We start from the raw sequence: 1030862 nt of genomic DNA, 5'->3' as shown, positions 1-1030862 counted from the left end.
ATGAAATCAAATATAAATCACCAGAGATGCTTGGTATTTTCTTTGTTCATTTTGCCACCCTGTTCGTATCATCTTTAAAAATCTAGTTAAATCTACACATACTGGTTTCATTTGTGCATTTAACCTCCACAAAGGTAAGACTCATAAAGATCATATCCAATTGTCACTGTGTCAGATCAAAATCTCAAGCTGAACATACGGTATATTAAGACCTAAGTGTATAACCCTGGAGCCTGGATCTGTGGCATAGAGTTTCCATCCTAACTTGGCAAAAAGTTGTGACTGTCAACAATACAGTTTTCTTAGGTTATGTAGCTAGAAGTCTGGGATGACTATAACTATCAGCAGGTGTTAAGGGGGAAAAGGCCAGGCCTGAACTATCCAATCTGCCCAAATACCAATAATTAAGTAACTATGGCTGTCTTTATCCAACTTGTAGCTATTCTGTTGCCTCCTACCAGTTCTGAGGGGTGGCGGGAAGCTGATCAACGACTGGAGCCAGGAAGAAATTTCCTTTTGTGGTATAGTATTGTACTGTAAGGTGTATTTTCAAGGGCTTCTGTTTATTTCTTCTGAAGAATCTGGCACTGGTTACTTTCAGAGAAAAGATACTAGCCTAGGATAGACCATTAGTCTTCTCTGGTTTTGAAATTCCTGTGGACCTTTCTGGAGTTAGACTTATAACTGTTTAAAAATTGAGAAAGCTTTTGTCTAAATTCAATTATTTTTGACCAGCGGTACTTAAAACCAGCTTTGTGGACCATTGCTACAGAATGAAGAGAAAAAAATATGGGAACACAAAAAAGAGAAAATAGAGATTTTTTTTAAAAAAAGCTTCTTAATTCTGGGAATTCCCAGGTGGCCAGATCCCCCGGAGGTATGGCCCCTTGAATTCACAGAGTGTTGCAAGGGGGCTGTAGTAGACTAAGACTTGGGGATGTTAGTTTGTACTCAAGAAAACAGTATGTCCAGGGAAGAATAAAATGAAATTCTTTTTTTCCTGAAAAGAGGTAAGTAAAAGTTGCTTATAATTTAATAGATACTGTCTTTCTGAAAGGCCAAATCACCCTCTTTTTAACATTATATTGTGGATTTTTTTAATTGAGATTTTTATAATCAAGTAAAAATCACCTTAGTTTGAAGTAACTAATCCCACTCAAGAAGACAATTTAAAGACTTTGAATTATCACTGTTTTCTCCAGATTATTGGTATTGATTCTAGGTTTCTCCACCTTGAACTTATCCTAAATTAGTAACTATTTAGATAACCGCCAAAGACAATAACTTCCTATAGACATTGGCTGGTGGTCATATGATTCATCAAAATAATGTGCTTTAAAGAAAAGCAAAAATAAAGCAAGTTTCAAAAGCCAGAGTAGGTCTGCAGTCCCACACTGCTTGAGAGTCCTATGGCATTTCCAATACGTCTAGTAACTTTGTTTAATACTAAAAGGGTAATTGCAAAGCTGATTATTTATAGAACCTGAGTGTGTTATTTGTGGGATCCATTAGGAGCATAAATAGTGGGCATGGATAAAGGTTATAACTGAAGTAATACAAGGAAACATGTAAAAGTCTTATACAAATACTTCTCCTAAACTTGCCCAGATTTTAAAACAGAGAATGCTAATGCAAATAATGGTTTCCTGTACTTGAACCAACATATTTTATGGCAAACCAAATAGGCTTCAGTATAGGCTAAATTCATGCCCGGTGTAACTCCATCATCATGCTTACCAGTCAATCATGATTTTATCATGAGTCTCACAAAATCTGGTGTTTTCTTAAGTTCTCAACTCCCGCAGTCAAGCAGTTAAGTGTGAATTTCAGCTTTCATTATTTTTAAATAAAAAGTGTGTTTTCTAGCCCTTGTGGCTGTGGAGTAAAGGCTGAAAATGTGAACTGAGTGCAGCTGAAAGGCTCGGAAACAAGAGGGCAAATAAAAACAACCCTTATTTTTTAAAATCGTATTATTTTTAAGCCACTCCCATGATTGTCTGGGGCCTGACTCATGGTTTTTGAATGCTTAAGATTGTGAATATTGCTTGTGTATGTACTCTAACCCAATGAACCACCTTTAGGGTCTTAGTAGAACTTAAGCGGTACCATAGACCTTTATGGAGGCAATCTGCACAGCTTCAATCTAGGACTGTGTTTGTGTCCTACCTCATGGGGCACTGTGAAGATAAATGCATTAAAGATTGTGAGTTCAGATACAACAGTAATGGGGGTTGGGGCATATAAATATAACAGAAATATAGAGAGATGGGTGCTGGAAAGCCTCATACATGGTAATTTTTTGTTATTTATTGTTTGTATTGTGCATTGTAATGCACGTAAAGGCCCTAATCAGGGATCAAGGCCTTTTAGGAGAGACAGAGTGGTCCAATGGACAGAGTGCTAAATTGGGAGATAGAGGACCTCATTTCTATTCTCTGATCTGCCACTGCCCTGATGGGTGACCTCGGCCAAGTTACTTCACTTCTGTGTCTCTGTTTCCCCTTCCCCTCTTTGCAAGTCTTGTCTAATTAGGTTGTAAGCTCTTTGGGGCAAGGACTGCTTATGATGTGTTTGTACCATAGCACAATGGAGTTTTGATCTTGGTTGAGATTCTCGGCAGTGGTGTAATACAAATAAATAATAATTCTACTAGGCACCGTACACACATTTATGAAAAACATGGATCCCACCCCAAAGAGCTTACAGTTGTATCATATGACAAAAGTGATGCAGTGGATTCAAGGACAAGGGAAAGATGGTGGGGAAGGAGAAAGAAACAACTATGTTTAGCAGCAGCCAGATCACACCAACTGTCTTGCCATTGTCAAGTGTTTCGTACAAGGGAAAAATAGGTGCGAGTACTCTTTCAAGCTCCACCCACCAAATAAACTCCACCCATGTGAGTCAACAAAATGAGATTCCCCTCACAATAGATTGTGGAGAGGTTTTAAATATGATAGTGTGTGTTGTTTAGCTCCACTGAGTGTCTTGAACCTGTCTCCCTCTCAGTAGGGCTTGAGTACTCCCAGGAGTCTGCTAGTCTCCTTGGGGTTGGCTCTTTCTCAGATAAACAAATAAGTGATGGCACCACCCCCAAACCCCACACTTGCAGCACCAGAATGAGAGGTCACCAGAATAAATTGTACAGATCTGTGATCCTGCTCTCCTTTCTGAGGAATGAGATAGTTAACAGTGACAAGACATAATCACTGGGCATCTGAGTTAACCCCAGACGCCATCTGAGATGAATGGGGCAGGTCACATCTCTCAGAACTCTTGTGCCAGATTCAGTCACACCTTTCAGCATCAGTTACATCTGTTTCACATTTCTCAGGCCAAAGCCGAAGACTTAACAGATAGAATTTAGAGCTTCTGAAGAACATGATAGCATCTTGGCTCAGAAATTTATATTATGGTTAAAACCACCTTTTTTAAACAAAATAATTTGATCAGTTCTGTCAATAAGGTGTAGTTGATGGGTAGGGTATGGTGGTCCTTAATGGGCAAGATAAGTAGCTTATGTTTAATGTGGTAGATAAGGGAAACCAAAACAGTGCACCGCACATGCAATTCCTTCCCATGGGGAGAATATCCACGAGAGAACAAACTACACTTGATAGTGATATGAGTCAAATTGTTTAACACACTGCTGTTCAGATATTATGGTGAGGAGGGCAACGTAATAACCTTTATAGAATATAATAGTGGAAGCAAACAAAGAGTGGAGAAGATGTAGCCTCAGAGCAATGAGCCAAGAAGATGACGTAAAACATTCAGCTGGTTAAAATGCAAATAGTTTGAAAGGAGCAGGATGAGGTACAATGCCATCTTTGCAAGGGTAAGTTTAAGGGCTGATTTTGCACTCAAAACAGCTCAACTGTCTTTCCATGGAAGTGCATGGCAAACCTTCAACTGACCTGAGTGGGAGCAGAACCAGGCCATGAGCTACTGTGTATGTAGAATTTACAAAGTGCTAAGCTGGTAAACTGGAAACAAAGCTCCCAGTTTGCATCTAAGAGCATGCAATGGAAACTCACAAAAAACTAAACCCTGTGATGAAAGCCAAAGACCTATGTGGGAGGAGGCATTGACTTGTGGCAATGAAAGAGAACAAGGTAGTGAAAATGAAGTCATAATCTGCTGATGAGGGAAACAGAACTAAAGCTTTGTAAATATACAGGTGATGCATGAAAGGCTCAAACAGCCGATGGTGGAAGTAAACTGCATAAGCAATATTGCAGGGGGCAGTTTCAATATACTTGCTGGCAGTGACAAAAGGAACAGTTTGCTTTTAGTTGTGGCACTGAGGTGGGTCATTGGGTTACAGCATCAAAACTCATAAAATTCCATTGAATTGCTGGGAACTTTTCCCAGGGATTGCTGGATTGGTCCATAATGTCTCACAAATGCCATTGCTGGAGACAGCCCCCTCTAAAAGGGCAGATCAAGGAGAAAACACTAATTCTGGAGACAAACTCAGTTTTGAAGGTAAAAACCAATACAGAAATGACTCACCAGCCTGGGAAAGAAGACAAAACACACAGGGCAGGTTCTCAGCTGTTGTAAATTGGAGCAGCTACATTGAGTGCAGCTGAGGATCTGGCCTGCCGTTTGTAGAAAGCAGAACAGCTAGCGACACATGTAAGTCACCAGACCAGGTAACAAGTGAAACTTTCACATGCTTATGATCAAAAAGGTGAAGCTGAATTAGAATGTTACATCTGATGACCTCTCTCCCACACCTATTAATGTAAATGCGTTAGGAGATTGTCCTAATGGATCAGCTTTAAAATACAGCACTGCAAATAGAAATCACTTTGGCCCTGGTCATTGTTGGTACCATGGTAAACATTAGATTTCTGACTTTGTATGTATGAGATGCACAGCCAGTTAGCTTCATTCAATAAACAGCAGCTCCAAAGGCTTCTCGGTAGCAACTTTCCATTGTGAGCCCATGTCTCCTCTTTAATTTGGGTCTATATCCTTGCTGCTGGGTTGACCCAGAGTCTTACATATATAGAAAGTGCATTCAGCATTGTTCTGTATTAGCGAAGTTACTAGTAATGGCAGAGAAAAGGTTCAGGTGGCCTTTTCAACTTTTGCTGTAATGCGGGACTTGCAACGCTCATGGCGTATGGTATTTGTTCTGCAGAAGGTGGCATGTATATTTTGCACCTAGAGCATTCAGCCTGGTCAGTGGGCATGTGCTTGTTTGCAGTGGACTAAAATGTTTGTGTGTCGTTCATTCATTTATCTGTGAGAAAAAATACAGGTAGTTGTGTTGGGGGCGGGGGAACGTGGGGAGCCAATATCAGTTCATAATGTCATGTCCTTCTCCATAGCTGTTGGGATATTACACCAGTCTGAACAAATCTGAAGTACAGAAACATGAGAAGCGTGAACAACAAGGGAGAAAACAAGGCTGGAGGATTAATGAATTGCTCCCTGGTGTCAATCTAAGAACTGACAGAAATAACCACTTTGGTTTTGGCCAGGAAAAGTCAAAGGTCAGGATTAGTGCCATCACAGTCAGATTCTTCAAATAAGCCTGGCAGGTGCTCAATAAAGCATGAGTATTTGTTGTGTTTAGGGATTCAGAGCAAAGCATGATGTGAAGAAATCCGTGGAAATGTGACCAAAGCTGTGAGGTCTCCATGGGAAAACAGAGGGAGGGCTTTCAATTAAGTTAACCAGCAATTATTTCTTAGGGGTTTTGTTTGTTTGTTTTTTGCAAAGGAAAATATATAGAACACCCATTTTCTGGGTAAAGTTCTGCTCTTTGTTTATATTTTCTTACCCTCCCCCACTTGGCTGCACGATGCAACTGAAAATCTGTAAAGGCAGCACTCTTCCCTCTCTGAGGGAAAACTCCTGCCCTAGCTCACTGAAGCAGTATGCTGGGGTACAGCTGCTGTAAAGGTCCCAGGAGACCCTCACCAGAGAAGAAGGGGGCTGGGGCAATGACTTCTGCACTGCCCCTTATTGCTCCTTCATAAAAAGAGCAGTGTGTGATTCCTCTAGTGCCTACTGGTGACCAAGATGCTAGTGTGTTAGCTTGACTCCCGCCCTAACACATGTGAGAGTATTAAATGTCTTAGCCCTGGTCTACACTAGGACTTTAGATCAAATTTAGCAGCGTTAAATTGATGTAAACCTGCACCCGTCCACACGATGAAGCCCTTTTTTTCTACTTAAAGGGCTCTTAAAATCTATTTCCTTACTCCACCCCTGACAAGTGGATTAGCGCTTAAATCGGCCTTGCTGGGTCGAATTTGGGGTACTGTGGACATAATTCGACGGTATTGGCCTCCGGGAGCTATCCCAGAGTGCTCCATTGTGACCGCTCTGGACAGCACTCTCAACTCAGATGCACTGGCCAGGTAGACAGGAAAAGAACCGCGAACTTTTGAATCTCATTTCCGGAGACTGCGGGAACTGTGGGATAGCTACCCAGAGTGCAACACTCCGGAAGTCGACGCTAGCCTCGGTACTGTGGAAGCACTCCGCCGAGTTAATGCACTTAATGCACTTAGAGTATTTTCTGTGGGGACACACACACTCGAATATATAAAAACGATTTCTAAAAAACCGACTTCTATAAATTCGACCTAATTTCGTAGTGTAGACATACCCTTAGTTGTGCAGGCCTCCTTCACATTGGTGAGCACTTATTCCTGGGAACCACTGACCCATTGACTCCAGGGCTAATTTCAGGTATAGGATGTATAGGCCCATGCCTGGGATACCAGCTCATGGGGTTACAGGATGAGATCAAAATACCAGTTCTCATTAAAAAGCTTGATAACCTGACCCATGTGTACCCAATTCCTGTGAGTCTGCACACAGCCTGAGACAATAGCACCAAGAGGTATGATCTGCTCCATTCATCTTAACTCTGAAACCTGCTATTATCCTATGGGGGGGCGGTTTCATGGCACAGAACAGAGCCACAGAATAGAAGCTGGGGCTATGGGCACAGTGTGTAGCTTAATTCAGCCCTGGCTAGGGAAAGGTCAAAAACATGTACCATATTCAATTAGTGATGGTGAGAAAGTGGACTCAAAAATTAAAAAGGTCAACAAATTAAAGATCAATAATATGTGGCACTGTTATGGTGTCTCTTTGACTTACAGTGAAATCCTACTCTGTGCACACTGCATAGCAAGGGTAAAATCTGTCCTGTATTGCACAGGTTGGGGGGTGAGACCAAAAGAAATAGCGAGCCTCTTTACTCCCAAACTATTTGTGTAGTAGTAGGGTAGTATACTGTGTCAGGGCCTGATTATGGATGCTTTCCTCCCATTGGTGAGCACTAACCAGAAATTCCTTCAGTGCTATAGTAATGTTGATAGTACAACACATTCATTTGAGGCAGGGGGTAAGGGAGAGGGCTGTGCTTGTGTGATTAACTGATGCTTCTAGCAGTCAAATACATTAGGAACTCCTGGAGAAGGTCTTCAGTTCAATGTCAACTCACAGGTGGCTAAGTTCTAATCCAACTGAAGTCAATATGGCCAAACTCCCTTTGATTTAAATGGAAGCAAGCTTAAACCCAGAATAACTAGTAGGAATTTATTTCAGAAGAGAACGACAGTACATTGATATGAATTGAATGTAAAAGATGGTTTCGTGGAGGCTGACACTGTCTTCTGTGGCCATGCCCCCAATTTAACCTCCACATCTTGGATGCTGTTAATGCCTTATTTCATAGCATGGTCCTGTGCTGAAGGCACAGAGCTAGGAGCTGGGGCACCAGCGTTCTGTTCCTGGGGCAGCAACTGACTTGCTAAATAACAGGTCAGTTCCAACAATGTTCAGTCTGCATATTACGGGTGCACCAAACACCTCTGAAAATCAGGCCACTTGCTTGGGTGCCTCAGTATGGATTTGTGTGTCTTACTTTCAGTGTCTGAGCTTCAAAATTTTCATAATAGTGCTTAAACCTACATAAAAGGGATACTAAGCAGGGAAAAATACCCCCCTAGAAATCAGGAGCACCTCTACAGATGCATAGCAGATGGAGGACTGAAGAATATGTGTTGGATAAGTAGCCATGAAAGTGCCTTGCTAATGGCTAGGGACTAGGACTGGAATTTTCAAGTGGACCTAAGGAATAAGGTGTCCAAATACCACCGAAATTCAATGAGAATTGGGGACCTAATTCTCATAGGTTCCTTTCAAAATCCCACTCTGGGTACCGTTGATATGTGTAGTTTGCATGTCAGGCCATGTTTTAATTCTTGGTCTGTTGTTTAATAATTTACAAGTGAGTCCTGTAAATTCTCTGCTTTCCTATAGCACAAATAGCTTTTCTCTTTTTGTTTCTTAAAGTAAAGTTTTAGTCATCATTAGTACATAATATCGGCTAGCGGTCTAATTGCTAGAAGCGCTGAGCACCGGTTGCTCATATTGACTTCAGCTGGAGAACTTCTGAAAATCAAGCCCCTAAAGTCTTCTGATATTTTAAAAATATTTTTTTTCCATTTTCAAAATAAGTTAAACAGGAAAGTCTGGTTATTCTTTTTCCTGACTTTTTTTAGCACGCCATGCAGTGCATTTGAGGCACCCATGTAGGAGCTGTCAGAATCCATCGATGAATTGCATTAAAAGAGCTATTATTTATAATCTCAGGATATATACTGGAACAGACCAATGCTCCATCTTATCCACTATCCTGTCTCAATTCTGGATGTTTCAGAGGAAGGTATTAAATCTCCATAGTGCTCCTTACTATACCTTAGGGGAATATGTCTTCCTGACTCCAGCTGGTGATCGCTGAAGCTTGAGGATTGTGTGTAATTACACCCTACTAACTTACTTTCCTGACCCAACAAATATTATAAATTTAAACTCTCCTACATCTGACTACCTAAGATGGGTAATGCAGTTTTCAACATTACTTTTTTCTTCAATTTTTTAATTTTTAAAAGAATGCTACTACTAAAACAGAAAATGGAAAATAAAACACAGGCATACACAGACAAAACATAAGAAATTCCAATTCAAAAATCTATAAGCCAAATCTTTTTCAGTTTTTATTCCTTATTTATCCAAAATTCCTGTTGATCCTGAGAGGAATTTGGAATGAATAACAATATCAGGATTCAGCCCACAGGACTTAGACCTAAAACTCTGACTCTTGTCACTTTAAATAATACAATGTAATGGGACTTCTGTGTGTTTGCAAAACAATGACATAAATGAAACTTGGAATGTCATTCCAGATATCCATCTATAACTCTGAATTGTATGGCTCTTTTGGGTTGAAACAGACCACGTAATGTTATGAAAATCTGCCCCATAATTCAGGCGTCAAAAAATCTGTAATCAGTTATACATAAGGACATATCCTCCGTACACTGAAATATCTTCATTCATTCATTCTTTCATTATGGCTGGAATTTCAAAGGAGCCTAAGGGATTTAGCCTCCCAACTCCCATTGAATTTCATAATATCGTTTGGAAATCCCAACCTAGGTCTTCATTTATTTGTTTTATATGGGAAAAGTGTTCCTCAAACCTTCCCCAAGGCTTCATTGGTACAGGGTATGTCTACACAGCAATTAAACCCTGTAGCAGGCCCCTGGTCTTTTCAGGGCTGTTCTTATTTCTCACACAGACTGCTGGGTACTCAATCAGAGCCTACTTGACTTATATAAAGGAGCAGTCACTCTCAGTAAGGTGAGCAGGATTTGGATATTAGAGTTAAAATGTAACAATGCTGCTGAAATCCAGTGTGATTATGAAATCTGACAATATTTTGGAACTTTTCCTTATTCAATTTGTAGAAATGTTAGTTCAAATTTCACTATGAAAAAATCTTCAACAGCTCCTAGGTTTTGCCCCAGGCCCATTGCTATTAGAAAAGCACATAAAAGTTTACTTATGTTTGAGTATTCTGTGCTTTAGGCAGGGGTGAAAATATCTCTTACCGGTACGGGGTGGGCTGGCTTCTTACCTGAAGGCGTGGGGCCTCGGGCGGAAGGGGCGGGACTGGGGGAGGTCAGCGTCACCCAGCCAGCCCATCTGCGCTGCCTGGCCTGTGCCACCCAGGGCTCCAGCGGCGATTTAAAGGGCCTGGGGCTCCGGCTACTGCTGCGACAGTGCTTTAAGCAGGGTCCTTTGCTGCGGCAGTGCTTTAACGTCGCTAGGGACCCGGCAGAGCTGCCTACGGGGTGGGGGGGGAGGGCGCAAAAGGAGCAGCGACGTTAAAGCGCTGCTGCGGTTTAAGCAGGTCCTTTAAAGTGCTGGCAGCACTTTAAAGTCAGCTGTACGGGCCGGTACCGGTGGCCACTTTTTACCAGTATGCCGTACCGGCCCGTACCGCCTTACTTTCACCCCTGCCTTTAGGGAGTAAGTCTTTTCTTGTTTCCCCCCATGCAACCTCCGTTGACATCAATGAGTATTAGATGGGTGCAAAGGAGAGCAGAATTTTGCTTTGACCTTCAATTTAAGCTCCACATTAAGAGTTTAAATGGGATTTAAGTGGTGCAGAGGTTGCAGAGTCAGGATAAAATGTCACAAGATTTAGAGGGCGTGTGTTTGCTTTCTGACTAACATACTCTTTTACATTTCATTACACATATTCTCGAATTCCACAACACTGCAGAAGCATGCATTTTGGAGAACTCATTTTCCACGTACCGTGCCACCGGCATGCTCCAAAGGAAGCACTGGGAAGCATTCAGGTTTTCAGGATTGGCCCTGTGTAGTTGAACAATGAAAAAAATCATGTCAAAGCCAACAAATCCAGGATGACTTCAAACAGTGTCATCTCTGATCTAGTTGTCTGTCAATTTCTGTAATTGGATATTAAATGTAACATACCATGTACTTGATACCCCAAGCATGTCAGATCTATTAAATTAAATATAATCCAGAGAGGAAAAAATGCCCAGATATTGTGGTAAGCTTTGAAATTAGATAGTGTAGCTAAAAATCTTCATTCTTGTACCATGAAATATTTTTTTACAGGAAAGATAAAAGCCAAATATCTCTCAGATTCCTGGGGATTGCTGAGCCAGTTGGAAAGTTACTGAGTTATGTTCTTTGGGTTGGTGAATTAGTGGATGTAGATGAATGGGTCTGTAAAATATGCAAAGGTTGACTTCCAGCTGAGACAAGTTTAGTACAGTCTCTACTGACTCAGCGAGAAGGAAGGTCCTAGTTCAAGTCTTTGAGGGTATGTCTACACAGCAATTAAACCTGGTGGCAGGCCCTGCGTGGATACAAATTTATATCCGTGGATGCAGATATCGCGGATATAAATCGTTATCCGCGGAACCGGAGGGCTCTCTCGGGAACCACAGCGGCGAAAGGAGCAGAATGTGGGGCTGCTGCTCCCAGGAGCCAATGCCCTGTGCCGGCAGCTCCTCCGGCGCAGCTGTACCGCTCCCAGCCCTGCCCCTGTCCCTTCCACACGACTGTCCGCGACTCCTGTCTGGGGGCGTGTGCGCTGCTTGAACACTAGAGCATGACCAAGGGCAGCTGCCAGTGAGCCTGGTGCCCGCCCCGTGGGTGGGGCTGGGGTCACAGTACAGCCACGCCAGAGGAGCTGCTAGCGCAGGGTGCTGGCTCCTGGCAGTGGTGGCCCCACATTCTGCTCCTTTCACAGCTGTGTTTCCTGGGAGAGCCCTTTGGTCCTGCGGATACCGATTTATATCCATGGATATCCGCATCCACGGGTATAACTTTGTATCTGGACAGGGCTCTACCCGTGAGAGGGCTCGGGCTGCGGGGCTGTAAAATTGTGGTGTAGACATTTGGGCTCAGGTCCCAGACCCCGGGCTCCAGCCCAAGCCTGAATGTCTACACCACAATTTTACAGCCCCACGGCCTGAGCTCCACAAGCCAAGTCAGCTGAAATGGGCCCACCACAAGTGTTTAATTGCTGTGTAGACATACCCTGAGTTAAATCTTTCAATAGCCACCTTAAATAAAGTGCAGCTAGGTAACCTGGCATCATATTGTTCTAAGCCCTCATGGTGGAAGCTCTGTATTAAGAAGCTATCAGGAAATCAGATTTGCCCTGAGTGGTTCTTGTTTTGTTCTTAACCTCTACTGCTTGCACATAGTTATCCTGAGAAGGTCTTTCCTTACTGGATCACATAACAAATTCACACCCCTATTCCTGCTAAATAATTTGCAACTGTTTGAACCTGAGAGTTTCTCACTATTCAATCCTTTGAGCACTTGTGTTTTCAGGTGGACATCCCAATACATGTTTAAGATCGTGTGTGGTCTGACAGGGTGAACTGTTTAAATAGCTGACCCCTTTCTAATATGGCTGCTTTTATTATATCTTGGATCTGTAGTTTCCTCTTCTACGTTGGTTCGTAAAAAAAACATATGAGCTGTTCTGGGTGAGATATTAACACACAGCATAGGACTCTCCCTCTCATTTTATAATAGAAAGTTTGCACTTCTACAGCCCTTTTCAATAGAGGAACTTAAAGCACTTTATAGATGTTAATACACTGAGCCTCACAATACCTGTCTGGAGCAGCTGTGTGTCATTATACCCAATGTACAGATGAAGAAAGAGAGACAGAGAGATTAAGATAAAACTTCAGTAAAGGTCTTAATGTGAATGAAGGGCAAAGGTAGGAATAATAGAAGGCTGGAGGGAGCCCTGACTCTCAGAGCCAGATTCTCTCAGTATGGAATCATAGCAGTTTACACTAGCTGAGACTCTGGCCCTTAATCTCTTTCCTTCCATTGGTCCCTCACCACAGTGTGATATTTTCCCCTTCTAATTTACAGTTTTTAATTTATTAACACTTTATTAACCTCTGGTTAATCATCTGGGTAGGAGGCCTGAACCCATGGCTTATTGTAATGCACGGGTACTACTAACACATTTGCTTTCATGTTTGAGCCCAATCTACAACATGGGATTTTTGCCTGCATGAGGACTGAGAAAACACTGCAGGATTTGGCCCTTTGATCTAATCATAGCCTACCTACCAAAAAAAAAAAGAGAGAGAGAGAGAGAGAGCACTAAAAATATTCTAGCTGTTTTCCAGGCTTATTGCTCTAATTCTCAAATGCAAACAGGTAAACTGAACAGCTTGACACCTTAAAACAGGGAAGGCTTCCACAATATTTTTGTAACTGCATAACGGGAGAGGAAGGAGACAATGGAGAGGTGCGAGAGAGACAAAAACACCTTCTAACTTTTAATAAGCCTCACAAACCATGTAATACACCTTGGACTCCCGCTGTGCATGCCTCACCATTGATATTGTGAGAATGACACCTCTTATCCCTTTATTAACCTCTCCCAGTTTATGATCTGTTAGTCATAGGTGCACATCTGCTTCACAGGCCATAACAATTCCACCTGCCTACACATCTCAGAAACAAAGGTGTCTGAGTACATAAACAGGACACACGCTACACTGTAAAAGGGAGCGGTTTCAGAGTAGCAGCCGTGTTAGTCTGTATCCGCAAAAAGAAAAGGAGGACTTGTGGCACCTTAGAGACTAACCAATTTATCTGAGCATAAGCTTTCGTGAGCTACAGCTCACTTCATCGGATGCGTGCAGAGGAAAATACAGTAGGGGCAGTAGCGTAGCTATGGGGGGAGCGGGGCAGCGGCTGCTCCCCCACCCAGCAGCAGTGTCGCCTTTTTAATTCTTTGGCCCCTTTTAAATTTTTACTCACCCGGCGGTGCTCCGGGTCTTCAGCAGCACTTCGGTGAGCCAGTGAAGGACCCGACGCCGAAGTGCTGCTGAAGACCCAGAGCGCCGCTGGGTGAGTACCAGGGGGTGGTGCCTTTTTTTAATCTCCACTCCCCCTGTTTTTTCCACCTGGCTACACCACTGAGTAAGGGGATTTTATAAACACAGAGAACATGAAACAATGGGTGTTACCATACACACTGTAACGAGAACGATCAGGTTAGGTGAGCTATTACCAGCAGGAGAGAAAAAAAACCTTTTGTAGTGATAATCAAGGTGCGCCATTTCCAGCAGTTGACAAGAACGTGCGAGGAACAGTCGGGTGGTGGGGAGGGGAAATAAACATGGGGAAATAGTTTTACTGTGTGTAATGACACATCCACTACCAGTCTTTATTCAAGCCTAATTTAATGGTGTACATTCTGGTCACACAACCATCATTACAATAATATTTTCAGCTGCTCATATGGCACACACTTGTGGCCGTCTGGCATGGAACTTGATGTGAATAGTGAGAAACTCTCAGGTTCAAACAGTTGCAAATTATTTAGCAGGAATAGGGGTGTGAATTTGTTATGTGATCCAGTAAGGAAAGACCTTCTCAGGATAACTATGTGCAAGCAGTAGAGGTTAAGGGCAAGGTTGCTTTTGACCTTTAAGCCTGAATTTCTGGCCTTTTGCCCAACATTGCAATACTGTTAGAGCTTTTTTAAAATATGCACTAGTAAATATAAACTTAGCTAAAGCCCAAATTAGTTCCTTTATTTAAAACTCAATGAAATTAAGTTTGGGGTCCAGAACTCACAAAGGACACGTTTCGATGTCTACTAGTCCTTTAAAGGAATGTTTAAGTTGTTCTTGCCAAGAAAAGGCCCATTCTCCTGACTTGCAAATTCGTTTATAAAATAGGCCTGTCAAGTGATTAAAAAATTAATCTCAATCATGCGATTAAAAACATTAATCGTGATTAATTATGCGATTAATCACGCTGTTAATAATAGAATACCATTTATTTTAATATTTTTGATGTTTCCTACATTTTCAAATATATTGATTTCAATTACAACAAAGAATGCAAAGTGTACAGTGCTCACTTTATATTTATTTTTGATTAAAAATATTTGCACTGTAAAAAATAAAAGAAATAATATTTTTCAATTCACCTTATACAAGTACTGTAGTGCAGTCTCTTTATCATGAAAGTTGAACTTACAAATTACAATTGTGTAAAAAAATAACTGCATTTAAAAGTAAAACAATTTAAAACTTTGGAGCCTACATGTCCACTCAGTCCAACTTCTTGTTCAGCCAACCACTCAGACAAACAAGCCCTCCTTGAGCTTCACAGAGCACCTGTGGGCTGTGAAGATGACACCTATCCTTGAAGATGGAGCAGCATGCCTTCCTAACCAGACAGGTCGGCTCTTTGGGGTGGTGTGCAGGGAGAAGGTGGGATGATGGTCTCTCCTCCTTTCTATTCTCTTTGTGTAGGAAAGATAGGAAGTCTGGCAAGAGACCGCCCTGGCTTAACCAGCAGATCTTCTATGATCTGAAACTCAAAAAAGAGTCATAGGAAAAGTAGAAACTAATTCACATTACAAAAGATGAATTTAAACAAACAACACAAGCATGTAGGGACAAAATTAGAAAGGCCAAGTCATGAAATGAGATTAAACTAGCTCGAGACATAAAGGGTAACAGGAAAATATTCTAAAAGTTCATTAGAAGCAAGAGGAAGACCAAGGACAGGGTAGGCCTGTTACTAATTTTGGGGGCGAGGGGGCAATAACAGAAAACATGGAAATGGCAGAAGAGCTAACTGACATTTTTGTTTTAGTTTTCACCAAAAAGGCTAGTAGAGATTGGCCATCTAGCATAGTGAATGCCAGTGAAAATGAGGTAGGATCTGAAGCTGAAATATGGAAAGAACAAGTTAAAAATTACTTAGACAAGTTAGATGTCTTCAAGTCGCCAGGGCCTGATGAAATACATTCTAGAATACTCAAGGAGCTGACTGAGGACATATATGAACCATTAGTGATTATCTTCAAAAACTCATGGAAGACAGGAGCAATTCCAGAGGACTGAAAGAGGGCAAATATAGTGCCAAACTATAAAAAGGAGAATAAGGAAAACCTGTGGAATTGCAGACCAGTCAAATTATGTTCAGTAGCAAGAAAGACAATGGAACAAATAATCAAACAATCAATTTGCAAACACCTAGAACAAGGGCTCTCAGCCTTTCCAGACTGCTGTACCCCTTTCAGGAATCTGATTTGTCTTGTGTACCCTCAAGTTTCACCTCTCTTAAAAACTACTTGCTTACAAAATCAGATATAAATACAAACATGTCACAGCACACTATTTCTGAAAAAATGCTTACTTTCTCGTTTTTACCATATAATTATAAAATAAATAAATTGGAATATAAATATTGTGCTTACATTTCAGTGTATAGTATACAGCACAGCATAAGTCATTGTCTGTGTGGCATTTTAGTTTGTACTGACTTCACTAGTGCTTTTCATGTAGCCAGTTGTAAAACTAGGCAAATATCTAGATGAGTTGATGTACACCCTGGAAGACCTCTGTATACCCCAAGGGAAACAGGTACCCCTGGTTAAGAGCCACTAACCTAGAAGACAATAAGGTGATAAGTAACAGTCAACATGGATTTGTCAAGAACAAATCATGTCAAACCAACCTAATAGCTTTTTTGGAAAGGTTAACAAGCTTTGTGGATGGGGGGAAGAGCTAGATGTGGTATATCTTGACTTTAGTAAGGCTTTTGATACTGTATCACATGACTTTCTCATAAACAAACTAGGGAAATACAACCTAGATGGAGCTACTATAAGGTTGGTGCAAAACTGCTTGGAAAACCATTCCCAGAAAGTATATCTCAGTAGTTCATCGTCAAGCTGGAAGTGCATATTGAGTGGGGGGTCCCATAGGGATTGATCCTGGGTTCAATACATGGTCAATACCGTCATCAATGATTTAGATAAGGTCAGAAAGAGTACACTTATAAAGTTTGCGGGTGATACCAAGCTGGGAGGGGTTGCAAGTACTTTGGAGGATAGAATTAGAATTCAAAATATTCTAGGCAAACTGGAGAAATGGTAAATAAGATGGAATTCAGTAAGGACAAATGCAGAGTACTTCACTAGGGAAAGAACAATCAATTGCATACATACAAAAAGGGAAATGACTGTCTAGGAAGGAGTACTGCAGAAAGGGATCTGGGGGTTATAGTGGATCACAAGCTAAATATGAGTGAATAGTGTAACACTGTTGCAAAAAAAGCAAACATCATTCTGGGATGTATTAGCAGGAATGTTGAAAGCAAGACATGAGAAGTAATTCTTCCACTCCACTCTGTGCTGATAAGGCCTCAGCTGAGTATTGTGTCCAGTTCTGGGCACCACATTTCAGGAAAAATGTGGACAAACTGGACAAAGTCCAGAGAGGAGCAACAAAAATTATTAAAGGTCTGGAAAACATGACCCATGAGGAAAGATTGAATAAAACTGGATTTCTTTAGTCTGGAGAAAAGAAGACTGAGAGGGGATATGGTAACAAGTACATAAAGTTTCAAGTACATAAAAAGTTGTTACAAGGAGGAGGGTGAAAAAATTGTTCTTGTTAACCTCTGAAGATAGGACAAGAAGCAATGGACATAAATTGCAGCAAGGGAGGTTTGGGTTGGACATTTGGAAAAACCTCCTGTCAGGGCAGTTAAGCACTGGAGTAAATTGCTGAGGGAGGTTGTGGAATCTCTGTCATTGGAGGTTTTAAGAAGAGGTTAGACAAACAGCTCTCAAGAATGGTCTGTTTATTACTTAGTACTGCCTTGAGTGCTGGGGACTGGACTAGATGACCTCTCGAGGTCCCTTCCAGTTCTACACTTCTGTGATTCTAGGGGCACTTCCTAGCTGAGACCAGGGTTTGTGATTTCCTGGTCCTTATGCAGGACATATAAAGAGCATCCTGCTTCATCCTTCCCAAGTGTCAGTCATAACCTGCCACAAATTTTGCACTCTCAGCTCTGCCCTTTCTCCCTACTCCATTGCTCCAGACAAGACTCTACCACTCGCTTACACCTTTGTGCTTTCCATCCCCTCTCCTCTGCCATGAAGCATTCTTTATCCACTCTAACATTCCCTAAGAGCCACAACGCTGATGTCTGTAGCTTGTAATGCTGTTTGAATAAATGGGATTTATGGCTTACTTAGAAGGGGACATTTAGCTTTAAAATCACAAATACATGACATACCACATTTCCCCTTCCCACCAAGGTCTTGCCATAGCACAGCAGGAATCCATTTACCTCAGAGAAGGTATGGCGCTGTCTTTTAGTTGTCCTTTTGTGAGTGAAAGGGGAACCCTTCTGTCAGTGACTGGAGTAAGCCCAAATCTCAGCTACTTTGGGTCAACAGAGCAGAAGAACATTGCCAATTTTAGAGGTAAATCTCCACTACTTGTGGGTTGGATTTAACGGATGAGAAGTTGAAACAAGTCAAATCGAAGAAGTGTCAGGTTTTCTTCTTGAATCATTGTAATAAAACCAGAAGACCCTGTACTGAGTGAGGAAAAATACTGGATGACATCGTTTGTTGTCACTACATGTTGAACTCCCATGTAAAACTCATTAAGGTATAACGTACTGAAGGGACAGGTGGAATATTGAGCAAGTTCCTAACCCTGCTGAGGGTCTCCATAAGCAAATGGTTTAGACAGATAAAACAATGGAGGAAGGTGTAAGGGATATATATGGCAGTTTTCTTCAAAACTGTAGCAGAGTGCCAGGCAGTACTGGGTCTGAGGAAGGTTCTAGGGCAAAAGCTCTACAGTGTAGAAGAGACAGAGTAGTTTCAGGGGTAATACTGCTTTCCTTCTTTCAATAAGTTCCTTGTTCAGTGTTACATGAATGCAATTATTTCTGTAATTCTTCACCACCATTGCATGACAGTCCCCAGATGAGGGATAACCACAATCTGTCCCCATAAATGATTATGCAGGTTATGAAATTCAGATCTGGATCCACCCCCCCAAAGTGTGTTGGAAGTGTTTGGTTCAGGCACTTCTCTATAAATGTAGCTTCTATTTCATGTAGGAATCTGCTCTGAAAATGCTATGGCTTAACGCACATTGTGAACTGAAACGTTCTTTTTAATGTGGTAGTGCTGGCCTAACTGGATTTCTATGTAAACGTCTGTCAGTGATATGACAAAAACAAGAGGCTTCACTATCTAGTAGCCATCTATTATTAATAATAAAAAATGAACTGCAAGTTTGGCCCCAGAATAAAACCACATATGGAGTTCATGGACTCAAACTTCAGGATCTTAGTTCTAAGGAGAGAACAACTGAAAGATTAATGTCCTGTTTGGAAGATCTAATCTCTTTTCCCCCTTTGAAAATGCTGCTGCAAGAGGACCTCATTTCCATTAAAGAAAGAAATAGCTGTATTGGAATTAAATAATTATTTTATATGGTTTTAATTGCTTCAATATAGTTATTTCTCACAAATAATTTGCTTACAGAGCCCTCTTCTTCCTGTGACTCGAGAGTGCTTTTATTATCTCCAATAAATTCAAATAACAGCCTTTCCCCCTTTCTAGTAATGTCAAAAATTGTGTCACAATAGGTAGATCAGGGTGAAAAAACAATGCACAATAGCCCAGCAGAAAGAAATAGGGTCCTTTCTTTACCTAATGGAAAACTGATTTGAAAGCTCTCCAGTGCACATCAAAATGACTTCCACAAAATTGAATCTTTCTACTTTCTAAATCATATAGAACTAAAGGGTTTGGGATTTATTTATTTTTTTACAATGTCCAAGCTACTTACATAGAATGTTTTATACTGGTGATCAAATCTGATGCCCGGAAAAGGCTGTGGGAATTGAGGCCCATGAAATGTCGTTTCAACTGCTTTTATATTTGCTGTTGGAGATGGATACCATTCTCAAAAGAAGAAGGGCGTTACTTTGGCTCTAAGTGTATTGCAGATCTCTCCCTTGTGTGCCTGTCTCAGAAGGAGCAGGCATAATTGTGTAGCCTGGTCTGCAAGTAGTTATCAGCAAAACTGTTTATTGGTCATCATTCTCTGCTCAGAAGCACCACACGCTGGGAGCCCATAAAACCGGGGCAAAGCTCCTCAAGAAGGACAAGAGAAGTAGAATTTGCCTAAAACCTCTTTCTATGATGCACTTAATCACAAAATGAGTTAGTGGAGCTTTTTCTCACTTTCCCATGGCACTTCTCTAGGATCCTATGGAAAAGTAGTAAAGACAACATGGCAACAGTTTCTGAGGAGGAGGATGTTAGCCAGAGAGAGAGAGTGTGCTCAGATTATCACTGTTAACCAGCATTCAGCACTAGCAATTAGGAGAAAAGAACAAGAATGGAAAGAAGAGAGATGGAGGAATCATTTGCATTATTTAGGGCCATGTTATTCACATTGAGAAGTTTGTAATTCCTTAAGTATTCCCACTGAAATCATTAGAGCTCTTAGTGGAGTGAGGTACTACTTCCTGTGAGTAAGGGTAGCAGAATCTGGCCCTAAGTGTTTACTTTTTGATGGTTTGCAATAAAAAGAAATTATCTTAATGCACCGATCATTTTATTTCAAAAGCCAATATGCCATAACAAGTGTTAGTATTTTTTATCTACCCTTAAATATTTTACTACATTTATTTTTTCATAAAACAGCAACCCTTTTGCTGCCTGTGCAGTGGAAGTAAGAACGGCCATACTGAGGCAGACCAAAGGTCCATCTAGCCCAGTATCCTGTCTTCCGACAGTGGCCAATGCCAAATGCCCCATAGGGAATGAACAGAACAGGTAATCATCAAGTGATCCATCTCCTGTTGCCCATTCCCAGCTTCTGGCAAACAATGGCTAGGGACACCATCCTTGCCCATCCTGGCTAATAGCCATTGATGGACCTATCCTCCATGAATGTGTGTAATATATTTGTATTTTTTTAATTTCCATTTGATGCTTTTTACAAATCTGCAAACATAAAATAAAAGGCTTTAAATGATTAAAAAAACCGCACATAGTACGGGAAGCTCTCAGCCATAGTAGTGCATACCTCTGTACGTATTCACGTACATATCCTTGCTGCTAGAACAAAGATAGATGGTGGAAATGTTGAGAGTTAGATAAAATAGCAGGATAGGGATTTCTCTGGCAAACATAGTGGAAGCTATATATAAGATTTGTCTGCTGAGTTGGGAATGTTTACATTTGGAAAACTGCTGATCTAATTAATCTGTGGTCACTGTCAACAGAACATAGACCAAATTGTCACTGTGTGAACCCAGGCAAAGGAAAAAGTCAGATAACCTTGAAGCAAGCTGTCTGTCCCAGATGGGTGGTCTTGTGTGTTGTCACTTGCTTAGCCCCGCTTTGTTTACATCATTTAGTTATGTCTTCCATTAGAGCAGGGCTTCAGATGCAGGACTGATTGGTGTGTTTTCTTAGTTTTGTAATCATTCATCATGTTTTAAATATTGATTCTGCAGTTAGATTCCTGCATCACTGAAACCTTTTGTTGCCGAAGTCAATGGGGATATATATCTGTATAACAAAGACTAGCAGGATTTGGCTCTTTATGGCAAGCTTCTTGTCTTTAAGTTCCTTCCCAATTTAAAGCAAACTTTTCAAAAAAGGGAGCCTAAAGTTAGTACTATTTGGGATTCCTGTATACCTATGATAATGATACCACATGAAAGGAAATTTGCCTACTCCATATTATTTGTTGCAATCTTTATGGCTGTTCCATATGCACATACACAGAGTGTTGTCATTTATACAGAATATGGTGGGGCGGTGAGGGGGGAAGCAGAACTGAAGTATATTGGGCAAAAGAACAAATGGCTAATTAGCACTTCAAGTTTGTGATATTTATTTTTTTCTGACATTTTGGTGTTAAATTTTAAACAAACTCAGGTTAATTTTTCTTTTAAAACATGTTTACATTTATAGATTTTGTTTTCCTAAGATTATATAGAAAATTGACCCTTATTAAACTCTCACGCTCCAGGGGATGAAGCCTCAAAGAGTGGTTTTCTGTATCTGGAAGTGATACTCATGACTTAAAAAATTGAGAGATTTTATTGCCGTCTTTTAAAAAATAACAAAACACCCCTTTGATGAGTTTTTAATAATATTTAACCTAATATTGGAAACCCTTTGATTAATATTGAATTTGAAATGCCTTCCAGAGGACCAGGAAACCTGTAGGGGAATAGTACAGGTGAGTTGCATCATACGCGCATTTAACTTACGTGAATTCAACTATACACGCTCAGCAAAAAAAAAGAAAAATAACAAGATACCTGTAAATAGTGCGGGCGATTCTGCGCACCATTCCACTCAATGAGTGTATGCCCTGGAGTGAGCGTGAGATGGGAAACGTGAATCTGCTGTTCCCTCAGTTGGTCTCAGTTCCCGTGTGCCTCTCATAGAGTGAGCATCTTGCCGCACTGAGTGTGATTCTAGTGTTTAAAGATACTGTATGTATTTTTCACACAACATGGCCCCTAAACGCAAGCCAAGTACGTCATGTGGTGCTCAACTGAAGAAACAGCGATCTGTTCCAAAGTTGGAGGAAAAACTGGCTTTGTTGGACTTATTGAGAGACGATATGTCGGTCTCCAACGTGGCGCGTAAATATGGCCACAACGAATCTAGCATCCATGCCATCAAGATTCAAGAGAGAGAAATTCATCAAGCTGTGGAATCAAGTGCTCCAGTAACTGCTAAGGTGATGAGCCAGGTGCATGATAAGACTTTAGTGAAGACTGAAATGTCATTAAACTTATGGCTGGAAGACATGAACCGTAAACATGTGCCTATCAATGGCAACACGTTGTGAAAAAAGGCTCTTAGCCTCTATGCACTGTCAAACCTCCCGTCGAAGAGGGACAGCCTTCTGATGAGAAGAAATTCAAAGCCAGCCAAGGTTGGCTTAACAATTTTAGGAACCACTTCAACCTCAAAAACGTGCAGACTACTGGTGAAGCGGCATCTGCCAAATAAGAGGCAGCAAAACCCTACCCCGAACAATTAAAAAAAAAAACATAGAAGAAAAGAGTTACCTTCCGGAACAAGTTTTTAATGCTGATGAGACTGGGCTCTTCTGGAAAAAAATGCCCAACCGCACTTACACTTTGAAATCAGAAAGACAAGCCCAATTTGCTGAAGTGTTCCAAGCAGCGAAACACTTGAATGATTTAATTTCTGACTACGATCCCTCAATGGAACAAAGCCTCAAAATCACATGTAGTGTTACGGACGATTTGAGACTGTATCAAGAAATGTTTGAGCAGCTCAAGAGACAACAGCAACAGTTGCCGATCACCATGTTTTTCAAGGAAAAACAACCAGGAGCAGATGACCCTACGCAATCAACTTCTCAAGCTGAACCAGAGCCAACCACTTCATCTACGACTCGCTCTCCGTCACCCAAGTTCTCCGTCACCACCATCTTCTAGATCGACATCAAGCCCTGACAACCCCCTGTAATTACCCCCCCGCCGTAAATACCCCCTGTAATTAAAAATACAGTACTGTAAAATTATATTTTGCATATGTACTCTTTATTAAATACTGTACATTACTGTATACATTATACATTTATACATATTACCATACAGGGTTGTATACACAAAACCATGTACAGTATACTGTACTTTATGGGCAATTTAAGGGATTTTCAAGGGTAATTTTGATTATACAGGATTTTAGCCGTACACGCTGACTTTAAAACCTAACCCCCACATAAGATTCAACTCCACTGTACACCGTATCCTAGCAGGGAACTGCTGCACTTTCATTTAAAAAAAGCATAGGGAGGAATAAACAGTGAAGTAGGAGAAGAGATGGCCTACATTGTTGACTTAAAAACATTGTTTCTAACAATTTTTTCCCAAATTGTTTTATCCATATTTTTTATCAGAACCACTTTCAAAATTTCTCATTTAATCAAAACCCAGTTTTTGATACACAAAAAATTGTGAAATTTTGTAATAAAATGGATCCCATCTTGAATCCTGTGAAATGGAAACAACTTTAGAATGTTTTGGAATTTTTTTTAAATTAATTTTTGACCAGCTCTCAGGAAGAGATGTTAGAGGTTGGGTTGAGGCACACGATAGGTTGGGGATCTGCAGATCAGGTTTGATTACCACTGCAGGGATGAAGCTAGCTGAACTTGAACAAGTGAGTAGGTCAGTTCAAACCTACGTTTAGTGGTTGTTCTGTCTGAACCACTTCACTTTTCGCTAACTCTCTTACTTGTAACGAGCAAATGAGCACATTGCCTCTGATGCCTGGTGGGGTGGTAGAGTCAATGTGTGATCACTCTAGTTGTAAATGGAGTTTTAACTGAAAAGTAATAAGTAAGAGCTGGATGTTTCAGAATTCAAATAAATAATTTGTCAGGAAATTATAACCATCTGTCAGCCTTAGATCTGTTAATATTTTCTCAGCCACTAGGGAAGATGACCAAACTGCCAAAACCAAATAAAGAACATACCCTTTGGGCTCCTGATGAAAATGAGTGAGAAATTGAACAGTTACACAAAGGGAAAGTTAAGATCATAAACAGATTAGTTACTTAGTATAAATGAACCACAGATTTACACTATAGGTCAAAAGTACATTCTTAAATTATTTTACATCCACAGCCATTTCTCGATGGTGAGCAACCTAATCCACAACTTTTTCTCGTAGTCAGCTATGAAATAGCTTAAGGCCAATATTTAAACTTGGGATTCCTAAAGTGAGGTATTTACATTCATATATAGGCACCTCAGTAAAAATGGCCTGACTTTCAGAGGTGCTGAGTGACTTCAGAAAATTAGGCCCGTTATTTAGGATATAGGTGTCAGATTTTTTTTGTAAATTTTACCCTGAATTCGTGAGAGGCAAACCTTGCTGTAATTAGTCAGTTACTTACAGAAACTACAGAGAAAAACATGACTATGATGTAGTGGTGGCTGGTGACTTTTTTGATGGGTGAGGCACAAATCGTAAAGTAATTATTGTCACCCCTGCCCAATGCATAATTTAATAGCTATTAAAAGATTACATTGTTTATAGTGAAGAAGCAGCAGGTTCACTCAAGAGCTGGAGCCACTACTGTGGGCTCATTGTGCACATACGTGGGGCTTGCCCGATTTGGGAGAGAGCCAGGGAGGCATAGGATGCAGGCCCAATCACTGCCTCTGCAAGCCCCGTACAAACTGGGCTTAATTGCTACCATCCTTCCTTGGCCTCACAGCAACACCTGTATAAAGTGACTCCAGGAGATGGTAAATTGCCATGGTAACAAGTCAGCTTCGTATGGCACTATTAGCTATACTGAGATTTGAGCCTCACACAGCGTAAAATTCTTTGAACTTTCTGATGTTGCATTTTGCTCCTGGAGAAAGAGAGAGTTGCGACATTTAAATCAAATCACAACTGTATTTAAACCTGTAGATATTTATCATTAAATAAAAAAGAATATGCAAAATGTATTTTGTAGTGTTTGGGAATTCTTGATTAGGTTGCACCTCACTTGCTTGGGCTAATGAGCTGCCCCGGCTATGATGTGAATAAGCACATCACAGGTTGGCTGGCCCTTTAAGGCGAGCCGGGCTCACCCTTGCTCAGGACCAGACCAGTATTCCCACATCTGAGTGTGATGGAGACTTTATTATGATGACTGTCGCCAGCTGCTGGGACAGGAAGGCGATCAGAGAGACGGCCTCAGACGGAGGAAGAGACCCAGGAAAAAGGAGCAAGGTGAATTCCCTCTCTCTAGGATGAGCCTGATGAAGTCAGGTGGAAAAGACGCACAGGGAGCAGGGTGCATGTGTGAGGTAGGACCTATAAGGAACAGGCAGATCCCTTAGGGAAGCCGCCAGATTCCCTGAGGAGGGGAAGCAGTGGGGGAAACCTGCTGGGACAAAGCAGCATAGGAAAGGTTCTGTGGGGCCAAGGAGTAGGGGCAAAAGCAGAGAACTTCAGTGCAGCCCAAGAGGGCCAGAAGAATTGCTAGTTTACTTGGACATACAGTGGGATTTTGTTACCCTGGAGAGCAGCTGAACTGAAAGTGACCTGGCTGGGGGCATGGAAGACCCAGAAAGGGACAGGCCATCACAGGGCTGAGGAGGTGGTCAACAGAAGGCATGAGGGGCAAAATCCTGTGCAACCCCACTATCTGGCCTCGAGATACTATGGTGGAGGGTATAATGCATGTAATCGATTATACTACTGTCTGCCAAAAGAGGGTCACAGATAGAATCTGTCTTAAGCTCTATTGAGCCAGATTCAGGCCTGGTATAAGCAGGAACAACTATATAGTCCCTACTGATATCAGACACACCCAGGAAAGAGAGACAACCTATTCTATTCAGATACTTACACACTGCCCATAACCATGGTATCTTAAGGGATGTTTTCACCAAAGGAACTTCAAAAAAGAGGAATTCATTGCACTTTAATCAAAGCTTATTCTGCCTGTGTCACGCCCTGATCTAGCCAGTTGTACTTCTAGGTATGGGCCACCATCATGTCTCTTAAAGGCACAGTCCAATACAGCAACTTCATTACATAACTGGAGCTGTGGTGGCTTACACTTGCCTTCTATTGCAGTGAGGTACATTAACTACCAATGTACTGGACATTTCTCCCCAGGCAAGAATGTGGACAAGCTGAAGATAATCAGAGTTCTTTTCAGAGGGTAAAAACATGGGTCCATGCCATGATAAGTGCATAGTTTATGTGAACTCTAGTCTGAACTACCTTCGTGTGATGAACATGTACCCAGGATTCAATGGAGACATCCCAAGCTGATGTCCCTAGCATTGCTTTCATGAGTCAGGCCCCCCAAAATCATGAAACTAGCTTAAATTCAGGAGATTTAAAAAAAAAGGTTTGTGTTTTTTTTTATACTGCTTCTGGTTTCTGAGCCTTTACAGTTAAGTGGCTTCATTCTTTCAACCACAGGAGCTAGAAAATTACTGGGGAAAAAAGTGAGATTCTCATGTAATCTCTCAGTATCAGGAATGGGAGCTTTCAGAAAAACACCACTGGCAACACTGTAAAAATTTCACTTTTTTTTAAAAGAAAGCTTTATTTTTGAAAGCCCATCTTTGCTGAGAACAAATTAAACTCAGTAATGTAAATTACAGTACCTACAGTGCTTCATTGTGATCCATCTTGTAGAGTATCTTCAGCACACTCAGAATATTCAGTAGGAAGCCATTAATAGAAAGAATAGTGCAAAGCTATTTAGCTGTGGACATTTGTAATAAAATATTTATTCTAATTGTCTCGCCTGGCTCCTTGAAATGATGTAGGTGTTAGAAGACACAGTAATAATGTATTGTGGATTATGTGCCAGTTAGACCATTAAGATTTTCAAACATACTTTTGTAAGATAATGGATGGTTCAAGGAATTTGCTAACTAGAAGAATGAAAAGTGGTAAAATTAAAAAAAGATGATATCTAATGAGGGATTTAAAGTCTTTAAGGACAGTTTTTTAAAAAACTTAAGGCATAACATCTGAGTAAGATCAGGCTGTATCCTACTTCTTAATTCATATGGTAAATCTCTAAGATCACTGTTTATGGGCATCACTCTGATCTTACTAAGAATTACATCACTTTCAGATTTGACATTCCCAAACACTAGCAAAACCATTATTTTTCATGATACTCCATTTTCAGCAGAATAACATATCTCCCAATCTGGCATAAATCCACATATAGGAAAGTGTTTTCAATTTCTTGGCCTTTTAAAAAAAATAATATAGTAAGGAAAATGTATTTTATGGAAAATCCTGATGTAGGCTAAATGGAATTTGGGGGTTATCAATCATTTAACAGTTAACAGTTCTGTGGTCTCAGAGGGTTCGGCCTCCAAATCATTTACAGTATCCTGATTATTATTACAGTGAGAGACCTGATGAGCAGGCGAGGAACAGCCTAAGCTAATCATATTTTCCTTTATTATTAATAATCTTGCTGAGCAGAGAAACAACCCAACAGACAGTGCAATAGAACAGAAGATAGAGAGAAAGTACAACATGTCCTGCATTAGTACTTGCATCGCGCACATCTCCTGATGGGGAACCCCATAGAAGATAAGATTATCTTCGGGTCACCATCAGTCTGGCATATCTCAATGCATCTCCCAACTCATAGGCAAGGAAACCCCTTTTATAATAGGTTACTCTGGTGCACATTATGGTTTATGAATATTCATAAGGGGTTCATCCCCTTTCCCTTATCTGGATTTCTATATTCTATTAATACTGGGGTTCCCATCTTCCATAGGTTCGCTAACTATTTGCATTTGACTTACTAGCGTTTACATCAACTGGTTACTATGACATTTTGAAGTTAAACATCTGCAAAATCTGTTTGCACCCATTTTTTAAGAATAGCCAAAAATATCAAAAAGAAAAGGAGGACTTGTGGCACATTAGAGACTAACAAATTTATTTGAGCATAAGCTTTTGTGAGCTACAGCATCCGATGAAGTGAGCTGTAGCTCATGAAAGCTTATGCTCAGATAAATTGGTTAGTCTCTAAGGTGCCACAAGTCCTCCTTTTCTTTTTGCGAATACAGACTAACACGGCTGCTACTCTGAAACCAAAAATATCAGTGAGTCATGTTTTGCAGTTGCTAATTGCACACTGCTCAGCACTTTACTATACTTGGTTACTGCAGCACTTTAGCTTGTGACACTGGGTTACTGACCAGTTAGCTACTCATATCAAGCCAACTGTAGGCCTAGGCCTTAATTCATCTGGTTAAGCTAAGTTTCTGACAGGCTTTAGACCTCTAGCCCTTGCATTTCTGCCTTAATCAATGCCTGTATGCATCTATGCAGTATCACAAGCTACACTGAGGTGCTATTTTAGTTTCTCAGTCATGGCAAGACATAAGTAGCTAAAAAAACCCCAAACATTCTTATATAGCAGATACACTGGATTAGCTCTACTTGAACCCCTCCAATTGACCTGTAAATATATAGTACATTTATAATGTATACATTGACTTAATAAGCAAATGATGGACATAGCCAAGAAAGGAAGAATGATCTTTTGGTAAATGTATGGGGCTGGAACTTCAGATCTCTAAATTAAATTCCTGGCTCGGTCAGGAAAACTTCCCATGTGATCTTGGGCAAATCATGTTATCACTCTGTGTCTCAGTTCCCAACCTTCTTCTTGTATGTTCTTTCCCCTTTCTCTCAAACTTTGTCTGTCTTTAGACTGACAGACCGACTTAGCTTGCCTCTTTCCCCCTCTCCCCCCGGCCCCCAGTGTAGACCAGGCCTTAGAAAGTAAGCTCTTCAGGACAGGGATTGTACAGCGCCCGGCACAATGAATGGTTGATGTTGGTTGGACCCTCTAGGTGCTACTATTCTAGAAATAATAAATGTTAATGCAAAACCACGGCAGCTCAATACACAGTTATGGCAACATACATTTTGGGGCAATTGAACATTATGAATTTTCATCATATATCAAAATTACACAAATGCCAGTGCTATATCCCTCTGTGCTGATTCACTGGGAAAATTCTAGGTAATCTATGGCCCTAAATATTTTTGTTAATGTTGTGCATCTTTTCTGTTTGTATCCATGTGTAAGGAATGCATAGTGCGGTGGGGTGGTATAAAGATATGAGCTTTACTGTAAACATGGGCTGGCTGCATCATTCATGAGTGGAGAAACCTAGTCATTTCCTTTCTCAGTTAGCTATTCTGATAATTGTCCCTAGCCATTGTAGATGAACAAATCCTAACTGAAATACCCTGAGCTGATTCAGATGTTCCTCCTCATACTGAACCTGGAGGGTCATTCTGGACAGTTGTTTCTCCACTCCAAAGCCCTTACCTATAGAGTCCTCAGTTCTCCCCCCTGTAATATTCAACATCTGTAGGAAGCCATGGGCAGAACTGCCAAGACAACATGGGCTAAAGTGCCAGCTGTCCATGGCTGACACTCAGCTCTACATCTTCTTTACATCAAAAGCAAACAACATAATTTCACAGCTCTCTCAGTGCCTAGCTGAAGTCCGTGAGTGGAAAAAAGGTGACTGGCTAAAGGCTGAACCCAGGCAAGACTGAAATGATGCTGGTAGGATGAGGGGAAGTGCTTTGAAGAACTTGCATCCTTGGTAACATCCATCACTATCAAGGACATCTGTCCTCAGATGATGTCTGTCAAAGCATTGGGGTCATTTTAGATTCCTCAGTGCTACTGAATTTCCAGCGTGCACACTTCCATCTGCATTGGCCAGACTGTCTCTGTCCTGTCAGATACACCCCTGGCTACAGTTATTCACAAATTCATCACCTCCGTACTTAACTGTTGCAACTCACCATATCTAGGAATGAAGCCACACGCCTCGAGAGAGCTCCTACTGGTACAAAACTCAGTAGCCTGCCCATTCAGTAAAATCTTGTGAATGCATTGCTTTACTCTCTGCATTGGCTGCCCATTTAATAGATAGTGCAGTTAGTTTTCTGTCCTTATAGTCTAAATCCTTTTGGGGATTTGCCCTAGCCATCAAAGAGATTAGCTCTCCCTCCATGCAGAGGTGGATTAAGATTTATTGGGGCCCCTTGGGCAAAAAGAAGATTTGGGCCCCCCCAAACCCGAGGGGTTCAGGGGCACCAAAACTGGGAGGGGCATGTGCCCCACTGTTTAAGATGGATGTAAGCCTCAGGCAGGTGAGGAATGGCAACCGCAGGGGCTGTGCTTCGCCGTGGGGGAGTTGATAAGGTGATTAGCTCCTCCACCGTGAAGTACAGCCCCTGTTAGTGGCATCAGCCTCTTCCCACTGTGAGGGTGGAGAGCTGAGGTGGGCATTAGTCCCTCCTCTCCATGGGGCCCTGCCCTCTGTTCCTCCTCTCCCCCTCCCGAGGCCCTTAAGAGTCACCAAAGGATCCTGGCCCACAGTGGGGAGCCCCGGACCCTCCACCTGGCCGAAGCAGCATGCCCAGAGGGGCAGAGACATGGGCTGGGAATTCAGGCCCCTTGGCCCCCTGCTGAGGGCAGGTGAAGGGTCCAGGTCTCTACACAGTGACCTGGACTTCCTGGGTGGCTCTTACTTCGGCTCAGCTCCAGCTTCTGACCTGTCCAGGGGGACAGGGCCTCAGTGGGAAGAGGAGGAGCAAGGGTGAGGCCTTGGGGAAAAGAGGAGGAGCAGGAGCGGGGCCATCATTTTGGTGCTGGTGGGCTTCCCCCCTTCTACAAAGGTTCCAGCACACCTGGGGTTCCCAAATTGACCAGGGCCCTGGGGCCTGTGTGTTAATCCTCCACTGCCTCCATGGACATGGCCTCTCAGGACATCAGAGTACCACTAAAGCAATGAAACTGTCCACTAGTGGGAGTTCAGGACATAAAATTTTCACTGGAGCTGGCCCTAGATTAGAGAACTCACTCTGAGAGCGATCATGACCACAAGCCTTGCCGCCTTTGGAACACAAAGCAAAACTCATCTCTTCAACTTAGCTTTCCTTCATGGCACACACCATAAACGTACTCACATAGCCAAACAAGCCAGAAACCTGCAAGCTAGGAAGGGAGAAAGAGAGAGAGATTTATGCTTATTTTTAAATACTTGGAAGGTGCTCCAAAAGTATGGTGACAGGGGCCATATAAGTACCTAGATAGATAGATAGATAGATAGATAGATAACAGGAAAAGTTATATGACAAATCTTTTATATTTTTATTGGAACAATTTCCGAGTTTATGTATTTGCAGCAGTCAATATTTTCAAAGCTGAGAGCCTAAAGTTAAACCCCTACATCCAACTGGAAGTTGAGTACTGTGAATGCTCAACACCTCTGAAAATTGCCTTTACATTGGTACCTAGATATGGATTTAGGTGCCTACTTTTAGACACCCAACTTTGAAAAATGTTGGCCAGAATCCCTACATATTTACTTTTTCTAGACAAAAATGATTGTTTATTTTTATTGTTACTGTCATATGCTATATATTTATATATTACTATATCTGTGCAATGAATCGGTTGCACTATATTCATGCAAAGCATTGGTTGCCTAAATTCTGTGCCTTGGCTTCTTTGTGAAAGCTACTGCACGTCCCTCGTAAGAAAGATATTATGCCTGGTCTCCACGGGAGGATTAGGACTGCAGAACTAGGGGGCTGTCATTAATCAGAAGCACTTAATTTGTACCTTGGTTTTATTAAAAAAAGAGAGATCTGTTCTGTTTGGACAGCCACTGTCCGGTGGATCTAAGAGATTATGGTTTACTTTAGGAAAGTGTTATTGTGAGATATGATAGGAATAGAATGACATCATTCCTGGCAATATAGTATCAGTGAGTGAAGGAAAAAACACACAGGCAGCTTTCTGGTAAATGGAAAAATCTCTCTGTTCTCTCAGAATGTAAGATGCTTAAGGCTGTATATGTCAGGAACCTATCCTAGAAATCAGAATAGACACCACAGCAATAAATTCCTCCAAGGACACCATTCTGAGAATGTATGAATGTTTTGAGTAGGAGAAAGTTGGAATTTAGGGTGGATTAATGAAAAACTGCCAAGTTTAGATATATTATGCTACTTATTGAAAAGAAGAGATTTTCCAGCTTTTACTTTGCAACTTAATATACATGTATAGATGTTTGTATACATGTATATATTACGAGTGTGTCTATAAATATAATATACATACCAAAAACGTTATCAGAATAATAAGTGGTTCATAGGTCTTGTTCTGGCCTTTCGTGCAGGGATGAGTTAGTTGGTAAGTTAATCATATTCATATTCTTCCAGAAATCAACTCAAAATTTCATAAAATATTTGTGTTTCTTAATTTATTTGATATGTTATCTTACCTGGACTAGCTAAAATGATTCTAGTTACAGCTAAGCACATTCAGTTTTAATTAGACTTTCCACCAGTCAATGACATTGAATTTCTTTTGCTTACTTCTACAGTCCACAAGTAGTCTTTTTATGATTTATATTTTTGTTGCCTTTAAAATGATTCAGATTCCTTCAAACATCTTCAGTGATACTGAGCTACTGGATTAAAATGAAAATGATTTTCTCTGCTTTTCTCAGCAGGTCAGCGGTAGACCCTGGTGTCTTGAATCCCAGTCCAATGCCCTATCCACTAGATCAAGCTGTTTTTACAATGTAGGGCTACTGATGTATTCCTGTAAATACCTGAGGAGATGGTCAGGTTTCATATATACATAGATAAACGGGGTCAGAGAGAAAATGAAACCTTGCCATCAGCTCAGGTATTCACATGAATACATTGATGCATTATCTACAGCCAATGGGCCCCAGTGGCCGGCTCTAAGAGCTACTGCATACAATTAATAAATATAATTTTACCAAATAATATCAGTTAACTTTGTATCATGCCATAAATTGTACCTAGCATGCAGTGTTAAACATCTGTCACTACACTTACCCTAGATTTCAGCAGTCTTTGATAACAACCTTTAGTGTATCCCTTGGATTAATTTATATATTGATTTGTTTTCTGCTAATGTTTGTGACACTTTTTTTTGTTGTATCAGTTAACTTCCGGGATGTCTGTCCAGGCACAATACACCACACTAACATATAATAATACAAAAGAAAAACATTTCAAGACTCTAACAAATTATAACTGGACACAGATATAAACCAGATGTGTGAGTGATGAATATATATTATAGATACAGACCTGTCACTACCCTTCAAAATCATGGTCTAAAATGTCTTCACCTGTGACCAGTTGGCAATGAGCTTGGCTGGAGCATAGAAAACTATGAGGTTGAAAGCTAGCTTTGTGTTTTCCTACTGAGTTTTCCTACCAATTTTTACATAGCTTCTGTTTGGTATGTTTTTGTTTTATTTGTAGGATCTTTACACAAATTGTCCCCACTCTATTTTTAAATGTGCACAATACATATGCATATATAAACCAAGAACACACACTGAACAAATACATATATTTCATATCATTTAAAAAAACAAGCATTAACTCTGAAGAGGACTTCAGCTTTGGAGAACTGTATGGTAACTGACACCATATTTTAACCCATGGGTCAGAAGAGTGAACCCTGTTCTCCCCCCCCCCCCACACACACACACACTTGGGATTTGTTACAAACTCAAACTGCAGGCACTGTCAACCACGGTTTGTTTGAAACTTGACTGTGTTTAGAGAAAACTTAGAAAAACTTTGAAGCATACCAATTCATAGTTTTACATGGAAACCATGTTAAATAGAGGGCCTGTCTACACTGCCCCACAGTTCAGACTATGTGGGATTTGAACAGCAACATGCACCAAAGTGCTGTGCTGTAATTCCCCAGGGTGGACGCTGTGGGTGCAAACTAAAAGGATCCTAGTTTTCACTAATGTAATTAATGCTAGGGGACTGCATTAATGTGAACAAGGAACCTTTAATTTGCACCCGCAGTGTCCACACATGGGGGTTACACTGCAGCGCTTTGGTGCGCACTGCTAGTCTTAGCCCCGTAGTCTGAACTGAGGGGCAGTGTAGACATGCCCTCCATCATCTAACACTCTTTTTGCCTGAAGGTAGGAAACAAAAAAGATTACAGCTGAGTTGCACTTTGAATATTGGAGTTTGGTCAAATTTGGATCACACTTTTGGATATATTTAAGAAGAACTGGGTGTAAGTCGATGAATGTGAGGTGACAGGTTAAAGAAAAGATTGAGAAACCCTGGATAAGAAAGTTGATAAAGCATCATCAGTGTTTTACACTTGGGTGTGGTTTGTGTTTAGAGCAGGCCAGGAACAATGATCAGTTGTTGGCCCATGTGAATGCATTGATAGTCTCAGTCTAATTCCTCCTGAGCAGATGTCTGTAAAACAAAACAAAAACAATCCAGAAAAAATTGTAATAATTGGCACTGTTGTTGGCTGTCTTATTAAGGGGTCAAGGACTGCGTGCACATGGATGCTGAACTACCCTTATCACCACTAGGTCACTCTAGGTCAGGGTGAGGAGCATATGGAAGCTTGCAGAGTTATAACCCATGTTAAACATGTTCTGTGAAGAAACAGAGCACTTCAGCCTCCAGAGCTGTCAGTCCAGCGCCTTCAATCAATTGTAAATTTGCTACCTTGTTTAATGAAGAGAGAAGCATTTGAAGAGCAGCAAAGGAAGTAAGTAAAACACATGAAAGAAGTGTATTCAGCTAGTTATATGTTTGGTTCTGTTGTTCTTTGAGGAGCATGGACAAAAGCCATCTACACGTGACTAGCCACAGTGCAATCTATACTGTATAAATTAGTGATACACTGTGAAAATGGTCTTTCTGGTTATGGGCTCTGGTCATTGGCCATAATCATGAGTGGTTTCAAAGCTCTGAACTGCACTTTTTTGGTTCAGCTTGAGAGGGAGGGGAAAGCCGTCTTCAACTAATGATGAAAGTATACTGTAAGGTGAGGAACATATCGTTGGTACAGTAGCTCTACTTATTAGTTTATTATGATGTCTTAAGTGCTGACAATGTATTCGGTGCTGTACAAGACATTGCTAAGAAGCTAAAAAAGCTGATAGTAATTTTGCTCCAGAATTAGGGATGGGATCGTTGGTTTTACATGAACCATCACACAACACTCAAACTGAACTCCACACTGTCTTTGAACTTGAAAAAAAAATGAGCTAAAGTCAAACCTCAGTCTCATTATGGGTAGTAAGAGTTGTGGGCCCCTGGAGTGCTATTATTGGTAAGTGTCTGAATAAGTTCTAAATCAATACCACGGGGGATATCAGTATAGTAATAGTCTTGCAGTAGACTGATTCTAAGACCAGTCTAATGCAACAGCATCATCAGAAGTTACTTTTCCTCTTGCAAGATGTTAAAGGTAAAATCATTTATCCAACAAGTCCTAAAGATGAAAAACCAATTCTGGGAAGTTAACAAATTGTAGCACTGGAAGGTACTGGAATTTTTTATATTAATAAAATACTTACTATGAATTGTATCCTTACATCAAATTCAGTCGTTTTAGGGCATGCCTTGAATTCCAGGTATTTTGTACCTTGAGATGAGTAAGTATGGTTTAAAAAAAGCTGTTTTTATGGACTGATGGTGAACGAACTAATATTGGCAATGAAAGGACATAGTCTTCTGCAATAAGGGTTTGGTAAATCATGATTGGGTGTTATAGCTTGAAAAACACTATAAAATAAAATAAATAAATAAAATAAATATAAACACTATAAAATAAAATAGGCCAAAATATTTTCCAAAATTTGGGAGAAAGCAATTGAGCATATTAATAACATAGCAAGGCTGAGTCATTTCACTGGGTTACTTTTCCAGGCTTCTGCACTGGAATAGGGTTGAAATTGGGATTTAATTCTTTTTTTCTTTCTTTTCTCCCCTTGCCATGTGTTTCCTTCAACCATGTGCGAGGAGTCCTGCTTTTATAATGAGATTTTCTATAAGATCTTGAAGCCATATTGTTCCCATATAGTAAGCCTGTATAAATGTGATAAGGTTCAAGTTTTGACAACCAACAACTCTAAGCTGTCAGCAGGGAATTGAACCTGGGACCTCTTGTACTGAAAACATAAATGTCTACTGCTTGAGTAATTCTTTAGGTGGCATTTGGAGTAAACTCATTATCTTATGTAGACTGACCACTAGAAGGGGACAAAGACCAACACTGTGTGGTGCTAATGTGGTTTATAAAGTATAGTGGTTTAAGTTACTGGAACTCTCTCAATGTGGTCCTTAATATTTTGTTTTGTGAAGTTGTGTCTTTTACATGTATTATCTTATTGATCTTTACTAAATTCAGTACTCAGTTTAATATTAAATAATGGTCCTCAGAGTGTCTGGCACCCATGAGAGTGGACCCCTAGGCAAATTAAAGCTGGATCCTTTGTTGATGGCAACCCAGGCATCGCCATAGAGCCCTGTTCTCAGTATCGGTACTATATCAAAGAAGCTGCTTATTGCAATTAAAAATATTGACAAATAAATCAGTTAGTTAATTTGTAACTAAGCCAGCTCTACTCAGTGTGAAACGCTAAGAGTTGACATAGCGAGGAATGTCTGCCTTTCAGACGAGACATTGTAAACTGTCAAACGCCTCTGAAACTTTGGGGATGGTTAAATGTTTAAACATAAATATTTCAGATTTAAACAGAAAAGTTCTTCTGGTTGTTAAACCATCTCTAGAAGAGGGTGCAGGCTGGTTTACAAGCTCTGATGTTGGACCTCTATGCTGTGGGTGGTAGAAATGAAGCCATTTTTAGCCAGTAAAATTTAATTGTCAAATATACTGTAAATAATTGTTTATATATGGCAAGAGTTCCTTCTCACCCTGTGAACCATCAGGACAGAGCATGGAGGAAAATGAATGATGCTTTCTTTTAATTATTCTAGCAGACTGGAAAATAAGGACCTGAATCTGCTGACACTGTCTGGTTTTTCTTCCCTCAGGTGAGGTGTGGATTCTTCCTGACCAGATAGCACACACTTGGAGACTTCTCTTCTGAAACCATAATGGCTGAGTTAGAACTAACAAAACTGAAAACCTAACATTGAACTGAATATCCTGTCACTAATCAGTGACTGAATGTGAAAGGAAACTAAAAGCTGTGTTATCAACCCCACACAGACTTCATTTGCAAGGACTCTGCCAGAACAGGAATGATTTGTTCCTGATGTAGATTCTTGTAGATTGTAATCAAGTCACTCCTTAACCTTTGCTTTGTTAAGCTAAATAGATTGAACTCCTTGAGTCTACTCTATTTCTATAACACACGTTTTCTGATTCTTTAATTATTCTCATGGCTCTTCTCTGAACTGTCTCCAATATATCAACATTCTTCTTGAATTGTAAACACCAGAACTAGACACAGTATTCTAGTAGCAGTTGTACCAATGCCAAATACAAACGTAAAATAGCCTCTCTACTCCTACTCAAGATTCCCCTCTTTGTGTACCCCAGGATCGCATTAGCTCTCTTGGCCACAGAATCACTCTGGGAGCTCATGTTCAGCTGATTATCCACCACAACCCCCAAATCTTTTTCAGAGTCACTGTTTCCCTAGATAGTCCCCCTCATGTAAATATGTACTACATTCTTTTCTTCTTAGATGAATACATTTACATTTAGCCATATTAAAATCTTACTGTTTACTTGCACCCATATTACCATGTGGTCCAGATTGCTCTGAATTAGAGACTGGTCCTCTTCTTTATTTGCCACTCCCCCAATTTTTGTGTTATTTGCAAACTTTATCAGTGATGATTTTGTTTTCTTCTAGGTCATTGATAAAAATAGTATATGGTCTAGAACCAGTCCCTGTGGGACGTCACTGGAAACACACCCACTCTATGACAATCCCCATTTACAATTACATTTTGAGACCTATCAGTTCGCCAGTTTTAAATCCATTTAATGTATGTCATGTTAATTTGATATCATTCTAGATGTACTGTAGTGGTGTAAAAAGTGACTTACACCAATGTGGATTATCTCAATTTCAAACCAGAGTAAACTGATGAAGCCACTTTTTACACTGGTACAATGCATAAACACTTAGTCCTGGTCTACACTTCAGAGTTAGGTTGACATACGGCAGCGTACATCAACCTCACTCTGTAAGTCACCTTGTCACCATCAGCCCTCTCAGAGAGAGTGCCGATCACAACACGACATTCGTTTTGTTCTAGCCATTCCTTCAGCCACCCGCTGGCCAGGCTGTCAGGGACTACTCTCTGTAAGTATCTACACTAAAAAGTTGCTCCCACCTATGTAACTTGCACACTACACTGACTGAATAACTCCACCTCCACAAGAGGCAGAGCACTTAGGTCAATGTAGTTAGATTGATGCAATGTCAGCGTAGACAGTGTTGCTGCCTTTCAGAAGCCGTCCTACAATCCCCCCCGGAGTGGCTGTACGTCGACATAACTTAGTTTTGTAGTATAGACTTGCCCTAAAAATTTGCACGGGTCCAGATCACTCCTCCCCACAATGAAGATAAGCCCTCTTTGTAAATTGATATCTTAAATTTGAGACAGCCTGAAACAGCTGTGACAGGTATGAACTGCCTCCTTTCATCTCAGTGTGGTAACTGAAACCTAATAATGATGATTTAAATGACAACATGTTCATTGCTGCTCATTTTAGCAGAACCATCCAACTAGAGAACCTATGATACAATCAAAAACTGCCTTCCCTCAATTGCCTAGGAGGTGCCAGAAACTCCAACTTCCCCTGTAACTTTTACAATGCAATTTTGAGTTTGTTTTGGAATTCTGAAGCACACTGAAATTAGTGGCAGTATCAAATCAATTAAACTGAATATCATCAAGATAGACAACACAAGAAATACTCTACTGATTCATATTCGTTGGTTTCATGTGTAATTCAATAAAACCTCTCTTTTAAAAAATGCACCTGATGCTGCTGGAGAATTCTTGACTGTTGCACTGGCTTGCTGCAAAAATTAGGTCAAGTTTGCTGCAGAGGGTGCCAGGGCCTTGGTCATAGTGTTGTGTCTTCAAGATAAGTATGTGCTTACTCGTCTCGACTTTGCTAGCCTTATAGTTCATCGAGGGTATATGTTATTCCTTATTGCACATTTACAGGCTGACATGAGTAAGGGCCATAATTTTCAGAAGTGACCAATAATTTTGAATGACTTGATTTTTGAGTATCCAGCTTGAGACACCTTAATGGGGCCTGATTTTTGGTGCATGGTTGTTCAGCATTGTCTGAAAATCTGCCCTTTTTAAGGCAACTCTGGATGGGCACCCAAAATCACTAATCTCATCTGAATGGATCTTTCAGAATTTGCCATAATTCTGTTGTTTAGGAAGAAACACTCAGGATTTGAGCTGGTAGTAGGCAGCCTGACATTCTCTGGTTGTTCCTTTTGGTACCCGCTTTTACACAGTGATTGGATCTCAACAGGTTAACAATGATAGACACTTAAAACATTTTAAAGGATTAAAACATCAGTTAGAGATGGGTAGGTGATAATCAGAATCACGTACTCCATTTGAAAATGGATCCTGTTTCTACTTTACACCTCTTACGGTTTTGTGGTTTAGTGACAAACATATCTCTTGCTGTTACCACCCATTTTAAATTATCATGATTATAAATAGAAAGGGTTTCAAAGACATTCAGGTATGCTAAATATTGTATTGAGAGAATAGTGTAAATCTCAGGGTAAGCATGCAGAGAGAATTAAAACTAAATTTCTGTGATCTTGATTATTTAGACCTAGGGAATCCAACTGAAAGGATACCATAGCAATGTTATATGATTAACTTGCCATACCAAGTCATTGGATAATTATAGACCTTGCAAGGCTCCAGCTCAGGAACTTTACTTTCACAGTATTTATACTCTCTAGCCTTAGCGAGCAATGATTGAAAAGCAACTTCAGGAGTAAAATAGATTTTGATAAAAGTAGAGATAACTGGGGAAATAATATAAGGACTTGCTCTTTTGAACACAAAATAAATCTAGCTTTGGTGAAATAAAATCTGGCTCTAATAATACTGAAAAACCATTTATCACAATTCCCTCTGGTGTACGCTACAAACATATGGAACAAGCTTGTGGCTTAACCGATCTGCTAGAGTTCATATAACAGAATTATTATTTTCTGCATTCGAGAGAGAGAATGTCAATATCAAAAGCCCAGTTCTGATTAGCTGGCAAATGTGCAGCATTGTAGTACAGAGCATGCATCTAGGTAGGACCACTTTGGAAATCAATTTGTTTCATTCCAATTGAGGGACACACTGTAGTATCATTTCACAAGAATGAGAGGGTTCAGCTTAATTTGCTCCTCATTTGATCCTGAACTCTGTCCATCATCCATACCTCCCACAAAGCACGTGGAGACTCCATTTCTGTAGTCCTTTCTCCTATCTCTACCCTGTGATTTCCATGGGTTATTCCAGTTATGGCTAATGGAGATGAGCTAGATCTGTACAATTAATATACTGATGAGAGGTTAAAATCCAAAGTCTGTCGAGAGATAATTAATTTTATAGCAGTTTTGTCTACGTTCTGAGCGTGAAGTTTCCAGTTACCACCAAATCCACTGGATTCAAGTCCAAGGATCTACCAAGTCCACTGTTGCCATTACATAGATATATGATATATATAATCACAGGGAACAGTACAAAGGGAATAAGGTGACCAACCACACAGCATATTATGAATAGGGAATCATCTTTGTTGTCACAGTGACCTGTTCAGGAGCAATCTATACATTGAAAAATGGTCACATAAGTGATTTGTTGAATAGCTATGTTAAATCAGAGTTATAGCCCTGTAAAGGTCAGAGGCTAAATTGTGCTATTGTTTACATTCATATAAATACAAAGTAACTCCACAGATATTAATTGAAAATTGAAACCAGAATTTAGCCTCAGGGCTGTAACAAGATTCCATAATATGTCTATAACATGGGTTAGTCTGATTCACACAGGCAAGAGCAAACGATGTTAAAATACATGGTTGGAGCATTGTGATGTAATAACATGATGTCTTGTCATGGTAAATTTTGATGTGCAAATAGGCCCTTAGAACAGTGGTTCTCAACCAGGGGTCCGGAGCCCCCTGCGGGGCCATGAGCAGGTTTCAGGGGGTCCACCAAGCAGGGTCAACATTAGACTCACTGGGGCCCCAGACAGAAAGCCAAATCCCCACTGCACGGGGCTGAAGCCCAGGGCCCTCAGGCCTGCCACCTGGGGCTGACGCCAAAACCTGAGCAATGTAGCTTTGCTGGGGCCCCTGTGGTATTGGGCTCAAGGCAATTGTCCTGTTTGCTACCCCCTGGCTTTTATATGCAGAAAACCAGTTACTGTGGCACAGGTGGGCTGTGGGGTTTTTATAGCATGTTGGGGAGGCCTCAGAAAGAAAAAGGTTGAGAACCTCTGCCTTACAATTCACTTATGCAAATAGCTCCTTACCTCACATGAGCAGTGACCATTTCCTCCTATCACTTCCCCTTGGAAGAAAGGTCAAGGTTTTAGTTCCTCTTTGTGTTCAGGCATGATGACTCCTGCAGTTTGCGTGACAGTGCTGGTTACAGATCACTGTAGCTAGTTACATGGAAGACGATCATGGAACATGTTGCATTAAGTTCAAAAATTAAATGGAAAAAAAGTGGTGTTAAAGTTCAGATTTTACATGCACAGGATTCAGGAAGTTCATTTTGTTAAGGCTGGTGCTGATGGTTAACTGTGGAAGTTGTGATATTGGAGATATAAAATATGACATTAAATGTTCACCAGAGGCAACCTGCGGGATAATGAAGGTTGGGGATGACTGAATAACCTCAAAAATCTCAAAGCTGAACTTAGGCAAAACTGCAGAGCTCCAACAGGCTTTGTATCAAATCCATGATCCTCCCAGTGTTTTGTTGCAGAACAGCAAATCATCTCAGGTTTGTTTGAAATTCGACACAGGCTCAGTCCAAGAGGTTTTGGAACTCGACAGAGCTTTATGCACACTTTTTTAGGCTTGTGAGGAAACTCAGGTAGGTGAGTTTTACATGGTTTCAGGTGTCATTGAGTAAAACTTAACTCTGTACAGAAGGTCAGCATAAGCCAAGTTTTGAAGGCTTAGAAGGGGCTTAAATGGTGCATATAGCACTTTTTGTTAGCTTTTTGCACAAGGTGCATGTTGCTTATGGAGATCATTGTACACAATGCAATTATTTATTCTTTCTTGTCTCTTTTGTGATAATAAATGAGGAAATCTCTAAAAGACCTCAGGTGAAATTCTGAAGTTGATGGCAAAACTCCCATTGACTTCTACAGGGCCAAGATTTCACCCATGGATGCTACCTGATTCTAACATGATGCTTTATCATTTGGGAAGTGAAGTCGTAAAATTCCTTGCGAGGTTCTGCTTCTCATTCATCCTGGGGGTGAGGGGGCTGGGGAGTACATGAGAAAAAAACTCTGCTTGTACAGGCGCTTAATAGAGAACAGGAGGCCTTCATAGAGGAGGGTCAGCTTGGTTAAATGCAAAGCTAAATCATAACATCTTGAATCGAGCACCATTTTTCTAGGATAATTAATAATAGCCTCAAAGGGATTAGTAAACAACAATTTGAATTTCTGTCTAAATGGGAGTCGATCACATATCTTCTATAGGGTTCCTAGCTTTTCATCGCCAGCCTGGTCCTGCAGCTGTACTGGTGAATAAATTCTGTGTCAATCCGTGAAGGGCATATCACAGGCACACAGAGTTAGACAGTTAGTGGTTACAGCAGAAGTATAATGTTGCCTATTGCTACAGGACAAAGGAAAATAAGCCTTTTCTTTCCCATGAGCCGTTGTTTTTAAAACCAATTAAAAATTAGCTCTTAGCTCCACCCTTGCTTCACTTTTCATTCAAACTTCTGCCAAACCAAATTCCTTTTCATCACTTTTTTATTGATTTTTCTCTTTTACAATAAAACTGGCATCGCAACAAACATAACTTCAGAGCAGATGTCGATACAGTCTTTTGTGTCAGTATATTTTAAAAATATCTACATAATCCACCTAAATAATGCTTAACAAGCTAAAAACCCCCAAATAAACAGGGTCATTGTCTCTTTCAGTTTCATTATTGGTTCACATCCACCTACCTTTAAGATGTCTAAGCAATGATCTAATTGATCTCACGCACATGCACACACGCGCGTACTGGCCAAAGATTTTCAAAAATGACTGGTGATTTTTTGGGTGCCTCAACTTTTGAGTGCAATTTGGGACACCTTAACAGGATCTCATTTTCACATGAAGGGGGCTTAGCATTTTCTACCAGTCAGGCTCTTTTCTGGTGTCTCAAATTGGGCACCCAAAAAGTTGGACACCCAAAATCACTAGTCACTTTTGGAAAATCGGTCCCAGTCCATAAAAGGAAATTCACCCCAGGGTGGAGGACACTTAAAACTGCCTGTAAACCACTAACATCCCAAATGAGTCCTTAATACAGGGTTTTTAGGAACTTAAATGGTGGTGCCTAAAGACTTTGGAGTATCCTCTGCCTTGTGGTGGCTTATCCCCATTATTTCTTGAGCCACGATTTTCATCCATAGATCTTTAATGAAGCAATACACCACAAAGACTTCAATTCTGCTTTGGTGTTCAAGAAAAGAAGTATGCTGTGTACATGTCTACACAGCCAAATAAGATCAGTGGCTTGTGATTTATGCCCAAGGTGGAAAAGAAAGAAAAGAGTTCAAATTCAAACTTTTTTCATACTTGTATACAACTGACAACATATCCTGCCCCTTTGATACCTTCATCCCACCTCTCCACTGAATATTTGGTTTGGAACTCCTGAATTCAATTTAAGTTCTCAATCCTGTTGGATCTGGGAGAATACAGTTTGAAGGGTTATTATTGCACACTTTAAATCATAAACATGGGGACAAAGAGTGAAAAAGAGACGTCAAATCTGGGGCATAGATGAGTTACAGCACAACTGCAGCCGTAAAACCAAGTCCTCCACAGTATTTTCTTTAACTAGAGTACTGTGGACACACCACTGCCTACCTCTGATCTCAGTGACCTGGATGTGATCTCACCATTGTGTCATTTTCATTGACACAGCCCTGTTACATAGACCCCCTTGCCCTCAATATAATTTTTGAAAAATTAGCCTCTCATTACAAAACATTAAATCTCTTGTCACTCAATCCTGTAACTTGATGAAAATGTCAGATACACAGTGGGGGTGAAAGACCCCAGTCAGGGTTTAACTCAGCTTTTCCTTGCTTGGCCATATAGTTTCTGGAGGGGTGGCCCTTCTGGGTCTCCATTGAGTAACAGGTTCATGGACACCATGGTAATAGCTAAAGAAGTAAGGACCAAGAAGCCATAATTTTAGTAAGTCTGAACTTCCTGAGTTTTAAGATACCAAATACATTAAACATTTTAATGTCATATTCAAGTCAGAAGGCTGTAGGGAGTGTAAAAGTGTATATACTGTGGACAAATAATACCTAATAAGGTGCCTTAAATAAAATAACCTGTTGTTGGTGTAATTAACTCTCCATCGTACACCTGATTCCCCGCTCTCAACCACATTACTTCACTGAAGCCTAAACTGTGTGCCTGAAATTTTTCATGTGCTGAGAGTAGAACTTTTTGGAGACCTTGTGGGAGCAGGGCTTTGTTCCAGGCTCTCCCATCCCTAGTGACAACAGGTTGGTTGTGTGTTTGTCCAGCAGAAATGGAATACATCACAAACCAAAGAAACATGGGCAACCGTGGAACAACTGAAGATCTGTAATATCATAAACAGATTATCCTATTTGAATGAATTAATAGTATCAGATTATGCTTTAAGTGGTGCACCATGTATATGGCATAACTCGCATTGACTTTCATTAAGAATTGTGGTGACATATAGGGAGGGAAGATTTCCTGTGGTGTGTAAATACTACAAAGTGTCCTGTGGCCTTACAGGGAAAAATCACTGATGGATAAGGTCAAATGTACAGTTTAATATTCTAAAATAACCATATTGAAGGCTATGTTTATGTAGAGTTAGAAATCCCTTCTGGAGTAACAGACTCCCAAGGTAAAATTTGAGTTTATGTAATGAGGAATCAGAACAGAGACTTGAAACTTGGCCTCCCACATCACAGACAAGTGCTCTAACCACTGTGGTCATTGTGGAGTATGGTGTTTACAATCTCTCTGGAGTTGTTCCATTTTGTATAACTAATTATTCATCGGACCAGAGAGAAAGATGGAAAAACAATGGCATGATAATGATAGGTACGGTGGATTTGGAAAATAAAAAAAAAACAATTGGAAGAGAGATTAAGTATCATATAAATGACGTTGTCTTGGATGTAATCAGAGTAAGATAACAGGACAGCATTTATAACTAGTACAACAAAGATTCATTCAACAATATCTATTCTGTACCACAACTTTGTAAAGTTCTACTCACCCTCTCATCCAAGCTAAAGGATTTATTTTGGCAGGTGAATAAAATATTGTTATTGTCATTATCATAGTAAGGATGAGCCAATTGGTTTTGCATCTAGGGTGGAAAATTTTCATGGCAGTTTTGCAGGCTAGCTTGGCATTTTGGAATATGTTTTCTCTGACAGATTTTGTTTAAACTATTTCTAAGTGCATAAAGAATCACCCCAGCAAATGGGGGGAAAATACAGATCCCATTTTAAATCAAATCATCAGAAGATCTGATAATTAAATGAACATATCGTGGCCTCTATTAGCTTTGACTGTAATGCTAGCATTTAGATACATCATTTATAAACACAATCATCAGAAATGTATTCACTTCAAAGGACTTAATGTAACCTACCGAGCTGCATTCACTATAGTTTGTTTATGTTGCTTTCCGGAGTTGAAGGACACTCTTCATCTTCTCCTCATTTGTGGTTTAAATTAAAAGGTCAGACAGCTCAAGGTTCAAAAATCTGTATTCCTGGCTGCTGTAGTCTATTGGTCATCCTACTCTGAAATTGTATTTTGGAATGATTCATTCTTTAGAGGTATAATGATTAAGACTACGATTATGTCATTGAGGTCAGGGAAGTCACAGAATCCATGACTTCCTTTGACCTCCATGAAACTTTCTGCCCCGGGGCTGGAGCTCCCAGCCAGCCCACCGCACCCCTCAATTCCCAGCCCCCACACTGGTGGAGGCACCCGGCAGCTGTCCAGTGGGGGGGCAGCGGAGGGGACCCCCTACAGCTGCCCACCCATGGCAAGCGGCTGGGGGACCCTGAAGCTCCCAGCTGTGACAGGCAGTGGGGGACCCCCATGAGCGCCCAGCCACAATGGGGCGAGGGGACCCCACAGCAGTCGAGCCCCATGGGCAGGAAGGCCCCACAGCTCCCGCTCCTCACTGCAATGGGGGACCCCGGAGCTCCCACTGACCACAGTGGTGGGGGACCCGAGAGCCCCAGTAGCAGTGGTTGCTGAACCCGCCTCCCCATTTTGTCTGGGATATTTTTAGTGGAAGTCAGGGACTTCAGTAAATTTTTGTTATTTCCCATGATCTGTGTATGACTTCCACTAAAAATATCCATGAGAAAAACTTAGTCTTAATACTGATAATTTTTCAGCTACAACCACTATTCATTCATTTTCACTGGAGACTCCTTGGTTCACTTTTAGCCTCTCAAGTACATATTTACGATCCCTTTTCAAAGAGGCATGTATCAGTGAAATTCTTCTGCTGGCTTTTCACTTACTAATTACAAGCAGGGAACTAGTTCTCCTTTTGCAAACAAAGCCACAATTTTAACATCTTCTCTGAGTTTAGCTGTGGTTCTAGAACCACAGAGTACATAAATTGTGATCATGATAATGTCATGCTTTCATCTTAGCTTGAAATAGCATCTGTCCATTATAATGTCTTTGAAATCTTTATTGATAAAGGATCTAGACCTGTTTTTACTTACTGCATAATGTACTTGGCAAAGGTTAATATTTTGCATCAGGAAAGAGATCAGAATATAATTCCTGCAGATAATGAAGATGAGGGTGTAGAATTCAGACTTGTGCTTTCCTACACCTTTCAACATTAGAGAAAACATAGATTTTAGAAACTGAAAGATTTACTATTTTTATGAGAAATATGGAAGTGTTTTACTGCTCTTTTTGTGTATAAATAGAAGGCTTATTGGCTCTATGTATTTGGGACTAAAAAAAATTCACATGCATTCATTTATTTAATAACTTTCCACAACCATAAAACAAAAGGAATTTTTTTCTAAATTGGTAATTATAATCTGATTTATATTTTTCTCGTAAGTGGGCCAAATTCATTGTTGAATCAACTCCACTAAGGTCAGTGGAATTACGCCAGTCATTACTTCAGCCACATTTCTCTGACAAAATGAAGTTTGAAATGTGGTGCAGATTCCATATTATATTGAGAACAAAGATATTTGCAAATTCTGGTTTTGCTATCTGGACTCCGGCCAGTCAAATGAATCATGCTTAATATTAATGGCCTTGAGAAATGCTGAGCATGTCCTGAGAAATGTAATCACAATCTAGATATGGTTCTTTCTTTTTCCATCTTTCAGCATGTTTTGAAGTCTATGTCATGACTTTTTTTTTTTTGCTGGATGTCTGTGTAATCATATAGCATTTTATGTACTGTATAAACATTTACTTAGTATAACAATTCTAGCACAAGAATGTGCAAGCTCTTAATTGCTAAGACATGTAAGGAAGTGTCGTAGTGTGATAATGTTATGCATTTAATTCATTTGCTAGATAAGATTTAAAGTTGAGTATTTTCAGGATCATAAGGATAATGTTTGCTCTGGAGTGTTTTAGTGTGGTTTTAAAATGTCTCTAAAGATTAGCAAGGAATGGATGGTTCTGAGGATTAGTAATGAGATATAAATATTTTTAACTCCTAGGTTTCTGTTTAATATCTACCCCTTGCCACTAGATTCCAAAAGTTATCATTTGACATCTTTTCAGTGGTCAGAGCTCTGTTCCAAATGTACTAAAAAAAAAAAAAAAAACAGTTGAAAGGAGGCACTAATTAGTATCATCCAGCCAGCCTCAGCAGAAAAGACAAAGATTGAATTGGCATGGAGATTAAGCTATCCGTTGCTAGCAAGAGGTGATCTCTCCTGGTTGAGGTTGAGGCATATGGATCACTGTGGTCTAGTTGGTTTTATCATTATAACTTTTATGCAAACATATAGAGGACATCAGCGGGCAGGGGTTGGGGGAGGAGATATTAAATGCCCTATTTATTGAGGAGTGTCATGGCTTCAATAATGATTGTCATGAAAGATGCCATTTTTACAGGAGTACTTTGAGGAATGTTTGTGATCATCCAACCTGTTTGGTTAGACTTGTTGAGTAAAGATGTCAATTATTTGTGAACCTTATAAAAACTCAGGTTCAGAGGTACCAATTTCAACAAACATACTTACATGGTAATTTCAAATGTAGCTGTAAATGACAATACCATGGATGTACACTGTGGCATGTTGCCAATGAGTACCCAATCCATCAGGCATTGAAAGGTGGCCACAGATACATGGTCACCAAAATGATATGGTCTTAAATTGATATTGTCTGAATAGGGTGGAGATTAAAGTCTTTTCTTGTGACTTGAGTACCAATACCACTCTTGACCTGACAAAGTCGCAATATATTTGGTGGCTCCAGATCTCTCCAGCAACTCATCACTCTAGACATAGTATAAGTGTCAAATTTTGATAGTGCATTTATTTTCTGGAAATCGATGGAAAAATGGGTTGATCCGTCCAGCTTTGGCACAAGTACAATGGGATTTTTCCACACACTGGGATACAGGCATACATCACACTGTATGCACTGGAGATAGATGGTATCTCCAAGGGTCTCTTCAAGCCCTGCTAGCTGTTTCCTAACCAATGGCTGCAGTCCTGGCACATCTATCCCATTAACCTGTACTGGGACAAATGTCTTAGCCAGGCCTCTTTTCTGAGCCCTGGTGTCAGCTGTCCATGGCTATCAACAATTGCAGACCATGAAGAAGCAGTCACTATGGAAATGACCATGCTGTGCACAAACAAAAGAGCTTCCCATAGAGGTACTGCACTCAACTCCCTGCTCATCTAAGGGTAGATAGATGCCCAAGGAGGGCCCTCATTTGGGATCAGGCTTTTCCATGTGAGGCCGGATCTCCAGGATCATGCCATAGCTGCTGTTCGTCCGTGGATTTAGTCAAGATAAATGGTATTTCGGAGGCCACCCTCTTCATCTGGCCTATAGATTTGCAGGAATTGGTCCCCTTAAATAGCTTTATAATTGTGCATCAGGCTCACAACATCAAACAATATCTTTAATTTGGTCACAACAGCCATTCCTGTCCCACAGCCAGGAGGATCTGAGTGAACTGCTCCCGTACAATCTTTTCGGTCACCTGCGACCCAGATCACCTTTTAGGTTGGAATCAGAGCAACCAAAAAGAGCAATCAACCTGTGTAAAGGGTCTGGGCTACTGCTCAAGATCAGGCCGGTAGTGGGTCTTTCTCCCAGTGACAGAAGACTTGGGTTTTGGCTCTGATGTCTAAGATGGCCACCTTGACCCATGCATAGTCAGGATTGGCCATGGCATTAAGGTCACAATATTGGGGTTTTGCTGACTTCCTCACACAGGATGCCAACAAAGAGTGATATAATTAGGCATTTTAGTACCCTGGACGAGCAAGCATATTTGCACCCCGCACTAGAGCCCTGAGCAGGACTGCTTTTTAATCCCACCATCCTGCCCTGTGGGACAGGATTGGGTTTAAAAGAATAGTCCTCACACACCGCAAACAACATGAACGGCCCAGACAGCAGCCACCACTCTCCGGCTGCCTAGCTCTGAAGGCAGCACCAAATCCAGCAGCAGCGCAGAAGTAAGGGCGGGCCGTGCCCCCCTGACTTGTGCATTGTCTTCAGAGCTGGACGGATGGAGAGTGGGGACCACTGGCTGGTCACCCAGCTCTGAGGGCAGCACTGCCACCACCAGCAGCACGGAAGTAAGGGTGGCCTGGTATGGTACTGCCGCCCTTACTTCAGCACTGCTGCTGGTGGGGTGGTGCCTTCAGAGCTGGGTGGCCAGAGAACAGCAGCCACTGCCAAGTGTCCAGCTCTCAAGGCAGCACCACCATGAGTAGCAGCACAGAAGATTGGCATGGTGTGGTATTGCCACCCTTACTTCTGCGCTGCTGCTGGTGGGTGGCGCTTTCTTCAGAACTGGGCAGCCAGAGAGCGGCAGCTGCTGGCTGGGATGCTCATGTTACTTGCCTCACAGAAGAGCTATTTTTTATTCCTGCTCCCATCCCGCTCCACAATACCTACTGCCACTCACACCTTCTCTCGCATTGTTTGTTGAATTTTTATCCTGCTCCTGCTATTATGGTAGTGGGTCCTGCTGGACCCTCTGGATCCCCATCCCACTGCAAGGCTTTAGCTTCTACAATATTTTTCATCATTTTTCTGCCCTCTCTCCTCCCATCTGTGCCCTGGGCTGCTTCCCCACTCGTCCGCCCTGGTTACAGCCCTGCCAACAAAATAGTCCAGTGCTGGGGTGACCATTGTCCTGCCATGGCAACCTGGTCAAAGGTGATGATGATGGCTTCTGGGTCATTTTCACTCCTCTTTTTTGAGTTTTATCAGAACGCTTGGATCTGGAGTGCTGTCTGAAGGTCTTGCTGCGGGATGTAAGTCTGACCCCTGAAATTGTGAGAGGATCACTATTTGTTGGACAAGGCGTTGTTGCTGTTCTTATTGCTGCACTGCCAACTGCTGAATGAGCTGCTGCTGTTGTTGTGTCTCCTGCTGGTGCTCCTGGGTGGCCGTTTGTTGGAACAGCTGGGTAGTGTTGTTGCTGCAGTTGGACTGCCAGTTTTTGGAGGCTGTCCAGCAGCCACTTCAATACTGTTACCATCTCTATCCTTTTACTTTTCTTTAGGCCTCACAGCAGGTCTGGGATTTGGCCTACTTTCTCTGCCAAATTGTGATGGGGCTGGGCTTACGTGTGGTGTCACCTAGTAGTTACGTCACTAAGTATCAACTCTCCCCTGTCTCTGGCCTTCCTTGCTGGCAATCACTCCAATAATGTGACGGTCCACCTTTTGGTAGATAGCGTCTTGACCCACGGGGCCACTTCACCAATTGAAAGTTTGCTCCCTTCAGAGTACAATACAATGTATATAGTTCCACATCCGCGCGTCACCTGTGAGTGGCACACCTTTGACTCAGAGCTTACAACATCTCTATCATCTCGATCTCTCCAACAGAGGGGAAAGGGATTTATCTACCCAGATAAAGTTTCAGGTTGGAGTCAGAGCCATCAATACTTTTAAAGGGTCTGGGCCACTGCTGATGATCAGGCCCTCTCTGGGTCTTTCTTCTGGCAAAAGCACTCTTGGGTTTTGGCTGTGATGTCAAAGATGTCTAAGATGGCCACTTGACCCAAGGTCAAGGCCATGATATGGGGCTTTTGCTGGCTCCATCAAACAGGATGCCAACAAACAGTGCCGTAACTAGGCATTTTAGCACCTGGGACGAGCAAACATATTTGTGCCCCCACTAGAGCCCTGTGCGGGACTATTTTTTTAATCCTGCCATCCCGCCCTGGAGGGACAGGATTGGGATTAAAAGAATAGTCCTCCTGCACTGCAAACAACATGAATGCCCCAGCCAGCAGCTGCCTAGCTCTGAAGGAAGCATTGCTGCCAGGAGCACAGAAGTAAGGGCTTGTGCACTGCACTAGCCAGTAGCCACCGCTAACCGGCCACCTAGCTCTGAAGGCAGCACCACCACCACCAGCAGCACGGAAGTAAGGGTGGCATGGTATGGTTTTGCCTCCCTTCTGTGCCTTTGCCAGCAGCAGCACGGAAGTAAGGGTGGCATGGTATGGTACTGCTGCTCGTGGTGATGCTACCTTCAGAGCTGGGCAGTTGGAGAGCTGGAGAGCCAGTCGGGAGCCCAGATCTGAAGGCAGAGCCACCGCTAGCAGCAGCACAGACGTAAGGATGGGATGGGATGGTATTGTCATCCTTACTTCGGTGCTGCTGCTTGCAGTGGTGCTGCCTTCACAGCTGGGTGGCCAGATAGCAGTGGCCACTAGCTTGCCACCCAGCTCTGAAGGCAGCACCGCCGCAAGAAGCAGCGTGGAAGTAAGGGTTGCGTTGAATGGTATTGTCACACTTACTGTTGCACTGCTTGGAGCGATGGAGCTGCCTTCACAGCTGGGTGGCCAGATAGTGTTGGTCGTGGGCTTGCCCCCTAGCTGTGAAGGCAGCGTCACTGCCAGCAGCACCACGGAAGTAAAGGTGGCATGGTATGGTATTGCCTCCCTTACGTCTGTGCTGCAGCTCAGCAGCAGCGTGGAAGTAAGCATGGTATGGTATATTATTGCTGCCCTTACTTCCCCACTACTACTGCTGGTGGCACTCCCTTCAGAGCTGGGTGGCTGGATAGTGGTGGCTCCTGGCTGACCACCAAGCTCTGAAGGCAGTGCCGCCTGTGACATTGTACCCCAAAATGCTTTGTGGGAATATGACATAACTGGAATATGTTTTATGCTACACGTGCCATGTAACATGTCTCTGTAAAGGTTACGGTCTACTGAATCTATTCATCCTATTTGTACACATATAGCATTTTTGTATTTGAAGTTATGAATATTGGCTGTATACTTGTCTGATTCTAAGTAGGTTTTAGTGAAGCAGTTGGTCAGCTTCCTGAGAAAATACCATTCTCAGTAAGTGCCCAATCAAGAAGCCCTTAAGCCAGCAATGAACTTGGAGATGCCAATCCACATCTGAGCTTTCTCAGGAATGTGGCTTGGCTGGTAAGGAACTCAGTCATGCATGGACATGTGACTTGCCCAGGTGACTCCAAAACTCCATTTTGTAGCTGGACTTTGCATAGGAGAGAGGAGGGGGTCTCAACCCACAAGAGAAAGTCTATTGAAACCCCTGGGAAACCCCTCCATTTTGTCTTCAGCTGGCTAAAGAGATAGCCTCTCCACCCCCAGGGATACCTGAAAGAAACTGGAACAAAGGACTGTAACTACAGGGGGTGTGAGTGATTGCTGGACCCAGACTAGAAGGAGACTAGTCCGTAAAAGGAAGCTTACTGGGTGAGGATTTTATCTGGATTGAGTTTTATTACCGTACTAGACTTAGACTTGCGTGTTTTATTTTATTTTGCTTGGTAATTCACTTTGTTCTGTCTGTTACTACTTGGAATCACTTAAATCCTTCTTTCTGTATTTAATAAAATCACTTTTTACTTATTAATTAACCCGGAATATATATTAACACCTGGGGGGAGGGCAAACAGCAGTGCATATCTCTCTATCAGTGTTATAGAAGGCGAAGAATTTATGAGTTTACCCTGTATAAGCTTTATACAGGGTAAAATGGATTTATTTAGGGTTTGGACCCCATTGGGAGTTGGGCATCTGACTGTCAAGGACAGGAACACTTCTTAAGTTGCTTTCAATCAAGCCTGCAGCTTTGGGGCACATGGATCAGACCCTGGGTCTGTGTTGGAGCAGACTGGCATGTCTGGCTCAGCAAGACAGGGTGCTGGAGTCCTAAGCTGTAGGGAAAGCAGGGGCAGAAGTAGTCTTGAGACATCAGGTAGCAGTCCCAAGAGGGTTTCTGTGATCCAACCCGTCACACCGCCACCAGCAGCAGCAGGGAAGTAAGGGTTGCAGTGTACGGTATTGCAGCCCTTACTTCTGCACCACCGCCACCAGCAGAAGCGTGGAAGTAAGGGTGGCATGGTATTGCCACGCTTACTTCTGCACTGCTGCTGGTGGTGGTGATGCCTTCAGATCTGGGTAGTCGGAGAGTGGAGGCCGCTGCCAGGCGTCCAGCTCTCAAGGCAGCACTGTCATAAGTAGCTGCACAGAAGGGTGGCATGGCATGGTATGGTATTGCCACCCTTAAATCTGTACTGCTGCTGGCGGTGGCACTGCCTTCAGAGCTGGACCGCCAGAGAGTGGCAGCTGCTGGACCGGGTGTTCATGTTGCTTGCCTTGCAGGAGGACTATTTTTTTAATCCTGCTCCCACGCCAGCCCACAATACCCACTGCCACTCCCACTCACACCTGCTCCTGCATTGGTTGTTGAAATTATATCCCGCTCTTGCTATTATGGCAGAGGGTCATGCAGGACCCTCCGGATCCCCATGCTTCTGCTGGGCTCTAGTCCCTACCATTTTTTCAACATTTTTCTGCCCCTCACCCCAGATCTGCCAGCTGGGTGGCTGTCCCGTTTGTCCCTCCCTGATAATGTCCCTTGTCAAGGTTCCTTCCCCACTCTGAACTCTGGGGTACAGATGTGGGGACCTGCATGAAAACCTCCTATGCTTACTTTTACCAGCTTAGGTTAAAACTTCCCCAAGGTACAAACTATTTTATCCTTTTTCCCTGGACTGCCACCACCAAACTTTATCTGGGTTCCTGAAAAAACATAATTTGGACACGTCTTTCCCCCCAAAATCCTCCCAACCCTTGCACCCCACTTCCTGGGGAAGGTTTGGTAAAAATCCTCACCAATTTGCATACGTGACCACAGACCCAAACCCTTGGATCTTAGAACAATGAAAAAGCATTCAGTTTTCTTACAAGAAGACTTTTAATAGAAGTAAAAAGGAATCACCCCTGTAAAATCAGGATGGTAGATACCTTACAGGGTAATTAGATTCAAAACATAGAGAATCCCTCTAGGCAAAACCTTAAGTTACAAAAAAGACACACAGACAGGAATATTCATTCTATTCAGCACAGCTATTTTCTCAGCCATTTAAAGAAATCATAATCTAACACATACCTAGCTAGATTACTTACTAAGTTCTAAGACTCCATTCCTGTTCTGTCCCCGGCAAAAGCATCACACAGACAGACACAGACCCTTTGTTTTTCTCCCTCCTCCCAGCTTTTGAAAGTATCTTGTCTCCTCATTGGTCATTTTGGTCAGGTGCCAGCGAGGTTACCTTTAGCTTCTTAACCCTTTACAGGTAAGAGGATTTTTTCCTCTAGCCAGGAGGGATTTTAAAGGGGTTTACCCTTCCCTTTATATTTATGACAGCCCTGCCAACAAAATAACCCAGTGCTTGGATGGCCATTGTGCTGCCATGGCAACCTGGTCAAAGGTGATGACGATGGCTTCTGGGTCATCTTCAGTTCTCTTCTTTGTGAGTTTTATCAGAATTCTTGGAGCTGGAGTGCTGATTGAAGGTCTTGCTGCAGAATTTATGTTTGACCCCTGAAGTTGTTAGAGGATGTTGAGGGACAAGTACACCCCATTCTGCTCTTGTGCAGGGCAAGGGTGCTGCAGCCTCACAGCTAAGTTCATTGGACTGACCTTAACCTCAGGGTTGTCTGGCCTTATGACCAGAACTAATATGAGTGCTCTCTCCCTCAGGTCTGTGAGGCCCAATGGCCAGAGGCAATAAAGGGGCCCTCTCCCTCAGGGCTCCGTGGCCCAATGGCCAGAGTCAATATAGGTGCCCTCTCACTCAGGGCTGTGTGGCCTAATAGCCAGAGTCATAGATTCATAGATATTAAGGTCAGAAGGGACCATTATGATCGTCTAGTCTGACCTCCTGCACAACGCAGGCCACAGAATCTCACCCACCCACTCCTGCTGTGGCCCAGTCAGTCCCTGGCACCCAAAGCTGCCAGTGATAGGGGCAACTCTAAATGGCGGCTCTTGTGAGATGGACACTAGAACACTGCAAACTGGGCTGACACCCTTTGGGGCAGGAAAGGCTAATGACATCACTAGGTGACTGTCCTGCCCTTACCATTAGCAATGGCAGTTCCTCCTGGTGATGTAACACTTGTAATTAAATAGCCTTGACAAAGAGCTGGTTCTGAACTGCTCAGGGACAAGCTGGCTCCATCCTGCTTGTGGAGATGAATTCATGTCCCCTCCCAATGGCACCAGCTCTGACTCACATTCCCTTCCAGGCTTGTTGCTGCCCAATGGCAATAGGATGAGAATGACTTTCCATGGTCTAGAGATGAAAGGATCACCCCCAAACTTCTGAGCTTAATCCAGCTGCTTACTTTGTTGCCCATCAGCTGGTCGGCTTCCCCCAGAATGGAGTAGGCTAGGACCAGCCCAGCCTGGGTCGTAGTGGCCAGAGTTGCTGTTTTGAGGGATGACCTTCTCTGCCCCTCCAAGCAGATATTTCAGAAGATCTGAAACCAGCGGAACATGAATCTTTAGATGACTGCCCAGAGCCAGGCTCCAAATACTGGGGCTGGAATGATATTGCTGTCTAGTGGCTCAGTTGCAGACACTGAGGGATCAAAAGCCATTAATGGCTCTTTCTGGAGAGAGAGTCACAGCAGGGCCCATGGTGGGCTTGGAATGTATCTGTGTGGGTGAGCAGGCATGCTCTGGAGTGCGGCTCTCAGTGACAATACAGGACCCTCTATTGCCTCCAGCAGAGATACTTCTTGGAACCAGTTGCTTGGAGCCCGGGGCTTTTGGAGCTGACAGATCAAAGGTCTATTCCCCTCAGCGATATCTCTAGTAACTGGGTCTGGCGGATGACCCCCTTTCTGGGCATCCAACAAGGATCTGGTCAGGCAATAGCTGGGTGTGTCCTGCCCACTCACCAACCCAGTGGCTCCCCTTTCAGACACACGTCTGTCAGCCAGGGAGACAGGGACAGGAGCTGGATCCCCAAAGACACAATCCTGCAGTAACTCACCCACCCAGGGATTCTTTCCGTTTCACATAGGAATGGGTTCATGGAACACACAAACCCACAACCATTAGCCAGGCTGCAACCCAGGACCTTTAATGCCATCCTCTCCCACTGGGGCGAACAAGGAAGCCTATGAGCTAAAAGCAAATAGAAGGATCTTGATCAGTCTCCAGGATGCAGCCATTTCAGGGACACCCAGCCAGCTCCACTCTCTGAGCTGTGTAATTCCCGGAGAGAAAATCTTTATCTCCCCCACCTTGGCTGTGCTCCCTGTAGCCTGCTATCCTGATGCCAATCCCCGCACCGCAGGGTCTTCGGCATCATGTGTCATCAGCCCTCGGAGAAAGAGAGAGAGAGATGCAGTCAGGTTTCTCATTCTGGTTTTGGTGCCTGTATTCTTCCATTCCCATTGGTGGCTACACATTGGGAGGAGCTCTCGCTGCATCCCTAGCCCAACAGAATAACTGGGCTCCCTCCAGTGGCTGGAGTATCCTGGGTGTGTGATTGCGGGAATCTGATCCTAAACTGGGGAGCGGGAGAAGGAGAGAGAAAGAGAGAGAGAGAGAGACTCATCATCCAGATGGGGTCAATCTCGGAGGACTCGGCAGGTTTCAGCAGGGGGCCCATTACCCAGCTGGGGTCAGTCTCAGAAGGGACAGGGCTCATTTCTTCAGGGGCCCATTGTCCAGCTTCCATCAGTCTTTGTCTTCTATTGGGCCCCATTTCCCAGCTGGGTTCCCTTACATCTCTGTATCAGCAGCTGGTACAGCCAGTAAATACACTCCCTGATGTGCCAGTTGATGTCGTTGGCTGGGTTACTGAGGTACAGACCCAGATGATCCATAAGATTCCCCATCTTGGGGAGATGTGCTGAATTCTAATGGAAGAATGAGGAGAGTGGGCTTCATCAGCATTCTACTGTCAGTTCCCAGTCTCCTGTGAGCCAGGAGTCTCTCTCCCCCAAGTCCCTCTGCAGGAGATGCTGCGGGAGAGAAGCTAGAGCTAGACTTTTAATTCTTTCTGCCCCGAAGGGAGCCTGGAGCAAAGGGATGTGGGCAGGGCCTTCCATGAGGACTTGCTCCCCGCCTTAATGATTTTAAAATAATAAAATATAAATAAAATAGAATATTTCAGCTATTACACAGCAGAACCCTGTTTATCAAATCTAATTGGGACCGGGGACAGATCGGAAAATCAAAAATTTGGATAATCCGGAGAATGGGAAAGTGCGAGGCTACATCACCATCTAGTGGCCACAGGAGAAATCGCCTGCTTCTGGACCTGTGTGCGCTGGTTGTTCGGTTAATGTGGAGACCTGGAAAATGGAGGGTTGGATAAACAGTGTTTTACTGCATTATGTCATAGTCTGCCATGATTCAACACGATAGGACACCTCCTATAATACACTACTATTAGTGACACTCTCAAACACATCTTCAAAGCTCCCCAATCTCCACCCATCATGAGTAAGATATAAGAGGATTGTTATCCCTAATTGACAGAGGGAGAAACTAAGTCTGAGAAAGGTGAAGGGACCTTTCTTACATCACAAAGCCACTCAATGGCAGAGTTGGGAATAGGACGCAGGAGTCCTCACTTTCAAACTAATCATCAATCTTGAATTTCATATACGGAATGATCATAAAAAATGATCTCAAATGAGCTACAGACCAACAATGGTTCATAGTAATTATTCAGCAAGTAGTTTAGAACTAGAACATTAGGGAGAACCATGAACTGCTCAGAGACAATTAATGGAGAGAAGCATCAAAATTAATCAAGCATATGATTGTTGTTTTCTTTTAAAACCAAGCAAATAAACCATAACCAAAGTTCTGAGTCTCCTCCCTGTCACTAGACCCCCAGCTCAGCCAATCAGCACTGAGTCTCTGAGGGCTCTCATCAGATTGTCCAAAGGATAGCTCAAGTCACCAGTGGGGATCATGGTCAGAGCGCTCTTCCATTCCCATGTCTTTCTGAGGGCCTCCCACAATGAGGGCTGCAGAGCAACCCCCTCCTCGCCAGTGGAGGGAAGGAAGCAGGGAAAAGGGAAACTGAAAAAGACAAACTCCAATGTCCCCAGTGATTCTAAGGGACAAAGGCCTAGGTGGGGGGAAAAAAACTCTGCCACTTTAACCTAGTATTTCCATGCCTAGAATTTGGCTGGCACTAGATGGGTCAGGCTGAATAGGTACCAAACCTCTCTGAGGCGCTTACCTTCTGAAGAGGGAAGTCTGTTTTCCAGCAAAATCAGTAGTGGGAAAGGAGAAAACTCCAAAGAGGCTCCTCCTCATGCTCACATACATGAACCCGAATTCTCTCTCAGTCCCCAAGGAGAGACCTTGAGAAGGAGACTCGCTGCAACAAAGCCACAGGTATCTCTGAAATTGCCCTGGCCCTGAAGCCTGTCCCACCTGGACATTGTCAGGGTCTCTCTGTGAGGTCACTGCCTCTCAACCTCCTTTGACCAATAAGCTGAGGTCCTGAAAAATGCCGTTGTGATGTCACTGCCACACCCGCCCCTGCCCTGCGGGGCTAATGTCCTGCCCCGGCCAGCCCCTTTGGATGTTTGAGCTGCTCCCCTTGTATTACCCCACTCAGTCATTGTTAGTTTTGGGCATCAAGCAGGCTACACATGAAAACATCAGGGGCTGCTGAACGTGCTACACTCAGTTTTTCATAGATTTGTAGACTTTAAGGCCATTTAAATGTTAGATCATTTAATCTGATCCCCCTGCATAACACAGGCCTCCTGTATAGAACAGTAGCTAGTTTTTGACCAAAGTATACTCCAGTAAAGCATTTAGTCTTCATTAGAAAACATCAAGAGATGAAGAAACCACCACTTCCCTTGGCAGTTTGGAGAAAACTGATGCAGTGAGGAGAAGGGAACTGACCTCAGGGTCACACTTGCGATTCTGTATCATAATACATATGCACAATGGAACTGCACTAAGGTTCTACAAGTAACCTTAATTCTGATGTTTCCTAACATTAAAAGTCCAGATCTACACCCAGTTCTTTGTACTTATACAACTACGTTGGTTAGGGCTGCATTTGTTTATTCATTTTTACCTAGTAGTCCCAACAAAACTTCTAGTCTGGACAGAGTTATATCTTTATAAAAGTACCTAATAAGTTATGTTTCAGAGTAGCAGCCGTGTTAGTCTGTATCCGCAAAAAGAAAAGGAGTACTTGTGGCACCTTAGAGACTAACACATTTATTTGAGCATAAGCTTTCATGAGCTACAGCTCACTTCATCGGATGCATGCAGTGGAAAATACAGTGGGGCGATTTTATATACACAGAGAACATGAAACAATGGGTGTTACCATACACACTGTAACAAGAGTGATCAGGTAAGGTGAGCTATTACCAGCTATTCCAATTCAGCAGTCTCTCGTTGGAGTCTGTTTTTGAAGTTTTTTTTGTTGAAGAATTGCTACTTTTAGGTCTGTAATGGAGTGACCAAAGAGATTGAAGTATTCTCCGACTGTTTTTTGAATGTTATAATTCTTGACGTCTGATTTGTGTCCCTTTATTCTTTTATGTAGAGACTGTCCAGTTTGACCAGTGTACATGGCAGAGGGGCATTGCTGGCACATGATGGCATATATCACATTGGTAGATGTGCAGGTGACCGAGCCTCTGAGAGTGTGGCTGATGTGATTCCCCTGAATAGATATGTGGACACAGCTGGCAACGGGCTTTGTTGCAAGGATAGGTTCCTGGGTTAGTGTTTTTGTTGTGTGGTTGCTGGTGAGTATTTGCTTCAGGTTGGGGGGCTGTCTGTAAGCAAGGACTGGCCTGTCTCCCAAGATCTGTGAGAGTGATGGGTCGTCCTTCAGGATAGGTTGTAGATCCTTGATGATGCGTTGGAGAGGTTTTAGTTGGGGGCTGAAGGTGACGGCTAGTGGCGTTCTGTTATTTTCTTTGTTGGGCCTGTCCTGTAGTAGGTAATTTCTGGGTACTCTTCTGGTTCTGTCAATCTGTTTCTTCACTTCAGCAGGTGGGTATTGTAGTTGTAAGAACGCTTGATATTGCTGAATTGGAATTAATTTGCAAACTGGATACAATTAACATAGGCTTGAATAAAGACTGGGAGTGGATGTGTCATTACACAAAGTAAAACTATTTCCCCATGTTTATTCCCACCCACCCCCCCCCCACTGTTCCTCACACATTCTTGTCAACTGCTGGAAATGGGCCATCTTGATTATCACTACAAAAGGTCCCCTGCCCCGCTCTCCTGCTGGTAATAGCTCACCTTAAGTGATCACTCTCCTTACAGTGTGTATGGTAACACCCATTGTTTCATGTTCTCTGTGTATATAAAATCTCCCCACTGTATTTTCCACTGCATGCATCCGATGAAGTGAGCTGTAGCTCATGAAAGCTTATGCTCAAATAAATGTGTTAGTCTCTAAGGTGCCACAAGTCCTCCTTTTCTTTTTGCTAATAAGTTATGTACACCGACATAACTTATTTGTTTTTGCCAAAATATTTTTTGAAGCTTCTTGATCAAAAAATACATTTTGGGGGATAAAAATTTCATTTGATTTTTTTCAAGCTTTTGAAAATAATCTCCTGGAATTTTCTTCCCTCCCTCTGAATAGTCTGAGACTGATGGATATTTCCAAGGCACTGGTTTGAACTGATGGGTTCTGTGGTGAGTATTTTAAACACAACCTGTCTCAGTCACGCCTTCTGATCTTTTTCTACTGTAATTCAAACATATTTAGAAGTTCCAACCTCAGCCGATACTTTTTATTTTATTTTTATGGTCCAATTCTAAAGGGTTCTTAAACTATAAAAATGAAATTGCTTCCAATAAAATATAGTTGGAGCTACATTTTAGATGGTGACAATCAGATGCTGAAAAAAACATTGGAATAATTATAAAAGTTTCTTAGCATATTAAGTGCATGAAGATTTTTACACAGAAAATTTTTATTTCTGCTGTGATCTTTCTGGTAAATTTTACTCCCCTCTCACCCTTCAGGTCCGTTTCGAATACATCATTTGTTAGATACACATGTGTTTACAAAATATTTTGATACTAAGTGTGTGCAGCAGACTGGGCAAGAAATATATGTAAGTGCAGTAGTTACGAGAACACCATATTTAGAATTTGTATGGCTTTTAAGTAGCAGATACTGCTACTCCAGGCACTTAAAAAAAAACAGTGTAAATCAGGAATAATATCATTGAAGTAAATGAATTTAAAAGAGTGTCAAGCCAGTGCAAGTCAGAGCAGAATCAGGTTGGTTACGTTTACAGAACTCTTGGATCCTGCGTACTTGATTTCCTTGAGTAAAAATTAGAAATTTGTGGGTGATGAAGTATTCCTGGTTTTGAATTTTTCTGTGGAGAATTCATATGATTTGGTTTGAGTGCCTGCCCAATCCACTAAAACTCTGCCAGAAATACAGACATTATTCTGCACGGTCTAGTTATCTAAACTGAAAATAGTGCGGGTAAATATGTTTACTTTTAGGAGCAGCAACAAACTGAGTGAAATCGTTGTCTTGCTTCACATTAATGTTGCTGAGTTAGTGACACTCCTGTTTCAGGGATTAAGAAGTCATGAGTTTTGATTCACAGGGGCCAGTTCAACTTTTTTCTTTGGTTTTGTGTGAGCTTGCACCCCAATCACAGCTTTCGAAACAAGGGCTACAAAAGCAAACCTCCGCTGAAACACTAGGGAATGCTATGCTGTAATGGGAATCATGCTTTAAGTATGACCTTAAACTGAAACCCCTTCTACCTGTGTCAAGTGACTGTCCAGGTGAAATTAAAAGGCACATCAAAGTTTTGTCCATTTTCCCATCTCTAATTTTCAGGTGTCTGAAGCACATAGTGGTTGCTGTATTTATCTACATAATCATGTCACTATCAGCTTTTAATTTAATTATTTTGTTTTATTTTTCTAATATTGGGCCTCACCCTAAAAATGCTCAGGACATGGAACACCCATTCATTTGTGCCCATTCAGATTCTGTAACAGATCAATGGATACAATTAATCTAAGGAAATAACTTTTAAGAAAATTATATCCTTTACAATATTTCTCACAGGAGGAGAGAGAAAGTCTTTCAGATGGCTCGGATGGAAACCATTTGGGTCTACTTAGGTCAAAAGCCGCACCTTAAACTTAACCTGGAAATTAGCTAGTACCCAGTACAGTAGATGGAATATGCTCTCTACATGAAATAACTCTTGTAAAACTGCACTGGCGGCTAATTTATGAATGGTTTGAAGGCCCAGTCCTATGCAGAGTGCTCTGCAATAATCCAGCTTCAAGGTGATGAATACAGAACTTTTTTTTATTTAGAGAGAACAAAAAATGCAAGAATGAGAGACTGCAAAAGCAGCCTTTAGATTGTTACCTCGGGCTCACATCGTCTTGGATGAACTTTAATAACCATGGCTGAAAAAAACAAAAACATTCAGTAACAATGCAGATAAATCAGAACCATTTGTTTTCTGGGAACCGAAGTTCCAGGACACCAGCATTCAGAGGGGGCATTATAAAAGGCAGAATGTCTAGTAAAAAGAAAAAGGAAGTCTTTACTACATTTTGAACTGGCAGTAGTGTGTGTGGCATTTCTTGAAGGTAGTAACCACCTCAACAATATACATTCTCTATTGCACCACAGACAATAACTTAAAAAAATCTGTAAAGCATAATGCTGATTTGTCAAAAAGGTTTCTAAAGTCCAGGATGAAATTTCTGGTCAGAAAAGGAGAACCCCCTTCCCCCAAAAGTAGCATGGTGGCTATAGGGCACTCACCTGGCATATAGCAGACTCATGTTCAAGTCCCTGCTCTGGGTCTTCTGTGAGTGCCATAACTACTGAGCTACTGGCTATTCTGCTCTCTTTCTTTCTTTTCACATTTCTTTGAAAGGTCTAGTTTTCACAACAATATGAAATGAAAACAAATCTCAAAACTTCAAAAATTTTCATGACAAAGATTTCTAGTTCTTTTAGCAGCCCCACTCTTAACCCTTCTGAGCAGATGTGCCAATTAGTGAGAGAATCTTGCCTGCTCTACATCAACATTGAATTGTTTCATTTGGTTGTTGTTTTGTGGTTTGTGCATGTTTTTTAATGGACTACCCTCTGCACATCCAGTAAAGTATCTGGATGGAATATGATCTAGTGATTAAAACACAGGACAACATTCCCAGGAGGGAGGAATAGCTTAGTGGTTTGACCATTGGCCTGCTAAATGCAGGGTTGTGAGTTCAATCCTTAAGGGGGCCATTTAGGGGTCTGGGCCAAAAATTGGGGATTGGTCCTGCTTTGAGCAGGGGGTTGGACTAGATGACCTCCTGAGGTCCCTTCCAACCATGATATTCTATGATTCAGACCTATTTTCAGCTCTCTGATCTTGGCCCAGTTACCACTTAGAATTTTCAAAATGTGTCAATACCCCCTCCAACCTTTCCTTCTTATCTTTTCTTGGCTACACTGCTAAATTTATTCTCTCTTTCATGCTCCTTCTTCCATCTCATTGTCTTTTTTCACTATAGGCCCTTTCTCATCACTCCCAGCTTGTCTTTATTTTTCCCCTCTCCTTTTCTTCAAGTAGGAAAACACCCACTTCATTATTGTAAATGAATGCACTAATTAAGGTGGGGAAGGCGTTCCATTATCACTAAGTAACCAAGCAAATAATAGGTAGAAATACAGTAGGATAAAGGGGAGGGGAAATAATGGGACTCAACTCAAAATCATCCAGTTGTCTTGTCACACAGAAAGAGTAAAGCCCAGACAAAGCATTAATTTAATGATTTAATTGGGGATCGGTCCTGCTTTGAGCAGGGGGTTGGACTAGATGACCTCCTGAGGTCCCTTCCAACCCTGACATTCTATGATTCTGTGATTAGGCTTGTTCCTGGCCATGGCCCAAAGTGAAACACAGATGTCCCATCTCATCAAACGTAGATCAGGGCTGGCACTAAGCCATGCTGGGGCTCACTCAGAGCTGACTGGGCCCTTCAAGAAGCCCTGCCTCACGATTGGGAAATTCAGCTTTGCGAGTTGGAATGGGAATGTGCATGATCGGAAGCTGCCCTTAATACATGTTTTTGTATTAAATATACATGTGGAGCCAACCCTAGCCTCAGTGGAATATCAGCGTATAGTTAAAACCCTAAGTAAAATTCATAGCGCTTTGGTGAAATTCCTTCCTTTTTGTGAAGTTTGAGTCCACAGAACTTTATACAACATTAGTAGGCAGATATAAAGGTTGGTTTGCATTGGCTCAGTGAAGGAATATTTGAGAGGCATTACTCTCACTCAGCATTTGGATGGGCTGAGCTCCCTTATGCATCTGACTCACTGGCACCTACTGTTTATTTCCAAATGTCTTATCACAAGAGCTTATACGGGAGCAGAAAATCCTTTTTTTCCCCCTGTGATAACATGATTATCGGGGCACATTTTTGTAGCTCCAATCGTGTTTTTGTTGGGATTGGAAATGTCCCAATGGGTTTCTCTAATCTCTCTTGAGAGAAACATCCTGGGACAATCAACTCATTTGTACATTCTCTATTTTTTTATTTTTTTCTGTTGGAGGGAAGAGCTGGTTTTTTGCCAAGACCTGTTTAAATGGTAGCCTATGCAGTTCATTCTGAAAGCACTTATTTACCATTCATAAATTAACCTTGTAACAGGATAGCTGCTCTTATTTTCCTTGTCATTTTGCCCTTTGGATAAGAGATCGCAAACACAGAAATCCAGCTGAAAGAGCATATGTAACGTGAAGAAGGTAACTCTGAATTACATCACTATAATTACAAGCAAAAATAAGTTACCATACATCTTCATTTTCCACATACCAGATCTATTAATAATAGAATGAAATGTAATTTGTGCTAAATATTGTGCAGTGCCTCATGCCAGCATCATAATTGCTTTCAATCAGGTTGGATCTTCAATGAAAAAAGAAAGATCAGCCTTGAATACATGGACAGTAGTAATGCAAAATAATTAAAAAATGGTATGTCCCATTTCTTTGGCTCCCGAAGTGATTATTGACACGAGGGATTTTACAAATAGCATCTATCGGAGCGGCAGCCGTGTTAGTCTGTATCCTCAAAAACAACGAGGAGTCCGGTGGCACCTTAAAGACTAACAGATTTATTTGGGCATAAGCTTTTGTGGGTAAAAAACCCCACTTCTCCAGATGCATGGAGTGAAAATTACAGATGCAGGCATAAATATACTGACCTTAAAGTAGTTTCTTTTGGTACTCCTCAGTGGCATCGGAGAATAGTGGCCTGTAGAATGTGGTGTTGGAGAGTTGCCTGGCAGAACTCCTGTTCATAATCTGACCTGTTCATGATGACTACAGCACCTCCTTTGTCAGCCCCTTTGATTATAATGTTAGAGTTGTTTCTGAGGCTGTGGATGGCATTGAGTTCTGTACGCCTGAAGTTATGGGGCAAGTGCTAGCTCCCAGTACTAAAAAGGGGGAAGGGTCGATGGGGAATCAGGACCCTGAGACTGACAACCCCCAGGACAAATGGGGAGAGGCCAATGCTCTAGGTCAGCCTGAATGACAGGGCGAGCAGGCTAATCAAGGAGTCAGGAGGCCAGGGAGGTCCTGTCGTCCGTGTGAGCTGGAATTGCCTGGGTCAGACAGAGTGGGGCCAAGCTAAGGAGAAAGCAGGGGCCCAAGCTGAGCTATGCCAGATCCAGTGAGAGCAGACCCTGTCCTGGGAGCAGAGCTGCCACAACCAGAGCCAGAGGGGCCAGAAAAGCAGCCCAGGAAGCAGGTCAGTGCTGGGAGCAGTCACAGAAGCAGCCTGCAGAGCAGACCTGTCCTGGGAGCAGAGCTGCAGCAACCAGAGCCAGAGGGGCCAGAGAAGCAGCCCAGGGAGCTGGATTCAGAGCAGCAGCAGCAGCAGCCGTGCAGAGACAGAGTGGTGCAACTGGGGCTGGAGCAGTCCAGAGCTGGGTGCGGTGAGCAGCTGGGTAGACTGAGGGGGACCCTGGGCAGCGGGCCCAGCACAGGGAGACGCCTCAGACAAGAGGCTCTGCAGGCCAGGCTTGGATCGTAACCCCGACAGAGCGGGGACGACTCTGGGAAGAAGGGTCCTACCACTTAGAGCCTGAGAGTGTGTGGCCACCACCAGAGCAAGTGTCCAACCCGCAGCATCCCTACAGCACAGCCAGGGCCTGAGAAGGAGGCCTGGGACTTACAAGGAACAGACTATGAACTGCCCTGACATTCCAGAGACACCGTTTGTGATGTTCCCTGCCACAGAGCGGGGTGATGTGTTTCCTTTAACCTTTCCCATTTCCCCTTATTCTTTTTAAAATTAATTGTTGATTAAATAACTTGCATTTGCTTTAACTTGTATGTAATGGTCAGTAGGTCAGATAAGTGCCCAGGGCAGAGAGAGTACCCCGGAGTGGGGACACCCTAGCCCCTCTCCTAGGTGACCACAGCAGGGTTGGGGGTCGAGCCACCCAGGAATCCTGGGCCCAGCCTTGTTGGCATTACGAGGACTCTGCCAGACAGGAGAGTGGAAGGGGAGTCCTCAAGGGCAGGGAGGCCACTGGGTAAAGGAAGTGGGAGCGAGGGCTCAGATCCTTTCGGTAGCCCACTTCACCGGGACAAGCCAGAAAAGTTCCCCACAAGAGCGGGACTATTCCCCCGCTTACACACATCTGCAGAAGCACTCCGTGTAGAAGTCCAGTCTGTCATTTCGACTGTCAGGAGGAGTCCACGCAGAATTCTTCTTCTAGTGTTGGTAGGAGGGTTCCTGTGGGTCAGTGCACTGTTCATTGGTGTGTTGAAAATATTCCTTGAATCAGGGACGGCAAAAGTAGGCTTCCAGATCACCGCAGAACTGTATTGTGTGGTGGGGCAGAAAGAAAGTCCCCAAGATAGGACAGACTCTTCTATCAGGCTAAGTGTGTGGTTGGATAGATTAACAATATTAGAGTCATAGAACCATAGAATATTAGAGTTTGAAGAGACCTCAGGAGGTCATCTAGTCCAATCCCCTGCTCAAAGCAGGACCAACACCAACTAAATCATCCCAGCCCAGGCTTTGTCAAGCCGGGCCTTAAAAACCTCTATGGATGGAGATTCCATCACCTCCCTAGGTAACCCATTCCAGTGCTTCACCACCCTCCTAGTGAAACAGTGTTTCCTAATATCCAACCTAGACCACCCCCACTGTAACTTGAGACCATTGCTTCTTGTTCTGTCATCTGTCACTACTAAGAACAGCCGAGCGCCATCCTCTTTGGAATCCCCTTTCAGGTAGTTGAAGGCTGCTATCAAATCCCCCCTCATTCTTCTCTTCTGCAGACTAAATAACCCCAGTTCCCTCAGCCTCTCCTCGTAAGTCACGTGCCCCAGCCCCCTAATCATTTTCGTTGCCCTCCGCTGGACTCTCTCCAATTTGTCCACATCCCTTCTGTAGTGGAGGGCCCAAAACTGGACACAATACTCCAGGTATGGCCTCACCAGTGTCGAACAGAGGGGAATAATCACTTCCCTCAATCTGCTGGCAATGTTCCTACTACTACAGACCAATATGCCGTTGGCCTTCTTAGCAACAAGGGCACACTGCTGACTCATATCCAGCTTCTCATCCACTGTAATCCCCTGGTCCTTTTCTGTCCTTTTCTATTGTTGGGTGAGTTAAGGGTACCATTGTTGTAGTCCCCTGTGGTATGTAGGAGTTTAGATAGTTTAATGTCCTTTTTCCTCTGTAGAAAAGTAAAGTGTGCATTGTCAGTATATTTATGCCTGCATCTGTAATTTTCACTCCATGCATCTGAAGAAGTGGGTTTTTTTACTCACGAAAGCGTATGCCCAAATAAATCTGTTAGTCTTTAAGGTGCCACCAGACTCCTCGTTGTTTTTATAAATAGCATGTTGTATGGTAAGAATATGTATGGAACTATTGTACTGTATTTTTAAATCACACACATACATTACTGTGAAGGAGGAAAACAATGTCTTGGCATCTGACACAAACCCCTTGCTATAGTGAAAGACACTATAGATGTAACTATTTATAGTAAACATGAAGCCTCTTTCAAATTATGTCTTGTAAAAGCCTGGCAGACAAATTTAAAGGAAGGGTCAAGATTTCTGTAGCAGGTTTGGATGCTTGACTTGCCCCCTACTTTTATTTATTTATTTATGGGCCCTGTTCGCGCACACTTAGAGGCTTTTCTCTCAAAAGGACTTTCTTGTAGAGGAAAATGTGTGATTTCTGACACTTCTCCTGATCCCAGCAATTCAGGCTTAAACTTATGTTCTCTATCATGTATCTTGCTCTACAGGGGCACAAAGAAAAGAATGCCTTTTTTTTTTTCATGTGGTGACACCTTTCTTCAGATTGCCCTTCCTTCCCTGTGGGCATACACATATTTTAAGTATTTTGATGGGATGGTATGTTCGCTTGAATGGTAGGTTGATCTGGACAACTTACAAATTGCAGGGAATATGTTTGTTTAGGATATAAGGGCCTAATGCAAGGTCCACTGAAGTCAATGAGAATATTTCCATTGATTTCAATGGGCTTTGGATCAGTGCCTTAGTCTTTATTCCTGTTCATGAACTGTTTGAAAATTGCAAAAAGAAAAGGAGTACTTGTGGCACCTTAGAGACTAACCAATTTATTTGAGCATGAGCTTTTGTGAGCTACAGCTCACTTCATCGGATGCGAATACAGACTAACACGGCTGTTACTCTGAAACCTGTTTGAAAATTGACTTTTTTAAAATTAATTTAGTAGTAATTAGTCAATTTATGCCAACACATTTCAGCCTATGGGTTCTTCATGGAGCGTTTGCTTCAGCTGCCTAACATTTTGCTGTTTGTTACTTGTTGAGTGATTGGTCACATGGTATTGTTTCTGTGCCATGATTGGAATGACTAAAACTTTTTAAACAGATAAACTACTGCAGTAGCTAGTAGAGAATGCACTTTCTTATATGTAAACATCCTTAGTGGCATGCCATTTAGGGTATTCATGAACTGTGCATCCATTCGCCAAACGCTGGTGTATGCAAAATCCCACTTGAACAAATAATTGCAGTAGAGCTGGTTGGAAAACGGTGAGTGTGCTTTGCTGAATTTTTTTTTTTTCAAATTTAAAAAACCTTCCAATACTCAATTTTTTTTGCCTTTAAGTTTGTCTTTTTTCAAAAAATCCAAAAATTTTGAGGATAAACTGAAACCATGAAAGTTTTTGCATCTAAAACAAGGACATTTTCCACTGAATTTTTTTTTAAAATTACTTGTTTTCCTCTTATGCAATTATGTGCTCCATGTAATCAGGAGGACAGGCCATAAGGCATAATCCTGTATAGGTAGGATGATTGGGTAGGCTATCTAACAGATCTGCTTCAGTGGCAGATATATACTCATATAGTTGAAAATTTTGCTGTGGAACATTTTTCCATTATAAAATACTGACTGGGCAAAATCTAAATGTTTCACAGGAACATATCCGTTTTGCCAAAATTTTAGATGAAAACTTATCAAATGTTCCATGCAATGTTTAGATAAAGTCAAACCTTTTCATTTCAATATGGTTGAAAGTGCTTTGTTCTGAATTATTATATATTGCATATTATAAAAATTGAAAAGATAAATTTAAAATGAAGAACCTTGGCCTTAAAGAAATACTTCATTTCAATAATGTTGAAACAAAATGTTCTGATACAGTCATTTCAAAATTTCTGAAAATACATTTTCTGGGTGTTTTGTTTTGCGGGAAACGTCAAAATTTTGATTTTGGGTTCAGATTTGGGATGAAGGGATATCTTGAAATGCGACTTTCCTGTGGAATTGAAATTCCAGGTTTTGAGCTGCTCTAGTGGCAGCATTGTGAAGTCTAAGCCAATCCCCAACCTTCACTGGGACAGGTGAGATTGGTCAATGGCATTTGTCCTGCCTAGGAGGACAGGATGCCTCATCTAGAGAGCTTCTTCATGGGATTTCATGTGTGACCCTCTTGGTTAATTGGCTGAAGCCTGAAGTAGCATGCTGGAAGGACAGAGGAAACACAGACATTTGCAGTAATCAGGTCTAAGTAAAACAAGCTTTGATTATAATACTTGCAAAAATGGGGCTTCTGATGGATACTTCCTTTTGGTTTATTTGAGGTTCACTCTCAGCTCTTGCCATGGTTTGTCTATTAATCCAGGCTCTGTAAACTCCCTGTGAGTAGGGACCTAGCACTTCTATTTGTTTGGGTGCCTATGGCACTTTATAAATAAGAAGCTGTAATATCCATTATTAAGTGGCTGAGTTTTGACAAACCACATTGGGATGTCAGCCAGTTCTGGTGCTTGAAGGAAGGTATCCTGTTGTCCTCTTTGCTGTTTTCTCCCATTGTCACTCAGCTAGAGAGACCTTGTCTTTTCATGCAGAAACCTGCCCCTCTGGACTTGCCTAGTGTTTGTGGGTGCAGGTCCTGATCAGGATTTGATATGTGACTGGGCTCTGCACCTGCAAAGAGAAGAATGGCCTGTATATTGCCTGTCTAGTTATATAGCAAGAGAGAAAGCAAACTCTTTACAAGCAAATATGAGTCAAAACAAAAACACCAGGAAGGTCAGCTGAGCACACCAGTAAGATGCTGTTGGCCTAGTCTCTCATAATACTTTTGAGCTGCCAAAGGCAGCCAGTGGTGGTCTCAGCCAAAAGACATGAGAAGATGCCAGCTGGGAAGCCACCCACTAACCCACAGGCAGCTTCTAAAACCAAACCTGAGTTTCAGAATTTGAGAGTCAGGTCCAGGAGCAGCTGCCAGGCACATCCTGGCACCAGGGATTTCCCATCATTCTTGTCAGTGGAAATACTGCCCACACAGAACAGTGCCATAAATCCCAGTGCGGGAGGATTTCCTTTTTGTATGGGGGAGCAGCCATCATTTTAAGCCTACATATTTTGTTTCATTGTTGAAACCTAGCTGGCATAGCATTAATCCAGCAAGTCAAACTTTGTTTTAAGTATTTTTTGCTAAATATGTTAGTTTAACTCTTTGGTTGCTGCCAAGATATTATAAACAGTTCTCAGATACTGACCTAATTCAAAGTTAACTGGGGCTGATCAAATCTCTTGTACAGTCCTCAACTCCTAGCACTGTGGATGAGAGCACAAAGGTCTGAGTTAAGGATGGTTGGTTTGTATTATATTTAATTTCACTATAACTTTTTGTCTATATATACCCTTCTTTAGGGATTTGTTTTAATAACAGCCATCATCAAATCCTTCCTGGAAAAGTTTTGAAAACGTATTTAAGAGAATACACCATAAAATGTATCTTTCATTTTTAGGACTATCATTACCCACTTGTGTGAGAAGTTCTACTGTGTTACAACCACACATTGTTATTTATCGTGTTTGTGACAGTAGCACCTATTGGCCCAAACCTTGACTGGAGTCCCACTGTGATAGGCACTGTACCTACACATAACAAGAGTCAGTCCCTGCCTTGAAGAGTGTACAATCTATACGGGCAAGACAGACAGGAAGTATGATCCTCATTTTACAGATGGGTAACTGAGGCACAGAGAGATTGAGGTCCAGATTTTTAAAGGTATTTAGGCTTGCCCAAGGTCACACAGGAAGTCTGTGGCAGAGCTAGGAACTGAATGCAAGTCTCCTAAGTTCCAGTGCAGTGCTTTAACCAGAAGACGATCATACCTCTCGGTTACTGAGATACCTTGAGCTGGATTGCGCTATAAAGGCACAGGTTGCAGTGCAGCTACATTGCCCCGAGGAACCTCTGGAGGCACTATTCCTCCCAGCACTTTGGGGGAGTGCACCCATTGCATTACCCCCTTTGGAGCACGTAGTCTGTGCTTCCCACCATGACCCTCCAACCCCACAGACTAGTCTGGCCCCAGAACTTTGCCTCATTTAGGAGTATATCTACTCCAGGAAGTGCTCCCAGAATAAGTATTTTCTGGACTGAGAAGAGCACAGGAACTTCTGTTTTTCCTTGGCCCTGTGTGGAGGTCGTACTTAGTGTGGAGGGTGTACCTGTGTGGGAAGTCTCCTCTCCCCACTCTTCCACCTTAACTCATGCCAGAGCTGCCCACAATCTGGCTTTTTCAAGCTCTTATTAGCTAGTCTGTAAAAGCTAGGTTCTGCCACGCTTCCATTAGGTAGCACCTTACTCCATGAGTAGCTCCACTGAGTTCAATACGTCTACTCATGAAGTAATCTACTATTCACCATGAATAAGGGTTACAGAATCTGGCCCTCAGGTAGGGCTTGTCTATGCAGTGAGTTACTGTGTGGTAGGCCAGGGTGTGAATTTACAGTGCACCAGCTTGCCACACAGTGACGTCTCAGGTGGACACTGCTGCAGCGCAGTTAAAGTCCTGGAGTGTGACTTAGCTGCTATTTTTTGAAAGCATAACCACTAACTAGCTCTCTGGGACTTTCACTGCACTGTAACAGGATCCACCTGGGATTAACTGTGCAGCAAGCTGGTGCATTGTAAATTCAACCCTGGCTTGCTGCACACTAACATGTTATGTAGACACAGTGTTGGAGATGGGTTCCGGCAGAATCCTGGAGCCAACTGCTACCAGATTTGCCCGTTACTTTGGGGTATGCTCATTTATTAGGGTTACTCTTCCGGGGGGAGGGGGGTGGTTCAGTAATTCTATTAATGTACTGCTTGTGTCACTTGTGTTTTCATATGGAGCTCTACTCCTCCCTTCTGCAAGTCCCCTCCCAGTGGAGCTATCCTGCAGGACCTAGGTTCCCCAGGCTGGGTTCCTCCAGCCCCAGAATCAGATGAACACACACACACACACACACACACACACACACACACATATTAACAGAGCAAGTCTGAGTGGGCCGGGTCAATCAGCACTCTCAAGCTGACCCCTTATATGCCCCTGGGCTCAATAGGCTGGGCCAAGCAGCACTTCCAGGCTGCCACCCTGATATGCCCCTGGACTCAGTGGACTGGGTCAAGCAGCACTTCCAAGCTGCCACCCTCGTATGTCCCAGGGTTCAGCACGTCCCTATCCCCACCTTCACGTCACAATTGTTCTGGTAGTAACCCACTTGATGAGCAAACCCCACAGGATTTTTGGGTGCTACAGGGATCTTTAGCTTAGGTAAGAGGAGCATTGCTGTGGAGTAAATGGGGAGAAGCCAAAACCACAAAAGAGTAAAGGTCAGAGAGAGAGAGAGAGAGAGAGAGAGAAGTAACCAGCTTAACCATAAAAGTTATTTATTGAATAATAGTGATAACCGCACAAGGAGAGCCTAAACCAACACAACAGTTACATTATTAAAGGTTACAAAAGTCATATATAGAAAACTATACCTGATCAAACAAGTCAGGATTAGAAAGTTATACCCGAGGTAGAAAAGGAGAGAGAGAGAGAGAGAGAGAGAGCAATGGGATCTCACCACTCCATGAAGCTTGAACTGGTCAGGGTTCTCAGGTAGTGGTGGTAGCTCAGGGTCCTGAGTGCTGAGACAGGCAGAGCCCCCAGCACGATCAGTCAGGAGAAGATGAAATCCCAGTGGAACTGATGCAGAGTTTGGATCCATGCATCAAAACACTTACTTGAGCATGGGTAGGGATTTTTGCAGGGAAACAACAGCAGTTCAAGGGAGAACAGTAGATTTGTTTATGGGTAAACTGATGACTCAAGGGTTTTCTTTAGACTAGACCAGTGGTTCCCAAACTTGTTCCGCCGCTTGTGCAGGGAGAACCCCTGGTGGGTTTGTTTACCTGCTGCGTCCGCAGGTTTGGCCGATCGCAGCTCCCAGTGGCCGCGGTTCGCTGCTCCAGGCCTATGGGAGCTGGTAGACGTGGTGGCCAGTACGTCCCTCAGCCTGCGCCGCTTCCAGCAGCTCCCATTGGCCTGGAGCAGTGAACCGCGGCCACTGGGAGCCGTGATGGGCCGAACCTGTGGACGCGGCAGGTAAACAAAGTTTGGGAACCACTGGACTAGACAATAGGAGCTGATCACTCTTGGCTATGGGTGTGTTCCTTCCAGGGAGCTCACAATGCAATTAGGCAGCTTCAGTATTTTGGATGTCAATCAAGGATTTATTACTAGAATTGGTCTGATAATTGCTGAGCTGTGTGTGCAGGCGTAGGTTCATTAACATCTGGAGCAGAGATTCCCCAGGATGCAGTGCTTCCCTGCTTTTCTGGTCCCAGAGTTCAGTGTGGTTCTTGCCTTGGAATCTCTGTTCTCCATTCTGTATGCTAATGGAGATTCCTCCCTGTCCCACCTTTGATGAAGATGAGGCTAGGGGAGTTGCCTTAATCCTATCACCCTTGTCAGGAGGGCTCTAGGTGTGTCTCCCACCACCCTTCACTGCTCTCTGCAAGTCTTTTCTCTGATTGGTTTTGGTTCAAGCAGAGGCTGCGTGGGGGAGGGGGGTCCTTCATGAGTTAGACAGGCTGGATACTGTGCCCTGGTTCTCCAAGAACACAGAACTGACTGATATCACAGCCTGCCACTGGATTTTGTGACTGAAGCTTAAATCTGTGGTGGGAATATTCAGATCTGGACTTACCTCACTTGGAGTCATCCATAATAAGAATGTATACTTTGGTTCAAGAAGTTTTTAACCTTTTGCCATGTAAAACTATTGTGATGTTACAGATCAGCTGTTGCTAAGATGCTTAAAGTATGTGCAAAAGTATTAAGATATCTTCTCACCCATCCCAAAATATTCAAAGTTCTGGCTATGCCAATGTGTAATTTACTGACCTGCCACATTTTGACTTTAATATGATGATGTCAAGTCTCCTTTGAGGACTGCTCAGCTCCTCATTAGGGCCTGATCCTGCTCTTGATTTAGTCTGTTGCATTACTCCCATTATGTTAAATGCAAGCAAGATCAGCCCTCTGATCTGTCTTTATTCACATCCTCATAATCAGTCAGATCTTCCGTTACTAGGGTAATGATAGGTTTCAGAGTAACAGCCGTGTTAGTCTGTATTCGCAAAAAGAAAAAGAGTACTTGTGGCACCTTAGAGACTAACCAATTTATTTGAGCATAAGCTTTCGTGAGCTACAGCTCACTTCATCGGATAAAACTGTAACAAGCAAAAATGGCAGTCTCCGTTTTGTATTGAAAAGTTAAACTGTGGGTGAACTTCCTACAAAAATAACCAGGATTATATTAGAGATACGTTATTAATTATTAGTGTTCATTTGTATTACAATAGTTCTAGAGGCCCCAACCAAACATAGTGCCCCATTGTGCTGAGTATTGTATATATGCAAAGAGACATCCCAGACCCAAAGAGTTTATAGTCCAAATAGAGAAGAGAGACAACAGGGAGGAGACAGGAAATACTACCCATTTTACAGATGAGGAACTAAGGCAGTGGTTCTCAACCTTTTCTCTGATGTGGCACATCTTGAGTTCCAGGGGCTCTTTCTGCCCACTCCTGGCTGGCAGCTATTGGAGGAAAGGGAGGGACAGAGAAGTTGACCCGTTGCTTACACAGGAGGGGCAGGGGGAACTGAGGGTGATTGAGCTCTGATTGGTTGCTCTGTCCCTGGAGGAGGTGGGGCACCAAGGCAGGTAGCCAGTCAGAAGGTGGTTCCCCCTGCCCCTTGGTCTCATATGTAGTTTTTTAAAAAAAATTGTGGCATATCTGTTCGGGCCTGATGGCACACCGGTTGGGAAATACTGAACTAAGGCACAGAGAGATTGTGTGTTACGCATGGTCACACGGGCAGTCTATTGCAGAGCTAGCAATTTAACTCCTATCTTCTGAATGATTTGCATACAAGAGCATCCTTGCTCTCTCATCTCTTCTCAGGGATGTATTTTATAGGAATATTGCTATTTAAATTAAAAATTCATAATAAAATTCGAAGTTTTACGATGTGACTGGTTTAGGTGCCAGAGCCAGGCACAGTTTAGCCTTACATCTATACTGACTGACTATCTGCACTGTAGTAACTAACTCCAAAAGTCTTTACCCAGCATTCATTGGGCTCAGATTGGAAACTGGGATGGATTCTTTGAATGTGGTATATATTTAATTTGACGTGGAACCCTCGTTATGAATCTGGACCATACATTTGTGACCAAGGACTAGATTCACTAGATTTACAAGTGCCTAACCGCCTCTTGAGGTACCTAAGTCCAACATTTAGGTGCCACTGACATTCACACAACCACTGCTCAGCTGCAGCGTAACCCTGTGGGTGCCAAAACTCCATAGGAGCCTAAGTTTATGCCAGCATGAATGTGCAAAGCCACCTCAGCCCTGATACTGCCTCACAACTAACAAGCTTCCTAGAGCCCTTGCTCATGAATAAGACCTGATGGGATTCTCAAACTAGGTGTTCTCCCACGAGCAGGGCCTGATCCAGTAGGCAGGTTTAGAACATGCCTCACCTGCCCTAAGACAGTCATGAGGAAGCAGGTCAAGAATTTTGAGGGCTGGCTGATGTGGTTGCCTGCCCCAGAATACTCAACTATCCAGAGGTTAGGGCACTCACCTGGGATGAGGGAGAGGAGACCTAAATGTGAATTCCTGCTCTGCCTGATTTGCCCCAGGGACTTGAACAGGACACTTCCCTACCTCACAGGGGTGTTGTGAAGATAAATGTTTTAAAGATTGTCAGGCACTCTGACAACATGGTAATCAGGGCAATAGAATAAGATGGATAGACATGAGTGCCAAAAAGACCACCTCTATAGCATCTTCATGTACATTCCAATGGCTTGAGTCTTAGCATCTAGGGCAGCAGTCAGCCAGGGGAGGATCAGGAACAGGACTGATGGATCATTTGCCATTTCAGGGATCCACAAACTGGTGGATTAAACCCTGGTGGATTAGGGGTGTCGGGGCTCAGTTGGTCTGTGGCTTGGTGTCATAAATATAAAGGGAAGGGTAAACACCTTTAAAATCCCTCCTGGCCAGAAGAAAAATCCTTTCACCTGTAAAGGGTTAAGAAGCTAGGATAACCTTGCTGGCACCTGACCAAAATGACCAATGAGGAGACAAGATACTTTCAAAGCTGGAGGAGGGGAGAAACAAAGGTTCTCTCTGTCTGTGTGATGCTTTTGCCAGGAACAGAACAGGAATGCAGTCTTAGAACTTAGTAAGTAATCTAGCTAGATATGCGTTAGAGTCTGTTTTTTTTAAATGGCTGATAAAATAAGCTGTGCTGAATGGAATGTATATTCATGTTTTTGCAAAAAGAAAAGGAGTACTTGTGGCACCTTAAAGACTAACCAATTTATTTGAGCATGAGCTTTCGTGAGCTACAGCTCACTTCATTGGATGCATACTGTGGAAAGTGTAGAAGATCTTTTTATACACACAAAGCATGAAAAAATACCTCCTCCCACCCCACTCTCCTGCTGGTAATAGCTTATCTAAAGTGATCACTCTCTTTACAATGTGTGTGATAATCAAGTTGGGCCATTCCCAGCACAAATCCAGGTTTTCTTACCCCCCCCCCCCCACACAGACCCACTCTCCTGCTGGTAATAGCTTATCTAAAGTGACCATTCTCCTTACAATGTGTATGATAATCAAGGTGGGCCATTTCCAGCACAAATCCAGGGTTTAACAAGAACGTCTGTGTGTGGGGGGGGGGGAGGTAGGAAAAAACAAGTGGAAATAGGTTACCTTGCATAATGACTTAGCCACTCCCAGTCTCTAGTCAAGCCTAAGTTAATTGTATCCAATTTGCAAATGAATTCCAATTCAACAGTTTCTCGCTGGAGTCTGGATTTGAAGATTTTTTGTTGTAATATCGCAACTTTCGTGTCTGTAATCGCGTGACCAGAGAGATTGAAGTGTTCTCCGACTGGTTTATGAATGTTATAATTCTTGACATCTGATTTGTGTCCATTTATTCCTTTACATAGAGACTGTCCAGTTTGACCAATGTACATGGCAGAGGGGCATTGCTGGCACATGATGGCATATATCACATTGGTGGATGTGCAGGTGAATGAGCCTCTGATAGTGTGGCTGATGTTATTAGGCCCTGTGATGGTGTCCCCTGAATAGATATGTGGGCATAGTTGGCAACGGGCTTTGTTGCAAGGATAGGTTCCTGGGTTAGTGGTTCTGTTGTGTGGTATGTGGTTGCTGGTGAGTATTTGCTTCAGGTTGGGGGGCTGTCTGTAGGCAAGGACTGGCCTGTCTCTCAAGATTTGTGAGAGTGTTGGGTCATCCTTCAGGATAGGTTGTAGATCCTTAATAATGCATTGGAGGGGTTTTAGTTGGGGACTGAAGGTGACAGCTAGTGGCATTCTGTTATTTTCTTTGTTGGGCCTGTCCTGTAGTAGGTGACTTCTGGGAACTCTTCTGGCTCTATCAATCTGTTTCTTCACTTCCGCAGGTGGGTATTGTAGTTGTAAGAATGCTTGATAGAGATCTTGTAGGTGTTTGTCTCTGTCTGAGGGGTTGGTGCAAATGCGGTTGTATCACAGAGCTTGGCTGTAGACGATGGATCGTGTGGTGTGGTCAGGGTGAAAGCTGGAGGCATGTAGGTAGGAATAGCGGTCAGTAGGTTTCCGGTATAGGGTGGTGTTTATGTGACCATCGTTTATTAGCACTGTAGTGTCCAGGAAGTGGATCTCTTGTGTGGACTGGACCAGGCTGAGGTTGATGGTGGGATGGAAATTGTTGAAATCATGGTGGAATTCCTCAAGGGCTTCTTTTCCATGGGTTCAGATGATGAAGATGTCATCAATATAGCGCAAGTAGAGTAGGGGCGTTAGGGGACGAGAGCTGAGGAAGCGTTGTTCTAAGTCAGCCATAAAAATGTTGGCATACTGTGGGGCCATGCGGGTACCCATAGCAGTGCCGCTGATCTGAAGGTATACATTGTCCCCAAATGTAAAATAGTTATGGGTAAGGACAAAGTCACAAAGTTCAGCCACCAGGTTAGCTGTGACATTGTCGGGGATAGTGTTCTTGACGGCTTGTAGTCCATCTTTGTGTGGAATGTTGGTGTAGAGGGCTTCTACATCCATAGTGGCCAGGATGGTGTCATCAGGAAGATCACCGATGGATTGTAGTTTCCTTAGGAAGTCAGTGGTGTCTCAAAGGTAGCTGGGAGTGCTGGTAGCGTAGGGCCTGAGGAGGGAGTCTACATAGCCAGACAATCCTGCTGTCAGGGTGCCAATGCCTGAGATGATGGGGCGCCCAGGATTTCCAGGTTTATGGATCTTGGGTAGTAGATAGAATATCCCAGGTTGGGATTCCAGGGGTGTCTCTGTGCGGATTTGATCTTGTGCTTTTTCAGGGAGTTTCTTGAGCAAATGCTGTAGATGCTTTTGGTAACTCTCAGTGGGATCAGAGGATAATAGCTTGTAGAAAGTGGTGTTGGAGAGCTGCCAAGCAGCCTCTTGTTCATATTCCGACCTATTCATGATGACAACAGCACCTCCTTTGTCAGCCTTTTTGATTATGATGTCAGAGTTGTTTCTGAGGCTGTGGATGGCATTGTGTTCCGCACGGCTGTAGCTCACGAAAGCTTATGCTCAAATAAATTGGTTAGTCTCTAAGGTGCCACAAGTACTCCTTTTCTTTTTGCGAATACAGACTAACACGGCTGTTACTCTGATTCCTGTTTTTGTGTCTTTTTGTTACTTAAGGTTCTGCCTAGAGGGATTCTCTATGTTTTGAATCTAATTACCCTGTAAGGTATTTACCATCCTGATTTTACAGAGGTGATTCTTTTATTTTTTCTTCAATTAAAATTCTTCTTTTAAGAACCTGATTGCTTTTTCATTGTTCTTAAGATCCAAGGATTTGGGTCTGTGTTCACCTATACAAATTGGTGAGGATTTTTATCAAGCCTTCCCGAGGAAAGGGGGTGTAGAGTTTGGGGAGGATTTTGGGGGGAAAGACGTTTCCAAGCGGGCTCTTTCCCTGTTATATATTTCTTAGACGCTTGGTGGTGGCAGCAATAAAGTCCAAGGGCAAAAGGTAAAATAGTTTGTACCTTGGGGAGGTTTTAACCTAAATTGGTATAAATAAGCTTAAGGGGTTTTCATGCAGGTCCCCACGTCTGTACCCTAGAGTTCAGAGTGGGGAAGGAACCTTGACACTTGGTATTTGGAAGGGTACCTTTCTGCTCCATAGAATCCCCTGGACACAGCTCAGCATGTTAGGGCTTCCTGTGAGGCTGGGTCAGGATTAGGAGTCAGTTGTTTTATTTTGTTCTGCCTTGATGTCTGCTTTGCTGTGAGGAACTAGTAATTTGACTCTCACATTTGTCCTTTTTTATTTTATTTTATTTGTCATAAAGGGCATGTGTCCTGGCCAATATTTCTACAGCTGAAGTATATCAGTCAATAAGCTTAACTAATCAAAGGGACTGAAGTAGCTGCAGTAGAAAGTTAAGAGATTTTGGGCTTGTGTTCAGTTAGGAAGAGCACCCAACAGCTTATTCCAGTGACCGTTGGAAACAGCAGATAATGATCCATCCCACATGACAGGGGTATAAACCTTCTGTGTCCATGGCACATGCCATGTGATTGGGGCTAGGCTATAAAGATCAGTTTTTTACCAGCATGCCTTTGTGTCACACCTTTACTACATGTGTCAAAGCTACATGATCAGGTGTATATGATGATGGACCCCCACTCCATAGACTAATGGAACAGGTTTGCTTAGGTTTGAAGAGCAGTCTGAATGCAGCTGATCACATGAGTGTATGGTCTGTCTACAGAACAGGATGCAGAGAATATTCTTAAAGAATGTGATGAGGTGTTTGACCTGAACGCATTGTGAATAAAAAACATCACACTGATATAGATCCCAGTGTGCTGCCAAAAATACCGGAATCATATATAACCCCAATAGCCCTGAGAAATAAAGTAAAAGCTGAATATGACTGGATGGTAAGTTTCAGTGTTATTGAAAGAATACTGGTTTCAGAGTAGCAGCCGTGTTAGTCTGTATTCGCAAAAAGAAAAGGCGTACTTGTGGCACCTTAGAGACTAACCAATTTATTTGAGCATAAGCTTTCGTGAGCTACAGCTCACTTCATCAGATGCATCCGAATACAGATACTAACTGAGTTGGTTAACAGTATGGACACATATAATAATACCAAACAAGCTAAGTATTTGTATAGATCCAAAAGATTTGAATAAGGCTACCAAAGACATGCCAAGACAGTGGTTGAGGACATCATGGCTAGACTTCAAAATACAAGAGTATTTTTAAATTTGGTTACAAACCAAGGATATTGGCAAATCCAGCCTGCTAAAGTGCTAAACTCTACCCTTTCAGCTCCCTTTTCTGTAGATACAGTACACTCACATTTATCCAAATAGTCAGGGGGACATCCAAAAGTTTCAGATACCTGGGACTTTAGATACATAGAAGTGTACTGTAAGTAGCACAGGGCTACATGGGGACACACTGTGAATTTGTCTAACTAGGATTTTTGGATAAAGGGAATTCAGAGAACTGGAATTATACTGTATATGTATGAATAACATCTCTTTTTGATTGCCTGGGTACTTAAAATGTACCACAGCATTGAGACTTAGATCCTTTTAGGATCTGGATGGAAGTAATTGTTGATTTAGGGTGACAATGATCAATGCTACAAGGGATGACAGCATAAAAGTCTGCAGTTTAGATTCATAGATTATAAGGCCAGAAGGAACCACTATGATTATCTAGTCTGATCTCCTGTGTGACATAGGTAATAAAACTTCATCAAATTAATTTCTGCTTGAACAAGAGAATACCCTTTAAAGCAGAAAACAACCACAAAAATCCTCAAGCTTCTGATCCAAAGTAGATGTCTTTTCTTTGCCAAAGTATAGGACAAATAGGAAAAAATGCCAGATCAAGCTGAGTGAAATTAATTATAGAGGACAAGTTCTCAGTGAAAAATGAGAAAGACAGGTGGAGGCAGCTGAGTAAGGACCCCCCAAAAGAATTAGGATTTACAGAGATTTACGGGAATGTCAACATAGCTAAGTAAAGCAGCACCTCAGTAGGAGAAAATGATCATGAAAACACAAAAGTGATAAAGAGCTTTGTACAGCAGCACAGCTTTCAGGAGCTCCTGTAAGTACTAAAAGAAAGGAGCAACAGCAAGAGGAGTTTGAAATAAATGTGACTCAAGTAATACTAATGTCGGTAACAACATCAACAAATGAAAAACACAAAATGACCCCAGTTTGCTTAAGAGGGTAATTCTAGATGGATAGCCAATGGGAAAAGCCTAGACACTTCCAAGCATAAACTTGTATAGGGACTACCAAGGTGAAATTATTGCATACGGTGAGAGGATATGCAAAGAAAATTGATTCATAATGCCACACAGCAGGTCAGAAATGCTAAATACTATGCCTATCTGGCTTTGGAGAAGTATAACCACAGAGCTTGAGGTGCCATTTTCTAGTGAGGCATGAATGTTACCATGGAAGATAAGGCAGACAAGTGTAAAATCTGCAACAAGTACAGGAAACAGAATGTATAAGAAATGCTCTTTTTCTTGAACTGGAGCTGTTATACAGCACATCCAATAGCAATGTAATAATCCTTAAAGTCAATGACAAAATTCTCCTTTACTTCACTGGGAGAAGAATTCATTTGACTGAGGAATGGGTAAAGATTTTAACTGGATTTTACTTTCTGTGAACTGGTCTCTCCATCTCTAAAACGATCAATTGGGATTGTTTGCAAATGGATATGTTGATCATGGGAGAAAGAAGAATCAATTGTAATTTGAAAGTAAGTTGTTGAACACCCTGAATTACAAGAATTCACATTGCTGGGACTTGCTTTAAGAGAACAGGCCGGCTTGTGCCTACTAAGCAAAGTCCTTTTTGGGAGACTGTGTAGAGTCGCACTGCCCCAGCAGAAGCAACATGTGGCATTGGGCTTCTTTGAGACACAAAGCCTCCTGAAAACTGGGGAAGTGTAGCCATTGCCCTACTCTTTAGTGGAAGTGATCAGCATAGGCTCTAATGATTGGCTGGCCAGTATTGCTTATTGGCACAGAGTACAGGGCAGGACCATGGGCTCACCTTTTACCTCTTCCCTATCTCCTTGGGTTGGCACAGACATGTCAAGTCTCAGTCACTGGGTGTAAGACTCTCTCATTAGCATGCTATCTCACTCGCACACACATTCCTAAGATTATCTCATTTATTTTGAGTAAATATATAGAGATGTAAATTATTTTTACTTAGGCACTGAAAAAGACAACAATACATATGGGGCCTCAGGCACAGGGGTTAGAGCTTGGAAGGTTGCTTTCCAAGTTTGTGTACTGTGGAAACCGTGGAGACTACAAGCCCACATTGTATACATGTGCAAGAGGAAAGAGGAGGCTACATGGGACGGGGGTGTGTGTGTGAGAGAGAGAGAGAGACAGTGAATGAATACTTGACAATCAACAAAATGAGTTCACCCCAAAATCAAGCAGGACTTGATTGAAAGTTTGCGGGTTCTGCAAAATACAGTTTACATTTAAATTACATTGGACAAATTCATGTCCTCAAGGATCTCCAATCATCCAGTTTTTTGTTCCAACCAGAAAATAATTGTTTTTATTAAAATCCACTGGTTTGCATTGCATATAGAATTCTCACAAGCCCTAGACTTTAATGTGAATTAGGACATTTAAATGTTTCATATGCAATATTAAGGAGTGTACATTTTAAAACAAATTATTAAATGTTGGTTGGATTAAAAACCTGGATTATTGGATGTTGCCAAGAACCAAAGATGAGACTCCCCATCTTAAGCAATGACCTACCACACCACATGAAAAGTCTGTGTCAGCAAAAAGAACAAGGAGTACTTGTGGCACTTTAGAGACTAACAATTTATTTGGGCATAAGCTTTTGTGGGCTAAACCCACTTCATCAGATGCATGCAGTGGAAAATACAGTAGGAAGATATATATATATATATACAGAGAACATGAAAAAATGGGGGTTGCCATGCCAACTCTAACGAGAGTAATCAATTAAGGTGGGTTATTATCAGTAGAAGAAAAAAAACTTTTGTAGTGATCATCAGGATTGCACATTTCAAACAACTGACAAGAAGGTGTGAGTAACAGTAGGGGAAAAATTAGCATGGGGAAATAGTTTTTAGTTTGTGTAATGACTCATCCACTCCCAGTCTTTATTCAAGCCTAATTTAATGGTGTCCAGTTTGCAAATTAATTCCAGTTCTGCAGTTTCTCGCTGGAGTTTGTTTTTGGAGATTTTTGGTGAAGAATTGTGACTTTTAGGTCTGAAATTGAGTGTTGGAAGTTGAAGTGTTCTCTAACTGGTTTTTGAATGTTATAATTCTTGACATCTGATTTGTGTCCATTTATTCTTTTGCATAGAGACTGTCCGGTTTGGCCAATGTACATGGCAGAGGGCATTGCTGGCACATGATGGCATATATCACATTGGTAGATGTGCAGGTGAACGAGTCCCTGATGCTGTGGCTGATGTGATTAGGTCCTGTGATGGTGTCATTTGAATAGATATGTGGACAGAGTTGGCAACAGGCTTTGTTGCAAGGATAGGTTCCTGGGTTAGTGTTTTTGTTGTGTGGTGTGTGTGGTTGCTGGTGAGTATTTGTTTGAGGCTGGGGGGGCTTCTGTCCTAAGCGAGGACTGGCCTGTCTCCCAAGATCTGTGAGCGTGAAGGATCGTCCTTCAGGATAGGTTGTAGATCCTTGATGATGCGCTGGAGAGATTTTAGTTGGGGGCTGAAGGTGACGGTTAGTGGTGTTCTGTTACTTTCTTTTCTGGGCCTGTCCTGTAGTAGGTGACTTCTGGGTACTCTTCTGGCTCTATCAATCTGTTTCTTCACTTCAGCAGGTGGGTATTGTAGTTTTAAGAATGCTTGATAGGGATCTTGTAGATGTTTGTCTCGGTCTGAGGGATTGGAGCAAATGTGGTTGTATCTTAGAGCTTGGCTGTAGACAGTGGATCATGTGATGTGGTTTGGATGAAAGGTGGAGGCATATAGGTAAGTATAGCAGTCAGTAGGTTTAGGGTGGTGTTTATGTGACCATCACTTATTAGCACTGTAGTGTCCAGGAAGTGGATCTCTTGTGTGGATTGGTCCAGGCTGAGGTTGATGGTGGGATGGAAATTGTTGAAATCATGGTGGAATTCCTCAAGGGTTTCTTTTCCATGGGTCCAGATGATGAAGATGTCATCTATGTAGCGCAAGTAGAGTAGGGGCATTAGGGGACGAGAGCTGAGGAAGCGTTGTTCTAAGTCAGCCATAAAAATGTTGGCATACTGTGGGGCCATGCGGGTACCCATAGCAGTGCCACTGACTTGAAGGTTGCAAGTATAAACTTGCAAGTATATTGTCCCCAAATGTGAAATAGTTGTGGGTGAAGACAAAGCCACAAAGTTCAGCCACAAGGTTTGCCATGACATTATCGGGGATACTGTTCCTGATGACTTGTAGTCCATCTTTGTGTGGAAAGTTGGTGTAGAGGGCTTCTACATCCATAGTGGCCAGGATGTTGTTTTCTGGAAGATCACCGATGGATTGTAGTTTCCTCAGGAAGTCAGTGGTGTCTTGAGGATAGCTAAGAGTGCTGGTAGCGTAGGGTCTGAGAAGAGAGTCTACGTAGCCAGACAATCCTGCTGTCAGGGTGCCAATGCCTGAGATGATGGGGCATCCAGGATTTCCAGGTTTATGGATCTTGGGTAAAGCTTATGCCCAAATAAATTTGTTAGCCTCTAAGGTGCCACAAGTACTCCTCGTTCTTTCCACCTGAAAAGTGTCACTCTTTGGCCTTGAATTTCACTCTTTGGGGTTGTAAACTCACTCTTAAACCAGCCAACCCTTGCTATCTCTGTTGGTATGTCCCCTTGAAGAGCATGGACCCTGTGATTGTGAGTAGCCCCCTGCAGAGGTTCAGGGAGGAGGGCACAAAGAGAGAAGGTTTCTCATACATATGTGGCCCGTATGATTTTAAAACCAAAGTAATCTGTTTTCTCTCTCAAAATGCACATTTAAATAGCTTTACTACTCCCATGGTATGCAATCCATATTTTTTGTGCAATATTGGTCAGAAACAAAAACAATGATGTATTTATTTCATTTCCTGGGAAAAGCCTAGAATATGCACTCACTCTCTATTAAAAAAAAGATACGTTTTAGCTACTTATTATTTTTTACTTATGATAAAGAAAAGGTATGATAGATCCCTTTTATCCAACTAGCAGTATATTGAGTGTAACAACATCATTGTAAAATGATATGCTTTTATAAAGTCCTGAATATGGTGCATCTTTTGTGTTTTGTTTCTTATTGTTTGCTGTACACAAAAGGATAATTCATTAGGCCAATTCTCCAAATAATCTCAAAGTGACATGACTTCCTATGCAGAGTGAATGTCTGTAGTAAGTAATCCATGGAAAACAGGCAAGCATCTCTTGTCATTTGGAGTTTTAATCCACTTCCTGGAGCATGAAAATGCTCAGGATAACAAGTGTGGGAATGACCAAAATCAACATTATTTTTGGATTTTATTTTCTTTACAATGCCGCTGATCAGTAGAATTGCCGAATCTGGCAGATACAGTGCCCTTGGATTAAGGAATTAGACTCAGGAGAAAGAAGAATTTGTTAAAGAGGGATGGGAAAAAACACTTTTTTTCTATTGGCAAATTTTAAGCAATGAAAGCAGTGTTGACAGAATGTTTAGGTCTAGTCTATAACAGTAGTAAGCCCTTTTTAGTTTAAGCATTGAAGTTTTTACTTAGAATAAAAACCACCTTCAGCTTTTCAAATATGTACTTCTGTTTAAAGCTCAGAATAGAGTAAACCTTATATACTAGAGACTGGATTTGTACCTGTGTGTAGGTGTAGGAAACTTATGTTGTATTCTATTGGGGCCAGATTATGATGCTTTTACATTGACTTTAGTGGCACTATTTATATGATTAATTATTCACCAATGTGAGTAAAAGAGTCATAATTTGACCCTTAGCTTCTACTGTCCTAAAATATGTAAAAAAAAACCCCACATAAAATAATAGTACAGGAGTGTCCAAGCAATTGGAAGGTGGTTGACATCTTAAACGTATCAGAATCCTTTGGAGAATCCCCCAGTATAATGTACAAGCCCCGCTGGACCTATACATGTCTTGAACTGACTGTTGAAGTGAGCTTTACTAGGAATTTCTTTTGCTGGACTGGGGTGGGAGGGAGGGTAAAGGAACTTTTCCTAACAAGGCTTTAAAAGCTTCAGTGGTAAAGTTATGTTGATGGACGTTTTCCTTACTTGTTCACTGATAGCAAGTCACACAGGATTACACTATGGACAGGAGATGTTATTTATGTGGGTGGTAATATTCAGGGTTTATTTTTTGCAGGGGGTGTTTTTATGCAAAATAGTCAAATCAAATCAAATCCCCAACTGGCTATAAAATCGCTTGTGCCTTTGGAGGTGAATTTATAGCTCCGTGCCTTTCACGAGCTTGGTGGTGGTTTCTCTTCCCTCCTCTCCTCTCTGCCTAGATGTTTTTTGCATGTGTTGTGTGACAGCAGGGGAAGGGGAGTGGGTTGTGCTTTTCTCTTCTCCCATTGTCAGCTAGTGTAAGAGCGTGTTGGGAAAAACCTGTCTGCGGGATCCTGTGTCATCTCCCCTACATGTGCACAGGAAAAGTCAATGCTGCTCGCTGCGCCGCTCTGTTTCCCTTTCATTCTTGCTTGGGCTGAAGCAGGGAGCAGGATTAGCTCCTGGCACTGCCTATCAGAGGAGCGTAGATAAAAGGCACAGCTCGTTCAGCGCCCCCGCTGCAGCCCTTGTTATTGTTTCCCCCTTCCCCACAACAGTTGTGCCTCGTTATCCACTGTCTGGCTCAATTTTTGTGCCCGTGTGTGTACTGGAAGGGGCTTGAAGTTTTCCCTGCTCCACCGACTGTGGCAGAAGGAGAGACGTTCTATAGCGTGGCCATGAGGGCTTGATTGTTCTGCGTTTATGAATGAAACTGACCTCAATCACCTGTTACCTCCAGTTTCTAGATTGTTGGAAGTTCTGCGGCTGTACCCTACAGGACCGAGGGCACCGAGACGCCAGTGTACAAGGACCCTACAGTATCGTCGGCAGCATGAGCTGGCTGAATAGGATTGCACTGCTTTTCCTGGGAGTATTACTAGCAGAAAGAGTGAACTGCCAGCATGTGAAGAATAAGGTGCCAAGACTCAAATTATCCTATAAAGGTAAGTCTGTTGTTGTCTTTTATTTCCTCTCTCCCTCGCTCTCTTTTCTTAGGATCTGTTCCTATTTTTCCTGCTTTTCCTTATCATTAAAAATGGAGATGTGTGTTCTAGAAAATATTTTCAAACACTTAGAAAAAACGTTTTAAATTCAATACCACTCAGTTTAAATGCAGACAAAGAAGAGTTAATTACATTTGCAGACAAAGATTCTAGAATATGCTGATTTTTGTAAGAATATTGAATTATTTCATAGGACTTTACTCTTCCAAAATGATTAGACATCTTTAACCACCCAATTAATCTTTATGCTGCTCTGGGCATGTTGTACAGCTACAATCGAGTATTTATCTAGTTCAGACACGATGGAATAGAGGGAGATTTATGTTGGGGTTTTTTATGCATGAAGTGGTTAAATCTCAGTCATGAATATTGTCATAAATATAAAGGGAATGGTAAACCCCTTTAAAATCCCTCCTGGCCAGAGGAAAAATCCTCTCACCTGTAAAGGGTTAAGAAGCTAAAGGTAACCTCGCTGGCACCTGATCAAAATGACCAATGAGGAGACAAGATACTTTCAAATGCTGGGAGGAGGGAGAAAAACAAAGGGTCTGTGTCTGTCTATGTGATGATTTTGCCGGGGACAGAACAGGAATGGAGTCTTAGAACTTAGTAAGTAATCTAGCTAGGTATGTGTTAGATTATGATTTCTTTAAATGGCTGAGAAAATAGCTGTGCTGAATAGAATGAATATTCCTGTCTGTGTGTCTTTTTTGTAACTTAAAGTTTTGCCTACAGGGATTCTCTATGTTTTGAATCTAATTACCCTGTAAGGTATTTACCATCCTGATTTTACAGAGGTGATTCCTTTTTACTTCTATTAAAAGTCTTCTTGTAAGGAAACTGAATGCTTTTTCATTGTTCTAAGATCCAAGGGTTTGGGTCTGTGGTCACCTATGCAAATTGGTGATGATTTTTACCAAACCTTCCCCAGGAAGTGGGGTGCAAGGGTTGGGAGGATTTTGGGGGGAAAGACGTGTCCAAACTACATTTTCTCAGGAACCCAGATAAAGTTTGGTGGTGGCAGTGGAAGTCCAAGGGCAAAGGGTAAAATAGTTTGTACCTTGGGGAAGTTTTAACCTAAGCTGGTAAAAGTAAGCTTAGGAGATTTTCATGCAGGTCCCCACATCTGTACCCTAGAGTTCAGAGTGGGGAAGGAAGCTTGACAAATATTCAGTTTGTACAGATCTGACAATCAGATGCCTCACATAAGCAGTAGATGGTGGGTTTGCCAAGAAACTATAAACTGAAATGCAATTTTTTTCTTAAATGAAATTGTATCATACATACTTTGACTATATTTCAGTAATCCTTACAGAGAAAGTGTTACTAAGAGAAGATAACCAGGAGATTACACTTATCTTTGGAAATTGAATAGCATTAGGAGGCTGGGGCACATGACTTATGAGGAGAGGCTGAGGGAACTGGGCTTATTTAGTCTACAGAAGAGTGAGGGGGGTTTTGATACCAGCCTTCAACTAGCTGAAGCGGGGTTCCAAAGAGGATGGAGCTTGGCTGTTCTCAGTGGTGGCAGATGGCAGAACACAGAGCAATGGTCTCAAGTTGCAGTGGGGGAGGTCTAGGTTGGATATTAGGAAAAACTATTTCACTGGGAAGGTGGTGAAGCACTGGAATGGGTTACCAAGGGAGGTGGTAGAATCTCCATTTTAGAGGTTTTTAAGGCCTGGCTTGACAAAGCCCTGGGTGGGATAATTTAGTTGGGGTTGGTCCTGCTTTGAGCAGGGGGTTAGACTAGATGACCTCCTTAGGTTTCTTCCAACCCTAGTCTTTTATGATTAGACACAATGTCATTGTCAGTAATTAACTTTAGTAAAATATTGCTATTCTTAAAAGTCAGGACTGTGAAGACTCAAGCATACCCTCTCCATTATTGTTACAGGACATTTCATTAAAGATTCTATATATGTACATTATAGGGAGAAACATAAAAGCTGGACAGTATACAAATGGGATAGAAGATTAAACTATAAGAGCTAGGTATTATTACTAAAAAAGGTATCCCCCCCAAAATTGACTTTTTATAATCTCAGATTATTTATGGCAGAGAGATGGGGAAAGTAGGTTCAGTTCAAAATGTGTGTGTGTGGTAAGAGGGGAGAAATGCACCATTTCTACAATGGAAAAAAGTGAACATATGTGTTTGTGGTTATAGATGTCAATCTCTGTCTGCTGTATAATCTATATATCTCATGCCAGGAGAAGTATGTTCTCTACTTTTTGCATAACAGGGAGAATCTGTCTTTCTGGTGGCACAAGTGTGAGGGGGAAAAAAAACACCTAAGTGATTCCAGGCAGTCATCATTTACACACTTGAGATCAAAAAATTAAACACCTATCAAACTTGGATGTGTTCTGACTTCATTGTGAAATAAATGAATGTGCATATTTTAAAAAGAGTGTGTGTGTGTGTTTGTGTGTGTAATCCTCACTTTATATATGAAAAGAACACTTTATGGTTCTCAAAATGTGTCAATTTGTTTTTTGTGAGAAAATTCTTTTATATTTAATAAATACAAATTGGTTATTTTAAATAATTTAATCTGAGAGACAACCGGATGCATGTCATGTTATAAAACTCATTAAATACACTTTAATTGTTTTTGATCTAACTTCCAAACTTTAATGACCTGACCATAAAACTCAATTAAATTATTCTATAGGAGCTTAACTTCAAGTATTGCTTAAAAGTGCTCCATTAAAGAGTTAAATGGCTAATTAATAATTGTTTGTTATTTTTCCCCCATTAAAGTTTATTGAGGGCTCAATTCTGCCACTCATACTAACGCTGAATCTTCCCATTGAAATCAGTGGGACTAACTGTGTAATAAAGTGCTACTTTGGTTTGAGGAAGGGTGGCAGAATCTGGTCCATAGTTTGTATCCATTGATACTACATCCAAACATATAACCAGCTTTGCAACACTTGATTATTCTGATGGCTGGTTGTTTTTAACTTCTGCTTCTGTTGGGAATAAGAATCTAAGTCTCATAGTTTTTATTTAATAAACACCAGCTTCTAGGTGAAAGTTTTTCACAACAGTAACTCAGGAAACTGATAGACTCACTGGTGCTGTTTGTGTAATTGAGTAAACAAGCTGTAAAAGAAGTATCCTATTGGGCACACTTTGGGTAGGACAAGGGAAGGAGTCCATGTAATAAATATATTATAAATCGGGGCATCTTTATGGAAGAGGGACCCAAAAGATGCTTTCAGGTTTATTGCAGAAGTGACATGTTAGAAAAATGGGGTTTCTTGTCTTTGTACCAATCACATTTGGGCAGCTACCTGGGGAAAGCAGATATGGGGTAAACAGGGATGACATCCTGTCCTTATTGAAGTCAATACTCGCAAAACTCACATTCACTTCAGTAGAAGTCAAGATTTCACCCCATAAATCTCAAACACAGACATTACATGCAGGTCCATGAACTGAAATTTATTTTCTGATTTTAATATAAATATGACCAAGTGCCTGAATCAAAGTTCACTGAAGTCAGTGAGAATCTTTTCACTGACTTCTGTGGGCTTTGGATCATGTCCTAAATATGGAAAAAATTAGCTTAAAACTACTGCAGGTTAAACTGATCCTCACCACCTCCACCTCTCTTTTGTGGCTTTTTAAAAGCTGCAGCTCGTGAAATAAAAGGAAATTTAATCTCCAAGATGCAAAGAAAGCGTTTAATAAAACAACTGTTAAACAATGAGGAAATAACATGTTCTTAAAGTTTCTTTTTATCTCAATGAACAGTGTAATGAGCTCTACTGTGTTATTAGGTTGTAGGTTCTGTTCAGAAATCATCTGTTGTGTATATAGAGTTTTCTGTGTGATGGTGATCAAGTTGTGAGGGTAAAGTTTAAAACAACAAATATAGTCTTAGCTCCACATGGATTTTTCCTTTCTTTCCTTCCATTTTTTCCCATCTGCTCCATCTCTCTCTTTTTTCTTTTATGCAATGAACCAATAGAGTAAACCAATGCTGGATCTAGCCTCAGTAAGTTTTGTTTTTGTTTTTAATAAAAAGAATTCCCATTAAAATACCTTGTTTCACAAATCTCTTCCCAAGGCAACTCTAATATTTGTCATGAGTAAATCTTGTGAACTCAAAGTTTCTCATATCCATCTGTCTCATCGCATTTGTTTATTGAAAATTACTAAATCCTCTAAGTATGATTGGTAAAAGTACATGTGTGTTTTGTTGTTTTTTTTGCTTTGGATGCACGTTACTTGAGAATTTCTGAAGCACTTAGAGGAGAGGAAAGTGATCAGGAACAGTCAGCATGGATTCAACAAGGGCAAGTCATGCCTGACTAATCTAATTGCCTTCTATGACAAGATAACTGGCTCTGTGGATGAGGGGAAAGCGGTGGACATGTTGTTCCTTGACTTTAGCAAAGCTTTTGACACAGTCTCCCACAGTATTCTTGCCAGCAAGTTAAAGAAGTATGGGCTGGATAAATGGACTATAAGGTGGATAGAAAGTTGGCTAGATTGTCGGGCTCAACGGGTAGTGATCAGTGGCTCCATGTCTAGTTGGCAGCCGGTATCAAGTGGAGTGCCCCAAGGGTCGGTCCTGGGGCCAGTTTTGTTCAATATCTTCATAAATGATCTGGAGGATGGTGTGGATTGCACCCTCAGCAAGTTTGCAGATGACACTAAACTGGGAGGAGAGGTAGATACGCTGGAGGGTAGGGATAGGATACAGAGGGACCTAGACAAATTAGAGGATTGGGCCAAAAGAAATCTGATGAGGTTCAACAAGGGCAAGTGCAGAGTCCTGCACTTAGGATGGAAGAATCCCATGCACCGCTACAGACTAGGGACTGAATGGCTCAGCAGCAGTTCTGCAGAAAAGAACCTAGGGGTTACAGTGGATGAGAAGCTGGATATGAGGCATATGAGTGTGCCCTTGTTGCCAGGAAAGCCAATGGCATTTTGGGATGTATATGTAGGGGCATTGCCAGCAGATCGAGGGACGTGATCGTTCCCCTCTATTCGACATTGGTGAGGCCTTATCTGGAGTACTGTATCTAGTTTTGGGCCCCACACTACAAGAAGGATGTGGAAAAATTGTAAAGAGTCCAGTGGAGGGCAACAAAAATGATTAGGGGACTAGAACACATGACTTATGAGGAGAGGCTGAGGGAACTGGGATTGTTTAGTCTGTGGAAGAGAAGACTGAGGGGGGATTTGATAGCTGCTTTCAACTACCTGAAAGGGGGTTCCAAAGAGGATGGCTCTAGACTGTTCTCAGTGGTAGCTGATGACAGAACGAGGAGTAATGGTCTCAAGTTGCAGTGGGGGAGGTTTAGGTTGGATATTAGGAAAAACTTTTTCACTAGGAGGGTAGTGAAACACTGGAATGCATTACCTAGGGAGGTGGTGGAATCTCCTTCCTTAGAAGTTTTTAAGGTCAGGCTTGACAAAGCCCTGGCTGGGATGATTAAGTTGGGGATTGGTCCTGCTTTGAGCAGGGGGTTGGACTCGATGACCTCCTGAGGTCCCTTCCAACCCTGATATTCTATGAACTAACTGGAAAAAGATTGCATGTAGATTCAGTTGTACTCCTCCCTGGTTTCCATTCAAGCCATAGTAAAAATAGATATTTTGTCTAAAATTGGTATGAAAATAAGAGCTGCCCCCAGACTCTGTGTATGATCAATCTGTAAATGTGCCAGAATTTCATCCACTCTTTTATAGGCAAGTAGTGCTGAACTACATGGGTACATGTGAGTCTGAGGTTAATATTTAACTAGTAAGGTAGCTACTTAACTTGATGTACTTGCACTTGATAACTTGCAAGTGTTTTTTTTCTACCCAATTCTATAGCCAGCCACATACCCCCAGTAACAAAACAAAAACAACAACAAAAAAACAGAGTATTTTAGTAAGAGAATTAATAATATATAGGCCCTGATTGGAGACGTGTCCGTAATCACTTAATATTGCAGTTTGTCTCAAAACTCAAGATACCTATTTAAAGCATCTTATAATTAAATTATGCATATATCCTCCTCTCTGAATCTTCTTTTCACACTCACTGTGAAGAAGAGAAGGGAATTGAGAACTGGAAAGAGGAGCAGGGATATAGAAAAAACAAGTGTTTATGGACATAGGAAAGTGCTCGTAAGATTCTCCAGCCCCAATTCTCTGCACATGGCAAAAAGATCTACAATTCAGGCTCCTTTTGTGTCAAGATCCATTTGGCACAGGAGTTGGGAGTACAGGACTTAGATGCAGCCACAATATTTTCAGGCAACCTTGGTCCTAATCTGGAATATATTAGAGCAGCTCAGGAGCTGATCTCATTAACATTAGCAGGCCGTGATCCCCAAAGAAGCCATATACCAGTTTAGAATTGTCAGAACAGAGGCCTACTCTGGCACAAACTTCTTGCCCCCAGCATACCCTCTACACTGGAGAGAGGAGACTGGTTAAAATGTGTTAGGATATAGATATTCAGGCCTGTCTGTAAAGGCCTATACTCTAAGAATTGAGGTATTCTTATATAGTTATAGACGTATAAAAGAGAGATCAAAATCACTGTCTACCAGTGTAAGGGCCTTCTCTTACTGTGACAGTCTGAGGCCCTGTTCTTAGGCTAAGATCTTTGGCTAAGCAGTAGAGGCAGCCATAAGCTGGGAAGTGAACGGTCACATCCTCACATTCCAAACTAGTCACATTGAAATAATGTGCTATGGTAATGCCTACCGCCTCCAGAGAAAGAGAAGTGCCTAGAAAATGTAAAAGGAAACTTAGTTTGATAGCATCCTGTCTGGCGAGAACTCACTTATCAATAGCTGGGATGTGAAATCCTCACTTCTGTGTTGTTCTATCATTGTGGTCCCCATTTCCCTATTGTTTATCTGTATAATCTCTGTCTGGTTCTGTGACTGTTTCTGTCTGTTGTATAATTAATTTTGCTGGGTGTAAACTAATTAAGGTGGTGGGATATAATTGGTTACATAATCATGTTACAATATGACTGCAGACTATATAATAAAACTTACTAACAATCAGGAAGTGAGTGGGTGGGGGGGAATGGGGGTGGGGAATTGGAATCATGTTTTGCTACGGGAGGGAATGGGAACGGAATGGGGGTGGGGAAATTGGAATCATGTTTTGCTAAGGGGGGGGGGAAATGGGAACAGGGACACAGGTAAGGCTCTGGTGTCAGACCTGGGAAGGTGGACACTAAGGAAGGAAATCATGCTTGCTGGAAGCTCGCCCCAATAAACATTGAATTGTTTGCACCTTTGGACTTCGGGTATTGTTGCTCATGCGAGAAGGACCAGGGAAGTAAGTGGGTGAAGGAATAAGCCCCCTAACAAAGTGCTTTACATCAGCTGAGATCTTGCCTGTGCAGAGGAATTCTCAGCTGGCCATTTAGGACAAAAGATGCAAAGTGACCAGACTAAGGAGGAAGTGAAGCTGGCCCTACATTTTTTGTTTTATCTTCCCACTGTTTCTATTAAATGCTAGTAAGGAAAGTGTGGTTTCTGGATTACAAAACCCTCCCTTTGTAGGGATGACTATTTCAATGTAACTGGGCCTGCTATACAGTTTCTTGTTCATAAAAGGTGCTGGGGTGATAGCAACGGAAACTGTGCTCTTCTCTTTGTGCATGGAGCAGCTTACCCTTATACTTAAAGCCCTGATCCAGCAAAAAATTTAATCAGATCAATAGTCCCATTGAAAAGTCTACCATGCGTTTCAGTGCTTTGCTGGATCGGGACTTAGATGCATCTCTGAGTGCTTGGGACATGTTTAGCGACATGTATTTTAAGCAATAATCTGCAGCCCCGTTAAAGAGGATAGAAAAATGTTCTTTTTGTCTTTCAGAATTTCTGGAAAAGCTGGCACCAGCTGAAGAGCAACCCAGAATACCATGGATCTACTGTCACGACGAAGATTGTGTTTTGTGTTGTGTTAAAAAAACGGGATACTGCTTTAGGCAGAAAAGGATTAATGAGTTCTTTACCTGTATTTACAGAAACAAATGTTGCAGAAGGGCAGAGGTCAAGGAACGCCAGTCTGTTAATAGGGAAACATCTACAGGTGGTGAAGGCAAGTTTAAAGGCAAAATGTGCGTGGGACACGAGGTTTATCTGTTGGTGGGAATGAAAGGATAAACATAAAAATTTTGAGCACAAATTACCAAAGGAAGAAAAAGGGTATGTGAAAAACATTGGTTAGTGACATAGGTGTAATTTGACTTCTGTATGAGCTTCAGTCAGGTCAATGGGGCCACATATGGGGGGGGGGGGGGGCAAATTCCGTGCTGGCCCCAGGGGTGCCATTTCAGTTGTGGGGGGGGGGAGCACAACTTTAACCGTGATTCCAGGGGCTACTAAGGCAACTGAAAACTCTAGTGTTTTTTAAGATAACTTAGAAATATCTGACAGGAGCACTGTACGTAATTCCTATATCAAGAAAGAAAATTAAATAAAGATTAGACCCCTTTAGCTCTAATATTAACATGTTCTGACATTGTGTGGTAAGTCACTTATGGGACACTGGTTAGGTTTAAAATTTTAAAGTATATTCTTACTCAGATACTCTTACTAAAGTCAGAAGGGACCATCATGCTCATCTAGTCTGACCTCCTGCACGTTGCAGGCCAAAGAACCTCACCCACTCAATCCTGTGATCAATCCTGTAATAAAGCCCTAACCTCTGGCTCAGTTACTGAAGTCCTCAAATCATTAGTCTAACCAATATGATATGATTGTTTAAAGACCAATCATTAGTCTAACCAATATGATTGTAACTTGAAGTCTTTAAACAATGACAAAGAATTCACCGTTTACTGTAGTTTAAACCTGCAAGCAACCTCATCCCCCATGCTGCAGAAGTAGGTGAACCCCTCCTCCCCCAGTCTCTGCCAATCTGACCTGGGGGGAACTTCCTTCCTGACCCCAAATATGATGATCAATTAGACCCTGATAGACCCTTAACATGTGGGCAAGACCCACCAGGCAGATGCCTGGGAAAGAATTTTCTGTAGTAGCACAGAGCCCTCCCCATCTAGTATCCCATCTCCAGCCATTGGGGATTTTTGCTACAGGCAGTCACAGGTGGGCCACACACCATTGTAGGCAGTCTTGTCTTACCATCCCCTCCATAAATTTATCAAGCTCAGTCTTGAAACCAGTTAGGTTTTTTGCCCCCACTGCTCCCCTTGGGAGGGTGCTCCAGAACTTCACTCCTCCAGTGGTTAGAAACCTTCACCTAATTTCAAGCCTAAACTTGTTGCTGGCCAGTTTATATGTATTTGTTTTGGGGTCCACATTGATGCTTAACTTAAATAACTCCTCTCCCTCCCTGGTATTTATCCCTCTGATGTATCCCTCAGAGTCATCATATCTCCCTCATCATCAGAGTCTCCCTCATCCCTCAGAGTCATCATATCTCCATATCTGATGACTCCCTCAGAGTCATCATATCATATTGGTTAGACTAAACAAGCCAAGCTCTTTGAGTCTCTTCAGGTTTTCCATTGCTCAGATCATCCTAGTAGCTCTTCTCTGCACTTGTTCCAGTTTGAATTCATCTTTCTTAAACATGGGAAACCAGAATTGCACACAATACTCTAGATGAGGTCTCACCAGTGCCTTGTATAATGGCACTAACGCTTCCCTCTCTCTACTGGAAATACCTCACTTGATACATCCTAGGACTGCATTAGCCTTTTTCACAGCCACATCACATTGATGGCTCATAGTCATCCTGTGATCAACCAAAACACTGAGCTCTTTCTCCTACACTGTCATATCCAACTGATAAGTGCCCAGCTTGTAGCAAAAATTCTCATTGTTAGTCCCTAAATGCATGACCTTGCACTTTGAGCTATTAAATATCATCCCATTTCTATTACTCCAGTTTACAAGGTCATCCAGATCTTGTGGTATGGTATTCTGGTCCTCCTCAGTTTCTGCACTACCTCCCAACTTTGTGTCACCTGCAAATTTTATTAGAATATTCCCACTTCTTGTGCCAAGATCAGTAATAAAAATGTTAAATAAGGTTGGTCCCAAGACTGGTCCCTGAGGAACTCCACTAGTAACCTCCCTCCAGCCTGATAGTTAACCTTTCAGTGTGATTTGTTGTAGTCTTCCCTTTAACCAGCTCCTTATCTACCTCTCAGTTCTCTATTAATCCCTATCTCCTCCAATTTAACTAATAATTTCTCATATAGAACTGTATCAAATGTCTTACTGACATCCAGGTAGAATAGATCTACTGCATTTCCTTTGTCTAAAAATCAGTTATCTTCTCAAAGAGAGATATTAGTAACTTTGTTACCACCTCTTGAATACAATAACTGAAACAATTGTAAAAAAATCTATAATTACTTTCTATCATTTCAGCTACTTACTTTTTGAAGTTCACCAAGCTTGGAACAGATCATTTAACTTTAGGAAACATCCTAACAGCCCTTTCAGGGGCTTCAGCAGGGAGCAGCACATCTCCTGTCTCCTCTGCAGAACTCCTTAGATTGCACACTCAGGCTGCTTTCCTGAGGCTTGCAGTTGGGGTGGGAGCGAGGGGCAATGCCCTCCCATATACCCCTGTAACCTTGGATTTGAGGGGTGTGTGTACCCCAGAATGTGATCAAGCCAATTGTAACCATATTTTGTGCATTCAGCCACCCTGAATTAGTAAAATAGAACATCACATAGTGAAAGGTTAATTGGAAAGCAGGCTTTTAGAAGCAAGGTCAAAACTAACTACAGTTTCTGCTAATCAGATGGGAGGAGGGAAAAGAAAGTAAACAACTGAGGGCAGGTCTACGCTACAACGGGGATCGATGCTCTGAGATCGATCGAACAGCAGTCAATTTAGCAGGTTTAGTAAAGACCCACGAAATCGACAGCAGATCACTCTCCAGTCGATCTTTGTATTCTACCCCCAACGAGAAGAGTAAGGTAAGTCGACGAGAGATTTTCTCCCATCGAACCCCCCCCCCCCAGTGTAGATCCCAAGGTAATTGACCTAAGGTATGTCTACTCCAGCTATGTTATTCATGTAGCTGACGTTGAATAGCGTAGGTTGACTTACCGCAGTAGTGTAGACATAGCCTGAGACTGAAAACCTTGGTGGATGGAGATCTTGAGTTTAGATGTCTCTGATCTTAGAAGTTTATTGAAAGTTAGGAAAAGTGATGATTTAGTAGGGGTCGCTATTACCTATGTGTCTTATAGAAGTTAGTTATACAAGATTAGTTAATAGACTGTACTTTGGAGCAGTCCTCTGAAGCCATCTTGAGAAACGTTTTTCCTGACACCTTTTCTCCCTGGTGGGTGAGCAACTGGCCACTGCAAATCCACTGTTAATTACTCAATACCATTCCAGAGGGATGTTCTAAACCTACTGCTTATGTCTGTGTATACTTAAATCTAATAAACTGCAGTGTTAGACAAGAGCACACTTACTTGTATTAATCCTTGATCAGACGGAATTGCTGTGTTTCCATTGATTTATTCCTGACACCACCTGGAGTGAAACAGTTAAGTTGCCATTGTTGGGCATTCTGAAAACCCTGGGTAATACCCCCCAAACTCTGCCTATGGTTACTGAAAAAAAATCAGCAATAATTGGTGAGTCTTAATCAACCTTCAGCATGTCAGTCCAGCTGAATGCATCTGGTTTTGTATAAAATTGGAAGTAAGGAAAGGAAGGCCATTGCAACACCTTCCCTGATTCCTACAAAGGGTAGTACAATAAAGGCCCAGTGAAGGTATATCTGCCCAAACACCAACTCAGTGTGAACTACTGAAGGTTATTGGATTTACTTAGCAACCAGGAAGGGTGGATAGCCTAAAGAAAAGGCTCCCAAGGAATGTATTGGAAACTGCTTTGGGTGAAACTGGATTAGGAGTTGGAAAACTGGATGCTACTAACACAGTGGTATTGATAAACAAACTAACTTTTATGTTACAGTTGAAATTCAAGAATTGAGAGAGCCCATCAGTGCATCCTTGTTAAAATTAGGAATGGGCCAACAATTATTTTCTAAAATATGGCCAATAGGGCAACAGCACGATGAAAAAGATTTGTAACTTTTAGCAGGGACTATGGAAACAAGACAAGAAAATGTGTCCTAAGCATTAGCCTGTACACAGGCCCTGGAGATAACTCAGCAATTGGTCACTCGAATAATTCGGAAAGGCATGCAAGGAAATTTGCCTTTGGAAATAACAAAAGTCATAGTGGGAAAATGTCACAGAAGGGAAGAGATCATTAATGAAATGGTGGAAATTGGTAAACTTTACACTGAATAAAGACCAAATGGTTCTATGAACATATGTAGTAACTGTACAAGCCAGTCTCACTATTGATATATAGCCAGTGGTACCTGTGGGAATCCAGCTAACCAAAAATTTGGTGATGTAGTCTGCTGATCATGATTCCTGGGAATATAAAAAACATCAACAATGGAAAACTATTGATAGGTTACAGTGTGTGGCCTGTGAAAATTTGAGACGTGTGTGAGGATCAACATTTACAAGAAAGAGATGAATATTTCTCTGTTAAAGCCAAAGAAACCTGAAGATGTATGTTTGATATATTCACTGAACAAAAATCAGGTGTTGTGTATGGAGGAAGGGATGTGTTTGTGTTCGGAGGCATTGTCCAACAATAGTAGTAGACAATAATGAATTGTATTTTATGACCTATTTAGTTAATAGATGTTTTTGCAATATTACAAAGATTATAAGTTGTGATTTTGAGTACTATGTACCTGTATGGACTGTAAACTACTTGAAGTATAAACCACAGTTGTATCACAGTGTAAAATCTGTAAACTTAGGTATGAATGTGACCATGATAAGAAAATGGTTGGTCCATCCTATGTTACATTTGCATTTACAATATATTGCACAGATAAGAGAACAAATACTTTGTGATGGATTGGACCCCTTTCCGGGGTGCCACCTGATGTATTGGGGTCCCACTGAGCCCCATGCGTTCCACCAGCCTGGGTTCCCTTACCCTGTCCTGCTGCGCACACACACACAGGTAGGGACACACTCAGCTGTAGAATCACACAGAGCCTGCAATCAGCTCTGTGTGGGAAGACTCAGCTCAGGGAATTGCCCAGCACTCTGGAGTGTAAATCCCAAATGATATTGTCTTGCTCTGTACAGCGATCTATACAGCATAAGCTCATGAAATTCACTCTCTCCCTCAATGTGAAGGAAGATATGCACAGCTTTCCCCACCCTGAGTTATGAATTGCATACATTGCATTTTAGAATAAACAAAAAACAATTTATTAACTACAAAAGGTAAATTTTAAATGATTATAAGGGATAGCAAACAGAACAAAGCAGATTAGTGAGCAAATAAAAACAAAACATGCAAACTAGGCTTAATACATTAAAGAAATTGGCTACAAATAGTAATTTGTCACCCTAAATGTTGTTTTATGTAGATTGCAGAGTTTCTTGAAGGTAAACTGCACTACTTGCTGCTTAAATCGCCAGGTATACCCTTCACAGGCTGACCTTTCTCACCTGGGCTCAACCCCTGCACCCCAGCTTAGTTCCTTCGTTTCTTCAGGTGTTTTCAGCAGTCTTCCTTCTTCAGCTGGGCGACAGTGGAGAAGAGCCCAGATTAACTCATTCCCCAGCCTTAAATAGGATTTGCATATGGCATGAATCCTTTGTTTCCCAGTTTGACCACCACCACCTTCCCTTGGAAAAATACTAGCATTTCAGGATGGTATGCTGTACCAGGTTACATGATCAGGAAACTTCTCAGGAAGGAGAGAGATTAGTATCATCAAAATCCTATTGTCCTTTCTAATGGCCCATCCAGGCTGTTTGTGTACTGTCTGGTGGGTGTTCCCCAGGTGAAAACACAGTTGTAATTATACACAGTCAATATTTCTAACTTCAGATACAGAAATGATACATACATACAAATTGGTTAATCATATTCAGTAAATCATAACCTTTCCAATGATATCTCACATGACCCATCTCACATAAAACATATCTTAGTTATGCCATATTCATAACAATATTTCTATGACGAATCTCGGGCATAATGTCACACACTTATTGAACTACAACATGATAATACAGAAATCACTCATGTACTGAAAACTATTCCAGATGCAGGACATCACTCGTGGTGGTAAACACTAATAGGTGGTTGCCTTCTGCAACTGTTATACTAAATATAATAGTTCACCCCATTGTGGTGATCATTGGAATCCAATAGACTTTATTAGTGATCATAATAGATTGGGCTTCCTGGATGAAGAGAACTGTTTGGCAAATACTGGAAGCTGGCAAACAAAGTCAAATAAGGCCCGTGTTAATTATACCCAGGAGGCAACCCCAAGTTCAGCAGGTCTGAGTTTTGGACTTTAATAATAATAATGGCTTTGGTAAAAGCATCATTAAGGTGGGTACTGTAAGGTCTGAGACCTTTTCCTGCACCCACGTTAGGACAGCAGCAGCCATGAGTCAAGCAGTAGAAAGTCACATCCTCACATTCCCTCTAAATTATATCAAAACAATGTAATTGGGCAGTTAAGAAGGCGCTTCTGTCCTAATAGTACCCATCATTACCAGATAAAGAAACAGATCTTAAGATGTTTAAATAAAACTTTCATAGCATTGTGTCTGGCAAGGAACAACTTATCAACTTCTCTATTGTTTATTTGTATGGTCTCTGATTCTTTAATTGTTTCTGTCTGTTGCATAACTAATTTTGCAAGATTTAAATCAATAAAGTTGGTGGGGTCTGATTGGTTAAAGAACTGTTTTGCAATATGTTAAGACTGGTCAAAGAATTATTCTGTAGTACTTTGGTTAAGGTATAACTAAGCACGATTCAAGTTTAACTGTATAAACTGGGGTCCAAAAGGAAGTTCTTTGGAACCTAACTTCAGGACACAGCCCAAGATCAGCACTGCCAGATCTCAACATCCTGCCATCTATATTATACAGAAGTTGGATCCCTGGCCAACTTGCTTCTGTTTAGCCATCAGGAAAATTCTGTCTGCCATATTGGGAGTGGTGAGTATTGTATGTTTAGCCCATGTATTGTTCTGGCAACTGTTAATAAATAGAGGTTAAGGATATTACTGTGTAAGCCTCTTTCACTGTTAAAAGTCCCTTCAAACCCGCAGAAGATTATGCCCTAAGCCTGTTATGCTTATAAGAAGCACATGGGATCTTTTTCAGGGGAAGAGGCAATAAGCCGCATCTATTGAAGATACAACAATTAGCATATGCATTCTCACACACACACACACGCGCACACACACACACACACACACACACTCTCTCTCTCTCTCTCTGTCTCACCAGTCAATGTTATAGTTACCAGTCCAGAGTCTGGATCAATCTAGTGGCCAGTTAGATTGATCACAGGTAGGTCATGACACGATGCTCCGGGGAAGTCTTGGCAGGACGAACCCAAAGTTTCATGGCAAGGCACCCTGTTTGTATAGTAATTTTCCTTCATTGGGACCAATGAGTTTTGCACTGTCATGCTGTAATCAATTTTTGTTTGACGAGTGCTTTTTTTCTTAAATTGTTCTTCTTAGCCTTTATCTTATTCTTCCATCAAGTCTTTCAGGGAGATACCCTATGCTGGTTTTGATCACAGCTATCGTGTCCCCATTGATGGGTGCCTGCCACATCTTTTAGAGTCATCAATCTGCCCTCCTTTGACATCTCAATAGGGGCGTATTGCAATCTCCTCTTGGCGCCTTATGTCTGTCCTTGGTTCCCCCCTAGAACATCTGGTCCGGTGATGGCCTTCACACTTATCTTCTAACACACACATTCCTCATTCACACATGAAACAGAATTGATTTACACAGAGCATTTGAACAGGAATATCAACTTGCAATGCAAGAGAAAACAATCATTGCATTCTTTTACTTATTTTAAAATGCTAAACCTACAACAAAGTGGTGACCCAAAAAGGTCTGTTACTGCCTTGAAATCAGCTCAGATACAGATTCTGGCTGATGTATCTTTACCAATGGCCACTGTAGGTGACTCCTTTCTGCTTCCAGAAAGGGTGGCTGTCAGGATATGGTCAGATCATACATCAATACATTTAATACATGGTATATTATTATTCTTTATCCTTCATTCTAAATTATACAAAATATAAACATAAAATCCTACGACTGCAAGCCCATGGAAGGGTAAGGGTGGCCCTGAGCCCTAGGAACAGGGTAAGGGTAGGTGCCTTTCACCTGGAGCCCTAGGAATTGAGAAAGGGTGAGGGGTGTTTAAATTAACCAGGTTACACCTTGAGCCCATGGAAGGGTAAAGGTGAGGGTCCTTAGCGTGTGCAGGTAACACTTGTACTGTAGCCCCTTCTGGAATGTGCATATGTATGCCGTGCAGACACAGGGGACTGCCATAAGCAGCCTTCATGTGAGCTAGCTCTTTTCTTACAATAACAGCTGTGAATAGTGAGCATAACTGTGGTGACGGTAAATTCACTTTTCTTTACCTGGCTTTTTTGAGTAGTGCAAAGCCCCATTGCTCCCAAGGGCTATGCAAATTAGCCCCTCACAACTCTTAAACCGCCCTCCATAAATTGTACATTTGCTTCTGCTGGGCACCTACATCACTGCTCTTGAGACTGGCCTTTCCCCCTTCAAGATCAGTTTGGCCTCTACCATAGTCCAGGTGGTGCCTCAGCTCTGTAGCATTCTTTGCATCCTGGATGCCCCAGGCCCAAGGATTTTCCATAGGCCAGGCATGCAAATACCTACATACAATATGTGCACACACACAATTATTTGCAGCACCACATTGCACCCAAACTCATGTGTTCTTGACCACCAGAGCCTATAAAATGCTATAGTTTAGTTACTTCTCAGTACACATAACTAATTATAACTATAACTATAAGGTGGATAGAAAGCTGGCTAAATTGTCAGGCTCCACAGGTACTGATCAACGGCTCAATGTCTAGTTGGCAGCCGGTATCAAGCAGAGTGCCCCAGGGGTCAGTCCTGGGGCTGGTTTTGTTCAGCATCTTTATTAATGATCCGGACGATGGGATAGATTGCACCCTCAGCAAGTTTGCGGATGATACTAAGCTGGAGGGAAGGCTAGATATGCTGGAGGATAGGGATAGGGTCCAGAGTGACCTAGACAAATTGGAGGGTTGGGCCAAAAGGAATCTGATGAGGTTCAACAAGGACAAGTGCAGAGTCCTGCACTTAGGAAGGAAGAATCCCATGCACTGCTACAGGCTGGGGACCGACTGGCTAAGCATCAGTTCTGCAGAAAAGGCCCTGGGGATTACAGTGGCTGAGAAGCTGGATATGAGTCAGCAGTGTGCCCTTGTTGCCAAGAAGGCCAATGGCATATTGGGCTGTATTAGTGGGAGAATTGCCAGCAGATTGAGGGACGTGGGGCATGGACTCTTATTATGTGTATGTACAGCGTCTAACACAATGAGGTGTTGACATCAGTTGGGCCACTAGGCACTCCTGTAATACAAATTATATATATTAATAATACCATATCTAATCTGGGACCAAATTTACCCAAATACCATAAGAAAAACTATTCTTGCTATATTTCCATTGAGACAAAAAGGATAAACTATACAAAAAAATCTTGTGAACATTTCCATTGGGACAGTTTCAGATACTTCAGTGGTTACATCTGAGGTTAACAGTCAGCAGAGTAAAGACAATTAAAGTCAAATATTTTCATTCAGTGTTGTGGGATAAATTGGTTTATTTTTGTTTAGGAGAGGCGCTCCAGAATTCTGTGCTGCTAAGTGTAAGAGAACGTCAGCAGTAAGAGAACGTCCTGTATTTTGCAAACCAGGAATGAGAGCAAATGCAAGGGAGAGCAAACAAATGAAACTCTGCCACAGTGCTCTGTGGGCTGTCTGAAACCTAGCAGCAGTAGAGTCGTGTTTCTAGGTACTGTTGCAGAAGAGTCCATGAGTGTAGGGGTGCTGGCATATGCTTAATTCAGGCTGTGTAGATAGCAGAGGGGCAGACAGAATGGTGCCAAGTGTGCTGGGGAGTACATGATAAAGCAGTCATTGCTACACCCTGTGATAGAGTGAAGCATATGTTCTCCCCAGCCCTTTGCAAACTGTTGTCTGACAGCTGTGATGAAAGTAGGGTAGGATTTGCCAGGCCTTGTTAAGATCTGGGCTCCACGGTTCCATCCCCATTTTCATTGGATTTTTATTTTCCTCCATCCCACCACTGCTGCTTTTTTGCTCCTAAGCAGAACCAGGATGAAATGATAACTAACTTTAGAACCTGTGATTAACTGATACCAAATGATCCCTCTATCTACCTAATCAGTCTAACCTGGCCTTTGGTATTTCTGAGGCACCTTTTATCTTTGGTTCTGATTTTTCAGAGGAGTTGAAGGTGCTCAACCCCAGCTGAAATCAATGGGAACTCTAGATGTTTAGCACCCTGGAGAATCATGCCCCTTGAATCTAAGCATTGATGCCAAGTCAAAACAAGTTGGCCAATCCCAGCTCTACATGTTTTATGGTCTGCCCACCCCTGATAAATTCTACATGTTGTTTTGAAATTTCACTGGGCTTGTGTCATCACATTCTGTCAAGTTTTGAGATATTTACTGTACTTTCTGATTTATGACATAAGGTGAAAACAGCCTTGATTTGGCTCTAAATGAGTCAAGATATATCCTAGAGACTAAGGAGAGATGAACTGGCTTGGATAACAGGAGGGAAAAAGCTTGAACCTTTGCCAGAATTTCATACCAAATCTTTTGCGGCTGAAAAATGTTATGACTAGCATTCCTCTTAAATTATGCTTTGTTTCCGCTGCCGCCCCACATCTTTCTTCATGGACTAGAAATAAAACTGCCCACAAGGTAGGCTATTCTTAATCAACTAGAAGCAAGAAGGACCAGATGTCTCTTCATCTCATTCCTAGCAGATCTTCAGACCACCTTTGCAGACTCAAGGTGATGGGGTACCGGTATCTCAGATAAGCTAAATATTCAGTGTGGAATTCTGGCTCCATTTAAGTCAATTGGATGATTGTCATTGACTTAAATGGTGCAAGGATTTCACCATTTTGGGTGCTTCTCCAAATCAACAACAAATGTATTTTTTGACGTTCACCCATCTCTATATAAGATATAGAACTGGCTTTCAGAAAAGATGGGTTCAGTCCAGTTTTGCCACTGACTTATTCTGTGGCCTTGTGCAGATTATTGAACATCTCCATACCCCGTCTCTACAGTGGAGATTTTGATACTTAACCACCTTTGTAAAGTGCTTTAAGATTCAAAGAAGAAAAGTACTAAATTATATTATTAATAATAAATTATAGCATAGGAGATTAAAGCAGCTTTAACTCAGGACCAAGTGAAAATTCTATTTAAGCATTTTCATTCAAAAAACTACTTGTCTTTTGTTTCCTACGTGATGTTCTGGTTTTGGAGCACATTAAACCATGGTCAGTTGTGTCTTATGTAAAAACAATCTATCATATTTTAAAAGACACCTAGCTCTTGGTGTCTAAGTGCACCCTTCTCCTATGTATAATGCCAAATGCTGATTAAATCACAGTTTAAAAAATTGGTGTGTGTATTGGAGGATCAAAGTGGGATCTGGAGGAAGAGGGTAGATGGTGTTGCAGTCACACCAGGACTGAGGTTGCTCTCCCCACTTTTTTTATTTGCTGCAATCCTACATGTGGAATTTAAGTCTGTTCTGCAACCTGTATAGAATTACACTGGCCCCTTGCCTTCATTAGCATGTTTTACATTTCTTTCCAAAATGGACTGGGTTTTATTAAATTTATTACATGTTCTTCAGGCTATGGACAAGGAATACTATAAAGACCTTTATTAAACATTTGAATCCACGTTTTTATCACCCAGCTCTCCCCTTTACAATATACCTGTGTTCTGCAGTGATGAAGCTATCAGTAAAGAAATACGGAGATGTAGTGGGCTGGTCACCCTGCTCTGGCCCTGAAGTGGTTAAAAGCAGTCCTGGAGAGGGCTGCAGTAGGGAAAGGGATTAAGAACAGCTGGGGGAAGCTGGTTGTGTAGCTGACCACAGCTGTGGACAGCTCTATTAGGGCCCAGCTGGCCCTTATAAGAGGGCTGTGGGCCAGAAGCAGAGAGTCTCCTCTAGTGGGAAGGGCTAGCTGCCTGAGAATGAGGTACCTTAAGCGGAGTGGAGCAGTGAGGGGAAAGGGCAAAGGGAGCTAGGGAGCTCTAGCCTGGTAAACCTGCAGGCCTTGGTAAAGGCCCAGAAAGTTACCTTGGGTATAGGCAGAGGCAGCTGGTCCTAACCCCTTGCCAGGGATGAGTGGCCATTACACTGCAGTCTGCCCCAGTCAGTGGGGGCTGGCTGATAACTGGCAGTAGCCACTGAGGCAAGGTGGGTTTAGAGGGTTGGGGGGGGGGTCCCCTGGGAGGGGAGACATAGAGAATGGGGGCACTGCTGGGGCAGAACCCCAAGATGAAGGGCACCAGGGTCCAGGAGGGACATGGGGCCAGTGGCAGGTGAGACACCGCCCTGCAGAGGGCGCTCTATATGCTGGAGAGCTAATTCCCTGGATGACCAGCAGGAGGTGCCGTGCCAGTGAGTCGCTGCCCCGTTACAGGAGAGGTTTGGGGTGTTGTTTTTAACACGCTAAAAGCTTTTGCCTCTTGATTAGACCACGGCACAATGCACCGATCTCACCCCCTGCAAATTGCCTTAATTTCAGTTTTGGAATAAAATTAAATGCAAAATTTCCGGTCACTAGAAAATAAGTAATTTATTGTGAGGTTCTGAAACAGTCGCTAAGGGCTTGTACAATATGAGCTTCTTGTACTGCATGCAAATGCCTATTTAAAGGGATTGGAGAGCATCATTCTTTATAATTCAGTGTGATATTGTATTCCATCGCCGGCAGCTTAACTTATTTCTTTTACTATCTGTTCTCTCTTTCTCTCTGCCAAAAAATCAATAGCACTCAATGAGCAAAACTGAGCTGTTCAGTAACCTAACTGTAGTGGTTTTTTTGTTGTTGTTGTTCAGAATATATTGACCTGGTTCTTACATTGGTTTAATGTAATTAACAAGCCCTTTGGTTAATAAAATTGTGCAGAAGAAACAATACCAAGTATATTGTAACCTGTCCCTACTACCATCACTGCAACCAAGCCTTTGAGCCATAATTCAGGCCATGATCTGTTTTTGGTTGCAAACAATAGCAAAAACCTAGTAATATGGGTCTGTATCTTGGTCACAGATCCATGCAGATCATCACTGCCAGGGGCAGCAAGAACAGTCTGCACAAATATGGAGAAATACGGTCAAAGACTATCCTCTCTCGCATAATTGTCCTTGCCCCAGGCATATTCTGTAGTATTCCCTCCATGCCTGCACAATACTTCTGCAGTTTTAGTGAACCGTGGATCGCAGTTCCTCAGGCTGATATTACCCAGATGTGGAGAGCTTACATAAGGCCCCTCATGCTGTAAATTGTTCATCCAAAGGAGGAAGAGGGATCTGATAGTCACAAACAGAGTTAAGCATAAACAGGCATTGCTAGAGGCAGACCAGGACAGGGATTACTGTGTTTGCATGTGGATACCAGGGCCTAGAATTCCTGCACTGATCTAGCCACTCTGTATCCCCAGGTGAGAATGGGTTGCAGGTCTATGGCCTGTGTGTAAGTTGGGTGTGTTGGATTGCAACCTCCCAATGCCCCACAAAATGCCTGTATTTTGTGTTGTGTGTCTGAATTCCACCCAAAGGCCCTGATCATGCTCTCATTCAAGTTAATAGCAAAGCTTTGATTGACGTCAGTGAAGCAGGATCAGGCTTTGAGAACTCATACAGTGAATGAATGTTGCCTGACCTTTCATCCTGTCTGTAACAGGTATCTAGGTGTATTAGATCATGCTAAGAATCAGCTAGATTAGATTCCACCCATTCAAGTTAGAGCCCCCTCCACCAGGGCTCAGGAAGCTTCTGTGACTTCTCTAAAAAGCATCTCTACCTCAGAAATTTGTAAGTTAGCAATACAAAGATCAGTCTGCATTTTAACCCAGCTTTATTCCTTAGTTCAGGCCCCAAGATCTGATGCCTGCTTTAACAGAGTTGTCCAGCAGTCGTCCTTTAAATAGGACTTCTGGCACCCACCTCTGATTATGAGGTCACTGCTTGTTAGTCACCAGAAGTGGAATCCATCTGGACAATCGCTTGAAGAAATAAATAAAGAACAACCAGTACCTTACTGTAACAGGGCAGGGCTTCTCCCCAGCTTTCAAACACTCGGTGCCATGTCCAGTCTCCTTTAAGAAGATTTATTCTCTTAACGCATGCAAAATAAATAAATAGAAAACAGTCTTTTTGTTCACTCCTTTTCTCTCAGATTTCAGAGCCACCCCCTCTCAGGATTCTCTGGCGCTGCTGCTCCTGGCAGCTTTCCAGTTCTAGGCAGCTCTGCACCCTTGATGGAACAGTACCTCCAGGACTCCTTCCCTGCGCCCCTTGCTCTAGGCACCCACCAGTGCCCTCAGGAGATAGCTCTACAGCTTCCCTTTTGCAGGCACAGCTGATTCCAGTCACTCCCTTCCACCTCTCATTTCCTGCCCTCTGGCAGCCTTTTATAGGCCCAGATGTTGCCTAGCCCCCTTTCATTGTGTGGATTGGGCTCACCTGTTCTGACACAAGGGAGCTAGGCTCAGTTCTATGCAAAGGGACCCACTACTATGTGACACACCTATCCCCTCCCCTGTTCTTTTTACAAAGACATTCTTCATAACACTTCAGGAACCCAAAATTTACCCACACCAATCAAAACATTCCCTTAGTCTTTTAGCTTCTCACAAACACCCCGTAGAGCATTTCACACTAGGCCACAGAATGTTCTCCCAGTTCCAGGGACCCTAGCACAGTTCCTCAAGCACAAACCCCTAGTCCCATTCCCTGAGTCTTATGCAATAGGGCCAGGGTCATATCCCCAGCCTCACCAGGCCCTTGCAACATACAGTCTTATCTTCATTGCCTGGATTTCAAGGTCCCTGCATTCACAGGCCTTTCTGTCTCTGTGTGCAGAGTTTCGACCTCAGTCTCGAAGTCATGGACACTGAAGAGTAAGTAATCTTTTTCCTTTTTAGTGAATTGAAGCTCTGCCATGGGTTTTTCTCTCTTATGCTTGAGGTTCTGTCATTTGCTTTCTGCTGCTTCCAATTGCTCTGTAAGTTTCCCAATTCTCAGGACAAGACTTATAAAACATGTACCCGTTATCTCCTTCCCCATACTGGAACCCTGTTTCCACACCTAGCCCTTCATCTGGGACTGTATTTGTTACCATGGTCCCATTGGAAGGTTTGTTTAATAGGAAGTCCAATCTGGGTCCCCACGATACATTGTTGAGACTATATTTGGGTCTCCACAGTATCCTGCCAAGTCTGGGACTCCATCTGGGCCCTCAAGGTGTCCTGGTTAGTTTGAGATTCAGTTTGAGTCTCCACGGGCCTCCATTCCCTGGCACTTTTCCCTGTCTGGGTCTGGGCTAATTCCTTCCTTTTATTCTAAAGCCACTAACTGGTTAATAATTTCCTCTGTGACGTGCTGAAGTCATCCAAATTTTGTTGGCACTTGCTAAGCTAGTCCCTCAGTCTTTGGGGCTGGCTATGCTCTCCCTCTCAGTCTCCCTTTGCCATCCTTGCTTCAGCCTCTAGCCCTCTTCCTTCCTTTTGTAGTCAGTCCTGCCCTCCCCCACATCCTGGGCTGCTATTCTAGTCCCTGCTGTATGAAAGCTGAGAAACTCACACAGTCTTTCCCCAGAACTGTTGGCCAAGATGGACTCTGGACAACTGTGACATGCAGTTGAGCTCTCTAACCCTGAACCTCCAGCTGTGGGTTAAACGTGGGTGTCACCCCGGATACATAAGACATGTACTGTTAGATGTTGGTCGAGGTTATTTACTCTTGCCCAGTTTTCCCAGACAAGAGTACACCCACAAGCCAAGTCTGAGTCGTTAACCACTGTTCCTCCCAACCTAATCCACTGCTGGGCCCCCTTGAGTTTCAAAGTGAACCCTCTCTGCCTAGTGCTGGTGTAACAGCCTACATAATCATATTCCATCACTGGCCAATTCCCTTTAATGTGCCTAGCTGGCCACACCTTAAGCATTCCATGAGACCTCTTGGTTCACCTCTGAGTGTTTCTGCTAAACCACAGGGCTGCCTGGGCTCCTTTTAGGTTCTGCATATCCCCCAAGTTTTTGCTCTTTGAGGTCCTTCACCCCTGAGATCTTCTCAGACACCTCTGTTGAGACCCCCTCAACTTTCCACACTTCCCCAATCACTCCTCTCCTTCAGCTTAAAAAAAAGCTGTAGCTCAGTCCACAGCTTATCTCACTGAGGTTGGCTGGAAGCACCATTTCCCATCTCTGTGCTCCCCTGGGTAGAACCTTTAGGAATCGTTCCAAGATAATCTGGTCTATCACTTTCCCTATCGCGCTGGTCTTAGGGCAGAGCCACCATTTCAAGAGAGCTCTTAATTTCTCTCTACCTGGGATAATTCATATTTAATTTCTTCTTTCCAGGCCTCACTGGAACTGGTACATATGTGCCACCTTGTTCCAGTCTGTATCGGCCCTGAAGCAGTGGAACCGAAGACGATAGGAGGCTAGAGTGCCCTGCTCCTGTTGAAGCTTCCTTAGGACAGCCTCCACTGTTTAAGATCAGTGTGGATCGTCAAATAATATTGACATGCCATGGAGGAAGACCTCACGGTTTGACAGAACTGGGCTGTCGCACCCCAGAAGGGGGAGGCCCAGTCTAAGACTTCCCTAGACAGCAGGCTGATAACAAGGCTCACCTAGGGTAGGACTGAGGGTGCACCATGAACAGGAGGCTGCACTGGTGTATAAAACCCCAGAATCACCTGCGATTACCGTCAGACTCTTCCGATAGTGGTATCAGGGAACAGGGCTGCATGAGCCATGTCTGGAGTGTGGCATTTTCAGCACACAGCTGCATGATTTGCTCCTGCAATAGCAGATTCTCTGAGGTCAGCTGGATGACACAGGTCTGTAGGGATTGGTTGTCTACCAGGAGGTGGGCGGCCCACTCAAGTGTCTGGTGCTTCTGAAGGGTTAGCCAAGTCTATTCTGCCGACATCGGAACTGCTCCTGTGGCTGGACATAGACGGTCTGACCTAGTGTTCAGAGCGGGAGTCGGGAGTCAGGCAGGTCTGATACCTGGAGATCAGAGTCTGAGACAGGCTGGAGGGCAATCTGGGAATCAGATGTCAGGCAGGATCAGGTTACCAGGATATCTGCAGCAGGAAATAGAAGCAGGTGTCACAGGAGAAGCAGTCCAAAGCAGGGAGAACACAGTTGCATGGACAACTTCCTGTTCCTGTCCTGGGTTTACATAGAAACTGTGAACCAGTCAGGACCACCAGCATAGTGTCAATCAGATTCCAGGACTGGGGTCCTCTGTCAGAGTTCAGCTCCTATTCTGATGACAGTTAGCAGGTCACTGGGTGGTGAGCTGGATCTTAGTAGGGCTAAAGAGCCCTGTGGACAAGAGTTCAAGACCTGCAGTCCCTGACAGCTGCTACTTCTGCCCCTCACAGAAACAGTTCTACCCAAAACCAATATCTATATGCTTTAGGAGTCGGTCCAAAATGTCTGCCTTCACTACTGGGTAGCAGTTCACCTGGTTGTTGCTTGCTACCTGTGTCTTTCCCATTAGGAATGGTGCTACATGGGCCATCCATGTCAAATCCTCTGCCTTCACCATCCTCTCACACACATGGAGGAAATTCTTGGGATCATCTTCCAATCTGTGCTTCACCAGATCTGGGGCCATACAACCCAAGGGTCCCATCACTGACTCTGTTGCCCTCAAACTTTGCCCAATTGCAGCCACACCTGCTGTTGGAAGTAGACTTTTTGCCACCTCACTTGTGCTGCGAACTGGGCCTCCTCCTATTTCTGTTGATTCTCCAGCAATTGCATGAGCAGGGCCTGAGTCTGCTGTTTCCAACCTTGTTGCCACTGTATCATGGCCATCTGCTGCTGCTGTGTCACTAGCAAGCAGATCATCCCCTCCATCTTTCCCTTAAACCCCAAATGAGATGGGATGAGTTCAGCTTTCTTCTTCACTGAGCACCAAAGATCCACCTCTTTCTTCCCTTATATCAGGGCTGATCCATGTACCCACTTTCTCCACTATATGTCACAGAGCAGGGCTTCTTCCCAGCTTCCAAACATTCGCTGCCATGCCCACTCTCCTTTAAGGTTATTTTGTTAAAACTGCCCAGTAATCAAACAGAAAATAGTCTTAACTTACTCCTTTTCTCTCAGAATTCAGAGCTATCCCTCCCAGGGGGTTTCTGGCACTCCTAATCCTGCCAGTTTCCCAGTTCTAGTCAGCTCTGCTCCCTTGAACATCTAGCTCCTTTCCTCTAGGAACCCACCAGAGGAGCTGGCTACATTCCACCATAACTTTCCTTTCCCAGGCACTCTCTTCCACCTCTCATTTCCTGGCCTCAGGAAGCCCTTTATAGGTGCAGGTATAGCCCAGTATCTTTTAATTGGCTGTGTTGGGCTCACCTGTTCTTACGCAAGTGAGCTGGGCCCGGTTCTACTCACAGGGACCAGCTAACCTGTGACACTTACATTCCCACAACTCTGGTTCTTTGAGATGTGTGGTCCTCACGGTCCCCACACACAAACCCACCACCCTGCTATCACAGAATCTATACCATCTGGATTCTGTATTAGTGAAGGAAATGAGGGATGACTGGTCTCCTCCTGCATTTTTGCTCTCAAGTGTAGGGGTGTGAGGGCATACAGTGCACTGATGCACATCTCAAAGAAGCACAGGTACTGTAGGGTAAGTAACCATTTGCTTCCTATTTCTAAGGTAACCTGAGTCAGTGTGCTATTATCGTTTAGCACATCACAATAGTTAGAAGTCAGAACAATGGGAGATGAGATGCTGTGTCAGCCCATGTGAGCTGCAAATAGAACAAAAGAGTTTATTTAAATTCAGTATATTCTGAAAACATAGTTAGTGGCAGTGCTTCAATCATGAAATAACAATCTATAAATGGAAAGCTAATTATACAGTCACAGAAAATTAGGAAGAGACCTCAGGAGGTCATCTAGTCCAACCCCCTGCTCAAAGCAGGACCAACCCCAACTAAATCATCCCAGCCAGGGCTTTGTTAATCTTCAAATGTTCGAGATCTTTTGCTCTTTCATATCAACACCACCTTGTTTCCTTAAGTCACTACAGTTTATTTTTGTTTTAGCATAAAACATTATTTTATTGTAGTTTGAACTCACCCTTTTAGCTCAATTTTCCCACAAGCACCTTCATGCTTTCCTTCAGGCTCTGCCTACACATGAATTAATAAAGCAGTTTGTCCAGTGGTTGGAGAAGGAGACTGGATGTGAGGACTCCTTGCTTCTATTTTCAGCTCTGTCAACATGTAGTCATTGTGTAATGTTGGGCAACTCAATTACCCAATCTGCTTCAGATTACCCATTTGTAAGCTGGGTGCAGTAGCTCAGACCTGCCTTACTCGGGTGTTCGAAGAAGTAAGTGATTGGGCCTCATCCCCATCAGCACTAACACACTTTACACCACTCTAGCTGTGTAAAGGGGCCTTCAAGTGGGAGTCAAAGTAATTTACACTCACTTTAAGAGACATTTACATGTGAATGAGACTCATGTTCTATTGGTTTTTAAAAATTCTCTTAGCTCTTTGCATGAAATATGCAAGTAAAATTTTATGATTAGCAGTACTATTAGTAATATTTAGCATATTAGGATCTGTTATGCATAAAAAGTAAAGTTTTCTCCCCTGGATTTGTGCTGGAAATGGTTCAACTTGATTATCATACACATTGTAAGGAGAGTGATCACTTTAGATAAGCTATTACCAGCAGGAAAGTGGGGTGGGGGGCGAGAAAACCTTTTGTAGTAGTAAACACCCATTTTTTCATGCTTTGTGTGTATAAAAAGATCTTGTGTACTTTCCACAGTATGCATCCAATGAAGTGAGCTGTAGCTCACAAAAGCTTATGCTCAAATAAATTGGTTAGTCTCTAAGGTGCCACAAGTACTCCTTTTCTTACACTAGACAGCATCAACTGGTATATTGAAATAGATCTACCAAATTACACTAGGTTCTAGCACTTGGGAAGGAATTGCTCTCCTGTTATTTTCAGTGAATACTTAGCTATATCTATTATGTAAACATCCTACTTACAGTAATCCAGTAAGGACATAAGATACAGACTGTTTATTTTAAGAAATAAACCACTCAGGATTAAGTAGGAATTAGGATGTAGATGCAGGTATCTCTGGCAATTATGTAGTTTTCTGATGTGCGGAAACCCCAGATTGTCCATTTCATTTTACTCTTTCTCACTCTCCATAAAATATAAATTGGTCATTTTACCTAGAAAATAGCTTAAGGCCCCAGTTCATGAAAGCACTTAAGCACATGTAAAGCATTAGACACATGCCCAAATCCCATTGACTTCAGTGGGAGTTAAGCATACATTTAAATGCTTTCCTGAACTGTGACATAAATCATGCAAAAGTCAAACATACCCATTCACATTTGTGAGGGCTATTATTTTTGAGAATAGGAAGTATGATATTGTTTACCTAGTGCTAAATGTGTACTACTTTTATTATAGGTGAGACCGGTAGTACTGCCTATTATTAAAGTTGCTAACATTTCCCATTATAAGACCCTGGTTTGGGTTGCTTATAACTTCGTCAAACTGACTGTTTGTGCTGAAATTTTACATGCCGGGTGTTTTACTCAGGCTGAATTGTATTGGAAAATTTCAGCCAAAACAGGTTGGCAGTTTCCAAGCATGAAGCTAGGGGAAAAATACATTGTTCTGCCCGTTTTAAAAAAAAATTCTTTAACTTTTAGGGTCGAGAATCAGGGTTGTGTAATGAAGGATACTGTTGTCTGTAGGACCCCTGCCTCACTTGCTTTGGAAGATGTGAAATGAATGAGGAAGAGGGTTGCAGGAAGAGAAAGGATGGTCTCCTGGTTAAAGTAGGTGAATGTTGTGCTGGAGAATTTGATTCTGCCCCTGCCTATGCCACAGAATTCCCGTGTGTGATTCTAGACAAGTCATTTAAACCGGACTTTGCACTGGTGGTCACAAAGCTTGTGTTCCTCTTTTCTGGGTGCCCAACTCGATTCCTGGGGGCATGATTTGCAGATGTGTTGAGCTCTCAGCTGCAGTGAAGCCAACAGGAGTAGCACTTAGAACATATAAAGTGCTATGGAATGTGGCAAACTCTGAAAAATCAGGTCTTCGGTGTCTCAAATTGGGTGGCCAGATTTTTTTACCTTAATCATCTGTGCCTTAGTTCCCCATCTGTAAAATGGGGACAATAGTACTGTCTCATCTCACAGGGATGTTGTGAAAAGTCCAATTTTCAGAATAGATTTAGGCACTTAGGAACCAAAGGCTCACTGGAAGCCAGTGGCACTTAGGTTCCTAAATTCCAAAGTCACGTTTGAAAATAGGACTTAGGGCTTGTCTACACCTGGACACTCAAGAAAAATTAATCCAAATTAACTAACAATGTGAATTTAAAGAGGATTGGTTAAACTGCATTAAACCCCTGTGTGGACGCACTCATTCAGAATTAAAGTGGCCTTAACTCAGTTTATCATTGATAAAATAGAGAGTCACAATTCCTCTCCTGCTCCAGGGGGAAGTAAATTACAGCAATCTTTTATCTTAGTTTCCCCTTTATGCCTCATTAACTCTAGCCAGTGAAAGAGGAGAGCAGGACACAGAGCCAAGACTCTGCCCACTCTCCACCCCTCCCTTTCTGCTCTTTCTCCACCCACTTGCTCATATAGGGGGAACGTCAGAGAGCAGGGCCATGCGCCACACCAGGTGAGGTTGGCCTTATTCCCCCTCACTCCGCTGTGTGGCTGAGTGGGTGAGCCACACAAAGGCAGTCTAATGGTAGCAATACAATATTAAGCTTTTTGTCTAATTTGTGTGCCTGTAAAAAGGAGTACTAGTGGCACCTTAGAGACTAACCAATTTATTTGAGCATAAGCTTTCGCGAGCTACAGCTCACTTCATTGGATGCATTCCGATGAAGTGAGCTCTAGCTCACAAAAGCTTATGCTCAAATAAATTGGTTAGTCTCTAAGGTGCTACAAGTACTCCTTTTCTTTTTGCGAATACAGACTAACACGGCTGCTACTCTGAAACCTGTGCCTGTAAACACATTCACTGCATACAAGTTCTAAACACGATTATGTAGACTCCCTGGCTGTTAATTAAATCAATTTGCAAATTCTAATGTTAGATGTTGAAAGCCTGTATATGCCTTGGTGGCATGACATTTCATGAGATTGAAATGGCACTGTTTATAGATAATGTGATCTCCCCAGTGGACGCTGTCTACGCTTTCATTTCTTGATAACTTGTACCTTTTTCCTTTGTCGAAGACTGACTTTCACAGCAATATCAGTTATGGGGCTTGAGGGCTAATAAAGTTCCCTTTCAGGGCTTGATAAACTGCCTTCCCTGAAGAGTGGGTTTAACTGCATTTTTAGGTGGAGATTTCCAGAATAAGTCAAGGGGTTATTTGTTTTTGGGGTTGCTTTTTAATAGCTATTAATTTCTTCACTAATTCCTGATAGGCTTATTGAGGAAACAATTTTTTTGCCAAAATCTGGAAATAATAAGACCAGAACTAAGTTTTAAGTTGATTCGTATGGGAAGAGACAAAACATTTATCTTTGGTAGGTTCACAGGTTCTACTAGCATTTCTACAACGTCTAGTCTTTAATAAGGCCCAGTGGAAAAAAGCCCAATTTATCTGCTGTGCTAACAAGCATTTAGCACATTGGAGGGGAGGCTGTGTCAGACAGCTGATTATGGCTCACTGACGGCTGGTCTACACTACCACGGCAAATTGATCTAAGTTACTCAACTTCAGTTATGTGAATAATGTAACTGAAGTAGACGTAGTTAGATCCACTTACCGTGGTGGCTACACTGCGCTGAGTCGACAGAGCATCTCCAGTCGACTTCCTTTACGCTCCTCGGGGAGGTGGAGTACACAGATCGATGGGAGAGTGCTCTCCCATTGATTTAGCGTGTCTTCACGAGACCTGCTAAATCGACACTCTCTGCATTGATTGCAGCAGTGCCAATCTACCGGTAAGTGTAGACAGGCCCATAGTCTCTGGCCATCTCTGTGTCATCTCAGGCCATGGTGTGGTTTAGAGCAGTGCTACTCAAAGTGGTGATCCGTGGACCGCTTCCGGTCCACGTGCCATCGGCTGCCAGTCTGCACTCACATTGGGAAAAAAAAATTGCCAGTCTCCCACATCAGATAGCTTGAGAAGCACTGGTTTAGAGCATACTAAGGCATATAGCAATGGTCCTTAAAAGCTGGGGATTGACAGAGTTCAGTGCTCTATGGATACACACCTTCCATATGCTTCCCTGCCCCTCTGATACCCTTCATGCCCTCTATATCAGTAACAAGACGGACAGGTGGCCTAGGAGCCAGCTATGCTGGCTTTATGCCAGGTGGGAACTCCCCCACGATGAGAGAATTCTCACCTGGCTAGGTATGGCCATACCCTAGCCCCTTTGTGCCACGCAAAGAGGGAGGGGTCCAGATAGGGGGAAAGAATCTGGCTCCAAATGTCTGTTGTAAAGAATTCCTTCAAAGAAGAAATTGTATGTAGTCTGACTATTACTCCTCTGGGGACACTGAAGAATCCTTAATCTCCACTTTGCATGCAGAGTTTGAGGGCTGGTAGTGAAGTGCATATATTGCTGTTTAATCATCAAAAATATGTAGTTTAAAGAATTTCCATTGTCTCAGTTTCTGTAACAGGACTTAGAGTTTCAAAGATATATGAAACCCATAGTAAAATATATAGTGGACTTGCCAAGCCTAACTTGTAATAGTTACAAATACATTAAATATATCTTAAGAAGCATCATTTTTAGTACAAAGGTTAACAATGTTCATGTTGTAAGGTAATGATTGCTCAATAGGGATAATCTGGATTCACTTCAGAGACCAAATACAAACATAATAAAAGAAAACAGGTTGGCTTTAAAAAATTAAACGTTTTATGTCTTTAAAATATCATGTGACTCTTTCAATTATTAAGACAGAGAACACTTCCAGAACTGTTATACAACTGGGTACTAGTGGGCCAAACTCTACTCTCAGTTTCACAGTATAAAAACATACATAGAAATTCTATGGTATATTGAAGTCTACAGTATATTGTGTTACTCCATGCTCATAGCAATGTAACTGAAACCAAAACTTGGACCAGTGTCCCTAATGACAGAATGTCTGTGATTAGTTAAGGTATACTTGTGGCACTGAGGTCTTTTTTTGCTATTTTTAGAATATTTCCCTTAAAACACAACTCCAAGAAAAGTCATATATTGTGTCTTTGGACATCCAGCTTTGTAACTGATAAAATTTTAATGAAATGTTATTCCTTTACTTTTCGTCTCTCAAAACGAAACAGTTTATATCAGTGCAAGCTAAGCAAATGTTGTTTGGGATTTTTTTCCAGTAGAGGTCAATGAAATTCAGTGATTGGTGACTGGTATGATAAGGTAATCGAAAAGGATGAAAGCTAGGATTGATTGAACAGCTGTGAAAGAGATGCTGCTCCAATTGTATTTAGATTACTGATAACGTAATTCCCCCAGTGATTTGTTACATTCAAATTACAATAACAGAGAATTGCCATCAACAAGGCATAAAATACAGTTTTGGACTTATCTAACTCATTATGTAGGAGAAAGCAAAGAAACTAATTGCTCTAAAACTGGAAAACTTTTGTAACAAAAATGGATAAGGCCTTCATAACATTGTTAAATATCATATTCTTGTATAAATTTGGCTTGTATTACATCTGGAATAAAAAATGATCACTTGGTGATATTCCCAGTTACAGTCGTCATTGTGTGACCATTTACCCATAGAATTTACCATTTCTCTTTCCTTTTTTTTCTGCTGAGCTTATCTTGAAAGTGAAGGGTAATTGTTAAAGTCCAATATATGTGCCACAAGACAAATGCTGCTGCAAGCCTCACAAATACCTTCATTATTTACAAAGCGTTCATGTCCAAAATCTAATCAGAGAATTGAGATTTATTTTTTTTAACGGACATTGGGATAAGTGAGGCAAAATTAATTAATTTGAAGAAAACCTCAACACAGAGTCCTGCTCTGAGGAAGCTGTGATGGTTTGAATTATATCACAACAAAAGATTTCCCTTAGCTGTTCTCATAATTTGTTGTCTGATGGGGCAGTTCTTATAGGAGATTATTGCACTTCCTTTTAATACATTCTCTTCACTGAAGGCCAGATTCTGCTACCTTTGTTCACATTGAGATGTCACACTAGTACTTAAGTCAGAAGGGGCTACTCACCAGGAGTAAGGGTGGCAGAATCAGGGAATAGAGCAGGTGCTATAGCGCCACTACACCCTGCCAATAAGCAAGTGGGTGAGTAAAGGGGCAGAGACTGGGAGACAGTGAGCAGAGTCCCTCATAATGCACCAAACAGCAGAGTTTAGCTGCTAGAGGAAGTAAACGGTATCTTGCACAAGGCTGTAGTGACTTAATTCACCCATCAAACAAATGAGAAACCAGACAAGGAATCATGACTCACTCTCCTCTCATTTTTACTAGTTTCACATTTGTGTAACTCCATGGAATTCAATTGCGTTACTCCTGATTACAGCAGAGTAACTGAGTGCAGAATCACACCAGTGGGAGTTTAAACTGAAAAGTGGGAGAGAGAGAAAAAGTTATAAAGGCTTCTGACAGCTTTAGTATGGATCTGACAAAAATAACATCAATGCATTTCTAGACAGGAGAGTCTTAAGACAAGTTAAGCTATCAATCATTTGTATCACTCACCATTCAGTAAAAAGATTCAGCTTCTGACTCAGTCATTACTATGTAAAGGAGAATTAGCAAAGTCTCTAAAAAATGCAGATAAATGTCATCGGACTGAGCACTAGAACAGAAGTTCCCAAACTTCTTTGTGGAGTAGTCCACATCTTATCAGAGATTTTCTTATGGGCTTTATCCCTTCCTAGCCATGATCCCACGCAATCACACGTTGTTGTGAGAAACTGATTATACGACACAGTAAAGCAAGGACATATTTTAGAGCCTGAGCATGCCTCCATCTCAGGCGGCATTTCACTATCTAATTTTTGCTCTTCCTTTCAGTCCGTCTCTCACTCCTATGTGTTCTGTTCATCTCCCCCTGCATGCATCTCATTTCTCTTTATTCCCTTCCCCTTTTCTGAACAATCTGAAGGAATCATTGATAACTAGGAATCTGTGATAAATAACACATTATAAGCTGCTTGTCTCTCCAGCCCCAGAAGGACTAAGGCCATGCCCAAAGTCTCTTTCAGGCCCACGCCGCAGGGCACAGTTAATTAATTCAAACACCAAAACTCAAGAAGTAACACAAAACAACGCTATTCCTCTGACCAACACAGGCTGCAAAGGCCTTTCTCTTAGCTCGTCTATCGCCCATTCCAGGCCCAGCCACAGAAACCTACTGCCTTTCACTAGCTCCCCTTCCAATGGAGCTCTCTCAGCCCTTTGTAGGGAACACACCTCCCCCTTCCCAGCTGGTCTGGTAACAGAACAGGGTTGGCTGACTTCAGGCCTCCTGGCTCAAAAGGGGGCAGCCCACCCTGTTATGCACATTCAGACAGATAGGGATTTTGATCCAGATTTTCAATAATTTAGGACGCCGCTGTTTATGGTTGCCCAACCTGAAATACCTAAGGCCGGAGTTGAACGCCACTTCAGTGGGCGATGTGGGAGGTGAGATTCAGAAGTCAGGCACCAAGTGTCTCTAACTGCCATCCAGAATTTGAGGTACCCAAAAGTAGAAGCCACATTTGACAGTTTGGGCCAGAGAACTAACCAACACTTGCACTCACAGCTCATTACTGAAAAATGCAGGTGCAGTTACTCATAGGCATAAAATAGTGCCCACAAAACCAGAAACTGTCACAGGCCCATGCTGTCTATATCATTGGAATTACTCGTCTCAATCTCCTGCCATGCCCAAGAAAGATGAATGTGCTAAAACTTCTGCCCCGATAGAGGGATCATTACATTTTTTTGTGTGTATTAGCAATCACATGCCGGAACTGAGATTTACAAGGAAGGAAGTGTGTGTGTCAGTGATCCTGTCAGCACTGATCTGTTTCACTGGTTTGGATGTCCACAGCTGAAAGAATTTTAAACATTGCAAGAATTAAAGGTAAACTGATACTGTCCATAACCCTCTCCTTACTTCTGCAGCTACATCCTTAAACACCTGATAACAGCTATGAGAAAATGGTTCCATAAAAAGTTAGGGTCAAATACTAAGGGCCTCCTGACTCAATCTTTTGTCAGTAGACTTTAGCAGGAGTTTGCCTGCACAAGGATTGAGTTGGGGATTTGGCTGTAAGGGAAGGAAGTGCTCTCAAAGGGGTTATATGTAATATTTACTTTATATTGTCCAGCTATACAAGAAGGACAGGAGACATTTAACATGGGTTTAATCAGGCCACAAATTTATCATTCGATTTCTGGGACTACCTGGCAGATAAACGTATACAGTGCAGCTAATCCCACGTTTAGTCTGTAATTACCGGGGGGCTTCCACCAGCTCCCTCTCTTTTCCATCCAGGTCCCTCCAGGTGCTGTGCAGTCATTGTAAACATGTACTAATGTATAATTATTTATATTTAATATTTTTAATACTGGAAACTTTTGTCTTTACTGAGATGGAACAATCCCAGATCTGAACATCCCTTCATATTTGGGGCTTTAGGATTTCATACCCTAATCAGGATAAATTGCCCATTAATTATCTGCCAAAGCTGCAGTTCCTGTTTGGGCACTGAGTGAAAGTACAATAGCCACTCTGCTCGAGGAAGCCCTGCGGGCAACATGAGAACAAAAACATATAGTCCTCAACTAATTTTGTTTTGTTTGTTTTTAAAACTCCTTCTGGGCAGCGTGCTTCAGATAAGGCACTCTCCTTGTCAAACTGTTGAAAAGTCTGAATGTTGATATCTGTGCCTTATCTGAAGCACGCTGCCCAGAACCAGAAACAAAAAATGAGGACTATGCATTTTTGTTCTCCTGTTGCCCTCAGGGGTTACTTGAGGATCTTTGGCAGATAAATTGCTCATTAATTATCCTGATTAGGGTACGGAATCCTAAATCCCTCCTCCTTGTACTTGAAAACTGTTATCATGTTCCCTCTCAGTCTTCTCTTTTCCAGACTGGAAAACCCCAGTTTTTTTCAATCATCCCTCACAGGGGTCATATTTTCTACACCGTTAATCATTTTTGTTGCCCTTCTCTTGACTTTCTCCAGTCTGTCCACATCTTTCCTGAAATGTGGGGCCCAAAACTGGACACAATACTCCACTTGAGGCCTAATCAGCACAGAGCAGAGCAGAAGAATTACTTCTCATGTCTTGCTTACAACACATCTGCTAACACATCCCAGAATGATGGTCGCTTTTTTTTTTTTTTTTTTTTTTTTTGCGACAGTGTAACACTGTCTCATATTTAGGTTGTGAGCCCCTCTGACCTCCAGGTCCCTTTCTGCAGTACTCCTTCCTAGGCAGTCATTTTCCATTTTGTATGTGTGCACCTAATTTTTCCTAAACAGTCTTTAATTTTGGGGGAGAGGGGCTGAAATCCAGATTTGAAAGAGGAGCCTCCCTTTGTGTTGTACTCCCACATAAGGTTCTGGGCAGATTTGCAGCCCCTCCGATCAGGGGAGCACAGAACTAATACCAAGACCCTCCACCATGCAGTACGGAACCCAAAAGAGAGGGCGAGATGTAGTTGGAGCCATGATTCCTACATGTCATCTAGTAAAGCTTGCTAGGCACGTCGGAGGATAGGAGGTGAGGTATGCTGCATGTCTTAAGGGTGTTGCCTTTTGAGTGCTCCCTGGATGTTGGAGTCACTGCCCCCCAAGTTCAAAATCACTCAAGTTCAAAATCACCCAAAAGTCCCACTAGTATGGAGTAGCTCAGGGCTATGCAAAATAGGCGCAAAATGGAAAGATCTGCATAAGGGCTAAGACATAATATGGGTGCCAAAGGTTCTTCTTCTATTAATTATGCTTCTTATGTTATATGTTATGGGCTGCTTAAAAATGAATACCCTGTGAAATTTATTCCCTTTGATGTTGGGCTTCCAGAGATCTGTTGGCTTCCTTTAAGCATTTATACAGATGCTGGAGACGGTTACCCTAATTTAACATTCTACTCAACTGATGTTATCGCCTAAGTAAATAAAGCTGCTCACTCTATATGCTGTGACCACGCTGATATTGAAATTTTGACAAAATGCTTCCTGTGGCAATTTGTGTTAGCGATGAACTCCCAGCATGACCATGACAGCATGACTCCACAATGCTAAACTGTATACAGGCAGCAGCATCCCTTGCTCAATTCAGGTTATTTCTGGCATTGTTTGCCTGCCCTCTGGTGTTAGTTAGGGGACCACTGATAAAACTGATTTATGAATGCACACGCTCTAGGCTTGGTCAATGTGTGATGCCTCTTTCAGCGGGGCCTCTCCTAGTGGTGTTAATTGGAAGCTCCAGAAAATAATGGAAATTTAACAATGGTTAAATAACTGAAATATGGTGGAATTTGGGGCAGAAAGAGACAAATCAAAAATAACAGGCAGATCTGAAATGAAGGTCCATTTGAAAAGCAAGCCTTACTTCATTCTGATTTTCCTTTACCACTTAAAAATTGAGATTGCATAACTTCTGTTGTCACTAGAAAATACTACCTAAGGATTCAGCCAGGAAACTACCATTAACATGAGAAGATGATGAGGGCAAAATCTCTAACAACTGCTTAACAATGTATTCTGAAGGTTTTCACATGTATAATCAGGGCTTTATAAATTTTTGTTGTCTGGCAGAAGGCAAAAGAGCAGGATTTTGATTAAATTAGGGGAAAAGTCTTTTAATCTGTCCACTGTTATGGCTATAATCACTAGTACCTAAGCACCTCACAGACCCTGGCTTTCTGGGTTCTTTGTTTTTCAGAGCATTACATTTTTAAAAAAACTCTAAAGTGATTAAAACTAAAATGAGATTCTCAGATGTGATCTCTTCCTTACTCTGGGTCTCTCACTTTTCTGTAGAGCTCCTCACCATAACATCTAACACTGATCATATTTCACATCTCTTGTCCCCTCTGCAGTTTTGATGCAGATGCAGATAGTGGGGGTGCTGTACATCTCATTCTAACAAGACTGAACCCCAAGGGAAGCATCCTTCAAAGCCAACACTCTCCGCCAAAAACTCCCACTCGCCCGCTCTCTGGTTGGCTTTCCTGCTGTAATAAGCATATGTATAAAACATTGAGGTTACACAGGTGTCGCTTATTATTTGTAGACTAATCTCCCTCTTGCTCCTGATCTTTATAGGTTGGAATGCATTCCTCACTTCTCCAATTCAGCTCTCCTTTGATCTCCACACTGTAATTGGGCTGCCTAATCAAGTGAAACATTTTACTTTATGTTGTTTTCCTGAAGAAACCTCCTCCACCTCCTTACTAATACGCTTTCCCTGATATGAATCACCTTTGAGTTAACAGCAGATTTTCTGAACTCAGCGAATCTTAGTTGCCTTTTGCACTTGCAAAGCTTTACAGAGAGCTCTACGGTGCCACCTGCAAAGTCAAGGGCACTTAGCGGATCCTTCTTATTCCCATCCACCTAAAAGCAATTCTCTCAATTTATTCCTTAATATCGACAATACCAGTGTGTTAACAGGAAACGTGATGCAGCACGTTTGGGGCAGGAAGTGGAACCTTGAACAGAGGAGCGGCTGATTTCAAACACCACCTGAACTAACATTTTTCCTCTTGTGGGTCACTCTAGGATCAGGCATCAGCCAGGCATTTGAATCTGAGCCTTTTTAAAAATATTTCCCTTTCTTTAAAAAAAAAAGTTTTGTCCTTGACCACCTTGCTGTTTTGCTGCTCCCCCTGTGTGCCTAGCCAGTGGACTTGCATAACATGTTAGCAATGTTAGTGCAAAATGCTGCTTTCTAAACCTCCCTGTGGATCCCGCCTGCATATTTTGTGCTGTCTCTCTACGCAGAGATACACTGATGGTGTTGGAAGGCAGGTTTGAAGACCAAATTCGGAATTAATCCTGGAACTTCACACACTGCAAATCAGACACAGAATTTTGGGTAATGTTTTTTTGTTTTGTTTTTTTAAGAGCCTAAATGACATAGGAGCCTAAGTCCCATTTTTCAAAAGAGACTTAGGCACTTAGGAGCTCAAATCCCGTTGATTTTCAAGGTGACGTAGGCTTCTAAGTTCTGACGTCATTTTTTAAAATGGGGACTTAGGGGCTTTTGGAACTGTTACCCTTTGTCCTTATGCTGAAACACGCATACAGCCACATTTTATTTATGATGTAAAAAGTCAAAATCAATGTAATATTCAAGGTCCATTCTTAAAGTCAAGAGATGTCAGGAAATGCAAACATTAGGGTCTATAGTGTTAAAAAAACCCTGACCATAAAGTTAGGCTCCCAAATGATTGTCCTGGTTTTCAAAGTGCTAAGCATCCAACAGCTCTTAGTGACCTCATTAAGAGCTACAAAGTGCTCCGGATTTTGATAAATCATATATTTAGGAGCCTAACTTTTGACAGCCACTTTTGAAAATGTCAGCAAAGCTTTCCACATAATATTAACTCAGCAGCACTGCACGTCTTTGCATTTTGTGGGATTTACTCAGACACACACATTACATGAAACTACAAATTTAACCAGACAAGCATAAAAGGGAAAATCTTACATTTATGCACTGCAACCAAATTAACCTTCATTAACATACAAATGAAAAAGTTTAGCCTTAATTTACCATCTCCTGCTTTTGGATTTTATTAGTGCGTATGTGCTTTAGCATAGCCTATAGGAGAAAAAGTCGGGGGGGGAAGCATCTTTGCTGATCATTTGCTGTGGTTTCTTTCCCCCGGCCTGTTGATGGAGCTTCTGAGGTTTCATCTCCTCCCATAGTAGAGTGGACAATTTGAGCTAGAATTGCACATAGAAATGCACCTCTAAGCATTCTACAAAATGATTTTAAAGGCATTTTGTACAATTGAACAAATTGATCTGACAGAAAAACTTTGTTCCTTGTAGCTGTCTAGTTATCAAAAGAGGGGCCTGGATAATCATTTTCCAGCAATTCTCTACTTTACCTGCAAAATAAGTCTGACTGTTACCCGAATGCTAGTAACGCACGCAAACCATGAAGGAGGGGAAGGCTCAGTCCTTGGCATAGTATTTACTGTAGATAGTATGAATGTTTTAAATGTTGCCAAACTGTATGTAACGTAGCAAGTCCTAACGATTGAGTCTTTATTTGGCACCAAAGAGTTTAGGCTACCTGTCAAATTGCACATTTGGTATTTGAAAAATGTGTGCTGGGAGATGTGTTCTATTCTGTTTGTTTAACTCAGCTGCAGAGGATGATTGCAAATGATCTCATTGCAAGCCTTTATTTTGCCCTGGCGCACTAAGCACAGACTCCTTTGTAAGACTTCCCTTCTCACAAAGAAGGGCTCCATGTGTTGTGACTCCATGTGGCAGGAAGCACAGGGATTATTGTTTTATCATTTTTATCTCATGTATAGTAAGCAGCAATATTCACTTAAAAGGCCCTCATCACTCAGAATTCTGTGCCCAGTTCTGGTATCCATGGTATAAAAAAGGATGCTGAAAAACTAGGGAAGGTTCAGAGAAGAGCTACAGGAATGATTTGGGGGTCTGGAAAACCTGATTTACGACGAGAGAAACAAGGAGCTCAACCTGATTAGATTATACAAGAGACAGTTAAAAGGTGGCTTGATCACAGACTGCAAATACCTACACATGACATAAATAGAAGAGAGCTGTATAATAGACAAAGGCATAACAAGGAGAGTATAATTAAGCACAGACAGTTATGGAAAGATGCATGTCTTGTATTTTTTTGTATCCTGGCAATCCAGATGTTTGGGAAGCTGGGGACTGTCCGTCAATAGCCACCAGAGGGCACAGTAGGCTAACTGTTGAAAAACACAAACCAATGGAAGTAAAATGGGTAGACAATATAATAAGTCTTTCCTTTCTCTCTCTATTCCATACCCAATTCACTTGTCTGGCTCCTTGTTAAACAATCTGAAGTAATGGACCTTCCATAACTGAGTGCATCTCCCTGTCAAGAAGTTCTGCATGGGTGACTAGAAAACTTGAAACACCAGTGAGCGATTCCAATGCTAGGCCAAATTACTTTCCCTCTGGTTGAAATCTTGGGTTTATCGCTGTCAATCATGCTTTATAAACAATTTCAACATACTCACCATAGCCAAGATTTAAAAACAATGGTTGACCAAAATTACACTCCTAATTCCGTATTTAGGCACCTAAACAAGTGGCTTGTTTTTCAAATACTTACAAAAGCCATGTTGACTCATTCCCAAAAAATCATGTTTATCTATGGGTCTGATAATGCTGTACTTTACTGTAGTTTCAACCAGTGTGCCTGGCACTGAGAGCCCCAGGGATGTACATAGCTGGTCCAAGAGTTCAGCAACGAGTTCCAGAGGCAACGAACAGTGGCCTGAGTAAACTGTCAGGGCCTGTAACGTGGGTTGTCTGACCTAACGGTTGGAGCCTGGAGCTGAGTTGGTGTTGCAGTTCGGAGTCACACCAAGGATCCCAGCTGGAGTGAGAGTCCGAAGCCACAGCAACAGTTAAACCAGAGTCCGAGGTACACGAAGTGTCAAGCTGGAGTCAATAACTGGAGTTAGCACAAGGAAGCAGGAATGAGGTGAGGTGACAAGAACAAGCAGGAGGAACCAGGCAAGGAGCAGCAACTTAGTCTCAGGGGACTGGTCAGCAGCAGGCCTAGTGTTGCTCAGACAAGGGTATGGCAGGAACAGGAAACTTTATGCTAAGAGGTGTCCAATCCGCAGTCTGTGGCTAGTCAGCTGATCCCACTGAGCCAGTGGGTGTAGCCCCTGTTTGTGGGGTGTCAGCTGCAATTTCCTTGTCTGGCCTTGAAGCACACTGGCATGGACCCACAGCTCCTGACACTATGTAGGGCTCCCACAATTCTTGATTTGAGGTCTCTACAGAGTGTAAACTGGTTGGCTGGTGTACTAACTTGCAGAGCCTTCCAGCTGCTGTTCCTGAGCGTGATGCTTAAAAGAGAGATTCATTACCAAGTCTTGTGGTGGATTCTCCATCCCTGACGATTTTAAAATCAAGAATGCGTGATTTTCTAAAAGATCTGCTCTAGGAATTATTCTGGGGAAGTTCTATGGCCTGCATTAGACGGGAGGTCAGACTAGATGATCCCAGTGATCACATCCGGCCTTGGGATCTATGAATTTGGGGGAAATAACCTTTTCAGTTTCTGCTCTGCAGCAGCTAGGATAAATTAGTTGGGATCTTACACTGCTGTTTCCTTCCTGATTATGTTCACTGGACTCCCCATCAAGTGCCTACATGCGAAGTGTGTTTCAATCTTCATAAAGGAAACGTGGCCAAAGAGCTCAAACACATGTTCTTCAGAGAGAGGTGCCTGGAATTACATCATGCTTTGGCAATAAATCCCCAGGATAATCTTGGAAACAGGACATTTCATCTCTACGGAAACGGTGTGGTTAAATCCTTTAAAAATATTAACAATAAGCATTAGATCCAAACGCTACCCCCTTCTTGATGGGAATGGAAGGCATCCCTAAGTACTGCATGGGATGAGGCCAGGAGGCTATGTAGAGAGGCTGGATTTCTCCATGTGTTACAGAACACAACTCCATGATGGTACCTAGGGAAGTGGTGCACGGTTGCTCTGCGTGAGGAAGGCAGGCAGGAGACAGGGCAGATACGTTGATCCTCCACCCCCCAGTGGAATGGCACAAGCACTGAAGAGGCCACTGCAGCCCTTAGATGGGAGAAGCGGCTGCAAAGTGGATACACTGTAGCTCTGCTGCCTTCTCCTCTCCCATTGTGCCTGGAGAGATTCACAGCCTGTAGCTGAGTTATTTGATGTAGGAAGACAGGTAGGAGGTGGGCATTGGGGCTTATATGGGATTCCAGCTTTACTGGAAATGTTTTTACATTAAAACATCTTCAGCATCCCTGGGAAGTGGGTGACTGATACTCTGCCTACTTTACAGATGGGAAAACAGAAGCTGTGTGCTTTAGACAGAAAGGTGCGGACTCAGGCGGTCTGGTTCAGTTCCTGATTCTGCTGCAGACTCTCTGTTTGATCTTGGGTAAGTTTCTTACCCTCTCTGTAACTGACTTGCCTACCTGTAAAATGGGGCTAATGACACTTCCTTTCCCTCATCTTTTGTGTTGTCCACTTAGGGCTTGTTTACACTTAAAATGCTACAGCCGCACCACTGCTGCGCTTCAGTTTAGACACTATATACACCAGTGGGAGGGGTTTCTCCCGTCACCATAGGTAATCCACATCCCCGAGAGGTAGTAGCAAGGTCGACGGAAGAATTCTTCCATCAATCTAACACCATTTGCATGGGGACTTAGATGGGCTTAACTACATCACTCTGGGGATTTCTCACACCTCTGACCAGTGTAGTTAAACTGACCGAATTGTGTAGTGTAGACCAGGCTTCAGACTGTAAACTCTTCAGAATAGTCTAGGTCTCTTACTACATTTGTGCAGTGTTGAGTACAATGGGGATGCGATCCTGGTTAGAACCTCTAGGACCTACTGCAAAACTTCTCTAAGCCAGCAGAGGGAGTCAGAATGAGGCTAAGAGATCTTGGCTCTTGGTTCATCATCACTAGACCTTTATGCAGAATCAATATACACCTTAAAAACAAACAATGGTTCTAGCCTGGAAAACAGAGTTAATGTAAAATGATAGCATTCTGCTGGCAGTAATTCACTCCATAGCTCCATGAAATTTACAAGGAACATAACATGTAAGCAGTTAAGACAGCCAATGTCAACTCTTTTGAAGAAATGTTTATTTAACAACTGAATACATGCTAAAAGAAATAATTTACAGCAGCAGTTTCATTACATTTTTCTCTCCAGTTTTCTAGTTCCCGTCTGAATTGCAGTGATAAATAAGGAAGTAGAATTATTTACTACCCAGTGAGGAATGTGCTTACAAAGTGGCACATCACCTTGGCACCGAAATAGCAAATAAACCACCCTATAAACTGTGTGACAAAACCTTGCATTTTAGTCTTGTGTTGAACACATTGAAATGGAGTACCTCTAGATAGCAGTACTTTATACTGTACCTCCTTACCCTAGTCAAAAATATTTACATCTCTTTTGGCTAATGTGTAGGTAGCAAAAACTGAACTATTAAACACATACCATTGATATTCACTAAATAATACATAAAAAAGGATCCGTAAATGCGCATTCACATGCATTTTAATTCTTTTTTACACAGTGACTTCGTTTGGGCCATCAACGGTTAACTCTGTTCTGCAAATATGCAGTTTCTTAGCTTGATACTGTAGTTTAACATAACCAGACAGTCATTATGAGCTATTGAACAACTCCTATCTTCAGCGGTCCATGCAAATGCCAAGAGTAGTTTAGTAAGATGATAAAAGTTTTGCAAATTTCTATCTTTAAACAAATTTCAATAGCGTTTCCTGGTTATAAACAAAATCCTTTATTTCTCTCCATCTTACATATAACCTTCTACTTGATTCACCTAAAGCTTGGAACTGGAGGTTTAGAGATTTTTTTGTTGGTGATTTAAAGGGATGGTTTCCTTTTATTTGCAACATTATGACATATTAAGAAAAAATACAAACAGGATATGTGAGCTATACTGAAATTGTAGGTCATCCTTCTATGCACAAATTTGTCACAGTCTATGGTCTTTAAAATCAGTTCATTTCAAATAGTATCAGATGCTGTTGTAACTCAGACCAATTCCTGCTTGAGTGTACTCTGGTTAACATCAACCTGAAAATCAACTGTTTCATCTTTGGGTCTGATCCTTTCAGCCTTTCCTTATGTGAGTAGATGCACAGACTTCAGCAGGATTGATTATGTCAAGAAGGACTGTACATGTAAGTTGAAATCTGCAGGGGGTGACCCTTTTATTTGTACAGTTAAACATTTATCAAATGGCAAAACCGCATGGCTGCTGTAATTTCACTCTTACAGAATGAATTATGTTTTACAGAGATTTTTTTTTTTCTGTGAAGGAATGCCAGTTTTCAGATGTAATCTCTAATTAATCTTCTTTTCAATAGGCTGTTGTAAAAGGGAACAAAGTTGAGGGGGAAATAATAAGTGACAGTAACCATTAAACATACAAAGCAGCAGATTGGATAATTTGGGGCCCATTGAAGTCTGAGTCTTTCCTCTGATTTCAGTGGGCTTTGGAAGTCCTCTTTGCTAAAGGGGAAAACATTTTAAATGATTTTAATGACTTGGTGATACAAAGTAGCCTTAATAGGCTGAACAATGAGCTATAAGTACAACAAAATACTGCAGCTGATAGGCTGTGATGAATTTCAAACACTTGAGCTGAGAAATTAATGCTCATGTAGGGTCCTGATACAAGAGAGCTTTTGAGCACATGCTCAAACATGTACTTAAGTTCATCATATTCAGCACAGCATTTGCACAGGTTGCTTACTTTTAAGCATGCGTAAGTCCCACAGAAGTCAAGTTAAGCATATACTTCAGTGCTATGCTGAAAAGAGAAGGACTTAAGTGCATGCTTTCAAGTTAAACACTTCAGTTCTTTGCTAAATTTGGGATTTATAACCTGATCCTGCATCATGTAACGGAGTTTTGCCACTAAATTAAATGGTAGCAAGTTTGGATGTTTTAGTGCATTTAGATCCTGTGAGCCCTCCATGTTCCCAACATCTCTGAAACTGATTCAAGTTCCACACAGAGGGCTTGTAGGATTGGGCCCTTAATGAAAACCTCATTGCTATAGATGTTAGAAACTATACTTCACTAATGAGGAAGAAGAGTTGTGGGTTTTTTGTTTTGTTTTGTTTTTTTATTGAGTGGTAAAGGGACTTGGATCACGTTGTGAGAGTGGCTGTGCCACGGCAGGTTGTGTTGCACTGCATGTGTGAATGCAGATAATATTGCGAATCATAACTGCAAGAAGTTGCAGTGAATAACAGTGAAAGAGGCTGGTTATTAACCTCCAAACAAGGGGCACCCTTTTATAAAGCTGTTATAGCAAACCAAGGATATCACATGGGCTCTAGTAATCTGCTTCTCACCAACATGAATAGAAGTTATGCATAGGTCAAGAGGAGTTTACAGACCAAAGTGAGGTGAGATATAGGAGACAGGATAGCTGAAAATGGACTTCAACAAAACTGGGACATATCTGTACTGGGGTCGACCAAAACCATTATCCATAGATCCTTAAAATGGAGATTTTTATAGTACAATTGCACTGTACCTGCTTTTATCCTGCAGCCCCATTGCACACAGAATATGTACTGGTCCAAATTCCCCACTGCTGTAACTTCATATACTTCAATATGCCAATTTACAACAGCAGGGGACTCAACCCACAGGTGAAATTGACCCCGAGGGCCCCATGCAGGGAGACCACAAGGGCCTAGGATATTGTCCAAAATTGATTCCTACCACAGAGTTGTGAGTGAAGCTCCTTCTGAACTGAACAGGAGTTTTGCTCATGGATTAATGGCTGTGTATGAGCTACAGTATTTAGATGATTTTCTCTTCATTGGTTCAATCTATTCGTATCAAGATATTATACAAGCTGAATTTTTTCATGTGCTATATTGGGGCGGGGTGGGGGGGGAGGAAGAAGGGGAATCCAAAAACTTCCATGCTAAACAGAGACTTTCATGTTGAATAGCGTAGAAGTTACTTTCATATAGAATGTGAGGGTAGAGCTGCAGTGTTACTTACTGCCGTGAAAGAATTTCCAAACCAGAGAGTAAAGCAGCTTGTAATTGGAAGTTGTTTTCTTTTTCCCTTTAAACCAATAATTAGAAAGTACAATATTTCTAAGACAAAAAGCCTATTCTATTTTAGAAAAGAGCTAACGTTTACTGCATATTCATCATGGTACACTTAAATTATAGTTTTAATAAAATACATCTTTAAATCAAAGATGAAAGAAGTCATCAGTAGTAGGCCAGTGTACTCCACTCTTTTTTCTTTTTTTTCCCTCTGGATGCTGGCTGGTTCATGCTGTTCAGATTTCCACAGACCATCTCATTCAGTATTGTTTTTATCTTTCCAGTACATATAAGCAAGAGACCTGGTAGGCCATAAAATAAAAAAACCTTGCATCCATCTAAATGTCGGGATGTTGATCAGCTTAGCTAGTCCATGCAGTTTTTTCAGTTAAGTTCAGGAAAGGTAGCGCAGCTGATGAAAGGTGGGTTTTGTTTTACTTTCCTTTTAAATGGCAGCATGAAACATGACACTTTTCTATCTTGAGCAAAGGAGAAAGCAAAACCTTTCTGATGAACTCTTTGCAGAACTCATTGGGCAATAAGCTGGGTCCAGGGTGAGTTTTCATCCTTGAAACTCTGTCTGGGGATTGGTGGGGGAAGCTCTGCTAGGAAAGTTAGAAATTGATTTTATTTAAACCTGGTGGAAATTGTTTGAACTTCCCACCTTTGTAAACATCCACATAATGCCATGAAAAAGTTCATGTATATTGCATTTTTTTCCAGTTATCTGTCTATACAAGTTTTTACTTGGATGAGGTTCCTAGAGGTAATGCAGCTCAGACACTTCGTGGTGCCCTCTCAAATTCGTGGGTCCTCCTGTTCCTACCTTTCTTATTTTCTTGTAGGTGCTTCCACTTATTAGTATTCACCTGTGCGTTGGCAGGTCTTTGCCGACGTTGTTTGCGATCCCTTTTCCAAACCTGTTCGCAGAACTCATCCATTGTATTGAGGTTGGGGTGGTTGATTAACTGCATGAAGTCTCTATACCAGACTTTCTGACTAGGGGTCATACTGTTGGAAATCTCTTTGGCCTTGGAGCCATCACCATCATCTTCTTTATGAAGCAGCTCTTCCAGGTGTTCAGTATCAATTACTTCCAGAGTCACTTTGAGCAGCGTTTGCATGAAGCCATGCTCCACGGCATGACAAAAGTAAATGCCGGAGTCTTTCCGCTGAAGGGTCCGTAGCAGAAGGCCCTGTTCTGTCCTGATGAAATGATCATCCACTTTTATCTGTGTTGGAGAAAAGGAAACATTTCAACAATTATCTCTTATAAATGTTCATAACTTTTCCCTAACCATCCCTAGTTCCCTGGCATGTTGCAGGAAAACTTGGCATAAAAAAGCATATTAAGGGGAAAGAGCACCTGGTCCCTCTGTAGCTGTGAAAGGTTCCATATAGACATGGAAACACTCAGGAAGCCTGGGAGGACGAGAGTTTATTCCACAATCCTGTGTGCTGTGGGGCTCTGTGCGCAGTGGAACCTCTGTTAGTGGGGTTTGTGAGCAGGCTATGGGAGACGCAAACTGTGCAGAATCAACAGACCCACCCTGGATGATACCAGCCACCATGGACCAGGTGCGCCATGATCCCTGCTCTATGCCATTCCTCAAGGTTGGGAAGGTGAAATCTGACCCTTTAACCCCCACCCTGGTGCTCCCCAGTACAAAGCCCTCAGGCAGAGGGAAGCATGCTGCTAGAAGAGAGGAAGGTATGAGGAAAGGACTATATATTAAGCCTAAAATTATGAAGTGCAATAAGCAGGCTTGCAAAAACTCACATTTGTGTAAGTGATTCAGATAGGTATACTCTGTGTGTGTGTGTGTGTGTGTGTGCGCGTGCAGGCACATGTACGTGTGCACATGCAGATGTTAGAGAAAGTGCATCACACCCATTGTGTCATCCACTAAAATTGGATTCTAAAGAATGAAATACTTAACCAGCTAAGCAAACAAAGCAAATCAAACAATATAAAGCTCCTAATGTGACCAGACAGTTAGCATGCAGTTTTAAAACATAGTCCTTGGCTTCCTTGTTTGACTCAGGTACTAAGTTGCCTATAATTTTCATTCTTCACAAAAATGCAATGGAAGACATTATTTTTGTTCTCCAGTTTCAGGCAGAGCTGTCTAGCCAGCAGGGTAAAGGTTATTCCCTTAAAAATGATGTGATGATATGATCTTACTGGCTAAGAGGATGTCTGTGTTTCTACTAATCCCCCTGAGCACCTGGGGGTACTATATATAGGAAACAATGTAATGTAGGTAACTTCAGAAGGAGAAAAAACTCACTTTAAAAATTTCAGTGCTGTGTAGGAAGGGTTAGTCAACTCTTTGCTCTGGTGGACATTTCTTTAGGTGTGAAAAATGATATATTGATCACCATGGTTGTTTGTGAAAAAGCAAAGTGCCAGTGTAGTGGTCTCCATAAAGGCAACTGGTTTGAGATTCTTGGATAGTATGTGTTATGGAGGTCCAAACTAATAGTAATGCATTCTTTATTATTACTACTAATAATAATAATTTTATTTATTATTATTCAGAAAGCTTCACAATTACTGCTACGTAGTTTGGATTCAGTGACCAGCTTTGTCTAATAATTTCTATTATGTGTAGGAGACCCAAAGAGAAGCCCAGCAAATGTTGAGAAGGTTGGAATGGGAACAGTTTGAACCCAGCCTCCTGGTGACATGTTGGCATAGTCAACTGAGCACAGAAGAGATATGGACGTGTTTGAGAGCAGCTGGGAAGGCAATTGGAATTTTGGAAAAGTTAAGGAAGCAGCTAGGGGAAGATAACTTCAGGAGATAGCTTTGGAATTAGATCTAAAGTACAGTTGGAAGAGTTTCCAAAGTTCTATCCACTCTGGTAAAAAAAAACCCTTTAACAACAGTGATAATATAGAATAATACCTAGCACTGTTTCTTTATTTTTATGGACCCAAGTTTCCCTCAAAACTCCCATTGCTTTCAATAACAGTTCAGCACACAAAACGATGGCAGGACTGGGTAACATTTAGTTACTTGGTTGTTCTGCTGATGGAACATGAGCAGGTCTGTGCCTGTACATCCACAATATACATTTATTGCATAATGATGACTATCACAGTGGACAATCACTGATTTTTCTTTTGCATACTAATTGTAACACATCTCAGATCTTCTTAAACTCTACTGATTGTGTACAAGTCTTCTATGGTTCTTAATGAAAAAACAAACAAACCACTATGCTTTCCTAGCCTTCAGTCCACTAACAGGCTTCTGGTCCCTCTTCCTGACTCTCCATCTTACTTACTTTTGAAGAGCCTCGCAAGATCCAACAGGTCTGATAATGTTCCTATTCGGCTGCCTGAATGCTGATCCAGTCAGATACTCTAGGGACTCTGTATTTAGAGGAACACAATGAAGTCTAGGTGAAATTCACCCCTGTGGAGAGAGCAAGTACCAGGCCACTTCACCATCTTAGTACCAATGAAGACTTACTGGATGGTTTAAGTGGGGTTTAGGTGTGAACATGCTTTGTGCTTGCCCTCTTCACAGGGGTGGATTTCACCCTCTCAGGAACTTATCTGACTGGAAAAACCTGCAGTGTGGTGATTGCACAAGCAGTGAGTGTTAGGAATCTGCAATATCTTGAAAGGTACTGGTGCCTTCAAGAAGGGGTGTCTCTGAAGTGGAAACAAAGAGACAAAGTTCATCTCCTGATCTGAGCTCAGGAGGGTTCAAAGCCAGGATGTCTGTTCAGCCCTATCTCAAGCTAGACATGTCTACAGTGAGGACTGCAGAAGGAAGGATCTGGGAGGGCACTTTGGTCATTTAGGGCAAGCTCTTTGGCGGGAGGGAAGAGACTGTGAAGGTTTCCTGTTGAGAAGCCAGAACAATCTTTTGAGGATTCATGGAATGAGGAGTAATTGGGGTAATAGAAGAGATGAGATATCTTGTTAGAGTGGGCTGACGGACAGGGAAAGAGGCAAGGTTCCATTTGCAAATTAAAACAAAGGCTTGTCTTGTTTAGGTAAAGGGCTGGAATTCAGGTGGATTGTTATCTTCAAGAACTCATGGAGGACAGGTGAGGTTTCAGAGGCCTGGAGAAGGGCAACATAGTATCTAGCTTTAAAAAGGGAAACAAAGGGGACACAGGGAATTATCAACCCAACTCCAATGCCTTGAAAGATTCTGGAACAAATGATTAAATAATCAGTTTGTAAGCACCTACAGGATAATAGAGTTATAAGTAATAGCCGACATGGATTTGTCAAGAACAAATCATGCCAAACCCAACCTGTTTTCCTCCTATGACAGGGTTACTGACTTAGTAGATAGAGGGTAATCTATAAACGTGATATATCTTGTTGTGGGATTTTTTTTAGTATGGCTTTTGACACAGTCCCACATAACATTCTCATAAGCAAAGTAGTGAAATGTGGTCTAGATAAAATTACTATAAAGTTGGTAGAAAAACTGCTTAAAAGACCAGACTCAAAGGTTAGTTGTCAGTGGTTCACTGTCAAATTGCAAGTGCCCATCTGGTGGAATCCCAGAAGGGTCTCTCCTGGATCTGATACTAGTCAATATTTTCTTTAATGACATGGATAATGGAGTGGAGAGTAGGCTTATAAAATTTGCAAATGATACCAAGCTATGAGGGGTTGCCAGCACTTTGGAAGGCAGAATTGGAATTCAAAACAACTGTGACAAATTGGATAACTGGTCTAAAATGAACAAGATGAAATTCAGTAATGACAAGTGCAAAGTTCTATACTTAGCAAGAAAAAATCAAATGTACAACTACGAAATGGAGACTACCTGGCTAGGCAGTAGTACTGATTAAAAGAATCTGAGGGTTACAGTGGATCACAAACTGAAGGAGTCTGAAGTGTGAAGTTGTGGCAAAAAAGAAATGCAAATATCATTCTGGGATGTATTAACCACAGTGTCATATTTGAGACACAGTAGATAACTGGCCTGCTCTAGTAGGCACTGGTGAATACTCAACTAGAATACTGTGTCTAGTTCTGGGTGTTACACTTTAAGAAAGATGAGGACAAGTTGAGAGAATCCACAAGGAGCAACAAAAACTTTAGAAAACCTGGCCTATGAGGAAAGGATTAAAAAAGCTGGGCATGTTTAGTCTTCAGAAAAGAAGACAAGGGAAACCTGATAACACTCTTCAAATATGGTAAGGGCTGTTATAAAGGGGATGGTGATCAATTATTCTTGTTGTTCACTGAAGGCACACAAGAAGTAATCAGTTTAAACTGCAGCAAGGGAGATTTAGGTTAGTTATTACAAAAAACCTTTCTAACTTTAAGGATAGTTAAGCACTGGAATAAGCTTCTAATGAAAGTTGTGGAGTCCCTGTCACCAGAGATTTTTAAGACCCAGTTAGACAGTCACCTATCAGGGATGGTGTAGATATACTTGATCCTGCCTCAGTGCACGGAGCTGGACTAGATGACTTCTCAAGGTCCCTTCCAGCCCTATATTTCTATGATTCTATATAGCATGTTGTTATGCTGTATGATTGAAACATGACCATTTATATCATTAATATTGCCACTGTTTGACAATTGCAACAACTCTTCTACAAAGTATGTCATGTAAGGTATCAATAGAAAAGTTACAATCTATCAAATATGATTATCCTGTTTAAATCCATGTAACATCACCATATCTGAAGCTATGAATATTGACTATCTACCTGTATTTCAAAAGTGTTTGCTCTTGGGGTAACACCCACAAGGTAAAGGAGTACTTGTGGCACCTTAGAGACTAACCAATTTATTTGAGCATGAGCTTTCGTGAGCTACAGCTCACTGCATCGGATGCAGTGAGCTGTAGCTCACGAAAGCTCATGCTCAAATAAACTGGTTAGTCTCTAAGGTGCCACAAGTACTCCTTTTCTTTTTGCGAATACAGACTAACACGGCTGTTACTCTGAAACCCACAAGGTAGTTTACATCCAATCTAGCCAGCACATTGTGAATGGACCATTCAAGTTGATGGCCCATTAAAGAACACTTAGCTCTCACAATGAACCATAGAAGAAGCTTGTCCCCACTCGGTGAGCTTTTCTGTGGATGCTTTAGCCAGAATATTATGGCTGGTCCTAGGAGTCATCAAGCCATATAAGGGCACGTGACTTGCTCATGTGAACCTGGATTCCATTTTGTGCCTGTAATTTTCCACAAACCAACACTGAGAGCACCCTCTCCACGTGGGAGAAGGTATAAAGGCCCTGGAAGCGTCTCTATTTTGCCTCTTTCCTGTTCCGATCTCTGGACTATTGATTTACACTAAAAGGAACATATTGACTATGGCTGAGGACCAGAGACTGTACAAGCCAACCTGATCCAAGAACTTTGCAGTGGTGTGTGTGTATGAGTTCTTTGATCATTTTAACTCTCTCCTCTTTCTTTTCTCTTATAAATAAACCTTTAGATATTAGGTATTAAAGGATTGGCAATAGCATGATTATTGGGTAAGATCTGAGTTATTGACCTGGCTGATCTCTATGTGATGAAATTGGTTTTCAGAAACCACTCATCACAGAGTCCAGTGTCTGGGTGTTGAGACATGGTCTGGTATGCCTAAGGAGACTGCATTTTTTACTTCTTTTTAACCAGTGTGGTGAGATAGACATTTACTTTTGCTACTGGCTTGGCATAAACTAATGATAGAATAACCACCTGTTTGGGGGTGAGTCTGCCCAATTCCTCAGCAGTTTGTCCTGAATCTGGTATTCGCAGCTGTGACTCATTGGGGCATGGTGACACATGTATTTGAATTCATGCTAACGTACCTCTTCTTTTCGATCCTCATTTGGCTTCTGGAATTGCCAGTAAACTAGAGCACGCTGAGATTTTGGACTGCACTCCAAGAAAGTGCTGCTGTTCTCTACTCCGTAAATAATCTTTTCTTCCAGGCTCTGCCCACTTGGGTTATCTATAAGGCAAGAAAAGAAGGAATAAAAGCCAGTGCAAAAGAAAATGGTCAGCAAAGAAAATCCTAATTGTCATATTTATTTGCTCTTTCGGTAAATAGTTTCATTGCTCCATCTTGGAAAGATATTCCAGATTAGTAGATTGGTGTAGGTGGCAACAGTTAACCTGATTCGCCACAACTGAGCACCTCTCACAGATATTTACACTCGTGTCAGGAATAAGAAAGCTTGTTGTGTCTTTATTAAGAGCTATAGCACTGAATTGCACCATAATCTATGGTGTATAAGGATGCCAACATTTTGTACCCACTTTGCATGGGTGTAAATGATTATACAAGTTCCCTGGACAGTGGAGAATCAGAAACTAAGACTGAATTAGAACTGGGTGTAAAACTTACAAGAAATAGCACTTACACTCTGAAAATCAAGTCCCCTTAGGGTGTCTCAAGTAGGCACCCTAAATCAATATCAGTTTGGAAAATCTTGGCCAAAGTTCCTATCTACACAAATATCACTGCATCTTTTTTTAGTCGAACCAAATGTAAAAACCTCAACATTTGAAGTTAAGAAATTTCACGGTGAATATTTTGCACAACCCTAGTTGTTAGACATCAAGAAAAAACATCTAGGTCACGACAAACATTTTTTATGACAAAACGTATGCAATGAGAACATTTGGGGTATAGTTTTAGAATGTCTATAATGATGCCTCCTGGGCTTTATGATCACAATTCTTTGGAGCAAAGTAATAAAACATGAGGCTTTTTACAAGTACTAATAATGTGTTTAGATTATATAGCATTGCAGTTTGATGCAGCTGTTAATGACCAGGAATAATGTTTTTGAGGAAACAATCTTCAGTTAATCATTTCCTCTGGTGGTATAATTTATGGAAATGTAATGAGACGAATAAAACAGACATTATGGGGGGGGGGGGGGGAAGAAAGAGAAAAGTTAAATAAATTACTTCCTTTTGTAACAACAATACTCCATGATATCCACCAACTTGCTGGAAATATCACATTGCTGTACGACTTATACAGCATTTGATTCTCCTCCAATACCACAGAGGCAGTCAGGCATCATATTTCAATGCTCCACCTTAGCTCTTTAAAATGTTATGGATTTAAGTGGCAATTGTACAATAATAATGGAGAATATATGAGGAGAAAGGGATTGGTCAGCTATTTAACACTGTTGATCTCATGGGGTTTCCTGTCTTTTTTTGCCATTATTTGTGGTGGTTTCCATATTACCCTTTTTATCTTTAGTATAGGAAATCTTTAAAGAATCTGATTTTTTTTTTAACCAGGGAAGAATGTATAATTAAAAACCTCTGCAGAGCAATCCTATATCAAGGGCTGTTTGATTTCACAATGTCTTTATCACATTGGCTGTTTTATTTCGCAAACACAGTCTGTTTGCTGAACTGCTGAGCTGAAGTTAAGAAAGAAAACCATGGTTTTGGCTTATGTTGATACAGTAATCATATGTTTTTCCTTAATGACATTCAGCCCTCAAAATCCAAGTGGGGTAGGAGAGGAATTGGTGCCTACCTATTGAAAAGTAATGAAACATCAAATGGTCTATAAACACTAACCAGATAGAAAGTGTATTGCTTTGCTTTTCTCTGCTGGATTGTGAACCTTTAGAGCAAGCAAGTGGGGTGCTATGTAAATAAACGAGTCAGTGAAGCAATTTTTTGGCTTCATCTGGAAACTGCACCATTATGGAGACTGTCGAAAGAGCTTTGGGCTGGAGTGGTGGTGGATCATCAGAGGAGAAATGATGCGAGAAAGCAAAGAAAGGGAAGGAGTGGGAAAATTGAAGGCACCGAAGGCAGCCAAAAACACTGTTGTAGAGCATTGGGTTGAACCTGGGAGAAGAAGGCAAATGACAGAAATGTCAAGAAAGGGGAGGAATTGATAGTGTGTGAAGTGATCCTGTGTGTATAAGTGGAAATGATGGGATGAAACTTACCACAGGAAAACTTAGGATGAATATTAGGAAAAAAGACGAATGCTGAAATCTGTTCTAGACTGTGGCAAACCTTCAGTGATGGAAGCCCAATCACTGAGCTCATTTAAATTCGGACATAGCCCAAGAAAATGTATTGTAGACAGTAATCTTGCATTGGCTGGTGCTGATCAAATAGGCCTTTGAAATCTAATTTCTATGATTCAGGGGTGCTGAAGGCAGGAAGGGTTGTAAGAGTCAGGTAGTATTGGGATAGACTGAATTCAAGAAGGTGGGTGAAATGATGGAGTAGCCAACAAAGCAGGATGCAGGCCTAGAAGTGATGGAAAAGCCTGGAGAGACGCTGGGAAGGAAAATTAAAGGCTGGAAATTTCAGAGGAGCAGTTAGGAGAATCAGAAGGCTATGGATGTCATGAAGTTGGCCATGAAATTCAAACCCAAGTCCTGTCAGAATATCGCAATTCCCAAGGTGAATCTAATGACAAGATCAATTTACCATCCTGATAAATTGCCTTTAAATACATTACTTCTGACATAACAGAAGTGCTTAGAATGGAAAACTACTTACACAAAGGAGATTTTTCTATATACTGATGCTCCTCTACATAAGGCCATATTCGATGAGATGCTGTGAGTTCCTGCTGATGCAACTAGCATGAGGAGAATGCGGATCTTTATCCCCATTTAATGGCAAATAAAAAATATGAGATTAATGAATCCACTACAGGTGCCATAGGGGGACTTGTCCTTTAGCTCAAGCAGAAAGGTTCATGTGTTCAGGACTGTAAATCCTGGATTCACACCTTAATATTTGACCAAACGACTGGTTACATTGAGCATTAACAACTCCTTTTAATGAAAATGGAATTTGTGGGTGTTCGGCACTTTTCAATATTTGGTTCACAGTGCTCATGTTCTACTGTGGTTCTGAAATCAATTCCTCTACACACCCAAGAGATACGGTTGGTGCATAAGCTATCTGTATCCTACTCTAAGGACATACAAATGGCTCGAACACTCAGAGGCCTCTTGGTGAAAGTTGCTCTGTACTGTCTTTGAAAAAGCTACAGGTAAAAGACTGTCCTTTTTAACACAAAAAAGATATTATCTTCATGCAGTTCCCTGGCACAAAGAGGGAGAATCAATCAGTAGCGAATGCACAGGAATGCCTAGAGGTGCGAGTAGGTGGAAGGATCACCAGAGCACACAATCGTCATGCAGAAGAACCTGATTCTGCATCTAATACCCAACAGACTGTCATGTGCAACATGGAAAACAGCTTAGAAGGATTTTCCATAGAACCAAGTAGCTCAGTTGTACACTGTGTGACACATTTCCAGCTGCAATAGTGAGTGCATCTGGTAACATTCCATAGTTTAAATCCAATGCAATTTTTGTAATGTGACAACCTAGAAAGAGTCAGAATTCAGGTGGGAGAAATTTCACTTTAGATCAAACAACTGAAGCTATCCAGCATGTGCATTATTTTGAACTCAGTGTCTTTAAGCTCTAGTGCCTTGTGGAACTAAAGCTGGAGGACACTGTCAAGACATTTTAACTGTTTTTCTCTAAGTTAATGGTGTTTCTAATCACTTCCCACTTTGTTTCCTCATTGAATTTGACTTCATGAAGGGTATCTTGCTGTCAGCCTTTATGTGTCTCCTGTTGATGTATTTGAATAAGTGTTTATGAATATGACTTTGGATGATTAGAGTAGGTTTTTCCAAATGAAAAATACAGTACCACATGATTGCTTTCTAGTAGGTTGCTAGAATGGACAGTTAGATGGTGTTTGATAATGCCTTAATTCACCATCTGGTAAAATACATACCATAAAAAGTTGCAAACCGTTATTGTCCATATAGTCTTGTGGATTGGGGGAAGTGATATATGTGGTATATCTTGACTTGAGCAAGGCTTTAGATACTGTCTCACATGACATTCTGATAAACAAACTAGGGAAATACAACATAGATGGAGCTACTATATGGTGGGTGCATAACTGATCAGAAAACCGTTCCAAGAGAGTAATTATCCGTGGTTCACAGTCAATCTGGAAGGGCATATCGAGTGGAGTCCCACACGGTTTAGTTCTGGTTCTGTTCAATATCTTCACCAATGATTTAGATAATGACATAGAGGGTACACTTTCATAAAGTTTGTGGAGGATATCAAGCTGGGAGGGGTTGCAAGCAGGCCTTAAATTCAGGTGGAGCTATCCAGAGTGGAGCTCCAGTAAATATTTTCAACCCCCCCTGGAGCTTTTATGGCATGTTAGAGGTGGTTTTGGAGGGGGCTCTGGAAAGTACTCTATTTAAGCCTGGGTTGCAAGAGCTTTGGAGGATAGGATAAAAATTCAAAAAGATCTGGAGAAACTGGAGACATGTCTGAAGTAAATAGGATGAAATTCAATAAGGACAAATGCAAAGTACTCCACTTTGGAAGGAACAATCAATTGCAAGCATACAAAATGGGAAGTGACTGCCTAGAAAGGAGTATGGCAGAAAGGGATCTGGGGATCATAGTGGAACACAAGCTAAATATGAGTCAACAGTGTAACACTCTTGCAAAAAAAGTAAACATAATTCTTGGGTGTATTAGCAAGAGTGTTGTAAACAAGACATAAGTAATTTTTCTGCTTTACTCCATGCTGATATGGCCTCAACTGGAGTATTGTGTCCAGTTCTGGGCACCACATTTCAGGAAAGATATGGACAAATTGGAGAAAGTCCAGAGGAAAGCAACAACGATTAAAGTTCTAGAAAACATGACCTATGAGAAAAAATTGAAAAAAACTGAGTTTATTCAGTTTGGAGAAGAGAAGACTGAGGGGGAACCTGATAACAGGTGTTACATACATAAACGGTTGGTACAAGGAGGAGGGAGAAAAATTGTTCTCATTAACCTCTGAGGATCGGACAAGAAGTAATGGGCTTAAATTGCAGCAAGGGAGATTTAGGTTGGACATTGGGAGAAACTTCCTAATTGTTAGGGTAGTTTAAGCACTGTAATAAATTGCCTTACAAATATGGTCTTGTAGGCGCTAAAGTTTTCCATTGTTTCATTTTTGAGTGCAGTTATGTTAAAAAAAAATCTACATTTATAAGTGGCACTTTTGTGACAAAGAGATGGAACTACAGTACTTGTGTGAGGTGAATTGGAAAATACTGTTTCTTTTGTTTATCTTTTTTACAATGCAAATATTTGTAATAAAAATAATATAAAGTGAGCACTGTACACTTTGTATTCTGTGTTATAATTGAAATCAATATATTTGAAAATGTAGAAAACATCCAAAATATTTAAATAAATGGCATTCTATTATTGTTTAACAGTGAGATTAAAACTGTGATTAATCAAGATTTTTTAAAATCTTACGATTAATCACGATTAATTTTTTTAATCGTTTGACAGCCCTAGAAATAAGCAGTGTTACTGCAATGTAATACAGCAATGTGAGCATAGATTAGTTGCTGTTATTATAAGGAGCTGAAGACACATGGGATCTTCAGGCATCTCCGCTTTGTATATCCCTGAAGTCTATTAATTGGTTTAACCAACACCAGCATCACTTATGTCACAAACCAACAGTGGACAATTTTCTCCAGCAGAGGGAAGTATCGTCTAAGTGTTCTTTTTCATGTCGAGCAAAAAGTAAAGTTATCATTCTCTGAATGAGGATGCTGTGAAGTGTGTGGCAGAAAATTGGGTACCTGTGGGAAGACAGGTTTGTCTTCTGACATATAACCAGTTACTAAAACAAAAATCTGACCCCGGTTGAGGGAGGAGATTGGGGTAGACATATCTGGGGGCTGGGGTTAGCAGCTGGAGTTACGTGGGTCAACGGGAGTGGGGGATGAGCCACAAAATTGAACTGCTGGATGGGGTTGGTGCTTTTCTGTCCCACTGCCCCTCCACTATGTGCTAGCATGCTGGGCTGGGCCCTTTGCTCCTGGGACTGAGCCAGCCCAGCCCTGCCCCACACTGTTATGAAGAGATGGTGGCAGATTTGGGCTGCTGGGTGGGGACTACACAGGCTGCAGTGAAAAAGGCCTGGCAGTGGTAACACCATTCTCCAGGCCACTACGGCTGCCTCCCCAGAACCAGCACTCCCAGAGTCAGCTCTTTGGCATCTTTCCTCCCCCCCACAGCACCCCCAGAGCCACAGCTCCTCGGTTTCCCTTGTCCCCCACAGGCAGCATGCACAGAGCCCTGGAGAGACAGCATCATCCCCATGGGCTGGCAGCATTATCGGCCTGAGTTCTTGCACTGCTTCCATTGTCTATGGCAGGGGTCGGCAACCTTTGGCATGCGTCCCATCAGGGTAAACCGCTGGTGGGCTGCGAGACCTTTTGTTTACATTGACCATCCACAGGCACAGCCCCCTGCAGCTCCCAGTGGCTGTGGTTCACCGTTCCCAGCCAATGGGAGCTGCGGGAAGCGGCAGTCAGCATGTCCCAGTTGGGGGACAAAATTATACCGAATGTGTTAGGACCAGAGGGGGTGGGGGGATTTGCCTGTCTCTGTCTCCCCTTTGTGGCACCTCTACAACCAGGAACAAAATAAAGGGATTAAAAAAGTTTAGAAATCTTATCCCAGTCAAAATTAGACCAGTCTGTTTATATTACAGGAAACAATCCTTGTCCCAGGAATGAACTAGATGATGTAACAGTTCTTTTCCACTACAAGCATATACAATTCTGTGTCAGTATGGTTAGTTACATCACTATATATAGCAAAGAGCTATGGTATCACCTCTATGTAAAGCAACACGTACATTGACGACAGCAATGATGATGGCCAATATGATCATTTCCCATATAATATGTAAAGCTTGTTCCTATGTTACAATGTCAGGTGTATCAGAAACTTTAAAAAAGTTTGAATGTGTTATTAGCTTGCAAATAAGAGTATACTGAATCCTTGATCTGATTATTACAGGCAGTCAAAATTAGGGTAATGACCAAAGGCAAGTTAACTTTTCATGAGTGGGCAGTATAGTTTCACTCCTGGTTCATACTTTTGCTTCCCACAGCAATCATGCACAGTCTGAACATTACATGCCTGCTGGTTGTACTTAAACAAAATATCTATAACTTACCATGATGCTGCAGGTCAGAACAGTGAGTGAGAGGATCTCCATTTCGGATATCTTGTCGTCTGGTACGCCTAAGAAAATCACATCAGAAAATGTTATTCACTTTCTCAGAGATGAAATTGAGTATTTGTGTTAGGTAAGCCAAAAAAGAAGGGCATTGTTATTTACAGTTATCTGGGGCATGCAACATCACCTAGAACATACCAGGGCAAGGAAAGTCATACTTTACTGCATTCTACACCATTGTAGATAATAAAATTCTTCATGCTTCCAAATGAAAGCTTCAGTCATTGATAAATGCATGTGCATGTACAGTAAGCCCTCCTAAAAATACTGATTATGGGTAAATTCATCCGTCTGTTGAAATATAGATTAATAAGAGTCCAACATGTACAAAGTGCAGCATGTTTAATGTTTATTGAAAGTACAAGGAATTTAAAATGGCACCCTCTTGTCTACAAACTGAGATTACATCAAATAGCCTAGCTTCATCATCGGATTCTTCTAGATTATAGGCAAGAGGCTTACTTGGCAAACTACAATGTGTGACGGGGCAAGGCCAGATGGCTATAGAAAAGTCGTGGGAGATAGATATATTAGCTCCAGGCTAAACAAATCCCTGGTACCAGGATAAGTGAAATGGCAGCTGCTCCAGGTCAATTAAGACACCTGGGGCCAATTAAGAACTTTCCAGAAGGCAGGGAGACTGCTAGGTTGATTGGGACACCTGAAGCCAATCAGGGGCTGGCTGAAACTAGTTAAAAGCCTCCCAGTCAGTCAGGTGGGTGTGCATGTCAGGAGCTGTGGGAGGAAGTTGTGCTGTTGGAGAGACTGCATAGTACACACCATATCAGGCACAAGGAAGGAGGCCCTGAGGTAAGGGTGAAGTGGAGCTTCAGGAAGTGAGGGCTGCTGTGGGGGAAGTAGCCCAGGGAACTGTACATGTCATGTTTCTAAAAGGTCAGCTACCATAGCTGATACTATTAGGGTCCTGGGCTGGAGCCTGAAGTAGAGGGTGGGCCCGGGCTCCCCCCGCCCTTTGCCCCCTGATTAATTACTGGGAGACAACAGAGACTGTGCAAGGAAGGATAACTTCTCTTCTCCTCCCCTCCCCTCGCTGGCTTATGATGAAAATGGCTCAGTAGACTGTGACCCTTGTCTCTAGAGAGAGAAGGGTTACGTGGAGGGTCACAGTGAGCCTCTGAGGCTAGCGAAATCCGCCAGGAAACACAGGACCCACGGAGGCAAGGACAGAGCTTTGTCACAAATGTTACTGCTAGGGCTTAATATATTTAGAGATGGATAGGATAATGTTTAACTCAGCTTTCTTCTGGTTTGACCACAACCTTGGATCTAAATCCATATGCAAGTTTTTGCAAGTGGCTTTCATCTTTAGTATGGGCTGAATTAAAATTCTGAAACGGAACATCCTTGAAAAATGGTGTATTCAAAGTCCAGATCTAAATTTTGTAGCTTGAGTCCCTCTCTAATTTTTATCACAATCCCATTTAATATAACTTTATATTCTCCCTCCAATTTGCTCTTCATCTCTTCTCTTTAATAAAGTGTTGATCTGTTTGAAAAATGTGTTTTACAAAAAAAGAAAACCCATATTTTTCTATACAGTTCTCTTTGGTTTGCATTTGTTGTGCTTGCTTTGTCTGTTTCTTTTCTTACCTAAACAGCTGTGATACAAAACCCAGTTCAGCCCATGGAAAGGAGATTTATTTTAAAAAGAAGAAAAGAACAGGGCAAACAAAGATGTGTTTTGAGAACAAGCACTTTACTTGGGGAATAGGAGAAAACCGCAGTGATTGCAAAGTCAGAAGAGAGCAAAAAGGATTAGATGGCCAAACAATATTGAGATGTCAGATTATGGCATCCATTGACACACACAAAAAAGTGAAGTATCCTTGTAAGAGCCACGCTTGGTCTCACCCTTCAGTCACAATGGTCCAAATTAAGTAAATATAATGGTTTCTGCAATGCAGAGACCATTTCTTACCCTTCCCTTTCTCAGAGTGAAAATCAGTTGGAACACAACTCATGAACAGCCCCAGAACTGATGGGGGAGGCATGCATGGGGTTTTCCATTAGGGGTTATCAGCTGTGGAATTTGATTCTGGATCTGGGTGGGAATTTTTTGACAATCTCTCCATGAAAAAATGCTGATTTGTTGAAATCAAAATTATTTGTGAGAAGGCGATTTCCACAAAATTCCCATTTCTGAAAAAAAGCACCTACATATCATTTTCAAAAGTGATTTAGTCAGAGAGGAGCCTAAGTTTCATTTATTTTTGAATTACTGAAGCTATTGAACATTTCACCCAGCACTCATGTAACTCTCTTCTTCCACAGATTTCATTCCCTCCCTCCGTGAGCTACATTCAATTGTCACAAAGCCCTGAATAAATAGATAGTCTATTGGGTATGCTGCATAGCTTAACAAACTTTGGCTGAAGGGAGAAATGGGCTGGAAAATGGTTTTCCCATCCCGTAATTCTTTTTTTTTCAGACACAGGAATTTTGTGGAAATTGCCCTCTTCTCACAAACAATTTTGATTTGAACAAATCATCATGTTTTTTCTTGGAGAGATTGTTAAAAAATTCCCACCCAGATCCAGAATCAAATTCCACAGCTGATACCTCTTAAGTCCCATTTTCAAAAATGATTTAGGCACTGAGGAGACTAAGTTTTAATTTATTTCTGAAAATGGGACTTACGCAGTTTTGAACACTTCACCTTGGGTGCATGAATCCCACTGAAAATCAGTGGGCCTTAGATGCCTTAGACACTTCTGTCTACCACTATTAATATCATGTTTTCCAGTGTAATGACACAACAAGATGCATGAAAGCATTTTAATAGAAGGCACCCTTCTGTGTTTAGGTGCATGTTCTAAAGATATACTTCATCTCTCTCACCCATGCCAGTGCTGGACGTTTGCACTGTATTTTCCCCATGGAAAGCTAGCTGGGTGAATCAGAACCACACCCAGGCCCAGATGAGCTGCAAATGCAATTTTTGTCACTCCCTTCATAAATTCCACTGGCCAACTTATTTATAGAATTCTATTTGTAGGAATTAGGCCTAATTAGACTCCCATTAATGTCAATGGATTTTGGATGAAGCATTTAGTTAGGATATCAAGCAAATGTCACACATTTCAGCATTAAGCCAGCATGGTGATCTATGAAACATGAGATCCAAAGCATCTGCACAAGTCAAATGGTCACACTATGGGCTTTCTAAACTGTCATTTAGGCTCCTTAAAGTTACACTAAGTGGGAAATATATAAAAGACAGACAGATAAAGAAAATGACTATAAGCAAACCATCCCTACACATGCATCAAGCCACAACATTCTCAACACTTTTGGAATCTGGACTTGTAGGGATGCATTAGTGGGAGGTCATGGCATTTGAGTTCTTTCCAGGAATGCTCATTTTGTGACTGGTGTATTTAGTTTATCTTCTTTACCTCCCCTGGGAAGAACTATTTTGCCTCAAATTATTTCAATAGTCTGGTGCAAAAATAAGACTGCATGTTTCATAAGCACCTTTTTTTTTTCCAAGTGTTTGCTTAGGCTATATTGAGGTACAAAGCTTGAAATTTCAATCCTCTCCAGCTGAAATATCTGTGGAGGAAACTCTCCCTACTGTCCCTTACATTATCTCATCCCTTCCAGCAGCCAACCAACCACCCTCTGGAGTTAAATACATTTTGGAAGCATGAAATTCCTAACTGAAGTATTTGTAAACTTTAGCTTCAAGATGAAGTTTGCCTCTTCTGTACATAGATGCTTGGATCTCTCATGTCTCCTTTGGTGTAAGACACCTATGGCATATTCCCTTTTACATTATCACCATCCGAGCAATTTTTTTTTTGCAATAATTTGTCTAATATACTGATAGTCAGAAGGTGATGATATGGTGACCGGGGGTCAAATTCTGATCTGATTTGCAACAATGTTTATTAATTAAGTTATTCCAGATTTACACCTGAGTAATTGACAGCAGATTATAGACCCAGGTTCAAAGTCAATGCTTAATAGCGATAGACTTAAAGTTTATTTGGAGGCTAAAAATGTATGTTTTAAAAACATTAAGCAAACAGCTACTCCACAGTACTTAGAAACAATACGAATATTATTTTTCATGTACAGGGCCTGATACTTCTTCACGATGCATCTCGTGTAATCATTTACATCTGTGCAAAGTGAATGTAAAATGCTATCAAATCAGAATGGCTGCACCATCTTTGCACAAGTTGCAGAGCAACAGAGAATCAGGTGGTATCTATCTGTCAGTTTTCATCAATCCCCAAATGCTTTCTCATTCAGTTAGCATCACAACAACTTTTGAAAGTGTAGGGCAATGATGTTTCAGTTGTTAAGTACCTGTATTCATAAGTGTGTAATGATTGCAGGACTGAGCTCTCAATTAATGTTCTCTCCGTTTTTTATTGTTGACATTTGTCATTGTACAAGAGCGCAGATTTCCATTTCAGAGATGGCACCATTCTTGTTTTTTTTTTTTATCATGGACTTTCCAAGCCATCCCAAAAAGTAGCAATGTTCACTTACCAAGACTTGATATTGCTTGTAACTCTCACATATATGTTTTCTTTGAAAAAGAAAGGGCTCCAGTTAACCATCCCATGCAAAACCTCTAAAGCCCACAGGTCACCTTTCAGATCATCAGTTAAGGCAAGCAGTGGATAATGCAGACATCTGCAACTGTCCCTACCTCTTAGCAGTAGGGAAGTAACGAGAGCACGAAGAGCCGTCCCAAGCACAGTAGGGGTCTCTAGCAAGGCAGCACTCAGCACATGCTTTTCCATACACATCGCAGCGGTGCAAAGGGAGCTGTGAAACTCCAGCAGCTGAGCCAATGTAGAGTTGTTGCTGTGAAATAAGTGCAAGTTTGCAAATAATCAGGTTTCACTGGAAAGACATGCACAATACATCAAAAATATATACAGCGGGGGCTGATTCTGATCTCATTTACCTGGGTTTTACAGCAGTGTGTCTACAGTGACTTCAATTATATTGCTCCTGATTTACACACATGTGAGCAAGAGGCACATTAGCCCCAATATTTAAAAAAAAGTCCAAGTAAGAAAATTATTTCCTGTTTCTATGGGACAAATGCTGGTGCTGATTTTTGTATGAAACCTCCACTGACGTCCATGGAATTGCCACAAATGAAGCGAGGGAGACTATGTCTCTAAGTTCCTATCCTCCAATACCATAAAAACGGCAATACTGGGTTAGACCAATGGACCATGTAGCCCAGTATCCTGTCTTCTGACAGTGGCCAGTGCCAGATGCTTCAGCGGACATGAACAGAACAGGGCAACTATCAAGTGATTCATCCACTGTCATCCTGTTCCAGCTTCTGGAAGTCAGAGGTTTAGGGATACCCAGAACATGGTGTTGCATTCCTGACCATCTTGGCTAACATCCATTGATGGACCTATCCTCCATGCATCTATCTGATTCTTTTTTGAATCCAGTTATACTCAATGTATAATGTACTCAATGCTTTTTTTGCCTCTGTTTTCACTAACAAGGTCAGCTCCCAGACTGCTGTGCTGGGCATCACAAAATGGGGAAGAGATGGCCAGCCCTCTGTAGAGATAGAGGTGGTTAGGGACTATTTAGAAAAGCTGGACGTGCACAAGTCCATGGGGCCGGACGAATTGCATCCGAGAGTGCTGAAGGAATTGGCGGCTGTGATTGCAGAGCCCTTGGCCATTATCTTTGAAAACTCGTGGCGAACGGGGGAAGTCCCGGATGACTGGAAAAAGGCTAATGTAGTGCCCATCTTTAAAAAAGGGAAGAAGGAGGATCCTGGGAACTACAGGCCAGTCAGCCTCACCTCAGTCCCTGGAAAAATCATGGAGCAGGTCCTCAAAGAATCAATCCTGAAGCACTTACATGAGAGGAAAGTGATCAGGAACAGTCAGCATGGATTCACCAAGGGAAGGTCATGCCTGACTAATCTAATCGCCTTTTATGATGAGATTACTGGTTCTGTGGATGAAGGGAAAGCAGTGGATGTATTGTTTCTTGACTTTAGCAAAGCTTTTGACACGGTCTCCCACAGCATTCTTGTCAGCAAGTTAAGGACGTATGGGCTGGATGAATGCACTATAAGGTGGGTAGAAAGCTGGCTAGATTGTCGGGCACAACGGGTAGTGATCAATGGCTCCATGTCTAGTTGGCAGCTGGTGTCAAGTGGAGTGCCCCAGGGGTCGGTCCTGGGGCCCGTTTTGTTCAATATCTTCATAAATGATCTGGAGGATGGTGTGGATTGCACTCTGAGCAAATTTGCGGATGATACTAAACTGGGAGGAGTGGTAGATACGCTGGAGGGGAGGGATAGGATACAGAAGGACCTAGACAAATTGGAGGATTGGGCCAAAAGAAATCTGATGAGGTTCAATAAGGATAAGTGCAGGGTCCTGCACTTAGGATGGAAGAATCCAATGCACCGCTACAGACTAGGGACCGAATGGCTAGGCAGCAGTTCTGCGGAAAAGGACCTAGGGGTGACAGTGGACGAGAAGCTGGATATGAGTCAGCAGTGTGCCCTTGTTGCCAAGAAGGCCAATGGCATTTTGGGATGTATAAGTAGGGGCATAGCGAGCAGATCGAGGGACGTGATCGTTCCCCTCTATTCGACACTGGTGAGGCCTCATCTGGAGTACTGTGTCCAGTTTTGGGCCCCACACTACAAGAAGGATGTGGATAAATTGGAAAGAGTCCAGCGAAGGGCAACAAAAATGATTAGGGGTCTAGAGCACATGACTTATGAGGAGAGGCTGAGGGAGCTGGGATTGTTTAGTCTGCAGAAGAGAAGAATGAGGGGGGATTTGATAGCTGCTTTCAACTACCTGAAAGGGGGTTCCAAAGAGGATGGCTCTAGACTGTTCTCAATGGTAGCAGATGACAGAACGAGGAGTAATGGTCTCAAGTTGCAATGGGGGAGGTTTAGATTGGATATTAGGAAAAACTTTTTCACTAAGAGGGTGGTGAAACACTGGAATGCGTTACCTAGGGAGGTGGTAGAATCTCCTTCCTTAGAGGTTTTTAAGGTCAGGCTTGACAAAGCCCTGGCTGGGATGATTTAACTGGGACTTGGTCCTGCTTTGAGCAGGGGGTTGGACTAGATGACCTTCTGGGGTCCCTTCCAACCCTGATATTCTATGATTCTATGATTCTATACTTTTGGCCTTCACAGCATCCCCTGGCAACAAGTTCCACATATTGACTGTGTGTTGTGTGGAGAAGTACTTTCTGATGTTTTTTCAGTCCTGCTACCTATTCATGTCATCGTGTGACCCCTGGTTCTTGTATTATGTGAAGGGGTAAATAACACTTCCCTATTCACTTTCTCCACCCATGAAGAGCCTAACTAATCTCAGTGGTAGAGCTAGTTGGAAAATGTGCTTCTTTTTAAGTTGAAATTTTTGAAGAAAACAAGAAAATTTAATTTTTGTCAAACTTTTTCACAGAAAAGTTAGCCTTTTAGGTGGAATATCAATAATCAAAATATTTTCACTTGGGAGTGTTGGTCATGGTGTCTCATGGGAGTTGTAGTTTGGGTGCCTCATACTCCTCTATAGACCATTCTTCCTGGACAGACTACATCTTCGATAGCGCACAACAGTATCCCATCATGATGAAGGGTGGCAGCTGATTATAGTCCTTGGCTATGGTGCATCATGGAGATGTAGTTTTGTTTTGTCATATCCCCATTATCCCCTCTGGGCCGGGCTTCACAGCCAGACTACAACTCTTAAGAAACACTATAGCAAGATATCCAAATGAAAACAGTTCAGTTTTAGATTCCCCTCCCAATAATATCAGCTGCTATGATGCAACACAGGAGATGTAATCCATCTGGGAGACCTGGCCCCTAGAGGGTAATGGGGACATAAGGCAACGGAGCTACAACTCCCAAGAGGCATTATGGCAGCCTATCAAATTAAAATATTTTGGTTTTTGGCCCTCCTCGTCAAAAAAAAATTCCTGACACATGTACAAAGTCACTGAAATGCAGCTACCTGTGGGGTGGAAAACTCATGTTACAAAACTGAGGAAGCACAAAGACTTCAGGGCTATAGCCCTCTCATTTTGAAAATGCCAAGGGACTCTTTAAATCCCAAGTAAAGTAGCCAGGATCTCAGTTTTTAAGGTCTCATGAAACAGATTTTCATTAGTTTTTCTGTTTTAGAGGATGAAGGGCTTGCATAAGAAACTGTATTACAAGCGAGCCCATGGACCTGATTCACCTCCTATGTTGCGATTCCATAAAGGTAAAGCCCATATAGGATTCAGTAATGCAAGCTGGCTGCAGTCGCTACTTTGTTGAGATGCCAACAGCTGGCCAGCACAGTCCCAAGAGGTGGCAGGGACAGATCACTTGCGCTGTGTTAGCACCTTTCCCAAGGAAACTTCCACCTCTTACAAAGCCCTGGCTGGGATATAAAAGCTGCAGTGTCCTGGAGAAACCCCTTGACCACACAGGGATGTATCTAGTACTATATGGGAAGTCTTAAGCTTACATAACTGCCTTCAGCTAGGCATATAGGTCAATGATGGAATAATGCATGGAACGAGTGACTGGCAGCAGACATGACTGACATTTAATGATTAATCAGAAGTGTAATATATTACCATATAGTAGTAGGACTGTATATAACTGGGGCACTACTATATATAAACAATGTGGCATGTACCTTACTGTATAGAGCATATAACAATGAATTCTAGGATGTATATTGAAAAATCAATGTCCAAACTGTAATAGAGTTCATGTACACCAATGTACCAATTTTTTTATTAGTAAAAAATAATTGCTAATAAATCTCCCTAGAATGAGAGGCTCTGAACTGAACAAAAGAACAGCGAATCATAGGAAATCTAAAATAAATGAACTAAGACCAAAAGAAAGTTGCTTAAAGATTTTACTTCTTATGGGACAGTTCAGAATGTTCAGTCGGTTAAGTATAATATGTGGTTTAGGAATCCTATAATCAAGAAAGTATCCAAATCACTCTACTTGCTTCTCTTTAAAGCAATGTATTTAAGATCCAGCTGTTGACCATTATGCTGGACACTAATAATAAATAATTCCAGCCAATATGAAATTCGAAAAATGGTCATGGAGGCATCCCCAAAAATGACCTGACACTGCACTCTCACAAGACAATTTGTGTTTTATCAGATCAAATTACAGCAAGAGAAGCTGTCCATTGAAGAGTTCTTTTCAAACTGCTGAAACAACAGCACTATAGGGAAGAACTGTGGGTTAAGGGAGGGACAAATACGTGGCAGTGGTCACCGTTTGCCATCACTGACCACACATTCATGTCTGAGATGCAACTGTTTTTCCTATGGTTTGGAGTAACAGATGTAAAATGCATCCCTGTATAGCAAGCCAGCACAAGGCCGTGAAAGTGGGGCATAGGTTTTGTATGGCTCCTCAGCACAGGGCTGAATGTTATCCAGTGTGAAGATATGCAGGAACAGAAACAGTGAGCACTGAATAAAATATACTACTTCACACATGTATGCAAATAGACTGTAAGTTCTTTTTTGAAGATTTAAGAGATTCTCTCTCGCTCTCTCCCCCTCCCCAGCTTGAATGGAAATGTGGGTGGTGGAAACCACAGAAATTCTCTGTTCCAGACAAAAAGTTTGTCTGTATTAACCCGTGATCTCCTTGCCCCATCCCACCTGTGGCTTCTATGAGCATAGGGATTCATAAAACCTATGAATCTGAGCCCAAGAGGTAGAAGAGGTGAGGGTTTGCACCACAAAATGTTCCTTCCAGCTCCCCTACTCTGTTCTGTGGGTATTCATAGCAGCAGGTGGGGAGGGGGATACGTATGGAGGTACAAGGGATTTTCTGTGGCCTGTTCCTCCTCCCAAACTCAGGGGGCAACAAGGAGAAAGTTATTGTAGATTGAATCTGGGTAAACTTTTCAGGTTTTTCCTCTGTAGTGTGGAGCCCCATCTCAGGGAACCTCTGGGGGCAGTGCTGGTTCCTGCAGTAACAGTGCTTTTAAGGAACTGCAGAGAGCCAGCGGGCAAGGGACTCTCCTCCGAAGGCCTGCTCCTGTTGCTGATCCACCAAGGACAGTGCAGATCTCAGGGATCAGTGGATTTAGGGGGTGGAACACACATGAGATCCTTAGTGATGAACTCAAAATCTAACCTCTGTGAGCTAGAGAGGGACAGGAGGCACATCAAGGCTCACTCTGAATGCATTGTTAAGGGATGATTCAAGGGGTAAAATTCACCCCTGTGCAGAGGACCAGCAAGCACTAGGCCTTACCTAGACACCTAGTGGGGAATGCCAATTGATTTGGCAAGACTGACAGAGAGGTAGCAATGGTAAAGTGTTGAAGTAGCAGCAGATGGGACCCACAGACCTAGTAAAGTATGCAAGAGTAAGCAGAAAGGTCTGTACACAGGGCTGTCTGAATCACATCCACACATTCCTAGTTTATATATATAGTGATGAGTGCACTAAAACTATTGAATAAAGCACGTTGATTTTATTGTTTACATTTACACTTTTGCAGTGTGCAGTGCCTAGAACAGGGGTGGGAAAACTTTTTGGCCGGAGGGCCACATCTGGGAATAGAAAGTATATGTCAGGCCATGGATGCTCACAAAATTGGGGCTGGGATACAGGAGGGGGTGAGGGCTCTGGTTGGGGGTGCAGGCTCCAGGGTGAGGCCAGAAATGAGGAGTTCAGGGTGTAGGAGAGAACTCTGGCCTGAGGCAGGAGGTTGGGGTGCAGGGGGAGGTGAGAGCTCTGGCTGGGGGTGCGGGCTCTGGGGTTGGGCTGGGGATGAGGAGTTTGGGGTGTAGGATGGTGCTCTGGGCTGGGATCAAGGGGTTTGGAGGGCAGGAGGGGGATCAGGGCTAGGACAGGAGGTTGGGGCAGGGGGAAAGGCTCAGGGGTGCAGGCTCCAGGTGGCACTTACCTCAAGTGGCTCCCGGAAGCAGTGGCATGTCCCTTCTCTGGCTCCTATGTGGAGGTATGGCCAGGTGGCTCTGCATGCTGCCCCTTCCGCTGGCACCACCCCTGCAGCTCCCACTGACGGCAGTTCCTGGCCAATGGGAGCTGCGGGGGCGGTGCTTGATGCAGGAGCAGCGTGCAGAATGGATCCCCCTGGCTGCCCCTACACGTAGGAGCTGGACAAGGGTCATACCACTGCTTCCAGGAGCCATGTAGAGTGGCCCCCGTCTCTGCTCCCTGGCTGGAGTGCTGGAGCGGGGCAAGCCCCAGACCCCGCACCCCAGCGGGAGCTCGAGGGCCGGATTAAAACAGCTGGTGGTCTGGACATGGCCCGCGGGCTATAGTTTGCCCACCCTGGCCTAGAATTATTATGCTATTATGATGTTTATGTGAAACCCTACAACTTAAACACAATGAATAATGTGTTTGAGATATAAAACCTAGAGCATCTTTTAATCATAAATATAGTGTTGAAGCATGTTGCCAGATACTTCTTTGATACAAAGTCTCTGTGCCAAAAGCTTGTCATGCTGAATCATGATTCCGTCATTTTTAATCCAAGGCTGGCTGATATTTCAAAAGCTTAATTTTGCTTGAATAACTCATACTGTGCTCTTTCTAGTTGTAGACAACATTAATATTGTAAATTTGTTTTCTAATGACTTGGGGGAAATTGTAATCCCTCCTAAGTAAATAAAGATGCTTTGAAGAAGAAGTTATACAAAATGCACAACCCATTATACAATACAATCGGCTGTCTTAAAAGAATGTACTTGTAAAAATAATCCAAAGCAGAGCATTTTGGTATGATGTGAACATATACACCACTTGACAGGTTTGTTTGTAAATGGTACATTCTTTTTAAGCCACCGTTTTTGTTGGTTTGGGTGATATGTCAGGGAATTGGCCCCAAATAAAATGTTTTGTGTCAAATACTGCAGATTTTCAGGCAGGTTTCCAATATACAATGGATTCCTAGCTGCAGGGTTCAGCATTTGAAATGGAGAGTTGAGCTCTGTTCATTAGAGAATACAATTTAGCCCTTTGAAGGGCGCCCTCACAAGGCCAATGCACCACTTAAGACCTATTTCAACAGGACATAGGTCTCATTGTGACTCTTCACTGAGAGGTGTTGTACACCATTATTAATGGACCCAATCCTGCAACAACTTACTATCAGGTATTACTACCAGAACTTCAATGGGAATACTCATGTTAGTAAGCAAGATACTCGTTCATATTTTCAGAATCAGGCCCCAAATCCGCAAAACTGGGAAAAATCACCTGTCTATTTTTATATATCTATAATACAAGCTATTATAAAGCATACCAGGGGTGACTGTGCTTCCACTTAAATCAATGAAGGGTTTTGCCACTAACTTCACAGGAAACAGCACTGGGTTCCTATGTATAAAGGCCATATTCAGACATGTTGTAAGTGAATGCAATGCCTCTAAACTCAATAGCTTCTCAGTCACTGGAGCATTTGGTAATGTGGAATTTTTCTACAAGCAGCTGGTTAGTTAGTGTTTAGTTTACACCTTGCCAGTAAAGCACAAAACTAACTTTTTCCTTTCTCCACTGCCTGACACATTCTCCTTGAGAAACTGCTGATGTTTATATAAAGGGATGGGATGTTGCTGGTATAATTAATATGCCTCTCCTAAGTGCCAAGTTACTGTCTCTGAACTATACAGGCCAATAAATATTTTAAAAAGTGATTTAAAGCTTGTGCATACAGTACCTGCTTTGTGGAAATCTTCATTGCAGAAATAACAGTGGGTTCCTAGAAAAAACATTAAAATGGGTTAAAATGTAAAATGTGTTTTTAATAAACATGAAACTAGTGCTAGAGGGCCATCTACCAGCTAAAAAACTCTTTGGATTCTTTGACGACATTTCTTGCTGACTATTAACATGAAATGTTTGTATTGTTATAGGTGAATTAGAATGCATTTGTGCCTGTGCATGTCTAAATTCAACATCACAATTTATCAATCATTTCTCAGACTTTATTATTCCAGCGTTATTGGTTTTGTTGTTTGTTTCACTTTTTGAAATTCATTTCTGCTCATACTGTTAAATTTAAATTTGCAGTAATGTATCCACATAGCATGCATAGAGAAAAGCTTAAGAATAAATATTAATATGATAAAGTGCAAGTGATGGAACCCAAATAAACCAATCACTTTAATAATACCTAGATGAAGACCCCAGTCCTGCAAACACTTACTCATGGCACTAGCTCTCCTCACATGAGTAGTCCTACTGACTGTATTGGGATTTCTCATGCACATACAGTTACTTATGTTTATGGAATGCGGAGCTCAAACTGGTAGTAAATTTTTACACTGTGAAGTATTTAATCAATATAATGGGCAAATCCTGCTCACCTTACGCAGGCACTTACGTCTATGAAACATTATGCCTGAGTAAAGTAAGCAGACTTTGGACCACTATGTAGTTTCCTATACAAATTAATGTAGCTTTATAAGCACATTAATAAAATAATGGATTTAGTCTTGATCCTAAAGGATTTTTAATTTTGTTTTTTACATTGGTAGGGTAGTCCCAGTAACTTCAGTGGGACTATTTATGTAAGTAAAAGCTACAGGACTGAGCCCTTAATGAGTAATTCTAACAAAGTTTAAGTTTCAGTGCAGTGTAAAACCTTATTACATGGGGTGCAAAAGAGTACTACTTACTGACCCTATGCATCATGTTTTTAGTAACGTATATTAATATAGTTCGCATTAAGCTTTCAACCTGCTGATCCTGGGAGAATTTAATATGGCTGAGTGGATGCTAAGCATGTGGACTCCTTTACAAATGGGTTAATAGACCTGGTATTAGAAAGCATCAATTACGTGTTACATTTGAATGAAAATTGAACTCATTTGCTTGTTTGCTCAGCTGTTCCGGGGAATATTCCACAATTCAGGTTAAAAAAGGCATTTGTTATCAATGTAACAGATCTGGAAGGTTTTCAGTTTGGTGGATTTATAAATGAAAACCATTGTATTCATCATACTGTGGCTCAAACAGTGAAAAACATTCTTCATGACACAGAGGTAGCCTCTTCTGTAGCCAGTAAAAACTCAGATATATTAGGTTCCATTTAAAAATTATTGCAAAATTTCTATTAAAAGATCTAATTCTTTTTTACTCCATGGCCTCCTTACACTATTAAACTAAGGAGGCCTTAATGTAAATGAGAATCAGGGGCAAACTATTTTTATATAATACAAAAGATGCACCAGTAAACTTAAAACCCAAATCCTAATTTGACATTTAGTGTAGGGCTGCTGCAAATCCAGTTTGGAAAATAACGTTGATTCAGTTTTTCCTAATTTACTCTCCTATTTCTTTGATCTCTTGGCACTTCTGCTTTATTTAAGGAAGAAACTCCTATGCTATCAAAATTGCCAGATTACCCTGTGGAGTACATAATAATCTTGCTTCATGTTAAAGAGAGAAAAGCCAGAAGCCACAAATTACACTTCTCATTTTCCCTTCATAGCTTCTAATTTACATTTGTGTTAAAAAAACCCAAAACAACAAAAAAAACAAACCCACAGAAAAATGAAACACAGCCTGACAGTGACCAATCTCTGGGCGATGATTCTTGTGCAAACTTTGCCTGTGAAGCATAGAATGCCGAAAGTAAACATTTCTATAAGACCTGCCCAAATATGTTGTGTCTACTGTCAAGTCAAAGATATAGTGATGGTAACATAGCATGAACAGAGGAATAATTCAGGAAACTCAAATGTTTTATTGTAGCACAGAAAACATGGAATATCCTCTGGGATCTATCTGACATGATTCAGAAAAAGCTTGATTTATTTGGGCTAAATTTTCAGAAGTGACTAGTGGATACTTCACTTGGGGTAAGATGGGGGGTCAGCTCACAGTACCTTAAAGGGACTTGATTTTCATAAAATGCTGAGTTCCCATACTCTTAAAATCAGGCCTTTTTAAGCTATTTCAACTCAAGTACCTAACGATGGAGACACCCAAAGTCACTTCTGAAAATGTAGGCCCTCTATTCCTTTTGGTTTTGAAGGCAACCATAAATGGTACCAGACTTAAAAAAAATTCGGGAGACCAACACTCTGCCTAAGAGAGGTAAAATGTATATTTCATGTGTATTTGTTACGTTTTCACTGAGATATCATGGAAGCTCAAGGAATAAGACTGAAGAGTCATCTCCTAGCCAGATAATCTGAATTGTTTCTAATAGCCACATGTGTAGTTATTATTTTGTATAACCTTCTGGGAGAGGATGGGTGGGGAGATTCCAGAAAATACACATTTTTTAACTGTAACTGACAATCGCTCAAAGATTTAGTGATTCTAATTTACCATTGAAACAGCACCACAAAAATCAGGAATGCCATTTCTTTTATCATTAACCTCCAACTAGCATTGGAAGCTTCAAGGTTTATTTTGGCTAGTGTCTGGGTCTATAATTGACAAGCTAATTAGAAGAGTATGCCAGGCTACTCCTTGGCTATCCTGCAACAAGTTCAGCATGCAGCTGTCCACAGAAAAATCTACAACCTGACACTTGGAATTCAGCAGCACTTACCCGAAAGACTGCCATTTCTTCCAGCAAGACTTCTTCTAAATCATGCCAAGTCTCCTTAGGAATTGAAACCACTTTAAGAACTGTCCCAATATCTTTAAAAGAAAAAAAAAATTTTTTCAGGTGCTTAATAAGTAGACTCCAATTTAAGGGCAACCAGAATTTTTTGATCTCTTGCAATATGCAATAATTTCCATACAAGGGTCCTGACACTGCATATTGCTGAGAACTGACTCCACACAATACCCACTGACATTTGAAATGAACTAGCAGGGTTTTGAATTTCCATAAGGCATTGGTCTGAAATTTCTTAATTGTGGAAGTTCAACAGAAAAATGATTCATTACTCGGCTTCAGCTGTTAAAGAATGAACGGGACAGCACAATATTATTAGATTGGTGCCATGAAATCTCAGCTGCCTCTGAGGTATTATTCTAGATGGGAATGTGCTAAATTTACTCAGCCACATTTTATTAGCCATTCTGAAGTAGGAAGTTTTTCATACTTGTTTTAAAATACACGTGCAGATGTTATTAGAAGGCTCAGTGTGGACACAAGGACAGCTGGAAGAATGTTGTCAAACTGATGAAGTTGTCAGTTCTTTTAAGTACCTGCTGTCCTGGTGTCAAGCAAAAGCATCTAAGGCTTCTATGTCCCTAAAGACATCTGTATTGCCATTATGTGATGAATGGCATTAGCCTTGTTTCAGGATAAAACAACAGCAGCCCTGTACAACTTGTGTCTTTTCATTAGAGACAGCTTTGCACCAAAGGCTTGATTCTACACCCATTTAGGTTACTGAGAGTATTTCCACTGACGTTAATGTGAGCAGGTCCAGGTCTCAAAACCCCAGCACTAAACACCCCCGCAAACATGTGTGGACGTCTGGATTTGGAACTGAACTTTCTAACTTAAGACCATCTCTCTATTTAACCTCTGAAGCATATATCTGTGCTTCAATTTGCATAAACCAACTTTTTGGAAACAGTTGCAACTTCGCCAGCTTAATCCAAAACCTAGCATTTCTGGTTTGTCAAAGGTTACCAAAGACTTTTAGCAGTAACAAGAAATGTGCGTTCTAATTTAACGTTTTAGGTCTGCTAAGCATGAGGCAATACAATCACATTATAGAAAGCAAAAAGCATTCACCCTCTGAAAATCAAGCCCCTTTAGGGTGTCTCAAGATCAGCACCCACAATCACTAATCACTTTGGAAAATGTAGGCTGGTTTTAAAGCCATGAGGTAAAGGTATTAAGCATAATAAAAATAGAGAGAGTCAACACTCTTCCTAACACAAGGATTCCCCAAGAATAACTATATAGATATGGTCAAAAATGCTGTGTTGGAAAATTCTCCATTTTTCCATCAGAAAATGCTGAGTCAACTAAATCAAAATGATTAGAAGGCAAGTATCTATTTTGACCAAAAAATGTCCACAGAAAAGTCTTGAAATAGTTTGTTCTGATAAGGTTGGAATGTTTCATTTCTACTTTGATCATTTTGACATTATCATTCAGAATGTTACATTACATTTTACTTTACAATATCATGTAAAAGTTGAAACCATACAAGTCAAAATTAAACATTTGGACCTTACTGAAACAAAATATTTTGGTTGTTATAGATATGAAATGCTTTGATAAAGTAAAAACAATTTTTTTGCAATATTTCATTCTGTGAAAAAAAATGATAGTTATCAAGTTTGTATCTTCAATTGGGACAAAATTTTTTTTCAAAATCTCATAAATTCCCATGAGACAGAAATTTTGTTTCTTGACCAATTCTAATAACTGTCTTAAGCAAAAGTAGAAATCTAAATATCCATGGCTAGGAGTTTTGGGGGGGGGGGTGTTTAAACCTGTACATCTTTGTTTAATTTTTCCACAAAATATCAATTGCAATCTAATCTCTTTCATGAACGCCAAATTTGCAGATGCAACTTTTAAAAGAAAATGAAAATAAAATAAATCTCTTATAGAATCATAGAATATTAGGGTTGGAAGGGACCTCAGGAGGTCATCTAGTCCAACCCCCCTGCTCAAAGCAGGACCAATCCTCAAGTAAATCATCCTGCCAGAGATTTGTCAAGCCGAGCCTTAAAAACTTCTAAGGAAGGAGATTCCACCACCTCCCTAGGTAACCTCCTAGTGAAAAAGGAAAGTTTTAAAAGGAAGTTTTGCCTTTTATTTAAAATACTGCATGTATGATTTTGGCTCATGAAAAATAATAGTTGGACAGTTATGAAATCTTTGGTTATTCACTATTATTATTACTATTATTTTAAAATATTTACTTTGAGCAATATACTTAAAAGTAGCTTTACAGAACATCATAGGACAAGCGGAACATAAGCTTAAAACAAAAACTCCTGAACTTTCCACAAATACCCGGAAAAACTAATAATTAATTATTAAGGTTATTAGCAATATCAGAATTGGAAACTGCCCTAATTACCCTGGCTACAATTTAGTAATTGTGGTTTGGAGAAAAACCTGCTAACAACAGAGAGAGGACTTCAAGCTAATGAACATAACAGGGTGTCATGGTTTGTAGGGCTTTACACGCTATTAGTAGAGGACTGTCATGAGCACCACATTTATATCTATTGAAGCTACATTTTGGGACAGCATAAATGGAGTTTTGATAAAGTGAGGCAAGTGGCGTTGTGGAATCTGAGCAGGGCAGATAGACACTGTAGCTCTAAGCATCACATTTTTTAAATAAATGCTTTTCTTTTAAGAAGATCCTGAAAAGATTATGGTAGCTTGGTGCTGCGGAAAGCCCTTGAGGTCAAAGGTACAATATGTTAATCACTATGGCGACTCTGATCAGGCCTCAGGTACCAAAGTGTCATTTTATCTGAGTTCTAGATCAAGTTGTACAGAGTAGTATTTCAAACAATTTCACACAAATTGAATTGGGCTTCTCTTTTAGGATCAGTGAGCTCGGGTGAGTAACTTAGTTTAGAAGATAAGATTACTGTTATTAATTCACTTTACTGACAGATGTACCTAGACTGTGCACAATGATCCCCCACATCAGATATTTGGGATACCCTTTAAATGGATACATTGGAACCTGGTTTTTCACAGACATATTTTCGGGCATTCCAATATAATTTTGTTTCCCCTGAGGAGTAGCTAGGGGATAGTCACTGTTACAATGACAATGAGAAAGAAACTGCTTAGACAAAGATTTCACCCACAGGAAAGGAAAATATGACCAAGCAGGATGGCGTGCTAATTATCCTGGGGTTAACTAGCACCATTTATGTCAATACCAAAAAAGGTTTCCCCATTTTACTGAAATTCTGCAGCCTGACTGCTACAATGCTAATGGCTATATGTAATCTGAGGGCACAGAACTGCAGAGAAACCCAGTCACACCACACAGGACTAAATCATGGCTTTGTCACAAGTCCTGCTCAACTAGCCGTAAATTAGATTGTGATGTGAGTCCACAATCTGATTCCTGGTTCCTCCTTTGCACTGGGGGTGGAGGCAGAGGTGTCATGCCCTATACCAGTCCCATATATGGTGCTGATTTTTAACCCCAGTATGCTGGTTTAGCTGTGCTTGCTGGCACAGTGGAGGGAGAGCCTTGGCTGCCCATACATTCCCTATTTGCATGGAAGTGAGAGTAGGAGTTCCACGGAAGGTTTTCTTCCCCCACATTACTAATCACTTTCTAGCGAGTGCAGATGAGCAAGTGGGCACCTTATACCCCCTTACTCCCCTATGCGTCCCTCGTTTACTGTCCTTGTTGAGCAGCTATTATCTTAGTCTGACAAACATAATATTGCAGAAAATAAAAGCAATACTTTACATTTACAGGGCTGCATTTTCAGTGCTGACTTCTGTCTTGGCAGGTGCATGTTTTTGCTCACAATTTGTGGACACAAATATCTGCATTGCCTATCTAAACACTGCAGCTGTTTTCACCTAGAAATCTGAAATTTGAATCTGTAGTGAACAGTAGGGAGGAAACTGCTCCCTCCCAATGGAAGTCAAGTTGAGCTCAGGTTTAAAACCAGACCCTCAGTATACAAGACCTCTCCTGAGGATCTCAAAGGGTTTTTCAGAAGTTAATTTAGCAAGTCTCGAAATATCCCTCTCTGATTGGCAGTTGTAGATCCATTTCACAAACAAGTAAACTGAGGCACTGAGAGATTAAAGGCTTGCTCATGTACCACCAAATTCAGTGAGTTTTACATTCACGTCAGTGAGAGCAAGATCAAGTAATAAATGATTTGCTGAAAGTCGTATACCAGTGTGGCCTAATAGGCAGAGCAGTGAATGAGAACTCAGAAGACTTGGTTTCTATTCCTGGTTCAGCCTCTAACCTGCTGAGTGACTGTGGGGAAATTATTTCATTTCGCTGTGCCTCAGTTTTCCCATCAGTAAAATTGGGATAATGATGTTTCCTGCCTTTGTAAAGCCCTTTCAGGTCTACAGATGAAAAGTGCTATATAAGAGCCATCTTATTATTGCCATTGCAAGATGGGCAGACATTATCCAGTTTTCCTTATGTGATGGAAAATATTTGTGGCACATAAAAACAGGTTAAAATATTGTTCGGAGTTTTAAACAATAACCTGCTATAGCACAAACATGTCATCATTCAGTTCACAATTTCAGAGAGCTGGAGCACTTTGTTTGTGGCTGCATCTTCTGCAGTAAATGTTTGGTACACATGCAATACGTTTAGTTACAAAGCTTCAGCACAGGTCTCAGTTTACTCATGATTTATGTTAGGCATCAACATGAAGAGAGCCTTGAGATTTATTGCTTGGAATCTGACCCCCAGCTATGGAGCTGTAGATTTGTAACTGGTGCCATTCAGAAACAGTATTCTTATGAGAAAGAAAGAGAAACAGACAGACAGAGAAGCTGTTCATTTTTTAGAACACTGCAGTGATGCAGTGGGAAAGTTCTTTGGTTTCTTTGATTTAACTTCTTGAGGCTAGTAATAAAGTCACTGTGTTCAATACAAGTTTGAAACACTAGTCAATCTGGTGGAAAATCATCAAAGATGTAAGGCCAGTTCCTTAGATGGTGCTAATCAATGTATTTACATGATGTCAATGGAGAAACTGGGCTGAGTGGCTGGCCCCTGGTGCTTTCATGTAGAACTTTTAGCGTAGTAAAAATTGCTTTATTTACAAGAAAATCTCCTCTTTTGCCCGCTGGAAGAAAGATATAAAGCCCAAGCCATAAGATAGTACAAACACTTTACCAGTGGCATTGTGCTTCAGCATAACTTTTTGTCCTTCCTAGGACCTCTTATAGATATCAGAAAACCTGGTGTGTTGAGGGTAATGAAGCATTCTTCTGGCTGGTGGTCAGTTTAGATTAGCACAGTTCAAAATATGTTGAAAGAGGACACAAGAAATATCCCACAACTTGGAGAAATCCTGCTTGATTTACTCATATGACTAGTTCCTATGGAGTGAACATGTTCCCCAAAATATCTAGCTAAAAACAAAATTATAATTACCAGATGGGAAGATGCCTCTAATTAAAAAACAAAAACAAACCCTCTGTTCCTACTCCAACTGAAGTCAAAGGCAAAACACCTACTGATGTCAAGTCCTAATCAAACAACATGAACCCTTAAGTAACAAAAAAGAAAAGAAAAAATGTGTTGAGCCTTGCCCTAAAGAATTCCACAGATGTACTCTATAGTATACAAAAATAAGCTTGCTTTCTACCAGTAATGAAAACCACTCATCTACTCTACTTCTCCATACTCCATGTGAGAACGTCGGATGTAGCATGAAAGATTCTTACCTGTTCCAATGAACATGACATCATACTGGCCATCTTCTGCATCGACCCGGTCTACTACTATCTGTGTGAACTGGTAATCCACATCTGTTTTGATCATGATTGGACGATTATTGATAGGGAATACAGGATTGTACATTGCTGGATGACTTCTTGCGAATGTAATGACTTCATCAGGAAGGTCCTTGGTAGAGTCAAAGCCTCCAAAAGTTTTACTGGGACACTGAGAACAAGAAAGAGAATATTTTGCACCTTATAACTGAGCAATTAGACATATTCGTTTCTTTGAGATCCTTATGAGTCTTCAGTCTATAATAAAGTACAGCCCAGGATATAATTGTTCCATGATGGACAACAACTGTACAGGGAGTTAATACTGGCACCAAAAGTCTTTGGAGAAATATTTTTCTTCATTGAAATCAATATAGCTCATACCAGAGAATATTACGGTTTGTATACATTATCTTTCTTATCACTGTGCTGGGCGAATAATTGATTGTCAGTAATTTACTGACTACTATTATCTTTTTAATTGGTAGTACAAGACCATAGGGATGCTGAATATGCCAAAAATTACCGTACAAAAGACACAGATTAAAGCACTTCGTTATCTATACAGTAGAAAACTAATTATCCGTAACAATCACCCCACTATCTAAGCATCTTCTTCTGGGACTCAAGTCAAAACTCATTCACTTCAAAGGACCTTGGATTTGGCCCCTAATGAGCTGCCAGTGTGACTCCCTGTTCTGTTTACTCCTGATTATCTAAACTGCTGATTATCTGGACATATCTGGCGTCAACCAAATGGTTCTGACGATGAGGCTCCTGTTGTGTTGAATTATTTGTATAAATTTTCTAGCATGGGTGGTGAATAAAGTGCTTGTAGTGAGTTCAGGTTATTTGCCTCAATGTCCACTTGTAGTGAACAGTACAATGACAGAGGGGGAGCAATATTATAGGACTAGGGTGTCCCTAGTCCTCACACAGCAGCACAGGGGAGTAAAGATTCCATGTTCCACCTCATGTGGTCATGTTAGGACTAATCAATCTTGGCTCTGGGTCCTATGCAAAGCACAGGGACTACACAGACACTGGTCCCTCCACCCTTGAGCAAATGGGTGAGGATGAGGGAAAGAGTGAGGAGGACAGCAGGCAAAGCCATGACTCTGTCCCCCCACAAGCATTCCCCTCTGCTTTCCCCGCCCACAATTCCTCCTGAGGGAAGTGCACTTATGCATCAGGACTGTGGCTATATGCTAAAGACTAGCCCTTATCTAATGAATTCTCTCTCAAAAACTCAAAATATTTTATGAACGTAAGAGATTTTGACCTTACAACATCTCTCTGTAAAGTGGGAAATTATTATTAGCCTCATTTTACAGATGAGGAGACTGAGGCATAAGGAACTTAAATGATTTGTCATAGATCTCACAGGAATTTTGAGAAGACAACTTCAGGTGCCTGACCCTAACCCCTTAAGCACAAGACATCCATCTCAGACATACAAAGCTATCAGGTAAATTTCACTGTGCTTATGCTTATGTTCACCGCGTTTGATCTTGAAATATAAACATCCCAGTGATATAAAGCCAGGGGTAATGCATCTTTTATTCACATTGATAGAATATCCACCACTTAGAGTAAAAACTTTGAAACCAAAAAGTAATTAAACAGAAATCCGGATCTTGCTGGATTCTCAGTAGAAGAAATCAATCGTCTTTGCCATCACCTTGATCCAGATTATTAATAATTCATCAGAAATGACATAAAGAAATCAATATGGCCAAAAAGAGCAGTTGTTATTTGCAGCCAAGGGACACGTCAATGCAGCGGGAAGCATGGAGGGTATGAGAGATAGGTTTTCACTTTTTTGCATGTTGTCAAGGAAGCAATTTCCAACATTCTCGTTCATTATATATTAGAGAAAGAAAGAATTACTGATTTAAACCCAATTAGCCAAATAAACAATAATAGCAAATATAGCAAGTTAGTCACCTATTCTTATTATCTCTACATTTGAGCCCTTATTATTATTATTTCATATCCATATGTTCATTTACTTCCAATTAGAAAAATACAATATACTACTAGAACTAAACCTTTTATGATCTTTAGCATTGCTGGAGTCAATCTGAAATTTTGTGTTTCTACGGTGGAGTTCCAAAGTTTTCTTGATGCTTGGATTAATATTCCAACTAGAGTGTGATACTGATTACTTATACTAATCAACGCTTAATTAGATAATGTATGTAAAGTGCTTTCAACAGGAAAATCACTATACAAGTACTAAGTATTATTAATTGCAGCTGGGCAAATACTGAAAAAATAAAATAAGATCCATGTATAGTCATTTCAATTTTTAAATGCATATATTTCTGCTGTATTTCAATCCTGTTTGTATTTATTTTCTACCAATATTTTAGCAAAGAAACTTACTGGTAGCAATGTTCATCAAGTCAACACATGTTAGGCATAATATTTACAGAAAGCCAATTTTAGATTTGAAATCATGAGCATTTGTTAGAAAAACCTAATTCCAAGGGCTAGGTTATGACTTGGACTCCATACGCAGTAAAAGGAAGTAAGAATCTCCCCTTTAAACCTCTATATGGGTTACCTGGACCTAGTGCTTGGGCATGCAAGAATAAATGGGCATACATTTCTTCTTATTCCTTCCCCAGTGTAAGTGGGTAGGAAATGGGTGGAGCCATGAATCCATCTTCCCAGCTCACTGGCCAGTGCAGCTGAGCCAGCGCAGCATGAAAGTATAACAATTTGTTGCTGCTCTATGCCCACAGGAAATCTCTAACTCTCATGAGCAAGGGGGAAGAAATGATGGAATTATACTTTCCAGAGATATGTCTGCTTTACCCTGCATCCCCCGAGCTACTCCTGACGTGGTGCTGCTTCTGCCCCACCTCATGTTCAGAGCTCTGTCTAAAGTCAAAACCTATCCCTATGAGTTACAATCCAGGATACAGAACACTGGATACCATGCAACCGCTGTGTACAATCAATGCAGCCTGAATTTCAAATACTGACTTCTCACAATGAACTCTCCCTTAATAGGTTACCGACCAGCAATTATTTACAGAAATTACTGAGGGAATAAATCTAAGTCACAAAAAAATTGCAAATAATTCACATTCAGAAAAGGAAATGAAACTTGTTGAATTAATTATTGACCCACGCATGTTGATATTTTTTACAATAGTTTTTTTAAGGGTATGTATTTAGAGAAATACATTCAAAATATTGTAGCCAGTGGAAAAGTCTTGTCACTTTTACATGTGTATTTATGCTGGATTTTTTGCAGAGACTTTAGACTTCATAATGGCAGTACACATAACAAAGACAGGGCCTGATACTGCTTAGAGGTTATTGGCAAGACTCTCTCTGACTTCAGAGGTCCTGATCCAACAATCCAGTCCAACAAAACATTTAAGCAAGCATCTGAGTAGTCCACAATGGGACTACTCAGATGCTTAAAGTTAAGTGCATGTTAGGGTGACTAGATTTGCCAATTTTATAGGGACAGTGCAGATATTCAGGGCTTTGTCTTATATAGGCATCTATTACACGCCACCTCCTGTCCCAATTTTTCACACTTGTTGTCTGGTCACCCTAGTGCATGTCTTTGTGATTTGCCAGTTGGGGAGGTCATACTTCACTACACCTGGTCAGAGTTTCTTCATCAGTGAAGAAAATATGCTAGATCTCATCCTGGAGCTATCTATCTAGAGAGCCCAGTCTAGCAATCATAGAATCATAGAATCTCAGGGTTGGAAGGGACCTCAGGAGGTCATCTAGTCCAACCCCCTGCTCAAAGCAGGACCAATCCCCAACTTAATCATCCCAGACAGGGCTTTGTCAAGCCTGACCTTAAAAACTTCTAAGGAAGGAGATTCCACCACCTACCTAGGTAACGCATTCCAGTGCTTCACCACCCTCCTAGTGAAAAAGTTTTTCCTAATATCCAACCTAAACCTCCCCCACTGCAACTTGAGACCATTACCCCTTGTTCAGTCATCTGCTACCACTGAGAACAGTCTAGATCCATCCTCTTTGGAACCCCCTTTCAGGTAGCTGAAAGCAGCTATCAATTCCCCCCTCATTCTTCTCTTCCGCAGAATAAACAATCCCAGTTCCCTCAGCCTCTCCTCATAAGTCATGTGTTCCAGTCCCCTAATCATTTTTGTTGCCCTCCGCTGGACATTTTCCAATTTTTCCACATCCTTCTTGTAGTGTGGGGCCCAAAACTGGACAAAGTACTCCAGATGAGGCCTCACCAAAGTCAAAAAGAGGGGAACAATCATGTCCCTCGATCTGCTGACAATGACCCTACTTATACATCCCAAAATGCCATTGGCCTTCTTGGCAACAAGAACACACTGTTGACTCATATCCAGCTTCTCGTCCACTGTAAGCCCTAGGTCCTTTTCTACAGAACTGCTGCCTAGCTATTCGGTCCCTAGTCTGTAGTGGTGCATGAGATTCTTCCATCCTAAGTGCAGGACTCTGCACTTGTCCTTGTTGAACCTCATCAGATTTCTTTTGGCCCAATCCTCTAATTTGTCTAGGGGCCGCTGTATCCTATCCCTACCCTCCAGCGTATCTACCTTTCCTCCCAGGTTAGTGTCATCTGCAAACTTGCTGAGGGTGCAATCCACGCCATCCTCCAGATCATTTATGAAGATATTGAACAAAACCGGCCCCAGGACCGACCCCTGGGGCACTCCACTTGATACCGGCTGCCAACTAGACATGGAGCCATTGATCACTACCCGTTGAGCCTGACAATCTAGCCAGCTTTCTACCCACCTTATAGTCCATTCATCCAGCCCATACTTCTTTAACTTGCTGACAAGAATACTGTGGGAGACCGTGTCAAAAGCTTTGCTAAAGTCAAGGAACAACATGTCCACTGCTTTCCCCTCATCCACAGAGCCAGTTATCTTGTCATAGAAGGCAATTAGATTAGTCAGATATGACTTGCCCTTGGTGAATCCATGCTGACTGTTCCTGATCACTTTCCTCTCCTCTAAGTGCTTCAGAATTGATTCCTTGAGGACCTGCTCCATGATTTTTCCAGGGACTGAGGTGAGGCTGACTGGCCTGTAGTTCCCTGGATCCTCCTCCTTCCCTTTTTTAAAGATGGGCACTACAACACTGCAGAGCTTGAGACTTTTCTGTGAAGAAATCTGGTTATTCCTTAGCAATCACATCCACTGAATGAGGAGAATTATACAATCCCTTTGCTGAGAAATCATTCTTTTCTTTAACATATGAAGCAGTTTTTGTTAGGCCAGACATCTGTATCATTTAACCATTGTTTTACACATTTATCATGGAAGCCAGTTTTGAGAAGAAGCTAGAAAGGATAGTTTAAAGGTTACTAACAATTAAAGGACAATCTATATGATCACAGAATCATAGAAAGGCCCATATATGAATAATGCTTATGTGCTATTCTTGTTTTTTTACTTCACTGTACTTACTTGGATCTGTATAGTTTATTTGAGGCATAGATACATCTGAATGGGCTAGATCCTCAGCCTAGTGTTCACAGGAGTCTCAATGGAGCTAAGCTGATTTGCACCAGCTGAAGATCTACCCTGATATGTACAACCCAAACCTTTTCCTCTAACACATTCTACCGGAGAAAAGGCAGATGAATAGGCAAAGCTCAGCAGCATTTCTGGGACCTGACAATGACCGGGGTGGATGGGAAGTCATAAATAGTGGTTTCATAGACACCATAGTGACAGAGGCATTAGAAAGAGACAGGAAAGTAGAATAACAGTTAAAAAATCCCTTTTGGAATTGGAAATTATTCCAGTGCCTTCCCCGTCCACTGCAGAAATGGTTACCTTAGAACTCTAAAGAAGTGCAATTTATGAAAGGAAAGCTGCATTATTCCTTAACTACTCTACAAATACTCAACAAAATCCTGCATCCCTGCTCCAGTCAAACATCTCCTGAAGTCGATATGGTTTTTGTCTGACTGAGGTTTACAGGATTAGGCTCATTGACAAGCCAGCTGCACTTTGCAAATCGAGGCAGCGAATTCTGGATTTGCAGCAACAGCTAGTTTGCTCTTACATTAGCCTGCCTTTCCCACTTGTTCAGCTTCTTTTGTGTTATAAGTTCAAGTACAATGGAATGAGTGAAACCAGTATCAGATTTCCCAGTGCACTTACAGTTCCTGGCCGCGGATATGGTACACGTCCTTGGTAAGGCACCCATTGATAGTTGGGACCATCTCTGTGAGCATATGGACCAAGGAACACCCTCCTTACATCTGTCATGCTGTACATACACACTGCTGACCCCTTGAAGATGTTGCTAAAAATGGGGTAGGGAAAGAAAAATAAGTCAGTTTCTTTAAATTATTTGTCAATTTAATCACAGGAGAATGGTGGGATTAAAGGCTCTTTAATTAATTACATGCATTGATTTTCCAAACTCTGAAATGCTGTCTAAGCGAACCCAAACATGTTCCTTAGAAAGTTCAGTTTAACTGATACAAATCTCTCAGATGTTTTTCTAAACAGAATGGCTGCTGGCTGCTACTTAAAATTTATTGTTTATATACGCCTAGATCCAATTTCAATGGGACTTTTCTTCGAGTAGGTATTACTCTATATGAGTAATACTTAGGATGGTCGAATCTGGCTCTTAATAGATAATAAGTGTTTTCAGTTTTCCATCCCTGATCTTGAAACTGAACTGCTTCATAAAGAAGGCAGGGTGAAAAATCTATTTGTAATAGCTGTTATTCTGCAAATGCAATTTATTGGTATAAATATGAAATAAAAAGGTCTCATGTGTTTTTCATAGTGGTGACCTTCATGCAAAAGGGTCTGTTACCCATTACTCATCCTGTAGCCAACTAATCACTTTATATACCCTTGCTAATAGTCAGCAAATTTGTTTTAGTTTTGCCCTTTCTCTCTCTCCCTCACTTCCCCCTTTTGACAACACACACTGAAACTGCACTGCTATGCATTTCCTTGGGGTTTCTACAAGGATAGTAGATTCCACATGAGCCTCATTCTTGTGGATTATGTGATGACTAGAAACTTACATTTAAAAACATATGCCTCCCTCCGTGGTTATAGGTGGCTTTTCCCTCAGATGCAAATTCAACAGTCCTTCATGAGACAAAAGCCTAGGGACAATTCCATCCCTGGTGTAAGCCCATTTGAGGGAAGTTCTATGGACTGTGTTATGCATGAGATCAGACTAGATGACCACAGTGATCTATTCTAGCCTTACAATCTATGAGCCTATGAAGCCAAAGGATTTACACCAAGGATGTACTGGACTCAGTTGAAGAGTGATGGAAAAAATCTTTGCTGTTTTTTCTTAAAAAGCTTATTGATTGTCCAGAAGTTTTCTAAAATTCTAAATTTTGATATTTAAAAAATGTGTTTTTTTAAAAATTTTCCTGCATTATTTTACCAGCTCTATTTGGCAAGGGATTTGACATTTCACCCTTCATCTTTAAAGCCAGTTTTTCAACAGGAAGAGGCTGAGAAACTGACACATTCTTTCAGACGTCTGTCAGGGCAATGATGTACATTGCTCATAAGAAAAGAAATTTAATTCATTACTTCTAACTTTCACTGCCTTCTAGCAGTTCAAAGGTTAAGAAAATGCCGTGTTTCTTAAGAACATTTTAACAAAGAGACTCTTTAAAGCAACCAGCCACACAAGTTTCCATACAAGTAAAATGATACATTCTGTACCTGGAAGTTGTAAACACTCCATAGACTATTGGATTTTTGAGGTCTTTTGAGTTCATTAGAAACACATCCTCTGTAACAAAAACAACAACAACAACAACAACAAAAAAGAAAATACATGGTCATTTCAGTAATGAAAATACCAGAAAATGATTCTGCATTCAAAGCCATTGTGGCTACTTACGTAGTTCATCAAAATGAGTATCAATGCCATTGGGCCCTGGCACAGAACAAATCAGGCGTGCTTTAAGGAAAGTTGTCCATTTATTAACAAGGCTTCTGTGTCCACCAAAGTCATTCTAACAGAAGAAGTACTATATGTTAATACATAATCATATTCCTGTTTGAAATGTTAAATATAACATCATAATCCCCAGTTTTACATATTGTCCTTTTTATTGTTTAGGAAATTATAAAATCTCCCTCATTTTTCAAATATACCAATACCTAATCAATTTCAATTTATCATGGTCATTGCTATGTACTTAATATCATTTTCAGAAGAACTTATTCCTAGAAAATCTTGAAATAGATTAAATTAGAAAGAAAGAAAGAAAGAAAGAAAGAAAGAAAGAAAGAAAGAAAGAAAGAAAGAAAGCAATTAGGCAGATTGACAGAGTATTTTGCTTCTGTTCAAGCTTACATGTGGCCAAGACTCAATAAAGTTTAAACAGCTCATTATTCTTTACCGAGTATCAACAAAGTAGCCCCACAAGTTGTACAAGATCAAAGTATAAAAGGTGTTAGGGTGGGAGAATCAGATGTTTAATAGCAGGGCTGGGAGTGGGAGCAGATCAAGGTCTCCGTAAGGGTGGGGCTATAATTTTCCAAGCTGCTATCTTGTTTTTCAGAGATGGTAAATTGGAGTCCTGCCTAAAGGAATAATGTGAAATTCTACTCTAAACATTATATTTACCAATTCATGGCGATCACTTAATTCACAGATATTTTCTCAAGGTCCCTCAGGAAAATATTGGATATTTGTTGGGATGGATGAACCCGTTTGAGACCCTTGCCACTGTTCATTTATAAAACTTAGCCTAAGCAATTATTTTCATTTTAATGTGCCTCTTCCTTTAGAAGTTCTACCCAGAATGGGAGCCTTGGATGTCAAAAATAACTCAAGAATGTCTACAGAACATCTGGTCCACCTGGAAGCAGGGAGTACCATGTTTCTTGCACAAGACTCTTTCTCTTAGCCACATTTTGAAAACTCAGGAGGTTCTGATAATTTTTGGATGATGCATTGTAAATTTGGGGTGCTACTCCAAACAGAACAGAACTGAATATTATCTCTCTTTGATGTTTTCCTTTGACTATTGGTCATTCTGGAAGACCTCGGAATCACTACATTGCCAGTGTTACCATAAACTAATGTACAGCCAAGAAAGAGTAGTTGCTAATATCACTTTTACAGCTTTAACTGAGGGCATTCATTCTCATAAAATTAAGTCACCATATTACCTTGCAGATCTGCCCTATTCTGGCATGGGTGGCTTTTCCAGAGTGCTCTCCATCAATTGCATTTTCACGGAAGAAGAAATAGATTTTGTCATCTTCTGGGTTATCACTTTCTGGTATTAGGTGGGCACTAACAAACCTAGGATCTGAGAAGAAAATGCCAATGTACATGTTACTACATAGCAAGTAAAATCTGTTGCCTCATTTACATGAAAGGATTCTTCCATTCTGACTTGCACACATGAACTAACCCTTTAATCAAATAAGCAAATTTTCAACTTTTCTTCCTGGTGCTCCCACCCAAAGGAAATCCCGATCACAACTTGTTTCTGCTCTTTGAATTTACTACTAAAACAACACACACACACACACACACACACATCCCCAACACTGCACACCAGCACACACCTATAGTTTATTTATCCAGTATATAGCAGCGCTTGCTATTCATACTCTGTAGTGATTCAGGAAAGCATATGGAGTAATATAATACATATGAAATTGCTCTATTAACTGTATTGTAACATTGCAGCACAGCTTCCTAATTCCATGCATGGATTGCTGAGAGTTTCTTTTACATTCAGTCTTGCCTACTTCTTATTGCCTTGTTTATTTTGACTTTCTATACAGCAGAAATGAAAACTGCTCAGGAAAGCTATGATAGAGGAAGAAGATGGTTTGTCCAGTAGCTAGGGAGTTTGGCTGAGAATTGGGAGAGCTGTGTTCACATCCCTGAACTACCATATACATCCTCTGTGACCTTAATCAAGTCACTTAATCTCTCTGTGTCTTAGTCCCCCATGTGTAAAATGTAAGGGTGCTGTGAAGATAAATACACTAAAGATTGGGAGGTTCTCAGCATCTGTAGTAATAGGAACTATAGACAGAACACTCAAGAATAGGTTAAAAATCATTCTATAAAACATTTTTGGATGAAAAATTTTGTTTGAAATTTTCCATTTTTTTAATTACTAAAAACAAAAACAAAACAATGTTTTGAAAACCATTTTTTTTTTGGTGTGGAAAAACAAAACCCTTTAGGTGGAAAAGATTTTTAAAATGAGTTTTTTTCATTTTTTAAGAAAAGTTTAATGAAAAATACCATTTTCTGACCAGCTCTATTGACATCATTATTCAGAGTACAAATTCCCCTTCCACACATATGTCTATATCTAGACAGTGATATTGTAGATATATAAAGCCTCAAGAGAGATTGATAAAAAAATAGAAGACAATGGGCAAAGAAATTAGGACATATACTCGGTGTAAATCAGCATAGATCCATTGACTTCAAGGAGGCTGTGCCAGTTTACACCAGAGGAAGATCTGGCCCAATAATCGCAAAAAGAAAAGGAGTACTTGTGGCACCTTAGAGACTAACCAATTTATTTGAGCATAAGCTTTCGTGAGCTACAGCTCACTTCATGCTCAAATAAACTGGTTAGTCTCTAAGGTGCCACAAGTACTCCTTTTCTTTTTGCGAATACAGACTAACACTGCTGTTACTCTGAAACCTGGCCCAATATTGCATTTTTCATTCAAGTATTTCCGTTGGCCTCTTTGACTAGGGAAAAGGAGGTAAATCAAAGAGAATTACCAAGCTGTTCTTCTTCCTACGGCATTTTACATCCTGCTGGGATAATTCAGTGTGAACTATATTTAACTATTGAAAGAGTCCTGTCCCTATGTCAGATTATAAGCTGTTCTAGCACCATATATTAAAATATCATTTTAACACATACCACCACATACTTAGGGAGGTAATGAGCCAGATTATGCTATGCTGATTTTCATCAACTGAGGATCTGGCTTATTAAAACCACTACTTTATTTACTAAGGATGCTCCTCAGTTTATATGCTAATTAACTATATACACTATGTGTGATGAGCACTGTGTCATCAACTAATATCACTTCTCTTATCAGCAGATGTTTGACTTTGCTTTTTGGTTGTAGACATGCAAGGTTGAAGAGTTTTCCATCTGATCTTGTATGGAGATGTCCACTTTGGTGCTAGATGATGACCCAGCAAAGAGAAAAATAAACTGAAGAATGTTGGTGCCAAAACTCCTCCCTGTCCAACATCACTGTGAATTTCAAAGCTGTCAGATTGATCACCATCACATTGGACTATAGCCTTCATGCTATTATGGAAGGATTGAATCAGACTGAGGAGGATTGGGAAGCAACCAGTTCTCTCTAGCAACTGAAAAAGATCCTTTCTGTTAACCAGGTCAAAAGCTTTTGTAAGATCTATGAAGGCCATGCGTAGAGGTTATCCTTATTCTTGACACTTTTTGGGGGGGGGGTGCTCCGGCGGCAATTTAAAGAGCCCGGGGCTCTAAAGAACCCACCTCTTCCAGTTGAGGCCCCACCCCCTTCTGGTTGGGGCCCCGCCCCGCCCCTCTGCTCAGGACTCTGGCGTACCGGTAAGTCCTTTAAGTTACTTTCACCCCTGAGCATACAAGTGCATGGTCTATATCACAGTCTCCACTGTGAAGATTGCAAGTATGGAGAGCACCCTTTAGGTGTTTTCTACAGATGACAATTACATCTAGTTGGTGCTAGTGTCCAGATCAGGAGTGTGTCTCCATGAGACCTTCCAGTGATGCATGTGTTGGTAATACACAGTTGTTGGTGGGTGAAGAGCTCCAGTAGTCTTTGACCATTGTTGTTAATTTTTCCCACTCCATGGTGGCCAGTGATTAGCAGCCACATCTCGTGATGTGAACTGACTTTAGCACTGAAGTCTCTCAGTAGACAGAGTTGCTTGCCTAGTGGTAGCTTGCTGATGACACAGCTGAGCTGCTGATAGAGCAAGTCCTTTTCTACAGAGGTGAAGAAAAGTGTTGGCACATATGTGCTAATGATGTTGGCAAATCCACCTGTGGTAGATATTCTTACTAATATGATACATTCTGATGTTGTAATGGGACATTCGACTAGAGATGTGAATGAATTTTTGACTGCAAAATCCACCCTGTCCTCAGAGAGGTCTTGTTTGCTTTCTCCATGCCAAAAGAAGAAACATTGCATCTTGCATAGAGAGCCTGTATGTTAATCCAGTCTCAGAGAGAGAGGCTATGTCAATGTCAAGCTTCTCCAGCTCTCTGTCAGTGATGGCAGTCTTCCTCCAGTAACCGACCTCCTCTAGGTTGTTTGACATACCAGTGCATGTTGTCCTCATATTCCAACAAGCAAGTTTGAAGAGGGAGACCATCATACCCAAATCTTTGGTGCATACACCTAAGCAGAAAAGAAATAAGGAGGCAGCGGTTGGGCTTAGGATCACAACCCCCCTCTTGGTGGTATTATCCAGGCCCAAAGGCTCAGAAGACCAAGATGTTTAGAAGCCAGCACAGCTGCAGGAGATGCTGGAAGGCAGAGCTGAATTGCAATGCCAACCATCTGACGCTTTCTCCACAGCGGGTTTAGTTCAGAGTTGTCTCCCCTAGTCTTTGCTCAACCAAGAGCTAACTGCAAGCCAGCAGTGACAGCTGGAATTACTCCTTTGTGGATATTATTTTTCATTCCAATGGGTATCTGGCACACCCCTCCCACCACTCAGTGGTGAGATTCCCAGTTTAAATGCTGAGCGCCCAACTTGTACGGAGTTACATGATACCAGTAGCAGCCATGCACACTTGACCTGATCTGAGGAAATTCACAACTTTGCAATGGCCTTGCCCTAGCTTGTGATGAACGTCTGGCCTGATGTCTGGAGCCTATTGCCCAACAACTCTTGGGGGCCTGACTTTGCCCAGACCCAGTCCTTTGGGGCCACGGTGATCCAGCCGGATATTTACCGTCACCCAATTTAGCACTCTCTGCAGCCCTGGATTGCAATTCTGTCTTTCTCTTCTTTCAGGAAAGGAGTGGAGATGATGCCTAAAAATCAGGCACTTCGTATACCCTGTTTTCCTACTAGTGCACTCATGCAGCAAAAGGAAGTATGTTCCCCAGCATATCTGTTCAGCTGTTGAGACTAGGGATAAAGCATCACCCTGAAAATTTTAGCTAGTTCACTAACTTATCTTATTACCAAGAGTTCCCCAGGGAGAGTTTAAGATAATTCAGGCAGCACTGACATACTTCATATGGTCAGCACAGACACATAAGGAAGCTGATGACATATAGAAGAGAGGCTATGCTGGAATGAGCTAAAAGAACTGCTGAATGGGAAGTGGAAGCAGGAGCCGAAAGCAGTAGTACCCATGATAGTGCTCTGCAGACTATTATCGATGGATATGACTACCTCAGATCGCCATATACAAATTACTGGAGTCTATGTGATCCCAAAACATGTCTACAACTATTAAGAAACACATGGTTCTTCTAATAATATAAGCAGTCACAACACCCTGTGTATCATATTCTTTTCCACATTCCAGGCCCAAAAAACACCTTCAGTGGAAAGGATTTAATCAAAGTCAAAATGTGTTTTAAAAAGACAACAAACATCAAAAGAACATGTCAGAAGTATATTTAAGCATGATCAAAGGGGAAAAGAAACCACAATGTTAACATGATAAACATTAATGGCAGAAACATTTCTCTGATCTCATAGCCAGTCCAAGCAGGTTAAAAATAGAAACGTTGATTTAAAACAATCAGTGTCAAGAAGCAAATAATTAAGCAATGCACTTCAACTTTTTTCAATCTCCTTTTCTCAAGTCTCTTGACACTGGGCTACTTCTCATATCCTAACTGACACCTTCTGCTAGCTCCAGTTTTGTATGGCCCTCTGGGATTACCAGTTCTTTAGCAATTTCATTGGCAGCAGCCCATTAAACTGTCCTTCATGAGAAATCTACCACTTTATGAAAAAGACACCTTGGTCCAGCTGCCTTTATGATTGATATGCCATTGTTTGCTTAGTTAAGTAATGGAAACATGTTTTGCTTGTCTCAGCACTTCAGGTTCAGATAATGCTAAAGAAAAATCAATCTTTATTTGCTCCTTCACAAGCATTATTCTTTAGCAATAACAACAAAAGAACAACAGCAAAAACAATAAAAGAAAGCAGATTGGATTCCCGAATGAATCGTATTAGCATTTTAATGATGATCCATAAAGGAAACGGCACCAAAATTGCCTTTAGATGTCAAGATGCACTAACTACGCTGAACAAACAGAAGTTGGGGTCATTCCTTCATAGAATCATAGAATCATAGAACTGGAAGGGACCTCGAGAGGTCATCTAGTCCAGTCCCCCGCACTCATGGCAGGACCAAGTATTATCTAGACCATCCCTGACAGGTGTTTGTCCAACCTTCTCTTAAAAATCTCCAATGATGGAGATTTGTCATTTCAAAGAAGAAAAAGGGCAGTTCTCACAGGAGGCATTCTGTAAGGAGGTTGAATCAGATGCCCCCATTACAGTAGATTTGTGGTCAGAATTACAAATTTCCCCAGTTCACAGCTAGAACATTCGAGGACACTGTAGGGAAATTTTACGTTCAGTAAAGTTGCAGTTGCTGTAATTTAATGAAAATTATTGAAGGGTGACTAGAATCCTGCGAAGAGATAACGAGATGAGGGAATCTTACATTAAAAATTTAACAATAACAAAACCAGACAGCAATTCAGACTTCATAAACACACAGTGCTTGTCTACAGAGACCCAGCATATACAAAAAAGCAGGAACTGTCTTCAGAAAATCTGAACTTGAAAATCATAGCTAGCTCTATTGCCTTCTCAGAGGAAGACTTATAGCCCCAGTCACAAATGTGCACTGCAAAGCTCCAAGTCCTCACTGCTTTCCGTAAGCTCACCAGGGGACAAAGCTTTTAACATGTGATGACAAGAGAGCTAACATGTCTTATGCTCTTGCACACTTTACAATATTTTACAAACCTCTTAATCTTTTAATGGTGTGCTTCTACATTTCTCTCATTTAATTCCTCACCTGTCAAACACCTTCTTTTGCCACTGACTCAGTCAAACTTTGGGCCTGATTCTCACTTACAGGTAAGCCCCTTTGTGACCCTAGGAGCACCTCAGTGCCAAATGAAAGAGGGTCCCCCATCCTGTAACTCAGGCCTGACACAATCATTGCCCCAATGCATTGTTGTCATAATATACATCTCAGAGGGGTCATCTGGGGTATCCTATGTAAACTGGTGACACATTGGTCCCAAAAATTATTGTGTGATGTAAGGACCCGTTGTGTACAAAGCATAGATGTGTGCTGAAATTGTGCGCTTTACATGTGCTTGGGAGACAATGCATAAACCTAGCCCACCCTAGAAAAAGGAATATGTATTTACTTGTCTGACCAACTTGCAGAATCCTAACAGTGGACAATGAAAGTACATTTATGTATAAGGTAAACAGAGCCACCAAGCTAAACAAGCAAGGGAGAAAATTGTTTAACAATCACGCCAGGGGACAGAATTTGCACCCGAAGAAGCCCTCCTGGCTCTTGAGGCACAGACAATAGACTTTGAGTAATACAAGGGGAGCAAAAAGGCATTTTAGTTATCCATCACTGAGTGGACAGAGGGTAAACCACTCTCTGAGCCTGTGAAAGTTGGATCCCCAATCTGGTGGGGTAGGGATGATGTGAACCAGTGGTAAGTAAGAAAACTACTTAGGCAAAGATCATAACTAGCTAAAATTAAGTTTTAGTCACTAGAAGGCATGTTTTATTTTATTGTTTGTAACCATACCTGTCTTTTTTTTCTTTGCTTAGTGTCACTTATTTCCTGTTAATAAACTTATTCTGGTTTTATTACAAAACCATCTGAGCGCTGTGTATTTAAGTGAAGTGTGAGCTTCTAGCTAACCTTACAGGCTGATGTGTGCCGTGTCTCTTTGGAGGCAATGAATTTAATAATTTCTATAAGCATCCCATGTGAGGGATTGGACACTGCAGGGAGACATCTGTGGGTAACTTGGGAACTGGGGTTCACTGGTTGTTGTCTGCAAGGAAAGGTTTAGATTGGCAGAGTCCTGAAGAGCTTTCTGGCAAGGCAGCTGAGTTGGTATGTCAGGGAACTGATACAGTTTAGCAACAGCAAAGCCCTTGCTCTTGCTAAGGCACAGGGTAACACAGGGGCTCACATTTCTGGATGTCCTGAGCATGACATCACCCCTTTTACAGCAGTCTGCTGACATAAAGTTTCCTCAGAGATGTTGAAAATGGCTCCCTGAGAATATCCCTTATACACGGGGACTCCTTGGCTGTTAAAAGATGGTGTAAGGCTGTTACACCAGTCCTGTTCCCAGCCCTTAGCCCAGGGGCTGTGTCAGGGCAGGGCCAGGGACAAAGAAAGAGTGTGGCTGAAGTGCAGTGTGTTCTGGCAATTCTTTGTTTTTCAAGGCCTGTAGAGGACCTTGGGAAGCTTAGAGCATAAGTAAAAGCGGCTGTGAGCCATCCATACTGTTTCTGTATTCATTCCATATCTGGTTGTGATATTTGCTGCTCTTGCAAGATAAGCAGAACTGGTTTTGGTCATTCATACTTTAATGGGAATCCTGCTCCTGGGAAAAATCAAGAGTTCTCAAGGTAATGGTATTTATGATTTGGTAAATAGCACTTTTGTCTCTGAATTATTACTAAATCAGTACTCCAGAATGATGTTACAGGACTATGGTTTTATAGGTAGTGTTTGTTGGATGTGAAATTAAACTAGGGTCTGATAAGAGATTAGAGATCTCATCATATTTTTTCAAAGTCTAATGATACTAGCCTTAGAGTCATAGCAAAATTATAATACTGGATCATGTGTGTTTAGTTTATCTAAATTCCCACTGCAATTTCAATTGCATATAATATTTTTCACTTTTTGGACTAAAACTTGTGTAATGTTGCTTTGTGCTGTTAAATACCGACACTGTTTCACTGTACAGGTGTCTGTATTTTGCTGGTCAGTGAAACAAAGTGCTTTGGGACATTTAAGGATGAAAGATGCTCTACATGATATTAAGCTCGCACCTTTTTCAACATTCCAATACAAGAAGGTAGCACAGGAAGAAGGAAACACCTAGCTGAGGATGCTAATGAACTCACAATGCTCTTCCACATCCAGTTTCTGTCCAGACCTCAATTCCACTGTCACACAATCGGCAACAAGGATCGAATCATAATGTGAAAGGATTTTCAATATTTTGGTTATTATCATCATCTAAGAGTAATTCTTATTATAAGAAACATTAAAACAAAGCTGTCTTCTTTATTCAAGCTCTTTAGAACTGCAGGTTGGGCATGGACAAAAAAACAAAGGCATGATTCTCAGAACTATCCTGACACTTAGACTTCTCCTGAAATAAAAACATCTCTGTACCTCAGGGTCTATGCTGATGGTTGTGGGTTATATAATTACATCTTTACTTCTGTGGAATCTAGTTTGCTTGCTGATTATAACTGCTCTCTGGATAAGACGGGAAAGACCAATTTTTCTCTCTCTCCATTTATACAAACTCCAAATTCCAAATGAACCAGAAGGGACGTTGTGGGCTCCAGCCCTGTGGACAGAATCTATTGGTTTAGGTGTGTGAAACTCATGCAGATTGAAACCAACCCCCCGAGGGGGCTGTCACATCTTGACAAAGACATGGCTCAACATCAGTTCAGATTAGTTGAACAGCACCATTTGTATTCTAAGTATAGCATTCACCGTAAGCAATCAGGAAATTAAAAAAGAAGAAAAGAAAAAATCAGCAACTGCAGATATAGTTTTCAGGAATGGAGAGAGATTTAGGCTTGGTTGTTATTTGTCCCACTACAACTGCTAAATGATATAAAGAGACCTTAGGATAAATGAGAGTCAGGCCCTAAGCATAAGGACGTGTCTGCATTGCCATCATGGGGGGTGGGGGGATTGCATCTTGCGTAGACATACCTGAGCTAGCTCTAACCTAGCTCAGGTTCTGCAGCAGAGAAGCTGTGGCAAAGTGCACTTCACTACAGAGTAGCCCCAAAAGTAACTACCAGGGTTCCAGGCAGGCTTGTACCTCCCACTCTGAAGCACACACTGCAGCAGCCTCACTGTTCTGGTACTTGAATTAGCTAGATTAAAACTAGCTCAAGTATGGCTACATGAGCTGCAGTCGCACCCTGTGCTTGTAATGCAGACATGCCCTTAGGCTTAGGGCCTGACTCTCGTTTACCCTAAGGTTCCTTTATACCACTCCTCCAGTGTAAAGAAGTCTTACAATGACAGTGAATTAAATGTATGCTCTCTTCAAGGCCACTTTCCACTGCCAAAGCAGTGAAAGTGGGCTTTAATGTCAATGAGAACCAGATCCATGGTGCCTCTACAGATGCTGTGGGGGAGCATGATGAGAGATAGCCCTTGTTACCCCTTTAAAATTTGTAACAAGCTCCCCGCAGTGCCACATAACTTAACTCTTTGCATATGAGTGTGTGGTGCTTCCCTCTAGTGCATGAGCAACAGAGAGGATGCAAGACCTGCTGATTCTGTGTTTGCGGTACAGCAGTACCCATAATCTCCCGGCACTGCCACTAGGGTGGAGCCGATCTTTCCCCTCCCCGATAATGTAGTTCTTAGTCTGAACATTTCTAACGAGTCATACTGTAGGCTGCATGGGAAGGAAAAAGAACAAAATGTTGAACTGTGAAATAATTATCAGTTTCTGAGGCCTTTGTTCTTAAAGAGACAACAATAATTTTGATTCTCTATAATGACTAATTATATGGTGAAGTAAAGTGAACACAAAAGTTCAGTCAAATTATAGCATAATTCACAAAGTAAATTAGATTTCCCACAAAACAAACCTTCTGATCTACCCATCCTATTTAATCTGAAAGAGGTGATTATTATCTCTTTAAAGAACAACCACCAAAATTTATGGGATGTCATTAGCACCTCTTTTCTGTGACTGCCTATATCTGAAGGTGTTATATTTCTATCACCACTGTGTTAATTTTAAGATGATTGAGTTATTCCTAAAGTCCAGCAGCCAGGAGACTGATATCCTCCAAAAAAATCTATATTATCTTAAAGTTTGTAGCCCACGTATGATGGGGATTTGGAGAGGAAAATGATATGGATCAGGCATTAATAGCATGGCTGATGGAGGATGCATGCTACCTAGGGAGGCTGTGGGATCTCCACCACTGGAGGTTTTTAAGATCAGGTTAGACAAGCAGCTATCAAGGATGGTCTAGATAACACTTAGGGGGTTGGATTAGCTGACCTACCGAGGTCCCTGCGAGTCCTGTATTTCTCTGAGTCTCTGAAGCTGTGAGCTGATCAGCAGTGCAGAGGGCTCTGCATGGTGATCTCAGCCCCACCATATCTCCTGAGATCTAGGCATTTAGGATCCCCTAGCCAATTTTACAGGGAACACAAACTCCTCACTGGCAGGACAAATTTTCCACTCATGTTGTTTCCTGTCCCCTGTGTATATTTTTCCTGCATAGTGGACAATATGGCCCTTATCTCTTGGGTCTCAGTTCATTCATTTGCAAAATAGGAAGAATAATATTTATCTACTGCACCTTACAGGGGTGTTGTCAGGCTTAATCCATTAATGCCAGTGAACTGACTAGAAGGTGCTACATATATATACAAAAAGAACTGGATTGAGCCCATCAACTCATTTTTTAGGGAATGTTCATCAGATGATGATCACCAGACTAGTCCCATTTCAAAGTAGTGATCCAGCAGACAAAGAGTCCTGTAGAGATTCACTAACCTTTCTAATCCTTGCATAATAATTTAATTCCTTTGCCAAGTCCTTCTGATGTAGCCACAAAGCTGAGGTCATTTTGTCAGACTATGTAAAATGGTTTTGTTATTATAATTAACTTTTACAGCCAATGTACAAGAACTTGACACAAAATCCATTAAGGCAAGTTTAATAAATGAAGGCAGTAGAGACTGAAATAAGCACTGGGTGAATGACAGTTTTTAACTAATCTCTCAATTTAGTGAAATAATGCAAAATCCAGCAGGGCATTTCAACAACACTTGGGAGTGGAGACACAAATCCTTATTGCTACTTTTGATATTCAGTGTGATAACATCAATTATGACGACCTCATTTAGTAGTCACGTGGACATAATACGTAATTCCAAATTAATTTAGCATCAATCAGCAGAAAAAAAAAGAATTACCAGCAGTTATAGCTGAATGGAAATAAGTTACAGGTTTATCACTGATATGGTATATTAACACTGTCGATACCAAAAAAAAAAAGAGGTGGGGGGGCAAATATTGGTGTACGCTGTGATTACAATCATGGATTCCCTAGAGATGGAAAAGACCTACTCGGTTACCTAGTCCATCTCCCTGTTAACAGAGGATTGTTCATCATCAATTAGACTTTAAGAGTCAAATCTTGCTCATTGTAGTCACAGAAAACATGTACTTCCATGTCTGCATACAGAGGTTTAGAAAGCTTTGAGGCATAATTACTGTAACTCCAGATTATAAAAAGTTTCTGGGAATATTCTCAAGCTGTTGTCAGAAAGGGAGGTTCACCTGTATTTTAATGTTATTTTTTAGTGGGTATGGCGGGGTGCTTACAAGCACATATGAATATTTGAGGAGCTTAAACACCAAAGAGAGAAGAATTATTTAGTCAGTGACAAAGGATAAGGGTATGACTTTTTTAAAAAGTGAAAACTCAGGAAAAAATATTCTCGCAGTAAGATGTATTAAGCTGTGGAACAGTCTCTCAGGAGAAGTTTCCACCAACAAGATTCTGGTAATTATGTCAAAAAACATAACTGAGCTATTCATATTGTATATCACAGGACTGGGTAGCAATAATACCAATCCCTATACACAAGCCAGTGAGAATCACTCATAATTCACAGTGCAGCTCTCTGTTGCATAGTCTATACTCATTCCATGTTCAGAGCTCTCATTGACCTCAATGGGAGTTCTGTGCACAGAAATACGGCAGAGTATACAACTGAGACCTGCAATGCAGATGATTGAAGAGAATTTTGCCTTTGCAATGTTGATATCTGCTGTGGTACCATTCAGGAAACAGATATTGCCAATGAACTCTACTTTTAAATTTCAGCTTTTAGAAGATACAGAAACATTTTATTTTATTAAATTACATTATATGTAAGAACAAAATAGTGACTGCTTTCTCTTTCTAATGGACCCACCGCTGTAGTATCTAGGTATCATAAGGAAGCAAGTAAAGCATAATTCTGGCAAAAGGGATGGCACTCCCTTTCTTTCCCACATTTTATTTATTTTTTTCTTGTTGCATGTACCTTGAATGCTGTACAGAATACAGATGACAGGTTACCCAACAAATTATGAAAGCTCCTTAGTGATCAGGGGTCAGCTGTCATCAGGCTTTCTATTTACAGTTCATGTGTCTTACTGTTTGGTAACTGAAGATACATTTTAAAATCAAGACAAACTGCACATAAGGAAATCACATATAATTCTCGCAAAGGTTTTACTCTACAATTTTTTGACCTCTATAGCAAATCCGTTAGCATCATTTTAAACACTTCTCTGGCTATGTTACCCAGGGTCTTTCAACCCAAAGCTCTTGATAACTTTTACTCTGTGTGAGGTGCTGTCAGGAAATAAATCAGGAGAGACACAGTCATCTGACCAATAGATGGCTGGCACAAAGAGGACAACACAAGAGTGCTTTCACTTAAAGCTAAACTTACTTAGTCTCAAGCACTTACACACGTCCGCAAAAGGTTAGTAAAATACCCCAACCCTTGATAATTACCAAAGCTGAGTGTGGCTCTCGAGTGGCTCTCGAGTGACACAGCGGCAGGCTTCCGGTGGCCAAATATTCCATCTGCCGGTGGGGACTGCAAGATGTATCCAGAGGGAGAGTCCAAAAAGAGTCCAACTATCTCAAACTTTCCCCCCTTATTTATACATTAGTAATAGAATGACATGTCCCTTAAAGAAAACTTGTTAAGCAAGCAGTTTCAGTGGTCAAGCAAGAGGTTCCTTCTGATTATCGATTAACCAGGTGTGGGTTTTTCCAGAGTTTGCAGCCTTGAGGCCCCAACAGACATTGCTGGGGCACATTCTGCTCTTCTAAAATGCATGTATCAGCCACTTCAACACAATTCTTATCAGGAAGGACGGGGAGTCAAGCTGCCCTTTCTGTGGCATCCAAAGACACCCCCCCCCCCTCCTGGCCTGGTGAGGCTAAGCCTGCTGACTTGGCCAATCTACAGCCTGCTGACTTGGCTGCTTTTAGCAATAAGCCATAGTGGTTTCAGGCACTTTACTGGTTTGCTGACATCTCCCTGTACAGTTGTGGTGCTAGTATTTGTTGACTCTTTCTTTTCTCCAAGCTTCTAGATCTAATTTCAACCATTTAAACCCATTTTAAGAGACCTTTATTTGCTCGCTTTACAACACACTGTGTCTGCCTACTCCACCACTCCTCTTTTTACAGTTACGTTTTTACAGTTATCTTTTAAAGTTTACTATTTCCTGTCTTTTAGTCTATGAAATCAAATCCTTCTTTCATCTCCTTGATTCCCAGGATTTTGCTTTCTTGCTTAAAACTTTTATGGAAAACTTCCACTCTCCCACCCCATCAAAATAACATTCTTTAAATTTTCACAATGCATGTTAGCTCCAGTAAATGTCTCTACTACTTCCAGTGCCCACTATTCCCCAGTTACTTTGCTACAGCTTCCTTGGAGGTTCAATGGTTTTAGTAGTTTGGTTTGAACTGCCCTATAATTTTTCTTTGCATTAGCAATTCACTGCTCACGAACACTTGCACATTCACAAAGACCCAAATCCTGATCCTATTGAAATCAATGGGAGTTTTGCACTTCATTACAATGGAACCTGGATTTTACTCAAAGATAATTTAGTAACCACTAAATACCAGGTTTAACATAAGGACTATATACTCTGATTTCAGTGTTGGCACAAAGCTACCATAGATTTGCCAGTTTAAAAGAAAAGCCAATCCAGTCCAAGCCATGGCTTTGTCCCTGTTTACTAAACTACAGACAGGAAATTCAAGATTTATGTGTATGCTTATGTTTATGAAAAGCCCCTTCTCCATATCTTAGAGAGTGCCACTGGAGAGTGCCACTAATTTAATAAAAAAAAACATACAAACCTGTCTCCTAAAAAAAAAAGGGGGGGGGGGCGGAAGGAAACTTTTTTGTATTATTTATTATCTGTTCTGTGGCAGCACTAGAAGCCCCAAACATGGCATAGGACAACATTGTGCTAGGCTCTGTACAATACAGAACAAAAATATGATCCTTGCCCCAAACAGCTTACAGTCTAAGACACTCTTCTAAAGCAAATTATTCTTTCTCTGCCACTTCGTTGCACCTCAACTTCCTATGCCCATCATGCTACCACCTGCTATACCGACCAAACAATGGGATCATTTATGCTATAGGATGAGACCAGCCAACTGCAATCCACTCTGGGACACTGCCAGTGAAATGGGAGTGGAATGGGACTCCAAATTAGGTTTGGGTAAAGCTGGCAGTTCAATTTTTGTGGCTTGTCCACACGTTTCAAGCTCTCAATAACCTTTTAGATACTGATATACAATATCCTGCATGCACATCAAAACGGATAAAATGACTTGAGTTATACCACTGGAAATACAGTTCCTGCAGGAAAGCTTCCTAAAAGCAATTTTGTTACCAGCTTTCCTGTTATATTGTGGTTATTGAACTATATGGTATCACAATTCATGATACACTAATAGTTATTCTTTACTGACTATCAGTTGTTGGCATAGGAAGCCATTATATCTCGATGTTTCTTAAATTGTACCATAAAATTGTAATTATGTGATAGATTCTTTATTATATAGTATAACAACACTGTCTCTCTGGGTATATATATGAACCTATACATTAAGAGCTATTTTAATATATAGTTGTGCAAACATGTTAAGTATCAAATCTATGGGCAAGTCTCTGAACTAGTGTAAGCTGGCATAGCTCCACTGAAGCCTATGGACCTATGTTGACTTACATCAGTTTAGGATCTGGACCTGTATCCTTATACACATTCTATTCTTAATGTTAGTAGCAGTGTAAGTCCATATTTCCAAGGGCTTTTTACTGAGCATGCAAGATCTGAGAACAAACTAGCTCACATGTAATTTCTGTTACATTAAAATATTTTGGCATTTTATAAGATTCAAAAATGCAAAAACAATAACACATGGGTCAGAAACTTTGGATTTTTGTCAGCTTCTGTTTAACTGAAAAATCAGCTATGTTAATTAAATAAAATATCACAAGATTTTAGAGAGACGAGATGAGCAAGGTAATATTTTTTTCTTGGATCAACTTTGAAAGAGACAAGCTTTCCAGCTACACAAAGAGCTTCTTCAGGTCTGGAAAAGGTATACAGATTTCAGTCCATAGGGTGTTAAGGATCTTATTTAAAAATACACACAGCTGAGGAATACACCGTACAAGAATATTTTTCACAGAACATAATAATGTTTACATGGACAACTGCATTCCTTCCATCTTCTCTGAATAATCTACTATGTGTTTGTATATCTAAGCTTCACTCAGCCGCTAAGAAAAAAACGACAGTCCCTCAGCTTCTGATGATCATGGAATATGTGCTTGAGGTTTGTCGTAATACAGTAACAAACACTGAAGGAAATTAGTCTGCATCCATAGTTGTATGCCTGGCCTGGATAATTTTAAAAGCTGATGGTCACACCATTGATGCAAATGGGAATTCTGAAGCCAAGCAGGATGCATGCAGGACTCAAAGGCATCACACTGGGGATCCAACTACGTTCTTTTACTGTGTTTTCCCCATAGTACCTGACAACTGTGATTCTGTGGAAAAAAATTTGTGCAGTGTCACGTTTACTGTCTCAATGATTTCCAGTCAAATGTGCTAAGCACGCTTACAAGTCAAAATAAGGGGTTGTTTTTTTCCCCTTGCTTCCAGAGCTGCAAACTCAATCTAGGGTCTGAGTGACAGCCAAGCTGGCTTCTCTCCACTTGTGCATCGTTGCCAGTGATAAAGTTGTGCAGGCTAGATTAGGCCCTCGGTGACACTTATACAACCCCCTGGCCTCCACGGTTTGCACAGGTGTTGCATAATGGAACTTAGGAAAACAACGCAGTTGAGGAAGTTGAAGAAGGCATAGAATAGGACTGCTGTTGACTGTGCTGGCTTTGAAGAGTTCATAGGAATGAAAACCACTAAACTCTTATTTTTGCCATTAAAATGGACAGCTATGATTCTGAATACAGATGGAGATCTGTGAAGGAATAAATTACCACAACAGATTGAATGTTCAGATTCTCATTGGATCCTTTCTGGGTGCTCTTCCTCAAGTATTTAGAGGAAATGCAACTATAGTACTGAAAGATTTCTAGTATATACTATTACTCCTGAGCAGACATGCCAAACCTGTGAAAAAAATGCAGAAATTGGGCTTGTTTTTGGATTAATTGGCTTGTGAGTTGCTTGTTGGCTAGTTTTTGGCTTGTAGCTTGTTGCTTGTTTGGCTCGTATATTGTTGCTTGTTGTTTCTTTTTTTTAGATCAGCTGCTGGCAAGCAGGGGCAAGTGGGGGCAAGCAGAGGAGAGAGTCAGGGGTGCACAGCGGGCCCACCACAGTCCCAGACTGCATGCCAGGGGGATCTAGTCACACAGAGTGTTGGGGTTCTTAGGGATTGGCTTGTTTTGGCCTTGTTTTGAAATGTGATTAGCTTGATTTTTGGCTTATTGTGAAAATAGGGGTGCTTATTTACTGGGTGAAAGTAGGCAACTGTGCTCCTGAGGGCATTCTGCAGCAAAAAATTAAAAATTCTGTGCCAAAAAATTAAAAATTCTGCACACAATATTTTTAAATTCTGCAAAATTCTGCAAGTTTTATTTGTCAATAAATGCAGAGGCTCCAGCATGGCAGTGGGGAGCACAGGCCACTGACTTCATGAAGGTGGGAGATCACCCTGCAGCCCCCCACATCCCCCACCCCCCGGACACAGACTCAGTGATGAGGTTGCACCTGACCCTGACACAGCACAAGGCCTGGGCCTGCCCCAGAAACACCCTGTGGCCCTGCCCCTCTGTGCCAGGTGCACCAGGTGTGGGGTAGGCAGACAACGAGGCAGGATCCAAGTGTGGAGGGGGTCAATGTGGGGCAATTGACCCCCTCCACACTTGGATCCTAAGGTGAGAGGATTCTGTATGGGACAATCTGGGTGCAGGCAGCTCTGCGAGGGGTATACGTGTGAGGGGATCTACATGCACAGAGGCTTGTTGCGGGGGTTCCAGATGCAGGGGCAATGGAACTCTGCATGGGTTTCCAGGTGAAGTGGTTGGGGCTCAGCAAAGAGATCTGGGTGTGGGGGACTCAGCTGGGGGGGTGTGGGTGCTGGGGGAGTGGGACTTGGTGGGATGGGTGTCTGGGTGCAGCTCGTTGGGGGTCAGTGGCATGGGGATCTCAATGTGCAGGCTCAGGGTGGTGCAGGGGGCTCATCAGGGTGGGGTTTTAAGTGCAGGGTGCTGGGTGGGGGATGGTTTGGGTGAAGAGTGGGGGTCCAGAGGCAGGGGGTCTGGTTGCAGGGGCCTCCAGATGCAGGGGCTGAGGTTTAGTGAGGTGGGGATTGGGTATGGAGGGGTAGGGGGGTTCTGGGTGTACGGGGTGAAGCTTGGCAGGGGTGTCTGGGTATGGGAGGTCTGGATGCATGGGGGTTGGGGATATGAGGGAGCAGCTCCCCATACATTGACCCCTCTCCCCACAGCTGAGGAGCGATGGGGGCAGGAAGCAAGGGAGGATCTTGAACTTCCTGCAGCTGGGGGAGGTTTCTGGGGGTGGGTCTGACAAAGCCCCAGCCACTCCTTGCAGGGGAAGAGGAAGTCCCGTCCCCTCCTGCCTCGAACCCAGCTGGAACTAGCACCTGATCCCGGCTCAGGGTAGGAGCCAGTGGCTGGGGTGTCCCCAGCCCTGTGGTGATTTATCTCTCTGCCGGCTGCTCCAGGTGCCTGAAACAATGTACCTGCACACCTAAGGAGTGATGTGTGACTGCTCTTGCAGCTTCCCTGTCAGAAAATCATTTTTCTGTGGGGAAGCAAAGAAATCTGCAGGGGACATGAATTCTGTGCATGAGCAAGGGTGCAGAATTCCCCCAGGAGTAATACTGTCTGATACAGTTTAGTATTTAAAAATAATTAAGCCATGATATTCTACAAGGGACTAGTTAACTGCCTATTGTGTTTTGATAAGTAAACAAACAAACAAAGCAAAATAAAAGAAACCTAACCTGTACTATTTCTTGATCTTACATACCATTTGTGCTGCAATACTTAGGCACAATGTGGTGAGTTGGGGCCCAGTCCTGTTCCATTGAAGTCAAATGTCATACCTCTATTAACTTCAGTGGAAAGAGGAGCAGGCCTTTAACAATGTAGCTTAGTATTGCCTTTACAATTCCTTGTTGTTGCAACTTTTAAATCAAGCTCTTGAAATTAGCTGAATATATTTTCTATGGTTTTAATACACAGATATTTCTACTGCATTGTAAAAATAGGCTTTTAATACAAGAGAGTGCTTAAGCAACCTAGTACCAGCCATCAGTTTGATATCAGCCCTGACATTATTTAATTTTGAGAATCACAGAGGTTAAAGCTCACTGAACTATAAACAGTCGGAAACATGCAGTGGAATCCCAAGGCACAGCTCTGCACAAGCTGTAATTTAAATCATATTGCATGCTAAGATGAAAAGGCAGCGCGGGTCCCAGAGGGCATGAATAAATCTGCAGTCACTGATTTGCCACACAAATTCATGTTGGGATTCTATAACTTTGCAACTGTGATGTCTACCATTAGTGTGAGGACCTATCATTTATTGAGATTTGTGTATTTATATTAAATAAACCAAAGAACAAAAGCAATTACTTAGCCTTACAACCATTCAGACTGGAATTTTTAGAAAATCATGAACAGAGAAAAGGGGGAGTGATAGACCCAAGCAGTGAGAGGAAAGTCTTAAGTCTATAGGACAATTCACCTATGTCTAAAGCTAATTAGGATTTTAATGTATGCACCAAGTATTCTGTTTAACTCAAATGATATGCCTAATTGTTGCAGTGCAAACACCAATCTGGAGCTGGTATTTGCACATGTGAAGGCCAATTATGTCTTTTTGCCTGATCAGATACCTGATATGCACATTCATTTGTGGTAATTGCATGCAGTGATGTATGGTTTTTTGTACAAGCAGTTGAAAGTTTAGCATCGTTCATATGTGGGGTTTTGGTTCGGCCCATTACATACAGAAAACCAGCCACAAAGTTTGGATCAGGAAACAAACTTCACAAAAGTCAGTGACTGTTCAGATCCAGGTCCACTGGGCTCCCATCTAAAATATTTCAGGACACTGGTTTAAGACCACTTAAAATTCCCATATGGTATAGTTCTCACTTAGCTATGTTTTTTTTATGAACTTATTTAACAGAGCTAAAAGGTTTGCCTAAGCATTGTTTGATTTAAATGAAAGATTTTAAGGGAATTCAACAGGCATATAATGGGGTGACAGAAATAATATGAATCCCATAAAAGGTAACTAAAGTGAAGAGTCATATTTAAGAAAAACACCTACCATTTTTTGCTATTAAATAAATTAATCACATTGATAATGCATTGATAGTAAAGTATGTCATTAGTGATATGACCCAAACTCCTCAGCTAATGTAAACCAGTACAGCTATCCTGATTTCAATGCAGCTATGCCAATTAACCACAGCTAAGGATCTGGTCCATGAGATCTTTTAGGAACAACAGAGATACAGGCCTGGTGTCTTTCTGTTAGCTAGTTTATCTATTTAATCTATGTATCTTCCAATGTATTTGCCTTATGAGATATCTTCAATACTGTTTAAGAGAAGGACCTGATCAATCACATGTGAATACAGACCCTAACTTCAAGGGTTGAATCTAAGGTTTGGATTGCACCACTACAGAGATAAGGGGCCATTTACAAAGTGTGGATCCTGATCTAAATTTCCACAAAGTTTGGGGACAGTTGAATTCAGGGGTAAGATCTGGGCCCAGCTCTAATAGCCCCCATAGCCAGTCACTAGTGTTTCCCATGACTACATGAAAAAAAAATCTAATAAAAAGGCCAGCCTATTTCTCCCTCTAACGGAGATTAAAACACACCCAATGACTTCGTATCTAATGCTGTGAATGTCATTAAATTTAACGAAACTTGCTTAGTACCATCCAGCTTTGTGTGGCTGAAACCCTCTAATTCTCCATCCCCCCACAGCCAGCATGCCTAGTCACATCACACTTAACCTTTGGCTTGGCTTCTCAAAAAAGAATTTGTTTCACTCCATTCACAGCCTCAACAGTTTGGCAAACCACACTCAAGTGTCGCACTGGGCCTTTATATTGAACACACTAATCTGATTGTTTTTCCACTCTACAAACTTTGGGTCAACAATCAAGCCACTGCCAGAAACTAATTAATTTGCAAACAGGCCCTATTTTCACAGAGGGAGAGCTTTTGAGAGCTATGTCAGCAGAGCCAGTCACACCATGGTGAAATGCATTGTCATGGCATCCACTTTGCTGGGTAATTTTCCTCACTAATTTTTCACCACACACATGAACTCAAATTACCCAGTCAACAGTAAATCTCTATTGAACGCCCACCAGACTCTGAATGTGGTGGCCTGAGAAGAGGAAATTGGTACTGACAGGGTCAACATGAATTAAACTGATGGCTAGAGCAGAAGGAGAAAAAACAAGGGAAGAAAAAAGCAAATTCAGACATTTGTCATATTCAAAGTAGAGGGGAATGTGACAGACCCGATCCTGCTCCCACTAAAGTCAATTAGAGTTTTGCCATGGGATTCACTGGAAATATTTTTTTCTTGAAAATGCTGGTTAGTCACCTCCATTAACAGTGATTGCAAAACTCTCCAAGTGTCAGATGCTGACACCTTTACTCCGTGCTTGTCTACATGGAGACTTACCATGTAGCAAGCCAGGGTGTAAATCCACAATGTCTGAATTTGCTTGCCATGCACTAACTGGTCACGTGGACCTGCTACCATGCCACTGCAGCAGTACGTCAAAGCATGCTGTAGATCTTTAGCGTACAGTGGCCAGTTACTGCGTGGCAGGTTTGTGCACTATAGATTTGCACCCTGGCTTGTCACTCACTATATCTCTGTGTAGACCAGCCCATCTTACTCACAATAGCAATTGCATTTGCCTCTATTCACACTGAAATCCAGGGACTACTCGTGGAGCAGGGTACCACTCAGCCTGAGCGAGAGAGTCACAAATGGCCCTAAATAAGAATGTTCTTCAAAGACTTTATTTTACCATTTCCAAGATCATGATTAGCCAACCTAGTCTTAACATATCATTACATGAGGGTTAAGGGAATCTTATGAACATCAGCAGCCTGTAAATCTCTTGAACTATCTCTTGGGTTTGCGAAGCCAGCCTGCACATACAGGAATAGTCTTGAATTAGCAGCCTGCCATTAAACCCATGTTTCTTTTCTGATGGTGATTCAATTCTTTGTAAAACCTACACATTGTATTATTTAAAGAGAAACCTGTTCCAGAGACAGAAGAAAAGCTACAGTCTGGGAGTGTTAACATGCCACCTGTCCTGCAGGAAGGAGTGTCTTTTTTACTTGAACTCAGTGTTATACAATGTGGGGAGGAAATTCTGGCAAGGCTACACAACTGTAAACTAGTGAATGTGGGTGGCCTTTATGTCATAAATATATACATACACACACTGCATTGATTAAATATTATTTCAAAAAATTAATTGAAATTAATATACAGGGAGTAGCATAGAGATTGCTATTAACAGCTACCAGGACTTCAATTATACAAGCATAGGCCATTATCTGGCTACCCTTCCTTATGAGGAATAGAACCTTACTCCACATTACGCTACAAGCACTTCCATTGAAATCAATAACATAATGATTAACAAACCAACAACTCATAAATACAATATTGAGAAATGTTTCTTACTCAAATCTAGAAAGGGTACAAAACAGATCCCTAGGGCCCACTCATGACCCTTGGAGTGTGCACCTGAAGGTAAACACTTACCCATGCCCTAGAGCTAAAATATGGTGGATGAGTTCTGGGCTGTGTCTTTAAGAGATATAGTGTAACCCACACACCATCTGGGTGTGGTGTTCTGTCCCATCTAGTGGTACTGAGACCACTTAAAGAGAGAGAGAGAGTTAAATGAGTCTGCTGTACAGCCTTAGCTAAGAGCCAGTTGGCTTTTAGCTCATGCTGTAGAGGCTCATGCACTAAGCTCCAGAGGTCCCTGGTTCGATCCCGCCCACCAACGACCGGGATCTGTCGGCATTACAGTAGCACAGTACTTTCATCACAGGGGAAAAGCATGCCCTTGTGGGCCTGTCTAAATTACAGCATCCTCCCCATGTTGCCTATGGGCCATAGCACTGTCCAGAATCTCTGCAGCAGTGCATGCTGCACCCCACCTTTCACATGCCCCTCCTGCCCCTGCTTGCTTGCCAGGAGGGGATCTTCGGAAGGTAGTCTTATGGCTGTCTTTCACAGTGCCTGCAACAGAAATCCCTCTTCCCCCTAAAAAAACAAAAGCACACCATAGAGCTGGGGTTGTCACACAGCTTTGTGCTACTCTGACCATTTTACCCAGCATAAAAGGGCCAGAGTGAGGGTGGGGAGCTTGCCTAGTGGATAAAAACCCTTTTGAAAGAAAATGACCCAGTGCTGTATTATTAAGTACTGGAATGAGAAAATAGGGTCTAGTTGCTGACAAAATTTCAAATCATTCCATCCAGACATTTGATTTGAGAGAGCAATTTTTCTGGTGGAGGGAACTTTAAGAATGCTTTTCCCCTGCGTGTGCACATGTCTCCTGAAAGTGGACGAATCTTAAAGAAATTGCTCATTTCCTAATTGTTATTGGCCCTTAACTCCCAGCTAGAATGGCTTCTTATATTTCATTAAAAATACCCCAACTACCCAGACGGGATGTGTGAACTGGGTCAGACCTAAAGCTCCCTGTGCCACATTCCCTTAAATCAGTAGCTGTATAAACATCAAGTAACAGCAGCAGCAAACAAGAGAATTTTTGTGCTTCGAGTAATTCTGCATTTACTCCAATAATTAGGTTTTAATTGCAGTAAAGTGGCTGTAACACTCTGGGAAGGGAATGAGCACAGGAAGGGGCTGTGATAGAAGACAGGCATATACAGATTAGGGAGTTGATGGAGAGCAAGAAATAACATTTTAAATCACTTTCAACACCTCAAATTTGGAGCAAGAGCTGAAAGAGAAAAGTCTGAAAATCCTATTTGGATTCTAGTCTATTCAAGTTCTTATGCCACCCTCGTCACCACAGTAGCTGAGCCCCATTAAGTGACATGACTAACATCTGTCACATGTGGAATTTGTCACATGGGAAATTATTATTACTATTCCTTTTTTAGTAAAGAAGAACATGGGGGGGGGGGCATGTTCAAGAGGGGAAGGAGTCTTCCTCTTTATATGGACACATGTTTGTTGTGTCTGCAAGAGTGAGCGCGCCCGAGACATTGTGTCTAAAAAAGGAAAGTGTGCTTCTTTGTCTCTCTCTAGTGCTAGCCCACATAAGAGAATATCAATCTACTACTGCTTTTTAATGGACATAGTCCTTGGGCTCAAGCAGCAGATGTGCAGGCTTCAAGCGCAAGAGGTCCTTGGAACAAACCCGACTGCTGGTTTAAGCAGAGCTGGTGATATCTAGGCTTAGCAGAATTTGATTTTTTAAAACGATTTTGACAGATAATGTCGATATTTGTACGCATTTTTTAAAGATTTTTATCTCTTCAAATTTTCCAAATGACGGGGTGTCAGACCATAAGGGGGCTCAGACAATAACTGTTTAATGACAATTGATGCTGTTATTCAAAAAGTAAAAGCTTTATAACCATTAAAACACAAATTGTCAGCATCACATGTCAAAATGTACAAAGTAAAGATCCTTAAATCAAACTATAACAAATTGGCTCACATGTGTGTGTGGTGAAATCAGTGTTCACATTTACCAATAGATGTTTAATCTTTCCAAGCCCAGTTATATCTAGATTAATAAATATCACACTTGTCCCAAGTAGTACTCAACCCTGGCTTGTGAAATAATGCTAACCATGTTTTGCACCAATTCAGCTGCACCACTTGTGGGAGGTTTGCATGAAAGTGGGAGGTAGGGAAGGTATTTAAGAACATTCAGGGTAAGGGAGGTATGCAGAAGTGGGAGTGGTACGGAGAAATGCTGCATATGTGGAGAGAGAGAGGAGTTAGTGTGGCTAACCAAAGAAGACGCATAGAGTCAAATACAGTAGACAATCAGCACATTCAAGTCTCAGCAGAAGTTGGAAAGGAACAATAGTTCACTTTTAAATGTCTTCACACATTTCATATGACCTTTTTAGAAAAGAAAATACCTGAAATATTTAGAATCTTGTTTTTCTGATTCCATACACCACACTACACAGTGAGATATGCTAATACGCAAAGATATTTGCACATCGCCAGCACTGAGGCATCTTGTAATCTGTCATAAAGGGAAACTGTGTACAATGATGGCTATAAAGCACTGCACAAATGTCATAAGAGGATCAAGTCCATGTTTCCTGTCTCAGAGCCTGTGAAATGTAAGAGGGCATTTTCTTTTTTACTGAACACTCGCTCAGCTTCTATAATACTCAGCTGTTTATGGAACCGTAAAGTAAAGATTATCAAGGACAATGTCTCCAGGGGACTATGCATAGCTACTATCCCACTTTAAATATTAAACCGCAGAAAGGATTCTAAAATAACATCACGGGGCTGGTTTAAACCCACAGAAAGGAAGGAAATTCCAAGTTAAGACTGGAAATCCAGCCTGACATTCTGCCTTTAACTCAAACTGCTAGCAGAAGGGTGTATCAGGCTTGCATTGCCTTGCTTTCATGGGTGAAAAACAGATGCATAATGCTCCTTTAATGTCCCTTTTGTGGTTTAATTTCCTTTCAAGCTGTCTGTAGCCCAACTCCTAATATTTTCTCTTAAAATACACATTTATGGACTATTCATTTTTCAAATCTGATTTTTTAACTTTAAAGATGTAAGGCTGGAGCCCCTGTGCTCAGGTCAGAACCAGGGAGGGTGCAGGGAAAATTGGCTCTAAGCCATCTTTCCACTCCCCTAATCCCCCGCCCAAACAGAGGCTTTAGTCCATCTCTGTGTTGCTTAGCATTTGCTTCAGCATACTGCACTGCAACTTCCCCCCTCCTCCCCCACTTCCAGCCATGCCTTCAGCCCATCCAGGAATTCCCCTATGCCAGGGGATGGGAGTGGGTGGTATAGAGCTACATATGCTGTTTTTAGATCACCCAAGAATTCCCACTTCATCAGGGAAATCACAGGTGCTGGCTTTTCCCTTTGCCCAGCAGTGTTCAACCCCCACTCAGCCCCAGGCCCTGCCCCCACTCCACTCCTTCCCCCAAGCTCCCACTCCTGCCCTGCCTCTTCCGTCCCAGTTCCACCCCCTCCCCCAAGTGCGCCCCGTCCCCGCTCCTCCCCACCAGCGCCTCCTGCCTGTTGCGGAAGAGCTGCTCACATCGGGTGGGTGGCGCTAGAAGGGAGGGGGAGGAGTTGAGTGGCAGGGCCGCCGATGGGTGGGAGGTGCTGTGGGGGAGGGGAAACCGGCTGCCAGTGCGTGCTAAGCACCTGCTAATTTTTTTTCATCCGTTTTCCAGCCCTGAAGCACCCACGGAGTCGAAGCATATGAGGGAAATCCCCAGCTAGGACATCCCTCCGTCCCCTTTGTACTGAGGAAGCAGGACATAGGAGATGGAGCCAGTATCACACCCTCTAATCTATGATCAAAATACCACCTTTCTGTCACTAATTTCAGATGTTCCCAAACTATCGCAAGTGACTGGTTGGCCCAAGAGATAGGGTGTCTTTCAGTTGTAGTTTGGCAGTTAGAATCAGGGCCTTGTGTGTAATGACAAAACCATTATCACTGAACATATCTTTTTAGTGGTCTTGGGATAACTCCAGTAGATCTACCCACAACATAAGAAACTGGCACTTGGCTGATATTCCCTTATTGGAAGTCTCAGCAGAGGCCAAAGTTTCCAGAAGAGGGTGATGGGAAGGAATGGGAAAGCTTGCACTTCTAGTGCATACAGAGCTCTGTGTATATAGAACATATCTCATCCTTCAACACTGGCATAGTTCATTAGAAAGGTATTCATTTAAAAAAAATCTGAAACCAGGAAATTTATTTTGTAATTACACATTAAAAAAAGGCAAATAGAAAAAGAAAAACCGAAGGAGCAGTATGTCTGTATAGTTTCAGCCCCAGATGATTATTTTTGGACTTCTCTATTGGTCACAGAGAATTCAGCGGAAATGCAGCCAGGACCTCACTAATGAGAATGTACTGGAAAAAGTTCTATAGCCTTTAATAGGGAGTAATAATTCTCTAATCGAATTCTTAAACCAACCTTTCGCAGGAATCTAACTCTAGTAAATCGCACAGGATCAATCTCTAATCCCTTATATAGGTTTTTGAGAACTATTTCTCATCTTAGTAAATTCAACAGGACTTTGCCAGGCAGGAATGCAGTTTAAGGACTGTAATTAAATCCCAAACTCATGTATATTCTGTACAAGGTTGAAATTGTCAGTTTTGCGCTAGTTCAAGAATATTTCATTTCAGAGGGGTCAGGGTTTGCAAGCTCTTTGTGTGCGCTCTTATACTTCTCTCCATCTTCAGCACAAAGCAGTTCTGGTTTCCACACCCTCTCAGATGTTAACTCAGTGCTAATTTGGGAAAAGCAGTTTTCACATTCAGCACTGAGAGACTGATAACTGAATCCAGAAAGGAATGACACATTTTCAGCAATGAAGTGCAGGGGATGCGGACAATGGCTGTGCTTTCCCACTGCATAAATCCTCCTGACTCAGCTGTCATTGTGTGAATCTACTGCACAAAAGCAGCTTTTACTGGGCTTTATTTCACCAAGGCCATCACAATGGTTCTGTGCTATTCTTAGTATTAATCTACCCCACAGAAAGATACTCTCCTGGCAGAATCTATCTATATAGATCAGTGACAAACTCTCACTTCCACTTCAATGTTCCCTGAAGTCCAGATATCATGTCTATCATCAGAACAACAAGAAATCAATGAGCAATATTTCTGGGCTATCAGGCAACAACTGCCTGCAAAAGCAATACCCAATTGACACAAACCAGTTCTCTCTGTCGCCCATGGGAGTTTTGCCACTGATTTCAATGGGAGCAGAATCAGATCCAATGTGTTTATCATTATTATTATATCCATGTTATCTGTATTACATTAGCTAATATGCTTTTCCATTAAAGGACATGTTTCAAAAGACAGCTTCCCTTTTGCACTTGCAAAATTTGCATCTGTATTTTTGCATTTGCACTGAATTGTGGATGCAAATGAGGGTTACCTGATCCTCACGGTAGGTGCAAACATTTGAACCCATTTTTGAGATTCAGAAATAGGAATGCAAGTACAAATTGGATCTACAGAAAGAGAGGCTGTCAGCCCTTTACAAAATTTAGCCTTACGTCTTTTAAATATCAATACGAGGTTGTCCAGAGTGCCTTCAATTACTTTAAACAAGCTATTGGAACCAGTTAGCTTTTTAAAACTGAGAATGCATGAATATGTGAATGCACGAATATGTCAGTGCACCTATCCAATTCCCACTGGAGTTAGTGGAAACTGACTTCACTTGGAATTGGATCAGGCCTTTATTTGCATGTGCAAATGCTTTGATAACACACGTAGTTGTGGTGTTTGCACTGGTAAATGAGCACTTCTGAGTCTAACTGGTTAACTGCACATAGTAACTGAAGTTACTCTGCCCTGTGAAAATAGCAAATATTCCAGTAATGGAGGCAAGCTCTAGGGCACCCAGGGCTCCTTTGACACTCCAAAATATTGGGAGCTATGGCATGTTTGAGGGCTCCTGTTATCTAATTTTCCTTCCCCTCTTTCTCCTCCTGGAGAGTCAGGAGGGCTAATGTCAGAACCGCACCTCAGAGATGACCCAGTTGCATTATGAACTGGCCTGTAGAGGGTGCAATTCCAGTTAACATTCTCTCTCGCATCTGTGCTCAGACTTCCCTGCAGGTACTTCCTCAGGCCTAGAAGTCCTGTTTAACATACATGTACAGCAGTTTGCTCCTGCCACATGATACTGCTTTAGCTGCTGCCTCTGGATATGGTTTAAATTTAATCACACTCCACAAATCTCAATATAATTAAAAACCAAAAAGCGCTCCTTTATAAATCACTCTTGATTAGTTTAACTGGTTTAAGACAAAATTCTGCTCCATATCAAGGAGAGGTAAACATGTCATGGGTGTTACTGGAAAGGAACTGTTTGTGGTATGCTAGACTTTGAAAGCTACATGAACATAACACTGGAAAAAAATGTACGTCTCTCCATACCATTCAGCCAACGGGAATCATGCTGCTCTGTCCTGATCGGATGATGGTGCCCCAGAGTTCGGAAAATGGCAAAATCTCTACCCATGAAGTCTGCTGCTGTCCCAGAGTACAGTTCTCCATCTGTGGAATGATATGAGATAACTGTAAACATTCTGTCAAGAAGTGAACAAATATTGCTATCTGTTACACTATTCTCAAATCATTCAGTGATCATGAGTCAGGCACCAAAAATCATGAGATTGGCTTAAAAGTTGTGAGGTTTTAAAATATAACCAGTGGTGGTACTCTTTATTTGCCCTCTGGGTTCTGAGCCTTTAGGATGCACTGGGGTCACATTTTCAGGATTTGTTCTGCAACCATGAGGGCTAGAAACTTAGGAGTTATTTTTTTAAAATTAAAGCTGAGTTTCTCACATAATCACTTGCCTCTAGGAGCTGGGGCATTTAAGAAAAGTACTAAATATTGTAATCCTTGTGATAAAATAGCAAGAGTTAGCAACCTTGCTTTTATAAACTAACCAATTTATTTGAGCATAAGCTTTCGTGAGCTACAGCTCACTTCATCGGATGCATTCAGTGGAAAATACAGTGAGGAGATTTATATACACACAGAAAATGAGCTGTAGCTCACGAAAGCTTATGCTCAAATAAATTGGTTAGTCTCTAAGGTGCCACTAGTACTCCTTTTCTTTTTGCAAATACAGACTTAACATGGCTGCTACTGTGAAACCTTGCTTTTATGTTATATTGATGGGCTATAGGGACCAAGCCACATAGGTCATATCATAGTGAAACTTTATTCCTCCTGTTGCATATGTCTGCATATAGTTCCAGCTGTTATAGCCTAGTGTTAATCTTGACATCTTTCTGATACATGTCTGTGGTTGTCTTTTTGGTACCTGCTAAAGCAGCCACTTGAAGACATTAGATCCTGATTCTCAAGAATGTCCGCGATTTACACCTTACTTTGCACTGCTGCAAATGGTTACACAAGGTGTCAGGCTGTGGAGAATCAGGCCCATTGGTTCCCAGTTCAGAAAGTTGCTGAATTCTTTCCTTTAATTGTTTACACGTGAATACTTTCTCATATCAGATTTTAATGATGATTTTTTGGAAGCACTTTCATGAGCATCCTCCTCTGCTTGGGGAATTTTTTTTCCTTTCTGTGAACTTTCTGCTTGCAAGACTGTCACTCAGTGAAACACATTTCTCTCAGCATAGGCAGTAGGGAAGGAGGATAAACCTTTCTGTGGCATCCAAGCCCATAAAAGTAGATAGGTGGTCAAGTCTGAAATCAAACTCACATAATAACATAGACCCACAAATGCCACTTCTGATTCAACCAGAAAGGTTACCAGGGACAAAGAATGACGTGTTCCCAATTCAAAAGACGAAGCTCAAATCTCACAATAGATCCTTGCATTGTGCCACTGTTCACAGTAGTCCTAGACCACTTGGTGAAGAGATGAATTCCAAGAAAAAGAATTAGATACACAATTCGAATTGTATCCACAAGCAGTTTCAAGGTGCCAGATATCGAGCCAAATGATGGTGTCAGTTTTGTTAGGAGTAAATGCAGTTATTCCACGGAGTTACTTTGCAGAATCGGGCCCTTATAGTGCATCTATAAGCAGATCCAGCCTAGAGTTTCCTTTGGAAATTAAAATAAAAGTATGTCATTCCTCTCAACCAATATTTTATTTGCCCATCTTAAAAGAGGAGTTAGACAGAAGGATAAAGCTGAGGATGAAGCAACAGGTTTTTAAAGCTCCAGTGACAGATTTTTCTGGTCAGGCTGAACCCCACCATAGCCTGATTTTCAAATACCCTTTTGGAAACAAGCATATGATTCTCATGCCAGTTTTAGATATTTCCATAGTGGGACAGCCATGTCCCAACATGCCTATTGAATAACATTAGCGTCTTTCCCCTGAAACACTGACAGCATAAACTTGTCAATTGAAGTTACAATGACTGTGTACCATATGGTATTCATGAAAGTCAGGAAGGGTGAAAACATGATAGCAGAAAGGCATGGAATTGAATGAATTCACAGCAGAGATTATAAGCAAATAGACCAGTCGTGCCCAGCAGGAGGTATAATCAGAAGTGAAACAGAACAGCATATCATTAATTAACAATTTCTCATTCTTCTGTTTCATTTTCTACTTTTTTTTTTTCAAACAGGAGACAATCACTTAATTATAGTCCTTATTACGTACAGCATATGCAGCTGAGATTTTAAAGAACAACAACCCCTTTTGGCTTGTGAAAAATGACTTTGATGCTCCTCTTAACCTTTCCTTAACCTTATCCTCATTTTCTTTTCATCCACTCCCAGGCAAGTCAGAATAAATCAATATAAATCAGCAAAACCAGTTTTTTATTTCTTAGCTGTCAACCGATGGGAAAGTCACTCAAGGAAAAAAGGGATTCCAAATTTAATAATAGACTATTACAATTAAGCAAATAGTTTAACAACTTATTAAGAGTTTTGTAATATTTTGCATTTTGGGCTCTCTCGGCACTTGAGGATCTCATTCAACACACGAAGAACTGTACAACTGTTGAGGTGCAGTCATCTCAGGAATGCAACATGGATTCCAGGTTTGTGCCAGCTCACCACATGACAATTTAACATTATTGTGGTCTGATCTGATCTGATGGAGATTGTCTTTGCCAGTGGTCATAGGTGGGGTGGGCATCTCACCAACAAGAAGCTGAAGGACACATTTTACGTAGAGTTCTGAACTGGGCTAGAACTTAGCTTTTGGACATCGAAAGGCAAGTTTTTGCTTTCTATTACAGCTACCTCTAAAGTAGGGATGGGTAAGTATGTTTCAAGGGAATAACTATTTGACCCTTGGCCTACAACTTGAACTGATTCACTGAGATATGCAAGAGTTCCGACAGGGTTCAATCCAGTGCCAATTGAAGTCAATGGACATTAGATGAGGCCCTTATCGTGGATAAGGTTGAGAGATTGGGATTTCATGGGTAAGGATTGCTGGACTGAGCCCATTGTGTTTTAAAAATCATTTCTAATTTTTTTGTACATCTCTGTGTCTCCTTGTTCCAGTTAGGATTAACTGCACAGTACTGCAGGGAGGGGTGTTCTTACTCTATTTCCAGCTCAACCAGGAGCAAGAAGTACCAGGAATCTCACAAGAGGGGTGAGGCTCTTTGTGTGCAATTTTTCAGATTCAGCATGACCCCAAATGATTTCCCAGAACTTGAGTTTGAAATCTAAATCAAATTTTTGTCCCTTCTCTAGGTATAAGTATTGGGTGTTTATGCAGCCCTTCACTTTGGAACCTCGTGAGAATCACTGATGGCTACTATAAATTTAAAAGGATTTCTCATGCCATTGCTAAGCCCTCCGACCTCCCATTAATGCCTAAATTGACAGTCTTTTCACTAGCAACTTTAAAAAATATTGGAATTTACAGTTCAAAAAATTTACAATAATTCCTGAAGCTGAAAAAACCCAAATTGTCAGTTTTCATTTATGTCCAGGCAGCATAAAGAAATGGATACCGCTCCCTATACAGAGCAAATACATCATTTTCTTTCATCAGCATGCAGAGAGCTGTGTAAGGAGGTAGGTGTTGTGAAAACAAATCTCTTTGGCCAAAAGGACTGGTGTTGACACATGTACACAAACAGATATATTGTATATTAACTTTCCAAACACAAAGGTGACCATTAAAGTGCACAACCACTCTGTTTCTCATTGTAAATCTTTTGGACGGAACAGTTTTTCCTGATCCATTGAACTTTAAGAACAATTTCCAGATTTTCTTAGATACCAAGATTTCTGAAATTAAACAATGTTCATGTATCTTTTGTACTTTTTTGTCTTCAGCTCTTAAGGATAAAAGAGTTGCTTAGTTCTTGTTTTAGATTACTGAATTGTGAGGTTCTTGTTTTAAGGTCATGATCAATTTTAGATGTCCACGGATGAAGATAAAACTAATGCTGGAATGGGCAGGTTACTGCAACCGGCTGGAAAGAGTTCCCTAATGAAAACTGGTACCAAATGGTCAGAGGACGCCCTCAGACTATTAAGGCTAACACAGTGTTAGCAGCAGCACCCTGATCACTGATGTTGCTGCAGCATGCAGAAAGCTGCAGGCTCACCGGTGAGCAATTAAATAGTTTTTGTTGGGGGATTATGAGCACCTGGGTGGTAATTACTGGGCTTATGATGTAAATTGGGAAGATACAAGTAGAAGGAAAGAGAAGTAAAGTGGGGCTCAGCAGGTGAGGTGTGCTGATGAGGGTGGGTGTGTGGCAAATATGTCTGTGTTATGTTCTGTGTGTAGAAATGTGGAGGAATAAAAGATACAAGTGGTGAAAGGAAAACAGCTTTTTGTTTGGTACCAGGAACAGGCTGGACAGTGCAGCACACCGGGTAATGCTGGAGGCACCCTGTGACACTGGGACACTAAACGATGGCCTGACTCTGCTCCCACTGAATTCAATGGCACAACTTCCATGGACTTCAATGGGAGCAGTTAAGCCAAATATGAAGAGATTTTGAAAATCCCAGATGGGATTTTCAGAGGAACTTAATGATTCCAATACTATTTATAGTCAGTGCAACTGGACTATCTAACTCCCTGACACTTCTTTGAAAATCCCTAAAGCCTAAGTGTCTCAGACTAATTCGTTAGCTAACAATCTTCTCTCAGAATCGTAGAATAGTAGGACTGGAAGGGACCTTGAGAGATCATCTAGTTCAGTCCCCTGCACTCAAAGCAGGTCTAAGTATTATCTAGACCATCCCTGACAGGTGTTTGTCTAACCTGCTCTTGCAACTTTCATAGTTGAAACCAACTCTACCTTTCCCTTTTTCTCCTGTCCTACAACAGATGAAAGCAGTGCTTTGGGAGTAGATATTCCTAACACTTTCATGTATTAACATGCTCACATGCGGGTTGTTTAGTTAGCAACATATAGCTAGGAAATGATGGCTAAAGAATGGCTTGGATTCTTGAGGGCATGTTCACAACTGGCATCTACTCAGAGCAGAGTAGCAATAGCTACCTTTAATGAACATTAAAAAATAATGAATAATGTTTGCACGTGGATGGAATGAGAAACTTATTTTAAAAATATACCAAAACAATTTAATAATGATGAAATATTTCTTTAAAACATGATTGAATTTTATCCGGAAACCCCTTTTTATACACATAAATGTTTCTTTCAGATGAGCCAAAAATGGAAAACCCTGAATACTAATTGCTATTAAATATTGTAGGGCACTTTTTGCATATTAATCTTGGTGTCCTGCTGAAATTCCAACTTGGGCAATCACATTCTACTCCCCTAAAATTTGCCCTGTCATTTCTGAATCGAGAATTTATTCTTTGCCTTCACCCTTAAAAAAGTCACTGTTTAGGGTTGCGGGTAGTATAGAAGCTATGTTACACCTCAGAGGTGGCTGCATTTTAGTGATGGTTGAGTGATCATTTTAAATATTCACAGAAACAAACATGTGAGTATGTGTGGGTGCAAATTGCAATCCCTGGCCTTGAAGAAGGCAGCTGCAGCAAAGGAGATCGTTCACTTCTAGGAAAAGGCAGGAGAAAGTACAGCTGTCTCCTTCCAAAGGGCTTTACTATGGCAGTGGTCCACAAATTGTGAGGGGCGCTCCCCGAGGGGAGTGCAGAGGAATGTTCAGGTGTATGTGGCAGAGCACGGGCCAGCGCCCCATGGGGGGGAGGGAATGAGTGTCACGCAGCCCTGTTCTGCTCCCCAGCCACAGCCGCCGATCTGGCCCCAGCCTCAGGCCCCGGCTGCTGCCCCACTGCTGACCCCACTCCCAGCTCCTGACTCCTGGCCCCGACCACAGCTTTACTTCTGGCTCCGGCTCTCTACTGCGTTTCCTGTGGGGCGTGGACAGGTTCCATTATGGGTAAGGGGGACGGCGACAGAAAAAGTTTTGGGAGAACTGTACTGTGGGGAAGCAGTTGTGGCTCAATCAGCTCATCTCCCAGCCAGCCTGGCTCCACCCTCGTCTGGGTCAATTCCACCCACTTGGAATGCTGTATCAGCTGCCTCAGAGATCATGTAGGTGCAGTGCGGGCTGTGCTTCCCACCAGATCAACTTTCTACCGGAGGGCCACTGGCACAGTAAGCCATTGGAAACCAGTGAGTATATCTGGCCCCCACATCGTAACATACTTAGGGAACTTTTTAGTAAAATGTCCTACATAATTGTAGCATTGTAATGTAGCACATAACACAGTGTGGCAATAAGGAAACCAATAAGAAGTCTTAGAGAGGCAAAAATTGTCCTGTGGTTTAAAAAAAGGGAAAAAAAATCAATCTGCCTGATTTTCAAGAGTACAAGTAAGCACACAGATCTACTTGAAGCCTGAGTCAAAACCTAACAAGGTTTTCAGGATAATGATCTATAGTGGGGAAATAAATATTTAAGACACAGGAAAAAAATACTGAGGCAGCAAAAATGTGACTAACTTGACAAAGGCAAAGATTTGTTAAAAACATTGAAAGCAAAGCCAAAGGAAATAAAATAATCATATTTGTGCAGGACCGGGTAAAAAAAGGAATGTGAAAGGTTAGACTCTTGACTTTGTGTGGTTGCATACCGTGTGTATCACGTAATACCGGCTTGTCATCATCCCTTTTCTTTATTGAATATTGAAGTAAATAGTCAAGTCAATCCCGGGGAGCAGCTCCATCACAAATTAAAGTTGCTCCAGGCATTAATTTATACACCAGCCTTTTAGGCACATGATTCTTTCCTTTTAGTTTGGAGTAAGTACAGGGTGCAAGTTGGAGCAAGGTATGTGCTTCTTTCTTGTTTACAAAACTGTGTGGCCCCAGGGCAGCTCATCACCTGTGATCATTAGGGCTACCTCTGGACTATGTATTCTTGCTGTCTTTTATGAGCAAACGCAGTGTAAATGGAGCATGAATGTTGATTGGGTAAAGACCTACAATTACCAATATTTGAAAAGTAACAGAGAATATAACTCACGCTAGACTAGTTTTTATCTTAGGGAGGGTTTTGGGGGGACACAGAACAGTGAACTTTTGAAAGCCCATTGATGCCTCCTTGAGATCTTGAGTTATAACCACTAATCTTGACCCACAAAGTCATATATCAAGGACAAAGCCTCTGTAGCAAAACCCATGAAATTTTAACTGCTCAGGTAAGGGGAAAGGGGAAAAAATGCCTTTTTATTTCCTTCTCACACAACATTAACACAAGGTAAGAAAAAGGAGAAGGAAAAATTAGTCATTAAAGTAAAAAGGGAGGCTAGATTTTCAATGCAGTGTAGGGGATTTTGACACACATCTTCCATTAATTTGGCCACTCCTGATTTAATAATAGGTAATTCAATGAAAGATGTGTGTCTAAATCTCTTAGCCTGCTTTGCAAAACTCAGCCAGAAAATCTAAACAGGATCAATGATGCAATAGTAACTTAGGGCCAGATTTTGAAAAGGTATTTAGGCACCTAACTCTGGTTGAAATCAGTGACATCACTTAAATACCTTTAAAACTCTGGCCCTTAGACCCAATCCTGCAACTGAAAGTGGGTGGACACCCTCACCCCAGTGTCTTCATAGGGCCATCAACAACCTCAGTGAGGCTCTGTGTGGGTGTGTTCAAAACTGGGACAGAGACAGTATGTCCTAGTGGGCAGAGCAGGTGTCAGGACAGGGTATGGAAGTAGAGGCCAGAGATGGAGTCAGCTGCCAAGTGCCAAGCAAAGGGTTGAGCCAGAGTCAGTCAGAAGTTAGAGCCAAGGGTCAGAGCCAGGACTGGTAGCCGATGGTCAGGATCAAGGTGAAATGGCAGGAACAAGAGAGAGGCAAGGATCAGGCATGGAGCAGGAGCAAGGTGGAAGCTAGGAGTGAGGAGCAGCTCAGGAACCAGGAACAGAGCTGGATCAGGATTGCAGGAGGCAAGCAAGAGCAGGGTCTGATGTGGCAGCATCCGTTGTTCAGACAGACCAGCTGGCTCGTTGCTGGCTCAAGTAGAAGGAGTAAGCCAATCAGATGGCTGCGGGCCTTGGATGCTCCGAGGGAATGTCCTGTGGGGTTTAACCTTCCAGGTTTAGCGAGGTGCTACTTCACCCTTCTCCCCTGGTGCTGATGAGTGAGAGTCAGCACTCCAGGGACTCCACAACCCCTGATTCTAGACTTGCTCCCTAGCCCCTATAGACAGTCAGCTGTAGGATCAGGGTCTTAGGGTTTGTATGTGTAAATTCCTGAGTATCCCTTGTTACCACTGACTTCAGCTGAAATTAAGAGTGTGCCATCTCAATGGGGAAACAAACAAAACAGCTGATATTTGAGGCATCTTTTATATAGTCACCTTATTTTCAAAACACTTGGATAAGCCATCTGCCAAATAATCAGCCTGGAATTATTTTAACATAGAACCCTCACCCGCAAAACAACAACAAAAACCCCACAACCACTGTGAAATAGTGTGAAAGGGAAAATGTAGCAAACTTGTATTTCTCTATGGAGAAAGTAGGTCTCATTCATTATACACCACCGCACGTACCTATTAAAAGAGAAGCTGTCAGCAATTTGGGGTCATAGGGGCTTTTCCCTCGTCCATTTTCAAAATGCGAATCCTCCAGTTTAAAAATGTTGTCCTGTTGAGGAAAAGAAAAAGCAATACAATTATGTGACAAAAGGATACTAATATTGAGTCTGATTCAATACAGTGTTGCATCCAAGATAGCTACAGAGGGCCAGATCCTCAGCTGGGGCAAATTGGCATATCACCAGGGAGGTCAGTGAAGCTACACCTACCTGCAGCAGCTAAGAATCTGGCCCAGACGGTCTGTCTTACAATTAGAATGACATTGCTGAACATCAGTCAAAACTCATTCAGACAACTCCTGAGCTCTAGTCTAATACTCACATGTTTCTAATAACTTTGCATTGCTTTCAGTGGGAGTTTGCCTGAATAAGGATTGAATAAAGATCTTGATGTTTGGACTTTGTATCTGGAATTAAAAAAGGTGAAGCATGTTTCACGGACCACGATACCCACATTTCCCAAGGAGAAATCTTGGCATAAATGGCAGTGTTGCATCCTGCTCTAGCTAACTTGGGCTTTTAAAGACCGGCATTTCCCTTATCCCCAGACGCAGTTCATTCACATTATTAGTAGTCATTTCTTTCAGTACTTTTCAATGCATTGCTTTTTAGTTCTATGAGCTGGGGGAACAGCATGATGAGATATAAACTAGATCAAATAAAACCTCCGCCAACGCTAAACAAATCCAGTCCAATAAATACAAAACAATGGGATTTCAGTACATCCAATTATTTTTCATTGGCTCAGGGCCATATCTGCCAATCAAAATAAGCACAATGTTTCTAGTTTTTGCAGTGTGGGTAAAATCCACATCTCCCATGAAGAGCCAGAATATATACTGGAGACAGATTTCCTTTTCACCTGTACATGCCATGGACTATAGTTGTAACCCCCTTTTTCCCCTTCCTCTCCCACTGGATTATAGTCAGAGGTCCCATTGTGTTAGGTGCTGTACAGATGCGTACAAAGAAACAGTTCCGTATCTTAGGCCTAACACAATATTAATAGTTTAAATCAACTAAGGCACATGATATTTTTCTTCCAATATCATAACAACCTGCCTTCATATTTTCTCTCATCTTCCTTTTCTCATCCCCTTCATTCACATCTTGACATTTACCTAGTCACCTCTTGTAAGGACTCTATGTTTTCCCTTATGCTATCTCCCTATGTCTGAGTATCCTCTTTGATCTCCTGCATCATGGCATCACTCTCTTCTCCTTCAACCTCTCCTTTTTTGTTTAGTCTTCAAACTATGATCTTCATTCCACCACTCTGACTCTATTTCCTGACTTTGTCCCTCAAATCACAAATTGTAGCATATTAACTTACAAAAAATGAAAACTTGATCTGAACTTTAGCTGCACACCCCAAATCTAGTCCTTGCATAATAAATTAAAGGAATAAGCAGATGACATTATAAGTACTGGACAATAGTAACAGAAAGTGGCACTAATGCTATAAGCCATTTTTAATATAAATGTTATTATCAGTACACATTTCCTTGGGATTCTTTCATTAATGCAGATAATTGCTCAACCTGTACCCCAATGGATACATGATAATGTTACAAAGTTAGTGTCATGACAGTTTTAACATCATCCCAAGGTAATCCAGTGTGCCATTATGAGACAAATAAGAAACAGATGTGGAGAATTATTCAATAGATGAAGGCCCTGATTTGAGACTCCATTGTAGCAGTTTGATGACACTGTGGTTCCATTAACAATGGTTTATGACTTGCATAAAGGAGTGGAAAATCTGGCCAACAGAATATACAGATGATATATCCTGCTCTTGGCTTTTGGGGAATAACCCCTTTGAAATAAGAGGAAAAATAGAGAAATCCCACAGTGTTTTCATATTTCAGTTTAAATACTATGTAAAGATGTTAATTAAGTTCCCAAATTTATCAGCAAGTAATAATAATAATAATAAATGTATAATTGTTAGGTGACCCATTAATGTATCATTGTTAGTCTGAAGGTCTCTGGAAGCATGCTTTCCTGGAAGCATAACCTATTACAAGTAGGGCAACCTGCCCAAATACATTTAAGTGTAGAAGTCATAGTAAAACCTCACCCCTTAGAATACAAACAAGCAGTAAACAGAGTAAATTATTAAGAAGATCTTGCACACATCTAAAAATAAGAGTAAGAAGCAATAAAGAAGGATTTAGGTCCAAATTCTGCTCTCAGAGGAGCTCAGCAGCAGGAGATTGGGATCTCCACACATACATCTGAGGGCAGAATTTAGACCTTAAAGCTTCTATAAAAATGTGCACTTGATCATTTTCAAGAGTGCTGGACATAGATCCAAAATGGAAACTCAAATAATAAATAAAGCAAGAAGCTTTTAGTGAGACAGTATGCAAACTATTTGCCCTTGGAAAAGTGCTTGAACATATAATTTGGAAACCTCCTGGGCTTTATAATTTGAATGCAAAGCATCACATTTTAGTGAATCAGCAAATCCCCTATCCATAAATAGCAAGAAGTACATAGTGGGCTCACAAACTGCTCACTGTTTCAAAATCGTTTCAAGTCTATTATATAATCAAAGACTGGCATTCATGAAAAAGCATGCTGGTAGTAAGATGAAATTTTGTACAAGGGCAAATAAAAATCAGATAGATTTCAAAGAAAGATTATTGTAACAAAATGACCTAAGGATGATTCTCATTTACAGTAAAACCGCTCCCTTGGCTCTGCCAGAGCAAAGAGACCTAAAAATGGAGGGAAATGTAATGTATTCCCACTTTAAGACCCCTTCATATCCTTAGTGTAAATGAAATTCTGGTCCCAATATACTGAATATACAATAGTTTCATTTATTCACTGTGGGAATTATAAAAGTCTTTAGGTTTGGTTTCCTGTAGATGTTCCCATGTAATTCAAGTCAACCCTAATGTAAACAAGGGAAGAAGGATAATCCTGGAAGTAAAGCCTGAGAGACAGAAGGTGCAGAGCTTAGTTCTATTTTCCCATTGACTTAAGCTGAATTAGGATTGGGCCCTTGGCTGCTATTCCTGATTTTGCCACAGATTTTGAGTATGTCACTTAGGCCAAACTTTTCTAAAGTGGGTTCATACAGTTAGGTAGTTAGAGTCAAATTTTCAAAGGTATTTAGGTATCTAACGATGCAGGTAAGAGCTTAGTAACTCCCGTTAATTTAAACAGGCCTTAGGTGGCTAACCTGCTTAGGTACTTTTGAAAATCCCACTAGACACCTACCTGCATCTTTAGGTGGCTAAATAGCTTTGAAAATCTGGTTCTTAGGCTTTGGTAGAATTTGGGCAACTAAATCCATTAAGCTCCTTTGAAAATCCCAGTCATAATTCAGGCCCCAATTTTTAGGCCCTGTTGATTTAAACGGGAACTGTGGTTGCTCATCACCTCTAAAACTCAGGCCACTTTTACTTAGGGCTGATCTTTAGAGACCCAATTTTGAAAAGTTTGACTTTAATTTCTCGGTGGCTCAGATTCACCTGGTTAGCTTCAAAATACTTCTCTAGTACCCAAGGTTGTTTAGAGTCTGAATGATTTAATAGTTATAAAGGATGCAATTCAAATGAGTTCTTCACAAACAGTTGCCTTTATTTATTTGCTATTCATTTTTTCTGGTGTGTGATTGGTCATCTAAGTCACATGGTATGCTTCTGTTCCCTGATCAGGTGAAAAAGCTGTTAAAACAGTTTGTCAATGTCAATTACCAAATACTCTTGTTCACACATAAATATCTTTGTTTGCATGGTAATATTGATGTTCTTAGGAAGAACAGGCACTCCCTAAATCTCTGTGCAACATAAGTGAATAAAGAGGGACACAAGCATGATCAAACTGAACAACTGTTTGAAATAGGAATAAGTGTTTGTGAACATTTGTTTTTTGCAATATTTGTACAGAATAGTTGTAGGGTCAGTATGCAAACCTCACTCACTCTACCTGTTCTATAACTCTGCCTAAATCCTGACTGTATTAAAGACAAGAAGAAGAACTTGTTTTAAATAAATGAAATGACCATGGAACCCCCAAAGAATTTCATGATACTATTTTCTCTGTACAAGATGACCTAGCAAAAGTAGCGTGATCAGAAAAAAAGCACAACATGAATGTCATGTTAACCTTGATTGATTAGTAAAGACACCAAAAAATCCCATCTCAGTGGCATACCAGACATTAGATACCATCAAGAATATTGAACAATTCTCAGGGACGCTGAGAATTAGAATCCCTTTGTATAGCAACATTCTGGGGTGTCAAGTGTAATATATCACCTACATCACTGTCTGGCTCAAACAGGATGACCTCTGGAAACATAAGTGCTATACAATGATTGTCTGTTCTAGCTGAGCTATTAAGGAGACAGCATATGTAAGCAATAAGAAACACACTCCTAAAACCGATACATACAATTGAACTATACAACTTAAAAGTCTCAGTTCTTTAAGTGGTTCCCTCCCCGGTCTCCTTATTTTCCATAATAAATTTAGAACAGGAATAATGGATTCCAATTGCTTTAGCAGATTCTACTACTATGTTAAATAAATTATTGGGCCATACTTTATTACAGGATTGTGCTAGTTTTCTATGGTTATTTTTAGCAATCAAGACCACTGCTTTCCCCCTTTGTCTTCTGGATTTCCTGTATGTTATTAGACTGTGGTGAGGTCAGGCATCAGAGGAAATAACAGCAGTGTTAACTCCTAGACCCAGTGTTTTATGAATTACTGAACATCAGTGATGTCATGGTAATAAATCTTGCCCCGTCTCAGTCTTGTCCCATTGTAAATAAATGAAATTAACAAAAGTGTTGTTATATGCAAGAGACTTTCTGACGAGAAAGAAAATGGTAGCTCTGGGGGAATGTTTGTAAAATTAGCTTCTATAATTAGGGTTTTGGCAGTTGTTCTGGGGAATTTTCACATCTGATTTGGGTGTTGAATGTATCCTGGACACGTGTACACACGCACACGCACACACACACGGTGATCAAACATTTGTATAGCAATATGTAGACAGGGATTAAGTGGAGCTGGCATATGGCAAAGATTTTCAAATGTGGCTAGTGATTTTGCATGTCTCATCTTGAGATCCCTTGGAAGGCACTGATTTTCAGAAAATTCGTAGTACCCTCTGAAACCAGCCCCTCCTACAGCATGCCTAACTGAACACTTTAAAACTGAGGCACCCAAAATCATTAGCCATATGTCTCCATTATGTTTAGCCTGTCTGCTTCATTCCTATTTTTAAATTACCTGGTATAAAGAAGAAAATTCTGAACTACCAACAAAACGGAGGCCCAATTAAATCAACGGCTTGACTGCTTTCCTGAATCAGGGTCTAAGTGGGTAATAAAATGATCAACAGAGGTCCAGAAGACACATTGTAAAGAGTTCCCCACAAAGTAAGTTGCAGGATAGGGCTCTGTGGAGGTGCAGAAGAGGCCAATGATTTCACAATACCACAACTCTAATGAGCAGGAAATCCCAGTAGGGATTGTGATTGCTGTTCCATCCCATGAGTCTGATGCACCACCCCTGTGAGGGGGTGGGATTTGAATCCTTGTGGTCTATCTTTGTTTTTGAGATGAATTCCATGCACCACAGCCCCTGCTTAGTTTACTCAGATTTTGTGTGAGGAGGTTGAAATTCACCTTTGTAGAAAGTGCTTTATCTTTGAATACACTTTAATAAAACTGCACTGTGTGTAGCGTTGGGCAATTACAGAGCTTGATCCATCTATGCTTAAGTCAATGCAAGGATTTCTTGTTAGACTGGGCCCTGAAACATGATTCTTGGATTTTAGTCCCAGCTCTACCACGCATGTCCTATGTGACCTTGGGCAAGTCTCTTAATCATTTTTTGTCTCAGTGTCATCATCTGCAAAATGGGGATAATAGTACCTACTTCACTCAAATGGCCATTGAGAGAGTCAACTGTCTGAGAGGGCTGGAATGCAAGATACCATGTGGAAGATTATCACAATTTTAACTCTGACAATTTTGCAATGATAGTTTATCTTCAGTCTTCATTCCCTACAGTGATTTGTCATATGAAACCACCCAGTCGTACCATGGTCTAATTTTACCTTTCTTTATAATGAAAGAATTATGTCCCCAACACATTAAAAGCTGATATTGCATAAGAGAAAAATACCTTTGAAATGATTAATTCTATTGTGTGCATGGAGACGTAAGTAATGTAGACATAATTATAACCTCTCTCTGTCACAAGTTACAATTACCCCTCACAGCAGTCTTTTTAAGAACAATGTAGTTTTCTAGTACAGGTTGGATTTTTTTGCAATAACAAATATAAAGAATGTGGTTTTTTTCCCTCAGTGAAACCAAAATGTTAAGGACACAGAAACTGATGTATTTTAGTATACCCGATTCAATGTTATTGCAAAACAAAGTTCACATTAAAAGACAACTTTTCTGTTCAGGATCTCACCTGGATTTCCATTATTCTTGACTCCCCCATACAGAAAAGGTCATTGAGGCTGGCAAAACTAGGTAATGCACTTTCTCTACATATTTATATCTATATAGACACACACACACACACACACACACACACATATATGTAAAACAATCCACAGCATCAGTGGCTCAGATCAGTATCAAACCAGATTATTTCCTTTGCTGATGTGTAAAGATGCCATATTTTAGAAGTGGAAACCCTTCCACCCATTTCATGAGCTTTTGATCAGGGCCCTGTGAACCCTTATTTCAGCTAGGCAAAGCATGATAGCTAAATCCAATTATTTTATTAAAAAGCTCTTCAACACGGAGATTGTTTTCTATTAAAGTCTATGGGTTTCTGAACTCTGTTACATCTGTATAGAACACAAATGATGTCACACTTATCAAATTCTACAGAACCTTTCTATAAGGGCAGCATGGAGCGGAATGACTCATGGCTTCACTGCTCCATACCTAACTTTACCCATTGTGGGGTAGCCAGGGTCACTAGTTAGGCAAAAGAGGATCAATCCTTGGGCTCAGGAGAGCACAAGGACTTCAGTCATGGCTGGCTGCTATGCCAAGTGCCACACCATAAGATCCTTGTGTCCTTCCTGCCCTTGCATAGCTGTCCTGGTGCCAGGCATAGTCTGGCTCTACATTAGAGCCTGATCTCAAAGCCCTTTGAAGTCAACAGAAAGATTTCCATCAAATCCAGTGGGCTATGGATGAATCTCTTATCTAGCCCTTTGCCATGTTTATATATTAAGACAGGGTCTCTGCAACATCTGAAATTTACCCTTCTAAATGACCATGAATTAAAAAAGTTATTCTTCCTCAGCACCAATTTATGAGGCTTTAACTTATTGGCACGTCACTTCCAAACCTGCATCCATGACAAAATGCTTCTGCTTTTTGTCGTCATTACATCTAACGGTAATGAACACAGGGGAAAAAACAGTATCTGTGTTATTCTGCACTGTATATATTTTTAAAATCTCACATTGAGATTTTAAAAACAGCTTCTGCCACAAATCCTTCTTATAATCTGTTGTCCATGAACAACAGTAGATTTAGACAAGAGGCCAAGGGAGTTGCATAAATGTAACTGAAGGAAGAGTTTGGTCTTCTGTGCATGCAACTAGCATGGGTATCTGAACAGTCCACTTGCTGTTAGCATAGTTCCATCTGAAATGCCACATAAAAGTCAGGGGATCATTCCAAAGTCCTTCTTCTCTTAGTTTTACAAAACTCTTATTTGTTAAGTATAAACTTACTGTTGGGTACAGTGACTAGTTTGATCCTATTCAGCAGGGAGCAAATTGTGCCATTTTATTTATTTATTCAAGTCTGTCTGGAACATCTGTGAGGTTATCCTGCTGAGGAGTCTGTCACCTCGGATGTAAACATGTCAACAGGATGAGGTGACTATCCTGTAAGAGGAACCTTCTGAACTCTGCTGTTATCCTTTCTTTACACTGAAACTTTGCTAACTTACAAGTTGGAGATGGATAAGATATCAATAAAGAGTAAGACACACATTTTGGGGAACACATTATCTATACACGTCTTTGACAATGAGAAAGGCCCTTCTAGTGCAGGCAAGAACATACTAAGAAATGCTGGAGCTCACATGTAATCAGGAGGTTAAAAGGGAGGCAAGGTTAGCTGGCCCCTTACTGCATATTCAGAGGTCCAGGAGATGTACAGTGTGGGAATGAAACACATTTTCCCCTTTCTTTGTTTTTAATTGCAGATGTCAAAACTAACATTTACAACTGAAGTCTGAAAAATAAAACCCCAGCTGTCTTTCTGGCTCTAGGTGTGTTTGTACTAGCAGGGAAGTCAAGTTGCAGGGTTTGACATTTGTGCTTGCATCACTGGCTAAACATCTGTTCCAAAGCCAACAGAAGTCAATGGGAGTTTTTCCATTGATTACTATGTGCTACGAATGGGGCCTGGAAAGATTGGAAGCATCATTGTACTCACATGCAGGAGGCAGTGAGACCTATTTGTTGAAGAACATCTGGTTTGCTGACCATTCAAACTCTCCTTGTAGCCTAGGTTGATGAACTCATCAACCCTCTCCATGATACTCGACTTCACCAGCACCGGGAGATCTGGTGTCTCTGCTCTGAGGTTCTGGACCTTGGTCTTCTTGTATGAGACATTCAACCCCATAGTGTAGGTGGTGTCTTGGAGACCTTGGAGGTCACAGCTGAAAGTCTCTGACTTCTCCACAAGCAAGGCAGCAGCACTGGCTTAGTCTTGGTTAGTGAACACTTCTTGACAATCATGATTCTAATGTGTGGAGCAGCAGCTCCTAAAATCCATTCAATAGCTTGACAGAATATTGGCAAAAAAGCATCACTGCTGCACACTTGAGGTTGTGTAGAAACACAGCAAAAGCCGTGAACCAGTGCGCACTCTCGCACTGGTACTGAATATATCTTGCAGCTTCCTGCATGAAGTCACAAAAATGTATGAAAAAGCATAAAAAAAAATGGACACAAAAATGTCTTTGCACTAAAACAAAGTTCAGGATCTCTCAAACTTGTACACACCTGTACTGCTACACAGGTCAGAAACTTGGACCTTTTTTCAAGCAGATTTGGAGCAACTAGAGACATTCCATATACACCATCAGCACCAAATCATGAGCATAAAGTGATTTGACCTTATGCAAAGTGTCATAATTTTGAAGAGATCTGGCTTTCCTTCAATCACTCATTATATTCAACAGTGGCGTTGCAAGCTCCTTGACTATGTCGCCAAAATGGACAAAAACCCAGCACACAGTGCTCTCACAGTCTCCAGTGATGTGAAAAGGGGTGCAAACCCTGTTCCTACCTAGCTGTGCCTGCAGTGCCACCCTATACATTTGTAGATTTACAGGATTCAGTCAGATCTGGGAACTTCACTACACGATGGCTGGAGTGATGCCATCAACCGTGATCCCTCTGGTTGGTGTAGTGGTCTTCAGTGTGACGATGATGATGATGATGGTTTTACTCACAGATGGATTGGATTAGACTTTCATGGACATTATTTTTAAAAAAATTACACTTCTGTGTAAAAATGTTTTACCTCTGTTGTTATAGGTAAAACCTCAGATTACTGAAATATACGACAGTAAAAAATCCTTATCTTTACTTTTTCACTTTGGGCATTTAACAACACTTTGTACACAGTTGGCTTCATTTTTTTTCCTTTGTAGAAAGTTAGAGGCAATCCTGCAAGCATTCTACTCCAATACCCTGTATGGGAAATGTTATCCTCATTTTTATAGATCAAGGAACTGAGATTACGTGACTTGCCTTATGTCACACAGGAAGTGTGAGGCAGAGCTAAGGTGTTATGCCGTATATCCCGAGTCCTAGTTTTGTGGCTTAACCACAATGACATGTTTCCTTCTCAAATTTCACTGAAGTAAATGACAACTCAATCCACTGGACACCTCTGAAGAGGCATCTGGCACCTGTACTGCTAAACTTCATTTGCAGGGATTACCTTGAGACATGGAATGTAACTCAGGCTCCATGCCCATTCAGCTTTTGGTTTTTCTCTGAGACTGCCAGCAAATGTGCCAATTGTGTACACAAAATACTGAATATCCATCAGGTGATCGCATTCAGTCATTACTGACCTGGGTTGAATTTGAACCGACAACACAGATAGCAAAAATCTTCCTAGAGAATTTCCTGGCACACAAAGTGCCTAGTGTTATTGTATTTTAAAAAAAGCAGATATCATAGAAGGTCATTTATAGGACTCAGAATGAAGATGGCAGATATCATAGAAGGTCATTTATAGGACTCAGAATGAAGATGGCTTATCTGATTGCATCATGTGCCATGTAGATGTAAGTTTTCAAATTATTGTCATGGGCATTTGTGACTCAGATTATTTTAGTGAAGATTCACAGTACTGCACTACACTGAAATTTTTCTCCTCAGTGTTCAGTATTTATTTAAATAATCAAATCTGTTTAAATATATGGGAGAGGTGACGGGGAGTGGGGAGGGAAAGAACAGATAAAACATTATTATCTCTTTCCCATAATTGTTCTTTGATTGTGTTTCAAGGTTTAAGGATCCACCCAGCTTTTGTTTTCTGATAGTTGACACTGATGTCACTGGGTGAAGCAGAACAGAAGGTAGAAGTTGAAACTGAAGATAAATCAAACAAAAACATTAATGACTGCTGGATAAGAAAAAGAAACAAACATCCAGCAAGTCCATCCCCTTTAATTAGCTCTTTCTCACCTACTTGATACATCACAGTTTTCTTCTATTCTCCAATTTGTCACGCAGATACACAGCTGTATTTTAAACTTTTTTGACTCTCTATTTCAATTGCCTTACTTGACACCATATGCCATATATTTTCCTTTCTTTAATGAAATGGCTCTGAATCAAACAATTTGACCTTATTTCCCTATGGTCTGGATTTTCTGTCTCCTGTTGTTGTTTGACAAATGACACCAGCTGAGAATCTGCCTCCATATAGAATCATTTCTATAGGAATTTTGGAATTGCAACTCTGGACCAGACCAGTGTTCCCTGTAGAGCAGCAACCAGTCTTTGCCAGCAACTAACACCACATGTTACAGAGGGAGGAGAATGAATCCCTGTAGCTGACAATTATGGAATAACTGTCCTAAATTTCATCAAACCCCTATCACTTAGAAGTTGGTTTATATCCTCATGCATTAGTGATTTTATCCCTTATGTAGTTTTATCCTAAAAAATCTAGCTGTGGACGTTCTCATCCTTATAAATGCCTCATCCTTTCTGAATCTTTAAGCTGTTGGCCTCAATTTGCTGTGACTGAATGTTTGCTGTTCTCAGTCCAGTTTTCCATCCAAAATAATATAAACCACTGTATATTCTTCTGACTCATTGGGCCAAAAATGCAGAGATAATGTAAATGGAAGTGCAATTTACATATTGGTAATTTGGGGAGTGTAACTACAATACAGAAGAGGAGGAAGGTTGAATTAGTAACAAGAAAAGCAACCAACAGGGGAACCCTGCTTTATCTTACATCTTCTTTCATCCTGCTTTAGCTAGATGATGGTTACACTAGAGAGCTTATAGCTGTGCAGCTGCACCGATGCAGGTGTGCCTCTGTGAGCTCTTTAATGTAGCCGCTCTAAGCAGTGGAGAGAGCTCTCCTGTTGGCTTAATTACTCTAGCCCTCACCTGCGGGGATAGCTATGTCAGCAAGAGAAACTCTCATGCCGACATAGTGCTGTCAGCATAAATTATGTCGCTCAGCAGGGTGGCTAATTCACACCCTTGAGTAACATGAGCTGTATGGACATAAGCAGTCGTGTAGCCATCACTTTACACAATCTGGCTGGCAGCTTTTCCTCCTACAGTCCCCTCCCTCCTGCCATCTCAGCACTGAATTTACACCAATTTACAGTCATTTACACCCACTTTTCAAGCTATAACTTACAGTATCTCTTATATCCCGTATGCATTTGGCCCATTGTATTACAAAACCATATTTGAGGAGGAACTTTATCAAAGGTTTTCTGAACATCTGCTATGTATATGTGCTATGTTACATTTCAAGCATTTGAGTCTGTGGATGAAAATTCATGTGTGTTTGAGAGTATGTTTCTAAGTATGTGTTTTTCTGAAGACTGATGTAGATTGCAAGCTACCATTGACTTTAGCGGGATAAGAATTTGTCTTTAATTGCTTCACAATGAAGTTGAGATAACTGGTCTATAATTAGGACTTCTGATTTAAATTTTAACTGATAAACATTAATAAAACAACCCCTATTTTAAAAAAAAATAAGAGAGAAAAAAAAAAAGAAATTGATGTTTGTCCAATAAACACCAGAAAAAACGCCAGAAATGATTACTTGTATCTCAGGGATTTCTACACAGTCCAATAATGTGAACTATGGGGGGGTGACTTCTAATGCATACTAATATTTTGCACATTAGTTAGTTCAGGTAGTCCTGGTGGTGTACACTAAAGGTACAGTAAAGTCCTGCTGGTGCACTTTCATGTAGTGCTGTTTGGAACAGTACTATGTTAAAGCACACTAGGGAATATTACAAGAAGATTACTCATTATAATATACAGTTCTCATTACAGTATTTACAAAAAGAAACAACCCCAAATTTTTGGACATCTACATAAAACTCAAAAATTACTAAAAATAAACTCTGAAAAGTAAATGAATACCCCCCCCCCCCCCCCAAACCAGAAGCTCTATGTATAATTTCATTCTACAGTCTGAGGCCTCTTTTTGGATAAATGTAACACATTCCAGTTCTCAAGAGCTTGACTTAATATTAAGGAATTTCTGAAAATATTGTTTCTGACTTCTTGCCTCATTCATTTCCTTTCAAACATGTAGCTATATGTATGCTCTATCTGAGCTGGACACATGCACATTACTTGTTTCCCTTCAGAGGGCCAAACTTCTCATGGGCATTTTTGTTGTTATCGACACTGTAGCATCACTTCTACTCCTTGACTACTTTATTAAGAAATATGATCACAGCTTTGGCATTCTCCACTCACTTTCTCCTCACTATGGCCCTGATTTAGCAAGGTACTTAGCTTTATGCTTCAAGGTTTAATCTCTATTACCTAGTTATCTAGTATATCTAGTTACCTAGAGATCAGCATGGGAGCTAAGGTGGAAGCTGATTGTCCCACATTTGTTTACTGTGGAGTTGTATGGCTTACGCTGGAGCATCTATTGGTGGAGATGAGCAGGACCTCAGATCTGACCCGTATAGTGACTCCTATGGTCCTTTAACCATGCAAGTAGTCCCACTGGGATTAATTTATATGCTTAAAGACAGTCGCATATTTAAGTGCCTTGCTGAATCAGGGCCTAAGGTCTCTTTCCAGCAAAGAACGTAAGTATATGCTTAGCTTGCAGCCTTTGACTATTACCATTGACTTCAAAGTTAAACATGTGCTTCAGTGCTCTGCCAGATTGGCACCTACGGACCTGATCCTGCACCCAATGAGCTTTGTCATTTATTTCAATCAATTCAGGATTAGGCCTTAGATAAAGACAGACAATTTTTAACGCAAACAGATGTGCCATTTTAATTTTCTTTTTCCAGTCTTCCATTGCAATTTCAATTTTCTTCATGAAAAACCTTTTACCTTTGCTTACTGCCAGTTATTTGAACATTTCCTCTCAACAGAAATAGTCTCTAAAATTCAGCGTTCAGACTTCCCTCCCCCATCTAAATTGTTCAGTAATTTATGCTTATTTTTATAGCTCTTTCTGATTTTTTTTTCTTATCAGATTGCTGATACTTTTTAAAGCTTTCTGCTCATGGTAGAGATTAACCTTTACATCTCACCTTTATAGCCCCCCTTGACATATTGACCTATGTTATAACACCGCTGTTCAGAGTTAAGCAGAATGAATTTTGGTTACAGTTTCTTCAACTCTTCCTTTCTGTTACCTACTTTGGATTCCAAGCCAAAATGTTTAAGCTTCGGGGTAAAATCCTCAAAAGTGCTTAACACTTAGGAGCCTAAATCCCTTTTCAAAGTGACGTAAGCCACTAAGGCCATGTCTACATTACCATTTATGTCTGCAAAACTGATGTCACTCAAGAGTGTGAAAAAACACCCCCCCCCCCCCCCCGACCCCCGCAACTAACATAAGTTTTGCCAGCCTAAGTGGTAGTGTGCACAGCTGTGCCGCAGTCAGGTCTCTTGTGTAGATATAACCTGACTTTCAGTGAGACTTAGGTTCTTAGGTGACTGTGCTTCTCTTAAAAATGGGACCCTAGGCACTTAATAAATTTTTATCCTTGATGCCTAAAAGTAAACTCCTTAATCCATTTAGGTACCTAAATACAAAAATGTAGATTTAAGATCCTAGCTTAAGAAACTGGAGTTTAACAATTTTTCTTTTTGACATTTTAGGCTCCAGTTTAGGAAACCACTTAAGCATGTGTTTAACCGCATTCTTATCCCAGAACAACACTTACCCATGTGTACTAAGTCGGTAAGTACCTTCCTGAGAACAAAGCTTTCCTGAATCAGGGCCACTGAGAATTTGAACGTCATCTTTCACGTAGCTGCAACACTATTTGTGTTGCTGCTCCTAGTGCTTACCCTTATCAGTTCATCAGTTAAAATCGGATCATATTATCATTCGATTCTAGATGCTCCCTTGCTGTAACTTTATTATTTCTCAGGTTAAAATAATTTCTGAGGACTAGGTCTAGAATTGCTTTTGACCATATCAGTTATTCAGAAACCTGCATAAGAAAAGGATCCTGTAGTATCTCTAAAAAACTATCCTCCTTTTTTGTTTTTTCCCCCTCAGCTTCATAACTATAGGCCAGATTCTCACTCCCTTACTCATATTAAGTAGTACATTATTCTTTGAGTAGCCTCATTGATTTCAATGGGAGTAAGGTAGTGCCTAACATAAGTAAAGATATCGAGCAGGCTTTATACGAATAATTTAAACTCCCAACATTTTGTCTTTCTGACAACTCTCTATCACCTCTTTAAAAGTATTTCTTTATTTATTATCATAGAATCATAGAAGATTAGGGTTGGAAGGGACCTCAGGAAGTCATCTAGTCCAACCCCCTGCTCAAAGCAGGATGAACCCCAACTAAACCATCCCAGCCAGGGCTTTGTCAAGCCGAACCTTAAAAACCTTAAGGATGGAGGTTCCACCGCCTCCCTAGGTAACCCATTCCAGTGCTTCACCACCCTCCTAGAGAAATAGCTTTTCCTAATATCCAATCTAGACCTCCCCCACTGCAACTTGAGACCATTGCTTCTTGTTCTGCCATCTGCCACAACTGAGAACAGCCTAGTTCCACCCTCTTTGAAACCCCGCTTCAGGTAGTTGAAGGCTGCTATCAAATCCCCCCTCACTCTTCTCTTCTGCAGACTAAAATAAGCCCAGTTCCCTCAGCCTCTCCTCGTAAGTCATGTGCCCCAGCCCCCTAATCATTTTTGTTGCCCTCTGCTGGACTCTCTCCAGTTTATCCTTTCTGTAGTGGGGGGCCCAAAACTGGATGCAATACTCCAGATGTGGCCTCACCAGTGCTGAATAGAGGGATTTTCCCTCGATTTTCTGGCAGTGGTCCTACTAATGCAGCCCAATATGCTGTTAGCCTTCTTGGCAACAAGGGCACACTGTTGACTCATATCCAGCTTCTAGTCCACTGTAATCCCCAAGTCCTTTTCTGCAGAACTGCTGCTTAGCCAGTCAGTCCCAAGCCTGTAGCAGTGCATGTGAGTCTTCCATCCTAAATGCAGGACTCTGCACTTGTCCTTGTTGAACCTCAGCAGATTTCTTTTGGCCCAATCCTCCAATTTGTCTAGGTCACTCTGGACCCTATCCCTACCCTCCAGCATATCTACCTCTCCCTGCAGCTTAATGTCATCTGCGAACTTGCTGAGGGTGCAATCCATCCCATCATCCAGATCTTTAATGAAGATGTTGAACAAAACCAGGGTATTATCTTTAATACCCCTTGAGATATACAGAACCTAAAATATCACCTAAGTCCTTAACTGTTATTCAAACTAGTTTCTGCTAAAGCAGGTGAAATATGTTATCTCTTTGCAGATTCAGAAATGTCCTTCAACAAAACTGACACATATTTGTCTACAATTTTAAAATTTTATTAGTTACTTTTGCATCCCTCTTTCTTGGTATTTGAATACCCTATTTCCTTCTTCTGACATATCTCTATTTTTTAAAAATACTATCATACACAATAACTTGAGTTTAGCAAACTTATTGCAGGATAATCTTTGTCCAGAAGATATTTAGCTTTCTGAATAAGCCTTTCTCCACATTATATACTTACTATATCCCTACAAGGTAACCCTATTTACAATGAGTCATGGATTTTGAATGTATACATCTAACACATTTACAGAAAGGAATAAAAGACAAATTCACCAGCTTGCAAATGACAAATAGAAAAGAGCTATTTTCCATATTGCTCTCCTACAAATTCTTTTGAAAGGCTAAATAACATTCTTGGTCTAGGGCTTGTCTACACAATTGCACCAGTTTACTAAAAAGTGGGGATTTAAACTAATTTAGTTGAACCTATGCAAACCCCTGTGTGGACATTCTAGGTCTGGTTTAAGAGTGACTTATTTCAGGTTAGCTTAAGGCAATTGGAAACAAATTTAAGCTAACTCAAAATAAGCCACTCTTAGACCAAACTAGTGTCCAAATAGGGGTTTGCACCCACTTTAATTAGTCACGTGCAACAAGTTTGTTTGCAGACAAATAGAGCTGGATGAATAACCAATTTTTTGGTTTGGTGGCTGAACTGAAAGATTGTAAAAAATCATTTCTGATTGAAAATAATTTTCTTAAAAATTTCTCAGCAAAAGAAAAGAGTTGGAAAAAATTAATTTGGGGTCAGGTGAAATTTTTCATTTCCAGTGGGTTTTTTTAAATAAAATTGAGGGAAATTCTGAAACAAATTGTCTTGCTCAAACAAAGTCAAAACTGTTTGTTTCAGAAATACCAACATAAACTGTTTCAACAGCTCTGATTTTTTTTACCGAAACCATTCACTAAAATTAACTCAAATTCACAAATAGGTTCAGTTGCCTCAAATCTACATTTTTCAGCACAAAACAATTTGCACAACTCTATTGACAATGTCCAAGCCCTGAATAGCTTCCATACTCAAAACTTCCACTAACATGTCAAGAGTTTCTTCTTTGGCTCCCTTTCCTGGGTAAGGTTACACGAAGTCAGATTTTGTTTTTGTTATTTGACTTGTCCAGTCAATACTTTCAGAGAACAAATTGATCTTGTACAGGATATCGGAATCAATTAATATTATTATACTAACTCTGCTTACTTGTTGTACTTTTGCAGCACCTTTGCAGTTCCACATTAATGCGGCCCTCAGTTCTTCTGGCTGCATGCACTGAATGCGGTATTAATTTCAAAGCTCTTTGGATAAGATCCTACACTCATTATTTAGAAAAACTCCAGCTGGCTTCAAGGGAATTTATCCTCATTAAGGAGTCCAGGATTAGGCCCTCAGTGGGGAAACAACAGCCTGCTGGACTTTGTCTACAGAAGTAGAAAACCATAGCCTGAAGTAATAAAAACCAAGTCACAGAGTCTTATAACACAAGAAGATGGACCTTAGAAGTCTAAGGTATACGGTAAAGTAGATTTTGCAATATAAAATCACACTCAGACAGAAATATCAAAAGAACTTAAACACCTAGACCAGATATAATTAGACTGAAATATTTTGTGCCTCCATGCTTGTACTTAACACACCACTTGAATGAGCACTGATGCTTAGCTAAATGAAAATCTAAACTTCGAACAAGTCAAGCGGAAAAAACATGATTGCAGGGGCACTTATTTACTACACTTAACATGTGGTTTGTATTGTAGGTACAATCATATTCTTTATGAAACCTGTTGCAAGCTTGTAAATAAATGTTAGCTACAGAGCATAATTTCTGTTTAAACACAAAGTAAAATACTTGCAGGTTTCAGTGTTGGTCCCATGCTTCAAATACCATGTTAAGGTAGTAGTATAAAAAGAAACGATTAGTGATTTACTGCTTTGGAAAAAAAAAACAATGCTATTTCATTAAGATGCAACATTTATTGGCCTTGTTTTAAAAAAACCTCAAATGGAAGCAAACATTTCGCACTTCCAATCAAAAGATCCTAATGAAAGGGAAAGTCTACCAGATCTCTTCGAGATTCATCTCATATGATTCCCTTCCAATTCTCTGCTCAAATTGGCTTCTAGTTCTAACATCGTGCTGGGTCAGCCATGTAGATTTTTCATTGCTTCCAAAAAAAAAGCTGAAACTTCACGAACTGTCGTGTTACAACATGGAGAGTGACTCTCTCCCTTCAGAGCCCTGGTGCCATTGTTTCTCCTATATCTATGTCATATGTCCTTATCTCCAAGGCAGTTTGCAGGTGCAAGAAGTTGAATTCGTTTTAGAGTGACTGCTTCCCTAGCTCCATCAGTTTATACCCTGATCCACTCATGCCCAGTCTATGAAGCCTCAACCCTCTTGCATCTCTGAAGAAGATCATCTTTGCACCTCCAAAGAGCATCCCAACGAGCTATGGCTCTATCCCATCTATGTCAGACCGCCCCAAATCCTGCATTTTACATTTTGTGCAGCTAATCCATTCCCAGTTATGCTGTGGGCAAGGCTTTCTGCAGTGTGGAGGAAGGGGCAGGTTTTGTGTTTCAGTTTATCAAAGGCCATGATCCAGCAAAAGCATTTAAATAGGAACGTAACTTTTAAATATATGAATGGTCCCATCGACTGGATCAAGGGGTATGTCAGGATGGCAATGCTGATCTGAACTTTAGGTTTTATGATTATTTAGTAAAGAATCCAGATTTAAAAAATTATCATTTAAAAAAAATACTAAAAGAAGTGAAATATACAGGGGGTGTTTATGCTGTTGGTTTCTCTAATGCTCATATAACCTGCTGTAAAGTAAAAAGACAATGTGTGAAACCAGTTCTCATGCCAGCACAGAAATGGTGAGGAGAAATCTATGTCTCACATCTTTAATGCTTTGCTTTGCCAGAAGTGCCACCATGTTATCTTCCCATTTAAAGGGCTGAAGGGGAATGTTTATGCTCAGATCAACTGTTTGCACTCAACCTTTCCTGCTGTGGTTTATATTAAGTGCAGAAGAAGGCACCAAGGTACTCAACCCCGTGAGAATCCTCCTGATGAGTCAGATAGAGCTGCTAGCAAAACCCTTGTCATTCATTACCAATCTTTTAACTCCATGTGGCATATAGGTGTGAAAAAGGATTGAATTAATGTTAAGACTGTGTTATTTGAGCTGTGCACTAGAATAGCACATGGATATGAACCATGATATTTCTCCTACTCTGCTGCTCTTAAGTTCTTTTGTCATGGTTCTCTTACAACCTACAGCATAAATGTTATTTCACATATGAAAGTAACAAGAAGGAGTATATCCTAGGCTTTCTGCCACCTACTTATCTACTGTATTTATATGCCAGCTATTCTGTGCAGAAAATAGATTACTACAGCCGTGGCATTTAATTTCCTTAATTAATTACACTGTGAAGGCATGTTTCAAGCCACATTATTGAAGGATTCCTCCAAGGTAACCATTTAACAGCTAAGTAACCTTTAATTACTTTACCAAAATGATACATATCTAAGACACATATTGTATTATTGTAGTCTGAGATTATCTGAGCACTTTAAGCTAAAGGTAGTTATTAGAACTTGCATGCTGTATTCATTCCCCGGGCACATTTAATTAATGGAGTGCATTGGGCTCTTGTCTGATTATGCACTTTCAAGGAGTTAGCCAATATCTCTCCCTAAATCTGTTCATGCTGTAACTTAAAGGAATCCAAAGCTTTCACATGTAATGCTGTATTTATTAACTAAAATGCATGCAATTACATAAAGATGAGGTATGTGACAGCACTCCTACTATTTGAAAGGTATAAACCCCACGAAGGTGAAAAAATATTTAGGATTGAACAATGGGTATAACTATACTTAATGGCATGTTATTTTTTAAAAAATGAAAATTAAGGCTGGAAACACTTACTAGACCTGATTTAGATCAGTATAGGCAAGAGGAAGACCATGACTTTCAAATGTAGTGCTACAAAGAAAAAAGCAACTCAGAAGCAGGATGATAACAACTATGTAAGATAGATAGAACGGAGAGAATGAATGAAAATTGTGCCATTGATTTCATTGGGGGCCAGGATTTCAGCTATAGATATTAAGGCCTGAAGGTAACATTCTGATTTTCTGACTCCTGTGTAACATGGGCCATATAATTTTACCCAGTAATTCCTACCTCAGACCCATAACTTCTTACTGGGTTAGAGCATATTTTTAGAATATACCTAACACAGATAGAGATAGATGGACACATGGCGATGTGTAATGCCAGGATATATGGGACTAAAACAAACACTTAGAAGTTCTGCTCCTCTTCAACACCAAAGTTAACCTCCCTTATCTCTTTAGCAATACATTTATACACTCCTCATAGTAAACCAATATATAAAATCAGTTATTTTGGAGATAATTATTTCTGATTTCTGATTGTAAAGCCAATTGCATACTCTTCATTAATTTTTAGATAATTTTGTGCTCCACCATAAAAAATAAACAAACCCCCCAAAAGAAAAGAAACCCAACCCAAATCAAACTAAACAAAAAAAAAACAATAACCCACAATGTCTGCCACTTCTGCGCTCCATCCTTTAAATTGGATTACTTTGCTGCTGATGGGCACTGCAGCAGTGATCAAACATGCAGTATTACCTTGGCTCTCATGTTCACAGAAAAGTATTGTTTAAAGACGTATGATGGAATTTAGCTTCCTGTCAGACTCCCTTATTCTTGAAATACCTGATTGTTAATCTCGCTGTGTCATCTTATGCCAGATAAAACCCTGATGCAGAGAGATGAAAGGTTCTATTTTGATAAAAAGCTTTTTCCTTTATCCTCTTTGAGGTATTTAACAACGTTAAACCTCACACAATGGTTATACTATATTTGTCCTTTCTAATACAACTTCCTTCTGTTAGCAGCCATCTTCTCTTTATGGGTATATTTTGCATGTATTGCTGCAAATTATGTTTGGAGTTTCAGGCAGTTAGATGTTTGCTTCTCCTCATTCTCCTTGTCAAAAAGAAGGGTGGAAGGGTGCCAACTATTAATCACAGCATCACGCTTTAGTGCTCTCTGCTTTTTAAACCATATTGTGAATTAATAGTAGCCTTGTAGGGAGTAGAACATTCTACTCTCTTAGGTAAACTGTCGAGCTAGTGACAATATATGAATATTCTGTATACAACAAAGAATAGAGCAGAAACTCTAAAGGACCTGGAGGCTTTGTGCAGGCAAGAATTGCAGCTATGAGGTATTATTTATACCATGACACTGTGGATATGACATCAGACCATCTACATCCAATATGCATTCCCACCACAATCCATACGAAAAAAGGGGGTGATCCAGGTAGTGAAAGAAGAGCACAATTAAACATTGTTCAATTTGCCAGTTGGTGGGAGTACCTGTGGAAGTTAGCTCTGCTCACAGGATTAATTCCACCAGCTCACAGCAGTAACATCACAAAACATCTCACAAAACTGGGTGCCTGGGCAACAAAATGGCAGATGAAATTCAATGTTGATCAATACAAAGTAATGCACAATGGACAGCATAATCCCAACAATACATATAAAATGATGGGGTCTAAATTAGCTGTTACCACTCAAGAAAGAGATATTGGAGTCATTGGGGATAGGTCTCTGAAAACATCCATGCAATGTGCAGTGGCAGTCAAAAAATCTAACAATGTTAGGAGTAGTTTGAGCATTGGCCTGCTAAACCCAGGGTTGTGAGTTCAATCCCGGAGGGGGCCATTTAGGGATCTGGGGCAAAAATTGGGGATTGGTCCTGCTCCAAGCAGGGGATTGGACTAGATGACCTCCTGAGGTCCCTTCCAACCCTAACCTCCTATGATTCTATGATCTATGAATTAGGAAAAAGGGATAGATAATAAGATACAAAATATCAAAATGCCTCTCTATATAAATCCTTGGTACACCTACATCTTGAATACTGCCTGCAGATCTGGTTGCCCCATCTCAAAAAAAGATATATTAGAATTGGCAAAGGGACAGAGAAGGGTAACAAAAATTATTAGGGTAGAGTAGAGATTTAAAAGACTGGGATTTTTTCAGACTGAAAAAGAGAAGACTAAAAGGAGATATGTTGGAGGTCTATAAAATCTTGACTAGTTTGGAGAAGATTAATAAGGAAATATTATTTACTCCTTCACATAACACTAGAACTAGGGGTCACCCAATCAAATTAATAGGCAGCCGGTTTAAAACAAACAAAAGGAAGTACTTCTTCACCCAATGCACAGTCAACCTATGGAACTCATTGCCAGGGGACATTGTGAAGGCCAAAACTATAACAGGTTTCAAAAAAGAACTAGATAAGTTACTGGAGGATAGGTCCATTGAAGGGTATTAGGAAGGATGGTCAGAGATGCAGCCCCATGATCTGAGTGTCTGCAGCCTGTTTGCCAGAAGCTGTGAGTGGACAACTGGGGATGGATTACTTGATGATTACCTAAAAAGAAAAGGAGTACTTGTGGCACCTTAGAGACTAACCAATTTATCTGAGCATAAGCTGTAGCTCACAAAAGCTTATGCTCAAATAAATTGGTTAGTCTTTAAGGTGCCACAAGTACTCCTTTTCTTTTTGCGAATACAGACTAACACGGCTGTTACTCTGAAACTTGATGATTACCTGTTCTGTTCATTCCCTCTGAAGCATCTGGAATTTTGGCCACTGTCAGAAGACAGGATACTAGGCTAGATGGACCATTGGTGTGACCCAGTATGGCCGTTCTTATGTTCTTATCACCTGGGGTCTCAGTGATTCCCATCAAAAGGATAATCTGAGAAGCCCTTATGAGGAAGTCAGTGGTGACATGGCAAATGAGGCAACCAAACTGTTGATGAGGGGAAAAAAGGAAGTTGGCAGCATGGAGGCATGTGTATGGGCCTAGATATGTGAGAATCTGATCATCTTCCTGAGCCATCTGGATGGTTTCTAAGGCAATAAGTGTTCTGCTCTGTCCCCATTCCCACATTTCAGAGGCATGGAAGGCAATCATCTTCTAGAACAGAGATGGATATTTGACAGCAATTTCCCCTCTTGTGTGCATTTTTATGTGGATGGGAACCTTGTGGTCCACACTGTGTATGGGCGGAGAGGCTAACCAGGGAGCTGTGACTGAAAAATCAGGAAATAGGCAACAGGAGACCTGAAATGATGCATCGGCTCTCACAGGGCTTGATTCAAAGCCCATTGAAGTGTATGGGAACACTGCCGCTGACTTCACTATGATTCAGATCAGGCCCTTACTCTCGAAACCCAATAAAAGCTCCAGTAATGTTTGCAGCTTTCTACATTTTATAACTTCATGGCTTAAATGCAGAACATCAGCCACAGCTGAAACCTGCTGTTTCATTGCCCCAAATGTTTAAAGCGTACTTGACAAGATGTTTGTATTGGGCTATCAAACATAATACAGGCCTTTCCTTCAGCTGCACAATTACATTTAAAATGTGATTCTTCTATCTGAGGTCAGTTCCTGTCAACCAGGTTTTGGGACATGGATTCTGACTATGAATAATGCAGCCTTAATTCTGATCTACTCAATTATGTACTATATAGCTTTCTGTTGCTATTTTTCTGTATCCTATAGTCCTAAATCATGTATTACTTTATTCCATATATTTTAAAGTCATTTCCTCAGTTAAGTCAGAGAATGTACTGTACTCCAGTATCCACCCTTTTCATTAAATCTGTTTCCCAACAGATGGTGGTTGCTTGTTTTATTTTTTCCATGTTCATATGGAGATCAAAGGGTTCAGTCATTCTTGTCCATTGTAACTGGAGGTGTGTGGATGAAACTTTGCATATGCTGCATGAGTATGAAGTTGGGTTAGTGTTTTCAATTACTTTCTCTAATAAGACAAGATGTGCTGAATTTTCTGGCTACTAGAAATATTATGGCCTCTCTGAATTAATGGAGATAAATCTCCCCCAACATGAGCACAGTGCCACGGTCTTAGTATGTGAGTCAACTCTTTTTAAAATATAATCTCTAAAGATCTGACCCTGAGAGGTCACTGGGACTTGAGGGCTCTCAGTACTTGGCAGGATTGTGCCCTACCTTTGAAATGAATCAGGAAGTGAGTTGTGTTACACCATATTATGTCAGGCTCTGTTTGTCTCATATGACGAGGTCACCATGCTGACAGTGTGACTATTCATATCCGGGAAGTAAATAATTCTCCTAAACATCCTTTTACTGACAGGAGAAATAATTAACATCCAAATGCAAACAGTGGGAGTATTCCCAGCACTAGCAAGAAAGGATTGTTAGAATTCATGCTCCTAAAAGCTATGGCAAAACTATTTGACACATCAAACATGAGGTGCTAGAAATTCATGCTGTTTCTGTGATAATAAAAAAAAAAAGAGACTTGAGTGTCCTCTCTGTTACACCGGTGTAAATCAAAGAAAACTCCATTGAAGACAGTTGCAACAATGTAAAATCAATGTAAGTGATAGACGAATAAGTCCCAGATGCTAAGAACTGCCTAAAGCTTGAGTACTCCAGTTACCAGTGTGCTGCACCTATTCTCTGTGAAATGCCTCGGGATAGTTTTGAGGCATGGACTCAAACAAATATGGCATTACCTGCAATCTAAATGAAAATTCTGTCTACTACTCTCTGTGTGTGATCCACTCCATGAATTTGCTTTCATGGCAGTCTCTCTCTCTCTCTTTTTCCCCCTCCAGTAGCATAAACAAAAGTTTTCCCACAGTTCTGAGGCTCATTTCTTTGAACCTAATGAATATGTTGACTGGCTTTAGTTTCTCATTCATGGAAGCCATTCAGCTGTGGCATACTGTATACAGTTCTTCGCTGTAATCAACAAGCATTTCTCAGCGACAGAGGGCTGAAAGTAATGTACATCTAAAGAACAATCGTGTTCCCAGGTTTGGTCGTGTAAGAGTGCTAGTACATAGATTCTACTCATTAGAAGGCGAAGGATCCAAATTTGACACTGTCATTCAGCCTAGAATCTTACCACACTAAACAAAGCCAAGCATTTGTGATCTTGATTGTTCTTGTTTGTGCATGTGTGATATCTTTAGAAAACAATATTCAGGATATCTGCCCACAAACCAAATAAAGTTTTATGTTTTTGCATCTCTCTGGTGATCAGACTTTAAGGAGAGAAATTGAGTCCATAATGCCACCCAGAATTTTCCCCAGAGCACACTCCTATCAGTAAATATCTTACAGGAGTTTTCAGTTAAAACAAAAACTGCTAAGTATGACAGAATATCATGCTGCAGAGCTACTTTAATTAAATCATTCCTTACAAATATATCTATAGGTGAGATGATTCTAAGGTTTAGCCTTTTTATTCAAGAGTAAGCTTCAGAGCAGTACTGCAGCGATTTGGATATGTTTATCAAGTACCAAATAAAGGACAATTGTTGAATAGCTGAATTGATCAGATTAGAAGTATAAGACAGGGATTCATTAGGAGCTTCTACAGTGCAACAAATGCTTACTGCTTTGTAAGCTACAAGGGCTTCCTCTGCTCATCATATGTTAGATCTTCTCCTATTATGATTTGCTAAGCAACTACTGATTCCATTAAATCAGTTTAAGTTGCTAGCCTGGAGAATAAAGACCATCCAAAAAAAAAAAAAAAAAAAAAAGCCCAACTCCCTGTTTTGACTTCTGACAGTTCAAAACTTGATTTCATTTTCTGCATGTAAACGCTCAAATTGTGAATTTCAAAGCCAAGCACAGACATAATTACCAACTTACATTTCTGTCACTTTAGACAGAGATTCCAAGTTACCAATGTGTAATTACGAAATATGCAAGGGCAGAACTGAATGTGCTAAATGACAGCTGGAAGCCTAAGATGCTCACATTCCCTGGCAATGATTAAAGCTCAACCCCTTTGCTAAACACTTTTTTCCCAAAAAATATATATCTGTACCACATTCAAATTTTTAACATAATGGGCCAGATCTTCTGCTGGAATAAAATGGCATAGCTCCATTCTTTTTTCATATAACTTTACACTCTGTAGGTAGGAGACCAAATGGATCAATCTACTAAAAATATTGTCACAAACGTTTAGAGATCAATTTTCAGCTGGCATAAGGACCTACCTTCCTTTCTGAGCATGCCATAAAATGAATTGTATCTACAAATCTAAGTAGTTGTGCTTACAGCTACCTAACTTACGTCACAAATTAGGTAGCTAGAGTGACAAATGCTCTGATTTGTGTCCACAATTCAATTGTTGGTGTAAAATGTGAGTCCAAAACTCTTAAAAAATAAGTTCTATATGTATATGTAGCGAGACCTGAAGGTGCCAGCCACTGCTATTTAGACATCATCTATGATATCCAGTATAGACAAACTGCTGTCAGAAATAAACTATTGACACCACCTAAAATATCAAAATAAAAGTACTAAGAACCCAACAAAAAGAGGCTTACTTAGGAAATGGACTTCAATTGGCGTTTTCCTGAGTAAGGAAGTCAGGACTGAGCCTTGAAGAGTATCAGTAGCATTATCTTTTGTAGCACTAAAGTAAATGCAGCTAAAAATAACACACGCTCTGCAGTACACCAAAAAAAGTGATTAAAACTTAAGCCTGATTCATATATTTATATTTTTTAAGTGGGTTATGGAGTTTTTCAAAAAATATTTTATATGGGACTCAAATTACATATTTATGTTGACCTACTATTTCTGTAACTTTACAACAAGACAGAGCAATGTAACTAACGGTACTCAGCGGAAACATAAGATTGGACTCCTAGGAAATACATGTTGATGTGAGATGATGCTTAAAAATGCACCGAGATTCCAAGTACCCACCTTTCGCTTCTTTATTTAAATGATTTTCAAGCCTTACTGAAGACAAGCTGTTCAGTTTGCAGGCCACTCCATGTATGCAAACACTAATCAACACATGGTGGATTGCCATGCTTACATTGTTCTGTGTGATGCCCATTCACCTGTTGTAAATGATTGCTTGTGCTCATTGAAAGGTTTACTTTATGTACCTGTGCCTAACTGATATCAATGGTAGTTGTACACATAACCTGAAAACAAAATAGGCCCTAACATGCTTGCAATGTTTTGAGTATGTCAAGATTTATTCTTCTTAGAAGCTGAAGCCAAATCTGACTTCTGTGCAAAGCTGGATGTAATGCAAAGGTTCTCTACATGGGATAACATGGGATCATGTGAAATTCACTTAGCTGGTATGGAGTGCCAGCAGAGCTGTTCCGTGTATTCTAAAGACTACACTGGAATCAATAGTCCCCGTGTCTCTGCCACCTCAGGTAGTCTTGTGAAATCACTGGCTAGATCTGGCCACCATCCTGACTCATATCATTTCTCCCACACATTGACACAGGGAATATAATATAGGAAGGATAGAGTCTTTCTGTGGCTAGGAGTCCCCCATTGCAGAAGAATGCTACTTATTCCTCCGACTTTTAAGCCTTTTCACATACCACAGGATTTCATCTTTGGAACATTCAAGGCAGAGATCACCCTGTACAATTCATTGCAGTAGCAAAGACAACCCTAGAATCATAGAATATCAGGGCTGGAAGAGACCAGTCCAATCTCCTGCTCAAAGCAGGACCAATCCCCAACTAAATCATCCCAGCCAGGGCTTTGTCAAGCCAGGCCTTAAAAACCTCTAAGGATGGAGATTCCACCACCTCCCTAGGTAACGCATTCCAGTGCTTCACCACCCTCCTAGAGAAATAGTGTTTCCTAATATGCAACCTAGACCTCCCCCATTGCAACCTGAGACCATTGTATCTTGTTCTGTCATCTGCCATCACTGAGAACAGCCTAGCTCCATCCTTTTTGGAATCCCCCTTCAGGTAGCTGAAGGATGCTATCAAATCCCCCCTCATTCTTCTCTTCTGCAGACTAAATAACCCTAGTTCCCTCAGCTTCACCCTTGGCAAATGACGACAGTGCTCCGGGGGAGCAATGCTACTTTACATCAGCTGAGCATCTGGCCTCTTATGTTTTACTATCACAAGAGTAATGAGATAGCTCCTATGTTGTAGCGTTTAAATGGCATCACTATATTAAAAGTAATTGCTACAATTTTTTAGTAAAACTACAGCTTCTTTTGCTGGCATCTCCCAGTAACTACAATTATGACTAAAACTCTAATATCATGCAGGTGCTTCAGATCCTATTCTTTTGCATTTGTTAATGTAACTCTGTTTTTCCAAAAATTGTAGAGTACTATGAATGTCATATAAACATACTGTTAATTGGACAGAAAGCAAGTTAGAAAGTTTACACTCAGATGAGCCTTAACTTACAATTAAAAATATCATTTGCTCAAATGTTTCACTTAAAAAACACAGGCCAGATCCTGAGCTGATATAAACTTGTGTAGCTCTATGGTCTTCAATGGAGCTATGCCCATTTACGCCACATCTGCTCCCAGTGAAGTCAGTTTATTGCCTCCATGCTTTGTATTATATGATGAAAGATCATATTTGCTTTTCTACCAACAGTAATTCACATTTCTCAATCATTGTGTGTCCCTTGGGGTGTGTCTACACTGAGATGTGACTGCAGCATATGTAGGCATTCCTGAGCTACCTTCGATCAGTTGTAAAAAATAGCAGGGAAGCTACAACAGCATGGTCGGAGGCATGGGCTAGGTGCCTCGGACCCTGGGTACATTCTTGGATGGTAAGCCTGTCTTGCTGTGGCTTCACGGTGATATTGAGCACTCAAGTTTGATCAAAGGTAGCTTAGGTATGCCTACATATGCTACAATCACTTCTGCCAATGCCATTAGACACTCTCCTTAGGAGAGGGGTGGTTCTCCATTGCTGTGGGAAAAAAAATATTTAAATGTATCTTAACAGGATGCCCATTACTTGGAAAAGTGCACTCTGGACTTCTTCTAATGTGATGTATTGGGCCGGGGTGGGGGGGGGGTAGAGGGAACATAGTGGAAGGTATAAGTTAACACAATTTTATGAGTTGTACCAAGGGTTTTTTAAAAGCACAGAAACCGGAAAAAGCAAATATGTTACAGGTGGTAGCATTATATAATTTCAGATGCAATAGCTTAAAGTTTTATATACATCATAAATCTAAACAAAACATAGAGCTCCTTTATCGAGTAAGGATGAGAAATGAACTGCAAAACAAAGTGATCCCAGATCTTTTAGGTTCATACTGTTAAAGATTATTGTTAATCGGGAGAACGATCACAAGAGATTTGGGAGGAGACAATTAAAGATGCTGGGGATGGCTGGTGTAAATCAGCATTGTTCTGCTGAAATTAATAATGCTTCACCTATTTACACCAGTTCTGGATCTGGCTCACTATTTTGTACTGCCTGTCTGAGTGTGCAAGAGGGTGCAGGGAGACATCTCGCTCCTTCCACCCCTAATGCAAGGACCAGGTATAATTGTAACTCCTGCACTCTTCTGAGCACAAAGACTGCTCCTGCTAGCACCCTGTGGGGCACAAGCTACCCCAAAGAGGACAGTGAGAAGGCCAAGTCTTGCTCTCTCCCCATTGCAGCTGGCCAGACATGCAAACAAGTGTATGTTGCATTCTGGGTTAGTGCTGCTCTGTGCCTCCCTGTACTTATGGTTTGTTCCTTCACGGCACACTCTGACTCACAGTGATTTATAATAATAAGGGTAATACCACTAAGAGGTTGATCTGCTCCCACTGGAGTCAATGGGAAATTTGCCATTCGTTTGAATGGGAGCAAGACAGAGGCCTAAGTTTCTCTCCAGAAACCTTTATAAAAGAGTTGTGGGGAGAATGTTGCCTCTTTGGGTCTCTCTTTTTATTGTCTCTGGCTGTAGTCTTGGCATTTTTAAGGGAGTCCTTTCAGAAATCAATGTTATTTTTCTCTCTAAGTGTTTCAAGTATTCCTTTCCAAATCTGGAACAGGTTTAAACAAGATCCTGCCTTTCCCAGGAAACTGGTATAACTCACAATGTATTTATTAGATTATGTATGTTTGCGGGTAGCATGTTCTGTCTGATGAATTAATCTTGCTTCTGAGGCAGCACAGCTACAAGCCACTGGTGCTGGAACAATTTGTATGGTGGGGTGCTGAGATCCACTGAACCAAACTGTAAACCCTGTCTATGATGGAAACCACTTCAAGCCAGAGGGTGCAGTAGCACCTCCAATACCCTTACTTCTAGCACCGATGCTACATGCTGCCCCTTACTCTGACTGGATTGTGAGGTTACAGCCTGAGGGCAGTGTTCAGGCTCAGGAGGACCAAATGACAGCAAATTCAAGGATTTAGACCATCTTGGTAATTACAGTTCATCAAAAAAGAAGCAAATGCAAATAAGTGTCTACAGCTCTAGGGACATATTCATCCCAATGTCAAAGTCAGCAGTGTTACACCAAGGTTGGATCTGGTCCCTAGTGTTTGATCATCCTTTCCATAAATCCTTGATAAAGTGTGTGAGTTTTACTGTGTGCTCATAAAACAGCCAAATGTAAAAGTAAATGACCTCATACTTGCTATCTCTCCACAGATAGCTACATTTGGCAGATAGCCAAGAATTGATTGACACACATCTTACGGAACTAGAGTTAATTAATATGTCTACCAATTCCCAAATGGATCTCAGGAAGCAGAGAATCTGCTTAATGCAGTAAGCAATGGCATACTGTGTGTGGTCAAGAGACAATTACTAATTGCCAAGACTACAAGCCATAAAGAGCCCCAAATCCTTCCACTAAGCACTCCCGTCATCTCCCCCAAAACCTTATGCTTAGAACATTAAGAAGGATGCATGTTTTGAATATTAAAAGACATTTTGTAGAGAAAAATCACTCCCAGACTGTTAAGTCATCACTCAAAGAATCTGTTATTTTTTCTATAAGAAGCAGAATCCAAATTTTAAATGACTGAGGGTCATTCATTTAAACAAAGATGTCTTTATTTTCCTGGCAATCTGCAATCCTGAATGTCAACTCCATGAGGTGACTCTAATAATTTTGCTTCAGTGATCAGAGCAAGTCAATGTAACACAACTATGGATTCTCTCCCACCCCCCAGAAACAACAGCACTTCCCCCCTCAGCTCCATAAATTAAATAAGTGATGGCTGAGAACACATCAAGAGAATTTGTTCTATGAATTGAAAGGATCCAGAGAGCAATAGCCACATAGAGAACAAAGGCAAAGTGGCTTCACTTATATTATAGACTTATGCTAATATTACAATAAAAGTTTAACCTTTTAGGAAAGAACAAAGCAGAAAATGGATCAAATCTAAGACACCGCCCCCATCCCCAAAAGCTTCAGCTATGTAAATCAGTATAGCTGCACTGATTTTAGTGGAGCAACACTGATTTACATCAGTGAGGATCTGGCCCATCAGTTTTATATTTAGTTAAAAAGTGGAATGAGCTCTTCAGAGTCTATTCCATGCTTTCTGCAGCACAGAGCACAATACAGGCATTCAATAAATAAATAACAAAAGCAAGGGGAGGGATAGCAGGAATGAGGGTAAGAACATGAAAACCAGGCCTCAAAACTGTGTGTCAGGACAAATTGGAGAGCTGAGAAATATGCTTGTGTGGCCTTGTGTCTTAATTCCCAGATGGGAGAAAGCCGCTGTGGTGTCAGACTCTACTGACTAGGAGGAGACCTGGAGGACAAAGCTGGCACTAGAACAAAGGTGTTGATAATATTGTATCCTCAGATAGCTGATATCTGTCACGAACAAAAAAGGAAGTACATTTGATTTTATAAACCAGACAAAATGGGTGTATTTTTATTTGTTTAATTTTGGAGGGCAGGTAATCCACATAAGAATGGCCATACTGGGTCAGACCAAAGGTCCATCTAGCCCACTATCCTGTCTTCCGACAGTGGCCAATGCCAGGTGCCCCAAAGGGAAGGAACAGAACAGGTAATCATCAAGTGATCCATTCCCTGTCACCCATTCCCAGCTTCTGGTTTAGTACTGTTCCTATGCATAAATCAGAAAACACTGGAATCAGAAGTTGGACCTATGGAAGCCACAGTAATCTAGCAACTAAATGTGCTACAGAAATTAGTAATGATCCATTTCGCCTGGAAGAGGTCTGGCTAAACATCAATAAAGGGTTTTACGATTTTTTTTTTAAGAAAAAGTATTAAAAAATCCTGTTTTTACCTCGGGATGTCGTCCAATCTCAATATAGGTGCAAACTGGATGAAAAGCCCCAGTTCCGCAGGCGTACAAGTGAGTCTGGTTGTAAGCTTTAAGCACCTTGATAAAATTAGCACATTCTTTCTGTGAAGGAAAGAAAACACATATGCAAAATGAATTCTAGCAGGGAGCATGACTACCGGACAAGAGCTACCAACTTTCTAACTGCACAAAACTGAACACCCTTGCCCCACCCCCTGCGCTGCCCCTTCCCCTTCTCCAAGGCCCTGCCCCTCCCTCCATCACTCACTCACCTCCACCCTCGCTCACTTTCACCAGGCTGGGGCCGGGGGTTGGGGTGCAGTGGGAGGTGAGGGCTCTGGCTGGGGGTGTGGACTCCTGGCTGGGGCCAAGAATGAGGGGTTTAGGGTGCAGGGGGGGGCTCTGGGCTGGGGCCAAGGTGTTTGGAGTGCAGGAGGGGGCTCAGGGCTGGGGCAGGGGATTGGGATGTGGGAGGGGGCTCCGGGCTGGGGCAGGGGTGCAGGAAAGGGTGAGGGGTGCTGGCTCTGGCCAGGTGGCATTTATCTCAGGAGGCTCCCAGAAGCGGCAGCATGTCCTGCTGGCTCCTAGGCTCAGGGGCAGCCAGGTGGCTCCATGTGATGCCCCTGCCTACAGGCACCACCCACACAGCTCCCACTGGGCACTGTTCCTGGCCAATGGGAGCTGCGGAGCTGCCGCTTGGTGCGGGGGTAGTGTGTGGAGCCCCCTGGCTAGTCTTGCACCTAGGCTGGCCTTGCACCTTGCACCTAGACATGCTGGTCGCTTCCGGGAGCTTCACAGAGCTAGGGCAGGTAGGGATCCTGCCTTAGCCCTGCTGCACCGCTGACCAGACTTTTAGCAGCCTATTAAAATCTCCTGGATTGCTTTCAATAGTCACCAGGAGATAGATGCCAATTATGGTAGATCCAGGCCAATCCAGGAGGGTTGGCAACCGTATATTGGATGCTCCAGTGCATTAGGCATGTTTGGCAGAATGAACAGATTTTACAGTTATGGTCCTTTTATGATGTTTGTAAGACTTGTTTATTATTGGGCATTTCATTGCTATTTTGAGTTAGGGCCTACCCCCCATAGCTAAAAAAATACATAGAGACACTTTCCCTTCTTTCTGTTTGAGGTAGTCTCTGCCTTTGTGATATAGGTTATTTTTCCATTTGCAAAACAAATCTCATGTATAGAAACATGGCTGCCCAGAATAAAATAATTAAGAGAAATGCCTTCCTGTATTTAATCAACTAAAATTTTGAAAAAAGATGGGCAGATGGGATGAACTGATACCAAATAAATTACTGGTATAACATTTAAAATAATATATGCATACTAGCTGCAATTCATAACCTCCGCTGCCTCAACTTTACTGTAGTCACTTAGGCCTTGATTCTGCACAGACTTATGCACATGATTAACTTTACTCACTGCAAAGTTGGTTGGACTACTCACAGTACATAAAGTTAAGCATGTTCACAAGTCTTTGCAGGACTCAGGCCTTAAATTTTATACTTTAAGTAAATAACAAACTGTCATCAATTCTATTTATCTTTAATTAAAAATTATTTACCTGTTTTGCTAATGATACCTTATGCTATTAAAAAGGAAAGAAATTTTAAAATCTAATCTGCTCATCAATAGTACATGGTATCTATTTATTTACTTTTTTGCATTTCCTTCCGTTTGAGCCATGAAAATGAATATGTCAGTGTCACTTTCTGATATCTCGTGCTCTGACATCAAGCTGCAAAGCCTGGATTGCACACTGCAGAGAAACATTTAAATCCAAACAACATAGAAACTTTTTTCACTGAATGTTAATTTTTACAAAATGAATGGAAATATTTTTATTGCTATTTGGTTGAATACACCTTTTGAACAAGATCTAGAATTTGGGACCTAAATTAACAGTTTTTCCTGCTAAATAGTGTCCTTAAAATCTAATTTACCTTTACTTGTGGAGGAAAAATTGCAATCAACAGCAAACAATACAATGTCAGAGTGGGAACAAATGAGAAACAGTGAAGTTCTATTGCCCACTGGGAACAGGTAGAGATTATGTTCTTAGTCCTGCAAATTGATTCATGAGATATTACCGCATGGAGACCCATTAACTTCAGTGGGGCTCCATGCAGGTGCAGTCTCCACTCATGTGAATAGCTTGCAGGATCAGGAAATAGTGGTCCAATGCTTAAATCACTACCTGCATAGAACTCCCATTGACTTCATCGGATTGTAGCATCAGTCCCTATGACTTGTTTGTGATGAGAGAATGAAAGAGACTCTCAAGCACAAACCATGGCTCTGCGAGAGCAGGTGAGAATACAACTCCTAGATCTGTTATAGGCCTCCATACAGGCCAGCTATAAAAAATTCAACAGGGATAGAACAGTAATGGCACCCTGATGTATTAAAATGTAAGATACACCTGACATTGTTCTTCAGATTTTTTTTGTTTTGTTTTGCTTATGTGTATTTGCATAAAATATACTGACATTGTATTAAAAAGAACATCCCAGGAGACACACATGCAGAGTCTTACAACATCCTTGGCTCCAGTGCTGACCAGACAAATACACAAGTTATCCTTCCAACTGAGATGGAAGAGAAAACACAGAGGTAGTTAAGAGAATCCAGCAGGAAATTGAAAGAGCTGGAGATGTATGTTTCACAAGTGTTCTCTCTTAATGTTTTTTAGCTTGACCTCTCTTAATAAAAACACAAAGACATTATAGACAGACAGATATACAAACACACACACACACACAGACATATATTGTTTTACATAGACACATAGACTCCCATTCAGTGCCACAGTGATAGGGGTTAAATGATTAAATAGACTAAATGGTTGTAGTTTCATTTAGATGTAGGATATTTTTCCTTGATTCTCTCAATTTTTATTTTTAATGTTGCATAAAAGAAAGAAGGGAAAATCTCTCTTGAAAGTGCCTGAGTATTGACACAGCATAACGCCAACACATGTAATACTAAAGATGAACAAAAGCTGAAGCTATGTATTCTGAGGTTTGGCTAAATGGACCAAGCTATGAAGTACGCTTGATTTGGCCGTGTAAAATCTAAAACTGACTGATAAGATTTGCAAAATCAAAAGGATGCTGATTTTGCTCACTTGCAAACATCCTAGGCCAAATTCAACTCCACTGTAACATCACTCAGCAACGCACAGGACTGGGCTTGTAATGATTTAAAACAAGTTTACCAGCAGGAGAGTGGGGTGCGGGGAGGTATTTTTTCATGCTTTGTGTGTATAAAAAGATCTTCTACACTTTCCACAGTATGCATCCGATGAAGTGAGCTGTAGCTCACGAAAGCTTATGCTCAAATAAATTGGTTAGTCTCTAAGGTGCCACAAGTACTCCTTTTCTTTTAACAAGTTTTCAAGCTTTTTAAGAAAAGTCAGGTAAACACAGTCCACAATAAATTAGGAGCTAAGGGCAAACAAACACATACCATTCAGTTTAGCAATTTTCACAGTATATGGGCTGATCCTCAGCTGGTTTAAATCAGTGCAGCTATATTGAAATCAATGTAGCTACATTGATTTATACCAGCTGAGTATCTGGCCCATATGTACTCACACGCTAAACATGAACAGACAAATACTGCTTATCTGCTTATCTCCAGTATAGAGTGAGAAGGTATGAAATTGCTAAATGCATTGAGGGCTAGATCCAAAGCCCAGTAAGTCAGATTCTGCTCTCATTTACATGGGTGGAAATCAGGAATAATTCCATTGACTTCAGCGCAGTTACTCCAAATTAAACCTGTGGAAATGAGAGCAGAACTGAACTCTTTCCATGTCTTTATATGCCATAGTCGGCTCTCAATTACTCTGGATTTATAGCAGTGTAACTTCACTAATGTCAACAGAGGTGCTTCAGATTTACACAACCATATCTGAAAGCAGAATTTAGCTTCCTCTCCAACTTTTAATTCTTCCTTGATTCCCGGTGGAACAGATTTTAACCATAGATGTCTGAGAAATACAAGAGCTAATTAAACACTAGGCGGGAGATACTTACAGCTATAAACCTTTGACTATAATAAATATATTTATATAACATTTAAAATTTCTAGTCTAGCTAAAACGACTAATATAGCTTCTCTGTGTTTTACAGCTGCATTAAGTATCCATTAAAATCTGTAAGAGTAAATTCTCATACACCTCTCTAACAGATTAGATTTCTTTATACATTTTACACAGCTTTAAAAAAATAAATAAAGGAGGATATTAGACCACAATAAATGACATAAAAATAAAGTTATGATTCTGATTTAAGCTCTCATCTAGTGAATAAGTTCATAGTGAAGTTTCCTGCTCTGTCACCAGGTCAGTCCTGCTTGCACTTAAAACAATGGCAAGATGCTCCTTCATTTCTTAAACTGTACACTCTTTAGAGCTGTTTTTGTTCCACGTTTGTACAGTGCTTTGCACAAATGGGGTCCTGGTCCACGATGGGAACTCCTAGGTGCTACAGTGATGATGATGATTAATAAATAAAATAATAATAATAATTCCAATGGGAGTGGAATCAGGCTCTGCACTGTTGCAATGCAATGTGTGGCACTGCTGTGTCACCAGTCTTATCTGTGCATTATGGAGTGAACCTGTGCATTATGGAATGGCGGTCTGGTTTTTCAAAGTGACCTCTTGACTTTTCCTACCTTTGTGGGTTTAGGGGAAACAAGAGTCTGTAATGTAACTGTTTGCAGCACTTCATATGCATTCCGGCAGGCTCAACATCTCAACACATGTTGACTCCAAGGAATCTACTACAATAATGGAAGGTGTGGGTGTGTATTGGTTAGATCCGTGTTCAGGGTGCTGGGTTCAGGACTAGTCTACACTACTGTGAAGCCACTCTGCTATAGCGTGTCTGGTGAAGATGTGCTATGCCTATGGGAGAGCGCTCTCCCACTGGCATAATTATTCCACCTCAATGAGAGGCAGAAGCTATGTTGGTGGAAGAGAATCTCCCGATGACCTAGCGCCAGTGTGGACATCGCTTTAAGCCGATGTAATTTATGTCACTCAGAGGGGTGGCCTTTTTACACCTCTGAGCAACGTAACTTACATCAAATTAAGTGGTAGTATAGACAAGCTCTCAGACTGTTAGTTCAGACTGCTGGGTTCTGCCACTGGTTTGCTATATGTGACTTTGGACAACCCACTTAACCTCTCTGTGTCTATCAAACAGGGATGACAATAATTACCTATCTCACAGATACCATAAAGCTTAATTAATTAATGTTTATAAGACAAATGGAGAGTCTTAGATGAAAGTTTACATGTAAGTACAAAGGCCCAGAGCCTTAAAGGTACTTACCTTTGAGGCTCTGGGCCAAAGTATACAGTTGTCAGTCTGTTCAGGCCTTAAAGGCTCCACCAGTTTTACCAGAGTTCTACTTTTCTATCCCTTCCTAATGAGGCTGGCATGCTGGCATTCACATACCTCTAACTGTGAAACCTGGCACATAACCCTTCTTCTTGAAGTTGGTGACTGTATGTGTCAATTTTACTACAAAGCATCCATCCCGCCTTCCTGGCTGAAGGCCTGGAAAGACTTAGTCTGTCTCAAACTGGGCTTGTCCCACTTGGCAGCAGGACATATTGTTGTCATGCCCTCAGGCCAGCAGGATATTGTTAATGTGAAGGACAATGCCAGCAGAGTGGAGTATTTAAGTACATGAGCTCAAAGTGTAAGACACTGGAAGCAAAACAAAGACAACACAAGAAATATAGTATGTCAGTTAAATATAGAAGATGGGAGAATATATCTACAGGAGCGGCAGGAAGAAAATGAACAGGAAGTAACCAAGAGCCAGAAACTTTAATGTGCAAATTGTCAGAGAATTTTAAATGCTGCATGTGCATTACTTGTAGCCTCATTGTTCATTTATCTTGGGTTTTGACTTATATTATTTTGACTATATTATATTTTTACAGAAATGTCAAGATTTAAAAAAAATATGGACATTTTTGCATCAGGGCACTTTCAATACTGTTCCTTTTCAAGAGGAATAATGGAAAGAGGCCATTTAACATTTGGTTGCTTTGGAACTGAGTATCACAAACTTTTGCATGTGTGTGAGAGCAAGGTAGATTTGTTCAAATTATTTTTAATCTACTGCTACTACGTAGCATGTTTCAGCCTACCAGTGCTTTACTAACATTAATTTATATTAGCATCACAAAACCCCTGTGAGGCAAGAAAGCATCATTATCTTATATTAAATGTGGGAAAATTGGAATTGCCACACTGAATCAGACTTCTAGACCAGTCTCCTGTCCCTAAAAATGGCCATTATCAGATACTTGACAGGAAGGGTCCCGGAAAAAATTGCACAAGGCAGTTATGGAATAGTAGGCCCAATGGGGAGGTTTCTTCTTAGTCATTGGAGGATGGTTTATCCCCTGAGGCATGAGAGTTTATATTTACATGAGGCACAACGCATAAGTGACTGTATAAGCCACAGAGTGATTCAGTGTGTTAGATCTCTGGAGTTCTTGGTTCCCTCTCCTGTGCTCATGTCCTATATTTTCATCATTTGCCCAATCCTGCTCCCACTAAAGTCAATGGAAATTAAGTTGCTACATACATTCGCTCGAAGATCCATAGCTGGAGTATATTGCTGTCGATCATTGAAGTCAAAGTAGCTATGACAATTTACACCAGCTGAGGATCTGTCCCAGAGTAAGAGAAGGGCCAGTGACATCCCTCTTGCAGACAAATACTCTAGCTCATCTGCAGGTCTGCATTATAAAGTGAGAAGGCATTAAATTCTCAAATGTGTTAAGGGCCAGATCCACAGCCTGGTAGGCTCAATACACCTTGTTAGAGTCCCTAATTCGTCACTCCTCCTCCATCCAAATATGCATGTATACTTTAAAAAGAGCAGGGGAACTAGCCTGAAGAGGAGATAAAGTGTTAATTAACTGTTCCAGCAGAGCCGCCTCCACCTTAGGATCAATATGTCTGTCTCACTAACAAAACATTTACATTTATTTTAAGAGGTTTCCAATATTTGTGTATCAAATTGATAGAAGGGACTATGCAGAGAGACATTAGCCTGAAAAAATAAATTACAAAGAAAATGTCTACAAGCAAAAGCATAGGAGCCAAATGCAGAATGATTAAAAAACAAACAATACAGATATGTAACACTGATTAGGCTGTGTTATGCAGACTTTTCCCGGACAGTTACAAAAATAAAGTCCATCCATCTGTCAAAACATCTGCTCTGTGTATGAAAATTAAAACAGAATTTAGGTGTTTTTCACTAGTTTCCAGTAATTATCTCTCCTTCAGAAGCTTGCAACTCGCATGCTTAGATCTGAATTAACAGAATAATGCTTTTTAATGGCATTTTAACTGAAAATCTAAAGTGTAAATCCCTATTATTCTAACCAATGTCTAGACTTTTTCTCCTTCTTCTAAACAGCAGCCATTTCTTTTTATTAAAGTGTAAAAAGGTTCATAATTGGTTCCCAGATGTTACAGTGAGTGGGAATATTAGAAATATGCAGTTAGGGAATCTTGTAGGTCCAGATCTTCATCTGATGTAAATATGCATCTCCATTAATGCCAACAGATTTATATTGATTTACATCAGATGAGCACTGAAAGAACCTTACTTTATTCCAGCTCTTCCACAATTAAAATATCAGGAGATTTGTCCAAATTGGATGAGCAAGGGGCTTTAAAGATATCATCTCACAGCTGGAAAAATAAAACAAATTAATCATGTGTTTCAAATCAAATTGGGTGGACATTTTCTATATAAAAACCTGTAGGTTTCATCTTCACAGTTAGTGAATATGTTTACTTTTTCCCCTTCTATCTAATTAGTTGAATTCTGGAATAGCAGGGTCAGGGATATCCGTAAAGAATAAATAATCTCTAATATTATTGCTGTCATTCAATTTATTCCACTGTTGAAAGATGTTCTCTAGTAATCTTGGAGTTTATTTTGTTCTTTCTTATACCAGTGCATTATTGCCAGCTGTGATCAGTTCAATCTTAACAAGGTGGGTATCCCTTTCAGAGTGCAATGGTATTAATTGAAGAAAAAGGTTGCTTAAATGTCAAAGTATGCAGTGGTGTGTAGCTGTGCCGACCCCAGGATGTTAGAGAGACTAGGTGGGTGAGGTAATATCTTGTTTTGACCAACTTCTGTTGGTGGGAGAGACAAGCTTGTAGCTCAATAGCTTCTTTCTCTCCCCAACAAAAGTTGGTCCAATAAAAGATATTACCTCACCCACCTTGTCTCTCTATTGAAATAAATATTATTTCCTAATAGTTGGTGATGCACTCACAACCAATTCAACCCTTAGCTTAAACTATGCTGCCGTTACATAGGAGAAACTGAAGATGAAACTTAGCCTCTGATCCTGCAAATATTTTGCAACTTGAGCAACTCTTGAGTAGTCCCATTGAGCACTCCATGATGGTGAAATGCACTCTACTTGCTATAATGGCACTACCTGCATGCATGCAATTGTTTGTAGGATCCTTGTTTTCATTCTTGTTCACGTGTAATAATATTGTTTAAGAACTATTATCCTTGCGTTTTGCATTTGCATTATGGCAGTGTCTACTAACCCCAGTCTAAGAGCAGGGTCCATTGTACTAGGTAAGTAACAAAGATGACAACCTCATCTACACTGTAAAGTTCTGTTTTGTTGTAACATTGTAATTCAGTTATTATTGGAAATATTGCCTGGGCACAAAGAGCAAAATTCACTCAGTAAAAGACCCTCCACGCCATTTAAACCCCACTAAAGGACCATGCAAAGAAAACAGGTGGAACAGCTATACAGGGGCATCTGTGCACAGCAGTAGGATCTTCATGATGGCCCTGAATAGGCTGGTGCAGAATTCCATAATGGGAAAAGGCCAGCACCCTCTGCAACTACCATGGAGGGATAGCAACTTCAGCCACTCCCATTGACTCTGTGTAGGAGGAATGGATTTTCACCATCCTTGTGGATTCCACTCGTATTAATCAGGCTCTATGCAGAGGAATGGATTTCACCACAAGAGGAGTGTGCTTACAGCTGTGTTCATATGTGTGCATAAATAAATGTTATAACTGGTTCATATCATAAATCTATGTCCTTCACTTTATTTAACAGTCTTAGTGATAACTATACTTTTGAATGGTGTTCCTGGTCTCCAAGCTTTGAAAAAGTGGCTTGAATCTGAAACATAATCAATGATCATTACATAATCTTCTGATAAGTATGACTTGAAACCTTCAGACTATGTCAGGAACAGCATTACTCATATGCAGGATGGGCAGAGCAGGAAGTGCAGAAGCAGCAGTGATAATCACAAAATTGGATTCCTCTCTGCTGTTGAGAGGGGACCTAAGAATTTTCAGAATGAAGCTGCTTAGATGTTGATAAGACTTTTTTGGGGAACCTGACACAGCCCACTTTAGTGTAGTGCAGTTATCTTCCTGATTAAGTGTTTAATGACTAGAGTCTTATCTACCTGATTTCTTGACATGACAGAGTGTGTGAGAATTTTGAAAATACACAATATAGACATGTCCTAGGATATGTCCTCTGAATTTTCTTTATCCATTATTCACAACTGATAAAAGAAAAGGAAGCCAATTTACAAAGCAGATTAGAAAAATCAACCACTGGGAAAAACAAATATATCTTAACGCTTTCAAACCTCAAAAGGTGTATGTCATTTTTAGCAAATAGTTTTATTGGAAGCACACTTGTGCACCGTAGTCCTACTGAGGGTTCATTTGGTCTCAGCCTTGCGTCAGTGGGAGAGGCATAAAGACCCTATCTACTTTCCTTCTACTCTGGGCAGCAAGAGGGCACAATAAAAGTTCCTGTGCTCTGGGAGTACTCAGCTTGATCACTTTTGTCATCATGACCATTGAACTCTGACCTGACACTAGCCCAAGATATGGAAAAGTAAAGTCCTTCTGTTTTTTCTTCATTCCAATTCTATTAAAATTCAAATCAAACAATTTTTCAAGGCTGCAAATGACGTATTGTCATTCAACAGATGCAGCTAATAATTGTTTTGGGCTCATAAACAACTACAGTGAGGCCAAGAAAATTCTGTGGTCCTAAAGACTTGTTTTAATGACCCCCTCATACTTTTGTACATCTGGCTAAAGCAAAGAATACAAGACAAACTGAAGCTTTGTGTGGACAGATTCCAGCAAACAAGTGGGATTTCAGTATGTATAAACTGAGATGCTGAGTTGAAGTACAGCCCTGTAAGTGTCCCTAAGCCTCTTTTTTCTCTAGGTTATTAATAATATTTTTACAACATATTAAGAATCAGTTTAATCAAGGAACCAAATAATATTCCAAGAATAACTTGAATAAGCCTAAAAGAAACAGCAGCCTTGATAGTGGGATATGAGAAAGTTCTTTTTCCAGCTAGCTCTAAAACAAACTTTGCATACTTTATTGAATGGTTTCAGAGTAACAGCCGTGTTAGTCTGTATTCGTAAAAAGAAAATGAGTACTTGTGGCACCTTAGAGACTAACCAGTTTATTTGAGCATGAGCTTTCGTGAGCTACTGTAGCTCACGAAAGCTCATGCTCAAATAAACTGGTTAGTCTCTAAGGTGCCACAAGTACTCCTTTTCTTTTTATTGAATGGAAAACTCTCCCATATCTTGGGATTTGGTTTTATTAACCAAGAAATTAACAATGCCATAAAGTTCGGCTCAAGGCTTCTCATGAAGCCTGTCTGCTATCTGAGTTCTTTCCTCGGGGTTGCTCAGCCCACACTCTAGAACAGGAGTTTTCAAACTTCATTGCACTGCCATCCCCTTCTGAGAACAAACATTACTACATGACCCCAGGAGAGGGGACTGAAGCCTGGCCCTGCCTGAGCCTCGCCGCCCCAGGTGGAGGGGGGAGGGCAAAGCCCAACCCCATCACCCTGGGTGAGGAGGCCAAAGCCAAAGCCGAAAGGCTGCAGCCCCAGGCAGGGGGGCCTGTAACCTGAGCCTCGCTGCCCAGGGCTGAAGCTCTCAGGCTTCGACTCCGAGCAGTGGGACTCAGGCTTAGGCTCTGACCTCGGGCCCCAGCAAGTCTAAGCCAGCCCTGGCGACCCCATTAAAATGGGGTCCCGACCCACACTTTGAGAACCACTGCTCTAGAACTTCTAAAGAGTCTCTGCCATCTCCCTTATAGCTGGATGTGGGTATAAACCACACGCCTCATTGAATCAGCAGATCTCACTCCACATTCCCTAGCAGGATTAACACCTGTTGGCAGGGTGGGGTGTTTCAGACATATGCCATCAGTCTCTTACATGCACATAAAGCACGTAGAAGCGGTAACAGTCACTCTTTTCTATTCCACTTTATGCACATCCTGAAATGATTTCCAGACACAGTCATCTAAGATAAATATACGTAAACTTCTGAGATGAAAGTGACAAATTAATGCATGAAGTGCTGAAACCAAGCAACAGAATGCTAGATCTATAGGATGCAGTTGCTTAGCAATATGTACACAAGTAAATAAACATATACTATAAGCTTGACTATGAAGTTACATGCTCCATAATATGGGAGTCCTGATTTTTGGGTGTGGACATAAAGCTATTCTGAGTTCCATGAGAGAAACTAGGCAGAAAATTCTTAACTGATGGAAGCCTAAAATTCCCATTCAATTAAAATTTGGCATGTACTGAATCAAGAGTTGTCAAATTATGTTTCCTGCAAGATTCACAACACCCTTATAGGGACTTACAGCTTTAGAAGCAGTTAATCAGGAAGGGATTGTCTAAATTAGAAAGGAAGTAATAGGTGATCTGTTCCAACGGAGATCAGATTGTTTATCCACAAAAATAAGTCTCTCTTTACCTATTGGCCTTAATATTGTGGACCCACCATATTTGGAATACAAATTTCCCTCTCATCGGCAAAGCTCTCTCTTTCTCTCTCTCTCTTCTTTAATGATCTTGAACTGTTTTCTTAACAGTTGTGGAACTAAGAAAACAAAGCTATAGTTTTAACTTAAAAATAATTCTACACAGTTTTGGAGAGTATTTTAAGAACTTTCTCTTTGACCAATAGTTTGGTTATTTTTACACATTTCAAAGGAAAATGGATATTAAGTCTGCAAACGGTTGAGAGGCATTTAGAAGGCTAGCTGTTTGGCATGCGGTGCCAGCAGTATCATAGAAAGATGATCAGGTGTGGACTAATGCAAGTGGGGAATTCTGAGCTATGCTGCAAGGGTATGGAGAAAGAGAGAAATGTGCTTTTGGAAACAAGCTTGCTTGAGACTGTGAAGTGAAACCAACCCTTCCTTCCATTAAAACAATAATTTATCTGCCCAAACAGAAAGAATCTGAAGCAGAACTAGAAATAGATGAGTCCTTTAGAAATGAACTGCTATGAAGACTTGAATCTGAAGTCAGAGCTCCTGAGGGAATTCAGGGACTGAAACATGCACATCATTTTTACTAGTTATTCAAGTGAGCATGTTGCTTGAAAGATATAAGCGGTACACTTATCCTGTCCACCTATGGAGACAAAATAAATCATAACAAGGAATCTGTCTAGAGCAGTCCCAAAACAGCAATCACTGGTGGCACAGTAGCATATAAAAAGAACCCTCAATCTTTGTCAAAGCCAAACTCGGACTCAGAGGAAAACTCCATCAGTAGAAATCCGAAAATCATTATTTTGTGAAACAGTTTTGTTTCCCCTTCCCGCCCCCCCAGCCCGAACCCAGTGACTTCAAAATAATTTCTACATTTCTAAAAACAAAAGTGCTATTTGTGCAAGGCTCGTAATTCAAGGCAGGAGTTCATTGCTGAGAAAATCCTGCACTGGATTTGATGAAAGTAAGCTTTCCCTCAGAAGCAAATCTCTCTAGTCACTCCTAGAATAGAAAAATAATCCATAGACAGGAAAATTTAGCTCTTATCCTTGATCCAGATTAATTTATCCATCATAATCTGAGGTTTCAGAGAATCTCACAATACAAGAACGAGTACAAAAGCATATTTATCATATTATTTTCCTTAACGTATGGCAGAACTATTTTTGCCATCATTTCAAGGATATTTAATTATGTTCCTATATTATGAAATTACCAGTCAAACTGTGTAGTACTAGATAGGATAGAGTACTTGAATTGCCATCACTAACTTAATTCTTCCTCTACTCAAGTGCTCAAGGCACTACCTTGCAGTAATTGATTTGCCTTGGCCAGTTTACTCAAGGCATCCTATGCCAACTCCTAAATGAAAGCAAACACCAGTATTGGCATCTGAACTGACTGATTACAGCACATACTGTATCGTAAAGCCACTGGCTGCGCTGTAGGGGGTCCATGGAGGAATTGTGCCTAACTCAGCCAGAATTCCCCTGGGGAGGAAACACATGTTACAGAGATAGCGCTGCAGAACTCGGAAAGGCTCCAGTGTTCGACTCTTCTCCTCAGCATGCCAGCTCACCTCCGCTGGCCAGTGGCAAGGAATTATACAGCCTTCATCTCCACCCTTCCCCATGTGCTTTGTGGAGCCTATACAATGTGGTTTTATACATTGGTGAGACTACATTTGCACAGTGCTTGCTTGCATTCCCCACCTAGCTGGCGCTGACTCCTGTGGTGGAGGACAAAAGAAAGTGGGAAAGGGTCAGTTATTACCGGCCTGATCTTTTCTGGTTAATTTATGAGCAGGCTATCTATTTTCAATTGGTATTCTATAATCAATTTTCAGTCTCCCTCCTCAGTTCTTCATTTACAATAGCACATGAAATGAATTTACTTTTATATTCTGCCTTTATGTTTTCCCTAAAGCGAGAGGGGTAATAAAAAGAAGTTGAAAGGAATAACAATATTTTTTTTTCTCGCTTCATTTTCCAAAATGTCATCAAAAATGATTTTGGAGAGGAGAGGCAACTGAGTAAATTGCACCCTTTTGAAATCACAGATTTGAACCATCAGACAATGATTCCAAATGCAAGGCTGCAGTGGCCTTTAGAATTGCGCACTGTCACATGATTCAGGGAGGGGTTTGGAAATTGAACTTTCCCATCTCCTGGAGATAAAGTCTTCGGTGGCATATTTGACTTGGATGTGTCCTATTTAAACTCAAAGGCCTGTGATCTCATTTACATCCATGCAATCCTCAAAGAAGGAGCTGAACAACACTTCTTGAGATGCAAAGATGCATAAATGCAACGTATCCACAAAGTACTTCATATGAGCCTCTGCTGCTGCTGCTCAGCTGCAGAGACTTTTTTAAATTTTGATTTGACTCCACATGAGCAGCGGCACTGAAGTAAAATAGGCAGATATATTTTTATCTATTCAAGTAAATAAAACGCACTTTGAATTCCTGTGGCCACTGATGATCAGACAAACCTCCTAGGGCTCACAAGCTGAGTCGGTGGCCAAAGTACAATTACGAGCAGAAAAATGTCCACATCACAAAAACTATGACACAGTGAGCACTAATTGGCACCCCATTTGGCTTGGGTAGTTTAGAAGCCAAGGAATTAATGACTTGAAGCCTGAACTACTTTTAAAGAGTAATCTGTTAAGAAGAACAGGTTGGAGGCACATAGTTTGGACAATGTGCTTGCATTATGGCTGCCTATGATGAATTGCACCAGATTGATGGATAAATACAAGACCATCATCCTGGTACCGACAATTTGTCACAATTCACTTAACAATAAATTACTCCTAAAAATGCTAAGAGAAGATTTGGAATGTTCCTGTAATGCTAACAGATGCCGGTTGTCGGCAGGCAGAATCGAACCACGGACCTCTGGAGCTTATTGCATGAGTCTCTACCACAAGTTAAAAGCCAACTCGCTGTTAGCGATGGCTGTAAAGCGAGCTTATTTTATCTCTCTCTTTAAGTGGTCTCGGTGCCATAGATGGGACAGGACACCACACCCAGGAGGTGTGTGGGTTACATTCCAATAGTGTTCCAAAGCTTTCACAAATTTATTTGATTCTATGCGGTCTAGATACCTTGTGCGAACAAACATTCTAGGCAGATTTTTTAAACTATTTCCAAGCATTTTTGGGTAGATTGGAAAGTCAAAGATTAATAGATGTTAAGGCCAAAAGGGAGCATTATGATCATCTAGTCTGACATCTTGCAAAACACAGGCTATAGAGTAATTGCTGCATTTAGCCTACCAATTTGATTTAGATTTAGAGAGGGATTTTCAGAAGGAGCTAGGTATCCAATTCCCACTACAAGTCAGCACCCTTAGGTGCTTTATTAGAACTCATCCTTAAAGACTTCAAATCATGGAGAATTTACCATATCCCATAGTTAAATCTCATAATTAAATACCACAAGAACTACTCCTTTGATGTCTTGGCACTTCTGTTTCCTGTGCATCACAAAATTAGGAAGTGCAGAGATGCACTGAATAGAGGAGAAGGGGGAAGTTAATCAAACCTTTTCATACTTTAACAAAATAATGGTTTGAATTTTAGGTGAAGTTTCTGCTCAGCTCCAGTTTATGCACTGGTTTTTCTGTCCCCAGTTACAATTCCACCTTAGGGTTCCAGTGACTACATAAATCACTCAAACTACACTCTCATGGTTTATGACATCACTAGAACCCCAGGATTGAATTATAGCCACATTTTTTCTTGTTTGCCTATTATTTAATCCATATGTAATGCAGAAATTGTCATGCGTTACCACTGTGGCCTGGGTGTCTGTGAGCTCTTTAAATCAAAATATTGAAACTCAGTAATGAGTTATATTAGTAGGAGCTTTATTGATCATGTCTGCACTGTGTGGTTCAGTGTAAAACCTGGGATGTATTCTGTAGGGACAATTCATTCTTTGATTGTTCCAAACTCCTGATCAGGAATCTACAGGGGAAGGTTTCAGGATGTAATCACTGTAGATCAAGGGATCTATCCATGTAGATCTATCCATGGCTGAGGTTCAAAACAATAAGAAACTCTGTCTCCTTTTATTGGGCTATCACATTTGCTTGTTTAGCTTGGCCATAAAAGTAAGTAGCTTGGTTGCTATTAAATATTTTACAGTTTTGCCTTTTTCTCTAATAACATTACTTTGCTATTTGTAGTTTTTCCTGTACTAAGGATAGAGAAATATCACAGCAACTCTAACTGCTAATAAAGAGTTTAATGGCAACGTCTCTATACCTGATGAGAAAGTCTAGTAGACAATTTTGTTTATGAAAAAAGTGGCTTCTGCTGTAAGCACCGTGTGATCTTGAGCAAGACTTTAATGTCCTGGTATCTCAGTTTACCCATATGTAAAAGGGAGTCAAGCATATTTTAAAAAGTTTACCTACCTATAAAATGGACAACATACAACAGGGGTATTGCAAAGCTTCACTACTTAACATTTATAAAGTGCTTTAAACACACAAATGAAAATTGCTATACAAGTAATAAAGGGTTATCATTAGATTTAGAATATCATAATATGCTGCCCTCAGCATTATCCCATGCAAACTGAAATGTCACCAATTTGCTATTCCTAGATTGGCATGACTGGCACTGTGGATTTAAGGAATCCTTTGGACTCAGAATAAAAGATACAGTAAATTATTTCTTTTAATTATGAGGGAAAATCTCTCAGGTCATGTTTGAGGTTACCACTGGGGCAATATTAGGGAAAGACTTTCATTGCAGCTTCTGTACTGCACCTGGTTTATTAGTGGGGACTTGAATTTTCAGTATTGGCTGCCCCCCTTGAGATCAATAATTACAAATGTTAAAAATGAGAACTGTCATAAAAGATACAGAACTTCATTTAGGAAAGTGTGAGCAATCACATAGGAGAAATATCTAATATCTTAGCAATGGTCCACGTTGATAGCAACACGAACTAAATCAAATGTGCTTTATATTCCACTTTAAGCGTCCTCTCTCTGTTTAATGAGAGCACGTTGAGTTATTTTTGTGGGCATTATATTTCACATTTCCTAGGTATTGACAACAGCTATAAGGAATATAGGAGGGAAGAATGCTAAGTTTCTTTAACGATGTGCAATCTTTAATGTTATTACAGGTAGAATTGTTATATTATGTTACACCATTCAGTACTTTGTTTCTAATGCATTATTAAATGGCAAGAGCAGGACTGGAGACAAACCTGTGACTCAGGTACTTCTGGGTGTTTACCAGCTGAGAACTAGACACATTGAGAGTTAATCCTGCTTCAGATTTCTAACTCACCTACCAGAACCACAGTGCTGACCTGGACCCACATAAAATATTACTAGTCATTCTTTATTTATATTTAAATAGATAGAATGAACTCCTTTGCAGTTTACATACATTTGTAGGTCTGTTTGGAAAATAGAAAATAAAATTTGCAATATCCTTTCTGTTGTTTACCAACATTTTTCTTCTTTCAAAATTTTCTGACCAGCCCCGTATAACCTGTAACACTGTTACCCTCACTTTGGGTTAGATTGTTATATGTCCTGCGCACCATACTCCCTGTTATGCCTTCTTATGCCCTTCTGCCAGCACACTGTACTGAAGCTTCCAGTGCATGGGGATACCCAATGCCGGTAGATAGAAAACGGCAGGATGGGACTGAGCCATGGATCTACTCCACATTCATGCCCAGTGGAGTAGCTACCTTGACGTGTCAGTGAGTATACACTGTGCAGGATATAGACTTGTTGTGTAATGCATGCACATACACACAGAGGTGACTGGAAGTGAGATTGTGACTCCAGAAAGAAGATTATGACTCCGGGACTATTCCAGGAGCAACACAACAAAATACGGCCACTTACTATGAGTATATTGGAAACTGACTTTCTGCAATGTCTGCAACTTTCCCTCCCTCCCCCACACCACTTTATTATTGTGAATTTTTAAAAGAAAATGTTTTTTCTTTTTAAAGTAAAGGAAGCGTTTTTGTTCTCAGTGCGGTAGATTTCTGAGTTTCTCCTCAAGGGATGGTATTCTTGTTTACTGTAATATAACAATACTTAGTACAACACTGGGCAGCCACTAGTTAATTTCTTCAGGTACTTCACACCAGCCAGCACTTTCTGGGTTACCTAGCAGGTTAGATTTTCTGATCTCTAGCTCACAGAATATTTCTAAGGGAAGTGCTTGTGAATACATACGTGGTTTGAGTAAAAAATATTTGTAGTCACTTATAATCAGGGGACTACGAAGTGGCTAGAGACACTCATACTATAGCCAGGCACATGAAAATTGTGAGCTCCCTCTCCACATACACAGCTCTGGTTATACATGTCAGTCCTGACCTAAACCACCTCTGCTGTTCCAAAAATGTTTTTTTGATGTAGACAACTGTCCTCTAGGGACTAGGTTAAGCCCAGTGAACCCACTTTCACTTCTGAATTAAGACAGTATTAGAACATAGTTCTTCAGAAGCATAAGATCGGCATTATGAATATTTTAGTGAACCATCTCTCAAATTCAGGCCAGTAAAGTATACACATGGGGCCAAATTCCACTCTCAGTCATAGCCTTGAAACTTCACCGATTTCCCATTTGGCCCACTGTGCATGTGTCCATTTGACTTATTGTGTATATGTATCCTCTTTCTCTCTCTGCTCCTATAATGGAAGACAGGACTAAACTATCAATATACACAGAGAAAATTGTTAGGACTTGTGGTGAAATCTTTCTCACTCTCATATATACAAAGATGGAGATATGTGAGTGAGAGAGAAAGTGAGAAGGTACAGTAAAGCATGTATTCAGAGAATCATAGAATATCAGGGTTGGAAGGGACCTCAGGAGGTCATCTAGTCCAACCCCCTGCTCAAAGTTATGTAACTGTTTCTTTCCTGAGGCACCAAAACTCAGGCAGAAAGTTAAAACCACTTAGGCCTCAATCCTGCAATGAACTCCACGCAGGCAGAACCCAAGGAAACCCTGCATGGAGACCTGCTCCAGTGAAGTGTCATGTGGGCACAAGGGTTTATATGGAGCTTATTGCATGATCAGTGGCTAACTCAGTGCAAAATTAATGAAATCAGAAGAAAATTAATTAAGAATCAATTATTCTTACTTTTAGTGGGTGCTTTTTTTAAGAAGCACTTTCTTTTCAATTTGCATGATTTTCACGTCTTATGCACTTAAACTCAGCATCCATTTCTTTGGACCAAAATACCCAACCAACCAAAAAACCTGACGTGACCCAAATCTCATGTTAGAGTAAGAAGAGTAATCTTAGGAAAAATAAGCGCTTTAAAAATTAACACAAGACTTCATGAAATATTCAAATCCTTCACACACAAAACCAAAACACCATTATAAAGATTTGTACTTACCAGAATATCTTTTCCAGCCCACTTACACTCATCCCTTCGGGTATGAGACACAGGCCAAAAAATCTAAAGAAATAAAATAAAAATCACTTTATGCCATTTCATGCTTCAATAATCACAAATTGTATACCAAGTGTTATATGTAGTCTCTTCACCCAGTTCCTTTCCTTTTCTCTCTTTATTCTTTTCACTGAAAAAAAAAACCAAACATAAGCAGAACAAAGTGTATATGATGGGAATCATGGCAAAGAAGATTATAAATACAGATGTATAATGTGGATCTCTGCTACTGACTTTGAAAAATATGGAAGCAAAGGGCTTGATTTTCCATTCAGTTATACTGGTATATCGATATTGATTTTAATGTATTTACAACACTGGTTTAAAAATGGAATGGAGACCCAGGCCCAAAACTTGCACCTTCTTGACATCACTGAATATGATAGATATCTATTAGTGTGTGCCATTTAATGGGACTCTTGACTGTTCAGTTAATATAGTAATTCACTTTTGTTTCCTGCTCTTCAATTAAATGAATAAAAATGGCTATGTTAGTTTGATGCTATCATTCCATCAAGCACTAATGCTGTTGCTGAGTTGGATAAGTGTCTTTGCAAATATCTATAAAGTTCTTCCAGTAATACTCCCTAAGCCTGCTGTAGTATTACTTCTGGTAAAAGAGGTATCTCACTTTCTACAGAGAAAACCCAGAGACTATTTCAGTCAATTATTCATGTCTGTTGAAAATCTTTTAGGAATTACATATAGAATAAAACATGATCTTCACATAATGCCAGGTTACAATTCCAGTTGGTAACTTCAGATAATGCAATATGAATGGCCACAAGACTGGATTATAACCTTGGTATTCAATACATCTTATTTATAAAGTAAAGGGGAAAGTATTAGGAAAATAGGATGATTGCAGGTGACAAAAGAGAATTAAGAACATATTGTTAGTGATATTTTGAGGTCTAGGATGGACCTCAACCAACACCCTAAAATTCAGATTTTTCTTTAATATAATATAATATAATCCAAACAGAATTTGAACTTCTTACATCTATAAAATTGGGCTGAAAATTTCATGAGAACACAGTCTCTCAAAGGATTCTTCCTGCTTCTATTCCTGGCTTAAGCAGTGCAGAGAAAGTGAAAATGAAAATTTACTAAGTTAAAAAAAATAATCAAATTTTTTAGAGCTCCCAAAAGGATCAGTTGAAGTTTTGGGGAAAGGTTCCTATATTATCTTAACCAGTTTTTCATATCTCTAATATGGGCAGGCCAAATTCTCCTCTGATAAAGCTGCAATTATGTTGCCTTGATGTGAAAGTCAGGGAATTTGCACCACTGTAATGACAAGGTGCATTTGGCCTTATTTGTGCTATTTTGCTGAGGCCATAACTTACTTCCAGTGCTTAGGTAGAAATCCTCATTGATCTCAGCAGAAATGCCTGCTCAAAAACTGATGGGATGATGTGATAATTGATAATAATAAGAGATGAACCTGAACCACAACCTGAGATTCAAACACAGCTAAGACTTTAGAAAAGTTTTGATTTGGATCTAAATTTCTTCAGTGACCATGGTCTTTATTTTAGGCTGATCCAAAAATTCTCTAAATCTTTGGGAATGTTCAAATCCCACTTTGAATCTGCAGTTTTGAGCCATCTTTCTTTAATATAATAATGTCTGTTTATTATTTCACACATTGTTCTAGAAGTGTTTGAAGACTGAAGAATAGAAGATACAATTCACTTAATGTCAGAGAGCAGTTTTCTACTGTGGAAGCACCATCCTTTCTTTTAATTATTCCAGATGTTTTGTACATTAAACTATGAATCCCTCAGAGGATACAAATAAATAGCCAGGTTCTTTTATAGCTGCTCTAAAGAGAATAGAAAAGAAAATACTCAGTTTCCCTTTTATCTTTTCCCTTAGAGAATACAAATGAATGGCTTGTCTTCCTTCAGAATACAGAACACAAGGTATTTATTGCTATCATCTTAGGAAGCTAATAGGCAAATGGGCAAAAGGTCAGGTATACCAAGAAAAAATCCACTAGTGCTAAAGCAATATATCTTTCATAAAAGTTGAATCTAAAATGCACCATAAAAGTTGTGGGATTTTAAAGGCTTGAACATAACAAATCAAACCTCCATCTCTGTGTTTACCTTCTTTGGCAAAGCTCATTAGAATAAATTAAAAGATAAAACAACTTTTTAGACTCAAGCAGAAGCATACCCAAAAGCACAGTTGAACTGTACATCAGCTTTTAATTTAAGTCTACAACTTTTACCAAAAGTAATGTCCTCCATCAAGGGCAAAGAGAAATCTGTCACTCTTTTATTAGCATGCAATCTATTATGGTTTATGAGTAGCAGAAACACACTTCTTTAAAACACTCCATGCTGAGGAAAAGAAATCAACACTCACCCTCACAAACACTGAAGTGGCCCTACTCTCAAAAAAAAGTGAATGGTAATGTGACCTTTTTGTGAGAGCTGTCATGACAGTCATCTTCGTTTTATTGAGCAGTAAACATAAAAATATGGACTGTTTGGTGACTAGCTGGCTTAAGGTAAAGTGCATTCATTTACTGGTGCTACTGCTACTGTTTTACTACTTTTCAATCAACTCTTCCTTATTATGAGATGTTAAAAAGGACTATGCTACTGTGGATATAGTGGACTTGGACCAGAAGAATACACATAGAAAAAGGGAGCTGTGTAGATATTAGCACCATGGCTTTACAAAGCCTTAAAGCTTGATTGCTTCAATAGACGCATGTAAAATCCCCCGGTTTTATGCTTCACGTTAGGATCTAGGGATTAACCTTTGTAATAGGGATAGTTGTGATATGTTATATAAAATAATTATGTAATACCTCTGTAAAAAGTATACTAGAGCTTTAACTATTCTGCCCAGGCTTCTAACACATGACAGGCACAAATAATTACAGAACATTAAAATGAGGTTTACCGTATGTTCTCTGTAATGAATAGCTAAAAATCATACATTCTATATTCCCTATCTTGGTGACTTGCGGCTTGTCTACACAAAAAGTGTTTTCATGGCAAGCTGGGATGTGACTGTACCCTGCACTATCCTGCTGAGCGTTACCTGTCCACGTGGAACCTGCTGACATGTACTAACAGTTTGTTAGTGTCCCCTGATCTGCCCCGCTTTGAAATACGAGTAGACTAAAGTACACTAACAGTTGGGGTCCTGCAGCAGGGTCTACATGGACAAATAGCACATCCAGCTAGCATGGAGTACATTCAAACCCCAGCTTGCTGCTCATTAAATGTTCATGTAGACAAGCCCTTGCGTTGTTTGTGTATATTTGTCCACATTTAGAACTGGTGTAACCATTTCAACCAGGTCCAAATTTGGCCTATTATTTCCCCCCTTTTTAGCTGCAACAATTTTCTTTTTGGGGGGGTGGATGGAGGGTTAGCTGTCATAAGCTGTCATGACTTTAAATGTAGTTTATATCTATTGTCAAGTTATACATTATACCTCTGCATAGCAAGATTTGTACCACAGGTTTTGTTAAAAAACAATGATAGTAGGATTGAAGATACCTTTTGATATTCCTTGATGTTAACCAGGTTGAAAGAAAATATGTGATCCTTTGCTCCAACATATAGTCTACTCCGTTCCTCATCCAAAAGGAAAGTGTGGTAATTGGAGCTATTGGCTAGTCCATTGAAAGTGATTACATTGTTGGTTTCCAACATCTCTGCAAGATAAAGTTAAAGATTTTTTTTTGTTAATTTGATGAAGATCGCGGGCCAATGTCCTGATCCTGTAAAGACTTCACTTTGAGCATATATGCAGCCCCACTGACTTTATGGGAACAGTTAGATGCATAAAGGTAAGCATATTTGCAAGTTACTGGAGGATGAAAGCCTAAGCTCACTGTTACACAAGCACTGAACTATGAATGAAATTCAGCACAAGGCCACAACACCACTTAAGGTCCACTGAAACCCTATTTTGAGAACTTATGTGGGGTGTGAGGAATTTTACCCCAGGGAACTAACCAGGAGTGGGCCAAATTTTGTTCTTCTACAGTCAATGAGAGTTGCAGGCATATACCTGAGGATGAATCTGGCCAACTGAGGTAAATTAAATGCAGAGACTAACTCCTCCATCTTATTATAATGTTTGTGGGCATGTATAAGCCATTTCACACAGGCCATTCAAATATGGGGAAAAGGAGACAAACATGACAAGCTGTTGAGATAAAAGCCACATGTTAAACAAGGTCCTTACTTACTAATAACATCTGCGATTGCTGAAACAGGAAGAATTTGAAAAAAAAGCCAATTAACTTTTTGCCATTTACAAGCTAGCATGCTTATTGCATTACACTCAGCAATCAGAATAATAAAATTATATGGGTCAGTTTCACTTATGTTTATAGCAACTTTCATTTTCCAGTTCTCACTCACTTCCACACAGCTGTTGTGTTTAACCAAGAGTGAGTTCCTTCTTCAGTCCAGGTGTTCACAGAACCATCTCAGCTACTCCCAGATATAAACACAGACTTTCATGAAAGTTGTTGTAAAAATAATTTGCATTAAAACAATCAGACTGCATTTATATTAGGTTTTGTAAACGTACCTTTCCTTCATTTCTCTTTCTTTCTATACATATTTGGGATCCAAACCTTTTACTCAGTCATTTCAAGACATGTCTACACTAGCAATTCATACTAAAAATAATTTTAATACTATGGGCCAAATTCTGCTTCGGGCTGTGCACATGCCAGCAGGGGCCCAGAAACATGGGGGACATCTTCCATAACAGCTGGGCAGAATTCCAGTCTAGTGCTGTAGGCCCTGAATCTAGAAAGCACTGAAGCAAACACACAACTTAAAGCATATGAGGAGTTCCACTGAATCCAGAGGTACTCCTCACATGCTGGTTCACGGCCCAAGATGACAGCTGGGAAAGGGAGTGGAGGGTATGTTGACTTCCACACTGAGGGGTGTGCTGGCTAGCAGGCATGCCCAGGCCTCCAGACAGCTAATCTGTTTGGTGTCTCCAGAACATGCTACCCAGAATGACTTTCAATGAAGCTGCGATGTTCAGACCCTGCCTCATAGTGCACCTATCTGCCTTGATTCATGATACCTTGCCTGGACAAGATGGCACATGTAATGCATAGGCAGACTATGCTGTGCCATGTGATTGAAGGCTAGAATGTCACCTGTCCCTGTATCTATCAATGTGCTCACACAATCCAAGGCAAAACCATTTTACGAAAAATGTGCACCATACTTCTCTTTCTTCCTGTAGTCTATGAAACAAACAAATACATTGATCTAAAACACGGACCACTTGAGGTGTATGTTTTTGGTTTGATATGACGCCAGTTTTTATAGCTTTGCAGGATTGGAGCAGCACCCATTTTTGTAGTAATCTGTAAGCAAAATAATTTTTAAAAAAAAACAAAAGGAATAAACTTTATAATGAGCTGAACAAGGTACATTTGAAAATAGATTCCTGCCTAATTTCTGTGTAGTGAAAAGAAGTAATATATGTACATATCCCAGGAGAACTAAAAACAAAATTAAGAAGGTGTAATACAATATGCATTGAGGCAAACCCTAAAGTCTTCCTTAGATTTTTCTCTATATTCACTGTTCTTATTCAGGCAAACTCTCATTGGTATGAAGAGGAGCTTGCATGAATAGGGACTGAGCCAAAAATTAATAAGGAACTCAGGATGTGCACCATACTTTTTGCTGTCCTCTAGGTTCCTTCTGAAGGAAAGATGATACATAAAAGTATATTATATGATGTTACACTTTAAAAATCATTCTACCTAAGACTTAACTTCTCAAATTTTTTGCATAACAAGAAGAAACCAAATGTTCCCATATCGGCCTGATGAAATAATTCTGGATTCTTGTCAAGTTTTAAAATTCAATTGCATTGTCCTCGTGTTCATTCATCTGCATTTTGTTTGAAACTTTACTAATTCTCCTTTACACTGTAATGACTGATTCAGATGTTGAATCTCTTCACTGAATGGTGAGTGATACAAATGATTGATAGCTTAACTTGTCTTAGGACTCTCCTGGTTAGAAATGCATTGATGTTATTTTTATCTGATAATTCTCCACATAATATAGCTGTCAAAAGCCTTTATACTTTTTCTCTTACACACTTTTTCAGTTTAAATTCCCAAGGGTGTGAGCCTGCTCTTGGTTACTCTGGTGTAATCAGGAGTAATGCCATTGAATTCCATGGAGTTACACAAATGTGAACCGAGTATAAATGAGATGAGAATCCATCATCTACCATCTCTGCTTGGTAGAGAACTGAAATGATGGGGTTACCACTTAGTTCTAATTATTTCACATCTACTGTTTCTGCTTTGTGCATTACTTTGTTTTCTAATTTAATGTCTACTGACGGTGTCAAGTGATAGCACTGTTATCTGAAGTTCTCATTAAGAAGAAGAGGTACAGCATAGTCAAGAGCAATTACATCTTCTTTAACACTGCTCTGCAGATGTGAGTCTATTTTGAGCTGAAAGGGTATGCAGAGATAGTTCATTTTTCCTGCCCATTCAATTGCTGGCTTCTTTGCAGAACAGATAAAGGTGTTAAATGTGATATCACCTACAGTGAAATTTTGCCTCCAGTGGCAATCTTCCAACTGACTTCAATAGAGCTAGGATTTCACCCCTTGGGTCCAATCCAATGCCCATCAAAGTATCCCATTGACTTTAGCTGGCATTGGATCAGGTTCCTAGGGCTTGATTCTAATCATATTTATGCCATTGTAAATCAGAACTCACAATATTGGAGCCATAATATTGCAAAACCTGATGTGAAATCAGAAACAGCCTTCTATTCACTAGAAACTGACAACTGAGTCTGAGGACATGAAACAAAGTTCAAGTGTCGATGATTCTCCCTCACTACCGATTTCTAGTAGGGTGGGGTTCAGACAGAGACAGAGAGGCTAAATATTCTCCAAAGTCACATTGCTTGTTTTTCAGGTGTTGCATTATTACTTTGGCAAAGAATATAACCAGGCACTGCCTCCTATGATATTTTGTAAAGGGCTGCTGAAGAGCAGAGCAATGGCACTTGCACAATCAATACAAATTAACTATTCTACCTCCTCAAATTAATTAGTTTCCAAGTGCCTTTCATCCAACAGGTTTTTTAGTATTCAGCCAGTAGCCACAGAAGAGATTATGACAGAAGTAGCAATGAAAGGACACATTCCTGGAAGAGCAATGATGCCGATCAATTCTTTTCACTGTCAGCTTGTCATACGGGCTAGGTACTGTGTTGATCAGCTTTAAAATAAACCCATATTTACAAGAAAGGTTGAATTAAAATGACAGGGGCTACATGATGAATGCCTTCACAAACTCAATGTAATTAATACTGATGTCTACAATGCAAGACCTTAATTCATTATTTTTTTCATATTGAAGGATGGAAGCCTGCTTTGCGCATGACCTATGAAGACACACAATAGTTACCTGTTCTTGTAATCATTGGTTGACTTCCTCTATCCTTTCTCCAATTATTTTATTGAAAACATGGTAACAGTACTTCACGAGGTGCTGCAGCTTGCCAAATTTCCTTTCTTGAGTAATTGCTTGGAGACCATTTTCTTATTTCCATTTTATATGTCTTCAGCTTGTACTCATTCCTGTCATTTTGATCATTTCTCTGTAAAGCTATAATCACTGTGCTGTGACCTTAATATCATCTATAAAAGGTAGATTTATAGTGGATGGAAATACTTCAAATGTAATAAAGACTTTATCACTTTTGGTGCTGCTATTCCCAACTGACCTTCAACAGGATTGATGCAGATGACCAAAGTTAATACTTGGAAATGCACTGTATGTTGTAAAAGTTTCTAATTCTGATGAGTTTTCACTTTTTCCTCTCACTGAAGCCACATGGAGTTTGAATTGTTCAAGAGATTGCAGGCCAAATTCTGCTCTCAACTCCACCACTGCAATCCCCTTTAAGGCTGTGGTCCATGGTATGGTCTCTCCTCTTATTTTATTCGCTCTTTCTAACATTTCCAATCCCTAAATATTTGCATTTGGTTTAATCTTTCTGCTTTAGATGCCATAAAACATTTTTAATGGATTGATGTTTTTGTTGATCCAATCCAGGGGTGAAAGTACGCCGGGATGGGACGGCGTACCGGTAAAAAGCCGGTACTGGCCTATACGCAGCTGACGTTAAAGTGCTGCCGTGACAGCGCTTTAATGTCATTGCCCCTTTTGCCCCGCCGGGCCGCTGACAGGGGTGGCAAAAGGGGCAGTTGCCCCGGGACCAGTGATTTAAAAGGACTTGGGGCTCCCGGCCGCCACTACCGCAGCAGCGGCCAGAGCCCCGGGGCACTTTTAAATCGCTGCCGGAGCCCCAGGCAGTGCAGGCCAGGCAGCGCTGAAGGGCTGGCTGTGGGAGGCTGACCCCAGCCCCACCTCTTCTGCCTGAGGCTCGATCCCTTCCAGGGGCCTGGAGCCAGGCCCCCTACCGGTAAGTGTTTCATATTACTTTCACCCCTGACCCAATGTGTCTTTCACTTGAATCTGAATGCTGGGTTTGTCAAAGCACCTTGGTAGAACCACTCCCAAATACCCCTTTCAATATATGTTTATTTTATTTCCTCATGGAATTTCAGTCCAGTCATACATACAGAGATTAAGGATCAGATCCTTCCCCGTGAAGTCAGTAGAAGTTTTGCATGCACAAGGCATGCAAGCCTGCTTTATTTTTACTACACTTTCTTTCATTTGAGAATGGAGTAGACAATCACAAATGTAACTAATATGAATGCAGTGAGTGAAACCCTGGGGTGCTTACCCAAAGCTTGATAATCCACTCTGTTATGCTAACTTTATGCCAGTTTAATTTTACTGGCTTTAGTAGAGTTTGCAGAGAAGAACGTGTAACAGAAAAGAGACTTGGCCTTTTGGAATTAGTATTTACTCAGTCCTAATTCAGGCAAACTCTTCTTGGAGTTAGTGGAACTCTGAACAAAAATGTAAGATTTAGCCCAACATTCTTTTTAAAGTCTTTACAATAAAGTATCTTCCTGTGTTTTCTACTGTTTACAATCCAGGGCCCTATCCAATTTCTATAGAAGGTGTTGGAAAGACTCCCCTTGTCTGCAATGGGAAATGGAGCTGGCCCAAGCCCATTACTGGTGACTATACAGATGTATTATAAATTCAGAATCGCATGTCAGAACTTGCTTGCTAACCAAATGAGTGGGTTGTTGCTTTCAGAAATTTCCCCACCTCCGTTGCTTTGCCTCAAGTGATATTGTCTCATTGTGCATCTCCTAGCGATAGATAAAAGATGAATCAACAAGTATTATAGCCATCATAAGGGGATTTTCTGAAATGTTAATGATGCTTCCCACAACATCTTGCTAGAATATTTCCTTCTTGTATCACCAGGCTTTTGTCAGCCACAGTACATTAAGTGAGCACTTGCTCACTATGTGCAAATACATATCTTGCTCTAACTGATGCATATCTTTCTTGTTCCATACTTCTTGAAATAGCTCTAAGTCAGACATCACTGTATGTCTGACCATTTGCTTAAAGGAGGCTGTGCAGGGGAGAAAAGGTATAAGCTCTCCTCACCCCAACTTCTGTTCAGGGGATGGAGGAAGTGTTATAGGGTTTCCACAGTTCGCTGCCCATCTGCAGAGGACACTGCAGGCACTATGGGGCCACTACACCCTGCCAATAAACAATGGGTGAGAAGAAGGCAGAGACTTGCAGACAGTGAGCGGAGTCCCTCATAATACACCGAACAGCAGAGTTTAGCTGGTAAAGGAGGTAAACTGCATCCAGCACAAGGCTCCAGTGACTTAATTCTCCTATTTGAAACAAGTGAGAAACCAGACAAGGAATCGTGACTCACTGTCCCTACACCAAGCTGCTTCATCTACATGTCTAGAAGTTGCATCTCAGCCGAGACCCAAACATGGTCAGTGTCCTTTATTTTGTTCTGAGAAGCAGATCGACAATTTCAATGTTAATTAATTGTACTGGATTGCCTAGATGAATACCGTCCCATGGTATGATTCTGCCACCCTTAGTCCCGGTGCGTAGCCCCTTCTAACTTAAGTACTAGTCTGACAAAAGGTAGCAGAATCTGGCCTTCAATGAAGAGAATATATTATAAGGGAATGCAATAATCCCCTATGAGAAATGCCCCATTAGAAAACAAATTAATTATCAGAACAGCTAAGGGAAATCTTTTGTTGTGATGTAATTCAAACCATCACTATCCATCACAGCTTCCTCAGAGCAGGACTCTGTGTTGAGGTTTTCTTCAAATGAATTAATTTTGTATCACTTATTCCAATGTCCATTAAAAAAATCTCTTCACTTTCAAGATAAGCTCAGCAGAAAAAAGGAAAGAAAAATGGTAACTTCTATGGGTAAATGGTTACACAATGATGACTCTAACTGGGAATATCACCAAGTGATAATTTTTTATTCCAGATGTAACACAAGCCAAATTTATACAAGAATATGATCTTTATCAGTGTTATGAAGGCCATATCCATTTTTGTTACTCTAAAACCAAAAAACTTTTGCAATCAGTAACTTTGCTTCCTCCTACATTATGAGTGAGATAAGTCTGAAACTGCATTTTATGCCTTATTGATGGCAATTCTCTGTTATTGTAATTTGAATGTAACAAATCATTGGGGGAATTATCTTATCAGTAATCTAAATACAATTGGACCAGCATCTCTTTCACAGCTGTTCAATCAATCCTAGCTTTCATCCTTTTCTATTACCTTATCATAACAGTCGCCAGTCACTGACTTCCATTGACCTCTACTGGAAAAAATCCCAAACAACATTTGCTTAGCTTTGCACTGATATAAACCATTTGGTTTTCAGAGATGAAAAGTAAAGGAATAACATTTTCATTAAAATTTTATCAATTAAAAATCTGGATGTCCAAAGACACAATATATGACCTTTCTTGGATTTGTGTTTTAAGGCAAATATTCTAAATGAAACACCCATCATATTCTAGCAAAAAAGATTTCAATGCCGCAAGTATACCTTGACTAAAAACAGACATTCTGTCATTAGGGATGCTGGTCCAAGTTTTGGTTTCAGTTACATTGCTATGAGCATGGAGTAACACAATATACTGTAGACTTCAATATACCATAGAATTTCTATGTATGCTTTTATACTGTGAAACTGAGAGTAGAGTTTGGCCCACCAGTATCCAGTTGTAGAGCAGTTCTGGAAGTGTTCTCTGTCTTAATAATTGAAAGAGTCACATGATATTTTAAAGACATAAAACATTTAAATTTTTAAAACCAACCTGTTTTCTTTTATTATGTGTCTATTTGGTCTCTGAAATGAATCCAGATTATCCCTATTGGGCAATCATTACCTTATAACAACATGAACATTATTAACCTTTGAACTAAACATGATGCTTTTTAAGATATAGTTCATGTATATGTAACTATTATCAGTTAGACTTGGCAAGTCCACTATATATTTTACTATGGGTTTTGTATATCTTTGAAACTCTAAGTCCTGTTACAGAAACTGAGACAATGGAATTCTTTAAACTACATATTTTTGATGATTAAAGAGCATTTAGGAAAATTAGAATATATGCACTTCACTACCAGCCCTCAAACTCTGCATGCAAAGTGGAGATTAAGGATTCTTCAGTGTCCCCAAAGGAGTAATAGTCAGACTACATACAATTTCTTCTTTGAAGGATTCAGAGTAGCAGCCGTGTTAGTCTGTATTCGCAAAAAGAAAAGGCGAACTAGTGGCACCTTAGAGACTAACCAATTTATTTGAGCATAAGCTTTTGTGAGCTACAGCTCACTTCATCAGATGCATTCAGTGGAAAATACAGTGATGAGATTTATACACACACAGAACATGAAAAAATGGGTGTTATCATACACACTGTAAGGAGAGTGATCACTTAAGATGCGCTATTACCAGCAGGAGAGTGGGGGGGGGGGGGGGGGGAAGAGAAGAGAGCCGGGGGAGAAAACCTTTTGTAGTGATAATCAAGGTGGGCCATTGCCAGCAGTTAACAGGAACGTCTGAGGAGCAGGGGGCGGGGGGGAAATAAACATGGGGAAATAGTTTTACTTTGTGTAATGACACATCCACTCCCAGTCTCTATTTAAGCCTAAGTTAATTGTATCCAGTTTGCAAATTAATTCCAATTCAGCAGTCTCTCGTTGGAGTCTGTTTTTGAAGTCTTTTTGTTGTAATATTGCGACCTTTAGGTCTGTAATCGAGTGACCAGAGAGATTGGTGACCAGAGAGATAGGTGACCAGAGAGATAAATCCAGGATTCTAGGTGGACTCCTCCTGAAGGTTGAAACAACAGACTGGACTTCTACATAGAGTGCTTCCGCCGACATGCACGGGCTGAAATTGTGGAAAAGCACCATCACTTGCCCCATAACCTCAGCCGTGCAGAACACAATGCCATCCACAGCCTCAAAAACAACTCTGACATCATAATCAAAAAGGCTGACAAAGGAGATGCTGTCGTCATCATGAATAGGTCGGAACATCAATTTAAAACTTAGTTCTGGTCTTACTATTTGCAGATTCTGGCAATAAAAAACCTATCAGGAATTAGTTAAAAAATTAATAGCTATTAAAAAGAGCACCTTCTCCCCCAAAATTAACACCTTGCCTTATTCTGGAAACCTCCACCAAAAAATGCAATCAAACCCACTTATCAGGGAAGGCAGTTTATCAAGCCCCGAAAGGGAACTTTATTAATGCTCAAGCCCCATAAGTGATATTGCTATGAAAGTCAGTCTTCAACGAGGCGAAAAGGTACAAGTTATCAAGAAATGAAAGTGTAGACAGCGTCCACTGGGGAGATCACATTATCTATAAACAGTGCCATTTCAATCTCATGAAACGTCATGCAACTGAGGCATATACAGGCTTTCAACATCTAACATTAGCATTCGCAAATTGATTTAATTAACATAGCCAGGGAGTCTCCATAATCATGTTTAGAACTTGTATGCAGTGAAAGTGTTTACACAAACTAGACAAAAAGCTTAATGTTGTACTGCTAGCAATAGACTGTGCCTTTGTGTGGCTCAGCCACATAGGGGAGTGACAGGGAATAAGGCCAACCCCAGAGTTAGTGAGGTGCAAAGGGGAAACTAAGATGAAAGACTGCCGTACAGTAATTTACTTCCCCCTGGAATCCTATTTTCAAATGTGACTTTGGAACTTAGGAACCTAAGTACCACTGTCTTTCAGCGAGCCCTTTGTTCCTAAGTGCCTAAATCTATTCTGAAAATGGGATTTAGGTTCCTAAATTCCAAAGTCACATTTGAATATAGGACTTAGGGCTTCTCTATACCAGGAGACTCAGGAAAATTAAACCATATTAACTAAAGGTGTGAATTTAAAGTGGATTAGTTAAAATGCATTAAACCTCTGTGTAGACAGACATTCAGAATTAAAGTGGCTTTAATTCAGTTTATTTTAAAAGGCAAATATTATTCCCCAAATGCAACAAGTCCCTCTTTTTGTTATAATTTTAAATGGAGTTTAGGTACTGAGCTGGCAATATAAAAATGCAAAGAAAATATTTAATATCTAATGCAGGTGGGCTAATTAATATACAGAATTGGGACAAAGATTTAGAATCATTACTAGAAACTCAATCATATCCTCAGAGTTGAAAAATAAAACCACTTTAGATTTTTTACAACATCAGGAATAGAGTTTTAATGGAAAATATATTTGTCTTGTTACTATTGACTTCTTTCAAGGAAGACAATATTTTCATGGCGGAAAGCTGTGCATGAAAACTTGTGTCTATCTGTCCAACACCCTTAAGAGCTCTGTGATTCACAAAATGAAAGTAGCCACCAGTTATTCTGCTTGTTGGCAAATCATTATAATGTAAAAAGGAGCTAGTTAGATGGACTCTGTCCAGGTTTCCTTATGAGGGTGCAAACCACTGACCTGATACTGCCAATTCAAGACCTAGCAATCAACAGTCTTTCCCCTAAATCAGGTTTTTATTCAATTGGATCCACCCTACTCTCTGATCACATACCCAGCACTTTGAGAAAGTGTCCTTTCAAAATAGAATAAAGGATAATTAAAGCTTAGCTGAGATTTACATCTTCTCCAGTCTCTTGATAGCCCCTGTTGCCTCTAATCCACAGGGGGTGATTTGAATTAATTTCAATGAGAGACTGAAAGCAGTGGTTGGAGTGTAAAAAAAAAAAAAAAAGTCTGGGCAGGTGACATGAAAACTTTCCCACACAACTCTGCTAACACACTTTGATCACAGTAGATAAAAAGCGTTACTTTTTCAATTGCAGACCTCCCCTGCGTAGACTATAGTGCCAAATCACACATGTGATGGGACCCAATTCTACTCCCAGTTACACCCATGAAAAACAAGAGTAACAGAAGACAAAGGAAAAAGAAAAGGAGGACTTGTGGCACCTTAGAGATTAACAAATTTATTAGACTATAAACTTTGTTGAGCTACAGCTCACTTCATCGGATGCACAGAATGGAACATATAGTAAGATATATATATACATACATACAGATAAGTTGGAATTTACCATACAAACTGTGAGAGGCTAATTAGTTAAGATGAGCTATTATCAGCAGGAGAAAAAAAGCTTTTGTAGTGATAATCAAGATGGCCCATTTAAACAGTTGACAAGAAGGTGTGAGGATACTTATCTTAAAGAAATAGATTCAAGATGTGTAATGACCCAGCCACTCCCAGTCTCTGTTCAAACCCAACTTAATGGTATCTAGGTTGCATATTAATTCAAGCTCAGCAGTTTCTCCCTGGAGTCTGTTTATGAAGCTACTCTGAAAGAAGTCAATGGAGTTACATCAGTCAGATTGAAATCAAACTCTGTCTTTCTGGGATGTTGGATACTTCTCATTTACTCGGTATTTCTCAAATACGATCTGACTCTTAACTTGTTACTGTTATTTATCAAATGTTTCCAGTTGTACCCACAATGTGGTACGTGCTGTACAAACATTGCTTCCCGTCCCAAGAGATGATAGTCATCAGTGTACAACTCACACAACCCACAATACTGTTTTCAGTTCAGAGTGAGTTTTTTATGGTGTGCAACGCCCTATATCAAAACTTTCAGTGCACTTCAAGCCATACTAACCAAACCTACTTTTTCTGGTCCTGCCCTTCTTTTTCTTCCCTACACTGGTGTAATTGTAATTCACTCTAGTACAAAAGGTTCCTAATCAACAGTTAAAGTCAAACATGGAAAGTAAGCACTAAACATGCTATCGCTGTCATGTTCTGTCATGTTCTGTATGTTCTGTATTTTCATTGCTCTATCTATTTTTAGAATCAGCAATGAGGTTCAACAGATATTTATATGAGGCAACAGAAGAAATGAATGGTTTATATTCTTGGAGGACCCTGTGGTATACCAATGAGATAATTTCTTCTATGAAAGCTACTCCTTGCATATTTAGACAGAGATCAAATGCATATCTTCCACCTGTGGAATCTATCACAACAGAAGTCTTTAGAAAATGCTCTCCTCTGACATGCAGGCTGAAGGACCATGAAATCAATATAGGCCTGATTTAAAGCCCATGGAAATTGATAGAGAGACTCCTAGGCCCAGATCCTCAAAAGTATTTAAGCAAGATCTGTTTCCTGACCTGCCTGAGTGTCTCTATTGGGTATATACTACCTAGAGGCCTATAGAACTTAGCTCTTCCACCTCCCAGGTATGTGCCCTAACTACTAGGCTATTGACCATCCTGGGGTGACTCTTTCTCTCTCTCTCTCTTTCTTCCATCCTGGAACTAAGAAAAGTTTCCAATTCAATATTTGTCAAAAACAATACATTTGCATGAAAAGTTTCAGTTTTGATGAATTGTCCATTTCCAAGAAAATTAGCATTTTGTAAAATAATTCCTGACCAACTCTCAATGTAGGGGACACCTCTTTTTACTTTTCCAGAGTCAACAATCCTATTCATTCACAATGGTGCCACTAGTTATGGTACAAATTTCTCTTCAAAAGCATATTTTTGGCGTGCAATATTTGTGCGTTAGTCAACTGCACCTCAAGTTTCAAAAATGCCCACACTGACCTAAGGTACCTTGCTTCATCATTGACAGATGAGAAACATCTGTGAGAATCTGGAAAGCTGTAGACAGCACCTTCTGAAAGGTAAGGGAGAACTCATGTTTCTTCTTGATGGTCACACATGACTAACACATTGTGATTAAATGGTACTCTTGAAGACTTTCAAAAGAAAAAAGTTTCATATGACCTAAAATTGAACAGGACACCGATTCAGTATTTTCCAAGTAAAGGAACTCTGGTTGGTATTGAACACCTCCAATTGAATGCAAAGGGCCAGATCTTCAGCTGATATAAATTGGTAGCTCCACTGACTTTAATGGAGCTGTTTTGATTTACCCCAGATGAGGATCTGTCCCAAAGTTGAGCTAGCTCAACACCTCTGAGAATCCACTTATCACCTAATAGGACTGGGGACATTGGGCCAGCTATAGCACAAGACAATGTCGAGCAATGATGAAGCCTTTGTGCTTTAGCCTTCTTTGTAGTATAATATTTAATGACTAAACAATATCTGTGGCAAAGAAGTTATAAAATACTACTGTGGTATCCTGTGGCAGAATGCACCAGGCTTCTAAAATAGCTGGGAAAATTACTCTTTGACTTTACGTAGACATCAGTTTATATCTAATTTTTTAAGGACACAAGTTAGCAATGTAGTTGTTTCCAAAACATTTGCAAATAGTTCAGCTAAAATAATGTATAAGGATGCTAATGGAGAGACTTCCAGAACATAAATCGGAGTTAGCCACCTAACTATCCTCTGTGCTTTTGAAAATCTCCCTCTTAATATATTATCTACCCATGCATCCAAAAACTGCAAGCTCCTCCAGAGTGGATATTGTCACCTGCATATTCTTGATACCAATGAGCACTAACGCTCCTGCACTGTCTATGAGTGTATATACACCGTTCTATATTATTTTAAAAAATATGCTATCTTTCAGTCTGTCTTAACCATAGTTAACATGCCTATCACAGTGGCATCCAGCCATTAACCCACAGTGGAACTAGACTTTAAATATTTCAATTTAGAATTAAAGCACGACCCAAACCCCTATGGAAAAAACAACAACAAATGCTCCTTTTAGATACATCATCTTTTAGCCTTAAAATGATCATTACAAATTTGCTGCTAACTGTTGTTTCTGCAGATGTATATTCAAGAATACAATCGTGAGATACAGATGTTGACAAGTTGAAAAAGAAATCTGGTAGGAAGAGTCATAGTTGAGGAAGTCTGCATCTGCTTTACTACTCACCCCCAAGGGGCTCAGTGGCCTGATACAAAGACAACTGAAAGCAATGGGATTCTACAAATTTCATTGAACAATGGATCAAGCCCCTAGAGAGCACAGTCCCTAGAGCTCAAGCTAAAATATTATGTTCTGGCAGGTATCACGAGGTAGTGCTCTTACACACCACCTTTTTCTTAGCCTGTGAGTAAATGTTCACTCTTCAGGAAAATATGCTGTGTTGTTAGTTTTGTAGTTAGTATACAACTGTATGCTGTGTAGTTAATATACAATGTTCTGTGTATAGGTAGCCGTGCAACCATCAGGAGAGTACACTCTCTTGCCTTGGCCTCTGATTGGAGTAAATTCTTGAAGCTGCTCTTGGGAACAGGTTTCAGAGTAACAGCCGTGTTAGTCTGTATTCGCAAAAAGAAAAGGAGTACTTGTGGCACCTTAGAGACTAACCAATTTATTTGAGCATAAGCTTTCGTGAGCTACAGCTCACTTCATCGGATGCCTGGGAACAGGGTTGCTCTTGGGAACAGGGCATTGGTGCTGGCCAAAGATTCCTGGAAGAAGATTGCCCTGGATGTTGCTTGACAATCTTTATTCCAGTATTGGTGCAAATGTATAAATAAAACAAATTACACTTATAATATAACCAGACTCTGTTTGGCTGATTTCTTCTCCACTGAGAGGCTGGCCTGCAAGGCCTGGACATCTGCTACCACTTGGCAGAGGGTGTCAGAATGGGACATTGTTGTTGGAAGACGAGGCAAGAATAACTTTCTCTGATGAGTTTGAAAAGGTGCAAATCCAGAGAAGTCCAGATGAAAATTCACTTCACCTCCCCCCATCCCTTCCTCCATCCCCAGGGAGTCTTTTCACAACCTTGGCTGAGCCCTCACAGAGAGGCATTCTGCAAAGACATTTCTTCAGTAACAAGGGCTAAAACCTCTATTCCTCCCTTCTAGAAAATTTTAACAAAAGAGACAATAATGAGAGATAGCATGTGTGAGAATTATGTGCTGTTCTTTGTATTCCATCCCCTTTTGCTTGTTGTCTACTTAAACCATAAGCTCTTTGGAGCATGTTCCTTGTTTTCATATTTATCTATTACACCCACAAAAAATGATGCTAAGAACACCATTAAGGTTGCAAAATCAAGTATTCAAAAGTTAGGAAAAGTTAGCAAAGTCAAGTATTCAAAAATTAGGAAATGGGAGTGCAGGTGTCTGAGCTCTGGGGGCCCCACACAGCCACCTCCAGCATCCTCCAAACGGAACTGGGTTGTTGTAGGGGTTTCTTTAACTCTCTACTCCTGGGGGAATCATTTTTGCTGCTGTCTGTGATGTTCACATACTTGTTGACAGGTATTTTGAAATAAATTACCAAAATAATTGAAACTGGAGTGATTATATTGTGTTATTTTGACAAATAAAATATGCAGAATTATAAAATATTGTGTGCAGAATTTTAAATTTTTTGGTAGGAATTCTCCCAAGATAATGTTCAGAGTGCTACTCCCATTGGCTTCACTGCAGATGAGAGCTCAGCACATCTGCAAAGCAGACCCCAAGGTATGAAGTTGAGCATCCAGAAACTGAGGAACAGAAAATTAGTGACTACCAGTGAAAAGTCTGGTTTAAATGACTTGCCTGGCATCACACAGAAACTCTGTGGCATAGAAAGGGACAGAATCAAATTCTCCAGCATAGTATTCAACTACCTTAACCACAAGACCATCCTTTCTCTTCCTGCAATCCCCTTCCTCATTCACTGCACATCTTCCAACTTCTGAAACAAATAAGGCAGGGGTCCACCAATCTCCTTTATTATAAACCCCTGATTCAAGACCCTAAAAGTTCAAGAATTTTTTTAAATGGGCAGAACAATATATTTTTCCCTAGCCTCATTCTTGGAAACTGCCAAACTGGCTGAAATTTTCCAAAAAAATTGAACCTGAGATAGAATACCTGGCATGGAAAATTTCAGCCCAACCAGTTAATTTGACTAAGTTATAAGCAACCAGAACAAGGGTCTTATAATGGAAAGTGTTGGACAACTTTAACAATAGGCAGTACTACCAGTCTCACCTATAATAAAACTCCCAGTACTCATTTAGCACCAGGTAAATAATATCATAGTTCAGATTATACAAAAATAATAGCCCTCACAAATGTGAATATCTCACACATACCCATTCACATTTGTGAGGGCTATTATTTTTTGCATGATTTTCTGCATGATTTAGGTTGAAGTTCAGGAAAACTCTTAAATATGTGCTTAGCTCCCACTGAAGTCAATGGGATTTGGGCATGTTTCTAATGCTTTACACGTGCTTAAGTGCTTTCATGAATTGGGGTCTTAAGCTATTTTCTAGGTAAAGTGACTAATTTATATTTTATGGAGAGTGAGAAAGAGTCCCATGAAATGGACAATCTGAGGTTTCCACACATCAGAAAACTGCATAACTGCAAGTGATGGCTGAAGCTACATCCTAATTCCTGCCTAATCCTGAGCGGTTTACTTCTCAAAATAAACAGTCTGTACCTTATGTCCTTACTGGATTACTGTGAGTAGGATGTTTACATAATGGATATAGCTAAGTATTCCCCAAAAATAACAGGAGAGCAATTCCTTCCCAAGTGCTAGAAGCTAGTGTAATTTAGTAGATTTATTTCAATATACCAGTAGATGCTGTCTAGTGATAGTACTCCGATTGTGTCCCATCCTTCCCTAGAGAGTTCATCTCATTGAAATGTTGATTTGCATGACTATTTTCCAGTGGCTACAAACATGGAGGCAAACCCTTCATTCAGTATAAGTAAACATACTTTACTTTTTTATGCACAACAGATCCTAATATACTAAATATTACTAATAGTACTGCAAATAATAACATTGTACTTGCATCTATCATATAAAGATCTAAGAGCACTTTTAAAAATCAACGGGACGTGAGTCTCAGTTACAGGTAAATGTCTCTTAAAGTGAGTGAAAATTATTTTGACACTCGCTTTAAGGCCCCTTTACACTGCCAGAGTGGTGTAAAGCCTTAGTGCCAATGACAATGAGCCCAATAAAATTCCAACAATATTGTAAGGCAGGTCTGAACTACTATACCCAGTTTACAAATGGGTAATTGGAAGCACAGATGTGGTAATTGACTTGCCCAAGGTTACAAAATGAAAAATGCTGACAGAGCTGAAAATTGAAGAAAGAAGTCCTCACTTCCAGTCCCCTGCTCTAACCACTGGACACCTGGCTTTATTAATTCACACCTTTATATTAATTGATTTAGTCATGTTAGGTTAACATCCATCACAGCACAGGCATAACAGGTTCCTCCCTGTAGGAGAACAATTAAGAATTCATTGAAGCTAACTCCCTTCAATGGCGGGATTGCCTTATTCTAAGCAACAGCACACAACAACCAATGTCAGCAGTGGATGTGATGTATGCTCATGCCAAACAATTGAAAAAGGTGGTGGAGTCATGACCACTACAACCAACATGCCACAGAGCAAACCAGGATTCAGAGACTGCACAGAAATCTCAAATACTGTGGCACAGAACATATATCAGACACAGAGAACCATAGATATATTCCTGGCCAGACCCTCAGCTGGTGGAAATCAGAAAAGCTCTATTGAAAAGGAGCGATGTTGATTTACACCAGTTGATGATATTTTCTTTCATAAATCCCCTCTTTATATTCTCAGGCATAATCAGTCTAAAAACACAGCTAAAGGGCACACAAACTTGAATAGGCAAGAATCTATTTATTCATATTTTGGGGATTTATACTACTCTACAATAGTCATCTAATCCTATAATATGATCCAACAAGGCTATTTTAATCTTTTAAAATGGAAAATATTTATATTATATTCATTAATTATATAATGTTATATTAAATTATATTAATGTTACGTAATATTATATGTAATACATTATTAACAACAACAGCAGCAGCAGCAGCTCGTAGAGACTCAGATTGGGGATCAGGGCCCCGTTGTGCAAGATGTTAGAGTCACATAGAGTAAAGAGATAGTCCCTGCCTATGAAGAGGTTTGATAAGAAACAACAATAATAAATAAATAGAGGGAGGACAAGGGAAACAATCACGGTGAAGTAATAATTTCAGCATACTAAGGCTGAAATCCTGGCCCCCTTGATGTCAATGGCAAAACTCCCATTGATTCCAGTGGGGCCAGGGTTTCATCCCAGCTGTTCAGTCAACCTCAGTATTCGATGTATCAAGACAGAGGTGAGTTTTAAGGAGCAATTTTAAAGAACCATAATTTAGTACGTTTATTGCTAATTTTGTGGAGGTCCTTCATGTGTAGGAATAGCATGGGGGAAAGTATGAAGGTGTGTGTGGGAAAACTGAGCTAAAAGGGTGAGTTCAGACTACAATAACAGAATGTTTCATGCTAATACAAAAATATACTATAATGTCTTAAAGAAACAAGGTGCTGTTGATACAAAAGGGCAAAAGAACTGTAACGTTTGAAGATTAACTAGCTTTCCATTTATAGATTGTTATTGCACGATTGAAGCATTGCCGCTGTCTTTGTTTTCAGAATATACTGAATTTAAGGAAACTCTTTTGTTCCATTTGCAGCCCACATGCTGACACAGCATCTCATCTCCTATTGTTCTGACTCCTAACTATTGTCTGATACACTTGATGTGCTAAAAGATAATAGCACATTGACTGAAGTTACCTTAGAAATAGCAAAGGAATGGTTACTTACCCTACAGAACCTGTGCTTCTTTGAGATGCATATCAGGGCCCTGCATGACCTCACACTCCTAAGTGTGAGGGAAAAAAGGTAGAAGCAGACCAATCATCCCTCATTTCCTTCACCAATACAGAATCCAGACAGTATAGACTGTGTGATAACTTCCTCCCAGTTTCAGGAGGATAGACCTGGCTTTCCGGAGCACCAGACACACGTGCGTCAGCTACCCTCCTTCAGGTGGACAACCAAGCACCCTACAGGCCTTTGTCATCCAGCTGACCTCAGAGAACCTGATAATGTAGGAGCAAATCATGCAACTGTGTGCTGAAAATGCCATACTCCAGACATGGCTCACACAGGCCTATTCCCTGATATCACAGTACAGCAATTAGGGCTGTCCTCTCCCAGAAACTCGGTCCCAAACAAATGTTATGCTGTGCACTTATTACTCAAGGAAGCTCACCTCCGCAGAACTAAACTACAAAATGCTTGATAAGGAACTCCTGGCGATAAAAACTGCCTTTGTGGAATGGTGGCACTACCTGGAAAGATCTCGCCACCTGGTCCAGTTATTCATTGACCTTAAAAACCTGGAATATCTATGTAGGGTGAAATCCTTAAACCAACAGCAGCTTTGATGTGCCCTATTTTTCTCATGGTTCAATTTCATTATCACCTACCACCTCGGATCCAAAAATGGTAAGACAGACACCCTGTCCCGAAGATATGGTACCAACCCAGGAGGCCTTGCCCAGGAACCAACCCTCATTCTCAAATCCTGTAACTTTCACAGTGCAGCTTTTCACCAGGCTATACTCAGACTGATATGCTCTGCCTCTGCCTCAGGAATTTCACCCGACAAACAAGCTATTATCCACAAGCAGCTGCATGATTCCTGGGAAGCAGGGCCAGATTTAGGGGCACCAAAGCAACTGCCTGAGGTTGCAGACTTGGGGGGCACTGGGCTTGGGGTGCTATTTCTGTTGCTAGCAACAAAAAGAAAAATATAATGTTTTAAGTAAAATGTTTCAGGTATTGCGTATGTGGATTAATTTTTCACTAACCTCCTAGCATGTTCTGGACCTTTGTGATTGAGGAGCGAAGCGTAAATAATGGAAGTCCTACTACTAAGGAATTAGCAGATTTACCTGAAGATAAGGAATGGAAATGTGAGGAAAGGAATGGAGAATCATCCAGTTTTCTTGGCGGTGTAAAGGAGAGTGACGATAAAGAAGAATGTGGCTCACATAAAAAAGAGAGTCATGACAAAGAAAAGTCTGGTTTACATGAAAAGGAGAGAAATGATAAAGAAGAATCAGCCTTGCATGGTCACATACACAGCAATGTGAAAAAATTCACACCACAAATCAATACACCAGATACTGCTTTATGGACAGTGATCCTAAACTCTGCCAACATTGACTGTACAATTTTGAATGGATGAGGCAAAATCAAGGATATGATATTTCCAGTAAGTGAGCAGAAGCAACACTTCTCAAAGTCACACTGCAAAAGAGTGCTCGAGAATGGTGAGAAACTGAATTGGCGTTGGCTAGTTTACTCAAAATCAACTGACAAAATGTTCTGGTTTTGTTGCAAACTCGTTGACGAGAATGCCAAAACACTGATTGTGCTTTCTAGGTACAATTACTGGCATAACTTAGCTAATGCTCTGAAGCAACATGAAAAGACACCAGGCCATTTTATAGCCTACTTCCAATAGATGGAGGTCGAGTCCAGCTCAAGTTGAATAAGTGCACGGACATAGAAAATCAGCACATTAATAATGTAAAAACCCAGCATTGGAGGAATGGGCTTCAGCATCTGATCTCAATTAATCATCTTCCTTGCAAAGAAAAAATTGCCTTTCTGGGGCTCATCGAATAAGTTGTTCACTGAATATAACTGTGATTTCCTCAGTTTGGTAGAGCTCCATGGGAAATCCAACAATTTCATGCATGGGCACCTATGTTGAGTAGTTCATAAAGAAGCCACTGACCATTACTTGGTGCTTGATAACATATTGATGCAGCTCAGCAAAGTGAAGTACTACACCATAATAATGGACTGCATTCTCAACATCAGTAACAATGAAAAGGTATCATTTACAATAAGATTTGTTGACAATGAGGCTGGTTGTATCCAAGTGATGGAACACTTTATCTGTTTCAGGTTTGTGAATGACTCTACTGGAAAAGGCCTACCAGAACTGTTCATGAACATTTTAAATGAGAATAAAATAAATCTTCAGGACTGCCCTGGCCAAGGCTATAACAATGGTCTGAATGTGAAGGTTAGAAACAGTGGCGTCCAGGCAAGGATCCCTGTGCTGAATTCAAGAGCTTGTGACTGCCATTCCCATCAATGATAAAGACCTCTATGCCGAATTGGACAATATCCGTCACTTTTTGCCACATGGGAAGCACTCTCCACTCCAAGTTCTCCAATTCATTCATGATGTAGAGCTGAAGGACACTTTTCCTAACATGTGAATAGCTTTGAGGATTCTGCTCATGCTGCCAGTTACAGTTGTGAATGGTGGTGGTGAGCACAGCTTTTCGAAGATTAAAACATATCTTCAGTTGACGATGGCTGATGAGAGACTGAAATCACTTGCTATTTTATCGCTTGAAAATGCCATTGGCCAGTCTTTGAATCTCTCTGATGCTGTACTTAAGTTTGTGAGGGCAAAGATTAGAAAAGTTACCTTTTGAACTAAAGGACTTGGGTTAACATTCTAAGGCTGTCACCTACTGTAACACTATTTAATACTGGTCCACCCAATGTTGGTGCACACTTCAATTTCTTCATGTTAATACATTTCAGTTATTCTTAAAATAAAAGTTTCTATAAGCTTAGAGGAAATGATTTTTTTTATTTGCTTATGTATGACATGAATACATAGATCTACAGATCCTAGCAAGCAAATTTATCTTCTAACATGACAGGAATAAATCATGCATGCAAATTGTGCATCAAAGTCATGAAATGGTTTACAAATGCAATAAAAAATAAGGTATTAAAAAAGTTTAACAAATGGAAGTGGGGGGAGGGGGCCCTGAAGAGGCTCTTTGCCTGGAGTACCATTTGGTCTAGGGCTGGCCCTGTCGGGAGGGGATCACATACGTAAGGCACTGCATCTATGTTCCCCCTGGACCCACAAGACTTGCAGTCCTAAAACTATGCTGAGATTTTCCCCTAGCAAGACATGTGGGGCGCTTCAAGACCCAACGACTAATATTCCACTCCTTTTGATGTCCCCAGAAGTGCCCGACAATACAGTCATTCATTGCCTCCTGTGAGGTTTGTACCCATGCCAAGACACCATGCCACAAGCCCCACAGTCTCCTCTATCCCTTGGACACCCCATCTTGACCCTGGGAAACTACCACCCTAGACTTTATTGTAGAATTACCAGAGCAAAACAATTTTACAATAATTTTCACAGTAATGGACTACATTACCAAAATGAACTACTTCACCCTTGCACTGGCCCCCCTTCTGCTGAAGAGACAGCCCAGCTATGGATTAGCAATGTAGTCTTCTCCCACAGCTTTCCAGAATGCATCACCTTTGATTGAGGGTCTTAGCCCATGTATTCGGTTCTGGTGCAAGGCCCTTCACCTTCTGGGAGGCTGAGAATGTCTTCCCTCCATTTACCATCCCCAGTCCTATGGCCAAACAGAAAGGGTCAACCAAATTCTTGAGCAGTATCTATGCTGCTACATCAATCAAAGAATTTTCTGTAGTATCTGGCTGATGAATCTTGCCCATATGCTCAGGGTTTAGCTGATCGCCATATTTGGGGTCAGGAAGGAATTTTCCTCCAGGGCAGATTGGAAGAGGCCCTGGAGGTTTTTCGCCTTCCTCTGTAGCATGGGGCATGGGTCACTTGCTGGAGGATTCTCTGCTCCTTGAAGTCTTTAAACTACGATTTGAGGACTTCAATAGCACAGATATAGGTGTGAGGTTTTTTTGTAGGAGTGGTGGGTGAAATTCTGTGGCCTGTGTTGTGCAGGAGATCAGACTAGATAATCATAATGGTCCCTTCTGACCTAAATATCTATGAATCTATGAATCACCACCAGGAGGATTTGTCTTCACATCTCCCCCCATCACACAGATTGTGCCTACAACAACATATGCCATACATCTATTGGACAAACGATGGTACAAAGCAGACCATGCACCTACAAGGCAAACTATGGGTACCACCCCTGATTCCAGCCACAATTATCTGGGTTCTCTCCCAACCTGGCCATCTCAGACCTGATCCAGCAGATTCATTGGGACCAGGAAGAAGTGAAGGGACACCTGGAAAAAGCAAGAGCAGACTATAAATGGCATGTGGACTAGCATTGACAGCAAGGCATCACCTACTCCATGGAACAAAAGGTATGGCTCTCCATTGAGTATCTCCACACAAACAGACCTGTGTGTAAGCTGGACTTGTGAGATGCTGGACCTTTCAAGTTCTTGCAACAACTTAATTCAGTCACCTTTGAACTACAACTACCCTGCTCTCTGAAGATTCATCTGGTATTTCATGTATCACATTTGAAACCCTACATAGAAAGCCCTTTCCTTCACAGGATCGAGCCACTTCCTTCATTAGTACAGGTACAGGACCATGAGCAATAAGTGGCACTTGGACCACCCCGACAAACCACCCGGACCCAGATCCCCACACCACAGGCCACAGCCAGATGCACCTGAATCCCCACCCCACTGAGCTCCCCACACTCAGGCCTTCCTGCTGAGCTCTATTGCCCTGATACCCAGGTACCACTCCCCCCACCTGCAGAGCCCCAACCACCTTCACCTGGACCCCCCAGCAGAGTCCCATTACCATGGAACCCAGAATCCTCCAACAAGCCCCTGTGCATCCAGATCCCCCACATACCCAGATCCCCCACTGAGTCACCTGCACCCGGATTGCCCCATACCTCTCAACCAACACCTGTCCCCCCACATTAAGCCCCTCCACGCTTGGATCCTGCCTTGATGAGCCTTCCTGCCCACACTTGATGCACCAGCCATGGAGTGACAGGGCCCTGGGGTGTTTCTGAGACAGGCCTGGCCCTTGTGCTGTGTCCTCACCACTGAGTCCATGTCCCAGTGGGTAGCTGCAGAGTGATCTCCAACCTCTGTGCAGCCAGTGGCCTGTGCACCCCAATGCCATGCTGGAGCCTCCACATTTATTTAACAAATAAAAATTGCAGAATTTTAAAATATTGTGTGCAGAATTTTTATATTTTTGGCACAGATTTTTTTTGTTTGTTTTGGCTCAGAATGCCCTCAGGAGCACAGGTTGCAGCCTTCAAAAGGAAGGCTCTCTATCATTTGGACCATCTCTGGTATTCCTAAAGCTTGGAGCCATGAATCCCTGGACCTATAGATGGAGGTAGCCATTGAGTGTTCTGCAGTGTCTGATGCCTCTAACACTGCTTGTAGTGATATTTGAGGTACCAGCTGTCCCTCAGATATAACAGATGTTTAGTTGCTTCCTCTGTTTTGTTTTTTGAGGGATTTTCTCTATAAACTGTGATAACCTTGCCCCAATTCAGGTAATTATACTTTTCCAGGAGTGCCTAGTAACTTGAGAGGAACATCTGCAGACCTGATGATGGTAAATTTTCCTGCCATATAAACCACCTTTATTGAGTCATGTTGAAGGTCCCTACTGTCTGGACCTTTCACACACTGCTGCTGCTACCAGAGACCCTGAAACTCAGTGCATGTAGGAACTTGATAGCTGCTACCTGCCTTCTTAGACATAGGGGCCACAGATGCTGTCAGCCTCTTTTTTTTTTTTTTTTTTTTTTGTCTGGTTCCAATAGCCCCACAGTAATAGGCATGGCCAGGGAGTAATGCAATAGCTTCCTGCACTAAATCCACAGAAATTTCTCAGGCATGCCACGTGATGCAAAAGTTCTTGAAATATTTTAAAATTGCATTGCTCAGTGATGCAAAAGTTCTTGAAATATTTTAAAATTGCCTTGCTCAATGGGAGTGGAGGGTATTACTGCATTGTCTGGTGAGGAAGAGGAGAGCACTGCTGGGATCAAATGCTATTCTGACTCCCGTAGCTATTCTTCCTCAGTTTTCTGTCCTGGTGAGCAAGGCCAGCCTATGACAGCTGCCCCTCTTGAGTGATGCTACAAAGTTTGTTAGGGGAAGGAGACCTCATTCTGGGAAGGGGTCATCAGTAAAGGCAGGCCTCCTGTATGGTTGTATACCCCAACAGGCCAAGACTGCATATTGTAGGAATAAGGGCCTGTGGGCTGAGGGTGTGGATACCAAGGTGAGTGCTCTAGCATGGGTCTATGTTTACAGTGGTGGCTCCTGGTTTCTCTGTCAAATAGTAGGGGTCATATGAGTGGGAACTAAGTGAATGGGAGATGGGATACCTGCCTACTGTGCCTTTCCCTGGAAAGGAGGAAGAAAATAAGTATGGCTCCTCTAGTGGAAGGGCTAGCCCATCTAGCATTCTAATTGAACTTGCATTACCCCTCTTCCCCACCCCCCCACCCCCCCCCAACAGAGCTGACTGGTACTGTAACAAAACTGGTAGTTGGTACTAAAGGTTGGTACCTAAAAGGTGCTGTAATAGCTCAAGAGAGTAATGGTGACTGAGACTATGTGGTCACCACAAAGTCACTTGGCACCGAAAATAACTTTGGTCTCTGGCAAGCATCTGTGCTGCATAGATCAGCACAATAGTCACAGGTTCCAGGGTCATCAGCACTGTGCCAAAACCTATATGGGGGGTGAAGTGTGGGCTGCTGTCTGAGATGGTACTGAAGGTGCCCAGTGACCAAATTTTCCCCGTTTGAACTATGATCTATCCTTTCCCGAAATGGCCTAAGAAGACCATGACCCATTTTACTAGGTTGCAGGCAGGGTAACTTAGGTCTGTGCTCTCTAGGAATGATGTTCCTTTCTACCCCTTGCAGAGGAGTGGGTGGAAGACTCCTTTGATACTGCTGAAGATTTATAGCCAATGCCGGTCTTACGGGTGGGCGATGTAGGTGACCACCCAGGGCGCTATGGTCAGGGGGGTGCTGCGGTCAAGAGCAGCATTTCTCAAACTGGGGGTCCCAACCCAAAAGGGGCTTGCAAGGCTATTGTAGGGGGTGGTCACAAGGGTGGCAGGTGGTGGCCAGGTGCCCAGCTCTGAAGGCTGGACTGCTGTTAGTAGCATCGCACAAGTAAGGGTGGCATGGTATAGCAAAGAAAGGGCACCAAAATACAAGTTTCCCCAGGGCACCATTTTCCCTAAGGCCAGCCTGCTGCAGCCAGGAAGCCATGGTAATGGGGATGATCACGTAGTGTGCAGCTATACACAATCCATCCAATGCGGTCATTGCGAGGGGGAAGAGATGAAGAATTCCAGTCAAATGGAGAGCTTGTAATAGGGCAGAGAAGGAGAGGCTGCCTCCAAGGTAATCATGAGACCCAGATACTTTGGGCCTCTGTCGTTAATAACCAGCATATTGAATTTCAGACAGAAGTCAAGGGGTGAGGTTTTCAAAAGGCCTTTAAAATTAACCTCGAGTATGTTGTATTAATCTAGTACTGAGTTAACATAGGTGTGGTTCAATTCCTGGTTCTACTATAGACTTTCTGTATGACCTGAGGTCACCTAAACTCTGTGTCTCAGTTCCCCATCTATCCCATGGGGATAATACTTCTTCCTTTGCCCGTCTTGTCTACTGAGACTGTAAACTCTTCACAGCAGTGATGGTCTCTTAGTGTGTTTGTACAGGGCCTAGCACAGGGGTTCTCAAACCGGGGTTGTGATCCTCAGGGGGTCATGAGGTTATTCCATGGGGATCATGAGCTGTCAGTCTCCATGCCCAAACCCCGCTTCACGTCCAGAATTTATAATAGTGTTATAAATTAAAAACATATATTTTTATATTTAAGGGGGGTCACACTCAGGCTTCCTGCATGAAAAGGGTCACCAGTGCAAAAGTTTGAGAATCCCTAGGCACAATAGGTGGTATTGTAATACAAGTAGCAAATAAATGAAACTTTACTGGATGAATACTTTTATCTTTACCATGCATAATTACTCTATTTGTTCTAATATTTAATTGCTATTTTGTTTATTATATTTGCATTGAAGACAACAAATATCTTAGTTCTTGTCCTTAGCCAGTATATCCACAAACCACTGATCGTTCCATTTGTAGAGATAATAAATACTATTTATTTTGCACATGGAAGACCAGTTTAAAGGATGTCAGATTACAAGGACAGTGCAGGAAAAAAAGCATGAGATTTTTCACTCTATAACTTCATGGGAACAACGGAGACCAGTGAACAGTTTCTGTTCGTCTGATCATATATTTGACTCATAATTCGGGTGATTGGAGCTTTGGACACAACTACAACTTAAGCAGTAACAGCACATATTTTGCACAATATCTCATGGAGACATTATGAAAACTGAAATCAGTAACTAGTGCACCCCATCACAGCTCACCAGTGTTGGCGAGTTGTTAGCTTTCATGCATATTTGCCAAAATTAGATAATTAACACTATTGTAATGCCTTTCAGAGGTCATTTATCCCTCTAGTTTGATTTCTGTCTAACTGATTAGACGGTAGGATTTGGTTACTAGGCATACCTCTGTAGAAAACAAGCCATCCCAGTTTGCCAAGCATCTCTGTAATAGGAATTAGTCTTGTACACACTACAGTGCAGGAACCACTGGTACAGAGAAGAATAAAATCCAGTCAAAGCACTTCAAAAATGCTGTGTAATTCACTTTTTCTTTACAGTCTCAGCATGAATATTTGTATATGCTTGATGCATAATTACTGACACAATGCTACTCCTCCCGTCCTTATTATCCAGCAGGATGGCCAGGGGTTTACCTAATAAAACAGACTAGAAATCCCATTAAATGGACTGCATGAAATGGTTTCTCACGGGGTCTATCAATTACATGGACATCCCCACTGTCCAGCTCCTGATTAGTGCTACCAGCAGTTTTTAAACAGTAAATATAACACGGCTACCACTCTGAAACCTATTTTGACACAAGCACTCAAGCATCTCGTTTAACTATTTGACTTACTCCTATGTATATACTGAGTGTGACCATTTTCTATCATATGAAGGACGTCCTATCACCTCCATAGCAGTCTACATGGTAAACAACTGATCTGCCTGAAGCAGAACAGCATGGAAGGAAACTATTGTTTAACATTTTGGTGATGAAAAATGAGATTTTTCAATATGACATATAAGTACCCAATGTAGTAATGCCAAGGTACCAATAACAAAGCATGCTTACATCCAGCTGATCACTTTAGTACACAGGTGGTCCTATGGGCTGCATACCCGAGGTCAGAATCAGACTTCTGGTATTATCAAGGACTGAGGCCTAGTAGTTCAGAAAGAAGTATTGCTAGCTCTCAGTGAGGAAAACTCAAACCAAAATGTATTCTTCTTCTCCCCCGCCCCCATCCCCATTTCTAGCAGCTAAAGCTAAAACATTGCTTTCTGATGCTTTGAAACCAAAAGATATGAAGAAAACAAGAATATTGTGGGGGTGGATAAAGAGAAGAGACAGTCCCACACACAACGATCTGTCTGGGAAGATGAATGAGACTTCAAGCAAAAACAGAATTGTTAGCATGACCCTGGTGTTAGGTGTGGAAGGCAAATGCATTTGGTGATGAATCACTGTCTGACAAAAGGGTGCATCTTATAATAACAGCAAAAAACAGTATTACATTCTCTTTTCTAGATGCTTGTCTTTCATCTCATCCACTTGCCATCTTGAAAGCTTGTTCCTTCCAGCAACAGAATTTGGTCCTATAAAAGATATTACTTCACCAACCTTGTCTTTTGTTATTTGACCTCTCAATTACATTTAATTTAACAGTTCTGTTGTTTCCACGGCCCTTTTTCAGTCTCAGCATTTGTAATGTGTATACCCTACTTCTGTAGATAGTTTAGATTACCAACTGTTTTTGGTGAGGATTCTTTTTCACTGCATTTCCTTGGAAGCTCTTCTCTACAAAATAACTTTGTCTAATCATCAGCCTCCCTGAAAAGATTAATCATTATGTCTACTAGGCTTTCAGGGATGTCTACACTGTAGTAAAAAGACCCCAAAGCACTGAGTCTCAGAGCCTGGGTCAGTTGACTGGGGCTCACAGGGTGTTGGCTGTGGAGCTAAAAAGTGCAGTGTGGACTTCTGGCTTGGGTTGGAGCCTGGGCTGTGGGACCCATCCCATCACAAGGTTTCAGAGCTCCATCTACACCCCAGGCCTGAATATCTACACCGCAGATTCAGAGCCTTGTGAGCCCAAGTCATACAGTCACAGAAACGTAGGGCTCGAAAAGACCTTGAAGTCATCAAGTCCAGCCCCTTGTGTTGTAGCATAACCAAATAAACCTAGATCTTCCGTGACAGGTGTGTATCCAACTTGTTTTTAAAAGCTTCCAATGAGGGGACTCCGCGACCTCCCTTGGAAACCTATTCCAGAGTTTAACTACTCTTATAGTTAGAAAGTTTTTCCTAATATCTAATCTAAATCTCCCTTGCCGCAGATTAAGCCCATTATTTCTTGTCATGGCTTCAGTGGACATGGAGAACAATTGGTCACTGTCTCTTTATAACAGCCCCGTAGCCTATTGAAGACTGTTATCATAGCCCTTCAGTCTTCTTTTCTCAAGATTAACAGTCCCAGTTTTTTCAATCTTTACACATAGTAAAGTTTTCCAAACCTTTCATCATTTTGTTGCTCTTTTCTGGACACTGTATAATTTGTCCACATCTTTCCTAAATTGTGGTGCCCAGAACTGGACACAGTACTCCAGCTGGGGTCTCACCAGGGCTGAGTAGAGTGGGATGATAACCTCCTGTGGCTTACGTACAACACTCCTGTTAATACAGCCCGGAATCATATTAGCCTTTTTTGTAGCTGCCTGATATTGATGACTCATCCCGTTTGTGGTCCCCAGATCCTTTTTAGCAGCACTACCACCTAGCCAGGTATTCTCCATTTTGCAGTTGTGCATTTGATTTTTTTTCCTTCCTAAGTGATGTATTTGTCTTTATTGCATTTCTTTTTGTTGAGTTCAGATCCATTCTCCAATCTGTCAAGATCATTTTTTAAATTTTAAACCTGTTCTCCAAAGTGCTTGCTCCCCTCCCAGCTTGATGCCATCTGAAAATTTTATAAGTACACTCTCTACTCCATTATCCAAGTCATGAATGAAAATATTGAATAGTACCACACCTGGGACTGACCCCTGTGGGATCCCCACTAGATACACTATCCCAATTTGACGGCCAACCACTGATCTTTGAGTATGGTCTTTCAACCAGTTGTGTAACAACCTTATAGTAATTTTATCTAGAGCATACTTCCACATTTGTTTATGAGAATGTCATGAGGAATTGTGTCATAGGCCTCACTAAATTCAAGGTATATTATGTCTCCTGCTTCCCCCTATCCACTAGGTACAGTGCTTGATTTGTAAAGAAAGAGGTATCAAGGCTCAAGAAATTGTTTCATAACTGACACGGCAAGCCCAGAGGTGCTGGGGCTATGAACTGTTAAGCCTAGAAGTGCTGGGGCTCAACCCTGGCAAGCCCCAGCACAAACTAAGCACGGACTAGGTCAGTGACCCTATCAAATTAGGGAATTCAATTGCTTTGGCATGATTTGTTCTTGACCAGTCCATGCCGACTGTTCCTTATAGCACTATTATCCTCTAGGTGCTCCAAATTGATTGTTTAATAATTTGCTCCAGTATCTTTCCAGGCTGATTGAAGTTAGGCTGATTGTCTACAATTCCCTGGGGTCAAAATAGCGAAAGGCCAAATTAAAAATATTTATATAAGGTAGATATTTTCAAGTCAGCAGAACCTGATAAAGTTCATCCTAGGGTACTTAAGGAACTAGCTGAAGCAATCTCAGAACCATTAGCAATCATCTTTGAGAACTCTTGGAGGACGAGAGAGGTCCCAGAAGACTGGAGAAGGGCATACACAGTACCTATAGACTTTCATTTACCCCCGATTTTCAATATTAATTGTGTCATTAACCTTTTTAGTGAAGACTGAAGCAAAACAGGCATAAGCATGTCAGCTTTCTTGATGTCATCAGTTGTTAGCTCTCCTTCCCCACTAAGTAGAGGACCTACACTTTCCGTCATCCTTCTTTTCTACCTAATGCATTTAAAGAATCTCTTCTAATTATCTTTTATGTCTTTTGCCAGGTATAATGCATTCTGTGCCTTAGTCTTTCTGGTTTTGTCCCTACATACTTGTGCTGTTCTTTTGTTCTCCTCCCTATCAATTTGACCATGTTTCCACTTTTTGGAGGATTCCTTTTTGATTTTAAGGTCACTAAAGAGCTCCTGATGTAGTGATATTGGCCTCTTACTATTCTTCCTATATTTCCTTTGCATTGGAACAGTTTGCAGTTGTGCCTTGAATATTGTCTCCTTCAGGAACTGCCAGTTCTCCTGAACTCAGTCAACTGACCCAGGCTAGTCGTGGCCATGCCACTGATCTTTTATCACAGTGTAGTCATATTTCAGAGTAACAGCCATGTTAGTCTGTATTCGCAAAAAGAAAAGGAGTACTTGTGGCACCTTAGAGACTAACCAATTTATTTGAGCATCCGATGAAGCTCACGAAAGCTCATGCTCAAATAAATTGGTTAGTCTCTAAGGTGCCACAAGTACTCCTTTTCTTTTTGTGTAGTCATACTCTCAGAAAGACCTGCCTCAAGTTTGTTCTAAATGGTGGTCTTATTTATCTTAGCCATAGTTAGAATAAAATGATGCAGATAAGTTGGTCTCAAGTACATCCTGCACTGTACATGTAGGATGTGAGCCTGAAATCCAGCCTAGTTCCTTGCATTGTTACATTAATAACAGTCAATATGAATAATGAATTGTATTGTGTGTGTGGAGGGAGCCTATTTAAACATGTGTAACTAAATACATTTTCTGTGGTAAGGTACTTATCATAATTACTGACTTCTCATAAAGCCTGATCCTGCTTCACTGAAGTCAATCAAAGCTTTGCTATTAACTTGAATGAGAGTATGACCAGGGCCTTTGGGTGGCATTCAGACACACAACACAAAATATAGGCTTTTTGTGGGGCATTGGGAGGTTGCAATCCATCACCCGCAACTCAGAGGCAGACCACAGAGCAGCAACCTATTCCCACCTATTCCATCCTATGGGCCAGAAGAATGATTGCAGTCCCTCTGTAACTCCAGTGCAAGAATTCTAGGCTCTGGTGTCCATATACATGCAAACACAGTAATTCCTCTCCTAGTCTGCCTCTAGCAATGCCTGTTTACACTTAACTCTGTTTGGGACTATCAGACCCCTCTTCCTCCTTTGGATGAACAATTTACAGCATACAATTTACAGCATGAGGAGCCTTATGCAAACTCTCCACATCTGGGTAATATCAGCCTTAGGAACTGTGATCTATGGTTCACTAAAACTGTAGAAGTATTGTGCAGGCATGGAGGGGATATTACGGGATATGCCTGGGGTAAGGACAATCTATGTGAGAGAGGATAGTCCTTGACTCTACTTCTCCATATTTGTGCAGGCTGTTCTTGCTATCCCTGGAAGTGTTAATCTGCATGAATCTTTGGCCAAGATACAGATCTGTATTATTACTAGGCTTTTACTATTGTCTGCAACTAAAAGCTGATCATGGCCTGAATTATGGCTCAAAGTCTTGGTTGCAGTGATGGTAGCATGGACTGGTTACAATACACTTGGTATTTACAGTTTCTTCTGTACAATTTTATTCATCAAAGGGCTTGTTAATTAAATTAAACCAATGTAAGAACCAGGTCAATATATTCTGAACAACAACAACAAAAAGCCACTACAGTTAGGTTACTGAACAGCTCAGTTTTGCTCATTGCATGCTATTGATTTTTTGGCAGAGAGAAAGAAAAGAACAGATGGTAAAAGAAATAAATTAAGCTGTTGGTGATGGAATACAATATCACACTGAATTATAAAGAATGATGATCTCCAATCCCTTTAAATAGGCATTTGCATACAGTACAAGAAGCTTGTATTGTACAAGCCCTTAGCTGATTGTTTCAGAGCCTCACAATAAATGGCTTATTTTCCAGTCACTGGAAATTTTGCATTTAATTTTATTCCCAAACCAAAATCAGAATGCTAATCCAAGGCAATTTGCAGGGGGTGAGATGGGTGCATTGTGCAGTGGTCTCATCAAAAGCTTTTAGCATGTTAAAAAAAAACACACCCAAAACCTCACTGTATTTCTTTACTGATAGCTTCATCACTGAAAAGCCCAGGTATATTGTAAAGTGGAGAGCTGAGTTATTAAAAAACATGGATTCAAATTTTTAATAAAGGTTTTTATATTATTCCTTGTCCATAGCCTGAAGAACTTGTAATAAATTTAATAAAACCCAGTCCATTTTGGAAAGAAATGTAAAAGATGCTAATGAAGGCAAGGGGCCAGTGTAATTCTATACAGGCTGCAGAACAGACTTAAATTCCACATGTAGGATTGCAGCAAATTAAAAAAAAAAAAGGGGGTGGGGGGGGGCAAACTCAGTCCTAGTGTGCCTGAAACGCCATTCATCCTCTTCCTCCAGATCTCAGTTTGATCCTTCAGTACAAACACAATTCTTTTAAATGTGATTTAATCAGCATTTGGAATTGTACAGAGAAGAAGGGTGCACTTAGATACCAAGAGCTAGGTGTCTTATAACATATGATAGATTGTTTTTACATATGGTATAAGATTTTTTTTTTTTGTATAAGACACAAGTTACTGACCATGGTTTAATGTCCCCCGAAACCAGATCATCACATAGGAAACAAAAGACGTAGTTTATTTGAATGAAAGTGCTTAAACAGAATTTTCACTTGGTCCTCAGTGAAAATACACCACGGCTGTTTTAATCTATTATGCTATAATTTCTTATTAATAATATGATGTAGGTACTTTTCTTCTTTCAATTTCAAAGCACTTTACAAAGGTGATTAAGTATCAAAATCTCCACTGTAGAGATGGGGTATGAATATGTTCAGTAATCTGCACAAGGCCACAGAATAAGTCAGTGGCAAACCTGGATTGAACCCATCTTTTCTGAAAGCCAGTTCTATATGTTATTTAGAGATGGGTGAACTTTAAAAAGTACAACATTTGGTGTTGATTTGGAGAAGTACCCAAAACAATGAAATCCTTGCACCATTTAAGTCAATGACAACCATCCAATTGACATAAATGGAGCCAGGATTCCACCCTGAATATTTAGCTTATCTGAGATACTGGTACCCCAATGCCTTGGGTCTGCAAAAGTAGCCTGAAAATCTTATATGCATCAGATGAAGAGACATCTAGTCCTTCTTGCTTCTAGTTAATTAATAAATACTGCAAGAATAGCTTACCTTGTGGGCAGTTTTATTTCCAGTCCCTGAAGAAAGACAGAGGGACAAAAAAGTGAAATATAATTTAGAGCAGTAGTTCTCAAACTAGGGCCACCACTAGTTCAGGGAAAGCCGCTGGCGGGCCGGGCCGGTTGGTTTACCTGCCGCATCTGCAAGTTCGGTCGATCGTGGCTCCCACTGGCTGCGGTTCGCCGCTCCAGGCCAATGGGGGCCGCGGGAAGCGGTGTGGGCCAAGGGATGTGCTGGCCGCCCCTCCTGAAGCCCCCATTGGCCTGGAGTGGTGAACCGCGGCCAGAGAGAGCTGCGATTGGCCGAACCTGTGGACGCGGCAGGTAAACAAACCAGCCCGGCCCGCCGGGGCTTTCCCTGAACAAGCGGCAGCCCTAGTTTGAGAACCACCGATTTAGCGGGAATGTTAGTCAGAATATTTTCACAACACAAAAGATTTGACATAACGTTCTGGTAATGGTTCAAGCTTTTTTTTCTGTTATCCAAGCCAGTTCATCTCTCCTTAGTCTCTAGAAGATATCTCTACTCATAACATCCATGATTTGGCTCTAATTCACCTTATGTCATAAATCAGAAAGTACAGTAAATATCTCAAAACTTGACTGAATGTGATCACATGAGCCCAGTGAGATTTCAAAACAACATATAGAATTTACCAAGGGTGGGCAGACCACAAAACATGTATAGCAGGAATTGGCCAGCTTGTTTTGACTTGGCATCAATGCTTAGATTCAAGGGGCATGATTCTCCAGAGTGCTAAACACCCAGAGTTCCCATTGATTTCAGCTGGGGTTGAGCACCTTCAACTCCTCTGAAAAATCAGACCCAAAGACAAGAGGTGCCTCAGAAATACCAAACACTAGATTAGACTGATTAGATAGACATAGGGAACATTTAGTATCGATTATTCACTGGTTCTAAAGTTAGTTATCACTTCATCCTGGTTCTGCTTAGGAGAAACTATCAAAAAAGTGGCAGTGGTGGGATGGAGGAAAATAAAAATCCAATGAAAATGGCAACGGAACCATGGAGCTCACATCTTAACAAGATCTGGCAAATCCTACCCAGCATTCATCGAAGCTGTCAGACCACAGTTTGCACAGGGGTGGGGAGAACATATGCTTCACTCTATCACAGGGTGTAGCAATGACTGCTTTATCATATCATATCACAGTATGCCAACATTTTTTATGTCTGACTTAGAACAACGCTTCCTCAGCTCTCGTCCCCTAACACCCCTACTCTACTTGCGCTACATTGATGACATCTTCATCATCTGGACTCATGGAAAAGAAGCCCTTGAGGAATTCCAACATGATTTCAACAATTTCCATCCCACCACCAACCTCAGCCTCTACAATCTATCCTGAAGGATGACCCATCACTCTCACAGATCTTGGGAGACAGGTCAGTCCTTGTTTACAGACAGCCCCCCTAACCTGAAGCAAATACTCACCAGCAACCACACACCACACAACAAAAACACTAACCCAGGAACCTACCCTTGCAACAAAGCTGGTTGCCAACTGTGTCCACATATCTATTCAGGGGACACCATCAAAGGGCCTAATCACATCAGCCACACTATCAGAGGCTCATTCACCTGCACATCTACCAATGTGATATATGCCATCATGTGCCAGCAATGCCCCTCTGCCATGTACATTGGCCAAACTGGACAGTCTCTACATAAAAGAATAAATGGACACAAATCAGACGTCAAGAATTCTAACATTCAAAAACCAGTCGGAGGACACTTCAATCTCTCTGGTCACTCCATTACAGACTTAAAAGTGGCAATTCTTCAACATAAAAACTTCAGAAACAGACTCCAACGAGACACTGCTGAATTGTAATTAATTTGCAAACTGAACACCATTAAATTAGGCTTGAATAAAGACTGGGAGTGGATGTGTCATTACACAAAGTAAAACTACTTCCCCATGTTTATTCCCTCCCCCCCCTCACTTTTCCTCACACGTTCTTGTCAACTGCTGGAAATGGCCCACCTTGAGTATCACTACAAAAGGTTTTTTTTTCTCTCGTGCTGGTAATAGCTCACCTTACCTGATCTCTCTCCTTACAGTGTGTATGGTAACACCCATTGTTTCATGTTCTCTGTGTATATAAAATCTCCCCACTGTATTTTCCACTGCATGCATCTGATGAAGTGAGCTGCAGCTCATGAAAGCTTATGCTGAAATAACTTTGTTAGTCTCTAAGGTGCCACAAGTTCTCCTTTTCTTTTTGCTTTATCATGTACTCCCCAGCACACTTGGCACCATTCTGTCTGCCCCTCTGCTATCTACACATCCTGACTTAAGCATATCCCAGCACCCCCACACTCATAGACTCTTCTGCAACAGTACCTAGAAACACTCCTCTGCTGCTGCTAGGTTTCAGACAGCCCACAGAGCACTGTGGCAGAGTTTCAATTGTCTGCTTTCCATTGCATTCACTCTCAATTGCATTCACTCTCATTCCTGGTTTGTAAAATACAATGTGCTGATGTTCTCTTAGACTTAGCAACATGGAATTCAGGAGCTCCTTTTCTAAATAAAAACAAACCAAAAAACCAAATTGATCGCACACTATTGACTGAAAATTTTTGACTTTAATTGCCTTCACTTTGCTGTTAACCTCAGACGTAACTGTTGAAGTGTCTTGTAAAGCTAATATTTACACTCTCAAAAATGCTTCCTGTAAAAGCTGAAAAATTATCAATATTTATTTGCTTAGTCCCCAAAGTGTGCTAGGTCTCTGCATTCTTGATATCCTAAGTTCCCCAGGGGTGGTGCAACTCCTCACTCCACTAATACTCTGTGCTGTGCCAAAATGATACAGTCAAGCCCTATTGCGTATGTCCATGCCACGTCTCTTAAGGCCTTGATTCAGCCAGGCACTTAAATATATGTTTAACTGTAAGTACATGCTTACAACTCATTGAAGTCAATGGGATTTAAGCACATAGACCATGATTCAGCCAAGCCTGATCAAGCTTTTCAGAGTAGGGGCTATGTGTTTGTATAGGGTCTAGCACAATGGGCTAGCAATTCCTCAAGGAGACAATTGGAATAAGGACCTCTAGATTCTGTAATACAAATAATAATGCAAATGGATAACAATAAAAGAAACATGACAAAAGAAATAATTAAAAACAAGCTGAAATGTGTCTTCATTGCCCTGAAGTCTGAGAGTTACCTTTTCATAATCTGCTTCTGTTTGTGATATTATCTTTCTGCTGGAGAGAACTCCAAAATATTACCTTGACAACCAATAAATACATTAATCCATGTGAGATTTTTCCTTTGAAATACTTTCTATATTGGAAGTGTTATGTAGGAGGTAAAATTCAGCTGGAACTGGAAGGGTTGTATTGAAGATGTTCTCAGTCTTTTCCCTGAATTTTGCAGCATGAGCAAATTGTGAACTCTCATGCATATACAACAAAATTCACCGTTGCATTAAATGGGTACAGCTTCTGTGCCCATTTGCACCAATGAGAATTTGGCCCAGAGTTTCACCTGTCCTTTGGCATACTATAGCACCATATCGAGAAGTTAGCCCAACATTTAAAAAGGCCTGTGCAAAGGCCTTGTGTGCAGCAATGTGTACTTTGTTATTTTTACACTATTGGTCCTGATTCTCAACAGCCTTATAAATTTAAACCACACAATTCACAAAGAAAGCACAAATTCAACAATTAAATTAAAATACATCTTATCTAGAAAACACCTGTGCAAAAGTTGGGCATCGAGAAGATTTGAGCTCTAACAACCCATTGGGAACAGCAAATTCCAGATCAGATGACCCTCCATTGGAAAGGTTCTGACAGCAAGCTCCAGACAAAAAAATATTGTGACACTTAGCTTCATCACCCCATTTGACCTCAGATGTTGTGGCTGAGCTTGGATAGAGAATTGGTCCCTAAATTAGTTATACCCAAAGTCATATAGTGAGCGATTGATGTCCTGATTCAAAATCCATTGAAGTCAGCGGAAAGACTCTCACTGGATTAAATGGGATTTGGATGAGCTCATTACAGATCATTACCAATGACTTGAATAACCCAGAAGCTAGTAGGGACCCAGTGCAGTAGCAAGCAGGACATCAGATTCCACAGGCACCATCTGTTATGAGAATAATCCAAAACCCATTGAAGTCAATGCATGGCTTTCCATAGACTTTGGATAAGAGTGCAGAACAGTAATCCAATATGGAGGTGACAAAGGTTAGAATGACTACAGCAAGGTCCACATCCAGGTTTTGTTGTGCTAAGCACAGCTGAAAATAGCTACATACATTATATTTTATCCATAAGGGCAAACACTTCTGAGCATTTGTCCATGTGAAATAACCCATTGCTTGGGTCTCCTAAGACATGAAGTGAACCATAATGTGTGTTATTTCAAAATAACACATAGCTTGTCACTTAATATTATGTACTATGCTGCATTTGAATAAAGCAACAATGGAAATGAATACTTAAATCAAGGAAAGAGCAATTCAAGTGAAGGAGTAATTATCCTTTTGTAGTCTTTAGGGAAAATAAAGGAAACCTTTTGTAAATATGGACCTTTGTGCCAGATTTAACTCCTGAATAAGGTTAAACCCTTTGGAACAAGTGGATGCCTTTTCTCTAACACTTATACACAGCATGGGATTAACTTTTCAGAAATGTTTTCCATGCCTAGTAACACTCATCATAGTCAGGTATGCCAGAACCTAGGGGATTACACAGCTTGTTTTGGAAAACAGTCATTCTTCTTTTATGACATCTTGAAGTCCCCTTGGTAATCTGCAGTGTTCCAGTCTACTGACACTGCTAAACACACCTGAATTCATAGATTACAAAAAAGAGGGAATGTAAAACATGTCTACAGACAAAGATTTTCAAGTTAAACATAATAGAAATGATACCACTATTGCTTCAGAGTAACATATGGTAATGAGGAACTGTGTCCTTTTCACACTGACTTTATTAAATAGAACCAGCAAAACTGTTGTAGCCGTCTCTGTACACAGAATCCTATATAACATCCAGCATTCACTTGAATTTGCAAAATTAGGCTGGAGCTTTATCCCAATGGAAATGCTCACAAGATTTTTTTTTTTTTTTTATAGTTTATGCTTCTTGTCTCTACAGAAATATAGCAAGAATATTAATGATACCAGATTTAATCTGGGCCCAAACTTTATTTGGGAAAGTTTGGGCCCAATTTAAATCTGGTATTATTAATATATATAATTTGTATTATGGGATTAAATCTGGTATTATGAATATATATAATTTGTATATTTGGTTTTAGCGGCCCAACTGAGGTCAATACCTCATTGTGTTAGATGCTGTACAAACACATAATAAGAGTTCCTTCCCCAAAAAGCATACACTGACAAGGCAAAAAAAGTATGGGAGAAACAGATGGGAAACTCAGTCACAGAGAGAGTACCTGAAATCACACAGAAAGTCACAAGAGCCTAGAATTTAACCAAGATCTCCTAAACCTCAATCCAGTACCTTAACCATAGGAGCAGTCTGCTTGAGATTGTAAATTTGTGTGAAAATGAAAAAAAAATGACAAAAAACCTAAAATAAACCAAACCTTATACATTTAAATCTTTCAGTGTTGTAAAACTAGAGGAGAGATCAAAGTTGAAGTGGGGCCTTATTTTATCTAAAGTATTCACTCATCCCTAGATTCTATCTAGGGGAAAAAAAGCTGACAAATCAAATCATGAAGGCCTCATTTAAATGATACTTCTATAAAATATGAACTATGACTAAATTTACTAACAGTATTTCTTTAAATAATTTACTGAATTTTCTGCTACAGAATCTGACATCAATTTTTAATTCTGCCTTTGTTACAATACACATTCAGGACTATATTTGGGCATATATACTAAGGTGTGGCCCTGTGTTACAGGGTGGTTTGGAGATGAACAACCCCAGTGGGAGCTTCATAAACTATCATGGCTTCTGAGGCATAGCTTCATAGTAGAAAGAGCTAGAACTGAGTGAAAATTGGAACTTCTGAACTGTGAGGATGAAATGAGGGTGAAAAATCAAAATAAGAAACTGTTTTCACAGAATGAAAAGTTCCAAAAAAATTAAATTCAGAAATGTCAAAACATTTCCAATCAGTTTGACATTAAACTGCATCTGACTAAGGTGCTCTGGTGCCTCATGGGAGTTGTAGTTCAGCTACCTCATGCCTTTGTTCTTCCATGTGGGCCAGGATCCCTGTCCGGACTACATCTTTCATAATGCACTGTGCCTCTCATGACAAAGCATGTGGTTCAGTAGAGGAAATTGCCTCATGGGAGATGTACTGTAGCCAAGGAGCCTGGCCAAGAGGAGAGAATGGGGGCATGAAGTGCCCAAGCGACATCTCCCGTCAGTCACGGTGTCACCTTAGGCAGATGCCATTTCATGTCAAAGTAGCTGAAACTGAAATTTTTTTGTTCAGTTCAACAAACCAAAATGTGTCAGTTTGGGTTGAACCCATGGAAAATTTCAATTTTTTGGAAACTACTTTTCTGCTGAAAAATCATTTCTATGGAAAATTCCCAACCGGCCCTGGGGATCAGAAGGCCAGCCCGGATGACAAGTCCTCTATCAAAATGATACATATAGCATGGATCTCAGCAGTTATGGCAAGTTCAACTCTACCCCAGTGTGGTACAAGCCTGACCTACATGTGAGAGGGTAGTTCAGTCTCCCTACCAGTTTCATCCTGCAGTGCCAGTTAGTGACTTTTGTGGTGGTGAATTTAATAAAGCGAACTGGGCAGGAAGCTCATTTTCACATTGGCCATAGAACAATTTTTGGACGATGGTGGCTTTCAGACACTACAGACCCTGATCTCCATTTGACCTGATGCTGAAAGGCTCTATTTACCATTGCCACTCACTTCAGCCATGAGGTCTCCAGTCTCTGTACTGAGTTACAGATGGGTAGATTTGCATATGGTAAGCACCCAGAGTTTGTATCTCTGCCAATAAATATATGCTCAGGGCTACAATACTGTTATGAGTAATATTATTAGTGGAAATAACTCCATCATTTTTAAACGTACCTAAGGATAACAATCACTTAATTTTTAGTTTGAAAACAGGAGATTTCTGAAAACACTTTTTGATTCTGGTCATCTTGTTCCTCATGGACCAGGGTTGGCCTGGCTCTGCACAGGTATGCTTGGGAAGGAGAAAGTGCACGGAGACTAACCCAGCCCCTTAGTCCTTTGCATAGGGAATGGGCAGAATGAGAGTCCTTGAAGTCAGGGAGCAAAGGGTGCTCCAGGTCCAGAATGCTCTCTCCTCCATACCCAGCAAACTCCGCAGACCAATGCGGAGGGGTCAGATCATGGCATTGGGCTTAACAGTGGTACTAGCCTTGCAGACTCTTTGTGCCCCCGATATATAATTAGCATAGAATCAGAGGCCAGTGGGCTGATTTTCAGAGGTTCTGAATATGACACTGCACCCCATATTCATCATAGTAATACTATGATATGATTGTGGAATAATTATGATGCATTTTGTACAAGATAAGTCACGTGGAGGTGTCACTGGAAAAGTTATGATTTGCTGAATATGATTATCCTATTTGTATGCATGTGTCTTTTTTATCTGAGGTTATAAATACTGACAATGTAGCTGTACTTCAAATGTGGTTACACCTGGGTAATGCCCACTAGGCAAGATGCTTTCAGTTTAGATATCTGGTTGGGAAGGGCCTATTCAGGGTAATGAGCCATCAGGGAAAACAATAGGCCTTTGGAGAAGCTTATCTCCCACCTGGTGAGCCTTCCTAAGAACACTCCAGACAGCCTGTAAGTAATGGCTGATTGACTCTACAAAGATATGTGACCAGGCCACATGATTCTGGACTCCATCTTGGGATGTCAGTATTTTTCCACAAACTGGTCTGGGAACCAAAACAAAGGGTTCCCACCATATGTTAAAGCTATATAAGGCAGGGAGTGACATCATCTGTTGTTCATCACTTCCCACACAAGAAGACTCCTGGAAACACCTAAGGAACAAAGACTGAACTGGGGGAAGTGCTTGACCCAGGCTAAAGGGATTTCTAGCCTGTGTATGAAAGACCTGGGGATTCCAAGCTGCAAAGCAAGTGTAGTTTGTGCCTTAAGAATCTGCAGCCCGCTTGTATCATCCATCAGGGTGAGAGACTGTTCATTCAAATCCTGTTTTTCTAGTATGTTAAGCTTAGATTGTGTTTTTGTTTATTTATGAGGTAATCTGCTTTGATCTGTTTGCTTTCACTTATAATCTCTTAAAATCTATCTTTTGTAGTTAATAAACTTGTTTTTGCTTTATCTGAACCAGTGAGTTTGGAGTGAAGTGTGTGTGAATCTTAGCTCAGAGGGGCTGCTGAATATTCCTCTCCACACTGAGAGGGAGGTGAACTGGATAATAAATTCATATTTGTTGTGATTTGGACCAGGGCAGGACGGTACAGCTCTGAGGTCCTAGGCTGGAAAGCTGGGGGTTATTTTGGCTGGAGCCTCTCTATTGTTGGTTTACATGCAGTGCTGGTCAGAGAGCCTGCATGTAACTGCAGCTGGGTGTATCCCTACCTGTGTGTATGCTGGTGGAAGTGTAAAATGGGGAGCATGTCTGCAGCTTGTCACAGAAGCAGAGTGTGAAAGGGAGCCTAGGCTGGTGGGTCAGAGGGCTCAGTGTTACCCCAGTTCCAGGTGGTACCCTGGGGGGAACCCATCACACTGAACACCTTCAGTTGCCACTGAACTCAGGCCATTATTCCCTTCTGATTGTGCATGCATAAGTCCCATTAACCTTTGAAAATGCACTCTGGCATATGGAATAATTATTTGTCTATCAGTGCACGTGTAAAGGACAGAGTGGACTTCCTGTCCCTTTATACAGATTTAGGGATGCACGATTATCATGCTACAAACATCTGGTATGCCATGCGAATATCTACCCACTGAGGCTAACAAATATTCTGGCATTCATTCATTAGAGTGGGAATTAGTTGTGTATACTGAGAAGTAACTAAACTATAGCATTCTATAGACTCTGGTGGTCAAGAACACATGAGTTTGGGTGCAATGTGGTGCTGCAAATAATTGTGTGTGTGCACATACTGTATGTAGGTATCTGCATGCCTGGCCTAAGGAAAAATCCTTGGGCCTGGAGCATCCAGGGTGCAAAGAATGCTGCAGAGCTGAGGCACCACCTGGACAGTGATAGAGACTAATCTGATCTTGAAGGGGGAAAGGTCAGTCTCAAGAGCAGTTATATAGATGCCCAGCAGAAGCAAACATACAATTTATGGAGGCTGGCTTAAGAGTTGTGGAGGGCTAATTTACATGGTCTTCCCTGTTACCATCCTAAGAAACTACATATTGCTCCCACGGAGCAAGTGCAGTCCTCTGTCCCCCATTTTGCACACTGGACCTATCTAGCTCAGCACTGATTGGTCCCATGCAGTAATTTTAGGCCGCTGTCTGGTATTTTTATATGTCCCCTAGCTGCCATGAGGGCAGGGACAATAGACCTTGGAGTAGTAATTGGGATTCCTGACATATGTGGATGCTTAGTGCACTAACAGCAGCATCTGTGCACATCCACCACACACAGAATACAGTTTTGCCCTTTGAACACGAAAACTCACCCTTCCCTGACACCACACTGGGCTTGGGATGCATCCCTTCCAATACATCCTAGTCCTGGCATGAGATATCTATTAGAGAGTTACTCTGTAGTTTGCTGTCAGATTCCTAAAACTGTTTAAGTAATAGCACAAATCAGTTGAATGGCTATGAACTCTTAGGGCAGGGAAACAGCCAAGTGAAAAAATTAGCATCGAAACTGCATGAGACATCAGAGGTGGTATAAATGTGTTTCCTATTGGGGTTTATGCCACAAATGGTTTCCACTCCGATGTTTAATAAAAAACATTCCTTTTGTTTCCTTCTTTGAATGTATACCTATCGTAGAATGTGAAATCTTTTATTGCCTGTCCATCCTATATTGCATGAGAGATTTGCTGCATTTGATTCACATGTGAAATAGGACACAATAAATTTTCAGATAATAGATATGTCTCCACAAGTGGCTACGCATCTGCAAGATGAGATCTCTCTTGCTGTTTTGCATTGAGGAACTATTGACAAGATGCCTGGAGTGAATGAGCACATGGCCCTATGCTCGCTGTCCCATTTTGTCAAGCTGATATTTGAAAAGAAAGAGGAATTTCCTTGCTCGCCTGCTTGCTTTCTAGTTTTTGCTACTCTTTGGAGCCTCCAGGAAGCCAACTCTGAAGGGCTCCTGCTGGGGAGAGAGTTCCTGGGCTGCTCTCTGATGAGCTCATCTGAGGAACCGGCAGTAACAACTTACAGTCAAAGAAAGTAAATAGTGCTGCCTGGAGCCCTAAACTTTGGTAACTAATGCTGCAACAGTGGAGAAAAGTTTCCATAGTACGTTGTTCTATTTTGATAGTTAAGAGAATGGTTATTGAAACAAATAATTGCATAATTGCATTATGGAAACTCTATCCCACTATTACAGTATAGAAAGAATACATATCTGTTTGTGTGTAACCTGGAATACACATTAGGCTCAGTTCATTCCTGGTGTAACTCCACAGATTCTAGACCTGTGAATTGGGCCCAGTGTCTATTCAGTGTTACACACAAACAGATATAAATTTAAACATAAGCCTATTAGTTAACTAGTTAAGAAGGGACGGACTGAAAAAGATTGGATAAAATGAGAACTGTTTTAAACCTTCACTCAAAAACTCAATCCAAACCTATTTTGCATTCCAAAACCCCTCATTAATTGTTTGCACTGCCGCAGTTCCTGACCAGGGGCTCAACCGGCACCCATTGGAGTCAATGTGTGTCTTTCCCATTACTGTTGTGCTATATCGAACGACATTGAAATCGGGAAGTAACCAAGATCAAGACAGACTATTCCTGCAAGATGTTCAATGTGATTTCAATTTGGGGATGATGTAAAACTCCACAATTTTGCCTAAATTTTTACTCTAATCTGAACAATTTCAGATGCAGTTCTATGAATGGCTTGGTTTTGTTGGATCATTACTTAAAAAGGGAAACTATTTTCTGAGTGCCAGCTTTCTCTCTTTTTATTTAGAACAATCATATTTATAATCACATCAAACACAATTTTCCAAAAAAGGCCATTTCGTGCAAACGCTTACTCATGAGAGTATTGGCTTAATCATGCCTGTAGTTCCATTGCAGTGAAATCAACGGAACTACTGACATGAGGATGAATTTGAAAGATCAAACCGATTTTTTTTTTAAAACTCCTGATAAATATCAAGACAAAATCACATTTCATTACAAGAATATTAGCCTGAGTGAGCAAATCCCATAGCCTTTGAATGAGATTACATTTAACTTTGTCTCAGTGAGTCCTTTGCGGAATAATTTAACCAAATCAAATTAGCACACAGAAGCTTTTCTGAGAAGGAAAATGAGTTCTGTAAATGATTATTGAGGTGACATGAGCTATTTACTGAATTACGAAGCTTGCATGAAATACATCATGGTATTCTGAGGAAACAGATGGAAACTACAGACTAACACCAGTGAAAATTATTAATACATGGTCAACTCCAGTGGTGGTACCATGTTATCTCATGATTATGAAGCAGGTACATAACTCATATCACCCCTATAAGTGAACTTTGCATTGGAAACAGTCTCTAGTTTTGATGCCTAAGTAATCAGTTTTTGGAGCCGCTTCAGCTTTGAATGGCTTGGTAAATCTCTCTCTCTCTCTCATATATATACATAAATATATATATATCCATGCCAACCAGTTCCAAATCTAAGCAGCAGAGTAGTGCTATAAAACACGTACAAAACCATCTGGCTCAAAGCCTATTCAGATTTTTCTTATATTCTCTGTTCTTTGCTTATCTACTGTAGCTGTTTACCTCTGCTTTTTTTAGAAGCACTTTATCTGAAGGATTGAATTACTTTTAAACCAGAGAATCTTTACACTACATATAGCAAAACAAATTGCTAATATGCAACAAAGGAAAATGTGGATGTAAGGGGTATTAGTGTGATGAGTAATCTGAGTATATAATGGGCCAGATTTCTCAACATCTAGGTAGATCAGCACAGCACCATTTGGCTCACTATGTACATCACACCACAAGGTGCACTTGTTCAACTGTTACACATTGAGTGTCAGACGTTCTACTGGTGTAACTCTAATGGAGCGATACTAATCTACACCAGTTTAGGATCTAGCCTTAATACTTCCGTTGGTTTGTTTTTGTCTTCATTTAGTTTTGGAAACATTTAAAACATGGAGTAGTTCTCACCTCTTCCCATAAAGGGGTAAGTTTAAAGTGACAGAGAAGCTCTGACACTTCATTATAAGGCTTGCTGACTACAAGTGGTCATTATCATAGGAGATATATAGATCTATAAATACATAGATCTGTAGAGCTGTTAAAGGAATGAAAGTTTCAATACGTCTGAGTTTGTATGTTCAGGTGCTAATTTCCAGAATGGTTTGGAATGCAGCAATTCATAGCAGAAGCTGGCAGAAGATAAGGGCAGATCTATCCTTCTATTTCTGATTGCTGTTCACATGCAAGGTTGAGCTTTTGCAGCTTTTCTAAAAGAGTAGGAGGATAAACCCAGTTGCCTTGGACAATCCCTCTCAGAATACAAAATGTGCTAATGCCCAGATAACCAAAAATACGGCTACTCCCATTGACATCAATGGGCTTTTGATCAGGCTTTTATTGCAATCCTGAATATTAGTGGGATTTTCAGAATGGGAATGTGTAAGAGCACAGTGGATGCAAGATCAGGTTCAATGTAAATACAAATTATTTTGTGCTAGACTGAAATCCCTTACTTGCATTAGTGAACTGCTACTCACACAAGTAGTCCCAATGAGGAAAAACGGGGATTACTCCAGTTTTCCATTCCGTGGAAAGAGTTCGCAATCTGGCCCTTCTCTGTAGATTCCAGTGTCCAAAAGAGCTAATTGAAGGGCTAAGTTCAGTACCATATTGTGCTTTCGTGCTGAATTATTTTTAATCATTGCTGTTTTAACCATTCTCCATTCATTATTTTGAAAGAAAAGGTGCCTCAAACGTAAAGTCTCTCTCTCTCTCTTTTTTCTCTTTTGGTGTGGTTTCAAAGTCTTATAACCAGAAACAAGTACACATTTCCTAACTATACCTCACCTTCTTCTCTTGTAATTTACATACACTGATCACTTCCATATGTCTGGTATAAGGTAAAATACTTTGTGTGCATAGCACTAAGGGTGAATGTACAGCAAAATAAAACTCTGCTTTTGTCATATTTTTTCATGCTGATAGAAAACACTTTAAAAAGAATTTCAGCTCTCAGAAATTTCCTTTTAAAGGCCTTCTGTGGCAAGTCTTGGCTAGGGAATCATTCTTAACAAATAAAACCTGCAAAAACAACTAGGAGTCCTTGTGGCACCTTAGAGACGAACAAATTTATTTGGGCATAAGCTTTCGTGGGCTAAAACCCACTTCATCAGATGCATGATAACATGATCAGATAACATCCATGTGTTAAGATTCACCCCTTCTCGTCAACTGTTGAGAATAAGCCACTTCCTCCTTAATTGAATTGGCCTTTTTAGCACTGACCCCCCTCTTGGTAAGGCAACTCCCATCTTTTCATGTGCTGTAATATATATACTGCTTACTGTATTTTTCACTCCGTGCATCTGATGAAGTGGGTTTTAGCCCACGAAAGCTTATGCCCAAATAAATTAGTTAGTCTATAAGGTGCCACAAGGACTCCTTGTTGTTTTTGCTGATACAGACTACCACAGCCACTCTGAAATAAAACCTGCGTTGCTCAAACTATCCAATAAAAATTAAAAATAGCAAGTCTCTGATTTCACTCCAATTTATACCAGTGTTACTCCTATATAGTTCTATTGATGTTAATGGAGTTGCTCCTGATTTATACTAGGATAACTGAGAGGAGAATCAGATCCCAAGAAACAAAGAAACAAATAAACACTTATGAGGATAAACACTGCTACATTTGAATTGCAAAATGAAAAAATCCCACTGATTTCAATGGAAGTAGGGTTGAATCCTTCATGTCTGTTTCAACTGATTTGTCATTCTGTTTACTAGCTGTGACCATCTGGTTTAGCTTCTATGATGCTTGCATATTCTGCACAGAAACCAGCTAATAAGTAATCCACAGAGCCTAAGAGGAGACTACAGTGACATCTTGTTAGTTTTAGTTCAGAGCAAGAGCTTTTTTTTTTTAATATAGCAATATTTGTGTTAATTATTGTTCTGATTCAGTGTTTCTTTGTCAGTCTGTCATTCAAGTTGATGAATCGTTATGGAACAAAATGATATTCAGAACAACCCTTCCATCACAAGGGGACAGGAAGTAAGTATAAAAGCAAATGTAGGTCATTTCCTGTGTTAATTCATGAAATGTCATATGGCTGCACTGAAGGCATGTGCAAGATATGAACTGGAACTTATATTTTGAAAGATCAAGGCAATCTCCAGTTTAAGAAACAGGTGCTTCTTTACTTAGTCTAGAAGCTAAGTGTATGAAAACAAGAGACCTGCAGAATCCCACTTTTGACTTTATCTTGTTAGCTATTCATTGCCATTAGTTTTAAAAATGAACAAACTAAGGCCCTGATCCTGTAAATACTTGTGTAACTTTAGTAGTCACCAAATACAATAATACCAATAATAAACACTCATTCAGGGCACAGTTCCCGCCACTCCGAACATTTACTGCATATGTTGAGATCAAAATGTACAAGGGTATCTGAAAAAGGTTAGAGAGTTCCTGTCTGCATTAGCTGAAATATCCAAATGATCAGTGAGATATTTCCAGTATGATAGCAACTTAAGTGGTGCCATCTCAGTACACAGCTGCAATACTGTTACAATAAGTACCTTTTTTCAGCTCTTTGTATGATGAGCACAAAAAAATGACTCCTGGCTGAAATATGAATGTGCAAATCTATAGGACTAGTCTGAGAATAAGATACTATTCAATGTGGGTAAGCGTGGCAAGACTTTCGCTCTAACCAACATCTCCCGACACTTTTTAGCGCCACTTTACAGATGACGAAACTGAGGCCCAAAACCAAAAGAAAAAATATGGTTCAGTAGCTAGGGTGTGAGCCGGGGATACTGGAGATGAGTGTTCTCACCCCTGTTTTACCACAGGCTAAATGTGAGACTTGGAGTATGTCACTCAGTTTCCCTGTGCCTCAGTTTCCAATCTGTAAAGTGGGGATAATATCACTTCCCTTACACACAAGGTGTTGTGAGGAAAAAATGTCAAAGACTGGGAGATGCTACTGTAGTGGGGATCAAAGTGCAATAGCTAGAAGACCACACAGTGAGTCAATAGCAGACAAGGATTTTGCACTCAGGAATTCCATACTCAGGTGAACAGACCACGTACCCTTGGACATCATGTGAAAAGCATTGACAGAACTCTTTAAATATATGAAACAACCAGCATCAAGCTGAAAAATAACATTAGGTGTTTGCGATCATTTTAGTTGTAATGATCTAAGCTGCAGGTAAGGAAAATGTTTTAAAGATATAATACACTTATATTTTAGCTTCATAATGTACTTTCTAAAAGAGACCCTTTTAAAAAAGACCAAAAAGATTTTTATCTTTTTCTTTTCTCCAGAGAGCAAATCCTGTATGCCAGATTTCAGCTAGGAGTCCATTGTGACGACCAGAAGACAAAGACCCCTGGAAAGATGCTATAATAGCAATATTGACAGTTGGGATCTGTACTGGCACAAGCTGCATAGCTATAATGCTGGAAACAATATCCTGCTGATGATTAGGACATTTCGGCCAGTGTGGACAGGAGCTCTTTAAAATCACTTTATGCTCCCCTCCTACATTTTTCTCTTGATGCACATAGACTCTTGGCAGATGGACTCTGGCATTTCTTGGAAGAACAGAAACTCTGGAATTCACTTTTCTGGGAGAAAAGACATTTTTGCAGGTAGTTCAGGAGTTCATTTAATATCTGTTTATGCCATGGAGACTCTTCCAAACAATGGTCTTGGTGCTCCCTTTTCACGTCCTCAAGCTGAGGGGAGCAAGAGAGGTCAAAAGAAGGCAGCACGGAAGATAAGACCGTGGCTCATCTCTTCTCTCAAGTCCTGGTGATGAATACTGTTAGGTCGACAGAGGAATTCTTCTATTGACCAAACTACTGCCTCTTGAGGGGGTGGATTTACTACACTAGTGGAAAGATCACTTCCATTACTTTAGGAAGTGTCTATGGTAAAGCACCACAACAGTGTAGCTGCAGTGCTCATAGTAGAGACATAGCCTCTGTGATCCAGGGGGTTGTACTCCGCTTTCCCCAAGCCTGGTCTGGATCTCAAATGTTTGCAGGCTGCACCCGTTTTCAATCTCCCCAGGGCTGTGAACCTTTCCCCTTGGTAGCTAAATGAACCTCACCATGTTATTGGAATCCTTTCCCCACATCATGCAGAAGCTTCCATAGAAGCTAGGATGGCACATAGAAGCCAATATGGTCTTTACTTCATTAGAAAATAGCGAAAGAGGACTTTCTTTTTCATGTGCTTGCACAGTAGATACAAAGCAAAGAACTGCACCATTCCTCAGACTGTTCTCTGCAAGATCCAAGTTTGCACAAAAATATTTATAAAGGAAGGGAATGTTATTTGACTGCTCGGTTATACAGTTCCTATAACATTTAGCTGGAGAGATAAGCAAGCAGCCCAACAAATGCCAAACAATTCTGAAGCATTAGAGGAATGGCAAACACTTTTGACTGTTTAGTATTTGGCTATCAAACACCAAAGGATGAAAAACAGAGATGACGCACAGCAGAATGGTGCCCACACATTTCAGAGACCGCTGCAGGTGATTTTAACACATAGAAAATATGTAAATGTCAGGGTGCCAAAAGGATCACTCAAAGTTTTATCATTTGGAATATTCAGAATTAATCTGAAATCAGGGTCTAATTCTGCTCTTATTCCACTAGTGTAAATTTGGAGTGACTCCAATAAAGTCAATGTAACTATACCAAGATAAGTGAGAGGAGAATCAGGTCCAGGATCTGCATATCTCCATAGATTTGCACAGATGCATATGCATACTTATGTGCAAGCCACATTATATGAAACTGGGTCATGGAAATATTTAAAAACTATAAGTAATATATGCCATTTCAATTAGAAGACTTAGGTAACTGACACAGGGTAACAGACCTGATTTAGAATCAGCCTATTTAAAGCTATGAGACTATTAAGAAAGGATCTGCAGCCGCAGCCAGTCGCCACCAGTGGGTGTAATTGGGTTTGGAAGAACTTGCTTGTGCAATGAAGGTAGATACAGGAGGGGTGAACTGGAGTAAAGTATTTAAGAAAATGCTGAACTTAATGATACTGTATATTTCCTTTTCTGGGCCAAATTCAGATGTCAGTAACTGCAATGTAAATCCAGACTAACTCAATTGACTTCAGAAGAGTTACTTGAGATTCAGAAAAGCATTTAATCGCAAACTTAACTTTAATCAGTGGAACTTAACCATGTACTTAAGTGCTTTCATGAATAGGGATGCTTTCCCAAATTGGGGCCTTAGACAAGTGTAAATGAGATCAGAATCTGCTGCTATGGAAGTACATGGAAAGTATGTAATGGTACTGTCTTCCTAAGAAGCATGTCATACTCTGGGAGGTAAAAATGCCAGTGCCTTGTGTGTGCCAAACTTGCATAGTAGATGGTAACAACTGGGCCAAAAGTTACATTACATACTAAGAAGACTGATGTTATAAGTTAAGGCAACACTCGCCAGAGGCGACTCAGTGAAAACAAAAACCTGCAACCATTAAAACTGAAAGCAAGTGAAAAAGGTCCACTGCGTTGTAACTCTTCATGGCAAGGATTGAGATACCCTCTCCTCTATCTTCATCTGGGCAGCGCCTAGCTCATCCTGAGTGCGACTATACTATAAAGTAATAATAGTAAATAATAAGGATAACAAGAAGAAGATGGCTAAACTTGTAAGTGCTATCGAGAGGCATAACTATAACAAATCCAAGCCCAACTCCAGCTCCATGAGGTTCACCTACTTGAGAGTCAAAGTACAGTAATGTTAATGAGAGAGAGAGAGAGAGAGAGATGTAACAGGGAGCACTTTCGAGTGGTGAGGGAGCCTACGGCACTTTTAAAAATGTTCGTGGTCTCCGCAGCTGAGGAGAGCTCCCCTCTGGCTCTTTCACTGGGGGGGGGCAATGGGGTTTTGCACTACTCAAAAAACGTAGGAAAAGAAAAGTGAATTTACCATCATGACAGTTATGCTCACCATTCACAGCTGTTATTGGACAAGAAGAGCTAGCCCACATGAAGGCTCCATAGGGCAGGCCCCTGTGACTGCACAGCGTACATGTGCACATTCCAGAAGGGGCTTTAATGCTACAGTAGAAGGAATTTGCTGAATAGCCCACCAGCCACAGCAGAGCACTGAAGGGAACATCCACAAATGACCTTAATTAATAAGCGCACTAAGGCAAATTACAGAGCCTCATCTACAATTCTGACCTCAAGCTGCCACCGTCCACTACGTGCACTAGTTTAAAAATAAGCATGTGAGATCCTGAGAATGATTTTACCCTTTTTAAACTTTGAAACTTGGAAGTAGAATGTCACAGTCCTTGACATCACTTACAGGGATTTGTTTTCATCTCCCTCACTCAGGGACTGCCTCAGGTAGAGATCTTATTTTGCTTCAGATTGAATTGAGGTCAAGTCAGACTCTGGCTGATATGGGAACTATTCAAAACATTGGTGCATCTTTACATGATTATTGCTTCCATTACAATTTTTTCAGGGATGAACATGAGAGCAATAAAGAGTGAGCCTGCAGCCCAGAAAAGACAAATAGAAAGAAGACTCTCTAACACCAACTGCAGAAGAGGTTGCATGTTAAATCATCAGTGATCATTTTAAGGACGTAGTCAAACCAAAACCACAGTGAAGGGAACAGAGTATGGCAATATATTAAAGGAAACCTGAAAAACACATTTTCTTTTAGGAAAGTCAAAAATAGGAATAATTAGTGATTTCCTCTCAGATATAATTCCATGTATTCATATACTATATAGTGTGTAATAATGGATAGGCATTAGTTGACCATGAACACTGGAATAACCTGTACATCTGGGTTCCCTATTTTAAACTTTTTTTTTTTTTGGTCATGTGTTGTGGTACCAACATGTACTTAAACATGTCCCAAGCACTCAGAGATGCATCTAAGTCCCAATCCAGCAAAGCACTGAAACGCATGCTAGATTTTAATCATGATGTGAGTAGTCCCACTGAATTGATCTGATTAAATTCTTTGCTGGATCAGGGCTTTAAGTATAATGCAACAAGCAGCAAAGGTAAGCTGCTCCATAGACAAAGAGAAGAGCACAGTTTACATTACTATCAACCCAGCACCTTTTATGAACAAAAAACTGTATAGCAGGCCGAGTTACATGGACATAGTAAGCCCTCTAAGAAAGGGAGAATTTTGTAATTCAGAAATCACACTTTCCTTACTAGCATTTAATGGGAAAATTGGGACTATAAAATAAAAATGTAGGGCCAGGTTCTCTTCCTCCTTGTTCCGGTCACTGTGCATCTTTTGTCCTAAATGGCCAGCTGAGAATTCCCCTAAACAGGCAAGATCTCAGCTGACGTAAAGCATTTTAACTAGTCTCTACACCAACTTCCCCTCTCTCCAGTGTCAGAGTGGGCCTCTGTTCTGTTTTGACAATTCTTATCTGGTATCTGGCCTTCTTGGGGATCATGGTCAACTAATGTTAGTGAAATCAGCACCAAAGCTACTCTAAAATACTCCAGGATCAGGACCAAGGCTACCTGAAAATTTTGTGGCTGCATCTAAGTCCTGTACTTCCAACTCCTGTGCCAAATAGATATAGACATAAAAGGAGCCTAAACTATAGATCTTTTTGCTATTTACTGAGAATGGGGCCTGGAGAATCTTACAAGTCCTTGCCTATGTCCATAAACACTTGTTTTTCCTACCTCCCTGCTCCTCTTTCCAAGTTCTCAGTTCCCTTATCTTCTTCACAATGAGTGTGAAAAGAGGTTTTCAGAGAGGTGGCTATATGCATAAAGTATTTTAATTATAAGACCTTTTAAATGGGTATCTTGAATTTTGAGACAAACTGTGACATTAAATGATAAGAGACATGTCTCCAATCAGGCCCTGTATATTATTAATGCTCTTACTAAAATGCTCTCTGTTTTTTGTTTTAATTTGTTTTTTGTATTGGGATTATGTGGCTGGCTAAAGAATTGGGTAGAAAAAAAAAAAACACCTGCATGTTATCAAGTGCCAGTAGGACAAGTTGATAAGCTACCTTACCAATTAAATATCATACGTAGACTCATGTGTACCCAGGTAGTGCTACTTGTCTATAAAAGAGTGGATGAAATTCTGGCACATTTGTAGATTGATCATACACAGAGTCTGGAGGCAGCTCTTATTTTCATTCCAATTTTAGGCAAAATATCTATTTTTACTATGGCTTGAATGGAAACCAGGGAGTAGTACAACTGAATCTACATGCAATCTTTTTCCAATTACTTATTCTTAAGTAACGTGCATCCAATTGAGCAACAATTAAAAAAAAAAAAAGAACCATACATGTACTTTTATCAAACATACTTAGAGGATTTATAAATTTTCAATAAACAAATGCGATGAGACAGATGGAAATGAAAAACTTTGAGTTCACAAGATTTACTCATGACAAAAATCAGAGTTGCCTTGGGAAGAGCTTTGTGAAACAAGGTATTTTAATGAGCATTCTTTTTATTAAAAACAAAAACAAAACTTCTTGTAGCTAGATCTAGCATTTGTTTATAATGTTGGTTCACTGCATAAAAGAAAAAGAGAGATGGAACAGATGGAAAATACAGGAAGGAAAGAAAGGAAAAATCCTTGTGGAGCTAAGACTATTTATTGTTTTAAACTTTGCACTCACAACTTCATCACCATCACACAGAGAACTCAATATATAATAGATGCTTTCTGAACAGAACCTACAACCTAATAACACAGTAGAGCTCATTACATTATTCATTGAAACACAAGTCATTGGGATAAAAAGAAACTTTAAGAACATGTTATTTCCTCACCGTTTAACAGTTGTTTTATTAAAGGCTTTCTTTGCATCTTGGAGATTAAATTTTTTTTGTTATTTCACCAGATGCAGCCTTTAAAAGCTACAGAAGGGAGGTGGAGGTGGTGGGGATCAGTTTAACCTGCAATAGTTTTAAGCTAATTTTTTTCCCCATATTTAGGACATGATTCAAAGCCCACAGAAGTCAATGAAAAGAATTGGAAAGAAATATTGTCTGGGCTAGATTTCTTACTATTTATGGACCTACGTGAAATGTCAGTGTTTGAGATCTGAGTGTTTGAGAAATCCTGACTTCTACTGAAGTCAATGTGAGTTTTGCGAGTATTGACTTCAATAGGGAAAGGATGTCATCTCTGTTCACCCCATATTTGCTTCCCCCAGTGAACTGCCCAAATCTGACTGCTACAAAGCCAAGATCCCATTTTTCTAATATGTCACTTCTGCAATGAACCTGAAAGCATCTTTTTGGTCCCTCTTCCATAAAGGTGGCCCAATTTATAATATATTTATTACATGGACTCCCTCCCTTACCCTACACAAAATGTGCTTGATATGATACTTCTAATCTACTGTGAGACTGAGCGATGGGAAGTCAAGAGAAAGTAAGAATGGGAGTTCACTGAAATGTCTATCTGGCAACCTGAGAAATGACAGAGCTAATAGTGGACCTTTGAAAACAAGTGACCATAGGAAATTAAGGTTGGCAGGGATTTAACCCTTCATGAATCACTTTGGAAATTTTTAAGCCAAATACCTGCATGTTTTAACTATGTTTGACATCTAATTAGTCAGAAAAAACAAGAAGCTAAAATAAATCCCTATTGTTCTTTAGAAACAAAACAATGACAACTGGCTACAAGGCATTTGCTTAGGCAAAAATCAAGTGTACATTCAAAAACAAAAACACGACTGCGAGTAAAACAACAGAAGAAAAATTGTTTGACACATTCTTTTTTACCCTGCATGTTCTCATTCATTTCACAGTTTATTTTACTAAACTGCCAGGCTCTCAATGCAGAAATAGAACTGCTAGGTAATTGGAGGAGTGGGGTGTTATTTTTCCTAATTGTTAGTAGTTTTAATACCCATTAGTCCCACTAGTAAGAAAATGGCCTATGGTATCTTCACGAGATCCACATTGATATGTAATATATTCATTCATTGCCCACAAAGTATATTTTCACTATGCACAACTCTTAAAGCAGCATACTCACAAAGCACTGTGCCTATTTATCCACCCGACAATTTATCAGAAGGATAATTAGCTGAAAAACACCATCTGATTAAGTCTTACTTTTCTCTATTTTATAATAACTCGAAAGTATGGGTCCACCCTGCAAGATGCTGAACACTTTGGCCACAATCCAGCAGAACTCTTAAGCCTGTACTCAATTGTAAGCATGCTAGTAGACCTATGCAGTCAGTAGGACTACCCAAACATTTAAAGTTAAGCACATGCTTGTTTTGGTAGACTGGGCTAATGTGCTCAGCACCATGCAGGATAGAGCTCTTATTTTGCACATGCTTAAAATTAAGCATGCCCTTAAGTGTTTTGTAGGACTGGAGTTCTCATTGTCTTGCAATCATTTCATTTTAACAGCTTGTTCAGTCAATTACACAAACAGTACTAAGGAGTCTATCAGTTTCCCGAGTTACTATTGTGAAAAACTTTGCCCTAGAAGCTGGTGTTTATTAAATAAAAAACGGTGAGAATTAGATTCTTGTTCCCAGCAGAAGCAGAAGTTAAAAACAACCAGCCAGCAGAATAATCAAGTGTTGCAAAGCTGGTTATAGTTTGGATATAGTATCAATGGATACAAATGCTGGGCCAGATTCTGCCTTCCTCAAACCACAGTAGCACTTTTTTGCACAGCTAGTCCCACTGATTTCAATGAGAAGATTCAGCGTTAGTATGAATGCCAGAATTGAGCCCTCAATAAACTTTAATGGGGTGAAAAATAGCAAACAATTATTAATTAGCCATTAAACACTTTAATGGAGCACTTTTAAGCAACACTCGAAGTTAAGCGCCTATATAATAATTTAATTGAGTTTTACAGTAGGGCCATTAAAGTTTGGAAGTTAGATCACAAACAATTAAAATGGTATTTAAAGAGTTTTATAACATAGCATGTGCATCAGGTTGTTTCTCAGATTAAATTATTTAAAATAACCAATTTGCATTTATTCAATATAAAATAATTTTCTCACAAAAAGCAAAGTGACACAAAGTGACACATAAAGTGTTCTTTTCATATATAAAGTGCTGCTTACACAAACACACATTCTTTTTAAAATATGCACATTCATTTATTTCACAATGAAGTCAGAACACATCCAAGTTTTATAGGTGTTTAATTTTCTGGTTTAAAGTGTGAAAATGATGACTGCCTGGAATCATTTAGATGTTTCTTTCTTCACACTTGTGCCACCAGAAAGACAGATTCTCCCTGTTATGCAAAAAGTAGAGAACATTCTTCTCCTGGCATGAGATATATAGACTATACAGCAGACAGAGATTGACATCTATGACCACAAACACACATGTTCACTTTTTTCCATTGTAGAAATGGTACACTTCTTCCCCCCAACACCCACACACACATTTTGAACTGAAGGTACTTTCCCCCATCTCCCCATCTTAAATCATCTGGGATTATAAAAAGCCAACTTTTAGGGGTGGAAACCTCCTTTAGTAATAATAATACCTAGCTCTTATAGTTTAATCTTCTATCCCATTTGTATACTGTCCAGCTTTTATTTTTTCTCCCTACAATGTACATATATAGAATCTGTAATGAAATGTCCTGCACTGATAAGGGAGAGGGTATACCTGGTTCTTCAGAGTCCTGAATTTTAATAATAGCAATAATTTTACTAAAGTTAATTACTGGCAATGCATTGTGTCTAATGCTATGCAAATTCCCAAAGGTAAGAGTAATCTCACAGTTATCTTCCCTTAATAACACATTCTCTGTAAGGATTACTGAAATATACTCAAAGTATGTATGATACAATTTCATTTAAGAAAAAAATAGCATTGCACTGAAGATGTAGTACATTATTCCTTTTTCTGGAGCTGATCTGTTCCTTTCAGTTTATACTTTCTTGGCAAACCCACCATCTACTGCTTATGTGAGGCATCTGATTGTCAGATCTGTATAAACTGAATATTCATGACTGAGATTTAACCACTTCATGCATAAAAAAACCCAACATAAATCTCCCTCTATTTCATCGTGTTTGAACTAGATAAATACTCGATTGTAGCTGTACAACATGCCCAGAGCAGCATAAAGATTAATTGGGTGGTCAAAGATGTCTAATCATTTTGAAAGAGTAAAGTCCTATGAAATAATTCAATATTCTTACAAAAATCAGCATATTCTAGAATCTTTGTCTGCAAATGTAATTAACTCTTCTTTGTCTGCATTTAAACTGAGTGGTATTGAATTTAAAACGTTTTTTTTAAAGTGTTTGAAAATATTTTCTCGAACACACATCTCCATTTTTAATGATAAGGAAAAGCAGAAAAAATAGGAACAGATCCTAAGAAAAGAGAGCGAGGGAGAGAGGAAATAAAAGACAACAACAGACTTACCTTTATAGGATAATTTGAGTCTTGGCACGTTATTCTTCGCATGCTGGCAGTTCACTCTTTCTGCTAGTAATACTCCCAAGAAAAGCAGTGCAATCCTATTCAGCCAGCTCATGCTGCCGACGATACTGTAGGGTCCTTGTACACTGGCGTCTCGGTGCCCTCGGTCCTGTAGGGTACAGCCGCAGAACTTCCAACAATCTAGAAACTGGAGGTAACAGGTGATTGAGGTCAGTTTCATTCATAAACGCAGAACAATCAAGCCCTCATGGCCACGCTATAGAACATCTCTCCTTCTTCTGCCACAGTCGGTGGAGCAGGGAAAACTTCAAGCCCCTTCCAGTACTCACACGGGCACAAAAATTGAGCCAGACAGTGGATAATAAGACACAACTGTTGTGGGGAAGGGGGAAACAATAACAAGGGCTGCAGCGGGGGCGCTGAACGAGCTGTGCCTTTTATCTACGCTCCTCTGATAGCCAGTGCCACGAGCTAATCCTGCTCCCTGCTTCAGCGCAAGCAAGAATGAAAGGGAAACAGAGCGGCGCAGCGAGCAGCATTGACTTTTCCTGTGCACATGTAGGGGAGATGACACAGGATCCCGCAGACAGGTTTTTCCCAACACGCTCTTACACTAGCTGACAATGGGAGAAGAGAAAAGCACAACCCACTCCCCTTCCCCTGCTGTCACACAACACATGCAAAAAACATCTAGGCAGAGAGGAGAGGAGGGAAGAGAAACCTCCACCAAGCTTGTGAAAGGCACGGAGCTATAAATTCACCTCCAAAGGCACAAGCGATTTTATAGCCAGTTGGGGATTTGATTTGATTTGACTATTTTGAATAAAAAACACCCCCTGCAAAAAATACACCCTGACTATTGCCACCCACATAAATAACATCTCCTGCCCATAGTGTAATCCTGTGTGACTTGCTATCAGTGAACAAGTAGGGAAGACTTCCATCAACATAACTTTACCACTGAAGCTTTTAAAGCCTTGTTAGGAAAAGTTCCTTTACCCTCCCCCCCAACCCAATCCAGCAAAAGAAATTCCTAGTAAAGCTCACTTCAACAGTCAGTTCAAGGCATGTATAGGTCCAGCGGGGCTTGTAAATTATACTGGGGGATTCTCAGAAGAATTCTTATAAATTTAAGATGTCCACAACCTTCCAATTGCTTGGACACTCTGGTATTGTTTTGTTTTTTGTTTTTTAAATAATTATGTGAAACTCATTAATGAAGTTGGTTCCCCCCCCCCCCCCCCCCATCATAAAGAGTGAAGGAAGACTGCAGGAAGACCCCAATGTCTGCTAAGTGTTAAGGAAAACTGTAAATACAAACACAAACCTGCCCCACCCCTACACACACACATACACACACATGCACTCCGTTTTCAGTGCTTGAAGGATTACCAGAGTCTCCCAGCCATGCAGAATCGTCCAACATTCAAGTAAGCATAGGAAGTCAACTTTTACTAAACAAGCATGTTGTCCAAGCAGTTTAGTATTTCCATCTATTTTGTTTTAAACTTTTCCAGAATGAAAAGATTGACAGATATTTTAGGACAGTAGAAGCTAAGGGTCAAATTATGACTCTCTTACTCACATTGGTGAATAATTAATCATATAAATAGTGCCACTAAAGTCAATGTAAAAGCATCATAATCTGGCCCCAATAGAATACAACATCAGTTTTCTATACTTACAAGCAGATACAAATTCACTCTTTAGGATATAAGGTTTACTCTATTCTGAGCTTCAAACAGAAGTACATATTTGAAAAGCTGCAGATGTTTTTTATTCTAATTAAAAATTTAAACACTTAAAAAAAAGGGCTTAATACTGTTGTAAACTAGACCTAAACATTCTGTCAACACTGGTTTCACTGCTTAACATTTGCCAAAGGGAAAAAGTTTTTTTCCATCCCTCTTTAACAAATTTTTCTTCCTCCTGAGTTTACTTCGTTAATTCAAGGGCATTGTATCTGCCAGATTCAGCAATTCTACTGATCAGCAGCATTGTAAAGAAAATAAAATCCAAAAATAATGTTGATTTTGGTCATTCCCACACTTGTTATCCTGAGCATTTTCATGCTTCAGGCAGTGGATTAAAGCTCCAAAATGACAAGAGACGCCTGTCTGTTTTCCATGGATTACTTACTACAGACATTCACTCTGCAGAGGAATTCATGTCACTTTGAGATTATTTGGAGAATTGGCCTAATGAATTATCCTTTTGTGTAGAGCAAACAATAAGAAACAAAATACAAAAGATGCACCATATTCAGGACTTTATAAAAGTACATCATTTTACAATGATGTTGTTACACTCAATTAACTGCTAGTTGGATAAAAGAGACCTAGCTCCTTTTCTTCTCTTAAATATAAAAGAATAAGTAGCTAAAAATGTATCTTTAGATATAGATATAGATATAGATACGTAGAGAGAATATTATTCTAGGCTATTTTCCAGGAAATGAAATAAATAAATCATTGTTTCTGACCAATATTGCACACACAAAAAATGGATTGCATACCATTAGTAACGCTATTTAAGTCTTCATTTTGAGAAAGAAAACATAGACATGAGCCACAAGGGTATGAGAAACTTTCTCTCTTTTTGCCCCCACTCAGGGGCCACTCACAATCACAGACCCCATGCTTTTCAAGGGGACATGCAAACGGAGATAGCAGGGTTTGGATGTCCTTAAGAGTGAGATTTACAACCCCAAAGAGTGAGATTCAAGACCAAAGAGTGGTGTGGTAGGTCATTGCTTAAAAAAGGGACTCTCAGCTTTGGTCCTGGGCGATATCCAGGTTTTTAGTCCAGGTTTTTAATCCAACCAGCGCTTAATAATTTGTTCTAAAATGTACACAGCTTAATATTACATATGAAACACTTAAGTATCCTAATTCATATTGTCTAAGGCTCATGAGAATTCTATATGCAATGCAAACCAGTGGATTTTAATAAAAAACAATTATTTGCTGGTTGGAACAAAAGCCTGGATGATTGGTGATCCCTGAGGACATGAATTTGCCCAGTGCCATTTAAATTTTGAACTGTATTTTGCAGAACCTGCAAACTTTTGATCAAGTCCTGCTTGTTTTTTGGGTGAACTCATACTTTTTTGAACATCAAGTATTCACACACACACCCTTCTCCCCCCACGTAGCCTCCTTTCTCCTCTTGCACATGTATAGAACATGGGCCTGTCGTCTCCATGGTTACCCCAGTGCACAAGCTTGGAAAGCCACTTTCCAAGCTGTCAGCCCTGTTCCCGAGGGCCCCTATGCATTGTCGTCTCTTTCAGTGCCTGAATAAAAATAATTTACACCTATACATATTTTACTCAAAATAGTGAGATAACCTTAGAAATGTGTGGGGGGGTGAGATAGCATGCTAAGGAGTGAGACTTACACCCAGTGAGTGAGACTTCACATGTCTGTGACAACCCAAGGAGACGGGAAGAAATAGAAGGTGAGCCCATGGTCCGGCCCACTGCTCTGCACCAATAAGCAATGCTGGCCAGCCACATGTTGCTTCTGCTGGCACAGGGTGTCTCTACACAGTCTCCCACAAAGGATTTTGCTTAGTAGGCACAAGCTGGCCTATTCTTTTAAAGCAAGTCCCAGCAATGCAAAGTCTTTTAATTCAGGGTGTTCAACAACTTACTTTCAAATTTACAATTGATTCCTCTTTCCCCCATGGTCAACATATCCATTTGCAAACAATCCCAATTGATTGTCTTAGAGATAGAGAGACCAGTTCAGAGAGAGTAAAATCCAGTTCAAATCTTTATCCATTCCTCAGTCAAATGCATTCCTTCTCCAATGAAGTAAAGGAGAATTTTGTCATTGACTGTGAGGGTTAGTACATTGCTATTGGATGTGCTGTATAACAGCTCCAGTTCAAGAAAAACAGCATTTCTTATACATTCTGTTTCCTATACTTGTTCCAGATTTTACACTTATCTGCATGTTACATGTTCCATAGTAACATGCATGCCTGGCTAGAATATGGCATCTCAAGCTCTGTGGTTATACTTCTCAAAAGCCAGATCGGCATAGTGGGTTCTGTTTAGCATTTCTGGCCTCCTGCTGTGTGGCATTATGAATCAATGTTCTTTATACAGCCTCTCACCATATGCAGTAATTTCACCTCGATAGTCCCTATAAAAGTTTATGCTTGGAAGTGTCTGGGCTTTTCCCATTGGCTATCCATCTAGAATTACTCTCTCAAGCAAATTGGGGTCATTTTGTGTTTTTCATTTGTTGATGTTGTTACAGAAATTAGTATTACTTGAGTCACATTTATTCAAACTCCTCTTGCTGCTGCTCCTTGCTTTTAGTACTTACAGGAGCTCCTGAAAGCTGTGCTGCTGTACAAAGCTCTTTATCAGCTCTGTACTTCACATTTTCAAATGCACTTTTGCATTGTCATGATCATTTTCTGCTACTTAGGTGCTGCTTTACTTAGCTATGTTGACATTCCTATGAATCTGTGTAAGTCCTACTTCTTTTGGGGGGTCCTTACTCAGTTGCCTCCACCTTTCTTTCTCATTTGTCACTGAGAACTTGTCCTCTATAATTAATTTCGCTCAGCTTGATCTGGCATTTTTTCCTATTTGACTAAAAGTCCTATGTTTTGGCAAAGATAAGACATCTACCTTGGATCAGAAGCTTGAGGATTTTTGTCCTTTTGTGGTTGTTTTCTGCTTAAAGGGTATTTTCTAGTTCAAACAGAAATTAATTTGCCGAAGTTTTACTACCTATGTCACACAGGAGGTCAGACTAGATGATCATAGTGGTTCCTTCTGGCCTTATAATCAATGAATCTACACTGCAGAATTTTATGCTGTCATCCCTTGTAGCATTGATCATTGTCACCCTAAATCAGCAATTACTTCCATCCAGATCCTAAAAGGATCTAAGTCTCAATACTGTGGTATATTTTAAGCACCCAGGCCATCAAAAAGAGACATTATTCATACATATATAGTATAATTCCAGTTCTCTGAATTCCCTTTATCCAAAAATCCTAGTTAGTCAAATCCACAGTCTGTCCCCCATGTAGCCCTGTGCTACTTACAGTACACTTCTGTGTATCTGAGTTGCCAGTTATTTGAAACTTTCGGATGTCCCCCAGATAATTTGGATAAATAGGAGTGTACTGTATCTACAGAAAAGGGAGCTGAAAGGGTAGAGTTGTACTTTAGCAGGCTGGACTTGCCAAAATCCTTGGCTTGCATCCAAATTTGAAAACACTCTTGCATTTTGAAGGCTAGACATGATGCCCACAATGCTGTCTTGGCATGTCTTTGGTAGCCTTATTCAAATCTTTTGGATCTATACAAATGCTTAAGTTGTTTGGTATTATTATATGTGCCCATTCTCTTAACCAACTCAGTATCTGTATTCTCTCAAAAACACTGAAACTTACCATCCTGTCATATTCAGCTTTTACTTTATTTCTCTGGGCTATTGGAGTTATATATGATGCAGGTATTTTTGGCAGCACACTGGGATCTATATCAGTGTGATGTTTTTTATTCACAATGCGTTCAGGTCAAACACCTCATCACATTCTTTAAGAATATTCTCTGTCTCCTGTTCTGTAAACAGACTATACATGGATGTGATCAGCTGCATTCAGACTGCTCTTCAAACCGAAGCAAACCTGTTCCATTATTTCCAATTCTATGGAGTGGGGATCCATCATCATACACACCTGATCATGTAGCTTTGCCACATGTAGTAAAGGTGTGACACAAAGGCATGCTGGTAAGAAACTGATCTTTATAGCCTAGCCCCAATCACATGGCATGTGCCATGGACAAAAGGCTTATACCCCTGTCATATGGGATGTGTCATTATCTGCTGTTTCCAATAGATGCTGGAATAAAGTGTGGGGTGCTCTTCCAAAGTGAAGAGAAGCACCAAATCTCTTAACTTTCAACTGAAGCTACTTCAGTTCCCCTGATTGATTAAGCTTATTGATATACCTCACCTGCAGAAATATTGGCAAGGACATATGCTCTTAATGGAAGAAGAAGAAAAAAGGACAAATGTGAGAGTCAATCTACTAGTTCTTCACAGCAAAGTAGACATCAAGAAAATCAAGACAGAACAAAATAATACAACTGACTCCTAAATCCTGGCCCAGTCCCACAGCAAGCCCTAAGAAGCTGAGCTATGCCCAGGGGATTCTATGGAGCAGAAAGGTGCCCTCCCAAATACCAAGCCACAGAACAACTGATCCCCCACTGCCCTAATCCACAAGGATTAGGCAAATGGCCGGAAATGGCAAATGATCCACCAATCCTGTTCTTCATCCTTCCCTGGCTGATTCTGCCTTTGATGCTAAGACTCAGGCCACTGGAATGTACATGAAGATGCTATAGAGCCGTGGTTCTTAACCTGGGGTGCATGCACCCCCTGCGGGTGTGAGATGCCCTTTCTGGGGGTACGAGACATGACAGATTTTTTTAGACGGTAAATCATCGAAAACACAAATTAAGCACAGGCACGTAAGTACAACTGCTTTGTTTCACCAAACCTATGTATTTATTAACATTAAACATTTTTAATGATTAGTGTAATATACAAACAAAAATATATCTAGGTTTAAAGAACTGACTTACTTCAACGATTTTTGATAAGAGGTGCGAGAACATATTTTGATTTTTGATTAGGGGTGCAAGAACATATTTTAAGAACCAAAGGAGTGCAGGCTTCAGTAAAGGTTAAGAACCACTGCTACAGAGGTGGGCTCTTTGGCACTCATATCTATCCATCTTATTCCATTGCCCCGATTACCGTATTGTCAGAGCGCCAATCTTTATTATATTCACAACACCCCTGTGAGGTAGGGAAGTGCTTTTATCCCCATTTTACAGAGGGAAACTGAAACACAGAGACAAAGGTATTTAGACACCTAAAAAGTTACATATATGTGCCTAGTGGGTTTTTCAAAAATGCTTCAGTGCTACCTGCATCGTTAGGCACCTAAATAACTTTAAAAATCTGGCCATAAGTGACTCGGCTAGCAAGTTAAGGCTGGACTAGCCTTCCTCATAGAGCGTGAGTTCCCCATCAGGCCTAGAAAGCCATCTATTCTATGCAGCTGATCCTCACCAGTCCTACTATGTCTGGGACCCATCATGGCCCTATGAAAATTTTGTTAGTAACCTCTATTGGTGAGTGTCAAACACTTGAAAGAAATTTTCCATGGCACCCATTCATCACTGGGCTTTTAAAACGCCTAGGTGCATTGCACTTGAGTCATGTGCAAAAACCACAGAGTCCCTATGCAACATCTGCTATAATCATTGTTCTTGCCTGTTATTTTTTTCCCTACTGAATGGTTCATTAGTAGTATATGACAAAGACATCAGAGCAACAACATTAGAACAACTGCTTGTCATTGTCAGACATTGGTCCTAGCTGACTTCCCATGATGGAAAAGTCTTTTTAATGAGGCTTTCCTTGTACAGGGAATGGGAAGCCTGATTCTGTCTAACAGAGTGTGTGGGTGCAAACATTCTTTGCAAGATCAAAAGAGATCACACAAAATATAGGAGCTAAATCGTTGGTGCATGTTTATTTGAGACCAAAAACTGATAGCTATTTAATCACTACTGAGATACTCCGTGGAAACTGGGGGTGGTAGGTAAACTGCAATAGATCAGGAAAACTCAGCTGAACTTTCAATAATTTGACCTCTGTGAAAGCTTTTAGTGGCAGCAATATGTAAAGTGTGTGTGTCGGAAGGGAGAGATGTGGCCGGGGGTGGGAGGGAAGGCAAAGGAAAACAAACTCTAAGAAAGCATTAACTCTCTCTCGGATGAATGGAGATTTCAGAAAGGAGGGCAGGGGAAGAGAGGGCATTGTATCCCTCCTCTAGGCTGAACATGAAACTATTTAAGAGGAGCTCACTGTACATTATTTTCCTGTGACATCATTCTCATGATATTTGAAGCAGGTAAACACAGACACAGGAAAGGCAGGCTCTTTTTGTCTTTGGTGGAAAATGTTCAATTGCGAGGCAAAGTTAGATCAGAGCGGGACCAATTTAGTCACCTAACTCTTGGTTGTAAAAATTTAGGGATGGGTTAGACACACGAACATCCAGGAATTCTTGAGGGAAAACTAAAAATCCAGCTTGGTTTCTATTCCTCAGGGGTTCTAAAAATAGTCCGTGCATGTGCAATAATTTGACGTGTTTCTTTTTGTGTGTGTACAGATAGAAAGAAAGTGACTCAATTGTCTCCTGTGCTGAGATTTGATCTGTGCAGGAGGTGGCAGAGTGGAGGGAAAGGCATCAGGGAACAAGTTACATCTCCCTGATTCTCGTGGTGTGTTTTTGTTGACCCTGGCATGAGTTAGAGCAGCTAGGGGGCTATGGTCACTACGGGACCATATGTCAGTTGAGCATCACCGGTGCACGGATGCATTCCCACCCCCTCAGCATGCCCCTGTCCCAACCCCCTACCAGAATGGGAAGAATAGCCAGGGAAGGAGCTGGTAATGCCACTTTATCCCAGCTGAGCTGGGGGGAATTCTCATTTGGCCATTTGGAACAAGAATCCACCACTTGGTAAGTGGCCAGAACAGGGAGAGAAAAATCTGGACCGATATATACTCTAGAGCCAGATCCTCAGCTCAGCTAAATCGGTGTAACTCTATTAAATACAATGGTGTTACACTAGCTTACATTAGCAGAGGATTGGGCACACACACATTGTATAACATATGTGATATATGTTGTATAACATAAGATTATTTTTATCATAATCAGCCTCTTAAGTCCATCATTTTCCCCAGTATTTCAGACTATGTTACTGATGGATGGATCCCTTGTTTTTTTCTTCACAGTGTAAAGCTTATGTGTTTCATAGAGTTACTTCATAGAACCCTCTCCCAAATTACTAAAGGATTCTGGAAAGCTTTATGTATTTTCCTTTTAAATGTAAATACCTGTCGGTGCAGCATTTTTTTTTCTTACATGTTTATCTCCACCTTCAAGTGAAATGGAACAAGAATATGTTTGCAAGAGACAAAAATTCCATTGTATATACTGATCAGTACAGACTAAGCAGCGAAGGGGAAAAACGAGGCATCTGTTGAATACAAATGAAGGTGGCAGGTTGGTTTGTGAGTAATTACGTTTTGAAGCTACTAGTTATTTGCTTTTAGCAACCAGCAACCTCGCCCCACTCCCAATCCAAGGCAGGGGGAAAAAAAACTATGAAAAACATGGTGACTCCTAGAAAGTGATTTTACATCAGGCCCTAGACAAAGCTGATACCTATGAGCTCTGTCTTTATCCATTTAAAGGGATGTTTTACTGTAGACATAACTTTACTGAAGCTTAATTTCATTCTAAACAGTTCCTTTTAACTACTGTTAAAGAGCCTTGAAACAACTTGCATTACATTGTTAACGATAGGGAACAGTGTGCTGAAGCCTAGTATTAGTCTCCTTAAAGGGTTTATTATGATGGCAAAACCAACTGTTTAAAGAGCTCCTGTGTGCCCAAAAGGTCGGTACTATGCATCAGCAAAGGAGGCTTTCACAATAAATTGTGAAAATTGGAAGGAGGAGAAGAAAGAAACAAACAACCCACCAACCCAAACTTCAAACAAAACTTGCTCTCCATTATTCTTCCCAAGTGTGGAATGATATATGACATCATATAATGTGTGACAATTCCCCCATCTCTATTTTGAGGGGAAGGAGTGTGTTCTATTTTGTAGCAATGCCTTAGAGCCAAAATCTACTTTCAGTTCAGGGTGTAAGCCCAGGGCTATAGAAACTCAATGCATTTCCTCTGTATTTACACTGAGAGCAGAATGCGGTCTTTGAGAAAGCAGCTGTCACCTTATGGAAAACTTTGAAAAATATCTTATTTGGAAACATGTGTTCTTCTGTGTCACATATTTCCCCGTCTTTCTCTTCCCTCATTCTTTCTTACTGAAGACAGTGCATTAAAACAGGATCTCCGTTGTTTCTTAAGAATTTATCTGCTTCTGCCACTTATTCCCCACCTGACATCATAATCCTCGGTTTGTGACATAATAATCATTTCCACAATGTCCAATTGTGATACCACACGGAGGGTTTAAAATCTGATCCTAAAAATGCATTTTACTACGGTATCTTACATAATGTCATATCAACTTTCAATCCTGAGATATTAATTTCAGCCAAGTGACATCAATTAAACTTGCATACATGGGAGTGATACACTTGAAATAACTCCCTAGAGATAATTCCCTCTGGATTTTACGGTTTTATGATTTGACCTTTCAGAAATGTTTCCACTCTCTACCTAATGCTTGCTTAGGTAAGTCACAGTGATATTGCCAGATTAGAAAATATAGCACAATCTAGTCAACCTAGTCCCCTACAGTAGTTAGAAGTCATAATGAGCAGAAGCCAAAGAAATATAACAAATGTCTCAGGAATTGCTCAGCAAATTCAGATAGCATAGTGATAAACACAGTATAGAACATCTCTCCCTGCAGGTGCTTAGTAGAAGCATCTTCATAGGATGCCAAATTTGAATTTACAAAACCTCATTCTGATTCAAGAGCCAATTTTGTCCCTTACTGCTGCCCTGGAATTCAGTAATTTAGTCTTTCCCTAGCATTGTCAGACTTCATTGGGATTAATCTCATGCTCCAAGTTAAGCACATGCTTTGCTGGATCAGGGCTTCCTGTCCCAACTAAATTGTTTATTCTAGATAATTTACCCAAATCAATTCACAGTGACTGAAGGCTAGCTTTTATTCTTCCTTAATTCACTTTGAACCTTATTGAAAGACATTTTGGAGAAAGATAAAAGTCAGGGAGAACAGGCTAACAAGAGCTGTACAACTCCAACCTGTTCTTGCTGACAAACAGCTGCAAACCTCAGAAAAATGGCACTCTACTACTAAGATGAGATTCTCGTGACTCACGCAGCCAGATGTGAGACCAAGATTTCCAACCTTTCCCAGTTTACTGTACATGTTGTGGAAGGTTTTTAGATCATTAAGCCATGATTAGACCCCTAACACATTTGGTGACCATAACCAACATTAAACTCTGTGTGGTTTTTAACAGGACTTCAACAAGTTTCACAGTTTAGTGAGTCTTTATGTTTCTGAGAAAATTATTTTCATGCTTTCTATGGAACACCTCAAAACATAGGTCAGCAGGTCAAACATTTGAACTATTGTTATGGGAATACTTCGTTACTGATATTTTTATCTCATTAAGCTAATCTGAAGCACCCATTACTCCACAAGTTTTGCTTTCATTACTCGAGAGAGCTCCGAAGAAGTTAATTTTCCTCTTGGTAGAATGTACGACTGCAATAGCTTCAGCTGGATTGTCCAGCTTCAAAAATGTATTACTTACAAAACAAACTCCTCTGTACTGTCCTCTTACCAAACCCCATGTGCTTAGAAGATGATTCTCTTGTAGCATACAATGGACCCCTGATGACATAAATTGATGTATAGCATATCTTCCTTTTGCAAAACTATTTCTTTTCTAATACTGAATATTGCATGACTCCCTCCAGTAATATTATATGACAAAGCTGATTATAAAAATACCAACCAGCACTGTATGAATAAGGTTATCCTTTCTGTTTGCCACACAATGCCATATCATGGAAATGCATCCTAGATTTATTGGCTGCAAATTATTGTATATGTGAAATAGACTAGTGGGATAAAGAAGCATATCTTTATGGCTTTCAGAGCATCTCCTCTAGAAACAGCTGGAAAATGCAAAACCTATTTCACTAATCTCTTATGGTACTTTATATTTGCAACACCCATTTCCTAAAGATCTACATTTTCCTATGGTCCCATTCTCAAGCATCGTGAAACAAATCTTTTAAAAAATCAGTTCAGTAAAGGATCACTCAGCATTTTCTTTACATAACATGGTGCTCAGCTATTGAAGGGGCAAGGGTCAAGTCTGCCAGTTTTTCCTATTATAAATATAAGGTCTAGACTATAAAAATATGTCACATTCTTCTTAAGATTGAGGTGCTCAGATGAAAATTAAGAACCTTCTACTGAAATGTAGAGAAGGATTAAGTTATGTCTAACAAGTGGCAGGAAATAGCACTTTAGATATCAAATAGTGCCTGAATGATTTGCTAACAGAGCAGATATAACAAATGTTCTTTGCCTAACCCATTTTCAAGGGTATTTTCATTAAAAATAACATGACTGAGCATAATGCACTGTGCACAATGAAGATATGTTTCAATGTTTATATAAAAGCAATTAAATTGTGTTGTTGTAAAGCATTAAACTTGGGTCTGTAATTGCCACATTTTCTCTACTGTCATTTTGAAGTCTGGAAACTAAAAAGTATCCTGTTAGTGTTCTATGTAGGCTATTTCATCTTGAGCTATTTAACCTTTTGATTTTTTTCTCCATCTGATTAGATGTGACAGAATGTCTGCAATATATTTTTCCTGAAATTATGGCGCAATTAAAGGGGGTTTGGAGTCCCAGGCTGGCAGTACCACCTAGTGGCGATACTCCAGAGTCTGCCATCCAGTGGCAAGAGTCATCAGCCAAGTACCAGCATTCAGTGGCCATGTCACTCAGCATGAAAGTCAGTGGCCACTTTGTCGAGCAGTGGGATTCCACGGCTGTGTCAATCAGCAGCATGAGTCAGAGGATGCCTTGCCTAGAGGTGGGATTCAATGGCTGTGCTTCCCAATGATGAGAGTCAGTGGCCAGAGGCAGGGGCACCCGAGCCCTCCCTGCTCCACTAGGTACCAACACATGGCCCAAAGAAACAATCATTCAAATTGCAAGGCCTAGGTGACGGGTGCCCCTACACTTGCTCCATGGGCTACTTCCAACCTTGGCTTCAGATGCTCTGTTGATGTCACTGGTCTGACTTGGGGTCCCCCGGGAGTTCTTTTGGGCCATTCTCTGGAAGGTCTCCCTCTGTCTGTGGTGGTTCGGTGTCCTTGGCTTCTGCAGATGAAGGATCTGTAGCAACTTGACCACAATGCCTGATCCTGACCTTTAGGAGCCTCTGCAGCTTGTCTGCAGGAGGCTGTAACACTCAACTGCTCTTCTGCTTGGTCAGCCCAGACTGAGATGAGTTGCTCCCTTTGAACCTTCCCTCCACTGGTGCATCCCCAGCAGGAGTGAGGGGGTGTGGCTTCCTGTGTCTAGAGGAACTCCTTAAACCTTGCCTCACCAGTGTGGGGCTGCTACACACCATCACAGGCACTTTCATACCTACTCCTTTCCAACAGTATGTACAAAGGAAGCCAGACTGGCAGTGACATTATTACTTACATAGTGATATAGATGTGCCTGGAATGTGACAGAACAGATAAAGATGGATTCCCTGTCCAGTTAAGTTAATAAATCTAAGCCACGCTTAACAATTTGATGCAAATGGTTCCACTGACACTTGAAAGCTGTCCCACAATGGACTTTATGGTACACATATGTTACAGTGGATCCTGGGTCAAGATTTACTTAAATGACTGGTGATTAGGGGTGCCGGAGACACTTTAAAGGTTCCTGATTTTCAGAGGATGAGTGCTTGACCAGAGACCTGGAAGGTGTCTCAAGTTGTGTACACAAAAACAGAACCACCCAAAATCACGAGGGACTTCTGAAAATCTCACACTCTGATCTTTATACAGAACAGATCATATATATATAAAGGGTTATTAGTGGTAGTGCAGGTGAAAAGGGAATCTATTTTAAAGTTTGTGCTTATGGTCCCCTGCTTCCCAGTTGACAACAAAGTAAGTGGTCTTTATTCCCCCACCTGGGATAGTTAAGAATTTTTTTTTTCTTAGGCTGTTTTGTCTCTTCTAAGAAGACCTTGTCTTCATGTATATGTGGTTGGGTAGGAATACCAATGATGTATTGAAACAATCTGGTCAGCAGTGCTTTGGTAACTGGATACAGAGATTTTCTCCTCTGCTGAAAGTTATTAACATCAGAGGGCTGTTCAACAAGCTATCTGAAATGAATTAGTGGTCTCAGTCCTTTTCCAAAGGGACAGGTGTGCATTTCACAAAAGCAATGACAACTGGCACTAATGCTCTCTCTTCAAAGTCTCAACAGAGGAACCAAGTCCTCTCAATCCCTTGCTCACTTTGAGAGGAGGTCCATGAAGCACTGATGGGGCAACATGGTGTACCTGCACTACCACATCTACTTAACCTTCATGTTTAAGGCTGCCAATCAGGTCTCTTTTGTGAATGCTGGCTTGTGATTTTTTGTTTGTTTGTTTGTTTGTTTTAAAGAACTAAAACAATCTGGTGATTTTAGTTGGCCTCAATCTCAGTCAGAAAAAAAGACTCTGTTCCTGAAGATTATTAAAATTGTTAGTATTTACGTAGCACATCAAGGCCCTTGCTGACAGCAGGACCTCAGTACGCTATACCTACAAACTAAAGAGAGAGCATCTTCTCTGAAGAGAACTTATAGTTTAAATAGGCAAAGGGGGAGCGGGAAACAGAGGCAGAGAGAAATGGAGTGACTCTTCCAAATTTGTGACAGTGGCAGTGCCAGGAACTGAATCCTGTCAAAGCACATTATCCATTAAACCACACTGTGTCTCTAAGAGAATAAAACTTAGTCAGGTAAGAGTATAATGTCAGCATGCAATAATGTCCCCAGTGATAATGTTGTTTTTCATTGCAGCAATATAGACAATGTATATTTTATTGGCTAACCTATTAATTTGCAAACAACTTTAAAGCATACACCATGCAATACCGTATATTCTACTTCTATCTCTCAAGTGCCCAGCTTATCCAGGGAAGACTTGATAGCAGATATCTATAGTCTGTATGACAGCAAATGGAGGGCTTTGAACTCCTTTGCTTTCACAAGATAAATAACTTTAAGAGACATGGTTAATGGCATACTTACTTTCTGCACAAGTGGAAGAGTTGGCTGTGATCCACTTCCGAATCTGAATTTTTACTACCACAGTACTGATAAAAGCTGTTTTCAGGAACCAAGCAAATTGCGTTAGGGAGAACAGCAGGTTTCTCACCACTTCGCTGCATTCAGGAGTCAGCAGAATGAAGTAATTTCATTTGAGCGATTCATGTTAGTAGGACACCAGACAACAAGGGAAAACTATATGCTATTTACATGTAAACAATAATTTCAGCAGTGACAGTTGTACAGAACAGGTTAATATCCCACTGCTGAAAAGTAAATAGCTCAAGCTTCAGGCAACAGAATGGCTGACGGAATTGGTAATGGGTTACCGAGCCTTTCACCTCTAGATCACTGGATGAATGATAAGTAAATGGTTAGTGAAAGTCATTACCATCTGAAGTTCATTAAGTGGTCTATATGTGCTGGTGGCAGCAGCCAAGTTTAGTGGAGAAGCGTCCGTACTTCAAAAACCACCCCCATATCATACTGGTTGGCAGATCCAGCAGAGAGGCCAAAAACTGAATGTGTATAGAGGCTAACCTACCCTCCATACCCAAAACATAGTCCATCCAGAAAAACATGGAAGCGTATTGGAATGCCAGTCTGGGGCAGCTTCTGTGCTGGGCCATTCTTCTTCTGTGGATTACAAGAGGACTTTCTTCTTCAAGCATCAAGACCTTGCATCTTTCATGAGGAATACATTCGCTTTTTAAAAAATGGCTGTTTCTTAGTCTTTATTACCAATTACCATTAAACAGAAGCCAAGCTGTTCAATTTCATAGGTGAAATATTTACCAGAGGAGGCTAGATGAGTTTGGAGTGTGGGGAGAATCGACAGTCTAGGACAAGGGAGGGGATTCAACCACCAAATCTTTGTGGAAGTGTGATTCTATTTTCCTAGGATGAGCTCATGTTTGATACAGTTGAGAGTTGGACTGCAAATGATTCCAGACATAGACAACATAATCTTCCTCACACTGCCTGAACTTGATCACAGGTGAATAGCCACTCGGGTTAAGAACTGGACTGAGACCAACCTATGCTAGTGACTCTGGGGGGTAGATTCACAAAGGGGATTTAAGCATTCCAGTGTCTAGCTCCTAGGCACCCTGCCATCCACTGGAATTCACAGCCAAGTTAGGTGCCTGCTCTTTCCATGCATTGATCTAGTCTTCTGGGCACCTGACTGACAGGCTGGAAAGAGGGACTTATCTCCATTCCAGGATTCTCAGCTGTATACCCCCTCCTGAAGTTAGGCACCTAAGATTAGTCAGCTCTTTCTCACAAAAAACCAGAGAGAGACCCAAATGTAGCCACTAGCTCCATGGGTAGGGCATGTGGAATGTGGGAGACCTGTTTCTAACCCCAGCTGTACCTGATCTGGTGCAGACACTTGAACTGAGGTCTCACCCATCCTAAGTGAGTGCTCTAATCAGCAGACGGGCATGGGTGGTGCTCTCCATCTTTTCTCTTGAAGCAGTTCCACTTTGCGTACATAATTATTCACTGGGTCAGAGAGAAAGAAAAAGGGACCAATTGGCTCGGGCATTCACCTAAGATGTGGGAGTGTCCTGTTCAAGTCCTTGGGGCAAATCAAGCAGAGCAGGAATTCACATTTGTGTCTCCCACATCCCAGGTGAGTGCCCTAACCTCTGGGCTGTTGAGTATTCTGGGGCAGGCACCCACATCAGCCAACATACAAAATTCCTGACCGGCTTGCCCATGACTGTCTTTCTGCAGATGAGACATGTTCTAAACTTGCTGATTGGATCAGGCCCTGAGGGTGAGAGAACACCTAGTTTGAGAGTCCCATCAGGTCTTATGCATGAGCAAGGGCTCTAGGAAGCTTGTTAGTTGCGGGTGGGATGGTGTTAGGGCTCAGATGGCTTTGCACATTCATGCTGGCAGAAAAACTTGGGCTCCTATAGAGTTTTGGCACCCACAGGGTTAGGCTGAAGCTGAGTTGTGGTTGTATGAATGTCAGTGGCACCTAATGTCGAGAGGCACTTAGGCACCTAAATCTCTTTGTGAATCTAGTCCTTGATCACGAATGTAATGTCCACATTCCTAACAAGGGTTCCAGGACAAATTAAATAGACACTACATTCAAAGAATCCACCCCAGTTTCCAATCTGAGCCCAATGAATGCTGGATTATGACTTCTGGAGTGAGTTACTACAGTGCGGATAGTCATGCAGTACAGATGTAAGGCTAAACTGTGCCTGGCTCCTGTACCTAAACCAGTCACACCCAAAAACTTAGAATTTTATTACAATTTTTTAATTTAAACAGCAATATTCATCTAATTTACTTCTCTGAGAAGAAATGAGAGAGCAAGGATGCTCTTGTAGATAAGGTACCCCAGAAGATAGGCATTGAATTGCTAACTCTGCCACAGAATGCCTGTGTGACCTTGGGTAAATCACAATCTCTCTGTGCCTTAGTTCAGTATTTCCAAACCGGTGTGCACTCAGGCCCAAACAGGTGTGCTGAGTTTTTTCTTAAAAAAACTACATGCAAGAACAAGGTTGGGTGGGAAAGCTGACTTCTAATTGGCCATCTGCCTCAGTGACCCGCCTCCTCCAGGGGTGGAGCAACCGATCAGAGCTCAGTCTCCATCCCTTCCCCCACTTTCCTCCTGTGTAAGCAATGGGTAGGCTCCTCTGTCCCTCCCCAACCCTCCAGCAGCTGTCGGCTGGGACTGGGAGGAAGAGCCCCTGAAGCTCAAAGTGTGCCATAGCAGAGAAAAGCTCAGGAATCACTGCCTTAGTTCCCCATCTGTAAAATGGGGATAATATTTCCTGACTCTCGACTGTTGTCTCGCTTGTCTATTTGAACTGTAAGCTCTTTCAGCCTGGGATGTCTCTTGGCATATATACAACACCCAGCACAATGGAGCACTATCTTTGGTTGAGGCCTCTAGACACTACTGAAATACAAATGAACACTAATAATTAATAATATCTCTCTAATAATATAATCCTGGTTATTTGGGTAGGAAGTTCACCCAAAGTTTAACTCTGCAATACAAATGGATACCCTGCCCAATCTTTTGCTTGTTGCAGTTTTATCATTACCCTAGTAAGGGGAGATGTGACTGATTAGGAGGGTGTAAATAAAGACAGACTAGAGGGCTGATCTTGTGTGCATTTAAGTCAATAGGAGTAATGCAATAGACTTAAGCAAAAGCAGGATCAGGCCCTAATGAGGAGCTGAGCAGTCCTAAAAGAAGACATGACATCATCAGACAACTCCAAAGTGGTGACATAAATCTTTTTATGGGACCATCAATAAAAAGAAAAAACCAAAACCTTTCACTTCTAATTTTCAGAGGTGGAGATTTCATTCTGACCTCCAGAAGGACTAATACCTCAGCTTTCACAAGCAGTTTAAAAAAAAAAGTAAAAAGCCACACAAGTGTAGGGGCTGAAAAAAACACACAATATTGGAGCAAAGTAGGTCTGGAACGACTATGAATCAGTCTGAGCCAGCGCAGCAAGAGCTGATGGAAGTAGCTGAATAACAAATAGGTAAACTTCCAAAGCAGCAGTTTTTAATTTGGGTTCACACAGAGCGTCCCCTCCAGCACACACAGAAACATAGGTCGGTTGAATCCAACTGTCTGGACCTGAGTACAAAGATATAGATAGATTGCATTTTTCAATATAAACTTTTAATAAAAAACATCAGTAAGTTTAGCTTCCCAGGCAGAAACATAATCCATGGCATCTCAATGTAAAAACACAAGAATGGACCATAGTGGGTCAGACCAATGGTGCATCTAGTCCAGTATTGTGTGTTCTGATAATGGCCGGTGCCAGATGCTTCAGAGGGAATGAAAAGAACTGGGCAATTTATCAAGTGACCCATCCCCTGTCATCCAGTCCCAGCTTCCAGCAATCAGAGTTTTAGGGACACCCAATGACCGGGGTTATGTTCCTGATGATCTTGGCTAGTAGACATGGATGGACCCATCCTCTATGAACTTACCTAATTCTTTTTTGAACCCACTTATACATTTGGCCTTTCTGATATCCCCTGGCAATGAGTTCCATAGATTGACTGTGTGTTGTGTGAAGAAGTGCTTCCTTGTGTTTGTTTTAAACCTGCTGCCTATTGATTTCGTCGGATGACTCCTGGTTCTTGTGTTATTTAAAGGAGTAAATAGGACTTCCTTATTCACTTTCTCTACACTACTCACCATTTTATAGACCGCTATCATGTCCCCCCTCAGTTGTCTCTTTTCTAAACTGAACACTCCCAGTCTTTTTAATCTCTTCTCCTGCGGAAGCTGTTCCAGGCCCTTATTCATCTGTGTTGCCCTTCTCTGTACCTTGCCCATTCTAATATATCCTTTTTAGATGGGGCAACTAGAACTGCATGAAGTATTCAAAGTTTGGCCGTACCATGGATTTACATAGTGGTATTATATTTTCTGTCTTATTACCTATCCCTTTCCTAATGGTTCTTAACACAGTTAGTTTTTTGACTGGCGCTGCACTTTGGAGCCTTTTTAAAAAATCGGCATTATATTAGCTACCTTCCAGTCATCTGGTACAGAGGCTGATTTAAGTGGTGGGTTAAATACCACAGTTAGTAGCACTGAAGTTTCATATTTCAGTTCCTTCAGAACTCTTGGGTGAAAACCTCTGGTCCTCATGACTTATTACTGTTTAATTTATCAATTTGTTCAAAAACCTCCTCTAAATACACCTCAGTCTGGAACAGTACCTCAGATTTGTCACCTAAAAAGAATGGCTCAGGTGTGGGGATCTTATTAGCTTCACTGCAATGGACTTGTCTTCCTTGGGTGCTCCTTTAGCACCTCAATTGTCCAGTGGCTCCACTGATTGTTTGGCAGGCTTCCTGCTTCTGACGTACTTTAAAAAAAATTGTTTTTAATTGTTATGTCTTTTGCTAGTTCCGTTTCAGATTATTTTGCCCTGCCTAATTATATTTTTACACTTGACTTGCCAGAGTTTATGTTCCCTTCTATTTTGCTCAATAGGATTTGACTTCCAATTTTTAAAAGATATCTTTTCCTCTCAAACTGCCTCTTTTACTCTGTTGTTTAGCCATGGTGGTATTTTTTTTTGGTCATCTTACTGTTTTTTTTCCCAATTAGGTTATACATTTAGTTTGAGCCACTATTATCGTGTTATTATTGTGTTTTTTAAAGTTTCCATGCAGCTTACAGACATTTCACTCTTGTGACTGTTCCTTTTAACTTCTGTTTAACTAGCCTCCTCAATTTTGTGTAGTTCCCCCTTTTGAAGTGCAGTGCTACCATGGTAGAATTTATATAGTACAATAGATCTGAAACCTGCTGTGTGTGGCTGAGTCTCTTCTATATTTTTGTTGTGTTTTACCAGCTCCTGCTTAGTTCAGCTCTGTGCCGCCAGTGTACTATCTTACACTCATGTGCACTGGACAAGATCCTCAGCTGGGGTAAATTGCTTTAGCTCCTTTTCTTCAAGGAAGCAATACCAATTTACATATCTGAGGGTCTGGTCCTAGTAGTTATCTTTCTAGATTCACATTGCTGTAAATATATGCTACACTTAAAATCTATTTCATCACTTTGTTTCATTAAAGGCTAATCCAAAGCCCATGCAAGTCAATGGGAATCTTTGACTTCAATGAGCTTTGGATCAGGCCCTAAATTAACATTTCAAAATGATAATTATTAGTGGGGAGCATACGATTTTCACAGAGGGAAGGTGATGGAATCACAGCAATCCACTGTATGCTTTTATGGATTTGCACATTCTTCTGATTTCAGCGGAAAGCCTTGGATCAGGCTTCTAGTCCATTACACTGACACTGTTGGTTTATTTCAGAGTAACAGCCGTGTTAGTCTGTATTCGCAAAAAGAAAAGGAGTACTTGTGGCACCTTAGAGACTAACCAATTTATTTGAGCATGAGCTTTCGTGAGCTACAGCTCACTTCATCGGATGCATACTGTGGAAACTGCAGAAGATATTATATACACAGACACCATGAAACAATACCTCCTCCCACCCCACTCTCCTGCTGGTAATAGCTTATCTAAAGTGATCATCAAGTTGGGCCATTTCCAGCACAAATCCAGGTTTTCTCACTCTCCGCCCCCCCCACACACAAACTCACTCTCCTGCTGGTAACAGCCCATTCAAAGTGACCACTCTCTTCACAATGTGTATGATAATCAAGGTGGGCCATTTCCTGCACAAATCCAGGTTCTCTCACCCCCTCACCCCCCTCCAAAAACCACACACACAAACTCACTCTCCTGCTGGTAATAACCTATCCAAAGTGACCACTCTCCTTACAACGTGCATGAAAATCAAGGTGGGCCATTTCCAGCACAAATACAGGTACCAGCAGGAGAGTGAGTTTGTGTGGGGGGGGCGGAGGGTGAGAAAACCTGGATTTGTGCTGGAAATGGCCCAACTTGATGATCACTTTAGATAAGCTATTACCAGCAGGAGAGTGGGGTGGGAGGAGGTATTGTTTCATGGTGTCTGTGTATATAATGTCTTCTGCAGTTTCCACAGTATGCATCCGATGAAGTGAGCTGTAGCTCACGAAAGCTCATGCTCAAATAAATTGGTTAGTCTCTAAGGTGCCACAAGTACTCCTTTTCTTGTTGGTTTATTGTACATTCACTGGTGTTTCACTCAGTCTAGTTTTAAATATCCCAAGCAATAGGGCTTCCACTTTTTTTCAGATCCTATCTACGGCTAGAATGCGAAGATGGACTAAACCTTGACAGCTGCCGCTGTATTTTTAAACCTGTGTAGTGCCTAGGGTATCCTGGTGTGCATCTTTCTTGGTGCTTGTCTTAGCATCCATTACCATAGTGGTGACAGGTGCTTTATGAATATAGAATAGATGCAGGTAGATTAGATGGGTAAAATAGATTAGACAGACAGGTAGCTAAGATATAACTTGAGGGCTGTAAGCCTCTCAGAATCTCCGGCAGAATTACTGATACCTAAGGCACTGATCCTGCAAAGCTGAAATCAATGGTTATGTTTACACTGCAAAGAAAAACCCATGGCTCCAAGTCTCAAAGACCAAGCCATTGACTTGGGTTTGCAGGGCTAAAAATATCTATGTAGACATTCCTGCTCAGGCTGGACATTGGGCTTTGAGACCCTCCCTGCTTGCCAAGTTTCAGAGCCCAGGCTCCAGCCCAAGCAGGAACGTGAACACTGCCATTTTCAGCCCCACAGCCCAAGCCCGCTGAACCCAAGGCAATTGGCCCAGGCTCTGAAACTCGGCGCCCCAGGTTTTCTTTGCAGTTCAGAGCAGCAAGCAGGACCAGAGTCTTAAAAAAGCATGAGGGATGCAGCTTCCTTCACTGTACCAGCTGTTTGTGCCTGCCTCCACTCACCCAGAGGAAACAGAATTTCTTCTGTTTTTCAGATCACCTTAGATGACCTGAAAATGTCCAGTTTTACCATAAAAAAAAAAAAAAAGAAAAGTTTGGAGCCAAAAGCTAAAAACGTCTCCCAGTTCCAGCTATGTTTTTAACCACAGGAGCTTACAGCAGGCAGCTTGTTTACCCAGATTACTATCAAAGACATTTTCCAACGTAGCATCAGAAGAAGGAATAAAATATATACTTCATTTGTCATAAATTCATGGTTTTTGTATTGAATCAAGCTGAAATGCTGCCTGCCCTTTGATGCCATGTTTTGCCATCAGCTTGTGTCTGTTTGTTTTGCAGTACGGGCTCTAGCTTGTTTTTTAATCTGGTAGGTGGTTTTGAGGGATCTGCACCAGTGGAAAGCCCTAGAGGCATCCTGGTTGCTTCATGGTGCTGAGAGAGCACATGCCAGAATAACTACTTCTGCACCCTTTGAAAGGGTGCAGTGTGCACTCCTCCTGTGACAAATATGGTCTGAAATCTGGCATGGCCCCTTCTAGGAGTCTAGGGACACTGGTACGGTTGTAAACCCGCCCCCTCTTTGCACTCCAGTATGCAAGAACTGGGATTGACTACCACTTATTGTGGTGCACACAGAAGAAATCTGCTACCCTAGGTAAAACTACAATGTGCTGCCACCCCTCGTACTCCTTTAGAAGTTGACAGCAGACACTCAGCACCTCCCCCACTGCTACCACAGGCCCCTGGGCAGCTGGGTCAGCGGCTGATGGATCCTAGGGACAGACCCCAAGAGATGGGAACTGTCTGACACCTGAGTGGGTTCAGCCAGGCTAGGCCAGGATGAAAGTCCCCCAGCCTCTGCCCTCAGCCCTGCAAGCGGCTACAACTCACTCCCTGGATGGGTGATACCGCCAACCTTCCCGGTGGCCCATTCTGGATGAGTTGGCCCCATCTGCCCAGGGCTAAAGATGGGAGCAAAGCCCAGCTCAGCAGTTCTGGAAAATAGCGGCTCCTTCCTCCTAGAGCTGCTCAGCTGAACCATAATGGGAACCAGGCAATGGCAGGGGGCAGTTCCCAGCCTGTAAAGCCCCATTGATGGGCAGCATGGACCCCTGGTCTTTCACAAAGACATCCAGACTGGGGACGCTGATTCTGTCACATGAAGGGTGGCAGGCTCCTTCCCACTGAAAAGAGAAGGGGTCTCCCCACCTCAGCCTCTGCCCCCACACCGTGGCCCCTGCACTGCCCGTTCCTTGCCTAGTCCCCCAAACTTTGCAAAGCCAGCCTGCACCCCTGCCTAATCCCAGCAAACCCCACACCTCCGCAGCCCACTCCCCACCCTCCTACCTTTCCTGAGAAGCTCATCATCCATGGGCTTGTAGGTTGCGCAATGGCAGCACCTCCAGAGCCTGGACATGGTGGAGTTGAAATGGGGGTGGCAGTATGACTCCAGAGCAGTGGCTGGGGCAGAGGCTGGGGGCTGCCTGGGCAGCAGGGCCTGCAGGGGCTGAATGGAGAGAGGCAGATGGCAGCTTGCTGGCAACATGGAGGCAGGCAGGTCTCTGCGCTGTTGGCTGAAGCCCCAGCAGTGCTCACAGTGCCACTAGAAGCAGCCCTCAGCCTCTCATCACCCGAGAGATGGCCACAATCTTACCTGTGCCAGGGGCAGGGAGTGGCTGGGGAGAGAGAAGGAACATTTCTCCTGCAGCCTGGTTGGTCAGAACCCCAGCTTGTCACCACCTGCTCCACAGGGCAGCCCTGCCAGCCGGCTCCCTTGCTGCTGCTGCTGGAGGCTACTGGAGCAAGTCTAATGTCCCAGAAATCTGCCACCCAGTAGCTGCCTAGTCTGCCAATAACTAGAGCTGCCCCTGGGTGCACAAGCTGGGAGGGACTGCTCTGTGTTCCTAGCCCATACTAAGCCAACCACATCACACCCTACATGCATATTTGTAACTAGATCCATGGTGCCAAGCCAAAGGTTTGAGAAAATCATGCTGCCCTTTAGTTATGTTGGCAGATCAATTGCTTGTCTACATGGTGGGATAACGTGCTCTACAGAGGTGGGATTTATAAAGCGCACTGATGAGTTGCACATTAATTGGTCCATGTGGACCTTGCTGGTGTGCACTAACAGTTCCCTAGTGCACTTTAATATCGTACTGTTTCACACATGCTACATTAAAGTGCACCAGTTAATTAATGCACAACACGGCAGTGCACTTTTAGAACTCCCCTCCCTCCTGTAAAGCGCATTACCCCACTGTGCAGACAAGCCCCTAGCTTTCAGAGTACAGGTGTACAGACCATGAACAACACCACCGCCAGTTAACATTCATTACACTCTCAACCCTTAGAGCCTGTCTTCATTGAAAAGTTAATTCACATGATAATTTTACTGTTGCCCCTAACTTGAGTCCTGACCACACAGAAAAACCATAACTCAATTGTCGTAGTGCTTTTAACTTGAATTGATTGGCCCAAGAGGCTAAGCTCGAGTGAGCACAACTGGTCAGCTGCTTACACAACCATCCTCTAGTCTGGATGCAGGCCAGTAACTCTGGAGTGCCAGTGCCTTCCCACAATTCCCCCTGTGTGCCTAGAAAGGACAGACACGTTTTTCCACAAGCCACTGAGAGAGAATTCATAAAGCAGCTCAGCTTACTGCAGTGTAAAGCACCATGGGGCGTTCCCCCACAAGTCTTAGCGCCACACAAGAATGAGTCCAGCACCACAATAACTTGAGTGTTATTTCTCAAGGTGGCTGCGCTCACTCAGGCTTGGCTATCTCTAGAGATGTAACTTCACAGTAAATGCATACCCTTAGAGTTGGGTCAGGACCACAATCCAGGTGAAGACTGAGCAGCACTATTGCTCCCATACCAAATTTATTCTGTGATTTGATAGCTCCTAGTCTCCCACCTTTCACAAGCATTAAGCTTTTCAGGAACAAAAAATATTTAAAAAGTTATGATGGCAAGGAAAATCTGTTGCACCCACTTAAGCAGCCTTTCGAAACATGGATGAACTGAGATCAGACATATACATCTGAGATATATTGGAAGGTATTGCAAATGGCTGGTTGATTACACTGTAGCCTGGAAGTCTCTGAATTCACAACGGAGTCCAGGAACATGCTTGACATTCATGGACATCCAGTTGACAAAACTCTCCAGGAAACTTCCAAAATTAGAAACCAACTCTCTAAATTGGTAGCAGACATTTACTAAGTAAGATGTCCTAGTGACTTATAGGTCAGTACACAAAAATATCCTTTATGCCTTAATGTTTGACATTACATTGTGTGTTATTATGGGACAATGGAACATGACGCGACCAAAAATGTAGTCATGACTCTTTTTTTTAATATCCATTTGGAAAGTGGTGGGCATGTCATTCACATTAATTGTGCCAGAACAGCAGCAGCATGAATGCTAAATTATTCTCCATGTTCACAAACTGTCAAGTGGGGCAGATAGCCAGCGATTCAAAGTGACTGCAAAGAGATCTGCACAGCTGTAACGTATTTTCAGCTTGTACTCCAGATACTACTGAAACCAAGGATCTCTTTGATGGAACTGGGCTTGGAATCACATTTCCGCTTTGCTTTAAATAAGATGAAGAAGATAAAAATATAATTAGCTAATTTGCTCTATAATTTCCTCCTCTGCAACAATGTAAAAATGTCAAATGCCTGCAAAGCAGGAATAAATGATGAGGATAATAAACAATGGATGTATAAATGATATGTGGATGACATGAGCTGAAGAGCCTGAACTAATTATGAAAGAAAAAAAGAAAGAAAGATTTCAGTGACAACACACAGTCAAATTCTCCTCTTGTTGTCTCCTACTTCTTTGAAGTCCACGATGTTGAACCACATTACTAAGAGGAGATTATGGATGACTACTTTAGCCTGTGAAGCCACCTTAGCAGCTTTCCATCAAACCTTTCAATCACATGGTTTACCTCGCCAGTATATGGCAGAGCCTAATCTTACAGGAAATACCACATGGTACTTTGTAACTGCAACGTGAGTACACTGGTAATATGTAATAACTCAATGCAACACAACCGTGTTATCAATCACTTGTAAAAAAGTTATTATTTATTTGGATTGATATACCCCCAGAGGGCCCGGTTAAGTAGCAACCCTGTGCTTGGTGCTGTACGTACACATAATGAAAAGACAGCCCCAGCATGGGTCAACAGGGCACCAAGCCTCCCAACCTGGCTCGATAGACTCAGGTCACACTACCACTTTCAAAATAGCTCTGTAGATTGCACTTTGAAGTTGCAGCTCTGGCTGGAGCTCAAGCTCTGAAGCGCACCCCCTTCAGCGCTAATGCAGTGCTGTGCCTAAATAGTACGACTGAACTCTTAATAAGCATGATTTGCGAACTCCCTTTATTTTTGAAATGGTACCATAATTACAACTGAACTACTGAGAATCTATTTATTTATTCTCCAGAAGATTTATTTGTCATGATGAACTAAGTTCATCACTCTTTTTATTCTGTGTGTGTAATATAATGAGTGATACAATATCTTATAAATGTCTTTGTTTGCTAGAGCTGTTTGACTGATGAGGGTTTTCAGAGTGTTCATATAACATAATCTCATTGGCTGGAATCTATGAGCTTCTATAATGTCTTCATACCAATGTGTTACATCCATGAATTAATGTGGGGTTGGAGAACAAAAAGCCCAGCCTGAAAATATATTTCCTTATTTCCCTTGCAATGTTGTGGTATCTTATTTTGTTGTATCATTATCTTTCTTTTATACAGATATTCTACACATATGTGCACATGCACACACACACACACACACACACACACACACTTAACAGGTTTTAAGTTCTGCTGGCGCTTGCTACAAAGACCACTGAAGTCAATCCAAAGTTCATTAAAATCAATGGAAGGACTCTCATTTACTCCAGTGGGTTGTGGACCAAAGCTTGGGATCCTAAAGTTTTCAGGACCCGGACCATTTAGCAAAAGCTGTCTTCACTTAGAGAGTAGACCATATGGAGACATCCCAGTTTGAGAAATGCCACTTTCCTTCCTGTAATGCATTTAGGATTGCTCATGCTGAACACAAAACCATATTTTCAAGCATTATGATCATGATCCAAAAGCTTTGGACACACACTCAAATAAAAACGCCAGATAGAAAATTACTAAATAAAAATACCAGCAAAACATTTTCATTTTATGATTTCCCAAAGTATTAATTAATTTAAAAGAGCTATTTTTCTGTTGCGTATTGACACACTGCATAAAAGCATAACATTTTCTTCAAAATAAGTACACAGCTTTTATCCTGTGTCTTTATTCACTCAACATACAGAAGCCGATTTTAAGTATAAATACCTACTCCAAATTGTATAGACTTTGGGCCTTATCCTTTAGCCCTTTTTCATGGGTTGCAGTACCAATAACATGATCAGATATTGTAACTGGATCCAATTAATCATGTGTAAAACCACTGAAGGCAATGGAGATTACATAGGAATGAATTTGGCTCATATATGTTGGAAGCAACTGGCCTTTCAGTTAGTGCTTCATGAGGCACAAATGGGGTGCACCTTTCCCATTGTAATTGGATGTACGTGTTTGTATTGTTCATAACAACTAGTAACTAGACCAGGCCCTAAAATCAATGAAATCAGTGGAATGACTGCACTGCTGTAGGCTTCTCAGCTTGGTTAAAAGTGAAGTCTGAACCTTTATATAGAACAACACAGCCAAAGCACCAACCTAAGCAGTTTTGTAGAAAGCAATAGGAAAATGGGGGTTAGTTATTAGAAAAGTCAAATCTGATCATTTGCATTGTTTAATTTTTTTTAAAGTAAATGGTTTATATTTTCCCATGCTCCTTTTCCCATCTGTAATCCAACCATTCATATTCTGTGAAATCTAAACCTTCTGTGCTTCATGTTTTATTCAACATTTATCCTAAGGTGCTTAATTTATACCAAAGGACAGAAGAGTGGCTAAGAGTTGCTTGTGTAAGGGGAGACGCTTTAAGGCCATTATTCATGCCCTTTGATCTTAAGTTTTCACTTAGGGAACTTTGGTTCTGGGCATAATTAAAGGCTGCCACTACCTATCACTATATAAATTAAAATAAAATTGAATAAAGCAACAACTTTTGAGATTGTATCTATACTTCCATATCAACAACTGCAGAGTAATTATAAATATAGTCTACAGTTCCGAAGTTAATCCTGATTCAGTTTGTGGTTGTTATTTGGGGGAGGGGGTGTAAAGGTTGTTTTTTTTTAACCACGCCAGTTTCAAAAGTTTCCAATTGTTTATCCTTTTATACTTTGTTTTAAACCGTTTAGGCTAGTACATAAAATCAAAGCATGATGGATGAACAATGACACTAAACTTAAACTTTCCTATGGAAATATACATTTATGAACACAAAATCAATTAGTTCAGACAAAGCCCATACTGCTTCCACTTCTCCTAAAACAGTGGTACATATTTAAGTTTTCCGATCAAATGCCCACTTTGGCACCACTTGTGAAATAACTTATGTTTGTTGTCAGGTTTCCCACTGGGTGGCGTGTGGTTCCTCATGTATGTTCATTTGTCACCCTCAAATTGCTTAATGCCTCCTGAATGGCCTTCGAGCAGGTAACTATTTAAGTGGAAGTTAATTAAGTCATCGGTTCACTTCATTCTGGAGGATTTTAAGACACCAACACTGCATGTGGTACGTACAGTATAATAGTCCAGCTTACCCGCTGCAAATACTAGAAGAACACCATTTTTTGTTCCCACAGTACATAAGGAACAGGGAATATTTGACATATCCATCAAGACACTGTGAAAGACCTGGGGGGACATTTTCAAAAGGAAGCATCAGGATTTAGCTACTTGACTGCAACAGCCAAATCCTACAGACTTTGCATGCACAAGTCTATGCCCCAAGTATTGATAACCCTTAGGAATTTGATCAAGTAATAATAGAACAAGGGAAATGTTGACCTTTGATAAATAGACTATTTTACCATGACCATAAGAGAATATTCTTTTGCAAAGAAGTAAAGCTGATCCAGGGGTACCAAGTGGCTCAGAGCAACGGAAATGGACTCTACCGCCTTTCTTGTCTAGGGTGCTGATTTAAAGCCAACTTGCATCATCACTAAATGGAAGTGGTACTATGATCTGGTGGCTGTGTAGTGGCCTATTTCTAATGTGTTTGGTGGTATTTATCTAGTCTCAATCTGACAAGGTCCTCATGTCACAAAAGTCACTGCTCCACTTGGCAATCTCAGCAGAGAGACTGCAAAGAGAATAGGCTTCAGAGTAGCAGCCGTGTTAGTCTGTATTCGCAAAAAGAAAAGGAGGACTTGTGGCACCTTAGAGACTAACACATTTATTTGAGCATAAGCTTTCGTGAGCTACAGCATCCGATGAAGTGAGCTGTAGCTGTAGCTCACAAAAGCTTATGCTCAAATAAATGTGTTAGTCTCTAAGGTGCCACAAGTACTCCTTTTCTTTTTGCAAAGAGAATAGGCATTCACCTTTACTGGCAGGTGTTTTGGTACTGGGAGATGCTAAACCTGCTAAACTTACACCTGTTCAGTGGACACACAGAAGCCTTTGTTCTGAAAGGCTGTCAGATAATTCACATATATACACAACTGAGGAAAAGAGTGTGAAGCCAGAGTAAGTGTGTCTGTGCAGGCAGACACATTCTAGCAAGGTGAAAGGGGACTTATTCAGACTAGCCTATTGCTAAAGTCAGTGGGAGCTGTAAATGCTCATCACTTCCCAGTCAGTCTGTTTATGTAGCTACCGAACTTCAGACCCCCACATTTGAAAATGTTGTCCGTCAAAATCATCATATTCAAGTCAAACTGTCAGTAAATTACACATAATGGTGTCACCAGACCTTTGAATAGTTGGGGATGGGTGGCAAGATATCTTAATGCTTTTGCACAGACTTTAAGCATCTTAGCAACAGTGAATCTGTGATATCACAACAGTGTTTCATGGCAAAAGATTAAAAACTGATGAAATCAAAATACACATTCATATCATGGAGGCATCAGAGAGGAATAAATCCAGATCAGATATTCCCACCACAGATTTAAGCTTCAGTCACAAAATTCAGTGGCAGGTTTCATCCAGGACTCTGCCTGGACCCATGTCCAACACTAACATGGCATGTTAGTGTGCAGCAAGCCAGATTTACCATGCACCAGCTTGCTGCACAATAACAACCCATGTGGATGCTTCTACAGTGCAGTGAAAGTCCCAGAGAGCTAATTAGTGGTTATGCTTTCAAAAAGTAACAGCTAAGCCACACTCCAGGACTTTAACTGCACTGCAGCAGTGTTCAATTGAGACGTCACTGTGTGGCAAGCTGGTGCACTGTAAATTCACACCCTGGCCCACCACACAGTAACTCACTGCATAGACAAGCCCTAACGGAGGGCCAGATTCTGTAACCCTTATTCATGGTGAACAGTAGATTACTTCATGAGTAGACCTATTGAACTCAGTGGAGATACTCATGGAGCAAGGTGCTACCTAATGGAAGGGTGGCAGAACCTAGCTTTTACAGACTAGCTCATAAGAACTTGAAGAAGCCAGAATGTGAGCAGCCCTGGCATAAGCAAAGGTGGAAGAGTGGGGAGAGGAGCCTTCCCACACCAGGTACACCCTCCACACTAAGTACGACATCCACACAGGGACAAGTTAAAACAGAAGTTCCTGTGCTCTCCTCAGTCCAGAAAATACTTATTCTGGGAGCACTTCCTGGAGTAGTTATACTCCTAAATGAGGCAAAGTTCTGGGGCCAGACTAGTCTGTGGGGTTGGAGGGTCATGGTGGGAAGCACAGACTACGTGCTCCAAAGGGGATAATGCAATGGGTGCACTCCCCCAAAGTGCTGGGAGGAATAGTGCCTCCAGAGGTTCCCCAGGGGCAATGTAACTGCACTGCAACCTGTGCCTTTATAGCGCAATCCAGTTCAAGGTATCTCAGTAACCGAGAGGTATGATCGTCTTCTGGTTAAAGCACTGGACTGGAATTTAGGAGACTTGCATTCAGTTCCTAGCTCTGCCACAGACTTCCTGTGTGACCTCGGGCAAGCCTAAATACCTTTAAAAATCTGGACCTCAATCTCTCTGTGCCTCAGTTACCCATCTGTAAAATGAGGATCATACTTCCTGTCTGTCTTGTCCATATAGATTGTACACTCTTCAAGGCAGGGACTGACTCTTGTTATGTGTAGGTACAGTGCCTATCACAGTGGGACTCCAGTCAAGGTTTGGGCCAAAAGGTGCTACTGTCACAAACATGATAAATAACAGTGTGTGGTTGTAACACAGTAGAACTTCTCACACAAGTGGGTAATGATAGTCCTAAAAATGAAAGATACATTTTATGGTGTATTCTCTTAAATATGTTTTCAAAACTTTTCCAGGAAGGATTTGATGATGGCTATTATTAAAACAAATCCCTAAAGAAGGGTATTTATAGACAAAAAGTTATAGTGAAATTCAATACAATACAAACCAACCATCTATAACTCAGGCCTTTTTGCTCTCATCCACAGTGCTAGGAGTTGAAGACTGTACAAGAGATTTGATCAGCCCCAGTTAACTTTGAATTAGGTCAGTATCTGAGAACTGTTTATAATATCTTGGCAGCAACCAAAGAGTTAAACTAACATATTTAGCAAAAAATATTTAAAACAAAGTTTGACTTGCTGGATTAATGCTATGCCAGCTAGGTTTCAACAATGAAACTTAATGATAAGGCTTAAATTTATTGCTGTTCCCCCATAAAAAATGGAAATCCTTCCACACTGGAATTTATGGACTCACTCTCCATGTACAGTATTTCCACTGAAAAGAATGATGAGAAGTCCCTGGTGCCAGGATGTGCCTGGCAGCTGCTCCTGGACCTGACTCTCAAATTCTGAAACTCAAGTTTGGTTTTAGAAGCTGCCTGTGGGTTAGTGGGTGGCTTCCCAGCTGGCAGCTTCTCATGTCTTTTGCGTGAGACCACCACTGGCTGCCTTTGGCAGCTCAAAAGTTGCCTAAGAGACTATGCCAACATCATCTTGCTGGTGTGCTCAGCTGACCTTCCTGGTGTTTTTGTTTTGACTCATATGTGCTTGTAAGGAGTTTGCTTTCTCTCTTGCTATATAACTAGACAGGCAATATACAGGCCATACCCTGAGTCCTTCACTTTGCAGGTATAGAGCCCAGCCACAGACCCAGACCCAGACCCTGATCCGGAGCTGCACCCACAAACACTAGGTAAGTCCAAGTTTCTGCATGAAAGGACAAGGTCTCCCTAGCTGTTTGACAATGGAGGAAAACAGAAAAGAGGGCAACTGGACACCTTCCTCCAAGCACCAGAACTGGCTGACATCCCTATGTGGGTTGTCAAAAACCAGGCACTTAATGATGGATGTTACAGTTTCTTATTCATAGTGTCATGGGCACCCAAACAAATAGAAGTCCAGGTCCCTACTCACAGGGAGTTTACAGTGTGGATAAATAAACAAAATATGTCAAGAGCTGAGAGTGAACCTCAAATAAACCAAAAGGAAGTATCCGTCAGAAGCCCCATTTTTGCTTTTGCAAGTGTTATAATCAAAGCTTGTTTTACTTAGACATGATTACTGCAAATGTCTGTGTTTCCTCTGTCCTTCCAGCATGCTACTTCAGGCTTCAGTCAATTAACCAAGAGGGTCACACATGAAATCCAATGAAGCAGTTCTCTGGATGGGGCATCCTGCCCTCCTAGGCAGGACAAATGCCATTGACCAATCTCACCTGTCCCAGTGAAGGTTGGGGATTGGCTTAGACTTCACAATGCTGCCACTAGAGCAGCTCAAAACCTGGAATTTCAATTCCACGGGAAAGTCGCATTTCAAGATATCCCTTCATCCCAAATCTGAACCCAAAATCAAAATTTTGAAGTTTCCCGCAAAACAAAAAACACCCAGAAAATGTATTTTCAGACATTTTGAAATGACCGTATCAGAACATTTTGTTTCAACATTATTGAAATGAAGCACTTTGATAAGGTCAAAGTGCTTCATTTTGACTTTATCATTTCAACTTTTATGATATACAGTATACAATAATTCAGAATAAAGCACTTCAATCTTATTGAAATGAAGAGGTTTGACTTTATCTAAACATTGCATGAACATTTGATAAGTTTTCATCTAAAATTTTGGCAAAACGGATATGTTCCTATGAAACATTTAGATTTTGCCCAGTCAGTATTTTATAATGGAAAAAATGTTCCATAGCAAAATTTTCAACTATATGAGTACATAGCTGCCACTGAAGCAGATCTGTTCGATAGCCTACCCAATCATCCTACCTATGCAGGATTGTTCTCTATGGCCTGATTATATGGAGCACATAATTGCAGAGGAGGAAAACAAGTAAATTTAAACTTTTTTTCAATGGAAAATTGTCCTTGTTTCAGATGCAAAAACTTTCATGGTTTCAGTTTTTCCCCACAATTTTTGGACTTTTTGAAAAAATGAGTATTTGAAGATTTTTGACATTTGAAAAAAAAATCAGCAAAACACACTCACCATTTTCTGACCACCTCGACTGCAATTATTTGTTCAAGTGGGATGTTGCGTATACCAGTGTTTGGTGAACAGATGTACGATTCATGAATACCCTAAATGGCATGCCACTAAGGAGTCTTACATATAAGCAACTACATTCTCTACTAGCTACTGCAGTAGTTTATCTGTTTAAAAAGTTTCAGTGATTCCAACCATGGCCCAGAAATGATACATGTGACTAATCACACAACAAACAACTAAAAGCAAAATGGTAGGCAGCTGAAGATTCATAGAATATCAGAGTTGGAAGGGACCTCAGGAGGTCATCTAGTCCAACCCGCTGCTCAAAGCAGGACCAATCCCCAATTTTTGTTCCATTTCCCTAAATGGCCCCTTCAAGGATTGAACTCGCAACCCTGGGTTTAGCAGGCCAATGCTCAAACCACTGAGCTATCCCTCCCCCCAAATGCTCCATGAAGAATCCATAGGCTGAAATTTGTTTGCATAAATTGACTAATTACTACTAAATTAATAAAAAAGTCAATTTGCAAACAGTTCATGAACAGGAATAAGGACTAAGGCACTGATCCAAAGCCCATTGAAGTCAATGGAAAAATTCCCATTGACTTCAGTGGACTTTGGATTCGGCCCTTACATCCTAAACAAACATATTCCCTGCAATATTAATTTGTCCAGCTCAACCTACCATTCAAGTGAAGAGACCATCCCCTCAAAATACTTAAAATATGTGTATGCCCAAGGGGAAGGAAGGGCAGTCTGAAGAAAGGTGTCACCACATGAAAAAAAGAAGGCATTCTTTTCTTTGTGCCCCTGTAGAGCAAGATACATGACAGAGAACATAAATTTAGGCTTGAGTTGCTGGGATCAGGAGAGGTGTCAGAAATCACACATTTTCCTCTACAAGAAAGTCCTTTTGAGAGAAAAGCCTCTAAGTGTGCGCGAACAGGGCCCATAAAACTTTATAAAAAAAAAAAGAGAGAGAGTAGGGGGCAAGTCAAGCATCCAAACCTGCTACAGAAATCTTGACCCTTCCTTTAAATTTGTCTGCCAGGCTTTTACAAGGCGTAACTTGAAAGAGGCTTCATGTTTACTATAAAGAGTTACATCTATACTGTATTTCATTATAGCAAGCTGTTTGCGTCAGATGCCAAGACATTGTTTTCCTCCTCCACAATAATGTATGTGTGTGATTTAAAAATAAAGTACAATAGTTCCATACATATTCTTACCATACAACATGCTGTTTATAAAATCCCTCATGTCAAAAATCACTTTGGGAGCCAAAGAAATGGGACATACCATTTTAAAATCATTTTGCATTACTACTGTGTATGTATTCAAGGCTGAACTTTTTTTTCATTTAAGATCCAACCTGATTGAAAGCAATTATGATGCTGGCATGAGGCACTGCATAATATTTAGCACAAATTACATTTCATTCTATTATTAATAGATCTGGTATGTGGGAAATGAAGATGTATGGTTACTTATCTTTGCTTGTAATTATAGTGATGCCATTCAGAGTTACCTTCTTAACATTACATATGCTCTTTCGGCTGGATTTCTGTGTGTTTGCAATCTCTTATCCAAAGGGCAAAATGACAAGGAAAATAAGAGCAGCTATCCTGTTACAAGGTTAATTTGTGAATGATAAATGAGTGGTTTTAGAATGAACTGCATAGGCTACCATTTAAACAGGTCTTGGCAAAAAACCAGCTCTTTCCTTCAGCAGAAAAAAGAGAAAAAAAACGTAGAGAATGTACAAATGAGTTGATTGCCCCAGGATGTCTCTCTCAAGAGGGATTAGAGAAACCCACTGGGACATTTCCAGTCCCAACAAAAGCATGATTTGAGCTACAAAAGTTTGCCCCGATAATCATGTTACCACAGGAAAAAAAAAAGATTTTCTGCTCCCATATAAGCTCTTGTTGTAAGACATTTGGAAATAAACAGTAGGTGCCAGTGAGCCAGATGCATAAGGGAGCTCAGCCCATCCAAATGCTGAGTGAGAGCAATGCCTCTCAAATATTCCTCCACTGAGCCAATGCAAACCAACCTTTATATCTGCTTATTAATGTAAAATAAAGTGCGGTGGACTCAACCTTCACAATAAGGAAGGAATTTCACTGGAGTGCTATGAATTTTATTTAGGGTTTTAACTATACTCTGACACTCCGCTGAGGCTAGGGTTGGCTCCACATGTATATTTAATACAAAAATGTGTATTAAGGGCAGCTTCCGATCATGCACATTCCCATTCCAACTTGCAAAGCTGAATTTCCTAATCGTGAGGCAGGGCTTCTTGAAAGGCCCAATCAGCTCTGAGTGAGCCCCAGCATGGCATAGTGCCAGCCCTGATCTATGTTTGATGAGATGGGACATCTGTGTTTCACTTTGGGCTCTTTACAAGAAATTCACTGGCAGAACACGGCTAATGCCTTGTCTGGGCTTTACTCCTTCCACGTGACAAGACAACTGGATGATTTTGAGTTGAGTCCCATTTTTCCCCCTGCCCTTTATCCTACAGTATTTCTTCCTATTATTTGCTGGGTTACTTAGTGATAATGGAACTCCTTCCCTGCCTTGATTAGCACATCCATTTACAATAAAGAAGTAGGTGTTTTCCTACTTGAAGAAAAAAAAAGAAGAAATGGGGAAAAATAAAGACAAAAAGATCTCACAAAACTAAGTGATTGGGCAACAAAATGGCAAATGAAATTTAATGTGGATAAATGTAAAGTAATGCACATTGGAAAAAATAAACCCAACTATACATACAATATGATGGGGGCTAATTTAGCTACAACAAATCAGGAGAAAGATCTTGGAGTCATCGTGGATAGTTCTCTGAAGATGTCCACGCAGTGTGCAGCAGCAGTCAAAAAAGTAAACAGGATGTTAAGAATAATTAAGAAAGGGATAGAGAATAAGACGGAGAATATCTTATTGCCCTTATATAAATTCATGGTACACCCACATCTTGAATACTGTGTACAGATGTGGTCCCCTCATCTCAAAAAAAGATCTTCTGGCATTAGAAAAGGTTCAGAAAAGGGCAACTAAAATTATTAGGGGGTTGGAATGGGTCCCATATGAGGAGAGATTAAAGAGGTTAGGACTTTTCAGCTTGGAAAAGAGGAGACTAAGGGGGCATATGATAGAGGTATATAAAATCATGAGTGGTGTGGAGAAAGTGAATAAGGAAAAGTTATTTACTTGTTCCCATAATATAAGAACTAGGGGCCACCAAATGAAATTAATGGGTAGCAGGTTTAAAACAAATAAAAGGAAGTTCTTTTTCACACAGCGCACAGTCAACCTGTGGAACTCCTTGCCTGAGGAGGTTGTAAAGGCTAGGACTATAACAGGGTTTAAAAGAGAACTGGATAAATTCATGGAGGCTAAGTCCATTAATGGCTATTAGCCAGGAAAAGGAATGGTGTCCCTAGCCTCTATTTGTCAGAGGGTGGAGATGGATGGCAGGAGAGAGATCACTGATCATTACCTGTTAGGTTCACTCCCTCTGGGGCACCTGGTATTGGCCACTGTTGGTAGACAGGATACTGGGCTGGATGGACCTTTGGTCTGACCCAGTATGGCCGTTCTTATGTTCTTACATGGTGACTGTGGTGAGAAAGGGCCTATGGTGGAAAAAAAGACAATGAGATGGAAGAAGGAGCATGGAAGAGAGAATAAATGTAGGAGTGTAGCCAAGAAAAGATAAGAAGGAAAAGGTGGGAATTGACACATTTTGAAAGTTCAAAGCAGTAACTGGGCCAAGTCAGAGAGTTGGAAATAGGTCTGAATGCCAGCCCTGTGTTTTAATCACTAGATCATATTCCATCCAGATACTTTTCTGAGGGTAGTCCATTAAAACACGCACAAACACAAAACAACAACCAAACGAAACAATTAAATGTTGATGTAGAGCAGACAAGATTCTCTCACTGGCCCCAGTTGTTGGTATTTATTTTCACTTGGCAAAAGTTTGAAAGAGTGTCTAGCTGATCGGTTCATGAGAATTTGGCGGATGGGTGGGGGAGAGGGAAATGGACCCTGGCTACATTCAGATTGAGATAGTGGTATGATTAATGACAATCACAGCTTAGACAGGGACATGTTTCATTGTTGTTATTCTTTGTTTTTGCTGCATTATAGTTTTATGTGATGTAAAGGACAAGAATACGGCTTTAAGCCACTGTCTGCCTTACGAGTGTTTGTGAAGGGATCCTGGACCAGTGGCCTCTCTCAGCAGCAGTGTGTCTGAGACAGGCATATTGCATCAGGAGCACTGGTAGAGTGGAGGCCTTAGTGGCCATGCAGTGCTCTGCTCTTCCTAATATCATCCCAGGCAGACTGGTTTGTGCCAAAGGGGCAGGACAATGGACCTGCCCACTCCTTGATCCTCTCCACACTGCTGTCTGAGTTAGACTTCTTCACAATATTTGCACACTAAGGGCAGGTCTGTTTTCAGATGACATGAAGGAATGGGAAGGCTTGGGCTGCGGAAGGGCAGAGAGAAGGCTCCTTGCACTCTCCCTTCCAGGTGGTGCTGCCACCATATATCCACAAATGTGTAGGGCTGAGTGAACTGGCTTGGGTAAAAGTAAGAATCATCAGGAACCATGCCCAAAGCTCAACCCAAACTAGGTACAAAGCTTTTCTGAGGTCTAAAAGAATTCAATTTGAAAACAAACAAGCATGATTCTGTTCCTCTTGGATTTTGGGGAGACAGGCAGCAGACAGACCAAACTACCATGATACAAAACTACTCTTGTGGCAATTACAAAGTAGCCAAAAACTGGTTGTGTGGAAAAATTCCCAAAATAGCACGTTTCAGTAAGATTACAAACCTGATTTCAAGACAAAATTTGTTAAAAACCATGTGATTACCAGTTGTTTTTATTATTTGTATTACAGTCATACCAGAGTCCTGCTCCAAAGCCGGTTCAAACTAACAGGAATCTTTTGCTGATTTCAATGAACGTTGGATCAGGTCCAGTTGCCTCAACAGGGACTTAGGTCTGATCCACACTACAGACCTATATTGGCATGAATATGTCTCTCAGGGGTGTGAAAAATCCACAACCCTGAGTGACGTAGTTATACTGACCTAACCCCTGTGTAGACAGCGCTATGCTGGTGGAAGAACTTCTCCCGCAGACAAAGCTACCACCTCTCGGGGAGGTGAATTAACTACACCAATGGGAGTGCTCTCTTCCATCGGCATAGAGCGTCTTCATTGGTGCAGCTGTGGCGATGCAGCATTTTAAGTGTAGATTTGCCCTTAGGTGCTCTACATACTCAATAAGATAGTCCCCACTCCAGAGAATTAAAAAACTAAGCCTCTGATCCTGAAAAGACTTATGCTCTTGCTTAGTTTTAGGCACCAGATTTAGTCCCAATGGAGTTGACTGAACTACTCACTGTGTATAAAGTTAAGCATGTGTATAAGTTTTTGCAGGATAAGGGACTTAATAGACAAGTCAGACAAATGAAGGATTATCCCCATTTTACAGATTTTAACCAGAGATATGAACACTACCAAACTTGGGCATTCATAATCTACATCCAAATCTGAATTTCCCACTTTAGACCAAGCTCAGATTCAGATACATTAGCTTCTAAATTTTTGAGTGCTCATCCTAAATAGAATCACATCCTTGAACATTATGAGGTTTGCCCATCTCAACACACATTCCGTGTTAAAGTGGAATACTTAAATACCTAAATATTCCTAGATTATCCTTAACCTCGACTCCATCCTCAGTGTTTAGCGGTCCCACTTCTTCTTTCTTTGTTTTGTTCTTATTTATATGGCTAAAGAACCTTTTACTATTGGTTTTAATTCCTTTTGCAAAGTCCAACTCTACTTGACTTTTAGCCTTTCTCACTTTATCCCTATATGGTCTGACCTCAATAAGGTAGCTTTCCTTGCTGATCCCTCCCATCTTCCACTCCCTGTATGCTTTCTGCTTTTTCTTAATCACCTCTCTGAGATGCTTGCTCATGCAGCTTGGTCTACAACTCCTGCCTATGAATTTTTTCCCCTTTCTTGGGATGCAGGCTTCCGATAGCTTCTGCACCTTTGACTTGAAGTAATCCCAGGCCTCCTCTGCTTTTAGAGCCATAAATTCTTCAGTCCAATCCACTTCCCTAACAATTTCCTTAATTTTTGAAAGTCAGCCCTTTTGAAATCAAAAACCCTAGTCGCAGATTTATTTTTGTTTATCCTTCCGTTCAGTTTGAACTGAATTAGCTCATGATCACTTGAACCAAGATTGTCCCCTACAACCATTTCTTCTATGAGGTCTTCACTACTCACCAAAACCAAATCTAAAATGGCATCCCCTCTAGTCGGTTCAGCAACTACTTGATGAAGGAATCCATCAGCTATCGCATCTAGGAAAATCTGAGCCCTATTATTATTACTAGCACTTGTCCTCCAGTCTATATCTGGAAAGTTAAAGTCTCCCATGATCACGCAGTTTCCATTAGTATTTACTTCATTAAAAACATTAAAGAGGGCTCTATCCATATCCAAATTGGATCCCAGTGGTCTATAGCACACCCCAAGTACTATCACAGGGGAGGCTCTAGTAGTTTTCTTCCCCAATGTAATTTTTGCCCAGACGGACTCTGTCTTATCCATTCCATCACTTCTTATTTCTTTACATTCTACCTCATCATTGATATATAATGCTACTCCACCACCTTTACCTTTTTTTCTGTCTTTCCTAAACAGCACATACCCTTCAATAGCTGTCGTCCAGTCATGACTACTATTCTACCATGTTTCTGTTATCCCTATAATATCTGATTTCACTTCCTGCACCAGTAGCTCTAGTTTCTCCATTTTGTTACCTAGGCTCCTCGCATTGGTGTACAAACATCTTAATTTTTGCTGTTTGGCCTCACTCACTTTCTATACCGGATTAGGCATGGACATTCTACAGCCAGTAGAACCTATTAGACTGGTATCCACACTGCCCTTCCTCCTTATGTCCATTCTCCTACCCACAGCTGTATCCTTTCTTACTTTGTTTTCTTCCCTCTCAATGCTAAAATCCGGCGTGGAGATTACCTGGACATCTCCCAACCATCTCCCCCAAATTCCTAGTTTAAAGCTCTCTTAATCAGTTGTGCCAGCCTCCATCCTAGAAGTCTATTTCCTTCCCTACTCAGATGAAGTCCATCCTGAGAGAACTGTACTCTGTCCATGAATGCCTCCCAGTGGCCATACATCCCAAAGCCCTCCTTATAGCAGCACTGCCTGAGCCATCTGTTGATAGTCATAATCTTGTCACATCTTTGTTGCCCTTCTCTAGGAACAGGCAGAATCCCACTGAAGATCACCTGAGCCTCAATTTCCTTAAGCGTCTTCCCCAGCCTGGCATAGTCTCCCTTGATATGTTCCAGCGAGAATCTACCCGTACCATTTGTTCCCACATGAAGGACAATCAGTGGATTCTTTCCTGCTCCCTTTAGGATCCTTTTCAACCTCAGGTACACATCCCGTATCTTAGCATCTGGAAGACAGCACACCCTTCTATTCTCTGGATCAGCTCTGGTTACAGGCCTGTCTATTCTTCTCAGTAAGGAGTCCCCAGTCACGTAGACCTGCCTTTTCCTGGTGATGGTGCGATTCTCCAGTCTATCCCCTGTTCCCTCTGGCTGCAAGTTCTTTCCATTCCTATTCTCCCTTGTAAGCCTCTTCAACCCATCCTGTATCCTCCTGGGGCTCATATTTGGTGTTGTCTCCATTGACTCTTCCCCTTTTCCTATAGGACTAGCCGCTCTTCTCTCCTTCCTTGCCATTCCACCTTCAGTGACCACCTGCTGAGCTCCTTCTTCATTTTCCAACTCTGCAAACCTTTGTATTGACTCAGCAAGGGCATGTGACCAGGCCACATGACTTTGGACTCCATTTTCCACTGGTTTGTGGAACCAAGTTTGAAACAAAGGGTTCCCACCATATGATAAAGCTATATAAGGCAGGGAGTGACGTCACTGGTTGTTCTTCACTCCCCACACAAGAGGACTCCTGAAAACGCCTGAGGAACAAAGACTGAACTGGGCAAAGTGCTGGACCCAGGCTAAAAAGATTTCTAGCCTGTGTATGGAAGACCAGGGGATCCCAAGCTGCAAAGCAAATGCAGCTCAAGCCTTAAGAATCTGCAGCCTGCTTGTATCATCAGTCAGGGTGAGAGATTGTTAATTCAAATCATATCCTTCTAGTATGTTACGCTTAGTTTGCATTTTTGAAGTGAAGTGCTTGGAAATCATAGCTCAAGGGGCTGGGGTTGTTGAATTTCCTCTCCTCATTGAGGGAGGGGCAAACTTTATGAGCTGACTTTGTGCAAATCTCTGTGCAGTGTAAGACAGTACAATTTTGGGTTTATACCTCAGAGGGGAGGGTGCGTGCCTTGGGAGCTGGGAAACTGGTTGGTGTCTGCTGGTTGCACTCAGGTAGCCCAGTTTGAGTGAGTGGTGCCACCTGTTTTCGTATTCAGTGATAACAGGGCCTGGGAAAGGCTGTTGTTTCTCCAACCTAGGGAAGCAGTGTGAGCAGGACCAGCACAACTGAGTGGTTAGAGAGGTGCAGCAGTTTCTCACGGCTCCCAGACTGCACCCCAGGGGTGAGAACCATCACATCAGCAATTCTGCCTTTTATAATGCCCCCTCTGATTGCTGGTGTCCTGGAACTTCAGTCCCCAGAAAACAAATGGTTCTGATTTATCTGCATTGTTATGGAATGTTTGTGGTTTTTTCAGTCACGGTTGTTAAAGTTCATCCAAGAGGTTGCCAACCCAAGGTAGCAATCTAAAGGCTGCTTTTGCATGGTTTCATTCCCACATTTTCTGTTCTCGCTAAATAAAAAAAAGTTTTTCTCCATTCTGACAAGACTGCAAAACACACACATTCTAGCCAACTCTGAACCTCCTAAGGAGATATACCAGACCTCACTTCAGTCCCCGGAAAAATCATGGAGCAGGTCCTCAAAGAATCCATTTTGAAGCACTTGGAGGAGAGGAAGGTGATCAAGAACAGTCAACATGGATTCACCAAGGGCAAGTCATGCCTGACCAACCTGATTGCCTTCTATGATGAGATAACTGGCTCTGTGGATATAGGGAAAATGTTGGATGTGATATATCTTGACTTTAGCAAAGCTTTTGATATGATCTTCCACAGTATTCTTGCCATCAAGTTAAAGAAGTATGGATTGGAAGAATGGTCTATAAGGTGGATAGAACGATGGCTAGATTGCCGGGCTCAATGGGTAGTGATCAATGGCTCAATATCTAGTTGGCAGCTGGTATCAAGCGGAGTGCCCAAGGAGTCGGTCCTGGGGCCGGTTTTGTTCAACATCTTCATTAATTATCTGGATGATGGGATGAATTGCACCCTCAGCAAGTTCGCAGATGACACTAAGCTGGGGGGAGAAGTAGATATGCTGGAGGGTAGGGATAGGGTCCAGAGTGACCTAGGCAAATTGGAGGATTGGGCCAAAAGAAATCTGATGAGGTTCAACAAGGACAAGTTCAGAGTCCTTCACTTAGGAAGGAAGAATCCCATGAACCGCTACAGGCTGGGGACCAACTGGCTAAGCAGCAGTTCTGCAGAAAAGGACCTGGGGATTACAGTGGACGACAAGCTCGATATGAGTCAGCAGTGTACCCTCGTTGCCAAGAAGGCCAATGACATGTTGGGCTGTATTAGTAGGAACATTGCCAGCAGATCAAGGGAAGTGATTATTCCCCTCTATTCAGCACTGGTGAGACCACATCTGGAGTACTGTCTCCAGTTTTGGTCCCCCCACTACAGAAGGGATGTGGACAAATTGGAGAGAATCCAGTGGAGGGCAACAAAAATGATTAGGGGGTTGGGGTACATGACTTACAAGGAGAGGCTGAGGGAACTGGGGTTATTTAGTCTGCAGACGAGAAGACAGAGAGGGGATTTGATAGCAGCCTTCAACTACCTGACAGGGGGTTCCAAAGAGTATGGAGCTAGGCTGTTCTCAGTGGTGGCATATGACAGAACAAGAAGCAATGGTCTCAAGTTGCAGTAGGAGAGGTCTAGGTTGGATATTAGGAAACACTATTTCATTAGGAGGGTGGTGAAACAATGGAATGGGTTACCTAGGGAGGTGATGGAATCTCCATCCGTAGAGGTTTTTAAGGACCAGCTTGACAAAGCCCTGGCTGGGATGATTTAGTTGGTGTTGGTCCTGCTTTGAGCAGGGGATTGGACTAGATGACCTCCTGAGGTCTCTTCCAACCCTAATATTCTATGATTCTATGTAAATTATCCATTAATAAGAAAGAAAGAATGCTGAGAATGTACAAATATCTTAGAATTTTCTCTCATTCTTCTTGCCAACTCCCCAAACTGCTTTGCTATATCCAAGAAGCAACAGTTGCAAAGAAGAGCAAGAGGCTGAATCCTTTGTTTGGATTCAGACCTTACAAAAGTTATCCATGCCTTCATCACCTTGAAGCTGGATTACTGTAGAGCACTCTGCATAGGACTGGGCCTTCAAGCCATTCCTAAATTGCTGCCAGTGCAGTTTTACAAGAATTATTTCATGCAGAGAATAAATTCCATCCACTGCAGTGAGTACCAGCTAATTTCCAGGTTAAGTTTAAGATGCTGGTTTGACCTCAGTGGACCCAAATGATTTCAATCCAAGCCATTTGAAAGACTGCCTCTCTCCGTCTACGAGAAATATTGTGAAGGATGTAATTTTTTAAAAAAAGTTATTTTCTTATGTTAATTGATCTATTAAGAAATCTGAATGCGCATGAATGAATGGGTGTTCCATCTACTGAACATTTTTAGGGAGAGGCCCAATATTAGAAAAATAAAACAAAATAATTAAATTAAAAGCTGATAGTTACATCATTATGTAGATAAATACAGCAGCCATTATGTGCTTCAGACACCTGAGAATGCGAAACCTTTTCACTGAGAGATGGGACAATGCACAAAACTTTGAAAGTTATCACATTAAAAAGTGACTTTTAATTCCACCTGGACAGTCACTAGACACAGGTAGAAGGGGCCTCAGTTTAAGGCCAAGCATGATTCCTATTACAATTTAGCATTCCTTAGAGCAGGGCTTCTCAAACTGGGGGTCGTGACTCCTCAGGGGGGTCATGAGGTTATTACGTGGGGGGTCGAGAGCTGTCAGCCTCCTCTCCAAACCCTGCTTTGCCTCCAGCATTTATAATAGTGTTAAATATTAAAAAAATGTGTTTTTACTTTTTATGCGGGGGGGGGGAGGGTCAGACTCATAGGCTTGCTGTGTGAAGGGGGTCACCAATACAAAGTTTGAGAACCACGCCCAAGAGTTTCAGCTTTTGGAGCGCCTGTTTTGAAAGCTATGCTTGGGTGCAAGCTCACACAAAACCGAAGAAAACTGTTGTACAGATCCCTGTGAATCAAAACTGTGGGAATTCACGCAGTTCTGCTTATGCAGCTAAGTCCTGTGAGGGCAAGACCGAGCGCAGGAGTTAAACTCATGACCTCTAAGCCCTGAAACAAGCGTGTCACCAGCTCAGCAACATTAATGTGAAACAAGACAACAATTTCATTCAGTTGTTGCTGCTCCTAAAAGTAAACATATTTACCCACACTATTTTCAGCTTAGATAACTAGACCGTGCAGAATAATGTCTGTACTTCTGGCAGAGTTTTAGTGGATTGGGCAGGCACTCAAACCAAATCATATGAATTCTCCACAGAAAAATTCAAAACCAGGAATATTTCATCACCCACAAATTTCTAATTTTTACTCAAGGAAATCAAGTACACAGGATCCAAGGGTTCCGTAAACATAAGCAACCTGATTCTCCTCTGACTTGCACTGGCTTGATGCTGTTATAAATCCATTGACTTCAGTGATATTATTCCTGATTTACACTGCTTTTTTTAAGTGCCTGGAGAATCAGAGCTATAAGTATCTGCTACTTTAAAGCCATACAAATTCTAAATATAGTGTTCTTGTAACTATTGCACTTATATATTTTGAGCCCAGGATGCTGCACACACTTAGTATCAAAACATTATTTTAAAAACATGTATATCTAAAAAATGGTGTATTTGAAAAGGACTTGGGGGTGAATGGGAGAGTAAAATTTACCAGAAAGATCTCAGCAGAAATACAAATCTTCAGTGGAAAAATCTTCATGTCCTTAATGTGCCAAGAAACTTTTATAATTGCACCCATGTCTTTTTTCAGCATCTGATTGTCACTAACTAAAATCCAGCTCCAATTATATTTTATTGGAAGCAATTTCATGTTTATAGATCAAGAACCCTTTAGAATTGGCCATAAAAATAAAATAAAAAGTATCGGCTGAGGTTCGAACTTCTAAATGTGTTTGAATTATAGTAGAAAAAGATCAGAAGGAGTGAGTGAGACAGGTTGTGTTTAAAATAGTCACCACAGAACCCAGCAGTTCAAACCAGTGCCTTGGAAATATCCATCTGTCTCGGACAATTCAGGGGGTGGGAATGAAATACCAGGAGGTTATTGAAGAAGGGAGAACTGCCAACTCTTCTTTCAGTGTAAGCTAGTATTATCAGGAGTAACAATCAAACCCCAAACCTATTCCTTCTCTTTTACCTTGGGAGATTGAATCCCCACAGCTGACATTGGGAGAAGGGGAGGAAGATACTATTGCCTCTTTTAACACCAGCGTTCCAGTCTGACCCTATGCTGAGAGAAGTAAATGTCTCAGGCCTTACAGGTTCATGTTACAGTGGAGGAGACATCAGTAATGCTAAGTCTGGTTAACTTCAAAAAGGGGAACAACACAAAAATGAGGAGGCTAGTTAAACGGAAATTAAAAGGAACAGTCACAAGAGTGAAATGCTGCATGGAACATTTTAAAAACACCACAATAGAGGCTCAAAATATATGAATACCCCAAATAAAAAAAAACGGTAAGAGGACCAAAAAACTGTCACCGTGGTTAAACAGTACAGTAAAAGAGGTGTCGAAACAAAAAGACATCTTTTAAAAATGCAATTCAAATCCTATTGAGGAAAATAGAAAAGAGCATAAACTCTGGCAAGTCAAGTGTAAAAGTATAATTAGGCAGGCCAGAAGAATCTGAAGAGCAACTAGCAAAAGACACAAAAATAAGAGTAATTTTTATAAAGCACATCAGAAGGAAGAAGCCCACCAAACAATCAGTGGAGCCACTGGACGATCAAGGTGCTAAAAGAGCACTCAAGAAAGACAAGGCCATTGCATAGTAGCTAAATGAATTCTTTGCTCTGGTCTTCACTGCAGAGGATGTGAGGTGGATTCCTATACCTGAGCCATTCTTTTTAGGTGACAAATCTGACGAATTGTCCCAGATTGAGTTATTAATAAAGGAGGTTTTGGAACAAATTGATAAATTAAATACTATTAAGTCACCAGGACCAGATGGTATTCACCCAAGGGTTCAAAGGAACTCACATATAAAATTTCAGAACTAAGTGTGGTATGTGACCTATTTCTTAAAATCAGCCTTTATACCAGATGACTGGTGAATAGCTAATGTAACGCTGATTTTTAAAGAAGGCTCCAGAGGCGATCCTGACAATTACAGGCTGACTAGCCTAACTTCAGTACCAGGCAAATTGGCTGAAATTATAGTAAGAACAGAATTATCAGACACACAGATGAACATGGTATGTTGGGGAGCAGTCAACACAGCTTTTGTAAAGGGAAATCATGCCTCAACAATCTGTTAGAATTCTCTGAGGGGGTCAACGAGCATGTGTACAAGGGTGATTCAGTGGATACAGTGTACTTGGACTTTCAGAAAGCCCCCACCAAAGGCTCTTAAGCAAAGAAGGAAGTCATGAGATAAGAGAAAAGGTCCTCTCTTTGTTCAGTAACTGGTTAAATTATAGGAAACAAAAGACAGGAATAAATTATCAATTTTCACAGTGGAGAGAGGTAAACAGCAGGGCCCTCCAAGGATCTGTCCTGGGACCAGAGCTGTTTAACATATTCATAAATAATCTGGAAAAAGGAGTACACAGGGAGGTGACAAAGTTTGCAGATGATACAAAATTACTTCAGATAGTTAAGTCTGAACCAGACTGCAAAGAGTTACAAAGGGATCTCACAAAACTGGGTGTCTGGGCAAGAAAATGGCAGATGAAACTCAAGCTTGATAAATGCAAAGTAATGCACATGGAAAACATCATCCCAACTATACATACAAAACGATGGGATCTAAGTTAGCTGTTACCACTCATGAAAGATCTTGGAGTCACTGTGTATCGTTCTCTGAAAACATCTGCTCAATGTGCAGTGGTAGTCAAAAAAGCTAAATGAATGTTAGGAACCATTAGGAAAGAGATAGATTGTAAGAGAGAAAAATATCATAATGCCACTGTATAAATCCATGGTAAACCCACACTTTGGATGCTGAATGCAGCTCAGGTCACACCATCTCAAAAAAGAGATTAGAACTGGAAAAAGTACAGCGAAGGGCAACAAAAATTATTAGGGGTATGAACAGTTTCCATGAGGAGAAATTAAAAAGGTTAGGACTGTTCAGCTTAGAAAAGAGATGATTAAGGGGGGATATGATAGAGGTCTATAAAATTTTGACAGGCGCGGAGAAAGTGAATGTGTTATTTACCCCTTCACATAATACATGAACCAGGGATCACCCAATGAAATTAACAAGGAACAGGTTTAAAACAAACATAAAGAAGCACTTTTTCACACAATGCACAGTCAACCTGTGGAACTTATTTGCCATGTCATGTCATGAAGGCCAGAAGCATAAGCGAGTTCAAAAAAGAATTAGATAAGTTCATGGAACAGAGCTATCAATGGCTATTAGCCAAGACGGTCAGGGATGCAACCTCATGCTCTGGGTGTCCCTAAACCTCTGACTGCCAGAAGCTGGGACTGGATAACAGGGGATTGGTCACTCATTAAATTGCCCAGCTCTGTTCACTCCTTCTGAAGCATCTGGCACCGGCCACTGTCAGAAGACAGGATACTGGGTTAAATGGACCAGTGGTCTGATTCATTATGGCCATTCTTTTGTTCTTATGGGTATGTTGTAAATGTAACTTATACACCAGTCCTGGAACAGAGGCGGTCAAACAGCATATAGGCAATCCCTTCTTCCAGGAATCTCAGCCCCACAGCAGTGCCTGGTCCCCAGAAATCAACTTTGCCTCAGAAATTGACTCCAAACAGAGACTAAGGCAGAGAGCAAACTCTCCACCTATTCACATAGCTCCCTCCCCAAGGATCACTGCCTCTACACAGAATCTTGCATAACAACAGCTAACAACAACAGAGCATGATGTGACAAAGTGGGAATGTTCTTAATGTTTTCTCTGAATACTGTGTGGGTGCCTCAGTTTCCCCTAGGCATTTCTTAAGTATCTAGATGGTGGGGTAAGGGTGTGTGATTGTTGCAGAGCCCTAGAGAGCCATGATGCTCTCTGCACAGAGAATGGCTGACACCCTGTCTCCTGGCAACTGATGGCCTGGGCCCCTCCTCTGCAAAGGTGCCAACTGAAGGGGTTGGAGAATGAAGAGATCAGGTGGCCTACTGGCCTGGGAAAGACACAAAGGCCAGAGGAGGGGCGGGAGAGTTTCAGTTTGGAGCTGGCTGGGAAAATGGGGCTCTGGCCTCCCTGCCCCACAAGGCAGACCTGACTGCGGGGTCCTGTCCTCTGTACCTACAAGTCTGTTTTAGACCATGTTCCTGTCGTCTAATAAACCTTCTGTTTTACTGGCTGGCTGAGAGTCACGTCTGACTGCGGAACTAGGGTGCAGGACCCACTGGCTTCCCCCAGGAGCCCCGCCTGTGCGGACTCGCTGTGGGAAGCGCATGGTATGGAAGGGGATGCTGAATGCTCTGAGGGCAGACTCAGGAAGGTCGAAGCTGGCTGAGCTTCTTGCCCTGGAGACAATCTGCTCACAGAGAGGAGGCTCCCCCAGAGTCCTGACTGGCTTTGTATGCAGTAGTTCCAGAGCATTGCCCAGTGATTCCGTGACACATGTCTTCCCCAGATTGAACATTTGTTTGCATGTTCAAAAGAACTTGGAAGACTGTGTAACAGTGCCACCTTTAACAGCCTGCCATGACAATACACACCAAGACCCGGCTTCTTCCTACACCAGAGCCAGAAGGGACTAGGTCATATCAAAATCTGTCTTTCTGTGCTCATGCCACTATTAATTATCTGACATCTGCAGCCACTTGCATGAGAAGAAATTTGTTCTTTACTGATTAATTCTATAGTCTTTACCATTTACAGAAATGGTTTGAGGACTAAGGCCCTGATTCATCACAGCGTTACTCCAGTTCTTTTCCAGTGTGACTCCATTAAGACTTCTTTGCATTTGAATATTCTGGCTCAGTTGCAGGGGTGTGTTATGACTTCTCTATAAAAAGCCTTTTCCATTTCCAATAGAAGATATTCCACATTGTTACAACTTCTTTTACAATTGTAAAAGCAAAATGTTCCCCCTCCCAGCCATCCCCCTGTGTTTCTGTCTTAATGCTTTGTAACAGGCTTGAACAAGACAAACATCCTTCACAGGGATAAAGAGAACTCTTTGAAAGATTCACCTTTTGTTTGGAGTTTTGATGTAGGGTCAAAGAAATATTTCACCACAAACTTTCCAAAAACTCACAGCATTACAGAAAAGTACCTCTGTAATACACATTTAGGCTACATTGGAGTCGTCCTGCAGTAATTTTAGCTAATGATAAAATTAAACATGCAACTCCTCAGTTGGGTTATCTATAGAAGCCCCCAGTGCTTTTTCAGACAGACAAGTTTCAATAAACACCATGTCAGTTCTTGTTTATAGAATTAAAAGAAATTTCTTTCTATTCTTTCTTTAAACATACCATTTTAAAGGGCTCTTTGATGTGTTTTTCTGCTTAACAGCAAAGACCCTGGAGGGAATTCAATAAAGACTCCATTTAGATCCATAATGCGGCACTGTTCACACTGTAAGTGAAAGCTGTTTATGCTACTACCTTCCATTTTCAGGGAACAAAAAAGTAGGCCTAATCAAGGACAGATCTCCCCCATCACACGATATGGGTCACCGGAAGGCCAGGACTGACAATTCAGCCATGATACAAGTTTGCATGGGAGAGGGGAACAAATCCCCCACCTTGCTGTCTTAAGCAGGGAATGGGTCAGTTTTGCACTCCTGTTCCCAGTGCATTTCCACATGCTCTCATGCACCTCTGCCTTTCCCTGTGAAGTCACAAGGTAGAAAATGCTAAGGCATAACTTTTGGAGGCACAGTGTAAGGACTGCCCGGAGAAGTGGCTTGCAGAGCAGTGACAACGCAGCATTGATCAGATACTGGATAGGCACTGTGCTGAGCATAGCAAGGGGGTTTTCACTCAGCAAAGGAACTGATTTTGTTTGAGCTGGAAACACTCTCAATAAGATACAGGTAAATGAGGTTTGTAGCTAACTTAATCAAAGGGACAAATGTATTTCATGACCGCAAAGATCCAGGGATCCTTTTTTATTATATTGTTTTGTCTGTAGGGGTAAAAAAAACAGCCCTATGCTATTCCACTGTGTAATTACTTCCATTTTCTTTAAGCAATTTAACCTCACTTGAACCCCTCTGACTACTGTACAGGACAAAGCCAAATGACTTTGAAGAGATCAGTCCAGCAATAATAATAAGCTCTTTGGGGGCTGTAAACCTCTTTACCTTCAAGAGAGAGAGAGAGCGCGACGGATGGCTCCTCCAAACTGCTTGTGTTCTATGATTGATAATGAGCACTCTCTCGCTCCTGCTTCTCTCTGTGTGCATGTGTGAAGGCTGACTTAACCTACTGGGAGGTGGAAGGAGATTGCCTCAGGGCACAGTAGGGTTCCAAGCCACAGTAAGGAATATCATTGTGTGGACAAACATTGGGGCAAAATGCCACCTTCAGTGTTTCGAAAACCGAAGACAGCATTTTGCCGGTTCATTAATCCAATGAATTTGGGGTCAGGTCTTCTGCTCGTGTAAATGATATCAATGGGTCTGTGCCCATTTACACCAGCCAAGATATCTTAGCTGCATTCAGATTTACATTTGGGTGACTTTAACTCTTTGGAATTTAGAGTTTTTCCATGCAAATTACCTGCTCCCCCAATGGCTTCTGAGAATTCTAAACCTTTGGAACACTCAACGCTCCATCACCACATGTGGAGCATTTCAAAGAACAGATCATTCAGTTTCTTAATATGAAAGGCAAATTTAAAAATAGATGCAGGTTAAGCCACAATAAGGATTCTTTTTTGGCCTGTTTTACACTAACAAATTACATGTAGCTGATGTGAATATGCTACTGCCTTTGGTTAAAGGTCGAATGGAGGCTTTTCAAACCAGTGCTCAGTACTGAAGTATGAATCTGAAAACGCACCTGTTCACTAAAGTTTTAAAATCCAGACATTGATTACAGGTATACTGGTGTGGGGGTTCCCTAGTACTCAGACACCGAGTAAAGAACTCCAAATTTTTGCTCTGAAAACTTACCAGTGACCCTATCCCAGAGTATATATCAGCTGAGCCAGCTATACAATACAGGAAATTAATGGGATCCTAGAGGGACTTTCCAGATCTTAACATGGCTTCTCAACAGAGAAGACAACAAAATACCAGGAAAAATATATTTTTCATAAACAACAAAAATGCAATGTACTACATATTTCCTATGTCATAATCTGAGCATGTTATTCACTTGCTTTAATGACTCCTAGGACAGGAGATGAATGAAGCAATTTTCAGCATAGACTGTTTTCCCTGTCTCCTACAAATGGTGGATGGATATGCAATAGAATATGCATATAAAAATTGACTGCTGTCTCAGATGCTTATGACTTTTTAAGTCTTTTTAAAAGCCCAGATATAAGGATTTTCATAGAACATTATTACCTTTTTTGGCAACAGAATCAGTGTGTTATACTATTTTATGGTATTTACTGCTATCTTGATAACAAAATACACATTTTTAAAAAGTGGGTATTGCAATTCCCAGAGAGTTCTGCAAGGTTTTTGGATGGAAGCCATGTGGGCATAAGAAGAACTAAAAGACCTGCAGGGTGCAAGGTATCAATCTCTCTCCACATAAATCTGAATCAGTAATTGTACAGAGGTTAGACAAATTCATCTCCTGTATAACTCTGTAGTACTCAGTGGAGTTACATCAGGGATGAATTTGCCCCAAAGTGTGGGTGTTCATAAAAGACAGAATTCCAGAAGAAGCACTCATGAGGTACACAAGGAACTAGAATTTTCCACTAATAAATACCTGAAAAATTAACCAGGATCTGAGATTTTAAATAGTAATTTTGGTTGCAACTGTCAACTGTCTTCAAAACATGGTGACACTTGATAACTCCTTTGATCCTTATGGTACTAAACATCCTTTCATGGATGTAACGTATAGCGAGTTAGCATATTGGATGAAAAATAAATGTCTTTCAATTGCTATTAAAGTACAGCTGCTCCCAAATCCAGCATGTTAGTGTAAATATCTTTCATAAACAGCTCCAAATGAGTTCACTTCAAACGTTTCTGGCATCCTTGGTCCAGTTCTCTTTTCTCGGGACATGACTACAATCCAGTGAAGTGCTTGTGTCCTACACTGGGAAGAACTAAGTTACAGGATATTTTCATTTCAGTTTCATGAAATCTGAAATGAATGAAACTCGCATGATTTCCTCCTCTCCTCCCCCTCCCCCTCCCCCCACGCTCTTCAACCACAGATCCATCTCCCTAGTTTGCTCTAGGACTTGCCTTACATATACTGCTGAGGATGGTGTAGAGCAGTGGTGGGCAACCTGCGGCCCACGGGCCGCATGTGGCCTATCAGAGTAATCCGCTGGCAGGCCGCCAGACAGTTTGTTTACATTTGCACGGCCGCCCGCAGCTCCCAGTGGCCACAGTTCACCGTTCCCGGCCAATGGGAGCTGCGGGAAGTGGTGGACAGCACGTCCCTATGGCCCACGTGACCTCCCACAGCTCCCATTGGCCTGGAACAGCAAACCGCGGCCACGGGGAGCTGCGGGCGGCCGTGCAAATGTAAACAAACTGTCCAGAGGCCTGCCAGTGGATTACCCTGATAGGCCACGTGCAGCCCACGGGCTGCAGGTTGCCCACCACTGGTATAGAGACTGCAACTCTCTGTCAACATTTTTGTGGGGACATTAATTTGACCTGTTCCCCTATTTGGTTATCTGTGACTCTGGTAAATTTGCCTGCTGGCTCCTAATCCAATCAAGAGAATCTTCTGGGGCAAACAATGTACCTCCTTCCACTGCTGCCTGCTCCACACTGAACCTCACTCCACACTGCTTTATGTAATGAAACAGGGTAGTAAATTCTAAGACCCTACCCAGGGATCCAAGGATTTTCATAGTGTCAATTGGTTGAGCTCTGCATAGAGATGCAGAGGTATTTTAGTGAGTCGTTCTGATTGCAATGCCCGGTGGCTGAGGCAGGCTAGGGGAAAATCCAGAGCAGTAGTCAAGGGTATGCGAGTGGTCGGGCAGCCGGCAGGTCAATCCATATAAGGCAACCTGGGCAATGGTCGGTGCTCTCATAGGGGTCAGTAGCTGAAAGACCCAGTCCACGGAGCTGAGTCAGTGGGGTTTTTTGCAGGGGGGAAGGGGAAGAGCCAATAGTTGCCTATCTAAGACAAAGCCTCTAATATCAGGATGGTCCCGATAATATCAGGATGTCTGGTCACCCTGTGGAGGAAAGGCACAACCAGCAGGGAATGGTCTGTTGCTCAGACAGCTTCCTCTTCCTGTGAGGGCCATTATATAGTCCAGGTACCCAGTGAGAGTGTGGCCTGTCCATCCAATCAGGGGCTTGGTTTCTGTGGGGCTGTAGGCCTTTAGCACTAGGGCTATTGATCAGTGTGCTGGTTTAGTGCATTGCCGTGGTGCAGAGGCTAAGGATGCCACTGGTGGGCCTGGGTTCGATATTGGAGTCCTGATACTGAGGTTAGATTGTAGAACCCTAATTAAATCCCCCCCAAAAAGTGTCTCTGGTAGAGGGAGCTAGGGGCAGAGATGAAAAGACATTGTAGGAAAACCCTAGAAACAGCCTACCTTGAGGAGAAGACTCAGAGTGAGTTTTATGTTCTATTATTTGAGTTACCAAACTTCAGGAAGGAGGGAAGTCTGGACTTTATATTTTGTTTGTTTACCAGCAGGATGGGAACTCAATCTGCTCACATGCAGGATGGGGAAAAGGTATGAGGAAGGAGAGACCCAGCCATTTAGAGGTTTGTGTGACTCCCACAGTGTTACAAGCTACCTGGTACATTCTACAGTAGTGGCCTTGTCCTAGATGTCAAACAAGCTCCTGTAGATCAGGGTTGGGAATCTCATCTCTGGGCTCACACCTTTTGTGTGTCCTTTTTCTAAGTGTACATTCTGTTTGTTGGGTGCACTATTTTGTCGGATTTAATTTTACTTGTGGATCCATGGAGAGGAGAACTTTCAAATCAGACATATGCACGGAAACAATCTTCCCATCTTTCCAGGACAGAGCAAGTTCTAATAAGCATTTCAGTACCAACTCAGGTCAATTATTGGTTTGAATTAGTACTCCCACAAGCTGTAACATTCTTTACCTGCAGCCAAGTGGAACTCAGACAGGAACATAATTCTTTCCTGTCTTTGAAAACCATCAAAGGAACCAATTCCAGCCCAAATTTACAACCAAAATCCTCATTGATCACTATAAGCCAGTTGTAGACAACAGCACACATGGGGGGCAGGGAGTTATGGAAAGTTAGACTTTCTCCAGAGAGTTGCACTTGGTGATCAATGAGACTGAATTCCACTGTAATAGGAAAGTAATGCAGCAAATTTCTTATTTCAGTATTCATTTTGTGGCACAGTCTATATTAAGCAACAAAGTCTGTCTATGAGCCAGGATCAGCCCTCGGTTACATCTGACTTGAGGGGGTCACACAGGTGTAAAGAAGACAGAATCTGGCAATCTCTACATTGAAACTTAATTTAAATAACACCTCTTTACAAAAGTATCTTAGGTCTGCATTGCATAGTTTCCATATTGACTGAAAAGCTATTTTCAAACATGAATTCCTTTTCTTGATCTGATCAACATTGTAAAGCCAAACAAAAGGATTTTTTTTTCAAAAATACCTAGCAAATTAAAGCATTTGTTTCAAGAGTATCCCAAGTTTACTGCGATAATAACAAAGTGACATTCAGCATAGTGTACTATGCTGGACTAAAGCCACAACATACTGTACTCCAGACTCGCAATGATGGGTTGCCATTATTGTACCATACACTGGAATGCAAAATGAAGATTTGTTCCTAAGCTTAAAGAACTCCTGTAACTATATCCCTTGATGTCACAGACTGGGAGATGGCATATGGTTAGCATACTTTTTTTTGTTTTATTTTTAAACTTGTTTGTGAGCTATAAATGCACAGGATTCTGAACCCTATAATGAAAACTGGTTTGAAACATCAGCAAGGCCGGCCAAGTTAGGGCGATATCTAATTATCTTGTTACCTAAGACCTCTTCTATTCAGGAAAGCATTGGGATGTAAGCACATGCGTAAGTGGTTTCCTGAATATGCTCAGACATGCTTAAGTGCTCTGTGATATAGGGCATCTGACAGTACTTTTCTGACAAAACAGGAGAGATTATACTTGAGAGCATAAGAACTCTGCTCAGAAAGGGAGGCTGGACTTGGAAGATCTGGGTTCAAGTCTATGCTCAACCACCCTTGCTATGTGATCTTCTGAGTCACGTAGGTGCTCTGTGCCTCAGTTTCCCATTTGTAAAATAGGGATATTAGCACTTCCCTACCTCACAAGGTAGGAAGTGAAGATAAATACACTAAATATTGGCATGGGCTCTTATACCACGGTCATGGGAGCCATATAAGTATGTAGATACTTTTACTGAATTAAGAATACAATATCTTCTTTTTTCCCCTTTTTACATTGGATTTCCAAGGAGGCAGGGATCCCAGACACAAGCAGCCAGGATACTGAAAAGGAGGATTTAAGCATTGTTCTTCTCCCCCTTGGTGTCTCCACTCTTTCATGAATCAAAGAGTAACAAGGAAATATCAGTTTCTGCCTAAATCCATTTTTAACCCCAGAATGCAGTAGTCAAGTCCTCTTAAATCACCAAGGTATTTCTAACAGAAAAACCTAAAGGAAGTAATAAATGTCAAACACACATCAAAAACAGGCTGGACCTTTTTTTTAAGGCTCGGCTGGAGCTCTTTGAAATGGTAACTTTTCTGTGAGTAACCCATCTGCAGTTCAGCTCTACTATAAGCTGCTTTACCATGCTACCTGTTTAAAAGCTTACATCTTTACCCAGGGGCTTAGCTAACGAGGGCCTCCATAATGGGACTAGAGATTTCTGGAAATATTGCATTTGAACATTCCTGTAATTTCCTTTTGGTATTTATTATGAACTTAAACAAAAACTTAAGGAAGGAACTGGAATAACCCAGTGTAATGTTTATAGTCTTAGAAGGAATACTCCTGTAAAAAGCAAATAGAACATGTTAGACAGCCACAACTTTAGGAAAAGTATGTGGTACCTGAATTGAAACACTAATCCCTGCAAGAGATGATTTGAAGCCTCCCGCTAGGATTTAAAACACAGAACCCTTTGATTTGCACAAATCAGATACATCAGCTGTGTGTATGTGATGGCTCATCTTAAAATAAACAGAACACAATATGGAGCACATGAGGGAGGGGAAGGCTTTATAAAGTCACTAATCCAGCAGCTTGATGCTGATGCTGAGTCAGAGCTCACAGCAGCGTCCTCTCCTGTAGGCAGCCCAGGAGATACTTGAAGGACTGGACAAGCTCAGGAAGACTAACATGGTAATGGCAGCACAAGTTACTTGGAAAATAGAGTGTAGACAAAAGCAAACAAGTTGACAAAACTCTTTGAAGATTTATGTTGTGTCAGCATTGTGGATACAACATTTTGACTGTACCCGTTCCCCTTTACTTTGCAGCATCTCAAATGTAGTATGCATATTGTGTTGTGACTTGACTGGCATGGAAGGAACAACTATTTTAATACTGATCGAAGATAAGGGGAGCAGCTGCTTCCATCTAGAAGACCAAAAGATATATTCCTTTGTCCTTCCTTTCAAAATTCAATCTCTACCTCTATTCTGTCAACACTCCTCAACTAAGGGTCACAGAGGAATTTATTCCACCTCTTTTATCACACACATTCATATGTAGCACTTCATTTACTGAAGGGTTTTTTTTCCAGAGGGATGATAACTCTTAACTCTGAAGGTTTGGAAGTATGGGTCTTCGGATCATAAGCACTGGCTTCTAAAGGTCAGATGATGCTTGCTTAGTTGTGTCAATTTTATTACAGTCACCTCACTTTCCATGCACAATGGGCATTTGATGATTGATGCTCAGTAATGGGACATTCCTATTGAACTCTTAAGAAATTCTTTTCCTCCGTGCAAGAGTTCAAGGGAAAGAGAAACAGTGAAGCAGCAATTCAGCACAAGATTTATGCATTGTACGATGAGAAGCCAAATACTCTACTGTTGAATATAATTATTTAACAACTTTTGTCAATAAGATGCAGAAGTTATTTTCAGGTACCCATGGATCTCAAATTACATGTTGCTGTTAAAAGCAATGGGAGAAAAAAACTAAAAAACAAAACAACAATAATCTTTGTTGGACTGCATCAATTAAATTAATGTTTTAAGGCAATACAGCGCTAAGCTGGATAAGTGTGACCACGATACTCAAGTCTTTACGAAGGCACTTAGACTCCTCTGACACTTAAATAATATGAAGTGCAGGACAAATAGAAGTCCATTTTTCACTTGTGGTGTTTTGGGTTAGTTAGAGTTGTAATTTCTTTTAACCTAGTTATAGTTGTTAAGAGCTGCTTTCAGGACACAACTTCTCTACAGTCCTGGTGGTGATGAAGTTCCCAGTAACCAATTCATTCATATATTGTAGAATTTCTTACAACTAGAAAGAACCATTATGACAATCTAGTCAGACTGTCTTCATAACACAGGCCACATTCTGTTCCAAAAGAAAGCTCATTAAAAGACTGGAATTCCCTGGAAACTCTGCCTGAGTTAGAGCTGCAAAATGTATCCCAAAGTGTTGGCAAATTAGAAATGCCAATGAGTAATCATATACAATATGGAGAACCTTAATTAGCATAATTATTGATGGGAGTGCAATGCAATATTCCTCTTTGCTTACAGCTGGTTCCCCCTCTCCCCCAAAGACGAGAAAATAATGAGTGGATAACCTACAAGCAATATCTCAAAGTTACATACTACTGGTATCCTAGAAGTTCTAAAACAGATGGATTACAATTTAAGTCCCGGATGTTCCACAAGCTTGATGCCACCTTAAATTGGGACATGATAAAGTTAGCTGACTACTGTAAGACTTGACGCCTCCAGCCAAGCATCATAAAAACAATCTCCAGTTTGTTCTATCTTCATCACGCCAGCGCAACCCAAGAACTGAATGTTTATCTGAAGGGTCAGAAGGTGAAGTATGAAGTAGAACCGGTCTATCTAAGTGTGACCTTAGACCGCACACTGCATTACTATGCCCCCCTGAAGAAGAGAGAAGCTAAAGTTAAGATGCGCAACAATCTTCTTAGCAAACTGGCAGGTTCGTCATGGGGTCCTCGTGCTCTAACTCTGCAGATGTCAGCTCTTGCCACCTCGTATTCACTGGCGGAGTACTGCGCTCCAGTATGGAGTCGATCATCACACACCAAACTGTTGGATATGCAGTTACATGGCGCCATGTGTATCATCTCCGGCACCCTGCATCTGACTCCACTCCCATGGCTTCTAGTTCTGAGCAATATGGCTCCTCCTCATATCAGACGAGAGGTTGCCACTCGCAACTTACTGGAGAAAGTACGCACCAACCCAAGCCTTCCACTGCACAATGGCCTTTCTAAACCACCAGCTGCACGTTTGCTGTCACGTCGCCCATTATGGTCTCATCTGCCAAGCCAGGATGTTAGGGCGCAAACACTCTGGTGAGAGGAATGGATATCTGTTATAATCCCCAACCAGTCCCTCATTGCTGACCCCACAATTTGCCCTCCTGGTTTTGACCTGCCCCATCGCTAATGGTCCCTGTTGAACTGGACCAGGCAAGGTCTCTGTGCACCCGGCCAGTGTCGCTGGGGCCTTTGTGCAGCTGTGGTGCAGCACAGACGATGACGCACATCGTCGAGGAATGCCTGCTGACAAGGTTCGGCGGTGGCCTAGAAGAACTGCATCACGCCACTGCAGATGCCATCGCTTGGCTAGATGACTATGCACACGCTAAATAAATAAATTGACATAGCTACTCTCTCTTGTGGAAGTGGATTAACTACCCCACTGGGAGACACTCTCTTGTCGACGAATTAGCCTCATTGATAGGGTTGCCAATTTTGGTTGGACGTATTCCTGGAGATTTAATCACATGACATAATCTTTAATTAAACATTAATCTTTAATTCCCGGAGACTCCAGGCCAATCCTGGAGGCTTGGGAACCCTAGTCTTCGATGAAGCATTGCAGCTGAACTGGTGCACCTGTGTTGCTGCAGCTTTTTAAGTGTAGACCTGCTGTACTAACTGTGGGTCCACACCACGCAACCTTGACTGGATGGACAGACACTTGTTAATTTAGCTGTTCCAGTGTTTGGTTGATTTAAAGACTTCCTCTGACCTCAGAAATCACTCTAACTACCATATTATCTTTCCACTTCTGGTGGACTCCCAAAGAAGCCATTTCACATTTTTTCCCAACTGTGCTATAAGCAATGTGAAAACATTTATTTCAGAAAATAATAACCCAGCACTTATAAATGCTACTTTGGTTAGGTCAGGATTCATGGTCCTATCCCTTCCCCAGCACCAAGTTCCCAAGAGACAGTTCTTATATAAACTACACCCTTGCTTTCCACTGCTGGTCATCATTCATTTGTTCAGGTAGATACCACTGTTTAGGTGACAAGTGGTAAACTCAGAAACAAACACCACAGCTGGATAGCCTTGTAAGGAGATTTAGAAAATACATTTGGAAAGTGAGCAGTTCACTTTCTACCTCAGAGGTGAAGAGAGTCTTTCAATGAGTTTCCTAAGCTGTGGACCGGCCCCATATACTCAGCTTTCTGAGTTTTCAGATGATAACTGCGTAAAAAAACAAAACAAAACAGGAGTTGAAATATCTCTGCTGCCTGATCTCTGTCCTTCAGAAATGAGAAGTCTAGTGTTTAAGTTAGAAGGGAGAAAGAAGGATGCAATGAAGACCTGAGAATGTGTTCTCCTATCACAGGATGATTTTCTCTCATATTATGATGACCTTGGTCTCAGCAGAAAATAGCTTGAGGGCTATTAGGAAAGAAAACTTGTCTTTAAAGGACAATAAACAACCTCAAGATTGTCTCTTATTTTTATTTGTATGTCTGTGTTTTTTAAGTGCTTTCCTCCTGTAAGGACTGGATTTTTCTATAGGGATTGTTGTTGTGTACCAGACTTTTCCACTATTCAGCATGAAAACACTGCCACGGTATTGTCACTAGCACAAAAGAACCCACACAGTGCAACCAGTGTTGAATTATTCACCAATTAATTTAGGGTGGGTCTCGTGGTTAGAACAAAGGATGCAGAGTCAAGCGGATGTTGGATTTCAATATGAATTGAGGCACTGACTCACTGTGTGACCTTGGGGATAGTCACTTGACCCTCTTGTGCCTCAGCAAAGCCTTCTGAAGAGCTGAGTAAAAAGCAGGACTTTGCTGACAACCAGACGCTGAGCATCTCATCAGATCTTTCTTGGCTAAATTACAATCAGATTAATCTGGCAATATGTCCTAGATGATTCACCTGCCCCATTTGCCTTTCTCCTCAAAGGATGAGAATGACCAGGAAGTCATTTGAAAGACTAAGAATAATTTCATTTATTCTCACTGGGTGGTCTACACACCCACACTCTATATAGCTGTGAAACATCTGACTGGGATTGCCAACAATCTCGATTGCCCATATAAAAAACAGTGTTGGCAAGGCAGAAAATACAGGCAGAAACACCTGTGTGCCTGATATGCACAGCTGTACACAGCTGCTGCAGAGGCGTTTGCAATATCCATGCCAGACTGCTCTCTGATTCGATGTGTTTCGTTTGGACAGAGCAGCACAATTCATAACAGATCAGTGGAGGAGGGGACAAGCACCAGAGATGTCTTCCTGGGCCTATGCTGATCTGGGCAAGTTATCCTTCCATCAGCTATGCTCTTACAGTGCCTTTTCTCTCTCCTCCTTTCCCTCATCTATCAGCACCAGAGCTGAACCCCACATCTTTTCCTGGCCCAATAAATCCTGTCAGTGGTTCTTGGCACTACTCTACTATCTCCACTCATATATCTATGCTTATTTGCCTCCTTCACATTTTAGCAGCTCTGCTGAATGCCAGTGGTCTGACCATACTGAGTCCAGTCTCAGAAAGTCATGAATAGTCTGCATTTGTACCAGGATTATACCTACACCAGACAGTTTGAGTTATGCAGTTACCTGTGAGCACTGAAGAAGTCTGCTTGTCAGCCCTGTTTCATTTGAACTAATTATCACTTTCTCTTTTTTGTTTTTTAAATGTTGCATTTGGGAGATCCTTTTTGTGTGTGTCTGATTTATTAAAGACTTTACTCTCCCCTGTCCCTCCCAGTTTACAATGAAAAGTATCAGAGGCACAAAGGCGTTCTATCATTAGAGCACCATGGCTGACATTGTGAATAGTGACGAGTTTTTCTGAATGCCTCAGTTTTTGGATGCTCAGCTCAAGATGACTCAAAGGGGTCTGATTTTCAGAGAGACAATCGATCAGAGCCATTATGAGAATTAGACCCAAAAAAGGGTGTTTTGAGTCTGATGCCCAGAAACGGAGGCACCCTAAATCACAAAGTAATTGTTGAAAATCTTGCCCAATAATACTAAGAGAGAGAGAAAAAAAAGTACCCCACCTCATGGTGTCTCAATCTAGAAATAAAGAGACCAAAATAAAGAGAGTGTGTAGGAAAGGAAGCCCATTTTATTGCACACAATTCAAATTCTGAATAAAAGAATGGGAGTCAGTGTTGCTTTCATTTAAATCATGGCACAGATTATACAGCGACATTCGGGTATAAGAAGGTGCAACAACCAGGTAAGATGAGGTGTAGAATAGGTTGGGTCTTGGCTCCACACCCCCTGTAATATGCCTGGCCATGCAGCTATATTGCTGCCTTGGGGAGCAGACCTGATGAAGCATATGCCCTCCCCAGAGCAGTGGGGGAACTGGGAGCGAGACTGTGACTCGAGCAGTGCTCCAGGATCAGCATAGCAACAATTTGCCCCTACAACGGGACTCAAGTAAAAGCCATGACGAAGCCCTTAGAAATGAGTAAGTCTACACCTAATAGGTTCAGAAAAAAATAGCGTAAATGTCTTAGAACACTCTATACAAAAAGAATCACAGAATTCATATGCAAGATACTTCCTTCACATTTATTCATTAGAAGCCTAATCCTGTCCCCAACCAAATCAACAGCAAAACTCACATTTATCTATCTACTGGGAGATTGTGCCCCAAGTGGCAAACGGTTTCATTGAGATTGGGATTGGGAACTCAATGCAAAACAACATTCCTTCTCCTCTCCTTTTCTCTTCAACCTCTTTAACTCCCTTTATCACAAATAGCCATGAATAGTCAGAAATATCAGCAAAAGTAAAAAAAAAAAAAAAAGAGAGTATTTTTGGCCTCGTTAAACAAGTGAAACTCACACTCAATGCAACACATTTAGCAATGTCCTGAAGTCACCTGTATTATGGATGAAACCTAAAACCACAGCCTTGACCACTTAGTAGCCCTTGAAGGTCCCATGGCACTTTTCACATAAGTAGCAGTGTTAACCCTAGCATTCTGGCCAAATTCCAACACGGGTAATTATGTTATGCTTATCTAAATTCTCCATGAAGTTCCAATTGGATAAGCTACTCTTCATGTCCCCTCCTGGAAGACTCTTGTGGAATATGCTAGCAGACAGCAGCTTCCATTTTCCACCTCAGAGGTGCCTGCATTTCAGTGATGGGTGAAGTGGTCCTTATTCATATGTAAAGTGTTTTGGAATCCTTGTGAGTACAGAGTGTTATATGATATATACATGGTAAAATATGTTTATGTAATTACACTGAGATACAGTCTTTTCAGTACAAGCTATTTTTCTTCAAACAATAAGGTTCTGTTCTATGTTTCTCGCTACTGATTTCTGGAGCATAGTGAAAAGCATTCAAGCATTTCATAGGTGAAAATGTATGACATATTCATTGTTAGTCTTGAAATATAGCATTTTCCAATGCTTATTTTCTTAAAGCTGTGGAGTTTGCTAAGCCTTTATTTCTTGCCAGCTAGAATACATGCCTCTGACACCTTGAGAAATCTCTTTTCCTGAAACTTCACTTAATTTTTTTTGTAATGTGAAAGGTTGCTTAGTTTGAAAGTTCTTTTGTCATTTCAGCACATCTTTGGTTTCCTCATCTGACAAGAGAGGTTAAGTCATTATGCACTAATACTCACCAGCAACCACATACCACACAACAGAACCACTAACCCAGGAACCTATCCTTGCAACAAAGCCCGTTGCCAACTGTGCCCACATATCTATTCAGGGGACACCATCACAGGGCCTAATAACATCAGCCACACTATCAGAGGCTCGTTCACCTGCACATCTACCAATGTGATATATGCCATTATGTGCCAGCAATGCCCCTCTGCCATGTACATTGGTCAAACTGGACAGTCTCTACGTAAAAGAATAAATGGACACAAATCAGATGTCAAGAATTATAACATTCATAAACCAGTCGGAGAACACTTCAATCTCTCTGGTCACGCGATTACAGACATGAAAGTTGCAATTCTTCAACAAAAAAACTTCAAATCCAGACTCCAGCGAGAAACTGTTGAATTGGAATTCATTTGCAAATTGGATACAATTAACTTAGGCTTGAACAGAGACTGGGAGTGGCTAAGTCATTATGCAAGGTAACCTATTTCCCCTTGTTTTCCAACCCCCCCCCCCCCTTCCTCAGACATTCTTGTTAAACCCTGGATTTGTGCTGGAAATGGCCCACCTTGATTATCATACACATTGTAAGGAGAGTGATCACTTTACATAAGCTATTACCAGCAGGAGAGTGGGGTGGGGGGAGAGAAAACCTTTTGTAGTGATAAACACCCATTTTTTCATGATTTGTGTGTATAAAAACAAACATCTTCTGTATTTTCCACAGTATGCATCCGATGAAGTGAGCTATAGCTCACGAAAGCTTATGCTCAAATAAATTGGTTAGTCTCTAAGGTGCCAAAAGTACTCCTTTTCTTTTTGCGAATACAGACTAACACGGCTGTTACTCTGAAACCTGTAATACAGCAGTGGCTCTTAAAAACTTGCCAATTACTGCAGATAACTAAATCAAGTATTTACAGTTCGATAGCAACATGGCTGGCAGTAATCAACATTAGTAAGCATGGGGAAATATATGAGAACACTACAGACAGCGAGGTAACCCTAACTGTTTACCTTGGCGACTTTGGGGGAAATGTTGCCTTTCTGTAGCCTGAGGATCTCAAAGCACTTTACAAACATAAATTAATTTAACCTCAGTGAGGTCAAATGTTACTTCATATTTGATGATGAGGAAACTGAGGGCCTGGTTCTCCATTGCTAGTACTTTATATAGTCATTTGCCCCTGTGCAAAGTGGTACCATTTTGATTTGGTAGCATTATAATTATTATTCCTAGTCATGGACCAGGACCTCAATGTACTAGGTGGTGTACGAACACAGAACAAAAAGATGATCCCTTCCCCAAGGAGCTTAGAAGATGAGCGGCAACAGATGGATATAGACAGACGGGAGCATAAGTGAACAATGAGACAATATTGGTACTCGGTAGTGGTCTCTGCACACTAATGGCCTAACCGTTCTCAAGTTTTTTGTAGGTATCAAGCCAAAGGAGAGTTTTGAGGAGGGATCTGAAGATGGATAATGAGGTAATCTTGCAGATATTGATAGGGAGCTTCTCCCAACTGTGAGGGGCACCATGGGAGAAAGCACAAAGTGCTTGTTTGAAAATTTAACAAGTGGGTGATGCTGGCAACAAAGGCTGACGGGAGGAGAGCAATGACTGCTTGATTGCAAACGAAAGATGAAAAACAGAGCGGGGATTGACTGTAAATGGCCTTTAAAGAGACGGGGATGTGCCAGAGAAGAGGAAGCCAGTGGAGGGATTCAGAGAAAGCTGTGAGCTGGTCAAACCAAGGGGCTAGGAACCTGATCTTTGGGGCAGCATTCTGAATGGATGTGAGTGGAGCAAGATTTAACACTCACTTTGTGCAGATGCTAAGAGTTAGAGAACATGCAAGGCAACGAAGAGTCAAACCCTGAGAGGTTAGGGTTCGGTGACTCAGGAAAGCTGTGACCGCACTGGGAACAGAACTCAAGTCTCTTGACTCCTACCACTGAGCCATCGTCCTCTCTAAGCTAGTCTCAAGTCCACAAAGAAACTTCTCCAATTATTTGCAAAGGAAAAAAAAAGTCCTAAGATATTATTGTGACTGGATGTTCTTTGTGTCTGTCAACTGATAGCCAGACAGTGGCGAAGACTTGTCCAAGAAGCAGAATTTGCCTTCCTTAACTGTCATCCAGTGCCTGGGCTACTTCTGTCTATTTCCAGTACATTGTACAACAGCCAAGACTAGAGCTAGAACGATCATGGCCCAGTAAGCAGCAGTTCTACCAGGTTAGCAAAAAGACCACCTCTCTGTCTCTCTCTCACCTTGTCCCAGCTGAAAATTATTCTTTTCATATCTTTCAACGCCAGCATTATTAGCATGTTGGTGCTACAATATTTTGGCAGTGTGCATCTTGGGGCTCGAATTAGAAAGGCAGCAGCAACTGTCATTTGACATGCCACATATCACCACGTCCCCATATTTAGTTTGTAAATATTTTTGGCAGATGATTTTGGAAGTGAGGAAAGAGGGCCTAGTGGTTAAAGCAGAGGCCTGCCACTCAGCAGATGTGGAATCTATTGCTGTCTCTGTCACAGACATCCTATTTTCTTCATCTATAAAACAGTAATAAGACTATATCCCTTCCACCCAGGGACACTGCAAAACTGAATTCAGTATTGTTTGTAAATTGCTTGGCAATCTTTAGCTAAAAGGTGCAATAGAAGGGCAAAGTTTAAAATTTAAATCAAGCTATATGAGTTGATTTTGAATGTATCTTGCTGTGTTCACGAGGGACCTTTTCACATCACCCTATCTAGAAATCTGAAGATGTAAGAGACTGTCCCCATCCCAAAGACCTTACAATGGGGGAAAGTATTATTATCTGCATTTTACAGATGTGGAACTGAAACACAGAAAGATTAATTGACCTGCCCAGGGTAACACAGAAAGTTTGTAGCAGGTGTGACAAAGTTCCTCCTCTCCCTTGGTGGGTCTTGCGCTTATTGGTGGATTTGCTCGCTGTGGAGCTTCATGGCAGCCCTCAGCTTGGCCGTTTTTCTGAACCCACAGTCCAGGTCAACTCCTCCTGTGTCTGACCAGGAGTTGGGAGGTTTGGGGGGAACCCGGGCCCACCCTCTACTCCGAGTTCCAGCCCAGAGCCCTGTGGAATGCAGCTGTCTAGAGTGCCTCCTGGAACAGCTGTGCGACAGCTACAACTCCCTGGCTACTTCCCCATGGCCTCCTCCCAACACCTTCTTTATTTTCACCATAGGACCTTCCTCCTGGTGTCTGATAATGCTTGTACTCCTCAGTCCTCCAACAGTCCGCATTCTCACTCTCAGCTCCTAGTGCCTCTTGCTCCCAGCTCCTCACACGTGCACCACAAACTGAAGTGAGCTCCTTTTTAAACCCAGGTGCCCTGATTAGCCTGCCTTAATTGATTCTAACAGCTTCTTGATTGGCTGCAGGTGTTCTAATCAGCCTGTCTGTCTTAATTGTCTCCAGAAGGTTCCTGATTGTTCTGGAACCTTCCGTGTTACCTTACCCAGGGAAAAGGGACCTACTTAACCTGGGGCTAATATATCTGCCTTCTATTACTCTCCTGTAGCCATCTGGCCCGACCCTGTCACACAGGTCTGGGATCTGAACCCAGGTCTCCTGAGACTTAGTCCAATATTTTATGTAAATGATGGTCTTGTACCTACAGTGTCCAAGGAATAGGTATGTTACTGATTATTCTAGCTATTGGAAGTGCAGTTATAAAGTGCACCTAGTCATTATAATACAGATTTGCGTATATCAAGTTTGTCTCCTTTTTGAAGAAGTTTAGCAGGATCTGAAAGAAAATGGTACAGTATGGAATCTGAGATCATGTAAAACACTGTTGCCCTTCTGAATCTTAAGCAGACCAGAAATGTTCTGCATGGTATTGTAAATTTGGTGAACTGTCTACTTGGGAAATGAAAACTATTAATGGTACGCTTCACCATCTTTTCTCTGAGTTTTAGTTAATTTCCCCTTTTGAAATGTGGCCTAAATCTCTTTGTTTTTTTATGGTGCTTTTCATTATAAGCGTTCTTAGGGTGGACGTTGTAGTGAGTGAAAGCAAGGTATGCTGCGGAAGTGCTCAGCCATGGCCCACTGGTCGATGTCAAAAGGCCAGCATCTGGTACCATTCTCTTGGTAGTCAATTGCTTCTTTCTTTCAGCTCTTTTCATACCAAGGTACAACTTGAGAAGTGCGTTTTGTGTTATAAGAGCCCTTGCAGAATGGCAGCTTTATGCGCATAAATCTGTTCTCACTGCCAACACCACAACTTAGGCAAATAGCAACTGCAGCCACAATACCAGGGGGCCAAAGATTTCTAAGACTAAATCTGTCACCTCCTCTCATGAAGCTAGGAGCCTATGCCCCTGAATATGACCTTAAACTTGAATCTCCCATTGTGCAAATACTACAGAAAAAATTACAATGAGTTGATTTATTTTATTAGTGAATTTTTCAATTTTTCTTCTTCTCTTCCACCATCCGTTCTTTCTCCAATGATTTTGTATTTCTTTAAATAGCAGGAAAAAAATTACAACAAATGATAAAGCCACAATGAACAAATGGCAAAATGTTAATCCCGGGTAAAGCTCAACTGTTGCAATTTACTAATCCAAACATGGGGATTTTCATTTTGGTTTTACTGAAATGTAAAACTTCCTCAAATTAAAACCAAAAGAACTCATCTTTACAGTCAAACTGAGCATCTACCAAGGCAAACAGCATCAAGTGCTAGTTCACACAGTGGGGTCGCCACTTTTTCCAAGCCGCATTTGCCAATGTTTGTTTTTTTGTAGTCAGGGGAAAATCAAAACCATGTGGATACCTACAGGGGAAACAGTGGGTCTCAAAGCACTGTTGGCAGAGGGAAATTTGCAATTTTCCTATGGGGCTTCTTTTTTTTTTTTTTTTTTTTTGCAACTTTGAGTTAAATTTTCATTTTAGTTTCTTTTTTTTCTCTTTTAACGTGGCTGTGGGTCTAAACAAAATTTCCAATTGTTTTTAGCAGATCTTATACCAGCCATTCCCAGGTGGAATTCCTATTAAAAAAAGGTTTATTTTCATCCATAAGCCTCATTCCAATATATAACCTCTCTGCTTTTCTAACGCACAGGCTTACACAGCAGGTGTTTTCAGTTCCTGGGAGATACATTAAAGAAAAAAATATGTAAAGTATTCACAATTCATAAAATGTATTCAAGCTTTTCTGGGGAATACAAAACTGCTGTAGCCATACTATAGTCTTTAAAATAAAAATAACCCTCATAACACCTGGGTGTGGTAAAGTAAAGTAATATCCTACAGTATATTAAATAGAGCAAGAAAAGATATATTGCATTTCTTTTAAATTAAATGTTAAAATGCAAGTTTGTTGTGGTAATAATAATTTAAAAGCAAGAAATTAAAATAATTTAACATATGGCCTGTAACTATATAATAACGTACAGTATTGAATTTAAAAGCACTTGTTTTAAAAATTGAGTTTACTTTTTATAGGACCAGCGTAATGTATCTCACTGAATTCTATACATATAATTACACAGGTCCTTTAAAAAGTAAACGCTATTTATAGATAGATCATAAAATGCATGTGTGTGTGTGTGTGTCCAGAGCAGTGAGAAGGAGGACTGGATGCATTGTAAACATCTGTATGATCCATATGTATGTACATGTGCAGAAAGCAGGGCTGGGTGCAAGCCCAGCACAAGTGTCTGGGAAACAGCCAGGAGGTGGAGTCTGAAGCTGACATAGAAGCTATCAACAAAGGAAGCAGATTTACATCTCACCCTTCTTCAGGCCAGGAGCTCAGCAGATCAGGGTTTGAAATTAGTTGCTGTTCCCATCAGACAAAGCCAACAGAATGAAGCCATGACATTATGACTGCTGTGACTACTAGGTCTCAGACCTGGCCTCAGGTAAGATGTGGGTTGTGCAAAGATGGTGTACAGACACTTTTGTCCCCCAGTCCCTGAGTAAAGCTAAACATAGTTCAGCTGGAGGACTAGGGCCTAGATTTTTTTTCAAGTTGTTGACTGAAGCTTTTAGATACAGATAGAGAGAAACTGTAGTGTTCATTTTTTAGTCAAATTAAGTTAATTGGGGGTGGGGCAAGCCCTTGTACAAACAAGTTGGGTGACCATAGTGCATCACTTCTAGAATCTGTGCAGAATCTAGAATCTATCTGCTTTACTTAGTATGAAAATGAATGGAAGAAAAACTCAGAGAGATGAGGACCTGTATATCCTTTCGTTGATTCAGAGTTGAGCCTATTGGGAACAGATAGTGCTCTAGATTAGTGGAAGCCCTATGAAAATCTGAAGTGGGGTGGATTATTTAATCCCTGGATGTCTCATCCCATTGAGGCTGCAGGCAATATTTCCGACCTCATATGAAGGTAGCTAATGGCAGTGAGTCACTATTAACAGAGACCTGATGGCTGTTAGCCAGTCAGTACCCAATAACTAGGAACCTGATCCTGGCCCCCAGTAGGGCTTCTCTGCGCCAGTGTGGCAGCAAAGAGGGCTAGTCTACACTAGTAGTGCTACAGTGGCTGATTCAGCTGCACCACTGGCGGTCTCCCATCGGCATAATAAAACCACCTCTGCGAAAGGCGGTAGCTATATCGGCAGGAGAAGCTCTCCCGCTGACATAGCGCTGTCCACCCCAGAGCTGAGGTGTGTGTAACGTACGTCGCTCAGAAGGGTGGCTTATTCACACCCCTGAGCGACAAATTATACTGACATAACCTGTCGTATAGACAAACCCTAGGAGGTGAATATAGCCTGCTTGCTGGCTCTGTGCCATCCCCTACTATAAAGAATATATCAAAGGCATGGCCGAGGGGAGGAGTAGAAGTTTTGGAGAAGAGGTGTGACAGAAACGCCTCTAACACCCCAGTAATCCCTGACTGCTGTAGAATCTTCTTGGGATCCATTTCCAGCTGGTCATATTAGCGCAGTGTGGAGATTGCTCTAAATTATATTGGGAGCTATTCATTCGCCAGCAGCTCTGGGGATCTGCAGTGTGCAATGATGATATAAAGCCATATTTGCCCGTCAGTTCCTGAGTCCAGTACTAAGCAGAGTTCAGCTGAACCTAAGGAGTAGGGCCTAGACCTTTTTCAGGTGCTGACTGAAGCTTTTAGATATGGACAGAGAGACATTGCAGTTTTCGTTCCAGTTCTTCTTAAACAATTGAAGAATTAATTGGGGGGATGGAAACCAGATTGGCAGATTCATTATGTCCCATCCAACTACATTTTATGGAACACAATACATTAGAAATGGTTTGTAAAAAAATCAAAGAAGAATGTATACATATGAAGGTGTACTTTTATATGCATGTGTATGTCAAGGAGTGTGTGTGAATTTTGCATGTGAATTTGTTATAACAAAGATTCACTTCTAGCCCAGCTATTTAAATTTTTTAAATAATTTATGTGCTTTTAAAATATTTATTTGCTTCCACAATTAAATGTATTAAATTGAAATATTTGTCTGCTAAGCAGTCATGTGGAATTCTCTCTTTGGTGTTTTATTAATTGTTCCCAGTCACCTTCAAACGCAGTAGCTCTGGGTCTGACCATGTTAATGCTTTCTCGAAGGACTGAGCTCCTCACCTAAAAGGTAAGATATGTCTACACTGCCTTGCAGATTGGACTTTGGACCTGTAAATAGCAGTGCGCACTGAAGTGTTGCGTGGTTACTCCCCCGTGTGGATGATGTGGGCGTGACCCGAAGGGTCCCTTGTTCTCACTAATTTAGTCGTGTTTGAACAGGAATCTTTGTATACTAGAAAACTTCAAGTTTGTGCCTGCAGCATCTATATGGGGGAGTTAGAGCACAGCACTTTGATGTGTGTTGCCGTTCACCTCCCCGTAGTCTGAACTGTGGGACAGTGGTCATACCATTAGGCTGATGGGCAGGAAGTGGGGAGTAATACAGAACTCCCAGTGGTGACACTTAATTTGACCCAGTTACATAGGGCTTATCCCACTTACATAGAGCTAAATTCTGAAACCCTTGCATCACACTGAATATCATCTTACTTTACGAGTAGCCCCTCTGAGTTCAATGGGACTACTCATGGAGTAAGGTGCTACTTATTACAGTAAAAGTGTCAAAATCTGACTTACAAAGTGACTTGAACATAATTCTTTTAGAACTTTCAGAAATGGAACATCCCGACTGGCTTGATTTCCTTCAGTCCTACCCATGAATTTTTATCATATGTCGTAAGGAATATATGCACCCTCTGGCAAGTGCAGAATGCTCAAAATATAGTGGAAACATTACAGGCCAGATCCTGATGGTAAAGCTACTGCTTGTGTGAATCAGGGTACCTCCATTCATCGCAATGGGGTTATGCCAATTCACACAAGTAGAGGATCTGCATTTCTGTTGCACAAGAGGTTCAAGCCACTGAGTGGCCACAAGTGTGGGATTCTGCAACCTGTGCCATGGCTCTGTCCAATACACTTGGCAACACTGTCAGATGAGTCAAAGGATTCATGAGTCTTGGTCAGTCACTGAACAAGCAGCCCCAAATCTGTGGCTGGAAAAGGGCCTGAACAAGGCCATGGACACAGTGTGTGACCATAGGTTATAATAAAGACTGCAGTCTGGCTGCATGGCAGGTGGATTCTGTCCCACCCTCACCCTGCTAAAGACTTGATCCTGAAAAGTACTTGAGAAAAATGCTTAACTTCAAGCATGCAATTAGTCACATTGAAATCAGTGGGACAATTTATGTGCTAACTGTGAAGTTGTTATAAAGTTCCTGGTCCTCCACAGTTACCAGAGAGGACCAGGAAGTATTGCAGAGAAGAGCTTAATAAACACCTAAACTTACTGGTTAGGGAGTTCTCTAGTTGCTGGTTAAAGAATGGCTAGTTGTGTTTCTTTCCTCACACTGTACTAAAGTGGTTGGGTGGATTATAGCCAAGTCCTCAGAATCTTGCAGGATTAAGCCATAAATTCCTTGTGAAAAGATCTGTTCCTTGAATACTGCATGAGAGATCAAGATTTGGTCCATTCAAGCGTTCCCGATGAACCTCAGTGCATTTTTACTTGAAGCAATTAAGAAATAGTCACTGGGAAGTTTTGTTTTAAATGGTGGGACAATTTCATCTTTGGTGTCATGCTAATTAAGTCAATGGAGCTACGCCAGGGATGACTTTTGCTGGCATGTATACATTTAATCTAAAAAATGTAGTTTCCTACATCTAATCCTTTAAACAGCCTCTTTCATTTTTTGTGGTCAGAAAATGGGAGCTGGCATCACTAGACATCACAGATTTTCTGCTAACTGAAAGGCCGGAAATTTCACCTCACTTCTAATTTGCTATGCAATAATCACAAAGTGTCATTTTGTTTATTAACCAGATGTTGACATTTGATTGCAATCTAGAAGTGACCTTGCACTCCAATCATAACAATCATTAGCAGATTAGATTCAGTTTAAGTAACATAACTTCCTGTGTTGAAAACAGGTGCACTGCTCTGCAGTTGCCAAGCTCAGCACCCTGCTGCCAAAATCAAGCAGAGAGTTGTACCAATGGAACAGTGTAAGTTGAGCTATGGAACCCCCAGGTCATGTTCTCAATTAAAACAGAGAGATTTTAATAGGGGCTACAAGCAGTGTTTCAATTCCCTTTTCAAATTTCACTCTGGAGCTAGTTAGCAGCTAATATTTACTTCAAAAACTAAGCATTGGATATTATTAGGTTTCAGAATCTTATATCCCTTATGCTATTCTTACCTATTAAGCAACCAATGACTAAACCGAGCTACAGAAGAGCAACTTTTATTTGCAGCTTCAAAATAATGCAGAATTACACTGATAGTAAAACTCACTTGTTTTATGAACTGTCTAGGTCACTGAGTTTAACGGGGCAAAACAAAAAAGTAGAATGACTTTTTCTGCAAATTTAAATTATCAGCGAGTTAGTAGATTCAGATGAAATCAATTAGGTCAGCTGAGTTTAGACCTACTTGAATTATTTGCTTTGACCAGTTTATTTAGTGACTACATTATTTATTTTTTTTATTCATGATTTATACTGTGGTAGCTAGGCAGATGACTGAAAATTTTAACATTATGGCAAATAATGCACTTACGAAAATGGGCTGGCCCCTGAGTAAACACAAAGAAGACACAAGCTCTGCACCAAAGAGATATTAGATCTTTCTGATCACTCTTTGCACCCAGATAGATTATAGCTAAGTGCCTAAGTTACTTGGGAGCCTACATTTCATTTTCAGAAGTGACTTTGTCACTTAGGGCCAGATTTTTAAAGGTATTTAGGTCGCCTAAAAATGTAAATAGGCATCTAGTAGGATTTTCAAAAGGGCCTAAACACCTTGGAGCTTTTAAAAATTCCACTAGACACCTACCTACATCCTGAGGCACCTAAATACCTTTAGGGGTTTAGGAGCATATGCCACTTCACAGAGTCACAGAATATCAGGGCTGGAAGGGACCTCAGAAGGTCATCTAGTCCAACCCCCTGCTCAAAACAGGACCAATCCCCAATTTTTGCCCCAGATCCCTAAATGGCCCCCTCAAGGATTGAACTCACAACCCTGGGTTTAGCAGGCCAATGCTCAAACCACTGAGCACTTAAGTGCTTCAGTCACTTATGAAAATGAGTCTTAGGTGCTCTTGAACATTCTACCTCATGGTATTTCCTACATGATATTTCCTGTTTGAATAATGCTAAAATATATAAATAGATTAGTCACTAACCTATTTATATATTTTAGCACTACTCAGTGCATATATTTATGGATAAATGACCTGCATGTGATTCACTGTCAATGTCTAAGGTTGTCTTTTTCATTATTTGCAAACATTCATGCAACCATGAGTGTTCAGGAAACTAGTACTGAGTCCCAGAAGTTTCATCACTTTGTATGGAAGTGTAATATTGCCATAATGTTGAAAAATATCAGTCATCTATATAGATAAGGGCTAGGAAATACACCAGTCTCAGACTATCAATAGCAGCAGTGGACAACACATAGTTTGAAAATTATTTGTCCAAACTATTCAGACAATACTTAATAATACATTAGTAGAAATTTGATACAATTTGGGAAACAAATAAAAAGGCTTAGTATGGATGGGGTTTTTTTTTTTTTTGTTATACTATTACTAACACTATTCATTCAGCTCTAATTTTTGCACATAGACTTCACAGGCACTATTTATTTACGTGCTCATCGGTGTGAATAGGAATTGTGCAATCTAGCCTTTTGTGAATAATTTCCCCCACTATTTACCTATATTTTCTCCAGATTTACACTGGAATAGGCTATAGAATTGGTCATTTTTCTGCCATTTCCATGAAACCAGCACTGTTTATATGAAAGGGTAAGTTTAGATGAATTTCCCATTTTGAAAAAGAAAAAATGAAAAAAAAGTTTTGCAATTTTCAAAATGTCCATTTTGACATTTTCAAGAATAAAAGTTCCTTTTTTAAGTTTCAAAACAACTTTTCATTAAGAAATGTAAATTAATTTATAGTTAAAATGTCAAAAAATAAAAGATCAGAGTTGAAATGAAACATTTAAAAATATCAAAGTAAAACATTGTGATGAATCCATTTTTAAACAAATTTGTTTGATATTTTAATGTTTTATCTCACTTCAGAACAGAAAAATCTTTTGAAATCTCAAAAGTTCTCAACATGGGAAAACTGTTTCTTGCCCGGATTTAGTAGGCCACTAACATTACTGAATACTACTACAAGCAGAGAGAAAAGGAGGACTTGTGGCACCTTAGAGACTAACCAATTTATTTGAGCATAAACTTTCGTGAGCTACAGCTCACTTCATCGGATGCTTATGCTCAAATAAATTGGTTAGTCTCTAAGGTGCCACAAGTACTCCTTTTCTTTTTGCGAATACAGACTAACACGGCTGTTACTCTGATACAAGCAGAGAGATGTTCTGATTCTTTCCCCACCCTAGAGTATGTTTCTAACACCTCTCTCTTACTGCTGCTTATGGAAATAGTGAAAAGAATTCTCTTAAACTGTTTATTCCCTAGGGAAAAATAATCAAGCGAAAGCACCTGTGGAAAGCAAATAAAGAGCAGAGGAAATATAGATGGTAAAAACGCAAGTCGCAGCTGTGCTTGTAGTCACTGAAGTGTGCCCACTGTGTAATGGCATATTAGGTGGGCATTGATCTCCACTAGTTTATGAGGTCTGTTACAGAATTGAACCATTTTCTGCTGAAACCCAGAGAGCAGAAATTGCTACTTCTAATCTAATCCATTTTCGAATTATCATCCAATTGTGACTGATGACCTCACTGCAAATCAGTTTACCTAACTGCTAGCACTCAATAAGGGAAGAGAAATCAATCTTTATTTTCTTTTGCATTCCTCTAGCTTTCTTATTTTTTTTTTAAATCCCTCATGATGTCCTTAATAACCTTCCATTCCACTCCAATTGGGAAGATAAGGTTGATAAAAAAGCTAATCCTGCTTAACTGTCTGTATCTATGAAAGGTAGGAAGGATCATGTGAAATCTACCCTATGTCTTGCTGGAAGCTCAGTTAAAAAGAACAAAATACATATGCATTGTTTATTATTATTAAACATTTATATTGCAGTAGCATGCAGAGAACATAAGAATGGCCACACGGGGTCAGACCAAAGGTCCATCTAGCAAAGTCTCCTGTCTTCCAACAGTGGCCAATACCAGGTGTCCCAGAGGGAATGAACAGAACAGGTAATTGTCAAATGATCCATCCCCTGTCGCCCATTCCCAGCTTCTGGCAAACAGAAGCTAGGGACGCCATCCCTGCCCATCCTGGCTAATAGCCATTGATTGAACTATCCTCTATGAACTTATCTAGTTCTTTTTTTAAGAGACCACTACCAGGTTGGAGACCCTTTGTGCTGGCCATTATACAAGCACAAAGTAAATACCAGTCCTTCCCCCAAAGAGCTTGCAATCAAAGAGACAAGACATAACAGGTAGCTCAGACAACTGATTGGTGAAACTAGCTGTGTGCACAATTCTTATAGCTAATCAGTAGCAGCAATCACAACTTGCCACCTGATTAGCCATTTTCGGATGACATTTATTATATATGTGGAACTCCATGTTGTGAATTGGCTATGAACATTTTACCCAGAGATCATGAAGATTATATAGTGAATGTTTCATTCTAAACATACATCACTACATTATACATATTAATAAGGGGACAGACTCAAAACCCCAGACATCCAAATACACCCTAACTTCGAGGAAGCTCAGACCCAGATAAAATCATAGCACGGGTCTTTGCTTAAGTCAAACCAGTCTCCTACATTTGAATCCCTCCTAAATTCGGCATCCAGCTTTTGAGTCTTGGCCCTTTTTTTGTTCATGAGCATGATGAAATGTTTATACATAATCTATATTTACATTAGTATGGAAATGCAGAGTCAAGTTCCATATAAATCATTTTCACAGCACCAAAGAAACGCATCCCAGTTGTTCATTGCTTTATAATGTAGGACAACCTGAGAAATGGTAGTAAGATGAGAAAATAAAATGAAATGAAGAAAAGGAAAGGAAAGAAGCCACTCAGTAAAGTGGAGCAGTGAAAAAAGTCACTCAGAGCTGCCCAGACTCATCTTGGAATATGTATGTTAACTGAAAAGATCTAAGGAACTACTGACCAGATCTTGCACTGGTCCAAAAGAGGAGGAAATGAGCATATGATCAAGGGAAAGCTATGCAACTGAGCAAGTGATGGCTCATTTTTTATTTTCCTACTTATAAGTCTCCTTTTCTAATCACTGTCTTTCATTGAATACCAGTCTCTTGTTTCCAACTGCATCTTTGCAGCCACTACTGGTCACTTTTAAAAAACAAGGGAACTTTGTGGATTGTGGTTTTAAGTGTCTATTCTAGCACCTCCCTAAAGTTTTGACAGGTACAACACACTGCTCTGTGTACAGGCCAGGGAATATAGTCCAGGTACATCTCTGAGATTCTCTCTTGAAGTGAATTGGAATTATCAATAAACTTCAAACAGATTGATTGAGATGTCCTTGCTTCTGGTTGGGCTAAAAATGCCCCAGAAACAGCCTTTCCTCACAGGCTTTTAGCACTTCTGTCCCAGGTCCCAACTCATAACCGGGAAGTACAGAGATAAGAATTAAACATAATAGGGAAATACACTTAAGTGAACTTCTTCGGAACCTCATTGTAAAGGTTCAGTTGGAGATTTGCACACAAGCCTGAGTCCTTTCTTATTTTATCCAGATTGATTTCCCAGTCTCTGTTGTATCATTGTTTATATGTTAATACTGCTCTGAGACTTGCATTGTGAATATGTGGGGCTTGTGGGGGGTGTCTTGGGGTAAAATGTTTCATGAGAATGTTAAGGAAATACGATAAGGTGTAGTTTGTTTTCTTAAGAGTTCCTTAACCAGTTTCAGTATCCAACTCAGATTCCATAACATTTGGACCCCCACTGAAACAAATGGCAAGGGTTGGAGGAACTGAAATGCACTTGATGACCTCAGAACAATTTTTAATTTTCTTAAGTATTGCTTTGAAGCACTACAAGTCTTTGAAGTGGCATTAGACTATTATTCTATGATGTTTGGGGGATAACCTCCATTCTTTATCTACCTAAGCAGGGGTCCTCCTTCAATGAGCCACTTAGTATTTTAAAAAGCTAATTGAATTTAGTCATTATGAAAGGTGCCAGATTAAGAGCCCTGGAGACCAAATTCATTTGTTTATCCAAAATGTGGTCAGTGTCACTGGAATCTTCACATCCCACTCCAATGAGTGCTTCAACTCCAATCCGAAGAAACACTCTTTAGAAGTGAAATAGTGCAGTGCCCATGTACATTCAAAGTTTAGACTCCCCATTAGGACCACCAAAAAGATTTCTAACTGATGTGGGTGGATGTGGGATGAGCCCACCAATGCATTTCATATAGATCACCATATAGAGAATATAATTGCTTTCAGACATGACTGACCTGGGCTGTATTTGAGATGATGATCTCGAGGTTAAAGGCTGTATATCCCATTACCAATCCCCTCCCCTTCCATATCTCTGAGTTAAGGGGAAAACATCTCCAGAAACAAAATTCTGCCCCAGCCACCTATTAACTAAACAGACAGAGAGGAGCCTAGAGCACTGAAGAACAGTTGGGAAAAGCAGAAAAGGTGAAAGAGAGGAGTGAGAGAGGTCAGAAACATGTGTAAAAAGGGAACTGATACCTCTAGGAAGTGGGGGAACATTTAACTACTGACCAACATCCCTTTCTTTATGGCTGTGGATCAGCAGCATTTCCACAGTGCTATTAGTGTTGTTATATTAAAAATGAAGGCACAGAAAAGGAAGGGTCGTGAAAAACACAGAAAAAAACAAATGGCAAAATGGTGCATATAAAAGTGGTGGCGAGAGGGAAGAAATTGACAATTGTACATTAAAAACATATATATGGGTATCCCATGTAATTACTCCTTTTTGTCATTTTTTATGGATTTAGGCAGCTTGCAGACCTTGAGCCTTAATTGTTCTTCTAAGTCCAGGAACTGATTTCTTAAAAGTTGTCAATCATGTAACCAGATGAAGTAATTCTCCTCTGAAAGTAGCCAGGAGAGGGGCTGAAGTGGGGGCAGTAGAGATTGTAAATTTGCAACAGGACTCAGAAAAGTGGGTCACTGACATTTCAATGGAAGAAAACTTTTCAGTTGCCAGCATTTGGTTCCTTCTCAGTCAGGCTCCAGGCTACGATATGGCACTGAGAGAACAATTGTTGCTATGGTGGATAAACTCTTCCTACCCACCGACAAAGAAAATGCAACCATGCTAATCAAGATGGACCTCATTGCGGCATTTGGTAAATTTAAAAATACTGCTCTCCTGCCTCTAAGAAGCTACATGTGTAGATGGAAATGACCTGAAATGGCCCTTTCCTCTTTGACCAAACTCAGAGCCCTCCAAAACATCTTCTTGCCACTAAGACAGAGTCTGAGAAATCTTAGCCCCAAAAGGAAACATGCTGAGGTTGCAATGAACAATTAAAAAGCAGCAGCTAAGAATGGAATGACTCCTCCCCTGAGCAACTGAAGCATCACTATTATCAGAGGGTACAATTCAACAAGCCTGATTTTCAGTTGCACTATGGCCACCCTACATTTATCTGGATCGTGGGCCCTGAAAGTGGATGTAATTTACATTAACCAGAGCAGTGTAAAGTTGCCTTAGTGTAAATGAAAATTAGTCCCTTTACTCATTCCTATTGAAAGACATTACCACTGGAGTCAATTAGACATTTTCTTTAGTAAGGACGTCCACACTAAGGCTATGTCTGCACTTAAAATGCTACAGCAGCACAGCTGCAGCATTTCAGTGGAGACAATCACTACAGCAACAGGAATGGTTCTCCCATCGCCTACCACCTCCCCGAGAGGTGGTAGTTAAGTTGACAGACAAATTCTTCCACTGACAGCACTGTCTACAGCAGGGATGGGTTGGCTTAACTACATCTCTCAGGGATGTGGATTTTTCAAACTTTTGAGGGAGATAGCTGGGTTGACGTAACTTTTCAGTGTAGACCAAGGCTAACCCCATATTGTCTGAAGGTTTTCAGAATGCATAGCGGTAGTTACAAAGTGCTGAAAAATTATGGCAATGATTCCATTCTCACCAAAATTCACCTTGCCAGTTATGGCTGTGGGCTGGTTTACATGGAAAAGTTCGGTGGACCTAGCTATGTCGCTCAAGGGTAGGAAAAATCCACACCCCGGAGCAATGTAATTAAGCCAACCTAACCTGTGGTGTAGACACCGGTAGGTCATCAGAAGGATTCTTCCATTGACCTAGCTACCACCATTCATGGAGGTAGACTAACCCAATGATAGCATGTTAAGCAAATTTTGATAGCCTATTTATTACAGTAAGTGCACTACCATAGCATTTTAAGTGTAGACATAGCCTCTGTAACCATATCACAATTAATCATTCAATGATTTTGGACTGGCACCATCCCAGATAGGCTCAGTTTTTTCTACAAAGCATATGTATTGTTGATTTTACATAATGTTTCAGGGCTGTAAGCACCACATGCAGCTTTACAGGGCAGCATACCAACTGCAGAGTTAGAATGCTAGATTGAAAAATAATAATATTAAGAGAGTTTAAAAGAAACAACGTGGTCATCACTGAAGTGCAGCAGTTATGAGTTAAAAATAAAGTTCTCAGAATTCTGTTAATCATCGGAGTAGCTGGAGGATGGGGAAAGGTTATTTGTGGGTACACAAACAAATATTATATATATATAATATATATTATATATATATATTATAAAGGTACACACACAAATATTGGAATACCTCAGAATACGTATCAATGAGAAAGTATCTGCTATGCTGCTGGTGTGACTGGCATTTTAATAGGCTTGCCAGCCTGTGGGGGTTACAGTATGTAGGAGACTCAATTCCCACAAGTACAATACGATAATTACAGCTGGTCTTTTGCACATCTGAGAATGACTCTATAGCAGTACAAGTGCTGATCATCTGGCCTTCTGCCATTTTTGCCATGAGCATGGGTCTTCTATAGTGAAATTGTGGCTGGATAAAATAGTTAGCAGATATTAATATATAGTCCCACTGGATAGACTGGCTAAGAATATATCTCAGTAGCAGAGATGGGCCAAGTCACAAGGTTTGGGTCTGAATAAAATGGAAATTCCAAGCTTTAAGGAGGGCTCTTTCTTTCTTTGGGATCTACTAGAGGCAAAAAACATCTGCATCCAGGCCCTGTGCTTCTGTACTACCAGTCAATGCACATGTGCACCTGGTAAGCTGTGGATCCTTGATGGCACAGCTAGTTCACGAGGCCTGGTGGTAGTACTTCCCTCAAGTGCTCTCCACCTGTGGAATGACATTTTGGAAGAAGGGGTTCCACAGCACAGAAGGGGAACCTGCATGAGTTATTTCAGGACTCAGTTTGCACAGTCACTTATGCTGCTTCGTGTTGGGGCTTTGGAGGGGGAACTAGAATGCCATGAGAATATGGCATCACCCCAGGGATCCCCACAGAACCTCATCTCTTGTGGCTTACCAAGGCAAACAGGGACACAAGAAAGAGGTAGCTCTCCCAACTTCCACGCCTTCCCAGACTTCTTAGAGCAAAGGAGCCTACCATGAGCGTTTAAAGCAAAGTTTAAGAGCCTATTTATTACAGTAAGTGTCTAGGTACATCTAGGAAAGGACTTGGCAGTACGATATCAAATCTTTCCAGAGGATTGCTGCTTCAGCTTAACACGTGGCATTTAAGCAGAATTCAGTTAACTTAACACTCATCATTATTGTTTTATTATTTTTAATGCTATGGTACGACAACTGCTCTTTAATCTTTCTTTTATCGCCCAGGTATATATTTAAGGGTCATGGTGACTACTGCACAGGCTCACATCAGATCTCAGGGTGATGACGGAAACTCTAATAAATTTGAAACCATTTTCAATTAGTGCACAGGAAATTTACTTTGTGAGCCATGACTTGTTTTATTAGTGCCCTGTGGGGCAATTTAGATTGGAAAAAATCAGGAGATTATTATTTACCAGAAAGACAAGGTAGATACTTAGCCTTCATCTATAGTGGTAAAATATAGTTATGAAAACCGGACTACAACATTAAGGAGTATCTAAAAATATTTGTCTTTAAACTTTGGGGTCAGCCATAGTTTCACAGTAATGGAAATGACAGTCTCCTCATTCTAAAGTTTGTTGCTAACTTGCATATGCTCCACTTGTTAAGATCCTTTCTTCTCTTTTGAAATTAACCCAACATCAAGCCTTTTCTGGGTATTTTAAATGGTTACAATTAAGGATATGAGAACAGGTACTCAGAAAATCAGGAACCCCTATGAACTGTCCTGTACTTCTAGAGCCAAACTACATCTAAATTTTCCTTAGGGTTTTGACACACACACAGGTAATGTTAGCACTTTCCCTCTCTGCTGCTTTCCAGCTGTTATTAGAGGACCAAATGCGACCGGAGATCAAACAAGTATTCGAAATTCCAGTGTGTTTTGCAGATTCAAGTAGTATGGATTCCTCTCTGAACAGATCTCAAACCACAACTGAGATTCACTCATCTCAATTCACAGGGTAATAATAGGGCAGCACTTAAGCCAAGGGGCTTGGGGCTGGGATGCAGAGCTGCAGTGCCCCGTGGGGAACTCAAGGAGCCGCTGTACCTGATGCACATTCTCTTTTGAACACCCCACACTGAGCAGGCTATAGCATCCTTTAACACTCACCTTTAAGGCTACAGCCTGTCCCCCGAGTTGCAGCCAGCCCAATGTGGAGGGAGAGTACGTGGCTAGGCCTCCTCTCCACATCCAGGGCACACCAAAGGAGCAGGCTCTGCACACCCTCAAACACAGGGACTCCAAGTGTAAGATGCCACTGAATCGGCTATGCAAGTCTTTAGTGGAAGAGGCTTTGTACATGCTAATCCTCCCCACCTTTGTACTACTGAATAAAGGCCTCTCTCGGTCTGCCTGTAATATTTCAATACTCCTATAATCATAACCATTTCAGTGTCTTTCACAGTTCAGCAAGCTCCTTCCAATAGTGCCAAGCTCAGTTAGCTTATGCAGCTCTGATCTATAGCTTAAATGCTAAGGGCTAGATTGCCACAGCTCTTCCTTGGCCATGCGGAGGAGTGAGAATTCTGCCTTTCTTTCTTCCCTGCCTGGCCTTGCTCAGATTGAAAGTCCAGCTGTGGACTTTAAAGCAAGAGCAGCTAGCTGGGTGTATAGTGAGGCCTAAACCACCCCATGAAAGAGTGAAGTTAGAGTCTAGCCCTAAAGGACAGACTCTGATCTCAGTTTCATCAGTGCTAAACTGGTGTAACGCCATTGCACTAACAACATGGACTTACTCCAGATTCACACTCATGATTTAGCCCTAAAATTCTAAACCTTTCTCACAAGAAAATCATCTTAAATTGTAAGCAGTTCTCAAAGATAATTCCAATTATCCTTAAATGCTAAATCTTGCTGTATTTACTTAAGCAAATATAGCCATTGAAATCAAGCAGTGGATCAGGATCTGGGCATAAATGGTCATTTTAAAAACTTTGGTGCCAAATGATTTGCTTACTTACAGCAGCAAGTAAAAATCTTGGCATTAGATTCCTGATAAAGGTGGTGGAAACTGCTTAGATATGCCAACCTGTATTCTTTTGGCTCACCTGAAGACAATGAAATCTGGAGCATTCAAAACTGGGATCCTAGTGCCTTGAACAATGATTGTGAAGTCTTGATAGCGTGGGGCGTATTTTTAAAAGGCCAATTTTTGCATGTGAAATTTGCTCCTCTGAAATTTGTGCAATAAATGAATTGCAGATGCAAAATCAGAGCACTTACACAGTTCAAAACTGTGGGATGAGAATTTTGCAGGTGCAGTTGGCTCCGGCAAAAAAAAGAAAAAGAAAAAAAGACCAGCATTATGAAAATGTGGCTCTCTATGTTTGTGCATCAGACCCTGACCAAATCAATGTGTGAGTTTAAATTGCTTTATAGCTGAAATCTGAATAGGAAATTAATTAACATTTAATTCCTTTCCGTGACTTTCAAGATGTTAGCCTATATGTTTAAACAATATCATAACTCTGTCAGAATTCTTCACTACTGCATGTCAACCACTGTCAAAATAATTAATTTTAAATAATAATTTAAAATATAAGAAATTCTTACCTTACACTGCCATAAGTGCTTAATGGTTAAGGCAATGTATCCTGTCCAGCTGGTATCACTTTCAGCTCCCCTAAGAGAAGAGAATTTCATATTGGTTTAATAATCGTTACCTAATTTATAGGTACAACAAATGGGTTGATCGACGTTATTATTTTTTTAAATAATTTAATCAGGTACCATGGTATTGTTTGAAAGTGTTCAAAACCTTGTCTTTATTTTATATAATAGGAGAGTATTTCAAATTTAGCATTGTTTGAGAATGCCTATTGCAAGAGACTGTGATGAAATAGAACCATGTTGTCACTGTACAAAACACCAGCCTTTTATGCTACTGCTAAATGAAGTCTTGATTTGCAACTGCTGTTTGTCAGGACTGTCTCAGTAATAGAAGGAAACCCATAATGCATCACTTTATAGTGGAAAGAAGAAAAAAATGCCTTATGAATAGAAGCCTGGACAAAAGACACTGAACCAAATTCATCCCACTTCACTGAAAGGTGACATCATGGTTTCACTCTGCCCTATTCCCTGAATCTGCCACAACAGAAGAGTAGGGGGAATATTTATTTTTTGTACAGTGAATGAGCAGATTTATGGTGATATGTGAATAATATTGATGCACAGCACAGGTGAGAATATTGCATGTGTAAGTGTAAGGTAAAATATAATGATCAGGATAAAGCATGCAGGGGAACCTGATCTTTTATTAGCATGAGTGCTGTTCTGTAGATGCCAAGTTATTCTTGCCTAGTAGCTTCATTAAGGCTTAAGAGGGAAACATGTAGCTAAGCACCTCGTTAGTATGTGGATGATCGTGCTGAAGCCCGTGTCTCCTCAGACAAATCCATTCTCCGCTCCTTTCTTTTCTTGCACCTTTGCAAGAAAGGAGGCAGGTGCAGGATACTTGAGCTTCTCTGCTGTCCATTGATGAGAACTTTGCCTAGCAATTAACCTCATAGGCACCCACATTTAGCTGCCACTCATGCTTGCACCGGAATGCAACAAACCGTGCACTCTCTGTTGCACATCATGCAAGGCCATGCAGGATCAAGGGCAAACTGGAACTAAAGGAAATTTCTCTAGAGTCAGTTAACAGAAAACATATTAGTAAAGTTATTTGGAACACTATCGTTATATGAGTTAATAATATTTGTATTATAGTAACATCGAGAGGCCCCAGCTGAAATTGAGGCCCCGTTGCGCTTGGCACTATACAAACTATAGGAAGAGGCAATCCTCGCCCAATGTTTTTGTGATATTTCCATTGGAAAATTATTTAATGCCTTGCATAGCATATGTGAAGGTAGCAAAGAAAAAATGTGATTACTTATTTGGATGATGTATAGCATGCTATACTGAAAACTGAGTAGTTCAATGTTGATAAAGGTGACTGATAAAAGGGAACCACACTAAATGAATTTCTGTGCTGACAAAGGGACACATGGGATCAAAAGAATAAGGAAACCTGGTGGAAATACATTACTATAAGCCTGCTCAACAGGATTTCAACTGACAATTTTAATAATCTTTCAGACAAAAGTTCAGGCATCAGCTAGCCCATGTCAACTGCCATGAAAGCAGTCAACATGCACAATTAAATAACAACAAAAAAGCTACAAATATATAAAAAATACCAAAGTTACTCTTGTGTAAACTGGATTGATAATTATTTACAATGAAATAACTGAACTTTTCTGCCAAGAGGAAAAACAAAGTTCATGATGCTATTTCTCTACCATACAATATTTGCAGTCTGTTCCAATCACCACATGGGCTCTGGAGATTCGTAGATTCCAAGCCAGGAAGTACGACTGTGATTATCTAGTCTGACTTCCTGTGTAAAACTGGCCATCGAGTGTATATCTTTTAGAAAAAAACATCCAATCTTGATTTTAAAATGATCAGTGACAGAGAATCCACCACGACTCTTGTTCCAATGGTTAATTACTCTCATCATTAAAAAAGTACACCTTATTTCCAGTCTGAGTGTATCTAGCTTCAACTTCCAGCCATTTGATCATGTTATACCTTTGTCTGCTAGATTGCAGAGTCCATTATTAAATATCTGTTTACCACATAGATACATATGTGGGCGATAGAGGGCAGAACTGATGGGGGGCTGGGCAGATCATAGAATCATAGAATATCAGGGTTGGAAGTGACCTCAGGAGGTCATCTAGTCCAACCCCCTGCTCAAAGCAGGACTAATCCCCAACTAAATGATCCCAGCCAGGGCTTTGTCAAGCCTGACCTTAAAAATATCTAAGGAAGGAGATTCCACCACCTCCCTAGGTAAGGCATTCCAGTGTTTCACCACCCTCCTAGTGAAAAAGTTTTTCCTAATATCCAACCTAAACCTCCCCCACTGCAACTTGAGACCATTACTCCTTGTTCTGTCATCAGCTACCACTAGAACAGTCTAGAGCCATCCTCTTTGGAACCGTCTTTCAGGTAGTTGAAAGCAGCTATCAAATCCCCCCTCATTCTTCTCTTCCTCAGACTAAACAATCCCAGTTCCCTCAGCCTCTCCTCATAAATCATGTGTTCCAGTCCTCTAATCATTTTTGTTGCCCTCCGCTGGACTCTTTCCAATTTTTCCACATCCTAGTTGTAGTGTGGGGCCCAAAACTGGACACAGTACTCCAGATGAGGCCTCACCAATGTCGAATAGAGGGGAACGATCACGTCCCTCGATCTGCTGGCAATGCCCCTACATATACATCCCAAAATGCCATTGGCTTTCTTGGCAACAAGGGCACACTATTGACTCATATCCAGCTTCTCGTCCACTGTAACCCCTAGGTCCTTTTCTGCAGAACTGCTGCCGAGCCATTCGGTCCCTAGTCTGTAGCGGTGCATGGGATTCTTCCGTCCTAAGTGCAGGACTCTGCACTTGTCCTTGTTGAACCTCATCAGATTTCTTTTGGCCCAATCCTCTAATTCATCTAGGTCCCTCTGTATCCTATCCCTACCCTCCAGCGTATCTATCTCTCCTCCCAGTTTAGTGTCATCTGCAAACTTGCTGAGGGTGCAATCCACACCACCCTCCAGATCATTTATGAAGATATTGAACAAAACCGGCCCCAGGACCGACCCTTGGGGCACTCCACTTGATACCGGCTGCCAACTAGACATGGAGCCATTGATCACTACCCGTTGAGCCCGACAATCTAGCCAACTTTCTATCCACCTTATAGTCCATTCATCCAGCCCATACTTCTTTAACTTGCTGGCAGGAATACTGTGGGAGACCGTGTCAAAAGCTTTGCTAAAGTCAAGGAACAACATGTCCACCACTTTCCCCTCATCCACAGAGCCAGTTATCTCATCATAGAAGGCAATTAGATTGGTCAGGCATGACTTGCCCTTGTTGAATCCATGCTGACTGTTCCTGATCACTTTCCTCTCCTCTAAGTGCTTTAGAATTGATTCCTTGAGGACGTGCTCCATGATTTTTCCAGGGACTGAGGTGAGGCTGACTGGCCTGTAGTTCCCAGGATCCTCCTTCTTCCCTTTTTTAAAAATGGGCACTACATTAGCCTTTTTCCAGTCGTCCAGGACTTCCCCCGATCACAGATGGGAGAGTTGAGGGCAAAACCCATGGGGGATTGGGCAGATGAGAGGTCTAAAGTGCAAAACTGAGGGGGGCTGGGCAGATGGGCATCTAATTCCTTCACCCCTCAGTCTACTTCCTCTTCCCAGTCTGGGGATCAAATTCAGAACTCCATCACTCCGGGGGAAGGCCCTCCTCCAAAGTTCACTCAAGTCCACGGGAATCTTTCCAGACACTTCAGTAGGCTTAGGATCAAGCCCACTACACACAGTAACTCCAGTAAAGCCTGTGGATTAACTCTAGATTTGAGGAGGCTGAGATGAGTCATATTAAGAACAAATGGGGCCAAAATTGCTCTTAGGTTATTGCTGTTTGAAAATATTTTTTGTGTTCTGCTCTATTTTATTATGCCTTAATCTTCTACTGACAAAACTGACTGAAAAGATAACCAACCCTGTCCCACTATCAAACAGGTTCAACACTCTGAGCCCCACTGAGTGTAGGTAAATCACTGACAATAGCTTGTTAAGCTTCCCATTTGATTGTCTTCTCTTATGATTTCCTAAACTAAAGTTGATGCAAGGACAATCTTGCCTTGACTTAAACCTCAAATCTATTTATTTCCCATAATGTGTCTGCTAAAACTTATTAAACTATTTACTTAAGCAAAGAACAGCTGAAGAAACCATGTTTCTTAATCATATTAAAAGTAGAGAGATATTAAAAGCATCACCTTTTGTCAGGCTTCTGTTAAAGTTCTATCAGCAGTTGTACAAGATAAAATATCAGCTGTATTTCCAGAGTTTTTTTAATTTTAGACGAAACATTCTCCAGACTAAAATTTCAGATTGAAATTTTTAGCTAAAGAGAAATTGTGTGTCTTTAATCGCAGCGGGGGTGGGCGGGGGGAACCATCGTTTATATTTGAGTCATGAAAATGTGAAAAATAAAAATATACCTGGGTCAAGTGTTCGTTCTTTTTTTTATTTTAAAAGACTCTTTGCTTTGGGTACCTCAATTTTTGGATGTCCAATTTGAGGCATTCTGAAGGGGCCTGACTTTCAGAAACTCCGGAGCATGATCTGAAAATCAGGCCTCTTTAAGGTATCTCAAGTTGGGCACCAAAAGTTGGGGTGCCTAAAATCATTGGTGACTTTGGAAAATCTTGATACAGGCTCCTAAATTTCTTTCCTTTATTTGTAGGGCCTGATCCACAGCCCACTGAAGTAAATGGAACAACTAACATTGACATGCATGGACTTTGCATAGGGCTCTAGAATTCAAAAACATTTTTGCTTATTTTATTGACTTCTTTTGGAGGGTGGATGCATTTTTATGTGGATTTTATCAATTTTTACCCATTTGAAAATGAAATCAAAGGAACTACAGAATATGATTTTGAGACATGAGTTCTGCAATCATGTAGCAGTTTTTAATCAAACATATATTCAATATATATTTTGTGTACATTCTAGTCCTCACAAAAAATGTTAGTCTGTGAGGAGTTTTATTTCACAGGCTCAGTCATACTTGAACTAAATCCATATTAGACAATCCCTGTCACCGCTTTTTTATTATTATACTGTATCATTTATAACATATACTATGGGTCAATTCATCGACTGATATAACTTGGCATAGCTTCATAGAAGTCAATGGAGTTTCACTGGTTTACACCAGGTGAGGATCTGGTTCATCAGACTAGACTGGATGCATCGTAAAAATACACAAGACCTGATTGTGCAATCCTTACTCAATCGAGGCACCGACTTCCGAAGTTCCTGGGGAATGCTCGACCCCCCCACTCCATCCCAGGCCCCACCCCCACTCCACCCCTTTCCCCAAAACTCCACCCCGCCTCTTCCCACCCCCGCCCCTCCCGCCAGTGCCTCCTGCATGCCATTGAACAGCTATAAAAGCTATGTGATTCTTGGCCAAGGCTGTAGCAGACTCAGCAATCTCTGTCTGGGCTAGGTGCAACTGGAGGGGGACAGAGTGCTACACCAAGCAGGCATGGGTTACAGAAGCAGTTCTCATTGACTTCAAATGAGAATATTTGTGTGAGAAAGTTCTCACCAATGGGTGAAATTTACCCTTATGCTGAGGACCAATATTAGGCCTATGCATCACTTAAGTCCTCAAAATAAGGTTAGGTGGGACTGAAATGCTGGACAAGCCTTGTGCTCACATTTTACACAAAGGTGAATTCCAGCCCCATAAGGATACCACAGTCTGGATCACAGTAGAGAACAATCCTATATTTGCAGAGAAATGGATAAAAATTTCCCTTCTCTAATTGCTATGATCTCTCTGTGCATACCCACCAAACTCTGACCTTCCCAAAGCAGACATGCACAGAAGAAGCAAAATCTGAACCTGGCAAGGACAGAGTGAGTTCAGTTCAGGTCATGATTGGAATAAGCACTCCCAGAAGCTTTAACATTTTTTAACCTGTATCCATCTGGCAGCAAAAAGAGTTGAGAACAATTTCTTTGCCTTTGAAATTATCAGTGAAAATGGACAAAACAATTGCCAGACTCAGCTTTATAAATGATAGCCCTCCCTGATTAATTTTAATATCCTTGGCTCTGTATTGTTTTCTGTCACACATAGATCTCCATTTAAGATAGAGAGAAGAAACAGTCTTATATTTTAGAGGAATAATAATAATAATAGAGTAATGAAAGCATCTGGTCTTCGTTGCTTGAATTTCACAGCAGATCACGCCAATATAACAGCAATCCTGACTCAGGCAAACCTTCTGTTGATGTTTGCCTGAGCGAAGGCTGTAGGTTCTGACCCATAATCTATAACTGGCTATTCCTCATGTCAAAATATTTCATCAGCTATTCTAGGCCTCTAGTTAGACAAATAATTTAATTTGATAAATGTTCTCCTTTGGACTGTGCCTTTCAGGTAAAACACCATGAAATGTAGCTACTGCAAAACATCTCCAGGATGCGGAATTACTTAAGGAATTTCTGATTGCTATATGATAAATGTCTCAGGATTAATAAAAGATGCAGAAGTAGATGCATCTGTAGATTAAAATAATGCAATGAAATGAAGCATTTGACTTCTACTACAGGCAGTAAATGAATCCATCAACCATGCCTTCTATTCTCATTAAGACAGCTGTAGGACTGTCCAAAAAGAAGCTCCCACAATACCTTTCAAGATCCATGGGTCCTACATGTGCCTATCACAACATGTGGTGTATCGCATCCAGTGCATCAAGTGCCCCAATAAAAACTATGTGTGTAAAATGAGACCATCACTCTGTTCTCGAATGAACTAACAGAAAAATGATGAAAGACAAAAATATCACATCACTTTTCACAACATGATCACTCTGTATCTGACTTATCGGTCCTCATCCTCAAATGAAACCTGCACAACACCTTCAGGAGATGAGTCTGGGAGATTAAATTCATAACTTTGCTGGACACTAAAAATCATGGTCTGAAGAAAGACACTGATTTGGGCTTATTACAACAATCTGTAAACCACTAACCTCCCCTCCCCCCCAGCTTTTTTTCCACTCCTATGACAGGAGAATTAGCAGGCCACTTCACCTTGAATGGTTCCCCTGAATTATGTGTTTACTTATGTTAAACAATCTGTTTCACATAGTATTTAGCTCTCTTGTGTATGGTGTCTGCAGAGCAACATTCTGTAGATGCGGTTGTAGGTCCATAAACCATTTTTGAGGTCTCCTCTGTGACGTTGTGGATATCATCCATTTCACCTTTGAATACATATTTGGTGGAAAGAAAAGGAGTACTTGTGGCACCTTAGAGACTAACCAATTTATCTGAGCATGAGCTTTCGTGAGCTACAGCTCACTTCACGGAAGCTCATGCTCAAATAAATTGGTTAGTCTCTAAGGTGCCACAAGTACTCCTTTTCTTTTTGCGAATACAGACTAACACGGCTGTTACTCTGAAACCTGTCATATTTGGTGGACTATCTTATGATTTGTTCTGTGGTTTGGATGTTCACACCACAGTCGCACAAAGAGGAATCTTTGATTTTTCACTTATTCATTACGTAGTAGCATCTTCCATGTATTTAACTCTGAGTACATGTCCCAAACCTGAAGAAGAGCTCTGTGTAAGTTTGAAAGCTTGTATCTCTCACCAACAGAAGTTGGTCCAATAAAAGATTATTACCTCACCCAGCTTTTCTCTTTAATATCCTGGGACCAACGTACTACATCACAAAGAGAACTGTGTCATATAAATGTCATCCCATAACAACGGCATGGCTGTAAATATTACTGATTGCCCTGTTCTGACTAATGCAAGTCCTTCCCTTTCTTTATTAAGCCAGTGTTACTGGGAATAGATGTTACATGTGATTTCCTTCTGAAAAGGTAATTAAATGTGATAAATACATGAGCACAACTTGCTTCCTCCCTGAGGCAGGAATCCAAAGGTTTTGCACAGTGAGACTCTCGGGTACTATCCCCCTGCAGCTAATTTGGTAAGCCTAGCTAGTCAAGTAAACTGACTTAGTGAGATACACCTCAAAATGTGCAATCATTACTACTGTGTAAATACAGACCAAGGATTAGTCAATGGGAAAAAATACAAACTACTTTAAGTTTTTACGTAGTTTAGTGTATTTCTTGGAAATATCCTGCTACTATGCTAAATTATATCATCAACATTTCGACCGGTAGCCCACAAAAAATGTCATATATTGTCATTTTCAAACCATCTGAAACAAAGCCAATTGCTAGGAGACCATTTTTATGTAAAAACACTGGGTCATAAGTGACTTGGCTCTGAAATCTTGAAATCACTAGGAGTTTTGCCGCTGACTGCAATGGAAGCAGCATCAGGCTTCCAGTTCTAATCCAAGTTATATTTCCTTTATAATACATATCTGCTTGTTAAGGGGGTGTGGAGCCTTTTCTTACAGGTCACTGGTTTGAACACAGTTCATGTCTGTAGCAAAAAAAGTTATCTGATGGCAGTTCATCAGCCTATTTTAACTTAATAATTCAATAGTCTTCAGCTAGTTCCCTGGGTAATACTGTCCACATCAGAAATGTCCCCGACAACTGGGATCTTTGTTAACTGTCTAAGCAAAGGATCAGTTAGGCTTGAAAACCGAAGTACACTTTCACCCCAAGAGATGTTCCCTCCAGGTGAAAGCATTATAGGGGTGTATAAGTGAAGCATGCACTGTTCTGATCTGTGAATAAACAAAGGACTTTAATGTCTAGGCCTCTTAATTTAGCATTCATTAAATTTTTTAAAGAATTTTTTTAAAATGACAGCTTTTGTTTCATAACTAAAACAGAACAATCCGAATCTACGACAGTGAGTACAGATCTGTGCTTCTACACAGGAGAGATGAAAAGGGGTTTCTATGCCTCCTATAGTGAGTGAATATTGTAGATGGATAGTAACTCTTAGAAAGATTAGGAAATAGAGTGGGAAAGAAAATTTGAAAACAGAAAATGCTATGCCCCCATTGTTGAGCATAATATCCTCTTACAGTGAACTGTAGTTTTTTTTAAAAAATTCAGTTTATTCTCTGATTGTGTTCTACCATAAATCATCTGGACAGATGTGTGCTTTAGTCATGCATCAAGGTTGATTACCATCGCTTTAGGTTTATACACCATAGGGTAAGGATTTTTTTGTTTTATTGTAACATTTAATTTTTTTGGTTTTATAGCAGAGAAAATGTAATATCCCATGCATTTTTTTTGTTACAACACATCTGTTCAATAAAAACCATATTTCTATCGGACAATTTTCTGCTCTCCTAAACAAAATTCTAAAGTCATATCGGAGTCTGCTTGTTCTGTTCCTTTTGGGGTCCTCGAGTGGTTTAAAAATAATGTGCTTCAGAACTTTTCAACCATGTATTTCACCCCATGCTGCCACATTTTGAAAAGTTGGTGAATCAACACAACGTCAGAATAGGTAAATAGATAAAAGTATTAGGGAACAAGTGTTTGCCAGTGTACTGGTTTGGTCCTGTTGAATTCCTGCCACCATGTGTCAAGGATTTTTAAATTACAGGGTGTGCATAATGCTTTTAAACTTCCTTGTGCCAGGCCAGCCTGATTTGCAGGGTGGAGTGGGGGTGGGGGGGGAGCGGAGTTCATCCACAGGGTGGTTGCTTACCAAAGAAAACTCTAGGGGAAGAAAGAAATATATCAGGAATAGTGATCTGACCTTAGCTATTAGAGTTAGTCATAGCTGGCATAGAGAGGAGATTAACGTGAGGTTACTCAATATTTCTATTAGATAGAGTTCAGATTTGACATTAGTCACGGGTATAAAGTAAATTTTGAATCTGCTTTGGTATTCAAGCTCTCTTAGTTATCTGCCAGCTCCAATGAACTTACAAAAACAAGATTGTTATATAGCATAAAGGAAAGAGCATATGGCTGAAACAAAGGGAGTGCAGAATTTGGCTGCGGGACTGATACTGAAATGATCAGCATTCACTGGCATTTGTAATTTACCAAATTAAATTTCGTTCTCAAAAAAAGCAAACAAAATGACTATTTAGTCTAGGATTAATATAACAGACACTGCATACCATTTGTAGAGGTAGAATTTGTCTTCAGTGAATGAACCCTTTATGGCAGCTCATGACAAGGCCTGCAAGTTACTGCCACACCTCCAAAGCTGTTTTTTTCTGGCTTCACTTCCCGTCAGACATTCCAAAGGGAGCAAAGGGGAGATGTGAATTTTACTGTGAAAACCTGAGAAATTTTCAAGTTTGCTGAAGGACAACCATTTCCTATTTTCACTCAAGAATATTAACCACACAGCAGCACCATCAGGAAAGCAGTAGCTTTCCATTCTAGCATGTATCACAGCATGTCACTCATTATCCCATAACAAACATTTACCCCTTTTCACAGTGAAAACAGGTTTTCTGGTCAGCTTTTACCACTGCTTTTTTGTTTGGCAATTATCAAAAACTTTTGAATTTGCAAAAAGCTTTGATTATTATTTTTATTATTTTCAAAAACGAGGGATGTACATTTTTTGCACGTAGCTCTGATGTTTAATTTCACACTGAGTCATGCTGGAAGGAAAGGAGGTGCTAACACCCAAGATCAAATCACTTCATAAATTTACTTCATTGCTTAGTCACACCATCAACACTTGTTTTTCCACTGAAATTGTTTTTCATTATTTCCTTTCTTTCACCTCACCTGTGTGATTTTTAAACCTAAATCAATTGAAAATGTTGAGCAGAAATCTCCCCACGGAGCGATGCATTGGGAATGTATTACAATCAAAATGAAATTGACGCTTTTCAAGAACCGCTCTTTCCCAAAATGGGTGACATTTTTTTGGTTAAGCAAGAACCTCCCCCTTCCACACGTCCTCTCTCCCCTGTCTGTAATGCTGTATGGCTGTGTTCTGTGCCATCGTCATGGTTTCCTTAGCCAAAGGCTGTGATGTCACATCATTGCAACATTTTCATCTTGATGGACTTCTCTGGGTTATGTATGTAATTATTGTCGAATTGCTTCTAGGCGTAGCTGACACAGGATGTCACAAGAAATAGAGACAAAATAACAAGAAGGAAACAACATGAAATATCAGGTTCCTTTAGCTCCAATACAGACCAGTTTTTCACTATCTATGCCAGAAATTGGAAAGCAACCAACTGATTGACTTCCTTTCTGGCTTTTCCTTCCTCACTGAATCAGAACTGAAACCTGTCTTTGGTTCAGCACAGGAAGAGCAAGTAACCTCCTTCTACTGCATCTCCCCAAATTAAATCCCTGGCCCACCTCCCATCTCTCCGCTCAGCAAGGCTGAAGGCCTAATACTAATCCTAACATTAAAAATTAGGCACAACTTAGTTTACTGAACTGGAAATATAATTCATGTTGCAATTCATCTCCAACAGGTACCCATGGCTGGATGAACAACTATCTCTTAGGGGTTTAAAGTCACCAGCAACCAGTTTGGGATGGGAGCATCTGAGCTAGCTGCTAAAAACAGTAATGTAGCCTCAGTAGGGCAGGAAGCAGCAGTGAAGACACAGGCTAGCTACCACGAGCACACACCCATGAGGTTGAGGTGGGTTTGTTCTCAGGGCTACTAGTTCATGCTGCCACTGGGACTGCCCATGCTAGCACAGCTCCTCTCCTATTTTTAGCATGCTAGTTCAGATGGGAGCTAGCACGGGTACATCTCTGGGAGCTGGGAATCACACCCCTAGCTTACAGAGTAGAAGCAGTCTTAGGGAGACTATCACTGTCAACTTCTCCATTAGAAGTATGTGGTGCTGGTTCCCTTCCCCTGAGTGTTAGAGACTATATTCTGGTCTCTAAGCCAATCTCTCTGCTAGTGTTGTGACATCACAAACTATAACTTCATATATCACTTATCATATCTCTCAGTATGCTAAGAACTTTATCAAGAGCCAACTGATTCTATAGCTCAAGTTCACTGCAGCACAGAACAGTGTAACCAAGCAGCACACTGAATCCCACCGGTGCTTATTTTCCCTGCTGGAGTTCTTGAAGTCTTCCCCAAGCTGTAGTTGGAAAGTCTTTTTGTGCGAACTACTGTGTTAAAAGTTAATCATCCTTACTTACATGCTCCAGAACTAAACACATATCTGACTGTAGTCTATTTTAGACGCTCTTACATTGTGTCTCCCTCTCAACCTTATCTGAGAACGTCTCCTCATAAATCTAAGGGATAAGCTCTCAAAAGGAAGTAAAAAAGATCCCCAGTCACCTCACCATTAAATTCACAGAGCTTAGCCTTAGGTTTGGGAGCAGTTCTAGTCATAAGGAGGATGCACCCTGTGTGGCCTAAAAAGGTGAAGTTCTCATCAACAATCTGGAATTGAGGGTGGACATACAATCTTCCTAGAGTCCCAAGAAGTAATCTCAGTTGACTGAAGGTACTTTGCGTCATGGGGCTTCTGACTGAGTATATTAAGCTCATCAGCAAACTGTCAGTCAGAATCCAAGTTAACAGGCTTCGGTGTGCTACCACACTTGCAAGATAATGGTATTAGCCTAGCATTGTTCTGCACAACCAACTGCAGTGCAGGGAGTTTGTTCTTTACCTCCAACACTTGCACTCTCTTACGCAGTGGAAGGAATGGTGTCAGTGTATTAGAAATTCTGGGTATGAATCTCATCTGGTGCTCAACTGGCACTCTAGATAGTTGTTCTAATTGCCAGACCTGATGATCCAGTAGGGATCTGAGCTATTCTGTAGGTTATTCAGCTTTGGGTGAACTTGAAGAAACCTAAAACTTCACAGCGTACTTTGAGTCCTGTCAGGGCATATTTTGGTTTTGGTTTTAAAGTGCCAAATCATGCTTTCAGTGTTAATCCAGAGGATAGATGTGGTAGAAGAACCTCACCTCCACTCAACAGTTCCCAATAACATGATCAGGTTTGGCTTCTACTGAATTCTTCTGGATTTACAATGATGTAACAGAACAATGACAACTAACACCAGTTCAGGGTCTGCTGCACTGCTCTCATTCAGCCACATGTTCCTGGGCTCTAAAGTATTTATTTAGTAGCAAAGAATAATTACATCCACCACAGGAATTACACGGTGAAATTCTATGATATGTGTTATGCAGAAAGTCAGTGCAGCTGATCTCAGTGGTCCTCTTCAGGCCTCAAAAACTCAGAACGCTCCAGCCACACTAAAAATCCCTGAGACCATTTCACTTGTCATATTTATTCTAAGTGTGAACAACATAAGATGCAACATGAAATACAAAATAATTAATTTCTTTTCCTTCCAACAATTCCAACATTAAAACAATGATCACCACCAGATGCCCAACTCTTCTGTGAAGTGTTAATACTGTGTGAATAGGAATGCTTTAACTCCCAACATAAACAGTATATCTGACTGTCCATGCCATGAACTTGCAAGAAACCAACTAACTGCAACTGAATTAACCTCCTCCTTGGCTTTCCCTATCTCTAATTTCTCTTTCTCTTCTTGCCATTGCTTCATGCAGGAATCCACCAAAGTACAGATTGAGCATCCCCTCGTGTTCCACACACAACTGGATCTCTGTAGCAATTTTAATCTGTTTGGATGCAATTTATAACTGAGAATTAACATGTGTGGGCTTTGTTCTATCTGCTAATTTTCCTATTTGCCAATTGCTTTGTTCACTGTGTAGGGCTGAATTACTGCAATGAGCTATACGTAAAGCTCAGAAAACTCAACTCTTCTACATGGCTAACAAATAAGGTTAATCTGTTCAAAAGGAGCACATGCTGGCTATGCAAAAGGGAATTCATCTAGTATGCACCAGTGAGTAGGTGCATAAGATAAATTAAAATTGGTAGCAAATGAGGTGAGAGAGGAAAAGCCAGCATGAAACAGCAAGTTAAATTGATTGATGAACCAGTAAAGTTGGACTCTATGAACTTCTAAAAAGTTAGGTGTCTTGGGTAGTTTCATTTCTTTATTACCAAACATGCATTCATGTGGCGGGTAACTCAAGCTTTTATTGATCTTGGCAAAACAACAAAAGCTATTTTTGTTAAGACAAACTATTCTTGAGCAATTACGCCTAACAGGCTTTATATCAAAATCAAGTATGTATTTCTTCAAGGTCCATATCATTTATTTTCATTGTACAAACCTATTTATACATGGGCAGTCAAAGGAAATATACCATTCTTCATTTATAAGAGTCTCCCGCTGTCCCTTTTCTCAGCATCCTTGGATTTTGAAGAAACATATTGCTTTCCACTTTTATAGCTTTTCTCTCTCACATTCAGAATAAAAAAGGTCTTTCTGCCTCTATTTCAGTTTTTTGCTCAGCTAAACACTAGGGCAAACCTCATGAAGGAAGGCAAGTGCGAAATGTAAATGTTCTTTTTTGATTAATGTCCTATCATGAAGAACTAGTTTTCTTACTCTTTGCTTTCTCTTTCTGATATACATTTAGATTAATTGCGCTAAACATCATGTCTGCATGTATTTATCACATAACATTATCCCAAGAAAAACAAAATATTCCAATATATGGATCTACTTCTGCAAGGTGACAATACTGTAGTTTTCTTAGGATGTGCTATCTTAAAATATTTTTAGAAGATAAGTAGCATCGTGACCAAGAAACTGATCAAAAACTTGCTGTTAGCCATTTGCTATCAAATGTTGGCATTCACATCAATTCACAGAAAGCAACAGGTAGCTTTCTATCCAGAATAGCCCTAAAGAAAGGCAAACCTCTTGCTAGTACTCTGGCGTGGTCAGCTTTGAATGACCTATAAAGTTCCAGTACTTGACCGCAGATTTTGGAAATGATAGCTGATAATGATGAGCCAACAGTGATGTCAATGGGAATATTCACATAGTCCAAGTTAAGCATGTACTTAAGTTGTTTAAGTCAAGTCATCGGGCTTAAAGCAAATGTGTAATCCTTTGGCTCTTTTAGGGTGTCATAATAGAGTGTCACCAAAACATGTCAGACAACCCCACCCAGCCTGACGCACCAATACCACTCCCTGTCATGTTGATCAATACTGTCTCACTGTTTCCTTGTACTCCTCCATCTATCTCTCTGTATGCTTCTGTTGTCTCTTGTCTTATACTTAGATTGTAAGCTTGTCGGGGCAAGGACTGTCTTTTTGCTCTGTGTTTGTACAGCACCTCGCACAATGGGATCCTGGTCAATGACTGGCACTCCTACATGCTCTGGTAATACAAATAAAACAATTTCAGTTTTATAATTTATATTTTTGAGTGAATGTTTTGTCCCCACAGAAGTCACTGTGGGATGCTAAGAATTTTTACTATGAATGTTAGTAGATATCTTGAAATAACATTACTCTACTCAATGGAACAATACTATATTAATGTGAGATTTACATTGTAAATCTCATGAAATATCCCAGTGTAACTGTACAATTCTGGGTATCACCACTCCAATTCACCTGACTCTTGCATACTTAAGACCAGACCTTTCAAAGTTAGATCAATTTTAACAGATAGTTCATCAGATTTAGATGTTATTCTTTAAAATTCCAGGTTATTCCAGGTATTAAATACAAGCTTTTATTATAGACACCAAATGTGGCTTTTAGCATCTTTGTAGCTACAGCATCTGAGAATCAAAGAGGTTACGAAGAATGCTAAAAATATCTTGCACCACATGGTACATACAATATGGTTAGATTTAATCCCCAGTATACAGAACTCTTTAATAATTTAATAGAGACTTCATTGCTCTTGCTTGAGTTAGAGCCCTTGTTCTATCTGGTGGAATAAATCTTTATATGTTAGAACTTCTATAATTGTGTTTTTTACTTCTCTGTCTAAGCATTTAATTGAAGGGACACTGTATCCTAAACAATAATGTTGTTGTTAACTTATATTGCTATCTATATTTCATGATGGTGTAACAAATTAACAATAGTATTGGCCGTCTGAGTAAACGAGTGGTTATCTTTATACTGGTTCTTTCTTTCTTTCTTTCTGCATTCATCAACAAATCTGGAAAGAAGACTAGCTTTATTTCTATGAATGAAACAAATGCTTTAATACAGGGATCTGCATACTTGTTCCTAATGTCTAGAATTTACACACTACAGCATATCAGCCAAAGGGGAATTTGATAGATGTTTCTATAATTGTCAAAAATCTTTATCTGTACCACATTGAACAGCACCTATGTGACCTTTAAAGAACACTGTAGTTTTCTTTTCTTTGTAGAATAATAATGTATCCATTTGCCTCTCCCTATGCTGTTTGCACAATTGGATCATTTTAAAAAAGTTCCTTAAAATCAATTATACAAAGTAGACAAGAGCCCTAACTAAAATCCCAGATGGGTCAGTGTATGCATTTTACTAATGTTCCCTTTCTTTGTAATGGACTAAACTAAAATCCAGGATTCAACACATTACATTTGGAGGGTTTGATCTCCCCAAATTCTGATTTGATGTGATTTTTATGGTGGGCATCAATCTCTAGCAAAAAATCCTTTTGCCCTGGGAAACAAGGTTCCCACCTATGATCTGACATCACATTTAGACGTACAGGATTTCCATGGGTGCCTGAACAGTCAAAGGTCTGTCCAGCCAAAAGGCCAGGAAATGAAACTTGCCAAAGTAAAATTCACACTGATCCAGATGCTGCGGTTGTTTTCTGAGCAACATATTTTAAAACTTGTTGGCAAGTCTGGACTGCAGATGGAACCCACCATATGAATGTGATGGGTGGGGGGGGGAGGGGGGGAAAGGAGGGGAGGGGAGGATATGGGTACAGTTCCAGTTCTTCAACATATAAAAGGAGAATGTGAATGAATTGTTATACATTCAACACCACCGTCAGGAAGAGGAAGAAATGTCCAATCCATCCTGAGGTCACAATAATATCCAGTATTCTGAAAAACATACCATCTATAGCTGTATCTGTGCAACAATCTATATGAAAAGGTGTGTGTGTGTTATATGCATTCTATTTATGAATATGCAAAATGACAGGAAAATGGACTCTGTTCAAACAGACTGGATTTGTGTTTGGCTGCACAATGAAAATTAGTTTCAGAAATCATTTTGGTTGCTACTCCTTTCTCCACTGACTACCTCGTTTTTATGTAGCTCTTCTTGGACCACAGTCACATAGAGCACAGTCACATAATAGAGACTTCATGGGGGGAGGGATATCTCAGTGGTTTGAGCATTGGCCTGCTAAACCCAGAGTTGTGAGTTCAATCCTTGAGGGGGCCATTTAGGGATCTGGGGCAACTATGGGGGATTGGTCCTGCTTTGAGCAGGGGGTTGGACTAGATGACCTCCTGAGGTCCCTTCCAACCCTGATATTCTATGATTCTAAGTCAATAGAATTATCAGACTGGTGGTTGATCACGTTTTCATCCTGAGGTTACCCCAGCAACATCACATAAAGGCACCTTTGGGCTTTCTCCCATCCTGATTTTACACTTGAATGGAGCTCCCCATGGAAATCTGCAAACCACTATGTCACCTTCAAATCTCTTCTTCAAACCCACCTTTTCTGTGATGCCTACAAAACTCTTGATAATGGCAACTCTGCTGATGGGGATTGTGACTTCCCCCTCACCCTATTTATTTCACTAGCCATAATCATCTTGTTACTCCGATTTGTTTGTTGTATCCACCTCTCTCATTATATACTTAGATTGCAAGCTTTCTGGGACAGGGAACTTTGTTCCATTATAGAGTGAAACATGCCTAGTTTGAGGCCTTTAGGTTCTATCACAAGACAAAAAATAAATACAGACGATGCCTTGTTGATGTCACCTATTTACAGTTAGCCTAGAAATGCATTTTTAAGAATTGTAAATAAATGAATATTATTTCAATGTTCTGGTGCATTTTTATGATTTTTTTTTTTGCATGAAAGAATAGTCAACACTTTTTCTTCCTTTCTTTTTGAGATACAGAATGAGCTTGTAGTTGTCATTTGATCGGAGTTTAATTCCTGGCTCTGCAACAGACTTCTTGGGACAACATTTTCAAACTTGGATGCCTGCAGTAAGGCTCCTAAATACATCTTTAGGCATTTAAATCATGGCCTGATTCTCATAGGTGCTGAGGAATCACAAATGACATACTTTTTAAAATGCCTAATTATGGATCTAGGTGCCTAACTAAATCCACAAGGCACCTCACATTTGCTTTTGATTTGGAATGGATGGTGCCGAGATAGGAAGGTGATTGCTAGCAGTAAAAAACACTACAATTGGGCAGACAGACAGAGAGATCACTTAAGGCTCTGATGTTTGAAAATGTTGGCTATAATCCATCTGTGCTTCAGTTTCTCTGACCAAGATAATATCTCGTAGGAGGTAAATAAATCTTAGAAGTGTTCTGAAGATATATTCACTGATGTTTGGAAAGCACTACAAGATTCTTGGCTGGAAGGTGTTATATACAGTGAGAACAAATTATTGCTTGCTGTCTCCTATCCAAGACACGGGTATATAAACATGCATCCCATGCTTTCATCTTGAAACCCAGATGTATCAAATATGGTGTTTTGTTGCACTCAGGTTAACAAGCAGTATTTCTGATTTCTTAATGTAGGATAGGAGCCAGTGTCTCAAATCTAAAGAGACTGAAGCATTGGTTGGTAGAATCTGCACTTGGAGATTCATCTGTTTGTTTAATATTCAGTGTGCATGCATATTCTTAAAAAGTCAGTGCACATTTTAAGAATATCAGTGCACATCTGTGCATCACTGTAGGTGTTTAGATTTTAATCTGAGCTATACCAGTCCTTGTGGCCTCATCTGGCTTCTGCTATCCTTCAGTTTTTGTGATGAGTTAGAATGAGAGTGTTTTTTTTTTTCAATTTACAACATTCATTGTTAACTATTCAGTGGTGTGATCCTAGGATCCCCTCAAAACTAACTGCAGAAGCAACATCATATCATAACTCAGACCAGGCCTGACATGCTCATTGCCCCAACACACACTGTATCTAAAAGGTGTCATATGAGGTATTATATATAAACTGATAACACATAATATCATTGTGTGATATATTTACAGGGGGTGTATAAAGAATTACAGATGTGTGCTGGAAATACGTTCTCAAGGCTTAAGTGCATAAGCTCAGCTTGTCCTCGACAAAGGAAAGTTGTTTCACCTGCTTAACTGTGTCTCCAATGTGAAGTAAGCAAGACAAGGGCAGAAACAATGGAGGTACATTTACTTATAAGAAAAACAAAGCCATCAAACCAGCAAGTGGGGGAGATGACCACTTAATGATTCTGACGGGGGATAGATGCTGTACTCCCAGGAAGCCTGCCTGGCTCTTGAAACAGAAGCAACAGATGTTGGGAAATAGAAGCAGAAACAGAAAGCCATTTTGGCATCCATGATCTTAGGGACAAAAGAGGCCAGAGCTCTTGAAATCTGAGAAAGGTGGATCCTTCAACCAAGGGGGTGAAGTCTCTGAGGATAGACCATAGCTGAGAAACCCGCTTAGGCAAAGATTGTAACTTCCTGTTGTTTTAGTCAATAGAAAGCATGTTTTGTCTGGTTTGTTTGTAATTATTCATATCTCTTTTACTCTCACCTGAAATTACTTAAAGTTATGTTCTGTTTTAATAAACTTATTCTTGTTATATTAACAAAACCATTTCAGCAGTGCTGTTATACTGAAGTGAAGTGTCAGTCTTCAGCTAACCTAATAGGTTGGTGTGTGCTCTGTCTCTCTGGAGACAGCAATCTTAGTAACTTTCATGAGTGTCCAGTGAAAGGGTTTGGGCACTGCAGGGAGACGTCTTTGGAGAAATCAGGAATTGGGGTTCACTGATTGTTACCTGCAAGGCAAGGTTTGGACTGTCAGAGATCTGGAGAGTTTGTTGGCAAGGCAAACGTGATGGTGTGTCAGCAGCAAAGCTCGGTCTTGCTGAGGCAGAGCAGTAACACAGTGGCTCACAGTTCTGGGTGGCCTGAGCAAGATATCACATCAGTATATCCCAACAACTGCACAAAAGAGGTGTTCTGAGATCAGCACTCAGTGCAGATGTGGAACAAATAGCCTGGTAGAAGCAAAACGATCACTGAGAGAAAAGATCATCTATCAATTATTTAAAATCTAGAAATGTCCAGATGCTTATCACAGTCATCTAACGTTAGGGATGCTCCTTCTCCCAAATATGGAACCTTCCACCAACACTTGTAATACCCCTACTGTGGCCAAAGGGCAGCTAACAAGCTTGCTGTCTAGCTCCCAGCTCTTCCATGGGGAGGCAGCTGGCCCATTCCCCTCTCCCTGCTTGCTGTGGGAGGTGGCTGGTAGAGGTCTATTTTGAAGTCAACATTTTCGCAACTGAGGACCAAGCTATCTGCCCAAGAATGGGGAGTTTAGATAATTTCATACCACTCGATCAAGATACTCAGGTATGGAATGGAGAGCAATCATATAAGTGCCACAGAGAAGCCAGACTGTGGAAAAAACAAACTAGTTTGTGCAATGCTGAATGCTCCGAAGGAAATTCTACAAAGCAAAGAGAAAAATATGATGCAGACAATGCACTGAAATCTCTTGACTGCTTCATGGGAGCTGGAGGCTGAGACCAAAAAATCCTCTTAAGAAATGAAACAATGAAAAGTAAAAATATTTTGTAATTAAGGCCCCTTGTTTGGGCTGTTCTTTTACATTCAGTGGCAGCTGAGATGCCTGTGGTATATCCTGTTCTCCATGATTTCCTTTTACAGGCCCAGCAAGGGATTATACATCTGCAACGACTATGCACCATGTGTCTTAAAGGACATTCTGTATGAAGAGGTTTGTCCTGCAAGAGGCTAAGAATTCAGTTCCAATCCAGAAAAGCAGTTCAGCACTTGCTTAACTTTACGCACATGAGTAGGCCTACTGATGTCAAGGTCACAGCCCTGTATGATAGTAATGGGACTATTCTTGGCTTAAACAGTACTTTTCTGGATCAGGGCCAGAGTACTGAACACATGGCAGGATCAAGCCCTCAGTATGGAAAGTCCCATGTCCCCTATCCAGTCAAGATCTCCCAGGGAGCTACAAAGACTCAGACACTATAACACAGATGTGTGGTTTTATGCCATGAATAAAACACTGTGGGGTGCTGTTCCTGACAAATAACCTTTATCCTGTATTTTTCACACAGTTGTCTTTTATTTCCTTGAAATGCTGGTGGCTGAAATTGCTTTAGGCATCTCAGGAAGCAAACAGCCAATTTGGAATTTCATAAAACATAGGGTACAAGCTTAAACCAGCACAATTATGATAATTTTAAGCATAGAGCTAGATACAGGGATGGTATCTTGCTTAAATTCAAGCATTGTCTAACAGAGAGTAACCCTAAAGAAAGTCATGTTAAAGTGGATAATAATACATAATAAATAATAATCATAATATAGTCACTGGGCATTTGAAGTCAATGGAGCCAGGATTTCACCCTTGACTTTTGCCTGTGTGGTCACTACAAGATTGTTTGAGCTTGATTCTTTTCTTATACCAGTGTAAATCAGGAGCAATAAGTTATAAAAACAGTGAGGGGAAAATCAGACCTTTTATATTTTTTGTTTGATGCCTACTGACCTCCACAGTACGCACATATTCTTCTTGTGCTAAGGCCACTAAATATATCCTGTATAATATATTTCCATTTTCGCTATCTTTGTGGAGCATGTCAATGGCACTATCAAGGCAGCTGCTCTCAATGCCTAAGGAGTTGCAGCTGTTCATGGACATGTCAGGAAGGAGAGGGTTTAGAGCTTGTTTCCAGGGTTCCTACTGTGTACAAGGTTGGCAAGAACTATGGAAAAGGGAGGGTATTAAAAAAAATGTCAGTAAAACTGTTTCCCGTAGCTGTGGCTCTGGTCACATGGGATGAATAGCTATGGAATCCTAGGGTGGTTTTGGGGCTAGACCGTTTGGGCACTCTCAAAGCAATTAACAGGCAGTCAGCATATTCAGGACCAGTGATTAAATTGTTGAGGGCTTTGGTTCTCAGCCATTTGCACCTCAATGTATCTTACGAGGCCAGTCATGTTCATAATGAAAGAGCTGATTCCCTTTCTCATTTTAAATTTTCTCACTTTCATGTGCCAGCATCTGAAGTTGGACACAGCTATTCTTCAAACTCATAATCCTTTGGGACATGCTATTACGGGGTGTGTAGAGGTTAGTGCGATAATGCAGTGGAAGGAGACGTCCCCAGTTTATTTCACTTAGGAGAGATTCAGATGATACCTTTCTGATCCCAGCTAAGTAGATGGCTGTTTTAATTGTACCACTGTAAGGACAGCCTTGAGTTTTCTCTGCCAGCTTTTTAAGCCTACGGAGGCAGCATTCTTTGAAAAGTTAGGCAGTTACCATGGTAGGACAAACTTATTTTTAGCCAAATAATAGATGGAGAGTTTAAATAGCCAGAGAAGGTACTATAGAATAGGAAGAAGCTTGTTACACAAGAACTGTATAGAACCCTTTTAGAATTCTGGGCAAGAGTGAATTAAGTCTTCTATGAATTAATGTATTACTCCAATCTTTTGGATCCATTTATAGTGAATGAGTTAGTGGCAACCTTGAAAAAAAAAGTCAGCACTAGGCTGGGATACCATCTTCTTATGAGTCCCTATAAGATTCACATTCACAACTTGAACATAGATCAGATGCTCTGCAGGTTACAAAGCCTTTTCCACCTCTCACCCACCCATCACAGCAGTGTGGTTCTAATTCCTCCAGCTACCTCAATTTGTACACGGCGCATATGATTGGAATTCCTTTCTTTCAGTGCACAGGATATGCCATATCTCCACCTTCCCCTGCCGCAGCAAAGAAAAATAGACAAGAAGTTAGAGGAGGGGAAAGAATGACTGGTGAACATGATTCCTCCACAATCCCTACAACAACTCCACCCTCAGAAAAGTATCTGAAGTATATATTGTGAGGGGAACCTAAGGGAAATTCTTGTGTGTTCTCTCTCCTCACAGGTTTTACCATCAGAACAGACGAGTCTTCCTATTGTGCGATGACAAAGCCTGTACAGATAATTGCAGAAGGGGTCAAACAAGTGGCTTGGATAGATGTTCATTACATTACAATTTACTCTTAAATAGCACCTTTCATGCAAGCCATATCCCAAGCAGTTTCACAATCCATAAAACACAACAAGAAATAAAATAGGTCCCATGTTTTCACCACAATCATGCAAAATTCATTAATATTCACCCAGGGAACAGGTGGCATCAAACAAACTGAGCTTCACCTTCAGCACAAGATATTGTAGTAACTTGGAATTTTGTAAAGCTTCCTATTTAGATACAGCACAAGTCATTACCAGCTTTTTTCATGGCACATGGGATGACACTGATAGAAACCTACTAGAAAAAGTCAAACTCAGTTAGTTTTGAGTTCACACTTTATATCGAGTCCTGGATGGTCATGAATTATATTAAGGTTCTATTTATAAATAGTTCATAAAAGGTTCATAAATAATTAATAGATATTTTAATAAATGATTAATGAATTGCTACAGACCAATATAGTCCAACATACCAATAGATTGCTCATAACGACTAACTATAAATCACACCTTTTACTGATAAGCTTAGAACAGTATAATGCAGACCACTCATGTCTGTCACATGATTACAACACCCGCTCATCATTCATTAATCCTTCATAGACTATTTATAAACAGGACCTTAATGTCTTTGCTGGTGTTGGTTTTTAGATAATTACCAGAGGAAAAAGTTGTGGTCATTCAGGAAAGGAAGGATGATCCAGTAGTGAGGGTGCTAACTTGGGATTTGGGAGACCCAGATTCAATTCCCTGCTACATCATGGGCTTCCTGGAAAAGCCACTTAGGCCTGGATGAACAAAAGGAGTTCGGCAACTAAGTCCCAGTTTTAGGCTCCACTGTGCTGCACAAAACTCCCACTGAACCCTATAGATGCCTATGTTCACTCAGTGCCTAAGTGTTTTTCAGTAAAAGTTGCCTAGGCACCTATGTTTCTGCCTCTGAGCATGCTCACGACTATTTCTGTCCTGGCCTCCAGGTGCCTATCTCCCACCCAAGGCCCAGAGCGAATCAGGAGATGATAGGTATCTGGATACCTACATCATATGCTGAGTCCTATCTGGTAGGTGTGCTGAAAGGCTGTTTACTGGATTGGGCTCCTCAGGGAAGTTCACACAAAACAGCTTGCGGGGAGGGATGGGGATGGGGATGAGAGATACAGCATACCCTCCCTGCATGCTGAACTTAAGACACCTATATCTGTAAGAAGGGCTTAGCACCCCGCTTCTTGTCAGCATTTCCCATTGGCTATCTTAGGCAGCTCCCTGCTTACCACACTGGCTTTTGTGTCTAAGGCACCTATCTGTCCCCATTCAATGTATAGGAGCCCAGGTGCCCAACTCAAGCTTTGTGAATTGCAGTGATTTTCCAGGTGCCTAAAAGTTAGGTGCTGTGATGCTGAGTGTCACAATGCCTAACTTCTTTTGTACATCCAGGCCTCTGTGTCTCAGTTCCCCATCTATAAAATGGGGATTCTAGCATTGCCTTACCACACCTGGGGTGTCATGTGGATAATTACATTGCATACTGTGAGGCACTCAGATACTAATGGAATGGGGACAATATAATTACCCAAGCTAGATTCATTTACCATAGAATTAGGTACCTCACAAAAAATGCTTTGTGATAGCTAAAAATTTACCTCACCTCATCCAAAGAAGCATGAGGTGGGTGGAGAAAGGAATAACAAAGCACCATACCTCAGATAAACTTTACCATACTTTATTCCAAAACAGCTCCCTGTGATACATAAGAAATCCAAGTTTTGTTCAATAAGAACCACATGTGTAAAAAACAGATATTCTGACCAAACAGGTCAAATGCCAATATTAAGACCAGTGCATGAGCTGTGATGATATTTTATTAATATGGATTAATATTTTATTCATAGTAAAGGATGACCCAGGTAAACCTTACCTGTTCCCATCAAAATCTATTGCAAAACTCTCATTGACTCCTGTGGAGTAGGATCCAGCTCAGGAATTTTTATACTAATGGGTGGGTCCTCATGAGCCCTGGAGATCAAACAATTTGCTGAGAGTCTATTCTGATCTTTCATGTCTCCGACCTTCTGTTTCCCTTCTGTTTACAAGCTTCTGCAATCTATGAGCCTCACATGTAGCAAAAGATTTAATTCTGAAGTTTTCAATGAAATTTATTAGTGTGTTCATCATGCCAACCACCCACCCTGATGCCAAACTTCCAAGAGCCAGAGATATTTGTTAAAAAAGCATAAATTAAACAATGGAGCTCATGACTCCCAAGATCACTGTGAAAAACATCCAGTTTTGTTATATTAAAGAGGTTCAACATTTGACTTCTAATGCCCCATTCATAACTATAGTTCCAATCATAGCTTTCATTGTTCTCTTACCCATAAATAAGTGTTCTTCCCAGCATTTTATTTAAGCCCTCATTCCATGATTCTTTGTAGCAGCCATTAATCTCTGTAATATCAGAGCCTAGTAAAATGGATTCTGAAACTGAAAGCATATCATATCTACAGTACTAAATTTCCTGTATCTACCTTGGTGGTAATATATTTAATACTGTAGTAGGTAGTCAGACATGATGTTACTTGTTGAATCCCTGACGGCTGGCTCACCTTAATCAAACAGTGCTTATTCTACTATCACCTTTAAGATAGTTGTACAAATCTTCCATCATGGCAGACAATATCCTGAATGGTCTACAACTCCCTAATCTGTAGTTACCCTTGTCCCATTAAAATCCCAAATAAGCTATGACAGCTACTCAACAAATATCCACATTAAAAACTAATTTTTGAATTAACAATAGGAACTATGTATATGGCTTCAGAGTAACAGCCGTGTTAGTCTGTATTCGCAAAAAGAAAAGGAGGACTTGTGGCACCTTAGAGACTAACCAATTTATTTGAGCATGAGCTTTCGTGAGCTACAGCTCACTTCATCAGATGCATACTGTGGAAATAGCAGAAGACATTATATACACAGAGCCCATGAAACAATACCTCCTCCCACCCCACTCTCCTGCTGGTAATAGCTTATCTAAAGTGATCATCAAGTTGGGCCATTTCCAGCACAAATCCAGGTTTTCTCACCCTCCGCCCCCCCACGGACAAACTCACTCTCTTGCTGGTAATAGCCCATCCAAAGTGACTACTGTCTTCACAATGTGTATGATAATCAAGGTGGGCCATTTCCTGCACAAATCCAGGTTCTCTCACCCCCTCACCCCCCTCCAAAAACCACACACACAAACTCATTTTCAAAACTGTCTAAGAGATTTGGAAGTTCAGTTCTCATTACTGGATGTCCAAATTTCTTGGAAGCCTTTGAAAATCTAATCCTTTACATATTGTAAATAAACACTTATCAAGTAAGCAACAGTCCTAAGCTAGTTATATATTTATTGAATAAGATACCAAATTACATTGAACTTTACAAAATTAACTCCACTTCGTAAGTAACTCTTATTAAAGAATAAATTTCAAGGATAATAATCTGAAATTGAAGCAGTCTCATAATTGAATCAACACCACTTTATTCCCTTTTGTGTTGGGTCAAGGTTATTTGTCATTGGAATAAGCTAACAAAGAATATTTGATAAGCCAAGGTCTGTCTGTCTTCTGAAAATATGGTATGTAGTGTTGATATAGCCCAGGAATTGAGAACCTTTGGCATGCGGCCCATCAGGGAAATCCACTGGCAGGCTGAGACGGTTTCTTTACCTGCCGTGTCTGCAGGTTTGGGTGATTGCAGCTCCCACTGGCTGCATTTCACCATTCCAGGCCAATGGGTTCTGCTGGAAGCGGCGGCCAGCATATCCCTCGGCCCATGCCACTTACTACAGCCCCCACTGGCCTGGAACGGCAAACTGCAGGCAGTGGGAGCTGCGATCGGCTGAACTTGCGGACGCTGCAGGTACACAAACTGTCCTGGCCCATCAGCGGATTTCCCTGACAGGCCGCATGCCAAAGGTTGCTGATCCCTGATATAGCCGTATCGGGTTATAGATTGTTTTAATAAGCCATTGATCCAGTCTCTACTCAGTCCATGATTTTTAGTGTCTAGCAAAGTTATGAATTTAAGCTCCCAAGCTCATCTTAAAGTGTTGTGCGTATTTCCTTTGAGGATGAGGACTGATAGGTCAGATACAGAATGATCGCTTTGTGAAAAGTGATCACCCACAGGTGACGTGGTGTTTTTGTCTTTTATCATTTTCCTGTGTGAGTTCATTTGAGAGCGTAGTGATTGTTTGGTTTCCCCAACTTGGGTGCTTTGGGGCATTTAATGCGTTGAATGAGGTACACCAAATGTTTCTTTGCTCTTTAACCAGGGTGACATTTTTTTGTTTCTCTTATTATTTGTATGTGATTTGGGGTATAAATTTAGTTTGAACCCCCACTATGCTGTTTTTAAATAATCTGCATGCAGTCTGCAGGCATTTCACCCTTGTGATTGTTCCTTTTATTCTCCATTTAACTAGTTTCTTCATTTTTTACAGTCCCCCTTTGTGAAATTAAATGCCACAGAAGTGGGTTTCTTTGGCATTTTTTCCTCCTACAAGGATGTTAAATTTAATTACATCATGGATGCTAGTACTGCGTGGTTCGTCTGTGTTCACTTCTTGGACCAGATCCTATGATCCACTTATGATGAAATCAAGAATTGCCTCTCTCCTTGTAGGTTTCAGGACAAGGTGCTCCAAGAAGCAGTCATTTAATGTGTCTAGAAATTTTCTCTCTGTTTCCCTTCCTGAGGGGACATATATACTCAGTCAATATGAGGATAGTTGAAATCCCCAATTATTATTGTGTTTTCTACCTCTCTAATCTCCCTGAAGATTTCACAATCACTGTCACCATCCTGGTCAGGTGGTCGGTAGTATATTTCTACTGCGATACTCTTATTATTCAAGCATGGGATTTCTATTTAACCTTCAGTACCTACATTTGGCGAACTTTCCTCACTTCCAGAGGAAGTGACCAAAACTTTTATTGCCTTCAGAGTGAAGTTCAAAAACTCATTTTAGCTTCATTTTCCCAGAGCCATAATAGAAGCAGCAATGGAATAAGGTAGAATGGGGAAGAGCAGGAGGGAAAGAAAAACAAGAGAAAAGGCAAGAAGAGAGAAGGGGGAGATTAAAAGGGGGAGAGGAATCACAATCTCAATTTCCTCAGGGAATCTAGGAAGGAAATCAGTCCAGTGACTGCTTTTGCTTATGATTTCTTTGTAAAAGTACTCAGATACTATGGTGATGGGTGAGGGTGTAAAACCCAGATAGATCTGTGGAGCAGTTCAGACCCTCCTGTCACCCCTGAAAAAACAGGTTTGTAAAAATTATTAGCTGTGCACTAACAACTTGCAAACAAACAACAAGTCCAAACCCAGCAAATAAATTGTTCAAAATGAATCATTTAACCAGTAAGACACAATAAATTATTAAATCAGACCCTCCAAGGTATCTTTTATTGGGCGCTTCCACATTCATATTGTTTTGGATTGTGTCGTCTTTCCTGCCATATGTTAAATTGCATAAAATAAAATTGTAACATTAAATCACTTTCCTCTCCTTTCATGTGTCAGTTACCTATTGGAAACATGTGTTACGCTGCCGCAGTAACAGTTGCCCTCAAGACCTACACTCTGGACACAATACTCTGAAAAAGAAAGCATATAAAAATGTCACCATGTCCTAGCCAAATATTAAGTTTCATTAAAATGATATTATAAATATTTCAGATATAAAATAAGACTTTTAACGTTGTAATAACAACTCCACAGGAGTCTGAAGCATAGAAAGACATGCCAAAGGCCATTTGCAATGTGTCTCTTTCAATGTAAGATTACTGCTTACTCCATGGTTTAGGATAGCGTATTTATCTTGGAGGATTTAACCCATAGATTTGCTTTCTGTTCACATGCAGGCCAATTTTGCTATAGACCGTAAGCTAGCTCCAGTATGAATTTACCCTTTATATAAGCAAATCTTTTCTTATTTATTCTGGGATAGAGAGAATTATACAAAATAAAACTAACATTCTTTCACCCACTGCTCGAATAGCAATTTGATGGGAAGGTTTTCAACCATATTTTTCTCTTGTGTTTATAATCTTTGGATCAAGCTTCTTGCAATATTTAAAAAAAAAATGTAACTAAGCAACAGGGAATGACAAGTCCTGCTTATGTTTAAATTGCATATAGCATGGTTGCTTTCCCTCTATTGTGCATTTTCAACTTTGTTTTTACTCTTTGGAAAAAGTATAAATTTGCCCTCTAATTTTTGTTTTTTATCACCCTCTAGTCCCGATCCTGCTCCCATTGATGATCCTACAATCTCACGCCCTAACCTCTTAAAAATCTGTCCCAGCACGAACTGGGCTCCCTGTAAAGCCTTGCATGGGTCATTTGGGGTTTCTCTCTTGTTTCATTGTCCCAAACTCTGTGTCAGGAATTTGGGGCAGATCTTCCCAGAATATTATGGCAGCATCTGTCATTTTACTAGTCGAAGTTAAGATGAGACCTTTATGGCAGCGTCGTAGATTATCCCACATCTGCCTACTGAAGAGTTGCTTTCATCTTCCTCTGAAGAATCTAATGCTGGCCATTGTCAGACGCAGGATACTGGACTAGATGAACCAAAGATCTGATATGGTATGGTAATTTCTGTGTCGCCTTTGGTAGGCAATGAGAAAATGTATGGCTTCCCCTATTTGAATCTTTGAGATCTCCCCTCGAAATCATGAGTCTCCAATGAAATCCCCATCATTAGGTTTCAAAATTACCATCCTGCTGTAAACTGGGGAGAAGTAAAAAGTCGTTTTCTAACAGAATCAGCTGTTCAGAATATATTGCCCAGGGTCTTTGCTCCCTGCCATTTTGGCTTTGGCAGCTGATGTTTAACAGTAAATAGCAACCATTTGGATGAAGAAGTGAAAAGTAATATCTGACATCTAGGGATAACTCAGACCAGGCAAAATATAATTGCCTGAGTTGAATGGACACTTGAACTACCACCCCAATTCTTTCTAAAAGTGCCATGGGTTCTTTCTGACAAAAAATGGTCAGTGGGGCTTTCTTTTTTTGTTTGTTTCATCTGAAAGACTGTGGGGTGCTGAGGTTCAAAAGTCTTTTTAATTAGGTTTCCAAAAGAAGGAGAACATTTAGCTGATATTTCTTAGGGCAAAAGTCTGACGAAGCAGCTGGAGTCCAAGTGAAAAGGACTTTCATATCCTTAAAATATGACTTTTCTGTGATTTTTGGGAGAGATGCTGGATATTCTTTCATCAGCTCTAGGAAAATAGCTTTATAGTCTGACTGCACTTATCTCTCCCTTCCAATTTTTTTTTTCTTTTGGCTACAGTGCCTGAAAATGTGTTTTTCAGTTAAAAGTCAAAACAGAGTCTAACTTAAGCGAACAGTCAGAATATTTAAAGAAGTTTTTGATGCATCCAACCCTTTTGATTTCATCAGGGAAAGTCCAAGCGTTATCCATTATTTTCTGTTCTCAAGCCTAGGAAGAAACACCTAAGGGAGGGAGATAATCAGCTTCAAAATGCAAACATGTTTGGAGGGCTTTAGGTTTTGAAGGAAAAAGCATACACACCATGTATTTGCTCCATAAGAAACACAACGAGTCAGTGGGACGGAGTCCTCAATCCCAGTCAGAAGGGCTCCTGGTGCAGCTAAGCCACAGATGCTAATTCAGAACAGGGATTAGAAGAGTGCAGGTAGGCATCCCTGGCAAACGGATCTCAGTCAATTGATCTGCACAGTGCATGGATACATTGGCCCATCAACCACAGTCCTACACAATAAGTGAGATGCGAAGACCATCTACTGAGTGTAGGGGAAAGAGAGGAGTCCTCCATGGCAGGTTTTTGCTGCTCTCCCCACCTTATGCAATCATCCTGCAGGTCTTTAGTTGCTTTGGGGCCTTTAGTGAATACATGTGGATTTGTCCCTTAGCTTCTATTTTATTCTTATTCATATAGAGCCAAAATATGCAACCCTTTGCTACACGGAATAGTTCCTTACTAGGAAAGTAGTCTCAAATGATTTCAAAGGTGCTACTAGGGGAGTCAGGTATTAATCATTGAGTAAAGGTGGCATAGTCTAGCCGTACACATGTCAAATGTTGCACTAGGTTAGATAAGCATGTTTGATTCACAGTGCACAAATAGTTAAAAGTAAATTAAAACAAGATAAATGGCTCATTTATATAATATCCACCCATTACTAGCATAACGTCACAAATATAGAGTGTTACCATGGAACTACGGTCATGGGGCTTGACAAACTGGCAATATATATGCACATATATATGGTGTTATGCGAGTTATATGATCATAGCTCTGTATATTGTAGTGCTCCTGAACCATTTGGAAAATGGAAGCCATGAACTATTGCTTTAATGAAGATGCATAAAGTAAAGGAGCCAGAGGTCACAATTCCTCTGTGAGTGTGATATCTTCCTATCTATAGCCTTATCTACACATAAAAGTTTTATTGCTTTAACAGTATAGTTAAAGCAGCTAACCCACTCCCCTTCCCCCAGTGTGGATGGTGTATTAAAGTACTTACAACACGAGACCTTATTCCAGTATAGGTAAGGGAATAAGCTATTCTGGTATAATGCATCTTTATACTGACATACTGTACCCAGCCTAGGGGTTATAGTGGTATAACTATTTTGGTAAAAAAATGGTGCGATAACCAAAATAATTATACTGGGATAAAATCTGTGTGCAGACCCGACCTATATTCTAGGGCACAAGGTTGGTCTTCAGCATTCCCTTCTTCTTTTCTGATGGTCCAGAAGGTCAAGACCATATTCGTCTCATAATGATTTCACCTATTGCTCTTTCCTTTTGAGTGCAATCATACCATCTCATTAAGCACTAATACCCTGATGTTGCTTTTCACCCTGCATCTCCCCTCACACTACAGTACAAAGCAATATCCATACCCACCTATCTGACTGTAAGTGATTTTTAAAGAGGAAAACTTTTGAAATGTGCTTTCTAATTGTAAGCAGTGACTTACTGGAAGCCAATTAAATGACCATAAATTGGATTTGTTGAAGTAAAATCAAGTCATTGTGGAAATAAAGACCTATGCAGCGTGAATTTTAATGAGAAAAAGGTGCAATTCAAAGTTCATAAGGTTTTGGTTTTGCCCTCTATTTCTTGCAACGACTATCAAACACGTAGCTAAAGAAGCCGGCTGGGATACAATCTACACTCTAAGCAACTATCTTTAGCTTATGTTAACTTAAAAATGGTTAGGTCTTTAGCTGATTACTAATGACATCCGTACATGATACTAGTAAAAATAACTACTTGAGTTTTTCCATAAATTCAACTTGATTTTACTTCAAGGCTTAATTTAATAAAAAAAGTAGACACATGCAATTCATTTCTTGCTAGACATATCTTGGACATCAAGTTATTTTTAAATTCCAGTTTTGCATAACAAAGTCATTTGGTGGTTGCTAACAAAAGGACCAGATCCTGTCAACCTTCTGTGCGCAGAATTCCTGCTAATAATACTTATCACTTAGATGCAAAAAAGTGAAACAATTTTATAAAAGTGTGTGAATTATTATCTTCATTTTAAACAAAGGGAAACATTAGCATGCAGTAGTTTTCAAACATGGCCTCTGATTTTCGGCGTCCAACTCTTTTTACAACTTAAGCAGAATGCCCAAACTGGAGGTTCACAAAATCAGTGAAAGTTTTTGCAAATTTTTTGCCACTTCTATTTTTGTATGAAAATTATATATACATAGACTTCGTTAATTAGGACATATATATGGAAAACTTATTGAACGTATGAAACTATCTTGCTGAGGTTCATTTGAATCCCTCAAAACTCATCTACCTAAATCAATGGATGATCATATTGAAGGCACTAGGGCGGATAAGCAAAAAGCAAATGGTACAGAAGCGTATGCTGAGAAACTTGGTTGCATATACGCATTCCATAATTCATGTAAAGTTAAATAGCCATGGATTTCATGTCAGAAAGATTAAGTGTTTTGTGTAATTTGCAGAAAGCATGAGAAACTCTCTGATAAGACCAGTGTTCTTGGATGTGGGTGTTGGACCTTTAAAACTGATTTCCTGCATGCACGTGACTAATCTGCACCTCATGTGAAATGTATGGAAGAAGAAAACATGTCACTTTGTCCACAATAAGCTCCCATTACTAGATTGCTCATAAAAAAAGCCACATGACGAGGAGATCCAAACGTTAGTAAAGCTTACATGTGTAGGCCCCCTGTCTCAGGAGCCTCTGAACCTACCAGAAGTATTCTGATTAGACAGACCTCTATGTGCTGTATGCTGGCTTTGAAGGTCCGCACACCCCATGATGAAGTGGTGGGTACTCTCTGGGACAGGACTGAACCTCCTGGGTCAGAGGCTGCTGTAGAAGGCACAGCAGGCTCCATTCTGTGGCGAGGGAGCTAGAACAGAGAGCTGCTTCTCCCTTTGTGGCCTAGGTAATCAATTTTGGTTGAACAGATTCCTGGAGGTTTCATCACATGACATAAACTTTAATTAAAGATTAATCTTTAATTCCCAGAGACTCCAGGACAATCCTGGAGAGTTGGCAACAGTAGGCCTAAGCCAAGGAAAAGCTGTGATGGGGCCCTTTTGTTGAGTTGCTGGGGTTGAAGACATAACCAGGGTTAAGACTACATTACATCTGACAACTTGTTAGTTCTAAGCCATAGCTCATGGACTCTTGCTCCCCAGCTAGGCAGTGAGAGCAGAGGCCAGAGACTGTCACTTGTGCAACAGAGCTGAATTTTGCTTACAGATGATTGAGGATAGAGGGAGTTGCCCCTGGGCTATACAGAATTAAGACTTGATGTGGCTCTATTAAGTCGAAGAATTAAAAGTCTGGTCAGAATCAGGAGCTATTGCTCCCTAATATAGCAACTGTTAGTGCCAGATAGTACTGTGCAGTCTAAAATGGTCACAACACAAAATTGCCTTATTCCTTCTTGCTTTACCTGGACTGCCTTTGCCAGACTTGGGGAATGCTGTCTTGAATTCCTGCTTGCCCAGCACGCCAGTGCAAGGAGGGCCCAAGACTATAATCTTAAGGGGGAGTGCATACTCAGGGATGGGGTGGATTTGTGTATAGTGAGAAGAATGTTGGTTAGGTTTATTTCAGAGTAACAGCCGTGTTAGTCGGTATTCGCAAAAAGAAAAGGAGGACTTGTGGCACCTTAGAGACTAACCAATTTATTTGAGCATGAGCTTTCATGAGCTACAGCTCACTTCATCGGATGCATACTGTGGAAATTGCAGAAGACATTATATACACAGACACCATGAAACAATACCTCCTCCCACCCCACTCTCCTGCTGGTAATACCTTATCTAAAGTGATCATCAAGTTGGGCCATTTCCAGCACAAATCCAGGTTTTCTCACCCTCCGCCCCCCCCCCCCACACAAACTCACTCTCCTGCTGGTAATAGCCCATCCAAAGTGACCACTCTCTTCACAATGTGTATGATAATCAAGGTGGGCCATTTCCTGCACAAATCCAGGTTCTCTCACCTCCCACCCCACTCCAAAAACCACACACACAAACTAACTCTCCTGCTGGTAATAGCCTATCCAAAGTGACCACTCTCCTTACAACGTGCATGAAAATCAAGGTGGGCCATTTCCAGCACAAATCCAGGTTTTCTCAAACCCCGCCCCCCCTTTTCCCAAAAAAACACACACACAAACTCACTCTCCTGCTGGTAATAGCTTATCCAAAGTGACCACTCTCCCTACAATGTGCATGATAATCAAGGTGGGCCATTTCCAGCACAAATCCAGGTTTTCTCACCCCTCCACCCCCATACACACACAAACTCACTCTCCTGCTGGTAATAGCTCATCCAAAGTGACCACTCTCCCTACAATGTGCATGATAATCAAGGTGGGCCATTTCCAGCACAAATCCAGGTTTTCTCACCCTCCCCCCACACGCATAAACTCACTCTCCTGCTGGCAATAGCTCATCCAAACTGACCACTCTCCCCACAATGTGCATGACAATCAAGGTGGGCCATTTCCAGCATAAATCCAAGTGTAACCAGAACGTCGGGGGTGGGGGGTGTAGGAAAAAACAAGGGGAAATAGGCTACCTTGCATAATGACTTAGCCACTCCCAGTCTCTATTTAAGCCTAAATTAATAGTATCCAATTTGCAAATGAATTCCAATTCAGCAGTTTCTCCCTGGAGTCTGGATTTGAAGTTTTTTTGTTGTAAGATAGCGACCTTCATGTCTGTGATTGCGTGACCAGAGAGATTGAAGTGTTCTCCGACTGGTTTATGAATGTTATAATTCTTGACATCTGATTTATTTATTCTTTTACGTAGAGACTGTCCAGTTTGACCAATGTACATGGCAGAGGGCCATTGCTGGCACATGATGACATATATCACACTGGTGGATGTGTAGGTGAACGAGCCTCTGATAGTGTGGCTGATGTTATTAGGCCCTGTGATGGTGTCCCCTGAATAGATATGTGGGCACAGCTGGCAACGGACTTTGTTGCAAGGATAGGTTCCTGGGTTAGTGGTTCTGTTGTGTGGTATGTGGTTGTTGGTGAGTATTTGCTTCAGGTTGGGGGGCTGTCTGTAGGCAAGGACTGGCCTGTCTCCCAAGATTTGTGAGAGTGTTGGGTCATCCTTCAGGATAGATTGTAGATCCTTAATAATGCGTTGGAGGGGTTTTAGTTGGGGGCTGAAGGTGACGGCTAGTGGCATTCTGTTATTTTCTTTGTTAGGCCTGTCCTGTAGTAGGTGACTTCTGGGAACTCTTCTGGCTCTATCAATCTGTTTCTTCACTTCCGCAGGTGGGTATTGTAGTTGTAAGAATGCTTGATAGAGATCTTGTAGGTGTTTGTCTCTGTCTGAGGGGTTGGAGCAAATGCGGTTGTCAAGGTTCCTCCCCCACTCTGAACTCTAGGGTACAGATGTGGGGACCTGCATGAAAAACCTCCTAAGCTTATCTTTACCAGCTTAGGTCAAAACTTCCCCAAGGTACAAAATATTCCACCCTTTGTCCTTGGATTGGCCACTACCACCACCAAACTAATACTGGTTACTGGGGAAGAGCTGTTTGGACACGTCTTTCCCCCCAAAATACTTCCCAAAACCTTGCACCCCACTTCCTGGACAAGGTTTGGTAAAAAGCCTCACCAATTTGCCTAGGTGACTACAGACCCAGACCCTTGGATCTTAAGAACAATGAACAATCCTCCCAACACTTGCACCCCCCCTTTCCTGGGAAATGTTGGATAAAAAGCCTCACCAATTTGCATAGGTGACCACAGACCCAAACCCTGGGATCTGAGAACAATGAAAAAGCATTCAGTTTTCTTACAAGAAGACTTTTAATAAAAATAGAAGTAAATAGAAATAAAGAAATCCCCCCTGTAAAATCAGGATGGTAGATACCTTATAGAGTAATTAGATTCAAAACATAGAGAACCCCTCTAGGCAAAACCTTAAGTTACAAAAAAGATACACAGACAGAAATAGTTATTCTATTCAGCACAGTTGTTTTCTCAGCCATTTAAAGAAATCATAATCTAACATGTACCTAGCTAGATTACTTACTAAAAGTTCTAAGACTCCATTCCTGGTCTATCCCCGGCAAAGACAGAATATAGACAGACACACAGACCCTTTGTTTCTCTCTCTCCTCCCAGCTTTTGAAAGTATCTTGTCTCCTCATTGGTCATTTTGGTCAGGTGCCAGCGAGGTTACCTTTAGCTTCTTAACCCTTTACAGGTGAGAGGAGCTTTCCCCTGGCCAGGAGGGATTTCAAAGGGGTTTACCCTTCCCTTTATATTTATGACACGTCCCCCAAATCTCAGCTAGGGTGAAACACTGGCTGGGATTTCTTCCTGGAGTTCTAGGAAAAACAGAGTTAATAAGACACATGCATCTCTAAATATACTACCAAGTACATAAAGACTAACAATATTTTCTACATCTCAAGGACGATTTTAACCAGTTGATTCTGGGAAACTTTCACGGGAGAGTGCATCAGCCACTTTGTTAGAAGCTCCTGAGATGTGTTGGATGTCGAAATCAAAATCTTGGAGAGCTAAACTCCACCGAAGAAGTTTTTTGTTAGTTTCTTTGACGGTGTGAAGCCACTTCAGTGCAGCATGGTCGGTTTGCAGGTGGAAACGCCGTCCCCAAACATATGGGTGTAGCTTTTCCAGAGCGTAGACAATGGCGTAACATTCTTTTTCAGTGACTGACCAGTTGCTTTCCCTCTCAGACAGTTTTTTGCTGAGGAACACTACAGGGTGGAATTCTTGATCAGGTCCTTTCTGCATTAAAACTGCTCCCACACCACGCTCGGACGCATCTGTGGTTACTAGGAACGGTTTGTCAAAGTCTGGGGCCCTTAGTACAGGGTCAGACATGAGTGTCGCTTTAAGCTTGTTAAAGGCCTTCTGACACTTTTCGGTCCACTGAACAGCATTTGGCTGTTTCTTTTTGGTTTGATTGTCATGCACATTGTGGGGAGAGTGGTCAGTTTGGATGAGCTATTGCCAGCAGGAGAGTGAGTTTATGTTGGGGGGGGGGTGAGAAAACCTGGATTTGTGCTGGAAATGGCCCACCTTGATTATCATGCACATTGTAGGGAGAGTGGTCACTTTGGATGAGCTATTACCAGCAGGAGAGTGAGTTTGTGTGTGTATGGGGGTGGGGGGGTTAGAAAACCTGGATTTGTGCTGGAAATGGCCCACCTTGATTATCATGCACATTGTAGGGAGAGTGGTCACTTTGGATAAGCTATTACCAGCAGGAGAGTGAGTTTGTGTGTGTGGTTCTTTTGGGAAAAGGGGGGGGGGGTGTTGAGAAAACCTGTATTTGTGCTGGAAATGGCCCACCTTGATTTTCATGCATGTTGTAAGGAGAGTGGTCACTTTGGATAGGCTATTACCAGCAGGAGAGTTAGTTTGTGTGTGTGGTTTTTGGAGGGGGGTGAGGGGTGAGAAAACCTGGATTTGTGCAGGAAATGGCCCACCTTGATTATCATACACATTGTGAAGAGAGTGGTCACTTTGGATGGGCTATTACCAGCAGGAGAGTGAGTTTGTGTGTGGGGGGGGGGGGCGGAGGGTGAGAAAACCTGGATTTGTGCTGGAAATGGCCCAACTTGATGATCACTTTAGATAAGGTATTACCAGCAGGAGAGTGGGGTGGGAGGAGGTATTGTTTCATGGTGTCTGTGTATATAATGTCTTCTGCAATTTCCACAGTATGCATCCGATGAAGTGAGCTGTAGCTCACGAAAGCTCATGCTCAAATAAATTGGTTAGTCTCTAAGGTGCCACAAGTCCTCCTTTTCTGGTTAGGTTTATGGCGCTGTTGAAAGCTGCAGCCATTGGCTGAACTATTGCAATGCCACTTACTGATCTGGTAGAGTTATAACAAGTTAACCTATATTAATCTGTTGCATTTCCCATTGTATGTTGCTGGAATAACTTTTAAGTAAAATTATCTTGGTTCTATTTTGGGTGTTTATTGCCTGTATAAGAACCATTATTTATATTTTTGTTCCCGCAGGCAACCGAGGTACACCCAGAGGTATACAGTGCCTATAAATAGTCATATGAGTAAGAGGACGATTGCAGAGGGATGACTAGAGGATTCCCACCCAATTCCCTATCTCAGCTGAGACCACCAGGATCTCCATTATCCTAAATGATGTAAGGCACCCAGGCAACAGGTGAGACTTATCTTCTCCCAAGTAACCTGGGAGGGAAAAGGGGGTTACAAATGGTTACTACATGTGATTTCAGTTACAGAGATTTTTAAATAATTTGCAATTTGCAGGCTACAAATGGCCTTAATCTTAGATCAAACTATAATACCACCCTGGAAGCAACTACAAAGTATTAAGGAAGTGCCACAGAAATGCTTACAGACAGGCAAACTAACTTTTTTTATGTGCATGCTGATGGATCAACTGACAGATTTCTAGCTGACAGTGCACACCAGATTCCTCCTTGTACTCTCTTAGCGGACATAGTAGACTTGGAATTAGGGACAACCGATGGGGAATAAAAACAGCTTTCGGCTTGGTGGGAAAAGCTGAAATCAAAACTGGCTGGCCTGAATGTAGAGAGAGCAGCAGTGGTTATAGACTGTTCAAATAGCCATGCAGACGAAGTTTAAAGAAGATGCTCCTTCATGGTGGATTGCTTCCAGCACAACTTTTAACTTCAAGTTCTAGATATAAAAAAAGATGATATCACAATTATTGGGCTAGCTATACCTCTACCCTTTCTCTGGTCTATCTGAGTGCACCTCCTCAGGTGTTAGGCTTTTTCGCCTTATCTCTTTCCGGGTGGAATCATACATTTCTCCCATTCTTAGATCAGGATCTGGGTACAACACCAGGCTATGCCAACTGCTTATTACTGTATAGGCTCAGCTAGGGACTTGTGACCAGTTATATAGTATTAACAGCTTTCTTAAATTCAAGCATTTTGTGCAAAAGTAGAAGCAAAGTTTAGAGGGAAAAAATCAAAAGAGCATAGAGCCTACAATCTCATTCAATGTTATGCTTCAGTACAAGCTAAATTGATGGTCCTCTCTCCTGAGTTACAAGAAAAGAACAGAACCAACTTACATTCCTTCAGGAAGCCAATGTGCTCTTGGGACATCATTATTTTTTAATGTCAGTGTTGCATAACAAAGTCTACTCCTGTCTCCTCCCCGCAGAGAGCAAAGAAGTCTAGGAACTGACAAGGGAACCATGCAGAATCATGAGCTGATGTATAGTTGGTACATGACTCCATGCATGCAAACTCACCAGGAACTGGAATTGCAACAGGTCCCACTTGGCTAAGTGGGAGCGTTTAAACACAGAGGTGACATCCAGTGAAGTTACACAGAGCTGAAGAAGGCACACAAGTAAAGAGGCAAGCCAACCAAGCTGGGCAGCAAAGCAGTGTGGGATAACAGTGAGATGTCTGCCAGAGGTGGAAGAGTTGATCTGAAATGGGAATGTATGTGCAGCTACTTAGTTGCAGGAAAACTCACTTTCAAAATGGGTTAACTAGGGAGTATTGAGATGTCTGGTGAACATTTGTGTGTGGACGCAAGGCAGTTTATCTTGAAAAACCTCAAGTTACCCCAAAACAACTTCCAAGTGTAGATGGACACTCAGAGAGTGACTCTCCCAATCTGTTTTCCCCTTTCTCAAGGAAGCTGAGTTTTCTTAAAAAATAAATAACAAAAAATAAATCCTCCTGGTATGTCTCTGACTCTCCATTGCCACATTGCTCAATTATTTTTGTTACATGGCCAAGGTGTGAAATATTCCTTCTTCCTCACTCTGGTTTTTCCAGTCAATCAGCCAGGCCATCTCGGAGAATACCCTTGTAATGTTTGAAATAGATTCATTCAGCCTTACAGAAGTCGGAATTTATTTTGAAAGACCTTCAGAGATTTGCTAGTTATGAAAGAGCCCTGAATGCCATTTTAAAAAGTTATAATTATATGGATGTAACCCATTCGGAATATACTGCAGAAATCTGAAAATATAAATATCTTTTGCAAGTTACATAAAAATCACATTGATATGCTTGTCGCAGTCATTGAATATATGGATGTCAGATTGATCAGGCTACACCAATCACCATTCATATGGTTTTCAGTGCTTTGACTCCACACAGTGGTCTAGTGATTTAAAAAGTATTGGCACATGACTGCAGTGCACAAATTGACAACCCACGTAACCGCTTATACAGGTACTCAGTGAAGGGGAAAAGGAGTGTCCTCCATCGTTGTTTGACTGTAATTACACTTAAATACCATCAAATCCCAAACTAATGACGGTGAACATTCATGTTTTACTAAGTTTTTAAACACCTGGCTTTCAGAATATATTGCCCTTGATAGCAATACTGTTCCAATTCCCTGTTGTGGAACACAGGTTTTCCAAAATTAGCTTGATCAAAACAAGCCTAACCACATAGAGGTACCAAAGAACACTCCAGGATTAGATGTAGATGTGAGCAATTCTCAACTGAGTTCTAAGTGGAGCACAGGATCTGGTCCAAGAAGTCGATATAGTGGAACTGCTTGACAATAACGACCATAAGGTCATTAAATTTAACATTCATGTGGGGAGTGGAGGAGAATACCAAAGAAGCCCACCACTGTAGCATTTAACTTCAAGAAGTGGAACAACACAAAAATGAGGAAGCTAGTTAAACAGAAATTAAAAGGAACAGGCACAAGAGTAAAATGCCCGCAAGCTCCATGGAAACTTTTAAAAATACCATAAGAAAGGCTCAAACGAAACGGTATACCCCCAATTTAAAAAGAAAAATAGTAAGAGGGTCAAAAAATGCCATCATGACTAAACAACAAGGTAAAACAGGCAGTTAGAAGCAGAAAAGCACCCTTTAAAAATTGGAATTCAAATCCTATTGAGGAAAATAGAAAGGAGCATAAATTCTGGCAAGTCGAGCATAAAAGTATTATAATTAAGCAGGCCAACATAGAATTTGAAGAGCAACTAGTAAAAGACAAAAACTAAGAACAAACTAAGAACAGAATCAGGAAGCCTGCCAAGCAATCAATGGGACCACTGGATGATTGAAGTGCTGAAGGAGCACTCAAGGAATATAAGGCCATTGTGGAGACCCTAAATGAATTCTGTATATTGGTCTTCACTGCAGAGGATGTGAGGAAGATGCTTAAACCTGAGCCATTCTTTGTAGGTAACAAATCTCAGGTACTGTCCTGGATTGAGGCATCAGTAGAGGAGGTTTGGGAACAAACTGATAAGTTAAACAGTAATAAATTACCAGGAGCAGATGGTTTTCACCCAAGAGTTCTGAAGGAACTCAAATATGAACTTGCAGAATTACTAACTGTGGTATGTAACCTATCACTTAAATCAGCTTCTGTGCAAGATGACAAGAGGATAGCTAATATGATGACAATTTTTTAAAAAGGCTCTAAAGCAGACCCTGGCAATTACAGACCATTAAGCATAACTTCTATAACAGGCAAATGAGTTGAAATTATAGTGAAGAACAGAATTATCACACACATAGATAAACTTGATTTGTTGGGGAAGGGTCAACACTACTTTTGAAAGGGAAATCATGCCTCACCAATCTATTCGAATTCTTTGAGGGGGTCAAAAAAGAAGTGTGGATGTGGTATACTTGGAATTTCTGAAGGTCTCTCACCAAATGCTCTTAAGCAAAGTAAGCAGTCAAGGGATAAGAGGGAAGGTTTTCTCATGGATCAGTAACTGGTTAAAAGATAGGATAGGAATAAATGGTCAGTTTTCAAAAGAGAGAGAGGTAAATAGCAGTGTCCCCCAGGGGTCTGTACTAGGGACCAGGGCTGTTCAATATAGTAACAAATGATCTGGAAAAAGGGGTAAACAGTGAGGTGGCAAAGTTTGCAGACAATACTAAATTACTCAAGATAGTTAAGTCCAAAGCAGACTATGAAGACTTCCACTAAACTGGGTGACTGAGCAACAAAATGTCAGATGAAATTCAGTGTTGATAAATGCAAAGTTATGCACATTGGAAAACATAATCCCAACTATGCATACAGAATGATGGGGTCTGAATTACCTGATATTACTCAAGAAAGAGATTTTGCAGTCTTTGTGGATAGTTCTTTAAAACATCTCCTCAGCATGCAATGGCAAGCAAAAAAGCTAGCAATGTTAGAAAGCATTATTAAATAGATGGATAATAAGACAATAAATATTAAAATGCCAGTATATAAATCCATGGTACACTCACAGCCTCAATTCTTAATGTAGTTCCAGTCACCCCATCTTAAAAAAGATATTTTAGAAAAGGAAAAAGTGCAGAGAAGGGCAACAAAAATGATTATGGGTATGGAACAGCTTCCATATGAGGAAGATTAAAAAGACTGGAACCGTTCAGCTTAGAAAAGATAAAATTAGGGGATGATAATAATAGGGGTCTATAAAATCATGAATGGTGTGGAGAAAGTGAATAAGGAAGTATTATTTATCCCTTCACATAACACAAAAACCATGGGTCACACAATGAAATTAATAGGCAACAGGTTTTAAATAAACTAAAGTACTAAACTAAACTATGAAGTACTTCTTCATACAACACACAGTCAACCTGTGGAACTCATTGTCAGGGGTCATTGTGAAGGCTAAAACAAGAATTGGGTTCAATAAAGAATTAGATAAATTCCTGGAGGATAGGTCCATCAGTGGCTATTAGCCCAGATGAGCAGGGATACAACTCCATGCTCTGGGTGTCTCTAAGCCTCTGACTGCCAGATGCTGGGACTGGACAACAGGGGATGGCTCATACAATAATGTCCCTGTTCTGTTCATTCTCTCTGAAGCATTTGACATTGGTCACTGTTGGAAGACAGGAAAGTGGACGAGATGCACCATTGGTCTGACACAGTATGGCCATTCTTATGTAACAGCTCAAGTGCAGATAATTTCTAGCTTCATAAGGCTATTTTCTGCTGGTTTTGAGGGGTACAAGGAACAAAACGTATTTATGGAAATAGTCAGAGTAAGCATCTAAAATTAGTCTTGGATTAGACTAGTGCAGTGCTGCATGAGTTTATCTAGATTTCAGTCCAGATGGGCATACGTAGATTGTAACTACTTTGGGGCAGGGACATTCTTTTTGTTCTGTGTTTGTATAACACCTAGGACAATGGGTCCTGGACCATGATCAGGGCCCCGAGGCACTACGATAATACAAATAATGACAATAACTATATATATTCAGGGACAGGTAGTTTCTTTTATATGTTTGTACAGTGACCAGCACGACAAGCTTCAGTCTCGATTAAGGCCTTGTCATTAATACAATATAAATTATTCATTCGTAATATAAATATTAATTTTAATGATAATAATGAGCATGTCAGACACACTAAAACAGGAGACTAAAAAGAAGAAACCTTGCCTCAATAGTCCATAAGAGCAGAACCATAATGGCAATCACAGAAACCACAATATTTTATTTATTTCTATTTACTAGAGTGAATGAGAACACAAACCCACGGCAATTTTCGCCATGCAACCAAATCTGAAGTCTCAGCTGCTTGTGAACCAGTGAACAGAGTTTTGTTCTTAACCAGCCTATGAGCTACTCAAAATCTGAGGGCTGTTTTGCTCTACATGATTTTCCCAAGATCCCAGCTTACACTGTATCCAGTTAATGAAACATGCAAAAGAGAACTCATGTCTCTTGACTCACAGTCTGGTGCCCTATTCAATGGATCACATATAACTGCAATGGATGACTTTCAAGGTTGGGCATACATTTCTCACTCCTGTAAGTAATTAGTGATACAGAAAACCCAGCAAAACTAGTTGACTAAGGAGAGTTACTCACATACATAAATGTCATTAGGATTGGGCCTTTGTTTGTTGGTTTGTTTTATAGTAACCATAGTATCTGAACATTGCTCCTGTATACTATAACAACAGTTTTTAGGTCCAGTCCTTCAGTCCAGAGGCACCCAAAACTCCTGATGACCTCCAAAGGAGTTTTTTTTGGTATGCCAAGTTTGCAGCTTTGGAATATATTGGCAAAACCTACATACATCAACAAAAGTTGTATAAACTTAAACAGAAACATCTGGAGCTTATGACTGTATTTCCATTATAAAACATTGGGCCAAATCTTCAGCTGGTGTAATTAAATATAGCTCAATTGATCTATGCCAATGTACACCAGCAGTGGGTCTGGGCTCATCTTCCCAGTGTCTATTTATTCAAATTCTATGGACAAATAGTATTTCTGCTGTTCAGATGAGTCCCCCCGATTCTACCAAATGGTCAAATTAGTCAATTTTGCTGCTTTTTGCATTCTTATAACTCAAAATTGCAAGCTGCTGGTTCTAGAATGGATTAGCGCACTACACACTGACATGTTGGAAACAGAAAGGAAACATTGCCTGCATGATTTCAGCCCTCACATGTGGTGTAGCTTTACTCAAGAAAGTGCTTTTTTTTCTTTTTGTTCTACAGTCTGGTGATTTTATGGTTTATTTTGGGACATGTCTATTTTGAAAATATTGTTTTATTTAATTTTTGATAAGGTGCCCAGAGGCCTTTGGGGATTAGGATCATTATATAAAATTTTTAGCATATGGATTTTGGGCTCCATTCTGAAAACATGTGCTTAACTTAACTCACATGAGGTATCCGATTAAAGACAGTGGGATCGCTTACATGCTTAAAGATAAGCGTGTGCTTCAATGTTTGCAGGATCCAGGCCTCAGCGTGTGAAGGCAGACCAGAAGCATGCAAATGTTATGTGTAGGGGATGGCCAGTTCAGTGTCACCATAGAATCATAGAATATCAGGGTTGGAAGGGACCTCAGGAGGTCATCTAGTCCAACCCCCTGCTCAAAGCAGGACCGACCCCCAATTAAATCATCCCAGCCAGGGCTTTGTCAAGCCTGACCTTAAAAACTTCTAAGGAAGGAGATTCCACCACCTCCCTAGGTAACGCATTCCAGTGTTTCACCACCCTCCTAGTGAAAAAGTTTTTCCTAATATCCAACCTAAATCTCCCCCACTGCAACTTGAGACCATTACTCCTTGTTCTGTCATCAGCTACCACTGAGAACAGTCTAGAGCCATCCTCTTTGGAACCCCCTTTCAGGTAGTTGAAAGCAGCTATCAAATCCTCCCTCATTCTTCTCTTCTGTAGACTAAACAATCCCAGTTCCCTCAGCCTCTCCTCATAAGTCATGTGTTCCAGTCCCCTAATCATTTTTGTTGCCCTCCACTGGACTTTTTCCAATTTTTCCACATCCTTCTTGTAGTGTGGAGCCCAAAACTGGACACAGTACTCCAGATGAGGCCTCACCAATGTCGAATAGAGGGGAACGATCACGTCCCTCAATTTGCTGGCAATGCCCCTACTTATACATCCCAAAATGCCATTGGCCTTCTTGGCAACAAGGGCACACTGTTGACTCATATCCAGCTTCTCGTCCACTATAACCCCTAGGTCCTTTTCTGCAGAACTGCTGCCGAGCCATTCGGTCCCTAGTCTGTAGCGGTGCATGGGATTCTTCCGTCCTAAGTGCAGGACTCTGCACTTGTCCTTGTTGAACCTCATCAGATTTCTTTTGGCCCAATCCTCCAATTTGTCTAGGGCCCTCTGTATCCTATCCCTACCCTCCAGCATATCTACCACTCCTCCCAGTTTAGTGTCGTCTGCAAACTTGCTGAGGGTGCAATCCACACCATCCTCCAGATCATTTATGAAGATATTGAACAAAACCGGCCCCAGGACCGACCCTTGGGGCACTCCACTTGATACTGGCTGCCAACTAGACATGGAGCCATTGATCCCTACCCGTTGAGCCCGACAATCTAGCCAACTTTCTACCCACCTTATAGTGCATTCATCCAGCCCATACTTCTTTAACTTGCTGACAAGAATACTGTGGGAGACAGTGTCAAAAGCTTTGCTAAAGTCAAGGAACAACACGTCCATTGCTTTCCCCTCATCCACAAAGCCAGTTATCTCGTCATAGAAGGCAATTAGATTGGTCAGGCATGACTTGCCCTTGTTGAATCCATGCTGACTGTTCCTGATCACTTTCCTCTCATGTAAGTGCTTCAGAATTGATTCCTTGAGGACCTGCTCCATGATTTTTCCAGGGACTGAGGTGAGGCTGACTGGCCTGTAGTTCCCTGGATCCTCCTCCTTCCCTTTTTTAAAAGATGGGCACTACATTAGCCTTTTTCCAGTCGTCCGGGGCTTCCCTGGATTGCCATGAGTTTTCAAAGATAATGGACAATGGCTCCGCAATCACATCCGCCAACTCCTTTAGCACTCTCGGATGCAGTGCATCCGGCCCCATGGACTTGTGCACGTCCAGCTTTTCTAAATAGTCCCGAACCACTTCTTTCTCCACAGAGGGCTGGTCACCTCCTCCCCATGCTGTGCTGCCCAGTGCAGTAGTCTGGGAGCTGACCTTGTTCGTGAAGACAGAGGCAAAAAAAATATTGCGTACATTAGCTTTTTCCACATCATCTGTCACTAGGTTGCCTCCCTCATTCAGTAAGGGGCCCACACTTTCCTTGACTTTCTTCTTGTTGCCAACATACCTGAAGAAACCCTTCTTGTTACTCTTAACATCTTTTGCTAGCTGCAACTCCAGATGTGATTTGGCCTTCCTGATTTCACTCCTGCATGCCTGAGCAATATTTTTATACTCATCCCTGGTCATTTGTCCAATCTTCCACTTCTTGTAAGCTTCTTTTAAGCCTCTTGTAAGCAGGAGGCACTGGGAACGGGGCAGGGGGAAGTTGGTAGGGGGCTGCTGACGTATTACTGTGGCTCTCTGGCAACGTACATTGTTGAATTCTGGCTCCTTCGCAGACTCAGGTTGGCCACCCCTGATTCAGACAATAAACAGCCTACGATAAACTCCTTGGATGCGATTCTGGCCCCAGTGATAATTTTATCATTGACTTCAATGTGGCCAGGATTTCACCTCTTACACTGTGTTATGAGGCTGGAAATGAATGGACTCTTTGTCTCAAGGAGCTTTCAATCTGTAAATAAGGCAGATGATACAAACTGGGCCCAGGATATGTTGGCTGACCAGGTGAAAATTAATCTCAAAACAGAGAGAAGATTCTTTTAGGCAACTATACTTTTTAGATTAATTTTCACTGAAATGCATCTCGGAAGGAATCTGTTTTAATGATGATGTAAATGAAAAGAAGATGGCCATTTGCAATTGAAAAATTGTTGAAGCATAAGAGGCAACATGGGAAAGAACATGAAATCTGTCCTGGAACAAGATTATGAAGGAAGCACTTAGAATGGATGCTTGATTGGAGCAAAGAGAATAGGCAGCAAAAGGAGAGATTTAAACAAAGTAGTTTGGGTGAGCCTTGAGGATGACAACAAGAAGCCTGACATTGATTCAGGAGGCAAGGGGAAGCCAGCTAAGGGATGTTATCAGGTAACTGATGTGATCTTGGCAGCAGAAAAATGACTTTAGCTCCAGTATTTTGGATGGATTGTTGGGGCGGGAGGCAAGATGCAGGATGGCCAGAAAAGGGAAAGTGAAAGAGGAGCAAAGCATGGACTTGGGTTCTAGCAGGAGAACTGGAGAACTAGATGACAAATTTAATAGATTCACAGATTTTAAGGCCAGAAGGGACCATCATGATCATTGTAATCTGATCTCCTGCATAACACAGGCCACAGAACCTCAGTCAGCAATCTTTGCGTTAAATCCATAACTTCTGTTTGAGCTAGAACATGTCTTTTAGAGTTATCCCGTCTTGATTTAAAGATTTCAAATGACAGAGAACTCAGCACATCCCTAGATAAATGGTTCCAATGGCTAATTACTATCAGTTAAAAATGTGTTTCTCTCTAGTGTGAATTTGTCTGGTTTCAGTTTATAACCACTGGATCTTTTGGTGCCTTTTCCTACTAGACTAAAGAACTGACTATGATTTTATCAATGTTGTAAAAAAATGTCTTATGCCCAGGAATTACAGCCTGGGTATAAGAGGAAAAAGAGACAAGGAAGCATGATGAGTGATGGTAAAAATAGTAGATTTGGCCAGAAAGATGGGGAGGGAAAGGTTTGAGGGGAAATACATGAATGTCAGTTTTGTGGAATAAATTATCATCACTGGAGAAACATAGCAAAAGAAATCACATTTTTGCCAGATGCATAAAAAGCAAAACATATGGCTTGTTTGTCTCACATTTTTTGAATTTTTCTTCTATGCCAATAGGCAGGTTTTGAAAGATGGAAAGTGCCTTTCATTTCAATGAAAGACCCATATCCTTTATTATTATTATTATTATTATTATTATTATTTTGCCAGCATAGAAAAGAATGTTTTCAAACTGTTGAAAATAGTTCCAATGACAATCAAAGCCAGAAATAAATTCAGAAAATTCAAAAACAAACAGTAAATTTTACTACAATTAAAATGTACTTTGCCTTGGACAAAACTTCGCAGAATACAGTGTGTCTTTAGTGAAGGAAAAACCAGTCATCTTTCATGACCTTATTTGGCAGGTACGAGGAGAAATCTGCACAGATCTTTGCTGCATTAGGCCTGCCAGGTGCTTATGCTGCTGACTTTTCAGGGTCTGGAGTAAAATCCTACTCTGTTGCAAGCCAATGGCAAAACTCCTGAATCCTGTAGGATTGGAACCTAGATTCAAGGATATTTTCTTATAACAAACATTCCTTTAATAAACCCAACAACACCAGGAGATTAACATTATCTAGACCCTTGAGGTGAAATCCATGTCCCAGTGGCAAAACTTCCATGGACTTCAGTGGGGACAGGATTTCAGTGTTAGAGTGTTTTGACTTTTTACTGTATCAAGCATGATTGTTTTATGGGTATTTTTCCTCCCCCACCCCAATTTTGTTTTCTCCACTTGTCATCTCTCATCAAATGCTTAGACAGTAAGCCCTTTGGGGAATGACTTGTGCAGGCACTGCCCCTCACAATGCAACCTCAAACCCTAATAGGAAACTCTAGATACTGCTGAATAACAAATAAGTAACATTTTTTAAAATGTGTAAAACTGATAATCGATCTTGTCAAAAATCAGCAGAAGCCAGGCAGTAAGTGGTTAGACCTAATATTCTCAATAATAAAAGTGTCAGACAACACTACTAAAGCACCTTTCATCCACATATCTCAAAGCACTTTGAAAACATTAACTACTTACAGCATGTGGGGTAGGGAAGCATCATACTTGGATTAGTGTTGAGTAAACTGAGGATTAGAGTTACAGTTAGCTGACTTGCCCATCAGCATATTGACAATCAGTTGCATAGCTAAGAAGAAAACCCAAGAGTCCTGACTCATAACACTTAGTCATTCAGTTCCTATGTAATCAATGGTGTTATGTGTTTATTGATGGGTATGACCATTGGATACATTTTCTTCTCAACACATACATATGATCGAAGTCAATTTAGAAAGCACTTTGGACATGAAGGATATATATGAGTCAAGTATCATTAGTCTCACCAAAGACATTTTATCTCAGGGAAGGCAGAGTACTGTTTTAGAATGTATAGCTCTTATTTTGGTATTAGCAGGAATTGTGCATCTGAATCAACAGGTGTGTACACACACACACTCTTACTTACACATGCTACAGTGTCCAAAGAGAAAGAATTACAGGTAGAATTTTTTTCTTAAATCTGAATTTTATGGTTGTTGGGGTGGTTTTTTTTAGTTTGTTTCCCTGCCTTGATATTAGTTAAACGTAGTTTTTCTGTTATGTGTGAAACAGCAAAATTCAAAACTATGACAATAGCTTATGAGTAATTGCCGGTATGATGATAGTTAACCACCCAAGTTTAACCCAACATACCTTAAAATTGATCTCAGAGTGATAACAATAGCAATTTTGATTAGAAAGTGGAGAAATGAAACAATAATTAGTAATTATTCTCCAAAAGATACGCTGACTGTCAAGCTGGAAGAATTATTAAGGATTAAAAAATAATGAACTAGCCAATTAAAATCATAACAGCAGAATTAGGTCTTGGTTCAAAAAGGTACTTAAGTGTCTGTAAACCTTAAGTAAATGAAACGTCCTATTGAAATGTCAGGAATAAATTGAAATCAATGGAATTAAATTGAAGTCAATAGTACTACTCATGTGCTTAAGTACCTCGGTAATCAGGGCCACAATTTGTAGGAAGGATTAGGATAAAGTTCATAGATATGCTTTAAGTCAAACATTGGAGTCCTTACTCAATGAGTTTAGTGGGTGTTTCGATTCAGATCAGGTTGAATAAAAGTTGAGTAAGGGTCTCAAGATTTGTACCTTCATACTGATAATTGTATAAATCACTCCTGTCAAATTGAGTAGTCAGCATCTTGCTATGTGCTGATGTTTCTCCTGAGAACTTTAAATAAAGAAAAAAAACACATTTTATGTTGAGAAACTCTATCATAGTTGAAAAATTAGGCAAGCACAGTATGCACCACAACATTCGTCATGCATTGGCACGTCCCAATTAAACAAGGGTGACACCAGAATGTGTCTTTAGAAGTTATTTGCATTCTTAATTAGTCAATAACTATCTAGTCACACACCATATAAAATACAACTTCCTATCAATGTGCTATTTTAGCATTTGATTCTGTAGCTGCTTCTCATATCATATGCAGAAGTGCCATTGAAATCAATGGGATTTCTATGCCCAGAGCATCTGGAGAAGAAAGTACTTTAGTATCCCACCTAACACGATGAGAAAGATACTCTGCACTTAGAAAACCAGTTATTTGTATAAAATAATCTACATAGTGACAATTTCATGATGGTACTGTATACAGCTGATGGAGCCAAATAAAATACAGATAAGACCTAGAGTCATGACATGTTAAAACGACAACTCAGTGTTCCAGTACAGGGATTACTGGGTCTCAAAGGTATTTGCTTACTACATGAGTGCAGGTCATCCAAACACTGATGAAGAACCTTTCCCGGATGGGGAAAGTGAGTCATGCAACTTGCCCTTTACAAGAGGATTCCCTCTTGGATTAGGGGAGTAGGCTGATCAACCACCCCAAGTGGAAACCTTTCAGATGAAGCTAAGTAAAACCAGGGATTTTGGAGGGAGCACATTAGAGTGAGTTTTACAGTCTGGATGGGAAAGGGCACCAAAGAAACAGATAAGTATCCAAATGTTTGGATGCTCCTTGGAATGTCTGGAATCACACACAAATTTCTAATGGAGATGAGCTGAGTTTGTATGCTCACACACAGAAAAGCAAGGCATTGAGTGCCCCATCAGTTGACAGACCAGATGAAAGGGGCGTAAGGGTTTCACAATGTCCCCAGATGCTTTTGATTAAAAGGAGATCAAGCATGGGAACAAGGTTGAGACTGCTAAGAGCAAATTTTCCATTAAAAGCAGGTTAGCACTGAAAGAACAATCATTCTGCAGAATTTTCTTTGAAGGTTTCAAGGTGTCCTCCTGGGGTGCATGATATAAATGATGACTGGGAATTTCAGGTCAGAGACTGAAGGTGATTTCAAGATGGCAAGTGTCTTATGAATAAAATGGAGAGAAAGAGAGATGGAGATATATCCATTCAGGGAAACAGATCTGCGATGAATCACATAATTATGTTATGGTGTGTTCTGTACATATTTTGGGGAGATAGTGCAGGTATATGCAAAATCTTTTAAGGTGCAGTATCAGAGCCATATCAAGGAGGAAAAAGAAAAGGTCATTGTGAAATATTACAATCATGCTGATGATGAATTAGATTGGACTGTCTGGCTCATAGTGGAATGGCAGATCTTAGAGTTGTTTTTAGAAAGTGCCTGGAGGATAACAAGATGATTTATAGTTATTCTCTCTCAGTGTGGGAGTGTGACACGCTATACCTCGGGGAGCATCGTGTTAGCCCCATATTCCTCATTTATATCTAATTGTGATATTGCATATAAAGCACGCCATGTGAGGTATCGGGGAAAGGTTATGATTGGCTGAAACCCACTGTTCCATCTAAATATGTATATCATTAATGCATATGAAGTTATGAGAATTGTATTGCATGATTGTCACTAAAATATGCTGTGGGTTTGGGACGCGCCCAGATACTAGCTCCCTAAAGACAATAACAAGGGAGATCACCAATGCCTGAGCAGGTATTGAACAACCATCAACAGCCATTGTCTAGCAAGGGAGTTACAATTCAATAACTCACCTGCAAAAGGGCACACCAGGGGAATTGCTCAACCTTGCCTGCTGACTCAGCAATGCCCACCAAACATACCTGGACGTATGTTCTCCATGCACATGGATTAGGGGTATAAAACAGAACGCAGTGGCCCCATGCTTTGCCTTTTCTCCTCCCACCACCTGTGCTGCAAGCAACGAGGACACTGAGAAGACTGAATACTCCAACAGAGGAGACTGTCCCAGGCTTCAAAAGTGAAACCTGTGTACTATGAACAGCAATATCCAAAGGGGTGTGAAAACTGCTTAATCTAGATGTTTCCCAGTCTAATAGGGATGAGAGTATAGATTGTGTGCTTATATTTTATTTTATTTTATTTTGGTAACCACTTTGATTTTTTGCCTATCACTTATAATAACTTAAAATCTATCTGTTGTAATCAGTAAATTTGCATTACTGTTTATCTTTACCAGTGAGTTTGCCTGAAGTGATTGGTAAATCTGCTCAGGTTTACAAAGGCTGGTGTATGTCCACTTTCCATTGATGAGAGATGAATCAATTAATAAACTTGCATTGCTCAAGAAAGGGTCTTGAGCAGTGCAAGATAGTATATTCCTGAGGTACAAGGCTTGGAGCTGGGGGGATTTGTCTGGGGCCCTAATCTGTGTGATTCATTAATGGCTCTGGGAGCATCCATGCAATCTACTTGGTAGTGGGGCTCCACATACTGTTGTGCTGAGTGATAACAGCACCTGGAGGAGTTTGCTGCTTGTTACTAGCAAAGCATTCTGAGAGACAGCCCAGGCTGGAGAGTTAAGGAGGCAAAGCAGTCCCACAGTCCCAGGTTGCACTCGGGGGATCCCATCACAGCGAATAGATAACGAAAGAAGAATCTGAATTTGGGACAGTAGCCCATATGTGGCTTGTAGCCCATGGTGAGTTGCTTGTAAGTCCAGCATGATATATAAGTGTTTTCAGTCGAGGTTGGAAATGCAGAAGACATACCGTGGTATACTACTATGACAACTGGTGTACAAGGAGGGGGGTGGGAGTTCAGGCAGGAGGTATGTTTTCGAGAGATTAAATTCATACACAAGTATTTGTGGATAAACATATTCCTAGGGGTGGTGGGGTTTTGTTTCTTTCTTTCTTTTCTTTAACATGGGTCAGATATTTATAGATCTAGAGAAGCTTTATTTAGCTTTAGCGTTATTTAGATTTTTTTCATTTTTACTATTATTTATCCCCCTGTCCCACATGGAGGACTTTCTAACTCCCCACACGCAGTTAAAAATGCCAGCACCATTAGACACTGAACTGGGGGGAAATTAAGTCTTGTCTTCCTAACGTTTTTTAGTGCAGGAGACATTTAAGCAAAGAAGATCACTTAGAAACAAAAGCAGCCACTAAATGGGTCATTTGAATTGTTCATGAAAGGTCATTTAGACTCAGAGATCAATCTGGGGTTTTAGTTGTTTTTGTTCTCTGCCCATTATTTTCAGTAGCAGAGATTAAAATGCCATAAGACAAAGTCAGAGTAACATAGCAGTCAAGAGAGATGCTATAGGCAATTGAAGATTTGGGCTAGCTTGGAATATTTTAGTGGCATAGCCACATGGTAAGTAAAACTAGTGGCTAATTAAGAGCTGCAATGCATCAGGAAGCAGAGGCTTGGTTTTATACGCAGGGTACATGGTGAGCAAAGGGTTAGCCAGAATTGTTGCTGGTAATAGCTCATCTTAAGTGATCACTCTCGTTACAGTGTGTATGGTAACACCCATTGTTTCATGTTCTCTATGTATATAAATCTCCCCACTGTATTTTCCACTGAATGCATCTGATGAAGTGAGCTGTAGCTCACGAAAGCTTATGCTCAAATAAATTGGTTAGTCTCTAAGGTGCCACAAGTACTCCTTTTCTTTTTGCGAATACAGACTGTCATGGCTGCTACTCTAAAACCTGAAAAAGGAATGTTATTTTTTAAAAAAAGAGTTCTGCTTTTATATCTGTTTCCAGAACTTTTAATTGTTGTCTCCTAGGATGAACAGCCAACAGGATTGTCAAACTATTTTCTGGGCTTATAATTTAGGCATTGTTGAGATAATTAACTCGACTGCTGCAGATCTAATGCTAGTGCTTAGATGCTGTGTTTTTGGGTTTTTTGTTGTTGTGCTTTTCTTAAACATAGCTCTCATGGCCAGCCATGTGCCTAGGTTAATTAACAGTATATATGTGTTTCTCCCTGTTTCCAGTTTGCTCTGACTGTAATAGAATTGCTTTGTCAAGCCCCGCAATGTTTCTGCAAGTTCGATTACCATAGAGGTAGATAAGTGGTGCAAGGATTTATATTTGGAATCCCAATAAAACCCCAATGGAACCAAAGCTAGAGATTTAATAAGCCCAATGTTTGTTTGTTTCACATTTTCTAATATATCATATGTAATTATGTTTAGTGGTTGGCTACCCTCTAAGTACCTGTCACCAGTCTGAGACTCCACTAGTCAATAATTTAAACACAAAAAAAAAGAAGAGTCTTTTTGGTCCATGTCTATTACTTGAATGTTTAGGTGTCTGGTCAAACTGGACTTACGCATGGTCCAGACAAGGATGAACATATGAAAACAGATCTCAGACATGTTATTTGATTTAGGAAGTGACTGTGGGTATGGGAAGGTTAGCAACAGTTATTTACCCCAATGCTTACTGGGCTTGAGCTTTCTTTTCCTCCTCTACAGAGTTTGAGCAATTGTGGCCAGTACAAACATAGCCAATGTTTTTAATTAGATGACCCTGAGTTGCAAAGTTCATTTCTGGATCCAAACATTCCCAAGGTTTAGGCGTATTTAGTGCTGTTGATTTGTTTCAACCCTTAATAGAGATTGGGTCAATCACAAAGGTTGTATACAGATCCAGCACCAAACTGCACTGACAGATGAACATAAGAACAGCCATACTGGGACAGACCAAAAGTCCATCAAGCCCAGTATCCTGTCTTCCAACAGTGGACAATGCCAGGTGCCCCAGAAGGAATGAACAGAACAGGTAACCATCAAGTGATCCATTCCCAGCTTCTGGCAAACAGTAGTTTTGTATCATCTGCAAATTTTGCCACCTCACTGTTTACCTCTTTTTCCAGATTATTTATGAATATGTTGAATAAGACTGGTCCCAGTACAGACCTCTGGGGGACACCACTATTTACTTTTCTCCATTCTGTAAACTGACCATTTTTCCTATCCTTTTTTCCCTATCTTTTATCCAGTTACCCATCCATGAGAGAACCTCCCCTCTTAACCTTAAGAGCCTTTGGTGAGGGACCTTGTCAAAGACTTTCTGAAAATCTAAGTGCACTATATTCTCATTCCACCAAGTTTCTGTGATGCTTATTATATCAATATCCTCATTTAATATGAGGCACTCTAGTTCACTCATATTATTATTTAGACTTCTAGCATTTGGATATAAGCACTTAAAAATTGTCACTTTGTAGCTGTCTGCCATTACATGATGTAATTGAATGGGACTCTTTTTCATTTGACTGTTTCTCATCAGATCCTACTCATATTTTATCATCTTCCATCCTCTCCTTCTTACTAGGACATAGAGAATCTCCATTAATAGATCCTTTCCTAAGGGATGTCTCTGTCCGAACCATGTGCTCCTCCGCACATGTTGGCTTTCCCCCAGCCCTTAGTTTAAAAACTGCTCTACAAACTTTTTAATTTTAAGTGCCAGCAATCTGGTTCCATTTTAGTTTAGGTGGAGCCTATCCTTTCTGTATAGGCTCCCCCTTTCCCAAAAGTTTCCCCAGTTCCTAATAAATCTAAACCCTTCCTCCCTACACCACCGTCTCATCCACGCATTGAGACCCTGCAGTTCTGCCTGTCTAACTGGTCCTGCACTTGGAACTGGAAGCATTTCAGAGAATGCTACCATGGAGGTCCTGGACTTCAATTTCTTATCTAGCAGCCTAAATTTGGCCTCCAGGACCTCTCTCCTTGTTGTACCAATAAAATAAAAACCAGCAGGATCTTATTAAAGGGAAAAAGGCAAAATACCACATTTATTGTGAATACAGAAAGAATCATAGTAAGCAGTTAGTTACAGCTGTAACATTCCATTCAATCTCATCTTTATTCACACATTCATTCATACACACACACACACAGGTTCTGCAAGGTTGTTATCATAGTAAGCAGTTAGTTATAGCTATAACTTTCCATTCAATCTCATATTTATTCACACATTCATTCACTCACACACACACACACACACACACACACACACACACAGGTTCTGCAAAGTTGTTATCATAGTTACCAGCCTTAGAGTTGCTCATGCCAAGCCACTGGCCAGGTGGCCTGGACATGAGGAGGGAGCAGGGCCTTGTCAGATGCTCATCTGATGCTCCTGGAAGTTGGTTTGCAGAATCAGACCCCAAAGTTCTCACTTTTTAGAGTCTATTTTTATAGAAATTTCTTCCTATGCCAGTCTATGGGAATTGCTGCATCATGCTGTTGCTGAATCAATCAGCAGATGGCACATTCCTGACGGCTCCAAGATGTTATCTTGTTCTTTGGTTCTCCCATTCTTGAGGCTGTTGGGTGGATTCCAGTCTGCCCTCCGGGGGTCCTCTGGTTATTTCCACTTGACGCCTTCTTCAGCCGATGGACACTGGATTCTTAGGCTGGCACCTCCCTGATCATTCAGTTATTATCCACACCAAGCATCCATCCACATACATCCTCTATCTCTATTTTAATCACAATTGTTAATACAACAAAAGGGCGGGGAGTCTCTGGGTGCTGTTTCTATTGTTAGAGTATTGCTTTGAGTCTCTGTGAATTGCTTTGAGAACAGACTCTGTCTTAGAATGTACTAACACAACTAGCAGCTTGCAAGTTTCACACACAGAGGGAGAGAAACAGTACCAAAAACCAAGAGACCTCTTAATTAGTAATACCCTGGAATTTAAACTATGGGGAATCAAACTCATTTGTGGTTTTAATACAGAACTTCTTTAATATGATCCAACATCCTATCCTTCCCTATGTCATTGACACCTACACATACTATGATCACCAGCTTAAGCACTACACATAAGTCTATCTAGATGTCTTGAGAAATCTGCAACCTTCACACCAGGCAGGCAAGTCATCATGTGGTTCTCCTGGTCATCGCAAACCCAGCTATCTATATTTGTAATGATCGAATCCCCCATAACTATTACCTGTCTCTTCCTAATAACTGAAGCTCACTCCCCCAGAGAAACAGCCATGTTAGTCTGTATCTGCAAAAAGAAAAGGAGGACTTATGGCACCTTACAGACTTACAAATTTATTTGAGCATAAGCTTTCGTGAGCTACAGCTCACTCCTCAGTGTGAGAGGATACCACAACATGAAGACGGATAGGTCCATCCCTAGTTATAATAAATCTCTATTTACAGGAAATACTGGTACTCTTCATCAACTTCACAGTTCAGCAGCAGTTCTCTCTAAAAAAACCAAGGCATTTCAATAATCTATCTAGACACCCAGCGGTTAGAAAGTTACATAAGTAGATAAAAAGCTTCTGTAATTAAACAACAGTTGCTTCGGAACATACTGGCTGCTGTTGGCACAATGCTTGGGCACAAAGGTAGCTTTGAAATAACTGAATTTAGGTAAGTGCATTCAAATTACATTACCGGGTTTCAGTGAGCATTAAAATTAGATATAAAAGGTGAAGATGGATAAATGACCCATGATCTCCCTTGCCTCAGAAGAGGGTTGGGGAGTTGCACATGGGTTATAGCCATCTTGTGAAGAAGAGAGGGAGGTGGAGTAACCTCACCAGGCTCCAATGCAGCATTCTGCCTGCTGCCTTCATGCCTGTCTAATTTTCAGCTTTTGTTGAAAGGGGAGATTTCTCAGGCCTTCAGGACCGTCTCCGAAGTCTCAGGACTTCTAGCTCTGCCATAACCATGAATGCCCCATATACGACAGCTGCAGAAGCCTCAGCTGTGAAAGTTATGTTGAATAGATCCGAATGTTACATATGTGCTTCACGTTAGCACTCTAAGTAGCCACCTTGACTTCAATGGGACTAAATACAGGAGTAAAGTTAAGCATATTCCTCAGTGTTTGCAGGATTGGGGCCTAAATTTGTATGTGCAAATGCCAGCTTCTCTTTTTGTACTGTAATGAGTCTTTCCATATGGACCCAGAAAGGTCCATGCTGCTTTAAATGAGTATCCAGTCTCTCACAGTGGCCATTAAGTAGATACTTTTGAGGAAGATGAATGAAAGCCTGTAGTGAACAATTATGGAATAACCTGCCCACAGGAAAGTTTCTTCCTAACCTCGAGCTGTTAGTGGCCGTCTTATGACCTGACGCATGAGGGCTTATACCTCAGGCTACGATTATGTCAAGGATGTCACAGAAGTCACAGAATCTGTGACATTTTTTGCTTCAGCTGTCAGCCAGTGGTGGCCCCAAAAGTACTCGGCTGCCACAGGTGGCGGGGCCTCCCGCAGCTCCCAGCCGCTGCCCTGGAGCTCCGAGCCACGGCGGGGGAGCTCTGCAGCTCTGAGCCATGGCATGGGGACCCTACAGTTCCCCGCCGCTGCCCTGGAGCTCCAAGCCACGGCGGGGGAGCTCTGCAGCTCTGAGCCATGGCAGGGGGACCCTGCAGTTCCCAGCCGCTGCCCTGGAGCTCCGAGCCACGGCGGGGGAGCTCTGCAGCTCTGAGCCATGGCAGGGGGACCCTACAGTTCCCAGCTGCTGGCCCTGGAGCTCGAAGCCATGGTGGGGGAGCTCTGCAGTTCCCAGATGCCAGCCTCGAGCTATGGCGGGTGCCTCTGCAATTCTGAGCGGGAGGGGGGGGGGAGGACAGAGACACCCTGGAGCTGCAGCAACAGTGGGTGCTGGACCCCCCCCCCCACACACACACACTCCTCATTTTGTCACAGTTATTTTTAGTAAAAGTCACGGACTTTAAAAGGTCACAGGCTTCTGTGAATTTTTTGTTTAGTGCCCTTACTTATGCCCCTCAAATAAATAATAAATAATTAAATCAATTGAGATTCTAATATAGCCAAGCTTGTTCTAATTAATGTAAGTGCGAAAGCTCTTATTACCCATATAAAAGTCCAGTTCATAAGAGAGCTGCAGAAATGTTTGCAAATAACATATCATTATGGCCATTTGCTTACTTTTTTACCTTGCCCCTCTGTAATTAGTCCCCATACACAAATAAATACACCTATAATCTGCGTGCTGTATTTCTGCACTGGCTGTATTAACGATATAGAAGCTATTTAAATGAACAAAGCATGTGTTTGAGGATGTGGTTGCGTGCTGTGGTAGGGGTGGGGATATCACCAATTACCATTTGCCCTTTTGGCTAGAAGAAAGGCACAGCTCGTAGCTTCTAGCAGGCATGAGGTGGATAATATTGCAAGCAAGATGGTAGGAAAAAGGCTTAACTGTACCCTGATCAAAGATTAAAGCTGGCAAACACAGCCCATTTGGGTAACAAATGGACTTCAAAGATCTGGCGGGGCCTCATTTTTATTTTCTGTCTTGTGTGGTATTTGCCAATTAAGGACAATTTGTATTAAATGAAGCAACAGAGAGCATTCAGAGCATGAATTGAGCCATTGCTAAAAATCATAAATTGGATTAGTTTGGCATCTAATTCTTGGCAATTTTGATTCAAATGCTTGGAGTGTAAGTAAGGGGAATAACTGAGGGATGAGATTGAGTTTAGCGCTGCATACTTCTGAAAAGCCAATTCCATGTGGCTTCAGCATAGTGTGGGCAAGGAAGGGAATTCAGCAGATGAGCGTATTTGATATTTTTTACCTTTGCCCTATGCATAAAATTCACCCCAGTGCAGAGGTGAATGTACCCCAGTGCAAGGCCTATGCATCACTTAAGCCGCTTGGACCAAATTCTTGCCCCTTCCCTGTGTTTGCAAGGCTCCTCTTGACCCTGGCACAACAAAACCACTGCACTACCACTGTGCCTGGGAAGGAAGCATGTTCTCAGCAGCCTGCATCAGGGCTGCTCACATGTTGTGTATCATGGGAACCAGCTCTGCAGGTTTTCCTGACATGGATACCCACAGCAGCTCCTCAGGGAGAGCTGAGATGAGCAAATGGATTGATAACTCCACAGGATTCTCTGATCTACCTCACACTCGCCATGTCACTAAAACCACAGAGGGTACTCTAGTTCACAGGCTGCAGAGCATCTCTTCAAACTGGGGGAAGAGAGGCCTCCTCTTCCTTTCATCCACATTCATCCCTGCTGGTTGGTGGTGGACTTGGGTCTTAATGTGGGAACACAATGGCAGAAACATCTAGGGAGAGAAGGTGACAGGAGCTTAAGGCTGAGTAGGCTTTTCTACAGGTCTTCTACTTGGTGTAAATGCCCTAAGAGGAAATTTTGATGACCTTTCATCTATTTGTAAGTCCTCCAGGACTTGATCTGTGTTTGTACAGCACCCAGCACAACAGGACTTCACTCCTGACTTGGGTTTTGGGTGCTGCTATAACATAAATGTTTAAATATAATAAATAATCATTATTGCCACTAAAAATAATCACGAAGTAGATAGTTTCATTGGCACAAATCCCAGGCAAATTTGTGATCTTTGTATGTGTAACCTGACCTGTCTAAGGACAACCTGCCAACCACTCATGGATATCAAACAAGCAAATCTGTCTGTCCCCATTTTTGGTAACTGAAATTAGATAATTTATTTTAAAAATTAAAATTTGTCATATGTTAATGTGTTGTTCATTTACAAGGACGTTAGGGTGGGGAGTGCAATTTTAATATTCAGATCCATGTAAAGAATTCTGGTCACTTAATGCACCCAGAATTATAAACTTCAGGTTAATAGTTGACAATAAGTAACTGACTTCTAATTGTCCAGCCTTAGAATTTAGTGGTGCCAGGTTCCCAGAGATAGTTTATTCCTAGCCTGCCATTTAAAAAGCAAAGCCTCATGTTAAAACTCATTATGTTAGTAGTAGAGGATAAAATTCTGTTTGTTCAAATCATGTTCTGAAAAGGCAGTTAGAGAGAGATTACATACCGACCTTTTCAGTCTTTAATTGTTCATAGGGCTAATTAGCATCCTAAAGTAATGCAGTGTTCTGTTAAAAGCTCCTTCCAGAATAGATCTCAGACTTGAATCCTAAATCACACCTCTTCCTTGAATGATGGAATCTGCATTCAAAGGGTGTTACATTTTCACTTTGCAGACTCTAAACTTCCTGACTATAAAATGCAAAATCGTAGCTGCATAAGTTCTGTTTACACTTCTGGAGCAGATGTTTATTGCTCTAACAATGTCTCCATCTTAACAGCCTTTCAGTGATGCAAATGCAGCAGTCATACAAAGGCAATTTTCCAGAGTTCAGCTTTTTAAATGTTTAAAAAAAGTGAAGATGTTTTTCCTGGGGACAATATTAAATCCAAAACCATTTCTAAATCCATTGAAAAAGCATCAGAATCTCACTAGCGTCAAATGAAGAATTTTCAACGTCAAAGTTTATAAGGCAAAACATTTGGTTTCTTTAGGCCACAAATTCTTGGTTCTGTGACATAATCAGTGTTCAGTAATTGATTTCATTTTGAAACCTTGCTTTTCCTATCCCCACTGTACTCTTACAGGTCACTTCAGCTTGCCAAGCTATGCAGGAGTTCATATATTCCAAAGAATATTAATAAAAATAATAATATGCCAGGCAGGATCACACCATAAATATTTATTAGGCTAGGCAAAAGGCAATAAAATAACATGCATCTAGAAAGGTAAATCTCTGATAAAAGTAAATTTGTAGATGAGTCCCTGCAGAGCTATTTCAAGATAATTTTTTTGGCATGTGTGGGTAACGAGTTCTGTTAAAGAAACAGAATACTATTCTAAAGACTGCTGCAGGAAACATTCTTTTCTACTTTCATAATAATGTTTATGCTCAAAATGGAAGCCTTTGCCACCAATTTTTTATCTTGGTCCAGATACTAAAAAAAAAATCTTACTCCCATTGAACCAAACGGGACTACTTGCCTTAGTAAATGCAACTCAATATGAAAAAGGCTGAAGCTTTTTATTGTGACTATTTTTGTGTTAAAGTTTATATCTCTCATGGCTATTCACAAAACAAGAGTGTCGGGGGAATATTTTACTGCATAAATACAACTGAAGTGGGGGGACGTGGGAGTGATTTCTTGTGACTAGGAAGAATGTTGTTTCATTTAGTGAATTCTGTGTCTTGACGAGACTTTTTAAATGAAAAGTTTGAGACAGTCAAAACTGGCTGGTTAGACCATAAATTCATCATAACGTAGATTAATTTTTGCCAGCGTCACCAGTTGTGATTTCCCCACCTCGAACTGTCTTGTCTAATATTATACAACATGAAATGACAATTGTCCTTCAAAATTCTCAGTCAGCTGTTCATACTGAAAGTTGTTGTAGAAGAAGAGTTCTGTGTAGCTCGACAGCTTGTCTCTCTAACCAACAGAAGTTGGTCCAATAAAAGATATTACCTCACCCACCTTGTCTTTCTCATGCTGAAAGTTAACCAATTTCTAAACATTTAAAAAATGCAATACTGCAATGCAGATGCCACTGAAAAGAGATGAAACCATAATCTAGTGCACCCATTGCAAATCAATTCTCATTCTTCCAACAGGTATGTCTCAAAATATAACTTTGCTGCTTGCAAATACAACAGAAATGCTATGTAAGAAACATTTCTGTAAAATGTCCAATTTTAAGTACTAATATGGCACCTATTACCACAGCATATGAGCACCTCCGAATCTTTCAACATATTTATCATCACTACACCTCTGTGAAGTATTATGTCCATTTTACAGATGCAGAACTGAGGCACAGAGAGAGTGACTTAGCCAAGGTTACACAGGAAGTCATTGGCAGAGCAGGAAATTAAATCTAGATCTTCTGAACACCAAGCTAGTGCCCATACCACTGGACCATCCTTCTGTACTCAATTAATCTCCTCACAGCTCAGAAAGAGAGACATTAGGGAACTTAACCAGAGGCAACAAGGGCCTGATCCTTAATTATTCAGGTCAATGGGAGTTTTGCATTGTCTTAAGTGTGTAAAAGACCAGGACTGAAATGCTTAAATACAGTCAGGTAGTTTTTGCACAGCCCATAATATGGGTTTCCTAAAAATGCTTAACACACACTATTTGAAACCTGTATCAAATAGTTAATAGAAACTTAATTGTGCCTTAAAACCAACACAAACTTTTAGCACCACAGGGATATCAGTTTACTGAGAATGTCTTTGACAAGACTTAATGCCATTTAGATGTAACTCAAAATATTTACTTCTTTAAATCACAGATTGTTTCTCCTGTTAATTTCAAAACACAAATTGAGACTAAGCAGGATTATTACAAAACCACGCTTATTGTGTTAACGCTTTTCTATTCCTGGGAAAATTGGGTATTTTGAAGTTCATAATTACAAACTATCTCCACATACTCAATACGATCTTCAACATGTCTTGTGCACAAGGTCCTGCCAGGCATTGACCCGTAGTGCAGGTTCACCTCTTCTCTGTCAGTCAAGAAGGCTTTTCTAACAGCTACATGTGTGGTGAACCTCATTAACCCCAGTCCGCACGCCAGTATGATCCTTGTAAAAGTAAAGATCCACCAACTGTCAGTTATCTTGGTTGCAAAGAGAGGAACACAAAGCTAACAACGATCAGTAAATATTTTGTGGATTCTTTGTTTTGTGTGTATTGTCCAGGCACTGATATAGTTTTTGAGAGGTAGAAAAGAAGGAATCTCTAACATAAGCCAAATTCTCCTCTCAGGTACATCACTACATAGCCAGTATAACTCAACTGTTGGCATAAAGAGTATCAAATTTGGTCCAAATATTGAAATGGGTGAAATAAGAAAATCTACCTGGCATGATACTGTATGTTAAATCCAGTTCAGAGAACACGGGAAGCACATCAATTAGGTAACGGAGCTGCATAGAGATATTATGCAGCTACTGGTTGCTTGTGTGTCATGTCTCAAGTCCAAATACAGTAATCTAATAACACTAAAGGCAAGCTATTCTCGGGAGGTTCCCAGTGAAGAGAGAACCGAAGTCAGGAAGTCTATGACTTTGATGTAGTGTTAGGTAAAGAGCTTTGTGCTTTAAATAAAGAAAGGCACATTGTATGTCTTTAACCATTACTAAAGGCTCATTGTAACATATGGGCTGGGGTTTTTCTCCAGCTCGCATCAATTTTACCTCTGTATAATTCCACTGACTTTAACAGAGTTATGCCTGATTTACAGTGGTATAGGTGACAGTAGAATGAGATCTCAAACTTTCACTCAACACAGAGTAACATTCATCTCCAAAGCCCTCATTGATATAGATGGCAGGATCTGTAGCTGATATAAATCAACAAAACTCCATTGATTTACACCATCTAAGGATCTCATTCTTCTGAGTATTTAAGTACAGAAGAATAGAATTAGCTGATATAAGTTCAATTGGATAATAAAGCTGGATTGGTGTATAGAGAGCACACCTGACTATATTAATGTTTCCTGGCTAATTGAATTTAGTTATGAAAAGATCTCAGTAAATAAGATTACCATAAACACATGAAACTTCGTAAATTTAAAGACTGTGACTATTATTCTCAATAAATAATTTGTCTTAAAGTTTAAACTCTGGATGTCAAATCATGTATTCTGCACACAACCCCTTGTGCACAGGGGAGCACCACAAAGTTTGTTGGTGAAGCAATCCCTCCCCAGATATGTGTGGCCACCGCACAAGCATCATCCTAAGAGAGAAGGGTGATGACTGGATGGCATAGAGAGAGAAATGGTTGCAAAGCTACTGGCTCCCTCATAGATGTATCTTTTCCCAACCTCAGAACTATCCTCCACATGAGTGCAGATCAAGTCCTGACCAAGCTGTGCTCTCCTGGACATGGGCTTGCAGAACCTTGCACAAGCTGTCTCTACCCAGCTCCAAGCAGAGGGAAACTCCATCGGTCAGAGCCATCCACCAACCTTTCTGAGGCTTGATGATTTGGCTCTGAGGAAATGTGTTTAAATTCATCCTGTCCTCCAGTATAACACAACTCCAGCTTGTTACTTTGTGTAGCAGAGTAAATAATCATTGTCAGGCTGGCAATTATACTCAAATAGTGAGCAATATTGCTAGATGGAAGAAAAAAGCATACATGCACCCAGCTCTGAGTTTTGTATATTTCTCTACGTTTATTGCTCTGTTGAAATGTTTCCTAAAACCAGAGTGATGCAACACATAATCCCTTGTTCACTTGAAACTGTAGACCGCAGAGAGACAGATATCGTGAGCGCTGCTCTAATCAAAGAAAATAAGGGTAGACATTGGATCCGATCACGCAGTCTGGCTATTTTATAGCTGTCCTGGCTCCCAAGGAAACAGATCTCTTTAGAAACAGAACCCGTTAGAATGCAGACATTTTTGACATTTAAAAGGCTGCATTTGTTTGATCTTAACCAACAAGCTGAATGTATCTCAACAGAAAGAAAGCACACATCTGCCACAACAGGCATGTTTACAATCATTTTAATGACACCATTAGATGCTGTTTGTCAGTGTGCGCTTATTTCAGGCTTTTATATAAAAAACGTGAGATAAGTTTACCACCTGTGCTCAATGGAAATAACCCATTTAAATGAATAATTGTAATGGCATACATTGTATAGCTCAATAGATTTTGCTATGTTCACTACGTTAATTGTAGCAGCACAATTACATTAGCCTTGAAAACACAAGGGTTTTGTGTTCCAGCATACTGCTTCTTTTAGGTTGTGGCTAGACTAAGAATTAGTACAAACAGATCTCGCATGCTTGCAAAACACACAAACACCTTTCAAAGCCTGGCCACTTTAGAAAAGATTTTCAGGTGACAGGTGGGCTTAGAGGCTCATTTGAGAAATCTTGTTTAAAAGCCCTCCAAACAGGATAGCTGCTAGGTTAATCCCCTTTGGATTTAGATGTTTTAAGAAAAATACAATGCTGGCATTTGAGAGCCTGATCTTGCTCCCACTAAAGTCAGTGGCAAACCTCCAAATGACTTTTTAAAAATGTATTTTAAATTAAAGTTGCATTTAGCAAGTATGCTTGAAGAGAGAGATGGGAAACTTTTGTGGTGATGATTGTCAACATTTTCATCCTCTGAAGCTCAGTGGGAAAGAGGTGTAGCCTTCCATCTAACATAAAGGAGAAGAAAAGACCTGAAACGACATCTTACTAGGTATGTTGGCAACAGAGACTTACTATTTAAAAAATTTAACAAGGGTTTACGAATGAGCACTCAAACAAGGGCTTGGTTACCACGGCATTCCTCTGGCTCTGCTTTGCAAGTGGTTTCGTTCCTGTGTGTTTGATTATCTTGCAGCTTGATGCCATGGTGATGGGCAACTGCAAAATTACAACTGCAAAAGACTTGTGAAGCTCTTACTCCCATTGGTGAACAGCTACTCACACAAGTAATTCTACTGAAATCAGCATGACAATACCTATGAGTAACTGTTCACCAACAGCATAGAGTCCACCATTTGGCACAATGTAAGGACAGACTGGTTCAGGTTGTCTCTCACCTGCAACATCTGTAACGGTTTTCTGTTTCTTCTTCAGTGGGTAATGTTATCACCAGAGAGTGATTTGGAGCTCGCCTGCCTCAGCTAGCTCGCAGTGTATAAGTTTTGCCTTTTGCATAGCAAGCATCGGATGATTTTACTGGGAGAGAGATGTATATCTGGGTTTGGGGTGCTCTGGCAAAGACCAGATTAAAGCTTATGCTCAAATAAATTTGTTAGTCTCTAAGGTGCCACAAGTACTCCTTTTCTTTTTGCGAATACAGACTAACATGGCTGCTACTCTGAAACAGATCCTGTGAGTGCGGTATCCTAACTCAAATGTTTGCTGTGGTGTTGTTTTCAGTAGAATCCAAGATTTTGGTGTAAATTCAAAATCAGGATTTTTAGTCCTCTGTCTTATGGGGACAGTATTCCCAAGTGGGTATATGTCAATGTAATATTTCTCTGTTCAGGAAACATTGCAGAAAATGGTTTGTAGGCAAACAGCAGCAGCCAAGGTATGAACTGCAGGTCCCTGCTTACATCCATGGAAAACTAAGGATATTCAGCTGTAAGCAGAACTGTGCTAACCCCCATCACATACCTGTGTCTTGGCATCAGTTTTCAAAACAAAGTCATTAGGTCCCAAACAGGGGCCCAGAATGCACTCTTCCACTATGAATCTCTTTCTTAAACAGAACTTTCATTTGGAGCTGATCAACATGTTTTAGTTCAAAATGCATTTTTAAAAAACACCAAAAATTTTCAGTCAAAATTTAGTTTTTGTCCAATTTTTTGTTTTCACTTGCCAAAAACTGAAATTTTGTCAGCTGATAGGATTTATTTTGACAAAAACACAAACATATTTGAAGAAAAATGTCAACACAAACTTTTTTTTCCCCCCTTTGACATTTTTCAAGGGAACAACAACAACAAAATTTTTCACAACCAGTTTCACTTTCATGCCATAGTAACGAGGCTGAAAGTCATGGTGCCCTCTTCCCTTGTAGCCCTCTTTCCTCAGAACTTTCCATTTTTATTTCTCAGTGTTGTAGGTCCTCTTGCATTCCTAGGAGAGAACACTTCTTCTCCATGCTGGAAAGTTAGGCATGATACCATAGTAATGGTTCGTGTTTTGCTTTATCATAGCCACTCCTTCTTCATATATTTTTGTGAAATAATGTTCTTGCAAAATGTAAACAGTTAATATTTGCTAAAAATCATCTTCTTGTAGCCAGTGCATTTGCTCACAGCAAAACAGCTACCGTCTGAGGACACCAGATCTAGTTGCAAATCACTAGATTATCCAGCATCCTAGGCGATATGCTGTGTGCGTATCATCATAGTTCTTGAGGCTCCAGTTCAGTAATGCAGTTAAGCATGTGCTTAAATTCCACTGAGCTGTGAGAAGATGGAGTAGAAAGATTGCAGTGGGATTTAAGCACTCAATTAAAGCTAAGCACATGGTTAAGTGCTTTATTGAATCAGGGCCTGAGCCATTTCTATTTTTTAAACTATCAGTAAACCACACAAATATCTATGCATCATCTTTGATATTGTGCAGGTGGGTAGTTAAATACAATGGATTTTTTCCAAGCTGTTTTAAGTTGCTTTTACAGGGGGTGGTTTATATGCACTTCCCTGAGTGAGTTCAGTGAGCTAAGCCTTAACACATGCTAAGCGTAAACCAGGTGCTCCTTCACTTTATTAGCCTGCTTGCAGCGAGTGCTGGATTCATTAAGAAGCTGGATTCACCCATCACCATATACTTGAGCTTTCAATTTTCAGAGGGGGTAAGAAATGCATTGCAAGCAACTTGAAATATTGCACTCCATCTTCTCACAATAGGCTATTTTACCTTGTGGGGAATGACTAATACAGCTGGAAATAGCCATCCGTGTTCTGACAAACGGACTACTCTGGAGAAACCAAAAAAAAAAAAAAAAAAAAAATTAAATGCAGGATTGGTGACATATTTGTAACAAGTTTCCTTCATCCATATTCATTAAAAATGATGACTACTGAAGAAAGCCTTGGGTCACAAAGACTAATGTCCTACAGCTTGCCCAGAATGCATTGTACCTTAAAGGAACACACACATACAAATGTAATGGGATCTAATGTGCTTTCTACATTGTTTTCAGGATAATAAATATTTTACACTAGGGAACATACTTTTCTCATTTGGAGGAAGTGGTTTGGAGGATTGTTTAGTAAAGTGGGCAATTTCTTTCTTGTGCCATTTTATTTTTTTTTCCATAAAGCGTAAAATATTTTGGCTTTTTGGAGAGCCAGGCTCTGTTCCCTATCTTGGCTTCTCATTCCAATCCCCAGCACTCTCAGATCCTATGGAAAGGGAATGTCTTTATCAGCAATCCTTTGCCCAATTAAAAGAAGTAAGTGTGTGTCCAGCTCTCTTATGCTAAAAAGATTCTTCTTATAATAATCTGGATTAGAGTAGTGCCCATCCCATTATAAACAGGTAAAACAGGCAAACAAGAAGAAGAGGAAATAGAGGCACAGAGATTTACCTACTGTCACACAACAGGCTGATAATACAGATGGAATTACCATCCAGGCTGCCCAAGTCACAATCCAGTGCCCTATCCACTGGTCTTATCTGGGATGTCCTAGGGATTGTGTCCTCAAGCAAAACTGAAGAGATATTCCAGGTCCCAAAAGAGATACGAAGGAATGCCACTATTCATTGCTCCAAACACATGCAGAAATTCAAAGGCCTAATAATATTAGAAGTTTAATACTCTGGAAGTGCTTGTGAGAGTAGTTTCATTATTATTATTAAATTATTATTTTGTATTATAGTGCTGCCTAGAGACCCCAATTAAGATCAGTTCCTCGTCACGCTGGTCACTCAAGAAACATATAGCAGGAAACAAGGTTTAAGTCACCTCCAAGCCCAGCGACAGCAAAGTGTTCGAATCTTAATGCACCTTGTAAAGATTTAGGCTCAAATTATCCTCTTCACTTCTGGGGGCAGAAGGGGCGAATGCCCCATGCATCACCAATCAGGGAGCACATCTCTCCACCTTGGAATCCACAGAAGCTCCTCCATGCATTTGAGGATCAATGTATGAGGAAGATCTAGGAGGATGCAGAATCAGGAGAACATCCCACTGACTGAGCCATGTTATTAATTTCCATGTGCCCCACCCCGGTAGCGCTGAACTCATTCTGAGAGGGGGTTATTTGTATAGGTAGAAGTGGGAGAGTGCCTGGAAGAGCAGCTCCAAGTCAGCTCTTCTGATGGCAGGATCATGGGTCCCCAGAGACAGAATAAAGTCATAGGGGCTCCACAGGGTTCGCTCAAGCATCTGGCTGAACTGAGGGGACATTCACGTTTTAAGACTGTCTATTCCATGATGATACTGGGAGGTGATCACTACCCACCAGACAGAACAATGCGGGTGGAAAGTTCCTAAGGGAACCTTGGTGAGTTTCCTTTTCCCTTTGTGGGCTTTTCCTGCATGGGGAGGATCTGGGCCATACCTAGGAATCAGTATCGCTAAGACTTGTTTACTTGCTCCTTTAAAGAAGACGGAGACATGGTTAACTCCAGGGTAGTCTGTATGAACAGAGCAAAAATGGGGATGAACAATATGCCATGACCACAGCTGAATGATAACTCTTCCCAACACAGAAGTGATAGAACGTATACACCATCCTGCAACGCTAAAAGCAACAGAGCCCACCGCACAACAGTTGTGCATGGGAGTGTGAACAACTCCAGGCTCTCCCAACTTGCTCTATATCTCCAATGGCTTGTCTGCATTACCGGGAGATTGACACTGCTGCAATCGATGCAGCAGGTGTCAATTTAGGGGTCTATTAAAGCCCTACTAAATCGACAGCACAGGGGTCTCTGGTCGACCCCAGTACTCCATCTCTCCAATAAGAGTAAGGGAAGTCGACCGGAGAGCATCTCCCATCAGTGCAGTGCAGTGAAGACACCGGGGTTATTTACAGAGCCGGAGTAGCGTAAGTTAGGTCGACTTACCCTGGTAGTGAAGACAAGACCCAAGTGACTCCTGACCAACCATCTGCCTACTTCCCTTGATAAGATTTTTTACCTTCAACTACTTTAAGGGGTGTATCTGTATTATAAGGGCTCCAGACTCTTCCTCATTTCCAAGTTTGCTTTGCTGTTTATCATTAAAAAGAAGCACTAGCAAGTCTTTAGGCTCTCGCCACCAGAATGGCTCAGATAGTAACAAATAAGTCACCTGAGACTATTTGCAGCACAGTTAGCTTGCTCTGTATCGTATTCCAAGTTCTCCCTTCAGGCAAGAGGACTGAACATTTTAAGATCTGCCTCTTGGTCTTCCCCTGAAAGCAAATTAGTCCAGACCTCCTGCACTTGGGAAGAAGGGTGCTCTGATGCACCCTTCTTACAGAATGCTAGCTGCAGGGCACCTCCCAAAACACAAATGTCTGAAACAAATCTGGAACAATTCATCTCTGGATCTGAGACCACAAGCCAATCTCGATAATGAACTTGAACCACAAACCCAGTGCTTAGGGGGAAGTTTGGACTCAGATCTGAGTCCAGATACAGTCTGGCAGCTTTGGACCATCTCTGCTTGTAACTAGGAAATTTGAGGGGTGGAGAGGAATAGCTGAATATGCTCCATATGGTGCAGTCCAAAAGCCACATAAAAATTCCACTGGAAAACCCATAAACCTTATTTTTCCTAAATAAATTGAGACATATATTTTTCCCAGTCACGTTTTCCCCCATGACAGCAGACAACAGCTGGACTGTGGAAGACAACTCCTTGGTAGCATTTTATTTTATTTTTTAATAGAAAGAAGTATTAGGCGTAAGTTACTGGGAGAGAAAGTGAGGTCAACCAACCCACAACCTGGTAGAGAAGAGGCAAAACAATCTGTAGGGAAAAGAAAAAAAATCCTATAAAAACCTGTAGACTAGCTGCATATCTCCTCTCTATCCAATAGCACCATATTTTCTTGCAGTCCTTAGCCTGTTAGCTTCTTTCAAACTTTCCATATTCTACAGAAGTCTGCAGTGTTTCACCCTGTGTACTTTTCCCCTTTAAAGAAACCATAATGGCCTTTTTTCCCCCTTTTTTAACTGTGCCTGGCATATGTTGAAAGGTATCTTCTAAGATTTCATTTATGATAGCTCAGAAATGTATGTCTCGCTAAGACTACAAAGCAAGCTAATGGTTTTAAAAGCGCAGCGATGAAAAGCCTGGCAGGGGTGTCCGCGCTAACTACATATACGGATCATGCAAGGGGGGGACAAGAGGTCAGTATTTTTTTTCCTTTTTAAAGAGACAGGATCAGGTAAGGTCACATTGGTTACAGCCAATTGCACAGTGGCATTCTTTGTCATTCATCCTCGTCCGAATCCCTAATTACAGGCTGCACAATCAAAGCTGGCGTGCTAAGTCGTGGAACTGTATTATCCCATGGTGAGTGCTTAGCAAAAAGGCAGGAATCTGATACTTTGTCACAGTTTGCAAACAATGCGACTGAACCACCTGAGGGGGGTCACATTTTTACATTCTGAGACAATTTATTAGTAACGGTGCTTGTCACTTAAAAATCCCCCTAAAGCTCCTTACTGCTTGAAGGCTATTTGAAGGCGGCTTTTCTCAGTGGTGATTTGAGAAAGAGGCAAATAAAATAGGAGATCTGTCTAGTCTAAGTAATTTACATAGATAGCAGCGAATCCTTACCCTTTCCTGATTAAAATAGAGCCTGTTAAATAGAGCTTTAAACCCAGTGACAGACTCTCACCCAGCACTATAAAACAGACTGGTTTGGGGATTCTTTTATATCCAATACAATATGGGCCCAATGCAAGGCCCACTGAAGTCACTAGAAAGACTCTGATAGATTTCAAGGGACTTAAGATCAGGTCCTGTATGAGTTATTTATTATTAATTATGTGCTAAGCACCAGCTGTGTGCTTCTTGCTGTACAAGACAGAAAAAGACATGATCCCTGTCCTAACGAACTTATAACGATGGTCTTTGGGGCAATTTAGCTTCTCATCGGATTAAAAAATCTGTCAGGTGAGACAGCTGTACAGTGACACCTTAATCACATTCAGCTTGATTTCTGAGACAGGATCATCAGAAATATCATGGAATTCAGTTGATCCTCGAGGATCATTTATGCCTTTGAAAACAAGTAAGAGAGTAAAGACAATAAATACCTTTCAGTCACTTTTTTTCTTATTTTGCAGCTCTTACTCGGATGAGCAGTCCCATTTCAGCCCCATTAAAATCAACAGTCCCAGTTTGCAAACCCTTATTCATGAGAGTATTCTGAGGGCAATAGGACAACTGCATGGCTTAAAGGCTACTGACATGAGAGCCTGGGTTTGTAGGACTGGGCTCTGTCTTTATCTAAAATGTTTTTTAAAATTACTGCAAATAATTTAACTGTCAGTCATTTTCCCAAGGGTGGCAAAGAACTTAAGGAAACATAACTCTTGCCTTTCTTAAATAAAATCTACCCAAACAAGATAAATGGCATTTACCTTAGATAATTTTGACAAAGGCCTCTCTCAGAAATATTATCTCTGTATTCATTTAGCTGTTTCTTAAATCGGGCATATCTCTCTTTTCATGTGCTTTTGGCTTCTGTTCAGGAATTTATCATTTTATAACTTCTGCTTTTATGACATGACATAGCTGAATTACCATCTGGGCAAAGTTATATTGGCCTGGCCCAGAACTAGGCTAAATGTAGCTTTTTAAGCTTGTCATATTCACGGAGGATTTGTCGGGGTGATTCAAAAGCTGTGAACAAGGGGATTTAAGGTAAGAACTGGAACATATGAATTCCACAAAAGACAAACACGCTTCCAAGAAGAGACAGGATTTCAAAGTGCATTTTGAAAAATAATATCACTAGCAATTTTTTTCTCGGTATTGAACACCATGAAAGAAAACGCTCACCTTACAGAAAAAAGGACAATTGTTTTGCCAAAAGCAGCAACACTTGTCCATGTCATCTTATTTTTAAAACCATAGCCCTGCTTTCCCATACACGACATAGATTTTCGAAGCTTTGTAAATACTAAAGCAACAGCATTTTCTCTGTGTGTCGCCAGTTCTTCTGAAGACTTAGTGACCCTCTTTTTTCTTTTATCAAATTTAGAATCCGATCGTCAATGGGGATAAGCTGACATAGCGCCATTGAAGTCAGTGGAATTGGTCAATCGACACCAGCTGAGGCCCAGCCCATCAGTGCGGATATAAAACTCAGTTTAGGAATCTTGGAGACTAAAGTGCTCCATTAGTTCCATAGAACGGACACACATTTTCCCACACTGCATTTTTCCTGAAAGGCTGATTGGATAGTATATTTTCCTTGCCTGTTTCAGTATGTCCCCCGTGCTGACAATGGAAGTAAACATTGGTGGTGTTTTTTGTGTCATGGGCCACACCACCACTGCATTACTTCTGTATTACACCAGTGTAACTTCATAGTGAATTAGCCCCATGAACTTCATTGGAGTTGCTCTGGATTCACACCAGTTTACATGGGATCGGGATCTCACTCCTTGAGTTTCCCTGGACAGGTGTATTCAGGTGTTGATGGGGAAGGAGAGCATTTCGGAGTTGTGTCTCTTTCCCCCAACTCATTTCTTGGAAACAAGGTAGTGAGAATAATAAAATCCACATACAAAAAGTAGGTATTTAGAATCTGGAGATTATTCCCCATCACTGTAACAGTCTTGTATAAGGTGAATTAATATTGGGGCTAAAGGACTTGATGTTGCATGGTGATGAGGACCCTCAAGTTCCAGTGATGTCAAAGGCTACCCTGCATTCTGACACTTTCCTTTAATGTTGATAGCCACTGCTCTCCTACAATGGGAAGGTCCTGGGGTAGGGATATGTAAGTAGTATAGTATATTGATAGATTCATAGATTACAAGGCCAGAAGGGACCACTGTGATCACAGAACATCCAGCAAATAATTCCTAGAGAAAATCTTTTAGAAAAACATCCAATCTTGATTTAAAAGTCCAAGAGAGACATTTGTAAATTGTTTCAATGGTTAATCATCCTCACTGTTAAAAATGTATACTCTATTTCCAGTGTGAATTTGTCTAGCTTCAACTTCCAGGCATCATGTTATACCTTTCTCTATTAGATTGAAGAGCTTATTATTAAATGCAATTTGAGATGAAAAGTGAAGTGAAGTAAGGATGTGTTCTTGCCCCTACACTCTTTGGAATCTTCTTCTCAGTACTCTTGAACTATGTGTTTAAGGCCATGAAAGATGGAGTGTATCTCCACACACGATTGGATGGGAAACTCTTAAACCTCTCATGACCTAAGTCAAAGACCAAAGACAAAAAGGTGCTAATCAGGGAACTTCTATTCTCTGATACTGCTGCCCTCATAGCCCACAATGAAGATCTACTACAAGAACTCGTGGATTGCCTTTCAAGTGCTTATCAGGCATTTCCTCTCACCATCAGCATTAAGAAAATGACTATTTGGACAGGGGTTTCCACAAGATCCTTTGATCACCTTAAATGCAAACCACCTAGAAGTAGTCCAAAAGTTTAGCTATTTAGGTTCTATAGTGACTGCCAACCTCTCACTGGATGGAGGCTTAAATGTTTGTATTGGAAAGGCTGCCACCACCTTTAGCAGACTAACTAAAAGAGCACTGAACAACTCAAAGCTTACCATCAAGACCAAAATGCTAGTGTACCAAGCTTGCATCCTCAGCATTCTCATGTATGGTGGGAAAACATGGACAACTTATGCTTATCTGGAGAAAAGATTAAACAGTTTCCACCTGCGCTCTTTATGCTGCATACTCAACACCAAATGGCAGGATAAAGTCACCAATGCAGAGGTTCGTCAAAGGGCAAATTTACCAAGTGTGACAGCCCTGCTCAAGCAAAGATGACTGTGCTGGCTGGGCCATCTGAGTAGGTTCGAAGACAGACACATACCCAAGGACATGCTATATGGGGAGCTGTCAGAAGGAACAAGAACAACAGGACGTCCCAAGCTTTGCTATAAAGACACATGCAAGTGAGATATGAAGGAATTTGGAATTGATCCTGACCAATGGGAAATCTTCAATACAAATAACTTTACAGGGGGACTGGACTCCAGGGACCCACCTGCTTGATTCAGGTGGGCATTACACTAGGTGCAAGAGGTTGAATGTATCCATTGTAACTCTTGAAATACTGTGAGTGTGGCTGATTCTATTAGCAGGTAAATCTGTGTTAGGAACTGAACTCTGGCCCTGTCCGGGTAGAGCCACAAGATTACACTCATATTGTGTTCATTACAATTATAGGGTTAATTTATGCCATAATAAGCATTATTTGCACAGCTCTTTCCATAGAGGTTTAAACTATATAATGCAGACATAAGTGATGTTCAGGTCCATTGGTGCTGTGCAGTGAATTGTCTTCACATTTTGAATGTATTTAGCCATTCAAAAACTTCAAAGTAAATATTCTTGCCTTTTAGTCTGCATTCAAACACCAAAATTGACATGATCTTTTTGCGAAGTAATTAGTTACAGTCACAAAAGTGATTGTGAAATTGACATGGCAGGCTTCTCTATTAATTATCTCTCAATGACTTCCAGATCCAATTAGTTCAGTTTATATGGCCAAGTATGGTTTTCTTTTTCACCCTAACTGGCTGTGCAGCAATCTTGGCCTGGGATTTGAACAGCATACTCTCTCCTTTCTGCCTCTTACATCATCGCCACTAAGGAACATCTGTGCTAAGGATGTAGGTAGCAATGATGCTGATATCAGAGGCATGAGAGAATCTAGCTTGTTCATTAAAATATATTTGGTCTGTAAAGAAAGCAGCTGAACATAAAACCAGGAGCACATAAGAGGAGTAAGATATCACTTGTATGGTCACTTTTCTGACTATAACCACACTTTGGGCCTAATTTGGCAAGGTGCTGACTTATTCCAGACACATGATGCACGTAGGGGTTCCCTGTCATATGAAAAGGGTCAGTGCCTACTAATTTATGTGGCTACTGTTACATCTTCCATTGAATAAAAGGATCAAATGCAAAAATAAAACCCTTAATTTCAATCACAAATAACCACAAACACATGTGAAACATGCAAATGGAGATATCTAAGAGGGAGGACAGATTAGACAATCTGAACCTGAATTGATTTTATTAAGGTGAACTGTTAACCCAAGTTAGTCAGTGATGAATTTACTTAGTAATATTTAATATTACTATCCAGTCAGGTTCAGCCTAACTGCAAATTACTCTCCCTTACACTACTAACAGGACTTCATAAGGGAAATGTATTTTTGGCAATACAGGGGGATCTACATTAATGTAGAATATTATTAATGTATGCCAGCCTGTTAAACACCTTAAATTACTTAAGTATATCTGTAACATCCTGCTTAGTAAATAAGTTATACAGCTGTTTGGTCATCTGCACTTGCAGACCATTTTATAACCCAAGCACACATGTGACTTGTTGTTCCGCTCTTTCATAACACTTTTCATCGGCAGATCTCAAAGCCCTTCACATTTTTAAAATATTTTATCCATTTATCCTTACAATGCCCCTTGTGAGGCAGGGAAATATTATCCCCATTTTGGGGATGGGGGACTGAGGCACAGAGAGCTGTAAATGACTTGCCCAAGGTCTCACAGAAAGTTTGCAGCGAAGTAGAGATTAAACGCTGGATTCCCACATCTAGGTTAGTTTCCTAACCACTGGCCCATCTTCCTCTGCAAGCTAAAATAAATTTTTTAAAAAAATCTATTACTTTCCACGTTAACACTTCACTCAATCTTTTAGTAATAGGCTGACCGAGTTACATTACACCCAGCTCCCGCATCTCTTTTGATATTTGATTTTAGTTAATTTACTAAAAAAATTAAGTCAACTTTAATTAACCAAACCAGTGCCGATACTCACTGACTTTTTTTTTGAGAAGTGATCATGATAAATGCTGCAGCCCTTATTATTGTGATTTATAAACAAATGTTTCATACTACATGATAGCTTGTGAAAAGCAATTCTGTTGAACTCTGAATGTCACTACTATTTGTCTCATGTTTCATTTGGTTTGCATTTTACTCTTGGCTGGGACTGTAGATCTATGCTCTTTTGCTGTGATTCTGACAACTGGGAAATAAAGAAAATTAAATTGTCTACACTATATTGCAAGGTGGAATTCATTGCAGTGGATATTTTGGGCAAAACAAAAACCTGTTACAGCAATGTGAATCAAGAATAAATCCATTGACATCAACAGAGTTAGTCCATATTTTCACAAGTGTAACTTTGAGCAGAATTTGGCCTAAGTATATATGCAGATTGATACACATGTCAATATTATATACATAGCCAAACAAACACGGGAGAATAAGTGATTTATTACTCTGTCAAATGAAAATGTAGTATTCCATTCACATCAAAATATGTTTCTTTGTACTGATGTATAAGTACATGATAGTACAAATATGATTCTTTGAACTGACTTTATTATGTTACCAAGTTTCCTTCCTCTCATTTACCCCTTCCATCCTACTTTATTTCCTCTTTTGCGGAGGGATAATTATGAGGAAAGCATCCCAATTCGATAAGGAGCTAGGTTAGTGTCAACAGCTTTTAATTATAATGGGGAAAATACCATGTGATTTTCTAGCTATGTGTTTGTTTACAATACAGAAAAAAGTATTAAACTTCTATCTAAGTTTACACATAATCCCAGTTTTACTATGGAGAAGGAGCAGGAGGAGAAACAGCTGCAAGACCAAATGTCATGACATGAAGAAGAAAGGGTGGTAATCACATATATATTATTTCTATGATGAGGTGCCCCAAAATGACTTTTCTTGTAACTGACGGCACATTCTGATTCAGCATTATAAAGCTTATTTCCTATGCTGATGGGAGATTTCTGATGCAGTTTAAGGACAAGAATTACTGGAAACAGTTTCTTATCCTGAAAGATGATACTACTAACATGGCATGTGATGTTTTTGTTGCAACATAGGTTATTTGCAGCTGCAAAGTTATCAAAATGCCACGGAGAAAACAAGGTTCACTCTTGGGGAGCAACCAGCTTAAGGTTTTGAACTGGGGTGAGAGTGGACCACACCAATATTGGCACAATATAATTTAGACCAATACAGGTGCCTCCGCATTCACATCACATTAGCGGTGTTCAGAAAAACAGGAATTAGGTACAGGAGTCAACCCAGCAGAATAAAACTACATAAGAAGGGTCATAGTTATCTGTATGCAACATCCAATGGGCCTCACTTCTGATCTTTGATACACTAGTGTAAAATTTTCTTTTAGGGTATGACTACACTGTAAAAGCTGTGTACAGGCTAGCCTACCCGAACTAGCTTGAATCCAGTTAGCACAGGTAACAACCACCGTGCAGAAAGCGCATCATAGGCTTCAGTATGGGCAATAGAAGCCTGGCACAGACCCTTGTTCCATAATTTGCTCATTAGCTGCTCTGAAGCCCATGCTGTGCTGTCTTCACTTCTATTGCTACCCATGCTAGCTGGATTCAAGCTAGTTTATAGACTGCTGTGCAGACATATCCTTACTGGCAGTGATATAGTGGTAGCCAAGGTTTTTTTCTCTTGGCTAAGATGACTTTCACTGTTATTTAGAAGCAGTTTTCCCTATGTCAACATCAGGGCACAATCCTGTACTCTGTACTTTGGCAAATTCCAATTGATTTCATTTCAATGGAAAGTTGCAGGATTGGGGCCTCAAACACTTAAGTATGTGAGTAACTTTACCCATGTGAGTAATCCCCTTGTAGTGAATAGAACTATTCTTGTAGGTAAGGTTATTCACATACTTAAAACTGTGATTTAGGAAAGTGACCTTACTCAAGACTTCATTTCAGTGCTTGCTTAATTTTAACCACATGCTTAACTCCTATTGAGTTAAGTGCATGCTTAAGTGCATTTCTTAGTGTGGTGCCTGAATGTCTGCAGGATTGGGGCCCAGCTGGTACTTCTGTAATTTCTTAAGAACATTTCATCTTAAACCGGTGGTGTTAAGATAATGCAAGGAAGATCTTTCATTAATCTGCAGATGGAGGGACATATGAAACCTAATTAGGCAAATTGTTTATAGCAACTGAGGCTAAAGGAAAGCTTGGTTTCATAATAGATAAGCTATTTATACGATAGTGTCACTGGATTCTCAGACGGCAATGATTAACATAGTTATTTGTAAACAGGATGGATGATCGAGCTCTTGTGAAAATATAGTGAAGCAAGTTTTATTTATTCAGTTCCCCATGGTACTTTCTTAACATAGTTTTAAAATAATCATATGTTAAAGTAACCTGTACAGTACCAACAATTCAGTATGCTGGGAATTTGAGCTTTGCAAACAAACAATTTGCAAAGAGTAACATGTTTCACACATAAGCTTTGATCTGCACTCCATTAGCTTTCATTGGGCTCAGATTGGAAACTGGGATGGATTCTTTGAATGTGATATCTATTTAATTTGTCCTGGAACCCTCGTTAGGAATGTGGACATTACATTAGTGACCAAGAACTAGATTCACAAAGAGATTTAGGTACCTAACTGCCTCTTGAGGTACCTAAGTCCAACATTTAGGTGCCACTGACATTCGCACAACCACTACTCAGCTACAGCCTAACCTTGGGGGTGCCAAAAATCCATAGGAGCCTAAGTTTATGCCAGCATGCATTTGCAAAGCCACCTCAGTCCTGACACCACTCCACAACTAACAAGCTTCCCTAGAGCCCTTGCTCATGCATAAGACCTGATGGGATTCTCAAACTAGGTGTTCCCTCACCCATAGGGCCTGATCCAGTAGGCAGGCTTAGAATATATCTCACCTGCCCTAAGACAGTGACGGGCAAGCAGGTCAGGAATTTTGAGGGCTGGCTGATGTGGGTGCCTGCCCCAGAATACTCAACAGCCCAGAGATTAGGGCACTCACCTAGGATGTGGAGAGCCAAATGTGAATTCCTGCTCTACCTGATTTGCCCCAGGGACTTGAACGGGACACTCCCACATCTTAGGTGAATGCCGAAGCCAATTGGTCCCTTTTATTTTCTCTCTGGCCCAATGAATAATTATGTACGCAAAGTGGAACTGCTTCAAAAGAAAAGATGGAGAGCACCACCCATGCCAGTCTGCTGATTAGGGCACTCAGATAGGATGGGGAAGACCTCAGTTCAAGTGTCTGCATCAGATCAGGTATAGTAGGGATAAGAAACAGGTCTCCCACATTCCACATGCCCTACCCATGGAGCTAGTGACTACATTTGGGTCTCTCTCTGCTTTTTTGTGAGAAAAGCACCTAAGACAAGTCAGCTCTAATTTCAAGAGGGGGTTTGCAGCTGAGAATACTGAGTAGAGATAAGTCCCTCTTTCCAGCCTATCAGTCAGGTGCCCAGAAGACTAGATCAGTGGATGCAAAGTATGGGCACCTAACTCAGGGCTGTGAATTCCAGTGGATGGAAGGGTGACTAGGAGTTAGACATTGGAATGCTTAAACCCCCTTTGTGAATCTAGCCCCTAGAGTCACTAGCATAGGATGGTCTCAGTCCAGTCCTTAACCCGAGTGGCTATTCACCTGTGGTCAGATTCAGGCAGTGTGGGGAAGATCATGTTGTCTGTGTTTAGAATCATTTGCAGTCCAACTCTCAACTGTACTGAACGTGAACTCGTCCTAGGAAAATAGAATCACACTTCCACGAAGATTTGCTAGTTGAATCCCCTCTCTTGTCCACTCTCCGAACTCATCTAAGCCTCCTCTGGTAAATATTTCACCTGTGAAACTGAACAGCTTGGCTTCTGTTTAATGGTTATTGGTAATAAAGACTAAGAAAGAAACAGAGCCATTTTTTAAAAAGCAAATGTACTCCTCATGAAAGATGCAAGATCACGATGCTTGAAGAAGAAAGTCCTCTTGTAATCCACAGAAGAAGAATGGCCCAGCTCAGAAGCTGCCCCAGACTGGCATTCCAATACGCTTCCATGTTTTTCTGGGTGGACTATGTTTTGGGTATGGAGGGTAGGTTAGCCTCTATACACATTCAGTTTTTGGCCTCTCTACTGAGTCTGCCAACCGGTATGATATGGGGGTGGTTTTTGAAGTACGGACGCTTCTCCACTAAACTTCCGGCAACTCACGGAAGCTACTAGATCGCATGCCCTGATTCTCATGGGTGACTTTAATTTTCCTGATATCTGCTGGGAGAGCAATACAGCGGTGCATAGACAATCCAGGAAGTTTTTGGAAAGCGTAGGGGACAATTTCCTGGCGCAAGTGCTAGGGGAGCCAACTAGGGGGGGCACTTTTCTTGACCTGCTGCTCACAAACCGGGTAGAATTAGTGGGGGAAGCAAAAGTGGATGGGAATCTGGGCGGCAGTGACCATGAGTTGGTTGAGTTCAGGATCCTGACGCAGGGAAGAAAGGTAAGCAGCAGGATACAGACCCTGGACTTCAGGAAAGCAGACTTCGACTCCCTCAGGGAACAGATGGCCAGGATCCCCTGGGGGACTAACATGAAGGGGAAGGGAGTCCAGGAGAGCTGGCTGTATTTCAAGGAATCCCTGTTGAGGTTACAGGGACAAACCATCCCGATGAGTCGAAAGAATAGTAAATATGGCAGGCGACCAGCTTGGCTTAATGGTGAAATCCTAGCGGATCTTAAACATAAAAAAGAAGCTTACAAGAAGTGGAAGGTTGGACATATGACCAGGGAAGAGTATAAAAATATTGCTCGGGCATGTAGGAAAGATATCAGGAGGGCCAAATCGCACCTGGAGCTGCAGCTAGCAAGAGATGTCAAGAGTAACAAGAAGGGTTTCTTCAGGTATGTTGGCAACAAGAAGAAAGCCAAGGAAAGTGTGGGCCCCTTACTGAATGAGGGAGGCAACCTAGTGACAGAGGATGTGGAAAAAGCTAATGTACTCAATGCTTTTTTTGCCTCTGTTTTCACTAACAAGGTCAGCTCCCAGACTGCTGCGCTGGGCATCACAAAATGGGGAAGAGATGGCCAGCCCTCTGTGGAGATAGAGGTGGTTAGGGACTATTTAGAAAAGCTAGACGTGCACAAGTCCATGGGGCCGGACGAGTTGCATCCGAGAGTGCTGAAGGAATTGGCGGCTGTGATTGCAGAGCCCTTGGCCATTATCTTTGAAAACTCGTGGCGAACGGGGGAAGTCCCGGATGACTGGAAAAAGGCTAATGTAGTGCCAATCTTTAAAAAAGGGAAGAAGGAGGATCCTGGGAACTACAGGCCAGTCAGCCTCACCTCAGTCCCTGGAAAAATCATGGAGCAGGTCCTCAAAGAATCAATCCTGAAGCACTTACATGAGAGGAAAGTGATCAGGAACAGTCAGCATGGATTCACCAAGGGAAGGTCATGCCTGACTAATCTAATCGCCTTTTATGATGAGATTACTGGTTCTGTGGATGAAGGGAAAGCAGTGGATGTATTGTTTCTTGACTTTAGCAAAGCTTTTGACACGGTCTCCCGCAGTATTCTTGTCAGCAAGTTAAGGAAGTATGGGCTGGATGAATGCACTATAAGGTGGGTAGAAAGCTGGCTAGATTGTCGGGCTCAATGGGTGGTGATCAATGGCTCCATGTCTAGTTGGCAGCCGGTGTCAAGTGGAGTGCCCCAGGGGTCGGCCCTGGGGCCGGTTTTGTTCAATATCTTCATAAATGATCTGGAGGATGGTGTGGATTGCACTCTCAGCAAATTTGCGGATGATACTAAACTGGGAGGAGTGGTAGATACGCTGGAGGGGAGGGATAGGATACAGAAGGACCTAGACAAATTGGAGGATTGGGCCAAAAGAAATCTGATGAGGTTCAATAAGGATAAGTGCAGGGTCCTGCACTTAGGATGGAAGAATCCAATGCACCGCTACAGACTAGGGACCGAATGGCTAGGCAGCAGTTCTGTGGAAAAGGACCTAGGGGTGACAGTGGACGAGAAGCTGGATATGAGTCAGCAGTGTGCCCTTGTTGCCAAGAAGGCCAATGGCATTTTGGGATGTATAAGTAGGGGCATAGCGAGCAGATCGAGGGACGTGATCGTTCCCCTCTATTCGACACTGGTGAGGCCTCATCTGGAGTACTGTGTCCAGTTTTGGGCCCCACACTACAAGAAGGATGTGGATAAATTGGAGAGAGACCAGCGAAGGGCAACAAAAATGATTAGGGGTCTAGAGCACATGACTTATGAGGAGAGGCTGAGAGAGCTGGGATTGTTTAGTCTGCAGAAGAGAAGAATGAGGGGGGATTTGATAGCTGCTTTCAACTACCTGAAAGGGGGTTCCAAAGAGGATGGCTCTAGACTGTTCTCAATGGTAGCAGATGACAGAACAAGGAGTAATGGTCTCAAGTTGCAATGGGGGAGGTTTAGATTGGATATTAGGAAAAACCTTTTCACTAAGAGGGTGGTGAAACACTGGAATGCGTTACCTAGGGAGGTGGTAGAATCTCCTTCCTTAGAGGTTTTTAAGGTCAGGCTTGACAAAGCCCTGGCTGGGATGATTTAACTGGGAATTGGTCCTGCTTCGAGCAGGGGGTTGGACTAGATGACCTTCTGGGGTCCCTTCCAACCCTGATATTCTATGATTCTATGGCTGCTGCCACCAGCACATATAGACCACTTAATGAACTTCAGATGGTAATGACTTTCACTAACCATTTACTTATCATTCATCCAGTGATCTAGAGGTGAAAGGCTCGGTATCCCATTACCAATTCTGTCAGCCATTCTGTTGCCTGAAGCTTGAGTTATTTACTTATCAGCAGCGGGATATTAACCTGTTCTGTACAACTGCCACTGCTGACATTATTGTTTATGTGTAAATAGCGTATAGTTTTCCCTTGTTGTCTGGTGTCCTACTAACATGAATCGCTCAAATGAAATTACTGCATTCTGCTGACTCCTGAATACAGTGAAGTGGTGAGAAACCTGCTGTTCTCCCTAACGCAATTTGCTTGGTTCCTGAAAACAGTACTGTGGTAGTAAAAATTTGGATTCAGAAGTGGTTCACAGCCAACTCTTCCACTTGTGCAGAAAGTAAGTACACCATTGTGAAGACCTTCAGTTCTCCACATTGTTTTGCTTCTGTTCCCAGATTATGTGGCTGACTGTATGGTATGTACCTAACCAATGCAACATGAACTGTGAATGCTACAATACAAAATACAGTTGGAAATGTGCTCTCGGGAGATACTGGAGTTCTCAGACTTAAGGCTGGATTGCAGTGACCTGTATGGGAGGAGGCAAGTTGGGTGAGCATAAGCAGTCTCCCTCCTTACACACCCTATACAGTTACTAAGGCTGTCTCTGGGAGCACAGAAATTGTTTCTTCCATGTTCCCTTGTGTGTGTACATCATCCTGAGGAGGTGGAATTATGACCCTGCCTTCTTGCACATAGCCAGGGACACTGGGAGAGCAGGGAGCAGTCTGTACTATGCCAATGATGGCATAACCACCAGGCTACTTCCCAGAGCAATGGGCCATTCAGGAAGGCAATGTAATACACTTCCCCCCACTGTGCTAATAAATCCTGAGCAGACAGTGCTGACAGAAAACACAATAAAAGGGTGCAGTAAAGGCAGCAGGGAAAGTTCTTGGGGATATAAGTCTCATTAATAAGTGAAAGTGTTAAGGAAGAGTTTAAGGCAAAATTTAGAGAGAGACCCTTACTGATTTGGGACACGGTCCACAGCCTACTAAAGTCAAGGGAGCTTTGCTAATGACTTCAGTGAGTTCTGGATCAGGTCCTTAGAAGGAAGGAACGTTCCAGACAGCTGGATCAGTACAAGAGAGGAAGGATGGTCCTGGGCTTAGGGTACAAGCCTGGCAATCAGGATACTCTCATTTAATTCCCTTTCCTGCCAGAGATGTTGGCAAGTCACATAGGGGATGTCTCCACTTGGAACTGGAGTCTGATTCCCAGCTTGCATAGACGTACTCACGCTAGCTCTCACTAAGCTAGCGTGCTGAAAATAATAGTGTAGCCTGGGTAGCACGGGCAGTGATGGATGGTAGCACGGGCTAGCTATGCTGAGTACAAACCTGCCTTAACCCGTGGGTACATACCTGACATGGCTCACCACTGCCCACGCTACCCCAACTACACTACTAATTTTAGAGCACTAGTGCGAGCAGAGCTAGTGTGAGTATGTCTTACGCAAGCTGGGAATCACACCCCCTAGCTCCAAGTGTAAATGTAGCCTTAGTCTCTCTGCCTCTGTTCCCCATCTGTAGAATTGGGATAATAACACTTCTCCATCTCACAGGAGCATTGTGAGGATAAATATAGTAAAGAGAATTCAGATAACTATGATAATGGGGACCATATGAAGTACCTAAGATAGACACAAGTGAAAGAAGAGGTTGGTGGCGAAACTCAGACCTGGTGGTATAAGTGAATGCAAATCCCACAAGGCTCATAAGAATTTAAACTGATTTACTCTAGGGGGCGCAGGGAGGACGGAATAAGTCTGAGAAGAACTCTGAAAACAATCTTCACAGATAAGGTAAAACTTCTGTAAGGTAGCTAAATAAATGTAGCTGAGGTTGCTTTCTACTCTTTGCTATAATACAATTACTTATGTTATTGGCTCGTTAGTCAGCTTTCCTTCTTAGAATGTATTTTATCAGCTCCCATTCCATCCATGGCCAGCATCGGTAAGGTCAACCCTGCCCATTTAGTTTTGTAGACTGAATATGCATAGCTGGAAAGATGATTTCTGGGCTATGTCTTGGTACATTGAAATCCAGACATGGATTCTGGTGTATTTATAGTAGTTGACAGGCCTGATCGGTAGTTCCAAAGAGAGGCCAAGCAAGCCATTAGACGTTAACCACACAAAAACTGATTTGGAGGGAGGCTATTAACTGAAGAAAATATCCTACCTATGTTGACCTTTGGGAAGCGTGAAGATAGTTAAATCTACAAATTTAAAAACAACAAACAAACAAAAACCAGACGACACCTGCAGCAGAATTGGGCTGTTTTAACTGTGCCCTGAGGGTTATAGTATAATAAAGGAGCAGAATAAGAGAGAGGCTGGTATTCTCGGATTATCTAATGATCACCATCCCTTTTTAAATAACATTTTAAAATATTAAAATACGTCCACATGGCAAAAAGGCAGACAAAATATAGGTATTTCTTTAGTATCAACATACAAATAGATTCCATCTCCTAGGAAACTGGCCTTTGTATAGGATCCAAGGTGATCCTCTAATTATATCATGTTTTTCAGTCACTCATAAGAACGGCCAAACTGGATCAGACCAAAGGTCCATCTAATCCAGTATCCTGTCTTATGACAGTGGCCAGTGCCAGGTGCCCCAGAGGGAATGAACAGAACAGGTAATCATCAAGTGATCCATCCCCTGTCACTCATTCCCAGCTTCTGGCAAACGGAGGCTAGGCCGGGACACTATCCCTTAACCATTGTGTTAAGGTTACCTTGTGGAGGGAAAAATGTATTGCATTGTCTGCAGATCAATAAAATAATGGGTGGGTTGTACTGAGAGGAGGTTGCTGTTGAATTAGCTCCATAGCCTCTTGAAGTCCCAACTCCTATGGCAGAATACTGGCTGGGAGTGAGAAGAAGAGGAAAGGACTGAAGATATGTCCCAAGACTGGAGTAGAATGAGTGGTGGGGGAAGATGCAGTGGTGGGCGTGAGCTACTTCTTTCCTCCCCATCTTGTCTCCTGTTGGTTCCTAGCAACCACAGGATTTTGCAGCTTCTCAGCCGGCTGAGTGAACCTCAGCAGGTGCCACCTCACAACCACCTTGCAGGTGTCATACACCAGTTGTAAAGTCCTTATCTTGAGGTTAGAACAGGGAACTAGGATTCAGGAGAGCTGAGTTCTACTCTTGACTCTGCCACAGCTCTGTGCCTCAATTTCCCCATTTGTAAATTGAGAAAAAAGGCCCATCTTTGTAAAACACCTTGAGAGCCTGAGTCAAAAAGTGCAAAATAGGCGCAAAGTATTAAATCTCCTCATGTTTTAAATTATCTGCCTTAATGCCACCCACATTTTTTTGCTTTCCTAACACGGTATTATATAATCCAGAGGTAGTTTATGAATATTCATAGAATGTTAATTAAAGCAGCTCCAATAAAACAAATATATGCATGCTGGAATCAGCGTTACTCATCTCTGCTGAAGTTATTCCTTTAGCCCAGGGCAAAGGTTCCTCATTAAGACTAGCAATACTGCCACCTGCTTTCACTGTGGAGCTCTAGTGAAGAATGCTGAGTTCATCTGTCAGTGAGCAGGGGTACCATTTGTCTTTGCCTTTTGTAACTCGCCTGAACTCAGAGCAGCAGGTCACTCGTCACTCTCTGCGGCCATTTGTGCAAGCAAACAAGAGGCATGATTTCGGAAGTAAATCTTTGCCCACTGTCATGTGTTTCCCTCCCTCTGTTGATGTTAGCATTAGAACATGTATAGACACTATATCATGTTAACTTAACATGCCCACACAGCTGGAGCATCACAACAGATTTGTATAAGCTAAGATGTATTCAGAAAACTTCAGAAGTTTGTTGGCTTAAAAATGGGGCGGTGGGGGGGGAGGTTATTTGCTAGGCTATTAAGATGAAGAGTCTGAGCCGAAGGATAAAATACTATGTCTAAACACATGTTAGTAATCACCTGCTGCTAGCAAAATGCAATTTTGAATTATGTGTGTGTGGGGGGTAAACTTTTTTCACAGTGAATATTTATCGATTACAATAGATTTTTTCTCTGATTTTGGATCAAACTGATGTTGAGCCAAATCCTGCTCACTTTAATCCTGTTATGGTTGCACCCATGTATCTACCCAGCTCCTACTCCCCCAACTGAATTGGGGCCCCAGTATGAAAGGAGATATACACACATTTAGAAAGTGATGATCCCTGCAATAACACTGAGTTTAATTGGTCAAATTCAGCCCTGTTAAAAATTGTTACAACTCCACTCAGTTCAATGCAGACAGCACTGAGCATACAAGGCTTTCATTGGTGTAACAGAACAAAATTTGTCCCAGTGGAGTTATACTGCCGCTAAACGTATGTAAGTGACATCCCAAATAGGCCGTTAGTCTAGTTAGATAGGTACTTTTGGCTGATGTCATTTGTAGTGCAGTACAAATAAAATAAACTACAGTTAAACTACATTTTACTGTTCAAGTAGAGACACTACCATGCATTTTGAAAGTATATACCACTGGATTTATTATTTGTCATCAAGAGTTTGATCTTAATAAACTACTGAGTAACACTAAAACGCCCCAAGATTAGTGTGTGGGTTTCCCATTTATTATTAGTATTATCCTGTTTCAATAACTGCCACCCCAACGCTTCATAATGAATTTTAAACTAGGACTCCTACAGATGGGCAGAGTTCATGCAATGTTCAAATCCCTGCTGTTTCATCTGGAATTCAAGATGTCTCATTTCTATTACGAAAAAAAAAAGAGCTTCCCCCCTCCAAATCATATTTTCCATGGAGTGAATTGTTCTGTATTAAATCCTTCTACACATCCAGACTGTTGAATCTAATTAAAATGCTTGAGATTCTTTTTTTTTTTTAAAGTAACAGAAAACTGTAAAACAAAGGAAATCCAAACTCGTTGATTCTTAAAAAAAAAATATTGTGACAAATATTTGGGAAGATGATTAGAAAAGAAACAGACTGTTTGTACGACGAAGACAAAAAATAGACTTATGTAGTTACAAGACTGTAGTCTAGTATTTCATAGATTCCTATTACTGTAACCCTTTCAAATGAGTTCCCATCTGATTGCTTGAAAAGGCTGCAGCCATCCAAGCAACAGTAAGATTTTCAGTGATGTGAGCAATTATTTGACTCCTGTTTTGGTTCTAATTAGCTTGAAAATAGGTGTACATAATTCAACTTAATCTTTTTTTCTGAAAAATGTTCAACAGATCTCTCTCTTAACCAGATGATCTTCCTAGCTAAATTTTCAAACAATTCTACATGCAATCTCAGGAAAAACTAATTGCATGCAGATGGGTACTTATTGCACAAAACCTTCATTTTGGGCACCCAAATATCCATATTTGTGCACTCGGATTTTCATATGATGCTTGAATTTCATAAATACTTGTTCACACCTGTGTCTGAATATTTTTTGAAAGTAGTTTAGGTGCTGATTTTTAAAGACAGTCTTTTGACATTGCTACAGCTTCTGCTGTCATATGTGTGCTACTCCCTTGACGTGAACAACAGCTGCAAGCAGCAGAGGGCAGAACTTCTATCTATCTATCCAGATTCTCGTAATGGCATCCATTTCCCCCTAATGTTTTCTGGAATTTACCTGTCAGTGCCTTAATCCTACCAAAGTAGTTACAAATTTATGATTCCCTGCCTACAATAGAGTAAAACAAAGCACAGGATCTGTTCATAGAGACACCAGCTAAAACAGTAAAAAGGCCATAAAGAAAAGATTCTGGAAGAGACAGAGTGAAAAACTGAAGATAGTGCTGTGATTTAACACACTCCTATTTATTGTTGGAGACACAAGTTAAAATCTTTGGTGGTCAGCACTTAGTTTCTAGTGGACATTTCTCAAGATCACTATTAATATCACAATATTACTAAACCACCATGTTGCTTTGCCCAGATTAGCCCCATTGCCACCAGAGTAGTGCAAACGGAGCTGACACATTTGTCAGTTTCCACAATTAAGTTCCACAATTGCCAGTGAAATAATTTAGCAATATATCCTTCTACCACCTAGCAATGAACAGTGGCAATGTTGTCAAAGTAAAATGGTGATTTTTGTTTGTTTAACACGTTCCCTTTTACCAAAAGAAATGTTTCTGCATCTTGCTTTGAACATCAAAGCCTTTACATTTTCCTGCAATTCTCAGAGTCAAATGTTTTCTCAGTAAAACGAACACTTGAACTGCAGACAGGATAAAATCTCAGAATCCTCTGTCATCAAAAAACTGCCTTTCACTCACCATGTTTATAAGTAGCAAACAAGAATAAACATCTCTGGCATCCCAACCAGAGAGTATTCCCGTCAACAACCCTTTTAGAAACTCATTAGGGGATCATCACCAAAGGTTACTCAGTGCTACCTTCTTGTCACCTGCTTGTCAGTGGTGGTGAACACAGTAAGAAGTGAATAGTTCTTTTATATTTGTCAAGTAAATAGAACCAATGAGTTTTAAATCCATGAAGAACATAAGGTTACTTTTTAACAACTCGTGCAACAGAATTTTGCTTCTCCCAACTCATCCCAGGCCCCCCAAGTTGAACAAGATAAATGTGCAAGGAGAAGATGTGGTTTTGTTTTTCCAGCTGTCTGGAGGCTTCATCTTAACGTTTATAGGCCTGATTAGCCATTCCCACTATATTTCAGTGTGCAAAAGGCAAAGAATTCTGGGTAAAAATATGACTATTTATAATTATACTTTCCCCTGCTCCATGACTCTCGATATAATTTAAAAAATGTGGCCCTCTTGCAACCTGCACCCATTCCTGGGTACCACAGGGGCTGTCTCTGGAACCTCCTTAAAGGAGGAAGGGCTCTGCAAGGAGGTTAATAGTGTCTGACAGCACTGGCTTTCAGCATTGGTTTACACACACCACCAGGGGCTGGATAGAGGAATGGGAGGTGGTCAAAATTACGTATGCTCTCCCCAGCTGGAATTTGCCCCACTCCCCACCAAAGAAATATCTGAATTAGTGCCTGGGGTTCTCAGACATAGCTTTTCAAGACCCTCTTCTACAGCTGCTTTTGGGTAAAACTACTCTGCACTCCTGCCATGTGATGTTCCATGTGCCCAGCACCTCAAGGATATTTTGCACATATGCTTGGAAGGAACACCTCTGCCTGGCAGCATCCCTCTTCCACCACTCTGCTTGATCCAGCCGTTACAATAATCACAGCAACAACAAAAAATATCATATTTACTACCTTTCTGACACATCTATCTGTTGGAACATCTTCTCTAGCATGAAAATCCTGCTTCAAAACAGCCCGCTTCTTGCTGGTAATAGGACTTCCTGATTAGGTGGCTTTACCTAGATCAATAGAGCAATACTTATTGGACTCAGATTAGATGAAGATCAGAGATATGTGAAGATTTCACAGGGAAATTAGAAAAACTTTGTGTTGCACATTTTCTAAAACAGACACATTTTGTAAAATGCTCATGGCATTTTGTGAGGGTTTTGGTCACAGCAAGGATTCTTGCCTCTCACAGGATCTGGCCACTGTAGTGAAAGATAAATTGTTACACAGAAGTCACTTTATATATGTATTTGCATACATAAGGGTGTTGTATCGTATGCTCTGGAGGCCCTTAACATAACTTAAAAATACCCTCATCAAAGACACCTCAAAACAACTAATATGCAGCAGTACCATTCAATATAAACCAGAACCAGCAAGCCAAGCAAATTAAAAGGTATAATATTTTGCCCCTCCATCAATTTGCCACTCTCATGATACTCCATTATGAATAAATATCTTGGGGGCAAATGGGCTTTAAAGCATGATATGAAGATCATCACATTTGGCTATTTGGGAACCAAACGAAGGCATCACATTCCAAAGCCACAGGGCCCTCTCAGAGAATGCTTGGCCAGCAACCCTCTCTCTGTTATGCCAATGGGATTTCATCTCAGTGCCTCTGCTGATCTCATTTGTGGCAGTACAGCATGAGAAGAGAGGTGGTTTCTCAGATAGGTAGGTCTTAAGCTATTTAGGGCTTAACAGGAGGAAAAACACCACCGTAAACTCCACCCCAGTAACCCAGAAGCAGCCAGTAGAGGTAATCAGTAAAAGCTTTAACATACACATTGGCTATATTTTTATATCCATATTTCTCACCTCCCCTTTATTTTCGTTGTGGTAAAATGTTTTGGAATATGTGTCCTGTAAAGTGCCCAATAATCTCGTAACTACAAAATGTAAAGTAAATAGCAGCGTAAGGGCCTGCTGCCATAGAGAGCAATGGCAAAACTCCCACTGAACTCAGTGGTAGAGGTGCAGACTCTGAGCATTCTAACCACAGTTCTGAACCCTGATTCAGCAGGGCACATAAGCATGTGCCTATCTTTAAGTATGCAAGTAGTGTCACTGAAATCATGCTTAAAGTTAGGCATATGCTTAAGTACCTTGCTGAAATGGTGCCTGCCAAGGGAATTTTGCTTGATTTTGAAAAGCTGGATCAGTCCCTAAATATGCGAGTAGATTCATTTTGGGGAAAGATGTGGCCTCCCTGCTGTGTCAGCACTCTATCTTTTTAATTTTTCAAATTTGTTATGTACAAATACTCATCTCTCGTGGAAAGCACATGGATCAGCATTTCTATAGTTCATTTTGCTCTACCTGGAGCATTTCCCTGCTCTCTGAGTACAGAGTAGAAGTAACTGGGTAGATAGAAAATATGAGCAACTGGTTACAATTTATACAGAGTTAAAATGTTGGCTAATTGCTGATGACACTTTTGTCATAATATTCCAACATGAATATATATTTTGATGCATAAATACTTGTAAATCTTTAGTTTTATTATTGGCACACTTCACCTCTTTTAAATGAAGGCAGCCTTTGGATGCATAAATCAGCCACTCAGGCATGTAGAAATACTATTCTGTGTGTTGCAAACAAGCACAGAGTATGCCAAAACAATGGGGAAAATTGCCTTCCACACTGTTGCTGTGTAAATAATGTAAGGATCCTCTGGGAGAAGGCTAACAATTTATTTTAAGAAATTGGGTTATGATTTGCTTCAAAACGACCAACCTATTAAAGTCCTGCCAATTCAAATATTGCATGTAATATACAACTCAGTGGGGAAAAATCAATTAATTTCCTAATGTTTATGCACCATAATAGTTATAGAATTTTGCAAATGCTTCCCGAGCTCTAATCTCTCCATCTCTTTCAAGTCCGCTCCACTGAACTCTTATACGCAAAGACAAAAGTTGGATCAACAGGGATTTGAGGAGGATTCTCCTGCCTCAGCAGTACTGTTATTCAAAGTAAGCAAGGCTCTTCTCTCTGCAAGGAATTTCTTTGACAGTGCTGACTAGCTTGAACTTTTTCAGAATGCCATGTGTGTTTGTTTGATTAAGCCTTTGCATGTTTGTTTGCAAGAGGCTCAGTGACAACTGGTTAAAAAAAGAGCCTTTCCTGAGTCACGTCTTCTCATAAACATAGTTTTGTAAGGGCTTGATCCTGAAAACCTTTACTCAGGTGAGTAGTCCTACTGAAGTTAACGAAGCTATTCATGCAAATAAGGGTTACTCACTGATGTATGAGATTGCAAGATTAGAATGCTGATAATTGCACCGTAGATCTTTACTAGCTAGCCACTCAAACTCATACCATGTAAAAATATGTTCTGCCTAACATTGTTCCTCAGGGTTATACTAACTACATGCTGCATTTGGTAAATATGCCACCAAAATATAATTATATATAATTACATAATATACTGTAGGCTCATTTACATGTTTTCTTTTCCACAGATCTACATTTTGTGTGATTCTCAAACTGATGTTACAGATGGAATAGTGTTCAGATAGTTGAAAATATATCTGAAAACAATGAGAAATAAGATGAAAGATGGAGATATGCTACAATCAACGGACATTCAGGGCTTGAGCTTATTCTCTAGTATTTACGTGCCTATAAAAAGGTGGGCAAACTTAGCAGATGATCCTGTAAGCTATTATACTGTACACAACAGAAACTGTATTCTTCAGCAGATTGATAATGAATTAGGAAGTTTTCAGTACTAGATTACTGGTTTGGATCCAGCCAGAGACCAAACATTTTTATAATCTGATGAATGTTCAACAAGCGAGTTGGTGGTTTTCGGCCTAGTGGATACTTGTCCACACCACAAAGACTAATCATTATTTTTGTAGGCAGTTTTGGCAGAGGTCAAGGACTGAATGGACCATGAATGTTAAATAATACGCTCTCCCCTGCAGGGGGCTCCTGCAGTTCAGACACAGTTGTGGATCTGGTTTGCACACGGAAGTTGTGGCCTTTTTTATGAAGAGTGCACTCTATAAAACTGTCAAACCAGCACCTTTCACTATTATTTTGGTCATATGTATTTTTAACAATACTGTACACACAGGAATGTTCCTGTATCAGACTGCCAGGGTATAACAGAGCAGAATTTGTTTCTTGGAGCCTAATCCTGCCCCACTGAAATCAACTGGAATGTTGCCATTTATTTAAATGAAAGCAAGATCTGGGCCTTCAATCTGAATTTAGCTCAGGGTTCTATTTTAATCTCTATTGATACTGCCAGGCAATGAAATCAGATGCAGAATCACAAGAGCTGTGTTCAGTCCCCACATGGGTTGCATGCATTACCCTTCAAGGGAAAAGTTTGAAGGAATCACTCAAAAATTATTTAGCCAAGCCACTGGAATTGTTACAAAAATTCCATGCAACAAAAATGAGCTGAAGCCAGTGGGATAAGAGTTAATTCCATTTACAAACAATATGATTTGCTGATCTGGAAAGTGTGGCTTGTGCTTTTCTTAATTAATACCTGTGTTTACTTTAGTCAATAATATTTTTGTATTTCGCTTTAATCAAAATTCAACTGCAACTAGCACAAGGACACTCTGTGTTCTTATATATGAGGCTAAATGATGTAATATGACTTCCTGTAGCTATGGAGACCTTTGCTCTTGTTAGTGCTGCTATTCCATTTGACTGTTATCCTGTATAATCTTTAAAGAATGTTTTTAGTCATGGGCCCTTCACCTTCTGGTGATTTCATCCAGATACAGTTTCCATGGGCTTCATCCATTTAGACAGAATAAAAGAGGGGACCATCTGAATAAAATAAAATGTCACCATTAAATTGGTTTTTGTAGCTTAAGGTATAATGTAATGATATTTCCCAACAGCTGCTTTCAGTTGGATTTGAAGTTTTGAAAACCCTTTGTGTCTGATTCAAGGTAATAAAATGCAGGTTGTGTTACTTCCTCCTTCTGTGTCACATATAATAAGCAAAGCCCTGATACCTTACATGGCAACTGATGGCCATTAAGAATTTGTACTTTATGCTAATGTTAATCACTGACCTCAACAGCTGAGAAATGAGGCACCGATGAAAATATCTTTTTCCAAAGAGCTGAGGAGTGGATGAAACATTTTAATATTTTATTTTATAATTTATATTCTGTTATATATTTAGGGTCTTTCTAATTTTCTGTGCTCATTAAATATTATTATCTATAAAATATTGTTCATATATTTCTATCAGCTTGTGCAGTTACCGTAGATTATATTTAAAAGGAGTCCACTTATTAATACCATTATATACGGCCTTTCATCCTAAAATATCCTGAAGTGCTTTACAAACTGAAATACAAGCTTTACCAAGGGGTCACTTCATTGGCCAGTGAAGTGAAATATGGCAACCGTTGGCAGTGCACAGCACTAGTACATAAGAACTTAAGACAGAAGGTGAAGATTAGTGTATCCAACTGAAATGAGAGAGGGAACTGAGGGAGGCAAAAGGTAATTCCTTGAGTTGAAATGATCACCTGAGTCGTACAAAATGTGCTATGGGATCTTTGATTAAAACAAATGATCAGTCCATGTTATACATCAAATCTCAGGGATGGCACTTTTTCCAGAATGGTGTCCCTCGTATTGGTATTACAGTTGATCCTAGAAGAACTGACTGAGCATGAGGTTCCACCGTGCTAGGTGCTGTACATACACACAGTGAGAGACAGTCCCTGCCCTCTGAAAAGCTTATGGTTTATGTAGACAAGACCCACCAAGGATGTGAGGGAAAACAGGTTCAGAGAGATGAAGTGTCTTACTCAAGTCAGTGGCAAAGCTGGAAATAGAAGCTAGGTTTCCTGAGGCTCCCGTCCAGTGTCCTATGCACAAGATTATGTTACCTCCCCAGTAATACCATCTTCAGAATTAACAAATACCCCTGACATTAAAGCAAGACACGTTCTAACTAATTTGTACAGTGTCGTTCATACAAACTGAATCCCAGAACACTTAGTGGAGTTAAAAGAATAGACAGAGAATTAGCTAAGTAAAAATAACAGATCTGGAGAGTGACAAGGTGGGTGAGGTAATATCTTTTTATTGGACCCATTTCTGTCTCTCTCACCAACAAAAGTTGGTCCAATAAAGGTATTACCTCACCCAGCTTGTCTTTCTAACTTCCTAGGACTGACATGGCTACAATAACACTGCATAGAACTAGAGAGTGGCATGGGTAAGGAAAAACAAAAATTACTATTATTATTAATTATTTATCTGTATTGCTGTAGTGCCCAGGAGCCCTCATCACGGACCCAGACCCCACTGTGCTAGGAGCTGTACAAACACCGAAAAGAAAAGTTTTCTGATGAGATTTGAAAAAGGCAAGATCCTTTGGGATCAAAAGGGCTGAAGGATCCAAAAAGACAAGAGCTGCATCAGAGACAAATGTCATACCAACAGCGATGAGACCACAGGATGAGAGAAAGAAGACACTAGTGCTCGATAAATGAAGGGAGAGAGAGAGAAAGGGAGAAGGTACATGACGTAGACTGGACTAAGTCTATGGAGTGTTGTCTAAACAAAGAGGACAAAATGGAGAAAGGAGGGAACATCCTTCTCTCTTGGTGAAGACTATGGCTTCTGATGTCGAGACTGACATAAAACATTTCAACTGTCAGCACAGAAATCAGACCCTTCTGTCATGTTGAAATTACTTTTGTCTTGTGTCTTCGGATATCTCTTTTCCCAGAGGATCATGGAATGTTAATGCCAGTGAAAGGCCTTCCAAATGAAGCAACCCATTTCCAGCACTGTTACCCTTAATTCTGGAAATGGCTCCATTGCATTACTGACATTACCATTTATTCTGACTCATCATCTTTATGTCTGTCATAGCAGGAAGAGAGACAAACCTTTGTCTCTCTTCCTGCTATGACAGATATAAAGATGAACTGTGTCTGTTTTTGGATTGAAACAATTCAAAAGTACTAGTTTTCACCTGAATGACACTTGAAACCATAAATCAGCTCCGATTCTCTTGGAATTTTACCAAGCTTTCCATGAAATTCTTCCTGAATTTATTCAAAACTAAGTACGCAAACAGGTAGACTATTGGGCAAACAGGTACACTACTATCCCCAAATCCCCGGCCCCGCCTCCCCTCACATTGCTTCCTGTGGCGCCCCCCCCCCGCAACCCCCTGCCCTAGCTCACCTCCCCTCCACCTGCTCCCCTGAACACGGCGCCACTCCGCTTCTCCCCCCTCCCTCTCAGGTGAGGGAGAGGGAGCGCATTCAGGGGAGCAGGCAGAGCGGAGGTGAGCGAGGGTGGGGGGGGAGCACAGGAAGTAATGGGGGTGGGTAGAGGACTTGCTCCCCACCCCAGCTCACCTCCACTCCACCGCCACCTCCCCAGAGCATGCCGCCGCTCAGCTTCTCCTCCCTCCCTCCCAGGCTTGCCGCGCGAAACTGGGAGGGAGGGGGGAGAAGCAGAGCGGCAGCGGCGTGCTCAGAGGAGCAGGTGGAAACGGAGCAGAGGCGAGCTGGGGCGGCAGGGGCACATTTCTAGGGGCGGCATGGCCGGCGCCGGAACGCCGCCCCTAGAAAAGTGCCGCCCCAAGCACCTGCTTGTTTTGCTGGTGCCTAGAGCCGGCCCTGCTCTGTGTATATAAAATCGTCCTACTGCATTTTCCACTGCCTGCAACCGATGAAGTGGGCTGTAGCCCACGAAAGCTTATGCTCAAATAAATTTGTTAGTCTCTAAGGTGCCACAAGTCCTCCTGTTCTAATTAAATCAGATGAGCAAGAACGTTTTGGATTTCACCATAAACATTTTGAAATAGAAACAGTGTATTGTGTATTAACAAAAGATCTTTGTGAAACTAAGAGTACTGGCAAAGTGAATGAATTAGCAAAAAAAGACTTAGATTTGCGCATTGTTATGTCAATTCCAGAGAATGAAGAAGTCACACCTATAGTCAAGAAAAACTACTCTGCAGAAATCTAATCCTGCAACACACATTCCCATGAGTGACTCTTTCTGAAGGGATTACTGCCACTAGTCAATGGGCATATTCAGGAGAGTACGGATTATTTGTCTGAGTAGGATTTTGTAGGATCAGGGATGTAGGCAGGAAAAATGTTGATATTCTTCAGTCTAAATTTAGAATTTCCTCAAAATCTGCATGTTAAAACCAATAACCATCATTAAATATTTTACTTACAAAATAAGGGCCTCATGCTCCAAGGTCCTGAGCACCTCCGGTGAAATGCTGAGCACCCACAAAGTCAAGATTATGTTCTAACAGAACAAGAACAAGGTGAATGGAGAAAACAATGCCCACTTTTATGGAGCACTGAATTTAGCACCTATCATCTCCAGTTTAGTGCTGCAATTTGTCAGTTTCACAGTACAGAGCAGCATGGGATGAAAAAAGTTAGAGGCACACAGGTAAGGAGTTGGCAATTTCTTAAAAATATGGTTTTATGATATTACATAGGGTCTGAAAACTGCCTCAGCCCATAAATGCTGAAAGACCATAAGCAGGGCTCGGTGCTGTTGGTCTCATCTGCTCACAGATTTCATTTCACTATATCCTAGCCTAAGAGATACAGGCTTCCAAAGCAGAACAACACTAAGGGATGAATTCAGTGGGAGTTCCCTGTATGTATAGGGTTTAACATCTTCCCTTTGGTCTTAATCATCATGAAAAATCATAATAAGAATTGTCAGGCACAGCCACTGGTAATCAGCTAAAGTGGATTAGGCAGCCATGCGGCTTCTGACCGGCGACCGCCCTGCTCCTTTAAGCAGGGGGGTATATTTGGCTGGCAGGCTGAATGAAGGGAACAGTGCTTTATGGCTGAGGGGCGGGAAGAAATGAAAACTGCTGAAAAAGGGTCAGCGTGGTTGCTGACTCATCCCCTAGGAATGCAGGGTTTAAAAGGGGCAGCTCTGCGCCTGAAGCCTCTCTTTTACACGGACCAGGCTGAAGCAGGAGGGAACGCAGCACTTCAGCACGCCTCAGCCACATGGCTCCATGTGGAAGCAGAACAGTAATAAAGGGGGAAGGGGGACAATTCCTCCCTTCCCCAGGCCCGGGGAAGATGAACCAGGCACAGGAGAGCAGCTCCACAAGGGGAGAGGGATGTGGCTAGTGAGGCAGCCTGCAGTCTCATTCATTCCCCGGGTGGGGACACAAGGAGAGTGTGCACCTACCAGAAGATTATGCATCACTCAGCGGTATGCAATTGTGATAATTTTTTGCACCATCCAACTCCACACAGCTTGCAAACTTTAAAAAAATACAACTTCCCCTGTTTTTCTTTCGCAAATTCTTTGCGGTATCTTGTGGCACCAGTAGCCTTTGACAGCTCCAGTACTTGTGCTCAAAAGGTTTGATCCAAAGCCCACTGAAATCAATGGAAAGACTCATTTTATAGGCTTCAATGGGCTGTGGATCTTACCCAAGGGAGCATCAGAACTGAGATTCTTGCTCCCCACTGTGAAGGCCATAATAGGATTCCCTGTGACCTTTCCTCCTGTCCCTTTGTGCACTGGCACAAGGCAAAGCCAGAATCTGGCCCTATATTATGCCTTTGATAATTCCTTTCTACGGAAAACACTTCACATATATTGAATCTGATTTTGATTATTTTTATTCTCCCATCTCCTTGGTTTATTGATTCCGGGTCATGGTCTGCACTGATGTACACCTTAGTTAATTCAATGAGTGTAAATCAGTACAGAACGTTGCACCTTATCTGATATTAATTTTATGCAATGTATGCTCACTTCCCAGGTCTAGATTATATGCAACTCTGACCACTGTGCTCTTTACTCCAGCCTCGAAATCATTAATGAAAATATGGAATATTATTACACACTGATTGGACCCCTGGGAGGCCCCATTTGACAACTCCTCCCAATTTGACAGTAAACCATGAACAATTACTCTCAGTGTTTGATTTTTTTAGCCAATTACGCATTCATATCTCTATAGTTTCCCTGTGAGACTGTCACTTGGAAATGTATCAAATGGCTTAATAAAGCAGGTTATTTGCTCGTATAGTATATTGTTCAGCTTAGCTGCACTATGAACAAGCACCTATCAATGTTTACATTGACTGGGACAGTGCTTTGCAGGGAAAGGATATCCTATAAAGGAAAAGTTACTATTGTGTCAGTAGTAGATGAAAGTCCTTGTTGTCACACAGTGTGATGGTTGTGTTGTGTGGGCTATTCTGAAATACTGTGGCCATTGGGCCAGTTAATCCACCATCTGTGCAGTCTCCCTCATACAACCAATGAAATTGTTGCATACGAATTAGCTGTAGAGTAAAAGTAGTGATTGGTTGAGTTACCGCTGATATCATAATGGTCTGGGACTTTTGGCATGGCATAAATACATGCATAACTGTCACACAGGCGTAGTTTGTAAAGTCAAAACAGCTGAAACTTTTAAAGAATGGATGGTAACAGACTGCAAAATCCAATTATGATTGAACCTGGTGATTTTCTAAACAAAAAGCGCTGTCAGCCATGCCGGTAGTTGTTTCCATTGCTTTACACTGACTCAACAGATATTCTAGACTTCAGAGTGACACACAGACAGAGGGACAATCCTAGAATCTTATTATATAGATTAACCACTCACAATGGGTATATTTTTTCTAAAGCACCTAAGTAATTTAGGAGCCTATTATTATATCTGGACCCTGCAGAGAAGAAGATACAAACACAGAGCAGCTCATTTAAGCACAGCTAGCTGCTGTGGAAATGTTTATTGTTCTGGCCGCAAAACTGAAAACAACATGAAACGGAGACTTTTCACTGGGGAGAGGGGAGTGCTCACACATTTAAAGGGGAAACACTGTATAACCTACCTAAAAGTTGTGGGTGGCAACACCTGACTCTCAAGTTGCAAGGGATTATTATGCCCTGGAATAGCAATTCACTAACTAAACTATTTATAAATTCAGGCACACCACTGGTTTTCACACTCCCTTGGGATGACTTAGTGATGGTGGTGTGGCAGCATCCTGAACGGGAACAGTTGGTGGGAAGGAATCAGCTGGCTCTGGTAAGGAATCAGCTGGCTCTGGCACCAAATTTTCTCCCAATAGGTCATCAAAATTAGGAGTTGTAACAAAAGGATGTTCAATCAGAGGATCTGAAAGTCCGATTGGAACATCCCTGGACTCTCATATTCATTGAGGGTGCAATGTTCCATATGTCATTTCCATAAAATACCGTTGAATAATTTTACCACAAACAAAACAGGTCCCATACATTTTGTAAGTTCTCTGGGTACCAATTTCACTCCAAAATGGTAGCTGTGAGTCCACACTAAGTCTCCTACATGAAAAGAATTATGACAAATCTTACATTGTCGATCAATTGCATAGCTTAGGATTTAGCTACGTGTGAGGCAACATCAGAATGGAGCAGGTCCCAACAAGTATGTAAAGATTACTCCAGGAAAAGTAAAAGGGTTTCAGGTGACCTCTGGGTAGTAGCAAGTGGTGTGTTCCTGTAGACAAGCAAGAAATTGTCCTATTTCTGCTGATGACTTGAAACAGACTTGTTAGCTCTAAAGACATGCTTAAATATTTGTACAAAGCATTCCACTAGTCTGTTTGTAGCAGGACGGTAAGGAACTTTGCATATGTGCTAAATTCCATTTGAAGCTGTGAAATTCTTCAAAATGGAGTTGAGGTCCATTGTTACTCATCAAATGTAATGGTAAACCAAACTGGCTAAAACATGGTACAAAGATGTTGAATGGTCTCGGTAGATGTAGTCATTTTGCAAACTTCTGGTCATTTTGAGTGGGCATCAACTACAACCCAAAATAGATAACCTTCTAAAGGTCCAGCAAAGTCCATGTGAAATACATGTCCAAGGAGTCAGAGGTCATGACCACAGGTCTAGATGAGTTGTGCCAGAATCATGCTGAGTTTGCTGACACTGGTATTACACTTTGCCTTCTTCTCAATATCCCCTGCCACCAGATATGACTCTAGGCTATGGTCTTCATCCATATAATACCAAAATGACCTTTGTGAAACACTTCCAGAACCTAAGATTGAAGTGATTTTGGAATGATCACTCACATTCCCCATAAGGTAGATAGATAAAATTGACAAGACATGAATTGTGTAAACTGGAGATTCTTTTGATCCAACACTGTACTCCATAGTACCATTCCCTTCATAAGAGAAAGCACATCATCCCTAGCAGTTTCTTTGTTGATGTCTATGTTAATGATGGGTAATATAGCCATCAAATTGAGATAAGAACACTTTGTACAAAGTTTCTTTGGGTTGACAGGAGCTTGGGCATGGCAGGTGTGACAGCCCATCAGCATTGCCATGCTGAATCCCTTTAGGAAATTGAATAGTACAGGAATGAGCTGAAAGTAGCAATTCCCAACATTGCATCTGAACAGCAGCTAATGACAGAATTCCACGTTTCAGTCCAAAAACTGAAATCAACAGAAGATGATCCATTAGCAAGGTAAAAAGTCTTCCATACAGATAGGTATGGAACTTTCAAGTTCCAAGATAGAATGAGAAGCTTTTAGCGCTATTTGCACAAAGTTCTTCTCAGGCGTAGTGAGTGTTCATGATGCAAAAGCAGTTGGTTTCTCCATGTTATTAGAAAAAATGTGGGAAACAACTGCACCCACTCCATATGGTGAAACATCACAAGAGAACTGGGGAGCGAAGCATCAAAGTGCTTAAGAACTTTGGTTGATCTCAACAGTTTCTTTGCTTCCTTAAATGCACATTCACATGCGTTAGACCATTTCCATTGTTTCTTTGTTCATAATAGTTCATGTAAAGATGTTAGTACCGTTGCCAATTTAGGCAGATATGTGGCATAGTAGTTAAGCAATCCTAAGAATGAATCTAACTTTGACACTTCTCCAGTGTTAGTGCTTCAGTGCCTTTTCTTTCTCTGGTAATTGCTTTAAGCCCTTTGCATCAATTACATCTCCAGGATATTCAGCAGAAGGTTTGAAAAACTCACATTTGTCTCAATGTACTCTGAGCCCAACTCTTCCAAATGTTGCAAGACAGCATCCAAATTTTGAAGACTATCCTCTTGATCCTTTCCTGTAACAAGGATGTCATCCAAATAGCACTGACTTTCATTCAGTCCCTTCAGGATCTCACACTTGGATTTCTGAAATAGGGTAGGTGCCAATATGACACCAAAAGGCAACCTGTTGTAATAAAATAAAGCTTTTTTGTGTGTTGATTGTGAGATATTTGCGAGATGCCAGATCAGTCTCCATTTGTTGGTAAGCACTGAGCAAATCCAATTCACTGAACCCCTGTCCTCCACTAACAATAGCAAACAAATCTTCAATATGAGGTAGTGGATACTGATCTCCACGTATAATTGGATTCAGTGTTACTCTGAAATCTCCACAAATTCAGATGAGATATCCCTCTTGATCACTGGCACAATGGGAGTAGGCCACTCACTGTGTGAAACTGGTGACAGGTCTCCAATATTCACTAAATGGTCAAATCAGCTTTCACCAGAGGCTTCAGAGAGTAAGGCACAACTCAGAGCTTGCAGTATTTTGGCTGGCTGTCAGACTGAACAGTGAGCTTCACTGACACATTGTTCATCTGTCCAAGCTGTTTTTCAAAAACTTTGGAGTGTCTGTCAAGTATGTCTTGAAGATTTCAAGCTGTTTCTGTGCTTGCCTTCATCTTGGTCCAATTCATCCTGAGCTTCTCAAGCCAAGATCTGCCAAATAATAGTGCCAAAACTTTCCTTAAATCACATTCAAGGATAAAGCCAGTGATTGTCCATCTATCTGAACTTTCAACTGGAGTATCTCTTCTGGGTCTAATTTTTCCCTGGTATAAGTCTTGAAAACTGTGGCAGTTTCATCCAAAGGAAATTGTGACAAAGTCTGGTGACAGGTAGAGGCAAACTCAGTGAAATGGCAGCTGCAGTATTAAGCTCCATTCTTGTAGGAACTCCTTTGATCAAGGGAATAATCCAGATGCCATGTAACTCCAGATTGAGATAATACGTGTAGTGCTGGATCTTGGTCAGTGTCACTAGAGATCTTTCTTTTTCCATATTATGAATTTCCAACTTCCATCCTTGCTTAGGTTCAATCTTCATAGATGTCTTCTTGGATGAACTGATATGCTGTGTTACTGGTCATTGACCTGTGTGACTAGTCATGGTGATCTGTCCTTTCTTCTAACACTTTCTGAAAATGATCTAGCATGTTTAGCAATCTTTCTCAGCGTGAGTAATTTGTGCACAATGGCCATGTGGAAAATCCTTATGTTCCCGTGGTCCTCTGTCTCACCAATTCATGAGGTGAATTTCTTGGTTCACACTAAATTTCAAAAAATCCTTCTCTGTGGTGTTCATTGCAACTGCTACTTCAACAGCCTTCTTGAATGTAAGCACTGACACAGTCAATAACTTTTTCTGGGCCTGGTCATTGTGTAATCCAGAGACTAACAGGATCACAGGGCATCACTTAATGTTTGTCCAAACTGACAGCACTCTGACAAGTTCCTTAGAGCAGCAACAAACTGTGCTACTGATTCTCCGCTTCCCATGTCATTGATGAAATCGATATGATTCCGCTGTCATCGATGGGACAGGAGAAAAACATCCCTGCATTGCTGCAGTAATTGTGGTGTGCGTGCCACAGTTGGAGACAATAGGTCACATGGCAGTCCATATGCTTTCGGCCCCATCATTGTCAGCAAGGTTGAAACTCGTCCATCTGGAATGGTGTTGCAGTTACAAATTGCTCAAAACATTTTAGGTACACCCATGATTCACGGTTGTCATCAAATTCACCAACATTGCCCACAAAATTTGCCATTTTCTCTGCTCTCCTGTTGGCCTGTACACCTCCTGGACATCTCCTCTGCCACACGTAGACTGTTTGTTGTTACTGCCCTATTGTTCTTGATCTGCGTCTTATGGCTGAGTGCCAGTACTGCAGACTTCTTCCTTTGGCTGTACCTGCGCTCCCTCTGCTGGCTATAAGTATCAGGGGGTAGCCGTGTTAGTCTGTATCCACGAAAACAACAAGGAGTCTGGTGGAACCTTAAAGACTAACAGATTTATTTGAGCATAAGCTTTCATGGGTAAAAAACCCACTTCTTCAGATGCTGGCTATAGACCCTCAATGAAGGCTAAGCTTGTTTTTCTGCCAGTTTGCTTGTGGTCAGTCAAAATGGCTGCTTGCGTTTCCCATTACTTATTGGTTTGCAGTAGTCATGCAACTCCCCAGCCCTTAGTGACTGATTTCCCATAAGAGAGGGACATAAGAACGGCCATACTGGGTCAGACCGAAGGTTCATCTAGCTCAGTATCCTGTCTTCCAACAGTGGCCAATGCCAGGTGCCCCAGAGGGAATAAACAGAACAGATAACCATCCAGTGATCCATCCCCTGACAAGCCAGTTCAGAGTGGCTGAAGACATTCCTGCATTTTTAACTCAAAATAAACTTCCCACTGACTGCAGAATTAGGCCCAAGGAAGACAGTGAAGCACGCTTCAATGGTATTAAATTAAACTCCTGGTATTATAGGAAGGGTTGGTAGCATTGCCTATTGTTAATATTCCCTGACTCTTCCTATTAAGCTTGAATAGAGCCTGGGAGTGGATGGGTCATTAAACAAAGTAAAACTATTTCCCCATGTTTATCCCCCACCCCCCACTGTTCCTCAGACATTCTTGTCAACTGCTGGAAATGGCCCACCTTGATTATCACTAAAAAAGTTGTCTCTCTCTCCCCTCCCCCCCCCCCACTCTCCTGCTGGTAATAGCTCACCTTAGGTGATCACTCTGGTTACAGTGTGTATGGTAACACCCATTGTTTCATATTGTCTATGTATATAAATATCCCCACTGTATTTTCCACTGATTGCATCTGATGAAGTGAGCTGTAGCTCACGAAAGCTTATGCTCAGATAAATTGGTTAGTCTCTAAGGTGCCACAAGTACTCCTTTTCTTTTTGCGAATACAGACTAACACGGCTGCTACTCTGAAACTTCCTATCATAAGATCCTATTTTTAGTTGCTTATAACTTTGCCAAGCTTCAAGCATTTGGACTTAAATTTTCCGTATCAGGTCTCTGCCTCAGGCAGATTAGTATTATTTTTGTTATTAGTTATTCAGCAGTTTCTGAGAATGAGGTTAAGGGGAAATCCACGATTTTTGAACATGGAAAAAACAATGGTGATCATTTATTTGAAAAGCTTTAGTGCTCCCATGCTTTGGTGAAGGGACTAGAACAATTTGGATGAAGTGGTTGACTTTGTCAGGGGTATGCCTTTTGCTGTCCTTGTGAAAATCTACCCAAATTTGACCAAGTTGTAAGCCCTTGAAAAATTGTACTGTGCACATTCTCAGGTGAGGATCCTTAGATTTTAAGAGCTAAATTCCCTAAATTTTCCATCTGCACTGGACATGCTCCAACCTGCAGCTGAGCATGAGTTCCCCTGTAATTGCAGGTCTAGGCTGTTGCAGTCTGTGCTGGCTCTGGGCACCTGAATTAAGAGCACGGAGAATGTCTAACATATGCTGTCTATGACCACCCTCCCACCACTCCCCATGAGCTCAGGCAATGTGGAGGACAAAACTGCTCGGTCTGAAGGCAGAGGAGACAAAACCTGAAGGAAGCTGGCAGGGGAGCAGACTGGAGCAAGGAGAGGGATGGAGGGAGACTGTGATGGGAGGTTAGCAAGTGGCGAGAGAAGGAAACTGGGAACTGGGGTGGGTGGGAAGGCTGTAACTGACTGGACAAGGAGACTGAAACTGGGAGTCAGGGAGGGGATCTGGGGACTAGTAGGTTGTAGGAAGAGACTGAGGTGTCCTGTGGAAAAAATTATATGTGGTCATGTAATTAAAGACTATACCATAATGCATACTCCCAATGAGACCAAAATTAAGGTATCAGAGGTAACTTTAATTCTGTCATTTCCTAACTTTTGAGTGCTTGACTTGCCTACCTTCATAATGTTCTTTTAATGTAGCTTTTAGGTGAATAATTATTGTTATTATAATAGTACTTACTGAGACATAGTCCTAGGGCTGGGCACTGTACATACACACAGTAAGAGAAAGTCCCTGCCCCAAAAACGTTATGGTGAAAATAGACAAGACCCATTACGGCGAGACAGAAAGGGAATATTATTACATGTCCACTTTACACATGTGGAACTGCAGCCCAGAAAGATTAAAATATTAAGAAAGGGTCAAGTTAAATATGATACAAATAGCATGATCTGCCTGCTAGGGCTCATAAACCCATAAAATCTGAATGAGGACCTAATTAGCTTTATTTTTGTGATATTTAATTTGACCACTGAGATGGCTAACCCTTTCCTAATATATCTGCTTTCATTGCTATTGGTTTTGATTCTCCTACCACTTATACTAGTGACAGGGTCTGGGGACAGATTCTACTCTGTGGACTAAATCATCTTAAGTCAATGTAGTTATTCCAGATTTATGCCAGTGGAACTGAGAATAGAATTAGGCCCATTTTTTCGTAATGGTTCTCATGCTGTTCCCGTTGAAGTGATTGGGAGTTTTACCGGACACTTTGTTTTTCAACTTAATATTTAAATTTAAAAAAAAACCACAATTGAAATATTTGGGACCAGATTCTATCCTCTTAAGAATCAGTACTAGCTTAGCAGCCCGCTTTGTCCCCATCTTTTCTTGAACTGTCTGACTCCACAGAGACAGCATCTACTGCTGAATGCTTCAGAAAATCCACAAATAATCAGTACATTAGTATCAGGTGGCTTCCATGAATTCAGTCAGTTGTTTTTCACTATGTAGTAGGTAAATACTGTATTTGAAACTTTACCAAATTACCTTTTTGGAATCCAAGGATCCTCACAATGATGAATAATTAGATCTAAAGTTATTCAACGTCTTTGTTGCAGCTGATGTAGTGCTGCTACTTTATCTAGTAGATATGAATTCTGAATGCTGAACAATAGGATCCTACTGTATTTGATCTCAGCTGATACATGCCAGGTAGTGGAAACAAAATATCCACCCACTAAACAGGTTTGTGAGCTAATCTGAGGCTTGATACATTACATATTGTAATTTACTAAGTAATTATGCAGCAGGGACAAAACACAGTTAATCTGAAAGAATATTAGGATTTAATGAAATGTGATCTCGTTCATACCTAAAATCTTAAATATAAAGTGCCTAATTCTGGTCTCACTTTTGGTGGTGCAAAGTCAGTAGAGATATGCCAGGGTAAAACTGATATAAGTGAGAGGAAAACCAGGCTCATTGTTTAGAATCTAGAGATTTGCTGGAATAAAATATTTGACTATTCACTAAGATTGGTTTCAGAGTAACAGCCGTGTTAGTCTGTATTCGCAAAAAGAAAAGGAGGACTTGTGGCACCTTAGAGACTAACCAATTTATTTGAGCATGAGCTTTCGTGAGCTACAGCTCACTTCATCGGATGCATACTGTGGAAATTGCAGAAGACATTATATACACAGAGACCATGAAACAATACCTCCTCCCACCCCACTCTCCTGCTGGTAATAGCTTATCTAAAGTGATCATCAAGTTGGGCCATTTCCAGCACAAATCCAGGTTTTCTCACGCTCCGCCCCCCCACAGACAAACTCACTCTCTTGCTGGTAATAGCCCATCCAAAGTGACCACTGTCTTCACAATGTGTATGATAATCAAGGTGGGCCATTTCCTGCAGAAATCCAGGTTCTCTCACCCCCTCACTCCCCTCCAAAAAACACACACACAAACTCACTCTCCTGCTGGTAATAGCCTATCCAAAGTGACCACTCTCCTTACAACCTGCATGAAAATCAAAGTGGGCCATTTCCAGCACAAATCCAGGTTTTCTCACTCCCCCACCCCCATACACACACAAACTCACTCTCCTGCTGGTAATAGCTCATCCGAAGTGACCACTCCCCCTACAATGTGCATGATAATCAAGGTGGGCCATTTCCAGCACAAATCCAGGTTTTCTCGCTGTGGTTCCTTATGGAGGTTGTCGTTCAAGTACATCACGCCCTCCTTTGTTCTCTATGGGGCTGAGAACCCCAGCCAGACTACAACTCCCATGAGGCATTGCGGTGGCCTTCTCTAATAAAAGCATTTTGGTTTTCAATTTTTTGCTGGAAAAATCTACATTTTGGGTGGACACCTTCTCCCATTTTTTGATGAGCTCATGCAAGATGATTTTTTGAATGAGCCTTCTGCCCTAGGGTGAATTCCACAGTATTTAGGTGAGTCCTGACTGCTTACATTGTGGTGGCTGGACAACCGTCCTATGAGATCTTTCCTAGAAATTAATAATGAAGCCAGTGGCATTTCTGATCCTGCAGACCCACTCATGGATAGACTGTTTGGAGAAAAAGTATTTCTAATACTGATCTTTTTTTACAAAAATATTAAAACAGAGGTAATAGGCAGCTCTGCAAATGTTGAAAGATTTGACCACAGGACTAATGTAGTCTAGTGCTGGGTCTGCCACTGATTTGCTGTATGGTTTAGGGGAAACAATTTAATCTTTTTGTGCCACTATCTGCCCATATGTAAAATGGGAACAATAATACACACCTTATGGAAATGTCAACCGAATTCATTCATTGATATAAGTAATGCTCTGAGGATCTAAAGCACTATAGGAATGATAATGGCCAGATTCTGAACTCACAGTGGTGTAAACTGGGAGTGACTTCACAAAAGCTCATGCTCAAATAAATTGGTTAGTCTCTAAGGTGCCACAAGTACTCCTTTTTTTTTTTTTGTTCTACATCAGTGTAACTTAAATCAGAATTTGACTCCAAGTATTTTTAATAGTGGGGCAGCAAGGAAACTCGTGACCGTGCCATGGGCTGTATGCAAATTTCAGGCTAATTTAATCAAACTAAAACAAACCTTCATATCTTTGGATGCTCTCTTATCAGTACCTGAATTTTGCCTACCTATTACCCTCATATCTGCTGGAAAGTAATTCCATGGCACACTCGTTTGGATAAACAAGATTACTATTCAAGATTAATATTAGATAAAGAGGATTAATATTCAATTGGTGCATGAATGATTGGCCACACTGTTAAACTACACAGTCTCCTTCTAACTTACATGGTACTCCTCCACATCTCAGACCTCATTCCTCCTACACCAAGTCCTGTTCTCTACAATTCACTCACTTTCTCTCCGTACCGTTCCTCCTGTCTTCTCTTTCCATTCCCAACTTTTGCCTTCTTTCATGTGACAACTGCTTTCCATGCAACAGCCTCGTGATCAATTAACTATGGCAAAACATGTTCCCTTTGCTTCAGATTGCTAAAACTCTACTTTTTTTTTATTGTCTTCCAGTTATAACACCTACATGTCACTCCAGCACCTCTTTGTGCCTTCAGGCTGGGCAGGTGATTCATTCCACTCTCAGTTTTTGTTCTGTATGTGTCTGAGTTCACAAGGACCATCTATAACTAGGTTCTACATAAAGAACAAACCTAGCCAATAATGTTCTTAGAGTAGTGCTAATAAAATAAAGTAGAAAGTCAAACACAGAATGAAGAAGTTTGAATACAGGAGTATGTTTATATACTATGCAGATTGAGCCAGATTCCTTATTTCAACCAACTCCTTTGTTCTGCTCCTCTAGGCATTGCAGAGAGACGAGAAAGGCAGAAGATCTTTCCAGCTGGACATTTCCACAGCACAGAACAACTCCAAGCTGATTTAGTGATCCCTATGCCACCCACCTTGCAGCTTTTGGCACAGGAGGTATGTTGGGACCATGGCACACAGCACAAATGCACTCTGCCTATACTTCACTAGTATAATCTAATGGTGCGAACTATGTCAGAGCTGCTGTAGAACTGAAAGAGGGAGCCATAAACATCTCCTTTGCAGCCACACACACGCACACTTACCTGATCCCAGGATCTGCTGGGCACAACTGAGAATCCAAGCCATCACTTTTAAAGACATTTTCAGGAGCACCCAATGGCATTTTAAATGGGAGAGGGGAAGGAAAACTAAACTAATTTTCTTTTAAAATGTCTTAAACACTGAAACCAAATAGCAAAAATGAACCGACCAACAAAACAAAAGGAAAACCAAAACAAAACTCACTTTGAAAAACTTTCTTATAGCATTTGACTTCATGACAAACTCCAAAGGCTTCACAAATACAACCACAGCCAATCTTTAGTTGTAGCTTGGTAAATGTTAATGCCTTGTTAGCCAAAGCTAACTCTGAAGGCCTGTATGTGTTAAATAGAGGATATACCATAGCAGTAGTTTCTGGACAGCTTCTCATACCCCTTGGGCAATCGTTGCAAAGATTTATAGCTGTGATTATGCGAAGAGAATAAGATACTGTGACAGTGGTTTACTGAAATTCCTTTAGGCCGATTTCCCAGGTTCTTTTCCAATTTTGCTTAATTAAAGGTAAATTAAATCCAACTATGCCACCCAATTACACCCACCTTCTCCATTTTATTACAGTGTCTACAAGCTGACAGAATAAATAATTGCCTTCAATCAAAAAAGACAAATTATTCTCTATTTAAAGTGCTGGGGCTGCATTTTAATTCTTTAACACCCGATAAGCACTTAACAGAGGAGGGCAAAATTAGCTCAAAGAATCAATGCCTCTGGTTTTCAATAGACTTTAGTAACTTGAGGCTTTTTAATTAAATACTCTGGCACAGGTTATTACTTTAGCTGGGTCTGGCTCTCTGTACTTTTAAGTCTTTTAAACTACAAACCCTTTTATGTGGTAATAACATTTCTCTATACTGTCTCAAAAAGCGTAGAGGTGTTGGCTTAGCCTGTTTATATTTAGCTCTCTACAGCTGTTAAGTAATTGCTTTTTGCTTAACTGGAATATTTCTTTACACTATAACATGTACTGTGTATGTATAGACACTGTATATAGTATATAATAAAGCCATTCATGCTGCAATAATTAAGGCTGTGTCAGCACTTTCATTGCAAACTCCATTTTTCAAGCGTTTATAACTCAGCTATAAAATTTGTCCTGGACTCTGTCCACTGTACATGAAGGCGCAAAAAAAAAAAAGTTTACATGTTTTGGACACTTGTTTTGCAGGTGTAGAACTTAAAAACAATTTTGATTTAAAATGAAATTTGACAAAGAGCAACTGGCTTTTTGAAACTGAAACAAATTCAAAACACCTGAGATTATAAGGTTTAAAAAACCCTGCCTTCCACAAATGAAGCTGTGTTCAGTGATGCAACTGTCAGTATTTTTAGTCTCATGTAATTTGTGGAGACCCATCAAGATATTGGCGAATAGCACTTGAATTCAAACAACAAGTAAATTCATAGCTTAGCACTGGTCTAGGCTTGAAAAATGTTGTGATTGACATACACTTTGGTGAGTGCAAGTATATGAATTTAAGTGTTGTAAAAGGTGCTAAATTAAGAGCCAACGTGAAATCCTGGCCCTACTAAAGTCAATGTGAGTTTTGACAGGATTTCACCCCTGGAGAGTAAAGTCATCTGTTTATTCACAGAACAGACACAGCATGGGAATTGGCTATATATGGTTTTGCATAACGCCTTGTCATGTGCTTTAAACCTGGCCTGGAGAGAACATTTCTAATGATAAAAAGGGTAGTTCAGATGTCATGAGCATTACGTTCCTGGCTTCTTTGGACTGAGACTGCCAATTAATGTCAGTTGTAGTGGGGTGTCATGTAACTTGGACACCTGTGTGAACTGAGACACACACATTATTTCCCCAGAATAAATGACGTAACTTTATTTGACATGCTGTCCCCCTACATCAGCTAGTGGAAATTTGACCAGCTGAGCCATGGAGTTGTTGATCCACAGACTGTTAAACTGTACTGGCCTGCTGCACTCCATGCCAAGGAACAGGAAGCCCTACAAAGTTGTGCTCTGCAGTGCCGACCGCTTGCACAGTCTTCTCAAATCCTCCCCAATGTATCAAAGTGGAATCCCACACTTCTTCTATTGCATTCAGGCTTTTCTTGGCTACAAAAGGCAGAAGCGGGTAGGATTTGCCTCTAAGTAGATCTAGCACTGTAACACATACCCCTTTCTATTCTACCCTATTCTATTCGGGTTCTTACACCACCCTCATGACCACAGTGTCTGAGTGTCTTCCAATTGTGCATTAAGCAATGTGTGAGCCGTGGTTTGTTCTGTTGTCAGCCCATGAAATAGAAATAGAAGGTACTTACATTTCTACCAGCAAAATAGGCACAAACCTGCTTTCAACCACATGTGAAAAACTTGAGCTTCATGAAAAATAAATAAATAAAAACCTAACTACGAGTATATTTTATCTAGTGAATCATACAACTGGCAGATAAATCAAGATAGACATGCAGTCAGGCTTACAGGCCAGATTTTCAAAAATGTTAGTACTCACATTGGGGGTCCAATTTCAGAAGAATCCATGGTCTCTTAGGCACATGACTGATGTGGGCAGATTTTCCGAAGTCTTTGTCTCCCCCCAGATCCCACTGAGGACAATGTGGGAGCTGCCTAGTGCTGAATACTTTTGAAAATCTGTCCACTTCATTTAATGCCTAAGTGGGAGCTGAGCTCTTCTGAAAATCTGGCCAGTTATTTAAATAGGTGGGTAGATGGGAGACACTTTGTTCTGCTGGAGATCTGGTCTAAATACTAACAGAGTATGATGGGCCCGATCCAGCTACCACTGGATCAATGGAAAGATTTTAGCTGATTTGAATGGGAATAGGTTTGGACCTGCTAACAAGCCCTGGAATTTATTGCAATGTGTGGTATCAAAACCCCTGTCTTAGTGTTTGGCTGCTACCTTTATTGCCAGAGAATATACAGTAAATGATTTATAAATATAGGCCATTTATTACTCATATTGCCACAACATTAAAATGGAAAGGAGCACGATGAAAAGCTACGTTTCTGAGCATGTTCAAGGCATCTTACATATTATTTCAAAAATAATATTACTAATAATGTACAATGTATCTGTTCTCCAGATAGTGGGATCTATTTGTATTCTGAAAAAAACTAGTGGGACAAAACCTTCCAGCAGAAAACCCATTACTGTGTACCATACATGTTTCTTTCATTTGGTCAAATGTAAATTTGATGGTAACACTAATATTATTACTCAGGTATGATGACATCTGTGATATGCAACATGTGAATTTGCTGTGCTGATATTTCAAAGACTGTTTTAAATTTATGGAGCTTTTAAAGTCCAGCCCTACTGTCTGGAAATTTAACAAACACATTTTTGACCTCAACCCATGCTCCATGCAGGATCGTTGGCCAATTTGTCCCAATTTTACAGGGTTTTTATTTCAAAGTTGTCACAGGAACAGAACTCATAAATGACTGTTAGTTTAAAGCAGCTCCAAATAAAAATGGCTGGCCAAATTCAGCCCTGGTGTTCATTTCAGTGAAGTCATTTGAATTACACCAGTGATTAATTTGGCTCATTGAGCCCAAAGGATTTTTTTAAATTGTTGTTTGTATAGTTTCACTTCCCTACCCCGAAATTTAGGTGAGAGAAAAGTAGTTTTCACATATGAAAAAGAACTGGGGCCTGATTCACAGCTGCATTACTTCAGTGTAATGAAACAGATTACAACAGAGTTACACTAGTGTATAAGCAGGTTAATGTAGTGGTGAATCAGGCTCATAGTCACTTTGCATGCACATTATGAGGTTTATAGAAAAGTTGGGCCATACACATTGTAAGGAGAGTGATCACTTTAGATAAGCTATTACCAGCAGGAGAGTGGGGTGGGAGGAGGTATTGTTTCATGGTCTCTGTGTATATAATGTCTTCTGCAGTTTCCACAGTATGCATCCGATGAAGTGAGCTGTAGCTCACAAAAGCTCATGCTCAAATAAATGTGTTAGTCTCTAAGGTGCCACAAGTACTCCTTTTCTTTTTGCGAATACAGACTAACACGGCTGCTACTCTGAAACCTATGAGGTTTATGTATCTTTACCACCTTTTAAAGAACAGCATACAAATTTTAACTTCCCATTAATCACTCCAAGTGAACTCACTCCATTTATAACAAAGACATAAGCATGTTGCTCTTTAAATACACTTATTGTTTCCACGACTGTTTGTTTTTCTAACATTTGCACACAATGTGTTCTAGCTAGGGGAAAGTAAAACTATTAGGACTAGAATTACTATGAACTATTAGAAGAAGTATAACTTTCCAATTCAATTCTCTTTATATAACCTTACTTCCTTCTTCCCGTTACTTGTGATTACATCTCAAAGCCACGGGCATCTAAACTGCTCAACTACCTAGAACATAATATCAACAACAACAAAAAATCCATCTGGTAATGTGACAGGTGAGTCTAAGATCTTTTGCAGACAGGTTCAATGCTGATAAGTGAATGTGTTATTTAGTGGGCGTATTTCCAGTGGGGTCCTGCAAGGATTGGTTCTTGACTCTACGATATTTACCATTTTCATCAACAACACGGAAAAAAAAATAAAATAATCACAGTAAAGTTTACAGATGACAAAAAAATTGGGGGAATGGTAAATAATGAAGAGGATAGGTCACTGATTCAGGGTGATCTGGATCGCTTGTTAAATAGGGCAAACAATGTATGTTTTAATATAGCTAAATGTAAATGTATACATCAAGGACTAAAGAATGTAGGCTATACTCACAGGATGGGGGACTGTATCCTGGGAACCAGTGATTCTGAAAAATGATTTGTGGATTGTGGTGGATAATCAGCAGAACATGAGTTCCCAGTGCAACTGTGGCCAAAAGAGCTAGTGTGATCCTGGGATGCATAAACAAGAGAATCTCAAACAGAAGTAGAGAGGTTATTTTATTTATTAGCATTTGTGTGACTGCTGCTGGAATACTCTGTCCACAATTGAAGAAGGATGTTGATAAACTGGAGAGGATTCAGAGAAGAGCCATGAGAATGATAAATGGATTCGAAAATATGTTTTATAGTGATAGACTCAAAGAGCTCAATCTATTTAGCTTAACGAAGAGACAGCTGTGGGGTAATGATTATTGTCTGTAGGTCTCTAAATTCAGAACAAATATTTAATAATGGACTGTTCAGTCTAGCAGAGAAAGGTATAACACGAGCCAACGGCTGGACATTGAAGTGAGACAAATTCAAATCACCAAGAAATAAAGCATAACTTTTTAATGGTGAGAGTAATTAACCATTGGATCAATTTATGAAGATTATCTGTGAGTGACAATTTTAAAAGAAAGATAGGATTTTTTTTTCTAAAAGATCTGTTCTGGGAATTATTTTGGAGAAATTCTATGATTTGTGTTATACAGGAGGTCAGACTAGATGATCACAATGGTCCCTTCTGGCCTTGCCATGAAAGCATCAAATAGTCTGAGTGAATATTCAGAAGTCTGTATATTAATCCTGTTTGAAACAAGACTACATCAGTGAAAACTAGGTACCTTTTAGTTTGTGCCAGGAGGATCTACACAGGGCAGCTGGAACACAACACACTAGAGTGCTCTACAATTCATACTCCCTGTAGACCGGACTGTGGCACTTTGTAGACAAGCCCTGAATATTTATCTGGAACACTGACATCCTTTTAAGTCTTTAAAAGTGGGCTGAAGAAACCAAAATAATAGCCCCATGGTATTTAGTCAATTCTACTTCTAGTCCCAGTTGCAAAGGCAAAAATAAAGCCATATGAATGTATCAGAATCCTTTGAAAGATTCGGTTTGATCTGATTTTGGTTCTGATACCAGGCAGTCATTTTGGAGTGATAAGTGCCTTATTTTATCCAGAACTATTTTTTATCCTTCAATCTGACCATTTTGGCATTAAACATTATTTTTTAAAAAAAGTGTGGGTCAAACATTTGAAGCCCAAACCAAATAATCACTGGACACTAATGTTCTGGATCAAAGGCTCGGTTTCTATGCTGGTACTTAAAATGCTATCAGAGCTAACAGCTCATGCATCAAAACAGTGTTGATGTCCAAACTACAAAGAACAAGGTCCAAATAATTCTCAACGTATTCATATCAATACCAACCACTGAAATGAATGGGACTAAGGCAAACAGAACGTTGCACAAAATCTGCTGTATATCAGTGATCATGATGATTGAGATTGCAGTGTAAATAAGGCTAGCCATACTTGTTAACTACACTTACAAAATAGTTCTAGATAGGTGTCCAGGGATCTGATCAGCTTATATAAGTATTATATATACACATATTATATCACAAAGGATGGAGGACTCTTTCCAGTGAATTCTTATGGAAAATATTTCAGAACTACAAAAATATATATATGGTTTTGTTTTTTCACGTAATCTTCGCTGATATTCCAGTAATCTTTTGATGCTCATTAATAACACATTGCTGTGCCTGTAGGCACTATTTCTACATCTTGTCCAGTTTAGGACTTATTAAATATTAGCAGCCAGTGGTAATTGTATCAAAGGAGATAATATATGATTCACTGGGTCATGCAATATCTACAGCTTCCACAAGACCAACAAATAGGAATAAAATTAAAGCCTTGTGTAAGAAAAGATTCATCATAGAAAATTCTCTGCCAGCATAATAGAATTAAATTGGCAGAGAATTTGACCCAGTGATTTCATAATGAACTAACAAGTTTTTAATCTTACAATGAGTAAAGATTTACTAGCAATTTCTACTTCCCTTTGTATGGTTATTGCCAATTTATCTGTGTATTATACATCTTACCAAAGGCTGCGGTAAATTCTCTACCACTGGAAAATTTTTAATCAACATTGGATGTTTCTCTAAAAGATTAACTCTAGTTCCAATAGGAATTAATTTAGGGAAGTCCCATGGCCTTTGTTATACAGAAGGTAAGACTATATGATCACAATGGTTGCCTCTGGCCTTATATTCTATGATTCATACTTCCTCTACAGATACTAAACAAGAAAGTCATAGCCAGCTTGCTCTGGGGCTAAAAAACAGTCTTCCTGGATAAAGAAAAGGAGTATTTGTGGCACCTTAGAGACTAAGAAATATATCTGAGCATAAGCTTTTGTGAGCTACAGCTCACTTCATCGGATGCGTGCAGTGGAAAATACGGGGGGGGGGGAGGGGAGGGGAGGGGATTTTATATAAACAGAGAACATGAAACAATGGGTGTTACCATACACACTGTAAGGACAGTGATCAGGTAAAGTGAGCTATTACACCTTGATTATCACTACAATAAGTTTTTTTCTCTCCTGCTGGTAATAGCTCACCTTACCTGATCACTGTCCTTACAGTGTGTATGGTAACACCCACTGTTTCATGTTCTCTGTGTATATAAAATCTCTCCCCCCCCCTTGTATTTTCCACTGCACGCATCCGATGAAGTGAGCTGTAGCTCACAAAAGCTTATGCTCAGATAAATTTGTTAGTCTCTAAGATGCCACAAGTACTCCTTTTCTTTTTGTGGATACAGACTAACACGGCTGCTACTCTGAAACCAGTCTTCCTGGAATTAACATAGCCCCAAACTGTCGAATGTGAGTGACTTAACTTGGATACCTAAATCCATACGTACACACCTAAACGAAAGTGGCAATAAAAATAAACCATTAATCTCTGACAAAAAATCAAATCATTTGCTTAGATGACTAAACATGGAGTTAGGTGCCTGATTTGAAGTACTCAAATTTGAAAATTTTTATTTCGGTACCTTTTTAATTTTTTTTTCATATACCCAGAAGAGCTTAAAAGTAGAAGTGTTATTAATTCCAGTAGCTGACAAACTGACTTCAAAAGCACATTGTCAAATGTTTACTAAATAATTATAACAACAACAACAAATAGTGTCACTGTATACATTGTTACATGGTCTGTTTTTTAGCCAGGGTAATGACAATGAAGTGTATGACCTAAAACGTATCCTGAATCACACCCTTGAAACCCCCTTGATGTCAACAGAGGTATAACTGAGGTCAGATTTTGGCCTCATGCCTATTGATGGAGTGCCACATTTTCAGTTCTCAAAGCAATTAGGGCACTGAAATTGATGCCAGTGGATGAGCATTTGAAGGAACCAAAGCTTCTTTCTCAAAACAGGAGAAACAAGACAGAGCTGGTTATGAATATCTATGTGTTAGTTTGTGTTGTGTGTGTGTGAGAGAGAGCAAGAGAGAAGCTGTGATGTTTAAATAGTAAAACTCCACAAATCCAAAGTTCATAAAAGATATTTCAACAGATTGAACTGTTGAACAAATTAGGGAAGGAGCTAGATCCCTCATTTTTGGGAAGGCTGTCATGAAAAAAGCCTATTTACCCAACACCATAATATATATCCTATTGTTATTACCAAAGTTGGCAAATTAATCTCAAAGTTTCAACTGGTTTCTGGCTCTTTGTTTACCAGGACCAGGGTTTGTTGTATTGGGGCTCCACATTGGAGAATACAGTTAGTTTTGGACATGGTTTCCAAACTATTGCCAAATTCTGTCCTCAGTTACTATGCAAAACCACTGAAGTCAAGGCACGGATAGCCAATGGAGAGCATGTGTTATAACTGAGGGCAGAATGTGGCCCTTATGTTTCCTGGGAAGCAGATAAGTTTAAGTTTATGTTAAATCAGCAAAGGATAAACTTCTGTGAAAAATGCCTGATTTAGACGTTCGTGGGGTGAGGTGGGGTGTCATTAAAAAAAACCTTCTGTTTTGACTATGTACTGATTAAAATATTTTATTCAAAAATCTGATGGTTCAGAATTTCACTTCTCTAAAAGAATATATACCTACATAAAACACCAATTGCCAGAATTTGTACTTTTGCCCACAATAAATAATACCTTATTCTGTAAGTAATCTCACTGAAATGAATTCAACTCATCATGAGGAACGGGCAAAAAATCTGGCCTCAGGAGAATCTTTGTGGCCAAATTCTGTCAGTTTTACTAATGCTGAATAGAATCTTATCCACAAGCAGTGTCACTGGGCCAGACTCTTGCGTCTTTATTCCCACTGAGTAGTGCCCTTACTCGACAAGAAGTTCCACTGAACGTGATATGTGTAAGGGTGGAAGATTCACATTCATGGATTTCAATGTGAATACTCTTGGATCAAAATCTGTGGGCAGAATCTGGCCCTTAATAATTAAGGGCCCAATTTTACCATGCTTACTCATATTGAATAGTACCTTACTCCAAGAGTATTCCCACAGAAATCAATGGGACTACTTTTGTAATAGGATAATACTCTGTGTGCAGAAGTGTGGCAGATTTGGGCCCTAAATTGTTGTGCATTTGACACGTAGTAAATCTGCAAGTTTGTGTGTAATTAATTAAAATCTAAGTTTTACATGTATAAAAAGTGCATTGCTGACTCGAATTTTTAAATTCAAAGAGTCCCTGTCCATTGAATTACACTGAAGGGAAATAAAATGTCCATTGATATTTATCAGTGGCGCTGAAGAGAGATCCAGCCCATTGAAACTCACTTCATATTAATCATAGTCTGACCTCCTCATTAAGGGACACTTGTTGGAGCTAGAGACTATCTGCACTGCTCATATGTGTGAATCGTACTACTATATAGTGTTCATGCACTAGTGAAATTAGATTCTCTCCCTGTAGGGGGTAGGCATTGACTGCTATTTGATGCCAGCAAATGCAAGTCTAAATATTTCTTGTGGGATGCTGTCTTACCTCTCTATCCCCTCAACTTCAGCAATTTCAAATCACCATTGCTGTGTATAGAAGCTCACTGTAACTAGTAATACCTGGGACTTTTCACAGCAGCAAAAGTAAGCCATTGTCACGATCAAAGGAATCCCTAGCAGCCTAAAGCCATGGCTAATTGAAACAACACCTACTATCCTGTCCAAGTGCAAAGAAAATAATCCTTTGAAAAACGGAAGACTACTTAAAAGCATCTTATAAGCATAATAGCGCTGAGTCATTTGTTCCACTCTTATGACAAGAGACACCAAGCAAAGTAATATTTCAAGATAAATAAAGCCTAACATAAGAACTGTCATCTCACTGGACTTTCCAGAAATTAGAATATCCTGGCACTTTCTGGTCTGCATTCTTTGTTTGTGTCATCATCTATTGGAGACTCTGGTGGATCCTTTTTTAATTGCACATTTATTTCTCTCACAGAATGTTTTTATACATGCAACAGACACATTCTTTTACACTGGCTGACATTCCACCTGAAAGACCATCACAGCAAGCTTGTTAACGTGCTTCAGGATATATGGTGCAGTAGTAAATAGACTCCCTATAGCAAAGTAAAATTGGGATACTAGGCTCAAAGAATATGTGTGTGTGTTAAGATCAAATCTTAACTTCAAGTTCAAGCATAGTTTAACAGCAAATCCAAAGTTGTAAATGCAAAGTAAATGCAATTTTAAGGCTGCTTTAAACCAAGCATGAAAGACCAAGAAGTCAAAGTTGAGATTCCATACATCTGGTTTTAATATGCTGCTTCGTGCAGTTTAGACAAGTGACCTTATTTTTTGCTTTTTAAAACTTCACTATCAGTGCGGTTGCTCCAATACATTAATTTCAGCATTTAGGGTTATTCTGATAATATTTAAAGGAACAAGTTAGTAAACAAATAATACAGCTTTCTTCAAAATAAACTACTTTCATCTTTTAGACTCTAAAATCCCTGGCTGGCTACAACAAAGGGTTTAATTATTTATTTGTTGGTTTTTTACTCCTTCATTTAAAACATTTATTTTTTTCATTTTTGTAATAAAAATACATCATCAGTTCTGCCCAGCAATAAAATGTATAGCACAGAGACCTAATTGGATAAATAAATTAACTAAGATATATTATTATTATCAGTAATGCCACATTTTAGATCGGAGGTCCTCTTCATACCAGGAATTCAATCTGAGCATTCAAGCAGCAGCGGCAGTGCCAAGGCAAGGTGTAAAATGAAACAGGAGACTATCCACAGGGGACATGCATGCAAGCGTTATTCTGGTTCATTTCTGAACCAGTCTTTAGAGGGTTCCTTCCAAAGTAAACACCCTTAATTAATTCCCAAGTAAAATAAGTAAAGGCAAATTTTCCACTTACTGTGTGTTGTGCTTTGTCCGTGCACTGAGAAGAGACAGTTCTGCAGCTCTCACCTAGATCCAGGTTGCATTCTAAATTAGTCATACATACAAGCTGGAGGAAGCTTATTGACTTTTTAACTGTGCAAAGAGCAACCCATCTCACTGCTGCTAGACAACCCTTCAGGACACAGTGCTGAACTTCAGCACAAGAGCACGGCATCTATTATCCCCGAGGCTCTACCGTTTCACCTACACCTGGGCGGATCTATCAAGCTTCATCTCTATTAGAGCAGTTTGACTCTGTGGTTTAAGGAGAGAGCGAGAGCGAGAAGGGCTTGCTGTTGTCACACTTGTTTCCTATTAAAGAGCCTTACGGTGGATTGAGTAATTGTGTACGAAGGTAGTCTGGCTGGCAGATGTGTGCAGCCCCAGTGGAGCACTAGATTCAAGGCAGATGGGTTGTACCAGGGCGCAAACAACATTGAGAAAGGGAGGCGTGATTAAAACAGCAGGCCTCCGTTTTATGGTGCTGGAAATGGGGTAGCATGAATGCTCCCAGGAACTGACGTGCCCAGAAATAGAACTGGGCAGTCACAAGCAAATATAATAAACAAGAACTGAAAAAGCAGGGTGGATGTTCAGTCTGACCAACTTACATGATCCTGTAATCATCACGATTAGCAATGGCTCTCTTGCCCCTCCCCCACTTTTTGCATACACTTAATTAAAACTACTCCATTACTGCTGGGGTTAACAGTTTATTCCAAACAGAATCCTGTGCTATTGTACAACCCGAGGAATCACTGGGAAGTGGATTAGAACTGCTTCAAGAGGTGGTCCAATGTTCAGTTTACAGGGAAAAGGGAGGCGCACTGGTGGGAGAGACTCTTCAGTTAGCAGTTATTTCTGAGGACGGTTGAAGTGTCCCTTATGATATACTTCTGTATAATGTACATTGGGTCAAATTCATCCCTGGTGGAGCCCCACCGATATACACTAGGGAAAAATTTGGCTTACTGTCTCTCATAGAAGGATACTGAATCTCAGGAAGTGCAGATTGCCTGAGGATCCCTGGCAATGCTTTATAATATTTCACATGTGCAACTCCTACCCAAGCTGGACAGCAGTCAAACATCCACTGCAGAAGTGACCCTCAGCTGCTGTGAGAGAGCAATTCATCCGGTGCAGAGGGCCCAGGCTCAGGCTATTCACCACTGCTCATTATGAGGGGTTAAGTAGGACTTAATTGGTCCATATAGATCTTGTGCTGGCCCCCTGCACAGCGATGAATGTGGAACTCCCACTCAGTCCCTTAGTGAGTCCTTATTGCAGCATTCTACAGTAATGGCCCAAAACACTGGGAGCCAGATTCTCAGCTGGTGTAAGTCAATATACTTTACTGAAGGCAATGGCTATGCTGATTTACACCAGCTGGGGCTTTGGCCATGTAGCTTACAACAGTGTTACTACAGTATTTTGGGCTATTACTGTAGAGTACTCTAGTATATATTGCGTTTAAGGGATAGTCGTCCTTCAGACCTACCAGCTGCATGATCAGGCCCTTTATAATGGAAAGGGCTACACAGAAAAGTTTATGAATATTCCCCCCACACACACACACAAATATACTATATTTTTAATAGGTCCATTTATACCCAAATAGCTGAAACTGCAAAGGGAACATTAAAATGAGCTGACTAGCCAAATACATTTCTTTTTATAAGAATGTTCTTCCCAGTCCACTTCACTGGATTGCTGTGGGGTAAAATGCCCTCTTTAAAATGTATTTTTCATTACCTCCTAGAGCTCTTTAATAAGCAGGTTATTGATATGATACTATTCTTCTCTAATAACAAAGGGCCAAATGCATGGCCCTGTTCTACCCAACTGTTACATCTTATGCCAGCTCTATACCACAGTGATTAACCCTGGGGACTGTGCAAATGGAGGGTAGAAAATTTCCAAACCTGTCTGCACTCAGACCTATGGAACTACTTGGAAAGCAAACCTCTACAGATCCTGAGTCTTTCTCATTTCCCTGTGCAGGGACTGCCACTGCCACAGAGCTGCTGTAATCCTTATAGAGCTGTTATGGGCTCCCAGCTTGTCCTTTTAAAACAGAAACTTTCCCTTGTGGGGAAAGAAGCTATTCTGGAGCTGTGAGCCTCAAGTTCCATCATCTGGCATGTGGCCCTTTTAGGTTCACCCTGGCTGCCTGTCAGTCTGATTGCCTCTGAGTTTTACCAGTGCAGCTCTGTTGACTTCAGGCTCTGTGCTCTCCTGACATCTCCCAGAGTCCTGAAGGAGCAGGAGCTGCAGGCTATGGAATTGCTCCATGGCCACCCAGCATGGAACAGAAGTTCCCTGCCTCAAAATATAAATCGAGTCTTGAGTGTGGAGCTGGCAATGATTTACTTAGGTAATTGTGACCTTTTTCTAGTGATGTTCTCGTACCTCTTTTAACAGCAAGGCTTTGATTGTCAGCAGAAAGAAAGCCCTTGGGGTAGAGAAGTGCCTTTTTGTTTGTTTGAGGATTTGTTGGTTTGTTTGTTTTCTCACATAAAATTCCATTTGGGTTTAGCCAAGATAGAAACTGTTAAAAATAGCCAGTTCCCTTCTTCAGCAAAATGTTTGCAACATGCCAAAATAATAACGGAACGGAACATTTTAGAGAGCGGAGCTCGTGCCCTCAATTGAGGGGATTCCAGGTTTGGAACAAACTGCCAAAGGAGATTACAGGAATCAGGAATCTAGCCCCCTTCGGAAACACTGCAAACCCTTTTTATTTGAGAAAGCTTTTCCACCCAAGTCAAAGGAACAGGCACAACATCAACAGTTCCCTTTAAAAAAATATCTACCTCAAGCAGAGTTTCCTATAACCTAGAAACCAGAGCTGCTTGAAAATAAAAGTGATGGGAAAATGTCTAAATGAAACATTTCAACTTTCTTGTTCAGTAATATCAAAATAGTTTAGACAAGGTAAAAACATTTTGTTTTGACTTTAATGTTTTGATTGATTTAGTTTTGACGGGTATATTATCTTAACATATTAATTCTAATATGTTTATAAATATACTTAATATTTTCCTTTATAAGCTTTTGACATTATCAAAATGAAACAATTCACCATTATCTAAATGAAGTGGTTCAATTTCACAATTTTTGGGAATCTCCATTCTGTGGAAAAAATTGACTTTTCATTACAATTAGGAATGAAAACAAATTTCAAACGGTCAGAATGTTCCATGGAATGGAAATTCCATATTCCCACCAGTTCTCCTGGAAAAGGAGAAGAGCCCAGACTTTAAGAAATCCACTATTCATTCATTATTGCCAATTTAACATGGAGGGGGCTCAGCTACTAAGTTAATGGACAGCAGTACAAAACTCTAAGCTAGTTAGAAAATGTATTATGCATGTATTAGGGATCAACATTCAGAAAAGCCTTCGACAACAATTCAAGCAGGGGCTGCTATGGATGTGGCTAGTTCTATCCTGGGCCTTCACTGGAAGAAGAGTTGCTTGGAGAGGATCAGTAAAAGCCAAAGATGAATCCACAACATCTTGGTAGGAACACAGAAATTGCCACACTAGATCAGACTCACCGACTCCAGTATCCTATCTCTGACAGTGGACAATGGCAGATGCATCACAGGAAACACCATTAATGGAATAACTGGCCCATAGGGAAAGTTTCTTGTTAATTGTCAGTTAGTGGTGTTCTTTTTTCCTTGAAGAAGGCGGCATGATGTCCTTCATACATTTCTATCTGAGCTAAGGTAATGCAGCATATATTTATTATTCACATATATACCTAATCTTTTTATTTAACCCTTCTAATCTCTTTTCCACAATGATAGCAGAGAGTTTCAGAGCTAATTTAGCTGGGTGTAAAAAGGCATTTCTTTTCCAAATGTATTGCCTGACAGTTTCATTGATTGTCCCGTTTTTCTTGTAGTGTATTATGTATCGTGGGAAATGGCAACAGGAGCTCCTTAGTATTTACTTTCTCTACAGTGTTCACTATTTAGTATACCTCTATCATGCTCCTCTCTAAAGTATCAGTGTCTTATCTTTTCAGTTTCTCTTTTCATTTGGAAGCCTGTCATGTCTCCAGTCATTTTGCACCCCTATCTCTGCACCCCTTCCATTTCTGCTACTTCAGTTCCCCCGCAGTGCAACTGCCTGCCCTAGCCTGGAGACTGCAGAGCCATAGACTGTTTGTTTGTTTTGCCCCGCCCAGGGACTGCAGTCTGCTTACTGTTTTGCCCTGCCCAGGGGGCTAATTCCCCTCCCCAAGTGTTGCTGCCTGCCCCAGCCTGGAGGCTGTAGGGCTCTAGACTGGTTGTTCATTTTGCCCCAGCCCAGAAGCTCCAGACTGATTGTTTTGCTCACCCAGGGACTATGGACTTGACCCCATCAGGGGGCTGGGACCCACTTGGCCAAAATCACCCGCTTAACGGGGTGATCCTGACGATGGGGTGACAGGGTGTACCAACCCCACACTGGGCCAATGGGGGCACCCTATCTCGGCACAGGGCCCCCATCACAATGTGTGCAACTGATTGTTCCTTCCTAAGTGGAGTACTTTTTTGTTGTCCTTATTGAATTTCATCCTATTTACTCAGACCATTTCTTGAGTTTGTCCAGATAATTTTGAATTATAATTCTATCCTCCAAAGCACTTGCAACCCTCCCAGCTTGGTATCGTCCGCAAACTTTCTAAGTGTACTCTCTATGCCATTATCTAAATCATTGATGGTTTTCCCAAGTTCCCTTTCCCCCACATTCTCTCTGTCCACTCATTTTGATGTTGCTTCTTTTCCCCACCATGTTTCTTCTCCTCTTGTCTTCTTTGTATTTTTTGCCACTTTTCCTCTGCCCTAGTCTCTGGCTCCTCTTTACAAGGGTGTAACATACAATGGGATGAATTCTGAGTTTTAATTAATTCTTAGAGTGGCAAAATCTTACTGAAGTCAACTAGTCAACTAGTGTAAGCGAGGGTTGAATACAAATTGACCAAAGACCTTAAAATTTAACCCACTGGATTCTTTATATTGGCACCATCCTGATGTTGCTCTGACATGCAAGCAGCTGCAGAACTGGATTCTATTTTATATTAATGATTCCAAAATACGTAATGAAAAAAGTGTTTGTAAAATACACCCTTTGGCAACGTGAATGGGAAATACGCATAAATAGTTTTGGATAGGAAAGCACAAGATTGGCTCTTGCCACAACATCTTCTTTGCAACTACTGAGAACATGCCAAAGCATTAATTTTCATTCTTTAGAGAATTTGTTGGTGAAAATTACTATTTTGTTCTGGAGCAACATTAGAGGATAAAAAGAAAAAAATTGCTCGCAGAGGGAATATTTTAATCAGGCTTTACCACTGTCTCTTGTGGAGGTACCTGAGGGATTTACCTCATTCATGGTGTAGAAGTTCCAGCATGACTATGTAAAGAGGGGTTTTTATTGCCCAGCAATGAATTTACTGGTAGAAATAAATATTTCTGTCGTGACTTATTATCATGTTTTTAGCTTTGATGATAGCCCTGGGTTGCAAAATTCCTGACACAAGTTGCTGCATCAGAAAAATGCAGATCCCAGAATTAAAAGAATTAAAGAGAACAAAAAAAAATTACATTTATCAGAAACTAGATGTATGATCCCTCTGCTCCTTCAGCTTCCTCTGTTAAAGTCACTTCCATTTCCAGTGGTGATGGTTGATGCTCAAAATAAATGGCGCAGCTAGGTTGCCCGTTTGGGCAGCAGACGCCACACCCACCAGTTAAATGCACACACACCCCCCAGAGGTCGCAGAGCCTATCAGAGTACCTCACTCATCTTGCTGGCAAAAAGGCCCACCTAACCAGTCGAGTGTCGTCCTCTAGAGAGTAGAGCATCCCACCCAGCAAAAACACCCCCACTCTGGGCAGCCAACCCCTGACCAAGAGATTTCCCACCAAGCAGCAGATCCCTGACAACCCCCACAGAGCTTCTTCACCACACCTGTTATTTCCCTCCTGCATCAGCAACCAGGCTAGGCAATGGCATAAGAACCCACCCACCAGCTCTACGACATTGGAGGATCAAATTACTTTTATCCTGGGGCTATCTAAGAACTAGATTACATCAGTAGTGTGATACAACAGTCACACCACACTGGAGAAGCTGGTCCGTTCTATCTAAGTGCCAACACAGCCCGACCTGTAAAGTTAGCATGTTTGTTCTGATGTGACCACAGTACTGAGGAGACAGTGTGAACATGTAAATAGAGCCACTCAGGAGACCTGGCATCTGTTTTTGGCTCTGCCAGTGGGTGGCAGAGTCACTACTGGGTGATCTTGGGCAATTCACTTCACCACTCTGTGCCCCAGTTTTCCCATCTGTAAAACTGGGATAATGATAACCTCCTTTGCAAAGAGCTTTGAGATTTAACAATGAAAAGTGTGGCATTATTACATTACAAAGTGATCATGGTGCAAGCCTTCATCCTTCCCTCACACCTTTACTTAAATGCTTCTTTTAGTCAGACTTAACTATCCCACTTGATTTTACATTCTTCAGAATGGATTTCTGTATTTTTCAATGGTGAAATTTTTTCCCAATAATTCAGGGAGAGAGAGAAATTACAGGCCAGATCCTCAACTAATGTAAATGGGCACAGCTGAAGTGAAGTCAGTGGAGCTACGCTGAATTACATGATCTGAGAATCTGATCCACAAATGGTAATGGTCCTCCTTAATTGCTTAGTCACATATAGGAATTAATCGTCTTGCTAACTCTCTTCCTGTTTGATATAGGGCTTTTCAGAACTGCCTCTTTGAAGACATCAAGGAAAGCCTGTGATGACACTTTAATCTAAATTGATGATATTGACATTTCTGTGGATTGATCATCTTCATCAGTTTTAAAAGCAAATTATGTTTCCTTGAAATCAATGAAAGTTAGATACCAAAATCTGGTCCTTTGTAACTATGACACTCAAAGTTTTCCAACCAGACCAGAAGACTTTGATTATGATCATTTGGCAGCATTTCCACAGGAGCCTGAAGGAAGATGGAAAAACTAAAGCAAATGTGGAGACCCTTTCAGACAGGAAGTTTCAATGGCAATGGAAGCTGTTTCTTATTGTCCCAATTCTCATTTTACAATAATTCCATATTTCACAGCGGCATATTACATGTGTCATTTTATTTATACCATGGAACTATACAAGGTAAATACAACCTATTTAGTAACACCAGATTTTTTCTATGAGTGCAACTTAAAAGCACAGGAAGTTCAGTTTCTTTAACTTAACATTCACCTCTCTCTCCATTCATAATTTAGTAGCCTATTATTACCTGGGTTCCCAAAGAGGTTTCCTCATCTGACTCCTGCCAACCGAGCTGTTCTTACAAAGTGCTACTGTGAAAGTGGTTGGTTCCTGCTCAATATTTACCCCTTTCTCCTCCTTCTTCTCCTCCTCAATTATCTTAAATTTGCTCTGTCTACGTACTCACCTTGGCTTCTCAAGCCTCGTCCCCTCTGGCCTCTCTCATAACTTCTTACTTCTCCATCTGGCGCAGACAGGAAAATGGTTTGAGTTTTGCAAAATCTCATTTGGGAACCAAATCAAAAAGAATCCAAACGCTCATTGTTTGGATCCAGTGTTAATTTTATCTTAACCCCAAGAGTTACGAGGAAGGTTTGATTTAATGGATCCAATTTTGGCCCTTCCACACTCTATACTAAAAGGACCCTGATGGAATAATCTTCTTTTCCTGCTCTGGCCATGTCAGTCCCACATTAAGTCCACACACTGGCTTTCTGCTTCAGGCTCCACATCCTCATTTTCAAGGCTCTTTATATTGTTATCCATGCATATATCTCTGTTCTCATTTGATCCTACACTCCTCCTTGTTCCTTACACTTCCTCTGCTTTTACCTCCTAACTATTCCTCCACTCCTTATCCCATTCACAACTTGGAATTGTCTTCTTCTGTAGTGTTTCTTAGGACTGAGGCAGCCTCCCTCTGCTTGTGCTCCAAGTACCATCTCATTTCTCTTTTTTCCAATTCCCCTCTCTCCTTCTCCGTATCTAATATACCCATTATCACTGGAGAATCTCTGTGCTTCAAAACACTCTTCTTTCATATACTGACCCCCTCACCAGTAACATTTCCACATCCTCTTGCCTGTGGGTTATTTTCTCATGCATCATCTTGTCAGAGCCTTCAGTCCAAAAAGGCCTTACTCACAAGAGCTAAAGATGCTACTGCTTTAGTTATAAGTAATTAGCAGACTTATATTCAATGGGCCAGCCACTAAAGCAGCCTGCACTGAGAGAAAGATCATGTTTTCTGAGAACAACACAACTGGTTGAGTACAGAAAGCTAAACAACAAGAAAGAAGGTTCTCTCTTTCCAGGCAGAGCAGCAACAACATGCAGAACAACATACATAACAGGGATGTCATTTGGTGGCCCTTCTGTTCTCCATCATATAGAATTCTGGCTATGATGCCATCCAGAGATCTTCTTATTGAAATCTGTGACTGATTGTCATAGGTTTATAGAGTCAGATTCGAAGGCCAGAAGGGAACATTGTGATCACCCAGTCAGACCCCCCCACAGGCCATAGAATTTCCCCAATATATTTTTTTATCTTTTAGAAAAACACCCAATCTTGATTTAAAAGTTGCCAGTAATGGAGAATCTACCGTGATCCTGGATTAATTGTTCCAATGATTAATTACCTTCCCTGTTAAAAATGTAGGCCTTATTTCAAGTCTGAATTTATCTAGCTTCAACTTGCAGCCACTGGATCATGTAACAGCTTTCTCTGCTAGACTGAGGAGCCCATTATCAAATATTTGTTCCTCATGTAGGTGTTAGAATACAGATATTTCAGGCCTGCCTGTAAAGGACTATACTTTAAGAACTTAGGTGTATTTTTATCACTTAGCTAGCTATAGAGATATAAAACAAAGAATCAAAATCACAGTCTGCCTGTGTATGGGCCTTCTCTCACTAGGATAGTCTGAGACCTTGTTCGTAGGCTAAGGCCTTGGCTAAGCAGCAGGGGCAGTGATAAGCTGGGAACCATAGGGTCACATCCTCACATTCCAAACCAGTCACATTGAAATAAGGTGGTATTGGGATATTAGGAAGATGATCCTGTCCTGATAATGCCCATCACCACCAGATAAAGAAACCGATCTTAAGATGGTTAAGGAAAACTTAGTCTGATTAATTTCTTGCCAGACAGGACGCTCTTATAAATGGTTGTGGTTGTAAAACCCTCATTTCTGTATTGTTTTATCTTTATGGCCCCCACTTTTCTATTATTAATCTGCCTGGTTCTCTAATTGTTTCTGTCTGCTGTATAATTAATTTTGCTAGGTGTAAGTAAGACTGGACTTCTACATAGAGTGCTTTTGCTGATGTGCACGGACTGAAATTGTGGAAAAGCAGCAACACTTGCCCCATAACCTCAGCCGTGCAGAACACAACACCATCCACAGCCTCAGAAACAACTCTGACATCATAATCAAAAAGGCTGACAAAGGAGGTGCTGTAGTCATCGTGAATAGGTTGGAATATGAATAAGAGGCAGCTAGACAACTCTCTGACACCACATTCTACAGGCCATTACCCTCTCACCCCACTGAGGATTACCAAAAGTAACTACACCATCTGATCAAGAAACTCCCTAAAGAAGCACAGGAACAAATCTACACTGACACTCCCCTAGAGCCCCGACCAGGGGTATTCTATCTACTACCCAAAATCCATAAACCTGGGAATCCTGGACACCCCATCATCTCAGGCATTGGCACCCTGACAGCAGGATTGTCTGGCTATGTAGACTCTCTCCTTAGGCCCTACGCTACCAGCACTCCCAGCTACCTACGAGACACCAATGACTTCCTGAGTAAACTACAATCCTTTGGTGATCTTCCAGAATACACCATCCTAGCCACTATGGATGTAGAAGCTCTCTACACGAACGTTCCACACAAAGATGGACACTACAGTGCGAATAAGCGATGGTCACTTAAACACACCTTATACTGGAAACCTACTGACTGCTATACTTACCTACATGCCTCCAGCTTTCATCCAGACCACATCACATGATCCATTGTCTACAGCCAAGCTCTAAGAAACAACTGCATTTGCTCCAATCCCTCAGACAGAGACAAACACCTACAAGATCTCTATAAAACGTTCTTAAAACTACAGCACCCACCTGGTGAAGTGAAGAAACAGATTGACAGAGCCAGAAGGGTACCCAGAAGTCACCTATTACAGGACAGGCCCAACAAAGAAAGTAACAGAACGCCACTAGCTGTCACCTACAGCCCCCAACTAAAAACTCTCCAACGCATCATCAAGGATCTACAACCTATCCTGAAGGACGATCCCTCACTCTCACAGACCCTGGGGAACAGGCCAGTCCTCGCTTACAGAGAGCCCCCAGCCTGAAGCAAATACTCACCAGCAACTACACACCACACAACAAAAACACCAACTCAGGAACCAAACCCTGCAACAAACCCCGGTGCCAACTCTGTCCACACATCGATTCAAGGGACACCATCATAGAACCTACCACATCAACCACACCATCAGGGGCTCGTTCACCTGCATATCTACCAATGTGATATATGCCATCATGTGCCAGCAATGCCCCTCTGCCATGTACATTGGCCAAACCGGACAGTCTCTAAGCAAAAGAATAAATGGACACAAATCTGACATCAGGAATCATAACATTCAAAAACCAGTAGGAGAACACTTCAGTCTCTCCAGTCACTCAATAACAGACCTCAAAGTGGCAATTCTTCAACAAAAAAAACCCTTCAAAAACAGACTCCAACATGAAACTGCAGAACTGGAATTAATTTGCAAACTTAATCATCAGATTAGGCCTGAATAAAGACTGGGAGTGGTTAGGTCATTTCAAAATCTAAACCTAATTTCCCCAATACTAATTTCCCCCTTCTGTTACTCACACCTTCTTGTCAACTGTCTGAAATGGGTCACTCTCATTACCACTTCAAAAGTTATTTTTCCTCCCTTGGTATCCTGCTGTTAATTGATTTGTCTTGTTAGACTGACCTCACACTTGGTAAGGCAACTCACATCTTTTTATGCATTTATACCTGCTCCTGTATTTTCCACTTCATGCATCTGATGAAGTGGGTTCTAGCCCATGAAAACTTATGCCCAAATTTGTTAGTCTCTAAGGTGCCACAAGGACTCGTCGTCGTTTTTGCTGAGAGAGACGAACACAGCTACCACTCTGAAACCTGTCAATTAGTGTAGTGGGATATAATTGGTTAGAGAATTATGTTACAATGTGTTAGGATTGGTTAGATAGATTTCAGTAAAATGACTGGGTAAGATATAACTGAGAATATTACTATATAAACTGGAGTCAAGCAGGAACTGGAAGGGAAATTGGAATCATGCTTGCTAAAGGGGAGGATGGGAACAGTGACACAGGCAAGGCTCTGCGGCATCAGAGCTGGGAACGGGGACACGGGGTAAATGCTCGGAGGCGTCGGAGCTGGGAAGGGAACACTGGGGAACAGACTCTATCGGCACAGAGATAAGCCTGACTGGTGTGAAGGGCTTCGGAATATGCTTGCTTGGAAACTAACCCCAATAAACATTGCAATGTCTGCGCTTCAGACTTCTGGTCTTTTGCTGCTTGCTGTCTGCGTGACAAGAACCAGGGAAGTGGGAGGGTTGAGGGAAAGCCCTATAACAGTAGGTACTTATAAACTGCAATCAATTCACCTCTTAATTGTCTCTTTGCTAAGATAAATATGTTCAGTTCCTTGTCTCTGTCACTATAAGCCTTATAGTATAAGGAATGTTTTCCAATCCTTTAATCATTCTCGTGGCTCTTTCCTGAATCCTCTCCAATTTATCAACATCCTTCTTGAATTGTGAGCACCAGAATTGGACACAGCACTCCAGCAGTGATTGCACAGAGGTAAATACAGAGGTAAAATAACCTCTCTACTGCTACCTGTTTATGCATCCAATGATCATATTAGCCCTTTTGACCACAGCGTCACACTGGGAGCTGATGTTCAGCTGGTTATCCACCCTCCTCTGCTCTCCCAAGTCTCCACACTGCAGCAAACCATTGTACGATGTGGAATACATTACACTTGTGCTGCTAAGACACAAAGTCAGTGTCATCAGATGACTTGAGACTTCTCATCATATGTATTGCTAAAATGTGAAAGATGCACAGCATTCACAGAGGCTCAGGTTACAATATTATTTATATTGTAATAACAGAGAGGCCCTAGGTGCTCCACAAACAGAGTACAAAACAATCCCTTCCATGAAGATTTTACAATCTAACTTGTCAAGATCATTTCAGCAACACTTGTAAAGTGTTTTGAAGATGCAATGTGTTTTATAAATGGCTGAATGGTCATTTTTAAATATGAACATATTAAATCCACTATTAAAGACCCAAGTGTCGGGCACTGAGGTACCATCAAGGTGGGACTACGAGAGACTGGCCTCATCTACATGGGGAAAGAAGGGCTATCTTGTACTGAGCTATTGCGCACTCACTGTTGCAGATTAGATATTCTGCAATACCTGCATGCATGTAGCCAGCTGTTTCCTACTTCAGTTGGATCACTGTGACCAAACGGCAGAGACTTTTTGTGGAATAAGCATGCAGGGTTCTGGGTGGGTATCTCATGGTGCTTTGCGTAACTGCAGGGTTCTGTGCATCCTGGGACTTTTCTCACAATGCATTGTGAGATACATAGCCTATGCCAGCCATAAACAACTGTAATTCTGAGACTTGGAATCAAACTCAAAAATGCCCATGACTCCTGTCTACCCTCCCAGGATTCTTTACCTTTTCGTGAGCCCAGTGCCATTTTCAAACTGCTGTCAAGCAGCATGGACAGAACAATACTCTGTGCTGTGATCCTGACAACCTCCAACATGCAGAGGCTGGTGGAGATGTATGAGAGATCTCGTCATTGTCTTGGCTTGTGGTTTGGAAGTCAGCTGGTGCCAGTAGGAAGAAAGGAGGCTGTCGAACAGCTGCTTATGGATGAACTTTTCTTGGAGCAGACTGTCTCAGTGCAGCACCATTTCTGGGCTCAGGAAACAAGCGCTGACTGGTGAGAAAACATTGCAATACAGACCTGGGATGACCAGCGGAGTGTGCAGAATTTTGGGATACCAAAGGCAACTTTCCTGAAGATATGCACAAAGCTCACCCCAGAGCTGCAGCACCAGCACCACCATCAGAGCTCCTCTAAGCGTTCAGAAGTGTGTTGCAATCGTCATCTGGAAGCTAGTCACCCCTAACTGAAAGCTCATGTGAGGTTTCTATGGTGCAAGCGTTAAAACTTCAATCTCCACATTTATATCATACTCATCACTGCAGCATCTGATTGACATACATAGCTTTCTACTGGCACATTTCATATTGGAGAGCATATTTATGTAGCATAATTCACACTATTACACAACCCAATGTTGCTACTGCATTATGCAGTTCTAGAGCACAGCAACAAAAGACAAAGATCTGCTCTTATAAAATGAACTTGCTTTCCAAGATAGAATTATTGAGGCTCAGGAAACTTACAATACATAGTTTTTGTTTATGTCAATTCTCGCCACCGCTGGGATTTAAATCTTTTACAGTCTAGCCAAGATCCAGCAAAGGCGGTATAAGAATAATGTTTCCAGGAGGTTACCTAATATTATAAAAGGCTCTCACTATGTCTCAAGTGATCTGCTGAAACATTTTACTGCTCTGCAGCTACATCTTTCCACATGTAGATTTATTCAAGCTGTTTTAAAACCCCCAAAAATGAACATTCGGTGCACAATATATCACTGGTATATCACTCCCATTGAGAAAAATCAGTGCTGTATATTGCCAAAAGTCATGAAATTCTTAACCTCAAGCTCTGTTCTTAACTCTCATGAAAATGACAGTTCATTGAAAACTTGACTGCATATTTTACCTAGAGTTCGTAAAATTTTATATTTCTGCAGAGCCTGCCCCTTTTAGTACAAGATTCATTAGGGTTAGATAAGTGAAATACTAAAACTGTGTAAAGGGATCAAGGATAAACTAAAGTAAAGGGTCTGTTTGAAACATTACACACCATATCTACACATGCACACACAGGCAAGAGTCGTAATGCCTGCTGGAAGTTACTCCTAAAACAAACATGGGGAATCAGATACAAACTACCAGAATGGAAAAGAAAAGTCTCAGATGTTTGACGTCCAATCTAATTATTTGTATGTGCAGGCTTGCAACTTTTCGTACCATTGCCATAACACGTAGAAGAATGAAATTTAAAGGAGAATGGATACAAAGTTAGCAGCGAGAAGAAAAGAATGCTTCCTAAGCGTGTGCTGTGCATTTGCTCTTTTTAGTCCCTTCCCTCTTCTTTTCCCTATAATATCTTCATGAATCCATTTTACATAAAGAAACTGACATATGGCAAATAATGACCCTGCCTCAGAGATGACAAACTCACAGCTGTGCAGCACACTTACTATATCAGCACAAAGATGTCTGAGGTTTGAGGACGATCACCCACAGATGTTGCAGAGAGAGTTTATCAGTCCTTCTCATTTCCTTCCAGGTTCAGCTTGATCATCTGGATGTAAATCAAAGAGGCAGGTAATGGACATAAAGTGGGATAGGCGGATTCCCTTTAAAGAAACTCCACACTAGCTCAATCGGTTTTAGAACCCCGCCAGTAACTCTGAAAATGCATTCGTTTACTTAGCTCACGATGACAGCTCAACTACAGCGAGTTTTGCCAGTGCTTAATTCTGTATTCCTAGGTTTTTAGAGCGGGTAAAAACTGCCAACTATTTTCCTGGGAAATTCAGAAACAATTTTCTTTCAATTTCCTGTAACGTTTTTTAATGGAAAACTGGAACCCAAAATCAGAAAGCTAAAAGATTTCATGACTATAGCAATGGGTACAGAAGAAATTGTTTGTACTGTTTCCTGTGTCGTGGGTTATTATTACATTCATATCTTCTGCACTTCCTGCTATTTCATGAAAATTACATGCCCTGCCTATGGGAGTTGGGACATCAGGAGGATAAAATAGACTGCAGGAAGGATGTTCAGTGATGTTGTATATGTCTGCATGTGAATCTATCTTAGGTAATTATATGGCCCCTGTTACCATAGCATTCAAGCACCTTGCAAACTGTAATGTATCTATTCTTACAACACCCCTGTGAGATAGAGAAGTGCTATTACCACCATTTTATAGATGGGAACTGAGGCACAGAGATACTCACTGTATGCCTACACTGCATTATAAATCCCATGGCAGCAAGTCTCAGACCCCAGATCCACAGACTTGGACTCACAGGGCTTGCACTACGGCACTAAAATCAGCAGTGCGGCTGCCCGGGCTCAGGCTCTGAAGCCCATCCCCCACACTGGGCTTCAGAGCCTGAGCCCAAACTTCTACACCACTGTTTTTAGTGCTGCACTGTGAGCCTCGCAAGCCTGCAGACCCGGGCTCTGACACTCGTTTTCGTGGCTTTTAAAACAGAGTAGACGTACTCTAATTAACTAGCCCAAAGTCACGCAGTTTGTGCAGGGAACTGAACGTAGGTCTCCCAAGTTAGCACCCTAATCGCTGGACCACCCTTCCCTCCCTCTGCGTAGGGTGAGAGTGCTGCTTGCCGAAGGACTTTTCAGAGAAGTAGGGAGCAATGCTTCTCCATTGCTAAGCTCTTTCGGGTATGGACTGTTTTCACATGCATATGTACAGCACCCAGCAGAGGCTTGGCTGGGGCCTCTGGGTACTGCTGTGATATAAACATTCTTAACAATAATACTGTCAATACCTGGAGCCACCATGCCTCCCCTACAAAGTATGCAAGGGGCACAATAATTCTCTGCCACTCTTGTGCCCTCCACACAGTGGTCAGATTCGGAGGGTGCAATAGCTAGGTCCAGAGAGCTGGCATGACTGCCAGCACTAGCCTCTCCAGCAGAGCTGGCTGGACAGAAAAAGCAGCATTTTCTGCATATCCCTCAGAGTGGTGCACTGACTGGAGCTCTGCGATGCCTTGACCTTGCTGCAAGTCCAGCGCCAGCTGGAACGCCAGCTGTGGTTGTCCAGCTCTTCCCTCCCCAACGGCTCCACCACAAGCACATGGCTACATACCCCTGTATGAGTTTTTCCCCTCTCTGATTCTGAAATCTAAGTTCTGCACAAATATGAATGCAGCTGCATACTCCTTCACGCAGAATGTGAAGATATTTGATACATGGCAGCATCTGGCTGCTCATTGTATTATCACCAATGACATCTCCAATGACTGCTTTTAAGGATCTGGCTTGCAATCTAAACAGGCAGCATAATTTGACTGGGTAGAGGTGAGCTCTACATCTGCTTTGCCTACTCTATACTGTACTACTTTGATTTTGTGTTCTCTCAGAAGCCATTCAAGCACACACTACATAATATCCAAACACATTGGAACCTCCTGCTTCAGCTAGTGTCTTGAAAAATTGGTCTCTTCCTGGAGCTAGCTCAGGATTTTCCTGGCTTTGCCTTTGACAGAACATCGACCACAGGTTTTACAAGCACTCCCAATTTCCTAACAGATTTCAGTACCAAAGACAACAGTGAGGAAACTATTCATGACTAGGCTTAAATGTGCAAAGCAAAGGCATGTGTGCGCATGGTAGGACTGATCCAAAACGCACTGAAGTCAATAGAGAGACTTCCATTGATGTCAATGGGCCTTGGATGGCTCCCGATGTTGGCAATGTTCTCTGTTAATACAGATCCAGGAACTTGGAGGTAAAACTAAATGCATGTTGTGATTCTTTTAGTAAGTGAAATATATATTTGGCCTTGTCTTTAAAAGAAAATAAAAGAAAAAAACAAAGAAATCAAAACACAGATTGTAAATGCACAGTCCTGCATCTTTCATGATGGATTAGTCTGGAGTTGGAGCAAAGGTGGAGAATGAAAGACTAAAAAATATGTTCCACTGGGCAGTAGAGTAACTCTTTGAGCACTGATCCAGATAGTCTTGATTGTTTCAGATCACGCCATGATAAAACCAACGTTGCTTCTGCTCATCTCTGATCTCTGCCCAGATGGAAGTTAAAGAACTCATCACACTTTTCTAAAAGAGCAAGACATCTCTCCAGTATCCAGCCAAAATTATTCTTCCAAGTAACACAGCTTTTAGTATCCAAGGCAGTGTTGACCTATTGCTGTTTCCACCATGGATGTGTTGTATTTTCCTACCAGAATGCTGCATGAGCAATATTAAACATATTCCCATGTAAAGCACTTTAGATGCCCTGGGTAGGAACGGTAGCATCAGTCATATAAAACCAAATGTTGCAGCATTCTTCTTTAGGCCAGAGCATCACAGAGTTTCAGAAGATCCTATGTACAGTGCAATGTATGCAAAGGGACTTAGTACTATGGATCAACTTTAGCCGTGAAATTGTTGGCAGACTTCGATGAAAGGCCAACATGACTGAATGATGCTCTCCACTGTCTCAGCAATTTGACCCCTTTGTTTCTTATCTGTGAGCCACTGCAAGCTTTGATATTATTCCCCACATCTATGTGGAATATTTTTTGGGAGTGGAGGAACAGTGCATTATTATTATTATTGTTACTGTAATGTTTAAGAGCGGTTTGTAAGCAAATAAACACTTCAGTTCATGTTGAGTAGAGTTTTCAAAAGTGTTTATGTGACTTATGTAATAGAGGTAAAATAACCTCTCTACTCCTACCTGTTTATGCATCCAATGATCATATTAGCCCTTTTGACCACAGCATCACACTGGGAGCTGGTGTTCAGCTGGTTATCCAGTGGGTATGTGGTTATGTAAATTCTCAGCATGAAAATGTTAGTTGTTCCCTACATTTACTCCACATGCTACCCAAGATTCTGCTCAGGAATATTAAATAATGTGGGTCTAAAATATGGACAAAATTTGGAGGAAATTTCCAAATAGGAAACAAAAAAACAAAAGGAAAAATTCAAATACATTTTTGAAAATTTTCTCCATTATTTTTCAAACAATGGTGGAGCTGGTTCACAGTTTCGAATTTTTTTAACTTTTAATATTTCCAGTTTTGAAACTGTCAAATATAGTGGATTCCCCCACCCCAGCTCTGGTATTACTTCTTAGGACTAGACTGTACAAAACTGTGGAAAATGACTTTTATGAGTAGTCCAATGTGAAAACTCAGGTGACCAACTACCAGTGCAAGTACTTCACCTAGACACTAAATGGCATACTTTGATTGAGCTAGCATGCTAAAAATAGCAGTGTGGCTGCAGCTCAAACTAGCTACCCTAGTAAATACCTAGGATGCTGGATGGGACTCTGCTTGGGCAGCTTGCCCAAACCACCATCCATTATGCTGTACCCACATTGCTCTTTTAGGACATTAGCCCAATCAGAGCTAGCACTTGTACGTCTATCTGAGATGGGAATTACACCTCCCAGCTACAGTGTAGACATGCCCTGAGTTTTATTCTCTAAATAACTACTCTCTGTCCCTGGTGTGTTTATACACTTCCAGTACATGTAGATGGATCTCCTATCTTTGCTTAGCCAACCTCAACATATTCCTCATAAGCTAACATCAGGCCCCATAATATTTTTTTCTCCTCTGTGAACCCCTTCCCAAATGTCTACATCTTTCTGAACGACCTCAGTACTCTAGATGTATATTAACCTAATCACATATATTCCCAGAGTATCATCTCCCTGAGACATGATGAGATGTCCTTCTGTATGCAGCCCTATATTGCATATTTTATTATGTGGTTATATTGCACTACAACTCCATACATGATTTACCCTTCAGTTTCATCCTTGCATCCAATATATTCCTTCATTGCTTTTCAGGTGTTTTGGGTTTTCTTCTCTCCCATTGAATATCTGTGTTTCTGATAACGGTAATTTTCCCTTAGTGCATTAGTATTCACTTCTCCTATCTGAATTTTAGGCTTCATCTACACCAGAGGTTCTCAAAGCTGGTCCGCCGCTTGTTTAGGTAAAGCCCCTGGAGGGCCTGGCCAGTTTGTTTACCTGCCGTGTCCACAGGTTCGGCCAATCGCAGCTCCCACTGGCCGCGGTTTGCCGCTTCAGGCCAATGGGGGCTGCGGGAAGGGCAGCCAGCATATCCCTTGGCCTGCGCCGCTTCCCACAGCCCCCATTGGCCTGGAGCGGTGAACCGCAACCAGTGGGAGCCACAATCGGCCGAACCTGCGGACGTGGCAGGTAAACAAACCAGCCCGCTTTCCCTGAACAAGCGGCGGATTGGCTTTGAGAACCACTGGTCTATACTACAAGTTAGGTTGATGCAAGTCATCTTGCATCTACCTACGTGTACATGTGTCTACACACAAATTTGTCTCCAGCCAAAGTCCATTATTTCCTGCCCAATATTTCTAGCCTTTCAAGGTCCCTTGATGGTATTTTCCTGTCCTCACTGATATTCACAGCACCTCACAATTCAGTACTGTAGTATTCTCAAAAATTTCATTAACATACTGTTTATCCCTTCTTCCATATGGTTAATGAAGATATATAATAACACAGAGACCAACCATGAACTCTATGGCACTCCACTAGACATCCCTCCATTACGATTTATCATCTTTGATTATGGCTCTTTTGTCAGTTTCCAGTCTAAGTGATCATGCTCATATCCAAATTGATTTAAAAGAAAACAGAGTAAGTTTTGACAGAGATGTATCAAATATTTTACTCTAATCTAAGCTATGTGAAAATGTCCATCATTCACTGCATGCCCAGTTAGTTCTGCAATCAGATCCATACTAGATCAGACTAGTGGTCCAATCTCCAACAGTAACCTGTATCAGATGCTTCAAGGGAAGGTGTAAAACTCCCACAGTGGACAGCTATGCAACATTAATACCCAAATTTCTTCCTAACCCCTGGCAGTTACTTGTGGATTTATGGCCCAAAGCAGGAGAATTTATATCCCTTATCAATAATATATTCTAACAGCAAGTGTCATAGATTAGTTGTGCTTTGCCAACAAAAAAGTATTTTCTTTTAGGAGTTAGTTCTAAAGTAAATTCTCTCTCATTGCCTATCCTGATGACCAACTTTGTCTCATTAGTTCCTGGTGTCCCACCATCTGGGCAGTAGCTGAATTGGAGAGATTAAAAAGACTGGGACTATTCATCTTGAAAAAGAGACGATTTAAGTGGGGATATGATAGATGTATAGAAAATCATGACTGGTGTGGAGAAACTGAATAAGGAAGTGTTATTTACCCCTTCACATAATACATGAACCAGGGGTCATACAATGAAATTAATAGGCAGCAGATTTAAAACAAATATGAAGTAGTATTTCATACAACACCCAGTCAACCTGTTGAACTCATTGTAAGGGGATGTTGTGAAGGCCAAAACAATAACTGGGTTAAAAAAATAGATAAATTCATGGGGATAGGTCCATCAGTGGCTATTAGTCAAGATGGTCAGGGATGCAACCCCATGCTCTGGTTGTCCCTAAGTCTCTGACTGCCAGATGCTGGGACTGGATTACAGGGGATGGATTACTTGAGGATTGCCCTGTTCTGTTCATTCCCTTTGAAGCATCTGGCATTAGTTACTGTCGGAAGACTGGATACTGGGCTAGATGGACCATTGGTCTGACCCAGTATGGCCATTCTCATGTTCTTTGGTGAAGCTGACTTTTCTGAGCCAGACCTACTGGTGAAAAGAAAGAAATAATTGGATCTGTGGGGTTAGCCACATCCCTAATACACTGTGTGATTCCTGTTCATTTTTATGTAAATATGAAGTTATGAGGTTTCCCAATAAAATATATTTGCAGCTGCACATCTGCAGGGACCCTCAGGTGTTTGTAAGTGGGAAAGAAACACTTGTAAAACTTAGATAATTAAGTTCCCAAAACGTGGCTGGGTATAAGGTTTTGGGTGGTGACTTAACCTGTGAGCTTAATTTATTTGAGAAGAGGTCTCCAAGATGTGTTATTGAGCCCAGTCCTGGTTACTACCACTGACACCTGGCAAAAGGGTTATACATGAATTTTAAAAAATATTACAAAAACGAGGAGTCCGGTGGCACCTTAAAGACTAAGGTGCCACCAGACTCCGTGCTGTTTTTGTGGATACAGACTAAGATGGCTACCCCCTGATAAAAATATTACAAAATTCCAACACTTTTGTTTCCTTCCTGACCTAAAAATATAGAGAGACCAAATTCTGCCTTCCTTTAGACACTGAAAACTTCTGCTGAAGTCAGTGACCATTATGCCCCCATAACCTGTGGCAGAATTTGGCCTTCTGACACAAATGTGAAGGTGGATCAACAGGGGTTACTTGAGCATGGCAAAATCCAAAGAATAACAGAATGTGGTGAATACCACTAACTGAATCAACACGTTTGGAAAACTCAACCGAAAACTGCACATTGTTCCAAAATGTACTGATTTCATTAGTGGTTTACCTCATCTGCTTTTTCCTTGTTTTTAAAGGTTACAATTAGAAACGGCTTACTTATTTCGCTACTGCTTATATCCAGTGAAATAGAGACAAGGCTGCTTTATTATTATTATTATTATAAGGAGCTTTCTCTCAGTCCACATGGTGTGAATTATTAACATGCTGAAAATATTTTTATAGAAGGCTTATTGAGGTAGAATATTAGGTGCCATACACCACTTAAACCCACTATTAAGAGCTTACCTGGTATATAGGGCCTGGTGCAGCCCCTCTGCAGGGAGGAAAATTCCAGCTTCAATCCTGGTGTTCTGTGAATTAATTACACTTCAGATGATGTATCAGAGATGGATTTGAGCTAGCTAGAGATCTACCAGGAGGTTACGTTTCTTTTGTAATTTCAATGATGATGATGAGGAGGAGGAGGGACAAAGAGCCAACATTTCAGAGTGTTTGGATCTGGGGTTTTTCGATCATTCCATCTGCAAAGTTTGCATCTAGACCCACATTCCTGGGCTTTCCAGATTCCAGGTTTGGTTCAAGCCCCAGTGTGTGACATACTCTTGTGTGACAAAGTGTAATGGGTCAAAGTAACAAGACATACAAGTCAAAATTCAAACAGATCCAATGATGCAGAGAGATGGGGAAGGGGGAGGGTTGTTGTGAAACTTCTTAACCTGGCAGATACCAAGCATCCCTCCAAAATCAGACTTTGTATGGCCTTTTCCTGGATATAATATACACTTTGTACACACACCACTCTACAGAAACTATGTCCATTACTCCCCATGCACGATGTTGCAAATTTACCTTACGTCATCAGCTGTTTCTGCATGTAATTGAAAATAATGAGGCTACATTAAATAAGGTAGCCCTTAGAGCGCAGAGGGCTTGGAACTCTTGAGGATGAAAATTTCTTCAGAATGCAAGTAAAATAGAGCAAATGCCTGAACCATTAGTAAAGGCAGGAGTATAGTGTTTCTTTCTATCTCTCCTTCTTCCACTTGATGATTTGGGGTAATACTGCCTGGGACACTGCCATGTTGGTGCACATTATCAGTTACCTTAACAAACTAGACATGGTTAAAAAAAAGAACAAATGTCTTTCAAAAGTGCCTCCCAACCCACACACCACTTCTAAAAATTGAAATTTAATGAAGCGATTTAAATTAAAAAAAAGTCAACTAGCTCTCTAATTCTTTGAAAAACTTGGAAGAAAGAAAATTATGTTAAAATATCATCAAAATGTTTCTTTAATTTCAAAATGTTAAATTTTCAAAATTCAGAAAATTTATAACAGTTCTACACAAATATATAAACAACAGGTGTATTGTGAATACAGTTCACACCTTGATTCTTTATATAGTGTTCTGTAATTCTCATGGATTTAAAAAGCAATCACATAAAATATTCAATCTGAACACACATTTTGAACATGTGGGACCCTTTTTATCCTTTTCCAAATCTTTATTAGGCCAATTTTTGATTATGATATTGCAAAATAAATAGTTACATATGGTTTCAATTGTGTGTGTGGTTTTAGCAATGAAATGTTCTAGCATTGGCAAGCTGACATTTTGTAGGCACTGGTGGTTTTTACTTATTTAAACAATATATATTCCAATTATATCATTATAAACATTCCTAAATCAGCTATCATTATGTGTACTGTATTGTATTGCCCCAAACAGCTTACAAATTATGTGAGCGAGACCTAAAGAAGAGCTCTGTGTAAGCTTGAAAGCTTGTCTCTCTCATCAACAGAAGTGAGATATTACCTCACCCCACCTTATCTCTCTAATATCCTGGAACCAACAAGGCTACAACACCACTGCACACTACAGTTTAAGTATAATACAAGAGACAACAGGTGGATACCAACAGAAGGATGGAAGAGCACAAGAAAACAATGAGAAAATACTGGTCAGCATGATAAGCTTTGGTCTCAGTACACCAGCTGTCTCACCATTATCAAGCTTCTGAGCTTATTGATCAACAGAAACTATGTTTCTCGACGTTCTTATAGTCATTTCACCATGATCATGCCTCAAACAGCTATTGGCTTGATACAGTATAATGATTCAGGAGCTGTTGCAATCACTAGATCCGTTTAATAACTGTTAGTACCAACAAACTAAACTGATCCCTAGTGTGACTTCAGTGACTTTTATAATGTTGTACCACCGACAAACTCAGCCCATGGTCTTAATTTTAAAGACACAGTTGCAAGGATTTGCTTAAAGATGCTAACATTATATCCAACTCTTGAAAAATATGTGACTTATAAAACAGATGAGTGGAAAACCACAATCAGGAAGGGAAGGATTATCTCTGAGATTGCCTAATTTTAAAAACCCCATTCTCCAAAGTGCTTGCTTATTATAATTTCAGGCAGGCTACGAATGCCCTTCCTCTTTCATGACAAAGGCTGGAGTCTGAATTCATGCTGGTGTAAGTCAGGAGTAACCACAATGTAAACCTGGGTAAGCAAGTGGAAATACGGTTCCAATGCTCTGTCTTCCTCACTAGCGAAGAGTAGCAATGATGAGAATGATGATTCGATGATAATGAATTATTAGTTGCCAGTCCTACCCATCTATATTTTGGGGCAAAACCTCACTAGAAATATATAGCAGTGAATGGTATGGACAGAACTGTGGGAAAACTCCTTAAAATAGTGTAGCTACTCACAGGAAGATCATTGCATAGGGTAATGTTCAGGCGGCATTGAGCTTCTACACAATCCCCTCCATTTCTCTGGCAGAACAGGTGTGTGACCAGGGTAAAAGGCCAAGACATCCCTGCACCTCAGCTTGTTGTAACAGGTTCCTGGGGAAGGTCAGACCGAGGACTGAGGGAGCATGTGGGTGGCTTACCACCACCTTTGCACACCCTCCCTCAGAGCTGTACAAAGCATTCCTGGATGAGAGCCAAGGATTAGCCTGTTTTAACAGAGATTTCACATTTAATGATTTTAACTAGGTCATAAGAGAATCACATAATCAAAAAGAATTTATACAATTATTTCTGAAGCACATGATATCCCAAATCATTGTGTATATTTTCCCCTACTCTACTGAAGTGTAAGTATTATGCCACAGTTCTCTGATAATCATACCAGGCCCTTGCTGGGTACAATGCATTCCACAGGGTGTCTTTATGAATGTAAGCTGTATCTAAGTAATACTTGAAATCTTTCCAGGAGCTGTGATTATCTAATAATTTATGCAAAACTTTTACAGAATATCAGTCCCAGCTTTGTATATGCTTTCTATACCTTTTACCAAGTGTGAATGGTTGGAAACAGTTCCTAGTTAAAGACAAAGAGTTATTTCAGCCCTATTAGGCATGCAAGATACTCCAAGGAAGAAAGCCAAACAGGTATCTAGATAAGTAGAAAAACAGATGTCATGAATTGGAAAGATCATAGCAAAATGTTTTAATCGTAGCCTTTGTCGTTTTACTGAAGAAAATGACTATATCTGTAGCAATCAGTTAGATGAGACTACCTTTATAACCTGTCATTTTAAGAGGAGCTGTAGACACTGTAAATCCAAAAGCCAAGTGAATGCTCCTATTCTGAATTCCGCTATGTCTGGTGAAAAGATGGATTTGCTGTGTCAAGCCCATTCTTCATGATGCCAAAATGTGAGCAACAATTAAATGCTTTCCTCATAACCCAACAATAATTTTCTTGGCAAAAAAACAACAATGAAATAAAATGTGAAGTGCAGAAAAGAGGCTGTGCAATGGGTTTTGCAATTATCTAAGAGTAAACATTTACCCATCAAAAGGAAAAATGGTCTTGTGATTAAAGCACTGGAGTGGGACTCCAGAGACCTGGCTTAAATTCCTAGTTCTGCCACAGACTTCATGTCTGACTTCAGTTAAAATTTTCAGAAGTTCTTAAGGGCTAGATTCACAAAGAAACTTAGGGCTTGTGTGCACTTGAAATGCTATAGTGGTGCACCAGCTGTGCCACTGTAGAACTTCAGTGTGGACACAACCTATGCCAACAGGAAGGGTTCCCCCTCCAGCATAGATAATCCATCCCCTCAAAAGGTAGTAGCTAGGTTAACAGAAAAATTCCTCCATTGATCTAGCACTGTCTACATCAGGGGTTAGGCTGGCTTACCTGCATTGCTTAGGGATGTGGGTTTTTCACACCCTGGAGTGGCATGGCTGGATTGACCTGTTTTTAGTGTAGACCAGGACTTAAGTGCTTAACTATTCTTTAGGCACCACCACTGCTCAGCTACTGCCTAGCCCTGTAGTTTAGGCACAAAGCAGCCTAAATCCAGAGGCTGCCTGACAGCGAATGAGTTGTTTGGAGCTCTAACACATGCCGAAGCCCCAGTAGGATTCTCAAACCAAGAGATCCCTGACCTCCCTCTCTTGTGGGCTCTAATCTAGATGATGCGCTCTGAGCATGCCTACTGGTTCATGCTCTCCACAAAAGGCAGCTGGTGTGAAAAGACTGAAAATTTTGCGGACTGGCTGGTGTGTATATGTGTGTGTTCCCCAGTCAACCTATTGGCCGAATGGTTAAGACACTCACTGGGACTCCCTAATGTGGAGCAGTGATTTGAAAACAAGTCTCCTGCTTCTCAGGGCACTACCTTAACCACTAGGCTATTGGGTATTCTAGAATGTACCTCTCAATTTCTCCTGTTGGAGCTGTTCCACTTAGTACAACTAACTAAACAAACATTTATGGATCAGGGACTTGAACCTGACTCTCTCACAGCCCAGGTGAGTGCCCTAACCACTGGGCTATAGAGTCAATTCCTCACTACCTTAAACCCAATTAATATTTAATTATACAAAGTGGAGCAGCTCTAACAGAAGAGATTATGCAGGACCCATTCCAGATTATCCAACAGCCTGATGAATAGGGCATGTCATGATAGTTGGGCCAACAAATTTACCCTAATTGTGAGCTCAGCTGTAAGAAGTCCCTGAAAGTGCGTAAGATGACGCAATAACTTACAACAATAAATATTAATGAGAAAAGGTGCAAAAGTGAGACAGAAAGACTGAATTAGTCCAAATAAAAAGAGTTACTTATATTAACTCAGAGACTGTGTTAGGATCATGCATGGTAAACAAGAAAAATATGGAACCAGAAATCAGTGAACCAAAATTGGCATTTTGCAAACTCGGCCTAATTGGTGGCCAAAATAATGAGGAGATGGGGATATTCTGCCCACCATTCCCTTTATGCTTCCTTAACAAAAGAGACTTTGGGAGAAAAACTGGCTACTGGAGAGAGCTTCACCATCATGGCTGCCATCTCCACTGTCTCCTGAGACCTGGTCCTCCTTCATTCCGATCCTGAAAGATGTCCTGACTAGATCAGGCCAGGGAGACGGAGCCAGATGACATCATCACCTCCACCAGCTCCAGCTGACTCCCAACCATCACCCAGGATGTAAGAGTTTGTCTCTCGCCCCATCACTCCCCATGTTGCTCTTTCCTTCTCTATTTTATTTCTTCTTTTTTTCTTTTGTCCAACAAGAGTCTGGTTTAGCTGGCCAAGACTGCATACTTCGCAAAACTACTGTAAACCTGGGACCAGAAAGAGCAGCTAAAAGCAATGCCAGAAGTAGCCCCATGCTCTTTTAAGTTTGCCAGATCTCAGGGTGCTGATAAAACTCTGTGCCGTGCCTGTGTTTCTCCAGCAGTGAGGCACCATGGGAAAGTCCTCACCAGAGGCAGAAATGGCATTTTCTTTCTTTCCTATTCTTTTCTTTCCCCTTTTGGGTGTTTATCTTGTTTTCTCTTCTTAGGAAACGGGATCAGACTTTAAATCAGCAACAACATCAGCTCCAGCCCATCTCAGCTAACTTCTTCCCTTTTCACCAAAAAGGACAGTTATTGTCATCAGTAATGACAGCTAAGAGACTGTCAAACAAAGAGGGGTTTCCTTCTAAAAACTCTCTCCAACTAAAGGGGTCAAGAAATGTTGTTTAAATGAAAACCTTACTGAATATGTTACATTTCATGTTACTGAATGTGTTACATTACCTGTTTTTCCTTCTTTTTCTGTATCTTTAATAAAACATTTTAAAATGGTTTAAATGGTGTATTTGCCATGGAATTAACCATGTTAAGGTCTCTGAATTCCAAACCATGAACTGGTTTAAAATTTTGATAATAACTGGGTTACGTTAACTGCTTTAAACTCTTTGGGCCCATATATTCCATCTAAAGTCATACAACAAGCACTCACCTAGGATGGGGGAAGACCTGAGTTCAAGTCCCTCTCCAAATCATATTCACAGAATCCAAGGCCAGGAGGGATCGTTGTGATCATCTAGTCTGACCTCCTGTATAACACATGTCATAGGAAGTGTAGGGGCAGAACAGGGATTTGAAAAGTAGAGCTCCTATATCGCCGATGAGGGCCCTAACCACTGAGCTATTTGCTATAATGGGCTGGGAAACCTTTCTTCATGAGAAGGGTGCCTTAAGCCAGGTCAGCCCCCATTCCAGGAGATGTTTCATGTCTGAGAATCTTGAGTGGAGATAGGCATGGCAGTCAGGCACCTAAGGATCAGAGCAATGGGATTTAGGCACCTAAATCTCTTGGTGGATTTGGGCCCTTCCATCTGTATTTTACTTCTGACTAGTTTAGACAGCTCCCTGCTCAGCTTGATGGGTTCTGAGAATCCCATACTGAGGAGCCTAACTCTCCCCATGCATTGTATAGGGATCCTGGTCACCTAACTCCATTAATTCCACCTGCTGGCAGGGCACCTAGGAGGTAGGCTTTGCAATGTTCAGCATTTCCATGCCTAAGAGTCTCTGTGGATCTATCCCTAAATCTCACAGGAGCCTAACTCCCAATTTTTAAAGTGACAAGTGAATGGGACTTAAGTTCCTAAGTCACTTTAAAAATTGGGTGTTAGGCTCCTAAGTCACTTTGGACAATTGTATCCTTAATCTCTCTGCATCTCAGTTCCCCAGATGTAAAATGGAAATATTTTATGCTTGTCTGTTTAAACTGTAAGTTCTTTGGTGCAGTAACTGTTTCTTACTATGTAAGAAAGTTTGTGCTAGATGATGTAAGTTTGTACATCATCTAGCACAATCTTGCTTGGAGCCTCCAGGCACTATTGTAATGCAAATAATATTAATACCCACATGAATCCTTCATATATCTCTGGGTGTTTTATTTCAGTTAAGGGGAGTCCTAATTTTCAAAATCTGTATAAAATCTATTTGAATAGTGTAGTATTTGCTTTTAATTAAAATATTATTTTGGATTTGCTCATTACCCAGTATAACTTTACTTGACTATATAGCCTGATCCACTGCAACAGCTTATTGTGATTTACTGCTGCATCTGCCTGCGTTTTGTCAAGCACTTACTGCTATGTGGACAGAGAGAAATTAGTTAAAAATATAAAACTATTCTTGATGGAAAGTTCCAACATAGTAGTACTTCGTTTATTTGAATTCAGAACAATTACACACAAGAACCCAAGAGAGAGAGAGAGAAAGAGAGACAGACAGACAGACAGACAAAGCAGGCTGTTCCCTAAAACACAGAGGCACAACACAACCCATCTTAATTTAGGTTTGCTTTCTGCAAACTAAATCTGATCTCCTACGTCCCTACACAGCCCCCTCGTCTGCAAGCAGGACCAGGAATCTCCGCCCCCTGCCCTGACACACATACAAAGTAACAGCTTGTAATTCCAAACAATCTTCAATATACCACACATACACAATTCTAAAGAACATACAACAATCAAATGTTAAAAAGACATTTTAAATGAATCTACAAACAACCATCATGGTTGTATCTGAACATCCGCCAATCAGTTTTGCTGATCAAGATTTCATGTGTGCTATGGTGGAGGTGAAGAAAACTCATGCACAAAAATAACTTAAGATTTAAAATATTCATTATGCCACAAGCAGCCTGATTCAAAACGAGACCACAACCACCAGTACTCTATCCATTTCCCTACATTATAAGTCATCTGATACCACCATAATACCACTGTGACATGTGATAATGAAGCTTAGGAAGAGGAGCCACTCCATTGATAACTGAGGTTAACACCCAGGGTACCAAAAGTTAACTGCTAAAAAGATAGCATTCTCCCTCAAAGACCTCTGGTTCCATTAGTATCCATGGACAAGCATAAAAACAAGTCCTTCTTAGTGACCCAAGAGGGGTCCAATCTAGTTTTGGTTGTGCTACCCCCAGAATATCGGTCATTCACTATAAAATACAACATGTTGTACAGAGAGCTGAACCAGTAGGGGACAGGAGAAAAGAAGAACAGATACAAGTAGAGAAATATGCAGCTTGAGCCACGAAAAGGATATAACTCTCACTCCCCCTTACTTCTAATCTCACCCAAAAATCAGGCAGAAAAATGTGAACAAACTACATGAGTAATCACCCAGGGGGACATTGAAACCACCCAATGCAGTCTTGATGATTTCCTCTCCATGGAAAAGAAATCTGATAGCCCAAGAATGAACTATTCAGTGTTTAGGATGGTCTGTATGCCCCTTCTGGTCCCAGTCCTCTCCTGGGACTCAGGATATACGTCATCCAATTCAGTTCGGTCTTGCTACCACAAGAATATAACTAGTCCTTCACGAGAATAAGAACTGACAACCACTGCTCCCAAAATTTTAACCCAATATTTTTGGACCTTCAATATTAATCACTTATGGCTATTTTATCTATTTAGGCATAGCCCTGAACAAAGGTTGGTGTGTTTGCTGCATGACAACAGTAGCAATCTAGAGTGACCATGCGGCATAATTCCTGCCCTGCCTCCCACTTGCTTGGTTGTGATGGTGAGAGGGGATTAGTAATTTTCTCCTAGCCTAAAACAGCACCAAATTACAACACCCCAACCTCTGCCCAGCTGCGCAGGCACATTGGGGGTGGAAACGAAGTTTCTCTAGCCTTCCTGGTCCTGGGAGAAGAGAGACCCTGCTCACTCCTGCCCATCCAAAGCCAGGGTCAGGATAGTCCGCAGAGGTCTAAGAGTGTTCTTTCTCCCCTCTGTGGCTGTGCACTCCAAGTTATAAGCTAGCCATTTAATTTATTTAAAATTATAGCTGGTTGAAATTTTTCAAATGAAAAAAGTTTGGGGTGTTTCTTTTTGAAAAATGGCCTTTTATGAAACCTTTTGACTAAAACTGTTGATGGTTTAGAAGTATTTTTGTGACATTTTCAGGGACGCTATTTAAAAACCTTACTGAAATGCTTACGAGAATGTTTAATTTACACAAAACCTGGTTTTCTGTAAGCAAAATGTTTTTGACAACCATTTTGATGACAGTTCTGACAACATATTCAAGAATTTCAGGGAATCAACATTTTGAAATACCTTATGAAAATTTAACCATATCATTCCAAACACCTTCTACTGGTTTATATTGTGTGTCCTTTATTTAGTGCCTTTTTGTCATGTATAAATATAACAGAAAGGTAGGGTTCTGAGATCTTTGTTTTCTATTCATTTTTAATTCTTCCCAGCTAGATGGTAAATCCAATGAAGTATCTTTAAATTCCACAACTTTTTTCTTCTTTTGGATTCCCAGTTCTTGCAGATGAAGGCACAGCAGGGTTTGATTCAAAACCCACTAAAATTGATAGAAGTTTTTAAATGGGCTTTGGACCAGGCCCACAGGGCCCAATCAAACCTCTTCTAAAATCAATGAAAATATCTCCACTGATATTAATGGAAGTTGAATGGAGACCATACTACCCCCATTTGCAAGCCAGTTTGATATTCTATTATTCAAGCCACAGGGAGTGCTCATAGAGCAGCCAGTTTAATCCCCCCCCCACCCCGCCCCGTGGAAACAAAGACCTTGATTTGCAGAAGGAATCTTGAGGTTAAAACTTTACCCAACAGGGGACTGTACCTCACTGTTTATGCGTTTGGGGTAAGTTTATTCCCTTTGTCTCTCCAAACAGATCAAAGAGTCAGCTACTCTTCCCCAACTGATCTCTAACTCCAGTAAAGAAATGAACAATAAATATATCATTAGGTTGAAAATGATCTTTATTCTTTAATAATTCCCACTTAAGCAAAATATTGCAAATCAGAGGTAATGCAGTCCAGAGCGTGAGCGACCCCAGCACCAGCTCACTTGGAATTTCAGTCGTTACTGCAAAATATAAAACTTTCCAGCTTTTCTTTGCGTCTTCTTGAAACCAGCTCTGTCCTTGAGGGGTCAGATTAACACTCCACTCAGAAGACAAATTGTTCGTGGGCATGCTGGACATATGAGAGCCATTAGACAGTGTGAGCTACAGTCTTGAAAAATGAAAAATTCTAGGCAACATTACAATTTATAAATGCAAGATGTTTATTATTACCGCAGCAGCAATAAATGTTTAGAAACTGGAGAGGGTTCACAATGGTTCTGACTAAGAACAGATGAGTATGGAGCCATTGAATTCTGGCATGAAATAAAGGGTCTGGAAGCTATTATGCATTTAGCCTTCTTTGAGTATTTAATTATATCAATAGGAGAACACAATTTCTGTTGCGTGCTTTGTGATGAATGTCTTCATTTATTCGTGTTACAATGAATGATAGATGAGTTCAAGCCAGATGTGGGAACTCATTTGCAATTTGCTTAAATTATTTTAGTAAAATTTCTTCTAAAGTTCATAGGACACCTCAGCAAACATCCTGGGGGTTAACCCAGTACACAATGTTTGATTTCTGCTTGACGATCAGATTTGCCTTTCAGGGGCTATACACAGATAAATGATGATGATGATCAAATGCTGGGTGGTTACTGGTTCTTTAGATGCTAATGCAAACCTCTCTTTAATGAGGAAACTAGATCTCAGTTGCAGTGATTCTTATCCAAGCTGTCACTGAGAGGAAAGATGATCTTGAGGTTGAGGCACCAGAGTGGGACTGAGAAGAGCTTGATTTAACGGCTGGCTCTGCCATAGGGTGTTCTGTTATTTCCAGCAAGTCATTTAAGTACAGTTTTCAATAGTGACCAGTGATTTTGGCTGCCCAATTTGAAACACCCGAAAGGGGCTTTTGTTTGTTTCTTTGTTGACTCTCCCTGAAAGTCTGCTTCCCTTAAGACATTTGATGTGCAAAATGGCAAAAACCGAGAATGCAGAAATCACTATCCCCTGCTGAAAATGAGTTTCTTTGTGCCTCACTTTCCCATCTGTAAAGTGGAAATAAAACCTCTCTCACAGAAATAGGATGGGTACTAAAGGCGGATTAGAATTTTAAAATCTGTTGAAGGCCTCATTTATTTGTCAACATATGCTTTCAAACAGAAAGACACAGCACTGTCTTTGATCTTTATTTCTAGCTGTCCTTTGACATTGTGTATATCTGCAATTTTAGGCACACACACACACACTCTCTCTCTCTCTCCTTTTACTTTTGACTATGTTAGAATGTTCCCTGGGTTTCAAATCCACCTGTTCCACCACTGTGCCTGCCTATATGCAGCCAGACACTTGAGAGCACTTAACCAATTAGCACAGCTCCGTAGTTGGTAGCTGAATTTTCTGTTTCTGAATTGTCCTATATGTTATTCTATCAGAAACTTTAACTGGGGCCTTTTGTGGCCTGTAGCCAATATTTTTATACAAAGAGCCAAAAGGCAGCCTTCATCTGACTGAAGGAGAGAAGGAGTTGTACTATCCTGGAAGTCCCCTTTTTTATTTCTTTTACACAACTGGTTGACTTCACTCCCTATCTTTTCCTCCACAATCTCAAAAGCAGGAAATTTGAAAACTTCTCTCCTAAAGTCCTAATTTAAAAGGCAAACACAAATTTTTCCATATACTCAGTAAAAGTTTAAATTTTCAGAAGAATATTGAATAGATTGGTTGTATGCGCTATGCTGATAAGGCCCATTAACTTACTTTTGAGTCGTAACAAGATCTCACTTGATTTTATGCAACAGCTTGGATCAGTTCACGCTATCAAGAAATCATTTTTCCCTTTGACATCAATGACAACCTACAAAGTTAACATGCAATAAAATACATGTTAATTTCATTGCACTACTTTCCTGGATGTAATATAACCCATAATTGTAAGATGTAAAAGAATCTAGTCCCCTAAAGGAATCTGCCAACAGGGTACCCCAATAAAATGCTTTGTTTTGAATAATTCCCTAACGATTCAGAATCACAAGTACTTCTTTTCCTTTTCTTTAATCAGAAGTTAGGGTTTGATGAATGAGAGATACAGTTCAATTCCTCCTTACATTCCAGATAGACAAGAACGGCTGAATTCCCAGTGCCTCCTTTGCTGCTGTGTTTGTCACAATCAAAGTGTGCATCACCCCCAATCTGCCTATCGTGTCCCACAGACTTAGTCAGATTGCTGCCTGAGACAGCACTGTTATTTACTGGAATGACATAGCTAAATGGGAAAAAGAACTATTGCTAGTTACTTGCCTTTCTGCCAGAGGTTTCCACAAAATAATAGGGCCAGTGCTTTCTTCTGTGGCAGTTCTGTAGTACTGTAATTAGTTTCTCAGTGTAGGTTATTATTAATTAGCTTTGGTTTTATTTTATTTTACTTTTTTTTGTTAGAACTAACATACACACACATTTAATTTACAGTATCTGGAAAATATCCCATGTACACTGTAATGCTGCCATGAATAAAATAGTTCCTACAGATATACATTCATTGCTTGATTTCACAGGGGCAAAATTGTCACACCGTTTCATTTCTCCAATACGCTCTGGTAAACAAAGACACTGTACCACAAATGGCTCCTCGGGACAGGTAGACATCAATTATCATGGTTCTAATCAGTTAAAGTTACCAATTTTACCCACTGCTGGATCACCTCTTTACATGTCAATTTCACCCACCCACTTTCAACAGCCTGCACTGTTCTGTAGGTCCATAAATTGCACGGGGGGGGGGGAGGGGGGAGGTGAAAATAGTCCACCAGACTTGATGGGAGAAGAGAGGCTAAGCATAAAGTGAGGAAAAGGGGGGAAAATATCTCAGAATTCTGAAATAGCCAATCAGCCCTTAGGAGCCATATTCTCAAAGGCATGTTATCTCCAATGCACACACTCCTTTCTTGTTATACTGCAGTCAATATGCTTGTTGCTATTTCTTTTCCTTGTCTTCAGCGTAACATTTTGTTAGAGAGGTCAGCAGCTACAATGTTATGAGTGCCATTATTTTCCATATTTGTGATCAGATACTTGAGCTAAATTCTATTACGTAACTGACACTGTTGTGCTCTAAAAACCCAGTACTGAATACAAATGAAGACTGAAGCATTCCTTTTGTTTTAATTTCTATTGGATTAATGAAGTAATATAAGGCATAATGTATTACACATGTGTTCGTTGCACCTGATCTGTTCACAAATGAACAGAATTCTCAGTGGAATTATCCTTCATCTTTCAATGCTGAAATTGATTAGAAATTTTTATAGTGATATCAGCTGCCACTTAATTGTAACTTGAGTAATTGTGTCATTTCCTATTCATGGCTAAGAAAGCAAAAGGATTTTCATCTTTAATATAGTTCCCAAGTCAAATTAAGTGAAAAAGAGTAAATGGATAGAGAGTGTGGCAATACAAGTCTCTGAAAATGTCTCTAAGTTAACACAGATTTTAAAAATTCAGTAGCAACTTAGACATCAAGGAAACTAGCTGCTGCAGATGTGATGAAGTTTCAACAACGTAGGGTTCTTCCTGTTTCTCTTGGACCGAGGTTTCCAATGCTACATGAAGATTCCGAACACCCAATTCCTATTAGTCATGAGACATAATTCAGTCCCTGGGCTACTCCAGAGGTGATTACACAGGGCTAGAAGTGGCACCATATAAATAATAACCCTCATAGAATATCAGGGTTGGAAGGGACCTCAGGAGGTCATCTAGTCCAACCCCCTGCTCAAAGCAGGACCAATCCCCAACTAAATCATTCCAGCCAGGGCTTTGTCAAGCCTGACCTTAAAAACTTCTAAGAAAGGAGATTCCACCACCTCCCTAGGTAACGTATTCCAGTGTTTCACCACCCTCCTAGTGAAAAAGTTTTTCTTAATATCCAACCTAAACCTCCCCCACTGCAACTTGAGACCATTACTCCTTGTTCTGTCATCAGCTACCACTCAGAACAGTCTAGATCCAGCCTCTTTGGAACCCCCTTTCAGGTAGTTGAAAGCAGCTATCAAATCCCCCCTCAGTCTTCTCTTCCGCAGACTAAACAATCCCAATCCTAAACAATCAGCCTCTCCTCATAAATCATGTGTTCCAGTCCTCTAATCATTTTTGTTGCCCTCCGCTGGACTCTTTCCAATTTTTCCACATCCTTCTTGTAGTGTGGGGCCCAAAACTGGACACAGTACTCCAGATGAGGCCTCACCAATGTCGAATAGAGGGGAACGATCACGTCCCTCGATCTGCTGGCAATGCCCCTACATATACATCCCAAAATGCCATTGGCCTTCTTGGCAACAAGGGCACACTGTTGACTCATATCCAGCTTCTCGTCCACTGTAACCCCTAGGTCCTTTTCTGCAGAACTGCTGCCAAGCCATTCGGTCCCTAGTCTGTAGCGGTGCATGGGATTCTTCCGTCCTAAGTGCAGGACTCTGCACTTGCCCTTGTTGAACCTCATCAGATTTCTTTTGGCCCAATCCTCTAATTCATCTAGGTCCCTCTGTATCCTATCCCTACCCTCCAGCATATCTACCTCTCCTCCCAGTTTAGTGTCATCTGCAAACTTGCTGAGGGTGCAATCCGCACCATCCTCCAGATCATTAATGAAGATATTGAACAAAACCGGCCCGAGGACCGACCCTTGGGGCACTCCACTTGATACCGGCTGCCAACTAGACATGGAGCCATTGATCACTACCCGTTGAGCCCGACAATCTAGCCAACTTTCTAGCCTCAAGTGCTCTCGAATTTAATCAAACCAACCCAGGAGCTAACCGGAAGGGGCTCATTTGCTTCTGACTCATTCAAACAAACTACAAGCTTTGTGCACTCCTACTTAAATCTCACCTTGTGATATTAGCCTTTTTTATTTTGTGGAGCTACTAGTTTTTAGAGGTAAAGAGAATTTAATACATATTATATTCTAGGGAATGGCATCAATTACAATGGGCATTGCTCAAAATGATACAAAGGGCAGTGTTAGCAACAGTCTAGTTCCAGAGGGCCCCCTTAGTCTATAAAACAGATTAGTGGTTTCCACTGATATGTAACAAGGATATTGGGCAAATGAAGTGTGCCTGACAAGGGACAGTAGAACAAAAATGGACTATAAAGAAACTTTAGACTTTCCTCTTACATTTTTACTCATTCCATGTTACAGTTCATCCAGCATTTCATGGTGACATTCAATAAGGATTGAATAATGGCACTGTAGTTAAAACTCAGGACTAGGGACCAGGTTTCTTGTTTTATTTCTGGCTGTTCACTGATTGTTTCTGTGATTTATTCTCTCTGTGCCTCAGTTCCCCCATCTATAAAATGAGGATAATAATATTTAACTGGCAGGAGTGGACTGATACTTAATTCACTGAAATTTATAAAGTACTTTAAGATTATGAATGGCAGATACTCTTTAAGAACAAGTTAGTAGTTAATTATTATAATCAAAGAGAAGGCTGTGTTTTCTTGGCACTATAGTTACTGGTAGGGAAGAACTTTCCCAAGCAGAGAAAAAGTTGGTTAAAGTTTAAAGGAAAGTTTGTCCAATAACAAAAATATATGTTAATGTATTGCATCAGTATATAATTAGGAGATTTCCAAGGAAAGTGCAATGGATATTATATGCCAATTATGGAAATATTTTATGAATCATGAAAACTATAGCACAGGATTATCTAAGACTTTAAAGTTAAAAGAGAAAGGTGCAGGGGAAAGGATCTGTGTGTTTATGGGATCCAGGACAATTGTAGCAGAAGACAGTGCAGTGGGTCAATAAATGTTTCCTCTCCACATTTTCCCTAAGGAAATGCAGTGATAGAATGCAGCAACCTGCAGAGACACTCAATCTTTGAGCAACAACGCAGACTCACAAGGTAAAATGATTCCGGAGTTTGAAGAGTCAAAATCTCCAGTGGAACCTGGTGCTTTTCTCCTCAGCTTTCTGACTAAAGGGCTGATGAGGTGTGACAGCATACAGATTCAGGATTAAGGACTGCAGGCTTCAGCATTACCATATAATTAGTAAATGTTTAAGTGAGCTCTTTGCCCATCTCTCCCCAATCTTATTTGCTAGCTGAATGATGTTATACTTTCACAGAGTCAGTAGTCAGTCTGAGATAAAGTATATACGTACTATGTTCCAAAGTCTGCAAGGTGTTGAGTGCCACCTATGAAATGCTGAGAATTTATAACTTCCTTTGACATCAAATGGGAGTTAAGGGTACTCAGCACTTTAGAGCACTGAGCCATGTCTCTGTAGCTAATACCATTGTCTCCTTGAGAAATAATGGACAATCACAGTAGATTGTGTTTTACTGAACCAAGAATTATAATCATTGATGCTGTTCAAATAAATGTTGCCTTATTTTCTTTAGGGTGAATGGTGGTGAGTTGTTATCAATTTTACTACCTGGGCAGGTTCCATGGGTCACAGTAGGGAAGTGTCCAAAATACTCATAAATGAAATAGCAATATGCTTACATTTATATACTGTCTTTCATTCCAAAGGATCCCAAAGTGCTAAAAGACTCATGACAACCTCTATTACTATATACAACCACCTCAGTCAGGGCAGAGCACCCTACTGTTGTGATAAGTGCCACAGGATATTTCATGGTTGCAAATTTTACTTCTCACCCAGAGGACCTCCAAAACCCACCCATAAGAAACATGCTAGGACACTGGTTCAGAGGAAAGGGTTCCATCTACTCATTTTCCAGCTGCACTTCCTTATTTTTTTGTTTGAGGTTTCCCATGAAAGAGTCCCAACAATGGTCAGAGGCAAGATCTGATGAGATCAAAGCCCCAGGCTCACAGAGTCCATCCATGAGAACTGATGCTGCTGACCTTTTCATTAGGAATTCTAAAGATGCACATAAGCATAAAAATGAATTAGAGGAAGATTGTGCGGAGAGTAGTTGTAGCTGTGTCAGTCCCAGGATATGAGAGAGACAAGGTATGTGAGGTAATATCTTTAACTGGACCAACTTCTGTTGGTCAGAAGAAGAGCTCCGTGTGCCTCGAAAGTTCATCTCTCTCACCAACAGAAGTTGGTCCAATAAAAGATGTTACCCACCTTGTCTCTTTAGAGGAAGATTGTAATATGGTGGCCTAGGACATATGATCATGTGTCCCTCCAGTGGGTTTTCCCCTTGACTATAAAAGCTTACTTCTTTCTCAATGTTAAGAACTCTCTCTCTTTTAGCTCAGGTGGTGAAGGCCTGTGTTTTTCATGACAAAGGTCCTGGGTTCTTTGTCCACTGACAACTGCAGAGTGAAATCCTGGCCCTATCAAAATCAAAATATTTCACTTGCAGTGTCTGTGTGTATGGGGCAATAGAGCCAGATGCTCGGCTGTTTTACGGAGCTATGCTGATTTTAAAAATGTACTTTTTAGCATGTTATACTTGTTATACTATGTCGCTTTTTATCCAAAGATGTCAAAGAATTTTACAGACATTATCTATATAAACCTCACAGCATGTGTGTGAGGAAAGCAAGGGATATAATTGTCTTTCAGTGCTTGTTAGCTGAGGTAATGGGAATTCTTCTGGCATTTCTGAGAAAATACTGTCAACCTCTGGCAAGTAGGTGAAGGCACAGAAGGAACAAACATGGAAATAAAAACAGCCCAGCCTCATGCCTTCTTGCTTAAGTATCATTCCTCCAGCTGGGGCCACAAGTGGAAAAGACATTTGAATGCCAAGAGCACAAAAGCTCTACAAAGACAAACATCATAATTAGCACTGGATGGGAAAACCAGCATGAGGCTAAGTGGTCAGTTTGATCTTTAGAGTTATCAGCCTAAAGTGTGTCACCGAGATTACACAATGTCACGCAGGTAACACAAATGTTAAACAAATCACGCATTTTGGAATTTCTTAAGCTCCACTTTACAGCTTTCAGATCAGACGTGTTTTTTGAAACTTGTAATGTTTCTCTTTGTTCGATTCCCTAATGAATATAACAGCCTTTATGCCAAGCAGGAAATCTGGACTGACCATTTGAGGACTGTTTTCTATATATCTTGTGGCTCTCGGGTTTGCGTTTGGACACCTAATAAATCATGAACTAACATCTAAGAAGTAGAAGTGTGTGCGTGTGTGTTTCCAAACTGCTGTTTCAAGGACAGCAAAATAAGGAAGAAGCTTGCAACGTTTCTTTCTCCTCTGACCCAAGGCCTAGGAATGCTTTGCATCCAGGGTTTCAGAGCATTTTTCTTTTCGTAATGAGCTCTTGAATAATGGCCTCAAACTGTACTTTTTATTGATGTGTCCAACTGTTTGGCCATTAACAATCCTGAACATTTCTCTCTTTCTAGCCCACAAAGAAATACAACCACACACAGCTGTCACTGGTTTCACCCAGCGCCCCATGGCTAGTTGGATTGCTGCTGACAGCTTTTTGACTGTGAAGGGGGATCTATTAGCCATTGTCAAACCTTGATTTAGTTGGATAGTGAAATTATTCCTTGCTTTGGTATGGGGAAGGGGCAAGGCAGGTAAAGACAAAAATGAGCACAAATACTTACAAAAACAGACTGAGTTTCCATTCCCACAACTTTCAGCAGCACTATGGACTCTGCATGTTAAACCTGCCTCTAGGGTCTAAGAATTAAAGGGCCAGATCCTCTGAGCTGGCATAAATTAGCATAGTGGAGTATCTGGCTCCAAATGTGCATATACAAGAGCAAATACTTCTCTTAGTTACACCAATATAAATCTGGAATGATCCCACTGAAGACAATGCACAAAATACATATATTCTAGATTTACACAGGTGTAAACAAAAGCAGAACTTGACCCAAAGAGCACTTAAGGTTTTGGAAGAACCTCAAAACCTTCAATTCATAAATAAATGAATTCAAATCAAACTCGGCCTTCACTCGCCAATAAAATATTCACATCCGATTTCCATGAAATAACTCCCAGGCTAAGGTAACAGCGGGTGTGCTGCTTTTTTCCCTTTGAATAGCACATTCTGTGGAGACTACACTACCACTACACTATGGGGGTTAAACAATATGTTTGCAGAAATGAGGATTGGCTCATTAGTACCTTGTGAACAGAAACATGGACTACATCTGCAACAAATCTTATCTGAAACGAACAATTCAACCAGCTCTATATGGGGACATGCTCTGAAGTCTTTACACCATTTTGTCTCAGTCCTTAACTCAAGCAAAAATATCATTGAAGTGATTGGGCCAAATCTTGAAGTCCTTGCCCAGGCAAGACTCCTACTGGGCCAAATCCTGAGGGGTTTTCTATTCAAGAAGTAGATGATACACTCGATGTGAGTGAAGGTGGCAGAACTGGGCCTGAAGGGGGGAGGGATAGCTTAGTGGTTTGAGCATTGGCCTGCTAAACGTAGGGTTGTGAGTTCAATCCTTGAGGGGGCCAAAAATCAGGGATTGGTCCTGCTTTGAGGGGGTTGGACTAGATGACCTTCTGAGGTCCCTTCCAACCCTGATATTCTATGATTCTATGAAGGAAAAGGATATCTCTCTCCTTTCTGGGATGCTGTGTAGCGGGATAGACACCCGCTCCTGCCCTGAGGGGCTTAGAACAGCCAAAGAGAGAGCTCTGGCTGGGGCAAACAGCCCAGGCTGAGTAGGGAAGTAGGCTCAGCTGGGGCCACGCCCCAATTAGGGCTCAGCTGGCCTTATAAGTAGGCAGTGAGCCAGGAGTTGACTCACTCTCTCTAGCCTTTGGAGAGGGACGGACCTGGCTGCAGGGAGCAGAGAGTACCTTGATTGGAGCAGGGCTGGGGAAAGGCCAAGGGAGCTGGAGAGCTCTGGCCTGGAAAATCCCAGGCTGTGGCCTAGAATCATAGAGTATCAGGATTGGACAGGACTTCAGGAGGTCATCTAATCCAACCCCCTGCTCAAAGCAGGACCAATCCCCAACTAAATCATCCCAGCCAGGGCTTTGTCCAGCCTGACCTTAAAAATATCTAAGGAAGGAGATTCCACCACCTCCCTAGGTAATGCATTCCAGTGTTTCACCACCCTCCTAGTGAAAAAAGTTCTTCCTAATATCCAACCTAAACCTCCCCCACTGCAACTTGAGACCATTACTCCTCGTTCTGTCATCTGCTACCACTGGGAACAGTCTAGATCCATCCTCTTTGGAACCCCCTTTCAGGTAGTTGAAAGCAGCTATCAAATCCCCCCTCAGTCTTCTCTTCCACAGACTAAACAATCCCAGTTCCCTCAGCCTCTCCTCATAAGTCATGTGTTCCAGTCCTCTAATCATTTTTGTTGCCGTCCGCTGGACTCTTTCCAATTTTTCCACATCCTTCTTGTAGTGTGGGGCCCAAAACTGGACACAGTACTCCAGATGAGGCCTCACCAATGTCGAATAGAGGGGAACGATCACGTCCCTCGATCTGCTGGCAATGCCCCTACATATACATCCCAAAATGCCATTGGCCTTCTTGGCAACAAGGGCACACTGTTGACTCATATCCAGCTTCTCATCCACTGTAACCCCTAGGTCCTTTTCTGCAGAACTGCTGCTGAGCTATTTGGTCCCTAGTCTGTAGCGGTGCCTTGGATTCTTCCGTCCTAAGTGCAGGACTCTGCACTTGTCCTTGTTGAACCTCATCAGATTTCTTTTGGCCCAATCCTCTAATTTGTCTAGGGCCCTCTGTATCCTACCCTCCAGCGTATCTACCTCTCCTCCCAGTTTAGTGTCATCTGCAAACTTGCTGAGGGTGCAATCCACGCTATCCTCCTGATCATTAATGAAGATATTGAACAAAACCGGCCCGAGGACTGACCCTTGGGGCACTCCGCTTGATACTGGCTGCCAACTAGACATGGAACCATTGATCACTACCCGTTGAGCCCGACGATCTAGCCAGCTTTCTATCCACCTTATAGTCCATTCATCCAGCCCATACTTCTTTAACTTGCTGGCAAGAATACTGTGGGAGACTGTGTCAAAAGCTTTGCTAAAGTCAAGAAACAACACGCCCACTGCTTTCCCCTCATCCACAGAGCTAGTTATCTCGTCATAGAAGGCAATTAGATTAATCAGGCATGACTTGCCCTTGGTGAATCCATGCTGACTGTTCCTGATCACTTTCCTCTCCTCTAAGTGCTTCAGAATTGATTCCTTGAGGACCTGCTCCATGATTTTTCCAGGGACTGAGGTGAGGCTGACTGGCCCCAGATCCTCCTCCTTCCCTTTTTTAAAGATGGGCACTACACTAGCCTTTTTCCAGTCGTCCGGGACCTCCCTCGATCACCATGAGTTTTCAAAGATAATGGCCAATGGCTTTGCAATCACATTCGCCAACTCCTTTAGCACTCTCGGATGCAGCACATCCACCCCTTGGATTTGTGCTTATCCAGCTTTTCTAAATAGTCCCGAACCACTTCTTTCTCCACAGAGAGCTGGTCACTTCCTCCCCAGGCTGTGCTGCCCAGTGCAGTCATCTGGGAGCTGACCTTGTTCGTGAAGACAGAGGCAACAAAAGCATTGAGTACATTAGCTTTTTCCACATCCTCTGTCACTACGTTGCCTCCCTCATTCAGTAAGGGGCCCGCACTCTCCTTGACTTTCTTCTTTTTGCTAACATACCTGAAGAAACCCTTCTTGTTACTCTTAACATCTCTTGCTAGCTGCAACTCCAGGTGTGATTTGGCCTTCTGATTTCACTCCTGCATGCCCGAGCAATGTTTTTATACTCTTCCCTGGTCATTTGTCCAATCTTCCTTTCTTGTAAGCGTCTTTTTTGTGTTTAAGGATTTCACTGTTAAGCCAAGCAGGTCGCCTGCCATATTTACTATTCTTTCTACACATCGGGATGGTTTGTCACTGTAACCTCAATAAGGATTCTTTAAAATACAGCCAGCTCTCCTGGACTCCTTTCCCCCTCATGTTATTCTCCCGGCGGATCCTGCCCATCAGTTCCCTGAGGGAGTCAAAGTCTGCTTTTCTGAAGTCCAGGGTCCCGTATTCTGCTGCTCTTCTTTCTTCTTTGTGTCAGGATCCTGAACTCCACCATCTCATGGTCACTGCCTCCCAGGTTCCCATCCACTTTTGCTTCCCCTCCTAATTCTTCCCGGTTTGTGAGCAACAGGTCAAGAAGATCTCTGCCCCTAGTTGGTTCCTCCAGCACTTGCACCAGGAAATTGTCCCCTGCACTTTCCAAAAACTTCTGTGCACCGCTGTATTGCTGTGCACCGCTGTATTGCTCTCCCAGCAGATATCAGGTTGATTGAAGTCTCCCATGAGAACCAGGGCCTGCGATCTAGTAACTTCCGTTAGTTGCCGAAAGAAGGCCTAGTAGAAGGCCAGGCAAGTACCGGGGTTGCAAAGGGGGCAGCCCACGGGTAGGCCGAGGCAGAAGGTCCAAAACCCTCCTTGCCAGTGATGAGTGGCTTTTACACTGAAGTCTGCCCCTGAGACAAGGGGCTAGTTAGTGACTGGCAGTAGCCTTACACTGAGGCAAGGTGGGGATAGTGGGTGGAGGTTCCCCTGGGGGGAACCCTGAGAGACAGTGGGTGTACTGCCAGAGGGCAGCCATCCAAGAAACAAGGGGCACCGGGTCCGGGAGGGACGCGGGGCCAGTGGTAAGGCGGATCACTGACCTGCAGAGGGCGCTCCGGAGCCTGGTGAGCTAATTCCTGATGAAGACCAGCAGGAGGCGCCGCAGAGGTGAGCCCGCTCCCTTACATGCTGCAATGAGGAAATACTTTTATAATAAATTATATTGTAATGTTTAATGCTATGGTGGCTACTCCTTTAAATTTTAAGCCAGGGAGACACTTTAGACCTCTCTAACTGCTATATGAAATACTGTGATTTCATTATTAGTAGTAGTAGTTAATTGAATTGCAGTCACACCTTGAGGCCTTAATGAGGGATCAGAGACCCATCCTGCTGGGCACAGAACACAAACCTAACAAAGAGAGTCTCTGCCCCCAAAGAGTTTATAATCTATCATACAATAAGAGGCCAGAGCATCTTAACAGACAAATGAGTGAAGGACAAGATAAGAGTGAAATGTCATTGGGCACAACAGTGAAATCACTGAAATGGAAAGTTCCTGAACAACCACAGTTGCTTTAAGGAAACTGAGTTTTGAAGGGAATCAGGAAAAGTGTATCTGGATTTAGCACAAGATATTGTAGAGTACCATCATCCTGGAATACTAAAAGAGATAGAGGGGCACACCTCTTAGTACTACACGTCTTTTCTCCTAACAGCCAGACTACATACATTTCAGTTACCTTCTTCCTGTTACTCCCTCTGGATCTTGAAACTGAAGTTATGGAAAATGTGTAACATGTGAATAAATGAATCCCACCCTCATTTCAGGGCACCTCCTCTGCTTTTTTGTGTGCCCCTACATATGCACCTGTTTTGCCAGCAAAGTTGTTCTATGCTTAGTTCCTTCCACAAGGTGGAGAAATAGAGCTTAATCTCCTAAGGCTATATAACTTTGTTCAAGGAAAACAATGATCCTGCAGGCACCGGTATGGGAACAAACTGATTCTCTGTAGGTAGTTCGTTTTGGTAGTTCAGTGTGGCGCTCACAGCTAACTGTGCAAATTAATTAGTACAATATCTTTGTACTAAATCTCTTCTACATTCTAAGTAATCCGGAATGGGTGCTAAGAATTTGTTACATGCTAGCATACATAATACCTGCAAAACAAATGGCAACCGCTTACTGCAGTATTATTGTGGAAACCGAGTGAAGAGAGCAGCAAAGTCACTGTCAAGAGAAGGGAAAGGAAGCAAGAGAGAAAGCAAGCCGATTCAGCTTCCATTTCTCCTCTTAGAGTCTTCAAGGCAAGCGGACTAGGGTTGAAGCAAACTTCGCTAGGGCCACGACTGAGGGCCTGCTTCATTGCTCACTGAAGTCAATGGCAGTCCTTCCATTGACTTCAATGTGCTTTAGATCAGGCCCTTAGACCACAGCTCTACAAGTGTGGAAGTCAGCTTATCAGATTGACTGCACTTACAGGTGGTACTTTCTTCTGTATGCTACCCAGTGCCTAGCACAATGGAATCCTGATGAGGCCTCTAGGCACTATGAGAACACAAATAATAATGTAGTAATAAAGGATATGATGTTCTCCATACAGCTTATGTCCTGTCCCAAGTTTCAGGTTGGGGAAGAGTCAGGGCATCAACACACAGTGCTCCCTTAGCCAAGAAAGGGCTGTTATCCCAAAGAAGCATCCATGTCAGCCCTCTCCTATTCTTCCCCTAGATCCACCCATAGGCAGGGGCATGCATGGGGGGGGGTGAGGAGAGAGGGGGCAAGCAGGGGCACGGGCCCCCCAATAGTCAGCAGGGGATGCAGAACTCCTCTGGCCCCAGGGCCCCGGCAAGGGGCACAGAACTCCTCCTGCTCCTGAGCTGCAGCAGAGAAACCTCCTCTCCCCCAGGGCTGCAGCGGAGAGAGCCCTGGGGCTGAAAGAGTTTCACTTTCCCCACTGCAGCCCTGGAGCAGGAGGAGCTCTCTTGTTATCCCTGCCACATCCCAGAAGCAGGAGGAGTTGGGCTGGAGAAGCTTGCTCTTCGCCCCCCGACCAGAGGAGTTCTGCATCCCCCACTGGTTCCCCCCCAAAAGCAGTAAAATTTAAATTCCTGCACACACCCCTGCCTGTAGGTTCCAAGTGATGGTCACTGGTTGGATGGCAGAGAGCATGGCATCCTCAGATCGGGTCTCAACCCCTCTTCTGATGGAGTGCAGAACCAATATAAACCCATCTGCATACTCTTGAGCCTTAGTCAGGGATAGGGAGAAACAAGACTGGACCCATGGAGAGAGTGCAGCTACAACAAAGGAAAAATGCAGTTTAAATAAATAAAAGGAACCCAGAGCTTTAATACAGGATAGAAGAGGAAAAAGAAAATAGCTTGTAAGGGAAAAAGCTAAAGTTTCAGGTGATATTGAAATTTTCAAATATGTCTTGCTATCAAATGGGTGTGATTTTTGCATTGGGGATTTGAACAAAAAAAATCAAAGAAATTAATCCAATACTAAACCAAAAATTAAATACAACTTTGTTCTGTTTGTTTTTGGTGGGGGGAAGAGAGGATGGTGCGGTTGTGGAGAGGGGAGGGAAAAAAAATTGCCTAAACCCGATTTCCAAAATAAAAGAATGAATGTCTGAGTGATAGGCGGACACACAAGACAAGACAGCTCCATGTTTCTGTCTATCATTTATCTTATTAGCATTGATTAGCAACAGACATTTCAAAAGAAAACTGGGGTTTTCCAAATTACATTAAGACTTGCCTCGCCCCAAATAATCAGGAATGTCACTAAATGTCTCGATTTCAGATTTATCCTGATTTTATCTGCTTTCATCTTCATTGTTACATTTTATTTTGTGAAAGTCGTGGCTTGCTTTGTAAAAGTCAAACAGTGCTTTTGGCTGAATAGAAATTAAGGAGGGTGGAAGGAAATGTATTATCTATTGTATGCGCCCTGACAGCGAAAATCCACCAAGGAGGCTACAGTTAATGTAACAGAGCTCGTAACACACACACTCATTTTTTGGCTATGGAGACTTGGCTTAAAAACTGGCTGAAGGTCAAACACACACAGCAATTGTTATGGAATCCTCCAAGAAGGCGAGCCACATCACATATCTGCCTCTCTTAACTTGGTACAATTCAGCACAGTTAGAAACGTCCTTCTAAAAAGGAGTCAAGGATAAAGTAAACATGGCAAATGAATTACCCTCCTCCCTCTTGAGAGGTCACGTTCGAGGTTCACTGCTGATGCAAGATGGTGAAGCCTGCATTGATGCCCACCTGCTAGGGATTAAACAGTGAGCTACAGTCTCCAGCGCAATCAATGCCTAGTCTTTAATGGGCCTAAATTCATCACCGGAAGCTCTGACAAGCCCATACTCCATTCATTAATGTGTGTTAATATGTGCCCTGTGGCGCTGTCCTAACTTAAAAACAAAAGGCAAGGAGTTAGCATGTGTTATTAGGAGCTGGACGGAATATGGAATCTGAAGCACTGGGCAGAGGAAAGTTTTCAAAATAGGTTTTATTGCACTTCTTTATGCAGAATCTTTAGAAAATAAAGATCTGACCCATGCTGTAACAATAAAGTTATTGCTTATAGGCCAGATCCAGGCACAGCTGCACAATCACTGCGCTGACTTATTTCAGACGGGCAAACATTCCCATCTCCTATGCACCAGTCCTCTTCCGCGCATCCAACCAATGTGCAAGGCTTGGAGAGAAGGTACAAAGAACTTGCCCCACACTCCTACCATTGCGTCTCTGTGTAAAGCCAATCCACAAAAAAGGATAGGCAGAGTGAGGACTGGAGACACACAGCCAACAGCGCTGTCCCATGCAAAAGATGGCTGAGCTCCCACTTCGCAAGAGACACGAACATTGATTGAACTACCCAAAATTCTGCCAGGGATTCCCACTGCTGTGTGAAGTCCCTTTTCACCCCAACAATGCAGACATCAGCTTTGAGCCACAATATGTGTGATAAATGAAGGGGCAGGGGGGAGGTAGCTCACTTTTATGGACACCCGGCCAGCCAGTAGCTATAAAATCCCTCTTAGTGGCTGTACTCTAATTGCTCTACCTGTAAAGGGTTAAAAAGTCTCACTGCTATTCATAGGTAAAAGGAAGTGAGTGGACACCTGGCCAAAAGAGCCAATGTGAAGTCTAGAACTTTTTAAAATTGAAACAAGACTCCCCTTTTGTCTGTCTGTGGCTGCTCTCCCGGGGAGAGGCGGAGAGGTCAGCAGCTATGCTTTAAGAGCTTGGGCCAGGTATGAAAAAAATCATCAGCATCATACCTAGAACTAATCATTTAAAACCCCAGATATGTAAGTATCAGGAAATGTCTAAAGATGTGATTAGGTTTATTCCTTTTATTTCGTTATGGCTTGTGGATTCCTCTGTGCTAACCCCAGGTGCTTTTGTTTTGCTTGTAACCTTTAAGTTGGACCTCAAGAAAGCTATTCTTGATACTTAATCCTTGTAGTTGCTCTTTTAAAATCTAGCAATAACCTGAGTTTCCAGATGTATTTTCTTTCTTAAATTTTATTAATAAAATTTTCTTTTTTTAGAACAGGATTGGATTTTTGTTTTAAGAGGTTTGTGTACGTGTTTAATTAACTGGTGACAACAGCTGATTTCCTTCCCCCCTCCCCTTTCTCAGCTCTTCCCTGGCAGGGGTGGTGGTGTGAAAGGGCTTTAGGGTACTCCACAGGAAGTAATTCCCAAGTGTGCCTTCCTGGGCTATCAAAGGGGTTCTGCACTTGGGTGGTGGCAGCATCTACCAATCCAAGGCCAGAGAAAAGCTGTAATCTTGGGAGTTTAATACAAGCATGGAGGGGCCAGTATTATTTTTTAGAATCCTTGTGGGACCCCACCTTCTGCACTCGAAGTGCCAAAAGGGGGAATTAGCCTTAACAGTGTGACACTGGGTATAATAATTTGACAATAATGCTCAAAATAGGAGACCCAAGGAGGAGCTTGCAGAGAGATGCAGCCAAGAAGGGCTGAAATGAAGACTCCCAATCTGAATCTGAATTTGCCCAGACCTTCCAAGGCATTTCAATCTGGTGCTCTGGTTTTAGAATACCTATAATTAAACCATCCAATAAAAAGGCTATAATGAACCCAGGTGCAAACTGGTTGGCCATCTACTGGTGACAGGGGTTTCTGATATTCATTTAAGAAAATCATTGTCTTGATCCTCAGCTAGTACAATGAACTTCAGTGAAGGTATACTGACTTACACCAACTGACCATTGGGGCCATCGTGTTTGATCTCAAATCAGAAAACTAAAAGTGAACAATCATGGATCTTGTCATTTCAGGTATCCTCTTTTGCTATCTGACAGCAGTTTCTACCAAGGGGGAATCATCACTTTCCATTCAGGCCTCCCTACTATAAAATAGAATCAAATGGCAAATTACATCAAAGGAAACAGACTAAACTTTTCTTGGAAGAATCATGAAAGTCTCCTTGAAAAACAAAGTAAAAGAGAGGGTGCCAAAGGAAACTGTCAATTATTCCTACTCTTTGTTTCCTACCTTCTAACCAAGTTTTTAATTCATCCCAGAACTTTACCTCTCACTTTGTGGTTACCAAGTGTCAAGGTTCCTTCCCCACTCTGAACTCTAAGGTACAGATGTGGGGACCTGCATGAAAACCCCCCTAAGCTAATTTTTACCAGTTTAGGTTAAAACTTCCCCAAGGTACAAACTATTTTACCTTTTGCCCCTGGACTTTATTGCTGCCACCACCAAGCATCTAAGAAATATATAACAGGGAAAGAGCCCACTTGGAAACATCTTTCCCCCCAAAATCCTCCCAAACCCTACACCCTGGGGAAGGCTTGATAAAAATCCTCACCAATTTGCATAGGTGAACACAGACCCAAACCCTTGGATCTTAAGAACAATGAAAAAGCAATCAGGTTCTTAAAAGAAGAATTTTAATTAAAGAAAAAGTAAAAGAATCATCTCTGTAAAATCAGGGTGATAAATACCTTACAGGGTAATCCGATTCAAAACATAGAGAATCCCTCTAGGCAAAACCTTAAGTTACAAAAAGACACAAAAACAGGAATATACGTTCCATTCAGCACAACTTCTTTTATCAGCCATTTAAACAAAACAGAATCTAACTAGATTGCTTATGAGCCCTTTACAGGAGTTCTGACCTGCATTCCTGCTCTGGTCCTGGCAAAAGCAACACCCTGACAGAGAGAACCCTTTGTTCCCCCTCGCCCCTCCAGCTTTGAAAGTGTCTTGTCTCCTCATTGGTCATTTTGGTAAGGTGCCAGCGAGGTTATCCTAGCTTCTTAACCCTTTACAGGTGAAAGGGTTTTTTTCCTCTGGCCAGGAGGGATTTAAAGGTGGTTTGCCTTCTCTTTATATTTATGACACCAAGTTTCTTTAGTCACCTTCTGCAAGGGACTTTATTCAAAAGCCTTTTGAAGGCCTAAATAATTGATGCTAACTGGCTCTTCAGGATGTTGTTTGACTTTTTAAAAGAATCAGCAAGGCACAGTGTTCTCTTACGGTAGGAGTGTGAGTCCCAGCCTGAGGGGAGACACTCACGCTAGTTCTCATTGAGTTCGTATGCTAAAAATAGCATAGTCACGATAGCACAGGCAGCTGCATCAGCATCACGAGCTAGCCACCACAAGTACAACCCTGACTGGACCCAATGGGTACATACTCGGGATGGCTAGACCATGCCACCGCTGCCCATGCTACCATGGCTACACTACTATTTTTAACATGCTAGCTCAATGAGTGCTTGCATGAGTATGTCTACACAAGCTAGGAATCACACTCCTAGCTTCAAGCATAGGTGTAGGCTTACAGGGGCCATACTAGGTTGTCTCTATCATCTCAATATTGTCTCAATAGAACTGTCTGGAACTTTTTTGACTAGATCTTGTTCACCAAAAACAGCTGTTTTGTTGAAGCCAAATCTCTCCATGCAGATGGACTGAATTAAAAGAAGATTTTGACAGGAAGGCTCATGAGGTCCAGAGTAGACTCTCTGGTCACTTCTAGAGAGAGAGACCTGAATTAAAATCCTGACCTTTGTGACACAATTTCCTTTTGCAAAACACATTCAAAAGGTTTTGGTTCAGTCCGATGTGGAATAAAAATTTTGAAACCTCGAAAGTTGTCACAAAATGGAATCGTTGTCCTCTGGCCAGATCTACTTACAACCCTCCTCCAAACCTGCAGTATCCCTGAAGAGGGGCTTCCACGGTTGCCTCCCAGGAAGAAGAGGAGAGCATCCTGTTGAGTCACTGCTCCCCAACCACTCACTGCTTTGAAGTTATAATGTAGTCAACTGTAACGTCTATGACCGTCTAATTCAGACAAGAACATAAGGAATTTCTATATGAAGACAGTTGGCGGGCAGGCTGTTTCTTGTTGACCTGGGAGAGATGAGCCAGTAACCTCACTAACTAATCTCCTTGATTGCCATTACATTCCCCTTTATGTCTGTATACCCTACTACAAGGAACACTACTACCCTCTTATTTTACTATAATTTCCTTCCCATTCATGCCACACAGAAGAACACAGCACCTGCTGTAAACACAGTTCAGTATTTTATAGTAATAGGTCAACACTACATGTTACAACAGCGCTCCAGCAGTGTAGGGGGTGATCACTACATAGAAAACTGTAGTTAGGACTGACCTCTGGTGAATTATTGTAACAAGGGCATTTCTTGCTTTGTTCCATTACTTTTGTTTCTGATATCTCTGTATCAAACTCACTGTAGAGTAGCTGTGATGTAGGCATTTTATTGTAACCCACTGTGGGGAAGACAGATGCAACGAAACCAATATCTGCTCTGCAATCTTCTTTTGATTGGCCCCTTTGCATTTTGTGGCCTAGCAGACCCACTGATACTCTGTGGGCTACTTCTGAGGCATTGGAATAGTTTTAAAGAGGATTTCTTTGTCTTTGTATCTTTGGCTCTTTGTTTTTCAAATTTCCTCTTAGCTTTCTTAATCTCCATTTTACATCTTACCTTCCAAAGTTTACATGTTCCTTTGTATTAGCATCACTTGAGCTGGCTTTCCATTATATAAAATACCCTTTGGCCTCAGGAAACTCTCATACCTTGCCATTTGACCATACTATTTTCCCCTTTGTGCTTTGTTTCATTTGATTTTATTTTTGGTTCTGGGATAAGCATAGATTCTGTCCCTAATCTAAGTCTCGAAGAAGCTTCCATGCTGATTCTCTGTATTTTAATTTCCTAACGTTTCCCTTAAGGCTGTTTCTAACTTCCTCTTTTCTGTTAAAATCCCCCTTTTTGAAGTTCAGTGTCACAATCCTGCCTCTTAGTCTCATGCCACCTGAGTGCATGTCAGACTTGATTATATTATGCTCAGTGCTATTTAGTATCTTAACCACACTTACATCCTGAACTAACCCTTTCACAAAAAATAAGTCAAGACTAGTCTTTCCCCTTACACTCCAGAATGTGCTGCTCCATCAAAAACATGGTCGATCGTCCAAAAAATGAAGGACACAAAAGCCCTTTTCTTACTCTTCAATTAATCAACATGTGATTGGTGCCCAAAACTCTGGAAAAGTTCCTCCACTGGCAAAACATCTTGTGGCAAAGCTACAGTATTGATATCCTAATGAAAACTACAGGATCCTATAAAGATGTCTTATTTTTCGATATAGGTTCACAGATTAAGAACAAAACAAAGGATGTGTGGCTAATATATACCTGTCACAACATAGTAAGCTTTAAATTTATAAGGGCCTACTACTCCCCTCACTCCCCTGTTACACAAATGGAACTCTGTTGACTTTCTACTATAACTTATTATCATTCTTTATTTTCATTACAGTAGTGCCTACGTGTCCCCAACCAACATTTTGGTTCCCTCGTGCTCAGTGCTGTACAAACACAGTGAGAGACAATCCCCACTCCCAAAGTGCTTAAAATCTAAACAAGATGTGACAGATGAAGAGTGCATTGGGAAACAGAGGCACAGAGAGATAAAGTGACTGGTCCAAAGTCACACAGCAGGTCAGTAATTGAGTCAGAAATAGAGCCCAGGTCTCCTGAGTCCCAGTCCAGTGCCCTATCGACTGGTTCCAAAGCAATATTATAAAACAATACCAAATTGTTGTAAAACTATACAAACTGCATTTAATCAACATCAGCCTCACCTAAAATCCCAACCCTACACCCAGCTATTAAGGTGCAACTGATTATCATGCCCTCTGTCAAAAGCTTGAGAAAGTCCAAGTGATTAGGTAGGCTAAGAAGGTCAGCACAATCAGGATCTACATGCCCAATATGGGAAGTTCCAGAGCTGAAAGTCTTCCATAGAGAAAGACTTGACCCCAGACAGTCTTAGGGTATGTGGGGGGCCAGTAGATCCATTCACCTCCCGTACTACAGAAGTTCATTGGGAGATAGGCAGTCTCTAAGCCTACATCTACCCTTATGATGGTGTGCCAGGTACTGACACTGTACCCCCAACTAGGTAGCAGTGCAGACAGTGAGGCATGGCTTAGGCGAGTAAAGTGCCCTACATGACCATACCCCCTACAAGGCTATGTGCCCAAGCAATCGCTCCCACATCTACACTGCTATTTTTGGCAGTGTAGTGTCCCATTGCTCCTTCCCTCTCCACCCTCCTCCCCAATCAGAACCTTTCCTCACTGGGGGCAGGGAGGGATAGCTCAGTGGTTTAAGCATTGGCCTGCTAAACCCAGGGTTGTCAGTTCAATCCTTGAGGGGGCCATTTAGGGAACTGGGGCAAAAATTGGGGATTGGTCCTGCTTTGAGCAGGGGCTTGGACTAGATGACCTCCTGAGGTCCCTTCCAACTCTTAGATTCTATGATTCTCACCACAGTGAAAGGCTCTGGCAGCAGTGAAAGGGGGAAGGATGTGGAGAAAAATTCCGGCAGCATGGAGCAGCTGGAGCCTTTCACTGCATCTTGCAGCCTGCCTTTCACTGTGGCATGTAGGTACATGTATAGAACCCGTACTCTACATGGCTCCATACGTGCAGACATCGGCTAAGACAGCTAGGCCCTCAACAATTAAAATAAACACCCAAAACTGACTAACTCGGTGCAGTTTTTGGAGCATTCATGCAATATGATCCTTACAGTTAACACGGTTAAATACATTGGCTGTCGCACTCTGCACCAGGTCCAGTTTCCCAGGTATTCAAATGTACCCTTGTGCCTTGCAGGAATCCAGGCTCTAAATCACAACAGCAAGGATGGCTGTGGCAAGCTCTGCCTCTCAAAGGATTCGGTTTCCTCTTCTTATTTTTAACGAATTGATTATAATTCTCTAGTTTCAGGATAAACTAAACATAATGAGCTGAATGTCACTGTCCTTACTGAATTTAACCAGGGATCTAAAATATTGCTTCCCCCCCCTTTTTTTAAGGGACATTGGAAGAATGTCAGAATCGCTTATGTGACTGCAAAACATAGTGCACCAATGTTTGAGCAAGCCCCAAGGGGTTGTGTTTGCTAAAAGTACATGAAGCAATGTATTAAACATAATGATTATGGTACATTTACACTTCTTAGTTCCTTTCTCTGCAAGATCAAATAACCTTCCAAACATTAATTCTTACATCATCCCTGCAAAGTAGGTATCATTTGACAGAAAGGGTAAGTGTCCAAAGTCACACAGCAAGTCAGTGTCAGTCTGTAATAGAACCCAGGTGTCCTGCTTAATCACTAGATCTCTCCCCGCTTCCTCTGAACACGAGGATTATTTTTTCCAACAGTGTTGTTCTGAACTTTATTGACACAAACCTCTCAGAAAACATGGTTGGATTCTTCATTACCCTACACCCTGCACAGTCACTTACACCAGAGTAAAGTGGGTGTAAAATGTTACAAAAACTGAATCACAGCATTTTACACCCACTTTGTATTCATTTCACACTGATTGTAAATGACTATGCAAGGTGCAGACTAATGGAGATTCAGGGCCACAATGTTCTCATTAAAGGCTTAAAGACAATTTTCTTGAGGTGGAGGTGGTGACATGTACTTTCTTTCAAAAAAAATCTATTAAGCATGACTAAATATTTCTCTGAAATTACCACCAGATGCACACAATTCTCAGTGTAATAAATTAGACTGACTAATGATCTGGGATGATACAGTAGCTGCTATAAATGTTTATATGCAACACAATTTATTTCTCAGACATTTTCTGAAGTTGTTTGTCTTGTCTGAGAATCAATGCATCAAGGAAAGGAAATGGTGGAATATCATTTTCCAAAGCATACTCTGTAACTAGAAGACATTTATTAAAACCCAACTATGGAATGACCATCATTCATTTTCAGTTGCATGCCATAAACATATAAATGAAACATAAGCACTACACCAGCATTAACAGATGAATAGACTCCTATGCTTGTTAATGACACACAGTTTCCAAGTGGCCAGCACACAAGTTGCAATGGGACATGGTTTAGCAACAGATTGGTTTTTTTTTTTTCAAAAATAGAACAGTATTTTTTTGAGATTATATAAGAAAGTTATATGTTGCTAAATAAGGGCCAGACCAGGAAAAATACCTGCAACCTTTTCTGGCTGCAAAAGCCCTTGAAAACCAGGAATATTTGCAGAGAAATTGTCATCCTACCACTGAAGGCCAAAGAGATAAAATCCCACAGCTTTGTGGTGGCACGTTGTACAGATGCTTGGGGAAAAGAACATATAAATATCATTCCCCCAGCAGCTGATGGCTGCTCCATTGTTCCCTTCCTTGGAAGCCAGTCCCATCTCCACACGCAGGGCACACAGCCCATGCAAAATGGTAAGGCCTCATAGGTAGAGTAACTCCCTGTCCCGGTAGGAAGACACTAATGCACACGTGTGCACTTGCACATGTGGAATAGTCCTCTAACCCTCCCACCCTCACTAGAAAGAGGGATACTTAAATACATTATGTGGCAACTACCAAGAGATTCCTCCTCTTGGAACAATGGGAAGCATTTTTTTGCATTTTGCATTTAGATTCATAATTTGGTTTTAAATGGTTTTCTGAGGTGTAACAGCTCTTGAATAAGATTCAGCTCATTCATGCTGGAGACTGACGTCCTTTATTTGTCCAAGGAACAGGTACATGGTACAGCAAAATTGCCCACACTGAACTGCCTATTATTCCTCACCCCTATTTCAGAAAAGTCACCTGTAGGGTTAAGAGTCAGTTCATCCCCAAAATCCAGGCTGTTTTTCTTTTTGCAGATTCCTACCAAAGGTGGCAATTACTGCTAATTGGGAAGGTGACTTAATGATATGGACACCTGTCCATTAAGAAAGAGACTGAGACCACCAACTATTTGCACATAAGCCACGACACAGCCTGCAGATGGTAACAATTTTCAAATATTTCTGGGCTGGATTGGATTCAGACTGATGATCTAGGGGTGAAAGGGTATATTATCCTACTACTGATCCTCTGAGCTATCCAGTTCTCGAACATTTAGATTTTTGAAATTTGGCTCATCAGATCATCTGAATTCTACTAATTTAAAGAAACATGCCAGTCCATCTACTTATATAACCCTTACACCATGATATCTAAGTACCTTACAACTATTTATGCATTATACCTTCGTGAGCCAGGGTAATATTTTCCCCATTTTATAGATGGGGAACTGAGGCACGGGATAAATTAAGTGAATTGTCCAACTTCACACTCAGGCCATTTGTGCTTGAGCTGGAAATTGAACCTAGGTGTCCTGAGGCCCAGTCCAGAATGTTGCCTATTAGACTCTCAATTCTGAAGCTGTTAATCAGAACTGGTTGAATTTTTTTGGATGAAACAGTTTTCCACCAAAATGTAAACATTTTTTTGCAAATGTATTGATTTCAACAAATATCTTTTTAAGGGAAAAAAGCTGAAATGTTTCATTTCTATCATGTCATTTTGATTCATGTTATGTAAACTTTATTACATTAAATATTTTATTATATTACAAATATATTCTGTTTACTGTTATGTATATAGATATTTAATATAATATACACTTCAAAACAGAAATGAATCAAAATGACATTTGGTGGTCCTGAGTTGACATTTTTTTTTTTTAATTTTCATTTTGCGGGAAATTTTGACTTTTCTTTCTCAATTGGAATGAAAAAAAATTGAAATGTCAGAATTTTCTGTGGAATGGAAACTTCAGTTCCCAACCAGCTCTATCACTAATTGCTCACTTTGTTTAAATTAACACTTCGAAAGCTTGAAACAATAATTTTGCTTCTGTCATTTTTTATATACCTTTGGTGGCTATTGTTGGGTTTGCTCGGGAGGGCTGGGCTGCAAGCATTTTTAAGTTCGTTTAATTTTATCAACTAAAACATGCATTGAAGTAATTGTTTCAGGAATGGAATGTGCTAAAGTATGACACTGTGTTTTTAATCCTATAGCTACTTCCACAGAAATCAATAGAAGTTCCATGTGCAAATATCTTTAGAGTCCAGATGTTTCAAATCGGTGCAGTATAAAGAAATAAAAGTAGATCAAATTTGAGCATCAATATTCAAATACTGTAGAGAAGTTAAAAGCTCCAGCTCTTTCGATTTCTAATTATGCTCACATTAAAAAATTTGGGCCACCTAATCATCCTTCAGAATATTTACTAACAACAGCGGACATCTTGTCTTCTTTTGCAGCATGGGGCATGGGTCACTAGCTGGTTTGAACTGGTGGAATCTGTAACTTGAAGTCTTTAAATCACAATTTGAGGACTTCATTAACTCAGCCAGAAATTATGGATCTTTTACAGGAGCTGGTGGGTGAGGTTCTGTGGCCTGCAACATGCAGGAAGTCAGACTAGATGATCATGATAGACTTTAGCACCACGAAGGATATCAGTCTATGAGCTGGGAGAAGAAAGGTCTGCACATTTAGGCACCTGTATATCTTTTAAAATCTGCCCTTAAGTGACTTGCTCAAGGGCATATAGGAACTAAACCAGATAGGAGTCCCATGCCAGTGTCTTATTCACAAAACCATGCTTCCTTCTATTTTTCCTGCCTAAAGTGCTTTCCTGCCTGGTTGCGCTGTTCCCTTTCAGATCTCTCACAGCAGTGACTTCTTAAATCACAATCCAGCCCCACGTGTTGAAATGTCCTAATATTGATGATGAAGGTAAAAAAGTGATGCTGAAACATTTTGATGGAAGAGTTGCCCACTTCGAGTTCAACCACAGACATCTCGGAGCCTTGTTCAGAGTCCAAACCTTACCACGTCTTCACTTTAAGGCCCTACAAACGGGGAGCATTTTGTCCTTTATATAGCAGCAGTTAGAATTACTCCAGCAGGATTACAGGTATATTATGAGCTTTATACTTTACACATTGCTAGGGTTCTGTTTCAGATTGCTTGAAGCATGAAAACAAGGACACTTTCTGGAAGGCTGGCATTTAATTATAGACTTAGCCAATAATCCATTATTGAAGTGCCTCGTCAGGTAAAATCTATCTAGAAGATTACTCTTAACTGTGCAGTTTCTCATTGGATTTAGTTTTAAAGGCTGATCGAAGGCATGGAAGATGAATGCTGGTCTAAAAGACTGTCGGCAATATGCTCTAATGTTGCCATGAAAGCATCAGTCTTCAGTAGGATAAAAAGTTGAGTCAATAGGTTTGCTGATTATCCTTTGGTATGTAACCCCATTTGATGGAGGATACAATTTTTTAACATTCTCATCTAAAGGTCTGTAGCAAGGTCAAAAATATTTATTTTTTTCTGTTAACCGCCTCAGTACCTTTTAACAGTTCAACCACTCTACCCTTAACAATTTTGGTAGTTTAACATGAAATCAGAACAGTTCTTAAAATTCTCTAATAGTTTAAAGCATTTGTGTTCACTGTACAATGCAGCTTTCCTTTACTGTCAATTATGATATATATGTAATAATCAGGAAAGAGATGAGGGACTAATACCTAAATCAGCAATAATAAACAGCCCCAGTGGGTCTTACAGTATCATTCCATGGTAAAACTCATGGGAGAATTACAGAAGGCCCAGAAAAAATGTCCAATTGAAGTTTCCTTCAAGAGGGAGGTCTTAAGGAGCTCTGGAAGAGGCAGTGATCACAGCCTCCAAAGCTTATGGGTTCTAGTGACCAGCCTTAACCTCCGCCTGGGTACTTGCCTTTTCCAAGAGGTGGAAAACAGCTGTTCCATTCTGCATGACCCTTTCTACTGTAAGCCATGGAGCTCCAGTCCCATTAAACAGAGGTAGACAAACTTTTGGAAGTTCCCAAGATACATTCATTTCTGTGTTCCCATACCATCACTACTGCTTTGATTTTTTTTTCTGGTTTAAGGGTGTATCAATAAGAAATTTTTGTACATGTAAGAACCAGAAAATGAAACAACAAAGATAGAAACAATATTCAGATGGTGTACCATTTCCTTTACAGATCATTTGCATATTTCAAGCCAAATAAATGTTTCTTTTTCTTCCATTCCCAAGAAACACATTTTCTTAAAACAGGTAATTTTTCAACAGGAAAACCAAGCATTTTACCTCTTTTATTTTTATGATTATTATTATAGCAGATGACAGTAGCTATCACTAAAGTTAAGGATGAAGAATACTTAGATTTTTGCAAAGAGGGAAGAAATAAGAACATAAGAATAGCCATAGACGGTCAGACCAATGCTCCATCTAGCTCAGTATTCTGTCTTCTGACAAGGCTAGTGCCAGATGCTTAAGAGAAAATAAACAAACATGGCAATTTCAAGTGATCCATCACTTGTAATCCACTTCCCGATTCTGGCAGTTGGAGGTTTAGGAACACCCAGAGAATGGGGATGCATCCCTGACCATCTTAGCTAATAGCCATCAATGAACCTGTCCTCCATGAACTAATCTAATTCTTTTTTTAAACTCAGTTATATTTTTGACCTTCACAGCATCCCCTGACAAGGAGTTCCACAGATTGACTGTGCATTGTGTGAAGTGCTTCCTTTTGTTTGTCTTAAACCTGCTGCCTATTAATTTCATCAGATGAACCGTGGTTCTTGTGTTATGTGAAGGGATTAATAATACTCCCTTATTCATTTTCTCCACACCATTGATGATTTTATAGACCTCTATCATATCCCTGCTTAGCTGTCTCTTTTCTAAACTAAATAGTCCCATTCCTTTTAATCTTTCCTCCTATGGAAGTAATTCCATACCCTTAATCATTTTTGTTGCCCTTCTCTGTACCTTTTTGAATTCTAATATATCTTTTTTGAGATGGGGTGACATGCTGTATTCAAGTTGTGGGTGGACTATGGAGTTATACTGGCATTAGAATATTTTCTGTTTTTATTATCTATCCTTTTCCTAACAGTTCCTAATATTCTGTTCACTTTTTTGACTGCGGGTGCACAGTGAGCACGTTTTCAGAGAACTATCCATGATGACTTCAAGATCTTTCTTGCATGGTAACAGCTAATTTAGACTCCATAATTTTGTATATAGAGATGGATTTAATTTTCCAATGCTTTGCATTTATCTGCCAGAATTTTATCTGCCATTTTGTTGCCCAGTCACCCAGTTTTGTGAGATCCCTTCAGAGTCATCTTTGGACTTAACTATCTTGAGTAATTTTGTATCATCTACTAAATTTTGCCACTTCACTATTCATGATCATTTACGAACAGCACACATACCAGTACAGATCCTTGGGGGACCCCGCTATGTACCTGTCTCCATTGTGAAAACGGACCATTTTTCCTACCTATTTCCCCCCGTCTTTTAACCAGTTACTGATCCATGAAAGGACCTCCCTTTTTATCCCAGGACTGCTTAATATGCTTAAGAGCCTTTGGTGAGAGACCTTGTCAAAGGCTTTCTTAAAGCCAGGCTTGACAAAGCCCTGGAGGGGATGATTTGGTTGGGGATTGGTCCTGCTTTGAGCAGGGGGTTGGACTAATGACCTCCTGAGGTCCCTTCCAACCCTGATAGTCTATGATTCTATGAGCATTGCCTCGGGAGCCTTTTTTAAAAAAAATAGGCATTACATTAGCTACCCTACAGTCATGTATTTAAAAGGCTAATTTAAGCAACAGGTTACATACCACAGTTAGTAGTTCTGCATTTCGTATTTGAGTTCTTCAGGACTCTTGTGTTAATACCATCTGGACCTGGTGACTTAATACTGTTTAACTGATCAATTTGTTCCAAAACCTTCTAACTCCTCAATCTGGGACAGTTCCTCAGGTTTGTTACCTACAAAGAATGGCTTGAGTGTGGAACACCTGACTTAGAACCTCCATTATACTGATTTTAACAGTTTATATGCAGTTTCCAGGCATTTCACCCTTTGACTGTTCCTTTTAATTTCTGATTAACAAGTGTCTTCATTTTTATAGTTCCCCTTTTTGATGTTAAATGCTACTATGGTGGGTTTCTTTGGTATTCTCCCCCCTACAAAGATGTTACATTATAGTTGCTTTTACCATATGTTTCAGCTGTATTCCCCCTCTTGGTCCAAATCCTGTGCTTTACTTATGATTAAATCAAGAATTGCCTCTCCCTTTGTGGGTTCCAGGACAAGCTGCTCCAAGAAGCAGTCATTTAACGTGCCTAGAAATTTTATCTCTACATTCTTTCCTATTGACATATACCTAGGCAATATATGATTGTTTAAATCACCATTATTGCATTTTCTGCCTTTGTAACCGTTCTAAATCTCCTTGAGCATTTTGTAGTTGCTCTCACCATCCTGGTCAGCTGAGCTGGTTGGTAGAATATTCCTAATGCTATACTCTTATTGTTCAAGCAGAGAATTTCTATCCATGCAGATTCTATGGTACAATTTGATTCATTTAAGATTTTTACTTTATTTGCCTCTGTTTTCTTTCACATATAATGCCACTTTGGCAACAGCACAACCTATTCTTATCATTCCTATACATTTTGTACCTTGGTATGACTGCGTCCCATTTGATTATCATTATTCCACCAAGTTCCCATGATGCTGAATATCAATATCCTCATTTAATCACTGGTTTGCCCATTAAGAACATCTTTCCTACCTTCTTTACTAGGATATAGAGTTTAATAAATTCATCATTAAGGGGAGAAAACCAAAAATGGAAAAAACTATAGATTTTTCAGCTTTCAGTTTTTGGTTGAAAACTGGTTGACAAATTGAAAAACTTCAATCCAAATGCACATTTTTTGCCAAAAAGGTTTAATTTCAATCCAAAGGCCATTTTTTTGTGAAATAAAACAACACTATGTTAGTTAAAATAAATCCCTAGTTCCCCTGATACCCTCCATTCCACATGCAGGCTACCTGGAGATAGAGTCTGGGAAAGTAGATGTAAGAAGATGTTCCATGACTGTTTCTTTCCCCCTGAAGCAGGTGGGTTGAACAAGGAAGGAAATGGATGAATCTTTTGCTTCACCCACTCTCCCCTCTGCATCCCCAATCACAGCTGAACTGGCATTGCAAGTGGTGTAATTCATTGCTGGAACAGGCTAGCAGCAGTCACTACCCCAACAGAAACGTACTACCCACCCACAGAGAAAGGAGTAAGCAGGAGTGGAACTGTGACAAAAATATCTGTCTTAGAAGTCATGATGCCTCTAGGAGCTTCTGCTGGGGTGGTGCAATTTATGCACCACTTCCGGCTCAGGACTGTACATAGACTCTCAGTCTACCCCTGAGAGAATCCCCTGAAACTCCAGCAAAACATGCACTGAAATAAGAAGCTTGTGTTAACCTATAACATTGCCTCCCATCATGTGAGATACAGTTACAACTCAGAAAGTGGCTGAAATAGGATGAGAAAATGTTCCACACTAACGTGGTTCTTCTCTGAGAAGCTTTGTGTTTGACCTTTAGTCACAAATATGCCACTGGCACAAAAGGCTGAGCACATGCCACTTACACTGACTGATTTACTGCCAGAAAATGTAAACACTCTTTGTCCCTGCTTCTAGGTTCTAGAGTAAATAAAAGCAACAGTTTCATGACTAGATTTTTGTCATTATGAGGCAGTGTGCCTTTTAATATTACATGTGTTAGTTTATTTAGCTGCAGTTTTCCCCAGCTGTTTTCTGACAGTCAACACCTGTAATGTGCACAAGGTAATCCGAGTGTTTTAGTTATCAGAAGGAGCTTCATAATGTTCATCTTTCTGAAGATATTGAAATCCTCACCACGTGTGCTCAGTATCCTATAGCACTTTTGGGAAGAATAAAACCACGGTCCCCGATGTCCTGGCTAAATTTTCATTTAGGAAATGACATTTTGCTACCTAAAATTACTCCTGCCATCTTCAGTAGATATAGAATTCTTCAGTTCCTGCCCTAAACTATTAGTTAGAGGTATTGTAACAGGGAGGTGGCTCCCTGTGTGTGTGAACCTTTTCGGGACATAGACTCTTAAGATACTATCTATTTTTTTGAAATTATTATATACTCAGTTTTTAGAAGTGGTTCCAAATTGGAGCCTCAGATCTGATCCACATGAGCATACACCTGTGCAGCACAGTTCAGACTGAATTCCACAATATGAAACTACCTTATGATTTGAGTTCTGAGTTGGATCCAAAAGTAGAAACTACATATTTTCCAGATGTATTTTGACATGGCTGAGCATGGACTGAAATCTTATGAGAAAAACTGGTTTTGAGAAATTTCTGCAAGTTTAGGCAGAGATCTCTAGAACAGCTCACAAGATTTCAGTGACCTAGAACCCAAATCTGATTTATAGACTAGGTTTTGCAGTAAACCCAGATTTTAACCCCCCTACTCCAGATACATATCTGAATACCATCATCTTGGCCTGACTAATTACTATTAAGATGCTGGTTTTATAGTAAAAATACAAATTTACAGAGCTCCCTAATTCTTCCCCCGTATCTCTGTTTCTGCTTAGGCAAAGTTATCAGATAATGATGTGAAATGGTTACATTGAACAGACTGAATGTCTCTGTCAAAATACTGAACCTGACCTGGGCTTGCAATGGGACACTCATTACAAGCACACTTATCCAGCCTTTCGCTATTCAGTATCTCTTCGCATGATTCATAGTTATCAGAATAAGTAAATACACCTCTTATGATCCCCATGAGTTGTTGTACAGGGCTGAAGTGTTAAACTACAGTCTGGACAGCTCTGTTTTGAGTTTGTTCAGTATTAGCTTAACCTGTACTGCCAGAAACACTATAAATCCATCTCATTCAATTTCATATGTCTCCTTTCAATTGCTGGGCCTTCCTAAAGGTCACTGTGGACAAACTCGTCCAGAAAAAGATTGCCCTTTCTTACATCCAGGCTGGGGAATGAGATGTGGGAATAGCAGAAGACACCAGGAAAGTATGGGTTCCGGTTGTTTTCCAGTAGCACATTTACAGAAAACACAAAAGAACCTGTTTTGCACTATCACTGTTAACTGTTTAGATGTGTTACAATAAAATGCAGCATAGGAAATTATCATAGATAGTCTGGACAGAATACTAGTAGAATATATTCTATGAAATAATCCTGTTACGGTAGGGGTTGAACTTGATGATGCCCAAGTGAGGGCCATGGTATCAGCTTTTGGAAAAACTGAAGACTATTTAATTTGTATATAATGGAACTGACTTATCTTTAACATGGCAGGGCAATCCACTGACGATACTCTCTCTCCAGTGATCCCTCTTGATCCCAGGTGAGCATTGCACACTGGAACTTTTAGTCAGTATGACCCACACATCCATACTAAAGACTGGGGTAGTGGGGAGGCTTCAGTCCAAGAACCACATTTCAGAATTCTGTGGGTCAGACTGTGGGCCCACAGGTCACAGTAACTAATAGATTTTAAACATTCATCTAATAGATCTTAGCCTTCTATAAATTTTATGGTGCTGATTTTCCTCTTGCACTGGTGTGAATCAGGAGTAATTCCTGTGAAGTATAGTGCTTTAAAACTTGTGTAACTAAGCATAGAATCAGGTCCTATGATTCTGTTATAAATTTCACTTTCAAATGTACAACATTACTGTGTAGCAAGTCGACCGTCTGCATTTGCCTGGAAGCTATTTTGTGTAAAGAAGGAAGCCTCATAAACATAAACAGACGAAGAGCCAAATAATGCTGTGTTTGGTTACAAATTGCCTTGTCATAGCATTTAGTGATTTGGCCTGTATTGCCTTGCAATAAATCCAGCAATTCCATTTTAGAAACCAAACTAACTTTCAAATGAAATGAAGTGCACATTCTTAGTACCAAAACTAGCTAGCAAGTATAAGTCTTTTGTATTTATTAGGGCAATTTTCACAGCACATTGCCGTACAATAATGCTTACTACAGTAGATGTTAGTGTTCTTTTTCATTCCAAAGTAATAGACTCTTTAGCCTTCTGATTCCCTCGACCTTTTCTCTAGAGTAATTTTGATGAAGGTACTGCAGTGGAACCATTAAATACAAGTTCCTCTAGCTCAGTGTATCAGCTGCCATTTATATCCCTTTAAATGATTGACTCCTCCAAGACTAGAATCCTCTCATTTTAATCGGCTGAAATAAACTAGGTGGAAAATGTGGCTTAATCTCCAGAGAGCCGTTGTGTGGGATGACTACCCCTAAAAAATAAAAATTAAGCTTTTCCACCCACTGCTTGTAACAGGATCCTGTGAATATGCAGCAATCAGAATAGTTACACAGCTCCATTCTAACTCAACTATCTGTGCTGGGCTAGACTAGAGGAATAATGGCATCCCATCTTTGAGCTGTAATTGTAAAAGGCATTTGTTTACAATGATTCAGTATTTAGAGCTCCGTTCAACCTCTCTCCAAGTACTCATATAGGAGCAGCCAAAATCTAGCCCAAAAGTCTTAAATCCCTTCCTGAATGACCTTGAGCAAGTCATTTGATCACTCTCTGCCTTGGTTCCCCATCTGTACCATAGGGATAAGAATACTATCTTTGTCTTATCTATTTAAATTATGAACTCTTTGGGAAAGAAACTCTCTCCCTCTATGTATTTATACAATACAAAGCACAAGAGGTGCCAATCTGAAATGAGGCCAGTAGGCAATTTCATAATAGAAATAATAATCAACAGCAGCAACATGGGATGAAATCATCATATGAATTCATTTCCATGATAAAATCTGTGAAACGTTTGGAATTCAAGACCATATTTATCGATACCTTTGGATCAGCCAAATACTTGGAAATAAAGATAATATACACACATGACTCATAGCAAAGCTCACTTGGAAAAATATTGATGAAATGGGGTTGCTATTCACTATTCAACCATCTCTACCTAGCAAGAGGGAAAGTTGTAAATGCTTGAGTTTCTGATCGCTCTGACGTATAAACATAAAAAATACCCATAAAATGAAATTAAAAGGCAAGATAACCGAGAAAGAGTAGAGGGAAAAAAAGCCATAATTCTGTCATAAAAATAACCAACCCTCAATTTTGTTCTGACATTATGTGTGATTGAAACCCCTTTTTTCCATACCACACAAGTAGCATTTTGTGATTATTGAAACATGGAATGCAGTCATCAGACAGTTTTGACATCTGCTCAGACATAAGAAGTCTCCCTCTCATTCAGCCCTGTTAAAAAAAATATCCACAGAAACAATTTCTGCAAGGAAAGCCAATGCACTGGCATGTACTAACAAAGGACCAATTCTTTAGAATGCTGGCAAAGAGGCTATCCCCCAGCAAATTCCTTCTCCTCAAACTTGTTTAAACATGCATCTGGAAAACGTGATAAGAGCACAGTACTTGATAAGATGCTTGCACTGGTGATCAACAAAGGAACAGAGTTGTGCATTGAAACATATTACTTAGTATAGTTGGCCTCAGGTTTGGGTTTAGAATTCCTTCACTCTGATCAGAGGTTGGATTTAACTCCAATAAAGCTAGGAATATCTTTTTTCTTTTCTATTCAGCCTGGTCTTTGACTCACAGGGTATGTCTACACTATGAAATTAGGTCAAATTTATAGAAGTCATTTTTTTACAAAGCGATTTTATACAGTCAATTGTGTGTGTCCCCACTAAGTGCATTAAGTCAGCAGAGTGCGTCCACAGTACCAAGGCTAGCGTCGACTTTCAGAGCGTTGCACTGTGGGTAGTTATCCCACAGTTTCCGCAGTCTCTGCTTCCCATTGGAATTCTGGTTTGAGCTCCCAATGCCTGATGGGGCAAAAATTGTCACGGGTGGTTTTGGGTACATGTCATCAGTCACCCTTCCCTCCGTGAAAGCAATGACAGACAATAGTTTGGCACCTTTTTTCTGTGCGGGCGCCATACTGCTTACAGCAGACGGTGCAGTAGGACTGCTAACCATCATAATGGAACAACCGCTTCTGCTGCCACTCTGCTCTCCTGCTCTGGCAGCAGACGGTGCAATAGGTTGGAAAAACTGGTCTTCCAACCACCGCTTCCGCTGCCACTCTGCTCTCCTGCTGGTCTCGCAGGTCCTATATATGACCATCGTCATCCACCGCTTCCGCTGAAACTCAGCTCTCCTGCACTTGTCTCGTCATAACACGGCAAGCCTGCAGCCCGCTCAGCTGTTGTGTCCTGGCAGCAGAAGGTGCAGTAGGTCTGCAAAACTAGTCATCCAACCACCGCTTCCCCTGCAACTCTGCTCTCCTGCAGACGCCATGCCACGGCAAGTGTGCAGCCCGCTCAGATCGCTACGACAGTTATGAGCATTGTAAACACCTCACGCATTATCATGCAGGAAATGCAGAACCAGAACCTGCAAAAGCAGGTGAGGAGGCGACAGCAGCACGGTGACGAGAGCGATGAGGACATGGACACAGACTTCTCTCAAAGCACGGGCCCTGGCAATGGGGGCATCATGGTGCTAATGGGGCAGGTTCATGGCGTGGAACGCCGATTCTGGGCCCAGGAAACAAGCACAGACTGGTGGGACTGCATAGTATTGCAGGTCTGGGATGATTCCCAGTGGCTGCGAAACTTTCGCATGCGTAAGGGCACTTTCATGGAACTTTGTGACTTGCTTTCCCCTGCCCTGAAGCACATGAATACCAAGATGAGAGCAGCCTTCACAGTTCAGAAGTGAGTAGCGATAGCCCTGGGGAAGCTTGCAACACCAGACAGCTACCAGTCAGTCAGGAATCAATTTGGAGTGGGCAAATCTACTGTGGGGGCTGCTGTGATCCAAGTAGCCAACGCAATCACTGAGCTGCTGCTACCAAAGGTAGTGACTCTGGGAAATGTGCAGGTCATAGTGGATGGCTTTGCTGCAATGAGATTCCCTATCTGTGGTGGGGTGATAGACGGAACACATATCCCTATCTTGGGACCGGAGCACCAAGGCAGCCAGTACATAAACCGAAAGGGGTACTTTTCAATGGTGCTGCGAGCACTGGTGGATCACAAAGGACGTTTCACCAACATCAACGTGGGACGGCCAGGAAAGGTACACGACACTTACATCTTCAGGAACTCTGGTCTGTATGAACACCTGCAGCAAGGGACTTACTTTCCAGACCAGAAAATAACCATTGGGGATGTTGAAATGCCTATAGTTATCCTTGGGGACCCAGCCTACCCCTTAATGCCATGGCTCATGAAGCCATACACAGGCACCCTGGACAGTAGTCAGGAGCTGTTCAACTATAGACTGAGAAAGTGCAGAATGGTGGTAGAATGTGCATTTGGACATTTAAAAGCGCGCTGGTGCAGTTTACTGACTCAGTTAGACCTCAGCTAAACCAATATTCCTGTTGTTATTACTGCTTGCTGTGTGCTGCACAATAGCTGTGAGAGTAAGGAGGAGACGTTTATGGTGGGGTGGGAGGTTGAGGCAAATCGCCTGGCCGCTGATTACGTGCAGCCAGACACCAGGGTGGTTAGAAGAGCACAGCAGGGCGCGCTGCGCATCAGAGAAGCTTTGAAAATCAGTTTCATGGCTGGCCAGGCTATGGTGTGACAGTTCTGTTTGTTTCTCCTTGATGAAAACCCACTCCCTTGGTTCACTCTACTTCCCTGTAAGCCAACCGCCCTCCCCTCTCCCCTTCGATCACTGCTTGCAGAGGCAATAAAGTAATTGTTGTTTCAAATTCATACATTCTTTATTAATTCGTCACATAAATAGGGGGATAACTGCCAAGGTAGCCCAGGAGGGGTGCAGGAGGAGGGAAGCACTGGGTGGGGTGGGGGAGGAGGGAAGGACAAGGCCACACTGCACTTCAAAACTTATTGAATGCCAACCTTCTGTTGCTTGGGCAGTCCTCTGGGGTGGAGTGGTTGGGTGTCCCCGCACCGCGTTCTTGCACATCTAGGTGAGGTAGCTATGGAACTTGGGGAAGAGGGTGGTTGATTACACCGGGGCTGAAGTGGCGGTCTGTGCCTTTCCTGTACCTCAACCATATGCTGGAGCATATCAGTTTGATCCTCCAGTAGCCTCAGCATTGCATCCTGCCTCCTCTCATCATGCTGCCGCCTCCTCTCCTGTTGCTCCAGCCATCTGTCCTCGCGTTCATTTTGGGCTTTCCTGGACTCTGACATTGTCTGCCTCCATGCATTCTGCTGGGTTCTTTCAGTACGGGAGGACTGCATGAGCTCAGAGAACATTTCATCGCAAGTGCGGTTTTTTTGCCTTCCTATCTGCGCTAGCCTCTGGGACAGAGATGATAGTGGCAGCGTTGAAACATTTGCAGCTGCAGGAGGAAAAAAAGGAGAGTAGTATTTAAAAAGACACATTGGCCATTTAAAAGGAGGGGCTGATGTTTTTGGGTTAACATGCAGCACAAACCCAACTAACCCCCCCCACCACACACAATTCTCTGGCATGATCGCTTCACCCCTCCCCCCACCGTGTGGCTAACAGCGGGAATAATTTCTTTTCAGCCACAGGCAAACAGCCCAGCAGGAACAGCCACCTCTGAATATCTCCTTAATAAAATTCCCCTATTTCAACCAGGTGACCATTAATGATATCACTCTCCTGAGGATAACACAGAGAAATAAAGAACGGATGTTGCTTTAATGCCAGCAAACACCGGAACCATACATTGCCATGCTTTCTTATGCAATGATTCCAGACTACGTGCTACTGGCCTGGTGTGGTAAAGTGTCCTACCATGCAGGATGCAATAAGGCTGCTCTCCCCAGAAACCTTTTGCAAAGGCTTTGGGAGTACCTCCAGGAAAGCTTCATTGAGATGTCCCTGGAGGATTTCCGCTCCATCCCCAGACATGTTAACAGACTTTTCCAGTAGCTGTACTGGCTGCGAATGCATCCCAAGTTTTCAGGGCAAATTAATCATTAAACACGCTTGCTTTTAAACCGCGTATTATATTTACAAAAGTACACTCACCAGAGGTGCCTTCTCCGCCTTCAAGGTCTGGGAGCCCGGGTTGGGAGGGTACTGTCTCCATGGTGATCAACAGTTCCTGGCTGTCGGGGAGAAGGGTTTCTCCCCTTGCCTGGTGTGCGCTATCTTCCTCATCCCCAAAATCCTCATCCCTGTTGTGTGAGACTCCCTTGCAGAAGTCCACCATCAGGGGTGGGGTAGTTGTAGGGGCACTCCCTAGAATTGCATGTAGCTCATCACAGAAGTGGAATGTCTGCGGGTCTGACCCCGATCGGGCGTTTGCCTCTTTGGTAGGCGTGCCTGAGCTCCTTAAGTTTCATGCAGCACTGCTGCGGGTCCCTATTATAGCCTCTGTCCTTCATGCCCTTGGAGATTTTTTCAAATATTTTGGAATTTCGTCTTTTGGAACGGAGTTCTGATAGCATGGATTCTTCTCCCCATACTGCAATCAGATCCAATACCTCCCGTTGGGTCCATGCTGGAGCTCTTTTGCGATTCTGGGACTCCATGGTCACCTCTGCTGATGAGATCTGCACAGTCACCTGTGCTGATCAGCTTGCCACGCTGGCCAAACAGGAAATGAAATTCAAAAGTTTGCAGGGCTTTTCCTGTCTATCTGGCCAGTGCATCCGAGTTCAGAGTGCTGTCCAGAGCAGTCACAATGGAGCACTCTGGGATAGCTCCCGTAGGCCAATACCGTTGAATTGCGTCCTCACTACCCCAAATTCGACCTGACGATGTTGATTTAAGCGCCAATCTCCTCGTCGGGGAGGAGTTCAGAAATCAATTTTAAGAGCCCAGTAAGTCGACAAAAATGGCTTCGTTGTGTGGACCGGTGCAGGGTTAAATCGATCTAACGCTGCTAAATTCGACCTAAACTCATAGGGTAGACCAGGGCATAGAGAATAAAGTTACTATTAGGTGAAGGCACAGGCCTCATGGGTGAGAAATTCATTTCAAACCCTCCAGAACAGTATATTGCAAACCTGTGGTGAAAGTAGTACTTTGGTTCTAATTAACAAAACTGACAAAAATATGAGACCAAATTTTGGCATCCTTTTGACACATTGTCTGTTGGCTGAGTCTGGCAAGTTCCCACTAAGTCCAACACAATCCTAGTCAAAATCAAGTATGGGCCTCAACAGCTGGCCCATGCCTATGACAATAAGATAAGTTTGTGTATTAGCGTCATGTATTTGTATTATACTAAAGGCCCCATTGTTCTAGACACTGCTCAAATGTAATAAAAAAAAAACAAAAAACAAAAAACAATCCCTGCCGCAGTTTACAATTTTGGAATAGGACAAGAGATTCCTGCACTGGCCCCTTTACGCCAAGTAAAATGACAAAGTTTCCTTCTAAGGACCATCTTGCGAGCCCTGGCTGGCAGACAGGTCAAGGCTGGGTAGTGGCTGTCGGGGGGGGATGCATGATAGGGTGTTGAAGCAGCCTGCAACACTACACTGATCATGGACAATGCTGTGGCTCATAGGATGGCCCTGGAAGACTCCTGTAACTTAGGCTATATCTACACAGCAAAATCTGAGTACAGACTAACTTGCTTGAGGAAGCATGATCCAGCTAAAGTAAGTAACAACAGCAGTGAATAATAATAGCAATGAAGACAGGGCAGCATAGGCTTTAGAACCTGGTAGTACAAGCCCCGCATATTCCCTGGGTACGTACTGGGCTCTTAGCTCTGACTGCACTCTCTTCACTGCTATTAGTATATGCACTAGCTGGATTCAAGCTGGGTGGTGTAGGCTAGCCTGCACACAGCTTTTCTGTGTAGACACACTTTTATACAGACCCTCAGAATTCTGAAGGCCCTGGAACAGCCCTGCATCAGGAAGGTGCACAGTTGCTTAAAATCACCATAGCCACCCCCACAATCCCCTTCATAGATTCCAAGTCCAGAAGGGACAACTGTTATCATCTAGTCTGAACTCCTATACAGCACAGGGCAGAGAACCCCCCTAAAATAATTCCTAGAGTATATCTTTTAGAAAAAAAAATCCAACCTTGATTTAAAAATTGCCCACGATGGGGAATCCCTCATAAGTTGACACTTGATAAGTTGTTCCAATGGTTTATTACCCTCACTGTTAAAAATGTGTCCCTTATTTTCAGTCTGAATGTGCCCAGCGTCAAGTTCCAGCCATTGCTTCGTGTTTTCACTTTCTCTGTTAGATTGGTAAGGCCACTTTCAAATATTTGTTCCCTATGCAGGAACTTATAAACTGTAATCAAATCACCCTTTAACCTTATCTTGGTTAGGCTAAATAGATTGAACTCCCTGAGTCTGTCACTACAAGGCAGTTTTTAAAATCCTTTCATCATTCTCGTGGTGCTTCTTTAAACACATTCCAATTTATCACCCTCTTTCTTGAATTGTGGACACAGAGATGGACACAGTATTCCAGGAGTAGTTGCACTACTCCTGCTCAAGAGTCCCCTGTTCATGCATCCAAGGATTGCAATAGCTCTTTTGGCCACAGTGTCCCACTGGAAGCTCTTGTTCAGCTGATTATCCATCATGACCCTCAAATCTTTTTCAAAGTCACTGATTCCCAGAATACAGTCCCCCATCCTGTAAGTGTGGCCTACATTCTCTGTTCCTGTTGCATAATTTAGCAATACTGAAACACATATTGTTGGCTTGCACCCAGCTTACCAAACAATTCAGATCACTGAGTCAGGGACCTGTCCTCTTCATTATTCACTACTCCTCCAATTTTTGTGTCACCTACATTTTGTTTCTTTCAGGTCACTAAAACAAAATGTTAAATAGTGTAGGGCCAAGAGCTGACCCCTGTGGGATACCATTAGAAATACGCATGCTCGATGATTCCCCTTTTACAATTACATTTTGAGACGAGTTAGCCAACTTTTAATTCATTTAATGTGTGCTGTGTTCATTTTATGTCGTTCTTGTATTTTAACCAAGTCAAACGCCTTACAGAAATCTAAGTCTATTACATCAGCACCATTACTTATCAATCCAACTAGTAATCACTGGTATCAAGTTAGTTTGACAGGAGCCATTTTCCATAAACCCTTGTTAATTGGCATTATTTATTTTACCTTCCTTTAATTCTTTATTAATCCAGTCCTGTATCAGCCTTTCCATTACCTTGCCCAGGATCTTGGTCAGGATTGATTGTGCTCGGAATTCTGTGGTGCACTTCTCAGAGATGCAACTTAGAATCTAAGCCATGGAGAATAAACAAATAAGGTCGGGGGGGGGGGGGGGGCAGGGGGGGAGGACACAAAATAACCATGAAATGATCATAGCTGTATAACAGGTAGCAGTCACAGCACATCTACATCCTAGCCAATAAGCCCACGGCATTTCAATATGGGAGAATTTATGTTAAAATAACATCAAAGTTGAAAATTACTGAAAGAAACCCTCAGAAATGTATTATTTAGAATTCTATATACAGGGCTTAAATTCAGCTGGAGCTGTCCAGAGCAGAACTCCGGTAAATATTTTCAACCCCTTGGAGTTTTCATAAAATTTGGGGTGTGGTGTTTGGGGTTCCAGGAAATACTCTGAGAATTTAAGCCCTGGATATATGAAAAAACTGCCTTAGGCTTAGGTTCTAAAATAGATGCTCTGTACCATGGATGTTTTGAACAATTTTTTTCATAAAACTATATTAACATATGTTCTGTAATTAATGCTACATAGTATTCAAATACTGACTGTAAGATGGATTGTAATTATGTCTGTCCCAGTCTGTTTAACTACTCTCTCAGCAATCAAAAGTTTGTGTTTAATAGTTACAATCCAAACTCACATTATTACATAAAGATTTTCCAACAGCTAAAACCCTAATTACCCAGCACTCAGTTGTAATACTTTCGGCTCTTGTTTGAGAATGCTATACATATGAAACAAATTATACAACAAATCCTCTAAACTGATTGGCTGGGAAGGTTAAAGTAGCACATCATCTCACTATCAGTCCACTACTTTCTCCTCAGCTTTCCCCATAGAATTGCACGATTCACTTTGAACATCTTGACAGGTTTCAGAGTGGTAGCCGTGTTAGTCTGTATCAGCAAAAACAACGAGGAGTCCTTGTTGTTTTTGAACATCTTGTTTTAATAAGTAGATTTACCTCAGAAGGGCAGATTTGAAATGGACAAAAAAAGAAGCATTTGAGAACCTGACAAAACGCTTCCCACAGAATAGACTGTCCACTTGGGGGGGAGGGAGGGGAGGAATTGTGGGTTTTATGATAAAAAGCATGAAATTCACCACAGTCTTAAGACATGAGCTAATACAATTTTCAGATATGGGGCCATCGCCAACTCATACCATGTGGGCCATGGCAAGCATTTTAAACAGCACTGTCATAACCAGCAGATAATATCATTTTACAGTTGGCCATACAAGGGGTGTATTCTTGGCTTTGCTTCTGTGTGACCTTAAAAATGGAGAAAGGACACATTATATATTAATATTGATGGTCAGTGTGTTCTTGGAAGAATTTAATCACATTTCTCTTTTGCTTTCAGATGTTTCTTTGGTTGCATGAAAGCTTCTTGGTGATTGGGTAATATTAACTGTACACAGTAGCAAAATATATTAGATTACTATTGGCTATTATTAGTGCTTCAAATACATCAAAAAGATACAAGCTCATTTAAGAGCTAGGTCCACAAGAGAGAGATCCCATTTGTCTACTGACTGGAGTTAAGTGTCATGCCATTTGTCAGGAAGACTCAGGTACAAAGGTGATTAATCAGCAGACTCAAGAAGAGCAAGTTGGATCTGACTATCGGACTCTAGCAGAAAATATCAGACATTTCCATAAGCCGAATGCACTTCCCATATTCATAGACATGTGTAGATTAGATGATGATGATATTGAAAATACTTTCAACAAGAACAATAGTCATTGGTACAAATCCTGCTACATCAAGTTTAACAGGACCAAACCTAAAAGAGTTGAGGGGGAAAAAATGATGATAAGTTATAGTCATCCTGAACAACTGCAGAGGAAATACACACATTTAAGTGACCAACACAAAGGACCCTCCAGAAAAAGAAGTGTTCTTTATTTGTGAAATGAATATACTATCAGAAGACTTCTATGAAGCTTCTACTCTTGGCATAGATAGTTAAGTCCAAAAGTGTGCACTTCAGCTGCAAGACCAGTGTTTGCTTGCAAAACTAAGTGCTGGGGACTTAATGTTTTAAGAGGCAAAGTATCATGCTAGTGTCTCTCTACAACAGAGTCCAGGAGAAGAGAACTGAGCAAAACAACACAGAGGATGCTACATGGGGTTGCCTTTGCTGAACTGATAGCATACACTGAAGAGACTAGACTGAATGAAGATGCGTCTCCGGTCTTTACCTCACAAGGCTCTGTACAGTTAGACTAGAAGAGCTGGGGACAACACTGGCTGGGTGCATTCACAGCACTGAACTAAAGTCTTGCATCCTTTCACACATTCCAGATCTCCAAGCACACAAAAAAGGATGTGATGTGCTCCTTGCCTTCAACCAGGATATTGGACATGCCCTCCAAAAAGCAGGCGAGGAAGACTGTGATGAAGCAGCACTTCACCTGTCCCAAACAGCAAAAATTATTCAAAGGGACATGTTTCCAATAAAAAAAACACAGTTCAATGGAACTCTTATGCTTCCTTGTAAAGTTGGCAGGAGGCGGCAAAGAGGTAATCACCACACTGTAGGCACTGTAGCCTTTTCTATGGGAGAATGAAGAAGATGATTGGTCTGCACAGCCCAGAAGGCCCGTGGAGCTTCCAAGTGCTTTTCTATTGTATAGGAAACATAATAAGAGATCTTCATGTTTTATAGAAAGATTAAATGTATTAAATGGGCTGTAAATGGTCATTGATTTAATTATATGTATGACTGTAACTAGAGTGCTACAGTAGAGACCTATATTCATTACAATTACTTTGTGCAATCTCACAGGGTTATCTGTGAAATTCTGTGATATCTAGTGATCATACCAGCTTTTCCAAGAGTTATATTTCCTAATAAATATTCCAGAATTTGGGGATAAAATCTAGGATTACTGTGTCTCAGGTCTGCATTTATCATGCTTATAATTTGACAGTAGGCCATGTAGCCCCACACAAAGTATAAGAATGACTGCAAACTGCAGAATAAAATGCCAGCTCATATTTTTGGCACTCTGGCTAGCTAGAAGTGCTTTTGAATGCTAATTTACAGGATGCCTTATCAAAGATATGTCCCAAACAAAAGATAATTCTAAAATACTGTACAAATTTCAACATTTCTGTCCTGCCCATTTTCCTTTTGTCACCTTTCCACATGCATTTGACTCTCCCCCTAGTCAAAAACATCTGGAAAGATTCACAAAAGCTTAAATGAGGCAGAAAAAAATCAGAAGACATTTGCAACTTATAAAAGCATCCTCCTGATTCAAAGTGATAGTATCTTTGTAGTCAATCTGCTAACTGGATTGTATTCAACAACAGACTGACTATTTATTTAGGCAGGATTCCCCACTGAGAGATTCGTTATTCCAAAAATAATAGGAGTGTTCTGCAGTATTTCTTTGATATATTACATATATATATATATATATGCAGCGAATTTTGAACTCTTCTGCTTTAGATACAGATTTGGGACCACATCCTCAGATGGTGTAAATCAGTGTAGTGCCATTGACTTCAATGAGATTATGTCCCTCTGACTTCAGTTACACAAATGAATTTCAGATTAACTCTAGCTGAATTGTTTTGAGTTCACACCAAGCTACCTGAGATCAGAGTCTGGTAGAGGATCTCAAATGTTTTGTGGCTTTTTGTGGAAGCTCAAAGGTGGTAAGTAGCAGTAAGGTTTTTTTGGACCAGGAGACTTTTTAGGACTTTTATACAATACAATAAGTAGCATTTTTTATCATTAAGCTTCTGTGTGAATGTGGAAGAAGGCAGCGCTTATGAGGGAAAAAAGATGGACCCAGGGACTATGAGTCAGAAGACCTGGGTCCTTACAAAGGATATGAATTAACTTTGCAACCTTAGCATTCTTTTAATGTAGTGTTTTGTATAATTTCCAAATTTAAAAAAAAAAAATGAAAAAACAAAAATTCTGGCATGTTGAAACTCCATGTGTGACATCAGAAGGTCTGAGATCTTTAAATCCATAACATATTCCTCCCCCCCACACACACTGCTAGTGCTATCCTCCTTGGTTCCTGCTCATCCCCCACTCCCGTTCCTGTCCCCCAAGTATTCCTTTCCTCCCACAATGCTTCCCAATTCCTGTTCCTGTCCCCTCCAACTCTGCTCCTGTCCTCTTCTGCCTGTCCATGGCTCTTGCCCTTCCCACTCCTAACCTTCCACATCCACAGGTCCTGCCTCTTCCCACTCCCTTTTCTGCCCCCTTCTAAGCTCCTGCCTCTTTCCCCTCTTCCATTCCTTCCAATCCTCAAGCTTCTGCATTTGAGTCAGAAAGCTTCCTTCTCCTCCACACTGTCAGTTGTGGGAGCATTGAGAACACAGGAGATCAACCTCTTTTTTCTTACTTCCATTACCTGGCACCACAGTGGTCCACAGCCACTAGGAGAATCAATTGCAGGGAGGGTCCTGCTCCATCCCCTGAAGCCTTGTGATGGAGTAGGCTTGGTGGCTATGTGGGGATGGTGTATACACAGGCTGGTTGGCCTAGAGGAGCTGCAAAGGGATAGAGCATGCTCAGTGCACACAGAATCTTTAGAGAATTTAGCGGTCAAAGTCTAACAAGTCTCTACTGAGCACGTGTGACATGAGAAATTTCATATCTTTTTTTTTTTTTCATGGGAACAGCAAAAGGACATCCCTAACATCTGGGTGACTCCTTCCCCTGCCAAATTTCAAGTCCCTGCTCCAAAGTATGGAGGTACCAGACCTTCTCCATGAAATGTCAGTACAAATGTTTTAAGATGAGCAAAACTATATTTTTTTCCTAACTTAAGGCTTAACCATTTTTGTTGAAACTTTCAAAGAAAACTTCAACCTAACATGGGAAATAATAGCATGAGTGGTTTAAATCTGGAAAAGTTATAAGCAACTGAAAACAGGGTGTTATAATGGAACATGTCGGGTAATCTTAATTATTAGCACTACCCCGTGCTGCTATGCCCACCAAACTCAGGAAATTGTGAAAGATGATGTGATACAGAAATTAATTATTTAGTGTTTGAGGAGTTGGAAATTGGGTATCTACATTTATAAAACAGTTTAGAATTGAGTCAGAGAGCCGAGGGTTAGAATCCACATATGGATTGTGCAAAACTCTCACGGAAGCAACCATGTATTTAAATATCAAAACTATAAATGCACTCTAGCAGGCAGATCACTGGACAATATCCAACCATTTACAGCTCAATTCATATAAAATAATAAAGATCCAAATTCTGGTTTTAGTTACATGCATGAAACTAATAGAGGTTAAGGAGTGAACTTAAGTGATTGGCAGAAATCATAACTAGTGCAGCATGGACGAATACCCAATATTCTTAACTTGTAGTCTGGTTCCCCATTCAAAACTTAGTTATATGGGTGCAATTCCTTCTGAAGTAAATAACTAAGCACAGGATTTGTCCTAAAGGGTAAAAAATATTAAATATTATTTATTAGTTTTAAACATGAATTACTTCCCCTTCATTACCCTGTGTGGGGAATAGATGGTCACATGGGATGTTAGGGCTAGAGAAATCATTTTAAAACATCAAGCAGTTTTGAGGTGCCATCGAGGAGACAGGGTGAGAATGGGGTAGTCTTCCTCCAGTTCACTGAGGTGGGCTTTTCCTACAGCTAAATCAGGGTGTCTGGATTTATCAGTTCAATCCCTACAGGCATGGAGAGCAGCTGCATCTCTATTAAGCATCTCTATGCTGGCCTCACCCCTTCTCTGACAAGAGATGGGAGGCAAGAGAGTGAAAAGGGATGCAAAAGCTGGTGGAGAGTGTTAGAATATGAAGCACCAGCTAATTAGGGGTAAGGAGGGAGAAGAGACATACACAGGGGAGGTATGAAGCATAGAAATAGCTCTCAATTCCTCCTGGTCACTCACTGAAGAACAATTTGCTCATTTCCAATGCAATGTTTTTTGAATAATGTATTATTTTTAATGCATTTTATTATTTTAAAATATATGTATATTTCCTACTTCCAATAAAACATTTTATAGGTGCATTAACTCTGGGGTGTACATTTTTCAGCCAACATATGTACACTTTGGGTGCATTAAGACACCACCACCAGACCATATATTTGCGTATCTTGGCCAGCCAACTTGCATATGCTATTGCTTACTAGTTTGTCACAATTCCGATTTTGATGTTTCAAAACCTTTAACTGAAGTCCTATGCTACACATTTTACTGATTAAAAAGATATTTTCAGAGGGTATGCCATCTTATTCAGGTCCCTCGGCATGAGTTAAAATGTTCAACTGGGAGCCAAACTCTCAACAGTGCTAAGTGCCTCTTGCACTTAAATTCCCATTGAGTCCAGGAGGATCAGTACCTCAGTCAATCAACACCTTGATTTCAAGTTACTTATCTAGAGCATAAAATGTGCTCAAAGTATCTTTACATTGATTTTAATCTGATTTTCCCCTCAATAGAAAAGCAACGGGAGATGGTATGTTAGAACAATTTGGAGGGAATTTGAAATTAAAGATAAATAGGTGTCTAAAGATTTGCCTCTTCACAAAAACAAACAAACAAAAAACACTACTCAAAAGATCCATTCTTAGGTGCCAGCCTCCCTAATTAGATATATGTCCATGAAATATATAGTGAACCTAAACTGATCCTGGTACAATAGAACAGGAGTACTTGTGGCACCTTAGAGACTAACAAATTTATTTGAGAATAAGCTTTCGTGAGCTACAGCTCATGCTGCAATATTCAGGTCACATTTTGCCTATATTGGCCAGTCTAGTCGAGACAACATCTTGGAATAAACCGTTATTAGTCATTAGCCATTTGCCACACAGATTACATTCTTGTCACATAAATTCAGAGTTAAAGCATCCCATTTACTTGGCACCTTGTTTCCCAGAAAAGGAAGTTAAAAAAGCCAAAGAAATCCAATCTGTGAAACACAAGGGAATCTAAAGAAATCCCTCTTTCCCCCAAGTGTGTTCTCCTGTTTTATATGTCTGAAAAGGGGTTGCAAGAGCATACACTTGTGATGAAAGGGTTCAGGATTTCCTAGTGAAAAACAGGGTGGAGGGAAGCAAGGACATACAGGGCACTCGTTTATGAAGCCCTGCCTGGTCCTGAAAATGAATATATTTAAAACCTAATGCCTCATGTATTTTAATGTTGTAAAGACATTTCCGTTAGTGTTATGAATTAAAACCGAGGGACCAGCTGTAATAGCTCCAACTCCTACCCCCCCTGAAAAAAAAAATCCAAGAACAACAACAAAAGCCTTCTTCACATTGCTCTATCCATGGTACATACTACAACACTTCCCTTTCCATTTTTATTATCTTAAGTTAATTTATTGCTTTAACCCCATAATACACAAAAATTGTCTCTCCCCTCCCTCCTTCCACCCCCGCTTCAGAATATATTCTAGGGATTTATTTAGATTTGCCAGTAAAAATGTTAGTATTATTGTTCTCCTGTTTTAGTCAATTAAATCAAAATTAAATGGCCCACCTTGATTATCATACACATTGTGAAGAGAGTGGTCACTTTGGATGGGCTATTACTAGCAGGTGAGTGAGTTTGTGTGTGGGGGGGCGGAGGGTGAGAAAACCTGGATTTGTGCTGGAAATGGCCCAACTTGATGATCACTTTAGATAAGCTATTACCAGCAGGAGAGTGGGGTGGGAGGAGGTATTGTTTCATGGTCTCTGTGCATATAATGTCTTCTGCAGTTTCCACAGTATGCATCCGATGAAGTGAGCTGTAGCTCACAAAAGCTCATGCTCAAATAAATTGGTTAGTCTCTAAGGTGCCACAAGTACTCCTTTTCTTTTTGCGAATACAGACTAACACGGCTGTTACTCTGAAACCCGAAATAAATCAAAGTTGTTCAGTTCTTGGTAATACCCTTCAGTTCCAATAAGAATTCCTAAATCATGCATATATTACAGTGAAACAGATTTTATTTCATTCCACTCATTGCTCTTGCCTGGGTTCTGAACAAGGTCATACATTTGACCTCACTCTTAGCTATGCTGTCTGTTTTACCACTCAGGTTCTTCTGTGAATAAAATGGTCCAGAAATAATGCCTACGGCAGGCATATGGAGGATGAGGTGCTATGAATTCTAACCTTCCAGTCCATATAACAAAATAAAAAGATAATATTCTCTTCTATTATAATTAAATAATACTGACTCAGCAGCTGCCCCTATGTAAAGACAATACACAAGTAAGGAGATGTGACCAAATATAAAGGTTTCTGAAGCCAACACAGGATTGCAACATCATCTACATGATAATAGAATATCCGTATTCAACTGAATAATACTACTTCTAACTATTTATGTCTTATACAGCCTGATCCAAAACAAATGGGTGTCTTTCCATTGAGTTCACTGGGCTATTAATCAGATCCATAGGGCTCGAAACTGCAAGGTGCTGTGTGCTCCTCGAGTTGCTGAATTTTCTCAGCTCCAACTGATCTCCACTCAGCATTCATCTTGCAGAAGTGCTAAGCACCTCAAGAACTAAGCCCTTATGGCACTTAGTTGTTAGTCTCAAAGTGCTTAAAACAAAGGAAAGTAGCACCAAAGGAAATTACTCGTGTGAGGATTGCCAGGATCAGACCCACCTACAGTACAAACCAATCTACTGAAAAAATCTTGCACGAGATCTAAAGAAGGGGTTGGAATGCAGTCTAAAGTTTATCATGCGCAATGCAGATCCACTTCTCACATTCTCCCATACCCATTCTGTCCTCCCTTCCCCCTTCTCTGGTTTCTACCTCCCACTTTGTCATCTCTTAAACTTATCCTTGTTCTATTTTCTCACAGCCTGCAGAAGGCTAACATATACCACTGCTTGGCACACATTGCTATTATTTGTAAGTTCAAATGACTTCAGAGGTCATTGGAAGAGAGCAACTATATCCATTGTGGCGTTGGTGATACTTTAAAATGCTGGGATTTTCATGCTAGGACGGCCAAAGGGCTTTGTTGTTGTTTTTTAAAGTGGTCATTATAGGAATGTTAAATCAGAGAGTGCAGTTGACTTAAAGGGAAATTACTCAAGAAGTCTGTCTTTCAGTTGATTTGATTTAACTGACAGATAGGAAACCACATTGCTGACGTCTTCGTGACAAGTTTAAATTTATTCCTAGAACATCATTATGAGACTATAATTATGAACAAAACAATTTATTTTTTGTATCAGTGGTTAAACAATAAATTATATAAAGATCACAACAATAGCATGAGATGTTTTATAGTACAACCCATGGATAGAACACTATAAGAAGCAGGGATTAATTTATTTGGTTTAAGAGTTAGTACAGCTGGTCCTTCAGTTTAAATTCATAACATATACTTGACAGACTAACTTCACTACGGTCCTGCTTGTAGTTTATTGACGTCCATGGAAGAGTTTCCATTCAGTAGGGTTCCATAGGCTTTGGGATCAGACCTTGTATGAGGAAATTGACGATAGCCAGAATTGCAGTTTGCACACTTCCATGCATTAAAAATACTCTGGGACACAGTCTAACTCGATTTTCACTATATCTGCATTCACTATAACCAGGTCACACTATACCCTACATACATTAGGTTACAGATTACATCTCTGTATGTCAGCAAAAGTACCGCAGTTCTATTAAAGAAAAAGGGGCAAATTCAGATCTGGTGTTACATGCAGCTAATTAGACCAGGTCTGAATTTGGCCCCAAATTGTGTAAAAGGGAGTATTCCCTTGTATCTGTTGCTTGTTTTGTACATCAGATTCCCAGTTTTAGGCAGAGGAACATTTTTTTCCCCTCCATACAAATTAATAAGCATTATACGGATTGTTTTGTCATGCTTGTGATTTTCTCATGTTTCTTATCTATCAATCTTATCCCTCCACATCATCTCTGACCATCACCTTTCCTCCCACATCACAAATATTAATTTGAAACAGGCTTTGTTTTCTCGAACTGTCTAGCCCATTGCTGAGGGACAGGCTGACAGCGGCATCTGGGTTTTCATACTTTATGTTCGCTTGAACTATACATTATTTAGAAAATGGAATGTGAAAATCCTATGCTGACAAGCACTCTACATTTTTGCAGGCATATAATGGAACTATATAAAGATGGAGCAGAGCCCTTGTTAAAAAAAAAAAAAAAAAACCCAAACCCGACAGTTTGCTTTTGTAACCCAAAGCATTCAGTGCCAAGGACACTTTTTTCTCCCCAGAAAATAAGAGAAAAAGCCAAAGCAATACTATGCAGAAGAAAAATACCAGTACTAGTTCAGCTTAGCGCTACATTTTCAGGCATCCATTTGGTTAACATCGGAGCCTGCACACGACTCCCAGTAATTTTAATAGAAGTTATACCTGCATACAAACAGCAGAACCATCACTGCTGGTGATGGGGGAAAAATCAACCTACAAATGAAATATTATACATTATACACAAACGCAAGAAGCCTGGGAAACAAGCAGGAAGAAGTGGAAGTAAGTCCTGAGACAGTCAAGGAACTGTGATGTGATTGGAATAACAGAGACTTGGTGGGGTAACTCACATGACTGGAGCACTGTCATGGATGGTATAAACTCTTCAGGAAGGAAGGTTGGGGAGAAAAGGTGGAGGAGTTGCACTGTATGTAAGAAAACAGTAATATTGCTCATGGCTTCAGTATGAAACTGGAGACAAGCCTGTTGAGAGTCTCTGGGTTAAGTTTAGAGGTGAGAGCAATAAGGGTGATGTCGTGGTGGGCACGTGCTATAGACCACCAGACCAGGAGGATGACGTAGACGAGGCTTTCTTCGGACAACTAACAGAACTTTCCAGATCACAGGCCCTGGTTCTCATGGGGGACTTCAATCACCCTGACATCTGCTGGGAAAGCAATACAGCAATGCACAGACAATCCAGGAAGTTTTTGGAGAGCGTTGGGGACAACTTCCTGATGCAAGTGCTGGAGGAACCAACTAGGGGCCGGGCTCCTCTTGACTTGCTGCTCACAAAGAAGGAAGAATTGGTAGGAGAAGTAGAAGTGGGTGCAACCTGGGCCGCAGTGAGCATAAGATGATCAAGTTCAGGATCCTGACAAAAGGAAGAAAGGAGAGCAGCACAATACGGACTTAAACTTCAGAAAAGCAGACTTTAACGTCCTCAGAGGACTGATGGGCAGGATCCCCTGCGAGGCTACTCTGAGGGGGAAAGGAGTCCAGGAGAGCTGGCTGTATTGTAAAGAAGCCTGATTGAGGGCACAGGAACAAACCATCCCAATGTGTAGAAAGAATAGCAAATATGGCAGGCAACCAGCTTGGCTTAACAGAGAAATCTTCTGTGAGCTTAAACACAAAAAGGAAGCTAACAAGAAGTGGAAGCTTGGACAGATAACTAGGGAGAAGTATAAAAATAGTGCTCAAGCATGGAGGGAGTATGCAGGGAGTAAACATGCAGTAATCAGGAAGGCCAAAGCACAGTTGGAGTTGCAGCTAGCAAGGGATGTGAAGAGTAACAAGAAGGTTTCTACAGGTATGTTAGCAATAAGAAGGTGGTCAGGGAAAGTGTGGGAGGCAACCTAGTGACAGATGATGTGGAAAAAGCTGAAGTACTCAATGATTTTTTTGCCTCGGTCTTCACAGACAAGGTCAGCTCCCACACTGCTGCACTGGGCAGGAAGTGAACAGCCCTCAGTGGTGAGAGAACAGGTTAAGGACTATTTAGAAAAGGTGGACATGCACAAGTCCATGGGTCCAGATCTAATGCATCTGAAGGTGCTGAGGGAGTTGGCTGATGTGATTTCAGAGCCATTGGCCATTTCCTCTGAAAACTTGTGGGGATTGTGGGAGGTCCCGGATAACCGGAAAAAGGCAAATATAGTGCCCATCTTTAAAAAAGGGAAGAAGGATAATCCAGGGAACTACAAACCGGTCAGTCTCACCTCAGTCCATGGAAAAATCATGGAGCAGGTCCTTAAGGAAACTATATTGAAGCACTTGGAGAAGAGGAAGATGATCAGGAACAGTCAACATGGATTCACCAAGGGCAAGTCATGCCTAACCAAACTGATTGCCTTCTGTGATGAGATAACTGGCTCTGTGCATATGGGGAAAGTGGTGAACGTGATATACCTTGACTTTAGCAAAGCTTTTGATACGGTCTCCCACAGTATTCCTGCCAGCAAGTGAAAGAAGTATGGATTGGATGAATTAACTATAAGGTGGACAGAAAGCTGGCTAGATCATCGGGCTCAATGGGTAGCGATCAACGACTCGATGTCTAGTTGGCAGCCAATATCAAGCGAAGTGTCCCAGGGATTGGTCCTGTGGCCAATTTTGTTCAACATCTTCATGAATGATCTGGATGATGGGATGGATTGCACCCTCAGCAAATTCGTGGATGGCACTAAGCTGAGGGGAGAGGTAGATACGCTGGAGGATAGGGATAGGGTTCAGAGTGACCGAGACAAATTGGAGGATTAGGCCAAAAGAAATCTGATGAGGTTCAACAAGGACAAGTGCAGAGTCCTGCACTTAGGATAGAAGAATCCCATGCACTGCTATAGGCTGGGGACCAACTGGCTAAGCAGCAGTTCTGCAGAAAAGGACTTGGGGATTACAGTGGTTGAGAAGCTGGATATGAGTCAACAGTGTGCTGTTGTTGCCAAGAAGGCTAACGGCATATTGGGCTGCATTAGTAGGAGCATTGCCAGCAGATTGAGGGAAGTGATTATTCCCCTCTATTTGGCACTGGTGAGGCCACACCTGGAGTATTGCATCCAGCTTTGGACCCCCCACTACAGAAAGTATGTGGACAAACTGGAGAAAGTCCAGAGGAGGGTAACAAAAATGATTAGGGGGCTGGGGCACATGACTTATGAAGAGAGGCTGAGGGAACTGGGCTTACTTAGTCTGCAGAAGAGAAGAGTGAGGGGGGATTTGATAGCAGCCTTCAACTACCTGAAGGGGGATTCCAAAGAGGATGGAGCATGGCTGTTCTCAGTGGTGGCAGATGACAGAACAAGGAACAATGGTCTCAAGTTACAGTGGGCAAGGTCTAAGTTGGATATTAGGAAAAACTATTTCACCAGGAGGGTGGTGAAGTACTGGAATAGGTTACCTAGGGAGGTGGTGGAATTTCTGTCCTTAGTGTCTTTTAAGGCCCGGCTTGACAAAGCCCTGGCTTGGATGATTTAGTTGGTGTTGGTCCTGCTTTGAGCAGGGGATTGGACTAGATGACCTCCTGAGGTCTCTTCCAACCCTGATCTTCTATGATTCTATGATTAAAATAAGTACATTTAATGTCCATTTTACAATTCTTGCTGCATGAGGAATACACACCAATGAGGAGCTGCAAGAGAACATGTCAGTCTCACAGGCAACTTTTTCGTCTCATGACAATAGCTCACAATGTTGAACCTCGTCCTGGTTTGTCCTTTAATCCAACCTCAGTGCCCCAATCCTCATCCCACATGAACTGAGCTCTGCCCCCCAGAGCAAATCTCTAATACAGTGCTAACAGAAGGGAGTGAGGAGCGGGAAAAGAGAGAAAAGGAAGAGAGATGACAAAAATCACTAGTAACATCTATATGACAGGGTAAGCCAACTATTGGACTCTGATTTACTTCACTTTAATTTTTGGAAGGCCATTTTCAGAGTTTAGAAGGGACGATCATTATAATTTTGGTTGTTAAGTACTATTTTCATATATTTCTGTAGATGCAGGATATTGTAACAGATATACACAAAACCGACTATACAATATAGGGTGTTTGAATTAAGGTATGTTCTTCTACCATGTATGTAAATATCTACTGAGTTTAGCATGGTGCTTTGGCTTTAGAATAAGGCTTATGCTTGGGGCTCTGCATTGTTTTGAGTAATCCTATATCATGAATGGAGTCCTAGTGCTACAATCTTGTATGATTTTATCATTGTTTTGACTAACCATATCTAGTTTTCTCCCTTTGCCCAGAAATCATTGAACCAATGGTTGGAATATATGGACTGTGCCAGCTTCTTGAAATTTTAATTAGGGCTGTCAGAAATAGGGAACTCAGTCATTAATTTTGTGAGGAGTTTTATTGTTGACCCATAAGAGGACCAAGTACTTGTGAGTTTTGGATCTCCTGGGAATGCATACAGACCACTTTGCCAGAACAGCTGCATGCTAGGCTGCTCCAAACACATTTATTTAAAAATCACTTGTTATACTGCATTCTCCCAAGCAGCGTTCTGTATCCATTTGGTACAACCTCTAGGGTGCAAGGTCAGAACAAGGAAGGATTTTATATTGAGTATCTAGATGGTCAGTGCATATTGACATGGTTTAGGTGATTTTCCTTTACTCCCTCCAGAATCCCTGAAAGTCTGCAATTAGAATGTCATTATTCTGAGTTTTTGACATATAATTGGTTTTGACAGTGGCTCATTTTAATTAGTAATGGCTCTGTCGTAGGAAAACTTTGGGGGTTGCTGACCAAACACCTGGAATAAGCTACCTGGTTCCATTACAACTAAGCAAATGGACTGTCAGGAAGTGTGAAATTTCAGATGAGGAGGACAGATACGGTTTTTCCCATTTCTGTTTGAGCCACAGTCTAGCAAGATAAAGCATGAAACAGGGAATAATTCTGGTAGTTTCTTTGTAGCATAAAGGATGCTTGTTTCTTTGTTTTTCTTTTCTTGGAAAATCTTGAAAAAAATGTATTTAATTTAATTTCTTCTCACCTCTCTCAAATCTCTGTTTAGGGGCCTATTGTACTAGGTACAAAAAACAGTCCCTGTCCCATAGAACTTGAATCTAGGATTTAAACAACATGAACCAGGTGGCTAAACAGGCAAATGGGAGGAAGGAAGTGGGAGGACAAATTCACTGTAAAGACAGGTGTTATTACATACAATGTCTCAGTGAGCTCAATAGTAACAGAACGGAGTGAGGATTCTCCTCTGATCCGTGCTTCTGTAGAACAAAATAAATTTCTGTTTTCAGGACATTCAAAGATCTGCTCTCAGTGATGAGTTTCCTTTCCCTCAAGCCCTCTGGTCTCCTACCACTTTAATATACAGGTGAAGACAATTTTCAGAACACATAAGTTTTGCCAGATTGGAAAATGAGTTTTCCCTTGATCTATTTTCTGATCAAGTTAGTTCAATCTTTTCCCAAAATACCTATTTGGTATGCTCTAGGGGATGTTAAAGTGATAAACTCATTGCTCTATTGATAATTATATTTAATCTCTTAAGTGGTCTGATTGAACCATTATGAATCTAGTCTACTTGAACTATGGGACTTGCTGAAGTCTACAAGGATCATCATGTACTATTTCAGTTTTGGTTCAAGTTATATTTTATGTTTACACTATAGTTGATTTCAGTGCAAATTTAGATTTTCTTTAAATCAAAGCTGAACCACTTCTTTAGGGTATTGTGGTCAGGAATCTACTCTACATGTGTCTCTTAGAAGGACAACAATCTCATGACCCTAGTCCCTTTTATTTTGGTTATTGCATAGCATATCACTCAACCAAGGTCTAGCTCATTAACAGGTCCCCTTCATTGTAGCTTCAATATTTCCAAGTTCATCTGCTTTGCATGCACAAATCCCATATTTGTCATATGCAAACTGGGAAATAGCTCCTGAATGTTGAATAAATGCCCCATCTAACCACCCACTAGCATATGAAAAGATGTGCCTATGTGTGCAAATGGGGTGTTTTGCATGCACAAGTGGACTTGTTTGCAAACACAGGCCGCATAAGTTTAAGACACCCACTTGAAAATGTTAATGAAATTATTTGCAAAAGATTTAATAATATATTTTGTAGATGTGTGTGTAAATTCATGGAAACCACATGCACTCCCATTTCTTCTGATCCTGTGCTGCAGAGCTGCAAAAACCTTAACAGCTAAGCCTGATCAATAACCTCAGTGGATTTCTGGACAGAAGCATCAGTTGTTGAGCTGTTCCCAAGTGAACTGCAGTTGCTAATGTGATGATTTATTAAGCAGCATATTGTCCCTGGCTGAGGGCAATGGGCCAGAATCTTCTCTCACTTAGGTTTAAAATCAGTGGAATTTCACTGACTTCAATGAAGTTACTCCTGGCTTACTCTAGGGTGAAACAGATCTGAATCAGGCTCAAGTTCTGTATATTGAAAAGCTGAAGGAAAAAGTGTATCCATTACACCATTAGCATTCAGAACAAAGCAGAGTTGACCATTCATGAGCTCCTTGCTGTGATAAATGGTTTGCTAAAGGAAGAAAGATGTCAGAAAGTGAGTGGATGAGAATATCAACAATTTTTCTTCATTAATCATCCATAGGTCAGTCTTTCACAATGGATACTATTGCCAAGTTTAAAATCTACGGCTAGCCACCAGACTCGAATACTCTCAAGGAGATGGTAACCTAATCAGGAATAATAATAGTGTCTCTAGCAGGCAGGTGTTTCCCTATGCTTCTGTTTTTAAACAGTGACAGATTATTTGTGCAAGTCAAAGTGACAAAACCAAAACTGATGGGCTACAAGGAAGTTTCAGGTTTTGAGTTAAAAAAAAGAGGTTTTCAAAAAAATACAGTGTAAAGAGGGAGGGAAATAAAGTACTTCATCTTACCCCACATTACTTTAAGAGCTTGATCCTGAGTGGTGCTGAGCCTCCTCAATTTGCATTACATCCAATGGACCAGATCCCCAACTGGTGTAATTCATTTTACCTCCACTGAAGACATACAAAGGAACACTAAATCTCCCCCCCCCCACCCCCGCCAAAGTGTTGACCTATCACAGGTTTATGGGGAAGGAACAGTGGATGGGACTCAGTGGTTATTCCCCACATTCTTCAGTATTTATACGTCTTGTCCAGAATTACTCACCATATTGGAGACAAATCTGGGAATAGAACCCAGGTTTCCCGCATTCTAGCCCAGTGCTTGCTCCACTGGGCAACACTGCCTCCCTCATGGGATGCTTACAATACTCACTCCTAAAAGGAAGAGCAATTTAAAGTCTCATCTAATATATGGCAACAGCAAAGGAGCTGGTCTGATAATTCAGGCATTTCTGATTTCTATTTGACTTTAGTGTAGCCACGATGATTTACATCAGCTCAAGATATGGCCCAGTGTTGGCTGAGGATACTCAGCACATTACAGTTCTGGGCAGTAAATGCTTCATTCTTTTCCTCCTTGCTTGTTCGGAGGGGGCGGTGCGGGGGGCAGACAAAAAGTTGTTTGATTTCCAACAGGGATCAATTTCTAAGTTCAAAAATTGAGGAAAGTTCATGTCTCTTTTCCTGGGTGGAATTACTAAAACAATATTATCTAAGCAGGAAAGAAGTAATTTCATATGTGAATGATCAAGCATAAATGTTTCAAAGATTAAAATATATCTTTCCTCCTCTCCAGGACTAAAGCTTGTCAGGAATTTTTCAACAAAAAGTGCACATATGAGAGAGAGTGACCCTACCTTAGCTCTGTGTTGGGGGCCCTCCCATGGGGAAGAACCAGGTTCTAGTCCTTGCTCTGCCTGATTCAGAGTGAGCGCCTTAATCAATTGCCTTTGTGGCATAACAGGGAGGTCTCTGTTCTTCATGAAAATTGTGAAAGGTCTCAGTTTAGTTTCAATGATGTATGAAAACAAATGCCCAAATTTCAACATTTTCCACAAAATAGAATTCTTGTTTTCCAGCCAGCCCTCTCTAGGATAGGCACGCATGCCACATTGCTGTGAGACACAAACATACAGAGAACCTGAGCTGTCTTAATTCGATATGCAAGTTGTATGCTTCTAACTGTGATAACAAATCTATTCCCTTTGATTTAATAATTCTGCATACCTAATTGTTTTCCTTTGACATCATGCAATATTAAACTTTATCAATAAAAGACTCTTTCCTTTACAAGATTCATGTACAGTACATTTCAAATGTGTCAATTTAAAATGCTTTCATTGAGGAAAACTGTTCTCATAGGTGCCCAGATACTTTAGTAATGGCAGCCACATAAATACCAATATAGTCTGTGTGTCCTGCAATTGTGTGGAGCCCGACTGAAGTCAGTGAGGATTTCCCTGTGGAATTGAGGCCCAAGATGGAAGTGTGACTGACAGGGAAATGATGTTTTTGACAAATGAAGGGGTCATTGAGAGGGTATACAGCACAAACTCAGCAACACAGTTTGATATTGAGAGGGAATCCTGCAGTGATGTGGTGCTAAAGGGGAAGTCCATTCTCTTTACGTATGAACTGCAATATGAGAAGGTGGGATGGTCCAGTGGGAAGGGAACGAAACCTCCAGTTTTTATTCCTAACTCTCTACTGTAGGACTTTTGGCATTTCATAAATTCTGTGCTTCAATTTACCCATGTGTAAAAGGAGCATAATATTGCCCACTGAAAAGGTGGATTTGGGGCTTCATTACATTGCATTGGTAAAGTGCACTGGAATACTTTAAAATCTTCAATTATTTCTAAGAAGAATAGTTGAGAACAAAGAAGCTAGCAGGCTGCAAGAAACAGCCTGGCACTGGTAGCAGAGATTTGGGTGTGAACTAAAAGCAGCACACAGTTTGAGCCTTGGCATATGGTATTCTCATTTAATAGTTTCAAGACAACAAAGTCTTCTGAGGCTGCTATGAAAATTAGTTCAGTATAAAGGGTTAAAAAAGCCAACCTGACACTGCATACAACATGTGAACAGGGTTACAAAGAACAAAGTCCCTGGCAAGGACAGCTTTCACAGGACCACAGGAAAGCAGGTGGAGTCCAACAGCTGGTTGGTGGAGGACCGGATTTTACTGCAGAGCGCCTTGGGACTAACAAATTTGTCAGACCATATGTGGTGAGAACTGACTTTATTAAGATCTAAGGTAACCAGGGTTAAAAGGAGAAGGATCAAGTAAACTGATTTTCCAGAGGGTTTATCTACTGTAGGACAGAATTCTTTGTGTATTTGTTTCTTCGAACATACTAACTCAATAATTTAAAAATAGTTTAAGTGATCACTTGCATGTTGGCCCACAAAACTGCCATATTTTTGCACTTTGCAATGAAAGGACAAGTTTGTTCCCTTAAGTCATGTTACATATCTTCCCTATGCAGAGTAATAAAGGACACAAAGTAGTCAGTGATGAAAGAGTTGTGGTCCAAGCAAAGAACAAATGGAATTTTTAGCAATACAATTCATGCCACTAAGTCACCATAACAAAGAAATGAGCATGTAGATTTGGATGGCAACCTCCGAGGAGAATTAATTTAGGGATTTTAGGGAAAAATTAGCTCAGAAAATTTTAAAAAATACATTCAGAGCTCTAAAATGGTTAATTCTGAAACTTCCCTATACAATTGTGCCTTTATGTCACTCAGGAACTTGTATTTTTATGCATGAGAGGGTCAGCTACTATAGAGCTTGGCTGCAGTTCCAAAGTGTAGAGAGGGACTAGACCAAAAAAGTTGAGCGAGGTTGGATGCCAGTACATATAATAAGAATGTATAATGGTAACCTGAGAAAGGAATAAGGCATTGGACTGGGACTCAGGCATTCCAGGTTTGGTTGCCAGCTCTACCATCGATTTCTTTATTCTCTGCAGGTCAGTTCGCCATCTGAAAAAAGATCTAATTCTTCCTTCCTCTTGTCTATTCAAATTGTGTTGACAAGCTTACCATAATACAGTAGTACTGTGCTACTGGAAAACAATTAACTAATAATAAACCTACCTAAGTGAAAATGCCTAGGCTCTGTATTCAGTAGCTGTACTGAACATCCACAACCAAATCAGTATTAAGATGAATGTAGAAGAGTAAGAAAGAGAATGATTGTTAAGATTCCTAGCGCATTCATGTTCTTCCAGCAATATACACCATTTTTATATACATGTCCCCACCCTTGCCATGGTTTCCCAGAGAGTTTGACCAGCAATTTGTCTGCCCGCAAATTGTTCAGATAAAGATCTCGGTTGCCACAGACTGCACAATTGGCCATCTTTGCTTGCTGCTAATTCTGAGAGGATTCTGTATTTGCAATCCAATGTCCAATGAGCTGCTTGCTTTGTCACTGAAGTCACATGATATTGTTTCTTTTCCCTGACTAGATAAACTATAACAGGAAGAGATTCTGAATAAGTCATAAGGTCTGAGTATTTCAAGGAGAAAGTTAGGGAAAGTTATCAGGACAGGAGAAACCAGGTCCTCAAGTCTAGGGCCCTATATACTGCACTAGGCTACATTTTCCCCTGTTTTTACATGCCACTCAACTGTTCCTTATTATGAGAGAACACATGTTTGAAAACCCTCACAATCTGAGGAAGATTATATTCTACCTGTATCTGGATCTAGATTTCCCACATGGGCCATACCTGTATTTATTAGGGATATTACTCTTTTTAGACCTAGATTAACTAACATCCCATATAGACCGGGAGTTTTCTAATTGATTACTATGGTAAATTAGTTCTATAAGAAATGCAAAGGGATTATTATTGCTATTTATTATTTGCATTACAGTAGTGCTTAAAGGCCAAACCAAACCAAAATCAGGTCCTCATCATACTAGGTACTATATAAACACATTGTAAGCTCTTTGTAGCATGTAGCTGTTAGGGGGCTTATTCCTTCACCCACTTACTTCCCTGGTCCTTCTCGCATGAACAGAGAGCAACAATACCCGAAGTCCAAAGGTGCAAACAATTCGATGTTTATTGGGGTGAACTTCCAGCAAGCATGATTCCAGTTTCCTTCCTTAGTATCCTCCTTCCCAGCTCTGACACCGCAGACCCTTACACCTGTGTCCCTGTTCCCATCTCCCCCTTTAGCAAAACATGATTCCAATTTCCTTACCCCCATTCCCTGTTCCCACCTCCCCCACTCACCCCCCCACTTCCTGATTGACTACAGACTATATAGTAAAACTTGAGTTCCACTTAGCTATACCTTAACCAATCATTTTCCTGAAATTTAACTAACCAATCCTAACGTATTGTAACATGACTATGTAACCAATTATATCCCACCACCTTAATTAGTTTACACCCAGCAAAATTAATTATACAGCAGACAGAAACAATCACAGAACCAGACAGAGATTATACAGACAAACAGCAGCAAAGTGACAGGTTTCAGAGTAGCAGCCGTGTTAGTCTGTATTCGCAAAAAGAAAAGTGGGAACTATAATGACAAAACAATACTGAAGTGAGGATTTCACATCCCAGCTATTGATAAGTGAGTTCTTGCCAGACAGGATGCTATCAAACTAAGTTTCCTTTTACATTTTCTAGGCTCTTCCCTTTCTCTGAAGGTGATAGGCACTATCAGGACAGGATTGTATTCCTAAGAGCCCAATAGCACTTCTTTCAATGTGACTAGTTTGGAATGTGAGGATGTGACCAGTCGCTTCCCAGCTTATGGCTGCCTCTGCTGCTTAGCCAAAGGCCTTAGGCTAAGCTCAGGGCCTCAGACTGTCACAGTAAGAGAAGGCCCTTACACGGGCAGACAGTGATTTTGATTCTTTTATATCTCTATAACTAGCCAAGTGATAAGAATACACCTAAATTCTTAAAATACAGGCCTTTGCAGACAGGCCTGAATATCTATATCCTAACAGTAGCAAGACAGAAAGAACAAAGAATTATCTTGTTTTAACAGGTAGGGAACCAAGGTTGTGAATTGGCCTATCACACTTGGACCATATCAGCTTGTAAATTATGGGAAAAGAAAAGTTGTAATTACTGTAGTCAAAGAAACCCAGAGAGTGAAGAGACAAAAAGATATATCAGCAAATCTTCAGCCAGGTTACATAGCTACATGATTTAAATCACACCCCAGGTCATTAACACTTGGCCACACCACCATGCAGGTGGAAGTGCAGGCTAAAAGGCCACTGAACGCTGTGAACCTTCTCAGCATATCACAATTACAAAACCACATGTTAAATGCTGTAGCTTGGTGTAATTCCCCCCCCCCCCCCCCCCCCAAAAAAAAAAAAAAAAACCCAACCAAACAAAAAACATTGCCCTTAAATGTATTTTTAATTGGCAGAGAGGTGGTCTGTGGTTTCATTTGTGCTCCACTGCCAAGCAGGTCAGTAAAGGGCTTCGTAGAACATAGACATTCTTTGCTGACCGCTGTAAGTAAACAGAGCAGAGTAAGCATTGAATAAAATCTGTTAACAGCCACCTTTATAAAAATACAACACAATTCCACAGTGACGACATAACACAGCTTGCAGTCCTGTCCCTCTGAAAATTTGTGCCATTACAAGAGAATACTGTAGCTTTTTTTTCCTTTTAAAAAAGGGGACTATATATTACAACAATGTAAAAGTGACAAATATTTAAAAAATAGATGAGAAAACAACATTAAGCTACTATTCCTACACTAGCAATGGAAATATTTAAACCAAATTTAAAGCCAGATGATTACTCCTACACTCACACTTATGAGCAGTTACTCATACAAGTAGCTTCACTGGCTGTCCTCATGCGAGTAACCATTCAGCATGATCAAGAGGGATCATGGTCTGGACCATAATGGGGCTTTGCACTTATATAGCACCTTTCATTCCAAGATGTCAAATGTCTTCACAAAGAAGCACTGCCGCTTCTTCTACAGATGGAGAAACGGAGGCACAGAGATTCGGTTACTTTCCTAACACAACCTGAACTCCACTTCCAAGTTTACTGTAGCATCCATCACTTGTTTCTCTCTGTTTTGGTGATGAGGGGAAGCGTTTAGCCATACTACAGGATGGTTAAAAACAAAAACTAAAGGAAGAATATTCTCTGTTAAATTCCATGGGGCAGATATTCAGCTGTGGCCACAAACACACAGTATAAGGGGCTGAATAGATGGCATAACTTATTTATAGGTATTTCTATGGCCTTCATCACTGTAGTATTTGAGCACCTCCAATGAATTAGTTCATTCATCCTCACAACACTCTGAGAGAGGGGTGTAATATTATCCTAATTTTATAGATGGGAAACTGAAGCACAGAGAGGTTGGACTAGATCTTGCTTGTTAGGTACAATCCTGAGTTTGAGGTGGCCCTAAGGGAGCACCAGGGCCAATTCACTAATACACCCGTTTACAAGCTGCTGCCTGTTCTCTTCCCCGCCTCCACCCCTCCTGCTCTCTGGGCTTGCACATAGATGGCCTCATATCCTTCTAGAAAAAAGAAAAGGAGTACTTGTGGCACCTTAGAGACTAAGCAATTTATTTGAGCATAAGCTTTCGTGAGCTACAAGTGAGCTGTAGCTCACGAAAGCTTATGCTCAAATAAATTGCTTAGTCTCTAAGGTGCCACAAGTACTCCTTTTCTTTTTGCAAACACAGACTAACACGGCTGCTACTCTGAAACCTGTCATATCCTTCTGCTTCCCTAGGAAGTAATGACTGGGCAGTTCCTGTGCTCCCCTGATCATGGCGACTGCCTGAACTGTTCGCCAAGGAGGGAGAAAGAGTCCTCACTGTGCCCTTTCCCTAACAGTACATGCCTGTATAAGGCCCCAAGGTCACACAGGAAGTCTCTGATGGCATTGGAAAGAACTCAAATCTCCTGACTGCCTCAAATATAACTAAAAAGAAAAGGAGTACCTGTGGCACCTTAGAGACTAAGCAATTTATCTGAGCATAAGCTTTCGTGAGCTACAGCTCACTTCATCAGATGCATGTAGTGGAAAATACAGTGGGGAGATTTTATATACACAGAGAACATGAAACAATGGGTGTTAACATAAAGACTATAACAAGAGTGATCAGGTAAGGTGAGCTATTACCAGCAGGAGAGCGGGGTGCGGGGGGACCTTTTGTAGTGATAATCAAGGTGGGCCATTTCCAGCAGTTGACAAGAACATGTGAGGAACAGTAGGGTGGGGCGAAATAAACATGGAGAAATAGTTTTACTTTGTGTAATGACACATCCACTCCCAGTCTTTATTCAAGCCTAAGTTAATTGTATCCAGTTTCCATATTAATTCCAATTCAGCAGTCTCTCGTTGGAGTCTGGTTTTGAAGATGTTTTTGTTGAAGAATTGCCACTTTTAGGTCTGTAATCGAGTGACCGAAGAGACTGAAGTGTTCTCTGACTGGTTTTTGAATGTTAGAATTCTTGACGTCTGATTTGTGTCCATTTATTCTTTTACGTAGAAACTGTCCAGTTTGGCCAATGAACATGGCAGAGGGGCATTGCTGGCACATGATGGCATATATCACATTGGTGGATGTGCAGGTGAACGAGCCTCTGATAGTGTGTCTGATGTGATTAGGCCCTATGATGGTGTCCCCTGAATAGATATGTGGACAGAGTTGGCAATGGGCTTTGTTGCAAGGATAGGTTCCTGGGTTAGTGGTTCTGTTGTGTGGTGTGTGGTTGCTGGTGAGTATTTGCTTCAGGCTGGGGGGCTGTCTGTAAGCAAGGACTGGGCTGTCTCCCAAGATCTGTGAGAGTGATGGGTCATCCTTCAGGATAGGTTGTAGATCCTTGATGATGCGCTGGAGAGGTTTTAGTTGGGGGCTGATGGCTAGTGGCTGATGAAGGTGATGGCTAGTGGCGTTCTGTTATTTTCTTTGTTGGGCCTGTCCTCTACTGGCTCTGTCAATCTGTTTCTTCACTTCAGCAGGTAGGTACTGTAGTTCTAAGAATGCTTGATAGAGATCTTGTAGGTGTTTGTCTCTGTCTGAGGGGTTGGAGCAAATGCGGTTGTATCGTAGAGCTTGGCTGTAGACAATGGATCGTGTGGTATGGTCTGGATGAAAGCTGGAGACATGTAGGTAAGCATAGCAGTCAGTAGGTTTCCGGTATAGGGTGGTGTTTATGTGACCATCGCTTATTAGCACCGTCGTGTCCAGGAAGTGGATCTCTTGTGTGGACTGGTCCACCCTGAGGTTGATGGTGGGATGGAAATTGTTGAAATCATGGTGGAATTCCTCAAGGGCTTCTTTTCCATGGGTCCAGATGATGAAGATGTCATCAATATAGCGCAAGTAGAGTAGGGGCATAAGGGGACAAGAGCTGAGGACAATGTATACCTTCAAATTAGTGACATTGCTATGGGTACCTGCATGGCCCCATAGTATGCCAATATTTTTATGGCTGACTTCGAACAACGCTTCCTCAGTTCTCGTCTCTTCAACAAAAAAACTTGAAGACCAGACTCCAACGAGAGACTGCTGAATTGGAATTAATTTGCAAACTGGATACAATTAACTTAGGCTTGAATAAAGACTGGGAGTGGATGTGTCATTACACAAAGCAAAACTATTTCCCCATGTTTATTTCCCCCTCACCCACCCACTGTTCCTCACACGTTCTTGTCAACTGCTGGAAACGGCCCACCTTGATTATCACTATAAAAGGTTCCCCTCCCCTCCTGCCACCTCCACTCTCCTGCTGATAATAGCTCACCTTACGTGACCACTCTTGTTACAGTCTTTTTGGTAACACCCATTGTTTCATGTTCTCTGTGTATATAAAATCTCCCCACTGTATTTTTCACTACATGCATCCGATGAAGTGAGCTGTAGTTCACGAAAGCTTTTGCTCAAATAAATTTGTTAGTCTCTAAGGTGCCACAAGTACTCCTTTTCTTTTCGCGGATACAGACTAACACAGCTGCTCTGAAACCTGTCAGATATAACTAACCACCAATTACCAGGGTCTTGTGAGAGCAGAACTAACATACTTTAGTGGCACTTCCCCGGGGCTGAATTTGGCCCATTGCCTTTCATCAAGCTCTGTTCTAATTTACATAGGTCTGTTCTCAATAGATGCTGGAGAAAAAACAACAACAACAACAACAACAAATATCAGAAAGCCAGACATGATTAAACAAACAATCTAGTAGCAGCAGTCATCTCACTGGGAAAGAGCAGACAACCAGCACTCAACAGCAGTCAGATGTCTCACTGATTTTTTTTTGCGATTTCCCCCTCTCTGACAGCAGAGCCAAAATGAAAATTAAATAATCCATTCAAGAAATCAAAATCACATCCTCGGTGTAATCAAGAAGTCCCTTGTTCTTAATGTCACCCTTGTTGCTTTTCATTTGGGAACATTGCTGCAAGTGTACCCACAAGATAAAGGGCCAGATTCTCATCTTGTTTAGCCTGGTTTTGCACCGGTGTAACTCCACTGACTTCAGGGGAATTACTCCTGACTTTTCTCCCCCGAACTAAATGAGACCAGAATGAGTCTCAAAGTCTATCATAAACCCAACGCTGTGGATACAGGTCACTGAGCTGAAAAGACCTAATGACAAGATCTGTGCACAAGAGGAAATTGCAGTTTTCAAGATTAAAGATTTATACAGGCAACAGGAACACACAACTGATATCAGAACAAAGATACAGTTTGGGCAATAAAAGAATACTGCTTTGGATCTCACATTGCATTCTGAGCCTAACCTGTGAATGAACTTTTAGCTCTCCCTGTCCCCAAAATGTTTTTCTTTCATGGCTCTCACACAGGAGATGCCTCTCTCTTTAATCCATGGGCGATCACATTTCCTTTTGAAGGTGTAAACATTATAATTTGATGAGGATCGGTGTGGCTCACAGTGTGGAAAAGGCGGATGGCTTGCACAACCATTTGCAGACGTCCAGGTCTCTGGGGCAAAGAATTAGCACCTGCCTTTTATTAAGCACCTGAAAGGTGAAACAAGACTGTGAAGTGGCAGGAAAGTGCAGAGGGGGGCCAGCCATAGACCGAAGCCCACACAGCACCTGCAGAAAGCACTTCAAACAGATACCAGTGGAAGAAAGGAAGGGGTAAAATGGGGCCCAGAAAGGTGTCTCCTGGACCTAAAACTGTTCAGGTAATTACCCTACCCTGCTCCCAAGAGCCCCCTCTGACCCAGACATGTGGGTTTAGCCTTTGGGAAAGAAGCGGAATGGAGGAGCCAGCCAGAGATCGAAGCTGGCACAGGAACAGCTCCAGCAGGCACCTCTAGACACTGATGATGTTATCAGGCTGCTTTCTGCAAGTTTCCTGCTGGAGCTGGGCAGACTCACCTACCTGCTGTTTGCTCCAACCACTCCCACTCCCTCCCTCATTGTCTCCAACTCTCTTTTGCCCCCTCTCTCCCTTACTCCTTCCACCTAGCTAATCCCCTCCTAATCTAACCCCACCAAAAAGGATTTAGCCAAACAAAACCAACAATATCACACCAAAAAGAAAAGGAGGACTTGTGGCACCTTAGAGACGAACCGATTTATTTGAGCATGAGCTTTGGTGCGCTACAGCTCTTAGTCTCTAAGGTGCCACAAGTACTCCTTTTCTTTCTGCGAATACAGACTAACACGGCTGCTACTCTGAAATATCACACCACTAGCCTAAGATTTTCTACCATCCAACTGTTCACTCTGCTTGTGCCTTATACTTCTTCCCTCTACCTTGTGTCAGTCTGTGGGGCAGGGGCTGTCTGTACAGAGTCAAACATAATGGGACCCCAATCTCTCTGCAACCACATAGGCTAGAAATGTTTTTTCTTTAATGAAAGCTGAGATTTTTCAAGCAATTTCAGCAGTTGGAGCGCTAAGAAAAATACCTGCTATCATGAGTCTCACGGTTAAATCCCAAGAGCTGGCAACACTGCAATGAGCTTCATGAGACAAGCACTCTAAGCAAACAAGTACCCAGTATTGCAGGGGCTGATCTCCCTCAGTTCCCACTGACATCAGTTAGGGTTGCCACTTCTGAGATGCAGAAAAACTGCCCACTTTCCCCCTCTCCTCCATCAAAAAGGGTCCTAGTGCCAGCTATAGCTAACTTTCCTCCATGAGCTTCCACAACCACCCTCCTCCCAGAACCCCCTGACAGCCGGAGCCTTACTGCCCAGGGCTGGCAGCCAGAGCCCCTCCACCAGGGCTGACAACTGGAGCCCTGCTGCCCGGGCTGACACAAAACTACTGAGGTTTGAGAGTTCTATTGTGAGATCATGAGCGAGGCTTAATTTTACCTAGAAATTGTGTCTCTTGACAAATTCGCATGTCTAGATTCTGCCTTTTCTCCTGGCGCTTCCCTTCCTGGGGCAGTACAGTTCCAAGCCACATCCAACACAGGGCTGTGCCTAACAGGCATGATCTAGCCCTTAAACGTTTTTGCAGTAAGCCAAGTGGTTTTACTATTACTTGCGAGCGGACAAGACGCATACAGTTGTCCTGCAGAGACTGGAACTGAGAGTTTAAACAGTTAAACTGCTTAGTTTTAAACTGTCTATGATTCTGCAGATATAAGCATAAAAGGACAGATAACTGCCTGGTGTTTGCAAAAAAAATAAATGTTCTATGTGATTTCTGGTGCCAAAGCATACAGAAATCTCCTGTATCATTATGGAAAGGTAAGGAACACAAGGCTATTTCTGCAGCAATAAAAGTTTATTTTATGTTCCATTCTGTTTAAACAATGGCTGCTATTACATTGAATCTCTGCTGACAATAAAAAAGGGGACAAACATAATCTCCTTCAAGTGCAGCAGCTGAGCACAGTGTTTTTACATCAAATGTGCCTGCTTAAAAAGAATATGCAGCTACTTTCCAATGATGGCAAAAAATTGCAGGCAAACTGGACAGGTTTCAGAGCTGGGGATAAGGAGGTGATACAATCTTATAAAAACAGTATCTGCACATAGGAAGAGTAATCTGAGGAAAATATCCCCTTGGAACATTGTTGTATTAAATAGTGCCTTTGAGAATCAAATTTATAGCAGGCTCCACTGAGTCAACTGATTCAGAAACTGGGAGAGCTCTATATTTCTGCTGGGAAGTTCAGCAGAACAAGGAATATCCAGGACTCAAAGGATTTAAGGTGACCAAAAATAAACCTTTTCTTTGAGAAGAGTGGAAACCTGCCACCTTGGCTCCCTTCTTTTCCTACACACAGATCCCTTGTAGAAGAGCAGCTGAATGCAACAAATGCACGAGAAGACGACTGGGAGCAATTTTCAGCGGCAGAATTAATGCTGCTCAAGATGTTACTTCATTCATCTCTCTCTGATTTTTATCATTGGGGAACAGGTATTAGAGGAGATATTTAAATGGGCAGGGAGGAACTACCATAAAAAGGACCTGATTCTGCCTACACAACTTTTTGCACTCAAAATTCCTCCATGGGAGGAATGTACAAGGAATGTGTGATCATGCCTCAAAAAGAGCCAACACATGTTTTGAATTTGCTGAAATTCTTCTGGGCTAATTGTAATCTTATTCTGTGCTAATCACTTGGGAATCTTAATGAAAGCATAATTTTGTTTATTTATAGGCATTTTTATGGCACTCATCACCATAGTATCTCAACACAGAACATGCGAGCACGTTCAAAAAGAAAGTATGTAAGACAAGCCTTTTCCCAAACAGATCCCAATAAAATTTTGGACCTTTACCTCTGTCTCATTTCTATTGTTACCATTTATTAGGAGTCATAAGTTTCCTCCTATTATTGTTCTTAATATGTATTATAATATACAAGTTCCCATGTCTTTAATAGATGATGTTCCAAATCTATATCTGTTTAGTCCATCTGCGTTGGTCAGGAATGTCAGTAAAAGCTAAAAGTGTTTTAGTGGCTTGGAGCAGTGCCCTGATTAGATGTGTTTAGATATCCCTCTACATCATCATTAGAGATGTATCCTCTGTCTCAAGCTAACCCGATTAACTCCAAGTATAAAATCTGCTTCAGTGTGTTACCCTTCAGTTATAAGAGGAGGTTCAAATAATTTTTAGCAGCCTCAAATTGCACCTCAAAAAAACAGGCACCTTTAATTTAGGTGTCTAGCTTTAGGCACCCATTTTTGACAATGTCCTTTGGATAGTACATTCCCTTCACATAGCAACCAGTTTTCAGCTGTTTCACAAGCATCCCATAAAGCAGGTCCTAGCTGGCAAGTCCATTAAAGAGCAATGATCTTGTGAGGCTTTTAATATTGACTGGGGTGATGTGGGTCTTCTTTAATCATCCTCTCCCTCGGCCACATACATATGGAGTGAATGCACAGGGAAAAGCTGCTGGGATTATAAATGGTTACCAAGTGTTCTCATTGCTCCAGGCAGCGGGGGAGGAAGGGGTGGAGATAATAGGTGGGGGCAGTTCATTGGGTCCAGTTCTGTCCTCAGATACACGGGTGCAATCCCCAGCAAAGTTAATTCTGAGCAAAGAACTGAACCCTCCTAACTCCATTAAGGATGACTCCTTCACTCCAGGACTTTAATGCACCACCTCAGTCACCATCAAGACCTGAGAGCTTCAATAAGCCTACAGTAATCTGGAGTTTTTTCCTCACAAATTGGCTCCTGACTTGGTAATGACTGAATGAGATTAATGGGTTTGATATCACCAAGGTTCTCCTAGTGGCCTATGAAGAAGTCTGTTAGAAGCATTTACCATATGAAACAGCAGAGATTTTCCACTTGGTTTGAATGAATCCCTTGACTTTTTTGTTTGAAAACCACCTGATTGCCATGTACACTTTAATGTGTCTGATCTTCTCTCTGCCCAACTTCTCTGGACATTACCTTAGCTCAAACTGTTCATATTATAGTTGAAGGTAGAAAGATATTTTTCTATCTTTATTTCTGATGTTAAAAGGGCCTAACTCCTGCTCCTATTGCATTACAACACATATTTATGCTAAATAAAGAAAAAATCATCTGCTTTACATTGCAAAGCACCTGAAATTGCTTCTATACTGGCTTTTTCTTCTCTCTCTTTTTTTTTTTTTTTAGTTCCAGCTATACTTGTCATGCTCAAATTTTCCTCACCATACATCCTAGAATGGATTTATTTGCACAGATTGGATCTTAAAGTCCCACGTGCTCTACCTGAGGCAGACAAACTTCTTGATAGTTGATCATAGTTTTGGCAAGAACAAATTAGATTGGGTCTGAGCGTCTGTCTTCAGACATCTTTTTAATCATATTTTTGCCAGGTTTGAATATAATTCTACCATAGACATGTTAGTGATGCTAACCAGCACCAGGTCTGTTCCTCCTCAAGAGAGTTGCAGGGCAGACATGTGGAGTTCTCCTCCATATGCTCCCCTCACCCCCACAATGTAGAATGTGATTGTTGAGACAGTGGCATTGAGTTTTCTGGAATCAGTACTACAAAGACAATTCCAAAACTCAGAGGGTCATCACTTCCCTCCCTTTCATCTACATGATCTTGTCTTCTGCAGTTTTGTTGTACGCGGGTCAGTCCCAGCATATTGGAGAGAAAAGATGGGTGAGGCAACGTCTTTTATAGAAGCAGCTTCTGTTGGTGAGAGAGAGAGAGAAGCTTTTGAGGTGACACAGAGCTGAAGAAGAGCTCTGTGTAAGCTCAAAAGCTCGTCTCTCTCACCAACAGAAGCTGCTTCCATAAAAGATATTGCCTCACCCATCTTGTTTCTCTGATCATGTCTTCAGCATTTAAGGACAGATTTCCAAAAGGATCACCAATATGGTCTTAGTTTAAATCCATGCAACTTTGCATATACAAAATATTTACATGTGCAGATGGGATTTTGCGTATACTTGTATTTTAATGATTTTTTGCACTAACATGCAAATTATTACTTTACACATTCAGATATGCAGATAGAAATGAAGGCCAAGAGCAAGAGCTTCAGATAGTGCAAATAGGGTAACTTTTTGCTTTACGCTTGGTCTTCTTTCAGAATATAAAAATTATGATTCACATTAGCTGGGTATTGTTTAAGTATGTGGATCTACGGAACTTACCTTCAGAGACAAGGTAAAATATCTGCATTTCACTCATGCCTTCTTCAAATAGTTCCCTTAAATCCCAACTCTCATTGAAAGTTGGGAACTAACCTCTTTTTCATGTACAGTCCAGATTAGATGTTACTTGCAGCATTAGTTCAAACACAATTGATAGCTAAATGCATCAGTATCTATCTACTCATACAGGTATAGGTCAGAAGCCACAATCAAGGGCTTCCTGAAATTGCCTGCTTGCCTAAAATCCACTTGCCAGTGACAAAAGTGCTAATAATATAGAAGACATCACAGTATTAAAACAAGTACAATTATGTAAATTACTATTAACAGTGCTGGTAAAAAAAATCCTGTGGAAAATTGATACAAATGAAAATTATTTTCATCTAAATTTTCCACAGAAAATTTTGTTTCGTTGAAAAATCCAACTTTCTTTCCAAAAACAGTTGACAGAAAAATTTTAAACCAGCCATAACTTTTGAGCCATCTATCAACAAACAAGGTCAACGGGGTTTGTAAAAGCAGTATAGACTAGAATAAAAGCACCTTTCCCTGATGAATAGAGGAGGAAGATTGTCTTAATTAGTGAGCTCCATTGAGTAGATTTATTACATTCATTGAAGTTCAGGTTCTGGCAGCATCTGCTTTGGCATGATAATAGCTATAACAATTTCCTATTAACAGCTAAAAAACCCAGAATTCAACAGAAAAACCAATGGAGTATAATTGAGAGAGAGATGAGAAGAGTTCTTTACTGATCAGACTATGGTCTTTATCTGATCACAAATTAGTCCTAATTGGTTTTTCCCCTTATGATAAATTCTACTTCATATCCTTATTCAACATACAGAAAAAGAAAAGCATTTTTGTTGATCTTGTGTGTTATGTTTAAAATGAATTCATTAGCAGCTGTCAGCCCCCAAGGAAAAATGTCAACACTGATCAAGACAACATCTAAAGGTTTCATCTTACTTTCATTTATCTCCTGTCCCCAGAAGGGCTGAATCCATTAAATAGGAAACTCCAGGTAATGAGTGTTTTTGTCTTTTCTTTAAATAGACTTAGAATGTAGCTGCTCGGGCACGAATATTGGCTCCAAAATATCAGTGACACCTGTCCAGCTTTATTTAGAAGAACAATAGGGGAGTTACAAGTCTAAACTTTACTGTGTCTCTGTGTTACTGTTCCCATGAAATATGACTTCTCAACCATAATACTGATTTATTGTGTCTACTATAGAATGTGTATTCCACTGTTATATAATATTGCAGGTTTTTTTCAAAGGGTATTTCTACACAGAATGGGGCTGAACAGATATTTTAAGGGAGACAAGTGTTTTATGCAGAATTCTGGTGAATTCATGGACCAGTCACCCTGAAGCACAACTGAATGTTATATACTCCATGGCTATCAGTTAGTAGTGTGGGACAATGCCATATTGAGATGATGTGCTAAATGACATCCATACCTTGTATTTGTTGTAATTAAAGAGGAGCTGAAATGAGTCTCAAAAATATAAAGCCATATAGGAGAAAACACTGGTGCTCTCTGAGGACCCGATTCTGTGAAGTACTTCGTATCAGGCACACTGCTTACTACTGTACGTTGTAGAACTAACCCTGATATACATGGTTGCAGGATTGGGCCATTAGCTCCAAAGTCATTTAGGGCCAAGTACTGACATCCTTATTCAGTTTTAAACTTACTGAAGTCAATGCGTGAAATAATGGCCACACTGAAATCAATGGAAGAACTCAGGACTCAGGCTATCAAAAAAGGACCAATTCCTGAAGGTTTTATTAACTCACGTAAAAATTCCATTGTGGCCAATTTGAGTTTTCCCTGAGTAATAAATGCAGGTTTTGTTCTTACATGTGTACATTACAGGCATAGCATCCTTGATGTCAAAGGTCTCCCTGGCTTACCTGCTGAAACAGGACTTCGTGTTTCCTCTGCTACAGTTGATGATTTCACTAACACCTAAAGCAGAGCATAGGGAATGCAGCTGTGAGTGTCAGTGATGTTGCATGAGAAACCTGGACACCTGCACTCAGGCTTTGCAGCTACAAACCTTTTCAGTTCTACTTTAAGAGTCTGAGAACAATGTAGCCCTCTTAATGGTTAATAATATAATCTTCTTTCTATCTGGGTAGCTATATATATTGAGAAAAGAACATTATATATATATATATATATATATATATATAAAAATAGCCAAACACCTCACCACCTTTTTATTTTCATCCACAGAAATCAAATGAAATTCTAGAAAAATCATGCACTGTTGAAAACTCTACAAGTGTCTGGTGAATGGTGCTGGCCAAAAAAAGTCATTGGAATATACTGTCAAGATGGTCACAAAATGGATTTTTTTTTCCTGTGGGAAGTTCAACTATTTAACAGAAAACCAAAGCCCATTTTCTTTTAATCAAAGTACTGTTTTGATGGAACATTTTTGACCAGCCTTACTGTATAGATCAGTGATTAGCACAATAAATACCACTGCACTCATGCCACAACTGGGCATTTAAAACATTTAAAGCAGTTTCACTTTTTATTCATTGTGGTAATTTTACTATGTTTGCTTTTAACTTACTCTTATTTCACTAGAAATATAGCTCTCCCATAGTTTTATATGAAAGAAGATTAGTTTATGTCATCATTTTCCAGAGTTACTACTACATCATTTATTTCTGTATTTTTACATATATGCCATGATTGTGGTCTCACTGAAACCTCTCGCAAAACTCCCATGATGTAAAAGGAACTGGGGTTTTATACTACAGACTAACCCACATTTTCCTTGCATTTATCCATGTTTTAAAATTTAACATGGAAGTAGCTGCAAAGGAAAAATATAGAATAGGAAGAAGCCATTCCACTTCTGGAAGGCACTTAGATACTATGGTGATGAAGGTCATACCAGAACTGATAAAGAGAAATGAATAGAAATAGAGTCTCTTGGCACCAGACTTTGTTCTCTCCATTGTCAAAGCAAGTTTATTCATCAGAGCAGTTGCAAGCTATTCCGCAGCAGCAATTTGGGAACATTTTGAAACATGCTCTCATGAAGGGTTGCCCTATTCTGCCACAGTTACCAACTTTGAGTAGTATCTTCTACCACAAATATTGCCCTTGACATTAATAGATTGTTTCATAGACATCACTTGGACTACTCATGGAATAAGGTACACACTCAACACATGAAAAAAGGTGAAAATCACACACCCACAGCGTTCAGACTTCTAACGCTTGAGTAGAAAACATTCAAAGTAAAATAAGTTGCTAGGCACAGCGGTTGCCAGGAAAAAGTAAATATTTGTTAAGAGTTACTATACACTAGTATCAGAGATCCTGCAGGTCCCCTCTATCCTTAAAATAATGGTGACCACAGTAGCTGATTCACAAGCAAAACAGATGAGTGCACCTTATTATACAAAAAATCCACTCTCCTTTTATTATCCTGAGTTATGCATCTGGGTGTAATCTTTCCTTTGAATTTAGAAGTCTCTGAGAGAAGCATTGGCTCTCTGAGGTGCTAAACAAAAATAAGGATATCAAACACATGTTGGCACAAATACACACTTTCTTCCCCTGTGGACCCAACTTATTCATTGCAATATTGGTATCTGGAGCCAAAAGAAAATGTACCTCATGGCAAGAGTTACAATGCCGTGGCTCCAGTTTGCTAAGCCACACATAATTCCCTTGCTTTTGTTTAAAACCTGCTGACTCCATAGTTCAAATTTCACTATGGACAAATGATCCCCTTCTACTTTCTGCAGCTCTTAGTGCTAGGCCTGGATAAGTCATGTGAACTTTTTATATATTCATTCATTGGAACTTATATTACTTATCTGACAAAACACTGCTCTGAATAGTAGGGGTGGGGTGGGGATGGGGATTAACATCTTTTTATATATTTAACACCTTTCTTTTCATTCCATATATTTAAATCATCTGAAGATATTTACATCATTGGAGAGAGAGCATTTTCAAATGGATTTGGAAACAGTCCATTACATTTTGCTGACACTGTTGCCTGCGTGGTGAGTTAGAGAAGACAGCTTCAGTATTACTGAACAGATTAATCTTAGTTTGCTCATGATACTTTTATTACCCAGTATTCTTCGTGAGGAGGGGAAGGAATGTATAAATCTGCTTTCTTGATCTGATCCTAAGTTTTATAAATGAAAATGCACATTTATAATCGCCATGCTAAAATCTTCCCTTCTCTTCTCTTCTTGTTCAGTTCTTTCGAGAGAAACAGCGCTTGTGAGTCTAATATATGCTCAACCTGATGCTGCTCTGCTCTGAAAGGTCTCTTTCATATTTATCAGCTTTGCTTGGAAAGCATCCTGATATAACTGGCTTTTTGTCAGGATCATTAGCCGTTAACACGTGGTCTGCATAGGCTACATGTTTTTCAAACATAACCCTGGTGAGGGTTTGAGGACCACAAGAAAGTGCTAAAGAAGGCTACATTTAGAATGCTCCTTATAAGTGAAACACTACTCCAGGGAATATTTAAGGAAAGCCAACAGATCTAGGCAACAGTCATTAAGATGCTGCTCTGGAAATAGAACATAAAATGCATAATCACTAAGTTCAGCTTAAAGCATATACAGATACTTTGTGGGTTTAAAAAAAATAATAATGAGGTTTAGCAAAACTGCAGTGATTTTTCCTCTACAAGAAAACGTTTAGCATCTGAATCTGATTTTCCCATTTTGTCTACAGTATCACAAAGCAATAAAAAGTGTTTTTGAAAATAGGCTGATTTTACAAGACAGAAAACCATTTTATTTCTTCTAATTTAGATTCTATTGTAATTATAAAACTGTTAGTTATAATAGCTGCATGACTGGTAGTTATTTAAGCATTTATGCCATGTAATTTTGTTTTACAATTTTTTTTGTTTTGTTTTTACTTTCACACTAGATAAACTTAACACTCACTTGCTAATATTAGCCCGAATACCTAGAGCCTAAATAGCAATAATTACTAGATGACACACTGGCTTCTATTTAAGCTGATATCTCAGTAACTTGACATATGCATTACATCGGAATCTAAATGGCACTTTAAAAAGGATTATTTTTATATTTAGTTCATCTGTTGATAAGAATAGGGAGGTAGCCTGCTTGTGTGACTGTAGCTGTTTAAGAACAGCATGTGTTGTTCCTTAGACTTGCCTCATGACACATAAAGGAATCTTAGCAAGTTTTATATTCACACTGAAATTGACGGGTATGGGGAGGACATTCATTTATTTTTCCAGTACAGCTTAAAGAATATTAGTGTACTTGGTAACTGACACCAAAATATACAATTAAAAGGCTTTTCCAGCGATTACATGCAATACTGAAGGCAATCACCATGATATATCCAGTGTATAATCCTATTCACTGGATAGCACCAAAAAAAATAAATAAATAAAAAATCGACAGGCTATTGTAAACAATGCCTACACTATGGTGCGGGGATGAGGGGTTAAAAGATATTTTTGTTTTGTTTACAATTAATTATTCCTTTCAAATAAATACAAATAGATTTTTTCTTTAGATCACATTCTAGAGGATACCATGATTACAGTTAGTTAAGTTTTGACTGCCAGCTATTATAGAGTCTGTATATCATCACTGTTTGAGTCCTCACCAACATGTACTTTTTTTTGAGATTTCCTGTGACACACATTGCTGGCGCTACAATATCAGGAATTGTGGGAGGGGATGTCTTTGAACTTCCTCTCTTCTCATTTGACCTGGACACCTGCATCCTGGATGGTATCTTTCCATGTTCGTCATGACAGTTCAATAGGAAATGGCAATCATATCAAAATCACTGAAAAGTCCTGTTTTTCAAAAGGAAACAAGGGTAGGTCTCACTTGAGCGATAGCGCTATATGCCATGGCATTTGAAAAAGCAAATGACAATATTGCATCTTGTATAATTAGTGCGATACTACCAAAAGGCAACTTTCTTTCCATATTTATGAGCTGTCTGTTGCAGAGAGAGGTAATTTGCTTTTAGATGGCACCCTCACAAAGAACATAACTATCACACCTAACGCTTCATGTAGGACATACCACTGACTGCAGAATAATCCATCACTCTGTAGGTCTGATTCCTGGTCCCTCATGTTTTCTGATGTTGCTAAATGAGTCCAAGATTTCTAGCATAAAAAAAGATGTGCAAAGGCAAAGCTGAGGTAGCCCATAAAACCAAGAAGCAAGCATAAAGAGGGCAAGGAGAAAACACAGGACAGATGGGTAATGGCACTGACTTTCCCCTAAGAGCCAAATGTAAATTGGGATGTATGTGCTGCGTGAACAGTAGAGACAGGTACGAAACAGCACATTTGTCTGCCCTGGCAGCCTGAAATTTACTAGTAATAAAGCCACATGCCTAGTCAGGGAATCGTCAAGGTGACTGACATAGCAAATGACACCTGCCAAGACTATCTTCAATCATTCGCTATAGGTAAGAATTCCATCACTGTGCTTCATGGTTTGAACACTGCACTTTCTTTCACAGACTGAAAGTTTGATTGATGGTGCACCAACTCTCCTTGTAAAAACTGCATAGTCCCTCTAGAAGGCACTGAAGATTTTTTTAGTTTGTCATGAGATAATTCATTTTCTGAATATTAGAAAACAGCCCGATCTTTTAGAACAAAGTTGAATTTTAGGGATGGGGATGGAGAAAAGTAGAAAGACAGACAAAAGCTGAGTATGTGTTTCATGCTAAATGAAACAGGAAATGGTGTCCCTAATATTTCTGAGCATGGGTTAGTCAGGCTTCCATCTGGTCACACTCCTGTAACATGTCTAAGAGAAAAAAAAATAAACAACCCCATTCTCTCTGAATTACTGTTATCTCACTTCATGAAAGCTCTTTTCCCATGTAACAATATCTATTGAACATTTTAAAATACATTAGTAAAGTACAGTTCAGCTGCGCTTTCTCTCTTTCCCCCGCAAAATCTCAACCTTTGATGTTTTTAATTATATGGTAACTGAGATAAAAGTGGATGATGCTCCTCCTTGTACATATTGCACTGTTGTGGCTTTGATACAATTTAATCTTAACCCACAATAATAAACTGGCTCTCAGCAAACCTTTGAGAGTCATTTTTAAACACACTGTTACTTTCAGATAACAGTAACACAGCATACTTGCCACACCTGAGAAAAGAGAGTGTCCTATTAAAGCGAAATGTTGTAGCACACTGAAGACTGAAAGTGGTGAGGTATGTAAAATCATTATTTACATTGCTTATTTATAAATCCGAGTCCCCTCCAGTTCAGAGGCAATCATGATGGATCTTTAATTGTGTTTGGCAAATACATAGATTGTAAATGTTAGGTAAGATTTCCAAAACCGCACAACTTCTATAAGCACCTAAATGAAAGGGCCAGATTTCCAGAAGTGCTCAAAACGATGGGATTAATAACAATGCTGGAGCCCTGTTGAAAAAAAAACCAGAAAAAACAACTGACTCGGTTAAGTGCCTAATTAAGTGTGAGCACTTCTAAAACATCTGATTATACAGTCAAACACACGGGTCACATTTAAAGTTTGTAATTTGCCTTAGATGTTTGTATTTATTATTATTATATGTATTAGTTTTATTAGCTATTTGAATGTACAGTAAGATTTCTCAGCTCAAGCTGTTTTCTTAATAATTTCATCACTAGAGATCATCATTTTTCTGGAGGCATTCTGATTCTGAATGCTTCCAAAAATCATTTGTTCAGCCATTGGGGAAGGGAAAAAAGATCTTTTTTAAAAAAAAAAGAACAGAAGTACTAGTGGCACTTTAGAGACTAACAAATTTATTAGAGCATAAGCTTTCATGGGCTACAGCTCACTTCATCAGATGTGTAGAATGGAACATATAGTAAGAAGATATATAAATACATACAGAGAAGGTGGAAGTTGCCATACAAACTATAAGAGGCTAATTAATAAAGATGAGCTATTATCAGCAGGAGAAAAAAACTTTTGTGGTGATAATCAAGATGGCCCATTTAGACAGTTGACAAGAAGGTGTGAGGATACTTAACATGGGGAAATAGATTCAATTTGTGTAATGACCCAGCCACTCCCAGTCTCTATTCAAACCCAAGTTAATGATATCTAGTTTGCATATTAATTCAAGCTCAGCAGTTTCTCATTGGAATCTGTTTTTTAAGCTTTTCTGTTGCAAAATTTCCACCCTTAAATCTTTTACTGAGTGGCCAGAGAGGTTGAAGTATTCTTCTACCGGTTTTTGAATGTTATGATTCCTGATGTCAGATTTGTGTCCATTTATTCGTTTGCGTAGAGACTGTCCAGTTTGGCCAATGTACATGGCAGAGGGACATTGCTGGCACATGATGGCATATATCACATTGGTACACATGTGCAGGTGAACGAGCCCTTGATGGCGTGGCTAATGTGATTAGGTCCTATGATGGTGTCACTTGAATAGATATGTGGACAGAGTTGGCATCGGGCTTTGTTGCAAGGATAGGTTCCTGGGTAGTGTTTCTGTTGTGAGGTGTGTGGTTGCTGGAGAGTATTGGTTTCAGGTTGGGGGGCTGTCTGTAAGTGAGGACTGGTCTGTCTCCCAAAATCTGTGAAAGCGAGGAATCATTTTTCAGGATAGCTTGTATCCTTTGATGATGCGCTGGAGAGTTTTTAGTTGGGGGCTGAATGTGACGGCTAGTGGTGTTCTGTTATTTTCTTTGTTGGGCCTCTCCTGTAGTAGGCGACTTCTGGGATCCTTTGTGCACTTTACTTCCTTTTCTCCTCCCTCCTTGAAGTTCAGATTCAACTTCACTCAAATACCTGCCCACCAGTTTCTGTCTGCCCAGTTTATGGAATTCTCAACACCAGACTTCACATGTTATGTCTCCGAAAGAAACAAACCCCAACAGGGAGCAGGAACTATATTTCTTGTGCTATTTTCAGTCATTTTATGGATTGCTCTGAGCATTTGGCTAATCACCACAAACTCTGAAAAGAAGAGGTAATTACTGGAAAACTTATTGAAGAATTTTTTAAAAAGCTGCTTTTATATTGAAAATCATGATGATACAAATAGCAAAAGTAATGAACACTCCGAAATATAGCAAGTTTTCATCACAGATCAAAGAACTGGCAAAAGTTGCCTAATGCACTAGCCCAGGGCAAATTTAACTGAAATGAGCAAAAATTAATATAGTATTTATAAGGGCTCAATTATTTTAGTACTTTCAATTAACCCAAGAAATTCTGCCCTTGCATACTATCTATTATTTGGATCTAAACATGTAGTTACTTTCTAGTCAAGAGATGTGTTCTCCCCCCATAACGGTCTCCCTGCTTTCCATACAATTCTTTATTGTTTGCAATATGCTTTGCAAAATAGATCATTGTGTGGCAAATCTAATCCTGCTTACTTTACTGCTCAGTGGGACTACCCCTGTCCATAAAGTTAAGCACACGTGTGAGCACTTTCAGGGCCTTGATCTGTAGCATCAAGATTCTGGACTTGTCTATTCAGAGACTTAGTACATGGCTTAGTTCTGTTTGAAATAGCAGTACATCAAAAGAACTACAGAACTTTTAGTGTGTGATACCAGGATCCATGGGGTGACCTTGTACAATATTCTAGTCTGCTGTGCACTTTCACACCCTGGCTTGCAACACACTAAGTCACCTTGTAGACAAGCCCTTTGGTACAGCCACCTCCCAACCTATCCTTTCTCCTTTCAACCAACAGGGAAATGAAAAAGATGTCACTTGTAACTTTACAATCTCAAATAAGACAAACTATTAAACATTAAATTTTCTGTGCCCATGGAAGTATTGTGCAAAATATTTTAAATGCTGAACTTCCTTTTCTTTTACCCTCTGTTGCTTTTTATGTAGGTGATTTCACTTAAGTGGTCTGGTGGACAGAATTTGGCGTCCTGAGTCTTTCTGAGTGTCTATGTATGTTCTACATAAAAGGTGAAATCCCAGATCCAGTGAAGTAAATGGGAGTTTTGCTATTGATTTTAATACTATCAAATTGCTGATTGTAATTTGCAGGTAAATTTTCAGAGATGCATTGGCATCTAGCTGTGAAAACTCTTCTAAATCCTTGTATACTGCTTTGAGTATGTTACCTCTATCCTTACATGTTGTTCTGTGTGTGTCCCTCATTGTGTCTCTGCATTTGTTTACCTGTTGTATGACAAGTAAAACCACATTCTTGTAACACAAAATTGGAACCTTGATATGATTAAAATAATTGCTGGCTTTGTTAATATTCTCTCTAGAAATGCATCAGTGTTGGATGATAAACTCAACAGTACAAAACCTATTGTCAGGCAGAGGACTCTGATGAAGTATAATTACTCGGGAGGAACTGAGCCATGAAGTCTGAGTATGGTATGGGAACACATTTTGAAGTTCCTTTCCCCAAAGTTAGCCAGGCTAGAATTTAGTGTTTGATTCAAGCTACAATAAAGATAAGCAAAATAACACTCCTTGTTCAGCTCCAGATTTTAAACGCCCAGTTTTCTGTAGGGATATCTATTTGTTTGGGGATTTTTTGGGGGGGGGGGAGGGGGGCGGGGAGGGGGAAGAGAAGGGGCACAAGAGAAAAAGTTATAGTCAGTTTCAGTCCATCTTTAATCTTTTCTGACCTCACCTCCCCCCATGCCTAGATTACCTGCTTCATACATCCATAAAAGACAGAACAGACCCAGCCATTTGGATGTGAAATATTGTGACCAGAAGAAAACAAAATGTGCAATGCAATTTTCAGAGCATATAAAAGCTAGACTAATCTAAGTGTACCTCTTTCCCCAGTCACATTCATTCAATGGTGCCAAATTCTAGTCTCAGTAACCCTTGTGTAACCCATGGCAATTCATTGCAGCAGGGTGATAGTAGAATTTGACTATTTCTTCGACTATTGCCTGTTACTTGCAAAAATACATATTACTTTAGGTTTCCATTTCATGGTCAGAGAATTTTCAAATAATCCACACATCGGTCCAAAATTTGGACCAGTTTGTATATGAATTTCAAAATTAGTGAGGAATGGTCTGAAGTTAGGATGTGTGTAAGCATATTAACACTTAAAGATACGTTTATTTTCAGCGCAAGTTTAAAATCACTTTAAAGCTGCCTCATGTACCAACTGCATGGAGCAAATTAGTCCTCTAATCCTGTTGCATGTTCAGACATCACCTTGGAAATACAGACTCTTAAGGAGAGGTAGTGTTCTCTAGTGGACAGAGCGCTGCCTGAGAATCTGAAGATTTTGGTCTAGTCCAGGCTCTGCGACTGACCTGCTGTGAGACCTTGTACATGTTGCCTCACCTCTGTGCCTTAGCTTCCTCTCCCATCCTTTTGTTTATCTTGTCTATTTAAACTAAGTTCTTTAGTCCAGGAACTGTCCTTCACTAATGACATGTCTACACTGCCCCACAATTCAGACTACAGGGATGCGAATAGCAGCACGCACTTAAGTGCTGCACTGTAACTCTGCTGTGTGGACACCGCAAGCTCAAACTAAAAGGTTACTACTTCACATTAATTCTCTTGGACGATGTTAATGCAAAATAGGAACCTTTTAGCTCGCACCCACAGAGTCCACACAGGGGAGTTACAGTGCAGCATTTAGGTGTGCACTGATTTGCAGCCCTGCGGTTCGACCTGCAAACAATGTAGGCAAACCTTACGTATTGTACAATGCCTAGCATAAAGGGTCCCCAGTCTCAGCTGGGGCCTCATAGCTCTACTATAATGCCAATAATAAATGATAATGGAACACTAGTGAGACATAAGAAGGAAAGCTGCCACAGAATTTGCAGTGAAGGCCAGTCACAAAGGGGTTAATGCTAACTTCACATTGAGCAGACACAGTGCTCCAAAGTATCTTTCATGGCAAACAATGACAAATGTAGTTTACATATAATCATAGCAGCAGTGGTCCTCTACTAGTTTGGAGGGCTGCAGATGCAGTGAACACAAAGTTTACAGCATAGGAGCTGGTTCGAGTAAAATGGTTCATAAAACTTTTCAGGGACTGTAATTTATATCCTCCATTTTAGAACTTCCAAATGAGGCAGGTGTTTCCTGAAATGGATCACAAGCTACAGTTGCCAGCAATGGAAGAATAAACATTAAAATACAATGCATGTTCAAAGTTTCATTGTTTGTAAACACTGAAGAGTTATTGCTATTTTTCCAAGATATTTTATAGTAGTTATTAAACATGGACTGGAGAGTCTGTTATTTGTGCCTTAAATGTTCTCAGTGTTAAGAATGTGCAAAATGCATCTGGAGTCAATAACTTTTCCTTTTGCACTATAAAAAGTGCTTTTGTGTTTCCAACAGTTAATGTATTGTCAACTATTTAATTTACCATTTGTTTTTGCATATTTTTCATGTTTTCACAGAGAATTCCATCCAACATAAATATTAAACATGTAAATTAGGGAAACAATTAAGCTCTCTGGTACTGACAATGAGAAAACATCAGAAGGCAGCAATATTTTGCTTTGAGGCATTACATCATGTGTTAGGTGTTATTTATGATACAATAGGTGCTGTTGAGGAAAGAAAACATTGACTGGCATAGCACCAAGAGAATCCAGAAGTTTAGTCCGCACTCATGGATGAGGAGTCCCTACAACTTGAAAAGGAGTAGTAAGGCAAAGCAGGTAATATGAAGACGCTTTACACTTTTGCAAGGTAGACACATGGCTCTCTAGGAATGAGTGAATGATGTGCAGTTGCCCTGTTGCAGACCCACCGGTAAATTGGATAGGATTTCACAAGATTTGGACCACGCTAGACTGCATTGCTAAATATAAGCACCCAATAATTCTTAAAACAAATGCCTCTGGGCCTTAACTTCATCTTCTAATGTAGAGAGTTGGCCTCTGCGCAGGAATGGGAGTTATGGTGGATGGAGCAATGAAAGTTCAGAGTCAGCCTTCTTTTCAGCTGCCAAAGTCTCCTGCACGTCTGTAATGACAAACCCCCACAATCTGAACTCCATACCAAATGTCAGCTCATCTGAACCTCAGCATGAAAGCCTCTTCCTTTCACTGCAGCCCTTGACATTGTTACGAGCCAATCATTTACCTAACGTTTTTGGTAGCATTGCTCATCTCTAGCCGGCATATTGGCACTTAAACACACTATACAGCAGGTAAGATACATGAGATACCATATGTTGTACCTCATGATGACTAGCAAGTGCTATAGGCATGTTACATTATACTGGGGCAGTAGCCCCACTGAAGTTAAGATTGACATGAGCTTACTGTTTAATGGCCAATTTTTTTCTAAATGATCTACAATCCACATGCTTTCTCAGATTGTCTTGAAAACTGCTGCTGTTCTTCACTGGGGTCTGAGTTAGGGCAGGGATCAAAATCTGAGGTCATTTGAGCAAAGGGTTCCCAAGGTATAGCCCCCTCCCAAAAAAAGCCACATGCCTTCAAATCTTTATGGTTCTGATAATTTTTTAGTTTTCCCTGCGACTCAGACTATCACTCTGATCCTCCTCAAACTAATATTAACCATTTGGGATTAATCTCAACTAGCACCCAGTGTCCCTTTCCAGAAGCAAAATGTAAAAAGTTAATTGAAGCTACAACATGGCTCAAGCCAAGGCAAGAGAAAGCCTTTTGCACATGTGCAGCAGGAGAAGGGCTATGGCAAGCCAGACTGTTTGCAGGTCACCTGATGTCAGAGTAACTAGGTGGCTGAAGGTAACACACTATTGCCATTGACCTCCAACCAACACCCTTGTATTGCGAACTAGAGTCTTGCCCTTACCAGCTTTCTGACAATGCTCTCTGCAGGGGCTTATTTTTGGGAATTTTGCCCTGAGAGCAAATTTTTGGTTTAAGAGCCAATATTCAAAGTGCTCTAAAAGCTACGTGTATACTCGGTTTTGAAAATTGCTATGCCTCATATGGGTTGGAGGTAGTGCTAGTGATGCGAGTTTAGGGCCATTTGGTAACAAAAGGGGTAACAAAAAGGGTTTCTACAGGTACGTAAGCAACAAGGAGGTGGTCAGGGGAAGTGTGGGGCCCCTACTGAATGGGAAGGCAACCTAGTGACAGATGATGTGGAAAAAGCTGAAGTACTCGATGATTTTTTTTCCCCTCGGTCTTCACAGACAAGGTCAGCTCCCAGACTGCTGCACTGGGCAGGAGGTGAGCAGCCCTCAGTAGTGAAAGAACAGGTTAAGGACTATTTGGAAAATCTGGACATGCACAAGTCCATGGGGCCGGATGCAATGCATCTGAGGGTGCTGAGGGAGTTGGCTGATGTGATTGCAGAGCCATTGGCCATTATCTCTGAAAACTCCTAGTGACTGGAGGAGGTCCTGGACGATTGGAAAAAGGCAAATATAGTGTCCATCTTTAAAAGAGAGAAGAAGGAGAATCCAGGGAACTACAGGCTGGTCAGTCTCACCTCAGTCCCTGGAAAAATCATGGAGCGGGTCCTCAAGGAATCCATTTTGAAGCAGTTGGAGGAGAGGAAGATGATCAGGAACAGTCAACATGGATTCACCAAGGGCAAGTCATGCCTGACCAACTGATTGCCTTCTGTGATGAGATAACTGGCTTTGTGGATATGGGGAAAGTGGTGGACTTGATATATCTTGACTTTAGCAAAGCTTTTGATACGGTCTCCCACAGTATTCTTGCCACCAAGTGAAAGAAGTACGGATTGGATGAATGGATAGAAAGATGGCTAGATCATCGTGCTCAACGGGTAGTGATCAATGGCTCAATGTCTAGTTGGCAGCCAGTATCAAAGGGGTCGGTCCTGGGGCCGGTTTGGTTCAACATCTTCATTAATTATCTGGATGGTGGGATGGGTTGCACCCTCAGCAAATTCGCGGATGGCACTAAGCTGAGGGGAGAGGTAGATATGCTGGAGGATAGAGATAGGGTTCAGAGTGACCGAGACAAATTGGAGGATTAGGCCAAAAGAAATCTGATGAGGTTCAACAAGGACAAGTGCAGAGTCCTGCACTTAGGATAGAAGAATCCCATGCACTGCTATAGGCTGGGGACAGACTGGCTAAGCAGCAGTTCTGCAGAAAAGGACTTGGGGATTATAGTGGTTGAGAAGCTGGATATGAGTCAACAGTATGCTGTTGTTGCCAAGAAGGCTAACGGCATATTGGGCTGCATTAGTAGGAGCATTGCCAGCAGATTGAGGGAAGTGATTATTCCCCTCTATTCGGCACTGGTGAGGCCACACCTGGAGTATTGCATCCAGCTTTGGACCCCCCACTACAGAAAGTATGTGGACAAACTGGAGAAAGTCCAGTGGAGGGTAACAAAAATGATTAGGGGGTTGGGGCACATGACTTATGAGAAGAGGCTGAGGGAACTGGGCTTATTTAGTCTGCAGAAGAGAAGAGTGAGGAGGGATTTGGTAGCAGCCTTTAGCTACCTGAAGGGGGGTTCAAAAAAGGATGGAGCATGGTCCCATAATGGTCCCTTCTGACCTAAATATCTATGAATCTATGGTACCAAGGACCAGTTTAAAAAATATCAAAAGTTCTTATACTCTAAAATCTTTAGCACCTCTATCTATAGGCACTCCACATGAGTGAGACCTGTCCATAGGGTAATGTAGTCATTTCACATTCTCCTCCTCCATTTCTTCAGCAATGGGACTGAGAGTGATCCAAGAAAAAGGCAAGCCACTCTCATCAGTGTCAGCAAGATCAGAGGGGTTGATGAGCATCAGGAAACAGACCCATATTAGAGAGGCTTATTCTGAGGACTGGCATAAGTTTCACATTGACTAACGTGGCACCAGGATTCTGTCGTCAGTCAAAACAGAATCTTATGTTTATAATGAAAATAAACACAGAAAAATCTCAACTTTCTAGAATAATCCATCTAATCTACACAAACCATGGCTTCTCATTTATCATGTCCACCCCGCAACATGCTGTAGTTTTTATGAAAAAGAGTTGTGAAGGAAATGTCTAGCACTAGAAAAATTAGTCATATGATCCTTTTAAAAACAGTCCGATTAATCCTCAGATGATCTCTCTCTCCCTCTGCCAACCTGCTATAGCAGAATCAAGGAGTGCACACAATTCAACAAGCATTTAAAATGGATATTCTAACACAAAAGACTGCATTTTATAGCCCTTTTTTGCCCCGTTAAAATGGAAATCCTGGGGCAACTTTAACAGTGGTGGCGTTATTGCCCCATCATAAAATTGCTGTGCTACATTAGGGCCAGAGATAGACTTAGTGGTGCAAGTTGGGGTCATTTGTTCAAGGGGTTCCTCAGATACAGCTTCCTCTCCAATAAAAGCTTCTCTTAATGTTCAACAGCTCTAAAATCCACAGGCATATTGAGATTATCTGGAATATTGGTATACAAAAACAGGGGCAAGCTGTTACCTCTTACTGAATATTTGGAGTCATTTGATCAAGGGGCCCCACAGGTAAAATTGCCCCAGTAAGGAACTGATTCTAATAATAAGATTGGATTAAAATCCACATGCACAGTGAGTGGGGCTGGTGTGTATTTAAATACTGTATTTTCTGATTTTCACAGGTTTAAGTATGGGTGAATGTAATGTTCTGGAAGAGCACAAGACATTGCTGGTCAGCCTTAACTCTGCATTAAAGATTTTGGCAGAGAGTTACACATTGCATACATCCAAGAAAACAGACTGGAATAGGAATTTGAGAAAGGAAAACAGGCAACTTTCAAGTCTCTTCTCCAGTGTAGTAGATTTCTTGCAGATTTCTCCCACCTTCATCCCCCACTAGAATAAGCAAAAGGTAGCCTGTAGTTTTCAACCATCAAGATTGCTTTTCATTGAACAAAAGCCTAAAAACAAACAAAAAATTCTAATATTGTCATTGGAGGATAGTCAAACATACATTCTATGGGCAATATTCTCCTCTCATATCTACGCCATGGATCTTGACTTAGGATGATTGAATCTCCAGAGACTGAGATCATCATTTCGATGTTTGCCCAAAACTCAGGTAAACTTTGACAGCCCCTCTATCTTCAGTACACAACCCCACATAATGCTCCCCCTCACCCTCTATATAAATATCCCACCACATCATCACCAGCTATGGCCAATCTGTGCATGTAGGGAGAGCAGAACTTCAGAGGTGAAATCCACCATGGAACTCTGATACAAATAATAATAGATTCTGCTATTACTGGATCACTGAGAATGAAGGATAGGTCCATCAATGGCTATTAGCCAAGATGGTAAGGGATGCAACCCCATGCTCTGGGAGTCCCTACCCTCTGATTGCCAGAAGCTGAGAGTGGACGACAAGGGACAGACAGACCACTCAATGATTGCCTGTTCTGTTCAGTCCCTCTGAAGCACCTGGCATCGGCCACTATCAGAAGGCCAGATACTGGGCTACATGGACCATTGGTCTGACCCAGTCTGGCTGTTCTTCTGGGATTCCGTCGTGCTATGCTCTATGCATAATGAGAGACTGTAAACCCTTTTGGGCAGGGACTATCTGAATAGACACGATAAATAAAGGAGGGAAGGAGAAAAACAGAGGTACAGAGAGGTGAAGTGACTTGCCCAGCATCACATTGAAGGGTCAGTCACAGAACCTGGAAAAAAAAATACAGATCTCCAGTGCAGTGCACAATCCACCAGACCACAATGTCGCATCTTCTGTTTTGCCTCTTTAGGCTCACTGATCCTAGCTAAATCTGCATTCCAATGTTTTTCACTGACAGATAATTTCCCACTCCAAATAGGAAAATAGATGCTTTTCTTTATATTGTATTTCTTTAAATCAAATGTATTGTGCACATACATAAAATAAGTCAGCTATGTTCAAAGTGCACTTACCACTTCCCTGAAAAGAACAGCATCCCACCATATGTTTAAAATGCACTAAATTAAAGGTTGTGAAAAGTTGTCAATTTTGTAATACTGTCACATATTTTTTAAAAAAAAATGTGTGCAGACATACAACATATGTGGTATATGGAAAACATATATTGTTTCCTTATGGCTATCTCTACATTTGACTATCTTCAAAAAGATGACTCAGATGACTTAAATGTAATAGATTAGGATTGTGTTACAGGCTGGCTGGTAGCCTTTGCAACTGAAGTAGACACAAATGGACTGCTCCTTAAAGTGGCTGAAATTACCACTGTTGGATGGGAGTTCATGAGTCTTGATGTCCCACTTATCCCTCTAATGGTGAAACCGCAGTGCACAGCAGGCGATGCTAGTCTGCTGTGATCCCAGGCAAGTGTAGGAAGAAGTGAAGTTAGCATTAGTAGAAGTTTGAAGCTGCTTGTGCTCCTACAACCTTACACATGAACAAGCAGGGTAACAAAGAGGTCGAGGGACAAAAAGGAGATACGACTTTAACCATATTATTCATCATCATGCTAGAGAGCTACATAGCTATACGTTCCCCTCTTCAGCCCAACTGGTGGTCTCTGACACAATCACTAGATCATGGCCCCTACACAGCCCCACAGAGCACCCTACTGCTGGCAGGTACTGACTCAGGCTCCAGTGCACAGCCCTAGGCACTGCTGTACAGTCTCCATTTAGCACTACTGCAGCCTCTCTTACCTACCTCTAGCAGGGCAGCCAGCAATCAATGCAACAAAGGGCCTAGCTTCTACAGCTCTGCTTACTGGGTTCACTTCACTCTCTCCTTGGAATATTCCTCCCTGGTAATGGTCTCAGTTCTGTCCTATTCCCCTTTGAATGGCTGAATAATCATACCCAGTTGCTTGACCACTCCCTAGTCCTATTCTTTTCCTTTTTTGTTTTATCAGCAGACTGCTTAAATTGCCTAATTGATACCCTGCATACTTTATTGAGGTATTGCTCTATTGTTTCTCCGCATATTTAATTGACTAATTTATTCTTTGCTCAGGTGATTTCCTCACTAATTAATTATTCACCGCTTAACAGATTCATCAGTTGTTTAACTAGTTGTTTGGACAACACGTTCATTTGCACTAAACCTTTGCTGCCTAGTCCCTGTCATCCTACTTCATCCCATCTTCCCCACCTTGTCTGCCACATTTCCAGGTTTCCTTCCTTATTCTCCCTCCCTTTTGATCCTTTCACTCTCTCTCTTCTTCCTCCCTCGCTCTGAGATACGCTGTACCCCGAATTAGCATCCTGTAACCCTCATATTCATCATTTGTATATGGGTCTGATATTTCATATGAAGCGTGGCATGTAAGATATCTTATGAAAGGTCATGATCTGCTGAAACCCATTGTTCTGTCAAAGTATGTATATCATTAGTGCATATGAAGTTATGAGATTTTGCTCTATGATTGTTATTGAAATGTTGAGAGTCTCCATTGCTAGTTCTCTAGTGACAACAAAGGAAGTGATACTCCAAGGAAGGTGTTACATGACCATTAATCAGCAGGGGAGTTGTAAACAAGGGATTTACAATTTTGTAAGAAAAGCACCACACCATGGGGATTGCTCAACTCTGTGACTCAGCAAAGCCCACCAGGACACGTCTGAGCTAGTGTTTTCCAGGCACATGGACTGAGGATATAAAATAGGGGACAGTGGCACAATGCTTTTACCTTTTTCCTCCCCCATCTACACTGGAAGCAACAAGAATGCTGGGAAGAAGGAGACTTGAACTGAGGAGACTGTTCCCAGGCTTAAAGGGGAAACCTGTATACTAAGAACTGTAACGTACCTACAGCATCCAATGGAGTGAGAAAAACTGCTTGATCCAAATACTGCCTAGTCTAATAAGGTTTAAGATTTAGACTGCATGCTTACCTTTTATTTTCTTTAGTAACTATCTCTGACCTTTTGTGCCTACCACTTATAATCACTTACAATCTATCCTTCTGTAGTTAATAAATCTATTTTATATTTTACCTAAAACGGTGTGTTTTGATTGAAGTGCTTGGGAAATCTCAGCTCAGTTTACAAAGGCTAGTGTGTGTGTCCTCTCCACTTTGAGGGGAGGGCGGACTGGGTAATAAACTTACACTGTTCAGGCTTCTGACCTATGCAAGATGGTACAGTTCCGGGGTGCCTGCTGGGGGCTTGGGAGATTTGCTGGTGCCTTTCTCTGTGTGATTTGAGAGTGGCTCAGGGAGCATTCATGCAATTTGCTGGGTATGGGGTTCAACATGTTGTTGTACTGAATGATAACAATGCCTGGGGGGGGTTGCTGCTTGTCACTAGCAAAACATTGTGAGAGACAGCCCAGGCTGGAGAGTTAAGGGGGCACAGCAGTACTCCAGTTCCAGGTTGTACCCTGGCGATCCTATCACACTCTCTCTAACTCCTCCTTTGCCCCCTCCCCAGCAGTATATATCCTGTTTCCTCTGCCAAACCATTCTCAGATGCTGCCTCCCCACATACACACACACCCCTCTGGCAATGTTGTCCCAGACTCTCATGCCCCTTCACCAGAATCTGCACCCTTCCTCACCAACCATCTCATCCCTTCGGCCCCTGAAATTCTCACATCATCTTCCACAATGTGAGGTTCTCTTCTCCACACTGGGATGGCCTCTCTCTCCTCTTTCTGATTTCAAGACCTTTTCTCACTCCTCCTCCCCTCTTTGTCTGGGATCTAGCCAATTTATTCAAGGAGTCAGTCAACAAAATCCAGCACAACCTTCCTTTATTCTCCTTTCATCTCACCTTCTCCTCACATCATTTCATGTTTCTCCCATCATTGACTTTGGCTATGTCTACACTACCGTGGTAAGTCAACCTAAGTTACGCAACTCCAGCTAAGTGAATAACATAGCTAGAGTTTCAGAGTAACAGCCGTGTTAGTCTGTATTCGCAAAAAGAAAAGGAGTACTTGTGGCACCTTAGAGACTAACCAATTTATTTGAGCATAAGCTTTCGTGAGCTACAGCTCACTTCACTGGATGCATACTGTTGAAAGTGTAGAAGATCTTTTTATACCCCCCCCCGCCCCCCCGACGTTCTTGTTAAACCCTGGATTTGTGCTGGAAATGGCCCAACTTGATTATCATACACATTGTAAGGAGAGTGATCACTTTAGATAAGCTATTACCAGCAGGAGAGTGGGGTGGGAGGAGTTATTTTTTCATGCTTTGTGTGTATAAAAAGATCTTCTACACTTTCCACAGTATGCATCCGATGAAGTGAGCTGTAGCTCACGAAAGCTTATGCTCAAATAAATTGGTTAGTCTCTAAGGTGCCACAAGTATAGCTAGAGTTGACGTAGCTTAGGTCGACTTACTGCGGCATCTACACTGCCCTGGGTCGACGGGAGATACGCTCCTGTCAATTTACCTTACTCCTCTCATTCCTGATGGAGTACCGGGGTCAACCGGAGAGAGATGTGCCGTTGATTTAGCTGGTACATGTTTGGCCATCTCCTCTTTTCCCTCCATTATACCTATGGGTGACCCATTCCACTTACAAGACTAACTATCAATTGAGCCCTTTAAGAGCTCTCAAAAGTTGGGTCACCCAAAAATTAAGGTACCAATATTATTAGTCACCTTTGAAAATCTTGGCCAGTGATTTCACTTGCTTCATAACGAACCTAGCACATTTCTGTGTACTCAAAAATAAGAAAGTTTGAATTCTAGCATATAAACTCCATAGATTCATTAGGAAAAGCTATGTGTTCACCTCCCATTTGGCTCAGGGATGTGAAAGCAGCATGAAAGTTCTTCATATTTATGTGCTCGACTCAGTTCTATGATCAAATAGCAAGGCTAATCAGGGACAGGTATCTCTGAGCCAAGAACAAACATAGCACAGATGGATCTTTGGTTCTTTCTTGGAGATATCTCAGGTAGAATTTAAGGTCTCAACTGCAGGTTTAAGATTTTCAAAAGTGCTGAGCACCCACAATTCTCACTGAAGTTAATGAGAACTGTAGGTGCTCAGTACCTCTGAAAATAGGTCATTGGATACTACTGATGTAACAGAGAGACAGAGAGAGAGATTTGTCTAAACTCTACCAGCTTTGTTCATTTTCTCTAAAGTGAAGATCTATACCACTCTTGCAAAATGTATATTTAATATTTCATGCAGTTCAGTGTTTCCATGGCACCCTCTTTAATCTTGAATAAAGTCTCAAAAAATCTAGGCTTTAGCTAAATTGTGCAAGTAATTGTGAATGGGAACAAGTAATTTCCCAGATCCCTTGCATCACTATCTTGTGATGACACTGCATTTTGGAAAAAAGACACAGTTGACTAATTTCTGCCCTTACTCCATCTTTATAGTTATGTAAGTAACTCCACTAATTTAAACTTATTTCAATGGAGTTACTCTGGTTTTACAGCAGTATAACTAAAAGCAGAATATTTCCCAGTTAGTGTAAAGAGTAATACTATATATGAGTAGAATCAGATTTAAACTTTCACTTTTCAGCCCAACCCAAATAAGAATGGATGAACAAGAATTCCATTATTTACTGCCCACGTTAACTTTACGAGTCTGCGATTTCACTTGCCACTCCTACCTAAGACTAACTCTCTACCCAGAAACAGATTAAGGACCTCTCACACACTTTTATTTTCTAACCTCTTTCCACCTAAACCTCCAACCTAAAGAACAATCTTACCCTGGATATTCCTTATTTCATCTATTTAGAATTTTCATCCTGTGATTATTCATAGACAATTATCTCACTATTGTTTTTCCATGTCTTTGAAGCTATACCATAGAAACCGATTTAATTCCACAGCTTTACAATTTAGACCAATTTTCAGAAGAAGCATCCAAGCATGGATACCAGGTTATATAAGGAACACTTAAGCATGACATCTGGATAGTCAAAAGGTTTTGACAGAAGCCATTGAACTAGAATGCTTTAAACTTTTAATCAAAGTTCAGAGCAGTCTGTAGCAATATTCAGAATTCTGTTTAAGAATTCTTTACTGGCCACGCTGGAAATTGTGGTGAATACTTCCATACACTGGAGCTTGGGAAAGCTTTGGTAATAAGTGACTAAGTCTTTCACTGCAGTGGCTGATTGAAGCTGGGAGGATCATAGAGATGTTATATTCCTCAGGAAAGGAGATGTTACAGCCTGTGACATGCTATCCCCTTCTCACAAACAGAGGCTCATAGACCAATACCAATAGACCAGGTCCTGTAGGAGACAGACAATCTGTTCTACTGTTGAGATGAACTTTACAGCTGTAGCCCCTGTAACAGCAGGATAGGAAAGAGAGAGGGGCTTGCAGTCTTGTGTGGCACTGTGGTTGTGCCCCCCCTTAATTTTCCCTATTGGGGCAGCAATAGGTTCATTTTCACAGCCCAGGGCAAGGAGAAGTCAACACACACTGCAAATAGCACATCCCCTTTTAATAATGTTTCAGGATAGGAGCAATTACAATACACAGTTCGTAAGGGCCTCACCTCAGGGCCCTGGTTCAGCTCCCAAACTTAAAGTCAAAGTCAAAACAAACAAAGTCTCCAGTTAGGCCCGTCTTCTATAATCTGAGAGAAGCAACCCTCATCCACAGCAGCCTGCATGACTTCTACTCCCCTCTCTCTTTCCCAGCATCCTGGTCAAACAGACCAACCCTAGCCCCCCCCTCTTTGGATACTCCCCAGGCAGTCCCAGCTGTAGGCTCCAGCCTGTCCCTTTAAGAAATAGTACACTCTTTCACCGAGGTAATTATAGAGGAAGAGAGAAAAAACATTCTTAACCTGCTTTAATCATTGTTGAGCAATCAGAAGAAGTGCTGTAATGTGTGAAATGGCTACCACCAGCAGTACACTCAGCAAAGTTTATGACAATTAAAGATTTTTTTCCCCAAATATTATAACTCGCATCTATTTTAGTGTGGTTTGGAATTCCATTAGCCATCTGACACATCACGCCAACATTTAGGCTTTAACAGGAGTGAGAATTTTTGGTCAAAACTTGCTTCTCAATTGAGTTTTCCTCATATTGTTCCACCGGGAAGGGCAGGGTTTGCCTCCCTGTAGAACAAATAGTGATTCCCACCCCATGACTTAGCCCCCTCCAGGATTTGTATGGGTCCCTGAAAAGCTGCAAGGCAGGCAGAGATACCCATATTGAGCGCTTGTGCCTTCAAACCAGCTCTTGGGCAGGAAGGCTCCAAAACACACAAAGGGGCAATGAAAAATATTAACGCTCCAATTGTTCATAGGAATTCTCCAAAAAGCTTGTGGGAAGTGGGGGAATGGACAATATGCCTCCTCTTAACCCACACCTTCCCCCCACTCATCCTAGCCTCTTGTGAAGGAGACAGGAAACTCCTTCACAAAGAATCCTTTGTGTGCAAACCTTAGGGGGTTGATTCATGGATTTACCATCAGAAGGGTCCATTAAATCACCTAGCCAGACCTCCTATATAACATCAGTCACAGAATCTGATGATGCACCAGAACATTTTTCTGCAAACGAACCTCACTTCCCTCCAAAAAAAAAAATATCCCATAGCCTTATTTGATAATTGCTTGGAATTCTTTAGTTAATAACTCTTAAGTGGAAGTCTCCATGTGCTTCAGATACCCACAAACTAAAACTAAAACCAAAACTAAAAACGGGAGCAAACGAGAACTCCAAATCCGGCAAACCCCATACATTGGGAAAGGGTTTTGAAATCAAGACCGGTAATCCAGAGCCACATTATATGGCTTGCATCCATCTTTCCCCAAAATGGCAAGAATCAAATACACTTGCCTATTTTCCTCAGAAATTTACAAACACAGATATGAAAACATGACAAAAGGCCAGTGGTACTGGAACAATGTGTATAGCGGGGGTGCGGAGAGCCATTGAACCAAACTGTAAATCCTGTATATGACGGAAACCACTTCAAGCCCGAGGGCGCGGCAGCACCCCTAGTTCCATCACCTATGAAAAAGGCTACAAAACGTACATGTATAAGACACATCTGAATTTACCCTTTCCCCAGTTGAAGCAGGTTACATGGTCCCTTAAGTACACAGCAATGTTGGACTGCTCACCTCCTGCTCACAGCCAGGTCTCCCAAGCACCTCTTCCTTGCATTCACCCAGCCAGGTATTCATAACATGTTCATCACCATGGTATGAACTATAACATGAAGTATATACACAGGGACAGATCCTCAGATGGTGTAAATCCTTATTTCAATGGAATTGCATCAATGTGTATGAGCTGAAGATCTGCCTTGTGGCACATAGACCTTACAAGTTCTAGAAAGTATGGTTCGGCTTTTCAAAAGTGGCCACTGTTTTTGTTCTCCTCAGTTTTGCGGTACTCAACTTCAGAAATCTCTGTATGTATAGGATTTCTATTTATTTTTCTTCCCACGTTGGTGACAGGGTTTTTTGTACTTTTTTCCCCCTCATTTGGTGACCTTGCAAGCACACCGCAAAAGACATCTAACTGAAAGGGACCAGGTTGAGGGTATGCATCCTAGACAATGAAGGAGCGGAATGGAGATTTTGTAAGGAGGCTGGCTGGCCTTTTGTTGAAGTGCTCATATAACACTGCCGAGATTTAAATTATATTGTTAATGTGCATTAAGGTGCCTAGATACTTGGATAAACACATAAATACAAAACAAAATAAATAAATTTATCAATAATAATTTTTGGAAGGTTACATCAAAGAGGTGAGATTTGCATTCCCCATTACTCAACGATATCACTCAATACTTTATTATATAGTAAGGGGGATAAAATCAAAGACTTGTGCATGTGCTTTTCAGAGAGTGCCTTTGTTAAACCCCTATTGCTGAATGAACACTACCCATTTACTACACTGGGACCACTCACATGTTTAACGCTAAGTATATGCATGATTCTTTGTGGGATCGGGACCACAGTCATCACTGCTCCAAGTGTCCATTTAACTGTATGGATAAATAAAATACTTTCTAAAAATCGTTTCCTACTGCAGCTGTTGTGTCTGTCCCTTTGCTTTTATTGATCATTGGGACTTAGGTTTAAAGGATCAGGTAGGGAAGAACTATTTTGTCTTTTTTTCCTCAAGTAGGAAGGATGTTAAACATTTTTGAGAGCAACTTGGCTGTAGGTAAAGAAGGTTTCAGTTTGAGAAATAATTAGAGTGCATTATAACATAATTGGCTTGGCCTTGGCAATAAAATTAAATTAAACTCACTCTGTCCTTGATATGCATGTCTGCTTTGGAAAGTTTGGTGGTTTATGGATCTGGATGTGGTATATTATGATCAAATTGATCCTCATTGAGCAGAATTCCTCCTTAAGATCAAAAGAGTGTGTTTAAGGACTTTATTTGACTTTATTGGACTTATAAGGACTTTATTGAGCACTTTATTTACTATAAAAGGATAAAAAGATTAACTTACAATTTGTTCTTTTTCCATTTGTTCTTTCACTCTAGTTTTTTTGTTTCCTTCTCTGGTCAATTTTGTCCTTTTCATAATGGCTATTACTGGATACCATATTCCTATTTCTTCTCTCACATTCTTAACTTGTCATCCATCTTCTTTCACCTTCCCTCCATTTCTCTCTTCTTATATCCCTTTTTCCATCTTTTTGCTATTTCTTTCTTGCTCCTCAGGTCAACAGACTCCTCTTCCTCCCAACCATGACTCTCATACTTCTGTCTCTCTCTCAATCAAATATCCTTTTGTCCTCTATTCTAGTCTACATAGGATCTTATACCTCTTTCTTTATATTCGGTCAGATCTTTCCAACCCATCTCCTTCCTTTGTCTTTCCCCCTTCCTGCACAAGAGCTCCACAATGTCTCATTCATTCTTTCCCCTTAACCACAGCAGGCTTTCCTCTCTCCTCTTCCTCCTCCAGCCCTCTGAGTCTCCCTGCTGATTCAAAAAACAACGGCAAATTGAGGCCATAAGAGCATCTCCTGTTTCTCTTTTCTTTCTCCATGCCATTCCCAGTATCCTGGGAGAACCTGGCTGCTCCCACTTTACCAGATCCATTCATTTCAGTGCTTCCCTGCTCTGATTCAGTGAGCTATTCACCTATCTATTCTTCGGCCCAGACCCACCTCTCCTGTTGATGCAAGCAATCTCTTTAGATGGTTCTCTCTAGGCAAATAATGTAATCTATGGGATTCCACAGGGGAATATTCTCTTGCTAGCAGGACCATCTACAGCTAGTTTGATAGAATATTATAATGATCTGTTATGCTTGACCATCTGTAAAGGGTTTCTTCAACAGCCACTTACTGCAGCTGTGTCTTTGCCGGTCATTGTGGGATTCAGAACAAAGAGGAAGAGGGGAAGCGTTCCAAAAAGAGTCATAGCTACTTTCATCTTAAACTTAGATGGCAAACTGTTTCGGCCAGGGATTGTCTTTTTGTTCTATGTTTGTACAGTGCCTAGTACAATGTGTCTTACTACCACAATACAAATAATATCTAGCACTGACAACATAATAAGAATGAACAGAAGATGGTGAGATTCACAAAATGAACCAAAAGGATTTTAGAAGTTATACTGCTACCATTAATACTACTAAGTAATTATAGACTTCATGCAAATGTCTTTTTGAATGTGGAAGTAATGGAGTCAAAACACCACTTGGGTCAGATAGGAACCAGCTGGAGTTCCTCGAATGACAGTGAGCTATGTTCCTCAATTCAGCACATTTCTAGATGTAATGCTATTTCAGAAAGCTCTTAATATTCAGCAGGATCTGTCAGGTGTGAAGGCTACATAAGTAACTCCAAAACAGTGACAAAACAGAATGCACTAAGAAATAACGTACGTAGTGCAAAATTACGTGCCTAAATATCAAGTAGCTCTGTATATAAAAAGCAATTTATATAGAAAAATAAACTCAGATTTATAAGGGTACATAAAAAAAAGTTACTTTAAAAGGAAAAATTGTTCAGAAAGCTTTATTGTCAGTATAATTTATTATGGAATTAATCCATTACATGTTTGTATCAGGTCAGGCTGCTAAAAGAAACCTGCGTCTTATCGAAATCAGATTGAGAAGTACAACTGGAGAATCCCTAATGGAGTACTATGCGCACTTCAAACAGCCAGACATATGGACTGCGTTACAGCCTGGGGATGGTTTCCCTTGAGCTGTCAACTTACGCAACGGAGTGCGGGAGACTCTTTATTTGATATTGTGCCTTCAAGAAAAATGATGCATTAAATAAATAATAAATAATTTAGCTCGTAAACCTAAGCCCCAGACCTCCTCCCAAGCCCCCCTTCCCGTCCTATAAAGTTTGCTTTTAAAACAAGTTTAAGAGATAACATACTAAATCTGCTGAGTTTACGGTGTTTTAAAAGGGAAGTCTGTCCAATCAGAGACACAGCAGGTAACACCAGAGATGTTATATTATCAGTCAACACCTAGCCAATATGCAGATGGGGCCAAATTGATTGATTCTATGATTAATGGGCAGTAAAGCTTTATGGACCATTCTGATTTTTAACAATGTTTATGTAGCCTTGTAAACCAGAATTTATGTTTATTTGGAAATCCTGTGTGCACAACAAACTACTACACAAATAATTCCCACTTACAATAGTTTCCTATAAGTATTATTTATTGTGTTTGAATTATACTATCAACCAGAAGCTCAGTGGGCTCATTCCTATGAGAGGAGAGGTGATTGTGCAGGTAAAATACTGAGCTGGGACTCAAGAAATCTCAGTTTGGCTCCTAGCTCTGTCACAAACTTCCAGTGTGAATTTGGGCAAATCACTTAATCTCTATGCACCTCTGAGCTCCATCTGTAAAATGGACATTCTGCTTCCTTCCTCTAACTTTTTGTTTGACTTATTCATATACATTGTGAGGTCTTCATGGCACAGACTGTCTTTTAGTGTGGAAACATAGCAAACTTTGCTATGCTTAAAACAGGCCCAGTACTACAGAGGTGCAAATGTCCCCTTTGCCCTCCCAACAATTTTCAAGGGACCCCAAATTATTGTCAAAAAGGCCAGACTATGAATCATATATATAGTCTTCATCCTTTATATAAATTCTAAATCACAGCAACATGCTGACATGGTAGCCAAATTTTACTATTTTAAACTCTTAAAATCCAAGATTTTCCAGGGATCTAACTAGCCCCTGGACTCTTGGAAGGTTATTTGTTTCTTTAGATAGCAAGATCTAGGGACCCCAAAATACCCACTTGCCCCCAGTAATGTTACCTTAGAACCCGCCCTGACTTAAAAAGGTCACTCCATAATTTTGCACGTATGTGGAGAATTCTATATTTGATTTTTATACATATTTCACACATAGATTACATTTATTTACCTAAAATTAAGGTATTTTTATCATGCACCATGATTTTTTTAAATGACTTTTGTTTTTGTACCAGCAACTTGCTGGCAAAAATAACTGCAGGTACAATTCTGTGCTCACAATTATTTGGGAACTACTTCTTTTAGATGATGATAGAACCATTGCACCAACAAAACAAAATGGTAGGTGCAAAAATAGAGACTTTGTTAAGCTGATGCTGAAATCCAGGTCCAATATCTTATCTTATTGTTTTGTTTACTACTGTAGTATTATTTGTATTCAGGTAGTAACTAGAGGCCCAGCTCAGACCAGACTACCATTGTGCCAGGAGCTGTACAAACACATAGGAAAAACCCAGTCCCTACCCCAAACACACAAAATGAAGGGTGGAAGGGGAACACAGAGGAGATGATTTGCCAAAGGTCACACAGCAGGTCAGTGGCCGGGCAATAGAACCCACATCACCAGATTCCCAGTGCAGAGCCCTATTCACTGTGACACACTGCTTACTGATACAAGTATTGAATTGATTTAATTATAGTCATGCAATATTGGACATGAATTGCTGATTACCACCATATAATACTTGTATTAAATTTTGCAACTTAGCTATTGCCTTCCATCTCCAAGGCCAAATTTTGATCCAGTGTTTAATCCAAAATAAAAAAAAAAGTATCTCAACTCTTCAAAATGTTTAACCAAATACGCTTAATGAGGTACAAATGTCAGATGGGCTGGCCTCCTGCTGTTCACCCTCATGCCTGTCTGCCCACAAACAGTTGGAGGAGAAACTCCTGTTCAGCCTGTTTGATTTGCATTGGTTGGAGTCTTGTCTCCCTCACTGAGAAAGCAGCCATCAGGTCATAGATCAGTGCTTCAGAGCTGAGAACTGAAGATAGGAAAATGGGGCAGTGCAAACAATGATTGAGTGCCTATATTATTCACACATTTGCCAATAAGCCAGGTTCACAGGTGTTCAAATTGAGCTGAACCGATCAGCCGAGCTCACCAGGAGAGCAATATCAATTTTAATTAAAACTGTACTGGGCTGACTTAATGTGTGAGTGAACGAGTATATCCACAGATTGGGTAACACCTAAGACTCCTAAACAGGAAAGACAATCTTTAATTGCAAAAAAAGACTAACATACTCACCCTTTTACTGGATCAGGCTTGCATCTTGGCAGAAGTTTTAATGGAAACTTTTCATATTTGAATAAACTAACATTGCTTTTCACTTATAGAACACCTTTCACCAGAGGATCTCAAATGACACCATGAGCTCGAGCTAATTAATCCTCCCAACACCCATGTGAGTCTGGTAAGTATAATTACATCTGTTTTACAGATGCATAAAGTGGGGAGGTTAAATGACTTGCTCAAGGTCACACAGCATAATGGGGTACAGCTGAAGACAGAAGCCACTGCTTCCAACTCCTACTCCTACTCCTGCATCCTATAGGAATATAGCAGTTAGGTAGTATCCCTTTAACTAGTTATGAGCCATCAACTGGTGCTCATTTTATTTCATGTTTAGAAATCTGCCACAGTAGCAGCGTGTATATGTATATAGGCATTGTAAGTTTTGTATAGTTTATAAACTCAGTTATTTGGAACTTGCTCTACCTGTGTGGTTTCTTCATACTGTCTCTATTGCATAAAGAACAAAATACACAACACCTATCCATTTCACAAACACGGTTTTCCCATATTCTCTCAGAGTCTACTACAGAACTCCAGGCTTGTCGACACTTACAGTGCTGAAGCTACATGGTGCCACTGCAGTGCTCAGTGAAGACACCACCCACGCCAATGGGAAAGCTTCTTCCATCAGCATAGGTACTCCATTTCCCCGAGAGGCAGTAGCTATATCAAAGGCAGAAGCCCTCCATCAACATAGAGCTGTCTACACCGGGGTTAGGTCGGTAAAGCTACATTGCTCAGGGGTGTAGATGTTCCACACCCCTGAGTGATATAGTTATAGTGACATACGTTTGTAGTATAGACCAGAGCTCAATGAAGTCAATGAAAGGACTCCCACTATTCCGGTGGGCATTAATTTGAGTCCAGTGTTCTCTAAAATGAGGTATTCAAATAGAAATTTTAAATCATTCTCTTTTTTTTAAAATATCAGCCCCTTTGCTAAAGGAAGCCAGTTCACTGAGCAGAACAAAAGAGAAGTTCAATTTAAAAATTACAGGTAGTTGAGGGGATGCAATGATGCTCCCAACTCCTTGTCCTCCCATTCCACATCTGCACAATGATCAGTCTGAAAGATTTGGAAGAAGAGAATATGAAGAAAAGAAGATTGTTCCCAGCACAGTTTCTTTGTGGTTTGTAATCAATAAATGTGTTAAAGTGATTACTTTTTTGCAAGCAAATAAGAACATAAGAATGGCTATACTGGGTCAGACCAAAGGTCCATCCAACCCAGTATCCTGTCTACCGACAGTGGCCAATGCCAGGTGCCCCAGAGGGAGTGAACCTAACAGGTAATGATCTAGTGATCTCTCTTCTGCCATCTATCTCCACCCTCTGACCAACAGAGGCTAGGGTCACCATTCCTTACCCATCCTGGCTAATAGCCATTAATGGACTTAACCTCCATGAATTTATCCAGTTCTCTTTTAAACCCGGTTATATAGTCCTAGCCTTCACAACCTCCTCAGGCGAGGAGTTCCACAGGTTGACTGTGCGCTGAGTGAAGAACAACTTCCTTTTATTTGTTTTAAACCTGCTACCCATTAATTTCATTTGGTGGCTCCTAGTTCTTATATTATGGGAACAAGTAAATAACTTTTCCTTATTCACTTTCTCCACACGACTCATGATTTTATTTACCTCTATCATATCCCCCTTAGTCTCCTCTTTTCCAAGCTGAAAAGTCCTAGCCTGGTTAATCTCTCCTCATATGGGACCTGTTCCAAACCCCTAATCATTTTAGTTGCCCTTTTCTGAACCTTCTCTAATGCCAGTAGATCTTTTTTGAGATGAGGGGACCACATCTGTACGCAGTATTCAAAGATGTGGGCATACCATGGATTTATATAAGGGCAATAAGATATTCTCTGTCTTATTCTCTATCCCTTTTTTAATGATTCCTAACATCCCGTTTGCTTTTTTGACTGCCGCTGCACACTTCGTGGACGGCATTTCAGACGAGAGTTACCATCTGATGCTTAGAGTATTTACCACCATTCCTACCATTTTTTTCATTGAAAAGGAATGGTAATTTGTTATAAACAGAGATCACCATTAACAGTGCAGAAACTTTTAGTAAACAATTGACAAATTTAGAGACAATATCAAAGTAGACGTAAATTTACAAGCCAAAGAGCTTGAAAAATGTGTACTTTAAAGACTAACAGAAGCCTTCTTACACCATCTGGTTATTTGCTCTTCCTACAAAAGGCCTCTCTTCCACTCCAGTGAATTAAGCTACTTTAAGCCACGTTTATACTACAGGCACTATTGCAGCATAGATATGGCATTGTAGCTACGTTATGGAACCTCACAGTGTAAACTGTAGACTACAGCAAGGGAAGGGGTTTTTCGGTCACTGTAGGAACTCCATTTCCCTGAGTGATAGTAACTAAGTCAACACAATCATTCTTCTGTTGGCCTATCTGGTTCTGCACTGGGGGTTAGCTTGGCATAACTGTGGTGCTCAGGGGTGTGAACTTTTCACAACTCTGAGCACCATAGCTATGTCTATCTAAGTTTAAGTGTAGATCAGGCCTTAGACACAATGGTCCAAATTCAGAGGCAGTGTAGGAAGTTAGGAAGTCAAAAGTTGGATGGACACAGTTTTCAAACTTGAGTGCCTAAAGTTTGGTACTTAAATATAGCCTAAGTAAGTTGCCTGATTTGCAGATGTGCTGACCCATATAGCGCCTATCAGCTTCAATGGGAGTTTGACCACCACTATATAGAATACCAAATAGCCACATCAGGTGGTAATGATTTTTAGCCAATACCAGCCTGGATCAAATTCTACCTGATGACCTGGAGTTTACTGACTCTTGCACCCCATTATCCATCCATAAAATTATCTAGTTTCTTGATGTTTTGGGCTTTATTTCTTTGGTTTTTCATTTGAAATTGCATGTGTCAGGTCTGTTACTATAATAGTGAGAGATTAGTGCCAAATCTCTTCAATTCTATTAGCATGAATTCAAATATAATTAACTGCAAAGTGAAGTTAAAGTGTCACATTGTTATAATGAGATGGGGAGACGTGAAATACCTACAGCATGGTAATGTATTTAAATTCCAAGAATCATTAGTAAATGAATGTACATGGAGATTATAGAATCATGAACCCTGTATTTATGGATTTTGGTTCCATTCCTTATTTTGCTGGTTTAATACCACAAGGACTTTCCAATAGTGCTATATTTAAACAGTGATTTAGGATTTGTCCTTTTGTTCTGTGAGATTATTTATCAAATTACTAGTATAGGAGTGACTATGCTCATGAGATGATGCGGTATTAAAACCAGTGAGAGTATGCTAACAACAGTGTTAAATCTCTGAGTATGCCCAGTGTGAGCGAAGGGTGTCTAGAAACCTAAGCAAAATGGTCTGAGTGCTCATGCAATTAGTAGACAGTTCTGTATGTTCTCTCAAACCAGCCTGCCTTCTTTGGGCTAAAAGATTGCTGATGTCTGTATCATATCTTGCTTGCTAAAAGACATTTCGGTATCCCAAGTATTAAAATTTATATGCATATGTTTGGTGGTTTTTTGTTTGTTGGAAAATCTTAAAAACAGTTTGGACACAAACACAATAAGTCCCAATCATTACTGTGTGTAAATCTCTATGAAAAACTGTACTTATACTATAAGCAGAAGTGCTAAACTTTATTTTGGAAGCCAAAGGCCTAAGTAGAATGATAGGTTTACTCTCCTCCCCTCTCTCTCACCTCCTGGGCCAAGCAAATGTATTTTCTAAAGACACCATCACAGCCTCTAGTTTGTGTCTTAGGAATGTTATGTTACTTCATTCCAGTGGGGATCAGGGATTTTCTACAATTATTTATGACTGTCATTTTTATGCTTTAAACTCACAAGCCCTCTCTGACTATGCAGCCATTCATACAACCTGAAAGAGTTTCAGATAATTTACTGTTGCTAGCCGGAATTTCTTTCACAATGGTATGAGGAATTACATGCTCAACTCCTCTTTTATGGCTTATGGGCCAAACCTGCCCTCATTTACACTTCCGTAATAATAAATAATCTCCTCTGGGACCACTGATGTGTGCTGGTTGCTTGAGGGATAAGAAAGCAGGAATTATGCACCAGCACTCCCACAACTATTCCACGCTCCTCACTGCTAGCCTATGGGGTTTGAGAATCTAGTCTGGCATTAGTTTAAATGCTACCATTTTTTATGCTGCGTTAAAGGCAGAAAAACAACATCCCTCCTCACCTTTCTGCCATTTAGCATATTTTAACAGGGAATCCGCTGATAGAAAATCTGATCTGGGAGGAGCTTTTGTTTTATAGTAACAATCAAAAGAGACTAGTACAGTGGGTCCCAAAGCTTGCTGTCCAAGCAAAGCATGGCATTTCTCTGTATTAACATCTTCTAGTCAAGTACCCCCATCTCAGCTCTGCCCGTCATCCCAATACAGTTTAAAAATACTGACACCCTGAAAGACTTATCTCCCAGATAGAAAGATAAGAAATAAGAATGGTGGGGGTAGGGGACATGGAGGGAATGTGGGGGCACAGGACGGAGAATGGGTGACAATGGTATTGAGGAGAGAGATGTGGAGGACATGCAAAACCCCTACCATGTAGTGGAGGGGGAGAAAAAGTTGACACACAAAGCCCCTGTCATGATAGGAAAAGGGGAGAGGAGAGGAGTGAAGAAGCACACAGAGCTCCCGGCAGAGGGGGAAGGGGCAGAGGTATGGGGGCATACAGAATCAACAAAGTGTGTGGCTCTCTAGTCACAGAATGAAGAAAAGGAGGACTTGTGGCACCTTAGAGACTAACAAATTTATCTGAGCATAAGCTTTCATGAGCTACAGCTCACTTCATCGGATGCATAGATCACACCTTAATAGAAAAACTGTCTTGTGGATCATCTCCACTCCCAGTCATAACTACATGGACCCACTTCCCATCCTAGTCATCATCATCTTCCCATCACTGTGGTGACTACGTAAGTGTTTACACAGAAAGTTAGTATTGTAGTTTTAATGTATTTTGAGTTCTCTACAACGTGATTTAGCAGGTGGAAAGTGCAAGAAGAATTATCTATCTGCGCCGAGCCTTCCCTCTACAGAGTGCACCAGTGGTCCACAGACCACAGTTCAAGCACCGTTGGTCTTAGTGCTTAAAACATAAAACTGGCTGGTAGTGAGGGAAGATCTAATTTTTACTCCCAAACAACCAGAAATCACTATGTGGCAAGTAACTTCACTCTCTGCGTCAGATACACCTCTTCATTGTAGAGTCATGGACTATAAGCCAGAAGGGACCATTGTGATGGTCTAGTCTGACCTCCAGAATAACATAGGCCATAGTACTTCCTGAAAATAATTCTTGTTCCAACTAGAGCATGTCTTTTAGAAAAACAGCCAATCTTCATTTAAAAATTGCTAGTGATGGAAAACCTACCACAGTGTGGATACTACTTATCTCTCTAGGTCACAGGAGTGGTTTAAGGACTAATCAAAGTTTCTTTGCATATCACTTCAACCTCTAAGGCCCTAGATGAGTGATAGGGGGTATTAATAATTGCTATAATGTTTCATTTAAAAGACAAAAATATACAAGAAATGGTCCCTAAAGAAGTAAATACTAAAAAGAAAGATTGACAAGGAGAGATAACCTTGATTTTTTGAGAGTAGTACAATCAGATATTTTGTGCTCTAGGAAGCTAAAGGAAACAAATGCAAGCTATGAGAGATGGACATCTATGGGAGACATGCCCCTGTTTCTAGAAAGTTAATAGAATTTATGGGCACAGTTGCCAACTTTCACCTGGTAAATAACCACCCCGACTTTCACAATAAGCCAAAAAACAAGTGAATCCCATTTCAAAACAAGGCTAAAACAAGTCAATCCCTAAGAACCCCAAAACTCTTTGTGACTGGATCCCCCCAGTGTGCAGTCTGGGACTGTGGTGGGCCTGCTGTGCGCCCCTCACTTTCCTGCCCCCCACCTTTGCCCCTGCTTGCCGGGAACAGATAAAAAAAAAAAAAAGCAACAAGCTACAAGCCAATAGCTAGCCAACAAGCAACTCACAAGCCAATTAGGCCAAAAACAAGCTCAATTTCTGCATTTTTTTCCACAGGTTTGGCGTGTCTGCTTGTGGGGTGTCTATATTGGAAACAGAGTGCCCACAAAACTGAAAAAAATTCTGATAGTTACAGCAACTACCCCTCAATGAGTTTAGTTGCTTTCACTATTCAGTAAAATGTGAGAGATTCCAATCACCAAAGATGACCTTCAATGGTTAAAAACAAAAAGTGAATAATAATAGTCAAATCTATTTGGTTAGCTTTTCAACTCACATTTACCATATAGAGGGTTTGAATATACAGTGAAAATGAAATAAAGCATCTGGGTAACATTCCTTCATAGCACCATCCTCTGCTCAAACTTAATCCTTAAGAACTATAGTTCACTGTGTTGAAGTTTAAATATATTCACCCCCCTTTTATTCACAAACTGTAATGGGGGAGGCCTAATGCAGAGAATTTTTTTTAAAAAAGAACTCTAAACAATTTTTAAAACAACACAAAACACAACAGTAAATTATCTTCTTCTTAAAATAAACCAAACAAACCCAACTCTTCCTGAAAAAAAATTGAAATAAAATAAGGCTATTTACTTATTGCAAACAATGTCTTGGATTTTATCTTGTATCAAGAAAGCTCAGTATAAAAGATATACATCCCCATTTTAAATTAATTTGGACTAATGATTTGGCTTCATTGTGAAGATGTGAAATCTAGGACTGAATATAATCGCATCAAGCCCACAAGCCCCGTTGAGCTAGTGCATGAGTTTCGGAAAGACACCAAACCTTGATTGACAGACTCCAAGAGATGGAGAGTCCATCACATCCTCAAACAAGCTGTTCCAATGGTTGAAGGAGGCAACATTATACCCACTTCTAAGCATAAAGTTCATCTGTCCAGGAGACAGAGCTTTCTCAGGGGAGGTTTGAGACGGTGTAATGAACTCCCATGGGAAGTAAGAGTAATAACAAGTCCCTCCACCTTCCACTCCAGGTGCAAGGTGCACTTCTTTGACCTGACATCTCTAGCAAACACTGAGAAATGTGTATATAAACAAAACCAAACCGCCTACTGCATTAAATTTGCCATGTGGTAAGAGGAAGACAGAAAGAACAAACCTTACGTGATAGCAAAAAGAAAAGGAGTACTTGTAGCACCTTAGAGACTAACGAATTTATTTGAGCATAAGCTTTCATGAGCTACAGCTCACTTCATTGGATGCTCACAAAAGCTTATGCTCAAATAAATTTGTTAGTCTCTAAGGTGCCACAAGTACTCCTTTTCTTTTTGCGGATACAGACTAACATGGCTGCTACTCTGAAACGTTACATGATAGATGTCACTCAATGCCCTCCTGAAAGGAGCTCAGAGAGTAAGGAGGTGATGGTGGTATAAGAACATTAATTCAGACCCCTGGTGCACATGCACTATGATGCATTATTTTTCCATAAGTTCCCTTCCTCATTCAGGCCACAGGACATTATTTATTCTCAGGAATAAATCAAGGTTGTGTATTGAAGGAGACTTGTCTAAAGGACTTCTGATTCTTTTGTTGCAGAAGCTGGAAGGTGTGCAGTGAAAGAGGCAGGGAATTGCAGGAAGACAAGGGAAGGTCTCATGGATAAGGAAGTGGGATTCTGCCCTGGAGAATGCTATTCCTGCCTCTGCCACAGAGTTCCTATATGATCCTAGTCAAGTCACTTAAAATCAAACCTTTTTTTGACAGTCACTAATTGTGCGTTCTCCATATTCTTGCGCAATTTGATACAGTAGTGCTGAACAACTGAAGTCAATGGAAATTGTGCTTTGCACCTATAAAGGGCTATATAATGCTAACTTGTCTGAAAAATCAGGTCCTAGAAATCTCCAATTGGCCACCCAAAATTAGTGGATATTTTTGGCCTTAATCTCTCTGTGCCTCAGCTCCCCATCTGTAAAATGGGGATAATACGATCCCCTCACCTCGCAGTGGTTTTGTTAAAATTGATTCATTAATATCTGTGAAGCACTCAGAAATTACAGTAAGGTGGACCATAGAAAAGCCCATGAGAAAGAGAGAATTCTGTCTTTAAAACAGGCCTTCAATTGCATGCAAGAAATAAGGCATGGAGTCACACATTGAGCAATGAAGAGAAAACTAAATATTGAACAGCTGCTCACTAAGCTCTGGTCTACATTACAGACCTATATCGATATAGCTTCATCACTCAGAGGTGTGAAAAATCCACACCCCTGAGCGACATAGTTACAGTGACCTAACCCTCCCCTCTGTCCCCCATACAGACAGAGAGCTGCTCCCACTGACATAGCTATTGCCTCTCATTGAGGTGGATTAACTATTCTGACAGGAGTGTTCTCTCCTATCCACTTTGAGCGTCTTCATTAAAGCACTACAGTGGCATGTAACATTTTAAGGGTAGATTTGCCCGAAGCAAACATTGTCCATTCTGTGTACCGAGTAAGGCAGGAATACTATAGAAAAAAAATAGCATGTGATAATGTCATTAGAGCCTGGATTATAATGAATATGCACAAGGGGGCTGAACTGAGGTTGCAGAAGTAACCTTAATCCTGGCATTTCCTAGCACTGCCACCTTAATAATGTACTTTTAATATAGTGTGTGCGCGTGTGTGTGTGCACGTGTGTGTAATGGAATAGAATATACTCCACAGACGTAGAGTGGGAAATGACTCAAGAGTAGTGACGCACAGGAGGAAAGAAGTTCCCTCTTGAGCTGCTCTGAATTAGGAGCAGGTTCGCACAGTCCTTAGTTTAGCTTTGACTCTGTACAGAGGGCTGAAAATTACACTCTCAGTGACACAGCATCCTCAGGTCTGCAGGGTGTGCACGGCTGAGAAGCCAACCAATTTATACCCTGCTGAACTGGGCCTTTTATAAAAAGAACGAGGACTCAGAATCTGACCTCGTTAGTACTCTATTTTGGACAGAAGGCCTTTGAACTTCCTCTGAAGATTGGGGCAATTGAGAGTATCCCAGACAATCCACATACAAGATGAGAGAGGCATAGTTTACTACTTATTATCTTTCGCAGAAATGAGAAGAATTAAAATGCTGATGCCTCATTCCTGTTCCTAAGATTGCAGTGAGAACAGGAAAGGGAAGGAATGGCTTCTGGTGACAAGGGCAGAAGACAAGGCTGCAGAAATAATGCACTCTCATTCTAATCTGAAGATTATCATTTTGTCCCCCTTCACAGATCTCATTCAGCCCGGGCCAAATATTTCCAATAGGGTGACAACCCCAGATAGGTTTGTAGCCATCAGGAAACCATTACTGAGGCTTTAATTAACAGCCTGGTATTAGTATAATACATAAAAGATGGAGAGGAAAGGCTCACCAGAGAACAAAAAAAGACTAACTCTTTTTATGCAGTTTGATTTTTTTTAATGGAGTAATTGAAGAAAAAAAAAGATTATACTCTAGTTTAGACACTAGACACAAAATGCAACTTGATACAGGCAATGAACAATGGATTGGCACAATTAAAAACCGGGATGTACAGTGTAAAGTGGTGAGTTAGACCACTCACAGTCCATGACAATAACTCTCTTCATGGAATGAGGACAAAGAACCAGGAAATTTATTGAGCTTCTGAATAATCCTCCCTGTGGTGACAAGTTTGTCTGAAATCTTCCAAATTATGGATTTTAGGGAACTGTAGGGAAGGCAATCTGCTAACCTATGGATGCCAGGGCATATGTTCGAAGGGATCTTCTGGTTCCTCATAGCCCTTGTAGTATAGCTCCTAAAGTACTCATCTACCCAATATCTGTACAACCTCTCCGAACCCAAGGGTGGTGCACAAACACTATTTATCTAGCAGCATGAGCTTTGGCATACATGTCTGCCAGTCCTGGAGGGAAGTATAGCACATGATCTAGTTGCTCTCTGGGTCTCACCCTCTGTCTATATTGGCACCCACTACATGATACCTGAGTGCCTTTTGTCCTCAGATCCACCTGCAAAATCCAGCAGCACCCTGGGCCCAGAGTTACACCTGAGGGCCATTTGTGGGCTCCAAAGGGAATGGAAAGCATTTAGCAACCCACATCTTTTCCACATCCTGTGACATGGCTCCACAGCTCATGGTTTCCCTGATCATAGATATGGACAGACTCATTTCCTGAGTAAATTAACTGGAAATACTAGAGAAGGGAAAGGCCACATTTAATAGGAGTTCCCTCAACAGCAAAAGCACTTACTGTACTGGAGAAGTAGGTCTGCAGTTCAAGTGAGTGGTTTTCAAATAAGAATGAAATAGGAACAGTAACAGTTATCAAAACAGTTAAGTGAGAAAACAAAGGTTGCATTCTTGTTTCATTTCTTTTATTCTCTGAAATATGATTTATGGCAACATTTCATGCGTTTCATCTTGTAAAAACCAAAGTCATTTATTTTACTAGAAAGCGCTTTATCCCTTCAAAACCCTGCATCCACTAACTCCCACAGCTCCTTTTCATTGCAATGTACCATTGCCCCAATAATGCGTACCACATAATAAGTTGCAGGAAACTGTCAGACTGTATCCTCCAACTTTTATGTTAAAACCACAAACATTTAGAATCAAAATCTGTATATGGATGTGAGGTTTCATTCCTGAGACATAGCTGAAGGCTGCTGGCAAGTACAACTTACAGCAGCCAGCCTTACAACCTGAGCATTTGGATCCAGCTCTTATGGATGACCATCCCTTAAATAGCCAAATGGAGGAGTGTATTTTTTCCCAGTAAGATGGGGAAATATGCATGCCACGTCTATGTGACAAGAAAAACTGCATCAGCTTCTAAATGCCCACTGAAATAATCAACAAGTCCATTCCTCTTAATGATAATTTCTGAATTAATAAACTTTAGAATGCGGTCATTCACTATTCTGCCAGGAACATAAATCATGTGTGTGCATGTTTCTGTCAAGTGACTGAAGCTCTTGGTCAAGTGACCCATTAAGTTGGGTGTCTCACGAAGAAAAAGATTTTCAAAAATAGGCGCCTAAAATGAGGCTCCTAAATCTCTAGTCTGAATTTTAAAAGTGCTGAGCATCTTTGAAAGTAAGGCCATTTCTTTGGGTAGCTAAGAATGGAATTTAGAAGTCTGGCTTAAGGCTCCTATTTTTAAAATCTTAAAGCCTAAGTTAGAAATGTGACTGAAAATATGACTGCAATATTAAACAGACATCCTGAGCATACTTTTTTTACTGGAAACTTGCTTATAATAATAGAGATATAATTTTCAAAAGTGCCTAAGTACCATTTCCAAAAGTGACTTAGGAATCTATATCTCATTAAGTCATCTCAATGGTATTTAGACTTAAGTGCATGCTCACTTTTGAAAATGAGATTTAGGCTCCTAAATCAGCTAGGGGCAGATTTACTAAGGTATTAAATGTGCCTACAGATGTAGATAGGCGGTTCCCAGTGTTATTTGCAAAAGCACTTAAGCAACTTAGGCACCTATCTCACTTAGGTGCTTTTGAAAATCCCACTAGGAACCTATCTGCATCTATAGACACCTAAATCTTTTTGCAAATCTAGCCTTTAAGTACTTTTGAAAATTTCACACCTACGTCCCCTTCTTTCATATCTTTAAAGTTCCTAGAACACTATTAGTATAATATAAATAAAGTAGTAATATTAACATTTCTTCATCACCCCATGTCATAGAATCATAGAATATCAGGGTTGGAAGGGACCTCAGGAGGTCATCTAGTCCAACCCCCTGCTCAAAGCAGGACCAATCCCCAACTAAATCATCCCAGCCAGGGCTTTGTCAAGCCTGACCTTAAAAATATCTAAGGAAGGGGGCACGGGTCACTTGCTGGAGGATTCTCTGCTCCTTGAAGTCTTAAAACTACGATCTGAGGACTTCAATAGCACAGATATAGGTGAGAGGTTTTTTGCAGGAGTGGTGGGTGAAATTCTGTGGCCTGCGTTGTGCAGGAGATCAGACTAGATGATCATAATGGTCCCTTCTGACCTAAATATCTATGAATCTATGAAGGAGATTCCACCACTCCCTAGGTAAGGCATTCCAGTGTTTCACCACCCTCCTAGTGAAAAAGCTTTTCCTAATATCCAACCTAAACCTCCCCCACTGCAACTTGAGACCATTACTCCTTGTTCTGTCATCAGCTACCACTGAGAACAGTCTAGATCCATCCCCTTTGGAACCCCCTTTCAGGTAGTTGAAAGCAGCTATCAAATTCCCCCTCATTCTTCTCTTCTATAGACTAAACATCCCCAATTCCCTCAGCCTCTCCTCATAAGTCATGTGTTCCAGTCCCCTAATCATTTTTGTTGCCCTCCGCTGGACTCTTTCCAATTTTTCAACATCCTTCTTGTAGTGTGGGGCCCAAAACTGGACACAGTACTCCAGATGAGGCCTCACCAATGTCGAATAGAGGGGAATGATCACGTCCCTCGATCTGCTGACAATGCCCCTACCTATACATCCCAAAATGCCATTGGCCTTCTTGGCAACAAAGGCACACTGTTGACTCATATCCAGCTTCTCGTCCACTGTAACCCCTAGGTCCTTTTCTGCAGAACTGCTGCCGAGCCATTCGGTCCCTAGTCTGTAGCGGTGCATGGGATTCTTCCATCCTAAGTGCAGGACTCTGCACTTGTCCTTGTTGAACCTCATCAGATTTCTTTTGGCCCAATCCTCTAATTTGTCTAGGGCCCTCTGTATCCTATCCCTTCCCTCCAGTGTATCTACCTCTCCTCCCAGTTTAGTGTCATCTGCAAACTTGCTTAGGGTGCAATCCACACCATCCTCCAGATCATTAATGAAGATATTGAACAAAACCGGCCCCAGGACCGACCCTTGGGGCACTCCACTTGATACCGGCTGCCAACTAGACATGGAGCCATTGATCACTACCCGTTGAGCCCGACAATCTAGCCAGCTTTCTATCCACCTTATAGTCCATTCATCCAGCCCATACTTCTTTAACTTGCTGGCAAGTCTGAGAAGGCATTGTTGGGAAACGAGAAGTCTTTCTTCTTCCAGCCCAGCCCCACATCCATATAGAGTTCCAGTCCAGAAAGACCAAATTTTAGATGGTATGAAGGCTTCACTTGGAAACAGAACATGCTTATAGTGGGTAAAATTCACCCGATGCAGAGGGTCTATGCAAAGCCTATGCATCATTTAAATCCCAGAAGTGAAACTCCCATTGACTTCACTAGGAGCAGAGTTATGCCAAGGCTGAATATTTTTGAAAACTCCACCTTAGGACTCCTGGGTCATCTGCCCTTGACTTGCTAGCCTTCAGTATGTCACTTAACCTCTCTGTGAAACCTTTTACCCAAAGTATATATAACCTGTGAAACCTGTACATAACCTTTCTCTACTTCACAGGGATGTTGTGAGGCTTAATGTTTGCAAAGCCCTCCTGAGATCCTCAGATGAGAAGTACAATAGCACCGTAAAGGATTGTTCAAACACCTGTGATGTCAAGCAGCAACATTAGAACTGACCTCCAATGCCAGGCAATGTCTAGTATCTGCCACAATATCTGTGTTGTGTTAGTTTTGATAGCATAATTGGCCCCACAGAGTCCAAGGTGTTAATATGACCCTGTCACTGTCCAACATTAAACAGTTAAACAAGGTCAGGGGGTTGAATACAGAGACCTGGGCCTGCTTAGTTCCTTGGTGACAACCATCACAAAAATCCTTCTAACCTTTTATTAAAGATTCAGAAAACAGTTACAATATTTAAAATGTAAAGTATTAAGAAAGGCTTTCAATTTAACAGTATTCCTTAATCCCTTTCCCTTTGACCAGAGAGAGGTTTTTGGGGGGATTTTTTGTTTTTTTTAAGGAAACCCCGCTGACAATCTTTTTAGATGGCTTTAAATATCATAACAACTGTTCTTTTTAGGGAAAAGAGAAAAAGATAGTTGAGATGGGCTGCTGCGGTTGTTAGAGTCCAACCCTGCTTCCTTTAATACAAATCAAGAAACACACAAAATGGGAGAGAAAGGAACAGCAAAGATTGAAAATTAATTTCCAGTCTCTGGAGTCTAACTGGCATCCTCACTGCTGGAAACACATGGGCATAGCACACTCTCTGATCATTCACTCTGAGACTTGTCAAGCTTGTACCAGCATCGAGCTGTTTAGGGCATTGTTTTTAGCTGCCTCTCTGGTCATGGACCCACAGTAGTTTTGCAAAAGATGCATCCTTAAACATCTAAGGCAGACTCTTATTAAACAGAAGGCAAAAAGAGAGATAGAAAAGAGAAGAAATAACCTGGGGAAGCAAAAAGACACACAAGGGCGGGGGGGGTGGGGGATACAAGCAGGTATCCAAATCTCACATTCCAGGTGCTGTTCGGGATTTGCCCAACTCAAATTAGCTTTGGCTATGTCACTGGTTCCCTCTCTCTGATCTGGTCTAGCCAGTACACCTTTTAGGATCAGGACAAAGATCTAAAAGTGTCATGGTGGGATCCAAGATATTGTGGGGGTCGCAGCCAGGATGATTGAAGTTCACTTCTGCTAGTCCATGGGCCTCCAGACTGCATCATGCTTCCCCCCTCCAGGCTCTGATCCCAAAAGGGAGTGATGGGTGGAATGGCCAATCCCCTCCTTATCTTGCCCAGCAATTTGGCCTAATATTCTTACACAACAATTTTGTTTTAATAAATTCCATTCTCATCTGTTTATCAGGCATGATCATAACATGGTCTTTAGGTGGTATCAGTACATCTTATTCTCGGATTAATATAGTCTATAAAAGTTAGCAAAATGTAGACCATTTTATGTACCAGGCTGAGTTGGACTTTTGTTACTTTGGTCAATGTAGAGTACGGGCGTTTTATTTATATTCCTTCTGTCTCCCTCTTCTGATTTGGAAAACCAATGTGTCAAAAGGGGAAAAGAAAAAAAAAAAAAACCAAGTAGCATTTTGATATCAAGGAACACACCTTTCTCCAGAGTGAAAGTTTAGAAGCCAATAGGAAAATATTTTTGTGGAAGAGGTCTTAGAAAGTAATATTCCCATAGGAGATTTTGTTTTGTTATGCGTCTGTCCCTCAGTATTAAAAAAAAAAAAAAAAAAAGGCTAAAACCAGTGCATCACAGCAGGAATAGCATCAGTTAATGGTGGTGCAATAATATTCCTTCTTAACATATGGAAACAACATATTAAGCCAACTTTTTTTTAATTGTAAAAAATGATTGAATCCCTTCCACCTCAATCTAATAGTCATTTTCCCTAACAGCGAGCATTAATGACTTCCCCGCCTAATGAAAATTAATTGCTAGCCCGCCTTGACAATTACATTGTGATCGATCAAGTTTAAAGGAGCTGCAAGGGTCATTTGCTGTAATTCTAATGCAATCCATTAAATCTGCAGCAGATGATAACCTTTAACTTAGTCGCATATTAGGGAATACTAATGGCAACTCTAGATGTCACTGTTTATACAAGAAGTGATACATCATATTGTCTCTTTTCCCTAAACTCTTTTACAGGGTTGTTGTTACTTTGCTGATATGGAATTTCCTCTACACATGGACCATGATATCTTCATAGTCCTGCTGCACTGCTATTAAAGTCTGATCGTACAAAGCCTCCTGCCAACGAGGTGAAAGTGCTGAGCACATTGCAGGATTGGACCTTTAGTCCTTTTAAGCAAAAGAGCGTAAAATGAGAGTCAAATTTGCTCCGAGCTGATACAAAGAGCAGCAAAACGAAGTCATTTGCAGTGCACGCCAAGTTTTTTTGTTTTTACAAAACCCAGTAACTGTACTACATACTCTTGTGCACCATGAACTGGCACATAACCTATTAATTATTAACATATATACAAATATACTCGTGTAATGTCTCTCCTGTACTTGAAAAGAGTCATTTCAATTTATTATATAGTCTGTTCAAATAGCTAGGTGACTTCACAACGATTTCACTTCACATGGTTCCATCTTCAGGAGATTTCTGTGCTGCTAAATATTCTGTCATCACCTTTGACAACTCCTGAGGGTCACCAGTGGATGAACTCTTTTACTCTGACATCATGTTGACAGACAATGTAAAGAGCAGACAGAGGAAGCAATTCATATTGTGCAACAGTCTGTTGGTCCTACAAACCCTAGCAACTCTGCTCCATATATTGAGAGCCACCTACAAGCACCTTATCTGTTCATGAACTATTTACATATACACAAATACAGAGCACTCCTGTAATGAAATTCACCCCACATGAGAAAAGGGATGTGCAATGTGCACCCTGTGTCAATGCGGTTAGTGGTATGAGAGAGGGGATGCACTCTCAGAGGAGGGCAACTTATAAATCCGTCAGAGCTCCCTAGAAGCAACACTAATGAAAACTGCCCAGAAGAGGTGCTGAATTGTCAAAGGAGGTAGGCACTGAAATCCCACTGGATTTCAAAAACTTGACAAGCCTAGCCTCAATGGATTTCCCAGCCAGCTTGCCCTAGCTATAGCCTGTAGCGTAGATGTAGCCTATGTAGATGAGAGGGGAGTTTCTACTGGGAAAGGGCGATGGGGAGTTTTTTAAGCTGTCACTGGTCACATGATCAAATGCTGTGTCAAAGGAGGACGAGCAGCTGCTTTGATCAGATACTGTCTCTCTCTGTACTCTTATGCTTTAAAATGTGTGGCAAGGATGCCTAGAGTTTTGGATTAGTGCCCTTCATTGGGGAGTCTGTACAACACCTAGGCAGTCTTAATCTAAATAAATACATGTATATGGTCTGTACCACTGTGCCATCTAAACACCTCTCTTTCCGAGGTGTCTAGTTGGTGGGTCTTCCCACATGCTCAGGGTCTAACTGATCACTATATCTGGAGTTGGGAATGAATTTTCCACCAGGTCAGATTGGCAGAGACTGTGGGGATGTTTTGCCTTCCTCTGCAGCATGGGTCTCTTGGAGGTTTAAGCTAGTGTAAATGGTGGATTCTCTGTAACCTGAAGTCTTGATATCATGATTTGAGGACTTCAGTAACTCAGTCAGAGGTTAGGAGTCTATTACAGGAATGGGTAGGCGAGGTTCTGTGGCCTGCAACATGCAGGAGGTCAGACTAGGTGATCGTGATGGTCCCTTTTGATGTTAAAGTCTATGCTGTAGGATCTCAGACTCAAAGACAAGACTTGCATCCAAATCTATAATAAATTATCCAAAGATTTATTAACTACGAATGCGAAATAAGAGAGCGATTTACCAGGTTAAAGCAGGTAAACAGACACACACAAATGACACACACAGCCTTAGGGCAAGTCTACACTTAAAACGCAGTATTGGCGCATCTGTGCCGCTGTAGCACTTTAACAGAGATTTCTCTAAACTGATGGGAGAGAGCTCCCCCCTTGGCACAGTTAATCCACCTCCCCAGGAGGCTATAGCTATGTCTGCGGGAGAAGCTCTCCCACCGACAAAACACTGTCTATATGGGAGATTAGGTCAGTACAACTATGTCACTCATGGGTGTGAAAAATCCACAACCCTGAAACAGTTATACACATTCAAGTTGCTGACAGTTCTGATTTATACCCTTCCTCACTTATTTTAACCCAAACTCAACCTCTAAACATTAAGAGTTAGCCATCAGTTAAAAGGATTCACTGATTGAATCTAAACAAATAAGAGAATGAGATATTCGATTATTCAATTTTAAAATGGTAAATCAAGTGTTATATAACATGCAATGTTTCTGTGGTATCTATTAAGGCAGCTTAAAGTGGTTTTTCACGTTCCTTTTAGAAATGCTAAATTAAACACTTCGAGGAAAACCCACACTTTGGAGAGGAAGAGAGAACACGTGAGAAGAGTGAAATATTACAGCTTTTCCCAGACCATTCAGAACAATAATAACTCTGCACAGATATAATACTTTTCCACAGAATATCTCAAAGTGCTTTGCAAAAGATACTGTTTCCTTAATTTTCCCGATGGAGAAAATTGAGACACAAAGGCCAGATCCTCAGCTGGTGTAAACTAGCATAGCTCCATGGATGTCAGTGGAACTAAGCTTATTTACAGTAATTGAGTGTCTGGTAACAGAGTTTAAGTTACTTGTCTAATTCCCCACTAAAAGCCAGTGGTAAGTCAAAAACAGAATTCAGCTCTCTCTGTCATACAGTTTTAATGAATAAACAGGCTGTACTTATACCTTGCTCACACGGTGGATGAAAAATAGTTAACTGCGTTTAAGTAGACTGGCCGTTACAAGGGGTCCAGATTGTGCTCTCAGTCACACCAGTATAAATCTGCAATAACTCCACTGACATCAGTTAAGTTACTGTGAATTTATAGGGGTATAACTGAGATTAGATGCTGACCCACGAGTAGAGATGTACCTGAAAGGGGGGGGGGAGGGGGAAACCATGAACATCTCCTGACTTTCGGAGATTCAACTATTAAAACAACAACAAAAGGGGAGGGCAAAGAGAGGGAAGAAATGAGCACCCATTTAGCACAAAATCAAGAAACCAAAGGACATGAAGAGAAGGAAGCCATTTTGAAGCACTTGGAGGAGAGGAAGGTGATCGGAAACAGTCAACATGGATTCACCAAGGGCAAGTCATGCCTGACCAACCTGATTGCCTTCTATGATGAGATAACTGGCTCTGTGGATATGGGGAAAGCAGTGGACATGATATATCTTGACTTTAGAAAAGCTTTTCATGCGGTCTCCCATGGTATTCTTGCCAGTAACTTAAAAAAGTATGGATTGGATGAATGGACTATAAGGTGGATAGAAAGATGGCTAGATTGTCAGGCTCAATGGGTAGTGATCAACGGCTCAATATCTAGCTGGCAGCCGGTATCAAGCGGAGTACCCCAAGGGTCAGTCCTGTGGCCGGTTTTGTTCAACATCTTTATGAATAATCTAGACGATGGGATGCATTGCACCCTCAGCAAGTTTGCAGATGACACTAAACTGGGGGGAAAGGTAGATATGCTGGAGGGTAGGGATAGGGTCCAAAGTGACCTAGACAAATTGGAAGATCTGATGAGGTTCAACAAGGACAAGTGCAGAGTCCTGCACTTAGGAAGAAAGACTCCCATGCACCGCTACAGGCTGGGGACCGACTGCCTAAGCAGCTGTTCTGCAGAAAAGGACCTGTGGATTACAGTGGATGAGAATCTGAATATGAGTCAACAGTGTGCCCCTGTTGCCAAGAAGGCTAACGGCATATTGGGCTGCATTAGTAGGAATATTGCCAGCAGATTGGGGGAAGTGATTATTCCCCTCTATTCGGCACTGGTGAAGCCAAATCTGGAGTATTGCATCCAGTTTGGGGGCCCCCCACTACAGAAAGGATGTGGGCAAATTGGGGAGAGTCCAGTGGAAGACAACGAAAAGGATCAGGGGTCTGGGCACATGACTTACGAGGAGAGGCTGAAGGAACTGGGCTTGTTTAGTCTGCAGAAGAGTGAGGAGGGATTTGATAGCAGCCTTCAACTACCTGAAGGGGGGTTCCAAAGAGAATGGAGCTGGGCTGTTCTCAGTGGTGGCAGATGACAGAACAAGGAGCTATGGTCTCAAGTTGCAGTGGGGGAGGTCTAGGTTGGATACTAGGAAACACTATTTCACTAGGAGGGTGGTGAAGCACTGGAATGGGTTACCTAGGGAGGTAGTGGTATCTCTATTCTTATAAGTTTTTAAGGCTCAGCTTGACAAAGCCCTGACTGAGATGATTTAATTGGTGTTGGTCCTGCTTTGAGCAGGGGGTTAGTCTAGATGACCTCCTGTGGTCTCTTCCAACCCTAATCTTCTATGATTCTATAAGAATTTCTTGAACTACTTATAACCGTGTAAGTAGCCTGAGTAATAAACAAGAGGAATTGGGTCTGCTCATTTATTAATATAAATTCAATCTAGTTTGTATTACTGAAACATGGTGGGGTGATTTGCATTACTGGAATGTTAAAATAAATGGTTATAACCTATTTAAGAAGGACCCAGTGGACAAAAGGGGGGGGAGAGTGGCACTACCTGTTTCAAGTCACAGATAATTCAAAAGAAAACAAACAAACAATCTTGACTGCTGAGTCATCAATGTTCTAACAAGTAAAGCAAAATAGGGTATTAATTGGTGTCTCCTACAGACCACCAAATCACACTAGGGAACTAGATGGCCACCTCCTTATCCACCTATCCATAACATGGGCGAGGGCGGGGGGAAGCTGCATGATCATGGGGGACTTCAGTTTTAGTGACACATGCTGGTGGTCTCATGCTGACAGTACTAAAACATCCTTGGAACTTCTAAACATTATAGATGACAATTTCCTAACTCAATGAAGTGTTGTAGCCAACAGAGAGGAATTCTTTATTTGACCTCGTCTTCATCTCAGAGCTAAAAATTAATGGTAGCTTAGGTACAAGGAATCATGACTTGATCACATTTATAATGTGCAAGCAGAATAACGTCCAGACCAGTAACACACACACACACACACACGGATGGATGCACAAATCAGCTAGGCGGAAAAATTTAACAGGAAAAAATGTGCATGATGATTGGGAATCATTTTAGAACACTTTATTAGATACCCCCAAAGCCACAATCAAGGAAGGTCAACCTGATTCATAGGGGAAGTGAAGGAAGCTGTATATAACTGATAAGAGAAGCAAAGGGATACAAGGAGAAATCTGTGGCAAGCAGCAATAAGGACAATAAGGAGTTTTAAAAAATATTAAGTACCAAAAGAATATTGACAATTATATCCATGACTGGATGGAAACAGAATTATCAATAATAATGCAGAAAAGACAAAAATGTTCAATAAATTGTTCTGTTTTATATCTGGGAGGAAAAAAATACATGATGTAGTTTCATTATATGTTGATGTCAACAGCCAGAGACAGGACACTAGATGGGGAGGGCTCTGAGTTACTACAGTGAATTTTTCCCCAGATGTCTGACTGGTGGATCTTGCCCTCATGCTCAGGGTCAAGCTGATCACCATATCTGGGGTGAGGAAGGTATTTTTACCTGGGTCAGACTGGCAGAGACCCTGAGGATTTTTCATCTTCCCCTGAAGCATGGGACATGGGTCACTTGCTGGTTTAAACTAGAGTAAATGGTAGATTCTGTGTAACTTGAAGTATTTATATCATGATTTGAGGACTTCAGTAACTCAGCCACTGTGGCTTGAGATGTGCAGGATGTCAGACTAGATGATCACAATAGTCCCTTCTGGCCTTAAAGTCTAGGAGTTACTCTTTCCATTCCACCAGTATCTCAAAGTCATTAAACAGTGGCTAATAAAGTTAGACATTTTCATATCAGCAATTCCAGATAACTGGTACCCAAGAGTTTTAAAAGAGCTGGCTGACGATCTTTCTGGACTGTTAATATTGATTTTTCAATACGTCTTGGTACCTGGGGAAGTACCAGAAAACTGGAAAAAGCACTAATATTGTGTCAATTTTTAAAAAGGATAAACGGGATGATCTGGGTAAATTATAGGCCTCTTAGACTGACATCTATCCAAGAAAAAGTAATGGAGCAGTTGATATGGGACTCGATTAATTAAGAATTAAAGAAGGGTAATGTAATTAATGAAAATCAACATGGGTTTATTGAAAATAGATCCTGTCAAGCTAACGTGATCTCTGAGATTACAAGTGTAGTTGATAAAGGTAAGAGTGCTGATGTAATAGACTTCTGTAAGGCATTTGACTTAGTGCTGCAATGAAGTGCTATTTTGAATCAGACCTTAGTGTCTGCCCCTCAGCCAGGATATTTTTTCTCTTTTAATCACGTTTCAGCTCAAGCCTCAACATATGCTCTGACATCTTAAACTAGATGATACTTAAAAATTAAACCTCTGAAATGTTATGGTTCTGAGGCATATTAGAAGCTGTGGCATGTCATGTAAATAGTCTAGCTTCATTCAATAAAGGTAAAAATCACACTGCTATCAAGTGTCACACTGCTGATGTGGAAAAAAATTTAGCATTGCAAAAAGTTATTAAATTGTTAATGGCCACATTCTATTCTTGGGTTTGTGGTTTGATGCATCCTGGGCACAATGTCAAACTGCATCAACATTGACAGCCTCTAACAAGCTCAGGGGAAAATAAAAGAAGGCTGAATGAATACACTGTTCTGTAAATAAAGAGACATTGTAACCATTTAAAGTGAGACAGGATTTAATTTAGAAAATTAACAGATTTCTGAGATGGCAAAATGCTCTAATTTTCTAAATCTCATCCTTGTTGGTCAGGGGAAGGTTATGTTCCTTGCTAATGAGAAACACTAAATGCCCCCTCCCTGGAGGAAAGCTCAGGATATCAACTGGGGAAGGGGGAAGGGGGAGAATGTCAATATAATTTTTTACACAGGGGTTATTTCTTTATTTTTCATTTATAAAATTAAAACATACATTTCCCACCTCAGCAATTTATAAGAGAAAAGACAATGTTACACGGTGATATTTTCTTTTAACAACGTAGAAATAACAAACAATAATAATAATTAATAATAAGCAGCAACATAAGATTTGGGCAAAACATTTTCAACAACTAGTTTTTTCCTTAAAAAGGGTTTTTTTAAAAATTTATTGGGGGGGGCGGGGTCCTGAAATCTATTTGTTGAATTCAGATTAGATTGGTAAAAGGTTCTGGTTGAAAAAAAGCCCTTTTTGAACGAGTCAAAATGTTTCACTTCAACCATTTTCAAAAACTTTTCCTTTTGACTTTTCAATTCAAAAGAGTGTTTCAAATTGACATTTGTTCAATTTAAAACCAATCAAATTGTATTTTTTTTCAGTTTGCCCCCCAAAATTTAAAAATCCATTTTTTGCTCAACCCTACCAGGACATATTTCCTGTGCATCACCCCTTTTCTCCTCCTCACCAACTCCCAAACAATAGTCACTATTAAAATGGCATTAGTTCCCAATAGTTACCATGGTTATTTCCTAGTCTTTGTATAAGGAAAAGCTGTAGGATCTCATCTCACTAGGTGGTAACTGTTGTTAAATGCAGGAGGGGGTGGGGGAGGGATGTAATTGCAGCCAGTATGCAGACTTCATTCTGCAATCGTTTATCAGGCACAACTTTCTTTAACTATAGCTTCTGATATTAAATTCAATAGTTTTGCTGAGGACTAGGCCCACATACTGGGCACCATGACAAAAAATTAATTCTGTAGAAAAAGTTTCTATTTTTTTAATATAGACAGATTAGATATGATTTTTAAAAGTGTAGCTTGTTTGTTTGTTTCTATGAACAATTAATACATTCCCATTGTCAGGAGGATTCTTCCTGGTATTAAGTATCATCAACTTCAGTCTCCTAAAATGTTCTACACTATAGACAAGAAAAGGAGTACTTATGGCACCTTAGAGACTAACCAATTTATTTGAGCATAAGCTTTCGTGAGCTACAGCTCACTTCATCCGATGTGCCACAAGTACTCCTAAGGTGCCACAAGTACTCCTTTTCTTTTTGCGAATACAGACTAACACGGCTGCTACGCTGACTACAGACAAGGTCTACAGTCAAATTAAAGAAAAAACGCTGCCAAGGAGACAGAGAAGGCAGACATGGGGGAAAACTGCACAAGGTAGACTTCATCCAAGCAAAACAATGGTGTTCAAAAGAGAATTATTTTTATCATTCTAATTCATAAAATGTACTCTGAAAATGGACAGAGATTTATGGTATTCACCAGGCAATAGGGAATGTATACGAATTCAACTGACTGCATGGGACTTCCATTTTTGTACCAACACGATCTAGAAAGATAAGCTCAGTCAGTCAGTTCCAGAAAGAGTTCTTAGGGGCATTAAATAGGTTTAGCAAATGTTCCCCCACTCTGGAACCAGCCATTATTTATGTGCCACTACATGTACACAATTCTTTACAGCAAGCATACCCACAAATACACAATAACTACAGAGCCATAAACTACAACGCCTTTTTAAAACCAAGCCACAATATCTGACTATTGCTACCGGTGGTAGTGTATTCCATATAGTAGTAATATGATGTGGGAAACATGCAGAGGCCTGGATACAGACATAAGGGACATGGAAGCCTTCTGTGACAACATAAACAAGCATGACCAATATTAAAGAGTATCGGACCCAATACATTCAGGGAGGTGAGACACCTGCTCTGAGGACAGATGTACAGTCACTGGTGCAGTGAGCTGGATAGCAATCTCATTTAAATATTCCCTCCCGACCTTGAGAAAATTCATAGTGATCCTGCCCCCACTTTCTTCACCATATTGTGCCCATTATGTTAACTGCCATTCTGGGGTTTCCAATGTCTTCTAATAAAACAAAAAGATAAACATTGGAGGGGAGGTTCTCCATAAAGCCTGCTTCCCCATGACTGCCATGTGGATTTTCACCTTAGTAAGTACTGCTCAGCTCTCTAGGTGACATTTCTTTGTTTCAGAGCTGTCAGTCATGGGTGCTGGCTCCAGCCCAGGCTGATCAGCCTCCCTTCTCTGCTGAAAGACAGCTGGGGAGGAATCCCCATCTACCCAGTGAGAGTGTTAATGTAACGCCAACAGACCCCAGTCATCTGCAAGCAGGATTGAACCTGGGACCTCTGGAACTTAGTGCATGAGCCTCTACTGCATGAGCTTAAAGCCAACTGGAGGTTAGCTAAGGCTGTAGAGCAGACCCATTTTATTTCTCTCTTTAAGTGGTCTCGTGCCACTAGATGGGACAGAACACCACACCCAGAAGGCATGTGGGCTACACTAACTGCCACCTAAACCTTCATCTCCTAATGCTTGAATCTCACATATGGCATTACCAGAGAAAAGTCTCCAGTCTCTACTTTGTATTTCTGATCTCCATTCTGAATAAGCAAAAAATCATTCCACCCTGAGATGGAGGCTGCGGACCCTGAGCATGCTCAGTAAGAACTAAGGATTTCTTAAGAAAAAATAGGGGAGGTGCCCTGGCAAAGAGCCAAGTGTGTGTGGGTATGGCTCGGCAGAATCACAGCTCTGAGATAAACGACAACAGTCAGCATGTGCAAGATTGGCAACTACTGAGCATGTGCAGTAAGGGGTGATAGAGAGGTCAGTCAGTTAAGCAGCTAGCTGGCCAGAACCCACTCATACCAGTCACAACTTGTTTTAAAGGTCAGAGCTGTCAGTCAGAATTCTGAGGTAAGGGTCAAGACTGAGCATGTGCGAGTGAGGTAAGTGTTGCTACGATCAGGAAGGTATATAAAGAAACAGCTACGATGGACCATAAAAGGCCACCTGCCAGCAACAGTTTCAGAGTCTGGAGGCTGCGTCTGAGAAGGAGAGAAACCTGCAGGAAGAGCCGGGGAGCCAGCAAGAGAAGCCAAAAGGAAAACTGCTGCAAAGAGAGAAAAGAAAGCTGCAGCAGAGCAGAACTGACTGACGGGGAGCTGAACAAGCAGTAGTAGTGATTTTTAAAAGAAAGCAGCAATGGATTTATAGAGTAAGCTTAGTATTCTTTTAATTATAGTTTAGTATATCGTTTAGGCTAATTTATAGTATTTAATGTGTGTGTTTGAAATGTGTGCATGTTTAATTATATTTTACTTTTGTAAAAACTTTAAAGCAATTTAGACTCTGCTGTCAGCAATTTGTTGCAAACTGACCGCTTGCAACAAATTGCTTCTCTTAGAATTATTTGAACTATATGCTATTACAGTTTAAGTGCTCTTTAACTTGCAATCAGGGCTGTGTGTCTCAGGATTTTGTGCCTGGTTTAGGATTTTTAGATCATATGGTAGTAGGGATTATTAGTTACTTTAATAAGAACAACAGTTTGTTTTGGAAAGAATACTGTCTGTGTCAATTACTTTATCGGAAGGTTATATCCAAGTCCTCTAGTGTTTCCTTAACAACCCTGGGAACTTTTTCCTTGGGAAGAACAGACTGAAGGGGCAATAGGCAAGTTATTGTAGTAGCACCCCAACATCTATTTCAGGGTAACAGTGGCAGCCACCAGAGACTGCAGACACGAGATCCACCTACGGAGGGAATCACGTTTCGACTTCCAGTTAAGCTATGTGCAACCACCTCAGAAAAGTAGATCGTCCCTCATGATAGGTGCAGGTCTGTGTGTTTGTGAGGGAAGACTGATCTCCAAACCACAAGCTTGTTCGTCACCGTGAAGCAGGAAAGGGTTAATGCTTGGCCCAGAGCAAAACAATAATACCTCTTATTCCTCCTAAATCCACCTGCCATTAGTTTCAGCATCTGACCATTTTCTCATTACAATGTAGCGTACAGATTAGTATGTTTAAGTTTGCATCTGCATGTCTCACACAAAAATAACAGCCTCCGTTAGTGTCTAATATGTGAATGTCCTTGTGTGCTAACTTCTCGAGAGTATATTGAACCTAAAGCCTTAATATAGACCATTTATTATAGCCTTACACTCTGCTGCATGCAGAGATAGAACTTCTATGGAATTTTGTATCCTCGCAGGTTTGTCAGAGTTATTTATTTGGGATCCAATCCTGCAAGATCGTAGTCATTTCCTGCAAGGTGAATGCGTTCTCAACTCACTTTGATTGTGTGACCCCCCCCCCCCCCCAGCACACTCTGCACGATCAAGTCAGATATGCAGCTGTGCTTTGAACTTTTTGACTTTTTGCGCAGTCATATTTATGGCAGTTGTAAAATGCTTTGAGTCAGCTGAAACCTGGGCCAGCATACTTTCCAAGGAAGTAGTGTCTCAACAGCACCAAAGAAATTTGAGGACTGCAGATTTTCACTTCCTGTCATGAGTGCGGAGTTTATTTTTTGGATGATTGCTCTGAAAGATAATTTAGGCATGCCATTTGTTTCTTGACATTTTATAAGCAAAAAATATCTTTTTACTGGAAGCTCAAGCTTAGTCTGTGTGTTCAATTTGGCTGCAAAATTTCTGGCAGAAGGAACATCAGTATTTGTTTGCACTCAATCACTGCACTCATGATAAAAAACTTCTCAACCCCAGTGGCATGCATTCAGAAATGCCACCAAACATATACAATTGAAAGAAAAGAAATGCCACTTATCCTTGACTCTAAAGCTGTGGAAAAATCATGGAAGTAGAACTTTAGGCATGAGGCATCATTTTAGTGCTTTTAATATACATTTAAAACATTAAAATGATGCCTCAAAGTTCCACTTTCATGATTTATTTATATATATATAGAGAGAGAGAGAACTACTTTCTTTTTGCTAAATCAGTGATCCTGTCAATACCAGAATGTTCACAAGATTAGAAGTCACTGAAGAGAAATGGCACTTTAAAGCATGCCTTGCATGTGTGAAATCAAGACACATGTTCTAGATTTTCTTGCAAACACTTGAACATGTCACCAAATTTAAGAGGCAGTGTTTTCCCTGTTTCATTTCTGAGAGAGAGAGAGAGAGAGAGAGAGAGAGACTGACTGAGACTTTAGCACACAGTTAGCAAGGGCCAAATCCTGATATCAGTGCACAGCCTCAGTAGGCAGGCTGTGCACTGATGAATTACATGAAGACAGATCTAGAAGAACTCCTCTTTCCCTCCCCAGCCACAGCATGGCAACAAGAGAGCTGTAAGTTGTTTTTATTACACCTTCAGAGCTGAAGTAGCCCAAAGTGCATTTCTGGAAGAAGGTAAACTTGCCAATATTTGAACATCTGCCAAGTGGTAGCAGATGTCAGAATGCAACAGTTGTTTTCCCACTAGAGGAGAAATCAGGGACTGGGTATTTTCCTTAGGGAAACTTGTTTATTTACATACATCAGTCCTGGAACAGAAGTGGTCACTAAAGGCATGCAAGCAACCCACTCTTTTAGCACAAACACTGAGGAGCATCTCTGCCTCACAAACTAATTCTAGTTACAGGGACTAAGCAGAGAGTAAAGTCCCTTGCTGTTTGCCACAGCTCCCACAAATGATCAGACACCAAATGATACAGCTCCTCTGATTTTGGCAAGTATTTAAATTACATTTGCAAAACTTCAGCAAGCCCCAGGTAAACAAGGATTGTTGTCACCTATGAAAACAAAGATGGATCTCCACAGCCGACTGATCCTAATCTCTTCCATCTCCCAATCCCCCCTGTGGCTCAACAACAACGTATTTAGCATAGATAGGGTAAAGAAAGGAGAAGCAAGATGGTCTGGATACCACCCGGAAACCCACAGTAGTATTATCCCGGGACTGGAATATCAAATGAATGGCTTTAAATTAGTAGTCCATTTTGGATTCTGAGGTTCGATGCCTCTTCTCCACCTTTGTCAGAGATCATGAGACTCTTTCACTGCAACATTGTCCCCACACCAAGTCTAAAGGTTCATCCACCTAGACCTGCTCATCAGTGACTTCAGCTCTAGTGGTAACGGAGCAGAAACAAGGACCCTAAAAGTACACCTACAGTTGTGGTGACGTGTGAAGTACAGACTCTGCAGGCCCAACTAGCATGGGTATCAACAGCATTGCAGATGGTGAGGCACAGCTTAGGAGAGTAGAGTGCCCTTCATGCATACAATATATGGCATTTACCCTACATAGCTCCTTACGTGCCCATGCAGTGCCTCCCACATCTATACAGCTACTTTTAACGGTGTAGTATCCTCCTCCCTCACTCTTTCCAGAGCCTTTCAATGCCACATGCATCTACACACTGAAGTGACAAGTTGACACAGCCTGTGTTCACTGTGGCGCAAAGCTATACATGTAATCCGTGTACTCTACATGCTGCCGTAAGTGTAGACAAGGCATAAACTGAGTATGATCAGTTCTGTATTTAAACACTAAAGCAAGAAGGTCAAATGGTATCTAAGATTCTTAACACTACTAGGTAGGAACACCTGTCCCCACTTACTCTGACTCTCACTTGGATTTGGCATCACTGCCTAGCTAGTGAAGTTACATTTCAGGTGACCCTTTCAGTTATGTCACATTGGTTACAGTTCCGCTGCCCTTTAGTCATACAATAATAAGGATAACATTTTAGTACCCCGTGTTCAAAACTAAAGTGAATTTTAACCCAAAACTGCCAAAATTGCTCACTTTGGCAAAGCAGGTTTATCTACTGATCACCTAGGCAAAATAGGTGTGCCTATGCAAATACACTCTGCTCCTGAGGTCTTTTCTACTATTTCATCAATACGTGGCAGGGAAAAGCTCATTCGGACCTTGGCTTAAATATGGAAGGTAGTCTGTAGCTAGTTTTTGACTCAGCCAAAATCCTTTTGTTCGAAAGCCAGTCACCAAATTCCTCCAAATTCTAATTAACATTATTTGACTCCCACTCCAGGACAGACCCACTGCTGTGAAATACGCTGATTTTTGTGTTGGTGCATGAGAAACATGGAAAAGTTGTCCCTCAGTTGCATACAAAAGATACCCCTTAACTGTTCCTATTCCAAGTAAATGCAAATACAGTAAAAACAGGTGATAATTCATATAAGTCAAAAGCTATTTAAACAATTTACTCATCTCTGCATGTAAGGCCAAAATGATACCGCAGTGCAAATTTTCCATGCCCAACATCAATTAACAAATTTAGGAAATGTACAGGTATGGTGACTTCTCATTCATTATGATGAAATTTCAGCCCCAATTCTTGGATACACATTATCGTCAAAAAAATGCCACCCTAGCTAAACAACAAAGTAAAAGAAGCAGGAACAGGCAAAAAGGCATCCTTTGAAAAGTGGAAGTTAAATCCTATTGAGGAAAATAGAAAGGAGCATAAACTCTGGCAAGTGAAGTGAAAGCATCCACTCAGTGTGTAGCGGCAGTCAACAAAGGGAACAGAATGTTGGGAGTCATTCATAAAGGGATGATAATAAGACAGAAAATATCATATTGCCTCTATATAAATCTATGGTACGCCAACATCTCGAGTACTGCGTGCAGATGTGATCACCGCATCTCAAAAAAGATATATTGAAATTGGAAAAGGTTCAGAAAAGGGCAAAAAAAATTATTAGGGGTATGGAACAACTTCCATATAAGGAGAGATTAATAAGACTGGGACTTTTGAGTTTGGAAAAGATGACTAAGGGGGGATATGATAGGGGTCTATAAAATTATGACTGGTGTGGATAAAGTAAATAAAGTAGTAATTTACTCCTCATAACATGAGAACTAGGGTCACTCAAATAATTTAATAGACAATAGGTTTAAAACAAAGAAAAGAAAGTATTTCTTAACACAATGCACAGTCAACCTGTGGAACTCATTGCCACAGGTTGACTGTTGTGAAGACTAAGACTATAACAGGGTTCAAAAAAAGAACTAGATAAATTCATGGAGGATAGGTACATCAATGGCTATTAGTCAGGATGAGAAGGGATGGTGTCCCTCGCCTTTGTTTGCCAGAAGTTGGGAATGGGTAACAAGGGATGGCTAACTTGATGATTACCTGTTCTGTTCATTCCCTCTGGGGCACCTCGTATTGGCCACTGTCGGAAGACAGGATACTGGTCTAGATGGATCTTTGGTCTGACCCAGTATAGCCGTTCTTATGTTCTTAACTGGATCTCTTTGTGAGTGCTTTGGGAATACGTTTTTGTCATAGTCACCGTTCTTCAAAAGATGTAAGGCCGGCAACAAACCAAAATAATTCTTGGACTACTTTGCTTTAAAGTGAGAATCAAGCATGTGATTGTTTTTCTAACTGGTCTTCATTACTGCCTGAATTATTTTGTTCACAAACCAATTAATCCTTTTACTTCAATAAATCTCTATGTGTGAACTGAAATTATTTGTCAGTGCTCTAAAAGAATGAGGGCCAGATATTGATTCCACTTACATGGTCGTAAATGAGGAGTAACTCCTCTGAGGTCAATGGACTTGCACTGATGCAAGTCAGATTTGAATGAAACCTAAAGAACATAAAACTATTTTGAACTTTAATGGCCCATTATACAGTTAGGTCCATCTGTTTAGAATAATCTACTCTTTATGGTCTAAAGAAAGGTTCTGATATCCATGAAACCAAGAAAACTTGTCAGACATTGAGAGGTCAGCAACATATTGAGAAAACTATCAGGATGTCAACCTCTTCTTTAATGATCTTGAAGACCGTGGCATATTTGAAATGTGCTTTGCCAAATAAAAGGATGGCTTTCTACATCATGACAGCTATCAAGAAGAATGCTGAATGCTTAAGAGGCTCGCTGAGGCATGAATTTTCAACTATGCAATCTTAATACATAGGAAATGGGAGTGAGCTAACCATTCCAGCTCAAAAAATTTCCCAGACACACAATGATTTATTTGCCATAACTAGTGAAAAACAATGATAAAGGATACACCTGAGAAAGTTAATAGGTAGGGCCCTAATAGTGAAATACAGCTTTCAGCACAGTTTAAATTTAAAGGGATTGTCAGAGCTTCAGATATGCTGTATTCCTAAATTTCACGCTGGCAATAAACATTTGCTCTGGTGTCTTGGTTGGAATTTTTTATCTTCAGGAGTATCTGAGTAATAGATCTACCCATAAATCAAATGGACAATTTTTGTTGAGAGTTATTTTAAAAGCCAAAAGACTGATGGACCAAATCTTCAGTTGGTGCATATTAGGTGGTATAGATCCCTTTAAGGTGTTGAGGACCTGGCCAGGAGTTTTCAACAGTGGAAAGTTTCTAAAAGCTTCCTTGTTATAAACAATTTGGAGGGCTCACAAAAATCAGGTCTTCTGGGGGTTCCTAAAAACAAATAATAAATGTGAGCAGGATTCTTTCCTGACCCACACATCATCAACAGCTGATTTCGTTTTAATTGCAGAAACTTTATTACTGCATATGACACAAGAAACAGAAAGACCACAACTTGACTTGCACATACCAGATTGTTGTTTTTATTTTAAGCTGCCAATGCAAAAACTCCCAGGCCATCCTTTTACTTGTAATCTGAGCAAATTTGATTTGGAGCCATTGAGAAACAATGAGCATGGAACCTCATGAGGTCATTGACAGAGACGGACAATTTTCAAGCCTGCTTTCTATTCCTTTTGCACTTGCTAAGCAGTGAAAAGAAAGTAGGCATTCACCTTAAATTTCCTACTTAGGATATTACCAATGAGGGGTTCCCAGCAGGTATAGAGCTGCCATAGCCTGCTCCTAAACTTTCTTTCCCTGTGGCCTCCAGCCACAATGCACCCTGGCTATGTTGAGCTGTCAAACTGTACTTAGGGACCATTACCAGATGGTAGAAATTAGAGGAGCCCCCGGCCACTCTAACCCTTCCTGGAGCTGGGGCAGCAGCAGAGAATCAGAGAGCTGTAACACTGACAGCTCCTCTGAATACAGCAGAGAAGCTGACCTAAAGTAACATTAATAAAGCATGTTGATAAAGTGACTAATTCCCACATATGTACGTTCAAACTGACATTCCAGTACCCAGATACTCATTCGAGATTCCTAAATGCTTATCTAAGCATTCATAAATGGTATTAGACATCTCTTAAAATGCCTGTGTTTGGAAATTGAGCTTTCAATTTGCCAAGACAACAAAAAAAAATGCACTCTCATTCTTTTGTATGAAATTTGCTGTCAATCGAGCTCACACGCATTTTACATTATTAGCCCCAAGTAGCTACAACTAGCCATTGTAACCTACCACTCCACATGTGCAACACTATCAATTCTATTATTTTGCTTTGGATACTATTATAACTGGAAATTAGACTGTATTACTGAACGATTAGTACAATAATGGAAAATAAACCTAATACTCCTACTGGAGCAATGTCTGTTGACGAATATTCAGTTCCATCTTGGCTCCATGCATCAGTATTTGGACAACACCATCTGTAAAGTGTCAGTCAAAAATACAAAACAGTCATCAACAGGAAGATAAGAACATAATTGGTTACAAACCTTTTGCTACTCGGCCAGAATCTTTGGGAACACCTTTGATTTCAGGTTGAAGCAACACCAAACCTTTTAAACACAGAGCACACCTAAGCAAGAGGCATCTGTGAATGATTTGCTCTACCCCGACCATAAAACCCAACATGATGTGCCAAGAATCTGAATTATGAGACTGGGGGGTGGGGGGGGGAGAGAAAAGAAGCAGACTTCAAGTAATGAAGTGTCACCCACAAAAGGGAGGGGGGGAATAATGGAAAAAACTATGGTTATCTCAAGCCTGGGATAATTTGCAGTAACCTAGGATGACAATTATTAGTACATGAACCCAATACAAAACCATGTGTTTATTCTCGCTTCAGCATTGCAAAATGAAACCCATTTTAAAGTAGAAAGCATCCTGCTGAAACAGAAAAGTCACTTCATTTCTAAAGTTCTGTTATTTTGCATTTTATATAAATCACATTTTCTCACTAATGTAATAATATCTCTCACTTGATGAAAAATAGCCCAGTTATATGGACAGTAGTTTCCCCTCATGCTGTTCCTAGAAACAGCCATACAAGGTTTAAGCTGCAATATTTAGGGAGTGAGGAAGAATGAATTAGTTAAGGGGCACAATTAGTTAAGAATAAAAACTAGATTTTCAAAAAGAAATGTGTTTTGTTTTTGCATGTCCTCCTAAAGCCATCGATTTGGCAGTTTGATGATCCTATAATAATAATAAAACACCCCCATTTTGGCTCCAATGCTGAGCTAACCAGGAGAATCATTTTAAGACCAATTGACTTTATTGTCTCCATACAGATTTCATATGATTGCTTAGGTAATGAAGCAGAAGAGGACTGCTGAGAAAGCACAGTAGGACTCGAACCATAAAGAAATTAAGGTGAACTGAATTCTGTCACCTTGCGAAATGGGAGCTCAGGAGGAGGAACAACAGTGCCAAGGGATACTTACCATTTCTGTAGGAAGCTCACTAGGATGTAGAGCACAACATCATTGAATTTACTGTGTTGTTTGTATTACAATAGTACCTAGCAATGCCAGTCAAGATCAGGGCTTCATTGTCCCAGGAGATATATAAACAAAGGGTAACAGACAGTCCCTGTTCTGAAGAATTTACAATGTAAACAGACACAACTGACAAAGGATAAGAGAAAGGAATTATTATTTAGAGCTGATTGGGATTTTTTTTTTACTTTTGGGGGGTGAGGGTATTTCTTAAATTAAAATTTTTTAGTTGCTGAAAACTTGATTTCCAGTTTGGGGTTTTTATTGATGAAAACCAAATTTACTTTTTTGTCTTGTCAGAACAGGTATTTCCCGTTTTTTAAAAAAAATGGAAAAATTTTGACCATCTCTCTTAGAATATTCCAAAGGAAGTATTATTATTCCCATTTCACAGATCAGCAACTGAGTCACAGAGAGACTACGGTTATTTCTGCAGCACAGCTATGGTGCTGCAGCTGCGCTGCTGTAGCATCAAAGAGTAGACCAGGGATCTCAAACATGCAGCCCACAGGGTTATTTTCTGCGGCCTGCCAGCTCTCTGCGGCCCTCCCCCCGCCACCCCCAGCATTTACCTAGAACGGCAGGGAGGGTGCGGAGTTGGGGTGGGGATTTCAGGGAAGGGGCGGGGCCCCACAGGAGGAGTAGAGTGGGGGTGGGGCCAGGGCAGCGGTGGGGGGTGGTCAGTGGTGCGGCCCTCGGCCAATGCACTAGTCCTCATGGTCACTTGAGTTTGAGGACCCTGGAGTAGATGCTTCCTACATTGACAGAAGGGCTTTTGCCATTGATATAGTTAATCCAGTTCTCTGAGAGGCAGTAGCTAGGTCAATGGAAGAATTGTTCTATCAACCTAGCTATGTCTAAAGTGGGGGTTAGTTTGACTTAATTATGGCATAGAAAGCGTGAAATTTTTCATAGCCCTGAGCAGTGTGACTAGACCTAACTAATTTGGGGACAATGTATACCTTCAAATCAGCGGCACTGCTATGGGTACCCGCATGGCCCCACAGTATGCCAACATTTTTATGGCTGACTTAGAACAACGCTTCCTCAGCTCTCGTCCCCTAATGCCTCTACTCTATTTGCGCTACATTGATGACATCTTCATCATCTGGACCCATAGAAAAGAAGCCCTTGAGGAATTCCACCATGATTTCAACAATTTCCATCCCACCATCAACCTCAGCCTGGACCAGTCCACACAAGAGATGTTAAGAATAACAAGAAGGGTTTCTTCGAGTATGTTAGCAACAAGAAGAAAGTCAAGGAAAGTGTGGGCCCCTTACTGAATGAGGGAGGCAACCTGGTGACAGAGGATGTGGAAAAAGCTAATGTACTCAATGCTTTTGTTGCGTCTGTTTTCACAAACAAGGTCAGCTCCCAGATTACTGCACTGGGCAGCACAGCATGGGGAGGAGGTGACCAGCCCTCTGTGGAGAAAAGTGGTTCGGGACTATTTAGAAAAGCTGGACGAGCACAAGTCCATGGGGCCGGATGCGCTGCATCCGAGAGTGCCAAAGTAGTTGGCGGATGTGATTGCAGAGCCATTGGCCATTATCTTTGAAAACTCATGGCGATTGGGGGGAAGTCCCGGACGACTGGAAAAAGGCTAATGTAGTTCCCATCTTTAAAAACAGGAAGAAGGAGGATCCTGGGAACTACAGGCCAGTCAGCCTCACCTCAGTCCCTGGAAAAATCATGGAGCAGGTCCTCAAGGAATCAATTCTGAAGCACTTAGAGGAGAGGAAAGTGATCAGGAACAGTCAGCATGGATTCACCGAGGGCAAGTCATCCCTGACTAATCTAATTGCCTTCTATGATGAGATAGCTGGCTCTGTGGATGAGGGGAAAGCGGTGGACGTGTTGTTCCTTGACTTTAGCAAAGCTCTTGACCCGGTCTCCCACAATATTCTTGCCAGCAAGTTAAAGAAGTATGGGCTGGATGAATGGACTATAAGGTGGATAGAAAGCTGGCTAGATTGTCGGGCTCAACAGGTAGTGATCAATGGCTCCATGTCTAGTTGGCAGCCGGTATCAAGTGGAGTGTCCCAAGGGTCGGTCCTCGGGCCGGTTTTGTTCAATATCTTCAATAATGATCTGGAGGATGGTGTGGATTGCACCCTCAGGAAGTTTGCAGATGACACTAAACTGGGAGGAGAGGTAGATACGCTGGAGGGTAGGGATAGGATACAAAGGGCCCTAGACAAATTAGAGGATTGGGCCAAAAGAAATCTGATGAGGTTCAACAAGGACAAGTGCAGAGTACTGCACTTAGGACGGAAGAATCCCATGCACCGCTACAGACTAGGGACCGAATGGCTCGGCAGCAGTTCTGCAGAAAAGGACCTAGGGATTACAGTGGACGAGCAGCTGGATATGAGTCAACAGCGTGCCCTTCTTGCCAAGAAGGCCAATGGCATTTTGGGATGTATATGTAGGGGCACTGCCAGCAGATTGACGGACGTGATCATTCCCCTCTGTTCGACATTGGTGAGGCCTCATCTGGAGTATTGTGTCCAGTTTTGGGCCCCACACTACAAGAAGGATGTGGAAAAATTGGAAAATGTCCAGCGGAGGGCAACGGAACACATGACTTATGAGGAGAGGCTGAGGGAACTGGGATTGTTTAGTCTGAGGAAGAGAAGAATGAGGGGGGATTTGATAGCTGTTTTCAACTACCTGAAAGGGGGTTCCAAAGAGGATGGATCTAGACTGTTCTCAGCGGTAGCAGATGACAGAACAAGGAGTAATGGTCTCAAGTTGCAGTGGGGGAGGTTTACATTGGATATTAGGAAAAGCTTTTTCACTAGGAGGGTGGTGAAACACTGGAATGCGTTACCTAGGGAGGTGGTGGAATCTCCTTCCTTGGAAGTTTTTAAGGTCAGGCTTGACAAAGCCCTAGCTGGGATGATTTAGTTGGGGATTGGTCCTGCTTTAAGCAGGGGGTTGGACTAGATGACCTCCTGAGGTCCCTTCCAACCCTGATATTCTATGATTCTATGAAGAGATCCACTTCCTGGACGCTACAGTGCTAATAAACGATGGTCACATAAACACCACCCTATACCGGAAACCTACTGACCGCTATTCCTATCTACATGCCTCCAGCTTTCATCCAGACCACACCACACGATCCATTGTCTACAGCCAAGCTCTATGATACAACTGCATTTGCTCCAACCCCTCAGACAGAGACAAACACCTACAAGATCTCTATCAAGCATTCTTAGAACTACAGTACCCACCTGCTGAAGTGAAGAAACAAATTGACAGAGCCAGAAGAGTAGCCAGAAGTTACCTACTACAGGACAGGCCCAACAAAGAAAATAAAAGAACACCACTAGCCATCACCTTCATCAGCCACTAGCCATCAGCCCCCAACTAAAACCTCTCCAGCGCATCATCAAGGATCTACAACCTATCCTGAAGGACGACCCATCACTCTCACAGATCTTGGGAGACAGCCCAGTCCTTGCTTACAGACAGCCCCCCAACCTGAAGCAAATACTCACCAGCTACCAAATACCACACAACAGAACCACTAACCCAGGAACCTATCCTTGCAACAAAGCCCGTTGCCCACTATGTCCACATATCTATTCAGGGGACACCATCATAGGGCCTAATCACATCAGCCACACTATCAAAGGCTCATTCACCTGCACATCTACCAATGTGATATATGCCATCATGTGCCAGCAATGCCCCTCTGCCATGTACATTGGTCAAACTGGACAGTCTCTATGTAAAAGAATAAATGGACACAAATCAGACGTCAAGAATTATAACATTCAAAAACCAGTTAGAGAACACTTCAATCTCTTTGGTCATTCGATTACAGACCTAAAAGCGGCAATTCAACAAAAAAACTTCAAAAACAGACTCCAATGAGAGACTGCTGAATTAGAATTAATTTGCGAACTGGATACAATTAACTTAGGCTTGAATAAAGACTGGGAGTGGATGTGTCATTACACAAAGTCAAACTATTTCCCCATGTTTATTTCCTCCTCCCCCCACTCCCCCACTGTTCCTCAGACGTTCCTGTTAACTGCTGGAAATGGCCCACCTTGATTATTACTACAAAAGGTTTTCTCCCCCCCGCTCTCCTGCTGGTAAAAGCTCACCTTACCTGATCACTCTCATTACGGTGTGTATGTTGTTTCATGTTCTCTGTGTACATAAATCTCCCCATTGTATTTTCCACTGAATGCATCTGATGAAGTGAGCTGTAGCTCACGAAAGCTTATGCTCAAATAAATGTGTTAGTCTCTAAGGTGCCACAAGTCCTCCTTTTCTTTCTGCGGATATAGACTAACACAGCTGCTACTCTGAAACCTAATTTTTAAGGGTAGACCAGGCCTAAGTGATTTTTCTAAGGCCACACAAGAAATCCCTGGTGCATCTCAAGACCCAGTCTAGTGTTTTAACCACAAGACCATTCTAACACACAACAGCAGATTCCCCCGCACCCCTAATGATCATAAAACAGCAGATTATGTATACTGATTAACCAGTTTAAACCTTAGTTTAAATTATCTGAACTTTAAGGCCTGATTCTAACAGCTGCTGAGATCTTGGTTTCCATTGGCTTCTTTAGGACCAACTGTCACTCACTAGCCTTTTTTTATTCAGCAAGTCTCTTTAAATACAAACCTAATATCTCGCTCAACTGGATCTATAGTTTGGAATTTAGGGGGCATATCAGACGAATAGATGAAAAGTTCAATTCTGGGACCCGAGTTCAGATCTCAATTTAAGTCACATAGGGATGGTTGAAAATGTGGACTTTTCCTCAAAAAAATTAAATACCCTGAATCTGAACATTTTATTTGGAAGTGATACCACAGTATCTCATAGGAGTTGTTTGGGTGCCTCAGATGCCCCCCTTTCTCCTCTGTGGGCCAGGCTTCCCGCAGGACTACATCTTCCAGGGAGTCACAGTCACAGGGACTCTTATGATACCCAGCAGGGGTCAGCAAAAGGGGAGACTGTGATGTATAGGGAAGACAGTGCAGCCAGGGAGCCCACCTGAGAGAAGAGAAGGAGGGTGCAAGCCACCACAATAGCATTTCTGAAAGGAAATTTCTTGGATTTGGTCCAAAATTGTTGGCTTACAACTTTTTGTCAAAAAAGTCAAAATTTTCCATGGACATTTGGCAAATACCATTTTTTGGTTTGTTTTCATTGAAGTGTTCTGCAGAAAGAAGAAAAACATTCTCTGATCAGCTTGAGTCACATGTTAAGGAACTTTTTTGGCTCATTCAAGTCCACATTTGTGAACAAGTTCATCCATCCTTTCACCTGGTTGCTAAGGGAGGTGCACAACTAATAAAAAGCCTCTGATATTCACTCAAATAAACTATGGTCTTCACTTAATCTTTATTAGAGTCCTTTTGTACTCACTTTCAGTTAATATTGTAACAGATAGTAAGATATACAGAGAGAGACCGGTCATTTTGCACTTAGAGATGCACTGGCAATCTGACTTTAAAAGAGTTACACCATCTGGTCAGGAAACAAAGAAATAACTTGTGACCTGTGTGCCCAATCAATACTAAGCAGCACAGTTAAAATTAAAACATTTCAGGTTTCAAATAGTCAGAAACATCTAAAAGATCAAGAATTGTTCAGTGAATAATTATGACCAACAGAATTTGCTTATCTGCAAACAGAAAGAGTGGCTAAATTCCTCAGACAAATTATTTGCTCATAAGAGATTCAGGACTAGAATAATAAGGGTGCTGCAGGTCAGTACTGAGGTGAATTGATAGCTCTGTATAGGGAAGGTTGTGCAACTCTTGTTGGGCTCAAGCTTTCTCATTAAGAAGTATTAAACTCCTCACTGGTTAATTTTTCTCTCTCTCTCTCGCTCTCTCTAACTAAACAAAAATGCTTCAGTAATTAGAGGAAAATATAATGTCCAAAAATGTTTCAAGCAGCTCCAATAATATTTGTAAAGATGAATTTTCTTACTATGTGCTGCAAACCAAGTTCACAAATATTTTGTATTACTAACTTCAGTTTTCCTACAACTCCAAGCTAAGCAGTGTTGGGGCAACTGAAAAATAATAATTATAATCATACCTTTATATAGCATATTGCAGCTAAAAGGATTCCAAAGGGATTACTTCAATGCAAAGTTCATTTATTTCCAAATGACAGTTTCTTTATATTCTCCTTCCTTTGATGCATACACATAGAAATGAAAGATTCAATACAATTTCAGGATAAGTTGTATTGTTCACACTTTTAAGATTTGAGAATGCTCATTTTCAGCGAAGGTGGTGATGTAAAAACGGCATTCTGGTACTTAGCGTCTAGAGCCACATTTGATTAAAAATGCAACAAAAACCATTCTGCTGGCTTACTGTGGTCTCAGCCTATAGTTTATTATCCAGTTTATAAGAAACATGTTATTCATATAAGTGGCATTATTGGAAACATAAATTAAGATATAAACATAGACCCCCATTTGCAATTGTTGTGGATTTCATTAGCATGGTTGAAAAATACTCTCCAGCCAGTTGCCTTAGGAATGGTCTGTTTTAATTTGCTTAGTCTTCTGTCTCTCATCAGCCGTTCTCTGGCTTGGCAGTGAGAAGTCAAGTAATGCATGGAGAGAGAAATGGAAACAGAGAATACAGGCTATGAAGGAAACTGATCTCCTTGTGTTCTCTTTGGCGTTCTAATACAGTTTTGGAATTTGTACACTGATGTGAGATTTATATTTTTCCTCATTTGTTTTAAATTGCACAGCTTCTTATTTTCCTTTGTTTCTCACCAATGTTGTAATTTTATGGATTTGCACAAAGTGCCGAAAGACATCTCATGCACAGTTAAAACTGTTGGACTAAATCAGAAAAGATACACTGCTGAGATATAGAGAGAGATATCACTGATCTGTATTTTGTGCACCAGCTGTGGAATTTTTTGGCTTTTCTTTAAAATAAAATAATTTTACTTGGTTGTGGTTAAGGTGCTTTAGGAAAAAAGCCTAACAGAGTGAGGCACCCATTTCTCATTGAATTTCAAAGAGGAGTTTCTTTATGCCTTTTTAAAGACACCAGTTTAAAGACCAAGGGACAGATCCTCAGTGGGTGTAAGTACATGTAGCTCTACTGATGTCAATGGAGCTATATCCATTGACAACAGCTGAGATTTTGTCCCCAGATGCTTCATCCAAATGCCATTCCCTTTTGTTTGAGTCTCGTCTCCCAGTTTTTAATGCTCATAGAAAGAGAAAAGACACATTTTAAATGTTATAGCATTGTGTATTGGAGGGACACCATCCACTTGAAATCTAGTGAGTCTGAAAAAAGATGAGATTAAAGCAGCATTAAAAAGGATCATAAGGACAGGCCTCATCCTCTCGTCTGTCTACAGCATGTTGAACTTTAATACATGAAACTCAAACAAGCTGGCAGCTACCACATTAAGTATTGCTTTAAGGGAAGTCAAAAAGACCTCACAAAACAATTTTTAAAGAAGTCTGCTTATAAGAGTTTAGTGCATACTCTACTTTCTAACAACATAAATTAGTTTAACTTCCAGATCTCCTGCCCATTCTCTCTCTCTCTCTCTCTCTCTCTCACTCACTCACACACACACACACACACGTACACGCTCGCAATGGGCAATTGCTTAGGGCTACATCATTCTGCACTAGTGCATGGTTTTTAAAAAAAAAAGTAATCACAATAATAGAGCCCCAGGTCCTTGACCTGACCTCATTCCCATTATTTTCTTAAATGTCTTTCCACAGCGGAAGCCTTTCATCAATACTTTCTTTTTGGCTTCCTAAATCCAGGCTTACTTACAGTAGTCTGTTTCAGCATTATGAATTAGGTTTTCAAAGAGTTTTAGCCACATCTCTTCCACTTACCTTAATGGGAGCTGAGCGGTTAAAACCCCACACACAATGCTTTGAAAACGAAGGTGCATAAGTCAGTTCAGGGGCTCAAGCAGACTGGAAAGGACAAAGACGACAGGCAATGAGGTGTTCCCAGTTTAAGCAGTAGCTTCCAAGGAAAAGGAGCGTGGTGGGTGACTTGTGTGCTTCCTGCTATGCAGATGGCCAGGCCACAGACTAGCATACACAAAAGATGGCACAGCTGCTTTCAATGAAGGAGTGATGCATCAAGAATCTTGTCTTTAAGGAGACAGAAGGATTAAGTTGTGATAGACTGGGTCTTGTGTGAAGGCCAAAAGAGAGAGAGAGAAACTGCTGTGAGACTCAGATGTGTCATAACCTTTTAAACATATTTATGGAATCCATAAAAGAGTATGCACCAGGTATATTAGACAGGCACCTAATATTACTGGTGACCTTGACAGCATTGACACTGCGTGTGTGCATGCGTGCGGGGGGGAGGGGGAGGGCGTCCCTTCATGGATCACAATTCCTCTTTTACTTACATCCCCATAATTCAGAATGATTCCATTAACTTCAGAGGAGTTACTTCAGATTCATACTGTTGGAACCAAAAGCAAAGTTTGGTCTCATCTCTATGTCACCTTTCTCAACTGGTTGACAGGGTGAAGTTGCCCCTTTAAGATACCAGGTAAAGGCCCATTCATGATTGTAAGGGCCAAAGATCAGGAGCAGAGCTGTGGCCATGTCTACAGTACATAATTACGTCAACCTCAGTTAGTGGCAAGAGGCTGTCGACCACCAGGGACTGACAGCCAGAACAGTCAATGCAGTGCCTACACTGACACTGCATCAACCTAAGTGCTATGCCTCTCACGGAGGTGGAGTTATTAGGTCCGTGCAGTTGGCAACTTACATCGACAGGAACAACGTTGTAGTGTAGACATAGGCACAGACTTTCATTTTCCTCCTGGGGTGCTCCATCCTTGCTTCGCCCTGAGGCCTCACTCCCATTCCGCCCCTCCCCCCACCCTCACGTGAAGCCACAATGGGTTAAGTTTCAATGAGTTTAGTACCAAACTGAGGTACTGGGGTGGAGTTGTTTGTTTATCACAATTTGCGGCCAGTTACTAGTGCAGTTATGAGAATAAAAAGAATGGTTCCCAGAGGTAAAAGACCTGGTATTTTGCTGATGGGCCTTGGTCTCATGTGATAGGGTGAGAATATGTGACCTTCACAGGCTGAGGTCAGACCTTGTGGTCCTCATGGTCAGAGGTCCCCACCCTGCTGTACCCTATATCCCCCTTGTGGGGGCAGGTTGCTAAGACTCAGAGAGAAATGAGTCCTGGGGGATAGGCAGAGAAGAGCCTACCCCGCATTATGAGTTATAGGCAAGAATCCCTGTAACCCCCGCACTGGAACCATTTAAATGCTTGGTACAGGAGAGTATGGGTGATGGGTGGATAGCGCCCCTCCCCGTGGTAAAGTTTAATAAAAGTAGTGGCCTGCTGCTTAATTCAATGTATGTGCCTGTCCTCATTTTGCCTCTATGTCTACTTCAAGGTATATGAATTAAGAAGCATAGGCCCATAGCAAATAATGGTGGAGACACATGACTGATTTCATTTCCCTAAAGTTGAGCTAAACGTTCCAAAGTTTGTGAAATCCTGCTTTAAATCTTTTCTCCACATTTATTTTCATCTATCATATCCCCCAACTGCCTCTGATTTTCTCTTTTTCTAACACACCCTAGAAGAAATTTGATATTTTCTAGGACAAAAAGAAAGCCCATAGCACCAGTACTGACTTTCAGAATTTATAATAGGATATTTGGGGTATTTTCTGCCTTATGAAGATTTCTCTCTCCTTTCAAGCTCAACCATTGTAAGGCCATTTCTGCTGTTGAAGGAGTATGTGGAACTTCAATAGAAGTCAGTGGGATCTCATGCATACATCCTAAGGCAGAATTTACTCTTCCTTATGATTTTGAGCAGTGCTAATTACTTTACTAACAACTAGACCCTCAGTTCCCTTTTGCAGTGTAAGGTGTAGGTGATGCACATTGCAGTATTACATAATTGCTGTTTGCAGTGTGGCTTATAACATGCCTCTTCAAAGCAGATTCTGACCCTAAAAAGTCTTCCATAAATAACAGTTAGTTAATGCTGTTGCTTTTCCTATGGAAATACCACAGTGGAGAGAAGTACTTCCTATAAGGATCATGGGAGCCGAAATCACTGATGAGCAGATCTAAGGTCTGAACCTTAAAGCTGGTGGGGGACAGTGTTGTGATCAAAGACAACACACAGGATACAGAAGCAGTGAGGTTCCCCACTAACCAAAATCATTGAGAGCTGAAATCACTAGAAATAAGAACTGGGCTAAGTGGTAGAACCAGGCAGCTAGAGGCAGTGGTGGCAATGAGCCCAGGAAGTCGCAGATTCAGCGGTGAACAGCAAAGGTGGGAGGAACAGCAGTAAAGAACAGCAATGGTGAGCAGCCCCATTACCCAACACCTCTCAACAGGACTGGGAGTGAACCCATGAATGCAGGACTTTGCTGACTTTTGACAGCCTACTGTGAGTGGGGTGCAGTGGAGGGAAAGGGGAGTGGCTTGTTAAAGGGACATTCATCCACCAGACTTTCACATGGCTACGGGGGAAACTGAGGCAAAGAACACTGCCCAAGATACTGTGGGATGGCATTTTACTTATGGTTTGCATCTGTCACGGGGTCGACTCACTACGAGCGGCGCCTCCTGCTTGCTGTCCTGGGGATTAGCTCTGCTAGCTAGCACTCTCTCCCTTAGGGTTGCCAACCCTCCCGGTTTCACCAGGGGTCTCCCGGAAACGGGGTCTTTCTCTCAGAGACGACTGAAGACAAACCGGGAGATTTTAGGCTGCTAAAAGTCCAGTGGCACAGCGGGGCTAAGGCAGGCTCCCTGCCTGCCCTGGACCCACACTGCTCCTGGAAGCAGCCAGCACATCTCTGCGGCCCCTGGGGGCTGCCGGGGGTCTCCGCTCATTGCCCCCGACCCAAGCACCAACTCCACATCTCCCATTGGCTGCCTCAGGTAAGTGCCACCTAGCCAGAGCCCACACCCCTCCCACCCTCCTGCACCCCAACCCCCTGTGCCAGCCCTGAGCCCCATCCCAGAGCCAGCAACCCAAACCCCATCTTGCAGCCAAACCCCCTGCCCCAGCCTGGAGTCCCCTCCTGCACCCAAACTCCATCCCAGAGCCTGCATCCCTCACCCACTCCCACACCCCAACTCCAGGCTCAGCCCAGAGCCCCCTCCCACAGTCCAAACCGACCCAGAGCCCACACCCCAACCGCCTGCCCTTGCCCGGTGAAAGTGAATGAGGGTGCGGGAGAGCGAGCGATGGAGAAAGGAGAGATAAAGTGAACAGGGTGGGGACTTAGAGAAGGGGTAAGGCAGGGCCTCAAGGAAGGGGTGAGGGGCAACAGTGTTTGGGTTTGTGTGATTAGACAGTTGGCAACCCTGTAATCTCCCTTCAGTGTTGTCTTCTCCTGATTTGTCTCGCTCTGCTACCCCACTCGCTCCCACGTCTGCAGTTTCCACACTGTGACTTGGCCCTCCAACCAGGTCACTAAAGTCCTCCCCTTCCAGGGATTTCACAGTCTTTCCAGTCATGCTGTCTGGCTGTTGCCTCCAACATCCTTGCCGCTCCCCATCCTCTACACTAGATTCTAGCCCAAGGACCCTATAATAAGCAGCCACGGTCCCTGTACAGGCCTATTTCTTGTTGTTTTCCTGGGCTTCTTCCTGCATACCTGACTTTCCTCCCTCTGGGTTTCCCAGCCTCCAATTCCCTGCAACCAGCTCTTCCCAGCAGCCACTACTTCCCCCTTTGTACCTGAGTACCTGGCTTTATACTGGCCCGGCCTGTTCTTACACAGGTGAGCCTATCCTTAATTAGCTACCTCCATCCTAAATCTCTCCCACTTGCAGCCTAATTAGCTGATTGGGCCCACCTGGCCTAATTCAGCTCTTGCAGGGCTAGCATGGGGAGTCCACCCCATCACAGCATCCCTTTGAATCATTGCTGCAGTCTTTCCCCAACTTAATGCTGAGATCCCTCTCCCTTTTAATAAGAGTTTTCTTTTGTCATATACAGATTGAGTACTTGTGAGTGGTGAAGTGTTGCCTTTTAGGGTATGTCTATACTGCAATGACACCTGCGGCTGGCCCGTGCCAGCTGATTCAGGCTCATGGGGATTGGGCTAAGAGCTGTTTAATGACAATGTAGACATTTGGGCTCAACTCCAGCATGAGCTCTGGGCCCTTCCCACCACACAGGGTCCTAGCACCCTAGGCTGTAGCCTGAGCCTCTACAATGCAATTAAATAGTCAGCTGGCACAGGACAGCAGCAGGTTTTTAATTGCACTGTAGACACCCCCACAGAGGCACTGAGGGATGGTGGTTACTTGTCCCTGATTTTGGAATGGGGGCTTGAGCCTGTTCTGTTTTGGAACGTTAAGAGGAACCCCTCAATATTGAACCTGGTCCTTACTGCTGCTGACACTGTCAGGCAGCAGGGTTACACTTACTTTTATGGTGCACTATAAAAAGGAAATAGTGGGAGGCCCCATTATCTCCTTCATCTCCATGGGCAGATGGGATGACATTCAGGTAGATCATTGCTGCAGGGGATATGGAAGAAGGAAGTGTAACTTCCATGGCACTGTCGCTCACCCTGCAAAAGCACCTCTGTGGTAGCAGCTTTACAGAGCTTAGCCTCTGCACTGTAGTAGAGGGTGGAGCCAGTGAGGCAGCAATTCTCCATGGAATTGTTCCCACAAGCCCAGGGAATACAGCCAGTAAATTAAACGGACCTATTTGCCTACTCTCTCCGGAGTGGAACTTCCCCTGAGAGGGCCGGCAGGGAGATCCTTGGAAGCAAGTTCTTCCAAGCAAGCTCTTCCAGGAACCAGGTTGGACTGGGGAGACTCAGGGCCATATTTGGCAAGCTATTGAAGTGTGAGAGGAGGCTAATTCCCTGATCATTCAATGGGACAGGAGAAAACATCTATCAGCAAGGAAACCACGTAATGAAAACTCAGATTGCTAACAGAATTGTATCTCTTATACAGATGTAGCCAATATGGGCCATGTTAGGGACAAAAAAATATTAACTGCCAAAGTATGCCAAATAGCCATTTTGTGCCACACTCAAGAAGCAGTGGCTACAGCTAGAAGAGCATTAAAAAATTAACAAGCTATAACCATGATGATATGAAACTGAACTGAATCACAACGCAAGCACAGGATGAATTGCTAGATACATTGTATGGATATTTAGGATTTACATTAACAGAATCTTAAATATTCCCTGTTATGATCTAATTTTATCTTCACACACACAAGGAATACTGAACAATTACATCTATCTCAGCAGTTACTTTTCATATTAGTGAGTACAGCTGATATCTAATTCTGCCATGATCACTGCATTTAAATTCACATCATCCAATATTCACACATAGTTTGAGGGAGAAGGCCTCACTACCGCAAAAGTAACATCAAGCAGAAATAGCGTTTACAGGAAACAATAATCATGTTCCTACCTTGAAGCTTTAAAGAGAAGGGATGAAACTCAGGCAAATGTCTCTGGAGCCTCAGTCAGGCAGTACCAGTCAGCAATCCGAAGGAGGGGTATTGAACACAGAGAGCGCAACAATAGTATAACTGTTATGCTAGGTTATTCTCCTTGGCTGACCTCTGAACTCCTTTTTCTTGCCCAAGTGCTTCTCTGAGACACATGAAACTTAGCAGCCTAAACCCACAGAGACCAAGTTCAACAGGCTGCAAGGAGCTTTGCTCGGGGAATCACAGGGAGAAGCAGCAGTTCCCACACAGCCTGTAGGAAAGGCAGTGAGACACTAACGAGGCCATCTGATGAGGCTCAAGGAAAAGCATTTCTCTAATAAGGAGGAGAAGTGGGGGGCAGGGAGTGGAGGTTATTATCCACCAGTATCATATTAACAAAATAAAAAATGTTTAAATGAAGACTTGTTTTAATAACAGCCATTATTGATTTTAGCAATCTGTATTAGTTAACTGCTGATTGCACTGCTACTGTGTTCACGAGGAAATAGCAAACCCCTACCACAGTTTGACAATGGTTGTGTTTCTAGGGGCACCTCGACAGAAAAAAAGGAGGGGGGGGAGAAATGATCTTGTTCCCAGCTGATTATGAAGGTTAACATGAAAAATATGTTTGTTAGAGAATAGGCTTTTACAGCCTGATCCCAAGCTCACTGAAATCATACAGTGCTACTCAGTGTCGTATCAGCTATAACAAATGATACCAAAGACAGTGAAGGGGTGATCCAAAGCCCACTGAAGTCCATGAATCTCTCACTGACTCCAGAGTGGGCTTTAGATAAGGCCCTTACACAATAAATAGTACCGACTAGTATACTCAAAGGCAGCAGATGATGATAATATTCAGATTACAGAATGCCACCTTAACAAAATTTATGTTTCCTTGCATTGCTTTGTAAAGTTATTTTATTATTTTGAAAATCATGCACTCACAGAACACGAAAAGCCAGATTCTGCTCTCACTAGCACTGGTTTAAATCTAGCATGACTCTCTTTGAGGTCAATGGCCCCTCTGTATCATACCCAGCACTATCTGAGCACCCAGTGAGCTAAGGTCCACCAACTATCTTCCAAACCCAATTCACACACTGAACTTTACTGTCTTTACTACTCCCTTCTGCAGGATTTGGAGCCTTTTTCTGAGCAGTGCTATGGCAAGAAAAGCAGACATGGCATCGTGAAACTCATTTCTTTTGCAACCAAGTCCAACAAGTGGCCCTCTTAGATCCAGGCCTGAGCCTTATACACTTTAGCCACACATTCCCCTTCTGTTTCTCGTCATCATATCTGGGTAACTAAGCTTCAGTTGCTGACAAAAGGACTTTACAGTCAGGACTATCACAAATGAGCTATTTTACCAAGCATTAATGCAGGAGATGAAATTGGAGACACACAAAAACATGTCACAGAGATACTTTTTCTTTATTTTTTTTTTTAAAAATACCAGTATTTAATGTAATTATAATTGTTTTCAACTAACATAACTGAAATTAAGTCCAAGACAATAACAATCTCCAAACAAAAACATAATTGTTCAAACTAATATCCTAATGCACATACACACACAAGCTTTCAATTTAGGTGGTAAACACACTATTGGAGGTTTGGGGAAAACAGCACTGACTAATATAACTACTTGTTTTCTGAGCATTGCAGAATGAAAGACCTGGTACTTGTTTTGTGCTTCAAATGTGATACGAATTTTAGGTATTTTGCCGAAAGTCAACACCACAAAATGCCAGTAAGCTCAGGTGTTTCCCATCATGGCCTTAAAACAGCCACAGATGGGTCTCCGTGTGGCCTCAGTGAAATTATACCTGATTTGGGCCTTGTCCATATGAGAATAAATGTACCATTTTAAATCATTTTTAAACATATCTTGTTAAATCTCATATGAAGATTGTATTTAAACTGGTTTAACTTCATGTAAATTAGTTTAGTTTAATTAGGTAATTGACGGATCCAAGCTGAACCAATTAAAGCCACAGTTAAACCAGCTGAAGTGTATCTATATAGGGTGTTTGCACCAGTTTTAAAAAATCAATTTAAAATAGAGTTAGTTTAAACTGGTGCAGTTTTTCTTTTATACCAACATCTTACAACAGTGAAAGTGAAATCAGAATTAGGCCCAGTACAGGTCATGTAAAAATACTCAGCCCAAAAGTTTTTGTTCACAGGTACCAGATTCCCATCTTTGTTCTTGCTTAGCTGTCGGAATGTTACAGATTAGAAATCAGTTGAACAAACACAAATAGGTATTTCAAACACACGTTGATGATTCTGGAGAAAAGACAATTATACAAAATAAACCCCACTTCACACAGTATGTACTCTTTGCTCTCACATCACCCCACAGTTTGTCATGCCAAGACAAAAGTCAACAGGTTAGGGGAGAACTCTTTATCATTAGCTGATCCTGGCCCCAGAACACAGGAAGAACTGTTTAAACTTTGCTTTTATAAAGTTAATTAGAAAAATGCATATTTAGTGGGGTTTCCCCTTCCCCCCATCTTATCTGAAGTGACACTTCGTTTAAGGTGTGAAGAACTAACACACTACAAAATGCAATGAAGTAAAAAATGGCGGATTATATCTTACAAACAAAGGACCAAATCCTGTGCCCTTATTCAGGCTTCCCATTCAGGCCAATGAGCTACCTGCTACGTTCTCATGAGTAAAACACATCTCCCCAAACTAAGTGGGGCCTGTCTCTCTTCTGTTTTGTAAAATACTACCAAAGTCACAACAGGTTCTACATCCATTTTGCATTCACATGTCAATGAACAAGCTTGAACTTGCTGAGTGCAGGAAGAACCCTTCCCCTCTAACTGAGGGAGTGGGGGCCAGTGGCTTTGTGAAGAAGGGAGAGTATGCAACCTGTAGGGTAACTTTAATTTTGGGTCACCTTCCCCTTAAGGAGGATAATTATTGCGCAGCAAATTTCAACTTTACTTGTTTTTAACGTAGCTCCATTTATACACATATATAGCCAGATTTTTTTTCTTTATACAATAGTCAAAGTGTTTTTTTCTTTCACCTTGTCAGTGCAAAAATAGCTGAAGATAATATGCACCACGTTTCAAAGCCCCTCAAGTTATGGCCCAGAAAGTGAAAAATTGATCATCTGAAAACAGGAGGTCATAGTAAACATAGTTTTGTGCCTTACATTATAGCTAATGTTATTTGTGCCTGTTTTAATATACATTATCTATAGTCACAAACAGACATGCACACTTTAAACTACCCTGTCTGCAGCAAAGAACTGCAGCAAAGAACATAGATATATCTACTAATGAACACCATAATGTTCTGAGCGTGCAAGCCTGTAGTGGATTCTGCACAAAATAACTAGACCTCGACTGTCATTGACAATTTGGGGTCAGAGTTTCATTACCTAGAGACCCAACTGAGATTTATTACTAGTGAGCTAATCCTTGCAACCAAAATGCAGATCAACAGTAACAAGGGAAGTTTCCAAAGCCCTCCTTTGGCATTTAACTTACCAAACACTAACCTGAATCAATTAAAGCAAAATTTTAAGGCCAAAGCTTGTTGCCTTACTTATGTGAGTAGTCTCACTGAAATCAGTGGAAGTACTTACGTGAGTAAAGCAAGCAGAATTTGGTCCATAATAGCTCTTCATGTCTGTTTTGATTCAGATAAAATACAACCATAAAACCATTTCATTTTGATTGGAACAAAACAACACTTTTCACATCTAAAACCTGGGACAATCAAAAATAATCAAAGACTTTTACTCTAATTGTTTTACTTAATGAGGGTGTTCTGCATTTTATCATAAAAACAATTTTTATTTAAAAGAACCCTCTTACCTATTAGCATATACTTATCTTATGCATGGAGAGTTAAATCTCTGTATACTATGGGTGATATTGTGCCGCTCAATTTACCCCCAAAGGACCTGATTCTGCCACCCTTACTCTGAATCTGGTTTCAGTGGCACTATTTTCAGAGTAAATTATTATTCAGATGATGTTAGTGTGGCAGAAGCGAGGCCAAACGAATCCAACGGAAATGTTGCCTGAGTAAGGACTATGGGCTTGATTATTCCCTAAACAGGAAAAACGTATGTGAGGCGCCAGGAAACGTCATAAGCAGAGAGTTCCAGAGCTCCTTTTAAATAGTCACATAGGGATGGTAAGGTTTGCTCCTCCATGGATCCTGTCCTCTAAATACGTGGAAGTCCTGAGACTGGGAGATATTCAGGGCTCCAGGAGTATCCATGAGGGGACTTTGTGGTCCACAAAGATTCCTGTCCCCCGATTCCATTGAAACCATGATTACTTGCCCATATACCATCCTCTACTGTGGCTACTCCTAACACCTCCTTTTAGCAGGGCTCACTGTGCAAGTAGACACAGATTATGTACATCTGCATACCCTCACGTGCCGCCCCCCAAACCCATGGAGCCAAATCTGCATGGTGCATGCACATAGAAGCTTACACAGGGTCAGGAAAAGGGTAAGCAATCACAGAACCTACCTTCCCCTCCCTCATCCCACACATCCAGCCTGGATCTGTTAGCTCGTGGTTAACTTAGCTCAGGGATGTAGAGGCAATGATCTAGCCCTCAGCAAGCACTGTAGTATTTGCCCCATAGTTTGGCAGAGTTAGAATAGTGTGCACCACTTACCAGTTTACAGCGAAGCAGTCTTTTGGTTCTTTTGCTCATCAGCAAGCTCAGCCTTCTCTTAGGACAGGACACTATGCTGAGTTTTATTCCTAAAAGCAGAGTAGCTGTGGATATTTATTGTAAATGACTTCAGAGGAAAAGAAATAGAAGAAGAGACTGTTCTGGTTTTTGAACCAAAAAGGGCTATGGAGTTTGCCACTGTTTTTCCAATCAGACTAAACGGTCCCGCAGGGATAGCATTTCAGGCAAGACAGCTTATCTGAAGGAACAGTTCCTTGATTAAAGGAGCAATGATAAATCACAGTCACAGTATTCTCCAGTGCAGTGTACTGTTTTAGCCATACACAACAAATGAAAAGGATATGAGACACTAGACATTAGAGAGTCTATATGGTGAAGGGGAGTTTCGGAGTCTACACAGAGTTATTCATGTGTGAAAATATTTTATTCCGCTTTTTCCCCCCGGGCTGCTTGTATTTTTCTTCCAGTAAGTTTTGATTCAGCTTCCAGAAATGAAAAATGACTCTAGAAGAAAACAGCTCTGAGTGTGATGAAGATTAAATCATGCCAAGAAGACAATAACATATTTCCCAATCTATGTTTAATATTTATAATAATTCCATACAAAAAGCTACATTAAAAAAGCATTGAGGTTGCAAAGTCAAGCAATCAAGTTAGGAAATAGTTAGAAATGGTTGCCAGTGCTACCTTAATTTGGCCTCCTTGTGCATATGCATCTTTAATTACATGATCACATATTTTTTTCTCCACAGGACTCCTGTCTGAGTCAGTGCACAGGATGGACAGTCCTCACTTAATGATCAGCTATTCAATATTTCATTTTATGCTTATTGTTCTCTGTATGGCCCCAGCTCTTATTTAATTCACAATATTCATACCATGTCCTGAATACAGAATTATTAATTTCCTCATGGGCTTTTCTATGGAATAAATCACTAGTATTGAGTGCTTCACAAATATGAATAAATTTATCTTTACACCGTCACTGTGAAAACAGGTGGTATTATCCCATTTTACAGGTGGGGAACTGAGGCACAGGAAAATTCATAGCAAAAATGTACACTAGTTTTGCGAGCCCTATGTGAGATGCTAGGCCTATTTGAGACACGTAGCCTGATTTTTCAGGTAATGTAGCATTTTATTGAACTTAATTTGTTCAGAATACAGCTCCCTTTGACGTCAGTGGCAGCTGGGAATGCTCAACACTTCCACAAAGCTTGCCCCAAGTTTCTCAAGTTGGGCACTCAGTTGGTGATCACTTGTGAAAAGTTTGACTTAAGTGACTTGCCCAGCATCACACAGGAATTCTGAGGCAAAGGCAGAGATAGAATCCAATTCTCCAGGGCAGCCTTCAATTGCCCTGACATTAGACCATCCTGCCTTTTCCTGCCTTATTCACTGTATACCATTCCAGCTTCTGCAACAAAAGATGCAGAGGCCCTCCAAGGACAACAGACTCCTTCACTACAGAAGCCTAGTTTGTCCAATGCACTGAACAAGGCAGAGGTCCTGTGTACTAAATAGCACTTGACCCCAAAGTTCAAAGTACCAAAGCATTGCAGTTCTACAGATTCTCAAGCTAATGGTTGTAATAATATATTAACAAGGGCAAAATAATATACTTATCCCAAATAGAGCTGGTCAGAAAAACAGCGATGGAACCATTTTTTGTTGAAAAAAACCAGTTCCATCAAAAACAAGGCAATGTAGCTGAAATTTTGTTTTGGAAAATCCTTCTCTCCCCCCCCTGAAATTTTGCATTGTATTGTATGTTACAATATAAAAATAATTAAGAAGTCAAAATCAAACTGACACAAAAATAAAATTTGGACTTTTCCTTCATGGAAAATTTCAAAATCCTTCACAAAATGGCATTTCCATCCTCTGCACAGCTCTAATCCTTAACTTCACTCTGAGAAAACACTGAACAAATTCTACTGACAAGGACTGACAAAAAATTCAACCCGAGGCAGACACCCAACATGGAAAGTTTCATAGAATTGTAGAGTTTAACACCAGAAGGGACCACCAGATCATCTAGTTTGACTTACTGTATATCACAGGCCATCCACACCACCCAGCACCCGCACACTAAACCCAACAACTGAAATTAGACCAAAGTATTGTAGCCCACAGGAGACAACTATTATGTGCCACAGGTAGAGAACAGAAGGGACCGATGTGCACCAGTGCCCGAGGCCCCCACAGTGGCAGGGAAGTGATTAAGTGATGTATATCTGCATAATCCTGGAAAGAGACCTGCACCCACACGCTTCAGAGGAAGGCTACTCCCCCCAAGGCCCAGCAAAGTCACTGCCAATCTGACTATGGGGAGAATTCCTGCATGGCCCCACACATGGCACATGTGGCCCCACATCCTCCTCCTATGATAAAAGGACTTCATCTTGCTTCTTTCCAAATACAGAAGAGAAATATTTATTGAATAGCTCTGCCTTTTCCAAATCAGAACCATCTAGGAATGATCCTATACTATTGCTAGGATATATTTTGTTCCTAATATATTAAAAAATAAAAATTTGTTGTTATTTTGTTACAGTTATTTTGAAGCCCCATTGTAGAGAACGATATAGACATGGAACAAGACAGTTCCAGAGCTTACAATCTAAATAGTCAATACAAACAAAAACAACATAAAAGCAAAATGTCAACAGGCACAGATACAGCTCTGGGACTTAAGTACCCTACATGGAATGGTTCCACGGGCTGGTGAAGAAGGAGGAGGAAGACACCTTTTCTAATTTGTTCCTCCATCCCCACAGAGATACTTGGACCCCTACTCAGGCTCATATTGTGTTCCTGGCACACAATGCATACAGAAAGGTTTCCATGTGCTAGAGTTTATTTTCTTTTCTAAACAGTACAATATAAACTAGAGCATATGTTATTTCATGGATGGCATGACTCCCGAGTCATGAAAGTTTAGCAGTATCCTGAGCCCTTAGTTACCACACATTCCAAGCCTTTTTCACTTTTCCACAACTGTCATCAAAAGCAACTACAGATTTCTGATGGGCTGGTGGAGAAATAGGAAACAAATATGTATTATATTTTTATACACTAAATTGTGCTGGATATCTGTTAGGATATTTATCTGTAGCTGTGTTGAGAAGTCAGGATTTCAGACAAGCAGTTTGCAGTGGTTACAATTTAAAAAACAAACATTTATTACACTTCTGAAGGCATTAAATGTGAAAGAGAAATCCTCTTCATCCGCCATCATTTTCCTGCCTTCAGCTGCACTGACCCTGTAGCTCAGCCCTCACCCCACAATGTACGATGCATCAACTCTTTATTCGTATGCTTCCTTAAAACTCACCTCTTTGGCACGGCTCATGAGCATTAGCCCAGAGGTGCTGGAACTAGGGTGCTGGGGGTGCTGAAGTGGTTTCCATCATATACAGGGTTTACAGTTTGGTTCAATGGCTCTCAGAACCCCACTAGAAAAATTGTTCCAGCACGCCTGCATTAGCCCATACAAGTGTTATCAAGACCTTATAATTTTAAAAAAAAAGTTAGCCTAAAACTTCAAGAACCCCCCCAAAAACCCTTTCAACACCCATGACAGCAAAGGAATGTAATTCACCCATGGTGCAGAAGATTGGTGTGCAAGGTCCTCCTAATTAAGCCCTCCACAGGGCCTGAGGGGATGAATACCATCAGCGGTACAGGGGCAGATGAACAACCCCTATGCTCTTCAGAAACTGTCTCAATGGCAGCAATACATAGCCCATTGTGGAAATCTACAAGAGAGATTGATTGGCTTATGCATGGGTTTCTGTACCCCACAAATATGGCACAGGGAGACTGATGTATGGAAGGGAAGAGCTAGGAAAAGTGTCCTCAATGGCAAAAACAAAAAATCTTTGGATTTCATCCAACAAATATCATGGGTGAAATCCTGGTCCCACTGAAGTCAATGACAAAACTCTCACGGACTTCAATGGGAACAAGAATTCACCCTGCGGGCTTAATGTTATTCATGTGATTAAGTAAAGTTAAGCACGTTTGCAGGCTTGGGCCCTTATTTTCCATATGCAGAACTGCCACTTCATTGATTAATTCATAGCTACCACATGCAACATGAATGTGAGTCCCATATGTGGAACGATTATATTCTACCCTTAGGGTGAAATCCTAGCTGCACTGAAGTCAATGGAAAAATCCTCCATTGACTTAATGGAGCTAGGACTTTGCCCTCAGTGTTTATCCAAGACTTCTATGTGAAGCCAAGAAGAGTTTCATTTAAGGGTAGTAAATACAGGGTGTAATCTTGCTGTCATTCCAAGAGAGAAATTCCTACTGGAGACTTGAAACACAGAGGTCCTTAAGTTATGATAAAATAGAAAGTCACTGAAAATGGTTAGGGTAAAACTGAGTATGCTTGCCCTCCCCACAGGAGAAAGTGAAGTTTTTTCAGAGATAATCCGCTGATCAAGTGCTGATCAATCTCCCTGATATACAAGATACTTCAGAGAAAAAGGCAAATAGCTCTAGTAAAGTTTACAAATAAATTAAAAGCAAGGGTCAAATTCTGCTCCCAGTTCAGAAGAGTCCAGTGGAGTTACACTGGATTTAAAATCAGTGTGAATAAGCGTGGAATTCAGTTCCCTGTTGGAGAGAGCACCACTCAAAGCCTTATAAAACTGAAATGAATAGGGTGTACTATTAAAAAGAAGCTACTGTTTTCCATTTTGATGGGGGGGAAGAAACAAAAAAATGCATTGTGCATAGAATCCAACCTACATTAATATTATGGCAAATATTTCTAAATGCACAGACCACCAGCGTATGTCTGCTCTCTTCCTGGGCTTCGGTCAACAGAGTAAAGTACAATAAATCCTTCAGGCCTAAAGTATGATGGGTTAATCCATAGCTATACTGTATGTCACCATAGACTCTGAGTTTGCTAAAATATTATGGGCCCCTTCTGAGGTTTAGAAAAATTGGATTCCTTTAAACTGTCATCCAAAGGCAGATTTATTCTTGAAGTTTGTGTGGAGTAACTTATATATAACTGGGCTTTTTGTTCTAATCATGAACATTCAAGGCTTAACTGTTATCATTTTGTGTTTGCAGAGTTTAAAAGAACTTTAATGGTAAGCTGAGAAAGATAATTTCTCTTTCTACCCTGCCTTATGCATTTTTTTGAAAATGGTTTTTCCTGCTTCCACAATAACCTATTCAAGTTTAGCATCCCATTTCAAAGCACATAAATAACCAAAAGCCAGTTAATGATCCTGGAGTCAGTCACCCATACCCCTTTCTCCTGCAAGTAACCCAATAAGGATTACTCACGTGAATAAAGACTATTTGCATTAATAAGCTTTTGCAGCATTATCTGAATTCTATTTTAATAATAAAGAGCCTGATCCTGCAATCAGTCTGAAGTCAAAACTTCTGTAGGAGGCGATAATAATTTATTTCTTCTTGTCGCTGTTCACTGTATTTAGGAGTCTATTTTTTTTTAACTTTGAGTAATATTATGGTCAAATCCTGTTTGCCTCACTTGTACAAATAGCCCCACTGAAGTCATAATGCTGGTTTAGATCTGCAAACTTAATTTGAAGTCAAAGAGTTGTACCCATTTACACCAGAGAATTTGGCCCAGTGGGTCTACCTGTGCCAGTAAAGTGAACAGGATTAAGCACTATGGACTAAATCCTGCAAACTCTTAGCCTCAAGAGCAGTCGAAATGAAATCAGTAGGACTACTTATAAAATACAAATTTGGAGGACTGAGCCCCCCCATATGTGCCATTTAATTGTTAAACCAGAAAATAAATTGCCTCATCACGAGCTTCAGATATTTTTCATGTTTTCATAACAAAACTTATTAAAGGGCATTGTCAACCACATAGGCTCATTTAAATTTTGTAAAATAAAGTGTTGTCATGAGAGAGTTGGAAGGTTGGAGGTGTGAGGGGGGTGAAATTTACAAAACCTGATCTGAATATAAATGCAAAAGAAGTCAATGAAAGCAATTTTGCGTTGCTTATTTTAACATATGTAATGAACTCCCTGAGCCTAGGATGTGTGCTTACAGAGGCTTTTATAAGTCTTCAGAGAGAAAGAAATATATCTGACCCATAATGTACATACTATAAATAGCATACTATATACATTAAGGATTACAAACACAGTGTTGCTGCTAAAAGCCAGATTTTCAAAGATAAGATTTTAATGCATCAGTAAATTCATTCTGCTTTGTCCTTTTAATTCAGGACCACACAGATCCTAATTCTTCAACTACAATTTAATTATTGTTTGCCTAAACCTTATCCAAGCTGATACTATATTCTCTGCATTTCCAAAACACCATTTGAATTTTAGATGCACAGAGTTTCAGGATGGGGCCCATAGTATATAGTGTATATATTATAGTCATTTATTATTTGAAACAATTTACAGTAAACATTTATTATAATGTAAACATTACAGTTAATTCCTAGAATAGCATTGCTGCTCCACTGGAACATATAATGGGATTTGGAGCTGATCACATCTACACAGCCAATTCTTCGAGGTGCTGAGAAGCCTTCAACTCTCATTGAAATGTAATGGGGAGCTGTGGACATTCAGCACATTGCAGCAGGGGCTCAGCAACTCGTAGTATTAAGCTTTTGGGGAATATTTTCAAAATGGCAGTTTGGCACACAACTGCCATTGAAAAAACAATAGCAGCTGGACGCTAAACTGCCATTTGTGCCTTTGAAAATATCTCCGTATATCAGCAGCCTGGTTCAATCCAGGTCAATGGTGACTGGCCCAGTGAGAGAAATTTGGGACCCCACTACCTCACATTCACTGCGATGCCACACCCCTACTATTTAACCCCCATTTCACCCCAGTTGCCAACAGTTGGGGAGGGCTGAGCTTGAGACCCTGGTATCTGTCTCCTCTTTCCCCCCTATTTCCCCGCACAAGATCATTACCGTCACACAGCTGTTCAGCAGCCTTAACGAAATGAGTTGTTGCTCTCATTTATCTTTCTAGTGAACAACTGTCCACATTGCAATTACCTTCCTTGGCAGCCTTAGCAGAGATGCAAAGGATTGAACAAGCCATGAAGACTGAATGACCCTCTCATCCTTAGAAAGCTCGCACTATGAGAAAGTCTGCTCTGCTCATGATCAGGTGGTACCAGGCCAGTGAATATACCCAGGAGTTAAATACTCAAGGTTGTCAGGCTTCTACAGCTCCTGTTCAGGGTTCAGATACATGGGCAGTGCAGTACAAGGGAAGCCACAGCTCCTGCTGTTGCTGAACTGTTGTTAAACTGAAGAAGACATCAGTGTCCATCATGGTCAATCTCCAGTCTTTCATGAACTTTAAGGGCCCAGTCCAACTGGTAGTAACATCAATGGAAAGACTCCCATGGACTTTAATGGCTCTTAAACTGACAAAAGAAAAAACAGTGAGAACTGAGTCTCTTGAACCAAGACACTGAGATTCTATGGTGATGGGCATGGCATAAAAGCCTAAAAAGGCCAAAGTACAAATAGTCACATAAGTGCTGAAATTATTGAAAGAGAGAAAACTGCCAGTATATTAAAATTCACATTTTGCCCTTAAATGCTTATCATCCTAAATGGCTTACCAATATGAATTTTCTCAAAGCTTCCTTCAATCTCTCTCATTGAGAGAGCTACACCTGACTTTGGGGCAGGTCAGTCTATGGATAAGATTCACAGAGAACTTTGAAAACAAGATAATTAGAAGACTAAAAGAGTGAAAGACATTCCCACAAGTAATGTGGTACCGTCATTCCTCAGACAAAGGGTTCTGCCAGACAGTGTCATCTATTCAAACCACAAAATTATTACACATCCCTGTTTGTCATGCTTTTCTGAATTATGTTTATAGTAGTCTTCTTTTCCGTGTCCCTGTTCATATTCTTTAAATCAACTAAGCATTGATGTTTCATTCCAAACTACAGAAAGGGCATAAAATGACTGAACTAAAAGTTACACATGGTTGAACTCACCACTTCATATATTTTAAAACATGTTCATAATACATGATAAAAATAAACGTACATAAATGTACATCATAATAGTACAATATCTTAACTCTTTAATAATATAGACTATGACCCAAGTCAGCCATGCCTTGGTCTCATGATTAGCACACTAGAGTGGGAGTCAGGAGTCCTGGTTCTTTTTCTGGCTCTGCTACTGACCTACTGTGTGACCTAGGGCAAGTCACTTCACCTTTCTGTTTTCTCTCCTATCCTTTTTCTCTCTGGTCTATTTAGATGTTAGGCTCTTCAAGGCAGGGACTCTCTTTCAATATGCATTTGTAGAGTGCCCAACACAAGAGGGCCCCAGTCTCAGCTGGTCCTCTGGGGGCTACTGAATCATAAATATTAAAATAAATATAATACAAATTTGGGGCATCATGGAGGTGCCAGAGCATGTCTGTGCAGATCTGACTGTAGAAGTGGGACCTATGTACAGTAATTAAATTTCCTAATCAGAGCCAGATTTTAAGAGGACCAGAGAAGCCTCGGCTCACAGTGAAGTCAGTGGACATTGAGGGGACTCAGTCTCTTGTGAGATTGGTCCTTTAATTCTGCAAAGAATGGCCAAAAATGCTCCCCAGTTTATGTGCCCTGAGAGGCTCTCTGATAATTTCAGGAAATCCAATATTTCATTTAAAACATGCTTTCAATACCCAGTACTTGAATTGCTTTAAATACCCTTAAATTCATTTTCTGTTTCCCCTAGAGATATTTGAATCTGCACCCTCCATTCAGATATATGTGACCTTTCTCCTTAATTGATCCCAGTTTCATATCTACACAATTTAGATTTTGGCAAAAATCTGTAGCCTTTATCGTAAGATTAAATCTCCAATCTCCAGGATCAATGTTTTTGTAACCTCCTTGTATGTAATAATGCCTTCTACTTACATGTGATATCCATCAGGAGATTCTATTGTCCTGTTTGTGATATGAAATGTTCCCATTTTCTTTCTTTTTTTATATCAGTGAGTTTTTTTCCTTTCAATGGTGAAGATTTTTTGTGTGTTTTGTTTTTTTTACAGTTATCTGGCTCAATATCTATGTATTTTAAGAGACTGTTCAATTAGGATGACCAGATAGCAAGTGTGAAAAATGGGGACACTTTTTTTTCGGGGGCATACAAGTATGGTTGTGTATATAAGACAAAGCCACTAATATCAGGATGGTTCCAATAGTATTGGGACATCTGGTCATCCTATGTTCAATATAGGTGTAAGCGCTACAAACTAGTAAGGTGTTGTGGTAATAAAAAGAAAAAGGAGTACTTGTGGCACCCTTAGAGACTAACCAATTTATTTGAGCATGAGCTTTCGTGAGCTACAGCTCACTTAGCTCACGAAAGCTCATGCTCAAATAAATTGGTTAGTCTCTAAGATGCCACAAGTACTCCTTTTCTTTTTGCGAATACAGACTAACACGGCTGTTACTCTGAAACCTGGTAATAAAAAATGTCACAGTGAAAGGAGATGGGAGAATATGAAAAGCTCAAAAGGATACGGTCAAAGAAACACCCTCCTATATTAAAAACCTCCATATGAAACCTGTGTTATAATCATTTAGAACCGCATGGCCTTGATATGGATAAAAGAACCTAAAGAACCCACTGGACTTGCTAGTTCTGTCAACACATGATCACTGTCCTAAAAGAAAAAGGAACCCAACTGACATCCAGAGAGGGAGTCCAAGTAGCTGTTCGTGTCCAATCTAAGATATTACTTCACCCACCTTGTCTCTCTAATATCCTGGGACCAACATGTCTACAACAATACAATACTGCATATAAGTCTGTCATATACACTTATACCTTGAATATAGCACTCCCATAACAGTAAATGGCTCAAATGAGCACAAATGCTTTTGTGAGTGGCTATGTACAGTAAAAGTCACCATCTGGCAATTGTTACCACACAGTTACCCCAAATACATTCTATTAAATATTGGGGGTGTTAGGGAGGGTATGTTACCACTTGGCAAATGATGGCTTTTTGATGGCAACTTTTGTACTTGTGTTTGCAATCTCACTGAACAAGTGAAAGACTCGGATTTAACACAGATACAAGACTGCAGATGCAATACACAGGAGTGTGTTACAATGTATTTAATTATAAGCAGATGATCATTTCTATAGCAACAACTACCATCCCTGCCATCCAGTTTCATATATCATAGCCTGCCGTTACAACAAGCAATTGTGCAGTGCTTATTCCGCTGGTGAGTTTGATATTTTTTCATATCATTACATGATGAAAAATGGATTGCTACTCATTGCCAAAAATGGTAGTGTTCTGAAAAAAAAAGGCAGGAGCTGAAATGGCTAAAGTCGATACAGAGAAAAAAAATCTACAGAAGCAAGAAGATATGATGACACATATTTGGATTTTGGTTTCACTTCCATTGCAGTTAACGGAAAAATTAGACCTCAATGTGTAGTGTATGCAGTAACTTTAGCAAACTATAGCCTGAAGCCAACAAAATTAAGATGCCATTTAAAAACAAAACAAGGTGATCTGGCAGGAAAGAACAGAGATTTTTTTTTTGAAAGAAAGCAACAAAAAATTAACAAACAAACAAAAAAAAACACAATGAAAAATGTGGTATCCACTCCTTCAAGTGCTTTAAAAGCATCATATCAAGTTGTGTACCACACTGCCTAGAATAAAAAGCCTTATACGACTAGGGAAAAACTGATTCTTCTCAGCAGCAAGTGACATTTGCAGGCCAATGGCTGGTGACAGTGCGGCAGAGAAATGAAAAATGACTCTGTTGTCAGACAACACAGTCAGCCACTGACTCTCTGACATGTCAGAAAATATCAATGCACAGCTGATCTCTAGATTGCTATCCAGTTTATATGCAATCCAGTTGGATGAAGCAATGGATATATCAAAAGAAGCTCATTTAATTGGTTACATTGGGTACTGTCACAAAACATCAGTATTGGAAGATGTTTTGTTCTGCAAGCCAGTTAAAATGCATGCAACTGGATCTGAACTGGTTAACATTTTAAACAACTTCCTAACTTCTCACGAGATGAAGTGGGAAACCTGTACTGGAATCTGCACACATGGAGCCCTTTCTATGGCTAGTAGATTTGAAATTGCTCTACATATATCGTGGACTCATTGTATGATACACTGTGAAGCCCTTGCAACTTGAAACATGGATCAGGAACTTACTGATATTCTGAGTTCTGCAATTAAAATTGTAAACTTTATCAAGATGCAGCCCACAAGGGCACGTCTCTTTGCAATACGTTATGCAGAAATGGGAGTGGAGCATGATTCTTTGTTGTTTCACATGGAAGTCAGGTTTAAAACAAACAGAAAGTAATTATAGTTTTCCTTAAAGCCCCAGCTCCTGGAGTCAAGTGGACATATGACTATTTCAGCCTTTATTCTTAAAGAAAAAGTAAGTTTCTAGCCCTTGTGGCTGTGGAGAAAGCTTCAAAATGTGATCCCAGTGCACCCTAAGGGCTCAAAAGACAGAAGGCAAATAAAAAGAACAAAAAATCAATTATTTTTACATCATCTTATGATTTTAAAGAAAAAGTAATGACTTTTGGTGACCCTGACACATGATTTTTGAACATTTGGGGTTGGCAATACTGCTTTCAGAGCCAGTTTGGATAAATATCTTCCCGAAGGAAATGCACTCCTGAATGACAGGATTATCCAACCTTTTGTAAGTGAGGTAGTGACCTTGTCCTGTCTCTCACATGACATTCAGGAGAAGCTGATTGAATGTCAGAGTGATAGGACACTGGACATTCAATTAAAAAAAAAACCAGTCTTTGGGGGGTTTTTGGTTGAAAGATGGCTCGGAATATCCAGCTTTTTCAAAGTGTGAGATCAAAGCTCTTTTGCTGTATGTTGCATCTTATTTGGGTGAGTTCGGATTCTGTGCACTGGCTGTGCTAAAGACAAAGTACTGTTCGAGGCTGGAAGTGGAGGACATCCTCAGAGTGTTGAAACAGGCACCCCCTTCACATTAATTAATAAGTATCTGTGTACGTGAAACATACTGGTGTAGGTCATTCAATTAAAGTTGTGTTAAAGGTCTCCGTTAGGTTTATTAGTAGGCTATCAAGCATATTTTTGCATGTATCTATTTTTGTCTGGGTTGGGGGGTGGGGAGGCGCAACCAAAAATTGTAACTCAAAGAAAGCGGGGGGTCAGCTCAAAAGTTTGAAAACTGCTGTCTTAACATCAAACAAGGTGCGTTTAGAATACACTGTGAACCACCTTATGATGCAATTTATTATCTAGTAAAATGCGGTGAAACATTCCAATACCACGCTTGCTTTCTTTTCAAAAAGCTGACATGTTAACTGGCTTCAGTGTCATGAGAGGAGGGACATGTTGGGAGGGACTTGTTAAGTTAGGTCCTCCAGAGAGACTGCTGCAAAGGAGAGGAGAGGAGAAGAGAGGAATGCTCCAGAAAACCCACAAGAGGTGAGGGAAGCTTCAGCCTTAAGTGTAATTTTTCCCCAGTACACATTTCACTCCCTCGAGTAAGCATGAAATGTCAGTTGAACCACATAAAACAGGGCAGTTATGCATCAGGAAGATATGCCTGCAGACTTTAGTAAGGAAGCTCAGAGAAATACGTGTCTATTTTATCCCAAGTTAACCCAAGACAACTAAAGGGACGGAAACACAACCCAAAGCGATACGTGCACAGCTCTTGTCCCTCCAGATGAGTCACATTAGAAATTTTGCTGTTGTGTCCATAAAAGGAATATCATGCTGCTAACGAGATGTCCCATTGCACACATTGTTGCTATTTATGATAGGGTGCTGAAAATACTGAAGCAGCAGACAACATCGGAGAATAGCAACAACGTTCGGCTTTGTCTAAAGCTTCTACAATTTGTAGAATGTAAAACTCAAGCCAAAACCTATAAACTCTTGGATGTTTCTTCTGGATTAACACAAAATTGTTTATGCTAGGTGCAATTAAAGAGTGGTACAGTACTCTGCGATATAAATAGCTCTTCAATAATAAATAATCTCTGCATTTTAGGAATTTTGCAAACCTGTGCTAAATGTGGAGTGCTCCTGGCAAGTGAAGTGCTGAGACAATATTGACAATATTTGCTTATTTTATTTTCTTATTAGTTTTGGGATTATTTTGGTATGTTTTTTTCCTACGGGGGAAATAAAGTGATAGTTCACCAATGAAATTGGCCAGCTATGGATAGTTTAAATGTTGAATGTTTTCTATTGTTAGGCCAATTTAAAACTATTTGTCTTTGGAGCCAAGATTTAGTTAGCACAGAAATGTCAAACTATAGCTTTCATTCCTTAAGTGCTTTCCTTTATCTGTGAAAGACTGAAAAATGGCTTTTCAGCTGGCACCAGTGGCTTTGGGGAGTACTACAGAGCACATTTTTGTAAACTGCTTATTCCATGTTTATTGGCCTCACTGCAAGGATTACAGAAGACCACACAATTGGGTTGATCATTTTCCTTCACATTAACAGACTGAGTTTAGAATGGCAGCAGCTAACCTTAAGGAAACCCAGGCTAGTGAATGATATTTCATGGAAAACTTTTCAACATTAAGGAGGATTCTTGTTTATGGAGGGAACTTTAGAAGTTGAGGACCCCAAGTGCCATTGAAAGTCAATGGAATTTGTGCTCCTAAATCCCTGAGACATTTTTCAAAATCTCCCCCATAGCCACAATGTCTTTCCTCAAGACACATCCAGTTTCAACAAGCTGTGCACTTGGATAGTTCATGGAGAGAGAGTTCTCTCATTGGAGATTATGGGGCCAATAAAATAGAGCATCTCTATAGCCTCTATACGTTTCCTGTGCAGTAGTGTCAGATTTAACACTGAGTGGGGTAATACCAGGGGAGCAGCTCAAACATCCAAAGGGGCTGGCCAGAGGCAGGACATTAGCATGGCAGGTGTGGGTGTGACAGTGATATCACACGTGCCTTTTGTAGGACCTCAGCTTATTGGTCAAAGGAGATCAGCAGGCAATGACCCCACAGAGAAACCCTGACAATGGCCAGGCAGGACAGGCTGCAGGACAGGGGCACACTCAGAGACCCCTGTGGCTTTGTTGCAGCGAGTCTCCTTCTTGAGGTCTCTCCTTGGGGACTGAGAGAGAATTCAGGTTCACGTACGTGAGTGTGACAAAGAGCCTCTTTGGAGTTTCTTCTTTCCTACAACTAATTTTGTTAGAAAATAGATGTCCCTGTTGAGAAGGTAAGAATCTCAGAAAGTTTTGGTACCTATTCAGCCTGATCCATCTGGTGCCAGCCAAACTCGAGGCACAGAAAACACTAGGTTAAGGTGGGAGCATTTTTTTCCCCACCTAGGCCTTTGTCCCTTAGAATCACTGGGCACATTGGGGTTTGTCATTTTTGGTTTCCCTTTTCCATGCTTCCCTCCCTCCACTGGCGAGGAGGGGGTTGCTCTGAAACTCTCATTGTGGGAGGCCCTCAGAAAGAGGTGGGAATGGAAGAGTGCTCTGACCATGGTCCCCACTCGTGACTTGACCTATCCTTTGGATCATCTGGTGAGAACCCTCAGCTTCCTGCCCCTCAGAGTCTCTGTGCTGATTGGCTGAGCTAAGGTTCTAGTAAAATGGAGGAGACTCTGGACATTGTTGTTCTCTTTTAAGACCAAGCAAATAAGCCATAAACAATCATATGCTTGATGAATTTTGCTGCATCTGTCCATTAATTTTCCCTGAGCATTTCATGATTTTCTCTAATGTTCTAGTTCTTCTAAAATACTTGCTGAATAATTACAGTAAGAGTTGTTGGTCTGTAGCTCATTTGAGATCACTTTATTCTGATCACTCAGTATATGAAAGTCAAGATTCATGGTTAGTTTGAAAATCAGGAATCCTGGATCCTATTCCCAACTCTGCCACTGATTGGCTGTGTGATGTTAGATAAGTCCCTTTACCTTTATCAGCCTTAGTTTCTCCCTCTGTCAATTAGGGATAACAATCCTCTCATTGCTATGGTGGGTGGAGGCTGGGGGGGGGCTGTGAAGATCCATTTGAGTCTGTCACTGGTGTCACTAATAGGAGGTGACCTATCACATTGAGTCATGGCAAATTATGATGTCATGAAGTAGATCCTCCTTTATCCAAACCTCCATTATCTCGGCTCCGAAATATTAACTGAACAACCAGCACACACAGGTCCAGAAGCGGACGATTTCTCAGGTGGCCACTAGATGGGTCTGCAATCTCACACTTTCCCATTCTCCAGATTATCCAAATTTTTGATCATCCCATCTGGCCCTGGTCCCACTTAAGCGGGATTATGCTGTATAAGAGCTCAAATAGTCTATTTTATTTATATTTTATTATTTTTAAATCATTCAGAGGTGCAACTACTTAGCACAGATTGAAACATCTTACCTGGTTTTCGAGATGAAAATGTCACCTCCTTGTGTGTGATGGGACAATTTAACACTATGACAAACATGAGATGTTTTCTTTTGCAAAAAATATTTTTGCAAAGAATTTTCATCCAAATAGATTTATGATTTCAAAAAACAAACTTGTTTAATCTTAATGAGATTTTCCCACAGAAAACTGCATCAATGAAAATTTTCCCACCATCTCAATTCCTGGGCTCTATCCCTGCCTCAGAGGGGTTTGTCGTCTGTTGGTTATTGCAAGAATGAGAACTGCTGGCTTTTCTCTCTGGCTCTGCCATTGCCTTGCTGTGTGACCTGGGGTAGGTCATTTCCCTTCTCTGTACCTCAGAATCCCAATCTGTCCAATGGGAAGAGGGACACTTCTCTAACTCCTGGCAGCAGTGAGTCTGGGTGAAATAATGGACATTAAATCACTTTGTGGAGGAGAAAGCGTTCTTGTTCGAGTCCTTGTTCATGTCAATTCCAATCAGGTGTGTGCGCGCGCACACATGCCCAGTAGCTGGAAGATTTTTTCCCCTAGCAACAACTGTAGGATCGGCCTCCCATCTTCATGGCATCCAATATAGAGCCCTGCCAACCCTGCACCCCCTCAGTTCCTTCTTACCGCCAGTGACAGTAGCTGGAACTTTCTCTTGCTCTTCTCTTGCTTCGGCAAGTGGATTAGCAGTACTCTATACGCTGTGCATAGTTAGTTTCCACTAGTTAGTATAGTAATTTAGTAGTTTCCTTGTAAGTTTTAGTTACAGGGGGGTTCCCCCCACCTGTTTCCTCCCCCATTTGTTGCCAGGGAATGCCGCGATTATCAGGCTTTAAGACTTGCCAGATCTGCGCTAAGAGCATGTCGAAAAGTGACCCCTCCACAGCTCTTGCTTAAGGTGCCTTAGTGAGGGTCACCAGAAAGACTGCTGCAAAATCTGTTGGGAGTTCCCACGACGCTTTCATTTTATAGGCCTGGAGCACCTTTAAGACCATGACCTGGTCATGGGAAAGGCCATTCACGGTCCAACAGTGCCTGGGAGTTGTTAATTATCTCATAGCATTCCCCACCTCAAACCAAGAGCCTAAGGTATACCATATTAATTCTCCAAAGCCCTTTTATTCCAGAGAATTAAAGGTTTGTCAGTTTATAGCCCAGGGAGGAGATGACGCTGAGTGGCCTGAAGGTGTCTACTACAAAGGAAAAAGTGATGGTGGCGTGGAAGAGGTGAACCTCTCCATAACCCTTAGTCATATGCAGCAACAGCAGATCAAGGAGCTGTGCACTAGCTACACGCCGACATTCTCAGCCACCCCAGGACTGACTCAATGGGCATACCACTCCATTGACACAGGTAATGCTCACCCAATTAGAGCCCAACCTTACCCGGTGTCTCCTCAAGCTAAAACTGCTATAGAATGGGAAATCCAAGATATGCTACAGATGGGTATAATCTGCCCCTCTGGCGGTGCATGGGCATCTCCAGTGGTTCTAGTTCCCAAACCACATGGGGAGACATGTTTTTGTGTGGACTACCGTAAGCTAAATGCTGTAACTAGCCCAGACAACTATCCAATGCCACGCACAAATAAACTATTAGAGAAACTGGGATGGGCCCAGTTCATCTCTACCTTGGACTTAACCAAGCGGTACTGGTAGGTACCGCTAGATGAATCCGCCAAGGAAAGGTCAGCCTTCATCACACGTCAGGCTGTATGAATTTAATGTGCTCCCTTTCAGGCTGCAGAATGCACCCACCACCATCCAAAAACTTGTAAATGGTCTCCTTGCGGGATTGGGAGAGTATGCAATTGCCTACCTTGATGACGTGGCCATATTTTTGGATTCCTGGGCAAAACACCCGGAACATCTACAAAAAGTCTTCGAGCGCATAACGGAAGCAGGACTAACTGTTAAAGATAAGAAGCGTCAAATAGGCTTAAACAAAGTAACTTACCTTGGACACCAGGTGGGTCAAGGAACTATCAACCCTCTACAGGCCAAAGTGGATTCTATCCAAAAGTGGCCTGTCCCAAAGTCAAAAAAACAGGTCCAATCCTTCTTAGGCTTGGCCGGATATTACAGGCAATTTGTACCGAAATACAGCCAAATCGCTGCCCCACTGACAGACCTAACCAAAAAGAAATAGCCAAATGCAGTTCAGTGGACTGAAGAGTGTCAGAAGGCCTTTAACCAGCTTAAAGCAACACTCATGTCTGACCCTGTGCTAAGGGCCCTAAACTTTAACAAACCATTCCTAGTACCCACAGATGCATCTGAGCGTGGTGTGGGAGCAGTCTTAATGCAGGAAGGACCAAATTAAGAGTTCCATCCTGTTGTGTTTCTCAGCAAGAAGCTGTCTAAGAGGGAAAGCCACTAGTCAATCAATAAAAAAGAATGTTACGCCATTGTCTATGCTCTGGAAAAGCTACGCCCATACGTTTGGGGATGGTGTTTCCACCTGCAAACCAACCATGCTGCACTACAGTGGCTTCATACCGCCAGGGGAAATAACAAAAAACTTATTCAGTGAAGTTTAGCTCTCCAAGATTTTAATTTCGACATAGAAGCTCCTGAAATGTGTTGAACAAAGTGGCTGATGCACTTTCCTGTGAAAGTTTCCCACAATCAACTGGTCCAAATTGTCCTTAAGATGTGGGAAACATTGTTAGTCTTTATAGAGTTAGTAGTATATTTAAGAGATGCATGTGTCTTATTAACTATGTTTTATCCTAGAGCTCCAGAAAAAAAATCACAGCAAGTGATTTGGGGGGGCGTGTCATAAATATAAAGGGAAGGGTAACCACCTTTCTGTATACAGTGCTATAAAATCCCTCCTGGCCAGAGGCAACATTCTGTTACCTGTAAAGGGTTAAGAAGCTCAGCTAACCTGGCTGGCACCTGACCCAAAGGACCAATAAGGGAAGCAGGACTAACCACTAAGCATTTTAAACAAAGAACAGGGAAAGAGACCACTTGGAGAAGTCTTTCCCCAAAAGTGATTCTTTTACCTTACAGAAGTGATTCTTTTACCTTTTCTTTAATTAAAACTCTTCTTTTAAGAACCTGATTGATTTTTCATTGTTCTTAAGATCCAAGAGTTTGGGTCTGTGTTCACCTGTACCAATTGGTGAGGATTATTATCAAGCCTTCTCCAGGAAACGGGGTGTAGGGCTTGGGGGGTTATTTTGGGGAAAGACGTCTCCAAGTCTTTCCCTGTTCTTTGTTTAAAACCCTTAGTGGTGGCAGTATACTGTTCAAGGACAAGGCAAAGTTTGTACCTTGGAAAAGTTTTTAACCTAAGCTAGTAAAAATAAGCTTAGGGGGTCTTTCATGCGGGTCCCCACATCTCTACCTGAGAGTTCAGAGTGGGGAAGAAACCTTAACAGCTCCTCAGTGGCAAAATCCACAGCAGTGGCCTTTTCGGACTCCGTGGGCCTTCCATCAAGCCTAGTCGGAGCCAGGGATCCCGGTTGGGTGCAGCGTCAGTGGCCTATGCAATGCCCGTACCGCCACGGTTGGCACTGGAGCCAGAGCCTCAGGTGTTAACACTGGCACCTGCAGCACCGTTCTCAGCACCGGCACCGACCGCGGCACCACAACCGACCGCTTTGGCACGGGAGGTATCAGCAGCCCCCATCGCAGCCTCAGTGCAAGACACACCCACAGCTCCGATGACGGCATCGGCACCGCCTCTGTCATTGACGCCAGCTGCCACAGCGCCTAGAGGAACCCCGGAGCTCGCACCACATCAGACGCCGGCACCGGCGGGGGGTGCAACACCAGCACTGACATCCGCTTTTTCACCTCCAGAATTAGGCAGGCCTTCCGCTTTTCCCACTGGGTTAAGAGATCCCTCGGGTGGGGACAGTAGGGAGCAACCACAGACCCTGGTGGTCTCTTTCTCCTCACCAGATGAGACCCTAGTGTAGCGATGCCGAAGACTCACCGACACGGCCCTCCTGCTGGCTGTCTGGGAATTAGCTCTTTCCAGCCTTCAGAGCACCCTCTGCAGGCTGGTGTCTCACCTGCCGCTGGCTCCATGTCCCTCCCATTTCGGCCTTTCACCCAGGCGAGGAGGGCCACTCTGTGTTTGCTAACCAGATGGTCAGCCGGTTCTTAAAAGGACTTGACAGACTATACCCTAACATCTGTCAGCCTATCCCTGCCTAGAACCTCAACCTGGTCCTTTCTAGGCTCATGGGCCCCCCCTTTGAACCGTTAGCAACGTGCTCCCTGCTCTACCTCTCTTACAAGGTGGTGTTCCTTATAGCGATAACCCTGGCCAGGAGGGTGTCTGAGCTCAAGGCCCTACCATCAGAACCTCCTTACACCGTGTTCTATAAGGACAGGGCTCAGCTCAGGCCCCATCCTGCGTTCCTCTGAAAGGTTGTTTTGTAATTTCACATCAACTAGGACATCTTTCTCCCATATTCTACCCTAAACCAAATTCTCGCAGCAGGGAGCAGAAACTCCACTCACTAGATGTTTGCACGGCACTAGCTTTCTACATCAAAAGAACAAAGCCATTGAGAACATTGGTCCACCTGTTCATGGCAGTGGCAGACAGAATGAAGGGCCTGGATCATGGATCCCGTCCTGCATATGCAAGTGCTACAACCTGACGGGAGGGTTCCACACCCCTGACCCACCAGGGCGCAGGCCTCATCAACAGCGTTCCTGGCCCAGATCCCTACTCAGGAAATCTGCAGAGCAGCAACATGGTCCTCCATCCACACCTTTGTGGATGTGAGGATGCACATCACTGGCTCCAGCCCGGGAGCTGCTGAAGCCCCAGATTGCAGAAGCCAGGCCTGCCAAGACCCAGGCAGATACCTGGCTACCTGAAGATGCCCAAGTGAGGTCAGAGCCGCTGAGAGCTGCCCAGGCCAAGGAACCTGGAGACCCCAGAAATGCCTGGACCGCCGCATCAGGAGACAGGGTAGGAAGTAGCCCAGTGGGACTGTATGTTGATACTGTTATAGAACTGAAGGCTAAGTCAGCAAATTTCATTAGGATCCCTATTGATCCAGTGATGAGTGTACTCGTCACTAACAGCGCCACGGGCTGGGACCCATTGGAGTAGGGAGGGCCTGAGTCCCCTTACCCCAGCCATCACACCCCTGGATGGTGTCCCATCCCCCTACAGCCATTAAACCACATCTATAGTGACTCTGGTCATTAGGCCACACAGTGCCAATGGAGAGGGCAGCTATATTTACTCTGGCCATTGGCCCAGACAGTCTTGAGGGACAGGACAGCTCTATTGACTCTGGTTACTAGGCCAGGCTGCACTGAAGTTAAGGGTGGTCAGATGGACTTAGTTGCGGGGCTACAAAGCCCTTGTCCCTCCCAAGAGGGGAGGCAGGCTGTACTTGCCCTGTAATACCTTCTTACAACTTCAGCGGTCAAATGTAAACCCTGAAGCAAGACCTTCAAACACCAGTCCAGCTAGAAGCATTCTGATAAAACTCACAAAGAAGAGGAATGAAGACGACCCAGAAGACATCCTCATCACCTTTGACAAGGATGTCATGGCAGCACAATAGCTACCCAAACACTGGGCTGTTTTACTGGCAGGGCCGTAACCAGGGCAGGGCGAGCCTGGCAGCAGTTCAGAGCATAAACCCCGGATGAGGGGGCAGAAAAATTGAGAGGAAAAATATCTTCGGGACTAGGGCCCTGCAGCAGGATGGAGATCCTGAGGGTCCCACAGGACCCACTGCCATAATAGCAGGAGAGGGATTAAAACTCAAGAAACAATGTGGAAGCAGGTGGGCGTGTAAGTGGGAGTGAGCACTGTGGGGTGGGATGGGAACAGTATTTAAAGAACAGTCCTCTTGTGAAGCAAGCAACATGAACCTCCCAGCCAGCACCCACCACACTCTGGCTGTCCGGCTCTGAAGGCAGTGCCACCGCCAGCAGCAGCAGCAGTGCAGAGCTAAGGGTGGCAATGCCACAGCATGCCAACCGTCTGTGCTACAACTGGTGGCAACGCTGCCTTTAGAGCTGGAGGCCTGGACAGCGACCTCTGCTTTCCCGTCACCCGGCACTGAAGGTAGTACCACCGCCAGCAGCAGCGCAGAAGTAAGAGTGGCTGGCGAGGCAGCGAGAAGCCGTGGCCAGTGCGGAGGCCAGGCAGCGAGGAACAGCGGTGCTCAGATGGCAGAGCACGCAAGGTGCCTTCTTCCCTGGGTGTCAGGTGAACTCACATAGATGCACCTCTGAACCCTGGGTCTTCACTGACCAAGGACAAACATTGTGAGTGGGGTATGGTGAGGGAGCAGAGAGGGGCACAGAAAAGGAACTTTTGGTTGTAAGACTCAAGAACCTGAGGTGGAAGAGACAGCCCCAAGCACTCTGGGGTGGATGTCCTGCTCACAGTTTTATGTTTATGAATCATGCTTGTGGCATTTTCCCTAATTAATGTCTGGGTGACTTCACTCCTCTCATTAAGTTTCTTTTCTACATTCTTTTCTGTTCTTGCAAGTGGGGAAGTATTACCTCTCAGAGGTGCCCAGGGGTGGTGTGTAATTTTACCAGGTTACTGGGTGGGGGCTCGAGCCAGTTCTGTGTTGTATTGTTGAAAAGGAACCCCTACATATTGAACCCAGTCCTGGTTACTGCCGGCTACACCTGGCAGAAGGGTAACATAGATCATCCAATTAATCCCCTTTCCAGGGCACTAAATATGTCCAACAGACAACTGGTTGCTATGGACATGATATGAAAATATAGGCCTGTGGGCCAAACTCATCCATATTCACTGGCTTCCTTAAGACCTCTTGGACCAGGAGAGCATGAGGAGAAATAAATAATAGAAATAAATGCTTAAAACCTAGCTTAAGATACTGTTTTTATTAAATGTCTGAAATAGTAAAAAAATAGGGGAATGGAAATGCATGGTATATTGCTATATTTTGTAACCAGAACTAGCTATTACTATAATAGTTTCCAAAGTTTTCCATGTGTTGTCAGCCAGTCTCTTATAAATGATAGCTACTGTTAGAGCATAACACAGGATATGTTTTCAATAAATAAACTATTCTAGGGATGGTTTTTGTGCATCTTGGACGCACAAGGAGAAATAAGATCAAAAGCCAAATTATTACAACCACCCAAATGTATGAAATAGTCCCTCCTGGAAATATGGGCCTAAATTTTCCAAATGAATTTTGAGTACATCAGTTTTTGGCTGCCTGATATATGACACCAGAAGATGGCTTGAGTTTCAGTGTGCATGAACCTGCTTCCATGCTCAGCCTTTTCTGAGGATCAGGCCCCATTAAAGGTGTCTAAAGAAATGAGATAAGTATGTTTGTTGAAATTGGAACCTCTGGACCTGAGAGTTTTTATAAGGTTCACAAATAATTGACATCTTTGCTCAACAACTCTAACCAAATAGGTTGGATGATCACAAACATTTCTCAAAGTACTCCTGTAAAAATGGCATCTTTCATGACACTTCTAATTGAAGCCATGATGCTCCTCAATAAATAGGGAATTTAATATCTCCCCACCACCACCCCTGCCCACTGATGTCCTCTTCGTGTTTACATAAAAGATATAATGATAATACTAATTAGACCACAGTGATCCATATGCCTCAAGTCCAACGAGGAGAGACCACCTCTTGCGAGCAAAGGATAGCTTAATCTCCATGCCAATTCAATCCCTGTCTTCTCTGCTGAGTCTGGCCGGATGATACCAATTAGTGCCTCCTTTCAAGGTTTTTTTTTTTTTTTTTTTTTTTTGGTACATTTGGAACAGAGCTCTGACCAGTGAAAAGATGTCAAATGATACCTTTTGGAATCTAGAGACATGGGGTAGATAGAAAACAGAAACCTAGGAGTTAAAAATAACTATATCTCATTACTAATCCTCAGAACCATCCATTCCCTGCTAATCTTTAGAGACATTTTAAAACCACATGAAAGCACTCCAGAGCAAACATTATCCTTACGATCCTGAAAATATTCAGCTTTAAATCATATCTAGCAAATGAATTAAATGTATAACATCATCACACTACAACACTTCCTTACATGTCTTAGCAATTAGGAGCTTGCTAGTTCTTTTGCTAGAATTGTTTCACTAAGTCAATGTTTATACAGTACATAAAATGCTATTTGATTACGCAGACATCCAACACACACACACACACACACGCACAAAAGTCATGACAGACTTCAACACATGCTGAAAGATGGAAAAAGAAAGAACCATATCTAGATTGTGATGACATTTCTGAGGACATGCTCAGCATTACTCAAGGCCATTGATATTATGTATGGTTCATTTGACTGGCAGGAGTCCAGATAGCAAACCAGAATTTGCAGACATCTTTGTTCTCAATGTAATATGGAACCTGCACCACATTTTAAAACTTCACTTTGTCAGAGAAATGTGGCTGAACTCATGACTGGCGTAATTCCACTGACTTTAGTAGAGATAATTCAACAATGAATTTGGCCCAATTAGTCGAACAATATAAATCAGATTATAAATACCAACTTTGAAAAATTTCCTTTCCTTTTGTTTTAGGAAAGTGAGAATTTATTAAATAAATGAACGTATGTGAATTCCTTTTAGTCCCAAATACACAGAGCCAACAAAAGCCTTTTATTTATACACAAAAAGAGCAGTAAAATCCTTCCATATTTCTCATAAAAATAGTAAATCTCTCAGTTTCTAAAATCGATGTTTTCTCTAATGTTGAAATGTGCAGGCAAGTACAAGTCTGAATTCTACACCCTTCTCTGCATTGGCTGCAGGAATTATATCCTGATCTCTTTCCTGATGCAAAATATTAACCTTTGCCAAGTACATTATACAGTAATTAAAAACAGGTCTAGATCCTTTATCAATCAAGATTTCAAAGACATTATAGTGGGCAGATGCTATTTCAAGCTAAGATGAAAGATTCACATTATCATGATCACAATTTATGCACTATATGGTTCTATAACCACAGCTAAACTCAGGGAAGATTTTAAAATTGTGGCTTTGTTTGAAAAAGGAGAACTAGTTCCCTGCTTGCAATTAGTAGGTGAAAAGCCAGCAGAAGAATTTCACTGATACATGCCTCTTTGAAAAGGGATCTTACATGTGTACTTGATAGGCTGAAAGTGAACCAAGGAGTCTGCAGAGAAAATGAATGAACAGTGGTTGTAACTGAAAAATTATCATTATACCTCAAGGGAATAAATCATTCCAAAATACAATTTCAGAGTAGGATGACCAATAGGCTACAGCAGCCAGGAACACAGATTTTTTTAAACTTGGGCTGTCTGACCTTTTAATTTAAACTACAAATAAGGAGAAGATGAAGAGTGTCCTTTAACTCCGGAAAGCAACATTAAAAACAACTAAAGTGAATGCAGCTCAGTAGGTTATATTAAGTCCTTTGAAGTGAATACATTTCTGATTATTGTGCTTATAAATGATGTGTCTAAATGCTAGCATTACAGCCAAAGCTAATCCAGTGATGATATGTTCATTTAATTATCAGTTCTTCTGATAATTTGATTTAAAATAGGATCTGTATTTTTCCCCATTTGCTGCGGTGATTCCTTATGCACTTAAGAGACAGTTGAAACAAAATCTGTCAGAGGAAACATTCTTAAATGGCAGGGTAGCCTTACAAAACTGCCATGAAAATTTGCCACCCTAGATGCAAAACCAACTTACTCATCCTTATTATGATAATGACAATAACAATATTTCATTCACCTGCCAAAATAAACCCTTTAGCTTGGATGAGAAGGTGAGTAGAACTTTACAAGCTTGTGGTACAGAACAGATGTTGTTGAATGAATCTTTATTGTACTATTTATAAATCCTACTCTGATGACAAATCCAAGACAAAGCCATTTTGTATGATGTCACTTCACCTCCCAATTGTATTTGTTTCATTTTCAAAATCCACTGTACCTATCATTACCACGAACATGATACAGTTCTGTGGTGACCTAGAATCCTATTTTCGATGTTTCCGACTCAAGGAATATTTCCAACACACCTCTGAACAACATACTAATCCATAGAGACCTCCCTACCAACACTACAAAAAAAAGGATTCTAGGTGGACTCCTTCTGAAGGTCGAGACAGCAGACTGGACTTCTACATAGAGTGCTTCCGCCGATGTGCACAGGCCGAAATTGTGGAAAAGCAGCATCACTTGCCCCACAACCTCAACCGTGCAGAACACAATGCCATCCACAGCCTCAGAAACAACTCTGACTTCATAATCAAAAAGGCTGACAAAGGAGGTGCTGTTGTCATCATGAATAGGTCGGAATATGAACAAGAGGCTGCTCGGCAGCTCTCCAACACCACTTTCTACAAGCCATTACCCCTGATCCCACTGAGAGTTACCAAAAGAAACTACAGCATTTGCTCAAGAAACTTCCTGAAAAAGCACAAGATCAAATCCGCACAGACACATCCCTGGAACCCCGACCTGGGATATTCTATCTATTACCCAAGATCCATAAACCTGGAAATCCTGGGCGCCCCATCATCTCAGGCATTGGCACCCTGACAGCAGGATTGTCTGGCTATGTAGACTCCCTCCTCAGGCCCTACGCTACCAGCACTCCCAGCTACCTTCGAGACACCACTGACTTCCTGAGGAAACTACAATCCATCGGTGATCTTCCTGATAACACCATCCTGGCCACTATGGATGTAGAAGCCCTCTACACCAACATTCCACACAAAGATGGACTACAAGTCATCAGGAACAGTATCCCTGATAATGTCACGGCAAACCTGGTGGCTGAACTTTGTGACTTTGTCCTTACCCATAACTATTTTACATTTGGGGACAATGTATACCTTCAGATCAGCGGCACTGCTATGGGTACCTGCATGGCCCCACAGTATGCCAACATTTTTATGACTGACTTAGAACAATGCTTCCTCAGCTCTCATCCCCTAACGCCCCTACTCTACTTGTGCTATATTGATGACATCTTCATCATCTGGACCCATGGAAAAGAAGCCCTTGAGGAATTCCACCATGATTTCAACAATTTCAGTCCCACCATCAACCTCAGCCTGGTCCAGTCCACACAAGAGATCCACTTCCTGGACACTACAGTGCTAATAAACGATGGTCACATAAACACCACCTTATACCGGAAACCTACTGACCGCTATTCCTACCTACATGCCTCCAGCTTTCACCCTAACCATACCACACGATCCATTGTCTACAGCCAAGCTCTGCGATACAACCGCATTTGCTCCAACCCCTCAGACAGAGACAAACACCTACAAGATCTCTATCAAGCATTCTTACAACTACAATACCCACCTGCGGAAGTGAAGAAACAGATTGATAGAGCCAGAAGAGTTCCCAGAAGTCACCTACTACAGGACAGGCCCAACAAAGAAAATAACAGAACGCCACTATGTGTCACATTCAGCCCCCAACTAAAACCCCTCCAACGCATTATCAAGGATCTACAACCTATCCTGAAGGATGACCCAACACTCTCACAAATCTTGGGAGACAGGCCAGTCCCTGCCTACAGACAGCCCCCCAACCTGAAGCGAATACTCACCAGCTACCACATACCACACAACAGAACCACAAACCCAGGAACCTATCCTTGCAACAAAGCCCGTTGCCAACTGCGCTCACATATCTATTCAGGGGACATCATCACAGGGCCTAATAACATCAGCTACACTATCAGAGGCTCGTTCACCTGCACATCTACCAATGTGATATATGCCATCATGTGCCAGCAATGCCCCTCTGCCATGTACATTGGTCAAACTGGACAGTCTCTACGTTAAAGAATAAATGGACACAAATCAGATGTCAAGAATTAGAACATTCATAAACCAGTCGGAGAACACTTCAATCTCTCTGGTCACACGATTACAGACATGAAAGATGCGATATTACAACAGAAAAACTTCAAAACCAGACTCCAGCGAGAGACTGCTGAATTGGAATTCATTTGTAAACTGGATACAATTAATTTAGGCTTGAATAGAGACTGGGAATGGCTAAGTCATTATTCAAGGTAACCTATTTCCCCTTGTTTTTTCCTACCCTTCCCCCCCCACCCCATTCCTCAGACGTTCTTGTTAAATCCTGGAGTTGTGCTGGAAATGGCCCACCTTGATTATCATACACATTGTAAGGAGAGTGATCACTTTACATAAGCTATTACCAGCAGGAGAGTGGGGTGGGGGGAGAGAAAACCTTTTGTAGTGATAAACACCCATTTTTTCATGGTTTGTGTGTATAAAAACATCTTCTGTATTTTCCACAGTATGCATCCGATGAAGTGAGCTGTAGCTCACGAAAGCTTATGCTCAAATAAATTGGTTAGTCTCTAAGGTGCCACAAGTACTCCTTTTCTTTTATCATTACCATGCCATTGTTTTTCCTGTCTTTCTCTCTGGCCCAGTGAATAATTAGTTATACAAAATGGAACAACTCCAGAGAGATACTGAATACCTTACCCCACAATAACCATTGGCTCAGTTGTTAGAGAACTTGGCTGCAATGTGGGAGGCCAAGATTCAAGTCTCTGCTCTGATTCCTCATTAGATTAACTCAAATTTTATTTGGGGAGTCTGTCATTCCAGAAATGATTTCTAACTTGACATGAACATAGCTTTGTCATAAATATAAAGGGAAGGGTAACCACCTTTCTGTCCACAGTGCTATAAAATCCCTCCTGGCCAGAGACAAAACCCTTTCACCTGTAAAGGGTTAAGAAGCTAAGATAACCTCGCTGGCACCTGACCAAAATGACCAATTAGGAGACAAGATACTTTCAAAGCTGGAGGTGGGGGGGGGAGAACAAAGGGTCTGTCTGTCTGTGTGATGCTTTTGCCGGGAACAGATCAGGAATGCAGCTCAGAACTCCTGTAAAAAGTTAGTAAATAATCTAGCTAGAAATGCGTTAGATTTTCTTTTGTTAAATGGCTGGTAAAATAGGCAGTGCTGAATGGAATGTATATTCCTGTTTTTGTGTCTTTTTGTAACTTAAGGTTTTGCCTAGAGGGATTCTCTATGTTTTGAATCTGATTACCCTGTAAGGTATTTACCATCCTGATTTTTATAGAGGTTGATTCTTTTACTTTTTCTTGAATTAAAAGTCTTCTTTTAAGAACCTGATTGCTTTTTCATTGTTCTTAAGATCCAAGGGTTTGGGTCTGTGTTCACCTGTACAAATTGGTGAGGATTTTTATCAAGCCTTCCCCAGGAAAGGGGGTGTAGGGCTTGGGGGGAAGACATCTCCAAGTGGGCTCTTTCCCTGTTCTTTGTTTAACACGCTTGGTGGTGGCAGCATAGGGTTCAAGGCCAAGGTAAAGTTTGTACCTTGAGGAAGTTTTTAACCTAAGGTGGTAAGAATAAGCTTAGGGGGTCTTTCATGCAGGTCCCCACATCCGTACCCTAGAGTTCAGAGTGGGGAAGGAACCTTGACAAGCTTTCAATATGATTGTTTTAGAATATTAAACTGTACATTTGACCTTATCCATCAGTGATTTTTCCTCTAGAGCCATGGGACACTTTATAGTATTTACACACCACAGGAAATCTTCCCTTCCTATAGGTCACCAAAATTCTTAATGAAAGTCAACGAGAGTTACGCCATATATATGGTGCACCACCTGAAGACAAACTGATACTATTAATTCATTCAAAGAGGACAGTCTGCTCATGATATCACAGATGTTCAGTTTTTTCAAGGTGGCCCATGTTTCTTTGGTTTGCGATGTATTCCATTTCTACTGGACAAACACACAACCAACCTGTTGTCACTAGGGATGCGAGAGCCTGGAAAAAAGCCCTGCTCTCACAAGCTTCTCCAAAAAGTTCTACTCTAAGCTCATGACAAATTTCAGGCACACAGTTTGGGCTTCAGTGAAGTAATGCGGTTGATGGCTGGTGCAGAATCAGGTGTACAATGGAGAGTTAATTACACCAACTTCAGGTTATTTTATTTAAGGCACCTAATTAAGTATTATTTGTCCACAGTATACACTTTTACACTTCCTACAACCTTCTGAACTTAACAGGACATTAAAATGTTTAATGTATTTGGTATTTTAAAACTCAGGAAGTTCAGACTTACTAAAATTATGGCTTCTTGCTCCTTCCTCCTCTAGCTGTTACCATGTTGCCCATGAACCTGTTACTTAGCAGAGACCCAGAAGGGCCACCCCTCCAGAAACTATATGGCCAAACAAGGAAATGCTGAGTTAAATCCTGACTGGGGTCTTTCACCCCCACTGTGTATCTGACGTTTCCATCAAGTTACAGGGTTGAGTGACAAGAGATTTAATGTTTTGTAATGAGAGGCTAATTTTTCAAAAATTATATTGAGGGCAAGGGGTCTATGTAACAGGGCTGTGTCAATGAAAATGCCACAATGGTGATATCACATCCAGGTCACTAAGATTACCACCTACAGATGTCCCAAAGGTGGAGACTAAAGAATGAAGTTCATACATCTAGTTATGAGTTCATGTTACAGAATGCAACCATATGTTGGCACTCGGGTTGTGAAACCAGAATCCTTAGAAATGTCAGAGAAAAAGAAAGACAGACGACCAGACAAATACACATAAATGTCCATTTTACATTTTCAAAGAATAGTAAACAAATATCTTGCCTTCATGAAAGCAAAATAGTTGTCCACCTGCATCTAATAAAACACCCTCTTATATACTGGTGCATGAGCATATCTGTATTTATGTATACTTTTATAATGTCTTACACGAACACATTTTGAGATCGGTGGGTGGAGACTCAAAAGAGAATTGTAATTCCCCTTAATTGCTTTAGCCTTAGTACAAGGCTAGTTTTTTTTCCTACAGGTTTCAGGTAAACATATTGGTGGTTGCTAACGGTAAATTAAATTCATGCATATGCCTAAGGGTAGAAAGAATGCCAACTGCCTAAGGGTAGAAAGAATTATTCTATTCTCACACACAAAAATACTTGACCCAGGGATTACATTCAAAAATTGGGGTCAAATGTGCACCAGCTGAGTTAATTTATAAAGGCCTAAGCTGTCAAAAGAAAAACCAAGAAAAGTATGACAAAAAAGAAAGTCCAGGAACAATCCCAGATTTTTACAATAGCTTCAGGTGAAAATAACAGCTGCGACAGCAAATTAAAACAATATAGCCAAGGAACACAGCTCAGACTAGGATAGTATAAACATATGTGAGATAATTTTCAAGTTCACTTGAACACTTCGATATGAAATTTCTTAATCACAGAATCATAGAATGTCAGGGTTGGAAGGGACCTCAGGTGGTCATCTAGTCCAACCCCCTGCTCAAAACAGGACCAATCCCCAACTAAATCATCCCAGCCAGGGCTTTCTCAAGTCTGATCTTAAAAACCTCAAAGGAAGGAAATTCCACCACCTCCCTAGGTAACCCATTCCAGTGCTTCCCCACCCTCTTAGTGAAAAAGTTTTTCCTAATATCTAACATAAACCGCCCCCACTGAAACTTGAGACCATTACTCCTTGTTCAGTCATCTGCTACCACTGAGAACAGTCTAGATCCATCCTCTTTGGAACCCCCTTTCAGGTAGTTGAAAGCAGCTATCAAATCCCCCCTCATTCTTCTCTTCCGCAGACTAAACAATCCCAGTTCCCTCAGCCTCTCCTCATAAGTCATGTGTTCCAGTCCTCTAATCATTTTTGTTGCCCTCCACTGGACGCTTTCCAATTTTTCCACATCTTTCTTGTAGTGTGGGGCCCAAAACTGGACGCAGTACTCCAGATGAGGCCTCACCAATGTCGAATAGAGGGGAATGATATGCTGGCAATGCCCTTACTTATACAGCCCAAAATGCCATTGACCTTCTTGGCAACAAAGGCACATTGTTGACTCATATTCAGCTTCTCGTCCACTATAACCCGTAGGTTCTTTTCTGCGGGACTGTTGCCTAGCCATTCGGTCCTTAGTCTGTAGCAGTGCATGGGATTCTTCCGTCCTAAGTGCAGGACTCTGTACTTGTCCTTGTTGAATCTCATCAGATTTCTTTTGGCCCAATCCTCTAATTTGTCTAGGTCCTCTGTATCCTATCTCTACCGTCCAGCGTATCTACCACTCCTCCCAGTTTAGTGTCATCTGCAAACTTGCTGAGAGTGCAGTCCACGCCATCCTCCAGATCATTTATGAAGATATTGAACAAAACCAGCCCCAGGACAGACCCTTGGGGCTGTCCACTAGACATGGAGCCATTAATCACTACCTGTTGAGCCCGACAATCAAGCCAGCTTTCTATCCACCTTATAGTCCATTCATCCAGCCCATACTTCTTTAACTTACTGGCAAGAATACTGTGGGAGACAGTGTCAAAAGCTCTGCTAAAGTCAAGGAACAACACGTCCACTGCTTTCCCCTCATCCACAGAGCCAGTTATCTCATCATAGAAGGCAATTAGCTTAGTCGGACCAAACCTTTATGGGTTTTGCTTCCAATTAATGCTACTCCAGAAGCTTTCTTACAACAGTTCACTCACCCCATCGTGCTGCCCTCCAGTCAAGCCAAAGATAGCCAGAAATGGGTGGTCAGGATTAACACTAATGGAATGGTGGTGGCAGCAACAGGGTGAATGCACCGAACACAGAGAAAAAACTGAGTTTGTAGAACTAGATGCTGTGTAAAGGCAAGACAGAGAAGAACAGCCCAGGGGAAGGAATTTGGGATTGCCTTCTAATGAAGTAGTAGGAATGATGGCCTAGTGCAGTGGTTTGCAACCTTTTCAGGTTGGTAATTAATTCACTAACTCACTCACTCAGTCCCCTACAACATTCTTATATTTACTCTAAAAGAGTAAAAAATGTATCAGTGATAAGTCTGTATTATTTATTTGTGTCTGTGTTTTGAGAGGTTAGCAGAGAATGCTTGACATTTAAAAGCAAGAATGTGCAAGGGACAAGGGGAGTGAGGTTTTCTTTGCTTTAGATTGTAATAAAATTTGCAGTTCCTCAGAACCCCAAGTTGCCAGTTGTAGTTTAGAATCACTGGCCTAGTAGAAGGGAAATTGGATTAGGGTCTCAATAAACCTGGGCCTTGTCTACACTACTGCTTAAGTCTACATAAGTTACGTCACTCAGGGTGTAAAAAAGCCATCCCCCCCGGATCAATGTAACTTACATCGACTTAAAACAGTCTCTACACCATTCTAAATTGGCGGGAGATGCTCTTCCGTCAACATAGCTTCTGCCTCTCGTTGAGGTGGATTAATTAAGTCGATAGGAGAGCGCTCTCCTGTTGACTTATTGGGTCCTCACCAAACCCTCTAAATTGATGCCGCTGCATTGATCACAGCCCTGCCAATTTAGCAGCGTAGTGAAGACTAGTGCCTGGGTTCAAATCCTGCCCCAGGGAATAATAGAGCTCATACTTCCCTACCTCACCAGGGTGTTGTGAGTAGAGCTGGATGGGAAAAGGTTTTGAGAGGCTGAGAGACTCACTGTCCCAGTGGTTACGGCACTCACCTGGGATGTTCCTGAATCAGAGCAGGGTCTTTAACCTGGATATTCTACATTCCAGTTAAATGCCCTAACCCACTGTTTCCCAAATGGTGGGTTCTAACATACCAGAGAGCCTCTGGAAAGGTTCTAGATGGTTTATGGGGCCTGAGGCAAATATTCATTGTGCCAGGTGCAGAGAGGAGGCAGGGGTGGCAAAGCAAGCGTGCCCCACACTCCACCTGCAGCTGTGGCTCCTGTTGCATGGGGCTGGGCCCAGCTCCCGGCACTGCTAATTGGTGCACAGGATTACAATACCAATCAGGTTTGACCCAGCTACCCCTCTGTGATAACGGAAAAGTGGCCGGGCCAAACTTGAGTGGAACTGTGATCTCATGAGCCAGGTCCCCATGCCACTCACCCATATTTTCCCCAGCCACTGCTCCATCATGATGGAGGGGTGTTTGGGCCACACCTGGGTGGCACTGTGATCCATGTGCTAGGTCACAATGCCAGAACAGGGAGCTGGGCCTAGCCTCATAGGTCAAGAGCCACCACTGCAGGGCCAGGCTTGTTCTCCAACACCACCCTCTGGGGCCTTCCCACCCAGCTTGGAGTAGGGTTGCAGAGACAGAGAGACTGACTCTGTAGCTCAGGGGTTAGATTCAAGTCCTGGAGTCTCCCACATCCCAGGTGAATACTCTTACCTCTGGGTTACTGGCTGTTCTGGAGTGGGCCTCCCTCCCAACACTCCCCAAAATTCCACCCTGGACCTGGGGAAACCCGTTCGGATGAAAGTGTTGTCAAAACCGACCCTTTCCCACGAAATCACCTAATTTGACAAACCAGCATTTTGCCAACAAAAAAATGCTTTGTTGAAAAATTCCAGACTAGCTCTAGTTGTGAGTTTAAAACTTGTCACTGATTCTGATGTTCTTTGGTAATGACGGCCATTACATCCTGATAACAGCTAACTTCTTAACGGGCTGTCTTGTAACAGCTCACTTTACCCTGGTCAGCTGGCACAGCATAGCCCGAATGAAGCATGCTCCAGCAATGCCTCCTGCTAGCCACACCCCCTACCATGGAGGCTTTCAAGGAGCTAGGATAGAACTGCAATACTGGCTCTCATGTTGGGGCTTTTAGCCACTTGGGGTTGGGGTTTTTTGGTTGTTGTTTTATCTTTCACCCTCCATCTTAATCCACCTTCTTGTTACCAAGGTTGGTGTCCTTTTTAGGTGCCTATTTTTCTGATTGGTTAACGTTTAAGCCTAATCTACCTAGCAACAGTAAAGGCAGGAAAGGGTCATTTGACTCTTGGTTATTCTGTCTAGTGACAGAAAGGTTACAGAAAGGGATTGCAGACTCTGTCAGGTGTTGTCTGCTCAAGAGGCAGCCCATGTTTGGTTCAACTTGTGTCTGTGCTCGGTCATGAGACGGAAGAAGAGGCACATCAACAGAACCCCTGTGCTTACCTGGTTATCCACCAACAGACGAGACCCTCTGTTCCATCTCAAGTTCCTGAGTCCAGTAAATGTCTTCAAGGTCCCAACCTGAGTTACCTGAGAAGCAGGACAGATGAAAGCATCGTGAGCCATCTACACCTGAGCTCCTGTCATTCCTAGAGTCTGAGTAATGTTGACATTTTATTTGTGTTATGCCCATATTGGTTAGGGGTTGGGTCTGAGCTTCAAGCCCACGGTACTTGTAAAACCATCGAGCTGTTTTGTGCTCTTTTACTCTGTTTAATGCTTTATTGCCCTTTCCCTATCTTGTGTTACTTATCCCATAATAAACCCTCCTGCCTGTTCTCACCCTTTAAAATGACTAAGTTTCATTTGATCTGTGACTAATAGGGGATAGACCCTACAGGGGAATTGATTCTTTGGGAGGTGGGGTCCTTAAATCAATTCCAACAGTCTCTTCTGGTACCACTAAGATAGGTTGTAAAGTCCAACGTGAAGATGTTGCTGCCCCTTTACTGTGCCTGGAGCATGGAACAGAGTCTGGGCCTTTATCTTTCGTCATATTCATCTCTAGCTGGGATCTAATCTCTGACTTTCAATGTGGATACACATCTCCCATCTCCGGAATCTGAAGGTGTCTTATTTTTTACCCTATTGGCAATGGAAAATAGCAACACAAAGAAAACAAAATAAAATACATTCCGGATTAGGGATGGGCAATGTTGTCTCCACTGTACACTAGTCAAAGAAAATACTGTGGAGGACTTGGTTTTATTGCTGCAGTTGTGCTGTAACTCATCTATGCCCCAGATTTGACATATTTTTCACTCGTTGTCCTGCTATTTATGATTTAAAGTGTGCAATAATAACCCTCCAAATTGCATTCTCTCAGATCCATCAAGACTGAGAGCTTAAATTGAATTCATGAGTTCCAAACCAAATATTCAGAGGAGAGGTGGGACAAAGGGATCATGGGGGTGCATGTGTTGTCAGCTGTATGTGACTATGAAAAAATTTTAACTTTGAATTCTTTTCTTTTTTCCACCTTGGGCATAAATCACAAGCCACTGATCTTATTGGATGTGTAGCAGAGATGGCTGGAATGTACTGTGATCAAGATAGCTAAGACATGTCTGTGTCAAGCCTCTACTCTGCCAAAATGAGGCTAATCTACAGCAGAAGTGTACATATTCTGGGCAGCGGAGTCAACACACAGGGTACTGCACAAAGTGCAACAAGACACTGATTTGTGGAAGGCTCAGAGAATTCAAGGGTGAAGCAATGATTACATCAGTATTGTTTTCAACCTTTATATACACAGCATACTTCCTTCTTGAACACCAAAGCAGAACTGAAGTTTGTTTGTGGTGTATAACTTCATTAAAGATCTATGGATGAAAATCGTGGCTCAAGAAATAGTGGGGATAAGCCACCACAATGGAGAAGGTACTCCAAAGGCTTTAGGAACCACCACTTAAGTCCCTAAAAACCCTGCATTAAGGACTCATTTCGGATGTTAGTGGTTTACAGGTAGTTTTAAGCGTCCTGTACCCTGGGAGGAATTCATTTTATGGAATAGGACAGATTTTCCAAAAGCAACTAGTGATTTTGGGTGTCCAACTTTTGGGGTGCCCAATTTGAGACACCAGAAAAGAGCCTGACTTGTAGAAAATGCTAAGCACCCTCCATGTGAAAATGAGATCCAGTTAAGGTTTCCCAAATTGGGCACTCACAAGTTGAGGCACCCAAAAAATCACTAGTCATTTTTGAAATTCTTTGGCCTATGTGGGCACATATTGTATATGTGTTATCAATTAGATCACTGCTTAGACACTGTAAAGGCAGAGGGACTTTAACCAATAACGAAACTGAAACAGACAACAACCCTGTTTGTTTTGGGGTTTTTAGTTTGTTAAGCATTATTTAGGAGGATTATATAGATATGTTTAAAATATACTGACGCAAGACACGGTATCGACATCTGCTCTGAAGTTATGTTTGTTACCATGCCAGTTTTATAGTAAAAGAGAAAAATCAATAAAAAAGTGATAAAAAGAATTGTTTGGCAGGAGCTTGAATAAAAAGTGAAGCGAGGGTGGAGCTAAGAGCTAATTTTGAATTGGTTTTAAAACAGCTCATGGGAAAGAAGTGGCTTATTTTCCTTTGTCCTATAGCAATAGGCAACATTACACTTCTGCTGCTACCACTAACTGTCAAGCTCTCTGTGCCTGTAATTTGTTCACTGATTGACACAGATAATTTATTCACCAGTACAGCTGCAAGACCAGGCTGGCAATGAAAAGCTAGGAACCCTATAGAAGATATGTAATCGACTCCCATTTAGACAGAAATCCAGATTGTTGTTGACTAACCCCTTCGAGGCTATTAATTATCCTAGGAAAATTGTGCTAGAGTTAAGATCATAGAATATCAGGGTTGGAAGGGACCTCAGGAGGTCATCTAGTCCAACCCCCTGCTCAAAGCAGGACCAATCCCCAACTAAATCATCCCAGCCAGGGCTTTGTCAAACCTGACCTTAAAAATATCTAAGGAAGGAGATTCCACCACCTCCCTAGGTAACGCATTCCAGTGCTTCACCACCCTCCTAGTGAAAAAGTTTTTCCTAATATCCAACCTAAGCCTCCCGCACTGCAACTTGAGACCATTACTCCTTGTTCTGTCATCAGCTACCACTGAGAACAGTCTAGATACATCCTCTTTGGAACCCCCTTTCAGGTAGTTGAAAGCAGCTATCAAATCCCCCCTCATTCTTCTCTTCCGCAGACTAAACAATCACAGTTCCCTCAGCCTCTCCTCATAAGTCATGTGTTCCAGTCCCCTAATCATTTTTGTTGCCCTCCACTGGACTCTTTCCAATTTCTCCACGTCCTTCTTGTAGTGTAGAGGTTATGATCCAGCTTTGCATTTAACCAAGCTGACTCACCTCTGTGAAGGCCTCCTGTTCTCTATTAAGCGCCTGTACAAGCAAAGTTTTTCCTCTTGTATACCCCAGCCTCCTCACCCCCAGGATGAATGAGAAGCAGAACATCACAAGGAACTTTACGACATCACTTCCCAAATGATAAAGCAGAATGTTGGAATCAGGTAGCATCCAAGAGTGAAATCCTGGCCCTACAGAAGTCAATGCGAGCTTTGCCATTGCCTTCAATAGTGACAGAATTTTATTTGAGGCCTTTTACAGATTTCCTCATTTATTATCAGGAGAGAGACAAGGAAGAATAAATAATTGAATTGTGTACAATTATCTCCATAAATGACATTCACCTTGTGCAAAAGACTAACAAAAAGTGCTATATGCACCATTTAAGCCCCTTCTAAGCCTTCAACACTGGGATTATGCTGACTTCTGTATAGACGTGAGTTTCACTCAATGACACCTGAAACCATGTAAAACTCACCTATCTGAGTTTCCTCACAAGCTTAAAAAAAGTGTGCATAAAGCTCTGTCCAGTTCCAAAACCTCTTGGACTGAGCCTGTGTCAAATTTCAAACAAACCTGAGATGATTTGCTGTTCTGCAACAAAACAGTGGGAGGATCGTGGATTTGATACAAAGCCTGTTGGAGCTCTGCAGTTTTGTCTACGGTTAGCTTTGAGATTTTTGAGTTCAAACACGAAAGTCAAACCAAAAGCAGAGTTGCAAGCCCATGTGGAGGAAAACCAAAGAAAATGTTTGCACAACCCACTGTGAAGCAAGGCCATCAGGTTTAGACAGATCTATAACAAAAGCAGCCTATTTTATATACACCTGCAGTACTTTATAAAGTTTAATTTATCTTTCAGGGTAAGTCAAGAAATTAAAGGTTTGGAGAACCCGTGAAACATAATTTGAGGAGATCAGACATAATACTGGCATATTAAAAAGTAAATGTCTTATGTTGCTGATTTATTGTTTCACAATAGATTGCCTATTATGATTTCATACCCAAGCACACAATGTATATATGGAGTGAAACTGCGTATTATTGCCCTTAAAATACTAGAGTAATGGGCCAAAACACAGTATTTTCAGAGAGAACCATGCAAGCCTTTCCAACTTAGTTAAAACAAAGGTTCATTCCATTCTTGTGCAAGGACAGATTTGCATGGGTTGAAGTGTGAAACAGGTCAGGATCAAAACCTGTTTTCTCAGAGCTCCTAATTTTGATCTGAACTCACTGATAAACTGTGTGTTTGTGAACAATCATATGGTTATGCATGAAATTGTCTACTTCCCTGGAACTTCTACAGAAGTGCGACTTCTTGCGATAATGGAAGATGCTATGTGAATTTTCCCAGAGACGTTTCAAACTTGAAATTCACCATCAAACAATAGCTTCACAGAGTTATTGGATAGTCAAGCAGAAAAAAAGTTAACAAAAAAGCATAGGAGAGTTGGCAGATATAAGATTTCTAATAAACCACTGCCTGGTTTTTAATGCCAGTACAAAGCTAATTTAATTCAATCTTTTAAACGGAACTATACTGTAAGTGGTTTGGACCATTATTCTAGAAAAACGACCATATTGTGACTGCATGGGCTGTAACTATTTCAGTCAGGGACTGTTCTTTGCTGGAACCTAAAGACAATGTTTGGGCTTTTGTAACACATATTAAACTTTTAAACTCCTGTATTAGAACTTTTACCATGGTTTAAAGTCTGTCAGAAAAATTCTGTAAAGGATGAAATAACTCAAAATTAAGAGAAAAATTTGTTTTTAAGCATATATTTATCCTGTGATATGAAGAAAAGATGAAAACAATGTACCATACATTAAAGTTGGTCACACATTTTTGACTAAACTTTGTCAAAAAATGCTGCTTCACCTAAACCAAAATGTTTTGTATGTATCTGTCAACAAAACCTGTGTCAGGAAGTTCAGGTCCAGCATGGAATTTCCAGTCAGAAAGAGACTGACTTTAGCCCAGTGGCATCCACCTGGTCCTGATTCATAGCAGCAATTTGAACCTGGGTGTCCCACAATTCACATCAGCAGCCTAGGCAATAGAACCAACTTCTCTCTCATGATCTTGCATGACAAATTTTGTAAGGTCTCATTTTCATTTGGATTCAGAAATAAACAAATTTTGAAATTTTCACAAAGCAAAATTGTTCTTTTCTGGCCACCCCTACTATACATCTCTGCTAAATATCCCACTGAGTTTAGCTATGCTATTTGACCTGGCCTTTGTTTTATGATTTAGTGTGTTCAGTCTGTCTCTCTCTCTTCTTCCACGCCACTTTTCCAGAGGCATTGCTGTTCCTTCTGTTGAGTGAAGTGTCCATGGGTAGGTAACAGGGCTAAAGATGTGTCAAGGAAAAGCAAAAATCTTGCACCCAAAACGACTGCTCTGCTATGAATCTCACCTGTCTGCAGGAAGAATCTCTTTTGTACAAGGAATCATTCAATGGAATTGACCTTGCAATGCAGAAAACGAAGATCATAAGGAATTTTATTTTAATGCTCCAGGGCAGCATGATTAAACCCCTGTAGATTGGTGTCTGCAAAGCAATTCATATCCGTAGCATATCTCCCATGTCCATCATGGAAAGGATGTGACCATAGCTGTCAGTACGGTGGCTTATGTTTTGATTAACAGCATTTTTTACTTCAGTAGAAGTTGTGGGTGCTCGGCATTTCTTGGAATCAGGCCATAAATCTGCAAATTATATCAGGCTCCTTGTTGAAAGAGAAAAGAAAAATCAATACTCTATCGACTGAGGGTGACTTTCTAAAAAGCTACAGGGAAAAAAAAGTGGCAGTAGTGGCAGGAGTATGGGATCAACTTCCTTTTTCCATAAAAAATGCCACCAGGTCATACCGCGATACAAGGTGGGTGAGGTAATATATTTGATTGGACCAACATCTGAAGCTGGTCCAATAGAAGATGTTACCTCACCCACCTGTATCTCAAATATCCTGGGACCATCACTGCTACAACCACATTGCACACAGCAATGGAAGATACCAAAATTTTGCTGCTTGAAATGCAAACTCCAAAACATGAATTAAAAGGAGGCAAAACTTAACCAGCAACATCTACTTCCTGAGCAAATGCAATAAACACATCATCCTCCCCAGAGGACTCACAGACTGTAACCCTCTGACTACTACATAGAACTCCAGATACGCTCTGCAAAAGGACTTCAGAAAAACTGAGGAACCGTTTACTGCAACTCACATACTCCCATAAGGGATCACCTCAAACAAGAAATCATCACACACTCCCACACACTGTATAGAAGTTGGTCCAATAGGATATTACCTCACTCATCTTGAATCTCTAGTAGCCTGGGACCAACACCAACCCTGCATACCAGATTATTCAGTCATCCCCAACCTTCATCATCCTGTCATATTTTATATCTCCAGTATCAGAACTTCCACAGTTAATCAGCACAAGCCTTAACAATGAACTTCCTGAATTCTGTGCATGTGAAATCTTAACTTTAACATCATTTTTTTCCATTTAATTTTTGCACTTAATGCAACATGTTCCATGATCATCTTCCATGTAACTAGCTACAGTGATCTGTAACCAGCACTGTCACACAAACTGCAGGAGTCATGATGTCTGAACGCAAACAGGACTAAAACCTTGACCTTTCTTCCAAGGTGAAGTGATAAGCGGAAATGGTCACTGCTCATTTGAGTTAAGCAGCTATTTGCATGAGTGAATTCTAAGGGCCTATTTACACAGCAAAATTTACCATGACAGGACATCATGTTATTACATCACAACACTTCAACCATGTATTTTAACATCCTTTGCTCTTTCCTGTGTGAATGAGATAAACCCATGTTATAGATGTGTTATGGAACCTTGTTATAGCCCTGATGCTAAATTCTGGTTTTTAAATTAATTTATTTTAAATTATAATTAAATTAAATTAAATTATTTAAATAATAAATTATTTTAAATTAATTAATTATCAATTAATATCAATGGAGTTACTCTGTATTTGTATCAGTGTAAACAATAGCAGAATTTAGCCTCTGACCTTTACAGGGCTATAACTCTGATTTAACATCGCTCTTCAACAAATGGCTTATGTAACCATTTTTCAACGTATAGTTTGTTTCTGAACATCTCACTGTGACAAAAGATGACTCCCTATTCATAATACGCTGTGTGGCTGGTCACCTTAGTCCCTTTGTACTGTTCCCTGTGATTAATTCTGGCCTCCCTTTTACAGGTGCAACTTCTATTCACTTCAATGGGACCTGCATGCATGTGACAGCATCAGTGGACACGGTGGATCAGTGCTATTACTTGAAACAACAGCCTCAGAACCATAGACAAAACTGCTATAAAATTAATCTCTTGACAGACTTTGGATTTTAACCTTTGATCAGTATATTCATTGTACCGATATAGCTCATCTCCGTTAGCCATAATTGAAATAACCCATGGAAATCACAGGGTAGAGATAGGAGAAAAGACTACAGCAATGGAGTCTCCACATGCTTTGTGGGAGGTATGGATGATGCACAGAGTTCAGCATCAAATGAGGAGCAAATTAAGGTGAGGCCTCATTCTTGTGAAATGATACTACAGTATGTCCCTCAATTGGAATGAAACAAATTGATTTCCAAATGCTGCGAAGTGGTCCTACATGAATGCACCCTCTGTACTACAATACTGCACATTTGCCAGCTAATCAGAACTGGGCTTTTGATCTTGACATTCTCTCTTGAATGCAGAAAATAATGATTCTGTCATACGAACTCTAGCAGATTGGTTAAGCCACAAGCTTGTTCCATATGTTTGTAGCGTACACCAGAGGAAATTATGATAAATGGTTTTTCAGTGTTATTAGAGCCAGATTTTATTTCACCAATGCTAGTTGTCTTGTGTTCAAAAGAGCGAGTCCTTATATTATTGCCTCAGTTATCTCTAATTTTATCAAAATCTATTTTACTCCTGAAGTTGCTTTTCAATCATTGCTCACAAAGGCTAGAGAGTATAAATACTGTGAGAGTAAAGTTCCTGAGCTGGTGCCTTGCAAGGTTTACAATCATCCAATGACTTGGTATGGCAAGTTAATCATATAACATTGCTGTGGTATCCTTTCAGTTGGATTCCATAGGTCTAAATAATCAAGATCACAGAGATTTAGTTTTGCTGTTTTAATTCTCTCTGCATGCTTACCCTGAGATTTACACAAGTCTCTCAATACAATATTTAGCATAGCTGTGAAACCCTTTCTATTTATAATCACGATAATTTTCAAAGGTTTTCAAGTGCCTCAAAAAATAAGAGATTCCCTTCCTTTCAGCCTTCATTTGTAAATTCCTTAACCAGTGATGGTCTCTCTGGCCCATAGAACGCCTATTAAAATGGGTGGTAACAGCAAGATGTGTTTGTCAACTAAACCATAAAACCAAAAGAGGTGCAAAGGAGATATAAGATCCATTTTCAAATGGAGTACGTGATTCTAATTTTCACCTACCTATCTCTGATTGATGTTTTAATCCCTTAAAATGTTTTAAGTGTCTATCATTGTTAACCTGTTAAGATCCAATCACTGTATAAAAGCGGATACCAAAAGGAACATGCAGAGAATTTCAGGCTGCCTACTACCAGCTCAAATCCTGGATGCTTCTTCCTACACAACAGAATTATGGCAAATTCTGAAAGATCCTTGGCCAAGATCTTCAGAAGAGACTAGTGATTTTGGGTGCTCATTTGGAGTTGCTTTAAAGGGGCAGATTTTCAGACAATGCTGAACAACCATGCACCAAAAATCAGGCCCCTTTAAGGTGTCTCAAGCTGGACACTCAAAAATCAAGTCATTCAGAAATCACTAGTCACTTCTGAAAATCACGGCCCTTATTCATGTCAGCCTGTAAATGTACAATAAAAAACAACATATGCCATTGATGAACTATGAGGCTATGCAATTTTAGCAGTTGAGACAGATAAGCACATACCTATCTTGAAGACACAACACTATGACCAAGGCCTCGGCATCTTCTGCAGCAAGCTTGACCTAATTTTTGCAGCAAGCCAGTGCAACAGTCAAGAATTCTGCAGCAGCATCAGGTGCATTTTTAAAATCAGAGATTTTATTGAATTACACATGAAACCAGCTGATACAAATCAGTAGAGTATTTCTTCTGTTGTCTATTTTGATATTCAATTTAATTTATTTTATGCTGCCATTAATTTCAGTGTGCTTCAGAATTCCAAAACAAACTCAAAGTTGTATTGTAGAAGATACAGGGGAAGCTGGAGTTTCTGGCACCTGGGTAGGCATTGAGGGGAGGCAGTTTTGGATTGTAGGATACGTTCTTTGGTTGGATGGTTCTGCTAAAATGAGCAGCAATGAACACGTCATCATTTAAATAATCGTTATTAGGTTTCAGTTAACACCACATTGAGATGAACAGAGGCAGTTCACACCCCTCACGGCTGTTGTTTCAGGCTGTCTGCGGACTTAAGATATCAGTTTACATAGAGGGCTTATCTTTATTGTGGGGAGAAGTGCGTTGGATCCATGCAAATTTTTAGGGCAAGTCTACACTACAAAATTAACTCGACCTAAGTTACGTCGATGTACAGCCACTCCGATAATGAATTCGCTTTTACATGTTCGCACTGTGCTTCTTGTGTTGGTGGTGTGTCCCCTCACCAGGAACACTTGCACCAATTTAACGGTCAGCGTGGGGTATTGTGGGACAGCTTCTGAAAGGCAGCAACAGTCAATGTAAGCAATGCAGTATCAACGCTGACACTGTGTCAAGCTAACTACATCGACCTAAGCACTCTGCCTCTTGCAGAGGTGGAGTTATTAAGTCAGTGTAGTGGGAGAATTACATCAGTGGAAGCTACATTTTAGTGTTGACACTTACAGAGTTAGGTTGACATATGTTGCTTTACATCAACCTAACTCTGTAGTGTAGATCAGGACTAAGTTTTAATGCATTGTACCAGTGTGAAAAAGGGACTTACACAGTCAGTTTACTCTGGTTTGAAATGGAGGTAACTCACATTGGTACAAGTCACTTTTTTACAACACTGACGTACATCTAGAATGATATCAAATTAACATGGCACACAAATGAATTCGAAACTGGCTAACTGATAGGTCTAAAAATGTAATTGTAAATGGAAATTGTCATTGAGTGGGTGTGTTTCCACTGAAGTCCCAGAGGGATTGCTTCTTGGCCCTATGCTATTTAATATTGTAACAATGACCTAGAAGAAAATCAAATCATCACTAATAAAGTTTGCAGAGGACACAAAAATTAGGCGAGCGGTCTGGTTTGCTCACTTATTCAGAGTAATCTGGACCACCTGGTAAACTTGGTGCAAGCAAACAGTAGGAATTTTAATATGGCTAACTGTAAATGAATATGTCGAGGAACAAAAGAATGTAGTCCGTATTTACATGATGGGGGACTATCTGGGGAGGTAGTGACTCCGAAAAATATTTGGGGGTCGTGGTGGATAATCAGCTGAACATGAGCTCCCAGAGTGTTGCTGTTGTCAAAAGAGCAAAATGCGATCCTGGAGTTCATAAACAGTGGAATCTTGAGTAGGAGTAGAAAGGTTATTATACCTCTGTATTTGGCACTGGTGTATCTGCTATTAGAATACTGGGTGTAGTTCTGGTGTCCACAATTCAAGAAGAATGTTGATAAATTGGAGATGGTTCAGAGAAGAGCCATGAGAATGATTAAAGAATTAGAAAACGTGTTACCGTAAGACTCACGGAGCACAATCTATTTAGCTTAATGACAGGTTTCAGAGTAACAGCCGTGTTAGTCTGTATTCGCAAAAAGAAAAGGAGTACTTGTGGCACCTTAGAGACTAACCAATTTATTTGAGCATAAGCTTTCGTGAGCTACAGCTCACTTCATCGTGAGCTGTAGCTCACGAAAGCTTATGCTCAAATAAATTGGTTAGTCTCTAAGGTGCCACAAGTACTCCTTTTCCATTTAGCTTAACAAAGCAAAGTTTAAGGGGTGAGTTGATTACAGTCTAAAAGCATCTACATCGAGAACAAATATTAAATAATGGACTCTTCAATCTAGCAGAGAAAGGTATAATATGATCCAATGACTAGAAGTTGAAGGAAACAAATTCAGATTGGAAATAAGGCGTACATTTGTAGTCATGGGATTAAGTAACCATTGGACCAATTTACCCAGGATCATGGTGATTCATCATCTCTGACAATTTTTAGATCAATATTGATTTTTTTCCCTAAAAGATCTGCTCTAGAAATTATTTTGGGGAAGTTCTATGGTTAGTTATTCAGGTCAGACTAGAGGATCACATAGATTCCAAAGCTGGAAGGGACCAATCAGTCTACACTTTCATTATTTGTACGTATTGGAATACAATAAGTCTCAATCCTGACAGGGGCCAATGGGTGTGACTGCAGTATTAAATAATAATGTATTGAATATAGAATATTTTCTCTTCCCTTTTTTGTGCAACGTCAGAACTACATTTCTAGCTGATAACTTACAAAGTGTGGCTCTTATCATTAATCTTACTACAGAAACTGAAATCAGGGAAATAAAACCTCACACCTGTCTTCTGGAATTGAGCGGTCTTTGGATGGGGGGTTAGGAAGGGGAGGGGGAGCGCAGATAGCAGCCATAAAGCTGGGAACCTTCCCTTCAATTATGCAATAAATTAAAGGAAATGCCAATGGGATGGCAGACAACACAATGTAGCCGGAGCAGATGAGACAAGAAAATTCAGAAATAAAGACATTAGGTGAATATCTAGGCAGAGGTATGTTAACACTTCGGGAGGAGGAAGGAAGTATTAAAAGTGATTCCACCCACCGGTATTCACTCTTCAAATTGCAGGTTTGGTGTTAAAGGAATGTAAAACAGCCATTAACCGTTTTCTAAAAGGGTTGGTCTTGAATTATAAGGGCTGGGGAAGCAGCTGAGTGAATGTCAGGTATAGTGTTTCTCTCAAGTTAATTTAATTTTCTATGTTATAGTTAGGCTTGAAAGGATTAGATATTTTTTTTAATCAGTAAAAAAAAAATCAGGAAATGTTGATTTCACCATACAGGCATAAAATATTTCCATCGATAATAATTAAAACTTACAGATAGGCAAAAGTAAGTAAAATGCTGCTTGAGAACTTATTAGAATTTGATTTAAGCATATTTGTTTCATATATTTTGATATGTGATGTTGACAATTTGTGTTTTAACAGTCAAAGCTTTAATTTTTTGTATCTCAACATCTACTGTCATTAAATTATTGTCTAACCTGCCCCCACCATCATCTGAATTCCCCACAATTTCCTGCAACTGTGAAAATTTAAAATTGATAAAAAACAAAACAAAACAAAAAACTTTAAAAACCATATTTTTGTGCAACTGTGAAAATTTAAGGAAATGAATATTAAAACTGCTTAAAATAAGCATTGATATTGTGTTGAAATTATAAAAAAATTCAAATCAAATTCTGGTAAGTCTAATTGTAGTTTAGCATGGAATATTGTCTTATGCTATGATTAGAATAAAGAATATGGGCCCAGTTCTGCCCCATCTGCCCCTTACTCATCCTGAATAATATCTTTCTCGAGAGTATTAGTATTTAAATCAATCCTGCTACTCAAGTAGCGAGGCACTACTCCTTTTCATTATGGATGGCAGAAGCATGTCCACAGCGGTGTTGTGCCCTTTTAAACACATTGCTCCCCAATATGCAGTTGACATTGTAACAAAACCAAAACGTTCAGAAAACATTTTACTAGAAACTGCAGAAAACTCCTGACCAAAAATAATGTTTTTACGTTATTTGTCCTTTAGAAAAAACACCTCTTCTTTTGCTGCTCATTGCAAAGCACAAAACCCCAAAACATTATAGTAAATATTGGGTCAAATTCTCTCACTCACGCTGGGGCAACACCACCAGCTTTGACAGGGTTACGCTGTTACAACTGAACGGAGATTGGTGGTCAATTCATGAAACAATCCTCTGCTTCATTCACCTTCCCCTCTTTTCTTTTAGCTTGTGCATCTCAGCTCTCCATTCACTAAAAGTGAAATCAGTCCCTCTACAGAGAGTCAATATGACTCATTGGGCCACATGCAGGATCCACAGAAGATATAGTCTCTGAGACACCAGGTAGAGTTAGAACATGGCTCTTTAGCTCAAACTACACACTAAACTCATGATTTTAGCTCTGCAGGTGTCCAATTCAACCCAAGATGTTGGTCAGGATGACAGCCAACATACAAATAGAGATTGCAACAGGATCCCATTCAGCCACAGAAGGGTACATGGAATACATGCTTACCAGAGAATCACGCCAGCAACACTGGAGTTCCACCTGAGCCCTCAAAACAGGGTGTAAATGCAACATGGGCAGAATGCTGGCTCTCTCCATGGGATAAATGTCACTGTCAGCACCCTATGGCAGAACCTGTATTTGCTTTGGTGAGCACTTAAACAAATAGTCTCACTGACTTCCAAGTAAGAGTTCCATACTCATACTCAAGTCACAATATTCCCCTGGCTCCCTCCTTCACCTCAGCCTCCATGCCCTACTCCATAATTAGAAAATCTGCTTCTTATTTCTCAGCACAGTGTTCATACTCACCTCTGACACACATGGTAAGGTGTCAAGTATCAGAAGGGTAGCCGTGTTAGTCTGGATCTGTAAAAGCGGCAAAGAGTCCTGTGGCACCTTATAGACTAACAGACGTATTGGAGTATAAGCTTTCGTGGGTGAATACCCACTTGATCGGATGCATGGCTCATGCATTGTAAGATGTGTGCATGCATGTGCTACATTACAGACTGCGTCACACTTCTCACTTCATGGGCTCCTCAGTGTCTGCAGGACGTCGGACCAGGCTCACAACTGAATCAATGACACTTATGCTGGTAAAAGCTTATCAAGGGATTTTATTCTGGGAAGATGAGAAAATACACAGGATCAGGATTCTGGCTAAAATGGAATCTTATCTTCTCAAAATTTCAAAAAGCAATTCCCCCAAATGGATGATTCTTGTCAGAACACAAAGGTTACAGCAATGTCCTTGTCTCATGTGCTGTATGCTTCAGAGTCACCTTTGATTTTACCTTTTGAACCTAATGGCTGAGTTAGAACTCACAAAACTGAAAACCTAACAATGAACTGAATTTCCTGTCACTAATCAGTGACTGAATGTGAAAGGAAACTAAAGGCAGTGTTATCAACCCCACACAGACTTCATTTGCAATGAACAAGAATGATTTGGGAGCGGAGAGAGGATTGATCTAATGACTGCACAGTGCAGTAAAGTTCATTAGAGCTGATATTTTTGATCTTTGTTTTATACTCTATGCAGTTCTCCAAGAACTACAGCAAGATACTAATGATGATACTGCTAAACAGTTTAGTAAAATTATTTCCACCTTTAGTGACAATTTAAAATAGATCTGATTTTTATTTCACCATGGAAGTTTATTTTTACCCTCAACTGACACTGCTTAACCACCCTCTTTTCACTCATTTTATTTCACCCTGCCAAGTATTTTTCACCCTAAAGTTCCAATCCCACAAACATCTATGTTTGTGCTTAACTTTATGCCCATGAATAGTTCCTTAGCTTCTATAGGACCACTCATATGCTTCAAGTTAAGCATGTTATTTATTATTAAATGTACCAAGATTAAGCCCTCCTTGCATTAGGCACTGTACAAAGATAGTACACTAGGCACTGTACAAGACAGGCAACATCTGGGAGGTCAACAAAACAATGGCACAGAAAGGTGAAGTGACTTGCCCAAGGTCACACAGTAGGTTCCCGGCAGATGATAATAGAGCCCAAGTCTCCTGAATTCCGGTCTAGTGCTTCCCAAGTGCTAAACAAACACAAGCAAAAGTGTAAGGTGCAGAGCCCTTTTTCTAAAATCACCTCATCCTTTTCTGAGGTCTTTCATTCTCCCCTGAGATCAACCAGTCCTTTATCAAAGCCTCATCCTACCCCAGAGAACTACTATTCCCCCACCATACGTTCTCTCTGTTTCCAACACTACACTCTTATGTTAATCCACAGGAATAAGTGTTCTGTCGTACTTATGTGCAACCCCCATTGTCCAACTATGCAGGAAGAAGGACAGAAGACACTGATTGTGGCTTAATTAGGCCACAACTTTACTCCTAAAATGTCTGCGAGTACCTGGCAGGTAAAATTCTACAGTACAGGTAATTCCATAATCATTTACATATACTGTGGAGGGAGGGAGGCTGTCAGTCCTCCCCCTTTACCCATCCTGATCCCCAGCCACCCTGCTGCTGGGAGCTCAACCCCGTCGCATGAGGGCTAAGGGCAGGGATTCTTGAACAAATTTTTATAGTGGGGGTTCTGAGAGTCATTGAAATAACTGTAAATGATGTGTATGATGGAAACCACTTCAAACCGGGGGTGTGGCAGCACCCCCTATGGTTAAGGTGGGTTATGAAGGATGAGGGCTTGGTGTGACATTACCAGAGAATAGTTATCAGTAGTTCACAGTCAGGCTGGAAGGGCATATCAAGTTGGGTCCCACAGGGATCAGTTCTGGGTCCGGTTCTGTTCAGTATCTTTATCAATGATTTAGATAATGGCATAGAGAGTACACTTATAAAGTTTGCAGATGATACCAAGCTGGGAGAGGTTGCAAGTGCACTGGAGAATAGAATTAAAATTCAAACTGATCTAGACAAACTGGAGAAATGGTCTGAAGTAAATAGGAGGAAATTCAATAAGGACAAATGCAAAGTACTCCACTTAGGAAGGAGCAATCAGTTGCACAAATACAAAATGGGAAATGATTGCCTCGGAAGTAGTAATGCAGAAAGGGATCTGGGGGTCATATTGGGTCACAAGCTAAATATGAGTGAGCAGTGTTGCAAAAAACGCAAACATCATTCTGGGATGTATTAGCAGGTGTTGTAAGCAAGACATGAGAAGTAATTCTTCCACTCTACACTGCACTGATAAGGCCTCAGATGGAGTATTGTGCCCAGTTCTGGGTGCCACATTTCAGGAAAGATGTGACTAAACTGGAGAAGATCCAGAGAAGAGCAACAAAAATGATTAAAGGTCTAGAAAACATGACCTATGAGGGAAGATTGAAATAATTGGGTTTGTTTAGTCTGGAAAAGAGAAGACAGAGGGATGGCATGATAACAGTTTTCAATCACATAAAGGGTTGTTACAAATATTGTTCTTGTTAACCTCTGAGGACGGGACAAGAAGCAATGGGCTTAAATTGCAGCCAGGGCAGTTTAGGTTGGACATTAGGAAAAACTTCCTAACTGTCAGGGCAGTTAAGCACTGGAATAAATTGCGCAGGAAGGTTGTAGAATCTCCATCACTGGAGATTTTTAAGAGCAGGTTGGACAAACCTGTCAGGGGTAGTCTAGATAATACTTAGTCCTGCCATGAGAGCAGGGGACTGGACTAAGATGACCTCTTGAGGTCCCTTCCAGTCCTTTGATTCTATGATTACCTAAGGTACAATCTGGACTGATGGACAACTGTGTCCCCTCAATTCCCTAACCTGGGGTGCCTTTTACCCTGCTTCATTGAGAGAGCAACCACTCCTGGTCTGCTCTCACACAGTCTCCAGCATGTAAGTCACTCCAGATATATTGTATGAATACTCTGGCTAGCCACTCATGAGTTACATTACAGGACAAAACTAACAAACTCCCAGTCCCAGACTTTCCCCAAGAAATGTGCATCTTCTACAGCCCAGCACCCTCCTGGACAACACAAGCTCATATAAAGCCCATCATTTATTACTAGAAAATGATATGCACAAATTTTTTTATCCCAAATCGAGTTTCCCCCAAACACTTCAATCCAAACACACTGGTTTAGATAAAACAAATGTATTAACTACAGAAAGATAGATTTTAAGTGTCTACATGTAATGAGGAGCATAAGTCAGAACTGAAAGAAATAAAATGTAAAACGCAACCAACACCCAACCTAACAAGCTAAGTTAGCCAAGTTAGCTAACCAGCTAAGTGAATACAAAGCAAAGGTCGCCTTCACCACATGTTCCAGCAGTCCCACCGGCTGAACCTCTTTCAGTCAGGATCCGCCCCCTGCCCAGTGCAATGCTGTTTCCTTTGCTGTTCATGTGTTGATGATTCCATGGATAGAGAGCAAGGAGGAGAAGACTGGGGGCGGGGCGTCTGTCCTCTCCTCTTAAAGCCCTTTTTCTTGTGCAAGAATCATCTCCAACTGATGTTAAGAGAGTCTGTGTGGCCAGGAACTTTAACCAGCTTCTTTGTCAAAATGTAGATCTTTTGCCCACACCCTCTCCTCTGCCAAAGGGTGGGCACCTAATCAGGTGATGGTCTACTTGATCTCCTTGACACCTGGCTGAGACATTGGCTAGCCTTTTGTCTATAGGGAGTTTGTTTGTGACTGCCCTCCAGAACATGCTGGAACAGGTCTTGGTAATATTATACAGTGGAATCTTATATCTTTACGCACAATGTTGCCACAAATAATGATTAGCAAATCATGAGTTTTCAAATGATACCTTACACAGTATGCTTTGTACTACATTTAACATAATCTTGCAGAAGCGGTTACAATAGGGGTACAGATCATCACAGCTGTCTCCTGCCATAAGAGCGCCCCCCACTATTTCTGCTCCTTTAAAGAACGCCTCCTTTAAATCCTTTACCAATCCTTTTTATCTGATAACTGTATCCCTTCCCTGTGGAATACCTGCAAAGGACATCCATTATGCTTACATAATGTGTTGCAGAATCAGTCTAATCCCCGTTTCATGTTCATCCCAACTAAGCCTCAACCCACTGTGGGGAAGGTGAAAAAAACCACCTTGCATTGGCCAATCTGGTGGTGAGGGAACAAATTCCTTCCCAGACCCTCACAAAAGGAGCAACAGCATGGAATGCCCACAGCAGATCTGATAAACCTGGTATTTATTTAAGAAGGAGGGTGGGTGCTACTCTAGCTGGTCCAGGTAAGAGGGCTTTTCCTGCACCAGCATGGACATAAAAGCCTCTCCTATCTTCTGGTGACCTTGCGGAGAGATGGGTCAGCAACCTCACGCTGACCTGGTATGAAGCAAGTCACTCTCTGGCTATATAGCTTGTAAAGGGGCCACACACCTTTTTGTACAAGCCTGACAACAGCCCCAACCGCTTAATGTGCGGTGACATCATTCAAATGTACCAGACTGGTTAAAGCACATTAGCTGGATGTTTAATGATGATTGTTTCAACACTGAATGACTAATGTTGAAATTTAAAATCATCATTGGGCTTCAGAGTTAACATTCTACTGAGATGAATGGAGTTATAGCCCTGCACTACCTTCATTTTGCTTTCCTGCAAACTCAAGAGAACAACTCTGAACTGACTCACATTAAGGTGGTCTTCCTAAGGAAGGCTAAAACTATGTATTTTTAAGTGAAACCACACATTCTGCAATAAACGATTATATCCAAGGTGAGACCTCAGGGGGGTGCTCAGTATTGCTATCCCACAGCATGTATTTTCAGCGGTCCAGTGACATGAGTTAGGCAAAACTTGTTTCCTCATGAACTGGAGATTTGGGGGTTCTTTTTAAGCAATGGATCATTTGTGTGACCAAGCATTTTTTCCTTCTTTCCCCTTATGGTTTCAGAAAAAAAAAAGTCTCCCCCAGCATGTGCTATCTGGTCAGGAAGAATCTATGCCTCAATAGAGGGAGGAAAAAACAGGGAATATCAGCAGATTCAGGTCCTTACTTTCCAGTCTGCTAGAATAATTAAAATAAAGCATCATTCATTTTCCTCCAGACTCAGTTCTGATAGTTCACATGGTGAGAAGCAATTCTTGCCATATATAAACAATTATCTACAGTATATTTTACAATTAAACTTTACTGGCTAAAAGTGGCTTCATTTCTACCACCCACAGCGTAGAGGTCCAACATCAGAGCTTGTAAACCAGCTTCCACCCTCTTCTAATGATGGTTTAACAACCACAAGAACTTTTCTGTTTAAATATGAAATATTTCTGTTTAAACATTTAACCATCCCTAAAGTTTCAGAGGCTTTTGATAGTTTACAATGTCTCATCCAAAAGGCAGACGTTCCTCACTATGTGAGCTCTTAGAGTTCTACACTGAATAGAACTGGCTTAGCTACAGATTGGAACGAAATTAACTAACTGATTTATTTGTTGATATTTTTAATTGCAATTAGCAGCTTCTTTGATATAGTACGTATGTTGGCAACAGGAGTCTATGGCGATGCCTGGGTTCCCATCAACAGAGGATCCAGCTTTAATTTGCCTAGGGGCCCACTCTCATGGGCCCCAGACACTCTGAGGACCATTATTTAATATTAAACTGAGTAATGAATTTAGTAAATATCAATATGATAATTCATGTAAAAGACACAAAATTCACAAAACAAAGTATTAAGGGCCACATTGAGAGAGTTCCAGCCACTATGTTTTATAAACCAGATTGCCATTACAAATGTTGGTCTTTGCCCCCCATTAGTGCTCAGTCTACATAAGAGAATGAGTTTGCTCCAAATGCCACCTAAAGAACTACTCAAGCAGTAGATATTTATGTTTTCAGTACAAGAGGTCTCAGGCTCAATTCCCTACTGACAGCTTAGAGTTGTTGATTGTCAAAACTTGAACCCTATCACATTTATACAGGCTTACGTTATGAGAACAATGTGGCCTCAAGATTATATAGAAAATCTCATTATAAAAGCAGGACCCCTCGCACATGATTGAAGAAAAAATAGGGCATGGGGGAAAGAAGAAAGAAAGGGAAAAAAGCCTAAATCCCAATTTCAACCCTATTCCAATGCAGAGGCCTGGAAAAGTAACCCAGTTAAATGACTCAGCCTTGCTATGTTATTAATGTGCTTGATTGCGGTGTCCCAAATTTTGGAGAATATTTTTGGCCTATTTTCTTTACGGTAAATAGTGTTTTTCAAGCTATAACACCCCATCAAGGCTGAATCCCCACTCTGGCACTTCAAGTGTAGAAGGTGGGGGTCTGCAAGGATTCTAAAAATTAATACTTGCCACTCCAGGCTTGTATGAAACTCCCAAGGTTACAGCTTTTCCCTGATCTTGGCTTGGTAAGTGCTGCCACCACCCAAATGCAAAAAAACCCCTTATACCCAGGAAGGAGCACTTGGGAATTCCTCCCTGTGGGGTACCCTCAAGCCCTTTCTCACACACCCCTCTGGGGAAGAGCTGAGAAAGAAAGGAAATTAGCGGTTGCCACCAGCTAATCAAACAGCATAGGCACAAACTTCTTAGGACACAAAACTCCAAATTCTGTTCTTAAAAAAGGTAAATTTTATTAAAAACAAAAAGAAAGAAAATACATCTGGAACTTAGGCTTTTGCTAGATTTTAAAAGCAATTCCAAAAATTAAGCATCCAAAATAGCTTTCTTGGGGGTTCATCTTAAAGGTTACAAGCAAACAAAAGCATCTGGGGTTAGCACAGAGGAGATCCACAAGCCAAAATAAATAAATAAATAAACTTGATCGCATCTACCTAAACATTTCCTGTCCAATGGATTCCTTACATTCCCTGTTCAAACCTTACACAGCATTCCTGCATATAGCATTGCTGCTCTGTATCCCTGCAGCCCAGGGAGAACAGATAAAGGGAAAGTTCCCCCCCCCCAGCCCCATTTAAAAAAATTCTAGTCTTCCCCTTGGCTCTTTTGGTCAGGTGCCCACTTTTTTTCTTTACCCGGGGGACTTTTTAACCCTTTACAGGCAAAGCAAGTAGAGAACAGCTACCAAGAGGGATTTTATAGCTCGATGGCTGGCTGTCCATCAAAGGGAGATATCCCCCCTTTATTTATCACATATCCAGTCATGATTTACCAAACCATTACTGCAGAAGACTTGTCCTTTCTTTGCCAAGATTAGTTCCTTCACCATCAGTCCCTAAAAGCAGTTTTTTAAACCACACATTTATCTCAAGGTACAAAATATCTAACACAAGGCATGCCCTAAAATGATGGAATTTGGTATAAGGATCCAATTTGTAGTAAGTATTTTATTAATATAAAAAAATTCAGTACCTTCCAGTGACAATTCCTTACAATTTGTTACCGTCCCATAATTGGTTTTGCATCTCGAGGACTTGTCAGATAAATGATTTTGCCTTTAACATCCTGCAAAAAGAAAATGATGGTGCTGTTGCATTTGACTGGTCTTAGAATATACTATCTACTGAGAGACTATTACTATACGAATATCCCCAGTGGTATTGGTTTCTAACCTATTCAGACACTTACCAATAACTGCACTCCAGGGGCCTGCAATTCTTACTACCCATAATGAGACTGAGGTTTGACTTTAGCTCAATTTTTTTCAAGTTCAAAGACAGTGGGGAGTTAAGTTTGAGTGTTGTGTAATGGCTCATGTAAAACCAACGGTCCTGTCCCTAATTCTGAAGCAAAATTACTATCAGCTTTTTTAGCTGCTTAGCAACGTCTTGTACAGCACCCAATACATTGTCAGCACTTAAGACATGATAATAAACTAATAAGTAGAGCTACTGTACCAATGATATGTTCCTCACCTTACAGTATACTTTCTTCCCCTACTATACCGGTTTCCCCTCCCCCTCAAAAAAGTGCAATTCAGAGCTTTGACACAACTCATGATTATAGCCAATGACCAACGCACACAACCCGTAAACCATTTGTACACTGTGTCACTAATTTATACAGTATAGATTGCACTGTGGCTAGTCGGGTGTGGAGGGCTTTTGTCCATGCTCCTCAAACAACAGAACCAAATATATAACTGGCTTAATATGCTTCTTTCATGTGTTTTACTTACTTCCTTTACTGCTCTTTAAATGCTTCTCTCTTCATTAAACAAGGTAGCAAATCTTCTGTTGACTGACAGCTCTGGAGGCTGAAGTGCTCGGTTTCTTCATAGAACATGTTTAATATGGGTTATAACTGTGCAAGCTTCCACATGCTCCTCAGCCCTGACCTAGAGTGAGCTAGTGGCGAAAAGGGTAGTTCGGCATCCATATGCATGCAGCCCTTGATCCCTTAATAAGACAGCCAACAACAGTGCCAATTATTGCATTTTTTCTGGATTGTTTTGTTTTACAGACATCTGCTCATGAGGAACTAGACTGAGACTATCAATGCATTCACATGGGCCAATATGCTTAAAATTGTGGGGACAATATTCTTAAAAATGCTACAAATAAAAAAGCCAAACCAAAACAGAAGCTATGTAAAACTCAGCAGGAAAACACAAAGCTAGCTTTCAACCTCAGTCTTCCGTGCTCCAGCCAGGCTCTTTGCCAACTGGTCACAGGTGAAGACATTTTAGACCATGATTTTGAAGGGTGGTAACAGGTATGTATCTATAATATATGTTCATCACTTGCACATCTGGTTCATATCTGTGTCCAGTTATAATGTAATTTGTTAGAGTCTTGAAATGTTTTTCTTTTGTATTATTATATGTTAGTGTAGTGTATTGTGCCTGGAAGACATCCCAGCAGTTAACTGATACAACAAAAAGAGTGTCACAAACATTAGCAGAAAACAAATCAATACATAAATTAATCGAAGCAATATACTAAAGGTTGTTGACACAGATTGTTGAAATCTAGGGTGATTGTAGTGAGAGATGTTTACACTGTAAACCAGGTATAATTTATGGTATGGTACAGCAGTTAGTTGATATTAGTGGTAAAATTATATTTATCGGTTGTATGCAGTAGCACTTAGAGACCATAACTGGGCCCCATTGGCTGCAGATAATGCATCAACGTATTCAGCGGTCTCCTCCGGTATTTACGTGAATATGTCATGCCACATCACTAGCTCTACATTGTAAAGGAAACTTGATCTAGTGGATAGGGCATTAGAGTGGAATTCAAGACTCTGCCACTCTACAAGGTCTACCACTGACCTGCTGTATGATCTTAGCAAATCACTTTACCTCACTGTGTCTCCCTTTCCCCTTCCACTCTTGTCTAAACAGACTGTAAGCTCTTCAGGGGCACAAAGTGTCTCACCGTGTGTATGTATACCAGCTAGAATAATAGTGCATGATCAATGCTGCACACTCCAATCTTTTAAATGGTGCTGTAGTTGCCCTCCTGTGACCCTAGCCCAGCTAACCCTGAAGAACCAGCCTCTGCTCTTTGCACCTCCAGTCCCCACCACAGGAACTGGTTCTTTCCCTCAATACCACCATACCATAGCAAAGGCTTAAGATACAACCCAGCCCTTAAGATATGATCAACTACCAACTAGAGAAAATCACTCTCACTTTAATCCAGTAGCTCAGTATCACTGTATGTGTTTGAATGAATCTGAATTCAGCAGTGACCATGAGATGGTTGAGTTCAGGATCCTCACAAAAGGAAGAAAGGAGAGTAACAAAATACAGACACTCGACTTCAGAAAAGCAGACTTTGACTCCCTTGGGGAACTGATGGGCAAGATCCCCTGGGAGGCTAATCTGAGGAGGAAAGAAGTCCAGGAGAGCTGGTTGTATTTTAAAGAAGCCTTATTGAGGGCGCAGGAACAAACCATCCCGATGTGCAGAAAGAATAGCAAATATGGCAGGCGACCAGCTTGGCTTAACAGTGAAATCTTCGGCAAGCATAAACACAAAAAGGAAACTTACAAGAAGTGGAAACTTGGACAGATGACTAGGGAGAAGTATAAAAATATTGCTCGAGCATGCAGGGGTGTAATTAGGAAGGCCAAAACACAACTGGAGTTGCAGCTAGTAAGGGATGTGAAGGGTAACAAGAAGGGTTTCTACAGGTATGTTAGCAACAAGAAAAAGGTCAGGGAAAGTGCGGGACCCTTAATGAATGGGGGAGGGAACCTAGTGACAGATGATGTGGAAAAAGCTGAAGTACTCAATTTTTTTTTTTTTGCCTCAGTCTTCACAGACAAGGTCAGCTCCCACACTGCTGTCCTGGGCAACACAGTATGGGGAAGAGGTGAGCAGCCCTCAGTGGTGGAAGAACAGTTTAAGGACTATTTAGAAAAGCTGGATACGGACAAGTCCATGGGTCCAGATCTAATGCATCCAAGGGTGCTGAGGAAATTGGCTGATGTGATTCCAGAGCCATCGGCCATTATCTTTGAAAACTTGTGGTGATTGGGGGAGATCCCAGACGACTGGAAAAAGGCAAATATAGTGCCCATCGTTAAAAAAGGGAAGGAGGAGAACCCAGGGAACTACAGACTGGTCAGCCTCACTTCAGTCCCTGGAAAAATCATGAAGCAGGTCCTCAAGAAAACCATTTTGAAGCACTTAGAGGAGAGGAAGGTGATCAGGAACAGTCAACATGGATTCACCAAGGGCAAGTCATGTCTGACCAACCTGATTGCCTTCCATGATGAGATAACTGGCTCTGTGGATATGGGGAAAGCAGTGGACGGGATATATCTTGACTTTAGCAAATTTTTTGATACGGTCTCCCAAAGTGTTCTTGCCAACAAGTGAAAAAAGTATGGATTGGATGACTGGATTATAAGGTGGATAGAAAGCTGGCTAGATTGTCGGGCTCAGTGGGTAGTGATCAAGGGCTCAATGTCTAGCTGCAGCCGGGATCAAGTGGAGTGCCCCAGGGGTTGGTCCTGGAGCCGGTTTTGTTCCACATCTTTATTAATGATCTGGATGATTGGATGGGTTGCACCCTGAGCAAGTTCACAGATGACACTAAACTGGGGGGAAAGGTAGATATGCTGGAGGATAGAGATAGGGTCCAGAGTGACCTAGACAAACTGGAGGACTGGGCCAAAAGAAGTCTGATGAGTTTCAACAAGGACAAGTGCAAAGTCCTGCACTTAGGACGGAAGAATCCCAGGCACCGCTACAGGCTGGGGACCGACTGGCTGAGCAGCAGTTCTGCAGAAAAGGACCTGGGGTTTACGGTGGATGAGAAGCTGGATATGAGTCAGCAGTGTGCCCCTGTTGCTAAGAAGGCTAACGACATATTGGGCTCCATTAGTAGGAGCATCGCCAGCAGCATTGAGGGAAGTGATTTTTCCCCTCTATTCGGCACTGCTGAGGCCACACCTGGAGTATTGCATCCAGTTTGGGAGCCCCCCACTACAGAAAGGATGTGGACAAATTGGAGAGAGTCCAGTGGAGGAGAACAAAAATGATTAGGGGCTGGGGCACATGACTTACGAGGAGACGCTGAGGGAACTGGGCTTATTTAGTGTGCAGAAGAGAAGGGTGAGGGGGGATTTGATAGCAGCCTTCAACTACCTGAAAAGGAGTTCTAAAGAGGATGGAGCTTGGCTGTTCTCAGTGGTGGCAGATGACAGAGCAAGGAGTAATGGTCTCAAGTTGCAGTGGGGGAGGTCTAGGTTGAATATTAGGAAGAACTATTTCACTAAGAGGGTTGTGAAGCACTGGAATGGGTTACCTAGGGAGGTGGTGGAATCTCCATCCTGAGAGGTTTTTAAGGCCCAGCTTGACAAAGCCCTGGTTGGGATGATTTAGTTGGTGTTGGTCCTGCTTTGAGCAGGGGGTTGGACTAGATGACCTTCTGAGGTCTCTTCCAACTCTAATCTTCTATGATTCTATGAATCATTTTAAAGGCAACAAAAATATAAATAATAAAAAGACTAAGTGCAAAAAACAGAAGTAAGCCAAAGAAATTCAACGTCATTGACTGATAGAGAGTCTAATTAAAACTGAATGTGCTTAGCTGTAACTAGAGTCATATTAGTTAGTCCAGGTAAATTAACATATCAAATAGTTTAAAAAGCACAAACATTTTAATGAGATTTTGGGTTGATTTCTGGAAGAATATGAATACAATTAACCAGTGGAGGATTAACACCTGGTCCCGTGAGGCCTGGTCCCAGGATCCCCTCCAGTTTGGGAGCTCCCTCAGGAGTGCCAGAACCTGTGTAGAAGTGCGGGGGTGGTGCAGTGGTTTCAGAACCGCGGTCTCACCCCTTGCTCCTCCTTTTCTCCCGAGGGCTCTGCCCCCTGGCCAGGCCAGAAGCCACAGAAAAGCCGTGATAAGAGCCACCCAGGGAGTCCAGGCCACTGTGAGGAGTCCTGGACCCCCTATCTGCCCTGGACAGGAGGCTGGGAGGCCTGAGAGCAGCACCCAGCCCACGTCCCACCCAGGGCAGGTGGAGGGTCCAGGGCTCCCCACAGAGGCCCTGGCTCTCTGGGCAGTTCTTACCATCGCCCAGCTCCAGTTTCTGGCCTGACCAGGGGGAGAGGTCTGGGGGAAGAGGAGGAGCAGGGAGGGGAGTCCTGTGGGAAAAGGATGTTAAGGTCCACCGCATCCCCCCCACAGGCCTGCTGGCACCAATTCCAGGCCCCAGGGCCTGCCATTTGGGCGGTGCTGCGCCTGCGCTGGCTGGTGCCCAGCGAGCTTTCGGGCGTGCTCTTCCAGCATGGCCAGGGCTTCTACATGCCCGCCCGGTAGGGTTGCCAACTCTCTAATTGTACAAACCCAAAGACCCTTGCCCCAACCCCTGCCCCTTCCATTCCCTGAGACCACGCCCTGTCCCGCCCTTCTCCAAGGCCCCGACCTTTGCTCACTCCATCCCCTCCTCCTTCTCTCACTCGCTCTCCCCCACCCTCACTCACTTTCACCAGGCTGGGGCAAGGGGTTCAGGGTGAGGGGGGTGGGGTGCAGGCTCTGGGAGGGAGTTGGGGTGTGTGAAGGGGTGTGGGCTTTGGGAGGGGGTGCTGGGTGCAGGCTCTTGGTTGGGGCAGACGGTTAGGGTGTAGGAGGGGGGTCAGCACTTATCTTGGGCAGCTCCCAAAAGCAACAGGCACATCTTTCTGGCAGCAGCTTCTAGGCAGGGCCAATGGGAGCTGTGGAGTTGGCACTCGGGGGCGTGGGGGTAGTGCATGGAGACCTCTCCCTCCCCCCCAGGGTTCGCAGGGACATGTTTCTGGGAGCAGTGTGGAGCAAGGGCTGGCAGGAAGCCTGCCAGTGGCAGCAGCCGGGGGACTCCAGGCCCTTTTAAATCACCTGGGCCCTTGGGCAATTGCCCCCTTTTCCCCCCTGTCGGGGGGGGCCTGTCCCCCCACCAGAAAGAAGCTGGCACCACTAGCAGGGGCTGCGGTTCATGGTGGGGGAGCTGATCACCTTATCAGCTCCTCCATCAGGAAGCGCAGCCCCTGCCTCTGCTGTGCTGCACCTACCCTAGGCTACTATGCCCATGGTAAAAAGTTGGTGGGCATGTCCCCTGTCTCCCCCCACACCCCAACAATTTGTTGTTGTACGTATTATATTTATATAACACACAATATATACATACATACAAACTATATATATATATATATACACACACACACATATATATATATATAATATGTTACAAAGTAAAAGTTGGAAAGCCTCTTCTTTCCAGTAAATAGCATAATATATCTAAGCTTGACAGTCTCTCATTAATCCACCCTAAATTCCAACTTTCTCCTATATTTCAAAACTTCATACATTCTCAGAATGGTGTCCTTTGAGGAATTTATTGCTATGGTGTCTATTCTGATTTCTAGACTGGGTGCCTGACATATAGAGTCTTATAGCATCTTACATTCTGAGAGAACACAGCGATTTTTCCAGTTACCAGAAAGCTGCCTGTGTGTTTTTTCCTTCATTCACTGATACTATATTGCCAGGAATGATGTCATGCTATTCCTATCATATCTCACAATAACACTTTCCTAAAGTAAACCATAATCTCTTAAATCCACCAGACAGTGGCTGTCCAAACAGAACAGATATCTCTTTTTTTAATAAAACCCAGGTGATAAATTAAGTGCTTCTGATAAATGAGAGCCCCATAGTGCTACAGTCCTCATCCTCCCATGGAGAGAAATATTTGACCAGGCATAATATGTTTCTTATGAGGGAGGCACAGTATCTTTCACAAAGAAGCCAAGGCATGGAATTTAAGCAACCAATTCTTTGCATGGATATAGTGCAACAAATTATGAAAAGAATAATACATATAAGCTTTTTTTTGTCTAGAAAAAACTATGTAGGCCAGCATTTTTCAAAGTTGGGTGCCTAAACCCATAACGAGGTACCCATGTAAATGTAATTTTCAGAGGTGCTGAGCATTCACAATATTCACCTCCCCAGTGGATGTAAGGGCTTAACTTTAGACAACTGGCTTTGAAAATATTGGCTGCTGCAAATACATAAACTCAGAAATTGTCCCAATAAAAATATAAAAGATTTATCATATAACTTTTGTTGTTTTCTATTTATCTGTCTCTCTCAGTAATTATATGGCCCCTGTCACCATAATTTTGGAGAACCTTCCAAGTATTTAAAAATAAATCTCTTTCTCCCTTCCTAGCTTGCAGGTTTCTGGCTTGTCTGGCTATGTGAGTGTGTTTATGGTGTGCGCAGTGAGGGAAAACTAAGTTTTGCTTTGTGTTCCAAAGGTGGCAAGGCCTGTGGTCATGATCGCTCTCAGAGTGAGTTCTCTAATATAGGGCCAGCTCCAGCGAAAAGTTTATGTCCTGAACTCCCACTAGTGGACAGTTTCATTTCTCCAGTGGTACTCTGATGTCCTGAGAGGCCATGTGCATGGAGGCAGTGGCGAATTAATGCACAGGTCCCGGGGCCCAGGCCAATTTGGGGGCCCCAGGAGCGCCGGAACCTGTGTAGAAGGAGGGGCCACCAGCACTAGAACTATGGCCCCGCCCCTACTCCTCTTTCCTCTGGGATGCCACCCCCTGCTCCTTCTCTTTCCCCCACGGCCCTGCCCTCTAGCCAGGCCTGAAGCCAGAGCCAGACTAAGGAAGCCCACACTGCTGCGGGGAGACCTGAACCCTCCTCCTGCCCTGGGCTGGGGCCCAGGGTGCCTAAGAGCAGCCCCCCGCCCATGTTTCCGCCCCTCAAGGCATGCCGCCCAGGGCTGATGGAGGATCTGAGGCTCCCCACAGCAGCTCAGGCTGCTTAGGGACCAGGGGGCAGGGGAAAAGGTTGAGCAGGGGGAAGGGCACCATGATGGGCAGGGCTAAGGGTTGTTGGGTTGTTTCTTGGCTCAGGAAGATTATTAATAAAGGAAAACATGATTGGCTGTAAGCTGTTCCTCATGTGCTCATTGGGTCTTTCACTGTCATAATAATCAGGATACTGTAATTGATTCAGAGGCTGAACCCTCTGAGACCATGGCTTTGTTAACAGTTAAAAGATTGATAATCCCCAAATTCCATTTAGGCTACATCAGGGTTTTCCATAAAATACATTTTCCTTACCATATTTTTTTTTTAAGGCTAAGAAATTGAAAACACTTTACTATGTATGGGTTTATGTCAGGATTGGGATATATTCCATTTTCATCAAAATAATAGATCATGACAAATAATGGTTTTGCTAGCGTTTGGGAATGTAAAATTTGAAAGTGATGTAATTATTAGTAAGGTCAGAGTGATGCCCATATACAATGATCTCAGAGATTTACTATATGAATTAAGAAGTGGGCTACAACCTGATCTTACTCAGATGTTATGCCTTAAGTTTAAAAAAGGTTTCCTGACTTTAAATCCCTCATAAGATATCAACATTTTTAAATTTCCCACTTTGCATGCTTCTAGTTAGCCACTTTCTTGAACCACCCATTATCATACAAAACTGCTTTTGAAAATCTTAATGGTCTAACTGGCACAGAATCCATAACACATTATTGCTGTTTCTTCAAACACCTACATCATTTCAAGGAGCTATTAGAATAAATATTTTACTAATTCAACACAATTAGAATAAATATTTTACTAAAAATGTCCAAAGCTAAATAGCTTTGCACTATTCTTTCTATTTATGGCTTCCTATTGAATATTCTTGCTGAAGATACTCTGCAAGACAGATCACAATGAAGGACTGTCGGTAATTTGCTTTACTGATTTTAAGTAATTCTCAGCAAAGATGGGCTTTCAAACATAAAACTTTGTTTAAAACAAACAAACAAATGTATCAAAATTTGGGACCCCAGTATTGCCAACCGTGTTTTACTTAAAGCTCCCATTCTGATACTGAGAGATTGCATGAGAATCTTACTTTTTTCCTTTGTAATTTTCTAGCTCCTGTAGTTTTGGGGAAAAAGCTTGAAAGCTTGAAGCCACTTAACTGTAAAGGCTCAGAAACCACAAGCAGTATACAAAGAACACAGACCTTTCTTTAATCTCCTGATTTTTAAATCAGTTTCGTGATTTTGGGGGGCCTGACTCATTAAAGCAATGCTAGGGACATCAGCTTGGGATGTCTCCATTGAATCCTGGGTAAACTATGCACTTACCTTGACCTGGACCCACATTTTTACCTTTTGCAAAAAAAACACTATTATCTTCAACTTGGCAAGAAAGTAGACTGGGGAGAAATGTCCAGCATATTGGTACTTAATGTACCTCACTGCAAAAGAAGGCAAGTGTAAGCCACCACAGCTCCAGTTATGTTATGAAGTTGCTGTAATGGACTGTGCCTTTAAGAGCCCACACCAGGAAGTACAATTGGCTAGATCTTGATGTGACACATGCCACATTTCTGTAAGTAATTGTCTAATTACAGCAAGGTTCGCTTCTCACAAGTTCAGGGTAAAATTTATAAAACAAGGTCTGACACCATTATCCTAAATAATGGGCCGAATTTTCTGAAGTCACTCAGCACCTCTGAAGTCAGGCCATTTTTACTGAGGTGCCTATATATGGATGTAAATGCCTCACTTTAGGAACCCCTGGTTTAAATATTGGCCTTAAGTTCTTTCATAGCTGACTATGAAAAAAAGTTGTGGATTAGGTTGATCACCATCTAGAAATGGTTGTGGATGTAAAATAATTTAAGAATGTACTCTTGACCTCTACTTTAGAGTGTAAATCTGTGGTTCATTTATACTAAGTAACTAATCTCTTTATGATCTTAACTTTCCTTTTGTGTAACTGTTCATCTTCTCACACATTTTCATCAGGAGCCCAAAAGGTACGATCCTTATTTGATTTTGGCAGTTTGGTCATCTTTCCTAGTGGCTGAGAAAATACTAACAGACCTGGGGCTGACAGATGGTTATACTTTCCTGACAAATTATTTATTTGAATTCTGAAACATCCTGCTCTTACTTATTACTTTTTCAGTTAAATTTTAAAACTCCATTTATCAACAAGAGTGATCACACATTGACTCTACCACCATGCATCAAAGGTAACGTACTCATTTCAAGTAAGAGTTAGCGACAAGTGAAGTGGTTCAGACAGAACCACCACTAAATGTAAGCGGTTATCCAAAATTTGAACTGACCTACACACTTGTTTAAGTTCAGCTAGCTTCATCCCTGCAGTGCTAACCTAACCTGATCTGCAGATCCCCAATCATATGCCTCAACCCAACCTCTAACATCTCTTCCTGAGAGCTGGTCAAAATTAGTTTAAAAAACTTCCAAAACATTTTAAAGTTGTTTCCATTGCATAGGATTGAAAACAGGATCCATTTTATGACAACATTTCACAATTTTTTGGGCTTTGATTAAATGAGAAATTTTGAAAGTGGTCCTGATAAAAAAAATTGCCTAAATACTAGTTGTGAAAAAAAATGTAAACAAAGTCAATAGTTTCTCAATATTTTTAATTATAAAAGACCATTTAAAAATAAAAATATTGAAAAATGTTGGCCATCTCTTCTCCTCCCACTTCATTGTTGATTTGTCCCTATACTTTAAGATGCAAGTCCAGCAGTTCCCTGCTAGGAGCTATAACAGGGCTGGCACCCACCTCTCACAAGTGCCCCCTTCTGATTGGGCATGTTTGCATTCTTTAGGTCTGGAGACCCCTTTCAGTGGTTCTTAGGCAGGTTTTCAGTGACTCAGCCCTCCAGCCAAGTCACACTGTTCACACATTAGCCAGCATAAACCCCTTCTGGGGTACATAGTCCACAGGGCTTGTCTCTCTCCAGCCCTCCTTGGGCTTATGTCTTTAAGTAGTCCAGCCCTGGTATGGGGCCATATCCCCAGGGCTTCCTCCCTGGAGACACTATCTTTCTGTAGCCCTCCCCAGGCTCAGTCCTTACTCAGTCCCTAGCAGCCAGCCAAGAGCCTCTCATTCCCCCAGTCCCTGTCAGCAGACTTAGCTATCTGTAGTCCTGCTACTGTTCTTCTGGGCAGCCAGACCTACAATCCATTCTCCTCCTGTCCCAAACAGCAACTAACTACAGCACTGTTCTGCAGCTCCTTTTATATGGCCCCCCTGGGCTGATTGGCTACTTTTCTTGCAGCCACTCTAGCCTGCTTGGAGGACCTCTCCACTGCTCTTTTCCTGGGATGGGTATGGCAGAATCCTGAGGCCTTCAGCAGGGGGCCTTTGGGCCTAAGCCACCCCGTCATAGTGTACTATTCCCCTACAAGTTTCCTGGTCCTCTGGAAGGCATTTCAAATTCTATAGTAATCAAAGGATTTCCAGTTTTAGGGTAAATATTATTAAAAACTCATCAAAGGGGTGTTTTGTTATTTTTTGAAAGCATGCAACAAAATCTCTCAATTTTTTAAGTCCTGAGTATCACTTCCAGATGCAGAAAACCACTCATCCCTCTGAGGCTTCATCCCTGGAGGGTGAGAGTTTAATAAGGGGTCAATTTTCTATATAATTTTAGGGAAACAAAATCTATAAATGTAAACATGTTTTAAAACAAAAAATTAACCCGAGTTTGTTTAAAATTTAACACCAAAGTATCAGAAAAAATAAATATCACAAACTTGAAGTGCTAATTAACCATTTGTTTTTTTTCCCAATCTCTCTTCCAAAAAACTACAATTCTGCTTCCTCCCCACCCCCTTTAGCCATATTCTGTATAAATGACAACACTCTGTTTATGGGAATATGGACCAGCCATAAAGATTGCAACAAATCCATGGTTATTCGGGTTCAATTCGGACCTTCATAGTGGCAGAGGAGTATAAATCAGTTCCGCAGCTCCAGAAGCACAGACCACCACCAGGCTGCCCGAGCTCTAGGGTAAACACCATTAACAGATTAGTGCCTTTGACACACGCAGCATGCACACACATGGGCACACACACACACAGTTAAGCAATTCTTATTTTACCCCATTGGAGACAAGTGGTGCATGTACACTCATATGTAATAAACTCATAAGAACATAAGAGCAGCCATACTGGGTCAGACCAATAGTCCATCCAGCCCAGCATCCCATCTTCTGACAGAGGCTGGTGCCAGTTGCTTCAGAGGAAGTGAACAGAACAGGACACTTCATCGAGAGATCCACTCCCTGTCACCCAGTCCCTTCTAGCAGTCAGAGGTTTAGGGACAGGTTGTGCCCCTGACCATCTTGGCTAACTCAAAGTTCACTAAAAACAATGAGGAGTCCTTGTGGCACCTTAGAGACTAACAAATTGAAGTGGGTTATATCCAACGAAAGCTTATGCCTAAATAAATTTGTTAGTCTTCCAAGGAGCCACAAGGACTCCTTATTGTTTTTACTGATACAGACTAACACGGCTACCCCTCTGAAACCTGTCAAAGTTTACTATACGCATAAACTGACTGGGTTTATGCTTACCCCCAAAACATTCTGGGAACTGAATACTCTCTTCTGAACTCAACATATTACACTTTTTTTGTTCATGATAATAGTGAACACTTTCACGGCACTACCATCTTTAGTATACCTCCCAGATTGTGACATTTTCCATCTTTCTCTTTACTGTATGTAAAAATACAGAAATTGCCGAAAGAATCAAATCTCAAGAGGATACGCTGGCTGTTCACTAACGTAGAGAAATCACACTCCAGAGAGCAGATTTGGACTTAAATTTGGTTCAGAAGCAGCAAAATCATTCACCTGACAACATGTATTTTACCCATGTAGACACACTAGATCATAGGACCAGACCAGGATTATCAATTCAGTGATATACATTTAAGTTGAATGCAGTGGACATGAATAAGCAAGGAGTGGTTTACAAAATAAAAGAATCCTATTTCAACTACTTCAGGAATATCTCCCTTTTCTCATATTATTATTGCTTTCTTTCCCTCTTTAAATAACCGGGGATTGGAGGTGGGTGACACCAAACATTATACAAATAATATGGAGTAGGCAAATTTCCTTTCATGTGGTATTATTATCAGAGGTATACAGGAATCTCAAATAGTACTAACTTTAGGCTCCCGTTTTGAAAAATTTGCCTTAAATCAGGGAGGAACTTAAACGTGAAGACAAGAAGCTTGTCATAAAGAGCCAAATCCTGCTATTCCTAGTTATGCAGATATATATCCCCATTGACTTCGGCAAACAAAGGTTTCAGCGACGCAGGAATCTAACTGCAGAATCAATATTTAAAACATGATGAATGACTACAAAACTAAGAAAACACACCAATCAGTCCTGCATCTGAAGCCCTTCTCTAATGGAAACATAACTAAATGATGTAAACAAAGCGGGGCTAAGCAAGTGACAACACACAAGACCACCCATCTGGGACAGACAGCTTGCTTCAAGGTTATCTGACTTTTTCCTTTGCCTGGGTTCACACAGTGACAATTTGGTCTATGTTCTGTTGACAGTGACCACAGATTAATTAGATCAGCAGTTTTCCAAATGTAAACATTCCCAACTCAGCAGACAAATCTTATATATAGCTTCCACTATGTTTGCCAGAGAAATCCCTATCCTGCTATTTTATCTAACCCTCAACATTTCCACCATTTTGTTTGTTCTAGCAGCAAAGATATGTACATGAATAGATACAGAGGCATGCCCCACTATGGCTGAGAGCTTCCCGTACTATGTGGGGTTTTTTTAATCATTTAAAGCCCTTTATTTTATGTTTGCAGATTTGTAAAAAGCATCAAATGGAAATTAAAAAAAATACAAATATATTACACACATTCATGAAGGATAGGTCCATCAATGGCTATTAGCCAGGATGGGCAAGGATGGTGTCCCTAGCCATTGTTTGCCAGAAGCTGGGAAGGGCAACAGGAGATGGATCACTTGATGATTACCTGTTCTGTTCATTCCCTCTGGGGCACCCGGCACTGGCCACTGTCGGAAGACAGGATACTGGGCTAGATGGACCTTTGGTCTGCCTCAGTATGGCCGTTCTTACTTCCACTGCACAGGCAGCAAAAGGGATGCTATGTTTTATGAAAAAATAAATGTAGTAAAATATTTAAGGGTAGATAAAAAATACTAACACTTGTTATGGCATATTGGCTTTTGAAATAAAATGATCGGTGCATTATCATTTCTTTTTATTGCAACCCATCAAAAAGTAAACACTTAGGGCCAAATTCTGCTACCCTTACTCACAGCAAATGGTACCTCACTCCACTAACAGCCCCAATGATTTCAGTGGGAATGCTCAAGGAATAACAAACTTCTCAATGTGAATAACATGGCCCTAAATAATGTAAACGATTCCTCCATCTCTCTTCTTTCCATTCTTGTTCTTTTCTCCTAATTGCTAGTGCTGAATGCTGGTTAACAGTGATAATCTGAGTGCACTCTCTCTCTGGCTAACATCCTCCTCCTTAGAAACTGTTGCCATGTTGTCTTTACTACTTTTCCATAGGATCCTAGAGAAGTGCCATGGGAAAGTGAGAAAAAGCTCCACTAACTCATTTTGTGATTAAAGTGCATCATAGAAAGAGGTTTTAGGCAAATTCTACTTCTCTTGTCCTTCTTGAGGAGCTTTGCCCTGGTTTTATGGGCTCCCAGTGTGTGGTGCTTCTGAGCAGAGAATGATGACCAATAAACAGTTTTGCTGATAACTACTTGCAGACCAGGCTACACAATTATGCCTGCTCTTTCTGAGACAGGCACACAAGGGAGAGATCTGCAATACACTTGGAGCCAAAGTAACGCCCTTCTTCTTTTGAGAATGATATCCATCTCCGACAGCAAATATAAAAGCAGTTGAAACGAGATTTCATGGGCCTCAATTCCCACAGCCTTTTCCGGGCACCAGATTTGATCACCAGCATAAAATATTCTATGTAAGTAGCCAGGACACTGTAAAACAAGAAAGAAAAAAAAAGAATCCCAAACCCTTTAGTTCTGTATGATTTAGAAAGTAGAAAGAATCAATTTTGTGGAAGTCATTTTGATGTGCACTGGAGAGCTTTCAAATCAGTTTTCCATTTGGTAAAGAAAGGACCCTATTTCTTTCTGCTGGGCTATTGTGCATTGTTTTTTCACCCTGATCTACCTATTGTGACACAATTTTCAACATTAATACAAAGGGGGAAAGGCTGTTATTTCAATTTATTTGAGATAATAAAAGTATTATAGAGTCACAGGAAGAAGAGGGCTGTTGAGGTACAAATTAGTGTGTGAGAAATAACTATACTGAAGCAATTAAAACCATATAAAATAGTTTCTTTCTTTGATAGAAATGAGGTCCTCTCGCAGCAGCATTTTCAAAAGGAGAAAAGAGATTAGATCTTCCAAACAGGACATTAATCTTTCAGTTGTTCTCTCCTTAGAACCAAGATCCTGAAGTTTGAGTCCATGAACTCCATATGTGTTTTTATTCCAGGGCCAAAGTTGCAATTCACTTTTTATTATTAATAATAGATGGCTACTAGATAGTTAAGCCTCTTGTTTTTGTCACATCACTGACAGACGTTTACATAGAAATCCAGTTAGGCCAGCACTACCACATTAAAAAGAACGTTTCAGTTCACAATGTGCGTTAAACCATAGCATTTTCAGAGCAGATTCCTACATGAAATAGAAGCTACATTTATAAAGAAGTGCCTGAACCAAACACTTCCAACACACTTTGTGGGGTGGATCCAGATCTGAATTTCATAACCTGCGTATGCATTTATGGGGACAGCTTGTGGCTGTCCCCCATCTGGGGACTGTCATGCAATGGTGGTGAAGAATTACAGAAATAATTGCTTTCATGTAACACTGAAGAAGAAACTTATTGAAAGAAGGAAAGCAATATTACCCCTGAAACTACTCTGTCTCTTCTACACTGTGGAACTTTTGCCCTAAAACCTTCCTCAGACCCAGTACTGCCTGGCACTCTGCTACAGTTTTGAAGAAACTGCCATATATATCGCTTACACCTTCCTCCATGGTTTTGTCTGTCAAAACCATTTGCTTACAGAGACCCTCAGCAGGGGTAAGAACTTGCTCAGTATTCCACCTGTCTCTTCAGCACGTTATACCTTAATCAGTTTTACACGGGAGCCCAATGTGCAGTGACAACTGCTGTCGTCCAGTATTTTTCCTCACTCAGTACAGGGTCTTCTGGATTTATTCCAATAATTAAAGAAGAAAGCCTGACACTTCTTTGATTTGGCATATTTTTCAGCTTCTCATCCTTTAAATCAGGCCCACAAGCAGTGAAGATTTACCTCTAAAGTTGGCAGGGCTATTCTGCTCTGTTGACTCAACCTATCTGAGATTTGGACTTACTTCAGTCACTGACATAAGGGTTGCCCTTTCACTAACAGAGTTATAGCATGTGGTCTTTTTCCTGCAGATTTCACTTAGCAACTGATACTTCTGTCCCTGCCACTCCATTCTCTTGTGGACTGTGAGGGCTTGAAATCATATTGTCCCCCAAAAGCTTAGAACTCAGAGATGGCAAACTAGCCTACTGTCAGTGATTATGTCTTCTGGAAAAGGAGAGAAAATGCCTTTTAACTTTTCTGTGATCTATCAACTTGTGGGTCTAGCAAGAAGTAGAATTTCCATACATCTAGAAAAATAATCAATGCCTTCCAAATATCTATCTATCCATTGTCCTCACACAAGTCCTAATGTCATTCTTTCAGAAGACTGATCAAGAAATGCTGTATGTAATAGAGGCTCTTTCAGTTCCATCTATCTGGTCATTTTTCAAAACTTCAATGCATGATTCCATGGGGCACTTTAGGCCCTGTCCTTTGCTGGGCTAACAGATCGACATCTAGGTTCCCTCCTGGCAACTCGTGAGGCCCTTGAGTTCCCTACATACTCTTTTTAGTATGTCATCCCTCAAGGGCTGTGGGACTACAGTACAATTACCATAGGTCACTTTCAGCTTCAGAGTTCCCCTCTCATTACTTAGACAGGACAGGCTGGAAATGGGACTCCTGGTAAGTAAATGATGATCAGGCTTTACACACTTGAATACAGGTTGCAGACGAATATGAACACTAGTGGCTATTTTCATCAGTTCTCATTTATGTGGGGAGACTGGCCAATCACTCCAAATAGTATCCATGTATGTTTCTTATATTTTCCTGAAACTCTGGATAAACTGGGTGACAAAAATAGTCCACAGACTCTGAATCACCAGTAGTAGCTTCACTTGTGAGTAGACTGCAATAGGTTTAAATCTCACTGAATGCATGAACGAACTCTGACAACTAAAAGACACCTTATTTAGGTCTTTACTGTTTATACAATGGTATGAGTGGCCTGTGGTCAGCCAATGGCTTGAAATTATCAATTTCAAGATATCCTGTGAACCTGTCACACATCCATATTCTAGCCAAACATCTCCTCTCGGCATCTGAAATCCAGCTGGAACAAAATGCTACAGGCTTCTATTTATTGCCTTGTCAGTAGAGTAGAACCCCTCAAAGATCATAGCTGCTGGTATTAAAAGTGATTGTACCAGCAGACTTGGAGACCATTATAAAATGCACTACTGGGGATGTGTTCAGTAGATTATTTAGAACTTCCTTCCACTCCTGTGCTTTATTCCTTCTTGTTGTAAGCAGTTCATAAAGAGCTTGGGTTTTTGAAGACCAGTTAGGTATGAATTTTTACACTTGTTCTAGAAATACACAGACTTAGAAGATGACAATAAGACTTTCCTTTAAAAATTAAATTATAGGGGTAAAATCATGGCTCCAATGAAATTATGACAAGATATCCACTGAGGTCATTCTATCTATGTAAGTTTCTCAGATGGTCCCTATTACTGTAGTAGGTGAGCATGTCACAGTCTTTCATGTATTTATCCTCACAACACTCCTGTGAGGTAGAGAAGTGCTATTATCCTCATTTTACAGATGAGGAACTGAGGAATAGGCGCCGACTCCGTGGGTGCTTCAAGGCTGTAGCACCCATGGGGAAAAATTGGTGGGTACTCTGCACCCACTGGCAGCTCCCCACCCCTCCTCCCCGCCCCAGCTCACCTCTGTCTACTCCCCTGAGTGCCCCACATGCGCGCTTTCCCCCCCTAGCTCCCAGCGCTTGCGCCACGAAACAGCTGTTTCACGTGGCAAGCACTGGGAGGGAGGTGGGAGGTGGGGGAATGCAGAGCGCTGAGGGAAGAGGCAGGGCTGGGACGGGGATTTGGGGAAGGGGTCCAATAGGGGAAGGGAGGGCGCAGAGTTGGGGCAGGGACTTTGGGGAAGGGGTTGGAATGGGGGCGGGGAAAGGGTGGAGTCAGGGCGGGGCCAGGGCCGGGGGGGTGCGAGCACCCACCGGCGCCTGGGAAAGTTGGCGCCTATGAACTGAGGTACCAAGAGACTAAGTGGCCCACCCAAGGTCATACAAGAAGTCTGTGTTGGAGTAGGGAAATCAACACAGGTCTGCTATATCCCAGAATGTGCTCTAACTAATGGATGATCCTTCCTCTCAATGGAACCAGTGCTGCAATGCCTTTTTAATATTCACTATTAAAAGCTTATGCTTAAAGTTCTGTCTAACTGAATCCTGATTCCCAGTTTAAATTCTGAACCAAAACAAACAAATCTTTAAGCAGAGATATCCAACCGACAGTGTTCAGATCTGATGCCAGATCTGAACTTCTTGGCTTGAAAGTTGGCATGTCTGGGGTTTTGGTTCAGCCCAGAATAGACATGACAGCCAGACTCAAAGCCTGGATCAATTTTCCAGATTCAAGAGTAGATTTAGAGCCAATCTACACTACCATGCACCAATGCAGCTGCGCCTCTGTAGCACACCTGGTGAAGACACACTATGCCAATGGAAGAGCGTCTCCCGCCAACATAGCATGGCATGGACAGCGCTTTAAGTCGATTTAACTTACCTCACTCGGGGGGAGGGGTATCATTTTTACAGCCCCGAGCAACGTAAGTTACAGCGACTTACGGGGTAGCGTAGACCAGCCCTAGGGTTTAACTTTGGACCCAACTCTACTTATAAGAGTATTGTAGCTCGAAAAAGCTGTGGGGTGACGTAGAGCTCCCAAAGGGACAGGGGAAAAGAAAGACATAAAGAACCACACACCTATAAAACATTTGAGAAACAGAAAAATAAGCTGTTATGCACTCTCTTACAGTGCTAGCTATTTCCACCAGGAACCCATTAGTTCACCTCACTCTCCTGCCCATAAATCCATCCAACGGTGTAAAACATTATAATTTCAGTGCTCTCACAAAGACAACAGGAAATGTTTCTTCCTGAATTACATATGCTTTTAACCAATGGCTCCAGGCGGATGTGTTCACCCCAACAACAAACCAGTGAAAGTTTGCTCGGAGGAAAAGAAGCTGAAGGATTTTTTTTCCCACAGTGATTGATAACGACAAACACCTGTATTTAAACCAACAGACATCTTAAGAATCACATGAAGTAATGAAGCAGCAACAAATCTTATGTTTGCCACTGTACTCCTTGACAACTTAATTGTACTTGACTGTTTGATATTTTAATCACAAGACTGGAGTAAACCCAATCAGACCAAAAGGGGGGGACACATTTATCAATGTTTGTTCACCTGTAATGGATCCAAATCAAAAATGCCAGTCTCTTTTGATCCACAGATGTATCCACATGCTCAGAGATATCTTATAGACTAAGTCTATTGTTTTAACATGGTAGAAATACAAGGTCATCCTGTTCACTCTTTCTCTTGTAAAACTGGAGATGAAAATTAAGAAATCATACAAAACAGGGCATGTGATTTTACAGAAGTCCAGGTATCATTTCTGACAGTGAGCTGACAGCCATCAGTCAATAAGAAGCATGCAGCTTTTTCACTGTTAACACACTCCCTGATGAGTGCTATATTGCTCATGTCAAATACATTTTAAGTACAATATAAATAAGCCTTCTCTCTCCTGACTTTCTGAATACTTTCTGAGGAGTACAAGACCACAAAAAGATACTTTGAAATAATGGACATTTCTTTTAAAATATGAATGTGTGGGCCAATTTATTTCCGGGAAAAGGTGTAAAATGACAAAAATTGGAGAACTAAGGGCGAGATTTTTTTTTAATCTGGCCCTACATACTCTTTTTCCAACAGAACAGGTACAGAATGATGAAACTTCCATCATATGTGAGGCCAAATTCACCACAACCCTAGGAAAATGAGGTGCATACTTGTTATAGTCAGGGTCATTAACCACTGAAAGAATTTTCTTCGGTTTGTGGTGAATCTGCCATCACTTGAAGTCTTCACATCAGGATTGGATATCTTTCTAAAATATATGCTCTAGTTCAAGAACTTATCATCTTAATGCAGGAATTACTAGTTAAAAATCACATGGAAAGTATGTCTTCATACAACGCACAGTCAACCTGTGGAACTCTTTGCCAGAGGACGTTGTGAAGGCCAAGATTATAATAAGGTTCAAAAAAGAATTCGCTACGTTCATGGAGGATAGGTGCATCAATGGCTATTAGCCAAGATGGGCAGGGATGGAGTCTGTTTGCCGGAAGCTGGGAATGGGTGACAGGGGATGGATCACTTGATGATTAACTGTTCTGTTCATTCCTTCTGGGGCACCTGGCATTGGCCACAGTTGTAAAACAGGATACTGGCTAGATGGACCTTTGGTCTGACCCATTATGGCCATTCTTATTTTCTGTGTTATGTAAGAGGTCAGACTTGATACCCTTTACATTATGCCCTAAAACCCATGAATCTGTGACTGTTCTTACCTTATTTAGCTTCCCTGCTGAGGATATCAGCAAGTTTGCTACTTAGTACAAAGTCTGGTGGTAGGATTTTTTGTTTCTTTGTTTGTCTCTCTATGTGGACACTTGCTCACAAATAGGGTAATCAAATGTCCCGATTTTATCAAGACTGTCTTGATATTATGGGCTTTTTCTTCTGTAGGACCCTATTACCCACTCTCTGGGTCCCAATTTTTCACCCTGGCTATCTGGTCACCCTACTCACAAGGAATTGGACTGAGACTGTGAAACACACGGGTCTTTGACTAGCTAACAGGATAAGAAATAAGATAGCAAACTTTCTGATACTACTGAACTGGGCTGGACTTGAATAAGTGCTCAATACATTAAATTATAAATTAAAATTTATTTCATTTCCTCCTTGTCAGGTTAGAATTTATTATACATCTATTCCTCACCTATGATTGCAATGTCACAAGTTCCAAAATCAATGACATTTTAGCTGTAGTTCAAATGTCATCTCAAAAGTGAAACCAGTGATTTTGTTTGAAAACCTAATTCAGCAGTTCCCCAGTCGCATTTATGGAGTCTGCTTCCTTACGGAGCATTATTATTATGTTCAAATTATGCTTGGTAAGTGGCTGGTTTGGTAGTATTTTGAATAAGGCTTAAGTCCTAAGCACTGGAAACTGATGGTAGCTACTTCATTGGAAGTGCTGTTATAACAACAAGCGTTAATACAATGGCCATCTAAGTACCCACAAAGACACTCTGACTGCTCTGTTGTTACGGGCTAGTGTGAAGTAAAACACTCTTTGGCAGTGAAAACTTTTTTGAAATTCCTTTGTATTACAGAGCAGCTGCATAAAAGAAGCATTAATGCCCAGACTTCCTTTCCATGCCATGCCGTCCTAGATGAGCATCTTAGATTAGGGGGTTTCCCAGGTAGAAAACCCGGGGGGGGCTAAAAAGCAGAACCAAGGGACAGTGAATGAAATTTCCATGCCATGTGGTCCTAGCAGCTTGGGCTAAGAGGCTTCTCAATGGGCTAAGGCAGGAACAAGGGAGAGAGCTTTAATCATTTTTGTTGCTCTTCTCTGGACTTTCTCCAGTTTGTCCACATCTTTCCTAAAATGTTGCACTCAGAACTGGACACAATACTCCAGCTGAGGCCTTATCAGCAGAGTGGAGTGGAAGAATTACTTCTCATGTCTTGCTTACAACACTACTGCCACTATATCCCAGAATGTTTGCTTATTTTGTAACTGTGTTATACTGCTCACTCATGTTTAGCTTATGATCCACTATAACCCCCAGATCCTTTTCCACAGTACTCCTTCCTAGGCAGTCATTTCCCTTTTTGTATTTGTGCAATTGATTGTTCCTTCCTTATTGGAGTACTTTGCATTTGTCCTTATTGAATTCCATTGTATTTACTTCAGACCATTTCTCCAGTTTGTCCAGATCATTTTGAATTTTAATCCCTCCCAGCTTGGTATCCTCCACAAACTGTACTCTCCTTGCCATAATCTAAATCATTGATGAAGGTAGTGAACAGAACCAGACCCAAGATCAATCCTTGTAAGACCCCACTCGATACGCACTTCCAGCTTGACTGTGAACCACTGATAACTACTCTCTGGGAACAGTTCTCCAACCAGTTATTCACCCACCTTATAGTAGCTCCATCTAGCCTGTATTTTCATATTTTGTTTATAAGAAAGTCACATGAGAAAGTACCAAAAGCCTTACTAAAGTCAAGATACACCATATCTACCGCTTCCTCCATCCACAAAGCGTGTTCCCCTTTCAAAGAAATCTATTAGGTTGGTTTGACATGATTTGTGACAAATCCATGTTGACTATTACCAAGGCTGAGATTTTTTCATGGACATTTTTAGTGAAATTCACAGACAGGTCACAGGCAATAATGAAAAATTTACAGAAGCCCATGACTTGTCCCTGACTTTTACTAAAAAATATCCATGACAAAATGAGGAGCCTGAGCAGCTGTGGGCAGGCTCAGAGCTCCAGGGGTCCCCTCCGCTGGTGGCTCCGAGCTGTGGGGTTCCCCCTGACTCGCACAGCAACTGAGAGCTCCAGGGCTTCCCCCTGCTGCCCATGGTGGCTGGGAGCTCCAGGTGTCCCTCCTGCTATCCGTGAAAGCAGAGAATTCCAGGTTCCTTCTGCCACCCACGGCATCTGTGAGCTCCGGGAATCCCCCCTGCCGCCCATGGAGGTGGAAAGCTGTGGGGGTCCCCCCTGCCAGCTGGGGTTGCTGGGAGCTCCAGGGGCCCCTCTGCCACGCACAAAGGCGGAGAGTTCTGGGGGTCCCTCTTGCTGCCTGCGGTGGCCGGGAGCAGCAGGGGTCTCCCATGGCACCCATGGAGGCGGAGAGCTTGGCGGACTTGGGGGGCCCAGGAGCTGTGGGGGTCCTCCCTGCCACCCGTGGAGGCCTAGAGCTGTGGGGATCCCCCCTGCCACCCGGGGCAGCCGGGAGCAGCAGTGTTCCCTCTTGCTGCCTGCGGCGGCTGTGTGAGGCCGGGATCCCCCTGCCAAACGCAGCAGCCGGGAGCTCCAGGTGTCCCCCCCGCCACCCACAGTGGCCAGGAGCAGAGGTGGGTATGCTTGCCGCCCCCGACGGCCAGCAGCTGTGGGGGGCTCCTGACGCCTGGGGACCCTGCAACTCCCAACTGGGGCTGGCTGAAGTCACGAAGGTCTTTGGAAGTCATGGAATCCATGACTTCTGTGAACTCTGTGAATAAATGACAGCTGTTACCATTACCTATCACCTTATTATCTTCTAGGTGTTTGTAAATTGATTGCTTGATTATTTGCTCCATTATCTTTCTTGGTACTGAAGTTAAATTGACTGGTCTGTAATTCCCTGGATTGTGCTAATTCCTCCTTTATATAGATTGGCACTATGTTTGCCTTCTTCCAGTCCTCTGGAATCACTCCTGTCTTCCATAAGTTTTCAAAGATAATCACTAATGGTTCAGATATCTCCTCAGTCAGCTCTTTGAGTATTCTAGGATGTATTTCATCAGGCCTTGGAGACTTGAAGATATTTAACTTGTCTAAGTAATTTTTAACTTGTTCTTTCCCTATTTTAGCTTCAGATCCTACCTCATTTTCACTGGCATTCACTATGTTAGACGTCCAATCTCTACTAACCTTTTTGGTGAAGACTGAAACAAAAAACGTTATTTAGCTCTTCTGCAATTTCCAGTTATTGTCTTTCCCCCCGCTCATTGAATAAAGGGCCTACCCTTTCCTTGGTTTTCCTCTTGCTTCTAATGTGCTTTTAGAATGTTTTCTTGTTACCCTTTATCTCTTTAGCTAGTTTAATCTCATTTCATCCCTTGGCCTTTCTAATTTTGTCCCCACATGCTTGTGTTGTTTGTTTATATTCATCCTTTATAATTTTAACTAGTTTCCACTTTTTGTAGGACTCTTTTTTGAGTTTCAGATCATGGAAGATCTCCTCGTTAAGACAGGGTGGTGTCTTGACACATTTTCTATCTTTCCTACGCAAAGAGAGTAGAAAGGAGGTGAGACCATAGTCACACCTTCTCCCCCTCCACACCCACCCAAAAAGCCGACCTATCTGGTTAGGAGGGCATGCTGCTCCATCTTAAAGGATGGGTGTAATCTTCACAGTCCACAGGTGCTCTGTAAAATTCAAGGTGGGCTTGTCTCTCTATGAAATGCAGTTCCTACAGGAGCATCCCCTTGAGCAGTACAGCACTGTTCCTCCCATGTTTCAGGGCACAATCTAGCTCTCTATCCATACCTTTGGCTAAGAGGAAAAATGTTGCCAACTCCCACCCATGTCCATAATTCTCCTTACGTGCCTTTAATGGAATTGAGCACATGCTCAGAGAACTGTAATGCTGATTCAGGAGGACATGTATCCTAGCAATACACAAGCCTGCAGGACTTCAAGGGGAACAGACACGTTCTTTCCTATGTCTGACTGCTAAACAGTTATTTCCAGGAACTGGCTTCTGAGTGATATTCCTTCAGCACCTCAGCCAGGGGGTATATATGACTTTTGGAATGCCAGAGGTTTATAAATGAATTTACAAGTCAGGAGAATTGGCCTTTTCTTGGCAAGAACAACTTAAACATCCCTTTAAAGGACTGGTAGACACAGAAACATGTGTCTGTTGTGAGTGTTCTGGACCCTAAACTTAATTTAATTTAATTTTAAATAAAGGAACTAATTTGGGCTTTAGCTAAGTTTATATTTACTAGTGCATATTAAAAAAAAGCTCTAACAGTATTGCCGTGTTAGGTAAAAGCCCAGAAATTCAGGCTTAAGATTCACAAGTAACCTTGTCCTTAACTCTACTGCTTGCACATATTTAGCCCAAGAAGGTCTTTCCTTAATGGATCACATAACAAATTCACACCCCTATTCCTGCTAAATAATTTGCAACTGTTTGAACCTGAGCATTTCTCACTATTCACACCAACTTCTGTGCCAGCCGACCACAAGTGTGTGCCATATGAGCAGCTGAAATAACTATTGTAATGATGGTTGTGTGGCCAGAATGTACTCCCTATCACAGTGCAGTATGTGTTCTGTTTATGTACTCAGACACCTTTGTTTCTGAGATGTTTAGGCAGGTGGTATTGTTATGGCCTGTGAAGCAGATGTGCACCTATGAGTAACAGATCATAAACTGGGAGAGGTTAATAAAGGGATAAGAGGTGTCATTCTCACAGTATCAATGGTGAGGCATGCACAACGGGAGTCCAAGGTGTAACCATTGTATAAGGTGTATTACATGGTTTGTGAGGCTTATTAAAAGTTAGAAGGCATTTTTGTCTCTCTCTCACCTCTCCATTGTCTCCTTCCTCTCCCCTGTCATGCAGTTACAAAAATATTGTGGAAGTATGTTCTGTTATAAAAAAAATCCCCACCCTGTTTTAAGGTGTCAAGCTGTTCAGTTTACCTGTTTATATTTGAGTATTACAGCAATAACCCTGGAAAACAGCCAGAATATTTTTGGTGCTCCTTCTCTCTCTCTCTCTCTTTTTTTTTTTTGGTAGGTAGGTGATAATTAGATCAAAGGGCCAAATCCTGCAGTATTTTCTCAGTCCTCATGCAGGCAAAAATCCCATTTTGTAGATTGGACTCAAATCATGAAAGCAAATGTGTTAGTAGTACCAATACATTAGAATAAGCCATGGGTTCAGGCCTCCTACCTAGATGATTAAGGGTTAATACATTAAAAACTCTAAATTAGAAGGGAAAAAAATATCACACTGTGGTGAGGGACCAATGGAAGGACAGAGATTAAGGGCCAGAGTCTCAGCTCGTGTAAACTGCTATGATTCCATACTGAGAGAATCTGGCCCTGAGAGTTAGGGCTCCCTCCGGCCTTCTATTATTCCTACCTTTGCCCTTCATTCACATTAAGATAGGATGACCAGATGAAACGGACAAAATATCAGGACACATGGGGGAAGCAAAAAAAAAAAAAAAAGCGGCCGGAGTTGCCGAAGCAAAAAAAAAAACAAAAGCCCACCAGAGTGGCCAAAGCCGCAATATCAGGACGCGGGACAAAGAACTAAAAATTGGGACAGTCCCGATTTTATCGGGACGTCTGGTCACCCTACATTAAGACCTTCAGTGAAGCTTTACCTTAATCTCTCTGCCTCTCTTTCTTCATTGGGTATAATGACACACAGCTGCTCCAGACCGGTATTGTGAGGCTCAGTTTATTAACATCTATTAAGTGCCTCAAGTTCCTGTAAGGAAAGGGCTGTAGAAGGACAAACTATGTTTGTTTTATAAAATGAGAGGGAGAGTCCTATGCCGTGTGTTAATATCTCACCCAGAACAGCTCGTGGTTTTTTACAATGAGCCAACCTACAAGTGGAAACTACAGATCCAAGATATAATAAAAGCAGCCATATAAGAAAGGGTTTAGGTTCACCCTTTCAGTCTGCACACTATATTAAACCTCTATTTGGATGTCTACCTGAAAACACAAGTGTTCAAAGGATTGGAATTAAAACAAGACCCATGCAGGGAAAATCTGATCTTTTCATAGCTTTTTAATACAGAGCTTCCACCATGAGAGTTGGGAACTATATGATTGCCAGTTACCCCTATCTGTATTTTATTTAAGGTGGCTATTGAAAGATTTAGCTCAGGGTATGTCTACACAGCTATTAAACACTTGCAGTGAGCTCATGTCAGCTGACTTGGGCTTGTGGGGCTCGGGCTGCAGGGTTGTAAAACTGTGGTGTAGACATTCAGGCTTGGGCTGGAGCCTGGACTCTGGGACCTGAGCCCAAATGTCTACACCACAGTTTTACAGCCCAGCAGTCCAAGCCCCAGAAGCCTGAGTCAGCTGACTGGGGCCTGCCACAGGTGTTTAATTGCTGTGTAGACATACCCTCAGAGACTTGAACTAGGACCTTCCTTCTCGCTGAGTCAGTAGAGGCTGTACTAAACTTGTCTCAGCTGGAAGTCAGCCTTTGCATATTTTACCGACCCATTCATCTACATCCACTAATTCACCAAACCAAAGAACATAACTCAGTAACTTTCCAACTGGCTCAGCAATCCCCATGAATCTGAGAGATATTTGGTTTTATCTCTCCTGTAAAAAAAATATTTGATGATACAAAAATGAAGATTTTTAGCTACACCATCTAATTTTCAAAGCTTGCCACAATATCTGGGCATTTTTCCTCTTTGGATTATATTTAATTTAATAGATCTGACATGCTTGGGGTATCAAGTACATGGAGTGTTACATTTAATATCCAATAACAGAAATTGACAGACAGCTAGATCAGAGATGACACTGTTTGAAATTGTCCTTGATTTGTTGGCTTTGACATGATTTTTTTCATTGTTCAAATACACAGGGCCAATTCTGAAAACCTGAATGCTTCCCAGTGCTTCCTTTGAAGCATGCCGGTGGCACGGTATGTGGAAAATGAATTCTCCAAAATGCATGCTTCTGTAGTGTTCTGGAATTAGAGAATGTGTGTAATTGAATGTAAAAGAGCATCTTAGACATAAAGCAAACTCACGCCTTCCAAATCTTGTGACATTTTATCCTGACTCGAATGATCAGGAATATCTGTTGGCAAACAAGCTGCATTTTCCAGGAAAAAAACAACAGCCATTTGTCATAACCTGGGAGCTATGGAAAATCTAAAATGATTTGTGAGGATACACTCCAAAAACTGAATATAATATGTAATCTGTAAATCCCCCTTTAGAATATATCTGGCAGTTTAGAGGGATCCTTCTAATAGTGGGTGAACTGTTAAAATGCTGAGATAAGACCTAACCTGCAAAGTTCAGAAGTATTCAGATCCTGAGCTTTTATTTTGGCTGTTAGAAAAGAGAGATAAATTTGGTGTGGCATTTTCAAAATTGCTAAATCTGTTTGGACTGATTTCAATGGGCAGCTGAGTTAGACCAATGCGGAGTGCTTTTGAAAATCCACGTTTAGTGTACATCATATGGGAGTTTTGTTTTTCAAGAGCAAAATTCTACTCCCATTTACCCTCATGCAATCCCCATTGATTTCCAAAGGACCTGCAAGGCCCTCTGGACCACTTAAATCCCATTAAAACTCTTAATATAGATCTTAAGTTGAGAGTAAGGGCAAAATTCTTCTCTCCTTTGTATCTGTCTAATATATTGATGCCAATTGAGGTTGCATGGGCGGAGGGAGACGAGAAAAGAATTACTCCCTAAAGCACAGAATACTCAAACATAAGTAAACTTTTATGTGCCTTTCTAATAGCAATGGGCCTGGGGCAAAACCTAGGAGCTGTTGAAGTTTTTTTAATAGTGAAATTTGAACTAACATTTCTACAAATTGAATAAGGAAAAATTCCAAAATATTTTCAGATTTCATAACTGCACTGGATTTCAACAGCATTGCTACATTTTAACTCCTAATATCCAAATCCTGCTCACCTTACTGACAGTGACTGCGCCTTCATATAAGCCAAGAATGCTCTGATTGAGTACCCAGCAGTCTGTATGTGAAATAAGAACAGCCATGAAAAGAACAATAGATAATTTTAAAGCATTTTTTAAACAGGCAGCAGCCATCGGTGTTCTGACTGGCCAACATTGTAAGGGTCAGTCACTGATAGAGCTCATCAAAAATTTTACGATGAATCACTTTTCTGTCAGGAAAATGTGAAATTTCATCAAAATTTTCAGTGGAAAACTTTTTTTGTTAAAGTTGAAACATTTCAGTTTTACCTTTTTTGTTTTGACTTTTATTTAATATAGTATAATGTAAACATGTAGAAACAATGAAGTAGAAATGACACATTTCCACCTTATCCAACTGAAAAATTTCAGAACATTTAATTTTTCAGGAAATACTGAGATTTTGACTTTTGTTCTGATTTTAAACAAAACCAAATTTCAAAACCACAGAATTTCCAAAGGGACAGAAATTCCATATTCCAGACAACTCTGGTTACAGGGATTGTAGTAGGCTGTACTGATGAAGCCTTGGATAAGATTCAAGGAACACTTTTTTCCATATAAAACAAATAAATAAAGACCCAGGTTGGGATTTCCAAATGATATTATGAAACTCAATGGCAGTTGGGAAGCTAAATCCATTAGGCGCCTTTGAAATTCCAGCCGTAATGAAAGAATGAATGAATGAAGATATTTCAGTGTACAGAGGATATGTCTGTATGTATAACTGCTTACAGAATTTTTGACTCTAGAATCATGGGACAGATTTTCATAACATTATGTGGTCTGTATCACCCAAAAGAGCCATATAATTCAGAGCTACTGCTGGATATCTGGAATGACATCCCAAGTTTCATTTATGTCATTGTTGTGCAAACACATAGAAGTCCCATTACACTGTATTACTTAAAGTGACAAGGTCAGCTCAGAGTTTCAGCTCTAAATCCTGTGGGCTGAATCCTGATATTGTTATTTATTCCAAATTCCTTTCAGGATCAACAGGAATTTTGGCTGAATGAGGAATATAAAACTGCAAAAGATTTGGCCTATAGATTTTTGAATTGGAATTTCCTGTGCTTTGTCTGTGTATGCCTGTGTTTTATTTTCCATTTTCTGTTTTAGTAGTAGCATTCTTTTAAAAATTAAAAAAATAATGTTGAAAACTACATTACCCATGTTAGATAGTCAGGTGTAGGAGAGTTTAAATTTATAATATCTGTTGGGTCAGGAAAGTAAGTTAGTAGGGTGTAATTACACTCAATCCTCAAGTTTCAGGGATCATCAGCTGGAGTCAGGAACACATATTTCCCTAAGGTACAGTAAGGAGCACTATGGAGATTTAACACTTTCCTCTGAAACATCCAGAATTGAGACAGGATAGTGGATAAGATGGAGCATTAGTCTGTTCCTGTATATATCCTGAGATTATAAATAATAGCTCTTTTAATGCAATGGATCGATGGATTCTGACAGCTCCTACAGGGGTGCTTCACATGCACTGCACAGCATTCTAAAAAAGTCAGGAAAAGGAATAAACAGACTTCCCTGTTTAACTCATTATTTTTAAGATATCAGAAGAGTTTAGGGCTTGATTTTCAGAAGTTTTGAACATCCAGAACTGCAGCTAAAGACAATATGAGCAACAGGTGCTCAGCACTTCTAGGAATTAGGCCCTTAGTCTATATTATGCACTAAATAGGACTAAAATTTTGCTATAAGAAACAGAGAGAGAGAGAGGAGCTATTTGTGCTATAGGAAAGCAGAGAATGTACAGTATTCACTTGTAAATTATATAATACCAACCAAGAACTAAAATGTGGCCTGACCCCATTCTCAAATGAATGTACAGTATTATCAACACTACTAAAGGACTGAAGGAATTTCCTGTTAGTGTTCACCGACAGGAGGAAAGCTCCCATAATCAGGCACTGACACAGCATCCTGCCATACTACACAAATAGTTTGGGAGTAAAGAGGCTCTCTATTTCTTTTGATCCCACCCCACCACCATGTGTAATGCAAGACAGGTTTTGCCCTTGTTATGCACGGTGTTCACAGAATAGGATTTCACTGTTCAAAGGAACAGCATAACAGTGTCATATATTATTGATCTTTAATTTTTTGACCTTTTTAATTCTTGAGGTTGGTCCACTTTCTCACCATCCCTAACCCGCAGGGTATGGTACTTGTTTTAGACCTTTCTCTAGCCAGGGCTGAATTAAGCTATCTACTGTGCCCATAGCCTCATCTTCTATTCTGTGGCTCTGTTCTGTGCCATGATCCCGCCCCCCTATGGGGCAATAGCAGGTTTCAGAGTTAAGATGAATGGGGCAGTTCATACCTCTTGGTGCTATTGTCTCAGGCTGTGTGCAGTCTCACAGGAATTGGTTACACATGGGTCAAGTTCTCAAGCTTTTTAATGAGAACAGGTATGTTGATTTCATCATGTGACTCCATAAGCTGGTGTCCTAGGCATGAGCCAATAAATCCAATGCCTTAAATAAGTCCTGGAGTCAGTGGATCAACTGTTCCCAGGAATAAATGCTCACCAACGTGAAGGAGGACTGCACAACTAAGACATGTAATACTCTTGCATGTGCTAGAGCAAGAGTCCAGCTAACATCCTAGCACTCTGCAGTCTAAGGCATCTTGGTCACCAGTAGGCACCAGAGGAATCACACACCGCTCTTTTTATGAAGGACGTCAAGGTTCCTTCCCCACTCTGAACTCTAGGGTACAGATGTGGGGACCTGCATGAAAACCCCCCTAAGCTTATTTTTACCAGCTTAGGTTAAAACTTCCCCAAGGTACAAACTATTTTACCTTTTGCCCTTGGACCTTATTGCTGCCACCACCAAGCGTCTAAAAGGGAAAGAGCCCGCTTGGAAACGTCTTTCCCCGCAAAATTCTCCCAAACCCTACACCCCCTTTCCTGGGGAAGGCTTGATAAAAATCCTCACCAATTTGCATAGGTGAACACAGACCCAAACCCTTGGATCTTAAGAACAATGAAAAAGCAATCAGGTTCTTAAAAGAAGAATTTTAATTAAAGAAAAAGTAAAAGAATTACCTCTGTAAAATCAGGATGGTAAATACCTTACAGGGTAATCCGATTCAAAACATAGAGAATCCCTCTAGGCAAAACCTTAAGTTACAAAAAGACACAAAAACAGGAATATACATTCCATTCAGCACAACTTCTTTTATCAGTCGTTTAAACAAAACAGAATCTAACGCATATCAAACTAGATTGCTTAGTATCCCTTTACAGGAGTTCTGACCTGCATTCCTGCTCTGGTCCTGACAAAAACAACACAGACAGAGAGAACCCTTTGTTTCCCCCCACCCCGCTTTGAAAGTATCTTGTCTCCTCGTTGGTCATTTCGGTCAGGTGCCAGCGAGGTTATCTTAGCTTTTTAACCCTTTACAGGTGACAGGGTTTTTCCTGTGGCCAGGAGGGATTGAAAGGTGGTTAGCCTTCCCTTTATATTTATGACAAAGGAGCAATAAGTGGCAGTGAAGAAGTCATTGCCCCAGCCCCCTCTGCTCTGGTGGGGTGCTCCTGGGACCTTTGCAGCAGCTGTACCCCAGCATATTGCTTCAGTGAGCTAGGGCAGGAGTTTTCCCTCAGAGAGAGAAGAGTGCTGCCTTCACAGATTTTCAGTTGCATCGTGCAGCCGAGTGGGGGAGGGTAAGAAAATATAAACAAAGAGCAGAGCTTTACCCAGAAAATGGGTGCTCTATATATTTTCCTATGCAAAAAAAAAAACCCCTGAGAAATAATTATTGGTTAACTTAACTGAGAGCCCTCCCTCTGTTTTCCCATGGAGACCTCACAGCTATGGTCACATTTCCACTTATTGCTTCACATCATGCTTTGCTCTGAATCCCTAATCACAACAAATAATCATGCTTTATTAAGCACCTGCTTGGCTTATTTGAAGAATCTGGCTGCGATGGCACTAATCCTGACCTTTGACTTTTCCTGTCTGATGCTAAAGTGGTTATTTCTGCTGATTCTTAGTTTGACATCAGGGAGCAATTCGTTAATTCTCAGATCCTCCAGCCTTGTTTTCTGCCCTTGTTGTTCACGCTTGTCATGTTTCTGTACTTCAGATTTGTTCAGACTGATGTAATATCCCAACAGCTATGGAGAAGGACATGACACTATGAACTGATATTGGCTCCCCACCTTCCCCCGCCCCCAATACAACTACCTGTATTTTTTCTCACAGATAAATGAATGAACGACACACCAGACATTTTAGTCCGCTGCAAACAAGCACATGCCCACAGACCAGGCTGAATGCTCTAGGTGCAAAATATACATGCCACCTTCTGTAGAACAAATACCATACGCCATGAGTCGAGCGTTGCTAGTCCTGCATTACAGCGAAAGTTGAAAAGGCCACCTGAACCTTTCCTCTGCCATTACTAGTAACTTCGCTAATACAGAACAATGCTGAATGCACTTTCTATATATGTAAGACTCTGGGTCAACCCAGCAGCAAGGATATAGACCCAAATTAAAGAGGAGACATGGGCTCACAATGGAAAGTTGCTACCGAGAAGGCTTTGGAGCTGCTGTTTATTGAATGAAGCTAACTGGCTGTGCATCTCATACATACAAAGTGAGAAATCTAATGTTTACCATGGTACCAACAATGACCAGGGCCAAAGTGATTTCTATTTGCAGTGCTGTATTTTAAAGCTGATCCATTAGGACAATCTCCTAACGCATTTACATTAATAGGTGTGGAGAGAGGTCATCAGCTGTAACATTCTAATTCAGCTTCACCTTTTTGATCATAAGCATGTGAAAGTTTCACTTGTTACCTGGTCTGGTGACTTGCACGTGTCGCTAGCTGTTCTGCTTTCTACAAACGGCAGGCCAGACCCTCAGCTGCACTCAATGTAGCTGCTCCAATTTACAGCAGCTGAGAACCTGCCCTGTGTGTTTTGTCTTCTCTCCCAGGCTGGTGAGTCATTTCTGTATTGGTTTTTACCTTCAAAACTGAGTTTGTCTCCAGAATTAGTGTTTTCTCCTTGATCTGCCCTTTTAGAGGGGGCTGTCTCCAGCAATGGCATTTGTGAGACATTATGGACCAATCCAGCAATCCTGGGAAGGCAAAGTTCCCAGCAATTCAATGGAAGTTTATGAGCTTTGATGCCGTAACCCAATGACCAACCTTAGTGCCACAACTAAGAGCAAACTGTCCTTTCTGCTGCTGCTGGCAAGTACATTGAAACTGCCCCCTGCAATATTGCTTATGCCGTCTACTTCCACCATGAACCATTTGCGCCTCTCATGCATCACCTGTATATTTACAAACCCTTAGTTCTGTTTCCCCTCATCAGCAGATGACGACTCTGTTTTCACTACCTTGTTCTCTTTCATTGCCACAAGTCATTGCCTCCTCCCACATAGTTCTTTGGCTTTCATCAGTTGTATTTGAACTCACAATCGTTAATGCATTTATCTTCACAATGCCCCATGAGGTAGGACAGTACTATTATCCCCATTTTACAGGTGGGAAACTCTGATGAAGAGAGATTAAGAAACTTGCCCAAGGTCATACAGGAAGTCTGTGGTGGAGCAGAAAATTGGACCAAGGTTTCCTAAGTTCCAGGCTGGCATCCTGACAACTGACCCATCTTTCCTTCTGCTAGCTATCACTGATCTATGTTGTTAGGTTCTTGTCAGGGTCTTATCTTTCAACCCTTACTGAAATGACTACACAAAGCATTCTATTGAGGTCAATGGGACTACTTGTACAAGTAAGCATTGCAGAACTGGGCCCTTAATTTTATGGTTTTAACCTTACTCTAGTCCCTTTATAAGGTATGAGTTTGGAGGCCTCCCACACAAAATAATGCTTCTGGAACATATTATCCTGGATGCTATTGATGGAAAAGTAAGTTTTGTAGGGACAATTTGACAAAGGCTTCATGGGTAGAGAGAGAGACACACACCCACAATAATCTGGTTGGTTAGGGGCCTAGCAACACCCACTTTTGCTTGATTCAAAGCAGTTTTACACCATAATTCTGTGACTCAAACAAAGCAGGGATTTGAACCCAGTTTACCTACATTTCAGGCCAAGGCCCTAACCTATAGGCTATAGCATGACTTTCCTGCTTTGCTTTTTCTTTACCTTCCAAAAGGCCTTTTGATGACATCTTTGTCAGGGAAACATCATCTCCACAGCTTCGTCAAACCCACATATTTCAACAAAATTTTATTTAATCAAAAATGTTCCTGGCTGCTCTACTGAGCACCTCTGAAAATCAGGCTCTAATCGTTTAAACATTTTCAATGCAAAAATAGTAAAATGGAAAGAGAGAGATCAAAGTGTAAAACTTACAGGAAGAGTCTTGCTGAGCAGTGAACAAAATGAGGTGAAAACAGCCCAAACTGTTAAAACAACCCCTAAATTCAAACTTAAATCCTCCTTGGACCCTAAAGGTGGTTCACTGGGTTCAAGTACATAGACAGGCAATATTCACAATCATAAGTATTCAAAAACCATGAGTCAGTCCCCAGACAATCATGGGAGTAGCTTAAAAATAATAAGATTAAAAAAACGGGGTTGTTTTTATTTGCCCTCTTGTTTCCAAGCCTTCAGCTGTACTCTGTTCACATTTTCAGGCTTTGCTCCACACGCACAAGGGCTAGAAAACACACTTTTTATTTAAAAATAATGAAAGCTGGAATTCACACTTAACCCCTTGACTGCGGGAGTGGAGAATTTAAGAAAACATCAGATTTTGTGAGACTCATGATAAAATCATGATTGACTGGCAAGCATGATGATGGAGTTACACCAGGCATGAATTTAGCCTATTTTGTAGCCTATTTGGTTTACCATAAAATATGTTGGTTCAAGTACAGGAAACCGCTATTTGCATTAACATTCTCTGTTTTAAAATCTGGGCAAGTTTAGGAGAAGTATTTGTATAAGACTTTTACATGTTTCCTTTCATTACTTCAGTTATAACCTTTATCCGTGCCCACTATTTATGCTCTTAATGGATCCCACAAATAACACACTCAGGTTCTATAAATAATCAGCTTTGCAATTACCCTTTTAGTATTAAACAAAGTTACTAGACGTATTGGAAATGCCATAGGACTCTCAAGCAATGTGGGATTGCAGACCTACCCTGGCTTTTGAAACTTGCTTTATTTTTGCTTTTCTTTAAGGCACGTTGTTTTGATGAATAATGCGACCACCAGCCAATGTCTATAGGAAGTTATTATCTTTGGCGGTTATTTAAATAGTTACTAATTTAGGATAAGTTCAAGGTGGAGAAAGCTAGAATCAATACCAATAATCTGGAGTACAGAAAACAGACAATAAAAAGACTTTGAATGATCATTGCTTGAGTGGGGCTTGTTACCTTAAACTAAGGTGATTTTTAATTGATTATAAAAATCTCCATAAAAATAATCCACAATATAATGTCAAAAAGAGGTGATTTTGTCTATAAGAAAGACAGTATCTATTAAATTATAAGTAACTTTTACTTACCTCTTTTCAGGAAAAAAAGACAATTTATTTTAATTCTTCCTTGGACATACTCCTTTCTTGAGTACAACAAACTAACTTTCCCAAGTGTGGGTCTACTACAGCCCCCCTGCGCCACCACTCTGTGAATTCAAGGGGCCATACATCCATCACATCCAGCCATCTGGGAATTCCCATGGTTAAGAAGTTGGGTTTTTTTTTAACTTCTCTATTTTCTCCTTTTGTGTTCCCATATTTTTTTCCCTTCATCTTGTAGCAATGGTTGACAATGTTGGTTTTAAGTACAGCTGTCAAAAATAATTGAATTTAGACAAAAAGTGTCTCAATTTTTAAACAGTTATAAGTTTATCTCCAGAAAGGTCCATAGGAATTTCAAAACCAGAGAAGACTAATGGTCTATCCTAGGCTAGTATCTTTTCTCTGAAAGTAACCGGTGCCAGATTCTTCAGAAGAAATAAACAGAAGCCCCTGAAAATACACCTTACAGTACAATACTATACCACAAAAGGAAATTTCTTCCTGGCTCCAGCTGTTGATCCCCACACCCCTCAGATATGGTAGGAGGCAACAGAATTGCTATAGATTGGATAAAGACAGGTATAGTTATTTAATTATGGGTATATGGGCAGATTGGATAGTTCAAGCCTGGCCTTTTTCTGATTCTAATACCTGCTGATAGCTACAGTCATCCCAGACTTTTAGCTACATAACCTAAGAAAATCCTATTGCTGACAGTCACATCTTTTACCAAATTAGGACAGAAACTCTATGCCACAGATCCAGGCTTCAGGGTTCTATGCCAAAGCCTTAATGTACCATATGTTCAGCTCGAGATTTTGATCTTACACAGTGACAGTTGGATATGATCTTTATTAGTCTTACCTTTGTGGAGGTTAAATGCACAAATGAAACCAGTATGTGTAGATTTAACTACATTTTTAAAGATGATATTAACAGGGTGGCAAAATGAAGAAAGAAAATACCAAGCATCTTGCGTCTGGTGACTTATGTTTGATTTGATTTGGCACAGAAGCACACAAGACCTTAAAGGTCTAGGTTGTGTTTTTGCAAGAAGGCTCTGTTGAAGACATGCACACAAATTACTGTAATACAGGACAGTTGTCAAAAAAGGACCAACGGTGATATAGAATAACGAGTCCATGGTATAGAATCTTCAGTTCAAAATGGTCTTCTGCTAACAAAAACCACCTGTATCTATAAAACATCTGAACTGTAGTTACCAGTGTTTTCCTACTTGGAAATTACAAAAAAAACAAGAACAACAATTTTTTCAGTCAATTCCTACTGGTTGAACAAGTAATCTATTAATACTAATGATTGGAAAACCTTCTCTCTAGTAAGAAAAGCAGTACTTGTGGCACCTTAGAGACTAACCAATTTATTTGAGCATAAGCTTTCGTGAGCTACAGCTCACTTCATCGGATGCATACTGTGGAAAGTGTAGAAGATCTTTTATACACACAAAGCATGAAAAAAATACCTCCCCCCACCCCACTCTCCTGCTGGCAATAGCTTATCTAAAGTGATCACTCTCCTTACAATGTGTATGATAATCAAGTTTGGCCATTTCCAGCACAAATCCAGGTTTTCTCACCCTCCCTCCCCTCCCCCCCACAAACCCACTCTCCTGCTGGTAATAGCTTATCTAAAGTGACCACTCTCCTTACAATGTGTATGATAATCAAGGTGGGCCATTTCCAGCACAAACCCAGGGTTTAACAAGAATGTCTGGGGGTGGGGGGGGGTTAGGAAAAAACAAGGGGAAATAGGTTACCTTGCATAATGACTTATCATAGAATCATAGAATCATAGAATATCAGGGTTGGAAGGGACCCCAGAAGGTCATCTAGTCCAACCCCCTGCTCAAATCAGGACCAAGTCCCAGTTAAATCATCCCAGCCAGGGCTTTGTCAAGCCTGACCTTAAAAACCTCTAAGGAAGGAGATTCTACCACCTCCCTAGGTAACGCATTCCAGTGTTTCACCACCCTCTTAGTGAAAAAGTTTTTCCTAATATCCAATCTAAACCTCCCCCATTGCAACTTGAGACCATTACTCCTCGTTCTGTCATCTTCTACCATTGAGAACAGTCTAGAGCCATCCTCTTTGGAACCCCCTTTCAGGTAGTTGAAAGCAGCTATCAAATCCCCCCTCATTCTTCTCTTCTGCAGACTAAACAATCCCAGCTCCCTCAGCCTCTCCTCATAACTCATGTGCTCTAGACCCCTAATCATTTTTGTTGCCCTTCGCTGGACTCTTTCCAATTTATCCACATCCTTCTTGTAGTGTGGGGCCCAAAACTGGACACAGTACTCCAGATGAGGCCTCACCAGTGTCGAATAGAGGGGAACGATCACGTCCCTCGATCTGCTCGCTATGCCCCTACTTATACATCCCAAAATGCCATTGGCCTTCTTGGCAACAAGGGCACACTGCTGACTCATATCCAGCTTCTCGTCCACTGTCACCCCTAGGTCCTTTTCCGCAGAACTGCTGCCTAGCCATTCGGTCCCTAGTCTGTAGCGGTGCATTGGATTCTTCCATCCTAAGTGCAGGACCCTGCACTTATCCTTATTGAACCTCATCAGATTTCTTTTGGCCCAATCCTCCAATTTGTCTAGGTCCTTCTGTATCCTATCCCTCCCCTCCAGCGTATCTACCACTCCTCCCAGTTTAGTATCATCCGCAAATTTGCTCAGAGTGCAATCCACACCATCCTCCAGATCATTTATGAAGATATTGAACAAAACGGGCCCCAGGACCGACCCCTGGGGCACTCCACTTGACACCGGCTGCCAACTAGACATGGAGCCATTGATCACTACCCGTTGTGCCCGACAATCTAGCCAGCTTTCTACCCACCTTATAGTGCATTCATCCAGCCCATACGTCCTTAACTTGCTGACAAGAATGCTGTGGGAGACCGTGTCAAAAGCTTTGCTAAAGTCAAGAAACAATACATCCACTGCTTTCCCTTCATCCACAGAACCAGTAATCTCATCATAAAAGGCGATTAGATTAGTCAGGCATGACCTTCCCTTGGTGAATCCATGCTGACTGTTCCTGATCACTTTCCTCTCCTCTAAGTGCTTCAGGATTGATTCTTTGAGGACCTGCTCCATGATTTTTCCAGGGACTGAGGTGAGGCTGACTGGCCTGTAGTTCCCAGGATCCTCCTTCTTCCCTTTTTTAAAGATGGGCACTACATTAGCCTTTTTCCAGTCATCCGGGACTTCCCCCGTTCGCCACGAGTTTTCAAAGATAATGGCCAAGGGCTCTGCAATCACAGCCGCCAATTCCTTCAGCACTCTCGGATGCAATTCGTCCGGCCCCATGGACTTGTGCACGTCCAGCTTTTCTAAATAGTCCCTAACCACCTCTATCTCTACAGAGGGCTGGCCATCTCTTCCCCATTTTGTGATGCCCAGCACAGCAGTCTGGGAGCTGACCTTGTTAGTGAAAACAGAGGCAAAAAAAGCATTGAGTACATTAGCTTTTTCCACATCCTCTGTCACTAGGTTGCCTCCCTCATTCAGTAAGGCACTGAATTAGCCACTCCCAGTCTCTATTCAAGCCTAAGTTAATTGTATCCAATTTGCAAATGAATTCCAATTCAACAGTTTCTCGCTGGAATCTGGATTTGAAGTTTTTTTGTTGAAGAATTGCAACTTTCATGTCTGTAATCGCGTGACCAGAGAGATTGAAGTGTTCTCCTACTGGTTTATGAATGTTATAATTCTTGACATCTGATTTGTGTCCATTTATTCTTTTACATAGAGACTGTCCAGTTTGACCAATGTACATGGCGGAGGAGCATTGCTGGCACATGATGGCATATATCACATTGGTGGATGTGCAGGTGAACGAGCCTCTGATAGTGTGGCTGATGTTATTAGGCCCTGTGATGGTGTCCCCTGAATAGATATGTGGACACAGTTGGCAACGGGCTTTGTTGCAAGGATAGGTTCCTGGGTTAGTGGTTCTGTTGTGTGGTATGTGGTTGCTGGTGAGTATTTGCTTCAGGCTGGGGGGCTGTCTGTAGGCAAGGACTGGCCTGTCTCCCAGGATTTGTGAGAGTGATGGGTCATCCTTCAGGATAGGTTATAGATCCTTAATAATGCGTTGGAGGGGTTTTAGTTGGGGGCTGAAGGTGACGGCTAGTGGCGTTCTGTTATTTTCTTTGTTAGGCCTGTCCTGTAGTAGGTGACTTCTGGGAACTCTTCTGGCTCTATCAATCTGTTTCTTCACTTCCGCAGGTGGGTATTGTAGTTGTAAGAATGCTTGATAGAGATCTTGTAGGTGTTTGTCTCTGTCTGAGGGGTTGGAGCAAATGCGGTTGTATCGCAGAGTTTGGCTGTAGACAATGGATCGTGTGGTGTGGTCAGGGTGAAAGCTGGAGGCATGTAGGTAGCATTACTGGTCAGTAGGTTTCCGGTATAGGGTGGTGTTTATGTGACCATCGTTTATTAGCACTGTAGTGTCCAGGAAGTGGATCTCTTGTGTGGTCTGGACCAGGCTGAGGTTGATGGTGGGATGGAAATTGTTGAAATCATGGTGGAATTCCTCAAGGGCTTCTTTTCCATGGGTCCAGATGATGAAGATGTCATCAATATAGCGCAAGTAGAGTAGGGGCATTAGGGGACGAGAGCTGAGGAAGCGTTGTTCTAAGTCAGCCATAAAAATGTTGGCATACTGTGGGGCCATGCGGGTACCCATAGCAGTGCTGCTGATCTGAAGGTATACATTGTCCCCAAATGTAAAACAGTTATGGGTGAGGACAAAGTCACAAAGTTCAGCCACCAGGTTAGCTGTGACATTATAGGGGATAGTGTTCTTGATGGCTTGTAGTCCATCTTTGTGTGGAATGTTGGTGTAGAGGGCTTCTACATCCATAGTGGCCAGGATGGTGTTATAAGGAAGATCACCGATGGATTGTAGTTTCCTCAGGAAGTCAGTGGTGTCTCGAAGGTAGCTGGGAGTGCTGGTAGCGTAGGGCCTGAGGAGGGAGTCTACATAGCCAGACAATCCTGCTGTCAGGGTGCCAATGCCTGCGATGATGGGGTGCCCAGGATTTCCAGGTTTATGGATCTTGGGTAGTAGATAGAATATCCCAGGTCGGAGTTCCAGGGGTGTGTCTGTGCGGATTTGATCTTGTGCTTTTTCAGGGAGTTTCTTGAGCAAATGCGGTAGTTTCTTTTGGTAACTCTCAGTGGGATCAGAGGGTAATGGCTTGTAGAAAGTGGTGTTGGAGAGCCGCCGAGCAGCCTCTTGTTCATATTCCGACCTATTCATGATGACAACAGCACCTCCTTTGTCAGCCTTTTTGATTATGATGTCAGAGTTGTTTCTGAGGCTGTGGATGGCATTGTGTTCCGCACGGCTGAGGTTATGGGGCAAGTGATGCTGCTTTTCCACAATTTCAGCCCGTGCACGTCGGTGGAAGCACTCTATGTAGAAGTCCAGTCTGCTGTTTCGACCTTCAGGAGGAGTCCACCTAGAATCCTTCTTTTTGTAGTGTTGGTAGGGAGGTCTCTGTGGATTAGTATGTTGTTCAGAGGTATGTTGGAAATATTCCGTGAGTCGGAGACGTCGAAAATAGGATTCTAGGTCACCACAGAACTGTATCATGTTCATGGGGGTGGAGGGGCAGAAGGAGATAGGACAGCTGCTTCTGCTGGGCTGAGAGTATAGTTGGATAGGTTAACAATATTGCTGGGTGGGTTGAGGGAACCATTGCTGTGGCCCCTTGTGGCATGTAGTAGTTTAGAAAGTTTAGTGTCCTTTTTCTTTTGTAGAGAAGCAAAGTGTGTGTTGTAAATGGCTTGTCTAGTTTTAGTAAAGTCCAGCCACGAGGAAGTTTGTGTGGAAGGTTGTTTTTTATGAGAGTATCCATTTTTGAGAGCTCATTCTTAATCTTTCCCTGTTTGCTGTAGAGGATGTTGATCAGGTGATTCCACAGTTTCTTTGAGATCGTGTGGCACAAGCTGTCAGCATAGTCTGTGTGGTATGTAGATTGTAATGGATTTTTTACCTTCAGTCCTTTTGGTATTTTTGGAGGTATTTTTTCATGCTTTGTGTGTATAAAAGATCTTCTACACTTTCCACAGTATGCATCCGATGAAGTGAGCTGTAGCTCACGAAAGCTTATGCTCAAATAAATTGGTTAGTCTCTAAGGTGCCACAAGTACTCCTTTTCTTTTTGCGAATACCGACTAACACGGCTGTTACTCTGAAACTTCTCTGTAGTGTTTGGAATCCTTAGAAACACGGATGAAGTCTATGGCAATAACTCAGTCTAAATCAAAGAAATAACTTCCGTCAGTTTCTAATTGCTAGACCACAACGTTTAAACAGATGAAAATAAAAATAAAAATGTACCTTGATCGTTCTAAACCAAGAGCCTTTAAATATTTCAGAGTAAATATCGTTCTAAGCCTTTAAATATTTCAGAGTAAAATTTGCTTTTCATCGGTTAATTGTACAAAGCCCAATAGCCACTCAATATTTTGACCAGTGATATTATGGAAGCTGAAATAATGGGGATGCCCCATAATTGCACTATCTGCTTCAGAAGATCTTGCAAAATTAGATGTGACTGACTAAGCACAAGAGCTCATAATATTTAGCAATAAAATCTATGAGAACTATGCAGCTAACAATATTTTTAGTTAATATCTTTTTAATCAGGACTGGTGCCCCATTCTGGTAGGTAGAAGATGATATTTTACAATTATATAGTTCCTGCTCAGACTTTCAACCCAAACTTAAATGACCCTAATATGGTGCCTGAATATAGAGTCAACCAACCAGAGAGTCAGGCTGATAACATATGGCCTGTTTCATCATCCCTTGTGGCTGGATTCTTACATTATTACACTGCATAGTTGTATATTGCCAATAGTCCCATTGAGTTCAACAGTACTACTGGGGCAGCAAAGTCCTACTCAGCACAGGCAAGGGAGGGAAAACTAGGTTCCAAACTAGCACAGTAAGAGGATTCATCCTGAGGTTTAGTCTCCAGCCAGCTCCTCCTGTGGTTGACGAGTGGTTTGACTTCAACACCCAATGTGCTCCAGACTTTAAAAGGATAGTCACCACAACTCTTTAAACTCCACACCACGCAACTGAAAACTTAACAAAATGCCAAATGGCCACTTAGGACTGTGGTCAAGTCACTTAGCCTCTCTGTTCCTCATCTGTAAAATGGAGATACTAGCTCTTCCCCACCTCATAAGGGTGTTGTAAGGATAAATGTGTTAAAGACTGAGATCTAATGAAGAAAAATGCTAGAGATGTGGTAGTAATATTGGCCCTCATCTCACAGCTGATTCCAGACTGGTGCTCATTGACTTCTGTGCTGAGTCCTGTTAAGAGTTAATATAAAGGTTGCATAAAAGAAGCCATTTGCACAACAGTTTTTACTGGTCCTAGAAAACCTATGAACAATACTGCATATTCCCCTATATAATGGTACATTATTTGTTAACTATCTGTCTACATAGATACCCACATCCCTTTTGTAGAGCACCAACATAACAAGCCCCAGGGATCGTGTAGAATGAGCTGAAGGACTGGAGTTTTATTTTTTAAGTTTCAGGTTTCCTGAAATCTGTTCAGGTTTGTTAAAGCACTTCCCTCCCTTAATTAAATTATAATATAATCTTTACTCTTACTATAATCCACATTATTATCTGTATTTTCCAATCAGGATCATTGGGCTACGCACTGTACAAACACAGAGTAGAAAGACAATGCCTGCTTGACTCTAATTTAAACAATCCCCTTACAGGATAAGCTCAATTAAAATCAAAATGTGTATTTCTAATTAAACAGAAGCCTATAATATGACAACAATAAAGATTTTTCTTAAAAAACAGTTATTTCCCTGAGCCTAGAACTACTAGAAAGTAAATATAAACCACACAATGATCCTGAAGGCACATTTTGCAACAGACAAACAGAACTCAAACTTCCCCTTATTTGGAGTATTTTTCTAAACCTACAAGATGAAACTGGTCCCATCACCAGAATATCAATAAGATAGACATCTGAAGGTAAGCGAAAATGAGGTTGCCTGAAAACAACATGGCGAAGAGCTGTGGAAGCCGAGCTGAAAAACCTGGGGCACAGATGGAGAACCATTGAAAGACTTGCCAGAAAAAGACAGGAGTGGAGGAGCTTAATCACTGCCCTAAACACCAGAGGAGTAATGGGAACATGATGATGATGATACAAGCCAAGTGGGTTCTACATTTTGAAAAAAACAAGTTTGCCATCGCTTGTCTGAAACCCTGTCAGGCCTTTGTAGTATTTCCCCCCCCAATAACTGTTATCTACTAAACTTAATCCTAAAACCTGAGATGAACAAAAAAACTCTCTGTGCAGTTTAAATTAACACAGTAAGAGCATAAAGGCTGCATACAGTAAAGCTTTAAGACAAGACCCAGAAGATTTGGCATCTCTTTAAAAGGGTTCGTGTGTGGAGACAGAGGCATTTAAGAACAAAAGGTATCTTAACAGGAACAGAATGGTAGTTGCATCAATGCAGATAATGATGTGGCTTTTCTATTTCTCATTTATTGCAGAGGACTAAGATACATTGCCACAGTTTGTGGCCCGCAAAAGGGCAATGAGGAGGGGGGTAAATTTAAATTATATTGGGGAATTTATGTCTACCATTAAACTTTACCCTAATAAAGGTATCTTAAAAAGGGAGACCTGTGTTGTAGTAAGTGAAATAATATGGTTTATATTTCCATAGCCAAGGAATATAAGCTGCAACATGCTACCTGTGAGAACGTGCCATCCCCCACAGAAATAAGAAAGGGACAATCTAACAGGAAATAAAAGTATTTACTGCTGGAAGGAAGGAAGGCACAACAAACAGCAGTTGCAGAAGGGCTACTTTAGACCTGCAGCTGTTCGTTTCTGCCACATTTAAAGGGCCAGTTTCCAGACAGGTATGCTGGGAAAAAGTTCCTAGAAGGCGGTGATTCTACAATAGAGACCAGGTAGTCACAAAGGAAGGTGTTTTGGAGGGAAAGGTGTGTAGGTTTGGGGTTGTGTGCACTGTCCTTAAATCACACTACATTAGAGTGCAAAGCAGGAATAACATTTTGACCTGGTAGTGTTTTACACCTACTTTCTCCACCATCTTGCATCTTGTCCAGTCATTTACAGGTCTGCAAAGAGAGTGAAAATGACTAGCCAAGATGCCTGTCAGTGGCGATTCAGGTCCTATGGTTCTGAAGAAACTGCCTTTATGCAGAATGAATAGACTCTCATATTATTGTAATAAACCTATGGCATTATATTGTGGCCCTGTTCCATGAGTTCCCTGAGACATAAAATTTGAATATTGTGAAACTTGACAGTAAGCCTAACATCTTCCATGTTTGACGTCTATGGGTCTGATTCTCCATTTCCCTGAAGCTTGTGGAGTCATTTAATCCCATGCAAAGTTAGTGTAAAGTGGATATAAACTACTACTATCCTGAGCTGAGTGAGAGTCAGGTCCCTTTTATTTATCTAGATGTCCACATGGAATTGAAGGCATCAGACAGTTATTGATGAATTTGTCCTCATAAAGGAGGAAAGCTGAAGGGAGAGAAAGGATGGTCTTGTGACTGGGATATTAGCCTTAGACACAGAGACCTGGCTTCATTTCCTTCCTCTGCTACAAACTTCCTCTGTGAGCAAGGGGAAGTTGCTTAGGCCTCATCTACATGGCAGAGTTTTGTCAGTAAAAGGCAGCTTTTGGCAGCAAAACAGTGGAAGCGTACACACTACAATGCCACTTTTGGCAACCAAACTTTTCAGTTTTGGCAACAAAATAAAACCACCTCGACGAGAGACATAGAGCTTTTTTGCAGCAAAGATAAAATGACAAAGCATCAGTGTAGATGCTGCCGTTCATTATATCACCAGAACTGGCCTCCTCCAGTATCCCACAATGCCCGCCATGACCACTCTGCTCACCATTTTGAACTTGGCTGCCCTGCAGGCATGCACCCGTCCCCTTTCAAAGCTTCCTGAAGTTCTCAGAGCTGAGCCTGCTGCTCTGCTCTGGGAACAAAGAACAAATCATTAAGGTGGGATGCTGCTGTCTCCTCCACTGTGAACACAGAGGCAGACAGGCAGGGGCCTCTGTGTGTGTGTGTGTGTGTGTGTGTGTGTGAGAGAGAGAGAGAGAGAGAGAGAGAGACTGTCGTGCTGTGCTGTGCAGAACCAGGGAGGGAGGCTGGGCTGATATCAGAGGTGTCCCCCCGTCCTCTGCCTCAGGACTAGTTGCTGCCAGTGGCTGTCTGAATGTGGAGACAGCATGCAAACACACTCACTCTCCCTCAACCCACACTCTGTGTCTCTTACATACACTCCCCACTCTCTCACACACTGTTTCTACACACACACACACACACACTCCCTCTCATACACTCTGCCCCCTCCCCTCCCACTTCAGTTGAAAAGCGACTGATAATCTAGTAGGCTGCCCATGGAACGATGGGATTGAGAAACCTGCATCGTGTGACGCTATATCTGCCCATGAGGCAATGCAAACCCTTCCCAAAGCACCCTGCGGCCAGTTGCACAGTGGGATAGCTACCCACAGTGCACTGCTCTCTGTGTTGATGCAAGAGCAGTAGTGTGGATGCGCTCTGACAACACAAGGAGCATAGTGTGGACATGCAACAGCGGGTTAATTAAAACACTTGAAATTAAAGCATCATAACTTTTGGTGACAAAACTCTGCAGTGTAGACATAGCCTTAGTCTCTCTTTGTACCATCAGTAAAATGGGACTCACATAGTTTATTCCTTCACAGCAGTGTTGTGAGGATAAACATATTACAAATTCTGATTTGCTCCAATACTTTGATAATGGGAGCTATTTAAGTACTTTAAAGAAATAAGGCCCTAAACACATGGCTATTTTTCCTCCCTTAAAATCAGTGTGTTCCCTAAGTGTCCCCCTCAGCTCCGATCACCCACTTTCAAACCCCAACCACCCAAAGCTCTGTTCTCATGTTGTGCTTTGAGGCATACAGCAAGGTTTTCACTCTGATGCTGAGTTCATGGGTTTTCTATTAAAGGTAAGTTTTTGTTGTTGATGATGCTCCTCTTTGTGCATTGACTCCCGTCAAGGCGGTGCTTCTTTGGTTCCAGACCATAGTCCTGTCTATTCTCTTGTAGTAAATGTTATTCTGATGATTCCCATGAGACTGACTGATTCTTCAAGATCCTTCTCCATTTCCCAGTTGTTGATGTCCCATGCAAAAACAATGTTCCAGATTGCATTCTAAAAACCCTCTGAGTTTTAGATTGTCAAGGCCTAGAACGCCTCTGCTCATTCGAAAATTTCACATCTTCTGTGAAGCTGCTCTCTGTATTAGTATTAAACATCTGTGTAACCATTTTCTGAAGTTTCACATTTCTGTTTTTCTCCATTTGTACTGCCTCTCATTTGAGCGTATGTGTTGGACTTTCCAGATGCTTGTCACAGCTAGCCTGTCCAGTAAAATCAGCATGCATGTTCCACCTAGTAAACAATGACTTTCCTCCACTGTCATGAAATGTTTGTAGGGTATTGCTGTGCTCATTGCTTTGCACTTATTTTAGCCACTTTACTCATTTTGTTGTTGTTGAGTCTTTAGCATTTTACTGCTGCTGACACTGCCAAAAAGTTGAGTTTACTTCCTGCTTCCACAATCAGGGGTCACTGGTTTCATGGTTGAGTGGCAAGAAATGCCAAAATTCACAGGTTCCATGACTATGGTGTCCACTGTGACAAAATCTTATCCCTACTCATGCTTAACTGAAGTAAATGGCCTATTCATGGCAGTAAAGTTGAATACATAGGTGTTTGCAAGATTGGGGCCACCGATTGTTACCACTAGTAAAATCTCAGCACACAATTAATCTGGGAATGCGTGAGCGAGGAAGAAAGGGGTTACAGTAAGAGGGGGGTGGGGAAGGAAAACCTCGAAGCTGCACTGGCAACTATATTCCCTGACAGATGAGGTGTTTGTGGTTGTTTTTCTCACAAAACCCAGGGAGATGGTGGTAAAATTGGGCCCCACAATGCAGAGGCTGGCTGGTGTGCAGAGAATAATGGAGGGGACCACACATTGAATAGTAAGGGGGAAAAACAAATAGGGAACAGCTGGTTCATTGACTTTGCACTGTCCCTCCTGCGTGCTGAATTAGGCACGGCTCTGCAGATATAACAGTATGTAACCATGTAATTAAAGTTTTTTTTATTGTAAGGAGCGTTAAGGTTGTAGAGGGAATCTTAATGTTGGCACTGCCTGACTTTAAAGTGTTTAACTCCATTCGACTGTAACACTCTTTTAAAGATAGGTTTCAGAGTAACAGCCGTGTTAGTCTGTATTCGCAAAAAGAAAAGGAGTACTTGTGGCACCTCAGAGACTAACCAATTTATCTGAGCATAAGCATCCGATGAAGTGAGCTGTAGCTCACGAAAGCTTATGCTCAAATAAATTGGTTAGTCTCTAAGGTGCCACAAGTACTCCTTTTCTTTTAAAGATGCATGTCAACCTGTTCCAAAACATGCTTAGTTGTCATTATTTTTTTTTCACAATTTTAAGAATGAACTCGGAGTCAGAAATGTGGATACATCAGTGTAGGAGAGCAAAGGAGGGAGCTTAAACTAGAATAATGCTAAATATAATTGAACTTGTTGAATACCCTCAGCCGGTTTTGAAAGGCATTGCTACGGTGTCACTGTATCACTCTCTGGTGAACGTGTTTACAGGTCTCCCTTCTGTGCCCATCCACAGAGGATAGGAATAGTTACAGCTTGTAGGTGTAGACACTTGGTGTTTTAGCTCAAGCTGTAGCAGCCCATACTTTTAGCTCTGATGGTCCCCCATTCAATCCTTTATGTGGTAACCAAGGTGATGTAACATCTTACCCTCTGTGGATCAGCACAGAGAAAGTCCTGAAACGCACACACTCACCAGTGGGCAACAACTGTACTGGGTTACAGGTTTCGGATTCCTCGTTGTTTGTACTGGGTTAGGAACTCCACTTTCTGCCGCCATTTCCAGACAGTGCATTAACTGCAAGCAATAACAATACGGAGAAAATGTGGCGACGGGCAGCCCCTGTGGGCAACGAGCTGTTCTTTCCCTCACTCTAAAATTGGATCCAATATATTACTTCATAGAAACCTAAACTACTACCAGCGTCAAGTAAACTTTGAATCTCTTGTCATTAACATTATAAATCTCATTGTGTGTGAATAGGCCCCAGAGTTCACCCTCTCCCTCCTTTTCTCTCTCTGAGTAGTGCCGTATTTAGTCAGCAGCCCCACTGATTTCACAGAGACTAGACGTGGAGTAATGTACTACTCGCTGTGAGCAACGGCATGCAGAAAGTTTAGAAAGCTAATCAATTTCATAAATGCTGTCGTGTGAGCTTCAAAGAGCTCCTTGGTTGTGCAAGGGGCTCATAATTAAAAGGACATGGCAAACCGGGTAGTTCACTAATTGTCTTCAAGTTTGACCCGTTAAACCTTTTCAGATAAGATGAAATATTTCAACTGAATTACCTTTCCTGTCTACGGGTACCCATGAAATAGTGCTGTGCTTTAGACCCTACCAACTAAGTACGTGGCTGCAGAAAGCAAGCTGAGGATTTAATTTTTTTCCTCTTTTCTCTCTGCTCTGTTGAGCAGCCTGTACATTGCAGTGGATAAATAACAAAACATCTCATCCTGCCGGAGTTCAGATTGCTTTACCAGCTGCACACAGGGCCAAAGCCTGGTCATACTGAAATCAAATGGCAAGTGACTTCAGTGGAACCAAGATTGATCCCACAGAGGGATCACATCATCCACTACTGAAGTACGGCCACCTGTGGGGTGGGGAGAAGGGGGGCACAGCAGCTGTTTAACAGTGCACAGTAATACAGAGCAATGGTTTAGGCTCGGAATGAAGAACACCATATCAAATTGCAACTACAGGTGCAATTTAGGTAGGCAGAATGTTATTACCACAGTTGGAATTAGGCTTTGAGTCTCAAGCATAAAATACCCTGGGAGCTCTTGTGTCCAGAGGTCAGAAGCAGTGTGGTCTATTGGATACAGGGTGGGGCTGGGAACCAGACCCTCCTGACAGTGCCACTGACTTGGTCTATGGATCTGGTAATGATGTGTTGGCAGTATGTTTACAAAATATTCCTCCTTAGTCTTTCATAAACCCTGTGAGCCATGAGTGCCTGTGCTGGCAGATAGAAAGGGACTGGGGAAGCAATTTGTTTCCCATTCAAATGAAAATATATCACCCTCATAACCATCATCAAAGAGGGAGGCAACACAACCTAGCAACAAAATTCCCCAAACTCTGGTGTTAAGGACCCATTGCCATTTAGTGCAGACTGGTCCATTCCAAAAGCAATTACAATTTGTATTTCAATGAGCCACAGGGATAAGTTACAGTGCATGCAATTGAATCGTGTTCCACATACAGAGCCAATTTTGTGCATGGTTTTTAGGATGACAGTTCAGCACCTATTGGGCCAAATCTTGCTTGGTGCATACAAAACTTACATCCAACTAGAGCGCTGTCAAGCCCTCTGTAGGACTTAAGTCCTTATTAGTTCATGAAGGCCCTTCTTCATGAGGGAGTGAAATTTACCTCACTGCAGAGGGTGTGCGCTGTAACAATCTACATGGACCTTGAAGGGAGGAGCACAGGTTGCAGGAGGGAAGACACCAAGGAACCAGTCTGTGTGTACATGGCTAGAATGTTAGCAGTTGTACCTTCTCTGTGAATAGTTGCTATCATAAGAGCCAATTTAGTTTTTTGAAAGATGGAGTCCTCTCATGTTATTACCCAGCACGTGGTATATGAAACACGCACAAGGTCTAGGTATCCCTTAGGAACCACTTAAGCCCTATCCAGAGACTAAGTGCATAGGCCTTGAGCAGGCTGTCTGCACAGGGATGAATCTTACCGACAGTCCTTATTCAAGTGAAAGTTCAGTTGAAGTCAACAAGATATTCATTTGAGTAAGATTTGCCCTGTTGACCTTGTATTAGTTCTTTAGGCCAGGTCCATACTACAGAAGTCTTGGTCAGCAGCGAAAAGAGACGTGATCCCTGACTGACATAGCTGTGCTGGCAGAAATCCCTAGTGTAGATGCAGCTGGCAAAGCTGCAGTAGCTTGTTTTGTGCAACAGGCAGTTTCACTACACCAATACAAAAGTACAGACTTGCTGGAGTAGCAGCGTCTACACTAGGATTGCTTTGTTGGTATAGTATAAATGTATTCCTACACCAGTAAAGCACTCCTATGGCAAACATGGCCTATGTCTTGCCAATTCTGTCTCATGATGCAATTTTTTTTCTTTGGAAGCCCATATTTTACTATTTGGTCTGATTAGGGGGAAACATAGACAACAAAAGTTCTGTCAGAATTTGCTATTTATTATAATAAAACCCAAGCACACATTTAGCAGTTTCAGATACCTTTGGATTATGAGATTGGAATTCCTGTTAAAACAGCAGGACTGACAAATTCAAAGTTAGTTACTGACCATGTACAATGCTTTAGTTATGATGTTACATAATTAGCTATATTGTTTGTAGTATTGTAGCCGTGTCAGGCTCAGGATATTAAAGAGAGAAGGTGAGTGAGCTAATATCTTTTACTGAACCAGCTTCTGGGAGGGAAAGAGACAAGCTTTCAGGTTTTCCCTACACTGAAGAGTTCTGTGTAAGCTCAAAAGCTTGTCTCTTTCACCAAAAGAAGATACTACCTTACCCACCATGTCTCTATAATTAGCTATGATAATTTACAAATGGCCCTTTCCACCAATTTTTTTCCCATATTACTCTATAAATAATGATACTATAAAGGTTAGATTGATTCCTGCACAGTCAGACTGTGCACCACTTAAGCCCTATAACATGGCCTTAAATGGTGCATAGTTCTTGTGCTGGACTTCTAAAATAGTGTGAATTTTGCCCGAAATGAGAATGAGAACCTTACTGACAGAATGTGGGGCATTAACCAAATTCCTTTTGGTCAGTCTGTTTGGCTGTGACTTTTCTCTTGAGAGCATTTGAAGAGCTTTAGAGCAGTTTCCTTTCTTCCCAGCCAAAGTTATCCTAAGATATTTAAAATGTTCTCTCTTTAATTGGGGCGGGGGGGGAAACCATGCATCTTCATACAAGTGATTGAAAAGATTATAGATCAATCTCTCTTGATTTTATGTTTAATAGATTTCTCTGTTTCTTATCCAATAGTAATGTATTCTAGTTTTTATGTCAACATGTTGACAAGCAACCTTAAAATGACTTTTTTACATTTAATTTACGAAGAAATCTCTTCCATTTAGGTCACGAAGACATCATAAAAAACAGTACTTAATGAATCCTTTAGAGCTGGTCGAATTTTTTTTTAAGTTAGATGAGTTTTGGAAAATTTGAGAGCAATTTGTAGTCTGTCATCATTTGTGATATTTCCATTTTTCCTGAATTTTCTTGCACAACATTCATTTTCAAACTGACATTTTCAAAAACGTTGTCTAAAAACTCCCTTGTGACTAAGGGCTTGTCTGCGTGTGGAAGTTTGTATGGAGTAATAAGCTAGGGTGTGAATTTAAAATGCACTAGCTACCCGTGTGGATACTGTTATGCTTTAAAGCACACAAAGGCGCTCGTAGTGCAGAGTAAGTATGTCCACACAGAGAGTTAATGTGAAGTATCTAATGTGCACTAGCTACTCTGGGCTTTTTCCCCATGAAAACAAGTCCTAAGATGACCAATCAAAATTGGCTATGCAAGGCCTCCCCCCCAAAAAAAATATACATTTTGAAAAGCAACAAGCAGGCAAATCTTTTCTTTACAAATTTCTATTGATTTTTTTTTTTTTTACAAAATGGAAAACTTCAAAAATATGAAAACTTTTTCCAAAAATATTTTGTTTTTGGAAAATGGCCACATTTTGATAACGTATTTTTTTTCCTTTTAAAATTTGACCATTTCTAGCTATTTTTGGAACTTTCGATAACAAATTATATAACTTTAGGTGGTGCTTTGAAGTATAGTAAATGCTAGTTTTGTAAACTGATCCTGGCTTTCAGCCTATAGGCAGATATAGGGTACTGTCCTACGAAATGCTAAGTGCTTTCAAAACTCATTAAAGTTGTGAAGCCCACAAGGCTCTGCCCAGGGCATCCATGACACATCTTAGCAGACAAGTTATCTGCCTAAGCCTTCTGTTCCAGTCACTATTACCATGTATGTTGAATCTTCAGAAAATGGCTGGTTTGGACATGGTTCCATTTAACAGCAGGAGTAGCAAGAACAAAATGATAGAACACAAAAAGCAGCGAAAAGCACTTACATATAATAAGAGTAATAGGGCAGAATATGAAACACCACCAAAATCGAGACATGTCTGGGTCCATTAAAAATATCATGACTGCCTATGAGTGGACAGATGACTTTCTTGGCATGGACTATTTGAAACCATTAACTAGCGGTCCATAGCAGTAATAAAAGTCACCTGGAAACGTTTTTCTGATTCTTACATCACCCAGAAAGGTTTTTGTTTTAAAGCACAACAGACATTGATTTTAAACTGGGGAATTGTACACAATGACAATACAATAAAGAGGGAAAAGACCAACTTTAAACAGGAGTTTCAAAATCTCATTATTGAGGCAAATTTCACCTTCCGATCTGTGATTTGTCTTTCCAGATCTGGTTTACATCTGTCAGTCACTGAATAGTTTTGTGTCAAAACATTAGGAAAGTTTGTGATAGACACTAATCTATACAAACACAAGTGCTTAAGAGAAAACATTGTCTGAGATGAGAATATGTTAAGGGACCTTCTATTGTGTTTAACTTTATAGACCAAGCAATGAGCCAAATCCTGAAATCTTCACTGATTTTCCTAGTCTTTTTCTTAATGTCAGCAAGAGTTTGCCTGAGTGAGGACTGAGTGAAAACCAAGGAGGGATTTGGCCCAATAACTGGAGACAACAGACTTGGATTGTAGCTTATAAAAACAAACCTGAACAATTAAGAGCCCAATCCTGCGTCTGTTGAAGTCTGTGGCAAAACTCCCATAAATTTCAATGTGAGCAGGTTCAGGTGAACCTTGGTGATGATCTGTTGTCCCAGTGTTATAATTTATTTAAATATTCAGCACTGTGAAAATGTGTGCCTGGCTAGGACACTTTTAGGATTATCATCATTTGAAATACTATATGAAAGTAAATAACAAGATAATTTTTCACAGCCTTAAAATTCTCTCACTAGCTGTTCTTTTATCCTTCCTTTTTTCTTTCTGTAAAGAACTTGTTTTATAAACCACAAAAGTTGGATTACAATTACAAAGGATTTCACAGATTAGCTAATCACAGAAGCCTAATTCTGAGTAATATTTGTGACACTAAGGTAAAATATAATAAGGGACCACTTAAATTTTCATAAATTGTAACAGAATATATTGGAGAGACATGTGGACTTGATTTTCCTCTCACGCAGGTGTAATTCCACTGCCTTCCATGCAGTTAACTCCTGATTCTCCTCTGTATAATGAATCTCTACATAGTTATCTACACTCTAGGCTGCGTCTTGAAATAACTTGCTATAATTACTTTGGTTAGGTTCAGATCTATATTCTACTGAAGCCAATGGGATTTTGGTCACTGACATCAATGGCTGAGCTGGCTCTGTAAGTATTTTTAACTCATACTAATCAGTTGCAATAAACTTGTGTTACACATAAAATAAAATGCATCCAATTACTTATGTAGGTCCCTACAAAACAGTCATACACATGACAGCAGTTTAGTAGGAAAATCATGTTCCAATAATCATGTATTAATTTTCGATAAGGGATTTGTAAATGGTAGGTGCATATCAAGACTTACATAGATTTGATTAAAATTTCAGAGTGTTTTAGACTATGGGCCCAATTCTGATCTCACATGAATGTAAACCAAGAGTAATTCCATTAAGTTTAATTGTGTACATCAGTATGATTGAGATAAGAATCAGGGCCCAATGTCTAGTTGAGGACTGGCAAAATCAGGGATCTTGGCTCCTCAGTATGTGTGTAAATTTAACTGCTTGCACAGAAAACCGTTTGCCTACGGTATGAATACATATTCACACATGGCCCTAAAATGTTTTCCAGCAAAGGAAACAGTTTATCAGAATAAGTGTTAAATGCTTTATTCCTTTGTCTGCTAATCCTACTGTCAGATTTATTTTAACTGATTTCTGGACTATTACTGTATATAGGAACTTGTTGGATCTTAAAGCTTGTATCAGTTTTCAGCATTCTAATTACTCTCCAAGCTGCACTGACTGTTCTGACAGCCTGTTTCAAACTCATGAAACTCAGGAAAACACCAGTTATGTTCTGAAGTGGGGTGAGAGGGAAGTTTGGGATTTTGTTTGTTTGTTTGTTTGTTTTTTTGGGGGGGTGACTTTTACGGAGGGTGTTGGGGTGGGAGACGAGCATTTATTACTGATCAAAACAAAGTATTTTTTTAAAGTCTGCACTAGGAGATCTGTTTAAAACCTTTAGTTATTAATGTGGAGGTAACTTTTTCCAGGCTTAATCCAAACTTTGGTTAGCATTACCCTCTGAGCCCACTGAGGGTTACCAAAAGAAACTACTCCATTTGCTCAAGAAACTCCCTGAAAAAGCACAAGAACAAATCCGCACAGACACACCCCTGGAACCCCGACCTGGGGTATTCTATCTGCTACCCAAGATCCATAAACCTGGAAATCCTGGACGCCCCATCATCTCAGGCATTGGCACCCTGACAGCAGGATTGTCTGGCTATGTAGACTCCCTCCTCAGGCCCTACGCTACCAGCACTCCCAGCTACCTTCGAGACACCACTGACTTCCTGAGGAAACAACAATCCATCAGTGATCTTCCTGAAAACACCATCCTGGCCACTATGGATGTAGAAGCCCTCTACACCAACATTCCACACAAAGATGGACTACAAGCCGTCAGGAACAGTATCCCCGTTAATGTCACGGCAAACCTGGTGGCTGAACTTTCTGACTTTGTCCTCACCCATAACTATTTCACATTTGGGGACAATGTATACCTTCAAATCAGCGGCACTGCTATAGGTACCCGCATGGCCCCACAGCATGCCAACATTTTTATGGCTGACTTAGAACAACGCTTCCTCAGCTCTCGTCCCCTAATGCCCCTACTCTACTTGTGCTATATTGATGACATCTTCATCATCTGGACCCATGGAAAAGAAGCCCTTGAGGAATTCCACAATGATTTCAACAATTTCAATCCCACCATCAACCTCAGCCTGGACCAGTCCACACAAGAGATCCACTTCCTGGACACTACGGTGCTAATAAGCAATGGTCACATAAATACCACCCTCTACCGGAAACCTACTGACTGCTATTCCTATCTACATGCCTACAGCTTTCACCCAGATCACACCGCACGATCCATTGTCTTCAGCCAAGCTCTACGATACAACCGCATTTGCTCCAACCCCTCAGACAGAGACAAACACCTACAAGATCTCTATCAAGCATTCTTACAACTACAATACCCATCTGCTGAAGTGAAGAAACAGATTGACAGAGCCAGAACAGTAGCCAGAAGTTACCTACTACAGAACAGGCCCAACAAAGAAAATAACAGAACGCCACTAGCCATCACCTTCAGCCCCCAACTAAAACCTCTCCAACGCATCATCAAGGATCTACAATCTATCCTGAAGGATGACCCATCACTCTCACAGATCTTGGGAGACAGCCCAGTCCTTGCTTACAGACAGCCCCCCAACCTGAAGCAAATACTCACCAGCAACCACATACCACACAACAGAACCACTATACCAGAAACCTATCCTTGCAACAAAGCCCGTTGCCAACTGTGTCCACATATCTGTTCAGGGGACACCATCATAGGGCCTAATCACATCAGCCACACTATCAGAGGCTCGTTCACCTGCACATCTACCAATGTGATATATGCCATCATGTGCCAGCAATGCCTCTCTGCCGTGTACATTGGTCAAACTGGACAGTCTCTATGTAAAAGAATAAATGGACACAAATCAGATGTCAAGAATTATAACATTCATAAACCAGTCGGAGAACATTTCAATCTCTCTGGTCACTCGATTTCTGACCTAGAAGTGGCAATTCTTCAACAAAAAAACTTCAAAAACAGACTCCAATGAGAGACTGCTGAATTGGAATTAATTTGCAAACTGGATACAATTAACTTAGGCTTGAATAGAGACTGGGAGTGGATGTGTCATTACAGAAAGTAAAACTATTTCCCCATGTTTAACCCCCCCCACCCCCCACAATGTTCCTCAGACGTCTTGTCAACTGCTGGAAATGGCCCACCTTGATTATCACTACAAAAGGTTTTCTTCCCCCTCCCCACCACGTGCTCTCCTGCTGGTATTAGCTCATCTTAAGTGATCACTCCCTTTACAGCGTGTATGGTAACACCCATTATTTCATGTTCTCTGTGTATATAAATCTCTCTACTGTATTTTCCACTGAATGCATCCAATGAAGTGAGCTGTAGCTCACGAAAGCTTATGCTCAAATAAATTGGTTAGTCTTTAAGGTGCCACAAGTACTCCTTTTCTTTTTGCGAATACAGACTAACACGGCTGCTACTCTGAAACCTGACATTACTTTTATTGAGCACTTTAAGGAGGGTGGGTTCAGTTTCATTTTAACTACAAGCCTGTTGTGGCTCATTGTACAGCTCAGCAGCACAATGGATCCTCAAGTCCTCATTTTGAAATTTAAGTAGACCCAGGCATGTGCCTTTAAATTATATAGATACAGATAGATAGATATGGAAGGGAATCCTTTCTTGTCTGGCTCTTGTTGCTACAATTCCCTGGGTTAGCTCATTCTGTTCTCCTTTGAGCCTGTCTTTGGGATTGTACATTACAGAAGGATCCACTACTCTTACTCCTGACCTTGGTTATTGACTGAATAACAAACAACTGTCTAAAGAAATCCCTTCTTACCCTTCCTCAGTGTTCCCTGGACTATCTAGGTAATTTACTGGTCTCCAGTGCCCCTTGGAATCATGACCAGTGTATCATCTACTACTGTGTATGAGAAGCAGTGTGCTAGCTCAGCGTACATCACTTATAAAATGTATTGAACCACAGATTTTTATCTGCACAATATTATAAAATACTCCTCCCCAGGGTGGTATGAATCCAATGTACATAATGATATTGGATATTGAATTTATTTCCCTAGAATAGAAGTGGCCATATTCCTCGCTTGGGGCTTTACTCTGCTGCTCCACCCAGGAGTGATGAGGTCAGTCCTCTGAGAGGAATCCTATTGCAAGAACACTTAAAATAAAACAAAAACTCTTGAATTTAAGAGTAGTAACATTTTAATTCAATCTTTTAATGCTCACGGTCCCAGTGGCGCAGCCCTTAGCCCCACAAGACTCCTGTTGAAGTTGACTGGAAATTTTGTGCCAAGATTGTATCACTAGGCTCTGCAAAGCTATTTAAACCTAAAGGAAACCAGTTCTGTTCAGCTCTCAAGGAAGATGGAGAAAACAACAAACAGCTTATTTAGGACCAAATCCTGTGCACCTTATCTCATTGAGTAGGGCCACTGAAGTCTAGGGTTGCCAACTTTGGTTGGACAAATTCCTGGAGATTTCATCACATGACATAATCTTTAATTAAAGATTAATCTTTAATTCCCAGAGACCCCCAGGACAATCAGGGAGCGTTGGCAATCCTAAAAAAGTCCAATGATTCTACTTGCATGAATAAGGTAAGTACGGTTTGTGCTGTAATCAATAATTACAGTACTGAGTCCAGTCTTGCTCCCAATGACTTCAGTGGGAGCAGGAGCAGACCCCTTGTCAGTACATGTAAGCTGGGCCCAAGATGGATTATTTGATGGTAGCACCTTACGTTAGTCACGTTGTGGCACCACTCATTCCCAGAAGGACCAAGTGTGAGAGATGGTACTCTCTGGACTGATAAAATACAACAAGGAATACATCGGTGGGTTCTATATGGTGACTGCAGACATCCTTAGGCAAAAATTTTCAAAAGTGATTCAATATTTTTTTGGGGTGCCCAACTTGAGATTTCTTAAAGGGGCCTCATATTTACAGGATAACACCCTTTACAGAGTCTCAAATTGGGCACCAAACATTGGGGAAGCCAAAATCACTAGTCACTTTTGAAAATCTTGGCCTAAGGTCCTATTGCTGTACAAGCTGATTTCTGAGCATAATGCTTACTACTGTGAAAAGTTCTATAGACATTAATAGGCTACTCAGAGTAGTAAGGACTAAGCTTACTAACAAGAGCCTAGGACATCAGTGTCTTTGATTAAAGGTCCTATACAATGAACTCCCCTCTCATCTTTTATAATATTTAACACATGCAGAGTACACTATTGAAGTACAGTACACAGACTACGTAATACCTTCTAATTAACTAATGTGTCTCTTAACAAAAAAAAAATCTAAAATTAATGACACAGTATTCCTGGCTTTATACAATACATGCACATTCTGTTTTAGTTTTTTTTACAATAAACTTGAACTTGCAGTTCCTTTCTCAATTTGAAAAACACATCACCATATATGTATCCTTTATCAGAAAGGAAATATACAATGGCATAGATTGTATGGACACAATTATTGATCAGAACTGAAAGCACACACACATTGGATAGCAGATAGGGATAATCTCCAGCATTCAGAGCCAAAGTTCTCGGTTCCTTAATGAATTGCACACCAATTACATGGCGTTCCCACAGACTTTGCTCTCAAGACATGTAGAATGCATGAGAAACAAGTAAAGTCTGTCGGTTTAGTATCCATCAAAGCTTTCTTCCATGTGAGGAAGTGGCTAATTTGTCATTTCACACTCAAAGAGGCGTGAAAGGCAAAAAGGGGGAGGTTTGGTAGAGTGAGGGAGAGGGGCTGCGAATCATGAGAAGGGGCAATAGGCCTGATTTTGATCTTGCTTACACTAGCGTAAATTGGGAGAAAGACCAATGAAGCCAATGGCGTTACACTGGTGTAAATCACATCTGAAGGCGGCACAGTGTCTCTTGCTCATACAAGAAGATTTATTTTATTAAAGAGAGCAAGTAAAACTAGGAACGCTTTACAAATTATAGGTTTCAGAGTAGCAGCTATGTTAGTCTGTATTCGCAAAAAGAAAAGGAGTACTTGTGGCACCTTAGAGATTAACATATTTATTTGAGCATAAGCTTTCGAAAGTTTATGCTCAAATAAATTTGTTAGTCTCTAAGGTGCCACAAGTACTCCTTTTCTTTTTACAAATGATGTTACTGTAAATCTCAAAGCTGCTCATCTCTAACTTCTACTTCTGTTTATTTACATGTGGGCTTTTTTTGTTTTTATTTAATTCTAATAAAATAGTATTAATTCCAACAACACAATGTCTTGTTTGAAATACACAAGAGCTTTTATAAAACAAATACACAAGTCTGAGGAATGTCTGCTCTTTCCCCATTAATTGGTTAGTCTCTAAGGTGCCACAAGTACTCCTTTTCTTTCCCCATTGTTATACCTGGTGTAAGAGCACTGTCAGTTTCTGTCTGTCACCAAATATGTTTCCCTCATTGTCTTTTGTCATCAAGTTCTGGAGGGTTTTTTTGTGTGTGTGTTCTCCTCTCCTCTTTTTTTCCACAACAAACTAACCATACTCCAGAAACTGAAGCCAGCTGGGGGTTAGACTTGTAGAAGTGAGTGGAGACAATCGAGGAAAAATCTTCAGAAGAGACAATAGAGGTGAATGCAGAAGTCCCATTATTTGTTAATAGGGTTTGTGCACATACCTCCCATGTGCCGCTTAGGACATTTACTCCCGAGTATCTTGCTGGCAAGTTCAATTTGAGTCAACAGTTCATTTCAGCAGATGGACTGCAAACTAGAGGCTGCTTACGCCCTAATGAATAAAGCTCTATATTTCCTTCTCTTAAAATGTGATTACATTTTTTATGGGGAAAATGAATGTTACTGCTAAACTGATATTTAATTCGACTTTTTGCTTTGCTTCTATGTGCCAGCAAATGCCACCCATGTACCTAAATATATGCCCAATGGGTAATTAAGCATAGTTTTGAAGATCTGTCACTAAATGGCCTGTATCTATATGGCACCTCCCATCCTTACAAGATCCCAAAGGACTTTTACAAATACATCCAATTACCCCTGAACTGCAGCCATCTCTGGGGTGGAATGATTAATAATGTACTATAACATAGACTTTAAATCTCATATAAACATTTTGCTAGGGAAGCCATGGAACACCCACATGTTCATGAATCAGCTTCTTGCTATCTAAGTGTTATCTAAAAAACCCTGAATTTCTGGGGAAAAAATCCCAGATTTGGAATTATTGCCTTGGGCGCGGTGCTCAAATAAGGAATTTGTCATTTGCTATCATATTCCAGTATTACAGTGCAGTCCTGTACAGACCAATAATGACTGTGCATTATCTAATCTCAGTGAGAAGCAACATTCATTAATAGGAAGGATGCACAAAACAGAACACAGTATTTTTGCATGTTAAATGTCCTTTCTTTAAATAGAATATAAAAGCTATGTAGATGTTGGCCTGGCATCTGGGCTGCTGACAGGTTCATGGTGCCTTCGATTTCGCTTTTTCTTCATCTCCTGCATGTGCTTCCATTTTGCCCCACCTTTGTTCCGCTGCCGTCGCTTCTCCCGGTGCCACATCTGTTCACACCACTCCTCCAGGCTGAAGCTGGGGCTGCTGACAAGTTGGATGTAATCCTTGTACCTCAGCCGCGACTCAGTAAGCAAATCTCTCCCTCGTCCCTCTTCCTCCTCCGTTTTCTGAGTGCTTTCCATGTGCCCATTCTCTATGACGTTCAAATTTAACTTCACGATGGTGTGAACGAACGTGTGCTCCTGTGCTTTGCAGTAATACGCCCCTGTGTCCTTTCTCTGCAGGCTGCGGATCAGCAGTCCGTATTCCGTTTTGATGATCCTCTCATCAGCCTTCAGCTGTGAGGTTGGACAAAGCAGAAAACAATGCATTAAAAGCACAGGAAAAATAAAATTTGAGTACGTGTTAGGTGGGGAGTAGAGGAGACAGAGGGGATGATTGGCTCAGGGACTGACAATGAGAAATGCAGCCTTTTACCTCTAGGTCACTGGCACATAAGTACCTTAGATAAACAGATACGTATGGAACCATTTGAATTTCAGAGTTCTGCTCTTCAATTGATAACTGTAATCTCATCAGCATGCATTGGTTAACGATACATACAGTCTGAGAGGATAGAGTCACCAGGAAATAATACAATTAAACAGACCAAAACAACGGCAAGATAGCTGACTTTCTCGAAGCAAGAGTTGGATAGTTAGCTGGACAAATCCCATTAGATTGCAAGCTGTTTGGGGCAGGGCTTATCATTTTATTCTGTTTGTACAACACATAGCATAATGCGGTCCTGGACCATGACTGGGGTGCCTAGCCATGACCGCAATACATATAATAAATCAATAGTAATAACGATTAAGACAGTGAATCTGCTTCTGATCTGATACTGGGTTTACAACAGTGTAAACTCTCTTAACTTCAGTGTAGTTACTCTTCATTTACACCATTGTCAGTGAGATGAGAAAAACGTCAATGCTAAATCTCAGGGAGCTAAAACCCAGTGCAATTCTTTTATCATGTAGGGTTTACAATCCGTGAATGAGAAAACCTGGAAAAAACAGAGATTTAAAGCTAAGGCTGAATTTCTGTGCATTATGTACCCTATTCACTGCAACATTTGTGGAATTATACTTGAGATTGTGAAGGCTGTGGAAATACTTGCTATATCTAGCACAATATGACATGTTAGCCACTGGGGTGCTGGCTCAATGCAATTGGTACCTGAGGCAAACATAGCCATCCATGCTGCCAGCTACTTTGCAAATTTGGTAACCTACAAGTGATTTACAAAATTAATTAAGCCTCACAACCCCTCTCTGAGGCACTGATATGTTAGGACCCTTGCAGATGGAGAAACATGGATGCTAAGTGATTTGCCCAAGGCCACACAAAGACTCAGTGGCAGAATTGTGAGTAGAGCCTGACTCCCAGTCCCTTGTTCTAATTCCATACCCCAGGGTACATTCCCTCTGAAGCCCAGATGTTGGGAAAGGCAGCTGGTACTTCACAGAGTGTGCAGTGTTCTGCTGCCGCACAGAGGCTGCAGGGGAGCACAACAGCGAAGGGATTGTAGTTCAGCTTGATTAGCCCACAATGCAGCGTGCACATTGAATGCATCTTCAGCACCACTAGTGGTATTGTTATAATACACAAGGACCCTGTTTAATTCACTATTGTGCTGAGTGCCTCACTGGAAAAAAAGAAAAAAAAAAAAGATATCTGGAAAATGTCCCAGACTATACATCTGCCCTTCCAGCATATTTCAGAGGAAGAAGATCAGGGAAGCATAAAGATGAGTAAATTTACTGTATTCACAGTGGGTAGACTACACACTGTTTTTATGTGAACAATCTGTATGCAATTCTTCATCCCTAAATAATATATAAGTCCTGCTTCCGCTAGCCTGGCTTGCTACCATACTAGCTGAGCCACTCTTCAGCCAGAGATGTGCAGCTGCCTGTGTGCCACCTGATGACCCGCTCAGAGAGCACACGTCAGCTACTAGAAAGGCGGGGTGGTCTACTGAACAGAGCTCGGCTCAGCTGGGGCTTACTGGTGGGTTCTGTTTGGTTCTGTCATGGCCACACAATATGGCCTGAGGCAAGGCAGCTCTGGGCTTCAGTTTCCTCATTCAGAAATTGGCGACAATAATACTTACTGCGTCACAAGGGGGAAGTTGGGCTTATTTAATAAGTGTCTGGCAAGTGCTTTGTGATCTTTTGATACCAGGCACGATACAACCCCAAAGTTTGTCTGAATTAAACTAAATTGGTCGTGGTCAAAATACAAGCACATTTACAGCAGCTAAGGGTCCTGCAATAGCGGGGAGATGGACTAGGTAATATAATAAGTCTTTTCCTTCGCCTGATTCTATCACATAGGGCAGTGTTTCCCAAACTTTTCAGGATGGCATCCCCTTTATTTGAAGTAAAAAATTTTTGCAACCCCTTTGCATTTATTGTAAAGTAACAATAACAATGTATCAATGATAACAACGATATGCCTATATAATTTATTTGTGTGTGTGTGTTGCGCTGTTGAGGGACAATACTTGACCCTGAAGAGTAAGGCTGGGTAGGCAGTGGTGGAGAGAGATTTTCTTTGATTTAGATTATAATAAAAATGTCCTTGCCTCGCAAACATCCCCCATCTCCCCAGTTGCCTTTCATGATCCACCCTTTCTTCCCCCGTAAGGATTGCGACCCACCAATTAAGAACCATTGACATGGACAACTTCTGGATGTCTGAGGAAGACAGAGAAATATAGGGTGGGATTTTCAAAACTGCTCAGCATTGGCCTTTACTCTGTTGCCATTAGAACCTGTATGGATTTCAACAGGAGCAGAGTTAGACCGAGTGAGCTTTCTTGAAAATTTCACCTAGACATGGCATTGTATTGTGTCAAGTGATACCACAACATTTGGAATCCTGCAAAAGTAGAATACAAAGGAGATATTTTAAGTTTTTGAAAAGGCCTATTTTAAGGGTAAAGTTTCCCTCACTTTTCCCTTTGATTATTTCTAAGGCCACCCAAAGATGTATTACTGAGTGTCTTCCAAAACAGAAAGAAAACAGAATGCCTTCTCCAAGGTGCTTAGAAGCCAAGATTAAGCATTTAATCAGCATGGGCATGGCAGTATGAGGAAAGGTTTTTATAAATTATTCTGGAAAAACATGTCCTACCCTGGTTAATTTCATGTAGGCATAATGAAAAAGGTGTATCTTAAAAAGAACCTTGAATGAGTTGAGGGTGGTGACTTTTCATAGCAGCTCAAGCAGCTCATGCCAGGAGCAGAGACTAGTGTGCAAGAAAGTGCAAAGAGGGCTGTGGGTAAAGCTGATGAGCAGGGCAAAAAAGCTGGTGTCACTGAAGGAGCAGAAGAGATGATGCAAGAGACAAGAGGCTCAAACCACTGCTGAGCCCAGGTAAGGGAGTTTCAAAGAGGCACCCTGTGGCTCCCTGGCAGCATAGTTTAGAGCAGATTAAGGGCTGTTCTACACTATGTCCCAGCTGCAATGTCCTCCAAAGAGCTGTTTGTTAGCTGGGGATCACCAGAGCACAGCTTACTCTGGCCACATCTCTGATTCTGGAGGCAGAGGGCCGGCTACATTGGTTTAGGGTGACCAGACATCCTGATATTATTGGGACCATCCCAATATTAGGGGCTTTGTCTTATATATGCAACTATACCTCCCTGCAAAAAACTATACCTCCCTGTCTTGATTTTTCACACTTGCTATATGGTCACTCTATATCGGCTACACGTCAGACCTCCTACAGTAAGGGAATCTCCAGCTGGCTGGCTAAGCTGGCTGTACACTGGTTTAAAGACACCACAGTGGGGCTCAGCCTGTTGTCAGGTAAAAGGAAGGACAGAGCTATGGAGGCTCTTGAAGAACCTAGAATTGGAAAAGAGCTGTTGGGTCACTTAGTCGGTCTCCGCACTAATTATTACCATGCATTATGTGTAATACAGTAGCCTTCATGTGCAGTTTGACACAGTATAGTTATAAATGTATAGTATAGTTATAAATGTGCTAAACATTGAGGTTCCCACCACTCTCCTTGGGAGCCCACACCACAGGCTAACCGACGCTAAAATGGTTGTGCCTCTTAATCCACATCCATCTCCACTTCTACTTTTAATGAATAAAGTTCTTATTCAACATCCCATTTATATGTTGATTATTGATTTGTGATGACTGTCACCCCCTCCTTTTCTGTGGATTCATTGTTCATTCCTTTCTTATTCTGTGACAGGATAAAATTATGGCTCTGATTTCACACATATTGAGCCACACTTCATTACTGTTTTCCCTCCCACTTCTCTTTTTTTGGTATCCTGTTTATGTTGTTTTACCCATAGGTTCAGAACTCTTCCTGTCTTTCCTCTCTACTTTTCCCCCACAGGACTCTGGAGTTTCATAAACACCTGGCATTTCATTACTTGGTAGTAGATCTTTAACCTTTCACTTGAATACTTAATTTGTTCTTTAGTTTCTGACCTGCAGACGTAAAACATGTTTTATTAAATTTTGAGTATAGTGAAAAGCCTGGTTACGAAGGAGATATCATTTTATTTATGTCATATGTGGTTTCATTATTTTTCAGCATATCATAACTAATAATTCTGCTGGAGCTATAACTAGTTTTTTGAGCAATTCAGAAGACCAGAGATCCCAATTCAATGATGTGATTAACTTTAAGCAGGTATTTTAAGATGAACATATGATTAAGTGTTTTGTTGAAACAGGGCCAAAATTGTGAGCCACAGAAATTAAGCAGTTGATTATCAACATTTGTCCACGTAACTTTTCTGGTGTCATGTAGTTGCTTTGATTCAGCTTGCAAATAGGTTGCAGTGTGCATGCTATATCTTCTCAATGACAAGGAAGCAGAGTTTAACAGCATTCTGTATATTCTTTCGGCAACTTTTAAATAATTTTTGATCCTTGATATAAAATATTAAATAAAATGTGGAGAGCACAGATACAGAAGATGCCTGACAAAGAAATAAGAGGTTCATTTATTTTATTGCTTGATTTTTACAGCATGAATTTAGCAATGGGGAAAAACACGCATTGCCATAAGGATGGCAAATCTTGAAACAGTCAGATGGAAAACAACTAAGGATTTAAAAGTGGCATGGCATCAGGTTAGGTCAACGTCTTTTGTCCTTTATTAATGGTGTGTTTAAATGGCTCCCTCATTACAAATAATTCACGTCAATTCTTTCACAGTTAAAACATTGCACCTGTCTGTGAGAAGATAGTGGCTTCAAACTCTGCCTTCCCTCATTAATCAACATGTGACAAAGCACTAGAGGTAAAGCTGAGCTAACCATGGGTTAAATGTAACCGCTGAACAAAGAAAGGGTGGAAGAAACAAAAATAAGGAGCATTTACTGAGAATTCTCCTTGGTCTTCATTATCAGTAACCTATATCATCATTCCATTGAGAAGGTGGATCTTTTTATTATGTGCCATGTTGTTACGGTTATATTGAGAAAAATAATAATTGAATTCAAACACTGCTGTAGAGAGAACTCTTTTTTACAACATCTATTTGTACTTAAAAATCTAAAGGAAAAATGAAGAATGTGTTGGGAACATAATAGAGAGACAAGGTGGGTGAGATAATATCTTTTATTGGACCAACTTCGGTAAGTGAGAGAGACAAGCTTTTGAGTTTACACAGAGCTCTTCTTCGGTTTTCGGGACATAATGTCATTATGTATGGGGAGACATTAGTTCCACTATAGATAAGGTTGAAGCTAACTTCCCATTAGAAGGATAGTTTTTAAACTCCCACCCTACATTTACCCAAATCAAATCAATCTCCCTGAAATTCTACGTGGCATATCTCAGTTCAGGATATAATTTTTTTCTTGGAAATTGTGGAAAAAATAATGGTCTGATTTAAGGACTTCAAAGACTTAAAAAACAAACAAAGAACAACCAACAACAACAATCCACCACCACCACCCAATTGTTTAAAGTAAATTAGAAGCGTGAAAGAATCATTGGTCAACAAAATGAAACAGTTTAAACCTTTAAAGTGTAAGTTGACACTGCTGCTGACACCGGGAGATTTCCCCAAGAAAGCACATCACATCACCAACTTACAGTAAAAAGCAAAGTGGCTGCACCTATAGTTAAATTCAACAGCAAATTAGTCAATAACTACCTAATATGACATTCCAGTCCTGCCGTGCAATGTGTAATTCAATCTGGCCCAGGATTCCCACTAATCACCATTCACCGGGCCCCCAAGACAAAATTCTCTTCTCAAAGAATTGGGCCTGATACAGGATGGTGTATTCTTAAATCTTTACTTGATAATAAGGTCTATGCCCATAACTGCTATTCTCTGCCAAACGTAGCCTTCTTCTCCACTCTGCTTTCATCTGACTCTTGGGTTTGGGGTTGAATAGTCACAGAATCTATCTGAATGCATCTGATGAAGTGAGCTGAAGCTCACGAAAGCTTACCTCAAATAAATTTGTTAGTCTCTAAGGTGCCACAAGTCCTCCTTTTCTTTTTGAGAATCTATCTACAATCACCACCAGAAACTCATGCCCATGAGGTTTTGGCCAAGGAAAATAGACTGTAATCACACAAAAATCATCAGCCACTGACTAAACCAACAGAGACCAATGCCTCACTCACCAATTCACCACCAAAAATATCAACACCACAAAACAGAGATAACTGCCAGATGCGACTAAAGCCTAATCCCTTAATCCAGGGTAAAATGCACCATGGGAAAAAATGCCTCCCTGTCTCCAATATGGTGACCACAGCAATAGAGTTCAGTGTCCTACCAAACACATACCTTTCAAAGAGAATTACCAACCAGGCTGGATAGCCCAATCCATGGCCAACATCAGCCAGCGAACATGGGGTGGGACAGTGCGAAAGAGTGAGCTGCTGGTGAAGAAGCTGAAATATGCTGAGGCTCCCCAGTGGGTTATCTTCCATCCCCCACACCATGCAAGGAGTTAAATCAATGCATAGGCCGTTGTTTCAAACCATATGGCTTGCTATGTCCCATGGAAGGGTACATGACAGCCTGGCAAACCTGCGGCCACAGGAGACTCTGGGTCAGAGCCAGATGAATATTTTTAAAAACCATAGGAGGCCAATGTTAATAGCTTTGCCTGGAACCCTGAGTTTGCTTTTTCTGGCCCTGACACCTATTATGTACATAACACAACACATAGGAATTTAAAAAGGAATAAACAAACAGCCGAGCTTAAGCTACAGGAAATTCAGCACGTTAAAGCTTTACGAACAAATGATATACCGGATTTTTTATTAATCTAAGTCACAAAACTGTTCTCCCACAAGTCAGTGACTAACCTTCCAAATATGGGAATAAACATGATCAATTGCGTGAGCAACACTAAATACAAAAGCACCAGATAATTGACTCATGACCCACCAAACCGCAGGGAAACGCACTCCCCCTGGCAGCAGAATGACCTGGTGACAGCTCCTGTACCACAGGAGATCCTGTCCCCTCCCATAGGCCATTCTGACTGAAAGTAGGATTCTGAACCATGACCTCAAAGGTGAAATGCAGGAGACATCCTGCTGGGCCAAAGGCTCCCAATCTAGTCTGGATTTTGCCCTTTCTCTCCCCTCAGGAAGCTGTATTGCATGTCATGGACAAAGCGTAACCATCTATTTGTAAAGTGAGGTTTAAAGATCTGCTGAAACATTCCAGCTACACCACTCTAACTAAAAGTCTGTAACTTAAGTTCCAGGTGCACTGAGTCATTCGCAAAGCATGGTATCGTCATCACAATAAGTTATACCTTTAAGACATGCACTAAAATAACATACAGTGTTATTCGAGAAATATAATGCAGGAAGAGAGAGCAGAATATAGAATTGTAATGGGAAAAGTTATGGTACAGTATTGACTGAGCAAAGATCAGGCTACATGTTAAATACAACTACCTTATTTCTGTTACATATGGTGTTTTGGTAAGTAAAGTGCATTAAAAAAACCTCAAGTTAATATCTCTCTATCTTTGGATTTTCTATAGAGGCCATCTGTGTGGTATCCAACACTGAGGGCAAATTTTCAAACATGGGTGCCCAAAGCTAGATCATCTCAATAAAAAGAGCCTATGGTTCAGAAATGCCAAACACCAACAGGAGCAGTGAGTGCTCAGCATCTCTTAAAATCAGGCTGATTTATTTAGGTGGCTGCATATTTACAGACTTAACTTTAGTCACCCAATCTGAAAATGCTGCTTTTTTAATTTTTTCTTTATCTTTAAAAATAACAAAAGAAAGAACAGCTTTGTAGTTGTATTGGTCCCATAATATTAGAGAGACAAGGTGGATACGGTAATATCTTTTATTGGACCAACTTCGGTTGGTTCGAGACAAGCTTTCAAACTTATACAGAGCTCTTGCCAACAGAAGTTGGTTCAATAAAAGCTATTTCCTCATCCACCTTGTTTCTCTAAAAGAAAGAACATTTTTTTGGTTTTGTTTTGTTTTTGTATTGAAATGCACCATCAGGATGAATCTGAAAAGGGGGGAAATGGGTGCCCCATTGCTTACGACAAGAAAAACTAGACTGGGTCCAAATACTAGCAGATGGAACATAGGTACAAACATTCACTGGCAAGGATGGATATGAGCTAATAGGTCTATCCCATCTCTAATTGCTATGATCTTGTAAGTAAAAAGGATTCTGGCTGGGGACTTTGGTGGGGGAAAAAAGTATAAGAAAAAAAATCCAGAACATGAGCTCCAGCATCTGTTTTCTCAAAGATAAAACATCATGTGTACACTCCCATGGATATAGTGGCAGCATGTGATAAGAAATTATTTGCTTGCCGTTAACATTCATAACACAGAAAAACAATCTGGAGAATTTTCTTCTTAAATGTGCCCAATGGTTAATGTTGCATTTTATCAAAACTTGACTTTTGTGATATAAACATGTCAGATTGTTTACATAGTGCGAGCCTAGTAAACATTGCCTTGAAAGGCTGCAAATGTGTGCTGGGTGCATATTAGAGATGCAAGTGCCATAAAACATATGCACACACACCCTTATGCCTTTCATGCCAGACCCTTGCTCTACTTTTTGAACCAGCTGTGGAATCCTGTGGTGTAGGGGAGTCCCTGGTGGCATAAAACCTATATGGCTCACTCTACATTACCTGTTCTTGTCGCCTGGCTTAGGGAGTGGGGCCGGATCATGCTGGCATATTGGCAGTTTGGGGCTATTACAAGTTGGTGAAAGTTTGCCCAGCCCTTAGCCTGCTCTCATGTAATCAAAGGCCAGTTTGGCCTAAAGCCAGCTCCAAGAACAAGTGAGATGGAAAGGTCCTTTAAAGCCATCTTTGTTTTGCCCACCATCAGTTGTACCGATTGAGTCTTCAATTTCTAACAAAATCTGAGTTTTTCCAAACTGGATTGAACAAAATCCAGGGAGGAAAACTAGTCTAGTTAAAGCATCAGCCAGAGAGCCAGGAGTTTCAGTTCCTGATTTGGCTACAGGCATGGACATTAGGAACCCAGCAACCCCTTTGTATCTCAGTTTCCCAACATGGAAAATGAAGATGATAATGCTTAACCAACTTTGCAAAGCATTTTCAGATCTAAGAAGTGTTACATATTATCATTATTAAATATAACCTCTTCAGATGTAACATTTGGTAAATTATCATTTGTAAATCCTTTCAAGAACCTTGGTTAGGTATTACTGAGGTGAAAGGTTGTTTTTGTAATGATTGTAGCTCATCTAAGCCGCAATTCCTGTTCCCTGTTCTGGAACACAGTTAAGCATGTGCATAAATCCCTTTGAAAAGAATGGGACTTAAATAATTGCTCAATTGTTTTCATAAATTGGGTTGGATGTAATCATATACTTAAGTGCTTTTCTGAAGAGGGCCACTAGTAAGGTATGGAATACAACTTCTTGCACAAGATAGTCAAAGATAAAACAATTAGGGCAAGAATTACAATATTTCTGGACTGATAAATTTAGGTCTTCCAAGCCGTGCATAGCACAGTTCTCAGTTTAGCCGCCTGTGTCTGTTGGTGTTCTTTGGCATTTCTCAAGACATACCAGCAGGCCTGCAGATCAGAATACAATATACTTTTTCAAGTACTGATGGATGTCAAAGACAGAGTTTTAAATCACTATCCCTTTGTGACACTCTGCACCTCAAAGCAACACTCTGGCACTCCCATATGATTATGTTATGTTTTGTGCAAAGTATGCCTTGTGAGGTATCATTCTAAAAGCCTTAATCTGTTGAACATTAATATCCTGTTGGATTGCATATGCGGTCATTGAAGTTATGAAGTTTTGCTATGTGTGTGTTACTGAAATATGTTGTGAAGTTGGAAACACCCACAACCGGCCTTTGAGGTACAACAATGGGGCAGCCAGAAACTGATGATGGCCCATTAAGGGGAATACACAAGGTTTACCCCAGGAACTGTATGTAAGGGAAACCTCCCAGATATAGCATGTACACAATGGAGGCTGCTTGACTCACGTCATAGCAAAGGATCTTTCCAGCAAGCTGGAAGAAGCTATAAAAGGAGGAAGTAACATCATCATTTGGCTTCACTCCCACCACAACTCAACACCTGGAAACATGTCTAGAAAACAAAGACTGAACTGGGGAGGTGGTCCCAGACTGGAAAGGAGAATCCCAGCTACTATATGAAGGAACTATACCATCAGGGTAAAACACTGTTTGATTTAAATCCTGTCTGGTTTATGGAACTCAGATTGCTTTTTTACTTGTTATTTCTAAGGTAACCAATTTTGATATGTACTTATATTCACTTAAAATCTTTCTGTAGTTAATAAATCTGTTTTATATTTTTTATCTAAAACAGTGTGTTTCTTGAAGTGCAAGGAAAATCTGCTCAGGAACAAGGGCCGGTTCATGTCTTCTCCACATTGAGGGAGGGGCAGACTGGGTAATAAACTTACACTGGTCAGGCTTCTGACCAGGGCAAGACAGTACAGCTCTGAGGTTCTAGGCTGGGGAGTCAAGAGGCATTGGCTGGAGTCTCTGTATTGTTGGTTCATGAGTGGATGGCGAAAGCATTCATGTAACTCAGCTGAGTGTGTTCCTGCCTGTGTATGGCTGTGTGAATGCAGGACCTTGCAGCTTGTCACAGCATCACAGTGTGAGAGGGGTTTGCAGCTTGTCACAACATCACAGTGTGAGAGGGAGGTAAGGTTGGTAAGACTGGCTCAGCAATACCCCAGTTCCACGTTGCACCCCGGGGAACTCGTCACAACCTTTACCGAAGGCATTAAGCCTGGGGCATGAGATGTGCTAGATATATAAATACATTTGTTACTTGCTCATGCTCAGTGGTGAAGTTCACTTTGCCAAGCTTGAGTATGTAGGGATTGGTACAACAAAAGTACCCCAAAGCCAGGGCCTGCAGACAGTCCTGTTCCTCCAGCTCATGTGGTGGAAAAGCAGCTGCAGCCTGAGTTACTTGCACATAAAATAGATTATCTGATTCCCAAGGTTAGCACCTGTCACTACTCTCCTTGGCCCACTGCTGGTGTCAGAGCCCTCATGTGGTCTCCCACATGGCGACTTTCCCCAAAGATCCCAGATGGTGCTCAGGGTCCTCTGCAATAGACACCGTAACCCGATACAGGACTATAACCTCACAAGAATCAGCCATGGCTAGACTTTCTTGGCCCTTAGGAAGAAAGAGAGAAATCTTGCCATCACAGTCAATGAGAGAGTTGCTAGTGCCCACAATCAATGGAAGGCTGAGCCATAAACGATGGTGCATATTTAATAGTTCCTGTAGGACTCTGATATTGAAACTCTGCTTGAGCTTGAAAAAACCCCAATTCAAGCTGGTTCAGATCCAAAGGCATAACTAACTAAAGACTGGGATGAACATTGAACAATAAAGCACATCTAAAGCCATCGACCAACTTATCTCCCCCTTTTCACTACCACAACAGTTGTGATGACTACACAGGTGATAGGGAGTGGCCTGAGATGGAAAATACTTGTATGAGGGCAAAAGGCATTCTCTGTGAGGGGTCCTTAGGTTTGAAAGCCAGTCCAAACCAGTCCCAGTTTGTTGACCTTCAGGACATGCTCTAATGCCCATTGGTTTTTCACTAGCTGTGTGAAGACTCCACAGGAAATTATAAAGATTGTAAGGCAGGAGACATCTTGGGTGCTTGTCCTAGACTGTGGAACTAACTCCCCCAGGAACTAAGAATCATTGGAAACCGCCTCACCTTCCACTTCAAGTGCAAGGGCACTTTTTCCACCTGCCTTCTCCAGCTTAAACACAGAGGAGCACAAATGTTTAAAAAACAAACAAACCCAACACAATCAAAATAAAGAACACTCCACTGTACATACAATTCTCCTCTTAGGGACAGGAGGAGAGAAAGAATCAACTTCACATGAGAGATGTTCATCACCACACTTAATTGAAAGGTTCTGAGATACTAGCATGATGAGGGTGGTATGGAAACTTACAGAGAGCAGAAGATTCTGAATGTGGTTTCGGCTGCTGAGTTATTCCATGTGTTAATTATTGGGGGGAAAGGATGTTACTGGAGTAGTCTGTGTTTTCAAAATGCACCCAGGAGTGCTTAGAGCAAAGGTTAGGTTCTCTCTCTCTCTTTTTTTAATTAGTTTATAAATCAGAATAAATAAAATAAATCTGCCTGTAGTACAGTGCAAATGGCCTCTCTCCCACCCTCTCTATGCCCCAAATGGTGAAAGCAGAACACTGTGTGATCCCTAAAGTGAAGCAAGAAAAAAGGAAAACATCTACTAATCCCAGTAACTCCTGCCTTTGAATACTCGGCTGAATTCTCCACTGAGGAAGCTTGCCTTGTTCCCTATAACTTATCTCTTCTAGATGTTCTTCTCCAGAGCATTGAATATACCACCTAATCGAGGCTTGCTGGGACTTAGGAATGCATTCCAGAAAAAGTTGGATTAAACTCAATGCCAAAAATCACCTTTTCATCAGCAGTTTCATGACTAATGCCTGGAAAGCAAACATGGTACAGAAGATTAACCCTGACCTGATTTTTAAAGCAATGGGAGAATAGACTGATTCAGAACAGATGCTATAGGAGCAAGTGAATTATAAAAAAAAAAAAAAGCCAAAGGAAAGTTAACTTTTAGCTTAAAATCTAACAACTAGGATTTAGAGGCGGCTGCTAGCTTTCCTCCAGTGCAACCGTTTTTTAGAGCAGTTAATAAAATCTGTACCACTGACTACTTAAATTTAAAGTGATACAGCCACTGCTGGTGAATTCAATATTTTACCTACATTTTTCCTCTGCTCCATCCTCTGTGCACCCAGTGAAGACTGAGCAGAGTAGAGGTGGGGTAGCCATAAGTGCTGGTTGTAGTTCCACCAATTCTGAGAGCCACTGGGGACCGCTTTAGCACCCTGCATACTTTAGAGCAGCCTCAAGGCTACTTTAAATCACTCCCTTTTAGTGGCCATCTACTAGGCAGTTACTGCTGGAGCTCAGTGTGTTCCAGATAGGGCACTGAACTAGAAGAAAGGAGACTTGGCTTCTTCTCTTGGCTCTGCCAATGACCTTGGAAAAGTCACTCCACCTCTCTGTGCCTTTGATTCTCCTCAAGCCTTTGTCTATCTTGTGTATTTAGATTGCAAGATCTTCAGAGCAGGGATTGCCTCTTGCACTCTGTTGGTGCAGTGTCTAGCACAACAGGGCTCCAGTCGCCATTGGAGCTGGAAGGTGCTGTCATCATATAATTATTATCTATTATTAGTAGTTATTATTTTAATCTGCCAGGGGCTGGAAGTGGGGTGGCACAAGGCCATCTGAATCTGTTTTAAGCACCAGGGTAAATTTACATGTCTCTGAATTTATTCTAGGGGCTTAAACTAGCCATACATTCCATTTTTGCCTCCATATTGGGGCTTAGTATTGAGTCCATATTAGTGCAACATTTTAGTAATTTTGTATTTGTTCAGCAAAGACAATAACTTCAATAACCATTTCTCTACAAAGAGATACCTGACAGCAGCAGTCGGGCTGGCAACCCTACAGTAACCCTAAGCTCTGTGGCATATCTCAGATACCACTATGTAGTCATTGTGGGTGAATCGTGAGAGTGCAATCCCAGCCCCATTGAAACCAATGGGAGTTTGGCCATTAATTTCAATGGAACCAGGATTTTACCCTGACTTTTTAATGATCCTTGTGGTATATATGCACAGTGAGAGCCCAGTATACCATGCACCAGACTGGTCTTTGATCTCATGGCAGACAGCCCTAATTTTGCCATGACATTCGCTGAGTTCTGCAGCAGGCTTCCAGCACCACAGTGACATGAAAATAATTAGAGATCGATCAAAGGGAGCGGCTTCTCCTAGCTCAAAAATTAAACTCAGCAATACTATCAGTACTGTTGTGATGTAAATATCGGTTAAAAAAGTTAACCAGTTAAACAATTACAATTATATTGTTAACTGGTTAACTATTAACCGAGGTCACTCCGGCTGGCCTGGCCTGGCGGGGGCTGGGGCTGCTCCGACCCAGATGGGGTCCAGCCAGAGCTGGGGTTCTGCTGGCCTGGCCAGCGCGGCATGGCCGAGGCTGTGGTCCCTCTGGCCGGCCGGCCCGACTCAGCCAGGTTTGCTCCTGCTGGTCCCATGTAGCCAGGGCTGGGGTCCCTCCCACTGGTTCAGGGCCGCTGGGGTTAACGGTTAAGGTCTGTTAACAGTAAGCCTAATGCTAACTGGTTAACCGGTTAACCTTTTCCACATCTAGTTTCAACTGGGCTGTTCATTTTAATAATTGAATGTAAAACCCCCAGACTAACTCAGACTTTGGTTTTGAAAGTTTTTCATTTATTTTACGCTGCCACAGAAATTGTAGCATAACCGCAGGATTTAGCATTGACAGTACACGCTGTAAGTGAACTGCAGCAGTTGCCAAGGGAGTGAGCCAGACTGTTTGGCAGCTGGGAGAGGGGGATTTCTTGTTGAGGGAAGGGGAAGGCTCTTGTAATAAGGGGGGTGTTTAAGTAGCTGCAGGGAGGAGGAACTGGAGGGCTTGGCAGCTGGAACAGGGGTTGGGACTTTTGTCAAGTGTGTGTATGTATTAGGGGAGGAAAAAGGAGCATTTCCTGCTTCCTCAGAGGTTTTCGTACTTGGATCTCTCTCCGGATACTCTGCAAGGGAGTGGAGGTCCTGGCATCTCACTCCTGGTCGGGTATGGGGTATTCACGTCAATTGCCTTATTTCTTCCTGCATGCAGGTTTCTGCTGGTGTCTCTCCCCCTTGGGAGTGGGGGGAGAGTTGTTTTCACCATTTACTTCTTTTAAGTTTCCATCACGCAGTGAGTCTAACTGCTGACTGAGGGCTGAATGGAGAGTATTTGGGGATTCTAGCTGCCTGGGCATTAGCTGCCCGGATATCTCCAGAGGCCTAGTTCCAAAGAGCGTAATAAACAGACAGACACACTGATCGTACACTTCTTGTTAGAGGAAGAGGTGCAAATACTTACTTTCTTCCACATCCCAGCACTGAGCGACTGGGTCTCCGTATTTGACATCTTGTCTCCTGGCTGGCCTATAACAAGAGCAATACAATTCATAACACTTGAGGCATAATTGCTGGAATTCAGTAACAAAATGCAGAGGAGCTCCGCCGATGTGGGACCACAGCACTCCTGCCCTATTGTTGGCAATTACAGCCCGAAGTAAATCCAGCCTCACTCTCAAGCGGTATGTGACACAGAGAGATTTGTACAAATGTCACAAAGAGACAGGCCGATGATTTAAGAAAATCACTGTGGGGAGAGAAATCTGCCTAGAAGAGGGTGAGTGCAACCTAGTGGCAGAGACAGCTGCCAAATCAGCTTTCGGAGCTCTGCCAGATCCAAAGGCAGAACAGATGCCGTGATCTGGTGGGCCAGATCATCTTGGAAACCAACAGAACCCTCAACACCCTACGTCATGTAAACCTACGAGGTTCAACAGACCACATTCCTCACCCAATTCAAGGCCAACACAGTGTAATGTCAACGACTGAATTTTCTAAAACAAGCAATGCTGGAAAAGCATAGGTGCTGCTTCAGGTGGAACAGTTTTGAGAACAGCAGCTACAGAGTACGGTTTGGGGAACTTTATGTACAGATGAACAGAGCGGGGGCCTGGGAGGCAAGATTCCTGGATTTTTTTCCCAATTCCACTATTTAACTTGTTTAGTGATCTTTGAGCGGATTACTTAACCTGTCTGTGACTGTTTTTAGGTTTCATTAAAATAGTATTGATAATACTTAGCTCTTAAGAACTTTCATCCATAGATCTCAAAAGGATAAATCTAATTATTTTCATTCTTCAGATGGGGAAACTGAGGCTAGGAGAGGCAAAGTGACTTCCTCAAGGACACACTGCGAGCCAGTGTCAGAGATGGCAATAGGACCTTACAAGTGCAAAGCACAGCAATGTCTAAGTGGAAGAGCTCGTTTCCGGTGCTGATGTGTCCATTTGGGGAAGAGACTTAAATATGCTGGGAGCACAGTGTGCTAGATAGCTAGACTGAGCTAAAGGAAAATACCCAAGTAACTGACCTATGGAAGATGCACAAAGCAAAACATCAACCCCTTCTTCTGGAGCCTCACACCCACAAAGCTTTGACCTATCCACCAAGCCGGGGAGCTCTATAAATAAATGAGCCCTCGTTCTCCGTCTCCTCATGCAGTGGAAAGAAAGCACTGCAGCCTTCAGCAACCCCCATGGGTGCATAACTTGTTCATTGAATCTTAGCTTTTATATTTCTCTTCTCATTTACATTTCTCTGAATTTATTCTAGTTCACTTTGGCTTAGGGGAAAATGTACATGGTTGCACAATGAATGACACAATAACCCGCAACTCATTAACTACAATAGTTCATTTCATTGTTTAGGCCCAGTACTGCAGTCCTTAAGGAAGCAAAACTCTCATCACAGATCAGCAACCATGGGCCCTTATTGTAAGCAGAGTTGGGCAACATTTTTCAGATGAATTGTTTATATGCCAAAAAATGCAGTTTCAGCCAAAAAATCTTTGTGTGTGTGTGTGTGGGGGGGGAGGATGGGGGAGAACATTTTGTAATTTTCTGATTCAAACCAAATTTTGTTTCAATTTTTTGGAACTGCCAGCAATCTGACCTGGGGAAAAATGCCTTTGCAACCTCACAGGTGACAATCAGTAAACCCTGCGAGCAAGAATTGTGAGGACTGCCCACAGGACGGTTTCATCGAAGGGGGGGAAGAGGAGGCTGAGGAAAAGCCTTGTAATAGTGGCGTGACCTGAGAAATTCCGGCTGACCCAGTCAGAATGGTAGTAGGGGGAGCTAATGCCAACTCAGTAACTCTATTAGCCTTTTAGAGTACAGCATATACTCCCTCCATCTGGCTCAGGGAGAGTTCAGATATGGCTCCCATGGTCCTTTCTCTTTTGGGAGGCTGTTGCTGCAGCTAGTATAAGCCCAGCACAGCACTTGTGTAACCTATACCAGTACACTATGGCTCTTTGTTCTTCGCTAGTCCATGGATAAAGGTTTGTAAACTCTAAAAAAATTGAGCCATGAGACACTTGTCTTTTAGCTCAGCTCATCCTTTCAGTTCCTGCTGCCGATGACCCACCCAGGGGTATCGTGAGAGTCACGCTCCCCATTGTGATTGTGCCTGGCTCCCATGCAGGGGCACAAGTACAGGGAGGCTCCTTGAATCACTTCCCTCTTTTGCGTACTCATGCAGAGCCAGACACAATCTAGCCCTTAGCTTCATAACTTGGTATCTTAAAGTCCGTAGCATAACAATAAGTACGGTGATCTTGTTACGTTAGATGCCCTAGCGCAGTTATCGCTATTTATATTAAAGTGCTGCACTGTTTTCATAGCACTCCCACCAAAACATGGACAAAGTTATGTCTACAATTTACCTAAACAACATGCTGAAAAAGTGCAACTTGTTTTCACTGGCCTGGAAACTCAGTGGGAACCTCTGAAGCCCTTAATGTAGAGAATATGAGTGGGTGGATTTTCCATAGGAACTCTATACGTATTCTTACCTTTTAGAAGTTGGTGCATATCTGGAACATGAGTTTCCATCTCAAGCGCAGTATGGGTCTCTGGCAAGGCAGCAGTCTGCACAAGCCTTCCCATACGTGTGACATCTGTGCAGAGAGAGCTGAACCAATCCATCTCTGGAACCAATGCACAATTGTTGCTGCAAATCAGGCAAGGCGAATGAATTAGAAGCATTCTTCAAGCAATCATTTTAAATGTTCTCTTTCTCAATACCACCCTCGCAATCATTCAACCTTGGCCCAGATTGTATTGAACGGGAGAGAATTTCACATTCATTGTAAAATGTTTCTCAGGGCACTGTGTGCGCTGGCTAGTCTCCATCCATTGCAGATGACATGATGGTGGAAAGGGGCTATGGAACTGGAAGGACAAGGATCTAAAACACGGGTAGGATGTTGGCATGAATTTACAGTATCAAAAATCAGCAGCAATCCCCCACAGAAAAAGTAATTTTACTAATAATTTGATAGAGGAAGATAGATCTTGATGTTAAGCTCAACAGCCATAGGGCTCATTTCTGGTTTATGTCTTATGTTCCTAAAAGCTCATGCTTCAGGGTTTCAGATGGTCACCTGCACAGGTCAGGAAGGGATTTTTTCCCCTCCAATGTATTTTTATCACCTTCCTCTGAAGCATCAGGGATGGCCCTGGCTGGAGATGGGAGATGGGATAAGGTGAGCCAGGGCTCTGAGGTGACGTTGAGCATTCTCTCTCTCGGGGGCTTGGCTGGCTGATTCTTGCTCAAAGGGTCTAACTGATTGTCACATGCAAGGTTGCAAAAGCATTTTCCCCCAGGTCAGATTTGCAGTGACCTTGGGGATTTTTGTCTTTTTCTGCAGCATGTGGGTGAAGGTCACTTGCTAGGATTATCTGGGTATATCTCACCTAATTATTTCCCTGCCATTGCAGGGACCTCAGGTAGTGTGCACCTCAGTCTCTCACCTATTCTCTGCCGTAGCACATAACAGTTCAGTTTCCTGTGGGCCGTAATACTTTGTTCTAATTTCAGTTGTTTGGTTTAGTGTGCGGGTACTGGATGGTGTTGGTGGCCTGTAACATACAGGAGGTCAGACTAGATGGTTTGGTGGTCCCTTCTGGCTTTAAGCTAAGACATTGACCTGGAATTCGTGATACCTGAATGACCTCGGGCAAATAACTTTATCACTCTGTGCCTCAGTTCCTTATTTAAAAAGGGGAATAATAATACTTCCTTTCTCCCACCTTTTGTGACTTGTGTAGTTAGACTGTAAACTCATAGATTGAGGACCGCCTCGTACTATGTGTACATACAATGCCTGGCACCGTGGGGCCCTGATCCCTATTTGGGATCCTTAACGGTGCTGCTTGTAATACCGCTACTATACCCAATAATAAAATAATAATAATAATGTCTTGTTGAATTGATAGATTACACAGAGTCCAATTTTTGTTGTGTCTGGAAAATATGTATGGTGTGTACTAACTTCATTAACAAATCCCATATCCACATGACTAAGGATTTGTATCCATGAGTAATTACCAGTTTATGCATTCAAACTACTATTTGTGAGCAAATGTCAATTTTCCAGGCAGACTAGTTCACACTATACTTTCCAGATGCAGCTTAAGTGGCAGCCTTTGAAAGTTTGGCCAATAAGCAACAGATGTCACCAGCAAAGCAACGAGCTAAATGCTCAAAATACCAAACTATTCATGTGAATTAAACAAGTGTGTGAATTACCTGCTTCAGGGACATCTCCATAGTTGAGATAAATGATGGATGCTGAAAAATTAATGAGTGAATGTAAGTGTAACTATTCATTGGCATTTGCTTCTGTCTTTAATACAAAAGATGACATATCTTACCTGCCTAACAACAAAATAAATAAAAGTACAGATCAATTTAATTGGTTTATGCAGACGTGAAAAAAAGATCAGAAATTACCAAATACCTGCTTCCAGAAACACCTGCCAAATATTCTCTGCTACTTGCCAGTAGATGATTTCTATCCAGGAAGATGGTAATTCACCCTGCACAGAGGGCCACCACCAAGTCTAAAAACTCCATTTAAGCACTATTCTGAAGACTTAAATAGGATGGAAGGTATGCATAGGTTGCTCCTCTGCACGAAGGCTGAATTTTACCTCCAGGGAAGTCAATGGATGTTGGGCCAATGTCTGTAGTATTAACAGGATGGTCTGGGTATATTATTTATGCTCTATCACATAATGCAACATCTAGGCCTATTGTTTTAATGTTGATGTGGCTTTAAGAATAAGGAATGGTTTGCAGCTGCTCTCTCCTCTTCAATTTTCTGTATTAAAAATATGTAGAGGTAAAATTTATAAAGTTGAGGAATGTCTGCTGAGCAAACCCCAACCCTTTTAGTGTTAAATATGATATGGCATGTTTTCCCTTGACGTTATGTTATAAGAATGCAGCAAATTGGTGTTCATACTGAAACTCCTGATTACTTGGCAGACTGTCGAGCAAACTTGGTATTTTCAAAGTAATATTTATAATCGGTGTTCACGGCAGTGGAAAGAGGACATTGAGAGCCTTTAGGATTCTCATTCTATAGATGATGTATCAAAAGCACATAGAGAGATTAACTGAGTAATATCAGTTTTACAGAGTCCGAACTAGTGCTGGGTGAACTCATTGTGTCTGAATTCAAACTGACTTGATCATTTTGGGTTAGAAAGTTTGACTACAACCCCACTGTTCTTGGGCTTGCATTGCATTTAGGAGAGAGTCTATGAAAAAAGGGCAGAAGATGGGGAGAAAGGAAAACACTAATGAAACAGTAAGGTGAAAAATGAAGTAGAGCTGGATACAATGAAAAGGGAACAGCAAGAGGCTGCCAAAAAGGAGGAGAGAAACACTTGAATGAAATAATAAATCAGCAGGCACTTTCTATTTTCCATTACTCTGGTGTAAATCCAAATCAACTCCACTGCTATCAACAGAGTTAATCAGGATTTATGTCAGTGTAATAGAGAGCAGAATTTGGCCCAGTATAGATACCATTTATGGGCAACTCACTGGTGTTGGCCTGACTTAGTGAATTTCTTCTCTCTCTGACATTCTACTGGCTTTGCCAACCCCAAGCACACAAAACCTTGAATCAGGCTCCCAAAAACCCCACCCCAAAACAAAACAAATCAAGAGGTTGATTTAAAAATCATTAGACTTTAAAAATAATAGATATTTGGTTAATTTTAATTGCCTTGTGGTTTTTGTTTCTTTACTTGACGAAGTTTTGTTTTTAAACTTGATTGTTCGTGTTTTCAAGGTTTTCTCCACTACCATGAGGCTTGAAAACTTTTTTTAAATGATAATGGGGATCACAGGACTCCAGAAGCTGAAGCTTTAGGAAAAACATTAAAAATCAAGCAGTGTTGGTGAGATGGGTGATAAAACTGCAAGAGTTGACAGGAGTTTCCTAGGAGTTTGAAAATTCATGTTCTTTTTGATTCAATCACCTTTGGAAAAGCAACGGATCTCAATGCTAAAAATAAAATAAGTCTGGGAACTTGCACTAGTTCTGAGAAATGAATTGCTTCAGAGGTTAAACTCCTCAAGGCTTAAAACTCCCCTAAACTATTCTCTGATGCTGTTTAAACACTCAGTGGCTGGTAAAGCTTACCTTGAAAATCTGCAGCTCTTCCAGTACTACCTCCTCCATAGTCCACTTCTCCTTTGTAATACTCACAATTTTCAGTACCGTTCCCGTGTCTGAAACAAAGGGATGTAGTATACAAAGCAGTAGTTGCGTTTCAGCGTTTACGTACAGTTCTGTTGCTAACTGACTTCATATTGACTCCCCTTCCCATTCTTTTTCTAAGTGATGCTCTAAACTGCAGTTATAAAGAAGATAATAAAGGAAACTAGACATCAGAGATCTTGCTTAATGTAGCCAGGAATGTCATTTCTAAATACGTCTGTCCATCCCAGGTACTTGTATGGCCCCCATCACTATAGTGTCTGCGCAACTCACAATTTTTAATGGATCTTAAACAGCTGTTTTTTCTTAACCTCAGAATACTCTGTGAGACAGAGCTATTATCCCCGTTTTACAGATGGGGAACTGAAGCACAGCAAGGCTTGCCCAATCTCACACAAGAAATGTGGGGGCGGGGGGGGAAAGCAAGGAATTGAACTAAAGTCTAATGAGTCCCACTCTAGTGCTTTAGCTACTGGATCATCCTTCTTTTTCAGTAAGAATTTATCTATTTAATCAGTTTTAGGTGCCACAAAGGGCCTAAAGTCCTTTGTTGAATAGGGGTGTTAGTGACTTCCTATGTAGCGTGGTGTGATCAGACTTAAAACTGAATTGAAGTGCTTTTAAAATCAAACCAAACAGTTGTTTAAGATCTCAAAGAATTAAGGGTGGAACCTCACACCTGCTGAGGCCCAAATGTGGGACATGTCGTGTGCCAGTGGTGACCCAAAGTCAGGGATACAGAAATGTTACTCATGCAAGAGATTTAAATTGCAATGGGATCCTTTATTTTAGTTTAAATAATTCTTTGGATCACCTCAACTCTAAGATTCTGCATTTCTGATGTAAATAAATTCAAGCCATAGTAGTGAAGGGGCACGAAAGCTGTGTGGCATTTACGTATTGGGCTTGCAATGAGTAACAGCCCTGAAAATTTAGCCCAGTTAAGAGTTGTGCCTGAACAAGGCCCTTTGTAACACTCACATCCCACTTGGCCCTAACAGGGGACTCATGAGCTTCATAAAGCCTTGGGCGTGGGTGGCACATTTTCCTGACATAATATAGTGCACATAGGGAGGCAGGCTGGAAGTCTAGTGAACTGAGTATTGGGCTGAGTTAGGCATGCTGGAGTTCTAACCCCATCTCTGGCATTGACGCACTTGGTGGCTTTCAGAAACTCTGTGCCTCAGTTTTCCGACCTCAGCAGGAATTACAACACCTCCCTATCTCAAAGGAAAGATGAAATTCATTGACATTTGTGAATCCCTATTAAAGATATCAGGCTTGATCATCTCCTGGCACTCCCCAGTGCTGTAAATTCCAGTTGGTGGAGTCTCAGCATTGCAAGGGAGCTAGCCAGCCCTGCCCCAAAACACCACAGGCTGATGAAGGGGCATGGCCTGGCTGTCTGGAAGATGCAAGGCAGGACTGAATCAAGCCCATTCAGTACTAAATGCTATATGTAGTATTAAATCAACAAATAAAACAAGTAGTATTAAAATGACAAAAATACATTTTAAAGCAAAGTAGGAGTCTACAGCTGATGACATCCCTAGCACTTAAAGTAGAAGTTAGAAAATGTCACTAGCTGCCTTCTGTGTCAGTAATGTCCACACTCTTATCTAGGCTTGCACAGATACAAAGGGCTGCTGCTGGAATATCTATACATAACAGGCAGCCTTTCTAAATTATCCAGTAGCATTCGTTGAACACATTCAAACATATTTTAAGCTTCTGTTCTTCTGGTGACCAAAACCTCCCAAGTTATTTGGTGTATTTTTATGCACTCAATATATAATCTTTGAAATATTATCTATCAGCCTGAATTTCCACAGGATAAATGTAAAATATAAAATGAAATAAAACCATGTACTTCTGAAAAAAGAAGAGCTCACTTTTTAACTAACAGGTGCTGTAGCTAATAATTTTCTCTCTGTTCAAATTATGGAGCACCACCTAGTGACTACATGGTACCTAGCCACCTCCAAATATCTAAAGAAGAATTACATTGAAGAATTAGATTTCAGTGCTATCTATCAATAGCTAACCTGACAGGAGGCTATTGATCTAAGTTCATTCTATATGAAAACCTATGGCAGAAGAGGATAGCACAAAACTGAATGCAAATTCTAGATTACGCCAAAACAATATTCTATGTGTTAGGCAACATTTTTTCATAACTTTTCAGCATGTGTAACGTGAATGATTATGTGTGTGTGTGTGTACGCTTCAGATGTATCTTTTATATTTGAATTGTAGGGGTTTCACCATATTTGAAACTGCATGATTACTTTCCTCCTTTGATTGCTGTCAGAAAGACTTCATTCAGAGGGGAAAAGCAATGAAGGTTCTCCGTGATTGGGGCAGTGCTTGCTCCTGGACAGCCAACTGTGCTGTGACAGCAAGCCACCCTGAAGTTCTTCCTTGTGCTAAAATCCCAGTCCATCTCACTCTCGGTCCACCTCACACTCTGGGAGCCAGCAAGTTCGTGAAGATGCTTCAGCAAGGTGGAAGGTGAATAGGCCCGCTTTACAGGCCACCCTGACTGCCCTCTGAGAGCATGTCTACTCTGCGTTTGGGAGTAAGATAAGTGTTCTGAGCCCGATGAGTCATCCTTGTTCTGAGCCTGTCCTGTCATTACCTGTCAGGGTCCTAAGGGTCCAGCCAAGCCACAAGCAAGGGTCTAACCAGGGGACCCCAAGGCAGGTATGTAGGCTCCTAATTAAAGCAGAAACTCCAGTATGCTCAAGGTCCCTACCAAGCCCGGATTTCCAATTAGGCACAGTGGGCACATGCCTAGTGGCACCGGCGTTCTAGGGATATTGCCAAGTTATGAGACTTTCTAGCCCCCTGCAGAAAATGTGCTGCAGTTTCACGTTTCTTCCACCAGAGGCCGCTGTGGCGCAAGAACAGCCTGAGCTGGCTGGTCTGGCGGGCGGGGGGCAAACAGCTGGAAGGTGGGTGGCGGGTGCATTTTTTCCTCAAGTGAAAATTCACTGCAGCCTTCTTCGATCCAGGTTAGGAGGCAGAGCGGGCCACACAGGGCTGCTGGGGGGTCACAGGGCCACATGGGGAGGGGGCTCCAGGCAGGGCCACATGGGGATGTGGGAAGGGACTCCAGGCAGGGCCACATGGGGACACGGGAGGGGGCTCCAGGCAGGGCCACATGGGGATGTGGGGAGGGGCTCCAGGCAGGGCCATATGGGGACACGGGAGGGGGCTCCAGGCAGGGCCACATGGGGATGTGGGAAGGGGCTCCAGGCAGGGCCACATGGGGAGGCAGTAGGGGGCTACAGGCAGAGCCACAAGGTGACACGGGAAGGGGGCTCCAGGCAGGGCCACATGGGGAGCGGGTTGCAGGCAGGGCCACATGAGGATGCTGGTGCAGGGCTCGAGGCAGGGCCACATGAGGAGGGGGAGGGCACTGGAGATGCTGTGGCTAGGGGCGCATAAAGTGTAAATCCAGCCCTGGTCGCTACCTTGTTGGGGATACCCACAGCTGCCTGATAGTTCTGACAGACTTCCCCCACTCCAGCCTGCCTGCCCCTGCCCCTGCCCCTGCTCCAGCCACAGTTGGTCACTCAGCTGTCTTGCTAAGGAACAAGCCTTCCAACCTGGGACTACAGACTTGTGTTAGTGGGGCTCATGCTACTGCTCTAAAAATTGCTATGGAGGCTGAAGCTTGAGCTCTGAAGCAGGAGGAGCGGGGATGGAGCTTAAGAGCCAGAGCCACAATGTCTACAGAGCTATTTTTAGGGTTCAAGCATGAGCCCTGCTACCACAGGTCTGTGGAGCGGGGCTGGGAGGCTCATGCCCTGAAATAGTGGAGACATGCTCTGAAGAGCCAAGGAATGGAGGAGTGTACAGACAGATACCTCTGTGAGGGATGAGGAGCTGCCAGGCCACCACTAAGGGAATGGCAGCATGTATGTGGGAAACCTAGGCAGTTTTCAGGGAAGCAGGAGGGTCTCACCATAACCTCTTTGTCACATTGAGATCAATTGAGATCAATGTTTCTGTGGCAGGGAGTTGTAAAGACGGGATTCATGGTTTGGGGGTTGAAACTCAGTGTTTCTTTGCAGAATGTCACATTGATTTGTTGTCATATATCCTGGATTATCTGCCTAACATAGGCAGGGAAGAACCAGAACTCTGCCTTAGCAAAACCCGCAACATCCTACCATAACCTAAAGTGAACAGGCACAAATGGTGAGAGAAGGTGGGGGCAGGTTTAGGTGGCCTTGTAAAGCCCAAATCAGCATGAAGTGGGTGCATCCAGGCAAAGAAGAACGCTGAGTATTAAAAAGGAACAGAGGCTCAAAGTGTACATGCTTCATGAAGCTTTGAGCAGAGCTGCACCCATGAAAGAAATCCAAATGTAACTGGCATTATGGATAAACTTCACTCCCTGTCTAAATCTGTCCCCAACACCCACACTCCCACATGCACACACACACAAATGAAACCTAGGCTTTGTATGGGGGAACTAAGCAGGGTTGTGGGGAGATGTCCTTCTCCAGGTGCAGACACTCCATGCCTCTCCTGAAGCACTTTCCACCTTCTGGATCCAAGTAAGCCTGGATCTTTGGTTCTGCCCCTAGTCATACGCAAAACTCCCCTTGACGCCAGCATTCTGAGCCAGCATGTTGGCATCCCAGAGCTTCCCATGCCATCCATCTCTGGTAAATTTCACCACGCATTAATTCTCCTCCTTTTCTCTGATGGAGTGAGTTACTATGAATACTGTGTTAGGTTGATTACTTCGGCAGATGCAAACCTGCATGGAGACAGGATATGGTTGCTTAAGTGATTCCTGTAGGTATTACAGTACAGTATGTAATTATCAAACATGTACGGATTTTAACTTCTATTCTCTTTCCATAGCAGCAATAGAAATGGGAATAAAGAAACAAAATACAGACACTTCAGCTACTCTTTACAACAAACCAGTCCCTTATGCCCTCCAGTCTCACATGTCACGTTTTCTTGGTTTAAAAACCTACACAGAATAATGCATTCCTATAAACTGTACATTCACTGAAAAACGCCACAGTGAATAGTTCAATAAACCAGAACAAACAGCCAGACTGTGCAAGTTCCTCCGAAACAGGCTTAACTTCCCTCCTCTGTTTGTTATTTTATTATCCTAGTAGGGCCACTGGTGCTCTTTTAGTTAAGGTTTTGTCAGCACTTCTATTATAAAGCCTCATTTTTAGGGATTTATAGTTTTGACTACAGTAGTTCATTACAGGTTTAAACTTTAAATGTTTGAGCCTTTAATCCAAAATCAAATAGTCCAACAATTAAAAAAAGAAAAAAACCCTCATCTTTTCTGTTCAGATTATTCTGTTTTGCTGCTGTACTATAAACCAGTTAGGACCTTATCATTGAAGATGATGAGCCTTCAGTGGGATTTAGAGCATCTATTAAAATGATTTCCATGCAGGCCATAGGCTCCAATTCAGAAAAGTAGGTGATTAAATCCCATTGCCATAGGCAGTGTGTGAACCGCCGGCAGAGGGAGGCTAGGCCCCAGCCCCACCACTTCCACCTGGCCGCCAGAGCCAAGAGCGCCCACCACCATGGACACCAGCCCAGTCCCGCACCAGGCTAGCCTCCCAGCCCCAAAGGAGCACCAGGAGGGTGGATGGCATGCGGCCCCAGTCTCCCCAGGCCCGGAGCTCCCGGAAAGTGGGCAGCATGCGGCCACAGCCCCCACCCCCTCACCCCAACTCTGAGCATCAGGAGGGCGGGCGGATGCAGCCTCCCAGTCCCAGAGTGCCGGGAAGGCGGGCCGCACTGGGACTGGAGCCGCACGCAGGCCAGGGAGCAGTGGTAAGCAGGGGGTAAGGCCATGCCTGGCTGTTTGGAGAGGCACAGCCTCCCCCAGACTATGTGACCCACCGCCCATGCCCATTGCGTTCAATGAGAAAGGCACATGCTTAACATTAATGTGTATACAATTAGAGTGTATAACCCTGTGAACATAGGATCGGTCACTAAGGGCTAAATTCACAAAGAAACTTAGGTGTGGTACAAGCCTGGGAATGACTCTGTAGCCTGGTGGTGAGAGCTGTCATTTGGGAGGTACCAGTCCCCCTGCTCCAATACCCTTTTTCATTATTTAGCCACGGTGGAACAGCTTTAACAGGAGAGCTTGAGAAAGCCCACTGTCAGAATAGCCCTTAGCCCAGTGGTTAGGGCTGCCTGCTAAAAGGTAGCAGAGTTCAGTTCAAATCCCTATTTCCTCCTCAGGAGACTTGAACTGGGAGTGATTCCCAGATGACCACCTTAACCATCAGAAGAGTGAAGTTTTGGAATAGCCTTCCAAGGGAAGCAGGGGGGGCAAAAGACCTATCTGGCTTTAAGATTATGTTTAGATAAGTTTATGGAGGAGATGGTATGATGGGATAACATGATTTTGGCAATTAATTGATCTTTAAATATTCATGGTAAATAGGCCCAATGGCCTGTGATGGGATGTTAGATGGGGTGGGATCTGAGTTTCTACAGAGAATTCTTTCCTGGGTATCTGGCTGGTGAATCTTGCCCATATGCTCAGGGTTCAGCTGATCGCCATATTTGGGGTTGGGAAGGAATTTTCCTCCAGGGCAGATTGGAAGAGGCCCTGGAGGTTTTTCGCCTTCCTCTGTAGCATGGGGCATTGGTCACTTGCTGGAGGATTCTCTGCTCCTTGAAGTCTTTAAACCATGATTTGAGGACTTCAATAGCTCAGACATAGATGAGAGGTTTATCGCAGGAGTGGGTGGGTGAGATTCTGTGGCCTGCATTGCGCAGGAAGTCGGACTTACTGACCTTAATGTCTATGAATCTATGAATCTATGAACCACTAAGCTAAATGTTATGAGGAAGGGCCTTTGCCCACCCCTCCCCCACTGTTTTGTGTAAGTTTTGCTATAGGGGCCCAATCCAGTGGGCAAGCTCTCTGAGCACATTTACCTGATCAGGCCCTGCAGATGAGTTAGGAAGAAAATTGCTTATCTTCCTTCAGTTCACGCATTGCTCTGAGGTTTAGGTGACCAGACGCCTGGCATGGGGCTGCAGTGCACATGCTCAGAGGTGGAAATATAGGTGCCTAAGCAACTGTTATTGCAAAAATTTAGATGCTGAGTGATTTTAGGCACCTACAGTATACAGGAACAGCTGAGAGGGGGCTTTGTGAATCCTAGAGGGGCCTGATTCTGGGATTTAGGTGCCCAAAGTGGCAGTTAGGCACCTAAGTCCTTTTGTGAAGCCCAGCCCTAAGTTAAAAATTTTCTGGTTTTTCGAACAGGACAGGCTGAGAAAAGAAAGAAAAATAATCAGAGTTGTAAATGTTGTTTTTCATGTTGTGTAGTTTAAGCAAAATTGACTTTTTTGTCAAAGTTAATTGAAATGTCAAGGATGCGACTTGACCTAATTCAGCTGGACCCCATTGCATAATTTGTTCTCACACCTCTTTATTAATTCACCAATGTGTGCAGCCAGCTCTTATAAACATGTCAATTCCTTGCTGAAAATAACAGGTTGGTTTTAAAAAAAAGGAAAGTTAACAATATCCTTGGCCAAATAAATCTTGCTGTGTGGTCCACTGCCACTTTTGTTGACTGTAACCTACTAATTCAAAAATTCAGGGTTATTGAAAAATATCGTGATGCCGACCCCGTGTGGTTCACTAAAACGCAAAACAATATTTATGAAAGATCAACAATTCAATGCCAATCAAAAGCAACCTTCTATTACATGGCTTGGTACTATAATAAATATTTTCATATTGTCCTGTACAGGCCTGTATTTTTTATTGGCTAGAAGCAGCAAAATGGCGGGATGTAAAAGAATTAAACTATTAATTGTTAAGTTCACTGTCACATGTCAAAATAGCAGATACTAGCAGTCTCTAAGCAGCTTGTTTGAACATTGGGTGAAATACATAAATGCTCCGCAAATAAAGGCTCTTTGTCTCTCTTAGAAGTTCTCCTGCTCAGCATTCATTGTTTCACTACAACGTATTGGCAATGGCAAGCATTGCTTCCTATAGAAAAGCACTTTTTGAAAATATTTAGAACTACAATCAACCCTGCAGCCGTTTTGTATCAACTGTATTTGTAAGAAGCTGGAACTTGAAGTAAGACTCTAGGGATATTCACAGGTCTGGTGTTTTTGAATTGCAGTTTGCACATAATCTCTGTGTAAATCATTTTAAACCTTCCTACTGATACACTAATATGCAATGCAGACCACTAAAAGGTTAGGGGAGGGGAAAGGACAAATATGAGGAGCACGGGGACATGGCATTTGGCTGGTTTTTATTGAGAAAACAAGCATAAAATCATTTTAAAGAGCATATGAAATAAGATCTCGGCATGGCAGTCAGACCATTCAAAAGAGTCAACATCGTTAAATCTACGCTAGTTTCTTATTCTTCATTTAAGGCACACAGACTTACAACATTTTTTTTAAAAACCTGGGTTCCTAAAGTTAGGCTCCTAAATCTGTGAGTAAGCACCTAAATGAAAGTGAGCTGATTTTCAGACTTCCAGAGCACTCCCCGGTGCTACTGACGTCAATGAAAACTGCAGCTACTCAACACCTTTGAGAGGTGAATCAGGGCCATAAATTCTATTCTCTGACCTTTAACTATTCCAGTTACCAGACTGTTTGGGGCCACTGGGTTTACATTATAGCGATGATAATACATCACACAGAAGCAGCCAATTCCTTTGTCATTGACTCGGCCCTAATAATTCTCCCCATACTAGAGTGGTCCTTTAAGAAGAAGATTGCAGTGAGTTTGGACCTTTAGGCATTGCCTAGAAAGGCCTCCTCAGGTCAGCTGCGGTGGAACCAGCAAGGCTTGGACCTCCAGCAGTTAGAAAGGCTGGGAGCAGGCAGAGGCCAATCAGGGCCCAGCTGGCCAGATAAAAAGTGCTCACGGCTTCTATCAAATGGTAGTTCTGGGTGAAGCTAGGAGAGGGAAGAAAAAAATCTTTCCTCTGCCTTAACCCAAGAAGCCAGGCTTGGCTAGAGCCTATTTCTGACTGCACTTTGTATTTACATCAATGAGAAACTTTTGATTTATTTTGGGGTCCAAGTGGCCCATCCCGAATTAGACATTAATTGGACTCCAGAAAAGTAAGTGTGCTCACTTTAGGAGATGCCTACTAGTTCAGGCAAGCTGGTGACAGGGAGTCTGAGTGCCTGCAGACCTGCTGGAGCCCGGTGGGGTGACTCATGGTTACAGTGGTGCTCAATCTATTTACCACTGTGGGCCAGGTATGCAGCTCTCTATGTGTTATGTGGGCCGCACCCACACAATACATAATACCAGTGACCATAATATATAATACTGGCGGGGAGGTGAATCAACTGGGTTTTGTACAATAGTCAGGATTGTTCTGGGTTGTTGATCACTGCAGGATAATTGTGAATCCCTGAGCTCAGTGCTTAAAGTGGACTGGAAAAAGCATGTGGGGGAGGGGGAGGGGGAAATGGTTGATGATAATCCCATCTGAAATAAATATTCATGCACTTGGATATAAACTGGCCCTCAGGAAGTTTACACTTGAAATTAGATGAAGGTTTCTAACCATCAGAGGGGTGAAGTTCTGGAACAGCCTTCCAAGGGAAGCAGTGGGGACAAAAGACATATCTGGCTTCAAGACTAAGCTTGATAAGTTTATGGAGGAGATGATATGATGGGATAGCCCAATTTTAACAATTAATTGATCTTCGACTATTAGGAGTAGATATGTCCAATGGCCTGTGATGGGATGTTAGATGGGGTGGGATCTGAGTTACTACAGAGAATTCTTTCCTGGGTATCTGGCTGGTGAATCTTGCCCACATGCTCAGGGTTTAGCTGATCACCATATTTGGGGTCGGGAAGGAATTTTCCTCCAGGGCAGATTGGCAGAGGCATGGGGTTTTTTCGCCTTCCTCTGTAGCATGGGGCACGGGTCACTTGCTGGAGGATTCTCTGCACCTTGAAGTCTTTAAACCATGATTTGAGGACTTCAATAGCTCAGACATAGGTGAGAGGTTTATCGCAGGAGCGGGTGGGTGAGTTTCTGTGGCCTGCATTGTGCAGGAGGTCAGACTAGATGATCCTGATGGTCCCTTCTGACCTTAATATCTATGATTCTATGATTCTTGGTAGGGCAGGTCTTAAAGTGAACCCCTCAGTGACCCAACTCCATTTTTAAGGTTTTTTTTGCCAGGACTGTGACCCCTTGTGACTCTGGCCACTTTAAGCCTTGCCTGACCTGGGCCCACAAAACAGCTGCATTGTCAGCACTGTAGCTCTGTGCCCTGGGCACCTCTTACCTGGCTAGGGTTGCCAGGTGTCTGGTTTTCAACCAGAACGCCTGGTCAAAAAGGGACCCTGGTGGCTCCGGTCAGCACTGCTGACCGGGCCGTTAAAAGTTCAGTTGGTGGCGCAGCAGGGCTAAGGCAGGCTCCCTGTCTGCCCTGGTTCCACGTGGCTCCTGGAAGCAGTGGCATATTCTTCCTTCGGCTTCTAGGCATGGGGCAGCCAGGGGGCTCTGCATGTTGCCCCTGCCCCAAGCGCCGCTTCTGCAGCTCCCATTGACTGGAAACTGCGGCCAATGGGAGCTGCATGGGTGGCACCTGTGGACGGGGCAGCATGCAGAGCCGCCTGTCCACACATCCACATAGGAGCCAGAGTGGGGTCATGCCATTGCTTCCGGGAGCTTGAGGTAAGTGCTGCCCGGATCCTGCACCCCTCTGCCCCCTGCCCCCCCCCCGCACTCCAACCCCCTGCCCCAGGCCTGATCCCCCTCCCGCCCTCCGAACCCCTCGGACTGAGCCTGGAGCACCCTTGTACACCCTAAACCCCTCATCCCCAGCCCCACCCCAGAGTCTGCACCCCCAGCCAGAGTCCTCACACACCCCTGTACTCCAACCCCAGTCCAGAGCCTCTTCCTGCAGTTCAAACCCCTCATCCCCAGCCTGGAGCCCCCTCCTGCACCCCAAATTCTTCATCCCCAATCCCTCAGCAGAGCCCACACCTCCAACCGGAGCCCTCACCCCCCTCACCCCAACCCTCTGTCCCATCCCAGTGAAAATGAGGGAGTGAGTGAGTGAGGGTGGGGAAAGCAAGCGACAGAGGGAAGGGGGATGGAGTGAACAAGGAGCAGGGCCTTGGAGGAGGGGCGGGGCAGGGGACAGGGCAAGGGTGTTCAGTTTTGTGCAAGTAGAAAGTTGGCAACCCTACCGGGAGCTTGTCTGAGGTGGGGACAGAGCCCTGCTGGATGCTGCCACCTACTATCTCTATATGTGGGTGAGAGGGCACTGACCTCTGGCTTGCGGTAGTCACTATGGAGGGGGTGCAGCTGTGACAGAGGGGGTTGCTCCAAGTGCAGGTCCGTGCACCGGACACCAGGAGCATGCACTCAACCCCTGTGGGGCTCAGCACTGGGGCGTTGTCCAGGCCAGAGAGGGTCACTGCTGCAGAGCGCATTAGAGCCCTGTAGCAGTGATTACACAGGAGAGGGGGAGAGGGCACTTCTTCCGCCACCCCCACCTGCTGTGGCAGCCCATTCGGGCACATGTCCCTCCATGCCTTCTCCCAGACAGTCAGGAGCAGGAGATATCCCACCACCCAAGCCATGGAGGACCCTTGCTGGGAAGCCACCAACGGGACAAATTTCTACAACATACCAGCTCTTCCCACAGAGGAGGCGACTTACAGGGCAGCCTCATGCTCTGGCTGTGAGCACCGAACATGGCCAGCAGGGGAGAGGCAGGCGGGCGCTGTCTGCTGCAGGCAGCCCAGGGCAAGCTGCAGCCCAGAGCATGCTCATTTCCCCAAGAGACGACATGTAGCTGTGGCTAATGGGGGAGCATGTGCCTCCCCATTTCTCCAGGTATGGATGCCCAGAAGCAAGGAGGCTGTGCTCCTCTTGGCAGCAGCACTCTCAGGGCGTCCCTGCAGCATGGGGAGGGAGGAAGCGGCTGATGGCCAGCTGAGCTCCTCCTCCACCAAAGGGAGCTGCTTTGCCTTTCCTGTTGGCTCCAGCAGGGCTCCGTGGTGCCATAGAATCATAGAATATCAGGGTTGGAAGGGACCTCAGGAGGTCATCTAGTCCAACCCCCTGCTCAAAGTAGGACCAATCCCCAACTAAATCATCCCAGCCAGGGCTTTGTCCAGCCTGACCTTAAAAACTTCTAAGGAAGGAGATTCCACCACCTCCCTAGGTAACGCATTCCAGTGCTTCACCACCCTCCTAGTGAAAAAGTTTTTCCTAATATCCAACCTAAACCTCCCCCACTGCAACTTGAGACCATTACTCCTTGTTCTGTCATCAGCTACCACTGAGAACAGTCTAGAGCCATCCTCTTTGGAACCCCCTTTCAGGTAGTTGAAAGCAGCTATCAAATCCTCCCTCGTTCTTCTCTTCCGCAGACTAAACAATCCCAGTTCCCTCAGCCTCTCCTCATAAGTCATGTGTTCCAGTCCCCTAATCATTTTTGTGATCTTAGCAGGCGCCGCCCCTGCTGGGACCTGGGAGTGAGGCAGCAATCAGTGCAGTAATCTTTGAATTTTTTTTGAGCACACAGCTAGGCTGCAGCTATGTGCTAATTGGGCTGCAAGTGGCCCGCAGGCTGTGGGTTGAGAACCACTGGGCTAGAATCATCCAGATATTGCGTGTGGTAAGCATAAAGTGCTTGCTAGCTGTCTGCAGGTACTTGGGTGATTTCCATTGTGGGCAAGCAGCTTGACAGTATACACCCAGAGTCACTCTTTCTGACAGTGGAACCAATAGAACGCTAGGGGAGGGTAAGGATTTTAGAAGTGGGAGCCAGACTGTGAGACTTAGCGGTGCAGCAACATAAGGATCAGAAGGGTCATCTGTAAGGATTGTGTTTCAAGGACTGTAGTCTTTTGTTGGATTTAGACTGCAGGCTCCCACCCCCTGTGGTGAAGAGAAGAAGGACTAGAACTGCTGCAGGCTGTGCAAATTGTACACTGTCTTTTGCAGAGACTCAGAGGAAGTTGGAATGAGACTGTGGGCCTATCACTTGTTTCCCAGACTTTAAGAAGCTGGTGTGCCTACACAGGGCTTGGACAACATTTCATAGAGTGTGAGAAAGGTAAATCCTCCCAGAGAAGAGCTCTAGGGGGTGGGTGTGTATGTATGTGCATAATTATGTTTTTCATTTGAATTTTTGATAGTAACAACCAAGGCCGTCCTTACGAGGGTGCGGGGCCCTGGACGAATCAGCCTCCCCTCTAGTCTCCTCACCATCCGCAAGACATTCCCACCTGCCTGACTGCCACTCGCCTCCTCAGCCCCCGCCCCCCGTGTACTCGCCGCTCTCCTCCTCACCATCTGCTTGCCCATCTGCCACTCGCCTCATCACCCGCCTGCCCGCCGCTCGCCTCCCCGCTAGTCTCCTTGCCATCCATCCGGCATGCCCCCCCTCCTTCCTCACTGTCCGTCCAGTGTGGTCCCCTCCCATCAGCCCTCATCCTCACCATCCACCTACCCGCCTCCTGACCTCCATCCCACCTGCCCGCCTGCCGCTCAACTCCCTGTTCGCTTCCTCACCCCACTCGCCTCCCACCTCACCTCCCCACCTGCCTCTTCACCTGACTATTGGGACAAATGGCATCCAAATCGTGCATTGGTCAGGGCGCGGAGCAAAGAGCTAAATATCGGGACAGACCCAATTTTATCGAAGCGCGGGGCCTCCCAAAGCGCGGGCCCTGGGACGGTCTCCCCTGTACGGCCTACCCAAGGGATGACTCTGGTAACAAGTACTAAAACTTGGGTGACACACACACACCCTTCCCCGAAAGTGTTGTCTTTAAAATAGCTGCTATTGACAATATTCACAATTGTTTCAAGGTTATAAGTAAACTGTCCTGTAGTCATACAGATAGATTTAGTATACATTTTCCTTTAGAGATTTTGTCTCTTTCTATCAGAAGCTTAACTCTGTATTATTTAGCTAGATATATAAAGTCCTGAAAAGACTAAACTCTGGTCTGGTCCCCAGCAGAAAAGTAAGCTGAGATACAGAAAGTAGAAAGAAATATTATATCCAGTATTAGCATATGGCCTTCTGCAAACATATTACACATACATGCAGCATACTCAGTTCGTTTGGATACTACAGTTTTAGGGGACTGGGTACGCCAGGGAACTGTGCTCGAAAAGGGCTTAATCCTGCTCCCGTTAAAGTCCATGAAAAAACTACTATCAAGTTTAATGGTGCAAGGCCATGCTGAAAGTGAGGGACTGCAACTGGGCCTGATTATTGCATAGAGATGTGGGGCAGGAGGGGTCTGAGCAGCCAGGCACAGCCTGGCTCAGTATGAGTATTTGTGTGGGGGTCAAGAGTAGGGGACTCACAAAAGGGAAATCATAATAATATCATGAGGCTAATTACACTCATTGAATATTTTGGCCCAGATTTAGCAGTTGCCTTTTTAGCACTCCAATAATAAATTCTGATGCAGATTTACCAGCTGAAATGCATGCATATTCCTGTTTCTTCCCTATCCCTGGAATTGTGTGACGATCCGTTGTCACTCAAAAGGGTATATCATTCTGGAATTTTACTGCAGAACTTGCAGTTTGAAATAGGCTTGCAGTGGAAACCTAACTGGAACTATCCGTTTTTCATTTTAACACCTACAGGAGTATGAGCTTCTAGAATTAATGAGAAGGATATTTTCACACCATAAAAAGGGCTCAGTCTCAATTTTAAGCCAACCCTTTCTTTTTTTAAATTCTTTCCTCAAATTTTATTTTATAGGAACAGATGAACGTAGATTTGACCAGGTCTAGTCCGGGATCCTGCCTCTGCTAATAGACAGTACCAGTTGCCTCATAGGAAAGTGCAAGTAATCTTACATTAGGCAATGATAGGAGAACCCGTTCACAGGGGAAGTTCCTTCTTACCCCCCACTAGTTACAGGTTGGTTTCTGTTTTAAGTTTTCAGAACAAGTTAGTGCACTAGTGAGACACTAGTGATTAGTGTAATAAGCAGCAATCCCAGCACGCTGCTCCCAAACCATTGTCAAGTGGTTTGCAAGTATTGGGGCACAAATAGATTTTTAGGAAGAGATTTAAAGGGTGATGGTGTACGGCGCCAGCATGGATTGCGCATTTGTCAAATTGTCCTTGTCTAGTGTGCTAGCCTTCAAGAGCCCTCAGCAACAACCTACAGTCCTTAATAAGTGGTGTCAAAGTATTCAACACAATGAAAATAACATGACTTGTGGCAAAAGATTATGATAAGGACTTAAGACATGAATCCATTTGGAAGATAATGGTACAAAGAAATACTTCATAGGAAAATAGCAATTGCCAAAACCCTCCTTAAAACTCTCCTTTGCCAAGAAGCATACAATAAACTTGAGAATGGTTAGCTACTGATGTGCTGAAACCACAGCTGACTAGTGTTCTCTCATTGTTTGCTTGTACTTCCCTGTTGGTCTGTCTATGTCCATCTGTTGCTTCTTGTCTTAGAGTGTAAGCTCCTTGGGGCAGTGACTTTTTGTTCTGTGTTTGTACAACATCTCTGTCAAGTGCCTCTGACAATGGGATGCTGGCCCATAACTGAGGCTTCTAGGTGCTATGATAAATAATACATCAGACCCAAGGTCTGTCTACTCCTGTATCATGTCTCCAGCAATGACCAGCACTAGATGCCCAGAGAAAGGTGCAAGAACCCCACATTAGGCAGATATAGGATAATCTGCCCCCATGAAGAGTCCCATCCTAACCCCTAATAATTAGAGATCAGGGTAAGCTTGGAATTACAAGGGTTTTTATTCATTCCAAAATGCTAGCTTTATCTTTTCTCACCTGTCATTCTTCCTAAAACCGAATACAGTGTAAGATTCATAGGTTTCAAGGCCAGAGGGGACAATTGTGATCATCTAGTCTGGCCTGTATAACACAGGCCATAGAATTTCCCCAAACTAATCGTTAGGGCATATTTTTTAGGAAAAACATCCAATCTCGATTTGAAAATTGTCAGTGATGGAGAATGCACCATGACCCCCAGTAAAGTGTTCCAATGGCTAATTACTCTCACTTTAAAAATGTTCAAATTTTGAATTCTGTAAAAAGAAATGTATTCCTCTTTTTTTCCCCCCAAGCAGCTCTAACTATCGTATTTTTCATGGCTACAATTGGACTCTCATTCAGCAGGATTCTTTTGAACATCCCAATCCACACCTCAAAGTGCAGAGTAGTGCTCCTTACCATCATGAAGGTCTGTAATGACTCATAGGGAAAAGGTGCATGCACAGAAACACCACTTTGGTTTTCCTTAGAAATCTCTCATGTGAACATAACCTAGCTTGACCATGGTTTGAATGGGGTCGGAAGACATCGCAGTTTGAAGTATTATGAATGAAAGCAAATAAACATTCTTTGCAAGCTCTCAGGTTACCATATGACCAAAATGTGACTCTGTCCGGTAATTTATATATCATGGAATCTGAGTACCTTGCTATTATTAATGGATTTCTTCCTCTCTTCTCTCATGTGACCCAGAGAAGTATTAATTCTATTTTACAGCTGGGGAACTGAAGTGTGGCAGCTGCCAACTTGGCCAGCACACCAGGGATCTTCAGAACCAGAAGCATGAACTGCTACACTTTGAACTAAGAAGAGAGGGTAAGTAGATGGGGCGTGTAACAACTTGTGTACTCTGTAGATTGGCACAGAAGGGCACCTGCAACACATGCTCATCAGTGGGTTACAGAAGCACAGAGAGATTAAGATCAGACATTTCCCCTACTTTGGATGTCCAATTCAAGATACCTAAGCCCAATTTTTCAGAGTACTTAGTAATGTATAGCTCATTATATGCCCAGAGCTGAGTTCCCATTGACCTCAGTTGTGAATGCACAGCACTTCTAAGGGTAAATTAAGTGATTTTGGCCAATGCCACACAGGCTATCTCTGTCTGACCCATGAGTTGAACCCAGGTTTCCCAAAGCCTCATCCACTGCCATATCCACCAGACCATCTTTCCTACGTTGCTATATCTTCCCCCATATATTTCTCCACACATATTGCATATAAACTATATATGAAATATGTGGTACCTAACCTAGTTTCATCTCACAGGCTATCTGACATGAAACCAAATTAATTTTAAATATATAAGTAAAATAGCTCTAAAATCATGAATATATTTACTCTCAAATATATCTAGTTCCATAGCAGGGATTACTTGTGTTGTGTGCTAAAGGCCAAGTTTGTATATACTACATGTATTCTATGTACATATGAAATATCTTTGATCAAATATAGGGGAGATATGGTTTATCCATATGGCTTGGTTTTGACATACGGGAGTCGTGTGTTTCTATGGAGAACATAATACACAAAGCTAATTATAGTAGGTAAAAAACTGAAAGCCACAGCGTGGGACAGGCAGGTGTTCAACTGGATTTTCACATAGGAATGTCTTCAAGGTCACTGATAGTGATGAGATCTCAGAGATTCCCAAATCTGCATAAAGTTATTCCTCCCCTCCCCAATACACTAACCACCTACTGCTCTATCGTCAGTCGGTGACATGGGATGGTAGGTTTTCCTCTTCAAATACAACATTGACCATCTCTGTCATTAAAGAACCTGGGCATCTTTCACTGGCCATGATAGGCAGGGGCTTGAAACACAGGTGGTGACTTACATTTCCTTTGCTTCATCTAGAACATCTTGCTCTGTGAATGTGCCAAATTCTGTGAAGTGAGCAGGTATGTATTTTGCCTAGGGCTTGGTGTAGGGTTGCTGCTGTCTGGAGATGTCTCAGATGTGCTCTACCTTTTTAAAGAAGTATATTACCAGTACCTCATATAGTGCTGAGTTGGTTTATAGGGTGGATTGCAATTCGGATTGACAAAGTAGTTTAAAGTCTGGAAATTCTGCAGGTCAGCATTACTGACGCCAACTGGCCAATAGCACAGGGGGTGCATAGGGTTTTACAAGTATCCCTTGGGCCAGATACATGCATAGTAGTTCATCCAAGGATGGCATGTGAGATCACTACTGAGAGCCAGTAGCACACTGGTCATCATAACCATTGTTAAATATGGGTACAGGTATTTAAGGATTTGTGTGGCTTCAAAAAATATATTCTTAAGGCCTTGGAGTTGTGGCACGTCACCTGGGGTGACATACCTCTGTAATGTTCCTTTCAGGCAGTAGGTAACAGACAATTATCTCTCTGTCTGGTCATCTGTGTATTGTATGCCTCACAATGTATGCCTGTTTGCAGACGGAGCCACTTTTATGTCTGTAATCGAGTGACCAAAGAGATTGAAGTGTTCTCCGACTGGTTTTTGAATGTTATAATTCTTGACGTCTGATTTGTGTCCATTTATTCTTTTACATAGAGACTGTCCAGTTTGGCCAATGTACATGGCAGAGGGGCATTGCTGGCACATGATGGCATATACCACATTGGTAGATGTGCAGGTGAACAAGTCTCTGATAGTGTGGCTGATGTGATTAGGCCCTATGATGGTGTCCCCTGAATAGATATGTGGACACAGTTGGCAACGGGCTTTGTTGCAAGGGTAGGTTCCTGGGTTAGTGGTTCTGTTGTGTGGTGTGTGGTTGCTGGTGAGTATTTGCTTCAGGTTGGGGGGCTGTCTGTAAGCAAGGCCTCTCCTGTCTCCCAAGATCTGTGAGAGTGATGGGTCGTCCTTCAGGATAGGTTGTAGATCCTTGATGATGCATTGGAGAGATTTTAGTTGGTGGCTGAAGGTGATGGCTAGTGGCGTTCTGTTATTTTCTTTGTCAGTCTCTATGTAAAAGAATAAATGGCCACAAATCAGACGTCAAGAATTATAACACTCAAAAACCAATTGGAGAACACTTCAATCTCTTTGGTCACTCGATTACAGGCCTAGAAGTGGCAATTCTTCAACAAAAAAACTTCAAAAAACAGACTCCAATGAGAGACTGCTGAATTGGAATTAATTTGCAAACTGCATACAATTAACTTAGGCTTGAATAAAGACTGGGAGTGGATGGGTCATTACACAAAGTAAAACTATTTCCCCATGTTTATTCCCCCCTCTGCCCCTGGCTGTTCCTCAGACGCTCTTGTCAACTGCTGGAAATGGCCCACCTTGATTATCACTACAAAAGGCTTTTTCCCCCCACTCTCCTGCTGGTAATAGCTCACCTAATCTGTTAATGGTGATGCTGCAGCTGCTCAAGGGGCTGTAGGGCCAGGAAGGGAAGATTCCAGGGCAGTTGGGAAGAGAAGGTCACAGAAGCAGGATGTTTGGGGCCCTGGGAGGAACAAAGCATTTGAAGGCAGTTGGGAAATGGTACTGGAATCAACCAGATGTTACAGGTATTAGCAGCTGAAATGCCTACAGTACTTGTCTCAGCTGTGTTAAAACTAGCACATTGACAAGGGACTGTGTCAGGTCAAGGTTTGGTACCACAGCACACTGGAGACCTCACAAAAGAGCTACATGTGTCTCACACATTAAGGTTGATGACTCAACATGCACGTTAATGACTCCAATCTCTACCATGCCATACATGACTAGGAGCCATACATGACTAGTCCTGTCCAGGAGAACACCTAGCATTTTTGGTGAAGAAGGTATTAGCCTCCGAGAGGATAAATCAGAGAATGGGATGGATGTGGAGTTCTGTTTCTGACAATGCATTGCCTTGCTGTATATGATCTTGAGAAAATCATCTTTGACTTAACCCTCCTGCCCCACTTTACAACATTTAGATACTTCTCTTATGGAACTGCTGACCAGCTTAACTAATTAATGTTGGTAAAGCATTTTGAGTGCTGCTGTGTACATCAACACATTACTATTACTTTTAAAATCTGAATCAAGAAAGCCTATGAGAAAGAAAACTATGAACATGGTCTGCTAGGTGGGTCTGAGGGCAAAGTATCTGATTCAAAGCCCACTGAAGTCTTTGTAAGGACTTCCACTGACTTCAATGGGCTGTGGATCAGGCTCTAAATAGAATATGGGCTACTTTAGCAAGCCTTCCCAACTGATTTAAGAGGGAAGTCAGATTGTGTAAGGAAGTTTTCCTTTTGGTCAGACCCAGTGGTGAGCTGCCAAAATCTTAACAACGGGTTCCCTCCTCACCCCACAAGGGGGTCGTTGTTCACCCCCACCCCCCGGGACTCCTGCCCCATCCAACCCCCCCGCCTACCCCCAGCCCCATCCACTGTCCCCTGACTGCCCCCAGAACCGGGCAGGAGGGTCTCGTGGGCCACCGTAGTGGGTGCCCACCCCACCCCTAAGAGCCAGAGGCACCTGCCGGGGGGCGAGGTGGGGAGTCCCGGAGGTGCTTACCTGGGGCAGCTCCCAGGAAGCATCCGGAAGGTCCCTCTGGCTCCTAGGGGCATGGGAGCGTAGCTGGGGTGGAACAAGGGGGGCGGCCGCTCCCGCACTGATCACATCAAAAGTGGCGCCTTAGGCGCCGACTCCCTGGGTGCTCCGGGGCTGGAGCACCCACGGGGAGAATTTGGTGGGTGCAGAGCACCCACTGGCAGCTCCCTGCCCCGCACCCGGCCTCAGCTCACCTCACCTCCGCTCCGCCTCCTCCCCTGAACGCACCGCCCCGCTCTGCTTCTCCGCCCCCCGGCTTCCCGCGAATCAGCTGTTCGGCGGGAAGCTGGGGAGGGCTGAGAAGCAAGAAGCAGCTTCCCGCTCAGGCCGAGGGTGGCGGAGGTGAGCTGGGGTGGGGAGAGGTTCCCCTGCATGTCCCCCCCCCGGTTACCTGCTGTGGTGCGGACGGCCCTCCTTGCGCCCCCCCTCCGCCCCCCTCCACTCACCTTCGCCTCCCTGGGCTTGAGCGGGAAGCCGCGGCCTGCTTCTCAGCCTGCCCCAGCTTCCTGCGTGAACAGCCTGGGGTGGGGGGCGGAGAAGAAGAACGGGGCGGCGCTTTCAGGGGAGGAGGCGGAGGCGGAGCGGAGGTGAGCTGGGGCTGGGGCCGGGGCCGGGGAAGGGACCTGCCGGTGAGTGCTCTGCACCCACCAAATTTTCCCCTTGGGTGCTCCAGGGCGGAAGCTCCAGGGCTGGAGCACCCAAGGTGCCACTTTTGGCCGGTTAAATTTAGAAGCCCTTTTAGAACCGGTTGTCCCTCGCAGAACAACCAGTTCCAAAAGGACTTCTAAATTTAACAGCCGGTTCTAGCGAACCGGTGGGAACCGGCTCCAGCTCACCACTGGTCAGAATAAGTTCTGGAGAACTTATTCTCACCCGTGGGAACTTGCTCCCGCTAACTAATTTGGAGAACAGGAAAAGGGAAATTGCACACTAGCAGGGTTTAAACTAGACAATGGAGCAATCTCATTATTGCTTAAACATACAAGCTTAACATTTTTTACCCTACCTCTCTTTTCATGACACAAAAAGGTAAATAAACATGAAAGACCTATGGACTTATTACATTTTACACAATCGAGTGCAGCTTTATTGGGCTTTATTACATCTTGAAAAGATTAACTGCACCTGCCTATGAAGAATCCTCCTCAGTCCAGATAAGCAGGCAAAGGCACCTTCTTTATTAGAGCACATTCAAAGGAGACATTTCACTGCACTGGTTTATAGCAAGAGTAGTTTAACAAATGACAGAACCTACAACTTGTGTGGTGCAAGACTGCCCCCTAGTGGTGAGACTCAAATGTGGATGGGACACAAAACATTTCTTTGGACGCTATGGCAGAGAAAATGTTCAATAGGAAACTTGCATTTCTCTTCATTTTGATTGTTGATTCGGGGGGGAGGGGGGAGGGGTTGGTGCTTTTCTTACCTTTCATATTGTGTTCTGCACACAGATCTGGGAGAAAAAAGTTCAGCAAAATTATCACTATCAGCAATTTTTAACAGTTGTTTCGTTATTGGAGAAAAATGCATAAAACTTAAACTTTGTTCAGTGCTCCAGCTTTTGTGTGAACTAATGCAGCTGTTATTTCCTGCTAATCATTTCATTCTCAATGCATGTAATTAAGCGCAAACTTATCTTTAAAGTAAAACAGAATGAATGATTAACAGTGAAACTATAGTGCTATGTTAAGGTGCATACCTTATTGAAAAAAGGAGTAGACATCTATGCACCTGATCCAATGGTCATTGAAGTCAATGGGAGTCTTCCCATTGTCTTTACTGGGTTTCAGATCAGGTCCTGAATTAATAAGAAAGGCATTTGAAGTTATACAGCACATGAAAATTGCGTGTATTTCATGCCATTAATCCCCCGGGGACAAACTGATCCATAAGTAGTGTTAGTAGGAAATGTCCCTTGCAGAGCCACCCTACAGCCATCAATGTTTCTGACTGCTGTGATGGGTCTCAGGGCACCCAGGACTGTGAGTCACCTTGTTACACCCCTGCGCTCTCCTCTGCACTGTGCCAGCCCTGTTTTTGAAGCTTAACAATAGGTGCATCCCAGTCCCCAAGTCCCTTTGAATCATTCCCCTGTGATCCTGACCCTGGCTACTCACAGAAATTCCAGGTCCTCTGCACCCAAAGGTGCCACGTACCGCAGTTTACCATTTTGACCTTAAACCACTGCTCTTGTAAACCACACAGCACTTGTGAGCACTTACAATAAAACACAAGTAGGTTTATTTAAGAAAGGGTAAAGATTGAACTAGAAATGAGAGAAAGTGATGGAAACAACTGGTTAGAACACAAAACAAAAATCAGAAAATGCAAACTAGGGCCTGCACTTATTAATAGTTACCTTTTCCATCTAATGAAGTAGGTTCCCCTACCCCCAAAGTTCAGTCTGTTGCAAAGCTGGCTGGTTTCATAAGAACCAGGATCCAAATGTTCATGAAAATACCCCAGTTTCACAAGGGGTTCCCTCAGTGAATGGATCCTCAGGAGCTCTCCCACCTCTGTGTTATATTGAAACAGTCTTTTGTTTTGACCCCATCCTGTTGTAATGTTACTTTTTTACCTTTAAATTATTTTGATTGTTTGCAGTTGCCTGTGATGATTTTCAGTTGAAAGTCTTAGTATTGTGCAAGGCTAAACAACTGAGCCTTGCATTGCATCCATGGCTAAACAAGGGAGGGTGACAACTCCCCCTGTTCCAAATGGGCCATCGTCAAGACAGGTTATCCCCTGGTGACTAAATTCTACTCCAGGTCTATAAAGCAGACTTTCAATATAAATATATTATTCCTTAAATATTATCTGTACATACACTTCACAATGTGTGACGATTATGAATCTTGACAAGTTATAAGCTTTCAGTGGATACCTCACATGTTACTCTTTATGAATAAATATCCTGTAAGACATATGTTTGGTGCAGTGAGTTTGTTAGGTCTCAGAGGAGAGTTGTCTGCAAAGAACAGGGGACCTTTCTTTGCTTCTTTGCTAAGAAGCTTCTGTGTCACAACTACCTAAAGGCGTTGTCTTGTGGGTGAGGCATGAGAATAGGAATCTGTTCCTGGGACAAATCATGTAACCTTCTTGTACTTCCATTTCTCTGTTTAAAACAAGAATAATAATACTTGCCTAGTTTACGGGCATGTTGTGTGACCTGATATGCGATATAGTGCCTTTGCAGTGCTTTATAAATGATAATGTAAATCTAATTACTATTAATTTCAAATAGCTCCAATGATGGTGCATCAATCTGTTTAGCGTAACAAAGAGAAATTTAAAGGGTGATATGATCACAATCTACAAGTACTTAATGGGGAACAGAAATTTTATAATGGATGTCTCTTCAGACTAGAAATAATATGCAGAGTTTTAAGAGTGCTAGAAATGAACTATCGGAACAGCTTACTAAGAATTGTGGTAGATTCTCAATCACTGGCATTTTTAAATGGAGATTGGATATTTTTATTAAAAGACATGCTCTCATTTAAACAGGAATTAATTCAGGGAAATCCTTCAGCCTGTGTTAGACAGGAGGTCAGACTAGATAATGGTCCCTTCTTACCTTATGATCCATGAATCAAAGACTTTCCTAAAAATCATTCCATTGTTCCTACTGTTAGAAACATTTTTCTTTCCTTTTCCTTAAGTTTTCCTGGTTCAAAAGTTTTCAGCTACTACAGTCTATCACTAGAGGTGAGAATGAAAATCCAAATGTTATGACATTCCAATAAACATCTTAACTTCTGAGTTTCCTTTATCTGAACTGGTCAAATCATTTGGATTCAAAATAAAGCTGCAAATCACGTGAGAACAGGTTCTTTTGCAGTGTTTTGGTCCCTAAAGAAGACTAGAGCCAGCTCAGAACCACAGAAAAGTGTGACTCTGATTTTTCTTACATTTACCCAACCTCGAAAAGATTCAGGTCTATTTTGAATTGATAGGTGCAGCTTCCAAGCTATTATTCTTTTATCCAAATCAGTTTTTCCATTCCTAGTTGTTATTCCTTTTTTATCCAACCTTTTAGCAGTTCAGGAAAGAGAGACATTTTAAATCTTGAGGATTTTTTTTTATTAAATTCAATAGATTGAGTAAAAGGATCACAATCTGGCCCCAAATGAAAAGATCCCTGAAAAAATTTCTAAGGAAATTGTGTTCTTTGTATAATTTCTCAGGTGCGGTGTATTAAAGCCTTGTCTGAGCAATGCTCTTAGATTAGAATTAGAATTAGAATTAGAAACTCTTGCTCCTGGGCTGCAGTACAGACATGGAGTATGCATTTTGGTTGTCCAATAGGAAATCAGTGCTGTTCCACTTGCAGTTCTAGAGCTCAGCAATATTGTCATGCAGCTTTTACACTGGTTATGTTACTTACATATAATTGTGTTTTGAGGGATATAGTACCCTAAAATTAGGAAATACACCTCTACCCCGATATAACGTGACCCGATATAACATGAATTCGGATATAACATGGTAAAGCAGTGCTCCAGGGCGGCGGGACTGTGCGTTCCCGTGGATCAAAGCAAGTTCAGTATAATGCAGTTTCACCTATAATGTGGTAAGATTTTTTAGCTCCCGAGGACAGAGTTATATCGGGGTAGAGGTGTAAAATTAAATGTATCATTTTTTAAAATATCAGGAAGTCTATACTGGTTTCTCCAAATAACCCCATTAATACCCATGCTATATAGAAAAATAAAGCAAAAGAGAAAGAAAAACAAAACAAGGGGCCAGGTTCTTCAGCTGGAGTAAATCAGGGTAGCACCATTGCAAGAAATGAAGTTACACTATTAGCCCTAAATGTATACATCTAAATACCATCAAATAGCCTCTGGATTAATTGATTACTTGAATGTTCTGTGTTTATTGGCTTCTAGGTAACTCACTTCCAAAAGTTTTCGGTCTAGCTGAAGCATGTTCATCCCAGAACATGAAAGAGACAAGGTGGGTAAGATAATATCTTTTATTGGACCAAGTTCTGTTGGTAGAATGTATAAGCTTTTGAGCTACTCAGAGCTTTTCTTCTGGTCTGGGGAAGGAAGCTGAGGTTTGTAAATCTGTCCAGTGAGCAGAATTGTCAGACACTTCTATGCTCGTAGGAACCTTCTGTACCTGAGCTTTGCCTATTATCCCATAACTTCTATTCTAGAATACAAAGATAGTCTGAAGAAGTTAGTCCTTCCTAGGGCAATGGGAAGCCATTAGATAAGACAGACGTGTATAGACTGTTGTTTTGAAATCCTTTTTCTCTTGTATTATCATTTCTTCCTACTGTTAAGATTAAACAACACTCAGACAACTGTCTGATCACTATATTCACCACTGTTCACTGACTTGCAAAGGGAAGAACCACAGATGCCAAATCCACTCGAATCTGCTCAGTAAGCACGGTTGATACAGAGGATGCTGTAGCCAGTCTAAGAGTGGGAGAATTATGTGATTCCACCCCAGGAGAAGTAATGGCATGAGGCCTGATGCTTGAGGAGGTGCATTCAGAGGGTATGTCCACACTGTATCTGGGAGCAAACTGTCCAGCTTATGAGCTCATGGTAGCATGCTAAAAATAGCTGTGTAGATGTTACTTTCAGGTTGCAGCATGGGGGTCTTGAGTTCGCCCACCCTCAGGTTTGAGAACTCAAGCTCCAGCACAATCCTCAGGCTCAAAGCAATATCTATGCAGTTATTTTTAGCGTGCTCACAAAAGCCAGTACAGTTGGGTTGGGAGGCTCGTGCCCAGATGCAGTGTAGACATGTAAATTAGGAAGGGGACAGGGCAGCTAGCCCTGTAACCATGCGATCATGCTTTAGGTGTGGGTGGCTTTTAAAAGAGGCAGATTAGTGCTGTGCAGATCTGCAATAAAAATCCCTTTACCTGGCTGCCATTTCTTTGTGAGGTCCAGGGGCTGCTACGGCCCCAGCAGAGAGCAGTGAGGCAATATGGATCCTGCATGGGCAGTGGGTATAATAGGCCAGGAGAGACTAAGCCAAGCCCGGGCCCCGGCCATGCTCTGCCCTCTCCCCCAAGCCAGTGCCCAAGATGGCGGGAGCTCAGCTCTGCCAGAGGCCAGTGCTGGGGGCAGCCCAGTGGTGGTGCCGGCTGGGGGCCCGGGGCGGTTCGGCTGCAGCTCCTCTGGCCGCAGGTCGGAGAGAGAGTGCTCAGGACTCCAGCAGATGGGGGCTAGGGGCAGGGCCTTGCGCAGAAGAGGCGGGGCCATGTGGCTCATGTGCCACCCCTGGGTTCCTGTAAGAGACATACCGCCTGAGGGAGAGGGAGCCATGGAACCTGTGCAGATGCTCCTTCCCTATGGGATTTTTGTGGATTTAGGAACTGACTTCCCTACCATTTCTACAGCAGCTAAACACCACCTCCCTGCCAATCCAATTGCTACATCTGTCTAGGTTTAGTAATACTCCGTTTATCCAATTGTCTATTATCGGGCTCTCTGTATTAACCGAACAGCCAGCGCACATAGGTCCAGAAGTGGGTGATCGCTCCTGTGGCCACTAGATGGCGATGTAGCCTCGCACTTTCCCATTTTCCAAATTATCCGAATTTTTGATGATCTGATCTGGCCCCAGTCCCAGTTAGATCGGATTAAGGGGTTCTGCTGTACTTACACAGCCCTCGTTACTGTAGCATATGGATTCCATGGGAAAACCCACTTTGGGGTAGCATATATGAAATAATTCAGGTGTGTGTTTGACATGAAAAGTCATTCAAATACACTTAAGTGACAAAAAAAGAACTATTTATCTCGGGATGAAAAGAGCAGCTGTAAAAACACCAACCTTTACCTCATAGGGGCTTCTTACAGGTGGACTCAAATATCATCCACCAGCATGGCAGATTTGGTCATTTGTTTTTAGAGATTTTCCCAGCCTATGTTTTGCTGTTATGCATTCCTATAGTCGTCATGTATTATTTCTAGACATGGTTGAAACTTTTCTTCAAAAAAATTATTTAAAAAGCCTTCAAAATTACATTTTTTCCCCATTTCAAAGGCACTGAAGAGGATTTTAATAAAAATCTGTAAAATATTTGTATTGGAAATGTTATAAAAATGATTGAACTCTTCATTCATTCACTGACATTCTGGTAAATGAAACATTTCAAAACCATTCTAGATTCAAAGCAAGTTGCAAATTTAATTTAAAAAAAAATAAACATTTTGAAAAAGTCAGTGTGGGGGCAACATTTTTCATTTTTGAAAAAAAAAGACCCTTTTTAGATGGAAAAAAAAATGTGTTTTAAGAATTTGAATGTCCTTAATTATTTCCAGCAGAGTGTCACCTCGTGGCCTCAACTGAGACCAGGACCCCATTGTGCTATACATTGTTCGAAGACATAGTAAGTGAATGTACCTGCTTTGAAAAGCTTACAGTCTAACTAGACAAGACAGACAAAGTGTGGGGGGGAAATAAATACTGTTCCCACTTTATAGGTGGGAAACTGAGGTTCAGAGAGGGATGAGGCCTGATTTTTTAGAAGTTTTGAGCACCCGCAAATCTCAGTGATATCTATTTGAGCAGTGGGAGTACAGCAATCAGACTTGCCCAAGTTCACATAGAAAGTATGTGGCAGGGCTGGAAGTCAAAGACTTATTTTCTGAGTTCCAGTCTGGTCCCTTAAAGAAAAGGCCATTGTTCCTCTGAAATGATAATGATTTTACCCCACTGGTTGGCTTTGTTGTGGACCACCTCTTGATATGGTACATGGTTCTGCAGTTTCCACGATATGCTATGCATCCGATGAAGTGAGCTGTAGCTCACGAAAGCTCATGCTCAAATAAACTGGTTAGTCTCTAAGGTGCCACAAGTACTCCTTTTCTTTTTACGAATACAGACTAACACGACTGTTCCATTGCTTTAGGTGGTGCTGTACTAATTTTAATTAATAATTAAATTTGGTGTACTAATAAATAAAACTGTTCTCAGTACTGACGTCTAATCATAGCCGTGCTTTCAGAAATATCCTTTTGACATTAGGTTTTATCTTGGAGTCCATGCGAGTTTTATTTTTGTTTCTGTGCCCCATTCCCGTTTTATATCCATATTGTAAGGTGATAACGGCAAAGCATTGGAATGCCACCTGTCTTTTGAATTTCTCCCAAGCTTTTATCTGTTCATCCAGATGGTTCGATTTGCACTGACAATTTTTGTGGCTGCTTCAATTAGCTTATGCTGTTTCATGGTGAAACTAATTATTTTAACTTTCATAAAAAACAGCACAAATTCAACAGCAGATGTTATATCAAGTACAGGAAGCAATAAGCAGTGGGCCAGCTTACCTCTATTATATTCACTGCTTTGCATTGTATTCTGCTTTTTGTATTCAGCAGTAATGCAAGGAACCTGCAGGCCTGTATCCTGTAAGACACTGGCTTCAGCAGCTAGCATGGGGCTTGAGATCTATGAACTTTGGCATCGATAAACTTAGGTAACTATATATTTTGAGGAACTGGAAGTAGAGTGTAGGGAGGGAATTTTGTCCATAATGACATCAGCCAACCACAGAACACGAATGGGCACCAGCTTCTGAACGGAACATCCGCCCACAAGAATGCCATGGCAACGAATTGATGTATATGGTAATAGGGTGAAATCATAAATACACTAACCTATAGAAGGACACCTTAACATTGATAAGGGGAGGAAATACAAATAAGGGAGAGGGGAGAACCCACTACTGATTATGCATTAGACATGATAATGTCCGCGTAACATATTATAAAAGTGGCATACTAACCTGGGGCAGTAGGAGAGAGAGATGTAGCCATTGGGAGGGGCCAGAATGATGGCCACTGGTGAGGATGTGGAAGGTTACAGTGATGAGGAAGATAATGACTAAGATTTCAGATTGTTCTGCAAGGGATGATGTGAGTATGGATGTTCAGATGTACTTTCTATATTATTTCTATTTACCTTACTGAGTTAGAGTGTGTGACTTTGCTAAATGTATTAATAAATTATTTATTTGTAAATATAAAAGAGTTCCTATAGTGTGAGTGTTGCACCTGTGCACATTGGGGTTCCCAACTTTATAATAATTTTAATAGTACTGGTCCTGATCTTGGGACAAGAACCTGTCAACCCTCAAAGTGATAACTGGGAATTTTTATTCATAATCTATAGACCAGGCTACAACTCCCAATGCTATAGTCTAACAGAGAATAATATTAGAAGAGCATGTTGGTTTATTTTATATTACATCCACTTTCATTGGACATGTTTTCCTTCTTATTATTTTGCTACTAAAAATTCTAGCAGTAAAGTACAACATTTTAGAAAAATTAACAGTACCTGATACAATATCTATAGTTTGCTATTATTTACAGATTGGTTTTTCTACGAATATAAACATTTTGCTATTGGGACACTGGTATAAATGAAGGATAACTCCATAGACCAATTTACACCTATGTAAAAGACACTAAAATTTGGCCCTAATTATTATTAGAGGTGGTGAATCTCTTAAAGCTGGTCAGGAAATTTCCCGTAAAATGTTTTTGGGCAGAAAACACTGTTTCTGCAAAATAAAAATTTTCCATGGGAAATATTTGATTCCTGCCCTTTCCCCCATATTTTGTTTCACATAGCACTGACCTGAAAGGAAACTTTCAGTTCATCAGCATAAATCAAAATATGTAATTTTGGATCAGTTCAAAATTAATCTTTCTTGGTGTGAGCTGTCATGGTGCCTCATGTGAATTGAAGTTCAGATGCTTCATGCCCCAGTCTCCTCCATAAGCCAGTCTCCCTGGCTGGAGTACATCTCCCTACAGGCCTGCACTGAGCCAGGTGGACTTTAACTTGAGGGGAATGGATTATTTTGGGCCTTAGGCAAGGCATAAGATTTTTATTTTCTATGCCTGGGCTGTCAGGGACAGTGAGGATGTAGGTATAACAGTTAGAAAGGAGAGACATAATGGAGAACATCTCAGGCCTGATGGTTAACTAGTTTGGCTACCAGTAGTGGACTGTGATCCAATAACCCCTTAAAGCCAACTAGAAAGAGGGTTACAAGAATATCCAGATTCTGGCATGTTCATTCTGGTTCACCAAAGAATGTCAGGGGGGTCTTAAATGAAAGCCAAGGGTCAAACTGGTCATTGATAGCATTGTGAAATGTATGCACAGATACTATGTAAGGAGCTGAATATGTATACTGAAAATATGTTCTTAAATTCTATACCACAGCAGAGCGGAAGAAACAGGTTTTCTGTCAGTAAGGAAATGCTTGTTCCGCAGTCTCTCTTACGGAATGTAAATTAAGCATTGTAAGCTAATACAATGGATTCTCATTTACACAGGGAGTCAACAGAGAAATGTGAAATCAACAGGGAAGCAAGCACACAGGAACATAAGCCAGGTGGTTATCCTGTGTCTGAGTACAGGTAGTGAACTTTGGGGATATAAGTAGAAGGCAAAGAAGATACCTATTTATCCTGAACCTAGGAAGTAAACTGGCAGTGTGTTTATATTCATGAAAATGGGATCACAACCAACTTTGGTTGAAACTCTGCAGAGTACTTTGGGGGCAAAGTAAATTTCTTTAGACAGGAGGTTAGTCTGTTAAGTTTAATCTCTAGGAAACATGTTTTGATTTTTTGTATATGTAACCTTATATTTCCATTACCCTTACTCACTATCTCTTAAATCTTTGGTAACAAACTTATCCTTATTTTTACTATAAATATATCTCAGTACTATGATATTAAGCAAAGTGCTGATCCTGAGTTGAATCACAGAAGCTGGTGTGTGCACTCTTTCCTTGGAGTCAGCAGAGCTGATATTTCTGGGTGTTCAGTGGATTAGGGGCTGGACACTACAGGGAAGTCTTCAAAGAGGCTGGGGACTGGGGTGCACATGTGTTTCACCTGCAAAACAAAGTAAGGGGTGATAGAGCTTGGGTGGCTAACAAGCTGGTGGTGTCAGGGAGTTGACACTCAGTTAAGCAGAAGCAAGTCTCCCTCACACTGGAGGGTAATAAGGTGACTCACAGTCCTGGGTTCCCCGAGAACAATCACATGGACACAGTGTTATTAAATGGGTTAGGGTCTCTGCGGTTGATATAGTGCCTGTTTTCTAGTTCCCTGCAAGGAAAGAGGGTGTCACAACAAGCAGTTATTGTAGAAAGGGTACCCAGTACTGAAGAATGAAATTATTGTTCATAAAAGTGAATGATAAATAGCATGGCTGGAGCCAAGCATAGGCCCTGATTCCAAAGTCCATTGAAGTGAATGTAAAGAAGATCCAGGTGAGTTCACTAAGCTTTCGTCCATGGAACAGGCAGGAGGTGATCAAGCTCCCTGGACTGCTATGTTAAGGGTCATTCCTCTGATTTCCCCTGGAAGAAATTCCCTCATTAATGATGTGAAGTCTGCATTGTGTAGGAGATTATGAGGTTATACTATCTCATATAGTGTTGTTAGGCATTGCACTGAGTCTATAATCCATTGCTCTGTAACTTCTGTTAAAGAAATCAGGTAAGCACCTGGAGAAAACTGTCATTGTTCACTCACAGCCTAAAGTGACTTCTACTTGGTTACTCAACATGGGTGCATGTAACTTTTAACAGGAATCCTGCCTCCTTTAGTCAACAGAGTTTCTTCTTGTTCAGCTATTAATATATAAAGCCAATGACGTCTTTAACAAAAATCCATCAGAATTCTTTTTTCCTTCCCCTGTTTACCGAGGCCTGTAGCATAGAGCATACTATGTATCACTAAAGCAGACATGTTTAGGAGTAGCAGAAAAAAAGTATAAGACATCTGACATAGACAAGAAGGATTGTCTTGTGGTTAAACCATTTGCATTGAGACTCAGATGATCTGGATCAGTTCCCAGCTATAAACAGACTCCCTGTGCGAACTTGGATGGATCTCTCGATCCCCTCATGCCTCAGTTTTCCATTTTGTAAAATGGGGATAATATTTTACAACCACCATTTGCTTACAACCATCTTTTTAAATTATAAGCTCTTCAGGACAGGGACTGTCTCTTACTTGGTTTGTACAGTGCTTAGCATGGACCCAGTCTCAAGTGGGGCCAGTGGATGCTCCTGGAATACTGGGTGAATAAAGGTTAATGTAACATAACTAGAGTCCCAAAAGAAATTAACTAGTGAGTGTGATTATTCTATATCTGTTGTTGCTGAACTGTATGATTTTTCTATTCTAGTGATTTGTCTTGTGTGTCTTTGTATGTGTTCGCTTTGATGTTGGCTTTTCATGGTGGATTTCCTATGAGAACCTAAGATCTCTTTTCTTCATTCACTGGTCCAAACTATACCTTTTCAAATATTGCTATGGAAAATGTTTCTTAGCTGAGATTTTTAGATTGTGTGTGGGCCATATAATTGAATAAGAAGGGCTGTATTACATACGGCTAAGTTTGGAAGAGATCCCAGAGTAAAGAAAATATTAAATAAAGTGGAAAAAATCAACATATGGATGTTATCAATGTAGAATGGAAAATAGCCAACTGAAGTGGGGAAATTCCCACTCAGAGGGGAAACAAGTAACCGGTATTTAACATTGCTGTCAACACAAAGGGCCAGCACAGCTCGTAAAGTAAACTCAGGTGGTGTGGGGATTGGATTGTAAAGGGAAACACGAGTACATCCTTTTTCAGTTGGGACCAAATATGTAAAGCTTCTGTTCAAAAACACAAAGGATCCCAGCAACACCATCAGATAGGGAGATTATAGAGGCTTCACACAGACATAGCCACCACTCAAGGATATGCACAATCACTGGCAACAGAGAGCAGACTATGTTACAATATGAGAGGCAGAGTGATCTAATGGACTGAACACATGAGTGGAACCCAGGAGCTCTTAAGTTCTCATCTTTGATCTATCATTCACTGGCTGTATGGCCTTGGGCAAGCCACTTAGGTCCAGATCCTCAAAGGTATTTAGGCACCTAACTCCCACTGATTTCAAGGCACTGGGAGCTACATATGAGGATCTGGGCCTTAGTCTCCTTGTGTAAAAAGTCCCTCTCAATCTGTAAAATAGGGATAATCATAATACGACACAGTGAAGCTGAGGTTTGATTAGTGAGTTGATTAGCTGTGAAAATGCAAAGCACTGTATGTGATTATCAGTATTATCATTTTGTTTGAGCTCTAGTTTTGGGAGCACACGCTCCCATAACCATCTTCAGTAGCTGGATATCTGCTCACCTACCACATGATCATATCATCCACCAAAATACTGCCTTCAGATAGCAGTAGCTGTAGGAAAGCTATATCTGCAGCCATGAATACTGTTTTGTAGGCTGAAGTGGCATTTGCAGATTTATCACCTTGCATAGGCTTGACTTCCCAGAAATACATTAGAGCAAAACCAGAGATATGATATTGTTCCTTTAGGGCCAAATTGTCCCTCATGTTAGTGGGGGTGCACAAAGGGAAGGGTGAAAACAGCCCAGGAGAACTGCTGGCAGACCCTGCACTCATGGGAGTGAAGGGACAAAACGTTCCATGCACCCCCTACGAGAGGAAATGGGGAGAGAGTGGTTCATGTCCTGAGTAGCAGCCCAGGAAACTGGCTGGCCACTGAGAAAGGAAAGAATGCACCGTTTGAGATGAGATGCAGCACATGCGTTTCTCCTGTACACTAGAGAATTGGGGGAGAATTTTTTCCTTTAGATGCATAACTCTTTCCAGAGGTCTGCCCAATGGTTCTAAACTGTTCCTAATTTGAGTCATATTGTAATCAACACAATCTTGCAGACCTGTGGGTGCTTATGGCTCACATAGTATGTGGGTGCAGTTCTGCTGAATGAGGATGCAGGACGCACAAAACTATGCAGGGGTTAATTTGCTTACTGTGAGTTGTGGAAATATACTCTACATGGCCGTTTGCACTGAATCACTGGAGTGTGCAGCTCTATGTTTTTTAGGAGGTATGAACCCCCTGCACAGACTCTTTGCATCTTGCACCTCTGCCCAGTTAAACCAATTATTTGGGCCACAAGTTTGGGTCTGAAGGGTGATAAAAAGAAGAGAAGTGTTATTGTGGCTAGTGAATTCTAGACTATGCAAATTCATTCCCTGTACCAAACCTGGAAAGGAGGTGCTGGGGGCTCACAGGGATGGGAGAGGATGGAATACTGATCAATTCTACATGCATGGATGGATTAGCCTAATAAATTATATTTGAAAGTATGTAGCTGTGTTGCAGCACTATTGTTTTAGGACATATGACATATTGGATTTGAGCAGTAGATGCAGGTGAAATAAAAGGGCTATTTTAAAGTTAGGGATGCGTACTAGAAGAATGTTAGAAATACACAGTTGATTTTTGGCTTATACTTGATAGAGCTATCAATTATAAATACATTTTTGTTGTTATGATATACTCCAAATTGATCAGCTGACCTAATGATAATTCACCTATGTCTTTGAAACAATTTATCAGAGGAGAAAAAACATTTCCTAATGACAACTAAATTAAAAACCAGGATTTCTAATAATTTAATAAGCAGAAGCTCTTCCTTATAATTGCACAAAGACTGATGTTACTATTAATGTTGCAAAAAATAACCTTATTAAGCTTTATTAATGTTGCAAAAAATAACCTTATTAAGCTTCCTATGAGCAAAATAAATGAGTTCTGATAAAAATAGCTTCATTATGTTTCTCTTTTTTTTATAATTACAAAACTGTATCTTCTCTGCCACCTAATGGATGTGTATTCTGACCATTGCTTTTTAACATCTGATTCTTAAAATCAACGGTCAGTGGTTTCAGTTTACTTCTTACATGGCAGGAGGCCACATCATAAAAGACTTCATGACAATTGGCAGTCTCCTCATCTGCTCGCTTCAAAGTGCATGATTGGAACTAAGGATAGAATGTAAAGACAATGAGATGGCAGAGGTGTACCTAAGGGTAGAATCTGCCCCCAGAGACCCTTTATAGTTGGTGATCACGTCTGAGAAAGAAAGAACCATCTTGACTTTCAGGTCCCAGATTGAGAAAACAGGGTGAGCATTTGGAAAGAACTGTTTAAAATGTAAACTGTTTGCATTCAATGTGGAAAACATTGGGAGACATTATATATGGAATCCCATTATGCCATTTTTACAGACATACTTTTCAAAGTAGAACCTGCTTTAAAGTTTTGGTGCTACAGAGATTTGTGGGATATTTTATTACTGTACTTTGGAAACGTTTTTGTCTTTAATTTATGTAAAGTACAACCAGATACTGAATGCATGTGATAATGATTGGATGGAATATTAATTTTAAATATGGCTGTGCAGAATCCTGGTTTGAACATCAAACATCAATCTGCAGTAAACATGCTGTATATTTCATAGTGATCCTGAAAGCTAGAGGCAGCTTACATTAATAAATAGGGTAAGCAACTTCCTTTTAGTGCAAGGTAGCACGATCCACACAGCTAGGTAGTGTGCAGCAAATTAGTGTACTAGAGATTTAGATCCTATCTTGCTTTGCATTAAGTCTCTATCGAGACAAGCCCTCACACTCCCATAAAACTGACATCAACTGAGTTATATTGGTGTAAAACACTGAAATAACTGACATCAACTGAGTTATATTGGTGTAAAACTGGCAGGAGCAGGGAGTCAGCGTCACTAGATTTTCAAGGAGGTAGATCAGCTATTTTAATTCAACACGATAGAGATAGCAGTGACACATTGGACCTTATTCATGATTGTCCTGCACCTTGTATAGTCATTTATGTGAGTTCAAAGTGAGCATTGGAATGGTTGTATTTTACATTCATTTTGTATGCCAAGAGCAAAGCAGTTTACAGAACCCAGGTTGTTGTTGTTTAATATTTGTGTTTCTGTAGCCTGTGGAGGCTCCAGTCGGGGATCAAGACACCATTGTTCTAACACAGAAAGAGAGTCCCTGCCTCAAAGAGCTTACAATATAAGTAGACTAGAGTAGCCGATAATGATCATCCCTTGATGGAGGCCCAGTCAGTTTAAAAAACAAACTCTCTTGCGAAATATGTGGAGAAGGAAGACGCACATGCTTTCATCAGTGAAAGTTCATAGGCAGTTTAAAATTAATGTTGAATATGAGTAGGTAGTCAAATTAATTTTGTATCAACTCCCCAAATGCTGCTTCTGAGAATGCTTCAGAACCCAAAGATGAATCTCTACTATAAAAATTATAAATCTATCCCAAGAAATATATTTAGATCCCTCCTTGAATAGTTGCATTGGGAAATTTATTGTGGCTTCTTTGGCATCTTAATTTAAATAAATACCTACCACTACTTGGGGAAGTTTATTTTACTTATTTCCCTTCTAACTTATTTCCCTTCTAGGTGCTAACATTGTGACTGGCTTAGAGTGCACATTCTTATATCAGTTCAGATAAGAATGTGAAAGCTTTAATACCTGAATTAGAGTATTTCTTATGATAACTTGGAAAGCATTTCTAGAACTGGTCAGCATTTTTCAGCTGAAAAGCCTATTAATTGGAAAATGACCATTTCAAACAAAATTGTGAACAATCGTCAAATTGCCAAAATATTTTGTTTTTCATTAACTTTTAGATTTTTTTAATAATGTTATCCAAATGCTTTTGCTTACAGAATTTGCTTACTGAAAACTGGATTTTTTGGTAAACAAATAATTCCCATGGCTATTTGGATAACATTTCAAGAACATTTTGTGGAAAACAGAAAATAGAAGGTTAAAAATATAGGGGGGGAAGGGTCTGTGTTTAAAAAAACTGACAAAATGAAGTCCTGGAACAAGCAACTCCCACTGAAGTCATTGGAAAGCATATTCATTTACACCAGGGCTCAATTTGTCCCCTTGAATTAAAACAATGCATTTGCATGGATTATTGATAATAATTAATAGTGGGGCCAATTTTCCCATGCTGGACCTGATGCAGTCATTTATACTTATGCAAAGTGAGTGTAAAATGATATTGAATTAGAATGACAGGTCAGAGTGTCAACTTATGCAAATCAGCACAAGTCCATTGAAGTCAATGGCGCTGCACCAGCTAAGGCGCTGGCTCCATAAAATGTACAGTTCCATGGTCAAAAAGAAAAGGAGGACTTGTGGCACCTTAGAGACTAACCAATTTATTTGAGCATAAGCTTTCGTGAGCTACAGCTCACTTCATCGGATGCATTCAGTGGAAAATACAGTGAGGAGATTTATATACACACAGAACATGAAAAAATAGGTGTTTATCATGCACACTGTAAGGAGAGTGACCACTTAAGATGAGCTATTACCAGCAGGAGAGTGGGGGGGGAGAAAATCCTTTGTCATGATAATCAAAGTGGGCCATTTCCAGCAGTTAACAAGAATGTCTGAGGAACATTGCGGGGGGGGGGGGGGAAAAAACAAGGGGAAATAGTTTTACTTTGTGTAATGACTCAACCACTCCCAGTCTCTATTCAAGCCTAAGTTAATTGTATCCAATTTGCAAATTAATTCCAATTCAGCAGTCTCTCCTTGGAGTCTGTTTCTGAAGTCTTTTTGTTAAAGAATAGCCACTTTTAGGTCAGAAATCGAGTGACCAAAGAGATTGAAGTGTTCTCCAACCGGTTTTTGAATGTTATAATTCTTGACGTCTGATTTGTGTCCATTTATTCTTTTGCGTAGAGACTGTCCAGTTTGGCCAATGTACATGGCAGAGGGGCATTGCTGGCACATGATGGCATATATCACATTGGTAGATGTGCAGGTGAATGAGCTTCTGATAGTGTGGCTGATGTGATTAGGCCCTATGATGGTGTCCCCTGAATAGACACATCATAGGGCCTAATCACATCAGCCACACTATCAGAAGCTCATTCACCTGCACATCTACCAATGTGATATATGCCATCATATGCCAGCATGCTGATTTGGGAGCATTTTGCATAGGTGCAAATGATTGTGATGGTGCAATGGCCTGTGATGGGTTTTTAGATGGGGTAAGATCCAAGTTACCCGGGAAAGAATTTTCTGTAGTATCTGGCTGGTGACTCTTGCCCATATGCTCAGGGTTTAGCTGATCGCCATATTTGGGGTCGGGAAGGAATTTTCCTCCAGGGCAGATTGGAAGGCCCTGGAGGTTTTTCGCCTTCCTCTGTAGCATGGGGCACGGGTCACTTGCTGGAGGATTCTGTGCTCCTTGAAGTCTTTAAACTACGATTTGAGGACTTCAATAGCACAGATATAGGTGTGAGGTTTTTTTTGTAGGAGTGGTGGGTGAAATTCTGTGGCCTGCGTTGTGCAGGAGGTCAGACTAGATGATCATAATGGTCCCTTCTGACCTAAATATCTATGAATCTATGAATCTATGATTGCAAAAATTGCAGGCTGTGACGATTCAGTCCTCTGTGTTCAAAAATCTTGAAAGATGATATTGTTTTTAAATTAAATTTCACAGAGCCTTCCAATAATGCACTTCCAAAATGCATATTCCATCATAGCTGCTGGAAGTAGGGGTGCTGGGGGTGCTGCAACACCTCCTGACTTGAAGTGGTTTCCATTATGTGCAGGGTTTACAGTTTGGTTCAATGGCTCTCAGCACCCCCACTATAAAAATGTTCCAGCGCCCCTGTATTCCATTGTTAAGATTCTGACACTAATCAATGTGGGGAGGGGGGTTAACAGCATTCCATGGATCAGAGATTTTCCCGCTGATTCATAGTCAGACATTGTGGTTGCCGACACTCATTTTTATGGAAGGAAAAAAATAAGTGATTGATTTTTCCAACAGGAGTAAGTAAATAGAATCTATGTGGAGCACTTAGTGACATTATAGTGGTTTGGATATCTTTCATTTCACCAGGAAGGCAATAACATCTTTATGACTTAACAGCTTATAAAGTTGAGAAATGAAATCCCAGTGTCACTGAGAAGAGTGAGAAAAACAAATAGCACAAATGGAGTTCCCTTCAACAGACCATCAGCAGCTGTATTTAGCAGTTATTAAATGTGTCTGTGCACCTTATTGATAAGTTAGTCTTTCAGATTCACTGCTGCAATTGTTCCGACAGAACATCCCTTGCTCTTTTTAATATCAAAGCTTTTGAGAGCAGTATTACAGCTGTTGAATTTGCAGATGTTTTTTGTGTCATCTCAGAGTTACATTTGTAAAAGTCAGCTAGGAAAATGGAGACAGCTTTTCACTTCACAAGGCTAGTGACAGCCATCATTTATCTACAACTGTTATTGGTTTTCACATAGTCATCATGCCTGGGAGCTCTAGTCATGGCCTAGGACCCCCGGGTGCTAGGTGCTGTAAACACAGAGAACAAAAAGTCAGTCCCTGCCCTCAAAGAGTTTTCAGTCTAAGTATAAGAGATGAGAGTGGGATGCAGACAGACAGGGGAGTTCCAGTTGTTTGCAGGTACAGACTTAAAGCCAGATCGTGGGCTGCCCTGGCTCAACTATGCTGGGGCATTCAGAAAATCACCTGCCCCCACTTACGTCGCTAGTCCGTTATCCTGCGTTATATGTTACATGATAAGCATCACTCAGCCACTTGGCAAAAGACAATAAAGCATGACATTTAATGACTTGCACCTTCACATCATTTTCATGACATTAAAAAAAGACTTTGATCTCTTGGACTGTTCCATTCAATACAAAGAAGAAGTGTAGCTATCTGAAGTTTTCACAGCTTACATTTCTGTTTTCTTGTCTATTAAAGGTGCTTTTCTTTTTCTTCAGCTGGGCTGGCCTCCTTTCTAAATAGCGGACTGACTGATTCCTAGTGTAAGACTACTAACACAGGGCATATGGCATCATGGGGGCATTATTTCTTAATCCACTGAAAGCTTTTTATGAGACGTATTCTTTTACAGTTCAATTAGTGCTTTAAATGAAATGGAACATAAACTGAGAAGGCACAAGTCAAAAGAATGATGGGCCATTTCCCCTCAGAAACCTTATATCTCGAAATTTGGCTCTAAATAGCTGTTCGCAGGTTGTATTTATCTATTACTGAAAAAGAGAAACATTAGCAAACTTGAATCTACCTGCTTGCAGGAGGCTCTGAGGTCTACTTGCGCCAAACAATAATAATCAGAGACTAATAGAAACCACATGTGGAAAGAAGGGCAATTTATAACCAAATGCTCAATAAAAACAAGTAGCTAGGAAAGATCAGTTTTCATGTTCCACCTCACTGATTATGCAGAAGTCCCTAAGGCAGTTATACTCGGTATATTGTAGCCAGAAAATACCTTTTTTATGAGCAAAGGTATAATCCTAGATTTGTGCTTCCCTATCTTTCTATTGAATCTACCTATGTATGAGCAGGGAACGATATAACACAATCCAATGGCTGGAAGTTGAAGCTAGACAAATTCAAATAGGAAATAAAAGTGTAATTTTTTAACTGTGAGAGTAATTAGCCATTGGAACCATTTACCCAGATTCTCCATCACTGACAAATTTTAAATCAAGATTGGGTGTTTTTTCTAAAAGATCTGCTCTAAGAATTATTTGGGGGAAGTTCTATAACCCATGTTATACAAGAGGTCAGACTAAATGCTCATAATAGTCCCTTCTGGCCTTAGAATCTATTAATCTGTTTTAGGCAGGAATGGTCTTGTGAAATGGGACTCAAAAGATCTAGCTTTGCCACAGACTTTCTGTGTGACCTTGTGCAAGTCACTTAGGGGGAATATTTTCAAAGACACAAATGAGAATTGGATGCCCAATGACCACTGACTTTCAGTGGGTCTCAGTGCGTATCTGCTCTCTGTACCTTTGAAAATCTCCCCCATAATCTTTCTGGGCCTCAATTACCTATCTGTAAAATGGGCTTGGTTGTACCCTGCAGGCGTATTGTGAGAATACATTTATTATTGTTTCTGAGGATCTCAGTTACTCAGATGATGGGGACCATATAAGAACCTACATAAAGCTCAGCGACAACTATAAAGCACCAGTCACTATGGCATCTACATGTGGAATGAAATTCGCACAAATTATCATTATATGCAGACCACTGAACTAGATTGTGTTTTACCTTCCTACTGTGCCTTCCTTCTGTCCTCTCCCAGTCTACTGCAGATAGTTCTATCTCCTGGGTTTTGTGGATGTAACAAAATCCTTTATAGGAGTAATTTTTACTGCCAGGGACACCCAAGATGATTGATTTCTGTTTGTTCATATCTATAGTCTCAAGTACCAGAAAACAGTGGCCCAATCTTTCAATGTATTGTTACCAATGCTCATTTTCTGCATTAAACTCCTCAGTTTTCCCACAAATGGCCATTCCTATATTTTCCTCATTGCCAGTTTTATAAAGGGACCACTTAATGCACAAGAAACACTCCACTTACAGGGCCACAGGCTGGGAACATGCTGCTTTATTACAGAATCACTTCCAGAGTGGGTGGAAATGCCCACTATATAAACAGGAGTAAGGAAGGGGTGGAGCATAAGGTGAGCATATTTTTCCAAAGGGAAAACGGGACACCGCACGAGGTTGGCCTGAGGCCCCTGCCCATGTGCAAGGCCAGCCTGAACCCCCCTACTGCCCACCCGCGGGGCTGGCTCAAAGCCTCCATCTCCCCAACGTCTGCGGGGCCAGCCTGAGCCCCCTTGCCACCCACCCACACAGGGCCAGCCTGAGGTCCCCCTCTACCCACTGCACATGAGGCCAGCTGGTCCAGCCTGAGCCACAATCCCAAACCCACCCTCCCACACAGGGCTGACTTTGAAGCTTGCCTCCCCCTCCTCCCCACACATTCCTCTGTGCCCCACTAGGGGTCGCACCCCACTTTTTTGGCAAACCTCTGCATTTGTCCAGTTTGCTCTTGCCAGCTGATGATCCATTGGCAAGAGCAAATGGGACAAATGACCAGTTTTGCCAAAAAAGTCAGAACGACCAGGACAGGGCTTAAAAAAGGGATGCCCTGGCCAAAACAGGAAATATGGTCACCCTAAGCATGGCTCTGATCTGTAATACTCTGACTATCCCAATTAACTCCTTGATGATCACTTTACTACAACTGGGTTTCTGTGAAATGGTGGGGTTGGCACAGGCATCCCAAAACAGACAGTCTCAGGCTCTTTCTGATCCCTTCTGGCAGTGTTTTCTACAGTCCATCCCCTTGCAGCAGAAGTAGACGGCAGAGCTGCCTCCATAGCTTTACATTGGCTTGGGAAATCCTTCTACATGGCTGTAATTCTTCATGGGAAATTTCCACCTGGATCACACAGTACAAAGTAAACTTTGTGGACCAGAGAATCCAGCCCCCTGTCTCCACTTGGAAAATGGCCCACTGCTGACAGTTATGTCTGGCAGGGATCATTTTCCTAGTACAGAGAGGGTCTAAAGAGGCCTCTGCTGACTCCAAGATTCTGCTGCTATTGTCCCATTTTACATGGTATGCTGCAAAGTCCATGCTAAGAGCAAATCACGGGGCTGTATTAATTATGGTAATAATAATTTACTCTAATTATCGGATATCTTTATTCCAACCCTCTCCCATCTGCCCTCTTCCCTCCTCCTCCATCCTGTGGAAATTCTTTCCTTTAGGTTTAAACTAGCTGGAGAAGCCAAATCCTTCTCTCAAGGTTTCCTCACAGCCACTGCCACTGGGTATTAAACTAGCTGGAGAAATGAATTTGCCTCTCTGAGCCAAAACTTGTAATAAAATCCAGCTTTCTCTTAAAGCCACAGCGGAAGAGAAACCAACTCTGTTATATTAATATTTGTTTAGTTTAGGCCCTTGGTTAAGAAGCAGGGGCAGGACTTTAAATTCTATTTCTGTGTTTTGTCTGGGGAGAGAATTCTAGTTTTCCTGTCCTTTTGGAAAGAAAGAAAGAATATTAAGGAAGGAGTAAGCAAGGTCAAAAGAGAGAGCCAGCAGGATAAGATGCCTCCAAAAACTCAAGAAACGGAGCCACCTAAGTAGGGGCACTTAAAAGTACTGTCACAGTTGGAATGCAGTGAGCATCGTTCAGTTCTTACCCTGCTTTCCTCTTTCCATTTTACAGATGGAGAGGCACAAAGCTATAACAGAGGTTAGGGGGAGCCCAGTTTGGGTAACACCTTTGAAATATTCAGCTTGCTCTCCCAACCATGCTAATATATTGATTTGGAATTTTCACTAAAGTATAGTAAAATTGACTTAAGCCTTGTCTACAGTACAGGAGTAAATTGATCTAAGCTACACAATTTGAGTTACATTAGTAGCATAATTCAAGTCGACATAGCTTAGGTCTACTTACCGCGGGGTCCACACTATGCTATGTCAAAGGGAGATGCTCTCCTGTCAACTCCCCTTACTCTTCTCTTTCTGGTGGAATACAGGAATCGACAGGAGAGCGATCTGCGGTTGATTTAGTGGGTCATCGACCACTGATGCATCAATCGCCGCACGCTGATCCCTGGTAAGTGTAGACAAGCCCTTATTGACTGGAATTTGGGGTTGTACTGGACTATTTTTAGGGGTATATGGTCACAGAATGCTTTGGCATTTTTCAGTTTTGTTGGGGAAACTTCACCCAATGAGACCTCAATGGTCTGGGGAGATGTGAAAGTCTAGGACAGTGATCATGAGGATTTAGAAATGCTTGTTGTCCTGCTTAATGGCCCTTTTCCTAATCATTATTGCATATCGCCTGACACTGATGTACATCTCTGGTGACAACCATTTGATATACGTCAGATTAAGTCATTCTGCAAGAAATGTGCATTGCATGTCACTGACTTCCAAAGTGTTTTTAGATTGTATTTCTAAGACATCTATCGATTCCAATGTATTGTCCAGTTGTTTTGTTGATGATAGAGGATGTAATCTTCATGGTGTATAAACAGCCTTCCTGCTTCACAGAGACCTTTCTTCATACATAACCCTTTGCATTATACCTCTCACTTTGCATTATATGATGCTTTCTTTCACAGGCTATGATGTATCTGCTTGCAACATCCTACATTCAAATGATAACTGAGCTTTATACACTGGAAAAATCTGTCTGTGCTTTCACTGAAAAAAGAGCATAAGATGTTCCCATCAATCCTGGAGTTGCACCAGGAAAGGATGAATCTCAAAAGGTTCTGGAGTTTGGATTTGATTTAGGTATGAATCCAAAAGTTTGGAGAGGTATCCGAGCTAGCCAAACATCTTGAGGTAGGAATGTAGGGTTGGAAATCTCCCCATCTCCTAAACAAAGCTACTCCTGAACAGGAATATGCTTGTAGCTACGATGCAGATGAGGGCCATAGAAGTACCTGAATAGATTTAGAGATTATCCTGCAAATAGAGGTGGTCAGGAATTTTTTGACAAACATTTTTTTCATCAGAAAAATAATCAAATTCAAATCTTTTTATGAAAATGTACCAGTTTAAATGAAACTTTTGTTAAAACAGATTTCCGCGTAGTATGAAACTTCTGGTCAAAATGAAAGCATGCACAAGCACTGGCTGATTCAGAGCATGGATGTGAACCTAGATCTCCCATGTCCCAGGTAAGTCCCCAAATCGGTGGGCAAGAGGTTATTCAGAGGGGCTCTCAATCTCTCCCATTGGAGCTGTTCCAATTTGTACAAATAAACATTTATTGGACCACAGCAAGACTGACTGTATAAGCCTGGTGGTTAGGGCCCTCAACTAGGATGCAAAAGATCCAGGTTCAAGTTCCTCCTCCAAAGGAGGGACTTGAAGTTGGGTCCCTATATCCCGGGCAAGTGTCCTACCCACCACTCTGTTGGCTATTCCAAAGACAGTTGGGTTTGCTTTTTCATGAAAATCTCTGAAAGGTCTCACTTTCATCCCAAGGCAGAACAGGACATTTTTTGAAATTTCAGTGTTTTTCAGGTCAGGAAAACTGTTTCCCGTCCATCTCTAGCTGCATGTGTCTTTATACTGTATCTATTTTTTTCCACTGAACATTTTTACTCCGCCTCCTTTTTGCTCCCTTTTACACTGTTATCTCCCCAATAAAACTCAAGGTTGAGTCAAATGAGTAATGGGATTAAATTAAGAAAAGGAAAATGTAGGCTGAATATCAGGAGAAACCTCCTGGCAGCACAATGAATTAACACGAAGTATAGTCTCCCAAGGGAAGTGGTGGAAATGCCACCACTTTTAAAATAAGCATTAGAAAATACACTCTAGGGAGCAATCCTGGGAAATGGACTGGATAATTTCCTAGGGCCTTCCTCTCTTTAATGTCTCAGATTCTGTGATGGAAAGCCAGTCATTTTCCACTGAGAATGGGGAACACGGCTTGTTAAAGTTTATAAGGCAAGCTGAAACACTTATCTACATGATATGAAAGCTGATGAAACAGAAATTAATATAAACACTTCTAGGCACACAGGGAGTCTTGGTTCTCCTTTAAACATTGGAGGGAGACTGATGCAATGTGAAGTTTTGTTCTTGTCACTGACCCATGCATACCTGAGCAGCTCACGTACAGTTTGACCTGGGGTTTTCAGCTGCTACATTCCATTCACCTTAGTGAGCACAAAAGGCTGTATGTCCATAGCATTCTATATATCATTACTTCTCCATGCCGCTTAGAAAGATAAACATTTTTATCCCAAGGATTTATAGCCAGCTCAGCGGGCAGCATGAAACATTTAAAAAATAAAACCTTGTGAAAGCAACTCAGTGAAAGTTAGTGAGGGTTTTCGGTCATTCATATTTCGAGACATATAGGCCCTGATTCGCCACTCTGTGCTAGTGCCACTCAGACAAATTGGGGGTCCAATTCAGGGCAACCTGGCCCTGGCAAAATTAAAACTGCACAGACAACCTACTTGTGACACTCCCACTCCTTCACCTTAGGCCAGCTGGCACAGGAAGGAACAGAGGCACATTCACCAACTTCCTGCTGGTGGAGGGTTCCCCTGTGCAGGAGGAATTCTCCACTGTCTATCTCCAGCTGGTTTAAAGCTGCTTTGTAGCACATAATGAGCGGGGATGGGCCCATGGTGAGGACACTAGCCTAGGACTTGAGAGAACAGTGTTCAATCCCTTGATCTGTCACAGGCTTCTGGTGTGCCCTTGATCTTTTCAGTAACTCTGTTCCCCATCTGTAAAATGGGGACAGTAGAACTTCTCTACCGCACAGGGATGTTGGGAGGAGAAAAATATTGCAAAGTGCTTAGATACTATGGTAATTGGGGCCATACAAATACCTAAAATAGGTTATGCAGCACAAAGTGGCATTAGCCAATCAGGGATTCCAGTGCATAGACTTCAAACCTGCATTCAGAATGTAGCTGGCATTTCCAGTTAAGTCTGCAGCATGGGGCATGGGTTACTTACAGATTTTAACTAGTGTAGATGATGGATTCTCTGTAACTTGAAGTCTTTAAATTATATGAGAACTTCAGTAACTCAGCCAGAGGTTATGGGTCTATTACAGGAGTGGGTGGGTGAGGTTCTGCGGCCTGCAGTGTGCAGGAGATCAGACTAGATCAGTGGTCCCCAAACTTTTTACCTCGCACACCCCCCTTATCGCTGTCCATGTCCCCCCAACCCCTGGAGCCAGGGCCATCGCTCTGGGAGTGGGGGACATGGACAGATGTAAGTGGGCTGAGGTTAGGACCATAGCTGGGGACAGGCGTGGGAGTGGAGCCTCAGCCAGGGGCCGAGGCTGGTAGCTAGTGTCCCAGGTGCGGGGCCAGCAGCCATGGCCGGAAGTGGAGCCTTGGGGAACAGGGCCGTCAGTCAGATCCCCGGGTGCAAGGCCAAAAGCCACAGCCAGGAGCGGAGCACCAGGAACGGGGCCAGCAGCAGCTGGAACCCTGGGCATGGGGGCTGAGAGCGAGGTCTGGGGCCAGGAGCAAATGTGGGTGGCACTCCCTCCCCACCTCCATGGGAGCTGGCCCCTGCCCCCCCCCCCCAGTGTTCCTCCCCACACGCCAAGGGGGACGTGCCCCACAGATTGGGGACCTCTGGACTGGATGATCATAATGATTGATCCTTTTTCACTTTAAAGGCTATGTGTCTAAATCATGGGAATTGTACCATATCATTGTCATGTCATATATATGCGCTATATCTTGATTGTATATGGCTTTTAACACAGATCCACATAATATTCTCATAAGCAACCTAGGGAAATATGATCTAGATTAAATTGCTATAAGATGGGTGGGAAACTTGTTGAAAGACCATATTCTAAGAGTAATTATCATGGGTTTCCAGTCAAACAAGGAGGAAAAATCTAGTGGGATTCCACAGGGCTGAGTCCTGGATCCGGTAGTATTCAATATTTTAATTATATACTTGGATAATGGAGTGGAAACTGTACTCATAAAATTTGCAAATGACACCAAACTGGGAGGGGTTGCAAGCACTTTGGAGGGCAGGATTTTAAAACAACTGTGACAAATTGAAGAACTGGTCTGAATTCAACAAGATGACATTCAAAAAAGGCAAATGCAAAATAATACACTTAAGAAAGAAAACTTAAATGCACAACTACAAAATGGAGAAAAACTGGCCAGGCGATAATGAATATTGCTGAAAAGAATCTGGGGGTTATAGTGGAGTACACACTGAATATGAACCAACAATGTGATGTAGTTGCAAAAAAGGCTAACATTCAGGGATGCATTCACAGGATGGTTGTATATCGAGCACAGGTGGTAATTGTCCCACTCTATTCGGAACTGGTTAAGCCACATCTGGAGTACTGTGTCCAGTTCTGAGCCTCATACTTGAAGAAAGATCTGGACAAATTGGAGCAAATCAAGAGACGAGCAACAAAAATGACAAAAGGTTTAGAAAACCTGACCTGTGAGGAAAGGTTAAAAATACTGGGCATGTTTAATCTTGAGAAAAGAGGTTAGAGAGGTTTCTGATAACAGTCCTCAGATATGTTAATGGTTGTTATAATGAGTACAATGATAACTTGTTCTCCATGTATGCAGTGTTGTTGCCATGTTGGTCCCAGGATATTTGTCCCTTGTCTCTCTCACCAACAGAAGTTGGTCCAATAAAAGCTATTATCTCACCCACCTTGTCTCTTTAATTGTTCTCCAGGTCCACTGAAGGTAGGACAAGAAGTAATTGGCTGCAGCAAGGGAGATTTAGATTAGAATTAGGAAACACTTTGTAACAATCAGAGTAGTTAAGCACTGGAAAAGGATTCCAAAGGAGTTTATAGGGAATCCTCTTCATTGGAAGTTTTTGAGAATAAGTTAGACAAACACCTGTTTGTGATGGTCTATCTATACTTGGTCTTGTCTTAATGACTTCTGAAGGTGCTTTCCAGCCCTATATTTCTATGAGTCTATGTACTCAGCATGTTGTATATCAAAACATTGGCCAAGATTTTCGAAAGATTTAAGAGCTGAAAAGACTTAATTTTGTATGAATAATTTAAAATAAAAATGATTACCATCACTGTAACTAATGAGCTAGTCATCTCCAAACTCAACGCTAAGCTATAATTATAGCTCCCTGTCACTGCCTGTTCTTCAGAGGTCAGGCTCATGTTTATAAAGTGTATAAAATCTAGTTCTGATTTGATTAAAATTTCATCTTCTACCTTAATTACATCAGGCAGGGTTAATGTGAGAGCTAGAAACCATGCTATATCGTAATGTGATGTAGGAGAGCTAATTAAAGCTATATGATGGTATCTTAATTGTCTAAATGCGTTCCTACTTGAGATGGAAATGCCCACGTTGACTGACTGCTGCAGGAGGCTACACACAGAGAGCCAGATCCTCTGGTCCATGTGTGATGCATCCAAGGCAGTTCAGGGATGAAGGTGCAAAGGTGACTGAGACCTTTGGGCCAGAGTCTCATTGCAAATTAGAGTAATCTGAAGGCTCCTCTAGCTTATGTCAGTTACCCAAAGCCCAAAAGGAGCCATTTTGAGACACAGTGATTGTCTGCGCACATGAATACTTTAGCCACCTCCCTTTCCCTGGACATGTGCCAGCAGTTAGGCAGTGAGGGAGTATTGGAACCATTGTGCCTCTGAACAGCACAGAGCAGCTTGAATATCTGGCTAGAGACTCTGTACTGCAAAGCACAGGCACACTTTGCAGCCATGCCACTTTGAGTTGTCATGAGGGCAGATAGGTTAAAATAAGCATGGGTTATGGCCTGGTCAAAACTTTGATAAGAGATCTCTATGTAAAACCCAGGTGTGCAAGGTAGGTAGGTAACACTTTTCCTTTTGAGTCAGCACTGAGCCAATGCCACAACACGATGGAAGGAGGCACTGCTTCTGAGATGTCAGCTCTCAGAATACATGTAAGTCAAGATTTTGACTATATGCCATCATAAAAGATCCCATGGCAATTTTTGGAAGAATCTCTGGCTAAATTTCCTTTGGGTAATTATATTCTGCCTACAAAAATTATCCTGTAATTGCATCTGCTTAAACTAATCTTGGGGTATGTCAACACAGAGAGTGGCAGTGAGTTTCAGAGCCAGGACTGACAGACTCAAACTCATGGGGTCTACACCCCTCTCTAGACTTCAGAGCCTAAGCTCCAAACTGAGCTGCAACATCTATACAGCTATTTTCAGTTGTGACAATACCAGGGCACAGCCTGGACTGAGGAACAGCTGTGTCCCCTCAGTTTTCCAACCTGCGGTGCCTTTTACACTACTTTGCTGTGAGAGCTACTGCTCCTGGTCTGCTCTCACACAGCCTCCAGCATGTAAATTACTCCCAGTTACACTGCAAGAGTGCTACAGCCTGGCAACCTTGAATTACACTGCGGCGCAATGCCATCAGATTCCCAGTCCCAGACTTTCCCCCAGAAATGTGTCTCTTGTACAGCCCAGCTCTCTCCTGGACAACACAAGCTCATATAAAGTCTGTCATTTTATTAATAGAAAATGATATGCACAAATCCTGTTATCTCAAATTGAGTTTCCCAAACACTTCAATCCAAAGCACTGGACTAGATAAAACAATAAAACAAGTCTATTAACTACAGAAAGATAGATATTAAGCGGCTAGAAGTAATGACGCATAAAAGTCAGAATTGGTTACAAGAAAGTAAAAGTAAATGCAACTAATACCTAACTTAACAAGCTAAGTGAGTTCAAAGCAAAAGTTTCTTTCACCACAAGTTTCAAAAGTCTTACTGGCTGAAACTCTTAGTCAGGATCTCTTCCCAGTCCAATCATGCTTCATTTGCCCTTCAAATGTTTTGATGTCATGAGTAGAGATGAAGGGAGAGATCTGTTGGGTATTTGCCCTCCCTTCTTATATGGTTTCTCTCTTCTTTGAGAACCATCTCCAGCTGAGTTTCAGGAGACAGAAAGACTGTGTGGGTGGGAACACCCAGCTGTTTTTTTGTCAAAATGTAAATCTTCACCCATATCCTTTTTCCTGCCAAAGAATAACCAGGTGATAGTCCATTTGATTTTACTGACACCTGGCTGAGGTATTGGCTAGCCTTTTGTCTCAGTTTGTGGCTGCTTTTAGTAATGTCATACGGTAGAATCTTATAACTTGACACACATGTTGCTGCACACATTTTAAATGGACAATAATGATCAGTAAAGTATGTGTTTTCAAATGATACTTCCCACGGCATATTTTGTATTCAATGTCTCATAGTCTTGTAAAAGGGGTGAATGTAGGGGTACAAGCTGTCACATTAGTGTGGCAGCTGAGCTCCACAAGCCCAAGTCTGTTGACCGAAGCTCTGAAACTCACTGCTACAGACTGCTGCTCGCTGCTTAGATGTACCTTTAGTTTCATCTCCTAAACACAGTTGTGTAATATTGATGGCAGAGAAGAGATGATGCATTCAATATATATAAAATAATTGGTAAAGTGCTTTGTGATCCTGCAGGGTGCTTTTTAAAAAATAAGATATTATGTTTTGATGAGATTCTCACGAGATGTAACTTCTAGGAATGATGTCATATCATTAGCCAGGTGGCCATGAACTGATAATATCATCTCTGGAAATCACAAAGCAATGCTTCCATTAAAGACTAAAAATAATTTAGCAGTGTTCTCAGCCTTAATGGTAAAGTAATTAGTTCTGTATAATCCCCAGCATATCTTCTGCAAAATATTAGGGCATACTGCTCTTTTTTTCCTCATCAGTATGTTCTGTTATTTCTGTACTTTTCCCTTTGTATAATTATGAGGGCAAAACCTTTTGTTTTTTCGTTTGTGTTCAGAATTATATTATGTTGTTGGTGTCACAATGGCAGCACTGAAAAGCAGAGCTGTCCACATGCAACATGAGTTCTGAATTGGGTTTTCTGGTTCATGAATAAGGAGCATAGACATTTACATATTATCTGTCATCATTGCTCTGTGTTTGTGTTTGTACCTAGCACAGTGAGGGTCCTGGTCCATAACTAGGGCTCCTCGGGGTACCACAATACAACTAATAAGCAATAATAGTAATGCTGGGTTAGACCAATGGTCCACCTAATCCAGTGTCCTGTCTCTGACAGTGACCACAACCAGTTACTTCAGATGAAGGTGCAAGCTTCTTTCTAATTCCCATCAATTAGAGATTTGTTGATGCTCAGGAAGGAATGAGGGTTGATAGCCCTTTAGTGGAACTTTGAACCAGATGACCCAATTCATTACTCAGCTCCTTCCTTCACCTGACTTCCAAATTCTCTCTGCTAACAAAATGAAGTTACTTGCATGGTATGGTTTCACTATATGAGTTGGATTTTTTTCCATAACATAGGTGAAACAATGCAAATGCTCAGATTTCTGTAGAGGTATCTGGGAAGTACTGTTTACTACCTGGAGGCCTTATTTTTATTATAAAACATTTTTCATTCACATTTGAAGAAGGGTTGTTTTTTTCTATTTGCTTTGGAAGATTCATATTGCTCTGCTATATTAAAAAAGGATAAGGGGTTTGTATTATTATTAATATAAGACAACTTTATGAGGAATTCGCAGCATGAGGATGGGCTCACGGACAACACCGTATGATGGGTACTGCTTGGGAACCTTTAGCTTCTGGTCTGTTATTAACTCCCTCCTTCTTCCAGTGGGAGCCTTACTCACGTGGAGTCACGTTATGACCCTTGCTGTGCCCCCAAGCAAAGCCAGGGGCTCTAAGCACTCCCCCTTAATTACCTGTACTCAATATAATCCGGCAGCCTCACTGGTTTAGGGGCTGTGCTCCTAAGAACCTCTCAATGCCAGTTGACAGATTGTACATTGTTCTGTCACAGTAATGCCTGACTCGCTTGACAAACTCACTACATTTAGCATACTGCTTTCATAGTATTTATCCATAAAGAATGTCATGTGAGGTCTTCAATAAAAGCCAGGGTCATACTGTCCATTAATACTGTAGTGAAATGTATGAATACGTACAGTGTAAGAAGTTATACTGAAAATATGATCCTAACAACATCTGAATCAAGCCAGGGTTGACAATCAGGTTGTCAGTTCACTTGTAATTTAAGCTTTGTAAGCCAACACAATCAAAGCTTTGTTTGCATACAAAGTCAACATGAGGATGTGAAAACAACATGAAGTAAACACACCAGAAAACAAACCCCCCAGGTGTCATAGTGACTCTGGGTGATATAAAGGAGAAGGTAAAAGCACCTCAGGAAGTAATCAGGCAGTGCAATTACATTAGTGAAAACAGGATCCTAACCTACCCTGGTTGGAATCACTGTGAAGGACATTTTGGTGAGCTAAGACTGCATTTAGACAGATGGTTAGCCTCTTAATGTTAAGTTTAGTCTGTAGAAGGCAGGGTATTGATTTTGTTTTATATGTAACCTTTCTGTTTCTGTTATCGTCCTTGCTCAGTATCTCTTAAATCTTGGCCTTTCATAACAAACTTATTATTGTTTTCACTATAAATATATCATAGTGCTGTGATCTTATAGAGGAGCTGATCCCCATTTGACTCAGACAAGCTACTGTCCCCTTCAGGATAGCAAACCTGGTATTTCTGTGAGTAGCCAGTGACAGGGGCTGGATACCACAGGTGAATGTTTCAAAGGGACTCTAGGACTCAGGTGCACGAATTGTTAACCTTCAAAGGACAGAGGGGGTTGGTATTGCCCTGAGGATATTGTCTGGGTGGCTAATAGAATGGAGGTGTCAGAGAGCTAACACCCACTTAAACACAAGCAATTCCTCTCGGTGGAGGTAGGAGGATAACAAGGTGACTTACAGTCCTGGGCACCCTGAGAAAGCGTCACAGGTGTTCTCTTTTTTTGGATTCTATATCTGAAGACCATATATTTTAAGAAGCTGCCGGATGACTATCACTTTTGAGCATTCTGAAGTATCAACATTTCATCCCACCCTCACCCTGCACACTCCATAATCAGTAAGAGTTTACATGATTTGGGTCATACATAATCAAGATATTGATTTCAATAAATCCATGCATTTAATATATCCCATATCAATCCAACAATACATATCTGAATAATAGAAATATATTGGGGGACCTCACTTTCATTTGATACAGTGACTACTCTTTTTAATGTGAAAAATATTCAACAAATTATAAGTAAATAAATTGTATACATATTCAACAGAATACTAATAAATAATAATTTTAATCAAATACTGCAGTGGATCAAGTGGTGGTGCACCTGGATCCAAAGCACTTTTCTACACACATACTGGAAGATGTGCTCATGTTATGTTTTCTACAGATGCTTCAGTTGGTGGTGGTAAGGAGATGGGTTTTGGTGTTGGTGTGATGCCTTTGCCAATTTTTGCTGTCCATGATTTCTGCTGTGCTTCCGACCTGCTGGCACAGTTTGATTGTCTATAGAATGTATAGGTCCTATTCAAGGTAATGGTGCAAGAGTAGAATTGCAGCCATAAATTTCAGAGTAACAGCCGTGTTAGTCTGTATTCGTAAAAAGAAAAGGAGTACTTGTGGCACCTTAGAGACTAACCAGTTTATTTGAGCATGAGCTTTCGTGAGCTACAGCTCACTTCATCGGATGCATAGCACAGATGAAGTGAGCTGTAGCTCACGAAAGCTCATGCTCAAATAAACTGGTTAGTCTCTAAGGTGCCACAAGTACTCCTTTTCTTTTTAGCCATAAATTTGGTTGCCTGGTCAATGACATCAGTCATTGCTGCACTGACGTCACCCAACAGAGAGCAGGAGAATCCAGCTCACAGAATCTTTGCCAAGGCTAAACTAGGAAGCTACTATAACCCAGCCTGAGAGCGCACAGGCAGCTAGCAGCCCTGGTGCAATGGTCCAGTGTTGTTCTGCAGAGCATGCAGGTCTAGTACAGATCTCTCTTGAACTGTGGGTTCCATAATTACTGAAGATGTTAGGATCTGTCTAAGATAATGGTGCAAGAGTAAAATAAATACATCGGTGTCATCTGATAATGCTGATTTTCCCACCGATTTCCTCTTATACAACCATCTCCATTTGTTGTACAAGGATTTGTCAGCTTACTCATGTGAGGTGGCCGTGTCTTCTCTGTTGATCACCACACCTCCCTGATTTATTTCATCTGGGATGTTGTCTCTGCCTGTGAGGAATGGCTTGTGCTTTAGCGTGTTTCATTTATGAACCTTCTAGTCTTGAATGAATTCTGTACAAATGATGTCAGACAATGGTTTCTTATTTTCAGTAAACATCAAGAAAACTTTCTATAGAGGTAGCTGTGTACTTGCACTCAACTGATATACTCTGCTTCAGTAGCTCTGCTAGATCTCACGCTATTCTTTGTTTTGAAGTCTTTGTACCTGTCAAAGACAAGGTATGCATCACCTCCTGCTAGCCTGTGTTCAGTGTAGACTCTGAAGCTGGTCACAGAGTCTTTGGTGCTATCACTTCCTGGCCAGTGTACTACACAAAGAACTGTGGAACCATTAGCAACTGCACAGATGACTTCTTGTGAAGTATATATCTAGTTGGCACCTCTGTCTGCAGCTGCGTCTTTAGGTTAGACATAGCCTTGGCAATCCACATGTCACCAGAGTTAGTGAACATTGACAGTGGTACAGGAGCCAGCTGATGTGACAAAATATTCTTGATGTCAACTGCTTGAGAATGTGCTTGCTTATCATTCAAAATGTTCAGCAGTGGCAAGTTGTCATCAAGCATTTTCTTTGAACTTAGGGTCTTGAAATTCAGACTCCACAAAAAACACACATTGTATGGACACCAAAACAAGGTACTACCAAAAACTTGCATTTGGCTATCAGACTACTACTCATAGCACAGGTAGTTGTGCTGAGGCAAATCAGCCTCCATGGGTTTCCTTCTTGTGTAGGTGAGCAATGAATGGACCACCAGGGCATGGATGGGCAGACCATTCGATCTGTCTGCCTTCCACCATGCATCAGTCAGGATAACTGAGTGTAACAGCAAGGAACGGCTTAAGGGATACTTGCCTATCATGTGAGTCAGAAAGGGGTTTAAAGGGAAGGGTGAGTCCTCTTTCTGCGGGCTGAGGGAAGAAAGAGAAAAGTCTCTTGGGGCTGCAATCAGGGGAAATGTCTTATTTTGAGCTTGAACAATAAACTGTGCCCTGAGACAGGGGCCTAAACAGACTTGGATGTGATACTGGTTGTTGATAATTTATACTGAGTAACTACACAAATTTTCTATACTAATAACACAAGATTGATGAGAAGCAGCACATCAAGAGTTGGTTTAAAGAGGGACCTAAAGTGGGGTAGGTTGGGGCCTTGCAGGTGTTTAGAGACCTGTGGGAAGTAGCTAAAAGATGGATTTATTCACAATCAGGGCCAGCCATAGGGTAGACAATCAGAGCAGCCACCCTGGGTGCCAACATTTGGGGGCACCAAATCTTTCCATTTGGCAGTGCCAAATCCCTGGGGGGTTTTGCTTGATGGGAGTGCGGGGCACTGAAAACATTTTCTGCCTTGGATGGAAAAACACTTGGGGCCGGCCTTCCGTCAACAGTGATAAAAATATGTAAAGAAAAATTTCTTTCTGGAAAACTGAAGTCCTGAACTCCAGCTATAAACAAATTGAAAGCAGTCAGGTCACATTCTTGTTTGTTTGTATATTTCATAATGATGAATAGTTTGTAAACAGTGAGACCGAGATACCTTTGAAGATCTGGGCCGGAGAGCCTATGAGCACATTCAAGGGTTTCAAGTAAGTGTGAAAATCAAAATCCTGCAAGAAATCAGCTTTCTTGCCTTCCTGGCTAATTTCTGCAACAGGGATTAGGCTCCTATTGCTCCTGTGATTGGGCCTAAATTTCCCAGAGTGACTAATGTTTTTTTATTGCCTCCATTTTAAGGTGTCCAAGTTGAGAGTCCTTGAATGGGCCTGATTTTCAGAAAGGCCTGAGTATCTACCCTTTCAACATCAGACCCCCGTTAAAGTGCCTCAAGTTGGGCAGCTAAAAATTGGGACGCAAAATGGCTAGGCACTTTGGAAAATATAAATCCTTATTTTTAAAATAGAAATAAATTTACAAGGAATTGCATGTCAGATCAGAATAGCACAGAGGCCAGAAATGAAACAATATCCAGTGGTAGCTCTTGCAGGAGCAGGGCAGAGAGTAGTTCATAGTTGACCTCCCAAGAGATCAGTTACTTTTTAGTGGGGGCAACCCCTTACGAGTGGGTATAATTAGCTTTAATGCAGTCAGAGGGAAGGGAAGCCTTCTCATTGGTATGGACCAATTTAGGCAGCTCTCTGCATTGCTTGTGTGGTAGAGAAATAACTACATATGGATTTAATCTCCCCATAAAATGTAATTTGTGCGCATATCAGATGTTGTATAAATTACCATAATCAATGTGGAGTTCGACAGAACAAAGTCTCCAGAACGATAGCCCTGATGTCTGTCCCATTTATTCCCTTTTTTAAAATCTAACACTTCATTGATTTTTATCTGTCTCAGATTTCAACACCTCTGTCAAAGAGTTTGTCATCATGCAGGTCTAATATAATTTTACTCTTCCAATAAAGCTACAGAGAAGTGATGGATCGGAATTAGCTCACAAGCCCTACCTGATCCATGTGGTGATGGTTGACTTGCAAATAGCCAATTAACCAACAGTTATGCTAAACAAGGAGGGAGGTACTGAGTTTTTTTTCTGTTGGTTCCAGAGTTACTGCCATTATATAGAAAATCAGAGCCTTGCCTTGCAAATCTGTTCCAACCTAATATTTTTCTTACTTCCTACAAAGTTGGAAAAGTAAAGTAAATAAGACACTGGTCTGGGAGTCAGGAGATCTGGATATGCTATTCCTAGCTCTGGCACTGACCTGCTGCATGACTTTGGGCTAGTCATTTCATTCCTTTTGTTTTCTCACTTGTTGTATGTCTTGCTGTAAGCTGCGTGGCTGTCCCTCCCTATCAGCCTCTGAGGGAGGCCACATCTCCTCGCTGTCGCGTACCTGGAACAGTGAGCTCAAAGGGGGGAATCAGCTACACCTAGTGCTCTGGTCTTCCAGCCGGGCAGAACAGTAATGCAGTCTGTGAGCCCTGGGCCCTCTATCAGAGCAGGGCAGCAAACAGTTAGTAGGCTTTGGCCTGCAATCAGGGCAGAGCAGCTGAGCAGTCTATGAGCCCAAGGTAAGGGTGAGCACCAATAAAGTCTAGAGGCTCAGGAAAGGTGAGCACCAAACACAGTCTATGGGGCTCAGGTAGGGGTGCCCGAGCAGTGCAGGCCTCCTGGTCTAAGGAAGAAGAGTACTGCCACCCCAGAGGTGGGGTTTCAGGGAGGGCCGCTCAACTCCACCGTGCCCTAACAGTGGCAGAGTGGTCCACCACTGGGTCAGTGGGGATCCACCTGCAACACGCTGACCTTGGATCAGGCCAGCTCTCAACCAGGCTGTTGCCTGTTTCCCTGGGCTGCTTCCTACTCTTCCCCTCAGGTGTACCTGCGTCTGTCATCTCAGGAGTGAGGGGGCTCTGGCCAGTCCACAGGCGGCAGCTGCAGCAGCTCCTTGGCGTCTTGCTAGGCCAGCAACCTCGGGAGCTCGGACCAGTCCTCAGGCGGCAGCCCCGGCAACTCCTCAGCATCTTGGTCACCCAGCGGTCTTGGGAGTTCTCGCCAATCCTCAGGAGGCAGCCCTGGCAGCTCCTCTGCAGGCTCCAGCAGCAGGCGGGATGCATCCGTCTCCTTTGGTGGCTCCTCTTCAGCTGAGCTGCAGGGCCCACCTTTTGTACTTCCCCTTCCTATCCCACCCTTCTGCTTCTGGTGGGGCGGACGTGGCTGTCCTAGTTTGGCCCACCAGGGGGCATGTTGTCGTCTCTGTGGGAGGCCACACCTCCTCGTTACACTTGCCTATTTAGATGTTAAGCTTACCAGAGCAGAGACTCTCTCTTACATGTGTTCGGACTGTGCCTCGCACAATGGGGCGCTTCCCATGAGTCAGTATCACTAGCATCAGTAACTTTCTTTTAAGTGGGGTGGGAGGGCAGGAGAATGGTTTGGATAAAGCAGGAAATATGACTTGAACCTTTCCTTTAGACTAGACCCAAATCCAAGCCTTTTTGAATTTTCAAGAAACTTCAACTAATTTTTAGTGAATGCATTCTATGTTTATTATTTTACATGCAGGAACACATCAGTTAGATTGCCAAGAACACGGGATGGGGGCATGTAGTTGTTGGCTGGCCTACACTACAGCTTAACAGAGTAGTCATTGAACCTTTCTGTTCTTGAAATGGTTCGGTTCCATCCACATTAACCAACGCTCGCTAATATAAATACCCACACATGCCAATTCCAGGCACTGTTCTTTGCTTTCTGTACTGTATTTGCATTTTTCAGGAGATGACACTTTTTATGGCTTATTGTAGAACGACATTATAAATGTCATTGAATTACATTTCAAAAGAAAACAATAAGATTATATATAAAAACCTAAATTATCCTTAATACAGTTTTACTTGAATAATGGTTTTAATAGTTTCGAAACAGCTACTCTGTGCCAAAGCATGTTCTTTTTACTGTTTTCTTAAAGAGGAAGGATGGTCCAATGTTTAGGGGCACTAGCCTAGGACTTGGGAGAGCCAGGCGGAATTTCCTACTCTGCCAGAGACTTCCTGTTTGATGGTGGGCAAGTCCATTAGTGACTCTTGGTGCCTCTGCTCCCCACCTGTAGAATGGTGAGAATACACTTCCCTATCCTAAAAGAATGCTGTGATGATAGGTACATTAAAGACTGAGGCACTCAGATGTAGTAGGAAGAGAGCTTGAGAGATAAGCCCTTGCATTAGAGGCCTGGTGTGAGGCCTGAGCTAAAGTAGTGGCCAAGCTTTGCTGATATAAAGAAAAGTTAGCACACACCAGGCTGTGAGCAAACGGCAGGCTCTGCCTGCGTGCAAGCTCACAGAATCTGGCTAGAACAGGGCAGATATTGCAGACACGCACATTCCTCAGAAGCGCTAGGCACAGAGCACTCATGCAAACACCTCCCAATATCAAGTGGTACCAGAACATCCCAATATCAAGGATGGTACAAAAACATTCCCCAAGGATAACAAGAACACACTGACCCCTCCTAAAAGATAAAATCAGGATGACAGTGTGATGAATAGAGATGTTTTAATCGAACCAACATGTACAAGGAGATGGGTAATAACTAGCCATGTCAGGGGGCAGTAGCTAACTCTGTCAGAGGGGCAGTACATAACTTGTTTGTATCAGGGTATAAAGAAGTGTCTCTGAGAGAGTGTACTGGTCCAACTGAGGGGGGAAATGGAAAGTCCCGCAATTCATTGAGCTCAGGGCCATCCTTACCCATACGCAAAGCATGCAACTGCATAGGGCACCAGGAAATTTGGGGCACCAAACTTCCTGGTGCCCTGCACAGCTGCATGCTGCTCCAGCCCCTGCTCTGACTCTTCCCCAGGCCTGCTCCACCCTGCCCCAGTCCTGCCCCAGCCCCGCCTCTTCCCACCCCTGCTCCACCCCCGCCCCACCCCCATACCCCTGAAGATTGCAGCCGGGCCCAACCCTGTACTCACCGGTAAGTAGAGTGACCCGGCCCCAGCCTACTCTGCTCCGCTGGCTCCCAGCCATGCCGCCGGCGAGTGCTGGGGGGGCGGTTCCCCCCTCCCCCCAAGCCTGGGAGCCAGGGGAGCAGAGCAGCCTGGGGCCCCAGGCCTCCCCGGGGGGAAGGGGGGGCTGTGTGGGGCCCAAGGCCTCTGCGGGGGACAGGGGCTGGCCACTTCCTGTGGGAAGTAGAGTGACCTGGCCCCAGCCTGCTCTGCTCCCCTGGCTCCTAGGCTTGTGGGGAGTGGAAAACCGCCCCCCAGCACTCGCCAGTGGCACGGCTGGGAGCCAGGGGAGCAGAGCAGGCTGGGGCTGGGTCACTCCACTTCCCACAGGAAGTGATCAGGCCCCCCTGCAGAGGCCTGGGGCCAGCCCCCCCGCCCCCCACGGAGGCCTGGGGCCCCACACAGCCCCCCTACAGGAGGGCTGCATAGGACACCAAAATAGCTAGAGACAGCCCTGACTGAGCTGCATCCATTGTCACAGGCATACACATCTTAGTATCCTCGTAGAGTCTGCCAGGTGCTATTACCGTCCTTTGTTGACAATAAAACTGGCCGGGTGCCTTCGTACCTAAATGGATCTTGTGGTCATTGGGCCGTTTGCTCGAGGTCTGCTGTGCTATCTGTCTGTGCAGAGCTGGGGCAGCACACAGGAAAAACACACATGCAGCCAAACATCTAACCACATCAGATACTATGGTGATGAGGACTATATAAGTATTATAGAGAGATAGCATTTACCTACCTTCCAGTGGTGTCGAAAATAAATACATGAAAGACAGTGAAGTGCTCAGATATTGTATTAATGAGCATCATAAGTACATAATACAGATGATATTCTCCTCCCCCAAAAGCATTTGTTTCACCTCGCTATTGCATCTTGTCGTCAATGAAGATAAGAAGCTATTATGGGCCAAGAACTGCCTTTTTCACAAGACTGTACAATGCCTCGCACCATGGCACTCCAATCCTCTATTAGTGCCTCTAAGCAATCCTGCAACACAGAAAAAACCTAATACTATTAGGATGCACTCTATCTTTAATAAGGTGGGGTGGAGAGATGCTTGTGAGAGTCAAGAGCAGCTGAACATCACACACAATGCTGCTGGAACAGCAATGAATGAGGGGGGCGGCGGGAGGGAGGCAGATAGGTTAAAGCAGTGATACTCAGATTGAGGCTTCCGAGCCGCAAGTGACTCTTTAATGTGTGTCCTGCGGCTCTTTGCAGCACATGAAGTTAAAAGACTGTGTGGTTTAATTATTAACTAATCTAAGTTAATAACCAATCAGGATGTTTTTAGTATGTTATTAACCAGTTGTAGTTGATGAAATAGCACTTGGTCAGTCATTTTGCTGTGAGAATAACATTTTGCTGTGAGAATAACATATATATATATTTCAGAGTAGCAGCCGTGTTAGTCTGTATTCGCAAAAAGAAAAGGAGTACTAGTGGCACCTCAGAGACTAACAAATTTATTTGAGCATAAGCTTTCGTGAGCTACAGCTCACTTCATCGGATGCATTCAGTGGAATATACAGTGGGGAGATTTATATACATAGAAAACATGAAACAATGGGTGTTACCATACACACTGTAACGAGAGTGATCAGGTAAGGTGAGCTATTACCAGCAGGAGAGCGGAGGGGTGGGAGGGAACCTTTTGTAGTGATAATCAAGGTGGCCATTTCCAGCAGTTGACAAGAATGTCTGAGGAAGAGTGGGGGGTGGGGGTCGTCCTTCAGGATAGGTTGTAGATCCTTGATGAGGCATTGGAGAGGTTTTAGTTGGGGGCTGAAGGTGATGGCTAGTGGCATTCTGTTATTTTCTTTGTTGTGTCTGTCCTGTAGTAGGTGACTTCTGGGTACTCTTCTGGCTCTGTCAATCTGTTTCTTCACTTCAGCAGGTGGGTATTGTAGTTGTAAGAATGCTTGATAGAGATCTTGTAGGTGTTTGTCTCTGTCTGAGGGGTTGGAGCAAATGCGGTTGTATCGTAGAGCTTGGCTGTAGACAGTGGATCGTGTGGTGTGGTCTGGATGAAAGCTGGAGGCATGTAGGTAGGACTAGAGGTCAGTAGGTTTCTGGTATAGGGTGGTGTTTATGTGACCATCGCTTATTAGCACCATCGTGTCCAGGAAGTGTATCTCGTGTGGACTGGTCTAGGCTGAGGTTGATGGTGGGATGGAAATTGTTGAAATCATGGTGGAATTCCTCAAGGGTTTCTTTTCCATGGGTCCAGATGATGAAGATGTCATCAATGTAGCGCAAGTAGAGTAGGGGCATTAGGGGATGAGAGCTGAGGAAGCATTGTTCTAAGTCAGTCATAAAAATGTTGGCATACTGTGGGGCCACATGGGTACCCATAGCAGTGCCGCTGATTTGAAGGTATCCATTGTCCCCAAATGTGAAATAGTTATGGGTGAGGACAAAGTCACAAAGTTCAGCCACCAGGTTTGCGGTGACATTATCATAACATTATTATATGTTATTCTTACAGCAAAATGACTGACCAAGTGCTATTTCATCAACTACAACTGGTTAATAACATACTAAAAACATCCTGATTGGTTATTAACTTAGATTAGTTAATAATTATATATATACAATAAATATATATACAAATATATATACAATAAATATATATACAAAATATTTCCCCTGTCATACTGTTTAAATATGAATATATAGCACTATAGTAAATGAAACAATGAATTCACACTACAGTGGCTCTTTTGGGTAATGCTGATTGCTAATTTGGCTCCTGATTCAATGAGGTCGGGGTATCATTGGGTTTAAAGTATTGTCTCTGTGACCTGTCAGCATTGCTGCAGAAACAGTGAAGACTAACTGAACCTTATATTTCTAGTTAACACTAGCACTGAAATGGCTGCAAGGGAACTATACTGGTGCAGGCTGGAACAGTTGTAATATTTGCATAGAGGGTGCAGGGACGTCCTCCAACAGCTTTACTAGCTACACTATCATTAGAAGAACCCTTCACACCTACAACCCAGACTGCTCACGTTCACTATGGTAGAAACCATAGAAGGGAGTAAGTGCTTGTTCTAGGAGCATTAACTCCACATGGGTCTTCCAGTAAGAATTCTCCAAGGGCTTGATCCTGCTCCCATTGGACACAATGTATAAACTCTACTTGACTTTAGGGAGAACAGGATCAGTGCCCAGATTAGGAGGAAAGCAGAATGCAGAGAATAGCATTTTTACGCACTTGCTTCCATCCCAACATACCCTTTATGTTCTACAGAGACCCAACTGTATGTATTTACTCTAGAAGGTCTTCTGTAGCCTCCAAAGAATAGAACAGCATGCTACAGAGTTCCTGCTGTCTCCTTCCATGACTCCATCCCCTGTTACACCCTCTTTTGCTCCCATCTACTTACATGAAGGAAGTGGGGGGCGTCACTTCTTCATGTAACCCCACAAACACTTCTGCCTGCAACTTGACCAGATTATGGCAAGAATAGAGGGGAACATTGAAAGTTCTCTCATCAGCCTTCAAGTTTCATGACAGTGTTTGAGTTCTGTAGACAGGAGCTTCATCTTCATGTAATGAGACTGCAAAATAGGTAAAGATAGCTAATTGCTATTAGAGTTTGTGACTGTCATTGAATGAGTATTCTGTGTTTAATAGTCAAAAATGAGCAGAAAGTTAATTAAAATTTCAGTTATCTTACAATTTTTTATGATGATTATTTTTTAGTGTGGGAGCACTGTTCACTCTTTGAAGAAACTTTGTATTGTTCCTCCTGTGATAAAGGTTCTCTTTGGGATCCTCTACTGAAACCACTCAGCTAATCAGATAACCAATAAAAAATCCTGATGCAATAAAAATACAAAACGGAGACTAGCAAAATATCTGACTCTTTTCCCATCATCACATGTAAATATGAAAAGAGCTGTTGAACCAGACTGGTTGAGACAATTCAAATAAAACAGTTTGGCTAAAATCAAATAACATTCAGACTATACAATTAAAATGAAAAAATAGTTTTTCCTTCCAATTTACCATTTCTATCATTAACACTGCAAACCATTGGAAGGTTAACAATAGTGCTAACCTGCTGCAAAATGCTTTACCATTAGGGGCAAAACAGCATACTGCTTTCTGCTCCTGTGGCTCAGCTTCTCCCAACCCGCCCAGGTCACACGTCGTTTTGTAAAGCATCTGCCCTGACTAGTTGCCCTCAATGAAATCTGAGTCCAGCTACAGGGAACCTATTGAGCATGCCCAAAACTACTACACCCAATTCTAGAAACTTCTGGGCATGGCGTGCTAATTGTGCATTTGCCTAGCAAAAGTGGTCCAGACACAACTCATTCCTCCCCCTGCTTCACTATAGACCTCTAAAAGAGGTATCTGGAGTACACTGCCACTTGGCAGAGGAACAACAAAATATTATTTCTCGACATCTATTTGCTTTTGCCTCCCCTGGGTCTGAGAAGAAGCAGAAACACAATGAGAAAAATTGTTCTTCTGATACTTGAAACCAGTCCAAACACAAGGAATTCCAGAACTCTCCTAAGCGCCTATTATCAAAAGATTTCAAGACCATTTTGCTAAGAATCTGAGCTTTTGGATGCTTCCCCAAGCTGAAAGAAAACTCGGTCCTTTCTGATGTTCAGATTGTAAACTCGCTGGAGCTGAGGCTGTGTATTTATTATGTGTGGTCAGTGAAACAGCACCCTAATCCTTCTCTGAAGTGCAGTGGTGTACGGTGACAGTTTTAATAAGGCATACAACAACTCACTTGTATGCCTTAGACAGTCCAAAAATGGCATCCTCCATGGTGTGACCTCACACATATAGTGCACACAGGGGTCATACTGTGACCTCCACGGGGGCTGGACGGACTCGGCCCATGGGGCAGATCTGGACAATGCACAAGTGCTTGGGCGTGTGCCAGCACGCCACTGCTGAAGCCTCTAGGTGCTACTACAGTACAAATAATGAATAAAAATTATATCCCCATCCCATGAGAAAGCAGTGTGAGCCTAGTCTTGTTTACAAAAGCTATAAGTAAATGTCTCAGAATATCTGCTGCCAAAATGGGCCTTGTCTCGGTAACATTTTCCACAAAATCTTTATCATCCTTATAATTGCTAGTGTTTACTGTTCCAGGGAACACTGTTCCTCTGTCCTCAGAAATAAATCAGCTTTCATTAACCTTAAAAGATTGGCTCCAGCTTCTGCTCTACCTGGACTAAAACATTTAATGTAGCACAAAGACAGATATTTTGTTTCATAAGCAATAATACCAGTTTCTTTGCCTTGAAGTGATTAGCTATTGTAAATGCTCTATGCAGAACACTGTCAAGGCTGAAATGATGCTCCCTTTCTAACAGATGAGACACTGACATTTGGAATGGGAGTTGGACCAGAGTTCTCTTGTTCGTGCCCATCTCTAAAATAAGCCTTAGTTATAAATTCCATGCACTCATTTAGCTATAACAAAATATTGTCATTCCTTGATGTTGAGGAAAAAAGCTTTCCACAAAGCCTAAATCCAGTATGTGACTCAATATCATCTTCAGAGAGAGAAAAATATTGCCTGGTGCTGCTTATGTTGTTTCATTGTGGCTAAAGCTATGAAGTGACCAGTCACCTCTAAATTGGCTGTATTCTGACTGCAACTCACAGTCCTGACTCACTTCGTTGTGGTTTAAAATTTAGATGCCATGTTTCAGTTGAAGGTTTTTTTCCCCGCACATGTGAAACGTAGGAACATTTGGTCCCCCACAATGTGACCATTCATTAGGCTGAAAGTTTATTCTGTTCTTACAGCGTTATAATGGCTCAGAAGCTATGGGGGTCCTGGAAGTTAGCTAAAAGCAAACTCAGTTCACATTTCATTTAGAAAACTAGTCTCAACACTTTGTTGAAAATGCTGCACATTTTGTGGGGAAACCCTTCAAGATCCTGGAAACTACATTATTTTTAACTATTTCAGGCAATGTCAGTCTCAAAACACACTTTTTGGCTAACATATTAAAACCAAACTAATTTGTTCTGTACATAAATTCATGGCAGGGCTTCAGAATAGTTTCTGAGGGAAGGAAACATACCCCTCCCTTGCTGCTCTATCCCCCTGCAGTTCTGTTAATTCACAGGGAGTTCTTTCAAGGTGGATTTCCTTCTGCAGTGTGTCCTCTGAAAACTCCTTTCTCTGTTCTCCTAACCCAGAGCAATGATCTCTTGGTCAATAAAATGGACTGAACAGCAGTTATGTTTAATGGGCAGCAGACATTTGTTTTCAGTCACAACCGGTGCACACTTCTGTTTTCCTGTATTAACTGCCTCCTGTAATTACTCACACTGAGTTTAATCAGGCCCTCCTGAGCACCAGGCTACCTAGTGGCTCCAATTCTTCTGTTACTTTACATGATGGTTGCCAAGATGTTACATTGGAATGTCGATTAATTATGCTCCAGTGAAAATCTTGAGACAAAACTCCTGACACAAAAATGTGCCGTGTTGGCTCTAATTACAGGACAGTATTTGTATCAAAAGCTTCTGGCAACTGTGCTAATGGTTGAAATAATCTTTTTGCACTTACACCTCATTATCACAAGCACCCGTTCGGTTTCAATCATATACTACATCCTGCATGGACAGTGGTGCATACAAGGAATCACCTTTAATCAGAAATACTGAATCGGAGCTCCTTCCAAATGTCTGTTTCAGAGCGATGGAAAGAAAATGAGCCCATTGAGATATACGCACTGCTAGGAAGATAGAAAGTATAAAGGGATCTCTCCCACTTTGTGTCTAATGAAACATAGAAGTGGGAAAGTAAGACTGTGTCACATGTAGACAGGAGAGAGGAAATCTAACAAGTAGTGCTGTATTGAAAACTTCGCATTAGACATTCTAAAACCTTAGCAATTGTGTTTTTCACAGGCCACCTGTACATTTTCACCTGAAAATTGCTTTAGAGAGGGACTGAAAGGTTCTAAAGTGCAGTTTGCCCTGTAGCCTGGCAAATATCAATCTATTTTGTTGAGCTGATGTTTATATCTATGGAGAAAGGGAAGAAAAAAATTCTTTGGAGTGATAAATCTTAACTTTAATGCCTTCTGATAAGTTAGGAAAAGAAAAAAAATGATTCAAACCAGCAATGCTCACAAAGGGCCTGATCCTGAGAGAGGCAGAGCATTCATTGTCTGACCAAAGGGCTTTTCCCTTCTGACAAATGGGAATTTAGCCACTCATATTTCATCGGCCTTGTGTAAATCTTTTCTGCAGACTGCTGTATCCCTGCTCACTTTCTCTCCCGAGAGTCCAACTGGTTTATAGTCTACACAAGGATTATTCTTCCTGTACTTGTATGTGTGTATGCTGGGCCTGATCCAAAGCCCACTGAAATCAATGGAAAGATTGACATTCAGTTATACACCAGGCTCACTGTGCATGTTAGTATCTTCCTGTTACAGCACTAAGAGAATATACATGGCAGGTTGCTCATTACATAATTAAGGCACCAAATATAGACTACAGCAGAAGAGAAAATATTCCTGTTCTGTCATAGCATTCAAAGAGTTTGGAACCTCAAGCTCTCTATTTAACTTTTTAAGGTTGCCTTAGGCTGTAATATTTCTTTCATGGTCATAACTGGTAGAGATCACAATCTGCACTGAGCAGAAATGGAGTTATACTAGGATACCATGAAAAAATTATCACTCTACAAAGAGAAGCATTTTTTCATATAGTTATATTTAAATACTTCTGGGGGCTTCCGTTTTCTGCTGCTTTGTAGCCCATCAGAGCCAATTCAAGGAAAGTGAAATAATCTGCAGGCCTATTACAACATCCTTAAGCTTGGTCTTTGATTATCATCAATGTAAAATCTGTTTGATGGTTAGCGATTTACTGTACTATACACAGATATACAAATATCCATGCCCCTGGAGGCATAAGCCAGCCACATCCACCTTCTAACTCAGAGGGCCAGAGCCTCAGCTGGCATAAACTGGTGTAGCTCCACTCAGTTCAAAGGAGCCACCTCAGTTTACCCTATGTGAGGATCTGATTCATAAAGCCTTAAGATAATAACCATCCATGCCAAACCTGTTTAAATGCCAGGGGGGATAATAGCTAATGTACTGTGTGTGTCCTGTTGGGATTAGTCATTTGGTCAGGGTTGTGTATGTGTTTGTGGTAAAGGTAATTTTATGAACTGATCTCAGCTGCAGATGGGGACCTCAAATATTTCATCAGTTCAGTTCACATAAGCATCCAAATTCAGCTCAGCCAATGCAATTTCCAGCTCCTAATCTGAACCCCTTTAAAAAGGATTTGAGTTTGGTTCCAGGTTTTACTTGTTTCATACTGTTCAGTGCTATTTCATCTAGCACTCAGTCATGACAAATCCATTTAAAAAAACATTCTGTCATGCTCTTCCCATCCCTCCCCTCAGAGCACTAGGAGCTGTGTATATCCATGGAAAGGAATGAGTTACAAAAGTTGTCTGGGGGAAAGAGAGAAATCTCATTTACTAGCACTTTAAAAAAATAGTTCTAGACATTTAGAATGCTACTGTGCCAGAAGTGGAAGAAGTTGCTTTAGCTGAGGGCATAGTTTGTTGCTTTAGGCTTTTCTTCCTCTATCCTCTCCCCTGCAAAGTGAAGATTACTTCAAGATCAAAAGCAACACATAGGTTGCGATTGTGATGATGGGAAGCCTTTTTTTGGCATCCCACATTAACAATGATCTTTCCTGGCTTCAATGTGGTTATGCCTTGATTTAGCTGAGTCTTTCCTAATGAAGTTTTGAAACATTTCATTGTAGCTTTGCATTCTGCTTAATGTAGTTTTTTACATTATTCACAACAAAGTCCAAAATTATGTAAGATTTTTTTGCATATCCAGGAGGTTTGCAGTCTAAATGGTCTTCCCAAGATAGATTTGGGGACATTTTTCATAGACAAAACACTAATGAGATTTAATTACACTATATTTGTATGTGTTTTTTTTCATTTCTATATTTGATGTAATCTGGCTTTGAATGACAATAGGGGGCAGGAAGCAGGGCATAAAGTATGAAGGGTCTAGTACTAAACACATTGAAGTCAATGGGAGTAATGGGCTTTGAATCAGGCCCTAAAAGAACTGAGTGCTCTTTCTCTGTCCTGGTCCAGGAGAACCAAAACTACAGTAGCAAAGGTTGTTCTATGTCAGGACTTAACACATTTACACACTGTTAAAAATAGGCCCCTAATATCTGACCCAATAATGGCTGATCTGTGGATGTGCTAATGCTTTTATCTGAATGTTGACTGCTAAGCTCCACAGAAAGTGATATGAAAAAACTGTTGGATAAATATATTTCATAGTTGCATGCTACTAATTTCTTAATCTGAGATACTGGCTGGACACCATCTAGGCTATACCATGAAAGAATACTATAAGGTTGATTGCTTCCTGATCTTTTAACTATAAAATTATGTGGGCCCTATTATCTATTCCAATATAGCTTCCTTGCACTCTTCTGCTAGGCAAAAGGTCTGTAAAGCTAGCACATTTGGCCAGCTGGCAATTCCCCTTATATAGTGGGAATTACTATGTGGTCTAGAGATAGCATTGTGGCCCTATAATACCCTGACCCACAGTCCCTGGTGTGATGTTGTATAAAAGAAAGGTGACTGCGTTTACTCTAATGTATCATCACTCATGTATCACCACGGTTGTACAACTGTGATAAATCTTGTATAAAGTATGCCTTGTAAGGTATCAATGGAAAAGCTATAGACTTCTCAGTATTATTATCCTGTTTAAATCCATGTATCATCTTTGTATATGAAGTTATGAATATTTGCTATGTGTTTGTATCTTAAATATGTTGTTTTCTTGGCTGATGCCCAAAAAGAGATTTGCATCAAGGCTAGCCAGCCTGCTTGATGGTCCCTTAAGGACAATCAGCTCTTCCAGGGACCTCTCCCAAAGTCTCTGCAGGCACCAGGTAGGCAGTGAATGCCTCAGGACTCAGTAGTGCACATGTGACCCAGGACTCCATTTTGGTGCCCGTGACTTTCCATGCACCTGGACTTAGAGATATAAATTGCACACTGTGATATCATTCTTTGTCTTCAGTCCTGCTCTACTTCTCTGGACTGTGATTTCCAACAACAGGGATGCTTTGAACAAAGAACTGATGACCCCCAATATTTTGGGTGACCCAGAGAGAGTTATTGCAAGCTAGCAGACTTACCACCACTGCTATTATCCTGACCTACTGACTCTGAAAATCGATTGTAATGTATCTGATTCCTTTAACTATTTCATAACTCTCTTCTTTTTTTTTTTTATTAATAAACCTTTAGTTTAGTTACTAAAGGAATTGACTGCAGCATGGTTGTGGGGTAAGATCTAAGGCATATTTTAACCTGGGGTGAGTGGCCAGCTTCTTGGAGTTGCAGGAACCTATTATATGTGATTTCTGGCTTTAATAATAAGTTATCGCAATAGTCCAGTTGTCTGGGTGGTAAGCCAGGGGCTGGATTGCCTAAGGGGACTGTGTTTTGGCTTCTTGTTAACCAGTGTGGTGATACAAGAGCTCACTTTTATTTCTGGCTTGGGGAAATCTAGTTATAGAATATACCACCAGTTTGGGGGTGTGTCTGCCCTGTTCCTAGCAGTTTGTCCTGAATTTGGCACAGTTGTGACCCATACTAGGCAGTGTGCACAGGCAATGTGTAGGGGGGACGTACGGGGTCAAGTGCCCCCTCATATTTCGGCTTGACTTGCCGGATGTGGGGAGAGAGAGGGGCTCTGTCCTTCTCCAGCATGACTTCCCGGTCGTGGGGAACAGAAGGGACAGGACCAGCCACTTCTAATGCCAGCCACTGGGGGTCACTGTTCTGTGCTGCATAACAGCTGCCTGAGAGAGAGCCCAGCTGGGGAGGTGGTGGCAGTGGGCCACCCTCCTGTCTGGGCCCAGCTGTGCCTGGGCCCAAGGACAGGGGCTGAGTGATCCGGAGTCCCCTCTCCCCACTGGAATGTTTCTGGCTTGCTCGGCCCCTGTCCCTGGCAGCTGGGCCTGGGTGGGGAACGGGCCGCTGCCACCATCTCCCCAGCCGGGCTCTCTCTCAGGCACTTGCTGCGCTGCACATTTGATTTTTTTCTTTGCATTATGTATAGTGTCTTATTTTGCACTTATCTGTATTGAATTTCATCTTGTTGAATCAGTCCAGTCCAATTCTCCCTTTTGTTAAGGTTGCTTTGAATTCTAATTCCTGTCATCCAACATTCTTGCAAGCCCTCTTATCTTGGTGTAATCTGCAAATGTTCCACAGTATGCGATTTCCACAGTATGCATCCGATGAAGTGAGCTGTAGCTCACGAAAGCTCATGCTCAAATAAATTGGTTAGTCTCTAAGGTGCCACAAGTCCTCCTTTTCTTTTTGCGAATACAGACTAACACGGCTGTTACTCTGAAATCTGCAAATGTTACAAGCATATTCTCCATTCCAGTATACAAGTCATTAATAAAAATATTGAATTATACCAGACTCAGGACTGACCCCTACAGATCCTCACTAGATGCACCCTACCAGTTTGACAGAGAACCATTGATAAGTACTCTTTGAATATGATCTTTCAAAAAGCTGTGCTCCCACCTTATAGGAATTTCATGTAGAAGGCTAAGGGGTGACTGATTGCAGTGTATCAGTATGTACATGTGGACAAATACCTAATAATGGGCTCTTCAGTCTGGATGAGAAATATAAGATGATCCAATGGCTGGAAGTTCAAGCTAGATAAATTCAGACTCGAAATAAGGGTAATTTTTTAACAGTCAGAATAATTAACCATTGGAACAATTTATCAAGGCCCATGGTGGATTCTCTGTCACTGTCAATTTTTAAATCAAGATTGGATGTTTTTCTAAAGGATATGCTCTTGGAATTATTTTGGGGAAGTTCTATTGTCTGTGTTATACTGGAGGTCAGACTAAATGATCACCATGGTCCCTTCTGGCCTTGGAATCTATGAATAAAGGAGGCGTGGTCAAAAAGAACACTATGAGAATGATAAGAGTAGATGTCTTGATATTCTGTTCCTTAAGCATTTGTCATGATCAAATTGCTTGTTTGAAAATATAACACATAACGCTATGGATGCAGAAGCCCTCTACACCAACATTCCACACAAAGATGAACTACAAGCTGTCAGGAACTGTATCCCCGATAATGTCACGGCAAACGTGGTGGCTGAACTTTGTGACTTTGTCCTCACCCATAACTATTTCACATTTGGGGACAATGGATACCTTCAAATCAGCGGCACTGCTATAGGTACCCGCATGACCCCACAGTATGCCAACATTTTTATGGCTGACTTAGAACAACGCTTCCTCAGCTCTCGTCCCCTAATGCCCCTACTCTACTTGCGCTACATTGATGACATCTTCATCATCTGGACCCATGGAAAAGAAGCCCTTGAGGAATTCCACCATGATTTCAACAATTTCCATCCCACCATCAACCTCAGCCTAGACCAGTCCACACAAGAGATCCACTTCCTGGACACTACGGTGCTAATAAGCGACGGTCACATAAACACCACCCTATACCGGAAACCTACTGACCGCTATTCCTACCTACATGCCTCCAGCTTTCATCCAGACCACACCACACGATCCACTGTCTACAGCCAAGCTCTACGATAGAACTGCATTTGCTCCAACCCCAGAGACAAACACCTACAAGATCTCTATCAAGAATTCTTACAGCTACAATACCCACCTGCAGAAGTGAAGAAACAGATTGACAGAGCCAGAAGAGTACCCAGAAGTTACCTACTACAGGACAGGCCCAACAAAGAAAATAACAGAATGCCACTAGCCATCACCTTCAGCCCCCAACTAAAACCTCTCCAACGCATCATCAAGGATCTACAACCTATCCTGAAGGACGACCCATCACTCTCACAGATCTTGGGAGACAGGCCAGTCCTTACTTACAGACAGCCCCCCAACCTGTAGCAAATACTCACCAGCAACCACACACCACACAACAGAACCACTAACCCAGGAACCTAGCCTTGCAACAAAGCCCGTTGCCAACTGTGTCCAGGTATCTAGTCAGGGGACATCATCATAGGGCCTAATCACATCAGCCACACTATCAGAGGCTCGTTCACCTGCACATCTACCAGTGTGATATATGCCATCATATGCCAGCAATGCCCCTCTGCCATGTACATTGGCCAAACTGGACAATCTCTACGTAAATGAATAAACGGATACAAATCAGTCGTCAAGAATTATAACATTCAAAAACCAGTCGGAGAACACTTCAATCTCTTTGGTCACTCGATTACAGATCTAAAAGTGGCAATTCTTCAACAAAAAAACTTCAAAACCAGACTCCAGCGAGAGACTGCTGAATTGGAATTAATTTGCAAACTGGATACAATTAACTTAGGCTTGAATAAAGACTGGGAGTGGATGGGTCATTACACAAAGTAAAACTATTTCCTCATGTTTATTCCTCCTCCCCTCCACTGTTCCTCAGACCTTCTTGTCAACTGCTGGAAATGGCCCACCTTGATTATCACTACAAAAGGTCCTCCCCGCCCGCTCTCCTGCTGGTAATAGCTCACCTTACCTGATCACTCTTGTTACAGTGTGTATGGTAACATGCATTTTTTCATGTTCTCTGTGTATATAAATCTCCCCACTGTATACTCACCAGCAACCACACACCACACAACAGAACCACTAACCCAGGAACCTATCCTTGCAACAAAGTCCGTTGCCAACTGTGTCCACATATCTATTCAGGGGACATCATCATAGGGCCTAATCACATCAACCACACTATCAGAGGCTCGTTCACCTGCACATCTACCAATGTGATATATGCCATCATCTGTATTTTCCACTGAATGCATCTGATGAAGTGAGCTTTAGCTCACGAAAGCTTATGCTCAAATAAATTTGTTAGTCTCTAACATGCCACAAGTCCTCCTTTTCTTTTTATGGCTATTTTGTTGCTCTACACACACCCTTGAGGGGAAAACATGGCTAGTTGGTTGTATTATTTCCCCTCACCTAAGAACCTCACCGCAAATTTCCCCAGTTCTTGTCTCTTGCCAAGCTATGCACAGCACAGGACCCAAAACAATGGGAGGGAGAAATGTGATTTTACACCATGTTAGCATTCCCCTGATTCTGGGACAAGTTCAGCTTCCATCATAGGTTAGCGCAGCCATAAGGCTGCTCTAGCCTATGCTGAGTTTTCTGTAGCCCCAGCCATAGCTGTCCCTTGGGTAAAGCGAATCGGGGCGGCCGCTCCAGGCACAACTATAAAAAAGGGGAATAACTGGCAAGGTGGTAGTACTGTTGAAGAGGATCTAGGGGTTATAGTGGATCACAAATTGAATATGAGTCAACAGTGTGATGCAGTTGCAAAAAATGCTAATATCATTCTGGGGTGTATTAACAGGAGTGTTGAATGTCAAACATGTGAGGTAACTGTCTCGCTCTACTCAGTACTGGGGAAGCCTCAGTGAGAATACTGTGTTCAGCTCTGGGTGCTACACTTTGCGAAAGATGGAGAATCCAAAGGATAGCAACAAAAATGATAGCAGATTTAGAAAACCTAAAAGGTTAAAAAAGCTGGGTGAGTTAGTCCTGAGAAAAGAAAACTGAGGGAGGACCTGATAAAAGTCTTCAAATATGTTAAGGGCTGTAAAGATGTAAAGAGGATGGTGATCAATTGTGCTCCATGTCCACAGAAGGTAGGACAAGAAGCAATTGGCTTAATCTGCAGTAATGGAGATTTAGGTTAGATGTAAGGAAAATCTTTCTAACTATAAGAATAGTTAATCTCTGGAAAAGGCTTCCAAGGGGGGTTGTGGAATCGCTATCACTGGGGGTTTTTAAGAACAGGTGGGACAAAGACCTGTCAGGGATGGTCAAGCTTTTCCTGGTCCTGCCTGAGCGTGGTGGGCTGGACCTGATTACTTCTTGAGAGGCTAATGTAAATCGTGTGCACACATCCTAGCACATCGGATTGACAATATACAAGAGGCTTAACATGGTAACTGTAACTTTTCACACATACATCAAATTATATTCATGTGCATGATTTATTTAAAACATATACTGAATGTGTTCTCAAGTAATGCACTTACTGTTTTATAAATTAAATGTATGGCCCAACTGCTTTACTACCCACTGTAGCAACCACATCCCAATAATATGGTTGGTTTGAGTTACTATAATACTATACCAATCAGTACCCATTACACCACAAATCAGAATCTGATGCTTTAGGCTACATTCTGGGGGGTGTTGGGGTTTTTTTTTTAGCTGATATTATATGCGCAGGCATAGATACAAAGCAACATCATGCACTGAGCCAAATGTTGGTTTTAATTGGCACCGTTCAAAGAGGAAAAGAGAGAGAGAAGTTCATTTTAGCTAGAATGAAGTTCACAAAATGAATATTTAATGAAGAGGTAAACAAGAGAAGTGCAAATTATGCTCTTTCGCAAACAGAAGAATAATTGCTCTTGTTAAAAGAATAAGATGATTTGATTCAAATAACATATCTAAAATGCACCAACCTAGGTGAGTTGTGTGGTATATAGTGGCAATAAACTTAAAAGACTACCTGGCAAAGTAATCAAAACTTACATCAGTATTTTGAATTTACTGGACTCCAAGGTTTTGGACTTAACAGCTCAAGAACTGTGTATTTCAATTTTAAAGGATGATGAATATTTTGAAGGAAACTTTGAAAAACATTTTTAAATGATCATTCTTAAGAAGAGCACTTGTGTCTGCCCCATGTCAGTGCGTAGAGAATTAAAAGAGGCTGAGTTATAGGCCCCCCAAAAGGCAACCTCTCAACACATGTAACACATACTGCCCTCAATCTCTGTGCAAAATCCCCTCACTATCGATGGAAGCTCTACCAATTTTGACAGAAGAGCAACGTGTTTTGCTTGTGGCATGGGGTAGGGATTGCCAATGTTTTGCTATTTGTTTGAGGAATGTGAAGCAATAGCAGATGTGCACCATATATTTAATGTGTCTATATGTCTATGATGGAGGCTAAGGGGATAAATATTGTGTCTTTAAATGATCAAGAAAGAAGAATGAAATTTGGAGAATATTTTGCTCACAGGAGTTGTGTGATATAGCTGTCATTAGAAATTCATTTTCACTGAGGCAACTTATTGATGACATGTCCAAAGATATTCCTCTTGCCCAGACTCCAAATGCCCCTTTAGTACTTTCAGATATTTATATAGTGCATTCTGGAGTTTAACTTCTTTAAGCTTGTTATATTTTAATATACTTTAACAATTTAGGAAACTACATCAACCTTAAAACAAACTCCTGCAGTGCAATACAACATGTGCTTGTCTATCTAAGCCACAGAAGTAGTCTGTTTTGTCTGTGTTTATACTGTTATCTATCTAAGCTAGTGGTTTTCAACCTTTTTTTCATTTGCAGGCTCCTAAAAGATTTTGAATGGAGGTGCAGACCCCTTTGGAAACCTTAGACATAGTCTGTGGACCCCCAGAGTTCTACTGACCACTGTTCTGTGGTAACAACAACGTTTCGCAGACCCCTTGAACACAGTCTGTGGACTTGCACTTGTTTGAGTGCTAAAGCCATGCTTTGCCATCCCTTTTCTCCTGGGATCTTAGTGTTTGGAACACTCCCTCCTGTTGAATTCCTTGTCCCCTGCACTGGGGACGTATGAAAAGAGGGGGACAGAGAAATTAAAGAAAGTTACTTGTAATATTTCAGAATGGAATGGAATGTCATTTCAACACCAGTGCTGCTTCTAGGAGGTTTGACCAAAGGAGAAGACTTTAAAAAGATAAAGATCAAAGGACCTTGGACTATGACTGGGGAACAATTCAGCTAAAATTCCTAATCCACTTGAGCATTATCCAACAGCTGTTCTCTGTTCTTGCTTCCTTTCAATCCATCCCTAATGCAGCTGCAAAGATTTTCTTCCTGTCTTGCTTGTTCCTATCTCCTTCCACATTAGCTTCAAGCTTCTCCTCCTCACTTTCAAATCATTTCACAATTCCATCCCGGTTACATTTCTGTCTCAGTCATCTCTTTATGCTCTCTGAAGGCTGCCAGTGCTTCTCTTCTGACTGCTCCCTTTGTCTCCTTCATCCACTGCAAATTTTGCACCTTTTTATGATGCCGTTCCCCCATGTCTGGAACTGCTTCCTGGTTATTCTGTGCTAAGCTCAGTTTTTCTGTTTCCTTCAAAACTGTTCTTTAAAAAAAAATACATTGCAGCTTTGGCATGTTCCCATGACAGGGTGCAGAGATTTTACACTCCATATGACATACAGGGAGCTAACTCCCTTATGGTAATTTCTGGCAGCCCATAGCCACATAAGGTGAAAGAGGGAGGAGTTAATGAGTCAAGGCTCCTGAATGAAGGCATTAGGAGTCTCAGGGCTGGTCTAGACACGGAGTTGCACTGTTTTAACTGTAACTGTGATTTCAAACAGATTGAGTTAAACAAGTGCAAAAGACTGTGTGGACACTCTTATTTCGGTTTAAACCAAGCTGCTATCAGTTTAGTTTAAGTTAATTAGGAACAGGCTTAAGCTAAACCAGTGATCCCCAAACTTTTCAGGGTCGTGCCCCCCTTACTCCTGTCCACCCCACTGCCCTTGAGCTGGGGCTGGGAGTAGTGGGGAAACATGGACAGAGGTAAGGAGGCTGGAGCCATAGCTGGGAGGAGGGGAGCTAGGGCTCTGGGTGCAGGGCTGGGAGCAGAGCCCTGGGCGGAGGGCCAGCAGCTGCGGTCCCAGGTGCAGGGCTGGCATCTGGCGCCAGGAGCAGAGCTGGGTGATACTTCCTTCCAGCTCCCCATGGGGGTTTGCCCAGGACCCAGCAGCGCCCCCCCACCCCGAACAGTCCTCCATGCTCCCCTAAGGGGACACCTCCCACAGTTTGGGGACCTCTGAGCTAAACCAATATAAGCCATTCAAATCAAAATAAGGGTGTTCAAACCGTGGTTTGCACCATTTAACTAAATAATAATAATACATAGCCAAGCTCTTATATGCTTTTCAACATCAGTAGATCTCAAAGTGCTGTCCAAAGTATGTCAATATCATAATCTCCATTTTACAGTTGGGGAAACTGAGGCAAAGAGAATTGAGATGAACTGTCCAAGGTCACACAGGAGGCCAGGGCCAGAACTGGAAATAGATCCTAGGCCTTCCAAATCCCAGGCCAGAATTTTATCCACTGGGCCACACTAGGGTTGCCAGCTGTCTGATTTTCGACTGGAACACTCGGTCGACAAGAGACCCTGGAGGCTCTGGTCAGCACCGCCGACCAGGCCATTAAAAGTCCGGGTGGCAGTGCTGTAGAGCTAAGGCAGGCTAGTCCCTACCTGTCCTGGCACTGCGCTGCACCCCGGAAGTGGCCAGCAGGTCCGGCTGCTAGGCGGGGGAGCCATGGGGCTCTGCACGCTGTCCCGTCCCTGAGCACTGGCTCCGCACTGCCATTGGCCAGGAGCTGCAGCAAATGGGAGCTGGGGGGGGGGGGGGGCGGTGCCTGCGTGCAAGAGCAGTGCGTGGAGTCTTCTCCCCCTCCCAGCCCTCCCCCGCCCCCCCCCCCACCTAGGAGCCAGACCTGCTGGCCACTTCCGGGGCGCAGTGCAGAGCCAGGACAGGCAGGGAGCCTGCCTTAGCACCGCTGACTGGGAGCCGCCTGAGATAAGCCCGTGTCCAAACCCAGAGCCCCAACCCCCTACCCCAGTCCTGAGCACCCCCCCCCAAACCCAGAGTCCCCTCCTGCACCCCAAATCCCTCATCCCTGGGCCCACCCCGGAGCCTTCACCCCCAGTCAGAGCCCTCACCCCCCCTCACCTCAACCCCATGCCCCAGCCCAGAGCCCCCTCCCACACCCTGAACCCCTCATCCCTGGCCCCACCCCAGAGCCCGCACCCCCAACCCAGAGCCCATACCCCCTTCTACACCCCAACCCCCTGCCTCAACGCGCAGCCCCCTCCTGTACTCCGAATCCCTCAACCCCATCCCCAGTCTGGAGCCCCCTCCTGCAGCCCAAATCCCGCATCCCCAGCCCCACCCCAGAGCCCGCATCCCCAGTCAGAGCCCTCATCCCCTCCCACACCCCAACTCCCTGCCCCAGCCTGGAGCCCCCTCCCGCACCCTGAACTCCTCATTTCTGGCCCCATCCTGGAGCCCGCACCCCCAGTTACAGCCCTCACTCCCTCCCGCACCCCAACCCCTTGCCCCAGCCCAGTGAAAGTGAGTGAGAGTGGGGGAGAGCGAGCCACCGAGGCAGGGGGCATGTAGTGAGCAGCAAGTGGGGCCTCGGAGCAGGAGTGGGGCAAGGACGGCGCCTTGAGGAAGGGCCGGGGCTAGAGTGTTTGGTTTTGTGCAATTAGAAAGTTGGCAACCCTAGGCCACGCTGCCTCTTCAACTTCTGCAGATTTGTGTGCAGAAAACCTATCAGGATCAGCACCAGAGCTTTATTACAACAGTTCAACCCCCAAAGCAAAAGATATAATAGAAGTGAGCAGGTTAAACCAGAAGGTAGATTTTCACATCAGAAGACTGTTTTTGTTGAATGATGAGCAGGTCCTTTTTGCTTTCCTGTTGGTTTAATAGTAAAACTTATTGAGGTTTCTGTTTGTTTAAAACTGATTTAACTTGGAATTCTGAGTAAATCAGGGCAGCTAATCCCCTTCAAAAGACTCTTCCCTCTAAGAAAAGAGAGAGGAGGGAGCATTTCTCCATGACATGTTCAAATCCAAACCTCCTGAGAAATGACTGGCGTCTGTATAAGAGCAAAGAGTCTCTAGTCTCTCTTAGTGACCCATACTTGTTGTCTTCCTATTAATTTACTCTGGACTGGATAGCAAGAGGATTTCTAGTTTGAGACCTTCTGGACAGATTGGAAAGAATTCCTCTCTGGAGAATAAAAAATAAAATAAAATAGAAATCATTTGATGTTTACTGCATGGTCATTTTCACTAACATGCAAATTCCATATGCATGATCCTATAACTGAAAGCCATATCTGTTATAAATTAACTGAAAATGCAGCCCTGCTGACTAAGAGAACTCATGAGGCTCTTAATTTTTTGATTTACCACTGAAGAGGACCTCTTGCCTTTCAGATGTACTTCTCCATGAAAACTGTGTTCAGGCCAGATCGTGCTATGAGGTCAGCTCATATATTCGGAAAGGAAAGCTCATGCAGAAGACATGTGAACAATTTCCTTTGTTTAATACTAAGGGCTGTCTGGGATTTCCTAAGAGAATGAAATGGGGGGTTGAGTCAGAAAATGAATAACAACATGATCTTTTGGGAACCAAAGGTTAATATAAGAAAACAGCATCCAGAGTAGATGTTATAACTAGTCAAAAGTCCCATAGAAGACCCAGAGGCAATAACTTCCAAGCAGTCAATGGTGTGCGCCAAAGAAGAATAAAAACTTTGCATCACTGGTAGAATTTTTTACCATTTGGCATCTGGGACCTTAAATCAAGGTTACATGAACTCTGCAGCAAGCTTTATGTAGGTTCTGTAGCAAGGGCCCCAGGGTTCTCAGGCACTCTGGTTGACCATATTGGATATTCCGTGACAGCTTTAGATTTTTATTCAATTAAATAGGATCATAAACAATACAGTCAGTACAACAGACCTTGTGGTCTTCATTTTTATATTAAAGTCAATGTTATATTTTGTCCTTTAAATTTTTTATTTTCAAGGTGCTAAAATTGGTATATCCACACACAATTGAATGCAATATGCATTGGGCCTGTCAGGGAGGAGTGGGACGTTTTTGGTAGCTGGATAGGGATATAATTAGTGCTTTTAATTTGGCACCTGCGAAGACTTTGGAGGTGATTGAGGGGTGGAGGGGCAAACACATTAGCTGGCATTATCATATTAGCAAAATAGTTAATATTAGCGCCAATCATGATCAGGCTTAACAACCAATGGCCGGGGAGGTGTTCAAAAGTCTCTCAGAGCTATTGTTTCAGATACTTACATCATTTCATTATTTACGCTTTGTTCGTTTTTGAAAGGTGTTACAAAATGTAAATTTAAAAATGAAGGCTTAGATTTTGTACCACAATTATTCTGCAAGAGGTGGATTCTATAATACTTATAAATAGAGCAGGATCTCGTGTATGCATACAAAGTACAGAACATAGAATTTTTTTATATAAATAGGGGAATTTGCAATGATTATAACACAGTTTCTGATCATAATATTTCCTGGATAGGAAGACTGAGAATACAATGGTACTGTATTACCATGATTAGAAAGAAGAACTACAGTTGATTAATAATAATATTTCACGCCAACATAATGCTTTTTATACATAGATCTCAATCCTCCCCATTTTACAGATTGGGAAACTGAAGTACAGAGAGGGGCAAGTGACTTGCCCAAGGTTACTAAGTAGCTAAATTCATATACTTTCAGTTAGAAATGAAGCCAACCAGATCTGAACACCTCTGAACTTCGAGGGAATTCGGATCCAAATTAACTTTATTACCTGCCTTTATGTCTGTAAGGGTACATCTAGACTGGAAAAACAAACAAAAAAAGCCCTGTTGGCAGCGAGTCTCAGAGCCCAAGTCTACATGCAGGGGTTGTGGGGGCTTGCACTACAGCACTACAAATAGCTGCGTAGATGTTCCCGCTCACTGAGACTCACCCTCTCTTGCCGGTTTCACAGCCTGAACTTCAATCCAAGTTCCACCCCGACAGTTATTTTTAGCACCATAATGTCAGCCCCACGACTGACTTGGGCTCCCAGATTCGCTGCTGCAGATCTTTTTATACACTGTAGATACACCCTAAAGTGGTGAACCAAACCCCTAGATTAAAATACCCTCAATTTTTGAGACATTAGCTCCGCTTCTCAGTGAATCTTAGAGGTTTATAACTGAAGATTGTCATGCATTGTTTTAAATATGGACGTCTGGTAGTGCCAGGTTCATTTCCTTGCCAGAGACTTTTGGATTTCTGCATGAAGCCAGTTGGGTTTTGGTGGCCATTTCTGAGTTTCTGGCTTTTAGTTCTCATTATTTAAAACAAACAAACAAACAAACAAACACAACCTTTTATTTTCATATCAATCAGTGGGTCTCAACTTTATACTGGGAATCACCACCTCTCATTTAGCAACGTGGGATGGGCAACATGGTTCTGACCTTCTGCCACCTCTTCACAGCCAGAGTAAGGCCCTGTGATTGACGCTGCTGGTTATTCACACATGATATCAAAACTTTGGGCAAAAAATGGAGAATAATGTTCTTAAAACACTGGTCTGGGACATAAGGGATCTGGGTTCTTTTACTGGCTCTTTCACAGATTTCCTTTGTGACCTTGGGGTGTCACAGAGCCATATTTATAAAACAGGGAAAATATTTATTTTCGGATGCTGCGAGGGCTAATTTATTAATTATTGTAAAGCACTTTGCATTTCTCCAGTGCCTTCCATCAGAAAGTAGGTGTGTGAGTGTGTGTGTGTGGTGTTGTGTTTGGCTTGTTGCTTTCTGCTCTGGAGGGCTTCCTCGATCATGCTTGCTGAGTATAATACTGTGCTATGTCAGATTTTGTTGTAAAAGTGAAGCAGTGGCAAAATGATTAAATCAAATTAGAGGAACAGATGTTTGTTCTTCATGGAAAAGCTCAATCGTTTGGGAATGTGTAAACCAATTCTTTTTGTTTTTCAGCTTTGCCCTGACTGCAGTCCTTCTGTGATTGTTTTTTTCTGTACTGTGCTTCCATCAGTAATAAGGTTTATTTGCTGACAGCTGTTGATAAGAAATAGCATGATGTGAATATGCACAGGAAATACCACCCGCTGTTTCTAACAACTATATCAGGGGTGGGCAAACGTTTTGGCCCGAGGGCCACATCTGGGAATAGAAATAGTATAGCGGGCCATGAATGCTTACAAAATTTGGGTTGGGGTGTGGTAGGGGGTGAGAGCTCTGGCTGGGAGTGCGGGCTCTGGGGTGGGGCTGGGGATGAGGAGTTTGGGGTGTAGGAGGGTGCTCTGGGCTGGGTCTGAGGGGTTTGGAGGGTGGGAGGGGGATCAGGGCTGAGGTGGGGGAGTGGAGTGTGTGTGTGTGTGGGGGGGTGAGGGTTCCGGCTGGGGAGTGCGGGCTTTGGGGTGGGGCTGGGGATAAGGAGTTTGGGGTGCAGGAGGGTGCTCTGGGCTGGGTCTGAGGGGTTTGGAGGGTGGGAGGGGGATCAGGGCTGAGGTGGGGGAGTGGAGTGTGTGTGTGTGTGGGGGGGTGAGGGTTCCGGCTGGGGAGTGCGGGCTTTGGGGTGGGGCTGGGGATAAGGAGTTTGGGGTGCAGGAGGGTGCTCTGGGCTGGGACTGAGGGGTTTGGAGGGCGGGAGGAGGATCAGGGCTGGGGCAGGGGGTTGGGGCATGGGGAGAAGCTCAGGGGTGTAGGCTGTGAGCGGCATTTACCTCAAACGGTTCCTGGAAGCAGAGGCATGTCCCTTCTCTGTCTCCTATATGGAGGTGCGGCCAGGCGGTTCTGGATGCTGGCCCGTCCATAGGCACCGCCCCTGCAGCTCCCATTGGGTCATTGGAATGCGTAGGAGCCGGAGTGGGCCCATGCCGTGGCTTCCGGGAGCTGCATGGTGTGGCCCCCTGACCCTGCGCCCCAGCTGGAGCGCAAGAGTAGGGCAAGCATCAGACCCTACCCCCCAGCGGGAGCTCGCGGGCTGACTTTAAATAGCCTGCGGGCCGTAGTTTGCCCACACCTGAACTATATGGTGGATCCTGGTTTTCCTTTACCTCCCTATGCTTAAACAAGCTTCTCTGGGGAACTGTATCTTCCTGGACATAAGATAGGGCTGGTGAACTTAAATGTAACAGTTCTTTAAATTTGTCACATATAGCCAGATCTTCAAAAGCTCTCCACACAGTATCTAACAACTTCTCAATATTCCAGAATTGTAATGGAAATTATTTACAATAGCTTTGTTCACTCATGTTGTGAGAGTTCTCTTTTGGGTCCACTAGGTGGCTAACAAGTGTTGAAATAAAAGCAGGCATTTGCCTTCATATCTCACAGAACACAATACATATCTAATTTAAAAAAGCTTCCAAATGACAAATGTATCACAGCTAAAGGTGCTTTCCTCACGTACTGGAAAGCTGACTTGGGCAAAATTTGGAGAAATAAATGGCCTCAATAGCCACTGTAAGTCATATTAAAAGTGTAATCAATCAACATACTTAAGGGAGATTTAAACAGTGCCTCGTGGGGATAGTGTGTATGTGATGGTCCAGGAAAAGGTAGGAAATTAGCCTGGGGAGGAAGGGGGAGAATGCAAAACAGAGGGACCATATATGAAAACGTGCTGCCCCTGTAAACAGTGGTTTTTGTTTTGTTTTGCTTTTGTGCGTGGGAAATGGACCAGGGTGGAGCTGTGGAAAAAATGTATGTATCATGGCCAGATCACCCCGCATTGGTGATTATTTGTTTAGTATGAAGGAGGAGTAAACCTACATTGTGGGCTGGAAAATTTGATTCATATTCAAGGCGAGACTGGGACAAAAGAAGAGAGCTGTTACAGAATCAAACAGAGAGAGAGAGAGAGAGAGAGAGAGAGGAGCAAAGCAGGAGGGAAAGAAAAACAATATAAAGAAAAATATATGCAGTAAATACTTCATGTACTGTATAGGTGCACAACTGACTTATGCAGATCGGGATGCCTTTTGGCAGTGGGAGAAAGCTGTTGCTCTCCTGATACTCAGCACAGGCTTCTTGTGAGGATAGAAAAATAAAAATGAAGGTTTTTGAACTTTAAACTGCCTTTGAGACTCTATTTTTGAGAATAGTTGAATGTTAGGCAAAAATTGTGGTGTTTGGGGTTTTGCATATGAACAGGTTTAAACCTAAGATCCAAACATCCCCAATCTTTGGGAGAAGGGATCAGAATCTGATCCCAGATTAGAACACAGATTTTACATTGGGCCTGTTTTTTGGCTACAGGATTGAATCCCATATTCCTTCCTTCTCAGGGGTGGGCGTCAATAGGGACATTTGTATAGTGAAACAACATTGATGGAATTAAAGACTGCAGTTACTGTACAGAACTCTTCCATGACTACTTCTAGGTGCTTGTGAGGCATTATGAGAAAAATGAATTCACCCTGTGTTTGGATGTGAAAACCAGTGTCCAGTGACTGTGCAAGGTGGCTCAAAATGGTTTATGTTAATGACAAATACTATACTCTCAATGTAGATGGAGCACAGGCTTTTAGTTATTACAGACAGGGCTGACTAAGCTATGTTACTGCACCACCAAACTAGGAGCACACTCTCCATTTTCACTCTCCTCCGACTTTCCTGGGAAAAAAACAAAATAAACGAAAGTGCGGTGTCATGGGCTCTGTCTCCTTTGTGTAGACGTGAGCTTGTAGGTCACTCTAGTTAACTCTCATTGACAGGAAAGAGCAAACGCTCCTTTTCAATTAACTTTTTTACGGAGTTTAGCAACTGTGAAGGAAGCTGGTAGGCAGCTCTGGAGGCTGACGCCCCCCGTTCATTTACAGAACTGGCTCAGTATAACAACATCAGCAGTGCTAGCTACTCCACAGTGCTATACAGTAAGCCTGACCTGTAGCAACTGGGATGAAAGAGAGTTCAGTGTCTATGCCCGGTCAGACCTTGGCTCATCTGCTGAAACATACAGTTAGTGCCAGTGGTGACTGATGGTGGCTTCATGAAATGGATTCTTTTCCATATGGAGACCACCAAACTCCTTTGACACAGGCCACTGAGCAACCATTAGCTCATATTGATTTTTGGGCCAAGATCTGAAAAAATTGGGAGCCTAGAGTTGGGCTTCTGAGCTCTTATTTAGGTTCTAAAAGAAGAGACCTGATTTTTCAAAAGTGCTAACCACCCAGCAGCCCTTATTACATCTGATTCCCATGTTTGGAGGGTTTTGAGTGGGGGTGGGGCGAGGAAAATGCGGATGCTATCAGTTATCTTCTATCTGAAAAACATATTTGCTACCAATAAATATTAAGGTGAACAGAAGCAATCCATACTACAAAGCTCGTGAAAGGGGATTTATCTGTAAGTGTGACATTATTGCTCCCGGTTGTGCAGAGAAGCCTGCCTGCCAGTTGTTTTTCTCTCCAGTCTTCTTTGCGCCTTCCCTCCTCCCAAGAGAGTCCTGGGTCCCACTTCGCTCCTTGCTTAAAAGGCTGGATTTGGCCCATTTGGTCTGGAGTGTTATTAATCCCTCTCTGTCTCCTTTTTCTTCCTGAATTACCTTCTCATAGCAATAAGTAACTTACCATACTAAATGTATGTATGTATCCAAACAGACTCCAAAGTCATACTAACTACAGGGTTTTAATGTTCAAGGACTTTACAGAAGAATGTGTGTGTGAAATAATGTCTCTCCCACCAGCATCGTCTCTATAGACACATCCAAACCCACCAGGCTGGCTGAAAGATGAAGAATTTGCTACAGAAAATGGGGATATATTACACTGCAGACTTCTATAAAGATGGAAACTTTTTGTCCTTAAAGCAAACAAAAGAGAAGTTTAATATCCAGATATTGTTATTAGTGTAAAACATCTGTTCTGTTCAAAATGTAAAGAATAATACAAGTAGCCTGGCTGTGGTGAGATTTGATTAATCATAGTGATAAACTGAGATAGACTGTCAAAATGTAAAACAAAAGAATAATGTGTTTACCATCTGGTTGGGAAATGCTCTTACTCATATAGTCTCAGATGTTCGTCCCAAGCAATAGTTATGATTGTGGAATATATACTATTCCCTAGGGCCCATTAATTAGCTTGTGGAACAATTTAGAGGTTAGAGAGATAACAGGACTGTTATTAAAACAAAAGTCTTGAATATTGGCCAAGCAATAGCAAAGAGTGGAGAGTTGGAATAGATTAAAAAGTGCTTTCTGACGGAATTGGTAATGTGATCTAATAACCTGCGAACCATTAGAAAGAATTGTATTTGCCGTTAGAAGAACAAATGGGAACAATTTCCCACAATTTGGCAAACAGTTGTTAATTACATTGAAGAGACAGGAAATATAGAATAGACTTTTAGCTTTCTGTGGCTTAGGCTGTAGTAATTTAAGGACAAGTTGGCTGAATAACTCTGAAGACTAAGAGCTTAATGAAATATGGGAGAAGTAATAGCTTCTGCATGGAGTATATTTTACAGCACAAAATGTTGAGGCCTCTATTGATTTGTGCTGTTTCGGAAATGTCTATTTGATAAACATAATTTTTGATACACATACATTTCTTGCCTAGTGTCTACAAATGGATTATACCATACCATTACATACTATACACTTTCTTTTGTGCATTATAATATAACAACGTCCTAGCTAGCAAATGCCATCATCCAGAAGACTTTTACCCTGTCTCCTGCGGTGGCCAATGAATAGATATTATTTAGTCATGTATCAAGTTTCCTGTGATATCAACATTTAGTCCGACGTAGGCCAAAACCCTTTTAATTTGTTTACTGTTTTAGAAATGGGCCTGAACTGATAGCCCAAACCTGAACACCTCCAGATTTGGAGAACCTTTGGACCTGAATATCATAGCTTTTACTTGGTGCAAGTACATTTCCACTAACAATACAAAGTAATAATGAATTACAGCAATGGCAATTGTTGTACTCAGGTAAATAGCATTTAGGTGAAATATTACTTTAATAAATTTCTAATGATGAAATACAAAATGTGAGAGAAGTTTTGGGGTACCGGAAGAATAAAAGTTTTTCAGTAAGCTATTCAGGTCCCTTTCCTTCACACACTTAGGCACTTGCTAAATTTTACTCATATGAATAGTCCCATTGAAGTCAATGGGACTACTCAGATCATATGAATAAAACTAAGCATACACATAAATATTTGCAAGATTGGAGCATTACATAATGAAATTAGGAAAGCAAACCATAGCATAGAAGACAAAACTAGATAAGAGTACTTAACATACGTTCAGGCTATATTCACAAAAGCATTCCACACTTCACAAGGGCTTTCGATGGAGTTTGTTTAGTACAAGTGTGCAATGTGCAACATCTGAGTAATTAAAACTCTTTTAAACATTAATTATAATAACCTCTTCAGCCTGAGCAAAATTGGCACCTTTATCAATATACATTCGCTCTGAATCATTAATGAATAATCCAAACCTGCATGGACCAATTCATATTTGGAATTTGCTATTTAGTGTTTACACATGAGTATTTACTGAATCAGAGTAAACATTAATATAAAATCATTTCTGTGGCAACCCTTTAATCATGTACTTTGGACATTGTCTCAAGGAAATGCCTTTTTTCATATAGACTTTATCTAAATCTTTTCCCAGTGATAAAATATGAAAAGGCTGCTGGATAAAAAAAAAATTCAGACTTGCACTTTATTTATTATTATTTTGTGTTCCAATATCACTTAGAACCTCCAGCTGAAATTTGAGCACCCATTGTGTTGGGCGCTGTGCAGACACATAGTAAGAGAGTCTCTGCTCTTAAGAGCCTTCTTTCTAAATAGACAGACAAAAGGCAAGAGGAGAAACAGAGGAACAGAGAAATGAAATGGCTTTCCCAAGGAAACACAGAAAGTCAGTGGCAACCCAGATCCAGAACCAACATTCCCTTATCCCTAACCCCATGCCCTATACATTACCATAGCAGGAATTAATCAGCTTACCGTATTCTCTTCTCAGTAGATGCACAGATCTGCTTGTTTTCTCTGTTTTTGGTTGTAAGCAACAAGACACTGTACCAGATCCAGAACAGGTGTAGATCAATGACTGTCCATTGATATCAGGAGAGGCAGAGTGATTTACACCATCTGAGGAATTAACTCTGTGCATTATGCATTTTTAAGTGAATATGACACTTTTGTAGACATAGTCATTTAGCCATATGCCTCTAAAACAGTACGGTATCAAAATGAAACAATCAGTTTAAATGTGCCGTCAACTACTCATATGTTTGTGTTTCTTGAAATGGTTGTTGATACTTGCATTTGAAGTTGTTAAGCCTGATTCTCCATTCTGTTGGAGAACATGGATTTACTCTGGCTCAGCTTGAATGGTTACCTGGTGTAATGGAGTGGAGAATCGGCCCACTGTTAATAAAGTGTACACTTCTCCACAAAAGTACTTGTAGGACTGCATAGTTAAAATGTAGTTGTTGTGAAACGTGATTTTAAAGACATTGACTAATCAGTATAATAAATAAAACACAAAGATTGAAATTGTGCTCTGAGGTATACCTGTGCAACATCGTGATAGTCACTTGGCCGGATGTAATGAACTGTAAATTTTGGCAGTGCAGCACCCTTTGTGAATGTGTGTTGAGGTTCCGGAGGGATGGCACGTGGACGGATGGGGCTTGGAGAATCCTACACTGTTTACATCTGTGGCCATTTCTCCACTCTCTTCCTGCAGAGTTGGTGAGTGCAAAGAACACTGAGACTACTCCAGAAAATATACTGGGAGAGACTCTGTAGCGTGTCTGCTTCTACTCCATGCCCAGGGAGAGAATTCGAGAATTCTTCTACCTGCAGTGATCTCCATTACTTAGCTCAGTTAATTCAGCTGGTCACTGGGCATGAGATTTGTGCCTCAGTGCTGGCAACTCTCAGAAGAAATAGCTATGAATGGTAATTAATGCAATAAGCCTTGATCAAGAGAATTAGTAATTACAGATAACCTGTGGCTGCTAATATTTATTACTAATGGTTTTAGTCTTTGCATTACTTTACATAAATGACATGTTGAAGAAGTTGGTGTGTACAGCTTACCAGGTGTCAATTCCTGGGTCACTGATATGATAAATAACATTAGTAGTGGCGGTTCTCCAGAGGTTAACTTCCACAGGGAGAAAGCAACAGAGAAATGTATCCTACTGTTCTGACCTGAGCCAGGCAGGATACCAGTTTACTTAACCATGTGTGTTTAGATGTCCTAGCTGCAAGTATGTCAGATCAGATCTCTAAGAACTGGGGAGTAATTTCTGATTAGAACCAGTCTCATTATTCATTACATATAATATTTAGAGTGAATTTAGCTATTTGTCTGTCTGCATTTACATTGTTCACAAAGTGATCCTGAGTTCTGAGAGCGTTTCAATAGTATAACAGTTTGGATGAATAATTTTCATCTTGCAAGATGATTGTGAACAGTTGACTTTGAATATGTGCTGCTTGTGGCCTGTGGTTAGTACAGCTAGTTGGAAGTTGGGGGTGGGGAGATGTAATAATTCTCATTCTATTTTTATATTATAAAAATACACACACACACACTCTATCATGGCACGTTGCATGGTATTTCCAATATGTAAAAATGTGTTGTGTGGGGTACTTTCTAATATACCAAAAGAGTAACTTCAAAGTGACTCAGGTCACCATGAGAAGTCTATGACTTCTCAAACATTTGTCATGATATTTTGTTAGAAAAATGATAACCGCTCTAGTGCTGAATGTTGAAGCTGGTGGTTTATGTTCAGCCTGCATAGTTCAGATTGCTAAGCAGTCTTTCATCTGTGTAGCCTGTGTTTTGTGTGGTGGCGCCTATCATTTTTGCTATATCTAAACAAAGGAGCATTTAACTGTTCCCTCATTTAGTCCACTTGAAAGGCAGCTGTTACACCCATCAGCTTCAGTGAGGTATTTTCCAATCCCCCCCCCCACACACACACATAATAATGTTTTATATTTTCATCAACTTTGTTTTAATCAAATTTTTTCATTCAGGGCTCTATCTGTTAGAAAAGTGATAACAAAATTTAATGAAAAATGTTAAAATGTCATTGAGTATAATGGTGATGTGAGTCACGTTAGGGTTACCCTTCTGGTATATCAGAAGGTATCCGAAACAACACATTTTTACATATTGGAAATACGATGCAACATGCCATGAAATGGTATGTTATTACCTGAGAACTCAGTTTCCTGACCAATTAAACAGGAAACGTAGAAGTTGTGATACCACTGATACCAATGGTCCCTCTAGTCCAGTATGCTGTTTGTGACAGTGCCCAGTGGCAAGAAACTCTTCAGTAGATAGTTATGGAATAAACTACCCTTTAGGAAACTACCCCGTCAGTTAATGGATTGGCATATGGCCTGAAGTATGAGAGTTTAGAACCATACTAAAAATCTTTGATTTGAATGATTGATTGTAAAGGAAAACTTGTGTTTGCGATTCTAAGATGTTTGATCAAAATCAAATTCAAATTCAGTGTTGCAATTAAGTGACCATTTATTTTAGAATCACATTTTTGGGAAAATAGAAATAGCATGCAAACCATAAAAAAATGAGTTTTACAGTACAATTTGATTTTTAAATCTCTTAGCAGCTAATAAGTTGAGAGACAGGTAGTTCCTGCAGCTAAATTTACCACCTAAATGAAGACAAGACTCACTGAAGTGCCTTTTTTTTCTTTTAACTGTATTAACTATTCCGTGTATAAACCAAATGATGTGGGTTGCAAAACCATACTGAAAGAACTTCCTCTATCTGTTTTTATATAGAATGGAACAAGCACCATATGACCACATAATTATTAGTTAGCTCTGCAAATATTCATGGACTTAATCCTACAAGGAAGCATTTTTACAGTTGGTACAACAAACAGACATCTGGTCTCTGAGCCAGCAGAAGCCATTTGAGAAAACATTCCCTTTAACATCTTAATATTCTCTCTAGAATCAATCCCCTGTAAATTTTGGTTCACTACTGTAACAACCTGAGGCAACAAGCTGAAGCAATAGCAGGCACACGATGTAATACGGATACCTTTTGCATTCATAGGGTAGGATTGGACAGCAGAGTCTTTTCTATGATCAGGCAAAAGGGAGTAGAGATGACAGCACCATGCTGCTGGGCAAAGAAATGTCTAGAGTTAGCAGTAGTACACGCTGCCTATTGGAGGCCGCTAAAAATCTTGTAGACATGGCATTGGATGTACGCTGTCAAATACAGGGGTACAGCCATATGGTGGGCACTAAGTATCTGCATATTCATTTCCCCGTACTCTTAAACAACAGAATTGGTAGCAATTGTTTCTTCACTGTGGGAAGTGTTAAGGTTCAGTATATATTCCTTATGGAAAGTCCCATAGCATGTAATAGAAAATGTTCTAATAACAACTAATACTTGTTAATTTTTCTATAGAATTTTGAACTATCCTATAGACTTTTATAGAGAATTCTGTCCCTGATACAAAATTCTACAGGATGGTTACAAAATACCTATGAATTGATCTCCTTGTCTATTAAATTCTGTATTTTTTTTAAATTAGTAAAGAAGCATATTGGCTTCAGTAAAATTAAATTCTATATGACCTTTCTTCCATAAAGGTCCAAGATGGGAAGCTATGGAGAGAAATCAGTGTAGGGAAGGTTAGAGAAATATGTAAGGTGTGCAGTTGAGGTCTATGTGGTCCCAGTTTAGGAAAATGTCCTTATTCAGGATAGCATTTAAGTTGACCTCTTTTACTTCAGAAATTTGGAATATGTTACATGCAACATATGGCATTTTTTAAGTATTTCAGAAATGTTCACATGGACAGTCTTGCCTGATTTTTTTAAACTGTATCTGTCCCTCCTTCCTTCCTAAGCAATGGACTGAGAAACTTGTTGTTGTTTGGGGATTTTTTCCATATCAATGATTTTGTGTTTAGCAGAAAAGCCTCTGTGTAGCCTCTCCGTTTCCCTCCATCCATCCTGTTTTTATGATTCCTTCAAGCAATCTTCTAATATGAAGAAGAAACTTAATTGAGAGGGGATGAATCTGAGGTAAAGGGACCAGGAATTGTGAGATGGCAGGCAACTGTATATGTATGATTCATGACATCTCATATGAATTTCACTGGGCATGATTTCACTGCAGTCCTTACTCAGGCAAAAGTCCCAAAGAATTCCTTGCGAATGTTGCCTGAGTAAAGGCCTATTAATTGTATTAATTTATAAAATTGAATGCCCTTTACTGATTTGGGTTGGCACTTGTTGATGTAATAGTCTCTCAGTGGCCTTGAAGGTAAGGATGAGAATTTGTATCTTGATGTGGAAAGAGACAGAAGGCCAGTGGAGGGAATGGCATGATTAGATTGACATGGGAGACAATGTCAAGGCATATTAGAAATAGGATTCTGATTCAGTTGTGGTTTGACGTACTTGAACAGGTAATTTTTTATAAAGATAATATTTGAGGGGGATGGCATAGCTGGAATTCTTAGACTTTTAAATTTATGCTCTAACATGCAAAAAATATTTCCTGTGTAAGCGAATAACACTGGATAACTGCAATGATACTTCTGTACATTCTTTTCTTGTGTTACAACACAGATGGATTAGGCTGGTAGATGTGATCCTCTGGCATTTGGCCTGATGCAAAACTCACTGAGTTCATTGACTTCAGTGGCTTTGAATCAGGTTCCTGGCAACTTAATAGTAGAGAGGGGTATGAGCTGCAGTTTGGCTCTTATCTGAATTTACCCAAACTTAGGGGACATGTAGATCTGGGTTCTGTCTTGGATCTGTATCTCCTTGGTTTCTGCAGACTACTCCATATGTTGAACTGCGTTCTCACTTAAGAAGTGTCTCATGGATTCTTTCAGATGCTGTTCCTATTGCTACTTCTAGGATGCAGTCTTTTCCCCTGTGACTGGTGCTCAGCAAAACTGTTCACTTCTGTCCTTTTCACTTCTGTCCTTCCAGTCTATATCTGAGGCCCTGGCCATAAAGTATCCCACTACCTTGTCCAGAGGTTACATGCAAAGTGAGTAACCCTGTACTCCTGGATTTTTACATAACAAATGACTTTAGTCCAGGAACACCAAATGCAATAATTCTGTTGCAGATATAATGGTGAGCTGTTAATGACAGCACATGCTGAATTGGGGAAAGCCTAGGAAAGCAGAAAATAGAGCAAAGGGATTATTAAAAATGTAATTAACTAAAAGACATGGGGGGAATTACATTACCACTGAAAATAATGCTGGGTAAGTTATTTAAACCCATAATGTCACTAACTGCACATAGAATAATCCCTTTTAAGCATTTAAATATGAAGAAATCTTATCTCCCTAGCTAATAAATTATTCCATAAAACAGTAGCTTTGTTATGTACATTTTTGTAAGCTAGTCTTTATTTTTGCCCTCTAAGCCTCACTTATTAGGGATAAAACTAAAGCCAGCCATATACCAACTTGACCATTTAAAGATGAATGGATTTAAGTCCAAATTATAGGTTTGTGACTGTGACCATAAATCATCTTGTCCTGCCTTTAGAGCTGTTTTAAAGTTGCCAGTCTTTAGTAGAAATAAGATGAACTCTTTAAAAAGTAGAAATATAATACACATGAAATGTCAAAGTGTAAAAACTGAAGTGACAACGAATTTAATTATAGCCAGAGGGAAAGAGATGAAAACATAGCCTACTTTTCATGTGCCTTTTTAAAAAAAAATTCCTTGACCAGAAAAATGTGGGAGGGGAACAGCTGGGAAGGTTGTTTCTTAATTTGAAGAAGATTAATGTGTGGTTTTGCTTTGTTTTCCCGGTGTCATTCTGGACCATATCTGACTCTGAATGGTGGGGACTTCAGGAAGGGTATATGGAGCTTCTGTTCCCCACCTCATTAGTGCACTCATGCAGTACTCGTACTGGGTGGTTGAGGGCAACCCAGCTACTGCAGGTATCATTGCTCCCCCTCTTGAAGGGAGCATTGTGTGGACAGGCCTCCAGCTGGATGGCACTTACGCTCTAATGCAGTGGTTCTTAACCTTTATTGCAGCCTGCACCCCTTTGGTTCTCAAAATATGTTCTCACACACCTTATCAAAAATCAAAATATATTCTTGCACCCCTTATCAAAAATCGTTGAAGTAGGTCAGTTCTTTAAACCTAGATATATTTTTGTTTGTATATTACAGTAATCGTTAAAAAATGTATAATGTTAATAAATACGTAGGTTTGATGAAACAAAGTAGTTGTCCTTAGGTGCCTGTGCTTAATTTGTGTTTTCAATGATTTACATTTTAAAAAAATCTGGCATGTCTTACACCCCCAGGGAGGGCATCTTGCACCCCCAGGGGGTGCGTGCACCCCAGGTTAAGAACCACTGCTCTAATGCAATGGTGCTCAAACTTTTTTTTTGCGGACCACTTGAAAATTGCTGAGGGTCTTGGTGATCTTTCCAAATGTTTGTACCATTAGCTAACTATTGTAAAGCACTTTGATAAAAGCACTATATAAAAAACTCCATCATAATAATGAATTTTTTTGTTCTAGAAATAAAAGCGCACAACTTATTTTAATATCAGTAGTCTTACTTTTCTAATGCGATGGATGTCCCCTCTCTCCCCCACTGTGGCAGCCCTCGAGCTGGGCCTGGGAAGGAGGGGGGTCTCTCCCTAGCAGCCACAGCCCTGGAGCTGGGGAAAGTCACCTCTCTCTCTGAGCGCCGCAGCCCTGCACATCCCAAATTCCCCTCACCTCCTCTTCTCACCCCATTGCTCCGTCCCACCTACCCCTTATTCCCCCCAAGGCCACCACCTCACCTTACATGTGCGTCTTCTCCAGGGTCCAGGCACCTAATTAGCAGCTCCACTAATTAGGTGGGTGGCCCTTCATTCTCTCGTGTGCAGCTGCCCAGACGCGCACCTTAGAGGGAACTATCCATGGACCACGTGAATGGAGTTCACAGACCACTGGTGGTCCACGGACCACAGTTTGAGAACCTCGGATCTAATGTGTATTATACACCAGAAAACAGGAGTAACCATGTGCATCTTATCACTTATCCTTCCCCACCTACCCTAATGGGAGTCAGCATAGCTTCGACTTGAGGCTTTTTCTGTTATTGGATGCATGGCTACACTTCCCTTCTCCCTACTCTTCTCCTCCTCTGAGACTCCAGCAGGAAAGGGCAGGATTTAGGCTCTAGATTTTTCTATCAAAAAAATCCAGTTTTGGTTACATCACAAGATGGAACATCCACTTTTCATAGTTTCTTAAGGAATTTAGGAAACTTCAAGTGTTTAGGGGCCAAATCCTGTCATCTGTACTCAGGCAAAGCCCTTATCAGTGCAATGGGAGTTTTGTCTTTGTAAGGATGAAAGGCAAGTCCAGTCTTAGTCATCATTAAAGCTGGCTGAAATTTGGCAGGCAAAACTTTTTGTTTGCCAAAAAAATGCAGATTCGGGTTGATGAAATATTTCGCAAATTCATGTTGATTTTGTCAAATTGTTTCAGCTGACAGGAAACAGTAAATTTTTGGAAGTGTCTAAACAAATAATCTCAACTTTATCAAAATGCAATGCTTTCATTTTGTGGGGGCTAGATTCACAAGGGAATTTAGATGCCATTCACAAAACTGACTAGAAGGTGGGGCCACTATCCCTCCTTTACACCCAAAACCGTAGTGGTTAGGAGTTCACTCACCTGAAATGTCTGAAAACCAGGTTCAAAGTTCCACCCTGGTGCTGGCACTTGAATGCTGGTCTTCCCTCTCCCGGAGGGGTCCCTACCCATGGGATAGTGGTGTAGCTGTTTCATTCTTTCCTGTTGATGCTATTCCCCTTTATATAAAATACTTGAATAATCACTGGACCAGAGAGAGAGAGAGTGAATGAGTCACAATAGCCTAGTAGTTAGGGCACTCCACTGGGAGAACAGCCATCAAACTGAAAAATCAGTTATTAGCACAGCTCTTGTATTTATTGATTCTGAAACAGAATTTTCAAAGACTAAGCACGTTCTCAGCATTACGTCCTGGTGCTAACACTGTGCATAAGTCATTGCAAGGACAGATTCTAATATAGGGTTAGAACAAAAGGTATTAGCAATGCTATAAATTATATTAATTTGTGAATAACAAGCCCAATTTGCAATAGAGCTGCCTAGGCAATAGGTTCTGTCAACTTTTAAAAAGGAGAATATAGAAAGCCCTAGAAAAATATTAAATTTGATTACTGAAAATAAGTGTTGATGACTGGGAAATATTCCAATCAGACTTTTACATGTAACCCTTTCCAGTAATATTTATTCCAGTATTTTAGTGATTACTCTTTCCTAAAAGCTATCAAGTAAAAAAGCCTGATTCAGACAGCAAATGAAAAATATGCCAAAAAGTCTTGTTTACATGGAGGGGAAAAAACCCTCCGAGATGCTGATATGAAGCTGACTCCTTGCCCCACTTAATTAAACTTGTAAAAGCTACAAACTCTCTTGAGAATGTGACAAAATCTGGGAAATGCAGGGATTAAAAACTGAAGTATAATGGAGATATTGTTTTAGCAGCAAGATATGTCCAGTCTTTCATAGTAGGATAGTGGTATTTGGTGTTTCACGTCTTTTGTGCTGTATCCTCCCATGTTATGCCTTGCTTTGAAGTTTTGAGTTAAACAAACAAGTGCAGAGGTCACATCAATGAATTACCACTGCAGTGACAACTTTGGCTTTCTCTCATCCTCATTTCAATTTGTCCACAATTCATTGTCAAGATCTGAGCCGATATTTCTTTGGGCCTGAGCTGAGAGGCCCATTTTATTTTGTTGGTTTGAACGGGTTTATGAAATGACCAAAAATGTGATACTAGGACTTGACAGGGGATTAGAACAGCTGGTCAAGAGATCCTTAAGTAGATCAAAGCATCTTTTTGAATAAGTAACTTTATAGGTTCCTGTGCAGGAAAAAAAGTTTTGCCTTTTTGTTTTTATGAAATAATTTAATCTGTAATATTTCAATGAAATAAATACATATGAAAACTATAAAATATGACACCATATTTTGAGTGCATAAAACAATTTAAGTTCCAAAGAGTTTTGTCTAGCTCTTTCCAATATTTTAATTATAATATTAGCATTCATCGATGTAGAAAACTTCATTTCTAATTTTTGTCATTAAATCATTCTTTTGTCATTAAATCAATCATTTTCTCTTTTTGCCGACTTCATTCCATCATTGTTTTTTCTTTCCAAACAAACAGAAGTTGCTTTCTGATTTAGTTTATATCTGTGGTACAACACCTCACAGCCAGGGAGCCTAAACACAATTTAGGTAACAGGGAACTTTTGGACCAACCTATGTCATCAGGAAGTCCTTCTTTTTCTCTGTTTGTAACTTAAGCATGATACTATGATTTTTGGGTCATGCATGGCCCCTTCCCTCCCCCCAATTTGCTGCTTGGCTTGTACTGATCATGGTCACACAGACTGAACATGCCCAGTAACATCTGCCCCACCACTATCAGCAGTTCCGGGTCATCTCTGTGTGTAGTGTGTTGTCAGTGAGGACTGAATCTGGAACCATCTGATCCAAGAGCATGGGCTGCTTCTACTGGAGTTCAGTAATAATACTTAGTTTTATATAGGAATTTTCATCTGTAAATCTCAGAGCAAAGACATAAGTATCATTATCTTCATTTCACACAAGGGGAATACAGTACTGAGGGATAGACAGCTGAGGTGACTTGCCAAAGGTCACACAGGAAGCTACTGGCAGAGCAGGGAATAGACCCACAGCTCTCCTGAGGCCCAAACCAGTGCCCTGTCCACAGGACCATGCTACCTGTCTTTCTTTGTTGCAGAAGTAGGCTCTTGTCCTGGGTGGCTACGTTTCTATTGGATATGGGATATTTGTCTGAAGCAGCCCCTTGCACTCCCCAGAATTGGGGTGTGAGAAGTTGTCATATACCCACATTTGTTTTCCATCTCTCTCTACCCATCTTAGATAATCACAGCTTTAGTACAACTGAGGATTAAGCATGGTAGCTCTAGTGTGTCTTCAATTGTCAGACAATGGTTTTGAGAAGATGGGGACTAGCAGGTACAGTCAATAAAAGAAGCTCAGTTGAGCACCTGTGCTGCAGTCTCTATCTTAATAATCATGTTAGCGGCTAAGCAGGGGAAAGCAGCTGTGTAATGATCCTGAAGACAAGTACCGTCATTGTAGGTAAGAGGCTAATGAGATTCAAGAGTTTCAGCGTGTATCAGCCTGTCATATTGATCATGTTGTGGTTTTGGGGGTTTGAATCCTGCAACGGTAACACAAGAAATCAGTGACAATTGTATTCAGCAGCACAGTGTACATAAACGCTGCTTTACGATGCAGTAGACAGCTCCTCCATCAGGAAATGGCAATGAACTTTAAGATATTTTCTTTTTTCTGTTGCAGTGACTGAGACATTCTTTGTTGACATATTTTAGAAGGCAAGTGCTATTTCATAGACTCAGAGAATCCTAGAAATGTAGGGCTGGACGGGACCTTGAAAAGCCATCAAGTCTAGCCACCTGAGCTGAGGCAGGACCAGGTAAACCTAGACCACCCCTGACAGGTGTTTTGGAGGTTTTTAAAAACAGATTGGACATTGATGGGGATTCCACAACCTCTCTTGGAAGCCTATTCCAAAGTTTAACTATCCTTATAGTTAGAAAGTATTTCCTAATATCTTAACCTAAATCTCCCTTGCTACAGATTAAGCCCATTACTTCTTGTCCCACTTTCAGTCGACATGGGGAACAGTTGATAACTGTCCTCTTTATAACAGCCCTTAGTATATTTGAAGACTATTTTTCAAGACCCCACTTGGTCTTCTTTTCTCAAGACTAAACATACCCAGTATTTTCAACCTTTCCTCATAGTTCATGTTTTCTAAACCTTTTTATCATTTTTGTTGCTCTCCTCTGGATGCTCCAGTTTGTCCACATTTTTCCTTAATTGTGGCAGCAGAACTAGACACAGTACTCCAGCTAAGGCCTCACCAGTGCTGAATAGAGTGGGCCATGTCTTATATACAACACTCCTTTAAAAACATTCCGGAATGGTATTAGCCGTTTTTGCTACTGCATCACACTGTTGACACGTATTCAATTTATGATCCACTATAACCCTCAATCCTTGTCAGCGGTACTACCACCTAGCCAGTTATTCCCCATTCTGTAGTTGTGCATTTGATTTTTCCTCCCTAAGTGAAGAACTTTGCATTTCTCTTTACTCATATTCATATTTATATTTGATCTGAACACAAAAGAGAAGAGGCCTAACCAAAGGTTCTAGATGCAATGACATCTAAAACCTTGATGGATAATGAAAATCCATCAATTAAAACAAACAAAAGCAACTTGTATCCCTTAGGAACTACCATAATTCAAATAAACAAGAATACTGTAATAAAAGCAGCGACAGCAGACTCCCCTAACCCCCAATAAGAAAACAGGTAAGATAAGAATACCTCCTCCCCAACCTGCCCATCTCAGATCACACAAATGCAATTGGCTCCACAGTGGAGGTATTTTTGGGATAAGGATAAAAAAAGTTGTGAATGGAAGTGGAATTTGCAGAGGACAGGGTCAGAGAGGTTTTGGGGTAGAGCTCTAGCTACCTAACTCCCACACAGGTGAAATTACATTCTCTTTCAGTAAATAAACACAGATTAAAACATGTAAATTAGTAGTACCCAAATACTAAGGTCTTTACTGCGGGTTAGATCATACCCCCAGATATCTGCATGTAGCAGGGATCTTTTTTGTACTTAACCTTTCCATGCAAATGTAATTGTGTGTAGAGTGGGGAAAGGGAACTCAACCACCTTTACAGAAGTATCACCCTTCTTAGAACCCCAGTCAGGATCCAGCTGCAGACGGATCTGGGGCAGGGAGTGGGTGGCCCTGCATTGGATGGGGCCAGGATGATGCATCATCCTTGTCTGGAGATTTCCCAGGAAAGAATTGTTTGGGGCAATGTTCCTTGTTCTGCAGAGACCTTTCCATGGCAGGAAACACTTTTTTAAAGGCAATCCCCAGGGCACCCACAACCAGTGGGGAATCTCCAGTTAAGTGGCTTCATTGGAGCAGTGCTGCTGAGCAGACTGGAAAATGGGGGCACATAGGTGTGGTAGAAGCAGACAGCTTTCATGCATATGGAGACGTCCTAAGGCGAATCCCTGGGCAGGTCACACTTTTTTCTTTCCACTTTCTCTCCTGACAGAATGATTGAGGAGAGTCTCCCATTAGCCCTCAGTTTTCAGTCATGCCTTATTCAGGCATACTCCTCATTGACTTCTCTGAATCTGGCCCTAAAGGTAACATTTTCAAAAAATGCCTAAATACTCCTAAGACCTCTTTTTCCAAGGACTCTAAGTTACTTAAGAGTCTACGTCAATGGGAAATAAGCTCCTAAACCAATCAGGGTGCTTTTGAAAATGTTTAAAATGACTGAGGGTACATCTACACGGGGGGTGGGAGAGAAGGGGAGAAACAGCTTTGCAATAATGAGTCTCAGAGTCCAAGTCAAATGACTCAGCTCACGCTATGGGGCTAAAAATATCAGGGTAGATGTTCTCGCTTAGGCTGGAGCCTGGCTCGAAGACTCAACCACTGTGTCCAGTTGCAGAACCTGGGCTTCAGCCCAAAGGAGTACAGTGCTATTTTTAGCCTCATAGCATGAGCCCAAAGTCTTCTGATCTGGGCTCTGAGACTCACTGCTGTGGGTCTTTTTTTTGCCATGTAGATGTGCATTTAAAGAGCCTGAGAACCATTGACTTTGATCTGAAGCGCCAAATGCTTTCGAAAATGTGTCTTAGGTAGGTTTGAAAACTGTCGTAAAACTATCTGTTCATCTATACTGAGAGTCCTTAAACCTTATCTCAATTTTTATTCCCTCATCCATGCTCTTCTTTTTTTGTGGTTTTTACTTACCTTTTTATAAACAATGAAAGGTCTAGAATCTAGTTAGAATGTAGACCCTAGCACATAACAGTGAACAGATTTGGCATGTTCTGTATTTATTGGCCCAATTTCATGCAGACATTCATTTCTTAACATATTGGTGGTTTCTGTGTCCTATTAACTAAACACTGTAACGTATTGCTGAAGTCAGTTTTCATACCCTGCTAGATGAAGTACAGTGGTTTGTATGCAGAGTGAATATTAGTTTCATCTTGGTGTATATTAAAAATGTTGATATGGCACTGGTGAAATACCATATGTATTCAGTATTTTAAAATATTGTGTTGAAGAAATATGACTTTCTAATATAATACAGATAGGAACATATTTTACTTGTCCATTGTTTTCACATTTCATTAGTAATGAAATCCACCACCATTGTATGCTTCTGGAATAAATTTTCAATACTACAGGGTCACTTACTTCCTTACAGTGATATTGATGGACAGTAATTGATTCTGATTATAACCACAGGGTCTCCTCTTTTATTCAACAAGTTCAGTCTTGAAAAATCTTTCATATCCATGGATTTTTCCTCTTGATTGTTAATTTTACATCTTAGAATAGTTATGGACAAGAGTGCCCCAATACCAAAGCAGCATGATAGTGTTTCCACCAGTTCTGCACAGGTGGCATTTAGGTTGACCATAGAGCAAGTGTGAAAAACACGACACTTTTTTCTGGGGCAGAGAACATAGTTGTGTATTTTAGACAAAGCCCCTAATATCGGGATGGTCCTGTTAATAGCGGGACATCTGGTCACCCTAGTGACAGTTGTTACACAAGTGTAAGGCAGCAGAGAATCAGGTCCTTTATATATAAAAACTGTATAAAATGCTTTAGAGTTTCCATACATATTAGTCATGTAACTTTTTGCAAACAGCATCAACAGCAACAAGGGTCAGGTCCATATATTTTTAGGGAAGTCTCTACAATTTGCTTAATTTTGGCTGAGGTCCCCACCCAGTAATCTGGGAATTTGTATCCATTCTAAATATCTTTATGCAGGCAAATCTGTACCCACTTGCAAGCACACTCAACAGGGGGGTTAAATAATTTTATTGGGGGAAGGAAAGGGAAAGGACAGGGTGAACTTGAACAAACTTTGCAATTTAACACTTTCTAGATAACACTTTCTAGAGCCAATTGCCTCAGGGTGCATGAGTCACAATCCAAACAAATGGGCCTGAGTGGTTGATGCAGTTTTGTCACTTCCCTGCCCCCCACTCACAGTTAGTAGGTGCAGGTGCCCCAGGTAAAATCAGGGTCTCTTGTTTCTGAGGCAGCTCTGTGACTCTACCTCCTGTGCTGCTATAATGATTTTAGCAGCTAGGACAGGGAGGACTTACCAAAGTCTTTAAGCTGATGTAGATGGATGCTGCATACTCCTCTGCTCTTACCGTAGCACACACAACTGCTTTCAGTCTGCTGCTCTCCTGCTGGGTGCTGGGGTGGGCCCAGCTGCCGCTTTGCTCTGCCTGCTGCTGGGCTCTGTTCTTTGTTTGCTACTGGCCAGATGACTTTTAATCATTTCCGAGAGCTCTTTTCACGCAAGGCCACCATGGCTCTCAACTCAGCTCTTTCAGGGATCAGGGGATTAGTGTCTGAGGGATCCACCACGGTCCCTACCACTCAGAGGTATTCCCAGGAATAAGTCATGAATGTGTAGCCATCTTCCTCTTGAATGTTGGTTCTGTCCAAGGCTTCTTACCCAACCTTATAAAATATCAGTTTTGTTAGGGTGACCCCATACTGAGTCACTGTCCAGGCTTTGTTCAGATGGTCCCAGCAGGGTAATCCCAAGTACAACACTAAGCCAATGTATACCCCATTGCTCCCAAACTATCCACAGTTCATATATAAGTGAGGCACGGCCTTGCTCAATCAACTCCCCTTGCTCTCCAGCAGATGCCAGCAGAGAGCCTATCTTTGCTCTCAGATTCCTATCTTTTCTTGTAGGCTTAAGGCCACAGGGCTTACAGTTAAATAATTGTTAGTGGAATGTAGTAGTCTGGCAGCATTTACCTGATACACGCCATCCTGGGCCAGATCCTCAGTTGGTATAAATTGATATACCTTCATTGAATTCAGTAGAACTTTGCTGATTTACAACTAGCTGAGGACCTTGCTAGCAAGTATTGATCCTAACCTTGCTGGCAAGTGAGTTTTGATGACTCAATGAGGTAGGTGGTGCATTACCCTACCCGGATATAAGGGAGATGGAAATGGTTTTCTGGAGAGCGAGAGAGAGGCTCTAGAGTGTGGGCTGAGCAGTGCTGAGGAACCCTAGGAACAGTCAAACCTGAAGAAAGGCATGAGTTGGACTGTATGTTACTGTTTATTTGTGTAGGGGGAGAGTTTTTTACTTTGTTTTATAGCACATTGGGAGATGTTCCTACACAGATGGAGAAAGAGAACTGAATAGCAGGCAAGAGAGAACACATACCATGAGTCTGATCTCCCCTGGTATAATCTCAAAGTAACTCCACTGAGGCTAATGAAGTTACACCAGTGTAAGTCAGGTTTAAGTGATATCAGAATCAGGCCCCCATATATATTCATTTGAGATTCTTTCTATCTGAGTTTTAGCACCCTGTCTGTTTCTGTGGTGTGGGTACCACGAAATAAAAGAGTTGATGATGTGGTAGAATAGGAATACTCTTACTGTTTTAATTCTTTCTCTACACACCAGAAGAGAATGATAATTATTCGCTCTTCAGTAATGTTTTTCATCCAACAAACTCAACCCACTTGAAAAATTTGAATTAGTTGGGCCTACCAAACTCCAGACAAATAGGGGATGTGGTGTTATCCCCACACTATAGCTGAGGATATAGGGGAGGGGTCAAAGAGGTTAAAACCTATTTTTTCAAAGATGGCCTCTAATTTAGGCTGTGTTTTGTGTGCCCAATTAGGGACATCTAGAGCCTGCTTTTTCAGAGTGCTGAATACCCGCAGATGGCCATTGATTTCCAGTCTGAAAGAATGTCAGGTTGAACAACAAAAAAATGCAGGCATTCAAAATCAATGAACGCTCTCCAAAATTTTGGTCTAACATGCTGAAATTAACGCAGAAAGTCAGAAGCAAAGCCTCAAGTTCTATCCAGTTCAATGAATCCCATGCCCTAACCACAAAACTGGTCTGGGTTTCGGTCCTCAGAAGTTGAATGGGCTGGCAGTGCTTTGCTTTCAGGACGCCTGTTGGGCTTTAGAACCCAGTGACAGTGGGCTTACATTACCCCCTCCTCTGCAGATAAACTGCGTATTTGGCCAGTGTGTTCTCTTTGTAGTATTTTCCTATAATCCGTTAGCAGAGTTTTTTTAAAATACTGAAATAAAAAGGTGTTTGGTGGTGGTTGTGACCTTGCTTAGGATAGACCAAGAACTCATAGTGTAATGCTGCAACGTTTTAGTCTGAATGAAACCTGTGCTACAGGCAAGCCACTAGATTTAATAATAAGAACAGGAGGACTTGTGGCACCTTAGAGACTAACCAATTTATCTGAGCATAAGCTTTCATGAGCTACAGCTCACTTCATCGGATGCATTCAGACTTAATAATAGATTTAATAACATATTCTTTTCTGTGAAGGAGGGTAGGAGAAATATATATCCCTAAGTATAGAATATATGGTAATTTTGGGTCAAATCTGTTATTCCTTGCTCAGTAGTCAATAAAATAAAATCCTCAGGCTACGGTTTGTGATCTCTTTTCAGTGAAATACAGAGTTCAGTGGGAAGAGAATTTGGCCCATAAACTTAAATGGGAATTTTGAGCTCAATCTTGATCCCTTTGAAGTCAATAGCCAACTTACGCATTTGGGCCTTGAGTAGACTGAAGGATACTACCCTTCATTTGCTAATTATATCCTTGTCTAAGATGTCTAAAACCATCATTCTCATTATTTTGTTTACAGAAACTGCACAGATAGTCCTATAGCAAGGGCATTTTACCAAATTCTCATAGTTCATCCCTGAGAAATAAAATACCCCTGCATCGTCTTAGTCCTGACTCTCACGTTCAGTCTGAGACTACTTTAATCCCCGAGTCTTTGATATTACAACTTCATTTTTAGATTTTTTTTAGTAGTGAATGGTTTCCTTTAGAGGTTTGGGATGAAATACTTTCATAGGTTTCAAGGGAAAATAAGCATTTCTATCACATTTGTCTTTTATTATTTGTCACCTTTTGGGAGATATCTTCTGTTGTGTTTTTTTCTCCTTTGTAATAATTACTTCCATCTATTAGTTTCCTTGGAGCCTTCTGTAGCATCAATCTATAATTGTGAATCCTGTTTCGATAGATCAGTTCTCATCAGATGTCAATAAGAAGTCAAAATGGACAACTGAACAGGACAATTGGACATTTTAAAGCCATCTGAATAGGACAATATTCAGTTATAGAGGTCAAGACTAGATGTGAATAATGTCACAGAAGTTAAAGGTTGGGGGCAATCCACTCAGAAGTCATTCATGAATCATATTTAAATAGCTTCAGACACTTTTAAAAAAGTTATATTCCATCACTCAACGAAATCTCTCTATCCTGATATGCGTGACAGCTACGCATTGTAGGGAGACGTTCGCCATTATCTTGCTAGTGCCCAAGATGCTGAAAGAACCTTCTCTAGAATAAAACTACTTATGCTAGTTGTTTTTTTTTAAAGAAAACAATTGGATTTTAACAAAACAAAATTCTTTTTTCTTGCCTAGAAAGCAGTTAATTAATCACAAAGAAACAACCAATTTTTCAATTCACTTAATCATTCTACAAACAATTTTTTTCCCTGAATAAAGAGACCACATTAAAATGTGTAATGTATGGAAGGTAGTTGCAGGAATTGATTGAATGAACTCTTCCTGGAAGTATGAAATCCACTCTATTCTGCTTACAACCATGAATTTCTTTGATAATGTTATGCGTGTTTCCATATTGGGGAAAATATGATAAGAATGGAAAATATACTTTAAAATTATAGGTTGTTTATTTTTAATGGAAGCAGCCATAGGATCAAACTAAATAAACAGCTGACAAAAGTGTAATGAAATTCAGCTGCTACTGGGTTTGAAAGAAATCCAGCATTTATTTTTGTGGCTAAGATGCTGTAACACACAGTGGTAAAATAGCAAACTATTTCAGGGCCAAGTTCCGCCCTCATTTGTGCATGCTCAAGTTGAAGTCTCAGTGGATAGAATGTCGTTATCCAAACTAGATTATGACCAGGGTGGATAAAAATCAATGATTTAAAAAAACAAAACCCCAAATCTGATTTTTTTTATTTAAATCAGATTGTTTCATTTGAATCGGATTTTTTTTAATTTAAATCTAAAGATAGTTTTAATTAAGATACATTATAGCTCAAAGATACCTCATCATGGAATAGGGATTATAAATTCTAATTCTATAGTATGAGACAATATATTCATGTAATGTTTAAGAAAAGTTTTGTAAATGTGTCCCAATAGTTCATGGATTAGGGACCCAATATTATGGGGTTCCAGGGGCTTCTGTATAGATTATTTACATTAATCTTTCTATCTACCCAGTGGGACTTAGTGCTCAGTCTAGAAGATACCATCAGAGATGCTTAGAGAGATAACATGCTTGTTAACAGCAAAAATGTTTTAAATAAATAAATAATATATAGAAGTGAGAAATAACAGACCTCAAACCTATTGTCCCTCTGCCGATTTGTGTACACAGAGTCAATCCTTTACCTCTCTCTAAAAGTGCAAAGTTTCAGAAAGTTCAATGAATGGAAGATTGTTGGGGGTGGAATAGATCTGGACAAGGAGAAGAAGTCTGGAGATAAATGTGAGAAGGGAGGGACAGTCAGCAGAAACAAAAATGAAACTGTTTGAGCAGCATATTCCAGAAGTCTTGAGGACTTTCTGAGTGTAGTCTTCATTGATTTGAGATTTACCATACCATTCTCTCACTAGAAGGGAAAACCTATAATGTCAGCAGGCCGTAAAAGAGACCCAGTTTGGGGATATTTTTATGAAGTTCCTCTACCTATGAAGAATATGTATTAAGGTTATAACAACCAACAAGAATGCACTTTTATGTAGAAATCCATGATTAAATCGAGTCTTCCTGAGTAGCATTTTAAATCATGATTTAAGTCAATTTGATTTAAATCAAATCCACCCTGATTATGACCAGCAGATAATACCCTATTCAAATTTAGTTTGCAGTGGACTAATGCACAAGGTGTCGAACACATGCATAAATGGAAAAGTTGACATTCTGGGGGTGAACTGGGAGGGGTGTAGAATATAGCTAGTTGATTTGTGATTACATATATTAAGTCAGCCCACTTGCCCGTGTACTCATGGGCAGTTGTGGGAGCAGAGGGTTCGGGCTGCCATTTAATAGCCCACTTAGAGTCTGAGAGGATTTCATTTTCCTCATGATCCCTGCAGACCTCCCCTGTGCAAAGCCCATTCATATGCACTTTATGGAGAAGAGTGAACCTTGTAAACAGTTTTCAGAGTAACAGCCGTGTTAGTCTGTATTCGCAACAGTGATTGGAATGTGTGTGCAATGGCAGCTATTTGTTTTTGTTTGTTTTGGGTTGTGGGGTTTTTTTTTTGTTTTTTGGTTTTTTTGAATGAACAAAGGTTTGAAGGAGGCCAGTATTTGAAAGGTGCCACAAGTACTCCTTTTCTTCTTGTAAACAGTGCGTGCATAACAAAGACTTAATTTTAAAAACACTGGAAAATGTTGGATCTAATCTAAACTCTCCCAAAGTACAGAGCTCCCAGTTAAATGTTTTACATTAAGACTAATTAGCTCGACAGATAGATGTGGATTCCTGATGGTCCCAGTATGTGTTTTCAGGAATGTCTCCAGAGTTCCCCGGTTGTGTGGTAATCAGGGCCGGCTCCAGGCACCAGCGTTCCAAGCCGATGCTTCGGGTGGCAGTGTTTCTGTGGCCGCGGCAATTCAGCAGCAGCTTCTCCCTTTTGCCATCCGCGGCGGTCATTCGGCGGTAGCTTCTCTCTTCTGCCACCCGCGATGGCAATTTGGCGGCAGCAGTTTCTTTCACTACTTGGAGTGGCAAAAACGGTTGAGCCGGCCCTGGCGGTAATTAAAGGAGAGATTTACCATGTTATGGTTATTGCCATTAGGCTCTTAGGGTAAGAGCCCGAAAGAGAAATACACTGATTGGAATGTGTGTGCAATGGCAGCTATTTGGGTTGTGGGTTTTTTTTTTTTTTTGAATGAACAAAGGTTTGAAGGAGGCCAGTATTTGATAGGTTACTTGAAACAATGCAACTGACTAAGCTACAGCTACCTTTCAGGAAGGCCATAACTTTGCGTGAAAGGCAGGCCCGCACACTTATTTGGAACTGAAAAAAAATTCTCAGAAACCGTCTACATTTTGCTAGATGCTGCAGTGATCTTGCCCACTATCATAAGCAGCATTATAGCCATGTGGGCCCCAGGATATTAGAGCGCCACCTCACCAACTATCATGACTTTATCATGAGTCTTTCGATAGCTATTTTCCTTAAAACATCAGCTCCTGGCGTCAGTAATTACATGAGCTTTCATTCTTTTAAAAAGTTTCTAACCCTCATTAAAAACCTTGAAACCTTGACCTGAGTGAATCCTAAAGTCTCAAAAAACAAAAGGCGCAGTAAAAAGTACCCCACAATTTGTGATTTTCAAAAATCTAATTTTTTAATCTAATCTCATAATTTGTAGGTCTAATTCACATTTGGGATTGGCAATATTGTTATTGAGTATAACTGTTCTTCATCTAACAGACATTTCATTGCAATTAAACAGAACTCAGTTCCCAACTAAGAGGAAAAGACTAATCTACTACCTTCATGCTGTCTCATAGATTGTGAACTCTTTGGGACAGAGACCATGTTTTTGTTATGTGTGTTTAGGTCTAGCATAATAAGGACACAGACCCTGATTGGGGCTTTCAAGTGTTACTGTAATATGGGTAACAAACTTGATACAATGTGCTGAGCCTGCTGCCTTCCATGCTGACCTGTGTTGTCTGATTGTTTCCTTGTACTCCTCTCTTTGTTTCTACATGTCTCATACTGAGAAACTAAAGTTCTTTGGGGGCAGGGACTGTCTTTTTGTCATGTTTGTACAGCGCCAAGCACCGTCCTGGTCTTTGACTGAGGCTTCTGGGCGCTACCACAATTGAGGTAATAGTGGATGACCTCTAGCTTCAACCTTGAACCTCCCAGCTTTCAGTCAGGTTTAAGGGTCCCCCATGCTTACAAGATGTATGTAAAATGGAGAGCAGCAACATGGACCTTGGGTTCAGGTGCCCAGGAGTAAGTGGATGTACCTCAGAGCAGATGGAAAAGGAGAGCAGGCAGTCTTGGCTGAGCCACATAGCAGAGGCCTTCTGATTTGTGCCAGTATATGCTCTATAGCAAATCACCACCTTCGATCTCCCCACAAGGGAGAGGAGCAGGGAGCAGATAGAGGCATCTCAGCCAACAATGCTTTCTGGTGCTACACCTGCAGCGTTATATCTTCTGCACCATACCTGAGGACTCTCTGCCTTGAGGCACATTCTAGCCCAGATAAGGCTCTAAAACTACCATTGCTGCACTGAGCCTTTAATAAATCTCAATAGACAAAATTAGCTCTAACATTGTGGTGAGTATGTGCCTCTTTGCCAACTCTGGGTCAGCTGAGCACCCCTAAGTTCCATCACCTGACTCAGGAGCGGCAGAAGCTCCATAAAAGTGAGGGGGCCACCAGCTCTCGAACAGTTGCTTCCTTGTAGCTGTGATGTCAAGGATTCCTCAGCTAACAGCAGCTCCTGGGATTCTTTGGGGGCTGTAGTGTGGGAGGCAGCGTAGAAATGCAATGCTGCATTGATATTAATGGAGCAGGAGTATACACGAAGTATCAGAAGGGGAAGTAACACTGCGATCATTTGTTTACTTCGTTGAGTGTGCCTTTTTAAAGACTGGGGACTCAGCTGTACATTTCTTTTAGGGCTTTTTTCTTGCATACAGCATGGAGAAAAGATGAGCTCTCAGATTTTCTGGTCAATAACACTTCGCATTCTTCAATAAATGGTCCTATTTACTGGTCATATAGCTCTGAGTTTAGTAACCGATCTGCTATTGGCAACTGGATTTAAGCATTGCATGTGAAACAGCTAAACAGCTGAATTATGAAAACTCAGTGGTGTTGCTGTCTCATTTTAGACTCATTAAAAATTATACTACGCACATCATGTTTTCTGCTCTGTATAGGATGCAATGCCATGCTACGCGACTCATTTTTAGTAAAAAGAAAAGGAGTGCTTGTGGCACCTTAGAGACTAACCAGTTTATTTGAGCATAAGCTACAGCTCACTTCATCGGATGCATCAAGTGCCACAAATACTCCTTTTCTTTTTGCAAGTACAGACTAACACGGCTGCTACTCTGAAACCTGTCATTTTTAGTAGATTCCAAATATGATCAAGGTAGTAAAACCCTGATATAACATCTGGTATTCATTGATTTTCTGCTTTAAACACTGTTAGTGCTGGTCTGACCAGGGCACTAGAGAGTAACTAGTTGGAGTTCAAACAATATAGATTAACTGTCTTATTTCACATTTGACCCTAGACTCATCCTAGGGTCTATTTACTGTTGCCCAGTCTTCTCCAGTTAGTCTTACCGTTGTAGAAATATTCTCAGACAAAAACTGTTAACATGGAGTTAAGGCTGGGATAAAAAATTATCGGCAATTTAGAATAAATTACATTAAAAATGTTGCAGCTATCCCCGAAACAAAGCATTATAAACCCAGGAAATTCAGAGTTCACATTAAATCTGAAAGGAATTCAAACATGTTAAGGTATGGAAATGCTCAGTTAGGACACACAACCAGCCTTTGTGACACAATTTGATAACTATACAATCATATTTAAGACATTTTAATATTTGTGGGTCCAGATTAGATTAAACTAATTTTTAAAGATGTATTTGATTTCTCCCCTGCAGCATCCTATTGTGTCCCTAGAGGGCAATTCTCTCTGCTACTGTCAATTTGGCAGATCTATTGGAAACCTATATATTTTTAAAAATCTTATTGACAGTATAAAGAACCAGGTGCATGCATTTATCATGGAGATTGTGACTTAGATGGGAACCAGTGCATGAGGGAATCAAGATCCAACAAGATGAATTAAACCTTTTTGTAAGCCAGTGGGCTAACTCATTGGCCCATGTACCAAAGAACACTCTCCAGTCACAAGAGTCCAGTCCCTTTGCTTCAGGAACTCATTTTTCATTCTTCATAATAAAACTGTTTAACTTTAACATATCAGTCACATCCTTTCCCCCAGACCCTAGGGTTTCTGCCAGAGCCTATCTACTCCCTTCATTTCTCCCTCAGCTCGGCTCTTGATGGCTTTTATGAGGACCAGGTGAATTTCAAGCTATCACCTGATCCTTGGCCTTAACCTCAGCTGGGAGGCAGCTGATTAATCACAGGTGGGGCAGGCCCAACATCTCTTAAAGGGCCAGCCATGTTGTAATTACGAAATGTGAGCTTTGACCATAATGCTGGAATTGTGGCAGTTTGTTTGCTTTTCAGATGAGCCAGATATTCAAAAGTTGCTTATTTTGCTGCTTCCATCTACTTCCCAGCCTCTTGGAGGTGCATGTGTGCATGCATGTTTTCCTTTATCTAACTGGATAGCTGTCCAATATATGCCCTATTTCTTTGACAGCAGAAAACCATTTTCAGTTATGTTACATAAGAGATGCACTCTAATGCAGCTGAACTCTGCTGGTAACACAAGAATTGGAACTACAAAGAAGGGATTGTAGAATGTGGTCTCTAATGAATTTCAGCTATACTAACGATAGATGAAATTCTTCAGTATTAGATCATGTAAAGCTCCCACTGAAGTTTGGCACAAATGAGGAATGGGACCAATATTATCAATATACTGTCTATTTTTAAGCATAAATGAATTTATGAGGCGTCATAGGTAATGTTATCCGCTACCTCTCTTCCCCCCCCCCCCCCACAAAAAATGTATTAGGATTAGTACTTTGGACTTTATGTTTGACAAATGGCATTGTTATTTTGAATGAAGACACTGATCAGCTGTATAATCTTATGAGATCCTGAACATCTTTTTTGGGTTTAAAATGCCTTTTGGCAATGTACATTTAATTAGATTTAATGTAGATTTAATTAATTAGCAATCAGGTTAGGAGGATGCACATATTTTTTGATTCCTGGGAAAGTCGAGGAGAGATGGCTTCAAACAAAATAACTGATAAATTAAAACAGACATTTCACTGCTCTAAATAATTTATTGGTACTCAGAAAGGAACAGACAAATACTCAGGTGGCTAATTTTTAATGCTGACATCTCAATGATTTACTAAAACATCTAAAACATCTGCCAGTCAGGTTATATGTGCTCCATTCAATACTCAGACGCTCGTAAAGAAGCTGTCCTGGTGGAAGAGAGTGCTACTTTAGAACAGGCATGATAACATTCAATCCAAATGCACATGCCAGTGTTGATAGAGAGATTAAGTTTCCCTTGAGTATTGTCAAGTACAAGCAGACTTTTCTTTCTTTCCTTTTTTTTTTTTTTTGAGTTATGCCAAAGTTTAGTCAGGTGGTAAAAAAATGTAGAGGGAACAGCTAGCTGAAGCCTGAGCAGATGCATGTTGTTTCTATAACACTTCATGATAGTTCAGAAAGCCTTTCTACTAGTGAAGCTTTCGGCCAGAGTTTGGCTGTGATTCAGAAAGGCACATGCTTAAATACCTAACTTTAAGCGCATGTGTAGTCCCAGTGACTGCCATAGGACTTCTCGTGACATCAGTGGAACTACTCATGTGATTGAAGTTTGGCACATGCTAAAGCATCTTTCTGAATCAAGACCTATGCTGTAAGTAGAGCCTGACTGCAGTGCTAATTATTGACTGAGTACAATCAACTTCATGGCATTTATCTCTCTGTCTGTGACATAACAACAGAAGTTGGTCCACTAAATGATATTACCTCACCCTCCTTGTCTGTAACATGATAACTTTTGAACATTGCATCTCATCCATTCCAAAATGTCAGGGGTGTTTCTAGGCATTAGTGGGCAGAACCCTATTGATTGAAAAGCCTCATTTAGAGGAAAATAGGCCCATGGGCTGCCTAATGTTGCAGGCTGTGGAATCTCTCTGGCACCCCTTGCTGCTGCCTACAGCCATCAGAGGCAGCAGCTTAACTTGCTGTGCGGGAAGGCTGTCTGTAGCCTGGAGTCTAAGAAAACTAAGAGAGCCGTATAGGGAGGGTTATTGAGGGGACCTGGTGGGGGAAGAATGGGGATGGGAGGGAAGCAGCAGGGATGGGAGGGATGGGGCACTGCTAGTGTGGGGAACAGGGACCTGGAGAGCAGGGTCGTGATGGGGGAAGCAGCAATCTGGAGCACAGAGAAGCATGGCTGGGGGCGGAGGGGCGGGGGGAGAGAAGAAGCATCAGGGACCCACAGGAATGTGTGTGGTGGGGAAGGGGACTGGGGAGAAAGGTCAAGGGGAAGCAGGGACCCAGAGAGGAGTGGGGGAGCCGTGTGGGGTGGGAAAGCAGGGATCTGGAGGAGGAGTGGGGAAGTGGTTGTGATGAGTAACTGGAAGGTAAAAGACAAAGCAGCTCTGCGGGCAGCTTGTGTGAGGTCTGTAATCCTCCACACCTTTCCCCTGCAGTGCTCCCCCAGTTCCTACACGTCCCCTTCTTCTCCCTCCCCCCGCCCCCCAAATTGCTGCAGGCAGAGTCATCTTTCTGGAACCCCTGCCGCTGCCTCCACACATCTCAAGCGGCAGCTTAATGTGCTGTTCTCTCATTGGGTGTACAGCATGGCCTACAGAAGCAATGAAGTGCTTGACCCCCTGGTTATGGAAGGCTGCGGACAGCCAGCTTTAAAATAATACATGTATTGTGTGAGCACTGATAGATTTGTGCCAATTGCAGCCTGATCTTGAGAGGTGCCAAGTTTATCCAGTAGTGTGCTCAGTGGCTTCAAATCCCAGTGCAGTTGGCCCTCCTCTTGAAATCCTTATTTGAACATGCTATAGGTTGGATTCTGTTGGGTGGAGATAATTCCTGCAAGGTGAAATTATTCAGGCTGACTGCAGGGTCTGGTGCCCACCTGAACGACACAGCTTTGCTGACCTTGCTTCAGGAGTTATGGCTTGATCCTCAGAGGTATTGAGCAGTTTGGCCCCAGAATAGCAAGTGCTTAAGTACCTGCTTAACTATTAGCAAATGAGCCATCTTGTTGACTTCAAAGGACTTTTCACATGCTTAAGAGCTTTGCAGGACTGGGGCAAGAGTGCTCAGACTAAGCTCAGAGTAAAGTGTATATTTTAGTAAAGTAGCATTAATTGCTGTACTGGTTTATTTCAGTGCGCTGCAGTGCAATCTGTTTTCAAATTATTCATTTGCAAAATGACAGGTTTCAGAGTAGCAGCCGTGTTAGTCTGTATCCGCAAAAAGAAAAGGAGTACTTGTGGCACCTTAGACACTAACAAATTTATTTGAGCATAATCTTGTGTGAGCTACAGCTCACTTCATCGGATGCATGCAGTGGAAAATACAGGGGGGAGATTTTATATACACAGAGAACATGAAACAATGGGTGTTACCATACACACTGTAAGGTGAGCTATTACCAGCAGGAGAGCAGGGGGGCGGGGGAGGACTTTTTGTGGTGATAATTGAGGTGGGCCATTTCAGCAGTTGACAGGAACATGTGAGGAACAGGGGGCGGGGCGGATTAAACATTTGCAAAAGAGCATCTTTCACACCAGTACCTTGCAGTACTGTACACCATTAATGAATTAATTCATGCAACATCCTTGGCAATAGGAAAGTAATAATAATCCTATTTTATAGCTAGGTAAAAGAGGGATAAGAGAGGTGAGTGCTTCTACCTAAAAAGTGACTCTAAAAATATGTGTTCTACATCTATAACCTCTTAAGGACTTCCATATTAAAAAGGTTATTTAAGAGTAAAAAGGATCACATCCTTGTCATCCACCTCGTTGCCAGCCCTGCACACTTAGCCTGAGATCAAAATCAGGACAAGTTATTTCTCAGGCATGTACCATTATTAGTAATTAAAAAAAAGCACAATGCCTTCAAATCCAGCTTGTTTATTTAACGGTTCTCATGATCCAGCCCAATGAGCAGATCTGTTGAATCTAAACTTATGGCAGTGTGCAGAGTACAGACGCTGCAGGCTCAGCTAGCCTGGCTATAAATAGCAGTGTAGATGGGGAGACATGGCTGAGGCAAGTTGAATAGAGTACCGAACCTCCATGGGATATACCCTACATCAGTGGTTCTCAAACTAGGGCTGCTGCTTGTTCAGGGAAAGCCCCTGGTGGGCCGGGCCGGTTTGTTTATCTGCCGCGTCCACAGGTTCGGCCGATCGTGGCTCCTACTGGCTGCGGTTCGCCACTCCAGGCCAATGGGGGCTGCAGGAAGGGCAGCCAGCACATCCCTCGGCCCACGCCGCTTCCCGCAGCCTCCGTTGGCCTGGAGCGGTGAACCGTAGCCAGTGGGAGCCGCGATTGGCCGAACCTGAGGACGCAGCAGGTAAACAAACTGGCCCGGCTCACGAGGGGCTTTCCCTGAACAAGCGGCGGCCCTAGTTTGAGAACCACTGCCCTACATGATCTGTCTGCATGCCAAAGCAGTGTCTCCCACATCTACACTGCTAAAAATAGCAGTGTAGTGTCCTTCTGCCTTCCTGCTGCCAGAGCCTTTCCCCACCACAGTGAAAAGCTCCAGCAGTGGGGGAACGCTCTGATGCAAGGAGGCAGCAAGGAAGGGCTCCAGCGGCATGCCAGAGCCTTTCCTCACTGCCTCCCCCCCGCCAGAGCCTTTCCTCACTGTTGCTGGAGCCTGTCACTGCTGTGTGTACAGCTACACGTGTAGTGCCTGTACTTTACATGTAAGTGTAGACATAGCCAAAGAAGATGTATTTTAATCAGTAGATGTCAGAGTAAAATTATGCTTCAAGTGATTTTCCCAGGGTGACCCTGAAAGTTTGTGGCACGCTAGAACTAGAATTCAGTTCAAGGAATGTGTACACAAAATGATACTGTTTCCAGCTGAAACAGAGTCTAGTAGGTGTGTCTCATTATATGTATATATTGTTTTATTGTTTTAAATTGTTTCAGATTTGGTCCTATCTTGTTTAAAATAATTCAGAAAAAAATGAGCAATTTTAGAGTACTCCACTTAGGATTGTGGAGTACAGGGTAGAAACTGAGATAAAATAGAACATGGCTAAGTATCTGTATTAACTAAATAATTGGAATTTTGCATACATTCACTAGAGGAAAATATTTTGGTTTGTATACCAGGCACAGACCAGATATTTTGCCCTGTAGCAGGTGTAACATTTTTAAAATGCTCTCTAACATTCTTAATAAGAAAACCTTCAGTAAAGCATGACTCCTCAAAACTGTAGTAAAATAAATAAAAAGTCATTTAATGGTGATTCTTAACATCTGTTGACACAGTAGGTAATGGCTAATTCAGTATTAAGGAGCTAATGAAAATCCAAGTGAGGATGATACATGATGTGAAAAGTTCACCTTTTGACTTTCTACAGTATAACCTGGTATCATAAAATCTTGAGACATTCTTATCTCCCTGAATATTTTAAATTAACGAGAATTGTTTTAGCTTTTGCACTTTATCATTTATGCTTATTCTTTGTTTAGACTGATCCAGCAAACCACTTAATCACATGTTTAAACTTAGCACAAGCGTGAGACTTAAGCACAAGTCAATGGAACTTTATATACTGTATGCTTGAAGATCAGCCCATGCTTCAGTGTGTTGTTGAACTGGAGCCGTATTGCCAAGTGGAGGTAGAATGGTGAATATGTACTATAGGCAGGCTACAAAATAGCTGTCTGGTAGAGGGATGAGGCCTCATGAGACATCCACAACTTCTTCTCTTGCACAGGGTGAACAGCTGGTCAGCATAGCCTTTGCAAAAAGGGCATGCTCACACCACAGGAAGATGTTCCTGGCAGTGTCTATCAGTGCATAGTGCAATTTAAAGCAGTACTCATCTGGCAGAAATGCCAACAGAAATCAGGAATGCAAATTTGCTACCTTTTCACTTGAAGCAAACTCTGCCCGCACAGGAAACAGCGACCCCTGGAAATGGATCCAACAGGGTGAGGCAAGCTTTTATATTTTACTTTACAACAAGTAGAAACAATGATATGGTACTGGACAGGATTAGGAAATAAACTGCTTCCTAGCAGGTAACAAAGCAGATGAGCTGCAATAACAAAAGTGATGTTTAAGATAAACCTGTGGTTTTGTAGGCCCAGTCCTGAAGCCCTTTTTGTGTGAATCAAGCCAATTCCTCTGAAGAATATTCACCACTCTTCATGAATTCATTGTCATAAGTAAGGTTATGATTATGTCCCAGCTGCAAGCCCTGGAGCTCTGAGCCACAGCAGGAGCCCTGCGGTGCCCACAGAGCTCCCAGCCACTGCGGTGGGGGCACTCCACAGCTCCCGGCCACCGTGGGCCTGGAGCTCTGAGCCTCCACGGGCAGCGGAGACCTGCAGCTCCCAGCCACTGTGAGTGGCACCAGAGGTGAGTGCTGGACCCCTCCTCCCCCATTCCCCATTTTGTCAGGGTTAGTTTTAGTAAAAAAGTCACAGACAGGTCAAGGGCTTCCATGAATATTTGTTTATTGCCCGTGACCTGTCTGTGACTTTTACTAAAAATTACCATGACAAAATCTTATCCTTAGTCATAAGGAACAATAAAAAGCAAGTAATGTTTTAAAGCTGATTTGGTGTTTCTTTTAACTACATGCAGGGAGTACTATTACTGTATATCTCTTGTGTTAGTGGATAAACAAGCTTCAACAGACAAAAAGAATAAACTTTTCATCATTTTTCTCTCTATAAAATTGCTTGGCATTTTTTGCATGGTCTCTCTTCTGATGCTCCAGTATAACCAAAACATCCACACAACACCTGAAAATCCAAGAATGGTTAAGGCAAGTCTACACTTAAGATGCTGCATTGGCATATATAAGAACATAAGAATGGCCATACTGGTCAGACCAAAGGTCCATACAGCCCAGTATCCTATCTACCAACAGTGGCCAATGCCAGGTGCCCCAGAGGGAGTGAACTTACCAGGTAATGACATAGTGATTTCTCTCCTGCCATCCATCTCCACCCTCTGACAAATAGAGGCTAGGGACACCATTCCTTACCCATCCTGGCTAATAGCCATTAATGAACTTAACCTCCATGAATTTATCCAGTTCTCTTTTAAACCCGGTTATAGTCCTAGCCTTCAAACCTCCTGAGGCGAGGAGTTCCACAGGTTGACTGTGTGCTGAGTGAAGAAGAACTTCCTTTTATTTGTTTTAAACCTGCTACCCATTAATTTTGTTTGATGGCCCCTAGTTCTTATATTATGGGAACAAGTAAATAACTTTTCCTTATTCACTTTCTCCACACCACTCATGATTTTATATACCTCTATCATATCCCCCTGAGTCTCCTCTTTTCCAAGCTGAAAAGTCCTAGCCTCTTTAATCTCTCTTCATATGGGACCCATTCCAACCCCCTAAAAATTTTAGATGCCCTTTTCTGAACCTTTTCTAATGCGAGTAGATCTTTTTTGAGATGAGGGGACCACATCTGTACGCAGTATTCAAGATAAGAAAAGGAGTATTTGTGGCATCTTAGAGACTAACCAATTTATTTGAGCATAAGCTTTCGTGAGCTACAGCTCACTTCATCGGATGCATACTGTTGACTTTCCACAGTATGCATCCGATGAAGTGAGCTGTAGCTCACGAAAGCTTATGCTCAAATAAATTGGTTAGCCTCTAAGGTGCCACAAGTACTCCTTTTCTTTTTGCGAATACAGACTAACACGGCTGTTACTCTGAAACCAAGTATTCGAGATGTGGGCGTACCATGGATTTATATAACGGCAATAAGATATTCTCCATCTTATTCTCTATCCCTTTTTTAATGATTCCTAACATCCCGTTTGCTTTTTTGACTGCCGCTGCACACTGTGTGGACATCTTCAGAGAACTATCCTCGATGACTCCAAGATCTTTTTCCAGATTAGCTGTGGCTAAATTAGCCCCCATCATATTTTATGTATAATTGGGGTTATTTTTTCCAATGTGCATTATTTTACATTGATCCACATTAAATTTCATTTGCCATTTTGTTGCCCAATCACTTAGTTTTGTGAGATCTTTTTGAAGTTCTTCACAGTCTGCTTTGGTCTTAACTATCTTGAGCAGTTTAGTATCATCTGCAAACTTTGCCACCTCGCTGTATACCCCTTTCTCAAGATCATTTATGAATAGGTTGAATAGGATTGGTCCTAGGGCTGACCCTTGGGGAACACCACTAGTTACCCCTCTCCATTCTGAAAATTTACCATTTATTCTTACCCTTTGTTCCCTGTCTTTTAACCAGTTCTCAATCCATGAAAGGATCTTCCCTCTTATCCCATGACAACTTAATTTACCTAAGAGCCTTTGGTGAGGGACCTTGTCAAAGGCTTTCTGGAAATCTAAGTACACTATGTCCACTGGATCCCCCTTGTCCACATATTTGTTGACCCCCATCACAATGCTGGTTCTGGTGGGACCCAACTGAGAGTGCCAATTCAGGACAAATTGCTTCAAGCAGGGCAGTTATAGCCCAAGGCTGGGGTTTCTGTGCGCACGAAGGCAAACCAAACCAGCCAGACAGAGATGACTTTGGTTTTACCCCACTAGCTCAGCACAGGTCACACAAGCAATTCCCTTAGACACTCCAGTTTCCCAGTATCACCACCAGTGCCACTCGTTATGGGGACAGATGGTTATGAAAACCAATACCCCAGCAAAAGAAAAAAGGTTCTCTCGATCCCAAAAGACCAAGCCCCAGACCCAGGTCAATATACAAATCAGCTCTTACCCACAAATCACGCTGTTGCCAATCCTTTAGAATCTAAAATCTAAAGGTTTATTCATAAAAGGAAAGAAATATAGATGAGAGCTAGAATTGGTTAAATGGAATCAATTACACACAGTAATGGCAAAGTTCTTGGTTCAGGCTTGCAGCAGCGATAGAATAAACTGCAGGTTCACATCAAGTCTCTGGAGTACATCCACAGCTGGGATGGGTCTTTCAGACCTTGGCTCAAAGCTTCAGTGTAGCAAAGTTCCTCCAGAGGTATGAAGACAAGATGGAGGAGCTGCAGCAGTTTTTTATATTCTCATGCCATGTGGTCTTTCTTTCTTTGTTCCAAAGACAAGCTGTCCATCACATGGCATGGAAAAACCTCAGAATTCTATCCAAAGGCATGTCCCTGCATACCTTGCTGAGTTACAAGGCGTGTCTGCCTTCTCTCAATGGGTCAGTTGTATAGCTGATGGTCCTTAATGGGCCATCAAGCAGGCTAGGCAGAGTTGACACCAACTTGTCTGGGGTGTCACCCAGAAGCACAGCATAAGTTTGAAATACATTGGTCAAACTGGACAGTCTCTACGTAAAAGAATAAATGGACACAAATCAGATGTCAAGAATTATAACATTCATAAACCAGTCGGAGAACACTTCAATCTCTCTGGTCACGCAATCACAGACATGAGGGTCGCTATCTTAAAGCAAAAAAACTTCAAATCCAGACTCCAGCGAGAAACTGCTGAATTGGAATTCATTTGCAAATTGGATACTATTAATTTGGGCTTGAATAGAGACTGGGAGTGGCTAAGTCATAATGCAAGGTAGCCTGTCTCCCCTTGTTTTTTTCCTGCAACCCCCCCCCCCAAGACGTTCTGGTTAAACTTGGATTATTGCTGTGCACATTGTAAGATGAGCTGTTGCCAGCAGGAGAATGAGTTTGTGTGTGTGGTTTTTGGAGGGGGGGGTGTTGGGGGGGGTGAGAAAACCTGGATTAGTGCTGGAGGTGACCCACCTTGATTATCATGCGCATTATAAAGAGGGGTTTCAAAGGGGGATGGGCTGTTGCCAGCAGGAGAGTGAGTTTGTATGTGTGTGTGTGGGGGGGGAAAGGGTGAGAAAACCTGGATTTGTGCTGGAAATGGCTCTACTTGATGATCACTTTAGATAAGCTGTTGCCAGCGGGGGAGTGGGGTGGGAGGAAGTTTTGTTTCATGGTCTCTGTGTGTATATAATGTCTTCTGCAGTTTCCACGATATGCTATGCATCCGATGAAGTGAGCTGTAGCTCACGAAAGCTCATGCTCAAATAAACTGGTTAGTCTCTAAGGTGCCACAAGTACTCCTTTTCTTTTTAGACAGTATAGAGTCAATATTCATAACTGCAACTACAAAAATGATACACACATATAGACAGCATAATCATAACCAGCAAACCATACCCTTGTCTTAGACACCTTATTTGACTCCCTTTATACAAGATTTGGTCCCCCACTACAGGACTTTGGTTGCAACAATGATCTATACGGTCCCAGCTAATGTCAATAACATCACACATTAAATTGACATTATAGAAACCATGTTGACTTTTGCTCAACAATTTATGTTCATCTATGTGTCTGGCAATTTTATTCTTTACTATTGTTTCAACTAATTTGCCCGGTACTGACATTAGACTTGCCAGTCTGTAATTGCCAGGATCACCTCTAGAGCCTTTCTTAAATATTGGCGTTACATTAGCTATCTTCCAGTCATTGGGTACAGTAGCTGATTTAAAGGGCAGGTTACAAACCAGAGTTAATAGTTCTGCAATTTCACATTTGAGTTCTTTCAGAACTCTTGGGTGAATGCCATCTGGTCCTGGTGACTTGTTACTGTTAAGTTTCTCAATTAATTCCAAAACCTTCTCTAGTGTCACTTCAATCTCTGACAATTCCTCAGATTGGTCACCTACAAAAGACGGCTCAGATTTGGGAATCTCCCTAACATCCTCAGCCGTGAAGACTGAAGCAAAGAATTCATTTAGTTTCTCCGCAATGACTTTATCGTCTTTAAATGCTCCTTTTGTATCTTGATCGTCCAGGGCACCTGTTGTTTAGCAGGCTTCCTGCATCTGATGTGCTTTAAAAAAATTTGTTATTACCTTTTGAGGTTTTGGCTAGCTGTTCTTCAAACTCCTGTTTTGTTTTTCTTATAACATTTTTACATTTAATTTGGCAGTGTTTATGCTCCTTTCTATTTACCTCACTAGGATTTGACTTCCACTTTTTAAAAGATGCCTTTTTATTTCTCACTGCTTCTTTTACATGGTTGTTAAACCACAGTGGGTCTTTTTTAGTTCTTTTACTGTGTTTTTTAATTAGCGGTATACATTTAAGTTGAGCCTCTATTATGGTGTCTTTGAAAAGTGTCCATGCAGCTTGCAGGGATTTCACTCTAGTCACTACATCTTTTAATTTCTGTTTAACTAACCTCCTCATTTTTGCATAGTTCCCCTTTCTGAAATTGAATGCCACAGTGTTGGGCTGTTGAGGTGTTCTTCCCACCACAGGAATGTTAAATGTTATTATATTATGGTCACTATTTCCAAGTGGTCCTGTTATAGTTACCTCTTGGACTAGATCGAGAGTTGCCTCTCCCCTTGTGGGTTCCTGTTCCAGCTGCTCCAAGAAGCAGTCATTTAAAGTATCGAGAAATGTTGTCTCTGCATTTTGTCCTGAGGTGACATGTACCAAGTCAATATGGGGATAATTGAAATCCCCCACTATTATTAAGTTTATTTTGATAGTCTCTCTAATCTCCCGTAGCATTTCATCGTCACTATCACTGTCCTGGTCAGGTGGTCAATAATAAATCCCTACTGATATAGTCATATTAGAGCATGGAATTACTATCCATAGAGATTCTATGGAACATGTGAATTCATTTAAGATTTTTATTTCATTTGATTCTACATTTTCTTTTACATATAGTGCCACTCCCCCCCACCCACGCATGACCTGTTCTGTCCTTCCGATATATTTTGTACTCCGGAATGATTGTGTCCCATTGATTGTCCTAACTCCACCAGGTTTCTATGATGCCTATTACATCAATATCCTCCTTTAACACGAGGCACTCTAGTTCTCCCATCTTATTATTTAGACTTCTAGCATTTGCGTACAAGAACTTTAAAAACTTGTCACTGTTTATTTGTCTGCCCTTTTCTGATGTGTCAGATTCTCTCTGTGAATGTTTCTCGTCTGATCTGGCCCATACTTTATCCTCTTTCATCCTCTCCTCCTGACTAAAACCTAGAGAATCTCTGATCAGTTGATTCTCCTCTAAGAGAAATCTTTTCTGATCCACGTGCACCTCTACAGCAATTGGCTTTCCCCCATCTCTTAGGTTAAAAACTGCTCTGCAACCTTTTTAATGTTAAGTGCCAGCAGTCTGGATCCACTTTGGTTAAGGTGCAGCCCATCCTTCCTGTATAGGCTCCCCCTATCCCCAAAGATTCCCCAGTTCCTAATGAATCTAAACCCCTCCTCTTTACACCATCGTCTCATCCACGCATTGAGACTCTGAAGCTCTGCCTGCTTACCTGGCCCTGCGTGTGTAACTAGTAGCATTTCTGAGAATGCCACAACAGAGGTCCTGGATTTCAGTCTCTTTCCTTGCAGCCTAAATTTGGCCTCCAGGACGTCTCTCCTACCCTTCCCTATGTCATTGGTACCTCCATGTACCACGACCACCGGCTCCTCCCCAGCACTACACATAAGTCTATCTAGATGCCTCGAGAGATCCTCAACCTTCGCACCAGGCAGGCAAGTCACAATAAGGTTCTCCCAGTCATCACAAACCCAGCTGTCTATGTTTCTAATGATCGAGTCTCCCATAATTAACACCTGCCTTTTCCTAATGACTGGAGTTCCCTCCCCCGGAGAGGTAACCTCAGTGCAAGAGGATACCTCAACATCATCTGGAAGGAGGGTCCCAACTATGGGAAGGTTTCCCTCTGTTCCCATCGACTGCTCTCCTTCTCTGGGCCTTTCATCCTCCATAACAGCGCAGGGGCTGTCTGACCGGAGGTGGGACAAATCTACAGTGTCCTGGAAAGCCTCATCAACATACCTCTCTGCGTCCCTTAGCTCCTCCAGTTCCGTCATCCTGGCCTCCAAAGCCCAGTTTCTGAGGGCCAGGAGCTCCTTGCACAGAATGCACACCTATGCCACCCGCCCACAGGGCAGGTAATCATACATGCTACACTGAGTGCAATAAACAGGATAGCCCCCACTCTGCTGCTGGGCTTCTGCCTGCATTTTCTCCTACCGTTACCTAGGTTAATGATAGGGTTTTTGTTTAAATCAAGAAGTTTTGATTATAGTTTAGTGTAAAGGTTTTAAAGAATGGCAAGTGTACCTTGCCCCCTTCCCACTCCCCTTCCCAGCTCCCTCTCAAAACTCCCTGTTAGCGGCCCCTGTTCGCAAAGCTCCCTGGTTGCTTGCTTACTGCTTTATAAAGCCCTGGCCTCCTTGATAGCCCCGCTCCCTCCCTAAGGCTCAGCCAATGAACAGAGGCTTCTAGATTTCAAACCCTGTTTAGAAGCTCACAGCTTCCAACTGCCGGCCACAGCACAGGGTCCTTCAAACAGACAGACAGACAAACACAAGCTGAGCACACAGCACGTAACCCCCAAACACAAACACACACTACAGACAGCCACTTACCCCAAGGGTCCCGTATTTGCTCCTCCTTCACCTGGAGAACTCCCTCTCGAAACTCCCTGTTAGCGGCCCTTGTTTACAAAGCTGTAGCTGCACCAGTAATGATGTGCTGCTGTCACACTCCCGTGACGACGCTCCTATGCCGATGAGAGAGCTTCTCCCGTCGGTGTAGTCAGTCCACCTCTGCAAGAGGTGGTAGCTATGTCAGCGGGAGAAGCTCTCCTGCTGACATAGCGCTGTCTACACTGGGCGCTAATTCGGTATAACTGTGTCGCTCAGTGGAGTGGATTTTTCACACACAGGAGCAACATAGTTATACTGATGTAAGTTTATAATGTAGACCTGGCCTTAGTTTTCAAAAAAAACCAAACAAATTCAACATTTTCTTTCTGAATTGTGAACAGAACCAGGACAGCTGCGTGCGGCTGCATGAAACCAGGTAGTGAAATTGACTAGAAGCACACAGTAAAATTAGTGAGATTTCACTAAGGGAAGATTGGCCCTGCACTGAGAGCTGCAGTGCCCAACCCTAGGGTTGCCAGGCATCTGGTTTTCGACTGGAATGCCCTTTTGAAAAGGGATCCTGGTGGCCGGGTCATTAAAAGTCCGGTAGTTGGCGAAGCTAAGGCAGGAGGGGCGTGCCCTGGCTCAACATGGCTCCCAGAAGGGGCTGGCATCTCCCTGAAGCCCCTAGGCTCAGGGGCAGCCAGGGAGGCGCCGAGCTGCAGCCAGTGGGAACTGCGGGGGCAGAGGCTGCGGGTGAGGGCAGCACCTGGAGCCCCATGGCCCCTCTGCCTAGGGGCCAGACGTGCTGACTACTCCCATGTGCCAGCTGAGGTAAGCGCTGCCTGGCCGGAGACCTCGTCCCTCATTTCCTCCCGCTCTCTTGTCCCATTTTGGAACCCCCTCCCGCACGCCACACCCCCTCCCATGCCCCAACCCCTTGCCCCAAGTCAGAGACCCCTCCCGCACCCTAACTCCCTCCCAGAGCTGAACCCCAATCCCCTGCCCCAGCTCTGAGCTCTCTTCCACACTCAAACTCCCCCCCAGATCCCACACCCCCTCCCATAGCCCAACCCCTGCCCCAGCCCTGAGTCACTCCCGCACCAAAATTCCCTCCCAGAGCCCAAACACTACACCCTCTTCTGCACACCAACCCCTTGCCCTAGCCTTGCACCCGGAACCCTTCATTTCTAGTCCCACCTCAGAGCCCGCATCCACCCTTACCCCCCTGCACCCCAACCACCTGCCCCAGCCCGGTGAAAATGAGCGAGGCTGGGGGAGAGCGAGTGATGGAGAGAGGGGGAATGGAGTGAATGGGGGCGGGGCCTCAGGGAAGGGGCAGGGGGCAGGGCAAGGATGTTCGGTTTTCTGCAATCAGAAAATTGGCAAGCCTAACCCCTGAACATGTACAGAGCCCCATTGAAGTTGGGGTTTCATGCATATGCAGGGGTCTGCCCTAGTAGTTCTCCATGGAAAATGGTGGCCTAAGTTGACGCAGTCTATCCACAACAAATTGATCACAAGGAACCGTGAGGCTAAAATATGCTTGGATAAACCATCGGTGTAATCACTGTGATTAATGAACAATTTCATAAAAATTAAATGCTGTGCACATATAGCTCATTTCCTGTTCACCAGTTAATTAATTCTAATTAATTATTGGCTGTAAATAGTTTGCCAATCCCAACTTAGCACCTTAAAAGTATGGGGAACTACTATCTCACATTGCCATAATGTTACAACGGCCCTGTTGCATTCCTTGCCTTGTGACTGTCACCTAATATTCTCTCTGTCTGAGGAATGTTCCTGATCCTGCTTTTCAGGCAGCAAAAATGCTTCGTTCAAGTTTCAGCATGCCTGTTTGTGCAGTTGTAGTTACTGGGCATGTTGAAACTATGACAAAGCTGATAAAGCAGTTGTGGGGATTTTCTCCTTTCAAAAAGACAATGCAAAACTGGTGGCCTAGACCCAACAAAATCCTGCAGTTTGTCACCTGCATCCTCCTCTCTCTATATATCTTGGTGTTATATATTCAAAGTCCATTGCAGCATCAAAAACTCAAAAAAAGAGTGTTTAAATAGGGCAACATGCCCACATAAATAACTGATAGATCTGAAACAGAAAATAGCGATAAAATTGCCCAAACAACTACTCTTCAACTATGTCCCCCCCCCACAAAACATGAAAACATTTGTCAATGTATGAAACAACTCCAAAATAAGATCAAAACCAAAAAGTCTTCAGTCGTGCATGGAAGGCGCCATAGCTGCACTGTGGCAGACATCTAGGAGAAGAGATTGCCAAATGCAAAGATCTACAACAGCAAAGATGCTGCCTATTGGGAATAATAATTATCTTATTGATTAACACATAAATAGTTAGTTCACTAAAAAGTCACATGTTCCAATCCTGCTGATCTGAGATGCCCAAAAGAGATGACAGTTAGTCAGTCCCTCAGTGAAACAGATCCTGTACTATTTATCACTTTATATGCTAAAAGGAGAAATTGGCGTCAGCTATATCAGACTTCTGACATAGTATGATGCCTATGACATTCTGGGATGTTATCCAGACCAGTGAGGGGTCACTGCTTGCCCTGCAACCTTGGAACCTCACAGTGACTTGCTGCTGTAGCTCTCACCTGGGCCACTCACAAACAGGCAGTCAGCGTGCAGGTCACATCCTGAGTGTCTATGTAAAACCACAGTTCTGGTCCAACGATTCTGATCCCAGCAGCCTGTCAGAAAACACCAGCCACACTCTGGCTTTCACTAGCCTTGGTTACTATTTGAAGGGTGACCCCAATATGCTCCCAGTCCCAGATTCCCCCCCCCCCAAATATGTATGTTCTGTACTGTCCAGTCCTCTCGTGGACAGTCCAGAAATATTTGATCTATTGTCCCTCTAAAGGAACAATGCATAATAACTTGCCACCTTAAATGGAGTTACCTGGATGTTTTAACTTAAACATACTGATTGAATTAAACAAGAAAACAAGTTTTATTAACAAAAGAAGATAGGATTTTAAGTGAGTACAAGCAATGAGGCATAAAAATCAGAAATAGTTACAAGAAAAATAAAGATAAAATGCTTCCTAGTGCCTAACTTAATAAACTGTGTTTGATTCAAGGTAAAATTCTTACCACATCCTTCCAATGGCATTACTGACCAAAATCTCCAGGACAGGACCCCTTCTCCAATGTCCAACAGCTGTTTCTTTTGTCTTCTGAGGTGCAAAGAGGGATTTAAAAAAAACACTTGGACAAGGAAAAATAGAACTTGTGGTATTTTTGCCCCCACTATTATAGTTCATTCCCCCTATGAAATACATTTGCCTGAGGGTTACTCCTAGTTAAAGTTTATTCAAACAGTGAAGAAGCCAACATGGTGTCTGGAGGTGAAAGAAATTCCATCCTATATCTTCTCACCTCTGCTAAGACAAGATCTGTTTGTTCCTGTCCTGTCCCGCTTCCTTGCCAAGGAATGGCTACTTGATTGACTATCAGCTTTGATGACATCTGGGTGCGGCGTCAACTTGTCTTTTGTCTTTGAGAAACAGGTTTACCCACTCCCCAGACGTGTCTGGTAAGCACACTTCAGTTATGATTTCAGCTTATGTTCATAACTTTAATAGAATATTGCTACGTGCATTTCACCATTATGTTATTAACCAGCAAGTTATTAGTTTCCAAATGATATCTTATAAGGCATATTTTGTACAAAGATTATTACAGTGGTGTGTAGAGTGTGAATACAGGATTGTTAGGTATATCAAACTTCTGACAGAGTATGGCACCCCCTTTTGTTTTATTTTCATAGTTTTACAGCTAATAGTTGCACCTGGAGTTCTCTTAATTCCTTCAGAGATAAGCTTCTGCTGTGATTTACTAAATTTCCTTGGTTTGTAGTCTATAGTGTGTGGTCTGGTGAGCCAGAGAGTTGACTCCTAGTGCCTGATACTGCAATGGACTGGTGAATCAGACCATCTGGCTATTATTCCTCATTCTAGAACTGTCTCACTGTGCGATGTTAGTCAAGTTATTTAACTTTTCTATGCTTCAGCTTACCTGACCATGTAAAGGGTTGTTGTAGTGCTTCTTAATGATGGAAATCCTGGATCCTCTGAAGTCAGTGGCAAAACTCCCATTGGCTTCAATGAGGCCAGGATTTCACCCTATTTATTTCATAGCACTGTGAAATGTGTGGTAGCTACTTCATGGAGGATATTGGCTTCAGTGAGAGTTTAAGGATCTCAGTATGTTTTGGATGTTTTCTGTACTTCTCAAGTTTGGGCCTGTGTGTGCATGGTTTTTTGTTTTGTTTTTTTAATCCCTTTTTGACCCTGAGGTGAAAAGCTGCTATTTAAGTACAAAGTGTTATCATTATTGAAGTAGGTGATGTACAAACCCTTAGCTATTGCAGCTGCATACATGTCAGATTTTTTTTTCTGTCTTCCAGAAAAATAAAAATCAGCTTGACTCTTCATTTCAGTCATGTTCCATTTAGCAGTGGAATTTCCCAGTTGCCTTTGTTTTATTATATATAAAAACTGAAATCTGGTACAAATCAGTTGTTTTGTGGAATGTTTGCTGGTAAATGAAGAGAGTAATCTCCCATATTGCAGTAATCTGAAATAAAATGGTTAGGCTGTATTACACATACCCGGTGTTGAGCAACTGGTAATTCAATAGGTTTTTTTAACACAATTATATTTCAAAATTAATATTGGAATGGTCTTCCCAGTAATGTTCTTGACAGATGCTGTCATGTTATGTGCAACGGCTGTACTTTTGCTCATGGTTATACATTGAAAGGTATTCTGTATTTATTTGTATTATCGTACCAACTAGGTACATATCACATGCCGCATGCGAACATTTATGTTCATTTTTCTGAGTGGAGGAGGAACGTAAAATCAAGTATCAAATAATTGCACTTGATGGTAACAAATGATATTAAAGAGAGAGAAGATTAGTTCATTAACTTTGAGTTGTGCTTGATAGAAGATTCTCTTACTCAAAAGCATTAAGGGGGACACACAATCTTTATTCCTGGTGGGTGTGGAGGCCAATATATTTTATCATAATACACTTCTTCCAACTGCCAGTAGCTGAAATCCTGGCTCCATTGACATTAATGGGAGATTTGTCATTGCCTTCATTAGGGTCAGGATTTCACTCGATGTGTTTAGCCAACATGGATCATAGAATCATAGAATATTAGGGTTGGAAGAGACCTCAGGAGGTCATCTAGTCCAATCCCCTGCTCAAAGCAGGACCAATGCCAACTAAATTATCCCAGCCAGGTCTTTGTCAAGACAGGCCTTAAAAACCTCTACGGATGGATCAGTAGCCATCTTCCATTTTATTTTAATTTTTCCTCTTTACCACAGTCCTAATTAAACATTGGAATAACTCCAAGATTGTACCAAAATGATGGGGCTGAAATTTGCTCATATTATATAAGATTCTGAAGCAGGATGTGGCCACAAATTTTAGGACATTTACACCAGAATATTTGATATAAGAATTTATCCCTCAAAACAGTAAATGTCTATATGTTAGTTGGATGGGACTTACGAATTCTAATAGCAAGGATATTGGATTAGAATTGTAACAGTGGAAACTCTCTCACCCTGAAAATGCAATGTTCTCTCTTGAGATGATGACAGACATCAAAAAAGGGTAAAACAAAGAGGATAGTATAGTTTACACAGACAGAAAGCTGGAAAGATAAATGGCCAGATCCTTCAGAGTCTTGTGGCTGCATCACCTGCAGATTCTGGTCACAAAGCCAGCAGAACCAGCTCTGGGAGAATCAACCCAATTCAAGGGGATCCTGTGGTGGTGTTTCGGCTCCTATTGCACCAGTAGCTGCTGGACAAAGGAGTGAGACTGACATGAACCCCTATGCTTCACTGGCCCCTCAATCTTTACATCCCCTTTGCTCCTCACCATTTGAGCTGTATGCTTCTTAGCTGCAGCCAAGGATCTGGGCTAAATAATCTAGGAACATGATACATTATGGGTCCATTCCCACACTTTTCCTTAGGCTAAATCCCCATAATTACTTGAATAACCTATTAGACAGAGAAGGTGGATGAGGTAATGTCTTTCATTGGACCAGCTTCTGTTGGTGAGAGAAAGAAGCTTTCTGGGACCTGAAGAAGCGCTCTGTGTGGCTTGAAAACTTGTCTCTCTCACCAACAGAAATTGGTCCAATAAAAGATATACCCTACCCACCTTGTCTCTCTAATATCCTGGGACAGACAAGGCGATAACTACACTGCATAGAATAACCTGTCTCAGCCCCAGTGTTTTCTGTTTCTGAAAGCCAATAATTTTCTATTTAATCACTTCTCTGAATTTTTTTCCTGTTTTGCAGTTCCACAATCTGAGCTGTTGCTTTATTAAACCTCCCCACCAAAATAGTTTAGTTGAATGAATTATATCTTTTCTTTAAGCTTCTTGATATTTTAATGCGAGCAATATTTTAAATAGTTTATGATATAGACCTGGAACAATCCAGCTGATCTGGATAAATGTTGCTACACCTTTTTGTGGGAGGTTCTGTACTTATTTCAGTGTATATCCGCTTCTCAATAAGTTTCTGCTTTCAATCATATTTGAGTTGTTATTATAAAAATAAAGAAATCTCTTTACACACAGACTATACATGATTTTTTGCCAACCCAACATTACTGTAATGTGTTTTCAAGTAGTTTATTTTTTGCCCTGGGAACGATTTTCCTTTTGATGCTATTCCATCGCTTGTTGAACTTGTCTTTTTTTTGGCAGCTAACATAACTCACTCAAACAGCGAAATGGCTACTCTCGCTTTGAAATGTAGAAGGGCTAAGAAGAGAACCTGGATTTAATCATATTTCACTGACTTTTTCTAATTGTTGTTAATAATTATTACATACCTGACTAGAAAATAAATTGATACTAGCATTACAATATTATAAAATATCTACCTACCATTGTCTATCTTAGGGTTTCGTGTTTCCACTCATTAGTGTAGTACCTAAGTGCCTTCCACATAAACTCAGTAACACTAGCAAAATCCCTAATGGATTTCATAGTTCTCTCACAAAGTTTAATGAACTGTGGCTGCATAGAGAAACCATGGTTGTCAGCAGGGATTGAACCTGGGACCTTCGGGGCCAAAAAAGCAGAAGGCCCTACCATTTGAGCCAAAGAAAGAATTTTACTAGCTGTAATGTGAGTAAGTTATGGGGACAAACTGCTAGTGGGGAGACATGATTACATGCAATTTGAGACACCGTATTATATAAGCCTCAATACATGATTAGAAACGGACATGGCCTGCAAAGTTCAGCTATAACTCTGCCTTCAGACTCTCCAACCCCTTCCAAACTTTCGAAGGTGTTCAGATCTGTGCATTTGGATTTGGCTCAGCAGAAATTGTCTCTTTTCTCTTTCTTTACATTGTGTTATTTGCAAAAGGTGAAAAATAATTTAGTAAGAAATATCACTTAGATTCTGTATTTATTGCAGTCTGGTTGTTTCTGTTGATGAATAGAAACTTTTTGCTTTAAAAAGTTGCATTCACAAGTCTTTGTCTAGAACTCAGTAAGACTTGATGTTTTCAACTAAGAGGTGGTTTGTTGAAAAAATGTTTTTTTTCTTACATTTTTTGTAAATTCACATTAAGTGTTTTAAATTGGAGAGGATACACTGTTATTAGTACATAGGAAACTGTTTAATCCCTGCTTTAAGTGCAAAACTCATCTTAATTTTAACTATGGAGTCACAAAAAGTGCCTCCATAATAAAAATAAGACAGCATCATGCTGTCTACCTTTTAATCTGCAGTTTGGCCTACATTAATTCCATGATATGTGTCTTTCCTATCGTAGTGTGCAAGCCCTAATGGATTCCTCAGCAGTAATATTTCAGCTCTAGAGTATTATTCATAGTGAAATTTTTCTCCCTCCTCCTTGTAACAACTTTTATGTACTTCAAAACTGTTATTGTGCCCCCTTCTCAGTCTTCTCTTCTCTAGACTAAACAAACCCAATTTTTTCAATCTTCCCTCATAGGTCATGTTTTCTAGACCTTTAATCATTTTTATCACTCTTCTCTGGACTTTCTCCAATTTGTCCACATCTTTCCTGAAATGTGGAGCCCAGAACTGGACATAATACTCCAGTTGAGGCCTAATCAGCGCGGAGTAGAGCAGACGAATTACTTCTTGTGTCTTGCTTACAACACTCCTGCTAATACATCCCAGAATGACGATTGCTTTTTTTGCAACAGCATTACGCTGTTGACTCATATTTAGCTTGTGATCCACTATGAGCCCCAGATGCCTTTCCGCAGTACTCCTTCCTAGGTGGTCAATTCCCATTTTGTATGTGTACAACTGATTGTTCCTTCCTAAGTGGAGTACTTTGTATTTGTCCTTATTGAATTTCATCCTATTTACTTCAGACCATTTCTCCAGTTTTGTCCAGATCATTTTGAATTTTAATCCTATCCTCCAAAGCACTTGCAAACCCTCCAAGCTTGGAACAGTCCGCAAACTTTATAAGTGTACTCTGTATGCTATTATCTGAATCATTGATGAAGATATTGAAGAGAACTGGACCCAGAACCGATCCCTGCAGGACCCCACTCATTATGCCCTTCCAGCATGACTGTGAACTACTGTTACTCTCTGGGAACAATTTTCCAACCAGTTATGTACCTACCTTATAGTAGCTCCATCTAGATTGTATTTCCCTAGTTTGTTTATGAGAAGGTCATGCGAGACAGTATCAAAAGCCTTACTAAAGTCAAGATATACCAGATCTACCGCTTCCCCCCGTGCAGTTTCCTATGTACTAATAACAGTGTATCCTCTCCAATTTAAAACACTTAATGTGAATTTACAAAAAATGTAAGAAAAAAAACATTTTTTCAACAAACCACCTCTTAGTTGAAAACATCAAGTCTTACCGAGTTCTAGACAAAGACTTGTGAATGCAACTTTTTAAAGCAAAAAGTTTCTATTCATCAACAGAAACAACCAGACTATAAGGTAGGTACATAACTGGTTGGAAAATTGTTCTTCTTAACCTCTAAGGATAGGACAAGAAGCAATGGGCTTAAAGCATGGGTGGTTTAGGTTGGACATTAGGAAAAGCTTCCTAACTGTCAGAGTGGTTAAGCACTGGAATAAATTGCCTAGGGAGGTGGTGGAATCTCCATCACTGGAGATTTTTAAGAGCAGGTTAGACAAACACCTGTCAGGGATGGTCTAGATAATACTTAGTCCTGCCTTGAGTGCAGGGGACTGGACTAGATGACCTCTCAAGGTCCCTTCCAATTCTATGATTATTTCATCTTTTTATTTTAAAAAAATATCTAGTTCCCAGAAACATGTGGGTTAAGACTAATTGGCACCTTCTTGACACTGGTGATAATGTTCTGTTAGGCTGATTTTTAATTGATTATCATGCACATAGAAGTAGAACCTAGCCTTTAATATGACCTCTTTTTCTGGATCTGGCAACACAAAGTGGCTGTTTAACTATCCTACCTGGTAGCTTTCGATCCCTTGGCATGGAGAAATCTCTGAGTGTAGTAAAATTGTTTGACTCAACTCTATGTCGTCACCCTCCTTGGTAGGATAGGGGGTGACCACTGTTATGTTTTGGAAATTCCCAGATGTTTCGGAAGCTCCTACAAGCCAGGATAAGGGCTTATCTAGACAAACAGTTTGTGGCAAGCTGGGGTGTAAATCTACAGCGCACTAGTGTGCTGCACACTAATTGTTCATGTGGACTCTACTAGTGCTCACTATTAGTTCCCTAGTGTGCTGATCTACTCCTCTTTCAAAACATCAGTCACAATTTTGCAAGCAATAGTGGAGCTATCTAGTGACTATAGTTAAGGGTTTTGCTAACCTCTCTATTGAAGGAGTATTCATTTGGCAAATATGTGATCACCCTGATTTGAAACTTGGCATTTTAGGTTTAAGTCTTAGGAAATTTAAAACAAACAAACAGACAAAAATTGAACATTTTTATGATATCAGGGCAGTCACATTTATCAATAGAAGCTGAAAAATACTTTCTATGACATTAATATAAAACACACTATATTGTGTGTAAGTGTTACAAGGTTTGTTTGTAGATTATACACCTACCCTAAACCACAAAAGCAAAGAAATGAAAAATTAAGGTTTCTACAAGTACATACCATCTCTCTTCCATTCAGCAAGGCACCCCTCATCACTAGTACAACCACTATATCCTACAGACCATACACCACAATCTTGACTTTGCCTCAGTAGGAATATCCACTTCAAACTACTACCACCACAACAGACCAGACTTCTCTCCTATTATCCCTTTTAGTACAATGCGGGAAAATCAAACTCACCCATCCTGACAGGAAGATCTGCCATGTTAGGCTATGGAACAGTCTCCCAAAGGAAGAGACAGGAGTCCCCCTGTGTTTGTGGGAGAGGGGCATTTAAAATTAAATTGTTCTGTTGGGATCAATCCTTCTCTGTCAGGGGAGCAGGGGGTTTGTGACTTAAGGGGCTCTTTTAGTCTCTAATGTATATGATTCTTTATGTGAACTTACCATAAATATAGTGCCACCAAACATGCATTGCTTTATGCTAACATTATTGGAAAATATTTTATTGTGATTTAAATATAGCTTCATCTTCTGTTCCTGGCATCACAATTAATAGAAATTCCAAAACCAAGAGGCTGTTTATTCACAGAATTTAATCCTAATTGTTTGTTACAGACATTTCACTTGGGGTTGAGATGGTTTGGATGTATTAAACCGTAACTTTGCCTATACAGTGAAACTTTGGCAAATATATATAATTGACCGACACTGATCAATTCTGTTCAGTTTTATATAGGTTTATATGCTGCAGTAGTCACTGTAGTGTCTGAGCACCTTCCAGTAGTGCATTAAACAACATGATTAAGACGTCATGTGTGGTTTGTTCTTTCTTCCCTCCTCTTCCTGGGGAAGAAATGTTTTTTGATTTGACGGGGATTTTTATTGTATGTTACTTTTTATGTACAAGATCCTCAGTGTTCATTTTAGAGAAAGCAGGTTAAAAAGTGTGCCTTGCGCTTGGAGAAGAGGCTTTGTGATGGCCCTTAGTTCCTGGCTTGTCCGAAAGTCTCAGACCAGCCCCAGAGAAACCTCTTTCCCCTGAAGAACATGAGCTTTGCCCTTGTGGTAAAAAGTTCCATTCTGTCTGATGAGTGGAGTGATTGATCAGTCTTTATCCTCTACCATTTGGTGCTTGTCTCAGGTCATTGAGCATCTTGAAGATAGGGACTAAGACCTTAAACTTGATTCAGTGTTCTCTGGGAAGCCAGTGTAGAAAGTAGAGGACAGGCTTGATGTGCTCATGGTAACTCATGTTGCTGAGGAGATGCACTGTGGCATTGAATTCTATCTGAAATTTCCTACGGGCTGAGGGCTTTATGTCCAGTTGACATTTGTATCATGTCCATTGTGATGCAAATATCATATTGTGATATCTGATCAAAAATATCTTGTCCTCTGGGGGTTCTTTCCCTAGAGAGTAGAGGAGTCTCTCATTTTAATTGTGTACCAATCTTTATGATTAGAATCAGAATCTGATCATCCCTGGGTTTGTTCAACCCTAATTTCCACCCTATCTACCTTGAATAATGAACACAAAGTCACAAAGTGTAGATCCAGAGTGGCTTTGTATCTGGGGGTTCAGAGCAGAATTTCTGATTTGGGCCCATCTCTAGTAACCCATTTGAGTACAATGTGACGTATTCTACTTATAAACTTGCTATCTCATTCAAGATAAAATGGAATTTGGGACCACAGTAACTGCCATATTGGATCAGAACAATGGTCTGTTGACACCAGTATCCTGTCTTCATCAGGGACCATTACCAAGTGCTTCAACAAAAGAAAACCTATGGTAGACATCTTTGGGCTATCCTCCCACACACAAATTTTCCTCTCAGTTCCCTACGATAGTTACAGGTTGGCTTTGCAGAGTGTTTTAGTGCAAGCATGCTGACTGTTCAGAAGAGTTTCCTTTGTGGGAGTGGGAGGATCAAAGTTAATCTTTAGAGCTCAGCAAAACATTTTAAGCAAAATCTTTTTCTGTAGGGAAATGCCATTTTGACTAAAGCTATTTTGTTTTTGCAAAAATGTGTTAGTTTTAATGAAAATTCCATTGGGAAGATTTGTCAGTTTCAGGATAGAGTATATGAGAAAGAGAGAACCCAGAATGGCTAATAATGCAGGAGGTTTAGGCTGAAAAGCAGGGACTTGAAGCCAGAGTTCTCATACCCCACCCTAGTGCCCTAACCAGCAGGCTATTGGCTGTCCCAAAGTGATGGCTATCTCTTTCTAGTTTTCATGAAAATTTTTCCACCCAACTTTTTCATGAAACAGAATTACTGTTTTCTGGCCAGCTCTACTAATCTCCTTCCTCCTTTGCTACTTTCTATGGAACTTAAGTTGAAAAAGTCTTTAAAAAGTCATATACACATTTTTGAGCTTATATCTTATAAAACTCATTTCACCAAACCTGAAATGTGGTTCTAAATTGATTTGACAGTATCCACTTACTTTTCAACATAGTCTTATGTATTTCTGTGCCCACTACGTATTTATGTGGAGAATAGTTTCTAATGTATGTCAGAGGCTAATGTGGAATATTAGCAATTTTAGTATTCAGTAGTGTATAGATAGAAGTAAATAGCACATCACAAAATACTGTAATAATTTAAACATACTGTAAATAATTCATGATTTGGGCATTGACTATTTTCACTATACAATGTACAGTCTATGTATTACATTATATAATGCATGTGTTTCATTTAAAATGTATATGATTTCAGTACTTTGTGTGCCAGAACACAAATTATATCCCTAAGAGCACCTCATAACTTTGGGAACCAGAAATTGTTACACAACCCAGATGCTTTTTGGGAGAATATAAGAACTTCATTAACAAAATTCTGTATTGGTATAAATCCCTTAGACTGTGATAAGTGGGGCTGTTGCAGACTGAGAATTGGTGAATCAAAAACTGGCTCCCTGAATGCCCCTCTCCTGCCCAGAGTTTATCTTGGTTTAGGAGAGAATGTGATCCAATGTGTGTTCAAAGACTAAGAAATTAGTGAGAATGAGTGTGCAATGTAACACTGACAGAGCCCAGTTGTTGGTGGGCGTGATCAAATCAGGGACCTCTGGAGCTTAGTGCATGAGCCTCTACAGCATGAGTTAAAAGCCAAGTTCCTCTTAGCTAAGGCTGTAGAGCAGACTTATTTTATCTCTCTCTTTAAGTGGTCTCGGTGCCACTCGATGGGACAGAACACCACACCCAGAAGGTGTGTGGGTTACGCAAGTGAGCAGGGGTAGTAGCATCTCTGGATTAATCTCAGTGCTAGAAACAATACGCTGCACCTTCTCACAAATGAACAACAGCAGAAAGTGGTTGAAGGTTAAGTTAGATTTAAATTCATAAGCCGCTAACAAAGGAAATACGTTAGGACACTGATCTCTATTAAAAATGCCATTGACTGATGTAATTTGACTTTGAGGCCTACAATCTGATCTTGAGCAAAGACAGAGATGGATGTAATTAGACTGTTGAAGTGATGAAGTATTTTCAAGTATGTACTATTTGATATTTTCCTAGAAAAAGTACTGAGTCCTCAGGCCTCCTTGAGACAGCCTTATTGTATGTGACAGAAGATAAGTGTCTGCATAGATGATATAGAATTTTGATATTAAATCCAGGGTTCATTCCAGAATTTGTAGTTTTACAATCCCATCTCTTGTGTGCCAAATAACCATTTTCTTCTTATCGAAATTTTTCCTTATGAAACACTCTTTCCAGGAAGTCTTTCACTGCTGACCTAATACAGAAAGAAAAGAAAATGGCAGGACCTCTGACTTGACCATCATTTACTGTTAATTGTTATGTTATTGCTGGAACTATACTCTCTGTCTAATTTAGATCACAATTCTGCAGACTTTATGTTGTGTAGAATTAATGTGAGCGATGCTGCTGAGGCCAATCAGACAAGCTGCATGAATAAATACTCACCAGAAGTGAGTAAGGGTTGCACAATCCCTAAGTTGCTAAGCTTTTTAGGGTAGACATCTGGTCCACTTCTAGTCTGTTTTGTACTGCATTGACAACACAGATGGCCTTTGACCAATAACAATAACATGAAATCCATATCACAAATATCTCAATGATACTGATGGCGAGGGATCCATCTATGTAGCAGGTTCCTGTGATGCAAATCTTTCTCACATTACTTATGAAAGTACTGCCAATTGCAAGATTTGGCCCGAATTATGAAACCATTGTTGAAAAATGTAGGTTCATAGTGCTGGCCACCACATTCAGACAGACATGGCGAAGGAAGAGAAATTATTTTAGAGATGGACACAGAAATATGGAGCCTGATGCAAAGGGAAAAAAATGGGTTTGTGGTACATGAAGACGCTGAGAGGGAGGCAAAAGGCCTTTGTCTTGGAGAAGAGAGGCAGATAACATAGTCAGAGAAAGGATTCGGGACCATTTGGAACTATAAACTATAGGGCTTGAATAAGATAAAGAAAGGCATCTTGTGAAATATGGGCTTGGTGCACAGAGAACTAAATAATTTTGGAGAACACAAAGGATGGACAAAGAAGACGACTAGAGAGGCCTCAAAGGGAGGAGAGGAGACAGATATGCTTAGAATGTCGTGGACAAAAACGTGTTTACTGGAGTAGAGAAATACATGATGGAGAATGGGTGAGGCAGCAACACTAAATGGTAAAGGTCTAGAAGCTCAAATAATTTGGGGGAGTAAGTAGACCTAGAAAAGATAGTAATTGGTCTTGGGAATCGGAGAATCCCTGGAATAGACATCAAAGACCAAAGTATATTGTGAAGAAACAAAAATCCCCTGGGAGCTGTTCAGCTAAACAAAGTTTGATACTGTGTATGGTTTTCATGTATCTCAAAAGATACCAACAAATATGAAAGGTCTTTAACCAAGATCTGCAGCTGAAATTTGAACACTCATGAAATCTAGGAAAGTTCGAATCAGGATACAGGTCTAAATTTAGCAATAGCCCCCTTATCTCCACATGAGACTGATCCATATGCGTCAGACTCTGGAAATGTTTGAATGTGAATGTGAACTTTAAAGTTTGGGCCCCTCTGTAGAGTCTCTTTATTTAGGAAAAATATGTTCATTATTATATTATTGGTTATTTTTTGCTGAAAGAACGGGTTGCCCTTATTACTTAGAAGGAAACATGTTCACACAGGCTTAGCCATGGTATTGCACAGAAGTGTGCAAATCCCTCCCCCCCCCAAAAAAAACAAAAACACTGAGAGAATATATTAAAAATAAAGTTGATGGATTTCCACTTATTAAATATATTAAAGATATTAAAATATATATTTAAATATATTACAAATAAAGTTACCCAAAGAGTTCAAAACTAGCTATGAACTGGAGTCATGAAGTTTGGATCTAGATGCAGACTTCTGCAAGGTTTGTTGGGGAGTGGAGACTGGATCCATATTGCAGAGGGAATATTCGAAAGGTTTCCTTTCATATGCAGTTATAGGAAAGGGCAAAGGTTTGAGGAGGAAGGGATCTTAATCTTGCTGAGCAGTTTCTCCCATCCCTAGTAATTATGGATGGTTTCCAAAATAAGAATCCTACAGGACATACATGTTTGAAGAATGTGATGATCAAAGAACAGGCCTTTCCTAGTGGCCGACACATTCTCATTTATCCCTTTTTACAAAGGACATAATTACTATAGTAGAGGTCAAACTGCATGTGCAGAAAATATGTGGCTATGAGGAGGAGTACTACTCAGAAAAGTTTTGGTTGAATGCTTGGTATCAGAATTGTTTCTTTTGGCTAGATTGTGCCCAAGGATAACATTTTCAAAAGCCCCTAAGTCCTGTCTTCAAAAGAGATGTAAGCTCTTAAGGCTCCTAAGCCATTTAGGCACTTCCAATTTTTGTATCCCATGCTTTATGTGGGGTGCTGGGGAAGAAGCAAGGAAGTTCACCCCCACACAGGGTTCACACAGTTGTGGGCTTTACACTTTTCTGATTGTAAGAACAGCTCTTAGCTTGAGTAGGGCACAAAGTTTACCAGGCTTTTGCACCTTCTAAAAGGATGGCACAGTTGCCCTGCCGTTCCTGGGAAGCTCTGAGAGGCATTTTGCCTGCCTGAGGCCTCCTGGAGTGTTCACAGGTACAGTGTGACTCAGTACCACCTTCAGCTGGAGGGTCTGCTTTCAATGCACAAAGAAGCCATGTCTGGTTATTTTACAAATTAAAAACATGAAAAAACTCATATGATTAGTGTGTGTGTGTGTATGTGTGTGTGTGTGTGTGTGAAACACACAAAATCCCTATGTTAAAAGAACTTTATAAAGGTTGTAAAAGTTAGGAAGTACCAAAATGAAGATTGCCAGAACAAGCTTAATTTGGGCCCCTGATACATATGCATTATGACACAGTTTTTAATTATCTGATCACATACTGTTTTTTTCCATAGGACTCCTGCCTCATTCAGCACTTTACTGAGCATGTGCAAACTGCGATTTTTCTGAGACTGATAACTTGACCAAATTCGGATGGATTTTTACAGAGGCAGTGAAAGGCACATCCCTGACATAAACACCACTCCCCTGCCAAATTTCAAATTCCTTCTCCACCGCATGCGTCTAGAGCCTTTTTTAACATAAATAAATAAATAAAATAAATAAAAAAGGGCACCAGAACTATTTTAACCTGGGCAAAAACCCCCCATATTTTTCCTCTAGCCTCATTCTTGGAAATGGCTGAAGTTGTCCAAAAAAAAATCAGCCTGAGGCACACACCTGGCATGGAAACCTCCAGCACAAATGGGTAAAGTTTGTCAAAGTTATAAGCAACTGAGGACAGGGTCTTAAAATGGGAAGCGTTGGGCACCCTTAATAATAGGCAGTGCTACCAGCCCCCATCTATAAGGAACATACATGTGCTGCACACATAATTTGGTGGTATGCTCCACTTGAATTGCGGTTTCACTAATTAACTTTATGCCATCCAGCTCATGTCAGCTCAGTCCAGTTCTGACATTGGCCCTTCTTATTCTTGATGGAGTTCTACTGTGTATGCTTCTCTTTCACCTGCCTTCCCAAAGCAGACTGATGTCACTGCCAGTACCTTATGACCACACAAAAGAGTTGAGATTTGTAGCTGCAAGAATTTGATGCCAAATTCTGGAATGTATTTTTCCACAAGCAACAGCATCTTGGTATGCAACGGGCTTCCTGTCTGGTCTCACTGCTTTGGTCATCTTGGAATGGTTTGAGAGGCTGCCGTAGGAGGGCTTTGCTCATTAGTTGTCCTCACTCCTGGTGCCATTTTCCTTTACTTGCTTTTGAATCTGAGAAACTTAATCCTTTTTGGATGCTGTATTAGAAATCTGGGCTTACAAAAATACTATAAAGAGGCTGTTTTTTGCTCTAGGAAAACATACCATCTGTCAATCCTGCCAATGGTTTGTGGTACACTGTGTAAGTAAATACACTGATTGTGAAACTGTGCATATTGTAATGCATGCTTCATTTACATAATGAGCAGTCTTATGCTTTTTACACGACATCTCCATGAGCCACTTTACGGGAGAACAGATTCCTCCCCGCAGAAGTTACTGTAGGAGTTCATTTTCATGTGTCTCCACATGTAGTGAGAGAGTGTGTCATAATGGATAGAGCACTGGAATGGTGCAAGAGACAGGTTCTGTGCCCAGCTCTGCTGATGGGTTGGTGGGTGACCTTGCAAATTCTTGTCACAGCCCCGTGCCTCCGTTTCCCCAGCTGTACACTGGTTATTATGATGCTTTGTAAGGCACTTAGAATTCTACAAATGAAAAATACTATATAAGAGCTAGGTATTAGTATTGACAAGTTACCACGTTGTAAGAAGGATCAACCTAGAGAAATTTTGGGGCTGTAAGTGAAAATTTAAAACTTTTCAAATGCTCTGGATATTTTCCTTTAGCTCAGTGGTAGAGGCCTGTGCTTCAAGTGCTGATGATTTCATGGCATACATTAGATCCACAGAGGGATCACCACTTTTTAATATGGCAAGCTGTCTGCAGGAATAGAACGTAGGACTATCAGTATCAAAATCACAGACCTCTACCACATCTATTGACTGGATACTCCATGTGAATACTTCATAATATTTGAGTACGGATATTCCTTTAGCTGGCAGCAATACAAGGCTTTTATCCATGTGAGTGACCCAAGAGAGGAAGACTTTTTATTATTATTTTTTCTTTTATTTGTGTTACAGTGATGCTCCCAAACAAAATCAGGGCTCCATTGTGCTAGGCATGGGGTTCTCAATCTTTTTTTGCTGGGACCCTCTTCGAAAATATGTCAGGCTGTGACAACCCCCCTCCATACCATACCACCCTTACTTCTGCACTACTGGTGGTGGCAACACTACCTTCAGGACTGGGCGACCAGCCACTGCTTTCACGACCCCCCGACCCCCCACAATTGTCTTGTGACCCCTCTTCTGGGTCGGGACCCCGAGTTTGAGAAAGGCAGTGCTAGGTGTTGTGAAAACACATAGTGAACACCATCCCAGACCTGAAGAATTTACAATGTAAGTAGACAAGTCTAAGGATGGCAGGAAAGAAGTATTACAGTCCCCATTTTACACATAGATTAAGTGACATGCTTGAGGTCTTACAGGAAGAACTCAGCAGAGTCAAAAAATGGAGTCCTGAGTCCTAGTCTAGTTCTTTAACCACAATACATCAATGTTACATCTGTACATCTGATTGCCAACTGGGCCTGGAACCCCAAAAAAACAGAATAACACACTGAAGGGTGCAGCCAAAGTATTTTCATTGTGGTTGGAACAAACAGGAACCAAAGTCTTGTGGAAGATCCTGATTTCCTGACAAATTTTGCAGACTCAAGGTATTTGGCTAATTCAGATAAGCGTCCAGGTTTTGGGATATTTATTCACTCTGAATGTAAAGTGCAAGCCTTTGGAGGTCTGCCAATTAGCCATCACTATTCATTATTGTTAACATGGTGCTATTGCAGACAACATTTGGGGCAATGCTTTTTGAAGAGAGTATAATTACACCTAATAAACTAACTTGTGGACAGGGGAAAAAATGTCAGCAATGCATCAGCATCTTTCATTAAAGCAGCTGCTCTCCTTTAATATGGTTGCTGTGGTTTTTAAATTGCTACTCCCACCTGTCTTGTGTTTTTTGATTTGTGGGGAGCTAGGCTTTCTAAATCACCCATCAGAATGGAGCGAGGCAGAGAAGGAGCAGAAACTGGGATGTTTCAAAGTCCATCACTAGAGTCGGGTCATGACACCAGCATAATCATTTATAAATCTCCTCCTCTTTAAAACTTGTAATCCAGTTGTGGGGATTCTAAAAGGGCAGGTCAGTGACTGTTGATAGTCGTTATTTTCTGTAAGAAGCGTATTTGTGACTTTCAGAAGGTTTTTTTATTATCAAAATATAACAAGCCTAATTTTGATGAAAGCAGGTTTATAACATCAGCGGCTATCATTCTTTCCCGACAAATGGCTCAGTGCCACTCACTAAAAACACTGCAGTCAGGTCCTGCTTGTGTAACAATACAATAAAATAAAAAGCATTACATTTCATACTGCTAAAATCTCTGGGCCATTTTCCACTGGATGTGGCACTAGGGATGTATGAAGCTATAGCAGCACAATGCCTCAAGTGTGTAGAAAGAGCCCACTCAGAAGCATACATACTGGTGGTTTCAAAAGGTGCATCTTGCTACCTGCACACCCTGTCTTCTGTCTTATGATAGAGTCATGTCCCCTTCTGACTGGCTTATATCAGTGTGTCCAAAAGCAGAATTTGGACCAGTCTGAATAAGAATATCACTCTTCATTTTCAAGGCTCTTCACAGCCTATTCTTACCTTAGCTATCAAGTCTCATAGACTATCAAAATGTCAACTCCTGCCTCTGATCAGCCCATGACACCAGCCTTCAGCTCCCACTTGTTAAATTTCCAAACTTCACCTTAATTCCTTTTCCCATCCAGCCTCTCACGCTTGGGATGCATTCCCCATAAACACCCTCAAAACTATCTCATTATCCTCTTTCAAAACTCTCCTTAAAAATACTCCTTTGCCAGGGTGCTTACAAAATACTTGATAAAGGTTAGGCTGCTGGTGTGCTAATGCTACTGCTGATCATGCTGACTAATATAGTCTCATTGTTTCCTTGTGCTCCTTCCATCTATGTGTCAGTTTATGAGTTGTGTCTTGTCTTATACTTAGATTGTAAGCACTTTGGGGCAGGGACACTGGTGGTAGTTGCTTCCACGGCCAACACCAAAGCAGGGGCTGCATAACACTGGTGCAAATCTAGTATAACTCCATTTGAGTGGAGCTGGTGTAAGAGAAAGGAGAATCAGGTCCATTGTTTTTCACCTTGCACCCATACATAAGCACATAAGATCCTGCAAATACAGTATTTATGAGACATGGATTATATTCTATGAGAATTACACAAGTGGGCAAACTTTATATTCAGTAGCAAACCCCTCTAAAATCAGTTCACATTTGTTTTCAGTACACATATGTGCTCTTCCCACTGACTCCAGAGTATATGGGTCTTGATTGCAGTTTGTATGTTTTGCTGTCAGCAAAAAATACAGTGTATTTCACTGTGTAACGGAAGAGGCTGAAATGCCTTCAATTACATCTGCATGACCCAGTGACTCATTCTCTATTTTAGGAATAGTCCCAATTTTCACTTGTGATAATTAAGCTTTCAGCTCAGAATTATGCAAAAGCCAAACAAAAGCTAAAGCTTCTTAAGGTGCTGAGCTATGCACCCAGTAATATTATGACAGTCAAACTATAAATACAAGGGATCAACTTCTGCTCTCACTTACAGTGTAAATCTAGAGCAAATCCATTGGATTTACAGGGTAGAATATATGGATTTGCATGGAAGAGTATACATAAGCAGGTGGAGTTCTACCCTGCTCTGAGCTGAGCATACATGCACTGTGGGTCTGATCCTGCTCCATTAAAGTTAATGGGAGTTTTGCAATTGACTTCATTGCGAGTAGGACTGAGCCATACTTAAAGTCTAATTCTTCACTGCTTGCACCGTGCGTAGTAACTTGTACTAATGCAAACTGGCTGTAAAATGTTACTATTCTATCAGAGTTGGTAGCATTTTACTCCTACTCTGCACTGATAGAAATTAATGGACCAGACGCAAGGCAGTGAAGAACCAGGTTTGTAAAATCCAAATGTGTCCCCCTCCTCTGTTTTGCCTTTAGGAGTAACCCAGATAACAGTCTCAGTCTGTGTAACTCAGCCTGTGCTTTCTCCCTCGGGTTAGCTTTTCCTAGGGCTTACCTATTTTTCTTTTCGATCCCTCAGCCTGTGAAAGAGTGACTCCAACCCCCGTATGCTCCTACAGTGGAGCTCATTAGATACCTGATCTGTGCTGAGTGACTCATCACTGATCACACTGCGCCGCTGTTGAGTTGGAAGGATGCTTTCTGAGCCTCTGGGTAGCGGGGCTGGCTTTTAGGGCTCGCAAGGGAGAATCGCACCTTTCAGTTAAAAGAAACTGAACATAGCAGGTATGTCTTTTAGCTTGTTTCCTTGCAGAGATGCCTTGAAAATGTAAATTGATACAAATGAATGTAAGCTACCATTAGAGTTAAAAGCAATATTCAGCTGGGTTCTCTTTCTGAAGCAGAAAATGTGGCAGAGAGATATAAGGAGACGTACTCATATTTTATGTAAAAATAATCGGTTATACTTGGGGTGTATCTCATAGAATAATCTTAGTGCTTTTCCCTCAAATCCATATGCTGGCCTACATGTAGGAGCGTGAGCATAGTGGACAAAAACTGAGTTGAGACGAAAGGATGTGGCAGGAGAAAAAAAACATCCCCATCTCTGCTTGTTAACATTTGTAGCCCTCCCAGAGGCTGGGAATGAACTAGCTAGATCTCCATTAGGTAGCTGCTGTCCAGCATTTGCACCCATTATTGCAGTAGCAGCTACAACAGGATGGAGTTTCCATCCCTAATTGTGGGGAGAGTAGTGCATTATGTAGGCCTTGGAATATACTCCTGCCTATGCCAGGTGCTCCAGAAGAGGAGAAACCAGTCATCTGGTATAACATTCAGCCACATGTCCTTTGAGTTATTTGTATGCAACAACACTAACAAGTACAGGCCTCAGTCTTGCCACGACTCTGTATGTAGCCTTATTTACTTCATGTGAGTGAAGAGGTCTGGCCCGCACAGAGCAAACGCCAGGATTGAGGTTATCATAGAATCATAGACTATCAGGGTTGGAAGGGACCTCAGGAGATCATCTAGTCCAACCCCCTGCTCAAAGCAGGACCAATCTCCAACTAAATCATCCCAGCCAGGACTTTGTCAAGCCTGACCTTAAAAACCTCAAAGGAAGGAGATTCCACCACCTCCCTAGGTAACGCATTCCTCCCTAGGTAACACATTCCAGTGCTTCACCACCCTCCTACTGAAAAAGTTTTTCCTAATATCCAACCTAATCCTCCCCCACTGCAGTTATAGGTTAAAGAACTTTTCCTTGTTAAAGAGACTGCACATAACCTTCTGATTCCACAAAAGATAAACTCCAGGCAAACTAATTCTAAAATGTCACCCCTTTCTTTTTAATTACAAAGCCAAAGATTGAACTGTACTTAGCAATATGTAAAAATAGAATGTGCTGTTGACAAGATATCATTATCCGATGCCTTGTTACTAATTCATTTGTTTTAAAAGGAATTACTTGGAATAAGTCACTGGTAATTGTATAGCAGGTTACATTTACTTTGCATGAGAGTGTCAAATGGAACTGAGTTCCCCAAATCCTCTTTATGAGTGACTTCCAGACTCTCAGGCACCTATTAGCTGTCCTTATTCAGCAAAATCCTTACAGTTCCATCAATTGAGTCTTATTGTATTGCAATTTTTCTACAATGCCCTGCTATAAAAAATAAATTTGTTGGAACAGTTACAAAGGAAAAACTATTAAGCAGGTCAAAATCTTAAAACATATGAAAGGTATAATAACATCTTACATTTTTAAGTAGCATCCTCCATTTCGTGGATCAAAGTGCTTTACAAATGTAGACTCCCAACGATTTCTTAGAATTTGGCTCTTAAACGGATACACAAAATGGGGGAGAGGCAGTGGGGTGGATTCAAGCCTACTATTATGGGTTGGGGTGAGAAAATCCCTGCCAAACCTACCACTTGTAGAACTTCTTCTTGCTCCTACCATGACAGTATAATTCCTTTCCACACCATGTCTGCCAAAGCTCATCTCCCTTTTCAGGAATGTGTGGACACTCTAATCACAGGGTTGAAGCACACTATTGGCACTATATGGAAAATATAATAATAATACTAGAAGGAAGAGTGCCACCTACTGAATCCTCATTACATACAGGCTTGCACATCTGCAATTTTTTTCTCATATAGTATATAATTTCAAATGAACAGTTTCTCAATTTTTCTTTTAAATGCATCATTGGGGTGATTTTTGCACTGAATATTCCCCCTGAAAATATATTAGTCCACTTTCTTTTTGTAGACACTGATAATATAAAAACTGTGTTTGTTCTCCTTTCAGGCTATCTTCTTTAAGTGTGTTATTGAGGAAAATACTTTAGACACACAATTGCTGTTCTGCACACAAAGTCTGTTATTGATGGGTTGTAGAGTGTTTATGTAGCAAAAGTACCAGAATTTAAACACTTCTAAAACCTAGCTGGCTTTTGACGTTAATGGTCAAATCAATACTTGTGCAGTTAAAATGGTTGGAAGTCAATAATTAGATCAGCTCTCTAAATATCTAGAGATTTGGATGTAATAATAATAATAAATCACACCTAGCTCTAATATAGGACTTTTCATCCATGGATGTCAAAATGCTGTACAAAGGAGTTCAGTATTATCTCCATTTTACAGATGGAGAAACTGAGGCATAGAGAAGTGAAGTGACCTGCCCAAGGTCACCCATCAGGCCAGTAGTACAGTTGGGAATAGAACCCAGATCCCCTGAGTTCAGTGTTCTATCCACTAGGCCCTACTGCCTCTCAAAACAATATCTCCCAGGTGAATAAGGTATATAGCCTACTATAAATTATTATTTATATCACAGCAGTGCCCAGTGGAACCAGTAATGACCAGCATCCAATTGTGCTAGAAACTGTACAAATACAGAACAGACTAATATGGAACACTGAAACTCATAAATGCCAAAAAATTCAAATAAGGGGGAATAAATCTCTTTGAAATAAATCTCTTTGCAACAAATCTTAAACTTACTTGTTTATTGATTAAAATGACATTCCATACATCATTTTTCCCCAAGCAGAGCCCAAAGATGTATTCTGTAAAGGGAACCCCACACATTTAATATTTGCAGTGCATATTTCTGTATATAATTGTACAAATAAATATTGTGAGTATGAGTCCCAGGCTACAATGTTATTAAAGGCATTTCTAATGTAGCTGTAAACTAGGTGTGTACTTGTGCTCCATTTGTTTAATATGAACCCAGTCCAGCTTCCATTAAAATCAATGGTGTGTCTCTCCACTGTTTAAATGGGAGTTGGATCAGGCCCTGTTTTCCTGCAGTACCAGGAGATCGTCTCCTGCTAGTTTTACCTTCTCTTTTTTGATAGCATACTAGCTCAATCTTTTAATGTTTTGATATTAGCTATGTAATTTTCAAACTATTGCCTATCGTGCAGACCGATATTGTCTCATTGGTTCCTTGTACTTCCCCATCTGCTTATATTCATCTGTTATCTCTTAGACTGTAAGGTTTTGGGGCTGGGGACTGTCTTCTTGTTCACTGTTGGTACAGTGTCTGGCACAATGGGGTTATGATCCCTGACTAGGGTTCTTAGGAACTACAGCTCTGATCCTCAAAGGTATTTATGCACCAAACTCCCTTTGATTTCAGTGGACACTAGGAGCCTGAATACATTGAGGTTTTGGGCTTATGGTAATACAAATAGTAAATGATAAAAAGAACTTGTTGGTCTCCAGTTCATTTATTATCACCCTTACACATGCGTATTGCATTTATTTCAGGATTATTTCCCTACTGACTTTTCATTCCTCTTTATTAATACAAGTATAATGTTCATACTAGTTTCTTATTCCATTTCCTATTCATTTTCCTAGTAGATGAAAAGATCGATCTTATGGTTAAGAATTGGACTGAGAATCAAAAGACCTGCATTCAGTTCTACAACAAACTTTACTGTTTGATTATGAGCAAGCCACTTAATCTTTCTTTGTCTCAGATCCCCATCAGTAAAGAAGAGATAGTAGTATTACATACTTGGTTTGTTTCTCTAGATGGTAAAAATCTTAGGGTCAGAGACTGCCTTTTACTATATGTTTGTAAAGTGACTAGCACATAAGAACCGCCATACCAGGTCAGACCAAAGGTCCATCTAGCCCAGTATCCTGTCTTCCGACAGTGGTGCCCCAGAGGGAATGAACAGAACAGGTAATCATCAAATGTTTCATCCCTTGTCACCTATTCCCAGCTCCTGGCAAACAGAGGCTAGGGAAGCACAAAGAAGTCCCAATCCCAGTATAGTGTCTCTTGGCACTACCATACTACAGTACAAGTAAAATTGCCTCTTGGCGCTACCATAATACCAATATGGTAACTAATACTAAAAGTTATAATCCTATAGCAATATGAGACTCAGTAGGAGTAACTGAGCAAATGATAATGATAAACCTTGATCATGCTCAATTAAGTCAATTCAGTGCAAGACTCCAGTACAGAATTCTGTGGAAGTTTTGCCTATGCATTAGGTCCAATAATAATATCTAGTACTTATGGAGCACCTCCCATTTTTTAAACACAAAGCATTACCTAACTTATCCCGATAGCAACCCTTCAAGGTGGGTAATATTATTTCCTGCATTTTACAGAAGAAGAAAACTGAGTCAGAGAAGTTGTGATTTTTCCCAAGGCCACACAGAAAATAAATCCATGGCAAAGCCAGGATTAGCACTGAGGATTTCCTGGCTTCCAGACCTGTGCTCAGTTCCCCAGGCCATTCTGCCACTTAGTTAACTAATAAAAAAATATGAATTGTATGTCCCCATGAGTTTAACTGTTCTTCCATTTAGTGTATTTTCTCTAGGATTAAGAGTCCGTGGTGCTAACATCACCAACTTTGTTCTCCCCTCCCCACATTATACTAGCAGACTTACAGTAATGTTTCAGGAGAGAAAGAGGCTGTGTGGCTTGATGCAATCTTTCCCTGTAGTACTTATACCCTGAATTTTTTTTTTGTCTGCTTCAGAGTGCTTCTCTAACACTTTTGAATGATCTCAGCTGTGGTTTCCGGTGCCATCTCTGTTGATCCATTCTACATGTTAATTATCCCCTCCCATTCTCCTGATTGCCATAGAGCCTGGAATTTTCTTTTTTGACCTTGTTAATTTCTCTTCATGTCTCCTATGCCCCTCAGAGTTTTATGTAACCTCCTTTACGGTAACACCCAGAGGGGTTGTGCTACATTCTGAATCTACATAGACATAGGTATTTCCCGCCCCCAAAGACTTTACAAGCTAAGAAGGGGTTTATAATCGTAGAAAACATAAAGTTGCTTTTTCCATCGTTCTGTCATTGATGCCCCCTTTGTATCTATTCTAGTTCTTTGTTGTATTTTCAGCAATTTAGTAATATGTCGTGTGAATTAGAATTATTGCACTGTAATACTACAACAGTGGTCCATTAGACCTTTGCACGGTATTCTTAACAATCTATTCTAATTGGTGCTCTATTTCTTACTATATACATCCCTATATTTGTTTGCTTCCTATTTCCATATTGTACTTTGAGTTAATATATGGTATACGCAAAAAGAAAAGGAGTACTTGTGGCACCTTAGAGACTAACCAATTTATTTGAGCATAAGCTTTCGTGAGCTACAGCTCACTTCATCGGATGCATACTGTGGAAAATACAGAAGATGTTTTTATACACACAAACCATGAAAAAATGGGTGTTTATCACTACAAAAGGTTTTCTCTCCCCCCCACCCCACTCTCCTGCTGGTAATAGCTTATGTAAAGTGATCACTCTCCTTACAATGTGTATGATAATCAAGGTGGGCCATTTCCAGCACAAATCCAGGTTTTCTCCCCACCCTCCCCAACAAACTCACTCTCCTGTTGGTAATAACTTATCTAAAGTGATCACTCTCCTTACAATGTGTGTGATAATCAAGGTGGGCCATTTCCAGCACAAATCCAGGGTTTAACAAGAACGTCTGAGGAGGGGGGTTAGGAAAAAACAAGGGGAAATAGGTTACCTTGCATAATAACTTAGCCACTCCCAGTCTCTATTCAAGCCTAAGTTAATTGTATCCAGTTTGCAAATTAATTCCAATTAAGCAGTCTCTAGCTGGAGTCTGGTTTTGAAGTTTTTCTGTTGTAATATCGCAACTTTCATGTCTGTAATCGCATGACCAGAGAGATTGAAGTGTTCTCCGACTGGTTTATGAATGTTCTAATTCTTGACATCTGATTTGTGTCCATTTATTCTTTTACATAGAGACTGTCCAGTTTTACTAATGTACATGGCAGAGGGGCATTGCTGGCACATGATGGCATATATCACATTGGTAGATGTGCAGGTGAACGAGCCTCTGATAGTGTGGCTGATGTTATTAGGCCCTGTGATGATGTCCCCTGAATAGATATGTGGACACAGTTGGCAACGGGCTTTGTTGCAAGGATAGGTTCCTGCGTTAGTGGTTCTGTTGTGTGGTATGTGGTTGCTGGTGAGTTTTCGCTTCAGGTTGGGGGGCTGTCTGTAGGCAAGGACTGGCCTGTCTCCCAAGATTTGTGAGAGTGTTGGGTCATCCTTCAGGATAGGTTGTAGATACTTGATAATGCGTTGGAGGGTTTTTAGTTGGGTGCTGAAGGTGACGGCTGGTGGCGTTCTGTTATTTTCTTTGTTAGGCCTGTAGTAGGTGACTTCTGGGAACTCTTCTGGCTCTATCAATCTGTTTCTTCACTTCCGCAGGTGGGTATTGTAGTTGTAAGAATGCTTGATAGAGATCTTGTAGGTGTTTGTCTCTGTCTGAGGTGTTGGAGCAAATGCAGTTGTATCGCAGAGCTTGGCTGTAGACAATGGATCGTGTGGTGTGGTCAGGGTGAAAGCTAGAGGCATGTAGGTAGGAATAGCGGTCAGTAGGTTTCCGGGATAGGGTAGTGTTTATGTGACTATCGTTTATTAGCACTGTAGTGTCCAGGAAGTGGATCTCTTGTGTGGACTGGACCATCTGTAGCCAGACAGCCAGCCCCCCCACCTCAGACCAGCATTGCTGGAAACACACGGGAGCCAAAACAACAGGGCACTCAACATAAATTCCAGCACAGCCTTTGAAGCTGTGAGAAGCACAGGTGTCCTGCTACAATGTGCCTCTGGGAACATATACAACGATTAGGCTTACAGCAGACAGAGAAGCTGTGACAGACATGGCTCTTAGCCCCTACTAAATAGCGTGATGCACACACCCCAACATCCTAGGTGGGAAAATATTTACCCTGATAAAAGAAGTGTCCAGTAGTCGAAACTTATTGTTTCTCCCTTGCAAGTGTGAACTACTCTTGCGAGAGCTGGCGTCGCCCAGACAGACCAGCCCCAATTTGGCATAAGAAAGGAGAAAGAGAATAAAGGAGTACAGAGGTATAAGTATGGGACCTACAGCACCATGATTTTTGAGTGCTTTTCACTATCTATCTGCTGGTCAGATAAGTGACAGCCTCCCAAGGCTTCTGCAGCTAAGAGGGTCCCTAAGCCTTGTCCCTTATTCGTCTTTCCGTGGAATTGAGTGACCGATCCTGGCTTGGCACCGCTGGAATCGAGAGATGCAAGGAGGGTAAGAAGCACCCACACCTGATCTCCTATCTTTAGTGTACACATATTTTGAAATAGAGCTCTATACTTTGTTTTCTTTCTTTGGGATTGTGGCTTCAGTTTTGTAACTCGTTTGTGTGTGTAACATCTCTACATTTAAATAAGTAGGCACTAGCAATTTTGTAACCACATGATTAGAATCTAGTTTAATAAATTTTGGTAACCATTGTGCATAAGCCTGACTTGTTTCTCTGGTTTACTGTAAAGCAGCCAACACAATTAAAGAACCTCAGCCGTTTTGGCTATAAAGCCTGGCCATTAGGTGAGAGTACTAAGAGCCTAGCGTTGAGTTGTGCCGCCTCCACGGGGCAAACTCTTGGGGCACCTGTCAGTCAATCCTGGCTGCCCGCTGCGAAGGAGCTCTGAGCTCTAGCAGTTAAAGTCACGGGTGTGGAGAGGCTCTTAGTGCTGCCATTGGGGCACCTGTCAGTCAGTGTTGACTGCCCGCTGCGAAGGAGCTCTGAGCTCTAGCAGTTAAAGTCACGGGTGGTTAGGACCTTGGGGCATCCGTCAGCCTAGCCCGGGCTGCCCGCCGCGAAGGGACAGTGCGTCCTAGCGGTTAAAGTCACGGATGGTATAAACGGGCATAGCTGGCACCTCACCAAACATCCCTGGCCATCGGCTAACAGATTTGGCGTCACGAACAGGATTGTGATATAGGCTGCACTACAGTAACACAATGAAACCAGTCATGACAAACACCACAGAATTCCCTGAGCTAGAGAAAAGTTTGACCCAAGAGGGATGGGGAAATCCTCTGTGGAGCAAAGAACTGCTGGAGAAATATTGGGGAAAACCAGCAGAGATCTGGCAGCATTTCTGTAACTGGAGAACTGCCTGCAAGATGAAGAAAGGGAAAGGAAAAGGTGCTTGTATATGGCTGCTTACTAACGTTTGGCAAGCTGCCTGTAAAGATTATCATAGTCTGGCAACAGAATTTAATAGGCTACAACAGGAAAGGGACACACTGCGCAAGGAATGCCAGAATTTAGATACCAGAGTAAGAACACTGAATAGGGATATGGAACATCTTCAGAAAAGATTACTTCCCTTAATTGAGAAAGAAGGGATAGAACGAAGGGAAAAGCTGGAGACTAAAACACGCAGAATCAACCGGGCTAAGGTTGAGACTGCTCTCTGGCTAGACCCTGAGGAATGGGATGGAGACATTTGGGATTCAGCAGATGAGTCCCCCTCCTCTGAGGAGGAAGGTCCCTCTGTAAAATTAAGACCAGCTATCACACATCACAAATCAGAAGAACATGAGGGAAATTTGAGTGGGGCAGAGCTGGATGAAGAAGGGGATGATAATGATCCATCCACCTCTTCAAAAACAAAAAGGGGAGGTAAAAAGGGAAAAGGGAGTAAAGCTCCAACACACTTTACCAAAATTACCACCCGCCAATATACTCCCATGGAGTTAAAAACAATCCAGGGAGATTTTGCTAAAAAGCCTGAGGAAGGTATAATAGAGTGGCTGGTCCGCCTCTGGGACACTGGGGGTGGATATATACGCCTGACAGCCCAAGAAACTGAGCGCCTTAACTTAGGTGCAGGAATATTCCTGGAACACTCAGAGGGGAACACCCCTAAAACACTTTGGTCTCTGGCTTGTCGATGGGCAAGAGGAATTTACCCAGCAGACCGAGATGAACCCACAGTAATGCACTGGACCAACATAGATGAGGTAAAAGCAGTTCTATTAACTGTGGCTGTCATTAGCATGCTTGGCCAAAACCCTCAAGAGTTAGCCTATGAAAGTCCATGGGAGGGTCAGGTAAATGTAGAGGATCTCAGACCCCTGCTTAAGGGAGCTCCGAGTAACCATAGGGCTGTGGCACTGTCCCTTAGATCAGAAGCTGTAGCACATAACAGTACCTTTCGGGCACTGCTAAACCTTCTGGTGTCATACTTTAGAGAATTCGGAGACATCAGAGCACTGACAGGCAAAGCTAAGATGCGTTCCCTTCAGGGAAACAAGGGGGCACCATCTAAAGGACATAAAAACAAGCGAGAGCCAACCCAGGAGGAAAAGGAGCTTAGAGCCAAGTTGTGGAGACAATGTCTGGCTTTAGGGTATCCCAGAGATGTGATAAATGGACTGCCCACAGAGCGGCTAAAATTATTCACCACCTTTAAAAGAGCTGACTGGGAGACAACTAATGCTACTCCCAGTGCACCTCTGCAGCTCTCTCCTCCTTCCCCAGCTGCAAACACCCTGTATACTCCATTGCTGCAGCAACTGCAAGAGTTACCAGAGCAGGGAAACTAGCTTGCGGGGGTCACTCTCCTCTCCCAATAAACCAGCTTAAATCCAAAGAGGAGAAAACAACAGCAAAAGACCCCCGGATATATGTAACTGTAAATGACAAACACATTGTTCCTTTCTTAATGGACACAGGGGCTCAAATGTCCATGATTAAGCGAGAAAGTTTTCAGGGCTCGCCACTTACTGGCCGAAAGCAGGTACTTGTTACAGGAGTAAATGGCAGTACCATAACTTACCCATTAGTTAAGATAAAACTGGATATCCCATTGCAACCCCACCATCAGCCCCGAAAATATGAGGTGATTTTGGGCAATGCCAACATACTGGGCATGGACGTTTTAAGAGGAAAGAAGGGAAGGATTAATGGGGAAAGATGGGCTTTTGGAGTCAGTTCTGTTCCTCATGCCACCCACCTGGAAGAGGAAAGCCCTCCCCACTATTCTGTAAACTTACTTAGCAGCGCGCCTGCTCTCCCGCCCTCAACAGTAACAAACATAAAGCAGTATAATGTCCCAGCTGAGGCCATAAGCCCTGTTACTGACCTGATCAAAGATTTGGAACAGCGAGGAATTTTAATTCGTACCCACTCTCACTTTAATTCTCCTGTGTGGCCCATCAAGAAACCAAATGGCAAATGGAGACTCACTATAGACTATAGGAAGCTAAACAGTAACACTGGACCATTAACTGCAGCAGTCCCTAGCATAACAGATATTGTAAACACCATACAAACCTGGGATAAACCCTGGCTAGCAGTATTAGATGTAAAGGACATGTTCTTCATGGTCCCTTTTGCAACCAGCTGACCAGGAAAGATTTGCTTTTACTTGGAAAGGTGTACAATACACTTTTACCCGAATGCCACAAGGGTTTAAACACTCACCCACTATTTGCCATGGGGCACTGGCAAAGGTCCTAGATGACCTTATACTGCCACCCAATATACAAACTGTGCAATACATTGATGACATCTTAATAGGTGGGAAAACCTCAGAAGAGGTACAGGAGGCTATGAATCAAATCAAAGAAGCACTAGAAGCCCTTAATTTAGAGTTACCAGCTGAGAAATGCCAAGGTCCCGCCCAAGAGATAAAATTCTTAGGTACTGTATGGATGGGAGGTAGGAGGTCTGTGCCTAATGACACTGTGCAAGAGCTAAATCAGGCACCCTCCCCTGAAAGTAAAGATCAATTGAGACAGATTTTGGGAACCCTGGGGTTTTGGAGAAAACATGTACCTGGCTTTGCCATTATAGCCAGACCATTGTACAATTTGTTAAAGAAAAGTGCTGCCTGGGAATGGGCTCCTGCCCATGAGGAAGCCCTCAGGCAACTGATAGGGGAGATACACACCTATCAGGCTCTGGGTCCCATACATCCTGAAGCCCCATTCCATTTGTACCTAACTGTGGGAGCCACTGGAATGTCTTATGCTCTCTGGCAAGAAAGTGACACTGCTCCCAGACGACCAATTCAGTTTGGTTCCAAGTCATGGCAAGGGTCACAGGCTAACTACACGCCTTATGAGAAGGTGCTTCTGGCAGCTTACACAGCCTTGAGAGAAACTGAGGAATTAACTCAGGATAAGGACATCACAATTCACACTCCTCTTCCAATCATTAAACCTATATTGGAAGGGAAAGAGTTACCACCTGGTGTAGCACAGAAAATGACTGTCCAAAGATGGGCACTTTACATACACCACAGGGTAGGTAGTGCAGACACTGCACAAAACCCCACTATGATTCAGGAATCCCTATGGAAAGTAGGAATGCCTGATGAATACAGCCTACCTCCACAGCAATCTCCCATTAAGGATGCTGCCCCATTTGACCCTTCTAAGCCTGAGGGAGTATGGTTCACTGATGGCAGTGCCAGGCTGGTTAAAGGAAAATGGAAGGGAAAAGCTGCAGCAGTGCCTGCAGACACCTCTGCAGCACCCCTAACTGCTGAAATTGATGGGTCAGCACAACTTGCAGAATTGGCTGCAATTAAACTGGCCTGTGAAGCAGGAGCCACCGCAGTATATACGGACTCCTATGCGGTATGGGCAGGTGCCACTCAGTGGATCACTAACTGGAAAAATAACCACTGGGAAATAGGAGGTAAACCAGTATGGGGACTGGAATACTGGAAGTGGTTATATCAGCATGCCCTGCAACAACCCCTGTCTATAGGACATGTCTCAGCTCATCAGAGGAATAATACCCCAGCTGCACAGTTAAACAATTTAGCCGATGCAGCTGCCCAGCTCTTTACCACACAAGTAGAATGGGAACGCTTATATTCATGGTTACATGATAATTTAGGACACACAGGAAGTGATGAGTTAGTGCGGCAAGCACATATCAGGGGGTGGCCTATCACCCACAGACAGGCTAGAGACCTGGTGCAAGCCTGCGCTATTTGTGCTGAGACTAGAAAACATATAGCAGAAGGACAAAGGTTTGCCAGGCTAAGAGATGGAAAAACACTATGGGCAACCTGGCAGGTCGATTATGTCGGACCACTGCCCACTACAAGGCAGAGGTGGAAATACATCTTGACTGGGGTAGAAATTGTTTCAGGGATTGGTTTTGCATATCCAACCCGATTGGCAACAGGGTTGTCCACAATTATGGGACTAAACCGCTTAACAGCAATTGTCCCAGTGCCTCAAGAAATCCAATCAGATAATGGTTCGCATTTTAAGAATAAACTTATAAGGGAATGGACCCTTAACCATGGAGTCCAATGGACCTTCCACCTTCCATATCGACCTCAATCTAATGGCATGGTCGAGCGCTGGAATGGGTTGCTAAAGAATCACTTGAAGCCTACTGATGGCACATGGGGAGACAGACTGGACGAAGTGGTGCAGAGATTAAACAACAGACAGACTCCTACAGGAAGTCCAATCAGCAGGGGATTCTTCCCTACAGGGAAAGCTATCTCCCCTGCCAGAACACCACTGCACAGTTCCAAGTATGCTCCCGGGGACACTGTTGTGATTAAACACCCAGCCCTGGGAACCTTTATCTGCGTTTTGCACGCCTATAAAGAGAAAGGTGTATGGAGTGCCTTAAATGCTGATAAAAGGCTAATAACCATTACAGAGGCTTGGATCGCATCCAAGACCGGCTGACCATGTGATTTATTGCAGGAATGGTCCCATGGTTCCGAGCAACCTGCCAGCTAACCTGTCAGCAAAATGGACCATGCAGCAGATCTGTTTGATCACTAGAGACTACTATGGACTGTTGATATATTTGCTATTACTTATAATAGCAGGTGTAATTTTTGCTTTTGGTTTTAAAATAAGTTTTTTAGCTAGAACACGACCCACCAGAGATATGTTCCTGCAAGCCCTCATGATCCTTCTGTTGGCTCCAGTTACCTTGGCAATACCAGAACATCCTCTTCGGGGAGCAATCCAAACCATCGCCTCAGCTGCTGGTGCTACAAATTGCTGGATGTGCACCTTGCTAAATTCAACCAATGGACTGGGAATTGAATTTGTACCACTCAGCCTAAATGATTGGTGGAACAAAAGCGACATCTTTCAGTGGGGAGCAGCATGGTACACCAACCACCCTCGCATTGACTCGGGGGAGGTGGGACAATGGCATCGCACTGTTTGGGGACGGCCTGTGGAATATGTAATGGGATACACTTGGGATTTTCCCTCTCCCCGTTTTTACATTCAGTTGTAAATACTGTTTTAACCATTTTAATTATTGTAATTGTTTTTTGTGTAACTTTATGTATTATGAAGCGTTTGATTCAAACTGCTCTTTCCTCCACACAAATCAGATACCTAGAGCTAAAAAGGGATCCTAACCAATTCCGCGAACCCTCATCCTCTAATTTGGTTGTTGGGTATCTCTAGATTTCCCCAAGGAGGGCAAGAGGTGCTGGCATCACCGCCACCTTGCAATCTGGGATGTAGTGTGGTGCATCAGGGGGTGGAATGTAGCCAGACAGCCAGCCCCCCCCCCTCAGACCAGCATTGCTGGAAACACACGGGAGCCAAAACAACAGGGCACTCAACATAAATTCCAGCACAGCCTTTGAAGCTGTGAGAAGCACAGGTGTCCTGCTACAATGTGCCTCTGGGAACATATACAACGATTAGGCTTACAGCAGACAGAGAAGCTGTGACAGACATGGCTCTTAGCCCCTACTAAATAGCGTGATGCACACACCCCAACATCCTAGGTGGGAAAATATTTACCCTGATAAAAGAAGTGTCCAGTAGTCGAAACTTATTGTTTCTCCCTTGCAAGTGTGAACTACTCTTGCGAGAGCTGGCGTCGCCCAGACAGACCAGCCCCAATTTGGCATAAGAAAGGAGAAAGAGAATAAAGGAGTACAGAGGTATAAGTATGGGACCTACAGCACCATGATTTTTGAGTGCTTTTCACTATCTATCTGCTGGTCAGATAAGTGACAGCCTCCCAAGGCTTCTGCAGCTAAGAGGGTCCCTAAGCCTTGTCCCTTATTCGTCTTTCCGTGGAATTGAGTGACCGATCCTGGCTTGGCACCGCTGGAATCGAGAGATGCAAGGAGGGTAAGAAGCACCCACACCTGATCTCCTATCTTTAGTGTACACATATTTTGAAATAGAGCTCTATACTTTGTTTTCTTTCTTTGGGATTGTGGCTTCAGTTTTGTAACTCGTTTGTGTGTGTAACATCTCTACATTTAAATAAGTAGGCACTAGCAATTTTGTAACCACATGATTAGAATCTAGTTTAATAAATTTTGGTAACCATTGTGCATAAGCCTGACTTGTTTCTCTGGTTTACTGTAAAGCAGCCAACACAATTAAAGAACCTCAGCCGTTTTGGCTATAAAGCCTGGCCATTAGGTGAGAGTACTAAGAGCCTAGCGTTGAGTTGTGCCGCCTCCACGGGGCAAACTCTTGGGGCACCTGTCAGTCAATCCTGGCTGCCCGCTGCGAAGGAGCTCTGAGCTCTAGCAGTTAAAGTCACGGGTGTGGAGAGGCTCTTAGTGCTGCCATTGGGGCACCTGTCAGTCAGTGTTGACTGCCCGCTGCGAAGGAGCTCTGAGCTCTAGCAGTTAAAGTCACGGGTGGTTAGGACCTTGGGGCATCCGTCAGCCTAGCCCGGGCTGCCCGCCGCGAAGGGACAGTGCGTCCTAGCGGTTAAAGTCACGGATGGTATAAACGGGCATAGCTGGCACCTCACCAAACATCCCTGGCCATCGGCTAACACCATCCCACCATCAACCTCAGCCTGGTCCAGTCCACACAACCACACCACACAATCCATTGTCTACAGCCAGGCTCTGCGATACAACTGCATTTACTCTGAAACCTGTCAATATATGGTATATCCTCCTCCCCAGCTTTCATTTGGATACCACTCCCTGGAAGGCTCGCATATACTGGTTATGTATTTGCTTGCATATACTCCATATATTTGCTTTAAAAGAGCTGTGTAGTAACTTGTAACTGCTGGTAATACACTGTTCATAGCCCTTGGAGGGAAAAGATAAGCTCAGGTGCTGGCCGTTAGTGTCCCTGTCTTACGCTGGATATCAGTGTAAGACAGGGAGCTGTGCAGCCTTACAGCCTCGGTCAAGAGGGAGAGAGATGTGGGTCTCCACT

General features: G+C 41.3%; 1 protein-coding gene, 1 long non-coding RNA gene and 1 pseudogene across 3 annotated transcripts; all 3 read right to left on the bottom strand.

The window, feature by feature from the left end:
- Nucleotides 1–133305: 133305 nt before the first annotated feature.
- On the bottom strand, nt 133306–724520 carry SEMA3A (semaphorin 3A). 2 transcript variants are annotated; one of them, XM_043552476.1, is made up of 19 exons: nt 724203–724520; nt 417399–417468; nt 332095–332299; nt 273229–273386; nt 269645–269707; nt 250307–250426; nt 217947–218040; nt 209395–209514; nt 180946–181088; nt 179666–179780; nt 179485–179554; nt 177934–178078; nt 171734–171953; nt 165947–166038; nt 163100–163141; nt 155062–155219; nt 150315–150382; nt 143096–143238; nt 133306–137527 (listed from the first exon to the last, which is right to left on the bottom strand). In XM_043552476.1, the coding sequence occupies exons 3-19, from the start codon at nt 332204–332206 to the stop codon at nt 137072–137074; spliced, it is 2319 nt and encodes a 772-aa protein (XP_043408411.1). In that variant the 5' UTR covers nt 332207–332299; nt 417399–417468; nt 724203–724520; the 3' UTR covers nt 133306–137071. The 2 variants fall into 2 exon arrangements, with proteins under 2 accessions (XP_043408411.1, XP_027679130.1); XM_027823329.3 differs by lacking the exons at nt 417399–417468; nt 724203–724520 and having other exon boundaries at nt 332095–333009.
- A 10807-nt stretch (nt 724521–735327) lies between these two features.
- LOC122466774 lies at nt 735328–795428 on the bottom strand. The gene is made up of 3 exons (XR_006292573.1): nt 795019–795428; nt 763300–763386; nt 735328–736334 (listed from the first exon to the last, which is right to left on the bottom strand). It is a non-coding gene; the product is annotated as an uncharacterized LOC122466774 (long non-coding RNA).
- Nucleotides 795429–846042: 50614 nt separating this feature from the next.
- On the bottom strand, nt 846043–870827 carry LOC114019723 (annotated as a pseudogene).
- Between the last annotated feature and the right edge of the window lie 160035 nt (nt 870828–1030862).

The sequence above is a fragment of the Chelonia mydas genome, chromosome 1 (genome assembly GCF_015237465.2).
Source record: "Chelonia mydas isolate rCheMyd1 chromosome 1, rCheMyd1.pri.v2, whole genome shotgun sequence".
Lineage (NCBI taxonomy): Eukaryota > Metazoa > Chordata > Testudines > Cheloniidae > Chelonia > Chelonia mydas.
Note: the sequence above shows the minus strand (reverse complement) of the source record. Positions and strands in the feature narration are given on the sequence as shown.

What these genes read in the sequence shown, in the direction of transcription:
- SEMA3A (XM_027823329.3), bottom strand. Translation starts at nt 332,332, where the DNA reads ATGAAACTGACCTCAATCACCTGTTACCTCCAGTTTCTAGATTGTTGG. An exon ending in GAATAGGGCAGATCTGCAAG is followed by an intron (nt 179,781 to 180,945) that starts GTAATATGGTGA and finishes TTCTTCTGTTAG; the next exon opens with AATGACTTTGGTGGACACAG. An exon ending in GGAGTGTTTACAACTTCCAG is followed by an intron (nt 178,079 to 179,484) that starts GTACAGAATGTA and finishes CCCCATTTTTAG; the next exon opens with CAACATCTTCAAGGGGTCAG.